We start from the raw sequence: 1,056,795 nt of genomic DNA on the forward strand, positions 1-1,056,795 counted from the left end.
GATTCTTAAATATCTTATACTCTTAGTCTTAAGATCTTATTCTTAGATCCTAGCGCTTGGATTATTAGATCCTAAGATTTAGTATTATTATAGTATCTATATTAAGTCTACTTTAACTCTGAACTTTAGTATTATTATTTTTCTAGTCTATATCTAGAAATTTACTCTTTATAGGGCTTAGTACTTTAGTCTATCTTTTAGTATTTAAAAGCCTTTTTATAATCCTATCTTAATAATAGATTATTTTATCTATAGTACTTTTATTAAAAATAATTTTAGTATAGATATTCTTTAGTAAGACTCTATTTATTAGCTCGAAATTCTACAATACAACGTGAACAAATCGCAACCAGTCATGGCCTCGTTTCTTAGGGATCGACGTGTGTAAGAAGCTAGCGTGATTGTAGTTTAAGAGCCGTGGAAGAACACCCTCTCGAACACCATACACTAACCTATATCCTCGCTCTTCTAGCTTATATATCTAAGCACGTCTAAACCCCCTAGTGTGTGCTTCTACGTATCCAAGAACCTCTACCCGGGCGAGTAGTCCTACACGCTCGTGGACCGTGATTACTAGATCTTGAAGCTCTAGAAGGCCTACGTTGATGGGAACTGGAGCGATCTCTTCGTGCATAATATATACAATCGATAAGGTATAGGCATGCTAGACAAGCTCCACTAGGAGCTCTCGAAGCGGAAAGAAGTAGAGCATATCATCGTGGGAGACTTTAACGCCCACCACCTAGTATAGGGTGGCCTAGGAGCGCTAGTAGACGTAGAATTGGAGGATCTTTTACTACTGGCTGACTAGTATAAGCTTAACTTGCTTACGGAGGCCGGTAGGCCTACGTGGGAGCGTGGAGGTATAGAATTAGTGATTAACTTAACGTGGATTAGCGAGGAGCTCGCTAGTCGACTGGTTAACTATAGGCGTGTAGACGATATTAAACACTAGTCTAACCACTATCTAATATAGACGACTCTCGACGTATAGACGCCGCTCTATAAGGCCCTAGAATGGCGAAATTGGAGCGCCATAGACGATAAGACCCTTATAGAATTTATCGAAAAGTATATTATATCACGAGACCTGACTTCCACCAGCGCGCAATATATAGAGCTTAAAACCCAGGCCTTTATACGCACTATATAAGCTATAATCGACGCCTCTATACTATAGGCTAAGCCCTCTATATAGTCGAACTCTAACTTTACCTAGGAGTATAGAGAAGTAGTTAAGACTATACGCTACCTCTATCGCTTATAGACTCGCTCGCACGATCCACTTAATAAGCTCCACTATAAGTAGGCCTAGAACGATAAGAACTGGCTTATTAAGGGCACGCTTAGTAAGGCCTACTAGAAGTATGTGTAGAAGGTTATAGAAGAGGGCCCCTATAGTATATAGAGATTAGTAAAGTAGGCGTGGAACTATAGCGGTATATACAAACGCGGGCTTATACCTATACTTTAAACCCATGATGGAGTAGTAGAGACCGTGGAGTAGAAAGTAGTAGCTTTTCAGCACGCTTTCTTCCTATAACCTCTAGAAGTAGATATAGTAGATATAGAAGGATATATATATCTAGAAAGCGTGGAATTTCTAGAGATTATACCCTATAAGATCCTAGAAGCTATATAAGCTACTCCTATAGGTAAGGCCCCTAGAGAAGACGCGATCCCGAACGCTCTCTAGTATAAGCTAATCAAAATTCCCATAGTAGCGGACACGCTCCACTAGCTCTTTAACGCGTATATATAGCTTAGGTATAATCTATTATACTTCTAACGCTCTATTACTATTATTTTATAGAAGGCCAGAGACCAAGACTACTAAGAAGCTAAGTTATACTAACTAGTTACTCTTCTTAATATAATTACTAAATTCCTTAAGTCTATTATCGTAAGACATATATCTTACGCTATAGAAGAGTATGGATTACTACTAAAAGGTTATCTTAGTAGAAGATAGGGTATCTCTATAGAGCACGCTATTTAAATCATAATAGATTAGATATATAGCGCGTGGGGAAGGGGCTCTATAGTCTCTCTTCTTATACTAGACGTATCTAGAGCATACAATAATATATTATACGCACGTCTACTCTATAATCTCTAAAAATAACGTCTCAGGTAGCTTATACCCTAGATCAAAGCATTTCTAACTAGTAGAAGCACGCGTATCTATATACTAGAGGGTATATTAGAGTATATTCCTACACTAACTAGTATCCTATAAGGATCTCCTCTTTTACTAATTCTCTATCTTCTCTATAATATAGATCTACTCAAAGACTACTAGACTAGAAGCGGAGATCTCTTTACTATAGGCTAGGTCGACGATATGGGTTTTATAGCGACTAGTAAGATAGAGTAGTAGACTATTCCTAAGCTCGAGAAAGCGTATAAGAAATCAGTAATCTAGGCACGCCGCCACGCCTCTGTTTTTAACCTAAAGAAGTATAATTTAATCTACTTCATACTACTAGAATAGAAATATAAAGGCTAGTCCTTTCTACTCATTAAAGGTTAAGATGGACTCTATAATATTATCTTTCTAGAGTAAGTAGTAAGATATCTTAGCTTTTAGCTCGATCTATAGCTTATATTTTTCCACTACCATAAAAAAGTAGTTATAAAAGGTAGCACGTCTATATAAGCACTACGAAGTCTAGTAGGATCTATATAGGGAGCGTCTACGCTAGCGATATAGAGGATATATTAAGCAGTGGTTATACTATAGATACTCTATAGTATATTAGTATGGTATTCTCCACTTATAATAGGTAAGGGGAGAGCGCGAGTGATTAGTAGCAAATTCGTAGTAATTTAGAAGCGCGTAGCGTGTCTGATTAGCGGAGCGTTTAAAACTAGTACTATAGAAGCACTAAATATCGAGCTCTACCTTCTACTAATTAGTATCTAGATAGAGCGTATCTCCACGGAGATAGCTCTTTAGATATATATAGGTCTAGTATATAGAATTCTATAGCTTATACTTTAGTAGCGCTCGCTATAGTAACGTTAACGTAGTGGATAGTCGCTAATAGAGGTATATACGTGGTAGAAGGGTAGATACTTAATAGCTCCCCTAGATACTTTATAGGGCGAATAGGAGAGCTAGCGAGTATATATCTAAGTACTATAGTAAGCACCTCTAGAAGTAATTATCCTAGAGCATAACGAAGCGGTAAAGACGCACTTAGAAATTAGTAAAGATTAAGGTAAATTACTAATATATATAGATAGAAGTAGAATCAAGGGGAAAGTAGGTACTACTATAGTAGTAGAAGCTATATATAAGCACCGCCACTACTAGATAGGTATAGAGTAAGACTTAATAGTCTACTCCATAGAGCTCTAGGCTATTAAGATAGCGATAGAGATTATATAAGCGCGCGTATAGCACGCTATAATCTTCTCTAATAGCTAAGCCACTCTCTAAGCGCTTCTCCGCCTATATATACCTTCTAGTTAGGTCTACCTCTATAGAGCTATTAAAAACCTTTAAAAACTCATAGAATAAGATATCTAGGTCGAGCTCTACTAGATCCCCGCCTATTAAGGGATTCTAGGTAACGAGCTTATAGATTAGCACGCGAAGTAGGCTATAAAAGCAAAGGTTCTAGGCCTATATAACTAGTATATTAAGCTCGTCGTAGTAGCGAGGCGAGGTATTTAGGAGCGGGCGAAGATCACATAGGAGGTAGCGTAGGAGAAGGAGAAGAAGGTTAGATAGGCGACGAAGTAACTAATTCTAGTGCCTACAAAGAAGGTCCTAGACTACTAGAAAGGCTAGAGAAAAGCGTTAGTATCTATTATACTTTAAATATAGCTTAATATTATCGGATTAAAACGTTACCTATAGAGAATTAGAGTCATAGACTCGCCTCGCTACGCGTGCGATCTCGGGTATTAGTAACTAAGACACGTACTCTTAGAGTGCCCCCTTTTTTAAAGATAAGCGTAGAGATATATAAGTAGCGCTTATATAAGCATATATATATATATCGCTCTCGTTCGACTAATTTATGTAGGAAAAGAACGCGGTTCTAGCGATCTCCGCCTTTATAGAAAAGACCTAACTTCTTAGGTAGTTTCACGCGGTTAATCCCGATATTATAGGATTTAAACCAGAGTAGTAATAACTAGAGTAAGAATAACTAGTATGATCTAATAGGTAGTATAGTAGTGGTAGATAAAATATGGATTATAGGAAGAAGGGCCAGGTCCCCTTTCTTCCCTTAAGAGGTAGAATGGCGTGGAAGCGGCTGACTAGCTAGGGAAAGGGTTATATATTTGGGGATAGCGTGTTATAGAGGTAGAAGTAAGGCGAAAGTAAGGGCAGAGTAAGAGAAGAAGAGGATATGGTAGTATGAGGGGTACTAGAAGTGGGAAGTGGGAGTGGAAGTGGGAGATGCGGCGAAACCGCGGAGGTATGTGGGGTGGAAAAATAAAGTTATGGGCGTAGTAGGTGCAACAATCTCGTGGGGAGTTTAGAAGATATAGCAGGCCTCCTAGATAAGCTAGAAACGAGCTGGACGCTAGTGGCCGTGTTACTAGGGTGGAGATTAACTTTCCTTTAACGTTCTTTCCTTTATTTTAACGTTCTTTATACTTAATTTTCTTAGATTATGGGTAACTAGGGGTAAAGTAGGTAAGCCCTAACCTCACCTCCATACATAATATATCTCGGGTATAGTACACTATTACCTCGCTACTGGGCAGGCCCAGTAGCACCCCTATATAGCGGCTATTACTAGAGGCAAGCTAGATCGGGCAAATGAATTCTACTACTACTACTACTATCTATTTATTAGCCTATTATTATTCTAGGTTCTTAAATTCTTCTAATTTCTTAGTCTATTATAGCTATTAAATAGTATATAGCTATTAGGGTCTATTATAGTCTTCTAACTCTTAAACATATCTAAGTTACTAGATTAGCTACTCTTTATTTTAGTAGTCTTTAATCTAGTATTCTAATTTTCTATATTTAAAATATAGATTATTATTTTTATATCTTTTCTATTTTTCTTTAAAGAGTCTTATTATTAAGCTTTATTAGTTATAGACTATAGTTATTTTATTTTAAAGCTCTATAGCTATAATATAAATAATATAATAATTAGGAATAGTTTCCTAATTTAGGATTTCTTATTATTACTTAATTTCTTTCTTTTCTTATTATTAATTAAAGTATTAATTATTTAATATTATTATTTAATTAACTTTTATAAGTTTATTCCTAATATGGGATTCTAGTCCTTCTAAATATTATATAAATGAGAATATAATCCTTCTATCTTAGTATAAGTTTTTATTTATATGAATTATATATTATATACTATAATAGAGATAATTTAGTATAATATAGCTAGTTTTTACTTAATATTAATGATTTTATTGATCTCCCTAAATATCTTATTAGGGTATATTATAAAGCTACTATATTTAGTAAAGATATTTATTATAGCTATACTCTCTTGGTTATATATATTCTTATAATATTTATATAGTTAGACTTTAAGCTAGCCAGCCCTAGGCTTATTTTCAAAGATAGATTAATAAAGAGATAACTCTAATTTCTTTATTAATTTACTATACTTGATTCATCTAGATATATTTATAGATTACTTATAAGGTGGAGTATTTATATATTATATAGTACTAACTAATTATAATAAGTAATACTTATAATAATTATATATATATTAAGGCTTATCTTTCTTTAAGTCTTATTTATAACTATATTATTATTATTATTTGGTCTTATATAGACTTAGGTCTATAAGGTAGACTCTTATTAAATAGTACTATATAATAATAAATAGTTAAGCTATACTTAGGATCTATATTAAGGAATAGGAGACTAAGTATATCTCTTTTAGTAAGGGATTTATGCTAAGTATAAAAAGATATAAAGCTAGAACTATAGATTCTAAGTAATAATATATACTTAGAAGTGAAGAACTAAATATAGACATAGTAAGAAATATCCTTATACATCTAATCCTTTTATTTAAGGTATTAGAATATATCTTATTATTATATTAGGTCTATTCTATCTAAATAGATTAGTTAGTGCTTAAGTACTAAGGGTTGGGCCTTATATATTTATATTCCTTTGAATATCTTTTTAACAAGATAGAGTATTTCCTATCATACAGATATAGCTAGTTTTAGCCTATTACTAAATATCCATTAGGACTAATGTCCTAGGGTTAAATTAGATTAGAGTGATAATATAAGTAGTATATAAGTATACTATATGTTGTAACATTGATAATAATATAATCACTAGAGAACTCTAGGGGTGTTCTTTTATGATCCTATTTCTATTATATGGCTTGTCTAATCAGTTACCTAAGCCTATTGAATTAACCTTTCTCTAGCTAGCTCTATTATATATAGGAACTATAGTATATACCTTATGCGCCTATTCTTAGGCTCTTCTATGGGCCTTCTTATAGATATACTATAACACTATCCTATAGTATAATAGAGTATTTGTTATAGTAGGTAAAAGGCTATATATAGTATAGGCGGTAAGTATAGCTAAATACTCTATGGGAACTATTAGTCTCTATTACTCTAGAGTATTATATACTAAGTAGGTCTATAATTTTAATATATAATAGGACTTAGTCTATATTAAGAAGTAAAATTTTAGAAGACTATGATTATATACTCTAGTCATTCTTTATATATATAAACGGCCGTTGGCTGGGATCCTGCAAGTAGGACGCCATATCCGAGGATGTTGCTAGAAGTTTATGAAAAAGGATCAAGGAAACACATCTACATGGGGGAAGCGTTATGAACAGGATAGCCCATGATAATGGTATCGTAAGTCTGCGTCACGTATCAATAGACCATCCATGTGATTAATCCAATTCTGAATCAATGGCAAAGCTTTCGGGCTAGTGGGTCTAATATTCGACACTACAAATGACCCTTCCGTCGAGATGACCCCCGGGTGGATCTTGATGTCCAAACGCCATTGAGCTATTAGACAGGCTTTGATATAGGTCAACTCGGGATCTGAAGGATGCTACGTAGACAATAGGCGTCGTTGAAAGGACCTCAGTCCCTGAAGATGACGGGAGCTTGGTTCTGCCAACCATCACGCCTCACAGCTCAATACGGCGCTCCACGAAGGCCGAGCTGGAGCTTTGAATCCGCGAATCATGCCCAAGCCCGACTTGCAAGTGTTGTAACACTCTAAAAAAAGTTATACTTGAACGATAATCGCAATCCACTTAGTGGTTTATCGGAATACAGCCGGAGAGGAGTACAGACCAGGGGGCAGCGCCGTGCTAAGGCTCAAACCACCCCGAGATATTACTTCTCCAAAAAGACAAAGCTGCAGCTTATATCTCAGCCGACGAACACTCTTTGCATGTTTTGACTAGCTAGACCGGTTCGTGAAGTCATCATCGGAATGACTGTGTTGTTAAAGCGTCCACACTGCCAGAGTAGATGCGCGTGGATTGACGCAATTCCAGATTGCAGAGAAAACAGGGCACGGCCCTTCAACTACTCAAAAAGGGCTTGTTAGGATTGAGCTGGTGATTTCGTGTCGGGCGTCAATATCCACACGCCTTCTTTAGCGAACTCGGTGTGGACATCACCACATTAGCCAAATATATCCTGCGCGGTCTAGGCATGCTGATGACCTTCGTCGATTGTTTCTAACAACCACCGGGATTGTCAAAGAGCCAGGATCAGATGTGTAATATCTGACACAAGAATATAAGGCATGCATGACGCTACGCTAAAACTATCTCAATTCTGTTGCTCACGAAGTTTGACACATCCTCGCATGAGAAGGTCGAGAAAGAAGCCCCTAATGCCCGGCAAAATATGCGAACTTGAAGACAAGTAAAACAAGACTACCAAGATCTCCCGAAGCAATCAAATTCAGTCAACGATATGCGAAATTTGTTATTTTGGAGATAACTGAGGTCAGCCTCCGTACAAAAGCAAACAGTAGGCCGAATTCTTCACCTTCTGGCGCGTGCCTTTATGCTCTGTGGCATCTTTGGTATGGGTATTATTCCGAATAAGAAAATCGTTTAATCTGGATGTTCTCTTGCCCTTGCTCTGAGATGCAATGGTGGATTCCGTAGGAATCTTGACGTACATATTAAGGTTAGTGGGGCCGGACCTAGTGCAACCCCCGCATTTCCCCATTTCCCCTATGAGGTCACGAGTCACGCTACTCTTTCACGCTTAAATCACGCTGCTTAGTCGCACTACTCTTCACTTGAGCATCTATCCTCCAAGCTATACCAATCTACCCACAAGTAAGGTGCTCTATGGCTCTTCTTGATTGATACTGACCACTCAGTGACTCGTTCTCACAAAATTAATGATCGGGACCACCCAGCCGATGGCATTATGGCTCCACCCCATGAGCAACTTCCGCGGTATTTTGGAAAGTCAGGCCCTACTGATGCCGATCCACGCAAGACTAAGAAGGATGGAGGTGGAAAAGGTAATTGGTGAGTGATAAACACATTCTTGATATAAGAAACGTGTGCCTAAACAAAATCTCGCTGTTAGGGGTCGCTCTGGAGATGAATCACAGGACTGTGGTTATACTTTCACCAATGCCCGGCGTCGTTCGAATAGCAGCACCCAAGGCCTCACCGATTTTAGAACGAAATTTGAGACGGTTGAGCCTGAGCCTGTTTTTGAGGAGCAGCTCCATGATACACCTGATGTGACTGGTGTGAATGAAAGTGCAGCAACCAAAGTAGAGTCTACCAGCAGCAGCAACGACAGTGAGACAGACCAGGGAGGAATCAAATATTAAGGCTAAATTCGAGCCTCTATCGAGAACCATGCACCCTAAATCCTGCCACATGATGAGACCAGAATGGCGATTGAGATAATCACTGAAGTTGGATTTAGCGCATGTCCTCTACATCCTTAGTGTCAAAAACCCAATAGCATCCAATTTACTACAAATATAGAAAACTTGCAAGTGAGATTTAGTTCATTGGTATGTAATACAAACGGGTCACGCATTCAGCACACTGGGTTAAGCCCATTTCACATTGTTAACCTCAAACCCATATAATCCGTGCCTTAGGAGTCCACAGCCTGTGGACCACCCAGATTAGAACTCTCAATTGGAGCAAAACTCCTAGAGGACGGTAGACTCATAACAGAGGATAGAAGATTCTGAAACCAGAAGTCTAGCTTCCCTGTTTGGATGTAATTTTGGAGCAAATCATTCTCTCGCTCCAAGTCAACTACCACCCGAGCTCTTTGCTCGGGGCGAAAGCGTGAGACGAGAATGTCAGATTCCGAATCCGCCATGAGCACATCGGCTGGAGAAAGAGGCTTGTACAGGGATTGAGGACCTGCCTCGGCATGCTCTATAGATAGTGTTAGGCCGAGAGTGGTGACAGGACGCCAGTGTGACTTACCAGCTAGACATGAATATAACGTGTGATAGAGAGCAGTGGAACTAGCGGCGCTACTAAAATCTCCATTGGATTCTTCGGCTGCTTTCCCACGAGCTTTCCAATCATCTTTGATCATGCACCGTCGCCAAATCAGCTTTCGCAATGCCGAAACATATGATGGATCTCGTTGAGCATGGCGACTGTGGTCCAGCACCCGGAGAGCATGATAGAACTCCCGACCACGAAGCTCGCTATCTCCCTCTTCAGAGAGCTGATCAGAAGAGCTCACCAGAGTCAGCATATCAATCAACCCGTCGGCGCCGACAATTCTCCTGCTCACTAAGGCAGAGAAAATCTCGCCAAGTATTTCGTGGAGGGAAGGGCGATCGTCCTTCAGGTGGCCCCCGAAGTAATCTAGTGCCAGCTCTGCCTCGGCCTTCTGGTCAATTGCACCTTCCAGAGCCGGTTGAACGTGGACCTGGAGAAGTTCCTGTACTTCATCGACTTCACTGTAATCATCGAGGCGTTTGATGTCCTCCTGCAACGCAGACCCATGATTGCCGGATGGCATATCTTCAAGTGAAGCTAATCTGCCGAGCTTCGCTAAGGAGACTTGAACGCGATGACACCATAACTGCTTCTCGCTATCGATGGCTAGATTTTCCAGACAGACTGCGGCGGTTTCGTAATCATCCTCACCGTTCACATCATTGATCCAACTTAGCTTAGAATAAGCTGGCGTGGTTCGTAGGAAACGAGTTATGGATGGTTGGTATTTTCGCATCGAGAGCAACGCTCCCGGGTGACCCATCGAGATTTGCCGTGAGAAATACGCATCCGCCCACGAGTCACCAAATTTTTCGAAATACTGCGAGATTCGATGCGCGACATCCGCCTCACTCTGTGCCGAGGCTGGGGTATCAGTGGAGACATCCTGGCTCGGCTGGCTTTTCACCTGATCTTGTAGTTCGATGATGAGCTCAACCAGAGCAGACATGTCCCGAAACCGCTCCGCCAAACCGAGGGCATCCTGAAGGTGGCCAATCCCGGCCAGCTTGAAAAGTTGCCATTTGCGTTCCTTCACGTGCGCCTGCTCGATCGATAGACTTTCGTCTGCCAATTTTGGATCCTGTTGAGCAGTAAGCCAGCGGGTTCGTTCCCGGTGCATTTGACCAAGGATTCGGAGATGGCGGGCACTGTTTTCGGCAATCTTTTTCAGAGTTTGACCGTCAGGAGCATCTGCGCTTGCTGTCTTCTGCTGAATCCAAGCGCGACAGCTGTCTAACTCCCAGTCGAGTAGATGGCCTGTCTCAGTATAGCCCACTGCTCTAGATGTCCAGGGCTCGGGAAGATCTTCATAACCATCAGCGAGGACACCGTCCTCCAGAAAATCATCGCCAAGCCCATAGGAAGAAGCATGTAGATCACGGAAATTGTACGCTGTTTCCATGATTGCAAGAAGCACCTCGCTAGCTTGGAGGATCTGTTCAGACAATTTCCGCGCCTGTTTCGAGGAATTACCACGGCGAGGCTTGATTGCATTTTTGATCCACGGGATAATATGCTCCATCTGGAAAGAGTCTCGAAGGAACCAATGACGGGTGGGATCTGTCGTTTCGCCCTGTTGGGCATTCGCGGGGCGTGTCTTGAATTTGTCGTTCATGGAGTCGATGACATGGCTGATAAAGGGGCTCTCTTCTCCGGACCGGAAGGTGTTTTCCAGAGCACACATGGCTCTTTGGGCAGCAAGCTTCTCTGCTCCCCATAGCAGCTCCCACCTGGCAGGGCGACTTAAAGGGTTGCCTTTTTGCCCCAACAATGACGCAAGATCATCTAGAGCTTTCGCTCTCAGGCGCAAATTTTCGTCAGTTGAGATTGATGTGTTAGGGATGAACCGCGATTCTGATCGAAGAAGGTCCCCGCAGATCTCAAGCGAGGCTTGTTCAATTTCATCTGTAGAAAAGCCTAGCCCACCGTCACCAACCAGATCTAATGGATTCTTCGCCATTGTTCCAAAGAATATTGCCTGCTCAAGTTTGTGCTTCGCACTGAGCTGACCCTCATCCACCCGGTTGCCTGTTGGGTACTGGGGGGCCATATTCACACGAACAATACCGAAGTTTCGAACCATCATGACGCACGAAGCGCGACCATGCCCTTCTGAGACGTCATCTGCACCGTATCCCAGAATTTCATGGTCTGTGCCAGATTGGAGGTGAATGGTATCCTGGAAAGGCAGGGGAAGTGCATCTGAGTCCAGAAGCAGTTGGGCACTTGGCGTCTCCTGTATGACGCTTGTCAGCGATAAGACAACAAGTGATTGTCCTATCAATATGAAAGCGACGGCTTCAGATTTCGAAACCAATATCCTCGGTTTAAATTCATCTCGTAGAGCCGGCATGCTGTTCAGATCCACAGCAAGAGTGGATAACACTTGCGACTCGTTTCCGGTCAAGTGCAGCTCAACAACGAAAACTTTCTTGGCCTCCAGCCATTGTGCGGAGCTTACCACCAGAAATAGTCGCCATGATTCATCTGAGTCCTGGGGGCTCAGCTCATCCGAAGATTGTTGGTTAGAGTATGCAAAGTCCATGACCTTCAGATCAGGCTCCCCCACCAACTTTCCAGCATCCTGTGACAGGACTGGAAGCGCAGAAATAATGTCATCTTTGACATCATATTTCTTCTTCAGAGCATTTCCATGATTCCAATGGGTATCCCATATCTCCACAAGACCGGCTGAAGTGGCGATAATCACATCACGTTGGCCTCGCTGGCGAGATGCACCCGCGCGCACAGCTGTAACCTCTTTTCTCCAGTAGCCCCCTCCCAAAACACTCTTGATCCCCCCGAGAAATCCTCCTCCTGCAATACCCGTTGCACTCCTCAAGAAATTCACGAAGACAGAAGGTTTCCCTTGTGAGTCTCTGAGAGTTATATGAGCGGCACGCCCAGATGAAAATGTTGCAATGATCCCCGAAGGCTCGCAATTCATAATCTCAGAAGCATATTCGCCAGACAGAAGACCGGGTATAGACCCTTGAATTCCATTCTGTCTCTGCCGTGACAGCCCTAGCGTTGCAGCACCGGATACCGTTTCCCAGTAGATTATTTTCCCTGTTGACGGGATAATGACCAAGAGTCCCGGATACTCCCCTGTGGCAGCGGAGAGAAGGACACCCAGCGGCACAGGCCCACTGGGCTCTCTGCATGATTCAGGGATAGATACTGAGAATGTTTCCGAAGGTGATGGCGCTGAAGTTGGGACAGAATAAGGCCATACAACTGCGTGTGAGTGTGTCAAGGCGAGTGCATAATCTTGACCAGTTGCAAAAAAGCATTTCAACGGTTCTGTACCGTAATTCAAGAAGTCAGTTGAATTTTTCAGATACAGTTATATTAGTAGATCAATGATTACCTGACTGGGAGCTCCGAATCTGATCAGGCAACGCTGGGAGTTGATCGACAGTGTAGTAATCTGTGCTCGACTAGATCGGGGAAACAGGTCAGTGTCTGATCATCGCATGGATGCGAATGAATCAAAAAAAGCTCTGAAAGCGAAGAGTTAATCAAGACAAGGGCATTGACTTACCAACACAATTGTTCCTTCAAGATCGTTGTTGGGCTCCTCGGTTGGCTTCATGCCTCGGATTGGGAGGTGCAAATCGCCATCCGGATGATCACTGAGTGAAAACGAGGTAGCCGAGTCAACTATCTCTCTTCCACTTTCATGTTCCACAATACCGGACGGCGAGTTCTCTTCCTGGCGCAACGCGGAGCGTTGTCTCTTCGCTTTTGGTGGCTTGACCGAGTCGTCGGAGCTCGTGCGCGGGCGCCTTCGAGGGTTTCGTGATGTTGATTTAGGGACGAACATGTTGAGATAATTGCGCACCTGTTCACTTTCAATGAGGTGGCCAGAGGCCAAAGGAAGAGTAGTGGAATGCGCTCAAGTTGATAAGTGGAAAAGCGAGGACCAACAACAAAAGATGAGCCGCGCTGTAAGGAAGGCGGTGTGCTTAACCTGAGATTACAACGCGTTGGTTACACACCGCCTTCCTCCTCATTCCATCGGGCCGACCCACCATAGGTCTCTTACAGTACAAAGCACCGCCGGGTGCACTACTTAAAGGTCCCGAGATACTGCAAATATTGTTTCTATGATTAGTATACCAAGTAGCAGCTTTCTGTCACCAAGGGGGAAAAAATAACTAGGATGATATAAGCCAATCATAGGTTTCACATGGTACTGTTCACATGATTCTGTCTTGTCACTCTTTCGGGCCATCTTCCGCTTGGAGTACCTAACAATTCCCTGAATTTAGAGCAATATAAACGGACAAAATACACTCCAAGTATGCTGTACATAGGCCCATTTGCATGAATACTGTATCATTGTTCAAGTGCTGATATACCAAAATTCAAGCTCGGGCCTAATTGTGCCGATACAGTAGCGTGGGCGGGACGCGAAATCTACTCACGTGAACCAACGATTCCCCCTCCACGTCGGCATTCGGATAAGAGCTTCTGTGACTCCGCGTTATTGACTCTCCACAAAGACTATCTGTACAAATATGCCCATGTGCTATGTGGGTCAAAATATGACGAAGGTTGGGGTTGCCGTGTACGCAGTTTAGCAAGAATGGCCCCGGTTGTGACACGTCCCTTACACCAGGCCCTGGTCGGGGGTTCGACGGTAGCCGTGAGGTGGAGCACTGCCATTCAACCTTCGAGCCTCAAGAGAGGATTGAATACAGCTCTCTTTTTCCCAGGTTTGCATATCCATCTTCTAGTCAGATTGACAACCTAGCCTAACCTTGTTCTATAGGGCATGGTGTCCAACGAGTGGGGATGGCCAATACTTGGATGAGCCACTTCCCTAGGACCACAACTAAACACCTGGATGAGATGGATTCTATTCTTGGCTTCAAGCTATCCCAAGTCATCTGCGATGGTCCCAATTCAAGACTTAATCAAACCCAGAATGCACAGCCAGCAGTGATGGCAGTCTCCGTGCTCATCCTCCGCATTCTAGAGGATGAATTCAACTTCGACATTGGCTCTCGGGTCGATGTCACTTTAGGCCACAGCTTGGGGGAGTTTGCGGCATTGGTCGCCTCCCGCCATCTCCAATTTCCCGACGCACTTCGATTGGTCCGTCGTCGGGCGAAGGTGATGGCTCAGTGCACCAGGCGAATGGTCGAACAATCAGGTGATAGCTATGGTATGGTGGCACTTATCTGTGAACCCGATCATCTGGAAAGTTTGCTCCGCACCGTTAATGATTTCTTGGGCCTGGGGGCATCCCACCTCGATGATACCGGCCACCCGCCCATTCGACAGGTGATGGTGGCCAACATCAATTCACCCAATCAAATTGTACTCAGCGGCAGTATTGAAAGGATCCGAGTCCTCCTTGTGCAGCTTCGCCAGTTTGGAGGACATGATCCTCGCGCGGTGAGGCTCAATAGTGATAGTCCTTTCCACAGTCCGGTCATGCTTCCTGCCGCGGAGGATATGAAGATTGCAATGCAAGAGGTGGATATCACCTTCCCCGGCATTGTCCCCTGCATTTCCAATGTCTCCGCACTGCCCTTCAAATCCAAGCAGGATTTGAAACATCTTTTGTCAAGGCAATGTATTGATACGGTGCGATGGTGGGAAAGCATCCGATATCTCCATCAGAATAAAGGAGTCCAGCGTTGGATCGGTATTGGGCCGGGTAAAGTTGGCCGAAATTTGGTTGGCAAGGAGGTCGGAAGAGTCAACACCAAGGGCGGTGGTGTTTGGGCTGTCTGCAACCCTAAGGAAATGGAAGAAACCCTCAAAGCTTTGGAGCAAACTGAACCTGAAGCCTACTGCATCTGAGCTATCCACATATACCCAGCTCAAATAACACATCTGATATTAGGCTTGAAGCCAAGCCAAGCCAAGCCAAGCTTAGAAGCAGACAGGGTGTTCTCAGGCTTAATCAGGAGGGAGCAACAATTGATACTGCATGAGAAGCAGGCATCTATAACCTGGAGAGCTAGTCACCTAGTCAATCTGGATTCTTCCTTTATATAGGAATCCCCTAGAATATGTACATTACATTACACAATCTGTAAAGCATTTCACATCAAATAATGATAAATTATCAAAGCAATCGTAAGATGAAACTTCATTGGTATCATTGTGACTTTCCGCACCCATGCATTCGCCATACCTCCTTATCTTCTTTCCTCTAGGCAGCTGGGAGATGTATGTTTGGACGGTTGATCCCGGCGGCAGCATTGCTGCAGTCCTTTCCAAATTTGAGACACTTCCAATCCTTATGGCATTATACTCCAGCCCCAGGCACCCATGTTTCACCTATGCGCTTAACATCCGCTATAAATTTTGAATTGGAAATTGAATGGCAGGAGGAGGCTGACCCGGCCGTCACCCCTGGCGTAGGGACGTGGTCATCTGGCGAGTAAAATGGGTTCTGAAGCAGCTGAATATATGCGCTCTGTAGGGCCCGAAATGCCTAGTCCGGAAAAGTCAGCCCATGCTTTGGGACATTAGATTACATATTGCAACATACTGGCTTGAGATCCGAGTCTCTAAGGCCACTGACTGCAGGGCCAACCAGTCTTGCACTGGTAGCCTCGGGACCAAAGAGATCTACGATGATCAAAAGCTTCACACCCGTGGTTGTAAGCCAGCCATAGGCAGCCAATCTTTCGTCGATGGCGTGAAGGAGGCCGAGATCCTGGTCAATGGAGGTTTGCTTCCGCCGAATCTCAAAGATATCGAGGCAGGAATTGAGTAAGAATGAGAATTCAATCATCGCGTCGGAATAAGGTGGGAATAGAGCGATATGAAGGGGGTTGTCCTGTGGCCACCATTCAACACAGTATTAGCAATATGCAACTGACTTTGGGAGAAATGACCCGAGCCTACGACGTACAGCTTTTCCAATCACCCCAATGCAGGCTATTCTGGGACCAGCCATCCTGCAAATTAAATCTACATCCAGTCCCGTGATGTAGGAGAGCGAAGTTGGGTTGAGCTGTTATCTCCCTATCAGCGTAGTCTCGCCGCGGGGAAGGCAGCTTGTAAGTGAAAGGAGTGGTTTCCCGGCAATTCAGGCCACAGTCAGGCCACAGTCAGGCCACAGTCCAAACAGGCCAATCACTGAGTTGTCAAATGCCTTTACTATCGTCTCACCGCTCTGACAGTACTGTCACGTTATTTTGACTAGCAACCAATGATACCGCGGATTAATGCTTATGTCACTATGCAAGACCATACCGATACCTGCGTCATTCTTAGTGTTCCCTCTCAAATCCGGCAAAAGTCCTCCCTTAAAACAAGAGAACGCCCGCCACCTGTGAAGCTCCTGGGCCCTATCGTCTTTGACTCTCCACTCACACGATGCTTCCCATGGCCAGACCCGCCTTTACTGGCGCATTAAGTATATGATCCTTCACGCTTGAGTCTCTTGAATTCTGTTGCTGATTGTCAACCCAGCGCGTCCTCGGCTAGCGCTATGCCTTCGCCCGCAGCCTATTGCCGCCCTGTCGACCTCGGCCGTGAAATCAGCAACTGCTCTTGAGCGCCAGTCATCAGCAGGTCAGCCACTTTCTGCATCGGGCAAGGTGCGGGCTGAGGTGCCTTTGGCTAGTCAAGAGAAGAAGGAGGGTGCCATGCAATATGTCCTGTATGTGCGCCCCATCCCGGACCCGTGGCCTACTACTGACTTTGCTTTCCTCTCTTTATAGGACCACACTTGACCAGGTTGCCAATTGGGCCCGCCAGAGCTCTTTGTGGCCCATGACCTTCGGTCTTGCCTGCTGCGCCGTCGAGATGATGCACCTCTCCACCCCTCGTTACGACCAAGATCGTCTGGGTATCATCTTCCGAGCCTCCCCGCGACAGTCCGATGTGATGATTGTGGCCGGTACATTGACCAACAAGATGGCCCCTGCCCTCCGACAAGTTTACGATCAGATGCCTGACCCCCGGTGGGTGATCAGTATGGGCAGCTGCGCCAACGGTGGTGGCTACTACCACTACAGCTACTCGGTGGTTCGAGGTTGCGATCGTATTGTGCCCGTGGATGTTTACGTTCCTGGATGTATGTCTTCTTTACTTCCTTCCTTCTGAACATGTCTAATCAAATACAGGCCCCCCAACTTCCGAGGCACTGATGTATGGCATTTTCCAGCTGCAGAAGAAAATGAGACATACTCGTATCACCCGCATGTGGTACCGTCGTTAAGTTTTCCCGTAATGTGTGATTTTCTTTTCTCTGCTTGAACCATCATGCACGGTGGACTCTTAAAATTCATTCAGCCATCGTGGAGTCTGTGTGTCTTATTCCTGTGTATATCAAATCTTCGGTCTGGGTTGTGACCCTTCAATTCCTTCAATATTTTACGGTGCTGTACTCTTTGTAGAACGTGCAAGGATATACCGATGATCAAGGATGATGGATTCCGTGATATGCAGCAGGATCTTTCTATAGACTACTCTATCATCTCATGGACGGTCAATCCAAACTACCCGGATCTTGACCTCCTGCAGTGTAGGATATCTTTTCTTTTCTTTTCTTTTCTTTTCTTTTCTTTTCTTTGGGTGGGAACTTGTTCTCTATTTTCACATATGAATACCTTCGACTAGCGTTCCTCAGTAGTAACATCGATGTTTTTTTTTTTTTTTTTTTTTGGTTTTTTTTGTAGTTTATTTCCTATTTTCACAGATCGGCATGGTTGACTTCCAAATCGTCTTTCTACTTAACCGTTGACCATGACACCGCCATTGGGATGTAGACACTGTCCGGAGATATAGCTACTGTCTTGGCTTGCAAGGAAAACAAAGCAAGTCCCAACCTCACTAGGCTGCCCAGGGCGGCCAATTGGCACCGCGTGGAATTGTTCCATTGCAGCAGTCTGCATCGTGGATGGGATCAGTGGAGTCCAGACTAGAAGACCAGTCAGCATGCTACTCTATTTCCCTGTTAGGGCCACTTACTTGGCCCTGGGCAGACACAATTGACACGAATGCCTTTCTTGACTTGTTGATTCGACAGAGCTCTCGTGAATGCTACAATTGCCCCCTTAGTAGAGGTGTAGTCAAGCAGATCTCCCCGGCCGATATATGGATTGACCGAGGCACAATTTATGATCGTGGATCCGGGCTTCATATGAGGAAGGGAGTATTTCGACAGATAGAAGAAAGAGTGGATGTTGGTGTCGAAGCTCTTTTCCCACTGCTCCCTATTGAAGTTGTAAGCAAAAAGTCCCAATTGCTGCACAAATTGCCATGAAGTTCCTCACTCATCGAGTTCACTGATATCGCTCAACATGTCTTGAAAGGCGGCATTGTTGACTAGAATATCGATGCCACCCATAGTCCGAAGAGCTGTGTCAACAATTTTCTGGCAGTTTTCTTTTTTGCGAATGTCGATGGCAAGGCAGTGACATTGACGACCGGCTTCTTCAACTTTCTTCTTTGTCTCCTGTGCATCCTTCTCTTCCTCCGGCAAGTAAACTATCAGGCTTGATGCACCTTCCATTGCGAAAAGAATGGCTGTGGCTCGTCCAATGCCCGAGTCTCCACCTGTGATAATGGCCTTCTTTCCTTCGAGTTTGCCCGCGGCCTTGTAGAGTTGATAGCCGCCGTCCTCGGTCGGAATATGGGACGAAACAGGTTTTGGATCTTCCATGTCAGCTTGCAGCCCTGGCTTTGTCAGGTGCTGGATTGGGATTTTGTGTCCTGGTTGAAATTTTCGATGAGGACTTAGTTGATAATCCGTTCACGTTCTTGACCTTTCCTCACCTGGCTGAAACTGGGACTTAGACCCGCTCGCCGGCCTTTCCGTATATTGGGCGACTGGAGGCATTGTGGAGAATAGGCTGATCGAATATGTCCGTACCAGTGAACTAATCAAAGTTCAAAGAAAAGTAATAGAAGATATTTGGATGAGCTATGTCGGGGAATTCCTTGAACAGGCTGCTATTTTAACCCAGGTTAGTAGCTGGCCCCGTCACCATGACGCCGTCGGCCCTTGAGCCATATTTCCGTGAAGCCAGATCCAGACCCACCGAATGAGCTATGCACATGGCAATGAAAGGAAATCAGGGCCGCCAAGAAGATGTCAGTTTGGCCTGTCATGAGAAGTTCTGGGAGGCGGAGACATACGGGTCTAGAAGTCGGGGTTGATATCGAGATGACGTCTCTACCAGCTTTTTGAATGAAATAGTTGCCATACAACCATTTAGCGGCAAATTGGATATTTGAAGTATGATTATCTTCTGCTGTCATCGCACTATCATACTTCCCATTTTGAGTATGATAGATATACCCACCTTCCGGGATTATTGTATCTGCCATGTGGATCATTGAACAAACCCTCGAGTTGCAATTTATTTCCTCTGTAAGTCCTATATAGCCCATATAAGGAGTTTGAACTATCATTGAAACGCTAATATTCTAAGGAATGGATTAACTGACTATTAACATCATGTGTACCTATGGCTTTGATCTCATGCCTCATCTCATGTAGCTTTCAGAAAATGAGAGTTCCTAAGTCCTCCAGAATAAAAATCTTCAGACAGAATTGATATCAAGATATAAATCATGTTAATAAGTGTATAGGTTGTATTGACTGTTGTAGTTATACAGAGTGGGTTCTTATCTTATCGCGACACCATGTGATTGGCTCTCGGCCCGTGCTCCGTGCGACAATTTTTCTTCCTGCTCTTTCGACTCTTTTACCATTGACTATTGTCATCTACTCACATAACAAAATGGCGAAGAAGACGGGGCTCAAGCCCCAACCGACTCAACAGTCTCTTCCTTTGATGTTGTCTGCCCCCTGGACTTTTCTCCACCCTACCGACGACCTACATACCCTAATTGCAGATTCCACCAAACAAATTCTGGACCCGCTTGCTTCCTCAGTCGTGGAGGAGCAATCCATTCGCCGACAACTCAACAAGAAGCGTAAACGATCGGACGCCGACACGGATGCCATATATCCACCATTGCAGCTGAAAAACCTATACGTGGATGGGTTTACGTCCAACCAAATCTGGGAACAAGCGACAAGGATTCTTGATGCAGCCGGGAATGAAATCGAGAGAGACTACAACTTACTGGCAGCGCACGATGACTTCTCATCATCTGCCAGCGAGGGAGGGTCAGGCTCGCTAGATTTCTCCGATCTCGAGGGAATGGAGTCTGAAAGCGACGACGCTAGCATGTCAGATGATGTCCTGGAAGACGCAAATACCGACGATATGGACGGGGCACTGGATCTCGAGTCTGACTCCTCGGATAAAGCCGAATTGGAAGATGCGGACATGATCGACGAGGAGGACGAGGAGGACGAGGAGGACGAGGATGAAGAAGCGTCGGTAAAGTCCACCGAGGATCCTGGTGTCTACGTTGAAGATCGCTTTGGGCTCAATGATGGCTTCTTTTCTATCGATGATTTCAACAAGCAAACTGAATTCTGGGAGAGACAAGACGCCAATGGGGAGAATGTGGATGCCGACGACAGCGATGAGGAACTCGACTGGCATGCGAATCCACTTACCGCTGGGAATGTGACATCTAGTGCTAAGAGCACTGCATCAAGCAAAGCAAACGGGCTGGATGACATGGAGGTGGATGATAGTGAGGAGGAAGGGCCAACCTTTGGCAACGCCGATCTTCATGGAGACGACGACGACGACGACGACGAGGACAACGATATGGGCGACATGGATGCCCCTGCCTGGATGGACACAAGTGACATCAAGTACACCGACTTCTTTGCCCCGCCGCCACGTAAGGCTTCATCCAAGAAAGCACGCTCACTTCCAAAAACTCAACCTCCCGTACCTGTTATGGATAACGATGTTGACCGTGCCATGGCGAATGTGCGACGTGATCTGTTCGACGACGAATCCGAAATTGAGGACGAGGAAGATGCCGTTGATGAGTCTGGCGATGCTCAAGCTCCCAAGTCAACGCACGAGAAGCAGAGGGCGCGCATCGCCGATGAGATTCGTCGATTGGAAGCGGCCAACGTTGCAAAGAAAGAATGGATGCTTGCCGGTGAAGCTCGTGCAGTCGAACGACCCGTTAACTCTCTTATCGAAGAGGATCTGGACTTTGAGAGAGTTGGCAAGCCTGTTCCCGTCGTGACAAATGAAACCACCGAGGATATCGAGGAGCTGGTCAAACGCCGAATTCTCGCCACGGAATTTGACGAGGTCATTCGCCGTCGCCCGGGTGCCGCCGACGCCAAAGCCCCACGAAGTAGCCGGTTCGAACTGGAAGATACCAAGGCGCAACAAAGCTTGGCTGAACTTTATGAAGCCGACCATTTGCGTGCCAATGACCCGAACTATGTTGACTCCAAAGACCGCAAGTTGATGCGGGAACATGCCGAGGTCAACAATCTTTGGAAGGAGATTAGCTCACAGTTGGATACTCTCTCTAACTGGCACTACAAGCCCAAGGCACCTCAGGCGAACATTAGTGTCGTGACTGACGCGCCAACGATTATGATGGAGGAGGCACGTCCTACGGCGGGTAGTGCGGCCGATGGACCGTCGGCCCTCGCACCCCAGGAAATCTACGCGCCTGGTGATGATGGTAGAGCCGCAGGCGAGCTGGTGCTGAAGACTGGTGCCACCATCTCGAAGGATGAAATGACTCGGGAAGAGAAGGCGCGGGCTCGTCGCCAGAGAAAGACCCAGAAGGCCCATGCTGAGCCGACTCAGAGGAAGGGCAAGGCTGCCGAGAAACAGCAGCTTGTCTCTGATTTGAAGAAGGGTGGTGTCAAGGTTGTCAACAAGGAGGGCCAGGTCACGGACATGGATGGAGCCAGGGTCGGGACCAGTGCCAAAAATAGTGCTGACAATCTGAAGCTGTGATCTCGAGTTACTGAGATAATATACAATGTCCCTTGTGTATGTATATAGATTTCAATATTTTATCTTTGGATTAATATCATTTTGATGCATCATTCATGTGCCATCTTGTTCCCGTCCTGGCTCGACTCTTTTCATGTGCCTTGTTGACTTAATCCGGATGGTCAAGAGGGATATGTTTTCTCGGTTGTAGGACTGGGCATCTGGATCATCCCGAACTTCTACGACGTCGAATGTCTTCTTCGCCATTTTCATAAACCTTAAGTCCGCTCTTCTGCGTCGTTTGTAGCAGAAATAGCAAACCGAGTCTGGGCCTAGCAAGTCTTGGAGTGTGGCTATGAGGAGAGGAAAAGCGGGTTCAAAATAGACGCAATCGGCAGCAAGGATGACCTCGGGTTTCGATGGAATATGCTCGGGAACGGGTTCCCCCCAGTTGAGAATCGAAGCTGTCACCATTGACTCGAGATGGTTTAGTTTGATGTTGTCATTCATGAGGGAGAACATAGGCTGTTGATCCGTGATGTGGATAGGTGATCCGATCTTGCATCCGCGGGCGACTGCAAGCCCAACCAGTCCACCTCCGGCCCCAAGTTCCACACTAGACATAGTACATCAGCACTCAATCGTCAATCTGCTTCTGTAAACATAAGGGCCGTATAGAGCAGTCAAGGGGGTTCAAGAGCAAAAGGATTGGAATTACATAGATTTATCAGATAATTCCGAGGGATATCGATGAAGAATATATTTAGCCAAGACCATTCCAGCTGGCCACAATTGACCTCCACAGCCATTTTTCAGGTCTTCCTTCAGGAAGAGTGGTTCTTTTAAACTTCCATCGAATGTGACGGAGGTAGTCCCCGGGAGTTTATTGATGCGTGGCGGAGCCAACGAGGTGCTCACGTTGAAAGAAACATCAGTATCCGAAGATGGGCTCACGGAGCGTTCCATTGATTTTGTTCTGCTTCACGCAGCAGGAAGACAATTGGCCGTTGAGAAAGATTAATACAAACTCAGAAAGAAAAAAAAAAAGGCCGAAAAACAGACAAAACAGACAAAACAGACAAAACCCCCAATCACATGGAGTGGGGTGGAAGAACATGGATAAATGGCGTTTATCATCACATGATACAGCCCAATGAGGAAACGCGTGGATTTCCATATGAAGTGGATCATGGAGAATCATGATCTAGAGAGAAAGAAAAGGAGAGGGCTAGACCATACACCATAAATGTGTAAAGAAACCCCTTTAACGGTACAGGGGAGTACATAGCTCTGAACGAGCCTATTCCATCTGCGCCCCGTGCACCTAAATTTGAATGGATCGGCGTCTCCACGCAGAGCCCCAACACAATGAGGTCAACTTTCCAAGAGTTGTTACATGAGCTCTAAATCAAGAAATCTACACGTTTGCTCGCCCACTTCCCACTTCCCACTTTTCCCTTTTGCCTTTCCCCGAAACCAACAAGTTTCCCCCGGATTTCGAATGATGCGGATACGTTTTGGGCTGCCACTTGACGTCATGCTCCTCTCCACATACCTCTGAATCATGACGACGTCACCGTAGCCGAGAAGTATATCTTCTACCCGGCCCTTGCCTCTGATCTGTCATTCTTTGTACCTCTTGTATCCTATCAACCATCATGACAACCTTGCACTGTGGGTATTGCGCAATCGTGGCAAAGGTCCCAGATGGCTAACTGCGATTAGATCTACCTCCCGTGAAGCCCTCGGCCATTGCGCTGGGAACCTTCTTCACCCACACAGCCTCGCTGGGAATCCTTGCACCGCTCTTTGGTGACACTTACCACCGGGCCCAGGCCGCCAACTCGAAGGAAGAGTTCATTAAGTCGAAGGAAGCCGCCGGTGCTGCTGCCGCATGGGGTAGCTCCCTAGCTGGAAGTGCTGTGCAGACTTATGGTGTGGCTGCGCTGATCAACGCCACCGGTACTCTCAGTTACAAGGGGGCTGCCTACCTCGGTACTTTGATCTTCTTCGCTAGCTCTGCTCCCGGTGTATGTTTTCCCTATCCCTTATACGATCCTCACTCTGTTCATAAGCTAACAAGAGAATGCAGGTTGTGAGCCAGATCTTCGCAGAGAAGAGACCCCTGGACACGGTGGCAGTTGGTGCTGTTAGCCGGGTCTTCGAGACGGTCGGCTTGAGTTTGTTCTTGACCTGGTGGGGAACCCGTACCCATCCCTTCGATTAGATTGGGTCCATAATATGAGACGCACTGGAACGCTAGCATGGTCTAGCTGAAAGACGAGAATGTATAAGTTTTTCTTTTTCTTAGTTCTCCAATTCAATTAAATGAATACGGATCCAAACCACGTTTGATAGGTAGATTCGTCTTGCCGTATAAATGAAGTAATACTTTAGGGCCACGGTATCACGGCCACGTACATGCGCTACTTCTTTGCCACCTATAATTCGTGACTTGCCAATATATATTACGTTTAAGTGCGCTGAGAGGTCGACTTCTTAACCTGACACATTCTACGTGAGTCGGGACCACATAAATGGTCAAGACTTGGTGAACGTAAGCCTCAATCTATCACCACACAGTCTTTAAGACAGAGAGAACAGCAAAAACTTGATTTATGATAAAAGTAGCATAACTCTTTCTTACAGGGAAGAAACCACACCCCGGAGTATCATCTAGTTAAACAAAAGTGCGGCAAGGATACCTAATCATGGAAGTTAGCGCTATACGCGAGAATTCAAGTCGAAATCACATACACATCGGGGTAGCCTTGGCCATGGCCCATCTCATATTTTGATTGCGAGGACTGAGCAACAGGGTTGATGTTGCAGGGTGTTGGGGGCAGGCCGTTGGCGCCTAGGACACCCTGAATGCTCTTTTGGTCTTTCTCAAAGAGCGCAGCCAAGCCTCGCTCCTCGCCTTGTTCCTTAACCGATACCAATTGCTTCTCTCCTGCCTCTCCAACCTGCAGAACATCATCCTTGGGGGCGGCCTGACTGCCGACCGTGAGAAGGCTCACAGCATCGGCCTGGCTGACAGTGCTCAGCTGAGGGTAGTTTCTCCGGACGTCCCGCTTCCAGTATGGGTTGTCGGCAAGGTCACCCGCGGGAATGGTCACCGGATCATCGTAGGACAGGGGAGGCAGAGAACCGGGGGTTGGCAGACGGAACTGCGAATTCAATGGGACACCGGTCGAACGCTCGGGGTCCACGGCGAGGACACGGCGGATTCGCTCCCAGATACCAGTGGACTGAAGAGAGTATTTCTGCCTCCCCATTAATCTTCTAAATTCTGGACTAGGGATTCTTAGGATCCTACCTGGCCGATTGGAATGACGTTCGAGGCCGATTTCGAGGCCGACTTGGCGGCTTTCAGGATATCGCGGGCCATGATGGAGAAGACTCTGACCTGCACCTGGTCAGTTTCACCCTGAAGGGGGAGAGAATGGTGGCAATGGAATGAACCACCAACACCGATTTCTATGTTCGAGAAAACTCACCTCCTTAAGTCCTTAAAGCCCGAGAATGTGGTAATGTGCTTTGCTGGGGAGTGGGATCATTAATGCGGCAAGATACAACATGCCGTTTCCCCCCGGGACCCGGATTATTATGCACCCGGCAGCTCATCCACGTATTAGTAATAACTTCAAGATGGATGGATACACATCCAGACACCAATTCCGTCAGATCTGGGATCGTGGGGAAGAAAAATGAGAGTGAAAAAAAACATAACGAAGAAGAAGAATAATGAAACTTCAGGAATTGGATTAGAGAAGCTTTCAGAGGCTCTTCCATCATTAAACCTCCTCGATCATCCATATAGAAATGTTCTTTAAAGTAGATATATACTCTTCTACAGACATCTATTTGCCCTCACTGCTGTCCTCATCTTGCGCACTCTCGTTGCTGGAGCCTGGAGCCACTAGTGCTTGTACTGCATCCACAGTTGCATCTGGGCCACCGGTCACTCGAAGCAAAACCTTGCCCTTCTTATCCACAGCGAAGACACCTCGGGTGGTGCCCCTGGGAACCTTCTTGAGCCCCACCGCGCCAATCAATGTTGCGCCAGAATCACAGAGAAGCGGATAGGGTAGGTTTTGCTTTGTTTGAAAAGTAGTGTTGGCTTTAGGTGAATCGGCCGATAGACCATAAATAGAAAGGCCGGTAGATATAAGATGTTCGTAGTTGTCACGGAACAAACACGCTTGCTTTGTACCTAGAGGTGTTCAACGCGTGAGATCAGGAAAACAAAGCCAAAGTATTGCGCCTAGCCATTGGACGGGAAGAAAATACGTACAGCCAGGGGTTGACGCCTTAGGATAGGTGAATAGCACGACACCTGACGAGCTTTCTTCCACGAGCTTCTTCAAATTTGTCTTAGTACCATCATTGGTCTCAACCTCCCCACCAAAACCTTCTAGATCGATGATGTCGTCGACCTGAGGCACCTTTGACGTTGGGGCTTCGCTGGGAGTGTCGGTCTCTTTGGGCTTCGGGGCCGCTTTACTTTTCTTTTGCACGACCGGAGGTGGCGCAGGGGCTTTGCGTTTGCGAAGTTCGACCATTGTGACAGTAGATCAGGCAGATGAATAGGGGTGAGAGAGATGAGGGAAATATGAAATGAGGGGGTAAGGGAGATATATAACTACATTGTATAGAATGGATATTATAGATTTAAGCTAGACTTCTTACATAAGCCGGGAAGCCCCGAGCCACGGCTCCTCTCGGGGTTGCCCTGACCCGTAATCTTTCCCCTCAAGAAAATTCGATCTGCCACACGATCGCCACTCAGGAAAACCCACCTTTTCCGTGATCCTGACTCATCTTTCTTCTAGATTTGATCTTCTTGCCACTTCTCATTTTACTTAGCTTATTCTTCTCTCCATTTCCCCTTACTGTTCTGCTTCAATACAATCCTCATATCCTCCCAAAGCGACTTTTGATTTGAGCGCGCAAGCCATGAAGGTCTTCTCCTCAACCTGCACCTTTGACTACTCATGGGATGAGGTCTCAACTGCCAACTGGCGCAAGTATTGCCCGTGGAACGACAAGGTGACCCACGTCGTTGGTGTAGACACTCTTTCCCGGACAGTAGACTCGAAGACTGGCATCGTGAGTGAATATCGGTTTAATCTCTTGACTCATGAAACTGACCGCTCCTACAATAGTTACGAACGGAACGTCTTATCACATGTAACCAGTCGGCCCCACAATGGGTCTCTTCGCTCTTCGGTGGAAGTGCCACTTCGCACGTCTATGAGGTTTCCTATGTCGACCCGGCCTCCAAGAAAGTCACCATGTGTTCCACCAACCTGACCTGGTCCAACGTCCTGAGTGTCCGTGAAACTGTGGTATACCGGCCCTCATCCATCTCTCCAACCACGAATACCGACTTCACTCAAGAGGCTCAGATCACTGCTCTGTGTGGCGGCTGGCAAAAGATCAAGAACAAGGTCGAGGAGGCAAGCGTGGAGAGGTTCCGTGAAAATGCCAAGCGTGGCCGAGAAGGCTTCGAAACCGTGCTCGAGATGAGCCGTCGCGTATTCGGTGAACAACGCGATCTCGAAAAACACTTGCAGTGATACCCCTTCATGATCTCTCGACTTTTGAAATCGTCCTTTCTCCCCTTTTTTTGCATCAAGCGATTGCATCTTTCGGCGTCATTTCTTCCTAGCATTTCAAAGCCGTGGCGTATTCAGGAGTTTCCTTTCTCTTTGTTTTTCCATCTCCCACATTGTTCCGTTTACCTTCCTATTTACGGAGCAGGGCTCTGCTCTGCGCCACGGATACCACACTGCTTTTCGATGCGACATGGCCGGAAAAAAAGTTTTTATGACTGTTCTCATGGATCTTCTCACTGCTTATACTCATTGACACTAGCGTTTTCTGTTCTACAAGGGCATATATGCATAAAAGAACTCGATATTAGAACCGATTCCTACTGATTCTACTGTTACACCACAGCTCATCTGTTCATTATATATTAGTCATCAAAGTAAACCCAGACAAACCCCTCCTATAAACACTAGAACGCCTTCCGTAGATCATGAACATGTTTGTTTTCGCGCAAAATCGTAGCTACGCGTGCCTCAGCCCCGTGTTCACCCCATCAACCCACCGAGCACGACACGGCCGACACCGGAAATCTCATTCTTGACCCCATTCCGACTGGCGTCTTCGAACTCACGCACCGCACCGGCTACCATTATCTTTCGTAGTTTGGCATCCGCTTTGGAGAAGGTCTCCCCCAGGGCCACTGTACAGACCGAGGGAGACGATACGAGACTTGTAATTCGACCGTAACAATCGATCAGGACATCGCAGAGGGTTGAAAAGGTTTCAAAGAAGTCCGGTTCGAAGGGTAAAGATGGCGTGAGAAGATAAGTGTATTCCTCGCCTGGCAATAGATCCGAAGACTCGGTGAGAGGGAAGGAGATCACCGAGGCGGCTGCGGTTGACGGGGACGTGATATTGCCGGCCGTGCTTTTCAAATCCGTTGGATCACTTGATTGCATCGGCAGGCCAATTTCCGTGGCTGAGCTAGCACGTCGGGTTTTCGTGCCAGCGTGAGCTGCTCGCTTGAACATCTGAGGGATACGTGCGCGCGCAAGACTAGATGAAGAGCTGCCGTCGGGTGGGTGCACCTGTTGAAACGCCTCAAACTCGAGTAACAGGGCGTTGAGGGCTCGCAAGTACTCAAATGGGGTCGAATTGACGTCAAGGATTGATGGCAGAGATAGGCCCAGAAGGAGGTAATTGACCGCCCGACGTGAAAGCTTGCGGGCTTCGAAATATGGTAGGCGACTGATATCAGCTCGCGAGAAATGGACTGTATTAAACCAATAGACTCGGCCTTCTAGACTAGAGGTTTGCAACCAGTTTAGTCTGGATCAGGATCGTGATGGGGTTGAACTTACGTCTTTCTCAAATAATCTAGGGTGGATATCCGTTTTGCAGCCACTTCATGGATCTGTTGATAGATGGCACTTGCACTCTGCGGTCCAAATGGCCCTCCGCCACTAGACACGGGGGGGTTGCTGCTATGCATACTGTCATAGCCTCCACCAGGCTTGGCCGTATCCCTTCGCGACAGGGTCGGGGCAAATGTGGAGGAAATCATGACCACGATGTTAACGAGAGCAAGGAAGAGGAAGCACAGCAATAATCGCCTCCTTATACTGGAGTAGAGGGAAGATTCCCAACGAGTGGGGGGGGGGGGTCGCAGGGAAATGCAGGTGAGAGTTCAGAAACATGCCGAATCTCAGGAGATCTGGAGTTCCCCACTAACGGGTCCGTCCCTTCTCCCCCTCAGCGAGAATCCCGAAATAATTTCATTTGGCGATTGGCTTTCCCTTTCTTCCACTTAGCTCTCTTTTTTCCTTGACAGCCCTAGCAGTCTTTTCCCCCAATGGACGTCACACCTCTTGACGAACAGATCCCTGCGCCGGGCCAATGGCCTGTTGATCCTCAGGAAGATGTACCCATCTCCGAGGATCGTATTTGGGTTGATGGATGCTTTGACTTTAGCCATCATGGTAAGAGTGTCAATCCTCTATCATAAGATGCGATCTAACTATCATGAAAAGGACATGCCGGAGCTATGCTTCAAGCTCGTCAACTCGGCAAGGCACTATACGTGGGGATTCACTCGGATCAAGCAATTCTGGAAAACAAGGGTCCAACAGTGATGTCGTTGGATGAACGGTTCGTAGCCTTCGACTCCCTAAGCTAGTGATTGCAGTCATTGATATTTTTCTTTTCCTTACCCCAGAGTTGCAGCCGTTGATGCCTGTCGGTGGGCCACCCAAAGCGTACCCCATGCTCCCTACGTGACCTTTTTACCCTGGGTTTCTCATTATGGCTGTAAATATGTCGTCCACGGCGATGATATTACATCCGACAGCGATGGCAATGACTGCTATCGATATGTCAAGGCAGCAGGTCGATTCAAGGTCGTTAAACGAACCCCTGGTATTTCTACGACGGACCTGGTTGGCCGGATGCTTCTGTGTACCAAGAACCATTTTGTTAAGTCTGTCAGAGGCACCCTCTCCGGAGAGGATGGCTCGGGAAGCCCCGAGGAGCGCAAGGCCGCTGCAGCAGAACTTGTACAGAGGATTCGAGACTATGCGACAGATGAGAGTGGCCTCCAACCTGGCCCTCAGGTTTGGACATGGATTGGATCTGGGACAGCGAAGATTGACCATGAAGTCAGAGAATCTGGGACCTTTGAAACCCTGGTGGATGGAAAGGGCCCTAAGCCAGGTCAACGGGTGGTTTATGTTGACGGGGGCTTTGACCTGTTCTCATCTGGCCATATTGAATTTTTGCGGAAGGTCATGGAGATGGAGGAAGCAGAGGGTCGTCGACGAGGTTGGTTTGATCCGGAACAAAGAGAGAAGCGACTGCAGGAGCACAATGAAGACTACGCTCCTGCATATATCGTTGCCGGAATTCATGACGACGACGTGATCAATCACTGGAAGGGACTCAACTATCCGATCATGAACATCTTCGAGCGTGGCCTTTGTGTCCTTCAATGCCGGTATATTCATGCCGTAATTTTCTCAGCACCTTTCACGCCAAGTCAGCCTTATCTGGAGGCTCTACCACTCGGCGTACCTCACGTCGTTTACCATGGACCCACAACGTTCATCCCTCTTACATATGATCCCTATGACGCCCCAAAAAGGATGGGAATCTTCCAGGAGGTCGCACGACATGCTTTCCAACATGTCAATGCAGGCGAGATCGTTGGTCGCATCCTGAAGAGCCGAGAAGCGTATGAAGCACGACAAAGGGCCAAACTGGAAAAGGGCATCGCTGAAGACTTAGTCAAGTCTCAGGAGCAAGCGTCAGCTTAGATCAAGGCGATATTGCCATCGCCTAATGGGAACCTAATTCAACTGTACATACGGCGAATCCCATCAACTGGGAGAGTTTTTTATGTGACAAATACAATATAATATACTTACATAGTCACAATATTATCGTTTGAGCCTAAGTCTAGGAGATTTAGTATTGTATGTTCCCCCCGTGAGGATGGGCCTTCAAATCGTGATCTGTATCGACATTTGGAAGAGCTAAAGAGACCTCTGTAGAAATAAGTGGGGGATCTTTACAATAAGAACTTCCATTCAAATTTACGTAGAATGGATATCCACAGATAATATCTAGCTAGAAGTAGACGAGGGAGATTGAAACTGAACATAATCTTACAATACAACTTTCTGCAATGCACCCACGGCATCAGTCTGTGCCAATTTATTGATCTGCTGCCACGAGAACATCCTTCGTCTCCAGTAGCTTGGCAAGCTCCCCATTCTGGTGCATAGACATCAAGATGTCACATCCGCCAACAAACTCCTTGTCCAAGTATAGTTGAGGGATGGTCGGCCAATCCGAGAATTCTTTAACACCTGCACGTCACTTAGCTTCCGTTTCGAGATAAAGGCCAGAAGGTAACTAACCTTGGCGCAACTCTGGATCCTCCAGGACATTGAACGCCACAAACTTCTTGGGGTCTACGCCTTGCAGGCCCAGGATCTGAATACTCGCGCGAGAGAAACCACATTGAGGGGTCTCGGGAGTACCCTTCATGAACAGAACAACGGGGGCAGATGCGATCGCCTTGTCGATAGCTGCCTTGGTCTCCGACGATAGGAGACGAGCATTGAGGGTTGACGGCGGAGGGAAGGCCGGGAAACGGATAGGGCGTAGCGGCGTCGGCCGCGAGATTGGGCGGAAAGCCTTGGAATTATGGTAAGCCTGTGTCCGATAATGATTGTGAGTTTGATGATACATACCGACAAGATTGTTCTGGAAAACATGATGATTGTCTCAAGATTTATAGACTTTGGAGGTTGGAGGAACGGAGAAAGAGTGAAAGCACGGAGCAGATTGGTATTATCTAATCAGTCGTTGGCTAAGTTAGTTACGTCGAGCCCCACATGTGATCGTTTTGAACCTTGCATCATACTGTATCATCTTGTACCTGTTCCCCCCACTATGGAGTCTGTTACCTCCTTCTCCGCAAAACAGTATCGAGATGATAAGAAGCTCCACGTGCTCCTTGCAGCTGTAAGTCGCAGCTCTTGTCTGTTCCGAGGATTCAGTCTGATTCCCGCAGACCGGTTCAGTTGCTACCATCAAGCTCCCGAACATCGCCGAGGCCCTCTGCCGCCACCCGTCTATCTCACTACGAATCATAGTGACTCAATCAGCCGAAAGATTTCTGTTTGGCCAGAGTCCCGAGCAGCCTAATCTAGATAGTCTTCGGCAAACCAAGGGTGTGGATGCGGTTTACCGGGATGATGATGAATGGGCAACACCATGGACTCGTGGAGCAAACATCTTACACATTGAATTACGCAAGGTTAACATTGAGTATACACTGGATGATCAGAAAAGAGCTAACGATCAACAAGTGGGCACATGTGTTGCTGATCTCCCCACTATCTGCCAATACAATGGCTAAGATGAGCGTGGGCATCGCGGACAACCTCCTGCTGTCGGTGGTGCGAGCCTGGGATACAACTGGTCTGGTCGACCAAGATTTCAAGCTTCAAAAGCCACGGATTTTCGTGGCCCCTGCTATGAATAGCGCCATGTGGCACCAACCCATCACACATCAGCACCTCGGCGTCCTACAAGACCAATGGGGATGGAGTCCCACAAATCCGGATGGATGGGTGACTGTTCTCCCTCCGATAGATAAACCTCTAGCTTGTGGGGACGTAGGCAGTGGTGGAATGATGGACTGGAGAGATATTGTCCGTAACGTGGAAGAGTATTTGGGTCTCCCGATGGTTCAATCTTGATTGCCATCTGCCATTGTCATTGTGTCGACTCGGACTCGGACTGTCCAGTACTAGCGTACAAACCCAGGTATTGAGCGGTATACTCACCCAGGAGGCCCATTGTGATTCCTCCACCGGTCAGCAAACACCCGTTCTTGAACCACCACCAGCAGTTAGAGACATTCTTAAGCTGGACATTCCAAATCATGAGGCCCAGGGAAAGAAGGGCACTGCCGCAGCTGCCTACAAAAAAGACAGGACCACAGCCTGCGGCAACCCCTGCAGCACCTAGAAGGGCCACCTGGGCCGCCGCCAGACCCGTTAAGACGGCCTTGGTGTTATGTTCATGACGCAAGGCGATTGACTTGATGCCCGCCGCCACATCGTCCTTGATGTCCATATGCGCATATATCATATCATACAGAACTGTCCACGCAATACAACTAGAATAGAGGGCCCCTGCAGCTAGGAGCGCATCATGGTTGCTCAATAGATCCACACCCAGAGCTGGAAACCCCATAATTGCCCCCCAAGAAAAGGCGAACCCCAACACCAACTGAGGGTAGTTGGTTATTCGCTTGGCCAAGGGATATGCCACCACGATTGGTAAGCTGGGTATCGCATACCAGAGGCACTGGGTCGGGAATTGAAGAAGGACTCCTAGCCCAGCCAATAATTGAGAGCCCGTAAAAAGCACAGCCTTGGATGGGGAGAGTGCCCCTCGCGCGATGGGACGGAATTTGGTACGTTCTACATGTGGGTCAAGATTGCGATCCCACAGGTCATTAATGGCACAACCTGCACCTCGCATGATCAAGGCCCCGGTGAAAAGAGTCCGGCCGTGCCGAGTAACTGCATTGGAGTGACGTGGGTGGCCATGGGGGCGGCCAGGAGGGTGGAAAAAAGAGTCGGGAAGAAGAGATAATATGTGCCAGTGGGTTTATCCAGGCGGACCAACTCAGCATACGGAATCCACGATGAGGGCAATGAGGCGACCAGACCGGTCTGGGGTGGAATGTAATGGGTTGCCGGGTTAGGGGTCTTCACATCGAGTTGAAGAGACTGAGCTGCCGTGGTGTGGGTTCGCGAAGTTGATGTCAGGGTTAAGGCAAGAGAGGGACGAGATCGGGCATTCTGAGCCGTCAACAATGCAGATTTGGTAGTGAGGGTCGATAAGTACCCATGACGACGTTGACTATAGATCGAATTCCTCCAGAGCAGATGAGGATGTCGCGAGAGACGGAAGGCAGTAGATGGCAGCATGGTTTATACCGAGAGAGGACTGGAGAGGATATCAATCCAAGCCAAGGCCCAAGTCATAATCGATTGATCAATGGGATAAGTTTCGACACCAAAGGAGAGAAAGAAAGAGAAATTATATGCAATTAAAACAGAAAGGTTCCGCCGATCGCCACTAGTCCCGAAGTAGTAGTTCCCTTCCAAATCTCTCCGCGTCACTTTCGCGTCTAGCTCTTTTTATACGCTCTTTCTCTACCTTCTCTTTCCCCTCCCCCACCTCCTTGCTCCTTTTCACTTTAATGCTTTTGCCCCGCTGCTGGGATCGGTTTTTTGACTTTTCTACTTTCCCTTGTACTTTCCCTTGGGGGAGGTTGAGACGCGGTTGAAACGGCCATGTTGTGAAATTGGATTTAGTGGAATGCATTGTCTGCCAGTGAGTTGTTTATTCAAAGTGTGACTGAAATTTGGGTTGCTGATTATATGCGCTTTCTATCTCAGTAAATTGGCTTTCCTTCATCTCAAGCATGCCACTTCTTCCAGACGATCTTTCTCGCCGCTTGGACGGATATCTTGATCCCAATTCGTACCATTGATTGCCCCAACCCCAACAATCATGGCTTTACCACCACGAGCTACCTTTGAGCCCTTTCCTACCCACCTCGACGTGAAGGAGCTAGTGGAAACTACAGACAACTTTGTGTTTGCAGTCCGTATCTCTTGCGAGGCTGTTGATACCTTACCTCGGGAGGACTTTGATAATCTTGTTCGATATCATGTGACCATGCTGGGGATGCCCTTGGTCATTGAGGGCTTCCATGAACATCTGGACAAAGGGCTGTTCTCTTCTAGGTGGCTGCAGAAAAATGGTCAGAGTAAGTCACTTCTTTGGATCCATTTCCCTGTATAGATCGCCCCTGACTGTATATCAGGCGAACAGGTACGTGACTTGACCCGTGGAATCAACATCCACATGGGCACGTCACATTATTTGAAAAGCTTGCAAAGACCGACGAAGCCTATTTTCTCGCCATTTTGTCGCACTGACCAAAAACTGTATTTGAAGGATATTGACTGCCCTTCGGACTGGCAGAGATCCTTGGAGAGACTAATCCCACCGTCGTTATTCTATCTCAACGACGGTCCTAAGCCATACGAAGGCCCAGGGTCTCGTCTCACTTATCTGGCAGAGCATCTCACCACGCCTTCCGGAGAGCCCATCGCCAGATCAGGCGATCTAATGAGTTGTCTGCCTGAGGAAATGCGCGCTCAAAACCTCATGTGTTATATCGGCCCCGAAGGTACCTACACCCCTGCACATCAAGAGATGTGTGCCAGTCTGGGCCACAATATCATGGTGGAAGCGTCAGACGGTTCTATCGAGAGTGGTCAGCCAACCCAGCCGGGCTCATCAATTTGGTTCATGACAGAGACCAAAGAACGCAGAATTGTCTCCGACTATTGGGCCTCGGTACTTGGCCATGATATTGATCTCGAGGATCATTTTGCACAACTCAATGCATGGGTAGGTGCGCCATTCAAGACCTACGTGGTAGAACAGAGGCCAGGGGATCTCATTCTCGTCCCTCCACTGGCGGCTCATCAAGTCTGGAACCGCGGTACACGGACCATGAAAGTGGCTTGGAATCGCACCACGGTGGAGACCCTCAGGATGGCCATGGAGGAAGCACTTCCTCATGCACGAATGGTTTGTCGCGATGAACAGTATAAGAACAAAGCCATTGTCTTTTATGCTCTCGAGCGATATTCAAAACTGCTACGAGAAGCCCCGACAGCTGATAACCCTGCAAAAGAGCAGCTGTGGGAAGATTTTCAACGGCTGTTCAAGATCTTCACGGAGATCCTCCTCTCGGAGAGTCTTTCGTCAACTCTTCCTGGGGAGAAGGGCATTGAGTATGTCAGATTTGACAGCAACGTCACATGCTCATATTGTCGCTGTAATATTTTCAATCGGTTCCTTACTTGTTCAACTTGTACCATGCACGGAAATGACGCTTATGATATTTGTTTGGATTGTTACGTTTTAGGTCGGAGCTGCCACTGCATTTCCAGGCTCAAATGGGTGGAGCAATTTCCGTGGAAACATCTTCGGGATCGACATGAAGCATGGCGGCGTCAAATCATCGATTTGAAGCCGTTTGATAAAGCACACAAAGCCGAATTTCTCGTGTTCACCGTTGCACGATCCAGAGCAGCTCGGAAATCGGTCGCTGAAATTTGCCAGGAGCAATTGGCTGTCAGGCCTTGGGTTGATCCCAAGAACCCAACCGCCAGAAAATTGAAGTCTATCAGCCCTCCTGCTACAGACAATGATGGGCGGGCAATGAAGAAGCGGAAGGTCCAGCAAAAGGGTGCGGAGACCGGCTCTTGCCACATGTGTAGAAATATTGAGCCTTCTTGGAAGTTGGCAGCATGCACGAGCTGCCACTTAAAGTACTGCTATGCCATTCTCTACCGTGCGTTCGATACCTCACCCCAGGACGCGATGGCACGCTCCCACTGGTTGTGCCCTCGATGTCGGAAGGTGTGCAACTGTACACCTTGCCAGAGGGACCCTGCCATGAAACCCCACGAGCCCTATCATATCTTACTGGGACACGATACCAGGAAGATTGCCGACCCCCGAAGTGTTGAGTCGCTGGTGACTTTGCGTCTTCCCAATCTGAAATGGCTTCCAAGCCTGGAGGAGAATAGCCAAAGACGTCTGCGGCAACGCATGGACGAAATTGAGCAGAATGGGGTAAAGATGCGAAATGATCGTGCGATCGTGATGGATAACAGGCTGCAAGATACATTGAACGAAAACACAGCACACCACAGTCTAGGATACATTCCGGTAGACCCTGCATTGGAACTTGAAACTGGCTTTACGAACTCGAGCCAGAATGCACTCAAGGCTTGAAATCAAAATACTTATCATTTGCCTCTGTTCAGCAAGCTGTCTTCTCTTCTACTACGTGTGTCTTTCTATTCTTTTCTTTTGCCTTTGAAAGGAAGACCCGAGTCTTCTTGACAATCCCTTTTATTTGAAGCGATTACTCCACCTGACCGAGGCTTACAGCAAATCTCTGTACCATGATAATGACCATTTGATAATACTCTATTCTTCTCCTTACTGCCTCCTGATTCCCTATTTTCTAGGCGCCTTTGTACTCGTACTGGAGGTCCTTGAGTCCAGAAAGGTCCACTGAGAGCATTACCTGGCGAGCGAGCAAGATTGCTCCAAGCATAGCTATAGAGAGGCGTCGTAAGATTTGGGTAATGCATAAAAGATCCAGGATTCTTGTGGTACGACCTACCACCGGGAATGAAATAAAGTACCGACCAAGGCTCGAAAGAACGGGTTCCTAGGAAGCCATAAAGTGCCAGTAACCCACACACCACTCCATTCAATGGAATCAGGGCAGCGTGAAACAAAGTCCACCGATCATCTTCAGCCAACAGGGGCTTCTTGCCCTTACGGTCTGGATGAAGAGGAAAAAATCGCATAAAGTAGGCTGACGCTAGCAAGGAGAAGATCCCTACAAGGGAACAAAAGCGTTGAGAGAGACTGGACGCCCACAGTATCGATGGTAGGAAAGTAGTCGTCAAGACCAGTGAAATCCCGGTAAATGTAACCTACATAAACAGGTTAGAAGATAAATAAAAGATAGGAAGTCAATAAATAATTTTAGATTCCTATACATTGTAATTGGCGTTGCGGTCATCATTCTGTCGCTGTAGCTGCTCAATCACCCGCTCCTGTTCCTGCTCATCAAGCTCCTCACGGTCATTCTCATGGTCTGAATCTTCTGGATATTGAAACACTTTTCGTAGTCGCACCGCTGCCATGGAGTAGACGCAGGAAATGGATAAAGAGGAAGACAGGTAGTGAACTTGGTTTACATACAGTGGGAAAATACAAGTGACGTCGAAAAAACATGTTTGCTCTGTTTGGTTTGCGGACTCGGGAAATCCAAAAACTACAACATCCGATCTTTCTTTCCAACATAGCGCTCTTCAATTCCTGCAATGCTCTTCATCCGCTCTCTCCCCCGGCGTGCTGGGCCCATCCGGCTACCAGGCCTGTCTCGTAATGCTCCACGCCGCACCATGATCCCCGCCCCGGGTCCCAACACGGGGCCATTGATGGAACGACGGGCAGACCGCGAGCTCCCCAACATCCAAAACAGCCGCCGTTGGATGCGAACTTTCCCCTTCTTCGCGATAGCAGTGGGCGCTGCCATGCTTGGTATTTTCAACTACCAAAAATCCTCCTCAAGTGTCGTCAGCAGCACACTATATGCATTGCGGACGTCTCCCCAGGCCCGCGAGATCCTGGGTGATGAGATCTACTTTGCTCAGCAGATCCCATGGATCAGTGGAGAAATGAACCAATTACATGGGCGCATCGATATCTCATTCTGGGTGAAAGGCACCAAGTCCCAGGGCAAGATGAGGTTTAGAAGTATTCGGCCGGACCGAATGAGTTACGTGAGTTAAATTTCCTTTCTGAGCGTATTCCCCCCTCTTAACCTCAGCCTCGCTTGCTAATTGCTTTATACTATACAGTTCCGCACCGAGGAATGGAGCTTGGAAACCGAAGATGGAACTGTGGTGCAGTTGCTGGACAAAGACACTGATCCTTTCCGCCAAGAGTGAAGGGTAAACCGAAGTGTGGAAACTGTACAAATAAAGGGTCTTGTGCATTGGGAACCGGCGTTTTAGGGATATTGAACAAGAGTATTACTTGAGCGATTGCGACGTCTGTGGAAGAAAGAATACTGCAGGAGTCGAGCCAAGAGACGAAAACGAGAAGTGGAACAAAAAAACTAAAGGATATCATTTGTTGTATCATATACAAACGCCGCTCAAGTGAACAAGTATTGCGCGAATGGTGTAGTAGTAGTACATGCTTCCCCCTCCCAACTTAAGCAGTGGCTGCGGATTCAGCTGGGGCAACCTCGGGCCATGGCTTCTTGATCGCATCCTGAATTCTTACATTGCATCCCTTAGGACCACTGACAGCACCTTTACACACCGTTAGTATATATGCCAGAAAAGGCAAAGGGGTATTGGGGAGGGAATGAATGGAACTAACCGCTCACGACCACGATTCCAGCTTCGGCATCAACCTTCATGATCTTCAGGTTCTGAACGGTATTTTGGTTGTTACCCATATTTCCAGCCATCTTCTTTCCTGGGTACACACGAGAACCACCACCCTGACTGGGACCAGCAGAACCCATCGAACGGTGAGTCAAACTGACACCGTGACTACGGTCCTGACCATGGAAACCGTGGCGCTTCATAACACCAGCAAATCCTTTACCCTTGGTATTGGAGCGAGCGTCCACGAACTGGCCTTCCTGGAACCAACTGGCACTGACACTCTGACCAACGGGGAGGAGGCCGGCCTCATCCTTGACCCGGAACTCGAAGACATGGCGTTTGGGCGAAAGACCATTGGCTGAGAAATGGCCTAGGAGTGATTTGGTAACATTGCTGGGGTGCTTCCAGCCTGAACCAATCTGCACAGCATAGTAGCCATGCTTTTGACGAGTCTTATGCGAGACGACCTCGACGCGGTCCATTTGTAACACGGTACAGGGGGTGCGTTTTCCGGTTTCTGGGTCGAACATCGCGGTCATGCCCTTTTTGGTCGCAATAACACCGGTCCGTAGTGGGAGGGAGTTTGCCTTGCGGCGCAGAGCTGCAGTCGATGTCGACTCAAGGACGGGCAGGCCGGGACCGATGTTGAAGCGGCTGGGTTTGGGAGTGTTGAGGGATTTGATGCCGAAATTTCGCATAGAAATCCGGGGGACAGTCAATTGAGTTTCCCATAGGGACGAGGAAAGCTGAAGCAGCTTCCCTGGTAGGCGTGGCGACATGATGCGGTGGGTTGCAACTGTAGAAGTTTGGCAAGTTCCGTCTTGCGGACTCGAAGTTTTTGGCCGGTGGATGAGTCAGCAGATCGGCTTGACCTTCACAACACTATATGGTATGTCCATGACAGCAACATCACTACCCAATTAGTAGGAGCTAGAAAGAGATTAAATCTGGTTCATACTTCCTATGTAGCTTATGCAACGTCACCTGGTTGTCCATACGCCACATCTGCGGGGGAATAGCTCTATAACTTAAGTATTCTGGGCATAGAACTACTTACATATACTACACTGTTAGATTGCCATTGCTTGTCCTAACAAACATTGAACTCAGTCTAAAATCACAACTGGGACAAACTAAACACATGTGATGTTAACATCCACATCGGCATGATCAAGTAGTAAATCCATTTTAAGTCCGAGCCGTATGCATAATCGGACCGGAGCGGCCGAAGTCACCGGTAAAGGATCGCCCGATCTCAAAGGAAAAAAAAAGAACCCCGAACAACACATCTCGCGTTCCCCCCCCCCTACCCCGTGTATCATTACCGCCCTTTCCTGTATTCGCCCTTGGAAGCATTTTCTGCAAACACATTCCAATGTCTTTTCGACCATCCCTTCTATCGCGATGGCTCGCGCAGGCCGAGCTCACGAGAGCCGCACCCGCGTCTAAGCAGACCTTATCCATCCTCCAACGCCAGCCATTCCTCAGCTCTCAAACGGTATCCCAAACCATGCGCCGGTCCTTGACAACGGCGGTCAACTATACCAGTCGTGCGATGCCACGATCCCGGCCGGGGTTGCGATCGGTGCAGCTTCCCAAACAAAGGACAAACCGGCGCTTCAACTCGGGATCGTCGAGCAATGCGTCCGAGGCCTCGAAAGAGGGAGCCTCGGTATCGCAACGGCTACGCAAGCTGTCTCGTGAATACGGCTGGGCCGCGCTGGGTGTGTATCTGACGCTATCGGCGTTGGACTTTCCGATCTGCTTTGCAGCCGTGCGACTACTAGGCCCTGAGCGAATTGGTCATTATGAGCATGTGGTGGTGCAGTCGGTGAAGAATACATTCTCGTCGATTTGGCCTCAGACAAAGACCGAGGGTGAAGAGGAGGCTAGCCTTGTGCAGACAGAGGCACGCAAATATGAAGAAGCTAGTAAGTTCTGTTCCTCCGAACATCTATTGATCATCACATCTCATGATATCCTTGCAACTTTAGGTATCTGGACACAGCTTGCATTGGCGTATGCTATCCACAAGAGTGTCTTCATTTTCGTCCGAGTCCCATTGACAGCGGCAGTGACCCCTAAGGTTGTCAAAGTATTGCGTAGCTGGGGTTGGAACATTGGAAAGCGCAAGCCCAAGACTCCCTGAGGACAGGGTGGTTACTCATAAAGCATAGCGAGAAGAATCGGTGTTTGTGATATTTAGGGGAAACATTGTACATTAGCCATTTTAGATCTAATCCCGGCGCAGACGCCCTCCCCACTCAATCTACACGATATGATACAACTCCACCATAGCCATCTATCCCAGCGCCATGAGACCAGAGAGCAAAGAGAGAAAAGAGACAAGGATAAAGTAGGGAAAAGAGAACCAGGTACACAAACCAAGTAATCGCATTAGAACTCGCTGGGAAATAGATGAGCCGCCCTGATAACCGGTGGAAAGAAAAAATTCCAAAAAACAAAAGGAAATCATGAACATGAGACAATCGCATAGAGCTACTCAAATCTCGTGGTCTTCGTCTCGAAGGAAGTTGGGTTCGTATGTCCTTACATGTCAATCATATCGTTGAATCGGAGAACACCGTTGGCTTTCATTGCACCGTTCACCCCATCAGGCATACGGTAAGCCCATTCAGCCACACCGACGGCGTTAGCACCAGCAAGAGAATTCCTGCGGTCAGGCTGGCCTGCCTCGTCGGAAGTATCAGCCACCAGGACGAGGCCGAGTTCTTTGATTGTCTCCACAAGTGCAGGAACAACGTTCTGTAGAGCTAGTCAGCAAATGTCTCAATCAAACCCCCAAATTTCTCAAAAACTTAGGGGGCAGAAGGCAGTCAAACGTACAAGAAGACTTGACCGGCAAATCAAGCCCATGAAGTTATTACTTTGAGCGATGCGCGCAGATTCTTTGATTGACATAGAGGCGCGACCGCTGCTGTTGACATCAGGAAGAGTGTCTACATTCCGGGCTAGGTCCCGAATCTGTCCCAAATCATTGCAAAGAAGGACAGGGTCTAACGAGAGAGAGATAAGAGAATTAGTGATCCTGAGTTTGGCAGATAGTACCTGGGAAGTCAGAGACTTACAATTAGGTTGTTTCCAGTTCAAAGCAGTGCAGATATTGGGGTTGTAAGAAGTAAACACCATAGAGCGCATGAAGTCGGGGTTCTTCTCGCGAGACGCGCGCGCATGGTGGAAGACGACAGTTAGAATCGCATCAGCAAAGCTGTTGACATCGGCTAGAGAGGTCATCTCGAGAGATCTTTCCTCGGCGCTGGACGGATAGAGAATAGAAAGGTTGATGTTCAGACCCTGTGGCAATTCCTGCAAAACATCCTGTAAGGACATGAAGGACTCCGCTAGGAGACGATGGGTTCGTGGCATATCATCGAGTGCCTGAGCTTCCAGGAATTGTAGAATTTGAGCTCGGTTGACACCTCGTTCCAGGCCAATAGCTTGTAATTGCGCATATGTCAACTGACACACTGGAATGTCGATTCCGTGATGGTTGATAAGGAATTGGGGGTAGAGGACCGGCACACGATCCCGTGTCAGCTGCACAAACAGTTGAACATAATCCCCTGACAAGCTAGAGCCAGTGACCAACCCGTTATGCTCTGAATCAATGGCACCAGTCGCCTTCCAGTATGTCGCAAAGTGAGTGATCTCCAGAGGATCACCGTGATACGGCTTGATGACCTGGAAGTTGAATTGCAGTTGACCAATGGCCCGAAGGCGAGGGTCGAAGAGAGGAAGGCAGCATGAACCCGTGCTGGATCTCTCGGCACGGAAAGCTACCGGCAAGGCCACGCTCTTTGCGATCACCTTGGAGCCAAAAGTGGGGAAGATCTCGAAATCCACCGCGAATGTGTCCAAGTTATCAACATGGAAAGATATTGTGCGAGAGTCTTCTTGAATGGGGAGCATTATGGTACGAGGAATCAAGTCAGACAGCTTGGACGAGATAGTCAGCCGGGCAGCCGGGTGCCGGCCAGCCTGGTCAAAGAGTATGGAGCCAGCGTTCCCTTGGTCAAAGAGTAGCTGTACAAAGACCTTTTTGTCGAGGAAGTTGTGGCCGTAGCGTCGTAGAGGGATGATGGGAGGGGGGAGAGAAAGGTCAGGGATGCCGTCAGCAATCTCCATCTCAGCGGAGCTCGCTCGTCTTCCGTAGTCCTCATCCATGGAGCTAGACTGCTGAATTTGGAACCCGTTCAAGACGTCAAGTGGTCGCTGTGAAGGGATATCATTCAGGGGTTGAGCCCAGAGGAGAAGCATACACTCAAGGTGCCCTTCCCAGGCAGCGTAATACATGGCAGAAAGACCCTTCTCATCTGCGACCTGTGAGTCTACACCGAGCTCCAAGAGTGTCCGCAGACACGGTACACAACCTTCGCTTGCCGCGTGGAACAGTGGTGTCCATTGGTATAGTTTGTCCCGTTGGTTCAGGTCAGCTCCGTGTTGCTTCAGCAGAAGAAGCAGATCCGGCGACTGCGATGCCCGAGCTACCATATGTTGAGGGTAAAGGCCCTCGGCATCTGGCAGCAGCCGGGCCTTTCGCTCCAAAAGCATCTGCACAATAGATAAAGATCCGTGCTGGCACGCAAGATTCAACGGGATATGGTCCGAGTCCGATGCCGGATCGATGCGGGCATTGCTAATCAGGACCTGTTTCGCACACGCGAGCTGACGTTTCACAATGCTGTGAATGAGAGGGGTGAAGTTATCGTGATCCATCATGTCCACGGTGTGTGGGCCTACGGCCAGTAGGTCCCGAACCATATCCACACGACCATGCATACATGCATAATGGAGGGGAATTCGCCCATAAACATCGGATCGAGCAATATCTACCGATGCGGCAATTCCTGCCTTCATAACGAAATCTCGTCCAGAGATGGCGGCTTCGTGAAGACAGTTCCGTTCATTAATGTCATCTTCTGCATGCACGTCAACCAATTTACTCTCGAGCAGAAGAGCGAGGACATCATCAGAGAATCCATTGATGGCTGTCAGGAACGTCCGCGTGGCTCGTTCTTGAGCATCGGGGAATGACGCTAGTTTGCCCAGCCACTCGCGCAAGTTCTGTAGGTTGCCCATTGAGGCAGATTGTAATATTTGAAGGTCCAGCTCCTCTTCTTCGGTACCAAATACAGGGGCGGTGCCACGCTCTGAGGGCCGCGACATATCAAATTGTATGTTCTCGCCCTCAGCCCAAGCCTCCAACTCCAACCGGGCTGTAGTTGCTCGGTCCGACAGATCCCGAAGGACCTCCCGGTTGAAACAGGGCTGCACTTCAACTGCGCGCTGCAGGTAGAGCTCCTTCATCCGGGATTTGGATGTCTTGTCCCATTTCTTCAGGATCTTGGACGCGGCAGTCTCATTGATTTCCACAAACTGCTGCAGTTTATTCAGGTCGCCATCGAATTGCTGGAAGCCCTCGAATAATGCCATGAAGTTGGATGGGGCTTTGGAATTGGAACTGGTCCGGGCTTGTACCACGCGTTTCTTGTCGACTAGGGTTTTGAGACGTAACGAGAACTGGTGACTGGATAAGCGAAGGTTTCATCTCCATGGAGGGGAAGCGATGTTTACCTCAGACTCTTTTTGTAGGTAGAATGCATTGACTTTTTCAATCTCCCGCTCCTAATTTTGTTCTGTTAGACATCGGCAAGGTATGATGAGGGTCCTGAACTCACCAAGCGGAAGAAGAACACCTCTTTGTTCGCTCGAAGCGAGGCTTGCGGATCCAAATGTCCATCTTGAGCAATTTCTTCGGGGGTTCTTTGGGCTGGGATTGTCGGCGTGGCACTCAGTTGCTTGATCAGCTGCGGGAGGTATTAGCCGTGAGTCTTATAGCGACTGCGCCGATTGGACTAGAGTGATCATCCTACCTTCTTTAGTGCCTTGTAATTGACGAAGCTGGCCGCATATTCGGGAAGATCAAGCTGCCGGCGCTGGATCTGTTTGCCGAACTTCCTGCAGGAGGGTTAGGGCCTCGGTTGCGCACTGGCGGCGGACATGGTCACTCACATCTTGACGGGCTCTCAGCTTGAGAGCGTCGGCTCACGCGGGGTGTAGATCGTGGAACAGGATCTGAATACTCACGAGGGATGGGGAGTCGAGAAACTTTAGAAGTATTGGGTGAGAAAAGGAAGAAAGAGGGGGGGGGGGAGAAGGCTGCTAGGCACCCCAGACAGAGGGACCTCGAGTCGAGTGGGCAGGGGGGGCAACAGCGCGACGGGTGGGGAAGATTATAGTGGGACAGGTGTACTCCGTAGTGTCACCAGGCGTATGACAGGAAGTAAGAGATGTGCCGTTTGGGCGCATGTATTCCATCAAGCGTGGAGGGACATGAAGAGCTAAGCGGGGGAAGTTTTTCGGGAGTTCAATCCCTTTCAGTGTGGTACATTCCACAAGTCCGCGAGATCTCAGGTACTGAGTCTTCCTGCAAATTCGAAATGAGCCAATCAATCCGAGTCGAGGCGTTTCCCGCGATTTCCAAAAACTGAAGGAACGAGGTTCAAGAGGTTAAAGCTGGTGGGGAGCTTGGACCGCCAATCACCGTGAACAGCGGGCGCACGTTTCGGGACGACAGGATATCAGTCCAGACTCCACAGTACTTGCGAGAGACCTACACTGTACACCTGCTCACCATACTAAGAACAGGTACCTCAGAAGTATCCCCAACTTCCTATATCCCAGCTTACATATAGTCATATCTATTAACTAGACACTGGTTTACCTATAGAGGATGATGTTACTTCATATTACTTCCATCTAAGATTCAAATCAGGTGACTCCATTTCTTCGGGTTCGAATATACTTTGAAAAGTACAGAAAAAGAGAAACCACACCTCCCTACCAATACCCTATTCAGTCTAGATCTGAGTAGGGTACAATGTACATGCGGAGAGAGAGAACAACGACGGGTATGGTAGAAACCGGATGCGAGGGATATATCAAGCAGATCAGAAAAAGAAAGGAAACGAAGAAGCGTAACGAACCAAAACAGGGGAAAGACCACCCCCAAGCCGATTATGAGAGAGAAAAAAAAGGAAAAGAAAATAAGAGGTTACAGGGTCAATAAACACATGAGGAAGTGAAAATGTTCACCACGCCGGGAACGACAAGGGCACCGGGCCAAGATTACAAAGGAGCCCATAAAAGAAGGAATGGAATCGGCGGTGGTTAAGGAGAAAATAAGAGAGAGAAAAGATTGGATCAGGTCGGAAAAAAACCGAACTTTTGGAGAGGCAAACGATGATCGAATGTTGGGGAGTGGGAGAAGATACTGTCAAGGCATCTTAGAAGTTCTGAGCAATTCCGGCATTACCTTGTCGAGGGTAAACACCGGGGTTCTCGATGCGAGTGTTGCGGCGCGCCTGGACATCTCGGATGACAGGCTGGTAGGAATCATCCCCGTAGGCGCCATGTCCGGTCATCTCGCCGTAGTAAGGGTTATCGCCATAGTAACCACCAGACGGGTGTGCAGCAGACATGTGGCTCTCCTCGGACGCCTCTGATCGGTTAGCAGCAGAGTAGGCTGACGAAGCATTCGAGGCCCCCCGGTGGATGTCTCCATTGCGGTTGTTGGCCGCCACAGGGACAGCACCCAACACGCCAACTGGTTCAACAATCTCTCCCGAGTCCGGTCGAACTCCGTCTGAGTATTGCACAGTGCCCTCGCTGGGAGTAGCGTTGTGGTGATACTGGCCACTGCCTTCCGACATGGCCATTCCCATTCCGCTGGAGAGGTTGGTCGAGGCCTTACGGCCAGCTGACGTGGTCCCCCAGCCACGATAACCAGACGAGTTATCATCCTTGGGTGCCACGCTACCGCCCATACCGGGGAAGGTTGCGTCATTGTTCGGGTTGAAGCCATATTCCTCCACTTCCTTGCGACGCTCCTCCTCCGCCGCCTTCTTAGCCTTGCGCTTACGCCAGAAGAAGATCGCGGCGAGGGCGATCAATGCCACAGAGACCACGGGTACAACTACCGCAACCGCGATAGTGCCACTGGCCGATAGACCACCACCACCCCCGGCAGCTGCGCCCGTTGAGGTGGACAAGGCCGCCGAGCTGGATGAGCCCGAATCGATCGTGGAGGTTGCTGTCGTAACGACTCCGCCAGTGGCAGTCGAGGTAATATAGATGGTGGTCGCTTGTTGAGACTCTGAGCTAGTGGTGCTGGTGGTCGGATCACTCGTGGTGCTCGCAACGGTCGAACTGGTGGATTCGGAAGTAGTCGTAGTCGTATGATCTGTCGTAGAAGTTGAAGATGAAGTTGTTGGGGCCGCCGTAGTTGTGGGCTCAGTCGAGGTGGTGCTTGTACTGGTGGAGCTGGTGGACGTCTCACTGGTGGAGGCTGGGGCGCTAGACGTTGTTGCTTCCGTTGAGCTGGCGGTGGTTGAATCCGCGGCACTGGTAGTGGCAGCCGTCGTCTCCGCCGCTGCCGTCGTCTCAGTGGCGCCAACACCCGCAACTGCACTCCCGCTGGAGCCAGCATTCGAAGCCCGCTTTACTGGCGCTGACATGGTGGGTGGATTTGATATGTTCGTAGCAATTGTAGAATTCAAGATAGCGGGTCGTACAGGATGCCGGGAAACCGGTCGGATCGGATCTCAAGTCAGAATTACACTTCCACGAAAGCGCAAAATTAAAATCAAAGACAGTTCATGAATCGACCGAATAGCGAGTGACGGGCGATCCAAAGTTGAAGACGCGTTTCAAAGAAGGAAATCGGGGTCGGTATCTCGGGAAATTGGAGGGTGTTGTTGGCCTCAGGGGGGGGGGTTCAAGTCGATTTGCGAGTAAGCATCCGGTGATTTGGAAATAGCAGAATAGAGGAAGAATGGAAGGAGGAGAGAAAGAAGAAAAGGTGCTCCAAATCACCGAATCTAGTCGGGAGCCATGAGATGGAAATGTGTGAAAAGGGAAAAACGGGGCAGTGAGAGTGAAAGAGAAGTGGAGAGAATTGATTACGCTCCCGGTCGAGATGGAACGGTATCCGCATTCTTAGTGGTATGGTCGTATTAATAGATGGAAATCCACTGCTTGCATCACTACATGTGGTTACCCAAGGTAGCATTATGATTATTATGGTTTATTATGATCGGATTAGTTCGTTGAAATTACTTATATCCCTGGATCCGGCCATGCGACCTGTTGCCCTTACTTCTTGATGTTTATGTTGATTACCTAACATGGCCCAAAACATGGGTAACCCTACTCCATGCGTAAGGCTGGGCAGGAATCGACAGAGCCCCCAAGGATGAGATACTATAAAAAGAGAATGGTTACATGCACATCTTTAAATCGGCGTATTCCATTGCATAAGACACCAAATGCTCGACATCATGATGCAGCGCGTATTCAGTTGCCACAGAGAAACGACCGGTGATTGGACGATATGAAGGTTTGGTTCAACGGTTTCCAGGTTTTGATGCAGCAGTTTCATTCGAGGACCAAGGCTCGGTGTTTTGGTTTTTTCGTTTCGGTACACAATGTTGAAATTCATTATACTCTAGCAATATATGATGAATTAAGCATCAAGATTCATCTTCACGTCGTGCACCCCCAAGTCCAGATCTCAATCCATCTCCTTTATGCGGGACTTGCGTAACAAGAACCAAAAGGGGGAACGGGGCATCTCCACTGTGGCTCGACTTACGTCCTCATACCTGCTAGGTCCAATCACCATCGATTCTTAGGACCTTCTCATTAGAGGTATTGCCAGGCTTCTGGACTGCTGTAAAAATGAAATAATTCGTCTTACAGTGACGACGCTAAGGTTCTAGAGGTCTAGAATTTCAGTGGGAAAAAAACAAAAAACACCAAGGAAAGAGTGTGGTCGATCCGAGTCTGGACATGGTCCAGCTCGGCCAAATTGAATTTCGATGCATATATACAAGCAAGGAACATTGCCGTACAAGAAGATTAAATTCAAAAACTTTGCAAAAATAGCTTCAAACCATCATCTATTTACGCCGGGGCAGAAATTACCAAAAATGTGAGATAAAGAAATGAATCCGGGAAGAGGGAATGCAAATGAGACCGTCCTCCGCTGCAGAGAGCACCGGGGTACTATGTGAATAAATAAAAAAGCAGGTCATCACAGCTGTCCTGGAAAAAAAAATATGAAGTGTAACACCAAAACTACAAGGTCGTGACAAGGAAGGGCAGAGCTTTTATCGCGTCAGATCCATAGTCGGGCGCAAGCTGGTCATCATGTCATCCCTGGTGCCAACCATTCCGGCCGGTAGACGGCTGACCCGATAGTTACCCAAGCGAATGTTGTTCTGGTGGGTGTTGGAGATGCCGGTCCGGTTGCTGCGAATGCTTCCGGCGTCACTGCCACCGTCCTGGTTCTTGAATCGGGGCGGTGGGGCAAAGTCCAGACTTGTGAAGGTGCCAGATTTGCGTAAGGCATGGCTGGAGAGAAGGTTAGCTGAGGATCAAAATTCGAGAAAAAGCTTAGGAGAATGTCTTACGGGCTGGGGATCACGGCAAGATCATCAAATGACGACATCAGGGGGAGTGTGAGCGCGGAGCGCAGGGCTGTAAGGTTGCATGCCGCCGGTAGGTGTCTCGGGACGACCGGCTTGTTGATCTCGGAAGCTCTTGCCCGGGGCAAAAGCCGCGGCAGTCAAAATAGAATCGTCATTCAACATGTGCGGTGTGGGCAAAACTTGAAGCGGTGCGGGAGGAGGCATCCGCGGACGGGGAGCCTTAGGACCTGGAACTCGTCCAGAAGCAGAGGAGAAGGCACGAGGTCCGGGACCACCAAAGCCATTGTTCCCGGCGGAGTTAGTCGCCATATGACGAGCAGCTCCTTGGAACCGGGGCGGAGCTCGAGGGGGGGGAGTCATGGCTCGGCGGCCTATTGGCTCAGCAAAAGGAGCAGGAGGGGCTGCATCGAAGTAATCCCCGTTGGTTGGGTCATAGACATAGCCACCACCTTCGTAGAATTCAGGACCGTAGTCCTCATAGTAAGTGGTCTCCCGTTTACTATCGTCGAAGTACTCCTTATAGAATGAGCGAATCCGATTGGCACGCTGCTCTGGATTGTCGGCTGGGTCCTCTGGGGGCAATGGTCGTACACCGAGAGTCAACCGGCGGGTATCACGATGAGTGTCATAGACAGGATCCAGGGTTTGGGGTTCCTCGGGAAGCTCTGGCATTTTGTTCGTTTCCTGTTCATGTTCTGCCTCCTCCGCACTGTGGATGTTCACCTCGGGGATCATCAGTTCCGACTTGCGGTGGTCATCGCCATAATCACTAGTGGTGATATCGCTGACTGGCAAGGAGATCCGAGGAAGCTGCATGGTGGGCGCCGGAGTAGGTTCGGGCTGGTGAGCTTGCATCGAGTCTGGCAGCGGGAAGTTGGGACGGTCCTCATAGTAAGTGTTCGAATTGTTGCCTTGCGCGTGAACAGGTGTATCAAAATGGAGCTCTGATGCCGAGTTGAAATTGAATTGGGACTCCGGTAAATTGAACTGAGGTTCTGGTGCCGGAGGCGAAATCGCTCGCTCATGGAGATTGGAGTCACCAGCCGGGCTGCCAAGTGCTACTCCGTGTGCCGGCTCATTATGCTCCACGGGGTAAGGCGCCATACCCGAAGCCGGTCCAGGATAGTCCTGGTGCAGATGGGCAGGAGTGGGCGACGTCGGCTCATGCGAAGGGCGACGGTGCAGAGGTGGTGACGAGCGAGACATCCGCTGAGCGTTCCGGAGAAGGCCCGCGTTGGGCTCCTCTGAACCAAATCGAGTTGACCCAGCCATACTAGACGCATCATCTCGATTTCTGGGGAATGACATGACGGAAGCATTGTCATTTGTGATAAACGTGGCGGGGCGGTACTTGTCATCGTCGATCGATCGAGAGATGGAATGTATAGATTCTCGAGGGCTGTGGAGACCCGGGGGCATCAGATAAGGATAAACGTCAAGAGAAAGCCCCTTGGTGTGGCTAGGCTCCATCATTTGGGGCATTCCATTGGGCACTTTTTTCTGTCGATGAGGATTCACATCATCCAGGCCGAAATCCAGCGATTTATGCTTATCATTCGCATCCTCATGCATCAATTTTTTCACATGTCTCTTATGAAGGATGATAAAGGCAATGATAGCACAAATTATAGGAACACTGATGCCAGAGTCAGTCATTGGTCCTGGAGCTTTCTTTACCAGGCTAAGGGGACCTACCCAGCACCTAGCACCACGGGCAAAACGGTCGTATCCAAATTGCTGGTAGCTTTTTCATTTGATGTCGAGGTTGATGTCGAGGTTGAATCGGATCGGGCCACCAGAGAGGGGAAGCCGACTCCCAGGTCAGTCGTGGTCGGGACCAACAGTGGCAGTCGGTGAGAGGGTATCACGTCCCGACGAACGTGCCCCATCATCAGGTCGGTATGATGGTGAGGCATGTTGGGGGATAAATTGAGCGGCTCCGCTTCCAGCACGTCGGCCGACAACGTACACCCAAATTGCGGAAGAGATGAGGTTTAATTCGAAGTCATTTAAGATTCAAGAAGCTCGATGTTTCGATGATTCGGGGGAAAGAAATGGTGCGTCAGATCGAAAAGATTCGGAGTCAAATTTTAAAGGAGTGAACAGGACAATCGTCCTTGGGATTAAAAGAGTGGCGGCCAGCAGCCAAAAGGAATGAATGAAGGTCGGAGGAAGAAACGAGAGATGAAGGAAAAGGAAAAAGAGGAGAAGGGGCGAGACTCTCAAGTCTGTGTGGCGTATCATACATACAGTACGGGTTTCTTTTCGAATCTCCGCACTTCAGTGCTTCATCTGGCTTTTTTCCCCCTGGAACAATCAACAGAAAAATTCAAAACACTCCTTGATCTCTCAATTTCTCTCCGCTTGCCCCATAGACCTTTGTTCTCGTTTATTATGCTCTCGCCTTCTCTCCTGTTTATTGTTGTGTCTCGGTTTTCTGTCTCAACAGCTGCAAGGCTCCTTTTCGGATGGAGCCCCTACCGCGGATGGTCAGGTACCGACCAATCATACGCCCGCTGCCCCTGAACCGGAGATGAGTGACTTGTACTATCTGTATAATCTATACGTAATATTCCAAGGTTCCATTTACGGTGGATTCCTTCTGTGATTGGACGATTATACGTTCGAGAAATCTATTTTCAGGCCCGGAGTTAAACAGTATATACGGATACGCACGAATCAATTCCCCCTCCCCTTAACTAATATTGAATCCACCTACGGCTTGTTTTCTTTAGCCCTAAAGCCATCAAGCCACACCTATAAGCAATGATAACCACTAGTATCATGATATCGTTTTAAGCTGAGACACTGGAATGTCCCTCATTTTAACCCCGTCATTCTTTCTTTCCGTCCCGTCACCATGAGCTTGGCAGGCCACAGCCGGATAATCTTCGGTCCATATTGAATTCTTACACTTAACATTTATAGACATTATATACCCTTGTCACATCTGATGTGTTCTGCATATATACTGACGAAGTAATGTGTGGTCAAGAACCCACCTTTCACTTATCTGTCCTGCTATCAGTCCTCACCTTGAAAATATATATTACTCCAAGTCTACCCGTGGACGGATAAGCATACCCGATCAGCCACACACGGATCCACCAACGGTTCTCATTTCCCATATTTATGGTCCCAGAAGCTTGGAATTCAAACAAAGAGCGAACTCCAAGGTTTGCGGTGACCCACATCTATCGATGATTACGTCGCAAGTTTGCACCTGGGCAGGCACGGAGGAATGGTCCACTTATTAACTTGAAGACCGATCTGCAAGCCTGTTTTGGATATGTCTTTAATTTACTCGTGACATCTAAATGTACGTACCTCCGCAGCCATCATGGGGCTAAAGATGGAGATTACTTGAGCGGGATATGATTTAAAAAGTAAAAATCCAGGAAGGATGCTCTATATCCTGACTTCCAAGGTTGGAATTTGTAAAGATACGCCAGATGCTGGACTTGAGTCCAGGTACAGATAGTATGACATTGAACCTCATTGGGTTTCATGGTAGGTCTTCGTTCTCAAAAACATCATCACAATGCAGATCATCTCGATCAACAACCCTCCGTGATTATTAAAGCGCAATTATGAAGTATGAGCTGCGCAAATATGCAACAAGGGTGAAAGAAAAAGGAGCGGTGACGCTGAAGTAAAAAGAAAAACAAACCAACAAAAGAAATCGACGTAGCCTTCGGAATGCTGGTTCAGGCTCAAGTGTGCAGCCGGAAAGTGCGTGCACAGTGGGAAGGAGAAGGTATGGTAGAGCAATGTACATGGAAAAAAAAGTTGTACAGAGAGATGCAATGGCTTTTCAAGGTGCCTGAGTGGGAAGTAGATGAAGTCGTTTGCTCAGAGAGCACGGTAAAGAGAAGGGAACGGGAAGGAATTGATGGGTTGGAGGAATCGAATGAATGAGGCACTCATGAAAACGTGAGTTCGCCGGAATTGAAGGATTTCCATGTCGACTCTAGGCCCCGTGGAGTTGAACATTAATCAGGGTATAGGTATGGGGCATCATGGAGCCTTAACGACAAGGTTTTGAGGTCTTCATAGGAAAGATGAGAAACAATCAGTGCATCTCGGCCAATTCAGCCTCGAAGCTCGCAAAGTCATCATGGGAGGGTTGGTCGAAGATTCGTCGAAATGGAGGATCGGAGGGAAATACATCTTCCGGGTTGGGGTCGACGCCCTCGGCCTTTCGAATTACTTCCTTCAAGGCACGAGTGACCACTCCAGCGCGAACCACAAGATCCCGTAGAGAGGATGTATCAAACGGAAGCTTCTGAGAGCGCGAGGGAGGAGTGAGCCTAGGTAGGGTTGAGCTCTCGGGACGTTGACTAGGCTGAAGAACGTCCAGCACAGACTTGGATTTGGGTGAATTCTTGGAGAATTGTCGAAGTGGCGTGCTATACAGCTGGCTTTCTTGCCGTGAGCAACTATCGTGGCTTGCCCTTGGTGGCTTGAAAGGTGGAGGGGGAAGGGGGCCTGTTCGCGGAGGGCTGCCTTGCCATGACGCTGTACTGTTGTGCTTTGACGAAACAATCAGACCTTCATCGTCTGAATCATCAAAACTGAAAGTGAGCGAAGAGGGCGAGCCAGGAGGTGAACGGCGGTCTTCATCCTCGTCGATAGTAGCCAAATTGACAATCCCTTCCGCTTCCTTCCATAGTTCACTCGATGGCCCACCGAGCAGATCCAAAACACCTGCCTGATGTCTCAACCGCTTCAGTTCTTCCACTAAAAGCGTAAGTTCTTGCACCTGACCGAACTGGCCTCGAAGGCTGGCCTGGCGCTCTAAAATGGCCTGTGGAACTGTCATGATCTGAGAAGGTCCTTCTGACACAGTCGTCTTGGTGTCTTGACTGGGAGTAGCCTCCTCGGCGTCATCCTCAAAGTCAAAATCACTGTCCCAATCCTCACTGACGCCTTTGCTACCCAGACCCCAGGTGCCAAATTTACCCGATGTCTGACGAGAATCACTTGGGGCGACCTCTCGTGCCACGGGCACACTTTGGCTCCGAAGGTGAATTGCAGAGGGAACCTTGCGACAGGCTGCCCGGCTGCCTCGATCGAGACCATTCTGCTTCCCATGCACCGTCCTTGGTCGTGCATCGGAGTCTGACATGTCACGATCCGTCCGCGACTGCTCCGACCAGTCGAAAATGTTCATCTTCTGGCTCACGTGCAGCTCTTCAACGGGGGAACTCGACAGCATGGCAGGAAGACCAGAACGGCTGTCTTCTGATAAAGAAATAGCAAGGCGAGTGTGAGAAGAGTCTTTTGTTTCACCAGGAAATGCTCCGATCATGCTGCGCGTCTCTTCTTCATCCTCGGACAGAGACACAACATCGTTGATGTGGAGAGGGGCCGCGGGAAGAAGTGAACCTGGGAATAGTGGCGGATCTCTTTCCATGCGAGACGCAAAGGACCCACGTGGGAGAAGATCTTCCAGGGTCATGACTTCCTCATTCGAGAGTCGCGTCCCTGCCTTGTCGAACATCGTCTCGATACGCAAACCTTTCACTCCGTCCCCACTGGTCCCGCGCGTTCGAATTGAATCCCAATAGTCCGTCATCATATCGGTCTCGTATTCATCACTTGATGTGAATACACGTGTGTCATCGGAGCCGATGACTGTGGAAGAGGGATCTGATGCTGTAATCGAGTGTCGCTTCGGACGGCGACGTAAAGAAGAGTACATATTCCCTTCCGGTCGACAGGAATGTTGCCAAGTTGATAGGGCAACAGCATCTGAAGTTAGCGGTCGATTTCGAGGCAGGCCCATCGTATAATCTTGCGACACCGATCGAGGCCCAACCTGGGAGTCCCTGCCGAAGCTAGATAGTGACAGGGCTGGCGGAGAAAGAGCATGTGGCCGCCGAAAGACACTGGGATCAGTAATATTCCGTCGTTGCGGTGCTGCTGGGGGTGATACTGGGATTGTTTTCTCCAGCTTCGAAAGCTCTGACTGAGGAATGGAAAACGTTCTTCCTTTCACACGCTTCAACGAGCCACCACGAGGCCGCTCCACGATTGGGGTACCAGATGCGGTCACTGTGTTCACCAGAATCTTCTTAGGCTCTACATCATTCATTGAGTAAGAGTGTTTGTGAGCCCTTTTCTCCGGTGGAGGGGTTGGTAAAGGAGTGATTTGGTCAACCGCATGGGCCTCAGTCTGGAATGGATTGCGGAACATCACCGGTGTGGTGGGGATAGCTTGATGGTCCAGATGAGTAGGGACCTTGGCTGTGATAGTAGTTGCAAGGACCAACGCTGGTAAGCTGTCCTGATCGGAAGTTATTCGCCGCACATTGGCAGGGTTCACAGAGGGCAGTTTTCTGGCCAACTTTCCAGATAACCCTTCAGATCGTGGGAGAAAGTATGGCTTCCAGTCATTTTGGTCATCGAGTCCGAATTCCTCGATCGCCGGTGATTCGACCGAGTATTCCCCGGAGAAACGTGATTCGAAATCAGTAATGAGAGGGGACTGCAACCGCATGGTATCGGACCGCTGATAGCTGGTGGCTGGTCTGCGCAAACCCGACGCGGGGGAAACGGATGTGTTGACAAAAAGAGGGTGTACATTGGAATGTTGTGAGGACGTGCGCTTAACAAGTTTGTTGGGAGACCTGCGTTGGCTACTTGGGCGAGGGAAGATAGGGCTCGCAGATCCATTGAAGGACGGCGTTACAGGACTGTTGGTCGAAGGGCTCTCACTCTGAAAGGAGGCCATTGACAATCGTCGCAACCAACCGGTGGAAGGCCGCCGAGAGTGCGACTCGGCCGGTTCATTTTCTGGAATGCGGAGAGGTGGGTTGGTCAAGGTTTGACCGCGACGACGAAACCTGGCTGCGCCGAAGGACAGCGATGCTCTTCGTAGGTCCGGCCCTTGGGATTGATTACCCCGCAAACTATCGCTGTCGGTCTCATTCTCATTGAGTGTCCAAGCCGCCCCCGCGGGACTAGGTCGTCCCGATCGAGATGTTTCGGGCCGAACATCGACTGGCGTAGATTCGGGGAGCTTAGGCAGGGGCTGATCGTAAGGCAAAGTCTTGCGCCGTAAAACACTTTGCTTGGTTCGTTCGACCCGACCGAGTGCGAGACCGGTGGATGCAATCCCGATGGTGCTCAGGGCACAGAGCTGGGTGAACACGTTAGCTCCAATCACCATTCCTCCCAGAGAAATCTTACCGTGGATATGTGATCCATCCTCAGAGGTCACTGAAAAGAGTGTCAAACACCCTCCAGCTTAGCTCCGCAGGGTCGAGAATCCTTGTGAGTGACATCCCATATGGTTGCGCGAGGAGGGATGCAAAGGACTTCCAGGGTAGATTCTGCGCCAGGAACCCCCCGTCAAGAAGAAAGGAACGTGGAATCGAATATAGCGCAAACTTGGCCAAAGAAAGAGGAAAGACCAGGGACGATGACGAGCGAGTGTGGAGTTTGGTCAACAACAACAACGACGGGGATTTTAGCGCTAAACTCAGCTGGGGCCAATTGGTCACGCTAGGGAGCAAGTCAATATTGTCATACAGGGAGGTATTGTAGTCAAAAGGGAAATCAGAAATCAGAAAAAAAATACCGTAAAGGGCATGGATGTTATCATATATTTTAATTCCGTTGTTGATTCTTGTTTTTCAAGTTATCTTATTTTTACGTATCTTCATCTCGCATATGCTGTACCTCTTCTCTTCTCCAATCCTTCAACTTCCCCCACTCTGACAGAATCCAAAAGAAAATTAATTTAAAAAAAACCTGCGGACAAGTGCACGACTTATTGACGGTGAAATTGCGGACCCCTTGCGGCTCACATTGCATTTGCTCGTGTCCAGACCGATACGGAGAAGTCCGCGAGTGGATGCGAGTGGCTGTGAACCAAGGGAAATTCGGCGAGAAAGGAAAAAAGGCCATGCGATCCATGTATTCCCCACATCGCTTTCATTTCGGCTGGCTGAGATCGCGTCGGCCCCCCTCGCCTTCCCAGGATCGTTAGTCGCGCGATCGCAAGGGCCCCAGTGCGGCCGATCTGTGTCCACCGGTTGGACGAACGGTTCCCAGGAAAAACAAAAAAACAAAACAAACCAAAAAAACAAAACAAAAACAGGGCCTTGTTCTACCCAGCTGTGTCAATGCCTGTTTCTGAAACAACCCCTCAAGGCCCCCCATAAAAACCCTGGGATGACAACGCCCAGTGTTGCGGGGCATACGCTGCCAACAAGTTGACCAGTTTCACCGTGTTTTCCTTCTCGAAGCCGGACATCCACTCGATCCATTCTTTCGAGCGCTGATCTCTTCCGAATCGCTTACGTTGTTTCTCCCCTTTAAAAAAACAGCTACGGGCCTTGGGAAAGTTCGGATCTCAAATGTAATCTGGATTAATCCTGGCAAGCTTTGATCCATATCGTCATACCCTCCACTTTGTAAATGAAAGGAGAAGCTGCCGTGGGTCAAACGCGACAGTCGGTTCTTACTACCGAGTTAGGGCCAATCTATCCACTAGAGCTCCCATTGGACTTGTATTGCCGCGTTGCAGAGAATTTTTTCCTTCTGGACAACCTGGATAACCCGGGAGCCGATCGAACTCATCTAAACCCTATTTCTCATTGATCGGCACTTCCGACACCTGCCATTTCCCCATAGGATTGAGGTTTCATCCTGGCCAGCTTTTGTTGATGTTTTGGTTAATAAGCTCCCGAGAGCTTCGTTGACGTGTTTACCCATGAACGTGGTACAGTCACCTGCAGGTGATCCATTCTAGTTCAAATGCGCACAGCCAATAACCACTCGACAAGAAAACTGTCGACTCCGGTCATGTCGGTCTGGCCTGCATCCTGCAGCCAAGAACGGGGGTCACCCCTGCACAAACTGCTGTCATTCTCAAATTCTAGTTATGACACCATATAGTACGAAGTGTTTTCCCCGGCTCTTTCCTTTAGCTTATCAGGAAGAGCCATCAAATTGACAGCAAAATTGGTTGAACACTTACTAATTGCATCCAAAGTAATATAGTAAATTAGCATAGTCATTGCAATTCAGTCAAAATAATATCTCGGGTGTCAAAGAACATACACATTACCTCGCTGGATTCGAATCAACATGCGAGATAACGCCCCATTTGAGCCAAAATATAAGTTCAGTCCCAGGTAAAGTAGGGCCGCTCAGTGGATATCACTTCTTGATCACATTCCTGGGTAGTCTACGTAGTCTACAGAAAAGTGTGACTCAGTAGGTATGTGGGCACGTACTCGATAATATCACGATTCGGAATCCGGAATCTCGAACACTGCAACCTAGCTTGTATCGTTAACTAATGTGGTATTCAACTTATTGTTGTGTGCGATTATAGTGCTCCGGGAACAAAGTCCAAACTGCTAACTCGGGTAGAAAAGATGCAAGGGAGGTCGGCGATATCCTAATCAATTATTGGAACCTCCATTTGCTAAAACAAATCCATAAAACACCAATCTTGCAAATTATTCAATAGCAAGGTCCTTTTGAAAGAAGCTGCATCGGGATTCAATGATAGCATGGGGAGCCGCAGAGTGCTCTCCACTCCTGTATTTGTCCAGCTGCGACCAAAACGAGTCCTAGCTATCGGATCCGGTTGTTTCTGGGAGTCCGACCATCAGTCGATGTTTGAAGGGAAACATACGGTTTTCACTATCAGAATTGATATTGATATATGAGTAGAAACTACGTATACTCTACACGTACTTCGGAGGTTCCCCATTTTCTAGAACACGGAACACCGTTGGTTGGCTATGTTACGAATTAACTATCGACAGAGCTTATCTTTGTATCCGACAGGTTTACCACACGAGTTTAAAAGGGGCAAAGGGGCAAACAACTAATTTTGAATACCACTTCCGTATTACATTGATAATGGTCTATCCTCAAACATGGCACTGGAGCTCTCAGGCAGAATGATATCAAGGGCTCTTTTCGCGTGATTTCCGAGCCAGCAGCCACTGGGAGCCAAAGAATCAATATATTACCCCCATAATCTTTTCGCCAATATGCGACTTGGCAAAAGGTCATTCAAGTATATCAATCATTTTTTCTAAAGTTTGCATAATGTATTGTCCTGTCCATCATGGTTACAAAGTGGACGAGAGGGTCATGTGACGTTATCGATAACGCTTCAAAAAACACGCCACTTTCTGGTCGTTTAGCGTTACCCCAGATCTCTTGAGCTTCTTGGTAGTGTGTGCCTCATCACAACTCGTGAACTTCTCTTCGTCGCCTAGGGAACTTTCATCATGGAGGCAGAACTTCAGGCTAAGATCGCTGGCCTGGACCATGTCATTTCTGAATACTCTGTGGTATGGATGTGAAGACCTCTCGACATTCTTGTTGGGAAGCTAATGACGGCCATAGGGGTACTTGACACATGCTTCCAACCTTTATGTGGAGGATGCAAATGCTCCATCGCCACTCACGGAAGCCGCCGAAACAGTGACGGAACTGCTGGTCTCTGCCTCGGGAGACTTCTCCGCGCAGAATCGCGATGCAATTGCCAACCTGGTGGAAAAATTCATTACATCTCTGAGCTCCTCCGATGGCAATTCAGAGCGTAGGCAAATGCCTTTTGCGGCCAAGAGACTCGACCAGACAATCAACGTCGGCTCGCAGCGGAACATGTCCTCTACCCTTGGCTTGACTGGCACCAATGTGGACTTGGAGTCCGCCAATGCCCGCAAAGTGGAGTCTCGTGTGGATAAGAAGAAGTTGGAGAAGGCTGAGCGCAAGATCAGAGCTAAGCAAGAGAAGAAACAAATGAAGACGGTCACCTACGAGGCTTCGCGCCTAATCCAGCCAGATGAAACCATGTCATATGAAGAATTCTTCATGGCTGTCAACCCGCTACAATTGGGCTCGGACTCTCAGTCAAAGAGCAAGGACATTAAGCTGGACAACCTCGACATCACCATTGGTGGTCTACGCATTCTGACGGACGCTAATTTGACCCTTGCCTTCGGTCGACGATATGGTCTGGTTGGTCAGAACGGTATCGGAAAGTCTACTCTCTTACGAGCCCTGAGTCGCAGAGAAGTCGCCGTTCCCAGCCATATCTCGATTCTCCATGTTGAACAAGAGGTAAATCCTCATATGCCCCAACTGGCCTAGTTTCTCGATACTGACGGTTATTTCAAGATCACGGGTGACGATACCCCAGCACTCCAGGCAGTGTTGGACGCAGACGTGTGGCGGAAACATCTGCTGGCTGAACAAGATGTGAGTCGTTTCCCAATGAGGTCGTTCTGTAACAGTTTACTAAACAGCAACTCGGTAGAAAATCACAAAGCAGCTGTCAGCTATCGAAGATGAACGATCCTCCATGGCAGACACTTCTAAGGATGCTGCCAGGTTAGATCAAGAACGAGAGGGCCTAGACATCACCTTGAGTGATATTTACTCCAAGCTCTCTGAGATGGAATCTGATAAGGCAGAGTCTCGAGCAGCAAGCATCTTGGCTGGTCTTGGTTTCTCCCAAGAAAGGCAGCAATTCGCGACCAAGACTTTCTCCGGAGGTTGGAGAATGCGTCTTGCGCTGGCTCGAGCCCTATTCTGCGAACCGGATCTATTGCTTCTTGACGGTATGCCCTTAAAGTAGCGCGCGCAGACGATCCATATCGCTAACATTTTCATAGAACCGTCGAACATGTTGGATGTTCCATCTATTACTTTCTTGTCTAACTACCTTCAAGGTTACCCTAGCACGGTGCTAGTCGTTTCTCACGACAGAGCGTTTTTGAACGAAGTCGCCACAGATATTGTCCATCAACACTCAGAGAGATTGGATTACTACAAGGGCGCCAACTTCGGTGGGTCTCAATTAGAAACCAGACTGCATCACATCGCTAATACATGATACAGAATCGTTCTACGCCACAAAGGAAGAGCGAAGAAAGACTGCCAAGCGTGAATATGAGAAACAAATGGCGGAGCGGGCTCATTTGCAAGGTAAGAGCCTCTGGAGTTTGAATATTTGTACAATGCTAACGCTTTGCAATCAGCTTTCATCGACAAATTCCGATACAATGCCGCCAAATCGTCGGAAGCCCAGTCCAGAATCAAGAAGCTCGAGCGTATGCCAGCTCTTGAAGCACCCGAGAGCGAATATGTTGTGCACTTCCAATTCCCCGAGGTCGAGAAACTCTCACCCCCTATTGTCCAAATGTCGGATGTTTGCTTCGGCTACACCCCAGAAAGACCCCTCCTCAAGGATGTTGAACTTGATGTCCAGCTTGATTCGCGTATTGGAATTGTTGGACCGAACGGTGCTGGTAAGACTACGGTGCTCAAACTGCTCACCAATCAACTCCAGCCAACCAAGGGATTGATCTCTGCGCACTCGAGACTGCGCATTGGGTTCTTCGCCCAACACCACGTTGATGCTCTCGACATGAACTCCAGTGCAGTGAGCTTCATGGCCAAAACATACCCCGGCAAGTCTGACGAGGAGTACCGAAGACACTTGGGAGCGTAAGTTTTAACCCCGAACACGACAACATACTGGACGTCTCTTATTAATCTGCTCGCATAGCTTCGGTATCACCGGTATGACTGGTCTTCAGCGAATGGAGCTTCTGTCTGGAGGTCAGAAGTCTCGTGTCGCCTTCGCGTGCTTGTCTCTGACTAACCCCCACATTCTTGTTCTTGACGAGCCTTCCAACCATTTGGATATTGAAGGTATGGATGCGCTTTCTGACGCGCTCCAGCGATTCGAGGGTGGTGTGGTGATGGTTTCCCACGACGTGACGATGTTGCAGAATGTCTGCAAGAGTCTCTGGGTCTGTGATAAGGGAACTGTTCACAAGTTCGACGGCGATGTGAAGGCATACAAGAAGATGATCACCGCACAGGCCGATGAGGCTGGTGTTGTGGCTAAGCACTAAGCTTAATGTTAGATCGATTCCACCATGTCAATGAAATAAAAACGATTACCTATGTTCTTATATAATTTATGAACCCAATACCTGGGATAGTGGTCGGCATGCATAGACAGTAGAACAAATGATGATCAACTATAGTGGGTCTACTCGTTATCGCAGACTTATCGCGCAGGAACCCCGGATCTTTCTCTCTTCCTCCACCTCCTCCCCGACAATCCGAGCTCCAGGTCAATGACATTCTACGCGAAGAGCCACATAATATGACTTCAAGGGAGGAGCTGGATACCTCGGGTCCAGATGCTCCACTACTTGCCCCCACCGACGCCTCTCCTGACTTCCGCGATGCTGATGACGAGGCTCTGGACCCCGATCTAAGCTATTCGGAGGGATGGTTCATATGGATCTTGACGTTCTCAGCTGGTATCAGCGGCCTTCTTTTTGGCTACGAGTACGTCGCAACCATTCACTGTTACAAATTGATGATGATTAACGATCCTGTGGATCAATAGTACCGGCGTCATATCCTCCACCCTCGTGACTATCGGCTCCGATCTATCCAATCGCCCGTTGACCACAATCGATGAGAGTCTTATAACATCATGTACCAGTCTATTTGCATTGGTTGCCAGTCCCTTCACGGGTGTCCTGGCTGATAAATACGGTCGTCGGAGGGTCATACTCGTCGCCGATATTTTGTTTGCGTTAGGAGCAGTAACCCAGGCTTTCACCAGCAGAGTATGGTGGATGATTGTCGGCCGAAGTATCGTCGGACTTGCCGTTGGCAGTGCGAGTGCCGTCACTCCCTTGTTCGTCTACCCCTCGCCTGCGTGGACAAGAACAAAAGGCTAATATATTTTCCAAATCCAGATATATCGCAGAAGTGGCACCATCGCATGCAAGAGGTCGGCTCGTTACGATCATGTGCCTCTTGATTACTGGTGGTCAAGTGATTGCATATGTTGTGGGTTGGTTATTTTCTCAAAAGAGCGGGGGCTGGCGTTGGATCGTCGGCCTCGGGGCGGTACCAGCATTCCTCCAATTCGCTGTGCTTTTGGTCCTACCGGAAACCCCGAGATGGCTCATTCAGGCGGGGCATGATTCCCAAGCTGTGGCGGTCCTGACTCGGATCTACCAGAACTGTCCCGAGTGTGATCGGGTCGTGAATCGAGTCCTGTGCGGTATTAGAGCGGAGGCTACCCAGGAAACAGAAGAAATGGACCGGAGTAAAGCCTCCAACGCCAACTTGCAGTGGCTTCATGATGCTTCGCAGCGGACACAGGACTTGTTCTACACCGGAGGTAACAGAAGGGCCCTGATAATCGCGATGATGCTCCAGGGCCTTCAACAGCTATGTGGGTTCAATAGCTTGATGTACTTCTCGGGGATCATTTTCAAGACACTCTCTTTCTCATCGCCGACGTTGACGTCCCTGACGGTTGCCGTGACCAACTTCCTCTTCACTCTTCTTGCATTTGCATTCATTGACAGGATTGGGCGCCGTCGCATATTACTGTATTCGATGCCAGTTATGGTTCTCGCACTCTGTTCCTGCGCCATTTCCTTCTCCTCGATAGATATTGCATGGGGATCTCAGCCTCCATCGCACCAAGATGATGCCGAGAATCACACCATTTACCCCTTGCTGATCTTGTTCTGCTTGACAGTTTACACGGCAGCCTATGCATTTGGACTTGGCAATGTGCCATGGCAGCAGTCGGAATTGTTTCCGTTGAACGTGCGGTCCTTGGGATCTGGTCTTGCTACGGCCACGAACTGGGGCTCTAATTTCTTCGTTGGGCTTACTTTCTTGCCTATGATGGAATGGATGTCTCCAACATGGACATTTGTCATTTACGCCGGTGTATGTGCCGTAGGATGGGTAGCTGTACATAGGATTTATCCGGAGATGAGTGGACTTGGCCTCGAAGAAGTCAATGGTCTATTGGCCAATGGTTGGGGTGTGAAAGAGAGTCTACGACGAGGGGGTTGAGTGGTGATTACAATATAAAATGATCTTTTGTTCCTCTCACTCCTCCATTCTTCACCTCCCAAAACTGCATCTCCGAACTCCACCAACTCTCCCTCGTTTCTCTATTTCCCTACTTTTTCTTCTTTGCATAGCCCATACATATCACATATGAATCATGTCGCACAAAAGGAATTACTGGCAGTTTTTCGGATTGAGCCTGGCTCATTCCGATCCATCTTCCAGCACTGTATACGACCACCCTCAAGTATATACGGCACTTCGAGCAATCATGGAAAACGGCGAAGACTCAATAATGGAGCATGGGAAAGTCTCAAAAGACTTCCAAAGGACGAGGAGCTCTCTGCTCGAGCTTCCAAATGAGGTGAGACAACATTGATATACTTCAAGAACAGAGATCAATGACTGACTTTTTAAGATCCTCCAAAATATCGCAACTCTCCTGCCTAGCGACTGGGACATCGTCAAACTTGCTTTGACTTGCAAAGAGACCAAAGCCAGAATACTGGGCCCTGAGGGCTCGAATGCATCATTCTGGCGGACTCGCTTTGAACAAAAGTACGACATGCCCCAGGGACGAGCTCCTCAAGAAGTGATGATGGAATATCAGAGTCGTTCAATTGTGCTCTCACCAAAGATCGACCTCGGACGATGCAGCTATGAACAGATGAAGTTTTGGCTTGAGGTCATCCAAACTATGCTGCACGAGACATTGACTCTGCCTTTGCCAGTGGGCGCTACGTCTAAGACCTATGAACAAATCCGAGAGGCAGTTTGTCGCACCAAATTCCTAAGCAGACCTAAGACCAAGAACAAGATGAAGGGGATCTGGCGTTTCATGTACACCATTCAGCTGGTCAGTTACTATTACTGTTCAAAAGGAAAAGCAAAGAAGAACATTTTACATGCTGATCACTGTTACTGTTGTCTAGTGCCTGACTGCCCTTGCGCTCGATCCAGCGGTCTCTCCACCTGGCTACCGTGACGATTACAACATCGCCTCTGTATATGCTTTCTCAGGTTACTTCCGAGAGTTAAATGAACCCTTCATTCAACATGGTCAGTTGGATATTCTCGGATTGATGGAAATGCGCAGCTTCTGGGCGAGACATCTTCTTAGCCCCGTAGAAGGGACCTTCTACAACTCTTTCTCCAGCCTGGCCTATGACCTCAAGCCCAAGATCCGAAAGACAAACGGATCCAATGCCACAGACCTGAGCAACTCCTGGGTTGGCTACTACTGTAAGTCTCAAACATCAGACACAACACCTCACTGATCTGACAATCCTTGAATCACAGCTTGCCTTCACCCACTGCCAATTTCGTTCCGAGATGAACGCCGACAGACATGTGCAGACCTAGACTCACACTGGGAGCAAGTTGATACTCTAGTAAGTATTCCAGATTGGTACCCTCAACTCAAAATGGAATATAGATCTAATGCGTTTTAGTCTCTCGAGATTGAAATGCAGACATATGAGCCCCTATGGCCTGCGGAATGCGAAGAGCTTATCCCCCGATGTGGAAGCCCCGATATCAAGCGACTGTACTTCCGTGGCTACCAGAATACGCTTAGTGCAAGCCGTGATGCCGCCAACCCCATTTTTGGCTTTGTTGAGCCAATGGAAAGAGAATATGGTGAGCTTCCTGGTTGGTCTCGAATTTGCTTTGCGATCTGTGAAAAGACCGAAGGCATCGAGCAATCGAGTTGGTCCTCGGCGTCGTCTCGCTGGGTCCACGGATACGAGGCTGTCATCATCCCAGGAGGAAGGCTTATGCTGGGATGGTGGGTTGACATGAAGAACACTTCAGGCAAGGGCCCATTTATTTTCTGGGATGTGTGAGATGAGTGCGTCTCCATATCAAGACTGCATTTACGTGGCGTGCATGTTATTCTTTGCCATATTTTTTATGCTCTTTATTGTTTTTGTTTTCTGTCCTCTCGTTTGAATGAGAAGTCTGCTGGAGACAAGATGGTTGCTTGATAGTGTTTCGCACTGGAAGATCATCTAGGTGGATCCAAGGTTGAAAAAAAAGAAAATAAGCAAATCTCGACACAATTTATGTGACGAAGGGAATAAATGATACGAGACAGGAAATTAACTACTCTTCAATGTCCTTGACCTTCTCCCACTGGCCCTTGAGGTTCTCCTTCCACAAGCTAACCTTATTGTCACCGCCACTAACGGCCAAGATGTTGCCGCTGAGGCTCCAGCTGACACGCCACAGCACGGTATCGAATTCAAGGGTTTGGCTGGTCCACTGACCAGGGTTGGAGGCGTCAGAGGTCCAGATACGAACGGTCTTATCTTGCGAAGCGGAAGCGATGTAGGACTTGGACAAAATGCTTGGTGACCAAGCCACATCACGAACCCAGTCTGAATGGCCCTCCAAGGTTTGGGTGGTGTTGTAAGTTTTGGACTCAGGGCTGAGATAGCACTTGTTAGCATAAACCCTCAACGCATGCATATTATGACCAAGGGAAAAGAAATAGAGAAAGAGGTAAACACCATGTACGTACCTATAGTCCCAGATCTTAACCAGGTTGTCGCTTCCTCCAGTGACGAATCGTCTCTGTTGGCCCGGTCCTGGGTTGGAGCTGATCAAGCTACCGGCAAAAGCTGCGGGGGCCCAGCTGATGGAGTTCACGCCCATCCCGTGAGCATGGAAAGTCTGGTGGGTCCAGTTGTTGTCGCGGAACTCAAGAACGCTCGCATGACCGTCGGAAGAAGCGCAGGCAAGGAGACAGCCGCTCTCATGAGGAGCCCAGGATACCATGTTGACAGAAGCGGTGTGAAGAGAGAAATCGAAGACCTTAGTCCATGTGCTTCCACCAGCGGGGGAGGTGGCATTCTGAGGCTGCTCTCGCCAAATCAGAACCTTTCCATCGTACGAAGAGGAGGCCAGGATTGTGCCGAATTTGGGGTGTGCCTGGGTGTAGAACGTAGTTAGTTGAATTGCGCGAAATGATGAGGGGAAAGCATTTCTACCCACCCAAGCAACACACCAGACTGCACCTTCATGGCTGGTGAGATCAAAGTCGGGTTAGTAACTATGCTTGATATATCTTCACGATTCCAGAATAGGCTCTCACCCCTTAAGGGTCTCGACCAAGCGGTGCGACTCCCCCTCAATCTCAAAGATCTTTATCGTTTTATCCGACGAGCAAGTCGCCAACCTGCGGCCATAGTAATCCAGACCAGCATCGTGCTGTAATTGAGGCCCAATAATCAGTCAAATAAACTTTATACTGTCATGTGGGAGCTGAAGAGCGCAATTGGCCCCGTCGGCCTGGACACGGTACGTACAATCATGTCTTCATGCCCAGAATTCGAAATTACCTGGGCGGCCGCCTGGATCATAACAAATTAGTACAAAGAGGAATATGCGAATTAGCTTCGAGTAGAGCTCACCATTTTGTCGAAGCTGTAAGAGGAGTATTAAGAGATGGAGGAGCTGGTACGAGTGAGCTTGCGGGTTGAAGGCCACAACAACCTCCGGCTTATCTCTTATCTGACTGACTCAGCAAGTCACGTTTGTCCCCACGCTTCTCCATGATTTTTAGTACAGAGTATAGAGTCAAAGTTTACGTCAACTATAATCCTAGTAGGCATTGTACTACTATAGTGATCGTGATGAGAAAGGAAGCAGCCCATCCATATTCGTACATTAACTAAGAAATAAAAGGCACCATCTCCACGCCTGTCCATGTATCCTTTCAACAGCACCAAGCCGAGGAGAAAGAGAAAGAAAGAAAAGCAAACGATGAAAGTTGAGTCCCTGAACAAGTCCAGAGAGTGATAGATTACATCAACTAGAATTCCCAGGGAAGAACAAATATAGTCTTCGATGAGCAGCTTTCGAGACTGAAAACCACCGGGATGATCTCATATCCATTGATCGTTTCTTTGAGCAGCCTTGCTGCAATGTAACCAAACCTGCATAATGTCTTGCTGTATGAAGACCGCGAGACGAAATAAAAGATAAGTGGTGAATGTGGAGCTAGGGAATAGGTTGTCGAAAAAGAGTTCACAGGTAGGATGGGTGTAAACATTTGCGGGCCAGGTGGTACATTGTGAGATTATGGTGAAAGAAATTGACAGCATATCTAGCCAAAGCGGCCAACGGGAATATCATGACGGTGGAGATCTTTTGACCATTCCGGTGCGATTTTGTCTCGCTCGTATAGGAAGCCGCAGTTATGGCAGAGAGTCTAAAAGACATAGTTAGATGCAGTACGAAGTCAATTAAAAAGTTCAGGAATCACCTACCCGAGGACCATCTGGCCCGTCTCGCACAGCCCAAACAGCTGCACCCCAGACCATACAATTGCTGCAGCGCCAGCTTTGCCGTTCCCTAAAACCAAAATTGAACGCGTCAGCATCCATTTCAATATACCGGGTCTCAGGATTGCATACCATTCAGAAAGTGTACCGCCACCTCCACCATAACCAGCTCCTGAGCCTGTATCAGGAGTGCCCCGGCCACCAGGAGTGCCTCCTCGGCCCAAGGGACTAAGACTGCGGAATCGACGCTTACGCTTATTTCGCTCTCCCCTGCCGAGTGGTGTCTCACTGTCGATATCGAAGTACCCACTGCTCTGTCGAGAAGCGTCTGGGGTGATACCTGTTGTAGAAGAGAATCGGGCTGTTTCTCGCCGCAGACGCCGGATTTGCCGTTCTCGATCTCCTTCTCGCCTCTCAATTTCGTCTTTCGACAGGGTTTCCACCTTGGGCTCCCACTCATCACCCAGAGTCTCGGGGTCGTATCGCCAGCCAGCTTCAACGCCATTTGCGGCTTGGTTGTCGATCTCATTTCCGTAACCATTGATCCCGCTAACGAGGCCACCGCTTTCGCAAACCTCCTTCTTCAGTTTCAACACCGCCTCGTAAATGCCGTGCGCAATGGCACTTACCCATTCACCATTGAGATGTAGATCGGCACAGGTGATTTTCGCAAATTCTTCAGCCATTCCAGGAGAATGGAGTAGTGACCACTCAAATCGATCAGTGTAGAGCTTGTTTTGAAGATTAATATTGAGATTTATCAGGCACCGGTAGGCATCATCTGGGTTGAGAAGACTGTCGTTGACCAGGGCCTCTTTGGTCACAGTGACTGTTGCGCCGTTGGACCGATTATCGGGGGTTGCAATATTTGTGGCAGCTGGAGTCATGGATGTATCTCTTGAGGCCTCAGTCTGTGGAGGTACACTTGGTGGGGGAATTTGAGAACTTTGGAACAAAGGATGCAATGCCACACCTGCGTACTCCTCCAACTGCTGTCTGATCTGATTGCTAATGGTCATTGTCGTTGCCTGCGGATTGGGAAGATCGAGATCGCGCACAAAGCCAATGGCAAACTCCTCTGGGGTGGCTAGAGCTTCATGAAGGTTCCAAAGGAAAGTATCCTTGATTCGGAACGGAGGAAGGTGATCAGGCCTACGGTATGCAGGAAGTGTCGGGTTGATACTAGGATCCATGACACCGCGAGGGAGGGGGAATGGTTCCAGGGGTTGGTGTCCACCGACTTCCACATCAATGCGGATTGGAACAAGTGTCATAGGAAGCTGTGCTTGGATTTGAAGTTGCTCGGCACATCTAATATCACGCAAGTTAATAAAAACTGGATGCTTAGTGTCTCGCGTCCACGGTTCATTCCCCCAGGATGCGGACATCGTGACGGAGAGGGAAGTGCGCAATAAACAGAAGGGAAGAAGGGTACGAAATCACTTCAAGTGACCGAATACAGAAACAGGAGGAATAGGAGTGAAGAGTGAGAGATACGTACGCTGGCCTGAGCATCCTCTTGATCATCCATTCTCGAAATACACCCTGAACTTCCACTGGCGCATGCGCTTCCTTGCCCAACTTTTCTGGCATAGACATAATACCACCTGATGATTCCTCACGACGCAGGCTTCTCAACCCTGTTGGTCGCCGAGGCCCATCACTTTCATCGAAGTCATCATCATCGAATCCGTCTTCAGCGTAATTGATCGCGGTGGTGCCGCGCTTCGTCGTTCGTGGTGTTGGACCAGTTTGCACTGGGTAGACAGGTGTGAGGAGCGCATTTCCATACTGCCGAACGCGTGGTGGATATGTAGTGATATATCCTCTAAGAGGGGACATGTTGGCGATCTATTTCGACAAATACATGCCCCTTCGCGGGGAATTTCGAATCGCAAGACTTCGCGTCAGTCAATGCCGCCAACGAGGATTGATCACAACCGATGGAAAAGATGAGACAGTAGAGGATAGAGTAGAAGAAATAGCTAATTTAAGATCTGAATAGGTCTCAAACAGCAAAAATGGCTTAGAAACCAGATGAAATTGGGTTCAGAGTAATGGGATGCTTTTGCGCTGTCGCGTTTTCCCCGATCGAGCAAAGCCCATTCCATCATCACGTGATGCCAAGCCCCTAGCTTCTAGCTTCTAGCATCAATCAACTATGAACTACTGGATTATACATAAGCACAACCAAGCTTCAATGTTCTCTGACTATTATTCTTGGAATATGTGAAATAAACTGATGGTAGAATATAAAGACCAATTGTATTGTATGTCCAATGTCACCCTAGAAACGGGCCGTGTCCTGGGGCATGTCCAATGAATATAGAGAATATACCAGGAGAGGTTGCAAAAAGACGCCAAATTGCGCAAGTACGCCAGCCCTGCTGTCGAAAAGAAAAGAAACCGACCAAAGGGCACAGGGTTAAGCCATTGGAGAGGATGAATGGAAAATAAAGAACAGAGACTCAAGATAACAGTAATGCAGCAACAGAGATAACAAAGATCAACATGGGAAGCTAGGGTGATCTGGGTATAGGTACAGATGCAGAGAGAACAAACTGAGGATAATCAACGGAGTCCAATGACACTCTGCGGAAATACGTTAGCTGAAGAATCAAGATACTTCTCATGGAGGTGCCGTTCTTACCATTTCAAGAGTCCAGACCCGTCGAATCCACACTTTGACTTGCCCATCAACGCCTTCAACGTTATCCAGATCGACACCCTCCCACCAGCACCGACGAGCGGGCTTTCTCCAGAAGAGCAGAAGCTTCTGGGCCATTCCGACGGCATTGTTGTTTGAAAGGTCGCCCCGGATATCAGTGCGAAGCTTGGCCAAAGCAAGGCTGCAGATGACGGCCTTGTTTGGTTCCGGAGCTCGGTGACCCCACTGATCTTCGCGATCAAATCCACTGTTATGAAGATTAGATAGATGTTACAGTGGAAAAAGCGATACATTATGAGCGAACTTACCCGGCAGTCAACATTTCGATCAAGTGCTGCTCAGTAGATCCTAACTCCTCGCTCTTGCGCAGTCCAGAGAAAATGCCGTCCTGCTTCAACAGGGCTCGGCCAGCGGCCCGCTTGACTTCGAGCATCTCCTCGTGCCCAATATCTGGCTTTGGCGGAATCACGTAAAAGTCAAGATCTTCACGGAGGACGATGATACCGGCTCGATCCTGGAGCATGTCACGCGCGGAATTTTGCATTACATCCGGCACTTCCAACTCTGGAGATGTCGATCCCGAAGGCAGCGAGGAAGGAATGGATTGAGCAACAGAGCGGAAGAAATCAAGCATGTACTGAAGTGATGCAGGATCATACTGGAGAAGTTAGGTTGGGCGTCCAACTAAAAGACCATGGTAAAGCTGTGACTTACGTCAACTGGATAAATGTCGCCTTCATGGAAACCGCCCATATGTCCATCGGGGAGAAGACCGTTGGGAAAAAGAGAGAGAAGAACGAATTCCGGCAAGGTCAACAATTCATCTCGGGATAGTGTAAACCGGGTACCCCTTGGTCACTGTCAGCATCGAAATGACCATTCACTTGGAAGCGAAAGCTCTTACCGGAGGTCGAGAACGATATGCTCATCGCCGCCAATATCTAAGCGCGCAGAACATGTCAGCGCTATACAACTTTTCAGGGATCTACCAAGTTGCACTCGTACCTCCCAGTGTATTGATCGGTGGTCCACCCGTCTGTTGAACCTGGGTAATGATGCTCGAGGCACCTCCAGCTGCAGCCATCACGTAGGTAAATGACTCAAGTGGGCTGTAGCCTTCGGTGTATGGCGGCGGCGGTTCACCGTCGTCGGAATTTTTCCCCGGCCCGTCACCCTTGGGTTCTGAGAAGCTTGCTTTGGTGTCTGCGACAACTGATGACGAAGGAGCCGAATCGAGAGGCTCTTCAACGGGCGGCGGCGCAAAGGCTTGGAGGGATGCAGGACCAGACTCGGTGACCTTGGGCTGATTGGCGTCGAAAGCGAAGTCAAGTGAGGAAAAGGGCGGCGGGCTGACGGAGGAACTAGCAGACGCTTCAGAAGGGGAGTGCGGCGGGGGTGCGCTGTAATAGTCGTCCACCTCGAGGGAGTCGTTCGGGGGATGTATTGGCGCCGTGATTGATGAATGCCCTGAGGGTGTTTCTTCCGACACGGTGCTAGTGCAGAGGGATCAGATCCAATCGCAGCGAGGCGGTCGATCTGATGGGCTCCAGACTTATAACCCCAAAGGGTCCGTTTGTATGTCGATCAGGAGGCGGGATGGTGGAGAGATCCACCAGGACTTTCAGTTGTGGTCTTATATAAGTAAATTATCAAACCATCAAATAGATTCCAATGACGACTAAGCGGGTGAATCGGATGTTGCTTGGGGCGATGGGGGGAGGAGGAGAGAAGGGAAGAATGGGGAGGGCGCTTAGGTGCAAGTCGATCATATCTGGCGGTAAGTCGCCCGCATGTATTTGATCGCCACTAATACATTGAGTGTACACCTGTTGTGCAGCTTTATTGACATATGTATCTCTGAACATAAAGGAGCTGTCAGCCTCATGGCTAATTAGTCTTATCGTTTTCCAGTATAATAGACTAGAAATAATATACTATTCTTGTAATTTTGACACTGGCCTACGAGGATTGTTTATTTCTGATCTTCAGACTTAGACCTTGCGGTCAACATAGCTCTGAATCAGGCCTTCGAGAGTCGGCTCATACTCCTTCAGTGTAACCTTGTCTCCCTCCAGGATAGTGTTCGCTTGCACGAAGACCTTTCGAGGAACCTTGTTCTTCATGACAACCTCACGTACCTGTGTTCCCCACCAGCTATCCACAGATGTGATGTCATCATACAAGGCTTTGCCTGCTTCAACATCCGCAGTGCTCTTGTAAATGTGAAGTTTCTGCAAGTACTTCTCCACGGCAGGGCGTCCGTGAGTCAAGATCTTGGACCGATCTAGACGGATCTCCAGGTCCGACAGATCACCCTTGGTGTACGACAGCTTGACAAAGTCATCGCCCGCGGCGAGGAAAGTGCGGAGGATACTGTACCGGGCTTGCATATGAGCCTGGCCCCATTTTTTAGTCTTGGGGTCCCAGAACTCCAGTGCAACCAGACCGGCGCGAGCCATTTGAAGGTATGCGGCGAAGAGAACGTCACCAGCTTCATTGCTCATATCTTCGACGCCATTGCCAAAGCCAAATATCTTCAGGATTTCAAAGTCACATCCCAGCACCATGGCCACACACTCAGCACGGCATTCTTCATATGATCCAGCAATGGCCCCGAACACTGAGCTCCAGGTTTGACCGGGCTTGTACCAGCTCGTCACAGGCTTGTTTGTCACAGGGCTGATTGGAGGGTTAGACACATCAAAGTTGTATTCACCAGGGGCCGTTTCTTGCAAAAGCTTGCCAGTTCCGTGACCGAGCAGTTCATGAATACCGACTTGAACCTCAAAAGCAGGATCACGGCAGCGGCGGTAAACCTCCTGGTCCACCTCGGCAACGAATGGAATGGGCTCATTAGGGGCCTTGGCACTAAGAACATTGCCCAGAGACACGTTCTTAAAGCCCAGGGTTTGACGGATATCATCGTAGTTGGGCAGATTGATACCGGCCGGGATTCCCGAACCAGCGAAGCTCAGAACCTCGAGTGAAGTGAAATCCGGGCTGAGAAACTTGTCCTTCTCAAAGTCCGTACCCCACGGTAATTTGGGGATCATGCTCTCGGCACTGTCTACCAGCGCACCGAATGCCCGAGTTCGTTCCATGTTGACCTAGCAGCGTCAGTAAGTCACGTCAAACCAGATATTGTCAGTCTTACCAATGCGATCAAGCCTTCCCATTCTCCACGCACTCCATGAGGGTCACGGTAGGTCTCCACGAAGCCCAGGTTTGTCTCCAAAACAGGCTTCTGATCTTTCACCCAGATACGCTGGCTCTCCTTGAAAGCCTCAATAGATCCCGTACCGAATGTGCGGGCATATGACTCCAGCATCTGCCTCTGGTTATCGTTCGCCGCGTTGCGCTCTGCCTGTTTGATCGAGTGGGAAATCTTGGCCATCTCCTCCAGATGATCCCCAAACACAAGGTGCACTATTTTGCCCTTCAAGCTCCCATCCAGCTCAAAGGTGTTCAGTTCTCCGAGGTCGCGATCTCTCACTGGGGGGTTGGAAATCCCAGATGCAATAAGAAGCTCGAAATTACCCGATGCCGTCTTCCGAATTCTAGTATTCTCCAAAGCCAGGCCCTTCTTCTCCATCAAATTACCAATAGTGGTAATCTCCTCCTTGGTGATGGTGGGGGAGTCAGGATAATATGTGGTCATGTGCCCACTCGTGGGGTAACCAAGATGCATCATCGACTGCTCACTAGTCTCGTAGATGCCCCCTCCAGTGGTGTTCGCTTTTTGGAAGGCCGCCTTGGTTTCAGGTGTGATGGATGCCAGCGCCTCCAGAGCAGAGAGTGGCAGACGGGGAATGAACTTGGAGTCCCCAAATCCCTTGTAATTACCGCAGTTACCCAAGAACTGAGCCGCATATTCAAGGAAGAAACGGAGATGTTCATCGCTAACTTGGGTCTTCTGGGCCAAGTTGTTCCAGTCACCATCGCACGCATGGTGGAGGGAGAGAATGAGATCGTAGATAGGTTCGGACTCTGGGGAAACCTGGCGCAATGTAACTCGAGTACCTTCGAATGCCGCTCTGTGCGATAGTATCCCGAAGTTAGCTTCATTCAGCGACTTTCAGGTTCGCGCACTGGTGGGGCATACCGGCTCATATAGTGAGCATATTTTCTGAGGGATTCATCATGAAGGGCATCAAAGTGAGACTTGATTTCCAGTCTGACCACTGAGGGAGGCGAGTCAGCCAGATAGTGCTGCTTGACATTATCTTCCATGGTGGGCGCTTGAGAGAGGTGTGAGGTAGAGAAAGGTTTGGTGTGGGGAACAAACAATCGGTGAGTAGCACGATTGAGGGGTAGCGGAGGTAAACCGGAGTTCCGATTAAGCGATAAACGCGGCGCAATGCGACGCAGCGAGTACATATGGGGAGTTAAAGGTCGAGGTAGCTATGACATATGGGAAAGAATGTCTACCAATCATGGATAGTCTCCACCTTTGCACCCACTCTACGATAAAAAAATGTACAACGTAATATCCACTCTGAATTGATTGTATTCGTATTCATCCATGGATATATACAGTGTCTGGCCTGAAATGTACATAATCCTGTAATGCAGTAACTATAATTCACGTAAACCTTACAGGGATCCAAGGTTACAAAACCCCATGGTTTCCAAGGTTGAAAAGGCAGACACCTAGGTTGGTCAGAGTGAAATGGTTCGGTAGTCACGTATTAGGTCTTTTGTTTCGTTTCGCTTCAAGCTTCAAGCCTGTGGACGTAATACTATGGAAGAGGGCAATATATTCACCTACTTGATACCTCAGACTACTGCATCTAAAGCGGGATATCTGTACATTTCGTGGCCAACATATGTAGGTCATGCTTCATCAGACATGGAGTTAACAAAGACCCCCGTTTGGGTCTTGACTGCGACCTCGACGCTAATCATACGGGAGGTTCATAAATTCTAATTACATGGTAATGAGTTTCACTCGGCCATCATATACCGGGATACCTTTCCTGTAAAGTAGCAACCAGGAACAGTAGATAGAAAGTATATGATCCTTCATATCAAGCTCTCATATTTATCCAACCCCTGTTTCTGTGCTGGCGGTTGATACTGGGTCTGGGGCTGAGTTGGGAACGTTGTTGTAGTTGTGTTCATGCCCAACGGAGATCTCATGGCATTATTCGAGTTCATCCCTCCTGGCGGAGGCGGAATTGAGAAGGCTGAGTAATTGGCCTGCTGGGGAGCTGGCGTACTAGCAGCCATTCCAGAAAGCGAAGCTAGTGAGCCTGCTCGAGTCCCCCCTTGAACTTGAGTGCCCCAAGTTGGTGATGATGGTTGCATAGGCTGCATAGAATGCATGGTAGGGAAAGCCGGCGCTGCAGGCGATGGCTGCCTGGCAGGCGCGAGAGATGGGAAAGAACTCAGCTTTTGGTCGGGAGTAATGGAACGGAAGCCAAGCTGACCGGACGAGTTTGCTGGCTTTAGCGTCGTTCCGTTGTTTGTAGACCACGAGAACGCAGGCGACGTTGTAGTCTGTTTGGACGCAGATGCTTCTGTTTCAATGCTACCCCACATGTCCATACCATTGCTAGCCGAGGGAGTCGTGCTCTTCCCAAGTACGAGGCGCTCGAAGTTATTTCTTGCAGTGTCCGTGTCCGAAGAGGTGAGATCCGTCGCCGACTGGGAGAAACTGCTGGATCCGTTTTGGAATCCAGTTGAATCGCCACCAGACGAAAGTTCCTGTAATTTTCTCGTCTGTTCTTTCTCAATCTTGGCGGAAAGCGATTTGATCAAATCCATAAAATCATTGAACTGATTAAGGTTCAGGAGAGGGCCAAGGCTGAAACTCCAAAGGACTGGAAGCACTTCGAGGGCAATGAAGTCACTGTCTGCAACCTTTCCCACCTCACGGAAGACCTTTAATGCTGCTACCATCACTGAAGGTTCTTTCGTCTTGATTGCCTTGAGAGATGGGACAAGTTTCTCTTGAATGGTGTATTTGTCCAGAATAGATGCTTTGGTAGGTTTGTTCGGTTGCACCGTGCCAGAAAGATCGTCCTCAAGACTAGACTCGTTGAGAGATCCTCCGCAGAGTACGACAAACGCCTCCAAACCGCGGACCTTGATGGCAAGGCTGCTGGTGCGGCTGAACGTACTGGCGATTGGGGGAAAAACTTCATTTTTCACGGTGCTGAAGTCGAGTACGGGAAGAAAGACAGGTAAGCTCTTAATAGAAGCATCCACCACGGAATGGGTAGGTGAGTCAAGCCCTAGCTTGATCAGAGGTAAGATATCTAAGCGAGACTATTAGCTCCGCATTCATGTGTATGACGCGTATTCACTCACCATCTTTGAACTCCAGACCCGAGCAGTTCTCCGCAACAAGTTTCATATTCTCCAACACAACCATAAGGCCTGCATCCTTCTTGGAGTCGCGCTCCTGCGAGACTGTTTTCCCTGGTACCGTCCCGAATACTTCCTTTAAGCGAGGAATGATCTTCTCAGGAAAGGCGCGGCGTCCATTGGGAACGCGCTGAAGAATTCCAAAGACATTGTGTAGAATGAGTGGAAGAAGGTCGCGATCCTTCATCTCATCCAACAATACCCCCAGCACTTTTCTTTCCAAAACCGAAGCAGGAAAGTCAGGCAGCACTCGCTGAAGCCCACGCAAAAATTGCGACTTTTCGCTAGCATTCTTCGTCGGTAGCGACTCCAAAAACTGAATTGTGGATACTAGAACATTATCGAAATATGGAGACTGCTGGAACTCCCGTGCATTCATGCGCTGGGCGGCTCTTCGTGTGATCAGTCGGGGCAATACCTGGGATAGAACATTCCGAGGAATAGGGCTTGAACAAAGGAAATTGTTGCCTTGGGATGGGGTGGTAGAAGAGGAGCCCAAGAGCTTCTTGTAGGTTGACAAGTTGGCATGCGCCTGAATCGGCGAGACATGGGGTGAATTATAGAGAGCAATGATTATTAGACCGAGGGAGAAGAGATCAGCGGCTGGTGACACATTGGAGTCGAGGGCAAAATCTGGAGACGTGAAGTCCATATTCAGCTGCACCGAAGCGGGAAGCCTTGGATCTTGGTAAAGGACCTCGGAAACGGCCAAAGGTGGGAGAGAGGACTTGGTCTCCGAGGAGTCTGGTGGCCCTGCAAATCCCAGACCGGAGATTTTCCAGTCCGATTTGGCATTGATGTAGATCGCATCCGGGTTCAGGTTACCATGCACCAGACCTGCAGATTCATGAAGGAATTCCAGACCCTTTGCGACCTGCAGCAATCCCTTTTGAATCTCCAGTTCATCAATCTCCAAGTCACGTCTTCTCCGACTCCCATCAGCCCCCTCCACCATGTAACGACCAGAGCGTGTATCGGCGCCATGAGCGTTTTCTTGGTCACCCTTTTCGAGTAGAAGCCCCGAAAGCGATGCAGTCAGGGGCTCCGTTGCAAACATAAGACCGCCACTACGAGTTTCTTCCACAGGTTCCAGCACTTGGAGAATGGACGGGTGTCGCAAACGGGCCAGATTGCTGGCCTCGCGCTTGAGCCGCTCGATCACATCTTCTTGTAGTTTTTTGGAGGAAGACCCCGAACGAGATCCGAAGCCTCCCGATCGTGGTTCGAGGGTTTTGCGATCAAAGATGAATACCGAGGCGGCCGTTCCGGTCGACTTCTTTTTGGCATCGTGAATTTTCCAGGGGCCCGAGTAGACAGTAGGGTGGGTAGCGATCTGATAATTGGCGGAGATGTTGGAGTTGAACGACTTCAAAGCTGAAGTAAACATGTTGGCGTCACTGTTTAGAAGGTGACTCAGTCATGAGAAGTGGGACAGTATCCGACAACGGGCATTCGTTTCACAGCGCTTTCAGGGTGATGATAGGCATGGCTTTGGTGAAACAATTGAGTGCCGGGAACTGACAAGGGTTGGCGACGGATAGCAACCCAAGCCTAGTGCATGCGCTTCTTGTACCTCAAATCAATCGATTCGTCGAATCACTTCAATGCGGAAGCCGAACGGTCAATGATAACATCTAACAGTGTTCCTATCACGACGATCACGTGCGTGGGAGCTTTAATTAATCATGTGACTCACCCCGCGCTTTGCGTCGGAACATCAACTAATATAAAAAAGGAAAAATAGCAGAATCTCACTATCAGCCGAGCTTTTGACTCAACCACAGACCTGAGGGTGCCCCAGCTCCATCCGAAGTCGGCGGGTCTCTTCATACAATCTGCAACGCGATGATTGGCGAGATCGGGCCCGATTTGACTCATTTGAGTGGGCGGTGAGCTTGTGCCGGCTCTGGTTGGCACGATCGGAGTTGGTCCAGAGCTCCGAAAGATTGTTGCGTGCGGAGTCATATTGGCGATTTAAAACCCCCGTGCGGCATCTTGATCTTCTCACAATCTTCCATTTGGTGACCTGATTTCCTGCCATGAAGTCCCTTCAGCAATTGACTCGCCGAACGGCCCTTACCGGCCTGGCAATGCCCCGGATCTTGTCCTCCCAGACCACCGCCGCCAGCCGGCTATGGCAGAGGAATTTCAGTGCCACCGCGGCCGCTCAATTGGCTAGTTTGGATGCCTCCAAGCTGACAGTGACCAAGACCCAGACTCCCAAGGAGCTCACTCCTAACAAGGACCTGGTCTTTGGCAAGACTTTTACCGGTAAGGCTTCGAATTCTCCTGTCGCCTCACCGGCCACGGCTAATTCGGATGTATCCTAGACCATATGATCTCGATCGAATGGACAGCTGAAGATGGCTGGCACACACCGCGCATTGTTCCCTATCAGAATCTCAGCTTGGACCCCTCCACCTGTGTGTTCCACTATGCCTTTGAGTGTTTCGAGGGAATGAAGGCATACAAGGATAAGACCGGTGGCACTCGCTTGTTCCGCCCCAACAAGAACATGGAGCGTCTGAACAAGTCCTCCGCGCGTATTGCCCTGCCGAAGTTTGATGGTGATGAGCTGGTTAAGCTGATTGGAGAGTTTGTGAAGCTGGAAGACCGCTTCATTCCCGAGTCAGTGAATCCCGTATCAACATTGAACGACCCATCTAACCTGTCGCAGTGCCCGTGGGTACTCTCTGTACCTCCGGCCCACCATGATTGGCACTCAGAAGACTCTGGGTGTTGGTCCTCCTGGCTCCGCCCTTCTGTTTGTTATTGCTAGCCCCGTCGGCCCGTACTACCCGACTGGCTTTAAGGCCATCTCGCTTGAGGCCACCGATTACGCTGTCCGCGCCTGGCCCGGCGGCGTTGGTGACAAGAAGCTCGGTGCCAACTATGCTCCTTGCATTCTGCCCCAGCTCGAGGCCGCTTCCCGCGGTTTCCAGCAGAACCTGTGGCTCTTCGGCGAAGAGGAATACGTGACCGAGGTCGGCACAATGAACCTGTTCATTGCCTTGAAGAACAAGGAGACCGGCAAGAAGGAGCTGATCACTGCTCCCCTCGACGGCACTATTCTCGAGGGTGTGACAAGAGATTCCGTCCTCGCGCTCGCTCGTGAGAGACTGGAGCCCCAGGGCTGGGTCATTTCGGAGCGCAAGATCCGCATGTCCGATGTCGCGGAGGCTGCCGAGGAAGGCCGCATGATCGAGGTCTTCGGTGCTGGCACCGCAGCCATTGTGAGCCCCGTGCGGAACATCAGCTACCGTGGTAAGCTGGTGGACTGCGGTTTGAAGAAGGAAGAGGAGGCCGGTGAGATTGCTCTTCAGATGAAGAACTGGATCGAGTCCATTCAGCACGGAGACGAGGTGCACGAGTGGAGGTAAGTCCATTACCCTGGAAAGAATAAGAGAAAGATGCTAATTGATTCACAGTCACGTGGTTTAAATGTAAATTGATATTGCCAGAAAGGAACGACAAGGGGGTGTTGGCTGCCTAGACCTGGTGGGGTATATTGTTTCTTTAAATCTATCTATTATGTGCATTTTTGCATACGTTTTCCAGCATTGATGGTTTCTTGATGGTTTCCAAAAGCTGGAGCTTGGCTATATTCCCCGGGTTAAGAACATGTTGAAATGCCTGGAAAGCCGTTGGTATTCTTTTCGGGTTATTTACAGAAACCATATTTTTCCACATAACCCTTTCTACTTCCAGCCATGGGAAATAAGCACCACAGAACCGGACTAAGAATCAGTAGCCCTATAGCAAGGTGATCGAAGGAGCTGAGTATAGCCGTCTTATATCATTCAGAGTTGGTCTGTGATTGTGGTACTTAGCCTTTTCAACGGCGGGTATGCGCTAAACTAAGGTGTGACGTTGATCAAACAGCCTTAATCCCCTATCTCAGGTCTTCACTCACCAGATGATGCAATACATCTCGGACCAAGTCCGTCCATGCAATCATGCAAGGATGCAGCTGTGGGAAGCAAACCGCAGGTGATGCATCCGTTCCAGAAATGTTGCATCTCATAAACAAGACAGGCTTAGAATTTCCTGAAATTCAAATCCAAAGGCTTTTACTACCTGGGTACGTGGATAATACTACAGCAGTGGGCCACACCCTTTCTCCAGACGGACCAGCTGCAGCCAACTTATGACGTATGAAGAGACAAGCACTGCATATACATGACCCCATCCCACAGACAGCGGACTTTCCATATCTAGTCGTGTTACCGCTGCATACCCCGCCTAGCTCTAGTCAAGCACTTCCTTGATAAGTCTACGGTCCAAGTTCGACTGTGGGGGTAAATCCGCTCATTACCCGGAGACAAGCAATTGGCGCGAAGCTTTGATCGACATGCGCGGGGAATCCTCGAACAGGAAATAAACGATACGATCCCTTCGGGCTCCACTTGACTCCTTTCCATAGAGAGATCAGGAAAACAGGGTTGACGGAAATGATTAGCTGGTAAATCCCCCACATTCCCCAGATCCACCCCCACGCATTTCGGTCTCGGACCAAATAACTCATAGATACGGCCCGATCGAAGGTATAAATGCTCGGTCCTTGCATTTCCCACTTCCAAGTCATTTTGCTTCCATTTCGCAATATGTTTGACAAAACGGGCCTACGCGGCCTGAAAGGGGCGCTGTTGGTGGCTGCCATCACCTCAGTATGCTCTTCATCATTCCTATTATTTGGATATGATCAAGGTGTCATGTCAGGGGTGGTAATCTCCGATTACTGGCTCGCAGAAATGGGACACCCTAGTACAGTTATGACCGGCACGATCACTGCTCTATATGATGTTGGTGCAGTGTTTGGCGCAATCATAGCTGCATTGACTGTAGAGCAGATGGGTCGAAAGGGTGGATTGATGGTTGGTGCCGCTCTGATTATCATCGGTTCGGCATTGATGGGTAGTTGTGTGGAAAGAGTTCAAATGATCGTGGGCAGAATCATTACTGGCTTGGGTATGTATATCCGAGCTTCACACCTTCCGTAGAGATACTGATTCACTCAAACTATACAGGAATTGGATTTTTAACATCAGTTGCGCCTGTATATCAAAGCGAAATCTGTCTACCCAGTCAACGTGGATGGCATGTGTCTTGCCAGCTGACAACAATGCTGTTCGGCTTGATGCTGGCGTATTGGATCAACTATGCATTTTATTTTCAACCCGGCCAAATCCAGTGGCGATTCCCACTGCTTTTTCAAGCCATCTTTGCCATATATGTGCTGATTGTCACCCCGTTGCTACCGGACACCCCACGTTGGCTCATGCTTCATGATTCCTCCCCTAAACGGGGCGTCATGGTCCTTGCAAAGCTACGCGATAAGCCAGAAGATGACCTAGATGTCCAAAAGGAAAAGTCCGATATTATGACGGCTATCAACATTGAAGCAGAGGAGGAAGGTTCTTGGAAATCGCTGTTCACCGACGGAGGCTGTGCTGCGAACAAGCGGTTTTTCCTGGCACTTGGAATCCAATTCATGCAGCAGACTTCAGGTGAGCTTTATCTGTACATGGAATCTTCTGTCTATAATATTGATATCTCATCCCATAGGCATCAACATTGTTAGCTATTACGCACCAACGCTATTTACCGAGAGTCTGGGTATGTCTCAAGAGCGGGCGTTGTTCGTGGGTTGTTTTCTTCAAGTGTGGTATATCTTGGCCTCTCTACTCACTGTATGATCTCATTCGAGTCCAAATTGAGTATAACAATGCTAACCGATGCCAGTGGTATATGATTGACGCTGTTGGAAGGCGACGTCTTTTCATCAGCATGGCCATTGGGATGGGCGTTGTCTTGATCTGTGAGGCTATCACTGTCGCCATTGGTACTCAGCAATCTGGAATCGCAGCAGTATTCTTCGTGTTTGCATTCGAAGCCTGCTTCACTTGGGGTGAGTCTCAACTCCTCTTTGCATGACACAAAAATCTAACATTTTTTTCACAGGCTGGATGGCCACAGTCTGGGTATACCCAGCTGAGATTCTCCCATTAAAAGTCCGATCCAAGGGAGCTGCGCTGGCAGCCGCAGCCGACTTCCTAGGAAACTTCATTGTATGTTGCCTTACCTCTGTGCGCATCATCAGACTAACCGATGAATCATAGGTCGTGGAAATCACACCACCAGCCCTTGAGAACATTGGCTATAAGACGTACATTATTTTTGCGGTCTTCAACCTCGTTGCAGCAATCATTGTATATTGCTTCTACCCCGAAACAGCTTATCTCAATCTCGAGTCCGTGGATCTTCTTTTCTTGCCAGACGAGGATCGGGACCGGGAGATTGAGTCAAAGCAAAAATTCTATCACAAGGCCATTAAGTGGAACGTGATTCCCAGAGCTCGAATGGCTGTCAATGAGGCTAAAGCGAAGAAGAAGGCTGGCCTGGCTGAGACTATGGGTGATATTGAGCGATCTGACGTCAAACATGATGAGGAACTCAATCATGTCGAGTTCAAGGGGTGAGAATTCAGGCCAGTGAGTCGGTACATCTCACATTCTAGTCAATACAATTCGAAAGATTGCGAAGTATGCCCGAGAACATTCTCGGCCAATTCTTAGCCTTCACGGAAATTTACCGAGGAATCTTAGTAAGAAACAGCCACGTTTGAGAATTATTTTTGTGCCAAGTCAATTAATTATCCGAGCCACTCATGCTTGGGGTATTTTCTTGAATTGTGCAGCAGGCTTATCTCCCTTAGCATGTCAAAGTCGTTTATGATTATTCATCGGTTCTTGAAACCGGTGAAAAGTCTCGTTGTGATCTGAAGGACTCACGGGTAAAAATAGCCTGCTGCGAAGTATACAGATCTTGGATCATTTCCTAGTTTGAAAAAGGTACTCGTCGGTACATTAATCCGACATTCTCTTTTAGAAAGATAGTATGTAGGGATCGGCGAATAATCGGGTATGATAAACTGTAAAATTTGGGCTATGAACCTGTGCCTTACCTGACCGAATAACTATCAACACTTAATGAGGAGGTCGTGAAGCGCACCTTGTATGTACCCAGAGTTTGCGGTGATATACCTGGATCCTAATTAATACGCAAACAAAGTCATTGATACTTCACTTACTATACTGGGACATGGATCTAGACTATAGCATACGGTTGACAAAACTTTCTCACGAAAAGGCAACCCTATGCTCGCTCCCACATTCTCTATACTGTCCCCTCAACTATGTATCTTGTTCCCCTGCTGACATTCCTCATTGAACGCTTCGTCGCTTGGATTGGTCGCTTTGAGATATACTATTTGTTGCATCATGGTGGCACACAGAATTGCGGTGAAAGTTTGCCGCTCCAAGGTTTCGACATTTTATCTCCTTAGAAAATCTCGTATGTTTCCATCCTTATCCTAGCTCAAGATACCAATCCGACTTTACTTGGCAGAAAATGCGGTTGTACATGTAGCATATACCAGGGAGAATGCCAAATTTATCCGGGTCAAGGCCGACTACAGGTGAAATCACCTGCACAGTTCCTTAGTCAGGATGGCCTTGCACAAACACAGTGCTGACAGACATTAGCCACCGACTCATACGACTGAAAAAAGTGGGGGTGGATCAAGTCTGCGGCCCAACAGGCCCGAAACCAAAGTAGCTCCCAAGTAAAGTTAGTAACGATTGGGTCATCGGGGTATAATGATAAGTAACACCAGTTATGAGGCTGTTCCCCAAGAGAGAAAGGATAGGCGAGTTGCAGCACGTGTAGGCCACGTGGAGCCAAAAAAAGAAGTTCGAGTTTCAGTCTGAGTCTGTACATGCAGAGTAACATTTTCCTAGCGGTGGCTACAATGTTCTGCATTAGCGAGGTGGCCAATCAAGGGTCTTGATTCGATTTCCTCGATTAAATACCTCGCCGAGCTCGCCGACTGAATGGCAGGCCCAAGGGGCAACATTCAGCTGGTACTACCTTCCTTGTCTGTTCCCAGTTCAATATGGACCATGACGCGGCGCGTAGGAATTTCCAAGGAGTCCTTTAGTTGGGATTGAATTTGAAAAGTTCTGTTCATGATTAGGACTGTTGAACCATGTTAATCTCGCAGGTGGTATTCCAGAAACACCGCACCCCCTTGAAAAGAGGTTGTCGGAGATGAGGCGTGTTCTGGATTCTCTTGAGGCCGTCAACATTGGACGCCTTGTCCAACGTGCAAGACGGTTGGACCAGGCAAGCCTGACCCTCGAAAGGACAAGTCAGGAGCTTTTCCCGCATCCGGTTCGTACTCGGTCCATTTCACATTCTCCCGTGTAACTTTGAAAGGGTCTGGGGGCAACCGGCGTCATAGGGGTCGGAGATTGCCGTGGCTGTTTTTTGGATGATTGAATCATGTCTCCGGAGTTTCGGTTCCAAATTTGAAATCTGGAATAGGATGTAGATGATAAGATGTCACACCAGAAACGGGAATAGGGAAAGGGAAAGGGAAACCTTTCTGCAGACTTCGTGTCTGCGTGTCATGCACACCGCCAGGAACCTTTTCTAGATGGTGACTAGAAGGCCCGAAATGCAATCCCACCCAAGCATCGGGGCGACCAGCACGGGCTCTGACTGGCTCTAATCCCTGTCTTCGAGGGTCGACGTTCCCCGGGATTGATGCGCAAGGCTTGACGTTCGAGCCGCCTAGGTGGGTGAGGAGCGGTGAAGTCCAAAGTCCAAGAGGCTTTGCACAGCCCCGTTCCGCTGTCACTGTCTCGGGGATCACAATTCAGCCCTATATAGTATTGCCACGCCAGCATGTACAGCAACGACGCACCCTATTGTTTGACAACAATTGTCATTGACCCCGCTCCGTTTATGCCCACCCAGCTGGTCAGCACTTTGGGAAAATGTGCCGTTCAGCTGCAGATTACGCCAATCAAGCCGAACCAAATTCCCCTCAAACCCCGGTAATATGTCTTGTTTGACCCTTTATCCTGGTAGTTCAATCAAAAAGACAAGAAAAAGAAAGAAAGATTTTATTAACAGTAGATCAAAAACCCAATATGAGCGTTACATCTGGGGGGTTTGGATCATAGTCAAACCACGAGGGAATTAGGGCTACACAAGAACGAATTCATTTCGCATCAATCTAGGCATTGTTAAGCGATTACGGATAAAGCGTCCCAGGCTTTCGGGTTCAAGGGATTCCGCCCCTACGCCCAGGTGGGTATGGCTATCCCTGTAATAAATGATTCATGTATGATTTATAATAAATTTAATTTCTCGGTACTGGCCCCCATTCTCCACTGGGACTCGGGCTCCGGATGAACATAGCTTGAGGGTTTGATCAACGATCAACGGGTGAGATCTTTATCCCTAGCCTGCCAAGGGAGACAAAATAGAACTAGAATTACTGAATAAATTCATTAAAAACGTGGCCCCCCTAGACTCCTCCACGTGATTCTGTCAAATTAAAAAAGAAAAAAAGAAAAAGAAAACAAACTAGATCAAAACCGAATCAAAACGAGCAAAACCATTAATCAAACCATTTGAAAACCAAACATTCGAACCCCAAGAATGTTAGTGTAACCCAACGCATTTCCCCGTTTCATCTCCCCTGGGAATCGTGTCGCGGACTGGTGAACTTCGGTCGAACGTTCCATTCCTTCTGATCCATGGAGTCTGTGTAATCCTAGACATGTACAAATTCCGTTCTCCACTCTCTAGGGGCGACGGGAATAAGAAACAAAATAAAACGTGGTTCAGAGTTGACCAGGATCGAGGCTGAAGCCGGAATGATCCCTGTCCGTCCATGCGGGAAACATACCTGTATGATTGCAAATATTGAAATAAAATTAAATCACGATCTACGGCCCCAAAATAACACATGGCACAGAGTCTAATGCGAGCACGGACTGCATAGCTATCGCAACGGATTTCGAGAGGGGCTTAGAGAGTAAAAGGGCTCCCAGCTGATCTGCGGAATTAGGAGCCCCATTCTCCGACCCTCCGAGTATATAATCAATCTTTAGCCCCTCTCTCGACCATCACTAATCCTGCCCTTTTTACCTAATTCTTGATATCATGCAGCGCTCTACTTACGATGCCCGTTCGGGCTCTCGGTCTTCCAGTCACAGCAATAGTAGTGCTTTCAGTCCCAACGCAAACCCTAACGAAGACTGGACCAAGATCTCCGATCTAGCAGAGCGTCGTCGCATTCAGAACCGAATTGCCCAAAGAAATTATCGTGAGTATCACCTGGAACATACTCACATACGATTCCCCCAGCTAACCATCAACAGGCAAGAAATTGAAGCGCCGTCTGGAGGATCTAGAGCGACGGGCTGCATCTTCCGCCTCCCCAGAACAATCCCATGCAGAGCCCCCCAAGGCAACCCCGAAAGCTCGGACAAAGCGAAACTCCAAATCCGGAGAAGTGAAGCCACACCTATCCCACCCATCGCAGGGAGACCGACCAGCCTCATATGATTACTATCACACCCCCGATGAGCGCTCCATGTTTGGTCAACAATGTACTCGCCAACTCTCAGCTTCACCACCACCGGCATTTACCTACCCACCGATGCCACAATATGATGCCTATCGCCAAACCTATGGGCAAATCCCCGTCTACCAGACCATCCAAAATACATACGGCAGCCTGTCATTCCCAGAATACAATGACACCATCCCATCCGTGGTCCCGATGGTTCCCACAGCCGCGATGGGAGCGCCCCGTAAACCCGCCTACGACGAGGACATCATGAGTCCATTCAGCATGAGCTATGCTTCGATGGCCGGCATCGAACTATGTCCTCAACCTTCACATCCCGAACCGGGTCTTTCGGTACATTATGCTCGCTGAACCTTCATCGACCGCGGAAGCTAATATCTCTATGATGTTTGCAGATGCCTTCGCTTTCATATTACGATGACCGGCGTGTATCAACCTCTCCGGAGGCGTCGATCTTCACCTTTCCCCTGACACCGCAATCGCCTCCTTGCTCTCCCCGATCTATGCCTGGACTGTACGAATATGATCTGCGGCCCTAAAGGTGGAGAGTTTCCTTTCTTGGATCGAGTCTCGGGGGATGGGGCGTCGAAACACGCGTACGCCTTGTCTTGCGGGTACTTCCGCTGGATCCGAAGGAGGATGATTAATGAACGCGATGATTATTTCTTATTTCTATTTTTCACTTTTTTTTATTTTTTTTTTGTCTCTACTGGTTCTGGAAGTCTCCACTATCTGAGGGTCTAACGAAAGTGTTGTGTTTTATTTCATTGGGAAGCGAGCATCATCTGGGCGTTTACTATGTTCGAGTATACAGGTTGGGATAGGAGATTTAAAAAAGGTCAATATAATAACCTTTCAACATGAATTCAGCTTTCATCGTAGAAGTCAATAACCTTTTGATCAGCATAGACGATTGGCCACGTTTCTGGCCCCCAGAGGGAAAAAACGTGGACAAACGGACGTTTTGGTATAAAATACAAGGCGTCCCATATTATGGCCCCCAGAAACTGAAAAATACCGTTTACCCTTTCGAGATGGGAAACCAAAGTACATTTGCCTAAATAGGACAGCTGGATGCTGTTCCATTCCTACCTTGGAACTAAGCCTGCAAGGCGTATCCATCGAGCGGGTAAAGTGGAGCTTCCCCCGAATCACCTACTCTTCCAGGTCATGACTCAGGAATCCGGGCGGAGCCGTCTAGCAACCATGTGGCCTGTACCCATTGTACTGGATTTCATGATCGCTGCAGAATCCGGGATTCCGACACCCGTGCCCCCACCAATCATCATGCGGAGAGAGATTGGTCTAGTCTCGGCCACACTCCTACGCCCGAAAGCCGATACGATGATGCAATAATCCGAGAACAGTCCCAGTCCCTTGGGTCTACAAAAACAGAAGAAATCCCGAGATTCGGGAAGATAGGGATGCCTAGAAGCCAAGTCCCAAGCTAGACAACGCGACTGCGCCTCACAACTCTGTTTTCCCTTTCTCCCTCCACTCCAGCCCTGTACATCATCCTCGTCCCCTCACATGGACCCAGGATTGGTAAGGTTCCGGCGGGTTGTTACGGAGGAAGAGCCGCTTCTCTATTTTAGGAAATGCACATCAATCAATGCATCTCGTTTATTATTTCGTTACCGCCGCAGTGGTTCCCAATGAGAATCCGGCAGCCTCCAAGACATGAGGGGTGCACCTCAGCCCCAGGCAATTGCAATCGGGTGGCCCGCGCACTGGGCCGTTAGTTTCGGCCGTACAAGGGCTGGGCTTTGCCCTAGGACGGTTTTGTTTGGATGCCGCGCCCTTCGTGTCCGTATAGGGGCTAATGAGGTGGGACTTTGGCCTGAAGGCTTTAAAAGGGGGGGCCGAATGCACGTTTGGGGGGGGGAGAAAGAATTGCGGTTCCCCATTTTCCCTTTGTGGTTAGTCTGCATATCTCGCTTTTTTTCTCTTGGAAATATCCGCGCCCTGAAGGCAAAGATGAAACGGATCATCTGCAGGGTGAACTTTAGGAGTTCAGGAGTTTAGGAGTGCAGGAGGTGCAGGACTCTGGAGTTCTGGAATTTTGGAATCCGCTAAGGGTACCTTGCCCAACCTTGTAAGGCAACTGCAAGAGAGCATCTAGGGTCATTCCTAGCGAGGACCTCGGTGGTTGACCGAGCGACAGATCAGTCTTGTTTTCATGTGGAAACAATTTAAAGATAGGAAATTGTATCCTGCCGCTAGTATCCGTAGATTGATATCACATTGTTACTATTTTGAAACACGAGAATTCCCCGTGAATTGTCCACGCAAAAAAAAATCCACAGTGGAGTCTGTAGGGCATATCTGCAAAGTATTCTGTACCCACAGTATAAGACAATAAAGTTATCCCATCCTGGATTGCCACGAGGGGGAACAGTGCTTCAAATCAGATTAAGCATCTATACTCTAACTCCTGAGCTTACATTAAGTTGCCCCACCGATTCACGGGGGTCCGATCGGCATTAAAATTGGACCCCATGTCCATCCCAGAATTCCAGAAAGCAGAGAATCCCAGAATTATTTCTGCAGCAAAGTCTTCAGGTTTAGTTTGGCCCCTAGTGGAGCCGGCAGGTTTCCCACCTGCTAGATCGAGTTAGTGATCGAACGTTTTATTTTCAAGGTCGGAAGCACCCCGATGTCGACTCATCACCTTGTACATATTTCTTGGAAACGTGTGATCTCCCAATTATCCGATCCAACCAATCGATGCAGGGGGCCTTTGATAGTCCGCGAGTCTGGTGACGTGGTTCTGTTGGAACCTTCAGATCAAAAGTCGCATTCATTGCTTTGTTGGGACTGGAGTCAAGGACCAGGGATAGTGCGATGCACATTATCAATCCATTATCAATCATAACCAATCAAAAGAAGACCAGTGCCGAGCACGAGTCAGGGATGGGACAGGTGCGTCGCCTTTGTGAGACAACTAGTCTGTACACACGGGCTCTGTGGATCCAAGTGGAGCCGAGAACAAAGAAGTATACTCAATCACTCCCCGAGTTAAAGAGCCGGGGACGCCGACTATAACCATGGGTTCGAAATACCCTACGTCAGTAAGGTCAATATGCTTTTGGTGGTCAATAGACCCTGTCTAGTCCATTAAATACAGGCCTAGCCCGGTAGGAGACAAAGCCCTCGGGTCTACTAGCTGTGTTTCCTGGGGTGATTTCAAATAGAACTACTATACGACGTGGCCAACGCCATTTTGCCCCTGTCATGCTACCCTGCCGATGCAACTTCACGGTAGGATAGCCATGTCTATAGGGCGTTAATGATCGCCATCTTTTTGGCCATGTATCGCTTACATGTACCCTATCAAAATGCCGATCCGATGGTTTGGGACACCGAAGTGCAACTGCAATCAAAGGCACTTTTGTCACTGAAGTGATTATGGTCGTCTTAGAGATAGAGAGGTTTAAGGTTTGTAGGATTCTTATCCTCGGTCTTTCATAGGACGAGGTTCCTGCGATCGCCATACGTAGACCTCTTAAACCTAAATATTTCGCTTCGTAGATTTATCAGATCTTTATATCATTGTATGCCTACATCGCGTTTCAAGGAAATGATACTGATTATTGAACTCGGCAGATACCACAGCGCATGGTAGAAATCCTCATAAGGAAAATTCATCTATAAAAATAGCCCAGGATAATTGCTGCTCGTATTTTTCATTCCTCCTTGCTTACTATCTACTCAATTCTATGGCACGAAGAATGAGATCGCAAAGCCGGTAAGATTAAAGCTAAAAATTGAGCCTTCAATTGATTCTGGAACACCATGGACGAGGGATAAGAAAAATGCACAGAGCTGAAAATCGATCGCAGTATCAAGTAACATGAACCGTCCCATTCGTGGAAAAGAGACTTGAAAGGGGTTGCTAAGCTTATGGTCATCGTCCCAGGACATCCTCTACTACCCCAGCAGGAACATGTTTGACACTTGGGCAGATAGCGGCCCTGGAAAACAACATATCATAGAGACAGTGTAGAGTCAGTCTCTGGGAAGATACATCCTTCAGCCGATCTCTGCTCCCTGAACACTCATCTGGTCCGGGGCAGCGTCACCCACTCGTCGTCGCCGCATGGGTGCCTTTTTCCGATTCGCGATTGATGCCTCTTGAGATTGTCCAACCTTCATGTCCATATCGCCATCCTTATCCCCCCGCGATTGACCCGCGCCGGACTTTGGCTCCGGGAAGGCACCCATTTCCTCGTGTTGCATAACCTCGTCAAGCTCATAGATATCTCTGGGCTTCATTCGAAGCCACTTCATGCGTGGACCCACACGCGAGGCTTCGGAGACCTTGAATCCGTAGATCCTGGGGTCGTAAACCTTACCACGCCCAAGACCGGGGCAGAAGCTATCTGTGCGGACGCCATTGATCTCTAGTGGCTGGTTTTCGGGCGAAGGTGATTCGGCCTCTGCTTGAGGTTGAGTTCGGTTTCCGGTCTGTGTGGGGGTTCGTGGCACGGTGGAGAAGGAGGCATCTAGGCGTGGTCCGATACCCAGATCAGGGAATGTCATGAAGAACAGACATCCAAATGTTGTGCCGAAGAAGGCTCCGTCGACGGAGTGGAAGCGGCTGTTGGGTGGGGTGTAGATGTCCATGCAGCCGGGACAGAAGAGCTTAACCGTTTCTTGGCCTGGGGTATCATATCGGCCCACAGGTAAGACCTTGCATCCGCCACAGTTGACGCGCGGGCAGACGCCAAAGTGCTGCATTTCATACTTTTCCAGCATCTGTTGAATACCCGGTCGCGAGGTGATGTACCGCTGGTGAATTAGACCGTACAGTAGCTCGGCGGAGCTCTCGATCACACTAAGATCGCTAGCAACGCGGGCGTGTCGACGGTCACTAGCTCGCCGGTAATTGACCGGTCGGTCTTCGCCCAGAACCTCATCATCCTCTTCCTCTTCCTCTTCATCTTCCTCATCCTCCTCATCCTCGGGCTCCACATCAAGAATCATCTCCAGCGCTTCCTTATACATGGGCACCTGCGACTGCAGGCCCGTTAGGTTGAAGTCATCCTCAATGAAATCCTCCGACACCTCAGCGAAGAACTCATGGCCCATGAGCGAGCAGAATGAGGAGATCCATGACTCCGGCGCACCTTCCGACGACGACATATCGAATGAAGCGGACGCGGATGAGGAAAGAGTTGATTCAGACAGTTGACTCAGATCCAGCCTGTCCAGGCCGTCGGCCAACGCCGAACCTGTCTCTCTCGACACGTTGCCGAGATTGTGCGATATGCGGGAGAAGGGCGACGACAACAGCAACCCTGTCACGCGAATTGCGAGGGGTTGGGTATAGCAGCCGCGGGCGGGAGGATCAACGTGGGGGCACGGAGAATTTGCTTTCAGAAAAAACTCGAGCAATCCAGGTCACCGAGAAAGTGGGGAAGCGAAAGTTTCCGAGCTGTCGGTCGGCCGTGAACAGAGTCGAAGTTGAGGGTTGTTTCAGTGGAGAAGTCCAACGTTCATGACAATTTGCGGGAGGGGAGGTTGTGCGAAGTCGAGAACGTCGTATCTCAGGCTAGCCCCACCAAAATCTTATCAGTTCCCCATCAACTCAGAGCTACAAAAAGAAGTTCACCCGAATCACTCACCAGTGGACATGAAGACAGCTATGGGGAACACTGTTCATCAATGACATGAGCTCACGTCAAAGGTGGTGCTTTGTGACGGATGTCTTTTGAAGCCACGCTAGGACGCTAGCTTCGGTTCGGAAATCGTGGGGCGGTGGAAGGACCGCACGGATCAGAACAATGCAGGGAGGACCACTGCAACAACAATGAATTGCATCAAGCGATTCTGAAAACCGTGGATTAAAATGTTGGATGAATATGAAAACCACGCAATGGGGGTGACGATCACGTGAAGACACGAATCCATATGCAGTATTCCGTGAATGGCGTCAGATTCTTGCGCATGATAGCGAATTATATATGCTTATACCAAGTCATATTTACATTTCTCCAGTCATATTATATCAGAACAAGTCACGGAGGATACGAGAAAATTCTTCCTCGCCACCAAGAATCCCAGAAAGCCCTTCACCAGTATTTTGGATCTCACCATCCGTGCCAACAAATCCATTGATACCCTCTGGGCCACTGGTGCCAGGCATGAAGCTGCCAAATGAACCGACTGCCTCAAACAAATGTGTCAGCTCATGGCTCATCTGGACACCATTCAAGGGGCTATTTCCAAGCTCGTCAATTCCATTCACTGGCCCATAGGCAGCCAGATCATCGATCGAATGCCCGGCAAGGCCTGCCATAGCCACCGCTGCGGTAGAATGGGGGTCACTAGAGTCAGTACCAAACGGGCGGGCCAGGACTCCAAGTTTCTCTCCAATCATGCGAAGACCTCTAATGGTCTTCCATAACCGCTTTGATACAAATGATTTGGTACTGAACCCGTTGATCAAGTCCAAAGCCATGTAGAACTCGTCCCGGACTTGCCGGTTGAAGTCGGCAGGTGCATGACACACAGCAAGGAATAGTACCGCTAGTGCAGCAACAAGGAAGTAGTTAAAGGTGATCTGCTGGGTGCGGTAGATATCAGACATCTGATTAAGACGTGTAAGCACTCGAACGGTGTCCTTTGCAATATCCACCACGGTCTGAGCATGGCCTCGATCCTCGGCAATGCTCGCCGCAGAGTGAAGGACTGGGCGGTAGATCAGGATTCGTAGCTGGTTCATTCGCAAGTACAGCAGAATCCGGAGACGTCTCATGCCGCGGCTTGCAGTCTCTCCATTCTTGGGGGATTCAACGGGATAGAATTTCAGTTCATCTGGTACTTGTTTGTACCACTGCAAAACCTGATAATCCAAGTAACCGATCTCATCGCGTCGAATATCTGTCGTTCCTTCTGAACCGAGGCCGGAATACCAGATCTTGGAGCTGATTCGATTATAAGAGATCATGCACCGCAGATAAGGCAAAGATGCATCCTGTTGATGTCAGAAATAAAATTCATTAAACAACGTCATGTTCTCTTACCGGCTCTGGTAGGTTAGGATCAATATCCTCATCCTGGATAACAAACGGCAATCCAGTACCCAAGCTCCATCGTCGATCCAAACTGTAAACGGTCCAAAATATGCGAGTAACTTCGTTCCATTGATCTTCGTTTGGGAATGATTTGATCAAGGCTTCTCGTCGATGGAACCCCATCTCCAGGCACATGCGCGCAGCCAAGCCAATCAGTCGGTAGGCCATAGCATCGTCGTCTGTGTGAAAATGGTAGGTTGCCTGCCCGACTCAGGTTAACAACTGTTTGAATGACCCAGAGAGAAGCAATACATACCACGATGGCGAAGAGTTGAATATTTCTGATGTCGTGAGGCTCCCATAGCTTAGATTCAATCACAGGCTTGATGCTTAAATATAGTCGCTGACCAAGCTCACTCTGCCCACCCCCTTCCACAACCAGGGTGGTCGCGAGGATGAGCTTCAAAAGAATTGAGCTCTCGTCATGGAGGCTGTCGGCTCCAGGGAAACTCCGCTGTGCAAAACCAGTGCGCGTGGCGGCCTCCATGAATGTGTAGAGTAGATTAGCCTGGTTGATGACCGTAGTGATGTCGACCAAGGGATACATGATCCCAATTTCTTCCTCGTATACTTTACATAGCCGTATGGTCTCCTCACGGCGAATGGCCCAGAGAGGATCCTTAGTCGGGTGGATAGTGGGAACATGAGGGCTTATATTCGGAGGCGGCGAGCCAGCCGGGGTAACATGCGCCGTTGTCAAATCGTCAGCTATCACATCTTCCGCCGGCGCGATACCCATGCTTTGAAGGCTCGATTTGGCAACATCAAAGTTAAATGCTGAGCTCGTTGGACCATGGAAGCGTGGATGCCTGGATCGAACCTTTGGCATCGCGCCGGGCAGAGGAGTGAAAACGGACTGAGAGGAGCCATCACGAGATAGGTGATCAAAGGAAGGGCTCTCAAAGCTGGGCTTCTGGGTTCGCAGGTCGTTGAGGCTATTAAAAAGACTATTGACTTGATCTTGCAGCGTCGCTATCTGCGACCCCATTGACCGAAATTCCCTGGAAAGAATTAGCATTGTACATTCGGAACGGAATTCCGCGACTCACTCCGAGTCTTTGAAGCTGTTGCTACAGCAATTTGGCGCATATCGACCTAGGAACAAGGTCAGCAAGGCGAGATAGTTTTTTTTGCCACGGATACAGCCCCATCAGTCATTGCGCGATGCAAGGCTTGTCCATGGCAAGTATATTCCAGTTCGGAAGGTTTCATACATTCCAGATTAAGATGCCCGCATCGTTGACATGGAACCTGTCCATTACATTTGATCTTGCGACGCTTGCATTCATTACTAAAAGTATGATTTGTTAGCCCACACTAGGGAATTGATTTCCAACTCGGAAGCCAGCAAAGCCGGATAAAGCATCAGGTGGCATGATGCTGCAGCTAGTCTTACTTTGGGCAAAGGCAATATTAAATGCCGACCGATGTATGCGGAATAGATAGGAGGTGATCATACAATAACATACCATGCGATGGAGATGTAACGATTCCGCTTTGCGCGCGTCTGAGTTCCGTTGCCCTGTTCCGCCTTTCTCTTAGCCGAATCTGCGACCGGACTGGTCGCCTGATCCCCGAGGCCCGTCCTCGGAGGTGTCATTTCAATTTGAGGCGATTCCGAAGCCATGACATGCAGAAAATAGCGATACTGGGGAGAGCGTATAGGGCGAAATGGCGTGGATGGAGTGCGGAGATATTCCTCGCGGGGTTTGCCGTTTCCCCAGATTCGGGCTGACTCATCTCTTTCATATGGAGATGATTGGGCGAACAAGTAGATCAACTACGCGTTCTAGTACTAATATCGAACCTTGGGAAGGGTGTCATATATTGAAGTCAAATGAACTAAAAAATATGATACAAGCTAATGAAGTTTAGATAGAATCAAGTTTTTGCCTGCAAGGAGAGTCTGCATCACTTGCTGCTGATGCTGCGGCTTCTCCCTCAACCACGCGAGCCCACCGAGCAGTCCAAAGAATACGCATAATCTAAAGGCCCTGCGAATTCGCTGAATTACTAAGCCTTTACGTGTAGGTCTTGCAGTCCAATCTCGCCAGACAGGGAAGGTACATCGGTACCAGTAGTGGAGTTGGGTGTAACTGAATGTCCGGTCAGTCAACTCGAGGGAAAGGCAGTAATCATCAAAATAGTATCCCGATACTCACGGATAAGTGCTTGAGTTCCATCCGTCTGCAGTGCTATACCAGCTTGCGCACAGACCACGACGAAAGACTGTCTTTTGCAGTTGATTTTGCACCTGCTGTGCCCATGATCGCTCCGCTTCTTCCTTGACTTCAAATGAACTGATTTTACCTTCCAAAATGGGTTTGATGAACTTCAATGAATAGTTCACCGCATTTTCAGTGGCAAATATCACGCTAGTATGACCCGTTGCTGTGTTTGGTCCAAAGATCATGAAGAAGTTTGGAAAGTGATCCATTGCAATTCCAAGATATGCCTGTGCACCTCCACGCTCGTCCCAGTAATCCTGCATATCTTTCTTTTCTTTTCCAACGACTTTCAATGGATGCAGCCACTTATTGGTCTCGAATCCATTTCCTAGGATAATCACATCGGCCGGTATCTCTCGAGTTTCGCCGATTGACTTGGTCGTGTTGATTGGATAATAACTCCCAGGACCTAGAATGACACTTTGCGCATGCACTCGACTCAATGGCTGCGTTGTAAGTTCAACATTTGGCGCATTCAGGCTTCTATACCAAGCATTGTCAATGATGCGACGCTTGCATCCAAGGCTGTAATTCGGAGTAAGAATCTCGTGGTATTCCTTAGGCGCATAAGAGCGCATATTATCCAAAAATCTCTTCTCAATCTGTGGTTTCTTCCAACGACCGTAGGCATTGTCAGCGAACATGGAGAACCAATTTCGCTCGGCCCCCCAGAAAACCAAGTTGCGCAGAAGGAGTGAAAGGCCAGGGACATTGGTTATCAGGGTCGGGCTCCACTTCTCCCACCAGGCGAGGGCATTTGATGGTAAAAGATCTGGCTGTACCCAAGGAGGCGTTCGCATCAACTGTGTGATAGAGCGAACATTACCATCCTTCACCAAGGAGGGGATAACTTGTGCTGCACTGCAGCCTGAACCAACAACAACCACATCCTTGTCCTGAAAGTCGATATCGCTATTCCACCTAGCGGTATGAGTAATCTCGCCTTGGAATTCCTCGATGCCTGGGATGTCATCTGGCCATGTCTTGGGTTCAACTAGTCCTCCCACGCCGCTCACAACAATCTTCGCTCGCACCATCTCGGTTTTGATATATACGCGATGCTGGCCTTCCTTTGTAGCGAGCTGATCGCGTTCATATTGTGAGAGATCACCAGTCCCAGGCACCAGATGGGAAAGTATAACTTCCCATTCTTCATCTTCTTCCACCCATCGGAGCTGCTTCACATCGGTGTGGAACTGGATCTTGTCGACGATCTGATACTTCTCGCAGACATCGGCCATATACTGTGCAATTTCCGCACCTGGAGGGTGCAGAGTCGACCAATCCTTTTTGGGAGAGAAGGAAAATGAGTATAGTGCCGCTGGGCTAGAATTACGTTAGCGAGTAACATCGTTTAATAGATCAAGATAGACCTGCATATCACACGCGGCACCGGGATACCGGTTGATCCACCAAGTGCCTCCAATGCCCGACTGTCGTTCAAAAATTCGAAATTGATCTATTCCTAGGACTTCTTTCAGGCGGCAGCCCATTGCTACTCCAGACTCCCCGGCCCCGACAATAAGCACTGGATAATATGTATGGGCATCTTTGCCGTACACACGGCGCTTATGAATATTTGCGACTGAAGGCATTGTGCAAATTCTCCGACTTATTGAGTCTGATGGGTCGCGAGTCGCGACATAGACGGGATTGCGACAGAAGTAGTATGGACTGATATATCACTGGGGTTGCACCAAATTTCGAATTAATTGCAACCACAGCACATCAACAACTCAAAGTTAGCAAAATAAGATTAGTTAAAATTATATTGAGGATCATCGGTTTTTAGGAGCGCCATCCCCATGAGGGGAAATGCTTGGCAACCTCGGTCCGTAGTTTATTTGGATCGTGAATGCTTTGTTTTACCGAGGATCCCTGTAGATCAGTGAAGGTTATTGCTATATGTGTGAGACTAGTAACTTTGTCCACTTTTCTGTCCTTCGAGGTCCCGTTATGGTCCCACGCCCTCAGGGCGGAGTGCGGAGTACTCATCAGTAGTCTCTTCCGCGCCCCAACTTCAACCTCAGCTATTCCAGAGGCGATCGTCTGAATGAAGCTCCTGTCATGGCCAGCCACCAATTGGGTCTTGCGACGACCCGGTTGCTTATCGTCTCCTAGCCTCTTTCGTCCAAGCTTCAACCGCAAATTCTCCGCATCGACAACCCATCCATACCGCTCCCTAGACGCCCTCGAAGATGCCCACCTCAAGACTTTCCAACAGCAATGTTTCCGCCCAGAACAGCCCGGATTACTCCCGCGCTCTCAGTTCCATGACCTACCTGCACTGAAGAACTGGTTCCAAAGCCCCTCACCGACCGCCGTGACTCGCCTAAACGACGACTACCTGCGGACACATGCGGCCGACGCGTTCGTCCCACTCGAACTTACCGAGAAAACCGTCCAACCCCCCAATATAAATGGCGCGAAACTAGAACAGGACGCGACCGAAGCTGTGAGCTTCCGGCAGTTTCACGCGCCGCTTACACTCTTCCTTGACTGGATGCGCATGGCAGAGACATCCCCGCAGTCAGCTCGACTGTATCTCGCGCAGTGCCAGCTGATGGATCTCCCGCCAGTCCTGCGAGATGACTTTCCAACGCCGCAGATTGTCGCACAAGCTGGCAAGGGAGATGTGTACGATACGAATGTGTGGATTGGACATCCACCTACATACACTCCGCTCCACCGGGACCCCAATCCCAATCTGTTTGTGCAGCTTGCGGGACAGAAGGTGGTGAGACTCCTAGCTCCTGCGGAGGGACAGAAGTTATTCTCTGCGGTTCGCAGGGAATTGGGTCAAAGTGGCGGCAAAGAAGCGGCGGCATTTCGAGGCGAGGAGATGATGCAGGGTCAGGAGCGAGCCTTATTGGATGAGATGGTATGGGGTGTTTCGGCTTCTGCAGGTTCAGAAAGCGGGCATAATTACGAAGTACATCTGGAGGCTGGTGATGGTCTTTTTATTCCCAAAGGCTGGTGGCATAGTATCAAGGGCGTAGGAGAAGGTGTCACTGCCTCGGTAAGTTAGGAGTGTTGAACAAGAAGAGGAAGTTGCTAATCATTGGAAATAGGTAAATTGGTGGTTCCGATAAACTATGTAGTATCTGACATGTTTTACTAGAACAGGTGCGGTGCATCAGTAAAAAAGCAATTACATTGTACAATATAGACAAATTAATTATAAGAATTTCGTTACATTTCAAATCTAATTAGCCAGATTACATACCAAGCATCGCACTACTCGATAGGGTGCTTTGTCGGGTTGATAGAATATCGGAGATGAAAATAGATCCCGCAAGTTCCAGAATCGTCTTGGCTCCACTCGCATTTTTATCTTCTGGGAACCTCCGCCTCCACCCATCCACTCTTCCAAACTCCATCATGCTGTTGTCACGAACTGCCTACCGCGCTGCTCTTCTTCACCTGACCGTGAACCCACTCATTGCCCGTGCCGCAATTCCAAGCGCCAGCCTAAAGACCACCTCACACCTCCCAACCTCAAACTCAAGACTATACAACGTCCTCTTCCCTCAGTGCTCGCCTCTCAGCAATCTTGAACATAGTCGCCAGGCACACACAATGTCATCAAACACCGAAACCCCCAAAGAGGACACCAAGTCCCAGTCGGAAGATAACGTCTCTCCGCCCTCAGAACAACTCTACCTCCCCTCCAGCGAAACCAGCGACCAAACACACCGTCTCGACCTCAGTGCTGAAGGCGGTTCCACAGTCAGCCTGGATCACTTGGGACCGATGGTCGTCAACGTGGATGGAACACTCGCGCGGATTGGAAACTGGGAGCAGATGACGGACATCGAGCGCAAGAACACACTACGGATTCTGGGCAAGCGGAATAAGCAGCGCCTGGCTGCGTTGAGGGCTGCGGAAGCTGAGAAAGAGCAGAAATAATAAGTGTGTGGGGCTCTGTAAGATATTTAATATGCATCTTGGAAGGTGTTTGTACTGGTTCAGCTATTCCAAAATTCAACTTAATTATTATAATAAACTCTCATTGCCAAAGGTAGGAAATACCATATTGACTAGTACTCCATGTGCACGCTTGAAAGGAACAGATATAGCGCAGTTATAGAGAAGTTCGGTTGCCTTGTTTGACCCTTCATATTCATCTAGAAATCTCCGGCTTCAGTGTGGCCTCTTTTTCATCTTTGGATTCATGGCTTGCTGAGCTATCCTTGGAGGAACGTCGCATGGAGGCATCATCTTTTCCGAGCCAGGTAGGAGGGAAGAAACTATCGTTGTCTTCGAAGTATAGATGGTGGACAACGGCATCTGTAGAGCTCTTTCGAGGGCTGTTGGGGTTCGGAGGATAAACCCAGTGTGGGAGAGAGTGTGTATTTTCTTTGGAAGACATATTTTGAGCAAGAGGTTTGCGTGGCAAAGTGGTTTTATTCGGATGAAGGAAGCAACCTTAATGTAGAGGGACGTTGCGTCAAGTCATCATCTGATGTAGATGGTTCGCCACCAAAGCATATATTGAGCTAAATACTAGCACATGCCGTTTTCAGCTAAATATTTAGGCAAGCTACCTATCGTAGTACAAGACGCAAGGAGAGTAAAGAGGTCGGTGGACTACTACATTCATTGAATCTTGACGTCATGAAAAACGTCGGTTGTTCAAACGGAATATACAGCGCTTATCCACTCCAGACTACATCTCTAAACTGATATATTTGAGAGCTGAGTAATTCTCAAGCTTGGAATCCCATATACATCCCAAATGGCCTTTCTATCCCCAAAGTCTTTGGCTATAGCATGCATGGGGGAATCTAAGACTTTATGTCCTTCTATTCTACTTAAATTGTAGTAAAGACCAGAATATACCCAAGCTCGATCAAATTATGAGACGAATAAACCAATATAACTCCAAATACAGCCCCAATATCTACATCGGTATCCGAGCAATCACAAGGCCGAGTTCGTAAGCAGTCGGTTATGCTCCGAACCCCACCCCGCTTGCCCCACGACTATAATTCCCCAACCTTCGTCTCCTAAACACTCTCCAAACCACAAAAATGACCGAAGGAACTCAATCCAAGCGCTTCGAGCCCAAGGTGCCAGTCCAGCTGGACCCACCAAAGGACGACCTCATCTCAACTGAGGAATTGGCTAAATGCGACGGTAAGAGAACCCCGCGTTACCGATTTGCTCTCCGCGCACGCGAACTCCGAACTCACGCTTCATCGCAGGTACCGATCCCAGTCGCCCAACCCTGGTCGCGATCAAGGGAGTGGTCTTTGATGTGTCACGCAACGCAGCGTACGGATCTACTGGTCAATATAAGGGTGAGTCCCTAGATTCGCGAACGAATTATTACCTCGGCTGTGGGGTATCTGAACACCGAGGTAGCAGCTACTGACCTGGAAAACTCGTTCGATAGTTTTCGCTGGCAAGGATGCCTCTCGCGCTCTCGCGCGTTCCTCCCTCAAGCCTGAAGACTGTGTGCCGGAATGGTATGACCTGGAGGACAAGGACAAAACTACGCTGGATGAGTGGTTTACCTTCTTCAGCAAGCGGTACAACATCGTTGGAAAGGTGGAGGGCGCGAAGAATACCTAGGTGGAGAAAGAGGCATACCATTGCCTGGGCCTATGCTCATGGTAGTCTCACTTTTCTTGGCTACATGGAATATGAATATACCCAAAGTGTATTGCGAATTTGGAAACCAGGTCGACAATCACAAATGCTTTTATTTCCAGATGTTTGGTATCCAACATTAAATGAAGAAAGGGATAGAGTCAAGCTGTAAGGCTTGGATACATGGGCATTGCCCTCTCTGTACATACAAAAGATAAAAAAAACGTCAAACCACTAGCCCTTACGGCCCCTGCGCTGCATCCGCTTCTTCGCGATGATACGGTTGCGCTTCGCAACTTTGTTCTCCTCCTCGTTCTCTGCTTCCTTCGCGGCCTCCCGTTCAGCAGCACGCTTCCTCTTCTGGCCAGCCTTCTCCTCCTCGGCCTTAGCCTTGGCCTTGTCCTTCTCTGCCTTCTCCTTCTCCTGCTTCTCTTGCAGTTCTTGACGACGCCTAATGACCTGTGCGTTTTCGATGGCAAACTCCACAATCAGTCGCTTCTTCTTCTCTTTCTCGCCTTCTGCTTGAGCACTAGCAGGGATATCAACGGCGTGGCAGTTGAGCCAGCGAAGACCCATAAGTGCGTGACGGTGAGTATAGTACTCGATGAAACCGTAACCACGGCTACGACCACCACCGGCCTTCTCTGGGACCTTGGTTCCCTCGCGGGTTTCGTAGACAATCATAGCCTGTCGCACAATACCCACCTTCTTTTCCTTTCTCAATTGCTCGAGCTCCTTCATAGTGTCGGCGGATCGCAGGACCTCCTCTTTAGACAGGGGCTGTCGTCGTTCCTGCTTGACCTCAGTAGCGAAGCCAACGACGGCCTCACGAGCGAGTTGTTTCAGATCCTTCGAGGTAATGTGTTTGGGGATGTTGCGAACGGAAAGACGGCAAAGACTGAGGTGGAGGGCGGGGTTCTTCTTGATGGCGGTTTGACGATGGTCGTGGCTCTCCTGGCGCAATTTGATTTCAGAAGGAGAAAGCATCTTGTACGCAGGGGAATTGGATGGAATAGTACCCTCCGACAGAAGGTAAAGACGTCTCTTATCCTTATCACGCACAAGACGGTGTGATACACCCTCCTCTTCGAGTCTTGTAGCTTCCCGTTTGTTCACGGCGCGGGCGACCTGGATCACGCGGCCATCCAGAGTATACTTTCCACTGGGATCGGAGTTTTCGTTCTGCAAGACGGAATGCTTCAATGCTGGGTTGTTGCGCTCCTTGGTGGTAGGCGGTCCCAGATTCTTGGGGGCGCCGCGTACACAGGTAATGGCATCTTCAGGCTTCCAGAAGCACACGAATCCAGTACCACGGGGTCGCTCAGTCTCATGGTCTACCACGATACGAGCATACCGCAAAGGTCCGAATTGTTTGAAGTGTTCATAAAGTGCTTCATCGTCACAAGTGAAGGGAAGATTGCGTAGGAAGATGGTTGAGTTGTTGCGGTCGTCCTCCTCTTCCTCTTCCTCCTTTGCGTCATCCAGATCTTCCAAGTCTTCCATATCCGCATCTTCATCCCCATCCTCATCCTCATCTTCATCCGATCCTTCGTCCTCGGAAACTTCCTCCGAAGCATCCTCATCCTTCATCTTCACATCATCAGACTCTCCCTCCTTCTCTTCCTCCTCCTCCTTTTCCTGATCCTTCTCCTCCTTCTGTTGAGTATCCCATACCTCCTTCTCGACGGCCCAATCGACGGCCAATGTACGGCCATCAATTTCCTTGCCGTTCACCATCTGAAGCGCCTTCTCGGCATTCTTCTTACCCCGAATAGTCACGAAACCAAAACCTGCAAGTGTGTTTCCCTTCTTAGGGAGAGTCGCATACTTGACTAATCCGAAACTGCGGAAAAGGGCGACCAGATCAGCTGGTTCCTTGATGCTCCAAGGCAAGTTGCGAACAATCAATTTCGGAGGCGCATTTGTTCTCTGGTCTTCTCGGTCTTGTTTAGATTTGAGGCCAGCAGCGGAGGGAACACTCTTGCCAAGCTTCTCGTCAATCTCACGTTGACGGGCCTGGGCGTAGTCGACTCGAATCTTCTTGCCGTCGAAGGTGGATCCATTCAACTCCTTCAGGGCGCTCTCGGCATCCTCGAGGTCGGCGAACGTCACGAAACCATATTGCTTTGACTTCTTTGTCTGTGGATCGCTGACAACAGTGGCGTGCTTAATCACATAGGACTGGGAGAAGTACTCGGCGAGGCTCTCAGAGGTTGCCGAGATGGGCAGCGATCGAACGAAGAGGGTTCGCTTCGGTTGAACTGGTGCGGTGGCATCTGTGGCATCGGTCTTGGTAGCATCATCCATTTTCGCATCAGTATCCTTGGCAGGATCCTCCTGTGACAGGCGTCTTTTTTTGTGTGGTTCCGCCATGATAAACGTATGTAGAATAACAAAAGACTGACTGGTTCGTCCTTTTTTTTTCTTCCAAAAATTGACGGCAGAAAAACCATGGCGGTGAGTATGGAGAGTGGGTCCTGATAAGCCGGAGCTGTTATCCTTTATCGTATCCAAAGTATCCCAGTTTCCACCTTTCCACCATGGATGCTCGGTCCGCAGCAGAGTCGCGGGCGCAATCCCGCAGTGGGAGTGCAGTCAATGCTCAATCGTCCGGTCTTCCACCTCCTACCTCATCCTCACCCGGGCAGTCCAAAGTTCAGCAACCAAAACCGCAAGCACTTCCCAACCGGTCTGGGCCTTCCGCGATTCTCGTGTCGACGCGACAAAAGGGCAATCCTATTTTGAACCATATCAAGCTTGTGCCTTGGGAATATACCGAGACTCCTGCTGACTATGTGATTGGCATGACGACATGTGCCCTGTTCCTGTCTTTGAAATACCACCGGCTACACCCCGAGTACGTTTACTCACGAATCCGACTCCTCGCTGGCAAATTCAACCTACGCATTGTGCTGGTTATGGTCGACATTCCAAATCATGAGGAGGTACTCAAAGAGCTCTCGAAAACATCCATAGTCAACAATCTTACTCTGATCCTTTGCTGGTCCGCACCCGAAGCCGCCCACTACCTCGAACTATTCAAGTCATCTGAAAATGCACAACCCACTGCGATTCGTACCCAGCAAGCGCAGTCATACAAAGAGTCCTTAGTGGAGTTTGTTACAACCCCACGCAGTATCAACAAGTCAGACGCTGCAAGTTTGATATCTACGTTTGGGAGCTTGCAGAATGCCGTCAACGCCCAACCAGAACAGATCAATTCTGTCCCTGGCTGGGGTGAGAAAAAAGTCCAGCAATGGTGCAATGCTGTCAGGGAAGACTTTAGGGTAGAATCGACGAAAAAGGCCGGGGTTCCTCGGCCTGCGACACAAACCCAACCACCAAGGCTTACAAGTCGGCCTCGACGGGCCGAAATCGATGAAGATGAGGAAATTCTACGAGCCGTGTTGGCAGAGAGCCGCGAGACAGCAGCAGTAGAGGCAGCAGCGAATCAGAGCCCGCCAAAGCCAAACAAACCAACCGAGGAATTGAGTGACGGTATCATGGCCGCTCTAGCGAAGTTGCGGGATACCGACGGATGAAGATCACGCCAATGCGCGATAGCATTGATTCCACCAACCCTACAATTCTGGGTCCATAAATCGATACAGGAACAGACGAGGCTTGAAAGGTCTTCAAGGGTCCCTCAATCATCTCACGGCCTAATGAGACTCTTCTCGATGCACATCCTAGCCCTTCTGTTGCACGACACTTGCTGAAAGGGCATCAGGGGCTGAAGACCGGCATTAAAGGCGTAAAGAGAACACTTCCTATGATTGCATTACATCCTTGGTTTGATAGAGATCCAAAGACCAATAAAATACAGCGTCATCGGCCTTGATCCACGGAGTTATCCCCATTCTCCGTGGATTTCCCACCTCCCCGCTCTTTCCCACTTTCCATGTGGGGAATCATGCATAGTCACATAGCCTTACAAAAGTCCGCAAGCACTTATGAAGCACGCTATTTCTTACGCTTTGAACCCTCCTTCGTATAGATTTCGTAATCTAGAAAACAAGCCAAATGTCACCGCATTTCCAAAGTTCATCCTCAGATGAGGAAGTGCCAGTCCTGATTGTTGGAGGAGGGCCATCAGGTCTACTTTTGGCTTTTTTGCTCGCTAGACTGAACGGTAATACACCAGAGATTCTTCTGTAACGAACTCACTAACAGAATCTAGTCCGATCGTTGGTCGTTGAGCGATACCCAACCAGGCTGGCAGCTCCCAAGACACATGCGCTGTCGCCCAGATCTCTCGAATTCTGCCGCCAAGCGGGGTTGGACGTGAATGAGATTCGCAAAATCGGTAGCCCTCGTCAAGATGCTTTCTGGGTCAACTTTGTTACAAGTTTGGCTGGTAAGCAAGTTGGTCGTTTGCCCTACGAGCGCATGGACCAGGAGGTTCTTAACGACACTCCAACTGTTAGACATCCTTTACCCTTGGTTGAATATCACGCTGATTCCTTTGCCAGATGATTCACAATATTCCTCAGCCTGCGTTTGAGGATTTTATCGCCAAAAGATTGTCGAAAATCAATCTCGTTGAAATTCGTAAGAATCACTCATTCGTGAGCCTAGAGCAGGTCAGTACCATCTTTTCGAATGTTTGAAGTTCCGATCCTCATTCATAAGTAGGGAGATGGATTCGTCTTGACCAGAATCGAAGATCGCGCCTCTCAGAAAGAATACAGCATTAAGTCCCGACATGTTGTTGGGTGTGATGGCGCCAGAAGCGCTGTTCGAAAGCATCTTGGCATAGAAAGTGATGGAGAAGAGACTTGTTAGTAGACTTTAATCCCCTAGACTTTTCCATACTGACAGAGTTTATCATAGGTGAAACCATGATGACAATCCATTTGAATGCCGACTTGAATCCTGTGATCAAGGAACGAGTGGGCATGCTGCACTGGGTCATGGACCCGTTGGTCTCTGGATTTATTATTGGATATGATCTGTCTGGGAACCAAGTGCTGATTTGCAACTTTGACGTGAGTGCAAAATATCCGATAAAGCGAATACCTACTAACAATTATGGGCAGCCTGAGAAATGCCCTGTGGAGTCCTGGGACGAAAAGCACTGTCGCGAGATCGTTGATGCGGCCATTGGAATCAAAGTGCCCTATGACATCCTCAGCTACCGGCCATGGGTTCTTAGCCGAAAAGTAGCTCACTCATACCGCATGGGCCAAGTCTTCCTGTGAGTCTATTCAAGAACTGGGACTCAATTCTATACAATAACTGACGTTAATTCATATGAAGTGCTGGCGATGCTGCTCATTCATTTCCTCCTACCGGCGGCCTTGGCCTGAACTCTGGCCTAGGCGATGTTCATAATCTGGCATACAAGCTCGCTGCAGTCCACCATGGTTGGGGTGGTGATAGTCTCCTCGATACCTATGAATCCGATCGCCGACAAGTGGCTCTAGTCAACTCCGACCAGAGCGTCAAAAATGGTAAACAGATCTTTGGTCTCCTAAAGGCACTAGGCACGACTGATCCCGACGTGAGCATCGCCCGACAAAACCTTTACCACAATATTCAAGATCCAGAAGCCATGGTCGAGATCAACAAAGGAATCGAAGGTCAACGGGAACATTTCGATAACCTTGGACTGCACATTGGATACGTGTATGGCGATAAAGAGATCCCTCCCAACGTGTCTGTCTTCCATCCTTCGTGTGTGCCCGGGGCCCGACTTCCACATGCATGGATCAAGGTTACTCCAGGACAGCTGGAACTCCCTGCGATAGACAACAGCTATGTGCACGAATTTACAAAAGACGAAATCTCCGCGAAGCAGTACTCGACTCTGGATTTGTGCCGCCTCGATAAATTCACTTTGATTGTTGACGAAAGCAATGCGTCTCATTTCAAGTCGATGGTGGCTGAAGCATTTGCGTCTTTGCCCGAAGACATTCAAAGGGTCTTGCCTCTGCAGGTGGTTGTATTAGGTATTGATTTTGATTTACAGGCGGGGCCAGAGAATCAAAGCTGGATAAATTTGATGGGAGTAAAGGAGCAGGGTATCCTCATTCGCCCAGATCAACACATCTTGTCTTGTATTTCAAGACAGGCTGGATCAGGCGATTTGGTGCAGGCTCTGAAGGAGCATCTTGAGTGGAACTAGGAACGATAGTAAATAAAACACAGGTTCCATACATACTTCTAAGTTCGAGTCTTAAGAAGTCAGAGTATAGTTAGAAGGTTGCCATGACAAATGCTAAATTTAGGCCATAAACTCCGTCTAGCTATTGGCGCATGTAGACAAAAAGTGATGACTTATGCTTCGTTTTATATCGGACCTCAATCACTAGTAGAGCCCACGCCGCTCTTTCCCAGTCTTGGGCCCCTCAGTATTCTAGAAGAACAAACAGGAACCTTGAAAGTTCATATTGGCAAGATTCCCTTTGCCGTTCCCCGGGTCAATGCTTAGCCCTCGCCAGTGGGTCCATGAACGAATCTCAGTAATAGTTGGTTCTACAAGTGATATAGGCCTTCCAAAAGGTTGCCGATTGTCAATAGTTCTCCACAGATATATCCGAAGACCACGTAGTCATACCCCGCTTCTCCATATTTCCCCATCTTCCCCACATGAACACTCATGCTATATGTATACACTAATCTCCCCAGAAACACTTCTCCAAATACGCCAATTACCATTTTGAGGACTCCCCAAGCCCTCAAGGCCACCATGACCTCAACCACTCCTTCACAAGGCCTCGCCGTGAAAGATGCCAAGCTCCTCCTCGAACATCCCTACCTCCCAATGGAAGCAGGAGTCGCACACACCGAAGACGGAATGCTTCACATTGCGGCCTCAACCTACATGAAAGACTGCACAGGCGAAATGATAGATTGGTGGTTTGGTTGGATCCACACAACAGACCAATACCTCCTCTGGCACCCCCGAGATCATGTGTTTTCCGACTGGGAAGGGCCACGGGACAACAACAGTACCTATATTGGGGGTCATCACTTGGTGCACGAGTATATTGGTGGCCAGCTACAGAAACTGAAGATCTCTTTCAAGGATCCGAGTGAATATTTCGGTCCCGGATGGGAGACTGCATTCAAGGACGCTGGATACTCCACCGCTATATGTGGAAGAACAGGACAATGGGATGACGAAAAGAACGAAGTGGTTTATGTCGGGCATTTGATTCATTTGATTAAAATTGAGCCCGATGGAGTAAGGATGCGGTCCCGGTTCTGGATGGGAGACGTCGATGGAATAACCGATCCTGAAGCGAGGAAGGCGGCCGTGCCTTTGGAATTTGGTATAGGGCTTTTGCAGCATGCCACTGAGGAAATGGCTATCTTGGCCACTATTCTACCTGAGATGTATAATAAACACTCGAAGAAAGATTAAACTGTGATAGTATTGGACTATCGAATTGAATGGCGGCTTTCACGCGCAACGACTGCTAATCTTCCGATGATATCGCCCATCTGGGCGGAGACACCCCACCTTGAAGCGACGGTTTTCAGGATGACTTGTAAGGAATTGAGTTCGTCGAGGAGATTTAAGACCGTCATATCACCCTGACCTGAAACCCCCAGATCTCGTAAAACATCTTCTGGTCCCGACGGGTTCAAGGATTCTTGATCAGTATTCGCAGAAAGGTGACCCTTCCAAACGTCGAACCAGGTATATCGTTCCGGGATCTTAATCACAGGTCCATTAAAAAGACACATCGTAGCAATGATCATTGCAGAGGTAAAGACTGCAGTAGGAATATGCATCGCCCTGTAGACCTGACTAAGAGGCAAGGTATCAAGAAGACGCGTGATAGAGCTCGCATGTAGAATAGCACGGAACGCATCTGCTTGCCCAACCCATTGAATAAGGTTGAGATTCCCAAGCTGGCTCTTAGCATGTATTCCACCAAGGACTTGTGGAAGTTCATAGTGATCACACAGCCATCGATAAATTGCGATTGAAGGAGCAGTGGTCTCAATAAAAACACAGTGCCACCTTATGAGGATAGGAAGACGATGGGAATCTGATTCAGTTTCTGGCACAATGTTTCCCTGGTGTATATTCAGCATCGCTTGGACAATCTGGCTCTTCGAGACAGTGCCAAACACAGGACCCCGAATTTCGTGCAGGTCAGCGATCAGCGATTGTAACCCTTCGATCATGACGAATGTAGACAAATTTGATAATTGTAGGGGACTTTCGCTGTAATTTGGCGAAAATATCTGCGTGAAAGCCTCACATACCGGGATCTGCGATTGATTTGGACGTGTAATCTCCAGTATCCATTCGTCGGCAGTCTTCGCAGCAAAAGCAGCATCCGAACAAGCCGTACTGAGACTGTTAATGAGATGTCTCGCGCTAGCTGGTGAGCCAGATGCTTGTGATATTAGGCCATCGAGAACATAGTGACCCAAGATCGCTCTCCGTTGAACTTCGGTGGCAGCCCAAGTTTTCCAGAGGGTGTTTCTATCTGCCTCGGGTAGATCAAGACTCGGTAGACCTGATAAAACATCTGGTATGGAGTACATGCCTGAGGTTCTAGCCCAATAGAACCCCAATCCGTGAAATACTGATGCCGTTGTTCGAATGCTAGTGTTGCTTGATAGCAATGCATATGCTTGCCCAATAAGAGCAGTCAGAACCAGCTGGACGCCATCGCAGCTATCCCATGGTCCTCGTATTTCAATCAAAGTTTGCCAACTCGTGGCAACCGCTGTGTGGCCTAGCCGCCAAAGCATTTCGCCCTTCTCAACGGCATCTTTTTCACACACAAAGAGAGATCCCAGAGCCACCATGTTCAGTAACAGAGGCGGGATGGTCTTTTGCGCTTGGAAGGTCTGTTCATGAATAACAGGAAAGCTGGGAGATATTCTTTTGAAATATTCATGAAGGCAGGAGTCCAAAAAGGAGGAGGTAAACCCCGAGCGATGAACATCTGAATTAAGTCTTTTCCACAGATCGTCAATTGTTCTGTAAATTTGGTCCACTGCCATGTTGCCTGGGCCCTCACTTGCTCGCATCTCCACGTTTCCAGGAGGGGCAAAGCTTAGACTGTCATTTGCTATTGGACCAGGAAAGTCTACCAAAGGGAGTGGTACCATTGGGGCCCCATTGAGGTCAGACATCAACCACTCGAGAAGATTCCCTGAGTCTAATAACGCATGGTTGGAGAAATTCGGTTGCCCTAGAGAGTCAACCGGGGGGCAATTGGTGGTTGAACTATTGGAAGGCGGAGGCTGTGAGACTGCATGTTCAACGCCATTTGCCCATCTTGGTGGTTGAGGCTGAGTGTCATTGCTTGTGTGTAGTCTCATGTGCCTTCCGAGGACATCCTGGCGCCCAAAACGCCGATCACATTGGTGGCATTGGAACGGCTTTGAATTTGCATCTGCTGATGAATGAATATAGAATTCAGTCAAAGGTGATCAATAGTGTCTCACGGGTTCTTTCATGTCTCTGGGATACGTCAGTTGCTTTCCTCGGGAGCTCCGCGATTAAACGTACTGTCAGGTGTTCTAGCTTGGTATATCTTTTGCTGCATTGTTGGCATATAAAGCGCTTAGCTGATACCATGCTCTCCTTTTGAATCGACCGGGAACTCATGGCGCTAGCATACAGGCATTGAGTGATGGGTTGCAGGGAAGTGGGAAAATGTGGGGGAGCCGAAAGCCGGAAGGTGGGGATCGCAAATGCCGAACTGGACTGCGCCACAGTGCGAACCTTGAACCCTTGGAATATGTTTAGTGGCTGAGAGATCTATGGAAATTATGATTTGTGAAATCATTCGTCAAATACCTCTAACACGGGGCACAACTACGAAGCTATAGCCGAAGCAAGTGCGTAGCCCCGTTGTGGAGACAACGGAGACTGAATCCGATCACAATTACTACGTCAGCTCAGTATGCATATGTATACAACTCTACAAATACTCGGAACAAAACCGTCTCCACATGAATATCATCTATAAATGACAGCTTTTAGACAATATTTATATCTCCACCGGTTACATTCTCAGCACTGAAGAAGCAATATCTTCTCGCAGCCCGAAACTTTTATGTCCGAACCAATATCAGCTTCAATGTCTCTGAAACAGTTCCTCAGGTACATTGAAGCCTTCAACGCAAAGGACTATAAGCTCCAACACAGCTTCTACCACAAGAATGTCACTCTCGTCATTCCCGACCCCGAGATCGGAACTCTAATTGGCTCAGCCGGAATCATGAACCATTACGCCAAAGTACACGCCGACGCGCAGGAAACCGTCGTCCCAATGTTCGTGATGATTGATGGTGCACGAGTCTTCTTGAGCATGGAAGCATATTTCCTCTACACGCGAACCACCGATCAGGCAGTGCATAGCCACAAGGTGAAACCCGGAGACGTGATTCGAGTCAAGGTGTGGGCTGTTTACGATATGTTAGATGGGAAGATGGCAAGGATTACTTGCAATGCGCTGAGTGATGAATTTTTGGGACAGGTCAATGTGAATGCATTGATTCGAGAAAGCTGGAGCCGGGTGGATGAGAATGTCAAATCCTGCTGGAGACCTGCCTCTGTGTTGTAAAAACTCGAAATTAGGAGCCTGGAATACAATTTAATGTCTAGGTACATGCTACTTTATTACCAGAATGTATTGATGTAGACTTCGTCGACCTATCCAGGTAGCCTGTCAATATAACGAGCATGACCTCTGGACCTGAGGCTGTAAATTGTTCACTGTGGGTTTTGGAAATAATCGCCGACTCCAGTTCTACAAAGAAAATTTTGTATTTGAGATATCAGAGGGTGTTAGTCCGAAAAGTAGCGTATTCTTGTACTCGAGAAAATGAAAGGCAACATTTATTATCAACGTCCGCATGACCTAGCTAACCTTATTGGCTAATAACCCCAAGAACGCTTGGTACTTGGGTGGTGTCTAGTGACGGTTTCTGGCCCCAGATATCAGCGATCGGTCAACAAATGGGTGGGTGAGCATCTAGTACACTGGGGACAAGAAAGCTTTGAATCTTGTCTTTTCTTGTTTTCAATTATAATTCAAGAACATCAATCATTTTCACGCTAGCGTAACGTTGGGAATAGAGAAGAAGCGGAAGTGCGCTATGAAGGAGGTATCTTGAAGCCATTCACACTTATTCCTCATTTTCTCAAGTTTTCTATCAGCATAAGATTAGGGGGCTCAAGCTTGTATTACTTGATTTCTTCTTTAATGCTCATTGGTTCCTACATCATATACCTACTTCTTCCGATCTTCTACTTCTAGCATACCTTCGATTACCGTACTTGTTGACCGTATGATTTAGTATCATTGAGTAGTAATTCCTAATCCGCTTCAAATGCGGATACGTAGTATTCGAAACCCTTCAGGGTACAAGAATAAATCCATGATTAGCAATAATAGCCATTTCTGAACTAGTTCGCCAAGGCCAGGATTATAGCCAAGGCCACAAGCGTTCTAAAGAGGTATTTGTTTCAGGATAAGGAGGCAAAAGCGTAAGCAAGCCCACAACGCCACCGATCTGACCATAAAATCTATACGCTTACGAAGTAGAGATACTAAACTTGGAAATCCTCAATGGCCTCAATAACAGCTTGGCATTGAGTTAAATAGCTTAAGGTATCCTCGATAACTTGAACATCATCAACACAGTCAACTCAAACAATCCAGTCTACTCTACTCAATCAACCCACTCAATCAACCGATCCCCGATCAACCAATCCAATCAATCAAAATGCAGTTCACCACCATCATCATTGCTACCCTGGCCGCTGTTGCCGCTGCCTCTCCCTACCCTGATGCTTTCGAGAAGCGCACCTGTGTCGGCAGTAAGTTCAATCTAGAAGTCAACTGATTGGGAGCATAGCTAATCATCCTTATAGACTACAAGGTTGCCTGCGAGAACGGTGGCGTCGCTTGCTGCGATGGCTGGCAATGTGTTGGCGCCACTGAGTGGAACGCCGGTGTCTGCATCCCCTAAATACTAGGCGTCGAATGGAGTTGATATTTGTGCGGGCATAAATAGAAAATTCATGTGATCTGTCTTTCTGTCTTGATTAGTATTCCCTTTGTTCTCTTCACCCAGTTGAGACGAGTAGAGATATGCCCTGAATTCATTAAAAAGTGTCATCATGTTAGACCTCGCAGTTGGTGACAACCAAGATTGAGAATTCTGCATGAGGTTTGTAAGTTGAAAAAGTCAAATGCATCCATTGGGTATTGGTAACTGGATCTATAATCACATTTGAACGAACAGTAGAGACAACCGAGAGACCTCCAGCAGGTCAGAACAACGTGATGAGAAAAGAGAAAATTCAGAACAACTCAGGGATATAATTGACCTGGTAAGGAGGGACGAAACCGCATCCCGATCTTTTGAGTAAAACAAATCGTGACCTTAGCACTATACTGCTCCGAGCCCGCTCTAGCTGCAAGAGACACAGAGCAAGTAAATACTAAGATAGACAGACGTAACGGCATGCACTGGTAAATAAAGGTCTCCAGTTGGATTCATCAAATTGGACCAGAACAAGTGAGAAAAAGGAAAAGAAACAGACCATGACAGGACCCTATGTAGGCTTCTCGCATCCAATGCGACCCAATAGAGCTTTCCGGTCACTCTGATCAAAAGGCACACGGCCACGACCGCGAGCACGCACTGAGGCAGTGCCATTGGACCGGCGGCGGTCCAAGCCCGGGGCACTGTCATTGGCAACGGAGGCGGCGTTAGCACCATCCTGAGCGGCCAGCCGCACAGATCCGTTCGGGAGAGCTTGGCCCTCGATTTCGACCTCGTCTTCCTCGTCGCTGCGGGTATCCTCTGCATTACCAGTGACAACGACGCCATAGGCGACTCGAACGATCATGGTAAACCATACGATGGAGAGACCCTGCAGAGACAGGAGGAATGAGAGGAAAATCCACTTGATGGTGCGGTTCATGCAGATAGGATTTTCCAGGCTGCGGAAAGGCGCGAACAAGTATGTAAAGGCATTGGGATACCCGTTTTCGCTGATCATCTCAGCATTAACGCCCGAGTAGCATCCGTATGACATTTGAGCGGGCACGTTCTTGTAAATGGACCACCAGAGCATGTTGTACAAGACGTGTCGGGTGACGAACCAGACAGACATGAAAACGCCGAACGCCACATTGCAGGCATTCTCAAACTTCAAGTACTTCAGGATCTTCGCTGACTGTTACAACCGTTAGTATTGGATTCGAACCCCGAGGAAATCGGTTATACATACGGGAAGAAGGAAATCCACGACATCCATCAAGCACAGCACCACGTTGGACACATTGTAGAATCCGTAGATATACGCAGAGCTCAAGAGAGTGCTGGTAATGATGTGGTGCGACAACATTTGGTAGTGATCTTTGCGGCGCTCCTCCACGTGAATGACGAAGATCTGTTGCACCAAGAAAGCCAGTTCCACGAGCAGGTACCACTTCATCAAACCCGACAACGGGCGAGCAGGCCACTCCGTCCAGATGGCCCCAAAATCGCGCCAGTAGTAGGAGTTCTTCCACAGGTACTGTAAAGCACGATTGTCAATCCACCGCTCATTCTCCCCGAGAGACGAGTACTTACCAATCCAACAGCCCAGATGGCACCGTAATACATCGCCTGCCATCCCTGTTCGGCAAGCCGAATTGAGCCCTTCCGCTTCAGGCCTGCCCTGCGGGCCAGCGGTTGTAGAACCCATTCAATCGCGAACGCGCGCACCGCAGTGAGGGCGAGCGCAGCGCTAATGACGAAGTAGACATCATCCCAGCCTTGGACGTAGTAATCTCCGGACTGATTGTAGTAGGACAATTGGAAGAACGGTTGTGTGTACGGACGGAGTGACGGGTAAAGGTTATGAAGAGCCAGCAACATAGCCAGGATGGTCATCGAGATGCCTATTGTGCCCAAAAAGCCAAGTGTCAGCTAGGAAATATTTGATTCCGGCCATGCCGGAGCTAGTATGCACATGCAGGTATGGAATTGTGAAGAGAATGAGGGAGCAATTCTCCAGCTTCGAAATGCGCCCAAATCATGGCGGGGTGGTTATAATCACTTCATTGGGGAGGATGTTGACTTTCATACCGATTTGGTTGTTGACCACCCACTCCCGGAACGTGGTCTCCTTGGCTCGAGGGCCATTTCTGCTCGAAACGTAGACATTGAGCTCTGATTGCGGTATAGCCATTTCTTTGGTCATGGCGGAGGGCGAACAACCAGAAAGGCTGGGGGATTTCGGCAGATGAAATAGCGAAGAAACGAGTGGTCGCCACTAATTAATCTGAGGAGGCGGAATGGGTACGATGGGTCTCGAGGCCTCATGGGCGGATCCGCCGCGTCACTGGTTAAAGGACAAAAATAGGACTGTCGAGATGGATGTTCCTATTCCTATTCCTTTTCTCTCTCTTTTGCCTTTTTTGTCGCCAAATGTGACCAACGAAGGTATCAACAGCAAAGGAATTACCAGAATCCCGTGAAATCGAGAGAATTGAGGAGGGGAAAGGAATCGGTGAGCTCGTTTCAAGTCCAAGGATATGATGATCGACACTCCACACCGCCTCAAAATGGTGGGATAATGAGTTGAGGATGATCAGTAAGGATCAAAAAATGTATCTGCACTGCTTCTAGGTTTTAAATCTTAGTTCGAAACCCTTGACCCCCGCACTGAAACTCCTATGTAGATCCACTCAACATGACCCTTGACCCGCCACGAGATGGCTCGAGCCACGTCCGCCGTAATATCGAATGTAAGTCTCCGGCTACCGGGCTACCGTCGGTCCCACTCTTTTGGATTTTTTACGTGATTTGTGTGATTGGCATAGACTGCGCCATTGTAGCGCTTTGTCTCCATTATGAAGTGCGGGCCACACAGAGCTTTGTGTTGACACGGTCAGTGCGACACCGCCTGATCAGTGACACAAGTCTACCTAGAGCTATAAAACCGTAGATAACCCCTTTTCATTGCTAGCACAATTTGAATATGCACCTGGATTCGAAAACAGCAGCATCGACTTATCAATACAAGAAATTGGATGAAAATTAAAGTCCCAATACTCCCAGAATAACCCCTGAAAAACGCCATCGCTCCCATTGCAGTCCCAAACAAATTCTCAAAAGCAACCCCTAAACATGCCCCGAATACATAGCCGGGTGATGCGCAGGATCAGGCATCTGAACCTCAGGCATCCGAACCTCATGTGAATCCCGCGAATACTTGGACGAAGCGGCGTCATTGACAGGGGGAGCATTCAAGTTGTTGGAATTGCCCAGAGGGGATGAAATCTTCAAAGGGAATCGGCCCGCCGCCTGAGTGAATCGTCTCGAGGCTCGTTTCAAGGCTGGTTCGCGTTCGCGGGTGTAGGTTGGGAGGGAGTCTTCACGCTTCAGACTGAGCTGAAATGAGCGGCGGCTGCTGGTTCGACTCACCACCTTTTGCGGAGCCACTGCACCATATGCCCGAATATGACGTGCGCTGACGCCTGCTTGACGATCGGTGAAGATGAACGTCTTTAGATCGGACAGACATTAGTTTCTTGCTTATGAAAACAGAGAGGAAAAGAGAAGTGACAAAAAGCCAGAACTTACCGTCAGGAGGTTGATCACACTCATTACCATGGCTAGGACGCCGGCCGAGATCACAATTCGCCAGAATGATAGCCCCAGAGACTTTTGACTCATGGCCGCTATGTTCAAATTGCCCAGTGTTGCGACTCCGAGGATCATCATGATTGCTGCCAGGGTAAAGAACCCGGCATCCTCGCCGAAAAGAGGCCACGAGCGATTGAAGTAGCTCTGAAGGAGAGGAAGCTCGGAGATGATTAGGAAAACTGAGTTAGTTAGTACATACCCATATAATCTATTGTAGACTTAGACGAGAACGGTCAATAACTTACTGCTGATGAGTGCCACCACTGCATGTGTAACCGCTTGGAAAAAGAAAAAGCCATTCGTTGTTTTGGTCTTCACGAGCATGACGACACAGGCAGCTATTATGTCGAGGAAAACGATGATATTGAAAGCGCGAACAACGTTGAGGATGATATACCCTGGACCAGCCAGAGACTCCCGAAGTTTACCCATCATAATGGTGCGACTGATATCCTGTTGGATTTTAGACAGAGGATAACCGGATCCTCGAAATGTATCGGTGTAAATGAGGGGATGTGCAATGTTAGAACCGTTGAAATGGGTGTGGAGAGATTAAAAAGAACGGGAAGGAAGCAACTGGCCAGCAGGACTTAACAAAGGAAACAAGGAGAGAACAACTCGAAATATATGGAGAAAGAGACAAAGAAGAATCATTGAATAGGGAAGGGGGAGAAGGCTAGAATATCTACTTCTGCATTCACCCAGCCGCCTTGTTTTCAGATCCCGGAACCTATGATTAGAAAGTAAAACACAAAGTGAATCATATCTCAAAGACTGACTATTTTGAGGCTTTCTATCCAGGGTCTTTGTCACACAATCGTTGTTTCATCCCTACTTTTGTCTCCGCCCTTCTGATTGGTTTGCCATATTTAAGCGCAGAGATCGGGGGCAGATGCCCGATGGCGGCTCAATTCCATTCTGGACTAGTGAGATGGATCGGGGGTGGATTGGCTGAGAGCTTCCTATATGTTTCTATGGTGAAACAGGTTCCATAGATGGGCGCCTATGTAGAAGTGGAAGTGAATACTCGTGTAGAACAGTAGGGCTTGTACTCCAGTCCGTCCTAACATTCACTATAACCACGATGAGTACGTACCTATAAGTACACTACATCAAAACTCGATATTATAAAAAGTTCTACCGTTATAAGTATACGTTCTATTCCAGCCCATTTGGCATGCTTGAAACGATACTATTTACGCGCCCAATCATTGGGGGGGCTCTCCAAGCGCCAGGAGGTGTTCTGCAGGATCGCATTTGCTTTTCTATTTATTTTAGCATGAGTTTTATCATCCTGATTTTCTTGACACCTATACATATCACTGAACATAATTTAGCCGTCAATAGAAAGTTGTCGTTAAGTATAGGAAAAAAAAAGAGTTCCATGGCTCACCTGATTCGTCCGAACCATTCCCAGTCTGGATTTTGCCTTAACGCCGAGAAAAAAAACACGCCCCTCCCTTTCTCTTTGTCCACTTTACCCACCCCAGTCACATTACAGCCGGCGTTGCGCTCTGCATATAGCGATCTTATAGTCCAATTTTTATACATCATGACCCGTGGAAATCAGCGCGATAACGATCGGGCCAAGGCCCAGAAGAAGGCCAATGCGACAGTACGTTTCTACCCCTCCCCCACGCTCCATGCTTAGTGGCTGACCCCAAACAGAAAGGAAAGAACACCCAGACTGGTTCCCAATTCCAGAAGTCCAAGGAGGATGCTGCCTCCATTATGCGGGAGAAGCAGCGCAAAGGTACGTTCTGTGCCACCCTGAACTTTGCGACCCGACGATTCCTAATTTTTGGAACAGCCGATGAGAAAAGGGCTGCAGAGGCGGCAGGAGGGAAGAAATGACAAGACCTCTAGATATACCTCCGTCCTCTACGAACGTTTCAGCGATCAACCTCCCTCCACTGGCGACAACCTCCAGTGACCATGTGAATATTGAGTTGGGCTCGGCATGAATGGATCCTGGGGGGACCTTGATGGAGGATATATATCATCTGCTTTGTGACTTCCCTGCCAGCGACTAGCGAGGCGTTCATCATACACTGTAAATCAGAGCGAGAACTATATACATGAGACATGAGCGCATTTCCTTTGTCCTTCTGAACTGGCATCTGCGATTTGTCTGTCGCATGTCATTTGTCTACCGTTGTATTCCGATACTTGGTCCAATATGCTTGTGCCCTGGTCAGCCGGCCCAGCCATGTCCATTTGGGCGGCATGTGTTGTTCCACATTCGGCGTATCAGATGGGAGAATCTCATCGAGTACACATTCCAGGTCAAACTGGCGAATGGACTGGTCAACGAAAGTCCACAAACTCTCGCCTTCCCAGCCAATGTCCCGCGCAAAACAAACAACCCGCCCAACAGTGTCCGTCCGAATCTGTTGTTCTGGAACACAACCCAGCAAATCCTTCCCAAAGACCCAGGCCGATATGTCCCGCGGATGAGCAAGACACCAGTCAAGAACCGGGTCCAATAAGGGCCTAGCCAGTTGAACAGACCAACTTGCGCGGTCTGCAGTTTCTGCAGTATCTGCAAGAAGAGCATGAAGCTGCCGCATATAGCCGAAGGCATAGTAGTTCTTAGGATGTAACTCAGCAGCGCGGAGAACTCCATCAAGCTCCGCACGCTCCAGGTTCAACAGCGCCTCTGTACCCCAAGGCTGAATCTGAAACAACTGTCTCAAAACCCACAATCGATGGGACCATAAATTCGGGGATTTTGTATGTCGGTGTAATGGTGAGCATTGATAGGTCGTCAAGAGCGTCAGTTCTTCCTCCAACGCCTGCCTCGTTGAGGCAATCTGATCTTTATCCTTAACGCACTGTATAGTAGCTGCCAGCAGCCGACGTTTGCGCCAGTTACATGCTGTCAAGTGCTCACAGTCAAAGAGCAGCATGATTTCTGTGATCACTCGATCTGATACCCCACAGGAGTCTTTTGTTTCGTAGTCCACATGGAAGTCATCTCCAGACCTTGACATTAGGCGCTGGAAAAACAACTTTCGCGCGATTGTATATGCATGTACTAGCATTTTCTTTGTAATTCCAATGAACAGTCCATCTTGCAAAAAGGGGGTCCCTAGAGCCGAAGAGATCATCTCAATCTCCAGGACCTGGTTGCCTCTGGCAGAGAAGACTCGCGCAATTTCCTGGTATGCATTCTCAGGAGTAGTCATGGAGATTCATGAATAAATTCGAAGCGCCAATTTCTAGACCAGCGAATTCGGCAGAACTGATCTGATGAATTGAAACAAAGCTGTTGTGTAGTTGTTGCTAAAAGGCCCGCATGACAAAGGCGGAGAGACTCGCCTTGCATTCCACACGCATCGCCCGGACGTCATTTTGTGCGACTTGCATCAAGTCCCGCGATCCCACAGCCTCTCGGAAATCAACCTACGGATCTGGTCTTTCGCTCCTCTTTGCTCTTGGCTTCTCCTTGAGCTGTACGCGTTCACGAACATCCTACCTGGCCGACTGGCCAACCCCCGCCATCATGCTGTCACTCGTGCTCTTGATCCTATTCGTGCACATCGCCATCTACCTAATCAATACAATCGGCGCATCTACAGTCGACCTCCTGGTACGTCTTCTCATGACCAGCATTCTGAATTACACCTCTCAGAAAATGCTCCATGTCACCCGCGCTGAGACTAACCACCTATCTTCACACAGCTATGGCAACTCTACCTGAAAGTGCCCACCTCCACCTCCCGCAATGCCCGCGAACAGCAACGATTGAAGGGCGAAGTTATGAAGCTGAAGCGCGAGATGAATAGCACGAGCTCCCAAGATGAGTTCGCGAAATGGGCCAAGCTACGCAGACGTCATGACAAGGTTCTTGAGGAATTCGAGGCAATGAGTACGTGTTCTATTGGCACACATATTGACCAGTCGTCTAATACTTCCCCTTACAGATCAGACCATCTCGACACAGAAGAGCTCTTTCGATTGGGCCGTTAAGATCGCGCGCTGGATCAGCACCAACGGACTCAAGATGTTCCTACAATTCTGGTACTCTAAGACACCCGTCTTTGCCCTGCCGGAGGGCTGGTTCCCGTACTACGTGGAATGGATCCTTTCGTTCCCGAGGGCACCGCTCGGTTCCGTGAGTGTTAACGTTTGGAACACGGTGTGTGCGAGCGCCGTTGCTGCCATCGCCGAGATTTTGGGTGCGGTGTTGGTGCGGGTTATTGGTCAGAAGCAGGTTGCCAACGAAGCCAAGAAGACACAATAAATGAGAGACGGTCATGTCCAAGGACTTCACTAGGTTCCGGTGTATTATACTGAAGGAGCGTGGGGTTCCACGATGTAATGATTATAGCATAGCCATTGCATTCAATCAAAATAGTAATAGCCATTGATTACTCAGTACAAGGGCTTAGCTATAAGGTCTGTCCGAAAATAATTCTTGGAGAATTCTTGAATAAATTTGTAAATAAAAAAAATTGTATTTAATGTTCATCAGATAATTTTAAATCGTTTATCAGCATCGACCCTTTGGGTATCAGTGCTTGACTCTATGATTGTTATATCATCACGCGAACATGCGAAGCTCAAACCGAGGCAAAGAAGTTTAAAGTCCGGCCCCTTCGACAGGGCATCTGTGTCAAGAGATATTTCACTCCATCACCGCTTTGCCATAAGCTACAGACTCGAAAAACATGGAACTCCTCGCCTCAAGAATGAGCCCCATTGAGTTACCCCATCTCCGAAGAGAATGAAGAGCAATCGCATGACTATCCAAACACGACGAAAAGCAACCCAAAACAAGAGAAGACCGAAGCCTCCCCTTCCCCTCTCTAACCAAGACACCACCCCATTGTATCCGGCGAACCGTTGGATGGCGAGCAGAGCTAGGAGGGAGTAGGGCAGTAAGCCGCTATCGAATTGCTTCTATGGCGGCGCGTTTCCGCATTGCCTGACGTAACTTTGGAGAACCAAAGCGCAGGGTGTCCGGGGACTTTCTCCCAAAGCGAGGAGGAAGAAATAAATTCTTGTGTGTGAGCTTTGAATGCGATTCTTTGAGCGAGGAGTTGGAAAGGAAAAAGGAATAGGAAGAAAATTTGCGGCGTTTTCTTTACCAAGTGGAGATCATGTGATGGGGCTAGGTTGGATATGGACTAGCGTCATTGAGAAATCCATTTGAGCTTTCAGGACTGTTAAGCGATTAGGGAGATGGAAATTGGATTGAAATTGGATTATCAGAACAAATGTCCCGGTATTTCTATGTTCATTACTGACGGAGCGGTCTAAGGTTGCGTTAATCAACGTTTTATTCGTTGCAAAGAAATTTTTGTCAAATAGATCTATTCGAATAGATTGAAACAGATAGAAACATATAACATGCACGTAAAGGCTATGGGAAATAAACAATACACCTAATCGATTTTGTACACCATTTTTACGCCTTGGCCTTGGTCTTCTTGGCCTTTTTCTTGGTCGCAGGGGACTCTGTTGTGGCCTTCTGCTTAGGAGTCTCCTCCTCGACCTTCTTGGCCTTCTTGGCCTTCTTAGGGGTATCTTCCTTGACAACGGGGGCCTCAACGGCCTTCACAGGCTCCTCAGCGGGGGCCTCAACGGCCTCAACGGCCTCGGTAGCCTCAGTAGCCTCAATAGCCTTGGGAGCCTCTTGAATAGGCACATCATCCACGCTCTTGAGTTGAGGGAGGTCAATCTCGTAGCCCAGAGCCTTGAGCTGGTCAATCTTGGCCTGTCTCCTCTTCTGCTCCTGCTCAATACGCTTGGTCCACTGCTCACGGGTCTTGCCCTTCTCCAGACGCTTCTTCTCAATGCGGTTCCATGGGGTCTTCTTGAAGCGGCGGTTGGCACCCTTCCAGACCTCGGGGTGGAGCTGATCCTGGGGAACAAATTTGCACTTGAGAATATGGCTGTACATCAGGTAGTTGTCCATGGTCTCGGCGACAATCTTAGCGACAGTGGCAGAGGCGAATTCAATGAAGGCGTAGTGCTTTGACCGGCCGGTGAGACGGTTGCGGGAGAGACGCAGACGAGTGATCTCGCCGAACTGGGAGAAGTAGGCGCGCATTTCGTGCTCGTAGAAACCGTGAGGAATGCGTCTGCAAAGTGAAACGTTAGCAAAGATCAGTCAAAGGAAATTACTGGAAGGTCACCACATACCCAACGTAGACAGTACCGGGCTCGTCAGGAGTGCCGGTCTTCTTCTGGCTTCTCATGATCTTCTTCTGCTGGTTCTTGGAGATATCCGGGATCTTGGGAATGGGCTTATTGGGGTTGTGGCTTTCGCCCTCGTTGTCATCCTCATCGTCACTGCTTTCGAAACCCTTGATGAGGGCAGCAGTCTGGTCGTCAAGAACCTCGTCTTCTTCCTCCTCGCTATCAGACTCAGCGGAGTTGAGCTCGATCTCAGACTCCTCGGACTCGACTGCGACCTCCTCTACCTTCTTCTTCGGTGTAGCCTTGGCCTTCTTCTCAGCGGGTGCTGGGGCGGTCTCCTCCTTCTTGGACTTCTTGTTGCTAGCCTTCTTCTGGGCAGCAGGGGAAGGAGCAGCAGGCTCCTCGGTCTCCTCATCGCTGATGAAGTCGGCGGCGCGCTTGCGAGGCTTAGCCTGGCGAGCAGGGGTGCCATTGGCCTTCACAGGTGCGGCGGCCTTGGTCTCCTTGGCCTTGGAGGCGGCATCGGCCTTCTTCTTCAGGATCGACTTGGGAGCGACCTCCTCGGAGGTCTCAACAGGTTTGGCCTGGACCTTCTTGGTTTTTTTGGCGGGCGGGTCGCTAACAGCGGGCGCTGTTTCCATTGTCAGTGACATGCAAGCAATTAAAAAAATTGGAGCAAATAGCAGAAGATGTGCATACCCTTGCGCTTCATTTCCTTCTTAGCAGGGGCCATTTTGGTATTTGTTCGGTGAGAATTGAATACTGAAGACAAGCACGTCTTCTTTGCGCTGAAACTTTTTTTTCACTAATTTGGATCGGAAGGCGGTGAGACTCCACCCATTGCCTATCACCGCCTTATCTCACCACACTCTTTAGAAGATTGGACGGCCATGGGGAAGTCCAATACTTTGACGCACGAGGAGATCTGGGATGATTCGTCCCTGGTGAGATCGTGGGACGATGCTGTGGAGGAATACCAGGTGCGCTCAATGTCCATTTTTTACATATTCACGTGATCACTGACTTATTGATGGCAGCTCTATCACAGTATCCATGCCAAGGGAGAGAATGTCGAAGATGTCCTGAGAGAGGCTGAAGAAACGGGCCTTACAGAGGAAGGCTACGTTGTCGATACAGAGGAAGCGAATGTCCACGATGTTGCCATGGAGCACGAACCCGAGGGCACTAATGTATCCGCTCCAGATGTTACCGCTCCGGTATGTCTAAAAGATACAATTCTGCTTTTTATGCATTCACTGACTCTTCATAGGTCATCAAGCCTGCATTAGAGGCTAGCCAGCAGTCTGCTCCAGAGGTAGCAACACCTGCAGCTGGAGGCCCAAAGATTCCCGTGGCCACTATGCCGATGCCTGAGGCTGTCTTAGCCCAAGGTCAGTTTCTGATATTCCTATTCACTCCATGGTTCAAGGACAACTCTTACTCACGAAGTTGCAGTCCAAGATGAAAGTCTGAAGAAGCTCATGATGGCCTGGTACTATGCTGGGTATTACACAGGCCTCCATGAAGGGCAGCAACAAGCCAATCAGACGAAGAGCTAAGCACTCGGATGGACAGCTATGGATTCGATGTACTCGATGCTACTTTGCTGTATTTGAAGGTCGACAATTCAAGCAGAGCTTAGTATTTGGCAAGAGAAGATGTATTAATGCGACTAAATGGAAGCCCGCTCGCTCAGGTGGTCCTCTGGGTTGCTTGTTCCGAAATAAAAATTTGCAAAGTCTTGTGCACTCATGTGGATGTTACAACACTAGAACAGAAAACGAAAAAAATACAGATAAGCCTCTCATCCACTAAGCCTGCACTCCTGGCTCCAAAATACTGAACTCATCAGTATGGGAATCTATTCGAGCGAGTGCGCCGATGGGTAAAGTCAAAAGTGGGCTTGTATGACCAAAGTCAACGTTCATCACAATCGGCAGCTCTTCAGGCTTTCGGGGAACGATGACATCAAAAATCTCCCCTATAATCCCAGCAATCTCGTCCTGCATTTGAGAATCATACTTGTATCCTCTCCCGATGGCTAATCCACTGATGTCGTGCAGCGCACCTGATAACGCAAGATCAACCAAGTTGCTGCGGAAATCGGTAACAGAATATGGAAGGGTTATATCGTCGCCCATAGAGGTCTCCAGGAATAGGATCTTCCCCTTCCAAGAATCAGGGGCGTACTTTGTTCCGTGGAGTCTTACAACACAGGATATAGTACCCCCGTAGAGCTGTCCAGTGGCACGACCACTGCGAAGCCAGCGCCATGATGGCGATGCGGCAATCTCGCGTGGTTTCTCGGGGCCTTCGCCAAAAGTAAAGTCAGAGTGCTCTACAGTGTAAATAGGCGAGCGAGGTAGAGGGCCTATTGGATCCGCCGTCGTCAAGACATGTAGAAAATGATCGATGGTGAACTGCATGGGTGTCGGAAAGTCGGAGAAGTCTGTCAAGATGGACGGTCCATAGAAAGTGCGCAAGCCCGTACGAGAAGTAATCGCATAATGGAGGAAAGTGGTGTCACTGTACCCAACGAAAATCTTAGGATTCGATTTAATCAGGGAATAGTCGAGAAACGGTAGCATCTCATTGGCATGGTCACCACCTATCGTGCAAATAATGGCGGTGATGGTGGTGTCACGGAAAGCCGAATGAAGCTCTTCGCAGCGATCACGGATCAACTTAGCCATGCCATCTTCCGGTGTGGAAGCTGTGTAAAATATTCGCACTTTAAAGCCTAGAGACTCAATGTATGCTCGTCCGCGTTCGAGAGGGCCGGGCAGGATATCATTCAGACGTGCGGAGGGAGAGACGAAAGCAACTGTGTCCCCTCTCTTCAGGGCTCTGGGAATAATGTGATCCATTCTCTAGGTTGAGCAGGGTTAAGATTTTCAAAATACTTTGTCACAATAGCTTAGCTTCTTTTATATGTTTTGATGAGGGAATGTGTACGATGTGGACTCCGACGGAGTCGGGGTAAGATAAAGCAGGCTCCGTAATTTGCGCCTATCATGACACAATCTTAGACAATCTTAGACAAGCGTATGAGTTAACAAACAACGTGGCCGATCTATTGAAGTTTAGTGCTTACAACATTTGATTGGGCTTGAGTGCCTGTCGTACGCCTGATGACTTTTATGACTCTTATAAATCCCGCAACTCACCCGTATTGGTGTAGGCTTCGGCGAAGCTAGCAGCGAGCTTGGTTCTGCCGAGTCCCGAGTCCCGTCTGTTATCAAGATGATACTGCTTCAGTTCGGCCACGTATTGATGTTCTTGATGGATTTCATGGTTACTTCTGGACACTTTAGAATGTCGAGACAGAGTGTGACAAGAAAGAATATGAAAAAGAATATGAAAATAAAAATTGAAGACTAAAGAGGTGACACTAATCCCAGATGCGTTGTTTCGGCTGAATATTGTTAGAAGTAGGATTCCTCCAGGTCTGCTACACAAGATGAAGTGAGAATGGATTGATTGAAAAAAAGAACATCCAAAAAGAATTAATGTGCAACTGATTTATCGATCCAAATAAACATCGAAATTCGGAGTATGTCCGCAGCATAAGCATTGGAACAATACCCACAGGGACAATCCCATAATTTGACTCGTCACAACCCAAGCATCACATATTGTTCTTTCATCATACCAGCTGCTGGGCCTTGAGATCGCATGTCATATGCTCAAAGACCTCCAGTACCGCCAAGCAAGGTACCGACAATGGGAAGTTTGCCCAGAGAGTTGGGCACGGAAGTAGCGTGATGAGTGCTAGTAGGAGTCGGTGTAGCGAATTTACCAGAGGTAAGCTTCTTCTCGGTCTTGGTAGGCTCTTCAACTTCAGCCTTCTTCTCCTCAGTAGAGTTCCTCTGGACAGCAGGGTCTTGGTCAACCTGGTTCTTCTGGTCGTTGGTGTCCTTGTTGTCCATGCCGTTCATCATCTTAGTGGCAGACTGTATGTAATGTTAGCTTGAGTCACAGATGCGATCCTATGTATTACATACCTTCAATTCATCGATAGTCTGATCAAGTCCCAGATCACTCATGGGGAGCAGCGAGTCACGCTTGGTCGGGAGTGACAGAGCGCAAACAGCGAGAACCAAGAACACAGCAAGGAAGGAAAGGTTGAAGCGAGCCATTGTTGTATATGTTTGATAAAATAGATCAAGTGAAGTGGTATATTCAGTGGTTTGATTGTGAAAGGAGTGGAAAGGCGTATAAAAGAACGAGTGGTATCTATCGCCAAGTAGACCTGAAAAGAAATCGCGTCCAAAACGTGAGAGAAATGATGGTGGATTTATATTCCATCCCTTTCCTACAGGTGCAACAGGGAGGGAATGGACTTAAGGGGGGGGAGGGATCATAGGAGGAAATTGAGCTGCGAGGATCACCTTGTTTACTCGCGTCCTCCCGAGGTATTCTACGTGTGGTAGCAACCTAAATTGCCTCCAACCTAAGTAGCAGGGAATAGCCACTCTGGATTTGCGAACAAAAACTGATTCCATGGTTGATACCCAAGTAAATATGTGACTAAGCCAGCCATTGCGTTGAAACATCCCTTGACAAGAATATGATCGACCTCGAGGTTATGCAAGGGACCATCCGGTCCAATCGGAGATGAGAGGGAAAATTGTGCAAAGCCAATGGCAACAACACGAGGACTTGTCTGTAAGCACTGCACATTCCACCCTAGCACTTTTACAGTTGCCCCTCTGTATATCCATGTCTGACCCTTGGTTGGCCTGGTTGGCATTTCCCCCTTGCCAACATTGACTCAAACCAAAGTCTTTGTGCTACATGAAATGACAGACAAATGCCCTGATTAAGATGAGTAACATTCCGGTACAACTTGAAACGGGTTATCCTCTATCACACAGTGGCGCTTCGCAAGGAACTTCGCTGATCTCCGGGCTGAAGATATTACATTGTCAGGTTGCGTGTCTCTTAAGAATTTAGCTACAGAATACTACTCTGCTAGTCTACCTCTGATGATAGGTTTGAGTCCTTTGGGTCTTTTCAAAAACTGGCTTTGTTTCATCCCAAGTGCACAAGTATTGTTTCCGTGGAATAACGCTACCAAACAGAAAATGCGCCAATAAGCGAACAATTTTGGGAGTTTCCTGCTTTTCTTACGGAATTATATTTTACTAATGACATGTAACCAATATATCTGCCGACTTGGAATTAAGATACTCCGTGCCTAGACTAGAGATGCTGGTCAAGAGCTTGGCATAGCCTAATATGGGCAAGTGGCCCCCAATGCTTACAGTCTCTTGTCCTGCGTCTAGAAAAGACAAAGGATTCACAAGATTAATTGAATTTATAAATAGAAAGAATAGCTATACAGTTATACATCATCGAGCCAAGGCCACAATTGATCTAAAGAGGTAATTGTTCACGCTAGACATATGCGTCCGGAGCCAAGTGAGTAAATAATCTTAGATCATGAACCAACTCACACAACCTATGGTCATAAGAAGTAAATACTCCGAATCGCTACAGCTGTGAGGGTATTTTGGAAAGTAAATAAATGATTTGAGATTTCCTCGATAATTTGAGCCACATCAAATCATCAACCCATCAATCCAATCAATCAGCTCACCATTCAACATCACCGATCTACCGATCAACCACTTTCGACCATCAAAATGCAGTTCATCGCCGTATTCATTGCTACCCTGGCTGCCGTTGCCTCTGCCTCCTCCGAAGAGAAGCGCTCCTGTGTCGCGAGTAAGTTATCGTTGAAAACGAAGCCCTGGTGCGTTTCAATAGCTGACTGTGATCTTCTAGACTACGATGTCGCATGCCACCCCACGGGCACCGCTTGCTGTGACGGCTGGCAATGTGTTGGTGCCACTCAATGGAACGCCGGAGTTTGCATCCCCAACTATTAAGAGTGATGAACGGACTCAATACTTGTTGCGGGCATCAATTATTACTCCTGATATTTTTTTTTTCTTTCTGTATCAACTTCTCTGACCTGGACATCATATCATATAATTATCTGTTATCTCATGTACTAGAGATGTCGCGTTTGTGGTATCCATTCCAATCGAAGATATGATCTTTTCCAAATTACTTTCCGATCTCGGTGTATATATATTGCGACCCACTTACCGCCACCGCCGGCCCCCGGGCTTAACTCTTATCTTTCGAATAAGAAGAAAAATTGAAACCTTGGAGGCTTTTGCCTACAAAAGATTATCTTCCCTTGTTATGCTACGCTATCACAGAAGTGCAGTAGTATAATAACAATAAACGTGGGGAAGGAGGTCGGGACGTCAGGGGTAAATAGAATTGAGAGCCAAGCTCTCACTAGACAATCCAATGTCTTGTTTTCATTTCAACCAATCATTACGCTTGATGCGACCCACTATCAGCTAACAATAGAGTGCCTCAGGCAATAAGACCCACTCATTAGGCCGTGACATCCGGTCTAAACTAGAAAATATGGAGGCCACCGCGTGGCATCGCGTGGCCAGGTGGTACCTGAGACCTAAGGTGAGTGCGTCTCAATCCTATCCAACATATCAAGATGAATCGTAAGACGCAAAGAGCCACAAATCAACTAGTGCTCTTTGCCTCCATCCTCCTATTCATTATTTACCTCAACCGCCCACAATCCGAAGACAAAACTTTCTCATGGACTAAAATCCGCTACAAGACGACATCCCGCACCATCCCCGAATCCCGAGGCATCTGTCCAAAACTATCCGGCTCCAAAAAACCCGCTCTGATCGTCTCGCACGTAGCCGCAGACGGAGATCCGAAATGGCTCGATAAACTATCATCCGACTACCATCTCTGCATGTACAATGTCGATGCCCCAGTCGACAAGAACTCGGTCTACCTCCAAGTCCCGGCAAACCGCGGCCACGAAGCAATGGCATACCTGACGTTTATAATCGACAACTACGCCGAGATACCCGCCGCCGGTGCGGTATTCGTACACGGATCCCGATGGGCATGGCACAATGATGCGCCGGATTATGATAACGCGGCTCTACTCTCCGTGCTGAATATACCCGTTGCATTGGAGTTAACGGGATACTACAATCTGCGTTGTGATTGGAGTACAAGTACCTGTCCTCCAACGGTAGCCGCGCAAGGAAGTTTGGAAATGCGTCTGCAATCCACATTGGAACCGTGGAGTGCGCGCGCAGCATCCGATACCGCACTACCCCGGGCACTGGCATCTATATTCGGCGGAGAAGATTACACGGCTGCAGAGCGTAAAGCCCAGCTGGAACTTCGACGGACGGATGCTGTGCGATCACAATGCTGTGCGCAGTTTGTCGTTTCGCGGGAGCGCATATGGCAGCATTCGCGGTCGGAGTACGTCGCTTTGCGACAGTGGTTGCTTGATGGGATTGAGGACCCTCGTAGCTCTCAGACACATGGTGGACCGGCTGCGCCTTTGGATGATCGAGTTGCTGGGCGGATCTTATCTTATATGTGGCATATACTATTTGCGAAACCGAATTCCGATGGGGAATTGGAGTTGCGCCAGCTGAATAAGGATGCTTGTCCTAGTGCTGGTGATTGCTATTGTCGGTTGTATGGGCGGTGTGATCTTAAATGTCCTAATCCTGGGACTTGTTGGGGACAGTATAAGATTCCGCCTGATTATAAATTACCCAGTGACTGGGCGGATACGCATTCATGACGTTTGACGGACCCGGTTTTTGTACATATGCCAAGACCCTGGATGGATTTGAGTGGAGTTTATGGAATGTAACCCGAGATAACCAGGGGATTAAATGAATTCAATTGGAATCATGATCATGCTAAACGCATGTTTAAGTATGTACAGATTTCGATGGGATATCGGACTTAGAAACGGGCAAGAACCCGCTCATGGGCATCACCGACAGCATATGCACTGCTGTGGTTCTTGCTGCATACTGACTTGGCCTGCTCAGCAGTGAACCCACGAGCCTCGACGGCCGGGTTGTAGCCAAGGCCTGTGATTTTGGCGACAACATCTGATGGGACGGCAGCGGCAACCTTGCCATCAGCACGCTTGTACACGCTGACAACAACGGCACCACCCAGACCAAGATTATGTTGCAGAGCAGCGCTCGTGCCATCAATAAGACGGTTGTTGGCCCAGCCACGCAGGTGCCAGACCAGCTCAGAAGCCTGCGCAATACCAGTTGCACCGAGCGGGTGACCCTTCGAGATGAGGCCGCCTGAAGGGTTGATCACCATCTTACCACCATAGGTAATATCGCCACGGCGGACCATCTCGTGGGCCTTGCCGGGCTCAGAAAGCTCGAGGGCATCGATCGTGATCATCTCATTGGCAGAGAAGCAGTCGTGCAACTCGCAGACCTTGATATCTTTAACATTCACACCGGCCTCGGCGATCGCAGTGCGGGCCGCATGTCGCGACATGCCGAAACCCATCAGATCGATGGCGCTAGTGTTGTAGAGCTGGTCAGTATCGGTGGCCATAGTCTGGCCAGCGATCAGAACGGCCTGGTCCTTCAGGTGTGGGCGGGCATCGAGGAACTCCTGGGAGACAATGACGGCAGCAGCACCACCATCCGAAGTCGGGCAGCACTGAAGCTTGGTAAGGGGCTCGAAGATCATGGGTGCCTTCATGACCTGCTCGAGGCTGTATTCGTCCTGGAACTGGGAGTAGGGGTTACGCTTGGAGTGCTCGTGGTTGATGCGGGCGATTTCAGCGAAGTCCTCGTTCTTTGCGCCGTACCTAAAGAAAGCCGATGTTAGCTATGGGGATCCTCGTTGATGAAGTGGGGTGAAATTGATCATACTTCTCCATGTATTCCCGACCAGCGTTTCCGAACATCTGCGCAGCACCGGGAGCGTTGGTAACTCCGCGCGTCTCCGCCATCATTGTTCCAAACAGGCCGGTCGGGTTAGTGCGATCGTTGTACACTGACTGCAAGCTACCGGGATTCATCTTCTCAAAGCCGACGACAAGGACGCAGTCGGCAGCACCATGCGAAACCATGGTGCGACCCATGGCCAAGCCAGTAGAACCAGTCGAGCAGTTGTTGTTGACATTGTAGATAGGGATGTTGGTGAGACCGAATTGATAGAACACACGCTGGCCACAGGTGCTGTCGCCGTAAACGTAGCATGCGACACCCTGGTCAACGTCGTCGTAGGTGATGTGGGCGTCAAGCAGGGCTTTGATGCCGGCCTCGTAGCCCAGCTCATTGTAATCGACCTTGCCACGGGGCTTGATGAACTTGGTCATGCCCACGCCTAGGATGTAGGCGGGGCCAGCTTGTTTCTTACCCATGATGAATGTGGAGTATGTGTATGAGATTCGAATAGACGTTAATCTGGAATCCCCATGGGTTTGATAACAGACTAGCAGCTATATGTAGTTACTAAGTCAGTGTTTATGTCACGAGTGGGGACTATTTTGCGGGGGAGAGAGACCGAGGTCCCGAGTACCCGAGGGAGCACGCTGAATAAAAAAAAAAGTGTTGCACAAATCTCGATTCCATAGAAAACTCCGGCGTTTAGATCCTTTGTTAGTAAATTAAGGTTCTAATCTCCATTTTCACACTTGAACTTAGCATATGAATTTTCATATGGTTGGGCCGAATGTTCACCAAGGGTTGGTGATGCTTTATCACGTGCATTTCCCTTAAGTGGTCAACCTGTAGAGAACAAAATGTCCAACAGTACTACTATCTAGTCTGCTTATTTTGCAAACTTTTGGTGGCTCTATGACCTTCATTCCTCTCCTTATTGGTCGGTAGGGCCAATGTGAATAACAAGGACCTTGGTGACTACATGATTAGGCTACGTAGGCCATTGCAGGTGAAGCGGGACATTTATACGTCCTGTCGTAATGGATTATATACAAAGTCCGTGGACGCGATCGTGGATATAGTGCCTTGTCCATTCGTAAAGAAACAGGCCGAAGGAGTGGAAATGAAAAGAGGAAAGAAGTGTATTTCCCCGCATTTCATCCCAGTAAATATCGCCGGCAGTGGATGGATGTATGTCCGGTCGCACTAGTAGAGTACAACGCTTTCTACTGGCCACGCTGCGGCAACGTGCCCTAATCTAATGAGTAGACATTCGACGAGCACATGCAGACAGGATCATGCAAGGAAACCTGGAAAGCTAGTTCTCTGGTGATCTGCAAAACAACCCAATCAGCAAGTCCCATCTTAATTGGCCTACATCCTGGACCTTTGCAAACAGCAGTTCTTCTATTTCTCAGGATATGAGACTTTACTCCAAAACATTGGCAGATCACAAACACACACCAATCATTTAGTGGGTATCAAAGTATTCATAATGTACCGGATTACTGTCTCCCACCGAAATAATCAGGATTAGGAGGATGTCATCGATCCATGGTACCCCGAAGACCTTATTTTGGCGATCCTGTCGTCTCATCCGTGACGGCCCTATGATGAGCTTTTTCGCAATCTTTCCACTATGACAGCTTCTCGCCCTATTAATACGTATCCATTTGAAGTTTAATTTTGATCCGATCCAGTATCCAAATATCTTTATACAGTAGGGTGCGGAAAAGCCTTGCCCCGCAGATTATGGGATCAAGGCTAACGATCTCCCCACAACATTATTGGAGATGGACATTCATACACAAGACCCATCAAATGGAACCAAATGATTCCTGTTAAAACGTGAAGTTACTCGATCAATAGAGGGAAAGCCCCGATCCAATGTGTAGTACGGAGTACTGTGTAGAGTACAATGGGGGCAATGTTCACGACGTCACTAGGTTCGCCCTAAACCTATTTGAGCGAACTACAAAGCTCGGTCCACATGCCTATTTGCCCTCGATCCCTCTTCCACCTCCTCTGTTCCATGAGCTAGTCCTGCTTCGTGCTTGGGTTGAAGGTTGTACCAGTGAGTTATATCGTAGATTCTTTGTTCTTTGGCTTCCGCTGCAGCAAAATGGGCTAGGGGAAACACTTCTAGGATCCATGCTAATTTTCCTCCAGCTGCCGTACCAGACCACACTTCACCCATTGCGACCGAGGACTTTCTCCGGATAAGTCGACCAAGCCGATCCGGAACAGAGAAAGCTCTGTATAACATAATCGGTACGAGATTCAAGTCTCCCGACAGCAAAGAAGCTCGTTGCTCCGCTCGACTACCGTCGCGGGGTCACTATTTGATTGCCGAGACTCGCGGGCTTTTCATCCGATCTCGTATCACCAGTCTCACACCCATAAACTTTGAATTATCCAGTACAGTAGATCCGCTTGGATTGCTCTCAGGGTTTAGGAAGGCCAGAACTGCAAGAGCTCCACGAATGGATAATCGTGGGACGCTGAACGGTCTTCTCGAGTACTGAGAGACCGCTTTGCGTTCCATAGGGTTCCCAGCCTGGTGTTGCGTTCGAGGCAACTATCTCTCCCATCACTCATATTACTTGACAAGATTTTGGCGAATTGACCGCTCGCGACGGCGAACACGCGGTCTTTACATCGACACATGTCAGGCATGACTATTGAAAAACGACCTGAACATGAAATTCCCTCCTCGAATCAACACCCCGCTGTAATGCCGTCTCAGAACTCCTGGATTATGGACGAAAAAACTCGCAACACCCTTTTGAAGAAGTATCAGACGCAGGTGGCGTCGGGAGCGTCAACTGTTTGCGCAACTCTGGCGGTGGTATGTTACTATTGACACCTCAGCTCTTCTGAGGCCAAACCGGAAACAGAATGGATCACTGACTTTTGATCATCTGTCACGAACAGACCCCATTGGAGAATGTGAAGACACGAATGCAAACGTGAGTTCTCTTTAATTTGTGAAAGACAAAAGGATATCGGCTGATGGAGTGGTATCTCTAGACACAACTTCAAGAACATTTTTCAATGCATGCGCTACATCTGGCGGACTGAGGGACATCGTGGCTACGTTGCCGGTAGGTTTGCAATTAGCATGTCAGCTTTTGAATAAAGCATTGATCTGATATTCTAGGCGCTCTTCCTCCCCTGGCCAGCGTGACTGTTGTCCGGGTCGTCAATTTCACATCCTACAGCTGGGCCAAGGTTCGCATCTCTGATATGTTCCAGCATATCACTGGAGTATCGCCGCTTGCGGAATACAACAAGCCTGGCAGCACTCCCTCGGTCACTGGGATCTTGACCTTTGCCACTGCAGGTGCACTGGCTGGCCTGCTTTCCTCGCCGATTGCCTGTAAGACTTGCCTTATCTTGGAGATGTTTGATCATGTAGTTTGACTGACCTCAAAAGGCCCATTCGAGCTTGCCAAGAATGTGGTACAGACTTCAGTCTTGGTGTCCAACCGTGCTCAAGCTGCCCCTGATGCTGCTCGAAATCCCGATTTGCGCCGCAAGCCCCGCCTGGGGACCATTGAAGCTATTCAACAGATTATCAAGCGCCATGGCGTCCGTGGCCTATACACAGGCTTCCGCCTTCATGTGCTGCGTGACACCGTCGGATCGGGACTATACTTCAGCCTTTATGAGATTGTCAAGCAGGTGGCGGCAAAGGAACTGGGCGAGACTAAATCGCCTTTCGGAGCCCCTATGATTGCCGGTGCCATCTGTAGCACCGTACCATGGTTTTGCGTAGGTTATCTCGACCTTTCAATCTGAAATATCACCACTGACAGACGTTGCAGACTTATCCCCTTGACACTCGCAAGACCCGTGCCCAGAGCGTCTTGCTCGGTAAATCCAAAGAGATTGGAGAAGCCTCCGTTGCCGTCGCGAAGGCGAGCATGTATAAAGGCATCTCCATCATTCTGATCCGAACTGGCTTGAACAACATGATTCTACTCAGCATGTTTGAGTTCATCAAGGCCAAAATCAACGAGCTTCCTAAGTGAAGCTCTGACGCTGACAACATGATTCTGCTCAGCTTTTTTCCCGTATCTTGAGGGGTCATCTGACAAGCTTCTAGAACGAAGCATGAAGTTTGACTTACCAAGGGTTATTTGCACATGGTATATTCGCGCATTTCGAGATGCTTTTTCTTGTACATACATGCCAATGGATGAGCTTGATGCTCACAGCAAATAGGAAAATGAACTTGATATCTCGTATACTGCTCATACTGCGTAGAATCGATGTAAACACACCTCTTAGTTCATTGCGTGGCCAAATCTAGTAGACACTCACCTGAGTACCGGATTAGAAAATGCGGAGTTGAATGCCTCAGGCGACACAACGTCATTCCGTTGCCGGGTGGGGGTTTTTGGCTGAGCAACCTCGTCAACAAATGTTTCTTTCTTTCCTGCCCAAGCTGTGAGACGCTCCCACAATGACAACGTAAGTATCACGGTTGCGCCAAAAGCACAGATTACTTGGAACGTACTGACCTGTTTGGCTCTCACTTGGTAGCAATATCCTACAGCTCCCGTTTCGACGCTCCCACACCGTCTCGCTGTCGGATGCGATTACGCAGTACATTTCCTCCAAATATGACCAGCGCCCGGATATGTTCGCAGATGATCTGCTGATCATCGACCGCTTGCGAAGCGAGGCCATCAACGTACAAGAACCGCATGTTAGTGGAATTAGTCGACTGGTCACATATGCGGCGCAGTTGAAATGGCTCGGTGGGAAGTTCCCAGTTGATGTGAGAAGTCCTCCTTGTGTGCCGAGTATTGCCTTTGGAGCTTGTGGTTGACTATGTGCGCTAAATAGGTTGGGGTTGATTTTGCGTGGTATCCGGCGTTTGGGTTCAATGTCTCGCGACCTGGTAGGTGGTGACGTCCTGGAAACTAGAGGCAAAGGCGCTCGCAGTGGTGGGGCATGTTCGCTGATGACAGTTACCATAGTATCACAGAACAACCTTCGATTTGAACTGGCGAATGTTCTTTTCAACCTCGCTGCACTATACTCCCAGCTTGCTTATGCACTGAACCGCACGACCGCAGAGGGCCTCAAGCAGGCTTGCAACTACTCCTGTCAAGCAGCTGGAGTATTGAGTCACCTGCGCAACGATATTCTTCCTGACCTCCGCACATCGCCACCAGAAGATATGGATGACATGACTCTGCAGAGCTTGGAACAGCTGTTGCTCGCACAGGGCCAAGAGTGCTTCTGGCAAAAGGCTGTAAAGGATGGACTTAAGGACGTATCGATTGCACGACTCGCTGCAAAAGTTTCCGACTATTATGGAGATGCAGGGGATTTGGCTGTCAAGTCTAACGCGATCAGCACGGATTGGATTCACCACATGACCGCCAAAAACCATCATTTTGCAGCAGCGGCACAATTTCGACAGGCACTCGATTGCCTAGATAAACGAAAGTATGGTGAAGAGGTGGCAAGATTACGCGACGCTTTGAATTGCGTCAAAGAAGGCCTGAAAGAATCGCAATGGATTAATCGCACCGTGCTGGGAGATCTGAATGGACTCAAGAGTCGTGTGACCGAAGATTTGAAGCGCGCAGAGAAGGACAATGATGTTATCTATCTAAGTCCGGTGCCCAATAAATCCGAGCTCAAGTCAATTGACCGCGCTAGTATGGTTGCTTCCAAAGCACCCTCACAAGTCACAGACGCTATTTCCATGCTTGGAAGCCAAGGACCACTTGGCCAACCGCTTTTCGCGAGACTGGTCCCATACGCGGTACATATTGCAGCCAGCATATACTCCGACCGCCGAGATCGGTTGATCAATGAAAGCCTGATTGGAGAGTTAGAGTCAATGACTGACAAGCTCCGGGAGTATGGACTACATGAGTGCCTCATTTTAGAATCCCTAACTAACCCAATTGTCCAGTCTCCTATCCTCGTTGAATTTACCAGGTTCTCTGCAAGCATTAGAGAAGCCACTAGGACTTCCACCAACTCTGGTCTCCCATGCGGAGGAGATGCGCCAGCAGGATGGGCTGAACCGGCTGCGGCGCTCCGTCGAAGACGCTGCCAGAGTCAAGGGAAATGATCTGGCCATTTACAATGAAGGCGTCGAGCTCTTGGCCGCCGAAAAGGCCGAAGATGATGCTGCAGTTCGCAAGTATGGCACCGACCGATGGAATCGCGAAACGTCCGAGAAGGCCGCTTCTAAGATTTACAATACTTCTAAAGAGATCAACGGCTATTTCACATCTGCACAGAGTAGCGACAAACTCGTCGACCAGAAGCTCCGGGATTCCGAGTCTGTCTTTCTTGTTCTCACGGGCACGAACCGAGATCTCGAGTCCTACGTACCAAGCAGTCGCCGGGCTACCATACCTCCAGAATTAGAAAGGGAGTCTATCAAGCTGCGGAGCTGTTTGAGTGAGGTGAGTCGGATGGAAAACCGGCGGCGTCGACGAATCCAGGCATTGAAAGATAAAGGCCAAGCCGATGATATCCGTGAGTATCTTCGACTTTTGATAATCGCTTCCATGGGTTATATTTGCTGAGACGTAAACAGATCCGGCCCTTTTGAGTGAAACCGCCAGGTTGGAACGTGAGTTCCCCATGCAGACTATCCAAGCGAGCCAGTTCGAAGACCTGTTTGAGGAGCATCTGCGACACTACGACTCCGATCGGCAGATGCTAGCTCAAGAACAAAAGGAGCAAGAGCAGATCGAAGAACAGGTGCGCGAGGCCAACCTAGCCTTCACCCGAGCGCACAAAGGCGACACTTCGACGAAGGAGCGGGAAACCGCCCTGCAGGATCTAGAAAACGGATACCTGAAGTATAAGGAGATTCTCTCCAACCTCGAGGTCGGACGCAAGTTCTATAACGATCTGGCCAAGATCGTAAGCCGCTTCCGCGACGATTGCAAGGCATTTGTGCATCAGCGACGGATGGAGGCTAGTCAATTGGAAGCGTGAGTCCTGTTCTCCCTTGTGCATGGAATGCAAACTGACGCGATGATCATTAGCGATATCTCCAACGTCACCGCCATGTCGTCGCTACACATCACCCAGCCTCATTTACGTCAACCTACCCACCAGCCGACCCGTACCCATCACGCTACATATGCGGCTCCTCCGCCCTCCCAGCCCCCATCCCAACCACCTCCCCCGGTCCACGCCCGACCCTCGGAGCCCGTAGCACCACTCACAGCGCCTCAACCTGTGCGTGCGGCAGTCCCTCCTCCTTCGGTTCCTACACCGGGGGTGTGGTCTCCCAATATGGGAATCCGGTTCGATTCTGCCGGGGCGCCACCCGGCATGGCCCCTAGCACCGGCACTGGCGTTCCTGCTCCAGCCACACGTGCGCAACCGGGAACTTGGGATCCCAGCCAAGGTGTCCGGTTTTCATGAGAACCCCATGCATGATGATGCAACGATGTAATATACACGTACGTTCTGGATCTGCATACAGTATGCGCGGTAGACCAGTTGCACATAAAAGATAGTGGCGAAGCGCCGACATAAGACCTGTCCATATCATAGATATGTCGTTTTAACCGTGTTTGAGGATCGATCCTTTCATTTGTAATTGGCGCGACCGGAGATAAAAGCGATTTAACTCATGAGGAATGTCGGAGCTCCATTTTAATCCTATCAGATTGCTTTACTGTCACAGCTCCCCCGCACCATGTGAGCATAGCTTAGGCATGCGGAGGACCCCACATTCTTTGATGCCAACTTTACTATTTACAGAACAAGATACAGTAGCAAGACTAAGGGTCGATCCACCGATTACGTGTCGGCAAAGCTGGTTACATGCATAGCCCAGCCTTCGCACTGGCAATTATGGAGCAGGGACTAAGATCTACGAAGGAAAGAGTCGATCACAATGTGTTTCAGTGATATGCTGAAACAATTGCCGAATACAGTAATGGGGCTGTTCAACGGAGTTCCACGTATAAGGTAGTAGGGCACGGAGTAGTTAATGTAGGTAGTACGGAGTAAATTGTAGGATCCAATCTCCTAATTAATAGAGAAGCAAATAAACGTAATCAGACACTTAAGATCATACTCAGACTAATGGAAGTAAAGGACGTTCTGGTATATGGACTTTTTCCCAGCCACAGACCCACCGGGCGTAACGCGCACCAGAATTTGTCCGCACTTACGCACTCCTGTACAATCGTATTCGTATGCTTTATACCACTTAAGCTCTCTAACGCCGTCCAGACCAAAAATAGACGAACATGTAACGATAAACTTCCAGGGTCTTCAACAATAAGAGCGAATCATCTAGTCCCAGTTAACCGCCACCGAGAAAATGTGTAGCGACGGTCATTTACGGTAACCCAATACCGACGGAGAGTTTCGCCAAATTTCCGTCTACGTCAATTTCGAGGATCTGGCCTTGGAACTACGAACACAGACCCATATGGGACGCATCATCGAGGACCACTTTTCACAGGGTCTTCCCGCCTCAAAGACGCGTTTTGGCTCCAGTTTTTAGTCGCTTGTGATTTGTGACTAGTGAGACTTTTCCAAGCTAAGGAAAAGTGGATCTGCCAATGAAAGTGATTCGCCATAAAATTATGAAATTAAATGGTGAACTTTCAACCTGGGGCGGTAAAAGTGGGCATTTCCCCCTTTTTGTTCTTCCTTGTACCAAAGTTAATGCACGGTGGCGCTGGACCTTTAAGCCCGGTCAACGTAGGTAAGGGGATAGGACAACTTCTTTCTCCTGAGTGATCTCATAGGGGCGGTAATCGAGTGGAGTGGGTAATTTTTTGTCTCGTTTCCTGGGATCAGCAAAAGAAGATCATTCCAGAGCAAGAGTACAGTAAGACGATCATGAGGTGATCAAGTTACTTATAAGAAACCCGATGTATCGTGGTTATGTCATCTGAAAGACCCAGAATCACGCTATTTTTGTACCAGATTGGCTGATTCAGCCGAACAAAGTAGACAAACGAACTCCACATCTGAAACCAAAGTGGCAGTGTCATACCGCACTTTCTTTTATTTTACCTTAAGGCCCTTTGGTACCGAAATGTGCTTACTGTACCTAAAATTAATACCGTTGCCTTGACTCTGGTACTCTGGACTGTTTCCAGGCTTTGATACTCCAACCCCCCTGGCCCAGATCCCCGAACATGGGGCCTGTGAATTGAACAGTAAAATAGACAAACCCTTCCACTCCTTTATTCTGATTTCTCTGGGAGAAATCTTCAACACTCTCTCAAACTATGAAGTTCCCCTGGGCGGCCGGGCTCGCCGGGGCTCTCTGGTTCTCCGCCGCATCTGCTGAGAAGCTGTTCCAGGCGTCGTCTTTGACTCCATGTTCCGACGATGGAAAAATCTCCGTCGACCATTTCAGCGTCGTCTTCACACCAGGAAACTCGTCTGCGAGTATTGCCTTCAATGGAAAAATCGACTATACCGGCAAATTCAAGATCGACCTGACCCTCTTGGTGTATGGATACACTGCGATCAACACAACTATCGACCCATGTACCCTCTCAAGTAACGGCTTGGGCATGTGTCCTATCTCATCGGAACAATTGACTATCCCTACTGCCTCGTTGACGGTTGATTCATCAGCCCTGAGCGATATTCCAGGTGAGTGTCCTAAGTATGCGACGAGAGGAACCCAACAGTTCCCTAATGTATTTAATCTCCCACAGGTATCGCCTACACCGTCCCGGATCTTGATGCCATCGTGCGCCTTCAATTAAAGACCTACGTAACCCACGAACCGATCAGTTGTATCGAAACGCGCGTTCTAAATGGTACGACCGTGGAACAACCGGCGGTCGCATGGATTGTCGCCATCCTCACGGGGCTGGGCCTCATCACCACAGTGGTGATTTCGATCCTGGGACACACCGTGATCGCCACCCACCTCAATTTCCGAACCATGCTGTTCCTGGGTTTCATGCAGACGCAGGCCATTGCTGGCAACGCCGCAGTCAATTTCCCTCCAATTGTCCAAGCGTGGACCCAAACCTTCCAATGGACCATGGGTATTCTTCACACCAGCGCTCTGCAGAGCATCGCGACATGGTTCCAACGTGCGACGGGCGGAACTCCCGCCGATCTACTGACCTTGACCGACAATGAATCTGTTTACCTCGCGAAGCGCTCAACTACCACCACTACCGGAGGAACGGAACAAACTGTGAGGGGAATCGAGCGAGTTGGTTTCCGGGCGGACATTGAATCATCCAACATTTTCATGACGGGATATCTTTTCTTCTACTTCGTCGCGGTTCTTATCATTCTAGCGATCTTGTTCTTGCGACTCGTTTTGCCCGCTCTGGCCCGGAAAATCAACAACAACAAGCTCGCAATGGCAGCCAATGCCACATCAGAGTGGCAGACGTTCATGCGAGGCAGTCTTTACCGTGTCGTGTCGCTTGGATACCCGCAAATGTGTGTCATCTGCATGTGGGAGCTGATCCAACGAGATTCGGCCGCAGAAATTGTTCTGGCAATCACCATGTGGCTGGTTATGAGCATTGTCCTGCTCTATGCTGGATTCCGAGTCTTCCAGCGAGCGAAAGCTTCTAAGGCTTTGAATGAACACCCGGCTTATACCCTTTATTCTGACCCCGTTACTCTGACCAAGTGGGGTTTCTTATATATCAACTACCGTGCTCAAGCATACTACTTCATCATCCCGGTCTTGACGGCCACTGTCGTTCGCGGTATGATCACGGCCTTCGCTCAGTCTGCCTGGGTGGCCCAGTCCATTGTGTTGGTGGTTCTGGAAGCCGCTATGATGGTCGTGACCATTGTCATCAAGCCGTACATGGACCGGGCCGCCAACGGATTCGCTATTACCGCGACCGTGCTCAATTTCTTGAACGCGATATTCATGCTCATTTTCTCCAACGTTTTTAGCCAACCTGAAATGATGACTAGCATTCTCGGAGTTCTGTGGTTTGTCTTCAACGCCATTTTCACACTGGCGCTCTTGATCTGGTTGCTCATTGGATTTTACTACGCCTTCACTCTCAAGGAGCCGGAGGGCAAGTACAAGCGCCTCTCCGACAACCGCGACTCCTTCCGCATGTCGGGCATAGAAAACCGGATGACGACTGAGCTTCTCCCGTTGGAGAAGACCGCCCGAGGTGACGACAGTTCCAGCAGATTTGGATCTCGCTGGAATATCGACGAAACGGGACACGCCGAGTCCAACCATGAACTCAACATGTCTCTGGGTCACCAAGGATCTCGCTATAACATCGATGACCGGTCACCAACCCAAACAAACGAAAAGTTGGGGGGGCCTCCACGATCGCCCGTCCATGACGTTTTAGAACCTACCCTCCCTTTGATCCCCGTGAGCTCCGATAACTCTGGAAGGCGATCACCTGCCTCCCCAGCGTACGGCTACCCTCCAAGACGGTAATGAACACCCGTCCACTTTCCCTCGTTGGCAATTCTTGTATTTTCTTTCCTCTTCTTTTCACATGATGCCTATCAACCTTATCCGACCCTTTTTCAACATCGATTTCAACCTATTTTTTCTTCAAGATTTTCCCCCAATTTTGTATACACTTTTGAGAGGCTGGCGTGGCTTCTGTACATTGCAAACCTGGCGTTTGGTTCTTTCATACTCGGTTGTTCTTAGTGTGTAAATAATGAACTCACTTGAAATGAACAAAAATTTCGAAAATATTCAATCATATACTCGTATACTTAAGGTAACTACGGTGAAGTCAAATCCATTTGTAGTGCTACATCCATCGTTCTATCATCGTCCATTTTCCATTATTCATTAAGATTAAAAGTTCCTATGATACATACATGCATTAGACCATGAAACCATTTATACATGAGCCATCCATCCCGGTCTAGACCGCATGTGCAGGCCATTTTATATGCAAACTCCAAACATGTCTTATGCCAGGGCGACTCGGCATGCCATCCATCTCATCCAAGGGCGTATTCACCAGATTTGTTCGACGTCAAACAGATTCTGTAACCACGACACCAGATCAGTGCTTGGCAGATCCATTTTGTTGGACCTGAGCATCCTCTTCCGGCTCCGAGTCATCCGAACGATCATCTTTCTTCTCACCCGTGGAAAGAAACTTCCACGAGCTACGTCCTAGACAGTACAACCAGAACAGATTGAGACTCTGAAGCATTGCCAACAAGGCAAAGGTGATGATGTTCGAGATCCAGCATTTATACTGCTGAGTCTCCCAGTTGAGTTCGTAGGGACCGATAGTCCGGAACTCCGTGAGCAAGGAGTAAAGAACGCGCAAGTTTAAGTAGTGTCTCAGATAGATCCATGCAAAGACATTGAGAGTGTAAAAAGGGATGATCAGATCAGATCCGGTGTAGTGGAAGGATTTGGAGACCTGCAACATCCATTAGCACAAACAACCAAGTCAACAAGAGAAGAACACACAACATACCGCAAGGAAGAAGTCACTAATATCGTGAGTCGTATAAATAGCAACCCCAATATAAGTAAAATGGAACCGATAACTCAAACCAATCAGCGCCAAAGTAACAATATGATGAGCAACAAGCTCTTTAAAATCCTTCCTCCTCTCTTCAAGTCCCAGCAACATTACAATAGCCTGCTGAGCCCAATAAGCCGCCTCAAAGAGGTAATAAAACTTAAACGCAGCCTCATGCGTGCGATGCGGGAAACCCTCATACATCCCCGCAGTCCGGAAATACCAAACCGGCGTCTTAGACATAACGTATAGTCCCGCAACACCCGTAGACCCAAAATAGATAGCCGAATACATCTGCTCCATGAATCGCGCCTGTTTTCTCGCAGATCGAATCCCGCAAAGCTTCGCCAATGGAGCTAGAAGTTCCTGCATGATGAACTCGCGAGTGAATGATAGCACGATTGTGTAGAAAAAGACGAAGGCGATATCCCATAATCCCTTTCCATATTGAATTGGTCCACCCTCCTCCAGTGGAGGCTGCTCGTAGGACAGGAAGATAAATCGGTGAATAACATTATTCGGTGTTGGGTTCAGGGCGTATAGCGAGAGGAAAGCCAAGATAAGGATAAGAGGTACCAACCACGTGTGCTTGACAGCGCGATACTTGAATCGTCTTATCCATGACCGCGACTCGCGGCGCTTAACATCGCCGGAATGGTGTCGGGTATGTCCATTAGCCTGATTCTGGACTTGGCTCTTGTTCTCTGCTTTCGCGCGCCGGCGCGTCGCGCCCTCGGTGGCTGAGTACGACGCCATCCTCCTATCTTATCCGCCGACGTATTCGTATAGGGAAGTCGGAACCGTGGGAGCGAAACAAACTGAAGTTGTTTCGTTTCGGGGAGCGCGAGGATGTCGGTTCTTTGTATGGCTCTGAGGGCCCCTTTTCAGGATCTAAATCATGGAACGGCTTTGTTGATGACCATTTTGCAGATCGGACTTTTCTCTTTCGGGGTAAGTTGGGGGCCGGGCTAATCAGAGTCCGTGTCCGGGGGCCAAGAGTTCCGCGCTCCGACGGTATTGAAATATCACAGAGACCGGAAATTGAAATTTGGTTTTGTTGGGATTTGCTTTGCGTTAGATTAGAGTCTGATCTGTGACATGTGTACATTCTTTATATTCTAGCTGGAATGTGAATTTGAGGTGGAAGGCCGGTTGGGTTGTATACTTGAATCTCACCCCTACTTTCTCAGCTTAGGGTCTTAGGTCAGCCCTGTTGGATCAGGAATTATTACGTGTGATGGAACTCGTCATACTCCATAGTTGGTTCAGCTTGTACCAGTTGACTATTTGCCTAATTAATCATTTTATTGCCAAGATATGGATCACCCCTTATAGAAGCCCCTATTTATCACGTGAGCAATACATACAGATATTTCCTAGACTTGCAGACTACACTCTAGTCTCTGTTCTAAGATCAGTCCTTCGGTCCAAGATAAATCCCTCAGCAATGGCGTCAATATTCGATGCAACTGTGCACCCTTACTACCCCATTGATCTAGAGATCGCGGGGTATCTGGCCAATGAATGGGACACATTGACCCTAGTGTCAATCTTCGCAACAGGATGCACAGCTATCTTCCTAGTGACATATCTATTGGTGATTAAAGTGCAGCCAAAGATACCATCAAGTGACCTATGGACAATCATGTGGTTTGTACTATGTATGGGCCCTTGTACCTCCAAAGTGAGACTCTAGCTAACAATGAACACAGGTGGCTGTATCCACCTTTTCTTCGAGGGGTACTTTGCCTACAATTTCCGCCGTATGCCTAGCATGCAAGATCTATTTGGGCAACTGTGGAAAGAATACTCGTTATCTGATTCCCGTTACCAAACTCAAGATGCATTCGTTCTGTGCATGGAGACCATCACTGCCATCTGCTGGGGTCCTTTGTCATTCATGTTGGCCGTGATGATCATGATCCAGCACCCCCTGCGGTATCCTTTGCAGGCGATTGTATCCCTTGGTCAGCTTTATGGAGATGTTCTTTATTATGCAACCTGCATGTTCGACCACTACATTCTTGACCTTTCATACTCCCGACCCGAGGCTTCGATCTTTTGGGGGTACTTTGTCTTTTGCAATGCATTCTGGATTGTTATTCCTCTTGGTAAGTGTTGAGCATTCTATCTTCATGATCTTCGCTAATTGGTATCAGTTCTACTCTACAATAGTTTGTCGGTTAGTAAGAAAGCGTTTATTGCTCTTTCGGCTGCAGAAGGGAAAGATGTTCCAAAGACGGCGAAGAAGGAGTAGGGCCTGTCTTTGTTTCAATTTTGGAATTTTTCTCAGCCACATGCAGGGTACTGGGACTGTGGATAAAGTCTTCCTTATTGACTGATTTTCGAACTTAATCTAAACATAGACTTGAGACGGAAAATAACATTCTCTTCCATCGGAATCTTACAATTAAGCGTAACATGTAATCAGCTACATGCTCAATTAGTAATGAATTGAGAAATGTCTTCCAGTCACATCCATCCTCTTCCAAAGATTGAGTATAACAAAGAGAGTCACTAGAACCCGCAAAAGTTGGAGCTAGGTGTCGTGTCCAGCCCTGCCAGAATCTGGTTTTCTTTCTTCGAAGTGGGATTCTTGGTACGCTCTGCCTCGAGAAATAGAAACCTTTCACCCCATCTTTGATGTTTCTCTTTCAAGAGTCCCTCGTAAATCTGGAAGTCCGAACGCAACGGCCTAAATTTAATGTCGAGTGGACAAAGACGACCTCGAGTTAAAAGTCAACGGCTTTCCTCAAGCTTATTGTAAATCACACTACAAACAACACATACACCCAATCTTACAGTATCTTCTCCACTCAACACCAAACTAGCCGACTTATAGCCTTACATTCATACGCTTAGCCTATTCATTATTCCAACTTGCCCAAGATGCCCCCTCGTAAATGGTTAGGAAGGGGAATGATTGCCAAACATGACAGCAAAACCCTGCCCGAAGCCTGGGCGAAGCTTGGGGTGCATGAGGAAGAAAGCAAGAGGGCTGTTATCGGATTACTCCGAAAAATCTACATTGCTGTCCAGCCCAGACCAGTCAAGTTCCAGAGCTCTACTGTACGAGATAAACTAAAGCAAGCCATTACCGAGTGCATGGATCAAATGCCAGATGAGATCCAATTTGCAGCCAGGCGTAATAAAGTGCGTACTCTACACAATCTATACAGGATCATTCAGCTTGGACGTTTTGGTTGGAATCCAAGCAGTCCTCCCCGGGCGCCTCGGGGACGTCGACCGCGGCCTTCACGTCAGCCCGTGCCCCCAAGACGTGCTCTGCCTCCACGCAAGCCCAGGCCAAGTGTTATACCTACGGTCCCTCCTATTCCTCGCCGCGATCGCCACCCTTCATCCGAATTCATTGAGTCACCTGAGGCTTCAAGTGAATGGGGCAAAAGGAACTATGAGCCCTCAGAGCAGTCGCGGGATGAAGAATCAGAGGAGGGATTCTCAAGCGAGCTGAGTGACGGATCTGAAAGCGAGGCTCAAGAGTCGGAGATTACGACTTCTCATGAACGAACGCCATATCCTCCACCTTCTTCTGCTTCTAAGGAAGATTCACCTGTTGTGGACGAGGACGAAGACGACTATCAGCCTGACTACGACTCTGAAGCTGGATTTGACGCTTCGGGACCAGTGGTGCCGCCCCGCTCAGACGGGGGGTCAGAGCAAGAGCCAGAGCCGGACTTTGAATCCGAATCCGACAAGCAATCCCAGCGTTCGATTATATACGACGAAGCACCCCGAGATTATGATCAAACATCTGATGACCCCGATGGTGAGGAAGAAGATAAAGAGCCGGAAGAGCGCGAATCTGATGATGCATCTGAAGATGAAGATGCCAGGAATGAGGCTGACGGACGGGAGTCTCATGGTGCCTCGACAGAAGTAGATGAACCAGAACAGGAGTCAGATCAAGACCAGAGATCTGATGATGGGACCGAAGACTCGGTGGATGTAGATGACAAGCCACCCTCTCGCACTGGCTCGGAAATACCAGAGGCGGAATCTGAGCATTCGGACAAGGAGTCAGAAGAGGGATCTGACAACGAATCTGAACAACCATCATCTCGCGATATCTCGCCAGATCAATCAAAGGCCGAATCAGAAGAAGAGCCAGGCCAAGAGCCAGACCAAGGATCCGACGACGAATCTGAAGACTCTTTGGATATAGATCAACAGCCATCTCGCGATGCCTCGCCAGCTATGTCCGGCGAGGAGTCCGAGGAAGAGCGGGATGGGGAGGCAGAACCGCAATCCGAGGATGATTTAGATGTCCCGGTGGATGACGATGAGATAGATGAATCACCTGAAAGCGAACAAGAAGACGGGTCAGAAAGAGGATCAAATGGTGGTAGTGCTGTTGAGGAGTCTGAAGATGATACCGGGGACCATATTCCTGATGAGGAATCTGAAGCTAGCTCTGAAGCTGGATCCGCAGATGGGTCTGAGACTGCATCCGAAGATGATCCTGCAGCCAGGTCTGAGGCTGAAGACGGGTCTTCAGAAGTGCCTGATAATGGATCTGAGACTGGATCTGAAGAGAATAGATCTAGTGAAGAATCTGACAACAATCGTGGATATGATTTTCCTGGAGCTAGGGAGTCTGAAGCTAGGTCTGAAGCCGCATCTGAAGATGGGTCTGAGATTGGATCCGAAGATGAGCCTGCCGCCGACTCCGAGGATGGATCCGAGAATGGATCTGAAGGTGATAAATCTAGATCTAGCGAAGAGCCTGTAGCCGAGTCTGAGGCTGAAGACGGGTCTTCAAATGTGCCCGATGATGGATCTGAGGCTGGGTCGGAAGACAATAGATCTAGTGAACCCGACGATTTTCCAGGAGACTACGATGGCCATGCTTCCGAAGAGGAATCTGAAGCTGAGTCCGAGGTCGAGTCTGAGGCTGTATCCGATAACGGATCAGAACACGATAGATCTAGTGAAGAGCCTGGTGATCAGTCAGGAGATGAGTCGGGATCGCATCCTGAAAATGACCCCGATATTGAATCCGACATTGGATCTCGACGCGCATCCATAGACAGCGAAGAAGACGAATATGACGAAGAACCTGAAGATCATGGTAGGAAGAGATCCCACAGCGAGCTAGAAGAGACAACTCAGGATGAGGGTGAAGAGACTTATAAGAGGACCAGATATACATCGTCTTCAAAGAGAACTAAGACCAATCCCAAAAGTATCCGCGAAGAAGAGATGGAGGATGCATCTGAATATGAAGATGATAATGAGTCTGAAAATATCTACGATGAAGAGATGAAGGATGTCTCATCTGCAGGAAATTATAAGGGACGTCCCGCAAGTATTAGCGACGACGAGATGAGGAATGCTTCATCTGCAGAGAAAGCCAAGACCTGCCCAGAATTTATGAACGACCAAGAGATGAAGGATGTCTCATCTACAGAGAAATTCAAGACATATCGCGCAAGTGTCAACGATGAGATGATGAAGGACGTATCTGCGGAGAGAGTTAAGACCAGCCCAAAGACTATCAACGACCAAGAAATGAAGGATGTGTTTGCGGAAGAAGCCGACAATGATTCTCAAAAGGATCTGATGAGCAAGATGATGGTGCGCCCCAGGATGATGATGATGACTCTGTAACGGGACCTAACAACGAGCAGGAAGACGAGCCAATCGGGGAGTCTGGAGATGAAGCCGACAGTGACTCCGAGCGAGGCTCCGATGAGGAGCAAGAAGATTCGCCCGATAAGGCAGAAGAATTTGACTTCAACAAATCTTCGGTGGTCCCTAATGCAAATGTCGATATCATCCGAGCTGATGACAAATACCGACCACTGTCGATCAGGCTCAATGATCTCTTGAAAGACCGGACCGACCCTCGATGTCAAAGTGTGAATGGAGATTGGATTGATATATCTCGACTACATATCAAGGCGTTCCAAAAACACCTCATGAACGAAGGCCTCTTTAGACTGGGTGCAGACCACATTTGGTGGAGTCCTTCAGCTCTAAAGGATATTGACCTTGCTGAAATCCACACTCCACAAGGCGACGAAAGTAGACTCACTGAGTTGAGCATGATCACTGTCATTAAGAGGTCGATTGATGCGTACTACAGTTCCGGGCTCGGAATCACCATCGCTGACGAAGGCCGACTCGGAATATCGCGGCCTAGCTTCACTGTTATCATTCGAAATGCCAATACTGAAGGTATATTGCCACTTACCAACCTCAGAAAAACATATGATGAATATGTACTGACCGTGACTTTCCCATAGGTGGTATATTAGATCGTTCGCGAGAGCCAAATGTATCACGGCCCAATTCAGTCAAGTCATCTCGCTATGCTTCTTCGCCAGCTCGCAGTCGGTCTGGCAGCAGTCGTATTAGTGGCTCCATTGCACCATCCGCAGCCACAACCAATGAACATGAGCATCAAGAGTCAGATATCGATAACGTGACTCAAACTTCCAGCGAGAAGCGAAAGAGCCCAGATTTAGAGGTTGACTCATCTAATTGGCCTGCTCGGCGAACAAGGCTTTCCCCAAACGCAGAACGTCCCAATCCTCTGCAAAACCTTGAGGCAATGGAGTTCCACGACGCAAACAAGGCTCAAGACGCACCAGATCCTCAAACGTCACTTCTGAAAGGGACCTCTCCCATTCAAATTGCACAAAAGCTCCTCAGAGTGCTAGAGAATCTGAGCTCGTTACAGTTTCACGATGCCATAAAGTTCGAGACAAAGAGCGTGCGGGGGCCCGAAACTACCAAGAATGCAGGGTCCATTGCTTCGCCTCAAAAACAAAATCTCGGCAACTATCGAGAAGATGCTAGAGTACGCCCATTTACTATTGAAGGTATTTCACTCCTCGTACCCCTAGCTCAAGAACCTCTTGGATCGGATTAATGGGTACATCTTGAACCTTTACCTCCACCCCGATTCCACTTTTTGGAAAGAACAACGTTTGAAAGATATGCTAACGCCTATGCCCAATCCTCCCAGTGAACAATTAACCTCCAGAGTCTTCGACTTTGATTCCCGAATCTTGAAGTAAGTCACGCTAGTCGAGATATGGTATACCTGTCAATTCCCAGGTTCCTAGGATAGAAGACGTATCTTACATAGTCAATAAAGCCACTTATAATGTACGCTACCAGCTTCACCTAATCTAGATTTCCCTACAAAGATAAAATGAATGCCTCGTCAAGACACGTGAATATTTCGATGCGCGCATATGATATATCTCGGGCGTAGAAAACAAACCATAGGAATCGAACTCAAATTGCGCCCTGAATCCACTATGGCGCCCCATTATCCAATTTACTTGAACATATTGGATAGATCCCATTCCTTGGCGTCGAGGTCAGACATTTAATGTCGTCAAGGGGGGAGAGGATCGGCAAGAATGCCAGACATGAAAAGGTGAGAATCCCCGTTCCCTCAAAAAGATCAGTAAATCTTCAGACACGCAACCTTGCTTGTTTTAACGCCTTATTCCTCGTTCATCATGAATATCTTTATTATCTCTTTCTTGGCGATGTTCGCTCTGGGATCTGCAATCGAGTGTGGACCAGGTATGTAATTTACCAAATCTTGTACAGTCAAGAAATATAAGCTGACAATATTGCGCTCGCTCCTATCTATAGGCAATCAGTGTGAATCTGGTGAATGCTGTGTTGATACAGACGGAAATAAATCGTGTAAACCATTGTCACAATTGGGTGAACGTTGCTGTAAGTAGAGCAACCGTGACGGAGAGCAGCCAAGAACCCAGCCCTCTTGATGTTGGAAAGTTTGGCTAACGCGACGTATCGAAGCTACTGGACCGGTTCTTGGCGTATATACTGATCTATGCCCATGTGATGGTGGCTTGGATTGTCAGTCGAGCTTTTGTATGCATTGATTCTCGAAACTGGCTTGGCCAATCAACATGAGGAAAATCAATTTTGCTGTGCAGAAGAACGGGAAAATCTAGGATATAAGGCAAGGAAAGATATTTGTGCTGAAGCTTTTAGAATCTGCATGGTGTTCTGGAATCGAAGTTGATTGGAATTCTTGAAGATGAGCTAAAATATAGGAAATGAAACCATCGACTACTAGGACATACCAAATACAGTACAGTACGTAGTTCTATGGCATACGTTTACGTTGTACCTCCGCACTCAATATGGCAGGTCTTTGGCTTTCGGAAGTTCAAAGAAGTTTTCTACAGTTAACGGGTCGGAAGTATCGAAAGTAACGTCTCAAGGGACAACTCTTGATGTACAGATCACTTATTGATGGCCAAGCACCTTCTTGGGCTCATACAGGTGATCGACACTTTCTAACTCAGCTGGACTGAGATCGAAAGAGATAGCCTTAACTGCCTCATCGACTCTCTCCTTCTTGCTCATTCCTAGGATTGGTGCCGTGATAAATGGCTTCGAGAGAGACCAAGCAATTGCCACGGTCGCCATCGACACGCCACGTTGCTCAGCAATCTTCTCAATTTGCTCGTTGATCTTCTTGTCCGTCTCAGTAGCTGGCTGTCCCAGGAAACCAGAGCCCTGGCCCTCTCCACGCGTGGTCTTTGAGAAGTCACGCCAAGGTCGAGCCAAGAAGCCCATAGCAACGGGGCTCCAAGGAATCCCACCAATTCCGAATTTTGCACACGCAGGATACATCTCTCTCTCCTCCTCTCGGTACATTGCGTTGTGGAGGTTCTGCATTGAGATGAACTCCGTCCAGCCGTGGATGCGGGCGGTGTATTGATACTCGAGTAGCTGATGAGCCCACATCGATGAAGCGCCGATGTAGCGCACTTTCCCGGACTTGACGATGTCATGAAGCGCCTCCATTGTTTCCTTCACGGAAGTTCTGGGGTCGAAGCGATGGATCTGCAGCAGATCGACGTAGGGTAAATCAAGTCTCTGCAGGCTAGCGTCGACACTCTCGAAGATGTGCTTCCGACTCAATCCGTATTGGTTCACGTAGCCGCCATTATCTTTTTCATCATTGGTCATGGCCATTGGCTGTTCGGAGCCGCGGCCGACAGGTGCCCAGAGCTTAGTTGCGACGACAATATTTTCACGGCGCCATCCATATTTCTTGATTGCCTTGCCGAGAATCTCTTCAGACAACCCATTGGAATAGGCGTTTGCTGTGTCGAAGAAGTTGAGGCCAGATTCGTAGCAATAATTGAGCACCGGTAATGCTTCTTCCTCCGCGAGTGACCACTTGAAACGGCCTTTGGGATTTCCAAAGCTCATGCATCCCACGCCAATTGGGGCGATACGAAGACCACTGCTTCCGAGTTGCACGTATTTCATTTTGATCAAAGTGTCTGGGAGGTAGGCAATGAAGGTAAGATCGGGATTTTGAATCTTGAAATGTTGAAACTCATCTAGAAAAGAGGCCTCAATTTATAATGCCAGTGTGACTACATCTTTGGCGGTTTTGAACTTTGGAGCAGCCCGTGTTCCCAAGTTTCCATGTAGATCAATGCGAGATGATGACAAAATACATATGATTGGTCAATCCATCACAATAAGATCCACTATAGTCCAAGACCGGCGAATGGTATATTTCGGATATAAGAAGATAAGCTCCAAAGTCCGCACTCCTGCCTTGGAAAACGTCCTTTACTCCCAGATTGTAGTACCTGCTTGATCAGCAACGGAGATATGCCATATAGCAAAGACCGTGAACGTTGTCTAACTAGCCCAAGACCCACTAGGAACCTGACTGCAACACAATTAGGGTCATGCAAGTTGATGACATGGTGGGTCACGAACCCTTGGACATAATTTTGCTGTGCGGTAGCTTGGCTCTCAAACTTAGACCGGAACTTAATAACCAAGTATTTTGGATTTGCCTACCTCAACTTCCTTCAATTCCGGTGCGCGCTAGCGAAACCCACTATCTACTGAACAATCTACTGACATCCAGACCCTTCTGTCATGAGATTGCATACCTACTGAATACTCAATGGCTTAAGTCTTCTCATCATACCACAAGCATGGATCCATCGGTAGCAGGCCTATCTGATCGGCACATCGCTATAAGGTTGTCATTGCAGCGCCGCAGTGGATGGCCAGACGAGGATTGGTCGGGTATTACCGACCAAAAGACACGCCGGAGGCTTCAAAATCGCTTGAACCAAAGGGCTCGACGTAAGTCTGCTATTCGCCGCCTACCAGTTAATGGAGTATTAACAGTCTCCACAACTAGGTCTTCACAATAAAAACCAGCTAGAACATACCGGAGAAAAAATGACAAAGAAACGCAATGCAGTCCCTTTTGATATACAAGATAAACCAACTGCACTTGTCATTGCCCCTCAAGCTACGAACCATACACTAGCAATTCCTACGATCACTGAGATCACTACTCTCGCGGAGATTGACGACGTGCACCTACTGGACATCAATACCCTAGCGAACAAAGCAAGAATGGCCCGAATAGAAAAAATAGCTCTTCAATACTACTCTATGGGCTCCCCGCGAACCGATCTGTTACTCGACCTGTTCCAACTCAATTTCACCAGAGCCATACTCGAAAATATAAGGATCTTGGGCCTCAAATCCGATCAGTTTCACGACGACGCAAACTCGCCATTCAACACCATTGGCCCCTGGCAAGATGACACTCTTCACAGTCTTCCAAGATATCTCCAACCTACTACAATACAGCGCTCTATTCCACATCACCCGTGGTTGGACCTAATACCTGTTCCCCAAATGAGAGATAATTTGATTCTGGCTGGAGAATTCGAGGAAGAAACGCAGCTTTGTCTGGATATGAAGGGCAGTGGGAGCACGCGATCGGGCAAAGGAGGTATTATTGTTTGGAGTGATCCTTGGGATCCGGCAGGTTGGGAGGTTACGGAGGCTTTTGCTCATTCTTGGGGCTGGGTTATTAAAAATTGTTATGATTTAGCGAAGTCTACGAATCGATGGCGGGCGAAGCGGAATGAAAAGCCGCTATTTCGATTGACTTGATTGGTATAGAATGTGTAATGGGGGGAAGAATGAAGAAGAATGCTTCGAGTCGAGATATTCAGGTAGAAATACCGAAATGGGCATAATTAGCGAGGAAACGATACATCTTTCTCCGCGAAAAGTCAGACTACCAGCGAGCTACCGCTCAAGAGGGAGACTAGGAAGCGTTCGAGAGTAAGTGCGCAATAGACAGGGCGAGTGTAGACCTAGATAAGCACGGGTATCGCATCGCAACCCTATAAATGGCCTCAGCATGCCCAATTTGCTTCCAGATAAATCAAGTTACGCCCAGGCAGACTCCAGCAGCCCCAGCACACCCCAGGTAGCCTAAGAAGGTACTAAATAAGTTTGAATATTTGGTCCATTTGATTCATCCATGGATCTATGTACAATCAATCCTTTCTCAACACAATTTTACCAAATGTTCTAACCAGGAACCTGTCGCTTTTAAGGTTGTATAACATCTTCCATCATGGTCCACGAGGCATTTCCACCCCAAGTATATACCCTAATCAATCCTTCTTCGTTGGCGCAGACGCGGGGACCTCCATGGCGATTGCCTCCTGCGCTTGAATAACATGCGTCAACGATTCCTCCGTATTGAGATAAGTACGACTTCCTTGGATGAACCAGAAGGAAATCGAAATGACAAGCATGACACCAAAGACGCCAATTGCGTAGTTCATCTCGCCCCCAGACGGATTTGGCAAGCTTGGGAAGAAGAAAAACACAGTGGTAATGCAACAGTAGATGATGCTAACCCAGTTGGCAGGGGTACCAAATCTTCCCAAGTGAAATTGTCCTCCTGGGGGAAGTTTGTCACGTCCCACCATGAGGACGACCGCAATAGGAAGACCATATGAGATTGTCAGTGCGATGGTGCTGACACTAAGGATGGCGTTTAGGACTGTCTCGGCGAAGAGAAACAGCACGCCGACCAGGGCGATTAGACCACCTTGGAACCACAGAGCTCGAACTGGGGCTTTCCAGGTTGGGTCGACGTGGGATAGGTATCGACTAAATGGCAGTCCGCCGTCGCGAGCGAAGCCCCAGGTCAGGCGAGATGCGGTGGTCAGGATACTGATACCCTGACCGAGACCGTTGCAGATAAAGAGAGCGATGAGCACAGCCGCTCCATCTCTTCCGACAGTTTCTTGAACAAGTTCCATGAATGGAAGGCCGCTCGGAGAGTCGATGACGGTTTTCACCTTTTGAATGCAGAAAAGACACACCATCATCAGGATAAAACCGCTGACTGCGCCCGAGAGGACTGCGAAGTATATCACTTTCGGGGCATTCTTGCGAGGCGCAGGGATTTCCTCTACCATGTGAATCACGGCATCGAAAGCTGTGAGACCGTAGGCGGCTTGCACTAAGCCAATGAACCAGACTACTCCATCCGGCCACCCAGTCTGGTTGATCCATTTGCCAAAGACGAATGATGCTGGTTGGTAAGACAGATCTGATTTGGTTCCAACAGAGATCAGGAGAGCAAGGGAAAAGACAAAGAATAGTCCGAAGAACCACACTCCAACAAAGTTGTTCAACCAGGGTAGGAATTTTTCTCGTCGACAGCCAACAACATTGATTAATGTGAGCGCAAAAACGCAGCCGATATAAACAACGAAGTTCAACCATCCTGTCGATGCACCAGTCCACTCAACATCGAACATGACCTTCATCCCCAGGATGAAATTGGTCATGAAAGCAACCTGCGAGGCAGCAAGAGTCCACCAGCCAAAGACATTAATCCAGGCACAGATATAGGATACGAATCTCCCCAAAGGAGTATCCCAGAGGCGATAGATCCAGTATGCCTGACCTAGTGCGGTGGGCATACTACTGCAAATCTCTCCCAACGAAAGAGCCACGCATGTGTTGCAGAATGCCACCAGGGCCAGACCCCATAGAATCGAGATTGGGCCACCATTGATGAGACCATCCGAAAGATCCTGTGCAAATGTTGACCATGTTCCCAGAACGCAGAAAGCCAACGCTAGCATGCTCCAGATGTTGAACTTCCGCTCAAGGCTCTGGCCGTGCCCAAATTCCGCCAGGTCAAATGCATCTTGGGTATCCTGATCGGTGGGCTTGAGAGTGGTATCGGTTTCCAAGTCCATATTTATGCAAGGCGGCGAATGTAAGATGCGCGTGGGCTCATTCTCCGCAAATATCGTATGATGGTCGTGAAGTTGGGTGGTGTGATGCTTGGTATGAATTCAATGGACCGAAATGTTCGACCCCATAGCGACCCGGGGTTTTTTTGTCATTTTCTGGGGAACCCCACGCGTTTCGAGTGTGGGCTCTGGAGGGCATTGTCCTCGTGGGTACACCGAAGCTGGCCCACTTTAACTACCAGACCTTGGAAGTGGTCTGGGGGTTAGGCGAAACATCTCGCGTCTTCTGCTGGGTTTCCACCATGGTGATCTGCGCCATGGATGTTGGCGTAGGCTGAATATTCCTGGTTCGGAAGGTAGATCCGGATTTATGGCGGTGAATGTTCGAATATGAAGTCATTCGGCAAATTGGTCCTCTCACGGTCCAGATCTCGGGGTTGAGAATGCTTGGTTTGCGGAGCACGACAATTCTGGTATCCGATTTTATGACACATGGTTGCAGAATATGGTCCTAGGTCGGGGGACTGCCGACATTCCCCACGGGTAGTTTAAATAAGGAAGCCTAGCCGTTGGCTGAAGGGTTTACCCAATTTGCCGATGTCAGAGAAAGCCGAATGAACAGGGTCAATATCAGCGTGGGGCTCCAGGGCCGATAGCGCTTGGGTGTACCTGCCCAAAACGGGTAAAACCGGCGCGGAGGCCTCAGGCCAGAAATCAAGAAAACCGACTTGAACGACTCGGGCCGATGGCAAAGAACGTGACAGTTTAAATCACTGCGAGGGAATTCAAGGCCCAATATGAAGCTTGGTTTTGCAAGTGGACCGGAAAGTCCTCCCTATAACGGATTAGATCGCGCTATTTATCGAGAGTTGAGAATATTATCTGGCCAATCAGAGACCGCCATGGAACCTGTTCTATAGCTACATCGCCATATATGATTAGAATGAGGCCCAACGTCCCCCGTCGCTTTAAACTTCCCCTATATTCACCATGCCTATCTCAAAACTTAAAAAGAAAGATCCTCGTCACCGGTCTCATAAAGGCTGCTGGACGTGCAAACGGAAACGGATCCACTGTGACGAAGCGAGACCCGGTTGTCAGCAGTGCTCCAAGCGCGGACAAGCATGCGAAGGATACGAGATTAGACTTCGCTGGGGCGCTGGTATCGCGTCTCGAGGTCGATATAACGGTGCCGAAAAACCGATCAAAGAATCTATACCACCTTATTCGAAACGAAGGTGGGATCTGAGAGGAAAATGCGAACAAAGAGATGGCGGAGACCAGCAGGGCCAACCCGTTCTACTTCTTGAACAAAGTTTCACTCAAGGTATGCAGTATGAATTAAGAATTTGATCATGATTTTGGGATCTGCTTGGTTCCGTCCAAACTTTATACCGTGCTAACCCCATGTATAGCCCAACCACTGGAACAACCTGTTGCCGAACGAGCAACAGTCAATATACTTAATGTGCCTTTTGGACAGAGCCCAGAAGACTATATCGACATTAACAGACATTTTGAGCTTCCTGCATCTCTGGCGAATGTGGAACGAGATACCAGACTGTTTGAAGGAGTACAAGGACTAAATGGTCAATATACGGATAATTTGTCTAGGGGATCCGCAATCCTTGCTTGACTTGAAATGCAAGCGATAATGACATTGATATCTACCGAACATACGAATGTTATGTGTAGAATTCCACAGCTTTCTTGTGTAGGCGTAAACCCCGATTCCTCATTGAACGTGAGTCAAGATTCAGTAGGCTTGACGTAATCACTTCTTCGTCGAGACTTCCTGATATTCCAGTCAGACATGAAAATCAAATTGGCTTTATTTATTTCCATGATTCCAAGACCATCTGCATATTTACTAGATGATATCACTCATATTTCGACTTCACATATCTAGAAGAACAATTTCCTGTTATGTGAGTGTTTGAAACTCAATCAAGAAAGTTATCAGGGATCTCAAAAATGGAACACACTGTGCCAATATCTTCAACATTGGCCGGTGTAGATGGGTCAAAATTTTCCTTTTTGATAGATTCTTTGTCCTGGGCACCAAAGAGATATACCAGTTCCTCAGGACCTAAGCTGTTGGGAAGATATGCAAAATATGACGGTTTGAACAGGAATTTCCTGCCCATAGGCATGCCACTAAGAAAATGCAGATTCACTTTTGGAATCGCTAGCATAGAACTGCTTGACTTCTTTCTAAAAACCTTCGTGTTGAAGACAAGAACTAAGTATTTACAGAGTAGAAAGGAGAGGGCAGGCCCTGGGGAAGAAGGAAAACCCAGGTGAGAGGTACCAAATTTTTGCTCTTGCTTAATCTTGTTTATATATTTAGTATATCTATGCCTGTCTAGTAAGTAGCTTAATTAAATGAATAATTAGCTACTTAGAGTAGTAAGTTTAGTGTTCTAGGTGACTCAGTAGGAATGATATATATCCGCGCATGTAGGTAGGGATACACAATTTAGTCCATCTTTCCCAAGGTTCTACAACCCCAGTGGCTAAACCTTGGTCTTGATAGAAGGTGGTCCATTCTGTATTACTAATTCATGATCCCTCATTATTATGGGCAGTCCTGGTCTCTCTGGCGAACAGGCCACCACCGCAACATACACACTTGCAGTTGACAAGGGGCAGGAACTGAATCTGTTTTATCCCACCGTCTCGCGTAGTGCGACCATTTGAAATTATTCAAACAGGAAAACCTGAAAGCGTTTCGCATATGCGTGCAGATGCCCGAAGATGGTAAAGACTAAAACTGGAGTGAAAATGGCATAACAGTGTCAAAAAACTCACGCTTTTCCATTCTGAGATATTTTAATCTAAGTCGTCCAATCTGATTCTTATATACAAAAGTAACGTAACCCGAAAATGACAAACATATAGCTTAAAGCTTAGACTTCATGTTAACATGAACAGCCTTCAAGCTCGAGTAAGCATCCAATCCAGCCTCACCCAGTTCCCGACCAATACCACTCTGCTTAACACCACCGAAAGGAATACGCCAATCACTGTCCTGGCTAGAGTTGATCCAGACCATACCAGCTTCAATGCGCTTGGCAACACGGTGGGCACGGGTAAGGTTGGTAGTAAAAACAGCGCTTCCAAGGCCATATGTGGAATCATTAGCCATCTGAACAGCATCTTCCTCAGTCTTGAAGCGGCAAATACACGCGAAAGGACCAAAGACTTCTTCCTGGTAAATGCGCATGTTCGGCTTAACATTGGTGAAAACGGTAGGCTCGATGAAGAAGCCATTGCCAGCACCAGGGCCCTTGAAGGGCTTACCACCGCACTCAAGGGTAGCCTTTTCAGAGGTACCCACGTCGACGTAGGAAAGGATACGCTCATACTGAGCCTGGGTCACCTGAGGACCCTGGAAAGTGTTCTCGTCAAATGGATCGCCGACCTTAGAGACCTTCTTGATCTGGGCCTTGAAGGCTGCGATAAAGCGGTCATAGATCTCATCTTGGACTAGGATGCGAGATGTAGCTGTGCAGATCTGGCCCTGGTTGTACATGATACCGATGTGTGCCCATTCCACTGCCTGCTCGAGGTCTGCGTCGTTGAAGACGATAAGAGGGCTCTTTCCGCCGGTTTCGAGGGTGATGTTCTTCAGGTTCACGCTGGCCATCTTCATGATCTGCTTGGCGGTGGCGGTGCTTCCGGTGAAGGCGATCTTGTCCACGTCCATGTGCGAGGCGAGAGTGGCACCAGCAACAGCACCGTGGCCGTTGACGATGTTCACGACGCCGGGAGGAAATCCGGCTTCGACGATGAGGTTGGCGAGGAAGAGGATGGACAAGGGGGTCTGTTCAGCGGGCTTCAGGATAACGGCGTTACCACAGGCCAGAGCAGGACCGAGCTTCCAAGCTGCCATGGAGAGAGGGAAGTTCCATCTAGAAAGATTTCGTTAGGGATTGACTTCGGATACCTCGAAATGAGAACTCACGGGATGATCTGGCCACAAACACCCACTGGCTGGCGCACGGTGTAGGCGAACTTGTCCACGGTGGTATCAATAACCTGTCCAAACACCTTATCCGCATATCCACCGTAGTAGCGGATAGTCTCAGCGGTCTCGGTCATATCATCGTTCAAGGAAACTTGGTATGGCTTTCCGTTGTCGCAAGTCTCAATAGTAGCCAGAGTCTCCTTGTTATCATCGATGAGCTGAGCGAGACGGTTCATCAACTTGCCACGGTCGAGACCCGACATGTCCCGCCAGCTGGGGTGGTTCAGCGCGGCACGCGCAGCCTTAACAGCGGTGTTAATATCCTCAGCTGTACCGGCATACACGGATGTGATCTCTTTGGCGGTGCTATGGAAAGAATGTCAGTTAAGTCCCACAATTAGGGCAGTACGATTGAGCTCAAGACCACTCACGCCGGGTTGATGCTGGCAATCTTAGCGCCATCCGAGGACTTCACCCATTTGTTGTTGATGAACAGCCCAATGGGCTGGGTCCAGGTGCGACCATTAGGTGCGGTACATTGAACTGTTAATGAAGACATGGTGTAGAATGGCTGTTTACCAATATGGGAGAGTCGAAAGCAACGAGTATTAAGTCAAGTACAGCCGGAGACTTAAGTCCAAGCGGAGCTGGAGCTACGTTATCGTGCATGATTTAGATAACACTTTCGGGTCGACCTCCCGGAAGAGGAAGGCGGATGAGTCCCGCTTAAACTCTGGAGAAGCAATGTAGTCGCCCCACACTCCAGATTGATCTCGGGTTATGTAAGAGATGCAAATCATGGTATTCGGGGCGCTAACCCTAAACCGGTAGGTCCACGCCTTGCCTCAGGACTTATCATTTATCTCCGATAGAGAGACACACTAATGAATTATTCTAAAGGTGGCAAATATGCACGACGAGCTTATCTTGTTTAACATTTCATGCTATACTAATGTGTAACACTCATTCTTATATACGAAAGTGGTACTGTCAATGGTAAAAGGTAGTACATAAGCAAGTGGCAACGACTTCTCACGTGGTTCCCCGCGATAAGGATAAGCTTGAAAGTCATGACACATGACACACGTGTCGGAGAGAAAAGACCAAAGTCTCTGGGTTTGAATTACCCGATCGGTGAAGGTAGATGTGCCAGGATGCTTGTTCGGGGGCTGCACTCAAGTCCGGGGGATAAGCCGGTGGTCTGATTGGTGCAATTTCCCGTTGGTAAAAGACTTTACGCAAAAGATATTACAGGCCAATGCACGTTCAACGGGATCCCGTAGACCTTCTCCAGGCTTTCGCCAGAAAGAGCAAACCACGGGAGGCGCTTAGTCGGGTAGAGTCGTGATCCACGCTATCTGGCCAGACAACGTCCTGACTGCCTAATTGGGAATGTCCATGCGGATTTCTATCCATCTGATAAAAGCGGATACAGACTATATAAGGCCATGGAAGGAAGGCCTTTGAGATTTTGTTACAGCTTCATCAAGTCAATCTTTGATACCCAATTTTCACAATGGCGTCTGCCCCCGATACCACTTCCATCCCGGGTTATACCATCTTCCGGGAGGGAGACTATGACAGTGTTGCTGCACATGCTATGCTCCCGCAGGGAACTCCCCACCCGCTAGGTACGTGCGATAAGCCCAAAAAAAAAACGTCCCTTGTGCATAATCTGCACCACACCCCTCAACAGACACTGATTTGAATTGTGGAATAGACCAGCTTTCCATTAAGGAAATTCCTTTGGCTGCCAAGCTCATCCGCGAATATGCCAGCCCCAAGACCATTAAGTTCAACTGCCTCACATTGCGCGAGCCCCCCAAGGCCGAGTACCAGGCCTTCCGCGCTGGAAAGATCCCTGCCCCCGATCGCCGCTGTTTCGCCATTATCCTTGAGCGCGAGACCAGCGCCGTCGCTGAGGTTGTCGTCAACCTTGTCACTGGCAAGGTCGAGTTGTGGAAGCAGGTGACTGAGGTCATGCCCACTCTTACCCTCGAGGATTTGGATATTATGGAGCGCATCTCTCGCAAGGATTCCCGTGTCATCCGTGCCTGTGCCGATCTCGGTATCACCGATATGTCCAAGGTCTTCATTGATGCCTGGGCCATCGGTATTGATGAGCGCTGGGGCTTCGAGCACCGTCTGCAGCAGGGTCTCGCCTACTACCGCACTTCCGAGTTCGACAACCAATATGCCCACCCATTGGACTTCACAATTGTGGCCGATACCGAGAAGGAGGAGGTCCTCAGTGTTGACATTCGCTTGGTGAACGGTGAGCGCACCGCTGTGCCTCTCACCGAGCACAACTACCTTCCCCAGTACATTGGCGACAAGTACAACCACGACCGCCTCAAGCCCATCGACATCACCCAGCCCCAGGGTGTCTCCTTCAAGGTCCGCGGCAATGAGCTCTCCTGGGCCAACTTCAAGATGCACATCGGTTTCAACTACCGCGAGGGTATCGTCATTTCCGACGTCCGCACCCACGACATGTACGAGGACCGCGAGCGCACCCTCTTCAACCGTATCAGTGTCGTCGAGATGGTCGTTCCCTACGGTGCCCCCGAGGGACCCCACCACAAGAAGCATGCCTTCGATGTCGGTGAGTACGGTACCGGTCTCATGACCAACTCCCTCAAGCTGGGTTGTGATTGCAAGGGAGCCATCCACTACATGGACGGAATCATGTCTACCGCCAACGGTGAAGCTGCCGTGATCAAGAACGCCATCTGCATCCACGAGGAGGACAACGGCCTCCTATACAAGCACACCGATTACCGTGATGGCACGGTCATCTCAGCCCGCGACCGCAAGCTCATCGTCTCTCAAATCATCACAGCCGCAAACTACGAGTACGGCTTCTACCACACCTTCAGCCTCGACGGAACCTACAAGCTCGAGATGAAGCTCACCGGTATGCTGAACACCTACTGCCTCCACCCCACCGAGGAGGCCGCTCCCTTCGGAACACAGGTCGCTCCTCAAATCACCGCCCACAACCACCAGCACATCTTCTCCCTCCGCATTGACCCCGAAATCGACGGTCCCAACAACTCCGTCGTCCAAAACGACGCTGTCTCCTCCGAGGCCGCCGTCGGCTCCCCTGAGAACCCTTACGGAAACGCCTTCTACTCCAAGAAGACTCCCCTCCGCACAGCCCTTGAAGGCGCAGCAGAGTACTGCTACGAGACAAACCGCACTTGGGACATCATCAACCCCAACCGCATGAACAAGATCGCCAAGAAGCCCGTCGGCTACAAGATCGTCAACACATCCTGCCCTCCCCTCCTCGCCAAGCCCGGCAGCACAGTCTACAACCGTGCCGCCTTCGCCCGGAAACCTCTCTGGGTCACTCCCTACAAGGACTACGAGCTCTTCCCTGCTGGTGACTACGTCTGCCAGTCTACCGGCGAGGAGAACCACCCCCACAACTCCACAATTCTGGACTGGGCCAACCGGAACGAGAGCATCGACAACACCGATATTGTCTGCTACCTGCAGTTCGGTTTGACACATTTCCCCCGCACGGAGGATTTCCCTGTTATGCCCGCTGAGCCTGTGAGCATTATGCTCCGTGCTTCCAATTTCCACGAGAAGAACCCTGGTCTCTGGGTTCCTCCTTCTGCTATCTGTGTTGATACCCAGTCTAAAAATGCTTTCCCTACGTCTTGTTGTGCGGCTAATGCCCCGGCTAGCTCGTCGAGACTGTAAATGCCCTGGTGATGAAAATTGTTATTGATATGATTGAATATATGTAAATAGGCTTTTCTTTGAATTCATTTGATACACTTCACTTTACTCCTTTTGTACATCCACATTCAAGTAGACAGCCTGGTAACCTGCATCGGTTTGCTCAAATGCTGGTAGTATCAGAAACGAAAAACCGGAACACGAATGGAAATATTTTGGGTATCGAGTCGCAAACCTACACAATACAACCAAGAAACTAAGACCAAAGCTTATCCAAAATAAGCATACCAACCCCACACCCCATAAACCCATACATATATATTATCATCACAACTCCTTCTCAGCCTCATTAATATCCCCTTCCTGCTCGACCCCAGTCAAAAAGAAATCAAGCTCACTGGGCCCACCCTGCGAATTTTCATTCTCAGCCAACTGCTCCAACAAACTAAGAAACGGATCCTTCTCTAAACTACCCGTTTCACTACCAGCAGTATGCGAACCAGACGTCTGTGATTGTGCACCAGGCGTCAAGGCCGTAGTACCATTCATATTTGGATTTGGTGCGTCAAAGGGAAAGGTAGCATATTGTGGATTTGAAGGTGGGGTTGGGGCTATTAGGCTTGGATCCGTTAGGAAGGCTGGCGGTGAGAGACCGAATGCTGATGGGGAGAAGGGGAGGGCGAGGTGGCTGTTGTCTGTCGGAGATAGGTCTGTTGTTGATTGGACTGGGAAAATCGAAGAGAGAGAGGGAGATGGATGGGATTGGGATTGTGGTTGGTGGAATTGGAGGGCTGGGGAGAGCGTTGGTTGGGATTGGATTTTCGGTATTGAGTTATGTCTTTCGGAGTCGGGAGTTTGATTTTTTTGGAAGGGGGGTGTTGGTCTGTCAGGGTAGAATCCTGGATTTTGGAATGATGGGGGTCCCATTGGGCGTTGGTAGTAGTGTTCTTGACGGTCGACCAGGTTTGAGGCACTAGTTTTGATTCCGTTAGTGTGGATCAGGGGCAAAGGGTGGGGAGTATATTTACCTTGGGCGTAGCTCGTCCCCGGAATCCAGTAATCGAACATGTGCTCCATCCACTGTCAAGCCCGGATATCTGTCCAGGAAATCCTCGAGATGGAACACAGGTGAAAAGCGCATTGGGCTGCTTGCAAGATTGCGCACCAGCTCTGCGTGACAGGTATAGATGGTTTGAAGCAGTTCGCGTTGATGTTGCACTCCTGCCCAAGCAGTGCGCAGCCAAGTCAATTGGTGCATCTCACGAGTCAGGAACTCGGCACTGGATGAGAAGACCTCACCCTCGCGGCCTTTATAGTGCACACCGTGAACATGAACAGTGCCCGCCGTACAAACACAATATCCGACAAAGGCAGGCCACTCGACAAGTGGAGAATTGCGGCCCAATTCAACGAGCTCGGCGATGGCGTTCGAGTGGGAGAAACATAAGTTTGTAGCCTCGATCTGCCACGATTGGTGTTGGCCCGTCCCTCTAAGCTCCACTAGGTCGATGGGCAAGAATGGACGATACAGCAAACAGTGGACCAGATGATAGATCAACTTGCTGAGTAGTAGCGTGGTACTCTCACGATGACCAAATAATGTCTCAATCGATGCAAATACATCCTGTGTCCCTGCGGCCCATATATCCAACTCCTGTCGAATCTTGGACAGGTTCGAAAGAGCATGCCAAGGGAAATGGGAGTCCCCCTTGACTCCACCGGCAGCCAAATACCGATTTGTCACCCCCAAAATTCGGGTAATGTCGATGAGCAACGATGCAGCACTCGGAGACTTTCGGCGCGAGTCTGCGGAGTATTGAATGTTGGGACCAACATGGAACAATTCTCCTTCCATGTTCAGACCCGCCGCGTGGGGAGACCATGAAGGTAGACGTAGGACGATAGAGTGGTCTGAGATGAGGCACGGACGACGTGATCCACAAACAATAAAGCGATCCATAAGGTATACTGCCCAAAATAGTCGGCGTCTCATCTCACGCTCCTGTAACGTTAGGCTAGCTTTGGATGGCACTTCGCGCAGCAAATCCAAAGCGACTACCATAGCCACGCAGCTTGCTGTTTGACATTAGCCAAGGCCAGGTCATCGAGGTTAAGGTAGTACGTACTAAATGTCATATATGCTTTCTTTCCCATTCCGTAGGCAAAGAAAGCCTGCGATAATAAAAGTAGGGTCTGTAAGGCTTCGACTGTCGGGTTATCCACGTCAACCATCCGGCGCGCTTGTAAAGCAGCATCCAAGCCCATGTGTAAGGATTGTTCCGGTTGACCAATCGTGTGTGTATACCTAACGCGCATTAGTGTCCTGTTGTCCTACAGTGGCAAGTCAGCATACCTCAACGTCATGGCCGAGATAGCCATAGCCAAATGTGGCGAGAGCTGATTTGATTGATGGCGCTGTCGCGTACTAGGCTCATCCAAGATGAAAAATGGCTTTCCATGTAATCGTGCGAAGAAGGTGTCCAACAGCATTTCAGATAACACGCCATTCTGTGTCGGGGGTGGCTGGGCAAAGTTCAGCGACGAGCCATGTCCTCCCGACCTCGGGAACTGCTCTGACTGCGATATAGGCGTGGATATTGACGGTCGCGACTCCCCGGATGGATATGGCGAAAAAGCCGAGGCATCAATGGTATTGCGACGGCCATTTGGCTGGCTTAGCGGGAGCTCCTCCGGTTTCTGATCCGGGGAGGTAGGCGAGATGGGATTCTTTTCATCCTGGAGTCTTTTTTCCAGACCATCGACGCGCTTCAGTAGGGCTTCCAGCACATCTGTTTTGGGGCCGCGCTTTTTCGGGATGGCATCTGCAGAGACGATCAGATGGTTGGGATCGGCGGGCCGGGGCTCCACGACTCACCATAAACGCAGGCACTTTGAAAGACCTTGCAGGCCTCGCAGCTCGGTCGCAGACGATTGCATTTGATCTGTGATGGTTTGATGGTTTGTGAGCCAATATTCCGAGGCTACTAAAGATGATTCAAATGGTTGATTGCGCCCACCTTTCGTTTGCGACAAGATTTGCAGTTCATTGCCTCGCGCGGTTCGATTGTCGCGCGGCGAGGCATAAGCCGGTCGATGCTGACCTGAGGGCGAGACATGGTCACATTTGGGGAGGATGGAACAAGAAGGATTAACAGAAGAATAAAATGGAAGACATGAGCGAAAATCTAATCCTAATTGAGGGGGAACAGGGGCGAAGGAAAGGTTGTGGAGAAAGGGAAAATGCGGAGAAGGTGGCAGCCAAAGGTACAGAGTGCCGCCGGAGTTATCGTTCCACACCTGACTTTTACCTAGGGGGAACTAAGTAATTTAACTTCCTTGAATCTGTTTCACTTAATAGCTAGTTTCAGTTAGTCCTTGATTTCTCTTCATCATAGTCTACCCTGTGTTGCGTCCTTAATCTATTTCCCGGTACTAGACCGTCGGGGATCATTACCCGTTTGTTCTTCCCCGCCGTTAGGGTTCGGCACTCGCGATCCTACAACTACCTCCAACCTATTCCAGTGTTCCCTAAATCCCTGAATCCCTAATTCCTGAAATACCTCAGGACCCTTTTCCCCACAAAATAATCCGAAGCGATTTACCCAAAACCTCATTCTGCACGACCAGATCGGGGATGAAGAACGTCTAAGCGCCCGGCGGGGGATTTCATGCAAGTAATTCCCCTTATGTACGAGTCCCGATCGACGCCCACGGCTACTGTTTTCGATACGGAGGTTGCCAGACTCTAAAGAACTCGATTCGAAAATTCTATTCTATAATTCCTAAATTCCGAGGTTCTATGACCTGCAGAAATGCACTCGCGAAACAAGCATTTATCCAACCGAAGGTCCGCACATCTGCACGTATGAACTGTAGTGTCAGCCACAATCCCAGTTGAGAAAAGTATATACAAAGTACCCGACGCTCTAAGGCTTCTAATCACGTCATTCAGCTAGCACACGGCCACTCTTCACAAACTCGGCCATCTCTCGCGCTCGACCCTGCATCCCTTCTAACCCCTCCACCACTCCATTCCGATCATTCACCGGTCGTTCCTGGCTAACCTTGAAACGGCCCTCGATCCGGGTGATCTCAATCCGCATCCCGACAATATTCTTTTTCAATGTCGCGATGTACTCCTTGGGTGCATCGGCTATTTTCCACGGAGTGTGTGCACCAGTGGTCGGGTTACCTCCCTCATCACCATCTTGGAATCCCATAACCCCCTCCTCGCCTAATCGGGCAAGGTCAGTCAACTGCTGATGCAGAAACTCGCCCGTACCCTCATCTTTCGCGTCATGGTAGATATGTGCGCGCCCGTAGACCTGCACAGCAGCGTAATTCCACGTCGGCGCAACCTTTCCACCCACTTTGCCCTGCGTGTAGAAATTTGGTGTGATATAGTGGTCCACTGGACTGGTAAACACAATCATAACTTCTTCGGAAAGTATATCGCCCCCGCCTTTCTTTTCAACCTCTGCGGGGGTTTGGGCACGGGATTCCGTGACGGCTTCGACTATGGCTTTGCTTTGAGGATTTACTCGGGCAATATGTCCCCGCATTGTGCCAAGGAAAGGTGCATTGCTCTCTGCGGTGGTTGGTGGTTTGCTATCCAGGACCCATGGGATATGGCTGCATTGGAGTGTCGGGTGATTCTCCGATGGGAGGGAAGTGGTCAGGACGCCGAGGGGGTGGGCGCGGATAAAGGCGTGTAGGGTTCGGAGGTCCCGTACGGCATGATCGGGGCGTAAATGCATGACTGAAGACTTGCATCTATACGTATACGACAAGTGCAAGGGGCGTACGCGTGGAGGAAATGAGGGGTACCCCGGATTTGCTGATAAGGCTTATCGGAGATGGAAGGTTCGTGAATTCAATGTGTGGACAAGGATCTCGGTGTACGAATATCTACATGTACAGCATTTAGACAACAAACACACTTGGGAAAGGCTTAGCTTACAAATGTTGATTTGAGTTCATTCCTCTTGACTCCAAACAAGATCGAGGCCAACGTCTATTGCATGGCCATCGCCTTCAGCAATATAAATGTATATAACCGAAAACAAAAGAATCCCGCCAATACCAGTGCTAAGCTACCTAGAACTAGAACAGAGAGCGCCCAGACGCCATGCGTACAAAGTCAAACGGCACGTTCTGCCCAACAAGCAACCGCAAAGTCTCAACAGTAGTCCAAGCGCTAACATCCTCCGACCCATACGCAGTCCACCCAGCACTGGTAGCTACAGCAAGCGGATCACCCTTCCTCGACCCAGTAGTCAAATCTAGATAAACCTTTCCGCGAGTGGTAGTCGGTGACGATCGACCGTTACTACGATAGTGGCGCAGAAGGGGCTGGACCAAGAGGGATTTCTCTGGTGGGAGGGCCGAGACGATGACAAAGGGTTGCTCAACCAATTTCACAGATTGGATTGATGTGAAAGGTTCCAGGCCAGCGGCTAATGGACCGGAGGCTTTAAATCCGACGGTATAGATGGGACCGACTTCGAGATTGCGGAGTGCAAAGATAGCGGCCGATGCATCCGTCTCGGATCCCGATAGAATGATTGCGGCTCGCCCGCGGTATGCGGAGGGAACGTGGTCTCGTGTTAAGGTTGCGCGGATACCTTTCCAAGCGGTGTTCTCGCCTATGAAACGGGCTGCACCGTTTAATGGCCTATCTCCGACTGTGTTCATGGCGATGGTGTCAACGAGACCGATGGCACGCGCCGCGTCACTAATGGCTGGGATATAGGTCGTTGAGCTAGGAATTGGCGGGTTAACAGATGCACCACCGAACTGGGGCTGCATAATCACAGCCTCCATTGAGCCCTTGGGCCCGCGATCGATGGAATTAAATGAGTGCGGCAGGCCCAGCTCGTTGAGACATTTCTCCATAAACATCGAATGAGGCGTCGCGCGGAATGAGCCAATAGCGTAGAAGTCGCGTTTCGGCAGTTGGCCCATGATGTGGAGGGCCTCGTTGATCTCAGCTGCCGTTAACTGGCCTGGAGCTGCGATCATTGGGAGAAGAGGGTGGGTGATTGGAGAGAAAACGGTGTTCAGGGCACGGGAGAGTTGGCCCAGTTGACCCATGTTCACGGCTGATAATAACGGACCCGAACCACGGTTTTTGATGGTAGAACGGAAGTATTCCAGCTCGTAATTTTCTTCCATTGTCGAGACCATGGCGATCATCTTGACAATGTCGGCGTACTTGGTGCTCTCGTCAAAGATGCGCTGAGCCTCGGGAGATGTCCACTTCCACTTTCCTGAGAAATCGTGGAAAGCCGACATAATCGTACTATGTCCTTTGACTTGGGCCAGTCGTCGTCTGATGTCCTCTGGCAACCACAATTCCACGTCGACATACTCGACACCCCACTGGATCGCTCGTCGCAGATACTTGTAAAACAGCCAGGGGTCATCCATGGGAAACTTTCCATTTTCCTTAGTACATCGCGTAGTAAAGATAATAGGTAATTCCGTATGCTGTCGAAGCAACATCAATTGCTGGCCCACATATCTTAGACTCGGCACTGATCCCGCTCCAGTTCCAGGCTCAATCAACAAATCCACACGGATCTCCACCGCATCCGAGCCAACAGAAAGGATATCTAAATTCGGTAGCGCGGCATGAACGTCCGGGAAGGTCGTCGAAATGAAATTCGTCCGGGTTTTGGTACGAAGGTCCTCATGCGGTCTCGTCTGGCCCAAGATCAACGACAAAAAGCGGGTTAGATCCCGTCGCAGGAATGCGCTTTTCGAGTGCAAAAATTCATAGTCGCATATTTCTGACAGTTGATCCTCCGGCGCGGATCCATCTTCCACGCAGTGGGTGTTTATTATCACGAGCGACGACCTGTCACACCCTTCCAGACTGCGGTGTAGGTTTTGCGCCCAAACTCCGACCACGACTACATCGCCGACTCTGTTCAGTGTGGCCAGAGATGTCTCTGTAGTCCATGGTTTCCCGAGCACTTCCGCAACCATATGCACGATATATTCTTGATTCGGTCCGAACACAATCACAATGGTACTCGTCGGAGGACGGGAGGATGACACCGCGGTTCCATTGGTGTGAGTTGCCGGAGGCGCAGGAGGATCGACTAAGGTGGAAATGTTGAGGGTGGAAGTAGCAGCATTGTTGTTTGTAGGAGGGCCAGGGTGTGGCAAGGAGACGACAGCAGTCTCGTCAAGCAACGGAGTCGCCATGGGCGGCAGGGCTGTGGGCATCATCTCATAGCAGACACAAGTATGTTCATACTTAGATTATAAAACCCGCCTTGAACCAGATGTGAAAGCACGTTCGAGGCTGCAAACAATGTCGGTGTCACGGTATCAAGGTGTTAGGGGTCAGGAGAGCTTTCCCCAAGCCACGCGAAACCGGCTTTAATTTTGGATTGTTGGGATCCCACGAAAAGGGGGAAATGAAGCACGGATATCGAAGAGAAGGTAGCATCCGCGTCGCATGAGCCAAAACGAATTTTGAGCCTAGGGGCAAGGTTAAGGCGCGCGGAGTTCAACCGATGTCAAAATCCAGTCAATTCCATTCGGCCGCACGGTAGATGGATAGAGTTTAATACGGGGCAGGCGGCAAAAATGGCCATGTACCCACGGCATCGTAGTGCGACATTAGATGGAAGAAATCGAGTTGCTAATGCACAATGCGAGGATCCATCCGGGGCGCGGGGGAGGATTGGACGGGGATGCATTTCTCCGCCAATCAGCGATAAGATTGATAGCGGTCGGAGAGCTAGCCGTGTATATGGATGACTTTTAGTTACTAGCAGAGGTGGCAGCCTCTAATTCACGGATTTAAGCATCGTGCATTCATCAAGACATTGTAAAACTTTCTTCACGAACAACGATCAGCTTTTAGTACTTCATGGGGCCCGGATTCCTAAATTTGCATAATTCTTGGCAGACTTCCTCGAACAAGGCAGTAGACACATCTACGACCTGATACGGGGAAAATCTCCGCCTACAAAGAAGATCCTCCTATGTGGAGCCAATGACTCCGGGGTTAACGACTGGATTAGATATGGGGCGGAAATTGACCTAGAAATGCTTGGTGCTTAGTGGTCCCTCATATAACTGCCCAGATTGGCCGACTACCGATAGGAGAGATCCTAACAGGCTAAAAGGTAACATTCCTTTGCTTGACCGGTTACAACTGGACTACCTCGGTTTAGGCTATAGCAGTCCCGAGGAAACTAAAGACAAAACTTCATATATCAATGGTATATTCAGAATCCAGTTCATATTCACAGGTCAAGTACATCATTAAACATTCAAACACGGAGATTATCATCGTGTCAATATCCACCCGATGACAATGATTCAGAATGACCAGGTCAACGTATCATAGCGCAACGTCGAAAAATGAACATATTCGTCACACTGTACTTCAAACAGAAACGAGGGAAAAGAGTTACCAACCGAATCAAGGGGTATTGGATATCAACCTTAACAAGGAAAAAAAAAACATGTAGGAAGGAAATTGCCCACCAAATCAAACGATGTATCGCAAATAATGAAATCAGCCTAAATTCCGTCTTTTGTTTTGTTCAGTCCACCGGGCATCAAGCCAAGAGAAACACTATGTACGAGAAAGATGACTGGGGGAATAAACTGCGTTCTATCAACAAGACAAGGTGGTAGTTACCCCAGCGGGAATGGCGCCAGAGCACAGATGAGGGAGATAAGCTTCAAGGTTTGATCGGGGGCATGTGTGACCAGTACTAGTGACAAGGTCACCGATGTTGATCGGCCTGGTCCTGCAGAAAGCCTGCAAGAGCAACAAAAAAAAAGCAAAAAGAAGGCAGGGGTAGTGGAGCTGGCTCAAACGAGATTCGAGAGAATAAGGGTGAAAAGGTTCAGCCCGGCCAGCGGTCTGTCTTTCCCGGGTTGCATCACCGTCCATATAGGGATGATTGGTACCGTCCATGCATTGCCAATCTCTTGGGCAAACACGGGCGAGACTCGCCCTCGGGGAAGTCGAGTCCGAGCCGAAAGCCGGATTTGTTTCAGGCAACGGAGGCCAGGTTGGAGGAGATGCAGGAGGGAGGGGGGCCGCACGCGGCTACAGGTAGTATGTCCGGACGATCTCTGAAGAATTCACACCAATTAACTGGACGGGGTGATCGCTAATCCATTCATGAGCTTAGGCAGTGGCTTCCTACGGGCAGTATTTGCCGTCTTAGAAACCCGAGGGGCCCCATGAATCATGCGGGGCTCTGTCATCAGACTTGTGTCCAATTTTGCCGGTGCTATTGAAAGATTATTAACTTGAAGGTAGGTAAGAAACAACGGCTTGGCCTACTCACCTCGAGTGCTGATGCGAGTGTAATCTTGTGAGAGATTCTGCTGGCTGCGGCTGGGAGCGAAGAAGGTCGCGTTCGCAGTCCGCCATAAATGGTTGGAGGTGTCAGACAAGAAATCTGTCATAGAACGACCGGAGAAGATTGATGTCCGGCCACGGTTGCGTTTGGACAGGACAATCTCATCGAACAGGGCCATCTTCGAATCCTTAGTCTTGGGGTTTGTGCGTTCACGCTCACTGATGAACTCGTTGAATCCTAAATTAATGAGATGAGCTATTGTCACCGAACCATATTAACGGTCGTCGCTTACCTTGGGTTTGCTGGAGAACTGCAATATACTCAGCATGCTCAGTTGGAAGGCTCTTCATGAAAGCATCCATGTTGAAATTGTAGTACATGCCAGCTTTCTTCTTGTCGCCACTGGAAGGCACAAGATACTTCTTGTAAGTATAGAATAAACTGGCAAAGCATCTCACGAATGCAGCGCGAACTTGATCAGCGTGGAAAGCCGCATCGCACACTAGGCAGACCTGAGAGGCACAGCGGTTGTGGACGATCATTTTGCACGAAGAACATTTATACATCCCCTCATCGGCTCGCTCGTCACAGATGGCACAGACGATCTTCTCGTCAAATGGCTGAATCTGGAACAAGTGGCCTTCAATCCAGCACGTGCCTTCAGAATTGCCCACTGGTTGAATGGTAGCCTGCGGGACAATGGTGGAGGCGGCGATGGTGGATTGGGCGTACACGGAGGGGGCATAAGTGGATCCTGTGCCATATTCCGTGTTCAGAGTCGTGACTGACAGGTTAGATGTATGTCCTAGGAATGGAGCACTCGGACGCCGGTTCACGCCGAACGAGGAACTTCTGCGAGACGCAGCATCGAAGTGACCCGAACGCTTCTCCCGCAGCGAAGCTTGCAGAGCCATACCAGAATCATTCCGTGAAGAAGGGGTAGGAGGGGGTGGAGGGAAGTGACCCGAGGTTGGAGAACTCTCTCGCGGAGAGGGTGGGGAGGTAGCAACTCTGGAGCCCGCACTAGTCCCATGACGATCGGAACTCTTCGAAGAATAGCCTCGAGAAGACGCTTGCTCTTGACGCGCATGAAGGAAGGCATTGAAGATAGGGGGGTGATAAGAGTTGGGAACCACGGCGGCGGAGCCGAATGCGCTGGAATTGAGGCCCACATACTTGGCAAGGTTGGTCGCCGGTGCTTTGGAGTTGTAGGTGGCAGGAGATTCTGTCAAGAAAGAGTCCCAGGGGTAGGTCTCAATCGCGTATGCCGGAGGTCCAGTCGGAACACCACATCGACTATGAAGAGGAGCAGCCAGTTGCAGAAGTGAGAGGAGTTTCCTGCGCTGGTGGCGAGGGAGTGGGGTGGGGCGAATAGTACTCTCAATCATGTCGTTATCCAGATCTACCAGTACAAAGTCGTCGGTTGGTAATTCAACCTTCTCATAGCGGCGTTCAATACCGATAATGTAGGGGCAGGGTGCTTCAATGGCTTGGATCAAACGTGCTGGTAGGACCGGAATGAGCACACCGGTCCATTGCAGTGGGAATAGAAGGTCAACCAAAGCTCTTGTCGCAAGGTAGAGCATGGAAGTATGCGAGGACAAGAAAATGATCCGGGATTCCGTGAGGGCATACTCGAATAGGATCATGATATTGGGGACCGATAAGGTTCGGAACAAGGCGTAAAGATCAGTATTGCGTGATCCTGGAAGTTCATTCGGCGCTTCTTTCCGGGCGAAGAGGCGTAGCTCTCGTATTGCAAGCTCAACCTGTGTCTTTGAGGACACCGGACAGAATGCCTCTGTGCAAAGGTTCATCACATAACGCTCCAAGGGTTGCCAGACACCCATACGGGGAGAACTAGGAGGAACACGCTGGACGGAGTTCTCTGTCATTGGCACAACAATTGCTTTCAACCATTCTTTCCAGAACGTGGTCATTGTGCTCTCTCGGCCAAGAATACCGTATGCCCGGGGAATCCAGAATCCAGTATCGCCATCAGTGAGGCCCTCAATCTTCGAGGCTGCACCATGTCGAACCGGACGCAAGAGGTCTGTCATGAGACCGATTTTCTCCTCAACCGCACTGATCTCATCCTCGAGTTGCTCACGGGATTCGGAGCCCGAAGGGACATTCGGTAATTGGGCAAGCAGCTGTGACAGCTTCGCCCGCTCGGAAGCCAATCTTTCTCCCAGACTCGCAGCCAATTCCCGCTCTTCATCCGTCATATTATCCTTGCGCCATTCCTCGCAGCGCTTTTCAAGCTCATCCGCAGCCTGAGAGTTTAGAGGAATCCAGATGATCACGCAAATCGCATGAAGCTTGGAGCCATTATCCGTTGTCATGGCAAATCCGTGCCAAGTCGATCGCGGTCGTTCATCAGAAGAAACGATGTTAATATCGTTCGGAAAAGCAAACATCGGAACGTAATCTGGGAAGTTTCCACGCTGCTTCAGCTCTTCAGACATATTGCGGGTGGGGTAACGGTCGAGTAGGACGGGCTCAAATCGGCGCTTTAACGGATGCATGGACGGCGAGAATTCGAGGGGTTGAGGCACAGGAATTACCGAGTTATAGTTACTGAGTCGTCGCGACGTTCGCACCGAAGCTGCAGACGAGTTCATTGTTAGCAATGCAACAGAACACCAGTCCCCCACGCCAAGCTGCTGGTGAACGGAATTGCCTTACCATGTCGAGCAATAGACGGCTGTCTTTTCATGCTATTCATATCCCGGAAAGCCATGTGTCGTCGAACACTCCCGATACCGGATCTAAGGAGACCGGGCGACCCTTGAGGTGAATCTTCCGAAACAATCTTTTGAGTCCGCACCCGAGATCGAGGACGAGTATTCTGCGTAATGGCGCCGGCGCTCACATTCAAATCCGTCAAAAAGGTATCTCTCTCCGACGCGAATTTAACCAATGCTTGGTCGAAATCGAAATCCTCGGAAAACAGCGCGGAGGCACGCAACGGCGACGACGCGCCCTTAACCGTCATACTACTGCGGTTGCTGTTCGCGCCATTGGTTTGCCCCGAGTCCCTGGAAACAGTGGACAGCCGCTGTTGAGACACGCGACGGCTCGTATTCGAACCCATGTACAAAGTCGAGACGGGCCGGGAAGTACCATCCGCGGGATCCTCTTCCTCGGCATCCGCATCTTCCTGAATGGCATCGGCGAGGGCCGGCCCCGGGGATGCAGCGCCATTGATACGATATTCCTCGCCCAACCGCCTATATGTGTCGAAGACCTCGGATCCGTCCAGACCAGCAATCCAAAAGTAATCGGCCAGAGGGGCGCCCTCTAAGGAGCTTGTTGAAGACATAGTGCAGTCTTAATAAACCAATTACCCTGGTCAATGTTCCACCGGAATACCCTCTCTCTTGTCACCACATGGACTGCAGAATCCCCAAGCTTATCAATCAGGGGTGTGGATAGTTCCGACAATAAAAAAAAAACCGCGCGGGGAAGGAAGCGACGTAGGAAGCGCGGAGGAATGGTACGTGGCCTATTATCGAGAAAGCGAGGATAAGGTCGGAATTGATCGATTGAGTACTTTTGAACGGACTTGGGGGGTAAAGAGGGAGAATTTCGGGGATGGAGGAGGGGCGAGGGGTTTGGGAGTGAAGATCAATTTTGGGTGGGTTTGATGTATGTGTATGTATGACGGGGAAGGAAAAAAAGGAGAGAATGAATATGACGATGCCCTAAAGAAAAATAAACGAGAAAAAAGAGCAAACAAAAAGGCAAGCACGAATGTGGGGAATGTCGGATTCTTTTCTTTTCTTTTTCCTACTCTTTCAACATTTCTTTTTCTCCCTAGTGAATAGTTAAGTTACATGGGCGGATGGTTGCGTACACATTGGTAATGCGGATACAGTTTAGTTCGGCACAGACCAAGTACTTTTTAGCTCCTGCACACGCACGCCCCGAACTTTTCCCCACTAGAATCAAAAAGAAAAAAAAGTCATGATAGGACTATGGAGCTCATATAACTTTCTAATTAGCCTTATATTAAACAAAAGTACCGTCAATAACATCTATCTATACTCTTTTCACTACGCAGTACCCAGGGGTTTTATCATACGGAATCGGCCATGATGCACAAGAGTCTGACACGGGAGAGCGTCCTGCAGGCCATTGCACGGTAACTGGCCGGTTACAAGGGATTTCAGACCATCGGGGAAAAGATTGACAACCAAGATATTCATAGATATGAGCACGAGGAGCAGAGAAAAAAGGAAAAATAAATATATCAACTAATAGCTTCTCTTTCGATGTCTTGAATTACTAATATTCCCCAATCTCCTAGATTTACAACCTCCGCGAAAGTCTCCACCGAACATGCAACCGACCGATTCATCTGAGCTGTTTGGTTCAGTGGAGCTCAATCTGCCCACATTTGGTTCGGAGCGGACTCTCTCTCCATTAAGATCCATTCAACCGTTCACCCAAAGCACTGGGGCCGACTTCGTTCCACGGTTTGTCCGACATAAATTCGGTCCTTGCCAAGCGACATCGCACCAATCTAATGCACCCCTGGAATTCAAAACCTTCAATGGTCGAACTGAAGACTAAAGAGTAAAGAGTCATGGATGGTTCGTCAGGGCTCGGGAATGTGATCACATTTGGAGGCGGGATATACTAGTAACGTCACTTTGGTCGCCTCCGTGAGACATGGCGTTCCTTAGAACCGCTGATCCGTTGCATGGGATTGGTACAATGGCTTTTATTCTTACAACGGCAACTCTCCACCGGGTTGTCACCTATTTTCAGGGTTTTCTGAGGAGTTTATGGTAGAAAGGGAAAAAGAAAAAAAATTTGGGGGATTTCCGATGGCTAAAGTCGCATATCAATGACTTGTTTTCTGCTATCAACTCATAGATAGTCCGATCCATGGATCGGAGGGTAATCCAGAGGATGATCTCCTATGTAAACGTAACCATGCCACTATCATGGTTCTACATATTGTATTACTCTACAGTAAGCAATTCTTTGGGAACTCCATGAACTCCATCGAGCTTGAGTCAGGAGTCAACAAAAGTGGAGGCCTGTGCCTCTGGGGGAAGCGATCCCTACCGAATCAGGAATGGAGGTGGAGCCTTCACTGAGGGGGTGTGACTTTCTCATTGGGAATTTTAGCAAGTGTACCGGAAATACGAACCTAAAGTTACTATGAAAAGCCCACACACGTCGGGTTAAACACCAGTGTATTCTGATGGAAATACTACTCAAATCGAGATTACACCTAACCCCTTACTTATGTCCTACAGATACACATTCTTGACCTATCATCTCATTAGTGGGGATTTGATTTCCGCAACGCTCACTGTAGCACCAAAGCCCGAAGGAGAACCTTACGTGTAGCGTGTCGGGTGTCGGATGTTGGTGCACCAATAGCCCTTTTTGTTATGCATGCGATAGGCTACGGCAAGGTTATCCCAACCTGCACCTGTCCTTTGTACTTAATCTTGCAGGAAAAAAGCGGTGGGCAATGCACACCCAAACCCCTGTAAGCTGAAGGTTTTTTAATTAAGGGCGGGTCCTATCTTATGCAAGAAAAAAAAAGTCTTGTATTTCACTCAGGTTATCGGGTACTATTGAATGATCATTGGGTAAACAACATGGTTGCGTCTAGATTGCTCGTGCCCGGTCTAGGCTGAGCTGAGCTGAAAATCCCAGTGGGCTGGGATCCACGCTTCATCAGGTGATGGGTCTAGACTCTTCATACATGAACGCTCAGCTTGGGTGGTCGATCCTGGGCTAGAATTCTGTATACATACCCAAGTCTTTGTGGAAATATAAATTATTGATACATGCAAAATGGCTACATATGGCTTCACAGACTGGTATTTGCGTTTTCATGATCTGTGGGAGATCCACTAGGCCTGGACCGTAGAACTTCAACACAAGCTGCATGGCAAAAGCCGCCTTCCGAGCCCCATGCTTGTGGCGCCAGGAACTTGCGGTAGGGTGCGGCTCGGCATATAGTTCTAGGCTAATCAAATCCTGGTACAACTCAGCCTTGTAGCTGAGCGAAGTTCTGGAAGCCAATGTCCCTATGAATACCCGGCTAAAACCAGGTTTGTTGATTTCCAGTCCTATACAATAAGCAACCTTAGCCGAGTCAACACTTGAGTCTACTTGAGTATGATATGATGCCCGAAAGAATCCCGATTCATTGGGCTTAGGGTATGTACGTGTTCTACATTTCAAGGTTCCACAGATGTTCATGGCCCACTCGTGCCCGGCAGCCCAAACGGCTAGATGCACCGGGGTACTCGGCCGGCATGTCGTCGTCAGCGGGAGCGTTCCATCAGGCTCACACCGTGTTTCATGTGCGTTTCCGGCTCATGAGGTTGCCGGTGGTAAGGAACCCCTTGTCCCCCATGGCGCCGCGCCATTCGATCGACAACTGGCCCAAAGTGGCACGCCCGTCCCGCCTTAAATCCTTCTGGAGCGCTTCGAGGCCTTCCTGGCAACCCTCTTCCTGCTCCACTAAGAATGCAATTTGCAACACGTCGCGCGGATTCAACGTCGGAGGTACCGACGCCGACTCGTCCAAAGCATCCCAATTGAGTGATTGGGATTTGAACGGTGGCTTGGGGTTCAATCGTGTTTGCTGTTGCGTGCGTAAGCCAAAACTTAGCCTCCCAGTTGAAACGCATATTTATGCCCGAGGGATTGCTCACCTTGACCACGACTGCTCCATCCCCTACATTTTCCAGCTGCGCTTCTAATGCGAAGCGGACCAAACGTGTTTTCCCATATGGGCCGAGCGATTTGTTGTTCACTTCCAATGGCGGCAATTCCGATGCCTTGGTCCGAACGCTAAGGCATGGCTGCGCAACAAATTGGTACAGTTTGCGGAAAGTCCGAACTCTGCCACTGGCTGCTTGTGAATCCTGACCGATCCTGGTCTCTGAATAGCTTACACTGACGGCAAGAATATGATTTCCTTCTTCTTTGAGATCATATCGAACGATCTTCTGCAATGACTCGCCAATTTGCAGACCATTAGAGTGCGCCGAATCGTCCGATGGTTCAAGATCTAGAGGCGCCACGGATGATGGGGTCTGCATCTCAGCCACAATGCGCACTGATGTCACGACCCGCCCGGTTTCATCGCCGTTAATTTCATTATTCGCGCTGAGGGTGCAAGCAAAAGTTTCTCCGACGTAGACCGAACCGAATGCCGGGGGAAGAGCAAGCTGTGCATTGCATTAGCCAATTCTGGACCAGCCTAAGCTTGAGGATCGACCCACGTTGGGTGTAATTATAAACTGGTCATCGGAACCGGCAGACGGGAAGCCTAATGAGGCCTTCGGGGAGATCTTGGTATTGGCTGCAGGCAGAGGGGATTGATAGGAGAGGGAAGGTCGAGAGAGCCTAGCAGACGTCAATCATCACAATGTGGCGATTTCAATAGAGCTATGAGCTTTACCGTAATACTGAGTTTCAGGATTGTCGTCAGCTTGGTCCGCAACGATACTCCACAAGACTTACCCACCTTTCAGGGAGACCCCATGGGGCTCCTTTGGGGCCTCGGCACCCGACGCAGCTCGAGAACGTGCCATCAATCAGTAATAGAGAGGAATATGTGATCTAGGCCATCCTCCACGAGTCATGATAAGGTCAAGTTGATTGCATGTGGCCGCGATAGCGATAGCAAACGGGGAGCAACAAACAGTGCAAACACTATGGGGTCAATCTATGCTCTTTCGTTTGCTATACTAAGTCATGGTTTGCTTTTTTGCGTCTTTCTCCTTGAACTTTTTCTCCTTCTCTTAGTCTCCTCAAATCACATTATTCGTTGTCTTCAGGGACATCGAGAGCCCCGTGCCTATTCAGATTTGAACACTCATACCAATGACGTCAGCCTCACACCCACACACGTTCATCAGTTGAAGTCTGAAACTATCCACCAAACCTCCTGATTTCTCTTGCGTTCACTTCAATATAGCCATTTTGAGTTTGTGAGGCACTTCTCGCCTTACTATTGACCCTTTTTTGTTCAATCATAGCAAAAATGACACTTTCAAAGAAAATTATGCGATTGGAAAAGAAGCAATGGAACCAGTCATCCCCTAACCCTGCAAAGCATGCCAGACAGGCTGCTCGCAAGCCATCTACAAACAGTGTTCGTCCACGGTTGAACGATGATTATTTAATGATACCTATTGAGCCACCGACAAACGGGAAAACCACCCATCCACATCATCATGCTCGGCCTGCTAAACCAGCCAAAAACCAATTAAAGACCACCAATCAAAGATCACGACCTAACACTAGCAAGTCATCATCAGGCTCAGATGGAGTTGAGCGGCGGGCTAGAAGATATCGTGATCATGCGCCACAGACTTTCCTCGAAAGAATTCGTCGCATCAGACTCCAGAGGTACTTACCCTAGTACACCCAATCACTATACTCAATATGCATTTTCTCACCATACGTCAGAATGTTCGTTGTAGGACACACAGTCACTGGACTAATGAGTGAAAGTCCGGAGATTTCCTTCGATATCGTCGGGTCAACCGGCAACATGTACAAGACTATCATCAGGAAGGAACCATCATGCGACTGTCCCGATGGGAGGAGTGGCAATCAATGCAAGCACATCTGTTACGGTGAGCCTCCAATGTCTCCTTCACTATATCTCCATCCGATAATTTATACATCTCATTCTTACTGATGGCATGCACAGCCCTTGTATACGTTCTGAAAGCCCCAGGAGAACTCCAATACCAGCTGGCTTTTTTGACCTCGGTAAGTGACCTCTAATGCGATTGATATGCAGAGGTCTCATATGTTCCCCACGGTCTAGGAACTTCGCACAATCTGGCAAGGCTCTCCTCTAAGTCGACGTCAGTCTGCCCCTATTGATCTCATCGGTGGCGTGCGGAAGCCCATTGAAGGCGACTGTGCTATCTGCTTCATGGAGCTTCAACCGTCAGAGGACATCGTCTGGTGCAAATCGGCCTGTGGTAATAACATCCACAAGGCTTGCTTCGCTCAGTGGGCAGCTACCACTCGAAAGTCAGGAGCTGGAGTGCGCTGTGTGTATTGGTAAGATTTGGATAGAAGGAATTCCATGATGGATTGGGCTGACCGTGTTCATTTCAGCCGGACCACCTGGAAAGAAGAAACCCCGGACCTCGATATCGAGACAGTTCGACAGAGCGGCAATGTTGGCGATGACGGATACCTCAATGTGGCGTCGCAGTTCGGATTATCTACTCTGCGCGGTATGGATCCTCCTTTGTATCCCCACCCCATTCCATCCATCCATCTGGCACTTGCTAACACTCATGATCCCGAACAGACTATTCCGTGTACTCGCCTTTCTCAACTGCCCGACCATCGTACTACTCTGGGCCGCGACAGTATGCTAGTAATAATAACTATTACTAGCATGACCCGCTCTCGAACGAGGCCAGCTAGACTCCTTACACCCGTGGCGCTTGGCTCTACATTTGAATATCAAGAGCACAGAATTACTGAACTTGGTTTGAGTTCGAAGGCGAAGGCGAATGCGGGTTTATCGCGCAGGATTATTTCATTCATACCAGTTACTTAGGCCGTTATGAATCGATACTGAATATCAATTATTTATGTTTTGTATTCTATGGTATCTGTATACAGATTCACTAGCCGGCATTCAACCAACAGACATATAAGAGACAAGGAACACCACTTGGGCCAACAAAAAGATTCGGAAAGAGAAAAAGGAAAAGAAACACTTCAGCCAGGTCTTGAACCCCAACCTGCGTCTTCAGAAATCTAGGGAAATAAGGGTTTGAAGGTACCTGAGTCAGTTTGGAAACAATAACCTTTACGGCCGCAATTTATTCTCAACTCCTTCGCTCTCACCACATTCCACCCTCGTGAAAACTCATAATAATATGAGAAAATGTTAGTCTGATGAAGAATAAATAGAAAAGGAAGATCACTACCTACTTTTCCCCAGCCCGTAGGCCAGATCCCACCCGCCCTCCAGTAACATGAGCCGTTTAACTAGGACCGGAAATCATCACTAGCCAACGCACTTGATCAGGTACCGCAGAGGGACTTAAACCAATACACCAGCAGGGCTCATGTTTACAACATTTTTCTGGGGGAAGGGATAAGGGAACAAACACTAACTTTTCAGTTTCCATTGACTGCACCCCTCTACACCTGATTCTCTGCACTTTATACCCTACACGCTTTCGACTTTGGGGTCTCTGTGTATTCATGTTTATGTAGCCTTATTGGGTATCGGTAATAATGGTAAATTGACATAAATACATTCCTTGTCGCCTAGCAAAGCAGCCAAAATGGGTATCATAGCACAAGGCCAACTCAATCCGTAGAACAAACCCAGACGCCGCGACCACATGCAATATAAATCTTGAACACACTAGAGAATTACTCCGACTTCTTAATCCGCCGGCCTCCACGAACAACAGCCATGCTCACAGCTTCTTCACCTGTCATCCAGGATGGCATTCGTTCAGGATCAATAACACCCAACTCAGCCAGTTTCCGAATCCCACCAATAACATCGACCCCAGAAAACGAGAGTGACACAGGAGGTACTGGCCCAGCCAATCGATCCACACCGTCATCCTCAATACCGGCAGGCAAATCTAAAAGCCGAACATCCAGGCGATCCAACGGTGCCGGTGTAAGCGAAGACCCAGCGGATCCAAAACGCGACTCGACAGCCAATCGCCTCTTTTTAGATGTCGGCGATAACGGAGCAGAATCACTGACGCCAGAAACACGTTTCCTAGATGTAGCCGCAGGCATCTGTGATTCGTCCGCCGCATTCCCATTCTCTTTATCCTCAGCATTGACAGGTTTGTGCCCGGCACGCAGATGTTCCTCCGGAAGAACCGAATTCGACGGACGAGGGTCTAACGGACTCCCTTCAAGAGCGGCATCAGCGAAGATACTGTAACTACCATTTGCCGCAGTCGAGCGACCCGGACCACGCAGCGCTAATAGGGTCGGTAGATTCTTCGCCGCTAATGCAGTCGCTTTAACGGTATATCGTTCCTGAGGACGTGAGAGCGCCTTGGGAACAGCATCGCGCACTAAGCGCTGAAGACTTCGCGGGTCAGTGGCGATAGAACTAGACGGCGCAGGCGCCTTCGAGCCAGATGATGCCGTAATAGAAGTGTAGATGTAAGGACAGCTATCCGGGAAAGCGACATAAATGACACGAGACGAGTCGGCAAAGACTTCGGGCGTTTGTCGGGGAGTTTGATAGGGTGAGTCGAGGATAAAAATGCGTAGGAATGTAATTGGGAGTGTTGACGAGCGGGATAGATGGTAATGCGCCTTGACTAGCGAGGCGATTTCCTGCTGCAGGGCTTTTACGAAAGTTGCAGCCTGGATGCGCGGGATATTGCTGGACCAGTCTTCTGTGGATTTCTTTGGTCGGGTGTCTATGCGACTCAGTTCCAGTGCTGTCCAGCGCAAGCTTGCTGGGTGGTCGTCCATGTAGCGGAGATCAGCCATTGCGAGTTGGCGCAGGGTGATTCCGTGGCGCCAATCGCCTTCAAGGATTCTTTCGAGAACTTCGCGTTTGCCGCCTTTTCTTTCTTGGAGATCTTCGTATACTTGACGGACTTCTTCGACGGTTTCTGCGGCGGGGTAGGGTAAGGCTTCTTCATCGTCCTGGTTGTTGCTGTCGTCGCGTTGGAGGTATGGGGGAAATGATTCGATGTTTTGATCGTCGAGCCATGTCAAAGCTAGATCAAGTAGTGCTGGCCGAGAAAGCTTGCCCAGGGTCTTTGTCAAAGAGGATGTGGTCGAGGGAATGCGGAGGTTGTTTGGGAGACTCGCTGTCGTTGGCGCGCGGACTGCTTTTGGGCGCGCCATGGTCGGCGACAATCGGCGAATTGGTGGTGAATGTACCGTGGCGTATTGTTCAAATTAATTGCATGGTTGAGCGCCGAGAGCTCTACTTTCTTCGTATTGTTTTTCTCGGTTTAGATTCCGCGCGTTGATATGAGGCCTTGCGGCATCAACAAAGTCACGTGTCGATAAGCTTCCAGAAATAGAAGGCTCGGCGGGAAGATTATCCGGCGTTTTTACTTTGGGTCTAGTGTGCTGTATACAGTTACATTGTACAGTATAATGGGGATTGTTCAATGCATACATGAATGAAGAGAGTGGATTACCATTGAGCCAAAATGCCTGACTGTCCTATACGAGGTCCATGTCTAGTTTGAATGACACGAGTGTCAATCGTCCATGCCCTGTTCTGGCGTCACTGCAGAATCTAGAACGGCCATCCGAAACTCCGAAACCAGTTTTTGGCCGAGGTATACTAGCTACCCCGATCCGTCATCGTCCAGTACCTTCCATGGGTGATAAAGAAAAACACGAGCTTCCACTCGTATTCTCAATATTGACTCTTAAAGATCGTTCATGAGAGCTGAACCCTTCCAGAACCGGCGCTAATCCGCCGGGCCGTTGCGGAGTCCGTGCTCATAACTTATAGGCAATGTTGTGCAGCTCTTCCCTGTAGTGTTCCTGCAAGGTGTGATCCTACATGATATAAGTCTAATACCACATGCGAGCCCCGACGTAGTACAAGGTCAATGCAGTTGTGAACCTGATTAATAATGCGGAATGACGGGGAAAGTAGGATGATTCTGTGTGCCCGATTCAGTTGTGGCTGCGCCGGAGCTTACAAATGCAAGTAGGGGAGACTTAGATCAACCAATCACCGTTGCCGGACCCGAGGCCTTGGGTTTCCAACTTTTGGTTCGAAGCCGCGTTTATCGCTGGAATTTCAGTCCGACTGCCCTTTGATTACCTCAATCTTAACTCAAAAAACGTCAATTGTGCATGACAATGCGGAGGTGAGGTGGAGAGTGAGCGATTTAGTATGCAAGCAGCCCGTTCTCACTCATATACCCCATTCGGGGCAGTTGGTCCGGGAGTGGATTGAAAGTGGATTCGCCTCCGATCATCGGCGGCGGTTTGTGTGCGATCGTTCTAACCATATTGTATCGCTCAAGCTTCAGACTCAGTGGAAATAAAATGGGAAAATGGAAATATTGACTGTTGTTTTACGTCACTTAGCTTCAGGTCCAAAATTAAACCTACATGTCATCATAACAGTAGTTTCAAGGAAGCTGGCCGTAACATCCGAGCCAAAGTATGGAACGGATGATTCAAGAGGCAAACGGGGATTAATCATCACCCCTCTGCTCTCCCCACTTTAAACTCAAAGAAAAAACCCACTCGTGGCCCCCATTCTGGAGCCAAGTCCCCTCTCTCCTTCCCACTTTCCTCTCTTCAATATCACCATCACCGACAACCGACAACGGTGATATTCACGAACGCGCATATCAACCGAAAATAAACCGTCACTGCAGTGACATCGAATACCGAATTGACGATCCCGACCGAGCCGCATCCGGCGCGACCGAGTTACGTCCGACGACCGTCTACGCGAAACGGTCTTGAATACCTCGCCTCGATTTGAGTCGCTCAACTGAGGTTGACAAACCTTCACAATGGCCGGATACAATGGGCGTCGCGCCCCCAACTTTTCGCAATATCTTGACGACTTGAATGCCATCCCATCCGCATACGATCAGGCCCTGCAGCAACAGCAGCAGAACACCTTCAACGTCGATGATGAGTTGGCTCTTTTCACCAACGCCGAGTTCTTCGATTTCGACAACTTTGGCAGCCTGGACCTGCCTTCCTTCGATCCGGTAGAGAAGACTACACGCAGCGAGATCGATCCATCTACACAGAATGGGGATATGAAATTTTTGGACTTCTTGAACGGTAAGTTTGACGTTGATTTACTTGCCTCGAAGTGGTTGGACAAGTAGTTGGACAAGCGGTTATGCCTTTTCGATTCCCCCGAATCGCAGTATCCCGGGCTCTGTCCACGGTCGATACTTTTCATGTGGCCACTTCATAGCACCACTCTTGTCATCACACATAATGGGTGATTCAAGACTTGCATAGTCAGTTGCTGGCTGCCCACACGATAGCGGGGGTCGGTTAGACGAGGCTTGGCCCTATATGGCGCCTTTCGAACAGATGATTTGCCCATGACCTGATTCAACCCTGATTGGACCCCTCTGAAGGTTCTTTTCCGGGGCCCTGCAGGTCATATCGTGCAGTGGCGCTTGAGCCTTTGCTCATCTCCGATCTGATACTAGCAGTCCTGGCAATTGGCTATATCAGACGCGAGTCTGCTCCGCTCTTACGCCATACCACGTGATGGACCCTTGGCCAACCATTTCGATTCACCGAAATCGGGCTATGTGCGATGCATTCATGTCATAGTTCAATGCTAATTGGTGGATACAGATGGAAGCCTCGCAAATATCACCGATTTCCAGACTGACCTGACTGGTGTGAACGCCCCAGCGCCCGTGCAAAATGCGCCGTTCCCGGCCGTTCCCTCGCCTACCACCGCCCCTGCTCCTGCTGTTCCCATGCAGGTGCCCCAGAGCGTGGCCCCAGCACCCATTCAGAACGTTTCTCCGGTTACTCCCGCTGCTGCTGGCCCCAAGCGCAAGCACACCCAGAAGACACCTCAGGTTACCACTGAGGAGGTCTTGGGCAACGCCGCCGAGGAGGACAAGCGTCGCCGAAACACAGCAGCCAGTGCTCGTTTCCGTGTGAAGAAGAAGATGCGTGAGCAGGCTCTGGAGCGCACTGTCAAGGATACCAACGAGAAGAACAGTGCTCTTGAGGCTCGTGTATCTCAGCTCGAGCTGGAGAACCACTGGCTCCGTGGTCTGATCATGGAGAAGAACGGCAACGAAGAGCGCAACGAGGCATCCGAGAAGGCTATCTCCGACATGTTCAAGAGCTTCTTGGCATCACGCAACGAGCTCTCCTCAAGTCCCTCCGAGTCCAAGCACGGAGTTGGCACAATTGCGTAAAGCAATAAAAAATTAAACAAAACGAAACAAAAGATGACAAAAAAATGTTATCCCCGGTCTTGTTCGTTCCACTGGTGACATTCTCCCCTGCTGCTTTAGATGGTGGTTTCTGAGTCATTAGAACTCAGAACTACTTTTTGTTCATATTTTATTAAGCGATTCTTGTTTCTTATCTCTTCAACGAGACCGGCAGAGTCATTTCACATGGCGCCTGCATATTAGGGGGTGGCAGAAGACCATGAATGATGATTTCTTACTGTGCAGTTATAAATGAACACACATAACCCTATTATCTGGACGTTTGTACTCTCCGTACTCAGTGCTTTGTATACCAATAGTGGAGAAGTATAGATAGCAACAAACAGGGTGCTAGGACTAAGAGGTTCGGTTGAATGTTTCCCACTTTCCATGTTCTCCTTATGTGGAGAATGAATCGCAGGTCCAAATCCACAACATGGCTAACGTACATCAAAATATGCACAAGATCCTTGTCTCTGTCAGCACTGATGTTGTTTTGGTGCTCAAGATACACCTGATGAGCAGTCAACAACCCGCGTGACAGTCATTATTAGGCAAACGAATCTCCGAGCTGTCCGAATGGGCGGAGCAAGGTACCCAAAATCGATCGGCATCACTAGTCACATAAATTAGTGTCATTCACAAACCCCCGATCGTGTTTTCGGCCCCCCAATTGGCCCATGCCACCAGGGGCTTGAACAAGTCGTCCAGCTGAACGACAAAGACCCACCAAAGAGCATGTTAACTGGCAGCTCAGCTCTTCGTGATCCCCACAATACTGAAATTATTCAAGCCGGCCACCGGTGGCTTACGCTTTTATCATTTAAGATGAATCCCCACAGCCCTGGCCCTACTCCGGGCATGCGTATATAAACTTCGTGGCCCCCCTTTTAAAATGTGATTTGAATTCGTCAACAATCCGATTGAACCCCTCCCTATTGGCTGCATCATACCCAGATGGCCACTCTTCGAACTTTGTTGCTTACTCTAAGCGCAGCGGCTACCGTCGCAAATGCCGATAACCTGAAGCCTTGCTTGCGGGAAGCTGTGAGCAAAGTTGCGTTTTCTGGAGACCTTCTTTACCAGGCTGTGGATGTGGAGGTCTACAACTTGGACTACCCCGTCACTCCTGCGGCCGTCGCTTTCCCAACCACTGCGGAAGAGGTCTCGGCTATTGTTAAGTGTGCCGCCAACAATGGATATCCTGTCCAGGCGAAGAGTGGCGGTCATAGCTACGGGAACTACGGTGCGTACCAGTACTCGATAAGATTCAGACCCAAGAAGCTAATTCATACGATATCAGGTCTCGGTGGAGTCGACGGTGCCGTCGCCATTGACATGAAGTACTTCCAGCAATTCTCGATGAACACAACAAGCTGGGAAGCAACAATCGGTAGTGGCACACTCTTGACAGACGTGACCGAGCGCCTTCACAACGCCGGAGGTCGAGCTATGTCACACGGAACATCTCCTCAGATCGGCGCTGGCGGCCACTTCACCATCGGAGGACTAGGACCAACAGCACGACAGTTCGGTATGGCCCTAGACCACGTCCTAGAAGCGCAAGTAGTCCTCGCGAACGGCAGTATCGTCCAAGCATCGGATACACAGAACCAAGACGTATTCTGGGCCATCAAAGGCGCAGCATCAGGCTTCGGAATCGTAACCGAATTCAAAGTCCGCACAGAACCCGAACCCGGCACAGCTGTTCAATACGAATTCAGTCTGAAGATCGGATCTACCTCAGAGCGGGCCGCACTATTTAAACAGTGGCAAGCTTACGTCTCAAATCCAGACTTAACCTGGAAACTTGCCTCAACTCTCACACTGGCGATCGACAGCGTGATCATCTCAGGTACCTACTTCGGTACGAAGGCAGAGTACGACGCGCTAGATATCGGCTCCCAGTTCCCGGGCGCGAACGGCAGCGCAATCGTGTTCGAATCCTGGCTCGGTCTCGTCGGCGAATGGGCTGAAGAAGTAGCACTAGAGCTAGGAGGTGGTATTCCAGCTCATTTCTACTCGAAGTCTACTGCGATGACAGCTGATACATTGATGAGCAATGAGACCATCGATGAGTTCTTCGAGTACGTTGATAATACCGCTCAGGGCACGTTGCTTTGGTTCCTTATCTTCGATTTTGAGGGCGGTTATACCAATACGATTGCATCCGATGCTACCTCCTACGCGCATCGTGATGCACTGATCTGGTTGCAGACGTACTCTATCAACTTGCTTGGCGATGTGACTCAGACTCAGATTGATTTCTTGGATGGTGTCAATGATATCGCGACGATTGACAAGGCTGCGTATGCCGCGTACCCTGGATACGTTGACCCTCGTTTGTCCGATGGTCCGGAGGCGTACTGGGGTGACAACTTACCGCGCCTGCGGAAGATCAAGGAGGAGATTGATCCTAACAATGTGTTCCGTAACCCACAGAGTCCTTCGCCTGCTGCGTGAAGTGTATTCTGGTTGCGATGCAATGCGAAACTTGATGCAGAAGTGGGATATTTTCATGAGTGCATGTATTGCACATAATATAATGGATACTGTACATGAAAATTTTCATCTATATTTAGCAATCAAAATACAATCACGACCTCCTTGCAACAACCACATACCCCCTGATAATCCCAGTTTTAGCCCACCAATTAAAAACAACTCTAGCCCCCCGATATTTGCTCATCTTCAATCCAAACGGCTCCGCCTCTTTAATCCTCCTACCCAAGAATGCTGACAACCCCCCAAAAACATGTTCCGAGATATCCCTCATCTCAATCTGAGAAGGCTCATACCCGACATTAACAAGAAGACGTCGATATTCTTCTTGCGTGACTATATTGCCAAACGGAGCGCCCAGGACCCAGCAAACCATGCGCATAAGAAGGCATTGGACAAATGAGGCATCATCCGCGAGAACGAGATCGAATGCCATGTACGAAGCCTGGAGGGTATCATGCGCAAATTGGATGATTGGCCAACGCGATGGACGGAAATGGTAGATTGTGTCGAGGGCCAGGAGCCATGTCTCTATATTGGGGTCTTGTGAGGTTGTAGATAGTCCCTTGACTGAGGCCTGGAGATCTCCGGACCAGCTTGCGGGATTGGCGGCGTCGGCACAGAATATTTTTGCTGATTGATTTGAGGCTTTCTGTTGTGCTTCTTGTACCCCGGACTTGGCTAATGCTGCCTGTGTAGGCTCCAGTGTGATACCTATGTATGTATCGATCAATGGAGTTTGGTCGTGTTGCAATCTGGATTGAGGAAGTGAGGATGTCGGTGTAGCTTGAAAGGCTGACCCGGATCCAGATCCAGATTCTGATGTCAATGCCGTGGGTACAGAGTCCTTGTGAAGGCTAGTCAAATAAAGTGACTGATCACCACACCCGCATCCAACATCCAGCAGCCGTACAGATTGGCTCTGGTCTTTCAAGAGACCCGCTGCTAAGACTTGATCGAGCAGGGCTCGACAAGCTTCCGGGAAATCGGATGTGGACTGGTGGATGTTAACATGTTTCCAGTCTGAGAGGGAGTTTATTCCTTACTTCCCAGTACCCCATGTTCATCCACATTGTTTGGGGTGGGAGCTGGATATTGAGAACGGCATGGTCTAGCCCGTAGGTTTCGATGCGGGGCTTTTTGAAGGTTCGCTGGATGAACCCCAGCATATCTGATGAAGCGTTGCAACTTATATCGATTATTTAAAACGAATTTGGTAATGCGGAATAAGGCTGGATGGGTTTTGTAGATATATCTGAAGATGTGGAGGAGGTTTGCTGTATTTTGATGTTCGGGATTGGTTGGGCCGATGCCAAGCCCCTTCAACATGGGGCCCTCGTTAAACCTTGTTGTAGATGCAATCACTTAATTCCCTCTTTTAATTCGCGTATTTAATTTCTAAACACACTGTTTCTTCCCAAATTCGCTTATTTCATTGTCTCGAAGTTTACTGCGAAGAAAGATCGTTGTATGATAGGCTGCTACAGGTACTCTTAAAGCATCTGATTCCTACAATTTGGCGAATTTGCAGTGAAAGCGATTTGCCGCTATATAGTCACCTGCGTTAAGTTGCTCATATCTCTTTAAGCCTCATAAAAAGCCCGTCAAAAATCAAAGGCAAAGTGTAGTTTCTATGCATGTATTATCATTTGATGTGTTGGCTCCAATCAGAGGCCCCTGCACCATCACCTGATTGATGAACACTCTGGGGCTGAGTCGGGACTTGTCGCTGCTTTCATGCTGTGCGAGCACTCTCCCCTTGCACCCTATGACCCTTCAAAATATGATAGAGTCTTAACGCGAAAATGACATCGATCAACTTTGATGGTCACAATTTAGGATTCCAAGCAGGGGTCATTAATGGCAGTGTAAGCACAGGTACGTCGATATTGAGACACATCAAAGTAGAAAGGGGAGCGAGTTCTTTTAACAATAAGCACGTTCTATAGAATGGTCAGAAACGAAGAATACCCAAGGAGGTGCTATCTTCAGTGGCAATATCACTGCGACTGGCAATGTGAATATCCGTATACGCCCCTCAGATTCTTGAGTGATTGTGAAAGACGGCTCATGATGACCTCTGACTTGTTTTAAACCCATAGATAATATCACAACAGTTCGTCCACTCGCAAATTCCCTCTTCAAATCACTCTTCAACTCTTCAGAGCTCTTCGGTCAGATTAGAAACAAGCTTGGCCTTCTCGTAGCCGTCCTGGACGCGACCAAGGAGCATACGCAGGGCGTCCAAGCTGGCAATGAACAGGTTAAAGGACTCGAAGAGGCCTTAGCCAACTGCCACAGTACTTTGACTGATCTTTCACGGTTGAAGGACCACTTTGATGGCGTCAACCCTCAAACCCAGGCTACCTGGGAACGAATGGGCTGGCGAGAGGATGATTTAGTTGACCTCAGCTCAAAACTCACCACCTATATCAACGGATTGAATGTTCTCAATGACAATATATTACGGTGGGGTCTACGAATCTCATGGGCCACAAATGTATGTCTAATAATGTCTGGCAGATCCTCGCATGCAAACTTTGACCGATTGTTGAGGAATTTTATCAATGAAATCCGTGCCGGCAAGCGTGAGTCGTCGGTCATGTCAAGCGTGTCAACTGGATCGCTTTCAACAGACGAGAAAGAGGAATGGAGGCAACTTCGTAGAGAATTACAGAGCATCGGTATTACTCCCGAAATATTTGCCCACAACCGTGAATATATTCTGGACACCCTGCGTGCTCTATCTCAGGACGAGATTGGAGCAGCTGTACAGGAGCAAAAATCTGCTTCTGAGCCCCTTGGCGACGTCGCCTATGGCTCTTCAGAATCAGAAAGCCAGGAGGAGAAATCAGCTCCTAAGCACCCTGCCGACGTCGGCTATGAATCTTCAAAATCGGAAAGCCAGGAGGAGATATCAGCTCCCAAACACTCTGCCGACATCCCCGATAAGTGTTTAGAATCGGCAAGCCAGGGTGATAGCATGCTATTACCGCCAATACGATCCAATGGAACCGATCTCTATACATCACTGCTTCTTGCATCGATCAATCAAACTCCGAAGGAGAAGAAGTCAGATGAATGGGCAGCGTCGATCATGTCAAGTAAAGATTCCCCGGTCGCCGAACACCTTGGAGAAAACAGGCGGCCGAGCCGATCGTTGATTGATTTTGAGATAGAACTTACGCCTGATGATCCAGAGAATGATGGTCATGTCCATGATGAACTGCGACCACTGTCGTTCTTCACTGTCGTGCAGCCCAGTAACAGGACACGGGATCCGGTTCGCATGAGTCATGACGATCTTGAGCCTTCCTCTCGAGAGGAATGGGCATACATACTGAGATTGAACGATCTCAAGAAAAAGGGCAAACATAGCGGAGAGAACTGGTCTACTGCCGCCAGCATAGGACAAAATTACGGTCAACTTCCTAATCACCATAGGAAGCATACTACCTTGGTTTATTCAAAAAAGCATACATGTATCGTCCAATAAATCTTCATCGGAGGAGAAGTCATTCGCATACGCTGCATAAAATAGGTCACGTCGTGATTCCCTAATCTCTTGAGGCTTGAGGCACAGCAGACGCCCGAGCCAATAATCAATGAATCTCTTACTGCAAGGTATGTCTAGTGATCTAGAATGTCGATGACGGTCATTAACCAGTCTAGTCCCTTTCAATCAGATGAGATGATAACGAAAAATAAGGCGGCATTAGCCTTCCTCTCAAGACAATGAGTAGGACTAGAGCTCCAACGATGTCAAGAGATAGTGCGAATGCGATTACAAAGACAAGCATACTATTATCTCTTTTAATGGCGCAAGCATGAGGATAGACGGCTATCAAATTCGTCACCTTTTCCTAAAAGGAAGCATACAAATAACAGACTACGAGCTTGGAGTATTAAGAACCGTTCCCCTTCAGCAAAAAGCCTTTTTAAAGATGGAGACTCGAGCTCCGGACTTAGGGCCTTGGTGCATGGAAGCGAGGGCAGGGATAATGATGGTGATGAAGGCTTCAAAGTCAAATCTGATGACTCTGTGTCTGCTTCTTCTCCAGCTGATGGCAACGAGTTTGGTGGTATCAACCGCTTCATCCTAAGATATCATGCTTCACTCAGGTTCTATATGCGGTTTATACGTTCTTCAAAGAACACTCCGCAGCATAGCTCGGAAGAGAGCTCCTAAAGTGGGTTCAGCTCGGCAGCATCAAGATCTGTCCGACAAAATCCGATGGAGAAGAAATTTGTTATCCGACTTTAACTCTCCTCAAGAGGAGAATCGAATTTCTTGCTTTGCCCAGTATGGCTGGTGCTATCCATTTGCTACTTGAAATTGGTATACCTTTGCACAGCGCCCCCCTTAGCGCTTATACACCTGACCCCGGATTACCGTGGGTTCCAGCGGCAAGCGGTTAGGGTGGATATCATAGCCTGAAAACTATTGAAATAGAAATGACAAAGGTATGACAACTTTGGTCACATACTAAAAACATGAAAATATAGCTCAACGTAGAAAATAGTTCATAATACTGTAATAGAAGAAGACCGAATGGGCTGGAATGAAACAAACAAGGCAAAATGTCTTGGCTATTGGTCTTGGCTCGTGGTCTTGGCTTCGATCATTTGACGCGAGGGAAATCGGGGCAACTTCATTGGTTCAAGCTGGAGCTCGATGCAAAATTGTCACATGGGGATCGTTTGATGGAAGCTGGGAACCGAGAAAAGGGGGATTCTGCCATTCCAGACCCAATGGGCTGACAAAGCCGGTTTCTGCAGGTAAACCGAGTCTCAAGGCGGTCACAATCCTCAACATCCAGGAACAAACTTGTTTCTTGATTCTATGGCAACTTTGGTGGAGTCCCTGTAGCACTCATGTCATCGGTCGAATCACGCCAGTCGGTCGCCATTATTGGCACTGGCATGGCCGGCCTCATCACTGCGTACATATTAAGGAACGACCCACGAGCTAGATTTGATGTGGAGGTGTTCGAGAAGGTGGGTGATATTCTTAAAATACTTTAATTGTCTCCCCGGTTCTAAGTCATTCTCTAGCAACAAAAATTGTCGCTTGACTCTGCTTCACTCACTGTCAGAAACAATTCGGGGACAGAGCAGCGGGTAGATCTACCCATGCGAGCCTTCGCAAGTGGCTTTTACGACAATCTGAGACGCATGTACGACTATCTGGGAATCCAATATGGATCGCAAAGATTTATCTTTCCATTTTCAACAATATCAGAATCAAATACGAATGATATCTACACACGATTTATTCATTCATCTCACATCCATCAATTTCCCCCACTGCGACCTCAAGGATCTTCATGGGCATCATGGCTTGTCGAGGCACTCTACCTTTTAGTCTGCTACTTGTGGATGGTCATCTGCTCATTCTTTATCGAACCCAAACAAGGGGATGACTCAAGGCCATCAGAAACCTTTCACCAATACGTGGCGAGAATCCGTTTGCCACAATACTTCGTGAAGCATTATTACCTCCCAATCATGTCTGCGGTGACAACCTGTCCCCACGATGCGTTGTTGAATTTCCCAGCGATCGATATCGTTGACTATCAGGCAAAAACCTTCCGAAAGCCGCATTACACTGTCATCGGTGGCGTTAGTAAAGTTCAAGATAAACTTTCCAAGGGTCTCAACGTGCGATATTCCTCGGCAGCCATTAAAGTTGAGAATGTTGGCTCGAAAGTCCAACTGACCTGGAAAAACGACGAAAGCGGCTCAACGGAATCCAAGTTATATGATCATGTCATCATGGCCGTTACTCCGGATGTTGTTCGCGCGATCTTCCCCCCTCTTCGAAGTGCGCTCTCTGTTATACCGACTGCTACTGTTCCAGCATACGTTCATCGTGATTTTGACCGGTTGGCGAAATGCAGTCAGGTCGTGGATGGCGGTATTCACCCTGAACCTGGACTACCACCGCCTGAACGAATCCATCTTTGTTCGAATTCTTCATCAACAGAGTTCACACATGAGCATCTTTCCTCCGTTATTATCACAACCTCGCCTATCATTCCTATCGATCCATCGAAAATAGAACACACTGTGACATTTACACGGACTCTGCGCACTCCTACCAGTCGGAAAGTGACAAACGAGATCTTTGGCCCAGCATCACAAAGCGATGGAGACTCGAAGCAGTGGCGAAATGGGGACGGGAATGTCTGGGTTGTAGGAAGCTGGTGTTGGGACGGGATGGTCCTGCTCGAGGGGTGCATCGCCTCAGCTCTGCGGATAGCGGATAGACTCGATATCGAGGTTCCGTGGGCCTCATGAATAATGTCTTCTGTGTGCAACATAATCTCGGCATATCCATAGCATGTATATGATTTGCATAATGAATTTCCTTCCCTGTGAAGAATAAGTATTGACTTCTACCTTCTCTGCTGTACTAGATGCTGTATATACACCCTTATACTAGACATAATATCAATCCCATGTAGGCTCTCATAGCTATGTATCCCAACTATCGTCGCTTTCAAGGGTGACCATCTGGCTGTGTGCTCATTTTGCTCAACTGAATGCGCACATTTGGAGCACCCGAAATTTCAATTGCGAAAAATAACCGCTCCAGCCTTAAAGGAAAACCGAAATCAGGCAGAAGCTCAGTGTGCACAACGACGCTATATATCGCCCGGATACCGCTTTTACCACCTATTTAACGATGTTCGAAGCTCACGGGTGACACAACCGTGAGCACTGGTTACAGTAGGATACGGTATCACAGACTACGGATTTTCCAGCATATATATTGCTTCTTATTTCCTTCAACAGCTGGGCCTTACAAACGGTTGACTAATTGCCCCCTTTCAAGGAATGCCAATACCATCAGACTTGGCTTAGCTTGATATGAGAGTACATAATGACCTTGAAATCATTCTAAAGTTGATTCGTCACATGAATCGGCAATTTAAATGGAATCGGGGATATGTGCAACATATAATCGTCGTATCACAGTTTATCAAGCAGCATGCCAAAACTCAAAATACTGTTGCATTAAGTCGCCCACCGACTCGGTCTTTAAATGAAATTTCGTAGAGTAACCCTGAAGCTGTTCGAGGGTGTAAGACACCAAAAGGCTGCAATGGAGAACAATCTCAATGAAGTCTTCCTCGGCCAACACATAAAAGAAGCGGACACATGCAGAAAGTAACACAATTGAGGAGGATATCGATGATTTCGGGCTCCCATTCTGGACCGATGCTTTCATGTGGGAACAATATTGTGTAATATAGAGAACATTTAAACCCAATGATTTTCGTTTTTAAGGGGGATATCAAGCTTGTAAAGCCTCAAATTCATACAATTCAAGAAGCTCACTGGGAACCTCAATAGCTTCGTCTGATACCTGGCCTTGTTGAAGATGGCCAACAAAAGATTGTTTCTTGTCCATGCCCTTGGTGAGATGATTGAATTTCAATGATTTCAAGATTCCTCTTTCTTATGTAAAATAATGATGAGAATTAGTACTTCTGATATGTGGACTTGTATCCTCAAACGCAAAACCGTTGAACGCAAGTTCATCCGTTGTTGCAACTGTCAGGGCCACTCCGTTTCCAACTAATGATGATGGGCTCCTTTGCGCACCATTCTTACCATGGAAACCGGTATGTCTTAATCAAGGAGAATTTCCAAAACAAGAGTAATGTCAACTGAATAGAAATTCTGTGTAGTGTGCTACTAATCAAACATGCTGCAACTTCAACTGTGTGGATACGCAGACGGACAGCAATAATTGTGGAAATTGCAACGCACCTGTAAGCCTTGCCTTTGTTTTCAAGGTCCCCAATTGACCAATCTTTTCTTGTCTAACATCCTATCAGTGTGCAGGGCAACAAATTCCTGGCTGCTGCTCAGGAAGTTGCGTAGACCTTGGCCAAGGCCTTACCACCTGTGGAACATGCAACAATACTGTAAGATACTGAGACTGCCTTCTTCAGCAAACATCATATCACTCCTTCCTCGTTCATCATGCTGTTCTTCTATATCATTCCTAGCCGGAGACACTCAGTCCATCTTAATTCTCTTCCGTTGAGCAGTGTCACATGCTCCACAAAAATATTAAGATTCGAGCTGATGAACCGTTCTTCTAGTGCATTGGACAGCGACCTGCTTGTTGTTTTGGCAGCTGTGCGGATCTCGCCACATCACTAACCAAGTGCGGAAGCTGTAATGCATTTCCAGTGAGCATATGACCTTCAAAAGAGAATTCCTTCCAACTCTAACCCATCGAAAGTGTATCGGACTTCAGCCTGCGTGTTGCAATGGTACCTGCCAAGATCTGGCGAGTATCACGCATTGTGGTGGCTGCAACGGACCAACAGTGAGTCTTGAACTAAAATGAACCACTTTCTTGATAAGGAATCTAATTGTATCATATCTTCACAGTGCAATGGAACGATACCCGCTTGCTGTTCTGGTCAATGTGCTGACCTAACGGCATCGACCACAAATTGTGGGGCATGTGGAGTGAATGTAAGCTCACCTTTGCCTTCCGTCTGCGAGAGAATCATCTTACCAAAGTCGGACAGTGCACAGGTACCGATCCAGCCTGCTGCACGGGTATATGTAGTGACCTCGACTCAAGCCTTCTTCATTGCGGATCCTGCAATAGCGGGCCGTGCCTAGGCATAGCACCAGCCTGTTGCTCAGGAGAATGCACTGATATTGCGACTGACGCCAATCATTGTGGGAAATGCGCTACAAACGTAAGTTAATGTTGGGAAGCCACTTTGATCGAGATTTCTAATCATACGGGCCAAATAGTGTACCGGAGTTCAACCAGCTTGTTGCCTCGGAACATGCGCTGATCTATACTCTGATCCTAATCACTGTGGCGCCTGTCTTACCATTCCGTGTCTTGGAGTCACTCCGGCATGTTGTTCGGGGGCGTGTGCTGATCTCAGCTCAAACTCCACTCATTGCGGCAACTGCAGTACTACTGTAAGTACTTGTTATATTGCTGGGTGATGCGGAAAACACACTTTACTAATGACTATAGTGCCCAACAACCGCCTCAACTTGTTGCTCCGGGAACTGCACAGATCTCACCTCAAACCTCAATCATTGCGGTAGCTGCTCTGCTTTTCCATGCCTTGGCCAGAATCCCGCATGTTGCAACAGCAGCTGCACTGATTTGGCCACCAGCGCTACCCACTGCGGCTCCTGTACAGCTGCACCATGTACTGGTCTACTTCCCGCTTGTTGCTCCGGCACTTGTGCCGACTTACTATCAAGCCCTCAGCACTGTGGATCATGCAATGCTGCTCCATGTACTGGTACTAACCCAGCCTGTTGCACCGGTATATGCACAGATCTCAACGCCGACATATTCCACTGTGGATCTTGCACAGCAGCTACATGCACGGGCTTGATTCCTACATGTTGTAACGGAACCTGTGTTGATCTGTCATCGAGTATCAGCCACTGCGGCGCTTGTAACGCAACAGCCTGTACGGGCACCACTCCAGCCTGCTGTTCAGGCACATGCAAGGATCTGAGCAGTGATATTAACCACTGCGGTGCTTGTCTTACGCTTCCATGCCTCGGAACCAGGCCAGCCTGTTGCAGTGGCACCTGCACTGACTTGGCAACTAGTACGTCCCACTGTGGAGCCTGTACAGCGGCTCCTTGTACTGGCGGGAGCCCTGCATGCTGCAGTGGGACTTGTACAGATCTCAGCACGGATGTCAACCACTGCGGGAACTGTCTCTCCCTACCATGTGGAGGTCTGACTCCTGCTTGCTGTAATGGTATATGTGCCGACCTCAGTTTGGATATAAATCATTGCGGAACCTGCACCACTCCTACATGCACCGGCGGACTACCTGCTTGTTGCAGTGGAGTGTGTGCGGACTTATTGACCAGCCTAACCAGTTGTGGACAGTGCAATACACCGGTAAGCTCTAACATCGCCTCAAAAAAAACAACAAATTTTATCTTGCTAATCTACCCTCTTTAGTGTTCTCCCGATACGGGCGGTGGCGCCTGTGTCAATGGAATATGTATCAGTTGCCCCGCCGCTACACCCTTCTGTGCCGCAGCAGGAATATGCGTAAATATCATCCAGTCCATGTATATGGACTCAGAACTGACCCTAATATAGTGTCCGCTCCTAACGACTTGTGTAACAAGTGGTCCAGTTTTAGGTTGCTGTCTCGATACTAATCTTTGTCCACCTGCTTCTGACGCAGGTGGTGCAAATATATGTGTAAGCAGCATCCGTAATATATATTCTTGGTTGAAAGGTACGCTTCACTAACTTATGTAAAATAGTGTCCAACTCCTTGTAGTCTAGTCGGAATCTCAGTTTGCCCAGGCCATTAGTTCTTCAAGGTTTCTTCGTCCGAACGGTCAAGCCCACAAAACTCCTGGGCGATTGATTTATTCAGCTGTCTTGAAATCTTATCAGACACCCCTAGACATGTAATCCTGCTATTCCCGATCTTGTCTAACCAAATCAATTAATTATTCCGGGAGCCGCTCCGTATCATGCAAGTATTTTAGAGTGCCCAGTCATCCCTCTGGTCAATATACCCAAGGTTGAAGATAATGGTTCAATTGAGGTTCCCCTTCAGTCTACATAATAGGCAACGAAAAACCTCAAGGTAACGTCGGCATAATACATCACGCCTTGACTGCCCAAGTATACATTTGTAACCAGACCAAAGAAAAATCATGTTGCGACAGCGCTAACTGCAGTGGCTCGTTACCGCCACAAGCTCAAACCCAACAGAAAGTTTTGGCCTATTTTACCTCGACAAAAGTACTGGAAGTGCCAAGAATAATAGACAAAACTCACATAGATCGAGACCGCATCTACTGAGCGTTTGTCCACATTGACGTTTGTCATGAGCCGATCCATAAGGTCTGTGAAATAGCCGTATGGCTACTACGCGCAAAGAATCTGTAGTAAAGACGAGGCCATCCGTAGATAGGACATTCCAATTGATTTTAGGTCATGTTACTACATTCTAGAATGGAACTTTTGCTGTTCTAAACCAGCGACTTGTAAGAAAAACTTCCTAATATGTAAGTCATAACATGCTGATCGATACTATGACTTGTAAGGAACTTATCCCAGACCTCCATTTTGGTTTCCATTTCCTTACTGCGTTGATGTCCTTCGTATTACGATCATTCGCCAACATTGTCAATTTGTGGGCTGCAGCACATTCATAAAAAATAATTCCTAGTCCGAATTTTCCGTATTCGGTGTCCGCACGGCGACTGGGATGATTAAGTCTAAACGTACCTACTTTAGGCACATCTCCAACCAATCATTTGACCTCGAAGGCAATGAACATGATTATTATCTCTGACTAATTACCTGAATATCACACAATGTCCATTTATGCCCTCAAAAATGGACAAGGTGACTCGATCTTCCACTCGTAATGTACGTCTCAACCCACCGTTCCACTACCTTCAGGATTGATCGAGTAATGAATTTGATTGATTTCTTTTTCCAACACATCTCAACTCGAATTTTACGTCCGAGAAGACGTCCAAGATTTGACAAACTACTGCAGGGCACTAAAATAATGAGGTTTTTTTCTATTTCACAACAGCAAGCAGGAACCCATCGTGGTTCTTCGATCCCACTGTTTGCATAACAACAGCATCGACGCGGTCATCCGCCCCAACATTAGCCACAACATCAACAGCTTTTTCGTCACGTTCAGCATCTCCAACAATGCCACTCTCCAACATATTGCGCACCGCATTGTCAACGTAAATAACAGCACCTTTACCCTTGGACAACTTGACTCCGAAGTCAAAATAACTCCACTGGTTATCCCAGTCAGCGTCGATGAAAACAAAGTCAAAGGGCTCTCTTGCTCCTTTCTCAATCTCCTCTGCGAGCTTTGGCAGAATATTCAGTGCTGCTCCGAGGAGGATGTCGACCTCTTCGGGGACTTGGACCCCCGCAGCCCGCAAGTTATCAATTGCGACATCACGGTGGTGCGGTATTACTTCGATGCTGGTTACTTTTCCACGTCCTTTCATGGCTCGTGCGAACCAGATGGTAGAGAACCCCCCTAAAGTGCCAATCTCAAGGACGTTGCGTGCTGATCCGATGGTTGTGAGCATTGAGGCGAATTTTCCTTGCATCTCCGAGACTGCAATCATCGGAAGACCTTGCTTTGCGCTGTTTGCATAGGCATTTTCCAAGCCTTTGTCCTCATGGAGGAGATGCTTCTTGACATAGGAGTCAACGGCTTTCCCCTGGTTGACTTGGTCGAGGGACATGGTGAGATTTGGGTAATTGATCTTTTGCTGAAACTGCGAGTTTTTGAAGAATCGGGATTGAATACTGTTGATTGAGATGAAGATTTAGGTTTTTGCGGCTTCGACTCCTCCTTTAAATAGTCTCATACAGACTACTACACACGTCATGTGGCTCAGACGGCAACTCGGCTTTACAACTCGGATCTTGAATAAGCTCCGATTGGAGAATGCAACCTTTGATGGATTTATTGCGCCAACTCAGACAGCCTGAAATTCTTCCTACCTCTGCAATAGGCTAGAAATAATCGTTCTTCAGTTATGGCTTCTACTTTATAGATGTTCGAGGCTACCGCCTCGGAACGAACGTCTCCGGGTCAGGTACTCGACATAATGGAGAGGGGCTGAGATCTCCGAGTCCCACCATCATCTCCGAAATGTAGAACTAATGTTTCCTCCCACAGTTTACAGTTCAAATTTTGTTTCTAATTTCGAATGTGTTGGAGAAATGAAAGCTGACCCTGCAGTAACGAATGGCCCTTAAAAAATACCTGGGAACTTAACCAGTGCGTTTGAGAGGGGCAATACTTCGGTAATGAGCACGAACTAGACTGGGTGCTAAGTAGATGCCTCTGAACAATGAGTGAGACGAGTCAGCGAATGATCTAGGTCATGCTCACTGAGTGTTCATAAACTAAAATTTACGAATATTTCAAGGCTGAAACACTTCTCAATTAGAATAGATCATGGCGGTATAACCACCACGGTTGAGCCACCCTCACTCATGGAGACCGAGTATACCTAACAGAAACCTCCGTCCTAAGATTGATATTTTCATTCTCTTTCCCAGGCGTCTGAGGCTCAATAATAGCAGTCTGACTCCCCATATCACGAAGACTACCCTGCCTAATATCCGTCTGCGTCTCTCCCTGGGAAGGATCAAAAACATTCCTCCCACGCGGTTTTGGCGGGTAGGAGATCATGTTATAGCTGTCACCTGGTGAGCTTGGAAACATGCGCACTAATAGAGGTTTTAGTGCTGGAATTGAGGCGGCTGTGATGGCTAGGCCATCTTCGACGGCAGCCCAATAGAGTAATGGGGCGAGTTCCCCTACGAATACAAGGGTTAGCGATGTTATTTCATGCAATACTTGGAAACCTTTGAAAAACTTACATGTAAAGTCAGCTTTGGCTGAAAGCGCGACAAGGTAGGTTGTTTTGACGATGGCAGCTGCACCGGCACTAGTGAATCGAGTTAGCGAGAGGTTGGTCCAGGCGGGCCCATGGATGCTTACAATACACCTAGACTCATGGCGAATGCCACGCCAAACTTCTCCTTTTTCTTCATTTGCAAATTCCAGACAATTGTCCAAGGGAGAAGAGCTAGGACAAAGTCTTGAGCACCAGAGTATGCTATTTTGAGTCAGTAAAAGAAGGTAGAAAGCAGAGTGGGACTTGTCAACTCACCTCCCACAAAAAGCGAATAGTTAGTAAAAACATCCGCAGGCCAGCACTTGGAAGGAATTGTAGGATTCCACAGATGCCGAGGGTCTTTGCATTGCAAAAACACAAAGAATGCAGTCAAGATGTTGACCAGATTCATAGTGATAATCACAAACCATAGTAATACCACCATCCATCTCTTCACCACAATTCGCATGAGTGTCACTGCAAATGATGTTTTCCCCAATGTACACGCCATGATTGCCAAAACTTCGCCTATGTCACATAGCAAGGCCACAGATATAAGATTGTTCGGGTTTTCTTCCACAACAATCAGATGGCTTCCAAGACCCACTTGTGTAGCGGCATGACATACAGCGGCGTATGCGATAAGGAGACACTGGAGAGAGATTTGAGTATTCCGTTGAAGTGGATGAAGTTCAAAGTGAAAGGAAAATTACTCACAATGGCAACAATAATGATGAAATCATCCCAGCCAAAAACCCGCTTCAAGCATACTCGCACATATAAACGACCACAAACAAAAAACAGGGGAACTATCGACATCGTCCACATAACACCCTGCACCAAAGGCGCCCTGCTCTGTTCCATGTAGGCCGCCTGCTGAGAAGTCATAATGTAGAATCTCACAAATTCAAATGTAAATGACAAGGTTTCACCCGCAACATGGGCGGCCTAGTAGAAAGACTTGTCCGGGGAAACCCCAAACATTTAAGCATTGTCAATAACGTTACTCTAAGCCCAATCAGACTAACGGAATCAGGAAATATGACAGGAGCATTTGGTGGTTCGGATGGGTCATTCATAACAAGTGGATCCTCGTCGTATAAGCAGGCCTCTGCACCAAAATGAGATCTATCATATTTCTCCCACAAATCCCTATGCAAGGCCTTCTCCCACCAAAATACCATTAAACCTGCAAGCGACGTGTAGATCACGAAACAAGAAATACGAAAGGATCAAGCGACATGTTCGAAAACAAAGCAGATCACCGTTGCATTGCCTGAGCGGCGTCTGTGCGTGGCTTTTCATTTGGTCTCTATACGCGACGACAAAGTCCTTGGCGTTTCTTCAAGCCAGATTTTCGCAATTGGAAATAATCGACGCTAAACGATATTTGGCCAGTGCCGCTGTCAAAAGTCTAGATTCATCTATATGACTTGATAGCGGTTGCCTTGTCCGGCCAGTCAGCGCCACAGGGTTACCATTGGTCTCCACATCCCGCCGTTCCCCGTTCTAAAAAGCCCAATTTGGGTATTTATTCAACTCCGCCTGGCGGAAGACAATAAGCCCAAAACTAGCTTGGAGCTAGGACCGTTCGCATTGGCCTCGTTTTCCCGTCTTCTGGAGTCAATTATCATGTTGTTTCGTTTTTGAACTCTACTAGCGTCCCTCATAGGTTCTCTAAAATGGTCATCGTTGACCATGTTTCTCCGCATTCTCCTGACATGACAGCTTCTTTGCTGTGAATGCGACGTCGTTTCATTCAATATCTGACTCCTCTTACGTACTTTGGTCTGTCCTGGGCTGTATTGGCTACAATGGCTGTGTTATCGACGCTTTCTCTTGGCTTGTGGGCCCAGGGCCTTATCGCTCTGGGACTTTTGTGTCTCACAAAGCTGATTTGGGATTATTTTCTCTCCCCATTGAAGGCTATACCCGGTCCAATCCTTGCAAAGACTACAGATCTCTGGCGTGCTGTTCATACCTACCGGGGGCGTGTCGATCTCAAGCATCTTGACTTGCATCGCAAGTATGGAACTGCGGTGCAGATTGGACCCAATTGCGTGAGCATTTCGGACCCGAATTTGATCCGCACTATCTACTCGACTCGTAATGCATGGAAGAAGGTATGACGCATTATATTTGCTTAATAGTGACATTCGTTCCTGACAATCAATCGCGAATTAAGAGTGATATGTATAGGCCAAATGATGTGCTTATCGAAGGTCATCGTTTGTCCAACCTCTTCAACTCCCAGGATGAAGAGTGGCATGATCAGAACATCCGACCTATTCGCGGACTCTGGAGTATGACCAAGGTTCTGGAATACGAACCCCTGATCGATGAGACTCTTACCAAGTTTGTGGACAAGCTTGCGCTAAGATTCGTCGATGGAGCAAATGCTGGCAAGGTCTGTCCAGCAGATGAATGGATTGGATTTTGTAAGTCAACCCCACAGCAACTTGAATCCTGAAAACTTCACTAATAAACTAGTCGCTTGGGATGTCACGGCAAACTTCAGCTTTGGCCGTCACTATGGTTTCATCGACCAAGAAAAAGACGTCGACAATCTAATCACCGACTCAACTGCTGGTTTGATCTACTTCGCCCCAGTAAATGTCCCTCCAATCCAACACACAAGCTCGACTAACCCAAAAGCAGGTCTCCCAGATCCCCTGGATAGATAATCTCCTCGACAAAAATCCCATAAAACGAATTGGCCCCAAACCAACTCTAACGGGCGTCTTGTACGCTTTCAAAGTCGCAGCAGAATACCAAGCTCAACTAGCCACCGAAAAGACCACCGCCGGCTCAGCAGGCGTATCGCACACACTAGACAAATATGTGGCTCTAAAACAATCAAACCCTGACCTAGTGAACGATCAACAGATTGTCAACTGGCTCATGCTCAGTATCCTGGCAGGTGGTGATACTAGTTCCGCAACAATGCGCGCAGTATTATATTACCTCGCAAAAGCGCCAGCAGCAGCCGCAAAACTATCATCCGAGCTGGAGGCAGCTTCGCTCCCCACTCCAGCACCTTGGGCGCTGATACGGGACCTACCCTATCTGGATGCCGTGATCCGGGAGGCTATGCGTGTTAATCCTGGTATCGCTATGATATTCGAGCGTGTCGTCCCTGAGGGTGGTTTCACGCTTCCGGATGGACGGTATCTTCCTGCTGGAACGAAGGTGGGATCTAATCCGTTTGTTACGGGTCGGGACTATGGTGTTTTTGGCGATGATGCCGATACCTTTATTCCTGATCGCTGGCTTCGGGAGAAGAATGAGAGTGAGGAGGCTTTTGATGTGAGGTTGCGGCGGATGAAGGATACAGTTGATTTTGTATTTGGGGGTGGTGGGAGAATTTGTATGGGGAGATATCTGGCTATGTTGGAGATTAAGAAGTTAATTGCAACGCTTTACAGCTTGTTTGATGTGAGTGATTCATTTTGTTTGCTGGCCTTCGTCGAGCTAACCTGTTCTAGATTCAACTTGTTGATCCTCAGCACGAGTGGAAGTATCGGGATGCTTGGTTCGTGTATCAGTATGATATGCCGATGATTATTCGGCGTCGTGCTGCAGCTCAGTGAGTTAGATGGCATTGGGAATGGAAAGTTGCAGAAGAAGATTATGTCTTGGGTTTCTGAATACACGATTCAATTTGCAAATCAATACACAAAAGCAAAGGCATACTGCAAGGATATCAAGTCCGACCCAAAGGAAAACGCCAGCACAAACACCACAAATTCAGCCCGCAAATACCCCCGTATCCAATCCAATTTCCATGCGTCATTTCATTAGTGTAGGAGAAAAAGAAAAACAAATAAAGAGGACCTGAGTAGGTCCGTCGCTTCGCCGCATTTGCGTAAAATCATTGAGGTCTGTGGTTTCACCTCATCAAATCAAGATTATTCTTTAGGCTCTTCTTGAAAGCTTACGTCGGCCTTTGACGTTTGTTTCTCGTCGTTCCGGTCGCTAGATTGTCTCTCTTCTGGTGATTCTTCACCGGTGATTTCTCCCCACCCGGAGCTTCTGCGACTGACCCGGCCAGATGCCATGGCAAGCGGGCTGCCCACTCCGGTAATGCTGGCAGCTGTGCTATCGTTGCGACCATGCGAGGGCGCAGCGCTGCGGATACTGGCCCCATCACCTGCGGTCGCGGTTGGCTTCGTGTAGAGGCTTCCTCGTTCGCCCGCAGTGTTAGCAATAGGTATGACACCAGAGGACGAGTAGACACTAATGCGTTCGGCATTGGCAAGTCCGACGATGCTGGGACGACTCAAAACACCCTGGGCGTTGAGAACAGATGCATTGGATGGCTCGACCACGTTCCCACTTAGCACACTCAGTGGCAGACTCTCGCGACTTCCACCGAACACCGACGACGGCGCCAGAGCACGCACTGAGGCATTGGTATCGAGGGAGTTCCTGCGTCGGCGTTTCGAAGAGCTGGCCAGAGTAAGGATCGATGCGTTGTCGGTCAAGACATTATTCGCTGTTGCCGTAGAGTATGTCATGGATTGACTGTGGGGTATGAGATGTGGGGGCACAGCCGTAGCGGGGGAGGACGACGAAGTTGGGAATTGGTGAGAAAATTGAACCTGCTGGCTTACAGAACTTTGCGTCGAGTGTCCATTTGCCTGGCCATTCGGTGCATTCTGCGCAGGGTATAACTGTGTCGAAGGGGCTGCCGACTGAACCGTTGTCAAGGTGGTGGTCAACGACCGAACTGACGGGCTCGGGGAGGAGAATGTGCTGCCCTCGCCTCCTCCGTTTGTACTAATGCCTCCACCCATTGTCGCCATTGTGCCCGCCTTGGAATAGGCTGCCTCTGAAATTGCGGTGTCCCCGATTGTTGATATGGTGGGGGCTGTTGACTTCGCGCCCGTCCCAGGAACATGGTTCTCATAGCCCGAATAAACCAAAGACGGATCGCTTCGAGAGTGAGACTCTCTGCAGTTGCGCTCACTGTCTTCATATGAACCATTTGTATTTGATTGCCGGTTGATCCCAGATAGTGGATAAGGGTTGTTGTTGACTTGGGTTTTCTTTCCCTTGGTGGAACCGTAGCGTTTGTTGGACCAGCGATTTGAACCGGATTCGGAGGAGCCTTTGAGGCTTGCGAGGCGCTTCATCCAACTGGAGAATGGGCGGCGGCGACCGTTGCGATCTATTGTATACCACGTCATTAGTGTGTTTCACAAAGGCCAGATGTTCTCCTGAGTGATTACCGTGCGCCCGTGAGGGCCCTTCAGCTGTAGCCATGTTGCAATCAGAATAACACGCCAGAATCAACCCTTTCCTAGGTGTTGACAACTTAGCAGGGGCAACAGTGAAGCTTCAAAGGAGTTCGCGCCGAGGCAGATGGGAGCAATGCGGATTGACTGTTTATCCGTGCACGGTAATCCTTGCAGGTCATGTGCCCCTTGATGTCATTGTGGTCTGGAATTCTTCAACTTTGTTTTCAAAAATAGATCGACTCTCTGGCTTTCAGCTTCGGTTCTTGAGAACCTGCGGTTTCTCCAATTTACCATTTTACCTGGACAATGTGACAATCATGATAAAGTGGCAAAGTTCTTGCATCATTGCATCTCAGCCGTCGTTGCTATGGAAAACATAGTTCTTTTGAACGATCTACACAACATTTGAGCATGCGAATGCTCCTATCATGGCATCATCAGGAACAAGAATTCAAGTACTCCCTCCAGATGTTGCTGCCAAGATCAAATCCTCCACCTCGATCACTCATCTGAACGGAGTCATTTTGGAATTGGTTAAAAATGCACTGGATGCAAATGCCAGCACGGTCCACATCTCAGTGGACTTCAAGCGCGGAGGGTGTATTATCGAAGATGACGGCGATGGAATTCGTTCCGTCGAATTCGAGTCAACCGGGGGGCTCGGGAAGGCACACCGTATGTCTCTCTATATGGATCGCCGACAAATCGCTAATTCAGGACAGACACTTCTCAGTTCCAGAAGACTGGCAAATATGGCCATCGGGGGCTTTTTCTATCCGCTCTTAGTGCATTGTCCTTGCTTACCGTGACATCTTGTCATATCCACCAGCAGACTACAAACTCTGTCATATTTCATCGTTCAACGCCCTTGGCGCGTTTGATTCCCGCACCTGCGCACCAAAATCTTCGTTTTAGTGGACATGGCACATGTGTGACGGTAAATGACCTTTTTGGCAACATGCCGGTGCGCGTCAAGCGTCGAGCCCTTGTCCTTGAACGACCAGATGAGTTAGATCGAGAATGGGATAACCTGAGATACTCGCTGGCTTCTCTTATGCTGGCAAACCCTCTGCTCTCGAAGTTAATTCTTTCTGATGCAGAACGAGCTAAAAGAGTCTCGATTCGTCTGAACAGATATATACAGGATGGACATGCCGATTTCGGCAACACAATCGATCTAAGTCGCATTGGATCAATTCTCGCGCAATCGGGAATGATAAATTCCAGAAACATGGATTCATGGCATGTCATATCGGCCAAGGTTCCCGATCTCACAATCTGTGCCGCAATATCCATTGTGCCCAGTCCTTCGAAAAGGCTCCAGTTCATTTCTCTGGGCAATGATCCGGTCCTCTCAAATGGTGCAAATCTTCTCTACAGCGAGATAAATCGTTTAATATCTCTATCCGATTTTGGAAGCTCTGGAAACATATCTCGCAGCACCACTGCGACGTGCCCATCCCCTGTCCTGGGCAACTCTGAAGCCCCAAGCAGTATCAGTGGCAAAACCTGGGCAAAGCCAGTCAATAAGTGGCCAATGTTTTATATACGTATCGACACTAGTGCAAATCTACCATTGGGTGATGATGGGGACGAGGTCCCCCCGAGCTCAGACAAGTCCTTTCAACGTGTCACTGACCTCCTCGAGGCAATGATCTTGGAATTTCTCAAGCAACAGAACATGCGACCCCGTATCACCAAGCGACAAGGGAGAATATCAGATCAAACCCAAGAGGGCCCTTCTGTTGGTCCAAGTCGTGCACGGTCGTCCTCCAAGCAACGATGTGCGGGATCAAGCACGAAAGAAGGTTTCAGCGATAATCTCAAGCTTCCGTCATTCCAGCGACCACAGAGGGTCAATACTTCTCAGAATTTGAATAATTGGACCAGAGTAAAGACTGCAAAAGGACTTGATACTCATGCTCTACCCAGCCAAGATACTTCCAATCGGCTTCATGGACAGCTTCTGTCTCTGCCTGAACATCCTCAAAGCCGCTCATTGCGAGAGGAAAATGCTACAGATATGTTGCTGAATGTTTCCCAAAAACGCAGCAAAGAAGCCAGTCCAGAAAGTGAAGATGAAATCCAGACGACGGACAGGCTAATCCCTTGGATTGATCAGCGCACCGGGAAAACACATATGATCAATTCCCGAACGGGTCAGACAGTTGGGTCAACGGTGGCTAGTCGTTTCACAAGACCTACTCTACTAGGAAGCACTAAAGCAAACTCATCAAGCCCGAAAGTCTGGATAGAAAACCTACTGAAAGCATGGGACAACCCTACGTTTACCCGCACGGAAATGCCTTTACCAAGTTATGATCTTGAAGCTGATTTTTGCAATCCCGATGGTTCATCTCGCAGTTGTCCTCATGATATTGGGACTCTAGAGGCTGCTGGTGTTGCCAAATTCAGAGGAAAGCTGCAGCGTCAAAGCCTATCAAGCGCCACCATCATCGCACAAGTCGATCAAAAGTACATTCTTGCCAAACTTGGCGCAGCACCTTCGCAGAGTGCTGGTATACAGGAGGCAGTCTTAGTACTGATCGACCAACATGCAGCAGATGAACGTTGCCGAATCGAACAGTTGTTCGAAGAAATGTTCATTCCAACAGAGTCGCCGTATGAGACTAAAGTTCGCACTGTTGAAATCAACCCAATTGTCTTCAAAATCTCATCTACTGAAGCTACGCTTTTTCACAAGTATTCTAGCTTCTTTCAAGACTGGGGGATTCATTATAACATGGGTGAAACCTCAGCGTCCGAGTTCACTGTCTTGGTTCATTTAGTACCGGCCCTCATTGCAGAGAGATGCCGATTGGAACCTACTTTGATTATTGAGTTGCTTCGCCGCGAGATTTGGACAAACGAGGAAGTTGGTAGGAAACCACTGGGCCCGGCGATGGCTTCTGGAGATAACCACACCGAGAGGTACGGCATGATATTCGACGGGAATGGATTTTTTCCCATGGGAAAGTCTATGCCGCATTCTTGGGTACAAAGGATGAAGGGCTGCCCCACTGGCATCTTTGATCTTCTTAACTCCCGTGCATGTCGCAGTGCCATCATGTTCAACGACCCATTGAGCATCGATGATTGCAGGACATTGATTTCGAGGCTGGCTCGATGTGCATTCCCATTTCAGTGCGCCCATGGACGACCGTCCATGATACCCATTCTCGATCTTCGTCCACGGCCAGAATACAAGGCTGACTCTTTTGCTGGAGGCATGACTGCTGATTGTGATGATTACGATGACTCAGGCATGAATTTTATAGAGGCGTTCCAAGCGAAATATGTCCATTGAGTGATTGGTCTCCTCTTTCAAGCTTTGATACTCTGCCAATTGAGAGTTCCAGTGCTATGTTGTGGCCTCAAATCCAGCCGATATTGTATCTAAGTGCATAACGAGACTGCTGGACCAGCTTGCCAGGACGTTCAGATCAACTCGTAGTGCCTGCTGTCGCTTGGCCTTCCCCATTTTTACTGTGTTCTCTAGAAAACGGGAGCGACTCCGTACAACATTTTGTCTCCGCAATAATAGACTTTGCTCGATAGAGTACTTCCAAAATCTCCTCTTCTTGGGGTACTTTATCGCTCATGTGCTTATCTTTCCAGAAGAAGGGTATATATCTCGTGTTGGCTATGACTTGGATGAGACGGTTTTCGATATCCTCGCTTGTCGTTTGAGCAGACCTATCGTGCTCTTTAGGGGGTCTTAAAGCCGAATATCTTATATTTATGCTGCTGACCCCATATTGGAGCTCCTCGACAAACATTTGAAGATCACCATATCTTATGAGGCCTATATGTTGCGTCGCTGTTCCACCTAACCTCCGGATCAGGCTATCCACCTTTTGTGCCGCTGGAAGGATAGCATTGGACACTTCTTTCGATTGAGGTGAATCGAGTCCAGTAGTTTCGGCAAGAGAAACGCTTGTAGTGTTTTCCGGGGGCCGATTGCCCACAGCTCTCTGGGAATTGAGCTGACTGGCTCTGGCAACGCTTGCAACTTCCTTGGTGGGAGATGATGTATCATCGGCCGAAAGAATAGTTTTGTTCCTTTTTGAAAGGGATTTAAACCACATCCCGAGCTCCTTCCAGCCAACCTTTGGAGAAGTGAAGATATGATATAGAATAATCAATCCGCTATATGGATATAGATTCCAAGCCTGCGGTGCTTTCGTAGTCAATCTTCGTTAACAGGAGTGGTTCTTTTACAATAGTGGTGGAAATCCATTTATTTCTGTGGATATCTCTGACTTTAAAGGGAATGAGTCATATTGACGTCTCGGGAGTGATAGCCTCGTATTCCATAATTACTGATGGGTTCCGATAAATGAATATATATATAGAGGTGGCCCTTGACAAACACCAAACAGCAAAAGAAAATGTGGCAACCAACAGATCAGGCGACTTTGCCCGGATTATGCAAGATCGAGTGAATCATAGCCCTGTGGATCACAGTCCACAAAGCAAAGTGAACACCGGTTCGAAGAACGAAGGAGGAGCGAAGAAGGAAGCAGGAGCACTTGTATAGGTGTGGTTAGGCATGGGCTCTTCATTTGTACCGATTATCAAATTTGTCTCTCGTTCCTATATCTTTCTTCAGAATATGTATATTCATTCTTGGAGTTCTTCCAGAAATAACATCGATGTCATTGAGGGCTTGGTTTTGACTGTTTGCCACTTTCAAGGCCTCTGATACCGAGTGCAGACTTATACGCTTTCCATTACCTAGATAAAAATGCCGGACGGCACTCCTTAATACGCTCGGCCTGTCAGGTAACTTCCAGTAACCTAAGAAGGTAATCTTACTTTGGCATCTATCAAATAACTCATTATAGCAGCTTCTTAGTGATGTGAGGCCGAAAGGGAGAAAGCAATACTTGTGCGTAAGCTGGATTCGGCCGACTTTATTTACATTCTGATTCATACATTTAGGCAATCAAGGTCAAACTCGAGTTCAGTTTGACGATGTGCAAATCCAACTTTAGCCGAAAGGTCTTGGCGGGTGGCTTAAGCCATCTCAACCCTAGTTGATATATCACATCCACAACGTCAAATACCACCCCTCACCTCTACAAAAGGCCAAAGCCAATACAAAACCATACCATCTCTCTGGACGTAAAGCTGAATACAAGTAAAGAACTCGAAACAGCACCTGGTAGGAATGACGTTGTCCCAAGCCCTCAGCTAGCCACTACCATCTAAGGTCATACAAGCAGGAGCCAGCATGAACCAGATCAGCAATGCATAGCATTATTCTGCAGAAAATATGCAGGATTTGAATAGTTCTAGATTAGTCTCATTCTATATGCAGATCCACCCGTAAGATGTAGTCACGGGTTTTTTTTGTACAGCGTCCCAAACTTACGAGTTGACGTATCCCTTGCATTGCATAAGGCTCGTGGGGGTCCGATCTGAACTGACGTGGCATGGACTTGATACCATATTAGGCAAATGATGGAGGGGTAATATGCAAGGCCTGTTCTATTCTTTTGATATGAAACGGGATACATCACTTAACCCCTCATTTGAAAGGTTTGCCTTGTTACATTTGATTAAGTTGAATGTCAATGCGATGGTTTTGATGATAAGAGGGCTGTGTAACTTTGTTTGTTGGGGCTTATGCAGCTGGTGGTAGGGATAGGAAGTCCGGGGAAATCGAGGTAGAGGGGGGTAGGGTATGACTCTTTCCAGAGACAGGGACATACTCATCACAATATGGATATCAGTTCAGCTACAGGGAACAATCAGTCAAGTATGGCTCATGCTTCGTGGAAGTCAATTCCACCAATAGAATTTATATGTTTTTCTAACACAGTATTCAACCTTGTTATGCAAGTCTTGTTCTACGTCTGTCTGACTGGTCTGGATAGGCCAGCCCACATTCGAGAGACTCTATCTAATTTGGGTGTTCGAGACTTTTGTATCTGAGATCTACGTTACTAGAACAGCACCAAACATCTCTAAGAATGTGAAACAGCACATAATCTTTACAAGCTCCGTAGCGAGTTTGCGCTTTAACGGGATAGTGAAACTGGCTCGGCGGTATGAAGATCATCGGCCTGGGAGCAATGCCTAGTCAAAGGGCAGGTATACATAGCGCATTTTTTGCAAATTTTTTATATTTGTATTCTGGGGTGACGTGTGAGAGTCTAGCTACTATGCCCGATTCAGAATGAAAGTCCAAAAGTGTGAACAGCAATGTCCCAGTTCGGGCATGATGAGTCAGAGTCAAGATGATGCGGTTGGACTAGAAGGGCGTATAACAGCAAGAGAAAGATGATCCGTGGCTCTTCTTTTGCCTTTCAACAATGTAGTTGAGGTCTAGAGTAGTGTCTAATGTACAACATGGCTATAAATCGGCTCTCTGCCTTTGATCACTGCTCGGAGGTTCCTGGGTTCTCCAGCGCGTAAAGCTCCCTACTCAGAGTAGATTAGACTATCAATACAATGAAACAAAAGATAAAGGCTGGCAGTTCATGAATTTTTGGATGCCGTACCTGATGTAGTCATGCGCTAGTCGGCCCACAAGGCTGCGGCCGAGGCTGCGACTTGATGTCCATTCCTCAGGAGCGAAGAGGTCAAACATGCCCACTTTGTGTAAAGTTGGGATCGCCGATTGTATAGCTGGCTCAAGCTCAGCTTTTATAGTCTCATCGCCTTCGTCGTAGGCCTTGATGTTGACCAGCAAGGCTCCAACTGTTCCAGTGGGCACCTTTCGACCGTCTGGCAGAGTGATGACTGGGAAGGTTCCAGCGGCAGTCCCAAGGGTCTTGTTGTTGGTCTCTTGTAAGGCGTCAGTGGACATACTGACGGAGAAATGGCAAGAAGAGGCAAGGAAAGGCTTTTAATAATTTCGGATGAAGCTGAGATGGTGGTCGTTTTGGGGCCGCTACTGCCTTTAAGTAAGAGAGCCCCGGACCCACTTCATTCGGGTCCCCGGACACTCCGCGGACCTCATAGATCTCAAGTGGAAGAGCCTAAATCAATACAAGATAAATCTAAACGAATGAAAATGAATATTCATGGTGTTTCTTGGATGAAATGATGCTCAGAGGCTGCTGGCTCTACTAGTCACCTCCTGCTCTACACTAAGCTCCCAGTGACAACCATCATCATCCCCATTAACTTCAGCCTTCCGAGTCTCATCTGCCTGAATATGTATTCTCCATAAATATGCTCCATAATTCGTGCTACGTACACATACTCTCTCTACAATTTTAAGGCCGAGTCCTGTCGGACTTCCGCTTGGTGTCAAATTTTCCAAATTGAGCGACGGCATAGCGTGAGCATTGCATCATTTGGCCATTATTACAGATATCATACAAATGTCGCAGTGTAAAATACCTGAAATATGAATGGAAAAGAGTCATATCTAACTTCCAGCGTATTGAAGACATCATCCGCTTCCCCCTGTGGGAAGCTCGATTTTCGTTCTTGATATCGGGGCTCGCGACTAGTATGAATCGGTTACCCCGGATTTCGCCAACCATGGAACCTCTTGCAACTTGATCTTGAACAATATTAACATTTCCTTTACTGTCGACGGGCCTGTCTAGATCCATGGATTAGTATAAACGGTATTTTGCAAGGGCATGACTATATAAGACCCCCCTGGTTTTCTCCCAGCTTTTTTTCTTTTCCTTCCTCCATCCATGCCCGTGAAGATTATATCTATCAAATGTCGCCTCGGTCTTCCCAGTGTGCTCATTGGGGTTCACTTCGCAAGAAGCAAGAGCCCCAATGGGTCTGGTCCTACAAACAACGACAAGAATCATTAGACAAGATCAACTTCTATCTACGCAACTCCACAGACGGTCTTACTGAGACCCTCAAACACCAATGTAAAATGCAATTAGTTCATCTCGACTACCTTACTGGTGCTACTCCTTCTTCGCCTGGCACACCATGGTTCCAGCCCGAGCCCGAGGTTGAGCTGAACCCGTGTTTATTCACTGGTCTGCGGACCGGCCAATTCTTCAAGGCTCATGATGAGATTCGCTCATCTCCGGGTATGGCTCAGAGCAAGTGCGATCAGTTGCTTGGAACAGCACTGGCCGCTGAGTTCGCCAAGCAACGCAAAACTGCTCGGATTGATGGAGAGCGTCCGTCGTCGATGTATGAGACATTCACGTAAGCTCTACACCCTTTCATTCAATGACTGGTGACCTAACATGCTTTCTACAGTCCTTGTGAGAAGACTACCAAGCGGCTTGCTTTCCTTCCTGGCAAAGTTCGTCGGATGGATCAGACTGTCGACGACAGAAGCAGCCACCGGATCATTACTCTGGAAGCCAATGAACTGGCCGACCAACTCCAGCCAAGTGTCAATGAGCTGGAAACCATGGTCATCTTCCTTCGAGATGCGATGTACGATGGAGCAAAGGCTATGCGGAATCCCCGTTACCGTGCTGAACTGATCGAGTTCCATCACTTCTTCCCAGTAAGTGACGTCCAACCTCATTCACCTGCAAATCAGATTGACAACAAAAGACTCTCATGGTCTCCATCTACCACGGAGCCCAAGCCCGTGTATTATATGGTTGCTTTGATGGAAACCAATTGGAGGTGCAATACACCGATGTCCAACAGTTTACTGAAGACGGGTTCTACGACCAAATTCAAGGTCTCCTGACTTGGTCTCTGCCCTTCTGTCTATGGGATACAACAACCATCCCAAGACTGGCATCTATCATTGAGGAAGAGGAAAGTGATGAGTGTTCCACTCCGGCGCATGGAGTCGCGCGCGCGTACCAGCCACCACAAGAGGCGAAAGCCCACTTCATGTTGGTTCCGCCCATTGAAGTACTGGATACGAAGGCGGCGGCGAAGGCAGCCAAAAAAGCGAAGAAGGAGATGGAGAAGAAGGAGATGGAGAAGAAGCAAAAGGAGTTGAACAAAAAGCAAAAACAACAAAAAAAGATGGCGTACGGGCTGATCAAGCCCCGAAAAAAGTGATTCTCGAAAACCCGAAAACACCACAAAGCACAAAAAAAGAGATGACGAGAGACTGAGGGGACGTTGAAGACAGATTGACAACATTGTGAAGTGAAAGTGATTGTACAGTGACTGATATCATATATGAGACTGACTATACCATGTGACTGATGACTGATGACAAGATTGATACCCATATTTGCATTTACATCTGTTGCATCTGTCAAAATTCAAGTTCAAGCTTCATGTACCATCGGGGATGAAGTCAAGTGAAACGAAAAGAAGATAGAGTGCGCAACAACAAAACAACAACCCCGAGTTTCGTTCACGGCTGCCGTTCGCGGTGGGCCATGACCCGTGGATGGGATGAAGGAGAGTCAAAACATCTACTGTACTCTAATTTTTTTTCATAATTGGCTGGAACTTGTTTGGCATGATCTGGTTCTTGATTGTATCATTTTTTGTTTTGCCTAGTCGTACGGGCCCTGTGTACGACACCCAAGCAGGACTTGCACCTTTACGCGGTGCTTGGGATAAGTAGCCTTTATGGTGAAACCAAGCAAGTCAATTAGTAAACTACTGTACACTACAGACGTACATCACAAGTCAGAGTTACAGTTATTATAGGAACAGATAGAATTCAAAAGCATGATAGCATTCCAGCTTTCAATTGTACAAAAGCCGTGAGGCCTATCCTTTCTAAGGATTAACTTAAACAAAGAATAATAAGTAATGTAACCCTTTTCCTGCCTTGATATCCCCCAAAGAAAAAAAAGAAACAACCAAAATGAAATGAAAGGCCCTGTGGTATACTCCAATTTTCCCTGGACCCGATTTCCATTTCCGTTGCCGCTTTTTCTGATGCCAGTCCAGTTCAGTCCCCGTGGGAACCATGAAAAAAAAGACACGAGCGCCGCCCGAATAAAAAAAAATAAAAAGGATATTCACAGAACATGTAACAGATTGAAAGAGAAAGAAAAGCGAGAGATGCTGCCTGTCGTAAGGTAGAAGATTGAATAAAACACCAAGCAATTAACTCGCAAATGAGGGTGCAGGTCATCAGGTCATGAAAGAAGTAGTGATAGGAAGAGGGGTATAATATCACGAATATTAGCCATGAGTCTCAACGGACTTAGGCTTGGACATATGTGTCCAGGAGAACAAGTCGAACTTGTCTTTAGCATTCTCAAGTATGGAAGGAGGATGAGATTCGCACGGTGTCTGGGGTTGAGATGCAGATGGAGTTTGAGGTGGTAATTGAATTGTCAAATTGGGACCACTGCGGGATGGGTCTCGGGGCTCGACAACAAGGGAGCGACGATAGAAGGTCTGAGCGGTTGTTTCGCCATTGGAGCGGACGCGGACAAGCTCATTCTGCATCCAGGTTTGGAGCTCGGGGATTTCGGTGAGACGGTAGGGGATCTGGAATCGTTGAAGTTCACTGATTATCCGGGCTGTCTTCATGTGCTTGTCGAAGTTGATCACGGCCCGTTCACCGTCATCGGTTGGCAGGTTACGGAGAGACTGGTTGCCGTGATCGACGAAGGTGAGATCGGTCAGGTAGGTTCCGACGAAGGGCAGACACGGTGGGACGTGGTTCTGGAGACGCTGTCGGAGGACAGCGTAGTTGCGGGAAACATCGACAATGCTGCGGAGGTTCTCCAAGGTGGCCTTGGTCTTCGCAGACACAATGTCCCAGGTACGCTTCAGCCGCGAAATCATCGACAGGTTCAAAGAGCAGATAATGGCCATGAGAGAGTCGTAGTTGTTAAGCTCCAGACACTTATTGGCAATCTTAACCCAGTGCTTAATGGTGACAGCCCGTTTCTTGGGCTCCTCAAGATAGAGGATAGAGTCAGCCACCAAGTGAGCGAGGTCAGTCGACAAGGTCGACATGGCACGAACATTGACTGCGAGCGATCCCGACTTGCGGGTCCATTCGGTGTCGAGAAGTTCCTCGGGGAGAATAGAGCAGAAGATACGAGACTCCTTGATAGTCAATTGCCGAGCCAACTCTAACGGGTCAAAGTCCAAGATGGTAATCGAGGACTCGCCAGTCTTCCACTGCTTCAGCAGGTTGATCTCCTTCTTGCCAAGGACGGGAGGGGGAAGAGGGGTGTCGGGATGGACGTATTGAGCAATGGATGTGTTGGTCTTGCCCATGGAGGACACCAGACGAGGAACGACGGGGCCATGAACAGCAGATACCTTATCCGCCAAGTCGAGAAGACGCTTGCCGGCAGTAGGCAAGTCATTTGTCAGACGGTTCTTGGCGAAATCGACAATGAACTCCAAAGCATCGTTGTCACGGTCATGGCGCCAGTGAGACTCGAGCCAACCCTTGAAGATGTTGTAAACGCGCAAACGAACGGGGCCAGCCGCATGGGGGGTATCTCCGATGTATTCGAATCGCTCGGCAAGCGCTTCGGCAAACTCCTGGGGGGTAGCGAAGAGACGGAATGTGAGGTAAAATGTGGAGACGAACATGGCATCAGGGGTGGATTGGTGAGCGGTAAGCTTCTCAATCAAAGCGCGAAGACTACCGCCCATAATCTGACCCTCCTTGTAGATCAGCTCATGCGCATAGGTCTTCTCAAGGAGATGAGCTTCTGTCTCTTCATTCTCCTCGGCCAAGGTCGAGCGGCTCAAACTCTCCTTCAGCGATGGCCCGTGGAAGCTTCCTTGGAAGCTACCACTGATGTCAGGGGAAGTGGCGCGAGTCGAGGTCTGTGACACACCGCTCATCTCAGAGTCACGGGTGTGGCTATTGTATGTAAAGCTGCTACCCATGCTTGTCACACCGCGACCGAAGGATTCACTCACGTCGGACTTGGGGTGGCTTTCACGGTAACTGCTGTCGTATGAAGAGAAGGAAGACATTTCCAGGTTGGGAGGGAGGATTGCAGAGGATGGGTTTGCGGAATTGATGGAGGCAAGGTGGGATTGGAATGAAGAGGGAGTAGTGGAATCAGTGAGAGCAGGGGTCGATGGAGAGGAGTAAGTTGTGTTTGGAATAGTGAGTGGGGGAGGGGGAAGTCGCAAGGAAAGGTCTTGCGATTTCTCGTTTTTCGGAGTGTCGTCCTGTGAAGTAACAATACCAGGTGCGTCTTCGCTGGGTTCCAATTCCTCATTCAGGGGCTCAAGCTCAATGTCTCCAATCTGTTCTAGCACCATGCGAGACTTGGCCAGACAGTTTCCGGCAGCTCGCACGCAGTCAGTCGCAGCATCCACAAGACGCTTGCCCTGGTCTGGCATCAAGATCAAATCATCGTCTTGCGAGGCGGCGGGGCGGAATACGTCGCGAGCGGCCTGAACCAGCTCCGCTAAACGCTCGCACATCGACTCACGGGCCTCCTCGAGTAAAACACTGTGCTGGCTGTCATGCTGGCAGACAGCCTCCACAACATCCAACAATGACCGGCAGGATTGCACGGCTTGTTGGGTGGTCACGACCAACTCTGTGGATGATCGCGACTGCATGTGGAGGCCAATGAAAGACCCAAGGACGCCAAGAAAAGCATCGTATGCTGTTCCCAATCGCTCTGATGCGAGGTTCTGGGAGCGAATAGCAGGCGAGGCGCCCGAGTATGACACACGATGAGACACTGAAATGCGTTTGGTGGCCACGGAAACGGGTCGAGATGGATGATCTAGCATCTCTGTGCGTACCGATGCACGACTGACACCCATCCGGCTGCGGCTCATCTGTCGAGATTCGTTCCGTTCGGTGCATGTATCGGACATAGGGCCACTCTCGACAGTGAAGGTCTCCGACGCGGGTGTGGGAGGCATATCATACTGGGTCGAACCATCGCCCGCAGATTCAAGCTCAGCAATTGTCCGGCTCAAGCCCACTTCCTCATTCCACACATCCAGAAAACGCACTCCACGGGTCACAATTTTAAATGCCTTCAGAAGCATCTCATCCAAGATGGCCTCTACCTCATCATCCGCAGGGCTGCCATTAGCGACTTCTTGAAACTTTTTAGCAGTCTTCACAAGCGACGACAGATCAGATAGCAGTGCCTTCCGAATCCTCCGTAGTCCATCATAATTCTTAACCAGAGGCGCTTCCCTTGTTAAGCATTCTGCCTTCTCCTGCAGGGGGTTAGTTGTGTCGGTGGTGACATAGCCTGATCTGGACATACCAGAAGGAATCGAACGCCAGCAATGGGGCCTCGCATCAAATCTTGGTTTCCAAAATCCTTTAAAGATGATCCACATCCTCCTCGTATAATGTCCCAGAAGTCTGTCAGCGCCTTTAACAAAGGACGCATGGGCAATTGATCGTATGCTTCGCAATAATTCGTTGGTAACCAGCCTCGATGTCCAGAATCTAACAAGGTACCATCGGCCCAGCCATTGGTGTGAACGGAGTGAACCAGAATGATATCTCCCTGATCTAAGGGAAGAGTAACGGTCGATGGCGAAACATTTCCAGCCGGGTGGAAAGGGTAGAATGCGCGGAGATAGTTGTGAAATACAGCCCTCGGGGCTTCTGTTGGTTCTGATGGTTCCATATTGATGTTTATTCCTTGCGGTGTTATTGGCGGAGTAATCTCAGACTGGCCGTGATTCAAGTAGAAACGACCGGATGTGCACTGGGTATCGGTATCGGTATCGTCGGGTTCAGCGTTGGGTATATTCAAATTCGACTTGGCGATCTTTAACGGGGCAATATTCGGCTTCATTGAGACCATATCTGTGTCGACACTCGAGGGTATCATTCCCAAAAAGCCGTTCGTGGTCGCGGACCGGGGCGTTCAAACGATGGATGCAGTTGACATGCTTCAATGGACCAGATTCAGTGAAGAAGTGGCGAGTTGGTAATCAGGGATAAGGCGGGGGGGGATTGGATCGCCAGAAAGGCTGGGGATGATCCTAGAACATTCAATTGTCAATTGAGGGGGCGCCAAAGTCAAGTGCGCGGTGATCAGATAGCGGAGGACTATAGGGTGTTTGTGTTGGAATGCCCAAATTCCAAGGGAGGGTCGGAGGGCAAGAATGCTGGGGAGTGTAGGGCAAAGGGCAAAGAGCCCCCGGGCATAGGGATTTTGAAAAGTCTCGGAAGTTTACACACCCAAACAATAAACAATTGGATAAAACTATAAACAGTAGACTTCCTGCATAGAAGTCCGGAACATTGAACAGCCTTGCCGAAGGGGGATGACCAGTCGCAATTCAATTGTAACGCTCGAGTCCCCACAGGAGTGTCAATGCGAGGTTGGGAGTAATGCACCTTATGAAGGGAGTCCAGTGGCCCAGCCCTGTGGATGAAGATCGCAGCAAGGACGAAAGCCGCAATGAAACTGACTGGCAGTGGATGACGAAACGGAATTTCCCTTATTTATTGGGTGAACGGGATCCCACGCAAGGGCGGAGAGAAGGGATGAATGAATGTTATATTACCACCGGCGGCAATGAGTGAACACAAACGAGTCAAAAAGAGGGACTGGGAAAGAGAAAAGGGAGGAGAGGGAATAAGAGCTCTCTCTCGAGGACCCATTTGATTCTTTCTGGGGCTCGATCGGGACGATCCATGTGGGACTGTATTGGTCATGTATTGCTGCGTGACGATGATGTAATGTAACCAGTCGATACAAAGATTACGGCTTATACTTTATGTACCTAAACACCAATAGTTCCTTTTCTTTACTGTTGGTTTCCTCCTTTTCTTTTTTGCCTCTTCAATTCCTGTCCTACAGAAAAAAACCAATAAGCACAAACTCAAACAAAAATCAACAGTAATCTATTTAGATTCCAATCTCCCTAGAACTTGGAAGTTCTGTGTATAATAAATCCTCCACCTTGCATCTACCGAGTTCCGTTCCAGACCTCGCAAAAACCCCAACTCCACTTGCTAAATTTTGATTCGCTCACATGCAAAATTCAAGCCCTCCCGCGGTACCGCACCAATCAATAATTCCGTTTAAAAATAAATTGTTGGTTAATGCACTGGCCGTGTGCTGGAGCCTGCAGCAAACACGGACTCGATCAATCACTTGGTGGCGACGCTCGTTGCCTGTCAACTATCTCTCCGGGGATCGACCGCGCAGCGACCGCCCCCAAGTTGACAGGAGCCCTAAACTCTTTTTTTTTTTTTTGATCCCCATCACAAAATTTAAACCTAGAAAGAAACCTAGTTGGCAAATAGGTTGGACAAAAAGTACTATGGCTCGGCAAACATAGAATTAGACTGTTGATAAAAGTCCTTGCAAAATTTCGCCTCGATTTGTACCATGTCGATTTATCCCTGTCTTGGTGGCTTCATCGTCGCCACTAAGGATCCCGTTACGATTCCTTCTTAACTACATACAGTCACATTCTTTGTTTCCCCCTCCCGCGTGGGGCAGTGGTACATATTGAGATTTGAACCGATCGAGGCCCAAGGCAAGTCCGCGTTGGTTACGAAGATTTCAGGATCCACCGCGTAGAATCCAAGCTATCATCGCGATTATCAGGACTAACGTCAGTATTGTAGAGCCACCCGCGGCATGCATATTGCATATATAGTCTACCATAGTCAAATGCAGGTTCCGGGGTTTGGGACGGGCCCAGCTTTTGACGTGGACCCGCTACATGTCTAAGACCTAGGGAATTACAATCCTACTCGATCTACTCCGTACCCGCAGGGAGAGGGGTTTTTCGCCCGGTGGATTTCGTAACGTACTTTTGTATATAGCCTTGTGCATGACGGAAATAGTTTCGAATTTTTCGTGAGGGGAAACAAAAATACAAACGCCTCCAAATGACGGATCATACTCCACGGTGGACAACATCCTCGGAAGCTCCATCTCAGAGCTTGGGTCTTTGCGAACGGATGGGGAACATTGTGAACCCTGTTACCGACGAGTTTTCTCTACCCGTTGCCCCTTGGATCGGCGGATTTTAGATATCCAAAAGTCCTAAAATTGGTACAATCACCAAAAAAAATCAAGTCAACGGCCCCCATTATGGTCCCGGTCTAGACTCACAGTTACCGAAGCAAGCTAAAACATCCCCATCACAATTACAACCAATTCGTTATGCATGCCCCTTCCGACAGCTTGAACCTGCATGTAACAGATGGTGATTTCTGCAGTTTCCAGTCCACTTTGAAATTTCTCTCACATATTCCTCGAGGAATATACTTAATCCGTCACATGGGGTGAAGAAAAACCTGCGTCGCGTCCGTCAAAATTAGAAAAAAAATCCTCCGACTCGGCATTGAGAGCAATAGGCTGCCCCAGAAGAAGTAATGCAAGCCCCCTACACATTATCACGTCGGCGCCTCTACTGTGAGATCCTTCCTGTTGCGAGAGTGCGATCAGCGGTCTAGGCTTGAATTGGGAAACAATCTCCGTGCACGGAATTGATCCATGGAACTGAATGCGGGTTCAAGTGCTCGGGCCAGGTACAAATCCATGCTTTGGATACGGGATATAGATAAGATAATTGTACAATACACTGTAGCTTAGCTAGATAATGAAAAGAAAAATGTCGCGAGTTGTAAAGAAACGCGCACGTTCTACAATGCGTGGGGTCGCACAAGCGGGATCTCCCGCAAGTCTATTACTGTGTCAATCGAATCGTTTGCTACATGTCTCACGCGCATCTCGCGCATCGCTATTTGGCAATTGATCTCCTAGTGCTGACGACTTCAGGTCTACTCAATCATCACTGTGCATTGCATGGACGGGATATACACCCTCTAGGGGCAAAAGACACGAGACTGATGCCCAAGTGGTGGGGCATTGCCTTATTTTATCTCCGGTGTCATGTACATTTCGCTAGACTACGGGTGAAGCTGCTTTGGTGGGGTCTCCGTTTTCACCCTCAGGGCTAGGGTTATCCGGATTTTCTTTTCTTGTCTAAGCCAAGACAAACGTGTTAGGCTTCGATTCAGGCGCTGCTTGTTACATGCACCTACGCCGCTCTGAATACATACAGACCGGATGTTTAAGCAGGCCCATGGTCGTACATGATGCTTTCGACGTATTTCAACTGTTTTGATGGCTGTACATTCATATGTCTCAGGATTCTTCATTGTATTTGGTCCGACCTGACACAACCAATTGCTAGTTCGTCGGAGTCTATATCCGAGAAATGGAGACCTCGTTCCCAATCGCGGCATTGAGTGTTACACGACAGAGCTTTCAGCTCCAGCAGGGGCGGATCTTAAACCCAGATAGTCAAAGCCTCCGAGCTCCAATGACAGTGACCTTCAATTTCGCACTCGAATCCGAATCAAAGTAAACACCCGCTAATCTGAGATTCGGTGGAAACATGACAAATAACAGCTCTTTATACGAGATGAGACGTAGAAATTGGGAAGTTCAACCGATCTGTGTTTTAGGAGCTTCTCAATTGGCGGGATCTTGCATCACTAGCTGCGATATTTCGCGTCAACTTCAAGCGGTCTATGATATATGACATTGGAAATCAGTGAATCTACCCGAACCAAGTAGTACATACCACTTAGAATAAAGGCCCCGACTGCAAAATCTATTGAATGAGGACTCTATAAGCAATACATAAGCTAAGTCAAGCCTTGAAGTCGGGACCGCAGACTAAAAAAAAGCAAGCTACAAAAGTGATAGATAAAATTTACAAGCCGAACGTGGGATAATCCCACCAACTCGGGTTCCCATTCTCAGATCCTGGACCCTGCAGACACTTCCTTGGTTCTCATCGTCAGGGCCATGCTGTGAAACCTCGTGGCTTTGCAAAATCCATGCATCTCGTGGCGTGTGACTGAGGCTGAGAGAAAAAGTGCGGTAGACGGATGTGATCCAAGCTCTGCTTGGTACCTGCGTCTACATATGCATCGGCACTAAACCCTGGATTTGACAGTTCGATCTTGAATGGAGTCAGTCTATTAGAATTTGTGTAACTGAAATGTATTCAAATGATCTAATTAGTCTATTCTTCGGCTTTTTAGTCGCGCTTTTGATTGATTTGACTTTGCTTGGTGTTCCTTGAGCTAACTGCACTTCCCCGAAGTCCAGCTACGCCACATTTTGTGTGTTACACTAATTTGATCTGTTCAGTCAATTTAGCGGGGTTGAGCAGATCTGAATTTTGGTGCCACTTTCTGACTGCATTGAATGGGTTCTTTTATGTCAATCAATTTCCCATCTGTGCACGCTGTGATGTCATGAGAGTAAGTGTGCATCATTGTGGGTATACTATTACACCTGAGGCATCAGCTACATAAATTGTACACCGTACTTCTGAATAGAGGTACCCATGTTATCCAAGAAAAATAAATCAAGTTGCATTGAAATAAATGTATAATTCGACCCGCCTTGCCTCAAATATTAGACGTCGCATTTAAACGCAAGTGGTCCATGGAACAAAGGTGGATCGCCGGGGTAACTGTCAATAGTCTCGGGGACCATGAGCAGATCCTAACCCTCAAGGGACCAGCAACTACCCGCGCGTGGATCCTTATCATATGATAAAGAAGCAGATCCGAGGAGATGCAAGTGTGCAGCAGATCGCATTAGTCCATCTTTGTAGAGAGCTGGTAATGGAAAGATAGCTCATGTATCGTACACTTTACGTATAGTACCACGACAGGTACGAAGTACTCGTATCAGATACGGCATTTCTAACAGAAATACATAAACAGTACACTAGATTCTCTCGGTACGAACGGCTTAACAATCCACATCGTAAGATGGCAGATGGACTACACTGACGCCTTGGCTCCACATATCAAGACTCCACAATCACTCAAGAATGTGTAATTCTAGCCACCCTAAGCATCCGGAAACGCATCCGCGAGAAACGCCCAGGGAGGCCGCAAATTAAATGGCCGTTGAACACGCGACCGTATTGGCCAGCACGTTCCTAATTAACGGTCCAGCCCGTACTTTTGGCACGAAGGAATCGCGACTCATCATCTCCCCTATCCCCAAGCCATGTTGACGGAGCCACTAGGCTACGATTATCGAAGTAAGAGATCCTTTAGCCCCGTATACACGGCTAATATATTGTACTTTAAGCAAACTTTTCGTGAGGGCGTCCCGTGTGCCCCCGCCGGACCCCGGGCTGGGACTTGGCTTGGGGCCGGCAGTGAGTTTCCTTTAATCCCAGCGAGGAGCTCCATAACACGAAGGACGTATTTGGAAGCTACTTTCCTAAAAGGATCAGCATGTTTATATTAAATTTGTCGCAAAATTCAATTTGATCAGCGGGCCCATTTAGTTCAGTGGGACAGACGGAAGAGCTCCCGGGATCCAACACAAAGAATCGGGTTCTTAGTGGATTCGTTCTCCTGTCAACGGGGACCAAAAGTCTTCCTAGGTGCAGATTACGATGGAGCTGAGATGTACGATGTGATCATGTTTCCACAAGTCTAAACTAGCGAGATTTCACTAAAGATGAACTATTGAATGAACAAAGTACATATGTTCCTGATCTTCGACCGTTAGCCCGGAGTATTGAGTAGACAATTAACCTTGGAACGACCAACATGATTATTGCATTAAGAATCGGCAGCATTATTGCTTAACAATCAATAGTTCAACGTCCATCCTGTTTTACCTGCCGAGGGGCCGCGGCACAAATTAAAATAAAAGTAAAAGTCTAACCTTCGGGTCCAGAACATGTCGAGGAATTCAATGATCGCCCCGTTCACAAAGGGGCGCAGTTCTAGTAAACTTACTTGTATAGTGGACAGAGGGGTTTTCCCGTGGCCTCTTTGATTACCAGGCACGTGTTCATCGCGCGATGCGGGACTAAAGCTATTCCCTGTCTGATTGAATTTTGCCCCCTGAATCGTAAGGACTTTGTTGTGGGGAAGCCTGGAGACGCGTTGACCTATCGGAAGACACGCTAACATGAAAACGATAGTGTCGCCTCGTGGACCAGAACGTTCCCACAGACGAAATTGAAGTGGCAAGGCCATTCGTAAGTGTTTACAGTCTTCATATTATTTTATAATAGAAGTAAGTTTGTTTTTAGAAAGACGCGAACTAGTATATGCATTCTTACAAAGAAAATCAATAGCTACTTTCTCACGTTAACGCCCCAGGGCAGCGACTTACCCCACCCTTTCCGCGCCACGGTCCTTCGGACGGGATGAACAAACATGATAGGTCTTATCCTTATCATCATCATCACAATATTTCATGACTCCGCGGGACGGGACGTTAGAAAGGAAAGAAAGGAGAGATCGTCGCTCATCCATGGATCGCACGAGGATATGATGCCATGCCGTGTCGCGAAGGTTCCAATATTGCGAGACATAGCTTGGAAATATGGCATAATTTCCATCATATACTCCAATAATTCGTCGCGACCCTCTTTAGCCCCTCCTTATCCAAAGTGTTGATGGATATATTGTGCCGCTCGGCAGCAACGACCTTCACGTGACACTAATACGATACCAATACGTCGCGTTCCTGGTTGACGTTTTTACGATGTTTACCAACATTACGCAGTTTGGCCACTGGTTTTGATCTGTTGAACCTTCTCCACGGGATCACGATCTCCTCCACCGATTTACGTTCATACTTAGCCAGAATGAACTTGTCGATCTATCCGGCCTGGTGGCAATGACAATATGATCAGCTGTTGCGTAAGTGAGTGGATAATTTCCAAACCCTCGGTTCTGTACTCCGTTTGCCTTATGAACTATAACTGCACTATTCTTGTTTTTTTTTTCAGACTACACCCACTACTCTTCACACTTAGAAAATTGGGATATAAGTTTTGTCCTTTCCTTGAGCCTACCCACTTTCTTTTTGTTGCCGTGTCTACGGCTCACAAACCTGTTGTTCGGCAGCCTAAGCTGGACCCGAGGTGGATGCCATAACATCGCGAACCACGGCTTCGTTCGTGTGGGGCTACTGCATCGACGATCAAGTGGGCGCTCGCCTTGCCCGAGGGAAGTGCTGACGGCGGGGCTTGTCAATTTTGCCCCTATGCGGAATTGCAGAAGGTACTCCCCTCCTCCACCTCACGATGATCTTTTCTTGGCTAGGTAATGCGAGGGTTTTAGCTCCTTCACCGGGCCCATTGACGTGAAAGGAGCTGCAGGAGGGGGCAAATAGCACGGTCGCGTAGAATTTTCATCCTAATTTAGTGCGACGTGATAGAAGTCACTTGAAGGATCAATATGCAGGAACGTGAATGGGGGAGACAGGAATTCCCCGGACATTTGATACCGCGAAGGGTTTAATGGCCGGCATTTGGAGATTCCGGAGTTGAGAGGGGAGCTTAGTCCCTCCTCCAATCATTGCGACTTTCTTCAATCACCCCCCTTCTCCACGGTCTGTACTTTCTCGATAGGGGGTTCCCCCGAGCGATCTATTACCATCACCGAATCTCGACCGAGCTGACTCTACTCCGTACGTTCATGTAAGTGATGAGACCTGAACAGTGCAACCAATCTCCAGGTCTGGAAGGGGTTCCCCGTGAACGTGCACGAGGTTCATCACCCGCTTCTGCAACGAAGCGCCCGCACTGCATATCTTTTCTTCACCGGTCTTCACTATATTGTGCCTAGGTCAGTGTCCCCTGTCAAATCATGCACAGAGAATCCTAGCGCATATGTAGAATTACCATTCTTAGACTTGGTTCCCACTCTGGACCAGCCTAAGAATTGAGTATCTGCGCGAAGGAAGGAACTAAGTGGAAACCGACCCGGAAGAAAAAGCTACGTCTTCCAAATATTCCTTTCGGACCAGCCCCCATTTTTCTGCGCCCCCGCGGGAAAGATTGGGTTCAGGTCTACGTCAAGCGGGCCTCATCTAAAATGACGATGAACAATCGTGGCTGTCAATGGAAGGTCTAGAAAAAGAAAGCGTGTACGCCTTCGCATTCTAGCGCGGATAATGGCGCATCCCGGGATCTGCTTTAATTTTAATTTTATGATAAAAAAGGGGGAAGGAGTTGTCAGGCTCCATTAGCGTGTTGAAATGTGGACATCTGAATGGTTTCTTTTTCTTTTCTTTTTTTCCATGAACCAGTCGCTTCTGTTCATTCCGATGTTGTCCATACCTGATCAGGAAGGAGATTTGTGGTTTGTTGCTTTGGTGGTTACGGCCCGCCCCCAAGTGAATGGCTATCTTCGAGCCGTTCACGGGTGCACGTTCCAAAGTGACAGACACGGGATCTGTTGGTCCGTGTAGAGCTTCGTTCCGATTTCAATTCGCTCATACTCGATACTCGATACTCGATACAAGCACTTGAGCTTGTATTTTGTGGAAATTATCTCTAATTTCGGTCGATATCCGAATTCACGTGGACTCCATCACTGACTGCAAGTGAGCAAGCCTCGAGTATATTGGCAAGCCTCAGGTATAGTATGATTACGTAGGTAGCTACTGACTAGGTCGATTTAGTGCTATAGTACAAGCTAAGGAAAGGGGCTGCACTCTGTTGTTGTGTGTTGATGGTAGCTAGGGAGACCGAGCGGAAAGGGTTCGCGGCTGGAGGCATCAGATCAGTTAACGCAAGGTCGTTCTTTGAACATTTGAAGCGTTTCCCGATTGATTTAAGAGCTCATTGACAACTTTGAAGTTGTAGAGTACTCTACTGTTTAGAAATTAATAGTGCATGGTTGGTTGATAGTCAGTTGAGAATATGCGCACCTGGGCAGTCTCCCGACAAAAATATATTTTGGTATAGATCGAGCATTGTATAGCAGTAACGATGAACATCACCTCCAAGGCTAGCCATTCATACTACAGCCGGCCATAAGTGTCTTATTGCTATTGATTTAGTATTGAAGATAATTAAATGAGGTTCAATTGTCGAACGCATCCAAATGACATGTTATTCCCGAGGTCGCGGCTATCAACCTTATGCTAGCGGTTGATGCACCTCGTCAAAGCCCTTGCCGTAACTACATTTATTGACGCCGCTTCCAATGCCACAATCCGTTCTCACATGACTTACAAATCATGTCTAAGCATAAAAACAACGAAATTCTGACCGGTAAGTCTTAGCGACACTTACGTAGGTGGATCCAAACATATACCTTACAGCAGTAAGTATACCTATCCAAAATCTCGTTTCTTCCGGCTGACACCCATAGCCCTCGAAATATCCGCGATCCAAGTCCGTTCAAGGATTTTCCCTTCATAAGCCGCGAGGTGTTTTTGTCTCCAGTAGCTCGCAGTAAAACATCCAAGATAAGCCCAGCTGAATTCCTGGCACCGCCACAGTTGAACAGCCGGGGGCCTAAACCCTTCATACGCGCCTCAAGATTCGCAGGAAAATCCCCGATCGAAATGCAGTCAAGCCTTCTTGTTTCGAACATTGCCCAATAGGCAGTTCCGCATCTCAGGTGCCGGTAGTTATATCAGGGTTTTAATCTAGGCGTGCAGAAGCGGGGTTGGACGTGACCCAATGAAGTTCGAGTCTAAGGATCAAGGATCCAACAACCTCCCACCACGTCGGCATATTCGTCCATGCAAAGATCTTGGCGAACGCATGCTGGGCTGGACGTACGTATGCTTTTGCTTGGAATACATAACACATAACCATGGACGGGGCGATCGTTTTGATCTCTTCACCCAGAATCTACAAGAAGCCCGGAAGTAAATATTCAGAAGGTTGTGAGTGAGAATTTTTTTCTTTATGAATAGGAAATAAAGAGGCTAACCGGCATTTGAGCTAGATCTATACAGGTACCTACACAAGTAACGAAATGAAGTACTCCACCACCATAACCCTCGCCCTTGCCACTATGGCTACGGCCGACTGGTCACTTTACTGCGGTGACTCTGTGAGCACATCCATGGATCCATTTAACCTTATTGCACATTCACTAACAGCCTATATCTGGAACTCCAGTGCACCGATGGTACCCTCGTCGCATCCGGCTCAGAAGCCGTCGAATCCTGCGCAAGCCTCGGTGACACATACGACTACTGCTACATCGAAGCAAACTCCATCTACTACGTGAACTGGTGGAAGGCAATATTCTACGAGAATGCTGACTGTGAAGTTTCAAGCGTCTCCGGAGGCCTGGAGAGCAAGGGGCTGTTTGACGGCTCTTGTACCGCTGCCGGGTCATGGAAAAGTTATGAAGTGGTTGTAAATGCTTAAGTCAGATTACTACAAATAGGTACAGAGTATCTGAGTGATTTATTCAGTGGACGGAAGTACAGCAGGAATGAATCATTTAGGTTCCAGAAGTTGAGACGTCTTGTTACATATCCCTTGCATACGTGGATTGTGTCTTCCAAGTTTATGATGTGACCTGTACATAACCCAGAAGAAGCCACAAGCCACGAAAGCCACCACAATGCCTGAGATATGGAATCAAAATTTCAGAAATCATCTTTATTTGAATTAGAGCCTCTCGTAACGAAACTCTCAAAGCCTCATCTTGTGCAGCATGTAAATTCAGTATAGGTCAGACCTGGGAAGTCGCATCAATCTAGGGCGTCTGACGCGTCGCGTTCAGGATTCCTTACGCCCAAGGAGAGTTTTGTACTCCAGCCTTCATACCACGGGATAAGACGGTTATCCCTATGGCATCGCCCGTTGTGTTGAGGAAATAAGACTGCGCAGTCAATTTTCTCTTCGTGTATGCAAGTTGAACAACACCCATTTTGCTAGACTAACATCTTCTACATCCTTGCAGCACTTTTCATTTAATCGTAAGTATGCGATTATCAACATGATATCTCATAAAGAAGCCTCTGACTGTATCCCAGATCCGATTCTTGCTCAAAAATACACAATGAAGCTGACTGCCTTCCTCACCGTGCTGTCCCTCTCATCCTTCGTTGCGGCAGCACCTATCGACAAAGCTGCACGAGGACTCCTTCCATCTCCCGGCGCTTTATTGGAAAAGGCGTATCCGCATTCTGGTATCCCACAGCTTGCTAACAAGCTTGATAAACTTACTGGTATTTGTATGTGTTATCACCCGACAAGAAGGCATGGACTATCGCTGACCTTGCAGAATTGACGATGATCGAATATATGGAGGAAGATATTGGACGCACGGTTGGACTCGGAGGACCCTCGCGAGACAATGCTTACTGATTATACCTGGTGAATGCTGAACGGAATTACTGAAATAAATGAGATTCTAGTGTATGAATTGAATGTGTTTCATTCGAGTTACCACCCTATATAATTAGAACATCCCTTCCATGTCCAAATCCAGGAACTCGGGATTGCCAACCGCCATATCTGCGGCGTTGAGTACATCGTCAATAGCATCCATGCCGGCAGTTCCTGTATCCAGCCCCATATCTTGACCCAATCCACCATCCATTCCTGCCGCTGCAGCAGCATCAGCGGCTGCTTTGTCAAGCATTTGGTTGATGTTCTCTGGGTCTTCGTCACCAACAGCCTCGCCGACACCGGCAGAGGGCTCAAGGTCCATCCGGTCTGAGCCATCGACACCGAGATCCATGTTGTGAATGATGTTGCTGACATCGATGTTCGCTACCTGGGATGGAGGTGTAGTCAACATGCTGACGCGGCGCCAGAGACGAACAATGATTTGCGCGCGCAGAGGATCTTTCTCCGAGATTTTGGGGACATTATCATGCTGGATAGCGAGGGCATCACGCAAAGTCAAAATCTGACAACGGGGTAATGCTTCCTTGCTCGGATCGACGGGGTGACAGCTGTTTTGATCCACGGCGAAAGACTCGGGCATTGGTGCACAGGTGATTGCTGCGACGATATCGAGGGCTAGATCACCGCTGCCGGCCTCGGTTTGCTGTTTCAGTTCGTCCAGTAGGGCACCGAGGACGCGCGAAGCGCCGAGGATGCGAATTCCGGCGAGAATCTGGCGATGGGAGTAGGATTGTGGTGCCGTGTTTATTACCGAGTTTGTGCTCCACATCACTAGCGACTGTAGGGTATTGCGGATGCTTCCTGGTAGACCACCCGCTGTCTGGGCAGACCAGCCGTCAAGCTCTGTGCGGTGGCAAGCGCCCACTCGGCGGAAGGATAGGTAAGGTTCCAGTGCATCTAGAATCGGTTTGATGTCTGAGCGAGACTGGTGACGGGTCCGAACGTCTTTCAGGCGTTCTTCGAGAGGGCGAGCAGTAATGCAGAGGACTGTGTGGTGGATAGCTTGGGCTTCGCCAGAGATGGAGCTTGGCTTAACCAACGAGTATAGTGTTTTCAAGGGGATCGTGGGGTCAGTCTCTGACTCCCAGATGTGATTACCAAGCCAAGTTAGAGCGAGTACCAGGGACGGCAGCAAGAAGGGCTCAAGCAGATCTGGAAAGTGTCAGCGTGTTGCGTAGATCGCGGCCATTGTGGTTGATCTTACATTCGAGTCCTCCCTTCAATGTATCGAAGTCCATCTTCCCCGACTCGCATGCTCCAAGACTTTGATCAAACAGTGTCGCCACAAGATAATAAAACTCCTGCGGACTGCAGGATGCCATAGTCTCTTCATTAATACCCTCGGCAATAAACAGAGCGCCAATCCATGCACCCAAATCGGTGTTCTGCTTGTCACTGAGCTCGTTTAGCTTCTGACTGCAAAACCCTCGATCCAACACGTTCAACAAGAAAGAATTATTGCTCGTGATGCCGAGGTCGGATGCACTCAAGTCATATCGGTATTTGAAAGCAAGTACTAGCAAAAGGACACTGCCGAATTCATCGTAAACGGGTTGATTCTCGCTTTGTTCCTCATCCCATCGCCAGGTGTCTAGCAGTGTACAGAGAGGTTGTAAGATCTGCTTCGTGGTTCTGAATAACAAGACGACGTCCAGAGCTTGGGGGCGCCGGGAGAGTGCATTGCAGATACCCTTCAACGCGATCGTCTCTCTGCCGTGGCAAAGGGTGTACATGACCTATTCGGATTAGCATAGGCCGCGAAAATACAAGCCCCGACCGTACATACCTCAGTGATCGCACCAACAATCGCACCGGCATTTCCCTCCATGGATTCGATCTCACCAATCAATTGATCCGCACGGTCGGGATGGCTGTTGATCTGTGAGATCAAATCGTCTTTCTGGTATGGGCCTCCGACAGGCAGGGTCTGCATCGGGTTCTCTCCAAGAAGTCGCTCAATGCTGGACTCGGGGATCAACCTGTGGGATGCACAGGCGAACAGAAACTCCTGACGGGCATCCGAGAGAATGCTGTTTCCTTGCATCGAAAACATCTGGGAGAAAGAGGGAAACAAGTTCGGGTCTAGCCGGCTCAATGCTTGACTGACACACATCTCCACATTGATCGGTACCATGGCTGCGGCCGTCAAGGCGGCAAAAAATGCAGGAAGCTTGTTGACTAGAAACGAGCGGAACAAGAACATTGTTCGACCCGACTCATTGCGGTAGACACCATTGGACAAGACATCAAAGGCTGCTGTGATGATGTCCTCAACCAAAACCTCTTGATGGCCCTCATATCGATTTGTGAGATAATTTAGAAGCATGGAGTCATCGACCAAGGGCCGCCCAGCGAGCATGGAATTCAAATACACATAGATGCCAGCTCTAGTGTTGATAGTCGGACCATCCATCACGGATGCCTCAAATTGAAGCGCATTCACATTCAACCCCTCAATAGTGGAATGGTCCAATGGTTTGGAAGCTTGCTCCCCATATAAATTGAATTCCTTCTGAAGTGTATCCAACCGCTGTCGGAGGGGCAAGGAGACATCGACACAGAGAGGAATATAGGCTGAAAGAGCCAAGCCCAACTTTTGTTTCAAACCTCTCATAACACCTTTTTGCGAGTCACTGGAAAGCGTCTCCATGCCCTTGGTGGTACCCGACAGTAAGGCAAGGAGAATGCCAGGCGACTCAATCAACGACACCGCATCAGGAGAACTCATCAGGCCACCCGCATTCTGGAGCGAGCCCAAGCTATTTTTATGCGATAAAACGACGGCAAACATCCACTCGACGACCGCCGCGTAGAGTTCCGCAGCCTCATTGGCGGACCGGGGGATGGTCCCAGTAGAGATAGAAAGCATGACATCCTGGATGACCTTGATATCGGTCATAAGCGTAGAACTATTGTTCCCAGTTCCATTTTGGTCGCGAATTGACGAATGATTCAGTACGCTCGTCAAGGCCGAAGACCATTTGACCTGGCCAGCCTTGCAAAGCCCGTCGATATAAACAGGCAGGAGTGGATCCCAGGTGATGGTGGAGGCGCCACGCGCCTCTAGAAGCATGTCCAATAGCTCATCCTCTCTGACAGGAGAGCGGGCGAGCATCAATTTGCACAAGTCTCTGAACTCGTCGACATCTACTCGATGCGCTAAACACTTGTGGAGGAAGGTCCTCCACTTTTCGGGAGACGCCACATCTTGCAGCATTTTGAGACCATGCGCATACCAGACAACCAATCAAATATACGGACGAGTATTTATAACATCAGACTGATGCCGGGCACTCTTGTACCTTGTCGTGAATCAGGTCAAGATCATCATCAATGATTGGGCCGAGGGATGGCGTCTGTTTGTTGGTCACGTGAATCCAATTATTATCGGTCACATGATCATGGCCTCATTCAAGAACGTTGGTTGTGGCAACTGATGGATCATCAAGACGGAGTGAAATTCTCTCGTTTCACTCTATTGGTCTTTTACCTCTACTTAAATAGTAGACTTGAAAGCTTAGCCATGTTAATGCCACACGTGATATAAAATGGCCCCAATCAAGTCAGATCAAGCCTCCCATGATGTTTCCCATTGGCAATTGACCAAGTAAACATGCAAAAGAATTGTTTTCTTGTCAACGAACAGTTCCCTTGTGGAACATCATAATAAGTTACTTGAAGCGATAAAGTGGTCAAAGACTCGGATTTTCAACCCATGAAGCTCACACAATGTCACCCTCACTCATTACGCAAACCAGAGCACACCCACAGCATTTATCGACTAGATCCTGGGAGCACCTCCCTCTCATCATGACTATCTTCCAAAAATACAGAATCACGAATTACTCGATTTTGGGTATTAACCTCCCGCGAATTCCTACCTAATAGATCAAGATCTACAATTGACTCCGTAGTTCGCGACGCCTCGAACCAAAACAGAAGATTGGAGATGCTAGACCCGGCAGGGATTTTCCTAAGCTAGATCGCTTCATCTAGCACAATTATCTGAGCGTAGGAGATACCCGAACTTTTATACCGGATCTAGAATGGGTTGAAGTACTCAAAAATGGAGACCTGGAACAACGGATTCTTTTTCCGAGGGATTTGTTTTAGGGATTTGTTTTCTCGGGGGGCACCTTACTCCATTTGTACCACTACATAAATGGAAGTCTGTGGGCTTGTATGAATGTGAGCGTAGCGTAAGGCTGACAAAACCTTGGAAGTGGGGACCACTTAAACTATGCAGTAGCTATTAGCGTCTCGGATATCAAGTCTTTCTTGGATTAGTTCACACGTGGGTCATCGCCGACGATGGCAATGGGCCAGCCCTGTCCAGTCATGCACTACACCAGGCATGCACTACAGGATGGAAGAATCCCTTTTGAGCAGGCCCAACCCATGTATGGGTCCTCCGAGGATGCAGCGAGAAGATCGCCCTCAGTGCTTGCGAAGGAACATGGTCCTGGAAGTCATGACTTTTCTGTCCCTGTCTGTATGGGCCTCTCTCTCTGCGCGTGACCTTTCCGCCACCACAAACACAGTTACATTGTATGATGTGATCCGCCAAGGGTCTGACGAAAGTCAACTGGTAGGTATAAAACTATTCCCGCCGAGTGGAGACACAATGCCACCGGCAGGAAGTCCGACTTGGGCAGCCAAGCCACCAGCCACTGGTAATAGCCAAGCCACATCACAAAACAAACCCACCTAGGGCTTTTCCAGTTCTTCTCCGAGCCATTCACACGAAGCAAACCGTTTATGGAGACAGTATCCAAGATTTTCAGGTTTCAGGTCGGAACCATGGTAGTATAAGAGGGGACGTTCAAACTTGGTACGGCGACCCCCACCTCGGATCAAACGGCGAGAATTCGTTCTTGACAGGTAAAACTGTACATAATGTAGATACCATTATGATCCACCTGTGGAGCAATATTGGACCGGTGAGTATATATATCACCGGCCTAGTAGTCCTGAAGGGGCATATTGAACCTTTTCCACCAATATTCCAAACTTGAAAGGTTCAAGCTGCAAGGCCGGATGTTCGAGTCTGAGGTGAATTGAGACAATTCTGCAGGGTCTACTATAGCATCAAGCTAAAGCATTTTATTTTTGGCGATCGATCCGATTTCATGCATATGAACATCAACCAAAGGAAGTACTGATCTGCAGTCGTGAAACCTGGTACTCGGAGCAAGCGCTTGTTTCAGGGGTTGCAAAAAGAAAGAAACAATAATCAATTCATACTGCCCGATTCGCAGATCCCGTTTACCATAAGTCAGGTAAGCCAGGGGCAAGAGGATAGTAGGGGGCTGCGGAATTGTATTCCGCCGTTATACGAAATGGAAAGGAAAAGGGGCAAAACAAAGCGGACCATTAAGCAGACTGGGAATTGAGAATTGAGTAATTAAGTAATTGACATTCAGCCTCCCGACGATCCTGAAAATGGCCGAAGGTGAGAGGGCGTATGCTCGTAATGAGGATGATCTCGGAGAATTAATTTTTTCGGATCGAGGAAATTCACCAATAGGCGTAGAATCCAGGGATGCCCCTCCTTAGCGGCAGAACTATATGAGGCTAAGGGCGGTTTTCAGCGCCGCCACAACACACGGGATCTTCTCCATGACTTCAACTGTGTGGGTTTGACTTTCTCCAGAATAAGTTCATTGGCGGTGATTCCTTTATGATGATCCTTTTGGAATTGTGGGTGCACTGCATGATTTTGGGGGTTTTACTGTACTACAACGGAGTACCTAAAGTTGGAATTTCCAGGTTTCTCTGTATTCGTAAGCTTTTTTCCCCCTTAGTCTTTATCCATTTCCGGTTTCTGATATGATTATTTATGCTAGGGGATTTACTATTTTAAATTATTTCTTTTCAATTTTCAGGGGAAATCGAGGTTCATTGTGTGTTAATACGGTTCCAAAGATTCCTTAAATCTGGTACAAACCTGACCCGCGAACCAGATATTAGGCATACCAAATCCCACATAAAGAATCAAAACGGAAAAAAATAGAACCCTCAATCTGACTGCCCATGAACTTCACAGGAAAACTCCACTACCATCCAAGGGACATCTACGGCCAACCTTGGAAGGCTCAGAATGGATCTGGGGTGTCCACAGCGGAAATGCACGAAGCACAAACTAGTGGGGTTCACAGGGGATTTCTTGAGTAATTTCTATTCGACAGCACCCGCACTTTTAGACCAGTCAAAAAATCTTGAAGGAAGCTAGCACGGTTCACTGGTTGGCGGAGTGATTGGCACGCACGATGGCCCTTTTGCTCTCCACTCCGGTGCCGAGTTTAGTTGGATACCCGGCCGAGATGACGTCCGCCACGGATGTAGCGCTGTAATCAGCTTTTGTAGCGCTTTTTAAATCTCGTATAAAGATAATTCTCACTTTTTCTGGAGCCTTAGGGTTCCAGCAGGCTGGATCCGAAGCGTGTTCCGAAAAAGAGTGGAAATCGGTTTACCGCTGTATTTTTGCGTTTCTCGGATGCTGTCAAGCCCACTCGTGAGTATCTGCAGCAGACCCTGAATGCTTTGATTTTCAGAGATTGCGAGTAGTAGTAATTGTAGTCGGGTATAATCTTCATGGATTTGATTGGTATAAAAAAAGGTATATGTATATCCATCATGTCTAGTTTTGGATAACAGCCGCATAATTAGATCCCCTGTAAATGCGCTGAAACGCTGGGAGATGATGTCGTGCAGACAACTTCGGACCCGGCACAAAATGTTTGTAGATGCTGTATGGGAAAAGACGCTTGAGAGAGTCGATAATAATAAAGAAAGGTTCAATCGCTGGGACTAATGAGCTAGGACTCAATGGACACCAGCCGCCGACCCAATATAGAAAAGAAAAAACATGCAAGAAAAGTAAAAAGAAAGCACATAGTTTAGCCACGTGCGCTTCTAGGTCGCGAGCTCTGAGAGGACGAGTCCCGAAGAACGTCTGGCGCACGCGGCCCTACCATCCAGTCTTCCATGGCAAGCCATTCACTCCAACTGCGCTCGGCGGCTTCAATCTCGGCGTCTAAAGGCCCTTGTAACGGGCGCAAAAATGGAATCGTCTCCAATGGTGACATGTCGTAGTCTTTCTTCACTGAAGCCCAACCTCCACTCTTCGCGGCGAATAAATAATTGCGACGCTCCTGCTCGTGCATAGGTCCGACCCCGCTACCCCAGTCATCACCAAAGAATCCATGCAATACTCCTGGAAAATCCATTCCTGTAGCGACTAGGCGGCGAATGTATGGAATTAACGAAGCGGAGGGCGGGCCGGGTAACTGCTGACCGGCTGACGCTCCGGACGGGTTCGAGTTCAAGATGGGGTTGGGTTGTCGCTGGAAGGGTAGTCGAATGTTCAAGAAGGCGGATAGCGCCTGGACGGGCACACTGTGTTGCGCATGATCCAAAAAGTAGCGCTGACAGCTCTGATAGCATGGGTACCATTCGAAAATGTCGAAATTGTCCTCTGTTCTCCCCGGTGCGCCGGCTAGACCGGCCATGATGGCCGGATCAAAAGGCGGTTGAGAGTTCATGGATGGTGACGGATGATTGAGGGGCTCTACTGGGTGTCTGCTGAGTTGAGGCTCTTAGCTAGAAGTCCTTTTGTCCTTGGGGGGAGTGTGGTGCTTCGGTGTTTGGGTCTCAGTGGGGTCGATCTCGGCTCCCAAAGCCCCGTTTCGCCAAAATCAGCCCCAAATCAAGTCCGGTAGGTCCAAAAATTGGGAGGGAAAGCGTCAAAGGGGATAGGGAAGTGTTACTTGTTTGAAAAAAGATCCCTACCTCGACGGACCAATATGGACACTCGGCGTCGGGAGGAAGGAGAGGAAGGGGAAGGCGGGGGAGCAGAGCGGAACAGGTTTCTGAAGGCCCCGAGTCCTCGGCCAGATTGGGGCTTGTTCATGGACATCGATCAGGAAAGGACCATCTAGGGGAGCGGCTCATGACAGGATCTCCGCAAGACCAGGGGAAAAAGGGCAAAATTATGGTAATAATGACCCATTGGGCTATGAAGCAAAGAAATAGCGAACATACATGGTGCGGGCGAGATAGAGAGGAAGAGAGAGGGAAAGGAAATAATCCAGAAGAGCCGCTAAAAGGAGGGAAAGAGAAGGTTAAGAAGATATGAAGATCCAAGCAAACTTTATTCTGGAACGTTCATAGAAAAAAGAGGAAAGAAAATCGTGCGGAGAGTGGATTCGATGTATACGGAGTATTTTTGGTTTTGAATCGGATCCATCAGAACGGGTCTATCCGGTTAGACCAATCATTACAAGGTCCATCGTCCTTCAGATCTTACTCTTTCCCACGGGTCGCTGGTGGATACTGGATCGATCTAGACATCAGCATCCATGGATGGTACCTGGTTTGGGGATCCAAGGTACGCTTTCACTGATCGTATATCCATATATCCATATTTCCAGGTTACAGGTATATTATACGAAGTTTGGAACTATCTTTTATGTTCAAATGTTGAACATTACGTCCTTGCAAATCTAGAGAGATCTCACAACCCATCTACCAATTCTCATTGGCTAACAAAATCAAGACAGCGTCGATTCTAATAACTACCCACCAGTCTCCCCTTTTTCTATTTTTTTTTTTTTTTTTTTTAATTTTTTAATTCTCTCTTTTCATTCGATGCCCAACGACCGCCTTCAGGCATCTATTTGGTCATAACCGGGATCAGGGCTATAGAAAAAGGGGCTGCCCTTGACTGGGTCCTACCTGTTCGGGGTGAATATGCTTGGCCCCAAAGGTTGTCGCTGCAAGGTGCCTAGTCTTCATTGGAATGCAGCGTCCACGAGGACACCTGAACACTTTCATATTAAAAGACGACTGGTCAAATCTTGCTCCCCACTTGAATATATTGGCCATGTGCCCTGATCTGCACATCAATATGTACTGTCCAGGGCTCGTGGTTGGCATACCAACAATTGACTTTCTCACGCAAGGAATATTCTTCTTCCAATATTTCCTTTTTCATTTTTTAGCGCGGAATACTAATCCTATCTCGAGATTCCCCTGAGTCTTGGGAAGCAAAGCAAAAATAAATCAAACACAAACAAAAACAAATAACAAATAACAGAAAAGGGAGGCGAAGGGAGGCAAAGAGGGGGAGGCGCTGCTGGATAAATCCTAAGAACCGATAGCTTAGTTTGCGATCGCGCGTGGCGCTACACCCAATGGGATAAGACCCGACATACTCGGAACTTGAAATAGACGAACGGAACAGAAAAAGGATTGATCCAATTCCAGATATCCAGTTCACGGAGGCGTATCTGGCAAACCAAGCCAGCCGCATTCCGTTCACCCCTGCAAGATCTCCCCCGCGAACCATTCAGCGCCCTGCAAATCAAAGCAATCGCGCTCGGGACTCAAAATGGCGTCACTAGAACACGATCTAGGATCTCGCTGGAGAGGGAGGTCAGGCGCGAGCAGGGACCACCCGTCGAGCTGTGAACCTTTGTTACTTCCTTAGCCGGAACCCAACACAAGCTACGACCCAATCACTGGGACCCCAAGATGAGAAAGTGACAGAACCGATCACTGGGGCGTGCTCCACATTACGAGTTTTGTGGCCATGGATGCTCTTGTAACTTCTGCGGAGTTCCCCCTTTTCTGGAGTCGAGAGGAGGGAGTCGAGATGCGGGTCTCGTCGGCTGCACGTAATCCATGATCCCAGGGGTATGGACCACCTTGACGGTTGAACAATGGCAATACCCCCGGCACTTATTCTCTTTTATTTTTCATTATATTTATTTGCCTTATTTATTTACTCAAATACTGCCCCCTTTCAATCTAGAGCTGACGACCCTTGTAACTACAGACTCTCCCTGATTTGCCACATGCGGAGGGTTGAGATCCACTTTCTTCTTCCATGACAGGTTAAGATATAGAGGTTTTATGCGCAGTGATTACAGATTATGATCGCGTGTGCATCTCAAAGCATTTTCTTTTTGTCATTTCCAGGGGAATCGATCCTAGAATCCTTACCTTGGAAAGCGTGCAACAACGCGGAAACTGCATCCGCCGATCGGACGCATTTCCCACGCATGATTTGAAATTTAATGCCTGAAAGGATCTTCCCAAAATCAGATTCGAGTTTTATCTCTAAGATCTCAACTTTCCAGCTGTAAAGTTGGCACTTAGCGATACGCTCTGCAGGATTCTGCGGCCCGTGTTCCAGGATATGCACGAGGATGATTGGGTTTCGATCCTTAATGGCGCCAGGGGCGCAAGGTTTAAACCTGTTTCTGCAAGGTGGTCCCATCCCGATTTACTTTTTGTCGCGGAGTAGCTCGGGGCGGAATCGATCTTAAGCTCAGGATCTCGGTCTGTAAGCGCTTGCAGGCTTTTTGAGTAGAAAAATCCCGAGGTCATACTTCCGGCTGAATGGTACACGGGACGGGATCCTCGGCGGACTAAGCTGAGTCGACTTCGATCATGCAGCAGGCCAAAGAGCCACGCCACGCTACAGTATTCACATATGTTCTGCACTGGTACCTAATGAGCCGCCCGGAATTTTTGAAGTACGTGGTCGCCAACAGCGCTGACCCGAAAATGGAAGTACGGTCTCAACAAACGTAGGTTCGATATGGATACTATACCTGAGACCACGACAGACCACGAGACACGCAATCACCACGATACAGACATAAGGGGGTCTTTTTTCCCGACTTTATTATAAAATCGCATTCGGACAGACAAAGTACCTTGGAATTGGCTGCGGTCAGATCTTTACTCTCTTTAAAACACCAATAAAGAAGCGTAGAGCTTATTGACCGCTCAATCTCAAATGATGCTCTTACCCTGGTGCATCTTGCGACATAAGGATATAAATCTACAGATCACACGAAGGAGCATTAACCATTATTTCAAATCACCCGGACCCTTCCTAGAAGATTATCCGGGCCTTCCTACAATATGATCTATCAACTCTTCGACACCGCCACTTCATCTGGCAGGAACGTGCCCAAGCAACCATCAACCTTAAAGTGAAGTAGTAATGATGAAATATACTCTCCGATCGGCAAGCAAACAAAGAGCCATCCTCATGTACCTTTGCCACTGACGTTATGCTGGGAAGCACGGGCATCACCTCCTCTTTCAAGGGTCCCGTCCGACCAACCGAGTTGAGAGGAAAATGGCTAGAAACCTGAAAATCTCGAGTAAATCAATGTGTCAAATGCCGATCCCGTCTTTCGCATCGATAGGGAAACTAGTTGATCAATGCTCCTATTCCTTTTCGATGGTCGGGGTAGGACGCGGAGACCGCCGATGCCCTGTGCATTGATCATGTCTCATATTTACTGACATCCTCACCAGCCACAGTGGCTAAGCTGCATAGGTGTGTCTACTCCGCATCTCAAAGCACGTGGCTGGTTCTGGACTTTTGATATCAGATCGCGTGGAGTTTAAGTTGTGAGTTAGAATTTATTACATGCACGTTGATCCGGGGTAGCCTAGCTGATGTGGGCTCCTTGCAGGCGCTAGGTAGAGACGTTTACGGCTTGTGGGGTTGGGGTGCCAGGGTTGAATTGTTGGTGGATTCTGGTAATGAGTGCAGAATCCACTATATTCAACGCATTATTGTTTTATGCTGACTATGCTGGTTGATTTGTCTAGACTTTTTGTTGTGCCGCACGCTGGTGGGATATTACAACCTGAAGTCTCGAGGGTTGGGCCAGATGCAGCCTTAGGACTAGGCTAGACATACGTACTCGATTTTATTCCAATCGAGAAATTGGACGCGTGTGAGGTTTCCGAATTTCAAGTCCATGTTCATATGCCGAAGCCACGAGCTACTTTAACTTCACCGGACTCTTGAGGTTGACGTATATGTATCGCTCCCCTGCACCCACATTTGGACAACGCTTGACCTCCCTACTTTTCACCTCTCCAAGAGGTCCCGCCTGTCTCCTCTCATGCCTTTTTTGTAGATTTAAACCATTCTCACTCCGAAGAGAAGTGCCGGCTTTGTCAAGAAAGACAACTATTGTCATTTCCTGGATGACTCAATGCGTCTTCTATTCTTTGAGCATTTTATTAGCCTTTATGTGAATTGATGATCTGGAATTGGTTTGTTTAAGAATACGTTCAATAGAAAGAGCATTCCAAGCAAGCAGTGTGCACTCTTTATGGAAGCCTCCCAAGTATGGAGAGAACCATGCATGGTACTGTATACATACATGTCCACGCGACGAGTTGAGAATCAATCCAAGCAATTAGATATTGATAACATAAGCTGAAGTTCATCAGCAGCCATTGAAAAATTGGGCTGCACAATTGACTATGCGGAAGAGCTCAAAAGAAATCGAAACCTTATATGCTGTCCAGAATCGCTGACACATTGGGTGTACAAATCAGGATCTCGGAGATTGATAAGATTAGTGCATATGCAGTAGCACGCACGCACCATGTGTCCACTAACCAGGACCGGGGAACTAGTCCTAGTCAGCAGAAGCTCGAAGCTTAGCTGAATTCGGATCCGAATCGGCGCTCATCCCACTCTTCCAAAGAGGGTTTGGTCCCGCCTTTTTATCGGAAAAGTCTGGAGATTGCAGTAGCCTGCATGGCAGGGTCTCCGTTTTCGGCTGGTCCTCTTGCTGTAGTGTTTAGTAGGTGGTGAGATTGGCATGTGCTATACTGTTAGCATTTAATTTTCGCTTCTACCGGTCATAGAATCAATGGCTGGCCTTTGCCACCATTTGCATGTGAAATTTGTTCTTGATTGCAAGGCAATTTAATTTAATAGAATCGGGTTTCGGTGTGCATTTACGAGGCGACCATGTGAGATTGTTGTGGTGGAAAGACGTAGAAGGCAAATCAGCCTCATTTTTGGTCATTGATCGACGAGTGAGGGGGAAAAAAAATAAATTAATGGAAAGCAAAAACAAAAAGTAATAGGAAGACTCTGCACCATGGCATTGGTGGTTGGCGAAGGCAACAGGCAACTCGAAGACAATATGTGGCAAGATGAGGACGCCGCTGCCGCCGATATTGAGCTGGCGAGTCCCCAGGACTAACCCACTCACCGGGGTAAATACCGACGCTCGGGCTCAGCAAATAGGGTTAATTCAGATCCTTGGCGCCACCCAATAGCTGTGCCTGACAAGCAATCCCCGGATAAGAAGGCGAACGCTAAGGCATGGGCTCGCATGCTCGCATGCATCGGCAAGTTGATTTACTACGGGGATTAATAGTAGGGAGTTGGTCAATTGAATTACATGGATTTTTTGCTAAAGAATTGTCAAGTCAACTCCGCGGATATAGACGTTGGATATACTCGTAGTGTAGATCCCCTCGGTTCTAAGGAACATTTCAAGGGGAAATTGACCCCTCAGCCCCTCCATTTACCCCTCTTAACGCACGGAAGGTTGGGGGGGGAATGCCGAGATGGGGATAATTGTTCGGGAATTTGGGGGAGGTTCGGGGAAGTGATAAAGAGAATTGACCAGTGGTTTTAGTGAGGATGATTCCTGTGAGTCAAACAGTTATGAAAAAGAATTGACAAAGTATCAGATAAGGCCGGTGGGTCCACGGCAAAATGGGTGATTCGCCGCTTGCAGTACGAGGCCACGTGACTACAACCGTGTCGTGGCTCCGAAGTAGGAAGTCGGTGGCGGAGTTGAACGTGAAGTAATGTATGGGATCCCATGTTGCAGGGAAGTTCACTGCGTCATGCATCTTGTAGCGTTCTCCGCATTTTAGATTCCTTTTCATCTCTAGGTTACATTTTAGGAAAATCTTACTGCCACCGTGGTCTATACGACTTCCCAAGAAAAATTGGAATATGCCTAGCCAAATTTGTGCCCAGCAAATTAATTATCGTAGTCGGAGAGGACCGATCCGATATTTCACGAAATAGACACGGAAGTCGAGTGGAAGATCGTGGATCCGAAGGCGGGAATGACCATTCGGGGACTGTGATTAGCGGGCACTAATAAAGTGTGCCGCCACCAGCAAAGATAAGCCCAAATTCTGTGACCTTAAACCATAAGATAAAACTTGCCTAGTCTTAAAAGTGGGCCCCGAAGTTCGGACGTTCTTCCCACGGAAACCCATCCTCCATACTGTTCACTAACTGTCCGGGTATTCACTGCTGTGCAACCAAGGGACTTTGGTCGACTCCATCAACTCCCGTTCTCTCTTCCCCGTCCACACGTTGTCCGGATTCTCTCGTCCGACTCCGGCTTGTCGTTCTCCCCCCACCCCTCTCTGTCATCCTGTATATATAATTCTAGCTTTCCTCCCGGATTCTTTCCTTTCTTTCTTCCTCATCTACTACCCTTCCCATAATAACATACCCGATCACCTTGATCACTCTATATACTCGGAAGGACCCAATTATTAAAAAATCAGCCATAATGACTGCCCAGAACCTCCCCTCCGAGCCCGAGTTCGAGCAGGCCTACAAGGGTATGTGATCTATCCTCGTACTGGAATTCTCTCTCTACCTGCCCCTCCAATTGGAATACCCCTCCAATTGCCCCTCTATCGGAGTTTGCCCCCCGATTTAATCCTTTACCCATTCGGCATCCTCGGCAAGTGGTCCTTCGGCAAGTGCTCAGCTAATCATATCGTTCCCCGAACAGAGCTCGCTTCCACCCTCGAGAACTCCACTCTCTTCCAGAAGAAGCCTGAGTACCGCAAGGCCCTCCAGGTCGTTTCCGTCCCCGAGCGCATTGTTCAGTTCCGTGTTGTCTGGGAGGATGACGCCGGCAATGTATGTCAATGAAGAAAGAAATCTCGACAAACCTTGGAAGTGCATTCCGGCTGACAATTCTTTTTCTTCAGGTCCAAATCAACCGCGGTTTCCGTGTCCAGTTCAACTCCGCTCTTGGCCCCTACAAGGGTGGTCTCCGTTTCCACCCCTCCGTCAACCTGTCCATCCTGAAGTTCCTCGGCTTCGAGCAGATCTTCAAGAATGCCTTGACCGGCCTCAACATGGGTGGTGGTAAGGGTGGTTCCGACTTCGACCCCAAGGGCAAGTCCGACAACGAGATCCGTCGCTTCTGTGTCTCTTTCATGACCGAGCTCTGCAAGCACATTGGTCAGGACACTGACGTTCCCGCTGGTGACATCGGTGTCACCGGTCGCGAGGTCGGTTTCATGTTCGGCCAGTACAAGAAGATCCGCAACCAGTGGGAGGGTGTTCTCACCGGTAAGGGCGGCAGCTGGGGTGGTTCTCTGATCCGCCCCGAGGCCACCGGATACGGTGTCGTCTACTACGTCGACCACATGATCAAGCACGCCTCCGGCGGCAAGGAGTCCTTCGTCGGCAAGCGCGTCGCCATCTCTGGCTCCGGTAACGTTGCCCAGTACGCTGCCCTGAAGGTCATCGAGCTCGGCGGTTCCGTCGTCTCCCTGTCCGACTCCCAGGGTGCTCTCGTCCTTGTCGGCGAGGAGGGCTCTTACACCGAGGAGGAGATCAACCAGATCGCCGCCATCAAGGTTGAGCGCAAGCAGATCTCTGAGCTCGCTTCCACCGCTGCCTTCAGCTCCAAGTTCAAGTACATCCCCGGTGCCCGCCCCTGGACCAACATCGTCGGTCGCATCGACGTTGCCCTTCCCTCCGCCACCCAGAACGAGGTTTCCGGCGACGAGGCCAAGGCCCTGATCGCCGCTGGCTGCAAGTTCATCGCTGAGGGCTCCAACATGGGTTCCACCCAGGAGGCTATCGATGTCTTCGAGGCCCACCGTGAGGCTAACCAGGGTGGTGCTGCCATCTGGTACGCCCCCGGTAAGGCCGCCAACGCCGGTGGTGTCGCTGTTTCCGGTCTCGAGATGGCCCAGAACTCCGCTCGCATCAACTGGACCCGCGAGGAGGTTGACAACCGCCTGAAGAACATCATGGAGGACTGCTTCAAGAACGGTCTCGCTACCGCTCAGGAGTACGTTACCCCCGCTGAGGGCTCCCTGCCTTCCCTCGTTGCTGGATCCAACATTGCTGGATTCACCAAGGTTGCTGAGGCCATGAAGGACCACGGTGACTGGTGGTAAATCAGTCATCATCACAAAAGTTAAAAAAGTGATGATATTTTCTTAACTGTGCTCTGAGCATGGTTTTGATGCATTTATTTTGTTCCGAATTTTGTCGAGCGGGTTTTGGATAGAGGCGCTGGTTTTTGCATTTGATGATATTCCCATTTGAGCATTTGGCTTTAGTCTGGGATCGTCATGACCATTATGAAATTGAATGATTTATTCCAATATATTATTCCATTGTAAACTTTAAACTGTAAAATTGTACCTAGCCCCAACTAGTGCAAGTCCCTTGCTTCGTAGTGACTTTGGCAATGCTCCGTTGCCATGCACAAACTTACTGAACAAAGGAAGGACCATAAGGTTTAGTCATTTAGACTCTCGTGTGATCGAGTATGTACGCGTGATTAGCCAATTTTGTATTCAGAATTCCAATGTTTGTTGTTTCAATTGTTTTTCTTTTATCAAATCCTTTGTCCTTTGATCCACAAACCTTAAACAACCTTATGCCAACCATGTACACGATTTCATCCACGGAGAAAAATCAAAACAGACCTCTGGACAGATAAGGATTTTTGCAATTTGAGGACGTTTTGATGCCACTGATAGTACGCTGGATAGAGCCTTGCAATGTATGCCGCTTCCAAGACGAGAGGAATTGGAAGATAGGTTCTAAACAAGTACTCCCTTTCCAGCAACACAATGTGTACTTGAATTCTTGATTGAAAGAACTTCGTAGATTTCAAATCCTCGAGTACATACATGAATGAAGAACAATCGAATGCTCACGACCAAGTTGTTGCGAAACAAGGTGGACATGGTGCAGATAGGACACGAAGGACAAAGAAAGCGATCTATCTGCCTAAGAATAAGGCGAAAGAACATCATATCGCCCTGTCCGAGCTGTACCCTCGACAAGACCAACACCAGGCGTTGAGAGCTTGCACATAGCAACAATTACCATGATCGAGTACCCTTCAAGCGCAAGATCCCCCACGAACCCAAACCATCCTTCCTCAATTCGGGTCATTGCAATCTTCGCTTCCCCCGGAATATCATACTTGTTCACAATGTGTGTCGCGACGTCAACATTGTTGTACCACCTGTCATACATCGAAACGTTATGAATAGACATACCATAGATACTGAAGCGTTCGGGCAAAACAGACAAGACATTCCAAGTAGCGTTGGAATTGAGCTGAACAGTCGTGTACCGACGAAGGCCGATCAGCCAAGGAAGGCCCGCTTTAGCAAAGATAGACTCGTCTCCTTCGCGCTCAGACCAGGACTGGGGATTCCAGAGTGAAATTGAAATACCGCCTTTGCGGACATATTTCATGAGCGCGTCCCAGATGTCGTTGTTGATATCGTATTTGAGTCTGTCTTCGGTGAGGAGGGTGGCTGTTGGCGGTGGATATTCATCTTCGCCTTTGTTTTCACCTTGCAGGAGATCGATGAGTTCGTTTCGGCGGTAGACGGTTTCGATGGTGAAGCCGTTGGATGTCAATTTTGTCATGAGCTCGGGATGAGTTTGTTTGTAGTTGGCTTGGGGGCCGAGGCTGATGATCAGAATCCATCGCTTGGGTTCTGATTTGGGTTTATCAGCAGTTGACATGTTTGATTTGATGTTTCGTAGTTGGATTTTGGGGGTGGTGTCGAGATGGAAAGGTATCGGCAGGTAGCGCTGATCAGATTGTAGGCTACAAGGAGCTTCAAAACAAATGGGTTGTTGTGTTTATTAGGTCCTGTCATGGATGGCTTATGATGAGATGTAAAAACATTTCACGACAAGTGACAAAAGATTGAGTCAAGTGAATTCACTCAATATCAGTCTAGTAGGCTTTGGGAACTTTAATGTGTTGTGAATTTGATATCAACGAAATTGTGAAGAATGAAGATACCTGTTGGGCAACTGAAGCATTATTCTCTCCGGGGGGTCTGGCCTAATCCATATTCTTGATCTTATTCCGCGTCACAGCATGCCTCATTAGACAAGCCCTGATAAAAAGCCACCCACCCATGGCCCTTAACCGCCGCCGCACATAGCAATGACAGTCCTTGCCAAGTCTGTGCTCATGACTGTAACATCACCACGTAACCGAAATTCCCATCTCCATAAGGGGTCATTGCTCATGTTCCTTGGAGGCCTGGATTCTTAGTCTTCAAACTTGCCAGCAAATATGTTACGGAGAGACATTCTATGATGATCTCTACGATAGTACTGCCTGTGGAGACTATGAAACGATGTTAAACAGCACAAAGAAGTCGGATGTGGATTGCCTTTGCGAGAGTCAAATTGCTGTAATATCGACTCAAACGAACATCACAAACTGCACGCTGGCTGCCTGCTCATCCTCCTATAATCAAACACTATACATCGAGGCTGAAGAAGCATATACAAGGATGTGTCTCTGGTCATTTGGCATGTTCAACTCCAATCTTGAGAAGCGCGCTTGTGAAAACTTTCACTAATGGTTTACTTGTTTATCATAGGAGATGGAATATGTAACTCGACAACCTCTTCGGCTGCACCGACCATACTGCAACCAGCCACCTTCCTGACCACTCTTGCTATGGTCATGAGTGTTCTGGCTTATTAAGTGCTTGGTTTGGAGGAAATGGAAATGCTACGCTTAGGTACTATATGTGAATTACTTGTTCTTTTGAACTTTGGTGTTACCTGCAGGAGATATCGGAGTCTACGTAGTATTGTATCTTTACCCTCACAACATGATGTGACTGTTTTTCTAATTCATGAAGTAGGTATGTTCTGCTTGTTTCTCATGAATAAAAAGTCTTTGACAAGAGTATCTGCCGGATCGGAATACCTGCAATCCGGAAGTTTTTAACCTCAGGAAAAACTGCAAAGAAAGTTCTGACCTTTAGCCGTCTTAGTTCGGACTCCTTTGTCAACCGGTAGACGTTGTTGAGCACGCCTAGACTCAACACCCACGTCATCAACGTGAATGCATATTTACACTCTTCTCTTATTTCCGGGTTTATTTCCGGGTGTTTGGAAATTCTCGGCAATTCAAGGATATTCCCAGACAAGCTGCTTCCCTGAGAATTCCTTACGTAAATTCAATGAGGCTATCAGAGTTTACAGTCTCCGCTTCAAATCAGCCTCTAACGCAAGCATTAGATGATATACGAAAATGACTCGCCACCAGAGTATATTGAAGATTGTTATGAATGAAGGCACCAGGTGGGCTCCCGGGAGTATACTTGCCGTGACCCAAAGTGAAGAGGGATGGAAAGTTATCAACTGGCAATAACTGGTTCGAGCGTTTGAATCTGCTCTAGACCCGCTCTGATCAAGATATCTCTTATCCAAGGCGCCCTTGCACTTTGTAGAGACTTTCGCTTGTATAAATGATGTGTAGACTGATATGACTAATAACTTTGTAGCGCTTGATATCTCCAAATATCCTCCAAATCAGTCCTGATCACGTCTGCAACGACAAAGCCCGTTTGGTAGATCCGGTCGAGAAGTTTCAATATCCTGCGCTTCTTGGAGTTTTCATAGACGTTAGCTCCGGCCATTCTCAGAGGAAACAGCAAGAGCACCCCGGGGATCCCTGAAGATCGAAGAACTCTGTCACTCTGTTCTAATATTGCCTCAACATGTGTCTCAATTTCATGTTCATGCAAAGAAGGAATCGGCTTTCCTCCCCAGAACGAGTGGAAAGTGAAGTTCCTACAATGAAATAGGAGGAGACCATGAAAATTGGCCATAGCGAGCCCGTAGGGTGCCTCTGAAACACCTGTAAGCGATGCGTTTTGACTTTGCCACTTCATGATTTCCTTTTTGATTTCGGTTCCCTGAACGGCTAGTGCATCCAAAGTTGAATCCACACACGTCGGGTGCCACGCTAGGCTTTCAGTTTGGTCGAAAAGGCTGCAATATCCAGGTTAGAGACATAATTGAGAACCGTCAATCAATTGCAAATCTCACTTTTGGCTGAAAGAGGAAGTCTTCATCATGAGCGTGAGAACTGTTCCCACTGAATCCCAACCATCATTCAAGTCGGATGGCACCATGTCTCCAGAAATCGTCCATCCGCCTTGTGAAAGCATTGTCGCCTCTCCATAAAGAATAGCTCTGTTGATCTCCAAGACCCGAAATGCTTTGATAAATTTCTGCCAAGAGGGAAACCGTTTTGTGTTCCCCATTGATTGCAAAAGTTGTGATGTACCAAATACCATGTGTTTTGCCCATCCATCTCCCGACGCTTCGGTCATTAGCTAAACGAAAAGATTAGCAGAAGAAATCAAAAACCACTCTGAACTCACTTCAAACAAACCAAGCAGGAAAGTGCACCAGAGCGTGTCTTCTGCACAAGCTGCAAGGCCTTTTGCTATTTGGAATTGAAGAGCTTGGATTGAGTACCCATAAGATTTCAACGCAACATGGTGAGTTGATTCATTTCTACTCAGTGACCTGACAGAACATCTCCTGCTAGCTCTCAGTGAGCCAATTGCAACAGCTATATGCCAAAGTGGAGGTGACCTGCTCACTAAAGGCACGAGATCGTAATGCACTGAAGCAAATTCCCTCGTAAAGTGGCTTTGATGGAGGAAATCTGCAAAATGATCTAGATACACAGCATGGGTGGGGCTATGCACTTGCTCAGGGACATGAGTCATCGGACAGGACTTGGTAGATTCCACTGAAACGATGAACTTCATCTCGGTATCCTTTACCCTTTGTGCTTGGCATATCTTCCCTGTTCGAACACAATGCTCGCAGGGATGACCTCCTTCACACTAATGTCATTTATTAGCATTGTTCTTAATTGTGTGTCTCGTTGTCAACTTTAGTGTCTCAGACCTTAATCCGCCTCGTGGCACAAGCTTGACAGCGCGTTATCTTCCTTCGCTTGTCCAGAGGACCTATAATTCGCTTCATCGCTTTTTACCGGTATGCCCTTGTCATAGGCTCACCACCATCCATGTATTTCATGCGTCTCAATGGTCCAGAAGGTGTCTGGACGGCAGAAAGCACTGAAACTTAAGAATCCGCTCTAGGCAACCACCACGTCGATGACAACGTCAGCTCAACACCGCTTACCAACAAGGCTTATTTAAATCCTGACAATTTGTGTGTGGCTGTGTTCTTGATTTACCGGCCTAAGGTGGGTTCCAAGAGTGCGGGCCCACTTAATTGGCTGATACCGCTAAATCCCTCTGTCCCACTCTTGAACCATCGAAGGATATGGCTCAGATTAGATTCTAGCACTCTTTCCACGATTAATGTTGTCCAAAAACCCTTGGAGTTTTGGTAAGTGCCATGTGCACTAGCGTACATTGGCCATAATAACTTGACTACGTTAAATTGACGATAAAAACTTCTCGCATGGGCACGGACACAATGTAAAATATGATATTTCGAGACTAAAAGAAGTCACCAGAAACCTAATACTATGACTTATGAGTCCAATTTTGATCAGACAAACAACCAAGCCAATGCCAATGGTGGGCTGTTCATGCAGACTGGAGACATTCATACCACTTCACCTCCACCACAGTAGTCATCCCATTGCAAGCCTTGTCCCACCTCTCTCGGCACACCCTCCAGCTACGCAGTAGATGAGGCATTGGCCTGAATGTTGAAGTATTCGGTGATTGCTTTCGTCCGCTCCCCGGTCGTAAAGAAATCATAACCGACCACGAGGTTGCAATTGTTTACGTAAACTGTGACAGGAATCGCACCTTGATACATGATATCCCACTATTAGTGAATTGTTAGCACAGCTCTACTCCTTGCATTTCTGACACTCTCTGGTCTGGCACATAGCCACTGGGGATCTTACAGATGCCACATAGCCTTCATGGAATCGTCTTTTGACCAGTCCGCCAAAGATCGCTTTATTGGTAACAAGAAAGTCCCGTGCGAACAAAGGGAAGGCAGAATTGACATAACCCTTCCACACAACCACATTGCTGGAGCTGTAATAGGTTGACAATGTGTTGTCTACTAGACCGTCCTGAGTGACGTTGGCATAATTGAACATTGACGAGGCCAAGCCGCTATCGGAGGCTTCATCAACAAGGACGATATCAAGCGATGGTGAGTTGCTGATATGCCCAGCCGTAATGTGAGATAGATTTTGGTTCCTAAGATATTGATTAGAATATGAACGGAAAAGCATCGGATGTGAACATCAATATTGTACCACTTATGCTGGATGAAGTTTGCCGTGTATTCGTCGTTCACCAGTGGGGGGGATGGCTCTTGAAACCCAGAGGAATATTCAAACAAGGAGGAAGAGAATGGCGCGCAGCTCGAAGATTTTGTCGCCGTCACCTGAGGGGAGGTGAAAAGCAATGCCAGTGAAAGGAAGATGAAATGCATGATCAAGTTCTGGAAATTGATGCGGAGAATATGATTTGTATTTGAAGTGTTGACAGTGTTTGGAATTTGTTTTGTAGATGGGTTCTCCTGCGACTCCCGGTCTCTTTATACTCTTGAGAAGGATCTTATCACGCCTTTCTAAGAGTTGATGGCTGCCTCCGAAAATGACCACATATCCGGTCGCGTTCAATTGATGCCTCTTTAGGACACCGATATAAGGCCTTCCCAAGAACTATTTCCATTGAACACTGTTGCCTGGAAAAGCATATGTCTGCAATGGTAGATGGGATGGCAATGAGTTGACCCAGGGGTGGTAAGCGCGTTCGATTACTTCCCAATCTGGCAAAGCGCCTGGATATATTGTGGCCCGTTGCCACGCCTTTCCCCACAGTGGAGTGCCATTCCTCAACCACTTTTTTTTGATTGGTTTTGTCCATCTATGAGGATTTTTACAAACCATTGACCAGGCTTTTCAAACACCAGTTTTCTCGTATTCGCAACTACCCCCACAAATTAGCTCAGACGTAGGCTCAACCATTTGGGTGAAGAATTTCATGGTATTGGAAATGCACTCGACGTATCAGCCACCCAATAGTACTGGCTCTTTTCATTAGTGTCATCATTATTAGCGCTGTGTAAAAGGGGACTATGTGACCTCAGAAGTGAAAACGTGGCGATCACAATCAATATACCACCATCTCTTTAACACGTTACCTGTGCAGCCCTCTAATACGCCCGATTGAGCTAGGCGAAGGAAGATCTAGTTGCTATAAGGGGGGCTGTTTTCGGCGCAATTTTAGTCGCGAGTAAAAATAAGGAGAATATCTTACTAACACCCAAAACTAGCACCAGGGAGTGATAACTTTGGGCCCTTAGCAGATGCAGAGGTTTAGTGGTCTAGAGTGATAGGACGGAGGAGCGGCGGCTCGCCGCTGGAAATTGCGTCAGACTCAGGCCATTTGCGGCGCCAGAAGCTGTCTTTTTAGGCTCCATTATCACAAGTCCTTATATTCTATATGTGAAATATAGCCTAGTGCCACAAGGGGTCCCTTGAAATACACCAGTACATAGAAAAGACATCGTCCAAAATCCAAAGACGCCAGGCTTTCCCAATCCCACGGTAGCAAAAAGATAGCAAGGGGTATCTAGACTTTTCAAATCACAACAGGAAGAAGATATTGCGGTGGTATTATGCGAAGACGAAGGAAAGTTTTTCGTGAATCGTGTCAGGTATAAGTATCATAGAAGCAAATCCTAGCTCATCATTCAGGGATGGAAGAGTTTCGATGGGTTGAAGAGTCATTAGAGGATTGGAAATTATCCTGAGAGGTCGAGGTCGAGCTAGATTTGGAGTGAAGGCGTCGAGAAGAAGGCAGTTGGTGTGTGTCGCCTGGGAAGGGGAGGTCGGGTAGATCGTCTGGGTTGGAGACTAAGCTTCGTCGGCGAGAGAGAACGCCGCCTCTGGACTGGTTTTCTTTCTCGCGGCGTATTGCGCCTACTGGGGCGCGGCTGCGGCGACGATGACGACGTAGGTACTCATTTGGAATTGGATCGACTTGCTTCTTCACTGCGGGTACCAAGTTGAGGTATATTGGGAAGATTGCGCCAGTAGCGAAGACAGCGACAAGAACGCAGAATGAATATGACACCCCACGCGCGTTGTACGCAGCATATTCTGCAAAGGGGAAGAAGACGCCACCGGAGGTACCCATAGCGAGGAGTGCAGAGGCGGTCTTAGTGTGTCGAGCAGTTCCACGTAGGGAGAGGGCGAATACAATGCTGTAGACGCCACTCTCGAAGAGATATACCATCATGACCATCACAACGGCTGTAGAGCCAGTGGTTTTCATGCAGAGCACCGAGAAGACAATCATGCCAACATAGGCCACCATGAGAATCCAGCGGGGTTTCAAGAACCATTGCGCAAATGCAGCTAGGAAACGGCCTATTGCGAATAGGCTTTGGCCAATGGTCAGAAAATCAAAGGGACTCAAAGAAGAGTCCGGTTTCGCAGCAATGACAAAGCGCTCGAGGCTGGTGGCAAGGACTTCTTGGCCTGCCACGTAAAAAAATTGCGACCAGACTCCTAGGCCAAGGGTGAGCCAGACGACTGGAATACCGACGACCTTGGCCCTGTTAACGTCTCGGCGTCGATTCGCCAATTCTTCCAAATCTTCATCTGAGGCTTCAGGGATTGGCAGATAGTAGAAAGCCACTGCGAGAAGCACATCGAAGAGAGCAATACCAAGATAAGTCCACTGGACATTGACCAGAGATGCAACATCCTGGACATTCTTAAATAGAACTCTCTGTGCCAAAAGAGGAGACAAGACACTACCAATGGCTTGCACACCCTGTGAGATGTTCAGACGGATTTCCGAGTTCTCCAGAGGTCCGCACAAGGCAATGAACGGATTGGCAGCCGTTTCCAAAACCGCAAGACCAAGACCAACAACAAAATTCGAGATCGTGAACGCGGGGGTAGATGTGAGTACGGCGGAAGGCCAGAATATGAGTGACCCACACGCGTAGATGCACAGTCCAGTGATGAAGGTAGACTTAAAACCCCAAGTTTTCAAAACCGGGCGACCGATTAACAGTGGGCCCACTACATAGCCTCCAAAGTATGCGCCGTGTAGGCCCAATGAGTGCCAAGTGTCCAACTCTACAACCGTCGCAAATTGGGTATTCAGTATGTCAAGAAAGCCATAGGCAAAGCCCCAGAGGAAGAACAGTAGGGTTGTGATTGCAATCGGAGCTATGGACTCTCGGTTGTTCAGCTTCAGCATGCTCTCTGGGGACTTCATGTTGACGAAATCAAAGAAAGTGATATGAGGGTATGATGAATTGGTTTGGTTGGTTTGGGTATTAGACTCCGTATCTTGGGGACCCGTTGGAGGATGGCCCAGGAAGTCTAGCATAGTGATAGGGGCGTTGGAGCTTCTGCGGCGAGTTGAGACGCTGCCGTGTCTTGGTGGTGAAGGTTTGCTCTCACTGTCCGCTGGTGATTGATTCGAGTCGGAATCTGGAATCGCAACTGGCGGAGGTATAGCAACGGGAGCCTCTCCGGTTGCGTAGCGGTGTGGTGTTGGATCTGACACGTCGTTGGTGCCTTTGATCAATTTAGGTAGAACACGAGCGACAAGAGGTTTCAAACTCGGAACGCATCCACAAATCACAGACACGTTGACCTCGACGACGGACCACATGAAGGAAAGCGACGCATACCCTGACGACAATTAGCACTATATTGAATAGTGTGAAATGGATATTCTTACAGCTAAAGTCCGCAGTGCCAACGTTCTGAATGTGAAGGGACTTCAATGCGACCTGGCGCGAGGTAGCGGCTTGCTGGAGGAAAGCAATTCGAATGACATCGACGACGGCCACGAAGAAACCAAAGCTGAACGTGATGACCAGAATGATCTTTTGTTTCTTTGGAAGGCGCATCTGAGTCAGAATCGGCATTGGAAGAAACAAAATCGCCAGGTCGGTGATGATATTCACGGGGGACGAGGATAAATAGAGCGTGACAATATCGGTACAATGCGCGTCGGCCGGGAGGTTGGCGCGCCACGCGGCAGATACTGGTCGACACTGGAAAACATTGACCAGCGTCAATGCAAAGCCCGCTGCATTGACTACCCCAAGCGTGATATAGTTTGCATAGCGAAACACCTTCTGGTTCCGTGTCAAGGTCATATAGAAAACGAGTATCGAGGTTTTGACGGCCATCAGCGCCGGGCTCTATTTATGGATGTAATTTAGTACGCTGTAATATATTGCTGGGCCTTGAAAGCTCACATAGAGGACGGTGAAAGCATAGTTAGCCTTATTGAGAGCTGCCTCATTTTCAGCAGGGACGTCGATGGCGTGCAGACCGAGTCCATTGTGGATCGCAAAGAACAACGAGAGCGAAAAGCCGAAGTCAAGAACCTGGAGTCTGTCTTTAGCCAGCTATCCAAGACCACGTGACAGAGTATGCCGGTGCGTCGCGACAGGGTGTTAAGGGAACTGCAGCTTTCCGAGAGCCTGCAGTATCCCGGGGTTGACCTACCCATGCAAGCAGCATCAAGTAGTCGTGTAGCGCGACCCTCCTGACTACGAACACGCGCGATATGAAACGCAAAGCCACAAAAACCGTGGCGATGGCGAAGAACGTGACCGAGACGCCAAGTGTGGCCGGTTGACGGCCTGGCATTTTGACCGGGTAGCTGCCACCGGGGTGGTACAATCACAAAGCTCGTAATATTATGACTAGGGAGATCCACGGGCTAGGACATCATTGTGGGCGTAGGTGGGTTTGCGAGCATCGAGATCAACTGGAGACCGCATATCCTTGAAAATCCGGGGTAAGAGGGATTTTGACAGGGAAAATTGAAGGGTTGAAGGGGTGGGAAGAGGTTGAGTAGCAGGGAAATTACGAGAGCATCAACATAGCAAGGAATCCGAGAGTCCCACTTTTCAAGATCTAGGGTGTGAGGGGGGAGAAAAGAAGAGGAGAAAATGTGGAGGTTGAGAAATGGATCCGCGTCATTGGTTCCCGCAAATCCGGAGCTTGGGGAGAAACCGTTGTGCACCAAAACTCAACACCCTTCACCGTCAATTCTTTACGCGACAGTCTTAGGGTTTTGCATCAGGGTTGTTGGGTTGAAAATGACTCACAATCATCCCACCCCGCGCTTATTGGATTTGGCTAATGTATTTCTTCAACGGAAGGCGACGCCACCACGGAAAGTCCAAGCGATTTCCCGTCTCAAATAGCGCCCCTGAGAGCCACAATGAGCCACCTTGAGCCATGGTGAGCCACAGGGGCTGAATACGGAAATTATATCCAATAAAGTAAACCATCGTTTCCCTTCCATTTGGCCGACTTGGTTCGTTCCAACATACGCGACCGGACCAACCCTACCCCGGATCTCGTTTATCCCGCAATTACGGCATATCGTTTCTCCGCTGCGGAAAGCCGCAAAACATCAACCAATAAGCAAAAGCTGCTTATAAGAATCTGATTGATAGCGACATCGATAGAATGACATTGGAAGTGAAATTTGACAGGCAAGATCAGCACAAACTCGGCTATCCCATCTGAGCCAATCATCGTGTTAGATCTCCACACCTTCGGTCGCTTGCAGGTCCGATGAGCTTGGCATGTCGGCCTAAACAGGGTAAGGCGATAAGATGGCCATCGCACGCTAACTCAACATGATCAAGCGCTGCAAATTTCTCATCCTTGGCGGTCATCGTCTCATTGCACGAATTCTCATGTGGGTATGCAGCCTGACGCTTCAAAAAGGCCAAGGTCCCATAAGTAACGTAACCTGCACTAGACCCACGCCGTACTTTAACGTGCAGCGTTGCAGAGGTTATTTGCTTGGCTTCCTCATTCTAGTATGCATTTGCGAAGAACCCCTCTCGGTCGGCCTTCAATAAATCCCGTGAACCCCGTGAACCTGTGAAAATGTTAAATCGTGCCTTCTATTTCCTCATCTATGACCACAATTCTCATTATAAGACTACATTGCGTCCGATCGGGATATTCTGGAGAAAATGCCGTATCCACATATACAAAACAGGTAGCAGCTACTGAACAGCAAATATCCTATGCGATATCTAAAGATCATCATGGCCTATTTTCCAACTGCAGGGGTACCGACCCTAAGCGGACCGGTGTTTCTGGGCATATTCACGAGCATGTGCTCTCGGTACTCAAATTCGGACTATAAGAGAACCGTCGCTCACATCCCATTTCAGTTTGCGAATAATTATTGCTTCCTTGCACCGGTGCTTCCAACTCATTTCAAGCGGCCAATCTCAAGATGTTGCTGATCATGATGAAACAAGCTGCTCTGGTGGCATTAGTTGCGTTTTGGATGCCATTCGCTAATGCTCACACCGAGTCTGCCGAGAGCTGGATCAGTAACATCTGGGATCACTTCAAAGAAGCGGTTGACTGTACCAGCTGTCAGGTAAGTGACGGTGTGGCTCAGGATCGTTCAACATATCACTAGCTAAAGCCTATATGTTTACATAGGCTCTCCTGGGTGGTCTCAAGCTCGTGGCCGGCTTTGGAGACAACTTCATGATAGATGTTTTGACAGGAGTGTGCGATATCAGCGGTGTAAGCTCCCATATGTAAAATGAACATGAGATATGGCTGATATGAATCAGGCCGAAGACCCTGATGTCTGCGCTGGAGTCATTGCTGGCGAAGGACCCTCCGTTCACTACTCTCTCAAAAACCTCAAAATAGGCTCCCACACTGCCAACACCTTTTGTGCAAGCCTGGTGGGCTTATGCAAGTATCCAAAAGTTCGAGAGTATGACTTGGCTTTCCCTGCTCCCAAACCGTCAGCCGGTCGACCTCCACCAAGCGGTGAGCCCCCAATCAAGGTAGTCCATTTCAGCGATACGCATGTCGACCTTGCCTACGAAATTGGTTCCAACTACGCCTGTTCCAAGCCTATATGCTGCAGGACCTACGAGGAAAATGATGCGCCAGGCAACACTTCTTCCCCCTGCGGACCTTGGGGAAACCCTCGCTGCGATCCTCCGCATCGGCTTCAAGAAAGCATGAACGCTGCAATCGCAGATCTCAACCCCTCCTTCTCAATCTACACGGGAGATGTAGTAGCCCACGATGTATGGCTGGACGACAAGTCTGAAGTTCTCGAGAACTTCAATGCTACATACGGCGCAATGAAAGATAGTCTCGGTAAAGTCTACGCTGCACTAGGAAACCACGATTCCGCACCCCTCAATCTCTTCCCATCATCCAAAGTTCCCAGTAGCTACAGCCCACAGTGGGCCTACGATGCCCTAACAACAAATTGGATTGCCCTCACAGGTCTACCATCCATTAAATCGGCAGACGAGTACGGATCATACTCAGTTCTCCACCCAAACAGCAACCTACGAATAATCTCTTACAACAGCATCTTCTACTACAAATACAATTTCTTCGCCTATAACGAGCCAATGGAGTACGATCCTAACAGCCAACTGAAATGGCTCATCAATGAGCTTCAAGCGGCCGAAAGTGCTTCCGAGCGCGTCTGGCTCATCTCCCACATCCCATACGGGAACTCTGATCATTTCCACGATCATTCACACTATTTCGACCAGATCGTCCAACGTTACGATGCAACTATAGCCGCCTTATTCTTCGGCCATACACATCTAGACGAGTTCCAGGTCTCATACTCGGATTATAACAACCAAACCTGGGATACGGCTACAGCTATGGGCTATATCGCTCCGTCAATGACACCTACCTCCGGCCCTCCTTCTTTCCGCGTCTACGATATCGACCCCGTCACCTTCGGCGTACTAGACTTCACACAGTTTATCGCTGATATCGATGCGCCGGAACAAAAATCCCCGGAATGGGTGCCTTACTACTCTGCAAAAGAAGCTTATGGATCTAAGCTTGCGTCGCCTGTTACCGATCCGATTTCAGAGCTCTCACCGGCATTTTGGCACAATGTTACCGTGGCTATGGAGAATGATCCCACAGTTTTCGGTGATTTCTGGGCAAGACGGACGAGAGGGTATAAGGTTCCCAGTTGCACTGGAGATTGCATCAGTGGTGAGATCTGTGCTTTGAGGGGAGCTGATGCGCAATACAACTGCTATGTGCAAAAAGTGGGATTTAGCTTCGAGAAGCGGGGTGGCCAGGGTGTGGGTGCTCGGGAGAGAGTGCTGCCTGAGTGTAACCATGCTGGGATGGCGCCTTTGTTGGCGAAGATTGCTCAGCGTGCATCTATCGCTAGGGAACTGGAGAAGCACTGATACAACTACAACAGCACGGTGTTCATTCTTTAAGAGTCTAGCTTTACATTTGAGCTAGCATGAGGTTGATAGTGATACATATATACCAGTATACATTCAATCATAACCCGAGCCCGACAATCCCTGACGATCAATCATCGCAACGAAATCATCATCCATCATGAACTCCCCCAGTTCCATACCAAAAGGCGAGAAATCAAAGTCGGTAGGTTGTAAAACTTCACGACTGATAGCCAAAGACGGCAAAGAAGGAGTCGGGCCCTCAGTATCTAAATGAAGGTTATCAATCATGCATCATTCAAGAATAGCGCGCACGCGTGTATAGAAGCTTACCAGGATTCGCCAAGACGTTATTAAAATGTTCCAAGAATGACCTACACCGATCGATCAATCGATTCCCATTATCGAGTTTGGAAAGAGCTGCAATCGCGCGAGCGGGGTACTCTTTCAGATCTCTCGCTTCGTTGAGCATTGACGAGCCAGTAAGGCTTGTATCGCGGTATACCCAAATGGCGCCGAGAATCACCAATGCGGCATTGAAAGCTGGTATTTTATTAGTTAAGCAAAGTTGGAGAGGTGGGAATGGAGATGAAAATGGAGATGGAGAGGCTTACTGTAATAAAGCGAATACCAATATGCACCTAACAAGCTTTGTTTCCACATCGGATCGGAAACAGCTTGAAAGATGATATTGATTATCTCCATTGCTGACATCGTGCATATAGCCATACTATTCATTCCGATGCGCTGCAAAAGTTTCAAATCCTCGGGATCCCGATCCGGCGCTCGGCTTGCAGTGATGAATTTGACGAGAACGGGTCTGTGTAGTAGGACTCGGAGGTTAAGGTAGCGTAATGTCAAGATTACACGGAATTTCCAGGAAAAGGATTTAGTGCCGGAGATCTTTTCATGGGACATCTCGTCTAGGTGAGCTTTTGTGATTAGCTGCAATGATGCGGGAAGTGATCCTTCCCAGGAGAACAGATTTTGCTCTATGCTGAAGACGTGGGAGACAGTTTCGCTGACGGATAACGGGTCTTCGCAGCCGATGTTTTGGCCGTACAGAGAGTCGAGGACGTTCCAGAGATTTTTGTATAAGGTACTTGATTGACCTTTTAGTAATAGAAGTCAATTTCGGTTGCGGTGTAACTTACATGGTCGAATTGAAGAAAGAGACGCTTAGACTGGATGTCTCGGCATCCACAAGAGCTGATGATGACTCAAATTGGTGCGTCGAAGGCAAGTCCAGCTTCACATAGCTATCCGGGATGGCAGCCGGTCGTCCAAAGGTCATGCTCAGAGTTCTATAAAGTTAGCGCCGATCATCATGCAATTGTATTCTTCTCACCTATCCAACATAACACAGCAGTACCAAGTACGCTTCCGAAACTCCTGTTCTAAGGGATCAAATGTTCGAGATGCGTGTTGAGAGTGAAGCCCAAGCTGCAAGGCACCTTTCACTGCCAATCCATGAACATTCCATACCTGCACAGACTTCTGAGTACCTTGTAGGTATTGACCCGCCAAAAGATGAAATTGAACTATATAAGGCTTGGTAAGAAAAATTCACTCGACGTTTATCTGCCAGTCTCGTGAGACTTACCAAGTTCCAATGTGGTACCACGCCACAGCTCACCACCACAAAGCCCAAGACCACGCTGGTAGAAAACATCTGACTGGGCAATCCGCGTATCCGCACTGGCACCATTTGACTCAGCAGTGATAGTAGCCATAGCCAAGATCATATTTAATAGACCAAGCCAGCTTTTTCTAACCCCGGAAAAGTTCTCTCGTGCCATGCGGTGGTAGGTCGCCAAGAACGTCGGTGGATAGATATATGGGTAGAGTAAGCCAGTCTCCGAGAAATAAAGATTTATCAAAGCCAGCGTCTCCGATTGAGGAGGCAATGCAAAAACATTGACCTTCTCCTGCGCGGCTTGGCGCAGTGTTGATGATGGTTTTGATACGCTTACGAAACCACCATCCGCAGCACCAGGGGACAAGGAGTATCCTTTCTGCACTACGGCACTGGACAAGTGTCTCAAGAAAGCGATGTTAGAAGATGGACCTGGCGTCATCAGTATTGCTCTCATCTCGCTACATGAAGGACAGGCACGACCATACCGAAAAATCCAGAATCCTCTTCATCAGCAAAAGAGATCGCCCCCATCGCATCGACAGAATCCTCCGATCCAATCAGGTCAGATACCTGGATGGCACTTCGCACCTCCCCACGAACCTCCCTATCACGCACCTCGGGCACCCGATCGACACGAACAGTCAACCCATCAACATCACTTCTCACATTCCTGAAAGACTCTTCAAGCCTCTTTACCCGGTCTTCTAAACCATGCAAATACTCTTTTTGTACTATCACGTTCGTCGCCGTAGCCGGAGGCGTATACATACATTCGAAGCCCAGATCGACGCACAGCGAGCAGCGAGGCCGCACGCCGTCGCACCGGGATTTCCGGGACCGACATGCATCACAGGCGACTGCTACGCGGCGCCTTTTTGACACTCGTCCCTCTGTGGGGTTTGGCTCTTCTGATGGGGCCATTGATGTTTCTTGATAATATAGTGTAGTTGGACAAGGTCAATCGGGTCGGGGAACGGTCGGGTAGGCTTCTGGCTGGCGCGGGTAGATCGGAAGGGATGTTACGGGGGCTGGATAGCGACATGTAGCTCAAATGGCTTTTTACGTATTGGTACTGTATTTACCTTACTTTTGTATGTACTTTCGATCGCTTTTCCCACTGCTTTTACCAAATAGATACAGGGAAGTTGTACTCCGTATATATGACCACATCACACCTTAAGCTGCACCTCGTTGTCCCTCCGCTAACTAGTGTAGTTGGGAACCCCCTGTTACTTGTTATTACGGGATAGACCGGAAGAGGTTTTTCCGACCTGTATTATGACACCCGGTTTTCAGTACACGGGTATGCTGGGCACGGGTAGTATATCTAGCAGCTCGAAGATAGTATTGAATAACACGCTTCTACACCTCTCTTATGCTACATATTTAGGTGCTACCATGGATACCCTATATACCCTGCGGTTTCTTGTGTTGTTATGTTGCACGGCTAGATCGACCCGCACATCCTCGAGTGTGCTGCCCTTCGAGCGTTCCCCTCTTTATATGGTGATCGACGTAGGGGGTAGTGACTGGAGGCAAGAAAGAGGGGTGGTTTAAAAGACCTTGCTAATCTTACGTTATACGAGTCGAAAAATTATCGATGCTATACCTAAATTTTCTCATGCATAGATCATGGTTGGTCTCTCTATTCGCGCCGCTGCAAAGATGCAGGGGTACATAGACAGTAGACTATTCAACATCCCTTTTACAGATCGAAACTGCTATTGGGGTATATGCATATCTTGCTAATGACGAGGTGAAACTAAGGATGCAACGAATTATCTATCATGTTCGTCAGCAGCTTGCACTCACAGACGCGGCCTTGAAAGATGAGTACCCTGGTGAGAAGTTCGGTCTGGCTCTTGCATGGGATGAATATCTGCTTGATCTTCTCAATCATATCCAGAACAAGTCAACACTGTTTATTGAAACTTGGCTCACTCGGATTGCGGCTATGGCTGTGGCAAAAGAGGACAAAGATAATGCAAATCTGATTAAGTCTATTTGCACAGCCCTTCGGGCACAGGCTGACCGCATAATCATGCTTGGTGAGACGGAACATGTCAATGGATATACTGGGGTGGCTGATGGAGATAGCGATGATATGGAAATTGATGATGATGATGACGCTATGGAGATCGATTAGTATCTAGACTGGTAAGTGTGAGAAGAGAGCAGAGATCCCAGTTATATCATAAGCAATTCGATCAGTGTCCTATTCTTACTGTGCTTGTTTATGCTTAATCTGACGTGATTTAATACCAAGTGTTTTACCAAATATAGTAAGGGAAGATTGAAAAACAAGGAAACGAGCCATAGCCTGACTACCCCCTAGTTTTATGGTCTTTTCTAGGGACAATGCTTATATTCTCATTAACGCAGAAAACACTTAATCTAAGGGTTGTCTTGAGGCGGACGATCGCGTGTCAGCGTACCAAGTGGAGGTAAATCTGTAATAAACCATGCCCGGGCTCCAAGGAGTTCACTGCGATCATTTGCACTTGCTGCATCAAGTAACATAGCAGGTGATAGACCTGAGCGATCTTTGATCTCTTTTCTTGCCCCGGCTTCGAGTAAAAGGCGAACCATCACCTCGTTGTCCTTTATTACAGCGTCTAACAAAGGTGTTTGGGAAAGCGGGTGCGCAATTATGTCTGGATTGATCCGCTTATCCGTAAGTAGAATCTTGACCAGCTCCTCTTCATTTGTCTTAACTGCGATATGTAACGGAGTAAGATCGGAAAAGCGACTCTCCGCAAAGATAGCGTTAGGATCAACGTTTTTCCGGTTCACAAGAAGACGAACTAAGTCAAGATCTTTATTTCGGATAGCGCTATGAAGAGGGGCTAGTCCATTTTCTCGCGCAAATCCTGCATTAGCACCAGAGGATAGCAGCATCTTCACGATTTCAGTATGGCCGTTTTGTGTAGCGATATTAATCGGAGTTATTTGGCCCAGTGAGTAAACGTTCTTTTTGATATTCGGGTGTGCCAGGAGTGTCGCAACCACGGCTGTATGCCCATATTGACTCGCCGCGATAAGAGGCGTGCATTTTTTCTGGCCTCGAACATTCGGGTCGATACCATAGTCTAAAAGCATTTTCACCGCAGGTAGATTGCCATTTTTCGCTGCTAGAAGCAACGGCTGGTCGGGTTTAACAGGCAATTTAGCGGGACTCTTAGCATCTGTCCAGGCTTGAAGGGCTTTCTGTAGGGCGAAACAATTTCCTGAGCTGGCTGCATGGAGAATTGCTGTTCCGCCTGAGTCTTTTGCATTGCGTAGGTAGAGTTGTGCTACGAGCGTTTGGTATAGACCACGATTGACTTGGACGAAAGAAGCAAGATCTGATTCTTTGTGGATCATATGCCCAATTTGAAGGAGTATCTCTGGTGGAAGTTGCGTTAGAGGCATGATTTCGAGATATAAAAAAGTCGAATGTGGATAAGATACTCGCGGACTAAAGGGGGTGGATCATATTATATAGCTGCTGCCAAGATATGCCCGGGTGGAAGACCCTGTAATATTCTAGTGTAATTACTGGTAATAATGCAGTTTTCCGGCTACAAACCGCTGCTGTAGCTGACGCACTAGTGGCTGGCTCACTTGAGCGAGCGCGCGTATCCACCCGAAATTCGTCTTCTTGGCAACGAACCTTGGAACCAGTTAAAAGGGGGCCGTGATCGCTGCCAGTGTACCTTAAGTCTGGCGAATGAAGGCTCGAGGGACCTGTCTAAGCGGAGAATAATGTCGTCTAGATATACATCGTGTGAGTTGGCGTAGACCTCGGTAAATGGATCAGCGCTTTTCTTCCTTTTTGCCCTTTGACAACTCTTCACAATACAGCAGCCTATCACTCTGTCTTGTCCCTTTCAGTGTACTCATACACTCTTTTGTTTTCTCTCCTCTGATGTCTGACCTGACCAGCTTATGACGCTGATAGTAGCCAATTACCTAGAGCTGATCAGATGCTTAGCTCACTGTTCCTATCCTTAAATGCAGCCTCTGTCAAGGCTTGGTCAGCTTATGATCAAAATCCCGACCAGGGCTTTTGTGTTTCCCTCCGGCGACGTGTTTATGACGTTGGTGCGAGGCAGCAGGGTGCTGAGGGCCATTTGCGACATGCAGGTATAATTGTCGAAAAGGCATGAGCGGCTACTGTTTTGGATAAAGATGTGTGACGTTAGCGAAACATGACCTGGCAGTTCCATTAACTGAGTGATTACTCTCACTAGCCGAGTGTTCTTCATGGGGAGGAAAAACCCCTCTCTCTCTCTATGAGGCGCCGTATCTTGAGCTTAGTACAGTCGTCCTCGAAGTCCCCTTGACCAAAACACACTTTATGACTCTTTTCTGGCCCACCAAGGCCTTATATTAGATTCCATATTGCGCGGGCCGCATTAAGTGGATACCATAAAATGTAGTTTGTATAATACGACACCTTGCCGTGTAACATTATAGGATAAGTACAAAAAGCCAGTAGAATCGCATGGAAAGCTATAATTAGTGGATCTCTGCAGATCATGTGGGCAGAGCCGCCTGGCACTTTGCAACTTGATGACCTGCTGAGTGGCTTCGATTCTCCTTGTCATCCTATGCGGCATGTACAGGTCATCACTTCTGAGGGGCGTCTCTTTGGCTTAGAGGGTCTCATCACGAATGATATCATCGGCAACAAGGTGTCTCGACCAGTTTTCGATTGTTTGCAGGCGAACAACTACAATAACGGCGGCCGATGGCGCAGACATCAACTAATAGTCACTCACCATAAGTATGTCATTACAACAAATCTGGAAATATGGAGCCCAGTCCTCTCATCAGCCATAACGGCGACGGCGTTCAACCGCCTCTCCGTCCGACAGAAGCTGCACTGACATCGACCTAACACTTTCCATCGGTTACGCCTCTCTACAACAGATTGTTTCGTAAAGGGTAGCCTCCCTCTTATCTAAGTCGGTGGTTGGGTGGAAGGTCGGGCATATGACGAGGACCCACCGACGTATATTCACGACTTGATCGAGTTGGAGGTCGCCCTCAATAATAGGACGCTGGCAAAAGATATTTGATATCTATAGTTACATTTCCTTTGATAGATTAAGCGTGCTTCCCATACGTCAGCCAGTCAAGACCCCCTCGGTAGGGCAGAAGTCACTAAAACTGCAAGTTCAAATAGATTACCGATCAGACGTTGTTATGTCCGAAAACCGAAAGCATACATTAACTGTTAGATAAGGCTTCATAAAGCACACAAACTAATATGACTTATCTTTTCCTGTCGCATGGTCGTTCTGTTATATTGCACCGAGGCCCATACAACATTCCATCAGTTCGATATCACAGGAGTGCTTCGATCCCAAGTGCTCTTCTCAACAGCATCCACCAGACAAGCCGCCACACTAGCCCGCGAAATGCCCCCCAGGCCCGCGAAAATACCAAGTCCCTTCCCATCATCGCCAAGGAACTGAACGGGCGCTTTTTTCGCCATGGTCAGTCGCGCTGGCCTCAACAGCACGAAGTTTAAGTCGCTCTTCTTGAGTATCTCGTCGACATAATTGTGGTCCGCAAATGGATACCGAAGGCTGGTGCTGGAGATTGCCCATCTCATCAAGAAAGTGATATTCGCGAGAGAAGATCCAACTCCAAACGAAGATAGTGTCGCAATTTTGGAGACTCCATGCTTTTTCATAGCAGCGATGAGGTTTTCGTGCGTGAGAGATAGGACTCGAGCCCCCTTTTCTTTCGGGGATGAAAGCGTGACGATCACAGCAGTTGGGAGGTCGCCGTGGACTGCGTTGAAAGCGCTTTCAATTTCCGAAGGTTCCACTGGTGTGCCCTTCACGATATTCAGGCCTTCCGTAGCCGGAAGTGCAGAAGGATTACGGATCAAGGCTGTAATCTTGTGGCCGCGCTGCAACGCTTCATCGATGACGAGACGACCAGTCTGTCCACTGCCACCAATGACGAGAATACGCATGATTTGAAGATGCTGCTGCACTGTCGGTAGGATGCTGACTTGGTTCCAGATTGTTATGGGCTGGTTTGAATTGGCACGTGGAACAATGACTGTGGTGAAACTTTCAACTTTGCTTGAGATTAACGGATGATGAACTAGATAATTTGGAACGATATAGATAGTGAGCTTCCACCAGGTCCACGGGTATATATAGCTGCGGGACAAACTCTATCGAAGGGGTCAGGGCTGATTGGACCTAAGCACTGTCTACAACGCGGCCCGCTTCTGCCTAGTAGTGCTTGCTTAGCTACCGCAAGTGACGGGCAAGCTTATGAATCTCGCCATCAACTGTAGTCCTAAACCCGTGGGTCGCATGGCCCGGGTTTTGTCGAGAGTCCGCAAGATTACAAATCCTGTTACGAAAGTGGCATCAAGTTTCGAAGATCCAAGGGCTCAAGGCCTGCTCACCTTCCCGTGGCGCAGGACGACTAGGCTGCTGAGTCAGGGAATCATTACGTAACTACAGTTCCTCTAGAAAATGGCACCGGGCGGCCTCATAATAGACTTTCATGCGATTTCATTGATTTATTCTATACATTCTGTAATTATAGGTTGCCCTGAGACACGGTAACATACAGCGTGCATCTTATTGTATCCCTCAATTCAATGCGGCCCGCTCGATGATGGATTTGCGCTAACACCTTAGCGGCGGATAAAAGGTACATATCTCATGACCTCCAGGACTTTTCAGAAACAGGTCAGGAAGTTTTATATTAAAATTTTGTTCACAATACGGATACAGTCATCCTCAAAATCGACTTGACCAACACTTCCTTAGTAATTCTTTTCTGGCCCCACGACTACGGACCTGGCGAACACCAATCATTTAGCGGACCTTCTTGAAGCTTATCGATGGACGTAGAAAATGCACTCGTAAAGTACCGTATTTTGTACGAGCCTCCGGTGGAATTCCACGGAAGCGTCTATTTGAGCCCCGCAATTCAGTCCTTGAACCATCGGGTTCAACACTCCTCCTCAACTTGCAAGGCGTTCATACCCTCTACCAGTCAATACTCCTAGTAGGTGTATTTATTTTTTAGACTTAAAGAGTAATTTAAACGGATGAAACCATCGGCGAACCGCTTGTCTTAACTAAGGTCCAGTGAGCGAACAACAGCCTTTCGGCAGCCGATGGCGTAGGCCTCAACTAAAGATCAGTAATAACCAATTTTTCGTATAGTAGGCCCAGAAATGGGGTCCAGTCCTTTCAATAGCCACAATGGCTATCGTATTCTAGAGATCTGCGTGACCGATACACACTGACTAACTATTCCCTGACACGCTAGTCCGCATATAGTAATTATATCGATCCCTTCAGGTGTTGCACGAGTTCGGAATCCTCTCAGATATCCTTCAAGCCTTTAGGGCTAAAGTCTCTTATTTTAATGACTTCAATGTGGTAAGTAAGAACTTGGCCGGCGGAAAATGGTGGCAGTGAGAGTGGGGACAAGTGGTTTCAAACCTATACCACGCCACAGTACGTGGGTATCTGACTCGCTTGTGAAAACACATTATACCATACACGTACTGGCACAACGCCATCAACAGCATAACGTAAATAACATAGACTAGAACATAACTCGTCAGGTAATGGGTAAGGGGACGGCGTCCCCCACTACACTTAGGTGAACGCCGACCTCTTTCCTTTAGCAACACAGATTCTTCAATTTCATCACCAGTAAGGGCCCGCAAAAATGGACGACGAGGTGTTATACCCCCTTGTCTGCATACGGTTCATTCCACATTATGTAATAGAGACCCCATGCATCCTGTATTCTCATCTGATTAAATCTATAGATCCTGACTCATATTATCGTCACGGCCTACCGAAGAAGCTTCTTTTCACCGCACTACCTCTACGTCCTTGAAGATGACGACAACATCGAAGGCGACGCAACAAGCGCCATGGACACGCACTATGAATACGACACATCTACGTTCCACGGGAGGACTATTGATGATATTATTTGTCTTTTTCGAGAAAGGGTTACCGGAAAGAAAGTAGCAACGAACGTGCTCTACATTGCGGACGACCAGACGATCAGGGATCACAGCTTGCTCCTGGTTCAGATTCAGCCTAAAGAGAAGGATGAACCCTTTCTCAGTGTCCGACTCGCATGTGAATTCGTAAACCTAATGGCGAGATCTATCTCATGTCCCGAATACCGAGGTTCAATCCAGGATATTCAGAACGAGGTCGATGACGATGGCGTGTATCGGGGTGGGAAAAAAAACCCTTACACATACTGTGGGACACGGACTCTATACCTAGATAAACAAGATGCGTTGGAATAAGTCATTGAACTGGGAGCCCTAGTTGAAGACTCCTTTAAATACTTATCGCAGAAATAATGGCACTGTCAGCCCGTATATGTGGGCGGGTCCGGTATTGTTACCACTTAATCAATTGTCACACCCATACTTGACTACTGTATCATTGATTTTCAATGCAAGCCACGGTATTGTAATAATGACCCACCCATCGTTATCAAGGAATACAATACGGTTTAACAGAAATCAGGAGGGTGTGGCTGAAATTAGACTAGCGTGTTTTAGGCTAGGGTTCAGGGATGAAAGTCAAGAGTATAGGTAAGACTGATTTCGAATAGTACTGTACAAACAAAGGTCTATCAACGCGACACCCTTTTGTGTAGTTTGAAAGACGAGCTGTCCCTAGAATATAACATTGGTGCTGACGGATGACAAATTGAAATCAAAGTGTCAAAAGCACCATATCACAATGTTTTGTTTATCGCGTTTCCTTGCAATCAAGCGATGTCCATGCAGGTCATTATACCAAAATATACCCCCGGATGACTACTTACAGCTCAAAGTCCCTCAAAGATGAAACTAACCCTTGCCAGCGCGTGTCATGACAAATGTGCCTAATTCATTATTCCGAAGCCGTCCTGTGCATGCTCTGACGTATCCTAGAATCAAGGGTTCTCTGCCTTAAAGGCAGCGAAGCGAGCCCTGGTCGCAGCTAGATTTGCCGTACTGTCAAGCTGGTACCCTTGCGCTTCCGCTAGTTTGTCTTGGTACAAACTTTTAATATCTTCACAGATCCCCCAGATCCGCCTGCGGTTCACAATTCCAGGGATGTAATCAACCGTCTTTTTGTTGTATCGACTCTTTTCCTCAAGTTCACTGAACATTTTAGAGACTTTGGCCTCCATCGCCTGTGATTTGAACGGATTTATATCACGAACTTCCCAAAGCCAAGGCATGTCAGTTTCCAATCTTTGTTTCCAAGATGCGTATGGACAAGCATGCATTGAATATGATGCAGCCTTGATAGCAAAGACGGATGCAATTGGAAGGATTTCGAATATATTCTGACGCAACTCAAATGGTAGCTTGTCGAATATATCATATCTGTTCTGTACAGACGCTGATTTGGACATTTTCTTCTCCACGTCCACAACGAGTTCTTCTTCTGCAATTGAATTCAGGTGAATCGCTAGCTGGGGTATATTGACGGGATGCGTCACCAGGACCTATTTTGAATCTTTAAGCCAGGTACCACTTCTTTTGTTTGCAGGGATGAGTTACCTCTTCGCCCTTGTGGCATTCCCAATATTGTTCAAACGGCGGGAAGGGTTCACCGTAGTCCAGTGCCAACACGTTATGTAGGTCTTGTCTCATCTCTTCGCAGAGAGCATAGAGCACATCTCCGTTTATCTTCTCATTCTTGAAACATCGGAGAAGAATTTCCTTGTAGCAGACTTCATGAAAAGGGAAGACAATAGGAGACTCCTGGGAGTAATCATGGTATCTAGAGAAGATTAATACCTTATCAGAACAAGAGTAATTGGAACATACGTGGAAAAGTAGGACACTCTGCCTCTTTCATCAAGGGGAACGTTAGGGTCTACTTTAAGGTCAGACACGATTTAAGGCGTAGTAGTGCAGGTTTATACAAACCCTCGCCTTGAGCTACATCGATAGAAGCCTAGAGGTGCTTGTTAGGATGCTCAGCTCTTAGTCACGATCACGTAATGACTCACGGCATCGTCATAAGTCCCAAAGCCTGTGATGAAAGATCTATACCTATTAGGACATGATTTGGATTCATGAGACAGATATATTACTAACTTGGTTTCCCCAGGGACATTAGGATTGATACCAAGAGCGCAGAGCGTGTCTAGCCACTTAATATCGCTCTGTCCAATGACTTCCCCACTGTACGTTAAATCGGTCTCGTCGTCTGAATCAATAGAGACGTCGCTTCGGAACGTCGAGCCACATATTGCGCAATACACATCCCAACCGCCCATATTCGAGGTGGACTGACAACAGAAATCGAGGAATCTTTGAAGTGTTGATTGCTTCTCGTGTCAATTTGCAATAAATAGTTGTCTGAAGATATAGGCTGCCATCAAAAATAGGCAGACATAAGATTTTTTCTAACTCACAATGGCTTAGTGTGTGCGGTACCTCGTATTCCGGGACACTGCGACTACCCACGTGACCGCCAAAGAGCTGTAGCATAAACAAGTACAACCATGATCATGTTCTATGCTTACAACAATATTCGAATTCAATTTACCTGTGAATTGATTCTCGGATAATGGATCCCAAGTGCGCTCATTCATTTCCAGGTCACCTCTCTGCAAAATCTTAGATAATTAACATAGCTGAAATCACATGTGAGCATAGCGATACCGGAATGAATGACATGATGGTATCCTCAATCATCAAGCTTTTCAACGTCAGCCTCATTCTCTACAAGAAACTTCTGTCCACCCGGAACCAGATCAGTGATCCCAGGAATAGCATTTTCGTAGTAAAATTGGAACTCAGACGGGGTGCATAGCTCCTTTCCAACAGACCCCGCTCTTTCAACAGTGACTCCGTGCTTTGTCATCTTCTCCGAACTTTTCACCCTCTCTCCAACCAACCATCGTTCGTCTATGGTTCCGATATAAAGATCTAATGTGTCTTTCTTATCTTCTGACCTCCATATCAGAGAGGTACCGCAGTTCACGCAAAATCCTCGGAAACGACGAGGCGATGATGAGTATTCTTTGTACATAGAGAATGATGATAAAGGGGGAACGATTTGTTCAGGTGCAATAACGATGAATTGAGTGAAAAGGCTGGCAGTCCATTTTCGGCACATTGTACATTGGCAACTTGCGGACTGTTATGACTGTGACTTAGAAAATCTCAAGCTTGGCATGAGGTGGATTGATCTCCCTTGGGGACGTACCGGTGGCGGCCATGGAGCGGTCCCGTCAAAGACGATCTCATAATTGATTGACTGACATAGACAACCCCCTGATATCTTCTCTGGCTTGACGCTGCCTTGAGTCATCTTATCTTTATGGGATAGCCGAATATATCGAAAAGAGCGTACAGATTCTCGTGGCGACCAAAGAAATGGGGAAGCTGGCCATTAATTGAGGGGCAGCGGAGAAGAGTACATTAGGCCGTATAAGAAAAAACTCAAAGATATAACTATGAGTCACGAGGTAGTTTTGTGTACATTATTTTGGTATAAAATACAGGGACCATCCTAGGAAGCGGTCTAGAAAGCGGCCCGGGGGAATCAATTATTTATCCTCCCTGGACCTGTTCGTTTCGGAATTATTTATCGCGGTGTTAGTCTCGAGATACGGTGGTATAGACGATTTCGAAAAATACTGCATGCGCACAGCACACCCATCTTCAGTCAGTCCTCGAGTGCCCAAGCAATAGTACTTCTTTGGTGTCATGTAGATCCGCTGCTTTGGGTATTCTGGTGATTGGATACTTTTCACATTATTTTCCCAACAATATTCTCAATAGCTCGCAACAACAGCAGACCAAAATGCAAGACCAGTGAGTATAGAGCCAGTTACTGTCAGGGCAAAGGGTGTCAAGCTGATATATACAGGTGCAGCCGCGGCCATGCAGGTCAAAGCCAAACCAACGGTAGATAGTCCAAAAGTCAAAGCCACTGCAATATCTTTTACTATTTTATGTTTCTTGACCCATGCTTTGAGGTAACCTCTTTTCACTTCATTTTTGGTTCGACGGTCCTTCAGACAACAGAAGAAAAAAGCGAACGAAATCACGAGAGATAGAAACTAAGATGTTATTGATCAATAAGCTAACATTGCCTCCAAGCAAAGCGGGACTAGAAGTAGAGCGACTCACGAAAAAGGCGAGCAGTGAAAGGGCAATCTGCCAGTCGTGCAATTTCTCTGGCTGTTTATTAGAGAGGAGAACAGCGTCAGTAATTTTGATATGTCTGTGCTCGCCATATCAATATCGCCTCACATAAGTGAACCTTGGCACTGCCATCAAATCTATCATTATGAAATGGATGCGCACTTACTGTTCGGGAATCCATGTTCGGATTTATATTGATAGACTTAGAGAAGTGGAGGTCGAGATTCGAAGGTTTCAGATCTTCAAATGGCTCCGTTCAGCAGTCATTACTAGGAATTTGATACATCGCGACTGCCATCTTACATGAACATGAATCAAAAGTTTGATCAGTCTCATGGGTATCTTTAATAAGTTGTATGACTGTAGAGCGAACGATGGTAAGCTGCTCTTGCTTCATCACTCAGTTTCCAAATTTCTCGAGTGATGAGATCAACCTTCGTTGCTTCGTTAGCTATTGGTCAAAACTGCTATGGCCCATAGTTGACGTGCTGGAAGCCTAGGTTGATACTGCTAAGTGGTAGGCGGTCACTTGATTTCTTTTTAAGATTAGCGGGGTAACATTCGAATTTGAGATTCGTTGCCTGAACCGAACGAATAAAAGCTGAAACAGATACCATGATAGTGATTTAGTTTTTCCTTCTAACGGTAGTAGAAAAGTATAATTACGCTGGCCTACAATAAGCCGTCATATAATACGAGGAGATACGAACGCGGCGTTGAACATTATTGGAGTAGTAATCGGCGGTGTGGAAATGCCGTAGGAACCATTTTGACGGTCAGCAATATGGTTGGCAATAGGTCTCGTCCGGTCTACTGCATGTAAAGGTTCCAGGCGCTAATCTAAAACTAGACTGCATAGCTTTACCAAGGTAGAGTTCGTTTCCCAGACTTCACTTTCCACTCGTCGCCACCGATTTGAATTATATACTGTGTTTCCGATAATGGGGGTTATCTCTTACACAATTTTACTCCTTTTTTCTTGAAACTAATCTCAAGAAACGCTGAGCTCTCTTTTTGTCTATAACAATATGACGCTTTTCCGTAGAGTGCCCGATACTTTAGATGTTTACAGTACTATACAATGACTCATTAAGCGCTGAAGTCTATTATTAACATTTCAAGACCTATGGTTGAGCAGGTTTATAGATAGACAAATTGAGTACAGACTGGAGCTGTCTCAGATACGGAGCAAGAGAAAAAGCGTGCGCGTGCAAACGGAAATATATTTTCGAATTTAGCTGTAGTATGCTTTCTATCTGAAACTCCATAATCAAGCAATATGCAAGATCCCCGGACCAACCGAAAGCTTCTCTCAGCCCTGCTACGCCCGTCTGCATTGTTGTGGTGCATGTTGGGAATGCGAATGAGGAGATTGCTCTACGCGCTGACCCCACACTTCCACGGGACCTTGATAAGGTGCGGGGTCGTTGAATTTGCTGAAGAAATGGCTGCATCGGACATAAGATATTTGAAACAATGAATTTTCAAAGGGAAAGAAAGTTTAAAAGGATTTTAAGGACGAGCGAACTAACAAGTGAGGTTCTTCGTATCCAGTGCTTACAGTAGTATTCGAAATTGAATTTACCTTCACATTCTTATACTTTAATTCTCGAACTCCAAGTAAAACCTAATAAATTAGATTATTATTGCCGACGATCTTTAAATGCTTATCATAGAAATATATACAATAGTGGACGGGGCTTTGCCGCTGTGTAACTTTCGCGAAGCTGCATTCGCATTTATTGTGGTGTCCCGGCTGCGCAGCTCGCTTATCGTTTACCCAGAAACTTGGCACGCAGGTTCGCCCCTAAACTAGTCTTCAACTCCACAAAGTGCGCCACGAATATCCAATTTTGGAGTACACATATTCCGTAAGACTTGTAGTCCGTGATAGGTTAGAGGTGATGGGTCCTTTGTTAGCGCTGGGTAAATTCATAAGCCTCTCACCGATACCTCTTATTCAGCTCAGCCGCAACGCCCACATATACTTATGACGTCGGCGAATTTTCATTATATAAAGACCTTGCCTTTAGCGATTATCCTAGTCTCGAAAATTATACAGTAGATTATCAGTTGTCACATCAAAATGCCCACGGTATGTATTCAACGACAACAATCATGTATAGGTGAATATGCATTTTGTTCAAGGGGTCGCTGATATTTTTTATGCTTCTCAAGACACTCATCCGGTTTTTAAATGATACTTTCTTGGAGTACCAAGATGAAATTACTCGGTGAATCATATACGCCATAGTATATTCTTGCAGTCATGCTAATCATCAATTCAGTATCCTCGCAGAAGCCGGGTTTGAAGAAGGGTCTTATATAAGTACCCGCAGTTTTCCTCCGATTTGGATGATACATGAGTAAATTTGCCTTGACTTCAAGAGGGTTCTCAGGACATGAGCTGACTTATCAGTGCCCTCGATGCCGATGTCCTTAGCAAGTTGAACGCATATGATTGTGTGAATGCTGAGGTCAGAGAGGATTAGATCTAGCTGCATTACTCAGTGGAAACCAGCCCGTTCTTCTGAGCCTTATGACTCTATCGCATTCAGATCCATTCACCTATTATCAAAGAGAGAGTATAGGCGAGGAGCGCATTGCGTATATAGTCATGCATGTACGTTGGATTGTCTTACCCCTCTCAAGATAGCACATAGAGAGCAGAGACAATGGAATTGAATTAGACAAACTTATTTCATACTATATCTAGCTGTATAAGATAAATGAAGCTTTCAGAGATATGACTGGCGAGCGAAGACGAGAGCTGCGCTGCATGCGGGAAGGGTGAGGTGAAAGAGACAACTTGTGGCTGACGGGAGTATAGAGGAGCTACAGCAGGCGATCTTGCTAGATTTCCACATCGATAAGGCCAGTTCCCGATAGGAACCTGGATGTCCCCATGTATCATTCATTACTATGTTACAACGATGGCCCGCTGAATACAACTATAGTCAAGATGACAGCCTTGCCAAAGTTTAGAGTTGGTGAGCCAATCAGGTTAGCCAATCAGGTTAGCGTCATCCGGAAATATTTTCCCGGAGGTAAATTGTAAGCCGGCGGTTAGTTTGATTTCGAATACTGAATCGAAGATACATACACGTTTTACGAATACATGAAATCAAATAATGAAATACTTTTTTGTTTGAATGTTTTTGTATTTGTATTTGTCTATGTAAGACAAAACTGGTATCAAGTCTCAAATGGTAAAAGGTTGAGAAAAAGGTTTCGTAAATCGTGTCGGCTCGCAAAAATGGGAAAGAACCAGCAAAACCCATATATGCAAATGAATGTGCCAACGGTCTCGTACAAGACATCTTTTTCAGAGAATGTTCACCCTTGATCTGTGGCACGGCCACAAGATCAGGAAAAAAGAATGGGTTAAAAATGGGGGGTTAAAAGAAGTGAAAAAGAAAGTGGTGTGAAAGAATGAAAAATGAAATGCAAGGGAAGGAGACAATTATGCTTTCACACAATATCTGTATCCCTTCCAGAGATTTGTGCAGGTCTCGTCCAATCCAGAATTCCAGCTAATGAACTCGGACGCAGTGATGCCGTATTGGCTTTCGACTTTTTCGCAGTAGTCGCCTGCTACTACTGCATGGTACTCCGTGCAAGACGAAGATGCGTATGGGTAGATAGGGATGGCTGATGCAGATGCAGAGGCAGATGCGGACGCGCTAGGGGTCGCACTAGGGACAGTGGTGGGGACAACGGCGGCTGTGGGGATCACGGCAACAGTAGTGGGGACTGCAGCTGCGGTGGTGGTTGCCTCGGCGGTCGGGGTAGCAGCTACGGGGGTCTCAGTGGGAGTGACAGTGGCGACGGGGGTAGTGGTGGAGACCACGGTGGGCTCTGGCACGGTGCTCGAGGTAGAAGTGGAAGTGGCGACGGCGGAGGCTGAGGCTGAAGTAGAGCTTCCAGAGCTGCTACTGCTGCCTGTCCAGCTAGTACCGGTCAAATCGCCGATGGTATCAGCGTCACAGCTGCTTGTGCCGGAAGACCAGCCCAAGAGGCGGTTGGCGACGTCGGAGCAATAGCAGGCAGTGGCACCACCCTGGCCGAGGTTGCCGTCCGAGGCGACGGAGCCGGAGTTGTAGACACGAGCGGTCTTGTAGTAGTCGGTGGCGGTGGAGCCGCCCTCCTCGGCGAGGATCTGCTTGAGACCGTCACCCTCGGAGGTACCTTCGACACCGTCGACAATCATCTGGTGGATCTCGCTGTATGGGCAGGGGTTCTGAACGGTACCATCCTTGTTGCAGGAACCGGTTCCGTCGTGGCTTTGCATGAGACCGGGGTTGACGACACCGTTGTCGGTGGTTTGGACACGGACACAGCCGTTGGACTCCTGCATAACGATGGCCAGAATGAAACGAGCGTCGACACCGCTGGAGGAAGCAACTGCTTCAATGGCCTTCTTCACGTTGGCGTTCTCGTCGTCGGAGTTGTCTGTCTCACCGAATTGAGCACAGCTCGAGGACATGACATCCAAGTTGGACTCAAACATATCGTCAAAGGTGGAGATCCACTCGGTGATCGAGGGCCACCCATCAGACACCAAACCATCACCACCAAAAACTGCTTCGTAAAGATCGGAACTGCGTTCACTGAGGGAAGGACTGGACTCTGCGGTTGCAGACTTCTTGTAGAGATAGGATGCTATCGGCGCCCCAGAAATGAGGGGGAGGCTGCCGGCAGCCAAAAGCTATTCGAGTGTTCATTAGTATAGAGATCGTCAGGTAAATAGATCGGCAGAACACATACGAATGGAAGGATGAACATGTTTGCTGAAAAAGGAGTGCCCAGCACAACAAAAAAAAAAAAAGAGAGAGAAGAAGACTTGCTTGCTCAATCCATCGAGGAGAGCGAGGATACAGTATATGTACCCTGTGCAGTGGAGAAGAAACTCAGAGGTCCACCGCAAGGTACCAACCTGGATGGAGAGGACCACAAAACGGGCCAATCACGGGGCGACGGGAACCTTGCGGCGCAGGAGGTGAAACAGCCTAAAGGACCCATTCACTGGAACGGGGTGGCCTGTGAAAGGTAACGATGGACGGAGCCATCGCTAGTTTCAGGTGAGGGATCATTAAGGCGGAGACATGGTCTTGCATCGGTGCGCTATGTTACGGGTCATGATTGGTGAATGGAGTTGATCTTTCCTCACGCCCTCAGCTAAGGCCACCACCAATAATACTGCGCCCTCGGTGGTTCCGTGTGATTTTTACACTTTTCCTCGTTCCTTTCATTGTATCATGTTTTTCTCGAATTATCGGGTTACATTTCCAGACAATTAAAGTAAATTAAGGGGAAGCTCCCTATTCATTCGAGTAATATTCCTTTCATTACATCTCGGTAAAAATTGATTAATCGAACTCCTCATCTCTCTTTCACTCTAAACCCCGAGATACGAGTGGCTTGATTTCTTGGCTTTGAAGTTCGGTGGGGCTCCCCTTTCTCTAAGCCTCCATGTGGGCATTCCCATCGAGGGCTGGAAACCCTTGAACTCGGCCCCAGTGAATCAAGTGACATAATGTCCTCGGCGAAAATATTGAGCTGACGAGTCCCCTAGTGAAAGTAGTATCCGATCATAAAAGCGCCCCAAACTAGTCTCAAGGCTGATCCTTCGGACTCCGCAGATTGGTCCCAGTAAACGGTATTGTCATCTCGGAGATCGCGCGCGTATGCGACCCGATCACAAGAGTTCCCTTACCCGAGGCCAAGTCTGGGCTTTGTGATTTGCCTTCACGTAGCATTGTGGCTTTTTTGTTCTTCTCCATCAGTGACGCGAGAGAATACCGAATAGGAAGGATTGTTTCTCGTGCGTTGGTCCCAGCGTCTAACTGTGGGGCCCGCGGCCCAAGCGAAGTCGCAGGAGATGTAGCACAAGGAATTGATCAGATTGGTCACAGTAACTCTGCAGATTCGATAATCCTTGTATGCTAGCTATGTCAAAGTCTTTGTCCAAGGATTGGTGAAAGTGTTCGGACAACCCATGTCCTCAAGTATAGGGGATTGTCGAATTGATAGATACACCGCTTCTTCTCGATCGGCAAATGCTACCTGTATCACGTCGGGATAGATTCCACTTTTTCCCTAGGAGAACTCTGGTCCTGGTCGTGGAGTGGATATGCGTGATGATAGGACAAACGAAAAGTAGTCTCATCAGAGGGTGAAGAGACTCGCTAGAAAACACTGGATATATTGTTCTAAAACATGACTCACCCAAAAATGGGAGTCGGTGGCGAAAGCTCAGTGGATTTGAGATTATAGCATGCCTTAGAATGGTACCTCACTGACTTGAATCTCAGAATGTGTATCGTATCAGCTATTGTCACAGATTCAGCATCTATACCAATGGAGAATGCAACAATGTTGCATTCTAAGGGGCAACAGATTTTCAATTCAATAGTTGCATATTTTTAACGCCTCTCCTAACGCTCCTAAAGATCAATCCTAGCCTACACTTTTCCCTATTCCAGGATGTTTAAGCTATAGACGGAGGGATAGCATATCGCAAGCCTTACCACTTCACTGAAATGTCAGCCCACATGAGCTCTTTTACCTGGAGCAAGGCGCCTGTCTGATCGATGTAACCAAGACCAGCCTATCAGACCCAACCTGAAAATTTTTCGCTCAACGTTAGGGCAGTTGATTCTCTGCTAACTGCGCTGACTAAATATATTCTCATCTTTCTCCAGATCATGTGGCATGAATGGTGTCTACCACCAGTCCTCATCTCCAGGTGACAAAAGCCAAGTAAAACAGTACTCTAAATCGAGCAGGCAGCCCACAAACACACAGAGCCGCTACAAGGGAGCGTTTTCCCAAATATTTACGGTAAATATGTATACGAAAGGACATGTGAATTCAAAAATCCAACCTTGGAATCAGAACATGTCACCAAATTCTTATCATGACCATAAGATCTCCGGCTGGGGCCCCGGGTCACATTCTCCGCGCTGCATCTTATGCGCCGATCATGCAACCAGCGTCGAACTTCAATGACGGGTCATATTACAAACGCCGCGGCGGTGGGCTGATGACGTCTTGTTTTGGCATTACGAGGTGCAGATTGATGCGGGAGGGATTGGCGGTTCAATGTGCATACTTGACGGGTCAGTAAACTCCACATCTAATGAAGCGGGAGAGAAAACCTTATGCGTGGCTTGCTGCCAACAATACTTGGCGTTCTTGAGATCCAGGGACAGGTTGGTTGCCTTCTTTCCCGTGTTCGGTCGGGTGGCCTTGTGCGTTCATGCACCAGGTATGGGGTAGCGGTTAGGAGGATCAGCAGGGTTTGGAGGTGTCAGTCATTCCATTGGAGTTCTTAGCTACCAGATCTTTGCTTATTCTAGTATAATTGTGGGTTACCACATTATCATCTCTGCTTAATCCTGGGCCTGTGTACGGCCGGTAAGAAAAGTAACTTCCCCAATAAACCCAAATCTCCGGCTGCTGACGCGGCATGGAATCTTCGTTTCTCCTATAGCGACACGGCCGTTTCCACAATGGCTGTCCCACGAACATATCACGCTTTCTACTTGCGACCTGTCGGGAAAGATCCAAAAGTGGTCTACGAGGACTGTTAGGGTCGAAGACTGGCTTCTTCAATACATTCATTACAGTGTCCTTTGTCCAAATCAGATCTCTTTCTTTGGGGGTGCAGGTCTGGGATTAGTTGGTATCAATGTCAGATCCCGTCTCCTAGTTTTCTCTTTTGCGTAGTAATTCGGTTCTAATGTAGTCCGCGCAGCAAAAGACGCCTTAATATAGCTCAATAAATAGGAAAAAAGCCATGGTCAGGTCCCTTTTCCCTAACATGTCTTTTCTTCTTAGTCTACTCATAGATATATATGTTATACCTCTTTTAACAAGAACATCCAAATTATCAGCTTCAAGAGGTCCTGAGCAATGAAAGGCTCTTTTCTGTCATTATTCGCTAGGTAAATGGCATCATCCATCCCAACTGTGATATTACATGTGTCCAAGTAGCTGAGTGTCGTGATGAGGCCTTGGATGTCCCGTCAGCGCTCAAATCTCTGTTCTTCCATATCGCTTCGACTGCAGACATGGTGGAAGGGACATTGCTGATAGGCTTTTTGTGCTTGAGGACTGTGAAGAACTCGAGAATCTTTACTCGTCCTTCCTCCTGAACAACACAGCTGGCGATAAAAAGCGGCCACATTGGATAAGGTATGAAACAAAGCAGGGCACCTTGTGCCTGATGAATTTGCTCGAGGGCATCGATTATCCTAGGGAGATGGACGCTTTGAATAATGTCACTCTGATAAGGCTCGTCATTGATTGCATGGTGCAGGTAGATCCAAGTCGCCTCTTCAAAAGCGGTAGAATGTAGCTTTATTAATTGGGTGTTGTCTGAATTCTCATGATTTGTAATACAGCTAAGTCGCTGTTGTATGGTCGCGAATATCTGTCTGGTGTCATCAAACTGGCGGCCTGGTATACTTCGTCTCCGGGCGTGGTCACTGATGCAGGAAATTATGTCTAGCAATTCCAGAGACAATCCCATACAGGGGTTCACTCTCATGCGACCATGACCTGCAAGAAAAGGGAATCCAAAAGGTACCTCGGTTGACCCGTCGAGACCGTCAAGATATTTTCCTTCCTCGATACTGGGCATTGTCGTGCTAGTATTGAGAAATGTAATTTTCTCAATGAAAAACGTATAGACCAACTCCAGAACCTCTTGGCTGAAAATTTCTCTTCGAGGTATGGAGGTGCAGCTATCCATGTAGAATTTCATAATCTTGAAAGCACCTTTCATATGGTATGTCCACTCCACAACACTTCCACTGGCAATCTCCAGGAGACAATGAAACATCATGAGAAGAAGAAGACTGTCTCGTTCACATCGGGTCCGGACTGGAGATCCTGACTGATCGCTGCAGCTTTGGGGTAACATGTCTTGAAGGTATTTGAGAGACCGACATTTGTGCGTAAGAATCATCTGATCGTAATGACACACATCACGATCCTCGCACTGATTACGAAGGGAGTGTGCGGCCCACGCGATGGCAATATGTAGAAGGCCATCTGATTGGAAACACATGGGAAGGAGAACTGATCGCCATGGGTTCTCAGAGTCTATCAAAGATCTTCGTATGGTGCAGATGTCACTAACTTCGGAAAAATCAGCATAAAAAGCAAGTAAAAAGCGACGAAAAACCAACAATACTGAAAGAGATAATGATCAACCTCCTCCAGAGGAGGTTGCTGTGACAAAATCAGGGGAATGTCATTATGGGCAAGACTCCCGGCACCTATTATTTGAGGGATCATATCATAACTAGCCTGTCGTAAACTGGGGTAGCCCTCGTAGAGCAAATGGATGTCCTCCGATGTCGTGGTAAGCCAGTACCGAGTAGCATGAAAGTTTGCGGGAACAAAATAATATGAGGCTGTGGACTCGATATGTTGCTTCGCGAATCGATGTTTCAAGCCGGATCTACCAAAAGCAATGCCCATTGCTTGGGCTTCGTCTTTCCATAGCAGACGGATGCCATAATGGCACTGCTGTTTACGCTTGAGACACTCCTTGCAGACTGGTTTGTCTTCTGTGCCATAAATATTTAGCTCTTGCCTTAAGCTCCCCAGTCACACAGATTTTCGTTAAGCATACCAGTACATCTTCGGCGTCTCTCTGTGGCATGTTAGCGGGAAACCCCCAACGATAACAAGTGATTCGATCTAACATACTCACTTTTACAGTTCCAGCATCCTGAGCGTGTTCGTCGGATGCTGGATTTTGAAGAGTCCTCCATCATTCTGTCAGGTCGTGGATCTGTCAGTGCCTTGAACCTCAAAAAGCAGAGGAATGAAAATAGAAGTTTATCGGAATTACTCCCCCGAGGACATCTAACTATTGGCCTTTCTTAGGTCAGATAAAAGAGGGGGTAATGTGTCTCAATGTGGAGAGCCTTATCAACCCCAAGCTGTCGGAGCGATTGTGTTCGCTGATTGGAGGGTAAGAGCGGGGATGTTCCGGGACAGCATAGATGCTGGATAATTGACCAGCTATGCATCGCCTTTTATATTTCTATCGAAGTACCAAAACACACATATGACAGTATAGAGATACGATAACAAGAATGTTTGCATAGTGTGGCGCTTCTTTCTCTATCCGGAATTATGACAGTCTGACAAGACCTAAATTTGCCTATGTGGAGTCGCTTGCTTCTGCACGAAATCGTCGCAGAAGCAACAGTCTGTATGTAGGTAGGCTCTCTAGTAGGCTCCCAGGTAGGTTTTTATCGAAGACGTCTTTCACCTACAGTAAGCTGGTTGGGCCACCCCAGCCGGGTAAATAATTCAGATCCCTAGCCACTTCCTGGTGAGGATTCGTTGAATAGTCTCCAAGCTTAACACCTGGTCTCCATTTCCACTTTTGAGCAATTTCAGGGCTCAGTGTGTCTTCCATCATTTCAACAATGTACTTCCCTAGCACCGGGAGGAATTTGAATCCATGTGCGGACCCTCCAATGGCAATCTTTAGGTTTTTGTGGGTGGGATGTGGTGTGATCAGGAAATTGTAATCTGGCATGTCACCATCCCTAGAGAACTATCAGGAAAAGGCCCACGAAAATATGTCAAGCTGGAAACTCACCAGCAAATCCGAGTTTCAATCCATTCTCGGGAGGCCAGCTCAGGTACACAACCTGCCATCCATTTACGAAGACGAGCTTCGATTTCAGCAGGTATGCCATCCTGAGGATTGTCGGAGCGGTAACGTGGAAGAGAAGATCCGTTGAAAGACTTGGCATAGTTGGTGACGAAATGAATCGCACCAATCTTCATGATGCCGTCTTCTTGAGGTGGGAAAAGAATTCCTAGTAGGCTTAGTGATTTTCTCGAGTAGAACTGGCAATTTTCACTTACCTCCTTCCAAATGGTCCAGGATAGGCATGCTTTTATATTTCTCAACCTCGTCAGGAGTCAACTGAATATGGCCCACAGTATGACCGTGAGCCACGATCTGTCCTTGCAGATCTAAGAGACTTCCTGCTGCCGCTCCTGCTGCAAGCAAGATCTTGCCACCAAAGTATGCCTTGCCATCAGCACATTTCACCCCGATACATGTCTGATGCTCATCGTACAGAAGCTGCGTCGCGTGCCCCGAGCTACCCGAAATATACTTCACTCCAGCTGCCATCGCCTCTTTAGCCATTCTGACAATGGCTTCCCTTGCATTCACCCAGGCTGCATTCGGACTCCAATATGATTTCCATCCTTGAAAGTCACCATTCATTGCGGGCCATTGCTGGTGAATCTCTTGGGTCGAAACCAGTCGTGGTGGCTCAACTCCGTTGGCATTTGCGCTCTTGATTGATTCATCGACAAAGGCTTGGGAACGATCACTGGTCCCAATGATCCAACCACTGGGGTTGTAAAGTCCAGCAAACAAGCCATTTGGATCGCACCATATGTCTCGTGAATCTGATGCTAGCCTGGTGTACAGATACTCGGGATACTCTGTGCGAACAACCTTATTTATGTCATTACCAGCTGCTTCTGCTGACGGCACAGGGAACCGATCAAGGACAATAACATCCTTGTATCCTTTCTTGGCCAAGTGGTAGGCTGTGGTTGTGCCAAAGGTTCCACCTCCGACAATGATGATCGGTTCAGAGAGCTGGGAGGGAATCATTGCGAGAGATCCAATTATGTTGCGAAATTGCCTGCTGGACAAATCTACGGTACTGCGGACATCTTGGGCTTATTATACTCCGTTTCGTCAGCCTTTTTGAAAGGCCCATGAAACATCAGATACCCACAGGTCAATGGCAAGTCGATGCGCAACATCCCAGGATAACATTGGTGGGGTATGTCAGTCTCTGCCTAATCTGTACTAGCGAAGATTCCAGCCTTATAGTAGACCATTGATAAAGCTCCAATCACACCAATGGATTTTCAGAGAGATAACTCGGCCGACCCACTTTGAGATAGCACTTGCTTACAATCCAATCATAGCACGACCAGGAAGGGAGTAGGACAATTGAAGAGTTGGGGTAATTTCAAAATGGCGCATCGACCTGCCCTCATTCTGGCGTTATCTTGGCATCGTCTATCAAGGTCTTCACATTGTATGAATACACGGTATAACTTCCTATCATAGTGACTCGTTATCAAGATGCTCGTAGTGAGTATAAATATCTCGGCCCTTGCTCATGCTAAACCCCGTCGTCACGGTTATCAGTGTATCCAACTGCACATCCTGCAAGATACATGCGCGCCGACTTGCTCTGAACAATGTCGCTTTTGGAAGACACGAAAAAAGATGCCATTTCTAGCACCCAATCACCGGTTGATACAAACAGCGACGATAACATAGGAGAAATAGTTCCACTGCAGAACAATGCTGGGTTCCACCGTACTTTCACACCCAGACAAATACACGTATGCAATCTAACATCGTCATATTTCCGTTTCGAACATATTGATCCCAGATCCCCATCTAACAAGTAGCAGGTCATCTCTCTTGGAGGCCAAATTGGAGCTGGTCTTTTCATTTCGACTGGTGCGAACCTACGGGATGGTGGCCCTGGTTCCCTTTTCCTCGGCTTCGCAGTTGTATGCTCGTGCGTATGGGCAGTCCTGCAGACAGTCAGTGAGATGACAATCAGTTTTCCCACTTCCGGTAATTTCATCGACTACGCCGATCGCTTTGTTGATCCAGCTGTGGCCTTTGCGGCTGGCTTTTCGATGTGGATCGGCTGGACAGCTATCATCGCTTCCGAGGCGACATTCTTTTCTGTGATTGTTAACTACTGGGCGAAAGAGTCTGTTCCCGAAGCAGTCTGGTGTATGTTACCTCTTATGCAAAGTTGCTTCCGCTCTACTGAAAGTGTCTTTAACCTTGACCATCCAGTGACGGTCTTCCTTATTGTGATGTTGATCATTTTCAGCTTGCCAAATGTCGTGTTTGGGTGGTTCGAGTACTTCACCTCCATAATGAAAATTTTGGTTCTGATTATATTCATCATCGTCGGTGTCGCACTTGTATTTGGAGCCGGTCCAAATGGCACCATGCACCATGGCCAAACATGGCAGAATGGAGAAGCGTTTTTGAATGGATTCAAAGGGTTTGGCAATAGCATCCTACTAGCCATTCTCGCAATAGGAGGTATATATTTGTCCATTTCGTGAAATTTCCCCAACTTCATGCAGACACTCACGATCGATCCAGATAATACGTTTACTGGTTTCCTTGCTGGAGAATCCAAGAGCCCTCGGTTCTCCGTCGCCCACGCAGTATCGCTAATCCCGATTCGAGTCTCTTTCTGCTATCTGGCCTCCGTAGTTTTGATCGGCATCCTGGTTTCTCCTGACAACACGAACCTGCTAGGAAGCAGTGGCGTGGCTGCATCGCCATTTGTCATTGCCATCGAGCAGGCTGGCATCAAAGGCCTTCCAGACTTGCTTAATGTGATAATTCTTTTTGCAGTAGCAGCTATTGCTGCAGAGAGCTTCTTCATCGCCTCGCGAATTCTACAATCGATGGCTCATCAAGGGTTGATCTGGGCTTCTTTAGCGAAGGTCGACTCACGCGGACGCCCTCGAGTATCTCTGGCCATCACAGGTGCTCTTTGCATTACTCTCACATATATCAACCTGAGTGGAGAAGGTACTACTGTGTTCAACTGGCTGTCCCAAATCGCTAGCACTGGGTTCTTCATGGTGTGGGTTGTCATATCCATTACGTCGTTTCGCTTCCGGGCGGCTCTCAAGGCTCAAAACGATCCACTCTTCGCGCAGACATACGCTTGGAAATGCAGCATGTGGCCTTTTCCTCCCATTTGGCTTTTGACCTGTTGTTGCTTTTATATCGCATGCTCTCTATACCTTGCTTTATACCCCATTGTAAGAATCGTTATCAACTGATTATGATTGATTCTCAGAGTGACTTACGATTTATAGGGCTCAAACACGCCAACCGCATACTATTTCTTCCAATACATGTTTGGTTTGGTTCTGATTGTGTTGAGCACCATTGCCTACAAAGTCATATATCGCACCAAACTCCGAGACCTCCGAACAGTGGATTTGCAAACAGGAAGGAGGACTCTTGGTACAGATGAGATCCTGGAGTTAGATGACTATGAGCGGATGCCTCAATGGAGGAAGCTTATGGGTTTTATACAATTGTGGTAGTCCAAACTGTGTAAGGTGAGAAGGCGTAGTGGATGAGCTCTTTAATGTAAACAAAGGGACAAGATCGATATGTTGAGTACGAGGCCCTATGAATAGAAAGGTACTTTCAACTATGACTACATGTCCGTATGTATACTTTCAGACGCTTGAGTTAATTCGAATGCTACTTGGTCTGGACCAAAATCTGTACCAGCTAAATGTGGGGTTTACAAGTGGAGCAGCGCAGCTGTGTCGTGTCGGCTACCCCGAGTACCTTTGCAGCTGGATACATCGACCCATCAATCATACTTGATACATAAAAACATAGATCCAAAACTTTCAAGGTTGTTAATCATACCCAGAATAGCAGTCAAAATTCAAATTGACTTTTGAAATGGCTCAGCAGAAGGTTGTGGCTTAATTCAGGTACAGATTTTCAGGGGGATCATCTCGGGCTATGCAACAGGCACCAGCAAACAAGAGGCCCCGAGCGTTGGGTTAATACGATGTGATTGGTTAAAAGTCGATTGTGAGACTTGCGCCATCCCTTTCCTACAGTCCCATCAAAGACGCATTACGGAGTGCAGAAGACACATACGACCTCGGGAAGAGGCGAAGTTTAGACATGTCTCACTGGAGTATGGGCAGTTGCCTGGGCGGAACTACGAATTGTAAATTGTCAAAAATACCAAGAAATTTGATTCACTTGGACTAGAGAAATCTCAAAATTCAATTTCATAGACCGTGAAGGTGTAATGCGACAATTTTGTGCTCATTCAACATGATCATCGTAGATATCATGACACTCCCACACATCAAGATGCTTGTATCCACTGCTAAGAACAATGAACAAAGTATCATAGACGGCATTGCTAGCATGCGCTTGGGGAGGCAGAGTGTTTTTTCGTTTCGTTTTTGTTAAGAGATTGGGCAGATCACTGGTAGGTAATATTGTCACGCAGGCTCGGAAGAAGAAGAAGTCTATCAACATGAATCAAAAAAGGTGATGAAAGCAGCCCACTAGGGGCGCATTTCAAATGAAGTTCCATAAGGGAGTGTTGGAAAGAAGAGAAAAAAGGGCCCAGTCTGTTATTTCACCGAGACAGATCAAAGGAAAGATGACTGTCTGAGGTGCAACGGCAGATGGGAAAGAAATGGGTAAAATGATCATCGAGACCAGGGGAGAGATGTGACATATTGAAATCTACCAGAGATTTCCCATTCCCACGCCCGCGATCTACGCGTTCGTAAGGTTTTTTTTCGTTTAGTTGATGTACCAGGTAGCGCCGGAGATACGACCAGCTGACAGGGAGTCGAAGGCCTCGAAGAAGGCGCGCGACAGATCGACGGAGGTGTCGTCACAGCCCATGCACTTGTCGACAACGGTACCGGTCTTGGTGACACCGCCGTAGCTGATGGTAACAGTCTTACCACAGTCGGAGTCAGTCATGATGCCGACAGGCAGGGCGAGAACCAGCTCGGTCAGACCATCGTTGGTGGTGCCACAGGAGCTAGGGTTGCTGGCAGAGGTGGCAGTGTCGTAGTAGGTCATCTGTCCGGTGCAGGGGGAGCTCTCGGAGCAGGAGCCGCTGTAGTCGGAGGAGCTGGTGGAGGCAGAGGTAGCGACAGCAGCAGCAGTGGAGGTCGAAGTAGGCTCAGCGGAAGTGGTAGCCTCAACAACGGGGGCAGCAGAGGTAGTGGGCTCAACAACGGCAGCGGCAGAAGTAGTGGCCTCGACAACGGGAGCAGCAGAAGTAGTGGGCTCGACGACAGCGGCAGCGACAGTGGTAGGCTGCTCGGTAGTCTCGGGAGCAGGAGCCGGAGTGACAGTAGAGCTGGTGCTGGTCGAGGTAGTGTGAGCCTGGCGGTATTCCTCGGGCTTAGACTTCTCGGTGGGAGCAGTCTCGGCAGCGGCGGAGGTGGTCACTGGGACCACAGTCGCGGTAGCGACGAACTCCTGGGGGTAGACGGTGGTGGTGATATCGACAGTGGTCCAGACAATGTCGGTGACAGTTTCCCACACAACAGCGCGCTTCTCGATAGGAGCAGCGACACCAGCCATAGCAAAGAGAGCGCCAGCAAGGGCAAGAGTCTTAGAGATCGGGGCCATGTTGGCGAATTTGGAAGGAATGAAGATTCTTGAAAGAAGGTTTAAAAAGGACTGAAGACTGCACAGCAGTTGAATCACTCAAAAGAACGAGAGTGAGGAAATCGAGACGAATCGCAAAGGAATGGCGAGTTGGAGAAAGAGAAAGTGGAAGGAAGGCAAAAGGCTTTAATAAAACCCTCGTTATACAGTACAGTCATCAGTGGAAATCTAAACCCTCGACCCACTTTCCAACTTTCCCATGGATCGGACTCAAGCCACAATTCCCCTGGATTTTCAGACCCAAATTCACCCCCAAAATTCACCCACCAGGATTTACTGCTCACAGGTACCGGATACCACGGAGCTCACATACCGGTACCTGATTGGCATTGAGTTGCGCCAACAGGGGTGTGATCTGTGCCACCGTTTTTTCTCCTGACCCTAAACCACTTATGGGTCCGGGCGGCTGAATGAGCCGATCCAGCCCAACACCAATTACAAAGTTCCCCCACTTGGTTCCTGACTTTGAAAGATGGGGATTCGGCTCTTGGCTCTGGCTCTGGATTTTGAACCGTCTTTAGGAAAGTTTACCAGAAAGACCAGACACAAAAAGGCCCAGCTTCGTTCTCCACCCTACGACTCATGCCCCTGACAGGTCGTATTGGCTGTACAAACAGCGGGTCTCTCCGCCATCATCCAATTGGACGCGATGAGACACGGCGATATTTCAGTATGTACTCCGTCCAGCTGAACAATCTGACTGGGCCACGAATAACGCCCAACGCACACCCTACACAACAGGGACCTGTACACTCATACGCAACTTCAAATCCCCGTTCATTCCACCTGAACTCGCTTCTCATCACCATCACTAATTCCAGTGGGGCCTCACAAGTGTGGCTTACGCCATGAACCCCTCCAAGTACCCTGAAACCGCAGGATCGATCCAACCCTCCAGCCTACAGGTTGACTGATGCGTCTCCGGAGTACGGACTACGGACTAATTAACAGAGCCATTGGTCAGTACTTGTACCATGCAACATTGTATCTCTAACATAACTGCAGTCGTGACTCCGACATCATCCCGCCCTACCCACGTCAAGTAGCGGGTACACTAACAAGCCTTGGAATCCGTCCTGGCATTACAATAGGTTCCCAGATCGGTGATGTGAAACGATTCCGATCTCCATAGAATTCTAGACCGAACTGGGGTCCCTGTCAGCCAATAAATGACGTGCTGGTCGCCTTACGGCCCCGTCGGTAACGGTGACTGGTGGGCATCCGCTTAGCAGTTTTTTCTCGCTTGGTCCGGTTTGGTTTTTCTGACCAGTCGCCGTTACTCCACTCTGCCGACGATCACCCCAGAATGAGAGGCAGGACCATGGTCTGTCAACCGGCAATTACTGAGTATCTGTGCGGGAATAAAAATTTGATGGTTGTATGTACTGTAGGCTGGGCTAGAATAGAGGAGTGCTTTTCTGTGCAAAATAGTTCATTGTGTTCGATCGGTTGATTCAAGGAACGTAGAGTGGAGGTGTATTATATCTGACGGTCAATGGCGACTTCATTTTCTCCAATCCACGTTCTTGCCATGTGCGATGTGTGATGTGATATGAACGAGCCGAACTCGTGGCGTCAAATCGAATCCCGGTCGTTTCGGTTTCAGATGTGATTGCGAATACCTACTTTCAATCCAATGACTTTGAGAAGTATGAGTTCTTTGAGATCTTACTATTTCCGTAGTGTGCCCGAGTCTCAGCATGGATAAAAGCGCAAACAGGTACATTCAGTTGGAGTTCGTTCCTTGAAAACCGATGTTGCATCAGGAACCCGTGGACCGATTCCAATTTTGTGGGTCGTTTCACGTTTATCCGTTCTATGGTTCGGGTGGGAAAGAACCCTTCGATCCATTCTTTTCTTCTTCTTTGACTTTTCAAGGTAATATGTCATCGCCGGAATTGGAATGGCTATCCGTTGAGCCGGCTTGTTCGGAGAATTTCCGAGGCTGGTCGCTCTGGTGGAGGCGAAGGCGAAGGACCCGTTACAGATTCGAATACAGTACGTAGTGAACGAACTGAATCTACGGCGAATACTGGCATGTGATAAAGATAGGACGTCATTGAATGAAGAACGTAAATATGAAAGAAACAGACTAGAAACGCCAGAGAAAACCTCCAAAGACAAAAGGAAAAAAAACCATCAGACTCATCATATAGGTACATAAATCACACACGGTGTGGCGTTGCATGGGAAATCAGAGAAAACAAGAACATTACATCATGGGAGGGTAGTTTAGCCCTGGCACATGAGGCAAGCCTCTTTGTTCTCGATGCTGCACTGGAGAACAGCGTCGGAGAAGATGTCGCCCTGGGGGCCATCAGTCTCCGCGGCCTCCTCAACAGGGGCAGCCTCATTGGCGGGAACAGCCTCGACGGGTGCAGGAGCAGCAACAACGGGCTCAGGAACAACAGTGCGGGGGCTCTCCTGGCGAGGAGCGCTGACGGCCTCAGGGCCGCTAGCACGAGGCACAGCGGAGTAAGAGGAGACAGTACCACCGACACGCTTCTTAGAGCGGGCAATGTTGGTGTCCTCAACCTTCAGCGCCTCCTGGTCAACGGTGAACTGGATGGGGGCGGAAGCGGCCATGGTACGCAGGTAGTACATGCCGGTCTTGAGACCCATCTTCCAGCCAGCGAAGTGCATGCTGGTGATCTTGCCCATGGTAGGCTCCTTCATGTGGATGTTGAGAGACTGGGACTGATCGATGAAAGCACCACGGTCGGCGGCCATCTGCAGGATGTTACGCTGGGAGATCTCCCACACGGTCTTGTAAAGAGCCTTGATGTCGGCGGGGATATTGGGGATGTTCTGGACGGAACCACCATCGGCGATAATACGGTTCTTCATGTTGTCGGACCACAGGCCAAGGTCGACCAGATCCTTCAGGAGCCAGGGGTTGACAACCTGGAACTCACCAGCCAAGACACGGCGAGAGTAAATGTTGGAAGTGTAGGGCTCGAAGCACTCGTTGAAGCCCAGGATCTGACTGGTACTGGCAGTAGGCATAGGAGCAACCAGCAGACTGTTCCGAACACCAGTCTCAGCGATGGTGGCCTTCAGGGAAGCCCAGTCCCAGAGATCAGTGGGGGTACGGTCCCACATGTCGTACTGCAGGATACCCTGCGAGACAGGAGAGCCGGGGTAGGTCTCGTAGGGACCGAGCTTCTTGGCGATCTCAGCAGAGGCAGTCAGAGCACCGTGGTAGATGGTCTCGAAGATCTGGATGTTCAGCTGCTTGGCCTCAGGAGAGTCGAAGGGCAAACGCAGGGCAAGGAAAGCATCAGCCAGACCGTTGACACCAAGAGCGATGGGACGGTGACGGAAGTTGCTCTTCTTAGCCTCGGGAACGGGGTAGTAGTTGATGTCAATGATCTTGTTCAGGTTGCGGACCAGGACCTGGACGACCTCGTGCAGTTTGCCGAAGTCGTATTCGCCACGAGCGGCATCAACAAAGGTGGGCAGAGCCAGAGAAGCCAAGTTGCAGACAGCGACCTCATCGGGTGCGCTGTATTCGATGATCTCAGTGCATAGGTTGGAGCTGCGGATGGTACCCAGGTTCTTCTGGTTGCTCTTCTTGTTGCAAGCATCCTTGTAGAGCATGAAGGGGTTACCGGTCTCAGTCTGAGCCTCAAGAATGGCGTACCACAGCTTTTGGGCCTTCATGGTCTGGCGACCACGGCCCTCGCGCTCATACTTCTCGTAAAGAGCATCGAATTCGTCACCGTAGACATCAGCGAGACCAGGGGCCTCGTTGGGGCAGAACAGAGTCCAGTCACCGTTGGACTCAACACGCTTCATGAACAGATCTGGGGTCCACAGAGCGTAGAAAAGGTCACGAGCACGAACCTCCTCCTTGCCGTGGTTCTTGCGCAGGTCCAAGAACTCGAAGACATCGGCGTGCCAGGGCTCGAGGTAGATGGCGAAGGCACCAGGGCGCTTGTTACCACCCTGGTCGACGTAGCGAGCGGTGTTGTTGAACACCCGGAGCATAGGAACGATACCATTGGAGGAACCGTTAGTGCCAGCAATGTAGGAACCAGTAGCACGGATACGGTGAACGTTAAGACCGATACCACCAGCGGTCTTGGAGATCATGGCACAGGTCTTCAGGGTGTCGTAGATACCCTCAATGCTGTCACCGCTTATATCGACCAGGAAGCAAGAAGCCAACTGGGGCTGTGGGGTACCGGCGTTGAAGAGGGTGGGAGAAGCGTGGGTGAAGTACTTCTGGGACATCAAGTGGTAGGTCTCAATAGCCTTCTCGATATCCTCACCGTGGATACCCACGGAGACACGCATCAACAGGTGTTGAGGACGCTCAGCAACCTTGCCATCGACCCGCAGCAGATATGAACGCTCCAGAGTCTTGAAACCGAAGTAGTTGTAGTTGAAGTCACGGTCGTAGACAATAGCAGAGTTGAGCTCATCGGCATGCTTCATGACAATCTCATAAGTCTCTTTGGAAATCATGGGGGCGGGCTTGTTGTTCTTGGGGTTGACATAGTGGTAGAGATCTGAGATGGCCATGGAGAACTGCTTCTTGGTCTGCTTGTGGAGGTTGGAAACGGCAATACGAGCGGCCAGGATGGCATAGTCGGGATGTGTGACGGTCATGTACGCCGCGGTCTCGGCAGCCTGAACAAAAGCAATCAGTAAGAGAAAATTTCCTTTAGGGGCAGCAACAGCAGTGGGGTCATACCAAGTTGTCCAGCTCAATGGTGTTCACACCCTGGTAGACACCAGAGATAACTTTTTGGGTGATAGCAGCAGCATCGACATGCTCGGGGTCGAGGCCGTAACACAGTCTCGAAACACGGGCAGTGATCTTATCGAACTGCACGCGTTCCTTACGTCCATCTATGAGAATTCAGTCAGTGTCTGTGTTTGACGTCGGTGGCAAGACTGGGTGTCAGTCCCATATGCAATGGGGATGATCTGCCCCGCGTCTCGAGGCAAAAAGCTTCATCTTCGGTGATTGCACGTACCTCTCTTGTAGACGAACATTTTGGCGGGATGAGTGAAAGGGGGTTGCAAAAGAAGAAGAATAAAGCACAGTGGGTATTATTGAAGATGTGCAAGCAACAGAGAATATTAGAGATTGGGGGGGGGAGGAGGAGTGTTTTGGAGGGGATTAGGAGTAGAGGGGGAGATGGGAAGAAAGAAAGATGGACCAGAGGGGGAGGATATTTGATGTCGCCAGGGCAGACGCGTTTTTTCGCGCATGGCGTCTCCTAGCAGCAGCTTCTGAGTAATTATTATGTGGGGCAAAGAGTTTGGATTGGTAAGCTTCGTACACCGTATGTTTCAGCGGGGTTGAAGATAGGGATAGCGAGAGGTTATTCTGGCATATACTTGGTTGGAATACTGTAAGATGATGAAGATCCCGGGATTAAGCTGTGCTAACTCCATACAGACTTTTCACATTCCAATTAGACTACATATGATCAAGTTAGGGGGATTCTCATAGTGATCTACTTATCGGCAGCAGAATCTACCTTATAACTTCCCAAACCTCGGTCGTGCAGCCTTGAGCAGTGATCCAATCATATGCATAGCTCATTCCGAAGCGTCTCTGGTTGAATTGACCTCTTGACACCCGAGAAATGCCTTCAAGAGCCTATAGAAAGTTTAGTTGTAGATTAGGAATGTAAGTTTTCATGTACTGCATTTACCACGCTAACCTATTATAGGAAAGAAGTGGTCCATTTAGGAAACCCGAGTTATGGATCGTGATGGTCACGTGTTTACGTGTCTGGGCTCCGTCCGATGCTCGGAAGGTTGTCGCGCATGGCATCGGCATTGCGGTGACCGAGCGGAGTCTAGCATTCCGGGCTCAGGCAACACTCCGATATCATTAGGCTACAATGCGCATCTACTGGTCCCCCGCATTGTTGATCCACAAGTTGCCGTGACAGTATGGGCATGGATACACACCGACCTTTACTATCAACCTCCTTACAGCACTCGACTTTGCAGCCGAAGACGTTTTCCGGGCGAATAACCAATGAAGGGGTAAAATTTGGATTAAAACACCAAAAGCATTTGAATTAGCCTTTCTAACATGACAAGCGGTGTGGAAAGTCGATACAAAGTCACATAGGCAAGCAAGTCATCAATGTGTTCGAAATCGCCCCTTTCCGAGAAGTACGTGGTACCTGAGATCAGATCGAACACAGCATATCCAAGCCAATTTATCTATCAATACATCCGAAAGGGTCACACCGCAGAAGCGATCAACCTGTCACTATTGTGAAGTCTCACAGAAGTGCAGCAGCACCGAAGAACACCGCGGCAGCGAAAGCGGTGCTAGAGAGGTGTTGACCGCCCGCAGCGCCAGCAGTGGAAGGCGAAGGGAAGGCCGAAGCGCTGCCGGACGCAGAGCTCGAGCTAGCCTTAGAGGTCGAAGTGCCAGTAGTCTTAGAGCCAGATGTAGAGACAGCAGTGGTGAAACCAGAGGCGGTAGCAGTGGCGCCAGTACCGGTAGCAGTGGTACCAGAAGCGGTGGCAGTGGAGGCGATTACTGTATATCAACATGAGTATAAGGGTCCTAGATATAAACACCGGCCAATCAGATTTCTTAGGGGTCCTTACCAACGCTGTGGCCATTGCTCTTGCAGATGTTGGCGAAGAAGGTCAGGGCAGACTCGGCCTTGGAACCGCAGTTGTCGGAGAGTTTCGACTGGATAGTCTTGGAGCTGCAGATAGTCGCAAGATCGTCGGGGTTGCTCGTGTTATCGCTGCGGATGGTCAGTATCTTGTCATCGAAGGTATGCCACTACTGGTATCTTACCCAATAGTAGAAATGACACAGGCAGGAGTCTGGGTAGCGGAAACGATGTTGGCGAGGGCCACAAAGGCCAAGACGAGAGTAGACTTGAACAGCATGATGCAGGGGAATAAAGTCACAAATTTAAATTGTAAGGGAGAGTTGGTTGGATGGAGATATCGCGCAGCGAATCGAAGGGTAGTAAAGACTGTGGGTAGCAAAAGAGCGACTGTAGAAATGAGTGTAAGTCGAGGACAAAGAGTGACGAAGGAGAGATAAAAGCGGATCTCGAAGCGGAAAGGAGATTGGGAATAATCAGGGTCTGAGTGACCCGTGCTGCTGCAGTTTCGTCCCGCTCTACTGGGAAGTTGATTGACGGTCCCTGTTGTATGGTAATGTAATTAACCCTGATAAAGTACTTGTTTTCCGCATTATTGCAGCGAAGGCACATGTTTGATACCGTAATACCAGTACTAGTGTACACTTCCTCCCCCACGGCCGAGCACCACTATACCTAGAATCGACTAGCGTCAGGGACCGAGGACCCTTGGCCCCAGTCAGCTTCTTCACAGCAAACAGATCAAAATGCATCGTTCTTATACATTGTGCAGGGTGCATATTGCAATGATAGACTCTTCTTGTTTATCTTTTCTTTCCTATTGTCTTGAATTGATACAGATTATCTCTAACCTGAGTGGTGTCGTCAATGTCTCACCCTCCGATCCCAGAAGGGATAAGCCAATGTCTTGGGAACAGTCTATTTTTAAGTTCGAAGTGCTCAATTCTTCTCTGGTAGCCTTTCTTCGACTACGTCAATGGTGTCATTATTGATCTTATATCAGACTGGCGCCCACGTGTGAAATGGAATGTGCTGATACATAGCCGGAGTATGTAGCCATGACCTACGTTCTTTGAGTGACCCAGACATCGATAAGAACAATGAAAATCATGTAAATCATGCGCCAATCTCGGGAGTCACATTAGTACCTAGGTATCACTCTATGCAGCATTATTCTATCATACCGACACAATGCTCTGCAATCTTCACTCCATCATCTGCGCAAAGACTATGACTTCTCCCACGTGGGATCATAGATACTCGAAACCATCTCCTGGATCGGTAGCCTACAATCCACAATCTCTTTCCCATTGACCAAATCATTCTCCCTGACCCTCTTATCAGCCGCCTCCTCGTCCTTCGCAATCCCCGCCTTAACATGCCTCTTAACGAGCCTAGTTCTCGCAACCTCAAAATCAACATCCACAAACCACAACTCATCCATCAGTCCAGCCGCCAGATCCCATGGCCCCTTATTTAGACTTAAATAATTTCCTTCAAAGAAAATTACCCGACAAGACGCCGGGATAGCAATATCATCATCGACAGGATCCTTAATTGCATGATCAAAGCTGGGAGCGTACAGGGCCGTCGAAGACAATGTCAGCGGTTCCCGTAGAGCCTGAACAAGCTCTAGAAATTTCTCTCCGTCAAAAGTGAATGCTGCACCCCGGCGCGCGAATGCGTGGTCCGGGTCTGACATTGCGGATAGCTGGGCTCGGGTGAGGTGGTATCCGTCCATTGGCACTGCGGTAGCGATTGGCGTTGAACTGGGGTTTTCTGAGGCATAGATCTTGTTGATTTGTTGCGTCATCATGTTGGCGAGGGCTGTCTTGCCGGAGCCTGGGATGCCACTGACGGCGATCATTAAGCGGGCATCATCGGGGGTTGAGCGGAACTTTGCTGAGAGGATTGTTAGCAAATTGAGGATGAGATGATGAGGCTTTCATTCGAGATCTAGTTCTGTGACGAATCGAATGGGACCTCGCGCTAGTCTGGTGCTAACAGGGGTTGACTTGGTGACGGGCAGTCCACTTACCCCAGGTCTTCTTGACTAGGTGCTCCACCTGTGGATTCATGATGCAATGGGATTGCAAATCAAGTGTATATATCATAAATGAACGTCGGATATAGCAAGGTCCCGGTGAATGCTTGTGTGTGCTAGGCGCGCAATCTTCAGGCGACTTCGTGTCGTGTCGCGTGCTGTTGAGATGGATGCTTGTAACTGATCACGCTTTGTAGCAATTCCTTCAAATAAGACAGAGATCGTGGGAGTAGTTGTTTTGAAATGAGTGGAGGACGGAAAGGCGTTAATATGTACGGAGTATGAGGTGGGTTAGTCGTCGCTGAGAATCCTACACAATCCCGCGATAACGAATTGGCGGGGCTGTCTATGACTGAGCCGGTGGGGACTGCTGTGCTCCGAGGCCTAACAGACTTACGTCACAAATCATTGGTCCACAATAGACCGCAATTAATTCGACATTTTTGTTGGGAATGGCATACTAAAAAAACAAGATCCGAAATATGAATGCAATGTAGATCTGATATCTCACTAGTCTTTTTAAAGTGCTGATGACATCATGCACGATTTACTTCTAGGGCTGCATTATGTGGCCGTGCGCCTTTATTGGATAAAAAAAAGGACCACAATCGAGGAACACCATCAAATAGGGATGCATGATGAAGTGGTATTCAGGTAAATGACTCGGGTCAATGCCGAGAAAAAAAAAAAAAAAGAAAACAAATTGCCTGTGCAGCTTCGACAGGCTCAAAGCACAGTCAATCAAGTCATGGCAAGGGTCGTCATGAACCAGCGGAGCTGCCAGGCATATTCTTGCGCCATGATAAAACACATCCTGTCCTAGAAAAGAAGCCTCACAGAGGTATGAGCCGGTCCAAAGGAAAACACCTAGAGAAAACACCAAGGAAACACCGGGAAACGACATCATCATAATAGATACTTGTCACATGCAATATGTAATGTACGGGTCAATTGATTAATCGGTACCTTCGTTGCCATTGGCATGAGCGTTGGTGCCGGTACTGAGGCCACGGCCCATGTTGCGCGACAGGCCAGCACCCGCCCACCAGTCGTCCGGAATATCCTCGCGACGGGCAAGTCGGTCCAGAATGGCCTGCATTTGCTGGAGATCCGTATCGCTAGAGGAGTCGAAAGAGAAAGAAATGGTAGGAATGGGAGGGTGGTTGCTCATCGTCGAAGAAAGACCAGCCCCCCGATAGAGTGGAAGCGGGAGACCTGACGCGCCAAAAAGGATGGGTCCGGAGGAATTGTAATTGACAGGTGTATCCTCGTCTTCTGACGAGCTCAGGTCACAAGGGTGAAGCTGATCCGGGTATGGGTCTAGGGCTGTGTGGACAGGGGGCGGAGGCAGTCTTCGAGATTGGCGAGCAGAGTGTCGAGAAGAGGTGTCCGTGGTAGGAGCAGTGGCCGAAGAAAACGATGTGCTAGTGGATGGAAGATGGGAATCTGGAGTAAGTGTAGAAAGCAGAGTTTCCCATGCGGCGTTCGATTCGCGGTCGTCTGGGCTCACGCTTCGCTGCCGATCACCAAGCCCATCCATAATAGGGTCCCGATGGGGTCTTCTTCGCGCGGGCCCGACGATACCGTCCATTGACAGAAATTCGGCGGGGTTATAGGATGGCGGATCATGATTACGACTATCGGTACGGCGGAGAGGAGGGGGTGTGGGAAGATGAGGACCATCCAACGGGCGGGGCGAGATACCGGTACGGTAGGCAGCGGCGGGAGCAAAGTTTGGGGTCAGAGAAGGGCTCGCACGGCGCTCGCCAGTTTGTGGTTGGGAATCAGTGCGACTGAGGAGGTTTTGCAATAAAGCTCGATCCCGGGCGCTTCTCCACCGGGCCAAATGGTCTGGGGGAAGGCTCGTGCTCGGTGGTGGGCGCGCGGCGTTTCGGCCTAAAGCTTCGCGACGACTGGTATCAAGATCTAATCCATCCTCACTAATACCCAAGTTCAGAACAGGAGAGCGTACCCCAATCTGGGGCTCACCCATACCGCGCTGGATCTCATCGAGGATTTGGGAATGAAACGAAGATAGGACGCCGGCACCACGCGCGCGAGCGCTATGGCGCGATGGACGTCGGATCGTTGCTTGACGACGGATCGCAGATCGTGCAGATGCAGAAGAATCTTTTTCCACGGCAGACTTGAAAGCATCTGACTCTGTCGGCTCGCGCCACAGCCTGTAATCATGTCAGTTAACGCGGCGACAAGGTGGCGAGGTGGAACGTGCGATAGCGTCCAGGAGGAGCTAGGAGATTGACTTACGGGATACCCATTTTGGAATGTTTGAACGAACGACAGTGAATTAATAAAATGAAACTTTTGAAAACACGATGTGACGCGACCCCGGAAACAAGGCTGTAGTGGAGATTGGGATGGATCCCGATCGGAAGGGGGAAGATTGCGTTTTTCTGCCGGATGGCTGGATTGTCACGTGGCCCTATCTTTTTATTTATGGTCTCCGCTTTTGATGCGGAGTTTGTGATTAAACGGCTGCCATTGCGGAGGACCATGACGCCGTGAGCTCTTTTTCGCTAGATCATGATAATTGATCTGATTTAATTACCACCATATCCCGGAGGAATGATTGAGTTAGGACTGAGTCGCGTTTCGCGTCTTCTCCAACAGACCCCGCTCACATGGAAGGCCATCCACATTGCGGGGACGAACGGCAAAGGCTCGATCAGCTCCTATCTCTCCCACCTGCTCTCAACTGATGGCGTTCGGTGTGGCCGCTTTACCTCCCCGCACCTGATCGACCGGTGGGACTGTATTACAATCGACGAACGAGTCGTCCAGGAATCCCTCTTTCGACAGATCGAAGACCAGGTTAAACAACGAGACCAAACATTGGGGATTGGAGCGTCCGAATTCGAGCTCTTGACAGCAACAGCCTTTGAGATATTCAATCATGAGCGAGTTGAAGTGGGCGTTGTCGAGGTGGGCATGGGCGGACGCCTAGATGCTACAAATATACTGGGCAATGTGCTGGTGTCGGTCATTGCTAAGATCGGAATGGACCACCAAGCATTTCTGGGCTCGACGATTGAGGAGATTGCCCAAGAAAAGGCCGGCATCCTTAAATCGGGAGTGCCTTGCGTCGTTGATAATACCAACGAGGCAGCCGTGCTGGGGGCCTTGTCAGCCCGCATTGAAGAGCTCGGCATCGATGCAACATTTGTCTCTCCGGACACGGCAGAGGAGCAGCTACCACCGCTTGCGCAGCTATTCCAAAAGCTGGATCTAGAGCGCCACCAGCAAGAAAACATGTGCTGTGCCGTGACAGCATTGCACCTTGCTTTACCTGCAATCCGCCCTGGAGCAGACACCTTTTCCCTGCTCCCGCATCTCGCCAACGTGAAGTGGCCTGGTCGCTTGGAAACCATCAGTCTACAATCTTTGGTTGGCCGTGAAGAACCTGCCCTCCTAGATGGTGCCCATAACCCCCAATCGGCCGACGTTCTGGGAAAGTACGTTGACCGCAAACTCCGACCCCAGTCCGGAAGCGTGACTTGGGTGGTTGCAGCTTCAAGTGGAAAAGACTTGGCTGGAGTTTTTCGCTCCATCATCCGCCCTGGAGACAATGTCGCAACGACTGAGTTTGGACCTGTGGATGGGATGCCTTGGGTGGCACCCACTAATGCAGTGGAGCTGGCATCGACCATCCGCTCTATCCCTGAGATTGGTCAAGTGGACAGTTTTGAAGGAGATCTCATCCCGGCGCTTAAATGGGCCAGCAAGGTAGCTCAGGGTGGACCACTTGTTATTGCAGGCAGCTTGTACTTGATTTCTGATGTGCACCGATTGCTTCGGAAAGCACAAAAATGATACCCTCTGTCTTTGGTTTGGGCGCTATATATCCATGGAACGGCGCGTAGGTACCCACCTAGGTGTCTATGTATATTTGTACGAATCATAGAATGACAATGCAAAGAATATTTCACTTCTAATTGATGAGATAATTTCAATAAATTATGCTTCAACCTTGGAAAGGAATCAGGTTTGTAGAAGAGTGGCGTAGGGCTGATCGGCGGGCAGACGAGCACAGCCGCTGCATGATGCGGCGAGCGGCCTGTGGAGAAGGAAAGTTCAAAACAATCACCAATTTACACCACGACGCTCCCAACGCCGCTATTTGGTCTGGTCACTGTCGCTCTGGTCTGGAGGAGACTCGAGTTATTTTTATATCTGATATCGGTCCTTTTGAATGCGCATCGGCCCCAAGTCCACCTATCCTGCCCGGGAGAGCTTCCCTCCTGTGATGGTCGCTTGGTGAGACCCTCCCCAACACTTGCATACGGACAACACCCTTCACCCCTAACACAATCGTTCGCGACCGGATTGATTCAGACAAGTTAACAATTTGAACTCTCTAGAACCTGCGGACATGAACGCTGAGACTGCTGCCCTCGGCTCCTGCCTTTTTCCTTAGCTTTCACCCCACCCCCGTCAACCTGAAACCACATCCTGAGACTGTCGATCGGATCGAATCCTTCGTACTGGGCCCCAAAGAATACTGGTCTGCGCTGTCATGGTATCTCGCTCCGGCGAAGGGAATGAGGGGCCGCGCCCCCTCACCCCCTCTAGGACCCCCGGCACGCCGATTAAGCCGCGATTGACACGAATCAGCACCAGCCCAACCAAGCGAGATGAGAAACCAAAGGAGGAGAAGGTCTTGAAGTCATCAGCTAAGGATGTGGCAGAGCTCAAGGACTACGTATGGACCCATCAGATGCGTCCCCGAATGATGGAGCTGGATAGATGCTGACTGTGGCTTTCTACAGCAATTGGGCGACTGCTTAGGCAAAGGCGCTTTTGGATCGGTTTACCGTGCATTGAACTGGAATACTGGGGAGACAGTTGCGGTGAAGCAAATCAAACTGACAGATCTCCCTAAGAGCGAGTTGCGGGTTATCATGGTATAGCGATCTATCTACTGCGCGTTGTGCTGGGACATTTGCTAACACATGTCGTCTCAGCTGGAAATCGACCTCCTGAAAAACCTTGATGTGAGACTCCCCACGTTCTCACCCAGGAACTAGTGTTGACAAGATAACAGCATGCGAATATTGTCAAGTACCATGGATTCGTGAAGTCTATTGAAACTTTAAATATCATCCTCGAGTACGTACCCATAAAAGGAGACTGCTGAGGAGTCGAAATATTAACGATGATTCTAGATACTGTGAGAATGGCTCACTACACTCCATCGCAAAGAACTTCGGTCGTTTTCCGGAGAACTTGGTTGGCTTGTATATGTCTCAAGTGCTGGGTGGTCTCTTGTACCTGCATGAGCAAGGTGTAATTCACCGGGATATCAAAGGCGCCAATATCTTAACTACCAAAGAGGGTCTTGTCAAACTTGCGGACTTCGGTGTTGCCAGCAGGACGACTGGCCCGAGTGAATCGAGCGTAGTTGGCACTCCATACTGGATGGCGCCTGAAGTCATCGAGCTCTCTGGAGCAACTACGGCCTCAGATATTTGGAGTTTAGGATGTACAGTCATCGAGCTTCTAGAGGGAAAACCACCTTATCACAACCTACAACCTATGCCGGCATTGTTTCGCATCGTCAACGATGACCATCCTCCACTTCCCCAGGGTGCTTCGCCAGTATGTTCTACTTGAGACCGAAATTATATGTGCAAATCTAACAATTATGCAGGCCGTGAAAGACTTTTTGATGCAATGTTTCCAGAAAGACCCCAATCTGCGTGTTTCAGCCAAAAAACTACTTAAACACCCTTGGATTGTTAATGCGCGCCGGTCAGATTCTGTGGTCCCAAAGAAATCTACCGAGTACGAAGAGGCCGTAAAAAGTGTCCAGGAGTGGAATGAGGCACTCCGATCTCCGGGTGCAGGTACCTCGAGGAAGAGCAATAAGTTTGAGCATGGTGTCGGGCCCCTGTCTACACAGCGCAATTCCCTCGTGGACACATTGCCATCTCCAACTTCCATTAAAACCACTGATCGATTTCGATCCCCGGAGTCTGCTGAGGATGATAATTGGGACAATGACTTTGCGACCGCGATATCTCCTAGCGCATTACAGCTACCTCATCTTCGGCCTCATGATAATTTTGGTGGAATGCTTTCCTCCGAACGACTCAAAGCCTTTGCGTCGCTTGACGGGACAATGTTGAGACCCGATGATAGCTTTGATGAATTCGAAGACGCATCGATGTCTGTATCGGAAAATGACCCTCTACAGACAATACGGCCATATCCAACCAAGCCCTCGGCAGCTGAGCCTTCCAAAAACCAGAGCCCCATTCGACATCAAGCAAGCAAGCCTTCGGCCTCAGCTCTTCAAAATGTCCCAATCTTGACACAGAATCCTGTGCCACCGATGAGGCGGGCTCGTCCGGCTAATCTTTACAAAGAAAATTCCGTCGAGGATTATACCGATCTGATAATGGCGAATGAGGATGTTCTCGATCGGAAACTTGGTCTCATCATCGAAGACGAGGATCCTGCTTCTCCGGTACATGAAAACGGATATAACGGCTTTGATGATGACCGAAGTGGTCAACATCCTCAATTACGCAAGCAGCTTTCTGTCAAACGTGACCGTTCTACAATCGAGATTCACAAATTCGCTGAAAATGAGACCGATGAGGATTTCTCTGACATCCTCGGAGCCGAACAAGTGGGCATGGATACTGCGGAAACTGATGACAGTTCGGATCGTAGCACTTTGATGCTCAACTCGAAATTGTCTAATAACTCGTGGCTAGGAGATCAAGATGACGACGACGATCCATTCGCTCAATTGGAAGAGGGATTCGATGAGATGGATCTTGAGGCTAACATCGCGCGTGACAAATATGCACGCCTCAGGAATCAAGTTGAGGGCCTAGTCGGCTCTTTGAAGACTTCTCAAGATGAAGACGTTCTTGCCGACATCTCGGAGCAGCTTCTCACTGATTTCTGTGACCTCCCAGAGACCAAGAATATTATCATCAGTGCACACGGAATGCTGCCGATTCTGGAGATCCTTGACACGTCGCGCCGACGAGACATCGTAATCTGCTTGCTCCGTGTTGTCAACGCCATAATCTACAATGACTACGAGGTCCAGGAGAACTTATGCTTCGTTGGTGGCATTCCCATTATCAATGAGTTTGCGTCCAAAAAATATCCACGGGAGATTCGTCTGGAAGCTGCTGCTTTTGTACAACAGATGTATCAGACATCAACCCTTACACTCCAAATGTTTGTTAGCGCTGGTGGCCTTAATGTCTTGGTTGAATTCTTGGAGGATGACTATGAGGATGAACGCGATCTGGTATTGATTGGCGTGAATGGAATTTGGAGCGTCTTTGAATTACAGGTGACTACACTACGACGACGCGATTTCCTTGAACTCGAGACTGACTAGTTCCTCACAGGGCTCAACTCCAAAAAATGACTTCTGCAGAATCCTGTCGCGCAACTCTGTCCTAGATCCCCTTTCACTTGTCCTCAGCCGTGTTTTGGACGAGGAAGGTGAACTCGCGGAGATTATTGAAGGCCGCATTGCCAACATCTTCTTCATCTTCTCGCAGGCCGAGAATCATGTCAAAGAGATGGTTTCAGAGCGAACAGTTTTGCATAGGGTTCTCAAAGAATTGAAACGGATGTCCCCTATCCACCAAATCACAATGTTGAAGTTCATCAAGAACCTTTCCATGCTTTCGACCACCCTGGACTCGCTTCAAAATTCCAATGCAATCGATGTTCTCACTGAGTTACTTCGGTCTACTATGAAGAGAGGCCACTTCAGAGAGGTTTCGAACCAAATTCTCAACACCATCTACAACATGTGTCGTCTGAACAAGTCTCGACAAGAGGATGCTGCTCTTAATGGTATTGTGCCGCTGCTCCAGAAGATTGTCAATACCGAAAGGCCCTTGAAAGAGTTTGCTTTGCCCATCCTTTGCGATATGGCGCAGTCCGGCAAGGTCGGTCGTCGTGAGTTGTGGCGCAATAAGGGTCTCGCCTTCTACATCTCGCTACTTGCGGATCCATATTGGCAAGTGACTGCGTTAGATGCCATTTTCACGTGGTTGCAAGAAGAGACTGCCAAGGTCGAGGAGCATCTGCTAGACTCCCGTCCAGACAGGAATTTTGCCGACGCCATCGTGCGGTGCTTGACACTGACGAAGGCAAACGCATTCGAGAATATCCTCGACCCCTTACAAAAACTCCTTCGCTTGAGCCCCCCTGTGGCATCAACCTTTGCTCGGCCAGATCTTTTCACAAGACTGGGGCAAAAGCTTCACCACAACAAGGCTGCCGTTCGGTTGAATATCTTGCGTATCATATCCACTATCTGTGATTCAAGTGAGCAGCAAGGTGGTCTGCTCGCTACCTACGGCCTGCTAGATGCCATTCGAGAGCTTGAGAACGACCCCGCTATTCTTGTTCGAGACATGGCAGGCAAACTCATCCAGTCCAATGAGAGGAGCGATGCCTTCGCTGTTGGCAAGCGCAGACCGGTCAGCCGCAGGAAAAGTCTTTCCACAACCCCACCCAACCCATTCTCTAGCTCCACACCTTCAACTCCTCAAGCAAACCGCACAAGCCAGTCAAGGGCATTATTTGAAGGCCGTGAAACCCCGCGCCATCCACGCAACGCCCTCAGCGGCTCTTCCCTTGCTCTACGACCTGGCAGTCGAGATGGCAGCGCATCTGCCCTTGGCTCAGCAGCCAATGGTAGTGCAGCCGCACCACGACCCCGTATTCCACGGGGAATGTCCAATCGACTTTCTTACATTGAAACCCTACAAGATGAGGAAGGAAAAGCACCCAGCTCCCTCAGTCGACGACCTTCTGTGATTCCTCGACGCCGCCGGACAACGGTTGCCGATTCTGAATGGACATAACTTGGTCCGTAATACTTGATGTCTTGTACTTGTTGTTCTACGTCATTTTCAATGATTATGTTGCTTTTGTATTTGATCTTAGAGAGTGGCGTCAACAAAACGGAGACGAGGGTGGGCTCTAGGATTGTTTGTTTGTTAAAACGTCTTTTTTTCTTGTTACGCTATGATGGCACTGGATGCTGCACATAGACTTTACATACACTTTCAATCAGACGTAATTATTGATATCAAGGATCTATACATTGCCACCCGGACACGAGGTCAATATATCTATCAATCTTGAAATTTGACTGCAATAAACTGCGTCAGCATAGGACATAGCTCCTCCCGAGGTCTAGAATTCGTTTATACTTTCTGCGCACGAAACGCATACTTGTGATATTTAAGGTGCCGTTGCTAGAGTATTAGGTCGATAGGCGTCGCCCATCCACTCAATATTAAATTCATTCACTGGATCGATCAACAGATGAAAAGCCAGAATATGGACATGAGCTCTCGTGGAGTCCGCATGGCTTTTGCAATATCATATTAATGATGCTGTATATCGTGACCAGGACTATAGCATTCACGAGGGTAGTGAAGGAATTCATGATTGACGTCAGTTGGTTCGGAATCACGTGTGCTACGGCCCGGGATCGGGCGAGACTAGCCGATTGGCGGCGAGAATCGTCCCAAAAAATCTCCCTGGTCATACAATTCCAGACAGAGGTATGGTATAACCTAGGCGCAAACCTGCGATCCACCATCAGACTCTTGTTCCAGCCACCAAGGACGGTAGATGGTCGGAATGAGCGCCGCAATTCGCTTGCCGCTGCGGACGCTGGCCAATCCCGCGCTGGTAGCCCGAGAAACATCAAAAGCCTCAAGTGTTAGCGCCTCATCGAATCTATTTGCGAACTCGTTGCGCAAGACTCTGTCGCCGTCCAGATCGATCACCCAATCATGGAATCCTCGATCATATGAACCGATCCCGTTCGCAGCCTTGTCCAGACGTTTCGCCACGAGAACCTCGCCCCTCTTAACCGCGGAGACCAACAGCCAACAAAACAGTGGACCGAAAGTCAAGCCACCCCGGTCGAAGAAGGCGATTGGATACTTAATTGCCTTGGGCGTTCTCGGTGCCGGCGCCGTGGTGTACTCTGATGAGATCAAGCATGGATACCAAGCCGCAAGACGGAGTGGTCGTGTGGTCGGCACATTGGCACTCTGTATCAATGAGTGAGTACCCCCTGGGCGAACTAGCAGGTTTATCGGCCAGCATCTACGAAAAAGCAACTTTCCCTGACATTCATTCAAACTACAGCTACCGCGTCACCTTAAAGCAAGAGTTCCCTACACCCGAAGAAAGTGATGCCAACCTCCGTGCATGCCACAAGCGATGCGCTGAGCGCACGCTCCGTGTGCTTGAGAAGAACGGATCTATTTTCATCAAGCTGGGCCAACATCTTAGCAGCATGAGTTACCTCCTCCCACTCGAATGGACTACAACCTTCATCCCGCTTCAGGACAAATGCCCGGTCTCTTCTATCGAGTCAATCCAGGAGATGTTCATTCAGGATACTGGTCAGACAATTGATGAGCTGTTTAGCTCATTCGATCCGGTTCCTACTGGCGCTGCCTCGCTTGCTCAAGTTCACATTGCCACCCTAAGAGAAACCGGTCAGAAGGTCGCCGTCAAGGTCCAGCACCCGGCTCTTGCTGAGTGGGTGCCTCTCGATCTTGCGCTGAACCGATTCACCTTTTCTATGCTTAAACGCTTCTTCCCAGACTACGACTTGGAGTGGTTATCTAGAGAGATGGAACTTTCCCTGCCAATCGAACTGGATTTCCGTATGGAAGCTCAGAATGCCACTGCAACCAGCGAATACTTTAAAAAGCACTCCGACGCTCCGTTGGTAATCCCCGAAGGTAAATCAACTCTACATCAACAGACAGAACCACACCAATACTAACATGTCACCAGTCATGTGGTCCCAGAAGCGCATCCTTGTCATGGAGTACATCGCCGGCGCCCGTCCCGACGACGTCGCCTTCCTCGACGTAAACAATATCGACCGTGACGAAGTCTCCGCCGCCTTCGCCCACATCTTCAACGAAATGATCTTCGGTGACGACGCTCCTCTCCACTGCGATCCGCACGGTGGTAACGTTGCCATTCGTCTCAATCCCAACCGCAGCCACCCGAATTTCGACATCATCCTGTACGACCACGGCCTGTACCGCAACATCCCCCGCGAGCTACGCCGCAATTACGCCAAACTTTGGCTAGCCGTTATCGACGCAGATGTTCCCCGGATGCGCGAATTCGCTCACAAAGTAGCTGGCGTCACGGACGAACAGTTCCCGCTCTTCGCTAGCGCTATCACCGGCCGAGACTACTCCGTCTTGACGAAGCAGAATGTCGTCTCTTCGCGTACTGCCGAGGAGAAGAAGGAGATCTCCGGTGCACTGGGTGAGGGCATGTTGCAGCAGTTGGTCGTATTGCTGAGTCAGGTCCCTCGAGTTATCCTTCTTATCCTGAAGACCAATGACCTTAGTATGGCTTCCCCCTTGTTCTGATGATTATCACATTTGATACAATTTACTAACAACCCCACAGCTCGCAGTCTCGATGAAAATCTACACACACGCCAGGGCCCGATGCGCACATTCCTTATTTTAGCCCGCTACGCTACTCGCACCGTCTTCGAAGAACAAATGGAGACAATCCGCGATTCGGGTGGTATCTTTGCTAATTTCTTCAGCTATCTCTCCGCCTGGATGGGATTCCTGCGTGTCGAAGTTAAACTGTCTGCTTATGAAACTGCGCTGAGCTTGAAAAGCCGACTTGGTCTGCGAACTGCGTTGTCTTAAACAAGGTCCGGTTTCGTGATCTTGTCTGTCATTTTATTGTATATAGATATCCCTTTCTGGATTTTGGGGTTCGCTCTAGGAGCACGGATGTTTCATTCTGTGCATCTAGCGATGGCGTTGTTCTTTTCCCTTTCCCTTCTCTTTTTTCTGACCTTATACATCGGTCTGTATAGATACATGTGTCGATAGACCTAGATAGACCGTATTGTATCTTCTATTGAGCAGCTTATGCATCGCTTATGCATTGCTAGAAGTCAGCCTCTACATTGATTACAAGTAAGATAAGTTCTGTTTTCATCGTTTCATTGAAACTATCAAGGCACCATCGCTTTTGAAGAATAGAGTATCGATCGAGGATCCCAGATACCGAGGCGCCCCCACAGAAAAAAGAGAAAAAAAAAGATTCAAACATGCAAAGAAAGTAAAAAAGAAAATCTGTACAGCAAACAAATGACGCGTATTTGTTTGAAACTTCCATCACCGAAACATTCTCAGTCTCGACGACCATTCCATCCATTCTTATTCCGGAATCCGGAACCCGGTATCGCTCGATCAAAGGATTGTGCTTGTGTTTCACAACGCTCTTAGGGTAATCACATCTCAGTCCAAAATCAGAACAAGAACAAAAATGAACGTTGGATCCGAGGTCTATTTCAACCCTGGAATCCGATCCGGATCCCTCCGCTTTATTATTCAATTTATACGGCGGCAGCGGCGCTACCAACGGTGGCAGTCACATCGGGAATGGCAGCGCCAGTTCCGGACAGATCGGTGGTCTTGGCCTTGGGGTTCTTGGTGTAGTAGTCGGAAATGGCGGACTTGATGGCATCCTCGGCAAGCATGGAGCAGTGAACTAATGAAATATGCAGATTAGCTAACGAATCCAATGACGTATGAATGGAAGGGGTGAAGGGAACATACGCTTAACGGGAGGGAGGCAGAGCTCCTTCGCCACATCAGTGTTCTTAATCTTGCCAGCCTCATCAAGGGACATGCCGCGAACAAGCTCGGTAAGGTAGCTTGATGAAGCGATAGCACTACCACAGCCAAAGGTCTTGAAAACAACATCATCAATGCGACCGGTATCCTTGTTAACACGGATCTGGAGCTTCATGACATCGCCACAGGCGGGGGCACCGACGAGACCGGTACCGACGTCCATGTCGCCCTTCTTGAAGGAGCCGACGTTGCGGGGGTTGTTGTAGTGATCAAGGACCTTCTCGTGGTATCCCCTTCGCTGGGTAGGAGCAGGGACAGCGACACGACGCTGGATAGGCTGGACGGACTGCAGAGCCGAGAGGGGTGCGACAGTACGGGGCGCCGCAGCGCCGACGCGGGGAGCGACGGTGACCAGACGCTTGAACATTGTGAGTATGTAATATGTAGTTGAGTGTGGTTAATTCAAAGGTGATATGTGGTGAGGTTTGGATGGAGTTGGGTAGATGGCGAAAACAGATCTGATATGGAAGAAGAGGATGATGAATTCATTGCTAAATAATCTGATTCTTATTCAGCGTCGCGCTAGGCCTAATGGGGAACTCTAGAACATCCGAATCGCCGGACTTCGGAGTTGACTAAGCCTTCCCCGTAAAAGGCGTTTTTTGCTCGACGAACAATATTCTATATAGCTACCCACCTGTTACTTTGAAAGTAAGTGATGAACGAGGGTTGATCCAGTGAGAATCCACCATGGTGATATCATTTTTCAAAAGTCAGTGGCGAGCTTGGCCGGACAGCCATTAACGTTGTCCGCGGTGGACTCTTGCAACAATCTTGTTTTCCGATGGAACATGCCTCGGCCAATGGAATGCCTATGATATCAAATGGTGGGTATCACGTTCATGGTAAAGATAAACATTCTATGATTTAATATTCGATCAATGTTCCGTTCATTTCGCTCGAGTCAATGGAATTTCCCCGCAGTCTTCATTGGGATATTATTTCTGTAGCCTAACTTCATTACTGTCCGTGACCTCCGCGGAAGACCCGAGGAGGTTCGGAGATAACGTCACGGACTCGGCAAATTCAAAGAAAGATAATGCAAAGCCCGAGCACGCATGAACTAAGCTCGGGAACAGAGCCCGATCAACTGATCGGATTTCGGTGAAACTTAAGGAGGGGTAATCTGCGGATGTTGTTTACAAATAGGGAACGACTAAAACGACCTTACTTTCTATGATACCCCTCTTCAATACGCATATTCGCTGGCGTTCTAGAACAGTGGCGGATGCGGTCATATACAAACCCTAAAACCGCCGGCCCATTGAGCGACAGTCCAAGTCTAAAGTGAGTAACAAAGAATGTCGACTTGAAGTCGGCAGGGGGTTATTGAGCAATAAATAAGTCAAGGACTCAGCGATCAATCAAATAATTCTGATAGAACTGCAGTTCCTTTGAAATTCCTGGTACTTGCCAATTGGCTCCTAAATTCCATCACAGCCCTGGAGTACCTAAGATGCAGACTCAGAATACAACCCATGCCACATTTTGTGTACCAAGATAAAGTAATAAGGTCTGGAAATTTCCACGTATTCAGTGGAGAGAAGTGGCCATAAATGCTTGGTTAACACCTCAAACATGCCCGAAGGATCAGTCAGAGCCAGAGCATGCCAAAATGCTCTTGCTTCCCATGCTTTAAAGCAGCAGCTGAGAGAACGACCGACCGACAATGATGCGCAATTATCATTTTACAGCAGTGTATGGTTAGCTAATTTTTCTTGAGAGCACGAGTAATCCAAAAAGTATTGTTTAGTCAGAATGTACTAGATCGAATCCATTCGATCCTTACTCTGTCGAAAGTGTTTTTTTTTTGGACATCTAAAACATCAGACTGAACTTGCCTGCTATATTAGGTATAGCGCGGTTATACTACGTGAGCACTAATGCGGAGGGGAAGCCAAGAGGCAGGTGTCGTATCCACAAATCCAATATGCGTAATCTCGCGTAAGTTCTGGATATTCAGTTGTTCGCAGCTACTGGGAACTTATCCAATAAAGCCGTCGGTGTGTTCTTGCCATGTGAAGCAATAAGTTATTCTCAAGGTTGCTGACCAAGTAAGCAAAGTCAGCAGAACCAACCTGAAACGCGTCTTGACTGCCAAGTAAAAGAACCCAGTGAGTTGGGCAAGCGATGACAAGCCATGATGCGACGACAGTGGATGGATGTGAACCATCAGCTAGGCCGTTACATCCACAGACTCTAGAAGCCGCCTATAAACTCGGCATCGACTACCATGACAAAGGCAATATATTGGCCGCAGAAAGCCACCTACTTCGTGCATCCAAAGGCTACGAGGAGACGTGCGGTCTACATGACTCTAAAACACTCGATGCGCTGGAATACCTTGGCATCACATATCGAAAACTGGTCAAGCTCAATGAAGCTGAAGCGACACATAAGCGCGTCGTTGAGGCTCGAACTGCCATGTCAGGTCCGGACCACACAGCAACTCTGGTTGCATGGAATCGACTTGCAATGGTATATCGTGCCCAAGGAAGACTTGACGAGGCCGAGGAAATCTACCGAAGAGTATGGGAAACCTTGGACAAAACTTTGGGCTCAAATGATGAAGCAACACTGCGAGCCTCTATATCGCTAGGCAATATTGCATTCAACAAGAAAAATTTCACTGAAGCGGGCGAGATGTACGCGTCTGCGCTGAGCCGGTATGAATCTGTACTTGGACCCGATCATCCATCTACACAGCAGGCCGCTAGCAATCTGGCAGCTGTGCGCATCCATCAAAAACGATACTCCGAAGCAGAGACCATACTCCTAACAATTGTGCGTCAAATTACAAGAACTCAGGGATTAAAATCCGTGAGACTTTTACCACCCTGGCTCAATCTATCGTGTGCCTATGATGGTCAAGAAAAATACGACGAAGCACAGAAGACCCTCTCCTCAGTCCTCAGCTCCTATGAGGATGTATATGGGCCAAGCCATTCAAAAACGCTAGGAATCATACGGCGCAAGGCGATCACACTCGCCAAACAGGAAAGGCTCACGGAGGCAATCGAGATCATTCAAAAAGCCATTGACTTGTCGTCAACTGTTGATGGCTACCCAGACGATGCGCAAATTCAGTTAATGATATCCCTGGCTCGCATATTTGACCAGCAAGGCAGATTTTTTGAAGCCCAGCAAATCCACCATCAGTTGTCGGAGGCATATGAGAACAGATTTGGGGATGATCATGACTGGACCATCAGGTCACTGCAAAATGAGGCAGAGATGCTTTTCAAGCAGCAAAAATATACAGAGGCAGAGCTGGCCTTCCAAGATGTCACAGAAAGATGTAAGAAGGCTTTCGGTGATGAGGACGAGCGCACCCTCTGGAACCTGATGGGTCAGTGCCACGCCGCTTGTGGAGGCCAAAAGGTCGCAAGTGTTGAAAGTGATATTTGGCTACTATTTTCAAAATGCGACGAGCTTCCATCACTTCAAAACGGCAGAGCAATACTGGTTTTCCAACAGTTGAGCAAGAACTGCGTGACCAGGCGCAAGTTCAAGGAGGCAGAAACCTTGATGGCCAAAGGATACGAGATATGTCTCAATATTTTCGGCCGCGGACACCCTATCACCATCTCTTATGGTTTGCAAGTGGACAAAGTGCGACGACAACTTTGGCAGCATGAAAAGGGTCAAACCGTCCACATCTCAATATTTCCGAACACGCAAGACCGCACGCCTGATGCAATAATTGACATCCTTGAATTCACGACTGCGCTCAGTGTGAAACCAGCAGACGAATCTGCGCCGCTTCCCTCTCAATCACTCGCGAATCTAGCTTTATCCTATGGGGAGAAATGGGAAGAGAGTCGCGATCCGCGGTATTTGGATATCGGGATCGACAAACTTGAGACGGCCATCCTGGTGGGAAATGAGGACGACGAAAAGCGACCTCTGTGGCTTAATAACCTGGGAAGGTTCTACCAGAACAGATTCCAGGCGCGGAATACGTTAGATGATCTTCGAAAGGCAATTGGAGCCAAAGAAAAAGCCCTTAACCTACAGGATGAGGCTGGTCCAAACCGTCCAAAAGATCTGAGTGTGCTATCTGTGTGGCTTATCGACCTTTATGAGCGTGATTCGGCACTGGAATTACTAGACAGGGGAATCAAATTAGGCGAAGAAGTCCTATCTTTGACGGTGCCCGATGATCCCAGGCGAGCAACATACCTGAATCGTCAGGGCATGGCATTTTTGCTCCGCCATGAGCTGAATGGGACAGTTCTGGATCTTGACCGATCGTTCGAGTTAATAGAAGCAGCGATGAAATTGACTCCAAAGACCGAATCTCAGTGGAAGCTACTCTGCTCTGCATATGCAGACCTTTTCAGACATCGATTCAAACTCAATGGAAATATTGAGGACCTAGAGGAGGCAGTGAGTCGAGTTCGAGAGGCCATTCGTGAAGAGGATGAAGAGAATCATATCTTGTTGGAGTCATTGGCACGTCAGCTGGGACATCGATACATGACCCTAGGAAGAATTGAAGATCTTGACGAAGCTATCAGGGCAGCTGAGAGAGCAGTAACGCTAGGGCATCAAGACCAAGAAAACCGGTACCAAGCAGACGGTCTCATGAGATTGGGTTATCTATTGCTGGATCGTTTTGACGCAAAAGGACACCAAGAGGATCTTGACCGCGCTATCATGCACCTTGAGCAAGCGCGCAATACTCCGAAGACAAATTCGGTTGCACAAGCAAGATGCTTAAGCGGTCTAGCTGGTGCATTCAGATCCCGCTGGAAGCGCACGGGAGATAAAGATAGCATCGAAGCAGCCATCGATCATGAGAGACTGGCACTCAACCTTATTCCAGACAAAGATATCGCAAAGTTAGACGTGATGAACAATTTGGCGAACAATCTGATTGATAGATTCAAGGATACAAAAAACCCCAGTGACATGGAAGAGGTTATTAACCTCCAAGAAACGATATTGTCTCTCCGGCCGTCTACCCACATGCATTATCCAGGAAGCCTAAACAATCTTGCCAACGCTCTTGAGGCACGGTTCACTGCATTCAGAGATATCGAAGATTTGAACTTGTCAATTGAAACTTCCGAGAAGGCGCTCTCGTTCATGCATGCTAACGACCCAAGTCGTGCTGGTTACTCTTTCAATCTAGGTGCCAGGTATTACACCAGATACTCGGAGACAAATGAAGAGAAAGACCTTGTTTCCTCCGTGAGTCACCATTTGAATGGTTGGCGAGTAATCAACGGATTACCGTTCGACCGCGTGCTAGCTGGCTCACAGGCAGTCTATAGACTGAGAGATTTGGAACGATTCGACGAAGCCACAACAATAGCGATGGAGGTTGTGGATTTTCTTCCGTGGGTGACAACAAGATCACTCCAAATCACCGATCAACAATATGTCGTGCGCGAGTTTTCTGGAATTGCTGGAAATGCCTGTTCTTTGCTCCTGCGGGCGGGTCGATTGCAAGATGCACTGGAGTATCTGGAGAAAGGACGAACGGTCATCCTGGATCTGATGATGAGTAGTCGAACGGATCTCACTGAGCTTGAGTCCGTATCTCCAGAGCTTGCAGCCCGATTCCGAGAACTACAGGATGAGATCAACCAGACCTTCAATATTAAGGGTATGAGCCCCAGTGGAACGGAAGGTCTTCTTCAAAAACGTCTTGCATCTGTGTCCCAGCTCAATGAGTGCGTGGAAGTCATCAGGTCGCTACCTGGACAATCACAGTTTCTCCATGGACCAGATTTTGAGAGTATTAGGTCTGCGGCGAAAGGAGGGTTCATCATTGTTGTTAATATCACCACCACTCGCAGTGATGCCATAATCATCTCCGACGAGAAAATCGACAGCCTGGAACTTCCCGATCTATCACGCTCCCGGACAAGTGAATGGTTGGAGAAGAATCTCACTCGGAAGGCCAAGGATCGAGCAGGTCGAAAAAGACAAAATGAAGAGTACACAAATCTCCTCCACTGGCTCTGGGTGTCCGGCGTGAAGCCCATCTTTGACCGAATCAAATTACTTTCCCAGTCTTCAACGGTGACTGGTGCACTACCCAGAATTTGTTGGATAGGTAGTGGAGTGGCCAGCATGCTTCCATTCCATGCAGCCTGCGACCGCACATCTGACTTGATGGAAAGCACGTTTTCATATGCCATTTCTTCATATTCACCCTCTATCAAGACTCTGTTCCAAGTCAGAGCCAAATTAAGCGACGCTGCACTCAGTTCCAATCCAAGCCTGCTTATGGTCGGAATGCCGACCACACGTGGTCATGCGCCGCTCTCCGGCGTTGAGGATGAAATTGAAGAGATTACAGAGGTAGTTGAGCCCTCGTTTTCTGTGAAAAGTCTTCTTCACCCACAGCCGGCCACCGTGCTATCTCATCTGGCATCTTACGATATGGTCCACTTCGCATGCCACGCGTTATCCGATAGCAAGAATCCACTTAATGGTCACCTGTTGCTCGAGTCTGATGGTGTTGAAACCTCTGAATCTGAAAAATGCGGAGCGTTGACGGTTGAAACCATTGTCAAAATGGATCTGAAAAGAGCTCGTATTGCATACCTATCTGCATGTTCGACTGCAGAAAACAGGGCAACCAAGCTTCTTGATGAGGCGATTCATCTTGTTAGTGGATTCCAAGTTGCTGGATTTGCCCATGTTTTGGGTACTATGTGGCCGGCACCGGACTTGGTTAGTCGTGATGTTGCTGTTGGTTTTTATCAAAATCTTGCTGTACTTCTCGTAAAACAAGGTGTTGACCATGGTCGCGCTGTGGCGGAGGCGTTCCATTTGGCTGTTAAAGAGGTTCGGTCTGAGTTTGAGGACCAGCCTCTCTTTTGGGCACAGTTTGTACACTTTGGAGGTTAAATGTTTGAGATTGGCACAAATGAGCCATGTCTGATTATTGTATAATCCACGGCTGAGGACTAAGTCAGTACATATTCATTAGACGAGAAGAAATTCAGTATGAGAAATTACGAGATATCTGGAGGCTCAACTACCTCCGAGATATTGAACCCGGGCGAAAAGTCAATTGGGGCTATAGTTGGCGGAAGGACAGAAGCCGGGGGGTAATTCAGTGCCAAGGCGGCTCATGGCTCAGCGAGGGAGTTCAGGCTTTTCATTTTGAAACTGGAAAATGCGGAGGAAATGTACTCTATGTTTCTGATTGGTTTGATTATAGAGCCTAAACCCGTGGGCTGAGTAAGATCCAAGGCTCTACCAACTTTGTACACGGGCGGAAAAAAAGTTATAACAAGGATGTAGGTGGCTGATCTCTAGTTCGCATGGCTCAGCTTCGATCGATCTCCTCAACGAACCGAGATTGAAACCAGAGAACCGGAGAGGCCTAGACCAGCCGCCTCAGCACTGTAGATGGTCTAGTCTGGAAAGCGTCGTCAGGCTTAAAGTACGGAGTAATCAGGCACAGAGAGTACTTTTGTTACCAATCAGATTCAAGAATAGCTTAGTGCCATCAGCGCTTATTTATGGGGCCGTTTATGCCGCACTTCTCACTCGCATATAAATTCTCTGCATGAAAACATTGACTTTGAGTACATGGTATCCTCCTGATATTATAAATATGGCCCTGAATCACAGCAGCTACCGAATCGGCTGGATATGCGCTTTGCCTATCGAAATGGCCGCAGCGAGATGCCTCTTAGATGAATCTCACCCCGATCTCGAACAACCCCGCACCGATACAAACAGCTACGCACTTGGAAGTATCAATTCACATAATGTTGTGATCGCGTGTCTTCCTTCCGGGGTATATGGTACTACCTCCGCAGCCATCGTCGCAAAGCAGATGATCACGACGTTCCCTAATCTTTCTTTCGGGCTGATGGTGGGAATTGGGGGCGGCGTCCCTCCTATCTCACGATCGACGCCGGATATCCGTCTAGGAGACATTGTTGTTGGCATCCCCAGCGGTTCATTTGGGGGTGTCGTCGCATATGACTACGGCAAGACAATCGCGGATGGTGATTTCCTGCCGACGGGCTCGTTGAATCACCCTCCTTTCAGCGTTCTCACGGCAGTCAGTAACCTCCGTGCGTCACATCTTGTTGATAAGGGTCTTGTCGGAGGGATAATCGACAATGCCGTTTCTCAGTATCCAAATTTTAAGTCACCGGGCCCTGAGTACGATATCCTTCATGATACTTGTACCAATCCAGATCTGCCTATCAATGAAGCGCCCGTTGTGAAGCGTGCAGCACGCCCGTCTGATCTTCCACAAATACATTATGGAACGATCGCTTCTGGAAACCGTCTTATAAAACACGGGAAGACTAGAGATCAATTGGCCGCTAAGCATGACATTCTTTGCGTCGAAATGGAAGCTGCAGGGCTGATGGATCTCGATAACTTCCCTTGCTTGGCCATTCGAGGAATCTGTGATTACGCCGATGAATTCAAGGCCAAGGAATGGCAACCCTATGCAGCAATTGCCGCTGCAGCCTATGCAAAAGAGCTACTGAGCGTCATTCCCAAAGCCCATGTCGACTTGACAGTCGCTTCGACCGATTCGACAGAGACTTTAGTTGCCACTTGTGCTCCTCCTCTACCTTCTGAGATCTTGCACCATATTTTCCCCGTGGAAAAGAACTTTATTGGTAGCCTCATAACGGATACGTTATCCCCACGACAAAATTTTTACTCCTTGCCGACTTCCCCATCTACTACCCAGCTCGCTGTCATTCACCAATCAGTCCCACACACCATCAACCTTTCCGTCATCGGATACACGACCTTTCTCTCAAACAAGTCTGCAAAGGGTGACCATGCCTCCGAAGCCGACCACTCTATCACAGTCGACCGCTCCAGCTCATGCACGCTAAACAATTCTAATGACTGGTTCGAAGCAATGAGCTCCAAGAGAAAAACACGACAGTGGGTGGAAAAGCAAATCGAACGCTCGAATGAGCAAATATACTTAGTAGTCGGATTTCGGAGCATGTGGCACCGGGACATAGACTCCTCGTTCAAGACCAGCGAACAGAGCGATACTAGTGCTCTACCCTGCATTGGTGAGGCGGTTTACGCCGTGCAGTACCGAAAACTCAAATTCAAATGGTACCGCAGAAAGGATATAGACGCGGCTAGTCTGCAGAAGGGGAATTGCTGGCAAAGCTTGTATACTTCTCGTGGTGATGATGATGAGGACGATGAGGCGGAGGATTATTTGGAGGTCACTTTGAGTGATGATGTGGAAGCATCTTGATGAACGTATAGGTATAGACTACCTTGGTTCGTCAACATTTTGTGATGTTTATCACCTATCGAATATATAGTCAACTCTCACTTATTGTACACCCTCCTGTCCGAGGAAAACTGTGTACAATAGTTAACTTTTGTGAGAGGATGACATAGTTAGTCAGCTAGACCTAAGCCCTACTTCCTATTTAAGCTTCCACCCCATATCCTCTTAGGTTACCACGCTTCTCCTCGACCTGAATCCTGCCAAATTCGCTGATTAAGCTCTTGATTTGACGTATATGGTCTGATGTGCTCTTTTTCTGCTTCTAATCTATAGTAGAATATCCTGTAGATGACTTATTACCTTAGAATTAGATAATATCCTAGCCTCTGATACACCGGAACCAATTTCTTTTTCAATTTATGCCAGAGGCAAGGTCAAGTTCCCGTCCAAGGGCGGGCCTATAGTCATTAGAGCGGTCTACGCGCTCTCGGGCATTAGGTACTCGCAATTCTATGATAGAAGCATGAACTCATCATCAAAGCCCCTCCCCAGGAGCTTAAAGCTTGTTCATGGTAGCGATATCTGTCGACTGGACGTAGTCTTCGAACTCCTGGATCTCCTCCTCGAGGTCGGACAAGCTGATCTTCTCGTCCTCGATGACAAGGTTGATCTGCAGCTTCTTGATACCGAAACCAACAGTCACCAACTTGGAAGTACCCCACACCAGACCATCCTTCTCGATGCCGCGCACGGCAGCCTCAAGGGCAGCCATGTCGGTCTCGTCGTCTGGAGAGTCATTGTTAGCGAGTAAATTCAACCAAAATGGATATCGAGCCTCAACGTACCCCAGGGCTTGACGTCTAAGATGACTACAGACTTCGCGGCGATCTTAGGCTTGGCCTCCTTCTTCTTGCGGTACTCAGCCAGACGCTCCTCGCGGACGCGGGCGGCCTCAGCATCCTCCTCCTCCTCCTCCTCCTCGTCGCTGTCGAACAGGTCGACATCGTCGTCGTCCTCCTCAGCAGCCGGGGCCTTCGCGGGGTTCAGAGTAGCAGCGACGACTTCAGGACCGTAGACGGTGTAAGGCTTAGCCGCATCACCGGGCAGCGTTGCTAAGTCATCATCGTAGCTAACAATGTGCTTGTACCAACGCGCAGCGTGCGGGTACTTGGCAGCCTCAGGGGCAGTGCTCAGGGCCTTATAGACGACCACATCGGCCTGGGACGGCGAGAAGCTATCAACGCGATGAGTCAGTGAAGGCCGAATGAGGGGGGCTTCAGGCGGCAACGACAGCAAGACGCAAGGAAAAGGGTCAAAAATTGCAAACAAATGCTTGGTGAGTCATCATCAGCAGGTCTTGAGGTTGCTAGGAAACACGGACCAATTTGTATCATTATATTATTTAGCTCGGGCATTGGGGAGAAGAACAGAAAGCAGACTGGAACATACCCGACAATGTAGGAGCGAGTGGTCAACCAGCTGTTGAGAACTACGACCGGTCAGGCGGTGCTCGCAAATGCATCACATACCACTACATACCGGTAAGACCAGAGTCCGAGAGCAGGTCGGCGAAGCCCATTATGACGGTATTGAACTTGCAGGTGGTGAGGGAGAGAGAGAAAGAAAAAGATTGAATATCAAGAATTTGAAAGAGAAATAAAACAGGAAAGGCTTACATGTAGGATCCCCTAGGATCCCCTAAGATCCCGCCCCCAAACACTCCCCGATTCCTGTCAGTGTCAAATTAGAGGACAAAGTATGCCCCGGTTTCCGCCAGGACCCCACCTCAAGACGAGGCTATGATACGCACAGACCAGAACCTAAGAATCAAAACACCCAGGCACCAGATAACCTGCTCCTGCTATATTCTTATGGGATGAGGAATGCCAACAGGCCTTCGTAGAGCTAAAGGAACTTTTTACCAATGCTCCAATTCTCGCACACTTCGAAGAAAATCGCGTAACAGTCGTTGAGGCGGACGCCTCTGGCTGGGCAACGGGCGCCGTTCTATCGCAATATGGCCCCGACAGGCAATTACGACCGTGCGCTTATTCATCTCAGAAGCTATCTCCGGCAGAGGCAAACCATGAGATCCGCGACAAAGAACCATTGGCAATCGTACGCGCCTTGCGTGAATGGAGACCTGAACTAAAGATGGTGCCCCGATTCATGATCATAACGCACCATAAGAACCGACGATACTTCAGCAAAGAACAACACCTCAATGAACGGGAGATGCGTTCAAATGTCGGGCAGATCTCCTAACAGAATTTTGACTTTGAACTCCGATACCGTCCAGGCAAGCTTGCCGCAAGACCAGACGCATTATCACGACGAAGCCAAGATATACCGAAGAGTTTCACTGATGAAAGGCTATCGAATCGCTTCCGAATTCTCCTTGGAAGAGTCAAGATCAAGGTAGGCCGAACGAATTTCTAGTCAACCAACGACCCGTTATTCATAGAGCTTAGCTTTGAAAGAAATATTTCTCCCTGAAGAACCCATCTTATAAAGGGTGAGTGTACTAAAGCGGGAGTTTTGTAGGTAGAATCAAGTAAAGTGGATCCATCCAAGCGAATCGTGTATAGTATGTACTAAAAGCGGGAGTGTTCCAACCGCGGGTGTACAATAGGTGAGAGGTGGCTGTATATTTTATGTTAACACTGGAATGTCGGTCAGGACTAGCAGCCTGGGGCCTCACCCCGGGCAAAACACAAACAGCATCAATAGCTAGATCATTCAAAAGTACATTCCGAGACAAAGATCATTTCAATCCTTGAATTTAAAATAATTTTCCCTCCAAATTAGCCGCCTGGGCACATGGTCATTTAACATGCAACTCTCGTTGATGACAAAACGCCGTTAGTGGAGCCATCGGGGGAATTCTCGGCATCTTCCCGCCTCCCAAATTCAAATCGACAGTCTTCAAGATTAAAGAAAAGCCCTTCATCCACATCAATACAGGAGGGATTCAATTAATAAATTTCTAAGATAATACCTTGGTGCACCACAAGCAGCGCCCCGGCGGCGATATTACAGCAATAACCAACCCAAGAAAAGGTAAATCACTCGCGGGAGGACCTTGCCATATCCAAATCCATGTTAACCCGAACCCAGCAGTGCTAGCCAAATAATCCACATCTACATGGCACAAAAGGGCACACCAAATCCTAAGGCCCTCGGCCGGCCTTCAGGGGTAAGTCTGTTCTTTCCCGAGGCCATCAAGCCACAGAGCCTGTGGCACTGTGGCGGGACCCCAACACGACAAAGACTAATAAAGATCCAAGTCCATTAATGCACCCATTGCGGCTTTCACTATGGCCGTCCTACTATGCACATATTGCTTTAGCTCGATTCGTACTGCAAGGCAGGATGCTCAGGTTCAATCACCAGCTACATCGAAGCAGCGGGCATCACGGGTAGATAAGGATGCATCGTGGGTTCAGCAGGCTCTTGAGGAGAGTCAGGCGGAGAAACGTGGGAAGAGGTGATCTTGAAAGGGTACAATCAGGGTATTTGGTCAATGAAGGCATTTTGTATATTATTCTTATGTATGATCAAACTGTCGTGTTGCAGACCTAGCCTTGAGCCAATCAGGATGTTTCAATATAAAACCCTCCCTGTCTTTAGTCTCATTTTCATGGGCAGATTGGTTCAGCGCTCGGCTGAGCCATAATACTTGCATTAGCTCCCGAGGTATCCTTGTTTTTGCATTCCATTTAAGAACGTTGTATCGTCCTTTCATAATTCCATGCCACAGCTGAGCCATTATTCATGCATTGGCTTCCGACGTCCTCTCTATACTCCTGATTTCAGTTTATCGTGTACATTCAGACCTTTCAGGATGGCCCAAGAGCATTGCAACTCCGTTTCTAGTATCATTTCCTAGATGCCATAGACGCCGAGCCATGATTGGAGCTTTAGATCTTCTCCCAGCCAAAGGTTCTTTTTAATTTCTTGACTTCCCGCGTGGATGTACGGATTGGCTAAGCCTAGGGAAGTCGCATGGTTCTAAGCAAGACAAAGTGTCACATGACTTATGGAGTGGACTTGCTTGTACGTGGATTCACATCGAGTGCCAGATTGATAACCCATGGATCATTACAAACAACTTCCTTTATGCAAAGTCGTGAGACACTTGGTCACATTTGTTTTACGTGGAATTTGCTCTTTTCAGTACTTGGAATAATGTATTAAATTGAATGTGATATAACAGAGTCGATAAGCGACAACAAAATATAACTTCATCTTCGTGATTATTCAGAATTTTCAGTGTATTTGTGATCATGCCCCAGGAGTCTAAGTGTATGACAACCTGGTTCAATATTTATAAAAAATCATCATAAGAATCGTGAAGAGAAGTGTGGGAAGGCAGTCATGTATGATAGGAGCAAGATGATGCACCAATTCCAATACAATCATGTAGTATAGCGAGTTTAAAGTCAACAGAGTTAGACGTGATGGCTTTTCGGGTCTTCAAACGGTAGTTCGACAACGTGTTTTGCTGGGTTCCTGTTGGGGGTTAGAACTGGCGGTGGATGGTGATGGCTTCGCATAAGTAGCCGATGAATATGCAGATGTGTTGCAGCAATGTCAGTTGCTGCCCTGGAAAAGCATCAAAATCCCAGGTCGCTTGTTGCTGGTGACAAGTGTGTGAAAGAAGGAGGAAAAACGAAGCGAAGAAAATTATGGGTAGGAAGTAGTCACGTGGTGATTGTATTATCTTAGCGGTGACCCACTTCTACACCAGTTGACGGGAAGGTTCAGGTTAGGCCGGGGAAATGATATACCTCGCTTTTCTATTGTATTGGATGTTTTTGTCTATTACTACGTACTGGGCGCATTGAATTCATTGTATCTAGATAGATGTTAGAGAATTTTGCTACCATGGAAGTGTTTTGAAGCTATCCAGATGTCATCTACCATCACTGAGATCTAGGCTTATATATGCCAAGAACATCAGATAACTCAGTATTTCTTGAGCCAGTTCCATCAGTTCAATTCCAAGCGCGATTAATCTAGAGCAGTCATTGCCTGGTGCAGTTTCACTGTTTTGGTGGAGAGTTCCTCCTTAACATACCATGGTGACTAAATGGGGCAATAGCAAGGATGAAAACAAGTTGATTAGAATGGTGCATGCCGCTACTCTACTAGTAAGTGAGCAGTATCCCCGAATAATGCGTCTTTGATGGCGCTAATCTGTGGATTGTGGGGTTTCAAACCATTACGGCAAACCGTCGCTTCAGCTCCAACAACCGATACGTGACGAGCACACATCAAATTGAAAAACTTCGGCAATATTCGCGTCGTTGAGCTCAAGATTCGCTAGCATTGGTGCTACTTGATGTTGCACTGTGCGAAGTTTCCCCGGCGCCATGATAGATCATACCGGTTTCACCGAGCTTCGGACCGAGAGGAACCTAATTCGGACATACTTTACTGTACCCATTTTTTCCCCATGGGGAACCTGCACACTCCTTCTACATTTAAAGGACATGTTTCCAATGCCAGAATGAACGAATTCATCAAGCCAGGTATCGGCTCTTCATCACTGCCTTCGTCGTCATGGATCCTACTCTTCCAAAGGAGACCCTCGAGGCCGAGAAGAAAGCTTCAAGTCACATCGAAGTCGCCGATGAAAGTGAAATGAAGCAAAGTATACACCAAGAGCCAAACATAACAGCAAAAGAGCAATGGAGCAAGCTTTGGGCGGCCATCAAAGCCAACCGTCGATTTTGCTGGTGGACCCTCTACACCATGCTTCTTACTTTCGGATACGGCTATGATTCAGGGCTCTCAGGCACTGCCATTGCTTTCCCCGCATTTCGACAATACTATGGACAGTATTACACCGACGGCAAAGAATGGGTCATTCCCGCTTTGTGGCAGTCCCTCTGGAACGCTGCGTCGACCATTGGCCAAGTCTTTGGCGGATACGCTGCTGGTCAATTCGCAGATGTACTTGGTCGCAAGAAGCTGTTGTTCGCTGCAGTTTTTATTTCTCTTTGCTCATCCTTCGCGTTGGTTTTCGCACCCAGTCTGCCTGTTCTTTTTGTGTCGAAGCTTCTCCTTGGTCTCGCGGTAGGACTATCAACGGTCCTTCCACCGCTTTACGTGACGGAGAATGCACCGACCAATCTGCGCAGTACGGCCTCATCTCTTACCAACGTCATTATTGTCTTTGGGTTTTTCTGCTCATCGATGACGGGCTACGGAGCTTCTAGTATTGCCGGCAACTGGTCTTTCAGACTTGCTTTTCTTATGACCTTCGTCATTCCTGCAATCTATCTCTGCGGTCTTCCTTTCCTTCCCGAAAGCCCGGTGTGGTATATGAAAAAGGGTCGCGATGGTGACGCGCGCAAGGCCATCCTCCGGCTATACGGCCCTGATGCTGATGTCGAAAGCTACATCCACAACATCAAGCTCGAGCTAAGACAATCCGAGGACGAGGAAACCGCGGGTGGACAAACAAGCTGGAAAAGCATATTCTCCAAAGAGCACCGATCTCGCACTTTTGTCGCAGTTCTTGGTCTTCAATCCCAGAACTTTAGTGGTGGTTACTTCGCCAACACCTATCAAACTTACTACTTCGAATTGATCGGTCAAACCAACTCCTTCCAATTGACAGCAATCTCATCTACCCTTCAACTTGTCTCCAATATCTTTGCGGTGTTCTTATCCGATGTAATCCCCCGTCGCAAGGGTCTGATCGGCGGTGGCACGTTTCTCATGCTTTGGTCTGTTATTATTGCCGGCGTGTCAATCGCGCCGACTTCTAATACCTCGGCCAATATTGCGCTGCTCGCTTTCATGATTACATGGTCGATGCTTTATACTGCGACTGTTGGATGCTATGGGTGGGCTGTCGCTCAGGAGACAGCTGCACAGGCTACACGTCCTAAGACTATTGCGTTCGTGCTTGTCTGTCAGCAGCTTACGGCGCTGCTACTCTCATCTGTCTTCCCTTACTTTATCAATCCTAATGAGTTGAACTGGGGTGGTAGAGTCATGTTTTTGTTCGTCGGTGCAGAGCTTTTCATTATGGTTGGGCTTTATTTCTTCCAGCCCGAGACGAAGAACAGGTCATACCCGGATATAGATGCACTCTACGCTAACAACGTTCCTCCGCGCAAGTTTAAGGAATTTGTCATTGTGGATGGTCAGGCCGTGAGGAGTGCGAATACTAGCAACTTCATTGATCGGGTTCTTCGGAGAAAACAGTCGAGTGTATAAGGCAATGTTGAATATTTAGGAATGAGAGAACATTTCGGACATATGGTCCCGCACATCACATACAGCGCGCAAATTTGACGCTTATTGACACGTAAATCATGCTGCGAAATCATGGTGAGACGAATGGACCTTGTCCTCAGAACTTTCAGCCTGAGGAAGTCCTCGAAGAGCCTCCTCGGCCATTTTCTCGCGTTCCTCCTCCGTCGCATCGTACCAGTGAACGGCAACATGAGCATCGTCGCCAAACAAAGCACCAATCTCCTCGAGAGCCCGTCCCTTCGTTTCGGGGAAGAAAAGATAAATCACTCCGATATAGAAAAGGGACGGGACGATCAGCACTAAGTAGAACTTCCAGCCAATCTTGGCTAGACCTACAGGTGCAGCGACCAAGGTAACTTCTGATGCAAGGTAGAAGAATGCAATACCCAACGCTACACCTTGAGTCCGCAAGTGGTTCGGGAATATCTCGGAAATGTAGATGTACTGCGTAGCATCCATAAAGAAACACCACCAGAAACAATAGAAGAAGACGAAAAAGACGGCAGCGTGCAGCCCAGCTGTGTTGTCTGTTCCAAGATATTGGGCACAAAGCGCACACAAAAATATCAGACAGCCAACACAGCCAATGGAACCAATCAGCAGGAATTTCCGGCGTCCATATCGGTCGACGTAGAGTGCCGTCCACGTATTTCCAATCAGGGTGAAACTGGCCCAGCACGCATAAAGCAAAAGCGGCACCGGGTCCTGAAATCCAATACTCTCATAGATTAAAACACCATAATTCGTAATGATGAAAATCCCCAGAAACTGATCCCCCCACATCAACGCACACGCCACAAACGCCCGTCGCCGATTAGCAGGAGTCCTCAAGATCTCAAACCACCTCGTCTGAATTGACCGATCAAGTTCAAACTGCTTCTCAATTAAAAAGAACTCCTGTCTCGCGTTAACGATATCCCGCTGTAAACGCGAAACAACAGACAGCGCTTTCTCTCGATATCCCTGCTGCAACAACCACCTCGGCGACTCAGGAACAAACGGACTCCCAACCAGGACAATAAGGGGGAAGAGAACCTGAACAGCCAAAGGAAATCTCCAAGAGAACTGAACCGCTGAATCGCTCTCACTAATATGATAACACGCATACCCAAGCCAGGCCGCAATCGAATACCCAACCGCATACATAATCCCCGTGATAGCAACCATCGCACCCCTCGTCTCGGCAGTCGCGATCTCAGCTTGGTAAGTGGGTACAATACAAGCCAGCGCACCTGATCCGATGCCCGCAACCAGACGCGCAACGATGAACATCGCGATATCGACTGTGCCTGCGCACAATGCACCGCCAATGATCAGAACCACGAGTCCAAACTGCATGGTCCATTTTCGACCGAAGTAGTCGCCGGCCCAGGCTTGGAATATACAGCCTATTATTGCACCGGCTGAGTTTACTCCGTTGAGCGCGCCGATTATGTTCGTTGTGTGGTCATATCCTTGTGTGCCTTGTGGGGCTAGGTTGAAGTATTTGTAGAAGTTTGGTTGGCCGACTGTTGTGCCTATTATTGCTAGACCGTAGGCGCTTGATATTGTGCCTATTGCCACGTATGTGACTATCCAGAAACTGTAGGTGTTTATCTCGAATTTGTTGGGCATGATGGCCGAGGGGAGTTATTGTGATTTGACATGGGAAAAGGCGGGGAAAGCACTTGAATAAATAGTAGGAATTAACGTCAATGGAGATCTGCGCTTATCATTTCCTTGATTGTTGATATTATCCGGTGGCTGGACTGTTTCCGGTGGGCTACTCTACTAAGCATTTGTATTGATTTAAACTTTGGTCTGGGGTAATGGGGTTGATGCGGGGAAGACTATCAATGACTTCATTCTTTGCCTCGGTCTATCAATCATTCCCTCTTATTCGGCAACTGTTCATCACTAGTCGGCTGTATGATTTTGATTTTTTTCTTTATGTGATAGGGTTGAGTGTCAGGCCACAGGCTGGAGAGGAGTCAAGCATCTCAACCAAGGGCTCTCTCTTCTTACCACCCAATTAGCTATCCCTTCATGTCAGTGCACTTTATGTTTCAATGCGTGTCTTCTGTCTCAGAGAAGCGGACTTTTCCTTCCTTCTCGATCAGCTACTTAGAACTTAATTCTCAATTTGTCTTCCCATGGGGTCTTGATTCTCATTCAGATATATGATATGCACTACTACCAATGTCCACAAACCAGCTGAATAACATCAGGTAAAGCAAGTTCTTAGTCATTCCTGCGCAGGACACTCCTATTCAAATGCTTTGAAGAGGAAGACGGAATACCAGCAAGATGAAGCGTCAGCTCCAAGTCACCACAAAGACTACGCAGAACATGAGACACCCCCGCTTCACCAGCAATAGCAAGTCCATAAACATACGGCCGACCAATAAGAACCATCTTCGCTCCAATTGCTAACGCTCTAGCAATGTCAGCCCCAGTCCTCACCCCAGAATCAAATATGACTTCCAATCGATCCCCAACAGCATCGACAATTTCAGGAAGAACGTCAAGAGACCCGACTCCTCCATCCTGTTGACGGCCTCCATGATTGGAAACCACAATACCCTGCACGCCGGCTTCCACAGCCTGTTCCGCATCCCGAACACTCTGGATCCCCTTCAAAACAATCGGTCCATCCCAATGGTCTTGGAGAAACTTCAAATCTTCCCACGAATGACTGGTACCTGGGAAGATTATGTGCGCCCACTCCGCCGCAGCGGTACCTCTATCATCCTCGACATCTTTCCCATGCCGTTCCCGAAATTGGCGCCGAAAAACTGGATCAGAGAATCCCAGCTCAACACCAATATTATCCGGACGCAGGAAAGGGTTGAATGCGTTCGTGAGGTCTGACGGACGCCAGCCAAGGATGTATGTGTCGAGTGTCACCACAAGCACGCTGTAACCTGTCTCCTTGGCTCTTTTCAAAAGACTAATGGTTATATCATTATTTTCATTCGACGGCCAGTAAAGCTGGAACCACCGTGCGCCCGTGGAATTAGCAGTCGCAACATCTTCAATGCTAGTCGATGAAGCCGAGCTGAGGATATATGGAATCTTCTCCTTGGAAGCCGCTGTGGCAGCTGCAATTTCCGCGTCGCGGTGGAAGATGTGCTGTACACCCACTGGTGCGACGGCGATGGGGTATTCGTACTCTTGACCAAATAGGCTTGTTTTAAGATCAGGGAAGTCCGCTTTCACTAATCGACTTGGGACGATGGACCATTTGCGAAATGCTGCTCGGTTGTTGTCGTCTGTCTCGCGGATACCGGCTGAGCCCCATACATAGCCGAAGCTTTCGGCTGGCAGGACTTCTTTGGCTGCTGCTTCCCATTCAAGGGGGTTAAAGCTGATGGGCGGTTTTATATTCTTCAGCCCGTTCGCATATACTTCATTTTCGTAAATGTGGGGTTGAGATGTCGACATTTTTGGGTCTGAGGAGATGTGCTTCTAGGTCTAGAGAGCTGGGGATACTTTATCTTGAATTGAACTAGTATTTGTACATGTAATGTCTCAAATGGTGTTTATCTAATCCCGTACTCGTCCGAGAAGCGGGCCGAGAAACTGCCGTCGATACCGGAAAATGGCGTCAATGAAACCACCTCGACGTCATATCTTGCCTGCCCTGGAAAACGAAATATCTATGCATGATATATCCAAACTTAAGTGATAAACAGAAGTTCAAATTCAACTTTGGCCGAACAGTCTATATAACCGTTAGCGAAATTGCTTCCACCTTGCCATTTAGAACTGAATAACATTTGTGAAAGTAGCAACACGACTCGAGCCCAGCACGGTAGCTTAATTTTCTTCTTCTTACTATTGTCTTTGGGCATCTAAATCTAAATAGATTTTAATCCAGCTTGATTTGTACATATGGCTTGGGCGGTGAAGTGAACCACTTCGCCCCTGAATAGCGTTTATTGAGTTTGAATCTTCGACGCTAGCGAGCTCTTTAACGCATCGTCGTGAAACTGTCAAAGATGGTCATCATCAGGTCAGCCAAACGCGCCGTGTGTCAGCTCACTAACTCGAGGATCTCTAAGAGGAATACTGCCAAAAAAAAAAAAAGACTACTAAGAGCAAGGCGATCAAAAGCAGTGCGACCAAGCAAAGACCGACAAAGAAACGACCACCCAAGAGGAAGCGTACTAAGGCAAACTCCACAACATGAATAGTAGGCGAGACAGGACTGCACTGTATCGTGAAAGATTGATAGAATTGAGAGATCCAACCGATGGTGTTATTCCCAACACGAGCGAAGTATTCTCTCTTCTACAACAACTGCGCAAGCAGAAAGGTTACCAGGCTGTTGCACGAGGCCGTCGATCTGAACCAGACGGAATCGAGTGGTGAATAATTGGTAAAGTGTCTACCCATAACGTAACGAAGGCGCCTCGGCCCTGAATTGGCCCGGTCCGCATTTGCGGGCAGATTTCAGCATTTTTGACGGCTGACTGAGCTTTGAGCTTGCAATTGTCTAGAATCTTCAAGCGATTTTAGCTCTTAAGGCACGAGATCCACTTTTGAAAAACCCACTGCCAGGGATCGACACTTGTCCGAATCTCGATCATTGAAAACTCTGACGTAGACTGCTTGTATGCAGCTTGGTTTTTGGGTTCGAGAAAGCGGGTACGCAAAACACAAGATGTAATCTTGAGTGTGAAGTGGTTTGATTTGGTCTACTAAATACTAAATACACACCGAAAAAAACAGTGAATAGAAATAACGTGCCAGATAGGCTAGTTGTTGATTTTACACCAACTTTCTTTGAGAGCTGTGAGACCTGGTATTGGAGACTATCCACTCATGGTTTGCTTCAAATCTCCCCCTATGCCGTGTGCGGCTTGCGCCTCATACGCCTCGGGCTTTAGCTAAGGTTGAGAACAGAGCCCAAAACCTTGGAGCGATCGATCGGCAGTAATTATGGCGTAGCGCCTGAAAACTCACTCCTCCAAATTTGTATTAGCGCTGTGTTCATGGGTGGGGCGGGATGCTAGCGTGCTCGGCACGCGACCCCCTGCCCAAACCGTGGAAGGCTTTCCCGTAGTTCCCGCACGTTCCAATCGATCAGGAGAGACCAGAAAGGAAATTATTCCGTTCCAAGGTGCACAGGGAGCTCTTGGAGGAATCTCGGACATAAGTTTCCTCTCTGCCAATCACAACCTTGGAGTGGATGTACTATCATATAGGCTGGCAGAAATCGACAATCAAAAGGTAAATTAAACACGCCACGATTTTGTAATAATATTGACATCTTGACGGACGCCTCAGAGAGGTAGCTCATGGTATAACCAGATATTCGGTTCCAAGTAGACACAGCGTTGCTCATCAAGGTAATACCGCAAAGGGACGAGTCCCTTCGGAAATACAGCCTCCAAATAGAGCTTGCCCGAGTTGGCCTCTTGTTTCAAGGGAGTGTCCTTACGCCCAATGAGCTGGCTAAAATTGACACCAGTCCACTGCTGCCAATCTTGAGCACTCCCCTCAACGTACATACTCCGTCGAGCCACCTTGACCACCCTAGCTCCCAGCCGAACATGTTTCCTCAGCCACGGATCAAAAGGTAAGCTCGGGTCCGTGCTTTTAGCTTTCATCTTGGAAACTCCGTAATCCGGGTTTGGTGTCGCTAACCATGACAAATAATCAGCCATTTCTGTTCTTGGGTAATCCGACTTTCGCGTCGGCCGAAGAGGGACCACCAGTGCATCATAACCCTGGTCCAATGCTGTTTGCTTCATAGCCATTATCAATAGATCTGCCAGCCCTTGAGAGCGGTATTGTGGAGAAACAGTGATCGAAATAGCGGAGAGTGCATTGGGTGCCTCTGTTCTCGTCCTGGCGGGATCGGATATAGGTCTTAATCCATTCATATCTTGAGCAATGCCTTCTCGTGCGAGCTGTTGCTCAAAGGCCCGAGATAAGATGCCATCATAACCTTCATCTGGTAGGCTGTGCAGTATTTCAGGATGTTGGCGCAGCCCTCTTTTGCCCCCGATTCTGTCCAATTCAGGCCAGTAAAACGGAACAGAGCGTCCACAAGCAATGATGTGCTCCCCTCCGTGGGTGTCAACGTCGACAATGGCATACTGCATAGGAGCAAAAGCTTCAAATCTGTCGAGCTGACTGCAGTAATGTTGGAAGTATTTGTCTTGGTCAATGAACGTTGGCCAGGCAGCATTCAATGGATGTGAAGGACTTTTAAGGATTTCCCAAAGATCAGGCCTGCTTTGAGCAGTATAGAGACGAATGTTGTCCATCGTTGCTTGACTTTGGTCCTGGAATCTGGAACTGGAAATTGGTCAAAGGTGAAAATGAATTTCTTCTACGAATGCAAATACGCTTGGGAAATACCTGCAATATGGTCTCCGCTTAGACTTATCCCGTCGAAATCACGCAGTTTGCAAGTGCACTACGCGCAAAGCTACATTGTGGAGCCGCCAAAAGACAACAAGGAGAAGCGATCCACTTGGCACAGCAATTACGTACAAGAAAATCCATTTGGCTTTTGTTCCCCACCAAGCTGAAGATTCGAGCCCACATGTTCATCAGCCATGCCCCATAATATCCTCCCCAAAATAGGGTCAGATCGTCATCGGCGCACCGCACAATATTACGTAGCAGCCTGCCAGAATCGTCCTGGCTCGCTTCTTTGAGATGTTTGTCTTGGTGCCATACCTCAATTTTTAGAGCCATCGACTTTTGAAGAGCTGCTAAAGATCATGCGCACTACAGGGCCCTCGAGGGAGGATGAGGGGATGACTGTGGGACCCGGTTAATTTGTGGCAGAGATGAGAAAATTTTGGGGTGGAGCCCACGAGTGTAAGAAATGATCTGGATGCAATGCAGGTTAATCGGTGGGAAAATAGACGCCAAGTGGATACCGTAAATATGCTAGCAAGCCGCATCGACCGCCACACATTAACTCTCTTCCTTAGTCATTCCTTTTCTTTCATTACCACGAGACGAGACAAGCATATAGCATTTTCTCTCGAAGCTGACTTCTCAGCATTCCAGAACCGCAATAGAAGATATGTTGTCAACAGGAACTGATGCGGGAAGGTTCTTCACTCGACCCCGGATCATCTCGATCAGAGCACTCAGATTGAGTCTTGGCTCACCAGCGAAAATGTATCCCTCCTTTCTCTCCAAGTCCGGGAGACGATGGCTCAAAGGAGATTCTGCCCACAATTGCCAAATTATGCAGCACTATCGAAGCTGATGTTCAGGAAGCTTACCTTTGCACGGTGGTGCAGAGGCGGCAAATAGTGAACAATTGATCCCAGATCTTTTCTTTCCCGTTCCACTGGAAACTGTCTGGAAGCTTCTTATGGATAATTAGAGAAGTCCTGGCAACAGGAGTCACACGCACGAGCCCAAAATCCTTCCCAGCTGTGTAAGCTGAGTCCTATACACCAGCAGCTAGGAAGTCATTTATTCACGAATTGACACTAAACCAATCCATGGACCCTGACAACATATCCATGATAGTCAAGATGGCATGTGCAACTCTGGAGTATTTACCGGACTAACCTTTGACAGGGAAGAGAATGTGGTCTCTCCCTCGGAGATACAGCGGGTCTTTGACTTTTACAGGGGTTTTGTTGAAGTGAATGTGCCTGACTTATCAGAGGGACCCAGGACAACCTATCCGGACCGACGCATAAAAAGCGAAAGAATGCAAGAAGCTGAAGGAGTCTCTTTGGCCCAAGGATGGACAATAGCCACGGACGCTAACCATGTCCTGTGATGAGTTTCCCTATATGTCAACATTGCAAGCTGGATGCACTTGATTGAAAGCTATCTACTAACACGACACTCATTTAGTCAGCTCAGCAGCAGAGGGGGGGCACAGGTGCTATAAGCCTATTCTCTTCCTCTCCGAAACATATTGCGTGAGAACTAAATTAACATCCTTAGGAGATACCTTAAGTTCCGGACGGTCAGTAGAAGTATCAATCGAAGATCAATAACTAGCTTCTAAATCAAGTACACTTTCATTCAACTCTGCTGCTCTGGTAGCATCTATCAAGTATTACTAATTGATTGGCCAACGGGGCAAAACAAATCGCAATACTGGAAAAACCCCGACAAGACACTAAATCATGAGCTCCTTTAGCTACACGAACAACCAGAGTAACCTCGAGACAGTGTGTGACTAATTTGCCTTTAGTGTCACGATCAACCCCTCCATGAACCCAGGAACCGGACTGCACCATGTTTTGGGGGTATCAACCTCCAGGGAGACCCGGGACCCTCACTGACCAACAACGGCGTATGCATTGTGTTCCCTTACAAGAAGAAGACCCTTGGCACGCTCATTACCTTCGTACTCGCCTGACCTGAATTTATACAGAGAGTTCTCTGCTGAACTGAAAGGCTTTATAAGGCTTATTTGGAGATACTACGCGGAAGATCCTGATGGAGAATTCGGCACCTTTCTCGAATCGTGTATCAATTAAGTTAGGGCAAAAGAAAATAGGGTGAGAGGTTATCTTCGGTATGCAGGCCTGAGTATTGAAGATGTGGATGCTTGAAATTCTCCTTCCGATGAAGCAATAACATCAAGTGAGCAATCCCACCTTCCAAAGCACCTATTATCACCCCATCACTTCAATCCTGTCTAGTTATGCTTTGGCCAGGACATAGTTTCAGTATTTATCTCTGAAACAAGCTTCCAGGTCTGTCTTTGCATTTTCTGCGTCCACATCATCCGGAATAGTGCCGTGTTTCGCCAAGATCCTGTGACTGTGTTTCTGGGCTTCTTTCTTCAACTCTGCATTTTCAGCATCTTTGTTCGCCTGGAGAATGATATCCTGTTGACCGCTGCTGGGCGTCGCATCTTTGCCGAACCTGAAGTGTTTCTTTTTGTCATGACTTTGGGACGGAAAGATACAGCAGGCGACAGACTTGGCTTTCTACAAGTTTTACACTCCTTCGCATATTCTCAGTGCCACAGTGGGGCACTATTCTAGGCCTGGTACTATGTAGCCTTTATTTGCGTTATCTTGGCACTGTTTCCAAATCGAAAATATCCGAGTGAGGGTGAATTACACGCGAAACTTCTTTGGAGACCCGGCTAAAAACCAGTGGCAACTCGCCCTGATTGGTGAAGGGCACAAAGTAGACATAGTGCTATGATAACCTATCATTTCTTATAAAATGGATACTTAGGAAATAGTTGAGACACTGGGTATAACGAAGTAGCATCTTTATATCAACGTACGAAGGCTTTTACCGAAATGTGGAGCATATGGAATTGAGGGTTGTATGAGAAATGCAAGTCCTGATAGACCTAGACTATAAGCGATTGGATTTGAAGGCGTTTTGGTCAAAATAAATGCATTTGCAAAGAATAGATAATATCAGCTGATCCACTTAGTTACGTTATCCACTTGGACGAGAACTCCGTTGAGCTATAGGCGCTTAGCTTTGAACTTTTTGCCAGCCGTACCGTTGGTTACCACTTTCCATAATACCCATGAGATGGTAATCGAAGAGACCAAGTGCGAATTTCAAAACTTCATGATAGTATTCTTGTCGTATAGGCGTGTAGGTTGCCATGAAAAACTCAAAGCTCTGGAAGTGATGACTGAGGATCTGGGCAAAAACACGCGAGGCCTCTATTTCGCTCCACTCATTATCCCTCATACTAACTCGGACGAGATTCAAGTAAGCGGATCCATCGTCGTGTCTCTGTAGGGACTCAAGGTCTTTATGAAGCCCAATCATATCGTGAAAGAGAGCAATAAAAATAGAGATTTGGATAAGACACGGGTCCTCTGGACTGAAGAGTTCAACGTGGGCTGGTTGCAGAAATAGAAGGAACACCATAGTGGTACCAATAGTGAATCCTCTTGTTCGCAGAATATTCTCTGACGTTTCTTCTGCGCAAAACATTTGACCTTCTTCGTATTGTTTATCGAAGAAAAGGCTTAATGTGTCGACACATAACTGGACATGCCGAGTAGAAAGCAGTTTCCTTTTGAGGGGCATAAGGTCTTGGGCAAGGATTTCTTGTACATTTATAGCCTCCTGGAGCAGTTCCTTGGGACAAAGACTCTCGTATTGCATCAAGTCAGCGACAGGAAGCCCATTCATGATATTTTTCAGATTGCCAAGGTACGACTTCTCGACATTTGCGTGCAACTGATGAATTGGAAACTTCTCGCAGACCTCATCCATCAAGAAGATCCACGTTAAATGATGGTGGAGAAGAACTCGTCGGTCGTATGATATATGAGTTTGAAGAGAACAATAGTGGGACATATCAATCCCTAAACGCGCGAGGGGCTGAGGGAAACTTTCAAAAAATTTCCATGCTTGGAGATCATTGGAAAGTCGATTTTCGATCTCCCGATCAAAAGATATTCCGACATCAGGTGGGAAATATATAACACAATCGTTGGGAGAAGCAATCATTGCTTGCTGAGCCTTTTCGTGGCTGCTCAAAAACCTCAGATTTAGGTCGGTCTTCTCATGTTTGAAAGAGATATACTCATTGTCGACGTAATAGGGTAGATCTCGTTGAAAGGCAGAAAGAATATGAGTTGGAGTTTTCTTCTGAGCCGGGTTCTGCATGGCATACGCCGTCTTCTTGTATATCTCAACAGCCATATCGACAGATTCAGTAGCTTGTGAGTCAATTGAGTAGTTTTGCGCAACTTCTTGACACTATATATACTAGATTTATGTCAAAAGGGAACTTGTTTTTGTTCTCTTATCTAAGATTACGTACCCTATAACGCAAGACTGCCCGATGATGGGAACTTTTCAGGATATTGACAACCTCCCTACAAGCCTTGGAACGTTGTGTAACACATCTTCGCGTCATAAATAGTGAGAGGGTGTAGGGTATGGCCTTGCATTGCCCATTAATTTGGCACAAAAACTTGGCCTTGAGGTGGTCGATTATCAATCCAATCTATTCCGTGGCGTGTCCTAGGAGAGACCCGTGGAATAGAGGCCTATGATTAGCCGGAGAGGAGGGAGGAAGCCCCTCTGTGGGATTCGCCATTCCTCGGCGTTGTCCACGGGGTCCGGCCCCTTCTATATACGTATAAACGAGAGATTCGATCCTGCACGAGCACCAAATATCTGCATCTAGCTGGATGGGTCTACTCAGGGTGGATCATGCTCTTGGTCAGTGACCATGATCGTCATCTCTCTTTTCATAAGTACCTGGGGGTCTTAGAGTATAGAATGTTGCATATGATCTCAATGATAGACAGATCGGTCAATTCTAAGTGGCCCATCAGCAAGTTGCGGCCTCAGCATTAGTTGGTTAGTGGCTACTAGACTGTGCCGCTTCTGCCGCTCACCTGAATTTCAAGAACCCAGCAAGGCTGGCCGCCTAGATACGACTGAATTTGTAATCTTTCGAACTAGTGAGATCGATGGTGTTATGCTGCGAGGTATCTATATGAAAAGTTGTAGGAGAGTCGACTATTTAGGTGGTTTTAGTGAACAGTTAAACTTGAAGACGAGGAAGGGGGCAAGAGGCCAATACCGGCTTAGGGAATGTGGCTGCGACGAACGCCACTTCGCCCAGCAGTGTTCCAAGATAAATTCCCCGACCTGTCGCGATAAAGTCCATGTAATCAGATCAGGAAAGATAGAGACACTCCTTCCTACCTAGGTAGACCTATGCACCTATCTCTGTCTACTTCTTAATGCGGCAGTATACCTGAAAAGTCACGAGCATTTCATTACATTAGACAGTACTGCTTAGTTGGGCGCTACCCACTTTCAAAACCCCATTCCAGGAAGCTCAAGAATTATTGGTATATAACATGAAGGGTTACATTCCTCGTATTCATAAAACTCTCGTTGCTTTGACCTATGACTATTCACTAACCCGATACAACTAGATTGCCACAGGTTCTCCTAAAATAGCGACCCGCGGAGCTATACGTGATGCTCGAATTACATATTGGGGCCCCCCTATCTTTCCAGGAAGGTGGCTGGCTGATAACCGCCGTTTCATTATGTGGATAATGAAGCCGTTGGGTTCAAACATCCTTGTGGTGACATTGTCGTGAAGACTTGCAGCAAGTGGGAAGATATTCAAAACCCCACAACGTTTGCCAATAATGTCTGTCTGATATACTTCCCTCATAGCCTTGATATTTCTTTCGCTTCCAATATAGAAGCTCGACTCGTGCAAAGCTGGAGTTTATTTCGATGTTTCAGCCCTTCGCTCACCAAGTTGAGGTTATAGCTGTGTCGCTCAGCATTCATCAACACGAATATACCGCAAGTATTCAACAGCAGGAAGATCTATCTTGAGATTCTCAAAAGCATTATGGCAGATTGTTCAACTGAAGACCTATTACCATTCACAGACTGCTGCAATGACAAATCGATCTGGTCCTTCTTTGGGAAAGGAAATAGTAATGTCATGAATATATATATGCTAATCTCTGCTGCTGCCTAGGGAGGGTCTATTGGCTTGCATAATTCAGCGTCATCTCATTAAGTTCAGCCATGTGGCCACCACGGCGCATTCGATCTTGTAGTTTATATCGTACGTCGGGGATTTTTGACTTCAGAGGACCTATTGTTCAGAAACAGGCGAAAAATATTGTTGAAGGGCAGTCCAAACACGGCTTCTCTTCAGTGACTATTCCACCGGGTGGATTGTCATCTGTTCATCAAGATGCTTATCTTTGACATTACGGAGCATACAAAAAAGGTCTATGCCCGTCTGAATCCCAAAGAAAGCCACTGGGCACCAGAAAGCGAGGGCCCCATTCCATGCCCAAACACCATGGTGTCGTGTGTGAATGCCTGCAGCGAAGCTGAAAACAACTGGCGATACTAGATTCCATACCCCCAACATCTTGGGAAATATCGGTTTGGCGCTGCGATCGGAAAAGATCACCCATGCGATGGTCCATCCCTGGATCCAAAAGGTCGGCCATTGGCCAACTATCAAGAGCCAGCTGATATCGCTGATAAATAGCGTAATTTGGAGGCCATAATCACGAAAAGCAATCAGACAAAGGAAGAAACCAGGCATCATGATACCGAAAACGGATGCTGCACATGCCGCCAGCTGTAAGTTGCAGATCATTGGGTCAATGTTGGGGATGCGTCGTAGTTGGTGTGAGATGACCGCTCCCCATGGTATGTAAAGGCCGCCTGCGAGAATCATCAAAGACCCGGCTGCAGCTGTCCCTGTCTGATGACTCTGATAGTGCTCGTACACTTTTTCAGCTCCCCAGGAAGGCGGGATTGGAGGAAACCCGCCTAAGGATATCATGCCCAACAATAAGAATAGACTGCTAAGCGCGCCGCTTAACATGCAACAGTATTGCCAGTTTTGGATGGTAAATACCCCGGAGCGTACACATATGTGGTCTATGGCACGTTCGAAGCTGAGCACGGCATGTCGTAGCATTTTGGAAGGAATTTCACGATGGAGGGCAGTGAGGTCGGAGATAGGTTCGCAAATCAAGTATTGTAATTTGTAACAGTGGGATTATCAACGCAAGTAGAACGCCGAGACAGCTCTTAGAAGTAGTTTGGATTGATGAATAAGATTCTTTGTAAACGCAGTTTAACACCTGAAGCGTTGCACACGTAATGTGCTTACTCCTTAGCTTTGAGAGAACTTTGGGACTGACTATTTCAAGATTCGATTTACAACTTATTTCTATTCAAATATCTTGCCTTTTAATTTAATTTCTTTTATTCTTCCATATCTTCCATTTAATAGCGGAATTCCATTCCCCATGCAGACTTCACTAACCGCTTTCAAGGAAATTCAGCAGCTGATGCTTAGAAAGAAGCGTCAAATGGAAGGCTTATCCACGATTGATCGTTATCGAAAGAAGGGTATATATTGATGGTTGGTTCGATCTGGCATTTCTGAAAGCCTCTTACGACTGCGGTGATATTGTGGCATTAAGTCCTTTCTCCTGCAGGTCGTGATGTACTTGTACTATCCAATAGACAACCAAGGACTATGTCGCCTGACTGGGTTTGGACTACATAGCAGAGGACTGTGGGTTTGAAGACATGTGGGCGTTTACAGCTTGCAAGATGAGAATGTTACCCCAAGACGTTAGGGCTAAACTTTGTCTGGAAATAAATCTTGAAAAACAAGAAGTGAATCTTAGAAACCAAGAAATTAATCTTGGAAAACAAGGAAAAACTCGTTTCCTCCTTGATTTCTTCTTTCTCTATCTATGCATTGACTTGTTATGCAATAGACATACTGTTGTACCCCTCAAGGTTGCTTTGCATGAACAACTCATAGGATGTTTTCTGCCAGACCCCGAGGTTCCTTTTTCCACTGCATGATGGAGAATGTAGTGTATGTATAAAGGTATAAGAGAAGAGGGAGTTGGTGCTAGTTTTGGGTCTAAGCTACGCAAGTTTAACGATTTTGAAGCTGCAAAACCCGTATAATCAACAAGCTGACCCACCTGGCCCTGGCTTTTGTCTTACGGTAGTCATTTAGAGCTGACCAGATGCAGGACTTCAATATGACCTCGGTCACGAGACACTGGCTTTTTGAAATCAAACACATGCCCTTTTTGGTCTCTATCTGTGTCGGGTTTCTAGTGTTACAGGCTTTCTATCGAGGTAACCAAGCCTATGAACTTACAAAGCAGACATATGAAGCTAAAGATTTTAATTCTCAGTCTATCTAAGTCCCTTGTCTAAATTTCCGGGGCCCCGGCTCGCAGGTGTTTATATTCCAGTCCTGCACCTGCTCCTTATATTAACAATTTGTAATCAGCCTTGACAACCTGGTATATAGCTTACCACGACATCTATCACAAAGGGCAATTCTTTAAAAAGCTAGAGAAATTACATGAAAAATACGGTTTGCTTTCTATTCTTTCCCCACATATAATGAACAAATGCTGATTTCATATCCCCCTCGTCCAACGACAGGGCCGATTGTTCGGATTAGTCCAGAGGACCTGCACATCAACGATCCGGAATTTACTGATGTCATATTTACGGGCGTTGAACACCGGAGAAACAAAACCAAGTGGATTGGTCGCTCACTGATCTGTAAGTAATCTGATGCCGTTTCATGAAACAGTCACCGGAATACAAATCTGATCGAGGAAAGTACCCGATTCCACTGTTGCAACGATACCACATGAGCTGCACCGCAAACGAAGAGCCACTCTGAATCCATATTTCTCCCATAAAAGCATTCGGAACCTTGAGAATGTCATGCAAAAAGGACTGAGACGTATGATGGGCCGCATCAAAGAGAGTGGTCAAACTCATAGCGTACTCTCTCTTAATCTCTTGTTCAAGGCAGTTACTAGTGATACTATTTCCGAGTACTGCTTTGGAGTTTCAACCAACTATCTGGATCATGACGACTTCAACGCCACATGGTTTCATGCAATTGATTCTGTGCTGGGGATGGCTTGGGTCTTAGCGTACATTCCATTCCTAGGACCCCTGATGAAAATGATGCCGCCGTCTATCATGGCATCACTGAAACCTGGACTGAAGTCTCTGTGGGACATGCATCAGGTATGCCTATAATCCTTGATTCTGGTGGAGCATGTATTGACTTTATTCCTCAAGCAATGGGACAAGAAGATTGACGAAATCAGGGCATGTCCGCCAGGCGAAAGCAAGAATGACAGTGTTTTCCATGGTATCATTCATAGTGACTTGCCAGCATCCGAGAAGACGACGAAGAGAATGCAACAGGAGGCACAGATGTTGATTATGGGCGGGCAAGACCCAATCGGTCAGTAAAAGCTAGCAAGCACATGCCAATCCCCCAGGATGCGGTTCATAATTAACAAATTCATAAGCCTATACCCTGAGTGCTATCACCTACCACCTACTCTCGAACCCAGACAAACTGGCAAAGCTAAGAGCCGAGCTCAAGACTGCATACCCTGACCCCGATAGCACCCCCGCCTTATCAATTGTTGAGCATCTTCCTTATCTGCAAGCAGTCGTTCTAGAAGGCCTTCGAATCAATCCAGGGGCATTGGTACGGATGACACGTTCATCTCCAGACGAAGATCTGGTGTATCATGACAAAAGTAATAACAAAATGTGGGAAATTCCCCGCAATACGCCTATCACAATGAGCGCTCTCCTTTTGCAAAGGCATCCGTCTGTATTTCCAGAAGCAGATAAATTCGAACCGGAACGCTGGCAAAATAACCCTGGGCTCAAACATTACATGATAGTATTTTCTCGGGGAACACGGATGTGTCTAGGGTTAGTCTCCTACCTATAATCCCATTTTGCCTCCTACTAATTGATATTGACCGTCTCAGATTCAACCTCTCCTACGCTGAGCTCTATGTCACATTGGCCAGTCTTTTCCTTCTGTACGATTTATACGATGGGACAGGAAAACAGCAGGTGCCCACTTTAGCTCTGTATGACACAATCCGAGAACGTGACATAGATGCTAATATGGACTTCATTGCGCCTGCCGTGGCCAGAGGAAGCAAAGGCCTGCAGGTGGTAGTTAGAGGGTAGACGGAGGGCTGTTCTTCGGCAGGTGCGACTGTCAGTCTTCCTGGTCATAACAACATGCCAGCAATTCCTTTGTTACGGGCCTAGCTGTTAGTAGCTACACTAGGCAAAGATCTCTATAAGAAGAACCCAATCAACTTGGTCGTTCATAGGGTATGGAAAGCGGGGGTAGACGGGAGGTTTGGCTGTCGTATGACCTCCCTCCCCGCTAGGAACCTGAACGCTCGCCAGTGGCAAGCGAAGATAGAATCTACAAGGACACTCATTCTTCATCTACTTAGATCCTTGTGATCAATATGTTGCTTTTACTTTTGACTTCCAAGGTTTCTAGTTGAAAACTATTTTACCTTTTGATTTCTACATGGGCTTCTGTAGGACCTAGCGGGACCTAGAGCCATCTAATGGGTGCTCTTAATAATCTACTAGACTATAATCTATCTTGGCTTCATAATTATGGGAAAAAAGGTCTTCGTAAAGTAGACTATAAGTAGTTTTTAACCATGTTCATGACTTGATGGAATGCGACTTAGCTTTACGCTACTTGGGCACCACTGGCTGAACCCAACCGAGAATAACCACTACTGACTCCGCACCCAATTGCTGAGGTGATTGGTCACCTTTCTCCACAGAGAGCAGTGTTCTGGAGACGCATAAACGCTTTTCGGATGATTATCAAGAAGGGCTATCCATGGAGGATAAACAGGGAGTGGTGATATCCCTGGGGGCGGGGCACCCTATCGACATATCAACATCAATGCTCTCCAGTCCTAGTCTCGCCCCCCTGGTTTGGATATCTTAGCTAGGTGGCTTAAATGGCAGTGTAAAGAGGCTAAGCAGCTCGAGGTATAGGTGATGGAGATCAGCAAGACGAGTCTTGCTTATCCTTACGGGCAAAATAAATTTTACGCGATCATAATCCTACGTCTGACATGAACCCTTCTTAACAGTGTGCCAACAGAGTGTTAGAAAGCCCGATTATCCTTATTTTTGACAAAATCTTTCAGCGCATAGTTCTCAAGAGTTCAACAGAGAATCAGGCAACTCACAGAATGACGACACGCTTTAGCATGTGACTCAAAATAAGAAGACACGTCCTTTTTCCAGTCCGGAAGGTGGTCAAGCGCTGTTTTGCATACGTTTATGGCCACCGCTTTAGTAGATCAGGCAGGACTTTCACAATGACTCTTTGTAGGAACGTGAAGTTGTATCGAACTATCCGGAGTCACTGCAGGTCTGGCGGTCTGGCATCATCAACCGCTAGCCTCCCTCCCTTCGGCGACCTGACCCCATATCACCTTGTTTAATGTATAGCTTCTCGAGGACTTCTGTTTGAAAAAGAAGAGATAGTCGCTCAAATCAATAGGGAGAGAACAAACCACGAAGATGATTGCGATGTGTAGCCATCAGCCATCCTCTCCTTTTGCTCTCGTAGTATGGAATGCACCTCGATGGTATATCTTTCGGGTCAATCAGAATTTTTGTTCTTTTCTGTAAAGTATTCCTAGTATTATATCTTACTCTTTCCAAGTTCACTGAAAATATGGCTTCACATCTTCCCTCTCCGAATACAATTTGTTTCACCATCTAATGAAGAGGGGAACGCTTGTTGACAGCACACTCCGTGATCTGCGGTGGCAACACAAAACAACAACACAAGCTACCACAGACTATACCTGAGATACAAGACAACCACCCATGAGATTCAGATAAGAGAGGCGAAGAAGCATGTCATTGAGTAGGATTTCGTACTTAATTAAAGCGGGGAATTACTTGGTACCAAATTTTATTTTAATTTCATCTAAAGAGGCCTATTGATCATTTGCAGGACGAATTGTTGAAAGTTGCCCTCAGCATGACCAAAGACAGGGATCCCAATTTAAAACAAAACCACACCGAAATACTGTCGGAAAATCCTTCCTTCCTCGCAGCGGACAAAGCCTTCCATGTCAGCGACACAAGCTTCGTACTGTAGCCTGAGCCACGGTTCTGACACCTCTCAAGGTCTCTCTAATTTAGACCTCAAGATAACCGCTGTAGTTGTTTTGAAAGTTAAAATCACCAGATCCCTTGTAGATATAACAATTTCCGACGGTACTGCTTGATGCGAAGTTACAGTCTGGGGTGGCGTTACAATGTTCAATGCACTGTGTGGTCGTCATTGCCTGCATGATCGGGCCAAGCCGCACATAACCCTTACCACTGGCTGTTTGAAGTCAGATAAGATAGTCGTTCAAGGCATCAGGTAACTTACATGCGCGGCAAGTAGTCTTCCACTTTCTACCTGCGACCGTGTAGACATTCCCATTCCCGGGGCCTATTGCGATTAGTACATTGGAGAGACCTGTGTTTGCCTAATAATAAGAATAGCTCACATTGATTGCCGTAGCGATCAGGTCCATTGCTGGACGAAGATCCACCGCTAGGTCCGTTTGCTTGGCTCTGCTCGAGCTGCGCTACCTCAGCCTCTAGGCGGGCTTTTGCCTCCTCGCAGGTTTCCTCCGGGAAAGGATCCTCATCCTCATCCTCAATAGGGAAAGGATCTTCTTCCTCAACCTCCTCCATAAAAACGGAACCATTCCGTGGCTTGCCCTTCGTGGGTCCACTGAGATAACAGTAGGATGTGTCTCTATCCCAAGTGCTTCCAGTGCATTGTGCAGCTGCCTTGCATAGCTCAGCACATTGTTTCATCGTACTGCCTTTTGTCCGGCTCGAGAGATCGTAGTCTCCCAGAGTGTCACAAGTGTATCGCACGGTGAGCCCCGGGCTGATCTCCTCCTCCGCGAGTTTGCCAGGACAAACGGCGTCATACTGCGCAGCGGGACTTTGCGCCATGGCAACGGATACAAAAGAGGCACAAAGGAGAACTTTTGCGGCTATCATGGTGGCTGGTGAGTGGTTGAGTAAGAAGATTGGGCTTTGGATTGTGTGAGATGGAATATCCCGAATGAACGGGGTTTGGTCTTGAATTTATAAGTTCTCATCGGACCGATCTACGATAAAAAATTCTGCAACTGGAATATGCCAGATAGAATTGTTGAAGCACACTAATGAAGACAAGTGGATATTACTAGATTGATCGATCGATCGATCTTAGTTGTGTAGCTGGATTTGTAACAACCCTTGCCGTCTGCATATTTCGATGTGGGAATCACGCGGGACCCTATCAACTCCAGCTATGGATCTCAAATCTGTGGCACTAGCTATCTAGATCTTACGTGGGCCACTCTATGATTTTCTGTCCGCTCATAGTGACGCTGCCATCACTGATTCACTGGCGCCCCTTACAGCAAGGCAATGTTTCCAAGCGTCAAGCTTATTAGACCCACAGTTGTAGACCCACTTAGTCTTCTCTTGTACTCTTCACTTTCTGTCCAGTGGCCAGAACTTTGTTGAGAGCGTGCAAATGCACACCAACCCTGGCTTTTTGAACTTATTCTTCCTTATAGTGTAGCTCCAGAAAGTAACTGCATTGCTCTGCAAAAGTGCCACCTGTCCTGTTGTGTGGCGTGTGTGGCGGGGAAAAAGCAAAAAAAGCAAGAAAAGCAAAAAGCCAAAAGACACTAATAACCCGACACAATTACAGAATTACATGTCGAGTACTAGCAATATCCAAATTCTAGGGTCTTTTTGTATCGGGATATATACTGTGTCGGGTCCGTTCTCAACTCGAATGTATTATTACCAAGCAAGAAAGATGGGTCCTGCTCCAGCAGTATCTCTAAGGATTTTAGCATGGTAGTGCCTATCCGCACCCGCGAAGTCTGTTGCCAGACGTCTAGTAGTCAGATAGACTAACATGTCATTGATCCTCACTCACCGCTGTTTTGTGACCCAGATTGTCGATCTAGAAATCAAAGTGTCTCGCTACAGGGCAAATGACTAGTCTCAGTGGAGTGTGAGAGTTTGTTCTTCTCCTTAAGTCCAAAAAACGCCACATACATATGGAACATATACCTAAAATTGATTTCTTTCGAATATGCATTATGCGCATCAATATTGGTCACACGGCCTACATGATCAACAACGATCTACCAGAATACATCACGAAGAAGAAACGTAAACCTAAATTACTCAAGACCGTACAGTTTTGGTGGTCTGTTAACAAGAGATCGCAAAGAAGCTGCCAAATTCCGCTATCATAAAATTATTGAGAACGAGCAATGGCTTTATTTCAAACCCTCTATTGTTCCCACCGAATGGGCTGGTAAAAAAAGGGAAAATGATACTAGGCCTGCTAACTTTACTTCGTAATCCATAACAAGTTGTATTAATATTACTAGATCTATTCCTTTCAGGAGAAAAAGAACACAAAAGAAAATTGGACATAATGTCTATAGAACTGAATTGCGCTAATATAAGTGGGTAGTGCAAATTGGTTCTCAGTAGGGTCATTTAGCCTCCTTGCAGAAATAAAGTAGGCCATGATGCATGAAATGCTAAGTCAGGTGCTGCATACTTTGGCGTAGACTCATATAAAGTTTAATCTTTGTGTAACATGAACAGCACATGAACAGCAGGGGGTGAAGATGCGGCCGCTACCTCGGTTGAGACATACGTATCTATTGAAAGGGGCTGTGTGCATAGCAATAGTTTGGTATGTAGATCCTCTCCAGACTAATTCCAGACGATGGTAATGGAACGCTATATAAGTCTGTTATCTGGCCCTCCAACAGCTACTAACAACATCAATATTCTACTTCCTAGCCTGAAGACTCTATCAAAACGACGGTTCAAAATGAAGTCCCATTTGTTTCTCCTTTCCCTCTCTGCTGCTGGTGCTTTTGCCCAGACCCAGTTCTTGCGAGAAGCACAGTATAATGCTATCTGCGCCTACCAAGATGGCCTGGAGGATGAGATATCTCCGGGCTACTGGGTGCGCTACAACTGTGGGGTCATTGGGAGCTGGACGAGCCCTACCATCAGCAACATTCAAAGCGCCCAGGCCTGTGCCGAAGAGTGCAAGCAGGTTGCAACCTGTGTCGGAAGCTCCTGGAGCGCAAGCAGTGCGCAGTGCGTTCTCAGCGGCAACAAAAAGAGCATCAACAGGTCTTACGCCTTGTTTATGGAAAAGATAGAGCCCGCAGATCCATTCGAGACGTGCGAGGATACTCTTGATAATTGCAAGGCAGACCTCGCGCAAAGCAAGGCAGATGCCGCTAAGAGCCAGGCAGCCCTCACGAAATGCCAAAGCGACAAGCAGAAACTTGATCTGATTTGGGAGCAGCGCAAAGAAGCCATGGAGATCTGTGGCTATGGTGGCCGTACCAAGATTCAGGCCGGCAAATATGCATATACCCCTCGTTGCCAGCGATCGGCTACCACAGGCGCGTTCTACAAGCAGCTGGACCTTGGTGTTGACAAGTGTCTTCAGCAATGCTCAAAAGAGACAAGGTGCAAATCTGTCAATTATGTCATCATGAACAATGCGCCCTGCAAGTTGCATGAGACAGGTACCACTGCAGCTATTCCAGTCACTGATGAGAACTCCTGCCCTGTCACTCCCATGATTGGATTTACTCCCACAACCAAGAAATAAGTCTGCTGTTATTCTTATCGATGGTACTCCATAAGATGATGGAAGTAGGTTACATGGTCCTTTGACTTCCGCGGAAATTGACTAATCTGTCTCCTGTGCTAGGGAAATTGCCTTCCAGACCTGTGGTTATATATCGTTGGATGGTTTATGCAGAAGGAAAGTGAGAGCCCCAAACATTGTATCTGATACCTTGGATTGAAGAGGGGTTTGCTCGGACATTTGGAGGGTCTGATGGATGAGTCGTATCGCTTGGTCACATATTGTGGTGATTTGAAACCAAATTTTCGGTGTATGTTTTGATGGATTATTCATTCGCGCACTAGGAATTCAATGCCATCTTTTCCTGGTCAAGAAGCCTGATTTGTTACGCGCGTAATATCTTTCTTAGCTTTTCCAGAATATAAAACCGGTTCTACGTTTAAACTCGAATTCAAAGTACTGCGATACTAGACTCGAAGTTCATGTTCCCCCTGGTTCCATTATCTGGCCCAATCCATTCTTAAAAAGGAGCGAAAGCATGCAAAGCGAACCCAGGGGCTAATGATATAGCGTCTAGAGGAGAGTTTTGCCAATTCTTGTCACCTTTCTTTACATAGGCTTTCATCATTGAAGGATTCGTTATTGTTTTTCTTTTTGTTTAATGTCAGAGGTCATGTGACTGATATCTGTTGATAGATATGGACTTCGCCCTCTTCTTCCATTGTTCTGCTTTATTTCCTTACTTAACCTACTAAGGCTACGTTCACAGCCGGCTGCTGCCTCATAGAAAGTTACCCGTTTTAATATTTAAGGTTAGGGTCTTCGAACTTATATTGCCTATTAGAATATTTAGGAAATTAACTCCCATTCGAAAGTGACCGTTATGTAATAAGCTTAATCCAACACATTGATAAGCCTTATTGATTAATTTGTGTTACGAAGAGATGGCTGCCAACTTTGTTTTGCTTGACATTGTTTAGATAAAGGAGATTGACTAGGCGAGGTCAAAGATGCTATGTATGATTCAAACGTAGAATAGCCAAAGACTAATTCTTTAGCTTCAAGACATTTCCTCAAGTGCATTGAATATATACATGAGGGGGCAAAACCCTGTCCTGGCGAGTCTAATAGTGTTATAGACTAGTTTTCTTTGATAATCTTGGCTATGAATCCATATACCATCTCGCCAAGACCCTGAACCTGTATGCAATGTTGAAAAAATGAATTCATTACTTACTTGTTGGATAGAACTAAGATATAAGGACATTTCTTTCTTAAATCCAGTAAAAGCTATTGTGAAATGTTAATATTCAAGTGACTTAAGAAGTCCACAATATGTTAATTGTAACCTCAGCCTTAGATTGTACTAGGTATACATTTTATATTCTGAATGTAAGCCAAGCGTTGTGAAGGAGGGAGAGTTAAAAGAGACCTATAGTAAACCCACTCTAATCCTTCAACGGCGCCTTTCTTGGCACGGGCTGAATGCTTAGGTAAAGAATGTTTAAGCAGGCGGAGAGATGCCTGAATTGTCCTGAAGTGGGCTGAATAAAGCGGCGAGCCGCCTACGCAGCGCGTCGTGGGCGCTAGGTGACCACCGACATAGGATGACTGTTGTATGTTTTTGCTCTGTTTTTTTCTTTGCCCGCCGTATTTCGTGCCACTGTAACAACACCTTCACCTGTCTTGGTGGCCTCGAATCACCTAGCTTGCTGACGCGGTGCAAACTAAATACGTTGTCTATTACCAATATCTAGTCTAGCTCTGGTTATCTTGCCTCGATAGACGCAGTGCAAACCTTATTAGCGACGAGGGTTAAAAGCGAATGGGATTAGCTGAGGTGAATGGCGAATATCTTCTGCATAGCACCGTCTGGTGCAAGAAGACTTTATATGGAAGCCCTTTTTAGAACCTTTTGGGAGTAAATCTATTGTTGCAGATATTTTTCATGGCGCATCTCTTTAGTAATGGGGCCTCAAACTGATTCAATACACTAATGGCTTAGCGGAACCAAGTGAGCAGGCTTCTTTTGATGCCAGAAGTACAGATGGTTCTATCAATCAATAGATCAGCAGATTGATACCTAGCTCGTCGTACCTACCTCACTATCGAGTGGCACTTAGGAAGCGAGGTAATATCATGCGGATGTGTGCTATGGTCTTTCTAAATTTGGATTTACTAACAAGACCTAGGGCCATGCATTAAGAAGAATTTTCCGCCGAACAGCAATTCACTGGCTCATGCGAACTAAGGAATATTCAATCCAGGGCCTTGGTAGACTTGGACGGAGGTACTGATGTGTTACTTGACTAAGATGACCGAAGGCGAGGTGGGGGACAGGCAATTATACGATTAGATGGAATGAAAGAGATTCCAAATCGAGATGCATTTACGACTAGCTGGTTCTTGGTGAGGATAGATGGTCCTTTTACTCGGCTTTTTACTCGCCCAAGTCGCAAGATCATTTCGTGAGAACTAATGCACACCAGCGAAAGCACTGACTCTAGATCAAGATGGTGAACGAAGGTCATCATCAACCTAATCAAATCTGTCATCATCTGGATCTTTCCAGAAAAGTTCCAGATCATCTGGATCCGACCCTTTCTTCACATTCCTACCATTTGGAATGCAAGGATCAACGCCTTCCAAGATCTTGAGTCCTGGCAGCTTCGCATCTTTTTCATGCGCCAGTTGCTCGATTTGGGCATAAACATCTAGATCAGATTCGTGATCCAGATAGGGATATTCCATAGGCTGTCCATGGCCGTAAATCCGGAGAGACTCAAGAGTAGACGGGATATGATCAACAAGATTGAAAGACTTTGAGTCACGCTGCGTCTCGCCATCTCCTGTACCTCGAGCTAAGTAGCATAGCGTATGAGCTCCAATACTGAGGTTCCTCAGCTTCGGAAAGTCTTTCAAGGAAACGCGCGCGGGTGCGATTTCTGGAGCGGCTAGCTCCTGTAGCTCGTCTGCCCATCGCTCTTCATAAACCTCTCGGTCCTCTTCACTCATTCCATCCCCAAGGCAAGGTTGATATTCCTTATCGTACAAGTCTTTCCGAGGTATCTGGCTCTCCATATCCAAATTTAATTCTTCTAGAACCTCGCGATGTATCCAAAGAGACTTGAGTATCGGAGTCACGTCTAAGATAGCGATGCCACCACTATCAGGCTCTGAACGACCACCGATAGTGAAAGTTAAACTTTTCAAGGCCTTGGCGGATTCTATGATACAGCAAAGATCCCAAATTTCCAGTCGCGAATGTGTAAAGCTGATCTTGCTGTAGTTGGCGGAACGGGGCGGAGGGGGTATTCCCGCTTCATTACTCCACGTTACTAGCTTGAAAGCGACCGATTCAACAGCTGGTAGTTTGCGGATCATATTGAGCCGATCATAATATGGGTCTTCAACATACTCATTGAATTCGTTAATTGTATCGTCTGGGTGGAAGCTAAAATCTCGTAGATTTTGGCAGTATGGCACCGACTCTGCAGACGCGGACGCTTGACAAAGAAATTTTTTGAGAAGATTCACCCTTTCATAATCTCCGGTGGATGGGGATCTAATGTATTCCAGTAATGGATACATTGACATAGATTCAAGGTTCGGGGAGACTGCAACTAAGAGCGTAATGAGGGCATCTTTGAACTGAAGAGTTTCCATGCTTGAACAAGATCTATAATCCTAGTGAGTAAAAAAAGCATAGCACTCCGTGTGATATTTTGAAAGATCAAAGCTTACTGGAATTCAGCAGGGTTTCGTAAAAGCATAGTTAAAATTGACTCGCGCTCCTGTGCATCTTGGAAGCCGGCGCGTAAAATTGCTTGCTTAATTGTGTCGATGTCCTCAGGTGTTAGCACAGAATCTTGATTTGAATTTTCATCGAAGTCAATCATTCCCGTTCCATACAGGTCCACACGATGAACATAATCTCCAAGGGAGGGGTTTCGTAAGATGGTAAGTAAAGTGCCTAGGCCAGCCTGAAGTACAGCTTTATGGGCCTGCAAAGACTCCTCTCGGCCGAACTTCATTTGATGATATTTCTGACGATTTCTCACGTCATACAGAGCATGTATTCCACGGCTTTGCTGGGACAAGGCCATATTATTGTATACCGAAAAACTGTTGACCACGGTTAGCAGCAGTTCACCGGAAAGATTCTGCCATGGCAGAATTTTTGCCCATGTAGCGACATTGCGTCCAATGAAAGCCCTGGGACAACATAGAGATCGGAGCATGTGGGCGTAGGTCAAAGGAAAGGAGGTGCGAAACGCTAAAACTCGATGTCCCAACACAAATCCTCAAAAATTGAGTAGAAAAAAAGTGCTCCCTATAGTTATATGATGAAACTCTTCACTAAAGTCTCCTCTAAGATAGGGGTCTGGTTACCCGTGGCAACCAAGATATAAAGGCTTATTAGAAGACTTCACGAACGAGGGCTCATAACGCTAGTCAATTGTCAGAGAAGAAAAGAAGAAGCACAAGCTACTGCAGTCTTTTTATTTATATAATAGACCTAATTCCTCTTCAAAAATAGGGTAGAACGCAGCCTTAGGTATTCTACATGAAAATGCTATATGTCACCTCTGCGCCTGTTTACCCTCCATCAGCCTCACACACAATTTGGGAGCCCTCGCGCCTGAGAAAAAAAGCCAGATATGACTCTCGGTTTTGGATCTCAGAATATTCTAGCTTTTTCGATTGTAAATATCATTATATTTCTTCAAAGCTTGCTGGATAAGCGAATCAGCTTCAAGCCCTTGAAAGCGTGCAGGATCCAGCGCATTCAGAAGTGCCTTGTCTTCGGAGGTAGTTGAACGCATAGCATCACGAAGGATCTCCCTTGACAACAACTTAGCCGTACCAGCCGCAGTCGTGACCCAAATCGCAGCGGCCAGCCACAGATTAGCAACATCGGGTACCCGACCAGCGAATGGTAGGTTGTCAGGTGTCACAGCAAAGATACCATTGAATGGCTTTTCCGGTAGCCAAGGCTCCTCTAAGTCTGCACTGTGCCCCCGGACTTGGAATTCAATTCCATTCTTCAAGCATGAAGAAGCTTCCGAAAGCACTTGGTCGAAACTTGAAGGCCAGGCTCCGATTGCGCTAGTTTTCGGGTCGAGCTGCAGGGGAGGATGGTCATAACTGCCTAGACCGTCCCGATTGCCATGGTCTCTTGCGTAGACATGATGGTCCAGCCAACGAACGAATGGGTATGGGCTCCCAACTCGTGGAGGCCGAGATTGAGTAAAGGTGTAGGGGTGTGCGACTGGGACAATGGGAATCGGAAATTCTGTTATAGGGGCATTTCTGCCAGCGGAAATCAACGAAGATGTCCAAACACCCGTGGCGAAAATAACAGTACTGCTTTCCGAGTTGATATCCCCATTCTCAGTGCGGATGGCTGCTATCTTCGCGATTTGTTCGTCGTCGCTCTTTGTTTCGAAGCCTGTGACGGCAATTTCCAGGAAATCCACCCCTCTGATCCGAGCTTGATCAAGATAATAGGATGTAATTACTTTTGCGTTTGCAGTTCCATCTGATGCAAAATGCAAGGCGCCCTTCACCGAACTGGCATCGATGAAGTCTGGGGCAAGGGAAGCAGCCACTTCTGGCGTGACAAGCTCCGCAGGTAAGCCAGCAGCTCGTGCTGTCTCTTGTCGGCGACGCAATTTCTCCAGGCCTGAAGGGGTTGATGAAAGTTCCAAGCCGCCGACAGGGTCGAAACCGCCGGGAACGGAGAGGTAATCCAAGACAGTATCCTTAGCGAGCTGAGTCAAGACAGGTGACTCATTGAGCTGGCCAACGAATCCTGGAGCATGGCCGGTGGAACCCAATTCGCTCTTCAAGCTTCTGTCAATCAAAACGATATGATGTCCACTTTTCGCCTCGGAAAGATGGAAAGCGAGTGCTGCGCCGACAATACCTCCCCCAACGATAATAATCCGCTGTGGGGAGGGATTGGCATTCAAATATGCAATGTCTAGCGTTGACAGCATTGCGAAAGTGCTACAACAAAAAACTGAGTGAAGAGGAAGATGTGGCCTCATAAGTTTCGTACGGCAGCACTCTTAAGCTCACTGGCCCGAAATCGGCCCATCGGAATATCCGTCTCCAACCGATTGTGTGCGCTTACTGTTTCTGATAGAGTTGACTCATTGAGGCCGCAACTGCCCTCAATAACTGCCTTGGCAGTGGGGCCCGCGAGACAAGCTCAAGGAAGCTGACTTCGCTACAGACTGTAGTCAAGGATGTCTGTTCTCTGCAATTAACCCAGTGAATCAGGGCCAGCCCTGTAAAAATGCTGGATGGACCGTCTATACTTTACCATTGCCAATGTTTAACAACCTTTGAGGCCCAAAAGTTGCCAAGGCGGATCTTAGCAAGGAAGGGCGTGTAGAGTGGAGACTCCAAAAAGACATGGAGCTGTGATAGAGGCCGTCTTGTCCTAAATATAACTTTGAAATGACATGTTCTCACACAAGTGTTGCGTAACATAATTGCTGTGACAAATTTATGAGGATTTGGTCACGTTTACAAAAATCACGATCACGTTCTACTGGACATAACACCAACTGGCACTGGACACCCCCCGGAGATTTTGATGTGCCATGCGCCTGAGCACTGAATCATTAGTTTTCCCGATCCCGATTTTTCACCGACGAAAGATTACGCTACTATCAAGCCATGTTGTTATGTTGCTATGGCTATGTCAAATTGCCCCTCGTCACTCCCCCATTGAGTTCGGGAATACCTCGGGGAATTCCGTCTGCACCCCGCGATCGCGGAGTAGATCCTTCCTAGGTTCCTCCGAGCCTCCATTCCAACGATAAACACTGAATGGTTTCTGGGGATGTATCGGGGAAATATACAAGGGATATAAGGTAGCCTTTGTTGAGTTAGAATAGCCGATATACATTCTTTTGAAACCAATCATACATTTTCATTGTAGCTTGATCGAAATGGCTTCTCATCAAGTGGAAAAGACCTGGTGGAAAGAGGCCATCGTTTACCAAATCTACCCAGCTAGCTTCTCGGATAGCAATGGCGATGGTCTCGGTGACGTCCGCGGAATCATCAACAAGGTGCCCTACATCAAGTCTCTGGGCGTAAATACAATTTGGCTCTCCCCCATCTACGCTTCACCCCAAAAAGACATGGGATACGATGTTTCTGACTACCGCTCCATCCACGCCCCATATGGCACAGTCGAAGACGTACAAGAGCTCATCGATCTACTCCACGCAAACGACATACGGCTCCTGATGGACCTGGTCGTGAACCACACAAGCGACGAACACGCCTGGTTCAAAGAATCCCGCAGCTCAAAGACCAACCCAAAGCGCGACTGGTATATCTGGCGGGATCCAAGATACGATGCACGAGGTCAAAGAAAAGAGCCTAATAACTGGGCTTCTATCTTCGGTGGGCCAGCCTGGCAATTCGACGAGCATACAGGACAATACTACCTCGCTCTCTTCCTACCCAGCCAACCAGACCTGAATTGGGAAAGTGAAGATATGCGAAGAGCAGCACACGACGATATGCGCTTCTGGCTTGATCGTGGCGTGGACGGGTTCCGCATCGACAGCATGAACTTGATGTCCAAACACCCCGATCTACCTGATGGGAAGGTCATCAACGATGAGCCCTACCAAAGTGGTGCAGAGTTCTTCGCTTCAGGCCCAAGGATGCACGATTACATCCGTGAGATGAGGACGAAGGTTTTCGAAAAGTACGATATCATGACAGTTGGGGAGCTGGGATTCACTAAAGACGAAGATTCTGTCCGTGAATACGTTGCCAAAGACCGACATGAACTCAACATGCTGTTTACGGGCGATATAGTCGATATGGATTTCGGTGCTGAAGCAAAATACGGACGAAACGATTTCCATCCGAGAAAGATTCGCCATCTGACAAATATGTGGCAGAATGCTATGCCTAAATTCGATGGCTGGAATACTGTTTATCTTGATAACCATGATAGCGGTCGCTCGATTACTCGGTATGCGTCTGATGCTCCTGAGTACAGGGCTGCGTCGGCTAAGATGCTCGCGACGTATTTGACTACGTTAAGTGGAACGCCGTTCCTGCTTGCAGGTCAAGAGATTGGGATGGCTAATCTTGGGAAGGAGTATGGAGCTGAAGCGTATATTGATGTTGAGGGGAAGAATTATTACAACAAGGTTTTGAAGGCGAGAGGAGGTGATGTTGGTCGGATGGGAGATGTGCTTAGGGAGCTGCAGCTCAAAGCGCGTGATCATGGGCGGCTTCCTATGCAGTGGGATAGCTCGGCGAATGCGGGCTTTACGACTGCGTCTGAGCCGTGGATGGTTGTTAATAAGGATTATACGAAGTGGAATGTTGAGAGTCAACTTGATGATCCTGGGAGTGTGATGGGGTACTGGAAGGAAATGATTGCGATGAGGAAGAAAATGGCGGATCTGTTCGTCTATGGGTCTTATGTTGCTCTTTCGGAGGAGGACACTGGGGAGATGGTCCTTGGATATGAGCGGGTTTCTCAGACAGGTCAGAAGGCTGTTGTGCTTCTCAACTTTTCTGATGCGGAGCAAAAAGTGTCAAAAAAATTTGAGCATCTTGCGCTTTTGGTTTCGAACCAGGGAGAATTGCGTGTTGGAGATGGAGAAGTTGTGCTTCAGCCCTTTGGAGCCGTGGTTTTGTATAGTGCATAGATGTTTTGTCCTTTACCTATAGTGACAAATCTGATAATGTTCGTTCCCTGTGCTTGATACACCCCTCATTCCCAAATTTAGGTCAATATTCAATCCTGATCTTTGGTTATTGCGCACGGCCGATCTGTTGATTTCGGACAAGAATGCAATCGATTTCGACGAGCAAATTGGTCTAGGAGCTCCTGAGGACTCTGTTCAAGTGTATTGAGCTCCGAGTAGCCGGACAATCTTTACTCGCGCTTAAAAGAACACGGTTGATTTCGTTTTTTTTTTTTTTTTTTTTTGGCTTAATGCATTTGGAAAGACTATATCAGCATCAGCGGCCTTTTGGATTACCATAGCTTGTATGTAATGATTACCTTTGGCCGCTTTTCTTCTGTAATACTTGATGGGTCTCAATTTCTGCACGTGACTACAAGTAAGGTTGTGTAGTGTAATGGCTATCACTCCAGATTCTGATTCTGGCGATCCCGGTTCGATCCCGGGCACGACCTTTTTGCCCGTGAAGAAGTGAGCCAGAGGGGAGGGCTCACTGCTTTTGCTAGGTTTGCTCTCAAAGCCTGCACTTTTTTTTTTTCTTTTACAAAAAGCCTAGCCCAGCATGTTTATATGACCGGGGTCTCCAGGGACTAAGGCGAAGGGTAACCACGACGACAACTTGACCCGCTCATTTATGTACTCTTTCACGGGCATTGCATTCAGAACGTTGAGGGTAGATATAGGCACTTGAAGTCTGTTGAGGGCGATATTTGGACGGATGAGATATGTGGGAATCAAGAGTACTTGCATGGAAAAGAAATCTGGGTAGTATGTACAAATAGGATATGTAAAGCCATGCGAAATTGGTTGAAAGACCTTTGAGAGAAACGCTTCAAAATCAGGGGGATCTTGATCGTAGTCAAAAGCACGAGACCCCTCCCTCGGCATGTGCCATCTATGCCAAGTCTTCAGACTGGTAAGATATTTTGTTAATGCAAGGCGTAAAGCCTACTCGCTGAAGAATCCACCAACTGGAAGCAATAGACTGGCTTCCATTTCTATACAGATCGCAAAAGTGTCAGGGGAGAGCGTGTTGAGTAGCGGTAAGAGAGGCACACTTTTTATGTGCACGCGACTTTGAGGATGAGTTGTGGGAGTTGAATGCCTTTCTAAAATTTTGACAGGTCTTCGTCATCAAATCATGCTAGGCGCATCGGTCTCCTTTTCCATGGCTAGCTTCATTTCACCCTCATGTTGGAAGTTGTGAATGACCATCCGGAGATACTCATAGGTGAGCATAGTCGTCATGGCAGCCGGAACGGCCCGGAAAAGGTTGACGCCAATCCCGGAGTAGAACGCACGCCATCCTTCTTCCTTCAAGATAGTTTGGCATGTGCGGATCATTCCGGAATAACGAGGACTGAGAGGCATTCCATCCGAGGAAGAAGCTCGGGGTCGGCCACGATCATGGGGGTGTTTCAGGCCACCGCGGAAGGCGACTTCTTCATGTGATGGAGCTGGAATGTTGCGCTGCTGAGTTTGCAGTCGAGTTCTTAGAACCTCGTGAGGGTAGGTGATGGTGCTTGCACAGATTTTGCTGAGGAATGTAGCGAATGAGATACCCAGCCAGTGGGAGCTCCCTGTATCTGGGTGCTCTCCGATTCCATATCCGGTGAAGCCCATTTTCAGATACTCATAAAGGGGGAACTGGATGGCTACGTGAGTGAGGCCAAGAAGGGCGGGTGTCAAGCCAGAATAGAACGAGCGAATGCCCTCAACCTGGTACATCTTGCGAGCGGCATCCCATGTACCTGAGTACTGCCACGGGGCTCGTGCTCCTTCGTGGTTTTGCTTAAGGCTCTGCGACATGAGCCTCGTCTTAATGACCCAGATGGGATTCGTCACAATTGTTGAACAGGCACCAGCGGTGACCGAAGCATATCCGCGGGATAACCACCAACTATCTAAATCAGGGGTTAGAAAACAATGCATCCGATATAGGCCAAGAAACAAGACCAACCTGTTTGTTCATAAAAGTATTCGCGAGATCGGTCATAAACAGCCAGGTAGACCGCCCACGTCGGAAGATATCCCATGAGCATCGGGCCAAGTCCCTGGTAAAGACCACGAATACCATCTTCTCGTATAATCACCTTTCCGGTGCCAAACATGCCTCTGTACAGTGTTTTCGTTTGCATGGCTGACCCGCTCCGTCGGGCAAAGCCACCCTGGGCCTGCAACTTGGTCTTGATAACATCGAGGGGACAAGTCACAATTCCTGAGGCCACACCTGCAGCGCCGCCACAAAAGGGAGCGACCCAGAAATTTGGGATACGGGTGGACAAAATCTCCAAGCGCTTGATGAGCTCGGAGTTTGACGATGTACCGGAGACAGGCACGTGGGAAGCGGGCGAGGCAGCACTATCTCCCGAGGAGCTGTGCGACTGTTCGGAGGAATTGCTGGCAGCTCCGGAGCTGCTTCTGTCATCGGGGCGCATCGTAGAAGGTTGACAGGCGCTCACACTTGTCTATCCGTCTTGATCACCGAGGGATCCCGGACTCGAGCATATCGGTGCTCGATCCGGAACCCAAAATTCCGTTTGAACTCGTTATAAAAGGGAGTTTAAGGAATCGATCAGAGTGTTGAAAGATGATGTGATTAAGAATGGGGAGGGTTCGACCGAGGAAAGTTTTCTGGAGCCGATGGTTACCGAGCGGTTCTGAATGCGATACCCTATGATGTCGGATTTCGGAGCACGGACTCGACCGGGGCGGGGTTATAATTTCTCCTTTGGCAAGCAAGTTGCCAGAGAAATCGAGCGTTTAAAAACACCGACACCTTTTCCAAACTGACCGAAAGGTGAGAAAAGTGGAAGAGTGAGGGTGAGAGAGATAGGGTTCGAGATTATGACATGGGGGATTGAGTGGTGCGAGGTGGAGTCACTGATTGGCATTCCTCTCCGCGGGTAGCCTCAGGCACACGTGCATCTAGGTCACATGAATCTATGTCACATGATATTTGTTTATGCCTCAGGTGTTAATGACTGCCATTTACAGACTAGCGCCTCCAGCTTCCGTTTTGCACAACCTCCATCGGGTCATCTCGTGTTCAACCGGACCGCCCTTTCCAACCTTCCCTCATTCCCCAGAGCCTCTGAATACCCGGTATTCACGATGTCTGCCCCTTCGATCACCAACTACATCGTCAAGCGCCCATGGCTCAAGCGCTGGATGACCCCTCTGGCCAATTGGTACACTGATGCCGCCGGCTACAGGAAGCTCGGACTGAAGTAATTATCGCCCCCTCTACGCCAATACCTTTCCACCTCGAGCGATTGGACGACCGGGATATCCGCATCATACACAGTCCTACGGATGGCTGCAGCCCGCCGATGACAGTGTCAATTGCGTCCTGTCGCAATCGCTACGTCCCGGTCATCCGGAGATCGCTCGCGGAGACTTTTCGTCCACCACGGTTGCTAACCCGTCCCCTAGGTTCGACGATCTCATCCCCGAGGAGAGCGAGGTTGTCCAGAAGGCCATCAAGCGTTTGCCTTCCAAGGAGGCCTACGACCGTGTCTTCCGCATTCGCCGCGCATTCCAGGTTCGTTCCAGACCCCCCTTCCCCAGCATTCGACTATCAAAACGCTAATGAGATCGCAATCGCAGTGCTCCATTTCTCACACTCTCCTTCCCCCCAACGAGCAGATCAAGCCCCACGAGGTAGGTTCTCCCTGTCCGAATTTCACGGTCCCCGCAATCCGACCCCATATTGGCCAATCCCGTTGCAAGGATTTGTCACATATGGTTCAAGACCCTGAACACCCATCGAACCCTCTCAACCAAATGAATACTGATCACCTGGACTATTTAGGACGTTGAGTACCTCAGCCCCATCATCCGCGAGATCGAGAAGGAGAACAAGGAGCGTGATGACCTCGACAACCTCGTCGTCCGCAAGTAAATGCACCCAGCCAACACTTGTGCCTGTCCTGCGACTCTATGACGAAAAACCGGTGAAATTATAGTGCTATGGGGTTGTTTTCGTTTGATAGACCTTCAATTTTTGCGATGGATACGGACCAGCCGTAGATGGTGGTTCCTGGATAATCCTATGTGTGTACTGATATTGTACAAATCGATCTTCTTTGTTCTGCCTTAATACTCAGAGTCCGCTGCAATCTCTACCATGCGCTGATGCGCTTTTCCAGTAGCGGAATGGCTTTATGCCCAGTCAGGGTGTCTGCGTTCCTGCATCTGTCCACAAGTTGTGCGCCTAGTGTGTCAACCTCGGACATGGGTTCGAGCAATGTCCTGGATTCAATCTAGGATCCATTGTCCAGAGATAAAAGAGGTGATAACTATTCGCAGGCATCTCATCCTACTGTCACAGTTCAATTCCCAGAATAGGCATTCAACGCCACTTCCGATGAACTTCCAAGGATCAAGGATATCACGCCACTTGGCAGACTCGTATTACGGCCCATTCCTTCAAATGCTCATTGAACTTGAAGTCAGCTTGGGGCTAAAATCCTCCATGCATTGATTAGGAGCCTGTTATAACCTTGGCATAACCTAGTGTGGTATAGCCCCCATCCTCCAACGCTTACTGGATCATCCATGTATGTACCCCTTTCGGAAGGAATAAAGGATCCACTAGATGTATGGCATAATTCAATAGGGGCAATGCTGACTGTTTATTGACTAAGATGCTATATCCAATACATCGTCAACCTAAAGAGGTATCTGTTTCATGCTAAAGATATACTCGGTGGCCAAATGTATTGACGATCGCCGCATCTAACAGTAGAATCTACGTTTACGGATGAGATGTCGGAGACGCTGAAGCTGACATCATGATGGATGTGAGGTTCTACAGTCTATCGATGTGATTTTGCGAGGTTAAATAGCGAGAGGATTCCCCGATCATCGAATATCATCAAACCAAGCAACTCAATCAATCCAATCTACTATCCAATTCACTCAACCAACAAACGATCAACCAATCAACCAACTCCATCAAAATGCAGTTCATCACCGTCGTCATTGCTACTCTGGCCGCCGTTGCCTCTGCCTCTCCCTCCGCCCGGGCTGCTGAGAAGCGCTCCTGCGTCGCCAGTACGTTTCTACCACACTTCAAGACTGTTGCGCATTCGCTAACAAGGTAACCCATTTAGACTACGAAGTTGCCTGCACCTCTGGCGGCGACCCTTGCTGCGATGGCTGGCAGTGCGTTGGTGCCACTGAGTGGAACGCCGGTGTCTGCATCCCCAACTACTAAGGGTGCCAAAGAAGGATTTGATATTTGTGCGGGCATAAATAGAAATCCATGATATTTCCTTCTGTCTCATCGTTATTCACTTTATGCTTTATATCCAGTAAACAAATGTTTGTATGATCAAACATCGTAAAAGTCTCCCAGTATATAGTCCAATCGACGACCTCATTCACCCAGTCAGAACAGCAACATCAACATTCTCAATCCGCCACATATACCACATGAAAAGGCTTCTATAAGGCGAAAACTTTGCAGCCAGTTCTAGCATATCCTTTTCCGACATATACTTAAACTTACCACCACCCTTGCCTTTCAACTTACTTACATCTCGCCCCACAAACGCGGCACAACCCCGTCTGGAAGATGTCAGTATATACCCCAAACGCTTGGTTCAAGAAGACTTACTGCACACCCAAATCCCCAGTCGAGAAGACGTCAGTACGCTTCAGCGCAAAAGTCGCAAACATCTCCACAGACCACTTCCCCAACCCACGCACAGCAATCAACATCTCAACAAGCTCCTCATCGCTAGCCTTAGCTAGTTTCTGGGCACTAAGCTCTCCATTCGCGAACTTCTCTGCCAATCCTTGTATATACTCCGCCTTGCGCTGGGATAGTCCTGCCGTCCGCAGGGTAGGTATATCGCACTTTGCAACCTCTTCCGGTAAAGGAAATCGGGAGCGCGAGCCATCCTCGCTAGGTTCAATTTGGAACAGTGCCAGGAATTTATTGCGGATGGATTTCGCTGCGGCGCCGGAGACTTGTTGTCCGATTATACTGCTCGACAGGCTGTTGAAGGGGTCGACTTTCTCGGCGAGACCTTCTGGCGAGAAGAGCGGGCATGGATGCTGTTCGATAACGGGTTTCAGGCGTGGATCTGTGGCGATTAGATGCGCTACTGCTTGGTCGAGTAGGGTGCCTGTTGTAGCTGCGGGACGGGGAAGTCCTGTCTTTGAAGGCGAGGCATCTTCTGCATGGGATGGGTATGCGGCTACTGAGGAGCCGTGGGGTGTGAGAAGGGTTGCGTTTGTTCGGTGAGGGTCGACAGGACGGTCGAGAGGGGGTGGTGTGTGAAGTCTGTTATTTGCGGCGGTATTAGTAGCTGGGTTTTGTGCCGTTTTGTCGAGTGCTAGTGGTTCCGGGGACCAATATGAGCTTCCTGAGTTTGTGGGCGTCTTGGTGTTTGCTTTTGGAGCTGCTTTCTTGGTTGGAGAGGTCTTGCGGGGCTTTGTGACTGCGTTGTTCTGCACCCTTGTCATTTTGGGTGCGGAGCTTTGCGCTGGTGCTTTGATGGCTGGGATGGAGCCCAATCGGGCGGATCGCCTTAGTGACATGCTTGGTCTTGCAGTTTCTTTACTATTCAAGGCGAAATTGTATGTTTCTCCGTAGAGAAGGGAGGAATAAGGTTGACGAGGACGTCGAGGACCCCGTCCCCGGATTCCAGGCTCCCGGCTGACGCATGCCAAGCAAAGAGCCCCATTGCAGCCTGGAGCCCCTTCACGCATTGTATATGGAAGATAGAAATACTAAATCAGGTCAAATAGTGTATTGTTAAACTTGCCTTCGAAACTACCCTACTACTTCATGTCTTAATTAGCTGTGGATATTTTGAAAAGTATACTGCAACCATGAAACTCATTATTGCAATGAATGTTCCCGCTAATATATATCAACGTCAGTCGCAAACACAATCTCATAGGTATTAATCCTGACCCCTTTTGCTCAACTTCTGCAAAGGGCGTGATACATCGCCCAAAAGATTAATAAGTGCACGAAAATCTGGATTTCGTTCGCCGGTGACTTTTTCAAATCTTGAAAGCGCGGTCTCAGTACTCTTCTTCAAATGTTCAATCATCTCCCATGTTTCTTGAAGTGCACCAGTAAGTCGATACAAATCAAGAATCTGTTCCTTAACATTGACAGCCAGCGGGCCTCCACTCGCTTGTCGGAAAATCCCCATAATGATCTTCTCGGCCGTTGGATCACGATGACAGCAAACAGTAAGTGGATATGACAACTTCCCCTCATCCAGATCCTCACAAAATCCCTTCTGCAACGTATACTGTTCATCCTGCAGATTCTGATAATCATCTCGTACTTGATACCATCGACCGAGAGATGTGCTAAGCTGAAGCAGCTCTTTAATCGGCCAGCTTGCAGTTGTTGAAAAATGGTCCATCATCCGGATAATCATTTCAAACATGGCTCCGGTTTTTCCATCGACCATTGCCATATACCCCTTTGTGGAAGGACATTTCCCTTTCACCTTCCAGTCGATATCCCAGCTCTGACCCATTGCGAGTTTCTTCAGTCCCTCCAGGAATATCTTTATTAGCTGCTGGTCTGAGTCCGGGTGAGCGACAAGCCGGGATAGGGCTCTGGCTACCATATAGGTGGCACTGTTGACGCATTGCGCTGAGCCGAAGACTTGATGTGTTGTGGCAAACCCTCTTCGTAGGCCGGATGCATCCTGTATATCATCGAGTATTAGGGTTGAGTTGTGGAGGTCGTTAATAGCGCCTTTGATGGTATCTAACTCGTCATTCGGAAGTTTAAACCATATATTCAAGGCGTCGATGACTTTTATGCGCATATTCTTGGACGGGAGGGACTCGATGTAGTGCACTGGATCCATCAACGCAGAATCGTCAAGGATCGTACTCGTTGTGATTGTGCCGCTGAAGTGTTGGGAGCTGGTATTTTCAGACTTATGCCGAGTCGTACTTATTGTGGCTTCTTTCCCATTCGGTAGAATATGAATCTTGTATCTTTCAGAAGCAGCACTCCAAGCATGATGACCACCAAGTAGAAGTTCAAGCATGGCAAGGAATCTGCGCAAATGAGCGGAGACTTTCTGGGGTGGCTGTAAAAACTGATCCGATAAGAGCTGATACTTTGCTTCATCGTCCAGAATTGCGATCTTCAACTTTTCTTTGGCTTCCTCCTCGGATATGCTCTCTTTCTCCATCATAACTTTGATCACGTTTTCCACTTTGTCGCCTTCGTGCTTTTCAACATCCCAGCTAAAGTAGTCGTTTGTGTTGGCGATGATTCTCTCGGCAATATCCAAAATGTGCTTGATTCCTTTCTTCTCTGCTTCTGATAACAGAAACCCAAGTGAGAATTCAAGGACACCCAGAGTGGCTCTTTATTCAGAATATTAGGAGGGATGGTATCTTGTGAGATCATGACACACCAAACATACCTTGTTCCCTTGCTCACAAGCTGTTGAGAAATACACTCTTCAACATCGGGCGATTGATCTTTTTCCGCCTCGTGGCTCAGCGGGTGAGTCCAGTTGTCCAAAATCCTCTTGATCAGGACTTTCCACTCAACTCCATACTTGGCATTGAATCCAGCGGCCATCTTCGATGCTGACCGCTGCTCCTTTGAGCTGCGTTTCAACTTGTGAGTATGGTGCCCTTGGGCGGTACGCAGGATCAATACTAGTATGCGCTGAAGCTCCTCTGCTTCCTGTATTTCACCTTTATTAACCAAGTCTTTACCTCAGGTTAGCCTTCTTCCATAGCTTGCAGCATTATAATTATGCGATGGACCTACCATCATATATTGTACGTAGTTCCAGTACCATGGTGACTGTATCTAACCTCTCGGGTAGACATTCCGGGAATAAGAGACTAGTTGCGTAACCGATACTAGAGTTCAACTTGCAGGGAAGGCCTGGTTTCCATTGGCCCATTGCCGATGTGATTTCAAAATTAGACAATTTAGCTGATTCGACTGTCTGCGCATTCAACTTGTGGACACGACTAGGGAACGTGGTGAAAACATCGCATTCTTGGAGCTGAGCATCGTCTAGGGGCTCGGAGTGCAAGAAAGCGTCAGCTTCAGATTCGGTAGATAGGACTGAAGTACTCGGTTTGCGAGTTAAGACATTGCGAAATTTAGTTCTTAGTTGCATTGTGACTCAATAATCTCTCTCGCCGGGATAACAAGTGCTGATGGACATTCAGGTTGTAGTCTCAGTTGAGGGATCGATGTAGAATTCAACTCACTTCCAGGGGGGTTCCCCTGAAGATATTGTATCATTTCCATGAAGGTTCTATTTGCTTTTCTGTCGCTTTTCTGTCTATTGTCCATTCACATCTGGCGTCAGAGCTCGCAGCTCGCCTTCAAGTCGATAGCCTCGACTTCAGATCTACTCTTGAATAAAGGTTTCACAATACAAATGAAATATGCCGTATTGGGTTTCACGAAAAAAAGGAATCAAGATCTTATTGAAGCATAGTAAGGTGCAGGCTAGTAGGAATCAGCCACATGTACCATATGTACAGAGTAATCGATCATGTGGTTACACTGAGTTCTCACTAGTTGCTCCTTAAAAAAGAAAAGCCTATTTCCGATAACTCGGCCTTATATCCCATAATAGAAAAATGAAAAGGAGTTTCTTCACAAATATTGCTTATTGCTTATTATGGGGTAAAAGATAACATGAAAAGGGGTAAAGGAGCTGAAGTGGGTTCATTCAGGCGTCTGAAAGCGCGTGGGAAATTACACATTGAACTAGAATCACTAAACTGGAGAATAGAAGAGATAAAGGGGTGGTAGCTCTCCTATAATGGATGGTCCCCTATTTGACCTCCTGCTTTGCTGGTCAGTCCAGTCTATCACCACGTTGTACCACATCGAAGACCCTTGCAGGTCGCTTTGTCACTCTATAGGAGGCTTTGTCAGCGAACGGCAAAGTGCTTTTCGATATCAGATCGATTATCTAAGAAAGAGCATCATGAGACAATTCCGATGATGCCTTTTCCTTTTGAAGGTTGAAAGGCTGCCTACTTCGAAGCAAAAAGCTTCGTCAAGGGAAGCTTTAGTCATTCCATCACAGCCTGGTCTCTAGCTCGAGTCTGGCGATTCTTTCCTCACTGGGAGAACGCAGTCTCTTCCAAATACCCATGGATCTAACCAAATTATCAGATTCCTTAGGTCACCAGAAAGTTCAGTATTTAATCACCTCAAACACAAGGGTTCAGTGAGCGCCATATAAAGTTACCCTTTGTTCTAATGAACTTTGATACTTGAAGATGCTATTACGGCACACACCGACAACCTTCTTCTATATCCATTTCCAAGTCGGCGCCAAAGTGGGACATGGTAGTAGTCCGCACACCAATCAAACCACCCCATTCAAGCGACCGTTAAAACCCGAGCCAAGTATAAAGAATTCAAATCCCACCTCTTGGACGAATAGAGCCCGCGCCATAATTGGCTGAAGCAGGTATTTTTGATTCCATGGACAGCAGTACCCGAATTGTATGCAGGTAAGTCATGCAATTGGGTCGAATCTACTCCGCTCCGCATTTGTTCCAAGGAACCATTTCTAGGAACGCACGAGATTCATTCAGATCCACGGATTCTTACATAAATAGCCCTATTGAGAGCAATTGGCTGGAATCTTCTCGAGTCGAACCTAAACTACAAAGAGTCCGGTGTTTAGACTAAGGTGGCTGGACAGCCAGTAAATGTAAATGCCGAGCCCCAATTAGCGGGCTTGCGTCACCGTTCCGAATGCCGAATCAATCTGGAACTTGGAATCACCGTACTTTGCGCACATCACAACGGAACTCCCGAGGAAAAAAACCGAGCTGGAAGTGGGGTAAGTAAAAGTCAATATTTACTAAAGATCTGATCCGCCAGCAATTGAGAATCTGGCTGGGTAGATCCTCGATGTTGACCAAAGTTCGAAACAAAATCGCAATCCCTGTTCGGTGCGACCGAGGCCATAGATAAGTACGGAGCAGTACTTTAAAGACAGAAGGGTTCGTGTACAAGAAAAAAAAGAATCGGATCACCTGCCCCGTTACGGAGTCACTAAACCAAAACCGGCTTAAAGACGTCTCCATTCTTATTTTGCCCAACCCCAGAAGAACATGCTCAATTCTTGAGTACTCATGGGCCGAAGAATGCCCCAGCCTCCCCCTTGACAATGCTGGGGCTTGGCTGCGTGTACTAGCCGGTGCCACGCATTCCACGAACAGAAAAAGAATACGCTGACAGAGAAATCTTGGTAATGGAATGTGAACAGAATCGAATCGCCACGATAGCCGACACAGCTTTGACACCGACGCGAGCTACGAGTAGTCTAGTCCATAGGGCCGCGCGGTATCCATAATTTGTGGCGTTCGCGGGTTTTTTAAGAACTTTTGCCCCCGGACTGATTAGGATGCTCAGCAAGCTTGGGCCAAGGTAAACAAGTAAACAAGGAAGTTAGTTAACCCGCTAGCAGAGCAGGACAACGCGGCCAGGGTTAATTATAAGTGAAAATTTCTTCGATATCAGTCCAAGTTTGGACAAGCGATGCTTGAAAGTGGAGTTGCCTAATGGTTGTCAAGTGGAGCGATTATCTCTTTTCCAGCAGGGAATTGGGTCCGTTCTGCGATCTGAAACAAACGTTACATGTACTTACCGGCCTCAATTACCGCTGCATGACCGTAATTTTGAAAGGCCCGATGTTACCATCTCCCATTTTGGGTTTCAACCACTCTATCCATTGGGTCATGACAGGTGTTTATTTTTAATTTATAATTTACTTGGCGGGGTCTTTAAGGATGCTTCTATATGATCCATTTGTATCAGATGGACTGAAGAATCCTTCAATTGGCAACGGTCGCAGAAAGATGGATCCCGAGTCTATGAAGCTCTAGACGGGCGATCGTCGCTGTGGCCAGCAACAGAAGCTCCGTACGGATCTGGACTCACTCAATGGCCAGAACCGATGCTTCATTTCGGCATTGTCAACGTATCGACCAGTTTCATACTATACATACACAGGCAGATACTGACCAGGAACAGTGTCAATTTCGATCAAGGTCCATTTTTTAAGGTCCTGTTCGAAGGAAAAATATTAGTCGCCTCCTGTTAGGTACCGGCGATCCTAATATACCATTCACAATACAGCTCCAGCACAGGCAGGGGATGTTTTGTTGCTCAGGGGATTAACATCGGCTGGCTATTTTCTCCGCGATCATTAAAACGTGATCACGGCCTTTGATTTTCCCCCCCAAACAACGGATAGCCTCAGATAAAATATGATATAACGGAAAGCAGCCAAAACTGGTGTTGATCCAGGGTGAATCATTCCAGCGTGCCAATCAGAGGCCTTACATACCAAGCCCCGTCGACGATAACGGGGGGGGCGTGGCGGGTCTGTCAAGGCTTGTATCCTGCAAATTTAGATCAACCATCCACGCGCAAGATTAATCTTATATAATTGAGCGATAGGCCGGATAGGGCGAGAAAGCGACCGAAATGATTATATATCGTAAGGAGTATAGTCAGGAACGAATCACTTTTGCCACCAAGGCTTGGATCAAATTGGATGCAAATCTTCTTATGTAGATCAGGGGGCCTGTAAGCTAAAGTACTTGGATGACGACAGCTTTATGATTTAGATATGGATGGGGCCATTTCACTAGACCTTTTTAAGAGATCAGGGTGGGTTTATAGTAAATTAGACTGTATTCAAACCAGCAGGTACTAATGGGGGCTTCAGAAAACTACCACGTTCCTGAACAAATAGATAGAGACAACTACAATTATATTTTGCTCGTGATATTAGCCTATCACCAGTCAATGATTTTGATTTGCCTATATGCACGCTGTACGGATGGTTGCTTTTAGATTTCTCTGGCTATCTTGCTTTCGTAATGAATGGTAATATTGGTTGTACAGCTTTGATGTACTATGCAGAAGTGGCAATCTCCTGCACTAAAGCACGTCCTTTTGTACGAATCATCAGTAGCTCCCAAGGCACCAACATAGCAGTCAACATACCTACCGGTTATACCCACCGATCACCTTCGAACCAAGGATTATCTTGACCAATTCCTAATGCTCCCAGTCAAAATTTGCATCTGATTGTTTGCAGAGCCATGGATAACTCAAATACACGTGTGGGAAAATAATGAGTCTCGTGGATCCACTAGATGGAGAAAGGGGGCCATTGACGAATCGGTGATTGGTGAGGTGGTACGGAAACAGCACTAAAACAGCGGGTCATCGAAAAAGCAGGATTGTGCGCCGGATGCGGTATTGTGTTGTACTATACCTTGATGTAGGGGGTATTGTATTTATACTCTGTATCCGTACATAACAAATCTCCACTTCCAACTTGCGCCTCCTTTCTATTTCCCCCAAACTTCTTATTCTTCTTTCTCCCCCCAACCCGTCCACTCGTTCTTTCCCTTGTTAACCCCCAATCGCCTCTCCTTCGTTCCGAGGCCTTTTCTTTCACTCGTTCTCCTGTTTTATTAATTTCTTGCATCCTCTCTGGTATGTTTACAATCTCTCTGCTCTACCCCCTGATGCGAGTGAAACTGCATCACTAACACGGTCGCGTTTGTAGAGTTCATCGCCATGTCTTTCGCCAAGTACATCGTCCCTGCGCTCGCTGTCGCCCAGGGTGCTATCGCTGCTTGTGAGTAAAGTCTTCTGGAGGATTGCATTGCGACATTCAAACTGATAAATTATGATAGCCTGCGGTGACACCACCATCTCCAGCCAGACTGATGCCGACACCCTCGCCGCCGACTGCACCACTGTCAAGGGTGATGTGACCATCTCCTCTTCCTACTCCCAGGGCCTTGACCTCGGTAGCATTGAGAAGATCACTGGTACCCTGACTTGCTCCGACGCTCCCAACATCACCAGCATCACTGCTGGCTCCCTCGCCTCCATCGGCGGCAACTTCACCCTGGATGGCCTCACCACCCTCAGCTCCCTGAGCATGGCTGAGTTGACCTCCATTGGCAGCATTGCTTGGCAGGCACTCCCCGCCTTGTACTCTCTGGACTTCACCACCGGTGTCTCCACTGTCGGCGATCTCAACATCTTGAACACCGCTTTGACCACCCTGGACGGTATCTCTCTGGACACCGTCGGACAGTTCCAGATTGAGGACAACACTGGCTTGAAGACTTGCAACATCAGCTCTCTCAAGAACGCCACTGGCCTGATCAGCTTCGCCGGTAACCTCGACACCCTCGAGGTTGACCTTGCCAGCCTTGAGGGCGGTACCTCCATGACTTTCCGTAACATCAGCAGCATCAACATCCCCTCCCTGGAGAAGTTGACCGGTCAGCTTGGATTCTGGGGCACTGACTTCGACACTTTCTCTGCCCCCAAGCTCACCACCTCCGGTGACCTTGTCTTCACTGACAACTCCAAGCTGAACAACATCAGCGCTCCCGTCCTGAAGACCGTCGACGGTGGTTTCACCGTTACCCGCAACGACGAGCTCCAAGTTATTGACTTGCCCGACCTCGAGACCGTTGCTGGTGCCATTGACTTCACCGGAAACTTCTACGAGTAAGTTTATTCAGGCAATGACTACTGAAAATCCAATGTGCTAATCCGTGACTCTACAGGGTTGAGTTCGGTTCCCTCGAGCGTGTTGCCGGTGCTTTCTACCTCGAGTCTTCCAACGGTACCTTCAGCTGCTCCAAGCTCAAGGCTGCCTACAAGGCCACCTCCATTGTCAAGGGTAACTGGAAGTGCGACGCCACTGGCTACAACACTACCACCTCCAGCGATAGCGGCAGCTCCACCAGCTCCAGCTCCAGCTCTTCCAGCACCAGCTCCGGCGCTGCCATTGCCAACTCTGTTGCCGCCCCCGTCGCCGGTGCCGCTGCTTTGTTCTACGCTCTCGCTCAGCTCATCTAAGCGCAGCACTATGGAATGATGGAGATATCTTTTTTTGGAGAGATTGTAGATGCAGAAGTTACAAGCAACGGTTTCGTTTTCGCCTTACATTGTTTTTCTCATGATAATAATTCCGTCTTGATGAGGAAAATTCGCAATTTGGATTCTGTCCTCGCATGACACCACCTCGCGCCGTTCACTGGAATGGAGTTTACCCTTTTATTACCCTTGCGCTGTTTGATTGTCTCAATATGTCTTATACTAGATCGCAGTCCGTCTAATGTATTCGGTTGCTTTCTGTAACCTTTCGTTAAACTGCCTAGGTGATTGTAGATACACCACCCTTAAGTATGTAGTACACTCTTGAGTAGTATAATCTTGAGGCTCAGGTTGATTCACCCTTTAGCCAACAATATTCACCCTGGATTAATGACTCATGTGTATCCCTTTCATACCCGCCCTTGTGTTTCCGGGGCTTACTAGAACTGTGATGAAATATGTTCCTGCAGGTCAGCTCGCATTCCAATTGTTGAGTCATCGGTTCGGTTTGATTCTAGATACATCTGTAAATATTGTACAACAATCATTACTATAGCTAATTCTACATGTCGCCTGCCAGGTGGGCAGTTTTAGAATGATAGCAGTGAATTTGTTGCAGGTTCAAAGTGAAATTCTGAGGTCATCTAATGTTTTAAGTGGCCGTGTCATACCTACCGATGTATATATATATATCTGTTTGAGGTCCGCAACTACCGAAATTCCAATCCATTCCTCAACCGAATACTTTGAGTCATTCTGCGTTAAACACTACACCCATTGTTAAATATAAATATACATATTCCAAAGTTCCTCTTTTTCAAACTGAAATTACTTTCTCAGCTCAATCACCCCAGCAAACGTTTCTACATGTCCCTACAATGGGCGGAGAGTATCATGACATAATGATCCAAACACAATCCACAACACCCGTGGTCTGCACCGGGCAGGACCGAATACCAGGAAATGCACTCACCGATGCCAGATTAGAATCTTCTCAGGTACAAGACCTGATGTCGAGAGATCCAATATGACCTACCACCAAGTCCAAAGTACCTACATCTACGAAACATGGATTCTATTAAGCGAACCTGAACACGAAATTATCGTAAATGTGCAGTACGCATGCAGATGCAATGCGCCTTCGAATATTGTTTCAGGATAGAAAAAGTCCCTGAGGAGCCTATTCAATCAAGAAGTAAAGTCACATCTGCACTAGAACCTTGGAAACCAGGCCATCGCAACTCCGATTTTGAGCCGACAACGATGATCACTAGACTCAGATCATTTTCTGCCTCGGCATGTAGACAAAAGTCCAATGGATCAGACTAGAATCGATACACTACATCATCAACGCACACCGCATTATCGAGACAGCGTCAAGGAACTTGAAAGTATGCCCGATGCTAGTACTAGCTACATGAAGTCGAACCTAGCACAGAACCAAGTGGTCCACTGCAACTAGATACGAAACATACAAGCGGGCCCAAGTAAAACTTTGATAGATTATCCGACCATGAAATCGTACGATTGCGATCGTGGATCTACGACCCTTGGGTGTATGTGTACTCAAGAGGGGAAAGTATGAAGCAGATAGACCGAACCAGTAGTGTCATGACATCAAGACTAAACAAAATGAGTATATAAATTTCCACGGACCGAGCCAGAACCCCTCACGACATCTCGTTCCCGTCCATGTGCGCTTGTGTCAGGCATGCAGAGTGGAGTGGATGTGTCGAATCCACAGCGGGACTGGATGCTGTTCGGACATCCGATTCGAGGCTCAGATTCCGACTCGAGGTGTGCTGACGGATAGCGGTTGAAAATCGAGAGGCTGTCAGAATCAATTTGGGAATCACTAGTTATCCGTACTAGCGAATGAATGGGGCTCAAGCTAGGTGAGTTTTGTGGTGGCTCGAAGATTTCTTTTCTTTTTTTCTAAATACTCCGAGAAGGTGGCTGGGGCTGTACTAGATGAATTCTAATTCGACCTGTTTCTAGAATTAATATGTAGGATTGATTGATCGTGTGCTAAGCGTCGGCTTGTAGTGTTACTGTAGTGTCGGTGGCTGGGAAACCCAAGGAGACACGCTAAGACATTTGTACCGAACTGAAAATTCAGTTCATGCAAGAAACCTAGGTGTTCATCATTGTAAAGACCTTATCTTGCATGCAAAGAAGCAGGAACGGACAAAATCAAGGAACTGGTTCTATTCTGTTGGACGTGTGGAGCGGGATCCATATAGGCGTGGTGCACTGATCGCGATCCCATTCCCCGCCTCTTTCTGGCTCTCGAAACCATCTTGTAGCCCACCTACGTGGCATTAGACCGTGGCTGCACGACTAAAAGGGTTTCTGTCGGTGGTCGTATTTGGTAATGAGTGACAGGTCGAGGCTGGGAATTATCCGTTCTGTTGTGGTGGATCTGTCCACATGGTTGAGTTTCCTCGGAACCACTTCGCTATGTAGTATTTTCTAGCTTGATCCATGATCCATGCTTGTGCTGGTACTTTCTCGAGTAATCGACTACTCTTGCGATTGACCTTCCAGAGATGATCATGATCGACTCCAGCCACTGCGACGGGTCTTTTGGCCCGCGGGGACCATAATAGACTTTAGCTTTGACGGCTTTGACCCAAGTCCCCGACAGAACCGAGCAATGCCGATGGGGGAGATCAACTCCACTTCCCAAGCGCTCTGCTGATTTAGTCCTGATGATCTGAAGAAAGTGAATCGGGGTTTGCTCGGTGCCAAGGTGAACGGATCGCGGGATTTGAGATCTAGATGGGCGATATGGTAAGTGGGTATGAGAATGAGCAAAACTTCGCGAGCTATGGGTCAAATGAGGGGACGAAAAGTCTTTCTCGCAGTAGCTCGTAACCTGGCCCACAGACAGATCCACGACCAGGTTCATCCAAGTACGAGGGGAGCCACCACATGTAGAAACAAAAGGACAAGTATGAGCTGGCCTTCTCGTGGAGAGGGAGATGTGCGTAATAAAAGCCATAGCTGGATAAAATATCCGATAATTGGTAATAGGTGACAAGGGATACACTCTCCTCCGGCTAGATCACATATTGTATTTAAGACTATTGCATATAGGAACAAGGGTACCTGAATAATCCAACGCACTCGACTCCACGGGAAGTACTTCCGCCTTGCATTGGAGGCAATTTGATAACCAGGAAATGGGGATTCATGAGTCCCTGAGCGTACAGCGATCGCGGATGCAGACCAGAAATCCAAAGTTTGCCTACTGTAGGCCTACTGTAGGAACAAGTTCGATCGAGGGAGAACTCCACGGGCTAGGGGATGCATCTCGGGGAAGTGCGAATTACGATACATGTCAGATGCGGCAAATTTGAGTTTCGAGACAAGAATAGGGACCAGGCGCTAGCTGTACATATGGTACCTGTCGTCCTTGCAGCTCCCCGGCTACACCACAGGTACAGGTGGCCATTCGGGGAATATCCACGAAAAAAGATTTCGGATCTTCCGGAGGCCTGTGGTACAGCATGCTCTGTTTCTTTTTTCGGAAGCAATGCATTGTACTTTGTTGTCCTTTAGATTTGATGATCCGCAATCGATGACGTTCCAAATTCTGATCCTTGCCCTTGCTGCATTTGGGGCAATTGATATTATGTACGAGATACAAATTATTTAGGGATCATCATATCATTGATAGTGGCTTATTACGATTTGCGTTCTTATCACATTGCAAGTGTAATAACTTTAGTTGAGGTGATTAGGTTTTCTGAGCGAAGCTTTCATCCCTTTGTAGACCCATGCGTCTTCTCAGAACTAGCACGAGTAAACCATACGTGGTTGCCACTGAACTGGGATGCGTGGCTTCCCCTTTCAGCCGGGCGAATGGAAACCGCATGCACGGTTGCATATGAATTCGTGGTGGAGGCAAAGTGCAAATCCCGAAAAAAACAAAAGCACAAGGACCAGGCAGATCGATCTTCGACTGAAGAAACCGATCGTACGTTGACCACGTAATGATCGTTCGCCTACATAGCGTGGTTGATGAGGGGAAAGTCGCAAAGTGGGCTCTAGTACAGTAGCTTGCTGTAGTGGAAGTATCTACAGTGGCGGGTTATGTAAAAAGGAATTAATCTTGCAGCTGTGAGATGCATGAACCGGTACTTTTGCACCCGCTGAGTCGATCTAGCCCCATGTGGGGTGGAGATCGAAAGACGAGCAGCCCAGAACGAGATCTCAAATGGACAACAAAGTGGTTCTTTCATGCAACTCCAGGAACACAATGGATTTCACCTGCCGGTAGAATGCTCCATGTCATCGACAGTTGAAACCTGACATGTCGCGGGCGGGTCTCGGATGTGTCAACTAACAGCCACTATTGGAAATAACTTGGCATGAGGAGGGCAGCTGAGCCAATTGATTGGCTTATCGGACTCAGAAAGAGTGTGGAGGTGGAAACCTTGAACAGGGTTAATCCTTGTAAAGGAGCCGCAGCGGATGAACCCGTCGCTGTGTAATAATAGTAAATAACAGCAAACGGTTAAGAGAAACCGGCAACTGCAAGAGTCGTACGATTGTGATGTCAAGTTCACAAAACCTTTCGTTAGAGATCAGAAACGAGATTATTCAGATCAGAAACCAGGCATCAAGCTCTGATCTCTGATCTCAGAAGATTGAACTCAAATCATGAATCAACCAACCGATAGGCTTGTCAGATTATCGGAAGCAGATACCGGGTGCAAGCCACCTGCAAGTCACTGAAAACGGCAAGAAGGGAGAGGCAAAGTTCCGAAGATCCTTGGAATAATTAGGTCCGGGGAAGTCTCGGAAAGACCAGAGTTCGATCTCGAATGGTTCGTGCCTGGAAGTCATTCCATTTCAGTGAACTTGCAGCCGCAGCTGCGTGCCAACTGCACACTTGTGCTAGGCGCAGGCGCGGGACCCAGTTTCAAGGTCCGTCTGCAGGTATTGAAAATTGGCTTGATATGGGCCGTGTTCAAGGTTGGAAACGGGAGGCAAAAGGGGAAATAAGTCGAGGAAATGAATTTGAATTAGCAACGAGCCGTCTATACGAATATTATATGAATGATTTTCTCCCCGTGACCAGATTTAAATGACGATTGCCCATGTTCTTCGAGTATTCCATTTCATTCCAGGGACCGAAACTGGGAAGAACGTGGGGTCTTTAGTGTCTCAAATGGAGCCTGGACCCAAAGCGGGAGAAATATGACAGCTCTGATCTACTAAAGCCCCCGAGACCCACATCCACGGTTTAGCGAACTTAACAGCACGGGAAAGACGTATGAGAGCCATTCAATTCTATTCATACTAGGGATCACCCGTGGGGCAAATTTTAGTCAAGAAACGTGCAACTGTTAGGGCTTGACCCCATCGAGGCTATTCTCTTGCGCTCTGACTCGCCTAGAGACTAACGACGCCAACGTCCGTGTGTTGACTTTTCAATTCCAAATCAAACTACGGCCTCTGATTCGATGACTGACAGTAAACGTATCCTGGTCTCTGGGAACTGGGCTGTCCCAACTCGGTGGTTTTCCTCGAGCGATCTTTCGTTTTTGGCCTGTTTCCACTTCCCCTGGGATCGTGATTCGCCTGCCCTAGCAATTGATTCCTAATTACGGGGATAATTGTCATTGTCCGCAACGCTCTAGACAATGACACCATCTGATCTGTAGATCCAATGTCTTTGTAATTCCTGGTCCCTGATCATTGATGTACGTATGTCATATGAAGATTATAGACTATCGCCTATAGAACCATGATTCTAATTAATTGCCCCTTAGTCTAATTACGAGCCTCCTCGCATGTTACACCATGGAACTTCCATGGTCCTTGCTTGATTCTATTTCCCTAGGGTGGCTCTAATTAGTGGTTCGAAGGGGATCTGGGAGATGAGTTTGCCCCTTGATCTCCCACGGGTAGGTTCTCCTGAATATCGACGCAATCGATCGAAGATAAAAAGGTAAATTTGGGATAACATCTTACAATGGGCGTTTCATGATGCATCCAAATCTAAGCGGGGGTTCGTAAAGAAAAATTGATCTGGAATATGCAAGTAAAAAAAGGATGTGGAGACACCGTTCGGGGAATGATTTCCAGATTTCCCGCCATCTCTCGTTGGTCAGATGCATTCTGTGGATCTTCGTATATCTGTTAATCCAGTGTTTACTTTTTCCTACGCAAGCAGTTTTTGGAATCCCATCCACATGGACGCCGGAGAGTTTTTTTTGTTGTTTCTAACCGTTCCCAGGCTAACCACGCACGGAGAACGCTTAGATAATGTCATTAATTGGCGACTATTGATGTAAGGGCCAACGCCGCACTGCCCCTAAAGCCTTCCCCGTGTCGATCTCGATACCACCAGGCCGGTGACAAATCAAGGGCCATGGATCATCGTAGTGAACCTTCCTCTCGGGGCGGGATCGCGACATTGTGATTCGTTCATCACTCAAATTGGGTCTGCGATGTTCGTCCGTGCAGGATGTGACAGATACTCGACATCTCACCCTTCCCCTCTATAATTCTGTGACGCTTCTTCCGAAGCGGGTCTTCTTGACGGTCCAGAGCCCACCCGGGATGCGAACCTCGCTTCCCCGTGGGTCTACAGCCGACGCCATGCACTCTGCACAGTATCTGTCTGTATGACATCCCGGGTTCCGCGCTTGGGGTCTCTCGATGATCGGCCCTGATCGTTCATCGTTCCCCCTCTCTGGGTCCGAATGAGTACGAATCCCGCGTCTCAGGGTTTATCGATGTGAGATACACTTGAGGCAAAAGTACTTGCCCCCCTCGTCATTGTCGACATATAAACCATGCACCCAGCCCCGTATCCCTCGTTGAATTGTCTCACTCATTGTCTTCGCCTCGTGTGGATCTCGATCCTTTCGCTTCATTGTCTTTGCCACTGTGTTTATCTCCACGTTTACTGTGCACATACCATTGCTATTGTGCTTTGCCGCCACCTGCCCACTTCGACCCTGTGAATATCTCGTGTTTTTGGAAACGATTAGTGCCTAGTATATACATCCTTGCGGCTTTACTCGACTACATCGACCCTCGCTTCTGCACATATCACTTGTATCCACGCTTATCAACGACTCATCATGATGTATGAAGAAATGGGTTCTATGACTGACGACATTCAGCGACGCTGCTCGCTTCCGTGAGTACTAATGGGCTCTATGAATCTATATCTCATTCTAATTGGGATATCAGCTCTCTCAAATCAACCACTTCTATGAGTGGCTCTGACCTGGGCGAGGACCGCCGCCTTCCTCCCCTCCCTCGTGTGGACCCATTGCCCCGTGGGCCATTCCACTTGAACCCATTCCACAACAAGGAGAACTTCCCTCCCACTACCCCGGGCCCACAAGACTCGTTCCAGTTCAAGTCGCCCTGGTCAGGCAGTGAGAATATCGCTGCTCCTCCCTCGCCAGCCAACTCTGCCGAAAGCTCCTGGCAAGAGTCATTCGCGGCCCAGAAGGCTGCTTCAACCGAGTGGCCCAATGATCTCTCCCAGACTGAGATCATGGCTCTCATTGCCCCCAAGAACATCAACCGCAAGCAGCCTCTTCAGCAGCTCTGCGGCCGTAAGCGCAAGGGCAGCAATGCCTCCCCCGACCCTGATGACCAGCGGGAGAAGCACCGCATCGCCGAGGGCAACCGCCGAAAGAACCTCAGCCAGCTTCACCGCGAGCTTGACAGCCGCATCCACGACTTCTTCCTTGAGCGTGCAGGTTGGAACCCATCCAAGAGCCTGACCCAGTCCAAGGAGCACATCGTCCAGGGTGCAGTCTACCTCATCGACTTCATGTTGGCTATCATCGTCCACCTGATTCGCCAGGAACAGGTCACTCCCCAGCTTTCAGAGAAGCTGCAGCCCCAGGTTCGCTGCATGCAACTCCAGCAGCTGGTCACCTCTCTCCAGCAGCAGAACCAGACTACCCAACAGCAGCTGCGCGCCGCCAAGGCCGAGAACGATGTCCTCGCGGACCGTAACCGCGCTCTCGAGTTCCAGCTTAAGTCCTACGAGGCTATGTTCCGCTCCCCAAAGACCGAGAGCACTAGCCCCCGGACACTCGTCGATGTTCCTGAGCACAAGCGCCAGAAGAAGGGTGGACTCCCGGGCCTCCGTGTCTTCTGTGACGAGATTGGACAAATTGCTCCAGCTCCAGAGACACCTACTTTTTACCATGACGGCATGCACAGTGCCACTTCCCAAACATTCGGCACTTCATACCTCACTTCAACACCACCCGTCACTGGTCCCTCATCTCCTGCCTTCCCCCTTTCGCAATCCTCCTCTTTCAACTTCCCCTCTTCGCGACGCCACTCTCTGATCCCGTCGCCATAGGAAGGTGCAGAGCTATGACGATGCATGCTTCCACTGACTCCTGATGTTGATGATTCCCCCTTTGTTCCCGCCCAGATATTCTTCCCCCTTGCAGGTAGCGGTGTCATCGCTCCCCTGCGTCATTTTGGGTTCGAGGACAGTTTTCCCCGCTGCATTGTGCCCCTTAGCGTGTCCGCACTCACTGTAATACTAGATTTGTCTCTTCGAGACTTGAGGTTCCCGCTCGGTGTTTATATTTTCTATTTTCTTTCTTCTGTCTATTTTCGTTGGTTCGCTCTTCTTTTTTTCAAAATTCAAAAATGGGTGGCCTATATTTATTTCTTTTGTCTATTTTTTATTTTGTCGGCGCTGACATGATGGTATATATGATTGGGTTGGCTATTTGCTTTTCTTTCTTTTGTTTATTGTTGATCGGTTTTCTTTGTTCATACTCTCGAGTCAATATATGACGATATCTATAATCATTCTTCCAAACGTAAAATAGGTTCATCGTATTTATCTACGTTCTGTTGATGACTTTATATCCACTTGATATGGCCTGTCGCCTGTCTCACCTCGCGAGGTACTACATGAGGGCCATAGGTGCGTTTCAGTATAACGTGGCATCGTTTTGTAGTACAGATGCCGTTAACAACTGCATTGATATTGGATCTGTAGATGATGTCTCTCTTTTCTATCGAATCTGAGTTTGAAATCATTCGAATGTAAAGGCTTTTTTTGGACAAAGCTCCTCATAATAGATAGTCCTGGAGCGATTTAAATTTTCGACCCTTGCACCAAATATGTTTACTTGAACACTCAGATAAAATGAGCTGGTCCGACCCATGAACTTCGATATTGATGGTCTTATACTGAGTTTGCTTCTGCATAATGCTTTGTGCATGGTGGAGTCTCGGCCATTGAGTGGGGTTGAAGGCAGCAATATACTATGGACCAGAAAACTCTTCCGAACATAGAATACGGATTTACAGCATTGTACAATGATACACGATGTTGTCCTCGGTCAATGCTGAAATTCCTGCATATATACAGCAATAGCATTGAAGCACATGGGTTTGAATTCCATATAACCTTCTAACCAGCATCTTAGTAAGTGCCAAGGATCGAGTCCCCAGTGTTTATGCAACGGTAATTGCGGAGACAAAGACCCTCCACATGTCTTAGATGTCCTGTTGTCGTCAATAAGGTCGTCATTATAACTCTTACTGTCGATATTGTCAAATTTGACTGATCCTGATCAATTGCCGTCCTTGCAAAACATCCCTGCAATTCGACGTAACATTAGGGGGCTATAACGCCACACCCGGGGCGAGACCCAGCACGTAAGTGACACGCAATGTTGGGATGGACGATGATGAAGCCTCAGGGGTAGGAGTGTTGAATATACTTGTGAGTCAACTTTTAATGCTCACGAATGATGCTATAGATTCGTTGAAAGTTCTACTTCGTTATAGGAGAATTTCATATTCCCGTCGATCTCCACGATTGCTATTAATAAAACCCAGGGTCTTTCCCGAAACCGAAAAAAAAAGGGAAAAAAATTAAATCAAAAAAATAGAGAATAAATTTACTCGGGAGGACACAGAATAACAAATAAGAGTAGAGATAGACTTATAGCACCATTATATGTCAATTAGCAAAAATAAAATTATGACATTGTAGATCGACGTGGAGAGTGAAGTGTCTCGAAAGGGCTGATTCTACCCGTCTGCCGCTTGGCAATTTCCCCCGGCGATCCCGTCCTCCTCATTTTCCTCCTCCCTATCTGTCAACATCATCAACGACAACCTCACCAACTCCTACCTCACTACGGCCTTCTGCGCGTCCTCTGAGGCCTCACTCGTTCGGCAAGGGGTATTCGACGGGCCTCGAACCAGGGGATCGACGCCGCTCCGGCTCCTGAAAGTCCAGAATCTCAAAACACACATCTTCACTTTTCTTAATCCCCAAAATGTTGTTGCCAAAGGGTGGAGTTAACTGGAAGTCCGCGAGATCGCGGTTACCGCCATGGAGGGCGGTTCTCGTTCTCCTGACACGCACTCGGTTTCTGATCTCGATTGCCGTGACTGGTCTGATTCTCCTGCTTTGGCGTGGCGTCAGCAAGTCCGCGTCGGAGATGCAAAAGTATGCAGAATCCACTTCCTTGCCGGGTAAACTGGGTTCCATGTAACTGACACCGTTTGGTTTAGTTTCTACTGCTATGGCTCGAGCAAGTCGCCGATGGAGATGTCCATCAACGAGATGGTCGAGTGGAATGCTCACGCCCAGACTCCTGTCCTCTTCAACCACCACGCCCCCTACGAAGTGAACAACACCTCCATCGCTGAGGTGGACCTGAACCCTATCTCCTCGACCGTGCAGGCCGTTTCTAACCGTGAGCGCGTGCTCATCCTGACCCCTCTCCGCGACGCCGCCCCCTACCTCGAGAAATACTTCGATCTCCTGTACAAGTTGACCTACCCCCACGAACTGATCGACCTGGCTTTCCTGGTTGGCGACACCAAGGATGACACCTTGGCCAACTTGGCGTCTGAACTCGATCGTATCCAGAACCACGCCGATGAAAAAATCCGCTTCCGCAGTGCGACCGTCGTCCGTAAGGACTTTGGCGCTGATGTTGAGATGAGCGTTGAGGAGCGACACGGTTTCGCTGCTCAGGGTCCTCGCCGCAAGGCGATTGGGCGTGCTCGCAACTACCTGCTCTACTCTGCGCTCAAGGCTGATCACTCCTGGGTTTACTGGCGTGATGTGGATATTGTGGACTGCCCTGAGCGCATTCTGGAGGACTTCATGGCCCACGACAAGGATATTCTGGTCCCGAGTACGTTGCCTCGGCTATCTTTTGGTTTGATGTTCCGATGAGCTAATTCGGATTGCAGACATTTGGTTCCACCGTTACCGTGATGGCCGTGATGTTGAGGGTCGCTGTATGTCAATCCCCTAATTAATCTGTTTGTTCATTTAGCTGACCCATTACAGTCGACTACAACTCTTGGATCGAATCTGACAAGGGTCGCCGCTTGCGCGCAACCCTGGACCCTGACACCGTTTTGGCTGAAGGTTACAAGGAATACGACACCGGCCGCACCTACATGGTCAGCATGGGTGACTGGCGAAAGGACAAGGACGAGGAGGTTGAGCTTGACGGAATTGGTGGCGTGAACATTCTCGTCAAGGCCGATGTCCACCGCTCAGGTATGTTGATATCCGCCTCTGATTACCAACCTATCAATTCTAACTTCTGCAGGTATCAACTTCCCCGCATATGCATTCGAGAACCAGGCCGAGACCGAAGGTTTCGCCAAGATGGCTAAGCGCGCCGGTTACCAAGTCGTCGGTCTGCCCAACTACGTCGTCTGGCACATCGATACCGACGAGAAGCCCGGTAACCTAGGAGATCGCAAGGCGTACTAAGTTGTGATACCCGCCTTTTGATAGCCGAACGGCTACGTGGGCTACAGAGTTGATCTTTGAACCCGGTCCGTCTCCGATCCAAACCCTCCATTCTGCTCGACCGTACAGACACAACATCCCGTCATGTCAGCGTCGATCAACCTATACCACTGTGATACATGTTCGCTTCTTTTCTTCTCTCTTGTTTTCTTTCACATTGGAGGGATGTTTCGAGTGACGGAGGCCTAATGATTTCCATAATCCACTATCTTCGTGCCGCGTTCTAGGGAGTGTGTGTATTTGTTACCTTGGCGCTACGGGGGAAAACGTTGTTTGGCAGAAATGCAGGTCTATAGAATTCTCCGGTTCTTGTGACCCTTGATATACTGAATTTGTGTTATGCGAGGTGATCCTCTCTTCTTTCGGGGGAAATGTCTATGTCCTGGCTGATAGATGTCGCCTTTCGTTTTTTCTTTTTCTTGTTGCAAACTAAATCCATAGGGACCGGAATGAACCGGACCGTTCTTTTCATGTTGTTTTCTATGCATCGATCCTGTGAGCAGGACACTTCTAATCTTGTTTTCTGGTCTCGTCATCCTGTTTGAGAACGTATGGGGAACATGTAGTAAGAAAAGTCCTGCCTGATTGGACACATTTATCTGTTCCATGTTGTCCATCAGTATTCGTGTTCGTGTATATAGTAAGTATGATATGAAAGATCTCGCAGACTTATCAAGTTGATCTCTATGTATCTTTATCATCAATATCAGTTGCCGTGACGGGCTACTTCTTAGGGTAAAATTGCCTGCTAGTGCCTCTCGCTTTTATCATTTACATAGGTAGCTCCAACCTACAGTCATTGAGGGCAGATAGAAGATGGATGCTCAGCCTCGCTTACCTAGTCTCGTATCCCATCAGCACTAAACAGATTTATGTCTGCAGGTCTTTGATGACCAATGACAATTGACCAATCAAAAAGATGAATGTACACTCCCTCCCGTTTCTTAGTTTCGAAACATCGAGCGCCGGCATGCGATTACATGCACACAGCCACTTTGCTGAGCCATGATATGTAGGACACGGACCTAGCCCTAACCAATCAGGACGTTTCAAGAGAACTCATCCCCTACTTCTGATTTCAAAAGTGAATAGTAAACCGTATGAAAAGCCTTCGCTGAGCCATGATGTGTTGGACACTGATCTGGCCTTGAACCAATCAGGACGTTTCAAGAGAACTCATCCCCTACTTCTGATTTCAAAAGTGAATAGTAAACCGTATGAAAAGCCTTCGCTGAGCCATGATGTGTTGGACACTGATCTGGCCTTGAACCAATCAGTATGTTTTCAGAGAAGTCTCTCCCCTTTTTTGGTTCTGAATTGATTGCTCCTCATATCCCCTTACGGAGCTGAGCCATGATGGAAGGCGTTCATTTCCGGCTCGTCGTGCTTTAGTTTCACCCGGGCGTAATGAACAGGCCATATCTAAACCAATCAGAATTACCAAGGGGTGCTGCCTCCCCATCTTGAGTTCCATTTTCTTCCCATTTTGCCCATTTTTCCTAACCCCCATATGAATTATCTAACATGCTGAGCCATGATGAGAGATTGGAGGACTCTCCCAGTTCCTTGTTCACACCTATTTTTGCCCAGCTCGCCCGGGTAAATATTAGTAGTTATAGACTAGGCCCTCATTGTGTCCAATCTTTTCCAGTAGAAGCCCGGCCTTGAGCCCTCCAGGATACTTCAAGGAGATGCCTTCCCTATTTTTGGTTTCAAAATTGTCCTGAATATGCCGCTGGAGGGCAGCTGAGCCATGATGTGAACAGCGACCTATCCTTCAACCAATCAAGATGTTTCGAGAGAACACCCTCCCTCAATTTGGGTTCACGTCTGGAATCCGAAGTGACGGTATAAATCGGAAGCTGAGCCATGATGAGAACCTTATATTTCCATTATTCTGTTGTCAACTTTTGCTTATTCGGGCCCTATATCCGAACTAATTAGGATGACGAAGAGGTATTGCCTCCCATATTTCGTTTCGAGGTCAAGGGTCTCATGCACTCTCTTGATGCTGAGCCATGAGGCAAATCATAGATCTCCGACCAGTTCATAACTCGAATGTCATTTTCGTCCAGCTCGCCTGGGCAGATATCTAGTAGATACAGCTCAGGCCCTTCATGTGTCCTTTATATTTAAGAGCACCAGCATGATTCTAAGCCAATCAGGATGTTTTAAGGGAACCACTTCCCTATTTCTGGTTTCATTTGAGCCCTACTGCGGCGTTATGAGCGGGGCGCTGAGCCATGATGTGTACAACAATGACCTATTCTTCGACCAATCAAGATGTTTCGGGAGAAACCCCTCCCCATGTTTGGTTTCAACGTGTCGAATCCATTGAGGGGCTAATTTGATTGCTGAGCCATGATGAGAACCCTAGATCTTCCTACTTTTAGTTCTTTTGCATACTCGCGCCCTGTGTCCAGGCCTATCAGGAATACAAAGAGGTATTGCTTCCCCATATTTCGTTCCAGGAAATTGCGCAATGAAGATCTTTACCTTGGGTGAACGGGTATGCTGAGCCATGATGAGAGGTTTGGATCATTCCCTCTATTTATCACAAATCTTTCGCCTAGGCGAGCTGGGCGAACATCTAGCATTTACAGGCTATGCCCTTGATTATTTCCAACATATAGACCCAGCTTCAAACCAATCAAGACGGCGGAACGGTGTTGACTCCCCATCTTTGGTTTCATTTGGTACGCCCACAGATGGGCGCGCGGGGAGCTGAGCCATAAGAGAGCCTTTGATCTCCTCCCAGGATTTAGTCTTGACTTTCTGTATGTGACAGCCCCGCTGAGCGGTGAAAGAGCCTCAAAGCTGCCCCCTAGATTGTTGTTCCGGCTTATTTCCGCCCGAGCACGTGGGTGACAGCTCTGTGTTATACTTAGGCTACAGGCTATGGCCCTATACTCACACCAATCAGAATCATAGGGATACAACCCCTCCCCTTTTTTGGTTTCTAGTTTCAAGTGCGTTCACCGCTACCTGAGCCATGAGCAGCATTGGCCCTCTATTGGCCTCGGTCTCTGTTCTTCCACCAGAATGAGACATGATGGTAGCCTTCAATTATTTCTTTTTCTGTTCCAGCAGGTAGCTGAAGCTTCGATTATACATAGAGCACTTACCTAGGCTCTAACCAACATTGTTATTTGGGGAACGACTCCAAGTGTCAGGTATATTTTTGCAAGGCGATAATCCTAGCTGAGATGATGCCTAGTTGAGGGGCCTGAACATATCTAGACCAATAGGAACTGGTTTAGATCGTGCCCATCTACATCTCGCTTCATTCTTGTACTCCAAAGCTAGGTGCGCTGAGCCATGAGGCTCATATACCCGGACCAATAGGAATTCAATTTGATGCTGCCCGGCCCTTTTCTAGTTTCGCTTTTCCATAAAATATCCAATGGATGACGCAACTGAGCCGTGAGGCTCACTAGCGACTGGATGGCAAAAATAATGCCAGGCGAGAGGTGCCTACACAGATTCGCACCAATGGGAATTCAATTCGATGATGCCCGGCCAATTTTTATCTCCATTAGGAGTCACCTCACCCCCGCACACATACTCCTCAGTGCTAAGCCAGCCATAGGATTTACGCTTCACTAGCAGATAAGTGGCCGATATGATGCCTAGGCGAGGGACCTACATAGATTTCAGACTAATAGGAATCCCTTGAATGGTGCTTGGCCGCTGTTTAGTTTCATTTCTTGCTCTGAGAAGGTGATGAGGCTGAGGCTGAGCCATGAGGTTCACCACCGACTGGGTGGCTAAGATGCTTTGTGGCATGCTGACCCGAAGGTCAGTACTAGGCAGGAGCTGGTTTAAGTCAATTTTGCTGCATGTTACATGTGTTCAATAAACAAGTCTACTGCCAGCCTTAGTTCTGCATCGGCATATCTTACGGTGGACTACTGTGTTGCGATACCTGGACTCTATCAGGCCGTTTGGTGCTGTTACTTCGAGAATTTACCATCCTGCAGTGAGCAACAGTAGTAGAGTGTGGATCTGCTGCTCTTATTCAAAGATGCGAGTTTAATGCAATTTGACTTATATTGATGAACTTATATTGATGGTACTCAGATCACAGCGGCGTACGCACGGCCGACTTGAACTATACGAGACAGTCAGTAACGCATCCCAAAGTTATTTTTATACAACACAACTTACGGGGATGACCTGGGCCTTCTCCATATCCCATACACCAGAGCGAGCGTAGATATCATTCTCCAGGATAGCGCGGACGGCGGCCTCGTTCTCGGCCACGGCGAGCAACATGCTGCCCTTAAAGGAGGGAACCTCACCCTCCGCGGGGTGAGACTCAAGCATGGCACCTATTGGAGAAAGACATGAGCCGAAAGTCCATTTTCAGATTTGAGGTCGTCAATTGGAATAAATTGGGTACACATCCAAGAGAAAAAGCATATTTCACTCCGGTGTATAAGAATGACTGATGACGGAAGACTTACCACCGCTGACAACGGAACCAGCTTCAACCAGAGGCTTGACGCCCGCCAGATGATCACTGGGATGAGTCGTTAGTTCACGCTCGGGATCTTCAGAGGGGTAACTTGGTAGCTTACGGGCGGACGGCCAGGCGCTTCTCCTGGGCGCCGGGGAAATCCGGCAGGATGCAGAGGAACTCGTGCTTGGCGGGTGCGGAAGACATGGTGCGTAGATGAAGAGAACTGGAAATGAAGGAATTGGCAGGTCTGCAGAGGGGTGACAACGGAATTGATTTGGACGGAGCGCGGAGGAATAGCCGAACGTGGGGGGAAGCGGGGACTCGCTGAATGGCGTGGGTGAGAGTATACATGGCGTGTGGGGATGAATTGAAGGGGAAACAGGATCTAAGGGGTCAGACCAATTATAATAGTTAACCGGATAAGATTAGTTCTGGAAGATTTTAGGACATTTTCCGGAAGATCCGTTGAGTATACGACGGGGTCCGGGCCTTCATCTGCACTTTGCATACATCACTTCGATGCCAACCAGTATTCGAATTTTATTTGCAGCTTATTCTCGAAACTATATCATTCTGATAATTGTTTCCAAAAGACTATCTCATCGAATGTTAGATCTCTGGTGAACCTCGTTGACTACAGTGATTGCTTAGGTGATCCAAGCCAATCACGCGCTTATCGAACCTCATCCAGCTCCACACCTTAACAACTACGTACAACCAACTCGCCATGCCAACAGATGGTACCACCCCCGCTAAAGGCGGGGGCATGATGTCGCTCTATGCAAATCTGTTGGGGCCATCCGCTGATTCTGCCCCGGGAACTATTTCTCGCGCGCCTGTTGTATTCAAACAAGGCGATGACGCGCAAGATGAGTCCACTGCAAAGAAGCAGCAACTGAATGCTGGTACTTTTTGAATTTCTTTGATGATTCCACCAAGACAAAAGTTACTCACCTTCGTTACCATTGGACAGCTTCTCTTCGATTCCAACCCACCAAGCGGCCACAGCTTGCAGCGCAAAAGGCCAAACCAAAACCCGCATTACCCAAGGCACCGCAACCTAGTGCCGGCCAGCCCTCTACCTCTAGTGCGGCGCCTGTGAAACCAACTCTGGCCGACTGGGCCGCGGAAGAAGACGATTATGGATACGTGGGCGAGAAGCGACAGCGCGGCGGAAGGAAGAAGCGCAAGAAGAACCACGAGCCGCACGAGATTCCACAAAATTGGGACGATATATATGACCCGTCGCGACCGAATAACTATGAGGAGTACCGACATAGTGACGAGAAGATTCTCGAGGTTCGCGAATGGAAAGACCGTCTTTATGCGCACCGCATGAGACGCTCGCCGAGCAAGGACTCGGATAGCGATGACTATGACCGGCCCATGAACCGTATGAACCATTGCACCCAGAACAATGCAGTAACGAACGAAAAAGCTGACGCTGGATCTTTAGGCCAATTCGCACCACCAATGAGCTTTGCTCCCCCACCGAATCTTAACGATGTGCCCCCACCCCCTCCGGCATCTGGCTCCGACTTGTCCGGCGAGGATGCTTTCACTCAACGTGCACGGTTGAGCCAGCGCGAGAATACCGATATAGACATGCCCGACTATGCCCAGTCAATACCACCGCCACCTCCACCACCCGAAGAACCGCCCGCTCCCCCTTCGGACACTACCGGCGACGAAGCATACAAGCGCCGACTTCAGCAAACAAACCAGCCTCCATCAGGGCAACTTCCGCCCACCCCTTCTCGCCTCGATGCCTTCCAACCCAGTTCCGCGACTATTTCTCGCGCACCCGTCCGCTACACCCTCCCTCCCCCTCCAGCAGATATCCCTGCATCCGAAGCAGAGCTGGAGGAGGTATTCGCCAAGGAACAGCCCGCAGACGCACAGGGCGAAGCAGAAGCCGAAAACGCCGAGGATGCGCCGCGTTCCCTCCGTCCTGGTCAGAAGGGCTTTGCAGAACGTCTACTCTCAAAATATGGCTGGACCAAGGGATCTGGACTTGGTGCTACGGGATCAGGTATTGCGAAGCCATTGCAGGTCAAGGTTGAGAAGCGGAAGAAGCGGCCCGATGCTGAAGGGGGAGGCTTTGTCACTCCTGGAGGACGGGGTACGATCATCGGTGGTAAGAAAAAGGGTGGGGATGATACTGGCAAATTTGGACCTATGAGTGAGGTCATTATTCTCCGGGGAATGCTGGATGGCATGGATCTTGAAGCAGAGTTGCAAAGTGGGGAATTGATGCAAGAGATTGGTGAAGAGTGTCATGAAAAGGTATGTTCCATCCGGTGTTTATACCTCCACTTTTGATACTTACTGCTTTCAGTACGGGAGTGTGGAACGAGTGTACATTGCTCGAGATGCAGGCACACCAGTTCCCGTGTTTGTCAAATTCACCAGTCCTTTGTCTGCTTTGCGGGTAAGTTTGATCCTTTGAACCCACTTGAATGCCCTTTTTTGCTAAACAGACGACTGTTTCTAGGCGGTAAACGCTCTTGAAGGACGAATCTTCAATGGCAACGCAATCACAGCTCGATTCTTTAATACTGAGAAATTTGAGGAGGGGATCTACGTGGACTAATGTACTTATGAGCCTGCCTGCAGGTACAATGATATTCCTCAAATGCAACTATACCATGCCCAGATAAATGCTATAAGTCCTCTCAAAGACACCTCAAAGCCACCAAATGCTCCTCCTTATGCAATTATAATACAAACAAAGCTATGATGCTGCCTCATTTTGATAACAAAGAAAGTCAGAAAGTGAGCTGATCGAACAATTCCAACTCATACGCCTCCCAATCACGCTCTAGCAGCTTATTTCGACTCACCGGAACAGGAATCTTGGACACTGGTATTCTACTTCGCGACTGCTGCAAAATAACATCCCAAGACCCTGCATAACCCAGTATAGGCGAATCCGGGAAATCGACCTCTGTATCGGACTCACATCCATCTCGTCCGAACTCCATCTCCGAACAAGGTGACGAGGGCAGAAGGTCCTCTATACCCTCTAGATCAACTTCTTCTTCTGATCCATCGTCATCATGAGCCTCATACCAGCTGTTCGCTAACCCACCATTCAAATCAGAATGAGATCCTGTAGCAAGTATATCAGTACCTCCAATCCACATATGCATATACCCATCGTTTGGTGTTTGAATATGACACTCTGAATCAATCTCATCAATATCAAACTCTGCTATCTCATCCATGTCAGCGTCAGCGATCACGGGCAGCAATTCATCTGCATTTTTCCGTTGCATCTGCTGCCACTTCCGCTCGCCTTTGCAATTGTAACACTCGCCTGAAAGAGGGATATCAAGAATTGGTTGGAAATGCGGTAGACAATCGTAACCCGTTGCTGTCGCATAGAAGCAGGGAATTGTGGTTGTTTGGGATTGGTCTTGGTGTTGGCAGAGGGCGTGGTACCATACTATAGCGTGACACATTCTGGAGATTGGGTCAGCGATTTGGGGATGGAAGAGACGAGGGGTTATAGCGGGTTTGAGTGATAAGTTATGCGTGCTTGAGTCGTGATTTCTTGTCCGTTGGTGGATTGAGAGGCTTTATAGGCGTTTGATTCATGAACGAGTTCAAGGGCTTTTTGCTATCTTTATGCCCTGTGCCTTAGTCAGTAGGATATTTCCGGCTAGCTATTTCTGGGTAATAGTAATGAATTGGTTGCATGGATTCTCTTTCATTGGCTTAGAATTTGTTTGAGCAATATTTGGATGTAGATCCATGCCGGGGCTCTATTTTCTGAGTGGAGCAGGCCAGGATTGGCTTTCACTTACGTTGAATGCGCCTTCATGCATAGACACTCTTTGTGTGTCTCATGACTGAAAGCACAAAGACTCGAAACATTTGAACAAGGACTCGAGATAGTACATGTATTACGTACTACGTAGTACAATTCCGATTGTACCTTGCTAGACCGAACCCCATGGGGCATCTCATCCAAGTTACACATTACCCTACAACTTGTTTACAATGAGATCAAACACTCATAAAAACCTTGGAACTGATCTGCAAACGCCATCCATTTGCTCAAGAAACGCCACGCTGGTGATCGGTCGAGAAAAGCAGAATGCTCCCTGCGCCGAGGTAAGGATGTAATGCAAGCGAGATACTGGTATGTCTCGCCATATTGCTGTAGAAACGACAAATCAAATGGTAACCGCAAAATGAAAAGCGCCGTTAGTCGTTAGACTCGCTATGCGCAACCCCATCGATTTCCTACATCGGCGGGTTTTCCTTCACCACTTGGCGGACTCGTCGTTCATATGCAGGGCGATCCTTCTTAAAGAGGTTGTAGGCATCGGCTTGCGCGGGCGATTCGGGGTTGGGATCATTCAGCAGATCCTGAATTCCGAGCAGAATTTGGCGGATTGTGATCGCGGGACGCCAAGCTTCCTCCTCGTTCAAAATGGAAAGGCAGACTGTGCCGGAAGGGTAGACGTTCGGGTGGAAAAGCGGCGGAGTGAATTTGCCTGCAGATGAACTTGTTAGTCGAATTCGGAGGAGCGTTGCGGCCATAATGGGCAGTTATGTAGGTGGCAATACGTACACTTGGGTGGCTTGGTAGGATATTCTAGACGCAGCGAAAAGAACGTCAGATCAGTATACGGACCAAAAAGGGATGCGCAAAATAACTCACCGTCAGGAAAGATCACGTCCAGCTTGTAAACTCCACCTTCCCAGAGGGTGTCCTTCTTTCCGGGTACGGCGCATTCCCAGCGCTTAAGGTCTAACGTTCCCTGCGCCGTCCGCTGGGGCTTTGCGACGAATCCAAAGGGGTGGTCACGGCGCCATTGCTTGCTAAAGGATCGCCGAATTTGTCAGCATACACGTAGAAATCAGATTATTTTGCGCTAGGATAGCCTGCAGATATCACATACCGCTCTTCTTGAAGACGATTTTGGCAAAGCGACATAATGTCCAGTCCTGATCAGCGGTGGAGTGAGATGAGTATCCAGGAAGAGTGAGATAGTTAGATATAGCTCGGTCAAGAGGGAACGAGAGCGGAAGAGGAGAAGAAAGGTGGTGGCGGGTTAAATAAAGCTATTTGCGCCGTGCAGCTCAAGATGCGATCTCCAATCGCCCCGCCGAAAGGATTAGGTAAGCTCTTTGTATTGCCATCATGCATGGACGAATAGATGCTTTGGCAGTGTATGTTGGCATGGAAGTTGCCATTTAGATGCGGAGAATGTTCCTTTGAAAGGCTATGGTTTACAATGAACAGATGTCTAATTACCTTTCATCCTAGATCCATAGTCATGCTTATTGTTCATCCGAAGTCTAGAGTCATAAGTATTCATGATCTAGCACACTCACCGGGTGAGTAATAGTCCCCACTTAGATGAAAGATCTTTATGCAGCAACCCTAATACTAACACATGATGTTTGCAAGAGATGTCACTTTCTAGATCCAGGTGTATATAGTAAACAGTAAATTTTGAATCTAGAAGAAATGCCAAGTAATTGCGCCGGTGTCAGTGGCTGGTGTTATCTTATCGGTGACTCAAAGACTGGCCGACATCGCCCCTCGCCGGAAACGAAAAAAAATCGCCAATTGCCGGTTTAAACTCCCCCAGAATTCGGGATTAGTCAATCTTTCCTTCCTTCCTCCCATTGACTCCAATTGATCTCCCACTCAACAAGAGTATCAACTGCCCGTCATGTGTGGAATCTTCGCGTGTCACCAGTACGTTAATCACTGCAAATCCCATCCCACTTTCCTTACCCCCACTATGCCTTTTCATTCCCGGCACGCGATGGTGGGTTGAGTCATTGCTAACTCGAGTCTGAACAGTCACCCCGATGTGCAAAAGTTCAAGCCCCAGGCTTTGCGCATGGCCAAGGCGTAAGTTGTCCTCTTCTTCTTTGCATTCGTTCTGCAATTGAGGGCTTGTCACTAATTGCGAATCCTCAACAGTGTGCGCCACCGTGGTCCCGATTGGAGTGAGTCACCGGATGGATTGGAGCTCGAAAACTGTACACATTGGGAGTGAGGATATTGACTGGATATTTCTTGACAGGTGGAAACTTCTGCGCTCAGAGCACTAGTGAGTCAATCGTCATTCAATGATTATCGTGGTGGGATGAATGTTGGCGCTAATGGCTGTTCTCTAGTCCTTGCTCACGAGCGTTTGAGTATCGTCGGTGTCGGTATGTCGCAATCATCTTCAGATCACAGATCAGCCTTTGTTCCAGCAGTTCATTTTCTCATGTTATCCCAGACTCCGGTGCCCAGCCCCTCGTCAACGATGATGAGACCCTCGCCCTCGCCGTCAACGGTGAGATTTACAACCACCGTATCTTGCGGAAAGCCCTGAAGACCAAGTACAACTTCAAGACTCACTCCGACTGTGAGGTCATCATTCCCTTGGTATGTGACAATGGAAACCGTTAGTTATGCAAGGAACATGTCTGATATCCCATTTTTTAGTACATGGAGCACGGTCTCGATGCCCCCAAGCACCTCGACGGCATGTTCTCCTGGGTTCTCTGGGACAAGAAGCTTGACCGTGTCGTTGCTGCCCGTGACCCCATTGGTATCACCAGCTTCTACCTCGGCCGCTCTTCCTCCACCCCCGGTGCTGTCTACTTCGCCTCCGAGCTCAAGTGTCTGCACCCGGTTTGCGACAACATCATCGCTTTCCCTCCCGGTCACATCTATGACTCCAGCACCGACAAGCTGACTCGTTACTTCGAGCCCAAGTGGTGGGACCCCACCAACGTCCCCTCCACCCCCACTGACTTGATGGCTATTCGCCACACTTTGGAGAAGTCCGTTCGCAAGCGCCTGATGGCTGAGGTCCCTTACGGTGTCCTGCTGTCCGGTGGTCTTGACTCCAGCCTCGTTGCTGCTATTGCCCAGCGTGAGACTCTCCGCATGCAGGATGCTGCCCGCGCCGCCGCCAAGTCCGAGGCTGCCGGCTCTGATTTGGTCGGTATTGATGACGAGAACGATCTGTCCACTGTCACCACTTTCCAGCAGTTGCACTCCTTCTCCATCGGCTTGCCCGGTGCTCCTGATACTGAGGCTGCCCTGGAGGTCGCCAAGTTCCTCGGCACCAAGCACCACGCCTTCACTTTCACCATCGAGGACGGCCTGAACGCCCTTGCTGATGTTATCTACCACCTCGAGACTTACGATGTGACCACCATCCGTGCCTCTACCCCCATGTACTTGCTGTCCCGCAAGATCAAGGCTATGGGTGTTAAGATGGTCCTGAGTGGTGAGGGCAGTGACGAGATCTTTGGTGGCTACCTCTACTTCCACGCTGCTCCCAACCGCGAGGAGTTCCACAAGGAGACTGTCCGTCGTGTCAAGAACTTGCACTTGGCTGACTGCTTGCGTGCCAACAAGTCCACCTCTGCCTGGGGTCTTGAGGCCCGTGTGCCTTTCCTCGACAAGGAGTTCCTGGAGACCTGCATGGCCACGGACCCTAAGGACAAGATGATTACCGAGGGCCACATTGAGAAGTACATCCTGCGCAAGGCCTTTGACACTACCGACGAGCCCGATAACACTCCCTACCTTCCCGATAAGATCCTGTGGCGCCAGAAGGAGCAGTTCTCTGACGGTGTCGGATACGGATGGATTGATGGCCTGAAGGATACCGCCGAGAAGATGGTTACCGACGAGATGATGAAGAACCCCAAGCCCGAGTGGGGTACCGACATCCCCGACACTAAGGAGGCGTATGTTGCCCCGCATGCTCTCACAAAATCAAAATTAACTGACATTGTTTTTTTATAGTTACTGGTACCGCACTATGTTCGATGAGCAGTTCCCGCCCTACTGTGCGGGTACCGTTGAGCGGTGGACCCCTACCTGGTCGAAGCAGACTGACCCCTCCGGCCGGTAAGTAGAAGTCGTGGAGAAATGATGTGATCTGATTGAATACTAACCTGCGTCATAGGGCAATTGGCACCCACAACCAGAAGTACAAGCACGTTGCGTAAGAGAGTTGTTGCTCTTATAAAAAGTGAAGATTTCGAACAAACGATTATTTAGATATTCCAAATAGAAATGGATGTATATACCCTCAGGGCCTTCCCGTTTCCCCGTAAATTGAGTGAAAAGTAAAGTTCAATGATCGGAGCTCTGCCGTTACATAAGCACCAGCACGGCGGATTCGCCCGGCAACCGAGCACCAACCAATCAATCACGGGACGCTCAGCGGGTGCCCCTTCTCCCCCAACACATCACAACCCGCCAAACTCCCTTTCTTCTTCCTCATCCCCCGAGTAACTTCTCTCGTCACACACATTCATCATGTCTGCTCCCGCTGCTTTCTCTGACATCGCCAAGGCGGCCAATGATGTACGATGCTTAATGGAACTGAAATAATCACTCCCGCAAAGAATGGATAGCTGATACTACCTCCAATAGCTCCTGAACAAGGACTTCTACCACGCCAGCCCGGGTTCGTTTAGCCTACTTCCATCCCCAAAAAACGTTCACTAACAAGCTTCTAGCCAACCTTGAGGTTAAGTCCAAGGCCCCCAACGGTGTCACCTTCACCGTTAAGGGCAAGTCCGCCCACGAGGGTTCCATCGCTGGCCAGGTGAGTTTTTTCCGGCCTTCTCTTATCCGCGGAGAAGGCCCAATTCCAGGAAAAAGCAACAACAGATTGCTAACATCGATTTCCACTATAGCTCGAGGCCAAGTACGTCGATGCGCCTACTGGTAAAGCCCCCACTCGTCGCAAACCACCTGAACCAGGCGTGCGCGAGGGTCGGCCCATGACGTTTTTCATATCTTCATCGGGCCACCTCGCGTCACGCCGAGTCTTTTTTTTTCTTTTAACAAATCCTGCAAATGCCAAGCACACAATCAAGCTAATGATTCGTCCCTGCCCAGGCCTCACCCTCACCCAGGCTTGGACCACCGCCAACGCCCTCGACACCAAGCTCGAGCTGGACAACAACATCGCCAAGGGCCTCAAGGCTGAGATCCTGACCCAGTACCAGCCCGCTAAGCAGTCCAAGGGTGCCAAGCTCAACCTGTACTTCAAGCAGCCCAACCTGCACGCCCGTGCTTTCTTCGACCTGCTGAACGGCCCCACTGCCAACCTCGACGCCGTTCTCGGCCACGAGGGCTTCCTCGTCGGTGCTGAGGGTGGCTACGACGTCAACAAGGCTGCCATCACCAAGTACTCCGCTGCCGTCGGTTACAGCGTTCCCCAGTACTCCGCTGCCATCACCGCCAGCAACAACCTGTCCCTCTTCTCCGCCAGCTACTACCACCGCGTCAACGCTCAGGTCGAGGCCGGTGCCAAGGCTTCCTGGGACTCCAACTCCGGCAACGCTGTCGGTCTTGAGGTTGCCAGCAAGTACCGCCTGGACCCCTCTTCCTTCGCCAAGGTACGTTTCTATTGATACTGATATTAAGCATGCAATGTCAAACTCACCATTTTTCTCTCTGTTACAGGCCAAGATCAACGACCGTGGTGTTGCCGCTCTGGCTTACAACGTCCTGCTCCGCCCCGGTGTCACCCTCGGCCTCGGTGCCTCTTTCGATACCCAGAACCTGAACCAGGCTGCCCACAAGGTTGGCGCCAGCTTCACCTTCGAGGCTTAAGTGTTCTACCCTAACCCAACCTGAGAGTATCATGCTATCAGGCAAGTTTTTAATTCTTTGTTTCTGTTGATCGTGCTCCCAAAAGGCCATGTGGTGGAGGAACAAAGGTTTATGAACTATTGGCTTTTCCCCCAGATAATCTGTGTGCAATAGTTTAGTGCTGTTCACACGTTGTATATCAAATCTAAATTCCTTTTGTTTGATGGATCTTCGATCTTATCTCGACTGTAGATTGTACATTTAAGATGAAAGTACTGCGTACCAATATTGACAGTAGCTATAAAATGGTCTCTAGAACGTATCTGCATCATACAACCGGTGTATACGCATACATCAGAATTTCAATTAAGAACTCCTGCCCTCCTTCCTCCGCACCCCATCACTAGGCGCAGAAGTCGGCGGCAACGGATTCGTGAAGAAGCCCCCAACGGCAATCAGAAACCCAAAAATCCCGCAAACAATGAAGAACTCACTAGCCTGGAAATTCCCACTAGCCATAACAGCCCCCTTCTGCTTGAAAGCCTCATGTCTAGCCTTCCTCCTGCGTTCAATCCGCCTCTTATCCTCAGCACTCTGCGTCTTGAAATGCGCCCGCGCATTAAAATGACCCAAAGGATTCCTATAGATAAACCCCATCGGATCCTCAGGATCATCCTCTTTCTTCTTCGTCTCCCCAAATTCATCCGTAGACCCAGCTTTATACCCGCCCTCGCCGCCCGTCCGCCCCGTAGCTCCGTACCCACCCTGCTCGTAGAAACTGGGCGGTGGACCGTGGAATGTTCCGCGTCGCTTACTTAGACCGCTGGCAGGCCTTGAGCCGGCATAACTTCCGCCTTTATTCGGGTGTGCGGTGTGGCTGCTGTGACTTCCGTGTGGAACGCCGTGTCCATGGTGGTGTTGTGCGTGGAAGCCATGATCGCGGTCGTAGATTGCGCGTTTGGAGGCGTGGCCTAGGATGTTGTAGGCTGCTGAGATGCGGGCGAAGCGTTGGCCTGCTTCCGGGTCTTTGCGGTTACGATCTGGGTGGTGCTTTAAAGAAAGTGCGTAGAATTTTCTGGGGTTGTTAGTGGTTGCTCGACTGGATTCTTGGAGTGGCTTACTTTTTGATCTCGGCTGCTGAGGCGCTTATGGGGAGACCGAGGGTTTCGTAGTGGTTTTGTTCTTGGGCGTAGGTTTGTCTTGTTGAAGTGAATGTGCGGATGTTTATTCTTTGTGTGAATTTGTGGGGTGTTTGTGGTTGTGGGCGCTTGGTCGTGTGCGTGAATAGGAAGCAGCTGTGGCGCGTGCGGAGATGAGGAGAAGCACGGCTTGACTTGTGAGGGGTGGATAGGAGGAAAATGGCTGGTCGAGGAGGAGGCATTGCTGCTTGTATGAGGTTTTGGCGTTGGTCACATCGGTGTTAGGGAAATGGGCGGGGGAGTTGGGGGAGGTTAGGTGAGGAGGAAAGAAGGTTGAGGTGAGAAAGCCGGGTGGCGTCATCGGTGATCAGGGCTGATCTCGAGCACTACCAGCTAATCACCACCTTTATTACATAGGCTCGTTCTAGATAACCTTGAGGATCGTATCTATGAGTGTAATATGGTCAAATGCTTCTATTATTTCATATGCTTTTGGTTTGAAAAGGTTGTGTGGACTAGGGGATTTCTCTGAGCTGATGATCAGATTAGATAACAGAGACCATTTAGCTGTACACATCGTGTTCCCCTCCCCCCACTTGTCCAGCTGCCCCTCATGCTCGGATAGACACCTAAATTTACTAGCCCTGGGCATTTCATGGATAGTGATAGTGATGGCTTAGGCATATTCTAAATAGATGCTCTACTGTCCCAATGGCATATCGAAGCTGATTTCAACACAACGTTTGTTGGATAAAGTGTGATCTCACTTGCGGAACCCCTGAGTAGAAGATTGAGAGTGGGGAGAAAGGCCACACATATACTATCTGTACAGATCCACGGGCCCTTTTTGCCTAATTTATAAGAAGGACTCGGCCTTCGCTCTCGCAAAACCCAGGCAGATTTAAGAGCATGTACAGAACACACAGATGCCATTCTTGTATTTGGAGTAACCAAGCAGAAAGTCACTGATATCGTAGACAGTACATTGATCGTTCAGAAAATGGCCCTAATTACTTATATTCAAGCATCCCGTTGCCGCAATGTCTTGGTGAATTTCTGCTGGCATAGAACACCCTGGACAACCAATTTGTTTAATTGTTGGGTAGCAATGAGCTATCTAGACGAAGTCTCATATCTATAGTCTTCTAGATATTAGGAACATAGACTTAGCCAACTGCGTTGTTCAGGGCTTTGATATGGACTGGGCAACCTGGTTGCAACTTAGCTTGGGTATGCCGTCGACGACAGGGCTGATCATGCATAATCGTCCACTTGAATATTGGAACCTTGGAAATAGTCATCATGGACCTGAGACTTTAAAGGATCTACGATAACGATGACTGTGAGGATACGGACTGTTCTAGTTCAAATGACGGAGATAGGTAACTAAGTGTACGTCAACTGGCGTCGCAAAATCCAGATGAATTTCCCGGGACAACTAGAAGTGCTTCCAAGTTGTATAATCATGCTAACTATCTATAAATAATTAATGCAGAAACTTGGATTCCTGAAATGGGAGTAGAAAGTTCATGTTCCTGAAAAATTAGATCTATAACATCTACCGAATTGGATGTTCCACCTTGATTTGCGCACACGAGCACTGGAAAAATCGATATAGAACGAAAAGAAAACCTAAAGATCAATAAATAATACATATTTAATATGGCTAATGATTTAAAAAGAGCAAAAAGAAACCAAACCTTCTATGGAACGTTTTACCCAATGAATTTTCATTGTTTGGAAACCCGCCACTTCTTATACAAGCGTATCTTATCGTAGCAAATTCTTTCCCCGAATTCCGAATTCCCCTCTCTTCCTCCACTTCACCACACTCCTCTATACAACACCATGGCAGCTCAGGCGACCGAGAAGCTGGAAGAGCTTGCCTGTGAGTTTTAATAATCGCCAAAATCGAAGCCGCGGAACTAACGACAATCTAGTGAACGGCCAGAACGGCGCTCCGGCCGATGTCCCCGCAGCCGGCCAGGCCGCCGAAGCGGAGGACGACTCTGACGACGACCAGGAAGAAGGCGCCCCCGAGGCTGGCGCTGCTGGAGGTAGGTTTTCTCAGCGCTGTTTTTTAAACAACGCACCTTCATCTCATATCCCGCCTTTGACAATGGCTGGGAAAAATGACCATTACTAACAATGCTCTCTCACAGCCGCCAAAAAGAAGAAGAAGCGCAAGTCTAAGAAGAAGAAGAAGGGTGGCGCCAAGGTCCAGAGTGAACCTCCTCGCGTACCTGTCGCCAACCTCTTCCCCAACGGCCAATATCCCGAGGGTGAGATTGTCGAATACCTGAACGACAATGCCTACCGCACTACCAACGAAGAGAAGCGCTACCTCGATCGCATGAACAACGACTTCCTCCAGGAGTACCGCCAGGGTGCTGAGATTCACCGTCAAGTTCGTCAATATGCGCAGAAGAACATCAGACCCGGCCAGACCCTTACGGAGATCGCTGAGGGTATCGAAGACTCTGTCCGTGCCTTGACCGGCCACTCAGGTCTTGAGGAGGGTGACAACCTTAAGGGTGGTATGGGTTTCCCTTGTGGTCTGAGCATCAACCACTGCGCTGCCCACTATACTCCCAACGCTGGCAACAAGATGGTCCTCCAGCAGGGCGATGTCATGAAGGTTGATTTTGGTGCTCATCTCAATGGTCGCATTGTGGACAGTGCCTTCACTATGACCTTTGACCCTGTATATGACCCGCTTTTGGAAGCCGTCAAGGACGCTACCAACACTGGTATTCGGGTAAGTTCTTGCGACTAGAAAGTCCTCTGTATGATGCTGACTCAGTTTATAGGAAGCTGGTATTGATGTCCGCATGAGTGATATTGGTGCTGCCATTCAGGAAGCCATGGAGAGCTACGAAGTTGAGCTCAACGGCACTATGTACCCGGTCAAGTGTATCCGCAACTTGAACGGTCACAACATTGAGCAGCACGTCATCCACGGAGGCAAGAGCGTGCCCATTGTGAAGGGCACTGACCAGACTAAGATGGAGGAGGGTGAGACTTTCGCTATTGAGACTTTCGGTAGTACCGGAAAGGGTTACGTCCGCGAAGAGGTATGTCCATGACTGCAATTGAACCGAGTAGAATCGAGTACTGACTTTAATAGATGGAATGCTCCCACTATGCTCTCGCACAGGATGCTCCTAATGTTCCTCTCCGCCTCTCGTCGGCCAAGAACCTCTTGAATGTGATCAACAAGAACTTCGGCACCCTGCCCTTCTGTCGTCGTTATTTGGACCGATTGGGCCAGGATAAATATCTCCTTGGGGTATGTTTGGCTCTGAATTGTGAAGTATACAGTCGGACTAACAAATCTTTAGTTGAACAACCTGGTCGCGTCTGGAATTGTGCAGGATTACCCCCCTCTCTGCGATATCAAGGGCTCCTACACTGCCCAATTTGAACATGTGAGTGCTCTAACAGCATCTGGATGAACCTCAACTGACTCTTATCACAGACTATCTTGCTCCGGCCAAACGTCAAGGAGGTCATCAGTCGTGGAGACGACTACTGATTTGCTAGTGATATTATAAGCACCTCCCAAAATAGTCAACGAAGTGAAGAATCGTAAAAAGCTCCAGCAAATAATATGCAATGTAGATCATATCATGCCAAGCCTCATCAAGTAATGGACCATCCAGGTCTCCCGTGTCGCCCCACGTGGAATCGAGCCACTTCCGCCTTTTTTAAATCCGCATTTCTTTCCATGTCGACACTTCTCGACTCACACAACCTTCAACATGTCTTCGGTAGTTGAAACCACGCCACACCTTAGGGTGTCGGCGAAAAAGTCTCAACCCCAAACCGACACCGCCTCTCCACGAATTCCACCACCGAACGACACCGCGGTAGAGGACAAGTTCTTCTGGACTTACACTGAAGAACCGCACCGGTCAAGACGACAGGCAATTATCAAAGCCCATCCAGAGGTATGTGACCCGTCCATTTCGTGTTGTGGTGTTGGACCGCTGTTTGTTGGTACCTGGATTCGGGAACCCGGGCCACGGTTGAAGTTGAACCTACGTTGTCCGCCAGGGCACAGCACTGAATCTCCTGGAATTACTTGCTAACCTCTATCTTTGACTAGGTGACCAAGCTCTGTGGTCCTGAGCCTCTCACAAAATATGTCGTCCTCGGCGTTGTCTCCCTACAAATCACCTGCGCATACCTCCTCCGCAATACCTCCATGCTCGACTGGAAATTCCTGGCTACTGCCTACGTGATCGGAGCGACATCAAACCAGAACCTGTTCCTCGCCATCCATGAGATCTCCCATAACCTGGCTTTCCGGTCCCCGATGGCCAACCGCATGCTAGCCATCTTCGCGAACCTCCCTATCGGATTACCATACAGTGCAGCATTCAGGGTAAGTGCCCCTCCATGACCAATTGCTGGCCATAGGCAACAATAAACACCAGAGAACCAATATAACTAACATTCGTCAATCAATAGCCCTACCACCTTACCCACCACAAATCCCTCGGCGTGACAGGTCTCGACACTGACCTCCCAACCGCATTCGAAGCCTTCGTCCTGAACTCAGTCCTGGGCAAGACATTCTTCTGTACATTCCAGATCCTCTTCTATGCCGTCCGCCCAATGTTCATCTACAGCCCGCCCTTCACCTACATCCACCTCATCAACCTAGTCATTCAACTCTCATTCGACTACTTCCTCGCCTGGGTTAGCGGCTCCTGGACACCAGTCTTCTACTTCCTTGCCTCCGCCTTCCTAGCCGGATCCCTACACCCATGTGCAGGCCACTTCATTGCCGAGCACTACTTCTTCTCACAAGTCAAGACCGGCGGAACAGAGTCCCTGGCCGAGTTGAAGACCAAGCCTGCCACAAAGACGACTAAGCCTCACCCCCTTGATGAACTTGCCCCTCCGGAGACTTACTCGTACTACGGTCCGCTGAACATCCTTACGTACAACGTGGGATTGCATAATGAGCACCATGATTTCCCGGCTATCCCTTGGACGAGATTGCATAAGTTGAAGGAGATTGCGTCGGAGTTTTATGATCCTTTGCCTTGTCACCGGAGTTGGGTTTGGGTCATTTGGACTTTCATTCTTGATGAGAATGTTGGTCTTTGGTGTCGTGTCAAGCGGGCCCAAGGTGGTCGTGTTGTTGGGGGTGGTGGAGGTGAGAAAAAGGCTGGCACTGGACGAGGTGGCGAGGGGATTTCTGCTGCGTCTGCGGGTCCAGACGGTGAAGAGGGTGATGGATGGAAGGAGAGTGAGATTCAGTGCTAGATTTTGGGGGTTCTTTTTTTCTGTTTGTATACTTCATGGGTTCGGTGTTATTGATTACTAGGAGTAAATATCATGAATGGTATTGGTCAATGCAATTGTCAAGGATTTATTTTTAGAAATGTTATATGATATGTTTATCTACAGATCTAGCAGTAGATCCAGTAAATTCGATAGTCTCAACATGAATGATATTGCTAGAAAGAAGAATTAAATCTACGTAGTCTAATTTCAGGTCTAGAACTCTTGTCTGCATGTAATCCTAGCTATTCTATTGGACATCTACTTGCATATTCGAGATCTAGAAGTAACATCTGGTCCTAAGAACAAGTTTTAATTGCAAGAACATGAATTCCATCTTGCAGATCGAGCCAAGGTTTATCTCACAAAGGCGAAGAGTCAAGACACTCAGTCCGTTCATCATAACGTGATATTAGACAACAGGAAAGATAAGGAAGCAAAGAAAAGGGGAAAGAATGGGATACACGGGCTGGATTCATCCAAAACCGGAAGTCAAGACAGGGTGTGGAATAAATGAAATATGAATACTCGAGGGGGATAGAGAAGCGAAGTCGACACAAGAAAAATGCTGATGCTAGAATCAAAGGGACGGGCTCTTCAAGAGACACTCCAAAAGGTCAAAAAGAAAAAGGGTAGATGAGAGAAACTCGGGAGAATCGGGGCATCGAGTCGTGATAGGCATAAGCACGACAGAGCAAGCCTAAAAGAAGAAATAGGCAATCAAGAAGCTGATCAGGCACAATGCAGCCACGATCTGGAGCGGCACACCAGTAGCACCCTGAACGTGTGTCTGTTGCATTGCTGTCGGGGCATCCTTCTCGCCGCCGGTCTTGCGCTGCCGCAAGCCCTGGTCTGCGAGTCGGTCCTTCAGTCTTTGGATTTGCGCATTCGCATCGGAAAGCTGGGCCTTCAGATCCTCGCTTGAGGGAAGGGAGTTAACAACGGCGGCCTTGGAGCTGGTGAAGGTATTATCGGTCGGCGGAGATTCGGACTTGGGCTTTTCGGAGAATTCGGGGGCGGGAATGGGAGGTCCTTGCTCGGTGCTCATCTGCTTGGGGGCAGGGGTCTCGAAGTGTGCGCCACCGGGAGAGGGGTAGGACGGAGGCTCATCGTCAACATGCTAGTATAGGTGGTTAGTTATGCGCCAATCATAAGAGCAGTTCAAGACATACTTCGCTCTTCACATCCGAGTCTGGGCCCAGCCAAACGACGCGAATCTTGCGCTCTACCACGGCGGACTTGGAAGCCTTTTCGAACTGTGACAGATGTCAGTAAAGAGTACATGAATTCGGTGGATTTGCGAAAACAAACAATTGACGTCACATTCGCGAACTCCATGTCCTTGGTAACTGCGACGGACTGAACCAGAAACTTGTCCTTGCACTTGGCATCGGTAGCCGGCTCCTCCTTCATAGCTTGCAGAAGGACTAAGTCGGATGAATTAGCTCCAGTCCATTATATCGAGGTCGCAGAAGAGATTCGAACCTTGAACATCGACCTGTTTACCAGGCTCCACCCGGCCGGAGTTGGGGCGCACACAATAGCTATACACAGTCAGATCTCGAACTTGAAGACCAAAAGACGAAAGTCGCAGCCGACAATAGTAGGCACATACTGCTTGGGGGCGGTTGTCTTAACCTAGCGCACACAAAAGAGTCCGGTTAGATAAGTCCACGCCTAACATTGCCCGAGGGGATGAAGGCGCGCATACCTTGAACACCAAAGGCTCGGCAGTGGTATTACCCAAACGGAGAACCTGGCATACTTCTTGGTTGAAAGGACCTGTTTACGACAAAATTAAACACTGCGATCAATCTGATTGTCCTCCGATCTGCGGACTCGATCGACTGGGGAACTCACGCTTAAAGGAAAGCTCCTGGGGATCGATCTCGACAGACATGGTGGCTTGGCGGTGGATAGCGCAGAGTATGTGGGATTTTGAAGGGGTCTGTAGCTTGGGATCCCACAAAGAGGGTGCGCTTGAAACGGAGAACGGCGTGGGGAGGTTATCTGGCCAGGGAGCTGGGGTCTCAGGAGTTGATGATTGTCTAATTCGGGATACGCTGACTAATGGATCAGGTGATGGGTTATGACATCAACATGCAAGTTCTAGATGCTCGTCAGATATGGAAAAATAAACTTGGTTATAGAGGCTTTGGCAAGGGTGGAATACTGCCTCGGTAAGAGGGATCAATGGAGATTCATGATTCCTCGGGATGCTATGACGGCGTAAATGCATGTGATGTGGTGGGGTTTTCCAATTAAAGTAGAAACTATTAGAACTATCAGATCCATATCCACTTTTGAATGCTTTGCTACTTCGATCACAATCTGCCATTAGATGGAGTACAAATTGAGTAAAAATGACCTAATAATTCGGAATTTCAAACGTTCTGAATCAGGAAATGCAATTGACGATAAAAATTGAAGTCTCATCTCCAGATTAAAAAGTTTCAACCTAAACGTAGACAACAACATGGCAATCATAAACATGAACATAGCAGGCAGTATCGACAAGACCGTTAACAAGATTTTTCCCGATTTTTTTTCTTGTCTTGAGCCGTATCCAAATCAACCATTCAACACCAATTTATGGCTCATCTTCTTTAGTTTTTGTTTTATCTTATTTTGTGCCGGTAACGAGCCCGAGTGTATTCCGGGGTGCCGAGAAATTTGATTGCAAGCAGACTGTAGGGTGAATTTGGCAGGAGGACTTGCAGTCTAAACATTTAGTTCATACGCACATAAGAATTAGAAAGGACCATTTCAAACATACCTTGAGACCCGACAATACAGGTCGAGAGGGGCTGCCAATCAGTGTGATCAGCAGCATGAATTGAACTTGTGGGTGTTGATGCCCCAAGCCCAGCCTGAATTCGCCCTGACACTCGACATTGGATTTTCTTGTTGAGTGACGCCTGTTCAGAGATGACTCGAGCAACAAGATACTTTGGCCGGTGCTTCTTCACCGCATGCCGTCGTTTTTACCTGTGGCTTGTGCCTCCACACCACAATGAAAACTTTGTTCGGTCAAGCGATCGAGACCCGGAGGGAGGGTGGGGGGGAATGAAGGCCAATTTCGCTGCTGTAACCGCTCCAAACTGAATCTATCCAGACACTCAACTTGAGGATTTGTAGTTTAGTGACACCTGTTCAGAGAGGAGAGGTGAAAGGACCGCGACAAGGAGGAAGAAGCCATTTGACGAGCTCGATGATTATGCAGTGGCGGTGGAATTGATTCGAAGCCTCGGGAGGGAAGAGTGATAGCTCAGCAGGCTCAATTGTTGGCAGTATATGGCGAAGGCATTGTTGCTGTAAGGGCCACCGTATCTCATCTGGGAGTGGTGGATCTTACATGGTCAAAAAGTCAATGCACAGTCACAGGAAAGGGGATTGATCATTTGATCATTTGGGAGGTACCTCAGTCTTGTCAAGGCAATTTGGAAACATTTGTTGATGTTGTTGTGACTTTGGACCAGGCCAACCTCACGAGCAGGCCAACCTCACGAGCAGGACAATGCTGAGCCAGACCAAGTCCAGTCCAAAGGACCAAGCAAAAAATTACCAGACCGAAAGCAATGATGATGAGCCCAACCAAAGAATGTCCTTCAAACATGGTTATTGTGGTCATGTGAATAACAATGGGTATTGTCAAATCTGTGAGGGGGGAAGTCAGCACAAAGAGGAGTTCAAAGAAACGAAGAGGAGGAAATGTAAACATATATGTGGGAAAACTTTGAAAGACGAAAATCAACAAAGATTTCTGTGTGCATGATGACGCAATCCATGGACATATCATGAATTAACAAAGTCCCAAGGGAAAGATGGAAGATGATGAAGAAAGCTCAAGTTAAATTAGGACTTGAACATAGAGTAGGAGAATTTGGAGTTCCAAGAGGTGGAAGGAAGATCGAAGGATGGAATGGGAAGTTCATAGTGGAGTTTGGAACTTGAAAAGATGGAAGAGTGATAAGGAAAGTATAAGACAATAGGAGGGAAGAAGAAAAGTTGGGGGTAATTATACTCTCGGGAATAGGGAGTGAGAGTGTCCCAAGATGACTTTTTACGCTCCAGGATCACATTTGATATTCAGGATTAACCAATCGTAAGAAATTTCATAACAAACACATCACGATTGAATTGCGAAAGCAACGTTTTAATGATCTGTTATGCCCGCGTGATTAGTCGATCCTCACGCAGCCCGATCCAGAATCAACCATCATAACAGTCGGAAGATCACTATGCCATTTAGATACTACCTATAATACCCCCAGGAACCGTACACCAGACTATAATTTTACTTCATGTTTCCTTTAGGATATTTCTCCGTCCAAATAGTATCAGAGCAGCCTATTTCTCTAAGACACAGCACCAGTCTTCCAAATAATGAATTGGATCTCTTTCGTTCCGTTGAAGAGATATATCAATCTCAGGTTCCATAAAACATCCTCGAAGACCTAATCACCAAAATAAAGCCCGATCCGTTATCCTTTGTTTTTCCCGCAAGAAAAGCTACATTGGAGCACTCGCTTAGTTAGCAGGATGAAGATGCATGGAGCTGTTCCCCTCTTATTTGCAGCCCGGACCCACCAATCGACCCATGGACGTTGATGGCCGGTCAACAATATGTCTAGTATGAAGATCAGTGCCTTCGCAATCTTGATACTAGAGCCTATCAAAACATTCATATTCAAGCCCACCAGGTTTCAAAATCATCTGATCGATTTGCGTTAACCACAGTCTAAAAATCAACAGCGACATCGACCATTGGAGATCAGGAAGCGGGTAAACCAGAATGTCGTTCGTTATGCTCGGACTAGGTCCTCTGTGGCTCAAGACCAGCTATTCGAGTCTGGTGCGATTCATTTTATCGAATTACACAAAGGTGAGGTGGTTGTTATAACCATTGGGTCCCAAATCGCCAACTGGAGTGGGCCCGCACTTATCGCTCGCCGCCTTCACGATAACGTCACCCGCAAGCTCAGCTGCTCCCACCTTCACCGATTACCTGTCCCTATCGCCTTAACACCCACCATCCGTTCGGCTTCATCGTACCGCATACCGCACTTGAATTCCCACGCCTGTGATCACTATCGAACCCCTTTCGCCCTCATACACTCCCGCCACCAATCATGGCTTCGGACCTCGATCAGCTCATTGACATGGGCTTCGACAAAGAACGCGTAGAGCTAGCTATTTCCAAAACCGGTGGTCGTAAGTTTTCATTGCTTGAAAATATCCGCTATAGCCTAGCTAACACATCGGACAGTGCATGGCGCTCTGGAATGGCTCGAGACAAACCAGGACAAATCACTGGAGGAGATTAAAGCGGCAGGATCACAGGAAGCAGAGGAGGACGAAGGCCCTGCGCTGCAACCAGGCGAGGAGGCCCGTAGCTTGGTCTGCAACGACTGCGGCAAGAAGTTCCGAAGCCATGCGCAGGCCGAGTTCCACGCATCCAAGTCTGAGCATGTGGACTTTTCCGAGTCGACCGAAGATATCGCGCCATTGACAGAGGAGCAGAAAAAGCAGCGACTGGATGAGTTGAGGGAGCGACTGGCAGAGAAACGGTCAGCACAAACAATGCAGGATAAGGCAGACCAAAAGCGAAATGAAGTACATACCCCGTTGTTGACCTATGTGAGCCAGTGTCTGACCATACTTCCCAGGAAATCCGGAGAAAGAGTACCAAAGAAAGTCAGGACGCAAAGGAGGACCTGAAGCGGAAACAAGCATTGAAAGATGCGGCTGCAAACAAGAGAGAGAAGGCGGAGGAGCTTGAAGCTAAAAAGCGCATCAGGGCTAAGATCGCGGCGGACAAGGAGGAACGACGATTGAAGGCTGAGCGTGAGCGTGCTGAGCGTGCGGGTGTGGCACCGCCTCCCCAGCCCGCTGCTGCCCCAGTGCCTACAGCGTCCGGTCCAACTACGTCGAAGCCTGCATCTGCTTATACCGAGACTCGTCTGCGCTTCCAGACCCCCAGTGGAAACATTATGAAGACACTTCCTGTCAGCACCACTTTGTTCGAGGTCGTTGCGGCCTTGAAAACGGAGGATGGCATTGAAGTTGAGAGCTTCACCCAGAACTTCCCTCGGAAGGTTTTCAATGCCGAGTTTTTCGGGGAGACATTGAAAGAACTAGGACTTACACCAAGTGCGAGCTTGGTTATCCAATAATTAAGCTCCAGGCCCACTGAGGACCTTGAGCACTTTGCTAAGTATGAGAAACGACATGGCTTCTTACGTACACAACATTGTGTAAATGAGCAAGCGGTTGAGTTATTCATGAGTTCAATGAGTATCGTACTGTTACAGCTGGCTATAGTCATTAATTGTTTATAAACCTAGCGAGCCCGTAAAACTAGTGCTGCTGCCTTGGTGCTAGTCCACTAGGTAACACTGGTCGGTGCGAGGCTGTTATCACCACGTGACAGCGTGAGGCCCGCGTGATGACGAGACGCGTTTTACACGTCCCCTCTACGTTAAACAACAACACATCACATCGCCAAATAATGCCAGCGTAAGACATACTCCAGCGATGACATTACGCACATATGAACACCCGCGTATCCAAAGACTGATCTTTTTCCCTCAGTGTTGGCGACCAGCATCGCGGCGGACCCGTAACTATCGGGATGCCAAACAATCCAGGTGCCTCCACGGCAAACCCCTTCGAAGAGCCCGAGCGACGTATAAGCGAATATACAGCATCGGAAATCGCTACACTACAATCACGCCTTGATAAGCAGTTGGGGCCGGAATACATCTCGGCACGACCCGGTGCTGGAGGGCAGAAAGTGCACTATCTCTCGGCAGATAAATGCATTAATCTTGCCAATGAGGTGTTTGGGTTTAATGGCTGGTCCAGCTCTATTCAGAAAATTGACATTGACTTTGTTCGTTGCAATCCATCCGACTTTTTTCTCCAACGGCACAGCTAACAGTTCCCTGACCTAGATCGAGGAAAACCAAAACACAGGCAAAATCACACTTGGCTTGTCAGTGATTGTCCGGGTGATATTGAGAGATGGCACATTTCACGAGGTAACGAGTCGTGAGCTTCTTTGTGTATTGCAAATGACTAACGCTTTCAGGATATTGGCTACGGTCACATCGAGAACTGCAAGGGCAAAGCGGCAGCATTCGAGAAAGCTAAAAAAGAAGGGACAACCGATGCATTGAAGCGTACATTGAGGACGTTCGGTAATGTTCTGGGCAACTGTGTCTATGATAAGGACTACCTTTCCAAGGTCACCAAAATCAAAGTCACCTCGGTAAGATATTGTCGCTAATTTGGCTTTTTTGAAAAAATTGGCTCATCTTTATGCAGAATAAATGGGATATCAATGAGCTACATCGGCACCGTGACTTTGCGCCTGTCAGAAAGGAGCCCGTTCAGCCAAAGAGGGTCGCTGAAGATGATGATCTGCCTCCGCCGCCCACCGTCGCAGCTACAAGAAGCGGTGCCCCAAGCAATGCGATTTTTGAAGGCGATGGCGAATTTGGCAGTACGCATAGATTCAAAACAATCTGTTAAGTCCTTAAGGCTAATTGTCATAGGTGATCTGTTCGATGAAGCCGATTTCGTGGTGTCTGCCTCGAATGGCAACCCTGACGAAATATCACTAGATCCAGAGCCACCACGCCAACAACAACCACCCACGCCTATGAATCGCCCGATTCCACCACGAGGGCCGCCTACAGGGCGATTCGATCAAAATGCAGTAACACCTTCAAAGCCGGAAAGATGGAATGGAGGAAACCCAGCTATGAGGCAGTCGATGCCACCGATGGCGCGACCGAACCCAGCAGCCATGCCAGACCAGAGGCGTCCGATGCCTGGACCTGGCCAGGTCAATAATATGCAAAATGCAAGGCCCGGAATTCCTCCTAAGCCACAGCCCGGTCCTGGACCCCAAATGCAAAATAATAACGCGCAGGTGCCAATCAAGCCAGAACCTGGTCCCGGTTTCAACAATGACTCGAACCTGCCACCCGCTTCTCAGTCGGTTGGGTTCTACTCTGCTAGAGTGGCAGATGCTCTGCGTGATAATCCCAACGCGGTTCCTCTTCCAGGAACTCAATTTGACCCGCACGCAGAAAGCCCGTCTATTCGCAAAACTGCCGGTGTTGACCACACTAAGAGTGTCCCCATCACCAGGCCAATGCTGGGGACCGCCTCACCAGCAGCCAGTAACTCGCGGGATTTTATCAATCCTGCAACCGATTTGCAGCGCAAGGTCGGTGCCCCAGTTGGACCACCCGTTGCCGTCGGTAGCCCTCTGTCTCGAGGCCCGTCAACATCTACATTTCGCCCCTTAACCCGCCCCAACCCCGATGCTAGGAACAACCCCGCAGCCATGAATCGAGGAAGTGTACCTCCTCAAAACAATCCAAACGGGAAACGTCCTCCTTTGAATGATGTTACCAACGCTACCACATCTCCTGGCACGAGTGCTGCCCCCGTTCCAGCGGGCCAAAATGAACCCAAGCGACCACGAGTGTCTGATGTCGCTCCTGAACAGCCACAAGCACCTCAAGCCCCAAAATAATTCTGCTTCGTTCGTTTTAAAGTTCAAAGGTCAAGCATCAAGCTACATTAGCGGGTATCAATATTTTTCTCCTCTGGCGGGTTCATGATCTTTGTCTACGGCGTTGATTACATGTCTACTATGCTGGGGATAGGAGGGGCGTTTTTGTTTTCGGGAAGCGTATTGAATGGTATAGCCAGGGACAGTTGCTGTGCTATCTCTACTTTCCTAACTTTGGTCCGGGTGGAATTGTAGTGAAACTAGATAGAACACATATCAGACAGACTCAGAGATTCAGTCACCAATTGATTCCAAATTTCGGATTCATCGTCATCTATACGCTCCACAGCGAAGGCAGCCTTCACCGCATCGACCCCGTCTTTCCCTGGGCTTTGATTGACTACGTGTTGGTGCCCCGCACTTGGAGATGGGTCAGCGGTGTCAGCCTTGTAGGTTTGCGGTACGGCGCGTTCCTCAGACTCTCCAGAAACGGACTTCGAAGGCCGAAGACCATAATTTGCATCATATATTGGACAAGATTGATGTCCTCCAGAAATAAGAACCTGATGCTACTCCACTTCATATGTGTCAACAAAGCAGCCCCTGCCAATGGCGTCTTGTCTCTTGCCGCTCGATGCGCCTCAAATTCTTATGCGGCTGAGCCTTGCCGCTTCGCCTTCTCTTCCACTCTGCCTAGCAAGTTTTCGTATCTTTTGTATCTTTTCTAAATTCTTCCCTTCTATCATCAATATTGATCACATCGTCTTCGCAACTTTTATTGCGTAGCCGTCATCGAGTCGAAACTTTCGAACACTACGAAACGCCAGCGATTCTGCTAAGATATACATACGCAACCGATTACAAGCTCTCCACGCCCAGGCCCTAGCCATGTCAGACTCTGGGGAGTACACCGTGGGCTGGATCTGCGCGTTGCACCTGGAATACTTCGTCGCCCGGACAGTCCTCGACGAAAAGTACGAGAATTCGAGGCCAGTGTCGCCAAATGATACCAATGTCTATACGTTAGGCAGGATTGGCACACATAAAGTTGCCATCACCGTCTTGACCGATGCTGAATTTGGAACAGCTTCCGCAGCCATTGTAGCGGCAAACATGCTGCGTACTTTTCACAACATCAAAATTGGCCTCATGGTTGGCATCGCCGGAGGTCTACCAAGTAGAAACCATGATATTCGTCTGGGCGATGTTGTGGTCAATGCTCTTTATGATGGCGAGGGCAATTTTATACAACACGATTTTAAAATATCGTTACTAGGTCGTATCTTTCAGCATACGCGGTCCTTGAACCACCTACATCCTATGCTTTTCACTGCGATCACGAGACTTCAAGCAAAGTATGAAAGAAACGCGAATCAACTCGAGGCAACCACTAATCGCATTCTGGACGAGAACATTTGGCTACGAGATAAGTATAGACGACCACCACCGAGCACGGATAGGCTGTTCAAAGCTGAAGTGATTCATGACTTGGAATGCCGTGACGAATCATGTATAGAAGATCCATCGAAATTAGTACCCCGAGATGAACGGGATGACTCGGAAGATAAGATTGCTGTTCATTATGGTCAGGTTGCTTCTGCTGACCAGTTGGTGAAAAATGCGTTCATTCGAGACAGACTGGCAGCAAAGGCCGATATTCTCTGTTTTGGAAGGGAAGCTCCCGAGTTGATGAGTTTCTTACCCTGTTTGGTGATCCAGGGCATCTGCGATTACTCGGACTCACACCAAAACAGAACATGGCAGGGGTATGCTGCAATGACCGCAGCAGCGTATGCCAAGGATCTCCTATGCCAAATTACAACTCAAGAGGTTGAGAAAGAAAGAAGAACTCTAGAAATTCCTGGACCACCAATTGGACGAGTGGGCAAGACCACAGACCGCATTGACGATAAATCTTCGATGCTGGAGGAGCCCCAGGATTATATTGGCCGAACAAGAAAACGACACCCGCGGCGGATCGAAGAATTTCTCGAGAGTGCGGCATTTGAAGACATCCTGTACGGAAGAATGACAAGGAATAAAGATACGGAGCGGTTGTTAAACACGATTCTCACAGCAGAACAACCTCTCACACTCTCTGGACTGGATCTAAAGCTAGCACTCCGAAAGAATACGAAGTTTCTCACCGACGGGAGGCTTCAGCCCATTACCGAGAGGAAGCAGTGGATGATTCATTCTCCCATAATGGCCACACGGAATATATCCCGTCTGCATGTGCAGAATCTTCAGCACTTTTCACAAATGTCTTATTTTGACTCTTCAAAAAAGTCTGCATGGTACCTATTGCAACTAGCAGACATATTGGATGCATCGGAGCCCCACAGAAAGGTTCTTAGCACAGCTGGGCTGTACATGCTACGAGGCTTGAACGACCCGCCACCAACATACCGGAATCGAAGGTTACAGACAGTCACTAGCGCAAAAGAGGATCTCAAGAAAGCGCTGAGTATAGAAACATCTCATTCACTGATTTCCATGAAGAGATTGATATCCGAATGCTTGAAGCAGGGCCGAATGAAACGTGCCGAAAAGCTCCAGGTGCAAATTTTGACGATGCATAGAAAGGCCGCTGGAGAGGATCATCCCAGCACGCTACGCAGTATGAGTTTGCTAGTGGCAATATACCAAGCTCGAGGTCGATGGGATGATGCGGAGGCTTTGAACACCCAAGTACTGGTGATTCTCATGCGGTTGCTTGGCATAAAGCATCTATACACGCTCAGTAGCATGAGTAACCTAGCAATTGCGCGCCTGTATCAAGGGCAATTGAAAGATGCCGAGGTACTAGCCGTACAAGTACTGGACACTCTGATGGCTTCTTTCGGAGAAGGTCACCCCTACACGCTACGCAGCCTGGGAAACCTCGCGTCAATGTACCGAAATATGGACCGGGTTGAACAAGCTGAGGCACTACACGTGTTGCAAAAACGGTTTGAAAACACCAAGGTGCTACCCCACAATCATGGAGCTCTCTTTGATTCTGCTCTACAAGTTCCTTTTACTCTGGAGCCTCCTCTGGTAATTCTTTTGCATCCTCTATGGTTTCGGCATATATTTCAGGTTGGAATACACTGAGTAAAGTGGAAATGAGGAAAGTGGCCATGTACTGTAGGTCGCAGAGACTCATCAATGTTGTTGGCCTTTGTGAAAGCAGCTAATTGAAGCGGGAAGTTCATGTTTCACGGTGGATTTCTTGGTTACGAACAAAAGTGAGGCCAAGAATCAAACCAGGGTATCGTCGAATTGAGTGGAAATGTGTAAGTTATGTGCTCGGCACCACACCTCCCTGCTTGACCCTATAGCACCGTTCGAGTGCCATGACAGCGAAGTCACTACTATCTGGCGGCTTTGATATCAATACTGACTTGTGACAGGATTGTGGGGCAGATCTATATGCTGATTTCCAGGGCGGTGATACGGAAGATCTCGATAAGTTGGCTTTCTCATTGCAGAACCCTGGACAGGAAAGCACCGAAGATACGTCGAACATTCCACGTAGCTCAGCAGATACCCCAATCTCTAATGACCACCAAGGCCTCCCACCAACAAGCAGCAAAGGAGGAGAGATATCCTCGGACAGCTCGACAACGAAAAAAACGCTTGATGTTGCATGTTCCAGTAAAACCCTTCAACCTAGTGACGGGCAAGCAAGATTTTTAGCCCTCTGTGTCAACACAGGCACAATCTATAAGACCTTGGCAGAGATTGAGACGTCTAACGTGAAATCCGATGCAGCTGCGTTCAGTATGCTCAAGGACGAGTACCTCAAGATACGAGGAATGCGTTCACGTTTCAGATTCCTGGTTGAGCCAATAGACATTGAGTTTGTACAAGTAAGTCGTTAATCAACCCATGGCTGGATCATGTCATGATCAATTACTGATGGCTGCATAGTTCACACTTTGGAACCTCCGAGGTGGCTATATATCGGTATGTGATCGGCCGAATTGTGTTCCTCCAGACAACTGCGATGAATATGAGTTTTCGAGACTCCCTCAGCCGCGAAGGCCAATGCCACCCGATCTCTTCATCCATTATCTCGGGCATGGACCAGGAGACTTGAACCCCTCACGAATGGACTGGCTCCCTAATTTGCCAAAGCGGAAGGACAAAAGGGTGATTGACAGTGGTGAAGCGTGCTTGGGATGGGGTATGCACATTATTGAAGGACCAAATCGTGTTATGATCTTCTGGATTATGATGTTTACGATTTTTGCGAGCGTTTTGACTAGTGTGTTGTGGTCGGCTATTCGAGGGGATGTGCAGGGAGGTACAGGGATGGGGACCCTCATTGTGGCTCTCCCATCGGCGATCCTGACTGCGTTCTTGTTTCGGTTAGAGGGGATATAATACTATGTTAAGTCTGTAAGCTGTTTGGTATCACCACTTGAAGGTTGATGACTGGTGCTGGAAAGGAGATCAAAATAAACGACGGAATACACTAAGTGGCTTTGTGGTACATTGCGTAATACTCTGAAGACCTATCATACTTAATTGGCTATTCACAAGCCCTGGGGTTTAGTCAAAAAGTAAACATTTTTCTGATGTCTTGATATTGGTTCCTAGAAATAAAAACGCAAGGGCGAGGACAGAAGCAGAATTTGCCAATCACTGCATTTCACCAAAATGTATTCGAGAAATCAACCCCGCCGAACTCGGAAGTCCATGGGAGTTGATCCCCGGCCGAGACAAAGGAATAACTCTCAATCAAAGCTCAAAGAACGCCCCAAAGGCTATTTGAACATGGAGACCTGACCCAACCTCAGGCGAGTACAGCTCATGTTTGTCAAACAAAGAGAAAAGAAAGATCACCGGCACTTCCCATGAAATTGTAAATAAAAATCGATCAAACTGCCAACTCATATCTTCTACTTCAACCAACTTCACGAATCCCTTCTTTTCTACTTTAATTAACCTACCTTAAGCCATACCATACCACTCAGCAACCCAAAATGTCTTATCCAGCCCAGTGGGCTGCTATCAATAAAGTGGTTCAGGACCGTTTCCCAGAGCCATCCTATGCCCCCCAAGTTGCACAGGCTTATCATGACAAAGCCCAAATCCTGGCCGCCTCGCCTTACAAAGATCACGGCTGGAACGTTGTGCGGCGCCTCAAGTGCCTCAGTGTAATCGAGGAAGAGCTCGAGTCCCGAAATGACCCTCAACTGAGCAATGTCAAGGCAATTATCTCGGCTTATAAGCGGGATGCAGATGACAGACTCCGTTGCGAGCCTGGACCTGTGTCGTATTGGGTCCAGGGAAACCCTGTGGGCGACGTGCCAAGATATTTTGACTGGGCTGAGTGTCTGGAGCTTCAGCAACAGGCAGTAGGACATGGTGGCCTTTGGATTGAGGGTGTAAGGCACAACTTTTTCATATCTGTTGACGGTACTTTACTGACTATGGCAGACTGATTTTGCGGGTCCGATACCTCTTCGTACTTTCTCTGCAAACCCACCATTTCCGGGACAGGTATGTCTTGTGCTTTTGCTTCTAATCTATCGATATATATTCTGATATCACGTATAGTTTTCCCTAGCATTCAAGCCACCAGGAATCCCTAAAGACCAATTCTACGGATTGGATTTCGGTACTGAATTCCGAGTGGATGACATCAAGGCGCTATTGAGCTCTCCAATCGGTGTGCCCATGCCCCGGTTCCTGCTGAGCGAGAATGAAACCACCCTGCTGGTCTCTCCCGATGTCATGAAAGAGATTGAAAAACTGTCCAAGGCAGATATCTCCTGCGGGTACAGCGTTTTTCATTGTGGAGAGGGGATACTCAGGGCTTATCGTACTGTGGTTCTTGAGGTTTGTCTGGCTAAACCAGATGTTGTCTCTGCGGACTGGGCCTGGAATACCACCCGTTGTGCTGTTTGCCCGAGTCTGGGGGCAAATGAGGTTCGGATGTCGTACATTATGAACTATCAGTCGGCGAGGAATGAGTTGATTGCGTGGGAACTCGAGGATGATACTGGCGAGCAAGCAGTCTTGGATCGGTTGCTAGCGTGAAAGACAAGTTCATAAGTTCTGGATTTGCATCTTGCTATGAGCCAATGAAATAAATGTGGGACATTATCGTTGCTTAAACCCCATTCGCAACCCCCGTAGGCCTTGCATCGTTCAAGGCTCACAAGATACTGCTTCAACCCCTGAGACAGTTTTCATTCTAGTCTTAATTCGTTGAAAGCATGCAGCCAATAATGTGTCGAGTATGAGGTTGATGTACCCCATCACAGTGTTTGGCGTAATGACTGCGCAGAATTTCTGGCAGGGTTCCCCTCTCGGCCCCCTCGTACGGTGGCCGGCTAGTGTCGACCCAATCGTTTGACACCACGGATTTGACCCATACCACTATTCACCGGTTGAGTGACCCCCTTTTCCCCCTCCTACCTTATATAGGCTTACGCCACGCCAGCCCAAGACTCAAGGCCGATTCAAATACAAAGGTTGAGAAACGATTGAACAAAATGGAGGCGAGCCGTGTACCTGTAAAGCGAAGCAGTGCGTTCTACTTACCTTTCAATGACCCAAAGGGGCATACAATCCCAAGAAGTGTGGATTATGCTAAATAACTCTGGCGACTAGGAGCTGAGTTCGAAGATGATGAGTCGACAGATGGACACAACAAATTTGACGACAGTGAACCCGAAGAATGGGGGAGCGAAGACGACAGCGAAGACGACAGCGAAGACGACAGCGAAGACGACAGCGAAGACGACAGCGAAGACGACAGCGAAACCTTGAGTCCCCAACAGGACATTGAAGAGCATGAGTATACTATCCCCAGTAACACGGCACGATCGGTAAAGATTCGGCTTTTTTGGGCCGATGAGGGAATGGGCGGGTACAACTGGATGAGAAACTTTATCGCCGAATGCACTTGCGAAGGCGTCGTTGTCGCGACCGCTCTATCCAGATATATTCATCGAGAGCGCATGAGTTTTGAATTCTGGGAGAAAATGGAAGAGCGCAGCCAGGAGATGTGTCAAGTGGCCTTTGGTGCCTTTGATCGATATGGGACACTCAAGACGAAGTTTAAGGAGCATCCGGTGCAAAGAGGAACTGGTGTATGGAAAAATGAGCTTGATGATGGCCCTCTTTTCCTGATTGAAAGCCTTCATATTACAGCACTGGAACTACGTCGAAAAGGGCTGGGACAGAAAATAGTGTCTTTACTATTGGAAAAAGCCAAACGCTTCTGCCTGGGGGGTAAGCCAGACGGCAAAAACGCAGATTTTTTCTACGGTTCCAATGAGGCCTTTGAGCGAGCATGGACTCTACATGCTATAGTCAGTCCCGGGGTATTGACAGCTGATGTCAAACCGCGGTTAGTGGGCAAGTCTGCAGAAGAGCGCTTGATGATACGGACTCAAAGTGAATCCTCTGTTAATGACTTTTGGCGATCATGCGGTTTTCGCCGAGTCGGCGCATCCCACTGTTTTGCATTTTCCTTCGATCCCCACCATCAGTCTCACACCCTGGCGGCAGGTGCCGATTTGGACCCGCGCACTAGTTATGCCGAAGATCTTGAGTATGAAGAGATTGGGATGATCTACGAGACAGATCCTTTCATTGACGTGAACAAATTGAAGATGGGAAGACTTTGCGACCCCCTGCCGCTGCATCATGCAGCTCTCACTCTGACGGACGAAGAACTGAGAGCTTTCTTCATCACTCAGGATCATGATAAGTTTGACTGGAATCAAATAAGCAACTCTGAAGCCACCCTTCTGCATTTGACAGCTTGTGAGCTCAAGCCCTTGAGTACACAATGGCTGCTCGAGAATGTCCACCACGCCGACTCCTGGAAGGCAGCACGCGATATTGATGGGTACACCCCGCTCGAAGCATTGCAGGAGAAATTAGAGAAAGTGCGGACCATGAAGAAATATGGTTTTGGCAGGATTCTAAACGTATCAGGTTACTTTGAAGGAAACCCTGACACCGCAGTGTCCTGTCTCACTTTGCTGCTGGGACAGGACGCTTTGGAGCTGAATAAAGCATGCCTCCGATACGGGTGTACATGCGGAGAATGTGTGGAAGGATTTCTATCCGCCCGAATGAGGCACTCTCTGATATCTGAGGGCTCGGTCAAATTTGACCTCATGCAGGACGAAATTGATTATGGCAGCACTGGGATGGATTTCAACGACTGGACAGTCGGAAACCTTGATCCCGGTGTGCGAAAGAAATTAGAAACCAACAAGTCACTGCGACAGGGCTTTGTCAAAATGTTCCAAATAGCTGTGGTGTGTCTTAAGTTGAAAATAGCTCCCACCGCAGAAAACCTCGAGCAGTTCTGTACAAGTGGGAGCGAATGGCCACCGTATGCTAGGAACTACCTGCGCCGTGCTGGAACGCAGATGGGCTGTCGGGCAGTGCTTCAGGGTATGTTCGACGCTGCTAAGAATGAAGAGTGTCAACTCTCATTGCGGAAGGAATGGTCAGACCTACCAACATGCAGAAACGATCATGAGTATGATTTTGTTGCCAGGGCTTGTGGTTACGGCAGAGATGATTTATTCTATGACCATTCTGGCTGGTGAGATGGTTTCCATTCCTCCAATGCACAACAAATGTTGATAATTGGGCCGTCAGCTCCTTCTGAGCAAGATTGACCCCATCTTGTATCCCAAGGCGAGGTTCCTTGAAGTCTCAAACATCGAGTTGCCGCTTTCCACCTTTCAAACTCTGTTAGGCTACCTTTGACCGCGTTCTATGCTTTGTGATCTATTTTGTGGTCTTTCTGAAATCTTCTGTTCTGTGGCTTTTGGAACAATATTAGCTTTGGATTTCTTTGTCGTAGTCTATTCTTGGTCCATGTGGCTATCTTGATTAAATTCATGCTCTTTCAAAGATTTGTCACTTTGTCTCTCTTCTTTTCATTCAAGTTCCATCGTAGACCTTTCACTGGACTCGATGGTCTCGGCGTTCCATCTTATATGAAAAGGCAACAGACTGTCATAAGAAAATGCCGCAAAGCTTCCTCATTCGAAACCCAATACATCAATTAAAGTATACACATTTATAACCATGGCGACAAGATGGACACCAGAGTATCTTACCCACCTCGAAGGACTTACACCGGCCGAGATTCACGCAGAATTGGATGCAACCCTTTTCTGGCCCCCAGGTGCTGTTCCCGCTTATACTTTTCATGAAGAATTCTGCGATTTTCGGGAGCACCTTCTTGCCAACCCACGATCACTTCGCGCGAGGTACCCGAAGGTCGCCGCGGCGGTCAGGACTTGGGTGAGACTACCACATACCAAGGATCTGTTCATGACCTCTCTTCGCATGCATCCATGCAATTTGACACTTCGCAACATGTTAGCTCCTGCTGGACCTCAATTGGTCGTGCCAGTATTAGCCAGGCCATGGGCGGTGCCAGGCGCTCTTGTCGCGGGTGCCCGAGATGCAACAGCGGCCAGTCCCAACGTTCCAGACATGCTTTCGGATGCAGTTTCTCTCGGGTGCCATGAATGTATTAAGGCATTGGACGACATAATGGTGTTGCCCCTGGACTCTGCTACTATCACGTACATGCCTTATACTGAATGTGGAGTTAGTCTTATTATGATTGCACAGCTGTCCTTTGTCGGGCGTAACATCTCAGAAGATGAGTGCAACAACGTGATAGACATTCTTAGACGGACAAATGGTCTGGGGTCGCAACTGTGGAACCGTGCCTGGTACACGCTTGTTGGTTTACCTACTGCCGGACCGCTAGTGCCACCCTTAAGTTCATTGAGTATCCTTCAAGACGCCGTTATGAGTTTCCCATCAAAGTCAATTGAGATGTTATCGGAATGGCACGAAGACGGCTCCGTAATTGCTCCTGACCCTCTGATGGCTGGGCACATGGCCCCTTCACTTCTTTATGAATGTTGTAAACGGGCCTCGATCCGCATTCCCGAATGGTTCAAGCGCCATGCGACAGCTCTCGGCCATGGATATATGGTACACTTCGCCATTGGTCGTATGGCACTAGGTAGAGGTCCCTGGCACGCAATCGTGAGGAATCCAGCAGGAGTACAGCTTTTCGACTGGTTCGTTAGCCAGGGTGCTCCTGGAGCACCTTTTGCTGCGGATGCACCTCCATGGGTGCGAAGCAACATGACAGATGAGAGTCCGATGTTTGACGCAATCACTATGGATCGTCCAGTATTGGTCGTGAAATTTGCCAACTATCATCCTCCGATAGTGTGGCTCAACTATCCCCTCCGCCCATCTGAATTCTTATGGGCCCTTGTCAAGACCAGTGTCGAGTCCGCCACCAGCTTGTATCATGTCGTCGGGATTCAAGAATTCCAAACACATTGCATAGGTGGCCGGGGTACTCTCGAATTGGCAATTACACGCCTGGCGCATTATTACGTCCTCGGTTGGTACGAGTGGAATTATCACTTCCAAAGGGACTTGGAAAGACTCGGCTTCATATCCCGAGCTGATGCGAGGGCGCTTTATGCTGAGTTGCGTCGTGTTACTAGTTTGAAAATGACAGCCGTTCTTCACTATATGCCCCGAACTTGGTTTGGTACAGCCGGAGAGCGGTTTGTCAAAGCCCGTTGCGCGATTGTTGGGGCTTATTTTCTCCTGTGTCACATTCGACCTGAGACTAGGTTCCATGTCACGAGGTGGAGTGGTAGATCTCAGGGTATTGTGGAATAGTAGAATCTTTGGAAAATAGTCATAGGTTTACAATCGATTGTTGTTTTTATAGTAGTGACCGCTATGTCCTTCCATGTCGGAAACATAGAGAGACTGTTCTAAACCCTATTCATGTGACATGTCAATCCAGTAATCGATATGTTCGGTAGCCTATCAGGTGATAAAAACCTCGTTTTCAAGACAACACTATGAATTATACAGCTGTCTGCTCTGAAACTTCAAGCCTAGGATCGATGCCGACTTCCACGGCGCGAAAAAGAAGACCAAAAGATACCCACTCCCACACCTCGACTGCCTAATTGAAACATGTGTGTTCTATTTCCTGCAAAAGAATTGACATAGCAAAGAAGCTGTTGAGGGTCTGAGCACATCTATTTGAGCGCCCAGGTCACATGATGTTGAGGCTAAGGATGAGGGGTCTTCTATTCCCTGAGAGTTTGAATATTAGCTCTGCACAGAGATACGTCCAAATGAATCGCGAGCACACCATGACTTCCATATCGTTCGGCCACGCAAACTCAGGATACCAGGTGGGAATAAATTATGGAGAGATCCAACTACCCCCAGGTAAACTTCACAAGGCATATTACTCCAGCCAGGACTAATAGCCGCTTCTTGGCTCAGAGCGTCCGGAAACCCCACCATCCCCTGTCTCGACCGTCCCGTTCCGTCGCGACCCAGATTTCATTGACCGTGGAACTCTACTCGATCAAATCCAAGCGAAAGGCGCAACGCAAGGTGCTCGGATAGCACTTGTCGGCCTAGGTGGTGTGGGGTAATCTTTAATAAGATAGACAATATACGCACCTGTTACTAATTCTCATATAAGGAAATCACAACTTGCAATAGAATATTGCCATCGAGTTCTAGATCGATCGCCCGACACGTGGGTTTTCTGGATATATGCGAGCAATGCAACTCGCTTTGAGCAGAGTTGCCGAGAGATCGCCGACCGCGCCAAGATACGAGGCCGGCAGGATACCAAGGTCAATATCTTCCAGCTCCTCCGTGATTGGCTCAATGATGCAAAGACTGGGAATTGGGTTCTCGTCCTGGATAATCTCGACGACGATGATTTTCTCCATATACCTGCAAGAAAGTCTAGCCTGGCGAATAACGATAGTAGTGGCCCTGAACCATCTATCTGGTCGTATTTCTGTCAGAACGCAACTGGCTGCATTGTGATGACAAGTCGAAGTAGAGAGGTGGCATTAAGAATCGTGGAAGACTATGACATTCTTCTGGTGGAACCGATGAAAAAATCCAACGCAATCTCGCTTTTTGAAAAGAAGATCGACGCACAATATGATCGCTCGGCAATCATTCAACTAGTTGAAGCTCTAGAATTCATGCCGCTCGCGATTGTGCAGGCGGCGGCCTATATCAAGCAAAGAGCACCACGAGAGTCAGTCACAAAATATCTAGAAAGATTTCAAAAGAGCGATCGGCAGAAAATGAAACTTCTTGATTATGAAGGAGGTCAGCTTCGCAGAGACCCAGAAGCAAAGAATTCTATCCTTCTAACCTGGCAGATATCGTTTGAGCATATTCGGGGGAAAAAGCCTTCAGCGGCAGATCTTCTATCTCTTATGAGCTTTTTTGATAGACAAGGGATTCCTGAAAGTCTTCTGCAAGAAGACAAAGCTGCAGAAACGGAGGATGGAGGTAACCCAAGTGACACAGAGGATGATGAAAGCGTATCCAGCGAGATTGACAAGTTTGAGGACGATATCTTATTGCTCAAGGACTATTCGTTGATATCTGTGACCCCAGACCAAGTGGTCTTCGAGATGCATCGATTGGTCCAGCTAGGAATGCAGGAGTGGCTTCAGGCTCAAGGCCTTATAGAGCACTGGAAGGAAATCTTTATCCGACGGCTCGACAGAAATTTTCCGGAAGGAAGTTTTGAGAATTGGAAGGGGTGTCAATTACTATTCCCCCATGTGCAGTCCACACTGACGCGACATCCTGCTGGAAAATCCTCAATGGAAAATTGGGCATCACTGCTTCACAAAGCCGCATCATTTGCATCTACGAAGGGAGATTTCGTCGATGGTATAAAAATGGCAAAGAAGGCAACGATAGCAAGGAAAGATTTATTTGGGCCGGAAAATGAGAAAACACTGAGCAGTTCAAATTTACTTGGCTTGTTGTATATTGACGGAGGGGAGTGGAAGAAAGCTGAAGAGCTCCAGCTACAGGTTATGGAGACTTGCAGGCAGGTGCTTGGGCTAGAGCATCCGGAAACTCTAAGAAGCATGAGAAATCTGGCATCGACCTACTGGAATCAGGGGCAATTGCAGGAGGCCGAAGAGCTTGAGATCGAAGCACTCAAGCTCTGCTCCAAGGCACTTGGGCCAGAGCATTCACAAACTCTAGCCAGCATGAATAGTCTGGGAGCAACCTACTACAATCTAGGGCGATGGAAGGAATCCGAAGAGCTTGAGATGCAGGTGATGGAAACTCGCAAGCGGGTGCTTGGGCTAAAGCACCCAGATACTCTAAGCAGTATGGCTAATTTAGCAACGATGTACGGAGAACAAAATCGATTGAAGGAGGCAGAAGAGCTTCAGATGCAGGTTTTAGAGACTCAAAAGCTAGTGCTCGGGCTCGAGCATCCAGGCACTCTACATTGCATGAGTAATCTGGCATTAACCTACAAGAATCTGGGACGATATAAGGAAGCTGAAGAGCTTGGGTTACAGGTGGTGGACACTCGCAAGCAGATACTCGGGCCAGAGCATCCAGCAACTCTGACTAGCATGAGTAATCTAGCATTATTCTACCAAAAGCAGGGGCGATGGAAGGAGGCTGAAGAGCTCGGAAGCCAGGTATTACAGACTCGCAAGCATGTGCTCAGGCCAGACCATCCAGACATTCTAACCAGCATGAATAACCTGGCAATCAACTACCACGACGAGGGGAGATGGAAAGAGGCCGAAGAGCTTCAAGTGCAGGTGTTAGAGGCTCGAAAGCTAGCGCCTGGGCTAAAGCATCCAGACACCCTAAATAGCATGGCCAATCTGGCATTGACCTACCAGAGTCAGGGGCGATGGAAGGAAGCCGAAGAGCTCGAGGGCCAGGCGTTCCAAAATCGCAAGCAAGTGCTTGGGCCAGAGCATCCAGGCACTCTGGCTAGTCTGGGTCATTTAGCAGTATGCTATTTTTATCAGAAGCGATGGAAGGAAGCTGAAGAGCTTTGGGTGCAGGTAGTGAACACTCGCAAACGGGTGCTTGGGCCAGAGCATCCAGACACTCTTACCAGCATGAATAACCTGGCAACCAACTACCAGAAGCAGGAGCGATGGAAGGAAGCCGAAGAGCTTTTGGTGCAGGCGGTGGACACTCGCAAGCGGGTGCTTGGGCTAGAAGATCCAGACACCCTAGTCAGCATGGATAATCTGAAATCATTCTTCGAAAAGCAGGGGCGATGGAAGGAAGCCGACGAGCTTCTGGCACTTTTGTTAAAAACTCGCAAGAAAGTGCTTGGGCCAGAGCATTCAAAAACTCTGACCGATATGAATAATTTAGCAGTACGCTATTTTCATCAGGAGCGATGGAAGGAAGCCGAAGAGCTTTTGGTGCAGGCGGTGGACACTCGCAAGCGGGTGCTTGGGCTAGAGCATCTAGACACTCTAACCAGCATGAATAACCTGGCAAGCAACTACCAGAAGCAGGAGCGATGGAAAGAAGCTGAAGAGCTTTGGGTGCAGGTGGTAGACACTAAGAAGCAGATGCTTGGGCCAGAGCATCCGGACACGCTAGTCAGCATGGTTGATCTGGAATCAAACCTTGAGAAGCAAGGGCGATGGAAGGAAGCCGAAGAGCTTCAGGCGCATTTATTGAAGACTCGTGAGAAAGTGCTTGGGCCAAAGCATCCAGAGACTCTGACCAGTATGAATAGTTTAGCAGTAAGCTATTTTAATCAGGAGCGATGGAAGGAAGCTGAAGAGCTTTTGGTGCAGGCGGTGGACACTCGCAAGCGGGTGCTTGGGCTAGAGCATCCAGACACGCTAGCCAGCATGGATAATCTGGAATCAACCTTCCTGAAGCAGGGGCGATGGAAGGAAGCCGAAGAGCTTCTGGCGCATCTATTGAAAACTCGCAAGAAAGAGCTTGGGCCGGACCATCCAAAGATTCTGACCGATATGAATGATTTAGCAGTAAGCTATTTTCATCAGGAGCGATTGAAGGAATCCAAAGAGCTTTGGGTGCACTTGGTGGACACTCACAAGCGGGTGCTTGGGCTAGAGCACCTAGACACTCTAAGCAGTATGGGTAATTTGGCAGTCACCTTGAGATCCTTAGGCGAAAACGAAGCTGCTATGCAAATGATGGCTAAGTGTGCTGAAGGTCGTGGCCAGCAATTAGGCCCTGACCATCCAGACACTTTGAAAGCTATATCCATGTTGGAAAAATGGCGTGGTACAGCTGGTGACGAAACTTCGGCCTTCAAGCCTGCTAGATCGCAGATTGAAACACCACCAGAGGAAGAGACCCACGTCACGTCTACGAAGTCTGCAACTCAAGTGTCTTCTATTGCGACTCTGTCTAAGTGACAAATTCCCATTTCCTTGTCTGTCCTGGCTGTGAGCCCTGTTTATGTATTTAAAAAGAGTTGGAAGACATACTTAGACGGCCACACTGGATATAAGAAGTTGGATTCCAGAGATCAGTGTTCATGCAGTCAGCGTCATGATTTTGACATGGAGCTTTCTCTCCATTTCTTCTTCCTCTTACCCCTGAAACGAGACTGATTACTTTCATTCTTTCTTCACTCGTACTTCAATTAGTATATTAGCAAAACGCGGCTAATAGTAGCCTTAGTTTTCTTTGTCTTCTGCTTATTTGCCTTCATCATTCAACTAACCGCCTTGCTGATGGCTCAATCCAAAACCCCCCCAGCTCCTATCCTGTTCCTTCTCGGGAGTGTTAAATACTCTACCAGCTGCCCTCCATACTCTCTAGATAACTGATATCAAGAGCGAACTTCAGCTCCTGTTCGTTGGTAGGTACGTTATTACAATTGACGTACCGATTGACTCGCACCCTCTTACAGTCTTCTTCCGGGGCCGTGAAGAGAATCCGCAATGGCCCAGACCACGAGATGGATGAACTTTATTCTTCATTTCCATTCCCAGGGCCCGTTGTGAGTTATTACTCCATGCTACTAATTCCAACTATACTGACTGCTAGCAAAAGGCAATATCTCAATGTGCCCAGAGATGTCCTTATTGCGATTACATGCCGTACCTAAGAGCCCCTAGGAATGAGAGTCTGATGCGAGCTAGGAGTACGTAGGAAAACCTCCAACGGTCAGCCAAAAGTAATGCAAGGTGCCAGAATGCGAGTCCATATCGAATTAAAGCATACTGTAATCAGCAGGCCCCCTATTACTTGCCCCATATTACTTGCGACTTTAATGTTAATTAACACATCTATCAAGATCAAATACTAGACGCGTCAGGGGCTGTATATTGTCATTTACAAGTAAATGCAGCAGTGGTCGTAAGTTCCAACCCTCGCTGCGACCTGAATGATTTACTAAATCTACTAGCAATCACCAAGGACCTGAGCCGCCTGATGAGTGCGCCGAAAATTTGCTGTCCCTACGCTGACACGCGATCAATCCGGTTCAGACATCTAGCTTGGGTCAAGTCGGCAATTCAGTGTCCCGCAGAGGAAAACGCCTACGCATCGAAACAGGGGTATAAGTCCCAGCACCAACCTTCCTCCCCTCAACACATCTCCCTCCACTCTCAAATTCAATCAAAGCACCCGCAGCATATTAATTCCACAGACATGAAAAGAAATATTTGAGTGGCAGAGAGATTAAGAGTTGAAACTCCTCCCAGAAGGAACAAGAGGTTTTGGCAAATATGAATGTAGTCACAAAATTGAGGGTGGATCCTTGCCGCTGCTTCATGCCGTCGAGGGGATGACAAAGAGAAAAGAGCAGAGAACTAGATACCTACTCACTCGGTGGGAGACCTTCACCATTTCACTCGCCATGCAGGCCAATATCCCGTATCGGAGAACCCCGAAGAGTGGAATGAGAACCCAGTTCCACGCAGGTACTTTTGTACGTATCCTAAGCTAGAATAAAGTAGAAAATGGAGCAGCATTACATATGTCAGCTTCTGCACAAGGCAGGCTTGATTGAAATGCTCCGAGTTCGGAGTTGGAGAAAGATTTCATGCAGCATGCATGTGACTGTAGCGAGAGTATTAGCGGCGACGTACTTTGTCTTGCACAATCACAGTACTAGGACAAATCGAGACGTGCGACCGAGACCAGCCGATCGAGAGACGTTGAAATTGTGTTATTTCGGCAAAATGTTTATGCAGGGGATTCCACTTTCAACCATGCACCATCCCGCCCCTGAGGCCCCTGAAAACCCAATCGTCGAGAACTCTTGGCCTGAAAGTTAGGGCTGATGCTACGTCACGGGCCGAGCTCTGGGAACTGTAAACAGTGGACCCATGGTTCAGATCCGTCTCCCTGGACAATTATATTGGAATAGGTAATTACCTCGAGAAGAAAGTAAACAAGAAATCGAAAGATCGCGAGATCGAATCCCAGTGAACTTGTCAATTCAGTTTCTTTTCGCAGCTTTCGGTGCTCTGGATGTCCACGAGCTTTTGAGACCACTTTCGCGCCATTTTTGGTGTGTAAACTTGCTGGTCGGAAACGGAAGAGGCATGCGTAGATGAGGTTTGGATTTAAGCGATTTTGAGCTGCGTGCGACCACAGGATTTGCGCGTCAAGTACGGTGATGTGTGATGAAATGTGATCTATCTGTTCTGACACAAGTACCGTAAGCAAAAGGACACCGTTTGATCGGCTAGATGTTCGAGAATTTAGCTCTGAAGGTGGAGACTCGGCATTTGGTAAATCTAGTGCTTGAACATGTGGTCCCGCCGGGGAATCCTTGATCGCGTCCCGTGAGCCCTAAGTGCCAAAGCACCGTCCAGGGTAAAATGCTGGTTGAGCGCTCAAAATTCGGAAAAAATGGAAAAGAAAAATTTGGAATATACTCTCCGCATGGAAAAGATTCATTTCAATTGGTTTGGAATCCCAAAGCCATCTGCATTGACCTGTCGCAGCCTGATGTTGGCCGGTCGCGCAACCTCCGTGGGAATAGCTTCATAACCAAACCGCATCGCCAACCTCATTTTCGGTCTACAAAGCGCCCCGGTTAACGAATGAATTCCTGAGAAAAAGGCGAGAGGTTAAATCAAAGCTTCCCGAACCCACAAGTAAATCTTAGTATGGTGGGGCGACTCCACTGTGGTGATCCACCTACCTGAAATATTCATGGGGTTCAATCAAAGAACGATTTGGGGGAGGTTATTCTAACCAAGGGTGAGTGGCGTAGTGGTCTGGCCTCGGTCGTCCATTGCTGCATTCAAGCGAGTCCGCGGTTGTAGCTCCTAGAGTTACGGAAGCAACGCACCTGCCTCTCGGGAGAGGGTGGGAAAAAGCAAGAGCCGATCCTCTGCCAGCGAAACTTCCTAAACCCTTCGGGGTTTGTAGCCTTGGGCGGCAACGTCCGGGGTGAGTTTTTGCTGATCTATGGAAAAATCTTGTGTTAGGGCATTCATTCCACCGTTGTGTTAACCAACCATTGTCATATTTTGAACCTTCTCAGTCATTGTTGTAGTTTAGCCGAGCGATAAATTCTGACTGCAATCGTGGAGTTGCACTAAAAGGTTCCTTTCATGGTGACCAGCGGTCGGGTCAGGCTTTGGCCTTTGTCAGTACTGTCCCTTGAGGTGTCATGAAGAAGGCTGTGGGGATGCATCTTCATCTTACCGGCAGTGTATTCAAATGAATGATGATGGCCGCGATCGTGGAATCGAAGTTCAGCTTTCATTCATGCCGGTCGGGTATCGAGGCCAGTAGCCTCTACACCGAGGGCATTGCCCCTTAACGTGCCACGCAGAGGGTCTTTTGAAACCGGAAGTTGCATCTTATGCAGGTGCTCAGCAGTTGGGACATCATTCCAAACACAAAAGATGATTTTCATGATAGCATGGCTGTTCTTTTTGCTCCATGGGCGATCAAGACACTGGGGCGTATCATTCAAATATCTCGAGCGGCTCTCGGCAATTCGTTCAGAGGATAACGGGGGCATGGCTACTGGGGAGAACAGACTAGTATAGACCGATGTGAAGATTGAGATCGGAGCTGTGTCAAACATAAGTTAGCATTCTGGTCAGTGTCAAGTTGCACGATGGTAGTCCTGTCGTCGCGCCCAGGAAGGGAGCAGAGACAGGGTCATTGCAAAAAGCCAACCCATTTCCAGTCTAATGTTTGACAGCATTGAAAATGAAGTGACGAAGTCTTGCAACAGGCGTACCTTGCCGACCGGAGAGAAACACCAGCCAGAGCAGGGAATGTAAGGATATTGTGATGCACCTGGTTTTCATGGACTTTCAACGCAGGCGGGTTGTCAGTTATGTCAATTTCCGATAATTTAAGTCTGATCGCTGTTCACTCATCGGAAAAACAGCATGTCACCATATTCTCGGAGCTGAGCAGATTGTGTGTGACCAGTTGTCCATCAGTGATGGAACTAGGCTGGGTTCTTCCATACATTTCCATCAAGTTCTTCGTGGGAAGGGAAATGGGGCCAAAATGGCGACCATGGTGCAGATTCACCTGGGTGTGATACCGATCGCTCCAGGCAGCCCCTTCATCAAATGCGGCTCCTAATCATGGGGCGAAGCACGCCCCAGCCCCACCGCCCTGATATTGACCCAACAGCCCCATGAGGTTGTCGAGTTCGAAGTCCTATCACGCATGCATGCACTCGATTTGATGGATAGGATGACTCAATAGTTTTCTCTGGGTTCTTCGGCTCTTTCAAGCCAACGTGCGGTAAAACGGCTCCGCTTGCCGTATCATTTCCGAATGGGACTGATCATTTTGCACGGCCACGATGCACAAGGGTGGATCCCATTGAAATGAAAAGGCCAACACATGCTTCTCACCGCCGCTGAGGAGGGCTATTAATCGAAGGGGAAAAGGAGAGATAAAGGGGGAGGGGGAAAACACAAGCAAAAAATGAAAATTTAGTAATGATGCAAAAAAAAACTTGATAATTACAGTTCAGCCATAGGTGCATGTACTACATGCATCATTTGGCTTGAAGTAGTGCCCCTTTAGGGGTCAAAGTGCCGGACAAAACCACATGGCACCGGGCGAGCAAATCAGAACTTACATGAGCCTTCGACGGGTTGCTTCTGCAGTGATGATCTGATGCGATGTGATGGTGGAGAGAAAGATACGGGCAATCAAAACCAAATCAGACAAAAATCCTGCATGAGTAGACGGACATCCTGCATGAGTGGAGAGCGAAAACGGGGATACCCACCTCCACAGGATTGCGCAGGCCAGGTCCAGCGGCGTTTGTTGAGTGTTAGTCCCATTGCAGAATAAATTCCACAATCCTTCCGAAAGATGGCTTAGATCAGTCGAGTATCATGATCGCGGTGTGTGGTGAAGGTGCGTCAAGGCACCGGGTTTGCTCCCCCAGGCGATCTAGATAGACTCGCAACGGATCAAACTTTGGTTTCTCTTTCCGCTGCATTCTGAACTTCTTTTTTTTTCTTTTGCTTTTTTTGGTTTCCTGTCTTGGAAGTTTCGGGCGCAGGAGATCTGCGGATGTCAACTTCCAAGGTTGATTTGATCCATGCAATTTGCGTCATTCTGCATCCATGACACCTGTGTACAATCTTTTAGCGATGTGTTCTTTTGAGTAAGAATTCCCCGGTCCCTGGTCCCCGGGCCATACCGCATCTCTTGGGAAAAGCGCTTCCCAGTAGCTTTTACGTTGACAGTCCCGCACCAACATGCATTGAATGCATAAATAGATCAAGGGACTATACATAAGCCGTGGTTACTGAGGGCCCTTTTTTTCCTCTTTGGCGCCATCGAGATCGAAATAATGCGTGGGCTGATGAGTGGGTTATAATAATCCCTGGCTTTTATGGTAATTGCAAACGTACATCCACGATCTATCAAATCGTACTGTACTTTTGAATTTTCTAATCAAAACAAAAACACCAAAAGCTGGGTGGGAAACAATTTTTTCTGGTTTAGCGTCTCATTTCATTATCTGTACTTGAGGCGTCATCCCTTATGCATCGGAAACGCAGTGCAGGGAGTCAAAAGTACAATGCATTCATATAGCGGAAAATTCAACATTGACCAATAACCGCCTACTAAGCTATTTGCCTTGATCGCCATGGTACTTGTGGCCGGAATCTCTCTCTTTCTTCCCCGAACCAATCTCTGACCTTGGTTCTACTGTATTTAGGGCTGCAGCCGGAGGAAAGTACTATGCATTCCTAGTCTTGCCTGGCCTCTGCGATTTCCACACTTGAGTAATCTATGCGTGTTCAACAGGTTAAATTCGAATCGGTGAAGAGTTAGCAAGGTTGACCAGGATTTGGGTGTCCCGGTCCTATAAAGGCCGACCCCTACCTCTCCCTCCTTATTTCTGCTCATCTAGTTTCCAAAATATATTTCTCCTCATCTGTTCTCCAATACTTGTGGGACTTCTTCAACAAAAATGCCCGTCGAGCAAGAGCTTCGCACCGCCGGCGCCGCCATTGTCAAAGTTCTGGCGAAAATATTTCTCGCCGAGCCAACACCGCCAGTGGAAGATCCACCCGTCGAAGAGGAAGGAACCGACTTGCCAGTTCGTATTGAAGATCTTGAGCTCATACATTGGTCTCCATTGCTAACCAATTCTTCACTCGTGCTCTAGGAACCTATCCTCATCCCATCGAACGACACGAACGAGATTCAAGGCGTTAGAAAACGCTCTACATACATTTTTGACAATAGTGAGCCAAATCCATGCTCATATTCACACAATAAAGCTCACTCATCGGCCTCAGACTAGGGGCGTAACAGCGACCGCGGGTCGCGAAGTTTGAGAGGCAGGCTTTGATGTCGGGTAGATAAAGAATGAGCTGCTAAAATATTGGTTTGGGGGGGCTTTGGGGGTTGGGTGTTGTGTTTTATCTGGTCTTGGATTACAGTATAGGCAAAAAAATGCTCTGGGTTGAAATTGTTCAAGTTGAAAGGCAGGACAGGACCATAATAAATTGAGGGATCAGATCTTTGCCCTTCGCTCCCTACGCATCTAGGTAAATAGACGAGGGGTGATATCCATGGATCTTTATATGCTTCATGTACTGCCCGAACACAAACAATGTTTGCTAGTTCCCAGAAATGAAGATGGAAATTCGGAGCAGTAGTATTATCAATGACATATCCAGGTATCTATCTACATGTGGTCAGGTGTCCATCCAACAACACATTGTGCTGTTTGAATAGCTCCTAATGGTCGACCACTCACAGTCAGGCGACGTGGTCTCTCAGCCCTTGAAGACCTGGACTGAGATTGGCTACGACAGAGCAGGTATTACGTACGGATGATGGCTTATCTCATTTTGAATTTTCCTCTTGAAATAATTGAAACCCCCCCCCAGCAAATACATGCCCGCGACTCATGACGAGCATCTTAGCTTGTTTAGTACTCAAGATCTATGACTCTTTCGGGATTGACCTGTCAACTCTAATCATCGGTCGAACGTGCGGGGCCGACTGTTTCATATTAAAAAAAGGAGTTCCGAGAGGGATTGCAAAAGACAAACAATAAAATTGGCGAAGTTTGCTAGTTCTTGGTGGCTTAGACCGAGATTTCCTCAAAGTACGAGTATTCTTATCTTACGGTCACTCAAGCGGTCCGTCCCGCAGATGTGGAATATTCTTTGTTTCTTTGTTGACCGAATCAGGCTGGACCAGAAAGCCTCCTAATCCTATCTTTTCCCCATCAACAGCTTCAGTAGCTTTCCCCAAAGGATTTTCGCTTTCTGGAAGCTGATCCTTAACGAAAAGAGAGGGATGATTAACGGAGTAATCAACGATGTGGTTCTACGATAGCCTATGTAACGTATTTCGAGGCCCACGTGAACAAAGTTTTCGAGCACCCACCTTCTCCCCCTTTCTTTTGGAGTCGGAAAGCGCTGGGCTCCACTCCGCTATGACTTCTCAGAGCGGTCCATGCGGGATGCTCTTTTGTCTCTAACGGTGCTTTACTCTGTGATATCACGCTTCTGAAAAGCGAACTGGAAGTGGGCCCGAGTGGATCTTGAATCCACCATTTCCCGAATCGAACTCCAGATCCAAACCCACACTTACCGGGAGGACCAAAACTTTGGAAACCTGTGCGGGGCAGTAATATGGTGAATTATGCCCCATTTTAGGTTTGCCCCCGGCAAGTTCTAAGCTTTTTAATGGACAGACATCTCGTTGGGGCTTTAGCGGCTTGTCCGTGGAAATGAAATGGTGATCTCTCTTGAGATGAAACAATAGAGCAAACGACTACACTTTGGCGACCGCTTTCATCACTACTACATCAGTCGTTTGGTGGCTGAGAACTTTGGACACGGTGAATCTCCTGATAAGAATGAACAAATATCTCTTTAAAAGGAGAAATGATGAGATGAAGAGGTTACAAGCAGAGTAAGGATTTTTCTGAATATCTCGGACTGACTGATGATAAGTTACGTAAGATTAGGCTATCTGACCAGATCTGCAAAGTAGTTCGACTCTGTAGATACTCCATGAGATACTATATCGCCTGGATTATGCGTTCAGCCTTATTTCCTTGGTTTCAGCTTTAATAATATTTTATTCCTGGCTTGAACCATTTTATCATTCATATCTTCATACGGCATCAATACAACGCTAATAATCTCAAAATCACTAGTGTCCTGTTGAAGCCCTTCTAATCCCCTTCTGTGATAGGGCTCCTCACCTGGTTACGAGTAGGTATGGTGCCGAAAAAAGATCCAACCCACATTGGGGCTCGTCCAAAAGGGGGTGGGGAGATCCAAGTCACTTCAGAAGTACTAGCCTGATCTGCGTTGGCAACATAGTCCTTCGATTGGTCAATGAAATCCAAAGTAAGCTCGCGAGGCGCGGATATCCCGCCCCCAAGCGGTCGGACTTCACGCACTCACAACTCTCTTTCTCTCATCGAGCTCGATTAGGAAGTAGGCCTGTCCGTAGTGGGAAATCCAAGGCACGAACGAATCGGATCATGGAGTTCCGACCATCCGCCAGTAACGGGAATCTAAAAAGGTTCCTGTATCGCAATCGTAGTAGCACGCACAGCCTCGTGTAAGCGAGATTCATGTCGGTTATAAATTCCGGTAGTGAAAATGTTTTTTTGGCCTGAAACAATGTGTGCGTACTATTGACTGCACCTTGCCCGAATAGGGTGATGGTCATACTGCGGGTTCAGAGAAGACTCAAGACTGCAATGGGAATGGATCTCTTTCTTCTGGGTGGAATTTTACAGGCGGCCTAAGCGCACATTGTTGCGCTGGCAACTTTGGAAACCAACAAAGGATTGTCGTCCGCCACCAATCATCTCCGAAGCCCCTTTTCTTCAATACTAGTGTTCTGCAATTTCCCTGGTCGTGAGTCGAGTCGTTTCTCGACCCGCTTCTCGACCCGCTCCTCGACTCGGTTCTCGACCCGCTTCTCGACTTGCTTCTCGACCCGCTTCTCGACTTGCTCTTCGACTCGCTCCTCGACTCGTTTGTGGACTCGTTTGTGGATTCGAATGTGGACACCCAAGTACTGCCTATTTACCTAGCAGCCACACACATGCATCGCAAGAATCGGAGCTAAAGGTAGACAAAGTGTATCGAGAAAGACTGGTCTGAATTCTTAGGTCAAATACCCCACGTTTCCAACTCCAAAGGCACGAGAACGATCCCTCCAATGAATTCAGTGCGATCAAGAAGCTCCGTACGATCGCTCTGACTTAGCGCTCGGACTAAAGTACGATCACCCGGGTGATTTTCCTTTAGTCTAGAACATGCGGTCTAGCTAACGGGGTATTTCTGTTTTCGATCGTGAAGGATTCAAGGGGAAAAACTCTACTAGAAAGTCTTCCTAAACGCTTCGGGGTTTATAGCCTCAGGCGGCAACCTCTAGGGTGAATCTTTTGCTGATCTATAAAAATCTTCATTTGCGGGCAATCATTACGCCGTTATTTTAATCAATATTTCCTACATATTTAGACAGACTGCAGCGTTCACAATTATTGTTGTAGAGTCTTGTAATTTGTCAGAGTCTGGCTGCAGTCAGGTGACCCGAACCTCTGTAGATAGATGGCGCTTCTTCCTCTTCTCCTTCTTCTCTCCTCCATACAACCACAATACACATTTGCTCTGTCTGTTCGTCCTTTCTTGTAGCAGCTTACGTTTCCTCATTCTCCTCTGATCCTCTTCCAGTGTGTGACGCTGGCATCAGTAAATAATACTGACCGTTGTCGTGGAATTGCGGTGCAAGTCTCATTTATGGCGACTAGCGATCGGGTTATGGTTATGCTTTAGCCTATGTCTATGTTGTCACTTAGTCTATCACCTAGAAGGCTATTGTCAGAGCCTGGAGATCAGGTGACCCTAGTTCTGTAGATAGAGCAGCGCTTCTTCCTCTTGTTCTCTCCTTCTTTCCTCCATACCACCACAATACATATATTGTTCTGTCTGTTCGTTCTTTCTTGTAGCAGCAAGCTATAGCAGCCGATGCTTGTTCTTTTTTCCTCTGATTCTCGACCAGCGTGTGACGCTGACAGCTATAATAAACGTAGGTTAGCCTTAACGGCAGTGTGTTTCATGAAGATGATAGCCACAATCCTAGAATTGGAGTGCAGCTTTCTTCATAACGGTTGGGTATCGGGATCAGCAGTCTCATCACCGCAGGTATTGCCCCTTAACGCGCCTCGCAAAGGGTCTTTGCAGATGCGAACCCGTATACTGAGTGAAAACGTAAGGGTTCATCATCCTTGGAAACACAAGCCCCGTTCCGCTGTACCACAGGTTGACCCTGTTGCTTTATGAGCAAACTTATCGGCGGATATGAGGGTGATTGTCGGAGCTGTCCTAAGGCCAATTTAGCATGCTAGCCAGTGTTCTGTGACACGCTGGCAGTCCCATGGTCGGCGTCCTGGAAGGGAGTGAAAGTGCGGTCATGCAAAACTTCATCCCTTCCAGACCAAACTTCCAGGGCCATGATCATGAAATGAACAGATTTTACTTTCGGCGTACCGTGCCGACCGGAGAAAAGGCAGGCAGAAAGCCAGGCAGGGCAGGGCAGGGCATGTAAAAGGATGTTTGTCGTGGATTTTGGCCGCGGCCGCGCTGCTAATCGTGTCAAACTCCTATGGATTCAGTCAGATCACCACTCAGTCGTCGGTCGAAGAGGTACTGCACCAGCTCACATGCGTTCAAATTGTCCTCAATCCCTTGATCCGCATGGACAGAGAGGACCATTCCGAGATGGATGACGGCCATAGGCCACAAGAATCCAGAAAAGAGAGCCCTTCTGCAATAGTGAGACAGGTCTGGTGGTGGTTTTGCTGTAAGCTTCAAGGTTGGGAAGTGGTCTACCAGGACTTGGACTGGGTTTTCCTCGCACTTTTGTGAAAATTCCTCGTAGAATGTGGTACTGGAATCAAGGGATGAATGGCGGGTCGGGATGGTCTTTCTCAACGAAACTCAAAGCAGGGAAGTAAATCGGGTTCATTACGCGCTAGTAACTTGGTTGTGAATGGAGGCGGAGTCGTAGTGCGGATACTTACCACTCGAGGCACTCCGTCGACAGGGCAACTGATTTCTCCAAGGCTACAGTGTTGCATTTGACTCGGTATCCAAGCTCAAAGACGACCGACGGAACTGCCTATTTGGAATTGTACATTTTGATAGCCTCATTATCTTTAGATCTATTTGGTAGTCAAAGGGAAGGCATCCTCTCTGATAAGCTTCACCAAGGGATTGTCTGATCCACACGTTAAGTTCAAATAAGATTGAATTAGTAGAAGCTTACGGCTGCCTATCTCAACGGAACTCGGTACTAGGGTGATATCTCCGTGAATGTACCGCCACATTTACCACCGAACGAGCGGGTAACTCTTCCCAGAAAAGGAGGCGATGCCAAGTTCGCGGTAGGTACATCTGGGCCCTCCTGAAACGAACCCTATGGGTAATCTCTCTTTTCATTACCAGGTTGATTCGTCGTCATAGCTATCAGGATTCGGCCGTGTACCTTTTGTGGGGTTCAACCAGTTTCGTTAGACCCCCTATTGGATGAAAGACTGGCCACGGGCACGAAGAGTATTATTTTCGGCTTTCTGGCCTTGGCTGACGCCGTCGGATCAGCTATTCCTGTGATACGCTATTCCACCTGGGGCCCACATGGGTACATGCAACGTGAGAGTGCTTCGTAAATGGCGTGGATTCTACTGAAACGTACAAGAATAGAAGGACAAGAAAAGTGATAAAAAAGAGAAGTCCTTGTTTCGATTTTCATACTATCATTTTTTGACTGACGGAGCTCGCATTGTGGGAGCTGTAGGGGCCGAGCCCCATTATAAGCGTAGAGCATATCAAATCCAGGGTGCGCCCCAATCCGTGCAAGACAAATTCGGTGCACACTTTTTTTGATTATTCCCAACGAGTATTGCATGGTCTTTTGGCTCCGCTTTCTCGGCCCCACAATGGTAAACAGAAGTATAAAAAACCCGAATAGATTATTATCAAAAGACACTGTGTATCATATCCTGATAGCACTGCCAAAGAGAAAGCTATAAAAAGTTCGAGGAGTCCCCCGCCTTAAGTAGAGTTGAATATCTTTGTTTCAACCCACTCTTCAACCACTGCAATTTCTGAGATTTGTGAAACTCATGCCTAAGATGTTGAAGGCAGCAATGCACATCGCCGTCGCCATAGTAGTGGTGCTCATTGCAGGTTATGTTATCTACCGGTACATCCCGGACACCCCTGATCCAGATGATCCAGATGATTCTGTACCCATTGTCCAGGTTTGTCTTAGGCCTCTTGATCTTATTCATTGGCCTTGTTTGCTGACTATTCTTCTCTTCCCGCGCTAGGACGTTCCTGATATACACCCGAGTGGATTTAGAAGGCGTTCTCCGTACCGATTCCAGCATGAAAATGAGGTAAACTAATGCCCTCATTCTCCAAATAATGGTCACTTACCGGCTATAGACTATGATTTAAACCACTCTGCCAAGACTGTGGAGCCCGAGGAGCAGATATTGCTGTAGGCAACAAACAAAAAGTGGCGGTAGAGAGGGAATTTCATCGCTTAGGGTACACGTGTCTCATTTAGTCTTGAATAGCAGTGTATAGAATTGTATTTTGAGAAGGACGGCATAATGCAGTGATAGATTACAGATAAGCCAAGGCTTTGAAGTGGATATTTTCACATCTCCATACTGTATACGTACTAGTGAGCGGCAAGTCTTTAATCCCTCCAGAATCTTCTATACGCTAAAACGCAGATCAGGGTTTCTCCACATTTCCCTGTGAAGGACTAGCGTAGGTATTCCGGTATTCCGGGGGTTTTTTTTAAAGAAAAAAAATTGAATAATGTTTTTTAAAAAAGAAGACAAAGAAAAAGAAAAAGAATTAGTTTATAATTAACAATAATATTGAAGGACTAGATAAATGGCTATTGGCTACACTCAACCGTGGCCAATTTCCGGTCCCGGAGACTTGGTCACGGGGTGGCGACTTTTCCTTCTATGTTTTAATTCAGTAAATAGAAAATAGAATAGAACGTTCGAAGTGCAGATCTCGAGCCCTACAGTAGCACTGGCTCTTTGCCTCTTCACATGAATTGTCCCTCGAGGACCCACAGTGTACCATGTTCACAGACAAGAGAGGGGGCAATTACAAATCATGGCGCAGCCTATCACTGGCTCATTACAGAAATAAAGTATCGCAATCCCCCTTTTTTACGCCTCTGCAGTAGGTCCGGGCCGCCAATAACTATTAATTTTACGCAATGTTCCGGGTCTCTTGATTTGACAACGCTGGCGAGATATGCCTCTCGGTTTCTGTCCCAACAATCCCACCAGCGCTTTCTGCAATTAGCCCCACTGGCCCTTTTTTGCAAAAAATGGCCCAATTGGTCAATGGACTGATTAGCGGAGCATTAAGTACGCCTCGTCGTTCCATGCCATGTTTTGGTCTACATCCTGGCAGTGAGGGAGGAAGAAAGTGGAGCGAAGTGTGATCTTGGAATCGACATACTGGTTCGTGGGTAGGACGAGATGAATTTGTTCGTAAAGTGAACAGATAACCGAGCAGATCATTAGTGACTTGATCTCTGTTACCTGCGTTCAGTATGAGGCTTGGGTCGCTCTACGTCGGTTATCAGTGGCCCAAGAGCTCTTTTGTAGTGGAGAGAACATTCAGCGGATGACAACGATTCCCTGCCAAGATGACGACAAAGGGATTCATGAGCTCCGGACTGCCGACGTAAAAATAAGAGTTCTACAACACCATTGGCTAGTCAACTTTTGCAGGTCTCAGGCCGGGCCATTTATTTCCCCCTTGCGGCGGACCTGGTAAGACGAGCGGCTTGCATAAGACCATGCAGCCTTGTGCCATCTGGAGCTCCGGAAATTAGCTATCGGAGAAGTCTCAAACTTATGGTTCTCTAAAAGCCCATAATTTCCTCGGGTGTTCGTAGCTTTAGCCGGCGATCCAAGCGCAGGGGCATACCTATAAAGTTTTGATAAAGCCAAGTGCCTCCCTAGCCGGAGCGAATAGGGTAATGGATCCATGCTAAAACATCCCCAAGGAATCGGAAAGCTGATGGATACCGACATCCGCGGATGTTCTCCTCTCTATTTCCGTGCCTGCAGCCTACAAGCGGTTTAGTGCGCCGCGGGGTGGTATCAGCGCATGTTAATGGCTTTTATTTTATTTGATTCAATTTATCTTTTACTTAATTCTTTTTGACTATAGGTTAGTAGTAAAATCGGGAGGGGCTCGATTGCTGGGGAACATGTGTGGTTTGGCGTGGTTGCAAGCTAATTGCAAGCACCCCAATCTATTTCTCATCTCCCCCGGGCTTACCAAGGCACCTAGGCTACAGCAACAAGGTGTACCAACTTTTGATTTTTGATATTTGATTTCTCCATATACTAGTCTTCTTTTTGCTTTTTTGATCTCATCACTTGGGAAGGACGCACACAGATATGCCGCGGATGAAGCCTGATTGATCTGACCAATGAGAAGATGGCACATTCGGTGACTCACGGACACATAGATGACACCTATAGAAAAATCAATGTAGCTCTTTATTCTCTTTTCAAGGGTCTCCCAGACCCTGGTTCCTGAAATATGCCAAAAGGCCTTGTGGAAAAAGCGTTACCCGTTGTCTTTCCCGCACCGTGTAATGCAGGGATGGCACTTTCATGCCCTGCACGTGCTTATGTCAGGTATCATGTGACTGCCTTTGTAGTTAGATCAGGGCTTCTTCCTTTTTTTCTTTTCTTCTCTCGTCAACAATCACAATACATACCAAGCGTTGTTTTGTCTCCTCTCTTCCCTCCAGTTCCACGCGCTATTAGCTATATAATTCATAAGGATTGCGAGCCGAGCAGCCACGATTATAACATCGACCGAAATCCCAGAATCAGAGTCTGGAAGCTCTCTGTGGTTATGTGTAAAAAAAGGCAATTATTAAAAATGCACCAAAAGCTCGGGCGCTGAGATTCTCACGAGCAATGATGACACATAGTGGACACATAATTGACCGGGCAATTATGTGTCATCCCTGCTTGTATTTGTTTCCGATCTATCATCTACCTCATTTTAATCTTCTTCATGAGGCGTCATAGGTCACACCGGATATGTCGTGCCAGAAATTCCAGAGACAAACCCGCCGGTGGAAGAGCAACCCATTGAAGGAGAAAGGGCTGTTTTGCCAGTTAGTACTTGAGGCCCTGAGCTTATACGTTGTTCCTTATTGCTAATCAATCTTCTCTTCAAACTATAGGAACTTGTCCCTATCGCATCCAAAGACACGTGCGTTATTCAAGGGTTCAGAAACGCACTCCATACTCATACAAGGCCGATAGTGAGGCAAATCCATGCGCCTATTGTATTCAGAAAGTTCACTCATCAGGCTCAAACTTGTGACGAAACCAGCGTCCGTGGGCCATGAAGATCGAGAGGCAGGCTTTGATGTCGATTATATATAAAATGAGGTTCTAGAAGATTTGCTTGGGGGGCTAAGGCCTGGTGTTTTATTTGTTCTTGGGTTACGATAAAGGTATAATAGCGCTCGGGATTGTGAATGTTGGAGGGCGGGACAGGGTAGAACAGGGTATGGTTCTCATGGATTTCCGCCACTAGCGTGTTGTCAGTCATGTCGGGCTTCTCTAGTTTTGACTTAACACATCACTCAGCTATCAAATGAAACAGCATTCCAACGACTGACATTCGTTCAAGTTGTGCTCGATTCACGTGAATAGTCAAAAACATTCCAGTGCCGGATGGTGACCTCCAGCCACACGAAGCCAGCAATATTGAAAAAGAGAGCTCGTCTGAGAATGAAAAGGCAAACTAGTGTGAATATCGTAGGCGTTTTTCTGGTATTCACATGACCGGGAAGAGCAACGAACCACTACAGTGGTCTAGCAGGCCTTTGGCTGGGTTCTTCCACGTACTTCCACGCAATTCCTGGTAGAGAATGCAAAGCGGCGTTCAGAGCTCAGGAAAATTGCCAAGTGTCGAGTCAGAACCCTTCTATTCACCCGGGTTCGAATGGATCCTGTTCATTCTTACGCGCTAGTACGCAATAAGTTGACTGTGAATGGGGGCGGAGTCACTGCTGCCGATACGCCCCACTCGCGGCCAGTGCATCCCCAGCCAATTAATCTCTTAAAGGCCATGATCTTGGATCCAAAGCCGAGCTTCCGGAGTCATCAACGGAACCGCCTATCTGGAAGTATGCACGCATCTGTGTCCGGAGTGTGCTGATGCTCCCATAATGTTCATGGGATCTGTTGCTGGAACATGGAAATCAAAGTCAAGACATAATCTCGGATAAGCTTCAGTCAGTGAATGGAGTTCTCCATGGGCTTGACTGAAATTGGGTTAATTAGAAGCTTGAGGCTCAATGGAACTCGGGATCTGAATCTTATGGGGTGACTGCTCCGAAAGTTATTATCCCACTGCATTCACTAACACCGAAGTGACGGCGGACGATGCGATGTATCCATCATCGAATGGCAATTTAGAAGAAAATAATAAGAAATAAAAGGCAAAAAGGGGAAAGTAAAGGTAGAAATGGAGTCGGTGAACGGAGCAGATGCTGTTGTGCGAGAATGAACTACGTACTTTTGAAACCACAAAGCACTCACACTGTCTCTACTATTGGGACTTGGGTCTCTCGATTACCTCTCCCACCTCGCGCCAAATTCCCTTGCACTAGTACGATTTTATACAGCCTCAGCTTGGGTGTCAAAGCGTGGTAAATAATAAAATACGCGATTTCTCCCCGTGATGTAATAAAACACACTGCTTTCAATACGACCCATTACGATGTATTAAAACTGCATTTCTGATGGGGGGGGGGAGGGACCGCGACGGGCCGGAATCTTTCTACTCTGATACGACACATCACATGGGCCCAGGGGAAGTTCGAACGTGCATCCAAAGTGTCGGGTGTGGTGGATGGCGAGTATGCACCAGCATGAACTCTATGCAAAAAGATCTATATTTTTCCTTTTTAATGACTCTTGCAGATGTGTTCCTCAACACGAGTCAGAGCAGGAACTGACTTAGTCTCCGGGCTTGTAAAAGGTACGTTCCCGATTCGGAAGCAGCTCTACTTGTTCTCACAATCTCTTTCTCCTCTGCAGGCTGTGGAGCTTTATTACTGTAATAATTACCATGGCTTCAATCGACGGCCGGACTCCCTGAGACAACTTTACTTGTGGAAAAGTGGACAGAGATATGAAGGTCGATGGAGGGCAAAGGAGGGAGGATGCACCTTATCTTTCTAAGTAAAAGAATAATAAATGCATTCAATTGACTTCTAACATTTTCTAATCCGCTTTTGGCAGATGAGCCATGGAAGGGCCCCGGGATTCGAAATATCCTTTTTTGGAGCTCTGCTGCACAGGTCTCCGGCAGGTCCAGAGCCCTACGGGCCACGGTCGATCCCGGATCTTCTAGACGTGTACGTTTATGATCGTTCTCGGCCGGACACTTGTCCCGGACCAGGGGCACAAGAACACAAAAGTGTGTTCCTGGGAGGACACAATTATCCCAAAGAAGAAAAATCCAGATAGAATCATTTTTTATTAACGTATATCGTTTGTTGATCGCACAGAAGGAAAATCTATAAATCTCAACTCCCCCCGATTCCGATGGATAGACTCTCATCCACGCGGTCAAATTGTTTTCAGCCCTTACTGCTGCCTATACCTGTGAACTCGTGACTAGGGTATTGAAGGCAGCCATGGACACCGCAGCGGTCGGCTTGGTGCTCATTGCTTCTGCCATCTACTTGTACATTAGAAACCCTCTTCCTCCTCTTCCTCCGCCTCCTCCTGCACCTCCGACACACTCTATACTCATTCGAGAGGTTTGTACTAGTCTTACTAATATTCTATGTTGACTTCTTTTGCTGATCGTGGTGCCCTACCCATTCTAGGAACCCGCCCCCGATATAAACGCAAGTGGACTTAGAAGACGCCGTCCGTACTGTTTTCAGCCTGACTTTGATGTAAGTCCATGGTCTAATATATCTAGATCTGTTCACTCATCGGTCGCAGTCTATGGTTGAAAATACTGTGCGAAGGATGTGAAGCCCGAGGAGCAGGGGTCGACGTAGGCAACACACTAAAAATGGCGGTAGAGGGGGAGTTTTGTTGGCTCAGGTACACGTGTATCATTTGGTCCTGAAGCCCAGTGTCTAGGATCATGATTCTTGAGTATAGTGTATCGTGTATCAAAAATTGGGGAGAAACGAACCCTCTCTTTTTCTCATCTTCGTAGTCCCGAGGTCTGAGAGAGAGAAAATCCACGACATGATCATACGTAGACTGCTCGTATCCGTGCAGTGTGCGTCATCTTTATTTATTTATTTGATTCATTCATTTTCACTCTCCAGCGATATGCAATGATGGTCGGCCCTCCCATTTCCCATTTCCCCATTCAGTGACTCTCGACTACAGCAAATCACCATGTGGCTCCTTCGTACGCTTAACTGTGGGCATGCTCGGCCCCCGCTTAGCCCGGGAGGACTTAATCATTCTTTCTTTTACACGGTTATGCAGAAACCCCCAAGAAGCAGGTCAGGAACCCTACAAGAGCCCTTTGCTCCACATCGTCATCCACCCAGGCCCGCTATCCCATATCGAGAAGGAGATGTCACTTTACGGGCTACTCAAGGATAAGCGGGGACAAATAGCCGTTATGAAGTAGCCTATTTCAGGCTGAGCATTGATGGCTTACGCTCTAAGTTCAAGAAACAAGGTCAAATCCCTGTTTCTTCACCACTCCGCCGTCTGGTTATCCGCAAATATTTATTGATGACGCATCATTCAATGTTCCTTGATCGGATCCCCTGACTAGATGCCGCTCAGCCCCCTTCGCTACCATGAAAAAGTTCCACTAGCGCTTCCCAAAGTCAATCAGCTCCAAAGAAGGTTTGATGTCGAGTGGGGCAGATCATGATGAGAGGGTACTAATTTCGCTGAATGGACCCCACAGAAATCCTTTGGAGGCCCACTAATGCAGGAGACCTGGGAGAAAACCTTCCTTGTCCCTTTTGGGGGAAAAGGCCCCGCCGGACCAGGTCCGCTCAGTGAAGCATTTAGACGTGTTGTTTGATGCGACGGTTTCCATGGCATATCTGAGAGAAAACAAGGTGGAGCTAAATTGGTGATCTTGGAACCGACATAGCGGTTCTTGGGTGGGAAGAGAAAGTCTAATGTCATTGCCATGAATCGACCTATCCAAACGCGGATATTACGTGCATCCGAAGCATCCCTCTAGCTGGCCACCAGCGGTCCGAAAGTGCTTTTGCAAACCTAGAGGGGGATCGACAACAGTCTCCAATAGAAAGGACAAACAGAAATTGTAGGATCTGCCGACCACATGAGGATAAGAAAAAAGTGTATGCTATTGGTCACCTCTTTCTGCAGGTCCAGTGTTAGACGTTTCATCTCCTTTCCCTTACTTCCCTGTGGCGGCGAAAGTAATAAAGGAACGTTCGGGCTTGCATAAACCAAGCAGCCTCGTGCCCTCTGCCCAGGTGGCAGGTCCCGAAATTACCAAAAACCAATCCCTATCTCCTATTTTCCAGAATTATGAGCGCATCACTTCGCCGCAGGTACATATAAGCGAAGCCGAGGTTCTGATGCGCAGGGGTACATGAAAATTTCGATTAGGGCTGATCCACACTCCCACCCCAGCGAATGAGACAATAACTATATATTAACACACCCCATCAGATGGGCATGATGACGAACCCCCGGGGTTTTCGCGGGTATTTCCCTTCTCTGTGGACTCTACAGGGGGCCTTAGCGATAGCCCTGGAGCGCAGGGTGGCTTCCCGCGCATAATACCCGTGCGTCTGATGCGTTGGCAAGGGCCGCCCCAGTCATATCCAAAGCCCCTTAAGCTACGTATTGTCACTTTTTCCCCCAAGTTAGTGGTATGAGTGGAATGATCCAGGAAGCCTTACACTGCCATGCGGCCCCATTCCAAGTATCGTAGCTGAGGGGCTTAGGACAGAGGCATATCGAACGCCGCGCTGGTCAAATTCTTTTTAAATTGGATGTGTCCGCACACAAATGAATCTAACCACGCACAAAAAGGACATTCGAATTTGAGGATCTGCAGGAGTGAAACACAGGTGCCATGCGCCCACAGCGGCTCTAAAGGATCCGCGTTTCTCCAAACGGAAAACGGTCCTGCAAAGCACCAGATGGGACACAATGCAGACTAAGGACATCCGCTGCATCACTCGGTAGCCACCTTCCCATTCTATAACACAAGATGATCGTTGAATTTGTCGATCTCATTTCCACCGTCCGCGCGGCATCCAGAAGCGCAATCTCGGGAAGCTGATTTGGGTTAGTAAGGGCAAAGTGGATATGGGAACCTCCGATATGGGCACGAGCCGGCCGGATGATCTTCATTTCACGCTAATCATCGAGCTACGCCATCACAAAAGTGGAGCATAATACGAGGGAAACACCCATGAATAAGGCAACAGTTCTTGAAATATTTTGAATTTTTTTTAACTAATTTTCACCACTCCTTTCCTTTAATGATGATCACATCAAACCGAAACCTAAAAACTGCTGGATACTAGATACAGGTAATATGCTCCCACTCCGTATGCGCTACTGGTCGCGCTACATCATACATATGCTCATTTCCGCTTCGGCTGATACGGAGCCGGTCCCAGAAATTTTACCTTAGAAACGGGCTCCTCCTTCTTCGGCGGAGTGACGACCTTAGGGGCATTGACTGGAGCACTAGGGCGGGGTTGGTATGGGGCAGGCCCAAGCGTGGAGACAGGCTTTGCCGGTGGGAGGCCTCCCCGGGGAACATTTGCGGAGGCGCCGGGGCCGAGCCGGAATGGCGAGAACACAATCGGGGCAGCGGGCTTCGTCACCGCATTGGCAGGGTTCAATTGATGGAGCGTCACGGGCTCATACGACAGTCCTCCTGTAGGCTTGTCATAGACCTTAGGCTGAGGGCCAATTACCTTTGGCTTCGCAAAGATTGAAGTCCCCATGCTTCCCGATGAAGATCTCGGCGCAGCCAACTGAGAGGAACTCTGCGGGGCTGTAGGAATTTTGAAAGTCGGGGCCGGTCCATGGTAAATCGCCCGAGCAGAAGACCCGGAAACTTTCAGTGTCTCGAACCCTTGGACTCCATCAGTGCCGACGGATTTTCGCGGGGATTGATTCATCTCAGCGGCATCGTAAAATCTCTCCTTGGACTCTTCTGAGGAGGATGTGTGCGGAGGAGACCGATACTCTGAGAAGTTCTTCCCAGGAGGAGTAACAGGCTCGGTCGCTGTGGCATCATTTAACAGACGAGAGGCAACGCTGGGCGCGGGAGGTGCAACATTAGGCAGAGGAAAGGCAATGTTGGTCAGAGGAGAGCCAGCATTGGTCTCTGCAGAGTTTGAAGAACTACCCTCGGCCAGTTTTCTGTCGGACTTATGCTTGGGGCCAGATGATAGTCTCACTATCCTCAGCAGTGTACTCAAACGAGGGCAATTCCTGTCGGCAAATCCAAACATCACGGCAAGTTCTCTCTGCAGTTCTTCATCTTCATCAATCTGCAGATCACTCAATTGCTCAGCAGATATCAAGTTCTGTGCGGTCGTCGCAATAGTCTCAGCATTTGGCGATCGGCCAACAGGGCTGGGGCTTGGTGGTTCAACATTTGCAACAATGGTCTCTTTTGGAAAGTCAATTCCTGACAACTCTTCAGTGCCAGGGCTTGAGAATGTGATCAAGGAAGCTTCTGCTGTAGAGCCAAAGTCGAGGAGAAGTCCAGCCGCGCTCTCACTCTTTTTCTTTCCTTTATCGTCGCCTTGCAAAGTGGCCTTCACAGGGATTTTAATTGGAATCATGGGAGATGCCACTTCTACCTTCTTCAGTGGACTGACTTCCCTCGCAAGGGCCTCCACTTTCTTGGCCAACTTCTCCACGCGCCTTGGACGTGGAGCAAGGATCTTCCTCGCTGGGACACGAGGAGATGGTGTCGGAGTTGCCACCTGGGGAGCAGAAATTGTAGCCACATCTGCATTCTTGCCATTGAGAGCAGGTGCTGTGATGGGTGAAGTCGTCGCGGGTGGCTGTTGGGAGGGGCTCAGTGGAGAAGGCACCTTCGGAGCTGCGGTGCCAGATGCCGCCGACGGTGACCGGGCTTGCGCCATGAATTCCTGCGGGGATGCAATTTTGAAGGGCGACCTGCACATAAGATTAGCGGTTGGAAACACAAGCAACGATTGATGACTTACAAAGGCGTTGGCTTTGTTGCCCTCATGAGTGGGTTGCTGGTACCTTTGGTTGCATTAGGTTCTTGTCTAGTAAGAATGTATTCTGTTTTGAACTTACCACGAGTGGGTGGCCCTCTCTTCACATTCAAGGAAGGAGCGGGCTTCCTGCTTTTGGAAACCCCAGCTCCACGTGGAGCGGAAGAAACATTATTAACATCCAGAGCAGGATCCAATCTAGACGGCATGGATGTGAACTGAGCTCTGGGGCCAGTTGGTCTAGAGATAATTCCATCATTAGCGAGAGAACCAAATAGAGTAGCAAGTCCCATACTAACATTGTTAATGAATGCATGCCACGGCCCCTTCCACCATTATCACCTCTTCCACGACCACGGTACGGCGAGGGAGATGGATGATTGGTGGAAGGTGGATTTGAGAAATTAGAGAAGTTAATTGACGGTGCCGGCTGGGACGCGCCAAATTGAAACATGGTGTGTGGAGGACGAGGACGTGGACGAACATTCTCAATAAGTTGTGCACGGTGGCTCTGCCCATGCATCATCCCTCCAAGCTGTGCATTAATGCTGCCTTCATCATTGATAGTTGTGTGGAAGTCTAAGAATAATATCAGCCCGAAGTCGGATAGAGGATGTCCTGGTATCAACTACTCTGCCACCTGTCCAGAAAAACCTTATTGGCTTTAGCCAATTCGAAGGCTTTGGTTCCCGGGATGTTCGACTGGCGACCAGCGTCGAGTTCCTCCAAGCCAACCTGGGAGAAGTTGGAGTTATTGTCGGCAGTCGTGATGAGCTCTCGACGTGCATTACCGAGGTCCGCCTGAAGAGGCACAGTTAGCAATGCATATGTCAGAAGCCATGAATTTTCAAGGTTACCATACCATTTGAACCGCCTTGAGGCGCTCGATCCTTTCTGCGTCCGAGTCCATTCTGAATTGAGATATGATGGACAGTAAGGACGGTAATCAGGGACAGTGAGGATGATTGAGAAGGGAGATGCTTTCACGGCTGATGCAAAGCACGAAAGTGAAAAGACTCTAGATAGAGGAAGCACTCTGACCGCTTTACCACCTTTTTGAGGGGTGTCTTGCTGAAAGATTTGGAAGAGGTGAACTTTGATAGAAGAGAAGACAGAGGCTCAGGCAATGGAGAAGAAGAACTCGTGGGATGCAGTTTGCGCACAAAAGAGCCAAAGGAGATGGCAAGAAATTTACAAGAGGATGAAGAAAATGTGGGAGGGACGTGATCAGAAGAAAACAAAGGATATCATAACAATTCCTTTGAAGGTGAGAAACAATGCTCGGCGATATAATGGCGAGCAATTTAAGTTGTTTGAGCAACGGTCCGTTTGCTGTGATGAGCAAACGACCGTGTCACAAGAAATTGAGGAATAACAGAGCTTGGTCAGGATGAGGTCGTTGTTGGGTAGAGAAGAAGATAAGACTCGCCGCGGCGACGGGGCCATTTGAGTATGGGGCAAAATGGCGGGAAACGGTATAGAACGGCATTATTGCGCAAACGGACAACCTTTGTTTCAATAAGGGATTTTTTTCCATTCGAGACTCGGTATTTTTTGCTTTGTCAAGTTGTTTCCAATCGGTATGATAGAGTAGTCATTGGGATAGAATCATCTCTGAAGACGTGGTATTGGGAGCTTTCATGCAAAATGATGTTTTGTTGTCAATCTTGTGGTATATGTACATTATTATGTATGTACAGTGTATTGTTATTGAACGAAAGGCAGCTAACACTTATAGGTTAGACCAGAATATCCCCCCTAGGAAGCTGCACAAGAATGGCCTTCGCCGTCATCTGATACAAATTAGTAGTGGACTAGAGATAGGGACGTGGATGAAGGACATACTCCGAATGAGTTTGGCACCAGCTTGTACCACACTCACACCCATGACAATAAGTCCAAAGGCAACACAAAGATAGGCAGGGATTTTTTCCCGGCGGCTAGCGCTGCTGAGTTTGATGTAGCAGAGGGGAGGGAAAATGTACGCCAGACAGGCCGCACTAGTCGCTCCAATCAATTCAAAGACACTGCCGAGATCGCACGTTATCAGTGCCAGGATCATAGATGTCACGACCAAGGCAGTGGTGAAAATCAAGTGTCGATGGGGGTTGAATGGCTCGTCCGGGAAGTAGTAGGTCGTCATAACAGATCGGCAGACGAAAGCCTCCAGGGGCAAAGTAGTCAACATATTCAATCCAAAGCAACTGAGAATTGTTAGCAGGGATAAACAGAATCAGGCAAGCAGTGAATCTTACAATCGAGCAATATTGACCAAGATGTTGTCAGATGGAAAGTTATTCAATACGTTGCCCTGCGTCTTCGAACCGAAGGAGAGGAATCCCGCTATGCCCATGGCGAGGCACATGACCAAAGACACTCCTGTCGAATAATGAGTGACGGTAGCAAACCGGTCGAGTGTGGGTCTCTTTAAGGATCCGTAGATCAGAAGACTATTGTGGTCTAGCAGGGTGGTTAGTATCACTATGGCCCTCGGGATCGAATTGACATACGGCAAACAAATGCTGATCTATATTAGCGTCTATCCAAAAACAAGTTCAACAGAGCAACGTACCAAAAGATATGACACCAACTGCCTGGAAGAATCCTGAGTTGACAATCAGATGACTCTTAATTTCGCCCCGTGATTCCGCTGGGACACGAAAGCCTTGTGTTATGACAGTGACCACAATGATTATCATACTGACAAAAGCCAGAGCAGATGCTTTAGCCAGCTATTGACCATTAGTCTCAGGACTGATTTGGTATAAGCACTCGGAGCTTACCTTGGCAATGTCCCTGTACAGAGACAATGGATATGAGATGCACAGTACAAACAGGACAATCACCGCTCTTCGATCGGTCAGTAGCCACAGGAATGACATTTCACGCAGCGATGGGAACAAGGCGCCCATGACATGCGGAATGGTATCGCCGACAATGATACAAAAGGCAACCATGCCACCGAAAGCAAAGGCCCATTGCGCAATTGAGATTGCAACAAGTCCGCTCTTCCCAAAGCAATACTGCATAGTAGCTTGGAATGAGTCCGCTCCACTCAACTTGGAGTTGATCACGATCAGGCGAATGGTCCAGTCCACCGTGAGTGTCAATGCCGCTAATAGGAGGATTCCAGTTGTCATGCCTGCTTGGCGGAGAGCGTAAGGCTGGCCAATGATTCCTGCCCCGATAATGCTGTTTGCCATATTCATGAATGCCATCTTCATTCCGCTCCGTGGACGCGCGTTCTCCAGGTGGTCCTCGGGAAAGAAGTCATCCGAGGTAGCAAGGGTTACACTCGGTGCCTCGATATCGGTCAGAAGAGGCACAGATTGTCCTCCGTGTCGCATCCCAGGTGTTCCTCGGTCTCCAAGCTCGTAATCCTCCTCGTCTAACCATAGGGCGTCGTCGGGGCTGTGGGCGCGTCCGTTCTCTTCGTGTACCTCTTCATTCTCTTGGTGGCTTCCCACCTCGGATTCCTCGTCCAGGTCGAATCGAACTCGGTTCAATGTACGCGGTGTGCGCCGTTGTCCATCGGGCGCTGGCTGTGATATTGAAGAATGGCGCTTCAGGTGAGGTCTTGTGTTAGGCGCAGACCCTAGGGGCGAAGTGGCACCATGGTGGACTATGAGGTCGTCAGGCTCCTCGTTGGACGGAGACATTAGGGACTGGGCTTCGAGCTCCTCTGGGCCATTTTGACCACTGAGAGGGTCATTGTGTCCCTCATCCCCGGGCATTGTTGCACCGTGAAAGTCGCAGGAACGTGGGAGTTCCTTTGAGGCCAGCTTATGGTAGGCTGCACGTGATGCTTATCGATAAGAGATCCACCGGCGATAACGGCCGTTCCGCGTCAGGACCCGCCGATCGATGCACAAAGGTGGTGCGAGTCTGGTCAAACTGTGGGGAACCGGGTTTTTGGCAGAATTTAATTCGTGGACCTGATCCAGTCCATACTTGCTTGCTTCAAACTCCAGGGCTGCTTTCTGAAAGTAACTCACCTGGTTGATCAACAATTATGTCTTCCAGATTTTCGACATCATTCACTTGAACTACAGCATGAATCGAAATCAGTGTCACTACTCCACTCACATAGATCCTTTCCTGTGCCTTATTTAGTCTATTTTGATTTAGCTTCTTTCAAAATACCGAGATGCCCTGTAAGAGATCGGCACGAGGTACCTAGTCCCGCAACTTACCGTTATTATCCAGATTGACAATTGGCAGGTTGGTGCCCCTCATTATTCGTGCGCCGCCCACATGCAGCTGACCTTGGGCATTCATGAAGCCAGCTACAATACCCTCCGCGAATCTCAAACCTGACTCGAAAACATGACTATTCCACAGATTCATACAATATGCGAATCACTAAAGCTACTCATACAAAGCGATAAGCGTTGTATGATGGTCGATCCGATTTCAATGGCATCAGGCATTGCGAAGTGACTGCCTTTTGGTGCTCAAGTCACCCAAATTTTAGTCGCTATTTAATCTATGTGAAAGTGCCAGAGCGCCAGCCTGGCATGACCTACGCAGAGTTTTAAGAGTCTTCAGAGTATCTTTCGACTCCTTGACGTTGCAACACAAGATCGCCGATCCCAAGCCGACGCATAAGAGATGTTCCAAGAAGTCGGAATGGCAACATGGTGATGCGAGGATATTATATGTAGACTATATCGCTAGATTCGGAGCCCACGCAGCCTGTCGTTTCGGGTAAATCACTTTGCAGAAGCTGGAGGAAGATATCGCGGAGATACGTGAGAACTTGGCATTCACACTAGATGCCCCGTAGTCTAGAAGCCACAGTCAAATTCAAAACAGCATGTCGTGACTCAAACCCCTTCTCGGACGAACAAAAGCTGAACAGATCTCTTTGACGGATGAGTAGATGGCTTGTGGCACCACTTTCCCAAGTGCTACGACTCAATTGTACAGTTGCTCTAATTTTTGCAAGGTTCTTCACGAAAAATATATATATATATATATAAGAAAAACGGGGGAAAAAGAAAATTAGGCGCAACAAATGATCACAGAGAACTTTTTTGTTGCTCGAATCATCGATCTTACGCTTAGCTGTTTGGTTTTTTCATTCTATACCTCGTAACACATGAACCATCGCTCAGCTCGATGGTAGCTGGCCTTAACGCGAAGCCAAAAGCCCACGGAAGCAGCAGGAATACCACCCCATAATACATAATACCCAAGGAAAGAATGCCAATAGACACCAGGGGGCTGAGCCAGTAGGGTAGGCTAGTGTTCCCAACGCCATCGGGTGGCGGAATGAAAGGCATAATAAGCAGGAACTGATTCTCGTCAACTTTTGAGAAATTTTACAAGATAGACTAGAAGGGATCAACACTCACGATGTTTGCTAGGAGATAAAAAATAACGACAATCCACGGTGTAGAAAATCCTGCCGTCCACTCCTCATCTTTGTTTAGGCGAAGCTTTACCAGACCAATTGTCACGCCAGTCACAAGGACAACATAGGGGTAAGAGGAAAGGCCGATGACAAAGTTGAACGCATCTCCAGCGGGCGGTGCACAGATGAAAAGAATGCTCACTCCTAAATGTGTGATGAGGGCGGCTATCGGCGTAGTAAAGGGCCGGTTTTGCATAAGGAGGTTCGGAAATGGGGTTATCCCATCTTTTGCCAACTCCTGGATCACCCGAGCTGTTCTGGGTATTAAACACCTGATATATATTGTGATTGGACGGGAGAGACTGACGAACTGTGAATGCAATCCCCAAGAGATGCCCTAGAGCAGACAGTGCAACGAGCGAAGGGAGTGCTTTTGTGGCCGCTGAGTTCCCAAATACGTTTCGAAACAGCACGGCGGCAATGGTTATATTGGAGCTAGTGAACTCTTGTTTGGGAACAGCTGCAAACTAGAAACGATATGATCATGTTAATCCCTCGATCAAGGGTTTGGATGATGTAGGGAAGTGCCGTACGTAAGCAATATTTGCGAGAATGTATAACACAGTTATAAGAGCCATTGCACATGGAAGCGCAACACGTAAAGTGCGTTGCGGGTTCTTTACTTCCGACAATATCTAAAGACGGTTTGTTAACAAACTGCTCTGGAGACCCTGGGACAGTATCCCCCTTACCGCATTGACATTGTCGTAACCCTGGAATGAAAAAGTCCCGGATAGAAGCGCTGTACCGATACCATAGCAGCTGTTTGACGTTCCTCGGAAAGAAGTACTGACATTCAAGTTCTTGGGGTCGGGCACCTTGAGATGACCTGCCAGAGCTGCAAAGCCGGTACACACAATGAAAAGCAGAATGAAGAGTTTTACCAAGCTTAATATATCTTGCAGAAGCCTTCCCATCTTCGGCGCTACTGTGTGTATACCTACTGCAAATCCCACAGATGCAATGGCTACTCCCCGAAGCTTCCAAGTCGTCGATTCTGCTCCTCCAGCGAGGAGAAGATAAGAGGAGCAAGTAATGGCGTTGCTTGCAGATACCTCTGTATAGGTTGGTTGTTAGTAACCGATTGGTCAATGCATTGGTAGGCTGACACGCTTACGAAGGAAGACACAATAGAATAGGAAGACACAGGTTTGTAGAAGCTTTGGGGAGAAAGACCGTTCCAGGTAGAGCTTTATACCTCCTGATCTAGGTATAGCGCTACCAAATTCCATCATAATCAAGGAACCCGATATAGAGATGAGGCCTGCAACGACCCAGATGGTCAATGCCATCCCTACGCTTCCGCTAAGGCTGTAGATGGTCGCCGGGGTTGAGAATATCCTGCTGTCCTATTAGTTTGTCCTTTTCGATATGAAATGGCGATGAATGGACTGTGCACAAACCCGGCTCCGATGATCTTGTTGACAATAAGAGAGATGCTTCCAAATATTCCAATTCGCCTCTCTTGCAGTACGTGTGCCTCTACCACGTGGAACTCGGAATTGGGGTTTGAATCAAAGTTGAAGTCCCCATCTCTCGCCGGATCGTCTTTGGACATCTCAGTGTGCTTGTGTATGTCAAAAGATGATGATGAGTTGGGCCACCCCTGAATCAATTGGATGTTCGATGGCATTTGGATACGCCGACAAGTCAAAGCTGGATTTAAATAACTCTATATCACAATTCGGGAAAGCGCAAACGAGCTAAAGATCCTAATTGTCATACCCTTCTGAAATCACTTGTACTGATCTGCCATTTGACAGTCTTTCTGGGTTTCATGCTGTTGCGCCATGAGAAAGTGCAGTTGCGTGATATCTAGCGTCAATTGGAGAATAACAAGAAGTAATCGGTCTCATATGTGTTATGAGACATATTTTGAGACACTGCTGGGACTGGAACATCTGATGGATGCTGTATACAGTTGTCAGTGTATTATGCGTGGGGCGGTGCCTCATATGCACTGAATAAGGCGTAATCGGACCCTAAACTACATAACAATTACTGCATTCTGTTATTACGTAAATGGAAGTGGTATGGGTGGAATTAGAGAACATTTAAAAGTACAGATTGGCTTTAGAGAAGATGCTGGGACGACTTTGATTCACTGGTGATGGCGACATAGGCTTTGTGGAGCCATGTCAGTAGAAGGCGCACTTTATTGCATCTGTACGTATAGGACATTTTAGTACCTTTCCGCCTGAGTCTACCTGTACGGGTAGATTGTATAAAGACTTGAGACACGCAACTATCCTTTCGCAGCAAACTCGGAGAAGATTTTGCCAATCTACTCTGCTTGTGGTCATTTGTTTGGCAGGGGCGCCGAGTAGCAGGTGAACATAATCCGGCATGGGATATTGGTGGGTCCTCTCTTCTATCCAAATTGGAAGGTGATTCCGGGGCAGGATTTCAGCAGTGGGTCTGGCCGAAAATCGCCTGTGGATCTATGTATACGTAGCCAATCTAGATGGTGATCCTCTAGCCGGGAAATCCATGGATGCCACAAGGCAAATCATGCGTGCAAAAAATAGGTGCCCGGGTGTATGATAATAACGCAAAACAGGTCAGTGCTCCTCTATGATATATGAATACACCTTGAACATTCCAACATATATATTTCGCTTCCACGCCCCTATCCTGCTGCTGGCACTGGTGTTCAGTCCATCTTCATTCATTAGGCCTGATATTGTGAACATTCCCAAAACAGAAATGGCGACCCTCGGAACCCGTCCTGCCGAACCACCACTTCAGTATCGACCTGACCGAGCTCAATATGAGGAGCGAGGTCGCCTTCGAAGGGAAACAGAGGACCTTCCTTCAGCTCTACCACCCGGGTTTCCCGCAAGGCTGGAGTCACCTTTAGTCTGGGATGGCAAAGAGATGCAGAAGCGCACCGACTGGATCTACGAGCTGAATGATGCGCAATTGGCTGAGATTGATAGTGCACTCAAAAGCTTCAAAGGTAACTCCTCCGTGCCAAATTACATGCCAGTGACCTGATTACCGAAATCTTAGCACTCGATAAGCCCCTCGGATTCATTGACCAAACGACGTTTCCCCTACCGAACCTCCACGCTGAACTGAGAAAGCTCTCCAGAGAACTGCACCTTGGCCGAGGATTCTTTATAATCCGCGGACTCCGGATAGACGAATACTCACGAGAAGATAACATGATAATCTATGTTGGAGTCTCTGCCCACGTCGCGGACGTCCGCGGACGTCAACAGGACACCCGCTTCAGCGCTGGGAAATCCTTGATCGTCTCGCACATCAAAGATCTCAGCCGAACAAAGGACGCGGCAAATATTGGAGCACCTTCGAACACAGCCGACAAGCAGGTTTTCCACACAGATGGAGGGGACATCATTTCCTTATTGTGCCTGAACCCTTCCCCCCAGGGCGGGGAAAGCTATATCGCCAGTTCCTGGCATATCTACAACATTCTGGCCCAGCAGCGTCCGGACCTGATTCATACTCTTTCCCAAGACTGGCCGTTTGACGGGTAACTACTGGATTACAACGTTCGTTGACAAAAGATCATCTAATAATCTCCCTAGGTTCGGTAATGTTGATCGCCCGTACTCGCAGCGACCTCTGCTATTCCACCAGCCCGCAACCCAAACAAAACCAGAACGCGTGATGATGCAGTACGCCCGTCGCTACTTCACTGGTTTCCAAGCCCAACCTCGCTCCCCTGAGATCCCACCGGTCAGCCAAGCGCAGGCTGAAGCCCTGGACGCGCTGCATTTTCTTTCCGAAGACAACTGCGCCTCCCTAGATTTCAAAAAGGGCGATATACAGTACATCAACAACCATAGTATTTTCCACGCCCGCAATGGATTCACGGATGAGCCGGGGAATGAGTACGTGATTCTTTGTGACTATGATTGTGACTCTGTCTCCAAGGATTTCCTGCTAACTGCAAGTACCTTCCTAGGCGACACCTGTTGAGACTCTGGCTGCGGGATACTGAATATTCCTGGGACACTGCGGCGCAGCTACATGAACGCTGGGAGCATGTCTATAAGGATGTCAACCCGGAGGACCAAGTGTTCCCCCTCGAGCCGAATGTGCACAAATCCTTGGGGTCGTAGACTGGGAGAACTGAGTCTTTAGCTGTGTACGCTCAAAATGGCACAGAAACGAAGCAGATCATTCTATCTGCTTTCAGATTGCGAATTATCCGGATTCAAATTCAAGTCGAACAGACTTTCAAGATGCTTTGGATTTCAGTAATTGAATACTTTATTATAACGAACCTTGGGGGTGGGGACGTGATAGACTTGCTAGGCCATGTTGGACCGTTTTTTATTTAGTAGTATAGGTATATATCGGATTTTTACCACAGCTCCGCTCTATGTAACAGACGGGGTGCTCTTCGAGGCATCATTGACCTGGAATTAGTGCAAAGAATCAACCTTAAATCCTCTTAGGTGAAGTAGTCAAAGATCGCAGAGCGTTTCGGAATACTGACACTATTTTCCTACTATTATTGATAGGTAAAGCGTCTTTCGGAAAAGAGTTTGAAAGGCAATCTCTGTGTTGAAGTCTTTAAACTGATTTGACTCCACTTTGTGCCGGGCTTGATGCCTCAGAGATATACATGAAACAGGTGGCAACATGAAGACCTCACAGTTTCTTCAAAAAGCAAATATATGATTTAATAATCGCCCGACTTATCCAAACAAACACCTTCCAACACTTAGAGGTTACTGGCCTCTGACTGTGAGTTCATTGAGAGCACTATTGAAACACTAATGACGGGAATCATGTGCTTTCCAACTGTGGCCTCAGGTCTACCTTATTTGTAGAGTTTTGAGGCCCTGCCTCTTCATCACCCGAGTACCTTCCCCAAGAATTCAGCTGATGCCCAAGTTATTATTCAAGTCTTCATGAACCTCGAGAACCCTGGCATGCATTTAAGGATCAATAAACTGTGACAAGCTTTGTCTCGACATATTTCGATGAAATGCCTGCACCATGAGTCACACTGTTGACCTGGGTCAATGTCTTCTTCACGCCACTAAATCGCAACTACAGCTGCAGTTTACAGCGACTGCAAGCTTGGGTCATAATACAAACTCTGCATGTGAAGCAGATCTGTCCCCTCCTCATTGGCCACATCCGGCGTCAACATGGATCAGAGAAGCCCCGGAGCTCGAACTGCGCTTTTTCGTTCGTTTCGGTCCGGGCCTGGAGCCCATCGCGTGTTCATTGATATCCAGATTAGAGAAGATGTTGAGTTGTTCAACGGTAGGGCATTCATGTTCGTTGCCCAGGTGGTATTGCTTGACTGACGTCTGTTTGACAGGTCTGGCTGGACCTCGGGTTCAGCATAGCACCCAAAAGTCATGGTATTACCATGAATACCGACCGTCCTGGCGAACGTTTCCTTGTACTTGGGCTTTGCAGAGAGATGACCGGACCAAAATTTACAAAGAGGCGATCCTTACCTGCCATCCTACAAAATCCCCCAGACACCCAACCTCCACCGGAAGTACCGATCGTGTCTTTGGCCGCCATTGAGATATATTTGGAGTGTGGCTACTTGTTTCGCCCAGATGAACATCCCGAGGAGCTGTCGGTCATGATTGGTACAGAAACGGAGCCTCGATACTCAGCAGACTTCTTCGCATCATGTTCCGACTCGCCCACAAATTTGACGTTGGACCTACCCGCTGGCTTTACTGGCTTCGCTGAGAGAGATTCTATACCCAAAGGAGATATCGTTGATCAATCATCTCGAAATTTTCTCGCACTAGTGGATTTTGGTCTTCAGGAGTTGCTGTCGTCTGCCGGTACTAAATGCTCTGACATCAAAGTCATCGAGAACAGTCTCCAAGCCCTCCATAAGCTGGCTCCAGTCATTTTCAATCCAGGATATCGTGAAGTACGACCCATTGGTTCGAGGCTTGTGTACTCTGACTAACGAAGACAGGCAATGAACGAACGGGCCATATCATGTCCCATTATCGCCAAAGCGGTCAACTCGATGTTGGCCAACACCTCAAACCCAATCCTGCAAAAAGAAGTCTCCAACATACCCGTGCTTCGGAAACAGTGGATCGGAACAACCCTGTGGCGCATGGGTCAAGCCCATCTCCTCCATTTGAAAGGTCCAAAGGCATGTGGATCCTTTCTTTCTCATCGCTCATCGATAAACGAACTCCAGCCCAATGGCGATCCTGCCGTTTTGGCTTCCTCTGCGGGTGACGTCTTCGGCGAGGAAGATATCCTTGATCTTGACGAAGCCTGGGACTTGAATACTGGAAACGAATGTGACTATGACGATCCCCCGCAAATAATGCAGACAGACTTCGATGATGAATCAGATGGCCCACTCCTCGGAAGTAGCGGTGAGTCCAGCTTTCGGGATCTATACGAATCCACTCAAACAACACTCGACAGCCTTCCGGTCTCTCAGGCTGTCTCCCTTCCCCACACGGATAGCGACATGCTACTATTTGATTGCGAGCTTGGATAGACGGATATCGCCCCACACAGGGCGAACAGAACATGATAGATTTATTTCTCTATTTTCGCGCACACCAGTGGTCATGTGGATTTATATACATATAGCTTTGAAAAAATCAAGCATATAATTTGAGCGCTTTGCATTGTCCCGAGTGCTTAAGTCTCATGTTCCACATTCACGGCTTATGCTCTTGGTGCGTACCAGTCTGGTCCATATGCGTCAGGTTGTCGCCCGGATCGCAATTTGGAGGGGTCAACATATGCACATACAGATACGTTAGCATATCATATGCAGTGCTGCGTATGGAGCATTGAAGAAGCAATTATGTAGGGCTGACCCATGGGGATGGTGGTGTGGCTTGAAGCTAGCAGTGTGGGGGAAAATCCGGGGAGATCTGGATGGTGGAGCCAGTGGTGAGTCTTGTGACCGCTAGATTCGTCTGGAATGAACAGCAATTAGTGTATTGCTCGAGGCCTCTATTTTTAGTCATCTTACCCGACGGTCAATTTCTTCCACATTGTTAAACATGCATCAAGTTTTCGCTCTGTACAGATTTCCTTGCACCGGTATCCAATCATCTTCATCGGCCTATGTCATGATTTCGAGGACAATCATTGTTGGTTGCCTAAGTAGATCAACCAGGAAATTTCTTTCTCTGCGACCAAGGACATAACCTGTTGGTTCCGACCGCCCCGTTCCCGTAACGCTTGGACCATAGCTAAAGGCGTATGGCAAGACATGTGCAGGCTTTCACCGATGCTGTAGGCTACGCCGGATGAATTGCCACGTACAAGGGCTAATTTGAAACAATGCCTGTCCCCAGCACATCTGTACATACCTAGAAAGACTCATATTGGCCCAACGCAATCTTCGTTATCTAGGGGGCTAAAAACAAATCTCTGAGGAATCCCGCCAAGTCCAGGATTGACACAGCCCGACCCTTACAGCTACGGAGCCACACAAATGTGCAGGAAAGATTGCGCCACTCTACTGGGTCTGCTGATCATTGATATGAATTCCGAAGCATCCGCATTCGATTCACCGGCTCCGACCGTGGTAAGACTGGGGGGAAAGAAGATTAACAATCACAGATCGCCCCCGTTCCCCTACGCCGTAGATCGTGGCACACGTCTCACCGCTCTCCTGATCATGGGATGAATCCCCTCAACAATCTGAGACGAGGCAGATCCAATTTTAAGTGGAGCCATGATTTACTTTCCAGACTTCTCGAAATGCTTACGCGTGTGTGCAGAGTTGAGTTCCGGCGGGGAAGAAGCCACTCAGGTTTGAGTGATTGGAATCATGCGTCGGGTCCCCTGTTCTCGGGCCATTGCCCATAGGATAACTATTACCCCATCATGCAGAGGGGACGGGACAACGCCCAGTAATGGATCTACGGACAAGCAATTCACCGGGGGAAATGATCATCCGAGGGGATGATGCCATTTTGGAAGTACTGGGATGTACTGTGTACAGGTCAGCTGGACACATTCTGGTGGGGACGGGGAGTACGGGGTACACTCCAGACCCGATCGCTAAGTACCGGGTACAATGATCAGTCAAGCGCCGTAGATCTCCGACCAACAATTGTGGTGAATTCGGTGTCCCCCGTAGAAACTTTCTTTCCCCTCAGTTGAATCATTTTTGCTGTATGAAGAGGTAGATTTCCTTGTTTTATCTTTTAAAAGAATTACTACGTTATCTCTCACCCCTGAAAGTAGTGAACGTCAAGACTTGGGAGGACTAATTATTGGAACGTGGATCCCACTATCGATAACGGGTCCAGACCGCCAAGAAAGTGGATTCATAGCTCTCCCCAACGATTCCCGTGAGCTGTCCAGGGTTATTCTATAAAGGGCGCTGCTGTTGTTCCTCTTCCAAACTTCCCGTAAACTCTCTTTCTCCGTCATACGTACCTGACTTTGGTCCTTATCTCCTGGACTTCCGCTTTCCAACCTTTCCCAATCTCTCACACCTTATATCTACCTACTTTCCCACCCAACCTAGCTTGGTATACTATCAACCTTTCACATCACAATGGCCGCTCCTCGTTCTACTTCCCTGCGTGCTCTGCGCCAGATCTCCAACCAGCACTCTGCCCCCATCGCTCGTCGTGGCCTTCACATCACCGGCGTCCAGTCCGCTCAGCTGGCCGGCGCTGCCGACAAGGAACGTCTCCCCTCCAACCATGACGTCCTCCAGTCCCGTGCATTGAGCATTGCCATGCGTCGCATTAACAGCAACGCTTTCTCTGAGTATGTCTTACATCCCATCCAATCTATCTCCCATATCCCAGAATCCATGAACTAACATACTCCAGATCATCCCGCCAGTTCAACACTTCCCGCGCCAACAAAGCTATCGGCGATGCCTCCACCGTCGACTTCGTCTACATGCCCTCCATGGCCGAACTCGAAGCGGCCCCCCTCCGTTTCTCTTCGCCCCGTGTCCCGGTCCTTCCCGACCTGTCTTCCCACCAGCCATCTCTGTCTCCTTCCTCCACACCCATGAAGCCCCAGATCTACACCGTCGCCGGTGCCGGCGCTGATGTCGCAGCCAGCGCTATGAGCGAGGTCGTCGATAACCACGCCGTGGACTTGGATCCGTTCTCCCTCACCGAGGCTGTTGGCCGCTCAAGAACTGGCGAGGCCATGCAGCGTCAGGCTAACGGTTCTGGTGCTGGCCAGCCCGGTGTCGTTAAGGAGCTGTGGTCTGGGTTCTTGGATGATGTTCTTGGCCCCAAACAGTCTTCTCTCAGGAACTAAGTTCCGGTTGTTAACTTCTCGAAGTCTAATGGCTGATGAAACGAATTTTCTTGGTGCTCGCCTCAAGTTTGTTCTATTCTTATTTTCTATTTCTTTTTGTTCCGGGATGTATATCCGGATTGTTTGAGAACTAGCGTTGCGATTGTAATATTGATATTATTGTCTTTGGGGAAGTGCTCTCCTTGACTGTTTCTGAGAATCTATCTATCTTTCTTTTGTGATCCATTACATGAACATCAATTGAAGTAAATTGAACTAAATTGAATCAATTGGTTTACAAGTGACTCATCAATTTCGTAGGTTAGCCCTAAGTAATTCCGATACTATACTGTAGTAAGTCCGAATTATTTTTCGTTTTACCGAGGTCTACCCACCTGATCGACAAATCCATGATCTACACATACCCGGACTAAACACTCGCGCTCCGACAATCCAACAACCGACAATTGAGTCACAAATGTAATCCCGACAAACCCGAGGTCATGAGACCGGGTAGAAATTTCAATGCCGTCGGGTCTTTCGTTCAATTCTGTTGAGCTTTACCCCATACCGCGGAGGAACTCGGTTAAGGAACTATTGCGTGACGCAGGATCCACACGCGATACATTTTTCCGCCCTGACTACTGACCACAACGTACTTTTTTTAGGTTTCCGAGATTAGATCTCTGCGTTTCGTCACCTTTGGCCTTTATCCGGGGCTGATTTTATCCACTGTTCCCGAGATGTGGGTTTTCCGGGGACTACTGTGCTCCGGTGTTGTTCTTCTATTCTGTTCCGCTCCGTTATTCCGGGGTATCGGCTATGGAAGGTTCCTCGGGATTGACTTTATGAGGAAGGCTTCTAGTGCTCCTTGGTTCCTGAGACGAGAACTGCTTGTGGATCGTCGGATTCGTGGGACTGGGGTTGAACATTTTCAGGTTGACTATCTAGACAACGGCCCGGAAATGATACATGGAAGGAACACCGAATGTGTCATTGTGTACAAAATAACTGAATAGTATTGTTGCTGGAGGCTGTTCCCTGTGCCATTGATCATCGTGAAGGCATATATGGAGTCATTGCCTTGAAGTGCCTTTTCGTCTTTCCGGGGTAATTCTCCGGTCTCCCCCGAGAAGATCATAAGGGTTAGGGCTTCAGTGTGTTTCAACCTTAAGCCCATTGGAGACTAGTTCTCGATTGTTGACGTGAGCCTTTTAGTAAGTGGACCCTGCATACTAGTACATCCTAGTCAGGGTTCTATTTAGACGCAGCGTAGTATGCGGGCCGTTTGTACTACCACGCTAGGAAAGACACAGGGAAATGGGCGATGGATACTCAAGAGGTCATTTTCAAGAAGACAGATTTTACATGCCAAAACTTCGACCTTGGAGCTTCGATCCGGATCCTAAGTCACGGGCGATAAAGTCCGCCTCTTCTCGCCAGTTGCCGAACGATTATGGTAGGACGAATCCCAGAAGCCTCGGTCATGGAGAGCTCGAACAACTTCAGGTTTGTTTTTTTTTCTTTCTCAAGCCACATTCTAGGTGCAGGAGACTGTTCACAAGAAGATCGCTGGGAAAATTTACATGCATAATTAATTGAGAGATTCTGCAATTGAGTGCTGGTCATTCAATTCAGGATGGCCACACCTGGCGATGACCGCGTTATGTAGCACCGCGTAGGTAAGGACTTGGCGTTGACGCAGAGCTACATGTGAACTTGACATCAGATCTAGACCGTTAAGACCGACTCAATTGCATGAGATGACCAGTCAGGTCGATCCGCCAAGCCAACATGTGCTCCGTGCGCTCAAGAACACCAGTTCACTTTACCCCTATCTGAAGATTTTATACCATCCTGGTCCATCCATATTGACTAAAAGCGAATACCCTCCGTAGTTTAATTCGACTGTTCAACCTCATTCCTTGTTTTCTAGTCTCTCACAAAACCAGAAACCCCATTTTTCATTGACCAGTCAACGCAGGAAACTTGGACTAGCGCTTGGTTAGCTTCTTGGGGATAGGTCGATCACAACCTGGAACAGCATAAAGGTGGACCCTTAACTCCCTTAGTTTAGCAGGACTTGTCAGGGGAGGATTTGCATCAGTGGTTCAGTGGTTGTTGTGGACCCGCCACCTTCTCTTTGCCCCCTCACTGCTCTTTTCTCCAACCTCTTGCTCCTTGTGTTTTATCGTCATTCTTTATGCCTTTTTAATTGCTTCTGTTCTGCTGTTTGTTTTCCTTTCGTTGCAATCGACTTCTTTGAATATACGCTCGCTCTCGATAAATAATTCATCTCGGCTTTTTTTCGACTCCTGACCCTGACGAACCCTGCCGGTTACGTCTCCACAACCCTGAGACCCCAGATTACTACCAATTGAAAAGTGCTCGGATTGAAGACTTCTTACTTTCGCTTTGCTTCAACAAATGACGACTCGCTTTAATCGATACTAGATCCCTTTGCTGGATCATGCGTCTCTCATCATGTCTCGTCGTAACGGGCCTGTCAATGGGCGTGAACGCCTTTTATCCATTTGAGATCAAGATTGACTCAACATCAAGTATCTCGACCTTGGAGAAAGTGCAACGTCGTTTCATGCCCTGGACCCTGCTGCCGGACGATTCCGAGGAAGAAAATGCAAACGCCAAGCCATTAACCCTTGGCATCAAAAAGCTCCCCGTTCGACGTGACAATAGCTACACCATTGTCGAAGCCAACACGCCGACTCTACCCACCAGTGCCCCACTGGATCAGGATGGTAATGACTACTCCTATTTCGCAATGGTGGAAGTTGGGTCGCAGAAGGAACAAATGTGGTTGGTCCTAGACACTGGATCTCCTAGCAGCTGGGTATTCAGTTCCGACTGCACATCATCAGTCTGTACAAGCCACAATGTTTTCGACACAGACAACTCAACGAGCTACTACTCGAACAGCTCGACAATCACAGTCGGGTATGGAAGTGGTACTATTAAGGGAGACCTGGGCCAAGATACCTTGTCCATTGCCGACATGGATGTCACCCTTACATTTGGACAAGCCACTTCGGCGTCATCGGCTTTCGCAAGCTATCCTATAGACGGAATTCTTGGTCTGGGCCGATCAGGCACTGCGGGTTGGACGATCCCCTCTTTCATGGATGCTGTCGCCCAGGATGGCTATCTCACGTCCAATATTGTTGGATTCCACCTTTCGCGCGCTGCAGACGATGCGAAAACCGGCGAGGTGAACTTCGGTCAGCTCGATACTACCAAATTCATCGGCAATATTAGCTACACTGCCACCGATTCGGATATCTGGTCCATTTCCCTGGATGATGCCTATGTGAACGGTGTGGCTTGCAGCTTTTCGGGCAAGTCCGCCACCATCGACACTGGAACCACGTACATCCTCATTCCACCCGATGATGCGGCAACCCTCTTCGCTATGATTCCTTCATCCAAGAAATCTGGTGACAGCTACATTATCCCATGCGACTCGACCGCGACCATTGAGCTCGAATTTTCCGGTATCAAATACTCCATCTCACCTAAGGATTATATTGGGGCCTCTAGTACAAACGGCTGCGTGTCAACTATTGTGGGTTACCAATCCTCTGGATCCGACCAGTGGCTCGTTGGCGACGTCTTCCTTAAGAATGTCTATTCGGTCTTCGACTTCGACAATGGCCAGGTCGGCTTTGGAACATTGAATAACTCAACTGTCTCTGGGAATGGAACTTCCACAGCTTCGACCGTCACTACAACTGCAGGCTCTGCTGCTACCGCAACTGGAACCGCTAGTACCGCGGCAGCGGCATCAACAACGACATCTGTGGCAGCTATGAACTCGGGATCCCGCTTTTCGTCCACAATTGTCCCTTCGGTATTGGTCATCATTGCCGCCATCCTTCTTTAAAAGCGCAACTCATTCTCCCTAATCCCGATCACTGGATTACAACAACCACACCTCAACGCTTGTATTTTTTATCTACACCGGCCTTACGTGCATTTATCCACCCATTCCAAGGCGTCATTCTGTTCATATATGGGCCCCACGCATATCTTTCCAGGTCCATCTGCTCATACTTTGCGGATCTCATTCTTACCTCGTTGATATCCCCTTCGCACATACTATTCGTTCTTAATCTGGGCGATCCATCCACATTCGCTTCCACCCCGAACTGCTTTCTTCTTTTGTTTTTACTGGGACATTGAACATTCCCCAACCGAACACTCTTTATCATCAATGTACAATAGAACACAATTTGACGATGGGAACTCCATCATTCCGAACCCTCATTATTGTCTTTCTCTCTTGGCATTTCCTGAGCTGGGGTATAAGTATACGACTTTGGACTTGACACTGTCTCGATGCAGTGGATGTCCTTAAACTAATAGGCAAAACTTCTAGAATTTCAGTCCTCATCTCAACACAATTTCCCGCATCTTTCCACCCATCTGGAAATTAGAATAATTATTAGTCAATCCTGTTGATGGAGAGGATCGGGTCCTGCAACATTAACACTAGCAGAACCTTTTTATCACTGGCTCTAAGGCAATAGAAGATTGTTACTTCGAGCTATGTGAGCTTTAACTGGTCAAAGGGGCTTCGCTTGAGGTCAAGTGACCCCTTTTGATTTGAACTACCCCATTTATACCTTTCCTTAAAGCCATTGTTCGTGCTTCATCAATGTTCTATATAAGGTTTACCTTATATAGGACATTTTTGATGCACGAACCGTCGACTTGACGAATTCAACCACGCTTTAATGACTTCAACCATGCCGACTTTAACCACATCAACGTCAACCACGCCGACTTCGACCATGCTTCAACGACTTCAACCATGCCGACTTTTACCACGCTTGAACGACTTCCACGCTTAACCACGCCGACGTCAACCACGCCAACTTCAACCACGCTGACTTCAACCACACTAACGTCAACCACACCGACTTCAACCACGCCGACGTCAACCATGCCGACTTGTACCACGCTTCAACGAGTCCCACACTCCAACCATGCCGACTTTAACTACACCGACATCAACCATGCCGACTTTAACCATGCCGACTTTCACCACGCTTTATCGACTTCGACGCTTCAACCATGCCGACTTCAACCACACCAACGTCAACCACACCGACGTTAACCACACCGACGCCAACCATACCGACTTCAACCATGCCGACTTCAACAATGTCGACTTCAACCATGCCGACTTTGTCCACGCTTCAACAATTTTAACGACTTTAACGACGACCACGACTTATACCGGCGACCTCGACTTACACCAACGACTTACGGCCAACGGCTTGACCTGTAACTGTGCATCTACGACTTTACCTATACCTTTACTTGGGACTTAATTTAGGACTCAATTTAGAAATTACGAACGACGACCCACGAACGACGACCCACGAACGACGACCCACGAACGACGACCCACAACAGACGGCCTTATAAACAGACTTCAGAATAAACTCACGATCGTACTCAAGAACGCATTCATGAATGTATTCATGAGTATACTTATAGATAACCTCACGGACTATGTCCTTGTGCATGATGGCCTCACGAAAACTCCTGATACTAACCGTATCAACTCACTTATCCGGTGTCTCAACACTATTCACACAGGACATATACTGGCTCTTGATCACACTCCCGAAGCACTGGGTCCGATGGTTAAGAATCACATGTGCAGCACCAGCTCCGCGATAAAATGCGTAATTAAACGTCGTGACATTATTAGTTATTCATAGAAGCTACCACAGTCTAGCTTCTTGTGTTTACAACACAAGATAACTAATAACTTATAAACTGAGGATAACGTAATCTGTCAACCGTACCCGATAGGGCTTAGTGGATATCATAAAGCCATAATTCAGACACCTTGATGCTCAGGCGTGCTCCAATTTCCTTCAGTAGGCACCCCTGCAACCTCTACACCAGTCACACCCCAGATCTACCGATCTACACAAATTCGGCGTCTCTCGCCGACTCGGCACTTATTAGTCACAAGTCCCGAGTTTCCCCGTACTCTTGCCGGCCCGGTTTCTCAGCCGAACGCTAAACCCGATCGGGTTGCTCCCTCGGACCAACAGCGTCATGGCGCATAGTAATCCCTTTTTCCTCATCCCACGAATACCCAGAACAACCTATACGCAATGTTCAGTCTCGCAGGAAAAAGAAGCGCAATTGCGCAGTCAAAATGCTTAACAGCTCGCACTCTCCCAGCACGCGCTATTGCTGTCGCACAGCCGTCTAATGCCAACCGAGACTTTCACTCAACGCCGACAAATGCCGCGTTCAGGCCGACGTGGATGCCTATGCGCGTTAAGACCCCGTGGATCGACGCGTTAACGGCGAGTCGGGATGCTGCGCGTAATGCTAAGGAGGGTGTTGAGGCACCGCCGGTTGTTAAGCCAGATTTGACACCGAAGAAGATGTCCGATGGTCGCTATAGTGCTGTATGCATGGTTCCTTCTTGATGTTTGAAGTTCTGAAACTGACCATTTCTCATCAGATTCTGCCTTTAGCTCAGGACAAATGGCTTTTGGATACTTACCTCAATGCTTCTGGGCATATTCGGTACGTTCATCTGTGACTTCTAAAAATCATCGCCAAGCTAACCGGTCTCTAGGCTTGGTTCACTTCTGATGGACCTTGATGCGCTGGCTGGAGTTATTGCGTACCGCCACACTGGAGATGGTGTTACCACTGTCACTGCTGCCGTGGATCGTATCACCATTGAGAACCCATTAATGGAGATCTGTGATCTCGAGCTTAGTGGCCAGGTCACCTACGCTACAGGCCGATCAAGTATGGAGGTTTCTTGTCAAGTTGTCAAGGTTCGACCGGAGGGACAGGAGCCTAAGCCTGAAGATGTCTTGATCACTTGTGCCTTCACCATGGTCTCATTAGACCCTGTGACGAAGAAGTATGTCTACTATTCTTTCAGCATGTCCGAGTTCAATGCTAACAAACACACACAGGCCTGCTAGTGTTGCCCCTCTGCTAGTTGAGACTGAGGAAGAGAAGCGTCTCTTCCAAAAGGGCGCAGAAAACTCTAAAGCCAAGAAGGCCCTCAGAACACGCAGTCTGCTCGAGAAAGCCCCTGATGACGAGGAGAGTAACCTCATCCACTCCATGTGGACCAAGGAGATGTCCTACCTGAGTACGTACCTCTTCCAAACATTCACGTACCAAGTAACTAACAAATCAGACCCTGAAACCCCAATCACCCGCCCCGAAAACTCAGTTTACATGAGTGATACCGTTCTCAAATCGGCTATGATCATGCAACCCCAAGACAGAAACAGACACAATTTCATGATCTTCGGTGGTTTCCTGTTGAAACAATCCTTCGAGCTAGCATTCTGCTGCGCTGCCTCATTCGCTCACGCCCGACCCAACTTCTTAGCTCTGGACCCTAGTACCTTTGAGAACCCTGTCCCAGTTGGAAGTGTGCTCTACCTTCGTGCTACAGTCGCGTACACCGAGCCTGAAGAGCGTGAGGGTGATAGCAGTAAGTACACTAAGGTGCAGGTGCGTGTTGACACTAAGGTGCGGGACGTGGAGCATGGTACCCGGAAGTCCACTGGTATGTTCAATTATACCTTCTTGGTTGAGAAGGATATCAACGTTATGCCAAAGAGCTATGGGGAATTCATGCTTTGGACTGATGCCAGGAGGAGGGCGCTTAATGCTGCGGCTATTGATCCGGCGCATAAGACTAGTGCTTTGCGGAGCATCAAGGATAGTGTTACTGAGTAGATGTCTTTGTTTAATAATGTGAGATTTATGGGTATTGTTATGTACATAACGTTGTTAGCAAAAGCTGCGATGTTCGGCATCTAGGCCATCCGGGCGTTGATTATACATGGTTCAATCTTTCCCTATCCTTAGAGGGTGTAAGGGAACATATACTCTCCCGTTTCGGGCTACCCTAATCGGTTAAATAAACTTCCAAATTCGAATCCAAGACCAATACTCTCAACTTTCATCACCCCAACTACGCTGCCCCATTAACAATAGTGAGACTAACCCCACCGGCATCAGAGTTCTGCACAATGGCCATCAAAGTCCTACTAGTAATATTCTCCACCTAGTCTAGCATTTAAGCTTCCTCCCTCCAAACCGCAAACCTTTCCACACCAGCTAATCCAGAATCTCAAGATTCTCTATTGTCTTTGAAATCTAAGCTTGGCTTCAGTTCCTCGGCACGGTGTGTTCCAATTAATTCAGAGATAGTGCTAGATGAGAACATCATGTCAATCTTGTTGGCCCGATTGAAAGTTCCAAGCCTAGCGCTTAGGAAGGAGAGGAACTGAAATTGCAAGAATCAACACCTTCAGAACCTTTTAAATATAAATCGACATAAGGCAAGATGAGACATTCCCCTCAAGCTGTTTTATATAGTTGAATTAACTGGATTCTATAATTTGAACTAGCCTATTTTGACTGTTTCCCTTTACTAACTTGTGCTTCCTAATCGTTTGCATTTAAGGTTTACCTTTAAATGCAAAGGATTAGGAAGCACAAAATCCGAGAAATACCAATCCGAGAGGCACAAAATCCAAGAAATACCAATCCGAGAGGCACAAAATCCAAGAAATACCAATCCGAGAGGCACAAAATCCGAGAATTGCCAATCCGAGAGGCACAAAATCCAAGAAATACCAATCCGAGAGGCACAAAATCCGAGAAATACCAATCCGAGAGGCACAAAATCTGAGAAATGCCAATCCAAGAGGCACAAAATTCGAGAAATGCCAATCCGAGAGGCACAGAATCCAAGAACTCCAATCTTAGAAGCATAGAATTCGAGAAATGCTAATCCGAGAAGCATAGAATCCAAATATTCCAATCCAAGAAGTATAGAATCTACCTAAGAAGCACAGAATCCGAGAAACTTTAATCCGAGAAGTATAGAATCCAAGAAATACCAATCAGTAAAGCACAGAACAATTTTCCAATTCGAGAAGCACAAGACCTAAGAAGTGCTAAAGGGCTTAGGAAGCGAATCTTAAGAAACACGAATCCTTAGAAGTAAACATAGCCTAGGTAATCTTGGAAGATCATTCTTAGAAAAACGAGACCCCGGCCTGTCCTAAAACGAGAAGCTTGATCTTTGGAAGCCAGTAAACTAAACATCCTGATAATCAACAGGAACACAAGGGCCTTGGAAGTGGAAAATCCATTCCGGTCTAATTCCTCACACGTATATACACTCAAAATATATATAAGAAGGTCAAAAGGAATCCAAAGATTCCAAAGAAAAACTCCACCAATGAACAAAGGTTGACTCCGCCATGGAGAATGATGAAAATTTCCACCCAGGTAATGCACCAGTATACACATAATGGCTGTACCTAATCCAAACCAAACCCAAGGAAAACTCCAACCAAACTTTCCTTGCCCAGGAAAAATCGCCGAAAATGAAATGAAAGAGATCGTGTCACGTTAATATGCAGCCTTCATAAACTTTTGAAAGCACTTTTGTATTTTCATGTTGATGCGTTGATGTGATAGTGCTGAAAGTGCGTGTTGATCGTGTCGTTGGAGACCAATCGCGCAAGAGAAGAGGAGAGAGGTGTTGCTCGCATGATGGCCAATGCAAAAACCAATAGTCTGAGGTTGTCACTGCTCGGTAAGAACCTCATCGATAGTACTACTAGCCAAAGACCCGTTTGTCTTATCCCTAGGCTCAGGCGGAATCTCATCTTTCATACAAGCGTTTTCCAAGATATTCGTCCACTTGCCACTAGTACCGGCATGACTATGCTTCAAATGCTGGCGGAAATGATCCGCACGGAAGAATTTCTTCGCATTGTTGCACTCGCCGAATTTATGTACGGTGGTAAGATGGTCGAATCGGGCATCCCAGTCTGGGCGGGGGAAGTTCGGGAATTCCTCGCCGCAGTAGCCGCACGTGTCATGTGATGGACCGGCGTTTGTTTGGTGAGATGGTGCTGCTGAGCCGTGGAAGGCGGCTTGGAAGCTTGAGAGGGCGGCGCAAGACCATGAGTGGCGGCGGAGATGAAGGGAGTTTTGGTGGCGTTCTGCTTCGTTCTTGTTTTTGAAGCGGTTGTTGCAGTATTGGCATGAGTATTGTTTTTCCATTTCGTGGGCTCTGTTTGGGGTTAGTGTCTGGTATTCTGTTGAGTGGTTTAAATGATAGCTTTTGCTTACCGGAGGTCTTCTGGATTGCCGAATTTCTTCGGTTTCTTCGGGCAGCAATCGCAGATGAAGAGTCCACTGATTTTTGAGGTTGGGGGTTTTGGCGTGTTTAAGGCTGTTGGCATTGGCACTTTGCCTGTGGAATCTGTGGCGGGTGGTTCGAGAGTATTTGAGCCCATTACAGCCCTCGGCATTGGTTGAACAAGTTGAACCGGGGAACTAGGATTTAAAATCGACTTTTCATGGAAAGTATCGAGATCTGAGCTGGGCGAAAGTCCCCCAGGAGATAGTCGGTCATATGGAGAAAGGCTTGTCATACTACTACCTCCAATGGAGATAGTCGATGAGTAAGATCCAGAGGTTCTAATGCTCAAGGATGAAGCCGCAGACAGAGTTCGTTGACTTGGGGCATAACTGCTGCTAACCGTCAAGTTATTCGTGAATGGCTGTCCACTAGTTCTCCGTTGCGACAGATCTCCGTTACTGGTAGCCACATGTAAGGTATGACGATCATCAGTAAGCGGTTCTCGGGGAGGAGAAGAAGCTCTTCGCTTCATACCCTGCCTTGAACCATCCGGGTATGGCGGAGTGGGCTCTCGAAGAATAAATTGCCTCGGGGGTATGGGTTCTTCCAGGTATGGCCTTGGGAGTACTGGGTCGTCCGAGCCAAAATCTCCTTCGATATCAGAGAACACACCCTGGTCGTAACTTCCACGGTTTGATCGACTCGGTAGACTGATACTATCTTCCCGTGAAGGAGTGTTTTTGTGATGACGTCTTCGACCCATATCGCGCATGTAGTCGTAGTCTAAAGCTGACGAAGGTGCGGTGCTTTCCACGCTTGGACTGCGACCTCCGTCGATATATTCTCTCCAGCCAATGCTAGATCTCGGGGATACCCCTCCGGATGTAGGACTATAGGACCATTTCACATCGAGCGTAGAGCCCTCTGACGGACCTGGCGAGGGCAGATTGCTGGCTGACCGAGACGGGACTGTAAGTGATGAAATCGAACCACGGTGATCAGATCCATGACTAATTGAGCCTCGAGGTGATAATGAATTTCCAATCTTTGACAATAAATGTTGGTCGTAAGCATTGGATGAATCCTTGACGCTTCTTAAAGAGAAATCCCGCTCTCCTTTCAATCTATCCAGATCGTTAGCGCATTGCTCAGAAATCGGATTGAATGCACCAAGTCACAAATCTCAACTGGCAGCATTTCTCCTGCACATTTACTCACATGGCACCTGAAGGAGAAGTGACGGACATGGAATTGGGAAATCCATCATTTGTAGGTGGTGGCGGCTCTATTTTAATATGGGCCTCCGGACTGCGTGACAATGGGAAGCCGCTTTGTCTTCCTTCTAGCTCATCCACCGCCATAGGATCACTTCGTGGAGTCGTATCAGTTCGTCGATGTCCTCCAAATAAGCTTGAATTCGGATTTATCGGCGGAAGCGCAGTGGGAGTTCTTTCCGAGTTCGCATGGAGCCAGCCAGCATCATAACCATTTTCCAAATCCCGAATCCTCGGTGGGGGAGGTAGTGGAGGGGGCGCAGTATCCATGACAGGTCGAGAAGGTATAGGTAACGGGCCGTGTGATGAGTATCGCGAATCGGGCATTGCGTGTGGGGGTCTGTCGGGCGAATTGTAGGAATTGTAGGAATTGTAGTGTTGTTCCTTGTAATCATAAGAGCTGGGCGTAGATGTATGTCTCGGGTCCATTCTAGAACTAGAATGTTAAGGTGATAACAACCGACGCGATCTCACATGAACGAGCTAAAAGACCGGGGTGGCGTCACGCGGGAGAGAGATCCTCTCTCCCTTTTTTATGACAGTAAAAAATAAGTCAAGCTCCACAGTGTTATCGGAAGGTTAAGCGGATTCAATGAAGATCCGGTGTCGCAGCAATAACCCAATCCAGTTGAGCGCAAACGTCGGTCGTGAAACCAGCTCGGATTCCTAAGCGGACCGTTGACTAGCTTCACCCCGATTTTAGAATGTCCAGCTTGTAAAGTAAGCGCGAAAGCGGATGAATTTTAGGTGGCGACTGGGGCTAGTAGTCGCGAGATGTCATGCGACTTGTACTAGTTGGAGGTCGGACTGGTGGAACCAGGCGAGCGCGGGTGAGCTGATATTGCGCAGGGAATAGTAGGGCTGAGGAAAGAATGTCCTTACCTCGAGGCGAATCGCCTCATGGAATATGAAACGTCCGCTGCAGTAGTGACACGCACAGCCCTGTGGGAAAAGCCGTCCCATAGACACCAATCAATGGCAAGTTGCGGGACTGGTACCACACATGCTCCTCTCTGGATCCTTGGAAAGTGTAAAATAAAATAAGGAAACTGGTGGTAAAACCAGAAAGTGAAAGCGAGAAGATTATTGCGACTAGCAAGGTAAACGAGTCGCGAGTATAAAGCAGTCTTAACGGGGCCCCGCCACTAGCTGAACAATATTCGGCTGAACACACAAACGCAAAGGAATGGGTACGAAAGGCTGAAAATCCCCCAGTAACACACAGGCACTAGTCCACACAAGGGTAATAAGGGTAATGCAAAAGGATTTGCGGGAAATCGGGCAGTAGAAAGTCGGGGCGGCGGTGCAGAGAATCGGTGATTGGATGAAAGGATTGAAGGGGGGGGGGAAGGTTAAGATCGAATGAGAGGCAATTGTGGTGATCTCATCGAAGCTGAGCCTGGAGCCAGGGGGTTTAGGAGAGAGATTCTGGAACCTACAAAAACCCGGCAAAAAAGCGAAAAAACATAGAACCATGAATTAATGGGTCTTTTAGGCCGGACTTAACCTGCAGTTCTGGGGGTCTGACGTGTTTAAAGAGGCAAAATGGGGTCTGGTACGGGTATATGTATGTACATGGTAAGCATCTTACATACCAATACCGACATGGCCAAATTGAGTAAAGAGGGGGCCCATTTGGAATTACATGTATCGTCAGATCTAGATTACGAACGTGTGAGGACCACGTTGGAATCAAAAGTGTAAGGCTGGGGAATTTTACATTCCTGCGCTGAACGGAGGTGTCCGGCTTCCCGTAATTTAATGGTCTCTGCAGCCCTAGCTGCTTCATCCGTGGTTCGCTCTCCCGGAACCTAGGGAATAGGTTTTCCAGAAACTGTCATGACAGAGGTTCTAGGCATAGTCCCAATCATTCGACAAATAGGATGTCTATCTCAATTACACTTTCCTATCCCGTAAGTGGCACCACAAGGCTTCATAGTGAATAAAAAAAGAAAAAGAAATCCAAAAAAAAAAACAAAGACCACCTTCCTATGCAGTGAGCTTCAGCGCTTAAGTGGAGAGTGCCTTGGACGATCTCGTATACACTGGACGCCTCACGATGATCCGATGCCGTCTGGAGGATCAACAATCTTGCATCGTTCACGCGACTACCTTGGTATACACCTCACCGGGGGGGGGGGGGGGTGTCACCGGTAATGCGCCCTCTCATCAAGGTACGTACCAAATACGACATGTCTGACCAGAATGAAGGGTGTTGCATGCAGAAGGAACCATGGTTAGTGACCACGTTGCTGACCTTCATAAGGCCGGAGAACAGCGGGCATAACGGGAACCTCCACAAGGCACAATGATTGGTAGGGTATTGAGTACAGTAATAAATCCTTACGGGCCAGTGACAATATGCACCGGAGAGTCTTGGGAAAGTCTTGGCAAGAGGCTTATATCTGCCGGGTGGTTAGGAAAGGAATTCTCGGTTGAGATGGTCGTACTTGAATACGCAGACGGAGACACAAAGAATGGGTTAGAGGTGAAACGTTGACACTCTTTAGGGGAGGATTCGGACTCTCCATTCTAGCGCCAATAATGTTCAACAAGTGGACGGGAGCATTCAAAGAAGAACATTCTTTTTCATTGCCTCCACATGAAGGGTCAATCCTGAGTCGTTGTTGCGGATCCACTGATTTCCTAGCGTGACCCACTTGGGGCCCAGTCATGCATGCACTGCCACACTGATGGTCCGCTGTCATTTGGGATCGCAAGTGTGGTAATTTTCACCAGGGCATCTTGAGTGGTAATCCTGGCTAAATGCATAAACGTAAAAGTAAGAAAAGTTCAGACCAGAACGATCAGAAGACCAAAGATCAGATCAGATTGCGAACGATGTTGACAGCTGCTGAGTCATGCTGTGCTCCACACCAGCTTAAAGATTCGGAGTTTCCAAGGTTCTCTAAATCTGTAAAAAGAAAAAAAAACCGCATGGAACTACGGGTCTACAGTAGTGAAACATTTGAACAGAAATTCGGGTCAAGTCTACCAACCTTGGAGTAAATTCCTAGTTCAGTCAATAGACGCGAGTTCCAGGTAAACGAGCCCCTGAGAAGCTACCAAAATTCGAGGCGATTTACCTCGGCCTATAAGAGGGGTAGCCCTACGAGGACACGAACTTCAATAGTGCAATAAATGGGACTGAATTATTGGGTCGTCTGACGTACCCTCAAGACACTGACTCAGGTGCTTTTGCCTCGGGGCCTTCGGGTACGGTTACATGGCAAAGCTGATCTGGTTGACGCGGTCAATGGTAGCGAAGGCAAAGTCTTGGCTACTTAACGCTCTAGCTGACAGTGTGGCTGCGACTACCGGGCAGTCCCATCTCCAGGTGGGAACTAGTCACAGGGGTTCCCGCAATAATCCCCGATCGTCGCACTTAAGACCGGGTTTGGCGTCTCCGTACCATACGTACGTACGAACTGACGCTACGCTAATTCAGTATACTTTGTGGCAACCGGAAAAGCCAATCTACACGCCATGAGTGGTTTCTGCACAATTCGATTTAGGCAGTGATTGTCGGGTCCAGCAGGAAACGTCAGAACAGCATCAGCGCAGTCGAGCTTCCAGCTGGTCCTGGTAGGGCGTCAGCCTAAGCCCTAGAAGGCTGCAGCTCAGTGGCGAAGGCGCGTGTGTGCGCCAGGGCGCCTCTTTCTCTCATTGGGGCAAGAGATGCGACACCCGCGTCAGCCTCACTCTATAGTTGCGTTGCAGTTTCTATACATCGTGACCTTGTTCCTGCGCACATTTTTATTCGCGGGAAGTCGCATTTTGATCCAGAAATCCACCCCTTGCAGCCTGCAGCACGAATCGGTGTGCAAGTTTGGGGGTTTGTCAAGGTGCCCCACCCACGCGGCGTGGACCGCTCGGCTAGACCTTGTCTGCTATGTGAACACACACCGAGATTTCATGAACCTCCGTCGGCCCATTACACAGGAGTGCGTGGTGGCGGATTTGGCCAAGGCGGGGACTTAGGGATCAGACTGCATATCCATGGAGCGCGGTCGCCTGTCGGAGCACTCTGTGATGTTGGTTGAGCCAATGATATAGCGGGAGTGAAACTCCTCTGTCCCCCTGTATTCGCGGCATTGACTGTGTCCCGCAAGCCGTAACCAATGCCGTGGAATGCGGAGTTAATGGCGGGTGGATATATCCAGTGCACTGGGTCAATCCACATCTCTCGAATCACTCGTGTCGGGACTTTATAACCCCTATTAGGATTGGTTGATTCATACCGGACATGTACATCTCATCTTAGTACGATCCCAACTAATTTGTAGTGAGATTGTCAGTACCGAGGGTGTGGATATTGTGTCCTGACTATCCCAGGCTGAGCGCGTGGGGAAGATCCTCTCTGTAATTCAAGATGCCTAAGGCAGCAACATCACCTGGTGCCCGTCTACCCTTACCCTACAGTACCCCTTTGGGCGTGGCAGGCTTCTCTCGACTAGACAAAGTATGTTATTCTATGACGGGAACAGGAGAAGAAAGGTTCCCCTGACGGCTCAACCACGTGGTCCACGAGTCTGTTAATCAAGCTTCTTCCGCCGTATCCGGGACAAGGCAGCTTTTGAAAGAACAAATGTCACTCTTGTTTCCAACACTCTACTGTATGCCAAGTCTAAGACATTCCTTTCCGGGCACTCCAGTATCTGAAATCACATATCGTTTGTTATTGACAAAATTGTATTGGCGGGTTTCCCGCTGCAACAAAGTTTATTCGCCTTACTGTAGATGCCGATGGCGTTAATTAGTAGCGGAACTTCGCTACTAACGACTGTTTATTGGTACCTCATTTGGATTTCGCTTTACCGTTTCTTTTTTGCGAACCACCATCCGGCGCTTGGTCCGCGTCGTCGTATATCTGTTAGTTGGATATGTGGGGACTAACTTGACTACTTCGTGCAATAGGCAAGCTCTGATCCGACGCTATCTATATTGCTTATTCATTCCTTACACAGCAAGGCGCATTTGCACCGCACGAAGTTTTGGAAAATGCCGAAGATCGGAGGCCATTAAGCTTTGTTTCCAGCGATGTTCAGGTGATGGTCAAATCACACCCAGAAATGGAACCTATATGATGTAACAGAAAGCTCGTGTATGAAATATAGATGGATCATCAGGAGGTGAAGAAAATTCGCAGTATGGCCGTGCCCCAAAAGAGGCCAGTGCGCTTTAAAGACCAGTACCCCGGCGCTATTCAGATCCAGATCCATCGCCGCCCTGAAGTGGAGATTAAGCGTTGAAGGAGCCGGTTCGTATCCCATTCCGAAACAGGGTTAAAGTAAAAATTCAATAACTGTAAATTTGCCTGACAGGGCGTGCTGCAATGACGCGGTACCTGCTCTCGGGCTTGCCAAAGCTCGTGCAATGTTTCAATCAGTAAATTAAACACGAGGACGGGCACGGAGGAGTTCGCACTTTTCGATGCGACTCAACGGAACAATGACCCCGTTGCAGTGCATAACAACCTGTGAGATGGCGTTTTGACGCCCTATGGACATAAGCATGCATGAACATCAAAATACGAGTCATGAAGCTTTGATCTAATAATAATAATCCGTAATCGAATTTTTTAAAGATTTTTGATTGTATAGATCAAATATCTCACAGACCTCGGAGTATACCCTGTAGTCTGTATGTCTAAGACCGAGTAAAGACCGAGTAAGAGCGACGATCAGCAGACCCCACTGATCAGCCACCAATTTCTATTGATCCATGTGTCAAGCCACTCAAACTGATGCGTTCAGCACAGGACGTTCAAAATCGATTCTGCTTCATCTGGATGGCCACTTGCGTCAGTGGAGGCGGCAAGTCACTATCCATGCTCTACACTTCTCATATCACACTCAGCCAGCCATGCAGTTCGAACTAGGAGCAAGGAGCTCCGTGAGGCTCGATCTCCGCCACAGCGCCGCCAGAATCAAGTAGCAGGCATCATAATCCTGTTCCAGCCTTGCCTAGCGGCTCAAAGGACCAAATTCTCCGACGAGCCTCCTATCTGAGACCTGTCTCATTAGTGATACGAAGGCAGCCAACGCACATTAGGCAACACTTGCGGCTCTTGCTGACCCTTCAACGAACTAGATTCCCATCAAGGAAAGATAGCACAGCTGACAGGATTTCCAGGGCGTCAGCCTAATCTCAACAGGGCTGGCTGTACTCCGGTACACGTTGCGCCAGTCATGATGTAGATCGACTCCAATGAAAATTTATTACGTACTGCCCACCGTGCACATAGCTGTTGAGCCTTGGATGAGTGTGCCAAAGCAAAGTGATACAGAATCGGTGATGTGTGACCGTCTAGCCTGGCCAATAGCCAATAACACTGCATTCCCAACACTATTGAGTGCCTGACTGGCGAGCTTAGGGCTGCATACTGCAGACACCCAAAAAGGCCCGTGGCTGACGGGGTTTACATTCCTTCCCATTCGTACGATAACTTCTCCTCCTACGACGCTCGCAAAGCCCGAGCAGATGATCTACTCGCACGCAAACCCCGAGTATCTACTGTAGTCGCGCGCCAAGGCAAGCAAACTGTAATGAGTCAACTGGATCGCGAGGTCGAATCTTGAACACTGGTGGAGCAAGTACTGTTCGTCGGGTTTGCTCTGCTCCACTTTACCGTCTCAACGGAGTCCCTACTGTACCCCTTGGCAAGCCCTTGATTCTCCCCCACGAGGGTTTTGTCAACTGCTTGCCCCACATTAGAGACGCGCGCTGTCAGGGTTGCGCTCCCAATGCAATGGTGTTTCATCCTTAAAAAGATCAGCAATATCCAGACGCCAATGACGCTGGGCTTGACTGGGCGGTGATTAATTTCCTCTCCTGGGTGGAGGACTTTCCAAGGTTGGTGAAGCAGAAGGAGGCTGTGCAAAAGTGGGTCACCTTCCTGGGTCTCCCGATTGGCCCCACTTGCTGCGACGTCTGTATGCGTATTACTGGTTTGAGACCGTCATTACAGTCTGCACTCTGAGCATGTTGCAATTGTATCTGAGAAAAAGCGCCATATGTATTTGCGGTGTAAATAATACTTGCATATTTCGGCATGTCTTTTACAAAGCTTCTCTTCAATTAGCACATGAGCCATCTCATTGAAATCCCAGTCACCTATGGAATGTCAACAAGCTACAACATAACCGCTCAACCGAGCCCTCTGATTGGCAGGCTCCAATATCCTAGTGGGGGTGGGGCAGTGCATTCGCCTTGCAGGGGAAGCTCCCAGCTAGCAGTGGAGTCGCATTCTAGTGAATCGACTCAAAAGGCGAAAACATCTTGCTCTGATATCATAGTTCCCCTTTCGCGCCAACGCTATAATAAACTTCCGCCCTTATGGACCCCTTTTCCCGCTAGGGGTATTTGTGATCGCCTTGCATGTATCTATGACAGTTTCAAGTTTAGGCGGATCTTGATTGATAGCTCCGCAGAAGTGGATGCGAGTTCGGAGTCGGGATTCGCGGTAAGCTGCGTCTGATAAATGGGAGTGGCTGCACTGCGTCACTCGACCGCTTTTTTGCATTGGGCTTATTGTCTGTGCCACGAATTCTCCTCTCATTTGAGGATCATAGGATCATGCATGTCATTTTTTTTGGGCTGCTTACTTGGTCGTGTCGATTGGGGTTATGTTTTAAGTGGTTTCTGAGTTGATTGCTTAATTGACACTTAGTCCTGAAGTATATCGCGCCAAGATGTGACCATTACGTGTCCTACTCGGTTGGAGATACTCTGTAAGACGATGGATATTAATCCTTGTGGTTATTGTGGCATTTACTATACGTACTATGGGGTTCATCAACCAATTGAAAGTAAGTTAATTTGGTGACGATTGGGAGCCCTAGGCTCGGACCCCAAATGTGTATAGTTCGACAATGAGGGTGGGGTTGTTGAGGGGTCGACGAGGCATTGCTAGGCACCTGTGTATTTAGACCACGCAAAGTTGCGCATGACGTCTACTCCAAGATTCGAAGCTATAGTTGATCTATATTTGGAGGTCTAGGCAGACTCTGTTGATGTCTTAGCCGGTACATCATGCACGCTACACGCTGTCGTTAGTAGGAAGGTTGCCACGTGAAAGGCCAATCATATATGGGGGGTAGTAATATACAGCGGCCCGTGTTAGAAAGTCTAGAAGCTCGAGGCATTGGCCTCGGAAGCCTAGGCTAGCGTGATTTTTTCAAGATCAGGCTGTGCTAGCCTCGAGCCACAGTAAGATCCAACCTGACAGACCAGGCGTCCCGCTCAACCCCTCCACGTAAGCATCTCTCATAATCCTAAACTCTAGAGAACAGGGCGTTCGATCTACCGAAAAGCGGGAAATTATGTGACAGCCCACTAGGGCTGATGGGGGTCAGATTCTAGAAGAGGGGTTTCACGAGCTCCGCCTCAAACGGGAATGCTTTAGTGCTTATTCTTCCCTTTATTCCACACATCACCCATGCACATGCACACATGCAGTTCTTACCGACGGAGTTCACGGAGCCTTGGCCCCCGACTAGGTTAAACGTTAGATCCATTCTTTTCAAAGAAATAAGCGTGTTCGAGTTGAGCTAAGGAAGCAGGGGTGTGCTGCTAGCAGTCTATAGGCAACGGCTTTGTGGAAGGCCTTGCATTAGAAGAATATTTGCTGCATATACACACTGAAAACGGGAATTAGGCACCCCCGCGGTAGATGCCGAAGGTTAAAAGAGATCCATCCTGCAGGATTGAGAACCCAGTACTTTCTTGGAAATTGGACTGTGCGCCATTCAATATGCGCGTTCGTGAAGGGCGCGTGCTCGGTCTGCGAGATTCTGTGGGCGGCCTGGCTTCGTGGCATCGAACTAATATTCACTAGCTGCTTTATCCCGCTAAGCTGACGAGTATTTAAGGCGGAACGGCCCTATGCAAACAATTTCTTGGTGATCAAGGCAGAATCTATTTGGCAAGTGACGGGCTTCGGGCTTTGATAACTCCGTTCAGTGAGCGAATCCTGCAGAGGATGGCTGTTATCAAGAGCGCCTTGCCCAGGAAAGAGGATCCCGGGCCAACACTCCTTGTTGAGCTTGGTGCATATGAAGGATGAAGTTCGCATGTGTAATCGGAACACTCAGTCGGGACACCATGTGGTTATACCCTCTAGCTGGTACCTTGGAATCTCATAACACGCATTGCCCTTACAGTAGTCTATATCCTGCGATAGAAGACTAAAGATCACGGGTCGGGACCGATGGAAACAAAGACGGGTTCTTCATCCTTTCCTGGTTTTTCTTGGCCCTTTCGATACCACGCAGCCGGTCGATGCGCATTTGATGGAAAGTTCTATATTTGATTAGCAACAGAAGTTCAAGAAAGGCCCCAGAGAAACATACTTATGTAACGCAAATATTCGGGACCCATTGTCCGTCTTCGTATCAGTGCCAGTTTTAATCGATTCAATCTATTAAGAAACACATTTAGCACATGTCTACTATCGTCGATACTGTAATCACCACACACCTTCTCATCTCTTTCTTTTTCATCATTGGCTTTTGAGTCCGAATCCGCTTTATCTTTATCTTTGGAGTTATCCTTTTCTTTGTCTTTGTCTTTCTCGTCCTTGCTAGACTCTTTGGCTTTCTCTTTCTTTCGTTTCTGTTTCTCTTCGTACTCTTGTTTGACCTTTTCAATTTCTTTAGCCATTGCCTCTTCTTTTTGGCGTTTTGCGTCGGCCTCTGTGTCAACGATGGGGGAGCAGAAGTGGCGGTCTTGCAGGTGTGCGGGGCACACGTAGAAGAAATCCTGAGCGACAGTCAGTGACTATGTTCCAAATAGAGAGAGGTGAGTTCCAAATGAGAAGATGATGCCTTAGATTTGAAAAACAAATATAGAATGGGCCAGTTCTACCTTATTGTCCGGCGTGATTAACACGCTCGTTGATGGCTTGTAGCAGATTAAGCATGATTTGGCAGATGTGTCTGCGACTCGCCGCAGGTGGTAAACGTTGGTTAGAGACATGGCTATAATGCCACACGGTAGCCGCTTCGAGCTGAAGCTTCTTCGGGAATTCTAATTACTTCTGGCTGAACAAGTGTGAGTAGGTACTTGGGTTGAAATGAAGTTGCAAGTTGTTGTGGAGGTAGTCATGTGACCAAAATGAAGCCGCGGATATACCAGGCTTCAACTCCAGACAGACCAGTATTGAAAGAACTTCTGCAGGAATGTTTGAAATTCCACCTTTACTTGGAGATCGGTAATGTAATTGAGAGTCTGATACAATGTAATTGTCCATTAGAAAAATTTAAACAAAACGCTCGACCATGCATTTGTCCACTAGGAACCAACTCCTGTAGGAGTGCAGAACATAACTTGAGCGACCAGTCTATGACGACAATCGCTACTAATACACATAAGATTGATTGGAAGCTCCTTAGCTCCAATAAATACCATCGTAGATCATGACTCTTCCGTGTCGATGCCAGCAGCCTCCTTCGCTAGCCTGAGGTCCTTGCCTGCGAGCCCGATATCCCGTAGGTAGGGCTTGAAGGATGTCAGCAGGTCACCAAGACCGCTCTTCAGCGTATCAAGCACGAGATCCACATCGGGGACCCGGCGGGCTTCCGCTTGCGCCTCTGGCTGACTTGACGAGGGGAAGTTGACATCTGTCCAGTGAGCATCCAAGCCGCCCTGGTGGACAAACGCCTCCAGGGACACGATAGTGGTGGTCAGAAGACGAATCACAGACGGAACGTCAGCTTGGACCTTGCCATACTGATCTTCTGCCAAACTAGCGATCAAAAGCCGGGTCAAACAATCAATTGCATCGACAATGGAGCTCAGAGATGACTCAGGGCCCCCAAGAACGATGTTAGATGCGCGCTGTGCATACGACTGACGGAAGAATTGACCAATGGGGGAGCGGAGGAACTGTGCCAGCACTGGGTGAACATTTTCAGGTTTGTAAGTGGCAGAGGGACCTCCAGTGAGTAGCTTTAGCTCCTCGGAGGACGCCATGATTCTCTTTTTGCGTTCGGGGCTGAGGACAGCAGACGAAGCCCGGTCAAGCACCTGACGAGCACGGGCTCGCGCTTGGGGTGTCCAGTCTGGTGACTGACCGTAAGACTTCGCAGCCGCGGAAAAGGCATCGCCAAACTGCTCCTGGCGCGAGACACCCTTTGGTGAATCTGCGAAAACATTTTCAGTCTTCGGGGCGTCCGTGAGTCGAGGCAACGTCTGGAGAGTAGGCTGGGTGGCTGTTGTTTGTGCCGATGGTTTGGCACCAGGGGCAGGGGCCTTGCTGGCATCGATCCGCGCACTAATGCCCTTGATGACATCTGTCAGGCATTCCAGAGTTTGAGACCAAGTCGTGCCGTTGTCACGGTCAATCTCGTTGAAGATAGCCTTACGGCGTTCGGGTTGTCGCTGGCTGATAAGGCTGAGCTCCCAAAGCGCGAATGATTTCACAACTGGCTTCTTCGCTTTCAAACCGTTGATCAGACTGCCATTGGGGTCTTTGGTTTCACTCGTAAGCGGCTGGCCACGCTTCAGAGGCTCCTTTCCAATGAACACCGAAAAGAAGAGATTGGTGCATTGCCAACACAAGACCAGGAGAGAGCCCGAAAACCAAGAACGAAGAACCAAGAGTAAGAAACCCGGGGGAAAGAATGATTCGGGCTCCGATGCAGATCGAGGGAAGTTCCAAAAGAGCTTCGCAAAGTATAAAGACCAGCTCCACGCGCTCTGTCGAAGGAACAGTCGGTACACCACTGGAGTGATAGCGGCCACAGTGGCGGTTCTTGTGAGACCAGTGATAACAATCTGCGGCAAGGTGTTCTGGATATGCTTAGAAGTAGGGGGAACGGGGTGTGTTCGCTGATCGTCTGACTTCGGCGCTCGCTTAACAACTGGGATAGGGACGCTGTCGTAGTCGTAATAGAGATGGCATGCGGCTTGTACACACGCCAAGATCAAATGAAAGCTGTGGATGTAGATAGGTCTCTCGTTCAGATGCGGGCGTTCATGAGGCCTGATTGCTGTCAGTGTTTGTTCAATGCAGCGATTGCTCATGGTATGTGACGTACCTGCCGCGATTCACCATCTGCAGGTGCGCACCGGTCGAAGAAGACCAAATGTAAATCTCAGTGAACCACCATGCCGAAAACAGATACCAAGCGAAGGTCTGCACGACTTGAAGAGGGAAGAGATATTTCAAGGTTGCGAGCGAGGATGTTGTGGTCCTCGATCCGAGGTGCATTTGGCCAACCCGGAGGACGAATATGACGAACGAGGAGATGAACAGAAGGACGGCGCGAATTCCACAGGAACCGATGGGGAACCATGACCAAAAGACTGTGTCAATTGCTAGCGTCAGATACAAGACCACGGAATTGAAGAAAGTTTCAAGATAGAGCGGGCGCATGACTTACACGATGTCTTGTTACCGATCGCAATTGCAATGCCATAACAGACCAAGAGAGCAAGCGCAGAGGCATGAACGAAACGCCGGTGCAGCGACGAGGTCAAAATGCGCCTATACGGCCGGGGTTGGGTCGCGGCCATGATGTGAAAGCTAGCGTGGGATGTTACTCGGGAAAGACAATGGGACAACACTTAAAGCATGGTCCGGGCAAACATCCCAGAAGCTGGAGAAGCTGTGGTATGAGGTTGATAGTCTTGCGACGAAGTTGGGGTCGAGATAGAATCGAAGGTGCGCCGAGACGATGGGATCGAACACAAAGCCGGGCCTCGAATATTTTGAGGCATCAAAACACACCAGCCACGATAAGGGTCAGGTGATAGAGTGGCGCAGATACATTTGGATGGACGGATCTTCCATTATATAATACATATGTGGCTCAGGCATAATATACACTAGTCTAAATGAGGGCAAGCGTGGAATGATACGTCATGTGAGTTGACCTGCATTTCCGTTGCAGCAGGCAGAACAATCAGCGGCATCTTCACTTGATCTGCGGAGTTTCGTCGCTGGTCATTCTTTTTCCTTAGTTAACATCAGCCAGCATGTCTTTTGATCGCTTGAGCTCGCTGGAGGCCCAGCCTACCACCATGCGCCGGGATGATGACCCGCAGTACCGCGACGATCCTGGCTTCGACCATCTTGCGGAGTCGCTATCCGATCAGATCTTCTCATTAACATCCAACACTACTCGCCTGTCGAGTCAGATTGCCCTCCTTGGTACAAAGCGGGACACCGAGCGAGTACGCGAACGAGTCCATAACCTTCTCGAGGAGACTCGAGCGGGGTTCAAGGAAGCAGGAGAAGGTCTCAAGAAGATTCAAACATGGGAGGACGTCAATGTATGTCTCAGGCTGAACAACTTTTAGATTCCAATTCATTAACTCATACTACTACAGCCTTCTCAGAAATGGACTCAGCAAAAGCTGTCATCTGAATTCAAAGCCAATCTGGATGAATTCCAGACTGTCCAGCGTCGGGCTTTAGAAAAGCAACGCGCATCTGCTGTAGCTGCCCGTACCGCTATCGAGGATGGCGACCATCCATCTGGAGATGCCGATGTTCAGCTCCAAGAACAGCAACTGCTGGAACAGCCACGATTGGCCAACCAGGGAGAGGTGGATTTCCAAGAGACTTTGATCATCGAGCGGGAGGAAGAGATTCGCAATATCGAGCAAAGTGTTGGCGAATTGAACGAATTGTTCCGAGATGTTGCCCACATTGTTGGTGAGCAAGGCGGGCAGCTTGATATCATTAGTGAAAACGTTCAGAACGTCACCCAGGACACACGAGGCGCGAATGTTGAACTGCGCAGTGCCAGCCGATACCAGAAGAATGCGCGCAACAAGGCATGCTGCTTATTTGTTATCCTCGCTGTTATCTTGCTTATCATTGTGCTTGCAATTGTTCTTGGATAGATGTGCTTGCTCTACACCCCTGGTTTGACTTGAATTTGGCGATCTCTTTTATCCCTCTGTTATGGTTACACACGATATCCCTCATGCATGATATAGTCCCGGCATTCCGCGGGCCTCCGTTGAATACAATTTTCGTTTTTCATTGTCCATCTCATCAATGGCGTTTTATGAGTGAATGGAGAAATCAATTCCTTGGTCTTCGATCCTCTAATGCAGTATCGTACATAGTGTGGTTATACATAAATTATACATCTGACGCTTGGGGCCCAACCATGCCCATGCTCCGTTTTCGCCTTGCTATAACTGAGGGCATCAACTCTGCCACGAATAATCAAAACTGGAAAGTCAGGTATCACAGGCCAACAAAGCGGTTGAACCTCAACCTCCATCCTTCATAAGAGTTCAATTTCGGCCGCACATCCAAAAAGAAGCTGAGCTTCTCTGGCCCAGCGTTTCCTGCTAGGCCCTGGCCTCCATTGCTTGTAGGTTTTCCTTGGTAGAAATCAATCACATATTCAATGTGTTCTCCATTGCAACGCTCAACGACCCAGTCATGTCGATCAAATGGACGTTGGTAACCAAGCCATCCGTTAATCCGCGCACGAGGGCTTAGGTACTCGGGATCAACTCCAAGTCCACGGAATGAGTATAGTTTAGGCCCACCGCATTTTTTGCTTCCTGGATCCGATGATGGTCCCTTAGTTTCCCAATCCTGGATCTGTTTCCATGCACGCTCGTTGACAGCGTTGTGAATGGGGATGATTGAAGCGACAGAAGTTGCTAATTCGGAAGCCGTGGAGGTAGAATTGGGAGTATTGCCCTTGCGCATCAAGGCTTCAAAGAATTGTTTTTCAGATGGATAGATCCAATTGCCTGTTGCTTCATCACGGCCAGTTTCGGACTCGGCGTTAGACGGGCACCCATGCGACGCGGCGTTTGCGGAAGAGGCGTATGCGGACGGAACTTGTTTATTGCCTTCGGGGCAGGCCTTCGCAGCTTCGCCAGCGCGTGGTATACCGCTAACTTCTCGGTCCGTTGATAGCGGTCTTTGCAACTTGGCTGGTGTCTGGCCCGCCTCTGGAGCAGATCCGGGGGTGGGAGGATGAGGTGAATTGGCATGTTGTTGCAACCAAACCTCGCGAGTCTTATGGTCCACGGGGCATGTCGCTGCCGGTGGCTCTGCAGTTGCAGATGGGGTACTTGCGCCAGCACCCATGGTGATGATTGGGTGGCTATTGGAAATCGGAATGTCAGGACTGGGGGTGATTGGAAACTGCAGATTAATGATCGGCACTGTAGGAACTAGTGATCAATAAATTTGTTCTCACCGCCCAACTGACACTAGTATTCCAGTATTGAGTCCCCAACAAACCCCCCTTTAACTTTCTAGATATCATTGCCTCGGGGAATTTTGGATCGATTTCGTTTTCTCTGAAATAATTTACTTCCAAAATGGCCACTTCATCCAGCCAGCCCGTTTTCCGGGCCACTACCACTGCCCCTGTCAACATTGCTGTGATCAAGTTAGTTACAGTGCCCCTCATGCCCCTCAGCTGACTTCCAAACATTGGCGTACCAATGCTGACAATCGAAACTCTAGGTACTGGGGCAAGCGCGATACCACTCTCAACCTTCCCACTAACTCTTCTCTATCGGTGACTCTCTCGCAAAAGTCCCTTCGCACCCTGACTACCGCCTCGTGTTCTCCCTCCTATCCTACCGAGGATACCCTCAACTTGAACGGCAAGCCTCAAGAGATCCAGTCCTCCAAGCGCACTCTTGCTTGCATCTCCAGCCTCCGTACTCTCCGCAAATCCCTGGAGGATGCGGATTCCTCGCTGCCCAAGCTCTCTTCTTACCCTCTCCGAATTGTCTCTGAGAACAACTTCCCCACCGCAGCTGGCCTGGCCAGTTCCGCTGCTGGTTTTGCTGCTCTGGTTCGTGCCGTTGCCGATCTGTACCAGCTGCCCCAGTCTCCCCGTGAGCTGAGCCGCATTGCTCGCCAAGGATCGGGCTCTGCCTGTCGTTCCTTGATGGGCGGTTATGTCGCATGGCGCACAGGAGAACTCGCCGATGGAACTGACAGTCTGGCTGAGGAGGTTGCCCCGGCATCCCACTGGCCCGAGATGCGGGCTATCGTCCTCGTTGTCAGCGCCGAGAAGAAGGATGTTTCCAGCACCGAGGGTATGCAGACCACTGTCGCTACCTCCGAGCTTTTCGCTCAGCGTGTGTCGTCCGTTGTTCCCGAGCGCATGACCGCCATTGAGGAGGCCATTCGTGACAAGGACTTCCCCAAGTTCGCTGAGATCACCATGCGTGATTCTAACACCTTCCACGCTACTTGTCTCGACTCGTGGCCCCCAATCTTCTACATGAACGATGTTTCGCGTGCTGCTGTCCGCCTGGTGCATGACATCAACAACGCCGTTGGCCGCACTGTTGCTGCTTACACCTACGATGCTGGTCCCAACTCTGTGATCTACTACGAGGAGAAGGATACCGAGCTGGTCGCCGGTACCATCAAGTCCATCTTGGGCGCCACCGCTGGCGGCTGGGACGGTCCTTTCTACGAGCCCCTGGCCAATGTCACCTCCGGTGTTTCCCTGGAGAAGACCGACCCCCGTGTCTTGGATGTCTTGAAGAACGGCATCAGCCGCGTTATCCTGACCGGTGTCGGTGAGGGTCCTATCTCCGTCGAGGACCACCTTGTGACCGAGACCGGCGAGATGGTCAACCAGTAAGAAGACCAGCGGTCATATTACGATACAACAATATTGCTACAAGCGACTTGGATAATACCCCCTTTCCTTCTGTGAAGGAATAATACTCCAGTCATCGCAATGACGATACAAATGTCTTTCATTGTATCTATCTTATTTCGGGCTTTTATAAAAATGCATTTCAGCTTGGTATATTCTTTGCTTTGAAGCCAAAAATACTCGAATTTCAATTACATATAATTTCTTCACGAATGAAAACCTTCAGTGAGCAAGTGCAAGTCTCAACACTTTGCACAATCATCGCATCGCCTAAATCCATACCCCAATGAATGACATGTATCGATGAATCTTTTCTGTTCTTGTCCAGCCCTAACACAGCACCCATCGAACCCACACTCAGTTGGCCCAAAGACTGCCCCAATTCTTTCACATGCATGCTTAGAGGTACTGAAGCCTCCGTTGCAACTGCATTTGATGGTCTCTGTAGATAGTGCACTGCCCAGTAAGAAAAGAGCCAAGACACCACTCGGCAGATGCATAATCAGAGGCAGACTTAGTTCAATTGCCCCCTTTTCAAGAAATATCGGCTTACGGATTTGAAAGCAGGGATTGGCTCGGCTTATATGGACTTTTCCCGTTGGATCTCGGTTCTTTTAAGTCGCTGGGAGGAGTATAGAAGCTTATATATAATCAAGCAATCTTCTATTCCCGCAATTCATGGCATGCATGTGTCGGGTAGTATCTGACCTTGGCTTCCAAAATGTGGTGTCACCTTGCCTGGAACCCTGGAAATACTCAGTATACTGCATCTCGAACTGATGAGGATTACCCACAGTTTGAGATATCACAGTGCTGATAACACAGGGTCCTTGCCAATGGGAGTGTTTTGAGACCTTCGTGTAACTAGCGATCAGTAGCTCTGGGTAGTTGCATAGGATAAAGAAATTCTATTGGACCATTACTGGAGGCGTAGTACTCGACATGCGCTGGGGGATATTAAATTCTCTAGTGGAACATTTCATGCATTGTTCTTGAGATACTCAGTGTTTGACCTGGTGGTATTTTTTTCGATTTGCGCATGGGGGAATGGTGAGGTGCGAGCATATCTGATTTAGATGTCCTCGTTGAGAGATCTGGAGACCACGGGGAATTATAGCGGTATGTTCTTCAGTGAATTCTTGAAATGTGCCTGGGAAAGGCAACATTCAATCTAAATTAGATTAAATTACTGCTTGACAATATATACGGTGGCCTAGAGCCCAGATACCCCACTAGGTAAACTCATTAATCACTCAATAGTTTAATTTTTCACTGGGAACTTCTGTATAACAAGATCAATCGCATACTCATATCCCTGTACACCACAGCCAGCCTAAAAGTATAAATGTCAGCCACAGAACCTAAAAAGATCAACACGGCAGAGAAGTGCACTTACAATGATCGCCTTAGCCTTATCCTGGAAGTAAGAATGATGTCTCCACTCCTCTCTAGCATGAATATTCGACACATGCAATTCAATAAAGGGTATGGAAACACCAAGAAGGGCATCCCGGATCGCAACAGAGGTGTGTGTGAATCCACCAGGGTTCAGAACGATTCCGTCCGTCCCATCCGTTCGGGCTTCTTGGATTCGGTCAACGATGGCACCCTCCCAGTTACTAGATGATCAATATTAGAATCAATGATAGTCAGGTAGTCATGGTGCAAGCGAAGTAAGGGTAGGACGTACCTCTGGAAAAAGTCCACAGTGGCGTTGTGCTCGTTTCCTTGCTTTTTTCCGGCTGCCTCGACATCTGCTAGGGTCTCATGTCCGTAAATTTCGGGCTCACGAGTTCCCAGGAGATTGAGATTTGGGCCATTGATGACCAACACAGTCTTCTTTCCGTCGCGCATGATGATTCGTAGAAGGTGATGTAGAAATCAGAATAGGAAAAGTAAACCTTGAGTAAAAAGGCCGGATATTTATAGTGGAACGGCCAGAATGCCGATGAATACAAAGCGGGGCCAAGTGGAGTTCGTTTTCCCCATGATCTCCAGCTTTAGTCTTAACCGCGTTGTTGGTGGTGCGGTAATGCGTTCTGCCGATGAAGGTTCCACTTAACTGCTCGGACTTGTCGGCTTCGGAATTATACACTCGGACTTGGATAGATGCGAGGTTTGACTACTGCAGTCTGACAATTCGACGAATATTGGTGTTTTTTTTTCTTTTAACCGGATTATTATAAAGATAAAGCAATATCCGGAACTCAATTTTGACCTCTCGAAAATCTCACTGTGATAATTGCAACAAGTTCAACCTTTAAACTTCGAGCATCCTGTCATCAGAAGCCGCAAACCCACCATGTCTTCAGTCAAGGTCCACAATGTTGGAATCATTATGAACGGCGTTACCGGACGCATGGGGACGAACCAGCACCTTATCCGATCTATCTGCGCTATCCGAGCCGAGGGCGGCATTACCACTACCGATGGTGAGATCATCATGCCTGACCCTATCTTGGTCGGTAGGAACCTTGCAAAACTTGAAACTCTCGCGAAAAAACACGGAATCGAGCGAGTCACAACAGATCTGGATGCCGCATTGGCCGATCCACAAAACACAGTCTACTTCGATGCGCAGGTCACATCTTTACGACAAGATGCAGTCAAAAAGGCCGTCGCGGCGGGCAAGCATATTTACTGTGAAAAGCCAACCGCCGTTACGACAGCCGAGGCGCTCGAGCTTTCTCAAATTGCAGAGAAGGCGGGCGTGAAGAACGGTGTTGTGCAGGACAAGCTTTGGTTGCCTGGCCTTGTGAAGCTGAAAGGTCTCGTGGACAGCGGCTTCTTTGGAGAGATTTTGTCCGTCCGTGGTGAATTCGGGTACTGGGTCTTTGATGGGGAGAATGTTGTCTGCCAACGTCCTAGCTGGAACTACCGGAAGGAGGAAGGTGGCGGTATTATCTCGGATATGTTTTGTCACTGGCACTATGTAATCAACTCCCTATTTGGCGAGATCAAGTCCGTTTCTTGTCTTGGTGCGACTCATATCAAGAAGCGACGTGATGAGCAAGGCGAGGCATATGACTGCACTGCTGATGACAGTGCTTATGCGACGTTTGAGTTGAAGAATGGCGTTATTGTGCAGTTCAACTCTTCCTGGGCTGTTCGTGTGCGTCGAGACGATCTTCTTACTATCCAGGTGGACGGCACGAAAGGCAGTGCCGTGGCGGGTCTGCGGGATTGTGTTGTTCAACATGAAAGTGTGACACCGCGGCCGACTTGGAATCCTGATGTCGCTGGTACGGTTGACTATAAGGATGGGTGGAGTAAGGTTCCTGATCGTGAGATGCTTGAAAATGCCTTCAAGACTCAGTGGACAATGTTTCTTCAGCATGTTGTCAAGGATGAACCATGGCAGTATAATCTATTGGAGGGGGCTAAAGGTCTTCAGCTGGCAGAGAAGGCCAAGGAGAGTTGGGAGAAGCGTTGTTGGGTCAACCTTGCTCAGTTGGAATCCAAGCTTTAATGAAAATAGCGTTATATATTGAGAGAAAATCACATATATATACAGTTTGATCCTCCAATCATATCAAATGAAAAGAGCAGTTTATCCAGCACACCATCGGCTTTTCTAACCGGAGTAGGAGTTCTGCTTTCTTCCCATACACAGGCCCATAGATCATAGAATGGTTGCAACAATTGCACAAATAGCCCCAGCCAAAGGAAAGACAGATCGGCCCAGATTCAAGGTATTCCACCGCTCAACCAAATCCGAAACCCCTTTGTCGGCATCAGATGTTGACTCTGCTTTCTTCATAAGGGCACTGTTTGTCCCAGTCATACAGATGAGTGTGTAGGGAACAATGCCGATAGTAAGGGCAGCAGCAGCAAGATAAAGACCACTTCGACTGTATACAGTCGTCTTGTATAAAGGACCCCCTTGGCGAACAGACCATGCCAGGTAGGCCAAGGAGGAGGCAACTGCGGCTGCAATTGGCGGATTCTTCTTTTTTCCGATCTCGTAAAGGGTTCTCCATTGCTTTGTTAGGAGACTCGGAGATTTATGGTCTTCGTTTTGGGATTGAACCAGCGCAGGTACGGTGATTGTGCTTAACGCAGCAATGTTTCCTATATATTAGGTCAGGATTCACTCAAACAGACAATGCTATCAAAGCCGGGTATAGTCACGAGCCCTTGAGCTTTAATATTTTGAGGATATACATACCAGACAACCAAGCTGCACCAGATATACCAATGGCTTGTGCGATGCGGAAACCAAGTAGTTGAGACGTCATTGTTTCGGTGAAACCGATTTAAGGTCAATGGGTTGACTTATTATGAGGTGTGAATAGAGAAAAGGTTTGATGTTAGAAGATATCGTGTGACTCTTATAACAACGTGAAATAGCTCTATATCAAAGTCCGAAAGCCGTGAGAGAGCAGCATCAGCCCATAGCAAGAGTGATCGGTCTTCGGCGGATTTTGTCGGCTTTTGGACCGGGGTTTGACGCTAGTCCTAAAACGGCAACAAACTTAAGCATTCCTAAGGATACAGAACCTCCAATCAGAAGCCCCACAGCTCGAGGAACACGAAAAGTACTGACAGAAGACACCACAGCAGCATGTAAACCAGATCAATTGGCTAAAAAGGACTTAAGACTCCTGGTTGCGGAATTTCTCCGGTGTATCCCCCTGATTCCGCCAATCAGCAGCCTTGAAAGACTCCAGTGCCTTAAGAGCATGATAGATCCGCTTGACATTAGGCACAAAATCCAAGTCTAATCGGTACATCAAAGCTTGATCAACAGCGGGGACCAGAACCACATCTGCCATGGAGACAGAGCCACCAAACGAAAAAGAAAAACCCCCTTCTCCAGCATGCTCAAGCATTAGCCTCTCATAGGCCTGGAATCCATCGGTAAAGACCTGTCTGGCGAAATCGACCTGGTCATCAAGCTGTCCTCGGATGGACTTCACCCGCTGTGTGATACGGGAATTTGTGGGGGGTTGCGTATCGATAGCGATGATGTTCACTAGATCGCGTACCCACAGCCGATCCCGCAATGCGGGAGGGAAAAGTGGAGTCGTGTCTGGGAATCTCTCCTCGAAATATTCCAAAATCGTCATCGATTGGCGGATGATGGTCTTTTCGCCGTTCGAGCTGGTCACTACTAATGTGGGCACGCTACCGCTGGGGTTGTACTGTTTGTATTCGTCGGTTTTGTGCTCTTTAGCACCGAGGTCGATGTAGGTGAATTCGAGGGGGATGCCCTTGAGATGGGCGGCGATGATGATCCGTTGGCAGCATGATGAGCAGTAGTATGAGTATAGGTGAAAGGTATCGGTATGCATTATGGCTTTTGTTTCGATGGAATGTGATTTGGTATATTGTGAGTAGAATAGAGTGCGAAGGTTGGAGGTATCCGAGAGATCAACGTGGAGACGTGAGATTTATCTACTTAAACGGGTTGGTATTTAGGTCTTTGATAAGGACGCGTGTTACCTTGTAATAATTTGCTGTTATCTTTGTGATCATAATCCGCTAATGCGGATTTAGTCAAGCGTGATTCAAGCTACGAATTGAAACGGGATGCTTCCCTTACTGGACAGATCCAAGGTCTATGCGACGTGGTTAAAAGCTCATACCGCCCATGATCCGTAAGTTCCAACGATACTATCGACCTCACGGGGCTTCCAGAGTCGCACTGTATTCCCCTCTGGCCTCAAACCCAACAAATCGACTCAGTCTGTAGCGAATGAAAATTTCCACCGGCGCGGTATCCCTGACCTCGAAGCTCCAGAGCTTGGAGTATTGTATCGTTATTCGCCCATCTTGAACGACGATTTGTGTGGTCCGGCCCTGTTGTTTGCCCATATATGTCATGAGTAGGAACTGGAGGTACAAATTCAGTTGTTGTTTTTTCGTACATCAAATGGACTATACACACTAAACGGGTAGATAGAATGTTGATGAGACCCGCGAAATCTGATTCTATTCATTCTCATGATAGCTCTCATCTCATGGATATTAATTTTCTGATCGGAAAGAATCCCGTCGACTCTCGCTTCTATAGTGCAAAAGGCAAGTGGGAGGTGACAGATATAATCCCATTCTTCGTGAAAGATGTGGTGTTTCCAGACCACTGAGGTAAGTCCACCCTGTCGCATCAGGCTTTCATCAAATCTGTTCGACAAGGTTAATATTATCATAAAATCAGCGTGGGCAAGGATGTCTTTCACGTACATAAACTGCTTTACAGTTTCGAAAATTTGAAGAGTCAAACCTGGGGGGCCACCTTTTCGTCTTGCATCAAGCTCAGATGTGATGTATAGATGAAGGCGAAAAGCACGTTGGTGGTGGTCAAACGAGTGCCAGTGTTCGCTCTTTTCTTCCACTAACTCGCGAGCCGCTTTGAGAGGGTCTTCTGGTTTTGTAAACCTCTCTTGTACTGTGGCAAGGGCTTCTTGAAGCGTAGGAATGCACCACAAGGGCATTGTCATCCTATCGTTGCTCGGCGGCGCAGCAGGGTCGATTGGGTATTGCTGGAGTACACCCGCTGCCGGGTGGGGCTCGAAGAAACGTGGCTCAAATTGCGGATCACCGTCGTCTGTGTTTTCTACTTGACGTGCTTCCACACCGAGGCGTTGCAAGTCAGAGGGTGATAGGAAGAACGATTCACAAGCTGCTATACGTTTCCACGTCATCCTGATCCTTCTCAGGTCTTTATTCCTTGATCTCTCGTCCCTCTGTTTTGCTTGTTCCCTCTTTCTTGCTTGTTCATTCATCGCGGAATCAAGGCGGGCTTGGAGAGTGGGGGTGACAAGAGATGGGGAGAAAGACCTTTACCCAAGTGAGTTTATCTGAAGTGAAAAGCTAGCTGCAAGAAAGATAAGAAAGATAAAATTGAAACTATGGCATCATGTCGAAGTAATCATAGCCACATTCCACCATATTGAATTCTAAGTAAACAAACGTGGCAGTAGAGGCTTCATTAGGTTTGTCGGTGAATTCACCATCTCGAGATATGCTCTTGTTCCTGAGGACCACAAATCCCCCAGTAGTAGATACCCATGCTTATTGCACAAGCTAGGCGCCGCTGCGCAGTAAAGAAGAAAAAGGGGGCCATGTTTGATGCATAAACTCCCCGTAAAGAACCATATCGAATGACCATGAAATCCGCTGCCGAACGTGATTCTCTCATACTTAGCCTTGATCAAGGCACCTGTCTTGCTCCAGAATTTTCAAAGTTGGCGCATTTTTCTTCTCATTCCGTGACAGTTTCGACCTAACGCTGTAGGTGGCGTCTCTAATGGGACCGTCGTCTTTAGCCTCGACGGCCTAGTTGAGCTCATCGGTAACACCATGTATCTGCAATACGTTGGCGGCCTGATTGTAGTCTCTTGTGTTGGCACGCTTCCAGAGTGTTTCCCTGATTGTCTCGAGATCATTCCCGAGGTCCCCTACTTGATGATTAGATGCAGGAGACCTTCAAGGCATTATCCGCGTGAATTGTCAAAGTGGTGCAACTGGTAATCCGCGATTTTTGGCATCCCATCAACATATCCCTAGGTTCCGACGTTGTTGTGCACGCACTTGTTGCGAATATATATCCACTTCAAATTTCTCCTGAGAAAACTGTCGCATTTTTGGTTTTCGTGGCACAAAGTCCTCCTCTGGGACCACGACTTTGGAACCCCATCTATATTCTCGCTCATGGTAGAGTGCGTGTTGATGTAAGATTTGCTGCTCCCTCGTCGTCGTATAATAACGCGAGCACCTCCCATGTTCAGGCAGTCCTCATTGTTGTACATCCAGGAATTACCTCGAATGATTTTGTGGTATAGTTCGATGTAGTCCATATCATGGTTGGTGAATTCATACTGCCTTTCTCGGATTCGGTGAGGTGACCGAACTTGACATCCTGAAAATCAACGAGCCACCGTGCCCTTCATTTTTCCGTGTACCAGGAGGTCATATTTCGGCAAATCACTGCACACTTGATGTTCCCCTTTCCATTCGATCTTAATGTGGTGTCAAGAGAGGCTTTCGCCACTGGTAGAACAGTTGACACAGATCGAAGCCATGAAGCTTGCGGCAGCGTCGTCAGCAGTACACCAATGAAGACACCAAGGGATCCAGCCTCTTCCTCAACATTTCCTGATCGACTTTGCTTCGACGCTCTTAGGTCACCTTAACCTCCATTCATTGGCTTCAGAGCTCATTTGCCCCTTTGATATGTTCAAGGTGACAGATTTTCGCAGGTCTTTCCGGGCTTCATGCTATAGGAAGAACACGAACAGCCTGAATATTGGCTTTCTTGGGCTACCCCCAGCAACAAACATCGAGATTATCCATGACTCGTGATGAGTATGCTGGTGGCAGCCATAAGTCAGCTGGGTCGATTCCTTGCTCGAGGAACATTCAATGATCCTTGTCCTCGTCTCATCTGTGTGAAGTCAAATATCGCTTGGTATAACCTGAGCGTCTTTCACTCTCTCCATGCCATTCCTCGAACCTGAGCATCTCTAATCTCGCAAGGCAAAATATTTCAAATTTCGTGCGACCGTCTCGGTCGAACAACGCTGTGTGGTCAAGATCTCGAATGTTGCGAGTGTACACTTTGCGTTCTTCCGAGCTCATTCCAGCAAATGTTCGTAGCCGATCATTCTTCGATCATGGCTAAAAGCAAGTACTTTCGCCTTGATTGTTGTGTCCACGAACTATTCCCGCGCTGAGCCCAGCGATCTGGCTCTGGGTCAAGAGTTTGCAAAGGCGCGTCGGGTGATACTGGGGTGACTTTCCCCCGCTTCCTGAGCGAAAAGGGAGGGGAGTTCTTTGTATTGCCATGATGCGATGGGGCCTTTTTCGTCACCATAATTCATCGTCGATAGATGAAAAGCCAAGCTTTTTTGGCGTTTTGTGCTCTCTCATTTGAGAGACCGAGGGGGTAGTGGTGTGGTAAGGAAGTAGAAAAGATCGAAGGAAGAGGCCTTTTATAGTAGCGCTGCTGCCTAAACAGATACGCAATTGAAAAAGTGTCCATCAGATTATATATGAGAAACTTGAGCGGAAAAGATGATATATATGTGCAAGCAAAGTGCGGAGGTGGGTATACAGATTAAGTTTGGCCCGGTGGCTGCTCGGTCAAATTCGGTAGATTGATTGACCTGTCACTTTAATTTTGTGAAGATCTCTTATGCTATGAGGTCATTACGAACCTTTCGATCAGTTGAGTCGTGTATTGAGAGAAACAGCTATGTACTTAGAGCCTCCACATGAAAGTCCGTAGAATTAATAAGCCTCAGTCCGATCAAGACCTCTATCGGTCTCAATCAATCACCCACCATTATGTGATTATCCTCTAAGGAAGTGAGAGGAACAACTTCTTCATCTTGGGGTAGTTGGGAGTTCCCAGACCAGTCGCAGGGTCCCATCTAGAAACTATTAGTAATTGTCAGCTTGAAATGACTGGTGTCAGACTCACCCTTCAATAGCAGCGAATCCATCGGTATCACATCCAGCACTGGTACCGTTTGTGATATCATTAAGCACCTCAGGGTGTGCGTACAGGACCGGGTTGACGAAACCAACGGGTCCCTTGCCCTTGGCGATACGCTCCTCGTTGATCTAGATACTGTCAGTCATATCAATAAAAAGGTGTGCAAAATCAACTTACCAGAGTCAGGACCGAAGCAAAAAGTGGCGATGCCAGACTGGATCCATAGTAGAAGTAATCGTAAGAGTCAGTGTAGGCACGGAATCTGGCACCGTTGGCCGAGACGTCGGGATAAGCACGTCCGATACGGTTGTAAAGTCCCGAGGTGGTGTTGACGTCGACTTCAAACTCCGAGTAGTAGGGGTAGGTCAGGTCGGCCTTCTTGAAGTACTTCTCCACAGTGGCCTTCTGGTACGCGGGCTGAGGGAAGTAGTTGGAGAAACCTCCAGAGGTACTGAAGTTGGCAGCTGTGCCACCGAGGTTGGCGTGCATGACGCTCTCGGCATCATCAACGGTCTGATCAGTGTAAAGCATGGTACCTCCAACGGATGTGACATAGGGGCAGTTGGAGGGGTACTGCGGGTTAAAAATCTTGCTGTCTGGACCCAGGCAGCCGTTGGAATCGCCATCACCGGCGAATGAGGCCACGCCATAATCACCAGATGCGAAAAGGATAGAGTGGCCTTGGAGTCCTAGCTTCATGAACTCGTTGCACTGGCGCTTGGTGTAGCCGACGGGGAGATCAGCTTCAGCCTGGCCATAGGAGGCGCTGATGACGTTGGTTGGCTTATAGACACCGCACTGGAGCTTGCCCTTGTAGCCTCCGGCTGCTGGGTCGGGGTAGACAGCGTCAATGGATGGGTCATCGCCTGTCTCTCCGTAGGCAGTGTATGTGCAGTAAGACTAAATTGATTAATTAGCGGTGGTCACTACAAAAGGCGGAGGTAAGACATACACCATCGAGAGCATCAAGGAAAGTGTTGAACAGGTTGGTGGTCGCGACCTCCTCGGGCTCGTAAATCTGGTCATCGACCTGGTACAGAGTCACCGTTTGGGGGTAGATCAATGAGAAGCTTTGAATATGATTAGTACGTATTGATGAAGCAGAGTTTTTGTCACTCACGCCATGTCAATGTCAATATCGGATTCACCAGTGTTCAGTGAGCTGTAGGCTGGCACAGAGAAATTGGCTCCATCAATCAAAGCAGGGATGGGATAGGTACCCTGTGGCACCCACGGGGCATACGCCTTGTAAAAGAGGTCGATATCCGACTTGGCAAAGTAATCACCCTGCTCATAAAGACCAAGAGAGTTTCCCTTAACTGCCGTCTTGGCATCCGGGATATCATACATGGCCTTAATGCAGGTCGGGGTCATGTTGTACCCACAGCCCTGAAGATCTTCCGCAAGGGACAAAGCCTTGGCAGGAATCGAGTAGTTTTCTTCATCAGCCACAGCCTTCGAATTGGTCTTCACACCAATCAATTGAGACGCCCGCTTGGCCTTGGTAAGCTTCTTAAGCACTGGGGTCAGCTTGACTCCGGGTGTGATGTAGTCAATGTGTCTCTGAACATGCTCCGGAACATGGTACCTGTGGTTCTTCGATTTAGTAAATTGATCTTTCGCCCATAATGGCAAGAATTATCTTACTCGTCGCATCCAACTTTCATGCTCGAAGTAGCCACGTGCTCGTGCTCATAGAACTCGGTCTTGAACAACCGTTCCGCTTCATGTGCATAGGCATCGAATGCAATCCAACCCTTGTTATCGGAGTGAACGACTCGAGACGGGTGGATGCCGCTAGCTTCAAGCCACTGCCGAATTGACTCCACAGCTTCATCGGAGGGAGCGAACATATCATGCACCTCCTCTGCAGACCAGAACTTTCCATAACGGGGCGAGTCTGGGTGGGAGCTGTGTAGAAATCAGCAACAAAGACAACAAAGGCATGCATTAGATCAGCCACTCACACTTCCATGAGATGGTCATAACCATTTTCCAGGTTGTTTTGGCTCATACCAATGCGGACAGGCAAGATCGCATCACTCTCAACCCGGCCACTTTTCACCCAGTCATAAGACTGTCGGTCCCGCTTCTCATGCAAGACATGTTTAACAGTAGCGGGAGCAGCCTCAGCCAAAGCCGCAATGGCCAAAGCGACACAAACTTGACGCATAAGCATTATGACAAGTCCAAAATGCCCACACTGGAATCACAACTAAGAAGGGAAACGGAACCTTCAAATACATAATGCAACAGTACCGCCATATCACCGCGGCATAGCTAGCGACAAACAAGCGTCTCCACTCCTGAAAAGGCGGGATAAACTAATTTCAAGGTATCATGACATCCTCGTGGTCTGATTGGATCCATAGTGGCACGGTCTCTGCATGGGGTATGAGACACATCAACATACCGACATGCCCACGCGTAGCTCCGAGCTAGTATAAAGATTGAAGATAAAAGCTTCGGCAAATGGCCCACTAACTGGCTTTGTTGGCGAGGTGCAGAGGTGGAATTACCAAGGTAGGCATAGTCTTATCAACCCCGCTCTGGCAGGATCAGGATTTCTCCGCAGTGTTGGGCTGTTTTTGCATCGTTATCGCAGGGGAAATGACGCTAATTGCTTAGTGTAATCTAAGTTATGCAAGGGCGGAGTTCCGACGGGTAATATGCTCGGATACCCGGTTTACCAGCGGGCCTTGTTCATTGCCCCTTGCAGAGGTAAGTCGTGGCGATAAACGATAGCGATGTACATGTTCACCTGGTTGGGTTGGGATTTGCTTATGTTTCCGGGGTTTTAAAGTCGGATCCCACGAGGGTTGCAGTACCTATACTACGCGAGATTTGCAGCTCGATGGCCCTGGTTGACAAAATGAGAAACATATATACCATGTACGACATAAATCCATGCAGATAGCAAACCCACGCGCTAAGCCAGCAAGGAAGACTTTTTAATCACCTTCACAACAGGCGCCTCTTTCCGGGCAACCCCACCTGTGGCGATCGCTGCCATACTTTCCTCAAGAACGCGAGACCCGGAAGTAATCTGGATTTCCGGTCCCTCGTCATCTTCGTCCTCGTCCTTCTTTGGTGGCGCAGCCGCAATTTCAAACACGTCCTCGCGGCAATCTGCGCACATCTTCAACACATCTTCCAGTGCTTTCTCGACGGCAGCTGCACGTTCGCGCATGCCACGACGCAGCAGGGCATCCACAAGTGCCTCTGCCTCGTTGACAGCGGAGTTGACTCGTTCCATGAGTCGTCGGATACTATTAACCAAGTATTCCTCCTCGTAGACCGTACCCTTCTTACCCTTGGCTCGTTTACGCTCTTCACGGCGACGAGTCTTGGAGGTGTGACGGGAGGATGAAGTCTTCCCGGTATAGCGCGTAAACATGGTGCGTCCGGCCAGTGTTGTCGCTTCCGTGGGGGCTAGGGAAACGTTATCGGGGATATCGATACCACCTTCGCCACCTGTAGGGTCACCTCCGTAGAAGGCCAGAGGGTCTGCAGCGCGAAGCAGGCGCAATTCGCGGACACGAGGCACCTGGGCATTGAGCTGGGATTTGCAGTCGGCGAGCAGATCGGTCATTGAGCCCATTGCCTCCGCCAGTCCGGTGTCGACGATTCCTGCGACCAGGTCCTTCTTGCCGTGCAGCGTCAGCAGACGGGCGGCATCGGCAAACTTCGAGCCCCGGCACAGAAGCTGCGCAGCTGTTTCAATGTCATGCAGGTGATCCGCGTGGACAGTTGCTGCAGACACAAAGTCGCGAGCCTCTTCAAGAGTCAGGATGAGGTCATTAATATGCGCAGTCAACTCTTCCTCGGACAGTGAAGCCATCATGGCACAGTACAGAGACTCCCGCCACATATGAGCCAGGTGGTAAGATTTATAAGCCTCACTATACACCTCCAGTGACTCGTAGGCAATTGCGGCATCCTTGTGTTTAGATTCGCCCGAGAGATAGTCGGCATAGAGATGCGTGATTTCTTTCTGCTGCTCTGGGTGGTATTTGTAAAGCTCAAGGGCCTCACTGTATAAGACGTGCTTGGTAACATACCCGAGGATCTCTTCATGAGCTCCCAGAGTGAAAAGATGCTTCAGGGCCTTGGTGAAGCGGGAAAGGTGGTTGTCAATCTCAAATTGACGGCGAGTCTCAGGCAATTGCTGCAGCTTGCGCAGGAAAGGAAGATATTCTCTGGGGTCCATCTGGGCCTGTTGGGCAACCAAAAGAGTGAGCTCGAGGTCGTAAATTCCAAGTGCGTGAGAGTAGAGACGGTTCGCATCCGTCAAGAAGCACATGTGCTCAATAGCACCATCGGCCTGTTCTGGGTTTTCGGTCCTTAGACGTGCAACAAGTCCTAAGCCAGCTTCCAGATCGGGTGGTGACTTGCAGACGTGGGCAGTGATCAGGTTTTGTAGATTTGTATCCAGGCGATTTTGCAGAACCTCCAAGAAAGCATTGCAGATAGTGTTGATCTTGCCCTCTTTGTTGGTGGGTTTGAGAGCGGGCACAGTGGGAGCATTTGGCTGAGCAACAACGGCAGACTCATTCGTGGAAATCTTGAGTGTATCTTTGTACAGTGTTTGTGAGACATCCTCCTCGCTAGAAGAAGTTAGCTCATATTCCTTGAGATTTAGTAAGTTCCTTACCTGAGACGAGAGAGAAAGTCGTCGATGAATTCAACTTTCTTGACCTGCTCAACAAAAAGCTGGATGTTCTCCAAGAACTGCTGCGGGGCGTAGTCATGGAGAATGTTCAAGTCCACCATCTGGCTACGACACGCCAAGAATGCAGAGCGGTATTTCTTCTGGTCGATGAAGGTTCGAATACCTGCCAAGACTAGAGCACGGGGGTAGATAGTCTCAATGTTGCCTCGGGGCGCCTGAAGAACGACACCAAATACCGACGGCATCACAGATACGAGCTTTGATCCACGCTCAAGACTTCTGCATCTTTCATCTGTTTCCGGGGTATCCTCGGGCACTTCCATATCTATAGCCATTCCATTAGCTGCTTGGATACCCAGGCCATCACAATAGGAGATTCGACATACCGTCCACGTGGTTTAGATGAACAAATTTCAGTAAATGTTGAGATGTGGTAAACAAGAGATGCGATGGAGTCACCAAGAAGGAGGTGCAGTTCTTCGCAAGAACCCGCTTATTGGCGTACAGACCACCGGTCCGTGTCATCGTTATTAAGATTCGCTAACATTGTCAGCAATTTCTTGCAATTCCCAAGTCACGGGTAGCATTACCTCGGTATCTGAAATCGAAACAGCTTTGGCCCAGTGAGTGTCAACATTGGGGCCCTCGGCCCAAGGAGTAACAATCTCACCACCCTCAATCAGCTCGATAGTTGAGTAGGTAACAGGATGACTGGGCTGACGCGCGTGTGAGAACCACAAAGCCCGGTGTCCAATTCCAGCAAACATGGATGATAGCTGCTCGGACTCAGATGCCTGATAGACAACACGAGTTTCCCGAGTCTCCAAGCTGGTCTGCTCAATATGACTTGTGTTTGGCGAACTGTCCTTTAGCACATACACCTCGTTGTCATCCACGAAGGCGATTTGTCGAGGTCTGCTATCAGCAGCATCGGACAAAGGATAGCTAGACTCAAGAATCGGCATAGGAACTGGGCGACTCTTCAGAGACCAGAGGAAAATCGAGAACCTCGATTGCATTAGCACTGCAATTCGGCTACCAGACTTGCTGAACGCCACATCAACAACGTTGGACTCTAGTTTCAGTTCATTGTGGGCCATGGGAGGTGGCACACCAGCCAGTCTTAGTGGAGTAAATTTCAAGTTTTCTGTAAACTTCAAGTTAGACCTCATTCTGAAGGTTTTGTGCCAGTGTTAGATATATGAAACTCACTTCCATCAATAACAGCTACGGCACCAACGTCATCTGGAATCACAGTAGAGCCATGGTGGATATCAAACACATAATCTATGTCCAAAATAGAGCCTGGATAGTGTTAGCTCCAGTTCTCGGTCAATAATCTCGGAGCAGCATACCAGATGACCCAGCAACAACCCGCAGAGCCTTTTCTTGGTGCCACTCAAAGGAGTATTGGTTCATTGACATGGGGTCAACCGCAATAGGAATCTCCTGCTTCAGATAGTAGTGGTAATTGCCTGTTGTCCAAAGCTGAACTCGGTCTGTAAACCGGACTGCAAGCACTGTGGAGTCGATGTTCCATGACAAGAGAATGCGCGATGCCCAGGTTTGGCGTTCCTCCTCGGTCAAGCGAAGAGTAAATTGGCCATGGCGAAGACCGTTTCTTTCGAAGAACACAACATCAATTCTGTCTTCTAATCGTTGAATTCCTGCAATGAGGTTCCCTGACGGACGCCAACTGAGAGCACCCTCGAGACCATCGACCGGTTCGCTCACGCTATCCAAGGTGCCTTCTCTGGAGTAGACTCTGATAACGCGACGTGCACCCTCTTCGACAGTATTCACAGCAACATAAGCTCCATCACCGCGCCAGCTAATTGTCGTGCTGGCATCATCATAAGCGCTCAGAATGCCTGCATCTACCTTCTCTGGGACGGTAGGGTCTCGCATAGCCTTGGCCCTTTTACCTTGGAACTGCGTCTCCCTTTTACCCCATCCAACAGAGACATGTTGCGAAGCCTGCATATCAGCCTGGGAGAAGGTGATTTCAGCCACATTTTCGAATTCCCTGGTCATGTACAGGAAAGTGTTGGCTCTGGTTGTGATAGCCAACAGCTCCTCATCAGGAGACCACGCCGCAGCTGAGATTCCCACATCGACTGAGCCAAGAATCTCGATCTTGTCCTCTCCTTCGAGGGGCTCCTCGCGCACCATGATAATATCACCGCCCTCCAGCACCAGACAGGCAGTCAAATTATCCGCAAAATAGTGCAGAGAGAGGACTCGATCGCATGGCAAGTCCGGCAATGGGCATGGTGCATCCCAAGATGCAATGCACTCAAACTCATTGGGGCTTAACGGCTCCGCGGAAACGACCTCAGGGCGCTTCCTTCTGAGCTCGATGACCGGGCTGTACTGGGATGGGCCAAAGGTACACACGATAGAATCCGAAGAAGTGTCCCAGGCAGTAGCAGTCAAGGGAAGGTCACCCTCGACTCGCGTCTCCTGGAGACGCACGTTTTTGAGGTTGCGCATCTTCGATGGTGGGTCTTAACTTTTTTTTTTTGTACCGGGTCCCGAATCTCTACCCCGCCATGGGACGGTGAGATCGTAAGTATATGAAGACGCGATCAAAAAGTCCTCAGTACTGTCGTTATTACGGACCACTCTCACGGAGCAGGATTTCTTGGGGTGGTGGTATGTGTGACTAGGTTGTGGCTCCGAGACTGATACAAAGTCAACCGCCGAACCAAAGATTTTTGATTTTCCACACCCGCTCAGCCAATGACTTCATTTATATTTCAACGTCGCCCCAGCTACACTTTACAGCTTCTATACAACTACAATTGAGGAGTTATAGCGTGTAATCAAAAATCCCAACTTATTCTCTAACTTTGTACATAATATCCATCTTCTTCAAGGACCAATTTCAAGTCTTGCACTAACAAGCCGTCCGTACTGCCGTGTAAGAAAGACGAAAGCGAGCTTATTTGGTCTTGTAGGTTTGCCAGACTAGAAGAGACAATTCATTAATACCACCAAAAACATCTTCAGGGCCATTGGAAGCTTACCGGCAATGGCGAAGGGAGAGCCGAAACCAACAGCTAAGGAAATTCTACGTTAGTTTGCGGTCGGTGGGTCGAGGTTTCGCGGGTCACAAACTCATGAAGGCCCAGTAGCGCCAGAAGAAGTGCTTGGTCAGGGGGTTGAAGGGGATGTTGGTGCGAGGTCCCTCAGCGTAGTGGTAGGGGCTACCGAACTGAGTGCGGGTGGTAGAGAAGCCACGACGGGCAGCGGCGGTGGCCAGACGGGCACGGATGGCGGAGGAGGCGTACATCTGGGACGGTGTAAGCTTGCTGCTGCGGCGGATGAGGTTGCAGGAACTAGTATCACCCACCTTGTGGTACAAAGGGGAGGGAATGAACGATCGGAATTGGACGGACGGAGCCAGGATGGACATCGCAAGGTTGCGGAATGGGACGATCATAGTCACATGATCATAGTCACGTGTTTGTCCTCGTCCCATCGCAATGGGCCAATCAGAGGTCAGGTTTTTGATTGTATTCTACTTTCTTTGAAATATGTGTCTTTATTTTACATCTTTGGTCTAATCATTTTGCTTACCTTTGATAGAAGCTACTCTTATCTTGTGGCACTAAAAACATCACCCTGCCTGTTGTCCCGATTGTCACGACTCACGGGGCATCAACCCAATGAGAAACAAGCTCAGCCCATAACTTCTTGAGCCTGAGGGCCTCTATTCATGTTCTGTTATATTTTTATTCTCTACCAATGCAATTTTCAAGCTGATCACTGGACTCGTATCGCTAAAAGATGGTAGCACAACTAATGGCTGATGCCAATAACGCAGGCCCACGCCTCAATTGAATTATCACAGGTTACTTAACCGTTCCCTCATTTGAAATACCCAGATTTCCACTTCAAGGTAACCACCGCACATTGGCAAAATCATTGCGTACACAGATTCATTGCTCCCAGGAGTGCTCATGAATTGCGCCTTCAATCGCACACTGCGACTGCAGACTTCTCCAACCTTTACTAGACACCTTTGCAAAATTTCAAGTAGCTACTCCCCATCAGTCGCGCCTTATTAATAGCTTTTCAGTTAATAAGCTCCAGTAAGCCAACTCAAGTAATCAGTAAGGGAAATTTTCCTCCTTGCAGCCAGAGCATTGCATTGCATTACACGAGATGCAACTCATGTGGAGGGACTTGTTATGAGGACCAAAATTGCACTGGCAACAATACCAAAGACTCAGACCAATGGAACTTTGATCACTGACTGTAGATGCCTCTTGAACGTATCTTGATGATACATCATGATGAGTATCCACCGGGGTTTTCAGACGACTTATTCCTACATTGCCCATATGTTGAGACCTTGGTATGCCTTCATGCGGCGTTTCATCCCAGTCTTCGACAAAGGCAGCCCGAGGCATTTGAACTTTCAGTCGAGTGAATGGTTTAGCTTCATGCGGGCGTAAGGTCCACTCTATAGGCGTGGCAAGGCTGCGAGAACCTTTTGAAGGTTCATTAATATGGTCGGGGTTAGCGGAGTCACCTGGCAGATCTTGATGAGGATTCTTGTCACCGATTGTCTGATGAATGGCGCTGCTGTCGCTGGTACCAGTATGGATGGGCTTGCTTTCAAGGGACATATCATCAAACTCATTGACCATGCTGCTTCTTTCCAATCCCACTTCATCGTTCTCAGCATCTGCTTTGGAACCACTATCACGGCTGCTGTTCAAGAGGGGAAAGTCGGAAAGTGGTGATTCATCCTGGCTTTCTGACTCTGTTGATCGTGGAAGAGCAAACAATGCAATGCGTCTAAGGTGTGAGGCAACATGAACGGCGGACTTGTTGTGCTTGCCGCAAAAAATGCAGTTTCCAGTAGAATCATTTGCTTGCCCTTTTCCAATTGCGTTACACACTTTGGTATACACCTGTTTGTCGTCATTTCCAGTAGTTATATGCTTCAAATTCTCATGTGCAATCCAGTCGTGAAGACTGTCATACTGCTGATCCGGGTCTCGGCAGTCCTCAAACGTGCAGATATAAGGACGCAAGTCACGATAGATGTGCATTCTAGAATCAATGTCAGCCTATGCTTTATCGTTGACCAGGCTTACGTACTCCCATTTCTTTCCCTGGCATGTATTGATTGGCAGTAGGGTGAAGCAGTATGGGCACTCAAATTCCTTCGCTGCGGGATCTATTGTGGGTGCTTTGGGAATTGACACGTGGTGGTCTCCCTCTTCACTAATAGATACCATCGATGTGTTTGTGGTCGTTATAGAGGACTTATCACTCAAACCAAGATTGTCTTCATAAAGATGGGTGGCCATTGAAGGCTGTGAGACTGTTCCTTCGGCGGGCTCGGGGGATGACTGCGCCCTGTATTTTTCATAGTGATGTTTCCAGTATGCAAACTGCCGCCTCCGGTGGGTGTTGGCTTTTGCTAGGCGGTGGATCAAATAATCATCGGGCCTGTATTTTAAGTTCGATGACCGGAAAGAGCAAATGAGGTCTGAGATGCGAGCCAAATCCGAGATCCTGTACGCTTCTATAAGATCGACTCCTGTTTCAGGATCTCTCTCCGTATAGTTCAGCGCTCTTGAAAACCCCGTCCGTATGGCTGGGTTGCGAATTTTGAATGCAAGCCGATAAAGCCTATCGATTGTGGAAACAAAATTTGCGAAGAGGACATTAGATAGAGGCTCGATCTGGTATGATGATAATTCCTCCTCGGAATCTTCCTCGCTCGATAAACCGTCAAAATCGGCCCACTCTTGGGATGTTGAAGCAGGTTCAGAGTCGGACCCTTGCCTGTTTTCTGTCTTCGCCTTTTCGACTTTAAGGATTATAAGATGGATGGCACTTCAAGTCAAGCATTATCGGAAACCTACATTGGTAAAGAGTCTGTTCAAGGTCACAGAGCAACCCTAAAGCATAGTCAAATATGAGACTTGAATCACGTAGCCGATAGTCAAGGGAGCTGTGCCCTCGATGACAAAGACCAAGATTGCGAGCCCAGAGCTGAAAGCGCTCTTGCTCATTGAGGACCGCTGCTTTCGTTGATTCAACTTCATAATCAAGATCTTCAACGATATTGAAATGGCTTTTTATCCTTAGGCCTACTTCAGCCAGAGTCTGGCTGGTATTTCTTTGCGGTTTCATCTCTTGGTGGAGTGGGTAATAGGCAACAAATTCAGCCTCTCGTTAACTGATCTCTTTATCGTGTTGACCCCTGTCGCTAGGAGGGGTAAATTGAGGGGCTGCTTGTTCAGCGGGGCTGAAGACCAGCTCTGGGTACCTTCCTTGTTCAACTCGTTGCATCTGAAATCCATTCTCATTTTCTCGTTTCTCTCCATGAGCGGCTTCGAAGTTGTAGGTGTCGTGCTCGGTGCGATCCCTTTGATTATCTCGGCCATCGAGATGTACAAAAAAACTAGTCGGCGGCTGAAGTTCGTTCATCAAAAGGAAGCGCTTGTCAATGAGTTGATTCGGAGCCTACACGAGCAGCATTGTTTCATCAGAAGTGACCTCTCTTTGACACTAAAAGCCACTTCCCTCGAAGACAGGGACATTGAAGTGCTACTTCATCAACCAAGCTCCGATCTATTTCGCGACCAGGACATTGAGTATGAGGTCCAAGAGAATCTTGGAGATGGTTACAAGCCTTATGTCGCAGCCCTAGCCCGCTGCGAGCAAATATTGATGGAAGTAGCCCAGAGCTTGAGTGGGTTGACGTCAAATAGTCAGGTATGAGTTGGACTCGAGTGGACTTCTGGGACGATATCCATCTGGACTGGCTTATTACGAGTCTCATAATCCGCGGAGTTTCAAACGTTCTATGTTATCTGCCTCAGTCTGGTAGCTAATAAGGTATACTTGTTTTTCTCAACTAGGCCACCCTTTCATCGCTTGTACAAGCGAACTCTCAAAGAAACGGAATGTATGAATTCACCAGAAGAATCAAATTCAGTATCGCCAAAGATGATATCGAGCGTCAGATAAGGGAACTTGATAAAACTACAATAAATCTTGAAAGGATTCGGCGTTATGGAAATTCACTGATTGAGGTGACTTTTCCATCAACTTCCAGAACAGTTTCAAAGATAACTTCGTCTTTCGATACGGTGGCCGAGCATGCGCGCCGTCTCTACTCCGCGATTGCTCTAGGATATACCGGAAACTGTCATTCCGAACATGAAGCGCAGCTCTTCCTCCAGCACAGAGCAGATTTATTAAAGAAGCCTAGGGCTCTCAAGGGGATACCCCTTGCCTTTACAGTCGCTTTTGGCCCAGCTATACCGGGCTCTTGCTTCAAGGCCGAGGTTAAGGTTATGGAAGAGGAGCTGACTTCCTGCATGGATGGGTGAGAGCAGTCGCCTTTCTATATTTTCTTTTCTTTCAAAGGGCTAAAATTCTGGCAGCCATAATGACAAAATTGTCTCTGATACTCAACGAAATCCCTATCCAGTCATCTCTGCAAACGCTAGGCCCCCAGGAATTGGCAGACCGAGAGTCTCCTTCCAGCTTCCAGAACCCCATCAGGTATCGCAGCATGGGCTTAATTTTATCATAAATTTATGTCAACATTTCTCAAGTCAAAGTCTACTTGAGCTGCATCTTTCTAAAGGGGGTAATTTATGCCATTACTCTACCTCGCCAGGGACCGACACTATACGAGGGATTAATACAAATTTTGCGGACTTGACTTCACTCGAAAAACTCCTTCAACCAAAAAAATTATCTTTGAGGCACCGGATGACCCTAGCCTTGAGTGCTGTATCATCTGTAATGCAGCTAAGTCTTACTCCATGGCTCGACTTGCCCTTGACAAGTGAGGTGGTTTACCTGGTCCCAGAAGATTCAAGGATGACCCTCGCTACATTACAGCCTTTCATCAGACAGAGATTCATTGCGAATGCCACTGGAAAACCCCCGCACAATAATATCAGGCAGACCATGTTGGAGCTTGGCATACTCTTGCTCGAGCTCTGGCAAGAACAAACATTGGGTTGCTTTGCTGCTGAGAATAAAATTCCCATCAATACCCCAGCATCTCGGTACCATGCTGCGTGTGAGTGGGTCAACCTAAGTATGGAACACATCATTCCTTTCTATTTTGATGCGGCGAGAAGGTGCATTGAGTGTAACTTTGCTTCGAGCCCTAAGGGCTCCGCAAGTTTTGACTGGAAAGACCTAGTCTTTCGGAAGTCAGTGTGTGAACACGTTTTGAGGCCTTTGTTGGAGGAGTGTCGAGCTTAACAATATAACATGGTAGGTAACAGTATTTTCATGTTCTAGGCACCAAAACTGTGATTCAAGCTTCAGAGGACTACCATATGCGACGGCAACATCAATATATCTTATTTCAACAGCGGCTTTATGCTACATACCAGCTCTTTTCATGGAGTGTGATCACAACATAACACTGGAGCTCATAAAAGAGATCCCTGGTCGCATTTCTAGCGTCAGTCGCCAACTGTAGCTCAGACAAAATGCCCATGTACCTGATCTTCTAGATATTGAAGAGCAAATGACCTCGCTTGATTGATGCCAACATACAGGATGACGCGTCATTAGACCCGAACTTTAAATAACAAAAGACATCAGCTCAGTGGTATGGCTCTTAATCATCTTCACGTTGCAGGATAGCGTAGTGTGACAAAATGGGTACCTGAGTATGCACCCGATCACTTTATAGATACGCAGATGGAGCCAATCATAATCATCCCTGTGGGTCACGTGATATACAAGATAGGATTAGCGTCAATCGATGATGATTCTTGATTGCGCCTCACCGCCCTCAATTTTCTCCGAGAAAAAAAAGTTCCAGACGCTCTCTCCAGCGCTTGTCCCTTCCTCCATTCGACCACTGGAGATGGATGAGCTTTTCGACGTCTTTGAGGCTCCGTCTCAGGCGCCAGCACCACCCGCTGGCGCCCCCAAGCGGTCCAAGAAGGAAAAGAAAGACAAGTTCAAGAAGCGCCAAGCAAACGGAGATGTCAAGGGAAATGGAGACATGACAACAGTCAAAAGAGATGATAGCCCGGAGGACCAAATCATGGAGGATTCGAAAGCTTCAGACTCGGACGAACTCGCCACCTCCGAAAAAGCACAGCCTGCTACGAAACGACCCCGCATCGAAGAGGCACCTACACCTGTTGTTGCCGATACCTTCGAAGCCGAACAAGAGGTCGAAATTGCTGGTTCCGCTGGCCTTCAAGCAAATCAAGATACCTCATCACTGATTGTATCACACCAAGTGCGCCACCAAGTTTCAATCCCCCCAGACTACCCCTACGTGCCTATCTCGCAACACAAGCAACCAGAGGACCCCGCAAAGATTTATTCCTTCACCCTCGATCCTTTCCAACAGATTGCAGTCAATTCGATTCAAAGGGAAGAAAGTGTGTTGGTGTCGGCCCACACTAGTGCCGGAAAGACAGTTGTTGCAGAATACGCCATTGCGCAAAGTCTTAAGCGCAACCAGAGAGTCATCTACACAAGTCCAATTAAAGCCCTATCCAACCAGAAATACCGTGAATTTGCGGCGGAATTTGGTGATGTTGGATTGATGACCGGTGACGTGACCATTAACCCCACCGCAACCTGTCTCGTTATGACCACCGAGATTCTTCGTTCCATGCTGTATCGTGGTTCGGAGATCATGCGTGAAGTTCAGTGGGTCATTTTCGATGAAATTCATTACATGCGCGACATCAACCGTGGTGTGGTATGGGAGGAGACCATTATTTTGCTGCCTGATAAGGTGCGATACGTCTTCTTGTCTGCCACCATCCCCAACGCCATGCAATTCGCCGAGTGGATTGTGAAGATGCACAACCAGCCCTGCCACGTTGTCTACACCAACTATCGCCCAACCCCTCTCCAACACTATTTCTTCCCTGCTGGCGCCGAAGGTATGCATCTTGTCGTGGGTGAGAATGGCGACTTCAAGGAAGAGAATTTCCAGAAGGCAATGAGTGCAATTGCCGACAAGAAGGGAGATGATCCCGCCAATCCCAATGCAACTCTTAAAGGCAAGGGCAAGGACAAGAAGATTAACAAGGGAGGCGAGAAGGGACCATCCGATCTCTTCAAGATTGTGCGAATGGTTATGTTGAAGAACATGAATCCAGTCATTGTTTTCAGCTTCAGCAAGCGCGAATGTGAAAGTGGTGCCCTTCAGTTGAAACAACTTTCTTTCAACGATGATTCTGAGAAGGAAATGGTCTCCAAGGTCTTTGAGAGTGCCATGGAGATGCTCTCCCCAGAAGATCGCCAACTACCACAGATTTCGAACATTCTGCCTCTTCTTCGGAGGGGTGTTGGTGTTCACCACTCTGGTTTGCTGCCTATCCTGAAAGAGACTATTGAAATTCTCTTCCAGGAGGGTCTGATCAAGGTCCTCTTTGCTACTGAAACATTCTCCATCGGTCTTAACATGCCTGCCAAGACTGTGGTATTCACCAGCGTTCGGAAGTTCGATGGCACAAGTCAACGTTGGGTCACTCCCTCCGAGTTCATTCAAATGTCGGGTCGTGCTGGTCGAAGAGGTCTTGACGAGCGTGGTATTGTCATCATGATGGTCGGTGAGGAGATGGACCCTGCGGTTGCCAAGGAGATCGTGCGTGGTGAGCAAGACCGCCTCAACTCGGCATTCCACTTAGGTTACAACATGGTCCTCAATTTGATGCGTGTGGAAGGCATCTCCCCAGAGTTTATGCTTCAGCAATGTTTCAAGCAATTCCAAAGCACAGGAAGTGTTGCAGGCTTGGAGCTGGAGTTGAAGGAATTGGAGGACAAGAAGGCCAACATGAACATTGACGATGAAGGGACCATCCGTGAATACTATGAACTGCGCAAACAGCTGGACCAATTCTCCGGGGATGTTCGCGCCGTAGTTACTCATCCGAACCATATCCGCCCATTCCTTAACGATGGTCGATTGGTTCACATCAAACACAAGGACCTGGACTTTGGCTGGGGCATCGTGGTCAGTTGCAAGCAACGGAGACCCATGAAGAATTCTTCCGAAGAGTTTCCTCCCCATGAAGCCTACATTGTTGACGTCTTGCTCAACATTGCCGAAGGACCTGCTATTGCTACCAAGACTTTCCAGGATCTTCCAACTGGTGTCCAGCCGGTGAAAGAAGGCGATAAGTCCCGCATGGAGGTTGTGCCGATGATGCTCACCTGCGTCAATTCAGTCTCTCACATCCGGATCACGCTACCCAAGGATATTTCGCAAGCTTCAACACGTTCCGGGATGAAGAAAATATTGGATGAGATTAAGCGGCGATTCCCCGATGGTGTTCCCGTCCTTGACCCCATCGAGAACATGGGTATCAAGGATGACAGTTTCAAGAAGCTGCTCCGCAAAATCGAAGTTTTGGAATCTCGACTTTTGAGCAACCCCTTACACAACTCGCCGCGATTGGCAGAACTGTACGATCAATACGCTGCGAAGGTCGATCTTGGTGCACAGATCAAGGCCGCTAAAAAGAAGATCTCGGATGCACAGGCGATTCTCCAGCTTGATGAGTTGAAGAATCGTCAGCGAGTGCTTCGTCGCCTCGGATTCATCAACGAGGCTGGCGTTGTTCAGTTGAAGGCTCGCGTCGCTTGTGAGATCAGCACCGGTGACGAACTGATGCTCAGTGAATTGCTGTTCAACGGTTTCTTCAACGACCTTACCCCAGAACAAATTGCGGCTATGATAAGTGTATTTGTATTCGAGGAGAAGGTCAAAGAGGCACCTCCTCTGTCCAAGGACGAGCTGGCCAAGCCTCTCAAGGAAATTCAAACTATGGCTCGAACCATCGCCAAGGTTTCACAGGAGTCCAAAATGGCCGTCAATGAGGAGGAATACGTGACAAGCTTCCACTGGGAGCTGATGGAAGTGGTCTACGAGTGGGCTCATGGCAAGTCCTTTGGCGAAATCTGGTAAGTACTACGTCTGGTATTATGGATTATGATTGTTTGAATTCAGGCTAACATCCACAGCTCAATGACCGATGTCTATGAAGGTAGCTTGATTCGTGTTTTCCGACGTCTGGAGGAGTGTTTACGACAAATGGCACAGGCTGCCAAGGCCATGGGTAGTGAGGACCTGGAGAGCAAGTTTGAAGCTGCGCTCGGTAAAGTGCGTCGTGACATTGTGGCTGCTCAGTCCCTGTACCTGTAGATATGATATCCCTGGAAGTTTATGGAAGTTTAGTGTATGTAACGGACAAAAACACAAAACTTCGCCAATTATGCACTTTATTGCACGTAGAAAGAGCTATGTACCTGTATGGAGAGTATCAGTATCACCTCAGTGGCTTTGACTTTGGTCACCCGATAGCAACTCGTCATCTTCCCAATGATAATTTCCTATGCTCATTTTTGCTGACCTGAGCTGAAACATACGTTTTTTGATCAAGAAATATGATCTCAGATATTTTCCAATTTTTGCCCAGTTTTTTATCTCTAGACGTAAGGACTGCCCATCTGCAACGTTGTAAAGTGACCTTGAAAGCTGCACAGAGGGACTGCGTTGCCGCCCGCAACACCCTTGAGTCTTTTTCTCCACCGCTTCTCTCTTCTTTGCACTTCTACCTCCCCACTTCACCCTTTTGGGCACCTTTTCTCGTACTTTTTTCGCCTTTCTTTCGTTCATCGTTCCCTTTGAACTTGTTTCGAATATATCTGCTGCCATCCGGCTGTCATCATGAACAGTCTGGTGGCCACGCCTCCCGTTCCTCCTCATTTCTACGAAAACCCTCGGCTTTCTCCCTCCCTAATAAGTACGACTCACCCTGACTCTCTCTTCCCCCGTTCTTTTTTGAAATCCTTCAGGAATCCTAATAGCTGACCGATTTTGGTTTGCAGTGTCCACCCCCTCTTCTTCCTACACCAGCCGAAAGCGGAAAGCCGATGATGATGGCAACGACCATGACGGACGGATGTCCGCCTCGCCCACCAACTCGCCAGCCTTTACTCCTCGCCAGCTCCCTTCCTTTAGAAACTTTAAGCGGACCCGACCGAACATCTCTGGCAGACCTCTTTCTCTTCCTCGCCTGCTAGAGACCCTCGACACAGATGCCTTGCGGACGGTCGTGCGTACCATGTGCGAGCGCCACCCACAGCTTGCTGATGAGGTGGCCCAGACCTCTCCTCGACCAAGCGTTTCCTCAACCCTCCAAGTGCTTCGAAACTACCAGGCTGCTCTGCAGTCTTCCTTCCCGCTTGGTGGCAACACCGAGTCCGACTACGCCTACAATCGAGTTCGGCAGCCACTCACCAACCTCCTCGAGGCCCTGAGTGACTTTACACCGAACTTTCTTCCTCCGAATGAGACCCAGCCATCAGTCTCACTCAGCTACCTTGATGGGGCAACAGAAATTATTCACGCCTTGCCTCGCTGGAGCACGCCACAGAACAATATCGAGCGGGACTCGGCCTATGACGAGATTGGCAAGGCTTGGGTCCTGGTGATCCGTGAGGCGGCCAAGCGTGGCGGAGGTATTCAACTCCAGTACGGAGGCTGGGACCAGAAGCTGGCCAAGCACAACCAAACCTCTGGAGGCAAGCTGCAGGGTGTGGTCAACGAGCTCGGCTCGAGCTTGGGATGGATGAACGGACCAGACTCTCCTTCCCACGGCCCTGGTGGCAATGACATGGGCTCTATACGAGATCAGCTTCTTTCAGGCACTTATGGCATGGGCACGCCCGTCAAGGTTGGACCTTGGTGAACATATGATTCATAACGAATACGTTCCCATTTCGATAATTGGGATCGACTTCCCCCTACAACGATAACACCGCGCTCCTTGCGCTACAATCAAAACTTCGCATTGACTCCACCGTGAGCCTTCTGGCGGTCCCACAACCTTTCGAACCGCACAATTCAACGTATGCCACGATCACGATACCTACTGCATGACCTTTAGAGAATCCCACATGGTCTCAGATTGGCGTTTATACTATGCAAAGGCGAACTACCTGACAATTAACCCTCTTCTTTTTACTTCTTTTTTGAACTTGGTATTCTGGAAGATGATTTTAACCTTGGCTGTTTTTCAACTCTTTAATGATCTCACTCGAGCCCAGCACTGCCCTCTATTCGATCGTTCCCTTTCCTTATGCAAGTTCTCTCCTTTCTTTAAATCCTCTTATCGTTCTATCAAGTTCTTCTATGAATTGGTATTTACCTCCGTCGTTCTCTTCCCTTTCCCTTGTCTTTATCTCATTGCAATCTCGGGTGGTGCACTTCCCTTATTCTTTCGGCGATATCCGGAGTCCTGTACATCCCTTCCCTTTCTCTTTATGTCATTCTTGCCTTGCCTTTCTGATCTTGTCGAGTTCGCATGAATATTGCATTGTTTCGTGTTCCAGGCATAGCCTGATATATGTGGCGGCCATTTCTTTCTATCTCTAGTGCTGCCAATGTTGTTCACTTGTGCACTTTGGCTCTCGCCAAAGCTATCGTGCTTTCCCATCAATGCTCGTGATAGAGTGTGTGTGACGCGCGGAAACAAGGTAGTTGCCTGCACTGCCTCGGGTCGGAAGAATTGGTTGTCTACATTAGCTTATCAGAAATAAGAAATCTATCTGAAGACATCTCGGTGCATTCGCTATCTCAAAACAGTCGTAAAACAGAGCGGGAAACATTGTTTCGATTTCCATATAACTCTTATGATTGATTCTTGCCATATCCAGATCAAACATGGAACATTGACGAACATATATGCAACCAAACAACGCTTTTCTTAATAGATCATACCAATGCTCGCTTCATGACTCGGAACAACCAGCCTGCATCCTCCCAGCCACCGTGGGGACCAGGCTTCTCAACATCAATAATGGACTCGCCATCTGTATGCGAGAAACCATCGGCATCGTCAGATGTAGAATTGCGATCCCCTTCTGAACCAACTGACAAAGTATCATGATTCTCAGCCAGGTCGTCCTGAGAAGATGCAGCCGGGTCCTCAAATGTGACAGTAGTTGTAGTCGCAGCACCACCAATTCTAGCAGAAGAAACAGGCACAATGGGCAACTCATCTACCCCGAATAGAGTCCACTCAACCAAGCGATCAATCCAGCCCCCAAGCCCGAACCCACGCTCTCGCGTAAGACGCTGCAAGTCCGCTTCATCAAACTCCTCATGCGTCTCATCAGAAAATTCATCTTCCGAACTAAACTCCTCCTCTTCATCCCAAACGTCTCCTAGATCATCATCGAAAGAACTCAGATGACGATCCTGGTCCTGATCATGATCAAGACCCCCCTGTTGCAAAGACGCCATCTCCGCCCGGATCTTCTCATCTACAAAATCAGGAACCAGTCCTGCTTCACCACTCCGGCCCCGAGTCTCGGGCGTCACTGCTCCAGTCGTGGCAGGGCTATGAATCTTCCCCGGGACAGAGGCAGATGATAAAGGTGGGATAGTGGTCATAGTAAGACCGGCACGACTTCCATGGCGACTGGTGCCACGCGACCGTGAGCTACGACGCGAATATGCGGCCGGAGTTGAAGCGCCAGAGCGTGACTTCCGCGACGATGCACCGGATTTAGTGCGGTTGTGGTGTCGGTGATGGGGTGGGAAGGCGTCATCAAATGGCGTCTCAGAGACGAGGCTTGTAGAGCTTTCGCGCTTTGAAAGCCAGCTTTGACCTTTCTCTTCGCGGGTTGTGGAGGCGATAGCTATACCAGCGCGGAGCATCCATTCTGCGTCTGATTTGGTTGTCGGTTTATTATTGTAGTCTGTAGCACTGGGACGTTTCTTTTGGGGTCCTAGGTTGTGGTGGAGTGGGAAAGAGACGCTTTTGCTGTGTAGGTTTGTATCGCTTAATGGAGTGGCGCGGGTTGAGCTCTTGCTTCGGGTGTGGTGGCGGGTTCGTGATGAGCTGCGGGAATGAGAGAGGATTGGTGGTGTGCTTGGTACTGAGACGCTGGATAGGTACGATGATGATCTTGTTGTTGTTATGGCGCCCGTTCCGGATACTGAATCTTCTACATGTTGGTGGAAATAGTCTGTTGGTTCTATGTCGTCGTCGATGGGGAATCGAGGAGTAAGTGGAGCTAGGGAGATGTGGTGGAGGTTGGGGTAAGAACGCCTCTTTGGAAAGCCGCCCGAGTTGTGGAACTAGTGGATACAGGTTAGCTGAGTATCTTCATATGGTCATTTCTGGGGCAGACTTACCTCCATGGTGGACTGGGGAAATAAAGAATCTGGAGAAAAAGAAAAGAACAAAGTTGACGTTGAAATGCGGAGGTGCTGCACGTGCGATTGACATGTGAAAATGGCTGTTCGGCTTAAGATGGCACCACATGAAGGTATATATGGAGTTTGTTCGGTATCTGGCGATATTTACGTCAATCGAGTAATCGTTCAGTATGCACCGCAAAAAATCAATTTGTACAAGGCTATCGTATTTACATCGCAAAATCAAATATATCGCTATCTAAAGTCGAGAGTCGTGGAAATCCAGAAGTTCGGCTCCTTTGATCTTCAAGTCCTCCAGCACATTGTACTCCATAATCCACTTCATACGCTCCCCAAGAGCGGTAGGGTTGAATTTATCGTTCATTTCGTCCGGCGACTCTGAGCTACCGAGCTTGCCAGCTTCGTAGCTGGTCTGTGTAACACGGTCTGTCCGGGGCTTGCGCAGATCTTGGTAGAATTGGAAAGCTCCCTGCAGATCATCATTCTTCCAGTGACGCAGCACAGTTGCCAGTGCAACGCCAGACTCGATGGCCATACAAGTACCCTGGCCTATTTTAGGTTGTTAGTCAAGGTCAACGCGTGGAGCACATAAAGGGAATCGTACCTTGGTGGGGAAGAGTGGAGTGAGCAGAGTCACCAAGAAGGATGATACCGGCATCCTTTTGGCCCTCTTTCATTTCATACCACTTATCAATTGGGTCGCGCACGTAAAGCGCCTGCTTCAGCATCTTCTGGTCAGGCGAGCTCTTGCGGAGTCCAGCAATGATGTCCTGAACCTGCGGGCACCAGTCGCGGACGTGCTCTTGCAGACTATCAATATCAGAGCGAGACATCCAGCTTTCCGAGTCCCAAGAATCGAGGGACTCCGACATGAACCCGATAATGGCAGCACGATCAGTCTTTGTCTCCTGATTGCCAATTGGCAAGATCAGGACGTGGCGCTTGGGACCACGGAAGTTGACTGTCTTGCGAAGCAGCTGTGCAGTCTCTTCGGGCAAGTCCTTGTAGTCGACGAAGCCACGGTATACGACCTGACCGGAGTAGTTGGGCGAGTCGCCCAGACCCATATCCCGGCGCACATTAGACTTGATGCCGTCACATCCAATCACGATATCGGCCTCGGCAGTGGTACCATCTTCAAAGCGCAGAGTGTAAGGAGCGGAACCCTCGCTGGTGTTTCGGTCGATCGAGACAAGGTGCTTGCCCAGGTTCAAGCTAGACTGGGGAACGCGCTCTTTGAGACAATCGAGCAAGTGGGCACGGTGCAATAGACGGGCAGGGGGGTTTGAGAACTCTTCGATGTGGCCCAGGTAATCGCCGCTCTTGTAGCTGTGGTACTCCATATAGCAAGGCAGCTTACGCGAGGACTTGCGAGTCATGCTCTCTTGCAGACCAAAGGCATCAAGGACACGGTTTGCGTTAGATGTGATATTGACGCCGGCACCGACCTCGGCGAATTGTGGTGCTTGCTCATAAAGTTGCACGTTCTTCAGCCCGGCGTACAGAGCAGCGTTCAGGAACGCCATGCCACCGAGGCCGCCGCCGACAATGACGACGCGCTTGTTTTCGAAACCCATGCTGAGGCGGGGCTGTTGATATAGGCTAATGAGGGGATTTTTAGAAACAAATGTAATGTGTGAGAATCATTCAGGGGGACCTTTTAAATACAAAGCGAGAGTATGAAGAGACACGATATCTCTTCGGTTTTATGTATGTGGTGGGATGTCGGCTTCCCCCCGCTAGCAGGCTTACGGATCCGATCAGACACCCAAACATACCATTTCGGAGCGTGGAGAGATTGTGGGGGGTGGTGCCTTGGCAGGCTCTTCCGAGTTAATAGTTTGGGTCTGCGGGTATACCGGTAGATCTCAAGAAGACTAGTTTGATGAACTATAGCATATACTCTTTCATTCCTTGTGTAACCATATTCAATATGCATTGATCGATGCAAGCCAAAAGGTCCGAGTGTCGGAGAATTTTCTACCCTATGAGCTTATTCAATCAACCACACGTAAAATTATACTACATTCCTATATGAGAGATTGGTCTTTTTCGAATGTTTTACTATAAAAGTTAATCGCCCCTCGAATATTATGCATATGACCTTTATGTACAATCACGAAAGTGTACTTCACATATTGACTCGAATGTGGTCGGAAGCCCCGCGCTGCACTATTATGTGCAGCATCCGAAAGCCCCACTATGTATCGGATGGGTACAATCTTATCAGCATAGACCGGATGGCAACACCCAAGACATGGAATGCCGAGTCTCCCGAACTTTAAACCAATCATCTTGCTCCTTATTGGCTTATCCAGTATACCCTTAATCCCACATTCCGGATGAAACGGCTTAAGTTGTTGAGGTCATCGGGTCACGGTTTTCCTAACTTTTGCTATGTATGAAATAATTACAATCCGACGACAGATATGTTCCGAAACCGTCATGCTCATTCGAGCACAATTTACTCCACAATTTTGCCCTTGTTAACCACAAAGCCCTCAAGAGCCGAGATAGCCGCCCACAAACGGTTCTCGGCCTCGGGGAACACCAGAGAGCGCGAGCTGTAGAAGACCTCATCGTCGACTTCCTCGGGGTGGCGGGGCAGACAGTGCATGAACTTCCAGTTCTCCTTGGCACCTCCACGCTTGGCCAGATCAGAAGTGATCTGGAAGCCCTCGAACGCCTTCATGCGCTTCTTGGCCTCCTCCTCCTGGCCCATGGAAACCCAGGTATCAGTCACCAGGATGTCGGCATCCTTCACAGCCTCTTCGGGGACATTGGTCTGAGTAAGCTTGCCGGGGGTGGCAACACCCTCGCCGGCACTCTGGATGACCTTGAGCATATCCGCGGGGATCTCGTAGCCCTTGGGTGTAGCGACAGAGACATCGACACCCATCTTAGTAGCACCGATAGCCAGATCGAAGAGAACGTTGTTGGCATCACCAACCCAGGCGATCTTGAGGCCCTCAAGGCCCAAACTGGAAACATCGTGAGCCTTGGGGGTGAAAGACTCGTAGATGGTCACAAAGTCGGCGATAATCTGGAGGGGGTGGTACGAGTCGCAAAGCGCATTGATCACGGGCACGGAGGAGTGCTTGGCCAGGTCGGCAACGTCGGAGTGCTTGGCGACTCGCGCGACAATACAAGAAACCATTGAGGAGATAACGACGGAGGTATCATATAGTGACTCATTTACGCCGAGCTGGATATCTTCCTTGCCCAGGAACATGGGGTGGCCGCCCATTTGGACGGCGGCGGCCTCTGTTGAGACACGGGTGCGGGTACTCCGCTTGTTGAACATCATGGCAACGGTCTTGCCAGACAAAGAGCCGAGGAGGCTCTGCGGGATGGCCCCAGACTTGATGGCCTGCTTGTGCGATTTGGCATTGCGCACCAGGGTCGCGAACTCGGCCGGAGTCAGGTCTGCAATGGACAGAAGGTGACGGGGTGCGAGGGAGGTAGGAGAGGTTTGTGTCTGGTGGGCAAATCGTCGGAGACCATTAGCCTGGACTGTTGAACGCAGGGAAGAGGTGGAGCCGGCCAATTGAGTTACACTTTGGGCGCCATAACGGGTGGCAGCTTTGAGACCGCTAGCCATGATGGGCTGAGGGCAATGATTAGGGAAATGGGTGTTTGGGGTATATAGGTGCAATTGGGGAGAGGGAAGCGGGAGAGGGAACCAGGGACTGTGGAGGGAATGGCCAATGACTATGACTCAACAACCAGAACTCAGAGATGGAAGTGCGGTCACCAAAGATAAAGGCATGCCTTGGTGCCTGAAGTTTAAGGGTAATAATTGCTTCCTGATCTAGTCTAGCGTCGATCTCCACATCCCGTTATCGCACTGGCTTATCGTCATCTCGTCATCCTCCCAACCCCATCGTCCCTCTTCTCAACTTGCTATCTCTCACCAGCCAAGCAGGGAGACAGCTTTCCCTTTAATACCACAACTGTATCTTCATATTACCTGGCCGCTATGGCTGACGAGGCAAGTCGGCCTTTGTTGGACGGGCAGGCCAGGTCCTCCTCCGATCTGGTCACAAACAGGTCCTCTCGTCTGAATGAGCAGCATCGATCGTTTGGATATTCGTCCAACACTATATCCACATCTTCGTCTCACCAGGCCACTATGGCTGATGAGTCAAGTGAGTCATTGTTGGACGGGCAGGCCATATCCTCTTCATCCAATATGGTCACAAACAGGCCCGCTCATCTGGATGAGCAACATCGATCGTTTGGGTTATCGTCCAACACCACAACTACATCTTCATCTCATCGGGCCTCTGCGGCTGATGAGGCCAATGAGTCAGTCCTGGACAGGCAGGCCAGATCCTCTTCATCCAACCTGTCTGCAGACAAAACCATTCGTCCGGATCAGCAACATCGACCATTTGAATTGTCTTCCGAGTCCACGCCTCTTCTGCATCGCCGTGATGATATAAATACTACGTACGGAACAGAACATAGACAATCTAGGTCATCCTCATTTGTGTCTCATGGAGAAGAATCTCCGGATGACGGGTCTACCAAGAGGAGTCGAGTACGATGGCCAACAATCATATCCCTCACACTGTTGACTACTGGAGTCCTGGCGATCCTGGTATTTGCCTTTGCCGCACCAGCAGTGGTCAAAGAATATGGCCAGGGAGCTGCTGTCTTTCAACCTAGTACACTCTCAATTGATTCGACAACTCCAGATGGGGTCCGGGCCAGGATCCAGGGCGACTTTGTCATGGACTCAAGCCGTGTGAAGAGCAAGACGGTCCGCAATTTCGGCCGTTTTATGACTTGGATTGCAAGGGAGGTCGAAACCGGCCCATCAGAAGTCGATGTATACCTACCAGAGTACGGGAACGTCTTGATTGGAAGCGCAGCGGTGCCGAACATTAAAGTGAACATTCGCAACGGCCATCACAACAAGCTTGACTTTTTGACCGACCTTAAGGCCGGAGACATAAAGGGTATTCATGCAATTGCAATGGATTGGATCGAGGGTAGATTGGCTCGTCTTAGAGTAAAGGGCAAGACGTCGCTACAACTGAAATCAGGCTTACTACGCCTTGGAACCCAAGTCTTGACAGATACCATTACATTTGAAGGTGAATATTTTGTTTAGCCCCATTAGGAGAATCCGCACACTGACTTCGATGGACAGAAAACGATTTTCCAGCCTTGCCAGACATCAATCTTGTCAAGTTGAACGTGCATGATGGAGACAATGGAACGATGGAAGTCGAGGCTGTATTGGGTGCCATGCTCCACTCCCCTGTTGCCATCACGATCCCTCCTCTTGGGTTCGATATCCTTGTACCCAATTGCTCTCCGGGTGATCCGAATATCCTCGCCGCTAGCGCACGAAGTGGAGAGATTCACGTCGAGCCGAATCAACTCACCAATGTGAGCGTTCAAGGTCTGGTCAATAATCTTCCCCAGGAGTTGGTCTCCGTCTGCCCTGGGCAGAAAGGCTCTCCCCTGGACTGGTTGGTGACCAGCTATATTAAAGGCATCGAAACCACAATATACGTACGTGGGGCAGACGCACCATCTCCTCAGACCCCAGATTGGCTGGTAGATCTTTTGCGCAGCGTGACAATTCCTCTGCCCTTCACCAACCATGCCCTGGACAATCTAGTGAAGAACTTCACCATGAAGGACACACACTTCTCTCTTCCTAGCCCATTCGCAGACCCAGACAGTCCCGAAGGAAAACCCACCGTGTCTGCGTTGGTCAAGTGTCTGGTGGCCCTTCCAGAGCAAATGAACCTCCACGTGGACGTTCCTCGTGTTCGTGCCTTCACAGACGTCTTCTACAATGGCAAAGAACTCGGAAAGTTGAACATTGATAAATGGCAGGATTCCAACTCAACACAGGTGATAGATGAGGATGGCTCCCCTGCGATGCTTGTAGAATTTGCCGTCAAGGACGCACCGTTGCAGGTCACGAATGATGGGGTTTTGTCACGCCTTGTTCAGGACATGCTTTGGGGTAGCGAGGAAGTTATCTTGCATGTGGATGCAAAGGTAGATGCAAAGGTCTCAACCGGCTTGGGACAATTTGCTGTTCGGGGAATTCCTGCAGATGGAAATGTCCCCGTCAACAGTGTGTTTTCATGAACTTAGATAGGATAAATTTAAGAATGGTATTTTTTCGGGTTTTAAACTGTTCATTGCTTTTGAAAGATCAAAGTATAATGAGTGTCGCCATGATATAGTACTAAATTCATCTCAGGGCTCTGAACACAACCAAATTTCCACAGACTTTTTTGCGGGTAATGTTGGCACGAGAGTTATCGGGGTATCTATAACAAATGCTGGCTAACTCTGACATCATCTGGTGCTGTGGTTTAATGGCAGAATGCCGCATTGTGGTTTCCTTGGTGTCTTGTACCCATAATTCCCAACCTGCGTCGATCCCGGTTCGATTCCGGGCAGCGCCATATCTTTTTTCTTTTTCCACTTTCTTGCTCTATACCTCTCCTTTTTTTGCAGGAAATGGGCTTGTATGATTTGATCATTGTGAAATACTATAGCGAAAAGTTATATCTGATCATGACAAGTGCGTTTTTTGGTGTAAAAAGGCGAAGAGGGCGGACAGCGGTTGTGGCTCCTTCCCAAGGTTGACTCCAACGTCTCCGAGAAAACGCATTGATGGCGAGCTCATCGCGACCACGTGCCTGAGGTAATATTCATATCAGGCTTGTCGGTGGAGCTACCAAAGCCAGTACCCGCGCTGCATATCAGTTGTAAGTCGGCTGCATAGTCTGGAACACAGTAGTAAACATAATATATATAGTACTGTGTTATATAGTCATATGCGAAGACCTGTCTACGAGACTAAGAAGCTCGAGGTATCCATGTACATACTTTCTTTCAAACCGTGATAAACCGCGTGGTACTAGTGAACTTCAAATACCTCTAGATCCTCATTCGCCTCCACCATCGCTTCAATCCCATCTAACCACGCATGTTGGATGTAATCATTTTGTTATTCTCGGAGACTCTTTTTGGCATCTTGTCCCAAGATCACAAGTTAGGACAATCAATGTAAGTCCGAATATGAGATAGTGAAAGGTTGGTCCTCAGAGCGTTCCACAGGCTGTCATATTCTGCTTTATGGCGGCGTGACATGTGTGGTTGGATATCCCTTTCCAGTCTCCACCAGAAGGTCAGGCTTCGGATAGCAGACAGACCTAGGGGTGGAATCTGGGTGGAAAGGTGTTGCATGTATCCCCCTGATATGCAAATCGGAATTCATTGCTGCCGTAGAGAATTAGTAGGCTTTCGGTGTATCTGTTTCTATCATTACTATCATTGTAATCTGTAGAGTCCCTGGTGTATGAATCACGCGGTAGAATACAAGATAGGAAGAATTGTAACTCACACCTTCCAGCACGAAAACAAAAACCTAACAACAATGCACATCCCCCAAAATGCTGCCACGGATGGTCCATTTTTGGACTTAATTGACATTCGTCTTGATCTACTCTTTCAATTTTTGAATAGCATCCATACGAATAGACAACCCAGTTGTCCGTTCCTTCCATCCATTCACACTGGTAGTGCAGGGAACGGTTTCCGAAAAGCAGCTCGTAGATAATGATTCGGATTTCTGTGGGAAGGCTAAATAACACACTTTGGGACTGGAATTTGATGGAAGATTGAGGGGGATAGAGATTCTTTCGGTGGACATTGGATGCCGGATATTTGTTAGATTTGACTCCGCATTTTGTATTTAGTATTTGATCGTGGGCTTAGTGAGGTGGGCTACTCACTTCTCTCTCTGTGCCGTTTCAGAAAGTTGAAGGGCATGGCTTTGGCCAATAATCATGAAAGAGGTGATTGAAAAAGCTGGTAAAAAATATGGGAACGCGGACTCCGAGGCGCTTAGGTATCCAAAGCTAGGCAATTTACTAGCGTGATTTTGGTACATCTGACCCTGGTGAATTTACAGTAGCAACCTCCTCCAGTTTTGAACACCATTTTCCAGCTCGATAACATCACTTCGCCATAGATAAACCTTCCATGGCTTCCTGCCGATAAAGTAACCTGTAAGCGAGCTAAGCCAGCTGCGCAGCCGGAACATTTGAACACCATAGTAGACGTGACACATTATAACAGGATTGATCTCAGCATCCAAAATATATAGGGACTTTTCCTTGTGGCCTATTACTTTTCATAGATATGTATGATAGTACAATATGTACATACTCGAGGAAGTTTAGGGAATTGCTGAAATTTGGTGGTCAAAATATATTTGCGTGGACTGGGGGATCTAAGCAACGTAATTCATCCATTTCCGAACGGAAGGTGAAGGGATGGCGACATAGCTTTAAAAGTCATATTTATATACTCTCCTCTAACGAGACAGCTAGTACATACGACAATAGGGTGTGGAATCCTAAGAGTACCCCGTTAATAGTAGGATACATATTAAGAGTACGTAGGCTAGGCAAGAAGATGAGAAAAGCAGTATGAGACTAATACTTGGGAAAGAAGAAGCAAATTTCCCCACAAGGTAGGCTTTTTGTTGTCAATAACTGGACGAGAATCTTCCACAATCTCAATACGAGAAAGGGTGCACTTGCAAGCGTACATCACGCCTTCAGTAGGCGAGACCACCTCGGTCGAGCTGAACTGCAATGAGAATGTTCGGCTTTTAAATCATCACTCTCAAAATCCCGCATCGTCTGCTGGAAAGCAGCTTCGCAGTCGTCTGTGGATTGGGTGACAAGCCACGCTCAAAGCGAGACTGGTCTCAAAAATAGCCGGCCTAGACTGGGATTTGAACCTCGCCCTAAGCAGACAATCAATGGAATCCCGACTGCAAGCAAAAGGAATGGATATGCTTTTGAGTATGAAGGGCATACATCGATCATTTGTGCTAGGGTCGGGACGAGGACGAAGAATAACAAGGTTCAATGGGCTGCTGGTGGGCCTAGTTATGGTGGTTGTGCAGGCAATGGATGATGGCGGCTAGTCACTTTATCAATTTAAAGGCTATGAGTTAGTATACTTTATTAAATAGTTTACTCCGTATCCATAGTGTGAATTTGAAGGACGGTGCCAGTAATCACATTCATCTTTCAACATCACAAGAAAGACATTACGTGATCTTACATGGGGGGGGGCAACGTAAAGATTAGAATGCTGATTCACTCTAGATATATCGTAACATCCTAAATGCGGACATTCTTGTGGGCATACTAGCAGCAGGATTATGTTTTCACTGGCTTCGACATTTGAAGGTAGAAAGACCTGCAAATCCGTTACTTCGGATTGGGTAACTAATCTCAGCCTTAAAACCGTGGCGCTATCCACCCCGGAAAGTGCGTTTAGCCTGACCCACTCAAGTATTCAAGAATTGTTATGAGGAAAATGCAAGATATTCGCATCTACTAAAAACCGAAAGCATAATCAGACATATAACATTTTACAGATCGATAAAAAGAAGACATCGAGATAAGAACGGATAACTAGGACCGCAGCAAGCTAAGAAAGCGCAACGGAGGACCATCATATTGGGTATGTAAGTTTTTGAATTGACAGATGGAAACAATCAATTTAACCAGGGGGAAGGGTGCTGGCATCGACAATATCACCGGCGTCCTTCTCGATCTCCTCGCTCTGCTCCGACAGGGGAGAGCGGGGCAGAGCCATGAGACCAGTGCGAGTGGACTCAAGGATACCGAAGGGACCAATGAGCTTGAGAAAAGAGTCGATACGGCTGGGCTTAGCAGAGCTATTTCAGAATTAGATTAGCACCGTCTTAGGGAAGGAATATTGAAGACACGTACAGTTCAACAATGCAGTTGTTGGTGCTGATATCCAGAACCTTACCACCGAACTGGTGGGTCAGACGGGTAATAGCATCCAAGTGCTCGTGCTTATGGCGCAGACCCTGGCTGAGCGGCAGGTTGCGAGGGTGGTACTCCACAGCAGTCTGGTTGCCGTGACCCTTCTCCTGATCACCGGGGGTGGTGATCTCACGGTGGTGCTGCAGCAGCTCCTCGAAGAACTCGGGACCAAGTACCGAGACCTTGGCGAGGAGCAGCTCGCGCTGAACCAGAGCCGAGTCGGTGTAGTCCAGCACAGCCCAGACAGGGACAAGGTCATCCAGCTGGCGGCGAGCCTGCTCGACGACACCGTTCTGGCCCTGCAGGACAATGGTCATGCGGGACAGATCCTCGACCTCAGTGTTGCAGACGACAAGACTGTCAATGTTGAAGCCACGAGCAGCGAGGATACCGGACACACGGGACAGGACACCGGGCTCGTTCTGGACCAAGCAGTTCAGGACGTGGCGCTTAGGAGGGTTGGAAGGCGGGACAGGAGTCTCGTAAAGAATGGACGAGACAGCAGTCGGGGCGTCCCATTGGGAAGAAGTCTCATTGACCGGCAAGGTAAGAGGGGACCGGCGGTGCAATGCCTTGTAGGCCAGGGCGGAAGTCGAGCTGGACGAGGCACGGATGGTGGTGAAACGGGGCAGAGCGGCAGCGGTGCGAGACCGGGCAGCAGCTGCAGCCGACGACAAAGTCGACGCTGACGCTGAAGTCAGCGCCAGTGAGTGCCTGAAAGCCATCTTTGGAGTTCAAGAACACCAAGGGTTGTGCGATGAATCACTTCTAGACTCTCCGGATTCTTTTTGCTAGCTCCGACCTCGGCCAGCGCTGACTCATACAAGCTAGCCCCATTTGGGACTAGCCTCACGTACTTCTCACAGTCACATGACCTCGAACGTTTTCTCGATGTGCTTTGGTATCAATTACCGTCTTGGGGAATTTCAAAAGCTTCTAGTTCATCTTTCAGGGAGGTGACACTTCTGCGCATTTGATCACTTGTTTGGCACGCTCCGCAGAATTTTGGTTGCTCTCAGGAGCCTCTGTACCTGCCTTTATCGCGCTAGACTTCCGTTTCCTGGCCCAACCTCCTTCCCGCAATTTATCGGGTACTTTTTTTTTTTTACTCCTCCAATTCGTCCCCTCACCGCTACCTCACCTACATACTTCAAAATGGCCGACGACGAGCGCCGCGCCAAGCGATCTCGCTTTGATCAGACTGAGCCTGAACCCCGTCGTTCCCGGTTTGATCGCCGTTCGCGATCTCCGTCCGCAAGACAATCAGAGTCCACACGTACTCGCAGTCCATTGAGTCGCGAAGCGCGCAGTCCCGCTGGTGATGGAGCACCAAAGCCGGCTGTGGCTGATCCTGCAGCAGCAGCAGGTACGTCTCGCGATGCGCCTACAATGTCTTGCGCTTTGATTCAATGGCATGCTAACTTGTGTGGTCTTACTAGCTGCCGCCGCCGCAAGGATCAATGCCCAGTTGCAAGCGAAGAAGGGCATCCAGCATGTCGATGTGCCTCCGATCCGTTCGGTAAAATTTATCGTTGGCTGGCCCTGGTGATCATTTGAGCTAACCTCTTTCTAGACCGATAGCCCGGGCGCTAAGTCCGACGAGGCCGGCGAAGGTACAGGAAAAGACGTTTATGTTACCGACGGCGACTACATTAAAGACATTGAGATCAACGATTTGCGCAATCGCTATACCCTGACTAAGGGATCTACTCAGCAGATGGTAAATTTCTCCTGTTGTCAGCTCGCTGATCTTCCAGACATGCCTTTACCTCGAGGCCAAGCAATATGCATTGCTCTTGGACCCGATCCCCTTTGAATTGCACCTTTTTGTCTCATATTGTCTATTGTGTGGTTGGACGAAGCTTACTCAAGACCAACTAAACGCATAGCTTCTTGAATCCCCTCTGTTGCATCTGCTGACCTACGCTGCGTGACTTCTAGATTAAAGATGAAACTGGCGCCGGTACGCCTTCTTGCTTGTTATGTTGGTAAAGACGCTCATTGCTTACTTTTATACAAGATGTTACAACCCGAGGAAATTATTACCCGGATAAGAACATGGCGACTGCCGCGGTAAGTGATGGCTCCGAGTCAACGAAGATCGATTGCTGATCACGCCAATATAGCACCCCCCTTTGTACCTCCATGTCACAAGCACCACCAAGGAAGGTCTCGAGAAGGCCATTCAAATCATTGATGATCTCATGCAGAAGGAGCTGCCTAACCTGATCGACGAGCGACGATTCCGCCGACGGGAGCCCGAGCCTGTGGAACGGGATGAGTATGGCCGTGTATGGCATTCTATTCCCAAAGTAGACTCAAGACACCCCGCTAATTAGTTACAGCGCAAATGGCCCGACGAGCGTATTCCGATTGATCTCGAACCCATTCCTGGTTTTAATTTGCGTGCTCAGGTTGTCGGTCAAGGCGGTGCATACGTGAAGCACATTCAGCAAAAGACCCGTTGCCGTGTCCAAATCAAGGGCCGCGGATCCGGATTCCTTGAATCCAGCACTGGTCGAGAGAGCGACGAGCAGATGTTCCTACATGTTGCGTGAGTAATAAACGCTGGCCAACAACGACCATGACTAATCAAGTATACCAGTGGACCTGATGCAAATGATGTCCAGGCTGCTAAAGAACTTTGCATAGATCTCCTGAATAACGTCAAGGAGCAATACCAAAACTTCAAGGATAACCCGCCACAGCACAACTACGGTGGCTACCGTGGTGACCGCTACCAGGGCGGCGGCGGCGGCGATGGAGGCGGTAGGGGAGGATACGGTGGCGGCGGTTACAACAACCGTCGTAACGATTACCAGCAACAGCAATCGCAGTCCCCAGCCCCAGGTGCATCTGCCAGTCCGACCGGTGCGGCTGGTGCCGGTGCCAGTGCCACCAGCATGGCTGACTACGCCGCCCAATACGCTCAGTACTACGGACAAGGTGCTGACCCCTACGCTGCTTATGGTGGGTACCAGAACTATGTGGCATACTACCAATATTACCAGCAAGCCGCTGCTGCTCAGCAGCAACAGCAGTCGGAGACCGCTCCCCCGCCTCCTCCACCAGCTGGCGAGGCTCCCCCTCCCCCTCCCCCTGGATCCGGATCTCCTCCCCCTCCTCCCGGTGGAGGTAGCTACAGTGCGGTATGAAAACCTAGATTTGTGAAAGCCTGAAACGTGTGGCTGATGTGATTTGTTCAGGTGCCTCCCCCACCGGGTCTGTAGTGCTGCTGGACAATGACCTGTCTTTGCCACCGGCAATTTGAAAACATTGGCAAGTTTCGTTTTGATTTTTTGAAAAGTGCAGAAGGGTACAGCGATTTCAATGTTTAGTGCAAGTTCCATGGGTTGTGATATTTTGCTAAATAGCAGTCTCTCTTTTTCTTGTAATCTCTCTCGGTGTCCCTTTACAGTTCACAGGTTTTCCCAAGGCAAACCCGCCTGGAGACGACATATAACTCTTCCTAGGACAATTCTGCTGTCATCGGAGAATATAGTGGAACGCCTCCTGACGCATTCTTATCTTTCTCTAGGGCTGGATGTACCCAAGTGCTTATCTTTCTAGGAATCTAGGCAAGCGGATTTCCTTTGATAAATAACATTTTCATTCAAACTCGGAGATCAGATGACTCAACGTGGTATTGATGCATGGCATCATAATATAGAAAGAGAACGCCCCTCTAGTCATTTCAAATAACATGGTCATATACTCCAGATGCAATGTGCAAAACAACCAACCCCCCGGTAACATAACAGGCATAAAAAAATCGACATGATATACAAAAAATTCACAAAATAAAGGTCAAACATACCCTTCATCAATCATATAAGCAGTCGATGATAACATCTTTCTCTTGCGTTTCCCCAGAGCCACACGACCCTCTTTGCAAAAATCACAAGCGTAGTCACATGGCGTTGAGCCCGGCATCCCAAGTCCACTTCCCCTAGCAGCTTGTGAAGACGGCGGCTGCTGAGACCCCATCTCCTCCAACTCAAAGTCGCCGAATAAGTCCTTGATCAAATCATGTCGACATCGTGTCACGCTTTCACAGTACCGGACAACTTTCTTGAAGCTATCCAGACGAGCTTCCTGATTTTTCATCGTACTGGCAACGAGATGTTTAGGCCCGCCGCGATTGCGCATGTTCTCCGTATCTCTGTTCATGCGGTCGAAGATACGATCCCGTTCTTGAAGGTTATAATACACAAGAGACGCAGCTGCACGGCCATCACGACCCGCTCGCCCCGATTCTTGAACGAAGCCTTCAAAGCTGCGAGGTGGTGTCCAATGGACCACGAACCGGACATAGGAGTTATCAATGCCCATACCGAAGGCATTTGTCGCGACTATGATGGAGAAGGTAGGTGGTGGTTTGCCATTGCTGGTTTGCTTTGATGGTGGAGGTGCAGTCCAAAGTGATTGGATGCGTGTTCGTTCTTGCGGGGCTAGTCCGGCGTGATATGCCACGGCAGAGATGCTTTTATCCTGGGATAGAAGGCTTGCGAGGTGCTCAGATATGGCGCGCAGTCCGACGTACACGATGCCCGAGATTGGTGGTAAGCGAGCAGCTTCTTCTGCGCCCAAACGGGCTTCTCTTCGCTTTTTGATGGCGCGAAGGTATTTGAGTAAATTTTCTACCTGATAGTCACCATCTTCGCCACAGTCCTCAAGATACCGGACCTCGTAGTGGATGTTTGGGCGGGCGGATGGTGTGTTGAAGAGTTTGAGTTGGGTTGGATTTAGGTTAAGCATGTTGATGATATCTGTGCGAACCCTCGGTGTGGCTGTAGCTGTGAGTGCTGTGATGGGAACTTCTGGGTCAATTAGGTTCTTTTTGAACCATCCCAGCTCCTGGTAGGCTGGCCGAAAGTCATGGCCCCATTCGCTGATACAGTGGGCCTCGTCGATGGCAATACGGGCTAGTTGCCCTTGTCGATGCACGACTTGCAGGTTTCGTCTAAAGCTGTCTGTTTGACATAGCTCAGGAGTCACATAGAGAAGGCGTGTGCGTGGGTGCCCTGAGAGCATATCGTCTAGAATCAATCGCCGTTCTGCTAAAGGTGTGTTGGAATTGATAGTCGAAACTGCTACTCCTATGGCTTGGAGAGCATTGACTTGATCCATCTGCAATTGTTAGGTATTGAACTCAGAAGATACCAGTTTCGTTCACTTACCATCAAAGCGAGGAGAGGACAAATGACAATAGTTACTGCACAGTACAGATTAGAATCGAGTTGAAGACCCTGCCCTGAAGATTCTACTTACATCCATTGTTGATGACCGCTGGCAACTGAAAGCACAGACTTTTTCCAAAGGAGGTGGATGCCTGAAGGAATACATCATGGCCATCAACAACTGCTGCAATGACTTCTCGCTGCAGGGGGCTGGTGAATTATCAGTATCAATTCAATGTAACCGGAGTTGGTTCACTAACCGAAATGACTTTTTGCGGAAGACACGGTTCAGGTAGAACTCGAGATCCGGTCTACGCCGTGTAAATGACCCTCGATCAGCCATCGGACGGCAGAGCAAGGGTATTGAAGATGGATGAAGCATACAAATGCAAGGCGTTGGTTTACTTCAGAGCCGCACGTGTTGTCGCGTCTTCGCCTTCCCGCAGACGCGAGCTCACGTGACATAAAACGACTTCCAAATCAGGATATATGCAACTATATCAATGTCTGCGATGTTTTATAAGAGCGCTCAGGCTCGGGAACTAATTAAACACTTGCATACGCTCAGACCCGGAGATAATGCTCTATGCATGCTCTAGACTTAGTATTTACAGAAGAGCTAGAAGCTGACCGGTCCATGTTCACACGTTGGAAAGGGAATTTCAGGATATCAATTGATGGGTCTTACTGCCCAGCTAAGCAGGATGGAGGAGCAGGTGACTGACAGCCGACGATTGGTGAGTGAAAACGAGATTGGCTCGGTAAAGACATGAATTGCACAAATTGCGCTAAATTGAATCGGTATATAGTGTATAATAATGTACAGGTATCAAATCACGGCCGTCAACTCTCCCCATATTATTTTACATTTATCGTGGATTCCGCGACATTTGCTCATCAATCACCTCCTTCACCGCAAGTACATCAATTGCCTTGCGCTTATTGGGTGACCAGAGTTGTTCAAGTTGTAGCCAAGCTTCCATAACTTCCTGAGGCCCACAGCAAGTACCAAAGGCCCGGAGGATGAGAATAATCATGCGTCGTCCAACAAAGACGCCATTCTCGAGACGGTGTGACAAATATTCAAGATTCTCATGGTTGGGATCGCCTTCTTGATCGAGAGATAATGGGCGAGACGTGAAAATGCCCTCTGCGTCGAGGTTCAGATTTGCAAGGTCGTTATCAGGTTGGTCCTCAGAGATGTCCTCGTTCTCGAATTCGTCTTCTTCGTAGACATCATTCTCATCACGAGCGAATTCTTCAATGTGGTCTTCGACGGGATCCTCAGAGGCCTGTGGCTTTTCTTCTGGGGTGGTTGATGAGGCATCTTTGCCTGTGGATGAGAAACTCATGTAGAGCCCATCGGGCTTGGCAGATATATCGACATCCGGTATCTCAGCTTCAACATCCACACTTGTTAATGGATTTTCCCAGACCATAGCTGGAGCATCATGGTGAAAACCTGAATGCCTTGCTTTTGAGTCCCGTACTGCTTGTATAAAAGAGAGCCATGTTAATCGGAGCTTCTCTGCCGTCCACCAGTTCTTTCTTCGGCGTCCATGGAGTCCAAAGCCCTCGAAGAGATAAAGGTAGATCAGGTGACGAGGTGGAACTGAGAATGTGTTTTCCATGTCCCGCAGAACGTTCATGAACATGTCCAGATCGCCAGTGACACGCGTGCAAAACTGAAGCCAGATGTAGAAGGTCCGCGTATCTGGTGTCATGGGTAGAGAGTCTTGTAGAGCACGGTGATAAGCAGGTAGGCTCTTTTTGAGAGCCTTAGACTTCTTCAGTAGGCGACCAAGCTCCCTGGTTTTTGCTCGGTAGAATGTGAACTCTGGAGAAAGGCTTGGTGAAGTTTCTGGAGAACTTGAGGTACCCTTCTTGTGTTGGACTTGTGCGTTTAGCATCCGTCCATACAGCTGCTCAGCAGTCTCGACGTCGCCAGCTCGAAGAAACGAGGCCATGACACAATTCAACACAACGGTATCAACTAGCTCTCCTGACTGGACAAAGTAATCGAACGTGCCACGAATCCCCTCCGGATCTTTGCGCATGCCACAGGAAAACATTTTTGAGACTAGCCCAGAACGTGAAAAGCGAATCCCTCTCTTTCTCATCTCATCCTCCAGACGATCGGCCACGATGAACTGATTGGCTTTGATAGCAACGTCGAATAGAATATTAAAGACTACGTCGTCGGCCTGAATCCCAGCTACATGCTCCATTTGCTGCCAAAGACCGATTGCGTGAACTAGACGTCGTTTCGAGACCCTGCCATTGTTGCTTCGGCCAGCCATATGGATTGCGGTGGACCATAGCGAACGTGACATTGGAAGCCCCGCGGTATTCATATCGTCCACTAAGGCAAGATAACGACGCGCATCCGCCCAACGTCGATTTGGAGGCGATGCAAGTCGCCTCAAGAGACGGCCGCGTGAGGCCTTGGACAAATGTGCAACTCCAGGCTCTGGAAGGTCTCTGTATAATCGAAAAAGAAACTGAGTTGTTGCCTGTTCTTGGCTGGGCAGTGCTTCCACGAGTCTTGCAACCGATGGAGTTTCAATTGCATCGCGTGTGTCGTCCACCTTTCGGACAAACGTTTGTTTAGGCAATATAGCCTCCACGGCGTCTTCCCAATCATATCTATCTCCAAATAACCGCTGAAATATGTCAGAAACGGCATTCCGCACTCTGTCATCCCGCGTGAGGGAAAGATTTTCCGGTTTATAAGCCTCTGTTGCGACCTCTGAAGGTTTATCGTTGATTATATCTTTTTTCGGGGAAACTGTCAACCGACGGACGTCCGGTATTGAGTCGAAAAAGTGTTCCTCGAAATGCTGTTGCGATTTGCCGTCCGGAACCTGTGGTAATCGGGGCAGCGCGTGATCGTTATTCTCATCCGCTCTCTCTCTTGCTTGAAATGTCAGATTGTGTCTCTCTGGATTATCTCTCTCCACCGGCTCCAGGCTATGGCAGAGCCATGATCTTTGTCGCGATTGCTGGGCCAAAGGTCCAGATAACTCCCAGCGTCTCCGTGCTGGGCTTTCACCACGCTCTACCCCCTCTTTGCCCCCGAGCCTCCGTAGATTAGATTCTGATGTCGTTAAATGCAACGTAGACAAGCCTCGACCTCGTGGTGAGTGCTCGTGGCAGAAACCTGCCAGGACAAGGGAGCCAACAAAAAGGTCTGCTATTGACGCGACGGAAGGTCGGGGGCGCCGAGTAGAGAAGCTTCGGACAGAGGAGCGGGAGAGGGAGGGTTTCGGATGAGACATTGAATGTGGTCGGGAGAGGAGAAGCTCATCCAAGGCCTGCTTGGGGGGATCTCGCAGGCCCGGTGAGCTGGGGAACCTATTGGGATGAGGCATGAGATGACAGACATCGTGGCACTGGGTTAGCCATGCGCGTCGCAAAGAAAGGCCTAGGCCAATGGCATGAGAACCAAATTGACTGCTGCGCGACCTTGAAAGCAAAACAGCAGTGGAAAGCACGTAGGTTGATCAACGGGGTGGAAGAAGGTGTTTTTCTGATGGACGGACTTTCTGGCTTTGCAGCGGAGCCGCACTGGCCAATCGGAGCTCGGCATTGACAATCCCATCTTTTTCGAACTTCGGCATCTCTCACCCTTCTGCACCGTCACGATCTCAGCCCGCGTTTCCCTATTCAATTGCCCTAGGGCTATATCTCGGGTCCTTTAATCCCCACGGATAGTCTACACGCAGCTATCTCTGGCTGTGTGTCCCCCCCACCATGGGCAAAATCAACCTCACAGCCCTCCGGGTGCGACAGACCGCGATCAACCAATTCGCAAGTGGAAAGATCAGCAAGCTACCACAATGGGTTGATGTAGTTCGCGATATCCCTCCCTCGGAAGTTTTAGTCCGTACCGTTCCTCACCAACACCAGTTGGTCCGACAACGAGTGAAGACCGACGACAAAAACATGAATCAAATCGTGTTCGAGGTTGAACAGAAGCGCCGGAAGTCCAAGAAGCCTAGTCGCCTGTTCCAACCGGTCGAGCTGAAATATGAGGAAGATGAGCTGCGAAAGCAGTTCTTCAAAGATCACCCCTGGGAGCTTGCCCGGCCTCGCGTGCTTGTCGAGTCCACCGGCAAAGACCATGAACGCTACGATTGGAGCCAGCTCCGGCAGCCCGGAAGGAGGCTAGATGGTGAAAGGTGAGCTTGGAATTCGCCTGTTCATTCTATCACCCAGTACTGACGTTTTCCGTAGTGTGGTTCAACGACAGCTTTATCTCCTAGAGAACACCCCCAACATGACCGTGAGTCGCGCGTACGATATTGCCCGCCAAGAATTCTACAAGCTTCGGTTGCAGGAGGATATTGAGCGACGAGTTGCGGCGGAGGAGGCAGAGGCTACCGGTGCCAAGTTTGGCCCGACCCAGCTTGAGATTGGTATGGAGCTAGAGAACCAACAGCACGAGAAGTGGAAGGATTGGGCCAGATTGGAGGCTCAAGTTCTCAGTCAGCGGACGGTTGCTCTCTCCGGTGCCCCGGAACTTGCATCGGAGAATGACACAGAGAGAGAGGCTCAGGCTATTGATATTGAGCGGCCTGTGGAGCAATAGATGCTCGTCATTTGCATATCTGGCATATCTTTTGTCCCTTGATACTCCAGTTGGTCATGTACATTATTTAGTCTATTTTCCTGTTGAATGTATTCCCATAGCTCAAAACAATATGGTTTCACTTGATTCAAATGCGTCTCGCCACCAACTATATATCTTTCGAGCTGCTAGGTATTGTATCAGGAACTTAGCATCACGCCAGTTGACTGCTTGAACATGAATACACCTAGGTAAAATATCCTGCAGTATTCATAGGATTATAGCTGAAATGAAATGGTGTGCATTTTCAATTGGTTCAAACCAGTGGGCCGTGCAACCGTTGAAACACGAAAACACCGTTGATCGCAAAGCTCGGGCGCCTCTCGTCCAATCACAGCACTTCCAGCCTCTCCAACTTCCCTTTCAATCTGGACCACCAGGACTGTCTTGATTTCAAGAAACAGTTCCGTGTACACATACCTTGCACCAGATAAACTCGGCATATCTTGCGATACATTCCAAGGTTGTTCTTGACCCTACTGTGGCTGAACCTCCGCCACAGGCCAACGTTCCTCCGAGCTTCATTGCGCCATTCCCGCTCCTTCGGTGTTCTTCTCTCCAGCCTTAACGGATTTGACGTTGCCGATCCACTGTCTTATTGATCTCCATCGCTGCACTCAAGTTATCTTTCGCCCTGAACCCCACGCTGTCGCGTCGCCTTGCCCCGAAACCTGAGCCGGCGCAATCATATCCACCCCTCGAGGCCCACCTACCCTTTTGACGATGCTTGGGTTGAGTGTGCTTGCTGCCTGTTGGTAACGGTCGAAAGACAGGAGGATCCTTTGGTATTTGGCGCATTTGCCATTATAAGCTTGCACGCCCTAGCGCTAGCAAGCAATGATGTCTACGATAACCCGACCCGAAGACACGGTCCGTGGTCCCCGGTCATACCCAGACACGGCCGAGGAAGATGATAATGAGAAAGGACAGCACGATTCCCTGGTACCCCCACCACTGTCATACAATGAAGGATTCCCACGACTTGAAGGAGACGGATCAAGGCCGGGCACAGCTATGGGTGACGCGCCTGGAAGTTCTGGGAAGTCGTCTGGCCCGAAACCGTTGACCCATGAGGACACTATTGAGTTGGCAAAAAAAGCAGTGGAGAGTGGTATCCAGGATACAAAACGGTCGCTGGCAGGAAGCGAAGCTGTCACCGATGTCGTGAAGCCCAAGTTAACCATTGATCTGGGTCATTCACATATTGTGCGGATACCAGAGCCAGTAGTGGATATAATCAAAGACGAGGTGGAAAGGTACGTTGTTTGGTGCAGTCTGCATAAGATGGCTTTATGAAGCTATGCGTCAATATGAGGCGATATCACTGACTTTGCATAGACTTTCTCTTTCTAACAACCATCTGTTTCACATTCCCTATCGCTTTGCTGAATGTTCTCATCTTCGGTACCTCAATATCAGAGCTAATAACTTCCGTGAATTTCCAAAAGGAGTGCGTATAATTGACCTTTTCCTCACAATGCCTATACTGATTATTCTCAGGTTTACAAATTACCACTGCTAGAGATTCTTGATCTTAGTCGAAACAAGATAGGCTTGTTACCCGACGAGGTTGGCAAATTAAGATCATTACGAGTGCTTTCTATCATGCAGAATCGGCTTGATGACCTACCTGCGGGTTTGTCAGATATGAACAAGCTGCAGGTTCTCAAAGTTGCAGGAAACCCTCTTCGCTCCCCACTTCGACGTGTCCTGGAGGGATTGGAAGCGGAAATGGCCCCGTCAGCAATGTCTGATAATGAGAAGGAGGTTGCAATCACTGCAGAGTTAAAGAGATTCCTCAAAAGCCGACAGTCAGCGAGCACCCCGGAGCCAGAGTTTAGTGCTGATGCAAGGTACGTCGTATTGATTACTTTGAAGGTATGAGGCTAATTGTACCCAGCGAGAGATCGTCATTCGAAACACCAAGGCCGGCTCCAGTCAAGCGTAAACTTAGCAGTCGATTTCCTGTTATCCCAAGCACTGGTGATGGCTCAGCATCATCTTCCCGGTCTCCATCCATCTCCCGGGGACCAGGGGTGCCAGGTAAATCTCATTATCGCATGGCCTCGGGGCACCAAAGTGGCACATACCATATGGAGGGTCTCCGACGGCCTAGTGTGACGCCCCACGCTGTTAATGAGCGCATTCGAAGTAATAGCGAGGGCATCATCCAAGCATCCTTCGCAGCTCGCAGCAAGCGCATGGGAGTCATCACTCGCAAAAATACGGACCTGGGGACGTTGGATGAGACACGGCCATACCGAAACAGCCATTTGCGGGGTCTCAGCCATGGCTCTGTCCTTCGAACACGCCCAGCAGGGCCTCCTCCTGCAAGTGATAGTAGCTCCTCGAGCCCTAGCAGCCCTAGAGATCGTCGACGCCCAAGAGATGGCTGGGTCAACCGCATGTCGAGTCTCCCTGAGCACAAGGGAGAAAGAGCGTCGACCGAGCCAGTTATCGAGAGCGCCAGGGGCATCTTGTTCTCTCTTTTCCAGGTGCATTCCCACATATCTACACTGATTAATGTCATTCAGCGTGATGACACGCGACGCCACAGTCTTGAACTTGTGTTCTACAATGCTTCAAGTCATGTCGAACGGCTTAACGAAGCTCTTGAGAACGCAGAAAAATATCCTTCTGATGAACCAGATTCGGCTCGGGCACTGAACGAAAGCGTGAAGAGAGAGTGTGAAACATGCATCACGGCCTACACACATGTGGGCACTCAGCTGCGAAATAGCGCTGCTAAGATTGTCTGTAATGGTGACTCACGATACGTGCGTTCGCTCATGTTGATGATGTTTGGTGGCCTGGTCGAGTTGCGAAATGCATGCGCCAGTCTCAACGTTTCGCTCCGACCGATCCAAAAACGGCGGATCTCGGCGCCCAAGCCAATTATCCCCGACGTAAGCAAAGGGCCTTTGGCTTCAGAAAGGCCCCTGCGGCCCTTGGTTACTCCCCCGCGGGATACGGCAGCACCCACACGACGACTGCGCAGCGATACTACTATCCGACACCCTCAAGTTCCTGTGCCACTCATGAACCAGACAGCAGCTACTGGCTCACCTGGCTTTGCTACCCCGGCCTTTAACTACGCGCGCAGTAGATCTAGTAGTCGGACTAACCTGATCAATACTTCCGTGCCCACATCCTTGGCTACACCCCGCTCTGGAGAGTCATTCCCTCCCATGCCTATGGGCAATGGCCCTCGGATTAATCCTTTAACGGGACTAGACGAGATTGAGGAAGAGCGACTCTTTGAGAAGATCTTCTATCAGCTTACGTCTGCATACAGTGCTGCACTCCAAGCACTCCCGTTGGCTCGACGGCAGTTATCTCGATGCCTTGAAGTGGCCGAACAATCCCGAGAAGCCGAAGGGATCCAAATGCTTTGGAGTAATCTCATCCGCCGGTGTCGAAGCTGTCTCGAGGTTTCCGAAGCATTGGGAATGCGCCTATCCACCATGAAAGTCAAAGAGCCAAATGGCGGACTACGGAATCAGCGCGAGTTCTGGCAGCTGTGCAAGGGTTTCATGCAGTCATTCGTGGATCTTATAACAGACATGCGGGAGGTGCGCAGTATGAACCTTCTCCCTCAGGATATCATCATCATTCTACGACCAGTCCAAAAGGCTAGCCGAGAAGCCGGTCGCCTGATCGAAGCATCTCCCTGGTCCTTCCTCGCAGACCCAGCGACCAACGCACCGAATAACCTCTATGGCCCGCCGCTGCAACCTCCACACACCCAGCATCAAACCTCCGTCTCAACATCTGCTCTCGCCTCCCACTCCCATTACGCGGGCGTGGGCATGTCCCCTCATTCCGTCACTGTTCCTTCCACCCCCCTCAGTGCAGCCCTCGGTCCCGCAGCGCAAGCTACCGTCCCCTCCACCCCAGCTAGTGCATATAGCGACAAGTTCTTCGAAGGCGATGTCTTCCAGCGTGCTGACTCGCTTCTTTCGATGCAAAACCAAGGTCCATTTTATGCTCGTCGTTAGCCCGGTCTCCTTGCGTGATTTTTGTATGCCCCTCATGATGATGATATCTACACCCTTCACGCATCAACTCCCGATAGAACACTTCTAAAGTTTGCATCTATCGCTCCATGTGCCCATGTTTTGTCTCATATTAGCGGAACTATGATATGTATTTCTTTTACCCAGGGGATAACGGAACATATGGCGGTGCTCCTGTTTTCGACATAGCGTACGGTCTTATTCGGTTACAAATTCAATATCAATTATTATGAGTTCAATCAGAGCTGGTTGTTGTAGTAGTCTAGTAGACATATACAGCACGGTCCAATCCTCTCTTTTTCCTCCCTACTCACTGTATTTTGCGAAAAACCAGTGAACTGAAAACACCTGAAGATGGCTGCTAAATACAAGGCAAAAATCGTCTAAGCAATTCGATGAAGAAAGTCGTGTTGAGAGCACGTGCGAAACACTCATGATCCGCGCCTTACCTTGTGGGTTCAACTACCCTATTCCGGTGGATGGTCGGCGGGAGGAAGTAAGCTGGCGCTCTGGGAAGATGAAATCGAATACAGAAAGGAATACTATAATGTCGGGTACTGGCTCAAGAAGCTTCGTACCGTGTCACAAAGCTGGTGATTAACGTCAGCCACCTCCCTAGGGGACTGAACTGCATGATATTTTGCATCCCTGGTGATGACTATACCAATTTGGTTACAATCCTTACCAGGCCGAGATTTTGGGATCATGATTTACCGCAGAAAAGCCATTCTGAGGTCAAACAGATCCCTTGGTATAAACAATAGTGCCAAATCGCTCTTCCCGATCGCGCTAATAACCTGCCGTGGAGGGATGCCTTCTGTCCCGACGAGACTGTCGATAGCCTATCGATGACTATTCCGATCTTTAAGCTCTAATCATCTCAGGGGTATCGCAAGAGGCGAGAAACTCTTATCTACGTGTTTTCTGAGCTTCATGAAGGTATATTGTTATGGAAAGATTTACGCATGGTTATCTAAATTCTGATAAAGCGGATTGAATTTCAATAAGATGCTTGCTAGAAAGACACCCAAGACCGAAATCCGTCACGAAAAACCGATCTGGCTGGAATCATAGACGGAAGGCTCTTGTGAGGCTTCTTGGACATGGGTTTTGTTCTGCGCGAAGAGCTTCAGTGCCAAACCTGTGGGTAGCAATTAAGCCTCTATATTTCTTGGCCGTTACTAGCCTTTAGGCTTTCTTGATGAAGCCTAGCTATAGCCTGAGAAGCAAATATCATGGCAGCTTCCCGGCTGGGATACCCCGTGCAATCAACAGTCTTCTCGTCATTCAACCAGACCGCACAGCAGAATTTGTTTTCTAATGTGGGCGTAGTGTAGCTCTGGAAGAATATCTTTGCCTCGGGATACAACTTGTGTAACAAGACCGTCGGATGGTCTGTGACCACGCTATTGCGGAGTAATTGCTTCACACGACTGAGAATTCCCAGCCTACCCACCAGACGCTGACAATCCCTCAGGCTAGCTCGAGAATCCACAAACACCGCCCCAATCACGCTCTTAACAATATCACTCAGGACATTGTGGCCACTCATTGCGGCTAGCTCAGCCCAAGGGTATCGTTCATTCCTCAAGAAGGCTCGTTGAATCTTCCAGCAATCATGCCGGGACGCTGATCGAAATGTGCCCAGAGCAGTTGTCAGCTCATGGCTATGCGATTGTAAAAAGGTCCACAAATAGACCTCATCTTGGGGCTCCACCGTCCGGCTAAGGGTTGGCAGCGAGACATCTCCTTCAGCATTAATATCCAAATGGAACTCCAAGCACAGAAAGGTCAAGAATAGATGATTAGTGACAGCGGCTCGAAGACTTTGCAAGCGATCTACCTCCAAGGTTCTTTTCGGAGCGTAGAGCAGAGTTTGGGTCACCACTAGCTCAAGCACAGCATCGCCTAAGAAGGAGAGTCGCCCGTAGGCACTAGTCCGAGTCAATCCGGACCCGTAGTGAGAAGGATGCGTCAAGGCCTCCACCAGCAGACTACGGTCTGTAAATGTGTACCCAAGTAACTTTTCCGTCTCGCCAAGTGCCAAAGGATATGAGACCATGGAGCTCCGCCGAATCTGCTCAAAGCTGCCATCACTAAGTGCTGCAGCATGCCAGGTCTTAATTGCCGGTATAATAGCTGCAGCACAGTCTGCTGCTTGTTTACTGCCACCATCCACATAGGCAGCCCCCACAATCGCTCTAACCATCTCTGCTAGCGTCCTTGTGCTGACCTTCCGCGGCTCCGCGAAGCTCCGTGGTGAAAGTAGGCTAGAGATCCAAATGGATTCCCACTTCTTCCCGCTGAACCGCCTTGTGATAAGGAATCTCCCAAGGCCACACATTTTGGCCGCTTGGGCCAGCCCACAGTCCGAGATAACAGCCTCCTTGACTTTAGATAGTAGGCCTTCATGCCAGGCATAGTGATGGAGGAACAACTGCTCGCTAATGATATATTTGAGAAAAGTAGCACCCACAAAAGCCAGAGACCGGAAACGAGCAGGCCTCTCGGAGCAAGTAGGTTGAATAGCCAAGGAAAGAAGGCCTATTCTGTGGAATTCCATGCCCGATAAGACCTTTTCCCGTAGTTGTTCGGCCACCATATGTGTACCAATTTCATGGGTGATACTGGGAATATAGAGAGCCAATTCTGCCCATCTAAAGGGCAAGCAATCCACCGTCAGGCTTTGATCATTGAGGACCGTCTTTTTAGCTTCATGGGTTGGTGCCGGATATGCCGATGTCGACCCTCCTGGTGGGCATCGAGAAAGAAAGTTTCTTCTGCGAGGTAGAGGGTATATGTGTCCCTGAAGCTCTTCAATACCACAGGAGTGATCTGAGGGCCACGGATTCATGATCCATGGGTAGAGGGGCCGTGTTGAGTCACGCAGAAGTCCTGGTCCACATGTGCGGTGAACCGTCTTCAAAGCCTCATTGAGGCGAAGGCTGCCAGAAAATGCATCCAAGAATGCCTGCATCGCGGTTGGTGCAGAATCTGGAACAAATAGCGCTACAAAGTCCATTTGATGATTATATTGCAGCAGGCCTCCATGTACAGACTGAAGGATCAAATGAGTGACTTGACGGTAGAGCGTTCGGGTTTGAATGTCAGCGGCGACCAGTGAGCCCGGCCATAGGTGGACCATTGTTGTTGTCTTATCATCCACAAATAAGGGGAAACGGGCTTGCATATTGATCTGCAATGGAATTATTATCACCAACTCGAGGATATCCTTTCGTGGGTGTTGGATCTGCAAACGGTGAGCGTACAGGCTCACTTCACCCGAATCCCATCGAGCAGCCAGCTCAGCCCAAGGATTTATTGGCTCAGGTAGAAGGTGGAAACCTTTGCAAGAAAGTAGGGCCGAGTCAACAAGATCAGCGGGCTTTGTGGGTAGTAGATGATCATTCACCAAGCCTGCCGCCCGCAAGGCCTTATATGCTTGCAGTGCAGCGTCGGCATTCGCGAGCTTCCTACTAGACCACCAGCTTAAGCCATCGATTTCTTGAAGAGACGGGTGTAAGGCACTGGGTAAGAGAACTGTGGCTCGAATTTGGTGATTAGGACGTTCCTGGTAGCGGTATATGGGTCTGTTGATAGTATATGGTTGTTTAAGTATTTTCGCACAGAAAATGTTCAGATGGCTCGCAGAATCCAGCATGCCCAGCTGAGCGCTATTATAGAACAGTTAGCTATCCTGATTTTCCCCTTTCATCCTTTGTAGCAGATACGCATACCCTGTCCTTTCCACTACTAGTGACGGATAAGACTCTGCCTCGCATGGCAGATTTGAAACAGCTCGTGTGTCATCTCGATATGCCTTTTCCAGCCCGTCTTCAGCCTCTATAAGCTTCTTCAACTCTTCCTCATCCTGTTCATCATCCGGGAATATGATAAAGGTGGATTTTCCTTGGCGAGCCCGCCCGCGTCGTTGAACGAAAGACCTAATACTGCGAGGCCGGTCAAAGCTGATAACAGTATTGCATGCAGGAATGTCGATTCCCTCTTCCATTACATTTGTGGTGATGATAAGATCCAAGGCTCTCATACGGAACTTGGCTAGTGTTTCTTCCTGGCCGTGGATTTCAGCGTGCGAGATATCAAGGTCCCTTCGACCGTGAATACTTGACATGCCAATAAAAGTTCCACAGCGTAAGGGATATTTGATACCAGGATATCGCTCGATGAGCGACTTTAGTATTATCACCGTTGCTCGTTGATCCACAAAAATTAGCCCATGAAAGTCACAATCTGCCAGACGGGATAAAGTCTCGAGGAGCTCCCGGCATTTCGGGGACAGATCAGCGGGTACGATAGGTAATTGGGGCTGCTCCAGACAGCCAAGATCGCAGACCATCTGCATGGTAAAGTCTTTGACAGCATGAGGAGACCAACTTGTCTCAGCATGCGAGCGCTGGTGCTCTTTAAAGTGCCTGATAGAGGTGAACATATACTCAGCCACAGCCCAGCTGCCGAGCTCGTGATATAAAGCTTCCGACCTCCGTAAAAATCGACGAAGCTGCGAGGTCTTTGATGCATGGTGACTTTCACTCGCACGTTCGACCATGTCACGCAGTCGACTCAATAGCTGAGGCTCGGTTGTTTTGCATAACCAACCTCCATCTAAGAAGCAGCAGATGCGGATCTCCGGACGGTTGGTAAAATCTAGCAGCTCCTTATAGTGTCTATTTGGAGCCATACACCTGCTGTCGAGATTGATCTCCAGCTCCCTGTTATGTAAACAATCAGCGTCTTCTCTCACACTGTCTCAATTATAGACCTACTGGAGGCTAGATACATCTGAATTCCCTGGAGAGGCTGACAGGCCCAGGATTCGAGGTAAAGCGCTCATTTGTTTGTAGGGATGGTAGAAAATCGTCATGATCTTGTTCGCCGGGCTGTTCTTTGTACAATGATGAGCTGGTTGATATGCACGTCAATATATCAACAACCAAGATACTGCCTACTCATGCTTACCTTCATCAAATACGAGTAGCGAAAACTGGCCCATATTTACGAACCCGTGCGTTAAGGCGTCAAGGAGTACCTGGTGGGTCGAGACCGCGACTCGCACACCCGCCAGAGCGGCATCCCAAATGGCCTTTTCTCCCCAACGGTCTACTTGATCTTTGCCTGTGAATGATCGAGCCCGACTGGAGGGAAGATGGGACCGGAGAGCCTCGGCTTGTTGCTTACATAGCGCAATCGTGGGACAGAGAAACCATACAAGCTAGATGTAGATAATTCGGATGAGCGCTCTTGCCACTGCCCAACGTAATACCAATGAGGGGAAACAAAGGAATGTTTACCTTATCTGGACTCATATTCAATGCTTCCCGGATCCGAAGAATCGCTCTGAGTTATCTGTCAGTGGTTTTAAAGAAGGTGCAACCGAAAAAGGCTGACAGACATGAGCGTTTTCCCTGTTCCAGTACCCATCTAAAGTGCTCCAGTCAGAAAATGATCTGAAATTTCATTGAAAAACTTCCGCTTCTCACCGCAACAATGATGTTTTGCTGAAGGCTAGCTTGCAGCATCTCCAATTGGTACGCTCGCTCCTTCAGTTGCTGGTTTTCCTTGCGATTTGGAGGCATTTTGGGTAGCGAAACACCTGTGGTATCCAAACTAAAAAATAGGGAAAAGGTCAATCTTGTGGTGAAATTGGGGGGGGGGGGGGGGGGGGATTTCCGAAAAACGTAGCATTGCGGGGGTTGAAACGCCCTTTCTCAAGTTGGCATTGTGCTCTCCAATGGAATTCGAGCATACTTTATTATCTGACTAGGGTCATATCCGAAGATCTGCCTATCGAGTTGCAAGTAAAGCTACCAGCTAATCGAGCATTTACTGATTGAAATCTTGACCGCCCATAAGGATATTATTCATGACTACTCACAGAACCACAAACTATGAATCGTCTACCCTTTCCTCTAATTACTAGATTTAAAAAGCAATCCCTCGCAATGGCCTGAATTGAACCACTCAGGCAGTTTCATTTAATTGGCCACAAATTGCTCTGGCGGCCAAGTGTGCCGCTTCCTTCTTTGTCCGAGCCTCTCCAGAACAGGTAACGTCTCCATACTGTACTCTTACTCTGAACAGAGGGGGGGGTCAATTGTAATTGCCTCCTCAATTTTCTGCAGTCTCTTATTCTCTCTCTGGGCCCTCTCATGTAAGAGACAAGTATACCGATGGATAGCAACTGAATGGTCGTTATCTTGGCTAGGCTCCGAGTGAGCTGGACTAGAAGCACTCGACTGGGGGGTTTCCGTAATCAATATCTCTTCGTTTTCTCGACGGGCTTGTCCAGAAGCAGCGGATGAGAAGATATCGGCGAGGCCCCGTAGAAGCGCAAGTCTTCGTGACTCAGGACAGGCTCTATAAGTCTGTCCTATGAGCGTGACCACTTGGTCTCGAGCATCGTTGGCTTCTTCAATAGTTGCCCGAGGAGGACCTTCAGCGACCTCGAGCGAAGTCATCATTCCATTCCAGTTGATTGTTTGGAAAGCATTTTCGAAATAAACCTAGGTCAATGTGAGTCCGTAAGCCAATGAGAGATGACAAGCACACTGGGCTAACCTCAGCCTCATTGCGAGATTTTCCAGAGCCCACGAGGGAGGAAATCACCGATAGACGACAAACGAGCATACCGATGAGATGGTCTTTGTACGATGTATTGTAAGATCAGATAATTAGATAGATGGTTGATTGGACTCACCATCGGGCTCGGTGTGTTGATTATAACCTTGCAAATTGGCCATGCTGGTGCTTTAGGGTGGCAGTAGACTGGAGTATCAACAGGGTCTGTTGATGGTGTGGGACCTCGTCTCTTTTGAAATAGTTCCTACATGAAAATTCCAAGACTGCAGGGAGGGGAATGCTCAGATGTGACTCATTGTGAGGCTCTGCCAGGACGAATAGCAACCTCTGAGCTCGCTATCAATTTTGCGAATTGTAAAGAAAGTACATGCTGGAACCATCTAGTTCGTGACGTGTCATGCTCTCGTCAATGTGTATGTGTTGTTCATGCGGGGTTATCAGCCGCAGAACCAGTTGGCAGACATGGGTAAAGACCACCCTGTAAAAGTACCAAGAGGCGTACGCCGCAACCAACACGACCCTTGCTCAACAGGTTGAAGCAAGGAAATATCCATGCAGAGCGGTGCTTTGGCGCACATTCCACTTTCAGAGACGCAACATTACGTGCTTGAATGTGACATGTCATATAGCGATCGGATGAAACCAACAAAACCTAGGGACACTGATTGGAGGCCGAGGAAGAGGGGTTCAAATGAGAGGAAGAGGAAAAAGAAAAGAAAAGGCAAAAAAAAAAACCGGCATGGAGGTTAGCATTGGGCAGAGATAGTGAACGAGGCTCTCCACGAGTCACCCAGGCGCAATGAGTCAGACATTGCAACCAAAAGGCGAGGCGATATGACTTATAAAAAGATGGATGGTCTCTATAGTATGTATTCAAATCAGGCCTTCAGAGACGATTATCACATTTGACCTTGAGAACTTTTTGATTGTATCTTCGAACGCTCTCCCAAGCCGGACGCAATGAACGAAGACATCTCAGAGGCATCGTTGATGTGCCATCAACCTCGCAAATTACGGTTGCTCTACGAGCCTCTGTGCCTGCTCTATACCTTGAGTCAAGTTCGAGGGGATCGGATCAAACCAAGTGAAATCTTACAGGAAGAGCCGGGACTGACTGACCCCAAGCGCTGCCGAGATTTTGTCGATGCCATCGCCTATATTTGTGCATATCGAAAGGAACCTGGCTACGTCACTGCAGTTGCATTAGAAGAAACCCCCGAGGAGATAGTGATTCTGTTGGCTGCCAATAGTGGCATCGATAGCAAGGTCACCAGCCTTCTGGAGACTATTCAGCGAATTCTTTCATGGGTCATCAGCAACCACACCGTTAGACTGGACGAGAAGGAGGGCCAACAGATCTTTAAATTCTTAGCCGATTGTGTGCTGTCACTCAATGCCCCGAAGATCTTTCAATACTATCAGCAAGTGAACAAAACAGTCTCTTTGGTAATGGATCGGCTATGCACTGAGTCTACTTTAAAAGGTACACGACCTTACTTTTCTTCTTTCCGGGAGAATCCAGCCTTATTGAGGATCAAGGCTAATGTACAATTACGAGCAGATCGAGACAGCATTATCAAGCTCCGTACCTGGTTTGCTGCAAACTTATCGAAAGATGGCATCCCGCTCCAGGAATCCGATATGCCAACTCTAGCCCTCTCCAGCTATCGTGACCAGGATGTTTTCAAAGCCTTGTATGACCATCCCGGGAACGCCGAGCAATCCCGTCATTTTGAGCGACTCTCTAAGTTGCTCTACAAGCTAGGGAAGCACGTTTCTCAGTGCAAACGTCTGATCTTGGCGACCATGGGGTTACGTTCACAGCTAGCACGAGGCCTTCGCATCGAGACGATAAACAGGTCACCGGAGAAGCGTATCACCCTCTCGGCTCGTACTTGTAATATAAAGATGATCAGCAATCGTATGTTCTCTCTGCCTGCCGAAAGGGAACAGTTCTTGCGGCAATTACAACAAATTTACTCGGAGGATGAACTGGACAGGGTGCTGTCCAGAGATCTCTGTAAAAGCAAAACGCGCGTCCATGCGGAACTCCTGGTCCTCGATCATTTTGAGCAGACGCGAGGCAGATTTCTCTTCGAGCAGGACAGGTACATTGGGTGCAGCAAGCCAGCATGCTACCTCTGTCACCTTTTCATCACTTGCCATCCGGGAAAATATGCGATTCCCCCCTCCCATCAGAAGCTGTACACGGCTTGGCGACTTCCGGATATCCATGCAAGTGGGTCGAATGCCGCGATACGCTACCGGGACCAAAAGGATATTCTGTCTCGCATGACTGACACCGTCCGAAGGAATTTAACAAACGACATTGCTACCAGTGCCGGCAGGCGTATGAACCACGCAGACTCGACGGCAGGTGGCACCTCAACCATCATTGACATCGAATCTGATCTCATCTCGTCGACTGCCAATCTTTCCATTGAAGAGTTCATAGAAACGCTCGATCTTCAATATAAAGCTGGGCCTAATCCTCGAGCATCTGTCGTAGACACAGTGTTTCCTCCTTTGAGCAATAGCTCCTCCCCCAGTGAGGATAGCGCAGAGGCTGAGAGTGATGATGAGTCCCCAATTGGCGGGGTGAAACTTTAATTGCTACAACCGATTTTTGTTATGAATTTTTGTCAGCCTTTTATCAAGCACGAATTCAGATTTATTGATGAGCAAGCAACGAAGAAAAAAGACAAAACATAGAGCCCTTTGGAAGTCAGTTGCTATAAAGTTGTCACCTTTATATACAAGTAAGTGGCCTAGCAATTTGTCCATTTCATGACCGGAGACTGTACAAATTGGTTCCTCGTGTTCTTACTCCATTGGTTTCCGCTTAAACAATTTAATAATATGCTCACTTCTATAAGCCGCGGCAACATCTAAACTGGTCCTCTGCTGCGCATCCTCCGCCATAGGATCAAGCCCCAATCCCATTAAAAACTTGAAGCGTTCCACTGAAGCATCTATGCCTTCGTGTAGACTGCCCGGTTTCCACGTATCAGGTTGCCTGGTAGCCAAGAGATGAAGCAAAGTGTTGCCATCATTGTCGCTTGCGAAGAAGTCCGCTCCTGCATCTCTGAAAAAATCAAAGAAGGGGTCATGCCTCTCATCACTTGAATTATCACCGCCTCGGGGAATCCAATCTTCATGCACAGCACCCTCAACATAGTAGAAGAGCGGCGATCTACCCTTCTCATTTCGGGCGTTGATATCAACGCCGGCGTTGAGGAACCGCTGGAATAAGTCTTTGAAGCCTTGGTAGCGAAGTGACTTTGCGAGGTGATGAAGGGCCGTATCACACCTCTGGTCAGGTTGAAGAGGATCGGCGCCGTGGTCCAGAAGTAAATTAGGGTAGTCGGTGAAGGGTACAAAAGGGTCTCGACCGTAGAAGAAGGGTGGATTGGCGGTTGTGAAGCTTGGACTGATCACTGTGGAGCGTTGTTGATAGAGTGCATAGTGCAATGCTGTATTACCGGCCCGGTCAGCTAGGTGGATGAGGCTTGGAGTCTTGTTGAGGTGAGCTTTGAGTATCTTGGAAGCGTCGGTCTTAGAGTCTAAGGCCTTGATGCGATGAAGGATTGTTCTGCCATCACTGTCTTGCGCTGTTACATCTGCTCCACGATCTAGGAGCTCTTGCAAGACGGTTTTGGTGACTCCGTCCCCGTAATCGACTGTGTGGCCCAGTGTCTTGCCGTCAAAGGCAGCAAGGAGCAAAGTGCGGCCTTGAGGATCTCGAAGTTCAAGTCGCAAGGTTGGCAGGTGGAACAATGGCTCGACTACCTCTCCTCGTGCAAACATTTCATGAATCACAATGGGTGATTCTTGTTTCCATGTCGAACTTGATTCCTGCGAGTCGGGGTTCTTGCTGGCTCTGTGAGATTTGCCATCGGTCACTTCGGCTTCAATGAAAAAGGTAGCATATGGATCTGCGCCATGATTGAGAAGTGTCACCATGACCTGCCTCCGGTTCTCTGCATCCACCTTTTTGCTGACCGTTATGTCTGGCCTACGAGTATTCAAAGAGGCTTCTAACACGGGGTAAAGTTGGTAGTCAGCAATCTTGCCTGAAACAAACCTTGGTCTTGTTTCGCGTGCCTCGACTGTCTTATGCTTAGGTATCCTCAAATTGGCATTGTCACCTCGGGAGAGCAGTTCTTTCAAGACCTCAATTTGCCGGTATTCAATTGCTTCAAAGATAGCCACTGCGTTTATCCTGGCCCCGTGATTGAGTAGCAGCTTCGTCATCTCCAGCTCACGTCCGGCTCTGGATAAACAAGTTCTTCCTTTAGAATCTGCGGCATTGACATCTGCCCCGTTCTCAATTAGGATCCTCGTTGCTTCCTTATAGAATGGTCCATTCACAAGAAAATCCAATGCAATGTGCAAGGGCGTTCTCCCTTTTTGGTCACGCAGCTCTATATTTGCACCCATCTTGATGACATAAGGCAAAGCTTGAGCGACATGCCACCAATTACACCCGGCAGCGAGGATATGAAGAACATTGCCACCCAATTCTTTGTATTCCCTGCTTTGCACATCGACATTGACGCCCATGTCCTCGACAAGAAACTGGAGGACGTCCATATTAGGCAGCGGGCAGTTGCAGGCAGCAAACAGCAAGGATTGAATGAAACTTTGAGGGCGAGGAGGGCGACCCGGTGCATTTTCTTCGTCCTTTTCTGGAACTTGGCAACGGTCATGGTCATCGAATTTTAAAGCAGCATCATGTGAACATAATCGGACAAGAAGGTTTCTATAACCGAGTCTAACAAGATGATGCAAGAAAGATCCCTTTTTCTCGTGGAGTCTGGCGAGATCAAATCCTTCCGAGACTCTCTTTTCAAACAGATCGAAGTGCCTTAAAGAAATCAGCTTTTCTGCAAAGTCGAAATCCATTTCTGCAAGCGAAATATCCGAGATATTGTCATGTTTCGGGATTCTTCCACTTGCTCTCAACTTTCGCTTTTTCGCTCCCAGGCGATGAGAGCACAGGAGATAGTCCTCAGTCATCGAGTGCGTGATGGGCTCTACACCAGGAATGCGGTCTGATAGCGACAAGAGGCAATCAACGGTATACTCATGTTGATATGATACGGCAGCGTTGAATGTGCTTTGAAGAGATCCATTATCTCCGTTGACAACGGCACCATGGAAAATCAGCATTTCAAATATCTCCTCCAGACGAGTTGCGTTATGCTCCATTTCCAGATGGTCTTCTTTCTCTGCCTCGAAATAGGCACATGCTCTGAATGGGGAGTGTCCATCCTTGTTTAGCAAATTAGGATCCGCACCCGCCTCAAGCAATGCTTTAACGCTTTCAGGTCGACCTGATCGGCAAGCATAGTGGAGAGCTGCATTTCCTTCTTGGTTTTGCTGATTAATGAACGCCTTGCGCTTCGATTCTTCGAGGCCTGCAATTCTGGAGAGAACAATGCCAATGACACCAGGCTGGCGTGCTCGAGCCGCAATATGGAGTATCATCATACCTTCGCTTGTGGTGCCGAATAAATCTGCCCCGGCATCGAGAAGCTTGAAGACTGACACTTCAGAATTTGAAGCAGCAATATGCAAAGGTTGTATACCATCACGATCACGAGGATTCAAATTTTTAGAGACCTGAAGGACATAGTCGAAGACTTGCAGTTTTGAGTTCCAGCTCTCCGGATTATATTTGTGATCACACAGGATATGCATCAAGGTCCTACCGGCATTGTTTGCTTGGTCGATATCGAGGCCCGAATTCACCAAAAATTCAAAAGTCCCGGTTGTTAAAGTGGAGCGTTTGAAGGCCAACTCGAATAAAAGCGTGTTACCTTCATAATCCACAGAGGTAGGATCTAGGCCAAGATCTATTAGAGGGCCCAGGTTCTTGAAATCAGGTGACTTCTCAATGAACCTATGCAACAGAGTTCGGCCCTTGTAGTCTCGTGTATCAAGACGGGCGCCGTGCTTGATCAGGAGCTGACGATAATTGGCATCAGCGAAGCCTTTGAAGAGCGGCGTTTGGCCTTCGTGATTCCGGGCCTCAATGTTTGCCCCGGCATTCAATAACCAGGATATCCTCTCACGCCTGTGAAGATGCAACGGAGTATCCCCTGCTTTGTTCTGCAAATTCACGTCGGCACCCGCAGCTAATAAAGCATCAAAGGTACCCTCGTTGATGGAACTGGCCATATGTAGCGCACTATCACCTTTGATGTCCGTGGCATTGACATCGGGTTTATACACCAAGAACATACTGAGTGACTTTGGGTGAGCACCCGAAAGCCGAAAATGCAAGGGACTCTTTCCCGTCTCTCTTGAAGCCTTGTTAATATCCATACGCCCTGTTGCCATAAGTAGGGGCAGCAGTTCCTTGTCTGTCGCTCCGTTTGTGTGTAGTACAGTGGTTCCAGAATTGGTCTCCATATTTGGATCTGCACCTGCATCCATCAGCGGTTTGACCAGCTCAATGTTGTCTTGGCAAGCAAAATGCAGGGCTGTCGATCCATCCAAAGCCTTCAAATTGACATCAGCTCCCGCTTTGAGCAAAAGGTGCAAGCTCTTTAGGTTATCCTGGATGTTATGTCCGTAACGATGAGTTCCACAAAGGGCATGCAAGGCTGTAAAACGCCTCTGTTCTTGAATTATGCTAGGTCCAGTCCTAACATCACCAGCCAGAACCCTCCCAGAATTGGAAGAAGGTTTGTTTGGGTCAGCCCCAGCTTGCAACAAAACCTCGATCGTCTTATAATTACCGGATTTACAAGCTTTGAAAATGGCAGTGCCGTCTCCGATCTGCTCATTCACATCAACTGCAGAATGCCGAAGGATCAAATCCACAAGAGCTGCATGTCCTGATTCAGCTGCCCATGAAAGGGCTTGACTGAATATTTCGATGGATTTCAGGTAAGGCAGAAACTCGGTTACTGTCTCGACATGGCCCCTTTTGCATGCATACATGAATGGCGTCACCCCCACACGTGTAGGCATATCCCCGCGGCGTCTTGGATCGCGATTTTCTTTTGTCTTGGGAGTCAGTGGGTCAACCCCTGCAGCAAGCAATATTTTGACCACTTCAACATTTTTGCGTTCGGCAGCTTGATGAAGGGGCTTTAGCCCATTGAAATCCTGCATATCAGGATCGGCTCGATTTTCGAGTAACATGCGGACAATATCTGCATGATTTGATTGCGCAGCGATGAACAGAGGTGTTCTGCCCTCAGAAGTCTTTGAATTGACATCGACATCTCCTTTTTGTAGCAGGTGTGCAGTGTACTGCGAGAGACCATGTTCAGCGGCAATATGAAGAGGATCGATGCGCCTCTGAGCGTTCCACCTGTTAACACGAAGCCAGGCTCTAAGCTTCTTATCATCTTCCAAGAAAGTATCAAGTGCGTCGTGATACAGTGACATGTCTACACCTGCCAGGACAGCGCGAGAGGTGTGGACATACCAATTGCGTGCTGCGTATCTCAGAAACGGGAACTTCAGTTCGATCTGCTTTAATTTCTCCTGTTTAAGATTATGATAAGAAGTGCCACGTTGGACAACTCCCGTTGTATTGAATTTACCTAGACAGCCAGAATTGAGGTATTCTAAGCATGCGATCGCGAGGCGTTGATTTGTTGGACCGGATTGGAGGATTGGATAACCGAAAAGACTATCGGTTGACCGGGTGGCCCCTTTGAGAAACTCGGTGAATGAGTGGTGCACAACGGAGACTGTTTCATCAGGGAGAATTTCCAGCAGCGGGCCACAGGCAGCCCTTACCAGGTCCTTGGTAGTCTTGAGGTTTTGGTCTCCATTTGGAACATAGACAGTGTTCACCATTTCGGCAATTTGGAGCAGGCGAAGAGGATGTGTAGCATAAATGACAAATTGCAAGACAAGTAATTGGAACTCATCAGGGATATTTGAGCGCTTTGCATGCACTCGCAACAGATCATCGTACATCACATTCAAGTCGGCTGGCAGCGCCTCAAGGACCTTGCGCACATCAGCACCCGGTTCTAAAAAGGCATCCATTGAAAGTTTTGCATATAGGAATAGGCCGTTTGCCCGACCAGGAATGGCTTCCACAATGACGTCCCGGAATTCAGGCAGAATAGACGAGCTTCGAAGCCTGTATCGTACGTAGGCAGAAATATCCATATCGACCAATCGTTCTTCCAGTCGAATGTGCGGGATAGGGAATGTTCGTAAGGGATTTTCCACAGCAAATACCGGGCGCGAAGTGATGAGTACTTTGACATTTGCAGGGCGCCACTGGCTGAAGTTGACTAGTGCGTGGAGGAAGTCATCATTCCCCTGGTCCATCTCGTCCAATGCGTCCGTGACACAATAAACCCTGGGAAGCAAGGCTAATGCGAATTTGAGATCTTTCCAGAGGTCACTTAGGGATAGAATACTGAGGGACCGATTTTTGCTCTTCTCCATCAACTTCAGTTGTAAGGCAGGGCTATAAGGCAATATCTGACATAGCCAGTCCCGCAACACAGCCACAGGCTGGTGGTTGGCGTCAATGATTTGTCGGAAGAAGAAATAAAGAACGGGAACTTCTTCCTTGCGCAGTTGATCGATTATTGAGGCAGCCATGACGGACTTGCCCGAGCCTGGGATGCCTTTGATCCACAAGATTCCATTATCACCGCTTTGGTGCCACTGCTGGTAGACAGAGGTAGATGTAAGCCACTTGCCGGTTCCCCCAAGGTGAGATGCGAGATGTCGGGGGAATTCGCTTTTCTCCTGGTCGTAGGGCGTTGGTTGTAGCCATTCTCTAATCTTGATCAGATCTTCGGCTGGTAAGGGAAGGAGGTTCTCCTTGTTGAAATCACGCACATCTTCTGAGCTGACTAGGATGGTGTCATTTGCCTCGGAGTCCGAAGAAGGGGGCATGATGATTCAAATTTGGATGAATGTTTGGGAACCCTTAGTGGGGAAGGCATGTCCCAAGGTTGCGGACGAACCGAGCCGCAACGACCCGAGATTGTGGAGTCACCAAAGACCCGTATCTATTTCTCAAACCAATCACGCATGAGAATAGGATTTAAAGCCATTTGTTCATTGTGAATCTGTGCACATGAGACCTTTTTGTGAAATTTGACTAACATTAAATTCGGCGAGAGCCTTATTCTAGTAATAGAAAGCTTAAAATGACGTCAAAATAGCCGTTAAGGCCCCAAGCGTCACTTGGCGTTGCGGCGTAATAATGAGTAATTATTACAATCCTCTGACCGTGCTATACTCATTGTGAGTCCTTCCACCTCATCTCAGGTCGTTGTACCCGTGAAATCTCAGGTCGTGGTACCCGTGAAAATAGGCAGAGCAATGATTTAGAGCAATCTTATTCGTATATAGTTGAACATATAATAAATGAATTGTTGAGAGATCGTATCGGCTTGAGATTGTAAACGAAGAGGAAGATGGGATGGACAGTCCTACATGCAGAGGAGTAAGTATTTTGCTCGAACTAAGACTAGCAAGTGCTATGCAAAATCCCTATCAAATGACGAAAATACCTATTCTGAACCAGAAAAGTCTGGAATCAAATACTTGATGTCCCATCTGTCGACATCGTCCGAAGCCCTTGAATTTTCGATGCCGAGTCTGCAACATTGATTTGGAATACTAGCTGATAATGGCACGTCCAACCCGACCTAGACACCGTAACCTGACTCCCAGCCTCTTCTACGGCATGATCCGATATACAGATCACCAAGAATCGACTCACTGCCCACAACGAAACAAGATCAATTCGCTTTCCCTCCAACCACAACATCACGCACAAAAGCGAACATCTCTTTTTGTTTGGTCGCAAAAACACTATGACCAGCACCCTCAAAAAGATGATATGAAACGCCTCTTTCCGAAGCCCAAGTCCCAGCCACCTTCTGTTTCGACCGAGCCGTAGGCGCCGCATCATTGGCATAAAATCGTCTAGTCGGCCTCTTCTGGAATCCCTGCAAACCGCGCCAAGTCATGTTCTGAATTGACAACTCGGCACCGATATGATTGATCAACATATCCATCTCGCCATTGTATATGTGCAGTGAGACATTGTGGGCCGTGACAAGCGAAGGCAGAATAGCGTACTCGGGCGGCTCGACGAATTCGCTTTCTGTAAGGGTTGAGAGGATGGTATTGTTGCATGCGGTGTATGTACCACTGTCCGGGATATGCAGAGCTGCTTGGACGTCTTTGCGACTGAAGTACCTTTCGAGTAGCGGGATTGGGTTGATGGTTTTGCAGTTGTGTGTGAGGTCGTACAAGCTGAAGCACGGCGGATTTGAGTCTTCAGCTGATCGGGCATACATGTAGTTCTCAGCAGTTGAGAATGTAGCGCAGGGTCCATAGCAAGAGGAATTAAAGATTGAACTCAGGACCTCATGTGGTGTGGATACGTTGGCATCGCATGATCCATCTAGGATACCGAGATTTGTGTCGCGACGGCGGCGGAGTCGTCGACGATAATTGACGTACTCGGGGTTACCTGGGATCTGGATCTTGCCAACAGGAGGGTATGTTCGGGCGGCTTCTAGGACGGAGTCAAATTTGCAGAATTCATCTGCCAGTGCGAATGTATCCAGGATCTTCTTTGGTGCATCAAGGCGAGATGCCTGGGAGTGCATGTATGTACCAATCGCCACCGAGGACATTGCTGCGGCATTGCCCCATGACCCATCACCCAGGGACATAGAGCGGAGATTGATTGGAAATGAATGGTTGCCTTTCATCAGGGCGGAGGCGAGGTAGGGCACAAAGATACCCGCATATGATTCGCCCATCAGATGAACCTTTTTCGATTGGAGATGCGGGAGCTGCTTGAAAAGTGCACGCAGCCATAGTGCCAGGTCCGCTGTCACCTGTTCATTGGTCCTCACGAGAGAACTGGCGAGCGAGAAGCCCGTACCGACAGGTTGATCAACGTATAGAACATGACCCAGCTTTGTCCACGAGTATGGGTTGGAAACGAGGCGAGTGGAGTCCCCTGCAAAGCCAATGGGTCCATTCCCTGTTGCGAGGCCTATGAGCGATGAGCAGCCGGGGCCACCATTCAGCCAGACTGTGGAGTGTTAGTGTTGCATTTGTGGAGCTAAGGGTAGATCAGATCGGACTTACTGATTAAGTTGTCATCGTATACCGTTTTTTCCGCATCGAATAACCAGAAGAAGATCTCATTGCCCTGGCTTCCCGGAACCGGCAATCGGCCGGCCCAACTGGTTGGTAGGGCGGGGCTATCTGGGAGGTTGGAAACTTGGAATGAGGAATTGGAGTATGTTGCAGTATGAGATAGGACGAGCGTGGGAATTGCCCACAGCACCTGGAAAAGATAGTAGAAAAGGACGATGTTCATGGTGGAGTCTGTCTGTGCTGTACCGCTTGACCGCGTTTTGTGACGATCACGATCTGCAATGATCTAATTTCTGTAAGAGTCAAGGATTAAAATATAGAATTCTCATGATGATTATATATGAAGCTTGAAATCGCATGAGTTTTCCTCATGGTGAAGGGTCTATAGAAGATTTCAAGTGTATAATTTCTTTGAAGCTCCCGATTTGTAGGTCAATAGAGATGAGGGCGATTAGTTCTATAGAACACCCAATTGGGAAGCACTGCTATCCGGTTGGGGAATCTCAGGTTGAAACTGATTAATTAAATCATTCTAGCCTGATCAATATGATTTGATCACACAATTTGCATGATGTTGTCTATTTTTGGGGGTCTACTACGTAGTTGTATAGAGTGGGTGTTCATGATGTCGATCGTTTCTGGGATAGTGTTGATGCCTGGGGTATAAGGCACCACATCACCGAACGCAACCACCTGACTAATCATCTACAGTAATCCTCATCTCCAGATTGCAGTCTAAACGTACGACAGATCAAGTCAAGCATGATTGAACCGATTGATCTGTACCCGAATAAATTGCCAATCTGACCAAGCTGGTCAACTAGCCAGAGTGGCTCCCCGGCCAATCCATTCGGGGTCCTCACGTGGCCCATGCGTCCTCAAAGTGAGGCGTTGAGATGATCCGGGATTCGGAAAGACCCCTTGAAACCCTATTCCCCTTTTCGATAGAAGTTCCTTTTTCTTTCCTTGGATGTGATGTTCTGTGGTGCAGAATAGGGGCATGATCGAAGTTCTGGGTCCGGGTAGCAGCAGTGGAATGTGATGGTTGCGTCCACCCGAATCCGTCATTGGTTTTCTTGAAAACGTTCTGTGTTCGACTATATCAGTGCCAACCCGGTCGCTTTTCTAATCGTTGCTCTTTTTCTTTTGATCTTTTTGCTCTCTTAATGTTCAATCGTGATCTATTTCGACACGGGTCTAATTCGTTGTTGTATACGGGAAATTGCTCCCGGATGTCTTGAGCCGGCCGAACCTGTTCCACATTGTGATTCAACACTTTACTTCTGGAGGAGTCAGACAGCGGAATCTCCCTGAAATCTCTTCATCCAACTATAGGAGTCTGGACCACGAGGGCCGATCGCCCGCAGATCCAAGCTTCCTCGGTGGCTCCACAACGATTGACAGCTCACTTGCATCACTTTGTCGGCAACGCGGATTGGCTGCCTGCCTGAGGCAAACAAGGCGATCAAAACAAGAGGTAAGTTCGAAAAAAAGAGTTGCATAAGGGGCGTTCGAGTTGAGACCAACTTTGCTTCCTTGCAAGTTGGGGGGGGATGGCGCAGGGCGCTGGTCGCCACCCTAACTCAAAAAAAAATAATTGCCTTATCTAACAGAAACTTAGGAAGAGATCGGCCCGTTTTGTCCTTTTGTCTATTTTTTTCTTCATTATGGATCTTCAGGGGACTAAGGAGGCCCGGACCCAAGAGGAGGGTGCCGACGGCCCGTTAGACGCCTATGGTGGAGGCGGCCGCTCCAAAGAGTATCACAAGAACGAGGGGCGCGATTCTCACGGCCATGATAATTCTTCCAACCCGCTTCGTCGACAGTCACCTTTTACATACCCCCCTGGAACTCGTCAGCAATCTGCGCTAGCGCCCGCAACGCCACGCCGGGAGCCCTCGCCGTCTCCAGAGGCCATCGTCATCCCCAAAGCTCTGGGATTAAGTTCTCGGGATCAAAGATTAATATGCAAAGCTCGGCGTCAGCCACCAGTGACCAAGAAAACGCTGAGTGAACTCGATCTGCCATGCATCATCAACAACATCAATCTTCGCATGGATGCCAACTTCGATCGCGACTTACATTTCAAGCCTGATCTAGATGGCGAGAAGGGAAACCGGAAACGGAAAGATGCGACCGCGTACTGGGATTCGATGGCGACGGAGATTGCGATCTATGCATACTACGCTGCTAACCCCGACGAGGAGCAGAGCCGGGGGAGCTCACAACGCACATTTGAGCCGCGGCTGCCTGCCATGTTCGAAACTCTGCAGGAAGTAATCAAGACCCTTGTTCCGGAGCGAGATCATCCCAGCGTCATGCAGAACTTAGAGGTGCCCTTGCTTATGCAGCAGATCCGCAAGGGCGTACTCGATATGGATGCGCTAGCGACGTGGATGGCGGCTTTGCTCAAGACGCATTGTGCACCGATGCGGGATGAGTGGGCGGATCGGATGGCTGAACAGATCACGCAAGGGTCCCAGTCACAAGACCCAAAAGAGATAGTGAATGGCTTGACGACCCTCTTTGCGATCTTGGAGGCTATGAAACTGGTACGGACTCCACTGGCTCCACAATTTAAGCACCACTAATCAAGCCCGATAGGATGTTGCGAACCACCAGATACGTACCTTCCGCGTTCTTCTCATTGAAGACACAGTCCCTTTCCTACAAGAATACTTCGAGGGCAAAATCAGTCGCGGAAGTTTCCAGGTCGAACCCGCCCGTCTCTGGTACCTAGATGTACGAAACCGTGCCCAACAAGAAGATGCGCTCAAGAGCCCAACCCAACCCGACGACGGTCTCAAGCCCCTCGAAGCCCTCCTATGCGGCATCGCCGACCAACTCCTCCAATTCACACCTCCATCGGAATTCCCCGAAACCTTCCTCTTCGACTCCGACAGACTCTGGCAACTCCGCGCCACAATTCAAAATCTCATCAATCTCGAAATAGCCTGGTACATCTTCGAGTCCTGGGTCCACTCCAAAAATCGTTACCTCCGCGGCCGCGAAGAAATATGTTTAACATTCCGCACCCGCATCCAATCCTTGATGGAAGACGGCATCGACCCGAACGGCCACATCCCTAGCGCAATAGATGACGACCCAGACCTCCGTGGCGGCGCACACTGGTACCAAAACATGCGGAGCATAGCGCTTGAAATCGCCCGCTTCGCTTGCTTAGCCTGTGGCATGGACGACGTCGAAGACGAAGTCATCACACCCATTGAGGCAGCGCTGGAATGGCATCTAACCAACGAGTCGGATCTCTTCCGCCATTTCCAGGATGGAATTCGCGAGAAGGTCCTGGCTGCGACTATCGCTTCGGCGAAGAAATTCTTGCCCCTTTCGCCGTTGGCCATTTGTGAGTCGCAGCGCGCTGTTGCACCTTCTGCACCGCTGGTTTCTGCTGCGCCTTCGGCTGCGGTCAATCCTACGAGTTCGACCGGTGGGTTGGCGCAAACTACTACGCCGTCGGAGTACGATATCGAGCGTATTGGGATGCGTCTTGCTCATGTGGGTGTTTTGCATTGGCGTGTTTGGGCTCCTCTGCTTTACCTCCGAGATGAGATTGCGGATCTAGATGTCGGTCCTTCGGCATTTGTCTGATTCGGAGTTGGCTCTCATCTCTTCTTTTTTGTGTTTCATTGTTCATTGTCATTCTTGACTGTTATTCAGCGCCTGCATTGGATTCATTGGCGTTCTCCTCATGGCACCGTGGCGTTACACCGGCGCTGGACAAATATGGGGGGCTTATTACTGCTTTATTATTGGGAATTCTTTACTGCGATATAGAAGGCGCTCTGGATTTCGGTTTCTCAATTTCAGCATTGTTTGGACTTGATCTTACCACAAAATTCTAACTGTATACAAATCAAAATCAACTTAATCAAATCTAAAATAATCTATAATTAAACTCGAAACTAGAGATTGGAAAAGTTGAGAATGTGAGATAAGCTAATCGACGCGTGCAGTAACGGTCCGTGCATCGATCGGCAGATCAACATCAACTTCATCAATTCCGGCGCGCATCCCCATCTTCAATTTATCGAATCTGGAAAAAGCAACCAATGAACTGAGATAAAAATAGCGCCATCCGAAACATTCCGATCACAGATCTCGATCTGCAGAAGGGCACCGGTGTACAGAATGCGCCTCTCAGCCACACTCTTCGCGGCATCCCGGTCCCGGTCTGCAGCCACAGCTTTGAAGAAGCCTCTGGGACCAGCATCGGCATCGGTATCTGAGTTCATGCCTTGGTTGCCATCGCTGAAATCAGTACAATTACAGCGCATTGCTCGCGCGACGGGAATCCAGTCCTCTGGGACGAAGGGGGTCTTGGTTGAACGGATTCGATGTGAATTGTGGAATAATGTTCAAGCTGTGCATGAATCTAAACAGCGCGATGAATCACATTCGCGCGAGTGGCGAGTTTTGAGTATCGATATGGGAATCCGAAATCTTGCTTTCGCGTTTATGGTCGTTCCATGTCCTCTTTCGATCAGTACTAGCTCCATCTCTGGAGAAGAACAGATCGAACGATCAAAACAAGCTATACCAGAGCTACAAGCTTGGAAACGCCTATCTGTTCTAGACGGATTGTCAGACCTCACAAACCCATCCGCAACCTCAATATCAGATTTCGAATCTATTTTAAATCCCATCACAAAAGAAAAAGAATCATACTCCCCAAATACCTACGCCTCAACAGCCTACAACCTCTTAACAACCCTCCTATCAACCTACAACCCAACTCACATTCTGATCGAACGCCAACGCTTCCGCTCTGCTGGAAGCAGCGCAGTTCAAGAATGGACTTTACGAGTTGGTGTTTTCGAGGGCATGCTTTATGCTATCTTACATACTTTACGTCAGGAACGGGGATTGAATGGGATTCTTGTTGAGGGTGTTGAGCCGAAGAGGGTCGTGGGCTTTTGGGATGAGATTGGAGCTGGTGGTACTAAAATCAGCACCGACAGTGGAAGTGAAGTGTCAGATGCTGGGAAAAGGCTTACAGCAAGGGAAGTTAAAAAAGCTAAGATTGGGATTGTGGGTGGTTGGGTTGAGGGTTCGTTGTCGGGGCCTAATGAAGGCTTCACTGGGAAGGTTGTTGTTGGGCAGAATGATACTGTGAAAGAAATCGCGGGTGCTTATGTGCGGAAGTGGAGAGGAGAGCGGGCGAAGAAGAATGGGAATGGGGATGTTGGGAAGTTGGATGATTTGGCCGATTGTTTGTTGCAGGGTGTCACTTGGTTGGAGTGGCAGGTTATGAGGGAAAGGATTGTTAGAGAGGGGATTAAGGCTTTGGAGTAGCGTCTTCCAAGGTTGTTTATGTACATGTCTCATTTTGATATTTAGATTTGATACCCCGATTGTCAACATGCATATCTCCATTCTCTGCTTTGTTGCCTTATTGAATATGATAGACGTAGGACAATGCGACTTACAAGGAGAAAAAAGAAGGGAACCGTGGATAAATAGAAGAGAAGGTTCAGGATTCGATAAGGAGGGACATTTTATATCCAAAAACCGCGGCTTCCTAGATAAATTTCTGACAGACAAATGAAACATTCTATGCAAACCAATCCGACATTTTATGTGTGATTTAAAGCTATTTTGTCGCAAAGCAGAAGAAATTTCGTTGAGGATGTGTAACCAGTAATCGTTGTCATTACAACGTCAACCAAGCCTCGACTCTGCAGCACCGCCTCACACCAGCCTCCAATGCAGGCTCCACCGAAGATCGACGGATCGACAGGTCCACTCACCAGCCTAAGCTATATTCTACGTGTAAAAATATAGAGTACGAACTACGATATGGAGTGTTAGTGGGTAAAGTCATACAATTTAGTACCCAAGTCCAAAACAGAATCAATACCGACAAAGTAAGAATGGCAAATCGCAATTTTATAGAAATGTACAAACGTCGCGCGCAACATCCCCTGCATAAGCACGCACATCTAATAATAAGCAAGTAAACACGACGATCAAACAACTGACCGCGTAATTCAGGCCACGAACCCAGCTGCAATACAAAAAAGATGATAATAATCCGAATCCAAACGAGAATATCAAAAGGATATCTCACTAGAAAGGGCAAGGAAAGAAGAGAAATATAGATAAGTGGACACGAGATTTCCGTAACTTGTCATGATGCACACAGCCTGAAAAAAGAGGAAAGAAAATAGAGACGAAGTGACATCATCGGAAGAAATCCCATGGAAGAAATTAATCAAAAAAAGATCCACGCATGTGGAAAATAGAAGCAGATCTGCGGCCAAGACCCCCCTAACCAGAAAGAATGAAATAGGTACAATCCCAGCATGCAGATGCACGAATAAGTCAAAAAATACAGAACAACCAAATCGAAAGTCTAACTCTCACGATCATCGACTAGCTCATCATGTCCCTCGAACGGATTTAAACAATCGCTTAGATGTAGCGACGGCGGAATCCGTGGGGGAAGCTGCCGGGGGTACCGGAGGGAGAGGCAGGGCCGCTGGGAGCCGGGCCGCTGGGGAAAGGCTTGATGCTGGCCGAGCCGGAGGGGATGGGGATGGAGCTAGTGGCGAAGCCGGAGGGAGTGGGAGTCATGCTGGTGAAAGGGTATGGGGCAGTTCCGTTGCCGTAAGGGGGACGGCTGGTGGTCAGGGTTGCGCTAGGGGCGGCGGCGCTGGTCTCGGACTCGACAGCGGTGGTGGGCTGGGCGCCCTCGCTGTGGTGGGACTCCTCAGGAGCAGAGCTGGGAGTGGGAGTCTGAAAAGGTCAGTGTTCGTCTTGTCTTGATATTGGAGGTTGGATACATACAACGGTCACGGTCTCGGTGGCGGTGACAGTCACGGTGGCCTGGTGGCATTCGCCCTTGCCGGCGGTGACAATGTCGGTGGGGGCCTCGACAACGGTGAGAGTCTTGGTCCGGGTTCCGTAAACGACGGTGGTCTCTTCGGGCTTCTGGCCGTGTCCCTTCTCAATGGGGGCAGTGTAGGCCGCAGTCTATGTGGTAGTTAGTAAATTGAACATGCAAGTAAATTGGGGATTAAACTAACGGGGTAGACGGTGTGGACATCAGTAATAGTCTTCTCAATGGTGGTGGTAACAACGCTGGTCGAGGTTCCAGACCCGAGAGTGTAGGTGAGAGTGATATCAGTGGTGCTGATATCAGTAGTAAGAGCCTCAGATCCAGACTGGGAAGCAGAGGCGGAGGCCACAATGCTGGAGCCAACGGAGCCGGTGCCAAGGGGAACAGGCACGGAGCTGGTCATGGAGTAGGAGAAGCTGCCAGAGGGGGTGTAGGCGGGCTTGCCAGAAGGAGTTTGAGGAGTCTGAGCGGGAGTAGGGTAAACAGTCTCGTAGGTGGTGGGGAGCGAGCCAGAGGGAGTAGTGCCGTTGATACCACGGGCGTGGTTCAGGTGGCGGGCGTGCAGGCCATGCATCTCTGCGCTGCCCAGAGCAGCCAGAGAAGCGACCACGGCAAGAGAAAGAGTGTTGAGTGTGTACATTGTGATGATTCCAGACAGTCAATGTCGTAAGGTTGAAAATGTGAAAAGTGAGAAGCTTGTGAGTTGTAGTAAAAGAAAGTGGGCTGTGAAGTCAATTCACAGTGAAAAAAGAGTGACTGAAAGAAGCTCTGAACCAGAGAGTGTGAAGAGAAGGTGAGCTACAAGCTTAAAGAGAAAGAAAAGAAAAGGAAGAGAAGAGGAAGTTAGAAGTTAATGAATGTGCTCTTGGACTGTATTGGTATTACCGGGTCAAGCCGAGTGGGGCTACTTTAGGCATAATAAATATCGATTCTTTAAGTGTAGAGTGATGGGCCAAGAGGTTGGCCAACGTGTACGTGGTACTATGTACAAGTGGATCTGGAGCAGATAGTATGACAGATGGGCGTATCCAGTACTTAACGATATCTATATCGCCCCACACACGTCTCAGGCACAGGGCTCTGATTGGTGAACCACAGGATACACACTACTGGGTCCGCACCAATCAAACCATTAGACTTTGGCCTTTAATCTCTCCCTCGTCTAATAAAATGACCGGAGATTACGGCCACCCGTCACTGGCGCTGTGGCGCACGTTGACACCATAATTTGATCTCCTATGATCAGTGGTCAACACAGGTCAGCTGTGATAGCATGGAAAAAGAGGAAGGAAAAAAACAGTAAAATTTTCCAGTAAATTCTCCACATTACAAAAACATTCAACCCAGGGGGTAGCGAGTAACTAGTGCGACACGGACTGAAAATTTGAATGGAAAGTGGGGAGTAGGATCAGGATTGAGAAATCCACTCTAAAATGATAACAAGATCCCCGAGCCCTCCGTGTTTCAGGCCGTAATCGGCCCGTATAATACCATACACCTTAATCTACCGAGTGTTTCACATAAACCCCCGCCACTGACACTGGAAATTCAATCCAGGGTCCCTTTTCTCTCCAGCCCCGAGATTAATACTCATCCCGTCCGGTCCCACGATAATATGGTTATATGAAGATAGTCGCCCAGGGAATTCTGGACCTGTCCAAACGGCTGAACTAGATGAAGGTTCCAGAAAATTACACTCGTCACCCGTGCTGAGTGGGGGTGGACGGCACTTTGCACAGAGCTGGATTCTGGAACCTACTGTTTACTACCCTTGGAGCTAGACACGGGCCGTGCTAGGTGGGACAGATTTGATTATGGTGATTAAAGGATGCGAACCGAGTTACGGTCCAGCCACATATCGACTCACCTCACTGATCTGGACCTTTCTTCCAAGATTCTTATTTCTAACGTCTTCGCTTCACCTGCTTCTCGGATATTGGATCTGTCAGATCGTCTATGTAAACACGAGTTATGCTCGAGTCACTTCGAGCTATTTCGTCATTGCCAGGGTCCATCCATGTGCACGGAGAAGCTTTCCATCCTGAAACACCGGGGACTTCACTACTACTCGATTAGGGGTCAACTACCACACCCCGCTGGTTTGAAGAAATTTACAGCAAAATTTATGATGAACGATGGTTCTCTTTTGGTTCGCTTTATGACTATCTTGACAAGTGTGTTTCGAAGACTGCTCTGGGACCCATCGCCGAACCTAGACGTCAGAACCGATGGGCTGGGTTGTTCCGCCACTCCCATCAAATGGCTCCGAGAGTAATATATGTTTAAGCAGGGGTGCACAAGATTTAACCGACCGGGTATGCTCAGATTTGATTAGGTTGTATGATCGCTTACGGCCCCTTATTCTTGCTACATTCTCGACCCCTCGGGCTAATTCTTAATTTCCTTAAGGAGAGGCTAAGCTTTCGAGGGAGCTCCGCACTCTCATAAAAAAGGTAGAGGTAATCCCAGTGTTCTCATTGTCCTCTCTTTTTGCATTATGCACTTCCCAAAAAGGGGGTTTCTATTGATGTTTCTGCAGACAAGTACCTGCCGCCCAATCAAGCTCATGAGGGCTTTCTGGCTAGTTGGGTCACTGAACAGCGCTCGAGCATGCTTGGTTAACTCATTGAATTATTCTCCCTTTTTAACGGCTTCATTAGTCGAGATCAACCATCAGCTTCTGATCTGCCTAGCCATATAGAGCTCTAACTAATCACTTCCATCCCTCATGTTTCGACACCCCTAGATCTTCTGATCAGCACTAAGCGTTTCTGTCACAGGAAGAAAATCGATGTCGTGTCCAAAGGGTATGGTCGCGAGGTATATGATACCAAGGTGTCGCATATTCGTCACTTCGGTGTTGATTTATCTTAGATATCTTTCGGTAAATTCCTCAGCCCCCTTTTAGGGACTGCTCTTCTTTCCCTAAGTAAGCCAGATGCTGCATTGACTCGTTGTACCAAAGCTTCGCTTCTGGTACTCAAACCGCCTGTAGCACCTGTATATCCCAGGCAGAACAGAGCGAACGTAAATGTAGAAATCGATGATTTGCCTCCATTGCTGCCAGCCCAACCCACGTGTGGGAAGTTGTAGGCTGAAGGGTCAATTTGACTGATTGTTTGACATTCGAGTATGTAGCAGTTACCCAATTTTGGCCAATGTATAGATAAAGAAGATTGGGGATGAACAGTCATATTGGACCCTATGCGTGCGATCTCCAATGCGCCGCATGGGCAGCAGTTTCGTTACCATGGCACTCGAGCGGGCCATAAATGCAAAAGATCTCTTCTCCTTTAAAGATTGACTGTCGTCGCGAGTCATTTGCTTCATGGACCCTATTTGGAAAGAGTTTGAAGAGTTAATGGGCTCCGCTCAGATTATGATTGTAGGATAAGGAATGAGGGAAAAAAGTGATGGAAGACAAGTGAAGAGCAGGAGATGATGGGGAGAGATATCATGGATGAGCAGGAGAGGAATGGAGAAGAATAAGAGGAAAGGAAAGGAGATGAGAGAGGTTTAGCGAGGAAAGAGGAGAGGTGGAGAGAGAAAAGACTAGAGGCAATACTAGGAGATTAGTATAGAGATAGAAAGCAGGAGAAAGCTCCAGGGTTATGCCATCGGACTCACAATATGCGTATATAGATTGTCCATGATTCCTTTTTGGTTTGTTTTCAAGGTAGCTGAGGTTCCAAGGTCAATCATTCAGGGTGGAGGCTTATCAGGTTTCACCTGAGCTCACAACTATCTCAATATTGTCGACTATATTCTTCTGATTTTTAAATTTCTATCCAATTTTCAACACGACAATAAAATCTCTACTACCTACAGGCTATTAACTTGCATTCCTCTTGAAGTGAAACATGATTCATTTACGCCCCAGAAAAAGCAGGCACTCGAGCGCGAAAATTTGGAGTAATATATGTACAGTGTTTCCATTATCAATTCATGAAGGACTCAAGTCCAATTCTTGATCCCAATCCCATTTTGGTGAGCCATGATCTGATGGAATCGGGGAAATGACTGGAAGTGGATACGCAACCAAAATGTCCGGGTCCACATCAATTGCTGTATAATGTCTATCCGGACTGTCGTCCATGGGAATCGAAGTTGGAGGAGTCAGGCAGTCCGGACTTGTCACTTGGCGGTCTGCAGATTCTGTTGACAAAGCCTCTTGGAAGACCGGATTCCGAGAATCCATCATTGCCCAATAATCAACAACGTATTTCAAGATAGTTGTCTCTGTTGTGGTGAGTTCACTCGTGCATGGTTCGTTGCGTAGAAGTATCTCGCTGTATCTTGGACAATGGGTGATGAAGTTTTCCAAAGCGCTTGCCTAGAACCAAGATGTTAGCAACGTTATAAATGATCTGGAAGTTTGCGTACCATGATATGCGCATTGTCCCATAGATCAAACATCTCGGAAAGATATTCAAAGGCAGGTTTCAAATTTTCTGCTGAGCTTTGACGGATTGAAGCATTATCGCAATGCATAAATATCCCATGGATCGTGCTAGCTAGCACCATGCTGTAGCTGTACATCGAGGTGATTGGCATATACCCTGCAGCCTTTGCTTCAAGGAGGACTGTGATCAAAGACCCAGCATTGGATAGAGCTCGCTTGCGCGTATCTTCTAGCCATATCAATGGCATATCGGAATGTGAACGGGATTCAATTTTCAGCCCGATCAAGAAGGGATGATTGAGAATACAAAGGCATAAATGATATAGCGTATGGGAGAGGACCATATGTGAGATCTGCTCCCGGTCGGGTTTCGGAGAATTATTTTGGGGCGGTGATTGAATTGGCGCGCCGGGAATGGGACCATTTTGTACAGCAAGCTGCTTCAGATACTCCAGATCCCGGTGTATCAAGGCATGTTCAGAGCCAGAGGTCCAAGGAGGTATTGACTGGCACCTCAACTTGCTCATCATGTATTTGGTAGTGCGGCCCAAGCACGAAACAAACCCAATGCTGATGCCGAACATTCCTGAGCGAGGCGAAAGACTCCGGACCTTCTCGTTGAACAGCTCACTGAGTGATAAAGAGGGTAGTCGTTTTTCAGAGCGATAATGTGTCGGCAGGTTGAGGTGCAAATCAACATCGTGAATAGCGGGTGGTCGTTGGAAAGAGCAGCATACGAAGCGGTCTAGAATGTACAGCGACCAAAATAAATTGCGTCGCTCGTCGCGCTCGAGCTCAGGGAGATTGGAAGGTGGCTCCATCATCATATCTAAGTCTTGGGCGATTCGCACCGACATGCCAATTTTCACCCAAGCCTGTCGACGCCGGCCCGCTTCGACACACCTTAGCATGTCTGGTTCTCTTCAGGGTACTCCAATGGCCAGTTACTCACCGGTCAAATCGATAGCCGCCAATATCACCAGAGACTGTATGACGTCCACATCGTCATCTTTGTCGAGTGGGTTGGAGGATGTCGTAATCAATTCCCATGAGCACCGAGCATAGCTGTCAATCGTACTCCGTTTTCTTTCCATCCATTGTGAGCGCGACGAGTAGCGCGTGGCGGAGGCAATCAAGGCTAGTTTTAGATGGAGAGGGACTTGGTTTTGTTGGACTTTTTGATAAAAGAAAGTGGCATTGAAAAATCCAAATGGTTTGTTGTGACAATGTCTGAAATAAATGTTGCAGGCTTCAAGAAACACTTTATCTGGAGCGGGGGTCTCGCTGTGTATCCGTGAGATTCCGTTACAAGGAAGTCTGGGAAATCTGGGGAAGTCTGGAGAGGTCTGAAGCTCAGAAGGTAACTTACCCTGAAAGATACTTGTCGGGCTCCATCAGGTCAAAAATAAGATAGGCCAGACTTTCAATTCTTTCAATTTGCGGTGAATTTGCGGTGAAAATGGAGGAGAGTTGGAGAATCAAGGAGTGCATGTGATGGTCAGGTGAAGGTCAGGGATTATAAGCCCCACATGGCTTAACCCCGCATTGGAGCTTAGTTTCCCTTTGTCCGCGTTCTGGGCTAGCACACATTGAATACTTTTATTCAGTGCTTCAGTCAGTTGTAAAAATTCTTCAATCTTCAAATCGATGTGTGCCGCCAACGTAGTATTAGCTACGTAAATATGAAAGTGGGTACTGCCGGCTCTAACCGAATTATGTAAAAGAATCGCATTGGAAAACCTATGAAGGGAAAAACTATGGAGTTTGAATCGCTGACGAATATTATGGGCCAATACACAAATTGCAATGGAACCACTCTAGATTATTTCGAAGGCCGGGGGCTGGAGCTTCGGCAGTAGGCACAGTAATCAACAATCCGGGTAGATCATCGACCCACACGTCCCGGTCGCAATTCGGAACCCCTACACTAAAAAGGGTTTTGTCTCATCCATTGGCCAATGACTTTGTGGACAGGCTAACCCGGAAGAGTCGCGTGAAGCGCAACCTATATACGCTCCCAAGCTGGGAGCATTTGTAAATCAGCTGAAGTAATCATGTTGACTTCGAGGACTACAATCGGTTTATATTTGGTGTCACTCCCAAATCCTAGATTCCAATTATCCCCGTCTTTGGTGACTTTTGTGGGAGATGATAACCGTTGACGTGGAACACTTCTCATGGAGTTGGCTATTGGGACTTAACGGTAGGTAGTTGCTGTAAGAACATTCTGACTAAGCCTTGAAAGCACCATTATACTGAATGATTCACTCTTTCATAGCATTAACACATATTGTCTCATCGTTGTCTAATCTTAGCAGGAATAAGACGTAGATTTATGTTGAGAGCGGTAAATTTGGTATCACGAACCAACAATCAGCTGCCTGTCGCGCTACTTGTCAAACAGATATGCAAGCAAGTTTCAGTTGGTATATTTGTGTTTATGAAGCGCTGTTTCCACTTAAAAACGCTGCTAGTTATGAGCGCTATCTGTCATACAGCAAAGGCGTCGATTTTAAGGTGTATTTAAAGCTTTTGCGTAAGGTTGTCTTGGGCGTTGTGATATAGTGGTTTGGTCTAAGAGATAAAGCTGGGATTTCCAGGTTCGCGCAACACGAATGTATGTGATCATCGCCTATATCTGGTATCATTACGTGGACCCAATGGCTCGGTACGGCGCGCTCCGCCCCGTTACGAGGCAATCTCATCCTTCACCAATAGAACTACTCATCTTGCCGCCCAGCTGCTGCGCTTGTCCAGTGTGAGGCTGAACGGGGCTGAGAAGGCTTTCGGTTTGTCTTGATTGCCATGTAATCTCTCTCATCCCGGATATCTTCAGAATCATAGATTTCTCTTACCCCCCTTTGACGCCTCTCCTTTGACGCCTCTCCACAATTCTATCGTGAGCGAATCGAATCACTGAAATGGGCTGTCCTCCACGAGAAAGCTTCCAAATCGGATGGATATGTGCGCTGCCGATCGAATTCGCCGCAGCTCTGGAGATGCTAGATGAAAACTTCGGCCTTCTCGATTCGCAAGAAATTTCCGACTCCAATACCTACACCTTGGGCCGAATCGGGAAGCACTCTGTGGTGATCGCCTGCCTACCCGCAGGGCAATATGGCAACACTTCGGCCACTACTGTCGCAAACAATATGCTCCGCACATTCTCCAAGTCACTCCGCGTCGGGTTTATGGTGGGTGTTGGAGGCGGAATTCCGTCAAAAGCTCATGATGTACGACTCGGTGATGTTGTGATCAGCTGCCCGGAAGGCACTATCGGGGGTGTGGTCCAATATGATATGGGAAAGGTTGTCCCAGGTGGTCGATTCAATCGAACGGGGTCTTTGAATAGTCCTCCTAGACCATTGCTAACGGCACTTAGCTCGTTGAGGGCTGCCGAATTTCGAGATGAACCTCGTTTCCTGGAATATTTCACTAGGGCGACTAAAAGGAACGCACGAACCCGCAAAAGCTTTAGCCGACCTAATATAGAACAGGATCGACTATTCAAGCCAGAGCACGACCACCCGGTGACTGCAGAAAACTGTGATAGTTGTCTGGCAGTATGGGAAGAAACGAGATGTGAACGCGAAAGTCGTGACCCTCAATCACACTACGGTATCATTGCATCTGGAAACTCTGTTATTAAGGATGCATATACCCGAGAACAGCTAATGCTAGAGACTGGGGCATTATGTTTTGAGATGGAGGCAGCTGGGTTGATGCTTGACTTTCCTTGCATTGTGATTCGCGGGATTTGCGATTACGCCGATTCACATAAAAACAAATGCTGGCAAGGATACGCAGCTTTAGTAGCGGCATCGTATGCCAAGGAGCTACTAGGGTATATCCCAGTAGGCCAAGTCTCGCAAGAGAACTTAGCGGTGGATATGTGTAGTAAGTGAAGCAACATTACCTTATTCCTAAAGCACGGTAGCTTATTCATATATTCAGAAGAATTAAAGGATGAAGTTCAAGGAACGAATAAACGCCTAGACTCAGCATATAAGCAACGAGAACAACATCACCGTGAAAAGGCTTCAAGAGCTTTAACAATTCAGCAGCAGCGTTGTCACCAAATTTTCAAGATATCTAATTATACGCAACAAAAGGACATCAATCCAAGCAAAGCAGAAAGTACCTGTCAATGGGCTCTACAGAGCGATGAATATATACGCTGGTTACAGAGCCGCTTTAATGATCTTCTCTGGGTGTCAGCTGATCCAGGTTGTGGAAAGTCTGTTTTGGCTAAGTCGCTCGTTGATGACTACTTAACCTCCTCGAGTTCGGAAGTGGTAATTTGTTACTTCTTTTTTAAAGACAATGATGAGCAAAATACTCTTGCTAGAGCATTATGTGCAATACTCCATCAACTTTTCAGCCAACGCTCTGATCTTCTACACCATGCAATGGCTTCGTGGGAAAAGAACGGAGAGAGTCTACAGCAAGAAGTTGATGAACTTTGGCGGATATTAATGACAGCAACATCAACATCAACAGAGATACAATACAAAACTGTCTGCATCCTCGATGCACTTGACGAATGCCGCGAAGCAGATCAACGCTGGTTGATTCAAAGACTAAAGGACTTCCACAACCAGCCATTTATATCTACCCGGCCTACGTGTTTAAAATTCCTCCTGACCAGTCGTCCATATCAGGCCATTCAGCATGGCTTCCAGGACATCACAGATTCATTTCCGCATCTACACCTCAAGGGGGAAGAAGAGAACGATCAAATACACAAGGAGATAGATCTCGTCGTCAAGATAAGAGTGGATGAACTAGCGAAACTAGCACAGTTACCATGCGATATACAACAGCGGCTTGAGCAACAACTTCTCCAAATGGAACACCGCACATATCTTTGGTTATATTTGGCTATGGATGATATTCAAAATACTTTCCAAAATAGCGTCCGACCTGCCGAGGAATCAATTCGCCTGATCCCGAATTCGGTTAATGCAGCATATGTCAAGATTCTTGGCCGAATCCCGACAGACCAGGTGGATATAGTGAAAAAGATCTTACAAATTGTTGTCGCTGCACGGCGTCCTTTGACGACAAGCGAGATGGCTATGGCGTTAGATATGGCCAGTCGCTCGCGATCACGAGTTCCAGAGCTGGCTCGAATAGACCCGTTTCACTTGGGTAAGAAGCTTCGACAGTTATGTGGTCTTTTTGTCTTTATCAACAACTCGAAGATATATCTCATCCACCAGACGGCGAGAGATTTCCTTGTTGGTAAGGAGACTATTGAGACTACTCACTCGCTTGATCTTGCCTTTCCCTGGAGACTCAGAGACCCCGACGAGCAAATGGCTCATATCTGTTTGCGATACTTGTCTATGGACGACTTAGAAAACAAAAAGACCACGCCATTCTGTAATACTTCAAGCTTTTTGGAATATTCCGCGGTTTATTGGCCAGATCATGTACGAAACATGTCTTCGACTGAAAGCCAAGAGCTACAAGACTTACTACATCAAGTCTATAACACAACGGCCCCGCGGTTCTTTCTCTGGTTTCCTACCTTTTGGAAGGTAGCCATGCCATGGGTGACAATGCCTAGTCCGAGTGCAATACATCTTGCAGCCCTGAATGGGCACCAAAATGAAGTACTATACTTGCTTGATAAAGATGAAAGAAGTGTAAGTCTCACAGACACTACGGGTTCATATCCGTTGACGTGGGCGTCACTGAAAGGACATTATGGTGTCGTACGCCTAATGATTACTCACGGAGCCGATGTCAACGCTCGTGGCGGTGACTACGGCAGTGCCTTAGTTGCTGCCTGTTCTGAAGGTCATTACAAAGTTGCAAAACTTTTGTTAGAGCGCGGAGCCGAATTGAATGCTCAGGGCGGCTACTATGGGAATTCTCTACAGGCTGCTTGCTCCAAAGGGCACAACAAAATTGTATCTATGTTGTTAGAGCATGGAGCCAATGTGAACGCTGATAGGGGACTATGGGGAAATGCCCTTTATGATTCTTCCTCCAGAGGACACACGAAGACTGTGCAGATACTATTAAAACATGGAGCGGAAGTGAATATCTTTGGAGGAAAACACTACAGTGCTCTTCAAGCAGCTACTTTTGAAGGGCATGATGAGATCGTGCAGATGCTGCTAGTGCATGGAGCTGATTTCGATGCCCCGGTTATTCTCCAGACTGCCTGTTCTAGAGGACACGACAAGACCGTACAGATGCTGCTCGAGCATGGAGCTGATGTCAATGCCTCGGATGTGCTTTGGCTTACCTGTTATAGAGGAAATGTTAAGATCGTGCAGGTGCTGCTCGAGCATGGAGCTGATGTCAATGCCTCGAATGTGCTTTGGCTTACCTGTTCTAGAGGAAATGTTAAGATCGTGCAGGTGCTGCTCGAGCATGGAGCTAATGTTAATGCCTTGGATGTGCTCCAGACTGCCTGTTTGAGAGGACATGACAAGGTCGTACAGAAGCTGCTCGAGCATGGAGCTGATGTCAATGCCTTTAAAATGCTTAAGACTGCTTGTGATAAAGGAAATATTAAGATCGTGCAGGTGCTGCTCGAGCATGGAGCTGATGTCAATGCGCGGAGTGAAGACTACGAAAGATTGCTCCTGGACGCTTGTTATCAAGGATATGATGAGATCGTGCAGATCCTGCTAGAACATGGAGCTGATGCCAATGCCTTGAATGCGCTCCGAATTGCTTGTTATAAAAGACATTTTCAGATCGTGCAAATCCTACTAGAGCATGGAGCTGATGTCAATGCCTCAGACGTGCTTTTGACTGCTTGCGATGAAGGACAAGTTAAGATCGTGCAGGTGCTGCTCGAGCATGGAGCTGATGTCAATGCCACGGATGTGCTTGGGACTGCTTGTGATAAAGGACATGTTAAGATCGTGCAGGTGCTGCTCGAGCATGGAGCTGATGCCAATGCCCAGAGTGGGTACTACGGAAGCCCGCTCCAGGCCGCTTGTTCTACAGGGCAAGACAAAATTGTGCAGATGCTGCTTGAGCATGGAGCTGATGTCAATGCGCAGGTTGGGACTGATGGAAGCGCGCTCCAGGCTGCTTGGTCTCAAGAACATGACGAGATCGTGCAGATGCTGCTAGAGCGCGGAGCCAATCAATGTGAATCGTCTTACTCTCCTTTCAAAAGGCCTAAAAGATCATGAGACTTACAGAATACACAATCTTCACATATAATCAGAGTCAGGGGACTAGCCTTTGTAGACAGATCAGCGATTCTCGCTCTTCCTTATTCTCTTCTCCATTCACCCACAATACCATACTGATTGCTCTGTCCATCGTTGTTCTAGGTGACAGTAGACAAAAAAACATTATGAAAATTCGGATAGAAGAGACGTTGAAATGTGGATAGTAGATTGATGATGGACATAGGAGACAAGAAAAAATCTATCTATAGTATAGTCAGGACATCATGTGCCTCGAATCTTTGTTTTATTGGGCACTGCAACCACAGAGTAGGTATCATGCTACATGTCTCTATATTGGTTTTCGCCAAGTATCATGGAGCTTTATTGCGGGTAAATTTCTTTCTAGGTTCAAGGTCTAATCAAATTGAGCTTAAGCCACATGACTCTTTGATTAAGAGAATCCTAAACACACTCAGCCATGATGCTGTAAAGAGTAACATCAGCCTCAAAGCACTGCTTCTCAGTAGTCACGCTAACAGTCTCCGACAGATCCGAATCAGCACATCCAGCAGCAGTGTAGGTGTTGAAAACAGCAGAGGTACCGTCGGCACAAGAGCCAGACTCCACATAGGCGGTGAATGACTTGATGGGGAAGTCCTCGACATTGACGCAGGATCCAGCGTATGCGTTAGCGGCATCAATGCTGGGGACGGTACAGTTGGTGTAGAAGTAGCCGGCGTAGCCAATGGTAGGGTTTGCTGTAGCAGCAACGGCCATGGCGGCGATGAGGGCGACGGTCTAGTAGGATGTTAGTTGGGTCTAACTTCATCGGAAGGGGTTATGTTGACATGCCTTGCACATCATTTTGTCGGTAGAATGATTTGATGAATGGTAGAGATGTTTGAGAAGAACGTCTGCTGAGTTGATGTTGTTCTATCTAGGAAAGGAAATCTACACCCATTTATACTACATTTTGGCCCCCAGATACCAAATTCCAGCAGAAGATGAATTTGGAAGGCGTTACGACGCTCTAACCACTTCTTACTAGCTTGGTGTACAGCCTAAGCCGAAATCGAGATAGTCGAGCTTTCTTCAACTGAGTTCAAGGGACCTTACGTATGCTGCGGCAGTGAGATCTCCATTCTTCAGAACTGAAGTAGTTCACGTCGGCAAAACCCACTTTTACTAGCCCGTTAAAGTTAGATTCTCGGCTTGTGTGATCTATTCAGTCAGCTTACTGAAGGTGGCGTGGATGGAGGGGTTACACTGGTTTTCCGCGGAGATTGATTAAGATTGATGGGTATAAAGCTCAAATCATTGCTTTGCAAGGCTTGAATGTATGGAGTTGATAATTGAAAATCTTTTCAGTAATATGATGTATGTATTTAGCAGCTTCAAACCAGTAATATATCGACAATTTGTTGTTATGCAGACCTGGCTGGACCAGGATCCAGGGACATCGAACTGACAGTGGATCTAAGTGGGGCACAAAAATGTCAAAAGCCATTTGCCATTTTTGGCAGCGAATTTCGCTCGATGTGCCGCTTCTACTCCACAACATCTATATAACTGGTGGTCTTACTCAATAGGCGAGAATTCCACAGGTCCGGTCCTATGCCAAGACACGCGGGTTTCCTTGGCAGGCTGTTAAGGGACGCGCCGGCACAGAGTAGCTTAATTTGGTCTGATGAGTTGGGCACCATTTACAGGGTGCAGATCCTGGCGATTGTGTGGAGGGGAAGCCTAAATATTTCATTGTTGCTTTTTTTTTATTTATTGTTCTTGTCTTCCTAAAGTCTTAATACTATAACTGCAGTCTTTTGTGCTGTGCCTTGTTGCGACTGACAAGAATGATCCCTGAGCAAGTAGGGCTTATTCTTCAGGCGTGCTATGCTGAAGTCCCGCTCGGAGATGCCGATAGATGTGACTGTGGCTTGCTTAGCGGTGTCAATGATTTATTAAAAACTTCCCATTATTAAGAGCTTACGAACTCGGGAAGTTCTTGCTAACCATCCCAATGTGGAAGTTCGTACATCTTTAGTCATTTTGTTTTGTGTTGATACATTATTCATGTCCGAGGTCTCCGAGGGGCCATTAATTAGGAAAACATGATAAGAAATATTGCTTTAATTCTTGAGACTCAAAATGCAGCTTTTACATCCATGCACACCCAGGGACAACTGCTCCACGTCCAGCAACTCCCTTCTCCCCGAACTTCTCAACATACCACTTACGCCCCCACCGGGCATGAGGCAGCATATTCGCAACGGCATTGATGACAAAGAGAACAGCTGGCAACGGGAACGGAATGCCCAGGAGATCCGCACTCCACACCGCAGGGATAACCCATGGTGCAGCACGAAGAGGTGGAGCAACACCCCTTCCAGGGAGCGGGAAGACGGCTGTACCAACAAGTGCAAACCCAACCCATTCAAGCCACTCGAATACGTAATGCGGGTACAAGATCGTACGGAAGACTCCCTCAACTGGGGGAATAACATAGACCTTGTGGAATTTGTTACCATCCTTCCCAGTTTTGTCCGCAATCACAGTGGTGGCATCCGATTTCTTAGAAGAGCGCTGCTCAGCTGACTCTCTTCGGAGCCGGAAAAGTTCCGTCTCGGAGTGAATGTTCCCGGCCATCCCCAACGAGAACAAGATCGTTCCGATGAAAGGGAGGATCTGCACGAGAGTGAACCCGAAGGAGCCCGGGTCCAAGGCTGGAGTGCCCTCTGTCTGGAACCCTGGGATCGGGATCGCGTAACCCATTAGCCAGCCTGCGATGCAGGAAGAGTTGAGCCAGTTGAAGGCTATGGCGCTAAGCATGATGAATACATGGATGGGGGACATGCTTGGGGCTGAGAAGAATGGTGAAATGATTGCACGGTTCAGATAGTGAGTGCAGTAGAGCGCAGCAACGAGCTGGTTAGGAGCTGGTAGCTCGAAGAAGCTCGGTGAGGCTTGGGAGAGGTTGTAAATTAAGACAACTGGGCCGGTAATTTCCATGATACACCAGGCTAGCCTGCCGGGTAGGTTGAAAATGGAGCTTTTCATGGAGGTTTTGCCGGCTGGATGCCATGATAAGAACCATTGAATGACTGAGAACTGTTGATGATGTGAGCTAGGCGCATATGAGCCTGGCGGCTTGTTTACTTACGACTGGGAAGTACTGGAACGCGGCTAGCACTCCTGTGTAGGCTGCTGGTGATGGAGGGGAAAAGTCCTGGATTGGTGGCATTGCGCTCCAGATTGTAGAAAGAGAGGCCCCCATAGTAGGAATGATATGAGGTGGAACAAGAAAATCCTTGGGGAATCAAAGGGGGATTAAGCTTCAGTGGAGAATCTAGGTCCAGATTTAAAGTTGCAGGGATAATGATGTAAGTGTCCCAAACAGGAAAGCGGTCATGATGACTTCAACATTTAACTCTATCATAAGGCTATGTATTCATTTAGATTTAAGCGGATGTATCCATCTCCGACGTGGCCTTCCGCCCGCGATTTTCTGCCTTGAACGCTTCAATCTTGGCTTTGAGCTCGGTGTCTATAGAAGTTAGTGATGCGTGTGGGGACAAGATAGATGCAGGTCTTACCGGGTATCACGTCCTCCATGGTCAAGGGGACACGATTGAATGGATCATTGGGGTCACTGAGCAGATGGGATCGAATAGTAGCACGATCGATCGACATCCGGGAGCTGGGGAGAATGACAGGGTCTTCCATGAGAGTGTACATGAGGGGATCTGGCAAGGTCAGCATGCATATCATAATACGTATCCTCGATAAACATACCCAAGTACTCATCGGGGATCTCGCCCAGGTCCTCCTCTGCTTGTTCATCGGCTGCCTTGGCCTCCATGACCTTCTTCTGGAGTTGGCCCCAGCGTCGCAACTCTTCCGGAGATTTCAAAGACCACTTGCGTAGAATATCTGCCGCCTTTTCAAAGTTCGCTGGCTTGTAAGATCGGCCATCACGGGCAACAGCAGTAATAAAATTCTGCTTAGACATCAAGTTAAGATAAACGTCGATGATCTCACTCAGGAGGGCACGGGGGTTGAATCCATATTCTTGAAGGTTATCCACACGCAAGGTAGAGCTCTTCGGGCCCACCATAGCATCAAGGTTGTAGTCCAGCATGTCAGCCAAACGCTGAACAATCTCCGGCATGGTGAACGAATCGGCCAAGGCATCAGTAAAGAGTTTGAGCATAGAGACCGTCTCATTGGTCAACTGCATGTATGATTTCGCACTGCGCTGCGCAGTCGCGAGGTTTTCCTCTCGCTCCTGTCGTGTGGTCTGTTCCATTGTGTGGCCTTCTCGGGCCAACTCCTGCTGGGTTGTGTTGATGGTCTTGAAGGCACCAAAAGACTCATCAAGCACGTAAGTCACATCATTAAGTAGCAGGTTCACAAATTGGACGAAGAAATCGAGGTTCTGGCTGGCCTGGATGGACAGCTTCTCCCGGTAAAGAGTGTTGGGCCAGATGCACTTGATGATCTGGAAAATCTCATATCGAATATTGAATTTGTCAAAGAACTGGGTGTGCGTACCAGTATGCTCTGCCTCAATGTAAAATTTCATAACAGCGTGAAGCAGATTCTCATTGGCAAACTCCATCGAGTTGAGAAGATCCACCAGAACACCACGGGCACCACCAGGGCGGTTCCATGTACCACGGAACAAAATTGAAACGAGGCCAGCCTTGAGGTATGGGTTCTTAATATAGCTAGAGCTCTCCAAGAATGTAATGCATAGCATGACTAGTTCATCTCCCTGGGTAGCAGTAATGATCTGTGGCAAACACCACATGATAAACTTAAAGTTGCTCACGATATCATCCAAGAAGTATTCGGGCAGGCACTTGAATATCTCGGGCTGTTGCTCGGGCAGAGGCAAGGTGATTTTCTCTTTGGGGAAGTTCACGCCCGAAACTAGTCTCAGCAGCCAGACTGTCACATAACGCATGAACAACATTGAACGTGCTTGCCATTGATCATCAAACATCACACCCTGTAGACTGTACTTCAAAGCTATTCCAAGATCGAGCTTGTCCTTGTACTTTTTCAGCGCTTGCTCGAACATTTGCAGTTGCCTGGGGTTTCCAGACCACCGATGGCGCTCAAGCTCAAACTTTGTGATAGTAGATTCCATATGCCGCAGGTCCTTCTCAAGTTGCTCAAGCTTAGAGGTTAAAGATTCACTACCGTAGTGATGCGCGGCCACAGTCAAGAAGAAGATCTCAGTGATAAAGTTAGACGTTCCCTCAGCCTTCTTCGCATAAAAGGCATCCGATTCATGCTGATCCGCATTGATCTTTGTTTCATCACTCATGTCAACCCGGGAATCCCGGTGAAGATACTCCGCATCGATGCGATCGATCTTACTAAAAGAGGCATCCATGAACGGTTCACAGAGTTGATCGAGACACGTTGTGAGATTGAACATGAACCCGTCGGACGAGACCTTCTCAGGATCAACCTGCATGGCCCGACGTTTATGGTTGATGTTCAAAGCAGCAGCAAACCAGTCAAGGACCCGATCTCTAGCCTCTTTCGAGGCGCGAATCAAGTGATTGATGACATCCAGAAGGTCAGAGCTCACCAATTGTTGTGTCATGCGAAGAGAACGCTGGGCATTCAAAATATATGCTTGGTCGCGAGTCTTGGGGCTCGAGAAATATGACATGGTAACGTTGGCTTGCAGCGGTGAAAGACGGAACCAAGGGCCCAATAGAGTGGCCTTCTCAAAGTTTGCTGGGTCTTTTGAATCATTAAAGATGGTTGATTCTGTGATTGCAGCAGCAATAGAGGCATGGCGAACGAGGTTTCGTAATGCCTGTCAAGATTGTTAGCACGAATGTTCATATCGAGTAAAGGTGTGCACAAACCGTAGAATAGGGCTTGTAATCGTCATTAATGTCCATGCCGGACAGACTTGTGCTGAGTTCCTCCACAGCAGCAATGAAAGCGGGCTTGACACTCTCATCTTCCTCGAAACGCTTGACTGCCTCGCTAATGAATTCAAAATCAACACCTCTTTCATCCTCTGGGTCCACCAGTAGATATGGTGCTAATGTAGAGGTCTCTGGGGAATCAAGGCCAAACATCTCTGGCATGGTAATGCCAAAGATGCAATAACTCATGCAAAGCCGACGTGCCTCACAGAGGACCTGGAATTTGGGATCGTCGTCTCTTGTCCGTCGGAACCCCTTATGCAACTTTGTGATACGCTTCCAACACGGCAGCAGGTAGTCCAACGGGCGTCCTTTCTCGGCCTTAGATGCGGCTTCTAAAAGCGCTTGATCCAAGATTTCTGTTCCAATGAGCAGTTCTTTTCCTTGGCTCAGCAGCTCGTTGCGCAATTCAGGGAGGAACACGCGTTGGCCCTGTAGGTCTCGGTGTCCCTCCTCCTTCAACGTGAGTTTGAACGCAGCACTCAAGATCCGGTCTCCGAATGTCTCAATGGTCTCGACTCTTCCGGGCGGTGGGGTCCCCGGAGTGGACGGTGCAGTCGAGCGTGGTCGCTCCGGGGCAGGGGTAGCGGGGGTTATCTTGATCCGCTTTCCTTCAAAACGCTGGGGTGTCTGTGCGGTGGATGGTGAGGCTGGTCGGGAATCACTGGACGCATTTTGGCGGATTGGCGACCGTGAGGGTGAGGAAATCGCGGAATTTGGGGGCGAGTCAGATGAGCCCTCTCCAGAGGAGGAGGGAACGGGATTTGAGAGTTTAGCAAGTCGCTTATTGCGGATCTAAATCGTGATTGAGAAGTGTTCATTAGCGACTGCGGAGTAATAAAATGACGGCTCTGCGGAATGGTAACAAACCTTGTCCGCGTCAGAGAGGGTGTCCGACATCCTAACCCTGATCAAATTCTCGTCTTGTCACAGGTTGGAGCAAATCAGCCGAGGACGTTGTTGTCCCTGTACGAACAAGCGTAATCGCGTAATGCACTGGGACAAAGTGTGCGGAGGGAATCGTCTGGGGCCAGGTCAGAGAGAGATCGCCGGTGGCCTAGGACTGAGCCCAGTGCAGGCGATAAAATTTGCGTCGGGGTATAAGCCTAAGTGCGGGGAGATGGGGTTGAGGCTGGACGTTCTGCCATGTTCGAGATTCCTATTCTTCACTGGGGGTTGATACCCTTGACTAAGCACATACACATTTTCAACCACTTAAACCACGCTTAACATGGTTGGTATATAAAATTTGATCCCATGCACTTTCTGGTCTTGATCAATGAAAAAAAAAATCTATTAATATTTACCTAAATAGAAGCAGATTCTATGAGAACAATCCTCGGTTAGCTTCGCATTCAAGTCCACAAGAGAACCGGATGCATTTGGAAATATACACGAAGCCAAAAAACAAAGAAACCCGACATTAAAACGCCGCTTGTCGCATATGTGCTATTGTCCCTCAAGAAGGCTAATGCAGAACTCAAAAATCCGACGCATCATCTTAGATTTTCCCCCTAAGGGATTCCAGCTTGCGACAGCTCTTTAATTCCATTGCCCGGGCCTCCTTCATCTTGTCCACATCGGGGAAAAACCAACCCTGCGCCTCTTGAATCTTTCGGTCTCGCAAATTCACCTCGCCATTGCATTCATACTGGAGCGCTGATACGTAATCCACTTCCACTCGCTGGTCCAATTGCCGGAGTTTGCGAGGGCTTAAGTCCTCCACATCTAGTGGGTTGACAAAGTAGTTGATATTAAGCTTGGGAGTTGTGCGGCCCATGGTGTGAGGCGGCTTGGCTGTATCATATCGGTAGGAGGGGCCAGCGGGAGAAGAGCCGGAGAAAAGAGACGAGAGGAGAGGAAGGACGAAAAGAATGAGGAGAGGCATGATTTGGCGAAGAATAGACCATGCATCAGGAGCAGGCTGTGGCTGCCCCGAATTAGTTGTGCGAGGTCGTCGTCGTGGCGTAGCTCCCCCAAACTGGTGCATGCGGACATTTGGACCACCACCCATGTTGAAGACAAACTGGGGGCCTCCTAGTCGTGATGTTAGTTATGATGTCGAATAGTGATCGATTTATGCAAGGACCCGAAAACATACCGAACCCACCGCCACCAAATGCGCCGCCACCGCCGAAGAACTGATTGAACAGGTCCTCTGGAGAAATCTCGCCGTCGAATCCTCCCCCTCGAGGGAATCCACCACCTCCGAATCCACCGCCGCCAAATGGTGAGCGACCACCACCAGCAGAGGCGCTAGGACCGGGGTTAAATCTGCTATCCGGATCTTGTCCACTGACGTTATACGCTTTTCTCTTATCTTCATCCGAGAGGACTTGGAACGCGCGCGAGACAACTGCCCGAGGAAAGTTAGAGGCGCGACTCAAGAGCATGTAGACCTGACCTCTCACGCACCTTTAAATGCTTCATCCGCACCCTCATATCCGTTCTTATCCGGGTGTGTCAACAAACTCTGTTTCCTGTATGCCTTCTTGATTTCGCTATCTGTGGCGGTGCGCTCGCATAAAAGGATCTCGTAAAAGGCAGTGGGTTTGCATTTTCGGATCCGCAAAACAGCTTCTTTCTGCTCGGGCGTGAACTTGCGGTCCTGGTTGCCCTGATTATGTTCACGCGACCGCGCGCCATTGCCTTTGGCATCGGAGCCGGATGCTGTGGCTGAAGGCATTATTAACAATGGAGAAAGTGGGCTTTGGTGATCCGCGTGTTGAGGTGAAATCGGCGAGGGGTGGACAGTGCCCCGATAGGGTAGCGTGAAACGCGGGAAAGGGGCCTGTTTCCCCAAGAGGTAGGCAATGAAGTCAAGCCCGGGTGAAAGCGCTCGGGGCCGTGAACCGGAGCACTCGAAGGGGTAGAGGGAAGTGCGGGCGATGAAGACTGGGAGGGGGGCGAAGCGGAAAAAGTATAGTCTTAGGTGTCTTTGCCAAGCGGGAACGACATGCGCTTATCCGTTAGATAGACACAAATCTCCCCACAGCAACCAAACCCATATCTTCTCCAAATTCTCGCGCATTACTCAGGACAAAACGGGATCCTGCGGGAAACAACAGCTGATATCAAATAAAGCTGTGTGTATTTCATCTACATCTCCAAGTTCACCATGGCAAAGGATTCGAGCATCGAAGAAACCAAGCAGACGCTCGTGCAGCGCTTCAGAGCATGGGGTGGTAAGTACTTGTCGATTCCAAGCAGTTTAAGCTTTCTATTTCTTACCACAATTGACCTTGATATGTACAATTCAATTTTGCTAACTTATCGTGCTGTTAGAAAACTCATTCCCGCCTACTCTGCTCGCCTCGCTCATCACCGCGCAACATGCCCGCCCTTTCCAGGTCTTCCCCATGCTCTTCACTCCTGTCCTTCTCTTCACCAGCTATGCCAACCTGCAAGGCTTCAAGACTGATACCGCCGGTATCAGCGCTGCCTGGTCAGGCCTATACTTGCTCCTCGCCAGCCGGCGGCGCCAACCACTGAAACAGAAGTTCGGAGCCCGCGGACTCGTGCGCGGTGGAACAATGGCTCTCTGCTTGGTGAATATGGTCGGTGGTGGACTTGCATACACACTTGGAAAGCGTGAGCAGGAGGACTCATGAGGAAGCGGGATCTACGAAGAAAGCTTATCTCTGGAGTGTACGATATATGTTCTATAACAAAAACGGTGGTCTGCATCGGAGAAATCTGGACGGAAAACCCGGCCTGAAGACTAGCATGGTTATTATGCCAAAATAATGTACTATATGTTTCCAATATTTCCCGAAGATTAGCATGGTCCTCGTATCGCAATAATCTACTATAATATTGGGACAAAAGCAATACACAAGCATTGATAAAGCCCAACACTGGGTCAACAACAGCTCGAAGGTTTCATTTGCAGTGCTGTGAACACTAAGACCCAAGCAGGGTCGAGCTACAGGGAGCTTTCTGCAGAGTATGGCTTTTCAGAAAGTAAGAATTGGTGCACGTTCTCCGGAACCAGCCACTCCAAATCATCACTTGCAGACTGTATGGCCTCTCGTGCTCTGGTCGAGCTAACCGGCTCTTGATCTGGTTTTCTTCCTTCAACCAGCTGAATTCTTTCCGCCCATTCTCTCCTCCCGCCCTCACTCTCCTGATCTCCGCGGGCGAGAGCGAGGAGAAAAGCCTCCTGCTCATCTTTACTCCCCCACTCATCACTAGGCCTTAATGTCACCCGCAAGCGATGCTGCGAGAAAAGCGGCGCCAATGGTGCCAAAGTATGTTCGGGCGGGTAATACTTTGGGTTAAAAATACGGATCAGTGTATCATAGCCTGTGAGGTGGACCTGTTCAAGCGGTGTGGGGTAAGCCCCCGAGTTCTCAATAGCGGAGGCCTTGTCAACGAAGTATGGCTTCTTGGTAACCCCAATGTCAATGGCGGGGATGTTCCCTAGAGATGGAGTGTGCCCTGGAGCTGCGGTACTGGTAGCCAGGTGAGAACGCAGATCGTGTGCGAACATCTCCATCATGGCAAGCCGGTCCTCGAACAAGGCCGGCTTTGAAGGCTTGTCTGCATTTTGAGTGGCAAGCAGTAACAGTAATCGGGAGCTCGAGTCGAGTCGCTCAAGAAGTGCAGAGCTGGCTATGCGGAGATGCGCGCGGGTTGGCGGGTTAAATGATGAGTCTAGCACATATAGGATCTTTGGTGCGGGGCAGCCATCGGCGGGGATAGTGGCGAGGACTTCAAAGTCCCGGGATGATGCGGTAAATTTTTTCAAGAGTGACGCGTACTGAGTCCTCAAATTGCGAAACGAGGCCATGATGGATGCATAGGATAGCAGAGCAGATAAAGTTATAACCGAGGTGACATACCTTGCCGATCAGGCGGCCCACTTTTCACATCTATATTCATTCCTGTTCTACATTATTTCTCAAACTTTTCATCAATCACCCTTTTAATCTCCCGAGGGGGCCTAATGTATTGCATTAAATAAGTACTACTGGATGTATTCAGGGAATGTATGATTAGTCATTATGGCGCTTGAAACACGCTCTTTAACACAGCACACCCCGCGCCTAATCTTACCCCTTTTGATTTCCGCCCAACGAGCAAGGTAATTTGGTCTGTATTTGGCTATTGACGTCTGCCAAGCTCTCTGGTAGTCGGTATGGCTCAGAGTTTCAGGCGTATGGATCAGATTCTGGAAAGTAGGGCCGATCAGATGGCTTTGTTTCATGGCTCTAATTCCGGGCTTCAGGTGGGGGTCAATAATGGCACAATCACTGCTGAGTCCCGAGTTCCTCGTAGTAAGCTTTGAAATTTCTTACATGATATACTGTCCTAATATCTAAATAGGCCTTGATAAGCTTCCCTTCGTGCACGATGCTGTGTATGATTCATACGCAGATCAGTATGATGGTGAATATCTTGAAGGTACAAGAACCGATCTTCTTCGAGACATCAGAGAGTGGGCTGTCTCGCTGCACGGGAAGTCTATATTCTGGCTCCAGGGAATGGCTGGAACGGGAAAATCCACAATATCTCGAGCGGTGGCAAGGTCCTTCAAGGACTCCAACCATTTAGGTGCCAGCTTCTTCTTCAAGAGAGGCGAAGAAGACAGATGGAACGCGAAGAAGTTTATTCCAACATTGACAAATCAGTTGATCCTCCATTTTCCTGCACTACGACATGGCGTGCAAAAGGCACTCGATCTTGACCCTTATATCGCGTCGAAGGTGCTTAGGGAGCAGTTTGAGAAACTGCTGCATCAACCGCTGTTGAATCTTCATCATGATCAACTCGGCCAACGACCTCAGAGTGCCATTATAGTGGTCGATGCTTTAGACGAATGTGAAGATGATCGAGAAGTCCAAAACATCATTGCCATGCTACCTCTTCTACAGGAGGTAAAAGCGCTTCACCTTCGGATCTTCTTAACTAGCAGACCTGCACTTCCAATCAGCCTCGGCTTTTCGAAGATTGGGGATCATGAATATCAGGACCTTGCTCTTCATGAAATACCTAGGCAAGTGGCAGAACACGACATACGTTTGTTCCTACGGGACCGATTCACGAGGATCCGACATAATAGACGCATTTCTCAAGACTGGCCAGGCGATGAAGTTATCCAACAATTAGTCTCGATGTCTGTTCCACTCTTTATTCTGGCTGCTACTATATGTCGCTATATCGAAAACTCGAGATTAGAGCCAAAGTCACGCCTTGCAGAGCTTCTAGCGGACCATACCAAGTACATATCGAAGATGGATAAGACATACTTACCAATCCTAACTCGACTACTCGACCTAGAGAGCGATGAGCCAGATCAGCAGAAGCTTCTACAAGTATTTCAAGAGATAGTTGGTGTTATTATCCTTCTGGCTACCCCGTTATCTATCAATGCGCTGTCGCTACTTCTTGGGTTAGAGGCAGACCAGATCAGCGATTTATTAGATTCATTTCGATCGGTGTTAAATGTTCCCAATGATCGAGACCAGCCAGTCAGAATCTTACACCTTTCGTTTCGGGATTTCCTAGTCCAATCTAGAACAAAATTCCATGTGCATGAGGCAAGAAAACACAAAGACATTGTCAAGTCTTGTCTCAAATCCATGCGCAGGTGTTTACGGAAAGACATATGCAACCTAGGAAGCCCTGGAATACGTCGGGCAGATATCGAGTTTCATCAAATCCGCCATTATTTACCACCGGACCTACAATACTCTTGTCATTACTGGATATACCACCTTGAGCAAAGTCAGATTCATGGATACTCTGAGGTAGAGGATGTGCAACTGTTTCTTCAGAAGCATTTCCTTCACTGGGTAGAAGCAATGAGTCTGCTAGGCCTTATCTCGGAGGTGGTGGGAATGCTGAATCCCCTTGCTAAAATTATATCAGTAAGTTATATAGTAAACCCATAGACCCCTCTTGACGTTTCATACTAATAGGAATGTAGAGCTACAGTGATTCCATCATGTCTAAATTTTTATATGATGCCAAACGCTTTGTTATGAAGAATCGCCAGATTGCCGATGAAGCACCACTTCAGATCTACTTGGGATTATTATTTGCACCTCGAACAGCAACGATATATTCAGAGTTTAAGCAAGACATCCCTAGTTGGATACGTCTGTTTCCACAAGTGAACGAAACATGGGATACAGAACTACAGGCCCTAGAGGGCCATTCAGAATCGATTAGTTCGGTGGTCTTCTCGCCCGATGGCCGGCTGCTAGCATCCAGCTCCAATGATGGCACCGTCTGCCTCTGGGATGTAATAGCGGGTACGCTCATACAGACTCTCGAGGCACCTTCAAAAAGCGTAAATACAGTGACCTTCTCGCCTGATGGTCGGCTGTTAGCGTCTGGCTCTTTCAATGGTAAAGCGCGGACATGGGATATGGTGACAGGCGCGCTCGCACATACTTTCGAGATCCCAGGATCAGATTATTTGGCTGCCCAAGTGACCTTCTTGGCGGACGGTCAGCCGCTCGTATATAGCGTGGAGAGACAAGTAGATAGTATAGTGCGTCTGTGGGATATAAAGACGACCACGCTCGCACAGACTCTCGAGGTCTCGGGGTGGGTTACGTTTGTGATCTCCTCACCTGACGGTCGGCTGCTGGCGTCTGTCTCAAACAGTATGGTGAAGCTATGGGATATCAAGACGGGCATGCTCACACAGATTCTCGAGGTCCGTTCGGCAAAGGTAGATTCGGTGACCTTCGTGACCTTCTCGCCTGACGGTAATATGTTGGCGAGTGTCTCTGACGACTTTAGTATTCCACTCTGGGATACGAAGACGGGTGCACTCGCCCAAACTCTCAACATTTTTCCAAAAAGCGTTTCGTTCATGATCTTCTCGCCGGACAGTCGGCTGTTAGCGTCTATTTCTGACGACCCTCCAGTGCGACTTTGGGATATAAAGACAGGTGCACTCGCATATATCTTCAACTTTACAGCGAGCAATGTTTATTCCGTCGCTTTCTCGCCTGACGGTCAGCTGCTAGCGTCTGGCTCTGAGGACGGCATTGTGCGACTATGGGATATAAGGAAGGGCTCGCTTGCACAGACTCTCGAGACCCAGGAGATTCATTCTATGACCTTCTTGCCTGACAATCGGCCGTTACTGTCCATCTCCCACCCTTTAGTGCGACTATGGGATGCAATGACGGGCGCACTTGTGCAAACTCTCAAGGTCCCTTCAAAATGGGCCAAGTCAGCGACTTTCTCGGCTAACGATCAGCTGCTAGCGTCTGGCTCTGACGGCAGTGTTGTGCCACTATGGGATATACAGACGAGGACGCTGGCACAGGATCCCGACGCCTCTTCTGACTATTTTCATGCTGTGTCGGTCACTTTCTCCCCTGACGGTAGGCTACTATTATCGACTTTCTCCTATCACATGGTGCTATGGGACACAGCGACAGGCACGCCCAAGCAGGCTCTCGAAGGTCATTCAGAATATATTTCCTCGGTAGTCTTCTCGCCTGACAGCCGACTAGTAGCGTCAGGCTCCCAGGATCAAACAGTCCGATTATGGGACACAGCGACGGGCGCCCTGCAGCGGATACTCGGCGACAAATCGGGTTCAATTTGGTCTGTGGCTTTCTCACCTGACGGTCGATTACTCGCGTCTAAATCCGATCATTTACTGGGGCTATGGGACACCGCAACAGGTGTCTTACAACAGCGCCTCAAGAGCCATGAACACGATATTAAATTGGTGATATTTTCGCCTAATGGACGGCTGCTAGCATCTAGCTCCTGGGAAGCAGTATATATATGGAACACAGAAACGGGTACGCTGGAGCAAACTTTTAGGCCCTCTTGGCCGGATATGATTTCCTCTTGGCCGGGCAAGGTTGGATCAATTGCATTCTCGTCCAACAGCCGCCTACTAGTGTCTAGCTTCGTTGGTTGCACGGGGATGCTGCTATGGGATATAGAGACGGGCGCTCTGCAGCAGAGATTTGTGGCCCGTTCGGACTGGGAGATTACTTCTTTGGCCATTTCACCTAGTGGCCAGCTGCTTGCTTCCAGCTCCAATGATACAGAAGTGCGCCTATGGGATATAGCGACTGGTAGCCTGCAGAAAACTTTGACTACAGATGGACTAGTCACCAAACTCAAATTCTCTGAAGATGATTCACGCCTCAGCACTAGCCGAGGAACCCTTCATATAAGGGACAGCCCAAGCTCCAATCCTCCCAACACAAAGCCAGACATATTTCTGGGGCAAAGTTGGGTATACCTGAATGGAAAACCAGTATTGTGGCTTCCTCCGGAGGCTCGACCAAATTGTACATCCGTTAGAGCGAACAAAGTCGCCATCGAGGATGTAACAGGTCGGCTTTTTTTCATTGATTTCGCATAGATGACTTCAGGTTCTTTTTTTATCTTCTTTTGTACATTTCTTCATCAATGTGATAGAAGCACGAAGTTATAGATAATAGAGGTCATGTGACTACAGTCGAAGTCAATTCAATGCTGACATCCTAGTCCAATGTCAGACCTCCTGACTCGAGGATCCGAAAATCCCCGAAAAACAACAAATAGCTGCATTCTGCACTCATTAAGTAGCGCTGGAGATAAGGTCCCCCAAACCAAAAGGCTATGTCACAACAAGCTCAGCGTAAGAGCCTCTGGGCACGGTCCCTGTACTGGACAATCTCCATACTCGCGCTTTCCATGTTCTACAGAGCCTATGTGCAAAACATCTTATTCATCACACTGGGTGTCGGTCGCCAAATTCAGCCTCTTGAAGATTTTCCATGGACATGCACTAGGCAATACCACCCTCTCCTGGAAGCCTGCGAGGATATGTGGCTAGATCACCACGATCGGAAACTTTACGCCGCATGCTCGACGATCGAATCCCGGCAGGGATGGAGCCCCGGTGGAAACAAGTACAATGTCTCAGCACGCACTTTGACCGATCATATCACTGTGTTGGACATTGACGATGTGGATTCCGATGGCCTGTCCGTTCCCCGCCAGTTGAAGATTGGTGGTTACGAGGATGCGTTAGATCTTCATGGGTTCGACGTGCGTCATATTGGATCTACGGTGCGATTTTGGTTGATTAACCATAAGCCCCCGATCGATTCGATTACAGGCGATGTTTTGGATGCCTGGACTCATGGTGCGAATTCCACAGTCGAAATCTTCGATTTGAACAAAGAGACAGATACATTAGAGTATGTCCGGACTATCTACAGTGATGCTATTATCTCGCCGAATAATATAGCTGTTGATGATGATGGAGTTGGATTTGTGATCACAAACGATCACAAGGGCAAGACTGGACGCTTTCGTGAATTGGAAATGCTATATGGCGGCGGGAGTCTCACATTTTGTCGATCAGATACTGGAAAGTGCAATATCGCTGCGACAGAAGGGTTTCATATGCCTAATGGTATAGCCAAGGGCAAGGATGGTCTATACTATGTCGCGCATTCTGTGACGGGGCTGGTGACCATTCACAAGCTGGAGAATGATCAGCTGAAGCAGGTGGATACCATTTCGACTGGTTATCCCGTGGATAACATCTCATTTGATGAAGATGGAAGTCTCATTGCTGCTGCCATACCTGATTCTTTTGCGTTTGTGAAGTCTGTAGATCATCCACATGACTTTGTTGCACCGGCGACGGTGTTAGCCAGTCCCATTAAAGGAGCGGACGGGAAGTGGGAGGTTTTGAAGGTTGTGGAAGATTCCCTGGGGGAAAAGCTTCCATCATCAACAGTTGCAGTTCAAGATACTCGGTCACGCCGTTTGTTTCTGGCAGGAGTGTTTTCTCCTTTCATTAGCATTTGCGAAAAGCGGGAGTGACGTTTCTGCCTAAATAAAAGACCCATCTCCGCTCGTTCTTCCGTCGTTGATCAACCATATAGCAAGCTTGGCGGGATCTTATATAGAAATGTGAAACTGCAATGGCTATTCTTCTCTGACTTTCGGTTCCTAAATGATTTGGGGTAACAGAAATTCAAATCTTGCCAGAGACTGTTATTTTTAACATGAAGACTCCGTTCAATGCCCTTTCCACTGCCTCAATACCAGTATTGCAACCCACAAGTACATCATATAAAGTAGAGATGACGAATTATGGAGGCTAACACTTCCACCAGCCATTCTTGCCGTGACCTGCCGAGTGACAGGCGCGTATTGATCTTGTCCATATGTGGAGTTGAGGGTGACATGTGCGGAGATAGTCCCATCTTCCAGACGAATCCATGTTTCCACTTCATCTGCAATACTATCCTTATTGAGGAGGATCTGCCTTCCACCACGAGCAGCATTGCCATATCCGCCATAGCCAGTATGACGACCATAACACATGTTAATTCCGTTGCCAGATAGATCCTGAGCAATGGTTTTGCCGTCCCATTTAAAGCACCTACGTAGATGAATTGTTAGAACGTGCAGAAGTTATAAGCTTGAAACCTCACGTACCAGTCATTATCATGGTCATGACCACTAAATGTAGCCATGAGTCCCGATGTATTCAAAAGAGCTTGCATAAATGGTACGTCCTGTCCAGTGTATGGACTGGCACCAGATCCTTGCTGAACCACTGTCTCCCCATTAAGACCAGGGGATTTGTGAGAATCGACCCCATTGTCTTGATACGCCCGCATAGCATCGGCGGGGATATGATAGAAAGCTAATGAAGGGATGACCTTCCCATACTTGTCCTTTAGATCGGACTTTGTCTGCGTGAACCAATCGACCACCTGACAAGTTAGTAGTGTTCATAGAAGTGGTATATTAACATACAGAATCATCAACCCAGTCGCCCCGTTGTATTGAAGCGCGTTTCGATACTCGGTTGGTTGGCTCGTGTCCACCTTTTGAATCGAAGAACCAAAGCAGAAGGACAGGCGTATCGCCTTCGGATCCACCCTGCGAGAAAACTGGCAGGTAATAGTTCGTGACTCCAGCCGCTGAATCGGAGACCAAGCTCTGCGTCAGGCTGTTCTTGTATAGTTTTTCCTTGTCGTATATATCCTTTCTGGGGTCCAGGTTCAGCTCGCTGTCGTGATTCCCGTAGGTCGAAGCCCATAGATATCCCCCGTTGACCAAGGGGGAAACGACTTGGTCTAGATATTTGCTCGAGTTCGAGGCTTTGGTAGCTTCGCCAGAGATCAAATCCCCATTTATAACCACAAGTTGCGGCTTCTCTTTGTCGAGAACATAATCCATAACCTTGTTGGTATGGACATCTTTATTTGAATCTAGCACCGAGTCAGTACGTGTAGACACAAGTTTTGGGCTTTGTCACCTTCAGCAAAATGCAAGTCTTCAAAAACACTAATCTGAAACGTGCCATCCTTCGTCAACCGCAACGTCCGATCAGGAACAGATACCGTCTGATCCCGTATCGTCCGGCCTAAAAATCGAGCAAACATGTCCGGAATACCAGCCATCCACAAACCAACACACAGACAAAGACATGCTAGGCCTTTTATCTCACGGCGTAGTAGCGTCGCAGTCGGATTTGCAGTTGCAATCTTAGTCTTCCCACGTGGAGCAGCGGTACCTCGATTAAATCTGTGGCTAGCTTCGTCCACGTCATGATTCACCGCTATACCGGATTTCTCCGAGTATCCGTCAGGAACGGGGGTGGGCTGCCGGAAACGGCGATAGGCGGAGACTCCGGAGTGTGCCAACCGCCAGCGACTCGGTCGCCGATCCAGGGTTTCTCACCCATTTCTCGGAAATTGCTGACTTGATACGGTGCCTGGTTTTTAATATTTGGTGGTAGATTGGAGGTTGAGGTTGAGGTGGAGGTGTGAAGTCACATTCTGGAACCTGTGTTTAGCTTGGCGGGTGCATGTGCATCCCCGCTTTCTATTCAGGGTCTGGAATGTGGGGGTCTTTTAGCTTTGCTGATCAGTAAGCTTTTCAGTTTGGACTTTTGATCAAAGGATTTATCATTCTACTAATTTGTGTTGTTTTGGCTTCATTGGGATCTTGCTATCGATGCTACTTTTGTGGGGTTGTATAGATAGATTCTAGCAACTCCACAATAGACATTCCAAATTTCAAAGAGATTGAGTGGGCCTGAAACATCTTTAGCAACGTCGTGCCTGGAAACTAATATGCAAATCAATAATGTTGAAAGTTAAAATTATACATAGAAATGAACTGGCAAGTAGGCACAACCTCACAGCGCTGAAGTCCTCAAGCGCAGCCACTAAAAACCTCTCACCTACCATGTCTTTTGGGCCCAGTCCGACTTTTAGTAAGCAAAAATACAGAAGTCTAATAAGTTAGTCTGACCGCGCTAAATCTTGATAATGTAGATCATAGAGTCTAAGCTATGGTTCTTTAGAAAACTAATTTCTTTTTGGGTGGAAGCGAATGATCCATATCAAATGGTGTGGATGGGGAGCTACAATATGGGAGACTGGCATACCATGTGATCTATCATACCCTTGCTGAATAGCTTCAGCCATTATGGACTCTCCACAACTTACTTCTACTTAAGTGCGAAGCTATTAGCCTAGACCTTCCCATCAATTGTTCACATAGCAACACAGTAGGACGACTCGGATTTAGATCTATCTCCATCTTTCTCAAACTTCTCACCAACAAGATACCACCTCGACGGACCCCACCTCGTCATCCTAGTCTGATACGTCTGCCCTCTCAAAAGTGAAATATTGCGTTGAAGCAGTTCGTTTTCCGTCAAAGCAGAAGAACACTGAATAGAATCAACCTCAAACCGAATCCGAGGGTCTCCCACCAGATCATGGTTCTCCAACATTATACCAGGCCCATGATAGTGGTGTATTCTCCACCTAGCATCTTCAGGCGTAAGACCAGGTCCCAGATCCACCCAACGCGTCGAAACAAGACAGATGTCATTGCCCAATTCCCGAATCTCTAATTTCCACGACGTATTGCATGATTGACAGCGCTGCCAGTGTATTGGCTTATCGGAACCATTACCCGAATATTGTGCAATAAGAGAGGTTATTAGATCCCTTAAGCCAGTGGTACGGAGGTCCAGCATCGATAAGGCGGAGGGAAATACGCCGTTATGTCGACAAACGTACATAAAGTCCGAGCCAGAATTTTGGAATATCATCGGTATGTTCTCTCGTCTTGCTACAGCCATCTCCTGTGTCCGTAAACACAAACCGGGACCAGGAGCTGAAATACAGACTCGAGCTTCAACGGATTTCAAAGAAGTCATATGATGGAGCTCCGGAGATATAGATTTAGACTTAGAAGCGGTCGAGACACGATCATTGTCTCCAAGAGGCCAAGTCGCAACCTCAGTATAGAACAGCGACTCAACAGGGATCCCAAATTCCGCTCCATAGTAGTACCTCCGCATAGCAAGCTGGAGGTGCACGAAATGGATATCATGGAATGTGCCGTAGGGGTAAACTCCTCGGAACATGGGCCACCTGAGATACCATTTTTCACGAGGCAGGCTCATTGAACAGTCAAATAACTTGAATGTAGGACTTGGTGACCCGATCTTTCGCCAGGGGTGAAGACGGGCGCACATGAAGCAATTGTAGTATTCTGGTACGTCTCGCGAGAGTCTTGTGATGAACTCCATTCGCAGATGGGAATCGTTTGAGAGGTATTGGGCTACTGGTTTCAAGAGATGCTCTAGGCCGTGGTTGCACAATGCTAGGCATGCTATGTCGATTGGTGGTAGATACTCTTTCACCATGTGAATCAATTCTGATGGAAGGTGTGAAAGCGTCCTGTAATGTTGGGCGTCTTCCATCTTTTGGAGTTTGTATAGAGTAAAATAAACTGATTAAGTTGATTACTGAATCCGGGTTTCGATAGCTAGACTTGAGGATTTTAAGCCGCGAAACGTGAGGAGAATGGCTTCGAGGTTGGCGTTTACTGGCTTGTTGGTAAATCGCAGTCTAATGACTAGGGAGCAAGCCAAATGCGAGCTGATGAGATAGGATCGATCATCACCGACTTGGGTATTCAACGGCCGATAGGCATATGCTATCCTTCTTGCTCGTGTATGTAGACAGGGTGCAGCGTGAGAATAAAGAATGCAGGTGAAGCTGACACGAGGCTGAGATGGGGGGGAACGGTCACAGATCCTCGGCAGCCAATGGGCCTGAGTCGAAGCATTCTCCGGACCGTTGAGCGAATAGGAACAGAGGGTATAGACCAACCAGGTCAACCTTGGAAGTTAAGCTACCTCCTAGACAGCTACGACAATACAGTTACTATGTTCAAAAATGTGTGGAAGAATACATAATATTCACATTCCGTATCTACAGTTGTAAGAACTGTAGAAACTACTTTCGTCTCCAGGTCCAGTGCAAATGCAAAGGACGGGATCCGAAAAAATTGTTGAAATAATCGGCGCATTGTGGCACCCATGTTGAAATCGTCAGTCATGTTGAAACTCCGTAAACCCGCTTTTGGTGCCCTCTAATCAGCAAACCCCGTTGAAACCCGTATGTTGAACTTTTGGTATCATCGTCATAACTCATCATTAAAAAGAAAAAATCCCCGTGCCAGAGGCGGCAGGTTGATTGCCGCCCCCATAAATTAACACATTATGGGAAGAAATGGAAAAATGTTGCGCATTTACTGCGAGTACTTCTGGCGGAAGTACTTGGCAGCCTGGACCATGTTGGTCAGAGCAGCCTTGGTCTCGGGCCAAGCACGAGTCTTCAAGCCACAGTCGGGGTTGATCCAGAGCTGATCGGGAGACAGGTGGGCGAGCATCTCCTCGACACGGTCCTTGATCTCCTGCTCGCTGGGGATACGAGGAGAGTGGATGTCGTAGACACCGGGTCCGATCTGAGCAGCGAACTTCTCGTCAACGAAGACCTTGAGCAGCTTAGCATCAGACTTGCTGTTCTCGATGGACAGGACATCGGTGTCCAGCGCGGCAATGGCGTGGAAGAAGTCCTGGAACTCAGAGTAACAGAAGTGAGAGTGGATCTGGGTGGTATCGGCGACACCAGCGGTGGAGAGCTTGAAAGCCTCAACGGCCCACTTGATGTACTTCTCACGCTCGGCACCAGTGCGGAGGGGAAGACCCTCACGGAGAGCAGGCTCATCGACCTGGATGACCTTGACACCGGCGGCCTCGAGGTCAACAACCTCGTCACGCAGAGCAAGGGCGAGCTGCTGGGCCTGGACGGACTGGTGGACATCATCACGGGGGAAAGACCAGCGCAAGCAGGTGATGGGACCAGTGAGCATACCCTTCATGGGCTTCTGGGAGATCGAAACGGCGTACTTGGACTCCTTGACGGTCATGGGGGCAGGGCGGCTGACGTCTCCGACAATGATGGGAGGACGAACGCAGCGAGAGCCGTAAGACTGAACCCAGGCGTGGGTGGTGAAGACGTAACCAGTCAGGCGCTCACCGAAGTACTGGACCATGTCGTTACGCTCGGGCTCTCCGTGGACAAAGACATCAAGGTCAAGCTCCTCCTGGATCTTGACAACATCCTTGATCTCGTTCTCAATGAACTTCTCGTACTCCTCAGGGGTGATCTCACCCTTGGTGAACTGGTTGCGAACACGACGGATGTTCTGGGTCTGGGGGAAGGAACCAATGGTGGTGGTGGGGAAGAGAGGAAGCTTGATGTGCTCGGTCTGGGCAGCAATGCGAGTAGGGAAGGCAGAGATACGGTTGTGCATCTCAGCGGTGACAGCAGCCTGGCGGGCCTTGACGGCGGGGTCGTTGGTGCGCTTGGAGGTAGCGCGGGACTGCATGGACTTGGCGTTGGCCTCGAGCTCAGCGGAGACGGCAGCGGGGCCCTCGGTGACGGCCTTGGCAATGACAACAACCTCAGCAAGCTTCTGGACAGCGAAGCTGAACCAGTCACGGACCTCAGCATCGAGGTTCTTCTCAGAGTCCAGGGTGTGGGGGACGTGGAGGAGGGAGCTGGAGGTGGCGACAATGACGCGGTCCTTGCCGAGCTTCTGGATGGCAGCCTCAACCTTCTCAATGGCGTTCTTGAAGTTGGTCTTCCAGATGTTACGGCCGTCAACGACACCGGCAGAGAGGGTCTGCTTGGGGCCAAGGGCAGCGACAACGGTGTCAAGCTGCTCGGGGTTGCGGACAAGGTCCACGTGGATGGCGTGGAGGCTCTGGAGGGAAGAGAGGACCTCAATGTTGTGGACGATGTCACCGAAGTAGGTGGCGAGGGTCAGGCGGGGAGCACTGGCACCCAGGCTGCCAAGCTGCTCGTAGGCGGGCTTGAAAGCGGCCTTGGCCTCAGCGGAGAGGTCGAAGACGAGGACAGGCTCATCAATCTGGACATCCTCAGCACCGGCAGCCTTGAGCTGCTTAAGGAGCTCAACGTAGGCGGGCAGGAGGTCAGCCAGCTTGGTGATGGGGTTCACACTGGCACCACGGTCGGCCTTAGCCAGGACCAGGAAGGAAACGGGACCCAGGACAACGGGGCGGGTGACAATGCCAGCGGCCTTGGCCTCGAGGAACTCGCGGACGGGCTTGGGGTCGGAAGAGAGCTTGAAGACCTGGTTGTCGGCCAGAGCAGGCTTAACGTAGTGGTAGTTGGAGTCGAACCACTTGACCATCTCAAGGGCAGGAACATCAACACCCTCCTTCTGGAGACCACGGCCCATGGCAAAGTAGGTGTCAAGGGGGTCGAGGTTGTACTTGCTGTAGCGCTCGGGGATGACACCGAACAGCTGGATGTGATCGAGGACCTGGTCGTAGAAAGCAAAGTCGTTGGAGGGGATGGCGTCAACACCAGCGTTCTTCTGGAGGTTCCAGTGCTCCAGACGGAGACGCTTGCCCTCAGCGAGAAGGTCATCGCGGGAGATCTTGCCACCCCAGTAAGCTTCAGTGGCCTTCTTCAGGTCACGAAGCTTACCCATACGGGGGAAACCGAGAACGGATCTTCAGCTGTAGTTAGTATCCAGCAATTGAACGAGATAGGGTGAAAGACATACGATTGGACCATTCTGACGGATGTGTGTGAAGTAGAGAGAAAAGGGTAGACGGGGTCTGTAGATAGAATGAAAAGAACCCGGAACCTTGAAGAGTTAAAAGAAAAAGAAGAAGAGAACGAGGGAAATGGCGAGAAGAAAAATGGAGGGGGATCAGAGCGGGTCTAACCCCAACGGGATAGAGGGGCAGAAGGTGGCTTTCCTGACCATACGTGGAGCGAAACAGGGGATTAGGATTTGCATGGAGATTAGGCAAGGGGTGGGGGGTTTGGAACGGTATTGCTGGTAAGTTACAGGTAATCTAGTTGTCATTACCCTAGTCAATAAGTCTCCACTGCAAACTTAACACGAGGGCTCCGTGATCGGCGTAGATCACGCCATCTCGACACGGGGTGATAAGCTTCGATAAGGTGTTTCTACTCAGTCTTCCGCGTATATTGTATACTCCGGTGGATTCAAGAAGAGACGAGAATACAATGGATCGAAGTGGACTTCCAATTTGCCACTATGGGACTGTGTTGGCCTGGCAATCCTCCCCGCTGTAACCTCCGGAGGCCGAATAATTCCTCGGGTTCCGACTGCAGCATAAGATACAAACTTAGTGGACCAATGGCAAAGCTTCTACATGGCATGGATTACGCAGAAATAACAACGTACAGATCGAGGAGCTGGGGGCCGTATATGACAACTCCGAGCCACCGGTTTTTGTCGGGAACCGTTCGGAGATTTAGTAACGCCGATGATGATTCTCCGGGAAGAACAAGATAGGGGCACCGCGAGGATAAAAGGATATTATGAAAAGGACGTGAGAAGAGCTGTGAGGTAGTACATGATACATGCTATGTACTATGTGACATGTACAGTATGTATCATGTACCCCGCCCGAGTATGCAGTGTTCAAATTTGAGATAACATCGCGAGTAGCGGTCAAGGATCATCTAAGAATATATCGGAACTATTGAAGACTGTACTATTGATTCGATTGTTGGCTCAAAGCGATCCATGACCAAGCTTGGAAGGAGCCAGGGACGCTCCTTCTACAGAACGCTACAGGGAACACCACATTCGCAGATCACAATCATGGTCTTCTTAATTCATCCTCATGGATATGAGTCATGACATTCCTCGTTTGTCCTCGCTGGCGAAGGGATCGCTCTATTTCACCGTCAGGGGCTGGCTCCTACAACCAAGCTCAACCGGAGAATTCTTTCCCTCGTCACGGTCAAGGTATGCTCTCTGAAGTTTAGATGCTGGCTAGTTCGGCGCTAATGGAAGATCACAGAGCCAGCAATTTCATTCATAAATGAGTTACAGAAAAAGCAACCAGAAAGCTTCTCTCACAGGCTTCGACGTCGGTTTTCCCGAGAATACAAGTGGGCCAGTGATGCCCGGGAGTATAGAAAATTTATGTTTCCTTTCCCGCGGAAACCATCGAGATCCGCCCCGTCAAGGCCAAAACCAGTTCATGAACTGATGTCGCCAGAGTATGGAAACAGCCTGATGAGTGAGAGAGGGTACGATAGTGATGCACATTACATTACAACACCAAGACATGACCTGGCAAGATCTCCTGCCGGTCGAGGATTTCGCCGCATGGAGCTGAGCGATTTGATCGAACAGAGCCAAGAGCGCTCGGAGGCCGAACGTTGGGCTCTCTTCAACAACATAACAGCCAATGACTCACAAGAATCTGCCTTCGGCATGCATTTCATTCCAACCCCACCGGGCACTCTCAGAGGGCCTCCGACTGCCTTCCACACAGCACGTGAGACCGATGAATCTAAATACCAGCCATTGACTCATTCGCCTTTGAGGGTTGAGCAACCTCAGGGAATCCCCGTCTTAAACAAGATTTTTGGGCGTTCCCTTCCATCTTTGTCTTCAAACAACGACCCTGGAGCTACCCGTTCTGAGCACTCGCCCGTTCTCGATGTCCCAGAAAACTCCAGTGGCCGGGATCTCATGTCTGACTGGAAACAGTTCATGAAAACGAGCCGGGACAGATACGGAATGGGGTCGTCAGGGTCACTCCCCTCTCCATTGGCGGATCTTGTGGTGTCCAAAACAAGACAAGCTTCCAATTCAGACAGGTCCTTCACTGACCCTCGTGACCCCCGTGCGATTCATCTTAGTGAGTTGGGTATATCGAATCGACTTGTGGCCTTCTCCCATTCATCTCAAATAGGGTCATGCAATCCATCAACTACCGAGCTGTTCCACAAGAAAAGAGGGGCCATTGGGGGTTTTTCGGAGGAGAACGTCCAATCTCCCCATCCAGGTACCTTGACCATTTCTGGAAACGAGACATCAAGAAATGCGAACGGCCAGCGAGATGCATCTTCATGTTACTCGAAAGCCAGTCCATCTTCGGGAAGTCTGTCGATTGGGGGATTGTCGTTCAAGAAGCTCACTAGCAGAACCATTGATACAAAATCAAAACCAGCACTGCAAAATATACTCACATCTGACAGCGAAGCTGTGAATGTTCCAGCCCCTCGAAACACACTTATGAGCAGATTTCAGGAGCATTGTGACTCTGGCAGCTCTGACTCGCCTCGGTTCCAAAGCCACCCCACGGGCATATTTGCACCTCGCAAAGTTAGTGTCGGCTGGATGTCAGGAGGCCGCCGTGTTGGCTATGGTTATAGCCCAGTCCTAGGTAAAGAGGGAGGTTCCCCGAAAAAAGATGATCAGAGCCTTCCACAATTGAGTCATGCACCCGGTTTGAAAGCAGAATCTACGACGAATGGGGTACATGGTTCACCTTCAAACTATCTTCAACTTGAAAAGGTGGCACAGTCATCACCCCGAGAATACGGTATTCTATCCCCCAGCCATCCACGTCCCCCTCTATACGAGGCTCTCACTGGTCTCAGGTCTATCAATTCTGCGAAATCTAACGTCGAATCTGCCGCTCCATCTCACTTTCGAGCAGTCCTTAATCGTTCCAGCCAAGAACAGAATACAATCACCTGTCCCAGCGAAGGCGGCTCCAGGCTTCTTTGTGCAACAGAACTGACACCTACAGAACAACCAGAGTTATGCCAAATGCCACAGAGTGCCAAGGATACCAGCCTAGCACAGGGCAAGGACACAATTGCTAATAAATGGGCCCGACTGAGCCGATCCATGAACAAAAAATCACAATTCCAAGATCGAAAGACAGGGCTTGATGGTATAACCAACTCTCAAAGGCTACAGGAGATTGTTTTCGAAGATCGTTCAGATGAGACAGAGCCAGAATTCCTTGACACTGATGATCGCGACGAGAGCGAAGACCAAGCTCGACCTAACACTTCACGAGTGACCCGTTGGGCAAACAGATTTTCCAGGTACAGAGAAAGCAGACGGCCCACGACCTTACGCCAGCAAGAGCCTTCACAGTCGTCTTCCGGTGGCTATCAGGATTGTGAATCGGCCAGTATCAGCCTCAAACGAGCTGTTTCTACGAGAAGTAACACGGCAGATGACCCGGATCATTTCGAAATGCCTGGTTCCTTTGAAGGGAGCCGTTGGGCCAGTCGACTCAGCCGCCTGCTGTGAGGCAAGAAATCGGAAGAATCCAGTCCGAGCTTATATATCAGGGTTCTGCCGTTTAATACTCAGCAGCACACATATTATTAACCCTTAGTGAGGAGTTAGTTTTCAATTATAGATATGGATGTATTAGTTTTCCAGCAGAAGAATGTCATTAATCGTACAAGAGGTATCAGGCCATATTATACAGTAGCAGTAACAGTAGATCCCATGCCCAGAAAATCAAGTCAAACTGATCATCGAAGCATGTAAATCTACCGTCGCTGTCGCTTCGAGCTCTTATCACTGACAGCACTGAGAACGCTAGCAGATCGCTTGTGATTCCCATCACGCTTAATAGTCTCAGCATCGCCATCCTTCTGATCATTCTCTGCATCAGCAGTCGAATCAAGCATCCCATTCCCATCCTCAGCCTCAGTCTTCACCTCCGGATGACCATTCCCAGGCGCAGACTTCTTCTCCCGCTCCGCCTTCGCAGCCTCGAGAACACGGATCTCGCTATCGACTTTCTCGGCGACCTTACGCGCGTCCAGGAGTAAGTTGACGGCTTGGATGAGGCGTTCGAATTCCTTGCAAACGCGCTCTGTAGGCATGAAGAGACGGACAGGGATCTCGAGTTCGGCGAGAGCACCGGCCAGTTTGAGTGTTTGCACGTTGGACTTGGCTTGTGTGAGTTTCTGGGCGCGGTCGCTCCGGAATTGTACGCCTGCTGTGACGCGTTCGTGGTGGTGCACGCCGTAGCGTGCTTCTTCGGCTGGTGTGAGTGTGCGGATGGGTTGTGCTTCGCGGGCTGGAAGGGCGCCCTTTTTGCTTGCTGCTGAGGCTGTGGTTGGTGTTTCGCCGCGGCTGATGCCGTTGTTGGCTTGTGTTGGTGTTTGGCCTGCCGGACTGGCAATGGCGCCTCCCTCTGGACCGAGGATGGAGCGACGTTTCTTGCTCTTGTCTGCTTGGAGGAGGGTTTGCAGGAGCTGGGAGAGGCCTGAGCTTGATTGGTAGGCTGCTGTGTTGCCGACGCTGATGGGGACTTCGAGGCGGGAGTAAAGCTCGCGACGTTCGGTGATGAAGTTTTGCTCGTTGCTGGTGATGCGCTTGAGCTCTTCGAGGAGCATGGCTTCTTCGCGGACCTCGTCGGCTGTGCGGTTTATTTGTAGGGCGGCGAGTTCTTTGCGGTCTCGTTCACGGTCTGGGTCGAACTTGAGCATCCGCTCGTGCAGCTCGAATTCGGCTTCGGACATCTCGGATGGTGGGTGTTCGATTGCGAGGATTGTGGCTGCTACGAAGTAGTAGCGTGCTTTCATTTGCTCCATTGTTCGGTAGTGCTTGGCTGGTACGAGTGCGTTGGCGTCGGCTTCAGAGTTGACTTTCGGTTGGTAGTCGTAGCGATCTGCAATAATCACCCAGCGCAAGTCGTATTCGTGTGCCAAATCCATCAGGTAGTCTGTTTCTTCGCGGTCCCAGTCTTTGCTTTGCAAGGACCGATTGTATTCTTCTTCCGAGTATTTCTTTGGTACCCGTGCCTTGATGTTGTACTTGGCGAATGTGTATTCTTGTTCCAGTGGCTTGGAAGCTTCCTCCTTGTCCTCTTGCTTAGTCTCTTCATCCTCTTTTTTCTCGTCCACGTCCATCTGGGTTCCCTCCGGGACAGGTGGGCGAGTTGACTCGTGTTTCCGCTGCCAGTGATTCAAGACCAAGCCATCGGAGCGGGCATTGTTGGTGAAGGGAGTCATGCGCCTAAGCAAAATCACGTATTAGTTGAATACCCATTATACTAAAAAGCTGCTGAATGCATACCATGGTCGCACGCGCAACTTGTTCATCCATTTTGGACGCCCCTTGTACTTGTTCTCGTTGATCGCGATAGGCGGCGCCCGCTCACCTAAAAGCGCGTATAGTTCACGGGTAATACCCTCTGTAAATCAAATTGTCAATAAGCTACCCCAAAATAAATGGATATCTCAACTAACCTGGTCGTTTTTCGACCACCTTCTGCTTCTTATGCGGTCTAGGCTGGCCCACCTCAGCGGGCAAGTCCAGCATGTCGCGCACATCGGCGGCAGCCATGGCTATCTGATGCCGATAGTATCAGACGAAACAGGGAAATGGGTACAGCCAAGATTAATATTGGAATAAATCAAACAATCACAATCTGAACCAGAGTTAAATGATGACGATGAACAAGTTGTCGAGATGAAAATCGCGACGGGCAAGGGAGACCGACGAAACCAGCAGGCGGTGTGGGGCCCGCGTGGATGCCAGGTTGTTGATTCTAGACAATTAGGGAGTTGCTTCCCCAAGGACGTTAAGGCCATAGATCCTCTCACTCCTCCAGTCATGGCTCTCACAGCTCCCTCGTCATGGCTTGCCGCCACTCTGGCTCTTTTCTCTTTCCTCTCCCTTCTCCTCCCCGCGAATGCCTTGTACTTCTACGTTGATGGTCGCCAAACAAAGTGCTTCTACGAGGACCTGCCCAAGGACACCCTGGTAGCAGGTATGATATCCCCTCCTGTCCTATTCTTATCAACGTCGCAATAAGCAATTGCATCATCTTCAGTTACTTTAACTGACATCACTGCTGCCTATAGGCAACTTCGCTACCTATGTCGTCAACCCCCAAACCAACGTTTACTCCATTGACCACAACCTCCGCGTCATGATCACCGTTGACGAGACCTTCGACAACGACCACCGTGTCGTCTCCAAGCGCGAGCACCACTCTGGCCGCTTCACTTTCACCGCCGCCGACGCTGGCCAGCACAAGATCTGCTTCACGGCTGACACCGATGCTCAGACTAGTGGATGGTTGTCCAGTGCCCAGGGCGCAGTCAAGATCTCCCTTGACATGGCCATCGGCGAGACAAGCAAGATCGAGACCGAGGACAAGGACAAGATGAAGGATATCGTGCAGCGCGTTAAGGATCTGAACTCTCGTTTGCATGATATTCGCAGGGAGCAGGTGTACCAGCGGGTTAGTATACTCCATCCCATCACCCTTGCAGCTTTGATATTGCATATCGCAGCAAAGAAGCAACCAAGAAGCATTTACATCGCAACTACCTGCGGCTTCATTAAAGACAGTTGCTAACAATTTTTCTCTATAGGAACGTGAAGCCGAATTCCGTGACCAGTCTGAGACTACCAACTCTCGCGTTGTCCGCTGGACTCTCATCCAATTGGCTGTTCTGTCCGTTGCGTGCGCTTGGCAACTCTCGCACCTGCGGTCGTTCTTCATCAAGCAGAAGTTGACCTAGGTTGGACTGATTAAAAATTGCCATTTGAATGTCTTTTACAGCCCTTTCCTACTTTAAACCTTGCATTTTGGTTTCCACATACGCCCGGTTCGATTTCAATTGCATGGGTTGTTGATTACTTCTTTTATCTGGGTATTTGGTTTTCTTCACGGACAATATTTACCAGTGATGTTGACAGAGATGGTATGGCGTATCATACATGTATCTCAATGGAGGCAACATTTGGTTTTCATCTCCATATGAAAAGGAGCGGGGTCTGGGACCGCCTGGTCAGCGCGATGTCGATTTTGATAATGGATGTAATGACAGCTTTATTTCTTTCATGTTGTTCTTTAATGTACTTGGTAACCTGATGAAATGTCATGGACGCTAAAGTCCAGGGAAGCGAAAGCTTCCAGAAAGTGACGACAAATGCAGAAAGGCCCATCCCCTGAGAAACGTTGGGGTTCATCATTCATTATGTCCAGGGGCAAAAGATAATAAAAAGAAGTAAAATGCAAATGCCCAATATGCTGGTATATGGCAGGGAAGAGAAAAGAAGGTTAGCCCGGAAAAAAGAAAACGCCAAATAAACATGTCGAGAGTAACATGACTCGCCAGATGGCGTCAAGCACCATCTGAAACTGCAGGCGAAGCGAAGGCCACGCAAATAAGAAGAAATGAGAACGCAAAGGTCCTCTGGGTATATAACAGCCCTTGACGTGGGCCATAAGAAATGGAGATAAAAAGACGTGTGCCAATTAGTCAAAATCGGCTTTTTAGGTAGTCACCATCGGAATTGGGTCGCCAGGACTACCACAAAATCCGAGGATCAGTCGTTCAAGGTCGGAGAGTTTGTATGGTTTTGTCATGTAGCCCTTTATACCCACTCTAGAGGCACGATTCAAGGCCTCATCGGTGACATCCGCGCTCACAGCAAGAACAGTTGGAGGCTGTGGCATACGCAATGTGGTCATGTTCATGTCCACATCCATGGAGTCGGAGTTATTGGGTGTTTCTGGAGATGCGTTACTAGAACCAGAAGACATGCTCTGGTGATCATCAACCATCTGAAGAATCCGGGAAGTCGCCTCGTAGCCGTCCATTTCTGGCATCCAAAGATCCATGAGCACGATGTCAATGGGTTTCATCTCTAGAGAATCTGGCTTTGTAGGTTTGATGGGCACATCCACGTCCGCGTCATTTGAGCTGTTGGCGAGAGTTGATGCAGAGAGAATCTCTTTCACGATTTGCACAGCTTCTCGGCCATCGGCTGCTTCAAGAACATCGCGATAGCCCAGCTTACGCAGCATGTTGACCAATACGCGTCGGTTGATTCGGTTGTCTTCTGCAACAAGGAAACGCAATGGGTATTTCTCCCCAAGCTTCTTGTCATATGAATCTCGGCAAATAGCGCTTCGGTTAAGCTGAGGTCTTGTCAGAGTGCGAGGCGGAGTTGGACTCTGTGACTTTTCATCTGAGGTGCTGGGAGTTGGCTGCTGAAGCGTCTGGTTTTGCAAATGGGAAGGCGAGCTTGATAATGTGGGTTCCCAGATGAAGCTGCTCCCACTACCGGTCCGGGTATGATCTGTGAAGAATGGCGGGGTCATGATTCGATCGTTGGGGGTCCCAGGACCACACAAAGCCTCACGTTGGTTCACAGGAACCCGAATCTGGAATTCAGAGCCGTGGTCGGGGCCGGTAGTGGAAGAACGGACACAAATCAGGTCACCTCCCATCTTCCGAGAGAGTCCCTTGGCTACAAGGAGACCAAGCCCCAGACCATCTTTACTGCGGGTGGTCGAGGCGTCTTCGCGTGCAAAAGGCTTGAAAAGATTCGGTAGGAATGCCTCTGGAATACCTGGACCGGTGTCACGCACACGAATCAAGACATCATTGTTCTTGGAGTCGATGGTCGCACAGAGGGTAATCGTGCCATTGTTTGTGAATTTGATAGCATTCAGAAAAACACAGGAGATCAGCTTAGCCAGGTCTCTGTCATCAGCTAAAAGAGTGTCGGGCAATGCCGGGTCAACAGACCAATCGACAGTCTTCGTACGCATTTCACCATTTGAAGATCGTGATCGGATTTCAATCTTCTCGCCAAAATCAGTCGTCTTGCTCTCGGCAGAATCAGGACGGCCGCCAACATGAAGAGACTCGTTGATGACCAAACGAAGAAGGTCTCGCAACTTGGTGAAGCGCAAAGCCGGGCCCCGTAGGTTCATGTTGATACCTTCTAGAAGTAGATGCGGGGCAGATCGTCGAACCGCGATTGATGGTTGTGGATCTACCATGCTGGCCATCACTTCTTCGATCTGGCGGGCTGGGGTGGCGTGGACGATTTGATCACTCTCGTGGACGGCGTTCTTGACTTCTTCGCTGCGGGGAGACAGTTCCTGCCGTGAAGACGCTGCACGAACTCTCTGCCTCCGGGTCGGACGCGCGGAACAGGAGGCCATATCCAGAGGCAGACTCCGTCGTCTCTTGTACGGATTCACAGCAATGTTGCTTCCTTCGATGAAAATACTTGGGCGGCTTTCGATGGACTGGTCTGACGGTGCGCTCGGAAAAAAGCCATTATCTTCCTCCGGTTGCGGCGTGGGTGTTTTGGGCACCTGCATGTTGAGGTCGTAGGCGTGAACAACATTATCAGCAGCTTCTACGGCCCGCCGTGCGCTATCCTGAACCATCTCAATGCCCTCTTTCAGAGCCTGGAAAATCCCACCTGACTTAACGGGTGTCTTGCTTTCCATGGCCTCCCGCACTGTGGCATGCATCACATCAAGCATACCTACCACACCTTGCATCGGGGTCCGTAATTCGTGCGATAGACTTCGAGCGTAGGGTTTGAGAGGTTGAGAGTTGAAATCAGGGGTCGCGGGAAGAGCGACAGTCGCTGTATTTTGCACAGATAGAGGGATTGGCGGAAAAGCCGAAATCTCCTGCTCCGAGAAAACGTCATCTTCTAGCAGCTGCCGGACGATCATATCCTCCAACGAATGCAAAACGACCTCCAGAAACGACCATGACAAATTTCGATTCCGGGTACCCTCTTTCGACCACATCAAGCCGAGATGCGCCAGGCATTTACCAGCGGAGAAGAGTGGAATGGCGAGATACGCTTCGGCAGCAAAGGGTAGTTGATCGTCACCGAAGGACATCAATGATTTCAGATTGTCGGGAATCAAACATGGCCGTTCATGGTCCATATGTAACAGAGGGTTCCCGCCTGCGAAATACCGGTTTCGCTGCAGTCCAACGTTCTGGTAGCCATCGTTGTAATAGAAGGCCGCACCGAAGAGCGACGGCCGGCGCCCGCCCAGTTCGGACATGGGCTCCCCAGCATGTACCCGGCGAGCCACGAAGCCATATTGTGCTTTGCTGATCGATGTGAGATCCTCCATCAACCGTTTCCAGAACAGCTCGGTGTCGGATGTTCTCAGGCCCTGCTTGAGCGTGACCAGGTGTTCAATAGCGGCGGACTGGCCGGCGTCGTGCCAGCTTCGGCCAGACGCGTCAAATTGTATGTTCCCATCTTCCGGTACGATAGCGAGTCCATCGGTGAGGCATTCGGACTTGCAAGAGGGAAATGGCATGGCGGGACGAGAATGGAGGGTGTTAGGGGCATCTGGCTCGGGCGAGTCGGTCATGATCCATGTGGGATTTTAGCGGAAGAAGGTTGCAGTGCTCTGGGTGTGTGTCTCTGTCTTCTTTGTTGATTGTTATCGTAGGACACACACCATGGCCCTCGGGGACACAATGTAAATCCAGGTGTCGTTAGAGCGAATAGCAAGGATTGGTGTAAGGGAGGGGGATCAGGAGGGGATTTTCCGACTCGCACTGGGGCCACCGGGCGGTCTAGACAACAGTGGTTGCTCAGGCTGAAACAGGAGGTTTTCGTGGGTCAGGGACGAAGGCAAAACTATAAACATTCCCCAAGTTCCACTCTAATTTGTCTTGTCTAATTCAAAGAGCATACATATCAAAGAAACAAAGTACTATTATTTTTTCATCTTTCCCCTTCTCTCTTTTGTTTCGCTCAGCGGAGACGCACGGAGGCCCTGCACGATCGGCGGATCTAGACCGAGCGCCGTGCGTCGGTACCGGGTACCTGTGCGACCCGAGCATGGGGCGCCAAAGGGCTCGTACTGGGTACAAAGGATGCATGAACACCCTCGCCAAAAGAACAGTCTTACCCAATCTCAGGACTTGGTGGCTTGAATTCCCCGAGATTGGCGGGGATCGATCAACTTTTTTTTACTTGACGTAGCATCTCCGCTAGGGGCCGCCTCAGCCCTTGCTTCATATAGCTTGATCCATGGTTATTTAGCAAGGCTCTGCGAAATTAAAATGAATATGCCCAGGTGGCCTCGGGGACTCGTGGGCTCCCCCCATGGCTTTGTCTCACCTGCTTCGGTTTCGTTTACGAACACCTTGCGGGGCTTCTGATCTGGTCTAGTTAATATCTCAATGCTGCTAGACTAAAACGTACCCCTAAAGCGGCAGGCGATAAGTCACCTATTGGTTGGAAAATCCTACCGTATAGCGTCTTGAACAACGTATGGCTAGTTCATTTAGGGCCCACTACGACGTAGACCTTCGCTCCACAGTGTGGGACACCCGATGTACCGACGCAAAATCCAGACAAAACTCTTTTACATTTTCAAAGCCATTAAGCGTCATCTGACGCTTTTTTTCTTCTTGGCGTGCACCACATTCAGTGTTTCCTTCTCTCTCCTAGTCCTTGGTGAAGCCCGAATAGGAAATACTGACGCCGATGGTGGCGGTGACCCCAGTCATTGCAATGCCAAAGCTATTATTGTACACCAAGACTGGAACAGCTGCGGGCCGATGGACGCCACCGATTCAACCAATACTGATCTGGACACCCCAAGCGAAGGCTCCAGTCATGGTAGCCGAGTCCCAGGAGGTGAACGGAATGTACTGAATAATGACGGACTTTTCTCTTAGTAGGCACGCGACTTAGCCCCGCAGGCGCTGAGACACTCAAAAATCTTAGAATAGGATAAAGGATGTGACAATTCCAGGATTGTATATCCTATCGATTAGGTTTCAGCATGACATCGAGAAAATTACATATATTAATTGAATCGGGCTAGAACCTTGGAGATCACCGCCACTCGCAGAATAGTCGACTCCAATATGAACCAATGGACGCGCTTAGCAAGCTGGCAGAGCGCTTATCAACTCTTTAGCTGATAGGGAAGCTGAAGCTGGTAGGGGGTTGGGTAGGAGAACGGGTAGGCACCACTGTGCACATATTCCGCGAATGGTGGTGATGTTCTCAATAATGGGCACCCTGAAGATGGCATACGCGGTTTGTTATCGATAGGGTATCGACATTGAACAGTAAGACAGACACATGAAATGTACACAGAGATACACGGTTGTACTGCCCAGCTGATTGGCAGGCATGTCTAGCTCAGTTAGGATGTTCGACGGATTTCTTCCTGGCGGACTTGAATTCTGGGGAAATGGTTCGAGTTGATCTGTCAAAATGACTGCGCATTTGTTTAAGTATAAAGACCGGAATAAAGACTGCAATTCAAGTCTGGAAATACAAGCTTTGGAGCAATCAGAATAAGCCAAACCTTCCAAGTCTAGAGGATTACCGATCGGAATTCTGCGTTCTGATACTCGATCTTTCATATTAGTCAGGGCTGAAGTTATCCATGGATTCAAACCTCTTGGAGCTTCGGGGGGTAGGTAGACAGCGGTGTAGTACTGCAATTAGTTGATTGTTGTTTACACAAGCTGTATGGTTGATCATGACGATCCCAATGGAGATCCTAGACCTCGGTGGTGACTAACCGAGAAATATATTTTAGCTCATTCCAATGCCCACGAATACCGTGAACAAATATCACCATTCAATGTTCGATGAATCATCATCTAAACCCAACTTAATATTTGCCCAGTTCAAAGACCGATAGGTAATTTGCTTTATCCATTAACTGTGATTTATTTTGCATGACGCCAGCCTGTTGTTCACCGCTCCCCGCACATGTGCGTGACACCGAGGTCCCCCGCCAATCATAGTCTAAAGGATCCAAGCGGGGGCCATGGAACTCAATCCAAGCCGAAACCTTAGCTATCCATGCCTATGCTTCGTGTATAGATACAAATTGGAACTCCAGTCAAAGACAATATTGAGAAATAAAAGGCAACATCAACATGGCCATAACTCCTTTCACGATAGCCGTCCCTGACGAGCAGATTAACCAGCTAAATCAAAAGCTCCAGCAAGCAACCTTCCCCGATGAACTCGATGCCGCAGGCTGGGACATGGGTGTTCCACTTGCGGATATGAAACGACTGGTTACCACCTGGCGTGAGAATTTTGACTGGCGTGACCAGGAAAAGAAGCTTAATGAACAGCTCAAGCAGTTTACAGTACCCGTCTCCGTGGATGATTTTGGGGAATTGGAGATCCATGTTCTGCATCATCGGTCTGGGAACCCGCGGGCTATCCCGCTACTGTTTATGCATGGGTGTATATCTGCATTCGTTTGATATAAAAAAGACTATCATCGACTAATCTGATATCGGCAGGGCCTGGAAACTTCCTTGAAGCAACTAAGTTGATTCCATTGCTCATGAAGGATGATGGTGGACCCGCATTTGATGTTGTCGCTCCTTCACTTCCTAACTATGGGTTCTCACAAGGAGTCCAGAAGGTATCAGCCGAACAGTATACCAATTTGGGTTGTAGCTGAACTATGTTTAGAAAGGATTTGGCTTGGCCCAGTTCGCTGAAACCGCCCACAAAGTCATGATAGCCCTAGGCTATGATCAATATGGTATGAACTCTGTCTCCGCCCAGAAGTCCCACCATGAACCTATAAAACTGAACTATCAAGCTAACTTCCACTAGTCATACAAGGAGGAGATTGGGGTAGCGCTATCGCCCGTACAATGACAGCCTACTACTCCAAACACATCCAAGCCATCCATCTAAACACTATCCCCGTGTCCCCACCCTACCCGTGGCACAGCCCACTCGGCTTCCTCAAATCTCTCATTAGTGTCCCATTTTCAGCCAAAGACCGTGCATGTATCAGCCGCACAATCGAGTACGTGACCAAAGGCAGCGCCTACATGTTACAACAGGGAACCCGGCCCCAAACTCTAGGATATGGACTTCAAGATAGTCCCGTTGCGCTACTGGCATGGATATACGATAAGCTGCACTCGTGGTCAGATGCATACCCGTGGACAGATGAGGAGATTCTGACATGGGTGAGTGTGTATTACTTTTCACGGGCGGGACCGACAGCTTCGACTAGGATTTACTACGAAAGTTTGGCGCAGAAGCCGGAGGGCGTGAGCAAGTGGATGAGTATGGCTCAGATGTTCGATGCTCGGGCACCGGCGAATGTGCGGTTTGCGGTGGCACAGTTTAAGGGGGAGATTCTTCAGTGGCCTATGGCGTGGTATCGGGCTATTGGGAATGTGGTTAAAGAGACGGAATATGAGCGTGGAGGTCATTTTGCGGCTTGGGAGGTGCCTGAGTTGGTTGCAGGTGATTTGAAGGAGCTTCTGGGTAAGGGTGGGCCTGCCTATGCGGTTATAGAAGGTAAAGATGGTTATTGATTCTCTGCTGGGAGTAACCAGGGTATATAACGTGGTTTATATTTCGGGATTTTATCGTGAATATGCAATACTGCTGTGACATTGACATTGATGACGGGGCTTGTATTATCGTGATAGGAGGAAGAGAAGTATAGTCGCGACAAACGCTATCTTTCAGCTCAAATGTCAACTGGTCTCACGTCACTGGTGTAGTATTCCATCCAGGCCGTCCATGGCACCCCGTCACCCAGAGAAAACCGCAGACGCCATACCCTGTCTTGAATCCGACAGAAAGCCCAAAATAATCAGCTCGAACATCCGTGATCCCCTTTAATCCTGTCGTCCCTTGAGTAGCCTCTGGGTGACCTTGTCTTTCTCAATAATCCACACCTGCGCACCCCAGCCTGATAAGGCATCTCGGTCGACGGCGGCCAAGAGGGCTTGCGAGATGGTCTCGAAGAGATCCTCGGGCTCCTTTAGAGTCACAATGTTAGCTCGGTTTCAAAGAGCGACACATATAATTCATGAACCTACCATATCCGGCTCCCACAGACCCTCACAGGTACCAAACAGCTGTTCGCTAGCGGTTCCGCTCACAATGAAGTCCTTGGCGAAATCGATACATCCAATGCTGTCAAATCCACAGATGAACGGCTTTCCAGTTGTCTCGTTGATACCAGCCAACACCGGGCTGACAAAGAAAGGACCGAAACGCTTCTCATACAACGATGAGCTGACTAGGTTGGCCAGAGTCTGGGGTGCGATATTGCGTTCCTCGCGCAGGCGATACATGTTGACCTTGTAACGGAGAAGATCGGATACGGTATTGACATCGGTAGCGAGACCAGTGAGGCCGAGGTAGGTGGATGGGGCGTAGTTGAAGACCTTAGGGAAATTGTTGGAGATGGTCAGGGCTTGCATGCCCAAGCGGAGGTCGCAGGCGATGGCGACGCAGTCCTTGCCGACCATGGCGACACAAGCACCACCATCTAAGAAGATTGTTAGCTTATCGGCAGATTTGTTGACACCAGAAAAGGGTTGATCGTACTGATGTCGAAGGGAGAGCCCTGATGATGGGAAGGAGGTTAGCTTTAAGGTCCTGGCCAGCAAATGGGACAAGGGGACCATCTCCATACCATTATTGCGGATTTCTTTTATTCAATGTAGACCGAGACGAGGTTTCTGAAGCTCTCAAGTGAAGAACACGCAGAAAAAAGACGGCTGAGGAGGGATGTGGAGGGTGAGTGATGGGGGAGAGGTGTTGATGACGGGGAGCTGTGAGGTGCGCGAGCTCGGATGACGCCGCCGCACCGCTGCCTGTTTCGTCTGTGCCCTTCACCTTCGACTGCTTTCTTCCCATTCCACTCAACACAGCTTTTTCTTCTCGCACGGTTTTGTGTTTGGAATTGTCGTTCTTTCAATTTCATAGCTTGTTCTACCTTTTTTATATCCCTGTCCGAATCTTCGCGAGCTCTCTTGCTACTAGTTTCCCTCCCCGCCCGCGCAACCATGAGCGCCCACGTCGTGGTAATCGATGCTACAGCCAAGCGGGCAACCATCAAGACAACCCCAGGCAAATATTTAACAGATATTTTACAAGAGGCATGCTTAAAACTTGGATATAACCCAAGCCAGTATGGCCTTAAGTATGTTCTTTTTGACCCCGCCGAGATACGATGATGCTGACATATTGCTTCCCCAGGCACAATCGCAAACAACTGGACTTGTCCCTCTCATTCCGCCTCTCCGGCCTCAGCTCTGGTGCAAAGCTGGAGCTTGTCCAGGCATCTCGCTCTCCTTCCGTTGTCACAGTCGGCCTCCAACTACCAGAATCCGAAGCTCAAGGTGCACCAAATGGACGCATACAGGACAAATTCCCAAGTACAACCACACTCTGGCTAGTGTTGCGCAAGTTCGAGGCGGGAGTAGCAGGAAATGGACAAAAGCGAAATTTCACGGCGCGCGGGGTACCTTCTACGACGGACGGCGACTCTGGCTCTGGTCGATTATTCTACGAGATCCCTGTTCTCCGGATTTTGGAGCGCGAAATGTCAAGCTTCACGGATCTACAAAAGTCACTTGCCCAGTTGGGCTTCAATAATGGCAATGTGTTGATCCGACTCGGGTTTCGAAGAACAGACGAGCCGCTTGAGGAAGCCATGGTGAAGATTGCCGAGTACTTCAAATCAACTGGGGATGATACTCCAATGCCAGCTCAAAACCAAGCTTCTCCAGCTCCTGCTATTGAGAGCAACGTGCAACAAGAACAAGAAGCTACTAGTGAACCGACTGCCGCGAATACTGCCCCCGCAGAAGTTCCTGAGCAACCAGTGCCGACATCTACCCGATCCGTCACTGTCTTCTCTCCTCCATCCGCCGACACACCATTTTCGGCACAAGCACCATACAATGAAGAAGACTACATACCATCTATTGAGCACGCTACAGCCCACCAACGTCAACTTAACCAATCTTCCCGCCCAAAGCGTCTACCCACAGACGCCGAGATCGCCGCCAAAGCTGCCGCAGAAGAGCAGCGACGCGCAGATATTCGCGAAGTAGACGTGAAAATCCGTTTCCCAGACCAGAGCCAAGTGGTCGCCAAATTTGGCCCATCAGATACCGGCCAGTCTCTCTACGACTTCGTGCGCAGCTGTCTGGTACCAACATACTCGGACATAAAGTTCGCTCTGAACGCTTTCGCCAGTTCAACACCAGCACGTGCTGGACATGTGAATGTCATCCCGGAAAACCAAACACTTCTGATTAAGGGTCTTAAGTTGGAAGGAAGGATTTTGATCAACTTCACATGGGCTGATAATGCAAGCTCAGCTACGCATCTGCAACGAAAGGATATTTTGCGTCCGGACCTCCGCAGCCAGGCTCAGGAACTCAAGGTTGAACAGGTACCGGAGCCTGTACAGGAGCCTTCTAAGCCGGCAGAGGCTGGTCCTAGTGGCAGTGCGGATGCAAGTAAGGCTGGAGGAGCACGGAAGGGTGGTGTACCCAAGTGGTTCAAAATGCCGGGAAAGAAATAAATGAAGTGAATGGACTATGAGTGATGTGATTTGGATGAGTATATCATGACTTGATCTGAGTTGAAGAATCCATCGAGTTCTTACTATTGCTCTGACATACCGATAGATCTCGTTCTTCATAAGATAGAATCAATGCATGACATGGCATGGCTATTGACGGCATTGAAAAGCACTACTCAACTGTAGAATGTACATAGTAGATACACAGCCGGCAGATCGACAACCCAACTGCCCTTAATTACTCTGGAAGAGTATAGAGCTATAGCTGGTGGAGTATCGAAAGCTCCATATCAATGAATCCTACAAGTCAACTTACACAGTAAGAAGTTGGACATCAGGTAGTGCAACCCATGCAGATCTACAAGATACAGACTACGAGAACAAGCACAAATCGTGAATTGGAACAAAATTTTCATTATGGTTTCTCTTCCTAGAGGGGAAGGGATCCCACTTTTGCCATCCCCATCATCCACCGGTAGTCACAAACAAAACCCCCGTGGTCTGAAGCCATACGCCATTCGGCAGTCCTTAATGATAAAGCAGCCAGCGTGAGGATGAAACAAGACTCGGGTAGTTTCAATTTTTTTCGTTCGTTGCGCGCGCCAGGTATTCAAGTCGTTAAACGAAAGAGAAAAAGGGTTCACGGTATTGAGACATTTAGTGACCCTGGGCACGGCGGGACTCGGCAATGACCTTCTGCATGTCCTCGACCTTCCGCTTACCGCGGGTGAATGTGCCGAGCTAAAAGAAAAAGTTAGCTTTGGTTCTGTGGGTTGCGTGATTCAATTGCTGATGTAGATCGTGGGAGTAGTGCAGGGTTGGATTTCGAGATTGGAACGAGTGCGCAACTGCTGTGCAAGGTTGATGAAATCTTCCTTGGGTGGCAAATTTGCGAAAGCACTCATATTGTCTCCGAAATCCAGCTCCATGTACCACTTCCGAAATCATACCAATCCAAGCAACGAATTCAAATATCCGGGAATGTGGTGGCAGGTAGACGTACGCGCTTCTTAGCGAGCTTACGGGCACGCTTGTCCTGAGCGTTTCTCAACAACTCAATGACACGGCGCTCATAGGGGGCAAGACCGACGACCTCACGAGCGATCTCGCGGACGAACTGGGTGCGGCGGGAAGACTGGCCCTTGGAACGGCTGATCTTGGTCTTGGGGGTGTTCAGCGCGGTGGTTTTCTGTATAACCAAGTCAGCTGGTTTGATCCATAAAATGCAATTGCCGTGCAAGTTCCTCCTCCGTTGTCATCTGTTTGAGATATCGATTTCTTAAAGTCGGTCAAAAGTCGGATCGGGGTTCATATTGTAGTCAAGGCCTGTGTCCATGTCGATCTTCAAATGCCAGAAAATTTCCACCACACGTGCTTTCCTCATATCGCGGCGTTTCCTTTTCCTTCTCTTGATCCCACCAATGGGTCCTTGCTGACACTCGCTATTCTGGTATTCACAGGCCTTTTCCGAATGACTGTCCGAGAACCATGATCGACTCGAAGAAACCGATAAGACAAAACAGAGATCCGGGCTTCGGGGGTTTGCAGGTAGGGAATTCAGAGCACACGTACACGGCCGCTGTTGGTGCCGACGATGATACCGGTACGTTCCTGAGCCATCTCGACGGTTGGTGACTGAAGGGGTTGGCGGCGGTTGTCGAAGAAGGGAATGAAGAAAGTCGTGTGGAAATCCCCTAGTGTCCTTGGAACCGCACAATTGCGGGTCTTGGCACGGGACTCTGTGTGTAGGCGAAGGGCTAGGGCTAGGGCTATTATGTAAGACACTCTTGTGACTCTAATCCTAATGTGGCTTAGCTCCCGAGTGCCTGGACCTTGGTGCCTTGGTGCCTTAGTAAAAGCATGAAATGAACTGACATTCTCATTGGTTGCGGTTTACTATGTACAGAACAGCAGAGCTGGATTCCAATCTTGCAATCTTAGAAATTCATGATCAACTATGCAGTCGCTAAATTGTATCTCGATCTAAATATCCCACTTTTTCTATTTCGTGTATCACATCTCATAGTGACCCTTAGTGGTATTTACCATCACAGCCTCACACTCATCACACCGTCCAGGGCCTCCTCCCAACTCTCCATCAAAGAACCACAGAAAAGTTCAAGATCAGACATGTCTAAAGTAGCTTCTAATGCCGCCTGAAGTTCTTTGCTGTGCGGCGAAGATGAGGGTCCCTGAACCACAACGTCAACCATTGTACTCAAGACACCCGATCGAGAGATGCGCTGCTTCAGGCTCCGAGTGTTAGATCGAATAAGCTCGAAAATTTGCGGCACCAAGTCAGATAGCCTATCAACACGCTCCTTTGACAGCTTTGCAGACTTGGAAGCCTTGCGAGAAGCCAGAGTAACCAATTGAGATAGGGCCTTGAGAGTTTCGAGAAGGGTGAAGATGTTGTGAAGGTATTCCCAAGTTGGGGCGGTTGGGTTATCAGCCAGGAGATAGACTGAAGTGGAAAGAATAAGAGGAGAGATCTGGGACTCATTCAGAGTCAAGCTGATCTTCTTCGAGTTCAGCCAGTCCTCCACTTCTCCAAGAGCTTTATCGGCTTGCTCGGAGGTGGTAAGCTTGGACCCAGCCATGTAAGTCGCCACCTTGAGCAGCTCGGCATGGATCTTCGAGTTCTCCTTCTCGGTCTCGGTCTGGTCATTGGAATCCGAGATGGACAAAGCACTGAGGTCGGGAAGATCGGTCTCGGGGGTCAATGGCTTCTGGATGGAAATACCCTTCAGCACGCTGAAGAGTCGATCCGTAATCCTGGCGGAGGCGAGCCAATTGGCCTAAATGACATTTAGCAGGTTGGTAGATGAAAGAGAGGAGAGTACTAGGATAGCTCACCTTGGGGATAGGCCCCGGGCGCACGTTTTCCTCAAAGCTAGACTTTCCAGGGAATTCGCAGTCCATAAATGACGTGTATTCACGCTGATCATGAATCGGCGTGTCTTTAAGTGCTGGAAGTAGTAATTAATCAGCAAGAGCATTCACGCAATGTAGTAACCGGCAAAAGTTTGTTTTGGCCTTACCGAGCTCCTCGAACCGAGTCATCGGGTCTCCTCCCACCAGTCTCTGTGCCTGTCGCACATCCAAGGCCATCATCCGGCGGCAAATACTGTTTGACAGTCGCTGTCGGAGCTCGACGATCTCTTCCACATTTGTGTAGCTTCCTTCCTCCAGACCACGGGTTCGGAACTTCATGGTAGTAATGTCGGCATTACGGAAGAAGTTAAGACCCTGAACAAATGCTGCTTGGGGGTCAAAGTCCTTACGCTCGACGCCTTCAGTTGGTGGTGCTGAGTGGGGGTGAATAGTAGAAAGTCGGGTGAAGAAATTGTGAGCAACACTTTCATACTGCATCTGCTTCACAGACAACTTGTTGAAGCTGCTAAAGGCAAGAGAGCCCGCTCCAAAGAGAAGGTAAATGCGCACCACAAGCAGGAGAGCCTGGTAGGTGTGGGGCGAATCGCGGAGAAGGCTTTCAAGGATTGCGATAGCACGGAGAACAGAAGTATGCGAAACAAGCGATTGCTCGTTGGTCTCACTCAAAATGGCCATGGCCGCAAGAATGCACAGGTCATCGGTGGACTTGCTCTCAATCGTGGAAGACGACCCATTAGCACCAGCCTTTTCTATCTCACCGCTGGCAGAAGCTTTGTATTGATTCAGGCAGCGGGCGACGAAATCTTCAACCAGTTTCTGGGAAGGTTTGCCTTCGGCACCTGAAATGTTCAGACAGTATTCCAGCTTAAGAGTATTGATGATAGCATTGACGGCCTGTGTTAAAGTCAGAATCAAATATAATGGACTGCAGAGTCATTTGAGATACTAACATTTTTGCCCTCATGCTTGCCCTCGGACAGGTATTTGAGCATCTTTGCCATTGCATCTCTATTGCCGGCCAGAATTCGTCGAAGGTCACTGAATGCATACAGCTTACCCTTGTGCTGGTCAATGTACTGCTGGCAGGCAGGGAGCAAGTTATCTTCCACAGTCATTTCACCCTTCTCAATGGCAGATGTGATAATATCAAGACGGGCTAGGGCTGCATTTCGGGACTTGGGTTGGAATTCCATGAAGCTTTCAACGAATCTCTGTGTTTCAGCAGCAGTTCTATGCATAGGGTTAGTTTATTGCAAATACCACAACGGTGTTGTAAGACTAACCCAGGAGTATCGATATTCTTCACGGCCTCAACCAACAGGTTCCAGATCACCCAATCATCAAGCTCCGGGAGAGCTTTCCGCTTCTCCTCGTCATCGGGGACGGTGTAGAGCTCTTTCACAAAAGTGATCGCATCGTCCCATAGCTTCCCAGCTTCCAGACTCTTAGCTTTGCTAGCAAGGAATGTCTTATCATTCTGTAAGATGCGCGAGCTGATACCCACGTTATCACTTCCCAGGATCTTCACAACTTCGTCAAACCGCTGCTGGGATTCGAAAATCTTAACTAGCAACATCACTTCTTCGGACTTTTGGATGGCTCGAGGTTGACTCAACAACTGGTCCTGTGAATGTATCAATTAGCCTTTCTCCAAGCTGACTAGAGCGAAGCTGCCAGTAATGTATAGTGTTGTATAAAAGCACATATATCTCAAAAAGACACCTACCGGATCGGTGGGAACATCAGCAGCCGCTTTAGCAATCATGCGGTACGCCAATGTTCCAAACAGCTTGCGGTCCATTTCTGAGCTCTTGGTATCAGTCGCAAGCATATGAGTGCAAAAGATGGCCCAGAAATAGTATGCCCGCTCCCGGGGGAAGTTCTTTTGGAGACTCATAGTAGCCTACCGTAGAGATAGCATGTAGTTAGCATCCACTGTCCGGTTGCCAAGACAGAGCTTCGCCAAGGGCTTACCTTCTGCGCTGACTTCCAGTCATCATCCTCGAAAGCAGATTGGAACCATCTCATCTGTAGTTCCAGATCCTTGGGCTTCGCCTTCGCGGCCTTCTCCCACAGCATACTCCGAGTTTCAGCATGTCCGTCCATCTTCTGCAGGGTCTGGAACAGGATGTCGAGGGTATCAAGATCGGTAGTCGGTGGTTCGGCCTTGCAGACCTCGAGAGTCTCCGCAATACCGCGCTGGTGGTGAGCTTCGTCCGCCATGCGGAAAAGGACATGCGCCTTCCATGCCTGTGTCGTGAGTGTTGTTAGCGGAGGAGCTCAGGAATCGGGCGTTTGAGGATCTCAGTGCGAGCAGAGGACATCAATTGAGTAAGCAGGAAGGATAGACTCACCTTCAGAAACCGTGTGTCTTCACCTTTCTTTATGCGCTTCTCGATCAATTGCAGGGCCTGTTTCAAATTCTGCCCGTCAATGGCATCTTGGATCTGGTTGTTGCGCCGGAGGAACACGGCATCGTTGGAGGGAGCCATTGCGGTGAGCTCTTGCTTGAGCTTGATTTAACCCACTCGGCTAGTAAGGTATTCGGAATCCTGTGCTGACACAACTAAATAACAATTTGAGAACGAGCGTGGGATACTGCTTTTTTGGCGGGGAAGCAAGTAGAGGGCGGTGAGGAGAAAGTCGAGGTCGGTGAAAGTGGACCTTCAGTCATGGGATCCAAGGAACCTTCCAATGTTGTATTGTTTGACTCATCATATTGAATGAGTAACAAATTGTTTACCTATGTCTCATTCACCTGGTCTTCCTCCAAGGCTATGGTTTTCTAGCAATGTTCTGCTACTTGTAAGTAAAGACAGAAGAATGAATCTATCCACCTGGCCTACTTCAAAATATATACATTTGCAAACACCTGAGTATTGACCATTGTGACATGGATAATTTTACATACATACATAGATCAAAGCCACCAATTGATTACATACAGAGAAAAAAGGCCCAGACAGGTTTCAGGGGAACTTTTGCAGCGGTGATTGTTGACGTAATAAACATATCGGTCAACTGGCGGGTAGTGTATGCTTAAATGATATTCCACAAACAAAGTGAACAAAGCGCCATGCCGGGGAAGGAACAGTAACGAATTGACCAGGCTAATTGGAGTCGGACGATCCAGGTGCTGCCTTCTTTTGATTCAACTACAATGGTTGTTAGTTATGTGATCGATGCCTATACTCATCGGCACCGTCCGAAGGATCCGGAGGATATAATATGATTTCCGGCAGATGAGTAGATGTGAGTGATAGTAAGACTTACCCAATTCTTCTTGCAATCCCGATAAGCCCTGGGGAGTTTTGGGTCAGTAAAGGATGGTTCTCAATCATGACCGATCGCGAGCATGGAAGCAAGGCTGGCTCAAACGGGAGTCCATGATCGTTTCGGGATAAGGGATAATAGAAAGAGAAAGCATACTGGAAGTAGTCACCACACATCTCTCGATCATAACCATTGCGCTTCAGACATTTGAGACTACGATCCGCGAAGTCCTGGCAAGGGTCATAGAACTGGCTTGCAGTTTTACTGTAATCACCAAGTCAGTCAAGGAGACAGAGAACAGGACAAATAGTTCGGCAAGAATAAGCCTCAGTAAACACCGAACTATTACAGACAGCTCTAGTCTGTTTTCTCCCTTGGTCACCGGCATAGCTGCACGAATTGAACTTACTGGGCGAATTGGCGCTCCGCTTTTTCCCACGCCTTGTCGTGGGTCTCGGGCTGAGATGGTTCCGTCATAAGTGTCAAAGAGATGAGAACGCACTTTTCATAGGGGTGCCCAACGAGTATATGCCGAGGCGTTCTGTCGGCGATGAGTTTGGAAGGAGCTAGAGGTTGATTGGAGGAGGTGGTAGCGTTTTGCCGGGCAGAATTGCGGGTCCATTGTCTTGGCGCAGAGACGATCGCTTTGTGGAGTACAGTATGCCTTCTCCTTTTGTCTTGTTAATTGGATTGATTGTATGGTCATTGTCGTAGACAAACCTCTTGTATTAAAGTCAAGAAAGATCTCTGGTAATGAATAATGAGAGTAATAGGATCTGCGTTGATTGCAAAAAGAAGAAAAAAGGGTTCTGTGGACACTGGTTCAAACCTGGTCAAGCCTGCAACTCCAGGGCTAGGGAGAGTTGCTTCTGTGCCGACTGGAGGGTCCTCGCCACGGGCATTAAGCATCAGGGCATAGGGTGGAGACGAATGATTGGCTTTTGACCGTATCCATACCTTTCCTTTATGTCCGCTTTATGACTGTTTTTAGCAGAGAAAGCGCCATTACTTGTTGGATTTGAGCTGCCTACAGGAAATTGTATACAGAGCTTTTTTTAAGGCGCTCAACTCTGTACCGAACTGCATGGGAGCTAACATTCATTGGCTAGGTCATAAATCATTCCAAAATTTGCCCAGACCGAACCTCAACGTGATGAAACTGGCTGGGTCCGTTTTTAGTATTTCGAATGGCTTACTAGTAAAGGACATCTTTTGCTTGGTATTTACCAGACGCCAGCTGGGTGCTTTGAAGCAAGTTTCAGTCTTCCCGAAGACCAGACGGCAAAAGTCTGATCCCATATCTTTAGTCAATGCGAGTTCTTTGATAAGAGAGATTCGACCCAAGACGATTCGTTGCCATCACCTTGACCCCCTTGATGAAAGTCATAAGTGTTACGGGTACAAAAAATCATCGAGATTGGCATTAAATGTGAGTAGTGTAAGATTGTCGATTCTTCCTTGTAAGGCAAAAAATTTAGTGGAGTCCTCTTCCCGTAGGAGGGGCCGGCCCGCCAAACTAATTTCCATATTGCCACGGCACTGGTTGTGACAGGACCCGTAGCGCTAATCTGCAGCAATTGCAGGAGTGGATATATCACACTATCACTACAATTAGTGTGTGCTTGGGTCTGAGGTCTTGTCCTATTGGTCCCTCCACCCAACGGCGCAAGGAGTCTGGCGGGAATAGCGGTGGTGTTTTGATCAAAGGTCGAGATCAGGAAATGCCTGATGAGAGTCCTAAAAGAAGGAATAATCAACCCCTTGAAATGTCTCACTTGTGAGAGCAATAGGACAGGCACAGAGAAGGTATGATAAAAGAACAAATGGGAATAATGATTCATATTCCAACACAACAATAAGTTGGGTCCATAGTCACGTGAGGAGCAGCAGGAACCGCTTATTTAATTAATGCCTGAGGCCACAAAACAACACGATTGCCCTGGGTTCCTTCACTTCTCAGCGCCACGGTTTTCCCGGCTTTGGAATATCGTGGCCCTCTAATACATCTGATTTACTACTTATTCGCGCAATCCGCCTGCATCTGCGCTGTGTTCCAACATTCAGCTCTACGCCTGATTGTGGGCACTTCCATCGAACTTTTTTCTCTGACCCCCACCGCATCGTAACGAGTTCGCGCCCCCGCTCGACACCGGCCCAAAACGCAAGTTTGACAACGTCGGAGCTGCAAGTGCAGCTACAGAAAACACACAGAAAACCGCGGGAGGGCAATATGGCGATGATAGGTAGTTCTGCGGCCGAGTCCTCCGGGGTAAGCTCCGACCATTCTGCAAGGATGTGGAAAAAGTTAAGACTGACGCGTTTATAGCTTGTCAATACCCTCCAAGGCCATGTGGATGATATTCGAAGCTTAATACAGTGTGGGATTTGCATACGACCATTATACGAGCCTTTCACCCTTGCCTGTGGACACACCTTTTGCTACTCCGTTAGTTTTCACCATATCTAATTTGCGCCCTCTATGAGCTGGTTGTCTGACATCGCATAGTGTTTATCGTCATGGTTTGCTGGTGGAAGATCGAAGAGGACATGTCCTGATTGTCGAGCACCCGTCAAAACTCAGCCTGCGCCGGCCTACCTTGTTAGTCTATCTGATGCCTCTCTTGAAACTAGTATCTGACTTTTTCTTCTTCACTTATTCTAGGTTCGAGCTGTCGTTCAAATGTTCACCACCCGTGCAGAGCTCTTGGATACAGAAGAGACAACAGCAGAACATTTGAAAAACCACAAAGAGGAAATAGCGAAACTGGACAACGACAAGGCGAATACAGATCCGCAAAATGGAGGGTTATTTGGAGGACTTTTCACACCGAAACCCCCTCAACCGAAACCCGTTATCGACATAGATGATGGTATCATGCGCTGTCCAAATTGCTCTTGGGAACTTGAAGATGGCCAGAATTGCGCCGGGTGTGGCTACGTCTATCGGCCAGATTCCGAGGGAACATACTCCAGCGGATCGGACTTGAGCAGCGGAAGCGATTATGATTCTATTCTAGACGGAGATGATGACGACGAGGACGGGGATGAGATAGAAGATCCAGACGCACCGACAACCCAATCCCGAGTCGGCGCACCATTCCACTTATACGACAGACCTATCAACCTCGGTCCGATGTTTCACGACTTGCACCCACATCCGTTCTATCTACCTGGTTTTCGGCACACTACCGGCACTGGACACCCTCCTTGGCAAGCACGGGATGCCTATAATGGCAATGTCTCCTATGATCCCTATGGGGAAGAGGAAGAGGAAGAGGAGGAGGACGAAGACTACTACGAAGATTCATTCATTGACGACGAAGAACATACGCAGCGCGAGAGAGAGGGGTCTGAATCCGATCGTTCTACAGTTGTTGATAGTTCTCGTGCTCGTAACCAACCTTCTTCACGGGGGCCGCCCATTGTACAATACCCCCAAGTGTTTGGCCCGTCTTCGGCAGCCGAGCCCGAGGATTATGACTGGGAAAGCGAAGACGAGGAATCAGTACCCGGGAGACTCTCGAGGCGAAGAGGGCAATGGGTCGTCGATAGTGATGCCTCTGAAGCAGAATCTGGCGAAACGCCACATGACCTTGGGTCCAATGATATACCCGACGGCCTCGATGAGGACTCTAACTCCGAGAATTCTGATTCTGATTCTTCTGATTCCGACGATTCCGACGGCCCCCATATAAGTGCTACCCGTAGCCATTACCCATCAGTTATTCTCCCGTCGGATGACGATGAGATTGAAGATGGCTCTAGCTCACCTCCCAGGCCCAGAACTTCAAGGACCACAGGCACAACTGCCAATACTGCCATCGCCGTTGATGATTCGGATGATGAGGAACCTGTTGGCCCTGTACGAAGAGCAAGCCAGAGAAGACAAGCCCGATTCTCTCCGTACTGATTTTGGCCAATTAATTCATGGCACCGCTGATTTGTTCAACTTTTGGTTTATTTCTATCTGCATACTCGGCATGGGTTTCAATAGCGTGGCGCTTCGGATGGGATAGAAAAATCGCTTGACGCTGCCTGTTATTTGCAGGCCTCAACCTATACTGGCGCAATGATTTATACCTTTTTACTATCTTGCTTTTATTTTTCAATAACTCAACCACCCAATATACCTCTTGAATAATGCGCTACTTTCTTACCGCTAGTTCTGATTTTCATCGATCTCTATCTCTTATACTTTAGACTGGCAGGAGATCAGTAACTCTCATCATGGCTCAGCCCCATCATAGCTTCTACTAACCCGGGCAAAGTGGCTCCTAAAATGAAACCAGAAACGGGGATGCAATGCTCTTCGGCCACCTTGATTGGGTTGAATATAGGTCCGTGCTCTACATATCATGGCTCAGCACTCAGCCTCATTAACCATCAACCCGGGCAATCATATGAAACCGAGGATTGGGAAGAGGTTCTCTTGGAACATCATTATTGGTTGTTTGTTCTTGGTCATCATTGACCTTTTGAATACAAATTTAATTAGCTAGTGAAATATCCATTGAGATCCTGTGCATCCCAGATACTTTGAGGAAAGTTTTTAAGCTTTTGCTCACCATTATGTTCTAACCCTTCATTTAAAAAATATAGGGTATAATTCCTTTGCTGTAGCAACCGTTATTGCCAGTGTACATGGATGAGCATGTTGCAACAAAAGTTCGACAGGAAATCAAAGAGAAGTTTCGAAGTCGAACTCAATCCACTCAGTAATAGAATGTACAATTTGGGGAAGTCGGGATCAATTTTCATATCCAGGTACTGCCTGAACCAACATCTTGTTGAGTGCTCTCACCACGACAAAAATTTTTCACATTGCGAAGAAAGGTAGTTTGGCGGCTCTCAATTTTCAATGATGAAGACGCGAAAAAATCCCACAAACCCGTGAACTGCTCCTTGCCGAAATAGCTGTAGGATCCAGTGATTTCCACACAGTTCACAGCGTTGGCGCTATGAGCACGCTGGCGCACGCTGCTTGGCAGGTGCCGAAGGCCGAATTACACGCGATTATAGAGGCAGGTGCACTTGCCCCCATAGTAGCGCCCCAAGTGCAACCTGCAGCTGAGTAGCAGGCCATGACAACCGCTGCGCATCCTGCTTGGCAAATCCCATAGGCAGCGGGGCCGGCAGAAACAAGTCCGAAAAGGTAGAAAAGAGATAATAGAAATTTCATATTGTCTGGGATGGTCTCTGAAATTTTACATGTCAACCAGGATGTGGTTATTTGAATGATGTCTCGAGAACTTGCATCTGCTAGTGCGAATACTTGTCAGAATCATACTGACGTTGAAATTCCGTTAAAGCGTTTGAGAGTCATTGAATGCCAACTCGTATCGCAGTAACCGTGATTCCCAGCCGCATGACCTCGGACCGGGGGATCAGTATGCCCATACTCACGGATACTGCTATTAATTGGCCAATATCTTTCGTGGTGATGTCTTTTTGACAAAGGCGACATCCTTCGCGAGTTATGATTAGCTTTCTGTGAGATTCGTATTCGTGTACTGTACGATACATATCGTGTGTAACTTAAATCAACAGAAAGACCCTCTAGGACTATGGGTGATATTGAGTAGATATTCAGGTACATATTTCTCATACAATACCGTAGGCTACTCTATAATATTTTAATTGAGTCTGTGCCTTCTCTTGCGTATATTGTGGCTCACATGCGAAGTCATATGCTCTTTGATGCATTTTATTGGACTTACAATTGCTGCGCCAAATGTGGATGGTCTTCAATTCAACACACTTTTGAATTAAAGGGAATATGACTCCTAACAACATTGATCTATAGCAGGTTATCTAAGGTTATCTAAGTGCGTATCGTCCAGGCAACTTCGTTCCTTGAACATGAGTCATCCAAGCAATGTTACCCCACGTCTTTTTCTATCTTCTTCCATGTAAGCAATTTTGCCGTCTTAATTTATTCTATCATCCATAAAATGGCAGCTCAGACCGTCCCCTACGGGCACTGGACTAGTCCCCTCACCGCGGAGCGTCTAGCTACAGATAGCATCACACTTCATGAGTTAGCAGTTAATGTACGGAACAACCAGCACCTTATCCACGACCATTCACTAACATACCACAGGAATCAACGGGAGCCATCTACTCGATTGAGTGTCATCCAACAGAAGATGGTCGTTATGCAATCGTCCAGCATCTTAATGGGAAAAGCCAAGACGTGCTACCCAAAGACCTGAGCGCGCACGCAACAGTGCAAGAACTCGGTGGAGGCTCTATCGACATGCGACACGATGGACAGGTTCTATTCGCCGACGAAGAGTCTCGTAACATCTACCTGCTAGATTCAGTATCGGGCGAAACTAAAATTGTTCACCCGGCTGTTGAAGGGATCCGGTATGCAGACTTCTGTAGCCACCCCTCTAATCCGGAGTGGATCCTTGCTATCAAGGAGGATCATAGAGAGGCCACACCCGAGACGCAGGCGACGCATGTTCATAACACCTTAATCGCGATCAATATTGAATTGGGTACTGAGACGACGATTGCTCAGGGAGATGATTTCTACTCACATCCTAAATTTGATCCTACGGGCAAGTATGTCTCGTGGATTCAGTGGTCGCATCCTGATATGCCTTGGACCGGGACGGTGCTTTATTATGCCCAGTGGAACAATGGGACATTGGAAAATGTTACCCGCATCGCTGGTCAAGGACAAGAAGAGAGTATTGCTCAGCCAAAGTGGAGTCCAGATGGGCTATTGTACTTTGCAAGTGATCGCACCGGCTTCTGGCAGCTTTACTCCTTCAACTTGAACAACCAGCAACAGTCCGCGCTCTCATTGAAGACATTTGAGAATGCCGATTTTGCTACTGATGAATGGGAACTTGGAACGTAAGTCTGCGTGTGCTTTGGTTTTTTCTGGCTATTGTCTGACGTTTGGTTAGCTCGACATACATTTTCCTTGATGCGCAAACCATAGTGGCAACGGCTATTACCCATGCCACGGCAAAGCTCGTCCTCATTGATGTTACCACCTCATCTGTTCAGGACCTCGATCTGCCATATGTGAATGTGTTCGAAATCCGTCGAGTATCCTCAACTTCCTTCGTTGTGGTGGGCACTTCAACCACCTCCCCAGAGGAACTAGCATTGGTTACAATCACACCAACATTCAAAGTCGAAAGGACCATTCTCACATCAACTGCGACATTCGAATTGCCTCCTGAATATGTCTCCGTCGCAAAAGAGCTAACAGCCCCTCAAAAACACGGTCCACTGACCGACGGCCACGTTCACATGTTCTACTTCCCACCTCGCAACCCCAATTTCAAGGCCGATGGCCTTCCTCCTCTACTGGTATATGTCCACGGAGGCCCTAATGGATCCACAACCCCCGCCCTGGACCTGGAAATCCAATCCTGGACCACGCGCGGGTTCGCAGTGTGCGCCGTCAACTATACCGGTTCCACCGGGTTCGGAAGAGAATATCGGGAACGACTCTCCGGTTATTGGGGTCTGGTCGATGTTGCCGATGCCACTAGCGCAGTCGAATACCTTGTGGAGGAGGGCTTAGTCGACAAAGCTCGTGTCGGAATTTACGGCGGCAGCGCCGGTGGCTACCTGACGCTTCGAGCACTGCATATGTATCCCGATGTCTGGGCTGCAGGCATCAGTTCTTATGGAATTAGTGATGTGCGCGCTCTGCAAGCAGACTCCTACAAGTTCGAGAGTCAAGACGTGGACCGGTTGCTGCTGAGCAAGACTAAGCCGGAAGATAGAGAGTCTGAGCTTACCAAACGCAGTCCTTGCAACTTTGCTGATCGGATTCAAGGATCGCTGTTGCTGCTGCAAGGCACTATTGATATGGTCGTTCCTGTGGCACAGGCAAGAATGATGGCTGACGCTATGCGGGCTCATGGACGAGTCGCGGAGGTTGTTGAGTTTGAGGGCGAGGGACACGGATGGGTTGGTCAGAAGGCTATTTTGGAATCTTTGACTCGAAAGGAGGAATGGTGGAAGCGTTATCTGACAACTACTGCCTAAGGCACTTAGATAGCAAAGACTCATGCGGACTCGACAATTCCGAGACTTAGTAAAATATAGAACATATCAACAAAATTAGAAATGAAGTCAACCAATCCTATAATCGTCTATCCATAAAGTACTGTAAATAACGCGCTAACTTTCCTGATCTAGATTTAAGTTCAGGGGTGGTATACCCCGACATACCCCCGCCTTTGTCCAAGGCGGGCGACGATCTTCCCCGGTCTTTAAACCTTGGAGTTTGCCGGGGTCTTCACTCGGACTGCACCACTCCGTTCGATATCTGAACTTCCTGTGATTGTGCTTGCATTTCCGGAGTACTGTCTTCCTGTTATCATATGTTGCTACTGGGATTAACGCTCGGCTTGTGAGGTACAGAGCAGAGTATATAAGGCTTTCCTTGCTCGGCCACCACGTCTACCAAGAATATCCTGATACCGTGACTAACCACTGTCACCATGGCTTCAATGGTGGATAGCCCACCAAAAAGCGGGCTCTCGCTGGTTTTGCAGAATCCCTATTTATGCGGCGTGGCTTCGGTAAGCCTTGAACATGGGTTACAAGATACTAAATGATACATACTGACATCGCGGTAGTTCTCTACCCTGGGCGGCTTGCTATTCGGTTATGACCAAGGCGTAGTCAGCGGTGTGATTACTATGGAGTCATTTGGGGCTCGTTTCCCTCGAGTCTTTTCTGATAGTGGGTTCAAGGGATGGTTCGTGTCGACGCTTCTACTCGGTAAGGAATGTCCAAATAGTTTCTGATTTGTACAAGCTAACACCCATCCAGCTGCCTGGCTTGGATCCCTAATCAATGGTCCCCTCTCTGATCGGGTTGGCCGGAAAATCTCTATAAATCTAGCCGTTATTGTTTTCGTGATTGGGTCTGCTATTCAATGCGCTGCAGTGAACATTCCAATGCTCTTTGTCGGTCGAGCAATTGCCGGGTTGGCAATTGGGATGCTTACCATGGTAGTGCCATTATACATCTCCGAGGTATGCATTACGGCCATGTTATTATCATGAAAGCTCACATGTCTCCAGGTTTCCATTCCAGAGATCCGGGGCAGTCTTGTTGTGATACAACAATGTTAGTCTCTTGCAAAATGGCTTTCTGGATAGTACTTGCTAAGCTCATATTAGTGTCGATTACCATTGGGATTCTTATTAGCTACTGGATCGACTATGGCACCAACTATATCGGTGGTACTCGTTGTGCCCCGAATATTCCCTATACAGGAGGAACAGCTTCATCACCCTCTTTCGACCCTTATCAAGATGTACCTTCTGGTGGCTGCACCGGCCAGTCTGAAGCTTCTTGGCGTCTTCCACTAGCTCTACAGATCGCCCCAGCAATCACCTTGGGCATCGGAATGTTGTTTTTCCCAGACTCACCGCGATGGCTGTTAATGAAGGAGCGAGATGATGATTCGCTTGCTGCGCTCTCACGGCTGCGCCGCCGGCCTCGCGATAGTCCTGAACTGCAGAATGAGTACCTAGAAATTCGTGCATCCATTATGCTGGAGAACTCGTTCGCTAAGGAAAACTTCCCCAATCTATCTGGTTTCAAGCTTCATGTTGCGCAGGTTTGTGGTTTTACGTACATCCTCGGGTTGACATACTAACATAACCGCCACAGTATATGTCCATGTTGACTAATTGGGCCCGGTTCCGAAGATTAGCTATAGGCTGCATCGTGATGTTCTTCCAGCAATTTATGGGCTGCAATGGTGGGTGTCTTTTTCATCCTATTCGATACCCTGCTAATTACTCCAGCCATGATCTACTACGCACCTACGATCTTTGCCCAACTCGGTCTCAGCGGTAACACATCATCTCTCCTTGCAACGGGTGTATACGGTATCGTGAATTGTCTAAGTACGCTCCCAGCTCTGTTCTTTATTGACAAGGTTGGACGCCGTGTCCTGCTTATGGCTGGTGCCACGGGTACCTGTATCTCACTGGCTATCGTGGGCGGTATTCTGGGAGCTTATGGGTCCAGCTTGCCAGATCATAAATCGGCTGGATGGGTTGGTATTGCTTTCATCTATATCTACGATATCAACTTTTCGTACTCTTTCGGTGAGTTTGACTTTCTTGAGGCTCCAGCCATAACTATAAGGACAAGCTGATCCTTTTTACCAGCTCCAATTGGTTGGGTATTACCTTCGGAGATATTCAATCTCTCTATCCGAGCTAAAGCCATGTCTATTACAACATCTGCAACTTGGATGTGTAATTTGTATGTTTTCTTTCTCCTGAAATTCCACGTGAAATACTCTAACACACTATGAACAGTATCATTGGACTTGTCACCCCAGACATGCTTGACTCCATCACCTATGGCACCTACATCTTTTTCGCGGTCTTTTGTCTCCTGGCACTCGGATTTACGTTTTTCTGTATTCCCGAGACACGAGGAAAGGTATGTTCGCACTGAGCTTTTGCTCCTGATCTCTCTAGATTAACCACTGATCTCTTCTCAGACTCTTGAAGACATGGATCTCATCTTCGGAGATACCGCTGCACATGAAGAGAAGAGACGCATTAAGCGGATTGAGGCACGCCTGCGTGGTACCCCTGTTGATGACGATGTTGATTCCCTAAAGCCGGCAGATGAGCATGCGGAGATTGCGAATGATGTTTAAGTAGCAACTCAAATCTTGGATGTGTGCAGAGACTTCTAGACTATAGGTAATATTCTACTAGCGGAAGTTCCCCCTCCAGGCTTAGTGATAACTCTACCTATCGAGGCTACAAATCATCTGGGCAGTGAGCTGCAATGTGAAAAGGTACTTAGCCGGTCGAGATCCGGTACTTATGTATGCAAGATATCTAGATGGTAAAATACATGTAGAAATTGACTCCAAGACACCACACCCCGAATGACACGCCACAACATGCCCCACATCTGAAAATGCAAGGTCAAGTTAAAATCCGTAAACTTTTATACATCGGCCTCGGCATCAACGAGAGATGTGAAAGGGACCTCGAAGACAACTGCACCGTTGCGACCATCCGATGGAGTAGCCTTGTCGTAGTTGGTGGCAAAGCACTTCCACCGGCCAAGTCGGTGTTCCTTGCCAACTGCTGCAACAATACACAGACCACGAGGTTGAGTGTTGGTCTTCGATTTGTAATCCTTTGACTCGGGCTGGTCTGACTCGGGGCGACGCTCGAAAACGGCGATATCATTAATCACACCCTTGATCAAGGGCTCCGCCTTTTGCTGCGAGGTTCCATCAATGTCCATGTCATCAAGACCAGGGGTGCCACTGGCGAGAGTTTGGTTGAGCTGCTGGGAAGGTGTATCGGGAGTTGACAGGCCAGAAGAACCAAGACCCACCGGGCCCAATGGGATGATACTCTTCTTATCTTCTGGGATGCGCCATGCGCGGATGGAGCCATCCCAGCTACCACTCAGGACGATATCGGTACCCGGAAGAGTGGCTAAAGCGGTAATCCAACGAGGCATAGGGCGCATGTGCCGGGTATTATGAGCAGCAGTCTCGCTGTCAACCTCTTGAGACAATTCTTCCAAAGGCGGGATAGGGTCTAGGCCGTGTGCCAAGGGAACTGTGTAAAGGGGCTTCTTCTTATGCATCGACCACAGACAGATGGATCCACAGTCGGAGCCAGTAACGAAATGTGCTGGTGGAAGAGCGGCAATGCAGTCAATGTTGCTCTCCTTGTAGGGTGCCTTCTTTGAAGCACCACCACGGAACACGAGTTGTGCCTCTTCGACAACCTTCCATAATCTCGCTGTTCTATCTCTGGCACCAACGCTCAGAGCCTGGTCAATTGTCATAGCGGCCACTCCAGTCACATGGTCTTGGTGACCAAAGAGAGTTTCAACGTAAGCATGGCCAGCTCCGCTGATGGACCAGGTTTTGATGGTACGATCGTAACTACCAGTAAAAAGCTGCTCTCCGGAGTTCATAGTCGAAATATGGCGAGCAAAAGCGACACTGCTGACAGAGTCACGGTGCTGGGTGAAAGTCCTGGTTGGCGTCAAAGTCTCCGCATCCCAAATCACAAGTTTCTTGTCCGCACCACCTGTTGCCACGAATCTTCCTGAGGGACTGACAGCAACAGACAAAATGCTTCCCGTATGGCCGTGTTCCTCGCCAGTCTCAGCAATTTTGCGCACACCCCGAGCGTACTTCACTTGCTTCGGCTTCCTTCGTTGGGGTCGGGGGGGTCGTTTCGAGGAAGCATCCTGGACGGGTCCATCAGGACCACTTGGTGTTGCCAGTTCCCACTTAATCAAGGTTTTGTCCTTCGAGACTGTGTAAACATATGGCGAATGAACGGCGATGGAAGTAGTAGACTGGGTATCGGCGCGGAAGAACGAATGCGAAGCCGTGGAAAACGAGAGTTTGTCGGCAATTTGTCGGAAAGCTCGTCCTTTGAATTCGTCCTAAATTGTCACGGTTAGTCGCAGTCTCCACTCGTGAAGAGAAAAGTTCCACATACAACATCCTCCTTCAATCGCTCTGCGATCAAGTCTCGATCAATTTCTTCCGCATCAAAGCCGACCTCGTCGACAACATCTTCGCGGACATTGTCCAAGTAACGTTCCGCAAGTTTCAATCTTCGGTCTGCGGCCGTTTCGCCGTCGTCCGAGTCCGATTCAGAGCCTTCTCCAGAGATGACCGAATTGATCTCGTCATCGTCCATATCACTTCCTGAAATTGATTCCTCCCGTTCACGGGGTCGTTGGGTCTTTCCGCCATCGTTCTTTGCATCCACGCCTCGTTTCTTAGTTGCTGGGGGTGCAGCGCGGTCGTCTCTCTTGCGCTTGCGCTGCGAGGCAGGCACGGTAAAGAAAGAAGACATGATGGATCTTCAAAATAGTAGTCCCACAGCAAGCTTTAATTAAAATTTGCTGGTGGAAATACCCCGGCGACAAATGGGACTTAGTGGTGGCCGATGCTAGATTCAACTTTTTTTTTCGGGGAAAAAAAAGGCGGCCAAGCGGCGGCTGACTCAGCGAGGTAGCTGAGAGCTCCAGGCGTCAAGCTCACCGCGCGGTCATCACCTCAACCACATTCCCTTTCATCGCCTTTTTTGAACCTCGTCTTGATTTATTTCTCATTTTCCTGACATACCGCCAATATGTTCGTCTATCCCGGTCATCACCCCACATATTAATTGCTTGCCATGACTGACCGCGCTTGCTAGGGACGTTCTCTTGGGTATTACTGGCAAGGACTTCGTCCTTCTTGCCGCATCCAAGGCTATTATGCGAGGCCCGACTATCATCAAAGCAGAGGATGACAAGACCAGAAGTCTGAATAAGCACACCCTTATGGCTTTCTCTGGAGAGGCAGGAGACACCAGTCAGTACCCTGCATATCGGTGATGGAACTCTAGACGCTGATGGCTTGTTTTACCCAGTTCAATTCGCCGATTACATCCAAGCAAACGTTCAACTGTATACGATGCGCAATGACACCGAGCTCAGCACCCCTGCTGTAGGCAATTTCATCCGAGGAGAGTTGGCCCGCAGCTTGCGATCACGAAGCCCGTACACAGTCAACCTGTTGCTGGGTGGTGTGGACCCTGCTACAGAGAAGCCTCACTTGTACTGGATCGACTATTTGGCTTCGTTGGCCCCTGTACCATATGCCGCCCATGGTTATGCCCAGTATGTTTGGCAGGATATCTGAAGATGGGAGGGTTGAATACACGAGCATTGCTAACAAGCGTAGATACTACTGCCTTTCTCTCCTCGACAAACATCACAACCCTAACATTTCCCTCGAAGAAGGCATGAAACTCCTTGAAATGTGCACAGATGAGCTCAAGCGTCGGCTACCAATTGACTACAAGGGGGTACGTTCGGGTCATTTCTCTGTTTAATGTGGTTATACTAATTTATTATTTGTAGGTACTGGTGAAGGTGGTGACAAAGGATGGCGTGAAAGAGGTAGACTTTGATAACGACAGGATCGCTCGGGCTGCGTAATGGTCAACATGCCTGGGCGTTTGTTGTATCATATCCTATGACGTTTTAACATTGCTTTACGGGATACCAACAAAGACTCCGAGATTTCCTTAGTAGTCCGTAAGAAAACCTCAATAATTGTAATGGATATTCGTCAAATACTGCTTATTATTTTGGCATCTCAACCCAATTGAATAGACCTGACTGTCGTTTGGAAGAGCTATCACCTAGACATGACGATGTTGGATGTTTGATAGGTTTGCACCATCTTCAAGAGCTCGCGGGACTGAAGAACTTCGGCGCTTCGATTCCTTCTTTACCACCGCAACACTCCTATCGCAATGCCGAAAAGACTAGCAGAGCTTCCTCTGGGGGAGAACTTCCCAGGCCCGCCGGCCTCGAAAAAGGCGCGAACGGAAGACGGGATTGACGAAGACACCAGCAACGGTGCAGTACCCGCGCAACCAACCGAAGAGCAGCAAGACGATCGCAATGGCGCCAATACCCTAGCAGCTGCCGATAAAGGAGAAGAGGAACTGGGAGAAGCTGCGCAGGACAACTCAGGACTCTCGGATATTGACGAAGAGGCCTCCGCCCTCAGTGCACCCAAACGACAAGACCAGCCAATGGAGGGCTACGGCGACCTCTACCTCGACACGGTCAATAGAGGTGTATTGGACTTCGACTTCGAGAAGCTGTGCTCCATCAGTCTCTCGAATATTAATGTGTATGCTTGTCTCGTCTGCGGCAAATATTTCCAGGGTCGCGGTCCCAAATCGCATGCGTATTTTCATGCGCTCGAGGTCGGGCATCATGTGTTCGTCAACATGGGCACCAAGAAGGTCTATGTGTTGCCAGAAGGATATGAAGTCAAAAGTAATAGTTTGGACGATATTAAATATGTGGTGGATCCGCACTATTCGAAGAACGAAGTGGTCAAGATGGACAAAGAAGTTCATGGCGCCTGGGATCTCCATGGTGCCAGGTACAGACCAGGTGAGACAGTCTGCCTAATAAAGAGAGCTTTTGAATACTAATGGTATCACAGGATTTGTTGGCATGAACAACATCAAGGCCAACGACTATATGAACGTCGTGGTTCAGCTTCTGGCGCACGTCCTCCCCATTCGCAACTTTTTCCTCCTCCACGAGTTCCCCCAACTGGGCACTCCGCAACTCGCTCTTCGCTTCAGTACGCTTGTACGCAAGTTGTGGAACCCCAAAGCATTCCGATCTCACGTATCTCCGCACGAGTTGCTTCAAGAGGTCGCCCTGCGATCATCAAAGCGCTTCACCCTCAGCCAGCAATCCGACCCCGTGGAGTTCTTATCATGGTTCCTTAACAACCTCCATCTTTCTCTGGGCGGCTCCAAAAAGCCATCAAAAACACCCACCAGTGTAGTCCATGCGGCCTTCCAGGGCCGTGTTCGGATTGAATCGCAGGCTATCACAGCCCACTCCGACACCCAAAACGCACGTTTGGTCTTCACAGAATCCGGCGATATCAACAGCCAGGTCACCCCTTTCATGATTCTCACCTTGGATCTCCCCCCAACCCCCCTCTTCCAATCGGCAAACCGGGAATCTATCATCCCACAAGTGCCTCTCACCACCCTCCTCAACAAATACAATGGCCTCACAGCATCCGAGAAAATGGCCCATCGTGTCAGACATCGCCTTCTCCACCCCCTTCCCCCTTATCTTCTCTTCCATATAAAACGATTCAACAAAAATCGCTTCGTGTCAGAGCGAAACCCTACCATTGTCACTCATCCCAGCCCCCGCTCCCTCGACATGTCACCATACGTCGAGCCAAACCCGGACGTATGGCCTCCGTCAGAACCGATCCTGTACGACCTTGTAGCGAACATCATTCTAGACCCCTCAATCGCCGCCCCCGGTGCTACTGAAGATGCAGCTGACAAGGGCGTCAACGCCGCGTCTGGCTCATCCACTGGAGCTGGTGGCGGCAGCGAAAAGGTATCCTGGCTTGTTCAGCTCCACGATAAGGCTTTGTCGGCCGAAAACTCAAGCCATCAAAATGGCGGTGCTGCGGAACAGCGTGGTCCTGAGTGGCTCGAAATTCAGGATCTGTTTGTCAAGCGCGCTGAGAGTGAGACTCTCTTTACCCGTGAAGGATACCTGATGGTTTGGGAGCGCAGGAAGGTCCCTGGTCAGAAGGGCAAGAGTGCTAAATAATGAGGACCGACTGAAACTTGAAACTGTATTATTCACGACTGAAAACTTGGGGAGTTTGGGTTGGTGAGAGATTCATAAATTCAATCTTCTACACAAATATCTCTTTCATCTTTATTATAGACCGGGAACGATTGCAGTTGGGTGTATATGCCTTGCAGGGGACTCAATCACCTAGGCACGCCTATTTACGTGTGTAGCAGGGCAAAATTTCGAGATGACTGAGAAGAACACGACCATTTAATTCCATCTATAGAGTCCCCCAGCCACAAAACTTCCGCCCGATTCTCATTGTGGAACCGACCAAGAAACCCCACACACCTGCTCTTAGCGCAGCCTGCATACCTCTCATAAGAACCAGTCTACCACAGTAGGCAAAAATATCATGCCAGGATCGTCCGCCACCCCATAGGCCTATAGAGTGTAGGTCCGAGGGTCGGACCGTAGAAGAAGGGTGCAGAGCAATATACGAATGAGCTAGAGACCGGACGTAAAGCGATTCGATGGGCGATAGGATGATGGTGCTTATGAATGACGCGAGATGTGATGCAAGTGAGTCTACCGGGTGGGCGGATAGGAGCGTCACTCTGTGAGAAATGACGGGTAGTCCAGGTGCATGTGTCATGGGCTGGAGTGCAGAATTGGAAGGAATTTCGCCAGCTTCGGCTATTTCCAATGGTTGGAAGCTCACTTGTTCTTCGTCATTAGGCTCTTCAACGCCGTCTGGGAGAATATTTGGCATGTTGGAAGCCGGGGTTTCTTCAAGAGGTGCAGGGTCCACATGGTGATCAGCCATGGCCTCTTGAACAATATTTTGAGGCTGACTTTCCTCAGCAGGAATATCCTGGCCTGTATCAAAGCTGGCACCGGCAGTGACGCCAGATACGCCGTCGGTTTCAACTAGTGGCAATTGCTGTGTAGCTTGTTGCTGGGCTTGGCTCAAGATCAACGCCTCGAGGAAATCGGCTATAGACCTTCGGTCCATGGCAGTCGCTGGGTTATTACGACCGAAGAAAGGCGGATTCCGCTGGGAAGGTGTTTCGGTTTGAGGGTTGCGATTGCGGTTACCCAAAAGCTCCAGCTGCATTGTGATGATGTCGGAACTCTGATGAATCAAAGAAGCTCTAACGCGAGGTGAGGTGGGTGGCGATGTTTCTGGGGATGATGGTCGGGAGAACAGAGTGTTGGAGCGAGAGTTCTGACGAGGTCTTGCTGAAGGCTCAGCTTGTTGGACATTGCTTGCTTGGCTCTGCGAGCGTGAGGCATTTGAGGGTGCGCTTGTTCGTCCAAGGGTAGCTATTTCTGAAAAGAAGTCATTGCTCATCTCACCAGGAGATTGAGACATGCGGTTCTCGTTTGTAAGGACTTGGTTCATGTCTGGACCCAGCTCAGCATCAGGTGTTTGATTCAAATCCGCAACAGGCAACGAATTTGGCGACGCAATGCGGGCATCACCACGAGCGATGGTTTCCAAAGGTCTAGCTAAAATATCACGCGCCTCGACTCCAGCGAAATTCGCACGAAGTTGAACTTCTTCGAGCTCATGTTGTAGTGACTCAATCGATTGTCTAAGGTTGTTTTCAATGCTCTCAGGGTCTTGGCCATCGATTCGCGGCTGATCTGGGGTCTTATTGGACAAAAGTCCGAATAGAGAGAATACCCATCCTCGTAAAGCGACAAGCTCTTGTTTGATATCTTGTGCCAATGTAAGTTTCGCACGGCGAGTTTCTTCTTCTGATCTGCGTCCCAGGGTTGGGGCGACCCACTCAAGAAGGTTTTCCTCGTAGGCAACTCGAATCGAAAGCTCGTCTGCGACGGTAGGTTTGGGGATTTGGCGTCGGATCAGTCTATAAATGCGCTCCTCTAACTCTGGGCGCAGGTAAAATGCGTAAGCGAATGTCAGAACTCCAGGGGACGTCAGAAGTTGCATCACAAAACCCCCAATTGATGGGAGAGAAAAGTCCACAGGGAGAGGCGGGAGTCGGAACAAAGAAGCCTCGCCAAAGGGGATCAACATTCGAAGACTGGGGATGGAGTTCGAAGGCACTAATGAAAGTGTTTGAAGCACAGAATACATGTATGCCTCGAGGGACAAGATGAGAACTGAATGCTTTGTCCTATAGCCATCGTCAGCATCGGTGTATGAATGGTGATATGAAAGCAACCTACACGTGGTATCCCATAGAAAAGAAAGCACGAATACTCAAGGACAGACTACCGCTGTCGGTGAATCCCAAGACATAATCACGGATCGTGAGGAGAAAGCGCCTGAGAGGATTTTCGCGGGCAATTGCTAATGTGCTAGAAATTGCCCAGCCAGGAATACCAGCACAATAAAACCCTAGAATTCCCGTGGTCTCGCGCTCAGAGCGTATGACATCCAGCAATGGTGCGTGAGCATAGTGCTTAAATGTCTATATAGCTAATGTCAGATACCAGTGCATCACAGATGGTTATGTTTGCACATCTTACCAGAATGCGTCCTGTAAGGGATGATGACCACCAGGTGCTGAAGAACACGAATAGCTGATCTAAGGTAGTTATGACCAAGCCGAAGTCATTCTCGGTTGCGATTTGGTTCATCTTCTGTTCTTCATTGGATGTGCTGGCATTTCGGTCCTCGCCACTAACCACGATCCCCATAGTAGAGAGAATGTCATTTTTCGCTCTGCGGAGCTCTCGGCCCAGAGCTTTGGACTCAGGGTTGACATGATGCCCTCGTGCATCATACTGTTGCATGTAATTGTCGGAATGTATGTTAGAAACCCTTCTCACTGGATTTGAAGGGTCGACTGTCGCTGTCTCTGGAGGTTCGTATGGTGACCGACCCTTGAAAACGGTTAATAATGCCGGGTTTTGAGGGACAAGGCATGAAATTGAAGAAGAACAGGCCAAAGGAAAGAGAAGTCTTGTGAAATGTGCTATGCATTGAGAAAGAGAATCATCATATCACAAGTAGATATCGGATGCAATACCAAACATGATGCTCGAGTGTCGCAAAGATTTCCAACCAACAAGACAAAAAGACTGAATAATCCATATTATACCATGGGGAACATCAACAGGAAACAATATACTATAGATCAAGACAAGGAGGGATCAATTATGAAGGGGGCTTACCAAAGCGAGCCGGTTTAAATAAGCCTGGCGGCCCATCACGAATGAGGAACACCTAGTACCGGGGGTGATCACATCACCTCCCTGTTATAATCTTCAGGTTCTGTTTCCGACGATAAAGAGGATTAAACAAAGAAAGATGAAGGATAAGAGTGAGGTGAGACACGTGTGACGGCGTCTGCGGCGCTTCGTGCACGGACCACCTGTATATTATCTTATCGTATGAGCAAACACTGCAAACACCCAAAAAAAAGTTGCCCGAGCTTTTTGCGATTCTCGACTTCTAGAGAAAGCGCATGGGTTAAAGAGCTCACAGGCGCAATTTTCAATAATGTCGAAGGCTGTTGTGAAAACCACCTTCGAGGCGTCTCGGACCCTCCGCCCCATCTACACCGGTGGCAGTACGGCGCTGGATGCCAGCGGTCGCATTTTGCTTTCTTGCATCGGCGAGGATGCCTTGATCGTGGATCTTGAGACTGGGGACCAGCTCGCTAGTCTGGAAGGTGTAAGTATTACTGCGATATGAAGAGTCTTCATGAAAGTGCTGACCAGATTCCTTCTACAGGATGGGGAAATTATCACAAGTTTAGCTCGTATGTCTCAATCTCAATTTTCGGAGAAGATGAATACTCATGCAGTCTCTAGTCACACCCTCCGCATCACATGCCATTGTTTGCTCTCGCTCTATGTCTATGCGCATTTACCGTCTTTCACCTTTCGACGAAGACTCGAAGTCAATTGAAGCAGAGCTTCTTCGGACCCTCAAGCCCCACCCCTCCCCAGTGGTCACAACTACGATCGATCAGACCGGCACATTGCTTGCCACTGGTGGTGCCGATGGGTCGATTAAGGTCTGGGATATTCGAGGTGGCTTCGCTACACACACCTTCCACGACCGCGGAGTCATCTCCGCGCTCTGCTTCTTCGAGGTTGCCTCTTCTGCGGACGAGACCAAATCCTCGAAGAAGAAGTCCAAGCGCAAGGATGAAGATGAGGACATGGATGATGCCACAGAGTCGACTGCTGGATTCCGGTTAGCTTGCGGTAGTGATGAGGGCAAGGTTAAGGTCTTCGATTTGCACAAGAGGAAGGCGGTTGCATCGCTCGACTCGCATGTCTCCCTGGTGCGCAGCCTGTCGTTCTCGCCTTCAGAGAACGCATTGCTGTCTGCGAGCCGAGACAAGACAGTCATCATTTGGGATGCTAAGACTTGGAAAACTCGCAGAATCATCCCCGTTCTCGAGAGCGTGGAGGCTGCCTCTTTCGTTGCAGACAGCGGTCTGTGCGTGATTGGTGGTGAAAATGGTAAACTGCGTGTCTGGGACTGCAACCGGGGTAGCGAAGTCACCGAAGAACAAGAAGCGGGCGAGGAATACGAGAGCATTATCTCTATCCAGTACTTGCCTGGCTTGCCTTATGTGATGACTGTTCACGCAGACCAGACCATCCGCCTGCATTCGATTGAGCCGCTGTCAGACTATAAGCCAGGATCAGACTTGCCTCCGCTGACAATTACCCGCCGCATCTCCGGAAATGACGACGAGATTATTGATTTGGCCTTCGTTGGACCGGATCGGTCAATGCTCGCTTTGGCCACCAACACGGAGAGTATCCGCGTGGTTTCTGTTGCTCCGTCTGAAGACAGGCCATCAGCTGAGGGTGAGCAGTTCTTTGGTGCCGATATTGCCCATCTTGAGGGCCATGAAGACATCATCATCGCAATTGATGTAGACTGGTCTGGACATTGGCTCGCAACTGCGGCAAAGGACAATACTGCCCGACTTTGGCGTCTTGATCCCAAAAACTCATCATATACCTGCTTTGCCACCTTCACTGGACACGCTGAATCTCTGGGAGCCGTTGCTCTGCCACGAACACCACCGCAAACTAGCAGCGGTGCTTATAAGGACCCGCTTAGCCACCCGCCTGCATTCATGATTACTGGTTCGCAGGACCGCACCCTGAAGCGTTGGGATACCGGCAGACTGAGCCCGCTTAAGGTCGGAAGCGACAAGACACACACCCCCAAGGCAATCTACACCAGGAAAGCACACGAAAAGGACATCAATGCTCTAGACATTGATTCAACAGGTACTTTGTTTGCCTCTGCCTCCCAAGATCGGACCGTGAAAATTTGGGACGCTGAAGAGGGTACTGCGATTGGTGTTCTGCGTGGTCACAAGCGAGGTGTTTGGTCCGTCAGATTTGCTCCTAAAGACACACCTATCATCAACTCAGAAGCCGGAACCAGCACATCTCGAGGACTGATCGCCACTGCTTCGGGTGATAAGACCGTCAAACTCTGGTCTTTGTCTGACTACAGCTGTCTTCTTACGTTTGAAGGCCACACTGGAAGTGTCCTGAAGACTATTTGGCTGCCACCCCCACAGATCTCCAAGCACAACGACGATGACGACGAGGAAGAAGACAAAGCCGCGAAGAACGCTATTCAAACAAGGCCTCTTATCGCCTCGGCAGCCGCTGACGGTCTGGTCAAGATCTGGAGCCCGTACACCGGCGAACAAGAGACCGTACTGGACAACCACACAGACAGAGTCTGGTCTCTTGCCAGTCCCACCCCGTCCGGTTCACGCGCTGATGTCAAGCCCACCTCCTCCAAACTCAAATCTCCCTACGCCCTCGCCTCCGGTGCCGCAGATGCCACCGTCACCATGTGGTCCGACACCACGTCCGCCACCTACACAGCCGCCGTGAACGCTAACTCCGAGCGTGTCGAGCAAGACCAGCAACTCCAGAACTATATTCGCGCTGGTGCTTACCGTGAAGCCATCACCTTGGCACTCCAGTTGAACCACCCTGGTCGTCTGCTCTCGCTCTTCACAAGTGCCATCAACGCTGCTGATGACCTTACCCTGCCCGCGGAGGAACGCGCACTCGCAGCAAACAGCTTGTCTGGTAATCCCTCTATTGATGAGGTTCTCCAGTCGCTTGATGCTGTGAACCTGCGCACTCTGCTTCTCCGCCTGCGTGACTGGAACACCAATGCGCGTACCTCGCGCGTTTCCCAGCGCATTATGTACGCCCTGTTCCGGTCGTACCCTGCTTCTACATTCGTTGAGCTGGCAACACAGTCCGTCCGTGGCAAGAATGGACGCGCTGCCGCTGGATTGAAGGATATTCTGGCTGCTCTGGCTGCCTACACTGAGAGACATTACAAGCGCGTTGAGGAGCTCACCGATGACTCTTACCTGGTGGAGTGGGTTCTGAGCGAGATGGATGACGGTGTTGGACTTGGTGGATTGAAAAGTCTTGATCTGAACATGGCTGATGCAAATGTTGAGGAGCAAGAGAAGGATGTGATTATGTTGGAAGGTTAAATGTGTATTTACCTCTTGTGTACATGACGGGCGCTTTGTTTTATGGGAGTATCATTGGGGTGGGATCAGATAAAAGCCATCTACTTTCTCATAGAATTGAAATTCTTCTTCGTTTATGCGTTTGATATCCAGCTAATTTACATTGTATGATCCAGGGTATCTCTATTGTGAAGGAGTCATGGCTCTTTTCGGCAGTCCATCATATACAAGAGCTTTGCAATGTAGTCATTCATATCATTTCATGAAGATTAATCGTCCCGACGGCTTCGCCGAGAGTCGCGGTCCCGATCTCGGTCCCGGTCATGTCGAGACGAATGAGACGAATGCCGTGAGCTGCTGTATCGGTCATCTCGGGACCGTCGGTCTCGGTCATGGTCTCGGTCTCTGCGATAATCTTTCTCATCGTCCCGGTCTCGTCGACTATCTCTGTCACGGTCACGGTCACGATCCCGGTAGGATCGATCATCCTTCTTGCGGTCACCATCGTCGTAACGCGAGCGTCTAGAAGAAGATTGGCGGCCACTCGAACGACTTCGGTCGCGACGGGAAGTTCCAGTCCTCCGATCAGAGCGATAATCATCGTCATCATAATCGCGCTTGCGGTACTCGCGGTCCTTGTCTCGTCCACTCTTCTCTAGGTTGCGATCCCGTCTCTCACGCCAGTCGTCCTTTTCTGGCGGTGGTGGAGCAGCAGCCTTCTTCTTTAGCTCAGCAAGCTCTTCCTCGGTCATGTATTCGCCAGTCTTTTTGTTGCGCATTGTGACCGGCATATAGACACCCTCGGCATTGGCATTGCCGTTTTCTTCACCCTGTTTTCGTGACGCTTTGCGCATAGCTGATTTTCCCCAAGCTCCAAGCTCAGCTTCGGCGCCTTTCCCACCTGAAGAATCTTTGGCTCCAATTCCCAGGAATCCAGGGCGTCGTACTGGGGCAAGTGGCTTCTTTTCTTTGTCTGTTGGCGCTGCAGAACCATAGTTGCCCCGTCCAATAGATTGGCCATCTTTCCATCCCATTCCTCGTAATAAAGCAGCGCCAAATTCCTCGACCGGGATAGCATTGTATTGGTCCAATGTCGCAGGTTCAGGACGAGATTCGACATCCGATCGGAATTGGCTGGCTTCGTCATAGCGAGAATACGCTTGTTCCTCCTCGTCGCGAGGTTTCGAGGTCTCGATCACCAGATCTGATCTCCGCTCTGGCTCTCCCTTGGTCTCCCGAATCAGAGCTTGTAAAGCGATCTCATCGTCCGTGAGAGGCTTGCTCGCGGCGGGGGGAGGCGAAACCGGTTTCGCATCTTCCATAGAATGATCTCCATCGGCAGCATCAGGGCCATCTTGTTCGCCCTTCTGCGCAAAACTAAGCCCATATGCCATACTGGGCCCTTCGGTTTCAACATTGCCTCCAGGAGCTTTTCCATTCCTTTGGGCCTCTTGCATGGCCTGCACTTCAGCTGGTAGCAGGTTTTTCCCTTTCTTCACATTGGCACCAGCGCGATCGCGCCAGTTATTCTTGCTCGTGACCGGGATCACCAGCGGGCCCTGCTTCTTGACAGCTTCTCCGTCGGCGGTGATTGCGTCGCCCGTAAGAGTGTCAAACCCGGACACCTCCTCGTGCGTGGGTGCGCGCTCATCTTCGTCTGAGGAATCCCCGTGCCCAAGTTGATGTGGTCGGCGAGGGAGAGCGCGACTCTTACCTGCTAGAGAGTCGGTGGGACGGCCGCGAGCTGCTTGGAAGTTGAAGGCTGTTTTTTGGGGGGCGCCGTTGGAGTTTGAAGCAAGAGAGAATGGTTTCGCAGAACCATTATTACGATTTCCGGAGCCCCCTGATGAAGACATCTTGAGAGGGTCGGCGTGTGCTGTGAGTCTGGCAGTTGAGGCAAGTGGAATTCGATGTAATATGAAAGCTCCAGGTAGGGCGGTGGCAAAACCGGTGTCAAGCGCGCGCTAATGATGTTAAAGGCGGTGTCTCGAGGTATAGCATCGTTACAACTTGTGAGGAAACCAAAGTAGCTATTCAAGCGTATAATCAGGTATAATTGGAAAAGAAAGAAAAAAGTAGCGGACTATGCATATTTGTGATTTATTCTTGAAGGATTGCCTGAATCTTTTCGTGAAACCTCAGACTAAATGCCTGTACTCTTGTTCTGTTATGCTTTATTAATTACATTCATGGATATCTCGGTATACCGAGTGGCGGACTATTATTTGCAAGTCTTTGAAGAACATTTTGCTTTCGAGGCAGATACTGGCAATTACGCAAGCACTAGACAAAGGTCCGGCTGTGATTGCTAAAGATTCAAAACTAATCATACAATTCATATTCATCAATTCCTGGGTTCTAACCCTAAGCCCAGAGTTTTTCGCCATCCCAAAATAATACATGCCCAAACTCAAGGGGTTGATCACTGGTAACAGGGAGCCAGTGTCATATCAGGTCCATTAGTTTAATGAACTCGCTAGAAAGTTCGGACATAGGATAGCTCGCAAACGGTAACGGAATCAAGGGGCTTTGAAGAAGATAATAAAGAGAAAATCAAGGTGCGCCGCCGCCGCCCGGACCACCAGTGCAGTAAAGAGAAAAGAGTCATGGGTTAATAAATCAGAATAGGGGGTGAGGGGGTAAAATATGTACAGTCGAATAAAAGGGTAGAGAAGGTGTAGTAAGGTGTAATAGGATGTGGGTGGGTGATGACAGGAATGTTAAAGGTCCAAGTAAGAAACTTAACTGCTCGCTGTCTGAGCTGGAGGTGGGTGTGGGCTCTTATTAGAGCCTTGCACAGCGCCAGCCTGTGCGCTGCCGCTGCGCTGAGTCTGAGGCGTAGCGCTTCGACTGGTCTGAGGAACAGCTCCATTCATAGCAGGTGAACTAGTAGGAGCAACCCGAGTCTGCTGGTTTGTTTGGGGAACACGCATCATCGGGGAGAAACCTTGGTTCTGAGGGACCTGCATGGCCGGGTTGCCGTTAGGCATGCCCGGCTGCTGAGGAGTCTGGAAGTTTCCATCATGCGGCACTTGGTAGTTGGCTTGGACATTGTTCATCCCTCCAGCAGCAGCATTCATGGCCGCCTGCTGGGACATGCGCTGCTGCTGGTACTGGTTGAGTCGATCCGTCGCCATCTTGTTTATCTGCTCTGCAGAGAGATTAGGATTGGCGCGTTGAATCTGACTTTGGAAAGTGCTGATGGTTGGAACAACGCCACTCGAGAGAGGGTTGGGCTGACCCATGCGAGGAGAAGGTGTCGAAACACCTTGAGGTGTGCCACTGTGGAATGAGGGACTTTGCATTCCCCCTTGGGCCTGCAGCGCTGCAATCATTGCAGGGTTATTGGGACCACCGTTAACGTTCGGCATATTGTTGAGGTTGGGCGAATGAGACCCTTGAGGCGCAAATTGCTGGTTGTGAAATGGTGGTTGTGCCTGCTGGGGCTGGCCCTGCTGAGGAACTTGGGTCTGTTGTCGAGATTGCAACAGACGCTGCTGCTCCTGCAGACGATTGGCCTCTCGAATGACACGTGTATTGTCCGGAGATGTCTGCATCGCCATACCGGGCCTTGCGCTTGGGGGTTGTTGCATTTGGCCCTGAGGCATCATTTTCAGGGCCATCGCGTTGGCAGGCAATTGGCCATTCACTGGCGCCGCTCCAGCAGGCATTCCCTGCATCGGCTGGGTCCGAGCTTGATTAACGCCGGCACCAGGAGGCATACCAGCAGGAACTCCATTCGGCGTTCCATTAGGCATGGCTGTATTGGCAGTGTTGGGCGGCATACTATTCGGCGGTCGTGCTTGGGCATTCATTGCTGGTTGTTGCTGGTTAGGCAACTGTCCAGCACGTTGAGCAGCAAGGCTGGCTCTTTGCTGGGCAATCATCTGCTGTCTGTATTGTTCCTGTCTTTCTTGCATTTTCATTTCCCGTTCATACTTAAGACGGCTGAATTCCGCGGGGGTAGTGATCGGGGGCTTGGGCTGGTTGGCTTCATTCGCCTTTCTCAGCGAAGCGAGATGAGAGGCATGCTGTTGCTTCTGAATCATTGTCTCCCGCTTTTTAGCCAACTTGCGCATACCATCCAACAATGCAAGGTGTCGTGAAGACCTTCTCCTGTCTACACGTAGAGGTTGAGTGGTCCGGCGACGAACAGGTGGCTGCACTTGACCATTGTTGGCTTGCTGCTGCGCCTGCTGTTGCTGCTGGGCAGCCTGCTGTTGAGCCAGCACAGTACGCTGGGCTGTTTCAAGTCTCTGGTGATAAGCTCGGAAGTACTGGGTTTTTGACATATCTGCTGGAAGGCCTTCCAACCCTACCCAGCGCTCGAAGCATTCCCAAGGAGTTCGTCTCTCGGCGCCAGAAGTGAACAATGAAGGCGATGTCAGACAACTAGAGATTAGAGACCAATTGTAAGAATATTCTTTGACCAAATGGCGGAGTTCATCATCCTCGGACATAGTCCATTGTGAAGATTGTCGAGACTCAAAGAAACCCACAGACGGCATGGGATGTTCAGTTGGTGGTCTGAAAGAGTGGCCCGGGTGAATGCGATCACGAATAGGTTTGTTCTCAGGCCTGAATAAGGCAACATTTGTCTGCTCTGGGGGAATTTCGGTAATGCGATATTCCGAATCGGAACCATATTGAGAATAGTCGTAGCGACTTCGCTTGCGAGGCCGTTCACCGTCGCGGAAGGTGATTTTCGTCGAGGCAAATTTAGAAACAGGCAGAAGCTCGGTTTTCCAGACTGAATCCGGCGGTTGCTTGAAAGCAAGCAGTTGAGTGCCCGGTGTAAATCGCAGCGGTTCGTATAGTGGTAATTCATCAAGAAGCTTCTCTGCTGCCGGAGTCATATCAACGGAGAAGTTGAATTCGTCTGAACCAAGAGAAAAGATAGCAGCAGGGGCAACAGTATCTCGAAGATCATGTCGAGACTCTTCGTTGAAGCCATCACTAACTGATTCTTCCTCGGCCGATGGTACAAGGTCTGGGGTTGGATGAAATGCTGCAGCTTCATCGCTCGTATCTTCCGGAGAAGCACCCTCTGTCTTTGAGATATCTGATGCCAAAGCAGTTTGCGTCGGAATCTTTGCGCTGACTCGAAGTAGATTTCGGTGTTCCTCATCACTGTTCACGTACTCCGCGCACCAATCAGCACAACTTTTGGCGGCTGCAATTTTCCACTTTCTTTCTTCACGAAAATCTGTTCGCATCCACTTCATATGATCCAGGACGACATCCCAATGGGTACCCTGTCGGGAAGGTTCAGGAGCTCGCTTCATTTGTCGGAGTGGCCACCGGTTGGCGTTCTGCAATGCGTATATGCGTCGCAAGGTACGGCAATTCATTTGCTCCTTGTATTCCAACGAATGATTATCGGTGCTCAAAGTTTTATGGGCAGATGCAAGAAGGGTGCTCATATTCATTCCCCTAGGAGGCGCATATGCCCGATTCAAGAACAATGTAAAAAGATAGTCTTGCTCCTGATTCAGCTTGGCAATGGCATCACCAGAGTCTCCATGCACAAGATCCATCGAATCGGTCTTATCCTGCTGCGGAGTCATATTGGGGAACACCACAGTCGCAAGCCGAGTCCTCTCCTTCTCCCGGTCCTTGCGGTCCTTGAACCGCATTCGGGCCACACTATCAGGGGCGTCATGATCGCTGACAGTATGGGGAGTTCGGGGTGTTTCTCCAAGGATTTCTGAAACAGACTTGTGCCGAATAGCTCCTGATGACACTCGAGTTGTCATTCGTTCGGGCTGTGAAAGACCAGGCTGCGTTGACGGGATAACTTGTGGCTTTTTGCTTGCCGATGGGTCGTCAGCATCCTTAACGGGCTCGATTCCTTCAGATGGGTGACCCGTTGGTGACAGATCTTCAGCTCCAGCCCTAGTTGATTGGTCTTCGAGTTTCGCCTGGTCTGTTCTTTGGACAGATTCCTGATCGACGTCCATGGCATCCTTATCGGCATTTGGACCCACACTCTCCACAATCACCATATTCGATGAAGGTACCTCAGTCTTGGGTTCTTCCGTAGTCTGCATTGACTGTGCTTCCTCCATTCGTAATTGCTCATCGGGAGTCGATGGAACCAAGCTTCGACGGGGTTGCATCGATCGTTCATGTTGCGGACTTGGGTGGCCGCTCTTCCCAGCTTCTGCAGCTTCCTCTCCAGGGCTGGTGACGGGGGAAGCAGTGACAGGCGCGGGGGTATTATTAGAATATGGATCAATGGAGGAGGCGGGGGAGAGTGGTTGGTCTTGGTTCGACGGGCCTATAGTGAGAGAAGGTCGTGACTCGGGTTTCTTTTTGGAGAGACTTGTAGGTGGAATTTCCAGTGAAGGGGTGGTAGTCGTCGCTGCATCGGGAGAAAACTTGCCCTCTGTTCCATTCCGTCCTTGGGAACTGATGGGGGTTTCTGGTACTGATGCGCTTGACTGTTCAGCGGAGGGATTAGATGGCGCGGTGGATATTGGGATGCCCTGTCCTAGGGATGCCTGTGGGCTAGTGGCAGGTACAGGAGACTCTTCGAAGCTTGTTGAATCCTTTTGAATGGATGCGACAGGCTTTGTGGTTGCTAGCGGAGCAACAGCAGGTGTTCTCCGTGGACTGGCGTCGGTCGGGATTGAAAGAGCGTTACCATCTAATGTCGGTGATGGAGTGATACCAGGAGCCTGTTGAGATTTTGGCGCAGTGGTTGCCGGCGATGCGATCACTTTTTTAGTGGCATCGCGAGTGCGCGCATGGGCAGGCGACGGTAAGGTGGATTCATCAAAGTAACGACCTCTGCGCCAGTGATAAGTAACGCGCCATTGGAGTTTATAATGACATGCGTATACAAATTGGGTATGGGATTTGTATAATTACAGAGAGAGGAATGAGGTGAAAGGACTTACTTGGAGAGGTCGTTGGCGTCGAGAAACGCCTGTTCTTTTTGATGATAGTGAGAATCGGCGGTCGCACCCTCAAAACCCACGGTCGCATAATACAATTCGGTCAGTTTTCGCTTGCGCGACAACAAACAGTTTCTGAACGGAGATTAGTCCCCAAACGCGTCCATAAGGTCTGGACCCAGGCAAAGGCCAATTTTCAAAATTAAAACTTACGCGATCTCATCGTTCTTAGACCGGAGAAGCTCGTCGCGGAGCATGAGGTCTAACTTTGGAACACAGCATCCGATTAACGCGGGGAAAAGGGGAGTGAATTGACCAAGGTCATTCAGATAGAAAAAATCGCTGATCGAGATGAAAGATGATGTGGTTGTCGCGTGAGGCGATGGAGGGCAGGAAAGGGAGGACTTTTCAGTACGGGTTGGCGCGGGAAAAAAGGGAAGTCGTCGGCGAGTGCAGGTTCAGTGTGGTTGAAAGTAATGATACCGTAACATGGTTACTGGGGTTTTTGCCCGTTGGTTTTCATTAATAGGGATGTTTTTTAATATGGAAAAATGTCAGGCATATATAAGTTAACAACATCTAGCAAGGGAACAGACGCATAATAGATTCTTTACAATGGATGTACGAGGTATATTATTCTCATCCTGAGTCAAGTGGATGAGGATTATGTTCTTTAGTTTCAATGTGTTGGCACACTTGTGATACTGAGTCAGACGCGTATTGTGTATTGATACACATTCCATACGAGGAGGTCTGGTCTGTTTGCAGCTCAGGCAACGAGGCATCAACAGGGCAAAGGAGTATTCAGGCCACAAGGCATCAAGAATGTCTCCAGGTATCAAGGCATCCACTTTGCTATCGATAACCAGGAAGAAAAAAAAAACCTCCGCCAGCTCCAGCTTGTTCATCACCATACCATCCATACTTCACCTACATAAAGGAAAACCAGAAAAATGGCCAAGAGAAAGAGAAATGACCCTCCTAAGGAGGAGGCATCTGTCCAATCCCCTTCCAAGGCCGTCAAATCCACAGCTACCCCATCGCAAGCTCCAGATGCAGCTTTGACCGTCCAAGTGATCACGGGCTCCTATGAACGGGTGTTGCATGGTTTCACTGCCGGCATTCCCGCATCTTCCCTGCAGTCCAAGAAGGATGCCTCAAAAGACTCTGTTACCGACATTCAATGTGTCGATACCTTCTTGTTCGAAGCCCATGGGTCCGCTATTCGTTGTCTTGCACTTTCTCCACTGCCCAAGCCTACGGACAAGGGCGACGCACAGAAGATTATTCTGGCCAGTGGCTCCACTGATGAGCGTATCAATCTTTACTCGATCTCCGCTGCCCCGCCCGCCGTGAACGATGATTACCCCTCTGTGCCGACCCTAGCCGGAAACAAAATCCTCGAAAACCCAAGAAACCGCGAACTGGGATCCTTGTTGCACCATACCGCCAGCATCTCCGCCTTGAGCTTCCCCTCCCGAAGCAAGTTGCTCGCCGCTGGCGAGGATAACAGTATCTCGGTATCAAAAACCCGTGATTGGACTGTCGTTTCGACCATTAAAGCGCCACGCCCTAAGGTTTATGGCCGACCCAGTGGTGACACAGCGCCAGAGGGCGCCACTCCAGCCGGAGTGAACCACTTTGCTGTTCATCCTAGCATGAAGCTGATGCTGAGTGTTGGCAAGGGAGAGAAGTGTATGCGACTCTGGAATCTGGTGACCGGTAGAAAGGCCGGTGTGCTGAATTTTGATCGGGAGTTACTACAGAGTGTGAAGGAGGGCAAGTACAGCAAAGGAGAGGGACAGCGCATCGCTTGGAACGCCGCTGGTGAGGAGTTTGCGGTGGCTTTCGAATGGGGTGCGGTGGTATTTGGAATTGACTCAACTCCCAAGTGCCGAGTGGTCCCCAGTCCACGGAGCAAAATCCACCAGATGAAGTATGTCCCACGGCCCACAAAGGACGATGAGAAAGATGACTTGCTGGCTGTTTCCACTGAGGACGGTCGTGTCATTTTCTATTCGACTCAAGAATTGCAGGAGGTAGAGGAAGACGCCGACTCGACCATTCCTCACGCGACTCCGGTTGCTCAGATTGGTGGAAAGCAAGCTGGTTTCCCAGGACGCATCAAGGATTTCGAGGTCTTGAGTCTGGAGGACCAAGCGAAGGACCTTCGTGATGGCGTTCTGGTTGTGGCCGGTAACAGCGATGGTGTGGTCCGTGTCTGGAGAGCTACCAGCAAAGACCTTACTCTTTCCAAGAAGTCTAAGGGCTCCAAGGAGGCTCAAGAGGGCATTCCCCAGGTTGGCAGTGTATTGAGCACCTATGAGACCGGAAACCGCATCACCTGTTTGGCCGCCTTTGTGATGCTACCGGCGGAAGATCCAGATACTCTGATTGACTCTGAGGATGACGAGGATGAGGAACTTGAGTCGAGTGATGAGAGTGATGACGAGTAAATGGTCGTGTCCATGTTTGCCCTTTATACCCACTGTACTGTTAGACCAAAATATATTTTAAGGACAAATCAAAAGTTTTGCACTCAACTTGAATATTACGCATACTTATTGTGTACATACTGTATATATAGTTTATTCATAGCGATATATACTAACTTAGATATGAGTTTAGGGTCCTGATCAATTATACTTAAAAAACTTTATACTAGTGGGCCTCTAAGTAAATTCTGGATGTGCTGTACTCGAGGTGCGGCTTTCACCGACAAAGGGTTTTCTCTGTGCGAATGACTCATGAAAGCCATCCACCGAACTCTACATGGTCAGAAAATCCAACAAGGAATTTCAATCACAATATCTCACTCCAAATATTATCCAAATTGATAGCTTTAAGCTTCGCTGTATAGAAATAATTAATTGTAGGGGCGAGCGTTCAGTCACCGCCCGCTCGCTCTCCACTGCACAAACCCCCCACCATTACATTCTTCCATTATCATATCGCCCTGCAATTTTCATCCGGCTCTTCATCACTCCACTCTCCGCCACTCCCCACCACCTTCCACCCCCTTACCCTTCGCCCCGAGACGGAAAAGACCGTTGTCTAACGTTTGCGACTCGAAAAATCTGCAAATATGGCTACGAATGGAGATTTCTCCGACGAGAGCCAGCCCGGCTCGCCCATCTTGGACGGCAACAATGCCCAAGACTTCGACGACCAAGAGCCCCTCGACAAGCCTCTCAAGTCTTCCATGAAGAAGGCCGAGCCTGTGCCCCAGAAGCAGCGCCCTGAGCTGCCAGAGCAGCCCGAACCCAGCGCCCTGGACCTGTCAAAATTGACTCCTCTGTCGCCTGAGATCATTGCTCGTCAAGCCACCATCAACATCGGTACAATCGGTCACGTCGCTCACGGAAAGAGTACAGTTGTCAAGGCTCTGTCAACTGTGCAGACTGTCAGATTCAAGAACGAATTGGAGCGGAACATTACCATCAAGCTCGGTTACGCCAACGCCAAGGTCTACAAGTGTGACAACCCTGCTTGCCCCCGGCCGACTTGCTACAGGAGTTACGGTAGTGAGAAGGAGGTTGACCCGCCTTGTGAGCGTGAGGGATGTGAGGGACGTTACAGATTGGAGCGCCATGTGTCTTTCGTCGACTGCCCTGGTCACGACATTCTCATGTCTACCATGTTGTCCGGTGCCGCCGTCATGGACGCTGCTCTGCTTCTGATTGCCGGAAACGAAACCTGCCCCCAGCCGCAAACCTCCGAGCACTTGGCTGCTATTGAGATTATGAAGCTCAACCACATCGTTATTCTGCAGAACAAGGTCGATCTCATGCGTGAGGAGGGTGCTCTGCAGCACTACCAGTCTATTCTGAAGTTCATCCGTGGTACCGTCGCCGATGGCTCGCCTATCATTCCCATTTCTGCCCAGCTGAAGTACAACGTCGATGCCGTCTGCGAGGCCCTGATCTCCCGCATCCCCGTTCCCGTGCGCGACTTTACCGCTCAGCCTCACATGATGGTAAGAATCGGTTTCCTTACGGAGGGACTGCAGAGATGGTATAACTAATGATTTTTCTTGTTATTCAGGTCATTCGTTCCTTCGACGTTAACAAGCCCGGTGCCGAGATCGATGAGCTTAAGGGAGGTGTTGCCGGTGGTTCGATCTTGAACGGAGTCATCAAGCTGCAAGACGAGATCGAAATCCGTCCAGGTCTCGTTACCAAGGATGCGGATGGAAAGGTTCAGTGTCGTCCCATCTACTCTCGCATTGAGTCTCTTTTCGCCGAGCAGAACCCCCTCAAGCTCGCCGTTCCCGGTGGTCTCATCGGTGTTGGAACTCTCATCGATCCCACTCTGTGCCGTGCTGATCGTCTCGTTGGTTTCGTCCTGGGTCACCGTGGCCAATTGCCTTCTATCTACACTGAGATCGAAGTCAACTACTTCTTGCTCCGTCGTTTGCTCGGTGTCAAGACCGCCGATGGCAAGCAGGCGAGTCTTCCCTTCCTCGAGCTTTTGATATGAAGTATGGGGTTGCTAACAATTTCCACAGGCCAAGGTTGCTAAGCTCGCCAAGAACGAGGTTCTGATGGTTAACATTGGTTCTTCGGCCGCTGGAGCTCGGTAAGCCACCCTGAAGACATGCAACATGACTCTCGAGATCAGTGGTAAACTAACAGTTCTTTTCTAGTGTCCTTGGTGTCAAGGCTGATGCTGCCAAGCTTGCCCTGACTAGCCCCGCATGCACAGAAATCGGCGAGAAGATCGCCATCAGCCGAAGAATCGACAAGCACTGGCGTCTGATTGGATGGGCTAACATCGTTGCGTAAGTAATGACCGAATATCGCCTTACTGGGGACCTTGGACTAACCCTCGATATAGCGGTAACATCCTGGAGCCCGTTCAGCAGTAAAGCTGTACATTTCAAACGGCGTCCAGTCCTTAGGAGACCAGCAGGTATAGGAGTTCTGTCATCGTATCAAGAGAAATGAGCGAGGGAAGCTTTGCATCACTCTTGCGGGCCAAACTCCGACCTGCCGGGCCCTAGGCTTACGATTCGCGATGTATTTCATCACAGAAAAGTTTTTACGGTCACGACGAGTCGGAAAAGTGAAAGTATGACATTTACAGATATCCCCGGCTTAAATAGAGAGGAGGTTTTCATAACCCTGCCCCGTCTCCCTGGTCCAGTACTCGCCCCCACCCTGTTTTGAGATGCCCTGAGTGTCTACCAGGCAGGTGGGGCGGTTCTGGACTAGAGGATGTACGGAGGGAGGATACGAGTCACGATAAAGAGAAGAGGTGCTTCTTTTTCTTGTGTTCTAGGGAGTTGTGTTTGAAGAGGTTTTTTTTTGTTTTAACGATTTTGCGTCTGCATGGACAAGCCCTATGTAAATTGCTATAGGTTATGGTCGAAAATGTAGAAGGAAAAGAGTACTCATCTGTTCAACCTCGGACCCTTAATCTAAATAAAATTTAAATTCAATATTGTAAAGAATTCTTGAAATAACAGAGAGATCTTTGGAATTATTACGGATAGTTCTTCTATAGTTATTGACGTAAAGCACAGGGATTGTCCCTGCATTGTTGATTGCGGCCCCATGTCGATCCGACTTCTGACTAAGGCAGCCCCGACAATAACACCTGTAGCTTTCTTTGACCCTCTTTTCTCTTAACACACGCGTCTGCACCATGTGGATTCTCGAGGTAAGTCTCTAAGGAAAGCTGATGTCCTTCATAATCCCCTATTCGTCTCATCTATTTGGGATTTACTTGCTGACAGATATATTAGCAACTCGCGCGTATCCTCGACAGGCCGCTCTTCCCATGGAAGAACGTCCTTGTGGGGTTCTCCCTGGGTCAGTTCCTCCTTGAAGGTGTTCTGTCCTTCCGTCAGTACAAGGTTTTGCAGCAGAAGACCCCTCCCAAGGTTCTCGCGGGTGAGGTCTCTCAAAAGGTCTATGACCAAAGTCAGGTATGGAGTTGTGCAACGCCGAAGCATGAACACAGACAGGCTTACATGAGGTTATTTCAATCTAGGCATACGGTCGCGCCAAGTCCAAGTTCGGTTTTATCTCAGGTCTCTACGGTCAAATCCAGAATATCGCTTTCGTCTACGGTGATGTGCTCCCTAAGCTCTGGAGCCTCAGCGGCTTCATCCTGGCACGGTACCTCCCCGGTCAATTCCAGGGCGAAATTACCCAAACGCTACTTTTCATCTTCGGTTTCAACATTATCTCTACTATCCTGTCGCTTCCTACCTCGTACTACAACACCTTTGTGCTTGAGGAGAAGTTCGGTTTCAACAAGCAGACACTTGGCCTGTGGGTGACGGATATGCTTAAGGGCCAGATGCTAGGCATTGTCCTTGGAACTCCCATCATTAGCGCTATCCTCAAGATCGTCCAGAACACTGGCAACTCGTTCTTCTACTACCTGTGGCTCTTCGGAGTCTTTGTTCAGGTCTTCGCGATCACCATCTACCCCATTGTCATCCTGCCCCTGTTCAACAAGCTGTCCCCTCTGGAGCCCGGTACCATCAAGACTGGTGTCGAGAACCTGGCCAAGAAGCTGAAATTCCCTCTTTCTGAGCTGCATGTCATTGACGGTAGCAAGCGCAGCGCCCACAGCAATGCCTACTTCTACGGTCTTCCCTGGAAGAAGCACATTGTGATCTACGACACCCTGCTTGAGAAGAGTGAGCCGGAAGAGGTTGTCGCCGTTCTCAGCCACGAGCTTGGCCACTGGAGTCTGAGCCACACCACCAAGCTTTTCGGTATTGCACAGTTCCACATGTTCTACATCTTCGCGCTTTTCTCTGTCTTCGTCAACAACAAGTCTCTGTACCAATCCTTCGGATTCGTCAAGGAGCAGCCTATTATGATCGGTTTCCTTCTATTCTCGGATGCTCTGGCCCCCATGGATGCTGTTGTAAAGCTCCTGATGAACATTCTGAGCCGAAAGTTCGAGTTTGAAGCTGGTATGTCGCTCTCTGACCACAGTGTAGCATATTGCATCGATACTAATTATATGACAGATGAGTTCGCCCAGGGTCTTGGATTCTCCAATGAGCTTGCCTCTTCGCTCCTCAAGCTGCAGATCCAAAACCTGAGCACCATGGACGCCGACTGGATGTATGCTAGCTATCACTACTCGCACCCCATCCTTACTGAGCGTCTCGCCGCGCTTGGCTGGAAGGGTGGCAAGGTCACTGATCTCAAGGCCGAGGACAGTGAGAAGCCTGTCAAGGCTGCTGACCGTGAGCTGTAGAAAGCCAGGGCCCAATTCTCCACATCATATGGCATATTGCTATTTTTAACCATTTTCACAATCTTCGATGCAATTTTTTGAATATTTATGCCAATGCGGTGGAGGTATAGAGGGTTTCAAGACCAGAAATAAAAAAAATGCAATGATATGCGATTCCTGGATGTTTGAACTGGATACAAAGTGCTATGTAGAGCGTGCGTAGACCCCAGAAGGAAAGACAGAATAAAGGAAAAGTGAAGTATTAGCCATTGGAATAAGATTCGGGAATCATTCTATCGACAAGTGCTCTGCTGGCGCAGTGGTTTGTCTGTCGGTGCCATGGAAATGACCAATACTTGAAGGACGCTTGGTATCTAGCGTGAATCATGCTCCTTGATGCCGTATCATGAAGTCTATATTGGTATTTATAAAACACTTTTTATCCAGACATGAATTGCGAGACTCGCAGATTCAAGTCCAGGATACTATATATACCAGAAACATTTAAAAAGAACTCCGACCCAATGCGACAACGCCTGACAGCTGAAGAAATCAAGTATAAAACCCCAGAAAACGCAGATTACTCGTCATTTCCCTTCTGCGCCTTTGCCTTCTTCTCCGCATTCCGTCTCTCCTTCTTCAATCTCTTCCTCTCCTCCTTATCAATAGTCGCCTGTTCACCCTCCTGCTCCTGATAAGCCTCCGCCTCCATCTCAAAAGCGGGCTCTGTCATCTCGAAATCTTCTCCTCCGTTCTCAACGCCCTCTTCGCCCTTTGCACCCGAAAGTCCAGCATCCAGGTACTCCTCGCCAGGGTTCTGCTTGGCGAAAGTAAGATCCTGACCGAGGACTTCGCCCGCAAGACCGGCCTGCACGCGCTTGAGGTTGTGGAGAATCAGGTTCGGCGCGGCGGCGGTTGTGCGCGAGACGGGACCGTGCTCGCTGATGTTGGCATTGGGTTGCAGGGCTGGGTCTGTTGCTGCGCGGGTGAGGTATGCAGCGAGGAAGTCGTGTGCAGCAGATTGGCTAATGCTCTGCGTGCTGTGGATGGTGGTTGGTGGCAGGGAGGTGGGACCTGGGTTGTTCATTTTGACGAATTGAGTGAATTTTGTGGCGCCTAGGTATTTGAACGTGGGCTATTGTGGTATTGGGTGTGCCTTGTTGCGTAAATGAAGGCTGGTGGTGTGGTGGAGGTTTAGAGCTCTATACTTTTTTTTTCTTGATCGTTAATCGCGGAAAGAATTTCGGTGGCACTAGTCCCGAACGGGTATGTCTGGAGTCTCCAATTCCATATTATTGTTTATATATCGGCCAATTCTTGTAATAAAGGGGACTTTAAAGAGAGAATATTGTACATTGTGATTTGAAGAATTCCATACTTTATTCTCATCTCTCTTTAATTAGATTTTTTACTCCGTTTGCTCCTGTTGTCTCTCTCAGGCGGGTCCGTGCCTGCGGCTCCGCGCTTAATTTTCTTCGACTTCCGAACATCGCGCGAGCATCAAGCTAGACCACCTCGAACATCCTACCGACTACACCTCCCCACCGAAGTCACAGACCAGAACCTCGACTCCGGCCTTCCACCATGTTCTGTCTCCGCTCAACGGCCGTGCCCTCCCTCCGGGCCCCCGTGTCCAGCACAATGAACAGGTACGCAAACCCAGAACGAATCCAAGCCGGCAGCAACACCACTCTACGCCACTCAATTCCTCCCAAGAACCGACTTGAGCTACATGATTTCGAAAAATGGATTATATGACTAACATATGTCTTTGGCACCTATCCAGAATCTCCCAATTCACACAACAACCAACATCCAGATCATTCTCCTCCCTCCTCACCACCCCAACCCGCCACTTCCAACCAATGCAGCGCTCGTTCCCCACTATGCCTGCTACTCCCACTACAACCATGACCACTGCCACTCCTTCAATCACCTCCCTTCTCGCCCAGCAGACCTTCGGTCAGAGCCAGACCCGCTCTTTCTCCGCATCTGCCTCCCTCGGCGTGCGCCGCGTGACTTTCCGGCCGTCGCGACGTGTCCAGAAGCGGCGTCATGGGTTCCTGTCGCGGAATAAGACACAGAAAGGTCGTCAGACTATCACTCATCGCCGCTTGAAGGGACGGAAGAATGTCAGTTGGTAGATTTTGTTTTTGGACGTTGCGTTTATTCCGGACAAGATCTGGAGTCATTGGAGCCGGCTACATACTGGATACCCAGGTCGTTGAGATAGATGGGTTGGCAGAAGTCCTTGGGACTGAGTTAGGTCGGATTTGACCTCCAATTGTATCATAAGTACTTTTTTCATCTTTCCTCCTAATTATAGGTTGTGAGAGAGTATATTTCTGTTCAATTAAGCAGTTGATTCTTGATTCGGGTTTGGTTATGTGCGTATTTCAGCTTGCTTTTTCCTGGCTATTAATATATGGTCATGGTGGACAGCAAGAGTTCATCACCATCTCTACGTCCGTAGAGATAGAAAGGGCCGAACCAACATGGGCGAACGGTTGACATAATTTTTGACTTCTCGTTGCAGGGTTCCAAAAATTGCTCTACGATAACCTACGTAGGTTATTTGGAACTTTGATGTAGCAAGAATGCATTGCAATTGTATTCTTCTAAGGTGTCTATGCTCCCTTAGGATCTACCTGCTTACGGAAAGCGTTCACTCATCATCCTCGTCACTCTCCTCTTCGGATCCGGACTCGTCATCCTCGTCATCATCATCTTCGTCTTCGTCATCGTCATCGTCTTCATCTTCTTCCTCAGCACCAAGCTTGAAGCCATAGTCATCCTCGAATTCCTTCAGAGGCTGGACTGTGGGCGTGAAACCGACAGACTCGAAGCCTGATTTGATAGGCTAATATAGAAGTTAGTAAATATGGTTGATACCACGGGAGAAACAAAGCTTACCTCTTCAAGTACAGTACCGCAAGTAACAACCAGGTTAGCCTTTTTGGGATCAAACAGCGGCAGGATGATGTCCCGGAGAGCATCCTTGACCTCGTCAACGCTGATATCGCGCACCTTCTTGAGCATCTTCTCCTTGTAGTCTAGGGGCAGGTTGCGCACGACCTGGCGGATGAAACTGCCCTGAGCAGCGCTGGCAGCGGTCATCTGCTCGTTGGCGAAGCTGACGACAATGCTGCTGATGGCACCTTCCAGCATCAACGGATCAAAGGGTGACGCGCCAGACAGGTGGTCTTCGACAATCTGCTTGCTGGACTCGAATGCCTTGTGTGCGTTGGGAGAGCGGTACACATCGAAGTTGACGAAGCCGGTGTCGATGTTGTGGGCGAAGTTGGTGCCGTAGGCCAGGCCCTTGCCGCGAACAGCGACCCAAAGGGGACCCTCGACAGCGTTCATGTAGGCGGTGGCAACCAGTAAAGAAGGGAGCTTGGGGTGATCATAGGAATCAAGACCACGGGCGGTGGCGTAGGCGAACGACGAGTCGACGGTGGGCATGGGGACGATGAAGGACTTGCCACCAAGTGTCTTTGCGGCATCGCTCAGCAATTCGCGGCGGTTGGTGATAGGTTTGAGCTCGGTGCTGGTTCCCAGGCGCTCGGCAAATGGCTTCCAAGCAGAGACGGGGTTGGTAAGCTTTTCTAGGTCGGCAATAACGACAACGCGGACGTTCTCGGGCTGGAACAGAGCCTTGCGGACCTCCTCCATGCGGCTCACGATCTCCTCGGGCTTATCGGCAAGCAACTTCTTAACGCGCTTAAGGTAGCGGGCCTTGACCAAGGTGGATCGAGCGCGGGTGATAGATTCCTCCGCATAATGAACCATCACATGCACCGCAGCGAGCATGTCATCACCGCTGCGCTTGGAGTCGGGCACGTCGGCGAGAAGTCGGGAAGTAATAGCCCGCAATCTCTCGACGTCAAAGATGGTGTTCCAGGACAACTCTTGGAGCCAGGCGATGGCAGTTTCATACTTCTCAAGTTCGACCTGGAAAGAAACGCGAAGCATCTCTGAGTTCCCAAGGGCCCGGGCATTTTCCATTGAATAGCCGACAGTGTCCTTCTCCAACTCGACGACCACCTGCTCGAAGTCGATGGTCTGGCCATTTCGTTGAAGAGGGATGTTGAAGAAAGCTTCAGTGAAGATGGACAGCAAGGGACGCAGTTGGATAGGGACGGACTGTGCGGAAAGAAGAACAGACAGCTGCACGAAGCTGCTGGGGATATGTTCGAAGTGCATATAAAGGGGGAGACCCGCCTTGTTGGCATCAATATCGATGACCTTCTGAAGGGCATTTTCAGGGCGTCCAGCCTTCAGGGCAGCACCTGACCGAGCGGTGACAGTATCCATGAAGTGGATAGACTCGGTGGAAGGAATCTCAAAGTCGGCCAGCATTTTCGTGGGGATTTCCCTGTCGTTCTCTGCTTTGGCCTTTTCGAGCTTGTCTGCGAGCTCTTTCAGCCCTTTCTCGCCAAGGCGCTCTTTCTGGGCAGCGACCCGTGCCTCTTCATCGTTCTTGAATTTATCAGAAAGCTTCTGAGATGGAACACCCAAGATGGTAACGTGGTTTGCGTCCGAAATCCACTTCTTGATGAAGCCACGCCACTCATCTTGCGACCACTTCTCGAGCACGTCGTATTCCTTCAAGGATGCCACATCTCGCATGGTCGAACCATCTCGCTTTCCGAACAAGAAGTCGGTGATAACGTACTCTGCAAAGGATGACGCAGAGCTCTCCGTGGCAAACTTCCAGGTACGGCGCTGGCGGTCAATGCATTCCTTCAAGTATTTCATGTCAAGATCCTTGTCCATTGCCTCTTTGAGAATTTCAAAGAATCGCTTCTCTACCTGTTCGAGCTTCTCAGTCTCAACGCTGGTCATGGTGAAGCGAATTTCAATGCTGGGGTGCTCCTCCGTTGCATAGTAGACAGCACTGGCAAGCTGCTCTTTCTCGACGATTGCGTTTTCCAAAAGAGAGGCAGATGATCCAGCCAGGTAGAGAAGGGCCACATTGAGAGCACCAGATTGAACTGAATCATTGCAATCAGGTCCCAAGAACCGAATTTCGATTTCACCGAACGACTCGTCTTCTTCGGGGAACTCGACTCTCTGGATGACAGACTTTTCCAAAGCTGGGGTCTGCTTGGAGTCCACCCAGGGTCTCGTGAAAGGAGCAGTCGGGCTCGGGATCACGTCCAAGATGGTATCTTCAAATTTGTCCAAAATATCCAGCATGTTCTTCTGGTCCACTTCACCAGTGATCACCAAGCAAAGGTTCTTAGGCTGGTACATCTCACGGTGGAATTCCCGAATTCGCTCGGCACTCAAGACACGGAGCTGCTCCATCATACCGCCGGTTTCATACCGGAAGCCAATACCAGGGGGGTATGTCAGCCGTTTGGCCGCCAGGTCGATCAGCTCGGCCGCGTTGTTCTGAACACCCTGCATCTCGGAGTATACCACACCAGCATCGTTTCCGGCACCATCGACGTGGTGTACCTCAGTGTAGCAGCCCTCGTCAGTTAGGGTCGGAGCAATGACATGCTCCAGGTAGACGGGTAGGATCCGCGCAAAGCCCTCCCAACCTGCAGTGTCGAGAGTGTAAGCTGTGTGATCAGTGGCTGTCCAGGCATTGGTACTGGAGTATACACGGGTCGCTAATTTATCCAGGAAACCCTTATAGCGGTAGTTGCGGGATCCCATAAAGCAGAGATGTTCTAGAGTATGAGGAGCGCCCGAGTCATCGTGAATCTCGGTAGCAAGCACAAAGTAGCCGTTCACTTTGGGGCCTTTCTGGTCGATCACGACTACTCTCATGCCAGTTCGTTGGGACTCATATTCTGCGAACTCGCTCGGCGAGTAGTCAGGTTTGAACTGCTGCAGCAGTTTGAAGTGAGACATGTCGATCAATGGGGCTAGCCCAGTGCAATTATGTTGTCGAAAGCTTGTCAATCTAGCCTTTCGTTAGCAAAATTTATTGACGCATGTCAAGTATGGATCCTTAAAGCGGCGGTGACTATTGTCCCACCACAGCCCATGACCATCATTCCCACCGCGGGGTGTTTTTGGGACGAAAGAGCTCCAGAGTAGCTATGACAAGGAGGAGTTATAACTGTGTGCACCAAGTCCACAGCAGAAAAGTGCCAGTTGGGAGTAATGCAACGAGCCAAAGGCACACTGGCCAGCGAGATCCGCGAGCACACATTCTTGAGGGCTCTCTCCCGCGGCGAGATGTGTGACATGGGCGGGGCAGACAGAATTTGAGGGATTGAGGTCATGGTAAAAGATTCGGGAAACAACTCACAGGGATCGAGTAGTTTTCACCCGACTCAATCCACGCTGGCACAACCAAGACACGGTGGGTTTGAAGCTTGGTTTCTGGGTGCTGAAGGGAAGTTTGGGTCCCGTTCCTTACAAAGCGACGGGCAGTCTGGTGCATATATACCAGGAGTTATTTTATCGGCAGCCAGTCATTACTGGCGAATCAGCTTGGGAAATTTGAATTATTATGGAGATTTGTGATGATCTTGGGAAAATTTGGTCCGATCCTCTGCTTTTTCAGTCTTTTAGTCTTTTGGTTCTCATTATCCAACGCAGAGACGCAGCTAGCTACGCGGGGCGGTGACGCCCAAAGTCACGCGGTTGTTGACAGCTCGCCGGTTCCCTTGATTTGACCTTAGCAAGTACGAAAGTACGAACTCTCTTTCTGTTTCCGCCAATCCTTTCATATTTCAGCAGTATGCCGCATGCTTCCGAGGGTGAGATATGCCAGGCGGTCCTAGGATTCGTCACTGAAGGCACTTACCCTGAGGAGAAGGTGGTGGCCGCCAAGTTTCCGGCCGCAGCTCTGGCGAAGGAGTTGGAGCTCATTTCACAAGCCCGAGAGCAAGTAGAGGTGAGTCATCGTACACAGGTCTTATTTTGAGATTGACTAACAAGCACCAATTCAATAGAACGAAGTTAGCTCCCTCAGTCGTGAGAACACTTTCGATGCCGACGATTGGATCGTCCAAGCACAGCAGCTGCACGCGGATATCGAACGCTCGAGAGTCACCGCGCGGGAAATCGTCTCTCAACATGAAGAAACTAGCCCACTACGAGAAAAAGTGGAGGACGCCAGCGCGAAAGTAGCTTTGATTGAGACGGAGATCGCATTCAACCAGGCCGTCGCGGAAACCCTGGAGGAGGTACAGCGATTATGCGAGCAGTTGGAGTCGGGACGTACAACTTTGGGGACTGGTCACATTACTGCCGCCATTGAACAGCTGGAGTCTACCAAGACGGCCATCGAAACAGATACTCCATTTTCAAACACCAATGTGATGGGCATACTTTCCGGTGAGGTAGCACGACTGCGGGGGGAAATTGAGGACGCATTACGTTTGCGCTGGAGCGAACAAGTGACGCTTGATCGCGCAAAGGGCGAATTCCGCATCACTGATGACACAGATTCCTTGGATGAGACTATTGCGTCACTCTCACGACTGGGCATTTTCTCATTTGCCAGCGAGAAATTCCAGAATGACTTTATTGCGACAGTCATCGACCCGATCTTGCTGCCGCGTGTAGACGGTAGTAGTCGCGCTGTCGAAGTGACAGAAACAGGTGTCCGCATCGACTCCGCATTTTCCAGGACAAGTGTTGTAGTGACACTCAGTCGCATTACGGATGTTCTTAATTACTTAAGGCAAAAACTTCCATCGTCAATGTTGGTCACCCTTCCTCAGTCCTTGATACCTGCTGTCGCTTCGAAAGCGATAGCAGGATGGCTGTCTTCTGCAATCCCAACCACTCTGGATGGCCTGGAAGACTTCGAAAACACATTGGAATCTGTTCTGCATTTTACCAAAACAATCCAGTCGTGGGAGTGGAGTGGCCAGGAAGAGCTAGTATCTTGGGTGAATCAAGCCCCTCGGCTGTGGTTGACCCGGCGCCGGGTTGATTCACTTGATAGCGTGCGGAAAGCAATTGCTGCTAGCAAGGGTACAACGAAGCAAGTCGAAAGAATCGAAAAGGAGAATGTTTCTCACGCGGATGAGGCTCTCCTGGAGAACGCCACAACCGATGATTGGGATGCAGACTGGGATGAAGAGAAGGAGGAAGGCCCCGCGGTCGCTCAGCCCGAAGAGGATGAAGAAGATGTCAGTGCATGGGGTCTTGACGAGGATGACAATGAGGTGCCAGCCAAGCCAGACGTGCCCGATGCACCTGAAGAGGATGATGCCGATGATGCCTGGGGCTGGGGCGATGACGATGAAGAGAAGGGCGACGAAAACAAGAAGCCTCCGGTTGTCACAGATAAGAAGCCCACTGGCGGAGATAACTCTACTCAGCCCTCGTCTGCGAAGGAAGTTGTCCTTCGAGAAGTTTACACGGTTACCGATATTCCCGACTCTATTATTGAAATCGTGCTCCAGCAGATCTTCGATTCCAGAGATATTGCCCAACCTGCGTGAGTATTCAACAAGTCCATTTTCTCTCAGCTCCATTCAGCTAACGGACTCTAGGCATTCCAAGTCTCGCGTGGCTTCATCTGGCGCTGGCCTACTTGCACTGCCTACTTTGATCCTGGCCATGTTCAAGGCCACCTCATCGGCCTTTTACTCACTGAAGCTTAGTTCGGGGCAGATGTATCTTTACAATGACAGCCTGTACCTGGCTAGTCGTGTTCGAGAGCTTATAGAGGAGTACGAGCTTTCCAGGCTCAACCCTGATGTTGAAGCTTTAGAGAAGTTTGGAAAGATTGCTTACAGCAAGGAGATGCAAACCCAAAGCACCATTGTCAGCGACCTACTTGATGGTACTCAAGGATTTGGACAATGCTCCGATCAGCCCTACAAATCAGAGTGTGAAAATGCTGTCAGTGCAACGGCTGACCGGATTCGTGACGTCTACAAGGAATGGCAACCCATCTTATCCCATTCCGCCCTGCTCCAATCTATTGGCTCACTTTTGTCCACGGTGATTGGGAAGATTATAATGGATGTTGAGGATCTCGGTGACATTTCCGAAGACCAGTCCAAACAATTGGTCTTGTTCTGCAATCAAATTTCTAAATTGGAAGATCTCTTCATGCCTGAAACTGCAGCTGATACAGAAGCCGTCCCTGTCACCGCGGTCTATGTTCCGAACTGGCTTCGATTCCAGTACCTGATCAACATTTTAGAGAGCTCATTGGCAGACATCAAGTTCTTGTGGTTAGAAGGCGAACTGGGTCTAGAATTCTCCATGGACGAGGTGATCGACTTGATTGTCGCACTGTTTGCAGAGTCTGACTATCGCCGACGAGCTATCGCAGATATTCGACGAGCACCTCGGGAGTGAACCCTTTTTAATAAAGTTATAGTCAATAGATAGTACAAATAGCACTGCATATTTCTTTGGATTTCTGGGCACGGTTCTAGTACTTTATCTGATCTCCGCACTTTGCGCTAATGTGCCGCACCGGCTACCGTAATTTTTTCTCACATTTCGCAGACTTGCTCAATTTGCGACAGCCACCAAATTAGAGTCCCCGACACCAATTCTGGACTAATCTTTGCCCATCATGAGTGACGAACAAACCTCATCTGCCGTTGAGGCCACGCAGAGACAGGTCCGTGTGCAGCTTATGAGCAAGCAGGAGGATATTGCTCTGCCTGAGAACACTGGTCCCATTCTCGTTCCCACCGGTATGTATACACTGCGCCATCAAAAAATTCAAATGGCTTGGAAAATACTCATACTCGATTATTACAGGCCTGCGTCGTTATGCGCTTTCCACATTGGTGAACAACCTTCTGTCGAGCGAGAAGCCCATCCCGTTCGAGTTTTTGATCAACGGCACATTCCTACGCACCTCTATTGATGAGTACCTGACTGCCAATGGCATCTCCTCCGAGACCACCCTCGAGATTGAATATGTTCGAGCTTTGATTCCCCCACTTCACATTGCGTCTTTTGAGCATGACGACTGGGTTAGCGCTACCGACGTGCTCTCCGAGGCCTCACCTGCTGCATCCTGGGCCTCGGGCGCCAAGTTCTCCAAGGGCCAGGAAAGAATTCTGTCTGGAAGCTACGACGGTTTGCTCCGGATATGGAACATGTCATCTGAGATTGTCGCGACCTCAATCGGCCCCAGCGATGGAGGACACACTTCATCCATCAAGGCCGCCAAATTTGTGTCGCCAAACCAGATTGCTTCGGCCGGTCTCGACCGTACTGTTAGACTGTGGAAGTACACCGAAGATGCCAGTGATTTCACTGGCAAGATCACTCCTCAGTTGGAGCTTTATGGACACAAGTCTGGCATTGAGTCATTGGCTGTCCACGCTTCGTCCAACCGTCTTTTGACCGGTTCCTCCGATAACAATGTTGGTTTCTGGTCTACAAAGAAGGCCGACGCCCCTGCCGCTCCCGAAAACCTGCTTCCATCCAGCAGTGCCCGTAATGTCAAGCGTCGCAAGCTTAATGCGACTGTCTCGGTCAGCACACCGCAGCGCGGACCTCTGGCTCTTATGTCAGGACACACAGGAACCGTTTCTGCCGCTATCTTCGACGCAAAGGATTCTACCGTTGGATACTCCGCTTCTTGGGACCACTCCCTCCGCACCTGGGATTTGGTCACTGCTGCTTTGGTCGACACCCGCACCACCTCTCACTCGCTTCTTTCCCTCGAGCACCTCCCCGAGCACAACTTGCTCGCTGCTGGAACCGCCGCTCGCCACATCACCCTGATTGATCCTCGTGCTTCTGCTACCACTGTCGCGGCGATGACTCTTCGCGGCCACACTAATGCAGTTGTGAGCTTGGCTCGCGACCCGCACAGCGCATACGGTCTTATTAGTGGAAGCCACGACGGCACATGTCGCATCTGGGATATTCGGTCGACCAAGACCGATAAAGATGGTGTTGTGGGTGAGAGCGTTTACTCGATCACTCGCAAGAGCCTCGAGGAGGAGGGCAAGGCGGAGAGCAAGCGTGTCGGTGGTGAGGGTGTCAAGGTGTTCAGTGTCTGCTGGGACCCTACGGTAGGCATCGTCAGCGCGGGTGAGGATAAGCGTATCCAGATCAACCGCGGCGAGGGTGTTCTGTCCTCCCAGTAGATTGCACATATGGGTTTGGCGTTTTAGATGTGGTTTTGTCAGTTTAAAAAGTTCTGTTCTAGTTTTGTTTTATCGAAGATTTCTAGCCATGTTCCTTCCACTCTATGAAAGTGGATAGGTAGATATCGAGTTCATCAACAAAGCAGTATTATACTAGGCTTCTTTTCTTGGTAGTAATAGGCTTCAAGCCACTTCTAAAGCTCATATCTAATATATAATACATTGGTAAAGAGCGGAAATATTCACAAGTATGCTAGCGCCAGTATAAGAACAAAACGCCGATCCTATGCCTGTCGCAAAAGAGGCGACCTTTCCACAAACCAATATACAGGGGTGTGCCCGGATCCAGCACCTCAACCGCCCTAACTTAGGGGCTCTAGGGCGTGCTGGGGGTAATGTTGGGAATGCTGGGGGCCATGCAAGGGAGCCATCGGCTTTACAGACGACGCTCCATGCGGTTCAACCGAACGGGAGTTTTAATCTAAAATCACCGCATTAGCTCACATGCTCCATATACCGATCAATGATCACCAGCTCCGCAGACGCCTGAGGTTCACAAAGAAGTAAAAACCTACCTGTGTGCGCGTCCGTTGTCCCCGCACAGGCAGACCTAGCGCATGGCGACGACCACGGTAAGTGCCCGTCTCCTTCAATCGCTTAATATCATTCAGCACCTCTCGGCGCAGATCGTTCTCAATCTTCATATCCGATAGCACGGCGGTTAAGTCGAGGACCTGCTTGTTGGCTAGCTCGCCGACACGACAGGTAGGGTGGATATTAAAGCGAGCGAGAAGCCGAGAGGAGGTATTATCTCCAATTCCGAAAAAGGAGCCGAGACATTTCTGTTGGTTTATGTTAGTCCCTGTTCGTCTGTGCTATGCGGTGGAGGTTGCTTACCTTTAGTAGGTTCCGCTCAGGGAAATTGACACCTAGGATGAAGACCTAGAGGATTATTGTTAGGTTAAGGGTTCATTGAGAGGTTCGGAGCGAAAAGGTGGGTTTACCATCTTGACGGGGCTGGATGGCTGTCAATTAGGATATCCTTGCTGCTGCAGTTACTTACTCTGGAGTAGATTAGATAGGATGATTGGCAATAATGTTTATCCGACGTGGGATGTACAACTCTATGTGAAGTGAGACAGCAGGGGTACCAAGTACGGGGGTAATGACTATTGGTATTTGGACTTAGGGTAACTAAGCTCATAACGGAGGTGTATAGATCTGCACGTGCACTACATGTATATCGACATGTGTCATAAAGATGACGGTGAAGTAAGCCATATGCTACTCTAGATCTAAACTAACCAGTCAGCATGCAAATCTCTCGTCTTAGTCAGAAAGTCCAGACTCCGTAATCAACTGGTCAATGAAAATCTTTGAGAAAATTTGAATTTTCCAGCTGGATCGCTGTTACTGTATTATAACCACACATGACCTCATAAATCCCCGCCATTGACTTGTAATTCAGTCCCTGATGACAATACCGAACATCGCTACCTAAGGAGTACCTGAGCACACAGGCCACTTATGCTGGGCAGACCCTGTACCTTGAAAGTAGATCATTTGCCTCCTTCCCACAGACGCAAAACCTGCCCTCACTTTCTTCTCTTCTAATCCATCCATCATCCCTTTTTTTTCACTCCACTCATCCCCCTCTTTTTTTCATTTCTTGGTGCTGTTAAAGTTCTTAGAAGTGGGAGATTTGCATTTTTTGTCTTTCTCTCTGTGTGTCTAAATCTCAGTCGTTTACACGATCTTTTTTTTTCTTCCTATCAACTGGGAAGGCAAAAAATAAAAAACTGAGAGCAACAGTTCTATCTTCTCCATCTCTCTCTCTCTCTAAAGGTATTATATTCTTTCCAGCTTTTGATTCCCGCAATATCGACGCGATATATCTTTTGGTGCAGCTTCAAAAAAAGCTTTGCGCATACCTTTGCGTATTCAACACTGCTCTACACCTCCGAGAAGAAAAAACGACGTATACTGACTCGGAACCATTAGACTACCTTCAAAAACCGCAAATATGGCCGACGGTCTCCAGATGGGAAACCTTTCCATTAACGAATCTCAGCACGCGCCCCAGGGAGCCAGCAACCCCCCTACTGGCCGCGCTGCCTACATCCCTCCCCACCTGCGCTCGCGAGGTGGTAACGCTCCTGCGGCCGACGCCGGTCCAGCTCCCGGCCCCGGCTTCGGTGGCCCTCGGTATGACTTCCCAAATCACCTATCATCCCTCTCCCAATCATCTAACCCAAGTTGCTTCTTTAGCAACGGTCCTCGTGGTGGTAACTGGGCTAACGCTAATGCTCCCGACTTCAGCCCTCGCGGCCCCGCAAACGGTAATCGCAGCTTGAAACCCCAAGGAGAAATCCGATCTTTCAATTCCCATGCTTACGAATACTCAGGACAAGGCTCGTACAGCGGCGGCGGCGGTAACTACAGCAGTGGTGGTGGTGGTGGTGGTGGCAGCGCTCCTCGTGGCTCCGGAGATGGTCAGTGGCGCGATGGCAAGCACATCCCCGGTCCTGCCAACGCCCGTGTTGAGCGCGAGCTTTTCGGTGTTCCCAACGACCCCTCCAAGCAGCAAACTGGAATCAACTTCTCCAACTACGACGATATCCCCGTTGAGGCTTCGGGTAACGATGTCCCCGAGCCTGTCAACACCTTCACCAACCCCCCTCTTGACGACCACCTCATCTCTAACATTAAGCTGGCTAGCTATGTCACTCCTACCCCTGTGCAGAAGTACTCTGTGCCCATTGTCATGAACGGCCGTGATTTGATGGCCTGTGCCCAGACCGGTTCCGGAAAGACTGGTGGTTTCTTGTTCCCCATCCTTTCCCAGGCCTTCCAGAACGGCCCCTCCGCCGTCCCTGCTCAGGCTTCTGGCCAGTTCAGCTACGGCCGCCAGCGCAAGGCCTACCCCACATCCCTCATCCTTGCTCCCACTCGTGAGCTGGTCTCCCAGATTTTCGATGAGGCCCGCAAGTTCGCCTACCGTTCGTGGGTCCGTCCCTGTGTCGTGTACGGTGGCGCCGATATTGGCTCCCAGCTCCGCCAGATCGAGCGTGGTTGCGATCTGCTCGTTGCCACCCCCGGTCGTCTGGTCGACTTGATCGAGCGTGGCCGTATCTCCCTCATCAACATCAAGTACCTTGTTCTTGACGAGGCTGACCGCATGTTGGACATGGGTTTCGAGCCCCAAATTCGCCGTATTGTCGAGGGTGAGGACATGCCCCGTGTTGAGGACCGCCAGACTCTCATGTTCTCGGCCACCTTCCCCCGTGACATCCAGATGCTTGCTCGTGACTTCCTGAAGGACTACATTTTCCTCTCGGTTGGTCGTGTTGGTTCCACCTCCGAGAACATCACTCAGAAGGTTGAGTACGTTGAGGATGCTGACAAGCGCTCCGTCCTGCTTGACATTCTCCACACCCACGGTACCAGCGGTCTTACCCTGATCTTCGTCGAGACTAAGCGCATGGCCGACTCTCTCTCCGACTTCCTCATCAACCAGCGCTTCCCTGCTACTGCCATTCACGGTGACCGCACCCAGCGCGAGCGTGAGCGTGCCCTGGAGATGTTCCGTAATGCTCGTTGCCCCATCCTGGTCGCTACTGCCGTTGCTGCCCGTGGTCTCGATATCCCCAACGTTACCCACGTCATCAACTACGATCTTCCCACCGACATTGACGACTACGTCCACCGTATCGGTCGTACCGGTCGTGCCGGTAACACCGGTATCGCCACTGCCTTCTTCAACCGTGGCAACCGTGGTGTCGTCCGTGACCTGCTTGACCTCTTGAAGGAGGCTCACCAGGAGGTTCCTGCTTTCCTGGAGAGCATTGCTCGTGAGGGCTCTGGCTTCGGCGGCCGTGGCGGTCGTGGTGGTGGCCGTGGTCGTGGCTCCTCCAACGCTACCCGTGATGTGCGTCGCTTCGGCGGTGGCATGGCCGGTGCTGGTCCTTCTGCCAACTTCAGCAGTGCCTACGGCGGCGGTGGTTCCTCCTACGGTGGCAGCAGCGGCGGCTACGGCGGTGCTGCTCCCTCCTACGGCGGCAGCGGTGGTGGTGGTGGTAGCTACGGCGGCGGTGCCTACGGTGGTGGTGGCGGCGGCGGCAGCTACGGCAACCCGTCTGGCCCTACCGGCCCCTCTTCCTGGTGGTAAATCAGTCGTGGTCTGATGACGAGGCCGTCGGGTCTGATTGATCCCCAGTTTCCTTATTTCTTTATTGTCTCTCGTTGACGGGTACGATCAGAAACGAACCCTGGGTTCTTTTCTTCTTAGCTGTTTCTCAGGGACGGCTTTGTCATGACTGCTACGACTCTCCTAATCGTGGCTTTAGATTTTTTTTTATGCCGACTCTATTATTTTGCCCATTTCTGTTCTTCATGTTTCGCTCATGCGTCTGCTATGTTTTACGGTTTTATTTTGTCCTGTATCCCTTATCTGCTTCCCATTTCTTCGGGGCTCTCAATCTGGCCTTGTTTAGACATGGGGCGCGTTCGAGCAGTTCTGATCCCCAATCTCCTTGTGTTGCTCTGAGTCTTGACCTTTTTTTGTTTGGAGCAACCGGTGGTCAGCATTGCATGAACATGATAGAATGCGTTGTCTTTTTCTTGTCCGCTCTCATCAGATACCCCTTATGTTCGAACGTTCCCAATTGTGGGGACTACGTTCGAATGACGCGTTCGCGCCGAGCGAAGAGTTTCTTTCTTCACCTCTTCGAAAAAGTGCTTTTTCTTATATCGCATCACCTCGGCGCTGTTATGGCTGCATTTTCGGAATGTGCAGCATAGACGTCTGACAGCGTCGGTATCTTATGGCGGACAGTTCTTTGCGTATCTTTTTACTCCTTTCCGCGTCTTGTTCTGCGGTCACTTCCGTCTTTTCCAAAACTCAGAACCCGCGTTTCTCTTTCTCCGGGCTAATGGAATGGTTGTACACTTCAACGGGCTGGTTATTTGTGTTGTATCGGTGTCCGTGGCAGGTGAATTCCGCATGGGGATTCTTTGCATTCTGTATGGCGTTCTGACCTGTCACTGTGCATGTCCTCTGGGGTCCGTGGAGGCTGATTTCCAAAACAAAATTTCTTGTTTTCCTTTCCTGCATCATTTTTCTCGGATCCGGGGATGGGACGCTGTCGGCGCTGAATGTGGTTCTCGCATGGTTTCAAGTTATGACGAAAAGCAGAGGGACCTTAGATCTCGATACCGCGAGAAGGAAAGCCCTCCTAGTTCAATGCTATTTGAAAAGTATTTCGATGTTCAGTTTTTGTAGTACTGTAGTACTCTAGGTCTTTCTGTATTGTGCTGAGTTGTAGACGGTTATATTTCTATATTGGTGTATTTGATGTTCCCGGGTATTGATCTATTTTCTAAATTGTAGCGTCCACGGGAATAATTCAAGCATGAGAATGGTTTCATAAGCATATGGTCTAAGAAAGTCTGAAAAATCGATGCTTTTGATCATAAAACTGGAAATGTCGGCATAGAAGGCATAATCCGTACACGGGCATGTTACGCGGATCCTGGATGCGGGTAGTTATCACACTTCACCACAAATGGATACTTCATTCGTCCCTTCTTCTTTCCTCCTATCCACACCTTCTTTACGCTTTTTCCTTTGTTCTTTATCCCTTTTTCTTCAATCCTATCTCCGTTCCCTCCCCGAATCTATTTCTTCAATACCTCCGCATCTTCTTTAATCTACTCGCGCCTCCTAGGGGGGCCGACATTACCACAGGACCCTCGATCCTTCGGACCTAGGACAGTTGGCACAAGGCGCCCTCCTTGATCGCAAACATCGCCTCATAATGGCCGACGTCGAAACCCCCACAATGGACGAATCCCTCGCGCCGTCCGAGACCGCGGACGACCAGTCCCATGGTATAACCGCCAGCGCGACGGTCGGCACAAGACGCCAGGCGAATGGTACGATCGGCTCCGTGTACTCGGGCAATAAGATCCGACATCTGAAGAAGGAAGACGGTATCCCGCTGTGGCGCAAAGATATTCAGTACCAGTTCCTCAAGCTCGTTTTTGAAGATAAGACACCCGTATTCACGCGGTACCCCGACGGCGAGAAGAACCTGGACTTTGCCGACATCTACATCGATGCCATGGCTAGGAGCAGCAAGACGAGCAAAATCCTCAAGGATAAGCTGCAGAATGATAAGCCGGCAGCCATTAGCATGGCGATGGTCTGTTTGTTGGTCAATTTTGGTCGCATGAACACCACTCTCAACTGTAAGCTCTCATTTTGGACCATTGTTGCTTGATCGCAAAACTGATAATTCCATCTCTTATCTCTAGTCTTCCCTGAAATGCGTGCTCAGTTACGAACCTACCACTCCATTCCTTCGCTGCAAGCTCATCAGGACACAAACGCCTACAAACAGCTGCAGGACGCTCCGCGCCTGAAGTCCATCCTGAAGGGCGCCTCGGAGGATGTCGATCAACCGAATTCTTTGGAGAAGATCAAGCGCATGGCTATACCCCGAACGAACCCCGTGAACCTCATCTTCGTTTTGGCACAGTTTGCACCCAGGGTTTCCGAGACGCATTTCTTTCCTCCACGTGACTTCTTCGATCTGGTGATGCGCTCCACGTTGAGCAGTAAAAGCCGAGCCAAAGCATTCTTGTGGCTGATGTGGTGGTACTTGGAAAGTGATTTCAGCCGCGAGGCTGCATTAAACAATCCATTTGGTCCCGGACTGGAAGGCGAAGGAGCTGAGGGCTTGCCTTTGAAAGTGCCTGTATTCGACAGCTTGACGGAAGAGCAAGCCAATGAGGAAAACGTAGATACACCAGAGGAGCTGGAATATGGAGAAACGAAGAGACTAGAACGCAAACGTGAGTATTGTTTCCTTTGCGGTTTACTCAAATATGCTGACACAATTCATAGGCATTCTTGAAGAAGACGAGCCTCTTCCCAGGGTTGTAAAGCGCCCCAAAAAAGGTATGTTACTTTGGTCAATCTTGTGCTACATTCATTGGAGAAATTCTGACCGTTTGTGACATCCATTCTACAGAGTACGGCTTCGATGAAGAATCCTTTGCAGGAGACTACTCTGGCTTAGGAGGCCGTAATTCAGCCATGTCTACGCCCCTCCATCCATCTGCTAAACGAAGCTTGGATGACGATGATGACGAATTAACACCAGGGTCATCTCGACCACGCAACAAACAAGTTAAACGAGAAACCATCAGCAGCCAGGCATTGGGCCATCAGCGCCTCATCTTGAAAACTAGGATGGAACAGACACCCAACGCTTCCCCTGCCCCTTCTGGCTCTGGACTCATGGACCGCTTCATTCCTGAGCCTTTGCTAACTCAGTCCACCAGCCGTCGACCGCGTCCTTTGACGCAGCACCAGATTGCTGTGGAGCAGAACCGTCGACAGCGGATTGAATACTTGCTTGCGAAACGGCGAAGCAATGCATATCGTGTGTTGAGTGCCAAGCGCAACAGCGAAATTCCATTTGCTCGATATGGCCGACTTCTTCAAAGCTTACCGGAAGGATACGATACAGAGGATGAAGAGGGTTCGTGGGGCAAGGGAGGTCTGCTTCCGAATCCCCAGGCTGAGGATGACTATGGCGAGTGCGCAAATTTCTTCCTCTCTGTTGTCCGCAAGGCCACTCGACGTCTTGATCGCTGGGACTATGAGGACGCCAATGGACCAAAGAAGGACCGCCAGAAGGAACGTGAGGACAGACAGCGGACCAAGGCCGCTCTTGAGGCTGATCTTCGGGCTGCGAGCATTCGGTCTCGTCCTCGTCCTTCTCGTGGTGGTGCCGCCGCGAAGCGCAAGTCCACCGGTCCTACATCTACCCCCGGAACCGCCAAGAAGTCTGCTGCGCGCCCCAAGGGTATTAGCAGCGGACTTGCAGGCGAGTATGCTGGTGGTGACGAAGAGGTGGATGGGGAACTGGATGACCTCGACCGTGAGCTGCTGGGAGAAGCCTCTGGCGAGGAGGATGGAGCGCAACGAATTGGCTCTCCCGCTGACGGAGATTCCTCAGATGACTCTGGAGACGACGATGATGCAGTTGATGGCGATGAGATCTCATCTGCTTATGACGGCCCCAATGGCTATGCACGACACCACAGCTCGTCCCCCGTTCCCGGGACTGGTGAACCTCGTGGGGACGCCATGGAAGATTAAGGAGGATTTGGATATCAATTTCATCTGTGTTATGACGTTCTAGTGTTTTCAATGTTTTGGGATTTACTTCGGGGTCAACTGTGATTATTCTGGTTAATATAGGGCTTGTTTTTGTGCTGTACTTGATCCCCTGCACTGTACACTTGGGCGAGAGAGCCCCAATACATCAAAAGGATTGTTACTCGTTTATTCTTGACATCATATTCGCATCCTATCTATCTATAGGCAGTGTATATTAAAAAGTTGCCAATTGCTACCCCTAAATATAAATCATGTCATGAAGAATGTAGCTTACTATGCTTCTCTGGAACGGTTCAGTCCCGCCACGGTACCAGAATCGTGACGACCGAGAAATGGTTAGAGTCCGGGGTAAACCGTCAGAAGCCCAACAAGCTCTTTACTGGGGCTAAGCCGATTGCGTCCAAGACAAACCCCTCCAAGGATCCAAGGACAGAGCCGGTATAGTTGGATAACCGGGTGATAAAGCGTTATATTGGGGATATGATGCCGAGATGTACGAGTTCCGCGAGACCACCTGGGACCACACAAAATCGGCTGCACATGCTGGGGCATCATTTGACGACTACCTACGGAGGTGAGCGGCTCGGAAACTCAATGTTTATTTGGGGGTGATTTTTTGAATGTGGGCCCTTAGGTCAGGACGGGTCTCCAGTCATTTTGCCTCAGTCTTCGGTGTCCATAGGAGCCCAAGAACCGTTTCACAGAGCATGGAGAGCTTCATTGACAACCCGAAAGGCCAGTCGAGTGATCACTGGGCTGTCATGAACGAAACTTGCTTTATGCTCTCTGGTGTTCGATGTATGCGGCCTCTAATTCTGCGGTGAATGCCGAATGCCGCAAACAAGCCACAGCAGCCGAACGTGTCTCACCGAGAGTCCTGCAACTGTTATGGCATCTTTCTCTCCATTATCTCGAGATTTTGTTTAGCAAACTTTAGCCGCAAAGTCCGAAGCTAACCCTGATCAGAATAGAGTCCTCAATGCGATTTATAGAGGGGCCGGAGTCATGCCAATATGGTGTAGAATAGAAAGAAAGCTTAGGAGTAATAATCACACATGTAAGTTTATATATCCTAATTCTCTAGCCTTCTGCTTGATTAAAATAGAGGAAAGTTAGGTTGGTAAAAGGGTGTGCATTTAGTAATATACCTAGGTATATTGTCCACCTGGTCGTGTAGTCCTTTGTACATATCTTGCTTATACTGGTGCCTCTTCAGGGCTCGACCTTGGAAGTATATATACATAGGTATGAGAATGTCAACGGATCAATCGATGCACCGACAATCGACCTGGGCATGAATCTTGAATATCTGCAACAATCCAGCCCGTTTTCTAGTTCTCAGTAACAGCAAAACAGTAGGTATCTCGCCACTTTAGTTTTGGCAACGGGAATGATCGCCCCGAGACAGCCCCGAGCCACAAGCCCCAGTATGACCTCAACTACTCCAGCAGTTTTAGCCACGCCCCACCATTGGTGGAGTGATCGGTGTAGGAGATGTACGTCTTTGGTTCAAGTGCACAGTAGCGACGGGGTCTGAGTGGTCTAAGTGAAGACTGTGTCGTATTGCAGCGGGCAACCCCATGTTTTACGACGCGCCCAGCATTGCACCGGAGGGTCTGTGTTGCCCGAGATTGTATGACCTCGTAATAAAGCTCCGAGTTGTGGAGAGCTTGCCACAACACATGTGATGGCCCCTCTTTTCAACATTCCCCTCTCTTTTGTACTCGTCTTCCCTTCTACTTTCTCTTCTTTCCAATTACACTTTGTGATATACTTGTATATCTCTGAACTTGAACCTTGGAACCAACGTCATTGACAGCATCGCGGGAGCCGAACAGTGAATTCCCCACTTCATACCCAAAAGCAAATCAGATCGAAGCTGCAGAGTCCTGGGAATTTCTAGCCAACGGCGTCTAGTGGATTCCTAAGGTTTAAGGCTCAACGACTAAAAGGGTCCAAAGATCCTCTTGACGTATCCTCAACATTTTGATCTATTCACTTCTTGATCTTGTTTATTCCACACAGTCCCATTGTTCATTTACTCAGAAATTAAGATAATTTTATATTACTGAGTACTTTGGTAAGCAACTCAAGGGGGCAACTGGTCTCTGCGGTGGAGTCGCCATCGAGAAATTTCGCTAATAGTTCTTCAGGCGTGTCTCACCACTCAATTTTCAGTCATTCCATCATTCCTGAAGAATTCCTCCTCTCAACGCTAGAAAGCTGCATACGGAATTCAAATACAACGGTCTCCGACCTTCGGAGGCTCTGATACCACCCAGGAACTTAAAGTTTACCAAACCTCCCTTTCCCCATTCGAACCGTCTTCCGTCACACGAACACCAATTTAGACCACCCGTACACGATGGTGGAACAACCTCGCATTCTGCGGCCACGCCCTCGTCGCGCATTCGAAATTCCTTCCAATGACTCCTCTGGCCCCCCGACACCCGCCGAACCCTCCAACCCAGACCTACTGAATCCCCTCGGTGTCAACCCCAACTTTCAGGAGTCAGCTTCCACAAGCGTGAGTCGCACTGGCTCAATTCTGAACCTGACATCCTCGACCCTCTACGGTATCTATCAGCCCACCGCATTCGATAGCCTGCGTGATGAGTCCAGCCCCTGGGGCACGGAGGCCAATTCTCCTGCAGCAGAGTTCCCACCAGAGCCGTCACAGAGTGAAGCTTTGAAATCTGCCATTGAGCCTCGCCCGTTTGCTTTGCGGCGCACACGCTCGCGACTCAGTCATGGAATGTTTCGGGGTGTCATCTTGCCGCAGGTGATGAGCAGTGCCTTGCTGTTCGGATTCGGCATTGTCTACGGGGTTATTACGGTGCATTTGCATGACAACCACTGGATTACACCTGTCAAGCTGGAGAATGTCCATTATTACGATTCGTGGCAGTACTTGGGCCTTTGGGGAATGGCGGGTATTGCGTTGGGCAATGTGCTCCCCTGGCTGGATAGCTGGCGGGATACAGAGTCGGTGCGCGAGGAGCAGTCGAAGCGCGCACGCAGTGTCGAGAGCGAGGATCGCACTCCTTCGTGGGTGGCTGTTGCTCGCAGTGTTGGTGCATTTGTTGGAATTGCTTTTGCCATGGTAAGTACTGTGCTACAAGACTCGTTTGTTTATTTTGACGGATGTTGATTTTTTTTTTTTCTGAAAATTTAGCGGCGCCTCCCCTGGGAATCTACGACTCAAGCCTCGCTCACCCTCGCCCTCGCAAACCCTGTCTTGTGGTACTTGATTGATCGCACCCAGACTGGTTTCTTGCTTGCCACTACTGTCGGCCTCGCTGGCATGAGCGTTGTCCTGGGCCTGAAGCCCGAACTCATCCCGGCATCCACTGGCCCATCGGTGGGCACTACTTTCCTCAACGGAACTGGATGGGAGAATTCATTGGGAGCAGGCATTACCCAGGAGAGCATTGCTGTCCGCACCTGGGTCGCTAGTGTGATTTTCTGCGCCTGCGTGTGTTTTGGCAACATTGGTCGCCAGCTCGCGATCGGAGCCACTGGCAGAGACGTCCTGAAGTCGTGAAGCAGATCAGGAAAACTTTGTTGACAGTTGCTAGCTTTTCCATCCGTTGAACAAAGTGCGCTTGTCTAAGGAAATACTTGCTATGTGAAAATGCTTATACAGAAAATTTCTTTCATATGGCACAAAGGCAAATAGAATTGTAATAGAAAATAGCTCGAATTATAATATTTATAATATATTCCACTCATACAGTCATCATGCCAGCATTAAGACAGATATTCTACGACCTCAAAAAAAAGGTCAAGAGTGTTGAGAGATTTGTAGAGTCGATCATTGCAGTTCCTTCCATGAGACCCGTAGGTCAGGCAGGCACTGCACCCAAGATCAACACTGTGCGTACACTCGGTCTCCATTCTTTATACGATTTCCATACTTCATGAGACGAATCCTCGTAGGAACGCTTTTGAAAGAAGGTGATTTTTTGCGTTGTTCATGAAGAAGAAAAGAAAAAGAAGAGGAAAGCGCGCGCGCAAAATTTGCTTTTGAAGTGCCCAGGGGTCACGTGATGACCAGCTACAATGAGTCAGCGTCTTCTCTGATTGGCTTTTGTCCAATACTGCTCGTGGAGCTTTTATTGCGTATATTACGTATCTATACGGGCGTACTGTAATTCGCCGTCCGATTGCGGCCATGAAAAAAGACCCCGCGGCGGGACAAATTGTTTCTTTTTTCCACCCTCGTTCAAGCTGTTATATACCTGTACGCTTGGATTTAGGTACGTGGGAACACATTTTCAAATAGATTGGATTGATTGGAAGCTTCATTGAAGTTTTATTGGAATTAGTCTTGCGTTTGCTGACCTTTCGTTTCTAGTGTCGACATCATGTCTCAAAAGTCCGGTAGGCGCTTGGCCTTGATACATTCCCCGGATTGAGGGTCTAGTGGCTGATTTTTTCAATTGCGCTTTGATATAGCTATTATCTCCGTCTATGACAAGACTGGACTGCTTGACCTTGCCAAGGGTCTGAACCAGCAGAATGTCCGTCTTCTTGCGTCTGGCGGTACCGCTAAGATGATTCGTGAGGCCGGATTCCCCGTTGAGTGAGTCCTTCCAGAGATGCTCCAAGATGAGCAATCAGTATAAATTGCATGACTCCAATACTAACGAATCTTCTATAGGGACGTCTCTGCCATCACTCACGCCCCCGAGATGCTCGGTGGCCGTGTCAAGACCCTCCACCCCGCTGTCCACGGTGGTATCCTTGCCCGTGACATCGAATCCGACGAGAAGGACCTCGCCGAGCAGAAGATCTCCAAGGTCGACTTTGTTGTCTGCAACCTGTACCCCTTCAAGGAGACCGTCGCCAAGGTCAACGTCACCATCGACGAGGCCGTTGAGGAGATTGATATCGGTGGTGTGACTCTGCTCCGCGCTGCGGCCAAGAACCACAAGCGCGTTACCATCCTGTCCGACCCCAAGGACTACTCCGAGTTCCTCCAGGAGCTCGCTGCTGGCCAGATCACTGAGGCCAGCCGCAAGCAGTACGCCCTGAAGGCCTTCGAGCAGACTGCCGACTACGACACTGCCATCTCTGCTTTCTTCCGCAAGGAGTACGCCGGCAGCGGTGTGCAGCAGCTTTCTTTGCGCTACGGCACCAACCCCCACCAGAAGCCCGCCTCTGCCTTCATGCCCCAGGGCAAGCTGCCCTTCAAGGTGCTGAACGGTTCCCCCGGCTACGTCAACCTTCTGGATGCCCTCAACGCCTGGCCTCTGGTTAAGGAGCTGAAGCAGGCTCTCGGCTTCCCCGCCGCCGCTAGCTTCAAGCACGTTTCCCCCGCCGGTGCTGCCATTGGTGTTCCCCTCACCGAGAAGGAGCGCAAGGTCTACATGGTCGACGACATCAAGGACATCGAGACCTCCGGTCTCGCCCAGGCTTACGCCCGTGCCCGTGGTGCCGACCGCATGTCCAGCTTCGGTGACATCCTCGCCCTGAGCGACATCGTCGATACCCCCACCGCCAAGATCATCTCCCGTGAGGTGTCCGACGGTGTTATCGCCGCTGGCTACGAGCCCGAGGCCCTCGCCATCCTCTCCAAGAAGAAGGGTGGCAAGTACCTCGTCCTCCAGATGGATGAGAACTACACCCCCTCCCCCGAGGAGACCCGCACCCTGTACGGTGTCCAGCTGACCCAGCACCGCAACGACGTCGTTATCTCGCCCAGCAAGACCTTCAACAACATCATCACCCCCAAGGAGCTCAAGGCCCTTCCCGAGGCTGCGCTCCGCGACTTGACCGTCGCCACCATTGCCCTCAAGTACACTCAGTCGAACTCCGTCTGCTACGCCTTGAACGGCCAGATCATCGGTCTCGGTGCTGGTCAGCAGAGCCGTATTCACTGCACCCGTCTTGCCGGTGACAAGGCCGACAACTGGTGGATGCGCTTCCACGACCGTGTCATCGGTATCAAGTGGAAGCAGGGCACCAAGCGTGCCGACAAGAGCAACGCCATTGACCTGCTCTGCTCCGGTCAGACTCCCCGCAGCGAGGCCGAGACCATTGAGTACGAGCGTGTCTTCGAGGAGGTTCCCGCTCCCTTCACCCAGGAGGAGCGTGAGGCCTGGCTGCAGAAGCTGGGTGAGGTCGCCGTCTCTTCCGACGCTTTCGTGAGTTTTCCATTTTCACTACCATCCTTGAATTTGAATTACTAACCACTTTATAGTTCCCCTTCATTGACAACGTCTTCCGCGCTGCCCGCTCCGGTGTCAAGTACATTGCCGCCCCCACTGGTAGCCAGAACGATACCCCCGTCTTCGAGACTGCCGAGAAGCTGGGTATTACCTTTGTTGAGCAGGGCGTCCGTCTGTTCCACCACTAGAGTGTTCTAGGATGGATAGAGGCGTCTGTACGGTATTTCGGGAGTTCAACACAAAAAGAGATATCTGGTTATGATGATGATAGCTTTCTTGTTTATGATTAAAATTTACATATGTTCTATATACTTGTTGATCTGTAAATGGAGTAGTCCTCGGTAGATGGTTGCTTATACGGACTAGCTTAGGAATGTACCTACGAACGTTCCTTTCCACAAAATAAGCGAATTGGATTATTGAGTCACGAAATCGTCACTGCCGTTGTTTGATTATGGAATCCATGCATATTTAGTTGGCTGCCGACCTTCCGCGTATTCCCTATTCTTTAGAAACCCACATAACCAAGATTGAGTCCTTACTCCCGTTCTCCCGTTTTGAATCCTAAATTTTGACAAACGTTGCAATGGATACACAAAGCCAGATCAGACGCTATGAGGCTGTCAAGCACCTCTATCAAAAATTCGGGAGGTCTATGCCCTGGTTTTTCTCCCTGGTGATCTCCAAGGCCTGGGAATTCAAGTCCTTTACCCCAACGTCTTGGATGATGGTGCCTTACAATTTGATTCATGTTTCTTTCGTCCTTACCCCGAAAGAGTCCTCCAAAAGTATCCACTAGACATTGTGCAGATGGCTGCTATAATTCCCCCCAAGACCATTCCCCAGCTGTCCGGTCGCCCCGAAGTCACTTCCATGATACAAATGGAAGAGGAAACAGGGATAAAGAACGAGGCTGCGAGAGCCACTTACAAGTCAGCTAATGGGCTTTATGGGCCGGACGAGTGGCAAGACCATGCTAGAAATACACATCGACATATCGAGGCCCATCTGAAGTGTTATCGAATCGGACTACCCGAAGGCTATTCTCTCTTCTCTCTTGGATCTATACATCGTCGTCGGTAAGTGTGCCCTTTCCTTATATCGGGGTTCTATTTAAGGTCTTGACTGTTACTAGGACAAAAGGCACGAGTGGTGATCCTCCAACAATCGAGGGAGGTAATCCTGAACGGGTTGAATGGCGTATCCACAATATCTTCGAGGATTGTAATGAGAGCCTACCTAACCCACATGCAATCATAACCCTTACCTCAGATGTTCCGGCAAACAACGCCAAGAACTGCCTTACTCTACATGAAATGCAAGCTATCCTGGGCATCATGGTTATCCGGACACTCCATAGACCATTCTGTAGCCATCCCCTACATCCGGTTAGTAATGAACATTTAACTTTATCACATCCAAGGCTTTACTGACGGTTTTTCTTTCTGTAGCTCTTGGTCCTTTCCTACACAGGAGAAAAGCACGGAAGAATAATTCAGGCTTCTTTACATGGACAGCATTTAGTTCTGCAATGTTCCCCACTATGGAGTTTTGCAGATGACAAAAAAGCACCGGTTGAACTTTTCTTGCGCTATATGATAAGCCAGCTAGCCGAAGTGGCTCGATGGGAGAAGCCAAATCCTGCAATTAATTCCCTGGTGGACCCTATTGCGACTATGCAGTTGAAATAGCCATCGACACTACGTCTTTTCACCTTGGGGTGACTGACTACTTCTGCTTGGCTTTGGGTAGGTGACAGGATTCTTGATTGCCTTTGCTGGTCAAAACTGCGGCATTTGACCAGCCCTTAACCCTCAATGTGTAGCATTGAATTCTCATAAGACCACATGAAATCAGGCACTAATGCAAATAACGTTACCACACTGAAGGCCAATAAAAAAAATATTTGAAAGTATTCATCGAAGTTGATCCCACTCACGTTAAATTGAGAGATCTACTCCCAAATAAAATTCCCAACCCCAAGAGCCTGATTCCACGCAATAGCAACATCCTCCGGTAAACCTTCCCAATCATTCGCATCCCCCGGCAACTCCTCCCTCTCCCTCTCACTCAACCCAAAGAACCACCCCTCCATCTTAACAAGCAACATCCTCGGCAACTCCCTCAACATCCATCCATTAGGATCCTTATAAGCACGCATCACATGAACAAGTAAAGCCGCAGCGGGCTTACCCCAAACATCTTCACCCGGATCCACACGACAGTATTTGCGTTCGAGCATTGTGTTTCCTTGACCAGGTGGGTGACCATCTTGTAGTTCGGCCGCGGTGCGTAGATCTAGGATTCTGTGGAGGGATGCACGGCTATTCCAGGGTGGGTTTGGGGTTGCCCAGTTTATGTGGCGTTCTAGTTGCCATGTCACTAGTTTTTTGGGATCGCGGGTGTCCCAGTTTGGGGATATGAGGAGGGATGTGTATTCGTCTTCTTCTTCGACTTCGTGTTTGGGTTTGGCTTTGCTTTTTCCTTTGTCTTTTGCGTTGGCTGTGAGGGAAGTAGAGGCTGAGGCTGAGGCTGAGGCTAAGGTTGAGGTCGAGAAAGGTGAAGTTGGATTTGAAAGAAGTTGTTTTTCTGCTAGAGCAGAGATCTGGGTATGCTTCAGGGCTATTCTCGTTTGGAACTTGTTGATGCGTTTGTTTTTGCGGACCTTGTAGCGGTCGAGTTTATGGGTTTCGCGGAGGATTTTGATGTCGAGATTTTGGATTGCGGTTTGGATTTTGTCGATTTCTTTTTCGATTGTTTCGTTTTGGAGGTCTGATTCCATTGCATTCATTGCGTTCGTTGGAGACATGATTATTGGTGAAATATTGGTTGTTGATAGTGGAGTGGTTGTTTGGTTGGAGATGGATGGTTGATGTGGATGGTTGATGTGGATGGTTTGTTGATGTTTTGAGGGAATGAGGTTTATATGGGAGTACTGTGTACTTACGTATGGAGATAATTTCTGACTGGAGAAAATGTTATACATAGAGTTATCAAGTGCCTCGATCCTGCTTCGACAAGTTTATGTTCGGTATCAAGTTGACCTTCTACTGTCTTGATCTGAAAAACTGGTGAAATGCTCAACTATGCTTCTTAACTATCGAAACCAAGATGAATGTAGCAATCAGAAGCAGCAATAGTCTATTGAAATGTTTCTGGTGGTTGGTCGGGGAAATGAGGTGCACAAATTGTAGATACATGCCTATAGTACCTTGTGGCCTTTGAAAGGAGCAGAAAACAGGAACTCGGGCCTGTTGCTTCCTGGAAGTTGAACAATCGGTATGTGGCTACTCCAATATATTCGATACTTGCTTGTAGTAAAGATAAAGTCTTGCCAGGAATCGAAACAGGGATCTTGCAATTACAACCATACAAAATTAAGGCTTAACGGCACTTTTTCATGGCGTTGAGGTACTTCTCCAAACATCAGCAATGTCCTCACCCTGGGATCCCAAAAGCCTCATCAATCAACCTTGAAACTTCTAATATAATCAAGCACGTCAAGCACCAACAATAACAAGTTGATGTTCTTTTCTAATTAACCAAAAAAAAAAAAATTATTCGAATGCTGTTTCGAATTGTTGTTCCAAAGATTAGTACCAGTCTTCCGTGAGCCATTCGCGCAGCCAGTGGCGCCCCCCTCTGTGTGCCAGAAGCTACCCCAACTGCCCACTGCCCCTACAGTGGACGCGGACTCTGACCTTGTACGTCTCATCCTGCCTTTCGGCTTGGATCTAGAGTCGGCCTAGGATTTTAAACCGGGAGACGGTTACCCTGCAGTTTGAACCTGCCGACTAACCCGCTGGGCCATGGGAGACTTGGTTAATATCTTTTCTTTCTTTTTTTAAGATAAGCGAACGAATGTAAGACTTCTTTCCCCTTCCCCCTTCCTTGCCCCTTTGTATTTTCTAGATGATCTTGCATACGGGATAGGTGTCGGATGGCGGCTCAAATGTTGGTGTCTTTGAGATATGTATGATCAGGACTTCTCTACTGTATTCAAATCTGAATCTGTATCTATATTATTGCTTTCCATCGTGCTCGAATTTCTCAGAAGGGATTGGTATGTTCCTTCAATGTGAGACATATCAATGTTAGACATATTGGAATTCTAGCTGCTACAATCAGCCTCTTGTGCTCGGCTATGTTCAAATAAGGTAATCTTCTGAATATGTGTGCTGCCTAATTCCACGTTTAAGAAGATCCTTGCAAATTTTGTCTCGCTCCTGCCTCATTTGGTCTCGAACCTCAATAGCCTGCATGAATGTCATTGAATCGTCCTTCCGTGTGTTTTCCATTGATGGTGATGTCTCGACCCAGCTTCGGTCCTGGGGGGGGCACATTCTGAGTTGAGCAAATTCGATAATGCGGGTCTACCAGCCACAAAGTCGCAAATCGAAGGTACCCTGGCCGCAATGGATCTGCGAGACTCAAAGGCTCGGCCTTAGACCGCAGTGTATTCGGCCAAGCAAGAAACTGCCCATTCTGTGAAATCGGGATAGACCCCATGGTCTGTAGAGCATCCGGGTAGCAAGGATGATCGTCATCGCATGACCACTCAGGAACATCAAAAAGCCGATCCATGGCCGTATATTCCGAAATGTTGAAATCATAGCTATCGATCAGCGTCTCTTGTTGGAATGAAACCTTTGCATCTTTGATATTGTCCATATCTAAGTAACATACGGCTGCAGAAACGATATGATCATTGAGGATACCAGCGACGTTGTGATAGGAATCACCACCATACAAAGGCTTTTCTGCGGTGAGCTCAATAGCTGACACTCGAACTATGATCTGTAGGCCCTCAAATTGATCTTGCAGAGATATCGAGTAGTACTGGTGATCTGGATCTGGAATTGAAAGAGTTTCAGGCTTATCAGGGTCACTCCACTTAGGGTCACTCCATTTGGGCATGATCGCGTGGCCTGTATTTTCACCAGTCTTCCATTCATCGTATGTGAAGGATATTCCCGGCTCAACACCTTTCACGGAATACAACCGGTTATACTTCGCGATGATCAATTTTTCCAGCTCTTCAGAAGAGTTCCATTGCCATGGCTGCATACTAGCGAGAATATCATGATACCCAGTATCGGGCCATATGCGGTCCCGCTTCTCAGGCTCAGGGAGATCAAGATATTCTCTTACTCGTGATCGAACGTCAGGCCATTCTTCTTCTGAGATGGGCGGTGTTCGTTTGTTCCTGGCGTTGTTCAGGAGATAGTATAACTTAGGATACCAAACACTACCTTCCACTTGGAAGTCATAGGTTCTGATTCGAATTGGTGTCCGACCTTGATCTCCACGGATAAGCATTTCGTTCCACGGTTGGATGGCGGCCGAAATAAGCCCTTCGAGCGCTTTATATATGCGCCTTTCCTTTGGATGCACACCATTGATATATGAGGTAATTTTAGCTCCTCCTTGCTTATTCAGAGAAACCTCACAGGGAAGATATTGAAAGGTAGTGGACCAGTATTTTCGCTTTCCAACATACCGGCTATCCTTTCGGGCTCTTCTTTTTCTCTCTTCGAGATGCATCTCTTCCTGTTTGTCGTGTGGTTTCTCAGGAATTGGGGCAATCTGGGACTGCGATAGTCTCCAGGACTCAGGTCTCTCCATATCAACTTTGCCCCCGGCGGTAAGGACTTGAGTGCGCCCGTAAATGAGAGGATACATAAAAGGGTCAACCACAACTCGAACCAGACTCTCAGAATCACTCATATGAGAATCACCCGATGTAAAAGACGAAACAGATCTCGACTCCGAAAAAAGCGGCGACATCGATTCGCGAAGCTCTTTGAGAAGATGGTCATGAACTTGAGATTTGATGACTCGCGAGTCTGCATCAAACACTGCAACATAGCCTGTGCGTTTGAAATCAGACGCTTTATCTCGCAACTCCTTTACACACCACTGCCATGAGGGTTCATCGAGATCAAAGACCGAAACGGCGTGCTGATGCCATTCTTCCAGTGTCTGCGGATCTTCGTGCTTGTTTCCCCAGTCTGGCTGTTCCGTGACATACAATATAAACTGCAGCATGCAAAGCTCTCTTAGAAATAACTGGGGAGTTTGTCTCCAATCGACAATTCCATGGGCAAAGCGATTATCTTTTGAATGCTCATAGAATATAGGTACACCACTGAAACCAGGGACTCGCAAGGGGCCGGTGCCGCTGTTGTCCAACTCAATATGTGCAGGGCTCATCTTTATCATCCCCGAGTAACAGCGAGATGAAGAGAAAGACAATTGGGTTGTTCTAGCTCGACCAAGTAGTTGAGGATGAAAACGGATCCGTTGGAAGACGGTGATCATTCCGAAAGAGTGATAGGTATCAATATGAGCATACTGCTATGAGAGTTCGGAAGCGGCGGAAACGAGAGAGGGAGGAGGAGACAAAGTGAGAGCTGTAAGAGTCTAAGTCTAAAGGGGGATTACTCGGATCGAGTAGGCCAAGCGAGTGGTAATTCTAATACAGGGCCTGTACAGGACCCTTGGGATCTCCCGGTCTTGGCGTAGACGCTAACTGTATCTATGGCTTACTTAGCAAGGCACTAACTAATCCCGTTCTCTTATATAACCTTCTAGACTAGATTAAACTATTCTTTAATGATCTTTAGATCCTCGTATTTAGCGCGTTCATAATTATAATATCTTAAATATCGTATATAGATTTCTAGGTGCCATTTAATATAGTTCGAGAACTAGTTAACACAAACGGTCTAAATCGGGGTTATTCCACGCGTTACGAGTAAAAGATTAGCCATATCTTATACTTACTCGGGTCGGGGTGCCGCTCCACGTATATCTATAGAGATTATCTATTTCTTTAATGAATTCTCCTCGATTTCGGTCAATTTGAACGAATTTGCGCGTAATTCGACGCGGTTTTGAGTCTTTGACGTCCGTTGATACGTGCTTATAAAGTCGTACGTGGGATATCATATATCTTTGCTGCTTCGCGAATTGACAATTTTTCTTGCTTTTTGATAGCTTGGATAGCAAGCAAGATACGTCCTTCTTGTTCTATCAATTTCTGACGCTTTTGGGAGCGAATTGGTGGCATGGTGGCTGGTTGAAGATAGATAGTTAGATTAATTGACGCGTTTTGGTTGGGGTGGCCCGGCCGACCGTGTGGCCCGCTCGCTTGTGAAATACGTTATATGCTTATGCTGAAATACAAATGAGTGATTACGCCCGGGCGACAAATGGGCGAGGGCTGCTTAGCATCACGCGGCCGGGGGTGCAGCTATTTGCTCAGGTAAATACTCGTTTCACTCCCCAAACATCGTCATAATTTGCAACACACCATCTTCCTTATACATCACGTTTTCAAAACTCAAACTATCCAGAATACTTTCATACGCCCGGGGGCGCATGTCAGCTTCATAAGCAACAATGGCACGCTCCAATGCCGCAGCATCATCCTGTGCATAATACCCGTCGCCTTTACCACCCAACTCAGTCATGATGTGCTCGAACAGCACCTTAGCATCCATCATAGCATGGTTCACACCCTCTCCATTCGGTGTCGTCACATGCGCTGCATCGCCGAGTACCACAACCCCCGGCGTGCGGGTCCAAAACTTCTCGCCCATCTCTCCGTGTCTCAACGCGGCAGGCAAGAAGAGGTCCTTGTCGAGTCGATAAAGAGGCCAAGGACGCCAGGGTCCTTCAGCATCCGCCACAAAGGCCCGAAGGTGCGGAGCCCAGTTCGCATAAAGTCTGTTCATCGTTTCCCGCGCCTTGGCCATATCGTTCACATCAGCCTCACCACCAGGTTGTGTGAATGTCTCGGGTGTCTCAACGCCCATGTACACGCGGTACGACCGGTCAGACATTTGCTGGACACACAATGCTAGACCAGCACCCATGGCAATCGAGTTCCCGGCACCGACCATCTCGAGCGCAGCGCCGTATTGCGGATTGTCTTGTGATATCCGGCCCTCGATGAACATCTTGCCCGAGTACTGGGGCTTCGCAGGAGTGATCTATACCAACTCGTTAGCACTGGGTCTATCAAGTTGACAGTGAACACAACAGACTCACCAATTGTCGCACCTTACTCCACGCCCCATCAGACCCAACAATAAGTCTGAATCCGCTCTCACTCGATCCATCGTTGAAACGGAGTATCCAATCCGCCGCCGAGGCAGGACCATCACCCCCAGACGACAGTCCACGCTCAACACTACCAAGCACCTTACCCCATCTCACTCGATTCTCAGGAATAGAACCCAACAACAATTTGCGCAACTGCAACCGATCAATTTCGGGACGATCATTGCCCTCGCCAGCAGAAATGCGATTCTGTCCTTGCGAATCCTGCATCAAGATCGTCGTCGCGTCTCGACGAGCCAGCTTCTCAAAGCCAGACGATAGACCTGCGAGTTTGAGGGCTGCTTGCCCGCCTTCGACTGTAAGGTCTAGCGTTCCACCTTGGAAACGAGTTGTTGTTTCGGGACCTTCATCGCGTTCAAAGACTGTATAATCAATTTCGGCGCGTTCGAGGAGTCGTGCGAATGTTAGGCCGCAGGGTCCGCCGCCTACAATGGCTATTGGGGCTGGTTTGGAGGGTGCCATTGTGGTGTGGAAGTGTCTTGATGGAGCTTTTTGAATGGAGCGGAGGGCGCTGACAAGGCGTCTGCTTGTTTGGTGCATACTCTGCTGGTGAAAATGAAACTTGGGAAGCTATACTTTTGTCCGCTTGTGGTGGAGTCGGAAGACAAATGGAGGTAATTAGACCTGGGGCTTACACCGCGTCTTTATATGTACTTTTAACATGCTGCTTATGCTCCTCGGCTTTTAGGGCGTACAAAATAGGTCTTCAACTGCTGATTTTTCAATTGTCGGTGTTTAATATCTGATGTTGAGTGCTTCGGGAGTTAGTAATCCCCGTCAGCTACTACATAGGGGAAACATTCGGGGATTAGAAATTCCCGAGATATAGCCCTATCTGCCCCATAGCTTGGAATGCCTAAGTGAGGCTGAGCCCAACAAGGCAGTCCACAGGTCCGTAGATCCTACGTTCTCTATGAAGTACTTGGGACAAAAAAGTGGAAAAAATATTTCTTCGTCAGCGACGATAGAGCAAAGCAGATTAACCAGTTGTCGATTTTGGTCAAGCCTTCTCCGCAGAGTCCTGTTCAACCTTGAAAATCATCCCAACCAGAATTTAGACTTTGGTGGGCAAAAGAACGAATTTGTCGTTCTTGAAAGATAAGGAACCCCATTCGGACCTTGAAACGCCTTGATGAAGGCTTCTCTCATATCATCTTTATCTTTTTGTGGAAGTTTCGAAGCCTCTATAGGTGGAGCAACACCAGCACATTGTGGTGCAATGACCTCCCCCTTTATTCCTGTTAGACATGTGTCTCTTTGCACAGCATCCACAATTGCGACTGCAGCAACCACCAAGATCAGAACATTCCCGAATCAGCTCCTCTCGCATAAAGCATGTACTCTTGTCCCGCATCCGATCATAATTTGCCTTCAAAATCCTATCAATCATAATTTCTGATGGGAAAAGTTCATGTTCTTGGCGGTGATATAGCACTTGGAGCTCAGTATCATTAGACTCTATGTTTGCGGCCTTCTGTAACGCGTTGATCTTATGTCGCATCGCTTCTTCGCGCTGTACTGTTTCACAGATTACGCGCTTGGCGAGGATCACGTTTCTCAGTACCGTGGGGTAATATCTATGTTTTCCTATGTCGATCAAGCTTTCCTCATTCACCGAGGGATAACCCATGGTCTAACCCCAATAAGTAAGTTAGCTACAGACAGAAGTGGAACAGATTCTGCACAGTCACCTACCGCAATAGTAGTAGAAAAGATATCTTTGATCAAGGAAGATTAAGTTACATAGACGTGAAGCAGATATATATGAATAGAAATGCGAATGTGAGCAGTGCATGATGCGATTAAGTTTTGACTTTTTTATTCGACCGCCGCCACAACTAGCTATCAGAGCCTTTTTTTTTTATGACGGAGCTCAATAGTAGCCTTTTAGTAGCCAATGACGTAAGCCGTAAGCCGTAACGTATCACTAATATTAAGTCTATCGTTATAGTAAGCCTAGAAACATGAGGCTCGATCATTCTATTGGCTATTATGAATATGACTTTCAACAAAATCAAATGGTCGATCTATGGAACGATGCATCCTGATATGCGCCAACGCCTAGTGATTTCTGTCGTTCACGAGCCTCTCTTCCGATATCAGCTATTCTAATATCAATCTAGTACCCTTGATTGATTACTATATCACTAATAACCATAAGAGCTTATGGTTATTCGGTAGTGTTAGATCCCCGTTGAGTCTCTATTAGCCAAAAATGAAGTATCGCACCTATCATGCTTGACGCCCTCTATGAGCCCCGCGCTGAAAAGCCTGGCCTATACGTCGAAGGAATGGCTATGTTTCTATGGGATGGCTAGACGAAAAAGAAAGCCCAGCATAAAGCCAAAGAATAGAACCCTCACTTACAAGATTTCCACCAGCATAAGCTATCTGATTTTTGGTCATATCGTCTTGTATCTATTAATGAACCCGGATGCGATAAAAGGATTGGATATAAGTGGCCGGACAGCGCTCGGCGTGACACCAGTCCAAGTGTCAATTGCATCGTGTGTAATGGCTTGGGTGGAGTAATGACTTTCAATAATTCGTTGATCGTCAGGGTTATCGATCCCGCAGGTGGATCTCTTATACCAACCAAGAAATATTAGCTTTGAGGTATTTCAGTTCTCTCTACATACCATGGTTGCACAATTTGTACAGATAGGCACACTACTGTAGTGATGATCGACCGCTACGTTACACGTTACACAGGATTCAATAAAACTTGCTCCCGAACATCGCGATTCGCAGCCCCTTGCTTCACATCATAATATATATAGGTCGCCCTTTCCGTCCATATCTACCAAGGACCATTCCATTCGCGGTTACAAGAGAATCAACCATGCGGCTTACACTCCTTCTGGTTACCCTCCAAGCTGGCCTTTTGATGGCCCAGCCATCTAACTCCGGCTGTGAAGGAGGCTGTCCCAACAAATACGAGTGCCTACGGGGCTCTCTTTGCAATGATCCCTACGGCTGCGCTCCGGATTCATTAAAACCGTATTACTCCTGTGTCAGGACGGGAACGTACCAGCCATCTGATTCCGGCTGTGGAGGAGGCTGTCCCGAGCTATACGAGTGCCAGCGGCGAGGCTCTCTTTGCAATGATCCCTACGGCTGCACCCCTGGTCAAGGAGAGTCGTATTACACCTGCGTCCAGACGGTGAAATACTGTGAGGATCCCCATGGCTGTCCCGGATGAGCCAATCAAGGATTTCACCTCGTTGATCCCACAATCTGTAAGGCATGATCTTTTCTGATATAGCCTTGTCACGCGTGCTTACCAGTGATAACCAGGTTTTTCTAAATTAATTCAAAGACGGGTGGCGGTCCCATTAAGAAGGAATGGAGTTCATTAGGCCTCCCAGTCTACGTTATGTCTCGGTCTAATATGTCAACATATATGTGTGCGATTCTCGCACTAGTTAATTAACTAAGCGCGTGTGCCTGAATCTTATAGCAACCTCATTCCAAAAGTTTATTCCTGCTAAGAGAACTTCATGTTTGCCGCTCTTGTATCAATTCATCTGATATATCAGATTGACCTGGTGATCTTCCTGAGTCTCAAGAGGAACTGCAAACAACAACCTCTAGGCTAAGTTCAACACTTACATTCCCTCCGAAACCGAAGTCATTATATCCGTCTTCACTTCTGGGGTTAGACATGGTTGCAAGAGGAGAGGTCAGATATCTTATCGCTTCTCTCGCACAAAGCCAAGGCATGTTCGCAAGTGGGTCATCTTCTGTCCGGTTATCATTTGGGCGATATCTATTTGTACGCTTATTGGACCTATCTGTGTTAGTACTCTTGTCAGACGTGTGAAAAAGTTACAAGAGAGCGGAGAGAGCTCTGACTCAGATCCGTTAGGTGTGTGGGGTATTTGAATATGTTACTGTTCTTATATAAACCCGATATGTAACCTGCTCTTCTTCTACCGCTCTTTGACTCTCATAACAACCGCTATATCATCAGCATTGACCCTCATTCCGCAAAACTTCCTCTGGAAGGCTTGTCTGTAGCGATTTTCCCTAAGAACAACTCCCAATAGGCGCTCGAGCCCAAGACCAGTCTTTTGAATATAGTGTACACTACGGCCTTATTGTTGATATTGAGACGCCATTCTATGAAGGAGTGGTACAGCTTGATGGGTCCTAGAGCAGCGGTACGGTCTTTGGTCGATGTTGGGTTGTGTTTGGATTCAGGTTCGAATATAGGCGGGAAGAGCTAGGCTATGATCACGTAGCCAAAAAGGGCTGCTGAAGTATCTGGGGATATTGTACCCTGCCCCATTCGGTCGAACTCTCAGGGCTGATCTACAACGTCAGTCTAATATGGGCTGTTGCTCATATTTGCGCACGATCAAACGCCTGGAGATCTGCCAGCTTACTTGGCTGGCCCAGGGATACGTAGGCAGACAATAGGAACGATTGAAGGCGGAAGCGCAGAGAACTACAATAACCATGGAAAGAGGAAAAGAAACCATATTGGCCTACCATAGATAGCAGAAGCTAGGACTTCGTCATGTAAGATGCAAATGAAGACCAACGGCTGCGAATGAAAAGGAAGAAGGTTAGGATGTTTGGTGGATCAAGCCACAATCGCCAGATCTTCCCCACCTTTTCGAGAACTCTATTTAGAACATTCTTAAGGGATTTACAGTATTTTGCAGTGATCCGGGAAACCCAATACATTCTTAGACACGACACGGTCATGCGAGGATTGTCCCTGACATAACTGTTGTTATTCAAAGGAAGACTAATTCTTATCATTTCAGAGGTATACAAAGAGGCTATATATACAACGTGAAGTCCAAGTTGGTTGTAAATCAACCTGGTTCTTCCTATACATAAAGCAGGAATTGATTCCGATATTGCTGCTTCATTCCTGAACGGCAACAGACTCAAATCACAACAATAACCCAACTGTTCGTCAAGGAATACTTTTGACTATTTCACCCATATTATACGTCTTGCTGTCTGATAAAGGACCACCCGATGCGAAAGCTGTATCATGTCTGCACAATCGAGCCCTAGCGTAATTGGCGCATTCTTCCAGTAGTGCCTTGGGGATGCTGTACATTGCTCTATGTTCCTAGAGCTTTGTAGTAATCTGCATCGTGCGTCGTTCAACCCTGATAAGTTTTCTCCACCTGTTGTTCGGTCGGCTGGTCTTCCCGGGTCCTTTTGCCAGCTTCTTGAGTTTATGGTCACCCTGAATGTCTCGTCGAAGGTCATTTCCAGCCCAGGTACCTAATGGGCATTACTTCCCCGACAAGTTCTATAGCGAGGTTTTGATTAGCTTGTTAATATTGATGGTGGAGGGAGATTCAATGCTGACATTCGGGGGCGATCCGTTGACCGAAACTCACGGTCTTGATGAAGGCCAGTCCTAGTTCAAGTATGTCTGGCTTCCAGGGCTCAGAGCTCGGCATCATTATCAGCCGTAGCCACTGAAAGCCATAGCATTCCTTGTGGCTGCACAACGTCTGAGCAACATCTGCTTCCAGGAAATTGGTCCCAAGGAGGCCGTCGAACATGAATCTGCCATGGCAGAGTGCGCATCCGGTGGCCGGATTAATACGTGGGCTCTCACGTAGATTTCATCCCGAAGTACACCTTTCTTGACGAGATGTTCGCACCTTTTGGCAAGCCCGCGTACCACGTAATATGTTTCAACAATTTTCTCGGCCCTGAGCAATCGAGGCTTGGCTCGTTAGACATTTAGGCCAACTGTGGTTATTATATAATATCAGGATATAAGGTCTATAATATATTATTCAAATGCAATATGCTGATGAGGTCGTTATAAGATGCTTGGGGGTGAGAAGAGAAGTGCGTGGAAAGGACTTTGGGCCGCTTTATTTATATTTCAGAGCACGGCGTACTACAGACCTGGTGCCGCGATTTCACAAACGTATATTAGTCATCGGTATTACCACGGTTTTTGGTCAATTAACACGCACTTTATCAACCCCACTACGGGGTAGATTTTTTATTTCAACGTGAGTGGAGTCTACTTCAATGATTACTTTCAATTTCTTTTTATTGGCCTTCAACGTGGAATTGATTCATTTACACTAGTGCCTGATTTCCTGTGGTCATAAGAAGTTAATGTTACACCTTTGTATAGTACCCATCTCATACCGTATTAACATCTTTGTCGTCAATTTGGCTATATTTGGTGAGGGCATTGTAATTCAATTTGACAATGGATCAACACATACTCTAGGTAGACCCTTTCAGCCTAAGTGGATCTTCAATGGAGTAGATCAATGGATCTGCCTAGGTTCAGCAACCCTGCTATTAAACGCATAACTTCAATAAACAAAAAATGTACACAATCAGTATGGAGTATGCAAAATATATATCACCTTATTTTTAAGCGGAATGGAAATAAAACCATTTTAACTAACATATAGGCCCAGATTTTACCACAGGTAGCATAATTAATGTCTATATGCCCTAGTGATCATGTAAACCACATGACTGACTCCCGAGGTCCAATACTGGAAGTAACGGATCAAACCTCGGACGTATATCGTGCACATTGACACATATTATGCCGTGATCCACGGTCCGCACGTGGACCGTCGATCAACCCTTAAGGCTGAGCATAAAAATGTGCACGAAAACCTCCGACCCACGGATCGCGGATCCTCGAACGGAAATTTTCTTCGACTCGGATTCGGAGTGCCGTTGTGCCGCTTGCCCCACATTTGACTTTGAGTCACAAGGACGTTGAACGGGCCTCGGTGCTAGCTTCGGTGATTCGTAAATGCCCGAATGAGGAGATAAGCTTAGTTCCAGCAAAAAATGTCTCTGCTTTAAGCAATTACCTGTGCACATGCATAGGGATGAGGGATAGGATAAGCATAACGCTCAGTTTGTTTGTATATTAGTCATGACCGAAGAGGTTACCCGCTTAGGTAATGATGATCCCTTCAGCCTTCATGTGGGCTCGTGGGATCGTAGAACCTAGGGCTGATTACTGATCGAATCTTATTATTACTTATCTCTTCGGTATACTTCCATCCTCATACTCTTGAGCTGTATTAGGAAGTTGATCGTGGTCCACGAGTGTTATACTGGTGCACCCAAACTTCCCAAGCTCACAGCTCCAGACCTGCGATGACATGCTCTAAGAAGTATACTATTTGTAGATGTTTATTCACCATCCATCCATGTTTACTCAGTCTCGGTCACCAGGGCTAGTTGGCCGAAGGGCGGTGGTTGATGTCATGATCTGTCAAGAAGTGGGTCGGGGTTCGGAAACAAACGACAGCAAACGCCGAGTGACGAGCCGCACGATTGCGGCGCCGAACGACCGGGACGTCAGTGGCACCGGATATACCAGGGAATCCATGCTCAAGCTCCTCGTGGCTGCATCTGGGCCTGCCGATGGGTTTATCGGCCTGATGATTAGATCAGAGGATGATAACCATAATGCGAATTGCCCAAATGAGGTGTTTCGTATTCGCCTTTCTAACGTGAGAATGCAAATTGAGCCAAGCGGGCGGGTTTCATGAATCATAAACCATAAACCCACAATGGGTCAATTATAGAATATTTCTTTTACCTAGTGGGGGGGAAGGGAGAATACGAGCAGTTTCGTATTTGGTTGGCTAGCAGAAATAAAGTATAAGATTATTCTTTCATTTGCTACGTGGTTCCTCCTTACATAGGCTGCCTAATACTGGAGTGGAGACAACGTTGGGAGAAGACGGACGAAATGGAAGGAAAAATGGAAATATAGGGCGCGGGCTCTAAACCGATTAGGAAATTGGGCTGAAAATGGATTCCACCGCGAGACAACAATCCACTGCGAACCATGATTTGCGATCGCCGTTGACTATTTTCTAGGCGGTCACCTAGCCAAGCCTTGAGGCTTGGCTGAATAGGCAGTAAATTAGGCATTCCATGGTGAGACATGTCGGTTATAGAATGTCAAGCGCAGCTTGGCAGGCAAGTCATAGCGAGCTACACCGTAGAATGATGAATTCATTATGTATTTCTACATCATCCCTCTCGCCCCTCTCTGCGCCCTGCAAGGAGCACGACGCGGATTGGGGGAGACAAGGCAGACAGGTAAGAATGGCCAAGATAGCCAAGATCGGCCAACATGACAGGGGTTTAGATAGAGGGTTGTGACTGGCCCCCGCGCAAGTCACAGCCCCCCTAACTGCCAATAATTGTTAGGCATCTTGGTTTCCTGGGGAATGCTGGTCCTTTCACAGCCGCATGGGTCATACAGATACGGAGTCATGGTCCGTGTGGTGTATAATTGCTGTATTGAGTAAATGGCGTATTCCCCAAATTGGTCATATTGATCGACAATTTAGAGCTTAGAGCACCCTTGGGAAAGATTGTCAATAAGGTGTGAAAGTGTGATTATTGATGGGTGATTGGAAATCACGCCCAAGAGTATCGAAGTCATAATCGGCATTAACAGAGTCCGCGGTGTTCAATGTCCGCGGTTGTTCCGTGGACCGGAGCTGAAGTATTGGTCATCCGAGAGTGGGTCCAGGGTCTTGAACGGGTCTTGCGGGAAGAGAGGAAAAATTTGCGAGACGGACTTAACCGATGAGTCAGGTTGGATCCGTCTTAACTGCGAGATAGCTCAATTCCCTTACAATTGCAATTAATGGAAACCCAATAAGAGTAAAAAAAAAGTATAGTCATGATGAGTGTCAATTGACTCAAGGTAGCGGTGTAGGCAGAGAGTATCTGAGCACCTGAGCACCTGCATGGCACCTGGGCATGTAATTCGTAATCGGTTGACAAAACAAAAAAAAGCCCCCGCTGAATAATGCTCGGGCTCGGATCCACTCGCGCATAAACATGAGTGGGGATCGCCCTCCGATCGGGGTCCCGGACTTTAGCAGAACGGATACACGGGAGAGCGAGAAAAAAAAAATTATAAGCAGATTGGATTTTAAAAAGTCACTCCGTCCCCGGTGGAATGAGAAAAAAAAACACAACTGATCTACATATAACATCAACGTGAAAAATCATCCTTACTCCAGACATCTACTCGGTCTACTATCAACCACTATCAGCCTATCTACGCATCCTTATCCACATCACAACGGATCTGATTTACGTGATTGACATTACCGCCTGCACTACCACACCGCCTGCTCCGATCATCGCCTGTGACTGGATGAACACACGATTGAGTCACTACCTTGGCAGAACGAGTCATACCCTTTATAGCTCTAAATAGTCCTACTGCCCACCATGACTTCTTCCCCAATCAACCCTCCCAAGGATACTTCCTTTGCCTCTGCCGCCTCCCCCTACTTCACATCTGTCCACCGCCGCCGGCAACAAAAGAAGATGAGCATCACACAAACATACTACCTCGCCCATACCGCCCGCAAGAAGCTCACTCGTGAGGCTTCCCGGGCGGATCACGACCTCCGATTGCTGGTCGGCCACGCCAACCTCCTCGACTCTCTTATGCTAGACCTTGCCGACGCCGAGCGGGAACAAGAACGGTGGTTCAACCAGACTGTCAGCGGTGCCACCAAGGCTCAAGAAGAGTCTCGACACATTCAATGGGCCTCGACCGTGGTCGAAGAGCCCGAGGAGGATTGGGAAGCAGAAGACGCCTCGGACCTGGATTCCGACCTCAGTGACAGCGACGAAGAGGACTCTGACTTCGAGGAAGCCGGCTTTGCCATTAATGTTCCCGTCCGTCGCCGCACACCTACTCCCGTCGCTCCCATTGAGCCCACACTCGTGGAGGACGAGGATGACGACACAGACAGCGACTTTGAATACGATGAGGACGAGGACCTGGGTGAGCTCAGTTTGACTCGGTCGCCTTCGCGCCAGTCTCCACCGGAGCTCCTCGCGGACTCAGATGGCGAGTCCGAAGAAGAGGTTCTCCCCCTTCCCCGCCTCAACCTACCTTGGAGGCATTCGATGAGAAGGGGGCCAATACCACCGCAATCCCGCTGGCGGGTGAGGACCAGTCCCATCTGTTCGAGACAGGGTATTTTGTTTCACAAGATCAGACTATTATTGAGGCATACTGATTTAAGTTCGGTCTTGCCATGTCTTCTTTCTTGTATACCATATGCCTTGATTTCTGTGATACCCTGATGCTTGTTCATGACGACCGGGCTGGCCATTTGAAGCGATGATCTATTTATTTACCATTTACGGCGTTTGGATTTTATACGGTCGCATTTACACATCTCATCTCTGCTACCATGAGTAGCCTCATGTCTCCCATTTCTTTTACTTTTTCTCTTTTTTTTTCTTTTTCTTTTTTTTTTCCCCTTTGGCATGAATTGTGGACCATTGGGCAGCTCTCCCTAACAGGTTGAGACTACCCAAGTGGGGGACAGGAAACAAAAATTGTGATCCCAACCAGATGTACATAGACGGGGTAATCCTCCGTACACAAATCCAACATATTCAATATGGACTTATCTCTCAGTAATCTTAACGTAGAAAGCCTTGTATGCCTTGAACTCCACTTGTGCCAACCACACTGGCTACATGGTGCATGTGACTTGTCGATCGGCCTGAGCGCAGCCTCACCGCTGGATAGATCACCGCCAAGAAACGATAGTCTCCGATCAGCGCGGCTAAGTCGGCATAGTCGGTCCGCTACGGCTACTAGTGTCGTGAAGGGTTTGTCTAGGGCAAATTATTGGTGGGGTCCATGCAGGACCGTTCTGTCGTACTCGCTTTCCCAAGATCTACTGCGAGGAGTAGAATTGAATTGAGGGGAAGTACGGAGTATACAATGAGATGTCAGATTGGCATCCATAATCCATCTAATCTACGGAGTATTGTCTATCTACAAAGACTAAAAACCCGGAAAGAATAGGGCCCCGCACAGACATAGAGGAGAGATCCGGGATCTGCATACTTATTTTTCAGGCGTCGCTGCGGTCCCTTATCTGGCATTCTTTTCCAGTTAGCGTGTCCCGTGGCCCTCCTTGACACACTGTGCCGCCGAAGTTCCTAGTCAATTCGGTGGGGTATTTGACTCAGATCACCGGACTACGTGCATTTTACTTGCATTCCGCTATACCCGCATGGGTTCGGGTGTTTTATTACCCCATGGAGATGGGTTAAGGATGAGTACCACCTGGGCGCCTGCACCTGGGCGTCTTCTTAGATTGATCTGGCTGCTTTCCTCCAAGGTTGTAGACGTACTGTATACTGTATTCTGCCCTACGTCGGCTTTCTTGCCTATCAAGGTTACCTACTCGTTAAGTTTAAACTTAACTATATTTCTTTTGGCATGTCAACGGGCCAATTGTGTCAATGGAACTTGACATGAAGAGCTACCTGTGGAGAGCAGATCAAGGTACCTGGATTTGACAGCTTCAAGGCTAGCCATAGCTCCAGATGCATAGTGCTAATGAGTCCCCGTAACTCTACAATGTATTTCCCAGTCACATGCGCATGGGTTCATGTTTACCATGACGCCTAAGGCACAAGATACTATCGATAAGTGTTCACCGCCTACTACATCGGGGCCAAGCCCCTCGCTGCAAGCGTCACTTCCATACTACTTTCCATCCTAAGAGCTCACCCGAAACATTTACCTCGTGCCTGAGATGCAGCTCATTCTCATTCCTCAACCCCCTGACAGGTCTCCCCGCATCATATGACCTGACCCCAAGATCTCCAACCGTGCTCAACCGAGACATACCACTCCATTCAAACCCATCCCTATTCATCCGATCACCCGATACCAAATGAAGGGCGACAAAAGAAAAGCTTAAATTCCAGAAAACAAGAAACAGACCACTCAATCAACCACCTGGTCATTTACCCGAGATTATTATCCACCTGGATTACCGGACCGATTCCCAACTCGTCCATAGAAGCCGACCTATTATCCCCCCCCCCCCCGCACGATGTCGGGCCCTCCATCACCGAAGCCCTCCTTTGAGTCCGATGATCGTCCCGGTTCTAGGGCGAGCATGGCCCATTCGTCGGTCACCCAGAGCCCTGGCGGAATCTCATTCGGAGAAGAGCCGCGGGCGCGCAGTCCGCGTCGGAAATCGATACAGTTTAACGTTGGCGCGGCGGAAGCGCAACTTCCTTCTCGATCGTTGAGTTTCAAGGATAAGCGGCGATCACAAGGCGATAACACGCCGATCAGAGATGTCGAAGTGGAGAGGGAGCAGAGGCCGTTGTCTGTTAGTCGCGGTTTATCTCCGCCACCGCCGAAGTATGTTTTCAATGTTTCCAAATCTTCTTTACTCTTTCCTTTCCACCATTCCTCGACCCTTTCCTAGTTCATTCTGTCGGGCGGCATTGAGCTTGTGGGCTAATTCTTCATGGATAGGACTTATGAGCGCGGCGTCTCGTTTGATACCTTTGATAATCGGGATGCGGCGGATTTCTCTTTGACTATGAATTACAAGCATAAAGGGTACCAGAGTACACGGCGGAGTCGGACGTTTCTCTGCGGGACCGATCAGAATGATTATTCCGAGTTTGCGCTGGAATGGCTTCTGGATGAGCTCGTCGATGATGGAGATGAGATTGTTTGTCTCCGTGCTGTGGAAAAGGATTCGCGCATGGCTAGTGATGCAGCGATTGAGGCGAGGAAGTACCACCAGGAAGCAGAGCGACTGTTCGAGCAAGTTATACAGAAGAATAGTCAGGATGAGAAGGCGATCAGTTTGGTTCTGGAGCTGGCCGTGGGTAAAGTGGAAGATATTATCCAGAGGATGGTGAGTTCTGATCCCAGTGCTACTTTCTGACCATTCTAACATGACCCAGATCCGCATATATGAGCCTGTTATGCTGGTTGTTGGAACTCGTGGTCGCAATTTGAAGGGTGTTCACAGTCTACTTCCCGGATCCGTGTCCAAGTACTGTCTCCAGCAATCGCCAATCCCGGTGATTGTCGTGCGCCCATCACCAAAGCGCGAGAAGAAAAAGAAGAAACGCCGCGCAGATCCCACCCGTCGGAGCTATAACCATATCTTGGAAATGAGCGAGCAGCGAGGTGGCCGCATCTTCGATACTAGTTCTAGCACTGAGAGCAGTGCCTCGAGGCTGCCTGATGAGGAGGCTGCTGTTGCAGAGGCACTAGGTCTTCCTGCGACTTATTCTCACGGTAACTCGCGGAGCTCTCTGTCCGTCTCGGACCGTAGCAGTCTGAGCCACGAAGAACCCGACACACCGCCAGTTCCATATTCTCTGGACTCCGTCATCATGAAGAGCCCCCTAAACGGAAGTCCCGCTAGCTCGGAGGAGAGTGTTGTTACTACCGAGGAGACGAAGAGATCGCCCTCACCTTATCCAAGAGGTGAAACACCTTCCCCTGGTCCTGATCAAGAGCAGAGTTCAAGTTCATCAGATGAGACACCTTCAGCAGAGATAGAGAAAGAGTTTCCAATAATCGAGACCACACCCGGTGAATCGTCAGAGCCCAATCCTCGAGTCTCAATTCCCGTCATTGAAGTGTCCGACAACCATGAACCGGAGACTCCACCACCAACAACTGAGTAAATCGCAATTACTCATACATCAACCCACCATATTTAATCCATTCTCTGTCTGTCTTATTCTCAGAAGCATTCGGCATACTTTCATCCATGCAAAGCAACTTGAACCAAAAGTGCATTGTGTACAAGGTCCATACTATTCGGCCTGATTATACCCTTCAGCGTGCAAATACCCATTTCTGGTCCTTTTCTGTCCTGTCCTGTCTCTGCTCTACATACACCTACTCATCTCCCATCTTTATACCTTCATAGCCATCAATATTATCCCCGTTGGAGTACATGGCAAAAGTCCAAGTTTGACTATATACCAATAATTTCATCTGTACGTCTTGAAAAGAAAGATAGTGTTGAAATTTGAAAAATAAACTTGATATTAATCACATGGTATAGAAGAGAAGAAAATCCAAACATCAAGAACTAGCCACTTCCCCATCCATATGGATCTACCTACCAAAGCCAGAGTAACTAGAGAGAAACAGAATACAGAATATCCAGTAACTACCCTAGTCGGATCTCTTAATCCTAACTTCCACTCCTTACTGATACCAAAGCAAAAAGAACAAGGAAAGAAATAGTGGAAAGATGTGAAAATTGTACACTATGAAGAGGTTCGAATTCGCACCTGAAAGAGAAAAAGGAAGAAAACCGACCCAGTCGGAACATGCAAGGTGAGATTTGAATCGAGACTGCGGGGTGCTTTTATAGCTGCCACGCAGATGGAGAGCAAAGGGAAACATGAGCATGAAGAGCATAAGGGTCTCATTCAAACAAGGGGGAGGAAAATGGAAATCGAAAAGGGAAATCTTTTGTTGTGCCAAGTGAAAAAGAAAATGGAAAACGTTGATCATTACTCCTAAGGAATCTATGCTGCGTTCTCGCCATCCTTCGATGGGGTTTTTGAGGGTCGGCGCTCGGCCGCGGGCTGCGACTTGGTAAGGACGGGGGAGGTGTGGGCGGATGGGGGCGAAGTGGCCAGGTTGTCCTTGTCTTCCAGAGCGGCGAGGGCACTGAAAGCGTTCATGGAAGAGGCGGCTTCCTTGTCCTCCTTCTTGCCGGCAGGAGGAGTACCAGTACGGCTGCTAGCAGCACTGTCATCACTGCCGCGAACGAGGTTGCCACCCGGGCCCAGGTTCTTACGGCCGCTGCTGCTTCGAGAGCCGAGCATGCTCGACGGGCCGAAGGACATGGGCTGGTTGGGGTTGCGAGTAGTACGCAGACGGCGCAGGTCGTCGCTGCCAACCTTGCTGGAGGCGTAGTCGGTAGGGGGAGCTTGTTGGCCGTATCCGAAGCCGCGGGCATCACCGCGACCCATCTGGGGACGACCACCACCGCCACCGCGGTTGGCCTGCTGGCGCATCTTCTCTTGCTCAGCGGCTTGCTGGGCGCGAGCAGCCTGGATATATAGTTAGTATCGGAGATCTAATGAATCGGATAAGACTGCTGTATAACGTACCTCCTCACGAATCTGCTGGATGGTCTTGGGACCCTTGTCGGCGTCCTTGGAGTTCCAGCGCTTAGCACGCAGATCAATAATATCCTGGTAAATCTAGTTAGCTTGATTCCATGTGTAACATAAACAGATAAGCAAAGACATACCATAAGCATGAAACGCAGACGGCTGGGCAGGTTGGGTGTCTCAACCATGAGGTTAATGCGAGCGAAGTAAGCATCCATCATGGCAGGGCCCTTCTCAGAGGCATCCAGGCTGGCACCGATGGTGCGCAGGAGACTGGTCAAGCTCTCCACCTCAGCCTCATCAGGCATACCCTCGTAATCGACAAGCTTCTTCACACACTCGTGCATGATACGCTCAGTCAGCATGCCAAGCTTGTACAGCTCACCAATGAACTTCACGAGACCGAGACCACGACGCTTGGCAGCTGCAGCAATGTAGTATTCATCGGACAGCATCTGAGTCTCCTCTGAGGAGCCCTCGGGCTTCTCAGGCAGGTTGACCTTCCAACCACGCTCGAACTCCTCCTGACAGCGGTTGAGCAGGTACTTGCGGAAGAGACTGCCACCAGCAACAACGTTGCCGTTCTTATCACGAATGTTCTCATCCTTGATATCGGCACTCATGCTCTCGAGCATGGCCTTAGCGAATTTAGCGTACATAGGAGCCCAGTGAGCTTCATCAGTAGCCTTCTCGAATGTGAGCTGAATGACTTGACGGAGAGTGCGGCCATCAGATTCGTCCTTAGACTGTGAAACGATGTCGAGAATCTGGACGGAGATACGATCGAAGTTCTCGGGGGTCATCTTGTTGAGAGCAGACTTGACCTTGCGCTGCACAACGTCGGGAGCCATATAACCTGCTTGACCTCCAGGAGTGGGGCCAGAGGGGGCCTGTCCGATACTACGAGGCTTCCATCCGGTAGAAGAGGTTTGAATGGCCTCCAGCTTCATACCAGCAGTAAGAGGCATAGACTTGTCGTTCTCTCCCTCCCTCTTGGGGTTCTTGCCACCACGCTTGCTGTCCGCGCGGACGCCCTTGCTAGAACCACCACGACCACTAGGGGACATGGGCATGGAACTGGAGTGTTGGCGAATCATGTTAGAACCCATGCCGCTGCCCATACGAGGAGGGAATTGTTGGAATTGACGGCCAGTAGTGTTGACGGGCATGCCACCGCGACCACCAGGGTTAATCATGCCAATTCCCATTTGGAATCCCTGGTTGCTGGCGTTGCGAGAGGGTTGACGGCTGCTCATGGGAGTGCGAGCGGACTGAGTAGGGTCGCCAACGGTCTCCCGGATACGGCTGTCCCAGTCGACAGACGGCTTGTCCTTGTAAGCAGCCTGGAATTGGAGCAGGAAATCACGCTCATAACGGAACCGGCGGCTATCCGAGCTCAGGGCCAGGTTGGGAGCCGTGACAGAGGATGGGTAGACAACCTTGGCCAGGTCCTCGAGGAACTTGGCATTCTGCAAAGACTTCATGGCAGCGCTGGGCTCGGTAGGCTCAGTAGGCTTGGGAGTATCCAGCTTCAGGGCCGCAGGCTTCTTGGCAGTAGCACTGGCGGGCTTACCAGGAGGTCCCATGGACATGTCAGACGAAACAGGAGTAGCGGCACCGCTGTCAGCAGGGGTCGACGACTCGGTAGCGGCCAAACCACCCTTCTTAAGGGAGGCAAAGAGGTCATCACTGGTAGCAGCCTCACCCTTGGCGCGGGCATTCTCACGGGCAAGCTCGCGCTCCTCAGCCTCAGCCTCAGCCTTCTTCATGTTGGCCTCGTAGGCCTCACGGTCCTCACGTTCCTTACGCTCGTCAGCCTCCTTCTTCTCCTGCTTCTTGCGGTAGTAATCCTCCTCAGCGGCACGCTCCTTAGCCTCAATCTCAGCCATCTCACGCTCAATGGCATCGAAGTCGGGCTCGTCGTCATCCGCAGGGGGAGCAGGGGCGGGCGCCTTCTTGGGCTCCTCAGCAGCAGGAGCAGGGGTTTCAGCAGCAGGAACAGCAGCGGCAGCGTCGGCAGCAGCAGCGGGAGCAGCCTTGTCCTTCAAGCTCAATTCTTGCAGGGCAGCGGCAGCGGAATCGGCGTCGGCGGTCTTCTTCTCCTCCTCGACCTTCTTGGGCTCCTCGGTGGCCTTGCGAGTGGCCTCCTCGGCCTGGCGCTTCTGAGCGGCCTCATCCTCCTGGATCTTCTGGCGAACAGCATCCTTGAGTTCCTGCTTCTTCTCCTCATCAGTCTTGGCACCAGCCTTGCTGTCAGTGCGAGCGTGGTCAGAGGCGCTGGCAGTCCGGGGAGGTGGGGTTGCTGTAGGAGTGGCAACCTTCACCGGAGAAGGAGTAGCACGAGCGGGGGAAGCAGGGGAACCGAATGCCTTCACAACACCACTGTTGGGGTCCTTGATGACAATAGGGCTCTTCTTGGCGGAAGGAATGATAAAGTTGGGCTTCGCAGGAGCGGGGCTGTTAGAAGATCTGCTGCCAGTGTGAGTGTGAGCAGTAGCCGGAGCACCAGCAGGCGCCGGCTGGCCGAGGCTCGAGCCAGGTCGATCAGTAGACATTTGAGAAGGAGTGCGCGAGAGAGGAGTAGACTGCTGTGGGGGTTGAACAGGGTACTGGCCCTGCATATAGCCGGGAGCCTGGGGGTTGTAGGGCATGCCAGGACGGGGTTGGGGCGACGGAGGAGTCATGTATTGCATCTGTCCTCCCATACCGTAGGCCGGGTTATAGTAACCATAATTGGGGTCGTAAGGAGGGTAGCCCTGTCCATTTTTACATAATGTTAGATAACGTTCAAAATTGCCACTTTGGGGTGTGAGATCCAGAGGGGTTGGGAGAGGACCCGGGATGGCCTGTCTCCCTCCCCGAATGTTCTTGGAAATGCCACGCCGGGCGGAATTTTTAAAATGACGAAAGGGTGGGTTTCTCACAGTTTGGGGGGCCCATGTGCTGTCCATAGCCGTAGGGCTGGGGCGGCATCTGTGGGTGGGCCATTGGAACCTGGTTCATCTGGGGAGTGGTGGGGTGGGCGTTAGCCAGCGCCGGGCTGCGGCTGGCTTGGTGCGGCGAGTTCGGGAAGGGGGCTGCGAGGGGACGACCTTGGTTGGGGCCATGGAACTGAGGGCCCATGTTGGGACCACCGCGGGGTGCGTTGTGAGGTTGGCGGTAGCTGGGGCCGGGCGAGTAGGGCATCTGTCCCTGGTATCCGGACTGAGAGTATCCACGACCGCGGCCACCCTGAGGGTAGCCACCGCGTCCAGGACCACCACCCATGTGGTTGCTCATATCACTGTGGGTGGACTGAGAGGATTCGCGACGCAAATGTTGGGGACCGGGACCGAGAGGAGCCTGTGAAGTTGGGCGCAACTATGTAAGTGACTGGGTTAAAACGTGGGGGGAATTTCGGGATAAGGAAGAAGAAGCAATGATCGCATCCACGTTTTCATGCGCATCGTCATGCACCAGAATTTTTTGTTCTTCTTTCTCTCTCTCCGTGTCTCAACCCTGGGAAAATAGTCATGGACTAGAAAGGAGGTATCTCAACTTACGTTGTTATCACCAGTCTCACCGAAGCTTCCAAAGTTGGGGACGTTCCCTTGTGCCTGGTAAGTGGATGGGGGACGACCACCACTGGAGGCGGGCTGTGGGATGGGAGACGGGGAGGTCTGCGGTGAGGTCACACGCGGGTTTGTCGACGGGGCACCCAGGCCAGACTGCGACTGGTTGGAAGCGAGAACGGCAGGATTGCCCATGTTTGGAGAGCTCTGCTGGTTGGCGAAACCGAACTGAAGGCTGTTGGGACGGCTAGCAGGGCCGCCGTTGGGCATGTATCCGGAGGTGCCGGCAGAGGTGATGGTCACCGAAGGCTTTCGGGAGTGATCACCTTGAGAAGCAGGAGCCGTTGGGGCGCCATTGACGATGGTCACACCCGAGGCAGCCTGCTGAGCGGGTTGGGTTTGCATGGGTTTGCCGTTCACAGGAGATACGGAAGTCGACTTCCCATGTTGCGCAGAGCCACCCACAGTGACGGGAGCGGCGGACGAGTCCGTCGCAGACTTCTTTGTAGCGTTGGCGTAGGACTTAGCTGGCGCCGGGGCAGTCGCAGCCAGGGGGGTTGCGGCGGGCTTGGGAGAGGTGGAAGCGGTGCTCTGTCCTTGTTGAACGCCCGACTGAGAAGGGATCGAGCTCATTAGACAGGTTGGTAGTCACGTTAAATCACGCGATGAGGTCGAAAGGGGGAACTCGTAGGGAAGGTGACGGTGATGTCAAGGTGTGAAAGAGGCTTCGTCAAGGCCGCATCCAATCCTGGGGCGAACGTATTAAGATTTGTTTTCAAAAAGAAAAAAAAAGTCAAATCAACCGAGTGAAATGACGACCACAAAAGAACGCAGCTTAAAAAAACAAAGCAACGTGTGGTCCACAAGGGTTGGGTTTGGATTGTTCAACACAAATTGTGTGGGTGTGGGAAGGAGAAAATTCCAAAAGGAAAAAAGTTGTTTCGGTGGGAAAAAAAAAATATGTGGTTCGGGTTTGTGGACGAACACAAACCTCTTTGAATCTCAACTCACCTGTTGAAAGAGAAGGAAAAGAAGATGAAGGATTCACAAGAGAATCCTTTCGAGGAATACAAGGAGAAAAAAAGAGGAAAGAATATGGAGGGGAAGTTATTATGCGCATCTACAAACTCCGCCACCATGACATCTGCGATGTAATCTATAGCCCTGGCCCCATACAGAAGTACGATTCGATATTTACAATCACTAGTTTTATTCATTTAACTTCATAATTTATGACTACCGTTGGATATGCACGATCATCGCAAAGCGTGACAACAATACTAAGAAAATATCAAACAATGAAGTGGATCTTTAACAGTACTGGTACACCCCGTAGATAGGCCCCCTCTCGCCACTGGACTTACTGGACTTACTGGACTTAACCGGACATGAGGCTATAGCCATACTAACCGAAATAAGCCATTTAGGGACACGAAAGTTTTTGAGTCATAGTCTTTGTCATAGATGACTCCTAAGGGATAATCTATCGAAGGGGTAGATGCATTCCTAGGATCGACTTTCATCCCGACTTCCGCACCTTGCAGCTGCGTAACCTTTTCCTCCACCTGCAGGCCTAATTCTTCCGACTGGATTGGCTCGGCCATGCTCTCCACCCTCGGCTATTAGATTCAATGTGTTTACGGAACGTGTGGGGAAGATTCAAAGAAAATGGGAGGTTTCGCAGGAGCCTCCGAGCTTTTAATTAAAAGCAAAGCCGTATAAATAACACTCATTCCCATAAAGGGATCCATTCATACGAGCAAAATAAAAAACAAAGGCTCCACCTTCTATGTCCAAGGTTTCTCCCTGGAATGTTGAAGCTTTTGCACCAGGCTTTACACCAGTCAGTGTCGGTTGCGATTTAGTTGTATCGGTCATATCCGGTGGTTCGGGACGTATAGTCAGAGGAACCCGAGGAATCATTGTCGGGACCCAGCCAGCCAGAGGTCCATTTACCACTGGTGCGACGGGTCGCGCGAGACCCGCGCGACCCTAGATCCTCATCATCGACAACGTCGAAGGAGTTGTCACTTTTGTTCTTTCGCAGCGGGGCACCATATGCGAGATCGTCATTTTCACCATCATCACGCTGGATCGCTTGCTCCTCCCGGGCCAGTGTCGACCGGAGATAATCCAGGACCTCTCTCTGGTGGGAAATGTACTGCGCCTTATCGATGCCGGTCATGGATTGGATCTGGCGCTGGAGCAGAGTGCCACTGGCTGAGAGTTCCTCCTGGTGGGCCTCACGCGATTTGCCAGGAGATGTCACTGATCCAAGTGCAGAACTGAGGGCGGAATACCAATCTCCTGTGTTTGTGGCTGCTGCCGCAGTGGGGAGGTTGAACCGCGACAGTAGGGACTGCGCGTATGCGGCTGGTCCTGATGGGGGCGGTGGAGCTTCCTGCTGTGGGGGAAGACCTAGCACCTTTGTCCGGATCAAATCCATAGCCTGGTAGAAGTATTGCAGGCCAAGTGCCTTGGCTCGCTCATGGCCGCGACCGATAAGCTCCTCAATCTCATGCTCGTGGTGGGCCAGGAATGGATCAACGTAATCTTGGTAGAGAAGACGGGCGCCTTGAGTCTGAGGGAGGACGAGATAACACATGAAGAACAGTCTGATCCAGCTGTAGAATGGGAACCTGCGATTTGTAAGCAGATGAAGCTACCGGAGACTGATGCCAGAGCATACCATCCAATAATGAAGACTGTCCAGGATTCTGCCAGCAGAATCACAGAGAGAACCACCCAATACATCAGCCATGGTGCCAGTTGTGAGGGATCGGAGGAGCGGAGAGCTTTGTAGGATGCAAAGACGGGGAATAGGATGGTAATGACGGAGCTATTGGATAATTTAGCAACGTTAGAATAAAATAGAATTTACAGCCTCATGAGCTCCTGGACTCATACTCACGACAACAAGTCCGCAAAGATTCCAAACATGGTGGCGTGTAAGCTTCCGGGCGATCAAAAGTCACGAGGGGTCGATAAGCGGAGTTCAATTAAGTAGCTTTCCCCTCCAACCACAGGCTGAAGGGCTATAAGCAGAAAAGCGAAGTCAACCCGGTGTATAGGAAACCCGAAATCTCCCTGAGCCGTAAGAGCAATAACCAAAGGAAAAGAGGCGTGTGGAGGGAGTGAGATGAAAGGAGAGAAAAAAAAAGTGTCCACTACGTAGGCATCCATATCAGCTGAAGCATGACCCGCAACGGCTAAAAAAGTCAACGGTTCGTCTTGACGTCACGAACCAAAACATGGGACCTAAGAGCTCAGGAACTCTGTTACTACTGATACCAGATTCCTCTATAAGTAAATCCTTTAAGTTATCAACTTCACATCATCTTGTATCTCTTGGCTTGCCCTCATGTGCTCTCCTTAAGATCTAGAAATCGACCAGTGGGTAACCGATCGGCCCAATCATCCGATGCCCAAGGTTTTGGATGACTACCGAGCAAGGGGCGCTCTTCCCCCGCTATATCTTACAACCATCTTCACCGCGTCTTTGAATTGTGGAGTTGACTTGCAGTACAACCTGCACCCTGAATCTGATCTCCTCCAATCCCTGCAACTCAGCTGCGGCACCTCGGCATCTCCGCTATGTGTATCGCTTTGATCTCCACTGCTCACCCGGACTATTCATTGATCGTCATCGATAATAGAGATGTACGTGGGCCCACTGAAGCGATGTCCTGCATACTGACTAGGTCTAGGAGTTTCTCCACCGGCCGACTTCAGAGCCAAACTGGTGGCCAGAGCCTTTTTCGAATGTGCTTGGATCACGCGACCTAGCACGGTCAACCCATGGCACGTGGATGGGAGTGACAAAAGAAGGAAAACTGGCTGTCCTCACCAATTACCGCGAAGACAAAGCATGTCAAGCCATCGGTCAATATAGTCGTGGTGTCATTGTGAACAACTGGCTGACCAGCCCGTCGAACGAGCGACATACGACTCACAGCTTTGTGCAGTCCATGGTAGCCAGCGAAGAGGCGAAAAAAGTGGGCGGATTTAGCCTGGTATGTGGCTACTTAAATGAACCATTGGCCGTTGTCTCCAACCGTTCTTCCGACATGGACCAGATCGCCTGGGTCGCGGCAGAAAAGAACCAAACAAGAGGACTGAGCAATACGGCCTTTAATGACCGATCATGGCCGAAGATCATTAATGGTGAAAAGCTCATGGACTCTGCGATTCATTCTCATGCTCAAGCTCAAGAAGACGAGGACGCTCTGATTGAACGATTACTCCAGGTGCTCAGCACCGATACTTTACCTCGACTATCAGGGGACGAGGCCAATACAATTGACACTTACATTCAGCACCTACGGAAGAGTATTTTTGTTCCCGTCATTGGAAAAACAGACGATATCAACCGAGACGCAGAAGAGACTGCCGCAGCGCAGGTTGAAGACGAAGAAAACAAGCCACCAACCAACGGAGCACTAGGGCCAGACTACAATAGCGGACCATATGGAACTCAAAGACAGACTGTTCTCCTCGCCCAACGTGACGGGCGGGTACGATATTTCGAGCGGACATTATGGGACAGGAATGTGAGGGCTGTACCCACTGGACAAGGCGATCGGTCTTTCGAGTTTCATATCGAGCAATAGTGCGTGTCATGATTCAACTTGACTCGTAGATTGACTGTGCTAAGATATGACGACATTGCATGGTAAGGGGGGCTAAGGATATTCATAACGAGGCCGACTTTTGCCATGCTGGAATATTTTCCCTGTTTTTATTCTAACTGGGATGATATCTCAATCTACATATATTATTGAAATGAGTCCATCGTGTTTTGTGTTAGCATAGGCTTTAACGATCATGGTACGGAGTTGATGCTCCGCCGTGTTTCATCTTGAGCGCCGCTCATCTACTTGGGGCTTTTCAGTTCGGCCATCACCCCAACACGGAATGGTCAAGCCCACTCTTGTCCCGGAATAATTTACGATGCTGATTCTGCTTGATTTTCCACCCATACATATTGCTTCCGATCGCGCGCCGTAGAATGACCGAAATGACCCTGAACCCCTGTGGACCCTATTGTCAAATTCCACCCCACTCTGCGGAGCCTCGCCTAAGTCTTTCAATTCTTTTCTGCCTCGATAGAACCGACATTAGCAGGGAAATTAGATTAAACTATGGTCAGCAAATCCTTTCGGGCCGTTCGTGCTAGATCCTATGGCTCCAATCTCATTCCAGGGCGCTTCTAGCTCAGACATTGGGTCCCTCGCCCCGCAGAAAATATACAGGTCTACTTCCCGGGTTAACCTCCGTCGGAACACCTACCGTGACGAGTCTGTGAATGGGTTCGGTGAATCCTGTCAGAGTGGTCTGGAACGTAGAATCCACTTGTATCAGATGTTGTGGTAGCCTGGGCCGAGTCCAATAGAAAGCCTTGATTGATGCCCCTGACATGAAGGTTAACGGGTATATAACATGGTCCAGTGCACATACATGACTTAAAATTTGTTTCTTGTTGTATACCTTCTTTTCTTTCCAATATCGAGACTGGTTCTTGATCTGTCATTCTTTTTTTCATTCATTCTCTCGTTCGACAAGCTCAACAGTCATTCTCTTCTTTTTTTCTCGATCAAAATGAGACTTACAAACTTGGTTCTGGCCGCCAGCGCCGCTGGTCTGGCTTCTGCGTACCCCCGCTCAAGGGAGGTTATGCCCAAGCGCAGCGCTGATGTGAAGAAGCGCTCTTCCGGCTTCACTTGTATGTTTTATGTCTGATATACACAGGTTTAAGGGATTATGAACTGATGACTTGCAGGGGTTGGTGTCAGTGAGTCTGGTGCAGAGTTTGGTTCCGCTATTCCTGGAACCTTGGGTACGGACTATACCTGGCCCACCACATCCAAGATTCAGGTTCTGCGGGATGCTGGTATGAACATCTTCCGCGTTCCTTTCTTGATGGAGCGTCTGGTGCCCGACAGCATGACTGGTACCCCGGCTACCACATACCTGGCCGATCTCAAGTCTGTAAGTAACATATCATGCTACAATGCTTCTGTTTATCATCTCCAGTCTCTAATGCGAATTGGTACAGACTGTCAAGTTCATTACCGACAGCGGTGCTTATGCGGTTCTTGATCCCCACAACTACGGAAGATAGTAAGTGAAGTTCACTAGAGATTATCAAATATGTATATACTGACTGGATTTCTAGCTCTGGAAGTATCATCGAGTCGACCGCCAACTTCAAGACCTTCTGGAAGACCGTCGCTGCTGAGTTTGCTGACAACGACCTGGTCATCTTCGATACCAGTAAGGCTAATCTAATGCACATACCTATTGCATAGACTAATACCTCTTCTCTAGACAACGAGTACCACGACATGGACCAGACTCTCGTTTTGGACCTGAACCAGGCCGCCATCGACGGTATCCGTGCCGCCGGCGCTACCACCCAGTACATCTTCGCCGAGGGTAACGCCTACTCCGGCGCCTGGTCGTGGACTACCTACAACGACAACTTGAGCGGTCTGACGGATTCCGAGGACAAGCTCGTCTACGAGATGCACCAGTACCTCGACTCAGACAGCTCCGGTACCTCCGAGACCTGTGTCAGCACCACCATCGGCAAGGAGCGCCTGGAGGAGGCCACCGCCTGGTTGAAGACGAACGGCAAGAAGGGTTTCATTGGCGAGTTCGCTGGTGGTGTCAACTCTGACTGCGAGACTGCCGTCGAGGGCATGCTCGCTTACATGAGCGAGAACAGCGACGTCTGGATGGGTGCTGAGTGGTGGTCTGCCGGTCCCTGGTGGGGAACTTACATGTACAGCTTGGAGCCTACTGATGGTACCGCTTACTCGACTTACCTTCCCATCCTGGAGAAGTACTTCGTCAGTGGCACTACCTCTACCTCTACCTCTACCTCTACCTCGACCTCGACCTCGACCTCGGCTGCCGTGGCCGCCACTACATCGGCCTCGTCTTCTTCCTCGTCTAGCTCCACTTCGTCTGCCTCTTCGACCTCGACCGCCCTGGAGGTCACCACCACCCCCAACAGCCAAGTCCAGGTCCCCAGTCCCTCCGTCGATGCCGTCACCACCTCGGCTCCTAGTGCCTCTGCTGCCTCCGTCGCTCCCGCCAGTGAGCCAACCACCCTGTCCACTGTCTCCCTCTACGTTCCTCCCGCTGCATCCACTGCCACCACCTTTGCCATCGCCCCGTCCTCCATCCAGTCGTCTGCCAGCGCTCCCTCCTCTACTGGAGCTCTCGTTGCTCACTACTACCAGTGCGGTGGTATCAACTGGACCGGTGGCACCACTTGCGAGTCTCCCTACACTTGCAAGGTGCAGAACCCTTACTACTACCAGTGCGTTTAAGGGACTTTGATGATTTGCCGATATAAACGGGGCATGGGGAGTGTAGCTGTGATGGATTGGTGAAAACTTTCTACTCTGAAGGCGTGCCCTTCTTTTGTATATTTTCTCTCTAAACTTTGATTCGATTATCTATGGATATTTACTTTTCTATTCAATCTCGTTTTTGATATAGTATATTGATATGAGTAAGTTTAGTATAATGTTCGGATCTCTTATAAAGTGGGATCCCAAATTAAATTAGGATAATCACGATTTTAGTTGGCACTGTGTACAGATGGAAGATATGTAATAAAAACGATCAGATTAAGCGTCATAACCTAAATTTCCCTGAACAAAAGAGCATAATATCAGAGCCCTATAATTGAAGCAGACCAGTTCCTTTCAGGAATATGTCCTCTTCTCAAGGTACTTATTGTCTTTGCATAGAAGGTAGTGCATCAGCGGCTCTTTTAGAACAAAATGCTTATGCCATACACATATCAGCCAATAACCATCAAGAGCTCTCAAAATGCTTAATAAGCACAATACGATCTCTCGAGTCCGACGACATCCGTTGGATATTGCATTAGCGAAGACATCAAACCTTACGTGAAACCAATCAGAAAGGAGTGAGAAAGACTCTTGTCAGGTGGATCTGAATGAAAAGATGGTAAGTAGCATTGCATGTACTGTCTCAAGGCCTCAGCTAACACTCAACAGAATAAGATCGTCGATGTAGACGAGTACCAACACGCTCGGGCGGAGCTTCTCAAGCAAGAAAAAGAGGCTACCCAGTTATTGCAAAAATTAGCAGCCTCACGCCAAAAACTGCCCATGGTAGAAATCTCCGATCCGGCTCAATTCAAATTTGATACCCCCGGAGGAGAAAAAAGCCTAGTAGACCTTTTCGATGGCCTTGACCAATTGATCATCTACCATTTCATGCTCGGACCCGGAGAACATAAAGGGTGTGTGGGGTGCTCATTTTGTATGGACCACATTCCCGATCTCGGACATCTGCGGAGCCGGAATACCTCTTTTGTTGCTGTTGCTACTGCTCCGTTATCTGAGATAACTACCTACCAAAACAAGATGGGCTGGAGGTTTCCGTTCTATAGTTCTGCTAAAGCTCATCAGGCATGGGAGAAAATTGAGAAAAATGGTGAGACGGTTACTTGGAAGCCTGGGAATGGGTATTTTGGTCTCTGCGTTTTCCGGAAAGATGGCGATCGGGTCTTCCATACCTACGATACTACGGATCGTGGGTTGGAGATCATTCTGTCGACGTATCATTTGCTGGATATGACGCCGATGGGTCGGCAGGAGGTTGGTAATGGGATGAATGAGTTTAGACTCCATGATGAGTACTGAATTGAGAAGGGAATATGGATGTGTACATCTAGTCTAGGAATAGTTTTTTTTTTCCCCAGGAGTTGTCAAAGTCTCGGCAGCTGGTACATGATGCATTCACAGGCATCTGGTCACAAATTCTCTTTGACTCATTCTCAAATATTCAAGTATTCTCCTGCAACTCCCAGCTTCTGTACAGGTGGGTTCCAATTCCCTGGACAGAGCCATCGAAAAACGGATTCTTTCAACCTTGAGTAGTATTGACTGCATCGGACACAAGAACACAATTATCGGTGAAACAGTCCCCGAAGTGGGCATAGACATCTTCCATCGTATACTTGTCAAACACTTTAACCTCAAACGTTTCCATGAATCGGGAGCTGTCTTGATGATGGCAGATGGCTTTCAGGAACTGGCGGAACACAGTATGCGGACTTCGAGGTCTAATGCCTAGTTCGAGGGTACTAAGTGCAGACTGAAAGCGGATTAGGAAGTCATGCGCTGTTTCATCGTTGCGGAAAGCTATTTCGATCCATTTCTTGTACAACCTCATCGTTCTGCGGAAGCTGCTGCTGTTGTAGATCTGCTCCAGTCTGGAATAAGTATCCTTAAAGCTCACGGTTTGAGCCACCAAGTCAAAAGCTGTAGAACCTAGGGCTCTGCGAATAAGTCCGTTCCCAACCCTGCAAAGATGTTCATGGTCCCTAAAGTGATCCTCAATGTTCCTCCTGCATTTGTCAATGAGTTCCTGTGCGGGATAGCATCGAAGATGCCCGTAAGTAAGACTGACTATGGTAGCAATCTCTTCATCGTCCATGTAAGGGTGGGGTTGCTTGAAAAAACCTTGGAGGATGGGCCAAAGACGCCTGTCAACAGCTTTTAACCCTTGTCGAAGGGAGTCATTCCAGGTATGCCAGTCAACGTCTTTGGAAAGCTTCAGAGGAGTAAGAGCATCGAAGAGTATTATGTAGCCGTGGTCGGCAAAATAATCATAATCGGGAAGAGTAATGGTAGAATGCATTGTAGATGAAGGCAATGCTGGGGTTGTTGACGAGACAGAAGCATGTGCAATTGTACGAGGCTCCCCGGGGTGTGACACGTCGTTTTGGGGATAAGAAAGAAAACGAATAAGCGAGAAGCAGAGAGTCGGGTTGAAATGACGCTATTCAGATTCTGTCAAAACAACAGCATGGGGAGCGTTGTCGAGAGACGCGACTCTTACCGGCGAACAAACAACGGCCAGCTGCGGTATAACAGTCCATCCGAGCCGCAAAGAGATGAAGGAGGAGATTTTCATCGATAGGAGTGAGGGTTAGAACGAATGGTGAGGAAGGAAGGATGGTTGAGAGGAAGACAAAACACTTTTAGGCTCCTAGAAAGTCCTACCTCCCAAGCAAGATTGAGATTATGGTTTACTCGATGCATAAACCAGGTCAATCTCAGCAATTGCCTCTCTTAAATGAAAACTTGAAACCACAACTACGAAGTAAGTGCCTTTGTACCAAATGATGGACTAAAATATATTATTCCATTTCCTTGGTGGATAAAATGTTCTCATCGAAAGCAATGGGTATTCCGACACCCAGAGGTAGCTGAAATTCTTGAGGCTGGAAACTACCTAGACAGGCGCGACAGAGCAGTAGGCCCTACAAGTAAAATAATGATTGAATCTTGAAAATCAGGCCTTCGACTGCTCTGTAATGTATGGCTCCCAGACGATACCTTATCACCCCACGATGTGCTCATATTGAGAAGGTGGACCCGATAAACCCAATGAGTGGAGCAAAATATCGGAATGACTACCGTTGATTGGATAGACTATACTGTTATCTCGGGTTTACAGTTGTTATTCCGGCTTACCCGCCGAGGTCTAAGGTTCAACTGTAACATGCCAAGGCTATTCCGATCGGCAAACCGGAAACAAGCGATTCAAGTGGACAGGGGTAGGCAAAGATAACATGACTCCGCTGCGGGCATTCCTACTCTAGCGATTACAGTTAACATATTCAAGCATTATGTGATTGGTGAGACTAGGCTTATTCAATCCACCTTAGTTTCGGTGGTGTGTCCATTCTTTAAAGAACTTCCCGTTCTTGAGGCGGGGTAGATAGCAGTAGATATGGAAATGAGAGCATAAGAAGATAGCCTTGCCGCTGCAAAGGTATTCTGTCACCCTTCGAGCCACATATTCTTTACTATTCAAGTGTCCAAGGTTTATTTTACTTTACAAAGCCCTTCCTAACTTACCTAGTCTGGAACAATGACCATTCAACAAAAGCAATTAGAGACCTGGGAAATCAAAGCAGCGATTCCAAGGGCAATTCGCGATGCTTCCCTAGCCAAAGTAACGCCCCCTTTGGCTGGACTCCCTGATACTTTACCACAGAATTCCCAAAACCTTCCAAAACAGATTCTCACGCCTAGAGAATTCGACCTCACGGAAAACTACTCGGTTACTGAACTGCTTGCCAAATTACACAGCAAGGAACTCTCGTCTGAAGAGCTCACAAGAGCTTTCCTCCGCCGCGCCGCCGTGGCGCAGAGCGCGACCAATTGCCTGACAGACCTGCTCTGGGATGGCGCGATCGAAAGAGCACGATATCTTGATTCACTTCCCGCTCCATTGGGACCTCTTCATGGCCTGCCCATATCAACAAAGGAGCACCATGGCGCGAAAGGTGGCAATGAAACGGCCAATGCATCTTACGTTGCATATATTGGGAAGTTCCAAGGGTCCACCGTTTCCCTCGATACTCTCTGGGATGCTGGCTGTGTATTCTTCGCCCGGACAACGCAGCCTCAAACAATCATGCACCTCGAAACAGAAAGCAATATTTATGGTCGGACCGTGAACCCATACAACAGGCTGTTGACATCGGGTGGAAGTAGTGGGGGAGAAAGCGCCTTGATTGGCATGAGGGGCAGTGTCTTGGTAAGAGTCTATTTATTGATTCCCTGGAAGCTGCTGACTTGATGATAGGGTGTCGGTGGTGATATTGGTGGCAGCATCAGATGCCCAGCTGCTCACTGTGGAATATACGGATTCAAGTAGGTATCTCAACCACATGATGAGCCAGTTCGATGCTAATAAATCACACAAGGCCTTCAGCTCACAGGTTGCCAATCGCGGGTGGAACTGCTCATATGGCTGGAAGAGAAAGTATTCTTTCCACTAATGGGCCCATGGCAGCTGATCGGGATTCTCTGGAATTGTTCATGAAAGTGATGTTGGATGCAGAACCTTGGAAACTAGAGCCATCAATTAGAGTGGCTCCTTGGACGCCATATGAGTTTACTCGGCCATTGAAGGTTGCCGTGCAATGGTGGGATGGTGTTGTGAAACCTCATCCACCCATGATCCGCGCGCTTCGTGAAGTTTCTGAGGCATGCAAAAAGGCAGGAATGACCGTCGTCGACTGGGAATGCGAATCATTGGATCACAAAAAGGGGTGGGAGATACTGTCCAGTCTGTACTGGCCAGATGGTGGAAAGGAGGTCCTTGGTTTGCTGGAGTCAGCTGGAGAGCCCATCTTGCCTTTGACGAAGTTTATAATCAAAGAGCAGCCAACTGTCAAAGAGTTGACAGTCACCGAGATGTTCAAGGTAAGTCCAGCGGATCTAATGTTAAGTCCCGAGGATGAGATCTAACCATTTTTCTTTTTCGTAGTTATGCGCTGAGCGAGATGCTTATCGTACTTCCTATGCCCGTCACTGGACTAGCACTGGCAAAAAAGATGGACATGAAGTCGACATAATTCTTTGTCCTCCTTCCTTTGGTGCTGCCACGCCCCACGAGCAGTCGCGCTACTGGGGTTATACCTCGATCTGGAACCTATTGGATTACCCAGGCGTTGTTTTCCCTGTCACTACAGTCGACAAAGAGAAAGACTGCAAAGAATCCGATTATCAGCCAAAGAACGAGGAAGATAAATTCGTATATGACTTGTACGAGCCGGATCTGTACGATGGCTGTCCGATCAGTCTGCAGATCATTGGACGCAGACACCATGATGAAAAGGTGCTTGCAGCACTAAAGGAGGTCGAGAGGGCGATGGGAAAACACAAAGGATAATCTCTTCCCACGAGAGAAATTCTACGAAATGTTAATGTAGACGCTTAAGATTGCATTAAAACAAGGTTCCCTACCTAAATTATTTACTATATCCAGTCATATTATGTTGATATATAGTTGGGCGTTATAAAGTAATCGGTTAAAACTGTAGAATACATCTACAGATGACAGTCACTTCCCATATGTACAGTTCCCCCTGTCTTCACAAATGCCCAACAAAGGCGTCGAAGCCAGGCTAGTCTCCAGAAAAACGCTCCTCAAACAGGCCTTTCAACGCTGCCAATAATAGATGGTGATATTTTATCTGAACTGCTCCGGTGTAAAATTTCTGATTAGTAAGAACAGATTGATCAATTGAAAACTTTTTTGTACAACGTTCATTGAAGATAGAATATGCGAAGGTCTAAAGTAACGACCTTGTCTTTCAATTGTGGAATAAGTCTGGCGAACTATGCAATGATACCCCAAAGACTGTGCGCTGTTGAGCATAATAATTTCGATAGGTGTTTGCTTCAAGATTGGGGGAGCCAAATTCGTCGGAACAGAGTCGAGTTCAAAAAAGGGTCTGGAAGAATGCCCAGCTTCAAATCAAGGAACATCTTCAGATATTCGTCGAAAAGAGTAATGCCAGGTGATCCTTTGTAAGGATCAAGGAGTATGTGTTCTCATTATCAGAAGTATATTGATGGGATGAGTGTACATCATTTGTCCTATACTTGTGACTCGACGTGAGGAAGGAGTGTGCAGTTTGACTTTAGAACAGATTACCTGTCACCGCGGTTAGACGTAAAGCAGGAGACAGATTCCTCTCAAACATTAACATGATTGTTTCTTCGCTACTGCCACACTAAATCAGGGCCTAATATCGTATGGTGTCCGTCTTGTGTAAAATCAAACTGGATTCCCAGATCCTCACATTGCATTTTCAACGGTGCAAATGCATGCTTGATAGACTCCGGTATTCTGAATGCACCGTAAGCAGCCAGGACAGAGTGGTCCCGCTCTATAACGACTGGCTGGATTTCGAGTCTTTTGAAGTTCGGGAATCGCTCCTGTCGTTGCCCTAGCATAGATTGGAGATTTCTCATCACCAGGTCGAAGTCCTCAACACAGTACCCAGCAAGTTGGAGATGTTCTAAGCTGGATGGGAGAACTTCTAGCAGAGAAACAGCCGGGTAATCATTCTGACCAAATTGCAGGAGTGTACGCAATGGCATCCGAAGTTCACGCAGCTGCTGGAATTCGACTAGAGACCCGAAAGTAGTGTAGTCTATTTCATCATCCGCAGCCCAATCGTCTTCTCCGTTGATTTCTCCATTATTGTTCAAGCGAAGTACTCGAAGACTATGTCTCTGTGTATACAGAGCTGTGTAAAATGCCAGAGGACGAAAGTTGAGATATATCTCACCCCAGATAGCCTGATTGTCGTGTTGGTAATCAAAGACCTCCAAATTGGCACATGATGTAATGTAGTCGATCATTCCGTTACTACCATTGCTTTGCCCAAATTCCAGCTCCCTAATGCGAGAGGTTTCAGGCGCAGGCTTAGAATAATTCACATCATGGTCATCATATGCTTCACAAAACGGACTTGCGGAGAATGATCGTATAGCTGGAAAATGCAGGAACGGCAAAAATTCTTTGGCCAGGTATGCAGTTTTGCTGTATTCACACTCAGCTCGGACACTGTTAAGTCGCTGCAGAACGGGGTTCGTATCAAATGGCGCTTCCCGGGCGGCTGCTCGAGCTAGCATAGGGAAAAAATAGTCCGAATAGCCCGGATATTGAATCCATAGGACTCTGACCGCTTCCAGTGAGGGCATGAGTACTGCGAGCCAAGCGTCGGATTCTCCTTTAAGCAGGTCTTTTTCCCAATTCTTGCGATGCTCTGCTGAAGGGCTTGCTTGGTCCAGAATATGCTTGAATGGTTCAACATTGTATTCGATACTGTCGTCATCCCCGCCCCATGTGAGATCCAGATCCTGGATAGAGGGACCAATTAGGGGGTTTCGTTGAATTGAACAAACTAGATCATAGACTTGTTCGCCTTCAACTCTAATGCGCTCGTAAGCCTTGGGAAGAAGTGCCGTGTACCATTGACGGCACACTAATAAAATTCGAAGACGGTCTTTTGTGTCGTCAATATGGTCAAGTACGAGAAAAAGAATGTCATCATAAAGAACGACCATGCTGATTGAGAGGTTGCAATTGGCGACTCAGGGCCAGTTGCAGCGCAGAGAAGGAGAGAGAGATGGATCGACTGCTTCTGGGTTAGATATTTTGTAACACGAAGCAAGACCAAAGAGCGATAGTCGATAATAGAATGGTTGAATATTAGAAATGTTGGAATACTGGACCTAAAGAAGGGTCTAGGGTGGGGCCGGAACTTTTTTTTTTCCCTTTACCAGGCTCCCATCAGGCTCCCATCGTTAGCGTCGGTTAGTCACGAATGGTGGATCTGGACCATTGTCGCTGAATGAGTACGATTTTAACTTGCGAGGGCCAATATCCATATACATTTCGCTGTTCATGTGTTCATGTATTATGTGGGTCATGGTCCACCGCACTCCAATGATATCAAAGCGTGGATATGCATTCCTCCTTCCCGAACGGGTGATTTGACACCTGAAGGGTCAGGCTACAAACACTTGGATGCTCCAGCCGTCTTCACCATGCCTTCACTTCTAGTTCCCTTTGTACTTCCAAAATGAACGACCATAGCCAGCAAGTGGCTCGGTCGGCTGCGCCCCAACTTAAAGAAGACACCGAGTGATATGGTATAGCGTATTGCATGGAAGGTATTGGATATGGTAGTTCCTTTCCCAATAATCTCCAGCTTTTATCTGTGGCGTATAAGGTCTTGACAGTCTGATTCTGCAACAAGGTGGGAAGCCAGGTGAATATACCTTGTGCCTTCATAAATAAATTCTGGATGCCTATTTCACGTGTTTGCTTAGCATCCAAAGCCTCGTCTCAACAACAATCACATCGTCCTTGGTATGCTGAGACTGAAAAACTCTTCGTAACCAACAGCTTCACCACTGCCTCATGGCCATTCTTAACAGCCCATAAGAGTGGCGTCCGACCCCATTCCTTATCCTTAGCCTCAAGGTCAGCTCCATTCTCAAGCAGCACTTTCACCACTGCCTCATGGCCATTCTCGGCAGCCCATAAAAGTGGTGTCCGACCCCATTCCTTATCCTTAGCCTCAAGGTCAGCTCCATTCTCAAGCAGCACGTTCACAACTGCCTCACGACCAATTTCGGCAGCCCATAGGAGTGGCGTTCGACCCCATTTCTTGTCCTTAGCCTCGAGATCAGCACCACTTTCAAGCAGCACTTTTGCCACTGCATCATGGCCATTCTCTGCAGCCCATGAGAGTAATGTTCGACCGATTTTGTCCTTACGGTTGAGATCCGCAGTGCTTCCGCAAAGTAATCTGACAACCTCCGCAAACCCTTTCTTTACCGCCCATATAAGAAAACCTCTAGTATCAAGGTATTTAGTACTCATTTTGGCGCCGCTTTCGAGTAGTAATTCAATTGTGGTTTCATGGCACTCGTCTACGGCACACGAGAGAGGTGTTCGACCGTTCGCATCTTGTGATTCTAGTTCAGCTCCTTTCTCAAGTAGGAGTTCCACGACTGCATCGTGGCCCATATTTGCAGCCCGTAAAAGGGGTGTCTGGTCGATCTCGCCATCCCTTATTTCAATATCTGCTTGCTTCCCTACAAGGAGAGAAACAACTTCTTCATGTCCGTTACTTGCAGCCAGCCAGAGCGGTGTCCTTCGAAATCTCGACATGGCATCAACCTTTATCTTCTTTGAGTTGCAAAGTAATTGGCAGATTTCAAAATGACCCCTGCCTGCTGCGTAGTGCAAAGCAGTATATCCTTCTAGATCTGGCGCATTCACTTTGCAGAAATTTAGAAGAATCTCAATCATTGCTTCATATCCAAGATTCGCCGCGACATGAAGCGCAGGAAGGCTTTCACCGATTAGCGGGAGGTTACAAACAAGTTGTAAAGCAGGTCCTTCACCCCGTGCAATTGACAGAAGAGGCTCATGTTGCTCCATCACTGCCCATCCAAGGAGACCGTGTAGATGGGAGGATGCCGAACGGCCGCCAGGGACCCAAGGGTGGAAATCCCAAGTTTCATTAAAACACATTGCGAGCCTTTCAAATTTTACCCACATCAAGGATGTACGATGTATCTGTTTTGTTTGCAGGGCCCAGTTTGTGATGGCGTAATCGAGAAATTTGTACTGTGCCCTATCTGGCGTTGATGCTGTGCGTATCTTATGGAAAAGCACAGAAACGGAACGCTTCTGATCCCGGGGCTTTTGGTACAAGTGTCTGGTAAGCAATGCAGGGAGAGTTTCTCGCGCTAAAAGAATGGGGGATTGAACAGGAACTGCGGCTTTCTCAATCCTTCGCATGCTTAGTTGAAGACTAAAATCCGAGAAAGAAAGATATGCAACGCAGAACTCGCCGCACTCTAAAATGCCCTGTTCGGTGGCTGGATAACCTTGAATGATATTTCTTTCTCGTCCTTTGTCGAGGTATTGTCTTACCGAGGAATGTGCAAATCGCACACGGTCGTCACAGGAATCCACGACAACAAGATTTGCACAGCAGCCGATGACATATTCCTTTCGCGGGATCTTATCCGCACTCCATGCAGTGTCCTCTAGGTCAAAGGTGATCGCCTCTCGTAATTCTTCGATATGAAGCGGAACGGCCGCAAAGCTAACCCATTTGAGTACCTTGAGAACCCGGCTGTCCTTGCGATTGATTCTCTCGATGCAACGGCTGTATGTGGCCTCCAGGCTTTTTGGTAGCTTAGCTAGTGCCGAATGTATTGCTGCATCATCGAAACATGTGTCCCACAAAATCTCCAGCTGGAGGTATACCCATAGAAACCTACGCTGGTCAGCGTATCATTCATGTAATACAGCTCTCGTAGAAGATTAGATGTACATACATTCCTGAAGACTCTGCCAAAAGCCTCTGCCGAACATTTTCAATCAGTACAGGGTCATCTGTAAGTTTCCGGCAGATATTCTTATCAATGATGCTTGATTCAATGTATGTTTCGATATCTTTCATGACGTTGGCTGATGTCGAGATTTGACGAATCCCAGGTATAAAAGTATTGACATTTATGTATCCTGGAACTTGGTCTCTGCTTAGCAACAAAATTCGCGATTTCTGCCGGGGGCTGGTGTCAATGAATAGCAACCTGACGAGCTCCAAAAGAGATTTGGCATGTTTATGATCTAGAGCATCAACTCCATCAACGACATAGATCGTATCTGTGGTATGGTGGAAAAGGCGGGTAAAGATATCCTTCAGGTCGTAAAAGTCTGGCTTGACCCTCTTGTTTCCAAAATATTTCCTTATCCTTTTTGCGATATCTTGCGGATACGGCCTGTGCATCCGGTGCAGGTATTCGCATAATTGTTTGATGAGACTAGAGAGAATAGACGAGACATCTGAGCCTGCATGACCATCGCCCTCGCAATAGAAAAAGACAGTTGGAGAGCCGAGCTCATATTTCCCTGCCTCTATCACTGCAGTTCTACTGATTGTTAGATCATGATATCCAAGGAAAGAGTACTGGAAGACGAACGCTATCATCGTTTTACCCGAGCCAACTAATAAACAATTGCACATCAGTATTGGGCTCAAGGCTCGTCTATAAAAAGAAGGCTTACTCTTTCCCGAGCACCACAAAGTTGAAGCTCTCTTCTCAATGAAGCAGGCTTTGAAATCCGGGTGATCAAGGAACCAGCGTGTGGTGCCAGTGAGTCGTTTGCCACTAAGTCTTTGATGGACTTTCTCGTGATTATAGCTTGAAATGCGCTCGAGTAGACTCTCAAGATCCTGGCCATCTACAATCAGTTAGATAAGATTCCTAAAACCACCAACGCACTCACCATATTGAACTATTTCACTGTTAGGAAATTGCACCTCAGATGGTAGCTTTCTTTTGTAGCAGGACACTAGAGCTTCGTTAGATAAAGACGATTCATTGTGCTACTTGAAAACACAACATACCGTCGGCAATTGATCCTGCTGGCACAGTATCTTCCACATGGCTTGCATGCACCATGGAGAGAAGCGCTTTGCCATATGTAGCTGCCGTTGCTGCTGCATAGTCTTGCCACTGCTTGTTTTTATGCGAGTCGCAATAGTCGCACATCCCTCGAATAACGAGGCATGGAAAGTTGTCCATCAAGCCAGCCGCCTCCATTTCAAAGCAGAGTATGTCAAGATCCCGGGCCAGGCTATCCCTGCTGCGGCCATGCTTCATGACTTGGTTGCCAGAGGCAATCAGACCGTAATGGATGACCGGATCATGGCTAGCCCGAGCAGGTCGTATTACGAGCCTCCGTTTATCGCAGTCGTTGCAAGTATCTCCCTCAGGGTGGTCGTATTCAGAGTCAAATAATAAATCCTGATCTTCACTGCGATATGCGAACTTCTCCTTCACCCTGGGGTACCTAGCGACCGCCTCTGAAAGAATAGCTGGCATTCTGCTTCGTTCCAATCCATGCTCTGCTTGTAATTTTGCAATTGCTGTTAAGAGGACTGGCGGTGGCTTATTTAACATGCCAGTGCGTTCAAAGCGGCCTCCGGTCACTGTTTTCCCATAATCGTACTGTATGACCCCTCCTGAATCTCTTGTCGGCTTGCTAACCACCACATCACCCAGCCGGATATCAACCTTTTCGCTTGGAACCCCGCCTCCAATACCTACCATCATGAAGAAGCGTATTGATTCGAAAGTGGACTGCATATGTGTAGCCACTGTTGTGGCGGAAGTTGTACCGTAAACACCCGATGGAAGGCATGCGATAGCCACATTATGCCCAGATATTTGGCCTAAGATGTATGCATTGTTATCTTTGGGTCTCGCCGGTAAATCGTTATGTCTCTCGTCCAGCATGGCCGCAGCTGCGGCCATCTCCAGGGGAAGGGCACAGATCCATGCGACCGTGTAATCTCGATGGCGAAAACATCCCGTCGCAGTCGCCATATGGATCTATCCCGATAACTATTGTCGTTTCTCGCTGCGTAATGAATTCGGAATAGATATTGAGGTCTAGAGGAATGCGTCTCCACGATGATGAAAAGTAAAATAATCCAGCTTACAAGGGTCCAAGTTGAAGGCAATGCAAGTAAGCCTCGCCTTTTAGACCGGGGATCGTACCCCGCTCCATGTGATCTATAAGTGATTTGGCACCACGTCTCGACCGTTGATCGAGTCGATAAATGAACCTCAGCATGAAACATTCATTTGACTTGCAAACATGTGGCTTGTAGGAACTTCGGTCCTTGGCAAATCCGCCGTTTTGCGCTTGGTCTTCAGTAATGAGAATTGCTGTTTCCGGTACCCGCCTATTCTGCGGTATTTCCACAAAACACAACACGTTCATGCATATCTCTGCCAGCTGAGCTTGAACAAAGCGAAAGAAGCTTTATTGGTTCGCCTCAATCTGCCTGAAACCACAGTATCTTGGCACATACATGTAATATCGAATTTTAACCTATGATTGGCTAGATCAACTGCGAGGCTGACTTCGGTATTGGCCAAAAATCCTCCCAGTATGACCCAAACCCGGCTTCTCGCTCTGTCTATTGCGCATTCACCTTTAACGTCGCGCGACGCTAAAGCGGCAGATATTTCCCAAAATTACAGTGTGTTCCTCTACAATCACCCGCATTCGAAAATGCAAACTATGTCGATCCCAATCCAATTTTCAATATTTAGATAAACCCCTAAGCTATAGGTCGATGTGTGTCTTACAATCTACTATTCCCGCAATACACTAGCATCTAGCCAATAATAAGCAGATTTACATACTTGATTAACAAGACATCGCTTCTAGACATGTTTTGACGATGGGCTGTTCTCCAAACATAGACTGCCCAGAATTCCCTGATTCACCTACTGCAGCCACTCCTGAACCCATTTTTGGATCCATTCCGGCTTCACCGCATGCACCTCAAGTAATTTCTCGCTGACTTGGGCGGTAATCTGCACATCCAGCACATTCTCGGGCGTCGTTTGAGCCATCGCTGTTTCGAAGAACTCCAGCAATTTCGCGGCCGGATTCTTTGAAAGTTGAAGCTGCAAGTCCTTCTTCCCAGCCTGGCTGTGAAGCTCGACAGCCCGTCGAACACGTAGCACCCACTCCCGCTCGGGGATTGTCTCCAGGGTCTTCCCAGAAGCTTTACCAAGGGTATCGGCGACGATGGGCCGGATATCTTTCCAGGACTGAGGGTGCGAGTTCACCAGGTGGTAGAAGCTCAAGGTGGAGCTGCTTCCGAGAATGGCCAAGTCGACAAGAATGTCGGCGAGGAGGTCAACCGGCACCCAGTCGATTCGGTCCAGAGCTGGACCTATGGCATCAGGGAGAGCCTCTAGGTATAGCGAGCTCAGGATAAGGCTAGGGAACCACTCGGTCTTGTTCCATAAGCCGCGAGACCTGATGGGCCCAGCTACCTGACCTACCCGAGCCACAGCCACTTGGCCGACATGAGCTGAAGCGAGACTGTCGGAGCTCTGTTGCACCGCATGTGCTAGGAGATGCTCAGCCACATATTTGCTGTTGGCATAGCCGTTCGGGGCCGGGGTTGTGGTGGTGACGATGCTCTCGGGGGTGAGACCGGTGTCGGTGTGGTGGCCAATGGTCGAGCTGATTGAGGAGATGAAGAATAGGCGCGGAGAGTAAGTGCCTTGGCCGCTGAAGTTGATGAGGTTGACCACACCTAGCAGGTGGGGCTTGAATGAGGCAAGCGACAGGTTGAAGTTGACAGGCCATGCATTGTGAATGATCAGCGTGGCGCTTTCCTGCAATTCTTGTAGCTGCTCGGGCTGTAGACCTAGATCCGCCTGGCTGAGATCGCTTTTCCAGAACTTCACCCGCGCTTGTGCTTTGTCCAGGGGGCAAGCCCGTAAGCAGTACTGCGCTCCTGCTGGCGGTCATGAGCTCGGTCATCTCGGTTCAGGCAGTAAATATGCTTCACTCCGGGGCTCTTTAATAGCGCGTCGAGCATATAAGTGCCTAGTTGACCGGTGGACCCAGTTAGAATAACACTTTGAATGGCAGGCGCTACTTGGGAGGATTGCTTGGCCTTGGAGATATGAACTTGTCCGATGAGCTCCTCTAGTAGCTGGTCCCGCTCTTGAAGCAGAGCCTCGGTATTGAATTCAGTGGATTCCTCGAGGCCCTGGTGCAGATTGCAAAGGCCTTGGGTCAGCCCTGCTACCGTCGGATGCAAGTAAATGAAGTTCGGAGTGAGGGCGACAATATTGAGACCCTGCTTAAGCGCACGCGTAGCTGTGATCGCCTGTAGGGAGTCAAAGCCAAGGTTGAACCAATTTTCGGTGTCGGTCAACTTGTCCGAACTCCACCCTGTGATGGCTAGAATTGTTGTTCTGATATACTCAGTCACCTGCGCAGTATCATCCACCCCGCCTGGGCCGACGATTTGAGATATCGTGTCCGCACTAGAGTAGAGATCCTCGAGCTCCCGCGCGTACAAACCCAGCGTGCCAGCGCGCTGCACCGTTCCCTTGCCTGCGCGAAGCATCGGCCTGTCGGGCGATGTGAATAGGATATGGCTCTTAGCGATGCGGGCGTGGGCAGGAGCAGAGCTATTCGCTTGCTCGATACTGGGCCAGAGCTCCTCAATAATCGTGTCACGGCTCTCAGCAGGCTTTCCGCCTCGCTCAATGATAAGGGCCGCCTGGAAGCGTTGTGCACCGGCCACTAGGCACCCGGTGACTTCTGAATTATATGCAATGATGTGTTGCTCCATCGAGACAGGATTGGTTTTCTCCCCGTTCAAGAAGACGATCACATCATCCACGCGGGCAGATGGGCGCCACAGATCAGTCTTTGTAGGATGGCGGACCATCAGGTCATTTGTATGATATTCCTGCTGACTCGCGAACGCTTGCATAGAGAATGGGAACTGATGGGCTTCACGGTCTGGAGTACGCACCACGACGGCCTCGTACTCCTCGCCGGAGACATGGCGAAATTCCACCCCTAGCTCCGGATGGAAGTTAAGATACCTCCAGTCCGTCAATGGATCGCGGTCTGCAGCGTGAACCACATTCATGATGCCTAGCTCCGAAGCGCCGTATCCATTCATAAGTTCTACCTTAGCTGCGACCTTGTTGCCAATGGCCTGCGGCAAATCGCCTCCGCAGTAGAAAATATATTCTAGGTGAGTACTGCAATATTCGAGAAGCTCAGGAGCTTGTGCTAGCTCCAGCACAATTGAGGGCACAACAATAGCCCACTCGAATGGGGTTTGTTTCCTTGCAGCCACTAAGCCTACAGCGGTCGGGAGACCAGTAGCAGTAGGCATAATAAGGGTCACATCTGCCGGAATCGTGATAAAAAGGGTATGGCCAATTCCAGCTGCCTAAGTTCAATATTAGTAGTGCTCTGCCATTATTGTTGTCAATCCGATGATAAGCTTACATGGAATGGAGGCAATGTCAAGTACATTCTCTTCCCAAAACCTTTGCTATCCTGGCCTTCAGAACCTGCCGGGGCCCTCAATCTTTGCATGCGTATATGCTTCGCAACACTTTCGTGAGTCCAGATAATAGGCTTGGGAATCCCCGTGGACCCTGAGGTGTGGAGTACAACAAATCGATCAGTAGCCGCTTCCGGATATGTCTTCCGGTATTCAAAGGCGGGAAATTCGGCTGTTAGAAGTGTGTCCAGACTTGGAACTTCCACGACCTTGAGTGGGAGGGCTTCGATCATAGCCGTCACAAACGGGGGGCGCGGCGTAGGAACCAGCAGCGTAGTGCAGTCAAGCCTTTTCAGTAATGCTTGCTGGGCTGCTAAGCTGTTACGGGGCGAGGGTAAAAACATCTATTCTGTTTATTAGTATCTGGTAATGTTTTCTTCCAAGAAGGTGGATCATACGCAGAAGCCGGCCTTGACAGCCCCCAGAACCAGAGCCGGGTACCGCAGGTCATTCGGACCTAGATAGGCTAACACCTCGTTACCGGGCTCTCCATTACCGGGTCCCAAGCTCTCTGCCAAACCATGTGCGACGCCATTGATGGCGTTGGCAAAGGCCTTGTAGGTAATCTGCCTGTAGCCATCCTCATAATTCATGGGATTGACGGGACATTCCGCATAGAGAGCATGGGGCTTGACCTTGGCGTAGTGGTCAACAAGATTTGGAAGGAGCTGGGTGGAAGGATCCAAGTCCGAAGTACAAGAGATAGCCATGATGAAGTCCCTGGTGAAGGAGGATCAAAAATGGGAATGAATAGATTATTTTCTAGCAGCGCCAGCGCGACCTGTTCTTATTTAAGGGGGGAAACAGGCAACAGAGCCCATATGCGGGATTGACATGGCATAGCAGGGGAGAGCGGAATCGAAAAAAAGAAATCAAAAGTACATTTCTTTACAAGGGTTTGGAACTCCACTACCTAGCGGTCTTTGATACAGCTTCGAACAACATGGGGGCCAAATATTGAGAAGGGGAGCGCTTGTTGGCAGCAAACTGGAAGACAGTGCAGTCGATTCAGCCGTACAAAGCCACCAAACAAACCAGCGCAGGCCATGCGACAAGATGGGAAGCTACCTATAGCGTTCGGGTCAGAGAGGTGTATAAGTGTGCTATATCTAGAAATGCTAGATGTGTTACCGTTATCATATACCAATATACCGATATCTTAGTAGCCAAATACTGGTCGGGAAACTAGACATTATGGCGTGCAGAGCTAGGGAAAGCAATCGGGGAAATCCGTGCCGTTTTAATTAATCCCCGTGGTACATATTGGGGGCCAAATACGAGGATTCAATCCGAGATAACAGATCTCTTTTGTCATTAAAACGTGAGAACATTTAAAAATATGCAATCAATGGACGGGTACACAAGAATAATAAATGCCATGAAGCAGAAGTTTTGAAAACGGCTATCGAGGGTAAGTTCAGATATTCCTGAATCTACCCCTAATACTACTTGGGTACCCCACAAAAACAGTGGAAAATGCTGGCCTCTGATTGGTCGAATTTTTCTGCCGGAGCAAAGTTGTTGTCTGTCCGGATTTGGCAATGTTTTGATTTTGGTTATCTCACCGCCTCCCTCACCGCCTTTGTTCTGCTAGTCGTGGTGGTGGTTTTTATGCCCTATATTTACTAGTTCGTTAGCGCAACTTAGATTTTCTTAGTGCTGCACGTCTCTTCTCTATAATATATAGTCTGTAGATCTCCTTCTATCTATATAGATATAGTTCTATATCGCTATGGTAGAATAGGTATATCTAAATGTGGTTAAATCATCTTTTTAATTATATCTATAACTACTTCTATAATTTAATCCTTCTTTTTATCTTCTTTATCTTCTTCTTCTATATATATTATACTATAAGTATTACTAATAGGTTTAACTATTCTAACTATATTATAAGAGTTAGTGGGTGCCTTAATAAGGATGCCCTCTAAGAGTCTCTAATTAGTCTAGGCTTAGTGTAGTTCACCTTTTAAGGGAATAAGGTATAATATAATTCCCTTAAGGATATATATATTCTTAATAAGCCTTACTTTAATATTACCTACTCTAGGCGGAGTAATAAAGGATTAGTCCCTAAAGATATCGCTATTATATAAGGATTATTAGCTATAATTAACGACCCCTAATATAGTATATTATTAGTAAAGATCTAGGCGATATCTATTATATACTAGTAGGTAATACTCTTTATTTTAAGCTATCCCTTTACTAATCTTAACTTAGGGATAAGCTCTCTAATAAAGATAATATATTTATTTACCTAAGTAACTATAATAGTCTAAGCGATTATAATAGGAACTATCCTCCCCCTTTAGCGCCTTCTTTATCTATAACTAGCCCTATAGTTAGTATATTATCTAATCCTAATAGTTACTAGTTATTTATTATTTATATTAGTATAGATTATGATTAGGAGTAGGCCCCTAGCTTCTTTTTAATAGCTATTACTTTACTACCTATAGGCGCTAGGGACTATAATCTTCCTAAGATTAGCTAGCGCGTCTTTATATCTAGCTACTTTATAGGTTTCTATTCTTTTAAAGGGTATATAATTACCTATATTATAGCCTAGGAATATTAGGTCCTTAAGTAGAAGATTATGGTTACTTAAGATCTATAGTAGAGAGTTATTATAAGATATAAAGAAGAGTATATATTATCTATTATTTATTTTATATATACTATACTAACCTTTTACTTAGCGCTATTTAATATTAATAGTGCCTAGTCTAATAATATAGAAAAGGTTAAGAAGAAGAAGGGGGAGTCTAAGCGTAAGAGATAGCTACTTTTAACTAAGGCTAATAGTAATATTAAGTATATAGAGAAGTCTTAGCCTAGAGAATTAAGCCTATTTATTTATATATTAACTATACTTTATCTTATAGCTAGTTACTTAGTCTAATATAGTATATAGGGTATTTTAAAGTAATAATAGATATTAATATTCTTAACTAACTATCTAGTTCGCTTAATAGAGTTAATAGATACTAGAATAGAACTTTTCTAATCTAATTAATTATATAGGTAAATAGTAAATACTTCACTAGGAATACCTAGTTTATATAGATATATATATAAAGTTTCTTCCCCTCCCCTTCCTTTCTTCTCTATCTCTCTATAACCTTTAAACCTCTACCTTAATAAATCTTACTCTATATATTACTCTATAGATTTATAACGCTCTATACTTTATATTATTATAGATTAACCTTACTTCTTTATTAACTATATCTATAGATAATATTATCGTAGACTATATATCTTTATAGATAGGGTAGTAATAGTAGGTCTTCCTTCTATATTCTATAAAGCTTATAGTACTAATAGGATAGCCCTAATCTATATACTATTTATATCTATCCTTAAGTTATATATTATCTATAGTCTCTTTATAATAATAATAGCTTCTACCTTAGAATAATATAATATTAGATAGTTCTATTAATACTACCTATTATAAAACTATATTATATTCTTAGAGATACCTTAGAATCTTAGTCTAGGCTTACTTCCTACTATATAGCCTATAGAGAATAGATAGGATAGGATAGGCTAATAATTATAGCTTTACTACTATATAGTTCTTATCTACCTTCTCCTATATTATAGGCTTTATAATAAGATAGTATTAGTCTCTATAATTATAATAGCGAGACTAACTAAGGTCCTAAGCTAGCTTCTAAGATTATAGTTAGTATATATATATTCTATCGCTATTTTATCGCTTAAGTACCTAGCTAGCTTAGGTCTTAATAGGCAGAGTTAAGATAATAAAGAAGATATAAGAAAGGGGCTATATATTAATAGCTATATATATATTTATATTATACCTTACTATCTTTAATTTATCTACTTCCTTTATATTATTAATAAGTCCCTATATAGCTTAGCTCGAATTTTATATCTTCTTTTATATAGTAATCTCTATATAATCACTACTATATCTACTATTAATATATATCCTATATTAGTATTAGTAATAGTGCTTTAGCTTATTTTATAAAATAGCTCTTACTTAATAATTTCTTAGTATTTATTAATTTACTCTTTAGAGCTAATAGTAAGCTATATCTTAGAGTATTAGTTATATACTATAATACTATTTAAGTATATATAAGGTATCCTCCTTAATAATTAAATTTATAGGCTATATAGGTTCCTATACTATAGAATTTAGTTTATTTAAATAGGTATATAGTATCTTTAAGAAGAAGTATATACCTATAATATAGATATATATAATCCTTTAGTATTAGCGTATTTATATTAGGCTCCTATACCCTAGTAGAGGGAGCTATAGTATTATTAGGAATATAATATCTTATAGTAGGGTTAAGAAATATAGTAGGTATATTCCCTTAGTATATTAGTTACTATTCTTTAAGGTGGTTACTATAGTACTATAATATAGCCTTTAGAGCTATCTATCGCCTAGCTTATTAATATATAATATATTATATCTATTAGTACTAACTACTTATATAAGAAATTTAGGGTTAGACTAGCTCCTCTTAGAATCCTATTATTTAATTTTCTCCCTCTTTTAACTATCTTTAATCTATATATCCTACTATAAAAATAAAGCGAAAGACCTAGTTTTTAATAGTACTTAATATTAGCTTTATATTAGAAATAACTTTTACTAATAGAATATAAGGTCCTCCCTCTAAGCTAGCGAAATAGGCTAGACTAGTAGAGGGTCTAAGTAGGCTAAGTAGGACTATAGGAGTCTTTAAACCTAATACTAGTATATCTAATATATTACCTATTTATATTATTATATCTTATAGGATAATTCCTTCTAATCTCTTATATTTATAGTTTAAGAGGCTAAGCGCTATAGTTACTTATCTACTACTAGTGTATTAGTAGCTACCTAATAATAATATAGAGTTTCTAGGGTATAATCCCTTACTAAATTAGTAATATCCCTTAGCTATTTTATTTAATTCTTTACTAGTCTAGCCACCTCTATCTATAGCTTTATATAGTTAATAGGATATATTAATAGATTAGTATATCCCTCTAGGGGCCCCCTATAATCTATTTAGGTCTTAATATCCTCTATAATCATAGTCTATATCGCTAGCTACTCCTTATACGCTAAACTAGATCTTTAAATATTATATAATAATACTAATATATAACTAATAGTTCTTTATCTATACTAGTTATATATTAGTATTTAGTCGTAATAGTATTACTATATTATATTATAGATAATTAGATATAATAAGCTATATAATAAGGACCTATATAATATACTATAAGCTATTATATATTAGAGTAATAGTGAGTTGATTTTGATTATATATATATAGTACTAATAGTCTATAGGTACTATTTAACTAGTATATAGATATTATAATAGAACGTATTTATATAATATATATAGTATAGCTAAGGGAGAGGTTCTTTATAGAGAATAGATTACCCTAGCTATATAGATATTTTAGCTAGAGGATAACCTTTAGAGGACTTATAGCTTAATATTAGACTTAGATATAGTCCCTATACTAATGATTATATATATATTAAAGAGCGGTACTTTAGATATCTTAGTTTACGCGTACTAGATATTAATAGCCTAGGATATTAATACTATATATATCCTTCTCTAGTATATCCTATTTATTAATAGTATATAGCTTAAAATATTTAAAGATCTATCCCTAGATAGTTAGTAGTTAGTTAGCTATTATTTAGCGCTATTATAGGGATTCTTTAAAGAAATTAGAGAAGATAGTATAGATAGTAATATATTCTTACGTTAGTATATTCTTTAATTAGATATAGACCTATACTATATAAGTAATTATAATTATAATACTAATCATCTAACTTATAAATTTATCTTTATATACTATATAGCTATAATAGGAGTATATAAGAACCTTATTAATATCTAGATATAGCTCTAAGGGCGCCTAGAAGAGGTCTCCTATAATAATATAGTAGCCCTAGTAGATAAATAGATTAATAAGGAATAATATAGTAAGGATATATAGCGATAGAAGGAAGATAAAGATTAGCGCTTTTAAAGTAATATATATTTTATATAGAAATAAGAAGGCCACTTAACTATACTTAGTTACTATTAGGTAAAGAGTAATATATTAGTATCTAATATAGCTTATCTTTATACTAGGCTAGATTAGGTTAGAAAATAATATACTATAATATATATAGTTATAAAATTAGGTAGACGATTATCTACTCTCTATATTCTTCTTTCCTTTTAAGTTCTTTATTATAGCTTATAATCTATACTTAGATAATATCTTAGACTTAATCTTTATAGACCCTAGTATACTACCTAGTTACTTTATAGTTTAAGTTAATAACTATATACTATTATTCTTTCTAAATTCCCTCTAGGTAAGGTCTCTATTATTTAATAATGATCTAGAGTATATTAAAATATACTACTAATATATTACCTCACTAAGAAGTTCTCCTAGTGCGGGACTTAAAAATCTCCCTAACCTAGGCTTAACTACTCTATTATTAGTAGATAGTTTTAGTCTACGCGCTCTATTAATACTATATTTAAGTTTAGCTAGGCTAGTATAGTATTTATCTCCTTTATTATTAACTAATATAGGGGGTAGGTATATATATACTATATTAACCCTATAATTTTATTCTATAGCTATATATATACTAATATCGCTATTATTCTATACTCTATTAACTCTAATAGTTTATAAGTCTACGCTACTATTACTAGCACTAGTTTAAGATACTATAATAGCTTATTAAGAGCTAGCTATAGATCTACTTAGTATTATAATTTATCTAACTTAGGATATACTATATCTTCTATATCTATAACTATAGTTAAAGAAAGATCTTAATAGTGTTATTCTAGACTACTAGTACTAGTAATAGTTATATTTACTATATAATAAAAAGCATAAGAAATATAAGTAAGTAAGTTAGTAGCCTCATGGTATTAATATAAACTAATTAATCTAGATCCCCCCCTTAATTTATCGCGCCTATATAGAGATTTCTATATATCTATCTTTATTATAGAAAGGGTAGTATTAATAAGGAGGAAATATAGTAATTTATTTAATAGGGGAAGAGCTTTATACGTCGCGTATAATATAGTTTAGATAATATTAATTTACTTTACGTCTTATACCTAGTATTAACTTTTACTTCTCCTTCTCTATTTACTCTCTCTCTCTCTCTCTCTTATTATCTATCTACTCCCCTCCTTCTATTCTATATTTATCTAGCTTTAATCCTTTCCTCCCCTTATACTTTTTATCTTAATATAGTAGATAGGTTTAATACCTATCTAATAGACTACTCCTTTTATCTATTCTATAGGGAACCTCTTACTATTACTAAGGGGGTAATAGCGTTAATCTAATATATATACTATAGAGGACTCTATTAAACTTAAAAGTAAAAGATATACTATAGTAGCTATTAAAGGAAATTTTTAGATTCACTAAGAGCCTATAGCTACGCTCGCTATATAGACTACTATTCTTAATATCGCTAATTTATAATAATTATATAAATAAATATAGATAGTTTATAGTTATAGGCGGAATTAATCTATTATAGTAATAGAGAAATAATACCCCCTATAAATAATATCCCTCTTATATACTTAGCGTTAGTAATAGACTAGAAACCTCTTAATATTAGTTAGATAGAGTATAAGTATCCTAATTACTATATACTATACTAGATTAATAAGATTACCTTACTAAGTAATATAAGGAAGAAATTCTATAAGTATTATTATTTTAGAGGCGTTTAACTATTATTAGTTCCTAATCTATTATAGAAAGTCCTTAAGTTATTTATTATAGGTACTATAGAGGCTAGGTAGTTCTAAAGGTATATCTATCTATTAAACTAGGCCCTTTACTATATATCTATCTATTATAACTTTAATAAACGCCTTAGCCTAGGTAATAGAAATTAGCTATTCTAGGTTTATAGTACTCTATATCACGCTATTAGACCCTTATAACTAGATAAAGGGCTAGGTACTACTTAGGCATATTATATATAGTTATATTTTCTTAGGCTAAATAATAATCTAGATCCTATAAGCGGCCTAACCTATCTTACTATAGATATATATATAAGAATAATCCCCTAGCTTAGCTATTATAGCCCTCTACTAACTAAGCTAGATTAGTTAGTTTAAGAGTATTATCTATACTATAAGCTCTTTAGCTAGGCCTATAACTTCCTATAGGAATACCCTAAGATAGACTCTCTATATATAAACCTATAGTTATATCTTATCCTAAATAAAGAGGGTAGCTAGTAGTATAATCTATCTACTAGCTAGCTTAATATAGTAGGATTTATCCCCTTAATCCTAGGAGAATAGGGCCTATAGAGCTATTAAGATATTTAATTATATCTTTAATACGCTCTATCCTATATTTATTAGTAGATTAAGGAATAGAACCTACTAATATTAGATATATTAATACTAGAGGCCCTAGATTAGAACTATACTACTATAGAGAATAAGGAAGAGAAGAAAGAAGATAGCGATATAGACTCTAATATATCTAAGGATAAAGAGCTTTCTAATAATATCTTACCTAGAGATAACGCGGACCTATTTAATAAAGAGAATACTAAATATATCGCGAAGTAGTATATTACCTATATTTAATATAACTATACCCTATATCTCTCCCTAGCCTATATCCTTCTCTACTTCTCTAGCGGGAAAGGGTTCTATTAGAAAATCCTATTTATTAGTATTAATCTAGAGACTTAAAGGCCATATCCTTAAAGTTATATTAGTATATTAGAGTTTATTCGCTATATTATCTTCTAGTAGCCCCTAGAGTAGAACTTTAATCTTTTCTAATATATAAATATACTCTTTTAGATATTTATTATAGATAGCTAGCTTATAGTAAAGAGAATAAAACTAAACTAGCTTTATTATAACTAAGATACTATTCGCCGCTATAATAAAAATAGAGTAGATAATCTAATTAAGCTACTATTAAGCTTAACTAGATTAAAAAGGTAGTTATAAATAAAGTTTCTTAACTCTATAGCGTTATTAGTGTAGTATAGTTATCTAGAACTATTTATTATATTTATAGCGAACCTAGACTAGCCTAAGATTAAGGCGGAACTATTAAAGGATAATACTAGATAATAGTAGAGTATAGTAGAGTAGCTAGATCTTATCTATTAGGTCTTTTAGATAAAGCTTAATAGGCTTCTTTAAGATCTAAAGAAAGGTATATTTAGGCTATATAGAGATAAGGGCCTAACTCTATTTTATAAGATACTAATACTAACTATTTAGCTTACGTCTATATAGTAGAGTTCTAGAAATATAGCCTACTATATATATATATCTTACTATAGCTTAAGAATAGTCTATAGTTTAATAATATAGCCTAGGTAGATTAGATTATCTTTATAGAGGTTCCTAATTAGAGTATATCTTAGGGCTAAGAGCTTTATAGCCTTATAATAAAGATATTAATCTACTATTCTTATAGCTCTTATAACCTAAGTAGTTTATATATATAGGAGAAGAATAGATAGATCTTTTATAAGTCACGCTTTCTAATAGTATATAAAGATATAACTATAATTACTAAAACTAAATATCCTATATACTACTAGCGTAATATTAATACTAGGTTCTATCTTTAATAGCTAAATAGTACTAATATATATATTAGGAATAAGTAGATAGTACTATATAACCTATATCTTATATAGCGATATAAAGCTTATATTAATATTTAAGTAGTAATATTAGTAGAAGTAATTAAATATATCTATAAGTACCTATTTAAGGGACTAGACCTAGCGATAGTGGAGCTTAATATTAAAAATAAAATTACTAAATATCTATATAGCTAATATATAGGATATTATAAGACTATTTAGCGATTATTTACCTTCTAGCTATATAATATATATCTATTAGTTCTCCTAATAGTTATTTATAGGCCCTCCTACCTAAGTAGTATATTATAACTCTAGGCCTTCTTTAATTATAATATCTAAAATCTATATAATAATCTTCTATTTATCTAGATATCTATAAAATTTAGGTAGGAAGAGAATAAGTAGTATCTATAGAAGAGGCCTAATTTATAGATTAGCCACTTTAAGTTTCTCTTATTAAATTATAGCGAGAAGTATTATATTTTAAAGCTACTAGCTATAGTATAGGGTCTAATATTATTTAAGGATCTTTAGATAGTAGATAGTATTATCTAAGAGTCCTTTTATAAGGCGTATCTACTATATAGTTTAGTGGAAAATATATAGTAATAGATAGATTACTTTACTAAGGCTAGTCTATAGCTTTTAGGCTAGGTACTATAACGCTATTTTATCTCTACTTTAATATATAAGAATATCCTAGAGCTAAATCGCCTATAGTCCTTATATAAGGTAGATATCTATATAGACTTAATTAGAGTCCTAGAAGACTTAGAAGATATTATAGTTCCTTTAATATAGTAAGCTTATAAGGATTATAGCTTATACCTAATCCACTAAGAGCTATTTAAGATAAGAAAGATAGATATAGTAGCTATTATAGATACCCCTATATATAATTAGTTAGATAATAAGGATAACCTATTACTTTATAATAAGCTTAACTATAACTATAAATAATAACGCTAGCTCCTTAAGAATAACCTAAGTATAATAAATAAAGAATAGTAGGTTATCTATAATAAGATATATAAGATCCTAGATAGTAAAGCTAATAATAGATACTTCTATATCTAAGGAGAGGGTAGTATAAGTAAGATATTTTTCTATTAGACCCTCTACGCGAGATAGCGCTTATAGGGCTAGATTATAGTATATATAGCTTTATCTAGTATAGTAGCTTTAAATCTAGATAGAGGTAATATAGCCTATAAGTAGTTTAAGATCCTAATTAACTCTAATATTAATAAATCTATAATAATTAACTTTAATCTAATATCTAATATTAGAAGCTTACTACTATAGACCTTATTAATTATCTAGGATAAAGCCCCTATATCTAAGGTAGTTAACTTTAACTTAGTTAATATAGCTTTACGCTAGCTATATAGAAAGGATATATTATTTAGAGGTATTCTAGTAGTTCTAGATAGTAACTTTCACTAGACCTTATCTATAGTTCCTTATAGAGGCTAAGTAGATATTATAGAGTATAGCTTACTATACTTAAGGGTTTAAGTAGGCCTAAAGATATAGGATTTATAAAGAAATATATATATATACTTAATAGATCTAGCGAACTAAGAGTATCTAAACTAGATTAAAGAGATTAGTATTTAGATAAGAGGTATATATATCTAAGTAAAATATATTTCGCTTACTAATAGATATCTCTAGATAACTATATAATACTACTATAAAGTATATAGGTGTACTATAAGATATAGGCTTTTATTAATAATATCTTCTTGCCTATACTATTTATCTAGATAGGTACTAACTCCTAATTTATGAGTAAGGTAATCCTATATATAATAAATAAGGAGGTTATTAATATAAATAATAAGCTCTTAGAACATATAATAGATATAGCGAAATATTATAACTTATTAAATAAATCTAACTTTAAAGCTATTAATATAAGCACTAGATTTATTAATATAGCCACTCCTACTTCCTTACTACTTTTATATTTAGTATTAAAGATAGGATCTCTTATTATATTACTAAGAAATATTAATCTAGTAGCTAGTCTCTATAATAGTATAAAGCTTATTATTATAAGGCTAGGTAAGTACTTTATTAAAGCTAGGATTACTAATAAGTAGTAGTTCTAGTCTTAGAAAAGGGTATTCTTCTAGTATAAGCTTAGTACCTTAATAGAGTATATATTTAAGATCTTTAGAACTTAGTTCCTGCTATAGCTTACCTTTATAATAACTATTAATAAAGCATAGGGCTAGACCCTAGAAAAGGTAGATATAGACCTATAGAGTAATATATTTAGGTATAGGTAACTATATATAGCTATATTATAGGTATAAGAAGTTAGGAAAATCGCGGTTCTATTAAGGGAGGAAATAATAGAGTTAAGATAGGTATAAAATTATATATATCTAGAGATATTATTAGCTATTAAGAGGTATATTAGGGAGTTAGAGGGGATTAATATAGAACTTATATAACTAGAGATATAGATAGAGATATAGAGAGATATTAAGATAGAGATAGAGGTATAATATATATCCTAATTAGGTAAGGTATAGTTTTTAAAATTAATTCTCTTAGTATTAATATTCTATTACTTCTTTATAACTCTTTCTTTCCTTTTCCTTAATCTCTCTCTTCCCCTTAACTACTCTTATTTAGTCTCTCCTTATCCCGCTACTTATATAGTATTCTCTCTATTTAGTTCCCTAATATAGCTATAGCCTTTTCTTTTATTATCTTTATAGGCCTTAGTAGGATTTACGCTAAGACCTAGTTTTAGTTAAACTATACTTTAATCTATCTATCTCTTAAGGGTAATAGCGCGCTAAATATAGCTAGTATAGTACCCCTCCCTCTTATAATAGTTATCTAGGTATATAATTAGGACTAACTTCTATATATTAATAGTATAGATATCTATATCTATAGAATAATATTAGTAAAGATAGTAAATAATATTCCCTATATTAGTATATAAGATATAAGTATACTATAGTATATTCCCCTAACTAATATTAATATACTTATAATTCTAATCTACCTAGTAACTCTAGTATGCCGCCGCCTCTAAGTAATCTATAATAGTATAATTATAAGAAGGTTACTCTACCTACTTACTATCTATAGATTACTACTATTACCTAGGTAGCTAATAATAAGGTTATCCTAGATAGATTTAGGGTATTCTATCTAGAGGTTTATATATATAGTAGTAGCTTCTATAGCCTAGATAGCCCTTATCCTAATCCTTATAGCTTTTTCTTCTAGGGCTTTATAAATATAAAGAATAAATAATAGAAAAAATAGTATCTAATTACTTCTAGGCCCTAGTTTATTTAGATTTAAGGAGAAATAGTTAGCTAGTTTATACTTAATAATTTAACCGCTATATATCTTATAGTTAAGGAGTTCTAAATAATACTAGCTATTAGCGTACTAGCTACTATAGTTTTATCTACTACTAGCCTTAAGGCCCTAAGGGGATTTTAGTAAAATATTACTAGTTCCTCTTATAGATATAATATATTTTATAATAGCGCTATAGAAGCTATAGCTACCACTACTAGACCCTCTATAGTTATTACTAGACTAGCTACCCCTTAGTATATAAGTACTCCCTCTTCCTAGACCCCTAACGCCCCCTTAATTAATATAATAAAAGATATAATTATTAATACTCCTATAAGGGTACTAAGATCTAGGTAATAGTTATTAATAAATAAGCGTGCTTAGCCTATAGATATAGTTCTAGCCTTTCTCTCCTAATAAATAAGACTAATCTTAATAAATAATAAATAAGACTATTATAGTAAGGACCTCTAGGTTATATCTAACTATACTTAGTCTAGTATTAATAACTAATCTAGTATTAATACTATCCTAATAAAGGCTAATACCTAGTAGGACCTACCTAGCCTAACTCTTACTATAAGGAAGTAGCTAAAGCCTTCTTCTTAATTAAAGAAGTTAGTATTTAATAAGCTAGGCTTTATAAAGAAGTAATAAGTTTATTAGTTAGTAATAAAAATATTAAAATACTAAAAATATACCTATAAATAAAATCCGCTAAAATACTAGAAAACGCTAACTTATAAAAAAATATAAATAACCTTAAAACCTTAAAAAAAGACACCTAAAACTATAAAATCTATAAGAAATTCTATAGTAGTATCTAGTTAGTGAATAAAATAGAGTTTTCTATATTATATCTTCTTTATTATAATTACTCTATAGATCTCTATTTATATAGGCCTTATCTTTATAATTTTACTTTATTTCCTCTAATATCCTTCTTCTTCTATCCTTTTCTTCCTATTCTTCTTATTTTTATCCCTCTTCTTTTTATCCTTCTTTCTTCTATCCTTCTTCTATCTATTCTATATTCTATTACTATACCCTCCTATATAATACCTAGCTTCTACTAAACGCTACTTAGTATTATAATAACTATAATTATAATATTTATAGGCCTTAATAGGATTATAATAGAACCTATTAAGATAGGGTTATAGTTAAAGTTTAAAGTCTTACTTATAAGAAATAGTATACCCTTTATAGAGGGCTTAGATAGCTAGCCTCTTAAGATAATAATCTTATTCTTTAATATCTACTACTAATATTTATTTATAGAAATAGATATATATATCTATAATATAATAGGCGTAATAGATAATAGTTATATACCCTATATTTTACTTAAGATTATATAAATTATTTAGTAAGCCTAATATACTATAGATATAGCTTTTATCTCTAATATATATCTTTTTACTTAGGGACCTTAGACTATCCTAATTAATTATACTACTATCTAGATTCTAATATAGTACCTCTCTAGTATATACCCTATAGATTACTAGAGTAGATAATATTATCTCTAATAGGATTATTAAGCACTTATATAAGATCTTTAGATTTAAGATATTAGTCTAGGGTAGCCTATTCTATACTATAGATATACTATATATAGACTAGCTAATATTCTCGCTATATTACTTAATATTAGATAGGAGCCCTTAATAAGTAGCGTAGAACCCTATTATCCTTAGCTTAAATCTTATCTAATTCTAGGGAGAAGTAGTTAGTATACTATACTACGATTAATAGAGCTTACTCTATATAGTTATTAAAGAGTTCTATAATCTTTATTACTAGGCCTTAATACTAATACTTCCCTTAAAGAGATCATCACCTATATCTTCTATAGTATTAATAGCCACGCCTAATATTAATAAAGATAAGAAGTAGATAGTTAAGGATAATAACTCTAGCTCTAGTAACTCTAGCTCTAACTAGATAGATAGAGAGGCTTCCCTTAAGCTTAGATTATCTAATATAAGAGCTAAATAATAATACTAAAGTAGTATATTTAATAATATCTATATAATATAATACTAGAGCTAACCTATATAGATAAGGACTAGATAGAGGATCTATTATCGCCGTTAAAGCCACTATAGAAGCGATTTAAGATATAGAAGGCTTAGTGTGTTAGTATTTTACTATAATAGAGACACTTAAAAATAAGAACCTATAAAAAAACGGATAGAAAAGCTTTAACTACCAAAAAAACAGATAGAAACTATAAAACTTCGGAAAAAACATAGAAAATTAGAGGAGAAAAGAGGGCCTATCATTTACCTACTTTTTATACTAGAGAGTCAAAAAGGTTCCTCGCCGTTAAGTTACATTTTGTTCCAGCTCACGTAATCGGACGCCGCGCGTAGCGCGGCGATAAAGACTTATACGTTAATACTCGGTAATTATAACACGGAGGTTTTACTATACCGGCTTGAAGTAAATCACTTCAACTAACGTAAAGAAATGTGGGTTTGCGTAACCATTAGCTTACTGGCGGTAAGTGAACATTTACTATAAATACAATTAAGCGTATTTCAATGATCATAACATAGCTTTTGAGTAAAAGTGAGCTTTAGAGGGCTGGAAGTCTTCTTGAATGCCTCGAATGATATTATCCGCCGCAATTGATACGCAGTAGGTGGCCCCACAAGCGCAATAACCACTCCAGTTGCACTTTATCTTTCCTTGCGAACGGCTAGGTCCCTTCCGCAGTGCGACGAAATAAACAGCAAAGTTGTGGTTTGGCCAATTCCGCTACTGTGGTGCCGACTTCCAGGGTTTTCCACCCAAGAATCATCATCTTCCCTGACCACCCCCCAAAAAATGCCCCGTAGGAAGTAGTTTGCATTCAACTCTATAGAAGTGACATGAGTATGACTAGCAATATTAAGATTACTCTCGTTCACTCTCCGCCGGTTCTGGCGATAAACTTTGCCCCCCGCGCATGGCCGTCTATAGCAACTTCAGGCATCCCTAAAGCATCAGCGATCCCAAAGGTTGCGTGAACCCCATTATGGGCTTCATGTAACTCGACTTCCGTGCCAGTCTCCTTCATGCTGTGCGCAAATTGGACGATTTGATCATAAAGCACCTCGGACGTGCCAACTTGAATGAAAAGTGGAACAGTCAATTTGTACTCGCTTCCAAGCGGCGAAAAGTATGGATGGCTTTCAGACCAGCCAGGGGGGATATAGCTGCTTGTGCCCCAGTAACCCAGATCGTATTCAAGGTAGTCAGATTGATAATTGCGATTTTTCACTATATTCGTGAGAGTCTTTTGAGTCATATCAACCCAGGGTGACCACAATAGTGCGCAACGAGGTAAAGGGATTTTCTGATTCTCCGTGATGATATATCGTAACATTGCTAGAATCAAGTTTCCACCTGCAGACTCGCCAGAAAACACGATCTGCGAAGGTGGGATCTTCAGAGTCTCTAAAGCGTAGACGTAGGCGGTGATTGCATCCTGAACGGCAGCTGGGAAGGTCTTGTCTGCGTCTAAGGATAGCCGATATTGAATTGAAAGAATTGGCCACTCAGTGAGCTCGCTGAACTTAGTGGGTCCCCAGTCACATCCATCCGCACGTCGTGGGCCAAAAAGCACGAATGCGCTGGCGTGGAAATGGATGATCAATCTTCGTGGAATTTCAGAGGGAGTAGTCGGGTACCAGACAGCGCCAATAGACACAGGCTGGATAGCTGGCAGGGATTTGAGTGTTCCTTTATAGACAGCTGATCCATCTGAAATAGTCAATTGTGGATTGAGCACGATAAATCGATCACCATCTGCGCCCGGCTCCAAAGACTTTGGGGTGCGGTATCTCATCGCCACCCGGTATCGTATTATTGAGGCGATAACCTGCAAAGTGACTGCTGTCTTCCATGACCATGCAGGATTGGGACGGTTGGACCTAGGAATATACCACAACCACCATGTCACCAAACGGACAGGGAGGGTGAGCACGGTATATGCAGCGAACAACGTTGAACCTGACATGACCAGTTGATGATATTAGAAATTGGTCATTAATAAAAGGCAGTGGCCAGGAAATGTCTAGATAATAGAAATTTATGATTCGTGATAAATACTCGGATTTCGGGAGCTGGGTGGCTAACGAATAATGGCTTCCCAATTTTCAATGGAGACCGGGTATAGGGGGTAGGAGGATTTACTCCGCACCTGCGGGTATATGCAGTCTAAATACATTAATGAATTATCAACGTAATTTGTTTGTGATTGCCCTGGTGCTCATGGACAAATGTACCCAAGCAATAAGTGTGGGTAAAGAAAACCAAGGCTACAAAATTCGCCCCCAAAATGAAGGCGCGGGAGACCAATCAAGAGATCAAAACTCGCTGCAACGTCAAACAACTGAGTCATGTTCTAAAGCTAGCGTTGTGATCGACACGCAGCCTTGCCATCTCCAATTTGTTGGCCCAGTGCTCAGGTTGGGGGCCAAAAGTCGAATTGGAAGATCCCTGTCAGATTCTTAAAACCACCCGCTGATCTTCAAATTTTAGCCTACAAGCTTTCATTCTTGCGACACGCTCGCTTTAACACTCGAACCGATTCTGTCGCCGTGCCCTGGCCCCTCATCAGCGTTTCGTTGTCGGTGCTGTTGGCGTGGACGCAGCTGCGGCCGCGCAGTGAGTGACTGGATCTGTCGTTACTCGAGGTTGTCCTGGAATTAAGCGTAGCTGATTGCGAGACCGATGAGGTTGCTTTTTGTCCTTAAGACTAGTGCTCCGGACTCTTGCAAGAGCACACAGGGAGATCGCAATACGAATGATCGCCGATATCAACGGAGCCACTCCAGGTGACCGGAATGCTTCCAGCAATATTGAAACAGATGGCGAAGGAGATTCGGACAAAGCTGTCCATATGTTTGTTGAATTGCTTTGAAAAATATTCGTGCTCATAAGATGCATCATAAAGCTGATCAGGATGCGCCCCTTGATATCAAAAGAGATCTTCAAACTGCGATTTGCCTTCTTCAGACTGCAATGTCTTTTAACTCATTGCCGATACATATCGGGCAACCGAAATTTTGTGCGCTTCATGCTTTGCACCTGATTTGTTCACACATTTTTGACCTAAGCAGGCGGAATATTGCGCACCCCATATTCACCGAAAATTACCACTTTGCACTGTCTTCCCGCGATCGAATTTGGAGGCCTTCTGATAGATAGTCAAATGTTTGATCAAAAGCGCTCACATAACGCATGCGAACCGTGGCGTCCGTTGCGCACTTACCCTCAAACCCAACTGACACCTACATTTCGCAACTATACCAAGCTATAAGACGCCGATAAGTTTACGTTTTTCTTGTGACCTTTGCAATAGATTCCTCAATACAGCCTCTTCTAGTACATACGACCATAGGGTGTGGAGAACAGGGCTTCCCGTCCGCTCAGCCGTACTTAAGCCACACGCCGGTTAGTTAGTAGTATGGTGGGTGACCACATGCGAATCCTGACTGTTGTATGTTTTTTTGCTACCCCTGGGAACTTGGTTTTGGCGCTCTACTCTTCACTGCCTCGATGCTACACCTCGCTGGCGAGATCTATGTTCATGTGCACGTGTATTGCAATTAGCCTTGCTACAGCTCACCTAGTATATTCTCTTGCTGGCGAAATTTCTATGTGGACTTCACATCAAGGTACTTTCGCTCACCGCCACAGATTTAATATTCTCTGTAGTGGTAGAATCAGATATCCCTAGTTAGTGACGTTGCATAAGCGAAACCCTTTACACTGCTTACATAATATTCTGCCATATCTTCTGCCAGCCAAAACCTCTCATATTTGGCTATATACGCTCAGTGCGCAGGACTCACAAATGTGGACATTATTAGAACATTCTCAATAACGTTACACATATGCATTATGAGCAAGGATCGTTTTTTAGCCGGGGTTCACTTGTCGAGTCAAACATGCTGCTTGTTGGTGGGCGGTAAGCTATGTAGCGATATGAAAGGCTGGTTTCAAACTCATGGCACGCCATCGTAACCAACGGGATGGCTTACTCAGCTATGAGAATTATAACTAGGAATAATCCTGCAGTCAATAATGAAGTTGAAACGACCTGCCTGTAAGCGAAATGTTTACACACTCCTGCCGGAGAATTGATCTTGTCGGAATTACTTGAATTGTGACAGTCGAGATTCGGATGTTTGATCTTGTGTTATGATCATATTACCTTGATCTGAGTTCCGATATATCAAAACTGCCCCACAGTGAGATCTGTGGTTGGTGCAGCTCATATGTTCGCGGTTCTGTGAGGAGTCCAATACTCCAGAAACCATCCCCGTAAAGGAATTATGTCATCAGAGAATTGACATGTATTGTCATAGACAGAGAATGTAGTTAAGCTATTGTATATCACACGTTTCCACCACGCCACTAGCCGCTTGGAGAGCTTCTCTGTGAAGCTTTCCGAGGTGAGACGTTGTCTATATGGCAAATAGGATTCGAATCTCTCTGAAGTTCCTAACCTTACACATTCAAACGCAAAGTCCTCCTTCCACACAATTGGATTCAAAACTCAGGCTATTTCTACCTTCTCCTTTGTAACATCGAGAACACACAGATAATGCGTTTCAGTCATTCGAGCTAGTGACCAGCGGAAGCCCCGACAACATGCATGTGTTGGCTGGAGCAGTATCTTGTGTAGCTGATAAACTTGCGGTGGCCCAACATAGTTGATTTGGCCCGACATTAGCCGAGGTAGCTGTTCGAGTAGAATTGAGTGGTGATACCCCTATTCTCCGCAAAGGTAGGCTAGATGTAGACTAAATCTAGTCATGAGCGGGTGTCTTTACAAAAGATCTCGCGGAGTCGCGATGGGGAAATTCTGAATACCAGATGATGTTTGTGCTTATTCTGGCTGTGATAGCATGCCAATGATGCAGCAGTGCGCCGGATTCCAAATTTGACTTTGTACCGCTCCCGGATTTGTTCGAAGTTCAAGCCTTGGGACAGCAGATCTTCAACGAAGGGCACCGCTTGACGTCTTTCCATCTCATTCCTCTTTATTGGTTTGTCTCTCGTTGAAGTTGGTGTGGATGACCTCTGCGACCTCGGGGTAGAAGGATTTCTGTTTGTGTTGAGACTCTCGGTTGCCGGTTGTAAGTTTGAACTTACAGGTTCAACTTCACTAGGCGGACGTGAAATTGTGGGGATTTCATCTTTAGTCACGGAATGAGACGCGGTTGATGGAAGGCTATGTTCCATATCTGCTTCTGAGGGCTGAAGACTCTCTGCACTTGTTTGCGCAAGGGTTGTGGCAATGACATCGTTGAGTTGGATGAGCTGTGTCTCATTTATCAGGGACTGGCAGCCTTCTTGTGTCAGATCAATTATCTCGCCGTTAGGCGCCAAGCCTTCATGATGCCTTTCCAGATGTGGATTCGACGATGGGTTGTCTTTGGGTATTTCGGTTCCCACTTGTATGTCAAGTTCAAGGTCCTTGCAGCTTTGTTCCATGGTCGTGTTGAAGTCAAGAATCATGGTGTAGCTGTCTGTTATAATCAATAAGTAAATCTCTTTCTAGGTGTACAAGCTCAAGAAAGTTTACCTTTAACTTGGCGAGCCAATTCGTGAGATGACTCTAAGAATGTTCGCCTGATCTCCAGCTCCATCCGCTGGTCTCTGATGGAGGGGACATTGGAATTCTCCATAGAAAAGGTATTCAAGAGTGCCATTTCCGTCACTGTGATCTCAACCTGGCGGCCTTTCAAATCGCCTCGGTATACAATGCCTCCCTCATTACTTTCATAGGACTTGAACAAGCCGGCTTTCAGGCCCTGGACTGTTTTTATCCAATCAAGACAGGCAGAGTCTTGGAAGTCTTCGTTTTGCCCCATCATACGAGGGCCTTTTCGCTGAAGTTTTTGGCTTATGAAATCGTTTGCCACGCTGCCCCAAGTCATGTTCTCGTTTTCGGGGTTTTGGAGCACGAAACATTTCTTGCCGTACAAGATATCCTGAAAGTCCTTAAAATGACTCATAGTCAATTCAAGAGAAGTCCTCACAGTTTCAAAATCTCGTAGGGGATGTTGGCGCAAAGTTGCCCAGTCCCAGTCGTGTGTTCGTGGGATATGGTTGGGAGCCCGTGGGCCATCATTGAGAGAATCTATATCCATTTTGATGGGTAGATTCGACATTTCATGGGCAAGGAGCTAGCGAATCGAAGTGATAGGTAAAGAGGGAATCTTGGAAGACCACAGAATAGAGATAGCAAGATTTAATAACAAGATTTGAGAGGAGAGAATAATGAAAAGCGCATATTGAATCACGTAGGCTGTTGGCAGTCGAGAAATAGGGGTTAAACATTCTTTGGAAATTTTTTGACATCCTTCGACCAGGATCCAGAAGTACGAAGATAATGGATATCGGTCTTTATTAGGCATAGTTAGGTCTCGTATCACACCCCAGCAATATGCATGGTTATCACACGCTAAGCGAGATCACTATAGCAACTGAACAGTACAGGAAAGATTACAGTATCTGGCCAAATTGGGTATGGATTTTTCATGCCACGCTACAACTTATCATCATAGGAACTGTAAAATAAACTGTCTTCAACGGTGCAAAATTTAATAATACGTGTTGTGGTTGGCCATTAGGGGTATTAAGTTATTTCAAAACGGCCTGGCTAGCCATGCAGGCGTTTGTCGTTTCCATAGGTTCTATGGCAAGATACTGTATTGTGATAAACAGTTGGGAATAGGAAGTCACTGAAACAGTTGGATTATAGAGAAATGGCATCCGCAAATAGCCACACAATGTTGGTAGCGATGTGATAGTACATAAGCCCGGTGGGGAATGTAGGCCGTCCGACAAAAAGGAAACATGCTTCATAAATAGTTTCCAGACTTGGCTTCATGCATGGCACTCAGGGGATACGAATCCTTAGCTGAAGTCCGATGTTACTTGGCAGTCGTTTTTTATGCTCACTAATACCTTTTCAATAATATTGAATCATGTCACGCCACCGGAATCTTTGAAAAATCCTTTGTCTTCAAGGCCTAGTCTTGTTTCGTTGAATTGTTTTCTTCCTGCTTGAGATCCACCATAAACATCGATCCTGCCTTGCAATAAATCCCTCGCTAAGCGACCGTAAATAAATTCGGGTTTCCTACATACCCGTCCAAAAAAATTGTCCCGATCCACTTTTCGGTAGGTCGCCCCAACAACGACCCCTTATTTTTTTTCTCTTCTTATACCACCCCAATTGCTCTTATGGAGCTGGGATATGTTAGAAAAAGAAGGCCTAAAGCTGAGTTAACCCCCGAGTAACGTGCTACAATTATATATATGCACCAGCATAGAGCATCATAGACGAAATTAGCTAACGATTTTAAGTGCGCCCGCAGGACAATCTACCGTACACTTTAACGCTTTAAAGAAGAACAACGAATTATCTCTCTACCTCGGTCTAGAAGGCCTAAGGTCTTTAACGAACGGGCTTGTAATTCCGTTAAAATTCAAGCCCGAAGAAATCCGTTCTAGACCTATAAGTAGCTTTCCACGAGCGTTACCAATAATCTATCTCGATTAACGATTTAACGTATTCTACGCCCCCACGGGCTCTTAAAACGCCTTTCTAAAAAGAAAATCCCGATTAGGCCCTATTTAGCTTTAAAACGGCGTGCTTTTTATCGAAAATAGGGCTAGATTCGTGGAGAAAACGCAATTCAAAATTAGATCTTTTTAGACGAGTGTTCGGTTTAACGAACTTCGAACACTAGTCCGAAATAGTGCTAGAGATTCGTCTCTAAAATATATCGACGGGACTTAGTGAACGCTAAGGTCCACGTGAAGGATATTTCCTAAATGGTTTAGGGTACAATATGGCTTAGAGGACGGTTAGAGTTAATCATTATGGAGCGGGATCATAGGGAGGGTTCTCGAGGAGGTTATACTACGAATTCGTATATAGACGCGCTTAAAGAAGGTCTTCTTCTAATCTATAAGCCTAGACGGGTCTTTTAGCAAAATAACGCGAGTATTCATAACGCATACGTAACGAGAGACTAGTTTAAAGAGTATAGGATCTATGTGGAAGAGTGGCCCGCACACTCTCCTAATTTAAACCCCATTAAACTAGTATGGTCGTGGTTAAAGCTTAAGCTATTCCAGCTCCATCCAGAGCTTATTCGAATGGGTCGATCAGAGGCGGATTGGACCTATTTTAAGGCCTGTTTAACGGAGGCTTGGTGGGCAATTTCGCAGGAGCATATTGATGGTTTAATCATAAGCATGCCGAGACGGTTAGTAGCAGTTTTGCGAGCTAGGGGGTATTATACGCGGTATTAAACGTTAAAATTTAACCGAAATATTGTGTGCGTTTCTAGCTTTGTAATCATATAATTATAGATATATATATATATAATATGGTGGTGTGGTGTACTGTATAATAGATATATATATTTGATGGGTGTGGGGCAAAAATTGGATCGGGACAATTCTTATGAGTAGTTAGTGTACCTGTTCTATCTCCGACTACTCCCGCAAGCGAGGCAGAATCACGCTATACCAGCAATCTTCTTTCGCATGGATGAGAAAACCATCGATCTAGTATATACCGTAATATAATATTAGCACTATCGTATTAACATTCGAACTGAGTAATCGTTTTTTACAATCAGCAGCACCAAGATTGGAAGAAAGAGGACGGTGCTGGACACCTGAATCGTCCGGCACCAAATCATAAATCACTGTATATAATACCCGACACGCCTCGCGTATTTTATGTGCTTTTCTTTGTCAACACGTGTATGGGACTTTGTCCAGTATTCAAGATAGCGTGGAGGCTACCATGTCGATATATTAAGTATGATTTCTGTAAATTTGATTTCTTTAATTCGATTATCTATATTGAATGGCCATAGTCTTGGATGTCTGCTCTTGAACCAGGTGACTAACCCCCCCCCCCAACATAATTATCTGTCGCTGACTGGGAAGGCTTTATGTGTCGCAAATGCTTAAAAAGATACATATTCCTCTTTTCTCAACTTTATTCTTGCTATTATGTTCTTAATAGCGTTCCACCTGCCATCGAACCCCACAAAATTGATTGAGCGCTACGTCCCTATTTTACGCTCCATCCCCAATAATCTTTCGAATCAAGACTTTGACCGTATTAGAAAAGATGCATAGGTGCCTGCCGACACTTGCAAGGCATGTGACGATATTGATCTCTAAGTGAAGATTCTCTCACTGTACGAATCGGAGAAGACCCGAATTCGCATCGGCACTAGGGATCTCAAAGCGCTTTTCAACCCTTACAGCTAAGCTGTTAGTCCATTAGAACGTGAAGCATCAGAGCGCGCTAATTTGATTGTTGTGACTTAGCTGACCGGCCCCGATTTTTCTTTGGTGAAGCCGCGCGTGAACAACACTTTTCTCTCACTGGCTCACATGCCGAGCTACCTAAATCTGGGCGGGGAGACCGGATGTCTCATGGAAAGATCAAAGCAAGGCTACAATTTGTGCTAAGTAACAGTAAGTTGAAGGTAGTTGAACGAAGAATGCATCCAGGAAGGTTGCTACCGTAGCTATACTTTGTCGGTATTACATGACCGTCTGACTCTTACCAATGCAATATGGCTTAAAGCTTAAAAAGGTTCCAGTCTCACTATCAGCTTGACAAGCATGTAATCCTAATGATCCTATGATGCCGCTAGAATTGGTACATGACTTCACTACCAAAACTTTGGAATATTGACGCTGAGGATATTTCTAGCATTGAAGGACAGCGAGCGCAAATTTCACAGAGTCCCTACTGGAAGCAATGAAGCAAAGCTGGCTTTTCCACCCTGAAAGAATGGCGAATTCTACCAATTTTAAATGGGTTTGCGACCGCGAGACGGTTCGTAAAGCTTCTGTGCTTTATGATTGAAAACTCCTGTGCGCAATCAGACCTTCTTTGGTCGCGAGTCAATTCTCAAAAAGCTGGACGAATTTCCTTGTCCAGTCAACTCAGGCACTAATGCTTCCTTCCGAAGGCGTACACAAACGGCATGTCGTGCTTTGTGGGACCGCTGGCGTTGGGAAAAGGTTAATCGCTATCGAATATGCTTTTTCGCGGCGAGGGCAGTCTGATGCTATTTTTTGGATTCGGTCTGACGAGCCGTCGAAGCTCGAGCAGGGTGAGACTTGCCTTTTCGCTCTTGAGTCGTGATTTACCAAATATCTAGGGGGGTTAGGGAGTATGCTCTAGACTGCAGCCAACTTGCAATCGAACTTGGCATCCAAGACACCCATGAGCCAAAAAAGCCCGGTCATATCTCGCGAGTTGGCGAAAGGCTGGCTTGAAAATCCAGTAAAAGTGGTTGACCAGGAGAACGATGTTCTCAGTCAGGTAGAAGCCCGGTGGTTAGAAGTTTGTAAACTAGGTGATAGAGGTGAGAACAGGGTGAGACTAGTAAATGTAGTATATGCACTTAACCCACTGAGGTAGATATTTGTAGGTATTTAGCGTAGTGGGGAACGCTCGAGGCAAGTGGTGTATCTGCGAAATAGGGACCACGTCCAGGATCGTCCACTAGGGGCAGCGGGAGATAAGGAAGGAGAGCCTAGAGGTGGTTCGTGGAAGGGAATATGGTCTTGATTTGCTTATTCCTGCGCGTGAGCGCTAATATAAATCATATCTACTTAGTTACTATATACCGATTCGTCCCTCTTTATGAGTTAGTAGCATGGTTATATACAAATTATAATAATTTAGTCTTTTTATTGCACTTTTATTATATTATCTTACTTTATCTTCTTATTTAGTTTTATTAAGGAAATCTTCCGTGCTATAGGATGCTCTTTATGAATAGGTAAGGCTACTATGCGATAGAGAAGCTAGAGGACCTACTATGTTAACGTAGGTAACTATTTTTTATTGGTGAAAATATCCTAAGACTCTATTGTACCAAATCTTAGTTAGTTGAGCCTCCTCCAATCAATCACGGCTTGCCCAAAAATTAGATTTTCCTAGGGCCTCCCACGTATAGACAGGAAAGTGTAAAAGTGTGTGTGTATTGGTCCAGCCGATTAAATATGAGATTGGCCGTTTGTAAGCCTCTGTCAGACTAGTCTTTGGGGGTGCATTGGCATCTTTAGTCATCGTCCTTGAAGCTTCTTAGTACTAGTTAAAATGTTCAACTTCCAGATCCTTCTCTTCATCACCAGTCGCCTCCTTTTCCAACCCTGAAGTTGAAATAGGCCTATTTCCAATGAAAAGGAAGTCCACTTCTTCCAGAGTCTTCCCTTTGGTCTCAACCCAGCAAAAGTAGATGAAAACAACAATAAGAACATCCCATGCTGCATTTATCATATATGTTCGCCAGCCAATAGACTGCAACGCGAAAGGCAGAGCAAATAGCATGAGCAATGCAGCCCCATTCATTACCACATTCATCAGGCCCATTCCCGTAGCACGTATTTGATAATTCAAAACCTCCGGAGGATAGAGGTACAGTAGAGGTGTCCACCCAAATGAGTATGAGCCCATGAAAAGGAAAATCATGGCAATTGTTCCATAAATACCGCTAGTGTCATGTGTTGTACCGTAGAATTTTGACAGCACTCCAACGAGGAAGAGACAGATTGTCGCGAGGATTGTTGAGATGAGAGCGCTCTCTCTGCGGCCAATCTTGTCGGAGAACCAGGTACCGACGAGAGCGCAGACGAGGCAGAAACAGTTCAATATAATGTTCTAGCGTATATGGCTTTGCTCAGTTCTGTATACTTAAGTGGTGGGGGATGACGTACGATTTGCAGTTGCGTATTTGTGTTTGGAATACCTGCACTAGTTAAAAAGGATCCGAGATAACTGTGAGAAGTGGTCAGTCAAGTGAAATGGGAATTAATTCACTTCTGGCGTACTAGCTTGCTATCATGTTGCCTGAAAATTTCGTCAGCTAAGAAAATAATGCAGCGGGACTTGTACTGACCTGTGATGATGCTAAACAATGCCGTGCTGGATGCTAGGAGGAGCCTCTTGCGAGAAGAAGCGCCTTTCAAAGCCGCAAAGAAGCTTATGTTTCTTGCGTTTTTCTCATACTCGAAGGCATCCACGATGCTTTGGTACTGAGTGGCTACCAATTGACTTCCCATATCGCCATCAGCGCACGTCAAGGCAAGGACCTTTCGCGCATCTTCGTGGCGATCCATGTATATAAGCCAACGAGGGACTCGGGGATAAAGGGAAGAATCAAAATGCAGAGGACACTGAACGCAGCTTGTATGGCCGACGGAATACGCCAGGCCCAAGTGGTGTCGCCCATAGATGAGGTGCCATAAGTCACACCAGCAGCGACAAGACCTCCTATTTCAGACTGTTATAGCTGATGTCCCACATGTCTCGGATCAGTAGGACTTACCAATGTAATAAGAGTCATTGATCAGACCAAGTCCCCATGCGCGCCACTTGTATGGAAGCGTTTCAGCGAGGTAGGTCGGTGCTGCAACAGCAGAAGCCCCCACCCCGTACCCTGCAAGGACTCTCCCAACAATAAACATCGTGGCATTCTGTGCGGTGGTAGTGACAATTGTAGCTAGGATAGCGATCATGGCCGCCCAGAACATTGCCCACTTGCGGCCGAAGTAGTCTGTGAAATGGGCCCATGTCGCTCCTGAAATGAATCCTCCAATATAGAGCGTCGCCGTTGACAACCCTGTGAGGGCTGCATCAAAATTGAAGTAGTTGTTATATGCTGGGAGAATATTGAGGCCGTTCCTGGTGACACATAGTTAGGGTCTAACTATCTCTGCATTTCATAATGTCCACAAACTGACATCAAAGAGCCATCGTAGCCAATTGTCTGACACCGTTAGTCCAAGTTTTGACATAACTTACTGTGTTCACATACCGCAGAGGTGATACATGAGCAGAGTATCAACAGGACCGATAGCCATGATGAGGATGAGAAAAACTTCAACATCGTCGTGAGTCACATAGGCAGACTAAACGGAGGAAAAGTGCAATCCAAAGCCGATTCTTAAAAGAAGTATTGTCTAACCCAGGCGCTAAATATATACAAAATTAAGTAGATTACTCCTTCCCAACGAACTGCGCCTGTTCTGGAAGCTTAACGGCTCGACCATACTGTGAATATCTTAGCGTGTTCCTAATGAGGCAAAAAAGTGCATTAGTTCATCCTTCGATTCAAATTTTGGAGGCTCCAGGTCCACCAGTGCCGTGGCTAGAAAGAGATTTCGATGGGATCGGGAATACCGACTACCAGTAAAATAACTCACAATTCTGCCGCTATGCGCCTCGGACTGAGTCTATTCCCAAAAGGGAAAAAAAGTGCATGAGCCAATTGTTTCGACGCGAAATCTGGAAGCTCCAGGTCCACCAGTGCCGTGGCTGGAAAGAAAATGCGACGGCTCCGTACATACCTGACAGACAATTCTGCCGAGCGACTACTTTTCGGTCAAGGTCGGTTAAGTGATGTAAAGCGCAGCCGACAGTGTTTTTGAACCTTAAAAACACCACCAATCTTGCGTTTGTGGCTCGTATCCAGAACAACCTCTCAAACGACAGATACTGACAGAAGAATGGCTTTCGACCCCGATGAGGTTTTGAGGCAGTTGTCAACGGCCCAGAAGGTAGCCTTGCTTACCGGTAAGTATGCATTCTACATTACTCAGATGAGCATGAACCATAACAAGATGCACTTCAGGTTCTGATTTTTGGCACACGAAACCTATACAAAAATTCAATATCCCATCTATTCGTCTAAGCGATGGGTCCAGCGGTATACGCGGAACCCGCTGGTTTGAAGGGGTTCCAACAGCAGCTCTTCCTTGTGGAACAGCTCTCGCTTCAACCTGGGACAAACCTCTTCTCCGGCAAGCGGGCCAGCTCCTGGGCAAGGAATGCATTGCCAAGGGCGTTCGTTGCTGGCTAGGACCAACCGTCAACATCCAACGGTCGCCTCTCGGAGGCAGAGGCGCAGAATCCTTTGCAGAGGACCCTTATCTCACTGGTATTATCGCCCGAGAGACTATCCTTGGCTGTGAATCTACAGGGGTGATCTCGACGGTCAAGCATCTGGTTTGCAATGACCAGGAAGAAAGTAAGAGGGGTCTTGACATTTTGGTGACTGATCGTGCCCTTCGGGAGATATATCTTCGTCCATTCCAAATCGTGGCGCAAGATGCAAAGCCCGGTGCGTTAATGACGGCTTATAACCGAGTCAATGGGGTACATACCTCCGAGCACGCAGAGATACTGGAAGGGATCGTTCGACAAGAGTGGGGTTGGAATCCGCTTGTCATGAGCGACTGGTATGTCTTCTGCGATATTCATCTGTTATGACCTAACAAAGATAGGTATGGTCTGTACTCTTGCGAACGTGCCCTTGACGCAGGACTGGACTTAGAGATGCCTGGCAAGAACGGAGTCCGAGGAACTCTCGCTTCCCTGTCGCTATCAACGAACTCAATTAAACCGTCCGTCATTGATGCACGTGTAAAGAACGTTCTGCAATTTGCTAAACGGGCCAGTCGAATTCCAGTCTCACCCATTGAAGGACAGCGCGACTACCCGGAAGATAGGAAACTTAACCGTCAACTTTGCAATAACAGCATTGTGTTGTTGAAGAATGAAGAAAAACTGCTACCTTTGCCAAAGAAGATGAAGACGCTGGCCCTTATTGGCTCTCATATCCGCGACCTGTCTGTTTTAGGTGTTGGTAGCACAGCTGTTGAGGCATATTACACCACCGACCCACTAAATTCTATCAAAGCCAAGCTTGACCCTGATGTCGAGGTGATATTTGAAGTTGGTGCCTATGCTCACAAGATGCTACCAGTCTTGAATGAGCGGCTGATGAAAAATGCCGTCCTCCGCTTCTTCAACGAGCCAGCATCTGAACCAAATCGGACGGCAGTAGACCACAAAAGTCTCTCAAGGAGCTACTTCCACCTCCTTGACTATCTCCATGAGAAAATCAATTCTGATCTTTTCTTCGCCTCTTTCGACGCAGATTTTATTCCCGATTGCTCGGGACTATGGGAGCTAGGCCTCACCGTCCACGGATCCGGCACTCTTTTCCTAGACGAAATAATGATTATTGATAACTGTACCGCTCAGCGCCATGGAACTAGTTTCTTTGGAAGTGGGACCGCAGAGGAGAAGGTGGCAATGAATCTTGAGGCAGGGAAGTCCTACAAGCTCCGTATTGAGTTTGGTAGCGCTACAACAACCACACTGAATTCCCCATCAGCCGTGGAATTTCCGGGTGGCGGAGCAAGACTGGGCGCCTGCCCACTACGTAATGCGGATGAGATGATAGAGAGAGCCGTTCGAATCGCGTCTGAGGCAGACTATTCTATCATCTGCGTTGGGTTGAGTGTAAGCTCTACCTCTAATCTCCATTCTGATTTGTTGCTGACTGTATCTCCAGGGTGAATGGGAAGGTGAGGGAAACGATCGCACTGACATGCACCTTCCTCCCAACGTCGATAAGATGATTCAAAGAGTTCTTGAGCGAGCACCAAACACGGTTGTCGTCAATATTTCCGGCATGCCGGTTGGGATGCCGTGGCACCAGTCCGCTAAGGGCATTATTCAAGCCTCGTATGGAGGCAGCGAAGCCGGACATGCGATCGCCGATACTCTGTTCGGTGATTTCAATCCTTCTGGCAAACTTCCAGTATCATGGCCACATACCTTGGAGGACAACCCTACCTTTCTGAATTGGGGTTCATCTCGAGGCCGGGTATTGTACGGGGAAGACATCTTTGTTGGGTACCGATTCTATGAAAAGTTGAATCGGAAGCCTTTGTGGAGCTTTGGTCATGGGCTTTCATACACCAGCTTCGAATTTTCATCAATGGAACTGAGAACCAACGAGCAAGGCATGTTTGCTTCCGTTGTGGTTCGAAACACAGGAGCTGTGTCTGGTGCAGAAGTAGTGCAGGTCTATGTCTCTGCACCCCAATCATCAGTTCCTCGGCCTGTGAAGGAGCTTGCCGGGTTTGAGAAGGTGCTACTTGCTCCGGGACAAAGCAAGAATGTGGACATTGAGATTGATGCGTACGTTCTTAGCTTCTGGGACGAGCTAGAAGACAGATGGTGTCTGGAGCAAGGCCAATATCGGGTAGTTGTGGGAGGCAGCTTTGATGTTTTCGGAAATCAAGGCCTGGATGGTTCGTTGACAGTGGAGAAGACACGCTGGTGGCTTGGCTTGGAGGCACCCTTTGCCTCGTAGAACAGGAGGGTCAGTGCCCGAGGCAGACTCAGAAAGCTTAAAAGCAAATGATAAATAGAGGAGAAATCGCATGTTGGTATATTTGTTTCCAAGGGACCCATCTATATGCATATAGGTCGCAAAGTCAATGTGAAGACGAGGATCGGGAGAGGGCAAAGTTGATATTAGACAAAGAAGAGCAGAACAGTCAAGTCTTGATTTCCAGGTATTTGAAGCAGTTGAAAAGTGATAGCCTCTTTAGGCAGTAAAATCGAAGCGTAATTGCGACCAGTCCAATTGACTATTGTCAAAGCTACACGGTTTGGAACTCTTGTGCCAAGGGGCCCAGCACGAGAAAAGGAACACAAGAAGATTCCTGATTACTGAAAACTCGGAGTCAACCTCCCCAGTCGCGCTTATCAAGACGTATCGTGGGCAGCCTAGTTAGGTGGTTTGAAGCCGCGGTAGCCATGATTACTGTATTTAGCACTAGGTATTAGGATTACCTGTTCGTATTACCGCCAGTAATTGCCAAGAACTTTATGGTATCCTTGATCGGCAATTAGGGGATAGGAGAATAGTGGAGGGGCTGTGTAGGGAGTAAGATGATGCCTTTGACATATCTCGACTTTTACAATCCTCTTCTTCTAGTTTGATATTCGTGTGTTTTTCCCGATTAGGCAATGTTGTGCGACTTTGAACGCGATTGGTCGATATTACCGTCTTCCGACCCTCGCCCGCCAACCCCCCGATCCGCGATATGAAACCAGTATGAAAGTATGAGGAAAAGACTGCAATAGTAAAGATATTTGAGATGCTTTTCTGCTTCCCCTTTGCTTTCCTGACTCTACTTTTCGAGTATCTTTGAAAATGGTGATTCATGTCAAGGATAAGACTGAGATCTTCAAGGTCCCCAACTTTGGGGGTAAACCCAATGTCTACTTCGGTAAATCAGCTATTAATTAGCAACTCTTGATCTGTGCAGCGCTAATTCACGATGCAGCTGACTACCTTGGAACGGAGAATGAAAAGGCCAACAATCCCATCACCGGTGCTTGGTTTCGCATTGAGAAAGGACCGGAAGCAACACCCCCGACCTATGATTATGATGAAGTTGGCATTGTGATTGAGGGTAAGACAGATCGTGACTGTACAATAGATACTACAGATACTAAGTTTACAGGTGAAATGACTTTTCGGGATGAGACCGGTAAAGCTGCAACAGTTGGAGTTGGCGATACCTTCTATTTCCCCCGGGGCAGTACGATTACGTTTTCTTCCAAGAGCTACGGCATCGCTTGGAAATGTGGAGGTAGACCCTTGAGCAAGCTGTGACTACTTTAGCCACCTATTTTCGCATTCGCTTTCTTATGTCTTTGGATACGAATACTGCGATTTCCAATCACAGTTGAATTTGCTTGGCTCCTTTTGTCACTAGGCTATGACAAGGCCGCCTGTGACCTGTCGGAAAATAGTGCAGAGAGTATATCTGGTGAGCAAATGGGAAATACAACAGATCTGATTTGTTTGAAATAATCTGGCAATCTCTACGGACGTACGTGTGGAAGTGTACAGAACGTATATGGTGATAACATGTGGCATGGAGAGACGAAGTCTAAGCCACTGAAAGTGAAGGGATATGGTAGATACAGATCAGGTGATCGAACAATCAATGGGTCTGAAAATGATCAATTCGACCGGGAATTCTTCGTCAAAGTAAAATTAACTTGTCACCTCTTGGCATATCCAATTTGCATTTTGCTTTATCCATTTTTCTCACTCCATATACCTAGATAGGATATGTACAGTACTTGGGAGATATGCTTGGAAAGTAGAATATATGGTCTACTTATTCATAATACAAGACTAAGAGGATTTTGTAGTTATGTCAGACTACAGCAGGGAGGGGTATAATCGGCTTCGAAACCCCAAAAGACGGGCAGCGATGAAATATGAATAAACGGAAGTAACATATTCAGGCGCGGGAAAAAGAGACGTAGAAAATTTACGGAATAAGGAGCTTCCGAACAATATGGAAGGACCTAGTTCCGATATGCACGTCAACATTTCTGGCGCTAGAGCATTGGCTCCTAGAAGCAAAAATCGTGCTATTGAGGAAGTGCACGAGACGGTATCAAATTCGGAAATAAAGTGCGGCTATCCGAAGTTCTCTGCGCGCCACGCACGCCCTCGGCGTGAGAATCGGAAATGATTCCGCCTTGAATCTCGCACAACATCAAGCTGTTCATCTAATTGTACCCACTATAGGAGGGGTATTTTAATCCTTGCAAGCACATTCACATATCATTCAAGTTGTCTCCTGTTGGGTGACCTGACCTGTATCTACCATATCCCTTCACTTTCAGTAGTTTAGACTTCGTCTCTCCATACCACATTTTCACACCACATACGATCTTTACACTTCCACACGTACGTCCGTAGAGATCATCATCCGAACAATGACTCCAAGTGACCATCCGTCATTACTTCCATCCAATGTACCACATTCAGTGATCCAGGATATTCGGCTGTTTGATCAAGACTTTTGGCGTCTGACTTCTCCCAGACCAATTCAAGAATCAAACGTGCGCGGGTGATAGGTGCAAGTGCAATAAGATTGTGTAGTACCGCCAGTCGGTCTTTTACGAACGACCGCCAGTGCTGAATCATATAGTCGGCAGTGAATGAAAGGATCAGCTCACTTTCAATCGTGCGAGAGGTAGATGACACAGCTTCAAACTCTGCATAGAGTCCTTCCGTATCAGTTGTAATTCGTTGACATTGCAATGCGCTTCCCGCAATAAGCAAGGGCAGTGTAAGGAAAGAATTGACACGCGATGTTTCGGGTATAGTTGCTATAGTGTTGAGAATGCTGATCGCTAGAGACAATATCAAATCCCAGCTTGGATCATTGGATATTTCTGGTTTTTGTAAAATTGAAAGTGATACAAACTGAGTGATCTCCTGCTTCTTGATTATTAGATCAGGATAGCAGAGATATAATTGTAAAAGAGCAGATAAACGGTAGATTTGGACAAGACGGAACAGGTGATTCAAGGGTGTGCGCTCATCACCTGGATCGACAACCCCGATACGCTCTCGTGGAACAAAATTTAGTAATCGATGCTCAAGTTCCGTTGCTTGCTTGTGTTGGGTTGCAAGTGCTTCGTGATGCGCAAATGAGGAAGAAAAGATCTTAGAGGACTTCACTCCCATAAGTCTCTGACGAGATAGTGCACCTACATGTGCCATGTATATGAATATTTGGTTCGAAACCCCGGTCCAAGGATTTGGGTAGCCGTTATGCTCGTCGTAATCATCATAGAGCAGAAGATAGCCAAGGTCTTCTGGCTTTTGATCAAGAATGAACGACATGACCGATTCCCAATAAGCCAAAAGGCCAAAAATGAAGCCGAGAGTCCCGGAATTTAGAATATCGGGCTGGACTTCGGAGGTATGATGCCGCTGAGGCGTCACATAATCTTTGACCAGAATGCGAGCAGTATGTAGATAAACCACATCAATAGATGACACATTATGCCAAGACTAACATGCCAAACCTGATTAGCATTAGTTGCCATGAAAAGAATATATTCTTACCGAGGTCATGCCGAGAAGAATGCTGCCTAATAGAAGCTTTAAGCTCGCGCCAGTGGTCGCTTGCAGAGATAACTGTGAAATTAAAGAAGTCACAGCTTTTTTCCGGTATTTCAGCACAACAGAAACCATGTCTGATCTCTCTTGATATATATGTGCGGCCGACATAGACATCACGCACTGATAAATGATGGGGCTTGAGAACATAATGGCTCCAATGTATGATCGCAAGGGGTTGTGGTGAGTATCAAAACAAGCATTGATGGGGCAAAGGATAGAGAAATAATAATTTGTCAGTATGGAATCTTGTGATCCAAAGGGCGCAGATGGGCCTGGGATCAAGAGAAGAGATGGAATTGGCGAAGATGATTGGTGAGGGGGTATAATAAGTGACCGATCATTAGTGCCGCACTTCGACACAACGTGAGAAGAAATGCACAGTCTTTCGGCTCCGCGAATATTGCACATTGCACTTCCATCGGTATCTGTTGATTTGATGGGTTCTTGAGCAGTCGAAGGCGATAATGTTTTTTCGGGCAAATAGTGGATTTCGGCAGGACAATGCTGTGGTAAGGGCAATGCTGGTTGATGCTTCTGTGACCATTTTAAGGGGCGCGAATGACCAGGACATCGAAGGCCTTTTTTGGCACATGGGCCGCATGTCGGGGCTTTTTCGTCGCACTTGATGCGCTGTGATCAAGATCAGAGACTTAATTTTCTTATGGGATAAAACGAACCGCAGGCATATCTGGAAAGGGCTGAGGTAACTTCTTACCCGCTGTCTGCATTTGAGGCACCCCGCTATAGGTATGGTCAATTCAATCATATTGCCATTCTTTATTGCGTTCGGGAAGCATACTGCGTGACTTCGCCGATCTTCTTCCAGGGGGCGGAAGGGGCTGACGAGCTTGTGCACTCATCATGTACTTATACTGGAAACACCAGTATGAAGATAGATGAGAGGTCCAAATACAACCGGGCGCCAAAGTGCAAAATAATATCGGTCGTGAAGGTGGTAGGGTAGAAAGGGAAAATTATATGACAAAGGAATGTGAAATTCTGATTTGGCTTGTCGGAGAATGCGGGGAAATGCGGAGGGCCAATGAGTGGAAAGTTGGCATGAATTGCGGTCTCGTGACCTCCAAGCCCGCGACGACGTCCAGTGCCGTTCAGCGGTTAAGAAACAATCCCCTACATACTGGTGGACTGTGCAATTTCTAGGGATATTAGAAGTGAACTACCGAGTGAAGTGGGCCATCTCGAGCTTGTGAGGTTCAATGGAAGGTAGAAATATAGAACAGACACCGTTTCGCTGGCTGGTCACAGCTATACTGAATTTCGCTGACGCGTCACAACGATTCCGCATGAAAATCACTATCAGGTTGATCACGTGATGGACATACTGTATATATGGTGGTGGCAGCTTCTGTGGCTATAGATATCTGCGCCTACTGGTATTAGAAAGTGTGCCTGGGAAATCATACAATGTGCTCCTTTGTGGTACGTTTGCTTATATAGGCTGTAAAAGGAACAGTTTAAACCTTTCTCACGATACATAATAACTTTACTCACATATAATTGGCCAATCGTCAGGCTGAAATGGATGTCAATTGAGTATGATCGGGACTTGGGCCCTACATAGTATCATTAAGCGGACAGCCCAGGATCGAGGCATATGATGAGTTTGAGCGAATAGTTGAAAATCGCCATTGTCTGATTGGATGGCGTCAAGTACCATTAGATTATGCCTTTATGCTAGTATAGTTGCTCCATTGACACCCTGAAGGAGTATTCTTTGCAAGGTTGAAAATTCATATCAATTCATTGTCACTTCCTAGTGTTCGTATCAAGTACAAGTCCTGATCATAAAGTATTATCGGCTCCGTGAACCATCACCCCACCTCCGGAGGAGCAAGAGTCAAATACCATCCGCCCTTCAAACCAGGTCTTTAGAACCTTAGCACCGGAAAACTCTCCCTTGCTGAGGTCACGATCGACGGCAATGAAGTTTGCGGTCTTGCCAACTTCGAGGCTTCCTACCCGGTCTTGGGCGCCCACAGCCTCTGCACCACTGAGGGTGATGACTCGACACAGGATCTCACCTCCTTGCTCTTTTCCATTCTTTCCTTGCAATATAGATGTACTATTCTTTCCGCCGGGGTGGAACTTCACCGTCTCTACGATCGCAGCCAGCGCATCGAAGAGACTTGGATTAGCCGGGAGTAGCCAGTCCGACCCGATTGTCATGTGGGCGCCACTTTCCAAAATTTGGTTGAATGGCCATCTCAGGAGGTGAGGAATCTTGTTGACGACTGGTTCATGAAAGATAGCCGGAGACATTTCAGCGGTTATGCGATTTTCGGCGAATCGAGGAATATCATCTGCCCAGGAATCATGTTAAACCAAGAACTTCGAGTGGGGGCATCACTGATATTGGGTTCTTCAGATCACTCAACGCAGAATAGAAGGTATCACAAGCCTCACCTAGATGGACAGCACTGCAATGTGCTAACTCGTGCCGCGGACCGCTAGGGTTTCCTGCCCGGATCTTTTCCAAAACCTCTAGCGCCCCCCGAGTTGAGCCCTCGCCTGCAACATGGAGTTTACAGGTCATGCCGCGTGCATCGTATTTCTTGATTGCATCGTGAAGAAAATCCCAACCAATAACCATGTTTTTGGTCTCGGGGCGGCCATGCGCATCCAGGTCGCACTGAGTGAATCCCGGTGGTAAAGGTGCTCCATCTAGCCAAAACTTGACAAAATTGGTATGCACATGCTTACTGCGGAACTCATCGGCCACGTCTAATAAAGCCGCTAAACTCTCACTGGTCTCCATGGCAAAGGTTTCCGGTGCACAAACAATGTGTGTGTATACATCCAGATCGAGCCGATTCTCCTCTTCCAACTCCTTGAGAGCGTGGAGATACAATGAATTGGCCGACGCTTCCTGGCAAGACGTAATTCCATAACGGTGACACATCCCCACCCCGAATTGCAATGCTCTCTTCGCATGTGATAGTGGTGGAATTGGCAATTTGGAAAAGACCTGGCTCATGGCGTTCTCCGCCACTTCCCCCGTCAGTGTTCCATCAGCTCGGCGGACGTAAAAGCCACCCGGGGGATCAATCGCATGAAATGGATCAATACCGGCCCTGTCCAAGCCGGTTGTATTGAGTAAGATTCGATGGCAAGATACCTCACGAATCAACACGGGGGTGTTAGGATACTTGAAATCGAGATATTTGCGATCCGGGATCCCGTCGGGGAAAAAGCTACCCTGGTAAAAATTGCCCACAACCCAGTCACCGGCAACGTTATGATAGGTACAAGCACAGGCTCCCTGTTTAAGTCGGTCGCCAATATCGTTCGGACCGCAATCAAACCCAATTGATGATTCGTTTAATGCCTGCATGCTGGCAATTAATAAGTGCGTATGGGCATCGTGAATCCCCGGCATCACAAAATGTTTCCCGAGGTCATATCGGATTAAGTTTCTAGTTGTAGCGATTGCGAGGATTTCATGTTCAGGACCGATCATCTCAATAATTCCCATTGCCGAAACAATGAAGGCTTCGGCCCATGGCTGGGTTGGATTGACCGTGTAAACTCGGCCATTGTAATATGCAACCGAGTTGGTTGGATCTGAAGATGAGTACATTTTCAAATTATGGACGGTAAGGAGGATTGTCAATTTTCTGCGATTCGCTGTCGGGGGTTATTATAAGTCTTGAATGAAGGTATTTATCCAGCTCCCGTAGATCCTCAACAGGCCGACACAACAGCGGAAATAAATTTGGCGATCTACTTTGGTTGCATGGAAAACCGGCAGAAATCCGCAAACTCTACGCAAGATAAAGCGCCATGATAATCGGGATCGGAAACAATTCCATACCAAATTGATAGTGGCACTTATCGGACCATCTACCTATCAAATTGTACCACCGAAAATGTCAGCTCATATGCCATGAGAGGTTAGAGATCAATGAGTGGCCAACACATTGAACTGCCGCCCGGCACGACTGTTCCCCCCCTTTTTTCTGGAGTCGCCCGCCAATCCCTAATACAAATTTTGGTTACTTGTTTGTATCTTTTCACCCCTCAAATAACACTGCTTAGTTCCGAGGTTCAAGTATCTTATCCGTGGGACAGTGCGGGAAAGAGCCACGAACGCGGAATCCTACCAAAGTTTCGGGTTTTTTTTATTTCTGGCACTTGACTGCCAACATCCATATAGTCCGAACCAACTGCACATCGTGCCGTAAATGGGTTTGAAGAGAGGTCAAATATGCTGCATGTATGTAATCTCAGGCTTTTCTTCTCGCGCAGTCTATTTTGGGATTTCTCTGTGACTACTGAAGCTTCGTTAACGTATTCCACAAGCGAGTCGGCCATACAAGCGGCCCGACCACCCCAAAACACATACTAAATGCGATAAACTACCACTTAATAATTCAACAACAATAGCTTGTCGTACGCTCTCTTGATAGATTGGTATTTTTTATAGTATCCGCAGTATGCCACCGGAGTTTGATCGATTTCTAAAGATGGCTGAGTCAAATATATATATACCTAGAGCTGAAATTGCCAAACCGTAAGGTGTTCTTTTGGGAACCATATGAATTCCTATATTAAATTACACCGAGCTGTTACATCCAAGCTTCGTTAACTCGACCTCGAGAAGAGATAATATTGAGAATTTAATATAATTTATATTCGTGGTCGCTGAGATGTTGTAATAATAAATTGGATTTACTATTTGGTTTGGAGTGGTCGGGCCGCTTGTATGGCCGACTCGCTTGTGGAATACGTTACGTGACTCATACTATCGGTAACGTAGCTCCCTGTCCCGGCGGCCACCCGGTCTGCTCGGTCACCCCAAAACCCATAGTAAAGGCAATAAATTACTACTTGTTATTTCGATAACCATAACTTTTACATCATTCTCCCTAAACGTAGAATTTTATGATGGTGTACCCCGGATTTCGATTGTATCCTTAATTGAGCTCAACTGGCCAGTTCACTGCATGTTTGATGGTAACACTATAGGACTCTCCCAATCAATTGCACTAATTTTGTAAGTTAGACCGAAGCCATGCAGAGGAAGCATTGTTAACGATCGGTACAGTTTAGATGCGTTGTTGTCAAGATATGAAATCGGTATCATATACTCTGGGGTGGCCCGGGCGGCCGGCGAGACAGGGAATCAAGGTACAAGTTTTTCGACCCCGATTACGTGTTCAAAGAGATATTGTACTAGTTATAAATACCGGCTCATCTGGATCAATATGTATTTCACCAATGTCCGGGATTTCAACTCTTTGGTCCTCTTTACATTTCCAAGGTTCCAACATTGAAGGCTCTTTCTACCCTCGATCAAGTTCAAACCTTTCTTGAAATTCTGTTAAAATTATGCATTTCTTACCTTTAAAGATTAGGCATATAATTGCCCAATGGGCGAGTCTCTCTAAATGACGATTTGGTAATCTGCAGCTCTAATTGAGACTTCAGGCAGCGGACACAAATCCAAGAAAAGCCTCCAAGCCTTGTCCCAACAAGTCCGCTTGCGTAGCGGCAGACGGCCTAATTAACCCGACTAATAAACGGTGACTCTTTTTGGAAGGAAAACCCCCAAGACAAAAAAGTATCATTTAATATTGTCCAAAGAAGTGGTCAATGTGTTCCGTTGCCAGCTTTGTAAGGCATAAGTATTCTCCTTACGATCGTCGCCTGCCAAATAACTCCACTTAGTTTGATTCCACTGACCACTAAAGCAGACGCCCGGATGTAGAACTGTCAAGCATAGAATGGCGATTACGATCATGGCTCCCTCCAAGATCATGAAGAGAACTTGGTTATTCGCCAGCGAGCTGTGGAATCCGCCATTCAACTCAGCGACTCGGAATACAGACCTTACAAAAATTGTAATAGTCGCCAAGGTCAGGCCTGGACACTCAATTAGCACTTAGTCAGTGAAAAGAAGGAAGACGGATCTACCAGCAAGGAAGGCTTTCCATCTAAAGCGGTTTCGAAGTTCACGCATATTTGATGCGTTATTAAGAGCGTCGGGGTTTTTGTGCACACTCCATGCATATTGGAGACAAAGAGCCATAAAGAGCACGAGGGAAACCACCTGGATTGCTAAACCAGCGATCATGATATTAACGCCAGTTTGCGCTAGATCTTGCTGATCAGCGTCAGCGATTGATGTGATAGCACCACCCGCGGCTTGACAGATTAGCGAAACTAGGTCGCAAAAGACGAAGAGCATGGTGTATGTGCGAGGTCGAAGGAGCGATATCTGCTCGCCATAGACTATCACGATTCGTCCAAGGCAAATGTAAATTGATGCGCTGAAGAAGGCCGGCCCAATGGTGAGGCAGATCAGATATCTAGGTATTTGCAGTTTCCGTGAGTAACTTTCTAGTGAGTATCAGAGAAGGCAGGATATGATGACTAACTCTAGATATGAGCTGAAGACGAATGGGTTGTTGTGCAATTGTACTCTTCCCAAATATCCGATGATTTCGAGCACCAGGCCGCCGAATAAGCCGGCTAAGAAGCCCCAGGTCTTGTATCTAATTCCCAATCCCAGTTGGGCTACCAAGAAGATAGCAAAAAGTGCCAGGTAAAAGGCATTTCCTGCCAGTGATGGAATATAGTAGACATAGGCTTCGGTGATGGGACAAGTGTTTAAAGTGCAAGAATCAGTGTCTGTTGAATTTCCCATGTCGATGTTAAATGGTTTGTATTTCTTGTATTTTTTGTGGCCTGTTCTAGAGGTGCGTGAAGGCCTTTTCAACAACGATTCTGATTCCTTATGAGTGAGTGGCTCGCCTCTGGCAACCTCCATGTGCCTAAAATAAATCATTATCGTTGTCGCTCACCACTGTCAACATAATCTATTCAGGTAGCCCGTGTCCGTCAGGTATTTAGGAGATCGAACTAAACCATAAGTCAAGGTCTACGGAGTACATATTTTATATTCGCCTAATATCTTATAGAGGCATATCTAGGATAATAGGGTAGCATAGTAAAACCGCCCCTAGGTAGGGCTCGAGTAGGCTTCCGCATAACCTAGTAGAACCTAGACCTAGCCTAGACCTAGACCTAGCTAGGTCTAGGTCTAGGGCCAAAATCTTAACCTAGCACTAGGTTCTAGGTTACCTCCTTCTACCTAGACCTAGTACTAGGTACCTAATAGGTACCTAATTAGATAATAAATAAGATAAATATACTAGAGATCTTAACTATATAAATTATATAAATTCTTCTTATAATTTTAGATATTCTTATTATATCTTCTCTATAATTCTCTATAATCTAAGTAGAACTCTAGATATAAAGTGCTTATTTAAGCTAAGTATTAATTAAGGAGTAAAGGCGTTAAATTAACTATCTAGTAATATTTAAAAGTATTATCCTCTCGCTATTTACGCTTTTATCCTAATACTTATAGCTATATACTATTCTTTAGTAGTTAAGGCTTAGAAGCCTTATTCTTAATATTATCTATTACTATAATCTCACTTTCTAATTTATTAGCCTCTTTAGTATTACTTATTAGCTCTATCTTAATCTTATTATATTTCTTATCTTTCTCCTCTTTTATTACTTTAATTTTATCTTAAGTAAAGAATTCTTTAAGGCGCTTTATATCCTACTCTTTAAGATTAAATCTTAAAGTATAAAGGAATATTATAAGCTCTTAAATTATTTTAGACTTTATTCTTCCTCTATAGTAGTAGTAGATATCTTAGACTATATTAAAGAGTCTCTTTATATTAGTATCTATTACTAATACTAAGAGAATATCTCTTATAAGAGCTATAATTATTAAGAAGTAGTATTAATTATTCCTCTAAAAGATAAGAGAATAGATATTAACTATATTTATTAACTAGTTAGGAGAGAAAAAAGATAATATAATAAGCTTTATTAATTACTATTAAGATATTATATTAACTTATCTTTAACTCTAATTAGCTATTATTTACTACTATTTAATATCTTATTAAGCTTTAAGCTTAATCTAAGTAGATCTATTAAAGATAGTAACTCTTAATTATTAGAAAGCTAAGCTTAGTATAGTATAAGAGTCTTTTAGAAAGACTTTTAATATTAATTATACTACTCTTATTCCTAATTATTAATAAAAAAGAATTAAAACTTATTAATAGATATAAGTATTATATAGATTATAAAGATATACCCTTAAATATTATTAGTCTATAAGTAATACTTATTAAGTTTTAATTAACTTACTATAAGTATATTTAGTATCTTAGTTTTCTATAAAATATACTTTTATCTAAGCTACTTTATAGATTACTTAAGATACTTAAAGAGCTTATTATAGATCTTAAAAGTATAATATATAGTAATATCCTAGGTCTTTAAAAGTTATAAAATATAATTAAAGAATAGCTCTATAATATAAAGAAGATAGTTAATTTAGCACTACTCTTTAGTATCTAGTAATAGATTAAGATAAGTATACTCTTTATAAAAAGGGCTAAAGATAGACTATAGTCTCTTTATATAATAGAGTATAAGAAATATAGAGTTTTATTAGATCTTAATATCTTAGATTAGGATAAGCTTTATATCCTAGATCTATAGGCTATAGAATATCTCTTAGCGCTAGAGATTAGTATTAATATAAATTATAAGATAGTATATCTTATTAAGTATAAAAGAGATCCTTTACTACTATTATTATATATTCTCTTATACTATTCTAGATTATTAATTAGTCTATTTTATTTCTATAGTATTATTTTTTAGAACTACCTTAATATATCTAAGAAGCTAGTTAAGGCTAAGCTAAATAATATAGGCTAGATAAGGGATTTAAATAATAATAATACCCTTTACTAGAACCTACTAAAGGCTCTTAATAAGAGTCTTATTATTTAATATATTATTTATAATTAAGCTAAATACCTAGTCTTTAATTCTATATTCTAGAAGGATTTCTATTAGGGTATTACTTAGGTTTATACTAGAATATATCCTATAGATAGGTTTAAAATCTAAGAGTATCTCTTAATATATCTAGTTATAATTAATAAAGTAGCCTATAATAGCTATAAATACCTATAAAAATAGAGATATCTAGTAATTAAGGGTAATAGAGATTTTTAAGCTAGCTAGAAGTAGCTTAAGTATATACTTTTATTAACTAATAACTAAAGTTTATAGCTAGTAATAAATAGTATCTATAGAGGGGATAAATAGAGTAGTTAAGGAAGTATAAGCTATCTATATTAAGCTCTAGAACTTAGAGTATTTAATAAGATAAAATAAAAATTAATTAAGAGATAAGAATAATAAAATCTCTTCTTCTTAGGCTTCTTATAAGAAAGAAGCTATAGTTATATTATTATTCTTAAGGAAAATTAGTATATATAAGTCTAAAAATTATAAAGAACTTACTACTTTCTTAAGAAACTTTATTATCTCTATAATAGATCTACGCTTAGCCTTTTAATAAGCTATACTCTTAATATACTTTAATATAAAAAATATACTATAATACTATACTTTCTAATTAGCTATATAAGTATAAAGAATATAGGGATACTTAAGAATCTATCTATAATTCTTATATATAATCTTTAGCGCTTTATCTATAGTATATATAATCTAGTTAAATTTACTCTAGATCTTAGCCTAGTAGCTTAAATCTTAGTAGATCTTTTTCTTTATTCTAAAATTAGTCTATAGCTACTAATCTATCTATTTAGTATAAGTTATTTTATTATAAAGAATATATACCTTTCTCTAATTAGGTCTAATATATATAAGAGAAATAGGGGGTACTAAGGGAATAACTAGATAAAGGAATTTAGGATTAATAGAGTTAAGATTAAATATTTACTAGCTAATAGATAGATTAAGAGTACTTAAGTAGTTTAAAGAGATAAGATAACTAAGATTACCTATATCTCTATTATAGATAGATAATATAAGATTAGATTACTAACTCTAAGATATAGTAAAAGAATAAAAGAATAATCTATTCTAATAAGAAGTAAAGGATAGGAGAGGAAGATAATATCTATAAAAATTAGAAGATATAGTAGCTTAATAGCTAATAGAGAGCTAAGTAAATAAATTAACTCCTTAAAAAGTAAATATACTACTTTAATATAATTAGTAAGTATAATAGGTAGAAGTAGATATAATCTAATAAGACCTAATAGGACCTAGCTAGATCTAATAAAACCTAGTAAAATCTAATAATAATCTAGAAAAACCTAATAAAACCTAGCTATAATCTAATAATAATCTAGAAAAACCTAGGAAAACCTAGAAATAATCTAATTCCTATATTAATTTTATAAAAATAATCTTAAAAAATTTTAATCTAATACTTAGCTTTTATTAAGGGGCCACCCCTTAATAAACTAGCTCTTAAGTAATATTAAATAAAATTCTAAAATTATTTAAATAATTAATTCTATATATTCTATCTTTATATTCTATAGTTTATATTTATTAGACTAAGGTAAATTAGTAGTATAAAACCTAAGAGTAGATAAGTAAGTTATACTTACTTAATACTAGATTTAGAATATATCTCTATAACTTAAAGTATATTAGTTTATATAACTAAAAGAATACTACTAAAACTATAGAAACTATTATTATTTAAACGTTATTAATATAGAAGAATATATTATTAATTAAACTAGCTATTATTTTATCTAAACTAAGTAATATTACGATCTAAGAAGTCTATTTATATTAGTTCTTACTAAAATAGCAAAAAATACTAAGATTATATATTAATTAGTTAGTAGGTTTATAAACGCTAAGACCTTAATTATATATAAAGTTAGGTTTTCCTAGGGCCCTAATAGATACCTAGTCTAGGTCCTAGGTAGGGTCTAGGTTACCTTACCTTAACCTAGACCCGGGCTAGGCCTAGGGCTAGGTCTAATACTTAGACCTAGACCTAGGTCCTATAGAAGCCTAGGCTTGAGTCGTTTTCTGGAGCCATAGCCTAGACCTTTACTAAGAGATTAGCCGCGTGGATCGGGTATAAATAAGTATTGTCCTACGGACACGGACGCGGACACGCGGAAAATGACTACGGACACGGAGAATCCACTAGAGAACCTTACATATACATGCTTAGCATGGCGCAGCAGCTGATATTATTTCAGGCTACCATTGTGCATATCCAATGTCCGCTGTATGCTTTTGCTGCCAAGAACTTGCTAAAGAGTGGGTGGGCAGGGAATTGGTCACAATACGGATAGTGCTAAGAGCGCCTAATCACCTCGAGCTAAAAAAATGTATTCATCCTGCGCTAACTATATTGAAGACTTATCAGATACCGTTGTGCAGAACTGCTCACTTTTCCGCCCCTCGGAAGCCTTGTTTCATCTCCTCTGGCTGGTCTCGAAGCCAACTACGACAGCAATACCTTTTCTTCTTCATCCAGTACAGTTGAGATCTCCATCAACAACATGCGCAATGATGGGATGAAGAAAAATGCCAGTTCTCATATCCTGACTTGGTGGCCAGATGGAAGGTTTCGATTCCGGTCGTCTCCTCATCGCCTTGGATCCACCGAAATGTCTGGAGAGCGCCCTCGATCACTATCTTTGTTGTCTATCTCTCTTTCCTCTGTGTCTCTTCAATTCACTCCTCGATACAGTTTGCATCTGCAATAAATGCCAACCTATTCAATATCGACACTCTGTCAGCAAATATGAGTTCGAATGAAGGCGGGACTCTGTGGTCGACTTCTGGTCCGACTTTGAGAGCGCCTCCCCCGTCGAATGACATAATTACTACACCCGCAGATACAATGCGGGACATTCCAAGGATCATACATCGCATTTGGAGAAATTTGGACACCAATACACCAGCCGAATGGGTAGATGCCAGCAAGTCCTGTCAAGAGCAAAACCCCTCCTACGTACCGGGTTTTCTTTGACGGTTCTTGGCTTCTTTTTCCGGATTAGTGCTCACCCCCTCGCCGCTTTTACTCACTGAGTAGATCTGAGTAAGGCCTCAGGCGGCAGTGATCGAATCACTGCGCATTACGTAAGCTCACGCTCATGCTCAGTGAGCCTGCCCTGAGTGATGTGATTCGCTCACTGAGCGCAACCCACAGAAGCCAATGGCACGCGTGAGCTACCTCAATATAATGCAGTCCACTACTTCTACGCGAAAGTTCCACTTGCTCAAACCGGCGTCCATTATTCCATCTCAAAATGAGTGGCTTATTCCATATGACTACGTAATGTCATAATCTGGCAGTAGTAATTTTGGGGGGGGGGGGAAAGGGAAATTTAAGATTTTTGGACTATAAACTTCTATCTAGCGTTTCGCTCCCAACAACACTCGGCTTTACTCATTTATTCTCGTTACCCTTCAAGGATTTCCTACATAACTTCGAGTGCTCCTAGGAAGTAGTTCGCTAAAGTATGCTTGGTGTCTATAGAAGGTCCCAGGAACCATAAATCGAATGGATTAAAAATTACAATTAAGGCGCATCAGTCCCAGGAGCTCAAGTCGCCGTTTTGAATTAATTCCTGGGGTTTAACCGAAATTTAACCGCACAGCTGCGGGATGCATTTGTAAGCTGTAAAGATGCATCACCTTATGTTTGACTAAGCCGGCGACACGGAATAACGTAATGGCGTCGATCGGAATTTTAAAATACCTTCATATAAATAGCTTAAAAAAGCCAAATACTCTCGCTATTTTCATCCTGCTCGCAGAAGCTAAAAATTGAATATACCATGCCTCAAACCAAGATCCTCCTCACTGGCGCTACCGGTTACATGTTCGTGACCCCAATTCACGCTTTTCGAAGAGTTATTAATCCCAAACAGCGGTGGCACTGTCCTGTCTACGTTGCTTAGCTCCACCAATGAAATGGTCAAAGCTAGCAAGCTTTCTGCAATTGTCCGTAAACAGTCCCAAGCAGACCTCCTCTCGGAGAAAGGTGTCAACGCAATCTTGTTTGATGGGCTCGACGACCTCCAGGCTTTGAGGAAGGCTGCTAGTGAGCACGATATTGTCATCAATGTTGCGATAACCTACCACACTGCCTCTGCTGAGGCCCTTCTTCGTGGGCTCGATGACCGCCAGAAGAAGACCGGCAAATTAGGGCACCTTATCCAAGTCAGTTATCACGGCCTTCTTTTTTGAGATTACTCACTGATATTATAAGACTTCTGGTACATCCAATATTGCAGACAAGCCATTCAGTGGCGGTTATGTTGAATCGGCCGTCCTATCCGACAAAAATGACATTTATGCCTATGAACGCTATCGGCAAAGCATAGAGGTATACCCCCAGCGTACCTCTGATCTATTGGTCTGCGAACAAGGAGAGGCAGCTGGTATAAAGACCTACGTTATTATGCCCCCTACCATCTATGGCGAGGGGACTGGCTTTTTCAACCGTCGTTCTATTCAGATCAATACCATGATGCGCGCTGCCCTGAAGGATGGCTACGCTTCTCGCGTTGGCGCGGGCGAGGCGGAATGGGACCATGTCCACGTCGTTGATCTGGCCAATTTCTATGAGCTGATGGTCGCACGCATACTCGCTGGAGATGATTTAGAGGCCAACTTGAACGGAATCTACTTCTGTCAGTCAGGTCATCAGTCGTGGCGGGAAGTTGCCGAACGAATTGCCGAGGTAGGACACGCCTTAGGCTATCTCAAGAGTTATACCGTGCGTCAGATCACCCTTCAGCAGGCATCTGAAAAGTTTGGAGCTGGCTTGCCTGCGGAAAATCTGGAGGCTGCATATGCATCGCGTGCTCGATCGTCAGCTGATCGAGCCCATGAGCTTGGCTGGAGACCAACAAAAAGCAGAAAAGACTTCGAAGATGGCTTTGTCGATGAATGGAATGCAGTCGCCAAGGAAGCTTGAGTTAGTCTACTCGCCAACCCGGGGTTTGAAGTTGGTGGGCAGTGTTCAATTCGTTCCCATGTTCTTGTTGGGTTATAAGAATTCTTTTTCTATATATAGTTGGGTTATCTATACTCTTGTTAGACGACGCAAACTGGTAACAGTGGGTATCGCTCGTGAGATCTTGTCTACGTCCTGCGGTCCTCGTCTGCAGGTCTCTACGGTTGCCAGTTGACTGTATGGCCTTAACACGGGTTCAATTCTCCTAGGGAAAGTCCAGAGGAACCCCAATACTGCCAGAAAGCTGCCAATCAGCAATAAGGGCGTGATACCGATGCATCAATCAAGGCTCTTCGAAGCCCTCTCGGAAATGAAGATTTGCGTATATCAAGAAAAGAAGGATACGGTGGGAAGTTCAGGTCCGTTAAGTTACGACACCATCTGATGCTCAAGGGCCACAGGAGCATTGTGAATCCTCAGCCTACGCCTTGGGGCTACGTAGGCTTCCAGTGTACTATATAACATACCTCCAAGTCAATGAGCAAATAAAAGCATCATCTCTCCATATAGTCAGTGGAGAAGCACATTTAGGTTCAGAAAAACATTTGAAGACCGTCATTAGCTCGAATGATGACAGATAGCTTTTGAAGACGATGCCGGGAACGGCGACGCGTATTAGAATAACAGCGATCGCAAAGGTGCTTAGTATACCCTAGCGCAACTTCTTTAAAAATACAAGTTTTATTCTGGAATGGTCTTTGGTTTGACAATATACACACTGAAGTCTCCGTTCATAATTCCGAGCTATCTGTATATGCGAAAACTCCGGATAAATGTTCGGAGAAATCCAGTAAAAGCCATGAAATTGTGGCTCGCGGCCAATTTCTAAATCAGGGACAAAGCCTGCGTCCTACGCGTCGGCAGATTGCCCTGAACCAAGATGCATCGTATTTACGACTATATGATATTTGGCTTTGCACGGGCCTATTTTAAGTATGTCAATAAAATCATTTGTGTTGACTATGCTATTCCGGACCAAAAGGCAATCCTTTGTCCCGCCCTGATCCCCAAGGACAGATAGCAATAAAATAGACAAAAGAATACCCAGCCAGTCAAGTATTTTGAACTTTGCCCTCTCTTGTAATTCCTCATTGGTAGCCTTTATTGCCCACACACGGTTCCTTCACAATATTCACTTAGTGGAGTTTGTCCACCAACAATGTTTGAGCGATAACTTACGCAGGTTTATAAGCATGTATTTGAGTATACTTGAGTTCTGCGCGCACTTGAGCCAGAAAGACCTGCACTTCATCCTTCGTCCATGACTCTAGCTCATCAGAGTGGGTGAGTAGCCATACTGCCCAGCCACTAAAGCAGCATTCCAATGGGCATACTAGAGGTACCCGGCCTCTTTCAGTAGCTTGTCTTTAGGCTAAGGTCCTATGGTAAATTTGTATTCTACCTCATACAAGTCCACGACCTACGCTTCCAATTGCGGAGCGCATTATTTCATAGGTTCTAAGAAATTGCCTAGCTCGCTCGGAGCATCGAATGAACACATCACCCAACCCCATAACTTATGGTCTTTTTCTTAAAGTACTATCGTCACTATAGACACGGAAGTCCAATTCCATTTGCTCAATTCAGCCATCTGGTTCAAGGACACTATTAAGAAGCCATAAGCACGCGACTCACCACTACTCCGTGGGACCGAAAGATAAGTTCAAAACTCACTCGTATGCCTATTTACACAGCTAGTTCTACCCCTCTGGAGGGAGCGCCTTATACATCAAGCGCATGTGGATGAAATCAATCGGCTCTCTCCATGTCCAGTCTCGAAGCACATCATCCACTTCGAAAACACAATTCGGTGGCATCCATTATTCTGGTGGGGAAAACATGTCTACTCCTCGGATGGTAGCTAGCTAGAGTCAGTTCAAGCACTCAGGGAACTCAGCTCCAAAACCCCTTCGGCGTCTGACGAATAAAGGTGCTCACGATGGTTCCTATTAGCAAGCCTCTACTACAAACAGTGAATTAGAACAGAGGACACAGTTAACGCGACAAAGAACTTTACAAGAAGATTTGCACCTTTCCTCTTGTATGGGGCTTCTCGGCTCACATTTGAATCAAGCACCATGCAAGCATTCGTGCGACCCAAGGATTGATTATTCAAATTTTCCTGTCCCTAGTTAGTTGGGATCAATGGTAGCAGCTGAAATTGAGTAGACCTTCAAAATTGGCATAACTGGTAAATTGTGCTCTGACAATTCTGAGCTCTCATGAACGGTAAATGGCCAAGACATGATTTTAGCACTTATAGATCTCAGTAAAAAAGGGTTTCTTACCCATAACTATCGCAGCGAGTATCAAATCTCAACATTTGATAAGTAAGATGAAGAATAAGATAAGAAATAGGGAAACTAGGTAACTAGAGCTGAATTGCGAGACTAGAGGTTGAATTAATATTCTAATGTGTATTTCAGACGACTAAATATTTTCTCTTTCGCTGGTATTAAGCGCTAAGGCATGCTTTAGATTTACGTTATTAAGCTCTAATTTTGAAAGAAGAGATAAGAGATTAAGCACCTCATGGAGCACCTATAGTGCGGTAATTAAGGGCCGTCAAAATGTCGATGGGTCAGTAATTAGTGTGGGGAACTTATGCTTCTTCGGGGATAGACTGCCAGTGAGCGTGAGCCCAGACTGAAAATTACTCAAAGAGCCTGAGTCTGAGCGCCCTCATAAAAGCGGCGGCAACCTGAATAGGAAATCCCCACCCGTCAAAGAAAATCCAGTATGTAAAGTGACCTATGTACAATATGTTTGGACAGATGAGACAGCACACCAGTTCATCGAATCGCATTTCACATGGTTTCTTTCAACATCTATGGAGTTCCAAGTACCACTGCAACGAATAGGTGCATTGCGATACTTCCTACTCTGGTATTATGGAGGCATTTACTTAGATCCAGAGGTTGGGTGCCAACTACCCATGGAGCCACTACTTAATGGCACTGAAGCCATTTTGCCTGAAAGCTGGCCACACGGGGTCAGCCAGCAATTGATTGCAAGCAAGCCCAAGCATCCATTTGTGATCAAGCTCGCGCTCAGTATTTATGATATCCATGGGCACAGGCCATTCATGTCCAGATCCGTGACGGCCTTTTTCAATACGGGTTCCGTTCTCGATAGCCGTGTCCTTGCAAATTGGCTTCGCTTCACAAAGGAGGGCCTGGATATTACAATTTTGCCATCCGAGTTGTATCTTGGGATTCAAAGCTCCATCTTCAAGATCTATGAACCTCAGATACCGTTTGGTGACGAGTTTTATATCTCACGATTTGTGTTTGAGAACCCCTTCGGGTGGCTTGGAGCAGCAATATCGCTCTCTGTGATGGCTACCACCACTTTTGGTATCCGTATGAGTCCCAGGAGGCTCCGTGATCCAACGTCTACAAATTGCATCGTTTAGGTAAAATTGAATTTCGTCTGACGGCCGATCTGGACGTTCTAGTAAACCAACCGATAAATACATGCTTGAGTCTATGTATCTTAGGAAGTTGTCCCCTGGAGAAAACTGCTGAGGGTTTGTATTGGTAATGGCAGCCCTTCAATGCAGGTATTTCACGTCAAGTGCTGTTGATCAAAGCATGGTATCGGCTGTCCTACCCAGTCGACAAAAGGTCCTTCGACTGAGGCATCGGAGAAAAGCCCCGGCCACTGTAAATAGAAATCAAAGTCATCCATTGAAGGGTGCGATACACCAAGGTGCTGACTTGCAGCCATGGTAGATGAGTCTACGCCAGATGGTAGTTGAGCACCATGTTTAGAAGGATCATTATTGGAACCAGACAGTGTCCTATTCTCAAACCACCATTTAACGCGTTTTAAGCGCCTCTCATAGTGGTAAAACACATCTCTATCGCCAGATGCATCCATATCTGACGTGACGAGAGCTTGGACACGGAGAATGCAGCGGCTCAAAATATTGGAAATGTCAAGCGCACGACACAACTCAACCGTGTGGGAATGGGCTGACGGACCCATAGCCGCTACAGACAGCTTGCAGGAAAGTGTAGCCGCGAAACCAAGCTGAACCCATATCGCGTTATTGAATGCAACGTCGTGGCATAAGGGAAGGGATACGTAGAATTCAAGCAGAGTCTTGGACACAGCGAGGCCCATGTGCAAAGCATCGATTTGATAGGATGAGTAATGGCGAATGCTCTGCGCATTTCGGTTGTAGTCAAAGACAGCTATTTGGCATAAACATAGCTCGATTGCATGGAAGTTCGTGAAAAGGATATCTGTGCTGGAAAGTCAGAATCAATTCATAATGTGCGACGCACTTCAACTAACGGTTTTCAGTCAAAGGGAATGGCAGATTGGACTGGTACAAAGAAAGTTCTGCTTTCAACTTGTCATATGAATGCTCGATGCCTGAGTTGGCCTCATGAGGCATGGGAAAATTTGGGGCCGAATAAAGAGCGATCTTCGCTGAAATACGTTGAAGTCGCACAATATGAAGAAGGTATTTATCGGACGCATATTCCGGATCTGTTGCCAACTCCATGCCAATGTTCTCGAGATATGGTAAATATGGGAAATGAAACTGCTTTTGAAGGATTTGAGAGATTCTTAGACATATTAGTTGCTGCATGGAGGACTGATGCGTCCATCTGTAAACTTACGCGGATGAAAAATAGAAACATCCAATAATGGCGCGCTTTTCTTCTCGCCCCCAAGAAACTATCTCTTTGTCGTCATCACCATCGAAGCTGACTCGAGTCGTCCAAAATCGATGTTCGGGGGATCGATCCAGTTGTAGATCAGTGATGATACTAAGCGCGAGGTGTAAATACTGAGCGTAACGACGTGGCCTGGAGTGATACTGGCACCTAATGCTTTTGTCAAGAGAAGTCAAGAGGGTGGAGAAGCAAATCGTCGCATACCATGCAATGTGGACCAAAAGAGCTTGCAAAACCTCAAATGAAATTTTCCCACCTCCAATCATGCAATCGGAGATTTTCTTCTTTACTTCCATCTCCAACTTTCGCTGCAGGGGCATATTACTGTACAATGCGGCCGTGATAGTGACAAGGAAAAGGAAGGGCTTTTCTCGGCGCAACTGCTCGGCATTTACCTGCGGTTGGATAATGACGAACGGGCAGTAAGGCGCAAGCGTAGTTCGATACCCTTTAAGAAGAACATTGGCTGCATCGATCGTTAGAAGCCCTTGATCGATGACATCTGTGCAAGCTGCAGGGCCACTGGCAGCAAAACTGGCTGAAGATTCATCGGTCACGCTTTCGGCTCTCTTCTGACCTGTCAGACAATGTTCCATTAACACATGATTCAAATCAATCGCTTACAAGGCTTTGAGTCGCCGACCGTAACAGTAACTGGTCAACTTTAGCTTCCAGTGCTTCTATCCTTCTTTGGCACTGTCAACATGAGAAAACGAAGTAGTCATTTGAAATCAATCATACCTATCTTTACTCTCCTCGCGAATTGTTCCGATGAGAGTGCTTTGATCTCCACCATACTGGCAAATCTTTCCCAGGCGGTCGCATCTATCTCCAGTATAAGTACGCTAGGTGCCCACGATGGGGGTAACTCACCGGTCGCAATCACCAGTCGTCCTGTGTCGGACGCATCTTATCTTAGCTTTGGCACAATTTCGACAGGTTTTTGAAGAGCCATTAGAATAATTCTTCCTCTTTTGGGGATCGGACATGACGTGAGCGGCTTGTCACTAGTGGCGAGAGCCAAAACTCGGGGCGGTTGCCGTAGGTGGAACAGATTTAGAAGTGGAAAAAAGAACTGCTCCCGCCCATTGATAAGAGTGATTTCCTATTCCGCCAAGCTGACTAGGATTTGGTGCATTGGCGCGTCAGCGCGTGGCTTAGCTACACAGGGGCCTTGGCGCATCGACGTGGTGCGACCAAGGGTCCAAAGGACCCTTTTAGCCCCCTGCTATGAAAGTTCCATTCTTCATCCTGAGACAGTACTTAGTTGAGGAAAGCTGCAAGTTTGAATAGATCTTCGCAATTATCCTGACCACCGGACTATCGAGCTCTCAATATAAGTAAAATAAGGGAACTTCAAAAGAAAAAGGGATAAACGTGGGCTTCAAATTGAAAGGCAACTGGGACAAGCTTAAGGTCCCTAGATCAAAGTGGGGCCACAAATCCATCTGCCGTTCGCTAAAACCCCGCAACCTAGATTTCGCCCCTTTTAGTTTTATGTTTATTGACCCTTGGATCAATATATCCATGATGACACCCATCTTCGAATTGTCAAATTTTATAGAAAGCCGCATGGGCTGTGACCCCATTGCGTAGAAAAACATGGGGATGTTTCTCGGCTTGGAAGAATAAGCTCTTGGGCGAAAATATATCTACTGAGATAGAACGCTGCATTGTGACGCACACGCACGGTTCTGGAGGTGAGCTTTCTCTTCCTGACGGAGGCGCATTCAACATAGTTTTCCGCATAGAAAACACGTGTTGTGGCATCAATATTATCAATATTTAGTGTTGATCTTTCAGCCATCTTGCTCTTCATCTTGATTCCAAGATCTGCGTGGGCAATCGGAGAACCTTCGGCGACTAAGGGTACGGAAGCCAGTCAACGTTACTATAAAAAGCCCATGCAGCGACACTAAATCGAATTCCGTGTTAGATCTGCCAGAAAGATAAGTGGGTCATCGCCTGCATGTCCCAAATATGAGATAAGGGCGCGGCTCTCAACTCTGTGTCCTCTGTTTCCACCTTTGCCGGCATCCTCACCCATTCATTGCCCGAAGAAGCACGCGAGTGCTCATTGCTCTGAAAAGAGGCGTTCGTGACCGAAGCCGAAGATTGAATCGCCTAATCACCATCGAATTTCCCTATTCCTGTATGACGTGGTAGAATCGAGTGGATATCGTCCCGATCTTCTGCCGGCTTAAGACGAGTTCGCTTGTGAATCGTGTTCAATTTGGAATGTGGACCAATACTGGGAACCTTTTTCAAGCTTAGCTTTGAAAATCATCCAGCTGGTCTTCTTTCCAGAGTGTACAAAATAGAATGCAGTGAGTACACCAAATCCGCAACTCGGCCACGTATTTGAAGACTGATTATTATAGCAATTCATCATGGTGGCTTCACTGAAAAACGCCACCCAATACACCTATGAGCAGTTTGTTGAGAGCTGCGGGGCGATTCTGTTCGACCTGACCGCCAGTCAAAACAAAAAAGTGTGCCTGATACATTATCACGCCAACGAGGAATGGCTCCTCGCGAAAGGACCGACAAGAAGCCGCATTACGTGAGGTATTTGAAGACACTGGCTAAACCTTCACCCTGTCATGATGCGCACGCGTGCCCTTCCCACAGACGAGCAAGAACACATGCCAGATGAATTTAGCTCTTATGAAAACCTTACCGAGCCATTCATGGTCACAATGCGGCAACTAAGTGATGAGGGCGGAAACGATGTAAAAACCATTTGGTGGTATATTGCGGTGTTGGACAAGGATGTTCTTCCTTCTGGAGGGGGGGAGGAGCAGTTCGCGCCAGCATTTTTGCCTCTTCAAGAGGCATTAGAGAAGCTCAGTTTTCCCAACGACCGCATGGTCCTTCAACGGGCAATTAATATAGTCGAAGCCCAGTGAATTCTATTTCTGGTTGCCTTGGGGCATTCCTATTTCTTTTACAAGGGCGCGCAGCCTTAGAAACTGATTGAAAGACTTGAAATTCAGTTCATGTGTGGGAGGGTGAAGGTTGTAGATTGTGATTCAGACGACAAGTGAATTTGGCGGCTTTCAATAACCAATGGGATTGTCGTGTGGAAATATTCTCCGACATATTTCAACTCTACCTTTTTCAACTTTGTTGCCTTGCCCCACTCGCAACTCAGCTCGAACCGTTCACTTCAGTCCTTTCAACCACAATTACATGCTTTATTATGCAGTTGCTCACCGGTGCCCTTTCAAAACAGGGCTATTGAATCTACAGATTAGTGGTGCAGGAACAGCAGCCCCGGTGGTCTTGAGCTCAAACTGATGACACAAGAAACCTTTGGTATCGCTTAAAACTGGCTTGGAATTTACCCCGTATGGCTCAATTAGCCTGCCAATCCAGCGGGCCAGGATGGTACTTAGAGAACCCTCTTCAAACAATAAGACAAGATTTACAGCTTCTTCATCTCACCACTGTAAAAAAGTCTGGTTGAGCTTTCCAATTACACAACTGCTACTACGAAGCCGTTCCGTAAGTCACTATTCTCCAGGTGCCTTTAGAAGCTCCTCCCAGAATCAATCTTCTGGCATATGTACTCTGTTCAGATAACTGGAAAGCAAATGACACCCCTCGAGGAAATTCGGCACGTCGGCTTTTGTTAAGACCTTCACTATTATCATAGACGCACCGGCGCCAGTGAACATGATAGCGTTTGCACAAGTTTCATTTGAATCCGAGGGGTCATACTTGGTGCCAGTGTCGCAAATTTACCATATGAAAAAGAAAAAAACGTGTATCATCCAAGGTTCCAAGTCTTTCGTTTCTTGCTCCTGGACATAAACTGAAGTAGAGAACGAATCCGTATGCTCTGAACACATGACATGGCACCACAAGAATCATTTTCCATACGGTCTTCACCTTCCACGAACCTGAAGCTCAAAGACAACACTTTTGATTTTTAAAATGCTTATGTGTTTGCCGACAGGCGTGATAACACAATGTATATCTGCGATTACCCCCCTGTCAATCAAGATTCCGAGAGACTAAAAGACATCCCTTGTACCGCAGGTGGTGGCAGACTATCCTCACTATACCCGATGCGAAGTCAAGGCAACCAAAGAAACTGTCTGATGCAATATTGAGCGGATTGATCGATGTCGCGAGAGCGATAGGAGTATTTATAAGGGCCATATGGCTTCAAGTCGAATTTCATCAGGTTCCGAAGCTATCTTCTAAGCGGGGCGCGGGGCGCATTTTACTTCAAGGGAACGAGAGAGTCCTATTTCCTGTCCGAAAAGCCGTCCCACGCGCGGCACGCCAATGCTGATCATTAGTCTCGGGTCCCCGTCGGTTCGTCATTCGTTCCCCACCCTACCCCACACTTCCCCACATTTGCCATACTGACCTGTTCACTTGTAGCAGACGCGTGTATAAATGTTTTGGGTGCATGCTATAGGATTTTGCAACCCATACCTCATCACTGCCTCAATAATCGAAAGAAAACCAAACGCACATTGTCGAAACCAATTCTTCCAGGAGCTAATAGTTGTCTGGGCGAGATGACTTACACGGTAGGTGAAATCGAAGTTCTTCAGCGAAAGATCGGGAGCAGTGATGACCCCGCCGCGAAACATCCATCTGGGCAGAGCTCGCCAAAAACAACAGTGTTGCAACCAGGTTTTCGAAGGGAAGAAGATTGTCGCTCTATCCAGGCACCTACCATTTGGGAGAGCGATATAAAGGTCCCACTGCGAGATGGATCTTTCCTCCTGGCTGATATCTTCCGCCCAGTGGACGCAGAGGATGTTCCCGCTATCCTTGTTTGGTCTCCATATGGCAAGACGGGCACAGGTATGGTTTTCCAGCAACAATTGGTATTATTCTAACTGACGAGGTATTACCCCTAGGAATCCTTTCTCTTGATGTGACCGAGGGCCGAGTGGGAATTCCAAAAGAGCGCCTCTCTGGATTTGAAAGCTTTGAGGCTCCCGACCCTGCAGAATGGGTGCCTTATGGATATGCGATAGTGAATGTAAATGCCAGAGGAATCCTGGGCTCTGACGGTGACCATAGGTGCGTGATTCTCCTTTTTCCCCTTTGCCTTACCGACCGTAGTTCTCACAGATTCCAGATGGCATGGAACATCGGAAGGTCAAGACGGCTACGATGCTATAGAGTTTATTGCATCACTTCCATGGACGAATGGACGCATCGCACTGATGGGGAATTCATGGCTCGGTTCATCTCAATGGTTTATTGCGGCCGAACAACCTCCACACTTATCTTGCATGTTGCCACTTGAGGGCCTCAGTGACGTTTACAGAGAGTCTCTATGCCGAGGTGGCGTGCCGTATAAGCCATTTTGGACATTTTTGATGGGGAGTCTGTCTGGTAATTCATCTTTACTCCTCCACGCGATCGCTTGACTAATCATTGCTCGCACAGGAAACAACAATCAAGAAGATGTTATAGCCATGATTGATCGTTATCCTTTGATGAATGAGTACTGGGAAGACAAAAGAGCAAAGTCTCACCTCATCAAAGCTCCTGCTTATGTCCTTGCAAGTATGTCGAGTGCACTGCACACCATTGGGTCACTTCGGTCATTCGAAGATATTCCCCATGAAGAGAAGTGGTACGAAAAACCTTTGTGATGAATTCTGCTAGATTTCACGCTTATTCCGAATCTCTTTAACACTTTATAGGCTGCGAATGCACCCCACACAGGAGTGGCACGATCTCTACCAAGAAGATAGTATCGCAGATATGAAAAGATTTCTGGACTTCTACACCAAAGGCATTTCAAATGGCTGGGAGAAGACACCGCGCGCCCGTATCTCCGTTCTGCGATTTAACCAAGTGAGTGACTTTCTACAAGAATTCGCAGCACATTCTCTACTAAGCCCTAGCTGACTCGGCGCTCTTCTAGCCCCCGTTCAAGAATATACCCTATTCCCAGTGGCCTATCAAGGAGGCAGAGTACCAGAGTCTTTACCTGTCTGCAAATAACCTCTTAGCAGAAAGCCAATCGGCGGCTGTACCGGGAACTGCATCTTACCAGGGAGATATAGTTGGCCAGCAAATGGATGACGACCCTGAGAAAATCTTGTTCCGCCACACATTTCAAGAAACAACCAGACTAATCGGGACATCCAAAGCTACCCTGTGGCTCTCTTGCCAGGATCACAATGACTTTGATGTGTTTGTTCAAATTCGGAAAGCTGACCGGTCTGGCAAGATTCTCCGCAACGTAAACATACCGTTGCAGGAGCTCGGTGTAGACTCAGAAGCGGAAGTCCAGACTGTGAATACACTCAAATACCTTGGACCCACTGGAATCCTGAGGGCTAGCCATAGAGCCTTTGACCCAATATTGAGCAAACCACACTGGCCGGCGCACGACCACAGCAAACTTGATTTGGTCCCACCCGGTGAAATCGTCAAGTTGGAGATTAGCCTGTGGCCAGCAGCCATTCAATTCGAACCTGGTGAGCAACTGATACTGAAGGTTGCTGGTCACCATATGACACTGGCGGAATTTGAGCCCCTAAGGGGCGGTTTTGTCACTGGAAATAAGGGACGACAGGTGCTCTATTTTGGGGGAGGATATGAGAGTAAACTTGAGATCCCATGCGTCCGGGGCTAATTGACTCATATTATGCCGTTGATAAATCCTACAGCTTTTATACTATTCACAGTGTCCAGGACACTCAATATGTATAAACTTTCGGTGCAATTGTTCATAGTGAGAATAGCAGACATCTGATCATTCTGAAATTGTTATATTGAGTCGCACTAAAAAATCTAACAAGACTTTAAATAGCGTTACGGGTCTGCATATGCCCTCGCACACTGTACTGGATTCATGCGAAGATGATTTTTCCAAGATAATATTTACGAAAAGTGAAACGAACTGTCTACCAAAATGTTTGACTTTAGCCATCTAAAATCCACAAAATCATTCAAGGCATTATACCAAGGCTGCAGAATCTCACGGGAAAGCAAGATAATGTACTCTTGGATTCTTCCGTGAAGAATCGTCGGCCCCGCCGCTCCGATCGTAGAAGCCATGACTGGATTACGTGACCGAGCTCCCACGTCCAGGCCGACAAATGGATATGAAGAACCCCATGCCATTTGGCATGCAACAGCCATGTGTCCTTACGGAAACCAAATGAAGTTTGGAGGTTATGCTGCAGTACATAAGTATTCAGAATCAGAATTACTTTTATTGCCAAGCCTTATCCTCAAACACCCTGGGATATTGTCCATGGAATGATCATGCACACGCTACTTCCATACGCCTCTCCGCCCTCTATCCTCCCAGGACCCTCTCCTAACAAGCAGAAATGCCCTGCACAGAGGAGTTGTGACCCCTACAGACAGACAACTAAGAGAGGGGCTATTGAAACAACGACAGACCACCGAGTGAAAATCATGTTATCACATGCATCTCTAGATATCTGAGCCCGCCCCGACAGGGGATCTTGAAAAACGCGCAGAGCGGCCACCCTCTCGCAGGTCCACACTTTACGGCTACAATGCACTGAATTGTGAAACCGGCGACGGAACCTGCGTCCAATCTACAGTCCTAAAGATTACAGAGGATTAACTTCACCTATCCATTATAGTATATGGGGCAATAGCTGACTACGAAATAAAACGTGGGACTTAGTGAATTAATTCATTTACTAACCAAAGCGACGCAATTTAAAGTTCGAGTACAATTTTGCCGATCTGTCTACCCTGCCAGACATACTCAACAGCTTCTTCGGCTTCCTCAAATGGGAAGACCTTGTCGATGAGATCATGAAGAGAGACTTGGGTTGCTGACAGCGCAGCACAGAAATCTTCCATATCATGCTTTGAACCAGCGTTGATGCCCCTAAGGTTAATCCTCCGATCGATAATGGTCGGGACTAACTCTCGCAAGTCGTTAGGCTCTTGCTTCGAAAGATATCCAACTTGACTGACTATGCCGCCGCGTCGGGTGCACTTGAGACTCTTGACTAAAGAACTCGTTCCGCCATTTTCCACAACAATATCAACACCCTTGCCGCCGGTAAGCTTCATGGCCTCCTGATCCCAGTCTTGTATCTTGGAATAGTTGATAGTCAGGATGTCAGGGTATTTGTCCTTCATTTGCTGAAGTTTTGTGTCACTCGAGGATGTCAAAATGATGCGAAGGCCGCTAGCTCTCGCAAGCTTGAGTGCAAAGACGCTCACGCCCCCAGTGCCTAGCTCTTTGTAAGTGATTGGTCTAGCACGTAGCTCTCATTGATATAGAACATGCACGCACCTTGGATTAACACTGTCTGTCCTATACTCATACCCTTCAAAGCTGACCAGGCAGTAACTCCGGCACAAGGGATTGTAGCAGCCTCGATCCAATCAAGATAATCTGGCAGTTTGCAGAGAACCTTTTCTTGAAAAATGATATGATCTGCCATGACTCCGTCTTCATCCGCTGCTAGCCATGAACGCTTTTCTTCACGCCCAGAAATATTTTCAGTGTCAGTGATTGGCCCAACCCTATCACCAATTGTCAAAGTCTCTACTTTGTCGCCGGTGGCGATGATCTCGCCTGCTGCGTCGTTGCACAAAATTCCATTTGGTATGACTGGCCAAGGGTTTCCCCCGTTTGCGATATTGGCATCACGGTAGTTGAGAGCTATAGCATGAACCTTTATCAGGACTTCCGTCGGTCCCAGGGGAGGAAGGGCTTCTTGCACGAGGTTCAATTTGGGCGTGCCGGGTGTATAGTCATCAGTCCGCCGAAAGGCACGGCGTTGGGTCACCTCTGGGCTCGGCATTTGGTCGTATTTTCGAGGAGCTTATGATAACACAGAATATTTAGATAGTTTACATTGGGCGTCACAACTTATATCCGATAATTCGTCATGGGCAAGTCTTCGGTGATGCTGTGATTGCTAATCCTCGGTTGTGCCGACGACACGAAGTGGTGCGGGGACACCCGATCGGGATTGATACCGACGGACGCCCCACCTCACGATTGCTTCCGCTGCTATGATGGGTATCGGCTTAGCCGTAAGTCTGATAACACCAATTGAGGGGTTATCTTTTCAGATCTACCCAACAGAGTCATTGAGCCATGTACTATGACATAGTTTCTAGAAATCCGTGCCGCAACGCTCCAGTTCTACATTCTCCCATCAAGGAAGATACTCATTGGGGGTTAGTTGGCTGAATCGGCTGCGTAACCGAGTCGATTATAGCATATTGCGGGATATTTTACCTATCCCGAACAGGCTGTAACTAGAGATTTAGTTTCTGATGCTGCAGGGCGAATAAAGGATCTTACCTGCACGAGCTGGGGAAAGAGGAAAAGTAGATTTTGAAACCACTACTGAGACAATTGACCCAATAATTCACCCCGTGCCACCCAAAGCTCGTCCGCAGGCATGTCGGACCTCTTCATCAAACAAATCGATGTCTTTCAGAAAGATTTACCATATTCCGGTGGAGTGTACCGTCTGTCCGGAGGACGAGAATATCGCAGTTTTGATGCAACCTTTGTTCGCATAACTACACAGAATGGTCTCGAGGGTTGGGGTGAAAGTACACCTTTCGGATCCTCTTTCGTTGCTGCCCATGCACGAGGTGTCCGCGCTGGTATCGCTGAGATCGCTCCAAAACTCATCGGCCTTGATCCACGAAGAGTCGATCGCGTAAATGAGGCGATGGACATGGCACTCGTTGGACATGAGCATGCCAAATCTGCTATTGACATTGCCTGCTGGGATGTTTTTGGCAAGTCAGTAGGAATGCCGGTCTGTGACCTCTTGGGCGGTCGAACGGCAGTGAAGCTGCCAATTATCTCTTCTATCTATGTCGGGGAACCGGAAGATATGCGTGCACGCGTTGCTGAGCATCGGAAGAGGGGTTATGTCGGGCATTCGATAAAGATTGCGGGAGAGCCCGTAGCTGATGCGGCACGGATAGCTGCCTCACTTGCGGACAAGCAACCTGGCGAATTCTATCTCGTCGATGCCAACTGTGGACTCACTGTTGAGACAGCTCTGCGTATGTTGAGGCAGCTTCCTGAAGGGCTTGGGATGGACTTTGTTTTGGAAGCACCTTGTGCGACTTGGAGAGAATGTGTCTCTCTTCGGCGCAGGACAAATATCCCCATACATTTCGACGAGCTCGCAATGACTGAGGCTTCAATTATTCAACTCATTGCTGATGATGCTGCTGATGGCATTGGAATGAAAATCTCAAAGAGCGGCGGACTCACAAGGTGTCGTCGCCAGCGCGATATTTGCATTGCGGCGGGGTACACTTTCAGCGTTCAAGACACAGTTGGATCGGACATCTCATTCGCTGCTATTGTTCACATGGGACAAACAGTCCCCGAGAAGAACTTGCGATGCATCCTAGAACCACGCGATATGGTAACTGTCAAGACCGCCGATGGCCCATATGATGTTGTTGAAGGCCGAGTCACTGCGCCCAGATTGCCTGGCTTGGGTATTAAACCCCGCCTGGACGTGATGGGAGAAGCTATAGCGAGCTATTACTGATCTGGAATTTCATGAACAATATTGCATACATTCACAATCGCAACATACAGAATGTATGGGTGTTGATGTCCTGATTAGGACGAGTACCTTCCTTCCTGTACTACTTAAGCTTCACTTCTCGTAGATCCTCTTCTTCCTTCCTTGCCGCACTTCCACAATAATACATCGTATCCTTGTGCTTCATGTTGCTCCTTGCTATTCAGCTCGTACAAAAGGTAACACGAACAGTATGGCCAAGCAACAAGTCTACAAAAGTGTTTTAGAGCAGCATATATCGGGCGATACTCAGCCCTGGGTAGCGTACTAGGGAAGCTACAACCGGGGTAGAGAACCGGGTAACATGAAAGATTGAAAGAAATCTGCGGGATGTGTTGATTTAGGAGTTTTCCACTGAAGGCTTCATCTTCCCTAATGAGAACTGTTGTTGTTACTGGCTTTCTACAATGTCAAAATCCTTGAGCGACTTGGGAGTCATCACTTCAAGTAAAATAGACACAGATAAAATATCAAAAAATATACTCCTTATCTTGTCTAACAACCTCTCGACATTACTGCACTACCTACATAGTACTGCTTGGTACTGGCGGGTGTCCAAGTCGGCAAATTTTTCCTGTTCTAACCCATCTGCTTGGTGTAGAGATAAGGGTGTGTATGGACTCCTCGGAAGAGATCCCGAGTAGTTTGGAGGGCGAAGTCGTGCCTCCACTATGACAAACTAGCTCCAGCGGTAGGACGTCTAGCAGATGACTGCTGCTGGCTCCATTTAGAAAGGATCGGCTCCACGGACACAAAATTGAGAGATATGCTTCCGCGAAAGTCTTGTCATTTGGTACAAAGAGCACCGTAGTATAATCCTGGACTAAACATATAAAGACAGCACTTGCTCACCGTCTCCCGCACGCCTTGTCCGTGCACATTTTAATCTTTCACATTAATCTCCATAACTCTATATGATTTGTTCCTCCACTCACACCTTGGCAATCTTGTACAGATTCAAGCGACCTACTCCGGCTGTCCAAAAGCAGCACTAGAGACCCCAAACCCCGTACGCAAGATTGTTAGGCATCATAACGCATCTTTGCCCGCAGACAAGCCACGAAATTCAGAATGGTATCCACAATCGAAGATATGAAAAAAAGCCCGGAAATCCCTGATGCCCAAATCGTCGAGGGCCAGATCGAAGCATGCCAAGGTCTCCATCGACGTCTCGAAAATAAACAAATTCAACTTATCGCCATCGGTGGCTCTATAGGAACAGCATTGTTCGTCACTATAGGGAACGGCCTTGCTGCAGGCGGACCTGCGAGTTTGGTTTTGGCGTATTCCGCATACTGCCTAGTGCTGGCGTGCGTCAATAACTGCATCGCTGAGATGAACACGCTACATCCAGTTCCTGGCGGCTTCATCCGTCTCGCTGGCAAGTGGGTCGATGATGCAATGGGGTTCATGGTGGGGTGGAATTTCTTCATCTACGAGGCTTTGATGATACCTTTCGAGATTACAGCCATCAGTCTGATTCTGAGTTACTGGAGAGATGACATTCCTGTTGCTGCTGTCTGTGCAACATGCACCTTTCTCTACGGGTAAGCTTCTTCCTTTCTGTCGTAATTTGGATCCATGATTATTTCGTTTTCTTTGACTACTTCGGCTTCGCCAAATGTTGTACCGGTTGATCATCCTACTCCAATCGGCAGTAGACATTAAGACCGCTCACTGACGAAGGAGACAGCCTCATCAATGCTCTTGCCGTTTCTACCTTCGGTGAAGTTGAATTCTTGCTTTCATCTGGAAAAGTCATTTTGCTCTTTATACTCTTCCTATTCACATTCATTACCATGGTTGGTGGAAATCCTCAGCACGACGCGTATGGGTTCCGATACTGGAAAGACCCCGGGCCTTTTGCCCCGCACCATACTGCTGGCGACATTGGTCGATTTGAAGGCTTCCTTGCTGCTCTCTGGTCTGCTGCCTTCTGCATAGTGGGACCTGAATACATATCTATAGCAGCAGCAGAAACCAAACGCCCTCGCGTCTATGTCAAAGCCGCATTTCAGACAGTCTATTGGCGCTTCGGACTATTTTTTGTCTGCAGCGCCCTTTGTGTTGGGATTGTCATCCCATGGAATGACCCGACGCTCCAAGCAATCTTGAATGGCGAAAGCAACAAGAAAGGAGCCGGAGGTTCTCCGTATATCTTGGCTATGACGAATCTACATGTAGACGTTCTGCCACATATCGTCAATGCACTTCTGGTGACATCCGTCTTCTCCGCGGGAAATACACTGACATATTGTGCTTCTCGTTCGCTTTACGGTCTGGCTCTCGATGGACGCGCCCCAAGAATCCTGGCCAAGACTATGAAAGGAAACCCAATTTACGCCTTAATCGTCGTGATATGTTTTCCATTTCTGTCTTTCCTGCAGTTATCAAATAACACGTCGCAAGTCCTCACCTGGCTTGTCTCGTTAGTGACAGCTGGCGCTCTCATTAACTATTTAGTTATATGTGTAACTTACATCAGGTTCCACGCAGCTTGCAAGCGTCAAGGTGTTAACCGCCGCACTTTCCCATATTTCGGCCATTTTCAGCCATACTGTGCATGGATTGGAGGAGCAGCAATGATTATTGTTTTACTCTTCTACGGATACACGAATTTTGCTCCATGGAGCGTCCAAGGCTTCTTTCAGAACTATACTATGCAGCTCGTGGCACCTGTCTTGTATATTGGATGGAAGATTGCCCATAGAACAAAAGTTGTGGAACTCGATGATATTGATTTGGTGTGGGACAGTCCACAGATTGATTCTTATGAGGCCTCTTTTTTGGATAAGCCTTTGGGTTTCTGGGCGGATGTTATTCGGACACTTCGCATGAGGTCGAAGAAACCAAGTCTAGATGAGACATAGCGACAGTTGAGCCAAGAACCGGGCCAGAATGCTTCTTGTTAGCTGCCAGAAGGCCTTTTTGTTCTTTTGCAGAGGTCTTTTATAAATGTTGAGAATATCATGGCAATGGACAATGAAACGAAGTGGAAAGTGCTCAAGGAGATAGTTTCAAGTCTTGTCTGACTATCTGGTAGTATGAAGTATAATTTTCGTGACGGGCACTTGAGTACTTAGGGAAAGAAAGATATTCTTCAGAGGATAAAATGCTACTGCGTGTATTCAAATGGAGAACGTCAAAGCAGGGATGAGAGGAAAGTACATATTGCGAGATTATTCCCATGTCCCCAGCAGAAGCGCTTGGTATCGGATACCGTGATCGTTGTGTGCACTAGCACTGAAGCAGTTCGATCGGAGATCCACTTGATTCAAAGGCTAGCTTGGAGACTGCTATGGAGGACCTCCCAGCTTAAGCGGCTACAATTGGCCTGCTACGACATGGGAGTTTTGACGGGCTCCTGTTTACCATAACAGACATCGTGCAGATCAAATGGACTCCGAAAAAGCAGTCCATGACTCAGCAACCCGACTTTGTAATATTAAAAATCGGTAAATAGTGACCTATAGACAATACATAAATATTCAACTACAAACTGATTCATAATCATGGTCAATATATTTATTAGTGTCGGGCAATATCACTCAGTTTCCCTCGGGAAATCACTACTATGTTTCGGTCCAGATGCCGAGCAGTGCGCCGAGGGGAGGGGGTAAGTCCGGCGCTCCCGAAATATAGGAGGAACTTCGGGTATTCGAGCAAGTGGAGTTAATCACACATCTACAAACAAAGCTGCTTGGATGAAGCATTTGATGCAGAGAGCTTAAATACTGTAATCGCTCCACGGTATTAGGTCATTGAGCAACCACCTATATTATCATTAGGATTTTGTGGTGCTTGATATCATAAATTCGCATAAAGTCATAGTACAGTCTTTCCTATGAGTCTTTCTATGGCTCTCAGAGAAAGGCAACTGAAAGACATCGACTGCTTGTGGCTTCTGGAAGCGCTCGACGATGCGGGTGGAGATGGTCCGAACGAGAGGTATTAGGCTTGGCTGGTGCGGGGTTCCGCAGTCGGTGAAGAGACGCCCCTTGTGACTGCCATCTCTTATGCACAACCCAACGGCCTTATTTATTTGCCCACAATGCAGGCTGCGCAGCGACCAGAGACTCTTGGTAGAAATCGGAAGCAAAGAAGAGCTGCTATCGCGTAAGAATATCTCGACTAGTTATAAATGATATGAGTTGACAATCAGACGTGGTAGATGTACGGCGTGTCGCCAGAGTAAAATAAAATGCTCAGGAGATGAACCTTGTACTAATTGCCGACGGAAATCTCTCAATTGTCGGTTTTCCGAAGGAGATAACAAGATCTTAGTCTCCGAACGGTGAGTTCTGTGCACCTCCATTGAGTAGCCGATGCTTACTGACCTGGCGAAAGGTACCTCCGGGGTTTGCAGAAGCAAGCCTATAATTGGCAGCGTGCTACCGGCGTGAAGCGCTCACGAGATGATAGTTTTCGTTCCGATGGCGATCTTGATACGGACCATCCGGTGGATGATTTCGGCGCTGCCGAGCAGCTTTTGGGCCCCCGGCCCGGAAGATCCTCAGAATCAGCTGACATCGACCTCTCTTGCAATATCTGGACAAGCCCCTTCACACTACCTACAACAGTTTTCAAAGATGCTCACCAGGAACAGCGAAAATGGAGTTAGTAGTCGGCGTTCCATATCTTTTGCCCTTTTGATCTCACAATTGCCACAGTTTGGTTAGCTCCAGCATCGCCATGGTCTCTCACAGCCCGACTGATTGTCATGATGACCGAGATATTCGATCAAAGCTCGGCCAAGGACCCTCCTCAGCTGTACCTGGACGGAGATATATATCCCTTCGCATGGGATCATGCCTCGGTCTCCGGCCCTATAGACACGAGTGATCTACCTTCCCTTGATTATGCTCTCTATCTATATCAGATTGTACAGTTTCGCCTTGGCCAGGCATATAGATTTTTTGAGGAAGACTCGTTCATCAAATACCTTCATAGATTCTACGAGACTCGCCCAGATGCAAAAGCGACGGAGCCTCGCTTTTTGTTTGTTCAGTTCCTCTTGGTTCTTGCACTTGGTAATGCGTTCATCGCACGGCCTCGTAACAAGACGGATCCTCCTGGGTCAAAATACTTTTTGCGGGCAATGTCAGCTATGCCAACGAATATATCGACAGGGAAAAACAGTTTGTTTGCAATCGAGGCTCTGGCATTGGTCGGACTATACTTGTATGCGATCGACCACAGGGAGGCGGCTCATGTGCATGTGAGCAGTTTTATGATTCTACTAGTTCAAGTATACTTGCTAAGTTATTGAACACAGGTTGGCCATGCTATAAGAATAGCCCAACTAGAAGGGATGCACACTCAACTTCCCGAAGATGTGCTAGGGGACGCAACTGTGACCCGATGTCGAAACCTCTGGTGGTCACTATATATCATGGACCGCCATATCTCTCCGTCTCTGGGCCTTCCAATGGCACTCCAAGACAGCGATATCACTACACTGATTAACTCGCCATTGACGAGCCGGCAAAATCTTACATTCAGTCTCCAAGTGAGGATCACGAGGATGCTTTCATTTATCATCGGCAGTAGGTCCTGCTACTTTCTCCTTTCTTTAGAGTCCACGTCAGATACTAAAAATAATAAAGCCATATACAAAACGGAGAAAACCCAGCTGGTAGCCTTTCTGGATATTACTCGCAGTATATTGGAGACTATGGCCAAATACGCAGAAGAGATCGAGAACATGATCAATACTAACTTCCATGGTTCTGGAGACAATTTGCCTGAAGAGACATGCCACACGATTCTTCTATATCACCAAGTAAGTGACTTCTGTTCATCATTTGGTACCTCTTCATCTAATCAACTACTAACATGATGGGAATAGTGCATTATTGTCGCCACCAGACCGCTACTACTTTCTGTACTCAAAGAAAGGCTAGAGAAGCTAGGTCGAGCAGAAGAGGATTGGCAGAAGTTTCTGGTTCTTCCAAGATCCTTGATCTCGATTGGCATTAAATCCGCAGGGAAAACTCTTCAGATAATAGGCAATGAGAATGGCTTACTAGGTGTGCTTGCGCCTTCTGTATTCTAGCAAAGGCAACACGCACTGACTGACTAACGTACATCCAGAAACATTTTTGCCATTTGACCATGAAATGACATACGCTGCTGCTCTTCACTTGACAATGGCGAATGCGCTCTTCCCCTCCAGCATGCATGGCCGGTCATACAGTAAGCAAGCACACGACATTTTAGACGAATTGATTAATTGCGGGAATCGGGTGGCCCACGCCCGAAAGCAAGAACTGAGTCGCATTGAAGGCTTGCTTCAGGAGTTTGCCAGAAGAGTTGAACAAGCGGGTCTTCGAGTCTTGACTCTATCTGACCCGACAGTGTCAGACATCACACCTTTAATTATACCGCAGGGGATACAGCTCGGCGGAGCTCCAGGGGCAAATACTGGCATTGTATTTCAGCCATCCCCAAGAGATAATCAGTCGGGTCCGGCACACCCGTCTGCTACCGCTAATGTTGATTTCTTGGAAAGTATTGGCATTTCATCTTACGAGTTTCTGTCTGTTCTTGACCAGATCAATCACCCAGAGATATATTCTGGAGAATTTGGTATGGAGCCAGATTGGTTGGGAGGGGAAGATGTCACAGTCACAGACTCATTCAGCTGAGCTCTGTATTAGTTGTCTCGATGTTTGTCTCTAATCTTACTTTCGTATGTTTCTATGTCCTTGCATGCTGATAGGATGAAGGTTTCTTGAAGCCCGTTGAAGAAACATGCTGTGGTTGCCCTATTTATAAGGCATCTAGAGCTTTCATCATCTTTATGGGTGATTACAGGCAATTCGGGCCCTACAAAAACCCCAAAACTTATATAAGGTCACTAGTTGAGCTATATGTCCTTTTCTCCACGATCTCCGCCGCGAAGTTCTCTCGAACCTAGCGGGGCTGTACCCTGCCCCGCGGCACTGCAACCTTCCCAAATTGCAACGTACGGCGGCATCTCGGTACCCCGCTAAGACCCACCGTCATCAACTACTCCACCAATCACTCATTCAGAACAACTATCGTAAATAGCATCGCCCCTGGGTTGGTTTCAATATGGGCTACAGTGAGCTCATTTGTGAGGAATAGGTCATACGTCTCGCTGCCATAAATTTCCTTTGTCATCGCAGCTATGGTCTGTACAACCGTCCACCCGACTTTCACGGTCACAGATGGATGCCACTCGGAAATCTTGAATGAACAGGGCGTTACCATTGATTCCATGCTCTACTCTCACGCGGTTGTTTCTCTGGATATACAACGGAAGATTTTGCTTTAAATTAGTGCGGCTATAAATATGACGCTTACCAGTAGGTACCAAAATATGTACATGCAACGGCAAAGTATGGAGGACACCTGGGCCCTAAGGCGTTAAGTAAGGTCTGATATTCAAGGAGAACACATATTTTACACATTTTCATGAGAATCATAAGTACTAAGGCACCCATGTATGACTTGGATGATCACCTTTGTCAGAATAAATCATTATCTTACGAAATGGGCGGATTATATTCCGCAGCCTAGCGAATAGCAAATATAGTAGATTTCAGTTGAGCTATCTATTCAGTATTACTGTGAGTTTTGTGGCTCACTCCCTTCATAACGCAAGAACAAATCCCAAAGCAAATCATCACTTCTCCCGAAATGACAAATTGGGGTGAACTTCACTGTGAACTTCTCAAGAGATCGATCAAATACTGCTTCAATGATGCGGACACGGCGCCAAAAGTACTCTGAAATAACCAGAATCTATGCAGTCATGCTTTAGTCATCTATATGCCCTCTGGGACCTTCTGAAAACACTCACTGGAAAAATCGAATGGTTTTCAAAACCTGGCTCGTAGACTCGGTTATAGAATACGTTCATAATAGCACCCATCTCGCTTTGGGTGATAATGGTATCTGCTCCGTTACATCCGGTCACCATATAGATCTTCATATGAGGCTGTCTGAGATTCCCGTCTCCAGGTGTTGGCCCCAACCACTCAAAATGAGAAGTAATCTCGAACTGCAAATTCCTTATCATACCGGTAAATACCCCGAAGAATGTATGGCCATCCATTGGACTGAAATCAACATTATTAGTATCTCTCAGAAGTTTGGCCACAGTATCTTTATGAGCCGTACTAAATTTCATACCAATATCCATTATCCTCAATGGCTTTTATAGGGAAAAGCCGAGTCCGTCCCCCATATTGGATAGGTTCCAGACTACGGATGATGGGCCTCGAGCCTATCGCATAATTTGAATGGAGATTCCGATGGGTACCAATCGGGGGGTAGGTTGCAGTGACGGAGCCAAGAGAATCAAGAGGTTTGAAGTGACACCCTTTTGAAGATAAGGAACAAATATCAGGAAGCGCGATGGCGTCCACGCCAAAAGCACGAAGCTCTTGGACTTTGTAGAATGGCTGCCATGCCGATATAAAGTGAACAAAAAGGTCGCTCAATTTGGGGCTGAGCTTCGTCTCCAGTTCCAAAAAGTCACATTCGGTATCATCTGGGTCTGGGGCACGATTTAATGTTTCGAACTTCATATGGACCGACAGTATTACTTGCGGATGGTTGGACTTGCGACTACTGTCTAAGTGAACTTTATCCCTTTTAACATATCGGTGGAGTAGTCATGATGACGCATGACCTGAGACTATATGGCGGTTACCAACCCGGAATACTGGTCGGAAGTATCGGAGGAGACAGGAGAAAATGTATTATTTTGCAAAGGTTGCTCTTACCATTGCCATTCGGGGGAGCCAGTAAGTTGCGCCATAGCTCTGTGGCAGGTCTACCTGATTATGTCGCTCGGCTAGGTACAGTTTATTTCTACCAAATTGCTTTCCACTCCCCTTCCTTTTCTATTTCTTCTCCTTTTGTGTCTTGTGCGGTACATATTAAATGACATGTAATTAGCCTCCGATTCTCGTACCGTTGGGTAGTGTGATTGTATTCTGCTGATAGTCCAAGTCATAGCTATCCAGGACCTGCAGCGAAGGGTGGATCGAGCTGTTGTAGTATTCCACCAGGTATAACTGGATGTTTTCCTTCGTATTGACGGCGGATTCAAAAGACCCAGTCTGCTCTAGGATGAAGAGTACAGCTACTCGAGAGAACTCCACGACTTGAGATGGGACAGTGGTGATGTTCTTGGACCCGGCGTCCGTGGAGGCTTCGGCTGCGGTCGTGTTGGTAGTCGAATTGTCGTATAAGATGCCATTTTTGGTGGCCCAGGACCGAGGCGCGACCGTAGGAGACCCGGTCGCTGGATTAGAAGCAGTGTTAATCTCTACTTTGTCTTCGTCGATAGGTAGCCCAATGGATCGGCGAGCGTTCTTGGTGTCGCTGCTAATCTCTACCCCAGCGAGAGAAACAAGCTTATTCTCGGTTTTGCATGAGACATTGTTCGTGCTGAACAGAGCCATGATGGCAACCTGATCGAGGTGTATGCCGAACCTCACCTGCGAATGGCTAAAGACATTGGGGAGCGAGCTACCCATCGTCGCATGCTTCGACAATGTGACATCGGACGTCACACAGCTACTGTCACCAATGGTGGTGCACTGATAGCCAGTATAGCCATTGACACACACACATGAACATCCAGTAGTACTAGACACGCTAGCTCCTCCGTTCTGGCAGGGCGTAGTTTTCCCGCAGGATGTAGCGCTGGTGTCCTTAGAGCGGAGGACCAGAAGAACAGGCAGTAGGACTGCAAGGAGAACAGTACTCAAAGCCAATATGCAGATCATTATGAGCTGCTTCCGAGACATCCCTCTGAGACCTCGCTTGGGGGGAGTAGCACCCGAGCCTTGATGCTCGTTTGGTCCATTCGAGTTCACATTGCGTAGTTTGGAGCGCCAAAGAGAAACAGGCAAGAAATCACGGACCTTGGAGGCTGCCAAGCCAGGCGGCGGAAATTCAGCCAGTAAATCGGAAAAGGAGCTAGAGTCACGACGGTATTTGCCTAGAGCCAAATGTAAGATTTTGTTTCCATTCGCAAAAAGATGATGGAAGCTCACTTGCGGCGCGGAAATCGGCCTTACTGCTCTTGTCACTAAAATCAGTCTGACTGGCAACATTGCCATGGTCCAAGATTGAAGCCATGTCAGTGGCACTTCGGATCAGACCGATCAGGCTCAAGGGAGTGGTGCTACGGGCATCCGTATCATACACGGCTACCGCATCAAACTGGGCAGGCTTGTGGACACTAAGTCTCATCTCACGCATAGTCGGCATACGCTTGGGCAGGGCCTCGGTCTCCTCGACCAAAGACTCAGCAATCACAGTCTCATCGTCCTGCTGGGTAGTGTGCTGCTGGAGGACGGAAAGCTTCTTGATTCTCGCTTCCTGGTCGAATTCGCTCAACGTGTGGGAAATAATGTCTGCCCTGGGGGCGTCTTGCAGGTAGGGGATTGCTGGGGAAGCGGTCGCGTTCCGTTTGAACATCAGGTTTTCAAGGGGCAGTGTCGGACTGTCCAAAGTCGAGGCCATCGAGGCAGGATGGGGCTTAGATATGGCAAATATCATTGGCTTGTCTCCCTTCTCGACGTTGGTGTCTTTGAACAACTCGTTATGCTGTTGGAAGTCATAGCCCCAGTTTGACGGGATAGCTTGGCTTGAGGCAAGGGAAACCCGAGTCCAGCGAGGATTGAAGGGATTTCGTGGGACAACGGAGATTCGTTGTTCACTGTGTTCGGGACTGTGGGAAGTTTTGAGGGGTGATACAAGACCTGCGGCTCGAAGGCGCGGATCATCCTGGGGAAGTGGGGGATCTTGAGATGGCGGCGGGTACCATGGCGGCGGGAATGGTGAGATATCGGAGAGGCGGATGATGGACGATGAGGCGGTAGACTGCCTGAATAGATACTCGGTCGCGACTGATGTGCGGGGCGTTTGGTCAATCGTGCTGGTGGGACTCGCACAATATCCGTGATCTGTAGAAGGACGAGGTGGCTGGACCTGGGAGAAAGGGAATGATCCGACCGGTGGTGTTGGTAGAGATAAAATGGTATCCGAGCCACTGCCGCTGTTTTGTGACTCGACCGTTGGTGAAGAGCTGTTGTTTAGAAGCTCAGTTCCGATTGTTAGAGGACAGCGCGGCATCAGGTATCTGGGATGATGGTCGACGGGGTTCCTCAGCGGAGCTGAACCCGGAAGAGGCCGCTGGATCTCATAATTCAAGTGCCTCAATGGAAGAGGTCTGAGTGGTTGATATGGTGAGACTTGCGGTAGATGTATACGGTTCTCCAGAAATTCCCTGGTTTCTGTCGCTGGCGTCTGCCCATTGGAAAACGGGACTCCGATGGATCCCATCGCAGGTCCGAATGAAAATAGTAGTATCTAAAAGATCAATTCGAATATGACGGTCGGTCCGACAGCGAGAGCCTTGAAGCTGATCCTAGGTCTGGTCCGCAGAAAGAAAAACGAATGTGTTGCGAAGAGATGGGGGAAGATGCACAAGCTGTAGGTAGCAGTGTATCTCTATGTATCTCTATTGTATGGGTTTTGAATGATGCAGTGTTGGAAGCAGAGCTTGACAATTGCTGATTCCAGGAGGTTGCGACTTGATCATGGCATCCAAGACTTCTCCTAGTTGAAGGTGAGTAATCATCTACCTTGACAAGAACACTGAGAGCTTACTAGACTCCAAGATTGGATACGCCAGAAACACAGAAGGAAAGACAGAAAGAACTAAGGGTCGTGAGGAACCACGGAGTCGAAAGAAAATTCTCTTCGCATAGTCACGCATGCCTTGTGCAGATCTATTATATCCATCACAATGTCAGCGGAATCAGAAGTTCCTAATTTACGTATCTAAAATCGCTCACTAGTCCACGATCTGGTCCGCTAAGTCTAGCGGCATCACGAGGTGGCGTATGGCCAAGACCCACAACACGAAAGGAACCCAGTCAATTGTGCCGACGACGGGGACCCACGGGACTACGTGACTAGACATAGAGTAGAAACAACCGTCAAATCCAAAAGCGAGCTGGACTTTCTCATTGACCGTAGCGCTCGTAGTGTTGACTCGCGGTACCAGGTACATACCTAGTCTAGTGTCGCTAAATACTAACTACTGCAGGCACGAAACAGGACGGGCTTCGGTGGGCCATTGCGGAGCTACCGAGCCCCGCTGGAAGCACTGGCAACCCAACGATCGTCCCTGAAATTGCTTCTTTAGATCCGCGGCTCAAGTAAGAGGACTTAGAAGACCTTTGTTGGTTGCCTTGGCCATTTTCAACTAGAATACCGCTTTGAAAATCTGGACTTGACCACCATCTTGTCTTGGCAAGAAAAATAAATCGGCATGTGCCGGCATTAGATACCTATTAGAGTAGAAAGGCTTCGCGATCTGTAGCAAGGCATTGCAGGGCCCATCCGTATGGCAAGATTACTGCGGAATGGTCCGTCTCGAATATCTGGGCAAATGGCTTTGAACGGAATGTATATATATGACTTTCATCGGATCAAGACAACCCGCTGGATTAATTGGAGATATTTGTGTAACTTTAGACAAGCTGTTTGTGAGAAAATATGAATCAATATCCATGCCGTGGAGCTCTATGAAATAGGACCAAGTGACAAGGTGTCAATGAGAATCTCCCTACCGGTATGTTCTGCGTGACCAATCAGTCCACTTCATGACATTCATACTTTTTCTTTTTTGAAACAAGGTCGTTATTGCAGAAACGCCAAAATGCGGTCATCTGGCAAGGGAGGTGTGGGGGCATCTATCATAGGGGTCATAGGGGAGTTTTAAACGAGCGGATACATACGGAATATTTCAAGGTTCAAAGGGTACTCCTTGCTTCGCTTCGCTTCGCTGTGGTTAGCGTGGCTTATCAGAATCATCGCATCTTGATTGGCCAGTAACCCCACCAAAGGCTTTGTGGGTCTGGGAATATCCTGAGACACGAACTGTTTTCTGCGCTCAAGCCACTTAGTGCCACGACTTAGCACTAACAGCCGAAAGGCTTCGGCTAGTTTATAGACTTTCCCGTGTTTCATTGGAACACCGATTCACAGATCCAGAGATCTAGGGATCTAGACCCCACTACTGGTGTAAGTGGATCGCGTGGCAGTCCTTGGATCCCCACTTCAATCTACTTCGCTTCGATATGTGGAGCACCCTGTAGGTTGGTTGGTGGAATCGGAGCAGTTCGTCGCGAGGCTTGCTAAGCTAGTACCGTATTCGGCAGGCGAGGTTCGGAGTCCGGAATACCGCGTGGAACCATCTCGCAAACCACGTACGGTTTTATCTCTTTCTTTCAATACCTGTAGAAACCTATCTAAGAGATTCACAGTACAATATGAATGTCACTGAGAGAATACTCAAAGGCGAGTTGTTGTTGCTTTGACAATTGTGTTTTCTCAAACTACAGAAATACAATTCAAAAGTGAGCGCCACCCTCAGATGGCTGGATGGTACTGTAGATGATGTATTGAATCTTATATTTGCAAGTGCTGAATCGCTGAGCTGCCCTATTGTTCCGTTCACTTGGGTGTCTGACGGCGACTGCATAGTCCAATAAATTCGCTTGAGGGGTTCTATATGCACTGTCATAAGGCTAAGGCTCCCATGGGCATGATCCAAGCTACCACTGAATCCAGCAAACAAATTGCACTTCACCGCAATCGAAGACCGGACCATTGGTCGAAAGGCCAACGGGATCCTCCTATCTTGGGATGGTCATTTCCAGATAGAGATTCCCGGAAATTGTTTCATGAATCTAGAGGAGCATGTCTCAAGTGTTTCATATGCCAGCGAATGATCCACTCGTTATCCTCAATATATCAGCAAACCGATCGAGCTGATTGGGCTGCTCAGGAATGTTCCTACGAAGCCTCGTGGCTATATCAACATCAGATCTGGATTTGAAGAGAAGAAAGCATGACATTGGGAGAAGTACAACTTAATCCTGTCCAATCAGTAACAGCCTCTCTCCTATTTCCACAATTGATGATCTCAAGCCTGCATGATAGGCACATTATCCAATCCCCTAGGACCTACATCAGGCCTCACCAGTAGCTCCTTGTCTGGCTTTGTGCGTAACACAACGTGAGCAAGCTTAGCCGGTGACGTGATGGATGGTCGCTCCCACGTTATCAAAGTCAACCATGGCTGCAGGGGAAGTGAACCAAAGTTTAGATTTTTGGAGATATCAATTTGCCTGAAAGATACTAGTGATTGCTGAGTGACAGCGATGTTAAAGAAGCCGACTCGGGAATATATACCGGTCTTGATGATTCAATTTAAATTTCATTCGGACAGGGACTGAGCTCCGGACACTTTCGGATACTTGTTTGGAATATCCGAAAACTTAGATAATGACCTCGGGAAACCCATTCAAAAAACTAGCACAAGTGGCAGTCGGTAAGTTTTTGCAAGATGCTCAGAAAAGTATCCTCTAAAAATGGTAAACAACGACCAAATGAGCTTTATCATTTAGGATATGATGCCCTCCACATCTTCAGTTGAAGCGTGGCGGCTTCTTCAACACGTTGGAATTACTCGTAATATCTGTCTGACTCCCAATCACTAACTTTGCAATTTTCGCTTGGATGATCGCCGCTCCTTTTGATCTTTGTCACGCGACAAAGATTGCATGCATTTGGACACTTGATGTCGACCATCTTTTTGTATTGTGATTCATTGTTCTTGATGTAGCCTATTGATGGACTAGATTTTGGCACGCCTAGGCATGTACGGTATATGCGGGAATATCGTGGTGGGTTATGTTGCGAATATCATCCTCAGGTATAGTATACCCCCTTTCGCATGTGCCGTGAAGCTTGGAAGCTGACGACCCCGCACCATTTTCGTACGGGGTAAAGTAAGCGCTAAGACCCGGTTCCCGAAACAACATCTCACTGGAGAAATATGTCAAATCCTTAAAGTTGATTAGTTATACATTCATAATATTCAAAGTGTATCCACTTTCTTAAAAGAAGATGGCTTCGTATCCTATATCCCCCATTTGATACCAAGATTACAGAATTGCAAAAATACATTTGAAACATCCCAGCAATCTGGTCTTCTTCTACGCAGTTTTGGCAATCATTGTACTCAGAATCTGCAAGACCATGCATGCCACTAGGCGTGCAGCTAGAGCTTAGCGCTTACAGCATGCAAGTAAGACATGACATTTTGAAGTGCATCAAACGGGCCAGGTGCTTTTTCTCCACAAGGTAAAGGAAGAGACCAAACATGTAAATCTCTTACCCATTTTCCTTCGAATGTTTGACATATACCCTCAGCTGGGAGACTTTTGCTTTTGGAATTATCCCCGCATCTTTTATGAACAGGGTTTCAACCTCAGGCTGATTAATCTAATGTTTGTAAGCAATAAATCTGGGAAAGGGGGAGTGAAATATCAAGGGGTTCCGGTGGAGGTAGACTTAGTAGACCCGATCGAGACGGATGTTGGAGGCCTAGGCCTCAAGCTGACGCCAAGCCAAAATTGACAGGCCTCTTACTGGCCATGCTATGGCTTATTCCTTATCCGCCATACCAATATTTAAAACTCGATCATTTATCCAACTGGGTTTCCCCTGCGAAAAGAGAAGTGGCATCGAACGAAAACATGGCTTTCGTCGGGGATGTGAACTTGGACGGGAAGATACTCGCAATTACAGGAGGAGGGTCTGGTACGTCAGATTTATCCGTCGTTGCCTTTCATGGACTTACTTCAAACATTAGGAATTCATCTGGAGCTTGCGAAAATCGCTCGATCAAAGGGCGCCAAAGTCATTATCGCGGACCTAAAGCTAACAGAAGAAGCCACGGTGGAGGTTGAGCGAGATTCGGCAAACTTGGTATTTCTGCCGTGTGATGTTGCGAAACGATCAGAGCTGGAGAAGATTATTACCACTTCCGAGTCCGTATTTGGGGATTGCCCTGATGTTTATGTTGCAGGGGCTGGCGTTTTTGAGCCGGTAAGATTGAGTCCGACCCAAATGGAGCCATAAGCTAATAGGCTATTCGTAACGATTTAATAGACGTGGTCTAATTTTTGGGATGACACGGAATCGGATGACTACAAGGCCGTTCAAATCAATGTTAACCATCCTCTTAAACTGACCAGAATTGCAACCAGGGCATTATTAGGTCGCAACAAAAAGGGTGTCGTTCTCATCATGGCATCAATGACTGGATACACGGGACATTTTTCAGCTCCACTCTACAGCGCCACAAAGCATGCTTTGGTGGGATTCGTGCGTTCGATGGTCGATTTAGATAGGCATGAGGGTGTCAAGGTAGTTGCGATCTGCCCTGGGTGAGTGAAATAAAGAATCCCTATTGCCTACCACGGTTTTTGTCAAGAAGTTTCATTTTCTGACACTTGTTCAGCATAGTGAAAACCCCTCTGTGGCTAGCAGATCCTGAGCGCTCAGCCCGATTCGGGTATCAAGACAGTATCGCTATATCCGCAAAAAGCGTTGCCGAAGCTGAGTTGAACTTGATTGAAAATGGAAGCTACCAGGGAGGTACCGTATATGAAATTTCAACTGCGGGCGAGCGAACGATTGGTACTTGGAATATAAGCCCTCCAGGATCTAGCAGTGAAACGCCTCTTGTTGGAACGGTTATTCCACAAGAAGCTTTGGATCGGGCTTATGGGCCTATATGGTCCGTTCTGGCTAAAGAAAGAACGACTGACTGAGATTATTCTTGTCAAAGTCATTGAAGACTATCCTTTGTTGCTCTTGCTTTCAACGAAACATCTGAATTATTGAACGCTTTTTTTATTTCCTCTTGGCTTTATCACCAGAATCTCAGCTTCGGCCATGAAAAGCTAAATAAATTCAGAATCAAGTATGTGCCCAAAACTGGAATTTAACCTACAGGACCGTCAGCTTTGTTGAAATGCTGATTGATCTCCTCCTCGGTTCGGTAATGCTTTTTTTATGGTATTCTTCATGAAAAGTCTGATTGGCTCGACCCAATAATTTGTGAACATACTCTACTAGATACAAGATGCGCTCTTGTTCGTTATTTATTTCCTGAGTAAATACCTACTTTTTCTATTCACCAATATTGTTGACTTTTTGTAATTTGGCTTCTGGTCTTCAGCGATACTGCTGTCCGAAATACGAGGTAGGCGCAAAAGCTTCCACGAAACGGAACTCAAGAGTTTATAAAGTAGATAGATCTAGATCAGGCCCTTTGGGGATATATCCTTTTTGGGGCATTTTGTTTAGTCGGCACTCGGGACAACGCAAAAAATGGGTTTCCCCATTCAGTTGGGGGGGACAGGCCGTTATCACTATTGGTCGCTCAAAAACATCGCCTGAAAGCTATTATACGAACTGACCGGAATGAGGATATCTCGATCAGCAATTTTCACCCCCGTTGAGATTGTATCAGATATATAACAGAAATTTTCTATAACGAGAATGGAGATTGGGTTTTGAGATAGGTTTCTTTCTGGGATACTACAATTATGATCTCGGAGAGTCTCACCAAGGCCTCTGAGGCCTTGGATCATTTCAGCAAGCTCTCTGCTGCATCTTATGTGGCTCTCCTGGTTTCACTAGTGGTGAGTAGCTCAATTATACACCCTATCTATCATCATATTGTGACTGAGCTTCTTCTGAGCTCCTTCTTCAGTCCTCGGTCTGATTTTCATGCAAGTTTACCATTCTGATTCTCAATTATTGGACTAGAGATGAACGCCTTGATAAGTTACCACCTGGACCTCGTGGATGGCCTATACTGGGAAACATGCTAGACCTGAGAGACGCCGATAAGATTCCCAAAGTCGCATTAGAATGGGCTCAGGAATATGGCGAAATTGTTTACACTTAAATTGGGCCTAGCCATTATATATGGCTCAATTCTGCTGCTGCAGTGCGAGAATTAATGGACAAGCGTGGCTCTATTTATTCCGACCGACCACATTTGCCGATGGCATTCGACGCGGTTTCAAACGGGCACCGGCAGTTCCTCATGCCATACGGCTCTCTCTGGCGATCTTTGCGTAAAGTCAGTCATGCTGCGCTCAACCTTTCAACAGCCATTTCATGTATTCCTGTGCAAGACTTCGAATCGAAACAAGTTTTGTACGAATTTCTTCATGCGAAAGATGACTGCGAATTTTATTACATCAACCGTCGAAATTCTTCCAGCGTTATCATGACGATTACCTATGGACATCGGATTGCGGACTGGCATGGTCCCTTGTATAGAAACATATACACACTGCTAGAGCATTTCAATGCCATGGCTGAGCCCGGCAGATGGCTCGTTGACACTTTTCCTTTCCTTGCCAAGCTTCTATCCAAGATAGTTCAAAACTGGTGGAACATCGGTCGGGAATGGCATGCATACGATTCCAAAGTCTACATTGACTTGTACAGAGACCTCATTCGGCAGGTCAAAGCTGGAACTGCCCCCGATTGTTTTGTTCGTGACTTTTACTTGAACGTCGCCGACAAAAGCGGCGTTGATGAGGAGACAGCGGCATACACAGCAGGAACAATGGTAGAAGCTGGAAGCGAGTCAACCAGTAGCACAATCAATAACTGGCTTCCGGCCTGCCTGCTGTTTCCGCACGTTCTTCAGGCTGCACAAGAGGAGGTTGATCGCGTTGTTGGTGGAGATCGCTTGCCAACGTTTGAAGATGAGTTGAACCTTCCATATATTGCGGCAATGGCGCGGGAAGCCTTACGTTGGAGACCGGTTTCAAAATTAGGCGCACCCCACGCAACCACCGAAGACGATTGGTACAATGAGTTTTTCATACCCAAGGGCTCGACGATTGTTCTCAGTTGGTGGTATGTATCTTTTTTCGATCTTGGGGCTACGTCCCAAAGATAAAGAAACTTACATATTTCTTGAATTTACAGGACGATTCATTTTGATCCCGCCCGCTGGGATTCTCCCGAGGACTTCGAGCCAATGCGGTACATGAAGGAGCCTTACACGACTATGACAACAGCTGAATCAATGAACACAGCTGATCCAGATGCGCGAGATCACTTCAAATATGGCGCCGGTCGACGGTCCTGCTCAGGGGGTCATGTCGCACAGAATTCTTTGTTCATCAACCTCGCGCGAACTGTTTGGGCCTTCAACATTACGAAAGGCAAAGATTCCCATGGAAATATCATCGAACTTGAAACACGCACAGAAAACGGCTTCCTCACAATTCCTAGGCGGTTTGTCTGCCACTTATTGCCTAGAAGTGCAAGGCATGCGCGAATCGTGGAGACATGGGCGAAGGCACAAGCGAGCGGGCTGAATTGGTCGCGGAAGAAGACCACGCTGTAGAACTCTCATTATGGGCATATTGAACTCATATATTCGAGTTGATTCTCGCATGTCCAAGCAAGCTCTGATCTTTGGCGCGTTGAAAAAGGAGCAGAATCTGAACAAAAGTTCGTGTGGGGTTGTGATTGAGTGATGTGATCTTCATTTTGCCTTCTCATTCCTTCTTGCCTTTCCCCTTCCATGGTTTTATTCTCATCACTCTGAGATAGCAATACAAATACATCAACGTTATATTCGTTTTACCCTTCCTCTCATGCTGAGTATATACCCGTCAAGTTTTAGGAACTCAAAATGTTCTCCTCTTTGTGGAGACTGTATTGCCTGAGCCTGTTTTATCCCTTGATGGCCACGAGGCAAAAACTCGATACGCTGAGAATCTTCCATTGGAGCTACCGATGTACATATACTTTTGCGCAGGCTATGTAATACTGGGTTGTGCTTTGGGGAGATCACTTCGAAAAAGGTTGGCATTATGGCAACTCATAATACGGAGACCTCCAGCATGGTGTGAATTATCGAGTATGTTATCGAACCACGGTTTCGATTCGGAAACAAATATTCTGGCTCTGTAATGCAGGATAAAATTTTCAGACTCGAATTATACGAGCTAAAAAACAAAAAAAAAATAACTGGCATCAAGGCCCAGAATGAATGAAGGCTGCCCAAAAGATAGGATGTACACCCCTTCGTCTCATCTGCCCAATGGCCTCATGAAGAGCATACGGTGCCATATCCAAATTTAAACGATCTCGTCCAGTCTCCATCAAATTAGCATAGAAAAATTCAGCAAGCCCGGCAGAAACAGTGTCAGATACCTTCCACAACGTAGAGATGACATGTGATACTCCAGCGATGTGGAATGCACCTGCAATATGAATACCCTCGTCCCGTAGTGACAGCACTTTACTTACTCCTGACTCGCAAGCAGATAAATAGACAAGCTCACAACTTTTCAAGTCGAGGTTGAGAAGGGTTCTCACCGATAGTGGAGGAGGCTTGGTCTGGTTATCCTGCAACATGATGGCGCTTCTTGATGGATCTTTGTCATCAGCCCGAGCGTGGCAGGCAAAATGTAGGATAGCTGTTTCTGGTGTGATGTTTGCCTTGACTGTGGAGGAACTGGGTTGCATGAGTACTTCGACACCAACTGATGGCGAAAGAATGTTTTTGATTGCATTGATCTCGGGCTCGACATTTAGGTCGGCTTCTGGGCCGAATCCAGGGGTTGCCGCCATGGCTGCAACGATGGCCTGTGGACTTGTGCTTGACTGCGGCCTGTTTTTTCGTTGCTCGGCGATGTGTCTGATAAATTCCAGAGCCTTCAAAGAGTTTGTGTATGAAGACACAACCATATCGTGGACGCATGTTGGTTTCTTACTATTGGATGATGGTGGAGTTTCGAAGTCCCCTGCAGCATGGATCGGCAGGACGCTTAGCCACCCTACGGAGACCCATATGATCCGAGGCTTGCCATTAGGTCCTCGAATGTATTTGTCCCAATCTATGAAGCTTAAGACTGGCTTTGCTGCTACTTCCCAGAGCCACCCCATCACTGCCTGGTACTCCGATAGTGCTTCGGCTTGGTCATTTTCATTTCCGAGATGATGCAGTGCTACCGCAAATCGCAATACATACGCCTTGACTTGCTCTATATGAATAGAGGGGAGAGGCAAATGGTGAACGCCATCCCTTGTGATCACAACAGCATCGCTCCGGTAAGCAGTGACGTTGATAAAGACAATTGGCGCATCATGAGCGTAGGATTGAATATCAGCAGGAGTGTCCGGGGTCTTCAAAAAAGAGCTAAATCCAGGAAGTGCTCTGATCTCCTCGAGTACCTCGCGAAAAGCATCTGTATCATGATGTCGGTGCATCCTGTTGACATCGTCCAGAGCGATCGATGTCAGATCAATGTTATTGGATCGGTCAACGTGGCGATTCTGATGAAATACTCGCTGCTGTAATTTGCGGAAGCGTCCAGCTAGTTCCGGATTCTCAACTTCCAGATCATCAAGTCGAGTTGGTCGGCCTTGGATGCGGTCCCAAATGAATGCACGGCCAGCCTCAAGGCGGTGGATCACGACATTTGGAGAGTCTCCGGCACTTAGTGACAAAGAAGCGACAGACCCTGGGATGAGCTGATATTCTCTGATAAATTCCAACTGCTTCAATCGACTCTCATGCATCAGGATAGCTTCCGGTAGTAGCCTGAGACTTATAAGAATGTTATCCCGGGCTCGCGCTGGATCATTTAGCTCATCGATAGCAAGATTCGCTGCTATCGATGCTACACTGATGCGTACCGATGCCGGAACTGTGGCCTTGCGTGCAAGATACTCGTATTTTTGTAGCGCTTGATACGCATCCTCTTTGACATCAGATCCCAGCTTTCGCTCATGTCTGGCTTTTATTAGATTGGCGTGATTTAACACAGCCTTCCAATAATTTGGATTACCTTCACTCAATAGTTTCTGCACTTCTAGAAACGCTTTCCCACTGGCTTCAAAGTCGGAAGGGTCACCAGTCATCATAGCAAATTGTTGGAGGGCAACAGCTTTGTTGAGAAATGTTATTCCATATGTCGAGGAGGAGGAAGAAGCGCCTTCAACCATTAAAGACATGTTGTACTGATCAATAGCGTTCTCCAAGTCAGCCCGCTCGCCGGTGGCTTTGAATGTGAATTGATAGATGTTGCCCAAGTGCATGGCTAGTCCCGTCTTTGTTTCAACACTTAGCTTCCCTGGCTCCTCTAGTGCCAGATGGAGGATGTTCTGCGCATCTTTAAGATCTTTTAGATCTTTCTTGGCGTCAAAGCGAAGCTGTAGCGCATAACATAGGTTCCCCACACGTATAGAATACCTTGGGTGGTATTTGTTAATCTGCAAGAGGCTCCTGCGATAGTACTTGATCGCAGATTCAATGTCCGCTTCGGCTTTCCAGTGGAGAAATCGTTGCGTCATGACATTTCCAAGAGCAGCATTAAGCATGAAAATATCAGGGTGTTGTTCATTCCCATGGAGCTTTTTTAGGCCTGACAACGCTTCCTCGTACGCATTAATTGCATTCTCGAGTTGGGAAGGCAATGTCTCATGACAGAACAGTTCGGTGTAAGCATTTCCCAGGTCGTTCAAGAGCAATGCTCTTGATGGTGAATCCTTCGGCATAAGCAGGCTTATCCCCGAAAATGCAAAGCAAGTTTTCTTGAGTACATCCAAGTGTCGAGTTTGGTCATAATTTGCCCGACTTATCTTAGCAGCAACCCACATGCACTGGATTTTGCTATGCATATCTTCTGCTGGGCATTTGGAAAGACCCATCATGACAGCGGCGCTGGCATCTCGCAGATCATCCCCACGGTTGAGGCGTTCGTACCTCAGAATCAGAGCCTGAGCAAGCAGGCGATAGTGATCCCATAGATTCACATCGATCTCGTCACATGTAGCTTTCTGAGCACATTCTATGGCTGCGTCGATATCAGTCAGCTCACCTCGCACATCATATAAGGAATAATGCACCGAAGCGCAACAACTAAACGCCAGCCCCTTATTTCGGTGCCCCTGTGGCATTACTTTGACGGCGTCCTCGGCGAGGCCGATAGCCTGCTGCAGAAGCTCTTCCGCAATGCTTCGATCAACTGAGTTCCCCGCCCTTCCTTGAAGGAACCTTGCTAGATTGATTCTGGGGGTGATTGCATGCGGATTGATTTCAATAGCTTTTCGCCATACACCGCAAGCTTTTTCTTCCGCGTCTGAATCTCCCGACGCTTGTGCGTTTAGCTTTTGAATATTGGCAAGCTCGTTTGTAAAATCCTCCCAGTGCTCGTCGCCTGGCTTTTCGTAAGTCAATGCCATTTCGAGTAATGACGATCCCATTTTGCCGTCATCAATCTTTTTGTTCATGGAGAACCGTGCTATGTAGGCCAGGCCAGCATTGCGATAGATCATGCCATATGGAAGTTGGGGTGGGGACGAAAGATCCGGATGACTATCGCAAAATTCGATTGCCTCTTGCTGGACTGCGATCGACTCTGTCAATTGCACTTCTTTCTCCGCGTCACTACCGGATATGACCAGGTATAGGAAGTAGCCTTTGTTAGAAATATGTCGTGCCTGTACTGGCAGCTGTCCGGAAAGCTTAATAGCCCGATCAAAATACTGATGTGCTTTCTTTTTATCGCTTTCATGCTTCGTCTTCTTATAGCGTTCCAGTTGCACCACCGCAAGATCGCAAGCCCATTCACAAAGTACCTCATCCTTCTCCTGAGCAGTTTCAATCGCTAAGGTGTAATGTCTGATAGCCTCATCCATATTAACATGGTTCTTTTCTGACTTCCATTTTCGTACATGCAGGTCGCCCATATGGTGGTTGGACTTCCCTCGACCAGGATGTTTGGCCGGTACGTAGCGGAGGGATAGGGCTTCGAGGGCAAGAGCCATAGAGAGATCTTCCTCGCTGTGACTCTGCTGATACCGTATAAGTGCAAGCTCTGATTGGATATGGCACAATCCAGGTCGGTCGGGATGATCTCCTGCCTGTTGTACAGCGCAAATCAGAGCTTTCGCCTCATGGGGCAACGTCTCCAGGTAGTCTGGATCATCGAAAAAGTCGCCTGGTCGAAGATCTTCCGTTGTTGGCCGATCTCGGTCAAAGGACGCCTTGGTTGCGGCGATTTGAGAGGGGTGGATCTCTTTCTTGATGGGTTCATCTGCCATGACTAACTTCGTTGGCAAAAGCAGCGGTGGGGGAGAGGACACAACAGATTCAAAGAGTCATTCTACTCGGGAGCTGGCTCAGCAGATCTCTGGCGCGGGGTAACATAAGCGGAGGGGCAAAGATGCCCAGGTGCCAATGTTCGTATTTCTAGGCAGAGACGCTGGGGACCAGCCCCGCCAAACTAACACACGACACGTCTCACGTTTCCGGTTATTCTTCCTTGATTGATACCCTGCTGTCTCCTTCTATTTTCGTATCTGCTGTACTTACCCCGAAAGCTGACGACCGCAATGCCCACACTGGGGGAAGTATATCAGCAGTCAATGCTGAAGCACCCATATGGCTATGCGCTATACGAGCCAGAATCGTCAAAAGTACTGCAGCCCGGTTTTTGCGGCTATTTCACAGAGAGAGGGCAATGGACACCGCTGCTTGGAATAGACCAGAAGATAATAAACCTAGGCGACTCATCAGCTCTCACTCAAAATGGCTTAACGCATTTTGATCATTTCCACCCAGCGCCATCCGACGAACGATCTTGGGGCCCAAAATTGAGCGGCCAAGTCATCCAAAGAAAGATTGACCTAGAAGCTGGCGCTTCGGCACTCATCCCAGCCGGAATTCCTGTGGACATCGGGGCCTTGTACAGATACAGCAACAATGATGGCTTTGGGGCGATCCTCATGACGGAGAGTCCCGTGATCAAAAACCTGATCTACGGCTCGACGGCCTTCCGGCTCTGGTGCAAGGAAAACTCGGAGGTCATCTTGCGAAAATGGCCGGATGTCCGAGAGCATGGTCTTGTCATTGTCACTTCCACGTATAGGACCAGATTGGCAAAGGTGAATGCCTGGGCACAACAGGGGAAGGAGATATCGGTCGGATTTCGTGGGGGTGTCGTCGGAATCGGTGAAATTGCTCCTTCGTCTACATGGTATACGTCCCATGAGGAGGCTGGATGGGTTTCAAGTGAGGCTACGGAGCCTGGAGAAAGCAAGGTGGTCTTCCTCGGGGGATTGTATTTCAAATATCGCAGGCTGGCGGCTATATTGCCTCAGTCCCATGCTTTTAGGCCGGGGCCAGTAGAGAAGGCGAAGTTTCGCGATATTGATTCCGAGGGGAAGGATTTCCGGATCTTTGACCATGACTGTTGTGACGATGGTTTGTATGAGACTTTGATGAATTCAGAAGAGCTCGGTGAAGTGACAGACCTGCCAGAGGATGAGGACACGAATAGCGATGATGACTTTTGATTGATGAAAAGTTTATCTAGGATACTTATGGGCTGCAAGGTTCCAAGGTTCCAAGGTTGTCTCTTACTGAGCCCTGTTCCTGGTCTGTCGAAGGAGTGGGTGGTTGGACTTCATGGTTGTCATGTAAGAGAGAGGGCGTATGTGTTGATGATAAATATATACATATTTTAACACATCGGAGTACATCTAAGCCCATAACCTGCTTGGACCTGAGTCGCTAGGCAGTCACAGTGCTCAATTTTGCTTTTGTCAAGTTCCATGGATCGTGAACACACGATAGACTTCGGCCAGAATTCCATCAAAATATGCGATCCAATGTTACAAGGTTGTTCAGCTAAAAAGCAAAATCATTTGATTGCATATTGCATCAATATAAATTATTTCTATATAGAATCTTGTACATACGACCATAGGGTGTGGAGAACAGGGCTTCCCGTCCGCTCAGCCGTACTTAAGCCACACGCCGGTTAGTTAGTAGTATGGTGGGTGACCACATGCGAATCCTGACTGTTGTATGTTTTTTTTTTTGTGTGGTGTGGAACCCTTGCCGCTTTTATGTAATCTTCAGCCTGTTCAGGAAAGCGCTGACGTGATCTTCTACAAGCTGGACTCAAAAGGACTGACCAATCATGGCAGGCGGAGTTAATATTGATATACCGACCAATAGGGTGACGAACATTCTGGCCATCATCGGCATTTAATCTCGAAAAAAACAGCAAGGTATTTTGACAAACTTGCTTAATTTATGAGGGATATGATGTATGTAAACTTGGGCACCCAGCAGGTGAGAGATTGGCGCTAAGAAAGCCTCACTGGGATCAGATCAGCGCCTGCTCCCTCTGACCTTGAATATCTCCGGGTCGCATGCCATTTCATTTATTAGTAGAGTTGTTGAGGCTTCGATACAACTAGCTCTGCAATTGGGCCACAAAAAAGTACGTCGGGGCCAGGGAACATCTTGGAGAACATGTAGAGCAGAATCAAGTTCCAGCCCGTTTCAGTGATGTCCATTGGCGTTTACGAAATCCAGAAACGAGCGTAATGCCGCGATCAATCAAAACTTGTATTCTCATTTGGACCCGACAGTCTGGGTACAAACCCAAATTCCTCCACCCCGTGTTGAGGATTGACATGTCTTTAAGCGAATTTCAAATCTCCAAGAGGGGTAGAGATCCATTCCCCACGTTCTTCTGATTTATTTTCAGTTGTTTTAATCATTCATTTACAATGGCTTCCACTCCCCACGAAGCGGCCTTGGCACCGACCGAACAAGCGCGATCTGAAGAAATGCGATCCGAAGAAGCGCCGGACGTCAATTCTGAGATCCCTTTCAACGCGCCCTATCCAATCGCGATCGATAGTTTTAGCGACGTATGTGGACTCAAGTGCTTGGTTCATTGCGATCCGGGGTTCAGACTGACGTCATCTTTTAGGACACTAGTAGCCATTTCGATGATGAACTTTCCGATCTCACCTCTCTGTCGTCGAGCGTGCTCGAGTTCGAGTATGAAAATGGTCGGCGATATTGTAGCACCAGCTTAGTAAGTAGTCTTGCTCAGGATTTTGCCCTTGATACTGGGTTTGATTCACCTACTGACCTACAAGTAGGGAAATTATATGTATCTTCACACTTTCGCCTAGAGGCCCCTGACTGCGAAGACTGACAAAGGCAGGATGCCGAATGATGAAGAGGAACAGGATCGAATGGATTTGGTACGAAACTATCTCTAGGATTCTCTAGTAATACGTGTTTCAACACTGACTCCCTTTCCAGACACATCACATGTATGTGAAGCAATACATTATTGATAAATGATTGTGGCTAACTAGAGTTGTGCAGATGGTTGATGCTACTGGGCGGAGAGCTCTACAATGCCCCTATTAAATCATCACCAGAGAACATTCTTGACTTGGGAACCGGAACAGGCATTTGGGCTTTGGACATTGCAGAGTACGTCAAAGTCTCACAACCCGATCTTTCCACGCCAGCAAAACTGACTTCAGATGGTAGGAAATTTCCTAGCGCCCACGTTATTGGGAATGACATCAGCCCCATCCAGCCTAGTTGGGTGGCCCCAAATATTGAGTTCATAGTGGAGGACTTTGAAAGCGATTGGCAATATGAACAAAACCACTTTGACTTTATTCATGCACGATGCTTGGCAGGGTAGGTCCCTACCACCCGTCCCCCTACTTTGAGTGTGTCAATCTGATACACTGAGTAGATGTGTGGCCGACTGGCCCGGGTTTCTCCGCCGGATCTACGACCATGTCAAGCCTGGCGGCTATTTTGAATCCCACGAAAGTGCCGTTTGGGCCAGGAGTGATGATGGCTCCCTCAAACAAGATTCTGCGCTCATGCAATGGCAACAGGCCATCAATATCGCTGGCGACAAGAGCGGGCGGGAGCTGAACATATACCATAAGTTGAAGGAATGGATGATTGCAGCCGGCTTTGAGGATGTCACTTTGTCGGTCTACGTGCTGCCGTTCTCGCCCTGGCCGCGCGATCCCAATTTGAAGGCCCTGGGGAAGTACCAGGCAGTTCAGTTGCAGCAAGCCATCGATTCCTATTCACTGCGCTTGTACACGCAGGTGCTAGGATGGAGCCCCGATGTGGCCAAGATTCACAATGCTTTGGTCAAGCAGGAGCTGCGGGATAAGAAGTTACATGCCTATGTTGAAACGTACAGTCAACCCCACCCCCGCGAATGGCCCGAGTACTCGTACTAACTACGCGCAGAGTCGCTGTCTATGGGAGAAAGCCACTCCACTCTTAATATTCAGGTGCTTTTTTCTCTAAAAACATTGAAAGCTGTTCGCTACTTATGTAATCTCCCTTCGGCATATATGAATGATAGTGGATATCTGCTTCGATGAGCCGAATATATGTATACATAAATTCGCCAAGGAACCTACTTCTGTGCTGTATTGTAATGAAAGCATCTATATTCTACTAGAAAATACTCACAACATTACCAAAGCACTTGTATAGCTTGAAGGTTGTCATAGGAATAGACAATCTCAAGGACCCTTTCTTGTGCCTTTCTTTGAAATCCCATGACCCACAGTTGTACTTGTATTCCGATAACCTGCCTTTGCGAAATATCAGCCCTGGGACAATCCTCAGTGTCATGAGAGTACCGATATATATTGATAGGTTTCTTTTGCCTTTAGCTATTGACTTTGGGATCGTAGATGTGATTCCAAATATACCCGGTATAGCAGAGTCCCCTATATGAAAATTGTAGGATATACATTGCCATCGCACATTTATCTACAGATGCCTACAATAGGCGAGAATATATAGATAAAGTTTTTAATACTGTACTTGAGAGTCCTACTTAGCTGAAGAGATATATAGATACAGCTTACTTCTTATTTGCGGGCTAGAAGAATGTAAATCTCGTCAATGCGGTGTAACTTCTTTTCAATACCCAAGGGCGAGAGAGGAGTGGGTGCTGAAGTCCAGTAGTCTATATAAATTGTCATTATTAATACCCAAATAGACTTCCAAAGAACATCCTCATGACCCATAGAGGATGCTACATCTGTATTGAATGCTGGAAAGTTTATAAGGAGCAATTGCTACGAGGTGAGGATAGTTGATAGGCAGTGTCTGGCCGAAAAGTAATTGAATCTTGATTTTCCCGCTTACTTCATCTCTGAAAATATTGACAGCAATGATGTGGCCCGGTATTTTGAGGGTAGGTGAGAGTCATCCCCTATCACCACACGCGAACGCGGACTGTTATATTTTTCTTTTCTTTCCTTCCCTTTTTTTTTTCTTTATTTTTGTTTCTTAGAAAAAGAAAAAACTCACATTGTTCCAGTACTTTGCTTCAAGAAATAATAATATTCATGCAGATGTTTCGATACGTTTGTCCGGGCCTCTGGGATAATGGCCTTGGCGCCGATTTTGCGTAGTGCATTTCTCAACCTGATCCACCCAGCTTCTCGCCGATATTGCCCAGACCAAGGCCACCGACCAATTTATCAATTCCCAGGCCACCAAGAAGGCCCTTCACGATGCCTCCAAGACCAAGGCCATTCAGGAGATTACCGAGCAGCCCCAAAACTCCACTCAGGAGTAAACCAACGGCTGCAATAATCTGGAAAAGGGGCTCAGAAAGCAACGACCACAGTGGATTAATCTTCTTCTTCGCATGAGGCATATCTGATATTCGCCGACGGCCGTTCTCAATTGTCGTCGAGATTGTTTGCGAAAGTTGCTTTAGAAGATCGGCTAGCTGATATTCTTCCGGTGTTGCTTCGTGCGCTAAACTTCTGGCTTTGGCAGACGCTGCAATTTGGCCATCGGGGTCCAAGGCACGAAGGGACCCTTTACACTCTTGCAGTATGTTGCCAGCTTCTTCGATGATAGGCTTCACGTTCTTTACTAACTGTTCTTCATCGAGCTCGTCTCGGGGTGTGCGATCGGCTCTCTCAATATGCTGGCGATATTGTTAGTAACATAGATATAGAATGATATGAAAAGACTTGCCTCGGTAATCTGTTTGCAAAGAGGTTCAACAGAGTCAATCGTCTGCTGTATAATTGAACACATCTTCTTCGCCAGTTCCCGGTCGTGTTCCTCCTTTTCCTTCTGCTTAAGCTCCTCAGGTGAGAGCTCGGGCTCCTCTTCCACAGGCTCAGGCTCAGGCTCGGTGTCAGGAAAATGCTCTAGCAATGTGCACTCGCCGATCTTATTGCCATCGTTATCAACGATGTAGCCGTTGTCGTCAATTGTTTTGCCGGCTAGAGACTTGAGATTGCCCTCGGTGAGTTTACCGATGAGATTCCCATCTTCATCACGCACTTCGCCCTCACGGTTGACTTTTCGACCACTCATTGGGTTGACATTGCGAGGCTTTTCCTCTGGGGTCCAACGCTCTGCACGGCCAATGACGTTTCCTACTTTGTCGATGATTTCTCCGTCCTCATCCACGGCACGACCATTCAGTCGGGGCGGATCTCCTTCAACAAGCCTTCCGACGATTTGGCCGTTGAGGTCTGTGATGGTTCCGTCTTTGGTGACCACTAGGCCTTCGAGCCCATAGAAAATGCCCTCCCCCTTCTCGCGCTCAGATGAAGGGATCAATTCCACGGTGCCGAGAACATTTCCGTCGTCGCTCCAGATTTGACCTTTTGCATCGATTTGCTTGCCGGCTAGCTTCTTGGGGTTCCCAGAGATAAGGCGACCCCACACAGCCCCATTTTCATCCACGACGTTTCCTAGCTTGTTGACCTTCATTCCTTCCAGAGCGGATAGATCTTCCTCCTCTTCTTCCTCCTCTTCCTCATCCGGTGGAGTATACGGCTCAGCCCTTCCCTTCACGTTTCCTCGCTTGTCAAGAATGTCTCCGTCTTCATCCACAAGGAGGCCTTTCAATTTTTGAGGGTCGCCTTCGATGATCTTGCCGACAATATCACCAGTTTCATCCTCCACGAACCCAGTCTCCCGAACCACTAAATCTCCCATATCTCCAAAGAGTGTGATGGCTTCCCGTTCTTCTTTAGGGATCATAGTGACTTTTCCGATGACCTCGCCACCATCACCCCATATACAGCCTTGAGGGTCGATCTTTTTGCCAGCCAGTAGTTTGGGGTTTCCTTCGCTGACTTGAGCGATAGGGACTCCGTCTGGGCCCATCACGTTTCCCATTTTATTCGGAGTGAGGCCCTCTAATTCTGTGAGATCGACTTCTTCCTCAGGCTCGGGCTCAGGCTCGGGCTCGGGCTCGGGTTCTTCCCACGGCTCTGCTCGTCCCAGGAGATTACCGCGCTTGTCTAGGATATCGCCATCATCATCGACGGCTCGTCCAAGAAGTTTGCCAATATCACCCTCAACAATCTGTCCAACTTTGTTGCCATTGGCATCGTGGACCCAACCTTCTTCGGCAACAAAAGGCTCATCTAGGTCCGCAAATGGCCCCCTCTCTTCTTCATCCTCCAAGGGAAGAGTCTGGGCTTTCCCAATGATGTTGCCCCTGTTGTCCCAGAATTGACCCTCACCGTCAAGCTCGACACCGTCTCGACTGAGCTTTTTGGGATCGCCTTCGACAAGTTCACCAATTGGGATCCCATCTTCATTAACAATCTTTCCGAGTTTGTTGCACTTCAAACCTTCCAGTGTAGAAAGGGGTGGCAGTCCCTGGGCGGTCTCTTCGGCGGACTTTTCGGTCTCTTCGACAACTTCTTTGGCAGCTAACCGTGCTTTGCCTACGATGTTGCCATCGTCATCCAACACCAGGCCTTTTTCATTCACGGTCATGTGGGCGGCCTCCGATAGATCGCCACTGTCCAGCTCACCGATTACGGAGCCACTGGGGTCAGTGATCAGTCCTTCTTCGTTGACTTGGAGACCATCAAGAATAGAAATATCCTCTTCGGCCTTCCGTACCGCTTCTTGTTGCGCTTCCATTGCCTTATCAGCAACCTCGCCAGCGACCACCTCAACTTCTCCTATGACCTCTCCATCATCATCCAAGATTTGTCCTTGTTCGTTCGGTACTTTACCAGACAATGCTTCCAGATCTTGATCCTCTTTGATTTGGCCAAGTACATTACCGTCTTCATCCAGGATCTTTCCTTCTTCATTGATGACTTTGTCCTTCAAAATGGAAGGGTCTGGCAGCGAATCGCCTAGCTGGTCAAGAGTTCCACCAACTTCATCAGAAGGAAGCAGCTCAATGCGGCCAACCATATCACCATCCTCATCGAGTATCTCCCCATTTTCATCCACCGTCCAACCGACCAAATCTTCAAGATTACCTTCGACGAGCTTTCCCAATACACGACCAGACTGATCTTTGACTTTCCCATCTTCCCCAAGAGGTAGGTTTGCAAGGTCTTTCAAGCCCAGGGCATCTTGGGCGGGAAGTGCTTCTTCTGCTAGATCACCACTGAGAAGCTCCACGCGCCCAATCAAATCACCATCCTCATCGAGTATCTCTCCATCTTCGCCAACGGTGCGACCAGCAAGATCTTCTGCGTCACCCTCAGCCAGTCGACCGATTTGATTGCCGTCGCCATCTAGGATCAACCCATCTTCACCAACTGGAAGTCCAGACAAAGAAGAGAGATTAGTCGGAATCGACGAAGTTTCCTGCGTTATCTCCTCAACTTTGCCTCCTGTTCCATCGACCGCAGGCTTAGTCATGGTTGTGACGCGCTGCATGCCCGTCTGCATTTGATTTGCAGCCTCTTTTTTAACCGAATCAGGAAGTTGAGAGTGAAACTTGCTGGCCTTGTTCGCAAAGCTTGCTAGACCAGATGCAGCGTCTTTACCCCGTTGAAAGTATGATTTTCTTGCCGATCCTGAAGCCTGTGGTGGTCCTTTTACGGCATTTTCACGCTGTTCCTCGTCTGCTTCGTCTGCTTCCTCTGTTTCGTCTGCTTCGTCTGCTTCGTCTCCTTCGTCTGCTTCGTCTACTTCGTCTGCTTCGTCTCCTTCGTCTGCTTCGTCTCCTTCGTCCTCCTTTGCGTCCGCTTCGTCTCCCTCTGGAATTGCTGTATTGTCGACCAAATTGAGAGGGCCTTCATCATTCTCGATAGACTGGGTTGGTATGTCCGCGTTATCAACTTCAACTCCTCCGTCCGGCTCGGATTCCTGTGGAACTCGGAGCTTTTCTGCTGGCTTTGATAGGCTTGGGGATTCGTTGCCCTTTTCAGCCTTCTTGGCAGACGTCGTGTCTTGTGCTGAAATTGATTTCTTCAAATTTGGAGGTTTGGACAGCTTCGTAGGCATGCTCTTGGTCACCTTTCGCAGAGGGTTAGGATTGTTGACCAAGTCCGACTTTTTCCGACCCTGTGCAGCATCTTTAGGAGATTCTCCCTTCTTTTCTCCCTTCTTGACGAGGCTACTAGGTGCCCCCAGGGCTTTTTTACCCAGCATAGTGGGTTTAGCCTCCGGTGTTGCCATTAAGGTTGCTGTGGTTTTATTTTCCTTTTGCTTTGTTCTGGGATCAACGCAAAGTGCTCAAAGAAATATAAAATAATTAAAATTTTAGGAGTTGGCCGTTGCACCTGCTGTCTTTATACAGGTTCGTACTCTCAAGCACAGGCCACACGACACACGCCACAGATCACAGCCACAGACGTATCACACCACATACGCCGAAAACAATTAGACAAGCACCGATGCCATGATGGCAGGAATTCAATCCAATCATAGCTCCGATAAAGCGATTGAAAACTTGCTCGGCAAATATTTCGAGATGTGGCTAAGAGCTCTACAGTCTTGTCGTCATTCCCGCCATCAAGCTACCACGGATCGGCATGCCGGAGAGTGGCTGGAATGTCTTGGCAATTCGGATGGCACGGCACCCGTGTCTCTTGCATATCGAGATGCCACTTATTCTGTAACTACTGCATGGTTCAAAATTGGTCAAAACACGTTTCTCGACTGTTTGGCGTAGGTGGCTTAACTGTGGCTAATGCGGTTCTTATCCTAGAGCTGTCACGTCCGACTGTAGAAACTAGCCGTTCAAAGTTAGGGAGGAACCTCAAGTGGCCTTTGAACTAGATGATACGTATAATAACGAATATGATGTATTATAAGAAAGCGAAATATATCAAACAAGCTATATTACCAGGCTGACATGGATGCCCGTCACTTTTCCATTGTTTCTCTCATCAAGTCCTTTACAGTGTAAGCTTCAACGCAAGATAGCCAGGTCTCATACATGATCAACTCACAAGAGCGTAAGGGTTAAATCACCACGTATGCTAGCCTTCAAATCGACCTCGATGTCAAGATTTAGATCTAATCTCAGACTTAATGCCGAATTGGCCGGCTTTTTTGAACTTTGAACCGGTGGGATTGGATCAATCCCGGGTCTTTGGACTTCGCCACGAAGGCCTTGCCCTGGAGAAACTGTCCGCGTCAATGAAGAAGTCGGATTAAGCCGATCGAATTTGATTCCCCCGGTTTGCGGAGCGCGTTCGACAGTGGTATCATAGTGAAGTTCTCTGCGGGGGACGTCTTCACTGCTGGTGTCTTGATCATACTGACCAGAGATCACACTATAGTTGTCTTCGTCCTGCGATGTGATCTCAGAAATCGAGGAAACTTTTTGCCGCTGATCGTTGTAACCATCCCGCCTTGGGCCTTTAGAAGGGATGCTTCTATCAGCCAAATTGCGACCTGAAGTCATTCTTCCCAAGTGTGCCGTTAGTAAGGAATGTGTGAAACGGTGAAAAAAAGTACAAGTGATTGACACCAAAATATATATATATCGTAATGGAGAGGTTGGAAAGTTCCAAATTAACATTTTCCTGGCCCAAATCTCCAGCTACTTTCTTTGACAAATATGAGCGGCGACTTCCGCACGCCATGATGGGCCCACATATTAATTAGCATGGTTCTTGGAATTTGAAGATTCCCCGAATCCTTCTTAAGGAGACCACCATAGTTGCCCAAGTCTTGATCCCACCGCTTTACACTTTCCCCTTTGGACACAGGTCTCCAATGTCCAATGACGCGTTCAATTTCCAAGTATAGAGCACTCGGCCGTAATAGACTCATTTCTCGGATACCATATCTACCTACAACCAATCTATGTAAATGACGTCAAGAGGCGAATTACACTCACACGCTCATAGCTGCTGGAAATTGGTCTAAGTCAGCACAATATGACTTGCTGTAAGCTACGCAGCTCTTAAAACTGAGCACTACTTTCACAGTCTTAATAAATACCCATATCATCAATCCCTCCCAATGAAAGCGCCGGAAGAAACTACGCGGGGCGGAGTCGGTAACAGCAGCACAAATGGAGTAGCATCTTCACAAAAACGGCCACCGCCAAAACTCCGACCTCCTAAGCTTTCAAAGCAGACGCGTCCCTTGGATAGACAAAGTCAAGGAAGCCAGCAACGACAAACCGGGGGCTCACAGAGATCGCAATCAAGTTCTCTGTCGGAACATCCAGATGGCATTGCCGAAGAGCAAAACGAGGACAATCTGGATGCTTCGAGCGCAGATCAAGCTTCCGAAAGCCCGCAGATACATCATCAACGAACTGTCCGACGCGAGTCAGCTCCGTCCGGCGAACCAGACCGAGTTGAAGTCATCGAACGTGAACAAAGAGCAAACAGTCCAGAAGGAAACAGTCCGCAAGCAAACAGACAAGAGACACGCGTCCGGCGGATGCTTAACCCCGAAGTTAAGGATAAAGAGATGGTTCGCGCGCCAGATCCCCACCGTGCAGGACAACAGGGAGAGTCTTCTCGAAACGGATTAGATTCAACGACTGGCGACGTGGTAGAGACCACCGAAGAAGTGACAGATAAGAAAAGCAACGATCAGTTGAGGCTAAGGTTGGATTTGAACCTTGATATTGAGATCGAGCTGAAGGCAAAAATCCGTGGAGATCTGACGCTACAATTACTGCAATGAGTACTGATTAATATATAATAATTTTATCTTTTTAATTACAACAAGCAACATTACCACGGGCACTTTTGTTAATTAACCTTTACTTTGGACTAGTTGGGAGCTGTTGGACACTTAATGCCAGCGGAGTCACAATATATATTAGCTATCAGAACGTTTGGGGGCTAGCGTGCACGGCCCAATCGCGGTGTAGCCACGAGTCTAGCAGCTTAATACTTGTGCAAATACTTATGCCCCTAGGAAACCAAGTTTCACAATTCTAGGTTCCTTTGAAGTACGCTGTTTTTCACTGTGAACCTTGAAACAATGTTACGATCATTTCAGTCAGGTACGGCGTTAGCGATTTCGACCACCGTGCCCGCCGCATTTGCGCAGTCCCGCAGGGCCAATAATAACAAATATTGGCCCTTGTGTCCATATCCGTTGCGAAAAGGAAACGATTCGTGTGCTCTTTTCATCTTTACATGATAAGATGACTTTTATGGTAGCCTGTTCTTAGGCTTACTCGCACGGTTTACCCATTATCTTTAGCATTCTATCCCCACATTTGAGGCGAAGTTTAGGATTTGGGTCGGGAGGGTCCACCTGCCACTAATGGTACAGGTGCTACGGGTTAGATGCCGTACAACCTTGTGTTACATTTTGGAAGTTGAACATTTATGCTACTATACTGCTGCATCTGTGCGGCAGCCCTGGACCGTGAGTTTAGGAGGAATTGGATAACTTCAATTAATTTGCTCACATCATCTACAAGGACATCATCATCAATTAAACATCTGGTTTACTATTTGTCTATCGCAAAGGTGATACCTGTTCCGACTCCATACATGTAAGCGTGACTGGATATCCTAGTAGCCTTGCAAAACAAGGAGGGGCTTCCACGCTTGCCAGACTCGGCCGGGCGAAGAAAGGATGGTAGCAAGGGTTCCCGGCATCTCCTCGTGCTCGCAATCCTCCTCACTGTAGACATCATGGCTTTCAAGCTCCACATCAATATCATTTTCCTCCATCTCTTCAAGCTCTGCGGTTGCATATTGAGGCAGCTCCACCTTGACCATGGAAGCTTCACTGGGGGTGCCATTGCCATCAAGCACAAACAGCATGTACCAGCCAGGAAGCAAAATACCAGAGTCTGAGGGCAGCTGGGCAGTGAACTTGTGGTTGTCATGGGCCACCAAGCTAAGTGGCACACGACGTTGGTCAGTGTTCACAGTGTGGGTAGTGGTTCCCTGCCGAATCAGAGAAGCGGATCCAATGTGGGAGTCGGTCTTGAAAGTCAAAACCTGGCCCACGCTAACTCTGTCATCGGCGCTCAAGATGGTGGGACGCGCCCGCAGTTGTCCAGTGGGAGTGAGCAGGTAGGGGGGAGTGAAAACTTGCGCGTCATAGTGGTTCGCAGAGCAATTTCCACAGAGACCACCTCCACCATTCAAGATGGTCGCATCTGGTAGCAGCATCGAGATACTGTGGTAGACACGGGCAACGTTGTGGCCGTTCAGGACCTCGAAAGTATCAGTCTCCGGGTTGTAAAGCTCCGGGTAGAACTGAACAGTGAACTCGTTGAATGGCTTGCCCCAGGCCTGACCACCTGCAGTGAACACCTTGCCATCGGGAAGGACCACGGAAGTATGGTAGACTCGGGGGTAGTTCATACCTCCACCAGAGCCTCGACCGGCAACCTGCACGCTAGGATCCTGGAGCGCACTACCCAACGTAATGATGTGGGCGTTCTTAGATCCGTAAGAGCCATCGTAGGAAGGTTGGCCTCCAAAGGTGAGAATCTTGCCACGAACAGCGTCAAACATGACGGCATTGCCAGACATGGAGTCACGGTCATCACCTCGTCTTCCGGCAGGCTGGGTGGTACCCTTGCCCTCGACTGTGAACCAGTTCATTCTGATACTTGGTCCAGCCTGGAAGATGCTTCCATCCTTCCAGCCAAAAAGCCAAGCGTGATTGTCGGCACGCCAGCGGCCAAGTCGGTCGCCGGTCAGCATTTCGTCAACCTTTGCGCCGGAGCGAGTGTACCATTTTCCCTTGATAGGGTTATACACTTCGCCGTTCTTCTCGGCTTTGTTACCACCACTCCAGGAGCCACCGATGGCGAAAATACGACCATCGGATAGGGTAGTCGTTGCGTGGTATCCACGAGGCATGCGCATGTCAGGACCATACTCCCAGGCCGATCCGTTGAAAATACTGGTTCGACCAGCGTCGCCACCGCCGCTCACAACGATGTTTCCATCAAAGTCCATAGACATGCCCGGGCAGAACATGTCATGATGAGTGTTGGCAACCACAGTCTGCTCAATGGTCTTAGTCTTGGGGTTCCAAGTTGTGGTGAGTGTTTTACCACCGGGAGAAGCAAAGAACTGGTCATCTGCCCAGGCAGACCAGAGGATGATCTGACCATTCTTCTCCTGAGCCGCGCCAACTGGGATGACAGGCAAGTCGATGGTCGCATTCCACATGCCCTTGCCAGGCTCAATAGGGAGAGTATAGCTGGTAGCGTAGATACCGAGGTTGACAATTGAGGCAGGCTCATGCCACCCAGGGTACTCTGGGTTTTCAGGAGTATTGCCGACAAGCTTCACATAGCGGGCCGGTATGGGATTGAAAGCAGCAAGCTTCATACCCTTGTTTGTACCCCATGTTCCATAGGCAACCTCATGCCATGTTCGCTCATCTTTACTCACATAAACATGGTGTTTGGAAATCTGACCCTCAGTGACACTCTCATCTAAGCGCGGCAACATCGTCAAGCCGCTAACGTTGTGCACGGATTTTAGATCGATGGAAATCCATGGTTTTCCGTTACCAAGGTTGTCACTCTCCCAGTAGGTATCGGCCTTTCCGTCGGTGGCATATTCGCAGTTGTGACGCCACTTGTTGCCAGTGCAAGTCACACGGAACTTACTGACGTCTAGCAGAGTCGAGTTGACGGGCGGCGACTGCCATTGAATTGCACCCGAAACCCGACCACCGATGTCAGGACGGTTATCATAAGTGGATTCGTAGGAGTACTCGGCAGGTTTGTGGGCGCCGACCGAGACAGCTCCAAGGAGGAGGCTGGCTGCGTATAGGACTCTCATCTTAAAGGGATGAACAAATGATCGTATACATCGTTGTCGAGTTCTTCACCTGGGAACTTATAAAGGATGCACGGATTCCAATTCCAAACTCAATATGAGATAGGAAGCTGTAGCGAGAGCTCTCACGCGGTGGTGGAGCTGACTCAAACAACTAGCGACCGCCACAGATCCACAGTGAGGGCGATGTGGATTTCTGGATTAATGCGATCATTCTACTCACTCCAGCTGTGACCTCACTTCCATGGCTGACGCGAGTTGATTCCGAGTTATTTCCAAGGATCAGCATAATGCGAATGTGAAAGCTCCTTTTGGTACGCGCCGGGCGGCCCCACTCTCCCTGCTATTGGGAAACCTGCATGGAGATCTCGTTCATCCCTGCTGGAACAGATCCTGCACACTCACCGATTGAGGAGATTTCAGCGATCGGCAAGGGTTCGACATTTCGAGCGCCCAAAATAGGTTCATTTTTGTTGATCTTCAGCTTCAGCTACTGTACTGGACGCAGTGCACAGGGAGACGCAACAAGACATGTCCGATTTCAACGGAAAATGTCTCCGGCTCCCTCTTCATTTCACTCCAAAATCGTCATTACGTACCTGGAGAAAAGTGTAATTCCATGCAGAATTCAGTGTGGTACATTGGCATGAAGTACAGTTTGATATATCTCTCCGAACTGCATGGGCAATACAATTCTGTCAACCCAATATGATAACAAAGCCCAGCTAAGAAATATTGCGACACGTGCAAATGAAACATAGGGTGGACATAACCATTACCAGGGACATCTGCATCGTGATTCTTGATTTTGGAACATATTGTCGATCCACAGAGGGCCCAGAGAGAGTGTGCTAGTGCAATCCGGTGTTGGATCGGCAGTTACTATCGCAACCCTTCCTAGTTCAATGAATGTCTTAGATACGTACAGTGTCGCCACCCATTCGCGCTTGTGAACACCAGTTCATCATAACGAAACGAATCAGAGATGCTTGCTTCGTAGTCAGTATTTTTCATTTGCTATAATTTGCCGATCGCAGTGCACGCTAGTCGTTAGTTACCGCGGCGATCGAAGTGTGTGAGAAGGCGAAGATCGTGGCGCCCAGGGATACGTGATTTGATACGGACCCACAAGGACAGGCCCGTGCCAGCGGTCCGGAACCTTCTCGGCTCGATTTTAACTTTCCTTCCCAACAAGTTGACATGGACGATTTGATCGTCTAAACCTGTACATGCCATTCTGCACGTCACAAGCGGGGGATTTCAGGCCGATTTGCTCCGTACAGTAGACGATGGCGTTCCGGCATGACCCTGACATCATCTGTCAAAAGTACGTTGCAAAGTTCTGCCTAAGCTCAAGTAGGGAAATATCACGAAGATCATGTCGACAATCCAACTCCACAGTTCAGCTTGAAGAATTGAGCAGTAAATGGTAGCGTGATGATAGATCCACCAAAGATTTGTTATGATTAGCAACCTTCTGATTTGCTGATCACTAATCGAAGTGAGATACAGTACGCCACGGTCCCTCTTTTTCCACAGATGAGGAGTTCATTCACCACCACTCCGTACTTCGTAGTCGATATGGGCTCGCCTTGGCGCAAAGACCATTTGTTAAAAAGATAGTACCCCCACTGATAAACCAGGACTAGTCCTTTTGGGGCGGGGCGAGACCCGTCCACCATCGGCATGAATCCTATATTGGCAGTGCTGATGATCAGCCTGCGGATAGCTGATTGTAGAAAGGAAGGTGAAGCGAGAACTGATGGATCTGATTGCCTAAGTTGTGATCCGTCATTGAAATCGGGATCGTATCATTGGACATATTGTATTTCGCAACCACAATACAGAGTCCTCGGGACCTTCACGAAGATAGGAGGATAAGACATAAAAAGTCCGAACTCTCCTCACAACGATCTCTTTCTCAACTCCGTTTTACACTTCGTTCCGAAAGAAGTACTTGAAATCATGGTGGACAATCCAGTGAATAAGAGCAATATCCAAGGCGGCATCTGGCCGCGCATGCCCAAAGAGTTCGAGTCCTACCTCTTTTACAAAATCACCAATGTGGACAGATTCCGCCTTGACCTCAAAGACTTTATCGGGAACATCACCACCGGCCTAGAATGTGAACTGCTTCTGTCGAAGATTAAGCAGGCAGAAGAAGCTGGCATGCCCATCAAAATTCCCATGGCGAGTATCAATGTGTCATTTACTCAGAAGGGACTGCAGAAGGTATGCTCGTTGTTTTTAAAAGCATTGATTATCTAAGCTGCCAAAAAGGGACCCGCTGACACGAGGGGTGATCAAATAGCTCGGCAGAGCCGAAATCGACGACGGACTATACGAGAAGGGAATGTACAGCGATCTTATCTTCGAGGGTGCTGATATTCCTGAGAGATTGCTTCCGGAGTTCAAGCCTCCACCTGGACATAATTCCGAAGATGACAGTTGGCGTTGTGATTTGGTTTTTATCGTAGCTGCTTCGGACGAGAAAAATCTGAACGAAGGAATCGCGAAGATTGAGACCAATTTCCATCTGCGGGACTTGAACAAGGCTAGTCTAGGCTTGGTGGTCGCAAAGCATGGACAGCGTCGGCCAGGAGACTTTCGCGGCAGAGAGCAGTAAGTTGGCCTTCAGTGATCAACATGAATTCAATGTACTGACATCATTCTCAGCTTTGGATTTGAGGACCACATCTCGCAGCCTCAAATTCAGGGATTGGACCCCAAGCCACAGCCTCGTGAGCCGCTTTCTTGTCTTCCGGGGTAAGGCAACTCCCAGTATCACCAAGAGTATAAGCTAACTTAAGTCAGATACATCTTCGTTGGTCATGACGGTGACCCAAGAAAAAACCAAATGCCCCCTTGGTCCTATGAAGGTAGTTTCCTCGTATTCCGTCAGTTAGACGAGAAGGTGCCTGAGTTCAACAAGTAAGTTGCATTTTTACTTAAAAGAGGAATTGCCGCTAATCAACATCAAGATTCATTGCGGACGCCGCCAGCAAAATTCCAAACTACCAGGGAGAAAATGGTGCTGAGAAACTGGCAGCTCACATGATGGGACGTTGGAAGAGTGGTATTGTGGCCTTAATAAATTCATCATACACAGCACACTAACACTCCCTAGGTGCGCCCGTGGCTTTAACTCCAGATCATGACGACCCAAGTCTTGCATTCAGAAATGACTTCGACTTTCGACCCAAGCAGAGCATTTTGGGATGCCCGTTTGCCGCACACGCCCGCAAAATGCGCCCAAGAGCTGACCATAAGCGCGACCTTGGCGATGACGATGACTTCGTGAAAGGGGAATTCACTGACCCACAAAAGCACGATACCAGCAATCCTCCGGATCTTGAAGCTGACAGTGACGAGGAGCCCGACCAAGAGCCCGACAAAGAAGATGCTAGCGTGATCCTGCGACGAGGTATCACATTTGGTCCTGAGCTTGGAGAGGATGAGAAGGAAAAGACTACCAAGAGCCGTGGCATTTACTTCACCTGCTACCAGAGTGATATTCGAGATGGGTTCAACCTTCTCATGACTCGTAAGTCCCACATCCTATCACCATGCTTGAACATTGCTGACAATCCTCCAAGGCTGGGCAAGCAATAGCGTTTTCCCCACGTCCAAGAAGAGAGCTTTCAAGGATGGCCCTGGAATGGATCCGTTTATAAACCAGAGACAGCGTAAAGATCATCCCGAAGGTCACATCAGTCTCTACGATGGAGTTGATAAGGAAAAGACTTACAAGCTTGAGCTTGGTACTAGCCCTTGGGTGGATCAGCGCGGTGGTGAATATTTCTTTACGCCATCGATTAGAGGCTTGAACTGGTTCTGCCATATCCGCCAGTAGGCGATATGGCCTTTCAAGATTTCCGCGATTTTGCTTTGCAAATAATGATATTGGGACTCATATTCAGCAAATGAAGCTTTCATATATTGCCTTCAATCATGTAAAGATCTCCACTTGAAATACCAAGGATTTCCCTTTCACTTGCGCTCTTTCTTCTTCTTCAAAAAGTGGTCTTGTTCCGTGCGGCTCTTTTTCAAATCCACTCCTATAACCAAGATGCCAAAGCTCAGCAAGCTTAATCCAAATAGGAAATAGAACGGCGCAGACACATTGCCAGAAGGCGTAGCATCAATAATAGCACTAGATACAAGAGGGCCTATGAAGGACGATGTCTTTCCGACAATACTGAAAAGACTGAAGAAAAGGAACTCGTACCCTCGGGGTGTCACCTCTGAGATCATAATTTGCGAGTAACTGTACCAAGGGCAGATTAAGAGGCCATAGAAGGCTTGGTATACCTAGGACTGGCCATAAGTAAAGAATTATAAGAACCATTTAGGGGCACCCGTGAGTGAAACTTACCCAAACTTCCCATACATTATGAAACCCAAATTTGGTAGTCCAATTTCCTATCATTCCCCAGCCATCAAGGAGAACAATACCGAAAGCGATAATGTTGAACATAGTCTTCGTTCCAAGGCGATATCGCTGTTGAATAGCCCAGAAGAGATATATACCAACTGCCTGACGACATAAGTTAGAACATTAATCCATCCATCACCAGGTCTATGGTAACGCACCTGTGCTGCAATACCCACAATTAGCAGGTATGTAAGTTGTAGTGTGTTGTATGCGACCAAACTATTCTGCAAAGTCGAAATCACAGTGACCGTCGTGTTCAATGAATCGCCCAACAAGAAGTATCCTTGGGTAAACAACATTAATAAAATCTCTTGCCAGTCAAATTGAGAGATAGGGACAGCGCATACCAATGAGATAGAGCAAGCTCTGTTTCAGCTTCCAGACCTGACTCATTGCAAAGTAGAGTTGTGACAGACCTGCCATGATGATATTTCTAGATCCTGGATCTTGCCCCGGTCGCCGCTTTTCCAAAAAGAACCACGGCAATGAAACCAGTAGCCATACACCACTCGCAAAGCCAATAAGGACACTCAAGCCCCAATTATTCCTTGCTTCACTCGCATTAACATCAATGCCAAACATGATGCCAACAATGATAGCAAGAATGACAATCTCGGCAACGGACTGAATATAGAAGGCCACGTTCGCAAGCTGGCTTCTCTTCATCGTGTCGGCATAGTCGTACTCTTCGCGAGAAATATCGCCATGCGCAAAATCACTGGCCCTTTCTCTCATCTCTGCACTATTACGCGCAAGTGAAGGAAATGCGGCTGTCCAAAAGGTCAGTGTCGTCTGGTAGGCAATAAGCCCAACAATGTACAGTCCAACGCCGATCTCCCATTTCTCTTTGGTGTGAACGCCCAACCAGGCAAAACCTATAGCATATGCAAATATAGAGAGAACAATCAGGATATTTGGGCGCCAGTTTCCAATATCAGCGAAACTTCCAATCACCAGGAATACCACAATCTGGATAGCGAAAGATATCCCGTTGCATAGCAAGACAATGCTTTCGACTGAACGGAGCTTTCCCGCGAAGCGAAGAATGTCGGAATCTCCGGCGGCTTCATACAGAAGATTTTGGAATGCTGTGGGTGCAAAATCTATATGTTTCCATCATTAATTACGGTCCATTTAAGCTGGTGGTGCTTTCGTCGGGTCTTCTTAATATTCTCTGGTCTCTGTAGTCATTTGTTCGTCTTACAAGACCGAAAATTCAATGTATCTCAGGGCACTCGACCTTTGCTCGTTGTCTTGGCCCAAATACAGAAGGCATATCTTCTTCAACGATTGATTGAAGGTGGAAATCAAATACTTACTGAACAATGAGAGACCGTTGTTTCCGATATAATAACTATTGTCAAGATCAGCAAGGGCCATTTAATGAGTAAGGAAAACAGTAACGCACGCGTAATATGCCCAGATTTCCCACTTAGTTGCGAGATCTTCCTCTTTGTGTTGATCAAGTATTGACTTTTCTGTGTCCTCACTCAAGTCGAATTGCTCCACTACTGCAGGTCGTTCTTCGAGACGTTTCGCCGCTGGTGAAGAAATAGCCGCCATACTGAGACATAAAGCTTGACAATCAAATCAAGAAGATGTAATGTTTATTGGATCGACAATCTTTCACTATTGACATAGGTAGATTATATTTAACGCCGTTCGAGCCATATCTCTGCTTGTTCCAGGACCCCTGAAATGGCCTGCGGGGTTACATTGACTGACGAATGCTAGTGTCTCTACTTATCGAATAGAGGGGGAGATAAGAGATCGGAGATTTCGCGAATGTCGGTAGATACGACGATCGGTAGAGGCATCTTAATGCGAGCGGTAGAACAGCGAAGAACATTGGGAAAGAAAGTACGGGTAGACGCTACCTCATAAATACGCGAGTTAATCAAAGGACCTTATTCGTTGCGTAGATAACTAGAAGCGGAGATACGATCCCTTGTGATATGTGCCCCGGGACCCATTTACCCGGATGGGAATAGCGTGTGAGTCTAAACGTGGGGTGTAATAGTCACTATAGCCCTTAGAAGTACGGATTCTTTTCAGATTCTGTTCTTGCTGCCTATACTCCCCCAGTGACTCTTCAAAGGCATTTTTGATTTAATCTGCTGCTTTGAGAACCGAGAAAAAACACTCTGAAGGGAAATACTTTGTTACCTAGGAGACATTCAGCGCGTGATGGATCCCTTGAGAGAAACCGGCCCACAGAGCGAAGATTCTACGCGTGATTCCGTCAAGGAAGAGCTGTTCAATCCCACAGTATGTACATTCAGTTACAATCCTGTTCTCGGTCTAGCAAGAATGTCCACGCTCAAGATATTACTGAATAGGTCCATCTCAATTATGTACCTCCCGAAAAGAAGATAACGATGCAAGATTTGCTTTTGAATCAAAGTGCGACCGCAACTCCTATTGCAGGGACTGTGCCATTCCCATTGCTTTCTCCGCAAGGCGTGCGAGCGTATCGAAAGGCCTTGTTTCAGCAAAATGTGATTGAGAAATGCGCAAGCTCCCCGTTTCCCGGCACCCTGGTTCTTCGTGATGCAGTCAAGCACTCTCGGTTTATTCGAGACTTCTGGACCCACCCTGAAACAATGAGAATAGTATCTGACGCTTCTGGGGTGCCTTTAGAGGTGGTCATGCCCACGGAGATTGGACATACGAACATCCAAGCCGAAGGAGCCACGATTGCAGAGATGGCTAGTAACCTAAAGGTTGAGCCGTCTGTAGAGAAACTGGAACTGAGTCCTGAAGAACGGGCGTATGACCCGTTGAAAGATGAAACCTCCATCATACCTTGGCAGTGAGTATCCTACCGCCTTGATTGGTAGTTGACAGCGGTTGGACTGATTTCATCAAAGCTATGACTCTTATCCTTATGTTTGCGTGGTTATGCTAAGTGAGACTGATGGCATGATCGGCGGGGAAACATACATCAAAAAGGGGAATGGTGAAGCCCAAAAGGTAAGTGCACCTAGGTCAAACTCGGGTCAGAAGTCACATTAAACATCACACAGGTCGAAGGTCCACAAATCGGACACGCAGTAATGCTGCAAGGAGGAGAAGTCCAACATCTCGCCGCTCGTGCCAAGGGAGTAAAAGAACGGATTTCTACAATCACTTCGTACCGCTCAAAAGTCCCGAACGTTTACGACTCGAGCTACATCACCAATATCCGGCCTTATGCGGATCTCAGATCGCTCTACCCCGAATGGACTCGGTATCGCCTGCGGAAGCTGCGAGATGAAATCACTCATTATCTTGACAAGACTGGGGATGAATCGAGCTCTTATTTCCAAAGAGAGGAGCTGCAGAGTATCATCACCCAACAGATCGAGTACCTGCACCGGACTTCTCGCCAGATGGTCTCTCCCGAGTACCAGCAGCAGGTCTTGAAAAGATACGGCAAAGCAGCATACTATGATGTCTTTAGGATTTGGGATACTGTTCAGAGCTTGCCTGAATTCGAGAGTCTCGCATCTGCCACAGATCAAGAGCGCGGTTGGATGCCAGAGAGTGTGTACTGGATGGATCTTCAAAAGTCCATTGAGACAATCCGCATGAAAGGTCCCCTTGAAAGTACATTTGGTTCCCATGTATGGAATAAATCACGGAAGTTCTACATGGGTGATGAGTTGTTGCGCCAAGGCTTGAATGAAGTGTTTTTGGACTGGCTTGGAAGCTCGGGTCTGTGGGATATTTATTCCAAGCGTTGATTATCAAATATCTTCTCTACCATCATATCCCACATTTTAGCAGAAGGTTTGCCGGATAAGCGTACAAGCCATCGTGAGAGAAATATCTCAGATACTATGAGCGATGACCTAGCTCGTCCTTCATTTGCCCAGGTGGAGTTCTATAAATGAGATGCAGCCATGAAATTTCGCACCTACGCGGCTTATTACAGCCGGACTCCCAATCCCGCATTTTATGTCCATCACATTTCATTAATAAAAGTAATTGAAAAATATGTCACAGTTATAATTCACATATGTTCGCGCACCGTTCTATTTAGGAACCAGGGGCAGCTTACGTGTGGTCAAAATGATGGATAAAGGTCAATGTCGCCAGTGAGCATTGGGTAGTATTGCTTTACGGTCGGGCGACTAGGGCCGAGAGGAATGAGCGCGCAATAGACTTTGTTGAAATCTCGATAAAGAACGGACAGAAAAATGAACGATGGCGATTTTCAATATGCGATATAATTTTTGGTGCATGTAGTGTATCTAAATCCTGATAACCACTCCATTTAGCTAAATTATGTTGAACAAATGTTTGACATCACATACTCTGTGAACTACTTTCCGCCGTCCATATGAAGGTCTCCTGTTCTGGAATGCTCTTGGCTCCATTTGAATCCATCAAATTCATGAATTTATAGTACGACCCTAAAAGAGGCTTTATAAGCTGGTACCGATGCTATCGGAAAGTCTGGAAGGCAAGTTAGCTCGCCCGGGAATCGTAATGGCCAACAACCTGCCCATGTAGATTTTCGTGGACTATAGACCTTGCAACTTCGATGAACTAGCTAACGGACCAAGAGCGGAGGGCCAAAATATGGTGTACTATAGTACTCCAGATTGGATTTATTATTGCAAAATGTGGGTATGTAATTAATGCCTTAGATCCTCCTCAGCCAGCAAATTTCGCCCGCCATGAGCTCCACTATTTGTGTACGTATGCCTGCCTAGGCTGACATATTTGGACCCCATCATATCTGCAACTTATGCGTACTCACTTTAGCCCTCGGGAATTTCACGGTCCTCATATAAATAGTTAAATGCACATGTATGCTGTTCTGTCTATTGAGGAGAAGATATTGCAGGCGGTACATTTTTGGACCCGGGGAAGTGACTGGCGTACCATTTTATGTGACTTTATACATTTGACCGCAGAGAGCGAAAGTGGAAAGTGAAAGCAAGGCAAGTAGATCCACCTTCCAGACGTCTTAGCTTTGAGGGCCTAGATGTGGTAGAGGTGGATCAAAGTCATCGGGAGCAATTGCTTGATTCCGATATACCGGGTAGATTACGCGTCCATCTGGTGCGGGAATTGATTCGACATCCAGATGGATCCACTAAACCGTATGAAGACTAGCCCTGAAATTGTAATTTGCATAGAATAATGACTGGTTCATCGGGTATGTATTTGAGAACACGCTTTAAAATATACTCTACAGTATATACCTTGTATATTATGTACCCTTGCTTGACTAATTCAACACGGACGAGTATGCTTCCATTGAACCTCGTCTCTAGGTCAATGGACCTTTGGTTGTGTCTTGTGAATGCGAGGGGCCTGAAAATGAGATAATCACTCTAACATATGGGCACGCACACATTCAATCCAACTATCTAGGGGCATTGTATTATAAAATCTCGGGCACTTCGCCAACGAACTATTCAAAGCCGCAAGGCAGCGAGTTAGGCAGTGAATATTTGCTCTGGAATCATAAACGGGACTATTGCAGCTTTTGAAGCTATCGCTGTTTACTAAAAACATACTTAAACCGATTGTAACATCTATAAGGAGTATTTTCTTGAACATAAAACCGTTTAATGAGATCATATGAGTATTATTTTTGTTCCCTGATAGAAAAAAAATGGTATTATAAAATTTATGTCGCATTTCGATCACTGCGCTAGGCCCTGCGCTAAGCTGGAATAGGGTAGTAGCGTCGTGACATTGATTTGTACTCAGTACGTTGAACTATTGATCCTCGGAATTTAAATCCAAGTTTGTGTGAACTCCTACATTAGGACAAGTGCCTTCCATTCTGAGGCTTCACCTGTCGTTAATATTCTATTTCCTTCCTTGCCGCTCCACCAAGTACCATACTTACGTACCACGCTATGCTTCTCTTGCTACCTTTGCCCTCTAGCTCTTCAACTTTTTCCCAAAATGCGGATATCAGCTGACATAGTTGGCTCCATATCGGAAATATTTAGGCAAGCAATCACGTAGTACCAGGGTTGCACCACTAATTGTTTTGGTGCTCGACAAAAATCGCCTTAGACCAGATCAGGACCGCACCTTGATTGTCGAGAGTAGACGCCGGTGCCACGTAAATTCTTTACTGAGTAACCTGTCACTTTGACACACTTCGACTTCCCCTCTACCTCCTGTCTCCCAGCCTTAACTCTCCCAAACTCAATACTTGTACCGTATGCTTGCAAACATTTTGATCTCTGCAGTTTTGTATATTCTGACCTTGCTACGTATAGGGTCACGAAAACTATCACCATCGATGTCTTCTAAAAACCCAGAGAATGGAACCAAGCCCCTCGGTCCGTCTTCAGACAAAATGCAAGAGTTGGCGAAGAGTTTGATAGGCAAAGAAGCACCACCAATGCCGCATGTTTTGCCCAATCTCATTTCTATTGATGGCCATCAATTCTCAATCAATTGTGAAGGAGTTCCGCAGGCTGTCACCGACAAATTAGACGAGATATTTGACAATGGGGGAACATACGACCAAATCCCAGTTGAAGTACTGCAGTACGAGTTGAAGGGCGACCCTGTACTCAGTTGAAGATACCAACCATGACCCTACTTCAGGGGCTTTGGAGCCTAAGAAGGAGTGAAATAAGGCTATCAAGGCTCTATCTTTGCTAAATGGAAACTTTGACTATCCAAGATATGTGACCAGGTATTTTACAAAGCCTTTGGAGTAGACACCATATACCTAGAATTATAGCCTTTCGAGTGCTTTTTCATAAAAACTAATTCTCTTTGTAACGAAGACTATGTTCATTTATTGAGGCTACGAGGTAAGTCGCATTCTCGATGAAAGGCTCCCTATCAGACCTATTTACGATTTATCTTATAATACATGCTATCTAAGTCCGCATGTTGTTGGTAGTATATTCTATATCTTTCAATGACCAACTTCCTCGCGAACGCCGTCGTAAGCTTCTATAGACTATGTCGAGACCATGTTGGTCCCTCGGACTAGTGGCGTTTATATGCATCTTACCGTATGTCACATGTTCCACTAGCTTCGTTTACAAAATATCTTCTAAGCATGGGTGCTCTAGACAGATGAAGCTAAAAAGAAATTCTGATAAGCCTGCTTTTTTCAATTTAGTGCACTTTCAGACTCGGAACGGCCCCAGGCGCTGGTACTCCGAGGCTACTACGCGAGATCACAAATCAGAAGATATTTAAAGTCGGATAAAACCCTCTGTACCTCGTTCTCTCACCAGCATTTTATTTTCTGTCTACTGCATTGTCTGAAACTTCTTGCATCGCTATGCTGGCAGTCAAGCTCCTGATGGCTGCCCTTGTTGGCGCTATCACCACTACTGCCTCCCACGTCAATATCACCTTCTCTCGAAACTTTGCCACTGAAAAACTCAACATCAATTCATCCTATGATCTGAATGAATTTGGATACCTTGGTAGCCGATTGCCCAAGGTCTACGGACTTGGTCATAATGGCTCGGGAGCAGTCTATCTTCCCCACGAAAGCTTCGACGAATTCAAACCTATTCTGGCAGGCAAGAACAACGCCTCTGCTAAGTATTTAGGTCAACAGGAGAAACTTATTCAAAGCACCAAGCGATCCGCAACCGGTGTTATCGGCATGGTGCTGCGGAACACCGCCGGGGAGGGCGATACCTACGTTATAGAGGCCGAGCACACTGTCTGCCACACTGGGAACAAAGCCCCATGGCATTATGCTGTTGTCCACCACATCACTGATGCTTATATCACCTTCTGGAAGAGTGATGCCTGCAATGGCCACAAAGGAAGCTTCAACCCTGTTTGCTATTACTACGACAATCCCGCGGAGGTCTGCGTTTTCGATTTCAAGCCTAAATAGTTCCGTGCTTATTCTGGCTGCCACCACGATGATGGATGGGGCGATGGATGTGCTTCTCACACTATGTGAACATACTAGGAACTGTGTGGTATTCCAGTCTCAAGCGGATATTATGGGCCTATTTGTTCGTTTAGAGATTCTTTTAGTTATGTACCTTTCTTGACCCTTGCGCCTTCGTGGAATTGGTTGGGAGCCGACTTCGTCTATTCTTTCAACTATCTTTATCACTCAGCATTTGGAAATGGATTGCTGGAAGAGTCGGATGCTACCGTTTCTCCCTTCTTTTCCTTGTTTCCAGCGAATTTGTTCGGGATTTGTGAGATGGCGGGATCCAAACCATGATGAAGCAATTCTAGAACAAGAAGTCCTGACTTGGCTCTGCCTTGATTTGGTTGGCCTCAAGCCGTACGGTCTCTGAAGTTTGTCCATGGCACTGAGAATAAATCTTTGAATTGATCGTGGCCCCTGTCATGATCCTAACCTGAAACGAACGAAAATGATACCGTAGGCAAGTATTTATAATACTACTCCTAGCATATTACTGGTATTAAATTTCTTTCTATGGACGGCTTAGTCAAAGACATACAGTAACTATATCTGGAGTATCAATTGATAGATAGCGTATTCGTCAATAACGTTATGAAGACCGGCATCAAATCACCCAAACCTCTAGATCAAACGATGAATTTCACAAAAATAGATTACACAAGTTTGATAAAGTGTATGCATGTTGTTGCTGAGATATGAAGATATAAAAATGTATTTACGATGTGGTTTTGGGTACCGGGTAGCGGGTTCCCCAGTGCATTACAAAGGTTAGAAATGTTCTGGAGGAGTCTAGCTGTCTTTGTCTTATTGGCTGGTGGAATGGGATTAAAGGACTTAAATTGAAGAAGGTCTTTACTTTGCGAGCCCCGACGTAGGTGAATCAAATTATTACGTCTATTCGAAGCAAGGACGATTAATGACACACTTTAGTATGCGTCACCTGCAAAATTTCGCCCTGCACTGTCAAAATAGTCCAAGGTTATTTCTCCTTTTTATGGGATGCTGTGCACAGTCGAGGATAGACAATCTGGCTTACTTGGAAGTCGAGCAGTCCTGAAGGAATATGTTGATTTGCCTGGCCAAGGCTTTGAGGCATATAGCAAGTCAAAGATGGTGGAGAGAATAGAGAGCCAAAACAGTCTTGGGCGGAAAAGAAACATGAATATCATGTGCAATTTCATAAACAGGGAGGGATAACAGGGAAATGCCACAGGCGTTGCGCGACCGGGAGCGATGAGGGCCGTAGTTCGTCCACTACGAGGGCGGGGTCCGGGTGTTTGCGCGGCCCGAGATCTACTTACAGAAGGTATCGGCATCCCGCGTTACCGAGGTAGGCAGTTCCGGCGGGAATGATGTCATAGAATTCATTTAAAACAAACACGCTGGCATTTTCAGCGAGATAGGATTGTAAGATCATTATCATTCTTGAAAATGATCCCTCGGCGGGCACTGAAGCCGTATCTGGCTGAGTTCCTCGGCACGGCCCTGCTCATTGTCATCGGAGATGGTGTCGTCGCCCAATGCCTGCTGTCCGACTACCAGTACGGCACTTGGTTGTCCATCAACATCGCCTGGGCATCTGCCGTCTGCCTCTCCAGCTTCCTGGCCGATCCTAGTCCGACCATCAATCCGGCCGTCACCATCTGTACGGCTCTTGTGCGTCCAACTGCAGGACAATGGAAGACCATCCCTGGCAAGCTGCTTGCGCAGTTCCTGGGCGGATTTGTGGGAGCTGCCCTTGTGTATATCAACTACCGCTCGGCTATCAACGCTTGGGATCCTGAGTATACCATTCCCGGTGGATCGATCCTGAGCCCGACCGGCCACCATTCAGCAGGCATTTTCTCGACTTACCCGGCTGCCTTCTTCTCGTCGAACTGGGAGGCTGTGTTTTCTGAGGTGCTGGGCTCGGCTGTGCTGATGTTTGGCTGTCTCAGCATCTCTGATCCGGCAAATGCTCACCGATTCCCCTCTCCGCATCTCTCTCTTTTCCTGCTCCTGCTTATGATCGGAGCGGCATTGGGATGGCAGACCGGCTATGTAGGCATACTCATTGATCAAGTCATGAACTTATACTAATATGCATTAGGCCCTGAACCCTGCGAGAGACTTTGGCCCGAGAGTTTTCTCCGCTATTTTGTACGGCTCCGAGGTGTTTACTACGGATAACTACTATTTCGTTGTCCCTCTTTTCGCTCCTATTCTAGGCTGTGTTATTGGCGCGATGACCTACGACGGCATCCTGTTTGAGGGCGAGGGATCGCGCATTGCTGATGCGCTAGACAAGGCTGAGGCTCACGGGTCTCTTCGACTGGATTAATGATTAGAATTTGAAGACTCAATGATGGCCTTCCCATGGTAGGTGGACGGAGAATTAGAATGATGTACCTAGATTGGAAATATAAATGAGGTATGTAGACTGTATATGAGACCTCGAGATGAACGAAGGCAGCTATTTAGGATTGCGAATATATAAGGTTGAAATTAAACTCATTATGCAAACCGTGGAACAATATCAAGGTTCCAAGGTTCCACAACACTTTTTTTAGGCCGCCATACGCTCAACACGAAGCTTCAACTCCTTGACCAAATCGATCCCAGCCTTGGTGGACTCATCCAAGCTCTCATCCGGCAATTCAAGCAGCTCATTCTGCGTCTTGGCTGAGAGATTATTGGAATCATCTGGGTAGAACGCCCTTGCGTACAGCATCTTGCTAAAACCGGCCATGTTACCCACTTTCACCTGCGCCAGGCCATCCTCGTATCTCTTCTTGGTGTTTTCGTGGGTAATCGTCCAGTCAGCGTCGGTGGTGCCTGTGACACGCTTGACGCTCTCAAACATTTCGTTTTGGCTCACCACAAAGCTCTTCAGATACACAGCCTTGTTCAGGAATGTCGAAAGAGTAAGGCTCCTGTCGTTTTCGTCTTCGGGGAGTTCCTTGAGGCTCAGCACCTTGGCCACGGCACGCCCAACCTGCACTAGCGTTGACGTCGAGCTCTTGGTGTTGCCGTCGTCGTAGATTGTCAGGGAACGCTTGTCAAAGTCGAATCCAAAGCGCGCATCCCCTCCCGCTAAACTATAGTCGTACCAGAACCCACAACACACTGTGATCCACTGCATGCCGAGCCTCTCGATCTCGTCCCTGTTGGCCTTGGCTATGGGCCCCAACAAAGTGTCCTCGCCAAGTTTGATGTTGTCGATGTCGCCGGCGTACCCGTTGGGCATGACGTAGGGAACTCCGGCCTTTGAAGTCGCCTGGACAAGCTTGCTATGGGTGTCTCTGGGCGCGGTGGGGGCCATGGTTATGATCAGGAATTGCTGGCCCTTGAGAGCGGCAACAATGGTGGCCTCATCATCATAGTCGATTGACGCAACCAGGACACCCTCAGGGAATGTGTTGCCGCTGCCTTTGCGGGAAAGGGCCGTGACTGTGTGTCTTCCGGTCTTTAGAAGGGCTTTGGCAATATGCGATCCAATGGTACCTCCGGCCTAAGTAATTTTGTTAGTCAGGTGAGAAACGCTGTGTCCACGGTTGTTAAGGGGTCTGCTTACGCCGATAATGGCGACTCTTTCAACACTATTTTTGAAGTCGACAGACTGGTTTTTGGCGTACTTGGGCATCATGGTTGGGTTGTTTGCTGATTATATAAATCGTTGTGATTATGATTGAACGAGGAGTTCGGACTGTTCGAGCTTCCGAGAGAGTAACAAGTGTCTGATTGTTTCTCTCTGGATCAGGAAATGCCGATCTTTATATGTATTTCAGACCCTGCCTCGAGTACTGTAGTTCTCCGAGGCTCTCTCCATTCCCGCCTTGCTATTCGAGAATCCCGGGCCAAAACTCTCCACGTTCTAGAGCAAATCCGTATTAATCAGGTCAGAACGTCAAGATTGATTCGCTCGGAGATAACAGTACCGGGAGCGAAGAAGCTACAGTGGGCGAAGCCAGCCAAGTTGAGGATGGTGAGGGTGAGAGGCTGATAAGCCCGCTCTCTCCGCCGCAGTAGCCGCACGGGTCCGCTCACAGTCTGCGCGGCGGTAGTGAATCAAGTCCGCAATAGCCGCACGTAAAGCCGCACAAGCCCACTTGGCATTGATGACAAAGTTACGGACCGATTGCTTTATTGCGCCCCGCAGCGTGGCGTCAAAGTTCTGTACTCTCTATTTCCGACTTTCGTTCAATATCCCACAGGGCTTCCAAGGACCTCATACCGAGAATCTGTCAATTGCAGTAGGGTTAACCTTTTAAGGTTTTCCGTATGTGCATTTCATTTTCACAGGTATAAAGTTGAGTTTCATAAGGTGGATCGTCACATATATCTCATAGATAACTGACACATCAAGTCATTGTTGACTAGAGCAAATCAATTCCCAACGACATCGCGTCCCTATAATTGGATTTCAGTTCCGAGCATCGATAAATATGGCTCGATGAAAAACTGATCCCAGTCGACCGCCCAATCCATCTCTGGAATCGTGGCATTGGCCTCGGTCACCGGCAGCGGCTGTAAGTGATCATAGCTCGCCTCAACAGCTTCCAATTGAGCAAGTTCTTTTCGCTTCTTTGCCATATTGAGGCTGAGTAGATGTCGCGCCATCGACAACGCCTCACGTGTCAGCCCTGTATCAGCAGCCCTGACAAGGCTTTCCAAGCCCTTGAATGCGCCGCCGATGTGGACGGAGGCTATCGGTGTGTCCATGGCCAGCAGGATACAGGAATATTGAAAAACACTACCAATAACGTTCCAAAACAAACGACCCTGGGCAGCTTGCTGCTCGGCCGCCTCCACTGCCGCGTTGCCGCTGTCAACGATAAGATTAATAACATCGTCTGGCAAGCGCACCTTGAGCTGGTAAAGGCGTCGATAGAAGCAAAATGCGATGTCTGCTTTAGTCACCACCAGGAATGGATGGGTAATTTGAAGCTCTTCTAGAGCTTTAAGACGCTTGAACAGTTCCTCACTCGGGGTTAAAGACTGCAATTGGAGCTGGAACGGAGAATTGGACGATGGAATGATCTGGATCAATTGCACAAACAGTTCGGCAACGGATCCTGGTATTGAGATGATAGGCAGACAAGTCACAGCCCGAAATCCTACGGGTGAGCGGTCGTACTCATAGGACAACATGTTGTGCCCGGCCCATGAGATCCAGAAAATTCTCCTCAGGCGATCTGCATCATTTCCAACGACAACAGCGCCAGCGATGGACGCTATATTCTTGATAGTATCTTCCTCATGCAGGCCTATCGCTTCACAGAGGTGCATTTGTGTGCACGAAGCGATCCAAGCATTGCTGGGCCGGGTAGTTGCCCGCAGGTAAAATACTCGCATGCCCCATGCTACGATGTGGTCAATACCATGCAAACGCATAGAGGCTGGATCATCGAGGATGGCCTTGGCGTACTGGACCAGGTCGGACTCCCGGGGGTGTCTGTTAGCAGACAAGAATGAGCCGAGAGCAGCGATGCCAGCTGCCACAGCCGCAAAGGCGACCGCATTGTTGCCTGAACTACGGTAATAATCCCGACACCGCTGGGTGTATATTCTTGAGTCTACCATATCACCAATGGGGCCCAGTACTGAGAAGAATGTACTCGAGAAAAAGCTAAGCTCTTCCTCCGAGATGAGGTTTCCCAGAAAGCAGTGAGCATTGGACGCCTCCTCGGGGCGAATACCAAAGTTGAAAGCGAACGATCGCATCTTTGGAGGGCTGTCGGAACCGAGAGCCACGCCCAGTATGTGCGGGAATGCCATCGCCGCCGATGCCCCGGAGTATCTGAACTTCTGCGCGTCGAAGATGCCCGGAGATGCGCCAGGCTCGACAGTGGGAGTATTGGTTGATGAGGCATCGCCGTCGTGACGGTCTCGCTCCATATGAAACCGAAGGCTCGGACTGCGGTCTATGGCAGACCGACTCGTCAGACGATCTTCACCATCGAGACTGATGCATTTGGCTGGCGGCGGAACAGGTACGCCTCTGTTCATAGTACCATTGGTGTCGGCGTCGGAGTACCTGCAGTCGTATCCATAGGTGGTGCACATCCCACAAGGATACAAAGTGTCGCATTTTCGCTTGCGCTGATGGCAAGGGATGCATGCTTTTCTCGCACGCTTGCGCTTGGCGATTGTTGTGGACATAACTTTCTTGAGCTTCAAAAAGTTGATCTTCTGACTAGCATTGCGGGGCAGGCTCAACGCGAATCACGCGATTATGATGGAATTTAATTTCTGCCAGCCAGCGATTGTGTGCATGTATCGCTGACCATGGGCTACTGCTTACGTGTAAAGCGGCTCTGAAGGGTGATAATGTCTCTGGAGGCTGGTGATACGGTAATACGGTGGCCCCTCACGGCCCCAGGGTAGGAGAACCCAAACAGTTAGAATGATTAGCCTGGCTTTAATGCCATTGTGCATGAATTTTGGCCGCCTTATTCACCGCCTTTACATAGCCGTGTATGCCAATCTTCATCTATACATTTGATGAGCTACACCAACCTTGGCTTATATGAGAACGACAAAGGGCGCCATGCATTCTCATGCACTTTCGCGTCCAGAATTTTTTCGATCCTCCTTTTGCATATCCTTCCTCCACACGAGCCACGCAGATGCCATAATCCCCGAGATAGCCACACAAAGGAAGCAAAGACAGATGATGTACGACACGCGATATGTCGGCCCAAATACAGTACTGTAGATGAAAGGCCCAGCTATGCCACTAAACTGAGCCATGGCATTCGTCAGCCCGATTCCAATACCTGACGCTGCGGTTCCTTCAAGTGCGCGAATGCGTTCTGGCCAGATGACTGGGTATGCCGATCCTGCACAAGCGGTGGCTACTACCAAGGCGATGTATTTGACAACAGAATTTGGAACAGTAATCAAGATGATATAGCAAATGATTGTCGTGCTTTCGACTATTTCCGTTATTAGTATGGACGTGAAAGGTGTATCTTTGAGATTGGTCGATACGTACCTGCGACTGCAGTTGTCCATGGTCGGATCCAATTTTGGTGAAGTAAGTACCCAAGAGTGTTCAGAAAGAAGAAACATGCAACATAGGGAGGCTGGCAGTCGAGGGTTGTTAGCGCCGTTCTGCTAGGTAGTGCCACTAGGGCGACTTACAATATTCATCAACTGCGCCGAAGCCGTGGAAGTAAAGCCGAGGTCATATATCACAGTCGGTAAAGCGTAAGTCACTCCAAATCCGCCAATACCATGACCGATCCAGTATAGTGCAAAGGTGTACAGAGTGGGACTCAAGAGGAGCAGCTTGACATTTCTCCAATCCCAGCTCCTCCCTTTGCCAGAAGGTGCCGAGGAAGAAAGACGATTTCTTAGGAAATCTCGCTCCTCCTCTGTCAGCATGCGGGCTGTGTCGGGGTAATCTGGAAGACCGAACAATGCCACAACAGATAGCGCAATAGCTGGGAGACCTTCGATGATAAACAGCCACCTCCAGCCTGACAGCCCACCAATACCGTTCATAAAGCTGATAGCATATGCTAGTAGTCCACTCAGTGCACCAGAGACTTGACCCAGTGAATAAAACAGCGCAATCCTCCAGGGCATTTCGCTTGGCTTATACCAGAAAGCCATATGAAACAGCACAGCTGGATAAAAGCCTGCTTCAGCCATTCCGATCGCAAACCGCACACACATCATTCCCGAGAAGCTCTGAGCAGCGCCAGCAGAACAGGCACATATTCCCCAAAATAATATCAAAACGAACATCCATTTTGAGGGCGTAAAATATTTGAGAAGGATGGTGTTGGAAGGCTCGAAGATGAGGTAGCTGTATGAGAAGATGGACTGTGTCCATGACCACTGGTGGGCGTCAAGGTGAAGTTCTTTCTTGATACCGGTGCCGGCTTCCAAGTTGATGATTGCAGCGTTCGCATAATTGTTAGAGTCAATCACCCGGAAAATATATACTAGCGAGTAGAAGCCAACAAGCCAGAAGTCAATCTTTCTCATGAGCCTTGTTTCTATCTCGGCACCCAGATGGGTATGAGCATCCGTTGACTCGCAGTCCACGTCATTGGCTGGCAATGGAAACTTGGTCGTGGTGATTTGGTCATCATCCTTGTCGTATACCATATTTCTAACTCAAACCTTGAAATTCTCCCTCTAAAAGCAGTGGACCGGACTAAATCTCAATATAAATACCTTCATTTATTTCTGTAGATTGTAGACTTACGAATCTGGTTGACATCTTTTTATCTAGTGGTGAGCTCACAGTCCCTACACGGGTAGTTCAGCTTGTACCATGATTGTCTCAATCACGAAATAAAATGCCTATGCTCATATCCTCCGACCTGATACCTAATCAATCCTCCGAGGTCAACTTGAAATTCAATAAAGTTTTGAAAATACACGAAAACTACTACAATATTGAGTCTTGTTCCCTTGCTACAATCGCTCATATGAATTCATGGTCCATGTCCCGTAGTGAATTCAATCTGAACCAGGAATTTGAGAGGCAAATGCTCATTTCCATCATGACACAATAAATATCCGGCCTACGGAACATATACATAACTTGAAAAAAAATCTAGTCGGTTTTGTCCGATAGCTACCCCCGCCTCACCAATGGGGTTTTAACATGCAACGCAATCCGGGGCAAGTATGGTATCATTATAACCCCCGCATTCACTGCATAGGCGAAACGAAGCAACAAGCCACCAAATACGAAATCCAGAGGAATTAATCATCCATGGATGTTCAAAGGTAGTAAATATATAAGTTCAGTTCGCATCCGGACATGAGTTTCCAAAGTCCTAGTCCACCTGTCGGTATCTCCCTGTTTCTTAATACAAGACAAAACCATGGCTCCGGTTGCTATAGAACGAGAGCTTCCAACCGGAGATATCCCAATCAAATCATGGACTCGTCCTGCACCCACTAGAGAAAGTCTCGACTGGGCTCCTCTAGTCGAAATTGATCTATCGCGTTTTGACGAACCTGGCGGAAAAGAGGAACTTGCCAAACAGTTATACGATGCCGTAACCCGAGTTGGCTTTTGGGTGGTAGTTGGACATGGCCTTGAAGAGGAACGCATTATTCGCCAATTCAGTATCGGTAATGCGTTCTTTAAAGAGCCGCTCGAGGAAAAGCGAACTTTCGCCTGCAACTTTGCCGAGGGTGAGTATTTCGGCTATCGGGAGAACAACAGGTGGGTCGGAGAGACTGGTGTCAAAGATAATATAGAAATGGTATGAACAAGAACCTCAACATTCAAATGAGGGGTGAGCTAACCTATCAAGCTCAATATTCAAAAACCGATCTCCACATGGGAGGATGTCCCAAAACATAGGATCGTACGCCAAAACTGGGACGAGATCGCGAGCTTTCATCGTGACGTATTCGAGAACGTTATTAGGAAGCTACTCATACTAATAGCCATCACCCTTGAGCTACCCGAGGACTACCTGGTTCAGGCACATGCTTACGAGAGGCGCTCTGATGATCACCTGCGATACATGATCTATAACACGCGAACTCAAGAGGAGTGGGACAAGGCACAGGGATACACACAGGGCGGCCATACAGACTTTGGTAGCCTGACACTACTGTTTTCGCAACATGTTGCTGGCTTGCAGATTCGGACGCCAGAAGGAGACTGGAAATATGTGAAGCATGTTGATGGTGGGATTACGTGCAATATTGCCGACACTTTATCTTTCCTTACAAATAGTGAGTCATTGATCATGCAAGGAAGTATTCCACTGATTCGGGAAACTAGGTTTCCTGAAATCCACGATTCACAGGGTTGTCACCCCGCCAAGTGATCAACTCGCCATACCTCGTCTTGGATTGCTATACTTCTGCAGACCTGGAGACCATACCATCATGAAGACGGTGCCCTCTCCTTTACTTGATCGTCTCGGTCTGCTTACTGAGGAGGATAAAGACACAAGTAAGCTCGTCGCTACAGGGACGGAATATGTCCGTGCCAGAGTTCGTGATGTTCACTACAAATCCGTGATTGATCGTCGGGAGAACACGTCCTTTGAGTTCAAGGGTTTGAAGGTGGCGAATCATTATGCATAGATAGTGCGTCCCTTCTATTTTGGCTTGCAATAAAATCGATAACAATTTTCAACTATATATCAACTTGTAGGGGTCCCCTGCCAATTGTACCTAGTTTTGAAGAGTTTCAGCACCCGAGTGCCGAGCACAGCCAGAGAGAAGGGTAGACAGCTATTTGTATGGTGATTAAGGGGAGTAACTAGAAGAGTACGATGCTGTAGGATACAGAAAAGATAAGAAGAGAAAAGAGGGGGAAAGCCCGCTATCTGGCAGGATGAAGGCCTTTAGCGGATACACCATGAGGCCTAGCTCTAATAACACTAATCGAATTTCGGTTGGATGTCAGACATGGACTTTAGGTCATGACGCTTTGTTTGCACACCTGGACAGCCAGTCTCAAGCGGGCTTTCATTGACGTTGATTGAATTGATGCGAGCATTGTGTAGGTACGATTGGGCATTGGAACCAGCCGTCATTGTCATAACAACAACGCCTTTGACTGACGATTTAATCTGTGCATTTCGTGTGAATGAGACTGTGTAAATAAACGCCATATAAATGCGGGCCTAAGGCCTCAACAACAAATACATGAATTCAATCCTTCGTAATGAACAGACTCACATCCTCACGCAACCTCATATCATCGTCACGAAGACAACAAGACCCACCTCGCGAAGCATCTTTCCTCACTTCTCCTGCCAAAATATGGATATCCCATACATGGCCTCGGACCCCCCGAGCCTAAAACTTCCGAGGGAATTTCTTCCACCCTATGGTCACTTTGTTCCAGAGTCAATCTACCACCCCACAATCAGCGCACGCTCACCCTTCCCACTCAAGCGCTTCATCCGCGCCCAAAACCCTCGCGAGCTCCTCATCTGCACGGAAGGCACTTCATTCCACAACGATGAACAGCCAAGCAAACCCAACGCCGGCTGCGCTTTCATGGTGAACGAGACTGGAGGCTGGTACCGCTTCCCGCTTGAAGAAAATAACCCCAAGGGCAAAAAGAACACCAGAACTGCTCGGTGCGCGTCGATCCGTGCTGCAATTGCTGCTATCCAATGCCGAAACTGGGCCGCCGAAGGATTCCAACGCCTAATTATTGCAACTAGCGATGTCTCTGTTGTCGATGGGATTACGTCTTTGATGAGAGGATGGATCAGGGACGGGTGGTGCTACCGGTACACGGATGTTCCTGTCGAGGATGAGGATCTGTGGTGGTGTCTCATGTACACAATACATGCGGCTGAGAAGAAGGGTTGTACCGTCTATTTCTGGGCTACCAACGGGTGCTGGAACAAGATGGCGATGAAGCATGCGGGTATTGCTTCTGAAATGATCATTAAGAAGGCGTATGAGAAGATTTCCCTTCCGAGTTTGAGATATGCCCCTCGTTAAGGAGTAAGGGAACGGTGGGTCTGGATATGTTGAAATGGACAGTCGTCGAGAATTGTGTGCAAATTCTTTACCTTTTGCATAGCTCGGAAGTTCATGTTGTCGGTTCCGACTGGTGTATCTTTCACAAGTTTACAAAGCTCCGCATACTTGTTCTTTCAGAGTGAACTACTTTAGCGTTACTCTATTAATACCTGTTTGTTCAGGGTCTTCCCCAAGCCAAGACATGGCGGCGCCACAACCGGGATAAATTGGGGCGATAGATCAGGTCCTGATGTTGACGTGTGGATCCATGCATGATTTCTCCAGACCACCCGAGGACCAATCATACCTGTCTCCACTAAGTAAAACAGTTCGGCCTGATGTCGAGGGAGCGCGAGCATGGATGAGTGTAGTGCATACTAAGATGAAGGGATATAAGAAAGTTGAAATTAAAGTCATTCGTAATCGTCGTATTAGACAAATTTGTCCAACTAGGTAAATATATGCAACCGGTCCCATGAAAAATAACAATGAAAGTCACCAGTCAAATTTTCCCCAAGCCATATTAAAAAAGAAGAGCGGTGATTACACTCATATCCCAGAAGCAGAGATTTAGGCATCATCAGCCTCGTGCATGCGGACAGTCAACAGATCAGCCGGGCACATAGTCAAAGTCACACCGTAACGGATCGGCTGATCGGGGTTGACATCCTCAATCTGATCGAAACGCTGCAGCAGACGAACAAGCACGTACCCAGCCTCGGTCAGAGCAAACTGCTGGCCGATGCAGATACGTGGACCACCGTTGAAAGGAAGGTACTCCCACCCAGCCTTGCGGCTGGCAAAACGCTCAGGCTTGTATTCATCCGCATCGGGTCCCCAGATATCCTTGCGGCGCTGCATGACGAAAGTGCTGTATGCGACCGAGTCGCCCTTGCGGATGTAAACGGGGGACTCACCGTCTGGACCACCGCCGCGAGGGATGGTGGTGTCACGGGTAGCGGAGCGACGGTTGAAAGGAACAACGGGGTACAAACGAAGAGCCTCGTTCATGCAGTACTGAAGGTACTGGCAAGACTTGAGGGCAGCAAAAGTCATGTTTTGGGGGTTCGAGTAGGTTCCGAAGGTCTCGACGATAGTCTCGCGGAGCTTACGGAAGATCTCAGGGTTGCGTGCAAGGGATAGAACGGTCCAGCTAAGAAGAGAGGCAGTGGTGTCACGGCCAGCGAGCAGAATGTTGAGCAACTGCGAGCGGAGCTCGATTGGGTCTCGGGTAGTAGCAGCGAGGGCGTCGAGGAAGACATACTGAGTCTTCTCCTCATCGGGCACCTTCTTCTCGTTTTCAGTATTCTTCAATGCCGCTTCGACGATCTTGTCGACAAATGCGTGGACTTGCTGGTCGGAGTGACGAGCCTCTTTGGTCTCAGCGAGGAATGCGAGTCTCTCGAACCGGGCGCGCTGGGTGCAAACCCACTGGGACTTGTCGAAGTACGTAGCGAAGTTGTCCTCGGGACGCTCCAGCCCATTGAGGGCCTGAAGCTGGCTCTCAACACTCTCTCCAAACAGAAATTCGGTCGCAGAGTCCATGGTCAGGCGGAAGAAAATGGACTGGATGTCGGTAGCCGCAGTCCACTTGTTGGCGGCGACCGGCAGGGCCTGCATCGCTTTCTGAACGTGAGTCTCTTCCAATTCCAGCTGGCTGATCTGTTCGCGGGTGAATTGCGGACGGAGAAGTCCGCGAGAATGGTTCCATTCCTGGCCATCGGCGGTGAACTATAGGAAGTCAGTATTCTGCAAGGAGAGATCAATATCGCATGATATCACTCACGATTCCAGTTCCCAGGAGGGGGTGCATATTGCGGCGACGCGGAGCTCCAAGCTCAAAGTCCTTGAACTGAGTTGCTAGCACTGCTTGGACGTTCTTTGGGTCGATGGTGAATGTGACGTCCTTACCAAGATTGCGCATGATGAAAGTCGAGACAAAGCGACCCTCCTGCTCGCTCATCAATTTGCAGCGACGTTCCGACAGCAGGGGAATGGTCTTCGTCTTGTCCGCAGCCATGGATTCCTTGAGAGTTGCAATTCCGATCGGGTCTTTACAGGGTAAACGAGGCAGAGGGCCACAGCCCAAGCTTCGAGCTTTGCGAGCATGTTGCCATGAGTTGACTGCCAGGCGGATGATCTGTAGGACCACCGCAGCACCGAGAAAGCCTAGAATAAAGTTAGGCGTCATGGTGAAAGGTCGTTGATAATTCAAGAGCGCCACGAGATCGAGGTGGACACGGGGCATTGAATCATATTTATGGTTTTCAACATTGCAACCTCGGTTCGTAGCCGTCATAAGGTGGGTAATGGTGCATTGACCTGCTGTAGCCTACGTTGATCCTTGCGTTAGGACCAATGAGAGTGGAAATAGAGGTCAGGCTAGATCGCCTCCATCGGATTTCGAGCTTTTTCCAATTCCAACTCCGGTCTGTGATCACGGGCCAGTTATTCGGGATGGATTTATGGGCCCGGATCCATCAATTTACATATGTTCATTCGGAGAAGACCGACTGGAAGCTTTGATCCATTCGGACTTGCGCCGCATAAGGGATGGCGTCCCCACACTCCTGAAGAACAGCCACAACTCTGAAACACGGAGTTCGGAAAAAGGGTTCTCGGGAACAGTTTCGTAAAACCACATTCTAGAAAAAGAAACTATTTTCCTGCCGATTATGCGGCATTAGTGTCGGATTTAGAAATGACTTACGAACGGTAGCATGCACGATGATGTTTAAATCCTGTTGATCCCTGCTAGTCTCGCGGAGTGCATACGTGACTAAGCGTGGGCCGAGGCATGATTATTGATCAACGTAATCGATCCTCATATCGCTAGGGACGTTTCTAATCTAACATCTAATCTTAATCCTATTCATTCTTCTCCCGAGCCTAATGCCAGGACACGACCCACAATCCGACATGCTTTCGGGCGCCTTGTCGGCCAGATCCTACCTCGAGCTAAGTGAACTGGCCCCGAGGGCCGAAACATCTCAAAGCTCCGAAACTCCTCATAGCTGGGAATCCGCTCCTGGAACTCCTCTACAACGCGACGGCAAGTCCGACCCGCGTGTACAACTCAGGCAGACATTACCAGCAATGTCGGAGAAGACCGAACCGGGGCCAGATCGACCCGTGCGTAAACGAGGCCGACCTAGACTGGAAACAGCTAAGGATGCTATTGCGATTGAGGTGAATTGCATAGATGTACGCCCCAAGATCGCCTGCTGATCTTTCCAGGAACGGCGCTTGCAAATTCGTCGCGCTCAACGTACCTACCGTCAAAAAAAAGGAGACAACAATCCAGACTCTCAGAACGCGTGTAGAAGTGCTAGAACAGACACTACAGAATGTGGCCAACATAATCAGTGCAACAGATAATAGCACCCCGGGCACGGGACCAGCTGCACATGACCAAGGCCGCACCAAACAACTGATCCTAGCTGAAATTAACAAAACCCGGTCATCCTCAGACGAAACCTTCTCGCTCGATCGCAGTCAATATATAACCCAGAGCTCCGAAACCCTGCGCGACATATTCGGATACCACGTCTCCCACTCAGAACACCAAGCATCCGAATCAAGTCCTCAGAGGAGATCCAGGTTCGTCGCCAGATCTCCTTCCCCACTCCTAAATCGTCTATTCCCCACAACAACAATCTACACCTACAGCCACCAAGAGTCAAACCTATCCCGGCGCCTCCACCGCTTCTGTCTAGAACACACATACCGCTGGCTGACAGACCCACATTCCGACCCTGTCTCCATGACCCGCGCCTTCGGCCTCCTCCCATGCATCCACGACATTCCCGGCGTATGTCGCAATTTCAGACGCGTCCTCCAATCAGAGATAGGGAGTTCGCTTGAGAGCTTCAAGCTCCCTTTCTACACGCTCGGAGGTGCAGGGACGCATTACCCTCGTGCAGAATCCCTTGATAACGTACGGAGACCCGGGAAAATATTGCGCAGGTTGGCGCGGATCTTGCGGCGGGGTGGTATTCGGGATTGGGATGAGGATTGGAGTGGGGATGCGGAGCCGGATGATCGTCCGGAATCCGTTGCGGAGAGATTTATGAGTAAAGAGGAGCGGCTGCGCTCGTTGGATCTCGATGGAGATTGGTTTGATTGTTATGATGTTCAGGGGTATCTAGAGCATCGGGGCGTCGTGCTTGACGGGTCGTCGCTGTCATTGGAGGTACCTGCTGCGACAGTTGGAGATCTCTACGGTGCTTCGTCGGATACATCTGCGTCTTACTTATATGGCTCGGCGAGCGAGGATTCGCCTAGTGAGATGAGTGGTTGGCGCTATCTAAGCCAATCGACTTATGTCCTGGATGTTGAGTGTTTCTTTGACTGTGAGTCTTACTTGATCTGAAGCTAGCTCTGAGCTGGGCGCTAACATATATAGTATTACTGGCCAATTTGAGGATTCTAGGCCGAGCGCCTGGGTTTCGATCGTGGGATGTGGACGCGGCTCTGCGGACGGCGATCCACCGACGATCACTCAGTTAAACGCGAGACAACCCATTTTCCTACCCTCAAGCAGAAGATAATGATAACGATGACTACGTGATAAATGATTACGTTCAATTCAATGAGATCAAATAATCGTTGCATTGTTGTTGGGTATAGCGCATAGACATCCGGCATGCCACATAAAGAAAATCGCGGGCCCCACATAAGGACGGCAGTTCGATGCCCGAGTAAACATACTCTATTCATTCAAAGCACCCTCCAGTCACCGTGTATGGACTTGTGGTGGTAATTTAGCAGCAAATCTCGCAGCACTCGAAGCAAGCAAGACCGGCGCAGCTGAGAGCATGTTAGCCCCTGAATCTCAGTACCATTTATATAGCGAACTTACATTCCGCAGCAAAGACCACCGCCACCACCACCGCGCAGCTGCATCGACATCTGCTCCTGGTTCGCCTAAAGAACACCTGTTAGTTTCATATCATCTCGTTTTGGCCCCTCTCCAGGGAGTTGACGTACGGGCTGCTCGGACACCACATTCTCGGTAGAGGGAGCGGCAGGGCTGGAAGGCTGCTGCATAGCGACAGTGTTGCCGTTCCAGGTGTTCTCCTGAGCGCACTCGGCCTCAGCGGCGGGGGAAGACTTGAAGAAGTTGAAGTTGAACATATTGACGTTGGTGGACGGATGAGATACGGAAGAGTGAAAGGTGAGATGTGGACAATTTAAGTAAATTGGAAGGATCGGCAAAACTAATGAAACCAAATTTAAGAAAAATTTGCGGTAAATACAGTTTCAATGTGGAGGATCGGCTTCAATTAAATACTGACTCGGCTAGTGTCCCCCAACCAATCCGACCGCGAAGGGGGCGCATCGTTGTATGAGGGTCGCATACCAATGAACACCTGCCTAGCTGCCAGGGTAAGGCTGCATGAGGGTCAGTGCTAAGTATAGTGTCTCGGACTAATCGGAATAGTGCTGCCTGACTGCGCCCATACACCGCCACGAATCTGGTTGAAGTTTGAACAGCCTCATTTATATGCGTAATCTTGCTTCTATAAACAGCTCAAATATGGGTCTTGACTATCACATTGTACACTTATGCTTCACAATATATCCATGTTACTCATCTCTTCACGAGGCGCTGTCTTGTCAACAAACAATGACGAAAAAATGTGCGTGTGCCGCTCAGCCCTAAAGAGCGGCGGAGTGCCAAGACCCTTGGCAGGCAATTTTATTGGATATTCGGGTCGGCTGATGAGTTTCACAGCTTGGCAAGGATGCCGTCAGGTTGCAGGACGGAAAGATAACATTTTTGGATATCGCTGATTGTGTTGCATCTGCAAGTGGATCAGTTATACGAAAAATTATACCCTGCATAAGACAAAAAGGGAAAACTTACCCAGCCAGCGCCATAGTAATCTTCAACTCTTGGCGAAGGATTTTAATTGCCAGTTCGACGCCTTCTTGACCGTTGTACTGCAGGCTATCAGCTGAAAATATTCTTGAAACGCAGTGGCTTGAGTGTGGCGTACTGCTAGACCCCAGATGGGGATTCGACCCAGGAAGCAATGGCTAGCGCCTAAAGCGATCGCCTTGAAAATGTCCGATCCACGGCGGATACCACCGTCGATTGTGATTGGGATGCGTCCCTGAGCGACAGGGGCGCATATTCTGAGCGCGTCAAGGGTGGATGGGACGCCGTCCAATTGTCGGCCACCGTGGTTGGAGATCACAATTCCATCCACACCGTACTGGATTGCAAGTTCGACGTCTTCAGGCGAACACACTACCAGTATTGTCAATAATTTAGTGCAGCATACATGTTCAGTACAGACTCTCTTACCTCCTTTGATCCAGATGGGAAGGCGGGTGTGTGACCTGAGCCACGAGATCGCTGTCTCCCAGTCAAGGGTAGGATCTACCACAATCAGCTATCTTCTCTCTGTCGAACAGCACGGTGAACATACCGTAATCTGTGCGGTCGGATGTATCAGCTCCACTGCTGAGAATATTCGGGTAGGTCATGTCCTCTGGAATGCGGAACTCATTGCGATATTCGTTCAACCGTTTTCCCAGGACGGGCACATCGACGGACAAGAACAGGGCCTTGTATCCCGACTCTGAAAACAAAATTAAATCAAGTTCAACAATCTCTCTCTTGTAGGAAAAGACACTCACTTTCGGCGCGATCCAACAATTGAATTGTAACTCCCCGGTCCTTCAACACGCACATCTGCATGAAGTAGGGATTTTCAAGGCCTTGCGCCTTGACATCCTCCAAGGAGCAGGTCGCATACGATGACAGACCCATACCCATGTTATATTTAGCCGCGGCCCGAGAAGTCGCGAGCTCTCCATCGGGATGTGCGAGTTTGTGGGAGGCAGCTGGACCGAAACTGAAGGGCAGGGATACCTTGCTGCCAAGGAACTCTGTGCTCGTATCGACTTTCTCGACGTTGACCAAGATTCGTGGACGGATTTTGTAGCGATCGTAGGCTTTCTCGTTGTCGTTGAGACTTGAATTTCATTAGCTTTGGGGACAGTGTATGGAAAGTAAGGTTCGTACGTGATCAAGTCCATTGCACCTCCATCATAGTAGTCTGTTTGGGTCAGTCTCGGAGTACCAGCGCATTGTGTTCATCACACTCACCTCGATACATTTTGTTGAGGTTCTTGCCTCCGGCCTCCTTAAGGTCTGCGATGCAGCACACATCCTTGTGAAGGGTCTCACCACGGTGTGACATGTTCTAAGTGTAGTGTATAAGAGTAGGTGTTTTTAGATATGCAGTCAGGGACAGGAGCAAAATAAGTACTTGGTACAAGTTTAAGAGATGCGGAGATTATACGCTCTCTATCCCAATCTAGATAATATGTCCAATAACCTTCCCCATGTATAGTTCATGTCGACTTCCTATCGCAGAACGACCCACACCGGAATGGCCTTCCTCATTCAATGATGCCCCGCATATTGCGCTTTATTAAAATGTCCTTACACAGGCCGTTCGGCCAGACATTCAACGTTCTTCACACTAGTGCAAATCCATTGACCATCAAGTGACCATGACTCGCATCTTTCTGTACGTGGCGTGGTATGCGTGGTCAGGTTGTTGAGAAATGTATTGACTTCCCTTGTAGGACTGGCGGCTCCGGCTTTATTGGTGGACAAGTTCTCCACACCCTCCAGTCAACACACCCTGAGTATGAATGTTTTGCTCTATTGCGCGACAGCGAGAAAGCTGCTACCGTCTCAAAGGCCTATCCTCGTGTTCATGTTGTTCTCGGTGATCTCGACTCCACATCGCTGATTGAAGAGGAGGCACGTCAAGCCGATGTGGTTATCAGTAAGGGAACTATAAAATCGTGAAGTTCAAATTCTAACAAAAGCCCAGATGCCGCTACTTACAAGCACCAGCCCAGCATTGAAGCCATTGCTCGCGGCCTGGCCAGCCGACCCACACCTGGTGAGTGAACACGTTATATGCCAAGAAAAGCATATTTAACGCCTTACGTTCAGGATATTGGATCCAGATATCTGGTGCAAGCATTCTCTCAATCCCAGACATCGTGAACAACCGCTTCGGAGAAGCTGCTGGTAAATTTTATGACGATGTGAATGATGCTTCTGAGATCCGCGATATCATCAAACAAAACGCAGATACCAGAGTGGCAGACAATTACCTTGTTAATCTCAGTGGTCCCAGAACTGCACTCATCTTCCCTCCAATCATCTATGGGAAAGGAAATGGCCCTGTCAATCAGCGCAGTATTCAGATTCCAGAGCTTTCTCGAGTTGCCATTCAGACACGCCAGACCGTCCAAGTGGGCAAGGGAGAGAGCACCTGGAGCAACATTCACATCTCCGACTTGGCTAATGTATTTGTCGCATTGGTTGAGAAGGCCGTTGAAGGTGCCGAAGGCGCCATGTGGAATCAGGATGGTCTCTACTTTGTCGGCAACGCTGATATGCTGGTAACTTGCAACTACTCGTTTACCTTTATTTTGGCGGAATGCTAACTTCCAACAGTCATTTGGCAAGATTTCTCAACTTGTGGCTGACGCAGCTCACGGCCTGGGTCTGACTGACTCAGCTTCCGTCAAGAGCGTTAGTGCTAGCGAGGCGGATGAGTTGACCGGCAAGGGCAGTGTTTTCTGGGGTACCAACGCTCGGCAACACTCCCAGAGAGCAACCAAGTTCCTGGAGTGGAGTCAGAAAGCTCACTCGCTTGAGCAAGAGATTCCGGCGACTGTGAAGGCCGAGGCGACCCGACTGGGGAAGTTGTAAACTAGAACCGAAAAAGTGGCGGGGTAGATTAGATAAGTTAGTGGCGCGATTAAAATAGGAAGGACATTCCGACGTCACAACCGTCCAGGGTCTACTTACCTCCTTGGATCTTCCTGGGTTTAATTAATCAGTCGATTCGTGATAGAAGATACCGGATACAAGCACTAGACTCCTTGGAAGTGATTCCATAAGGTAATGGCGAGATCTACGCGAGCGCGAACGCGTCGATCCCATCTATTGGGCGGATGTGGCACCTGCAGGCGTCGCCACGTGAAATGCGATCAAAAACGGCCTACATGTCGCACATGTCGGAGTATCGGGGTGCCGTGTGAGGGTTTCTCTGATCAGATCCTTTGGGTACGTGGTGATGATAGTGAAGAGTTGGCCGAAGACGGTCGCCGCGCAACTCGACGGCACCTCTACACAGGTGTGCTAGATTTGAATTATGTCCCTTGCCACTTTGAACTAACTATGTGATAGAAAAGGACCGTCTTTCTATGAGCGATTCCTTGACTACCAATCTGCTATCCGGCTCGATTGACGCTTCATTGGCTGAAATCGAATTAAGATCTCGAGATACTGATCGTGCGACCGATGATGATGTAGTCATTGGGCCATTTGGAGTGTTGAAATTTACTCCATCAAGCACAGAGCCACAAGCTCAAGATGTTATTCAATCGCCAGCTCAGCAGCTAGTTTTGCCGGCTTTAGCGCAGGAAGTTGAGCCTATCCCAGCGGACCCTGATCCCAATGGCTCCGCGGATGCTATCATCCCGGAAGAGATCCAGGATACTAGCCCATTGTCGATCATGGATTCTCTATCCCAGATGGATGATTTCCTGCACTGGTCAGACCTGTTAGGAATCAATCTTGATCCATCGGGATTCGCAACATATCCCAATCTGAGCCTGCAGCCGGATATGTCCTTGGATCTAAACAACGACGTGGGATTACTGTCCTTCACTTCCACAACGAATCACAATTCCATACAGGCTATCACTCCCCAGCAGACACCAATGGAGTTTGTATCAACCGCAACCGACCTTCTTCAGAACGCCCAATTCCTTCTCAAGCATTTTCAGGATGTCGTGATTCCTCACATTATGGCAATCCCGTTCGGACTGAAATCACCATGGAAAATTCTGAATTTACCTGCTGCAGTAGTCTCGTTTGGTGATTCCACTTTCCTTGGCACGGACGGTGTCAGTCATGCTCGGCTTGCCAATCTCTACGGGATTATTGCCTGCTCCGCTCTCGATTTGGCGTTGAGACCACAAGATGGAATGTTGGAATCTAGTGACCATTGGCACCACACCGCAAACCAGTTATACCATAATGCGAAAGACCACATGCAGATCTCATTACAACATGAGACTCAGGGGCCGAGGAAAGCCAAGTACAAAGACCAGCTGATGTCAGCGAATATTCTGACACAATACGCCGTACACAATCCTGATCCTCAACCTTGAGTAAGGCCTCACTAACCTTTTTCAGATTTTGTCTGGTCAACAGCAACACGCACGTTGCTTCTTGATTGATGCAGAGCGACTGTTACGTCTGCGTGGATTATCCAAAAGCCGAATCTCTAAGAAGGCCCGTCTCTTGCACCATGTCTATACCTGGCTGAGAATTCTCGGAGAGAGCACCTTTGTTCTGCACGACTACGGCCTATCCTATTCGTGTCTCGACAATCTCGGTTCCTCGGGTCGAATCCACACCCCGAGCGCCATAGGGAATAGCAATCCTGTACAAAACGAGCCCAATCCCCGTCTAGATGACTTTCTCCGCCTTGGCAACCAGAATTCTGATAATGACCTCAATATCGACGAACCCAAGGACCACGCATCTGGATACAATGATATTCATTTGCATGATTCCCGCAGTTTCTCCGAGCACCTCTACAAGCAAATCTACGGCATCCCAGAGACATGGCTTAGTCTAGTATCTCAAACAACTAGACTCGCAAACGTCATGGAAGCCTTCCGAACTGCAAGGAGTTCAGGTCGAAGTGTGAGCATGGAAGCATGGGAAAAGCTGCAGCGACGAAGTATGCGCTTAGAGAACATGATCTGCTCATTAAATCTGGGCCGTACTCGAGGACAGTCCACCGACCTGCAGACCCTTTCCAAGCCGCATGTATGCATGCTTGAAGCCTTGAACGAGGCACTTATGATCTTCTTCTATCGCCGGATTCGAGAGGTTCATCCGGCTGTGTTACAAGGACATGTTGACAATGTGATCAACGCGCTAGAAGAGTGCAATGACACATTGTCACAAGATGCCCAATCGGGTCCCGGAACTGCATGGCCAATTTTTATTGCGGGGAGTGAGGCTCTTACTACCAACAGAAGGGAGGCTGTCTTGAAATGGTTGGATAATGCCAGTTCCAAATGCGGATGTACTTCATTTTCTACGGCGCGAGATGTCATGATGAAAGTTTGGCGCAAGCAGGATGAGCACCTGATGGCCAATCGGGGAGACCGGATATTGTCATGGATTGAAATTGTGAAAGAAGAGCAGACATGGCCTTTGTTCTTTTGAGCTTGTTTACGAGATCATTTCTCTGTTATTCACCCTGTATAGCATGTATGATGAGATGAGTTACGACGCAATGATATATACCCTATTGATCAATAAGAAACTTGCGACCTTATTAGAATGAACCAAAGCCACTTCTCTCACAGTGAAAAAGAGATAAAAGAAGACGAATCCACGAATCGTGGGTGGACGACCAAAGATGAAAACCATACTCCTAAGTGTGCAGGATCTAGACCTAAACGGGAGGTTCACGTGAGTGACGTGACTCTTACTATTTCACTCTGACCGAATGACTTCTTTACCTTCTTCTCCCCATGATCCTGTTCCTTGCGCTCAGAGTGTACAGATTTTTTTTGGACAGTGATGAATTTACTTTAGTGTTAGATTTTACCACCGTTCCTATAGGCACGAGGCGGAAAATCAAGATCACAAACGCGCACCCTCGGGTGCTTTCTGAGTCCATATTGTACTTCGTCTTGTTTTTCATGAACCTGATATACGCTCCTCCTCGATCTTCAACACAGCCTCTACAGTGTCCGCGTGGCGGTAGCCATGAAGACGGGCGTCCTATCAAATCTGTTTCGTGGACTCCCGTGACAGGGATCATCGCTGCTCAATCACCAGATTCAGGAAAACAATGCCAGTATCCGCCGCATTCTACATCTTGCCAGCTGATATTCGCGTCGTCGTCGGTCAGAATATGGCCTTCGCCGCTTACTTACGAATCTCAGGGTCAAGACTACAGAACACCTTGTGAACTCAAACTAATTAGGCCTTTGAAAAGAATTCGTACTTATGTAAACAGTATTTTGGGGCTGGGTGCCCTTTTGGGTATAGACTGAGTGTAGACTGAGTTTCCAATAGATGCCCCTGATCGTTTCCTGAATTACCAGTGAGCCTTGACTCTAAGCGCGCGCCCTCATTAAAGCGGTGGCATCTGGGATGGAAATCCAACCGGCAGAGGAAACATGATAGGTATAGTCACCAATATACCTAGTACAGATCATCCGTATAATACATCCTTAAACAGTCTTAACACCAGCATTCTCAATCAACTGCTTAAGCTCAGCCCGCAGCTCAGGCTTGAGCAAAGCAAACGGCTTCCGCAAACCTCCAGTAGGCTGACCAATGAGCTCAACGCCAGTCTTAACAGAAGCAGCATAGTTGTACGACTCCAAGAACTTGCAAATAGGCCAAGCCTTGGCCCAAAGCTCACGACCACGCTTCAAGTCGCCCTTAATAGAGATAGCCTCATAAAGCTCAACAGCCAACTCAGGGATAAAATTCGCAGCGCCCCAGACACCACCGGGGGCACCAGAAGCCAATCCGAAGAAAGTAAGACTATCCCATCCATTGAAAGCAGTAATCTTATCAGAGTGACCAACAAGCAGCTCGGTAAGCGCAGGCGCATCACCGGATGTATCCTTCATATACTTGACGCCGACCTTGGACAGACCGGCGATCTCGGTGGGGGTAAGCTTCAGGCCTGAAGCCCCGGGGATATTATAGAACATGATGGGTAGCTTGGATTCGTTGTGGATCTCCTGGAAGAGCTCGTGCAGCTCTTCGAGATTGAGCGGGTCGTAGAAGGGGGTACGACCATGACGGCGGCAGCACCAACTTCACCGGCGTGCTTGGATAGTTCAATGGCTTCGGCGGAGGATGTGCTGCCTGTACCTGTGACGACGGGGACGCGGCCGGCGGCGAACTTAACGCAGAGCTCCGTGAGCTGCTTGCGCTCGGCGGTTGTCATGACTGTGAACTCGCCAGTGCTGCCGCCCGGCACGAGACCATGCACACCGGCCTTGATGAGGTGCTCGATGTGGGCTTGAAGGCGGGCTTCGTCGATCTTGGTCTGGTCATCGGTGAAGGGGGTGATCAGGGCCACCATGATTCCGTGGAGGTCAGCCATTGTGATGATGTGAGTGTGTGGTGATTGTAGATATGAGGTGAAGAGTAGTCTGTGAAATATTGAGTCTGATGGAGTTTGGTATTCTGTCTTTTAAGTACATGGCGTTCAGATGTATACACTTGCTCTATGCGGAAACACTTTCTGTTTGGGTGTGGATCTATCTAAGCGTTCGGAGAAGCCTTCCTAATCCTGAGTGGGGTCGTTTCTACAGGAGGGGCAGCCTCGTCACTGGAACTCACTTGTCAGTATATCCAAAGAATTCAGGGGAATGACATAGAAGGTATTCTTACAGTTCAATTGAGTCATAATTTGCTTTGCGGGAACGTAATGTGGTTGATCGGAATGATTCCAACGCCTGTTACGGAACCGCCACACCGAATACGGCTTCAGCCTTAGGATTTTATCTGATCCAACATCCCCACATCATGCATGTCATTCACTGTTGGAGGGGTAACCCCTCGTTTCTAAGCCTTAGAGTCTGAGAGAATTGGCAGCGATTCTACGAGATTCTTTTTCATATGCCTAAATATTCAGGCACCAAAATGATAAATATCGAGGGCGATTTGATTGGTATCTTTTCAAGAGAGACTTTCAAATTAGTAATGAACTATTAACACACTACTATAACTGTACTTACTTTCAACGGTAAGATGCACTTTATGATACTTTTAGCTTTTAAGATCCAACCTGGGAGCTGTGAGCCGGTTGTTGATGAAGAGGTACTGGTTGGATCTGTGATGGATTGTCATGTCATGCAAGAGAGGCCACAGTCATGATTCTACCTGGTGATCTATTCGACCACAAGAAAGCCGGCATTTCATAATCTAAAAAGAGCTGAATTGTGTGATTCGCGAAATCTGCCACAATGCCTACACGTGTTAGTCAATGATGTTCGTAATAGCGTTCGAGATCAAATAGAAAAGAAGTTGGAAGCTCCGAGTGATCGCTGCTCGACATTCAATTGGATATTTATGCAGCAGTATGGATCACTCCGTTGGTACCCGTGGACTGTATGGCTCGACAACTTTTCAACAGGATGCCAGGTGGGAGGCCTGTGCACGAAACATCGGGATTGACAGAAAATATATTCAGTGACATGAGGGAACTTGGAATTTTGAAATACTTTCGCTTCACGTAGCTAAACCAACTTGATATTCCTCCGCCACTTAGGCCATGAACATTCTTCGAGATTTAATTTTAGAACAGTTGTGCACGTGTTTGGTTCATCGATGCGACTGTCCCATGAACCATGGTCAGCTGGACGCCCCATCCGTGAGCTGGCGGCGACCCGGATGGGGCTCTATTCTCTACTGAAGCTTGGGCTACCTACATCCTTAACGCTTCGCACCTGAGTCCATTTGCCTAAGCCGACGATTTATGTCAAAATATTTTTAGTTTCTCGCCCTCTATCCAGGGTAGCCTCCCCGTTCCCTTCAAATCGGATGTGGGCGGAGAGGGGCGGGGCAGCATACCTGGAAGCCTTAGACCGATCAATAACCGGTTACGAACCCGATTGTGCATAATTATATCTCGTACAGCCAACTAGCCTGGGTAAGGCGACCGCGATGATGTATGCCAAGGGTGGAGCACGATGGAAATATCGCTCGTACCGACGGACCCTGAGAGCCGTGCCACGCCCAATTCTGGGGTAAAGTCTAAGACATAGTTACATCGCAATAAAGTCTTGCAGATCGTAAGCCACTAAGGCTGATAATTCCGAGTGCCTAACCTGTTTGGTATATCTAGTGATCTTGCTTGATCGGAAGTAAGACTAGCCCCTGTTAGCGGGGGCTGTGGTTGGCCGTGTCTCACCCACTGTCCTTTCGGCAAACTAATCAGGCTCTACAGGCCGCACACTTGCCCACTTTACTTGTTCATGACCGCTCTGGGGTTCCGGAGCTTGACTAACGATCATGGTGTGACTGCACCTGACAGCTTATTTCTTGGGAACTAAAATGTGGGGCAGGTGAAGCTATACCACATCCGGGGTAAATGTATGATGCATAAGCGACATATGGCTCGTGGAAGCGGGTGGCCCTGCAGAAAGTGGTACATTCATTGGGTGGGTCTTAAATTTGTCTTACATTTCATCCACTAAACTGAGGCTATGTAGACATGGTATGGTCCCATGGAGACTGGTTCAGGCCTTCAGGCCAACCTTTGTGTCTCACCTATACATAAGTGAGACATAGGCCGCCAGCATGGAGCACACTGTCATCGAGGTACTCAATTTGTACTGTTACATTCAACCATTCTACCAAGATCTATTTCGAGTGCAATATTGCGGTGAGGCAACAAACACTTCACGATCCATACTCGGGCTTTGCTTGATAGTGCCAAGGTCAAATTTTGAGTGAACTCGAGAAAATACTTAAATACCCCCAGAATTCTCTTCATTCTATTCTCATTCTCATTCACAGATCAGAACAATCTACAAGACGAACATCTACAATCCAAACGCCTCTATTTTTCTTCAACAATCCACCATATCGCAACTATGCAGTTCTCTCAGCTCCTTTTGGCCTCCCTCGCCGCTGTCCCAGCCGTTCTGGCTGCCCCCGTTGCCGGCACATCCATGATGGCCGCCAGCTCTACTTGGACTATCGACAACATGAAGCGTGTCTGCAATGCTGCCGACACCTCCTGCACCTGGACCTTTGGCATTGACACTGGTTCCGGCACCGCTACCTCCTGCAAGTTCGTCGTGGCGGGCACCACCGCCTCAGAGCTTAACGGTGGCCCCGCTACCTGCGGCGACTTCACCGTCACTTCTGGCTGGAGTGGACAGTTCGGTGCCGGTAACGGCTTCACCACCTTGGCTGTTGTCGACAACGCCAGCCGCCAGATCATCTACCCTGCCTACACCGATGTTCAGCTTGACACTGGCAAGGTTGTTAAGCCCGACCAGAGCTACACTCCCGCCAACCTTCCCTAGATGGAGAACTACTCTGAACGGATTTTGGAAAGAGAGATGTGGGGACTTGTTTCGGCTGAAGCTTCAACACTTCTGCTCTCAACAAATTCATGTCGAGATAATGAGGATTTTATGTAATTGATTTCTTTGCGCAATAGAATGACAAATCAAGCGAGTATATTTCTGAAAACCTATTTCTATTGAGTCAGGTGTAGCTAGGGACCAACCAGCATTTCTGTTAGGATGGACACAAAGTCTTTAATTCCCCACTGAGAAAAAAAATGAACTGGAATCTCAAGTATGAATCGTGCGCTAACAATAAGTGGCCCCGAATGGGCGGAGTTTGAGGTAAACGGAGAGCCATACTCGAAATTAACGGGTATAAGCCGGTGTCTATCAGGAGAAGTAATCTAATCACATCCAACTTTTCGCTTTGTGAAGAAGAAGCTGATTGAAGGTCCATTTATGTGATACCCTTCGAAGTCAGTTTTCTTTTGAGAAATTGTGGAGAAAGTTGCACCTAAGGAGAGTGGGGAAACATCCAATTTCGATATAGCCTCATTCCCGATTTATGGTTCAAAAATGCTCTCTGTTTTTCTCCTTATACAGTGCGCGAATACCATCGATTACTATGTTGACACCATCTCGAAAACGTAAATTTTGCGGGAAAGACAATTGCCCAAAGGTTTCAGTTCACTGCCAGGTCTGGGAAACATTCCATCCGTCAGGTGTTCTCCAAATTTCGCGGCGAAACGAGATAATTTTCCATTTCGCCGAGATAATTTTCCAGTGCCTGTCTATCTGAAGCCCGTTTTGCTTCTTGTGAATAGCGAGGTTGGCGAAGAGATGTGAGCCACATTTATGATATACAGCACTTCGAACTCTTGAGTCACTTGGATATTTGATGATGTTGTTCGCGGTGAACATGTCTTTCTCAGCCTCTCTAATTATTTCGGTCTCTCTAATAATACCCACTGAAGAAATATCACGAAAGCCATCTAGGATATCCCGTCTAGTAGCTTCAATGGCATTCTCAATCAAAGCTTGAACCTGAGACATAATTCTCATTTAGGGTTGAATAGAGAGAACAGGTTTCCAAGCAGGTCCGACCGAGGTAGCTTATGCTAGCGGGAAGCTCCTGTATATATGGTCTGGTGGTGAGACCGGAGTTGGAACTGAGAAACAATTGGCTGATTCAGATCTATTCCTAAAGAGGATACGAGATAGTTCGTGGCTTAAGTTTTCATCTGACGGGGGCGGCTTGATTTGGCAGCGATATGCAAGATTACTGGTCGTTACCCCAATATATTCCCTCTTTGGTACTAGTCTGTACAGTATTATTTAGTCCGTCCGCCCGTAAAGTGCTCGGTTTCTCCAGATTGATTTTGTGGGAATGAAGAATATATGTATGCACTAGTAAATTTACAAGGTGGACAGATGTGAAGATGATGAAAACGATGGTATTGAGGCATCTGTCATGTCTGTATTTAAAGGGACAGAGAAGCGGAGAATCTGTGCATTCCCGACATCCCCTGCATGGTAAGAGTAGGCAAGAACTTCCTATAAATCGCACGTTGCAGGGTGTACCTGGGCTTTGGGATACTTTTTTATGGGCTAGGGAACGCCTACTCCCCTTCCGCTCTGTTTCTTCCTCATCATTGCCGGCCGCCACTCCAGATAAACTGACTAGCGTACCAATTACAACCGACCATCATTTTTTGTTGAGGAGCATTCGATAGCCTCGAGAGAAAACGCGGGAAGCTTACGACACACAGTATAGTATGTTGAGCAAAGAGCTATTCTACACTCTCACCCTCCCGTCTAGTCAATATTCTTATGTCTTTCTATCCACCACTTTAATATATCGTGGAAAGACCAAACTAATATCTCGATTTGCAGTAAAATTTCTCTGCAGTATCGTAATCGTTAGGATGACAGCCCGAAACGGACATCCTCTGTTGTCCTACCAACCGCTAAGGCTCCTTTTCCAGCTTTCATACTTCGTCGTGGTCATCTTGCGCCTCCCATACTACGCCACTATATCTTTGATTCCATTTCTTAGAGCAAATAGAAAATGGACCGCGAAGCAGAACTTCATGACCCATATCACTTATTCGTTGCTGGATGCTGTGTCTCGAGTAGGAATCACAGAGACGCTCACTTTGAACCCAGGAAAGGAGGGTAAGAGGTTCCAAACGATCACAGTGTCCACTTCGGATGTTTACAAAGGGCCACTGGCATCCAAGACTGTCAAACCCGCCACGATTGGAGGAACCTGGTATCCGGATGCTCCTGGATCGCAGGTGATATCAAAGACTGTCGTGCTTTATTTACACGGAGGAGCCTTCGTCCAAGGCGACGGGCGGACGGAGCAATGTGGACTCGTTGCGAACTACTTTCTCGACAAAGGGACCGCTGATGCCGTCTTCTGCTTGCAATATCGCCTTTCAGGCCACGGGGGCATAGATCCGTTCCCAGCTGCACTGCAAGACGTGCTGTCGAGCCACCTGTTCCTATTACAGCAATGTAACATTCCGCCCCACCAGATAATCTTCGCAGGCGATAGCGCCGGCGCCAACCTCGCGGCGGCCTTGTTGCGATATCTCTATGAGTTTGGATCTACCATCAATATACCGACACCCAAATGTGCCGTGTTGCTTTCGCCGTGGGTCGACCCGTTCTATTTGAATCCAGCGGGTAACCCGCAGCGCAGCACCGACTTTGTTCCAATTACGTATGGTGGTAAGCAGAGCGATCTCCCTATACTATCGCCTTCGTACCACAAAGCTAATATGACCACACAGCCTGGGGAGCCTACGCCTATGCGGACAGCTGTCCTGACCCTTGGGCCAATCCTTACATCACGCACCTAGGCCATCCGTTTCCGACGCCTGTCCCCTTGTTCGTGAATGCGGGGACCTCGGAGCTATTTTTCGAGCGCATCACACGCTGGGCTGTGGAGATGCGCGGAATTGAGGGCAACTTAGTGGAACTACATCACGAAAAAGACGCGGTACACGATACCTATTTGATTGGCCATCTTCTTGGGTTTGAGGAGAGCGCTTGGGGCGTCGCAGGGAAGGTTGCTGAGTTTGTGCAGAACCTCTAGCTGTCTGCAATATGTCGGCTTCTTACTAGGCTAATGCGTGTATTCACGAGCAGGCCACAATGGTGAAAAATTATTTAGCCTACTAGATATCATAGCGGGCCATTAAGGGTCGCTTTACAATTAAATAGCTAATTCAGTGGCAAAAAGACCGAATAGAAATCTGGAAAATATCCAAAAGGTCATTCCTGAAATACAGGTCCGTTAAATGAGCCAGCTCAGAGATGATCTACACTAACGTCTTGGTGGTGGGGCAGGAAAGAGTTTTTCAGTGAGTGTCGGTCAAGGCGATTTCGAGAAGGACCGTAAGGCTTCCAGAACTAAGGAGCACTTTTCCCAAAGGCACCGCCGTTAATCCGAGAGACTTTTCAAGAGACCTTGGAAGCTATTTATAGCCCTATTCCGGAGCCCTCGAGGAGATTACAAAAAGAGTCGAGTGAAAGGTCTGTTTTGCCTGAAGTAAATGTTTTTTACAGGCGAGCGGGGCGGTCGGCCGGATCACCCCAAAGTACAGAGTAAATGCAATTTAATATCTCAACGACAACCTATGTAAACCGAATCAATTTTTCGATACTATTTATTCAGGGTAGCATAGTTTGAATCTTGAATTTATATACTGGAAATTTTCATACCGGGACTATCAAATACTCCATGATCTGGCCACTGAAGCATTGAATATATATCTCTGACCCAACTCCAGAGCTCCCTGTAGAACGTAATTAAAGCCAAGGAGTAGATTCAGAATTATAATAAGACAGAAATATGTTAATAAGGGAAATCTACGAAAATCTATGATAGTTGGAATATAGAGCTGTAATTTATCGCATTAACTATATGTTTTGGGGTGACCCGGCTAGCCGAGAGACCCGCTCGCTTGTGAAACATGTTACTTGAAATGACATCTGCCACGGAGAAAATACGTAATTGAAAAGATGTTAAAACAATCTTCGATATTATTTGAGGGTTCAATGGATTTTTTTCACGTTAGAACGCTTTTCTAATAGATATAGCCGAGATTTTCCTGTGCTTGAAAGGAAGCAGCAGTAATATGATGTGATCCCGAGGAGAACGGGCTGGGCTCCGAGGGTGGGGTATGACCCACATACCGCGGCCGCTACAAGAAGGCTATTGGAAGGAACGTAGTTCCGTCTTCGGGAGCATTGTTGCCAAGAATACTGACATCAACAAGACTACCAGCGTCATACGCTGAAAAAAAAGCACACCAGAAAATAAAAAGCACAGCTGATACGTGATACTAAGTTATTTGGGAAAAAAGTTACAAGAACCACAAGAACAACACAGACAGAACAACATGCTGTCCTGGTGGATGAGAGAGAAGAGAAAGGAATCAACGGGAAGAAGCGCTGATCTACACTACGATGCCATCACGTGATGCTAATAAGTACCTTCCTTAAATTGGTCTTCCACACCCGGAAATTTTCTCCATTGATCCGGTTGGATTCCCTTACATCTACTTACTCTGCGCTTTACCTCACATTCCCCCCCCCCCCCCCATTAGTCCAGCACATCTATTATAAACCATGCATAAACCAGATGAGGAGTTCATCAATCAGTTTAGGGAGAGGTTTGGGGACCTTCTCTTGAGCTTCCAGGGTGAAAGAAGGATGAAAATTGCTCATGTTGACGCGAGAGATCCAACTTTACCTGTGAGCTATCCCAAAGGAGATGAGCTTACTCATGGTATATGGATAAACGAGGCGAATGATGCTCGAGCATTGAAACTAGAGAGCGGTTCTATAGACCCCCACAATCTTAATGCATCTGATTGGTTCTCTCCGATGGTTAGTACCATCAAGCACGAGACATTCGATGATTTCAATTTACTAGGGTCGGGCGCGGTCTTTCACAACAAGGCCGGAGACCTTCACTCTCCAATGGTACGGTGGAACTCAAATATTTCACCCCTTTTCGATGAATCAGTCCAAAGCGTTCCACAGATTTCTTGGAATGGGCCCGACTGCTTCACTCCGCTAGCTGAGTCTCAACGTTGGCTATGGGACCATCCGTGTTTTGGACAGGAGGATGATATGTCGAGGACTCCTATGCACCACGATACTGGATACGCCACTTTAGATGGAGCCGATCAGGGTACCCTAGCTGATGGTCTCAGTGAACTATCAGACTCAAAGTTCGACTTGGCCAGATCCGAGGCACACGTGAACGAACAGTGGCTGTATAGTGACAAAGAAAAGTATGCCTACTCCATACAAATGCTATATACTTTCTCCCTAATCCTTTTGACAGATTCCGTTACCATGTGACGCTGCAAGCCCCAACGGCAATTCTCTGGGATACCAATGAAAATCCTGTGACGTACCTTAATAAAGGTCAAACATACACCCTTACAGTGGCAGATTCTACTCCGCCCACAAACAAGGTCGGAATTCTCGAATATAGAACATTCGTGCATGTGGCTTTCGAAGGAGAAGATCAGAGATCGAATCCGGTCGAGTCTTGGCAGCTATGGAAAGAAGGCCGAGGCTTGAAAGAAGCCCGTGAGCGTAATGGCAAGGTTCTAGCTGTCGAGTATGTCGATTCTTCCGAGGGTGACGTAGGAAATCAGGGTTACCACCAGATACGGCTTGAAGAAGCTTTTGTTGACGGATTTTGCGTCACCTGGACGGCTGATTCAAGCGCGAATGTCCATGAGGCAGCGATTTCGCTCAAATTCAACTTTTTATCAACCGATTTCAGCCGCTCAAAGGGAGTCAAAGGGGTACCGGTCAGGCTATGTGCAAAAACGGAATTATCACGGTCCGTCAACGACATAAAGACATTTGTGGATGAGCCAGAAATGTCCTACTGTGTGGTGAAGCTCTTTCGGGACCACGGTGCCGAACGCAAATCATTGAATGACAAAACATATGTTACGAAAAGAATTGAGAAGCTCAAGAAACAAATCATCGACAGAGGACCAAGTTCGCACTTTGATACATCAAATCGCGACGACTGCCTGACGAACGGTGGACAATTCGATATCCGGCATCAGAAGAAGCGAAAACGATCGATGAGTTCGCACAAAAGCCCCATGTCAGACAGAGACCTTCACAACCAGTTGGCTGCGATGACTGACGTCCTTTCATCAACACGTCCAGTGAGTGGTTTCCGTCTTCGTGGTAATGAGAGAGACGATCCGGATCTATATCCTGTCTGTCCATCAAGCACATTTTCGGCAGCTGGAGTCTTGGACAGTCAAGACATATATGGTTCAAACTCGACCTTAGATTTAGCGGCTCAATTGTCAGAAAAGGCCAACCTACAATCCGACCTTCATGCCCTTGACTATCAAGAACGTCCGCCCAAAATGCCGAAAACCTCAGTCAAGCCTTCCCGACTTTGCTTTTCACCTGCAAAGCACTCCCCCGAGCCTAGTACGTACTACAATAAAGCAAATATCGTGCTTCGTATCCTGACTTTGTCGCAGTCGCATGTTTTTACGTCCAATTCGCGCAAAACGGGGAGATGCCCCAGGACACACATTACGCAATATACCTAACGGCTCGTACTTCTCAAAATCTGAAAGCCAAGCTTGCAGAGAAACTGCAACTCGACCTGAATCTTATCTCCCGTATTTTTTGGGTTAACAATAAAGGTTTGAAGGTCGTGGTGGATGACGATATGGTCCAGCATCTTCCAGAGGCGCAGAGTATGGTTGCAGAAGTCTGTGATTTCTCGTCCACAGGAAAGGTTTGCTCGAACGCAAAGTGCTCTGAGGTGGAAGTAAAGCTTGTGTTCTAGGTACTCCAAATGTTAAAAAATAATAATATTAGGCACTCAAACGACCATACATGTAGGAACAACCCACATGCAAGAAAATACAAAATCCATAGCAATCCTTTAATCTGGCATGAAGCAAAGTAAACGCCAGTATTCAGCAGCCTCATATTCTGATCATTCTTGGGACGTTGATTTCCACTTTCCACTCTACCATTAAGGCCGAGCTAGGTTCTTGAAAATCCTCTTCCAAAGGCGCCTAGGTAGCTTTGCTGGAGCATCTCGGGCTCTTCCTGTAGCTTGAGCTAGTTTTTGTTGTATCTGCCGCTTTGGATCCCGCTTGAAAGAAGCATAGGTCCGGTTGAACTCACTAACAGTGAGTCTTGACATAGCGGTGTAGAGCTCGGCGGTTTCAACAGTGCGTTCCTTTAGAATGTTTGCTAACTCTGTAGATATCTGAGATCCCTCTGCAAAAAACCCACTTCACTCTAGACATAACTCCGAAGATAAAAGATACTTGGGTCTGGCGGACTTTGGCAAATTATTTTCGAGGTCTTCCGCTTTTTTCTTTAGATCATATAGCCTTTGAACCAACATCCGGAGGGTAAGCCCCTTTTTAATCACACAGGTGTGTATGTCTTGATTTGGCTGGCATGCGTCGTACTGTGGAGGGCGGTCATGGTAGTAGTGTACTGTCTTCGAATCTTGGCCTCCAAAGAATAGTCCGGACATTTTGAGGGGTGATTAAGCGGTTCTTATGTAGATTCAAGATTTGATATCGGGGTAAAGGTGAAAAATCTGAGAACAAATCTGCATCGGAAATCTAAAATGCCTATTTATCCCAAGGGCTACCAGCCGCTACCGAACATGACTCCCACATAGTCGAAATAAGGCATAGTAGCCAACGCCAATTTGGCTAACCTTGTATTGTTCTTTATGACCGAAGATGACATAATATATGGTTTGTTGACTGTTGCTTACTTACGAAACATAGTTGACTTAGGTTAATCGAATTACTAAATTACTAAGTAAACATACCATTGGTTGTATCTAAGGAAATCTAGTATCCCTTCGAGTCAATGAATCGGTAGATGCCCTATATGACTACCACGCTAGTCGCTTGGCCCGAAAATTCGCCGGATATGGCCAAATGCCAATACTTGGCAACAAATATTGATTTTCGGTGACTGTAACCTGAAAGTTGGTTGTTTTGGGGAGCCATATGGCCTGATGTACCTCGGCTGCTGTGAGTTATTTCTTCTCTCTCTTGCCCTCAATCCCATCACTTTGATCATTCTTATCTTCTTCATTTCTGTGCACACGGATTGTACGCAAGCCCCAAGCTGAAATTCAAATTTAGTGGGTCTCTATTGAGGCAATGATCGCCCCTGGAGGCGGAAACCTGCAGCTGGCGCACACATTTAGACGCATTTTTGTGGTTTATTTACGCCTCGACTGAGGGACCAGGGCGGGTTAATGGTTTATCCAGCAATTTTTGGTTCTCCCCACGAAGGATCCCACTCCAGCTGCCAGGGCATAATGAAAGTGAGTCCAACCACACACCAGTGTTGGTCTATTGGCTTGCCCGATCGCTAGATCGTCTCAAACTCACGTGCCTCACGTGGCTGGGTCCAATGGTGCGGTTCTGCCGATCGAAGCAAGGGCGGACATGAAGAAAATACCAAAGGGTGCACCAATGCCTAAAAAGGGAGCCTGCGGGGTCGGCAATCACTAGTCGGATTGTTTGTGCTTTATCCGTCCAATGAGTGACTCCTTGAATTTCTCTTCTCATTTTAGCCCCGAGTCCAGGTCCCGCTTGAGGCACTCGCCCCCTCCAAAGGTCTCCACAACGAGGGGCAGCTGTTGATCGTTCAGTCAAAAGAAGGAGGAATCTGCATACCTTGAGATGATTTACAGACGAAGTATATGCGGCTGTGGACCTCTGAATACGAAGAGCCGAAGTTATCATTGATTTGCATCCTCAAACCATCGGGATTGATGGCCTCGGGCATGAAGCGGCACACCCGCATTAGCGTGTTCGCAAAAGGTTACATCTTTTAGTGTCAGCCCACTTGGCGGGTGATAGCTGCAGTTGAATTTTTACTTGATTCATCCCTGCAAGCGCGTCGGTAAAGCATCTACGGTGGATCGAATCTTTTTTCCTTTGTCTGCCCCTCAACACATTAACCTAGTCCCATTGACACCATGGCCGTCACCGACGACAAGGAACCCTGGGCAGAGGGGGCGGAAAAAAATAGGGGGCAACGTTTGCTCCCCCATGTCATTGACTATTATGCGCATCACCAACCAGATCGGGTATTTGCATCGATCTTTAAGTCCGGAGATCAGGAAAATGGCTTTGAAGATATCACAGCGGAGACAATGGCCACGGCCGTCAACTACATGGCCTGGTGGCTGACCAAAAACCTAAAGACGCGCAACAAGCGACGGACTCTAGCGTACATTGGTCCGAGCGACTTGCGTTATACGGTCATCTTTTTGGCCGCGATAAAATGTCGGTGGAGGGTAAGTGGACATGGATCAGGAAACCAATTAGAGCTCGGCTCTGACACGCATTAGACCTTTTTCATCAGCCCGCGAAATCCCATCACATTAAATCTCGGTCTTTTGCAGCAGTCCGATGTATCTGCGCTTCTATATGCAGAAACCTTAAAAGCACCCGCCAGGTCTTTGCAAAAGTTCGACCCTTCCATATCTTGCAAGCAAGTGCCTTCCATGAACGAGATATTGAAGTTCGAGTCGCCTGCATACCCATTTGATGTCTCTTGGTCAGAGATCAAAGATGAGAATTGTCTGATCTTACATTCCTCTGGATCGACGGGTATGTAACTTACCCTTCCTTTGGAATCTTCAGCATAACCTGATCTGAAAAATAGGCCAACCAAAGCTGGTCAACTACTCTCATGCTGCATTCTCATGTACAGATAACGACTCAAAGATACCAGTACCGCCGGGAAGACGCGCTCAAAATAGCGCCCAGTTCATGTTTGACTCGCCTGGTCGTTACTACTCATCTTTTCCAATCTTCCACGTAAGTCATGCATGTATCCCTGCATCGCTCTTCGCTTATGAATGACCAGATTGCTGGTATCCAAGCATACATCCTCATCCCATCATTCTACCCAACTTCTACTTTGGTGATCGGCCCTCCGCATATTGCACCAAGCGGTTCATTGGTAGATAAGATTATACGAGAACAAAAGGTCCGAGCCCTTTGGTTGCCCCCACAAGTCATTGAGCAATGGATTTCGAACCCGGCAGCTATGAAGCAAGCAGAAAGTCTCGACTTTCTGGCGTACGGTGGAGGAATTATGTCCAAGGCAGCCGGTGACAAGCTCAACAAAGCGACCGACGTGTGCCAAATCTATGGTTGTCTCGAGGCGGGTCAAGTTCAGATGCTGGTCCCTCAACAAGGAGACTGGCAATATGTGGAATTCAATCCAGCCGAGGAATGCGACATGCAAGAAGTGGATGAAGGTGTCTACGAATTGGTGTTCCACAATGATGAGAAGTTCCTAGGGCGTCGAACCCTCTCTCACACATTCCCAGACGTGCAAACATGGCGGTCTGGGGATCTTTTCGTTCCTCACCCGACAAAACCTGGTCTCTGGAGCTTCTACTCTCGCATAGATGACATCATTGTGCTTGCAAATAACCAAAGAGTTTGGCCTATCCCAATGGAAGCCATCATCTCTGGAGACCCTCTTATCACTGGAGCTGTTGTGGTTGGAAATGGCCGTCCCGAAGTCCTTCTACTTGTTGAACCAAGGTCTTCGCCCGAGATAGACCGCATGAGCAAGAAGGAGTTCATTGACGCTATCTGGCCAATGATCGCGCAAGCGAACGGCATTGCGCCCGCCCATGGCAAAATTCGGAGGTCCCGAATCGCACTCAGCCAGCCAAATCTGGGATTCATCCGGGCGCCCAGGGGAACAATCGCACGCAAACCCACAGAATCATTGTACTCTGAATATATCACTGCAGCATTTGTTGACGGCACCACAGATGAGCAAGGTGAAATTGGGATTTTAGAAAATCACTGGAGGGACGAAGCCAAGAGGTTCATTGGATCCGTTGTTCATGACATTCGCCCCGACAGCAAGATCAGAGAAACGGACGATTTCTTCGTCTTGGGAGCCATGGACTCTTTGTCAGTATTAGAGCTAGGCCAAAAGCTCAAACTCGGTCTTTCCGGTCGCATGGATAAGGAAAAGAATACAATTGACTTCTGGATGCGAACGATCTTCGAGAATCCAACAATCGACGGACTTGCAACCGCCACACTTGACGCAGCCTTCGGAAAGGGTAAAGGCAGTCAATCTCAACAAAGGCTTAGCGTTGATGGACTCGTGGGAGATCTGGTAGCCCAGCTCCCTGAAGCTATAGCAACCACTCCACCCCCACCATTCGCCACAGACGACATCAAAGTGGTGCTACTAGGATGTCAAGGGCGCCTTGGTCCATATCTTGTGAAAAGCTTACTCGATGATGACCGAGTAGCCGGAATCAAATGCCTGGACCGCGGGCCCGATGTACGAGACACATTTCAGATGCGCGTGGACGAGCTAGGTCTCAATATCGATGCCAAGGATTCGCGCTTACAATTTGTCCCCATCGATCTCTCTCAGCCAGACTTGGGCATACCAGAAGACCACGTGGAGGAAATTTGCACGCATGCCGATGTTATTATCCACAGCATCTGGACAGTCAACTACGCTTTGTCGTTAGCGTCGTTCACACCAGAAATTCTAAAGAGCGTGTACGCCACCATCGACATTGCGAATCGCGCTAAGTCCCGCCCCCGGGTGGTCTTCACATCAAGCATCGGCAGCGTGCACAGGTGGGCGAAAGCAATTTCTCCTATTGTACCCGTGCCAGAGGAAGTGATAAATAGCACAGCAGCAGCAATGGCAACAGGCTACGGACAATCAAAGCAGGTAGCGGAAAGATTCCTTGCCGCAGCAGGAACCAAGCTCCAGATTCCAATCTCAATTTTACGCATCGGGCAGATCGCCGGTCCTACAAAAATTGAGGAAGGAGGCAAGTGGGAGAGTCATGACTGGATACACTCGTTAGCTATCCTCTCCAAGGCTAGTGGCCTGGTACCCATCAACCCGGCTCTTATCAACTGGGTTCCAGTTGATCAGATGGCGAACGTGATACAAGAAATTGCGCTCCGGGAGAAGCACGATGATCACGCAACAGGTACTCCTAACGTGCAACTGTATAACATCGTGCATCCACGACCGATTCCAACATCCAAGTTCTCGGAGGCACTGCAAAAGTGTATTTCCTCTCCGCGGTTAGTCACTTATTCCGAATGGGTCGAGCATCTGTCTGGTCTTCCTCCGAACAGACTGTCGAGGGAGGCGGAGGAGCAGAGAGCTCGTGTTTTGCCATTCTTTCGGACTATTGTGGATGAGGGGTTTGCTCGCTTCGATATCCAAAAATCTCTGGCAGTCAGTCCTACTATGTCTAAGATGGAGCCTATTGAACAGGATTCGATTGTGCGATGGTGCCGTCAGTGGACTGAGAATGAAGATATTTAGACTGGGAGGAATGCTCTTGTTTACTTCCGTGACGATGTTTATGACTTTATGAATAACCTTATAGCCCTTTGAGGTCACTGAGCATATAAGAACGAATTTTCAGCTTTTATTTGATATTTCCAGTATTTGTCTCGGTGCATTATTTTCTGCATTTTCGCGCGATCCGACCAGTTGACTGACGAGGGTGGCTGCTTTTGTCGCAACCACCTAGTATGGAGTCATCTCTCTCCGCAGATATTGCCCCGTAATGGGAAAGCACATGCGATTATCGGCGTATGATAGACGCCTATCTACATTCAGGTTGTGTTGACGCAGTTCAAAGTTATTTTTTCCCCACTCGAATCCCCGGAAATACCTGCCTGTAACGGATTAGACCCACAGAGAACTTCTCATTTCACCCCTCCATATATATCAGCGATAACATATATCAACGCGGGGTTGACTGCAATAAAGTTCACCTCTCCATTCACACTTCAAACATGAGTCTCTCAATAGATATCGTTACCCCCAACGGGCGCAGCTATAAGCAGCCCACCGGCCTGTTCATCAATAATGAATTCGTCCCCGCCACATCTGGACAAACCATTACTTCAATTGACCCTGCGTAAGTCCATTCTCACCTGCCCATGTGTTGCCCACAACTGGACTCGTTACTAACGAGCCCCCCAGCACCGATAAGCCAATCGCCACTGTCGAGGCTGCCAGCCCCGCTGATGTCGACCGCGCCGTGAAGGCCGCCAAGGCCGCGCTCGTGCACCCATCATGGAAGCTCCTGCCCGCCACCGACCGAGGCCAGCTGATGGCTCGTCTGGCCGATTTAATGTGGGAGAACCGGGAGCTTCTCGCCACGATTGACGCGTGGGACAATGGTGCGTTACACTGCGGCATGCGGCATGCCGATCCCGATCCATTTTTTCTCCGTAGCCCTACGGCCCCGCTAACTCTAAACAGGAAAGCCGTACCACGTCGCCATGGAAGAGGACCTTGTCGAGGCAACCACTACCATTCGCTACTACAGCGGCTGGGCCGATAAGACTTTTGGTCAGACTATCAACACCACTCCTCAGAAATTCGCTTATACACTCCGTCAACCCCTCGGTGTTATCGGTCAGATTATCCCATGGAACTATCCTCTGGCCATGGCAGCCTGGAAGCTGGGTCCTGCTCTTGCATGTGGTAACACTGTTGTGCTTAAGCCCGCTGAGCAGACTCCTCTCAGTATCCTGGTCTTTGCGAACTTGGTCGTTGAGGCTGGTTTCCCTCCTGGTGTTATTAATATCGTGAACGGATACGGTCGTGATGCCGGTGCCGCACTCACTAACCACCCCTTGGTCGATAAGATTGCCTTCACTGGATCCACCGCCACTGGCAGCCAGATCATGAAGATGGCTGCTGGCTCGTTGAAGAATATTACCCTCGAGACTGGTGGCAAGTCGCCACTGCTCGTTTTCCCTGATGCAGATATGGACCAGGCGGTTAAGTGGTCGCACTCTGGTATCATGTCTAACCAGGGCCAGATTTGCACTGCTACTTCGCGTATCTTCGTGCATCGCGAGATCCTTCCTACCTTCTTGGCTGAGTTCAAGAAGGCTGTTGAGGGTGTCACGATCGGTGACCAGTGGGATGAGAATACCTTCCAGGGCCCCCAGGTTACTCGCGCGCAGTACGAGCGTGTCCTCTCGTTCTTTGATATTGCTAAGAGCGAGGGTGCTACGCTTGTTACTGGAGGTGCTGCTCACGTCCCTGCTAAGGCCGAGAACAAGAACGGATACTTCGTCCAGCCCACCGTTTACACCGATGTCACAGACGACATGCGAATTGTTCGTGAGGAGGTTTTCGGGCCCGTGGTTGTGATCCTGCCCTTCGATACCGAAGAGGAGGCTATTCAGCGCGCCAACGACACCTCTTACGGTCTCGGTGCTGCTGTCTTCACCACTGACTTGGAGCGTGCGCATCGTGTGGCTTCCGAGCTCGAGTCGGGTATGGTTTGGATTAACAGTAGCCAGGACTGTGATCCTCGCGTTCCTTTCGGCGGTGTCAAGCAGAGCGGTATTGGCCGCGAGCTTGGAGAGGCTGGATTGGAAGCCTACAGCCAGATCAAGGCTGTCCATGTCAATATGGGAAACAGACTGTAAATTTTGAACTTTGTATATAGAAGGTCCCAAAAGGCTACATGATTTCAATTGCACATTTACCTTGTCCAGTCGAGACATGTTCGACATTGACTGAAAATTGATTCATTGAGGCTAAAATGTTTAGAGTTGACCCTAGAGAGATGATGTTACATCGTCTGGCATTGTCAGCTAAGATTCTAGTAGACTCGTTAACTGCTAATCTGAAGTTAGCCGAGTGTATTTACCAAGAAAGGCTAAGCCTCACAAAATTCTCTGGGCACCAAGCTGCTAAGATGCGAAGGGGACAAATAGTTGTTTGTGGTCTCTGACTTACGACTATACCAGCCTGATAGCTGAAATTGCTCTTCTTTTTCCTTCCTTCACTTCGAACAGCCTGATGTCGCTGACCTCCAGTAACAGCCGAATTTCCTATTATACGGTGTACTGAGCTCGCACTCCCGTCAGCTGATACGGGCAGTTGTCGTCCTTCGACCACTACAATCTAGAATTTTCAAGCTCCCCCTCACGACACGCAAAATGTCACTTGCAGAGCAACCTCTATGGTGCCGCATGTACGGGCATTCCGAATATTTCCCTCAACAAAATCCTGGCTGACTTATACAGCATCTTATTGATCCCCACTATCGGTTCATTTCTTCCCCAGATATCACGTATTCAGACGAAACAAACAAGTACTGGAGTCTCATCACTTTGTGTCTTGTGGAATCTGATTTGCGCCACTGAGCAGCTCACTGTCTATATATACGCACTGTTTTTTGAATGCGAGTCTGAAGGCAACGTCTTCTTACACTCTCCCCCAAGCGCAGGAGACCGATTTAGTCTGTGCCACTGTGCTGTCGTCACAGTTCTTTTCCTGACACTGTGAGACCATGCTGCCATAGTTCCCAGAAGTAGTGCAGACCCTAATGTCCTTTTTAGATTCGCGCAGGTTCTTTCCTACAGCAGCCGTAGAGCCTCTCTAGTCGCCAGCTTCACCAGTTTCCTCGTCGTCTCGATCATCACTCTTTTCATCCTAGCCACCTTACCGATCGACGATGAAGGTCGAAGATTCTGGTCGGCGGTTTTCTACGCCCTGCACACCACACTCGTTCACCCGATCCTAACCGTTTTAGGTGTTTTGGGCATTTACTGTCAAGCTCGTGAGATTGTGGCTACACCTTTGCCGAATGCGTTGAGCTTACGGGGTCTGGCTGTACAATCTATTGTCTTCACCTTAGTCTCGGTGACATGGATATGGAGTCTTCCTTTTTCGTACGAAAAGTTGGACGGCCATATTAATTGGAATATCTTTTCTGTCTGGTACAGTGCTATCGGATGGATCATCGTTGACGACTTTGTCTTCGACTTCAGCCAAATGGTGCTTCTGCTGTGGGCTTTGCATCGCTCGTCTTTCAGAAAAGCCAGCATGCAAAGAGGAAGCGAATCGGAGCCGCTCTTGGGGCATCCCGTACAGGAATAGACGCCCAATTGCCATGAATTGTTTATAATACGATATTTGTTTATACCGCTATGTGTCTTGAACACGAATCTCATTCAATTAGTGTAAACTCGACCTATTCACTAGCCGGTACCACAAGCTCGGGCCGGCCTCCATTATCTGTCGGACAAAGGACCTTGGCATCAATCCACACCAGAGTTTCAGAGAACATCATACGGCCTGTCTGCGGCCTAAAGCCTCATGAAGGGTGAGGACTGATCAATTCCTATCGGAGTTATATGACGTTGTGGCGGTGGAAAGTTGTGGGTGGAACGAAGATGCACGTATATTAATTCAGGTGGGGGATGTGGTACCGCATATCTTTGGTTAGAGACTCCGGAATTGACAAAGTGGGACCCAAGCTTAAAATCATAACATGCTGATGCGGCCACAGTCCGCATGCCAATTCAAGCCGATCTAGTCCTATTTTGCCCCACCTTTTGCCTCCCGTAACGTAACAGGCAAGCGATTCCGGACATCCCCAACAAGACCCATTGATCCAATGCCCCAGATTTTACGCAATGGCATGCAATTCCAAAAAAGCAATCTGGGGAAATGTCTGGGGTATCACGCGTACCTATTTTGAATAAAATCGAAAATAAAGAATTTCAGCTTTTCCCAATTATCACAGAACTTAGAAAAGGTTATATCTTGTCCTGTGATGCTTAATGAGCGTCTCAGATTACACAATAAGCCCTATTGAACACCTTGACTAAAATACATAGACGTTATCTTAGCCTTATCTCCAACCCAATAGGCATGCCTTTCCTCTGCATCCCAATGTTGCGGTTATCAATTCGGCGCTTCGGTGTCTACTAGCACCCATCTACGGGTATCTCACTGGGCAAGACCTTGTTAATAGATCCACACTGCCCCGAGTATCGAGCCGAAACCGCTAAATAACTGGACCCTCTGGAAAGGGAAGGCGGGTGTATGAGAGACAATGATTCCCCGCGATGATGAGTTCAGGGCAGACCCACGTTTTCCATTCCCCGGATCACCTACTCGGTTATGTTATGTCTTAATTAGAGCCATTCTATTACTTTCCCTTCTCGTTATCAACATCATCCAACACCTCCAATTTATCCCCCTTTCGTCTTACGTACATGATGAGAATGACAACAACGTCTCACTCCCAAATCGTGGACATCCAGCCCGATGTTCCGGCACTAGACCGGGGTTGTCCCGTTGAAAAGGATTTGGAACTAGAGAAGGCTGATCCGGCGCCACTGCGTCAGGATGCATTTGGTGATGAGGAACATGCTGAAGTGAAATACAAGGTGTTAAAATGGTGGTACGTGTCTCTTCCCTGATGTGTGGTTCAGGGCTGGCAGGCTTACAAGTCGTGGTGCAGGCAAGGAGGCCTACTCATGGTAGCAGAGACTATCTCACTTGGTATCCTATCTCTCCCGGCAGCAGTTGCAGGGCTGGGTCTTGTGCCATCACTCATTGTTATCATCGGCTTGGGTGCACTCGCTTCATATACGGGTATGCTCATTGGACAATTCAAGCAAAGGCACCCGCACATCTCGAGTATGGCCGATGCTGGTGAAGTTTTGATGGGGCGATTTGGTCGAGAGTTGCTGGGTACGGCCCAGTTGCTGTTTCTCATTTTTATCATGGCCAGTCATATTTTGACATTTACTGTTGCTTTCAATGTTATTACCAAGCATGGTACTTGTACAATGGTTTTTGGTATTGTCGGCATGATTATTTCCTGTTTCCTGTCACTTCCTAGGACATTGGCGAAGGTTTCATGGCTTTCGCTTGTTTGTGAGTATATGGATCCTTGTGTAGGGAGGAACATGCTAACAATATTGATAGCATTCATCAGTATCTTGTCTGCGGTCTTGATCACTATGATCGCGGTTGGTATTCAGAATCCCGGGACTGTCGTCCACGCTACTATTGAGACGAACCTGGTGACTGGGTTCATGTCTGCCGCGAACATTGCTTTCTCATACGGTTCGTGTCTCATCTTCTATCTGTCAATATTGAAAATTTGTTAACATCTCCCAGTGAGCCATAACACCTTCTTCACATTCATCGCCGAGCTCAAAGACCCGAATGACTTTCCCAAAGCCCTTGCTCTCCTTCAAACCGTCGACATGACCCTCTATATTATCGCATCGGTTGTGATCTACCGCTACGTCGGCTCTGCTGTCACCTCGCCTGCTTTGGGATCCGCTGGTCCTCTGATCTCCAGGATAGCATACGGGGTGGCTCTTCCTACGGTGAGCCACAACCTTGATACTAATCTGCGTCATAAAGAAATCAAAGGCTGACCTTTCTTTGATAGATCGTCATTGCAGGAGTGATCAATAGCCACGTTGCCGCGAAGTCCATATATATTCGTGTTTTCGCCGGTACAGACCGCATGCACAAGCGGGATTGGATTGCCGTTGGCTCGTGGGTTGGCATTGCGTTTGTGCTCTGGGTTGTTGCGTGGATTATCGCAATGGCTATCCCGGTCTTCAGTGATCTGCTAACTTTGATCGTATGTCTTCATTTGTATTATCAGCCCATTTTATTTTGATGCTAATTGATGAACAGACTGCTCTATTCGGAAGCTGGTTTACCTTTATCTTCACTGGCATCTTTGGATTGCATATGAACCAGGGGCTGTGGTTTGCATCGCCTAGGAAGATGTTTTTGACCTTCCTGAATTGTTTCTCTATTTCCGTTGGCCTTGTTCTGGTATGTTTACTTTCCTGCTGTGCTCTGGAACTGAAAATTTGCTGACTTCTTGTCTAGTGTGGTCTCGGCCTGTATACCTCCGGAAAATCAATCCATGACAATACCTCAGGCAGTGGCAGTTTCTCTTGCGCCGATAACTCCTGAACACCTACTCTCTAAGACTGCATTCCTACGTATACAGAATCCATATATGAAAACTATATGTAGGCATTCCAAGGTTGGGGTGTTTTGACACCGACACTGTACAACATATATGTAGCTATACGTAGGTGATTTTCTTCGACGAGTGGGGATTCCCTATTCGGGATGCCGCCGCTTTTATGAGGGCGCTTAACTCAGGCTCACTAAGTAAATTTCAGTCTGGGCTCAGGGTCAGCTCACCATAGTGACCTGATAGACCAGTGACGATTAGTGATTATGATGAGCTGCTTACTATTTACGTATTACTATGAGGCAATTATTGACCATCCAGTCTACTGCTAGTCTGTTCCCGAAGAAGCATAAATTCCCCACATAATTACTGATCCCATTAATGATTTGATGGTTTTAAATTACCGCACTATCTATACTTTATAAGTTGCTTAATCTCCTATCTTTTCGTCTTATACTAGAGCATATAAAAAAGGGGGGGAAGGAGGGGGGGGAATCTTGCATCAATCCGCGGTTAGATTCTGTTCTGCCTTCCGCGATAGGGGCCACGGTTCACCTCGGGCCTATTCGACTTCCGGCAAGATTGATCCCACAGTGCAATTTCAATTCACGCTAATACCCACGCTAGTAAAACCCTTACCACTAAGTGCCCATGGCTGACAAGCTTCTGTCCAGTTTTGCAGTTGGTTTGGCAATACCCCTGACTAGTGAGCTTTGACTCTTGTATCTTCGGTCAAAACAGCCCTTTTAGACCTCGCTTAAACTCACGTTCATCTTGTGGATCAGTCCACATCATGAGTCGAAAATGGCATTAATTAGCTATTTCGGTCTGGTCTCATTTCCCAGTGGCCCAATTCCGTTAGAGGTTTTCCAGTTCCTCGATACTAGTTAAATTAATATATCTAGAAATCTTTGTATTTCCGGCCAACCTGGGGAATTTCGGTAAGAAAGTGTGAGCATTATCCCCGACATAGTTGCGGACCTTCTTGCTTAACTGAGTATTCGATCCCGGGATTACTGACTGTAATTTGATTTCTATCTGTCCCAAATTCCACGCTCCCAAGCCCTTGTTCACATACACCATGAAATCCTTCTACTGGGCTCTCTCTGCGCTCAGTCTTTCTCTAGGGCAGGCTGCAGGCTATCTGGTTAGCCCGGCCGGCACTGCTGCCCCAGGAAGTAATGAGGATTGCAGTCTTTGGTATCGATATGTGGAGGGATCGGATTGTGAGGCGGTCGAGGTGCTATATGAAATTACCGCCACAGAGTTCGAGGAATGGGTACTCAGCCGACGCTCTCCATAATTTATATAGTCACTAATCATTACCTACCTAGAATCCGATCGTGACGGAGACTGGCTCAGGCTGTCAAATGCTTCCTGATTTGTATTACTGCGTGGAGGTGAACTTTGTCGCTGGCACTTACTTGCCCTCAAGTTACCTTACTGCCTCTTTTGCCTCCGTGCCAGCTGGAGTCTACACTTGGATCCCGTCTACGACTGCAACTTCTACTGCCGAGTTGAATCCAACCTCTGCTACCGAGTTGAGTACGGCCTCTACTACCGAGTTGAGTACAACCTCTGTTCTATCCTCAACCGCCTCTCGCACCGGTCTTTCTTCTTCGACCGCCACATCCATCGGCTCAACAACAACCCCCCTTCCCATCCAGACCGGCATGGTGAGTGACTGTGTTTAATTTTATCTGGTCGTTGGTGGTGATGATGGTGAAATCTCTATCACCGACTATAACATCACCCTGGCTGACTTCTACTTGTGCAATCCAGCTGTCGGCAGCACTTGCGCTTCTCTCTGGGTGGATAATTATGTCTGCGTTGGGGCCGCTGAGAGTGGCAGTTCGGCAGTGGTAACCACCTCACCTACATCTACTTCCGTGTACGGTAGGGTGAGCACTAACCTGGAAAGAAAGTCAAGAATCGTCAAAGGAAATCCGGTACGTAGGCCTGATATGTATGCGGGGGTTTATCAAACTCTGCTCTGCGCTGAAAGTTAATATAGTTTGCCCCTGATTATTCCTGACAATTTATCCACTGATTTCATAGTATATTTGGTCTAGTTGCATCTAAACACTGTGGCTAAATAGCCTAATTAAGCTAAGACACGGTCTAGAATGAGCCGAATATCCGGCTCTCTTGATACAAATCTGGGCAATGGTGGGCACATAACGGAAGCGGTCCGAAACTTTGACGAATCATTAATACACTTAATACGGATTGCCTCGGCATCTTGACCTTCTATGACCTCAACTCCGGACTTCGAAGCCACGAGTTTCTTGGACAGTGTGGGACACACTATCCAGTCTATTGCGACTTGTCTCTGGAACAATAAGCTTGATAAATAGCAAATGCAACTACCTGTCTCAGAGTTTACTGTGGATGCATTACTTGACGACCCTCGATAGCCACGCCGGTTGTTTTCTAGAATGCCACTGCAAGGACAAAATCACCTTGTTATCCCCACTAGAGGTTCAAATGATCCTCCGGCGATTAGATTTCCGAAGAATCGGGCTTATGTTATGGTTCAGAAAAATTCCGCGCAAACATTCCGTAGTTTACCTACGCAGAGTAGAGAAAGCACTTGTACAAGATTGTTCATTGCTATTTTTGATGACTGGTTTATACATGCTCTGTCGCGTTCCACTGAGAGCCACTTGAATCATCGTCATTCACCGCCGTTCGCGTAACCTCGAACGTCCGGTGAACACCGACTTTCATTTCCCCTGGAAGTGGAGGGTGCTGTGTAGTCAAACGTTCCTCACTACTGCTCGGGCTATATGACCCGGGCCATGACCTTTCTAAGTCTCTCTGGCTTTCGATGTTTGTCACCATGACAGCCAGTTTATCTGGTCTCAACCCGCTCCGATTAGTTCCGTTCATTGATCCCAAAGGCACCGGTCGTTGCCCACTAGCAGGATTGTACCGCCCGTAAGATTTGGGCAATCCACCAGTATTTGATGAATCTATGCGTGAACCGAACAATTGGCGGAGAAGGGGACGAAGGGTTGCGAGACAGCCAGCAGTAATACCAAGTCCGCACTCAAGATTCGACCAATAGGCAATTTGAACAGTCGCATCTTTGGGAGATCAGTATTTTCGAGGCAGATGAATGCAGTTGAAAGTAGTCAGGAGAGAACATACATAAAAAGTCGTCCAAATCATTAAAAGTTTTAACAAAAGGAATACGTACGATAACGGCGGAGGATGCACTGCAAAATCTGTTAGCTGTATATTCCCAGGCTCGATGGAATGCACATGGACAGTCACTTACATGCAAGCCATGCTCAAGATTCCGATTACTGCCATTTTTGTCTGTCGCTTCATGTGTAATTTACGCACAACGAAGATTGGTAAGATACCCACAGTGAAGTCGCAAAATGCGGCAAAAGCACTATAGATATATGTCATGATGACAATGATTTCCATGTTGATACAAGACCCTTCGCCCTCGATGTTCACAACAGGGTGATGGGCTAAGCGTGTCCAGAAGAAGGACAATGGCTTGCACTGGAATAGCATGAGAAACAGAAAGACCAGGCCAGCAAAGACGGTCGCAGCCATGACGCTATAGAGAGTCCATAGGTGGAGCTTCTTGACACAAATTCGCATCAGGAAAATGCAAATTGAAATCTTGCAGAAAATAGATGCAAAGCAGAAACCAATTTCGCAAAGCCACCAGTACTATTTAAAAATCAATCAGTTTATGGTTCTGAGGGGGTTCGGAAGAGTTATGCATACCTTCATGGCGATGACACGCTCCTCTGGCTCAAGATGATACCAGTGTCGCCCATTGCCATGAAGCCCCGCTCCTATCATAGACCCGGAGAACATCACATACCAGGCCTATCGCAAAGTTAGCACAACACAAGTACAAGCGGCCAGAAGGGGGACGCTACCATAGCCACTACCATGGCGCCGTCATCCCAGCCAAAGGCCTTCACCACCCAGCCGCGGACATAGCATCGGAGGATAACGGCTACACATGCTATCGACACGAAAAGGGCCGCTACCACTATAATCGCCGTGTTCTGGTGATCCTCATCGCTACTCATCTCAATGGTTGGGATGAAAAGTAGCAGAAGGATTAGGCACCTTTTAAATCCGAAAAATATTGGAACGTGGCTAAAGTGGAGAAGGAGAACAGTCGGCACGCCAGGGGTAATCGCTGTGCGCTAGCGGCGACAAAAAACGCTCGCCACCAGCAAACGGCAAAGATGGGCAGAGCTAGGACCCGTAAATAAAAGGGCGAGCCGCACAAAAGATCGCCATTGTATTCAGTCTAACGGGAAGCCCTATTGTCTTGATTTCGGAGTACCGGAAACTTCCAGGCCGATCTGCAACAAAGTAGCGTCGGGAAATTTTGCCTACGAGGTCTGGATGCTTTAAGCATCAATCTAAATGTCAGCGGTCCAGCCTAGCGCGGTTTGAACGGTGCTGCAAAATCCACCAGGCACGGATCTCTTGTGGGTAAGCTGGCCCGTTTACCGAGATTTTTGGACTTTCGTTAATTAGGAATCAGGCAATTCGTGAATTTATAAGCGAAAACAAGCAGGGCTGCAGAAATGTTACTGTAGGCGAAATGTCAACACGGCACGATGAAAATCCCTGGTTTGACATTGTGGGTACTGTGGGGCTTCTCTTCCAGTCAATTCGCATGAGGTTTGCCGAACCAATTCCTTGCCGAACCAATTCCTTGAAGGAAAAGACATCCAATCAAAGACCACCATCTCCCTGCCAAAGGAGAATGAATTGACATTTGCCGACTTGTGATACTACCGGAAAACCCCCCACTTTATGGAGATCATGGCATACCAACAACTGACATGACACCGACTGTTTATGTTTTACGCTTGCGATTCTCACGAGACTTCTGATATTCTACGCAGGTAGAGATATTTTCCACTTTAATTAATCTGATTAATCCAGGAATAACCCACTCGACACCTGCAACGAGTTGTAGGTACAGTAAAAAAATGAAAAATGGAAACGGAACGTCGGGTTCTGCCGCGGCCCAACACTTTGGTTCTGCCCAGACTGTTATCATATATTCCCCTGAAGGACCTCCCCTGAAGGGCCCACCTTGCGCCGTTAGTCTTGCGCTCGGCACGAAAGCTCTCTCCCACCGAGGATCGGCCCTTTTCGTCTTGAGAGGGAAAGGTCGAGACCGGCTTCGACCTAACAGGGAAGCTATATATAGCTTGTCATCTTAAGTCAAAAGTACCTGATTCTTGGGAGCAATTCCTTCTTTGGAATGTGATAAGTTTCTTCCAACGACAAGCTATCGGCATGGTCCTTTAGCATTCTATTGTAACGAACCATTCCCCCCCCCCCCCCCCCGCTTTGTCCTATAGGATAACGAACCTTGGAAGTCTGTAGGATTCATATAATGCGGATTCCAGCGCAAGAAAAATTAAGTTGTGGCGTAGCCTATTCTAATAGTCCAAAAGGTTGGAGGGTCTACATGCGTTTTCCTCGTAGGGTTGGTCCATCACTACGGTCGCGTGGCGACGCTTCTAGCACGTCAAGGTTTAATCTCAATTCGTCGTAGGTTTTATTGCTTGATAATTCCCCAACGGCAGACTAATTGTTTGTAATAAGATTGTCATGGCTGCTGAGAAAATAAGCGCTTTCGGCATTATACTTCGTGTCTTTCAAAGCGTCTTCGATAATGGGCAGAAATTTGGAAACCGACTGTTGTACCTAATATTATTTTAAATCTAGGATTTAGTGGTCCTTCTTTCGTTTAGATCTAGGCATACTTATAGTATTTAGCTCACTCTCTATAAAAGGCATAGTAACCTTCGGCTACGATAAAACGTAAGCGCTAGGAGACTTATTGATTACAGGTCTCGCACATGAATTAATCAATTAGCTCGGTGAGAAAGTAGCCATAGACAAATGGACACATTTCCAAAATAGCAACTATTCAACGACTCCTCAATCGAGTGATCAATATATAGTCGGTACAGTATTATAGCTTCTTTAACGAATAGATAACGGCGCTATAAGAAAACGTCACTCACAAAATAGTAGGTCTTAGTCGTAGGGTGTTCTTGCTCTCTTTCAAGGTTCTTTTTTACTTTGGCTCTCGTATATAGGAGGGTTTATTATTGATGGTCGAATTGAGCAGTAGTTAAGGCATGCCTATTAGCATGATGACACATATTGGGCTCCTAGGACTGTTATGTGGTAAACAATAGTTATAACTTTGATTGCGGTCGACACTTGGTCGACACTTGGTTTCCAGGAATTGGACCAAAACTCGCTCAAGCGAACTACAGTACTTCCTAGGAGCATTCGTAAAGATTATACAGGTGTTTTTTTAGGGGTAGCCGAGAACAAATGAGCAGAACTAAGTGTTTCATGGAGATGATGTAGTATAGTATCGGAAACACTCGCTCAAATTTTCCGCTTAACCAATCCCTTAAAGAAATCAAAGCTGTTGCTGTCACTTTGCAACTGGTACAACCGACCAGTAGGTCGATCACCCCATCCGAGCTCTTCTGCAATCAACAGTCCGTAATCACGAGTGATGCCCTGGATCCGGGCACGGGCACCGCCCTCCTCTTCCAGGGTCACGATCTGATGCATATGAAGCCAGTCCTGGTAGTACATCGCCTCAAAGCCGCGATCAAAGCCTGTACGCAGGAAGCGAATGTATAGATCCTCGAAAGTAGTCAGGATACGGGCGAGAAGTTTCTCCAGCGAAACCGGAGAGGTGGTGGCAGCGCCATTGGAAGCGTAGCGTGCGGCAAGGGCTGTTAGTGCAGTAGTGGGAGAGGCATTCGTGGCATTGACACCAATGCCAACGACGGAAATGTACTCGTTAGACATGAAGTGGGAGTTGATGAGAATACCGCAGATCTTGGTATAGCGCTTTTGCTCGGGATCTTCTGGGTCCAGGGCATAGATATCGTTCGGCCATTTTAGCTTGACCGGGATATTCTCGTAGCCTTTCGCGTAGGATTTGATACCCCTCACAACGGCCATAGCAGATAGATACTGGAGGAATATAACGGGTGCTGATTGCATCTTCTCCATTGGATGCCGCACCACGGTCGAGAAAATGAGAGAGCCGGCTGGGGAAATCCACACATTAGAGCCTCGGCCGCGTCCAGCAACCTGCACAGTGGCTGTAGCAGTAAATCCAGTTGGAAGACGGCGCAAAAGTTGTGTGTTTCTGCGAAAATTAGTATAGGCCGAGCCATTATCATTAGGAGTGCTCACTTCTCTAGAATCGTGTTGGTACTAGTCACCACCTCACCGTACATAAGGATCGACCCAAATTCCGAAGCACCCTCTCGGGACTCGGACTGATATTGTTTGAGATTGGCATAGAATGCATGGTGGTTGAAGTAAGGTGTGAGTTTTGACGATGGGAGGTCATCATGGAAGACGAGTCGCTTGGTTATTGTCTGATAATCGACGATTCCTTCGGTGGGTTTCGACTCCCCGTCAGGGAGTGCCTCCTCCAGGTCGCTCAAATTCCAAGTGCCTGGACGCTCAATTCTGAATGTGTCGCTCTCATCTTTCAGATATTCATTCTGATTCTCTTTTTGCAGGTCTGGTGCAAGGAGCGACAGGATTTCTAATGACTGCTCAGGGTCCTGGCCAGAAACATGCAGAGATGACAACGAAGGGACAGTTGAAGTGTCCTTCGCGACTTGCAGCCCAAGTTTCGACAAACAGGCCTTCAAGAAGTCTGTACGCTCCTTGTCATCGGCGGCAAGCGCAGCAACGAGATCCGCATACTCAGGACCACCACCCTTGGGGTCAAGATTGGCAGCGGCAAACCTACGAAGAAGTCAGTAATCCTATATGCACAAGGCGCACGGCCAACATACTCTGGATGAGGTCCAGTCAATACAGCCGCACCCTCACCAACTTTGCAGTAAACGACAGCAGCTGCACCACCCTCACCAGGATCCACATTAACTTTCTCGTTATAGTTTGCCAGCACTTCAATGCCCTTATCCTTGTACAGCGCAGCATCCACGAACACACCACCGCCATTATAGTACGAACGGAATGTCGTAGGCATAACACCCTCATTCAAGGCTTCTTTCGAAACATCCAGTCCAACAGCACGCGCACCATCCTCGCTATGGTAAACAAACCCCGGAAACGCCCCGCCGCGACAAGTCCCCGGGAAGAAGGCCAATTCGCGCTCACCCACAACCTCCATTGTTTTATCACCGACCTCGAATTCGCATCGCTTGCTCCCATAGTACCCACCCGCGCAAAGGCCCAAGTATTTACCACCCCGACGCACGAACTGCGTAATGCGCCTGTTCCCTGCGCCATTCAGTGTACGGCCATATCCCAGGTCCGCGCCGCCGGGGATCACCAACAGCGCACAAGACGCAGTCCAAGGCTCTTTGAGGAGCATCTCGCCTGTGACCGGGGTGACGGCATAGTTTTGGGCGAGGAGACGGCGCAAGGTGTAGACGCAATGGCGGACGGAGTCGACGGTGGTTCCGGTTCCTGTGTCGAGTTTGTCGGTCAGAAAGCGGCTCAATTTCCAAGCGGAGTGATTGAGCGAACCAGAGTAGACTAGGACATTGAGCCTTTTGGCTGTGAGATTGGCATCATTGCCTGTTGGTGTCGCCATTGTTTGGCTTGTTGAGTGGGTTGGGGAGGGATGATTCATATCGGCGATAAGATAGAAGAACTATTTCCCGACGCCAGCCGTCGATCCCCGATCATTTCTCCTGCATACTTCAATCATGTCGAATAACGCTGAACAGCCTAAGGTCGTTCCTGAGGATGATGACGAGCCCGATGAGTGGTAATTGAGCTTTAGGAACATCTTCATTCGGAGGACTGAGGCTGATTCTTTTGATTCTTTTAACAGGGACAAGCGCATTTTCAGCACTGGCTGTCATGGTGAGTAGTCCATTAGAGTTTACTTTCGATGAATCAAAATCTAACAGTTCACAGCCGAGCAGGATAAGATGAATGACTGCTATTTCGTTAAGAAGGACTGGCGAGCTTGCAAGGACGAGGTAAGTCCAGTATCAGCTGATTGTTGTTAAGACCCTATAGCCATTCCGTGTGTCTACTTGTGACGTTATATCACATTTATGACATTTTCGTGTGTTTCAAGAGCTACTTTATAGTCTGGAGTACTAATTTCTGACAATTAACCTAGATGGAAGCTTTCCGTGAATGCTGGAAGCGCCAGGGCAACGACCAACGTACTGAGAGCCAGGACGCATAATGCAACACAAACATGTACTATTACTCTTGACACAATTGGCTCCTCTGCCCTTTGATTACAATTATTTTACTCCCAATATCCTTGATATTCGGTCGTGTTAGTAGAATCGCATGATTTATCATATCACGTGATACAGTCCGCAGACAGCTTCAGCTTCAGCTCCAGGAAACCACCTGTAGCTCCTCACACCACCATCAACTCCAACCACAATGTCAAACCTACGTGTCCGTCCCTGGCGGGCATTGGAATCTGCTCAGCAATTCTCCAGCCTGGCCCAAGCTCCGCGCGCCAGAGCGACCTACGTCACCCTAAGCAAGCGTGCCATCAGCACGAGCTACACTCGCGCAAACAGCTCGTCCACACCATCCCCAGCACCCAAACCAGCTGCCCAACCCACACGAACAAGCACACCCTACACACCTTCCGCCCAGTCCAAACCCACTTCCACCCCGAACCGCCAAACAACAGATAACATCTCCAAAAGCGGGCTATCTGACAAGCCGCTTGACGTAATCAGCGCCGCGGAGGAGAAAATTGACTGGACGCGCTCGTTCCACGGTCTCTCTGCCGAGCCATTCCCAGAGAAGGCGGCTAAGATCTTGCTTGCGGAGATCGATCCTAAAGAAATTGAGATCAAGCCTGATGGAATTGTCTACCTACCCGAGATTAAGTACAGACGTGTACTAAATCAGGCGTTCGGCCCTGGAGCTTGGGGTCTTGTTCCCCGGAGTGAGAGTATTGTTACGCCTAAGACTGTCACAAGGGAGTATGCGCTTGTTTGTCATGGACGGTTGGTTCCCCCTTCTTCTGTTATGGGTGCCTAGGTTCTGGGAATAGTGGCTAATATACTTTTTTTTCTATGTAGACTCGTCTCCGTTGCCCGTGGCGAACAAGATTACTTCTCGCCCGATGGAATCCCTACCGCGACAGAGGGATGTCGGTCTAACGCGCTAGTGCGCTGCTGCAAGGATCTCGGTATTGCGAGCGAACTTTGGGATCCTAGGTGGATTCGGAAGTATAAGGCCCAGTATACGAGGGAGGTGTTTGTGGAACATGTTATTAGTAAGAAGAAGTCGAAGATCTGGATTCGGAAGGATGATCCTGTCGGGTATCCGTGGAAGGAGAGTAAATAAATCTGCAGTTGAAGTTCAGTAGGGCTTCACTGGATCCGTTTACCGGGCTGTTGTTTCGCTAGACCGCGTGCTGATCCTGGATTTTGGAAGCATACCTTTGTATTATATTGTGATTGTACTCTAGCAGATAGAGCTCGAATATATCTGCCTCTACTCATGACCGCTAAATGCCCAAAGATCTTGCAGTTCAAATATGTCACTGCAAATGTCTGTTTACGTGCTGTACAGTGGTCTATTGACATCCAGTGAGAAAGATACTGTAGATACTAGTAAAAAGGTGGTAAATCCGAGAGTCCCGTAGGACATCCATTCGCAATCATTGATGCATCTAATCTGAGAAATTTGAACTGGCTCCAGTATCATACACTAGAAAAAAAATGAAGAAATGTTTTCGTGATCGAAAACATTCTATATGAACACCTTTTTTTCCCAAAGAAAAAGTAATAAAAAAAAGAAAAAGAAAAAGAAAAAGAAAAAAGAAAAAGAAAAAGAAAGAGAGAAATGAAATGAGATATGCAAGTTTGAATGAAACAGAAGACTAAGCATCATGCCCGTCATACTGGTTCGACTTCTCATGCTTCATACGCGACATGAAAGAAGGCCGACGCCCACTGCTCTCCGCATCAGCATTCTGCTGCGGAGGTGAGTAGATAGAAGGCGGAGAGACGGGGTCATACCGTTCGTCATAGCGGCTCTGGCCATCAGCAGAGGGATACTCGTGCGGTCTGTTTTGTTCACCATTAAAGCCGCCCAGCTCGACAGACTCGTACTGGTTGTTGTTATCTGAACGGGAGTTGTAGTAGGATGTGTTGTAGGTTCCAGACTCAGGGGACCCGATGATGGGAAGGATTGTGGGTCGAGTTTGGTCTGAGTGCGACATATGAGAGGGAGGCTCGTAGCGAGCACTGCCGCGGGAGCCTGGGGGAGCAGGAGTTTGGAGGATAGGGACAGTGCTCGCTGACGGGGTAAGACCGGCAGGCACTGGGGAGAGTGGGGGCGGCATTGGGATCTGCTCGTTATAGGAGGCGCGGAGGCCAGCCTTGCGGTGGCCGGTGGAGGGCTCACGGCCGATTGATCCGGTTGCGCCATTGTTTACACTTAATTGGCGGGCGCCTTGCGTTGAGGCGTTGGTGACTGTGCGGTGGAGGGCGTTGTTGTCCTCTGGGTCCAGGTCGTGGTGGGACGAGCGAGTGTTAAGGGCTGCGGCGATGGCGGCTTCATTGGCTGGGTTGGTGGAGCCGCGTTGGGTGAGTGTGCCAGATGAGCGCTTCCGGTCGACACCTGTGGCTTGCGCGGTGTCGGCGGCCAGGGAGGCGTCGTCTGCGACTGCGGCGGCAGCGGCAGGTTGGATCAGTGTCGTCTTGAGGGCGTCATCGGCGGTTTCTCCCTTGTCATCACCGTCATTGCCGTCCTTGGACTCTTCCTCAGGACGATCGACACCAGGGGCACGAATTTTGAGCTTGCGCATGGCCAAAACGAGGGCACACATGAACTTGGAGCGGCGCGCAGAACGAACGGATTCGATTGCCCAGTTGGACTTGTGGCGGATGTCAACTTGCAACTGAAGCTTGTCGAGGTCGCCGACGCCAATCACCTCAACGAGGAATTCAGGCTGGAAGTCACGAGAGTTTTCTTTATCACGGACGAAAAGCTCCATCTCCGCACGCAGGGCATCAACCTCGGCAAAGGTGGTGTCGAAAGCGACAGGGACAGTAAGTCTTTCATGCATGGCATTGGCACGGGTAAGGTTGTCAACCCACAAACTGTTCAGGATATTGTTGGGGACCTGAGTCAAGCGGTGGTCGTTGATAGAACGGAAGACGGTGAATAAGAGAGAAATGCGTTCCACGATGTAGTCTTTGTCGCTGACATCGACACGGTCACCGATATCGAAGGGGTGCTTGACGAATAAGAAAATACAAGAACCCAAGACTTCCTGACAGGTGGTCGAGAATACGAAACTCAGAGAGAGTAGAGAGGTAGCTCCAGCCGCAATGACGGTACCAAAGCCAGTGGTGACGAAAGAGATGAATACCAGAACGCCGACCACGGCAGCGACAGTGAACAACAATCCATCCAGTACACCGATAGCCTGGTCGACATCGTGCATACTGTGGTTCAGGGCCTTACGCGTGCGTCCCAGCTCCGTAACAGTAAGAATCATCTCATCGAGAGAGATATCTCCATTGCCATCCTTGTCCAACATGGCGAAGCACTCGTCAGCTTCGGCTTCGTGACCAGGTCCCAGAACCTCAACAATGTCATCAATGTACAAAGAATCACGGCCTTCGACAACAAAGGACATCCAAACACGGCGGGCCAAGGCCGCAGCACAGCGCTTACGCTCCAGTGCGGAGACCACCACCGCGTGAGTGGTGTTGTTGTTGAACATTTGCTTTCCAGTCAATTCAGACGCGACATTGCCCACCGCAGCCTGCACTTTGTCACCGAGACGGCCAGCCTGCTGACCAACGGTGCGACCGACGTCCTGGACCATACGCAGGGGCATGATCGAGGACCGCTTAGTCTTCTTAACAGCCTGACTCAAGATGGGGTCCATAATGGTCGAGTCATCCTCGTTGAATTCCGCACAGTACATGGGAAACATGTTGCGGGAGGCTTCGAACAGTAGACTGACAAGGTAAACATTGCGCTTAGCCTCCTTGATCTTGGTGTCGAATTGCTTGCGGTGATAGCTGATCGAAATGAGCTGAACAATGGCCTTCTGACCTAAGTAAATAAGGCTGCAGACTAAAAAGCCGAGCAGGACGTTCTTGACGCTCTTTTCCCAGGACTTCTCGTCAGTATCCCCAGAACTTTTCTTGCTGGGGTTTTCAGTCATAATCTACAAGTCAAATTAGTATCATTATGCGGGCTTAGGGTGTAGAACACATACCGGAAGGAAAGTGCACAGCGAGACTACACACCACAATACAAGCGTAAGGGGAGTTTCAAGGGCCCTCAAGATAAGTGCATACTTGCGAGTACCCGAGCTGACGATACCACACAACAACTGGAAAACCCATGGAATGAATTTTGCCATGACCTTGCACCCCCACAGACTGACCCAAACCACCTCAATCCAGGTAAAGAACCAATACATATGAACGCCTGCGATTTTCGCATTAGGAGCCGCAGTAGCTCCGACAATGATCGGAATAGCAATCAAAAGACCAATAGGAATGACATAGATCATGTAACGAGTGACAATCGAGAAATTGTAGATAGCCAGGTAGATCCGGCCAACGACATTAATGGTACCATCATCGGAGGTCTCGGACGCTTTACCACGCAGATCATGCATATCAGAATCAATGCGACGGCGACGACCAGGCGCGATAATCCCCTGCTTCTCACCCTCTAAAGGCTCCGTGACAAGTCCCTTTGTCGAGCCAGACCCGGAGCCCCAATGCCCAGTACCATTCTGGCTAGGGGCTTCCGTGAGGGGAATATCAATAGTGACGTCGTTGGGGTTGTGCATCCCGTCGTAAGGCTGATCGGGGATCTGTTCAAACCGATGTAAACCAGAATGCTTGGGAGAGATTCCCAGCTTGCTCCTCATCGCGAGAAAGGAGAAAAGAAAGGAAGGGAACGGTTCTTTAAAATGGAGTTAAAGTCCTCTGGGGCGACGATCGATTTCTCAACCTGGTTGGTTCAATTGCGGATTTCAGTGGAGATTTTAGTGGGAAAAAAAATCCATAGGCTGTTTTTTTCTCCCCCCTCACGGGCTGCAGGACCCAGTAAAATTGGAGGTTAGACCTCTTGCGCGGCTTGGGACGACTTTGCTTGGCTTGGGGCTTCGCTTCCGATCAATGAACGGGGATTTCCAGGGCTGATCTGCCTGTCAAGGACACCTTTGTTGCTGGTCCAGGTTTGTCTGTGGAGCTGAGATCGGCACAGCCGGGGGAGTTGGATCAAGCTTGAGCCTGATTGATTCAAGGAATGACTGGTTCGAGCACAAAACGACAGGGAATTGACGTGAAAGTGAACAAATTACAATTACAATAAAGTTGTGGTTGAAAGAAAAACGCGACCCCGTTCCTGTTTCACAGTGTTGTTGGCTGAAAGCCACAAAAATGTGAGACAGCCATTCCTCGCAGATAAAATGATCCACAGTGGCAATAAGCCGCATTCCAGATGGCATTGGATTTTCCAGTCTAAATATATGTCCGATCAGATAGATTAATGCAATGCTTCACACACGATTCAATCGCTTGAATGTTGTACATAAAAGCCTAGCGATCATAGTGGGTGAGTACACGTACCCCTGTTCCCCTCAATTGCCACCACACAATCCGTTCTCTAACAAGCCATGGACGCAGGTCCCACTCGGCCCCACTTCGCCTTATCTGCTTTTGACCAATGTTAATCGTGGATCTCAAGCCCGATCCGAGGGTCCAGCAACCCTGACGCAAGATTAGGGCATGTGATGGGTATAAATATACATTTGGATGTGTATGTTTTACGTCTGGCTGAACCTAATATGACGTTTCAGGTGGAGTGGGGGCATCAGGTACGTGGTATTTGCAAGCTTTCTATCTGTCAGAAAAAAATTCTCTAAGAGCCTACAGTCATGCTCGCTCGTCGTGTCGAAGCTTCTCCAGTGCAGCAACCACTTCTTTGCGACTCCATCCTGCTTCCAATCCACGCAGCACAATAGCCTGCTCACTCTCCGGTGCCATGCCACTAGGGGCAGGTGGTCGACGATCGAGATTGGTAGGAAAGGGGTATCCCTCCGCGACAGCCTGGATGAACGCCCTGATCTCGCGAGCTTCCAGGGACGACCGCTGGGGATCAAGGTCTGGATCAGCAATATGTTTCCCAGCAGTCTGATACCGCTGGACCAGCAACTCCCAAGTATTCTCCACCAGTGGTAGCGAGTCAACAGTCTCCATCGGTTTCCCAAACGGACTACTCACTTGCAACAGGTTCGCGACGCGACGGAACCCACCATTATTCGGATCCATAACATTTGCCCCAGCCGCATGGAAGAGCGCAGGGTTAAAGAAGACACCGTCTCTAAGAGTCAATGGCAACGCGACATAGTTCTCCTGGAAGAAGGCGCGAAATTCTGGGCGACGCCAGGCTAGATACCCTGGCGCGTCGGACCGTTCTCGACGGGCATGTCCGTATGTGCAACGGCTCCCTGCAGCGTGAGGAATTGCGTCGCCAGCTGCGTCGGCGCTGGGAAACGTGCGCACGCATCCGCCTCCTGGAATCCCAGGTGGAAGTCACGATGGGCCCCCTGGGCGGCGCCGCCAGGGTGGACTGCGTTGACCTGCGCCGTGACTTTATAGCCCGGGCCGAGCCATGCAGTGCAGACGGCGGCTAACCAGAGATTGGCGTAGTAGTCGACGAATGACGCGGGGTCTTCGGCGCCATGTTTGTTGAAGGAATTCTAAATTCGGTCGTTGCTGCCACCAGTAGCGAATCGGTCACCTTGTGGATGTGTTGGATTCGCGTTCCCTGGCGATAATTCGGTCGAAAGCCCCATTCGTGGCGGAGAGGACATGGCTGTACCGGGCGGGGTTGTACATGTCTCGTAGGACGAAGACACCTGGGCCAGTATGCAGGACGTGATGCCATTCATCCTGCAGCTGCGAAATAATCGCGCCAGTTTCTAGAGCTCCAAGATCGTAGATTGGTATATTACGCTCCACCGCACAGGCCAACGGGTAGGTGGAGGTATCGACTGTGCGCGAACATATCTGCTTCAAATCATTCAACTGGAGAGAAGCGGGCTGGAATTGCCGGGATGGAATCGATGTGTGTCCATTCATCTTGTATGTGTGTGCTCAATCCTGTGTGTTTGCGGTGCATTCAAGAAATGAAATGCCGGAATACATATTCCATGTGATCCCCCGCATTTCATCCACTTAGACCCGCATCTTGACGTCAAATGCTTGGGCTGGTCCACTTGGAAAGTCTTTGGGCTTCGAATTATGGTTTCCGATCATAACAAGTAATGTAGTTCTAGACATGGGTATCACAACCAAGTAGTAAAGTACAGAGTCTACCATGGGTGAAGCAAGTGCAGAGGGACCAAATGGGGGTCCCTATATCCAAGGCCAAATTATTCCAGGCGCCAAGTAACTGGGGTTGAATGGAGAACGAAGATCAAAAGGTATCACCAAAACCAAAAGGGATATTCCCATATAAATAGCAAGAAAACCAAGAATTTGCCGAAGTCGTCACCGTCGCTTCGTGCCTCATGCAATCGTTATGAACCTGGGACCCAAATCAACCCCAATGTGCAGATCTATGAAGCGAAGGGTCTTTATGTCTCCGTGGGAGACTGAGCAAAATCAAACTGAGTAAAGGAGATTCGTGAAAGGTGGGAGTTGTGCGACGCCGAATTATGCATTCATCATGACTGCACCAAGGTCAGAGGTCAGAACAGTTTCTGATGCCGACGGCTCGTCAGCCAGGGTAGGTTCGCTCACAACTAGTTCGTTTTCGGACATGGTCTCGACCAATGCACTTGGACGACCAGCGACGGTAAAGAGAACCTTGAACAAGAACGTAGGGCCAGGACTGTCTCCGCTAGGCGGCTGATGACGGGTGTGCGTGAGTAGCACGCGAATCAATTCTCGCAAAGCATCATCCGTCGAATCATCGTGGATAGTATCGATGCCATCAATAATGAGGACCAATAACGGTGGTGCAAAATGAAGAAGAGTGTCCACCAGCGATAAGGCCGCTGTCCAACTGCCCAAAGTGCCGTCAATGGGACGAAACCGCTCTGCAGTGAGATCAAGTAATGAGTCACTGTCAACAACCGTCGGTAAATTATCAATCATCTGTCGGATCAGACTATAGGTCAGAGCAATCAGCCCCTGTTGATGAGGAGTCTGTCCCGAAACCTCTTTAGAAGGAAGCGTGCAGAAGTGACAGAGGGTCGGAAGGTCGGCGTCGCGAGCGAAAAAGGCGTATGATGCGGCGATGAGGGACACAGGACTCAGCGATTCGCCAGATTGGGATCCGGCGACGGCCAGGGCCTGGGAGCGGGGACTAGTGACCCATTTCCTGAGAGACGTGATCACATTGGCTTCCGTCACAACCTTGGCGTCCGGATCAAAATGCGGAATCTGATCCTCGCAATCAAAGAAGGGCTGGAGGTGCTTGGATTCACTTTGAAGCTCAAGACGAGCTAGACGACGCTTGGATCCCCGTGACCATTCGACAAGAGGTGTAACTGACATAAAAGTTAGTCAACATGCTTAGGCAGCCGAAGGGAGTGTCTCCTACCAAGGTCCGGTGCGGCAGTAGTCAAACACACAATACGCTTGCTCTGCTCTTTCGCAGGAATAAGTTGCTCCGTCGTATTCTGTAGCATCTGCCTTAACAGCTGGTCTCGTGTCTCCCTCAACTGATCACGTTTCTCTGCATCTTGTTGGATATCCCAAATCAGGCGTCGGGTCATGGTATTTTGTGCTGCGTGTCGGCGGCGCTTTCCTTCCCGTCCCACCTGGCTGAGCTGCGACTCTTCCCATAGGGCGCGAGGGCTATATGCGGAGTCCCAGCCATCATCGACATCCATCGCATCCGAGGACCCGGAGAGAAGCCGGGCCTGACGTTGAATGCATAGAACCAGGGGGTGAAAGTGGGAATAGACATCCTGACTGTGGCTCCTCAATAGGTGGCACGTGGATCGTCGCACATACCAATCCATGAATTCATTCAGGAACAAAAAGATCAGGGTGTAGATTTCGGCCACGGCCTCCCGGTGGGACGCATTGAGATCCGCAGGGGGGTTGATGGCACTAGTAATATTATTTAACGCGGTGAGAAGTCCTTCGAGGATCCGATGGTAATTTGACGATGCCTAGGATGAAAACAAGAGGGGGTTAGTGGACCGTAGTTAGGGGTTGGGGATGGCCTCGGCCTGGGTGCAACTCACCTTGATCACTGACTGCAGCACCCCATAGAGTAGCGGGGTATAATACAAATTACCATCGGGTAGGACGGCGAGGATTTGAGAATGAGACTCGACGGTAGGGATGAATCGGTCACAGAGGCCGGCAACCCGCTGGCGGGGCCGGGACATCCAAAGGGTATGTAGGTCGCGCACCAAGGCCTGAACGTCGGTAGCTGTCTGAGGCCGTTCCTCCCATACCACACGATTCTCGGCCGGTACATGGCGAATAAAGGCCTTCCATGACTGAGCCAATTCACTGTATTCAATATCGAGGTTTGCGATCACGGAGTTTCTGTGAAGAGTGTGAGGGGGTGGTTTTTTTTTTTTTTTTTCATCCTTGAACGTACGAGGAAACGGGTTTTCGGTCGAAGCGAAATTCCCAAGCCGATGGATCATCGTCCTGGGCAGGCATGGTGCGACGCATCACACCCTCCCGGATTGAAAGTGATAATGATCAAGTTGTCATCAGTGGATCTGCCGATCGAAGGAGAGGGGAAGGGGAAAAGGAAGGGATTGCAGAACAACGCGGAGGAGCGGGTGCAGCCGCTCTTCTCAGGGAAAAAGCTAAAAATGCAAAATTTACAGGGAATTGGACTATTAATATGACCTTTCGTCATTTGCTTTGCTTATTTATATTCGTAGTTTTTTTTCTGTTTTTATCTTTTTTCCTTTTTCCTCTTTTCTCTCGTCTTTTGCGCTCGTACGTCGGTCCATGAGAGCCTCGGCCTCTCTCCACTCTACCTTCTCCGCAAATCACAAACGAATATCCGGGGGCTTGTGAGAATATGTCCCGTGTACAACATGATCATTCGCATTATAGAGGGGGAGATGAGATTCAAAAAAAAAAAAAACAAAATACCATCTAGGCCCAGACAACATACCAGATCATAACGGGTTTTTTAAGGTTCGGGCAGTCGTCCAGTTGGCGATTCATATCATGTAATCCAGCTTTTGTTGTTCCGTGCGCAATGTTGATCCTTGGTCATCTTTCTCTGCGGGGAAAGGGAAAAGGAAAAAGCGAAAGAGAAAAAGGAAAGAGAAGCGAAAGCTACGAAGGTTTGCCTCTATTAGGAAAGACCCGCCCTTTATTTTCTTCCGTAGATCATTCGGTCTTCAGGGTAGGAAGTGTCCGGTTAGCCGGAGAGAGTAAGCACATATGATCAATCTTTTTAAATGATATCTGATTTTCTCTGTGCGTGGTGAAGCGAGAACGAGTCAATAGTGTGGATCCCCACGCTACAGATAACAGTCCCCAGGGATTTATGGATACGGACTCCGTAATCCGTAATCATTTAACACAGCCCTGGAGATTGAAATCTTATTGATAATCCATAACAGATGACCAAGTGAGACTACGTAGATACGAACCAATGAATCATGTATGATATCAAGCTCATGCAGTGAGGACCATGGAACCCCCGAACTTCCACCATCCGGGCTTATCGTCATGATCATGGATCTACTTTCTCCACGGGGGATCCATACTATGATCGGCCCTAGCTCTCCCCTCTTTTTTAATTTCCTGTTTTATTGTTCGTTCATATGCAACTCCACTCCCCCCAAACTTCCTGTTCAACTCCCACTTTTTGTGGCCCTGACTAATGCTGCGTTAACCCCACGCTTCCGCTGAGTCCCGTACATCAGCGGCTATGCGTCCCTTCTTCCTCTCTTATTTCTTTGTTTCGGTGCTGGCGACCGTGACTGTCCTCCCTTCTAGCAATTCCCAGGACTTGTCCTGGTCTTCGTCCGTTCGCTTTCGTCTCCAGGCTTCGGGTTCTCTGAACGGATTGACCCTCGCCCCGCTGACCCAGTCCCTCGTCCGCCTAACGGATAGTGAGAAAGAGGTACCCCCCGCCCCCCCCATCCTAGCCCCCAATTTCCGACGGGGCGCATGTGGCTAAGTTTCGATTTTTAGGCCTTTCATATCTCTGGCAACGTCACAAAAGTAGTCGCGGAAGACTCGGTTGGCCTGAATTCCTCCTCAATCGCTTGTATCCCGTGTGATTCTTCCGATTACCCCGGGCCGTTCAAAGCGGATCGCACCATCGACACTGTTGACAGCCAATCGACCTTACCAGGGGCAATTATCCTGTACAGTAGTTCAGCTTCGCACTGCAATCTGACCACGGATGATATTGCGGAAAGCTATCGCAATATCTTCACCGTTATCAATTCGCGGTCTTCCACCCTTCTACAAGCCGCCTTTGGTTCAAACAATACCCTCGCAGCAATCGGCAGTATGTCGGCCCCAGTGACCGGTGTTGATACCGGTACCGGTACAGGTACTGGCACTGGTGGAGATAGTCCTAATACTGGTTCGTGTTCGATTTATTCTTTTAATATATACATGTACATCTATACTGACTTGGATTTGCAGCGATGATCATCTTGTACAGTATTACCGGTATCATTACTGCCCTCTTCTTGGGCATTATCATCACAGGTGCTGTCCGCGCCCATCGTCATCCGGAGAGATATGGACCTCGTCGTGTAGCAGGCCGTATCAGGCAGAGTAGGGCCAGAGGTATCGCCCGGGCCATGCTCGAAACCATCCCCATTGTCAAATTTGGGGATGAGTCTCCCGGAGATGGTGTCGATGCCGCCAAGCGAGACCTTGAGATGGTCAACCATGAATCTGGCCATGAACCTGGCCATGAACACTCTCCTCGTTCTGAGAGTATTGCCGATGTTGAGGAAACCACTCCGCGTGAAAATGACCTTCCTGAACAGGAATCCGATCACCCCATCGCTGCTGCACCCGAAAATAAGACCGATGCTACACCGGATGCTGGCAATTTCTCCTGTCCCATCTGTACAGATGACTTTGTTAAGGGCCAGGATCTGCGGGTACTGCCCTGTCAACACCAGTTCCACCTGGAGTGCATTGACCCCTGGTTGGTAAACGTGTCCGGCACCTGTCCTCTATGGTATGTTCTCTCTTGATCTATATTTTGTAGCCATATACTAACTTTCTGTCAGTCGTATCGACCTGAACCCGCCCAAGACGGAAGAAAATGCCGAGCAAGGCGAGGGTGCCGAGCACACGGAGGAAACCCCGACCGAGGAGGCTGGAACTTCTACCGACGCAACAACCCACCGACATTCTCACCATCGTCTCACGAACTACTTGAATGCCCGTCGTATGCACAATGCCACTGTGGAGGAGCGCCTCGCTGCCCTCCGCCATGTTCGTGCTGCCAACCAGGGCAACGCTGCTGACGCTATTCCTGCCGCCAGCCGCCAGCGTCTCAGCACCCGACTTCGCGAGCGATTCCGCATTCGCTCACGCACCCATGGCGTCGAGAGTCTCAGTCCCGGTGAAAGTGGCGCAACTACGCCGACAGTGACAACTCCCACTGTCCCGGCCCCTGCGCACATTGCCGAGACCGAGACCGAAACCGAGCCACAAACCAATGAAACTGCAGGATTGCCCATCAACTCCAGCAGATGAAACTGACACATGTCCCCCCCTGATTACACGATTCGATGAACCTTTTTTTTTTCTCAGCTTTACATATTGATTTGCACAAAGTTAGCTGATTACGGCGTTACGAGGTATAGGAACAAGAGATGGGATTTTGATTGGACAAATTATTCGGGTACAGGCGTTTGAGATATGGGAGGAAAAGGTGATGCTTTTTTATTTTTTTCTTGTTTTCATCTTTTTCATTTCTGTTGATTTCTCTTGATCATTGTTGCATATACTTCCCGTACATTAGGCCATAGGGAGATATAAATCCCACAGCAAATAGGAATTCAAGTATACATACTCAACCCTTCTGAGCCGCTTTACGTCATGATACTAAACAGAGACATATAAGGCAGGTATTCCCGCGACCCCAACCAACCCCATCGGCAAAGGGGATCTCCGCGGCTTGGCAGCGGGGGGATAAGAACCAGCAAAACGGACAGTGGAGTCAGTGTGGGGGAAAAGAAAAGGTGCAAGAAAACGGAAAAAAATGGGGATCCAAGCCCTCCTGAAATCTCCGTCGTTTCTGCCCTACGTGGGTGGCTCCCTCAGCCCCGGGGCGATGCAAAACATATATCTCGTACGAAGTCCACGGGTAGATGAGTGCAATCATGTGCAGCCAAGAACCCTGGGACAGAGATCCCTGTCCCGCTGGATGCATAAGGGACTATTTACCTAGGTGGGATAATGATGTTGAGTTGATCCAAATGTGCCTGATGTCATGGAAATCATTTCCTGAACTCTCCCGACTTTCCCCAAGTTCTCCGGGGAACGGCTGAGATCGGAGCAAGTCCGCTTTGTGCGGAGTCCGGGATCGTCCTCATTTCTAATTTCTCCTCATGGCCTCGAGACGGAGTTTTTTTTGTTGGAGTGTTATTTTGTTCCGTTTTTTTTGCTCGGAACTGGGAGATTGTACGGAATAGCTTGCAGCCTGAGGGCTTGGCTAATACTACACTGTGAAGATAATGTATGGTACTTATCGCTCATCCGGTGAGGGGATAAACGATTAACGACCCGAATGAGCCTGAAGATAAGGAGTTGAGCCCGGGTGATAGGAACTTCTAGATATCTGCATGGATCTAGGGATAAACTATATCTTGGATTCAAAATGCAATCTCAAATGCTGCGTGCTGCTAGGGGCTATCTATGTATTATGATCCAGACCGCTGGAGATGTTGAGGTCTGATATGTAAGGGGCAAATATCACTCCGCACGCGACCTTGGAGACGGATAATTGTAAACCGAGCTAAAACACAGAATTATGTATCAGGCCATTGGGTTCTAGAAAGGATCCACTGCGTCTTTTTTTTTTTTTTGCTCGGCGTTGGATGACACACGGTTTGCGGCGGCGGCGGGACGAGCCTGTCGGAGCTCACAGATCAGGCCATCGGGTAATTGTATTCGATGCAGTATTTTGTATTCAAAATTTCATACAGATCATCAGTTGCAGAATACATATATATATCTCTTGGTACTTGAATAAGTACCTGGTACATCCTACAACTATCAATGGTCATTTGATCTGATCATTAGCTATTGAGGTCATAGTCATAGTAGAGCAATGCCTGTTTACACATGTTTCGCATGTGACCTCCACTATCCATGACGGCGAAGAAGATACGGAACTTCCTCGGTTCCAAGTGGACTCCCTCGGCGATAGCTTCGTGTATATATAGGTCATGCTGCGACAAAATACCTCTTTTAATACCTTGCTTTTTTTCAAGTATATTGTATACGCTGACAATCGCCGCAACCTGATTTAACCGTTCTACTCCACCCCCTCATTCCTCCTCATCCGGTGAACGCAAGCAGCAAGGTTTCGGTGACAATTCCGGGGAAAACGTTTGTCGCGTAATCTATTTTGTGTCAGACAATATGGCAAATTTACATTCAAATTCTTCTGCTTCCCCTTCCTCAACGGCTCGCGATCGTCTCTCTTCAATCTCCTCACACATCATGGGTCCCTCCAACCCCTCAGTATTCACCACCTCCACGGTGGCTGCCGCCCCCGAAGATCCTCTCTTTGGCCTGATGAAGGCCTATCGGGAGGATCCCTCTGACAAGAAAGTTGATCTGGGCATTGGCGCCTACCGCGACAACAATGCGAAGCCCTGGATCTTGCCCGTTGTCAAGAAGGTGAGCTTCAATCCTATCTTATCGGGTGTTTTCTTTGTTGGACGCCCTGTGCCTTGTTTATTTTGCTAATAACCCACCCGTTCAGGCTGATGACGCCATCCACAACGATCCCACTGTCAACCACGAATATCTCTCCATCGGCGGTCTGCCCGATCTCACAGCAGCAGCTCAGAAGCTCATCGTGGGCGCGGACAGCCCCGCCATCAAAGAAAAACGGGTATGCCCACCCGAACAAACCACATACACACCTTAAACACAAGCTAATCTCACCCCTTGATTCAGATTTGCACCCTCCAAACTATCTCGGGAACCGGCGCTGTCCACCTGGGCGGCCTTTTCCTTGCCAAATTCCACCCCCAAAAGCCAACAATCTACCTCTCAAACCCAACATGGGCAAACCACCACCAGATCTTCACCAATGTCGGCCTCAACCTTGCCACATACCCCTACTTCTCCACCAAGACTAAGGGCCTCGATTTCGATGGCATGATGCAATCGATCAAGAACGCCCCCAACGGCTCCGTCATCCTCCTGCACGCCTGTGCTCACAACCCCACTGGTGTTGACCCCACACAGGACCAATGGCGCGAAATCGCCGCTGCCATGCGCGAGCGCTCTCACTTCCCCTTCTTCGACACAGCATACCAGGGCTTCGCATCTGGTGATCTCAACCGGGACGCATGGTCAATCCGCTACTTCATCGAGCAAGGTTTCGAGCTCTGCGTTGCGCAGTCGTTCGCTAAGAACTTTGGTCTTTACGGCGAGCGCACGGGCGCGTTCCATTTCGTTTCGGCGCCGGGTGCGGATGCTTCGACTGCTAATGCGCATGTCGCCAGTCAGCTTGCTATCCTGCAGCGGTCGGAGATCTCGAATCCCCCTGCTTATGGAGCGCGGATTGCGAGTCGCATCTTGAATGATCCTGTGCTGTTCAAGGAGTGGGAGGATGATTTGAGGACTATGAGTGGACGTATTCTCGAGATGCGTGCCGGTCTGCGGGAGCGTCTTGAGAAGAAGGGGACGCCTGGTAACTGGGATCATATTACCTCTCAGATTGGTATGTTCTCGTTCACTGGATTAAGTGAGGAGCAGGTTAAGACTTTGCGGTCTAAGTGGCATGTTTATATGGTGAGTTTTGATCCCCCCATCCTGATAATATGAGCTTGGCTAACTGTTTCTCAGACTAAGAATGGTCGTATTTCTATGGCTGGTCTGAACACAAATAATATTGACTACTTCGCTGAAGCTGTCGATAGTGTTGTGCGTGAGTCTTTGTAGATGTTTTATGACGGAACATCTTAGCACTTGGGATAGACCAAGTCGGATTGGCGTTTTTAATTTTACTTATTACCCTTAACCCATGCTTGACATGGTCTTTATATGACATCTCGGCCCTAAGCTGGCTATCCTGCTCATAATTCGCTCTCTTTGTATGCAGTTGGACTAGTGGGTCCGACTATCACTTCTAAGGTTGTAGATCTAGGTTTGGAACGAGTTAAGATAGTTCTCAGGTGATAAGAGTTCTTAGAAATCTATGGTCCCAGCATCTTACCTATGTGGGTACTATTTGCCTATTCCAATGCGATATATATTTCAACAGTAGGACATGGAGTGAATGTACGGGTATTATGCAAGCCCGGATTTATACCTCGGTATATTAGGCTCAATGGTATAGAAAAGCTTAAGCATCTCATTCGATACACTTAAATACTCCTGACAAAATGTCGAAGGTGTACTGTACCATTAAAAGACCAAATCCCACACAACAAGCCAAGTACACAAGCCCACGGTTCCCCAAAACACGGCCTGCGCCGTACTCCGGCGCTCGTTCGCACGTTTAAGCTCCTTGTTTCCGCGTCCAACATTTGTGTTAGTCGTATCAGCATCGCTGACCAATTGCGAGATATACTCCTCCTGAGTAGAAAGATGGGAGACGAGCGTACTCTGCAGAGATGAGATCTCAATAAGAGACTTCTCGGCATTTCTTAAAGCACTATTAGCCATGGAACACACCCAGTAAAGATAAGACGAAACGTACTGGACCTTGCTCAACGTATCCTCATAATGGCGCAGCATAGTATCATTTTCTTCCGCAAAGAGCTGCAACTGCTCCGGGGAAAGCTGTGCCTCGATCCGCGCTGTATCGGCCTCGCTCAGATGCACCGCATCGGGAGTCGGCAGAGACGCAGGAGACTTCTCATTATAATTTTGTCGCTCTGACAGACCACCTTGCGCAGAGGTTCCAGACCCAGACTTCGCTGCAGCCTTACCTGCAGCCTTATATAAAACACTCTTCTCCTTCTCGCGCACACGTTCGATTCTCTTCTCTACCATCCCCCGCTGCACACTCGCTGCGCCCTCCAATCCGCGCCTCAAAAGCCAAAGCACGCTCTCGCGCACTGTGCGAAGAGCCCTTGCGCTCTCCTCGGCATGTACCTGCTCTGCGGATTTCCCTTGCGCATCTTCATCATCGCCTGGGCCACCGCCGCCTGCCCAGCGGAAGAGGAGAGCGCCTGCGGCGCTGTGGCCGTATCGTTTGCGGAGGATGGTAGCTTCAGTGTCTTGGCGGAGGGTTTCGGCGGATGCGAGATTTGAGATTGAGGCTGCGAGGTCGCGGAGGAGGAGAGCGGTCGAGGAGTCGACTGCGTCGCGCTCTGGTTCTGTGAGGTGCTGGGATGTTGGGGGTGGTGAGTGTGGTTGGCGGGTGCTGGTGTTTTGGTTGCGACGTTGTGGGGCTGTTGTGGTTAGGTAGGCGTGGCGAATTGATTGCAGGTATTGGAGGAGGGATTGAATGTGTGAATTCTGTTATGATTGTCTTGGTTAGCTTTGGTGATTTGGGTGGATGCGATGGAGGGGTGGCTGACGATGCGATATGCCTCCTTGAGGAATTCGTCGGCTGTTTCGGTGGACGGGCGAAGGGCTTTTTGGGAGGGGATTATTGGGCCATGCTTGGATGATACCAGCTGGCTGAGTGTGGGTGTTAAGTCGGTCATTGCGTGGTGGGGAGGGTGTTGAGGTTGGGGAAAGTGGAAGGTGTACACAAGGTGCAAGTTGGAGATGTAGAGAAGTGGAGCCCGTCAACAACGTCACTGGGTGCGATTGGTCGAGCTTTTTTCCCCGGAGATGTGCAGGCTTGTTATTCCTTGTCTACTTTATTGTTACTGATACGAATGATTGGATTAATTGATCATTTAGTGTACGGTCGCATAGAGAGTTTGGTCAAGAGTTCACTGATTAGTCCTCCCATATTTATCCATGTCAGCTTTTGGGTCCATCTCTCGAGGCAATATACCTACACCGTGGCCATAGGGCTGACTGTTCACCGGTTTAATGACAAGAAATTATCTGGATCAATCGAGAGAACCTTTGCATATAAGATATGCAACATCCTGGAGTTTGCATATAAGATAGTTTGACCTCGGGAGTCTATCCGGTGGGTCAACCGGATAGATTGCTTGCCCGCGCGGCTAATGATATATATGTACCTCGACTTGGGTAATTCATTCTCCATGTCATCTGAGAGGCAGGGCATCCGAGCCCTGGAGGCTGCCATCGGCTACGATGTTGGTTAGCTGCATGGTCATTCTATATAGATTAAGCACCTCTAAGCCACCCCCATCAATGCCATCATATGATCCACCTCCTACCTACAGATGATAAGGAGTTATAAACCAAGGACCTCTTAAAGGCTAGACTTTAGATAGCCCCTGAAGATAAATCATCTTGAAGATGTAAATAGACTGGGAAGCTCATCGGGTAATTAATTCATGTCACGTGTGCTCGCGGCTCTCCTTTAATGCTTCGACACTAATTCACACTAACACTAGCATCGCGCTCAAACGGACAGGGGTTTGAATTTCGCCGGGGGCCAATTCACCGAAAAGCGTGGTCACCTCGCCATTTTCTCTTCCCCTCCCCTCGTGACAATGATGGCAACCCGGATGCATGGGTACCAGCAGATCTTGTTCCGAACGTTTGAAGCCCCTAACTTGTTCGCCCAAGATGGCTGAGATTTATAACACGGACCGCTTCGCGGAGCTCTATTATCCATCCAATACCGCCGACCTCCTGCATCTTGGCCTCGCAGCGAGGTTCGTGGCGGCGCTTTTCGAGTCGAGTCGAGTTACTTATGCCTTCATCGGAGGATGGGCGGTCTATTTGCGGGGTGGTCGTCGCCGCACCCAAGATATCGATATTACAGTTGCCACCTCGATGGACAATTTAAGACAAATTTTGACTGCAGAACCCCGGTACTTAGCGGACCTTGACTCTTTATTTCTCTTTCACGTCTCTTCGTGATGGGGTGGGACTGTTGTTGACCGCTACTAGAATTCATTTCCCGGCTATTCATGGCCGAACTTCCGTTCAAATATTCATTGACACGGGCCGCAGTGTGGATGGGGAGTTCCCCCACGTACCGGACTTGGCGGTCAGTATGGATATCGTCATAAGTGGTGAGTGTGGACCTGCTTCCTGCTTCCTGCTGCTCATTCCGGGTTGTTCCCCGAAGTAAATCGACAAAAGGCGGTTGACAAATGATGATTCCTGCAGGAAACTTGGGGACACCGGAGGATCTTCAATCCTCCCGCGAACCGATCAATCCTCATAGACCAACACCATTGGGATCTCCCGTTTTAGTACTTGGATTGGTCTTCCAAATCTATGCAAAACTAGACGCCTTCGCCAGGCGCGGCGAACAAGATAGCAAAGACTTCGTGGACCTGGAGTTTCTTTTCACCCAATATGCGATTCAAATACCAGCATTCCGAGATTGCTTTAGTGTTGAGCAGCGACAGTATTTCTGGATGCAATATGCCGCCAAATATGCGACCTTTCCAGAACAAGTGGACAATATGAGGCTTCTCCTTGGGCTTTGATGTTGACAACCCTTCATGCGCCACGAATTTACTATTTATCAATGATAATTATAATTATTTCATTATTTACCACGGGCCTTGCAGACTAACTTGATATAAGCTTCTGAGTCCATGGATCGGGAGATCCTTTGAGACGAAACCGCGTCTCAAATATTGTATCAGGGGTGGTCCAGCCTAACCTCCCCTTCTTACCTCGCACCCGCGACTCCCACTGTTCTCGTTTGCTTATTGTTGATGTGGGGAAGTAATGCACAAACATCCATCCTTTCCCCCTTGCAGCTTCTGCAGCTCCAATGTTCATTCTCCGGGTCCATTCTAGATCATTTGACCCGTCTAAGTTGAGGTTCTGAATCCCCCACTCTTCTGACACATTTGATCCGTCAATGCAATCGCACAGAGATACGTCGTCGTTCATGTCCAAGAAGCTTTGCATCAAGACCGGTAATGTTGGATACGGTACACCATTTAGGCTGCGTCGTATGCGGAAGGGCCCAGGCGTAATGTGGGCGTGATATGCAGGAACAACAATAAAGTAAAAATGAATACCCCTGCCTTTGAATCGGTGATAGGTGTGGCTTAGAGACGAAGGTTGCGGGATAGCAATTGGAGGTACAGCGTGAATTTTGTGGGCCATCGAATCAGCGGAGAGAAGAGAGACCGCCTCGCCGACCTTGTCATCGGGGACACATAGCTCCCATTCCTAAAATACAAAACTAGTCAGCTAAGCTACTCTTTGTCGTTCATACCAAACTAGATCCGCTGCCTGGTCTGGATACCGAGGTCTTTCAGACGCTTGGAGTCATAGGGAAAGATTGATGGCCATACATCTCGTACACGACCAGCACCGTAAAACATCAATGCCGAAACACCAACAATACAGCACTCGATGCCATTGTTTTCAAGATAGCGAGTCACCTCCAGAATCTCGAGGGTTCCGTGACCACCACATGAAGGAACCTCGTCTGGGGAGTATGTTGGGGCCTTCTCTACGGGGTCCGGCGGGACCGGGGCGTTGACGTGGAAATTCGGGGCTAACATTGTTGTACACTAGGAGAAGGCCCTGTATCAACTATGTAGTCATGTCGCGGGGAACGGGGCATTCATTTTCATGGCACGTGATTGACTTAGTCACTTTTTGCCTTCGGGTCTGGATGCTTCTATTTATGCACGAATTTCTCTAGTAATTTATTCCGATGGAGTTGCTTTTCGCGTTGTTTCAATTTGGGGGAATTTATATGCAAAAGTACCATCCATAGGATTGGCTTGCATATAGCACTGTTGGGCATAACTTCTGGCACAAAGAATGCAAAATAATGACGTCCCTTGTGCCAGTAGATCTCGGTGGGGCGACTCCCTGTGCCGATCACCTGTTCGTGCGATAACCGTTATTTGTCTAGCCGAGGAATAGGAATTCATAGCATTGGTCTTTTTTCTACTCTGCTTCGATCTTATCGAGAGCAGGGGTAAATACCGCGCTAGCCATATATAGGGTGGCTTGAATATAAATCGGTAAATAACAAGAACAAAGTGGGTAGGACAAACTATGAGCAACTCGAATGAGACAAAAGGAAAGCAAAAAGGAGTTAGTCTTTATTCCAGATGTCTAGTCCAATATCCCAATATCATAGTAGTGTGGCGGTGATAAGCCACTCAGGCATGTCTGCTAATCGCCAGTGTTGTTTCCCAACCAGTACTTCGAATCGACAATCTACTACATGGTAACGCCCCCACACAAGGTTCGCATTAGTCTGGATTGAACGAACTGTCATTCATTTTGTGTATGAAGTTTTTTTTATATTGGGGTATTGAAACATCTATGCATCTTATTGACCTCGTAAATCATCACCGATACCACATACAGCCCAATCAGCTTCCAGGATATACAAACCCTCAAGGTCCCCAAGTCCCTCAGGCCATACCCTGGCTAACCTGCTCCTGTCTTTCTTGCCAAACATTCTTTCCAGAGCACGAACAAACCATCTTATCATTATCCCAAACACCTGCACTGCGCGCAATAACACCAACCAATGTGTTCGCATCCTCCCTTTGGAATGGCCCTTCCTTGCTCGGGGAAACAACCATACTACGCCCAATCAATTCCCAAATAGCCACCGGTCGATCCAAGAAAACACTTCCACGGCCCTTCGCATCAACTTCCACGGAACCAAAGATACCCCTAGGCTCCTTCGGCTCTGAGCCGAGCACCTTCGCCTTCAAAGAGTCCCAGATGCCGCCCGTGGATGCAGCTCCCTGAGAGATATCACCGGCTTCCCGGATGGTAGCCCAGTACTTGCCGGGCGCAATACCGTTAATAGTCAGGTCGACCAACGTTACGTTTGAAGAAACCTGAACCATGCGAGCCAGGCCACGGATCTTATTGGAGACGGCGTTGGAGTGTGTTTCGAGGATGCAGACGGCCGAACCTACGAATTTACAGGTTAGCATATGTTCTTTTCAAGGAATTGTAAGCGGTGCAAGCCCGATCCAGTACATACTGTCTGTTGTGCCACTGCCCCGCAGGATCGCATCGCGGCCTGTATTCTCGATCACGGAAACGATGGAACTTGGGGGCGCGGTTCCTTCAATGAAGACAAGTTGGTCCTTGAGGTTCGCATCGACTTTCTGGATGCCTAGAGTATACCGGGAGCGTGAGATTGTGTTGTCCTTGACTGCAAGTGGCGCATCAACAAGAGGGGTGGATCGTACCATCGAGTTTGTACAGCGAGGTGGAGATGTCCTTGACGCAGCTTTCGCAGGTCATTGGGACCGAGAAGGTCGTCTATTATGTAGGAAGACTGTTAGCACCTCTTCTATAGTCAGTATCCGACCAAACCGACCTGGAAGGGTTCAATCATGGCGGGGAAGTAGATCCGATGCCGGTGCGATAAATGTCCAACAAAGAGCAAGGACCAATGGATGTAGGGAAAATCTTAGCCAAGATACTAGGCCTAGCAGTGAGAAGTATAGTCTTGGAACAACAAAAGGGAGAGTATGAAGCAAAAAAATGGTTCGGAATTCAGGAACACTAGGCGGGGACAATTTGGATTTCAAATCGGAGCTGCACTTCGGCCCGTCCAACCTTCCCCATAGAAACGTCATTCCGCTCTTTAACCAAAAATCTCTCCAACCCACCCACAGACAATGTCAGCCTCCAAGTCGCGATGGGCTGACGAAGACCCCGAAACTGAAGCGATTATCGCGCAGAAGAAACGCGAAAAGGAGGAGAAACGACGCGCCAAGGCTGAGAAGCAGCGCCAGCTGGAGGAAGCCAGTAAGGTTCGGACTGCGACACAGACGGATGGCACTGCCCAATCGCCCAATGGAGTCTCAGGACCGCCTTCCAAGCGAAGGAGGCTATCGAATGATCCCAATGCAACACCCGCCGATGCAGAGGTTCCAGAGAGCGAGCAGCAAGCTCAGAAGAAGCAGGCGAGCTTGCTGAGGTTCCCGGTGCGGGAATGGGGGACTTGCAGACATGTTGACAATTTCGAGCGCTTGAATCACATCGAAGAAGGCTCCTATGGCTGGGTGTCTAGAGCAAAGGATATAAACACGGGGGAGGTGGTCGCGTTGAAGAAATTGAAGATCCAGAGCTCGCCGGACGGGTTCCCTGTGACTGGGCTGCGAGAGATTCAGACACTGCTTGAAGCGCGACATCAGAATGTAGTCTTCCTACGAGAGGTTGTTATGGGTAATCAGATGGACGAGTGAGTTTTGATGCCTGCACTAGATGGAACGCACAAGCTAACACCGATTAGTGTATACCTAGTTATGGACTTCCTCGAACACGACCTCAAGACCCTTCTCGACGACATGCGCGAACCATTCCTCCCATCCGAAATCAAAACCCTCCTCCTCCAGGTAGTGGGTGGACTCGAGTTCCTGCACGACCAATGGATCATGCACCGCGACCTAAAGACATCCAATCTCCTCATGAACAACCGCGGCGAGATCAAGATTGCCGATTTCGGCATGGCACGCTACTACGGAGATCCCCCACCAAAATTGACCCAGCTTGTCGTGACACTCTGGTATCGATCTCCGGAATTGCTCCTCGGCGCAGACAAATACGGCACCGAGGTAGACATGTGGAGTATTGGGTGTATCTTCGGCGAATTACTCACCAAAGAGCCCCTTCTCCAGGGCAAGAACGAAGTGGATCAAGTTTCCAAGATCTTCGAGTTAACAGGCCCGCCAAATTCGCAGATCTGGCCTGGATTCCGGTCTCTGCCTAATGCCAAGTCTTTGCGTTTGCCACAGTCGAGTTCGACATCTAAGAATCCTCCGCTGCTGCCTCGCTCGCGATTCCCATATTTGACTAATGCGGGATTGAACCTGCTGTCCGAGTTGTTGGCTCTCAATCCTGCTTCACGTCCGACGGCCCGGCAGTGTCTTGCTCATCCTTATTTTAGGGAGGATCCTCGTCCCAAACCGAAGGAGATGTTCCCTACTTTTCCTTCGAAGGCTGGAATGGAGAAGCGGAGGCGCCATCATACACCTGAAGCTCCTAAGCATGGCCAGGCAGCACCTCAACTTGATTTTGCTGGGGTGTTTGGTGGTGCTACAGGAGGAGATACAGGAGAGGTTGGCGCTGGGTTCACCCTCCGCCTGGGCTAAGTAAATAATCTACAAGTATAACATTTTGAGGGCAAATTACGGATTCAATTACGGATTCAACAGACAAGGTGCTGTTAATGCCATACAGCTGAATCAAACAATCATTTGCCCTGGTGCCGTACACGGTGCATAAGAATACATGACTAGCAACAAAAGCCACAACGACAGATGCATGCAAAGACCGAATACTTTGCTGGTAGAATCTCGAACTCAAAATGCCAGTGCGTATTTGCAGGGCAAACCCCGTTCATTTCACTTCAACGACGATATGTTTCCGGAACGTGAGCTCCAGGGTAGAACTCATCAGTAGATTCGCTTTCCTCTCTCATCACCACCGCACGCACAGTGCCCTGAGACGAATGGGGAGCTGTGGTTGGCATTCTGATACCATGGCTTTGATGCTCTCTGCTGGATGGGATTCGATCAAAGCCACGGCCACTGTGGACTCCTCCGTCCCAGGCAACTAGCAGCCCTGCTTTCACCGGCTGGTCACCTCGGTCAGGGTACAAGGAGCTTGTCTTGCCATCAGCATTCCAAAACTCATTTCTGAAGGGATTCGAGAAAAGAACTTCCTCGTCGATTGGTGAGCTCAGTGGTGAGCACATGTTGGAAAAGGACGTAATGGACGTGAGGTCCGGGGACATGGTGCTTCCCCGTGTGTAAATGGATGACTGGGTAGAGCTTTGAAACATGCTGTCTGCGGCATCATAGCCCCAGACCCGGGCAGAAGAGCAGTTGGTCTCGCCGTATTGTTGTTGATACATTTGATTCTCGAGAGGGAGTATCTGTTCCTCAAGGCTTGTCTCGAGTCTAGACTCCTATCATCACTGTTAATCATCTAGTGCGGTGATAACTGATCGATATACTCACATTGATAGTAGAGATGTGCAAGCCAAATGAATGACGACGTTCTTCAGGTTGAGTGCTGGTTACTAGTTCTGGCTGCATGTTAATGTTGGTATCGAAGGCAAGCGCATCATTTCCAGTCATGAATGGCCCAGAAAGAGCATCTGTTGGGTTCGGTTCCTCGCCTTCGGGAGCCATATCGTTTCCTGGATCCGACTCTGGAAGAAAGCTCTCCATCAGTTGGGGGTTGCTGTGCAGGGGGTCAAATAACATGGATTCTTCGTATCTCCGGTGGGGTGAATCAAAAAGGAAGTTCACTGTGGGTGAAGGACATGTCATGGGTACCTGCCTACCATTAGTGACCGTATCCTCAAGACCCTAGGGAAATTGCCCACAATGTTCTCACTACTTCTGTTTCTGTTTCTGTCAACGGCCCACTGCTCTAACAATGCCTGATACAGACCAGGGAAGGCAATTGGGACATCAGCAGAGCTTTTACCTAGACTACTAGTAGAGCATGTACCAGCTGCAGGGCTTGGTGGCCCTTGGTCAAACAACAGCAGCCGCTCTTGAGTCGCGAATGCTTCGGATTGCATCCAACTCATTCTCCGCCTGTGAGAAGTGTTTGAGCTGAGCGTACTCAACACACCGGAGGAACGTCGCATAAATGAGCCCCGTCTGTTCTCCAAAACTTGTCGACTCAATGACGGAGAACCGTGATGTTCGTCATCAGACTCGATCTCTTCATGTGACATGGAAGGATTCCCCTTAATGAGTACTCTTTGAGTGGATTGCAGAGGCCTTATTTGCTCCTGTAAATGTGCAGTTTGAGCATGTTCGAAGTCTCTCATCTCATCCTCTCCACCAGTGGAACTCGTCGAGGACGATTCTATTGTTTCCCAATCTGCTGACGCAACCGGATGAGCTTCACGAACCGACTTCGGTTCTCGTTTCGTGTGAACAGCTTCCTCTCCATCCTTGCTGGCTTCTTCTTTATGGGGCTTCTGGGAATCAAGCATACCGTCGTAACTTGCTTTGCTTGCAGTTGGGTGAAAAGCCATGGTCACATCATTAGAAAATACGGCGTCCGGGTCGTGGAATCCCCAAATCGGAATGTCTCTCACCTCTGGTGCCGATGCAATGTTAGCCAGCGGATGGAATGCGGCGGCTCTCATCAGGACATCGATGCTGGGTTCATCCTCGGCTGGGGACCATGGCACATTGGTTCGATAAAGAGCGACCCCAAAATTCAAGTCTTCCTGTGTACTGGCACTCGATGCTTCTGTGTTGCGGACCGGTGTTATCTCCACGGTCATACTTGTACGGTGACGTCGAAGAAAGCCTGCCCTGAGAGCCAGCAAGCCAGATCGAGCCTTGTGGAGAGACCGGCGGGGGAAGTCCTGGACCCAGTGAGATTGTTTTTGAGAGTCAGAAGATGAGGTTTGACTCTCCTGACGGCGCCATGATACTGATGCCGATGGATTGTGTCGTGGGTCTAGTGGATTGAACACAGGATAATGGCCTCTTTCAGCACAAGTCGGTGAAAGATCGGGCGGATCTACGATACTGCAAAGGTCTTTCAGCATATATTGTTTGCAATGCATCTCAAGCCTTACCTGAGCCTCCTTGATGGAGTCTTGAATGCAAATCCAAGTGAGAATGTCGAACGGCGTTCAGCTGGTGAACCAGGACCGGACCGGATCTTCTTGTCTGTATCCATTTCGAACGAGGTCGTACATGCAAATTTGATGCAAAAGGGACTGGCGGATACAGAAAATCTTGGAGATTGCGTTGATGTGTACTAGAAATTGAACGGGTGGAAGGAAATGCAGTAAACAACAATTGGAAGAAGTCGAAGCCCTACTACAGAGAATCCAAAATAGGAAGGTACGCCACTTTTACTGTTTACATGGGGAATATTCGTCGCATGTCGGCGTATAGATGGCATCATCGGAAAATCATATTGTAATAAATTACAAATGTAGGACGATTGGAGTGCGGTATTCACATAGCATGTGGAAATGGGAAGTAGATTAATGTGCATAGAGCGGGCTTATTGTTTAGTGGAGACCCACCGTCGCCGATCCCGAATTCTGGAGCTTCTTTTCTCCTCCGTGATTCGTATTCAGCTCCTCCGCCACCCGTCCTAACCTGAGTTTCCTTGGCTGGATTCTCATTCATCTTCCATAACACTATTCCATTCCATCGTCGCTATGGCTAATAAGCAAAATAAGAAGCCTGTCTCGTTTGACGAGATCATTCAGTCCGGTAATCACTTCGCGACTCCCCTTTGATGTCCCTGCTGCCAGCAATCTGACCGGTACCACTCCTACTTAGATCGCCAGAAGAAGCAGAAGGAACAGCTTGCGAACTCAATCCTCGGAAAGAATCGGACTGCCCGTCGCGCCAGTGCGCCGAGCGCAGGGATCCAGAAGTCGCAAAGTGCCAAACCGGGGAGCCTGGCCAGCCGCATCGGTGTGCCCAAGGTAAGACTGTTCAATCCCTATTCTCAGTTCCCGCCAAATATCCAAACAAGCACTCCTCTGACATGGGCTCGCAAATTCTAGCGCTCCGCCTCCACTGCCAACCTCCGTGGCAACAAGTCCAAAGCTCCGGCAAACGCTCCCTCCGGGCCCGCAAAGAGACCAGCCAAGAGCAACCGTCAACCTAATGCAGAGCGACTACTGAACGCCCTCGAATCTGGCTCTGGTCAGGCGACAATCCGCGCTCCTAAAGGTGGCCTGTCAATCAAGGGCGCATCCGGTCCCTTCGTCGTGGTCGGCAGCAACTTTGCGCCAGGCACCACAGCGGCCGATATCCAGTCTGCGCTGGAGCCCACATCGGGTCCCATGCTCAGCTGCCGCATCGTTTCGCACAACCCGACCGTCACTGCCGAATTCGCGTTCGAGAGCAAATGGAATGCTGAGAACGTTATTGCCAATTACCACAACCAGCGGGTATGAGTTTGACAGAAAAAAAAAAACAAGCTAGACTTACCTGCTAACTATATACCTAGGCTGACGGACGCCTGCTCTCCATGACCTTCAAGTCCACTGGATCTGCCAACACCAACAACCACAACTACAGTGACATGCGGGTACAGGCTGATCGTGAACGGCAGAATCGACGGGCCGAACCCAATGTGCAGGATGGGCGCTATGGTTTCGACGAGAAGGCCAAACCAGTGAATAAGAAACAATCCTCTGGTCTCTACAGCGACACGATGATGGTAGATGCACCGCAAACCCGGAGGAACAACAACCAGAATCGGCGGCGCTAATTGTAACGCCTGTGAAGATTGACGAGCTCGAGTTTCTGGGCTTTATTTTTAATGGACCTGCTTCTGTACTTGCCCTTTAGCATCAGTGTATCCAATATCATGACATGTATGAATACTTAGTGGGTAGTGGAGTCAATACCAATTCTGTTGAAATCCAGCAGAGATTAATGCAGGTGTAAATCGCCCCATTGTTGACCACCGAGGGCTTTGCTGTGCAATACTCCATTTGGTATCAACGTCCACAGGTTGTGCATTCCTCGAAACACTTCTATCTATCCAGAAATCTGGACCTAATTAGAGCATTTTCCAAGTGCTCTTACATATTTATATTGTGTTCTACTTGGCAATTTTCCTCGATGACTTTACTCAAGGAAGCCACGGACGCCTCGATTGTCCTTTGTCATAGCTGTGTTAGTGTCGCATAAGCTCTGGCACTAACTTGCATTTGTTGGGTTTTGGTGTTACACAATGACGTGGCTAGCTGCCACTGCATATTGACTAGAATGAAGTGCATGCAGGTAGACGAGGCACCACTTACGATCTTTTTTTGCTCGATTCTTAACGCGAAATTAAGTCCTCAACTGAAATTAATAGACTCAAGCACATGGACATAATTGGATAAAAAGATAGTATTGGCTGAAGGTTGAGTGCAACAGCTGATGTGACGAACCTATCACTAGATCTATGCTTCTGCACATGTATGACATCCCCATACAGATAGATAGATAGAGTGGGATAATATAAGTAGAGGCAAAGTGCCAGTACTCAGACTTTCATAGGTAATCGATCTATACTCATATTTTCTTATGGCTCCTGCTATTTAATGTCGCTGTTGCACTGCTAGTCATTTTGGCATCATTTTATATTTAATAAATTTTGAATTTCTACAACTTTGATAGACAGCCTGGTGCTGGCTACACCAAGAGAGCTTGACTGCTACACAGGAATGGGGAAGGTGATTAAAGTAAAGGGTGATACCCACTGAGCCACCTTCTCTTACTTATACCAAGGCTCTAATGAAGCCCTATCTTAAATATTGACGTGTATTTAGCGAAGCGGTGCGATGTTTAGCTAATTTGTTTCTGAATTGCCACTACTACACATCTTTAAATGTGGCCAGTGAGGGTGTTGAACTAATTTTGTGGTATTGAATTATCAGGCTCCGTGACAATTCCCTGTGGAATTCGCGAACCCAGTGCCAGAGTTACATGGTGAAGTCCCGGGGGGATTCCAACGATTGCATGCAGATGGTAGTTCTTCCTCCCTTAATATCCTGATAGCTTCATGTTTCAGATTCCTACGCTGTCTCTCATGTCATTCTTTCCCGATAATTTTCTTTGCATCGAATTGGGAAAGGTGACAACTTGACCCGAGGAGACACCGCGGGCCGAAAAGCGGCTATCAAACACAGGAATCGAATAATCAATCTTTCTTCGTCGCCGAGCTTTCGCTTTCTAGGTTAAATAAATTCAGTACTGAACTTCCTAGGGTAACTCTCCGTTCTTGATCCATACCTGCATATTGCCTACTTGTGACATCAAGCTCCATAAAATCCAGAGCGGCCCCCTGCTGTAAAACGGCGGAACGAAACCAGCCGAATCTAGACCAAGACTTCGAAAAGCTGCAGAATATCTCAAGGCAATCATGAAACACGGCAAAGTCGCGGTATTTACTCGCCCAGGTGAACCTGTAAAGTTCGTTGAGGAAGAAGTTCGAATGCCAGCTCCCGATGAGTTATTGGTGCGGGTGTCAATGGCCGGAGTCTGTGGCAGCGATGTGCATAGATTGAAGGGTGACATCCCAGTCAATGCTGAGGCAGTGTGCTTTGGACATGAAGCCATTGGTGTGATTGAAAGCATTGGTGCGGAAGTTAAAACTGACCGTGCTGGCGCACCATTGTCCGAAGGAGATATGCTATATTGGATGCCCTTGGCACCTTGTGGTGCTTGCTCGGAGTGTGATGCCTCAGATCCCCTACATTGTCGCAATCTTAATTGGCCACCGCCTGTCGGAAAGCCAAACGGGGCTTGCTTTAGGCAATACGCGACTCTCAACAAAAGATGTGTGTATATTCGGGTACCTCCGAGTGTTCCGCTTGAAAATATCATTGTGTTTGGATGCGGGATGCCAACAGCTTTGACAGGCTTAAAGCAACTTGGCGCTATTAAACCTGGTTCGGATGTTGTCATACAAGGTTCCGGTCCTGTTGGCCTAGCATGCACACTCTTGGCAAGCCTGGCCGGTGCCCGCTCTGTCATCGTGATTGGTGATCCGAACCGTCGTCTTGAAGCTGCATCGGCTTTGGGTGCTACTTTTACAATGTCAGTTGCGGATACTACTGCCGAGGAGAGATTGAAATTGGTGAAACGTCTCACCGCAGGTCGTGGGGCAAGCATTGTTATTGAGGCGGCTGGAACTGCTGCTGCATTTCCCGAGGGCTTTAATCTGCTTGGCATGAATGGCAAGTATCTGATTCTGGGGCTGTATTCAGGCAGCGCCACAGCACCAATTGACCCCGTGCGCATCAATAATCTCAATCTACAAATCATTGGCAGCTTGGGCATTGATGCGGAAAGTTTTAAGAAAACAGTGGAGATTGCATCTGAACATGGCAGTCGATTACGTTTTGCCGATCTTATCACCCATCGATTTTCGCTGGATTGCCTCGAAGAAGCTCTTAGTCTAGTTGAGCAGGGAATCCCTATCAAAGCTGTGATTGTACCGGAGTGAGGATAAGTTGATTGCCTTTTTACGGGCATAAAATTCGTAAATAACCAACCTAAATCAAAACATCTATACAGGCTGGATATATTCATCGGATCATTAGAAGAGCAGCGAAGGTTGTTTGAGATCTCATTCACTCTGAAATTGGCGAAAAGGCTTTGCTCTTCAATTGTTCTACTGTTCGCCACCGAAGCTTTTTTTCATAGCTTAGCTGTTTCTGCATTTGGCAGATGAAAGTATTGCCCGTATAAATTCAAGCTCTCCGGGTTTGCAACGGTCCCACTGACCTTGGTGTTCATGCCGCTCACAATTTGTTTGACATTTATCTCGCACTTCTTCCCGTTGACCGTGTATGGGATATCTTGAACCTGGAAGATATACGCGGGCACATGGCGAGGAGAGTATCTATCTTTAATGGCAGCCTTGATGGAATCAACAAGTCGTGTGTCCAGTATATGCGGCACTTTCATCTTTACAAAAAGGAGTACTCTCTCATCGCCATCAAAGGAGCGTCTCTGTCCGACACATATGGAGTCCAAAATTTCGGGTATAGTCTCGACGACTTGATATATTTCCGCCGAACCAAATCTCACACCGGATGGATTTAGGACACCATCTCTAAAGAAAAAGGTCAGAGAAACAAGGAGAAAGAAAAGTGTGGGCCATTGCGTGACTTCAGTAGTGATCATTAGTACTTACGATCTTCCGAGGATTAAAAGGCCCTGGGTATCTGGAAGGAACCTTATGAAGTCCCCCTGAGACCATACATGAGCTCCAAACCGCGAGAAGTACGAGCCTCGGTATTTTTCGTCGCCACCGGGGCCGTAGAAAGCAAGCGGCTGACTCGGGAAGGGCTGTGTGCAAACCAGCTCGCCAGGGGTTCCGGAGAGTTCAATGGATTCTGGCTCAGTCTTAGAAGCATCGAAGACGTTGGTAGCCATACCCAAGCACTTGGCTTGGATTTCACCAGGATACACAGGAAGAATGGGACACCCCCCGACAACTTTAGAGAGAATGTGGATCAGTTATTCGAGGTCGGGTCAGTTTTTGTTTGGAAAACGTACAGCTTCCAGCAATGTCTGTACCACCGCTCATAGATATAAGCTGTGTCTTCTGAGGGAATCCCTGGCCATAGAACCATTCATACAAATCCGTTGAGAGAACAGAGCCAGTAGACGTTACTATTCGCAGCTTATCAAGGCTGTATTGTTCGCCTGTCAAAGTCAATTTCATTTATCGTTTACAGCGTTTTTGACATACTTACGTGGGACAATGTTCCTCGACCGTATCTCGGAGAGATAGCGGGGTGAAGTGCCGAAGACGGTGACTCTGTGTAATGTCTATTAGCTTGGCCATGCTCCTCAATCTCAAAAACCAAGCGCTTCCTACCCTAGCCTGGCTGCAAGATCCAGCAAGACGGCTGGTTCAGGGTAGAATGGTGAGCCATCGTAGAGGAACATTGTTGCCCCAGACGAAAGATTGATGAAATTGAGGATCCACATCACCCACGCCGTCTAACAAGATGTCAGTCTTTCTTCTGTTCTCTGGTGATCTGTCCATGTCACAAACTGTTGTATATTGGAAGAACACATCTCCTGGCCTCATATCATGCTGTAGCCGTGTATCGGTGCTAACTTTGAGTGCCACGCCCTAATGAACATATTAGAACAAGGTAGTTTTGACCTTTGCACGCGGACTTACACCAGCAGAATGTACGATGCATTTAGGAGTTCCAGTCTATGCATATAAACATTTGTTAGAATGTGGTATATCCATGGCTGACGTGCGAAGGAGACGTAGCGTACCGTGCCGGAAGAGAAAAGGATAAAGGCCGGGGAACTAAACTGTAGCGGTGAAAACGATAACGTCCTTCCACTCCCGTTTTTCAAGAATGCCTCCCAGGATAAACCCTTGCGAATTTTGGACATATTTATTGATACTCCGCAATAGGGTATGACCACCACATTCTTGAGGTGCTTGTTTTCATTGCATAGCGCCTGTGAGATGGTCGCAATCCGGTCTTCAAGGAAGATTCTTTTGCCGGCGTATATATATGCGTCATCGACGAATATGATCCTCGGTTCGATCTGCTTATAGCGATCAATGATCGCTTTAGACCCTAGGTCTGGCGATGCTGATGACCAAACAGCTCCAATTGCAAGTGTAGCGAGACAGAGGACGATTGCGTTGACAGAGTTGGACATGACAACCGCCACTTTGTCACCTGCTTTGATCCCGTAGCCAACTAAGGCATCGTACGCTTCCCTTGTGCGTTCTTCCAGGGCCCTCCAGCTGATTTCCTCGACACCTGGCACCCCTTCCCTGACAAAGTGAATGGCGATTTGCCCTTTGTTTCGATTGGCGAGGATGAATTGGGCAAGGTTGAAGGTGGCCGAAGGGAAGAATTTGGGTGGGGGGTATAGAGGCAGCTACATTGTCGTCAATCCTGGTATTATAAACGCATACCTGCCGTATACTTGGGTGAAAAACTCTACCTCTCTTGTGCCGCTGCTATCACTCGCCGGTAGAACATCCCCTGGTTTCACTGAGGCTGGCAAAATCCGAAGGAAAACACACACTTCACCCCAAAACTTCGCTAGACTGTCTGGATGTACTGACCATTTCCAAAGGTCGTCATATGTCTTAAGTTTCAAGTTGTGCTTCTTGTTGACATGCTTCAAAAACTTGACAATGTTGGTTGATTCGATGTCGCTTGGGGCCCATACGGGCTGCTTTGAAGTCATGCTTTACAACTCAGAGATGGTTGAGCGGCCAGCAACTTACAACGTATGACGCAGCATCACCAAAGGTCAAGTCTCACTACAATTAAAAATACTTTATATGAGGAACAGATGCATAGTGCCGAGGTGGTTGTTGCTCTACTTATATTAGCCGAGGCTACCCTCGTCCTCAAACATGGAGAATTCCGAATGCTTGGAGGATGCCTAGAACCACATGATTAGGGAGCTTAAAAAACATTATTTATAACTCGCCGCTACATTGTACAAATATTGAATTGTGAAAATTCCGACGTAGGGGACAAAAGTAATGCATTTTGGGAAAATAATGACCAGCCGTGGTCGCGTGCTTTTAGGGCAACTTCCCACCGTTCGGAAATACCACACAATGAAGGCTATGGTTGTGAACGGTCGGGATTTCATGGTTGACCGCAACAGGCGGCGCCCTGAGATGACGGGAGACTCTTTGCTTGTTCGACCTGTCGCTATCGCACTTAACCCAACCGACTGGAAATCAGTCTCCTACGGGAGAGCTGCGGACGGCTGTATCGTTGGCTGCGACTATGCCGGCATTGTCGAGGCAGTAGGTAAGGGAGTCAGCAAGTCCTGGAGCCCAGGTGATAAGGTCTTTGGGTGCGCGCATGGGGCAAATCTTGTCAATTCGGATGACGGTGTCTTTGCAGAATATGCCGTCGTCAGGGGTGATTTGCAGATGCGAATTCCTGATGGCTGGACCTTTGAAAAAGCAGCCACTACACCTCTCGGGTTGATCACTGTTGGCCAAGGTCTATATCAGAAGTCATTGAAGTTGAAGCTGCCCACTGATCCTGAAAGGAACAAAAACGTCCCGGTCTTGATATACGGAGGAACAACGGCAACGGCAACGCTTGCGATTCAACTTGCGAAATTGTGAATGCTACCATCTTTGCAGTCTTTTCAAAGATTAGTGTTTGTCTCTTAGCAGAATTGATCTCTGACATCCAAATTAGATCGGGATACACGGTTATCACTACATGCCTACCGGAGCACTTTGAACGCACAAGACACCTGGGAGCCGATTTTTCTTTCGATTACATGGACCCAGATGTAGGTTCAAAGATAAGGGATCTGACGCGGAACGAGCTTCGATATGCGTGGGATACTATTAGCATTCCTGCTTCCGCACAGATTTGTGCCGACGCCCTATCAAGCCGTTCTGGCTTGGGGTTACGGTACGGCAATCTTTTGCCTGTCAAATCACCCCGCGAGGATGTCGAAACAATCACCACTGTCATGTATACTGCTTTTGGCAAGTACTTCAAGTTCGGAGATCAAGACATGCACGCCAGCCAGGAAGACTATGAGTTCGGACGGATGTTCTACGCCTTGGCAGAGCAATTAATGGCAGAGGTATGAGTGATTGCATTGTTACCTGCAGTTGAATCCCTTCCCCTAGTGTCTATTTACAATGCGTGCTGACTAACATTTGGGCTGTAGGGAAAACTCCAAACTCATCCAGAAATAGTGGGTGAAGATGGCCTTGACGGTGCGGTAAAGGGGTTCGAGTTGATGAAGGCGGGCCAAGTTATGGGGCAGAAATTGGTTTTCCGGATTGATGACACAATATGAAGCTGCACATGCACAGAATTAGTCACGTATGGAAGTTTTATGAATAGGCAACATTTACGGACATCCAGAATTTTGGTTTGCTTCCTCGTATCTGTATTCTGAGAGAAAGTAGCCGACCAGCACGGAGCCAGAAATCAGAACGTTTCTTCTCCGAGATAGCGTGATCATCTCAAATCTCGCGGGTAGCAAAAGATCCGCCTTTAAGTTGATTAGAGCCCGAGGTTACAAGTGCCTTTCCTCGGTCCCGGCGGTAAAGAAACAACGCTTATATTGTCAAATCATGCAATTTCTGATCGTAATATAAAGCAATCGACCTGAACAAAGACGAAATTCAAGTCAGGGAATATAACTGAGGGAATTTAATCAGAAACAGTGCGCGAATTTCCACTCAGCATGGCGACTACTCCCTCAAACCAGGCCTACGTGCTTGGTGTCGGCCTCACAAAGTTCATTAAACCTCGTGGCGAACGAGAATATCCTGAAATGGGCTATGAAGCTGGCGTAAAAGCTATGCTTGATGCCCAGATCAATTACGACGATGTCGAGCATGGAGTCGCTTGCTTCGCATATGGCGACTCTACATCCGGGCAGCGTGTATTTTATCAGTTCGGCATGTCTACCATTCCAATCGTGAACACAAGCAACGCATGTGCTACTGGCTCCATTGGCCTGTATCTGGCACGTACTCTGATCAAGAGCGGTAATGCAGATTGTGTCCTTGTTGTCGGGTTTGAAAAGATGAAGCCCGGAAGTCTCAAGTCTGTCTGGGACGACCGGCCAAGTTCGAGCGGGCGATTTGCAGCGAAGATGAAGGAACAACGTGGTTTTGACAAATCTCCACTGACGGCCCAATATTTTGGAAACGCGGGAAGGGAATACATGGAAAGGTACCGCCGACTTTATACTACTCCATCTTCTTAAGGGCACTATTAACTTGCTCTAGATACGGCGCCAAGGCAGAAGACTTTGCGGAAATCGGGCGTATCTCCCACAAACATTCCCAGGCCAACCCATATGCGCAATTCCGTCAAGAGTACTCGCTCCAGGAGATCCAGGATTCCGCAACAATTTATCCGCCTTTGACTAAGCTCCAGTGTAGTCCGACCAGCGATGGTGCAGCAGCAGCAGTTATAGTATCCGAAAGTTTTCTAAACGCACGACCGCACCTAAGGAATCAAGCAATCTTGATGGCAGGGCAGCAGTTCTTGACCGATTCACCCAAGACCTTCTCGGAGAGTGCGATCGAACTTGTTGGTTATGACATGACGCAGAGAGCTGCTCGGGCCGCGATGAAGGAAGCTGGGATCAGCGCTTCTGAAGTCAAGGTGTGCGAGCTGCACGATTGTTTTTCAACCAACCAGATGGTCACTCTTGATGCTCTGGGCTTCTGTGAGCCTGGAAAGGCACACGAAATGGTTCGAAGAGGAGATATCACATATGGCGGAAAGATGGTGATCAATCCTTCCGGGGGCCTAATCTCCAAAGGGCATCCAATTGGCGCAACGGGCCTGGCACAGTGCGCTGAATTGACCTGGCAGCTACGTGGCTGGGCAAACAATCGGCTGGTAGATAACAGTACGGTGGCATTGCAGCATAACCTGGGCCTAGGGGGTGCGGTTGTTGTTAACGTCTACAAGCGTGCTGATGGTAAACCTACCTCAAGAGTGAATAGCGAAGACGTTGCAAAGGAAAGCTGGTTCGGTTATAACCCTGCTGTGGAGGCAAGGGGTATCACCCTCGCCGACGCTGAAAAGGTTCGGAGTAAAAAGAACAGGAACGACTTTGCTCTGGGAGATACTCGAGAGAGGCTGGCTGCACTTTTGTAAATCGAATATTGTTCTGTGGCGTGGGGACCCATTGGACACGCGGCGCAGATAGACAGATAGCTCCCATCTCTCAATTCAAGTCTCCTTCATTCACATACATCGCTCCTCCGTAGATCTCTATTGTATTCAGACTTCTAAGAATAATTTTTCTGCCTTATGAATAACAATTTAATAATTTGCCCATCCGTACCTGGGCACTCCAAGGTAGATGCAACATGCATGTTGGTGTTGTTCTTAGCTGTATATAAATCTAGATTACTCCACATTCATTGCGATAGGGTGAAGAGCCACTGATTTGCGCTGAACATTGCCATAGTCATCCGCTATTCCCAGAAAGTTTGACGACGGAAAAAGAGACCTCGGGAGCAAGTAAGGTAATGTATTGAACTATTTTAGAAGCAGATCTAACCACTTGAACACCTGGGGCGTCAGGAAGGCCTGGTATTCCTGGCTGGAAAGTTCGCCAACACTCATGAATGACAAGCCCGAATGCCTTACTTTCCCTCTCTTAGCTTGACCAAGAGTATTTTACTTCTATGCTGGATCATTAAGGTTTAGATGCGTTTTGGGCTTTTGCCCTGGATTAAGCCCTCGGCCCGAGGGCTCGATCTCAACCTGACAGAGATGAGCTAGACATGGCCGGGAAGCTCAATAGTAAAATCGTGATGCTTATCTAGATCATCCAGTTAATAAATCAGCACATGAAACTGTCCCAGACGCGACCGGCAGACACTGTACAGCTTCTTGTCGGATCTACCAACCAAACATAATGAGCACCACCGGAACCAGGTTGCGGGGTATGTCGACACTAGTCACTCACGGTCGTGGATTCTATCGATGTAGGGGTGCTTTGTTTCTGAGAGTCACGACGCGCTCGCTATCATCGACTAGCTGTAGAGAGAGATCGGGTGTGCGCATTCTTGAAGTTGCGGCAAGAGATGGTCTACAAAATATCAAGACAACGATTCCCACTGCAACCAAAATCGAGCTGATACGTCGGCTCGCCGATACTGGCCTTCAACATATTGAAGCTACGTCTTTTGTATCGCCAAAATGGGTTCCCCAGCTAGCGGACGGCGCCGCGGTAATGGAGAAGGTCCTACCGTTGGCCTCGAAAGGAATAACACTGCCTGTGCTTGCCCCTAATATGAAGGGTTTCGAGAACGCTGTGAAGGCGGGAGCGCAAGAAGTGGAGGTATTTGCATCTGCCACCGAGGCCTTTAGCAAAGCGAACCAGAATTGTTCCGTCGAGGAAGCCTTGATCGGCGCTCAAAAGGTTGTGACAGCAGCTAAACAAAGCGGCGTGCGCGCACGCGGTGTTATCTCGTGCATCTTCTCGGACCCTTATTCCGGGCCTACGGACCCATACGCTGTTCTCCGAGTCGTCAAACGATTCTTAGATATGGGGTGCTACGAGGTTGGTCTAGGTGATACGCTTGGGGTGGGGACACCAGCACAAACAAAGAAGCTGCTGGAGGTTCTACTCAGTGAAGTACCCGCGGACAAACTCGCTGGTCATTTTCACGATACGTATGGACAGGGTGTTGCGAATGTGGTCGCTGCGTACTCGATGGGAATTCGCGCGTTCGACACATCCGTCGCTGGTTTGGGGGGTGTCCTTATGCAAAAGGGGCCAAGGGCAACGTGGCAAGCGAGGATGTGATCTATACTCTCGAAAACTCCGGTATCTCCACTGGAGTCGACTTGAACAAGCTCATTTCCGTCGGTGAATGGATCTCGCGAGAGATCGGCATGCCATACGGAAGCCGAGCCGGGGCAGCTTTACTTGCAAAGAGGAATATGGCCACAGCGACGGAAAAGTCGGCCACAAAAGACAAACCGACACGAGAATGGACCACAGTCACCGAACTACCGGACTACAGGGTTTCGCGCTCTGGCGCTGTGGTGAGGATCACCATGACACGAGCACAGCATGGAAACACAATGACTGCACCGATGCTCGAGGGGTTGACCAAGCTATTCACCGACTTGGCTAACTGCCAAGACACTTTCCATATAGTCCTGGAAGCTGAAGGCCGGTTTTTTTGCACTGGCATGGATCTCAGTGGAGGCACGAAAACGACGAACACCGACAAGGAGCATGGGTACCATGCAAAGATCCAGGCCCTATTTTCTGCCATCGACAATTGCCCCCAGACAACGATTGCTCTTATCAATGGACCGTGTTATGGAGGTGGAGTGGGGCTCGGGTTCGTTTGCGATGTTCGCCTAGCCTCCACGAATGCTCGCTGGACTCTTTCTGAGATCAAAATCGGCGTCGCCCCTGCCATCATATCGAGATACATGGCACGCGAGTGGGGAATCCCCTTTTTCCGTGAAGCCATGCTTTCAGGGCGAGAGGTGCATTACTCCGAGCTGGAACGAATCGGTGCAATTCATGGCGTGTCGGACGATACAAGCAAGTTGCTAGAGGATTATTTAGACAAACTGGCACATTGCGCCCCTCGTTCTGCGTCCATTTGTAAAGAGCTAGTACGCCTCGCGTGGCATGATGCGGGGAGCCCGCGGCAAGATAAGTTCATCGAAGACACCTTTCATGGTATGATGATACCAGGCTCTGAAGGGGAATATGGGATCCAACAATTCCAGAAAAAGAACAAAAACATCCAGTGGGCGGAATTTTGGTCACAGGAGAAGTCCGCATCGTAAGACGCGTCCTTGATTTTATTGAAATTATTGGCCTCAGGCCACCAACCCATACATCCCGATCTACATAGTGTAGTGGGGAACAGCTGTATGCAATCCAGTGTCCGTGTCGTCTAAATGGTCCGCTAGGGGCAGTTGGAGACAAGGATTGAGACCTAGGGGTGATATGTAGAAAAGAAGATGGACTGATAATATAATATCTCGATCATAACGCTTCACCATAACGTATGTATTTCACTTGCGAGTCGGACAGCTAGTGGGCCCGGATAACCCAAAAAACATAGTAAATGCGAATTCAATTATAACTTTATCTCAACAATGACGCTCATGGATTCCGAGGTCGGATCAAGCCGTTAATGATGTCTCCTCAGCATACTTTTAGTCTGCCTTCCAAGGTTTGGAGTTTGGTGCCATTTAATGGAGGACTTTATGAATTATCACAACAAACAGCATAGTTCACCCGGTAAGGTTCGAGATATATATTTTTGACTTCAAACAGCTACAAAGATTAATTGAACCCCGGGAGTGTACTATAAGCAGTCGAAAGAGTATCTTCCTATAAGGAGTATATTAGACAACCTTGGAACCTTGGGATAACATAGCTTTTGAAAATATTTGAACCGTAGAATTGACATACATTACTTTGAAAAGGCTTATCAATGGCTATCAACGATAATGATGATGAAACTGATTTGTGATAATTAAGATATGAGACCATGGATTATTGCATTTACTAATGGCTGTATTCTGTTAACTATCCCGGTAATGGTTTTCCATTTGCCGTGATGTTTGTGGTGTAGTCCACTTCTCTAATGCAGATCCATGTGTCTTTCGAGTGTTTTGTGCAGGATACAATTGAACCCGTCTTATTTGATGGAGTGTTCATGGGACTAAGAGTCGCATTTAGCAGCCTAACCGAGAACAAGAGCCCAAAAAGGAGGTTGCGGTGTCTCCAAAGCCGAGGTAGGGCCAACGACTCATACACCCGAGGGCCATGACAATTTGCTGAAAAAAGGCCTTGAGGCCAAGTATCCGTTCCGTTACTATCCGAGGTATGACCTTGACGGTTTCAACCTACTTTGATCAGTACCCAATCAGCCGTTTACATATTTCATGAACGTATAGCTACAATATTGTGGCATGGTAGCACCTCCTCGTATTGTCTCATCTCCTTTCCACGATTCTAACCAGTTCAAGCTACCCCGACACTATATATTGGGTATCATTGTCTTAGCAATATGAAGTACTCCCGTGCCCCCCTGGGTAGAATGATGTCTATATCCAGCAGAACATGCATGCCTCTTTCATGCCGCCAAGGGCAGATGGGTCCAACATTGATGAATGCAGTTCGAGGATTCGCAACCAGCGCGGGAGCTGAGATAAAAGAGTCGAAAAAGCAGGGGATATTGAACGGGATACGAATCTTGGATCTATCTCGCGTTCTCGCAGTGGGTTATCTTCGTCGCTGGAAACTCTGTGGGGCAGTTGGCTGACTGATGAAACTCAGATAGGCTCCCTTTTGCACCCAAATTCTAGCTGATTATGGCGCAGACATAATTAAGATTGAGGAACCTGGTAAAGGAGTATGATATTTTGCGCCCCGCTCTTGTCCTTTGCTTTGAGGGCATATTTTTATTAACCCTACACTTTTCACAGGACGACACAAGACACTGGAGAATGAAAGGAGAGGATGCCGCATGGAAGAATGAGGCAGGCCCGATCTCAAACTACTTCTCCGCCGTTAATCGCAACAAAAGATCAGTGACTTTGAATTTGAAGAATGAGAAGGGGAAGGAGATCTTATTGAATTTGGCCCGAAACGCCGACGTTCTGTAAGCAAACATCCAAACCCACCTATATGGCTACTCATAAAATTACTAGGGTTGAAAACTTTCGGCCCGGGACAATGGATCGACTCGGGTTCGGGTATGATCGCCTAAGGGAAGTAAACCCTAGGCTGATCTATGCGAGCATCTCAGGTACTTTTCCTCTGGGGTTTTTTTTCTTTTTCTTTTATTTTCCTTTCTTCAAACAAGCGCATCAAATCCTCAGCTGGCTGACCATATTCTCGATACTGCCAGGATATGGACCGACAGGACCTTATAGCAAGCGAGGCGGGTATGACCCCATTGCCGCCGCGGAAGGCGGGATGCTCCATATTACCGGGGAGCGCGACGGGGCCCCCGTGCGCGTGGGAATTGGGATGATCGATATGGCAACTGGACTATACATGCACGGGGCCATTCTGGCGGCCTTACAAGTCCGCCACCAAACGGGCCAGGGGCAGCGCGTGGACGCATCTTTGTTCGAAACGCAGGTCAGTATGCTGACCAACGTCGGGCTCTCATGGCTCAATTTAGGCATTGAAGCCGAGCGCTGGGGCTGCCAGCATCCAAGTATAGCGCCTTATGATGCCTTCCGAACAAAGGATCTCTATCTTGTTTGTGGAGCGACTAATGACGGCCAGTTCTCTGCTCTCTGCAAGCTTCTTGGACTGGATTCACTGCCGCTGGATGAAAGGTTCGCGACAAACCCCAGCCGTGTAGAGAATCGGGACGCATTGACTCCTATATTCAACGAGGTGTTTGCCAAAAAGACCACGGCCGAGTGGATGGAGGTATTTGAAGGAACAGGGCTTCCATTTGCCCCAATCAACAACATGGAGGGCACCTTCTCGCACCGGCAAACAAGTGCTAGGCATATGGTCGCCCAAGTGCCAATAGAAGCCGCGACCGCCGGGGTCATAAATCTAATCGGTGAGTCAGCTTTCTAATGAAGGTATTCCTGCACCGCTTAACGCATTGCTAATATGAGGATGATGTTTAACTTTAGGGCCCGCCGTCAAATTTAGCGAGGCTGGAGCTACAATTAGACTAGAGCCGCCTCGACTGGGACAGCATACGGATCAAGTACTTCAAGAGGCAGGACTCACACCTGCAGAATTGGTAGATTTGAGAGCAAGTGGCGTTATCTAGTGACAAACGGTGTGCGCCCCTCCTATGAAGACGGGGACTTTGTTCGTGAAAGACGCCTCGGCTATTTGCCGTTAGTCACCGAGGTCACACTGCACAGCCATAGGCCCAATTTAACCAACGCACATGAATGAACAGCATCATTTGACTAGTATCTTAATTTTTATCCCATGCTGTATCCCCGGACTTACTCCATACCACCTCGCGCATGATCAACGTCGAGATCTGGGAAGCCAAGCCTGATAAGCATAGTGGACTAATTATCCTAACCTGTATCTGCCATATTTCCCCTGACCCTGAGATTTCAAGTGGTCTTTTCTCCATGGCGTCGCTCTAATAGTCAGCCCAAACAAGAAGTGCATATGCAGCCATGGACGATCGCGTCACGAAAAATCGTGCGCCCAGGGCGTGCTTGTATTGTCGCAGCCGCAAGGTGCGCTGTGACGTGGTCACTGGTGGTCATCCTTGCACGAACTGTCGACTGGACAGTTTGACATGCAAGGTCGTGGAGACAAATCGCAGCAAAAAAACAGCTTCACTGGTCAACGTTTCAGATCGTCCGCCCAATGGAGCCTTGGAAGATGGCCGCGCTTCCAACACACCAACTGTCCTGGGTGATCAATTTCCCGTCTCTTTGACCTTTGAAGGTATGTTCAGCTGCCCGTGTCTTTAAATACTGCACATGGCCGTTGTGGCATGAGTTAATTTGAAGCGCAGATCAGATAGGCTCGTCCCAGTCAGGTGACGTTCCACAAGAAGAGTGTCAGAGCGCTTCAGCTCAGAGCGCTCCAATCGATTCTGCCCAAGCTTCAACGAATAAACATTGGCAACACCTCCCAGTCTACATAAAACCACTAGGAGCGCATATCCTTGCCGACGACATAGAGTACCTTGCAAAGAAAGATGCATTGAGCATCCCCGATGACGAGCTTCGCAACGAACTGTTAAGATATTATATCAAATTAGTACATCCATCCATGCCTATTCTGGATGTGAGCCAGTTTGTCACCCCGATAATCAAGGCCGACGGCAGTAATCCGGTCAGTCTTCTTCTATTCCAGGCTGTCATGTTTGTTGGAATTAGCTTTGTTGATATCGATATCCTTCGTTCCCGAGGCTACACTGGCAGGAAATCGGCACGAAAGCGCTTTTTCAACCGAGTTCGCTTACTGTATGGCTTGGACTGCGAATCTGATCGCCTTGCATTGCTTCAATCTCTGTTACTCATGACCTTCTGGTATGACGCGCCAGCGGATGAAAAAGACACTTGGCACTGGATGGGGGTTAGTCTCTCTCTGGCACAGGTGATGGGAATCCATCGCAATCCTGAGAATCTCAAGATCTCACCAGCGGCCAAACGCCTTAGAATTAGGCTTTGGTGGTCGTGTTTCATGCGCGACAGGCTGCTTGCTCTGGGGATCAGACGGCCAGCGAGAATTCGCCCGGACGAATCCAACGTCCCTATGCTCACCCTGGGTGACTTCGATACGGAGCCTGTGTCAGATGAGGTCAGAATGTTGCTCGGCGGGTCCGCATTGCCACAAAGCACTGGTCAGCAACGGAATCTGTCGCTTACTTGTATTGAACTGGCCAAGCTGTGTATCTGCATTGGCCACATTCTTCTCTCGCAGTACTCTGTAGTTGAAAATGATCCCGTCAGCTCGAAATACTCTACTTCGGTGATGGTGTTTCCCAAAAAAACTGATGAGCAGAGTAATGAACTTGAAAAGTGCGATGAAGAGCTCAGTGAGTGGTACGGGGGCCTGAATCCGTGCAGTCGCTACACGCCTTATGTTTCAGGCTCTGTACAGAAGGAAGATGAGGCAGACAAGATCATTCGGCTGCAACAATCAACCTTGCATATGATTTACTTGACTGCACTGGGTATCTTGCACAGACCACAGGTTGTCCACTCTTCTTCGAATGCGGCCGCTGGTGTTACCACCAGTAAAACGTCAAGACAGAAGGTTACGGATGCAGCAATCCAAATCACGCAGCTGGCTTACGACATGCAGCGCCGAAATCAACTCCGGTATCTATCAACCAGCAGCATCCCAGCATTTATCTCAGCAGCGCTGATTCACCTCTTTGAAATTCGGTCGACCGAGGAAGATGTGCGCAACTTGAGCATAGGCCGCTTCTTTCAATGCGTGCATGTACTGCACCAACTGCAGGAAATGTACGCCTCTGCCGACTATGCCGTCTATTTTCTCGAGTCCGTGATTCAAAAAACGGGCATCCCAGTGCCCATGCTCAGTCTCACGTATTTACCAAGCAGCCGAGGGCCTGGAAACCCTAATACAAGCGCAACTTACCTTCCGACCACGTTGCACGCCACCTCTTCGAGCCCTGCAAACCCATCACAGAAGCGTTATCCCACCCCCTCGAGTTTTGACAATCAAATACCACTGCTAGCTTCGCCGCAGATATCATCGAACGGGCCTGGAACATCGTTTCTTGCCAAGGATCCAGCGACTCAGGCAATGCAGCCACCAGCCCTTCTCCCGCTGCGTGAAATGGGGGAGATGAATACCAGAAGCCAGGATCAGAATGGCATGGGTTTACAGGAGGGTCATCTTCACTCTAGCGGTCAACAGATTAACTGCGATGATCTTGACAGCTTACTTTGCACTTTCATCAATTTTGAAAGCGATCCTGACTTTGGCATGTCGCCGATTCTATAACGCGAATGATTAGCGCCAAAGCGCAACAGCACGACGTAGAGAGAAATGCGGGCAAAGACTAGATACGCAATGATAAAATTGACCTCACCTAGCAATGGCCTCTATTCCAGCAGAAGGGCCAGCCATATAATGATTGGGATGCGCGAGGAAAGCAAAGGACCTGTGACCGACAGTAAGCAGAACCTGATTTAGCCGACGGGCCGAGGCATAGCCGCATGAATATTGCACTTTGCAATGCCAAGTGTCAGCATGGCTAGCGGAACGCGCTAGAGTGGACGTTCTTGATGCATTCTCTTTATTTGTTTCCAAGGAGGACTTGGCTGGCTATGCTAGATCATATTTACACCTATGTAAATGACATCTTGACCAATCATTAACGCGTTTTCGTACACTTCCACGCCCATGGACAACACACTTGCCTTAACTCCTGTCTCCGGGAATGGGGAGGATATCTACACCAACGTCAATCCGCACTGGAGACCGCCATGGGGACGCGGTATCTTTGGTGGTGGTATTATAGCTCAATCACTTTGCGCAGCTCAGCGCACCGTCCCCTTAGCTTTCTGTGCGCACAGTATGCATTGCTACTTTGTCCGCCCTGGAACCAGCTCTGACCCTGTATTCTACCATGCCGAACGAATTGGCGATGGTAAAAATTTCGCTTGCCGCATAATCCGCGCAATGCAGCGAGGTCACTGCATATTCACCGCGACTGTGAGCTTCGCGCGGGAACCGCCATCACACCAAAACCCTATGCTTAAGCACGCGGCTCCCATGCCTACTGATTTAACACCTCCACCAAGCATTGTGAACAGCGCCAGACTCACAAAGACCGCACCCGCTGGCGAAAACAGTCCGTGTGAGTGTGTGCGACCCCTAGTGGAGAGCAGTGGCCCCGAGGTCCCACCAGAGCAGCGCAAAGTGAGACAATGGATTCGGGCTAAAGGCCTTGCTGGGGATAATCTTACTCAAAATTCTGGTGCCGAGCATCACTCACATCTGGCGGCATTGGCATACATGACTGACTGCTACTTCATTGGCACGACGGCGCGCGTGCATGGAGTGACGAGGTTCGCGGATAAAGAGTACATCGACCGCACGGTGGAATCTCTAGGGGGCAATGCGGAGGAAAAGGCTTGGAGAAGAGGATACTTCGAAGAGTTGGCAAGTGAAGAGGCTAGGCAGAATGAATCAAGCTCCTGGAAGCCTGATGGACAGGCGTGTGTACGTGTTGGAATGATGGTGAGCTTAGATCATACTATCTTCTTTCATCAACCACGCAGCTGTAAGTCAGATCAGTGGATGCTTGCGGAAATGGATAGTCCCTGGACAGGAAATGAGCGAGGTCTAGTGACGCAGCGCATCTGGAGTCAGACAGGTGAATTGATAGCAACTTGTGTACAAGAAGGGATTCTGCGTTTGGCACCGACTGGCCTCGAAGACGCTAAACTGTGACCTATGCGCATGACCCAAATATGTTAGTTTAAGATAGGACTGCGATCAATTGATACATGTTGCGAATGCGTGATTGCGCTATGGTTATTGTGTTGTTCCAGCTCGTAGGTTTTGACAACAGAGCAAAGAGAAGAGAAGCCGGATGGATTATCAAAAAGAAATAGATTATCAAAAAGAAATAGATTGTCAAAAAGAAATAGATTGTCAAAAGAAACATAAGTTGACTAGCTAGGGACCCAAACAGCTAAATGAAAACGAAACAACCTTAGCACCTGTCCGATTGCCTGTATCCACAGGCTTTCAATTTCCATAGACTGCGCCTTGAAAAATTCGGCATAAAGCACCCTATCGGAACCCACGGTCGTAAATATACATTAGCTGTATATACTAGGACGCAATCCGTGGAGTAAGGCGAATATAGAGCGGTGGTTTGTCCCAGAGGAACGACAACACATTCCTCTCTAACCAATTCTCACTGCGAGGGTCAAGCTCAATTTCAAAATTCCAGACCATCTTCGCCAGGATGAGACGCATCTCTGCATACGCAAGACTGTAGAGGGTCAATGATGAACAAAGGTTTTGATGATTGTGCACTCACTTTTTACCAATACAATCTCGAGCACCGACGGAGAATGGCTGGAGCGCCATCCTTTTGTCTTCTTCAAATTTTTGTTCGCCGAGCCACCTTTCTGGAGCGAAAAGTTCGGGCTCTGCAAAATGCTTCGGGTGGTGGAACATTGGCCAAGGCCAGATACCCAGCACAGTCTGGGTAGTGAATGTTAGCTTTTAGGTAATCCCATTGCATGGAATAAACTTACATTGCCAGGTACGAATTTTTCTCGGATCATCGTTCCTCGAGGGGGAGTTATGCGGGGGATAGCGGAGGGCACAGCCGGATAAATTCGCATGACTTCCTTCAAGACTGCCATCATATAATCTAGCGCCTGGACGCTGAGAAGGTCAATCTCATCCTGACTGGCGAATTTCGTCTTGATCTCTTGATACAGCTTCTCCCGTACTGGCTTGTGACTTGCTAGCAGATAGGTGGCACCTGACAACACAGTCGCGGTGGTCTCAGAGCCACCCACGATTAAGAGATGAGAGTTGGCGACAATCTCCTCGTGTGAGATGAGCTATGTTTGATCAGAATTAGTCATTTAATGGGGTATAAAGAATACGGCTAAATCTTGAAGACATACATTCTTCTCCCGGGCCGTAATCATCGACTGCATGAAATCAGGCCTCGGATCCTTGAGGGCGAGGCGCTTCGCAACCTTTGCCCGATTGAACTCATGGTGGGCGCGGATATCTTTCGCCACCTCCTTAGGCATCATCATCTTGAGAAGACTCTGAGCAAAGGGAAATTTGGCCACGCTGTTGTTGATTGCAAGCCCCTTGATGTGCTTAAAGATCAATTTCACCCAGGGGTGGTAGGAAGATGTCTCCAAGCAGCCGAATGGGTCGGCATAGGCTAGATCGCCGATTATGTCGAAGGTTGTCCAGTTGTACCAACTGGTCATCTCCTGTGATTTGTCTTCGGCCACAGCTATTTTCAGTTTCTCTATCAGTAAATCGACATATCCCTTGATGAGAGGCTCTTGGTCTGCCATGGCCTTTGCTGAGAATGCATGGGAGAGGATTCGTCGAACGCGTCGATGGTTTTGGCCATTAGACCCGGTCAGCGTAATTGAGTCTTCTTTCCAAAAGTCTTGATCTTTGCCATTTTCTTCCTCCCCTTGCTTCCGGTGGCCCATTATATCGTTGAATGCTTCCGGGTAACAGAATATGAGCTCGTTCGGGGCAATTCGAACTATATCTCCGTACTCCTCATGTAACTCCAATATCCTTTTGTGCGCCTTACCAGACATGTAGCAAAGAGAGTAAGGAATTCTAGAGATAGACCAGAGTTTGGGGCCTGGATATTTCCGAAGTGGATGAAAAAAGACATTGTACAAAGCATATCCGAGGAAATAGCATACGACCTATATTCTCATAACACTTCAGTCAGCTCACATTCTCTAAAGACTTATATAGCCCACATATTGAGAGTATGTGTGTCGAATGTGATATTCATGTGGGGGGGACTACTTGCCGACAATGGTATCAGAAACACAGAGGTCTTTGAGCTTTCAACTAACCACGACATGATGGCGTTAAAGCAAATATCTTGGGTTTTCGCACATCCACTGATATAGAGACGAAGGAGCTGAAGGATATTGAGGGGTTCCTTTTGTACCCTGTGTAATCTTATTTCCCCGGGCAGAGCTCAAGGGTATATATGAATGTAGACCTCTCTGATAAATAACCGAACTTGTGTTACAGCCCTCGGCTATTGCCTTTTCCTGCGCCCGTCGTATTAACACCTCTAAAACCCAAATTACATGTCGCTGACCTTTCGGCCTGGCGACAGGCAGAAGTGTTAGCTCGGTAATGCAGACTATGCATGATTGCGGGGAAAGAAAGCGGGGAATTTAGTATTCATGCTTATAGTACTTTCCATGAGATCTGGTTAGCAATGTGCCTGCCCAGGAGATAAGGCTTCCTCTTCAGCTCCGTTGGAAATTTCTGGATCCCTCTCTATATGATATTCCAGTTCGTCACCGCCTTGATTGATACCCTATCTCCTCTCTGCCAGACATGACAAATACTTTCCCCTCGGGTTCAAAATTCGAGTTTATAGATAAGGTTTCTCTAGTATCAGTGGCTGAATGACGTAAAAAATCTTAAATATACAAACATCCTACGCTGCCTACCGGCCATCATAGGGGTGAACGGGCCCCAGTGGATTCTTGCATCACGATTAAGTCGTTGGAAAAACTACGGCTCTTTTCGAATTCTAACCGAAGAAGTAGTACCAGGAGTTTGCGAACTGAGACTGAAAGTAGATGATGTTATAGGTAAGTTGAATAGTACCTGTGCAGTAGTAAAAGAGCTCGGTCGATCCATATTCCAAGTATAACTAATTCCATTACAAAACAAGTCTATATAGGTAACTCCCCTAAGGAGCAGGCGCAATTTCAAGGTCCTTGAAGCCAGCTGCTCTCCAATCGGCGATAAGTCTCCCAAAGTCATCAGGACCCCCGACCCACAGGCTCATCCTGGCCAGCCGTTTCATCTCTTCAGGAGACGCACCGACACCCAAAGTTCCTTCTCCGTTGTAGTAGTTAGGGGTACAGCCACCAATGCTTGCAAAGGCTCCCGCCTGTGAAGCAACAAGCTGAGACCATTTTTCTTCGCCGTCGGCAGTAGGCTCGACTGTGCAGGGAATCTTGTATTTGCCGGTAGTCTCAATGTTTCTTTCTGTAGGCCTAGTGGTTTCAACCGCGTGAGATATGATGGAGGCGACGTGAGTTCCAAACATCTCCACACAGGCGGTGAAATTGGGACCGGCTCCAGCTTGAACTAGACCGGGCCAAAACAAATTGGGAAATCCATTGCTCATCATTCCGTGTAGTGTCGTGACGCCTTCTTCCCATTTTTTGTCAAAGGAGAGCCCATTGCGACCGTTGATCTCAATGCTGACTCGGCCAGCAGGGCTAGGGGAAAACAGGCTCCTGTAGCCAGTGCTAACGATGAGCACGTCCAGTTTATATTCTTCATCTCCGACCACAACTCCCTCAGGCGTGATTTCCTTGATTCCAACAGCGCTGGTATCAACTAGATGGACATGTGGTTCATTAAATGTCTGGAGGTATCCGTCGTGGAAACAAGGACGCTTGCACCACCCCGGATACCAGGGCTTGAGCTTCGACGCCACATCCGGGTCAGTCACGACCTCATCAACCCGTTTCCGAATACTCTCCTGTCGGGGCAGGTCAAGGGCATGGAGCGTCTCAAGGTGTTTCTGAATGGCCTCTGGTGTGGAACAGTCCAAACTCTGTGTCCCAGTCATGGCACTGTACGAAGGCATGCGCGTCCATCCATCTCTAACCATATCGTCGCTTGCCTTGCATGGTGAATTCGTAACGAAGTCATGAAAGTTACTCTGCCGTGCTTTCTGCCAGCCTGGAGTAGAGAACGCATTACGAGCCCATTCAGCGTCAGTAGGCTCGTTGTCACGTCGATCCACCGCCGAGGGTGTCCGCTGGAACACGCACAAGTCTTCTGACCACTGAGCCAGGTGTGGTACTACTTGAACTGCGGTGGCACCAGTGCCGATTATTCCGACTCGCTTCCCCTTGAGATTGACCATATCGGGTTTCTCGGCCGAGCCCCCGGTGGTCTGGTAGTCCCAGCGCGCTGGATGGAAGCATGCACCCTTGAATTTTTCGATTCCAGGGATATCGGGAACATGGGGAACAAAAAGAAGGCCTGTGGCAAGGACTGCAAATCGTGACCGAACTGTAATCGGGTCTTCTTCCTTTCCGTGCTTTCGCTGAGGGACAAGGGTAGTGGCCCATTCTTGGGAATTGTCGTCCCATGCAAGAGAGGTCACGCGGTTCTGAAACCATGCAATGCGGTCGAGATTCCACTTTGCGGCAATTCTCTTGGCGTGCTCGCGCAGCTCATTGCCACTGACATATTTCTGTGTCGGTACGTACCCAGTCTCCTCTAGTAGAGGCATATAGATGTAGCTTTCGACGTCACAACATAATCCTGGGTAACGATTCCAATCTAGAATAGTAAGTACTTCTGTACAGTCTCTTCCCATCGAATGCACCTGAGGTGAGACTTACACCAAGTACCACCAAACCCAGCAGCAAAGTCTACGATACGTATATCCTCCAGTTGAAAGCCGGCCTCGAGGAGTCTGACCGCCGTAACCAAGCCGCTCCATCCACCACCAATGATCAATATCTCACATCGCGAGCCGTCATCTGGTCTCAAAGGGCCATTGGGGTGGGAAGCTTCCTCTTCGGCCCACTTGTCACTTTTGAAATGGCGGAATCTTTCAAGGGAATACAGATCCAAGTATTCGGACCGTGCACCAGGACGAAGACGCTTCTCTCGCTCTTGGGTGTACATCTCTTGCGTCACCTCAACATGTTTGTCGGCTACTTTCAGGCCGTTGAAAGGGGGACCAACTTCTGTGACAAGCTGAGTCTTCGTCATTTTGGTAGGCTCTGAGGCAACCGTTGGAAATTGGGAAGGATGATATTCTTGTCAGTTCAATTTGCTCAAATGGGGCCTTTTTAAAACAATGCCAACCAGATAGTGTAGTAGCACATGACAGCTAGGTCTGCTGGATAGCGACATCATTTTATGGGAAATAACATATAGATGCTATAATTGCCGCGGCCCACATCAATCAGACAAGATCCAAAGTGGGCCACGGCCACGAGGGTACATAGCACCAAAGAGACTATAGATGCATATCAAGAAGTGCTAAAAGTGCTATGTCCTCTTGATGTGCTCGGTGAATAACTGTATTCCGATTCGTCGATGAATTGTGGAACCTAGTATTACCTCGGCCTTCTCATATTCTATAACAGAGAGTGAGAGATCGGGTTCCTCTTACTTCCCTATGGCAAAAACAGTGCCATCACAGCCCAAAAATTGCTCACCATGCCTTCTCCGCAGTCTCGAGTTATGGAGGAATTTTACGTCGGGTTGAACAAGCATCTCGGCGATGAGAACTTGACCACCGACCTCTACCGAATAGTGATGGAGGAGGTGGCAACCGTGGCTGCCGAGCCAACAAACGTCACATACGAAGAAGTTCACTGTCCTGGAACCGTTCGACCAGCAATCTGGTGCTTGCCACAGTTAGCGTCAGCTGCACATGTAATATTATATATTCATGGGGGAGGCTTCATCTCTGGATCCCCTTCGAGCCATCGGAAGGTGGCAGCTCATCTCGCCAAAAAAGCCCAATGTCGCGCTCTCATCATTGACTATCGACGCGCACCTGAGCATCGATTCCCCAAGCAGATAGAAGATGTGGTTGCCGCATACAAGTGGTTAATCGATGATATGGGCTTCTCGAGCAAACATATTGCCTTCGCAGGGGATTCTGCTGGAGGTAATTTGACAGTCTCAGCAGCACTGACAATTCAAAATTTGAGCCTGGATATCCCGGCCGCCATTGTTGCGTTCTCTCCTTGGTTCGACATGAGGTTGACTGGAGAGAGCTGGCAGCGGAATGCTGGAACTGATTCCCTTGTGCAAGTAGAGGCTATGCAAGGTGTGATCGACGCTTACGTGGGTGAAAGCTCACTTGATGATCCGTGTTTGAATTTGCTACGTACGGATCTCAACGGGCTTCCGTCCATGTACTTGACGTCTGGAACGGCGGAGGTCCTAGAGGACGACGCAGCTCTCTTAGCAGAGAATGCAAAATCAGCTGGAAATGAAGTGCAGTTAGTCCGTGTGGATGGCATGCAGCATATATGGGTTATGATGGCTGGAAATGCGCCCGAGGCTGATGATAGTCTTTCACAGGCTGCGAACTTCATTTGCAGAAAGATGGAACGCAATTTGGACGTCTGAGACCCTCTGCTGTATACCTACCCATCCGCTGCTTAACAGAGACTGCTTTGGCAGTACAGACTACTCACAATAGCATGTACTGTTTAGGCCTTCGTCAACAGGAGAAACTGCACAGATTGCAAAGGCCTTTGAATGCTTCATGCCTCATCTATATTTTACATAGTTTCTGATTAGTCATCTGTGGCTTAGAAACGCTCGTTCCTGTCAAACCACCCACACTTTCGAGTCTTCTCTCGAAATTACACTTAGTAGCTCGGTGTAGTACAGGAATGACTGAGCTTTTCTCTTTCTCTCGTCCAAAAAATATCTGATCTGAATTCACGTCTCAAATTTAGATAGTGGTGATATGTTAACGATGAGGACATATGCACACTCTACCAGTCCTCCAGGGCCGAAAATTTGCACTAAATCCATATGGGCACCTTTGCCATCAGAACTTTATACTCCTAAGACATTTCCAAGATTTTTTCCAAAGGATGAATCATGTATACCAGATATGATAGCCCTAGTACCCGATCTCCTATTGATTCTATTCCATCCATTGGCTAAAATGTCGTTCTTTGAGGATTGCAATCGGTTGTAGGTATCCATGATCGGAAACCTTCAATGATCCATAGAAACGGAGAGACTTTGATGAAGTACTTGTGTTGATACTCTAGACTCGCTCCACAGCTAGCTTAACTTCAGCCAATAGAAGGACTGTCGAGGTCTTACGTGAGCTTGGCCCGAGGGGAGGATTCTGCCAGCTCCTCGGACAGTGCGTTCCGAGGTGACTAGTCGACTTTATTGAATCAACCAAATTGCAAGAAACTCGATTGTAAACATACCGGCATCTGAACCTCCCTCACTGTGGGTTAGCTCACAAAATATGAGTGAGCATAATCCGCGGTCACATATTCTCCTCGGCTCTGTGGCTATATATCTGAGTATCATATAAGATCTTTACTTTTACGTGCATCCGAAATTGGATTGAATCCATTTTGGATGATACCTCGAGACAACAGCAATGTCTCTCAAGACCCAAGTATTCGCCATTACCGGCGCCGGGCAGGGTATTGCACTGGCTACGGCGAGGTTGCTTGCCAGCAGAGGTGCAAGTGTATCCCTTGCTGATATGAACCCGAATACACTCGCGGAAGTAGAGAAGGAATTCCAGGGGAATGATTGGCCAATCCTTGTCACCGTCGTTGATGTCAGGAAGCGCAAAGACGTGGACGACTGGATCAGTGCCACCGTACAGAAATTCGGCAGACTTGACGGCGCGGCCAACGTCGCTGGGATTATAGGAAGACAGATTTTCAAAGCGCAGGTGACCGAGATAGAAGACGATGACTGGGAGATGGTGATGAGCGTCAATGTAACCGGTACGAGCGATGTCGCCCCTTCCCTAACCACCTCCACCTCCTAGTAGGAGCTGACAATATCTCAGGCACCATGAATTCGATGCGAGCTGAATTGAAACACGTGGTGGACGGTGGGAGCATAGTCAATATCTCCTCACAGGACGGCTCCCGCGGAGTTGCGCGTTGTAGCGCATATTGTACCTCGAAGCACGCCGTTCTTGCGCTCACTCGATGCGCCGCTAGAGAGTATGGAAGTCGCGGGATTAGAGTGAATACCGTTGGGCCAGGTGCAACCAAAACCCCTCTCTTCGATAGCGTGGTGCAAGGGAACCCCCCACCACCAGCTGTCGCATTGGAACGGTATGGGGAGCCAGAGGAAATTGCTTATGCCATAGCGTGGCTTCTGGGACCCGAGAGCAAATATACTACCGGTGAGCTGTTCCGGATTGACGGTGGTGAATTTTGTTAGGCTGTCATGAAGAGGTCAGCAGTGATGTACATACCTGCGCGGTGGATGTTTCATAGCATGGGTAGTGTCTACATGATGATATGTGGAGCCAATATACTACGGAGATCAATGATTCCCAGTCTTCAAAACAGTTACGCCAGCTTAGAGGCTTGTCCTATAGTACTTTCTTAAGCATATCAATCCATCAAGGAACACAGAATTGATCAATTGAGGACCGCATACCCTAGTTTCTTTGATGAAAATTCAGATTCATATGCAAGGGTACTTACGGATTTTGAAACACTTGCCCTTCCAAGGTTGTTTTGGACAGAAAAATGACGAAGTACTTAGTAAAGTATACTGTATTTTGATTCCAGATCTGTTCTATCAAGCCCATTCTATATGATTAACATTAGTCATACTTTATTTGTATTTGTGCCTCCGCTCCTATGCAATATGTTTATGGTGGGCTACCGCTTGGAAGAACGACCATATCACCTACGCCAGCGGAATTCCATCTCGTCGAGGTCGAAGATGGCGAAGGTCCTTTAGTGTTAATCCCGATAGCAGGGAGATGAAAAGGCCCATCACCTCACAGGGGAAAAGACAACGGAGGCAACAAGGTTGGTGATGGATTGAGCTATGTAGCGTAAAAGGAGCAATACAACGATATAGAGCCATTGACTGCAATAAGTAGAAAAAATCACAGAAAAGAAATAAAGAACGATAAGGAAGTATCAAGGTGCTCTATAATCTCGGAAAACTAGGGCTTTGTGACCGCACCAATAATCATAACCGCACCAATAATCATAACATTTATAAGTTCGTATCAAAGAAGGAAGAAAAAGCTCATATAGTATAGACAAAAGCTTGTTCACCATCTTCACTCTCAGCACCGCCATTCAGCAAATTCTGTCGGTGGAGATGCCACGCCATTATGGCGCTGAGAATAATGATGGTAGTCGCGCAACAAATCACCACAATTGACCCTGGAGTATACGTTGGGGCGTCCTGAGAACGAAAGACGGTAGAGCCGATGATGCCTCCGATGGCGCCAAAGGTTAATTGCAACCCTGAGCTCACACTGCGAGCCGTTCGTGTCGGCGCATTATTCTGACCGAAGACGACGATCATGGGGCCGTTGACAAGTGATCCCCCGAGAGTGAGAAACAGGCCAAAATATTGAGAGCCTGTGTTGGGACCCCATCGGGTCAAGGTCATTCCTACAATCACATTCAACGCGAAAAAGGCTATAAATGGCGATCTCATACGTTGTCGGTCAGATAGCCAGGCAAGGGTGACGGCGAGAATGACTGCGTAAAAATACGGCGGAGTCGTTAGAAGCTGGCTAAGCGCCCCGGAGAATCCCATCTTTTCTTGAAGGATTAACGGTATAAAATATGCCATGCCATACGAGGTGACAACGCAGAGCATGTACATGATAGCGAATATCCAGATTTTCCAGTCGCCGAGGGTCCGAATTATTGAACGAGCCGTCAGTCTCTCCTCAAGGTGCTCGTCACGATCCTGCGCGATCAAACCCACTATTATATCGCGGTGGTTCTCTGATAGGAATCTCGACGTCTCCGGATATTCGTCAAGGATGAAGAAGGCCGCGATACTCACGAGCACTGTGATTGTACCCTCGAGTATAAAGATCCATCGCCATCCCGCGTAATTTGGGATATTAATGCGTGAAAATGCATACGCGAGGACGCCAGAGAAAGCAGCGATGAGGGAAGCGCCGGTGTTAATGATTGTTAAGCGCTTCCCAACGTAATAACGCGGGTACCAGGTGCAGACAACGGATATCACGGTAGCGAAACAACTATAGATGTCAACACTGAACATACGCAGGACGAGGAAACGAAGTTACCCTGCTTCGGAGATGCCCATAAAGATGCGCATGGCCAGTAAACCCGCCTGATTGCGAATAAGGCCTGAGCCGAGAGTAAAAAGGCCAAAATTGATACAGATGAAGGGAAGCCAGTACCGCACGGAAGTCTTGCTGAGGATGTAACCGCTGGGCAGAACGCAAAGAGCGTAACCCGGAAAGAAAACCAAGAGCATGATAGAATAATCATACCCCTTGAACTCTAGCTCGGTAGACATGCCTACCACTGCCGCGAGACCCATGTTGGAGCGGTCAATATAGGAGAATGAGAGCAGGACCGTCATTATTGGGATGATCAAGATATCCACCCTTCTCACGGCTTCTTTTAACTGTTCTTTGCTCGCAACAAGGTCAAAGCTCTCTGATTTAGGTTCTACATATTCTTCGTGCAGAGTCTCTGTCGTGACTTTACCCGGGGCCGTCGCAGGCATGGCCTCCCTCGCAGCTGAATGGTCAGAATCAACCTCAATGGTAGGGGCCGACATCGTTGAAAGTAATTTAAAAGCCACAATCGCTTGGACCAATGACAGGAGAAGGGTGAGAGGTGCCGGAATAAAAGTAGAGTTGACTTGGGGAATGCTCTATACTATGTAGCTGCGGAGCGCATCCTTAGAGAATCCCTGACCCAGAAAGCTAGCCCTTTAGCCACTTCCTATAATGCCACGGCACCGGCAATCGATTTGATAGTGCGATTCAACAACCACTGACAAGGGCTATGCGCGCCCTTGGCACCATAATGAGTGCCGATACGCAAGCCGAGGGAAGTCGTACCTCATGGCCACGAGCCAACAGAACTTTTGGTCAGTACAGACTCTGTTTTAGATTTAGATGACTTTTCCACAGTTTGCGGGGTCATTCCTCGTGGATTTTCTAGCGATCAGATGACTCAGGACTGTGCCCTACTCCCCGTTCACTGCCTCGGCTTGCCCTTTATAACCTCGACTTTTGCGTTAAACAGATTACTGTGAGGAACTAAGCTAGTAACTGACTATGCCTCTACAAACCTTGGAATGCATATGCTTATCTAAACTTCGCTTTCACATCTATCGCTTGACTAGTGAAAAGAGCACAAAATATCTTCTATTCTGCTTTCAACACGGCTGAATATATCGTGACAAGAATAACATTATACAAGCTCAAATCCACAGTATTCACACCGCAGGAAACCCAGCGCGGATCATTAACTTGCGCTCACCAGTAAGCGACCGCACATCAAAGTTTGGACAGGCCAGTCTTTTCGTCTTTGAAATTCTTCACACGCCGAAAAGCTGCATCCAGAGACCTCTTTGTCTTTGAAAAGTATATATGGCCAAAGTCACTGCTTGCTTGGCCACTAATAGTCCGAGCCTGTATGCCGTGGCTGATCGTACCGGCGCGGAGATATTGGAAAATAGTAGCAGTCTCCCAATCCTTGCCTCCTCCGTCGTTGCGAAGATCAAAGCCTAAGATTTGGGCATAGTGCGCCAAGAGCTCATCCATTTCTGGTATACCGCTAAAACCCTCGGTTCCTGGTTTATAAGGTGACTCCGATGAAGATGAACCTGGCAGCTCGACTCTAGCATAATCATGGAAGAACGGGGATACAAGAAAGACGAGGTCCATGAGAGGGTGGCCAATTGTTGATAATTCCCAATCGAGGATTGCAATAACTCGCGGCTCCGTGGGGTGCAGGATCTGAGAAAAGGAAATGTTATCATCAATAATCCCAAGTAAAACTTGAATGATGAAATACCAGATTATCAAATTTGAAATCCCCATGCACAATAGCATAACGATCACCTGGCAAGTTGTTTCTGACGTGATCGGATATCTCATCATATCTCGGATGAGCCCGGCCAAGAGTTTTCCCCGTTTTCTTATCCTTAACCGCAGCTTGTTGAGCTTCGATGCGGCTCCAGGTTCTGCAGTGACGGGCATAAAAGTTGGATTTACTTCCATAGCCCTCAAGGCCAATAGCGTCTGGGTCAATCGAATGAAGCCATGCCAGAGTTTCGATGGCGGAAAACCAGCTTTATCTTACTAGTCACTTACTGTGCGATGTAAACACAGGATGTATCAAGACTCACACTTTGCGTCTATCAGCTGAGGAAAGCTCCCTCATTTCCATGTCAGTGATAATCCTCCCATTTACAAACTCCATCACCTAGAATAGACAGTGAGCTTTGGTAGGATCACTCTTGTGGTCAATTTGCTTTCCCGTTCACCAACTTACGTAGAATGCGGTTCCAACGACCGAGGTGTCCATGCATAAATCGAAGACCTTGGGTACCGGAAAGCCCTTGACCGTGCCAAGTGCTTGGAGAACCCTGAATTCCCGATCGACTTGATGTGCTACGGGACTAATGATTGGCCCCTGCGGTTTCTTTCTGAGGATGAATCTTGTGCCACTAGAAGCGTGACATTAATCGTTCGTCATCTTGTGCTGGACGATTGATTGTCGCACTTACGCTGCATCATCGAGAAAATAAGTTGGATTGCTCTGACCATATCCAATTTTCTTTGTCTCGACCGGTAGCTGTAGATCGGGGATCTTTCCAGACTGGAGTAGATACCTCCCTAGGGCCCTGTCATCAAGGTCATGACGTGAAACAGATACAGGCGATGTACTAGAACCCATTCTGATAGGATCAAACGCTTTCAAACTACGGTCAGCAATGCTCCTATATGTGCGGGGACAGTGGTAGTTAACTAGAGGGGTACTATAAAGCCAGTAATCGTGATCGGTCACTTTCAACAGGAAGAACTAAGGATGATTGGATACCCGAGGCCCAGGCGCATTTTCCATCGACGGCAATTTTTGCAATACAACTCCCTGGTCATATTAAGGCCAAGAATACATCTTGCGGGATGCGGAGAAGACAGATCCCGTGATGAGAAGGGTTGCCGAAGAGGCCGAGGGTCACAGCCCAGCCTCGCGTTAGCAACCAACTCTGAACATAGCTCTGAAATTATCCCCCTGCTATAAGGAAATCTATTTCCACGGCCTTAATAGATTCGTCACTTTCAGAACCATCTGCATACTATTCTACACCTAAACATGAACTTCGAGCTGCCCCCAGAGGTGAGAGAGTACCTTGCGCGTATCGATACTTTCATCAACGACAAGATTCTACCCTTGCAGCACAAAGACGATAATAATCGCTTTTTTGACCATCGCCGTGAAGCCTCACGCACGCAATGGAACAATCAAGGCCTTCCGACCGAGGAATGGGAACAATTACTTCGCCAGGCCAAGGACCTCGCAGACCAGGCGGGCTTCTACCGTTTCGCATGCCCCAAAGAGTACGGTGGGTCGGGCAGTGATTCGCAAAATTTATACATGTGCGCGATTCGCTACCATCTGTCCTCGCATCCAGTGTATGGTGGCGGTTTGAGTCTAGCCAACGACCTTCAAAATGAACACAGCGTTGTGGGAAATAATCCCTTTCTCATCATGATATACCACTATGGAACCTCCAAACAAAAGAAAGAGCTTATCCCCGCCTCTATTCGTGGCGAGCTGCGAGCTACGTTTGGATTGACGGAAAGCGAACACGGCTCAGACGCGACTCATATGGTGACGACCGCAAGGGCCATCACCCTGCCGTCTGGCAAAGCGGGATACGAGATTAATGGAAATAAAAAATGGCAGACCGGCATGCACAGTGCAAATTACTGCGTTATATTTGCTCGAACATCAGGCAAGGTTGGATCCGCCAAGGGCATTACCGCGTTCCTTGTTCCTGCGAAGTCTCCCGGCCTGACCGTCGTGTCCTATGAATGGACGCTAAATATGCCTACCGACCACGCCTCAATCAAGCTGGAGAACGTTCAAGTTCCCGCCTCTGCTATTTTGGGCCCAGTGGACAATGGACTAGCCATAGCGCAAACATTCACACATGAGAACAGAATTCGTCAGGCTGCCTCAAGCTGCGGAGCAGCTCGATACTGTATTGATCGGAGTGTGGAGTACGCCAACAAGCGCAAGGTGTTTGGAAAGCCTTTGTCCTCGAACCAGGCTGTACAATGGCCCCTTGTGGATCTCTCGACCCAGGCGGAGATGCTCAGGCTCTTGATTCTCCGAACAGCAGTCGAGATGGACCAAGTCAGGGCCACAGCCATGGCTACCGGAAAGGCACCATGGGAGGCCATTGAGAGACAGCTTGGGCATAAAATTGGGATGTGCAATTATTACGCCAATCGCCTCGTTGGCGAGGCTGCCGATCGAGCCATTCAAATACACGGTGGTGATGGATATTCAAGACATTACCCCTTTGAGCACATATGGCGGCATTTCAGACGGTACCGCATCACCGAAGGAAGTGAGGAGGTACAAATGCGAAAGGTGGCAGCATACCTATTTGGCTACAAAACAACAGGAGTAGAGGAGACCAAGAAGAACGAAGCCAAATTGTAAATAACACCCTGTCATGAGTGGACTAGAAGAATGTGCCTTCAGAGATGAGACGCAAGTTGTTGGTGTAGGTAGTCACTCTCACATAGTAGAATAAATTAATTTCGTGCAAGCACGGCAGGCCATGGTCAACTGATCTAGTAACTCGGCCACCTAGTAAACCAAGATGGGAGCCCTTCGCGCGGGGAATCATCGTCGATGCTGAGCTATTTGACGCCACGGAAACCGCCACATGTATGATCCAGGAAGTGCAAAGCTCTAACACTTGCTATATAGCTGCGCAATTTGTTCTAACATATACTTGTCGAATCATTGGCTATACACTTTGGTGGCTTTTCCATCAAGAATCTCTTGAATAAATTTGTCGAGAGTTCGACCCTTGAAGCCAGGATACAGGTCGTCCAAAATGAGGTATCCAAGGTATCTAGCACACTCTGCAGTATTATCACCACGTACACCCCACGAGTTATAGTACTCATATTCGGCCAGCGCTTGGTTGATGCCAGCACCAGGCTTCCTTGCTTCAGCAACCTTGGCCTTAACCTCGGCTGCAGGAATCTATGGATCGGGATCGTTAGTGACCGGTCACAACTTTGCGCTCTTTTGTATGGAAAGGCTGTCTTACCTTGGTTGTTTCCGGTTTCTCACCGGTCATGGACTCAACCAATCCAAAAAGTTGGTTTTGCGTCATGGCTTCAGTGAAGGCGAAAACCTTCTTATTGAGGGTGCGTGGGTCGCTAATGATCTTCGCAGCGTATTTTCCCACGTCACGGACATCTGTCAAAGAGGATGGAACATCTCCCGCACCGAAGATCTTGTTTTGCGGTGCCAACAGACCGTAGTCAAAGCGGCCGGAAGGGACGCGTGGGAGTGCGATCTGGAACCACCACCCGACATCAATAACGGTGTAGGGAAGACGAAGGCGCTGTATGTGGTCGAGAACTTGCTCTTTCTGTCGTCAATTTGTTAGCAATTTCAAATTCGAAGAGTCTCCTGATCGGGCGCGCTCACTGCATCACGTAGCTGCATAATCCCTCGAGGTCCAACAGTGGCCCAGAAGCAGGGTACATATCGTTGCACACCTACGGCCTTGGCGGCATTCGATAGGAAAATCTCATCATTAAGCGATTGATAATGGATAGTAGAGATAACTGTGTCCACTCCCTTCAGAATGTCGACGAGCTCATCGTGGGACCCTTGAAGATCTGCCGCGACGATCTTGACCCCGCGAGCCTTCAAACTCTGGACAGCCGGTTTATCCAAAGAAAGGGGGCGTATAAGAGCAGTGATATCCTGAATGCCATGGTATCAGCAAGAAAGATTCATGCGAACCGTGGTGTGGTAATACGCACGTATTTGACGTCCGAAGTGACGAGACCGTCCACAATGGATCGGCCGGTTTCGCCTGTGGCGCCGACAACTACAACTCTCATTTTCTGCTGCAGTCGTAGCGAATGGAATAATTTGACTTAGAAGTCTACAGCTTGATTTGATGCATTAATGAATGTTGGAGCCATCCGATACCGCGGCCTTTAGCGAGGTTGGTGAATTTTAGTTGCCGGTACGATCGTCACCTCGGCTATCTAACACGGTACTCCATGTCAGGAAAACAGTAAATCTCAGAACTTGTCTGTATAGAGGGCGAATGTTGAGTCCCCCATAATGGTGAAGCATATGATGAAAACTGTTACCCACGAGGAAATTGATTTTTAACCCCTCATTACAGCTATACCATTCAGCTTACGTAGAGAGCTGGCTAGTGGCAAGACAGTCCATGTATACATCTGAGAAGCATCGGAAGACATGATTAGTCTCTTGAACGGCGAAGCGCGCATACTAGGGGCTCTAATGGAGGAGAAAGGTGAGAGCTGGGGAGAGAGGCATTTGGAGATAGCCGAGCTGGGTGAATGACAAGGGCTCTAACGCAATCGGGAGGTTTTGATTCACGTGTTTATGTTAAGGACAGCATTGCAGGAGCAGCAAGGTTGGGTAGAAGATGATGATTTGTGAGCATCAGGCCCGGGCCCGAAACCTGCAGGAGCAGTAAGAATAAGCATGGAAATAAATCATGGTAATATGGTAATACTGGCGAGCGATAAGGAAGGAAGACCATAAGGGTCGTAAGTGTATGAGTACAGTTAAAGACGAGCTCCTGGGGGGCTGTCAATCCTGGCACCTCCACCTGAGATGCACAGCTTGCCGGTCTCTTTGATCCTTGTTTGAAATATCACCCTGTTTCCATCCTTCCACATCTCCGTCAAAAGGGTCTGGCCCGGAATTACCGTGCTGACAAATCTAACTTTAATGTTTTTGATTTGCCCGAAATGGGAGACGATGTGCTTAGTACTTATTCCAAACGTGCAAAGTCCGTGCAAGATTGGGGCTTCGAAGCCGCCAGCCTGGCTGACGGCAGGATCGACATGTAGAGGATTTCGATCTCCATTCAAGCGATACAGAGCGGCTTGGTCGACTGATGTCTTCTCTTCTAATACAGCGTCTGGCTTGCGATCGGGCGCATGGTATGTAGCCGATGCCTCGTTGCGGGAAGACCGGGCAGCGGGACCGCCGAAGCCACCAGCCCCACGGATGACAAGTGAGAATTCATTGTAGAACAATTCTTCTCTGGTCGTAGCATCAATAGTCAGCGTGCTAACGATTGCAACGCTTGTTTTCCCCTTATCCAGAATATCCTCGAGCTTGGAAAAAGAAACCAGGGTTCCGGATGTTGCAATGGGGTATTTGCGAATCTCTAGAAAATGCTCTCCATGCAGAAGCATCTTGTGAGAGTAATTTGGAACCAGGGTCTCTAGATTGAAAGACCTAGAAGCCATTGTCCCTGGAATGACGCCAAAGGATGGGAGAAGCTGGAAATGGGGATCTTTCTCATACACGAGAGGCAGTTGGGACGACGTGGCGCCAAGAGAGATGTTGTAGAGGATGGCATCTTTATCCGAGAAACTCATTCGTGACTCCTGGGCTTCAGCATTCTTGGCTTGTTCAATCAAGTCCAGATATTGCGTTTGCTTCGAGGCAGAGTCCTGAGCACGAGCGGCGCGGTCTATATTCTCGAGAATGCGTTTTCGCAAGTCGGAAGCAACCTCAGGGCTACTTGTTTTCCTAGTGGTGAAACTTGTGATGTCTTGCCAGCGGTCTAAGATTTTCTCGGGTGTGAGACGCTCATTTAGAGGGAAGTCAACTCCATCGGATCGTTGAAATCGTGTCCTCGCTTGCCACCCGCATCCAGCTTCGAAGACCTGCCCAGAAGCTGTTGCTGGGGCCTTGTCAGAGCATAGTAGAACCACTATGGGTGCGACGAATTCTGGCTTTCGGCTCTTGACGATCTCCTCGCTCAGAACGGCCTTTGTCAGATTCGTCCCCGCCGATGGCGAGATACAGTTGACCTGAACGTTATACTTGCGCCCCTCAAGGGCCAAGGCCCGCGAGAATCCTATGATTGCAGTTTTCTGCAGTGGAACGGTCAGTAGAATGCACAGTAAGTTATTTTCGGGGCAGGCTTACAGCGGCGGCGTAGTTGGTTTGACCATAGTTACCGTATATTCCACTCGTGCTTGTCGTGTTCACAATACGGCCGTATTTCTGCTTGACCATATATGGATATGCTGCCTTTGAGCATTTGTATGTGGCTCTCAGATGAACGTTACCAACTTCATCCCATATCTTTTCTGTCATGTTCTGAAATGCCTTATCTCTCAATATCCCTGCGTTGTTGATGAGAATATCGATCCGTCCAAAATTCTCTATAGCTGTCTTGATAATGGCGTCGCCGTCCTCGGCCGATGACTTTTTGGGGACAGCCGTTCCTCCAAAAGCCCGAATCTCTTCGACGACCGGGCCGGGGTTCACTAGGTCGTTCACGACGACTGATGCGCCCAGCTTTGCAAGCTGTATACAGTATGCTCGACCCAAACTGCAGCGGGGACATGTGTTAGTACGCGTAGATGCATGGCTACAGCTTGACTCACCCTGCCCCTCCACCAGTCACCACGGCTACCCTTCCGTTGAAATCAACATCCACCCCAGGCTTATTTGGCGGAAGCTGTTGTGCCATTCTTAGCTTTGCGACAAGGTCGACGGTCGTGGTCGGGTATTCGGCATTGTGAAAATCGTTGATAGCAGCCCAGTTAGCCAAAACCGCTCCAGGGGTCATTGTTTCATCGCACTTGAGCAAACCACCCTGGGATCTCTCCCACCGTAGCTTGGAAACATGACCCCCGCCAACTTCAAAAATGGAGCCGTTCTCGTCTTGGTTTCTGGGGTGTACGAGAAAGGAAACGAGCGGGACCACCCACTCGGGTGTCAAGTGCTCCAGGAGCTCTGTCGGCATCACGGTGGCTGTCATCCGGCTGGCAGCGATGGGTGAAATGATGTTTGTCAGGATATTATACTTGGCTCCCTCTTTTGCGAGGGTCTCGCCGAATCCTACCATGCCTGCCTTCGCGGCAGCGTAGTTGCATTGGCCAAAATTGCCAAACAAGCCAGCTGCGGACGAGGTAAGGATGACGCGACCGTACTTTTGCTTGCGAAAGTGCGACCATGCTGCCTGAGTCGTTTTGTATGCTCCTCTGAGATGCACTGCGATAACGGCATCCCACTGTGCATCCGTCATGTTCTTGAAGGTGACATCGCGCAAAACTCCCGCGTTGTTGATGAGAATGTCAATCCTGCCAAATGTCCTTAGTGCCGTATCGATGATGTTTTCTCCATGCTCGACGCTGTCGTAGCTTGCTACCGCCTTTCCACCAAGGTCGGTAATCTCTTTGACAACTTCATCCGCGGCCTAGACGCGCCATGTGAGCTATTACAGTAAACCCAACAAGTATTCAGTTATTCACAAACTTACCTCAAGGCTGTTGCCCTGCCCTGTCAGCGATGTTCCAACATCATTGACCACGACGCTAGCGCCTCGAGACGCAAGAAATAGGGCATAGGCTTTTCCCAAACCTGAACCAGCGCCGGTTACCACTGCAACCTGGCTCTCAAAGTTTAGATTCATGTTAGGCGTTTCTTCCAGCAATGAGCACTTTTAACACAGCAGAACAACTGAAAATGGTCTCGATTGTCTGAGATGGAAAGATTCAGGTTTATATCTTTCCCGACGGAGAACAATATAGACTCAGTCTAAAGGCTGGCTTACGAAGAAAAGACTCTCAAGGGCTAAGGGGTGAAGCTCTAAACCGAGGATGCCGGTGGGCCCTTGAATAAAACCCAAGGTGATATGGTTTGTCGGGCCGCGGCCGATTAATGCTCCCACATATACACATTCACATAATGTAAAGAAAATTGCCCAGCATTTCACGCAGAATTTTTTGTTTATTCCATTAAATATTAGGCACAACCACCGTCATTAGCCCATTGCGTGTGATTTACACTTACTGCGCTCTGTAACCACCAAACGAAATCCAACCAACAAAAAGAATACGAACATCATGTCTGCGCTAAGTTATGATCCAGAATTCGCCCAATTGGCGGGCGAATCTCTCACTGACCACCGAGATGTGATTCCGGTCGGTGACATCAAAAGTCGAAGAGATCGCATTGCGCAATTTATCGAAAAGTCACAAAACCAAGAATTGCCAAAAGACATCAAGCAGCAGGTGCACCATAGCCCCTCATCAGACGGTCATCCAGTCGCTATCTACCATTTCACCAAAACAGGGACTAGCTCTGGGCCTGGTCCCGCGATTGTTCACATACATGGAGGAGGCTACACCTGCCTCACTGCCGCTGCAATGACCCCGACTTTAACCAACTATGTCTCGCTAACGGGCGTCCCTATTTTGTCCATCGACTACCGACTATCGCCGGAGTATCTGTACCCTCGCCCCCTCGAGGATTGCTGGGAATCTTTACTGTGGATTCAGAATCACGCTGAGGAGCTCAACATTGACCCTCATCGGATTGCGATCATGGGTGAAAGCGCCGGGGGCGGGTTGACGGCGGCGCTCGCCATCCTTGCCAGAGACAGAGAGCTATCACCCCCGCTAGCCAAGCAGATCTTGATGTACCCCATGCTAGATGACCGGACAGAAACGGACCATACCGGCGGACTTGCTGTATTTGCTACGGAGGACGTTATAACAGGCTGGTCAGCCTACCTGGGAGATCTGTATAAGACAGATAAGGTTCCACCGTATGCAGCAGCGGTCAGACTGGAGGATGTGAGAGGCCTCCCACCCCTTTATTATGACTGCGGTCAACTAGATATGTTTATCCACGAGGGGGCCACGTATGCCCAAAAGTTCATCATGGCAAACATTCCAGTTGACATGCATGTTTACGAAGGAGTTCCTCATGCTTTTCAACGCTTTGCGCCAACCTCCAAAGTCGCTCAACGCGCCCTGGCTAACCGAGTTGCGGCAATGCTCAGCTTTTGACCTTCCTCGGTCTTCTCTAGCAATGATGAATTCTTCGAATTTCTACAATATGTACATACGGTGTATCCTAGAGAAATGGAATACTTGAGCGAGAAAAGAAGAGGAAACTTACAGTTGGAAAAACTCCCATCCCACTTGGATCTCGGTGTCCCTTCCAAGGTTGTGTAGTTGATAATGATTGGGTCTTGCCCTCGTGCCTCGGCAATCTGGGTTCCAAGATTGGCAATCCGCGACCAGCCATATATGTTTCCATGACTTAAAGTCTCCTAAAAATATACGCCACTTGGTCTAGATACTTTCTGTATTTGTTCAAATTCTGTTTCTGGTTATGCCTCCATCCAACGATGCTCCGACACCATTTTCTGAGCCGCCATGGCTAATGGGCCACGGTTCTCCATACTATACGGACTCGCACATCAAATGGCAGAAGGCTTGTCGTGCATTTGTCTCAACCCATCTGGCACCGTACGCGCAAGAATGGGAAACGGAAGGCAATGTTCCAGAGCATGTTTTCGAGACCTTTTCGAAGCACAACATGCTCATTCCGAACTTGCCCGCTCCACTACCAATTGATCTACTGAAGTCCATGGGCATCAACGAGCTCCTTGGTTGCTTGCGGATTGAAGATTTTGACTACTTTCATTTTGCAATTTATATAAGCGAAATGCGAAGACCAGGCGTTGGGGGTCCTACATCATCATTATCCACAGGAATGGCTTATGGAATGCCGCCTATCATCACCTATGGCAGCCAAGAATTGCAACAACGACTTCTCCCGGATCTGATCTGTGGGAAGAAAAGGATTTGCATCGCTATTACGGAACCGAGCGCTGGGAGTGACGTCGCAAATATTTCCACCACCGCCGTTAAGAGCGAGTGTGGGGAATACTACATTGTGAACGGTGAGAAAAAATGGTTAGTCTTTTGTCGCCTTCAGTGTTTGCACTCCTTTCTGATTGTTTTAGGATTACCAATGGAGTTTGGTCTCATTACGCTACGATGGCTGTCAGAACTGGAGGCCCGGGAGCCAAAGGACTCTCGCTCCTGGTGGTGCCCCTGCTCGGTCATCCTGGAGTATCCATGCGCCGAATGAAGACAACTGGAGGTACTACCAGTGGTACCACATTCATTGACCTTGAGGATGTCAGAGTTCCCGCGAAAAATCTTATTGGAAAGGTATGTCTTCATCATGCAGCCTCTAGTCACCTACGCGCCTCATCTCCCATATCCCAATATCTCACCTGGCATCGCGTATCGTTCACTTATCTTTGTATAGGAGGGAGATGGAATGAAGATGATAACCCGAAACTTCAATCATGAACGACTCGCAATTACGATTGGGGTTGCACAAACGGCCAGGGTCGCGCTCTCGGCGGCCTTTGACTACGTCCTCAAGCGGGAAGCCTTCGGGAAACCGCTCATGGAACAAGCTGTGGTCCGGAATCGTCTTGCCAGGTGTGGCTCGGAGCTTGAGAGTCTGTCTGCCTGGGTGGATCAGCTTGTGTACACCATGTACAAAGCAAAAGATCATGGGGCACCGCCAGAGCTTGGAGGCCTTCTTGCTCTAGCGAAGGCCAGAGCAGGCATAGTGCTAGACGAGTGTGCTAGGTGTGCAGTTCTTCTTTTCGGCGGCAATGGCTATACTCGCACTGGTCAGGGTGAGCTAGTAGAGAAGCTTTATCGGGAGGTGCCAGCAGCACGAATTCCAGGAGGTAGTGAAGATGTCATGTTTGACCTCGCTATTCGCCAGCTTGTCAAAAGCTATAGAAACAACGCACGTACTGTGGGAAAGGGAAAGCTATGAGGTCATTGCAGAACGCGATCATCTTATCCAATCATAAATACCTATTCCTGCTGTGAATATGCCGTGCCTCATGTAGCCTTGTGCCTAGGATTTACCTTGGCAGTCCCGTCAATCGCGAAAGATTTTACAATGTAGCTTGCTCAGTGCTTGTTCGTCCATATGTTTCTCTGACATCGTCTCATCCTCTCTCTTGTTTTTTCGTAGACATCCGAATCAAAATACAAGTTGCCGTTTGCCGCAAGCAAAAGCCCTCGGCAAAGCCTTGTCTCGGAGACAGTTTGTGAGTGATTTAAACGTATTAGCGTATCAGGAAAAGTTGCCTTCAACCCCTCCTCCTCCCCGGCCCCCGGCCCCCACCCCCCACCACCATCTGAGGCCGGAAATGATCATCACCTTTCCGCTTCCTCGAGCGTCGTGTGTACCACTATTCTATAGAGCGGAAAGGTTTCCTCGCCCACCCTCGGTAATATACCACTCGCTGAGTGTCAAGTGCAATATTCGTCTATCTTCTCATATAGAGCTCACAAACTCCTGCATGAATACACAGTCGCTGGCATCATTCTTAAAGGCGAGTCAAAATGCCTTTCCAATTCGACCCCGAGTACGCTACAGCTATCGAGCCACTGATCCCTATCCTATCGAAACGAGCTAAGCTCACCATCGAGGGTATCAAGCTCAGCAGAGATGCAAGGGAAAAAGGAATCGCTCGGTTATATGGAGTATTGCCAGATTCACCTGATGTGGAGCAGACGGTATATCATATGGAAGCCTATGATGGCTACCAAATTCCAATCATCAATTTTAGCAAAAAAGGCGCACCCACAGAGCCGGGACCAGTGATTATGCATTACCATGGCGGTGGTATGATATTGGGATCAGCAGAGCTACATGCCAAGCCATTGGCGGTTCTTGTCAGCGAAACAGGAATTCCCATTTTCAGCGTCAACTACCGGCTAGCCCCGGAGTATAATGGGGTCATTCCTGTCGAGGACTGTTATTCTGCCCTTGTTTGGCTACACAAGAATGCAAACGTGCTTGGAGTTGACCCGGCCAGGATTGCAGTTTTTGGAGAAAGTGCAGGCGGTGGCCTGGCTGCTGGTGTTACGTTGATGGCTCGAGACAGAAATCTCGAGCCTCCCATCGCGAAGCAGATTCTCGTCTATCCAATGCTAGACGACCGGACAACCACTGCAAATGAGGCAGTGGAGCCGTTGGCGTTCTGGAAAACGGAGGACAATATCACCGCCTGGACTGCTCTTCTGGGAGATGATGCGGGTATATCCGACGCCTCCGTCTCACCCTATACAGCCCCTGCGAGGGCAAAGAGTTTAGCTGGCTTGCCGCCTACCTATATTGATGTTGGTGAGCTTGACATCTTCCGGAATGAGAGCATTACATATGCGACAAGGTTGTTAGGTGAGAATATCTCTACCGAGCTTCATGTATATTCTGGTTTACCACATGCATTCGAAATGGTTGCACCTTTCATATCTGCAACTGCCAGGGCGCAGGAAAACAGGTGCAAGGCAATGCTTTCATTTTAAGGAATGTTGAGTATACTTTTTGCAAATGGACAGGCAGTGACCGCGTCATATCGACGGGCAGCCCCTCGCCTCCCTGTAGCCTAGAAAATGAGACACATACATACTTGAATTTGAGTTTACTAAATGATCTTAACATTGAGACGGTCCTTACTCTGATCTTGAAGTAATTACATTTATAGAAGGTAGTTGCAGTCCCCGAAAATAGCTAGTCTTTTGTATCTCTAGCAGTAGAGCTCTCAGCTCGTCCTTATGGGAGGAATAATCATGTGTTCAAAGCAAATATAAGACAACTGGTAGCCAGATTTGCATGCTAATCTCTAGATATGTATAATCTGAAAGTAACTTGAATGGCATTAATCATTTGACACGAGGCAGCAACGCAATAGAAATAGTAAAGAAGTTATGAATGGAGAAAGGTCAGCAAATCAAATACCACGAAGCCTTTTCCATCAGTGTATAGAGCTCTTCTATCGGATCTCAAAGTCTTCAAAGTTTGGCTTTGAGACCATGCGATGGTAGACAGCAGTATGCCATGGCGCGTTGACGCTCTGGCGACCGAATTCATTTACGTAGTATCCATGTCCTTCCATCTCCCAAATGAGGTCCTTAGCTGCCTCGTCGAGTCTAGTGTTATAATCGTCAAAAACATCTTTGCGGCACTCCATAGAGCTCTTATCATTCTCCAGCATGTGGACGAAGCAGAGCGCCGTATACCGTGCCCAGATTTCACCCCACGAATAGAAGCCTCCAGAGCGCGGTTGGTGATTGGGTCCGTAGAAACTGAAGAAATTGGGGAATCCCGGCAAAGCCAGGCCCATGTATGACCGCGGGCCATCCTTACTCCACAGGGATTGCATTGATGCCTCATTTCGACCGACATACTTGCATGGATAGAAGTACTGGGTGACCTTAAACCCGGTACCAAGAACAACAATGTCAAACTCGCGCTCCACACCGTCCTTTGTCTTGAGGCCGTTCTCGGTGAATTGGTCAATGTCATCGGTGACAAGTTCCACGTTCTCACGGTGTAACATATCGTAAAAGCCATTGTCGACGACTAGCCGTCGCACGAGGGGGGCGTGCTTGGGTAGGATCTTCTCCAGGAGACCTGGAACCCCCTCTGCCTTGGACATGATGTATTCGGTCAGGTTCTTTTGCACCAAGTCATTACGTTCGTTAATTCTACCGCCCTTGGCCTGCCAGTCCTTGTCGATGTTCTGCATGTACTGAAGTTGCTGAGAGGTCACATGAGACGAATAGCAATACCAATTCCAGTAATAGGGCATATTTGCGAACATCCAGCGCACATGGTCATCGATTTCGGATCGGTAGCCGTCCATTTTCATGATCCAGTTAGGCGTGCGTTGAAAAACGGTGAACTGTTTAGCCTCGCGGGCGACGGCGGGGGCGAGCTGCGTACCCGTTGATCCGGTGCCGAGGAGCGCTACACGCTTGTCTTTGTAGTCAACGCTGCTATCCCACTTGGAAGTGTGAAAGATTGGGCCCTTGAAGTCCTTGATGCCTTTAATATCCGGCTGATTGGCTGTGGCAAACAGCCCACTGCCACTGACGATAGCATTGCAGGTGATAGTCTCCTCGAGACCGTCAGCATGCTTCACAGTGAGCTCCCACTCGCTTGTATCCTCATGCCAGACAGCTCCGATCACTTCGCGGTTGAATTTAAAATGATCCTTAATCTGGTAGTGCTCGGCCACGTCATCAAGGTACTTTCGCGTCTCGCCAGCAGATGCGAAATACTCAGACCAAGGATAATTTTTGAAGAATTTGAATTGAAAGAGATAACTTGAGGTGTCGACTCGTGCGTCAGGATAGGAGTTGAGAAGCCAAGTGCCACCGATAGCTCCCTGGCGCTCCAGGACCTGGAAGTTTAATCCGAGTCGCTTGAATTGTACAGCGGCAGCGACGCCACTGATACCACCGCCAATGACCACCACCTTGAAACTGTCGATTTTTTCGGCTGAAGGCTTTTTGTCCGTCCATTTAGCATCTCGAGGAAATTCCTCGTACGCCAGCTCTTCATAATGGTAATCGTATTCGACCTCGGGGACTGGCTCATCCCCAAAGAGGTCGGCTAGCTTTTTGGCCTCGGCCTTTGATGGCGGTGGCGGGATGGGATCACCCGGCACCCGAGCCGCTAAATAGGCGAATGCTTTCTCTTTCAAGGCCGGGACATCTTCTTCCGACAGAATGTGCGCAAACATGGCACCGCCCCGAATGGCGTGGCGCCGAGTGCGCATGTTGGCCAAGTCAGGATCTCCAGTAACTTGAAGTAAGGCAAGTCGCAGGGCGTTTAGGTTTGATTTGTCAATTGAATTTTTGATAAATTCATGGTCGACTGGCTTTGTGCCATTGACAGTACCATTTGCATGTGGCGCCATATTTGGCCACTAGGGGGCGTGTTGTAGATCTTTGGTGAGGGTATCGAAATATCTCAAGATTTTTGAGGCACAGCACCCAGATTATAATCACCAACGTTATACTAATATAATGGATGAGGGTGCGTTGGCAGTGTTCAACCTCCTCTTCAGCAAAGGGCAAGCATCTAAGTGAAGATATACCCGACTCCAAATATTGCAAAGAACAGGCCGAGGACCGAGGGGTTATTCTTGGATTCATAAGTATTTCATAGATTGTCCAGATTGAGGCTTAGAGATAGATCTTGATGGAGAGCGCAATTTGCCCAACTTCTCAGCCTAAGTTTTGACCTTCGGGCCAAGGAGCCGACCCCCCTCGCCTGCCTCGGATACCCAGATCCAAGCTGACCTAGAACATCGTGACACCCACCAGCGAACGACACTCATAGCTGTTTTAAACAGTGACTTAATTGTGAGCATCAAGGATCAATATTGTTTACGTTCGGCGTTGTTGTCACTTTCCCTGCAGTCACGCGGTACAATCTTACAATGCTTTTCACATCCAAACATCCGGATATTGAATGTATTTTCACCATCCTAGATTTTCTTTTACTTGACGAGCCTTCTCTTACAATATGAACAGATCCAACCGACTTGACCGTATGGGAATGGGCCTTTGAAGATCGAAGGTACTCGCCTTTATTCAACTATCCGCCAAATGAGATAGCCGGCTTCGTCAATGCTGCGACTCAGGAGCGGCTTTCCTTTTCCGCGGTGAAGGAACATGCAACCCATTTGTGCACGGCTTTGGTCAAAAAATATGGTTTGCAAGTTTCGGATACCGTGTCCTTGTTCAGTCAGAACACAATATGGTATCCAGTGGGTCTGTTTGCCATTTTGAGAGCAGGTATTATTCCCACCCAGGTTTCCTGCCTTAACATAACACAAGCTAAACACGAGAAATCAGGTGGAAGAGTTAATGGCGCATCTCCTTCATACACCGCAGGTGAGATGTCGCATGCTCTCAAGACGGCGAAATCCAAATACATCATGACAGTGCCCGGCTCCATTGATGTATGCCTTTTGGCTGCGAAGGAGGCAGGGATTCCCAAGGAGAATATATTTCTGTTAGAAGGGGAACATGAAGGTTTTACAACAGTGAAGCAGCTCCTACAGATTGGTAAAGGCTATGGCGAACATTGTCAGAGCCCCATCTACCGCATACCTGCAGGGCAGACGAACGACGTTTGTGGTTATTTGAACTTTAGTAGTGGAACTACCGGCCTGCCAAAAGCAGTGAGACGCGATATCCCAACATTACCGGAGTTGCCAGCTGACTCCTATAAATTTTAGGTGATGCTGTCTCATCGCAATGTGATCGCTCAATGCCTTCAGCTCAAAGCTGTGGCGGGGGCCGATAAAAAACGATTTCTAGCCAGCCTACCGTTGTTCCACAGTAAGGATCCAGAAGTTAAATATAAATAAAACAGCATTGACAGACATACAGTTAGTGGACTCGTGCGTTTTCTTCACTGGCCTATTGCTAGTAACGATGAATGTGTCATGCTTTCACAATTCACCATGGAAGGATTTCTCGACGCCATCGTCCGATATCAGATTACCGATCTTACACTCGTTCCATCCATTGTTATACGACTCGTGCGTGACCCCATTGTCGACAAGTATGACATAAAAAGCATCAAACGTATCGCGTGTGGCGCTGCACCCCTGGGGTCGGAGGTCATTCAGCAGCTTAGGGAAAGGATGCCATGGACAGGCTTCCGGCAAAGCTATGGCATGACAGAATCATGCTGCTGCCTTACAACACATCCGCCAGAGTTTTACAGTTATGATTATGCCAATAATTCTGGCACACTGCTGGGGTCAACGGTAGTCAAGGTCATCGATGTGAGCACTGGCAAAGAGCTAGGTCCCAATGAAGCAGGCGAAATCCTTGCCAAGGGCCCCCAGATTGCTCTGGGCTACCTCGGAAACCCGGAGGAAACGGCCGAGACCTTTGGCACTGATGGTTTCCTCCGTACCGGAGATGTCGGCGTGATCGATGACCAAGGCTTCATTCGTATTGTTGATCGCACAAAAGAGATGATCAAGGTCAAGGGTCTACAGGTCGCACCGGCTGAACTAGAGAATATCTTGCTAGGTCACCCCAGTGTTGGTGACTGCGCTGTCTTAGGGATACCGGACCCGTATAGCGCTGAGCGACCGAAGGCTTATGTTGTGTTGAAACCCAATATTGAGGCCAGTGATTCCGTCGGTAGGAGTCTGATCCAGTATGTGAAAGAGAAGCTAGTACGTTACAAGTGGATTAAGGAGGTTGAGTTCATCGCGGAGATACCGAAGAGCCCAAGTAGTAAGATTCTGAGGAGAGTCTTACGGGAGAAGGAGAAAGAGGGAAGCCGGGGATACGTCGTGAGAGATATCTCTGAGCGGCCAAGATTGTAGTTACAAGTGTTCCTTATCAAATAGCTAGTCATTTACAGGCCGTATGATGATCTTGATTCAGTATTACTTCCTTTGGCACTATTCTCCTGCTTTCTCGATGACAGACCGACTATGACAACCTATGAAGGCCAACCAACTAAACCAGTCAAGCACCTCTGTGTCCTCCTGTAAATCCGGCCTGAAAATTGAATCAAGCATGGTCGTAACAGGATCAAACTCCTGTTAGGTACTAGCATACTTCAGGATTCCGCGGAATGAAGAGACTTGTAGGACGGACGAAGTCTTCAGTCATTACACTGGCCCTTGCAAACGGTCGTAAATCAACCCTCGGCAGGACTAAGGATATTACGATACCCTAGATGGTCAACATCCCCACCTTCACTAATCCAATCAAAGGTGGGGCGAGGTTATTGTAACTTGAATCTGTCTTCCGAGGGTCAGAATGATAAACCCAGACCCCTCGGTAATCCTTCACGCCAGTATTTACAGCTCTCTTTCCGAGTTTCGCCAAGGGAATACTGTAGTTCTGGTTGTCGCTATATACTCTGAAGGCCGTCACCAAGAATTCCTGTTCATACAATCAACTATTGATCAGTTTCATATGCCCTAGTATTGACCGTGCAACATGTCTTATGAAGGAGAAACTGCCTATATCACCGGTAAAAAAGCACCCTCGTGAGACTGCTTTAACCAGCCAATGCTAAGATATTCTTCGCAGGGGGTGCCAGCGGCATCGGCCGTTCCTTAGCTGCGAGGCTTTTGAGCAAGGGGTACGCAGTTCTAATGAATGAAAATGAGAAAAATCGCGCTAATACCTCCTTTTATAGAATGAAAGTTGTGATTGCCGACCGCAATATCGAAGGGGCAACAGAAGTCGCTCGTGAGGCTACTCAGAATGGACAAGTCGCCTTCGCAGTGCAGGTCGACGTAGCGGACTGGGAGTCCCAGCGCAAAGGCTTTGAAGACGCTATCGAAAAAGTCGGTAGAATCAATTACGTATTTGCCGTGGCTGGGATTCCCGAGTCATCCTGGCTCCCAAATAGACCGAAAGCGACTGAATTCGAGAAGCCGAACCTGAAGGTATTCGATGTCAATGGAACTGGGCCTCTTTATACCTCCGCGCTGGCCATTCAACACTTTCGCTGCCAAAAGCCAGGCAAGCACGGGTATCGTGGAAAGCGTACGTTGAACTTGAGCTCGTTGACTACCCGATTGTTCTGTTTTAATAATTAACTTGTTGCAGTTGTGTTGGTGGCCTCTGGATGCAGCTTCTACTACATCCCGTCTCTCCCTATCTATACTGCTTCAAAACAGTAAGTTCTCCCAGCTAATCTTTTATCGCCAAATACTCACTAACGCAATTCTAGTGCTGTGCTGGGCTTCGTCCGTTCGTTCGGCAAATACTTACCCGACGAAAAAATCACCCTGAACGCTATATGCCCGAACATAGTCAAGACCAATATCTCTACTGGGGCTTTCTATGATAAAGCGGGAGCCAGGGGACTGTTGATCAGTGTAGATACTCTAGTGGAAGCTTTTGAGTCTCTGCTGGGTGACAGTGATACCTCCGGTGAGGCAGTTGAGATTTTGCCTGGCGATGAGGGGTATCGAGTCAAGGAGATTCCCGAATACACTAACGACAAGTGCAAAGAAAGCGTGGAAATGACGACGGACAGATCGCACCGGTCATTCCAGTTCCACCAGCCCATATTGGAGTAAACTCCAGTCAAATGATGGATGAATGTCTTAGCTTAACTGTTCTTGACTCTATTTCAAACTCCAAGGACTATCAATAAATTATCTCATCTTCGACCCTCAATCGGTTCACATCGCAAGTATTGGCATAGTTTTATATTCCGAATTCCTTCATATTGGCAACTCGGTAATTTCTAAGATATTTGTCATCTGCACAATTCTGAACTGGACCCTGACTTTTTGGCGTGAAACTTATGGTAAAAGCGACAGTATAGACAAATTGCATGGTTAATTGAATGCCGCATCCATGGATGGCCACAAAAACCTGGGTAGTACCTGGAGCGCATCCCAAAACCGAAGGTTTTGATCGTGGATTTGAGTCTACCTCGGCAACATATATCAGCTGACTATTTGAGAGTGGGTCACCTGACCTCTTAGTCATCAACGTTGGTTCACTAACCACTCATACCGCCTAATAACCCCTTTTGACCAAGACGTCCGTCCAGACCATCCAGAGTGGGCTTCGGTATATGGGCTCGGTGGGGGTTGAAATGGGCCCCCATTTGAGCCCATTTTGTGGCTCCAAAATTATGTGCATTTTTCATGAAATATGCAGAAAAATTGGTTCTAAACGGGTAAGATACCACTTTAAATACGCATTTCTATAAAGTTCTCACCTAAATAAGTTAGAATATAGCTCTTGAGCTTGTATGTAAGGTTAAGACCTTATGATATAGATTATTCTTCATCCGAATTATATACAAAGGGTGGTTAGGGCGAAGACTTATATACATATGTGGTAAGTAAGGTGGTGAAGCTGTATGTTCTACGTGTATATATCTCCCCAATCAGCACGGCAAATCAACCACTTCAATATGTAAAATCAGGCATACAGCAGGTCTCAATTAGGCCTAAATTAGGCATCAACTCTATCCTTATCTGAAAATGGGGGCATGGATTTTATGGGTTGGGGTGGGCTAGAATTTTGAAATGGGGCCCCATTTGCCGAAGCCTAATCCAGAGCGACTGATGAACGCATAAGAATCACTTCACATCCATTATGCCTGCAAGATTCGAATCTCTTATCTAGTCATCGGGAACCTTCCAATGGAAGATATAGAGATTACAATGAGTATGTTGGACTGGGTAAGCGGGCAAAAAGTTACGAACAAATAACGTGATGTCACTACGAGCAGCAAGTCTTACTTGTATCTCTTTCTATTGTCAGTATTGCTATTTACCTTCTCTTTAGGAAAAACACCAGCTAAAAGTTATGATATGAAAAAGGCCACCGAATTGAGTCTCACCGATGCCAAGCCTCGTCACAAAACCATAGATACGTAATAAACAGCTGGAAAGTATTCTCGCTTGTCACAGGGGTTGGCCTTCAGGGCGACGCTGACGCCCAGCAGCAGTGCTGGGAGGTCCAACAGGCTTGTTGCCATAGGGTGTGACATCGATGCCTAGCTCCTGTGCTTTGATGCGAAGAGCGAGACGAGCTGAGTGGAATCTGCTAAATGCAAATTGGTGGAACATTGCATACAGGCCTTTCTGCGGGAGAGGACAGTAGTTTACGATAGATTCACCCTCTGGGCCAATGAAGAAGGCATTTCCCTTTTCCCAGCGCTCGTGACACTTCTTTGCCATCTCATCTCCCATAATCGCTTGAATGGCGCCCTTAGTCTCCATATAACCAGTTGCGAAAACGACGATATCTGCTTGTTGGCGAGTGCCGTCCTTGAAAATAACGCCATCATTGGTGAAGCGCTCAATCTCCGAGTGTAAAAGTTGGATCTTTTTATCCGCAATGAGCTTACAGCAACCGGTATCCCAGTAGAATCCTCCTTGGTCAAAGTGGAACATTGAATAGGCACCGCCACCGTGATAACCATCATGGAGGCGATACCCTACATTTCTGAGGGATTCCAAGAGGTGTTTATCCAAGTCACGCGCAATGACTTGTCCCCGAGGTAAGAGCTCATACTGAACGGGCAGCGATTGCCGTAAGAAAGTGGATTGGTCCAAAAGCTCGACTGGTAGACCCCCTTTACGATTCGTCAATTCACGGTCCTTCATGAGGCGCCGCACGCTCTTATCAACCGACATGACATGTGTTGCACTGCGCTGGATCATGCTCACGTTGCAGCCCTTCTCATACAGTTCGAAGGCAATGTCATGTCCAGAGGTTGCGGCACCTACCACCAGGCCTCGCTTCCCTTTCACGTTGGGGTCTGATTTATACCGGGATGAATGAACAATGGTGCCACCATGTTTTTCGAACTCCGACATTCCTGGAACTTCAGGCACAGTTGGTAATGTTCCAGAAATCCCTGTGGCAATCATCAAATGGCGGGGGTGAAGGACTCGTTTGCTACCGTCCTCTCGCGTGACGGTGATGGTCCACTCTCCCAGTTTCTCATCGTACAGCGCATTCTTGCCGTCGATTTCTGACTTCGTCCAGATATTCAGGTTCATGATTCCAGCGTAGTGCAGTAGGAAGTCGGCAAGCTGCCGCGCAGGGAGGAAGACGGGGAACCAACTTGGGAAGGGGACACATGGCATATGATTTGTGAAGGTGGGCCCATGCAAGGAAAGCGAAGCATAGCGGCTTGCCCAGCTATAGCCAGGTCTGTCCTCTTTCTCGATAATCAGGTGTGGTATTCCTAGGACTTTGAGCCGAGCAGCCATGGCCAGACCAGTTTGTCCGGCTCCGATGATCACGACCGTCGGTTCAAAACCCTCCCGGCCTTCCACCTCGTCTTGCCTGAGCTCTAGATAGGTTCTTCCTTGTCCCAGAGGATCTTGCAGCTTTGCGGGCTGGTAACGCATTTTGTCACCATGTTCAGCGTCCCATCCTGCAATCGTCTCCACAGCTGTGCCGATCGAGTACAGCTTCCACGAATCGACCTCTGCCAATTCTGCCGCAGACCCTTCCTTGGCAGCCACGGGGCTAAGGCGTGCTGCACCAATACCGGTGCCATGTGCAAATTCGAACTCTATATGGAACAAAATAAAAGACAAATCATCCCCGAGATTCTCCCTGGATGAGGGAATCTGGCTATGGATTCGAATATTCTTGAGCTCTGTGACTGGGAGCCTTTCTTTGAGCATGGGTCGAATGGTATCATGCCGATGAAAGGTCCTAACGTCCCATGTCAATAACATCACGTCCTTCCAATAACCATCTTCACAAATATAGCTTAAAATGGTATCGACATCCTGCGATTTAACAGCCGCGGCAAAGCGCTTCACAAACGATGCAACAAGCTTGTCGACATCCACGGTCGCATAATCCGGAGTAAAACCAAGCTTGTCATTAGTAGGAAGCACCGGCCGCTCGACATGGCCATAGTAAGCGAGGGTTTGCGATAATGGCACACCAGCCCATCCAATTGTGGAATCAGCGTTGGGTGTACGAATTGCCTCGTCACTCCAGTCGGGCGTAGCGCTCTTCGTCATAATCGCTTGTAGATCTGATGTTGGGTATTTGTTTTGCTTCGTGCACAAATTGTGTCTATGCCTTATATTCCATACTTGCATTGATTGTTGTTCTGCCTACTTGCCTCGGGCCGGCCTCCAGACTCGGCCAGCCACATGCCACGCACTCAACCAAGGCTACCCCATAACCTCGTCTAGGGATCCATATGGTTGACCCTCGAAGCCAAAAAGGAAAATGTGGTTGACTGATCCCGTTTTACGTGGGCAAGGAGGGTGGCGAAGGGCAAGCAGGAATAACTCGGGGACATGTTCAAACATGTTTCGTAGGACCATTTCCGACCCGAATTTCCCGGGGGAAAAAAGGATACACGCATCGTTCCACGGCTAATTCGACAATTATTTATCAAGATCAAACTGGGCATGTATCAAATGATCCTTGTAGCAATCAATGCCCACGATAACCCTTTTCTTTCCTTCCACCCGAACGAGACTACTATTATTTTGTTCCATCCTGCCCAGCCCGTCTCTACGTACCTGCACCTCTTCTGACTATACCGATATTCAGCCGCTGACAATAAAATAGGTAGGCATTTAGTAACAAAGCAAGTTTGCTGAACCTACCAACATTCGCCGAAGTCACGAGCGACGAGCAGGCCATATTTTCCCTCTTCAATACAGCGAAATCCAGCAATGCCTCCCCCTAGCGCCCTCCGACACGATATAGTTCAGGCTATACGCGAAAAGTTTGCCAAAGAGCAATTGAACCCGCCTGTCCCACGCAGTTTTGGAGATATCCCGGTCTCCTACGATGCCATTACAACGCAATGGCTGACTGCCACCCTGAATCGGGATTCCACCGGAACTGTCGTCAAGCACTATACGCTCGGCCCCGAAGATAATGGGACCGCCAATCGTCGTCGAATTAACCTGGAGTGGGACGGCCCCAGCGCGGCAAACTTCCCAACCTCAGTGTTCTGCAAGGCCACCCATGCGGTAGAGAATCGCATTGTGCTGAGTAGCGGAGGTACCCACAGCGAAATCTCATTCTACAACGATATCCGACCTCGTGTTGAAATTGAAGCTCCATCCGCGTACTTTGCCGCATATGACCCCCAGTCTTGGGCTTCTATGGTCATGCTGAAGGATATTGGTGACACCGCTACCTTTTGTACTCACAAAACAGTCTTAAGCAAGGCTCAGTTTGCCGAACAGATCCAGATCCTCGCTAGGTTGCATCGCAAATTCTACGATTCTAAGATGCCCTTCTTCAAGAACCTGGTGGGATACAAGGACCGGTTTAATAACCTCAGTTCATTTCTCGATCTTGAAACGGTCTGCACCAATGGGTTTAAAGCTGCGGAAGAGGTTATACCATCCAGACTGTTTGCACGGGAGGCGGAAATTTGGCCTGCGACGGTAAAGTCCGTACATCGCAATGGCTCTCTGCCGCCAACAGTGGTTCATGGCGATGTCCACCTCGGTACGTGATACTTGACAGACTTAGCTTGCGTTAATAGATGCTGAATCTTTGCGACTCAATAGGAAATTGGTACATCACAGCAGAAGGCCGCATGGGCTTGACTGACTGGCAGGCCCTATCAAGGGGACATTGGTCTCGCGATCTTGCTTACGTCCTAGGCACGGCTGTCCCTTCCGACAAGCGCCGGCTTTGGGAGAATGAAATGGTCGAGCTTTATGTTTCGGAACTGGAGAAAGAAGGCGGGCCCAAGGTCGATCCGAAAGAGGCCTGGTTGGAACTTCGAAGGCAATCATTTGGCGCATTGTGGTACTGGACAATGACTCTTACACCATCCACATCCATGCCCGACATGCAGAGCGAGGAAACGACTTTGGACTTTATTGGCCGCATCGCTGCACTCATAGACGACCACGATGCACTCGATGCTTTCGAAGATTAAATAGAATACTATTGGTAGAGTCAGATAGCATTTTCCACATATTGCCAGTGTGTGGGGTCTCCGAGGGTTGTGATAGAAATACGGCATCTTTAAACAGGAGCTGTCATGTTCAGCTACCTAGGCCTCTGCAAACCATTGTTATTTAATCCTTAAAAAAATTCTCTCCCTTAAGTATAAATGAATTCTTCATTGGGTCCAGTATTCAGTCAAAATGGCAAAGCCGCAGTTGCAATGGAGACAACCTTATAAACTTATGTATTAACCTGCAAAAATGATTATTTGCAGAAAATGGATATTTCCATGGGTTGTATTGTTAAGTAGATGTCTACCAAGGTTAACTACGTGTCTATCAAGCAATATAGCATCCATGTTTCCTGCTAGATCCTTCCCTTGATAAGCGTATTCACCCAGTCCGCCAAGAAAAGAGCGATTGTGCTAAGTGATATCCTTCTTAGCTTCCTTTTCTAAGTTCTCTGGTATGGTGTGACTTACGAATGGGGTGCAATTCTCATCAAGTATGGCCAAAAGTCCCGGTAAAATCGTAAAAGACCTTCCTTTCGCACAACCTTTGCAAAGCAGTCAAACGTACCGGTGTACATGGGCAGACCACTAGAGGGTCCAGACATTGACTGATTCTGGAGGCGCGTTTTGACAAAATCAAATGGCAGGCTTACAAATGCTCCAGCGAAACCACCAATAAAAGCTGCTAGTGCAGTTCGCTTCTCTCGGGACATCGATGAATGTTTCTGAATCTGATTTTTCGACTCAGAGAAAAAGGCCAGTTGGCCAAAATTCGTGGACATTGCTCGAATAATGGTCGGATTAGCCCCTTTCCAAAGACTAAAAATCCCTTCGTTCTTTGCGATGCGTCTTAGTGCATCGAAAGCAGAAGAGTAGTTCCTCCGGTATTGTATTGGTCGCATGCTGTCTGCCTGCATTTGAATCAGGGCGACCTCTGTTGGGTTGCCTATGAAGGCCGCCAGCGCCCCAGCACCGAGTCCAGCGAGGGCTCGCTCATGGAATCCAAGAGATCTATCTTGTTCGTGAGCTCTGCGCTCAAGTTGTTGCTCAAAGGTTGAGAAAAGGCCTAGACGCAAGGTTCCATAGACAAGTTGCCGAAGAAGACCAGCGGAAAGGCCTTGATAGAGGCCGACAACCCCATCGCTTGCGACAATATTTCTCGCAACGTACCACGGGGATGACTTGCCCTGACTTCGATCCGTCAGCTGCATCCTAACCTTGATCGTATCTATGGGCTGGATGCAGGTAGTGGCGACCATGCCAGAGCCACACCCCACAATAAAGGGAATACATCCTTTCACAAATTCATTCACTCTTGGCGGTGATGAGCGCTCAAGTTTTAGATTTGGTTTCTCCATTTCGCGTGTAATGTGGAATCGCGGGATTTGAGAGACAGGATCTTCGAAAGGGAAAGGCTTCCGGCCCACCAGCAGGCCCACCTGGGCAACTGCATGAAATAATGCCCATACTATACAAGTGCGGCCTCATCATTGATTCTGCGATGTTTCTACGGCTGTTCGGGGGTCCAGTTGTGGACAAGGCTGAGTCACCTCGGCGTCCATGATTGATACCCTCGGCTCAGCATCATTCTGACTATGGTCATCCCGGGAGGCTAGTTGCGCAGCTCAAATCAAGCTTCATATACTATAATCAGGCTCCACCTTTAATCCACTTCATTTTAATAAAAAGCCTAATGCTCCAAATTGGAGGAGAGTGAACCCATCTGCTCAGAACAACCACCTCTCGGATACTTCACCCTTCTGCCCTTCGACAAAAAAAAAGTTCTTCGCTCTGCCATCTCATCCACTATTATACATTCTAATTTCAGCCATGAAAAGACAACTCTCGGTCAACTCCCTTTCCCTTTGTTCGATAATATGCAGAGCCCCGACGCGGGGCACAATTGCCTCCTCCAATCTCCGCAGTGCTATTTCTACGCCGAACATCAGAAAGATTCACGCCCGCGCAACCGAATACCTACCATCCAATCTCCCTGAATGGACGGAGTCACAGCGGTCGGTCCGCGAAGCAGTCTCCGCAATATGTAGCCAATACACCGATGAGTATTGGTCGGAGAGGGACATGGAGCACAAATTTCCGTGGGAGCTCTACAAGGATCTGGCTTCGAATGGATGGTTAGGGATCTGTCTTCCAGAGAAATATGGCGGCTCTGAACTCGGTATATCGGAGGCAGCCGTGATGCTCCAGACTGTATCTGAGTCTGGTGCAGGAATGAATGGCGCTTCCTCGGTCCATATGAACATCTTTGGTCTGGAACCTGTTGCCAAGTTTGGGACTGATAAGCAGAAGGAGCAATGGCTTGTGCCTTTGATACAGGGCAAAGAACGTGCCTGTTTTGCAGTTACAGAGCCCAACACCGGCCTAGATACCCTGCGGTTACAATCATCAGCACGCAAGCAAGGGGATCATTATATTCTCAGTGGCTCTAAGGTTTTTATCTCGACTGCCCAGGTGGCGGAAAAGGCCCTGATCCTTGTCAGAACTACACCCCTCAAGGATGTCAAGAAACCTAGCGAGGGGCTCTCCTTATTCTATACCGATCTTGATCGATCTGCCGTGCAAATCCACGAGATTCCTAAGATGGGACGCTCCGCAGTGGACACGAATAGCCTGTCCTTTGAAGACTGGAAGGTGCCTGCAGGCGATTTAATTGGACAGGAAGGCGACGGATTCCGTATGATACTGCACGGTATGAATGCTGAGCGTATTCTTGTCGGGGCAGAGGCCTTAGGGTTAGGATATGCAGCATTGCGCCGGGCGTGCAATTATACTAGCGAGCGGGTTGTCTTTGGAAACCCCGTTGGCAAGTATCAAGGAATTCAACACCCCCTTGCCGAATGCTGGATGAACCTCGAGAGCGCCCGGCTAATGATCTACCTGGCGGCGCGGCTCTATGATGAAGGGTATGAGGATGGGGAATATGCCAATGCTGGGAAGTACCTGGCCTCAGAAGCCGCCTTCAAGGCCGCAGAGCGAGCAATCATGTCTCACGGAGGTATGGGATACGCAAAGGAGTATCACGTGGAGCGGTATTTCAGAGAGGCGGTCTTGTCAAGAATAGCTCCGGTAAGCGGGGAAATGATCAAGAACTACATAGGTCAGCGTGTTCTGGGCTTGCCTAAAAGTTACTAGATGTACACATTCATTTCATAATAATTTCGGGCATGAGCTTAATCAATTTGCATAACCGAGGCTATAACCACTTAGCGTACTTGGCTTCGCCTCCGCGCTTTGGGCCATTGTCAAGGATATTGAAAGTTTCTGAATCTCCCAAATCCTAGGCTTTTCATTGGCTAGAGGCTCAAAAACACTGGCCCTTGCTTCCCCACACCCGGTTTCCCCGCTTCCGGGGTATCCTCCTTTCCCCACACCATGTCCAGTCCCAAAGTCAGCGTCTCAACCTTGAAAATATATACATCTGCCTACAACCCATACAGCGTTTTCACTAGCACCACAACGCTCCTCTAAATACCCTCTGTTCCTCGGTATCTATCCTCTTTAGCCGAACCTGTTTCCTTCTCGATGGATATCCCAGGCCCCAATTCCACTTTCCCCCAGGGCCCCAGCACCACCTCGGGGCAAAATGCAGGGCAGAAACGCCCAGCTTTCGAGCACAACAAAGAGCAGCCGTCCAAAAGGCGTGCCGCCAGAGCATGTCTATCCTGCCGTAACCGCAAGGTCCGCTGTGATGTGGTCAACGGAGGACGGCCTTGCACCAACTGTCGCCTTGACAACCAATCATGCGTGGTAAAAGAGTCTAATAGAGGCCGAAAGCCTGGTGTTCTACCCACAGTATCAAATCAAGCGCCGCCCGAGTCCCCTCCGCATTATGTATCACACAATCGACCATTTTCTCCTGTCCGGTCTTCCCGAAGTCAGCGTACACCATCGCCAGGTCAGCAGCAACATAGCAGGCCAAGTGAAGATCTTGACGCGCTGGCCTATGACGGTAAGTCAATTGTGTTGACTAATTCGCCCGAGAAAGCGGTCGCTGCTTTTGTATTCAAGTATGAACCTAATTTTTCGGTAGACCAACCGAGCCTGAGCCCTTCTGAACAGGCGGGTGATGAAGTACCTGTTGTTATCGTGCCGCAAAGCAATCTTGGCCATGTCAACAATTCCTCATCAAAAGAGGATAACCCCCCTTTGACCCAATCACCGACGTCAGTTCATTGTCAGGTACTCCCCAAGGTCAATGCCTCGGGCATATATCTTCCCCCCTACATCAAGCCCATGCCACGTCATATCACAGATCGAGATATCAGCTATCTTGCGGACAAAGATGCCCTCACTATCCCTGACAATGCGTTACGGGATGAAATTTTGAGGGCCTATGTCACCATTGTATATCCTTTCATGCCTACTGTTGACCTTGAGGACTTCCTCTTGTCCATAATACAGGGCAGTGAACGCGGTTCTGTGAGTCTGATATTATTCCAGGCTATCATGTTTGCCAGCGTTGGATTTGTCGACGCCAAGTTGCTACAGTCACGAGGCTACAGTAGCAGAAAGGCCGCTCGAAAAGTCTTCTTTAGCCGTGTTCGATTGCTCTACGCACTCGATTTTGAGCAAGAGCACTTGCCACTCCTACAGGCTGTACTACTCATGACATATTGGTACGACTGCCCTAGCGATGGTAAAGACTCCTGGTATTGGACTGGTATTGCATTCAGTCTTGCCCAGGTAGTTGGCATCCACCGCGAAACAGAACTTTGTAGAACAACAATCAAGAAAAAGCGGCTCAGGCGGAGGATATGGTGGTCATGCATCATTCAAGACCGGCTGCTGGCGATGGGGATTCGCCGGCCCTCTAGAATTCGTGATAAGGGGTATAACGTGCCGCAGCTTACGTTAAACGACTTTGACCTAAATGAGCCCTCACATACCGTGATCAAGTTCCTTGGCAAATCAGGAATGCTCTTGTCAGACCCATCGGCACGCTCTACTATGGCAGTTATGTGCATCGAGCTAAGCAAGCTTGCGGTTTGTTTAGGTCACATTCTCCACTCACAATACTCAGTTGTGAGCGACCAACCCATGATCGCCGAATATATGCTGAGAATCATCGTCGTTCCAACGCGGTCGAAGTCGTCCGCGGATGATGTGACCAAATGTGACCTGGAGCTGAAAGAGTTTGTCAATAATCAAGATGCCCGGTCCAAATACACCACTGGCACTCGACAGACAGGAGATAAGAATGAGACAGACCGAATAATTCGCCTGCACCAAGCCATACTACGTATGAACTATCTTGCAGCGGTCAATATTTTGCATAAGCCACAGGTGTTCTATGCAGAGTCTGAGACCACGGATAGTAACGCCCAAAAGAAGTCATCAAGAGAGAAAGTCACAAATGCTGCTATCGCCTTGACAAAGCTAGCCTTCGATATGCAGATGGACAGCCAGCTGCAGTATTTATCAACTAGCAGCGTTCCAGCATTCCTGTCAGCTGCCTTATCTCACCTAGGGGATATGCGTTCTCACGAAGAGGAGATTCGCAATATCAGCGTTGGCCGCTTCTATCAGTGCATTCATGTCTTACATCAACTAAAGAGCGTATACAGCTCAGCCGACTTCGCTATTCATTTCCTTGAGGCAGTCTTGAGGAAAAGCGACATTGCTGTTCCCTCCTTAGTACCTGAGTTGCCTTCGACTAAGCCAAATTGGAATAAACCCCAACTATTGGGATGCCGAAGCTCAACCCCAGAGAGTGAAGCCGTTTCTCAGGTCGCCACCGCATATCCAAGTCCCTCGAGCCATCCAAATATCACCGAGCCGCCTGCAGGGATTTGGAATGGAACCAATAACCATAATTGTGAGACCGGCAACGACGACCTGCGTTGCCATCAATATAGTTCGGAAGCTTGGTCGGACGGCGACAGTCAACTTGATGCTCCCAACATCGTGGCAATCGACTTTCTACCCGACTCTTCGTATATGGGAAATTGGTTCAACGTTGGTAGCCCCGTCCCAGCATTCATGAACTTTGATAGCTCTAACACTTGGGCGGTACCAAACAATGTCACTTCAGGCGAGGAGTTGGGTTTGCTCTAAGACTCATCTTATGTTATTTTATTCTCTCACTAGGTTGCCCTGAAAAAGGTTCACCAGCCAGATCGCCCGGTCGGTCTCTTCCGGGGTCAAGGTTTTCTGTCTTCATTAACTCTGTACTTGCCGTACTCAATCCATAATCCTAAAGAAGCACTGGATATTGCCTTTCGACTGCGGGAATTTTCCAAAAAAAGATCTCTTCTGACCCACCGTTTCATGCAACAAGGCTTTCATTTTCAATATTTCCAAATTAATTCACCACAAAAAAACCAAGCCACGCAAAAGCAAATCTCCCTATATGATCTATTGTAGTATAATATTTATCAGCTTCTTGAATAAGCTAAAGTCAGACAATCATAATGTCGTACTTGTATCCCCCGTTCTCCGCTCGAACTCTTAACCTCAGTCTTGGTTCCTTTATTATTCATTCATGTCTCACTACATACGCTGATAGAGATTCATGCCGCACTTGCAATATCGTGCCACAATGAGCAGGAGACAACCTAGCACCATGGAGGTGCCACCGAAAAGCTGCGCATATAGATACCGACCACCATGTATATCGACCAGAGCTCCTGCAATCGGAGGTCCCGTCAAAGATGCAATACTGACAATGGAGAAGATCATTCCAATACGAACTCCGGCTTTGCTCGGTTCATCCGTCAAGCTTGCCAGGGCTGATGGGAAGAGACTCTGCACACCGCCACCAAAGAAGCCGTAAACAATAACAAATGCGATAAGGCCGCCATAAGAGTTGATAGCAATCCAGCAATACAGTAAGACAGCCGCAAACCCGCTCACTGGAATGAACATATTCACAGGGCCGGTGTAACGATCCGAGAGGAATGCCGGGATCAGACGGCCAGGCAAACCCAGCCCGTTCATGATCATCAGGACAGAGAAAGAGGTGTAATCGGATACACCAATGATGTCCTGTCCAAACGAGCGAACCTGAATATGTTGGTTAGTCATTATGGATTATGGACAATTGGGGAAGGACATCAATATAGGAATAGACTAACATAGTCATAGGCATAGTAAACGGCCCAGAAGCAGAAGAAAGTCCCCATAGCGAAGAAGGTATAAGAGAGATCGGTGAATGCCTTAAGCTCGATCAAAGGGCCCGATTTACGCGGAGGCAAGCGCTGCCGCACACAGAGCAGGATAACACCTGCATTAAATAGGAGCACAAAACCCATCACGCGTACAGTCCAGGCAAAGCCAACGCGGTGTAGAAGAGTCTGTGCGATGGCCGGAAATACCAGCCCACCGGTGGCCGCACCACAGGCGGAGATAGAGATGGCTATGGTGCGCTTCTTCGTGAAATAGGTGGACATCAAAGCGACGATGGGACAGAACAGCAGCCCATCTCCAATACCCTGGCAAACACCCTGAGAGAGTAGTAACTGCCAGTAGCTGGTGGCCAGCGAAGTCATAAAGACGCCTAGTAACTGCATGAAAAGGCCAGCGGCCAAAGTGGCACGGATATAGCCCGCATCCGTGGCTCGGCCTGAGAAACTTCCTAGGAAGTAGACGAAAAAGATCTCTAGTGAACCAACCCAGGCAATGTCCGAGGAGCTGCGGTTCAAAGTGGTGACATAGTATGACTCAAAAATGCCATAGGAATTGATGTATCCCCAGACATTGAAGACAATCAAATGGCCGCATAAGACTTGTAACCATGCAGTGAGTCCTCCATCTGGGGCTTCCCCCACCACCGCCTCTTTAAAGGGCGTACCCTCGGTATCAGAGTCCAGGATACCAGACTCCTTGAAATCTTCGTGGACTTGAGCATTGGCAGACTTCATGATGTAAGAGATTCCGACTGTTTGGGGATATGGTGGAATCGCCTTCAGTGATAAAAGAGCAGCAAAGGACGTTAGAAAGATCAAAGCCCGACTAGTCTCGGTCTCAATCAATTTAATTATTCAATATTAATAGGCAACAGAGTTATCTAGTGGATGCAACTGCATATTAGTGCGGTTTGTCTTGCTGAGAACTAAATTAGTAAAATACAGACGTAGAAAGATCTCCTAGAGGCTGAAACATATAAAATACAGTAACAATACATGTATTGTACGGGGATGAACGAAGCCGGCGGCCGAGGAGGAAATGAATAGATCCCGCCTCCTGCATAGGTCCTTGCCCCCCTGCGGGTGGTCTGTTGACGCGTATCACGCTAGTCTTCTTCTCAGTCTTAATAGATCCGATCCCGATTACCAAGGAACGCGCAGGTAGAGCGTGAATTGCGCAATAATGGTCGCAAGCCTAGCCGTATTGTTCACGCGTATGGCCAGGGAGGTGCAGGATGAAGTCTCTCCTTTGTCTGTGCTTCTGATGTCCTGTCGTTGGTTGATGAAGCTCTCCTAGACCTGGTACCGACGCCCATGGCTATTCTTGACGACTTGAACGCCTCCTGCCCCATGGTCTCTTAGCCCATGCAGGCGAACCTATACCTGGTCTCTTTTTTTTTGGTTTTCATTCAAGATGACACACGCGTGCATGAGTCCATGGGTTCTCCATATTTACAGCGCTGGGTCAATCAAAATTGGTTTAGATATTGTTTAAAAAGATATTGTTTAGAATAAGTTATTTAAAATCTTCGAGATTCAACAAATCATCATGTTAGATCACATCAGATAACATGGGTCTTCACAGTCCTGCATGATCAATTGTGGCTCCTAGTTCTTCTCTTTGCTATTTTCCCCTGTAATCCGCACACACTTGGCTGCCTCAGTGTTTACTTGCAACGACAGAAGGTCTGGGCGAGAATAGTGGCCAACAGTATCAATCATTGCCTTAGCATAGTCGATATCTTGGAGGTCAATATCGGCTTGCAGAATACATTCTTCACCGGCGGGAGGTGCCTCTACGAGAGCGGCTCCGTCTGGCCCAAAAATCATAGAGAAACCCCCACTTGGCTGTTCATAGAAGTCATCAGTAGCTTTCACAAAAACGGAAAGATGTGTAAACGATATGGTAGAAACTAATTTTGAAGAAATCCTGGAGAAAAGTTAAGAGGGGTAAATACCGTTTGAATAATTCCTCCTTCTATCAGATTTTGTTTCTGAAGACTTTCTTTCTTGACCACCTGCGTGCAGACCAGCACAAACGCCTGGCCCTCAATAGCGAAGAATTGGCTAGCATTTCGGCTGGCCACGTCCGTCTCATGGAAAGGCCATTTCATCCCCTTCGGCTCGGGGAACTCCGCTGGCCAGCTTGCAATATGGATCTGAACTCCCTGGGAGTACTCATAGAACCGCAGGAGTGGCTGCAGATGTTCCCAACAGTTCAGGCCTCCAATGCGACCGAATGGAGAATCCACCACAGTGTGGAGGGACTCCGCCTGGCCTTCGCCCCATATAGACCGTTCGACATGAGTGGGTTTAATTTTACGTCGGTGATGAACAATTTCACCGGCGGGGTCGATGAAAGACTGGGCCATGTATAAACTTCCACCGTCGCGTTCGCTGTAGCCGAGCACAATAAAAATACCCGCGTCTCTCACAGCCTGACGAATTGCATCCATTTCTGCGGAGTTGCGGGCTAGTGAATTAGCCATGTACTGGTGCATGAGCTCCATATTGTCCACAACACTGCCCGTCCACATTGTCCTACCGCAAGTGGGGCGACTGTGTCAATTAATGATCCTCTAGTGTTTTGCTAGCTGTGGGTGCAGTTTCTTACCACAGATACCCGGGAATCCACACTTCAGGAAAACCGAGGACATTGATGCCCTTCGCTCCAGCTTCCTGAATCAATGCAATAGTCTTTGCAACGCTGCCAGCCAGATCTACCCAGGAGGGTTCAGCTTGGACAGCCCCCACACGAACTTTAGTCATTCTCCAAGGCTGTGAGGTGTTGAACTCCTAATATTTCGAGATTAACTAGAGTCCAATGGCGCAGAAAGGCAAAAGGAGCTTTGGTGATATGCCTTGAGTTGTTGTACAGGCGTCCCAGTGCTATTTATCTCCTACGGCCTCGCAAAGGCATACCTGTTTAGGAAGGCCCTTCCTTGCTCAGTACGTATCAAACTTTATCCTTTTTCTCTATGTTATTGTGCATGTGGTATGGCGGCATATACAAATTGGTTTGACAGTTTGGTACGGGGTGCGCCGGGGCAATCCCCCTCGGGGTCCCATAGTACGAGGAGAAAGGTTACCGTACAGTTTTTGGGTTGTAACGGAAATATACGGCGTAATTTACCCGTAGCTCAAGGGGCCGAAATGCTTATCTTGATCGCAAATGTTTTCCCTTTCACAGCGGTTCCCCACATAGCTTGCCGATCTTGGTCTAGCTCGGGAGTCTAGCGGGCCCACAAATCAGAGTGATATCTTAAAGAGCAATCTTTTAATGGAAAAATGCAAATTATTCGTAAGCTTGCGGGCCGCTTCCAATATTTGTAGTACACATAGCCTATTCTAAACAATTATGTTCGTAATCCGTCATCCGTAGAGCAAAGCCAAGCGGCCCATGCTTTTCTCCTCCGTACAATCTATATAATACTGCCTCCCGAGGTCGGAGTCTCGAGCCCCTAGTCAGCAAAAGTCCCCGAAGTTTACTGATAGAAGTTAATTGGTCATGATTGACACCAGTCTAATGTCAGAGTCTACGGTTAACTCCATGGCTTCCACACAGTTTTTAAGTATTAACATTATGATTATCCAGTTAACTATTCACAGGATCTGAGACGAAGTCAAGAATCTGTATCCACAATATTGTACACCTGTCAGATGGCTTGTTGAGTTGTCAAAGCTAATTCACATTGTGAAGCATGTCCGGTTAAACACTTGAAAGGATCCCTCTGTAACCAACACGGGTCTTTATCTCCACGTAATTCGTTTAGATAAAAGACGGCAAAAAAGAAATCTCCAGGATCATGGACCGCCAATCAGCTAGTGGACGATCGGGATGGAGCTCAGTCTGCTTCCAGTATTGCTCCACCATTCGTCGCATATAAGTAATATTATCAATCCTCCGCCGTTGCTCCATCCGGTGAATTGTTTCTAATATGGCCGCTTTCTGCGTTTCGTCTCGACTGCTGGCGAGAGCAATTAAGAAGACAGGCCAAGGCGACGTACAATTGGACATGTCCGCGATCAAAGCTAAACTTCTTTGCACCAAAGCATGCAGTTCCAGCGATGCTCCACCGGTCCAGAGAAATTGAATGTGGATGTAAAGCAGGGCTCCGAGACGATATAGTTCTGCTGTCTGCGGTACAAGTTTTTGGCTCGTTATCCACAGCTGTGGAGAGATAAGCTTCTGCTGAATGGTCTCCAAGCGGTGAAACAAATCCTGGAGGATATAAGAATCAGGTGATTCATTAGCCGTTAATTGATGGCAGGCAAGACTGTTGACTGCGGAGATAATATCCATTAATTCCAAGGAGCAACCGAGCAAGCCCACAATCTACATTAAACGTGGTTAGGGCAGCAATTTCGAGAAATGTAGCGGGTATGGGTTGACATACAGCTGTACGGCCTTCATTATGTACCCGTGGAATTAATGCTTGACTGCAGCTCGTGTCATCCTGACACAGTAAAGGGTTACTGAATCCAGCCATTGTATCATGGTAGTATACCCAGCTTTCTAGAAAAGAGCTATTCTGCGATGCAGGATAAGCAGGGTTGGACGGAGATAGTTCCAGTAATAGGGACTTGGCACCCATCAAGTGTACTCTCCAGTTTCCTTCCGAGGCATCAAAAACCTGTGGGCCAGGATATTAGCATTTTGTCTCCTGTGGGATTTTGGAGAATACGGGTGGTATACTTCATAGACACAAAGCAGCATACATGCGGCAAGTTGAATCATTCGGCTTGAAGAGTCAGCATCCAAGGCTTTGCAAGATTGCGATAAATGTTTGATTGCCTTGACTTTCTGATCCAACGCTTGTCCCAAGTGCCCCAGATAAAAAGCAGACAGAGCAAGAACAGCATGCAACAGAGCCTTGCCGGCTACATGGGTCATATCGGTCAGGATCATTGGCAATAAGATGTTTCGAAACCCATTAGTATCATCGTCCACGGTCGTAATCATGCGCGACAGAACGGCCTCATCTAACAAACACAATAAGCTTCTTTTGGTCTCCCTTATTTTCTAAATTTACACTTGTACGGAGCGAAGCCAGAGGAGGTGAAATGCTCAAACAAGGGACATATTACTTACAATGCGTAAGCAACACGCGATCGGGTTCTCCACCCGTCAATTCCAAATGGTGGATCTGCCTCGAGGGTGGTGGCAGAGCCACCCCCGAGACAGCGTTGAGAAAGACAATATCATCCACCGACATATTAAGGAAATTATATGACGCGGTTTGAGACTTGACGGGAACGCGGCCAACCTGCAGCTTTGTCCATTTTAAGCGCAATCCGTAACTTTCGCAGGATCGTTCGGTTCTGCGGCAATTATTACACCATGGCAGAGTTCGATCGCAACCAAGTTTTCGATCTATATGGAATGAAGAGTCAGTGTCAATTGGAGTTTTGCTCGGTCGTTATGAGCCAACGGAATCACCTTTACAAGTCCAGCAATTCCTCTTGGCGAATGGCATTGCTGTCAGCGCCTCCAGAGACAAGCCCTGCTTGTTCCCTGCATACAATCTTTATATGAAAGTCTATAGGCTTCCTTGAAGTGTCTTTGAACCAAGCCATTTGCAAGGCCAACCTATGGGTGTAGTGGATTTTCAGCTGTTCCCCCGCGGCGGCACCCGGACTAACTCAGGCTATACTCCGGGAGCCGATCCTCGGCAGCCTCCACCTTCAACAATCACATTACTTCTTTGCTTTGTACTCTAATGCAATTATCTGGAAAATTTGCCATGCTACTTACTGCTTGATCTATTCTTGGTAGGTATCCCACACACTCAGAGTAAATTCTCCTTATTAATCAACTGATCATCCTACAAAGAATTTGTTCAACTTGCCTGCATGCCTTGTATACACCGCTTATCGATAAGATAACATCATGTGACAGCTTCCGCGGAGTCGGCACGACAAGATCGGAGAGAAACAAAAATTCCAGGAAGCTGGAGTCGACGCTTGGTTCCGTCAAGTTCTGGTCTAATCCATAAAATCTTTTGGTCCAAGCCCTCTTGATATACCCCGCACCAATTGAACTTGACTACTTGCTGAATCGCACCACAACATGTATACAGCTCGGCGCGCAGCGTCGCAAGCGCTTCGGAGATCGCGCAACCCCATATTTTCTACAAGTTCGCGACGATGGAACTCCACATTTGAGACGAGGGAATGGTCGACGCCTCTGGCCCGCACGCTGGCCCATGCGATGAAGGTGTGTCTACCCCGAGTCTCGCATAGCCATGTCCGTCCCTAACGACCTTGATAAACACCAGGTTACGGGTCCAATTCCAATCGCAGCATTCATGCGCCAGGTCTTGACTTCCCCAGAAGGCGGATATTACACTTCAAAACCCGAGACTGGAGCTGTTTTCGGAAAGCATGGTGACTTTGTCACATCTCCAGAAATCTCCCAGGTTTTTGGTGAATTGGTAGGCATTTGGACAATTGCTGAATGGATGTCGCAAGGCCGGAAAAAGAGTGGCGTTCAATTGATGGAGGTTGGGCCTGGAAAGGGAACTTTAATGGATGATATGCTGCGGGTGAGTGATTGCGATAACGGTTTGTACTACGAGTTGACTAAACTGGAGTAGACATTTCGGAATTTCAAGAGCTTTACTTCTAGCGTCGAAGCCATCTATTTGGTGGAGGCGAGTCACACTCTACGAGAAGTACAGAAGCAGCTTCTTTGTGGTGAAGCTGCCATGGAAGAGACGGACATTGGACACCGGAGCACATGCAAATACTTCGATGTGCCCGTTATCTGGGTGGAAGATATCCGTCTCCTACCACATGGTACGTTAAGCATTGAAATTCAGACAATTCACAGTACTGACGAGATGTTTCTCTACAGAGGAAGGCAAAACACCGTTCATTTTTGCCCACGAGTTCTTTGACGCCCTCCCAATCCATGCATTTGAGTCGGTCCCTCCTTCTCCCGAGAACGAACTCCCGGAACAAAAAGAAATTATGACTCCTACCGGGCCTCAGACACTTCAGCAACCTCTCAAGGTTAAGAACACCCCTCAATGGCGCGAGTTGCTTGTTACCTTGAACCCCAAGGCCGTCGAAGATAACATTGAAGGGGAGCCCGAGTTCCAATTAACCAAAGCAAAGGCCTCCACGCCAACATCTCTGGTGATCCCCGAGATCTCTGAACGCTACCGCGCACTCAAGTCACAGCCCGGCTCGACTATTGAAGTTAGTCCTGAAAGCAGAATATATGCTGCTGATTTCGCTCGCCGTATCGGCGGGGATGCCGCTTCTACACCGTCCGCAACGAAGCAGAAGGTCAATCCCAGCGCACCACAGAAGAAGACACCTTCCGGCGCAGCTTTGATCATGGATTACGGAAGCATGTCGACAATTCCCATCAACTCGCTCCGTGGTATTCGGGATCATAAAATAGTGCCTGCACTATCGTTCCCCGGTCAGGTGGATGTGAGTGCCGATGTCGATTTCACTGCGCTAGCTGAAGCTGCCATTGAGGGTAGCGATGGTGTCGAGGTTCATGGCCCTATTGAGCAGGGTGATTTCCTGAATGCAATGGGCATCACAGAGCGCATGGAGCAGCTCATTCGCAAATCTGGAGATGATGAGCACAAGAAGATTCTGGAGACTGGATGGAAGCGCTTGGTTGGAAAGGACATTGCCTCTATGGGTCAGCTTTACAAGGTCATGGCCATTGTGCCAGAGAATGACGGCAAGAGACGTCCTGTCGGATTCGGAGGTGGTCTTCAGATGTAGACGCCTGATTAGATATGTAAAAGTATTATTTGTACAATAGTGAACGATTGGTCCACTCCAAGGCTGGTTCTGTGGAACAGATACCAATCATTGTACCAAATACACACCTGTACCTTCCATTCATGAAAAGCAAAGCTTTGCAGAAACATTAAGTAGATTTAATATGTATGTACCGCCTTTAAGTCCCGGTGGTATCTCTCATCTAGTCATATCTCATAAAACGCGACGCCACAGAAGCATCGCCCACAAACATCCCTTTGTGTATATTCGCATGCCAGCATAGATCCATGAACAGATTCCAAGCAGTAATGGATCTAGTACTCCTGCCAGATATCTTCCACATAGGACTCTGTCAGGGTTTCATCCTTGCCATACTTGTCCTGCCATTCCACAAAGCCACCCTCGAGGACACAAATCAGCTGTTTCCGGCTCTCTTCAGCACCAAGGGCACTTTCACGCTCACGGGCGTAGCGAAGAGCAGCAGAGGGGCCACGCTGCTGGCTGAGTGCGCAGTGGAAGATAACCTTCTCGGTATCCTTGAGAGTTCGCACGAGCTCCGGCATGCGGACATCAAGAGTGGAGCTGGGAACCCAGGTTGAAGAGCGAATGTGTCCACCAACGTGATCTAGGTTAGTTAACATTTGATTCGCAGTGTACCTGATCATTCAAGATGGTCATACCTGAATCACGGACGTCGATGATTGCTAGCTTGGCGGGGGTGGTGCCGGCTTTAAGCTGAGCGGCTAGGGCATCACGATTAATGCGCGGCAGAGTCGCAATGTTGAGAGAAGACATCTCGGAATTTAACACTGAGTTCAGTATGAACAAGGATCTGCCTGTACCCTTCAATAAAATTTGAAAGCCAAATAAAGAACGTAGCTGAAGTAGTCTCGCCGACACGGATTGGTTATGCGGCGCTTCACGTGACCTCGAATTTGGTCGGATTTTCTTTTGAACTCCGCCAATTGTTGTCGCGACCTCACCCAGTCATTCACCCTCCACTCCCTCCCACCAAGAGCACCAGCCAAACCTGTCAATTGAACCAACCGTTCAATCAGGTGCTCTGTAATCCACAATGGAATTCCGCGCCCTGGCCCGCGGCCTCCGTGCCCGACCAACCCCATGGCTCCTCAACACGCCTCGCATCCAGCAATCCAACATCCTCACCACACTCCGCTACAACTCCTCAAGCTCCTCCCCACAAGAACCAATCAAGCCTCCCACACAAACTAAGGATTCGTCCCCATCCGCACAAGCAACCACAACCACACCCACGGAGACCGGGATCCAGGCGGAAGAAACAACCAAGTCCGCCGCCTCAGACTTCGACGATATCCTCAACAAGCTCGAGCTTGGTAACCGCTCCGGATCACAGCGTGCCCCAACCCGCAGCAGCCGCATCGCCGATGCCATCTCCGGTACCATGTTCCCGTCCGCTTCGCGCGACGGCGTCGCCGGACAGCTGGCAAGCCGGAAGACCGAGCTGAAGCTTGGACCTACTCTTGGTCGGCAGGTGCACGTTGAGCCGGAGAGGGGCGTGGATCTTGGTGCTGCTATTCGCATGTTGGAGGTCACTTGCAATGCCAACCAGATTAAGCAGCAGGCTAATGCACAGAGATTCCATGTGCGGAAGGGTATGAAGCGCAAGGAGTTGAGACGGTCAAGATGGCGGAAGCTGTTTAAGTTTTCGTTTAATGAGACCGTTAAGAAGATTCAGAGGATGCAGGCTCAGGGTTGGTAAGAGTTTCATCTTGGTTCTTGCTTCTTGGGTTTTGTTGGAAGTTCGGTCTGTATCTTGTATATACTGAGACTGGATTGGATTGGACTGAGCATAGGCTTGACTTGACCTAGCGTGGTATCAGGCTAAAATTGGGGAATTTATTGTGCTCCCCCCGTTTTGTTTTAACATGTATAACTATCTGTTTATCTATTTTGTTTGCATTAGACATGGAATGCATTGATATTCATCATAACCAGTCTTGTTGGTAGTTTTACAACAATCTTCCCTCATTTTCAATACACACTATACACGAGTCTATAGGTACTTATACTAATGTTCACAGTCCGTCAATCTTGAATCAATCCCTCTTGCCAGTAGGGAATCCTCCATACCCTCCATACCCAGCACCATTTCCATTCGCGCCAACAGTCGCAGAAGCAGAGTATCCCCCATATCCATTAATGCGTCCACCATTTCCGAATGTCACATTAGAGCCCGCACCACGAGTAGACGGCGCACCCAGAATGCCATCACCCCGCCACCCAGCTTTTCCTCGGAAGCTCTGCCCATTCCGCTCCCAATAAAGTGCAACCAAAGCGCCAAGGGAAGCAGCCATGATAAAGAAAAACATGCGAGAGAAGAACGAGCCAGATCCCGAGCTCTGCGAAGCAGTAGCAGGGCCAAGACCCAAGAATGAATCCGTCTTAGATCGCTCTGGCCATCCAATCCCAGCACCACCCTCTAACCACGCAACATGGAACGAAAACGTGAACGGCTCGCCGCGAACCACTTTCGTGCCGTGTCCCAGTGTCCAGGGCTCGCGCGCGGCTTGTGCAACGGCAACTGCTTTCTCATCATCCTCGAGCTCGATGTTCTTAACCGCAACCTCGAACTCGGGCGTCGAGTATGCCGTTCCGGCGATAACGTAGCCTGGTTGTCCGCTTTGGGTTCCCTTGGAGATACCCTGCTGCGGTTGCGCTGCTGCGTCGGAGGGAATATCGTGCATGAGCATGTTCATATCAGACCAGATGTGTAGGTGGCTGAGCTGGAGTGTGCCCTGCAACGCGATGGTGAGGGGAGTAAACGGGGGACCGTTCTCGCTCAGCGCGATGAAAGGGTCCTTATCGCTGGATTCTGGGTCTGAGTCTTCGGGTGTGTTTGGGGTTGAGGAGAGGGGGGATGTAGGTACGCGACAGGTCATTGGGACATCGGAGTGCACGTAGAATTCGAAGAGGTGGTAGAGCGTGTCTGAGAGCTCGGGGATGGTGCAGGTGATTGTTTCGGAGATGCCATAGCGGAGGGATAGTGGGCGGGAGGTTTCGTTGCAGGTTACGAAGGGGATGTATTGGAGTTTGCCTAGGCCATCTGTGATCTGGTGTTTTGTTTGTGGTTAGTTGGGATGGAATTGGTTTGTTCAGGGTTAGGCGCATACATGTTCTCCTTCCCTGTTGACACATCGGATTAGCATTCGCTCGCGATTCCAAGACTGGAAGGAAGATCACATACAGTGTTCGATTAAGACAGGACACGGGGACTTCGTCGCCAATTCTGTATCCATCCCCGCCATTGCTGGTCCCCGCCACCGCTGCTGTAGGCCACAGTGCTGTCGCAAGGGAGAGTGCCACCGTGGCTGGGAACCTGGTCAATGAGCGTAGAGGAGACATGTCGTTCATTTTCATGACTGTGGTAGTAGTCACCCCCACAGCGGCGAGTTGGTGGAATGGGGAGTCGGCGCGGAGGAGACACGGAGATGTTCAGCCACAAATTGCGGAGCCAGCCAACCTGTCCATATCAACGCTATCTAGATCGGAGTTGATCCACCCCTGAGGGTCTTGAACCCCCATTTGCCAACTTTATCTATTTACAATCTTCAAATTGATTCTGCATTGCATTTACTAACGGGAAGAAAAAGGTGTGAAATATCCATATTTTGAAAATAAATTAACAGGTCAAAGGTTATCATTGCTCATCATAGCCGTCTTATCCACCACGGTCGTTACTCGCGACATAATATCTACGCCAGCTTGGCCTTCTCCTTGAAAGCAGCAAGCAGTCCGCTGGTAGAGGCATCGTGTGAGCCACTGGCACCCTCGGACTCCAGCTCCTTCTGGATGTTCTTGGCCAGGACCTTGCCAAGCTCGACACCCCACTGGTCAAAGGAGTTGATGTTCCACACAGCACCCTCGACGAAGGTGACGTGCTCATAGTAGGTGATCAAAGCACCCAGGGTGGAGGGAGTGATCTTCTGGGCCAGGATGGAGGTGGTGGGACGGTTACCCAGGAAGGTCTTGTGGGAGACCAAGTGCTCGGGAGCACCCTCGGCGCGGACCTGATCGGGGGTCTTACCGACCATCAGGGCCTCGGACTGGGCAAGGAAGTTGGAAGCAAGCATGCGCTGGTGCTTGCCGTTCTCAACGGGGTTGTGAGACTCAGCCGCCATCAAGAAGTCGGCGGGGATGAGCTTGGTACCCTGGTGTAGCAGCTGGAAGAAGCTGTGCTGGGCATTGGTGGCGGGCTCACCGAACAGAATGGGGCCTGTAGTATACTTGACATACTCACCACTGCGGGTGATAGCCTTACCGTTGCTCTCCATGGACAGCTGCTGCAGGTAGGCGGGGAAGCGGTGCAGGTACTGGTCGAAGGGAGCAACCAGGTGAGTCTGGGCACCGAAGAAGTCGCTGTACCAAACACTCAGCAGACCACCAATGGCGGGGATGTTCTTCTCGAGGGGAGTCTCGCGGAAGTGCTTGTCCATGGCGTGGGCACCAGCCAAGAACTGGTGGAAGTTCTCATATCCGATGTACAGAGCCACGGAAAGACCGATGGCGCTCCACACGGAGTAACGGCCACCAACCCACGAGGCGAAGCCGAACATGTTCTTGCTGTCAATGCCGAACTTGGTCACCTCAGACTCGTTGGTCGAGAGAGCAACGAAGTGCTTAGCGATGTGTGCCTCATCCTTGGCCGACTCGAGGAACCAAGTCTTGGCAGAGTTGGCGTTTGTGCAGGTCTCGGCGGTGGTGAAGGTCTTGGAAGCGATCAGGAAGAGAGAGGTCTCGGGGTCAGAGTCCTTGAGGGCCTCAGCGATGTGAGTGCCATCAATGTTGGAGACGAAGTGCAGCTTCATGTCGGGCTGGCCGTAAGGCTTGAGAGCCTCGGTAACCATGACGGGGCCACTAAAGGGAGAAAGCATCAGCTGCTATTCGATTTGAGTATGGAAAAAGCGACAGAAACTTACAGATCCGAGCCACCGATACCAATGTTGATGATAGTGTTGATCTTCTTGCCAGTGTAACCCTTCCACTCACCACTGCGGACCTGCTCCGAGAACTCCTTCATGTGCTCAAGCACGCTGTTGACCTCCTCAACAACGCTCTTGCCATCGACCTGCATGGGCTCGTTGGAGGTGTTGCGCAGAGCAGCATGGTAGACAGCACGGTCCTCGGTGAAGTTAATGTGCTCACCGGCGAACATTTCATCGCGCAGCTTCTCGACGCCAGCCTCCTTGGCGAGCTTCACCAGCAAGGAGAGGGTCTCCTCAGTGAGGAAGTTCTTGGAGAAATCGAACAGAATGCCCGAGTTGTCCACGGTATTGGCAAAAGTGTGGCTGAACTTCTGGAAGCGCTGGGGGTCCTTCTCGAAGTATTCCTTCAAGACAATGTTGCGCCCCAGGGTGCTGTGGTGCTCCTGGAGCTCCTTCCAGGCATTGAGATCTGAGGCCTGCGAAAAACCAGGCATGATGAACGGCGATGACGCTATTTGGATCCCAGGTTAGTGCGGGGCAATCGGGAATGAGACGAAGAGGGATTCAACCCAGTGAATACCCAGGAGACTTACAAGATGGGACGAAAATATGGGAAATGGGGTATTACAAAACGATTAATTAAGGGAAGCGCGGATCAAGATATAGCAAAGGAAAAGAGTTGAGGCCGGCGCGCTGGGGTCCGGTGGAGGGGCGCCGTGGGGCAAGCATCATCATTGCCGCATTCGGTCCTGGTCTGGAGCGGGTTTGTTTTCTAATCAGAATTCCGGTTCAATTGCCGTTCTTTTGTAGACGTTGACATATATTACATCAGTGCCTGATACCGACTTCATTAATTCATGAGTTACTTTTTATTTTGCTATAGATTATGTTGAGCTACATGTATCTACCATTGATGGGTACATGCAGAAGTATCCGGATCTGCAAGTAGAATATGCAACCACCATTGACACTGCATTCTGTTCCGTAAAGTCTGGAGTATGAACTATGTTGAATTTGTCCAGGTGACCTAATGAATTCTTCACAGCTATGACCTCGGGATACATGGTGTTTCAGGGAATTTAACCGGCCGGTGAGAATTATGGGTTCCGGGTGTTTATTGTCCGAGGCCATCCCGACTTCCATGATATTCTCCCGCATGTATCCGTATGGTTTTATAACAGCTAAATGTGGGTAAGGCTGGGTTATGATGGAATTCTATCTTCGTTGAACGTGCTGTCCAAAGTATATATCCGTCAGTCACTCTAAGGCTCTACCTCCGGGGCTATTATCAACACTTCTATATCCTCAAATACGGGTACAGCTGTCCAAAGATCTCAATATGACTTGTCTGAAGAAAACAAAATTCAACTTTCACAAATTCATAACAAGCAATTAAAGCGTTCACTAAAATTGTTTCCAAGAGCTGTAGGACTGCGTCCGCCAAGATCAGCGCACGGACCCACATAGAAACCGCAACTTTCTTTCCTCCAGTTTAAGCTCTATTAGCAGTAACGTCGCCTGGAGCTGCAGCTCATTTTTTGATCGATTTCTTATTCCGAATCTCCTCGGCGCTAACGTGCGCACCTCGACCATGTACAATCCTTACCAACGTAAGTACTCTATCAATCAGCAGTCGCGAATCAACGATAATGCTGAAGTTCCTACGCGCCGCAAATACTGACTTGAACTCCAGCTCCAGGTGCTTACGGCCATCCTCAGGACTATGGTGCATACCCCGGTGCGCCTGGCGCACCCCCGGGCATGGGTCAGTCTTCGGTGATCCCCTCCAAGCCTAGCAGCATCGCTAATAATTTCCAGCTCCTCCTCCAGGGATGGCAGCACCCGGTACAGCCCCTCCTGCGGCCATGCAACAGACGAACGCCCAGCAACCTGGCCGTGGAGGATTCCCGGCCAACTTTCAACCGCCACCAAATATGCCCAACATCAACTTCTCCGCCCCAGTGATTCGCCTGGGCACTTCCGGTCCGGCGAAGCCTACCGGGCCAGAAATGGGCCGCGAGCGTGGACCAGAGGGCCCTGGGCGTCGGGCTGGTCTCGGTTCTTCTAGCGAAGGACAGCGCCACCACGGCCGCGATACGATGATGCCCCAGCCGCCTACCCGGGATGAGATCGTGAGAACACTTTTTGTCGGTGGAATCACGGAGGGCGCCGGTGGTGATGATGGCATTGAGCGCATTCTGCAATCGGCGGGCCGCTTGCGACGATGGATTCGGGCGACAGATGCCGATGAGAAGCCTTGTCGGTTTGGTTTTGCTGAGTTTGATGACCCGGAGAGTCTGGAGACAGCAGTTGAGGTACTCCAGGACATTGAGGTTCCTATTAAGCGACAAGTGCCTCGCGCTGAGGGCGAAGAAGAGCAAGAAATTGAGAAAAGCACTCTTCTTGTAAGAACATCGTTCCCTACTATGTAATTTTGCATTACTGACTATCTATAGGTTGTGGTGGATGAGAGCACAACCAAATACTTGGAGCAGTTCAAGGACAGCCGAGGCGAACGAGACCCCGAAGAGATCAACGCACGCTTTGAGGCTGCCCGTGGTGAACTGAAGAATGTTCTGAAAAGCCTGTTTCACCCTGCAAACCCCACCCAGAAAGAAGATGCCTCTGCAGTTGACAGGGAAGGTGATATTGAGATGCAAGATGGCGATACTCCAAAAGACGGAGAGGTTGTCACTATTCCTATCACTATTGAGGATGAATTGGCCGATATCCCCCCGGAGATGCGCGCAAATGTGGCCAAGGAAATTGCTGCATTCCGCGAACGGAGTAACCGCCGTGATATTGAGCGACTGAAGCGCGAGGAAGAGATTGAGACTATGGAGCGTAATCGCAATTCTGGTTCGCGCTACAACCGCCTTGCATCTCCCCCTGCCTCGGCTCCCAGCGGCCCCGCTGGTGGTGCGAACAACATCCCTCTTGGCCCCCGTGAGCGTGGTATGCCCAACGCACCGGCCGGCCCCAAAGGATTTGGTGTTCAGATCCCGAAGGATTACCAGAAGGGCGTGTCATTTGTCAATGGTGGTACCAATGGATCCCTAGCCTACGGAAGCCGTGAAGATGAGGACTCAGATGCGAGCGATGAGGAGCTTGAGCGCCGTCGCCAGGCCAAGCGTGATGCGGAACAGGAGAAGCAATTCCTCGACCAGGAGCGCCGGTGGCTCAACCGAGAGCGAAGCCGAACAGCCGCTCTGGAGCGTGAGAAGAAGCGTGACAAGGAGGAGGATGGCAAGCTGCAGGCTGCTCACGATGAGATGGAAGAGCGGATGAAGGAGTGGAACGATGATGTTGAGGCCAGCCGTAAGACCTCCGAGTACTACGCTGACCGTGGTGCTTGGCTCCGAAACCGTGCAGTATACCGTGCTCGCGAAGCCAGCTTGGACGAGGCTGATCGTGCTGCTGAGGAGCGCGAGCGTGCCCAGTCCGCCAAGAAACAGGAGCAGGCCCGTGGTGCTGCGGACGATTTCCTCGCCCGCCAGGCTCAGGAGCTGGAGGCCCGTCCACAAGAGCCACGCGAGCCTCAGCGCTTCAAGTTGTCTCTCGGAGCTGCGGCTCAAAAGGCCCAGGCCGCAACCACTCGTCGGACCGCGGCCGAAGTCGAAGGCTTGCTGGAAGACGAGGAGGAACCTGCCACGGTCACCCGCCGCCCTCTTATCCCGATCAAATTCGATACCGCTGCCGAGGCTGCTGGTCTTTCAGACGAGGAGCGGGCACAGGCGGCGCGCCAGCTGGCCGCAGAAATCCCCACCGACAAGGAGGGGCTGTGGAACTGGACCGTCAAGTGGGAGTTTGTGGACGAAGCTGTTCTCAGCGATCAGATCAAGCCCTTTGTCGAAAAGAAAATCGTCGAATACTTGGGTGTGCAGGAACAAATGCTGGTGGATGTTGTGGAGGGACATATTCGCCAGAAGGGCTCTCCCCAGGAGCTGGTGGATCAGCTTGCAGAGGTAAGTTTCTGACGTGATCCTTTTATCTTTACGATGTGCTAATTCAAACTTCTAGGCTTTGGACGAGGAAGCCGAGGTGCTGGTTCGCAAGTTATGGCGGATGCTCATTTTCTTCTCAGAGAGCGAGAAACGTGGATTGTCGGCATAGTGATATGGTGCTGCAACATGTTGATACGACTTCCTGAAGCTTCATAGTTCCAAAGTGCAAAAAATATGCATATTCTTCAAGTATTCCTTGTTTAGGGTATCGTGGTAATTGTAATAAAGTCAAAATGCTTTGAAGTCGCTTGGTCCAAATTACAATGCAAGATAATGGTTCAATCGAGCCTGTGTATACCCCAACCATTCAATCCTATGCAGGACAAGGCGGTTTAGTATCACTACATATGACCTTCACATTATATACCTCCAACCTTGCAAGGACCTACTGTAGTGTGAGTTTATAGGTATCCGAGTGTGTACTGTACTCGATAATATGGCTCTGAGCTACGAATACTACGCTTCAACTAATACCTCTTTTTGGCGTTCAATCAACGAACTCCTATAGTTCGCCTGCACTAAAGGCTAATTAGGGTAATGTCAACCCCAGATAGCCGGAGGTACTCCGATAGACCTCCCGGAGCGCTGATTGGTGGAGAAACCCAATTCCCCGACTCGGGCAATTCTCCTCCAATGACAAGCCCGGATTTGCGGAAACGGGGACTGCGGAGTGAGGGGCGAGGGCAAATGTGCCAACAGCGCGGGGGTTACAGAGACTATATACGGGCCCAGGGTTGCAATTTCTTCCGGTTTCTTTTTTGATTTATTTCGTCGCATTCTCACTTATATACCCTCCATCTTCCTTCATTTCCAAGAGTTACCATACATCTTTGAAACCGTTCCCGGATTTTTAGCTTGAGCTCCGAATTGCGATTGCAAGAACGTGTACAATTGGTTTCTAGCATTGTTGCTCAATCGTCACTATGGTTAAGATTACTGGCTTCACCACGCGGGACGTGAGGTTTCCGGTATGTCTGCTCTTAACACATCCAGTTGGTGCCGGTTGCAGTCATTAACGCTTGCATTAGACCTCCCTCGACAAGACTGGCTCCGATGCCATGAACGCCGCTGGTGACTACTCCGCCGCCTACTGCATCATCAACACAGACTCTGACTTCAGCGGTCATGGTATGGTGCGTATTCACTAAGTCCCATCAATGCAATTGCGAATATATTACGTGCGTTCTAACACGCCACTCAGACCTTCACAATTGGCCGTGGCAATGAGATCGTTTGCGCCGCCATCTCCCTCGTTACCCCTCTCGTCATCGGCAAAGACCTCGATGAGCTGACCGCCGACTGGGGCAAGACTTGGCGCTACCTAGTCTCCGATAGCCAGCTTCGCTGGATCGGCCCTGAGAAGGGTGTTATCCACCTTGCCCTCGGTGCCGTCGTCAATGCCCTCTGGGATCTCTGGGCTAAGACCCTCGGCAAGCCTGTCTGGCGTATTGTTGCTGATATGACTCCTGAGGAGTTCGTTCGCTGCATTGACTTCCGATACATCACTGATGCTATTACTCCTGAGGAGGCGCTGGCTATGTTGAAGGAGGTTGAGGGTGGTAAGCAGGAGCGCATTGCTGAGGCTGAGGCTAGCAAGGCTGTTCCGGCCTACACAACAAGTGCCGGATGGTTAGGTTATTCTGAGGAGAAGTTGAAGGTGTTGTTGAAGGAGAGTGTTGAGCAGGGATACAAGCATTTCAAGTTGAAGGTTGGTGGCAACCTGGAGGATGATAAGAGCCGGTTGAGAATTGCCCGAGAGGCAATTGGATATGATAAGGGAAATATTCTTATGGTTGATGCTAACCAGGTTTGTTGACCCCCTGATATATGGATGCTTGACGTTGGTACTGACTGTTCTCGACTAGGTCTGGTCTGTCCCGGAGGCTATCACCTGGATGCAAGAGCTTGCTGAGTTCAAGCCTTGGTTCATTGAAGAGCCTACCTCCCCCGATGATATCCTCGGCCACGCTGCTATCAAGAAGGCGCTGGAGAACACCCCTCATGGAACTGTCGGTGTTGCTACCGGTGAGATGTGCCAGAACCGCGTTATCTTCAAGCAGCTGCTGCAAGCTGGTGCCTTGACTGTTCTGCAGCCTGATGCCTGCCGTGTTGGTGGTGTGAACGAGGTTCTTGCTATTTTGCTGCTGGCTCGCAAGTTCGGTGTCCCCATTGTGCCCCACTCTGGTGGTGTCGGTTTGCCCGAGTACACACAGCACCTGAGCACAATCGACTATGTTGTTGTTACCGGAAAGCGGAGTGTTCTGGAGTATGTTGACCATTTGCACGAGCACTTCGTCCACCCGTCCAGTGTTAAGGATGGCTACTATGTCACCCCTATGGAGCCTGGTTACAGCGTGGAGATGAAGGCCGACAGCATGGACGAGTTCGAGTTCCCTGGTGTAGAAGGCAAGAGCTGGTGGCGCTCCGAGGAGGCCAAGGTCATCCTGGAGGGTCCTCGGGTGGTATAAAACTTTACTTTATGTCTTTACGTTTCTTCATGTTAATAGCTTTACCAAAACATTGATACAATATTGTTAAAAGGATATTTGCTTCATTGTACTGAGTTCGATACACAGTGGAAATATGGTACATCAATCGGGGTGGTTCATTAACCGCCCCTAAAAATACAATAACAGTCATAGACTGGCGGCAGTAGGCCAGTATATACGTGGCTTAGAAGCCCTCCCATGTTCCACGCCTGGGACAAGAGCTCACAGAGATTCAAAGCCAACAATGCAAGATGAAAACTCAGTCACATGGTAGAAATTCCCGTAAGACTTCCGGAGATTGAAATGGCATGGTATAAAATGCAACTGAAGCGTGACTCAGCGCCACTGAATGCCGAACAATTTCAATGAGCTAGCCACGCTGGGCTTCTCCGCAGCCTTCTCCAGGACGACACGAGAGTGTCCCTTGACATCCAGAGCAAGTAGTTGATATTCCCACTCGTTCTGATCCAAAGGTTTGATCATGTGCACGTGAACAACTCCTGAGTTAAGAGGACCCTCAACCTAAACAGAAAATAAGTATTTTGTACCATAATGAGGAGACTGCTTGACATACGTGAAAGTTCATCCGGAGATGCTCGCGGCCTAAACGATCCTTCCCAACGGTTGTACTGTATTATACCGTTAATCCATCTTCTATATCAAAAGATATTATCCATGAACTCACGCAATAGGCCGATGCCTTGCCCATTTGCTCGAGGTATTCTCCCCAAAGGCTGTGATCTCTCGTCGGTCACCCAGGAGTTGTATGCAGCGCGCATCATCCTTGACACGGTCGACGGCTTTTTCGAATTGCCATGTTCGACTATTAGGCGAGATAACATCGGTCCATAAGAGATAGAAGACACCGCCCTAAAAATCGAAGAGTTAGACCTTTAATGTTCGATCTCGCACAGGTGGGTACACAGGAACCTACCGTCAGCACAACACCTGCGATCACAACCACAAAGTTGAAAGATTGCTGTGTAGCGCGCGACACCTTTTCTCGTCCACTCAAATCACCCCACTCGTATCGTCCATCATCGGACAAGACTGTAATGTTCCTCCGTCGCTTGGTCGTGCCGCTTGGGTTGCTTTGTGTGGCGTACAGTCGGCTTAATGCGGTTCGAGGAGAAGGATGCAGAGTCGCCACGGCACTCGAGGTGGCTCGAGGCAAAGCACGCACGTATTGAGGGTTCATCGTGGGTGCGATCGTCGACTACTTCAACCTTGAAGACGGAGATGAACGAGACCGCGATAACGATAGGCAAGCTCACGTGCATTGAATATAAAATACCGTACTGTAAATTTGCGACCTACATGTAAGTGGCGTCATTTCCCCATAGTTAAGGGGACCCATGCCCCACCGACAAGGTCACCGCAGAACTGCAAAATTACACCAGGAACAGGGACTCTCCCGAGTCCGACCACGTTCGCCGTTCCCGATACAACATTTTGGCCTTTGTTGTCTAGTACACCTCAACCCTTATTTTCCCCCGGATTTCATAGTCCACTCATCCATCATGAGTGCCTCCAAGGCGCAGTCTCAAAATTTCTTTGAGAAGATGAAGTTGAAGCCGGCAAACAAGGTGCGTTCTCGCCCCGCGCCCCCGTCCCGCCGTTCTCGGTGCATTTTGGCCATTGCTCACTAACGACACTTTTGCGAGTAGGTGTGCTTCGACTGCAACTCCAAGAACCCTACCTGGTCGTCGGTTCCTTTTGGTATCTACCTGTGCCTTGACTGCTCGTCTAATCACCGCAATCTTGGTGTTCACATCTCCTTTGTTCGATCCACAAACCTCGACCGTATGTATTCTTCTTAAGGGGGTGGTTTTCTGAGTAACGCGACTCTACGATTGGAATCTGGCTGATAGTTTTCTCATACAGAGTGGCAATGGGAGCAGCTTCGGGTGATGAAGGTCGGTGGCAATGAGTCCGCAACCAAATACTTCCAGTCCCATGGAGGATCTGCTGCGCTTGCCAGTAAGGACGCCAAGGTCAAGTATACTTCCAATGCGGCCGTCAAGTATAAAGAGGAACTGAAGAGACGGGCTGCAGCGGATGCGCAACAGTCAGTATTCTTACCTAGTTTGTGGGTTCTAGCCAGAAGTTAACTTGCGCATTGTTTAGGTACCCCGAGGAGGTTGTTATTACCGATCTGCCTGCTGGCACCCCCTCTGACGGCTCTGCTACCCCTGCCGGCGAAGATGACGACTTTTTCTCATCCTGGGACAAGCCCTCGATCAAGCGTCCGAGCAACCCTCCCTCCCGCACCAATACGCCACCCGTCGTGAGCCGAACCGGATCCCCGTTTTTGACCGCCAACTCGAACGGCTCCCGCTCCAAGTCTCCCTTGTCTGCATCTGAAGAGAAGGCTCCAGCTCCCGCTCCGACTGCCATCCGCGCCAACGCTGGCGCTAAGAAGACTACCACGGTTGGAGGCGCAAAGAAGGGCCTTCTGGGGGCCAAAAAGGCTCCTAAGCTGGGCGCGAAGAAGGTTGCTCCTAGTGACATCGATTTCGAGGAGGCTGAACGGAAAGCCAGAGAGGAGGCCGAGCGCATTGAGAAGCTTGGATATGACCCCGAGGCTGAACAGGCCGAGGCCGACGCGAAGACCAAGTCCACTGCTGCCGTGCCTCTTGCTTCTCCCACTCCGGTCAGCCCTAACCGTGGTGGATTCGGTGCTACCAGCAAGAGCGATGAGCGCAACTCGAGCGATGTCGAGCGTCTTGGCATGGGGATGAACAGACTTGGATTCGGTCAGGTCTCAAAGCCCCCAGCTCCTAAGAAGCTTGGATTTGGTGCTGTTGCCCCCAGGTCTGCGGCGGATGGTAAGTTCTTTTCTATAACGCTTTTGTGATGAACACATAACTAACGATTCCCAAAGAGGCGGAACTCAGTCAAACCAAGACACGTTTCGGTACCCAGAAGGGTATCTCTTCTGACGAATTCTTTGGACGTGACCGCTTCGATCCCAACGCCCAGGCCGAGGCCAAGCAGCGCCTCACAGAGTTCGACAGCGCGACCTCTATCTCTAGCAATGCTTACTTCGGCCGGCCCGAGGATGACCTTCCGCCGATGGACGATGGCTACGGAGACTTGGAGAACACCGCCAAGGACTTTGTCCGTCGCTTTGGCATCACCGCAGGAGATGATATCGAGAACTTGTCGCACCTCGTTGGTGAAGGAGCGACCAAGCTACAAGGTTGGCTAATGTGATTCCATATACTAAAGGGTGCAGTTTCTGACTTTCCCTAGGTGCCATTCGCAGCTACCTGAACTCATAAATGCCACTTTTGGCTTTTCTCCTCCCATATCACGCGTTTTGTTACATTCAATACTTAGCAAGCCACATTGATCCCCCCACATTCCCGTGATGCGTGACGTATATCTTGTCTCCAAAAGTCTCGCCAACCTCCTCCAATTTCTTTCTGTTGCTTCATCTAACGCCGCCACGAGCGGTTTGATTGAAGAAAAATTGGTGTAAATTGCATTTGGCGTGGATGATGGTTGATTGACAATATTCCTTTGAGCTTTGATTCCATCGGGCATTTGCAGCCACGCAATGATGAGTCAAGGCTTTTTTTCTTTTTCTTTTATTAGTTTGACATGTTCTCTTGTGTTTCTGATAGGATTTCGAGTTAATGCAGAACGTTTATGGATTGGTGTCTTGTGTCATAGAGAAAAGTACAATGCATACGCGATCAAAATGTAGACTGCTTTACGGGTGTACCCATACTTACCTTGAGTTGAACTACGCACGTCCTCTTCCAGGTCTTTGGACAGCTCAATATTCAGGATATACTTAAGGACTTTTATATTACTGGGACTTTTCATATGAATGGTAGCCCGCTCTGGTTGTTCTCTTCTTTCTTATTGGAGCCCTTTGACTGAACACTACAAATGCTACGTATAATTTCAAGTATTCGAGATCATAGTATCATCTCGCTTGATTTAAGCCAACATAGACGATGACAAATTATTCGAGCCGACGTTTCAATACTAGGCAAAGAATGCGACTTAGTGGGTATCACCCCTTAATCAACTCCTTCACATTCCAGATCAGCCTACCTAGCGTAAGTAAGTAGGTGAACAAGGTAATCATGGGTATGTACTCAGTAGTGTTTACTTACCCCGTCCTTGTACCGTTAATGCGGTGTCTAATTAGCAATATCCCTGTACTGATGAGCCTAGGATTACCAACATACAACTATGACTATACTATGGGAATATCCCTGCAAACAGCGTGTCTTTTAAGAGCGTGTCCTATAAGAGAGGCACAATTCCACAGTGTCCACGAATGAAGCCATCGATTATGCAAGTGCAATGATGAAGAGTCAACGCTAAGTGAATACTTAGTTATATAAAGCTCCTACCGTCCTGGAGGTTATATAGCTTTCCAAGCCCAGTGATGATAGTTATAATTCCCCACCTGGGCAGTCTGCAATCATCTTACCAAAAGAACCATCTTTTCTATCTCTAGAAGGATCCTTCACCTTCTTATATGCTGCCTATATTTCACGTCCCTTTGTTTCTTGCAGGCTCCACCTCTTCTTCCCTCTTTTACCTGCCTCGGTTTCCCTCGTTCCCTTCACCTAGGCACTTCTCACCTCTCAAGTCTCTTTATGTTCGTCTGTTTCCATTGTTCTCTAAAATTACTTTTTCATCCTCAGCTTTTCTTCAATACCCTTCAGCGACAAGATGCCAGGCTCAAGCAAGCCCGAATCAAATAACCTGAGATTCCAGAGCTTGGAGTCTCCGCAAGACGAGACAGGAGGTCTCGGTCGACAGAGGTTTTGCCTTGCAGAAGTGTGGACAATGAAAGGTAAACTTGGCCTAGAACCAGTCACATTCACCAGAACTAAACTGATCCGTTAAACCATAAATTACTGAAGCTCACGTTCTTATGTTTCCTGCTTTCTCTTACTCTTCGCGTCCCACTTCCACTTCTCACCTTGACCTTTCTTACGACTTTTTCTTACATCGCGATCTTCAAACATTCGACTGCCTATCTATATGGCATTTCTATCTTACCCCTCTCACGTCTCGACTCTCTTTTACTGTTACATCGTGATCTTTGATCATTCAACTGCTTTTCTCTGAGACAATCTCATCTTACTGTTCTCATCGCTTAACTTCTTTGGCGGCCTATCCCTTATACCGTGATCTTTGACCTTGACCATTCAATCGTCTTCTCTGTGTGGAAAAATGTCAACCTCATGCACTCTCGAAACGAAGAGCTTGCGAATTACTCCTTTTGAGTCTCCGGAGTACGACGTATTTCTTTCATGAACTCCAAAGCAATCCAGACGCATCCCCAAATTCCAGCTGGCATCTTGAACAACCTGTCACCCGCGATACGACAAATACCATCCGGAGGGACATCCAAAGAGACTCGATTCTATTCGTTTTGCTATGCCTTCGAGATAAGAAAGCTGGTAGGTCCTGATATGGATGGGGTCTCAAGAAAAGACATGGAAGCTAATCTAAAGATTCAGGTAAAGTAAGCCCCATTGGAGTACTCTACATCATGTGTCCTGGAAATATGGCCCACAATCGCTGCGTGGAGTTGAATTTTGGATTCACGAACACACGAGACTTCACGGATTATGCTTTCGAGGCTATCGATTGGGCCCGCCAGTGGGCGTTCCAGAACAGACAAGTCAATCGGACTGAATTCAAGGTCGCAGCCTGGAAGGCCAAAAGTAGGGCTGACTATGAATTCAAATTGGAGTCAAAGAAAGAGGGTGGTTTGGTCAAAGATGGAGTGGAATATGACGAGTTATGCCTAGTAAGCGAGAAGTGGTAGACACAGCGCCTAACCATGTTCTCTATCCAGCTTGACTTGGTTATCCGTGGTTCTTAAGGCAGGTATACGACCAGTGCATGGGAAACTACATGGTACTTTATTCTAGGTTCAAATATCATATTTCACTTCAATGCAATTATAAGTGTACTATGCCCGGCTAGAAATAGATATGCCCATCTAGCAATTCCCCAACCCCCTATAAACTCCATGATGAATGAAGAAACAACCAGTGTATATCGTACAAAGTTGAAAGCATAACGATAAAAACATCCGACCCCAAAGTATACAAATGTATGTGCATATTTTACGGGATCGCCAACTCCTAGATACGATAAATCGCATCAGCAACCTTCGCAACCTGCCACATCTCTTGCACATCATGCACGCGCACGATATCAGCACCACCGGCGATACTAGCAGAAACAGTTGCAGCAGTTCCCCAAACGCGTTCCTTAGGGGTCTTAACGCCGGTGATGTTACCAATGAATCGTTTGCGGCTTGGGCCCATAAGCCAAGGCAAACAGTCCAAGCCTTCAGCCGCCCGCAGAGCTGGCAATTCGCGCAGAATCTCAAGGTCTTGGGGTTGTAGCTTTGCAAATCCGAGACCGGGGTCAAGAATGATGCGCCAGCGGCGGATGCCTGCGTCTTCTGCAGCTGCAACGCGAGCACGAAGCTCAGCACTAACTTCGGGGATGACGCCGTTGGGATAGTCGTGGAGTTTTGTCATTGTTTGCGGTGTTCCACGCATGTGCATTAGGATGATAGATTTGCCTAAACGGGCTGCTGTTGGGAGCATTTCTGGGTCGAGGAGACCGGCGGAGACGTCGTTGATGATATCTGCGCCGGCGTTACAGGCTGCCTCGGCCACTGCGGCGCGGTAAGTGTCGATGCTGATAGCAATGTTGGAAGCCTCGGGTATGTTCTTGCGAATGTGTTGAATTGCGGGGGCCACCCGGGCGATTTCCTCTTCTGCCCCCACTGGTGTTGAGCCAGGACGGGTGCTTTCGCCACCGACATCGATTATTGTTGCGCCTTGGGCGATAAAGCGACGGACTGTCTCAGTGAGTTGAGTAAAGTCAGTTGGGGAGTGAATGCCACCGTCGGAGAAAGAGTCTGGGGTCAGGTTGAGAATGGCCATGACGTGGGTGGGGCGTTTTGGATCTGTTGCGTAGAGATTTGGGAAATGTGGCGAGATGGGCGTTGTTGAGTATGGTGTTGGCTCTGGTGGTGGAAGAGCCTTCAGATGTTCGCTATATGTGAGTGCCTTTTTCCCAGGCAGGGGTGGTCGCTCATGAGGTATTAATCTATGCTGTTAGCGATGTGCACTATTGATAGCTTGGTATAAGTTTGCCACGTACTGGCAAAGAGGACGAAGCACAAAATCCCGGTCTAGCATGAGGTTGTGTGGGACATTAAGGCGTTCATGGGCGAATATCTCTTGGTCGTATAGTAGTATGTCCAGATCAATTGAACGTGGGCCCTTATCAATCAACTTCTTGCGGCCCAGCTCAATCTCAATAGCTTGAATCGTATCCAAAAGCTCCATTGGCGAGAGGCTTGTTTCAACCTGGCTATTGTTAGTGTCCCGCGTGAGGTCATATAGTAAACAGGTCAGAGATAGCTACCTCGCAAACTCCATTGATAAATGTGTCTTGGTCAAGCACATACATCGGAGTCGTCTCGAAGAGTGAGCTTGTTCTTTTGACTTTAATATTGACTCGGTCCAGCTCAAGACAAGCCTTTTCAATCATGTCGACACGATCTCCTACATTGCTACCCAAAGCAATAAAAGCCCGATGCAATCCATGGGCTCCATTTGTGGAGTTCAAGCTGGATGCTGACTGTGGCGAGTACCCGCTTGAAAATCGCCTCGCGTATGATTTCAAGTACGATAGTGGTCCAGAGCGCTTCGATTGAACATTGTCATCACACGAAGGCATGGCCACTGGATTACCCATGGAAAAACCTAGATAACCTTAGTTTGTTGGCTGCAAAGGCTGTTACGCAAGGACGCAGAGAAGTAGAAAAAGCATGCATCATGTCCCGCATTTTTTTTTCTTGGGTGAGCCGATAAAGGGCAGATAAGGCGGGGCCGGAAGAGGCAAAGGTGTGATGAACCTACTCGAGCTTGCAGTAGAACTTATACTATCGTTTGACGGTTAGAATATATCCAATCGCTTGGCAATGATATGATAATCAATTAATTGGTACCTTCTCATCCAAAGTCCGTGCAGAAGCCGATCACTCTGCTGCGTTGCATTCGGGGCCGGTAATGACGGGAACCGAGGCGCTCGTAATGCGCGCGAATATGAAGCACCACGAATACCCCCAGCCGAAAGGACACGGTGGTAGGAGGCCTGAAAACTCATTTTCTCGTCGAGGCGCACGATTGTCGCGTCCCTGGAGTTCGGAGGAATCGACGTTGTAATCAATAGATCTTATCGCGTGTCAGGTGTTGCAACGGCGGACTTGTGGCCTGAATATTCAGGTGTTAAGGTCAGGTGTCCAGGTGTCACTTTCCCCGCAAGGTATTTGGTTCAGATGAACCGAGGCTTGTGAGGGTCAGATGGTGAATGCGCCTCGGTTGATTCGCTTTATAGGTCCACTTTCCCCAGACTTTCCTTTCTTTCCTTTCTTTAACTCCATACTTTGTTCACCATGGCTTCTCCTCGTACGTATCCACTTTTTGCCTTTTGCATCTCGTTGTTGTGCTTCCTGCATGCCATATGTTTTGTTACTCTAGCTATGACTTCATCCCGGTCAGACAATACTAACATGTGGCTCCGGCAGAGGTAATCCGTACCCCCATCACCGATCTGCTCAAGATCAACCACCCCGTCCTGCTGGCGGGTATGAACGTGGCTGCCGGCCCCAAGCTGGCAGCCGCGGTCACTAACGCTGGTGGTCTCGGTGTCATCGGAGGTGTTGGTTACACACCCGATATGCTGCGCGAGCAGGTCGCCGAGCTGAAGAGTTATCTTAACGACAAGAACGCTCCGTTCGGTGTCGACCTGTTGCTGCCCCAGGTTGGTGGCAGCGCCCGCAAGACCAAGTAAGCACGTCCCGTGAAAATGTTCGCGAAGGCAACAAGCAGCTAATATATCCGCCACTTAGCTATGATTACACCAAGGGCAAGCTCAACGAGCTCGTCGATATCATCATCGAGAGCGGTGCTAAGCTTTTCGTGTCTGCCGTCGGTGTCCCTCCCAAGACCGTTGTCGACAAGCTCCACGGCGCCGGCATCCTCTGCATGAACATGATCGGCCACCCCAAGCACGTCGCTAAGGCCCTGGATGTCGGTATGGATATCATTTGTGCTCAGGGTGGTGAGGGTGGTGGTCACACTGGTGATGTTCCTACCACTGTCCTTATTCCCACTGTTGCCAAGCTGGTCAAGGGCAAGAAGAGCCCCTTGACCGGTCAGGACGTCCAGGTCATTGCTGCTGGTGGTTTGTACAACGGTAACTCCGTTGCTGCCGCTCTGATGCTCGGCGCCTCGGCTGTCTGGATCGGTACCCGCTTCATCCTGTCTGAGGAGGCCGGTGCCCCCAAGGCTCACCAGGAGGCTGTCCGCACTGCTGGCTTCGAGGACAACGTCCGCACTATTATCTTCACTGTACGTGTATCTTTTCCAGAATTTCCCGGCTGTCGTACTCACACATACTCTAGGGCCGTCCTTTGCGTGTTCGCAAGAACGATTACATTATGAACTGGGAGAACAACCGCGCGGAAGAGATCAAGCAGCTCACCGCAAAGGGTGTCATCCCGGTTGAGCACGACTTTGAGAACCTGCCCGATGATGTTGATGATGATATGATGGACAACGCCCGTCCCTTCCTGATGGGCAAAGTGGCCGCTGTTGTCGATGAGAAGAAGTCAGCCAAGGCCATTGTGGATGAGCTCGTCACTGACGCTGCAGCTCTGATGAAGAAGGGCCACCAGATGCTGGCTAAGCTGTAAATAATGATTCCTGTTTCAATTTATGTCTTCTATTACCCATAGCGTGGCTTGAAAATGAGCCACCGGATTGGCCATAAAGCTGTGGCAACACTTGGTTCCTTATCATCTCAAACCGGAGAATATTACAAATATATCCTGCATGCCTGGTCAATCAGCTTTGGAACCGATAGTAGCAAACGTGTAGTCACGCAGAGGAGATCCAGTTTTATCCTCGAAATCATTGCGCATAGAGTAGTAAGACGTAAGATTTCCATAGTATAAGTTAAATGTATTGTATTGCTATTGTACAAATGTCGTGGAGACAACGCTCTTTCTAGTACATTTCCTGTTTTGACGTAACTTTTCTCCTTGACTCGGCTTCTCGCTCTTACTGTCTTTTAAGATCGATCATTTGCTAGTATTTATAGATTACCGTGCACGATAGACATTATCGTGTTCACATTCAGCACGCTCCAAATCCTCCCCTACACTGCTGTGCCCTGAATGATAACACTTTAGTGAGACAGCCGTAACCTCGAAGGTAGCACGGACAGTCGGCCAGGCCACGATTTTTTCCTGATCATCCCTCTCTGCGCATACGAGCAGGACAGTGTCGTCTTTTATTGACCTCAGGTCCATGATGGCAAAGTATTCAGTCATGATTTCCGACTCTGTATCCTCGACAAGCTTCGAGAGCAGTTGGTGGCATTCTTGAGGCGTCTTTCCGATGAAAGGGGAATCTGGACTGCTTTCATCCTCGACTGGTGCCTCTGATACCTCATCATAATAAACATCAACGCTGTCCACGAATAAAAGGTTCAAATGATCCTCATCAGTATTATCCTCCTTAATGAAACGATCCATGACCTGCAAACCTCGCCAGAGGTTTATAATTCAGCTAAGGCTAGGGAGGGGAAGAGGGAGGGGAGACTGCACTGGCCTCTTTACTCAGCGGAGCAGCGCAGACTTCAGGAAAGAAAGGCACCATGGGTACGTCCAATTTCTAGAGTATAGGTGCGACAGGACAAGTATTATTAGGTTATAGGTCAGAATGACTCCAGTAGACTCTCAAGACAATCACGAGAAGTCTTACAAATGGTCGGTTATCATAGAGAGAACGGAAGTCAAAAAAAGCAATGAAAGATAGGGTATGAAAGCAATGCGACTTATGAGTCTCGCGGCCTAATATCATACTGTGTGTCTCGGCTGGACCCGCAGGGCGGTGCTCTATTTAAAGCAGATATTCGTGATCTGAAAATTGCAGCTTTCTAATTGAACCCGTCACTAACCGCAAGTCAAGAAGCGCAGTATCCAACTTCAGAGAGTAAATTTATTGAACATACCCAAGTCCTACTTACTCAAGTTATCCTGTGGACTACGGTGGAACGTGAAGGTGATTAAAGAGTGATACCCACTAGGCTTACCTTTCCTTACTTATATCATGACTCTAATGAAGCGTTCTCTCGTATATTGACGTGAATAAGCGAGGTGATGCGATGCCGTTCAATACTTGAGATAGCATCCTTTCCGAATCACAATCACTGCGCTACTTCAAATATGGTCAGTGAGGGTGTTTAACTAATTTTGTGTTGTTCAATTACCGCGCTCCCTGATTTTTCAACCCGCACGATAAGGGAACTAACCCCTCAAACCAAGATAAAGCCTTAGCGCCCAAATTCCAAAGGAGTACAACTAGAACAAGGGAATTTGTGAAATCGACGCCGAAAAGGGCCGCTTCATCATCCGTAAATTTAGACAGCGAACCACCGCCCCCCCTTCTCCAGTATAGGGTGTCTTAGTATCCGATGGAATCTCAAGGCAATCAAATGATTCAAGTACGAATTCAACATCCGTAAGAGCACTGAGTGCACACTCCACTATAATCGCATTAGCCAGACATCGGAAAATTGCTAGTCGTGTCACATACAAAAAGATTTGTCCCTCAAATTGAAAAAGCAAGCTTGCTTCTGGGCAGGCAACTAGTAAATCGGTCTCGACCGGCTTTGATGTATCCACACCATCTCCTCGCTTTCTCTCTTTCTCTCGCTCACGGCCATACATGAATATAGCGCCTATGTCAACGACTGCGACTCCATCTTTTTATTTTATCCCTATGTCGGGAGTAGTTCGGCTGCATTTCATAGGAATATACAGCGTCCATCGCTACTCAACTATTAGTGTTGACTTTGAAAATCTTCTTTTTTTTTTTTTTATAAAGCATGCGTTGCCTCTACAGTGCTTAATTCTGTGAGCCGGCGAAATCTCGAGCCTTTAAGCCTCTTCCAACCAGGTCTTTCAGGACTTGCGCATGACTTGAATTATGGCAGAAAGGGAAGGCCTTGAGGCTGTCAATCGGCTTTGACCCTAGGAACTTAGCCAAACATAGAACAATACCGGCCTCACCAAGTCTGACTCCGGCATAATCAAGAACTCTGTAATCAAGGTTGAAACACGTCTCACCATTCTATATGATCACCCACCCCCCTAGCGTCGAATATAACCCACCATGCCTCTTTTGTACCAAAGCATGTCGTGAAAACATAGACCCCGGCTTGAGAAGAAAAGTCATATGTAATATATCTGTGCTGCAAAATTGACGAGAGCCGCTACGAGATAGAAGCAATGCATGTTTGAGATGGTCAATGAGCAGGCGGGGATGCTGCATATGTGTCAGAGAAAGGTAGAAAAGGACGTTTTGTATCGTGTGAGTAAAAAGCTGTGACAAGGTACCAGCAGAAGTCAAGAGCTCTAGATATTGCCGCCTGTTTTACCCATTTAGCTGGTCCACCCCCCTTTGTACCTTTGTTCACGGCACATTTGTTCGCACGGCTATAAATGCACGTCGAAAGAGAAGCGGACGCTAATTGGCATGATTCTGCATTGAAAAGTGCCTTTATTTTTTAGCAGAGCGCCAATTAGAGTCCCAGGATGAACATGACTGCAGAAAAATTCGCCTCGGCAGTATCGTCGTCAACAAAAATATCGATCAAACAGCAACAGCAACTGATTAACCCCGCATTAATCCGCAGTACACGCAAATCAGAGGCTGGTACAAAAGGACCAGTCGGCTGGCCCTTTTTCCTCCTCCGTCACTTCCTCCATCACTGCTTGTTCTACTTTTCTCACAACGGCTTTGTCGGATTCTGTATGACGGGATGAGATTGGAAAGCGTAGATCAATGACTTCACTAATCAGCCAGAGAAAGTATTGCGAAGGTAGTTGCTGTACGTCAAGTATTATGGAACAGCCCTTCAATTTAGTGAATCATCGAGCTTTTCTATAATCGCCACATGCCATCGTTGACCTGATAGAATAGGAAAAATCTCAGATGGATGTGCAATTATAGGGCTCCATTCCTTTTATTGCCCGTGATAAAAAAAACAACAAGATCCGATACATGACAAGCTCACACTTAGACCGAGCGACATAAGGAGCCTTGCGAAAGATGTTTCTTTGTCTAGCTATTTCGTGCCTCAGATATTCCAAGACTTAACGAGACAGGACAAGCAAAAAAAACAAAAAAAAAAAAAAAAAAAAAAAAAAAACCAACAAGACATAATAAATCCACAGGAATAGGCGCAGTCTCCAGTACAGCGAATGAGACCTTGACTGCCACACGGGCCCTTGACTACCACGAATTCACCCTCTGATGGAGGAATCTAAATGCTCCATTCCAGGCAGTCACGCCGTACTCGGAAGATACTAGATTTTCAGGTCCGTCCACAATCTGATCAGGGGCTCCAGTGGTGACTTTGATTGTCGCAAGTTTGTTCGCCCTGAAAAAGTAAAACTCATCGCTTTTATCAGGAACAGGCATGATAGCATCGACAGCATCAAAACCAGCCTGGGTCAAACCAGGCCACTTATTGACCAGACTGTCAGGGCCGGAAGTAATGCGATCGTCCTTCAGATGTATCTTAACATAGCTCGTCCCGCGGAAAAAGAAGGCTTCGTCATCCTTTCCTGGCACATGCATAGCAGCATCGATGATATCGAACCCGGCTTTTCCGAGACTCTTGAACTTGTCGGTGATTTTCCAAGGTCCATCGTGGGTTTGGGTGTCTCCGTAGCCCCAATATGCAACTTGGGTTCCGTAAAACAAGTAGAACTCATTATAGGTCCCTCGTATAGGAAGGGCAGCATCAAGAGTGGGAAACTTGGCATGTGCCAGTGCCCCGAAGTTGCGGAGAGTGGAACTTGTGGCGAATAACTTCCGCTCGGGAAACTTCATCTCAGAGAAATAAAGACCGTGAACGAAAAACGCTCTCTTGGAATTACTACCGGGTAACCCGGCACATATTACCGTGTTGAAGACCATTTTTCCGGCGCGCAATAGGAGAGGTTCTTAGTGCGGTTAACAAAAGGGCTGAAGCAAATGTTTTGTACAAAAAGTCTTATCAAGTAAAACTTCTCGGGTAGCAAAAAAAAGGCCTGTTGCAATTAGGCGTCAGGATATACTTGGAGAGTGTCGAGGCGAATGCTCTACTTATAACTCGAGCAATAAGCCATTCTTGCTGTTTGCTTACAATAAACTCTAGTGTATGTATCATGACATGTAGTTATCCATGTACTCGATTACATCATACATTTGACTTGAATCTACATGGCATGGAAGGTCTGGCCTATATATTCTATATTGCCGTAGCTTAATATGACGCATAGGCTATCGAAAACTCCTACCTAGGTACTCGTCCACATTCATTTGGTATTTCCGGTGGTTTAAGGGAAGGCACAGGCCCCACCCGTAACAATTTATCATGACCTGTTCCATCGCGACAATCGAAGAAAATAGTAGAGCTCGGCCTACAGCAGAACATGAGAGCGTAGATCAACTTGCAGTAACTTAGAGTATAGAGCCGCCGGAATTAGCTTCCTTAGCTTCCGCATAGTGGTCCACGGATCATAGATCTCAGTTGGCTTCGACTCCGCATTCGGGAACAAAATTGTGGGGTTTACCAACCGTAGACGGAATTCAAAACTCAGTTCCAACGAACCACATACCTGGGTAACATCGAACACCTTAAAGCAGGTGACGTGTGTGCAGCTTAATGTCTCAATGGTGCCAATTGTCACGGTCCCAATGCTAACCGTTTATACCAAAACGCGACTATGTGACAAGGATTGCAGAAGTGTGGGACTAGCATTCTCCTTAGGGCACGATCTACGGACTTTTCCTTATCTATCTAAATGTCACGTACGAAGATCATTGGATTCGTGGCCGCTTAAGGCATCAGAAAATGCATAGTAGCTTTCCTATTACAGTTATCGGTAGTATATTGAACGGGACTGATCCTGGATCCAACAGTGAGATGTTGAGACGATTGTCTATGACGCCTTATTTTGGTATCAATTCAACCAGCGAAGTCCGGAGCCTATTGATAGATGAAATCACTCAAGCGAGGGACCTCGCAGCCGGCTTTTCGGTTACGATAATTCTCTTGGGGAGTCCACGTCATAGACAAATGCCCAAGTACAATCTCACTTTCAAAAATCTTGTCATAAGCCGCAAGACCTTGTTAGCGGTCGACGAACCCATTCGCTTGGCTACCAATGGTGCCCAAAGCATATCAGTCAGCCAGTTGAAATTTATCAACCAGGACGCAAGGAAAGTTCTATCATAAGTTATCAGATCGTAGTCGTGTTACTACAATACTATCATCAATTATGTGCCGTGAAGAATGCGAACTGTAGACCCAAACGCAGTGTCTTATTGATGCACTACTCTGTGGCTGCGTTTTCGGACCTGATTCCCGATTATGTTCTTCTGGAAACAACGGCAAGAAAAAGAAATTGGGTTGCGTTTGAAAATCGTGGAATTGTTGACCAACGCACTATAGGAGGGCAATCATCGGGCCTCCAATCATCAAAGCCATATATCACACGCGACATCTAGTCGATTAACGACGAGGTCTCAATATTAATTTGCCGGAAATCTGCAGCCCATCTGAGAGGGGAACATCTTGCGGATAATTATCGTGCTCAAATGATTGATGCTATAGGAAGCACAATGAGTTCGTTTACAAACGCTTAGGCAAACTGTCAATAAGTGATATCAACAATGCAATGCAAATTAGGCTGCGTTGATCTTTTTTGAGGTGTTTCTATCCGCGTTGAACGACAGGACTTCCATACTGGGGAGGTAGAGATTCCCAGGTTTTATCCCTACCCATTATAGAGAAAATACAACATTAGTGGTGAAAAGCATAATATCTGTCTAAAGGCTTGATGAAGACGCCCCAAGCCTCATAGAATAGTAGGACTTTCGCGATCCCCAAGGGGCTGGGGGCTTTGGGTGGTGTAATACCCTTGACTGCCGAAGGACGAGGTACGCCATGCGCCATGATCAATTGTCGATTCTTCGGCGATCAAGGCTGCGGTATTATTCAGAGCAAAAGGAAGGGGGCGGCGATCAGCGCAAGATAGATGGGACAGTTAGAAGGAAGCGGAGGGAAAAGGTGGGAAAGGCGGCGTCGGGTCTTTCATGTCCAGGCGCCCAAAGGGGCGCCTACAGAGCCTACAGAACGTCGTATTAGGGCGCTAACCATAGAAGGCAAAATTGACCAGATGCATTATCTCACAGGCCCGCCGTTCACAAATAAAATATTCAAATTCGATGTACAGTATCAAATTAGTCTCGGTGCTCCAATGTCACCCATGGTAAACTTATTCGTACTGGACGAGGAAAGCATCTCCCTTCAAGCTAGAAATGAAGTGGCGCATTGGTGCAAACTCAACACTTTTAGAGAATTGGACAAGGAATTCAATCTCTTCCTCCAGGCCAATATTCCCGCTTGTAGTCAAATACTTCATCGCCGCCATAAGCGGGAAAGGGACAAGATGCTGACGGAAAATACCGGTTGCTGGATGGAAGAACAACGGCATGCAATGGATAATGTTCCGACAAGACTCCTTGGGATCAATTCCAATAGCACTGCCATCCGCACCAGGCATCGATTGAAAAGCATCAAAGGCGAGAATGCATATTGCCCAATAAATTGTCATAACATGAGCGACGGATATTCCATCCGTTCCTGTGCTCCGAGGCAACTGCCAACCTTCTCTGGGAGAAAGATTACTTGAACCATATCTCGCTCTCCAACATTCTAATTTGTGTGAAATTTGTAGGACCCTGGATCGTAGGTGGAGGACTTTGTGCTTCCTCGGCTCGATGTTGGCATCCGCATTCATTTCGTCAACCTCCGCATAAAGGCCCGGGAATTCTAAAAGAATATCAATCAATAGGTCTTTCGGAGTTTTTGCAAAGTGAACCCAAGGAACCGTCATCCAACCGCATTGCGTTAAGGCAGTTGCTCGCCGTGCCCTCAGAGCAGATAAGGCCTGTCATGGTATAAGCACTCTTTTCATGTTAAGTTTTATAAGTGAAGTCTCTCTCACGTAAATCAGTCTACCATCAATGAAGAGCCTATGGGCTGGTCCGGTGGAAAAGAAAAGCGGCCCTTTGGAAAGGAGGATAGCCAGATCACCAGTTTGATGCGCTTGCCAGGTACTATATTGCGTAGCATGGCATTTCCAGTCGTCCCCAAATAACGCCTTAATAGTGGACCAAATGCGGTAAGCATATATACAAAATCATGGGCATTCTAAGAATCGTTGGGGAGGGAATACCTCATAGAAACTGAAAACTCGCGCGGTTCCAAGGACTTCCACTTCGTCTAGGCATTTGGAACCCAGAACTCCATTCATCTGGCGCAAAGCAATCGCATGCAGCCTATTTCCATGCTCTTTCATGAGCCGAGTGGCATTAATTTCGCGCCCTGCGGCCCGAAGAGCAAGTGCACCGAAAGCAGTCCGCAGTAGATTGCTATTGGGTATTAGATCACGAACAACAATAATGGATCTGCCTAGGATTCTCCCGGTTTCGTCAAACAGCAAGGAGCTTTGACTGTTTGGTAAGTACCGGCTCCAAAAAAGATCTTCGAAACCTGCTTCATATGCCCTGCACGAGAGGGCCTGCGAAGCCCCATAGCTGATGTTCGGTTTATCAGGATGATTAATTGTTAAATCCCTGACTTCTTCATCTTTTTGAGGAAAATTTCTCGATGGAAGCTGAGCTGTGGTTTTGACCCCATCGTAATAGCGCATCGTAAATTGGGGGTCGTAACCCTCACAAGTAATGCAAGCCTTCCTACATTGCCCACATGTCGGCTCTCGGCGATCACACTTGCGATCAATTAAGTCAGTAATTTGGACGAATCGTATTCATTAGATCATCTCTTCGGCATTCTGGAGAGTATAGATCCCCACTTACGCCCTTCTTGCGCCTCCTGCAGGTACGACAGCTCTTGGATCGACCTGGTATGCCCACCATGGTGACGCAGGCCACAATCAATATTTTAGATTATCTCTGGTGCTCTCTGACTCCTCAAATAACTTCAGTTCTCTCGTGGCAAAAGCAGAAATAGTACCAGGGTTTGCCGAACGTAATGAGGCGAGGTAGTGTATTCTTGCATTTGCGTAAGTCTTCTCCCCGGGAATTTTCTTGGACAAGCGATTTCGCCTCTCAGACTCGGATCTGCGTAAGCCGCCAGCGCCTTATAAAGCCTGATTTGGATGATTTTGCGCGGGCTGCATGAGATCGGGTCAACGTTGGGGGCCATGGGTCCACTATGACCAATCACAAAGCTCCTGAGCATGTTGCGGTGGAAAGTCACTTCTATGTATAGTCAAGCTCAGATGAATATGAAAGCAGCTAGAATTTATTTCAGTATCAGTCTTCTGGTCACAATTCTCTTTCACTATTCAGGTCTCAGGGTCTAGCTTACCTCGCTCACCATGAAGTTCTCTTCCGGCCCTTTACAAATCGCTCTCTCAATTCTTTCTACTACTTCTTGTGCTGCCTCCACGGAGAATTCGTGCTGCAGGGGTGATGTCACTTCGAGCAGCTACCATCACCATATGTTGAATCAGTACCTATCAGTCTGGGATGGAGATCTTTCCCTTGTGAATTCGACATTCCACCCCGATGTGAGATTGTTCTCTGACCGTTTCCCTTCTTCTACTGGAAATGGCAGCACCCTCACTGCGGTGACCAACCGAGACGAATTTGCTGCATTCGTTGAAAATGCCCGGGCTGGATGGGAAAAGTACACTTTTGATCCTATCCGATGGGTTAGCAACGGCCATCAGATAGTTGTTCGATGGAAAATGGAGGGTATACTTGGAAGTAACTTCACACGCTTCCCCACGTGAGTTGCATCCAAAGCCCTTCACCTTACTTGAATTTGATTTTCTGACATGCAAATTAAGGCCGCTGGATGCCGGATCCTCAGTCACATACAATGGGACAGATTTCCTCGTTTTGGATGAGTGTACGGGTCTCATCCGTGAGGATTATATTGCCCAGGACCTCATCACTCACTTCGACGTTATGGGACTGACCGAGATAAATGTTTAACGCAACCCATCGGGCCCACCCTATTTGCCGAAGCCTAATATTATTCTAATAAGTAGAGATAGATATAGAAATCTTAGGGATCTTAGGTAACTAGCTAGTATACTCTTTCTAAGTGGGTAGTTGGTGCGATAATTGTTCAACGGAAAGCAAAAGCAAGGCGAAGCGATACTACCACACTGGGACGCAAAATTGCAACTTTCGTGACCGAGTCATTTTACGAACTAGTAGAATATAACGGATACTCAATAGCTTCAGAAGATTGGACTCTCTATAGATAAAGTCGGATAACATCGGAATACAACATCAAAATACACCTATGAAGACTTTAGCGACGTGGATGACTTTTACCAGGGTAAGATATGGAGCTTCACTCGCGCTAGACTCAGGCTAGACTCCATTTGATTGTTTTGTCTCACACTAAAACACCAACTTTTGGACCCTTCCGGACCCTTCAAGCCTACATGCATTCATAACCTTGGAATGATTATCTGTCTAGCTTAGGATGGTTGATGGGATAGACTTTCGAAGCCACCACGTGAGCGTGTCTCTAAATTATGTGATAATAGTTGATACAATATTCTCATTCCTCGCATTAAACGAAAGAATTACAAGCTGTAATAATACAACGAGCTAGTAGAACAGAGGCTGGCACAAGCTCTTAGATTGCATAATGTTCAAGCAATAATCTTCCATTTTCTTCAACTTTGACCTAACTCCAACATATGTGGCTTTGCCCACAGGTTGTCTTGCCATTCTTTCATTCTCAACTACACTCTTTTTCTTCAATCAGAGAATCAGGCAATCATGAAGAGACTTTTCTTTGCATTCATATAGTGGAGAGCTTGGCCCAGCAATTGCGCAGTCACAAGATGTCACTTGGGCTCAGCTTATTTCCTGGAATTCTGGAATCAATCCGGCCCGTTCGTGGGTGAAAACTCTAAGCCTCAGGAGTCAATTGTTCTCTGCTAAATTATGAAAAATAGAGCAACCTTGCAAGTCTAGTCAATACCACAATCTATGTGAGCAATCCAATAGGAAACTTTGCTCTCAGTGGCATGACCACTATTATGACTACTACGGCGTAAATCTCACCATGGCATATTTCTTCAGTCAAGTCTCGTTTTTTGACTAATAGATCCAGTGCTATTCCCTCACCCACTGGAGAGGGCACCAAACCCCGTTGTGCTGAGTATTACAAGGTTGCCAAGGATGAGACCTGTACAACAATGACTGATAAATTCAGCATTCCTCGAAGCCATCTGTGAGATTTCAAGTTTGATTTGATCATCATCAGAAAAGAGGCAGAGAGCTGATATTTCTAGACTTTTCTTGAATCCTGAGCTCTTTTCGAACTGCACAAACTTATTGGCTGACACTTATTATTGCGTGGAGCCTGTGGGGTATATTGCGACTTACTCAGGGTATGGAGTCTCATCTACTTTAACCGCAACCTTTGACCAAACTCCTTCAACTCCTTTACCTGGGAACCAATCTGCTCGTGTGTGGCCAACCGGATCAAATCCAGTCATCCCACTTGCAAATGGAACCCGCACCGACTGCGCCGAGTAAGATACTGAATTCATCGATCCGATGCCACAAATGCTGACCATCACTCAAGATACCAGTGGTTTTCGAACATCACCAACAACACAGCTGCTGACTATTAGAATCAGGCTTGGCTATAGGGTGCTTCCAATAAGGTTGGTTTGCTTCGCCATCTTCTCTCTAAGTTGGGCCAAATTACCAATAGCTCAATCTCAATGCATTCGTGGGATCGGAGGAGTATTATTTCAATGCGAAACCGGGCCGTGTGCACAAGGACTTGTCTGGATACTCGAAAGGATGAGGATGTGGTGATGTACATCTCTTTTGCATTTGCAGACGTAGAGACGAGGTATCATACTACAGAGAAAGAGTGCTTGGCAGTTCTGAGATGCCTTGAGGAAGTGCGATGGTTGGTTTTGGGAGCGGATCACCCAGTCATATTGTACACGGATCATATTGCCCTCAAGTCTCTCCCACTTCACCCACACAGATGACAAACTTAGTTGGCAAACTATCAAGGCCGTGGAAATCATCGAATCTCACGTATCGCTTCTCAGGAATCAACTTTGGATCGACAAAATGATCGATTAACGACGGTCCAGCCTCCGCATCCACCCTGTCTCGTCCTCGAAACTGCTCATGTTGTTGGCGACGAGGTCTGGCGGTGCGTCGATTGACTAATTGGATCTTGGAGAAGAACTTCTTGATCCGATCAAAGACCTTTTGTTGTTTCGAAGTCCAATCAAATGAAATCACCCTCCGCTGTTTTCCCTTCCCAGTTGCATTCACACATTCCTTGAGAATCGCGACCATGTCAGATCGACCTGGAATGTACACTTTCATATAGGGAAGGACATAAATGAATCGCATGAGATCCGCTTCGCATTCGGGACGAGGCCAAGTCAAGATTGCGTGGATTTTGTCCGCTGACGGTCGGATTCCTGACAAGGTGCGCTCATGTCCAAGAATCTGCGTTTGACGTAATCCGAAAACATACCATCTGCATCGGCATCCTGAACAGACGCTTTGATTCAGATAATTCTTCAGAACAATCACTATCACTCGGGTCTGGCTCGGATTCAGATTCCGGCAGCTCAGGAAGATCACTCAGATCAAAATCAGATTTTGACAACGTCTGCTGAGATGTGGTCTTCACTGGATGTAGAAACTCTTGACTCCGGAGTATCAGGTCGATCAATAACATGGTCTCCACTCCTCTATTTCATCTTCGTGCTCTGGCGGATTGCCTCTCGCATAAACTCCTTTTGGATCGCATCATAGGAGATTATCCTATGGAATCCCTCTCTAGCCCAGACTTCAAATTCCTCTGGGTCCTCAACCTCTGCAACTGCTACTAGCTCGGACTTTGAGACGTACCTATGTACTTTGCAACTCAGTAGTTCTTACTACGTCCAACTTTCAACCCCTACCTCTACTTGTAAGTCCTCTGCACACTTCATCAAGACCTCAACTAATTCTATAATTCCTCTGAAAAGGCAGTATTGTGATCATTATACCTTTTCTCGCGCCAGTGGTGATATTGCCAATTGTACTAGATGATACGCACCAGCGAGTAAGTATACACATGCTTCTGCGTACTGCATACACAGGAGCTTGATATTGCGGAATTCTTTGTCATAAATCCTTTAGTAAAGAGTGACTGTAGCGGTATGAGCATTGGCACATACAATTGTGTTATGACATATCCGGGAGGCTCCACACCAGGTTTTCCAGGCTACGCAACAGTCTCGAGTAGTCCTGTTAAGACCGACTGCTCCGGTTTGCAAGCGGACGAGTATGTTTGCGTTACTGTGGCTTAACTGTGTATCCCCCGTCTTGACTCTTCAAGGATGACACCGTGACTTCAAACTTGAAATACTACTCTCTGTACTTACATGTAGCGGCTGTTGCATATTGCCATAGTGAGTTCACAAATAGATCACTGTTGGCAAAGAAGAAATGAAAATTATTAGAAAGTCACGATGTTTCCCTGGATCAAAATTTCTATCAATATCCAGTTACAATATAATTCCCATTTCCCGATGCTCTCTCATACCCAGGTTTGGTCGAGTGTATTCAGGTTCAAAAATATCATGCAAAGTGCCCATTCCCAACTTCGGGTAGTTGCGTATATCTCTGGTTGTTGGAATTTCACCAGAGTCATAGAGAAACCTCATAACTTCATCTGTAAGGAGGGCAAACCTCCCAGGTCGCATCTGATCAATATCCATGGTGATTCTCACGGCCGGTCTTAGTGATTGATCACGCTTACTCCAATCAAGCTCATCCCGCATCCGCTCTAATAGCCCAGACCACAATCCTTCACTATTGGGAAACCTCAAAGATCCTAGCTCAACAGAGCGCATTGAAGATGACACCGAACCAAGCAGATCAATTACGTCTGACACGTTGACACTAAAATTAAAAAGACCTAAATGGTATAGATTTGGCCATTGCTGGATAGGGAGAATCTCTTTCAAAGGAAGAGCTAGATCATTCCGACCATCTTCTAATGCCAATGTCAAATTGAGGTGAGTCAGTTCTCTCGCCAAGCTAAGAGCTTTGAAGAAGTGTCCGCTGGTTAAACCTGCATAGTCATAGATCCCGCTGTTTCCAACTAGGATGGATAGGTCAAGGTGACGAAAGCCTGGGCGTTTCATGATTGCAGCAAAATGGTTGTATTCTTCACACGGCTGGGCAAAGATCATGAAGTTTATCCCAGTAGCGAGTCTTTTTGAATTAAAACATAGCTCAGAAATATTATGGTCCTCGATCGTTGAAAGAACGCGGAGGGCAATTCTGGCCCCTCTCCAGAGCTCCTTATACTCTTCTTTTGCCTCTGACCACGGTAAAGGATCGAGGGCTATTCCTTCAGCCGAACAGATATGCCATCCCCGTGGAATAGGGTAGTTGAAGCCATATGGAAATGCTCGGATCGTAGGTGTTCGATATAGTGGAGAGAATGTGCGGCCATGTGCGGCGGGCGTAATAGTCACCCGTCTTAGCTGTGGGAATTGCTCTAAGCCATAAATGAAGGCCTTTTCATCATCCCGAGATTCAATCACAGATTGCTGGTCATTAAGCACTTGCGAATAGTACTTCCAGCAGTCTTTTAGAGGCATCTGTGCATCCGCTTGCTGCTGGCGAGCCATATGATCAGGCCTATCCACATCGTTGGATTTCCGCTGGTTCATACTGCGGATGTTTTCTTTGCAATCCCGCAAGAACCACGCAGGACATCCTTCTTCGACGTCCATTTTTAAGTCATTGCGATTGATGAACGGGGTATAATCCTCCCAGGATGCTGGGGCCGCAACAAAACGCGCGTCATCCCAGATAATTTCGGTGACCTGCTTCCGGAATTCTGGATGGTTTGCTATCGAGCGGAAAACCTTTACATCCAGCAAATTGGCTGAAAGAAACACGCGCGAGAATGGCAGTGGCGTGGTCTCGCCTAGTAATTTGCTTGCTAGACGCAAGGATTTGAGATCTTGATTTGGTAAAAATGATGTGACCATCAATAAAATCTCAGGAGGTAATTGAAGAAGCCCGGGGCTTGGTGCAGTCAATGAGGGCTGATGTTCAGGGCTTGGTGTAGCCATTGTTAGATATTTTTGGTGCAGGAAGTGGA

General features: G+C 48.0%; 399 protein-coding genes across 399 annotated transcripts; 203 read left to right on the forward strand and 196 right to left on the reverse strand.

Moving 5' to 3' along the window:
- Positions 1-8,316: 8,316 nt before the first annotated feature.
- Positions 8,317-8,821, forward strand: N7503_000637 (uncharacterized protein; the record flags this gene model as incomplete). The annotated part of the gene is made up of 2 exons (XM_057060198.1): positions 8,317-8,507; positions 8,569-8,821. Coding segments are annotated over 2 exons (444 nt in total), but the record flags the coding sequence as incomplete, so codon positions are not given.
- A 275-nt stretch (positions 8,822-9,096) lies between these two features.
- N7503_000638 (putative nuclear pore complex subunit Nup133) lies at positions 9,097-13,293 on the reverse strand (the record flags this gene model as incomplete). The annotated part of the gene is made up of 3 exons (XM_057060199.1): positions 9,097-12,770; positions 12,838-12,907; positions 13,012-13,293. 3 exons carry the CDS (start codon positions 13,291-13,293, stop codon positions 9,097-9,099), a joined length of 4,026 nt encoding a protein of 1,341 aa, XP_056927122.1.
- Positions 13,294-13,963: 670 nt separating this feature from the next.
- On the forward strand, positions 13,964-15,400 carry N7503_000639 (ACP S-malonyltransferase). The gene is made up of 2 exons (XM_057060200.1): positions 13,964-14,188; positions 14,245-15,400. The coding sequence occupies exons 1-2, from the start codon at positions 14,059-14,061 to the stop codon at positions 15,282-15,284; spliced, it is 1,170 nt and encodes a 389-aa protein (XP_056927123.1). The 5' UTR covers positions 13,964-14,058; the 3' UTR covers positions 15,285-15,400.
- A 335-nt stretch (positions 15,401-15,735) lies between these two features.
- On the reverse strand, positions 15,736-16,392 carry N7503_000640 (uncharacterized protein; the record flags this gene model as incomplete). Its single annotated transcript, XM_057060201.1, has 3 exons — positions 15,736-15,924; positions 15,982-16,272; positions 16,348-16,392. 3 exons carry the CDS (start codon positions 16,390-16,392, stop codon positions 15,736-15,738), a joined length of 525 nt encoding a protein of 174 aa, XP_056927124.1.
- Positions 16,393-16,739: 347 nt separating this feature from the next.
- On the forward strand, positions 16,740-17,832 carry N7503_000641 (NuoB/complex I 20 kDa subunit family protein). The gene is made up of 4 exons (XM_057060202.1): positions 16,740-16,854; positions 16,911-17,100; positions 17,162-17,517; positions 17,567-17,832. The coding sequence occupies exons 1-4, from the start codon at positions 16,815-16,817 to the stop codon at positions 17,659-17,661; spliced, it is 681 nt and encodes a 226-aa protein (XP_056927125.1). The 5' UTR covers positions 16,740-16,814; the 3' UTR covers positions 17,662-17,832.
- Positions 17,833-18,175: 343 nt separating this feature from the next.
- Positions 18,176-19,284, reverse strand: N7503_000642 (oxidoreductase, short-chain dehydrogenase/reductase family; the record flags this gene model as incomplete). Its single annotated transcript, XM_057060203.1, has 4 exons — positions 18,176-18,363; positions 18,414-18,658; positions 18,719-19,157; positions 19,221-19,284. The coding sequence occupies 4 exons, from the start codon at positions 19,282-19,284 to the stop codon at positions 18,176-18,178; spliced, it is 936 nt and encodes a 311-aa protein (XP_056927126.1).
- Positions 19,285-20,191: 907 nt separating this feature from the next.
- Positions 20,192-22,309, forward strand: N7503_000643 (rRNA-processing protein MPP10; the record flags this gene model as incomplete). Its single annotated transcript, XM_057060204.1, has 1 exon — positions 20,192-22,309. The coding sequence occupies one exon, from the start codon at positions 20,192-20,194 to the stop codon at positions 22,307-22,309; it is 2,118 nt and encodes a 705-aa protein (XP_056927127.1).
- A 93-nt stretch (positions 22,310-22,402) lies between these two features.
- On the reverse strand, positions 22,403-23,254 carry N7503_000644 (uncharacterized protein; the record flags this gene model as incomplete). The annotated part of the gene is made up of 2 exons (XM_057060205.1): positions 22,403-22,904; positions 23,007-23,254. 2 exons carry the CDS (start codon positions 23,252-23,254, stop codon positions 22,403-22,405), a joined length of 750 nt encoding a protein of 249 aa, XP_056927128.1.
- Positions 23,255-23,946: 692 nt separating this feature from the next.
- On the forward strand, positions 23,947-24,515 carry N7503_000645 (DUF1761 domain-containing protein; the record flags this gene model as incomplete). The annotated part of the gene is made up of 3 exons (XM_057060206.1): positions 23,947-23,962; positions 24,014-24,318; positions 24,381-24,515. 3 exons carry the CDS (start codon positions 23,947-23,949, stop codon positions 24,513-24,515), a joined length of 456 nt encoding a protein of 151 aa, XP_056927129.1.
- A 453-nt stretch (positions 24,516-24,968) lies between these two features.
- Positions 24,969-26,853, reverse strand: N7503_000646 (uncharacterized protein; the record flags this gene model as incomplete). Its single annotated transcript, XM_057060207.1, has 6 exons — positions 24,969-24,993; positions 25,046-25,554; positions 25,608-25,697; positions 25,789-25,799; positions 26,166-26,504; positions 26,586-26,853. 6 exons carry the CDS (start codon positions 26,851-26,853, stop codon positions 24,969-24,971), a joined length of 1,242 nt encoding a protein of 413 aa, XP_056927130.1.
- A 330-nt stretch (positions 26,854-27,183) lies between these two features.
- Positions 27,184-27,870, forward strand: N7503_000647 (putative mitochondrial protein sorting (Msf1); the record flags this gene model as incomplete). Its single annotated transcript, XM_057060208.1, has 2 exons — positions 27,184-27,400; positions 27,457-27,870. Exons 1-2 carry the CDS (start codon positions 27,248-27,250, stop codon positions 27,868-27,870), a joined length of 567 nt encoding a protein of 188 aa, XP_056927131.1. The 5' UTR covers positions 27,184-27,247.
- A 519-nt stretch (positions 27,871-28,389) lies between these two features.
- Positions 28,390-29,408, reverse strand: N7503_000648 (uncharacterized protein; the record flags this gene model as incomplete). The annotated part of the gene is made up of 2 exons (XM_057060209.1): positions 28,390-29,149; positions 29,206-29,408. 2 exons carry the CDS (start codon positions 29,406-29,408, stop codon positions 28,390-28,392), a joined length of 963 nt encoding a protein of 320 aa, XP_056927132.1.
- Positions 29,409-29,696: 288 nt separating this feature from the next.
- Positions 29,697-31,152, forward strand: N7503_000649 (ethanolamine-phosphate cytidylyltransferase; the record flags this gene model as incomplete). Its single annotated transcript, XM_057060210.1, has 3 exons — positions 29,697-29,823; positions 29,875-29,992; positions 30,060-31,152. 3 exons carry the CDS (start codon positions 29,697-29,699, stop codon positions 31,150-31,152), a joined length of 1,338 nt encoding a protein of 445 aa, XP_056927133.1.
- A 400-nt stretch (positions 31,153-31,552) lies between these two features.
- Positions 31,553-32,118, reverse strand: N7503_000650 (monothiol glutaredoxin GRX5; the record flags this gene model as incomplete). Its single annotated transcript, XM_057060211.1, has 3 exons — positions 31,553-31,707; positions 31,759-32,038; positions 32,095-32,118. The coding sequence occupies 3 exons, from the start codon at positions 32,116-32,118 to the stop codon at positions 31,553-31,555; spliced, it is 459 nt and encodes a 152-aa protein (XP_056927134.1).
- A 178-nt stretch (positions 32,119-32,296) lies between these two features.
- On the forward strand, positions 32,297-33,108 carry N7503_000651 (putative flavoprotein; the record flags this gene model as incomplete). The annotated part of the gene is made up of 3 exons (XM_057060212.1): positions 32,297-32,368; positions 32,418-32,663; positions 32,716-33,108. 3 exons carry the CDS (start codon positions 32,297-32,299, stop codon positions 33,106-33,108), a joined length of 711 nt encoding a protein of 236 aa, XP_056927135.1.
- A 16-nt stretch (positions 33,109-33,124) lies between these two features.
- On the reverse strand, positions 33,125-33,898 carry N7503_000652 (putative para-hydroxybenzoate-polyprenyltransferase Coq2; the record flags this gene model as incomplete). Its single annotated transcript, XM_057060213.1, has 1 exon — positions 33,125-33,898. The coding sequence occupies one exon, from the start codon at positions 33,896-33,898 to the stop codon at positions 33,125-33,127; it is 774 nt and encodes a 257-aa protein (XP_056927136.1).
- A 2-nt stretch (positions 33,899-33,900) lies between these two features.
- N7503_000653 (uncharacterized protein) lies at positions 33,901-34,350 on the reverse strand (the record flags this gene model as incomplete). Its single annotated transcript, XM_057060214.1, has 1 exon — positions 33,901-34,350. The coding sequence occupies one exon, from the start codon at positions 34,348-34,350 to the stop codon at positions 33,901-33,903; it is 450 nt and encodes a 149-aa protein (XP_056927137.1).
- A 589-nt stretch (positions 34,351-34,939) lies between these two features.
- On the forward strand, positions 34,940-37,246 carry N7503_000654 (putative JmjC domain protein; the record flags this gene model as incomplete). The annotated part of the gene is made up of 2 exons (XM_057060215.1): positions 34,940-35,198; positions 35,256-37,246. 2 exons carry the CDS (start codon positions 34,940-34,942, stop codon positions 37,244-37,246), a joined length of 2,250 nt encoding a protein of 749 aa, XP_056927138.1.
- A 235-nt stretch (positions 37,247-37,481) lies between these two features.
- Positions 37,482-38,175, reverse strand: N7503_000655 (uncharacterized protein; the record flags this gene model as incomplete). The annotated part of the gene is made up of 3 exons (XM_057060216.1): positions 37,482-37,576; positions 37,644-37,962; positions 38,029-38,175. The coding sequence occupies 3 exons, from the start codon at positions 38,173-38,175 to the stop codon at positions 37,482-37,484; spliced, it is 561 nt and encodes a 186-aa protein (XP_056927139.1).
- A 170-nt stretch (positions 38,176-38,345) lies between these two features.
- N7503_000656 (cytochrome c oxidase assembly factor 1 family protein) lies at positions 38,346-39,088 on the forward strand. Its single transcript, XM_057060217.1, has 2 exons — positions 38,346-38,817; positions 38,896-39,088. Exons 1-2 carry the CDS (start codon positions 38,356-38,358, stop codon positions 38,983-38,985), a joined length of 552 nt encoding a protein of 183 aa, XP_056927140.1. The 5' UTR covers positions 38,346-38,355; the 3' UTR covers positions 38,986-39,088.
- Positions 39,089-39,253: 165 nt separating this feature from the next.
- On the reverse strand, positions 39,254-40,214 carry N7503_000657 (mitochondrial 54S ribosomal protein uL3m; the record flags this gene model as incomplete). Its single annotated transcript, XM_057060218.1, has 2 exons — positions 39,254-39,354; positions 39,425-40,214. 2 exons carry the CDS (start codon positions 40,212-40,214, stop codon positions 39,254-39,256), a joined length of 891 nt encoding a protein of 296 aa, XP_056927141.1.
- A 567-nt stretch (positions 40,215-40,781) lies between these two features.
- Positions 40,782-41,874, forward strand: N7503_000658 (uncharacterized protein). The gene is made up of 2 exons (XM_057060219.1): positions 40,782-41,366; positions 41,430-41,874. Exons 1-2 carry the CDS (start codon positions 40,811-40,813, stop codon positions 41,582-41,584), a joined length of 711 nt encoding a protein of 236 aa, XP_056927142.1. The 5' UTR covers positions 40,782-40,810; the 3' UTR covers positions 41,585-41,874.
- A 111-nt stretch (positions 41,875-41,985) lies between these two features.
- Positions 41,986-45,774, reverse strand: phoC (uncharacterized protein; the record flags this gene model as incomplete). The annotated part of the gene is made up of 7 exons (XM_057060220.1): positions 41,986-42,201; positions 42,283-42,452; positions 42,525-44,976; positions 45,031-45,081; positions 45,135-45,263; positions 45,330-45,414; positions 45,710-45,774. 7 exons carry the CDS (start codon positions 45,772-45,774, stop codon positions 41,986-41,988), a joined length of 3,168 nt encoding a protein of 1,055 aa, XP_056927143.1.
- Positions 45,775-46,742: 968 nt separating this feature from the next.
- N7503_000660 (uncharacterized protein) lies at positions 46,743-47,972 on the reverse strand (the record flags this gene model as incomplete). The annotated part of the gene is made up of 1 exon (XM_057060221.1): positions 46,743-47,972. One exon carries the CDS (start codon positions 47,970-47,972, stop codon positions 46,743-46,745), a length of 1,230 nt encoding a protein of 409 aa, XP_056927144.1.
- A 1,980-nt stretch (positions 47,973-49,952) lies between these two features.
- N7503_000661 (uncharacterized protein) lies at positions 49,953-51,862 on the reverse strand (the record flags this gene model as incomplete). The annotated part of the gene is made up of 2 exons (XM_057060222.1): positions 49,953-51,582; positions 51,642-51,862. 2 exons carry the CDS (start codon positions 51,860-51,862, stop codon positions 49,953-49,955), a joined length of 1,851 nt encoding a protein of 616 aa, XP_056927145.1.
- A 2,156-nt stretch (positions 51,863-54,018) lies between these two features.
- On the reverse strand, positions 54,019-57,520 carry N7503_000662 (uncharacterized protein; the record flags this gene model as incomplete). The annotated part of the gene is made up of 2 exons (XM_057060223.1): positions 57,141-57,520; positions 54,019-57,090 (listed from the first exon to the last, which is right to left on the reverse strand). Exons 1-2 carry the CDS (start codon positions 57,156-57,158, stop codon positions 54,019-54,021), a joined length of 3,090 nt encoding a protein of 1,029 aa, XP_056927146.1. The 5' UTR covers positions 57,159-57,520.
- A 2,688-nt stretch (positions 57,521-60,208) lies between these two features.
- N7503_000663 (putative AAA family ATPase GCN20) lies at positions 60,209-62,848 on the forward strand (the record flags this gene model as incomplete). Its single annotated transcript, XM_057060224.1, has 8 exons — positions 60,209-60,271; positions 60,327-61,046; positions 61,104-61,184; positions 61,243-61,546; positions 61,601-61,774; positions 61,827-61,913; positions 61,967-62,435; positions 62,497-62,848. The coding sequence occupies 8 exons, from the start codon at positions 60,209-60,211 to the stop codon at positions 62,846-62,848; spliced, it is 2,250 nt and encodes a 749-aa protein (XP_056927147.1).
- A 257-nt stretch (positions 62,849-63,105) lies between these two features.
- On the forward strand, positions 63,106-64,835 carry N7503_000664 (putative MFS myo-inositol transporter; the record flags this gene model as incomplete). The annotated part of the gene is made up of 3 exons (XM_057060225.1): positions 63,106-63,293; positions 63,355-63,651; positions 63,713-64,835. The coding sequence occupies 3 exons, from the start codon at positions 63,106-63,108 to the stop codon at positions 64,833-64,835; spliced, it is 1,608 nt and encodes a 535-aa protein (XP_056927148.1).
- Positions 64,836-65,103: 268 nt separating this feature from the next.
- On the forward strand, positions 65,104-66,676 carry N7503_000665 (uncharacterized protein; the record flags this gene model as incomplete). The annotated part of the gene is made up of 5 exons (XM_057060226.1): positions 65,104-65,196; positions 65,251-65,688; positions 65,765-66,074; positions 66,132-66,223; positions 66,284-66,676. The coding sequence occupies 5 exons, from the start codon at positions 65,104-65,106 to the stop codon at positions 66,674-66,676; spliced, it is 1,326 nt and encodes a 441-aa protein (XP_056927149.1).
- Positions 66,677-66,935: 259 nt separating this feature from the next.
- sec13 (GTPase-activating protein SEC13) lies at positions 66,936-68,248 on the reverse strand (the record flags this gene model as incomplete). Its single annotated transcript, XM_057060227.1, has 6 exons — positions 66,936-67,260; positions 67,354-67,763; positions 67,827-67,857; positions 67,927-68,042; positions 68,141-68,185; positions 68,246-68,248. The coding sequence occupies 6 exons, from the start codon at positions 68,246-68,248 to the stop codon at positions 66,936-66,938; spliced, it is 930 nt and encodes a 309-aa protein (XP_056927150.1).
- Positions 68,249-68,940: 692 nt separating this feature from the next.
- On the reverse strand, positions 68,941-70,960 carry N7503_000667 (putative RSC complex subunit Sfh1; the record flags this gene model as incomplete). The annotated part of the gene is made up of 4 exons (XM_057060228.1): positions 68,941-69,045; positions 69,104-69,188; positions 69,251-70,429; positions 70,620-70,960. 4 exons carry the CDS (start codon positions 70,958-70,960, stop codon positions 68,941-68,943), a joined length of 1,710 nt encoding a protein of 569 aa, XP_056927151.1.
- Positions 70,961-71,373: 413 nt separating this feature from the next.
- N7503_000668 (dipeptidyl peptidase 3) lies at positions 71,374-76,016 on the reverse strand (the record flags this gene model as incomplete). Its single annotated transcript, XM_057060229.1, has 9 exons — positions 71,374-71,710; positions 71,769-72,033; positions 72,095-72,444; positions 72,501-72,636; positions 72,691-72,727; positions 72,792-73,279; positions 73,833-74,893; positions 74,941-75,820; positions 75,889-76,016. The coding sequence occupies 9 exons, from the start codon at positions 76,014-76,016 to the stop codon at positions 71,690-71,692; spliced, it is 3,366 nt and encodes a 1,121-aa protein (XP_056927152.1). The 3' UTR covers positions 71,374-71,689.
- Positions 76,017-76,808: 792 nt separating this feature from the next.
- N7503_000669 (putative protein kinase Scy1) lies at positions 76,809-79,542 on the reverse strand (the record flags this gene model as incomplete). The annotated part of the gene is made up of 2 exons (XM_057060230.1): positions 76,809-78,046; positions 78,099-79,542. The coding sequence occupies 2 exons, from the start codon at positions 79,540-79,542 to the stop codon at positions 76,809-76,811; spliced, it is 2,682 nt and encodes an 893-aa protein (XP_056927153.1).
- Positions 79,543-80,194: 652 nt separating this feature from the next.
- N7503_000670 (branched-chain amino acid aminotransferase, cytosolic) lies at positions 80,195-81,596 on the forward strand (the record flags this gene model as incomplete). Its single annotated transcript, XM_057060231.1, has 4 exons — positions 80,195-80,426; positions 80,486-80,783; positions 80,833-81,531; positions 81,584-81,596. 4 exons carry the CDS (start codon positions 80,195-80,197, stop codon positions 81,594-81,596), a joined length of 1,242 nt encoding a protein of 413 aa, XP_056927154.1.
- Positions 81,597-82,759: 1,163 nt separating this feature from the next.
- On the forward strand, positions 82,760-84,634 carry N7503_000671 (sugar porter family MFS transporter; the record flags this gene model as incomplete). The annotated part of the gene is made up of 6 exons (XM_057060232.1): positions 82,760-83,123; positions 83,183-83,662; positions 83,721-83,845; positions 83,898-84,063; positions 84,117-84,223; positions 84,275-84,634. The coding sequence occupies 6 exons, from the start codon at positions 82,760-82,762 to the stop codon at positions 84,632-84,634; spliced, it is 1,602 nt and encodes a 533-aa protein (XP_056927155.1).
- Positions 84,635-88,172: 3,538 nt separating this feature from the next.
- N7503_000672 (bZIP transcription factor) lies at positions 88,173-89,141 on the forward strand (the record flags this gene model as incomplete). The annotated part of the gene is made up of 3 exons (XM_057060233.1): positions 88,173-88,335; positions 88,391-88,935; positions 88,998-89,141. The coding sequence occupies 3 exons, from the start codon at positions 88,173-88,175 to the stop codon at positions 89,139-89,141; spliced, it is 852 nt and encodes a 283-aa protein (XP_056927156.1).
- Positions 89,142-92,634: 3,493 nt separating this feature from the next.
- On the reverse strand, positions 92,635-93,747 carry N7503_000673 (casein kinase II subunit beta; the record flags this gene model as incomplete). Its single annotated transcript, XM_057060234.1, has 1 exon — positions 92,635-93,747. One exon carries the CDS (start codon positions 93,745-93,747, stop codon positions 92,635-92,637), a length of 1,113 nt encoding a protein of 370 aa, XP_056927157.1.
- Positions 93,748-94,612: 865 nt separating this feature from the next.
- Positions 94,613-97,308, reverse strand: N7503_000674 (transcription factor domain-containing protein; the record flags this gene model as incomplete). The annotated part of the gene is made up of 6 exons (XM_057060235.1): positions 94,613-95,581; positions 95,631-95,882; positions 95,938-96,682; positions 96,731-96,776; positions 96,896-96,972; positions 97,151-97,308. 6 exons carry the CDS (start codon positions 97,306-97,308, stop codon positions 94,613-94,615), a joined length of 2,247 nt encoding a protein of 748 aa, XP_056927158.1.
- A 531-nt stretch (positions 97,309-97,839) lies between these two features.
- N7503_000675 (flavin-containing monooxygenase) lies at positions 97,840-99,504 on the reverse strand (the record flags this gene model as incomplete). Its single annotated transcript, XM_057060236.1, has 2 exons — positions 97,840-99,235; positions 99,311-99,504. The coding sequence occupies 2 exons, from the start codon at positions 99,502-99,504 to the stop codon at positions 97,840-97,842; spliced, it is 1,590 nt and encodes a 529-aa protein (XP_056927159.1).
- Positions 99,505-99,962: 458 nt separating this feature from the next.
- Positions 99,963-101,001, forward strand: N7503_000676 (putative JmjC domain protein; the record flags this gene model as incomplete). The annotated part of the gene is made up of 2 exons (XM_057060237.1): positions 99,963-100,928; positions 100,981-101,001. The coding sequence occupies 2 exons, from the start codon at positions 99,963-99,965 to the stop codon at positions 100,999-101,001; spliced, it is 987 nt and encodes a 328-aa protein (XP_056927160.1).
- A 289-nt stretch (positions 101,002-101,290) lies between these two features.
- On the forward strand, positions 101,291-101,818 carry N7503_000677 (uncharacterized protein; the record flags this gene model as incomplete). Its single annotated transcript, XM_057060238.1, has 1 exon — positions 101,291-101,818. One exon carries the CDS (start codon positions 101,291-101,293, stop codon positions 101,816-101,818), a length of 528 nt encoding a protein of 175 aa, XP_056927161.1.
- Positions 101,819-102,032: 214 nt separating this feature from the next.
- On the reverse strand, positions 102,033-102,281 carry N7503_000678 (uncharacterized protein; the record flags this gene model as incomplete). The annotated part of the gene is made up of 1 exon (XM_057060239.1): positions 102,033-102,281. One exon carries the CDS (start codon positions 102,279-102,281, stop codon positions 102,033-102,035), a length of 249 nt encoding a protein of 82 aa, XP_056927162.1.
- Positions 102,282-102,922: 641 nt separating this feature from the next.
- On the forward strand, positions 102,923-103,486 carry N7503_000679 (putative progesterone binding protein; the record flags this gene model as incomplete). Its single annotated transcript, XM_057060240.1, has 3 exons — positions 102,923-103,048; positions 103,117-103,212; positions 103,308-103,486. Exons 1-3 carry the CDS (start codon positions 102,943-102,945, stop codon positions 103,484-103,486), a joined length of 381 nt encoding a protein of 126 aa, XP_056927163.1. The 5' UTR covers positions 102,923-102,942.
- Positions 103,487-103,738: 252 nt separating this feature from the next.
- Positions 103,739-105,877, reverse strand: N7503_000680 (mRNA-binding ribosome biosynthesis protein NOP4; the record flags this gene model as incomplete). The annotated part of the gene is made up of 1 exon (XM_057060241.1): positions 103,739-105,877. One exon carries the CDS (start codon positions 105,875-105,877, stop codon positions 103,739-103,741), a length of 2,139 nt encoding a protein of 712 aa, XP_056927164.1.
- Positions 105,878-106,044: 167 nt separating this feature from the next.
- On the forward strand, positions 106,045-107,046 carry N7503_000681 (DNA repair protein RAD10; the record flags this gene model as incomplete). The annotated part of the gene is made up of 1 exon (XM_057060242.1): positions 106,045-107,046. One exon carries the CDS (start codon positions 106,045-106,047, stop codon positions 107,044-107,046), a length of 1,002 nt encoding a protein of 333 aa, XP_056927165.1.
- Positions 107,047-107,527: 481 nt separating this feature from the next.
- N7503_000682 (FAD binding domain-containing protein) lies at positions 107,528-109,631 on the forward strand (the record flags this gene model as incomplete). Its single annotated transcript, XM_057060243.1, has 7 exons — positions 107,528-107,636; positions 107,685-107,926; positions 107,977-108,087; positions 108,140-108,284; positions 108,338-108,492; positions 108,544-108,701; positions 108,764-109,631. 7 exons carry the CDS (start codon positions 107,528-107,530, stop codon positions 109,629-109,631), a joined length of 1,788 nt encoding a protein of 595 aa, XP_056927166.1.
- Positions 109,632-110,195: 564 nt separating this feature from the next.
- N7503_000683 (uncharacterized protein) lies at positions 110,196-110,873 on the forward strand (the record flags this gene model as incomplete). Its single annotated transcript, XM_057060244.1, has 1 exon — positions 110,196-110,873. One exon carries the CDS (start codon positions 110,196-110,198, stop codon positions 110,871-110,873), a length of 678 nt encoding a protein of 225 aa, XP_056927167.1.
- Positions 110,874-110,890: 17 nt separating this feature from the next.
- Positions 110,891-112,477, reverse strand: N7503_000684 (fungal specific transcription factor domain-containing protein; the record flags this gene model as incomplete). The annotated part of the gene is made up of 1 exon (XM_057060245.1): positions 110,891-112,477. One exon carries the CDS (start codon positions 112,475-112,477, stop codon positions 110,891-110,893), a length of 1,587 nt encoding a protein of 528 aa, XP_056927168.1.
- Positions 112,478-113,562: 1,085 nt separating this feature from the next.
- Positions 113,563-114,048, forward strand: N7503_000685 (nuclear transport factor 2 family protein; the record flags this gene model as incomplete). Its single annotated transcript, XM_057060246.1, has 1 exon — positions 113,563-114,048. One exon carries the CDS (start codon positions 113,563-113,565, stop codon positions 114,046-114,048), a length of 486 nt encoding a protein of 161 aa, XP_056927169.1.
- A 1,083-nt stretch (positions 114,049-115,131) lies between these two features.
- N7503_000686 (uncharacterized protein) lies at positions 115,132-115,509 on the forward strand. The gene is made up of 2 exons (XM_057060247.1): positions 115,132-115,307; positions 115,362-115,509. The coding sequence occupies exons 1-2, from the start codon at positions 115,214-115,216 to the stop codon at positions 115,457-115,459; spliced, it is 192 nt and encodes a 63-aa protein (XP_056927170.1). The 5' UTR covers positions 115,132-115,213; the 3' UTR covers positions 115,460-115,509.
- A 539-nt stretch (positions 115,510-116,048) lies between these two features.
- On the reverse strand, positions 116,049-117,686 carry N7503_000687 (uncharacterized protein; the record flags this gene model as incomplete). Its single annotated transcript, XM_057060248.1, has 4 exons — positions 116,049-116,675; positions 116,730-117,017; positions 117,074-117,384; positions 117,572-117,686. The coding sequence occupies 4 exons, from the start codon at positions 117,684-117,686 to the stop codon at positions 116,049-116,051; spliced, it is 1,341 nt and encodes a 446-aa protein (XP_056927171.1).
- Positions 117,687-118,609: 923 nt separating this feature from the next.
- On the reverse strand, positions 118,610-119,569 carry N7503_000688 (uncharacterized protein; the record flags this gene model as incomplete). Its single annotated transcript, XM_057060249.1, has 3 exons — positions 118,610-118,993; positions 119,072-119,313; positions 119,380-119,569. 3 exons carry the CDS (start codon positions 119,567-119,569, stop codon positions 118,610-118,612), a joined length of 816 nt encoding a protein of 271 aa, XP_056927172.1.
- A 1,117-nt stretch (positions 119,570-120,686) lies between these two features.
- N7503_000689 (4F5 domain protein) lies at positions 120,687-120,988 on the forward strand (the record flags this gene model as incomplete). The annotated part of the gene is made up of 3 exons (XM_057060250.1): positions 120,687-120,749; positions 120,803-120,887; positions 120,945-120,988. The coding sequence occupies 3 exons, from the start codon at positions 120,687-120,689 to the stop codon at positions 120,986-120,988; spliced, it is 192 nt and encodes a 63-aa protein (XP_056927173.1).
- Positions 120,989-121,275: 287 nt separating this feature from the next.
- Positions 121,276-122,322, reverse strand: N7503_000690 (uncharacterized protein; the record flags this gene model as incomplete). Its single annotated transcript, XM_057060251.1, has 1 exon — positions 121,276-122,322. One exon carries the CDS (start codon positions 122,320-122,322, stop codon positions 121,276-121,278), a length of 1,047 nt encoding a protein of 348 aa, XP_056927174.1.
- Positions 122,323-122,432: 110 nt separating this feature from the next.
- On the forward strand, positions 122,433-123,380 carry N7503_000691 (guided entry of tail-anchored proteins factor 1; the record flags this gene model as incomplete). The annotated part of the gene is made up of 3 exons (XM_057060252.1): positions 122,433-122,726; positions 122,819-123,005; positions 123,061-123,380. 3 exons carry the CDS (start codon positions 122,433-122,435, stop codon positions 123,378-123,380), a joined length of 801 nt encoding a protein of 266 aa, XP_056927175.1.
- Positions 123,381-124,547: 1,167 nt separating this feature from the next.
- Positions 124,548-126,046, reverse strand: N7503_000692 (RNA-binding protein; the record flags this gene model as incomplete). Its single annotated transcript, XM_057060253.1, has 3 exons — positions 125,981-126,046; positions 125,285-125,912; positions 124,548-125,223 (listed from the first exon to the last, which is right to left on the reverse strand). The coding sequence occupies exons 1-3, from the start codon at positions 126,012-126,014 to the stop codon at positions 124,548-124,550; spliced, it is 1,338 nt and encodes a 445-aa protein (XP_056927176.1). The 5' UTR covers positions 126,015-126,046.
- A 57-nt stretch (positions 126,047-126,103) lies between these two features.
- On the forward strand, positions 126,104-126,854 carry N7503_000693 (uncharacterized protein). The gene is made up of 4 exons (XM_057060254.1): positions 126,104-126,261; positions 126,319-126,498; positions 126,552-126,672; positions 126,737-126,854. Exons 1-4 carry the CDS (start codon positions 126,172-126,174, stop codon positions 126,838-126,840), a joined length of 495 nt encoding a protein of 164 aa, XP_056927177.1. The 5' UTR covers positions 126,104-126,171; the 3' UTR covers positions 126,841-126,854.
- Positions 126,855-127,092: 238 nt separating this feature from the next.
- Positions 127,093-128,148, reverse strand: N7503_000694 (S66 family peptidase; the record flags this gene model as incomplete). Its single annotated transcript, XM_057060255.1, has 1 exon — positions 127,093-128,148. One exon carries the CDS (start codon positions 128,146-128,148, stop codon positions 127,093-127,095), a length of 1,056 nt encoding a protein of 351 aa, XP_056927178.1.
- An 819-nt stretch (positions 128,149-128,967) lies between these two features.
- On the reverse strand, positions 128,968-129,460 carry N7503_000695 (uncharacterized protein; the record flags this gene model as incomplete). Its single annotated transcript, XM_057060256.1, has 2 exons — positions 129,286-129,460; positions 128,968-129,234 (listed from the first exon to the last, which is right to left on the reverse strand). Exons 1-2 carry the CDS (start codon positions 129,418-129,420, stop codon positions 128,968-128,970), a joined length of 402 nt encoding a protein of 133 aa, XP_056927179.1. The 5' UTR covers positions 129,421-129,460.
- Positions 129,461-130,904: 1,444 nt separating this feature from the next.
- On the forward strand, positions 130,905-131,175 carry N7503_000696 (uncharacterized protein; the record flags this gene model as incomplete). Its single annotated transcript, XM_057060257.1, has 2 exons — positions 130,905-131,011; positions 131,072-131,175. The coding sequence occupies exons 1-2, from the start codon at positions 130,930-130,932 to the stop codon at positions 131,173-131,175; spliced, it is 186 nt and encodes a 61-aa protein (XP_056927180.1). The 5' UTR covers positions 130,905-130,929.
- A 641-nt stretch (positions 131,176-131,816) lies between these two features.
- Positions 131,817-132,947, forward strand: N7503_000697 (DUF3431 domain-containing protein; the record flags this gene model as incomplete). Its single annotated transcript, XM_057060258.1, has 1 exon — positions 131,817-132,947. One exon carries the CDS (start codon positions 131,817-131,819, stop codon positions 132,945-132,947), a length of 1,131 nt encoding a protein of 376 aa, XP_056927181.1.
- Positions 132,948-133,114: 167 nt separating this feature from the next.
- On the reverse strand, positions 133,115-134,555 carry N7503_000698 (putative sterol carrier protein; the record flags this gene model as incomplete). The annotated part of the gene is made up of 2 exons (XM_057060259.1): positions 133,115-133,997; positions 134,062-134,555. 2 exons carry the CDS (start codon positions 134,553-134,555, stop codon positions 133,115-133,117), a joined length of 1,377 nt encoding a protein of 458 aa, XP_056927182.1.
- Positions 134,556-136,704: 2,149 nt separating this feature from the next.
- On the forward strand, positions 136,705-138,140 carry N7503_000699 (putative mitochondrial carrier protein). The gene is made up of 6 exons (XM_057060260.1): positions 136,705-136,924; positions 137,011-137,045; positions 137,107-137,180; positions 137,237-137,455; positions 137,513-137,850; positions 137,904-138,140. The coding sequence occupies exons 1-6, from the start codon at positions 136,742-136,744 to the stop codon at positions 138,108-138,110; spliced, it is 1,056 nt and encodes a 351-aa protein (XP_056927183.1). The 5' UTR covers positions 136,705-136,741; the 3' UTR covers positions 138,111-138,140.
- Positions 138,141-138,544: 404 nt separating this feature from the next.
- Positions 138,545-141,492, forward strand: N7503_000700 (putative pH signal transduction protein PalA; the record flags this gene model as incomplete). Its single annotated transcript, XM_057060261.1, has 7 exons — positions 138,545-138,552; positions 138,625-138,862; positions 138,931-138,985; positions 139,065-139,959; positions 140,015-140,589; positions 140,651-141,053; positions 141,108-141,492. 7 exons carry the CDS (start codon positions 138,545-138,547, stop codon positions 141,490-141,492), a joined length of 2,559 nt encoding a protein of 852 aa, XP_056927184.1.
- Positions 141,493-143,191: 1,699 nt separating this feature from the next.
- Positions 143,192-145,492, forward strand: N7503_000701 (transient receptor potential ion channel family protein; the record flags this gene model as incomplete). The annotated part of the gene is made up of 2 exons (XM_057060262.1): positions 143,192-143,697; positions 143,763-145,492. The coding sequence occupies exons 1-2, from the start codon at positions 143,325-143,327 to the stop codon at positions 145,490-145,492; spliced, it is 2,103 nt and encodes a 700-aa protein (XP_056927185.1). The 5' UTR covers positions 143,192-143,324.
- A 589-nt stretch (positions 145,493-146,081) lies between these two features.
- N7503_000702 (uncharacterized protein) lies at positions 146,082-147,311 on the reverse strand (the record flags this gene model as incomplete). Its single annotated transcript, XM_057060263.1, has 2 exons — positions 146,082-146,450; positions 146,508-147,311. 2 exons carry the CDS (start codon positions 147,309-147,311, stop codon positions 146,082-146,084), a joined length of 1,173 nt encoding a protein of 390 aa, XP_056927186.1.
- A 691-nt stretch (positions 147,312-148,002) lies between these two features.
- N7503_000703 (EXPERA domain-containing protein) lies at positions 148,003-148,812 on the forward strand (the record flags this gene model as incomplete). Its single annotated transcript, XM_057060264.1, has 3 exons — positions 148,003-148,216; positions 148,268-148,666; positions 148,715-148,812. The coding sequence occupies 3 exons, from the start codon at positions 148,003-148,005 to the stop codon at positions 148,810-148,812; spliced, it is 711 nt and encodes a 236-aa protein (XP_056927187.1).
- Positions 148,813-149,444: 632 nt separating this feature from the next.
- Positions 149,445-153,450, forward strand: N7503_000704 (uncharacterized protein; the record flags this gene model as incomplete). The annotated part of the gene is made up of 3 exons (XM_057060265.1): positions 149,445-152,150; positions 152,204-152,753; positions 152,822-153,450. 3 exons carry the CDS (start codon positions 149,445-149,447, stop codon positions 153,448-153,450), a joined length of 3,885 nt encoding a protein of 1,294 aa, XP_056927188.1.
- Positions 153,451-154,817: 1,367 nt separating this feature from the next.
- N7503_000705 (aldo/keto reductase) lies at positions 154,818-155,852 on the reverse strand (the record flags this gene model as incomplete). The annotated part of the gene is made up of 1 exon (XM_057060266.1): positions 154,818-155,852. The coding sequence occupies one exon, from the start codon at positions 155,850-155,852 to the stop codon at positions 154,818-154,820; it is 1,035 nt and encodes a 344-aa protein (XP_056927189.1).
- Positions 155,853-156,541: 689 nt separating this feature from the next.
- Positions 156,542-157,523, forward strand: N7503_000706 (DUF3425 domain-containing protein; the record flags this gene model as incomplete). Its single annotated transcript, XM_057060267.1, has 2 exons — positions 156,542-156,695; positions 156,754-157,523. 2 exons carry the CDS (start codon positions 156,542-156,544, stop codon positions 157,521-157,523), a joined length of 924 nt encoding a protein of 307 aa, XP_056927190.1.
- A 512-nt stretch (positions 157,524-158,035) lies between these two features.
- Positions 158,036-159,643, reverse strand: N7503_000707 (uncharacterized protein; the record flags this gene model as incomplete). Its single annotated transcript, XM_057060268.1, has 1 exon — positions 158,036-159,643. The coding sequence occupies one exon, from the start codon at positions 159,641-159,643 to the stop codon at positions 158,036-158,038; it is 1,608 nt and encodes a 535-aa protein (XP_056927191.1).
- Positions 159,644-160,630: 987 nt separating this feature from the next.
- N7503_000708 (Zn(II)2Cys6 transcription factor domain-containing protein) lies at positions 160,631-161,276 on the forward strand (the record flags this gene model as incomplete). Its single annotated transcript, XM_057060269.1, has 2 exons — positions 160,631-160,967; positions 161,056-161,276. The coding sequence occupies 2 exons, from the start codon at positions 160,631-160,633 to the stop codon at positions 161,274-161,276; spliced, it is 558 nt and encodes a 185-aa protein (XP_056927192.1).
- A 1,266-nt stretch (positions 161,277-162,542) lies between these two features.
- Positions 162,543-164,235, reverse strand: N7503_000709 (Aldehyde dehydrogenase; the record flags this gene model as incomplete). The annotated part of the gene is made up of 3 exons (XM_057060270.1): positions 164,042-164,235; positions 163,608-163,976; positions 162,543-163,554 (listed from the first exon to the last, which is right to left on the reverse strand). The coding sequence occupies exons 1-3, from the start codon at positions 164,167-164,169 to the stop codon at positions 162,543-162,545; spliced, it is 1,509 nt and encodes a 502-aa protein (XP_056927193.1). The 5' UTR covers positions 164,170-164,235.
- Positions 164,236-165,035: 800 nt separating this feature from the next.
- On the forward strand, positions 165,036-167,406 carry N7503_000710 (peroxisomal copper amine oxidase). Its single transcript, XM_057060271.1, has 2 exons — positions 165,036-165,241; positions 165,331-167,406. Exons 1-2 carry the CDS (start codon positions 165,127-165,129, stop codon positions 167,322-167,324), a joined length of 2,109 nt encoding a protein of 702 aa, XP_056927194.1. The 5' UTR covers positions 165,036-165,126; the 3' UTR covers positions 167,325-167,406.
- Positions 167,407-167,630: 224 nt separating this feature from the next.
- On the reverse strand, positions 167,631-170,419 carry N7503_000711 (transcription factor domain-containing protein; the record flags this gene model as incomplete). Its single annotated transcript, XM_057060272.1, has 6 exons — positions 167,631-168,276; positions 168,332-169,379; positions 169,430-169,608; positions 169,657-170,125; positions 170,179-170,245; positions 170,321-170,419. The coding sequence occupies 6 exons, from the start codon at positions 170,417-170,419 to the stop codon at positions 167,631-167,633; spliced, it is 2,508 nt and encodes an 835-aa protein (XP_056927195.1).
- An 828-nt stretch (positions 170,420-171,247) lies between these two features.
- N7503_000712 (FMN-binding negative transcriptional regulator) lies at positions 171,248-172,060 on the reverse strand (the record flags this gene model as incomplete). The annotated part of the gene is made up of 1 exon (XM_057060273.1): positions 171,248-172,060. One exon carries the CDS (start codon positions 172,058-172,060, stop codon positions 171,248-171,250), a length of 813 nt encoding a protein of 270 aa, XP_056927196.1.
- Positions 172,061-172,406: 346 nt separating this feature from the next.
- Positions 172,407-174,539, reverse strand: N7503_000713 (type I 3-dehydroquinate dehydratase; the record flags this gene model as incomplete). Its single annotated transcript, XM_057060274.1, has 1 exon — positions 172,407-174,539. One exon carries the CDS (start codon positions 174,537-174,539, stop codon positions 172,407-172,409), a length of 2,133 nt encoding a protein of 710 aa, XP_056927197.1.
- A 1,890-nt stretch (positions 174,540-176,429) lies between these two features.
- Positions 176,430-179,969, reverse strand: N7503_000714 (dDENN domain protein; the record flags this gene model as incomplete). The annotated part of the gene is made up of 4 exons (XM_057060275.1): positions 176,430-176,572; positions 176,630-176,881; positions 176,937-179,252; positions 179,333-179,969. The coding sequence occupies 4 exons, from the start codon at positions 179,967-179,969 to the stop codon at positions 176,430-176,432; spliced, it is 3,348 nt and encodes a 1,115-aa protein (XP_056927198.1).
- Positions 179,970-182,978: 3,009 nt separating this feature from the next.
- N7503_000715 (trafficking protein particle complex subunit 13) lies at positions 182,979-184,221 on the reverse strand (the record flags this gene model as incomplete). Its single annotated transcript, XM_057060276.1, has 4 exons — positions 182,979-183,266; positions 183,337-183,855; positions 183,910-184,033; positions 184,151-184,221. 4 exons carry the CDS (start codon positions 184,219-184,221, stop codon positions 182,979-182,981), a joined length of 1,002 nt encoding a protein of 333 aa, XP_056927199.1.
- An 881-nt stretch (positions 184,222-185,102) lies between these two features.
- Positions 185,103-186,055, forward strand: N7503_000716 (RING finger domain protein; the record flags this gene model as incomplete). The annotated part of the gene is made up of 5 exons (XM_057060277.1): positions 185,103-185,271; positions 185,349-185,410; positions 185,469-185,710; positions 185,768-185,889; positions 185,967-186,055. The coding sequence occupies 5 exons, from the start codon at positions 185,103-185,105 to the stop codon at positions 186,053-186,055; spliced, it is 684 nt and encodes a 227-aa protein (XP_056927200.1).
- Positions 186,056-187,051: 996 nt separating this feature from the next.
- On the reverse strand, positions 187,052-188,512 carry N7503_000717 (CENP-N/CHL4 family protein; the record flags this gene model as incomplete). Its single annotated transcript, XM_057060278.1, has 1 exon — positions 187,052-188,512. The coding sequence occupies one exon, from the start codon at positions 188,510-188,512 to the stop codon at positions 187,052-187,054; it is 1,461 nt and encodes a 486-aa protein (XP_056927201.1).
- A 1,649-nt stretch (positions 188,513-190,161) lies between these two features.
- N7503_000718 (putative bZIP transcription factor (MetR)) lies at positions 190,162-191,556 on the forward strand (the record flags this gene model as incomplete). Its single annotated transcript, XM_057060279.1, has 2 exons — positions 190,162-190,441; positions 190,976-191,556. The coding sequence occupies 2 exons, from the start codon at positions 190,162-190,164 to the stop codon at positions 191,554-191,556; spliced, it is 861 nt and encodes a 286-aa protein (XP_056927202.1).
- Positions 191,557-192,531: 975 nt separating this feature from the next.
- N7503_000719 (FAD-binding oxidoreductase) lies at positions 192,532-194,037 on the forward strand (the record flags this gene model as incomplete). The annotated part of the gene is made up of 2 exons (XM_057060280.1): positions 192,532-192,820; positions 192,878-194,037. 2 exons carry the CDS (start codon positions 192,532-192,534, stop codon positions 194,035-194,037), a joined length of 1,449 nt encoding a protein of 482 aa, XP_056927203.1.
- Positions 194,038-194,170: 133 nt separating this feature from the next.
- Positions 194,171-195,245, reverse strand: N7503_000720 (uncharacterized protein; the record flags this gene model as incomplete). Its single annotated transcript, XM_057060281.1, has 2 exons — positions 194,171-195,073; positions 195,123-195,245. The coding sequence occupies 2 exons, from the start codon at positions 195,243-195,245 to the stop codon at positions 194,171-194,173; spliced, it is 1,026 nt and encodes a 341-aa protein (XP_056927204.1).
- Positions 195,246-195,881: 636 nt separating this feature from the next.
- On the forward strand, positions 195,882-197,572 carry N7503_000721 (uncharacterized protein; the record flags this gene model as incomplete). Its single annotated transcript, XM_057060282.1, has 2 exons — positions 195,882-195,954; positions 196,179-197,572. The coding sequence occupies 2 exons, from the start codon at positions 195,882-195,884 to the stop codon at positions 197,570-197,572; spliced, it is 1,467 nt and encodes a 488-aa protein (XP_056927205.1).
- Positions 197,573-198,951: 1,379 nt separating this feature from the next.
- N7503_000722 (uncharacterized protein) lies at positions 198,952-200,376 on the forward strand (the record flags this gene model as incomplete). The annotated part of the gene is made up of 2 exons (XM_057060283.1): positions 198,952-199,074; positions 199,132-200,376. The coding sequence occupies 2 exons, from the start codon at positions 198,952-198,954 to the stop codon at positions 200,374-200,376; spliced, it is 1,368 nt and encodes a 455-aa protein (XP_056927206.1).
- A 1,988-nt stretch (positions 200,377-202,364) lies between these two features.
- Positions 202,365-203,474, forward strand: N7503_000723 (uncharacterized protein; the record flags this gene model as incomplete). Its single annotated transcript, XM_057060284.1, has 3 exons — positions 202,365-202,423; positions 202,867-203,043; positions 203,102-203,474. 3 exons carry the CDS (start codon positions 202,365-202,367, stop codon positions 203,472-203,474), a joined length of 609 nt encoding a protein of 202 aa, XP_056927207.1.
- A 436-nt stretch (positions 203,475-203,910) lies between these two features.
- On the forward strand, positions 203,911-204,482 carry N7503_000724 (uncharacterized protein; the record flags this gene model as incomplete). Its single annotated transcript, XM_057060285.1, has 3 exons — positions 203,911-203,998; positions 204,062-204,174; positions 204,393-204,482. The coding sequence occupies 3 exons, from the start codon at positions 203,911-203,913 to the stop codon at positions 204,480-204,482; spliced, it is 291 nt and encodes a 96-aa protein (XP_056927208.1).
- Positions 204,483-205,656: 1,174 nt separating this feature from the next.
- N7503_000725 (O-methyltransferase) lies at positions 205,657-206,352 on the reverse strand (the record flags this gene model as incomplete). Its single annotated transcript, XM_057060286.1, has 1 exon — positions 205,657-206,352. One exon carries the CDS (start codon positions 206,350-206,352, stop codon positions 205,657-205,659), a length of 696 nt encoding a protein of 231 aa, XP_056927209.1.
- A 758-nt stretch (positions 206,353-207,110) lies between these two features.
- N7503_000726 (uncharacterized protein) lies at positions 207,111-208,407 on the reverse strand (the record flags this gene model as incomplete). The annotated part of the gene is made up of 5 exons (XM_057060287.1): positions 207,111-207,439; positions 207,503-207,570; positions 207,624-207,741; positions 207,796-208,171; positions 208,237-208,407. The coding sequence occupies 5 exons, from the start codon at positions 208,405-208,407 to the stop codon at positions 207,111-207,113; spliced, it is 1,062 nt and encodes a 353-aa protein (XP_056927210.1).
- Positions 208,408-209,333: 926 nt separating this feature from the next.
- On the forward strand, positions 209,334-211,109 carry N7503_000727 (cytochrome P450; the record flags this gene model as incomplete). Its single annotated transcript, XM_057060288.1, has 5 exons — positions 209,334-209,642; positions 209,705-209,957; positions 210,010-210,128; positions 210,178-210,954; positions 211,005-211,109. 5 exons carry the CDS (start codon positions 209,334-209,336, stop codon positions 211,107-211,109), a joined length of 1,563 nt encoding a protein of 520 aa, XP_056927211.1.
- Positions 211,110-211,427: 318 nt separating this feature from the next.
- On the reverse strand, positions 211,428-212,784 carry N7503_000728 (uncharacterized protein; the record flags this gene model as incomplete). Its single annotated transcript, XM_057060289.1, has 2 exons — positions 211,428-212,689; positions 212,751-212,784. 2 exons carry the CDS (start codon positions 212,782-212,784, stop codon positions 211,428-211,430), a joined length of 1,296 nt encoding a protein of 431 aa, XP_056927212.1.
- Positions 212,785-213,187: 403 nt separating this feature from the next.
- N7503_000729 (putative DNA mismatch repair protein (Mlh3)) lies at positions 213,188-216,066 on the forward strand (the record flags this gene model as incomplete). The annotated part of the gene is made up of 2 exons (XM_057060290.1): positions 213,188-213,434; positions 213,482-216,066. 2 exons carry the CDS (start codon positions 213,188-213,190, stop codon positions 216,064-216,066), a joined length of 2,832 nt encoding a protein of 943 aa, XP_056927213.1.
- A 3,079-nt stretch (positions 216,067-219,145) lies between these two features.
- N7503_000730 (uncharacterized protein) lies at positions 219,146-219,576 on the reverse strand (the record flags this gene model as incomplete). The annotated part of the gene is made up of 2 exons (XM_057060291.1): positions 219,146-219,188; positions 219,269-219,576. The coding sequence occupies 2 exons, from the start codon at positions 219,574-219,576 to the stop codon at positions 219,146-219,148; spliced, it is 351 nt and encodes a 116-aa protein (XP_056927214.1).
- Positions 219,577-220,449: 873 nt separating this feature from the next.
- N7503_000731 (uncharacterized protein) lies at positions 220,450-221,726 on the forward strand (the record flags this gene model as incomplete). The annotated part of the gene is made up of 3 exons (XM_057060292.1): positions 220,450-220,901; positions 220,956-221,211; positions 221,262-221,726. 3 exons carry the CDS (start codon positions 220,450-220,452, stop codon positions 221,724-221,726), a joined length of 1,173 nt encoding a protein of 390 aa, XP_056927215.1.
- A 1,089-nt stretch (positions 221,727-222,815) lies between these two features.
- On the reverse strand, positions 222,816-226,833 carry N7503_000732 (guanine nucleotide exchange factor; the record flags this gene model as incomplete). The annotated part of the gene is made up of 3 exons (XM_057060293.1): positions 226,786-226,833; positions 225,854-226,586; positions 222,816-225,803 (listed from the first exon to the last, which is right to left on the reverse strand). The coding sequence occupies exons 2-3, from the start codon at positions 226,430-226,432 to the stop codon at positions 222,816-222,818; spliced, it is 3,567 nt and encodes a 1,188-aa protein (XP_056927216.1). The 5' UTR covers positions 226,433-226,586; positions 226,786-226,833.
- A 9,516-nt stretch (positions 226,834-236,349) lies between these two features.
- Positions 236,350-236,750, forward strand: N7503_000733 (uncharacterized protein; the record flags this gene model as incomplete). Its single annotated transcript, XM_057060294.1, has 2 exons — positions 236,350-236,427; positions 236,496-236,750. The coding sequence occupies 2 exons, from the start codon at positions 236,350-236,352 to the stop codon at positions 236,748-236,750; spliced, it is 333 nt and encodes a 110-aa protein (XP_056927217.1).
- Positions 236,751-237,390: 640 nt separating this feature from the next.
- On the forward strand, positions 237,391-237,698 carry N7503_000734 (uncharacterized protein; the record flags this gene model as incomplete). Its single annotated transcript, XM_057060295.1, has 2 exons — positions 237,391-237,559; positions 237,616-237,698. The coding sequence occupies 2 exons, from the start codon at positions 237,391-237,393 to the stop codon at positions 237,696-237,698; spliced, it is 252 nt and encodes an 83-aa protein (XP_056927218.1).
- Positions 237,699-237,792: 94 nt separating this feature from the next.
- On the reverse strand, positions 237,793-240,960 carry nut1 (putative RNA polymerase II mediator complex subunit Nut1; the record flags this gene model as incomplete). Its single annotated transcript, XM_057060296.1, has 3 exons — positions 237,793-238,895; positions 238,948-239,479; positions 239,530-240,960. 3 exons carry the CDS (start codon positions 240,958-240,960, stop codon positions 237,793-237,795), a joined length of 3,066 nt encoding a protein of 1,021 aa, XP_056927219.1.
- Positions 240,961-244,642: 3,682 nt separating this feature from the next.
- Positions 244,643-245,287, reverse strand: N7503_000736 (uncharacterized protein; the record flags this gene model as incomplete). Its single annotated transcript, XM_057060297.1, has 1 exon — positions 244,643-245,287. One exon carries the CDS (start codon positions 245,285-245,287, stop codon positions 244,643-244,645), a length of 645 nt encoding a protein of 214 aa, XP_056927220.1.
- A 5,388-nt stretch (positions 245,288-250,675) lies between these two features.
- On the forward strand, positions 250,676-250,954 carry N7503_000737 (uncharacterized protein; the record flags this gene model as incomplete). Its single annotated transcript, XM_057060298.1, has 2 exons — positions 250,676-250,766; positions 250,836-250,954. 2 exons carry the CDS (start codon positions 250,676-250,678, stop codon positions 250,952-250,954), a joined length of 210 nt encoding a protein of 69 aa, XP_056927221.1.
- A 1,167-nt stretch (positions 250,955-252,121) lies between these two features.
- On the forward strand, positions 252,122-253,757 carry N7503_000738 (glutamate dehydrogenase; the record flags this gene model as incomplete). Its single annotated transcript, XM_057060299.1, has 3 exons — positions 252,122-252,173; positions 252,350-252,480; positions 252,552-253,757. 3 exons carry the CDS (start codon positions 252,122-252,124, stop codon positions 253,755-253,757), a joined length of 1,389 nt encoding a protein of 462 aa, XP_056927222.1.
- An 844-nt stretch (positions 253,758-254,601) lies between these two features.
- Positions 254,602-255,354, reverse strand: N7503_000739 (uncharacterized protein; the record flags this gene model as incomplete). The annotated part of the gene is made up of 1 exon (XM_057060300.1): positions 254,602-255,354. One exon carries the CDS (start codon positions 255,352-255,354, stop codon positions 254,602-254,604), a length of 753 nt encoding a protein of 250 aa, XP_056927223.1.
- A 1,778-nt stretch (positions 255,355-257,132) lies between these two features.
- N7503_000740 (uncharacterized protein) lies at positions 257,133-257,912 on the reverse strand (the record flags this gene model as incomplete). Its single annotated transcript, XM_057060301.1, has 2 exons — positions 257,133-257,637; positions 257,695-257,912. The coding sequence occupies 2 exons, from the start codon at positions 257,910-257,912 to the stop codon at positions 257,133-257,135; spliced, it is 723 nt and encodes a 240-aa protein (XP_056927224.1).
- Positions 257,913-259,317: 1,405 nt separating this feature from the next.
- Positions 259,318-260,094, reverse strand: N7503_000741 (uncharacterized protein; the record flags this gene model as incomplete). Its single annotated transcript, XM_057060302.1, has 3 exons — positions 259,318-259,470; positions 259,553-259,856; positions 259,916-260,094. 3 exons carry the CDS (start codon positions 260,092-260,094, stop codon positions 259,318-259,320), a joined length of 636 nt encoding a protein of 211 aa, XP_056927225.1.
- Positions 260,095-261,356: 1,262 nt separating this feature from the next.
- N7503_000742 (putative MFS monosaccharide transporter) lies at positions 261,357-264,295 on the reverse strand (the record flags this gene model as incomplete). The annotated part of the gene is made up of 4 exons (XM_057060303.1): positions 261,357-263,323; positions 263,373-263,841; positions 263,899-264,030; positions 264,152-264,295. 4 exons carry the CDS (start codon positions 264,293-264,295, stop codon positions 261,357-261,359), a joined length of 2,712 nt encoding a protein of 903 aa, XP_056927226.1.
- Positions 264,296-265,913: 1,618 nt separating this feature from the next.
- N7503_000743 (PPN1 endopolyphosphatase family protein) lies at positions 265,914-267,885 on the forward strand (the record flags this gene model as incomplete). Its single annotated transcript, XM_057060304.1, has 3 exons — positions 265,914-266,063; positions 266,129-266,215; positions 266,266-267,885. The coding sequence occupies 3 exons, from the start codon at positions 265,914-265,916 to the stop codon at positions 267,883-267,885; spliced, it is 1,857 nt and encodes a 618-aa protein (XP_056927227.1).
- Positions 267,886-267,981: 96 nt separating this feature from the next.
- On the reverse strand, positions 267,982-270,445 carry N7503_000744 (uncharacterized protein; the record flags this gene model as incomplete). Its single annotated transcript, XM_057060305.1, has 7 exons — positions 267,982-268,154; positions 268,219-268,428; positions 268,500-268,987; positions 269,040-269,189; positions 269,234-269,426; positions 269,489-269,953; positions 270,010-270,445. 7 exons carry the CDS (start codon positions 270,443-270,445, stop codon positions 267,982-267,984), a joined length of 2,115 nt encoding a protein of 704 aa, XP_056927228.1.
- A 711-nt stretch (positions 270,446-271,156) lies between these two features.
- N7503_000745 (symbiotic chitinase) lies at positions 271,157-271,670 on the forward strand (the record flags this gene model as incomplete). Its single annotated transcript, XM_057060306.1, has 2 exons — positions 271,157-271,159; positions 271,236-271,670. The coding sequence occupies 2 exons, from the start codon at positions 271,157-271,159 to the stop codon at positions 271,668-271,670; spliced, it is 438 nt and encodes a 145-aa protein (XP_056927229.1).
- Positions 271,671-271,918: 248 nt separating this feature from the next.
- N7503_000746 (ankyrin repeat domain-containing protein) lies at positions 271,919-272,935 on the reverse strand (the record flags this gene model as incomplete). The annotated part of the gene is made up of 1 exon (XM_057060307.1): positions 271,919-272,935. One exon carries the CDS (start codon positions 272,933-272,935, stop codon positions 271,919-271,921), a length of 1,017 nt encoding a protein of 338 aa, XP_056927230.1.
- Positions 272,936-274,844: 1,909 nt separating this feature from the next.
- On the reverse strand, positions 274,845-275,495 carry N7503_000747 (NAD(P)-dependent oxidoreductase; the record flags this gene model as incomplete). The annotated part of the gene is made up of 1 exon (XM_057060308.1): positions 274,845-275,495. One exon carries the CDS (start codon positions 275,493-275,495, stop codon positions 274,845-274,847), a length of 651 nt encoding a protein of 216 aa, XP_056927231.1.
- A 1,258-nt stretch (positions 275,496-276,753) lies between these two features.
- Positions 276,754-277,829, forward strand: N7503_000748 (uncharacterized protein; the record flags this gene model as incomplete). The annotated part of the gene is made up of 3 exons (XM_057060309.1): positions 276,754-276,762; positions 276,853-276,933; positions 277,332-277,829. The coding sequence occupies 3 exons, from the start codon at positions 276,754-276,756 to the stop codon at positions 277,827-277,829; spliced, it is 588 nt and encodes a 195-aa protein (XP_056927232.1).
- Positions 277,830-278,470: 641 nt separating this feature from the next.
- N7503_000749 (uncharacterized protein) lies at positions 278,471-279,811 on the reverse strand (the record flags this gene model as incomplete). The annotated part of the gene is made up of 6 exons (XM_057060310.1): positions 278,471-279,031; positions 279,087-279,309; positions 279,357-279,405; positions 279,459-279,486; positions 279,542-279,578; positions 279,630-279,811. 6 exons carry the CDS (start codon positions 279,809-279,811, stop codon positions 278,471-278,473), a joined length of 1,080 nt encoding a protein of 359 aa, XP_056927233.1.
- Positions 279,812-280,224: 413 nt separating this feature from the next.
- N7503_000750 (uncharacterized protein) lies at positions 280,225-280,569 on the reverse strand (the record flags this gene model as incomplete). The annotated part of the gene is made up of 1 exon (XM_057060311.1): positions 280,225-280,569. The coding sequence occupies one exon, from the start codon at positions 280,567-280,569 to the stop codon at positions 280,225-280,227; it is 345 nt and encodes a 114-aa protein (XP_056927234.1).
- A 748-nt stretch (positions 280,570-281,317) lies between these two features.
- N7503_000751 (uncharacterized protein) lies at positions 281,318-281,871 on the reverse strand (the record flags this gene model as incomplete). The annotated part of the gene is made up of 3 exons (XM_057060312.1): positions 281,318-281,605; positions 281,676-281,726; positions 281,857-281,871. The coding sequence occupies 3 exons, from the start codon at positions 281,869-281,871 to the stop codon at positions 281,318-281,320; spliced, it is 354 nt and encodes a 117-aa protein (XP_056927235.1).
- A 3,258-nt stretch (positions 281,872-285,129) lies between these two features.
- On the reverse strand, positions 285,130-286,596 carry N7503_000752 (LysM peptidoglycan-binding domain-containing protein). The gene is made up of 2 exons (XM_057060313.1): positions 286,458-286,596; positions 285,130-286,398 (listed from the first exon to the last, which is right to left on the reverse strand). Exons 1-2 carry the CDS (start codon positions 286,473-286,475, stop codon positions 285,154-285,156), a joined length of 1,263 nt encoding a protein of 420 aa, XP_056927236.1. The 5' UTR covers positions 286,476-286,596; the 3' UTR covers positions 285,130-285,153.
- Positions 286,597-291,984: 5,388 nt separating this feature from the next.
- N7503_000753 (NAD(P)/FAD-dependent oxidoreductase) lies at positions 291,985-293,361 on the reverse strand (the record flags this gene model as incomplete). The annotated part of the gene is made up of 3 exons (XM_057060314.1): positions 291,985-292,267; positions 292,321-292,543; positions 292,593-293,361. 3 exons carry the CDS (start codon positions 293,359-293,361, stop codon positions 291,985-291,987), a joined length of 1,275 nt encoding a protein of 424 aa, XP_056927237.1.
- Positions 293,362-293,963: 602 nt separating this feature from the next.
- On the forward strand, positions 293,964-295,865 carry N7503_000754 (uncharacterized protein; the record flags this gene model as incomplete). Its single annotated transcript, XM_057060315.1, has 5 exons — positions 293,964-294,110; positions 294,183-294,516; positions 294,583-294,837; positions 294,901-295,574; positions 295,632-295,865. The coding sequence occupies 5 exons, from the start codon at positions 293,964-293,966 to the stop codon at positions 295,863-295,865; spliced, it is 1,644 nt and encodes a 547-aa protein (XP_056927238.1).
- A 1,243-nt stretch (positions 295,866-297,108) lies between these two features.
- Positions 297,109-297,954, reverse strand: N7503_000755 (RlpA-like double-psi beta-barrel domain-containing protein; the record flags this gene model as incomplete). Its single annotated transcript, XM_057060316.1, has 1 exon — positions 297,109-297,954. One exon carries the CDS (start codon positions 297,952-297,954, stop codon positions 297,109-297,111), a length of 846 nt encoding a protein of 281 aa, XP_056927239.1.
- A 2,271-nt stretch (positions 297,955-300,225) lies between these two features.
- N7503_000756 (ribonucleotide-diphosphate reductase subunit RNR1) lies at positions 300,226-302,997 on the reverse strand (the record flags this gene model as incomplete). The annotated part of the gene is made up of 3 exons (XM_057060317.1): positions 300,226-302,628; positions 302,693-302,850; positions 302,979-302,997. The coding sequence occupies 3 exons, from the start codon at positions 302,995-302,997 to the stop codon at positions 300,226-300,228; spliced, it is 2,580 nt and encodes an 859-aa protein (XP_056927240.1).
- Positions 302,998-304,250: 1,253 nt separating this feature from the next.
- On the reverse strand, positions 304,251-304,878 carry N7503_000757 (putative GPI anchored cell wall protein; the record flags this gene model as incomplete). Its single annotated transcript, XM_057060318.1, has 3 exons — positions 304,251-304,513; positions 304,585-304,730; positions 304,784-304,878. 3 exons carry the CDS (start codon positions 304,876-304,878, stop codon positions 304,251-304,253), a joined length of 504 nt encoding a protein of 167 aa, XP_056927241.1.
- An 842-nt stretch (positions 304,879-305,720) lies between these two features.
- N7503_000758 (kinase-related protein) lies at positions 305,721-306,794 on the reverse strand. The gene is made up of 2 exons (XM_057060319.1): positions 306,637-306,794; positions 305,721-306,500 (listed from the first exon to the last, which is right to left on the reverse strand). Exons 1-2 carry the CDS (start codon positions 306,710-306,712, stop codon positions 305,827-305,829), a joined length of 750 nt encoding a protein of 249 aa, XP_056927242.1. The 5' UTR covers positions 306,713-306,794; the 3' UTR covers positions 305,721-305,826.
- An 803-nt stretch (positions 306,795-307,597) lies between these two features.
- N7503_000759 (uncharacterized protein) lies at positions 307,598-308,921 on the reverse strand (the record flags this gene model as incomplete). The annotated part of the gene is made up of 2 exons (XM_057060320.1): positions 307,598-308,825; positions 308,911-308,921. 2 exons carry the CDS (start codon positions 308,919-308,921, stop codon positions 307,598-307,600), a joined length of 1,239 nt encoding a protein of 412 aa, XP_056927243.1.
- Positions 308,922-309,228: 307 nt separating this feature from the next.
- N7503_000760 (dihydrofolate synthase) lies at positions 309,229-310,473 on the forward strand (the record flags this gene model as incomplete). Its single annotated transcript, XM_057060321.1, has 1 exon — positions 309,229-310,473. One exon carries the CDS (start codon positions 309,229-309,231, stop codon positions 310,471-310,473), a length of 1,245 nt encoding a protein of 414 aa, XP_056927244.1.
- Positions 310,474-311,176: 703 nt separating this feature from the next.
- Positions 311,177-315,512, forward strand: N7503_000761 (serine/threonine-protein kinase; the record flags this gene model as incomplete). The annotated part of the gene is made up of 7 exons (XM_057060322.1): positions 311,177-311,362; positions 311,430-311,564; positions 311,625-311,654; positions 311,705-311,769; positions 311,826-312,258; positions 312,311-313,978; positions 314,037-315,512. 7 exons carry the CDS (start codon positions 311,177-311,179, stop codon positions 315,510-315,512), a joined length of 3,993 nt encoding a protein of 1,330 aa, XP_056927245.1.
- Positions 315,513-316,299: 787 nt separating this feature from the next.
- N7503_000762 (ABC1 kinase family protein) lies at positions 316,300-318,365 on the forward strand (the record flags this gene model as incomplete). Its single annotated transcript, XM_057060323.1, has 4 exons — positions 316,300-316,730; positions 316,816-317,420; positions 317,476-318,048; positions 318,112-318,365. 4 exons carry the CDS (start codon positions 316,300-316,302, stop codon positions 318,363-318,365), a joined length of 1,863 nt encoding a protein of 620 aa, XP_056927246.1.
- A 286-nt stretch (positions 318,366-318,651) lies between these two features.
- On the reverse strand, positions 318,652-319,827 carry N7503_000763 (iron-sulfur cluster assembly scaffold protein). The gene is made up of 2 exons (XM_057060324.1): positions 319,287-319,827; positions 318,652-319,218 (listed from the first exon to the last, which is right to left on the reverse strand). The coding sequence occupies exons 1-2, from the start codon at positions 319,729-319,731 to the stop codon at positions 319,064-319,066; spliced, it is 600 nt and encodes a 199-aa protein (XP_056927247.1). The 5' UTR covers positions 319,732-319,827; the 3' UTR covers positions 318,652-319,063.
- A 1,667-nt stretch (positions 319,828-321,494) lies between these two features.
- On the forward strand, positions 321,495-326,231 carry N7503_000764 (CHAT domain-containing protein; the record flags this gene model as incomplete). Its single annotated transcript, XM_057060325.1, has 1 exon — positions 321,495-326,231. The coding sequence occupies one exon, from the start codon at positions 321,495-321,497 to the stop codon at positions 326,229-326,231; it is 4,737 nt and encodes a 1,578-aa protein (XP_056927248.1).
- A 715-nt stretch (positions 326,232-326,946) lies between these two features.
- Positions 326,947-328,587, forward strand: N7503_000765 (nucleoside phosphorylase domain-containing protein; the record flags this gene model as incomplete). Its single annotated transcript, XM_057060326.1, has 1 exon — positions 326,947-328,587. One exon carries the CDS (start codon positions 326,947-326,949, stop codon positions 328,585-328,587), a length of 1,641 nt encoding a protein of 546 aa, XP_056927249.1.
- Positions 328,588-329,122: 535 nt separating this feature from the next.
- N7503_000766 (elongation factor 1-beta) lies at positions 329,123-330,145 on the reverse strand (the record flags this gene model as incomplete). Its single annotated transcript, XM_057060327.1, has 4 exons — positions 329,123-329,352; positions 329,412-329,800; positions 330,016-330,055; positions 330,106-330,145. The coding sequence occupies 4 exons, from the start codon at positions 330,143-330,145 to the stop codon at positions 329,123-329,125; spliced, it is 699 nt and encodes a 232-aa protein (XP_056927250.1).
- Positions 330,146-331,711: 1,566 nt separating this feature from the next.
- Positions 331,712-332,057, forward strand: N7503_000767 (uncharacterized protein; the record flags this gene model as incomplete). The annotated part of the gene is made up of 2 exons (XM_057060328.1): positions 331,712-331,762; positions 331,854-332,057. The coding sequence occupies 2 exons, from the start codon at positions 331,712-331,714 to the stop codon at positions 332,055-332,057; spliced, it is 255 nt and encodes an 84-aa protein (XP_056927251.1).
- A 2,074-nt stretch (positions 332,058-334,131) lies between these two features.
- Positions 334,132-335,799, forward strand: N7503_000768 (uncharacterized protein; the record flags this gene model as incomplete). The annotated part of the gene is made up of 1 exon (XM_057060329.1): positions 334,132-335,799. One exon carries the CDS (start codon positions 334,132-334,134, stop codon positions 335,797-335,799), a length of 1,668 nt encoding a protein of 555 aa, XP_056927252.1.
- Positions 335,800-335,895: 96 nt separating this feature from the next.
- On the reverse strand, positions 335,896-337,452 carry N7503_000769 (MFS transporter; the record flags this gene model as incomplete). Its single annotated transcript, XM_057060330.1, has 1 exon — positions 335,896-337,452. One exon carries the CDS (start codon positions 337,450-337,452, stop codon positions 335,896-335,898), a length of 1,557 nt encoding a protein of 518 aa, XP_056927253.1.
- A 606-nt stretch (positions 337,453-338,058) lies between these two features.
- N7503_000770 (lactate 2-monooxygenase) lies at positions 338,059-339,261 on the reverse strand (the record flags this gene model as incomplete). The annotated part of the gene is made up of 1 exon (XM_057060331.1): positions 338,059-339,261. The coding sequence occupies one exon, from the start codon at positions 339,259-339,261 to the stop codon at positions 338,059-338,061; it is 1,203 nt and encodes a 400-aa protein (XP_056927254.1).
- A 744-nt stretch (positions 339,262-340,005) lies between these two features.
- On the forward strand, positions 340,006-340,191 carry N7503_000771 (uncharacterized protein; the record flags this gene model as incomplete). Its single annotated transcript, XM_057060332.1, has 1 exon — positions 340,006-340,191. One exon carries the CDS (start codon positions 340,006-340,008, stop codon positions 340,189-340,191), a length of 186 nt encoding a protein of 61 aa, XP_056927255.1.
- A 914-nt stretch (positions 340,192-341,105) lies between these two features.
- Positions 341,106-342,095, reverse strand: N7503_000772 (GNAT family N-acetyltransferase; the record flags this gene model as incomplete). The annotated part of the gene is made up of 1 exon (XM_057060333.1): positions 341,106-342,095. The coding sequence occupies one exon, from the start codon at positions 342,093-342,095 to the stop codon at positions 341,106-341,108; it is 990 nt and encodes a 329-aa protein (XP_056927256.1).
- Positions 342,096-345,261: 3,166 nt separating this feature from the next.
- Positions 345,262-346,452, reverse strand: N7503_000773 (Terpenoid synthase; the record flags this gene model as incomplete). Its single annotated transcript, XM_057060334.1, has 1 exon — positions 345,262-346,452. The coding sequence occupies one exon, from the start codon at positions 346,450-346,452 to the stop codon at positions 345,262-345,264; it is 1,191 nt and encodes a 396-aa protein (XP_056927257.1).
- Positions 346,453-350,708: 4,256 nt separating this feature from the next.
- Positions 350,709-352,320, forward strand: N7503_000774 (cytochrome P450; the record flags this gene model as incomplete). Its single annotated transcript, XM_057060335.1, has 5 exons — positions 350,709-350,865; positions 350,927-351,345; positions 351,400-351,568; positions 351,636-352,053; positions 352,113-352,320. The coding sequence occupies 5 exons, from the start codon at positions 350,709-350,711 to the stop codon at positions 352,318-352,320; spliced, it is 1,371 nt and encodes a 456-aa protein (XP_056927258.1).
- A 2,009-nt stretch (positions 352,321-354,329) lies between these two features.
- Positions 354,330-355,197, reverse strand: N7503_000775 (uncharacterized protein; the record flags this gene model as incomplete). The annotated part of the gene is made up of 3 exons (XM_057060336.1): positions 354,330-354,520; positions 354,569-354,631; positions 354,690-355,197. 3 exons carry the CDS (start codon positions 355,195-355,197, stop codon positions 354,330-354,332), a joined length of 762 nt encoding a protein of 253 aa, XP_056927259.1.
- Positions 355,198-357,052: 1,855 nt separating this feature from the next.
- Positions 357,053-357,853, forward strand: N7503_000776 (uncharacterized protein; the record flags this gene model as incomplete). Its single annotated transcript, XM_057060337.1, has 1 exon — positions 357,053-357,853. One exon carries the CDS (start codon positions 357,053-357,055, stop codon positions 357,851-357,853), a length of 801 nt encoding a protein of 266 aa, XP_056927260.1.
- A 2,517-nt stretch (positions 357,854-360,370) lies between these two features.
- Positions 360,371-362,073, reverse strand: N7503_000777 (uncharacterized protein; the record flags this gene model as incomplete). Its single annotated transcript, XM_057060338.1, has 2 exons — positions 360,371-361,511; positions 361,577-362,073. The coding sequence occupies 2 exons, from the start codon at positions 362,071-362,073 to the stop codon at positions 360,371-360,373; spliced, it is 1,638 nt and encodes a 545-aa protein (XP_056927261.1).
- Positions 362,074-362,523: 450 nt separating this feature from the next.
- N7503_000778 (NAD(P)/FAD-dependent oxidoreductase) lies at positions 362,524-363,834 on the reverse strand (the record flags this gene model as incomplete). The annotated part of the gene is made up of 1 exon (XM_057060339.1): positions 362,524-363,834. One exon carries the CDS (start codon positions 363,832-363,834, stop codon positions 362,524-362,526), a length of 1,311 nt encoding a protein of 436 aa, XP_056927262.1.
- Positions 363,835-364,797: 963 nt separating this feature from the next.
- On the forward strand, positions 364,798-366,531 carry N7503_000779 (alpha-glucosidase; the record flags this gene model as incomplete). Its single annotated transcript, XM_057060340.1, has 1 exon — positions 364,798-366,531. The coding sequence occupies one exon, from the start codon at positions 364,798-364,800 to the stop codon at positions 366,529-366,531; it is 1,734 nt and encodes a 577-aa protein (XP_056927263.1).
- A 1,173-nt stretch (positions 366,532-367,704) lies between these two features.
- N7503_000780 (uncharacterized protein) lies at positions 367,705-369,468 on the reverse strand (the record flags this gene model as incomplete). The annotated part of the gene is made up of 2 exons (XM_057060341.1): positions 368,531-369,468; positions 367,705-368,474 (listed from the first exon to the last, which is right to left on the reverse strand). Exons 1-2 carry the CDS (start codon positions 369,006-369,008, stop codon positions 367,705-367,707), a joined length of 1,248 nt encoding a protein of 415 aa, XP_056927264.1. The 5' UTR covers positions 369,009-369,468.
- A 136-nt stretch (positions 369,469-369,604) lies between these two features.
- Positions 369,605-370,744, forward strand: N7503_000781 (ubiquinol--cytochrome-c reductase subunit 7). The gene is made up of 4 exons (XM_057060342.1): positions 369,605-369,800; positions 370,006-370,114; positions 370,180-370,233; positions 370,385-370,744. The coding sequence occupies exons 1-4, from the start codon at positions 369,685-369,687 to the stop codon at positions 370,472-370,474; spliced, it is 369 nt and encodes a 122-aa protein (XP_056927265.1). The 5' UTR covers positions 369,605-369,684; the 3' UTR covers positions 370,475-370,744.
- A 790-nt stretch (positions 370,745-371,534) lies between these two features.
- N7503_000782 (uncharacterized protein) lies at positions 371,535-371,862 on the forward strand (the record flags this gene model as incomplete). The annotated part of the gene is made up of 2 exons (XM_057060343.1): positions 371,535-371,628; positions 371,688-371,862. 2 exons carry the CDS (start codon positions 371,535-371,537, stop codon positions 371,789-371,791), a joined length of 198 nt encoding a protein of 65 aa, XP_056927266.1. The 3' UTR covers positions 371,792-371,862.
- A 95-nt stretch (positions 371,863-371,957) lies between these two features.
- alkA (DNA-3-methyladenine glycosylase II) lies at positions 371,958-373,122 on the reverse strand (the record flags this gene model as incomplete). Its single annotated transcript, XM_057060344.1, has 2 exons — positions 371,958-372,144; positions 372,194-373,122. 2 exons carry the CDS (start codon positions 373,120-373,122, stop codon positions 371,958-371,960), a joined length of 1,116 nt encoding a protein of 371 aa, XP_056927267.1.
- A 368-nt stretch (positions 373,123-373,490) lies between these two features.
- N7503_000784 (polyprenyl synthetase family protein) lies at positions 373,491-375,488 on the reverse strand (the record flags this gene model as incomplete). The annotated part of the gene is made up of 3 exons (XM_057060345.1): positions 373,491-374,934; positions 374,994-375,288; positions 375,350-375,488. The coding sequence occupies 3 exons, from the start codon at positions 375,486-375,488 to the stop codon at positions 373,491-373,493; spliced, it is 1,878 nt and encodes a 625-aa protein (XP_056927268.1).
- A 4,676-nt stretch (positions 375,489-380,164) lies between these two features.
- ecm33 (GPI-anchored protein Ecm33) lies at positions 380,165-381,469 on the forward strand (the record flags this gene model as incomplete). The annotated part of the gene is made up of 3 exons (XM_057060346.1): positions 380,165-380,225; positions 380,284-381,115; positions 381,175-381,469. 3 exons carry the CDS (start codon positions 380,165-380,167, stop codon positions 381,467-381,469), a joined length of 1,188 nt encoding a protein of 395 aa, XP_056927269.1.
- A 7,121-nt stretch (positions 381,470-388,590) lies between these two features.
- N7503_000786 (putative HLH DNA binding domain protein) lies at positions 388,591-389,840 on the forward strand (the record flags this gene model as incomplete). The annotated part of the gene is made up of 2 exons (XM_057060347.1): positions 388,591-388,649; positions 388,703-389,840. 2 exons carry the CDS (start codon positions 388,591-388,593, stop codon positions 389,838-389,840), a joined length of 1,197 nt encoding a protein of 398 aa, XP_056927270.1.
- Positions 389,841-391,791: 1,951 nt separating this feature from the next.
- On the forward strand, positions 391,792-393,254 carry N7503_000787 (ANP1/MMN9/VAN1 family protein; the record flags this gene model as incomplete). The annotated part of the gene is made up of 5 exons (XM_057060348.1): positions 391,792-391,964; positions 392,030-392,661; positions 392,720-392,767; positions 392,820-393,035; positions 393,088-393,254. 5 exons carry the CDS (start codon positions 391,792-391,794, stop codon positions 393,252-393,254), a joined length of 1,236 nt encoding a protein of 411 aa, XP_056927271.1.
- A 4,120-nt stretch (positions 393,255-397,374) lies between these two features.
- N7503_000788 (uncharacterized protein) lies at positions 397,375-397,959 on the reverse strand (the record flags this gene model as incomplete). The annotated part of the gene is made up of 4 exons (XM_057060349.1): positions 397,375-397,404; positions 397,461-397,624; positions 397,760-397,815; positions 397,874-397,959. The coding sequence occupies 4 exons, from the start codon at positions 397,957-397,959 to the stop codon at positions 397,375-397,377; spliced, it is 336 nt and encodes a 111-aa protein (XP_056927272.1).
- Positions 397,960-398,482: 523 nt separating this feature from the next.
- Positions 398,483-400,348, forward strand: N7503_000789 (uncharacterized protein; the record flags this gene model as incomplete). The annotated part of the gene is made up of 5 exons (XM_057060350.1): positions 398,483-398,660; positions 398,729-399,148; positions 399,212-400,041; positions 400,094-400,186; positions 400,250-400,348. 5 exons carry the CDS (start codon positions 398,483-398,485, stop codon positions 400,346-400,348), a joined length of 1,620 nt encoding a protein of 539 aa, XP_056927273.1.
- A 175-nt stretch (positions 400,349-400,523) lies between these two features.
- On the reverse strand, positions 400,524-401,219 carry N7503_000790 (uncharacterized protein; the record flags this gene model as incomplete). The annotated part of the gene is made up of 1 exon (XM_057060351.1): positions 400,524-401,219. One exon carries the CDS (start codon positions 401,217-401,219, stop codon positions 400,524-400,526), a length of 696 nt encoding a protein of 231 aa, XP_056927274.1.
- A 787-nt stretch (positions 401,220-402,006) lies between these two features.
- Positions 402,007-402,703, reverse strand: N7503_000791 (E2 SUMO-conjugating protein UBC9; the record flags this gene model as incomplete). The annotated part of the gene is made up of 4 exons (XM_057060352.1): positions 402,007-402,260; positions 402,338-402,361; positions 402,428-402,588; positions 402,669-402,703. 4 exons carry the CDS (start codon positions 402,701-402,703, stop codon positions 402,007-402,009), a joined length of 474 nt encoding a protein of 157 aa, XP_056927275.1.
- A 554-nt stretch (positions 402,704-403,257) lies between these two features.
- Positions 403,258-405,830, forward strand: N7503_000792 (asparagine synthetase B). Its single transcript, XM_057060353.1, has 9 exons — positions 403,258-403,474; positions 403,583-403,633; positions 403,706-403,731; positions 403,809-403,835; positions 403,903-403,938; positions 404,010-404,158; positions 404,219-405,477; positions 405,536-405,640; positions 405,699-405,830. The coding sequence occupies exons 1-9, from the start codon at positions 403,449-403,451 to the stop codon at positions 405,739-405,741; spliced, it is 1,722 nt and encodes a 573-aa protein (XP_056927276.1). The 5' UTR covers positions 403,258-403,448; the 3' UTR covers positions 405,742-405,830.
- Positions 405,831-406,054: 224 nt separating this feature from the next.
- Positions 406,055-407,362, forward strand: N7503_000793 (porin; the record flags this gene model as incomplete). Its single annotated transcript, XM_057060354.1, has 6 exons — positions 406,055-406,102; positions 406,172-406,205; positions 406,258-406,346; positions 406,438-406,468; positions 406,643-407,145; positions 407,213-407,362. The coding sequence occupies 6 exons, from the start codon at positions 406,055-406,057 to the stop codon at positions 407,360-407,362; spliced, it is 855 nt and encodes a 284-aa protein (XP_056927277.1).
- Positions 407,363-407,707: 345 nt separating this feature from the next.
- N7503_000794 (uncharacterized protein) lies at positions 407,708-408,722 on the reverse strand (the record flags this gene model as incomplete). Its single annotated transcript, XM_057060355.1, has 2 exons — positions 407,708-408,416; positions 408,463-408,722. The coding sequence occupies 2 exons, from the start codon at positions 408,720-408,722 to the stop codon at positions 407,708-407,710; spliced, it is 969 nt and encodes a 322-aa protein (XP_056927278.1).
- Positions 408,723-410,328: 1,606 nt separating this feature from the next.
- On the forward strand, positions 410,329-412,015 carry N7503_000795 (methionine aminopeptidase 2; the record flags this gene model as incomplete). Its single annotated transcript, XM_057060356.1, has 7 exons — positions 410,329-410,368; positions 410,421-410,537; positions 410,643-411,238; positions 411,291-411,554; positions 411,608-411,769; positions 411,822-411,908; positions 411,959-412,015. 7 exons carry the CDS (start codon positions 410,329-410,331, stop codon positions 412,013-412,015), a joined length of 1,323 nt encoding a protein of 440 aa, XP_056927279.1.
- A 226-nt stretch (positions 412,016-412,241) lies between these two features.
- On the forward strand, positions 412,242-413,757 carry N7503_000796 (sphingolipid delta(4)-desaturase family protein; the record flags this gene model as incomplete). Its single annotated transcript, XM_057060357.1, has 3 exons — positions 412,242-412,430; positions 412,589-412,867; positions 412,954-413,757. 3 exons carry the CDS (start codon positions 412,242-412,244, stop codon positions 413,755-413,757), a joined length of 1,272 nt encoding a protein of 423 aa, XP_056927280.1.
- A 718-nt stretch (positions 413,758-414,475) lies between these two features.
- Positions 414,476-415,675, reverse strand: N7503_000797 (uncharacterized protein; the record flags this gene model as incomplete). The annotated part of the gene is made up of 7 exons (XM_057060358.1): positions 414,476-414,895; positions 414,948-415,031; positions 415,087-415,202; positions 415,261-415,319; positions 415,391-415,413; positions 415,487-415,557; positions 415,636-415,675. 7 exons carry the CDS (start codon positions 415,673-415,675, stop codon positions 414,476-414,478), a joined length of 813 nt encoding a protein of 270 aa, XP_056927281.1.
- Positions 415,676-418,907: 3,232 nt separating this feature from the next.
- Positions 418,908-419,951, forward strand: N7503_000798 (UBA and UBX domain-containing protein; the record flags this gene model as incomplete). The annotated part of the gene is made up of 3 exons (XM_057060359.1): positions 418,908-418,989; positions 419,045-419,391; positions 419,445-419,951. 3 exons carry the CDS (start codon positions 418,908-418,910, stop codon positions 419,949-419,951), a joined length of 936 nt encoding a protein of 311 aa, XP_056927282.1.
- Positions 419,952-420,286: 335 nt separating this feature from the next.
- Positions 420,287-422,326, forward strand: N7503_000799 (RAD52 DNA repair protein RADC; the record flags this gene model as incomplete). The annotated part of the gene is made up of 6 exons (XM_057060360.1): positions 420,287-420,294; positions 420,370-420,670; positions 420,732-420,818; positions 420,869-421,048; positions 421,105-421,282; positions 421,335-422,326. The coding sequence occupies 6 exons, from the start codon at positions 420,287-420,289 to the stop codon at positions 422,324-422,326; spliced, it is 1,746 nt and encodes a 581-aa protein (XP_056927283.1).
- An 867-nt stretch (positions 422,327-423,193) lies between these two features.
- N7503_000800 (uncharacterized protein) lies at positions 423,194-426,389 on the forward strand (the record flags this gene model as incomplete). Its single annotated transcript, XM_057060361.1, has 3 exons — positions 423,194-425,344; positions 425,701-426,159; positions 426,288-426,389. The coding sequence occupies 3 exons, from the start codon at positions 423,194-423,196 to the stop codon at positions 426,387-426,389; spliced, it is 2,712 nt and encodes a 903-aa protein (XP_056927284.1).
- An 889-nt stretch (positions 426,390-427,278) lies between these two features.
- N7503_000801 (uncharacterized protein) lies at positions 427,279-428,338 on the forward strand (the record flags this gene model as incomplete). Its single annotated transcript, XM_057060362.1, has 3 exons — positions 427,279-427,683; positions 427,736-427,798; positions 427,856-428,338. 3 exons carry the CDS (start codon positions 427,279-427,281, stop codon positions 428,336-428,338), a joined length of 951 nt encoding a protein of 316 aa, XP_056927285.1.
- Positions 428,339-428,796: 458 nt separating this feature from the next.
- On the forward strand, positions 428,797-430,875 carry N7503_000802 (uncharacterized protein; the record flags this gene model as incomplete). The annotated part of the gene is made up of 2 exons (XM_057060363.1): positions 428,797-428,830; positions 428,915-430,875. The coding sequence occupies 2 exons, from the start codon at positions 428,797-428,799 to the stop codon at positions 430,873-430,875; spliced, it is 1,995 nt and encodes a 664-aa protein (XP_056927286.1).
- Positions 430,876-431,362: 487 nt separating this feature from the next.
- On the forward strand, positions 431,363-433,000 carry N7503_000803 (uncharacterized protein; the record flags this gene model as incomplete). Its single annotated transcript, XM_057060364.1, has 1 exon — positions 431,363-433,000. One exon carries the CDS (start codon positions 431,363-431,365, stop codon positions 432,998-433,000), a length of 1,638 nt encoding a protein of 545 aa, XP_056927287.1.
- A 488-nt stretch (positions 433,001-433,488) lies between these two features.
- Positions 433,489-437,559, forward strand: N7503_000804 (P-loop containing nucleoside triphosphate hydrolase protein; the record flags this gene model as incomplete). Its single annotated transcript, XM_057060365.1, has 3 exons — positions 433,489-433,567; positions 433,625-433,775; positions 433,830-437,559. 3 exons carry the CDS (start codon positions 433,489-433,491, stop codon positions 437,557-437,559), a joined length of 3,960 nt encoding a protein of 1,319 aa, XP_056927288.1.
- Positions 437,560-440,876: 3,317 nt separating this feature from the next.
- On the reverse strand, positions 440,877-441,137 carry N7503_000805 (uncharacterized protein; the record flags this gene model as incomplete). Its single annotated transcript, XM_057060366.1, has 1 exon — positions 440,877-441,137. The coding sequence occupies one exon, from the start codon at positions 441,135-441,137 to the stop codon at positions 440,877-440,879; it is 261 nt and encodes an 86-aa protein (XP_056927289.1).
- A 2,442-nt stretch (positions 441,138-443,579) lies between these two features.
- N7503_000806 (uncharacterized protein) lies at positions 443,580-443,949 on the forward strand (the record flags this gene model as incomplete). The annotated part of the gene is made up of 3 exons (XM_057060367.1): positions 443,580-443,708; positions 443,778-443,856; positions 443,927-443,949. The coding sequence occupies 3 exons, from the start codon at positions 443,580-443,582 to the stop codon at positions 443,947-443,949; spliced, it is 231 nt and encodes a 76-aa protein (XP_056927290.1).
- Positions 443,950-458,305: 14,356 nt separating this feature from the next.
- N7503_000807 (uncharacterized protein) lies at positions 458,306-460,838 on the reverse strand (the record flags this gene model as incomplete). Its single annotated transcript, XM_057060368.1, has 6 exons — positions 458,306-459,863; positions 459,914-459,956; positions 460,011-460,168; positions 460,228-460,507; positions 460,561-460,729; positions 460,791-460,838. The coding sequence occupies 6 exons, from the start codon at positions 460,836-460,838 to the stop codon at positions 458,306-458,308; spliced, it is 2,256 nt and encodes a 751-aa protein (XP_056927291.1).
- A 216-nt stretch (positions 460,839-461,054) lies between these two features.
- On the forward strand, positions 461,055-461,303 carry N7503_000808 (uncharacterized protein; the record flags this gene model as incomplete). The annotated part of the gene is made up of 1 exon (XM_057060369.1): positions 461,055-461,303. One exon carries the CDS (start codon positions 461,055-461,057, stop codon positions 461,301-461,303), a length of 249 nt encoding a protein of 82 aa, XP_056927292.1.
- A 383-nt stretch (positions 461,304-461,686) lies between these two features.
- Positions 461,687-463,662, reverse strand: N7503_000809 (putative amino acid transporter; the record flags this gene model as incomplete). Its single annotated transcript, XM_057060370.1, has 6 exons — positions 461,687-461,721; positions 461,774-462,132; positions 462,184-462,388; positions 462,439-462,450; positions 462,501-462,660; positions 462,712-463,662. The coding sequence occupies 6 exons, from the start codon at positions 463,660-463,662 to the stop codon at positions 461,687-461,689; spliced, it is 1,722 nt and encodes a 573-aa protein (XP_056927293.1).
- A 1,602-nt stretch (positions 463,663-465,264) lies between these two features.
- Positions 465,265-466,977, reverse strand: N7503_000810 (uncharacterized protein; the record flags this gene model as incomplete). Its single annotated transcript, XM_057060371.1, has 5 exons — positions 465,265-465,596; positions 465,652-465,811; positions 466,037-466,401; positions 466,462-466,685; positions 466,748-466,977. 5 exons carry the CDS (start codon positions 466,975-466,977, stop codon positions 465,265-465,267), a joined length of 1,311 nt encoding a protein of 436 aa, XP_056927294.1.
- Positions 466,978-468,050: 1,073 nt separating this feature from the next.
- Positions 468,051-469,435, forward strand: N7503_000811 (TauD/TfdA family dioxygenase; the record flags this gene model as incomplete). Its single annotated transcript, XM_057060372.1, has 4 exons — positions 468,051-468,303; positions 468,357-468,843; positions 468,899-469,204; positions 469,279-469,435. The coding sequence occupies 4 exons, from the start codon at positions 468,051-468,053 to the stop codon at positions 469,433-469,435; spliced, it is 1,203 nt and encodes a 400-aa protein (XP_056927295.1).
- Positions 469,436-470,321: 886 nt separating this feature from the next.
- On the forward strand, positions 470,322-471,825 carry N7503_000812 (uncharacterized protein; the record flags this gene model as incomplete). Its single annotated transcript, XM_057060373.1, has 3 exons — positions 470,322-470,594; positions 470,653-471,231; positions 471,280-471,825. The coding sequence occupies 3 exons, from the start codon at positions 470,322-470,324 to the stop codon at positions 471,823-471,825; spliced, it is 1,398 nt and encodes a 465-aa protein (XP_056927296.1).
- A 2,028-nt stretch (positions 471,826-473,853) lies between these two features.
- On the forward strand, positions 473,854-474,581 carry N7503_000813 (uncharacterized protein; the record flags this gene model as incomplete). The annotated part of the gene is made up of 2 exons (XM_057060374.1): positions 473,854-474,071; positions 474,137-474,581. 2 exons carry the CDS (start codon positions 473,854-473,856, stop codon positions 474,579-474,581), a joined length of 663 nt encoding a protein of 220 aa, XP_056927297.1.
- A 2,449-nt stretch (positions 474,582-477,030) lies between these two features.
- N7503_000814 (pepsin-like aspartic protease) lies at positions 477,031-478,458 on the forward strand (the record flags this gene model as incomplete). Its single annotated transcript, XM_057060375.1, has 1 exon — positions 477,031-478,458. One exon carries the CDS (start codon positions 477,031-477,033, stop codon positions 478,456-478,458), a length of 1,428 nt encoding a protein of 475 aa, XP_056927298.1.
- An 839-nt stretch (positions 478,459-479,297) lies between these two features.
- N7503_000815 (uncharacterized protein) lies at positions 479,298-479,522 on the reverse strand (the record flags this gene model as incomplete). Its single annotated transcript, XM_057060376.1, has 1 exon — positions 479,298-479,522. The coding sequence occupies one exon, from the start codon at positions 479,520-479,522 to the stop codon at positions 479,298-479,300; it is 225 nt and encodes a 74-aa protein (XP_056927299.1).
- A 41-nt stretch (positions 479,523-479,563) lies between these two features.
- On the forward strand, positions 479,564-479,911 carry N7503_000816 (pentapeptide repeat-containing protein; the record flags this gene model as incomplete). Its single annotated transcript, XM_057060377.1, has 1 exon — positions 479,564-479,911. One exon carries the CDS (start codon positions 479,564-479,566, stop codon positions 479,909-479,911), a length of 348 nt encoding a protein of 115 aa, XP_056927300.1.
- An 801-nt stretch (positions 479,912-480,712) lies between these two features.
- On the forward strand, positions 480,713-482,321 carry N7503_000817 (putative acyl-CoA thioester hydrolase; the record flags this gene model as incomplete). Its single annotated transcript, XM_057060378.1, has 5 exons — positions 480,713-481,015; positions 481,072-481,136; positions 481,189-481,485; positions 481,541-481,722; positions 481,771-482,321. The coding sequence occupies 5 exons, from the start codon at positions 480,713-480,715 to the stop codon at positions 482,319-482,321; spliced, it is 1,398 nt and encodes a 465-aa protein (XP_056927301.1).
- Positions 482,322-484,187: 1,866 nt separating this feature from the next.
- znfA (putative C2H2 finger domain protein) lies at positions 484,188-486,353 on the reverse strand (the record flags this gene model as incomplete). Its single annotated transcript, XM_057060379.1, has 3 exons — positions 484,188-484,680; positions 484,740-485,876; positions 485,971-486,353. 3 exons carry the CDS (start codon positions 486,351-486,353, stop codon positions 484,188-484,190), a joined length of 2,013 nt encoding a protein of 670 aa, XP_056927302.1.
- An 8,861-nt stretch (positions 486,354-495,214) lies between these two features.
- On the reverse strand, positions 495,215-496,004 carry N7503_000819 (AAA-ATPase Vps4-associated 1 family protein; the record flags this gene model as incomplete). The annotated part of the gene is made up of 4 exons (XM_057060380.1): positions 495,215-495,329; positions 495,380-495,447; positions 495,507-495,788; positions 495,894-496,004. 4 exons carry the CDS (start codon positions 496,002-496,004, stop codon positions 495,215-495,217), a joined length of 576 nt encoding a protein of 191 aa, XP_056927303.1.
- Positions 496,005-496,442: 438 nt separating this feature from the next.
- On the reverse strand, positions 496,443-498,700 carry N7503_000820 (nucleoporin NDC1; the record flags this gene model as incomplete). Its single annotated transcript, XM_057060381.1, has 3 exons — positions 498,413-498,700; positions 498,068-498,335; positions 496,443-498,012 (listed from the first exon to the last, which is right to left on the reverse strand). Exons 1-3 carry the CDS (start codon positions 498,543-498,545, stop codon positions 496,443-496,445), a joined length of 1,971 nt encoding a protein of 656 aa, XP_056927304.1. The 5' UTR covers positions 498,546-498,700.
- A 307-nt stretch (positions 498,701-499,007) lies between these two features.
- On the forward strand, positions 499,008-499,880 carry N7503_000821 (SNAP receptor PEP12; the record flags this gene model as incomplete). The annotated part of the gene is made up of 2 exons (XM_057060382.1): positions 499,008-499,304; positions 499,362-499,880. The coding sequence occupies 2 exons, from the start codon at positions 499,008-499,010 to the stop codon at positions 499,878-499,880; spliced, it is 816 nt and encodes a 271-aa protein (XP_056927305.1).
- Positions 499,881-500,232: 352 nt separating this feature from the next.
- Positions 500,233-501,096, reverse strand: N7503_000822 (cytochrome c1 heme lyase CYT2; the record flags this gene model as incomplete). Its single annotated transcript, XM_057060383.1, has 1 exon — positions 500,233-501,096. One exon carries the CDS (start codon positions 501,094-501,096, stop codon positions 500,233-500,235), a length of 864 nt encoding a protein of 287 aa, XP_056927306.1.
- A 236-nt stretch (positions 501,097-501,332) lies between these two features.
- On the forward strand, positions 501,333-502,621 carry mvd1 (diphosphomevalonate decarboxylase MVD1; the record flags this gene model as incomplete). Its single annotated transcript, XM_057060384.1, has 2 exons — positions 501,333-501,403; positions 501,481-502,621. 2 exons carry the CDS (start codon positions 501,333-501,335, stop codon positions 502,619-502,621), a joined length of 1,212 nt encoding a protein of 403 aa, XP_056927307.1.
- Positions 502,622-503,900: 1,279 nt separating this feature from the next.
- Positions 503,901-504,493, reverse strand: N7503_000824 (type II 3-dehydroquinate dehydratase; the record flags this gene model as incomplete). Its single annotated transcript, XM_057060385.1, has 3 exons — positions 503,901-503,972; positions 504,036-504,258; positions 504,330-504,493. 3 exons carry the CDS (start codon positions 504,491-504,493, stop codon positions 503,901-503,903), a joined length of 459 nt encoding a protein of 152 aa, XP_056927308.1.
- A 448-nt stretch (positions 504,494-504,941) lies between these two features.
- N7503_000825 (Gfo/Idh/MocA family protein) lies at positions 504,942-506,108 on the forward strand (the record flags this gene model as incomplete). The annotated part of the gene is made up of 1 exon (XM_057060386.1): positions 504,942-506,108. The coding sequence occupies one exon, from the start codon at positions 504,942-504,944 to the stop codon at positions 506,106-506,108; it is 1,167 nt and encodes a 388-aa protein (XP_056927309.1).
- A 153-nt stretch (positions 506,109-506,261) lies between these two features.
- On the reverse strand, positions 506,262-506,877 carry N7503_000826 (anthrone oxygenase family protein; the record flags this gene model as incomplete). The annotated part of the gene is made up of 2 exons (XM_057060387.1): positions 506,262-506,710; positions 506,808-506,877. 2 exons carry the CDS (start codon positions 506,875-506,877, stop codon positions 506,262-506,264), a joined length of 519 nt encoding a protein of 172 aa, XP_056927310.1.
- Positions 506,878-507,234: 357 nt separating this feature from the next.
- N7503_000827 (Maleylacetoacetate isomerase) lies at positions 507,235-507,933 on the reverse strand (the record flags this gene model as incomplete). Its single annotated transcript, XM_057060388.1, has 1 exon — positions 507,235-507,933. The coding sequence occupies one exon, from the start codon at positions 507,931-507,933 to the stop codon at positions 507,235-507,237; it is 699 nt and encodes a 232-aa protein (XP_056927311.1).
- Positions 507,934-508,264: 331 nt separating this feature from the next.
- Positions 508,265-509,367, reverse strand: N7503_000828 (uncharacterized protein; the record flags this gene model as incomplete). Its single annotated transcript, XM_057060389.1, has 2 exons — positions 508,265-508,474; positions 508,510-509,367. The coding sequence occupies 2 exons, from the start codon at positions 509,365-509,367 to the stop codon at positions 508,265-508,267; spliced, it is 1,068 nt and encodes a 355-aa protein (XP_056927312.1).
- Positions 509,368-511,943: 2,576 nt separating this feature from the next.
- N7503_000829 (S53 family peptidase) lies at positions 511,944-514,260 on the reverse strand (the record flags this gene model as incomplete). The annotated part of the gene is made up of 7 exons (XM_057060390.1): positions 511,944-512,016; positions 512,067-512,209; positions 512,259-512,981; positions 513,034-513,151; positions 513,202-513,669; positions 513,729-513,992; positions 514,049-514,260. 7 exons carry the CDS (start codon positions 514,258-514,260, stop codon positions 511,944-511,946), a joined length of 2,001 nt encoding a protein of 666 aa, XP_056927313.1.
- Positions 514,261-515,010: 750 nt separating this feature from the next.
- On the reverse strand, positions 515,011-519,246 carry N7503_000830 (Elongator subunit IKI3; the record flags this gene model as incomplete). The annotated part of the gene is made up of 6 exons (XM_057060391.1): positions 515,011-516,688; positions 516,736-517,078; positions 517,140-517,293; positions 517,344-517,900; positions 517,966-518,058; positions 518,109-519,246. 6 exons carry the CDS (start codon positions 519,244-519,246, stop codon positions 515,011-515,013), a joined length of 3,963 nt encoding a protein of 1,320 aa, XP_056927314.1.
- A 451-nt stretch (positions 519,247-519,697) lies between these two features.
- On the reverse strand, positions 519,698-520,237 carry N7503_000831 (cytochrome c oxidase VIIc family protein; the record flags this gene model as incomplete). Its single annotated transcript, XM_057060392.1, has 4 exons — positions 519,698-519,723; positions 519,783-519,815; positions 519,874-520,048; positions 520,109-520,237. The coding sequence occupies 4 exons, from the start codon at positions 520,235-520,237 to the stop codon at positions 519,698-519,700; spliced, it is 363 nt and encodes a 120-aa protein (XP_056927315.1).
- Positions 520,238-520,868: 631 nt separating this feature from the next.
- N7503_000832 (protein kinase) lies at positions 520,869-522,080 on the reverse strand (the record flags this gene model as incomplete). The annotated part of the gene is made up of 2 exons (XM_057060393.1): positions 520,869-521,820; positions 521,869-522,080. 2 exons carry the CDS (start codon positions 522,078-522,080, stop codon positions 520,869-520,871), a joined length of 1,164 nt encoding a protein of 387 aa, XP_056927316.1.
- Positions 522,081-523,104: 1,024 nt separating this feature from the next.
- Positions 523,105-524,117, forward strand: N7503_000833 (uncharacterized protein; the record flags this gene model as incomplete). Its single annotated transcript, XM_057060394.1, has 2 exons — positions 523,105-523,497; positions 523,644-524,117. The coding sequence occupies 2 exons, from the start codon at positions 523,105-523,107 to the stop codon at positions 524,115-524,117; spliced, it is 867 nt and encodes a 288-aa protein (XP_056927317.1).
- A 59-nt stretch (positions 524,118-524,176) lies between these two features.
- On the forward strand, positions 524,177-525,009 carry N7503_000834 (uncharacterized protein; the record flags this gene model as incomplete). Its single annotated transcript, XM_057060395.1, has 2 exons — positions 524,177-524,292; positions 524,346-525,009. The coding sequence occupies 2 exons, from the start codon at positions 524,177-524,179 to the stop codon at positions 525,007-525,009; spliced, it is 780 nt and encodes a 259-aa protein (XP_056927318.1).
- A 616-nt stretch (positions 525,010-525,625) lies between these two features.
- On the forward strand, positions 525,626-529,002 carry N7503_000835 (ATP-dependent RNA helicase MTR4; the record flags this gene model as incomplete). Its single annotated transcript, XM_057060396.1, has 2 exons — positions 525,626-528,693; positions 528,754-529,002. 2 exons carry the CDS (start codon positions 525,626-525,628, stop codon positions 528,932-528,934), a joined length of 3,249 nt encoding a protein of 1,082 aa, XP_056927319.1. The 3' UTR covers positions 528,935-529,002.
- A 283-nt stretch (positions 529,003-529,285) lies between these two features.
- Positions 529,286-530,781, forward strand: N7503_000836 (cut8/STS1 family protein). Its single transcript, XM_057060397.1, has 2 exons — positions 529,286-529,535; positions 529,621-530,781. Exons 1-2 carry the CDS (start codon positions 529,460-529,462, stop codon positions 530,481-530,483), a joined length of 939 nt encoding a protein of 312 aa, XP_056927320.1. The 5' UTR covers positions 529,286-529,459; the 3' UTR covers positions 530,484-530,781.
- A 727-nt stretch (positions 530,782-531,508) lies between these two features.
- Positions 531,509-532,942, reverse strand: N7503_000837 (DUF3984 domain-containing protein; the record flags this gene model as incomplete). The annotated part of the gene is made up of 2 exons (XM_057060398.1): positions 531,509-532,879; positions 532,937-532,942. 2 exons carry the CDS (start codon positions 532,940-532,942, stop codon positions 531,509-531,511), a joined length of 1,377 nt encoding a protein of 458 aa, XP_056927321.1.
- A 256-nt stretch (positions 532,943-533,198) lies between these two features.
- N7503_000838 (uncharacterized protein) lies at positions 533,199-534,537 on the reverse strand (the record flags this gene model as incomplete). Its single annotated transcript, XM_057060399.1, has 2 exons — positions 533,199-533,509; positions 533,565-534,537. 2 exons carry the CDS (start codon positions 534,535-534,537, stop codon positions 533,199-533,201), a joined length of 1,284 nt encoding a protein of 427 aa, XP_056927322.1.
- Positions 534,538-535,424: 887 nt separating this feature from the next.
- On the reverse strand, positions 535,425-536,561 carry argB (ornithine carbamoyltransferase; the record flags this gene model as incomplete). The annotated part of the gene is made up of 1 exon (XM_057060400.1): positions 535,425-536,561. One exon carries the CDS (start codon positions 536,559-536,561, stop codon positions 535,425-535,427), a length of 1,137 nt encoding a protein of 378 aa, XP_056927323.1.
- Positions 536,562-537,092: 531 nt separating this feature from the next.
- Positions 537,093-539,077, forward strand: N7503_000840 (uncharacterized protein; the record flags this gene model as incomplete). The annotated part of the gene is made up of 2 exons (XM_057060401.1): positions 537,093-538,062; positions 538,119-539,077. 2 exons carry the CDS (start codon positions 537,093-537,095, stop codon positions 539,075-539,077), a joined length of 1,929 nt encoding a protein of 642 aa, XP_056927324.1.
- Positions 539,078-542,524: 3,447 nt separating this feature from the next.
- N7503_000841 (acetolactate synthase regulatory subunit) lies at positions 542,525-543,542 on the reverse strand (the record flags this gene model as incomplete). Its single annotated transcript, XM_057060402.1, has 2 exons — positions 542,525-542,702; positions 542,758-543,542. 2 exons carry the CDS (start codon positions 543,540-543,542, stop codon positions 542,525-542,527), a joined length of 963 nt encoding a protein of 320 aa, XP_056927325.1.
- Positions 543,543-543,972: 430 nt separating this feature from the next.
- N7503_000842 (KH domain-containing protein) lies at positions 543,973-546,047 on the forward strand (the record flags this gene model as incomplete). The annotated part of the gene is made up of 9 exons (XM_057060403.1): positions 543,973-544,183; positions 544,257-544,336; positions 544,391-544,537; positions 544,759-544,780; positions 544,838-544,890; positions 544,944-545,108; positions 545,163-545,371; positions 545,423-545,966; positions 546,024-546,047. The coding sequence occupies 9 exons, from the start codon at positions 543,973-543,975 to the stop codon at positions 546,045-546,047; spliced, it is 1,455 nt and encodes a 484-aa protein (XP_056927326.1).
- A 589-nt stretch (positions 546,048-546,636) lies between these two features.
- Positions 546,637-548,340, reverse strand: N7503_000843 (putative RecQ family helicase RecQ; the record flags this gene model as incomplete). Its single annotated transcript, XM_057060404.1, has 4 exons — positions 546,637-547,947; positions 547,998-548,032; positions 548,089-548,207; positions 548,258-548,340. Coding segments are annotated over 4 exons (1,548 nt in total), but the record flags the coding sequence as incomplete, so codon positions are not given.
- Positions 548,341-548,866: 526 nt separating this feature from the next.
- On the reverse strand, positions 548,867-551,368 carry N7503_000844 (pentatricopeptide repeat protein; the record flags this gene model as incomplete). Its single annotated transcript, XM_057060405.1, has 1 exon — positions 548,867-551,368. The coding sequence occupies one exon, from the start codon at positions 551,366-551,368 to the stop codon at positions 548,867-548,869; it is 2,502 nt and encodes an 833-aa protein (XP_056927328.1).
- Positions 551,369-551,750: 382 nt separating this feature from the next.
- On the forward strand, positions 551,751-552,588 carry rsm25 (mitochondrial 37S ribosomal protein mS23; the record flags this gene model as incomplete). The annotated part of the gene is made up of 2 exons (XM_057060406.1): positions 551,751-552,178; positions 552,234-552,588. The coding sequence occupies 2 exons, from the start codon at positions 551,751-551,753 to the stop codon at positions 552,586-552,588; spliced, it is 783 nt and encodes a 260-aa protein (XP_056927329.1).
- Positions 552,589-553,309: 721 nt separating this feature from the next.
- N7503_000846 (uncharacterized protein) lies at positions 553,310-556,800 on the forward strand. The gene is made up of 4 exons (XM_057060407.1): positions 553,310-553,883; positions 553,966-554,077; positions 554,128-554,480; positions 554,528-556,800. Exons 1-4 carry the CDS (start codon positions 553,465-553,467, stop codon positions 556,623-556,625), a joined length of 2,982 nt encoding a protein of 993 aa, XP_056927330.1. The 5' UTR covers positions 553,310-553,464; the 3' UTR covers positions 556,626-556,800.
- A 1,005-nt stretch (positions 556,801-557,805) lies between these two features.
- N7503_000847 (ATP-dependent helicase dcl2-2) lies at positions 557,806-562,237 on the reverse strand (the record flags this gene model as incomplete). Its single annotated transcript, XM_057060408.1, has 7 exons — positions 557,806-560,317; positions 560,381-561,373; positions 561,428-561,563; positions 561,621-561,873; positions 561,953-561,998; positions 562,054-562,082; positions 562,142-562,237. The coding sequence occupies 7 exons, from the start codon at positions 562,235-562,237 to the stop codon at positions 557,806-557,808; spliced, it is 4,065 nt and encodes a 1,354-aa protein (XP_056927331.1).
- Positions 562,238-562,729: 492 nt separating this feature from the next.
- On the reverse strand, positions 562,730-563,401 carry N7503_000848 (uncharacterized protein; the record flags this gene model as incomplete). The annotated part of the gene is made up of 3 exons (XM_057060409.1): positions 562,730-563,164; positions 563,220-563,302; positions 563,359-563,401. The coding sequence occupies 3 exons, from the start codon at positions 563,399-563,401 to the stop codon at positions 562,730-562,732; spliced, it is 561 nt and encodes a 186-aa protein (XP_056927332.1).
- Positions 563,402-564,200: 799 nt separating this feature from the next.
- N7503_000849 (nucleic acid/nucleotide deaminase domain-containing protein) lies at positions 564,201-565,850 on the forward strand (the record flags this gene model as incomplete). Its single annotated transcript, XM_057060410.1, has 1 exon — positions 564,201-565,850. The coding sequence occupies one exon, from the start codon at positions 564,201-564,203 to the stop codon at positions 565,848-565,850; it is 1,650 nt and encodes a 549-aa protein (XP_056927333.1).
- A 213-nt stretch (positions 565,851-566,063) lies between these two features.
- N7503_000850 (uncharacterized protein) lies at positions 566,064-572,126 on the reverse strand (the record flags this gene model as incomplete). Its single annotated transcript, XM_057060411.1, has 1 exon — positions 566,064-572,126. One exon carries the CDS (start codon positions 572,124-572,126, stop codon positions 566,064-566,066), a length of 6,063 nt encoding a protein of 2,020 aa, XP_056927334.1.
- Positions 572,127-572,980: 854 nt separating this feature from the next.
- On the reverse strand, positions 572,981-574,647 carry cp9 (putative serine carboxypeptidase; the record flags this gene model as incomplete). Its single annotated transcript, XM_057060412.1, has 2 exons — positions 572,981-574,293; positions 574,350-574,647. Coding segments are annotated over 2 exons (1,611 nt in total), but the record flags the coding sequence as incomplete, so codon positions are not given.
- Positions 574,648-576,028: 1,381 nt separating this feature from the next.
- Positions 576,029-577,970, forward strand: N7503_000852 (TCP11 family protein; the record flags this gene model as incomplete). Its single annotated transcript, XM_057060413.1, has 2 exons — positions 576,029-576,913; positions 576,966-577,970. 2 exons carry the CDS (start codon positions 576,029-576,031, stop codon positions 577,968-577,970), a joined length of 1,890 nt encoding a protein of 629 aa, XP_056927336.1.
- Positions 577,971-578,510: 540 nt separating this feature from the next.
- On the forward strand, positions 578,511-579,674 carry N7503_000853 (uncharacterized protein; the record flags this gene model as incomplete). Its single annotated transcript, XM_057060414.1, has 1 exon — positions 578,511-579,674. One exon carries the CDS (start codon positions 578,511-578,513, stop codon positions 579,672-579,674), a length of 1,164 nt encoding a protein of 387 aa, XP_056927337.1.
- An 857-nt stretch (positions 579,675-580,531) lies between these two features.
- Positions 580,532-582,084, reverse strand: N7503_000854 (uncharacterized protein). The gene is made up of 3 exons (XM_057060415.1): positions 581,408-582,084; positions 581,169-581,354; positions 580,532-581,117 (listed from the first exon to the last, which is right to left on the reverse strand). The coding sequence occupies exons 1-3, from the start codon at positions 581,858-581,860 to the stop codon at positions 580,794-580,796; spliced, it is 963 nt and encodes a 320-aa protein (XP_056927338.1). The 5' UTR covers positions 581,861-582,084; the 3' UTR covers positions 580,532-580,793.
- A 3,079-nt stretch (positions 582,085-585,163) lies between these two features.
- Positions 585,164-587,017, reverse strand: N7503_000855 (fungal specific transcription factor domain-containing protein; the record flags this gene model as incomplete). Its single annotated transcript, XM_057060416.1, has 4 exons — positions 585,164-585,553; positions 585,604-586,514; positions 586,575-586,939; positions 586,992-587,017. 4 exons carry the CDS (start codon positions 587,015-587,017, stop codon positions 585,164-585,166), a joined length of 1,692 nt encoding a protein of 563 aa, XP_056927339.1.
- A 1,526-nt stretch (positions 587,018-588,543) lies between these two features.
- On the forward strand, positions 588,544-592,785 carry N7503_000856 (uncharacterized protein; the record flags this gene model as incomplete). The annotated part of the gene is made up of 2 exons (XM_057060417.1): positions 588,544-589,519; positions 589,577-592,785. 2 exons carry the CDS (start codon positions 588,544-588,546, stop codon positions 592,783-592,785), a joined length of 4,185 nt encoding a protein of 1,394 aa, XP_056927340.1.
- Positions 592,786-593,229: 444 nt separating this feature from the next.
- Positions 593,230-593,544, reverse strand: N7503_000857 (uncharacterized protein; the record flags this gene model as incomplete). Its single annotated transcript, XM_057060418.1, has 1 exon — positions 593,230-593,544. One exon carries the CDS (start codon positions 593,542-593,544, stop codon positions 593,230-593,232), a length of 315 nt encoding a protein of 104 aa, XP_056927341.1.
- Positions 593,545-594,921: 1,377 nt separating this feature from the next.
- On the reverse strand, positions 594,922-596,038 carry N7503_000858 (3-oxo-5-alpha-steroid 4-dehydrogenase family protein; the record flags this gene model as incomplete). The annotated part of the gene is made up of 2 exons (XM_057060419.1): positions 594,922-595,872; positions 595,925-596,038. The coding sequence occupies 2 exons, from the start codon at positions 596,036-596,038 to the stop codon at positions 594,922-594,924; spliced, it is 1,065 nt and encodes a 354-aa protein (XP_056927342.1).
- Positions 596,039-596,222: 184 nt separating this feature from the next.
- Positions 596,223-599,618, reverse strand: N7503_000859 (ubiquitin-ubiquitin ligase UFD2; the record flags this gene model as incomplete). Its single annotated transcript, XM_057060420.1, has 5 exons — positions 596,223-596,308; positions 596,358-596,507; positions 596,557-598,600; positions 598,653-599,513; positions 599,589-599,618. 5 exons carry the CDS (start codon positions 599,616-599,618, stop codon positions 596,223-596,225), a joined length of 3,171 nt encoding a protein of 1,056 aa, XP_056927343.1.
- A 601-nt stretch (positions 599,619-600,219) lies between these two features.
- Positions 600,220-601,404, reverse strand: N7503_000860 (J domain-containing protein; the record flags this gene model as incomplete). Its single annotated transcript, XM_057060421.1, has 3 exons — positions 600,220-600,755; positions 600,820-601,074; positions 601,134-601,404. The coding sequence occupies 3 exons, from the start codon at positions 601,402-601,404 to the stop codon at positions 600,220-600,222; spliced, it is 1,062 nt and encodes a 353-aa protein (XP_056927344.1).
- Positions 601,405-601,836: 432 nt separating this feature from the next.
- Positions 601,837-602,329, forward strand: N7503_000861 (uncharacterized protein; the record flags this gene model as incomplete). Its single annotated transcript, XM_057060422.1, has 2 exons — positions 601,837-601,903; positions 602,004-602,329. 2 exons carry the CDS (start codon positions 601,837-601,839, stop codon positions 602,327-602,329), a joined length of 393 nt encoding a protein of 130 aa, XP_056927345.1.
- Positions 602,330-602,643: 314 nt separating this feature from the next.
- N7503_000862 (uncharacterized protein) lies at positions 602,644-603,510 on the reverse strand (the record flags this gene model as incomplete). The annotated part of the gene is made up of 1 exon (XM_057060423.1): positions 602,644-603,510. One exon carries the CDS (start codon positions 603,508-603,510, stop codon positions 602,644-602,646), a length of 867 nt encoding a protein of 288 aa, XP_056927346.1.
- Positions 603,511-603,912: 402 nt separating this feature from the next.
- Positions 603,913-608,070, forward strand: N7503_000863 (WD40 repeat domain-containing protein; the record flags this gene model as incomplete). The annotated part of the gene is made up of 5 exons (XM_057060424.1): positions 603,913-603,997; positions 604,047-605,590; positions 605,650-607,066; positions 607,124-607,495; positions 607,643-608,070. The coding sequence occupies 5 exons, from the start codon at positions 603,913-603,915 to the stop codon at positions 608,068-608,070; spliced, it is 3,846 nt and encodes a 1,281-aa protein (XP_056927347.1).
- Positions 608,071-608,309: 239 nt separating this feature from the next.
- N7503_000864 (uncharacterized protein) lies at positions 608,310-609,527 on the forward strand (the record flags this gene model as incomplete). Its single annotated transcript, XM_057060425.1, has 1 exon — positions 608,310-609,527. One exon carries the CDS (start codon positions 608,310-608,312, stop codon positions 609,525-609,527), a length of 1,218 nt encoding a protein of 405 aa, XP_056927348.1.
- A 198-nt stretch (positions 609,528-609,725) lies between these two features.
- N7503_000865 (metallophosphoesterase family protein) lies at positions 609,726-611,122 on the reverse strand (the record flags this gene model as incomplete). Its single annotated transcript, XM_057060426.1, has 4 exons — positions 609,726-610,092; positions 610,149-610,429; positions 610,473-610,930; positions 610,978-611,122. The coding sequence occupies 4 exons, from the start codon at positions 611,120-611,122 to the stop codon at positions 609,726-609,728; spliced, it is 1,251 nt and encodes a 416-aa protein (XP_056927349.1).
- A 3,157-nt stretch (positions 611,123-614,279) lies between these two features.
- On the reverse strand, positions 614,280-616,639 carry N7503_000866 (5-methyltetrahydropteroyltriglutamate--homocysteine S-methyltransferase; the record flags this gene model as incomplete). The annotated part of the gene is made up of 2 exons (XM_057060427.1): positions 614,280-616,575; positions 616,629-616,639. 2 exons carry the CDS (start codon positions 616,637-616,639, stop codon positions 614,280-614,282), a joined length of 2,307 nt encoding a protein of 768 aa, XP_056927350.1.
- Positions 616,640-618,098: 1,459 nt separating this feature from the next.
- On the forward strand, positions 618,099-620,168 carry N7503_000867 (uncharacterized protein; the record flags this gene model as incomplete). The annotated part of the gene is made up of 1 exon (XM_057060428.1): positions 618,099-620,168. The coding sequence occupies one exon, from the start codon at positions 618,099-618,101 to the stop codon at positions 620,166-620,168; it is 2,070 nt and encodes a 689-aa protein (XP_056927351.1).
- Positions 620,169-620,416: 248 nt separating this feature from the next.
- Positions 620,417-622,306, reverse strand: N7503_000868 (SANT/Myb-like DNA-binding domain-containing protein; the record flags this gene model as incomplete). The annotated part of the gene is made up of 3 exons (XM_057060429.1): positions 622,127-622,306; positions 621,954-622,071; positions 620,417-621,893 (listed from the first exon to the last, which is right to left on the reverse strand). The coding sequence occupies exons 1-3, from the start codon at positions 622,221-622,223 to the stop codon at positions 620,417-620,419; spliced, it is 1,692 nt and encodes a 563-aa protein (XP_056927352.1). The 5' UTR covers positions 622,224-622,306.
- A 160-nt stretch (positions 622,307-622,466) lies between these two features.
- On the forward strand, positions 622,467-623,721 carry N7503_000869 (p24 family protein). The gene is made up of 3 exons (XM_057060430.1): positions 622,467-622,650; positions 622,745-623,127; positions 623,261-623,721. The coding sequence occupies exons 1-3, from the start codon at positions 622,494-622,496 to the stop codon at positions 623,408-623,410; spliced, it is 690 nt and encodes a 229-aa protein (XP_056927353.1). The 5' UTR covers positions 622,467-622,493; the 3' UTR covers positions 623,411-623,721.
- Positions 623,722-624,168: 447 nt separating this feature from the next.
- Positions 624,169-627,042, reverse strand: N7503_000870 (response regulator; the record flags this gene model as incomplete). The annotated part of the gene is made up of 1 exon (XM_057060431.1): positions 624,169-627,042. The coding sequence occupies one exon, from the start codon at positions 627,040-627,042 to the stop codon at positions 624,169-624,171; it is 2,874 nt and encodes a 957-aa protein (XP_056927354.1).
- Positions 627,043-629,587: 2,545 nt separating this feature from the next.
- N7503_000871 (epoxide hydrolase) lies at positions 629,588-631,006 on the forward strand (the record flags this gene model as incomplete). Its single annotated transcript, XM_057060432.1, has 4 exons — positions 629,588-629,906; positions 629,966-630,090; positions 630,141-630,213; positions 630,288-631,006. The coding sequence occupies 4 exons, from the start codon at positions 629,588-629,590 to the stop codon at positions 631,004-631,006; spliced, it is 1,236 nt and encodes a 411-aa protein (XP_056927355.1).
- A 309-nt stretch (positions 631,007-631,315) lies between these two features.
- On the reverse strand, positions 631,316-632,124 carry pup3 (proteasome core particle subunit beta 3; the record flags this gene model as incomplete). Its single annotated transcript, XM_057060433.1, has 4 exons — positions 631,316-631,459; positions 631,520-631,974; positions 632,034-632,052; positions 632,122-632,124. The coding sequence occupies 4 exons, from the start codon at positions 632,122-632,124 to the stop codon at positions 631,316-631,318; spliced, it is 621 nt and encodes a 206-aa protein (XP_056927356.1).
- Positions 632,125-632,389: 265 nt separating this feature from the next.
- N7503_000873 (putative UBX domain protein) lies at positions 632,390-634,023 on the forward strand (the record flags this gene model as incomplete). Its single annotated transcript, XM_057060434.1, has 2 exons — positions 632,390-632,631; positions 632,688-634,023. Coding segments are annotated over 2 exons (1,578 nt in total), but the record flags the coding sequence as incomplete, so codon positions are not given.
- Positions 634,024-634,680: 657 nt separating this feature from the next.
- Positions 634,681-635,643, reverse strand: N7503_000874 (60S ribosomal protein eL36; the record flags this gene model as incomplete). Its single annotated transcript, XM_057060435.1, has 3 exons — positions 634,681-634,764; positions 635,027-635,212; positions 635,596-635,643. 3 exons carry the CDS (start codon positions 635,641-635,643, stop codon positions 634,681-634,683), a joined length of 318 nt encoding a protein of 105 aa, XP_056927358.1.
- A 428-nt stretch (positions 635,644-636,071) lies between these two features.
- On the reverse strand, positions 636,072-639,410 carry N7503_000875 (MDM20/NAA25 family protein; the record flags this gene model as incomplete). Its single annotated transcript, XM_057060436.1, has 8 exons — positions 636,072-636,821; positions 636,880-636,992; positions 637,065-637,812; positions 637,869-638,148; positions 638,202-638,542; positions 638,645-638,821; positions 638,893-639,168; positions 639,273-639,410. The coding sequence occupies 8 exons, from the start codon at positions 639,408-639,410 to the stop codon at positions 636,072-636,074; spliced, it is 2,823 nt and encodes a 940-aa protein (XP_056927359.1).
- A 618-nt stretch (positions 639,411-640,028) lies between these two features.
- N7503_000876 (uncharacterized protein) lies at positions 640,029-640,668 on the reverse strand (the record flags this gene model as incomplete). The annotated part of the gene is made up of 4 exons (XM_057060437.1): positions 640,029-640,073; positions 640,192-640,219; positions 640,348-640,455; positions 640,601-640,668. The coding sequence occupies 4 exons, from the start codon at positions 640,666-640,668 to the stop codon at positions 640,029-640,031; spliced, it is 249 nt and encodes an 82-aa protein (XP_056927360.1).
- Positions 640,669-642,166: 1,498 nt separating this feature from the next.
- N7503_000877 (uncharacterized protein) lies at positions 642,167-644,101 on the forward strand (the record flags this gene model as incomplete). The annotated part of the gene is made up of 4 exons (XM_057060438.1): positions 642,167-642,460; positions 642,518-642,637; positions 642,698-642,790; positions 642,854-644,101. The coding sequence occupies exons 1-4, from the start codon at positions 642,422-642,424 to the stop codon at positions 644,099-644,101; spliced, it is 1,500 nt and encodes a 499-aa protein (XP_056927361.1). The 5' UTR covers positions 642,167-642,421.
- Positions 644,102-646,115: 2,014 nt separating this feature from the next.
- Positions 646,116-648,210, forward strand: N7503_000878 (S9 family peptidase; the record flags this gene model as incomplete). The annotated part of the gene is made up of 3 exons (XM_057060439.1): positions 646,116-646,241; positions 646,292-647,058; positions 647,112-648,210. The coding sequence occupies exons 1-3, from the start codon at positions 646,143-646,145 to the stop codon at positions 648,208-648,210; spliced, it is 1,965 nt and encodes a 654-aa protein (XP_056927362.1). The 5' UTR covers positions 646,116-646,142.
- Positions 648,211-648,668: 458 nt separating this feature from the next.
- On the forward strand, positions 648,669-650,860 carry N7503_000879 (sugar porter family MFS transporter; the record flags this gene model as incomplete). Its single annotated transcript, XM_057060440.1, has 10 exons — positions 648,669-648,749; positions 648,807-648,951; positions 649,003-649,208; positions 649,257-649,302; positions 649,356-649,798; positions 649,852-649,942; positions 649,989-650,294; positions 650,358-650,454; positions 650,511-650,637; positions 650,699-650,860. 10 exons carry the CDS (start codon positions 648,669-648,671, stop codon positions 650,858-650,860), a joined length of 1,704 nt encoding a protein of 567 aa, XP_056927363.1.
- A 299-nt stretch (positions 650,861-651,159) lies between these two features.
- N7503_000880 (ribosomal RNA-processing protein RRP9) lies at positions 651,160-653,136 on the reverse strand (the record flags this gene model as incomplete). The annotated part of the gene is made up of 2 exons (XM_057060441.1): positions 652,689-653,136; positions 651,160-652,632 (listed from the first exon to the last, which is right to left on the reverse strand). Exons 1-2 carry the CDS (start codon positions 653,049-653,051, stop codon positions 651,160-651,162), a joined length of 1,836 nt encoding a protein of 611 aa, XP_056927364.1. The 5' UTR covers positions 653,052-653,136.
- A 321-nt stretch (positions 653,137-653,457) lies between these two features.
- On the forward strand, positions 653,458-654,183 carry pre1 (proteasome core particle subunit beta 4; the record flags this gene model as incomplete). Its single annotated transcript, XM_057060442.1, has 4 exons — positions 653,458-653,554; positions 653,613-653,862; positions 653,927-654,050; positions 654,106-654,183. The coding sequence occupies 4 exons, from the start codon at positions 653,458-653,460 to the stop codon at positions 654,181-654,183; spliced, it is 549 nt and encodes a 182-aa protein (XP_056927365.1).
- A 320-nt stretch (positions 654,184-654,503) lies between these two features.
- On the forward strand, positions 654,504-656,361 carry N7503_000882 (ubiquitin carboxyl-terminal hydrolase family protein; the record flags this gene model as incomplete). Its single annotated transcript, XM_057060443.1, has 2 exons — positions 654,504-655,158; positions 655,211-656,361. 2 exons carry the CDS (start codon positions 654,504-654,506, stop codon positions 656,359-656,361), a joined length of 1,806 nt encoding a protein of 601 aa, XP_056927366.1.
- Positions 656,362-656,608: 247 nt separating this feature from the next.
- Positions 656,609-659,514, reverse strand: N7503_000883 (uncharacterized protein; the record flags this gene model as incomplete). The annotated part of the gene is made up of 4 exons (XM_057060444.1): positions 656,609-658,475; positions 658,528-658,772; positions 658,831-659,187; positions 659,479-659,514. 4 exons carry the CDS (start codon positions 659,512-659,514, stop codon positions 656,609-656,611), a joined length of 2,505 nt encoding a protein of 834 aa, XP_056927367.1.
- A 292-nt stretch (positions 659,515-659,806) lies between these two features.
- Positions 659,807-662,813, forward strand: N7503_000884 (U3 snoRNA-associated protein UTP13; the record flags this gene model as incomplete). The annotated part of the gene is made up of 3 exons (XM_057060445.1): positions 659,807-659,980; positions 660,041-660,068; positions 660,121-662,813. The coding sequence occupies 3 exons, from the start codon at positions 659,807-659,809 to the stop codon at positions 662,811-662,813; spliced, it is 2,895 nt and encodes a 964-aa protein (XP_056927368.1).
- Positions 662,814-663,061: 248 nt separating this feature from the next.
- spp2 (spliceosome ATPase-activating subunit SPP2) lies at positions 663,062-664,648 on the reverse strand (the record flags this gene model as incomplete). Its single annotated transcript, XM_057060446.1, has 1 exon — positions 663,062-664,648. One exon carries the CDS (start codon positions 664,646-664,648, stop codon positions 663,062-663,064), a length of 1,587 nt encoding a protein of 528 aa, XP_056927369.1.
- An 885-nt stretch (positions 664,649-665,533) lies between these two features.
- Positions 665,534-669,948, reverse strand: eaf1 (MYB and HSA domain protein; the record flags this gene model as incomplete). Its single annotated transcript, XM_057060447.1, has 3 exons — positions 665,534-669,584; positions 669,695-669,826; positions 669,905-669,948. 3 exons carry the CDS (start codon positions 669,946-669,948, stop codon positions 665,534-665,536), a joined length of 4,227 nt encoding a protein of 1,408 aa, XP_056927370.1.
- Positions 669,949-670,644: 696 nt separating this feature from the next.
- N7503_000887 (putative 60S ribosome biogenesis protein Mak11) lies at positions 670,645-672,147 on the forward strand (the record flags this gene model as incomplete). The annotated part of the gene is made up of 1 exon (XM_057060448.1): positions 670,645-672,147. The coding sequence occupies one exon, from the start codon at positions 670,645-670,647 to the stop codon at positions 672,145-672,147; it is 1,503 nt and encodes a 500-aa protein (XP_056927371.1).
- Positions 672,148-672,649: 502 nt separating this feature from the next.
- On the forward strand, positions 672,650-674,625 carry N7503_000888 (translation initiation factor eIF2 subunit gamma). The gene is made up of 5 exons (XM_057060449.1): positions 672,650-673,667; positions 673,736-674,137; positions 674,199-674,269; positions 674,337-674,471; positions 674,528-674,625. Exons 1-5 carry the CDS (start codon positions 672,777-672,779, stop codon positions 674,556-674,558), a joined length of 1,530 nt encoding a protein of 509 aa, XP_056927372.1. The 5' UTR covers positions 672,650-672,776; the 3' UTR covers positions 674,559-674,625.
- Positions 674,626-675,323: 698 nt separating this feature from the next.
- N7503_000889 (zinc metalloprotease) lies at positions 675,324-676,925 on the forward strand. The gene is made up of 4 exons (XM_057060450.1): positions 675,324-675,352; positions 675,438-675,620; positions 675,686-676,625; positions 676,683-676,925. Exons 1-4 carry the CDS (start codon positions 675,338-675,340, stop codon positions 676,913-676,915), a joined length of 1,371 nt encoding a protein of 456 aa, XP_056927373.1. The 5' UTR covers positions 675,324-675,337; the 3' UTR covers positions 676,916-676,925.
- Positions 676,926-677,474: 549 nt separating this feature from the next.
- N7503_000890 (uncharacterized protein) lies at positions 677,475-677,981 on the reverse strand (the record flags this gene model as incomplete). Its single annotated transcript, XM_057060451.1, has 1 exon — positions 677,475-677,981. The coding sequence occupies one exon, from the start codon at positions 677,979-677,981 to the stop codon at positions 677,475-677,477; it is 507 nt and encodes a 168-aa protein (XP_056927374.1).
- Positions 677,982-678,478: 497 nt separating this feature from the next.
- N7503_000891 (mitochondrial 54S ribosomal protein bL34m) lies at positions 678,479-679,038 on the forward strand (the record flags this gene model as incomplete). Its single annotated transcript, XM_057060452.1, has 2 exons — positions 678,479-678,543; positions 678,681-679,038. 2 exons carry the CDS (start codon positions 678,479-678,481, stop codon positions 679,036-679,038), a joined length of 423 nt encoding a protein of 140 aa, XP_056927375.1.
- A 521-nt stretch (positions 679,039-679,559) lies between these two features.
- Positions 679,560-682,813, reverse strand: N7503_000892 (putative zinc metalloprotease; the record flags this gene model as incomplete). Its single annotated transcript, XM_057060453.1, has 2 exons — positions 679,560-679,754; positions 679,808-682,813. The coding sequence occupies 2 exons, from the start codon at positions 682,811-682,813 to the stop codon at positions 679,560-679,562; spliced, it is 3,201 nt and encodes a 1,066-aa protein (XP_056927376.1).
- Positions 682,814-682,848: 35 nt separating this feature from the next.
- N7503_000893 (uncharacterized protein) lies at positions 682,849-683,139 on the reverse strand (the record flags this gene model as incomplete). Its single annotated transcript, XM_057060454.1, has 1 exon — positions 682,849-683,139. One exon carries the CDS (start codon positions 683,137-683,139, stop codon positions 682,849-682,851), a length of 291 nt encoding a protein of 96 aa, XP_056927377.1.
- A 321-nt stretch (positions 683,140-683,460) lies between these two features.
- On the forward strand, positions 683,461-686,185 carry N7503_000894 (uncharacterized protein; the record flags this gene model as incomplete). Its single annotated transcript, XM_057060455.1, has 3 exons — positions 683,461-683,756; positions 683,815-685,313; positions 685,369-686,185. Exons 1-3 carry the CDS (start codon positions 683,601-683,603, stop codon positions 686,183-686,185), a joined length of 2,472 nt encoding a protein of 823 aa, XP_056927378.1. The 5' UTR covers positions 683,461-683,600.
- Positions 686,186-686,408: 223 nt separating this feature from the next.
- On the forward strand, positions 686,409-687,945 carry N7503_000895 (WD repeat WDR12/YTM1 family ribosome biogenesis protein; the record flags this gene model as incomplete). Its single annotated transcript, XM_057060456.1, has 2 exons — positions 686,409-686,532; positions 686,600-687,945. The coding sequence occupies 2 exons, from the start codon at positions 686,409-686,411 to the stop codon at positions 687,943-687,945; spliced, it is 1,470 nt and encodes a 489-aa protein (XP_056927379.1).
- A 436-nt stretch (positions 687,946-688,381) lies between these two features.
- On the reverse strand, positions 688,382-688,952 carry N7503_000896 (mitochondrial 37S ribosomal protein uS13m; the record flags this gene model as incomplete). Its single annotated transcript, XM_057060457.1, has 4 exons — positions 688,382-688,426; positions 688,521-688,787; positions 688,843-688,887; positions 688,950-688,952. 4 exons carry the CDS (start codon positions 688,950-688,952, stop codon positions 688,382-688,384), a joined length of 360 nt encoding a protein of 119 aa, XP_056927380.1.
- A 1,016-nt stretch (positions 688,953-689,968) lies between these two features.
- On the forward strand, positions 689,969-692,113 carry N7503_000897 (DEAD/DEAH box helicase; the record flags this gene model as incomplete). Its single annotated transcript, XM_057060458.1, has 3 exons — positions 689,969-690,150; positions 690,214-690,284; positions 690,351-692,113. 3 exons carry the CDS (start codon positions 689,969-689,971, stop codon positions 692,111-692,113), a joined length of 2,016 nt encoding a protein of 671 aa, XP_056927381.1.
- Positions 692,114-693,534: 1,421 nt separating this feature from the next.
- On the forward strand, positions 693,535-696,115 carry N7503_000898 (uncharacterized protein; the record flags this gene model as incomplete). Its single annotated transcript, XM_057060459.1, has 4 exons — positions 693,535-694,194; positions 694,261-694,800; positions 694,853-694,906; positions 694,980-696,115. Exons 1-4 carry the CDS (start codon positions 693,762-693,764, stop codon positions 696,113-696,115), a joined length of 2,163 nt encoding a protein of 720 aa, XP_056927382.1. The 5' UTR covers positions 693,535-693,761.
- Positions 696,116-698,501: 2,386 nt separating this feature from the next.
- N7503_000899 (INSIG family protein) lies at positions 698,502-699,680 on the forward strand (the record flags this gene model as incomplete). The annotated part of the gene is made up of 2 exons (XM_057060460.1): positions 698,502-699,239; positions 699,312-699,680. 2 exons carry the CDS (start codon positions 698,502-698,504, stop codon positions 699,678-699,680), a joined length of 1,107 nt encoding a protein of 368 aa, XP_056927383.1.
- An 823-nt stretch (positions 699,681-700,503) lies between these two features.
- On the forward strand, positions 700,504-702,497 carry N7503_000900 (phosphoribosylaminoimidazolecarboxamide formyltransferase/IMP cyclohydrolase; the record flags this gene model as incomplete). The annotated part of the gene is made up of 4 exons (XM_057060461.1): positions 700,504-700,519; positions 700,595-700,721; positions 700,800-702,285; positions 702,342-702,497. The coding sequence occupies 4 exons, from the start codon at positions 700,504-700,506 to the stop codon at positions 702,495-702,497; spliced, it is 1,785 nt and encodes a 594-aa protein (XP_056927384.1).
- Positions 702,498-702,895: 398 nt separating this feature from the next.
- Positions 702,896-704,000, forward strand: N7503_000901 (uncharacterized protein; the record flags this gene model as incomplete). Its single annotated transcript, XM_057060462.1, is given in 4 exon segments — positions 702,896-703,097; positions 703,109-703,388; positions 703,445-703,697; positions 703,761-704,000. 4 exon segments carry the CDS (start codon positions 702,896-702,898, stop codon positions 703,998-704,000), a joined length of 975 nt encoding a protein of 324 aa, XP_056927385.1.
- Positions 704,001-704,263: 263 nt separating this feature from the next.
- On the reverse strand, positions 704,264-705,100 carry N7503_000902 (uncharacterized protein; the record flags this gene model as incomplete). Its single annotated transcript, XM_057060463.1, has 1 exon — positions 704,264-705,100. The coding sequence occupies one exon, from the start codon at positions 705,098-705,100 to the stop codon at positions 704,264-704,266; it is 837 nt and encodes a 278-aa protein (XP_056927386.1).
- Positions 705,101-706,557: 1,457 nt separating this feature from the next.
- Positions 706,558-708,522, reverse strand: N7503_000903 (DUF4246 domain-containing protein; the record flags this gene model as incomplete). The annotated part of the gene is made up of 1 exon (XM_057060464.1): positions 706,558-708,522. The coding sequence occupies one exon, from the start codon at positions 708,520-708,522 to the stop codon at positions 706,558-706,560; it is 1,965 nt and encodes a 654-aa protein (XP_056927387.1).
- A 227-nt stretch (positions 708,523-708,749) lies between these two features.
- Positions 708,750-709,260, reverse strand: N7503_000904 (uncharacterized protein; the record flags this gene model as incomplete). The annotated part of the gene is made up of 3 exons (XM_057060465.1): positions 708,750-708,837; positions 708,916-709,019; positions 709,096-709,260. 3 exons carry the CDS (start codon positions 709,258-709,260, stop codon positions 708,750-708,752), a joined length of 357 nt encoding a protein of 118 aa, XP_056927388.1.
- A 329-nt stretch (positions 709,261-709,589) lies between these two features.
- On the reverse strand, positions 709,590-710,898 carry N7503_000905 (FAD-dependent oxidoreductase; the record flags this gene model as incomplete). The annotated part of the gene is made up of 2 exons (XM_057060466.1): positions 709,590-710,306; positions 710,365-710,898. 2 exons carry the CDS (start codon positions 710,896-710,898, stop codon positions 709,590-709,592), a joined length of 1,251 nt encoding a protein of 416 aa, XP_056927389.1.
- A 2,380-nt stretch (positions 710,899-713,278) lies between these two features.
- On the forward strand, positions 713,279-713,638 carry N7503_000906 (uncharacterized protein; the record flags this gene model as incomplete). Its single annotated transcript, XM_057060467.1, has 1 exon — positions 713,279-713,638. One exon carries the CDS (start codon positions 713,279-713,281, stop codon positions 713,636-713,638), a length of 360 nt encoding a protein of 119 aa, XP_056927390.1.
- Positions 713,639-719,673: 6,035 nt separating this feature from the next.
- Positions 719,674-720,476, forward strand: N7503_000907 (uncharacterized protein; the record flags this gene model as incomplete). Its single annotated transcript, XM_057060468.1, has 2 exons — positions 719,674-720,402; positions 720,456-720,476. The coding sequence occupies 2 exons, from the start codon at positions 719,674-719,676 to the stop codon at positions 720,474-720,476; spliced, it is 750 nt and encodes a 249-aa protein (XP_056927391.1).
- Positions 720,477-722,321: 1,845 nt separating this feature from the next.
- Positions 722,322-723,930, forward strand: N7503_000908 (universal stress protein; the record flags this gene model as incomplete). The annotated part of the gene is made up of 3 exons (XM_057060469.1): positions 722,322-722,638; positions 722,756-723,146; positions 723,196-723,930. The coding sequence occupies 3 exons, from the start codon at positions 722,322-722,324 to the stop codon at positions 723,928-723,930; spliced, it is 1,443 nt and encodes a 480-aa protein (XP_056927392.1).
- Positions 723,931-724,788: 858 nt separating this feature from the next.
- On the reverse strand, positions 724,789-728,033 carry N7503_000909 (putative eukaryotic translation initiation factor subunit eIF-4F; the record flags this gene model as incomplete). Its single annotated transcript, XM_057060470.1, has 3 exons — positions 724,789-725,319; positions 725,380-725,463; positions 725,523-728,033. 3 exons carry the CDS (start codon positions 728,031-728,033, stop codon positions 724,789-724,791), a joined length of 3,126 nt encoding a protein of 1,041 aa, XP_056927393.1.
- A 67-nt stretch (positions 728,034-728,100) lies between these two features.
- On the reverse strand, positions 728,101-729,566 carry N7503_000910 (MIF4-like type 1/2/3; the record flags this gene model as incomplete). Its single annotated transcript, XM_057060471.1, has 3 exons — positions 728,101-728,138; positions 728,307-728,724; positions 728,925-729,566. The coding sequence occupies 3 exons, from the start codon at positions 729,564-729,566 to the stop codon at positions 728,101-728,103; spliced, it is 1,098 nt and encodes a 365-aa protein (XP_056927394.1).
- A 1,223-nt stretch (positions 729,567-730,789) lies between these two features.
- On the reverse strand, positions 730,790-731,987 carry N7503_000911 (HVA22/TB2/DP1 family protein). Its single transcript, XM_057060472.1, has 3 exons — positions 731,845-731,987; positions 731,623-731,772; positions 730,790-731,572 (listed from the first exon to the last, which is right to left on the reverse strand). Exons 1-3 carry the CDS (start codon positions 731,871-731,873, stop codon positions 730,795-730,797), a joined length of 957 nt encoding a protein of 318 aa, XP_056927395.1. The 5' UTR covers positions 731,874-731,987; the 3' UTR covers positions 730,790-730,794.
- Positions 731,988-732,366: 379 nt separating this feature from the next.
- Positions 732,367-733,543, forward strand: N7503_000912 (NRDE family protein; the record flags this gene model as incomplete). The annotated part of the gene is made up of 2 exons (XM_057060473.1): positions 732,367-732,593; positions 732,641-733,543. Exons 1-2 carry the CDS (start codon positions 732,528-732,530, stop codon positions 733,541-733,543), a joined length of 969 nt encoding a protein of 322 aa, XP_056927396.1. The 5' UTR covers positions 732,367-732,527.
- Positions 733,544-734,531: 988 nt separating this feature from the next.
- Positions 734,532-736,270, forward strand: egl3 (putative extracellular endoglucanase/cellulase; the record flags this gene model as incomplete). Its single annotated transcript, XM_057060474.1, has 5 exons — positions 734,532-734,655; positions 734,713-734,921; positions 734,989-735,053; positions 735,109-735,206; positions 735,261-736,270. The coding sequence occupies 5 exons, from the start codon at positions 734,532-734,534 to the stop codon at positions 736,268-736,270; spliced, it is 1,506 nt and encodes a 501-aa protein (XP_056927397.1).
- A 646-nt stretch (positions 736,271-736,916) lies between these two features.
- On the forward strand, positions 736,917-737,620 carry N7503_000914 (uncharacterized protein; the record flags this gene model as incomplete). Its single annotated transcript, XM_057060475.1, has 2 exons — positions 736,917-736,919; positions 736,970-737,620. The coding sequence occupies 2 exons, from the start codon at positions 736,917-736,919 to the stop codon at positions 737,618-737,620; spliced, it is 654 nt and encodes a 217-aa protein (XP_056927398.1).
- A 223-nt stretch (positions 737,621-737,843) lies between these two features.
- On the reverse strand, positions 737,844-738,620 carry N7503_000915 (uncharacterized protein; the record flags this gene model as incomplete). Its single annotated transcript, XM_057060476.1, has 1 exon — positions 737,844-738,620. The coding sequence occupies one exon, from the start codon at positions 738,618-738,620 to the stop codon at positions 737,844-737,846; it is 777 nt and encodes a 258-aa protein (XP_056927399.1).
- Positions 738,621-739,859: 1,239 nt separating this feature from the next.
- Positions 739,860-741,671, forward strand: N7503_000916 (amidase signature domain-containing protein; the record flags this gene model as incomplete). The annotated part of the gene is made up of 4 exons (XM_057060477.1): positions 739,860-740,531; positions 740,580-740,647; positions 740,701-741,202; positions 741,267-741,671. 4 exons carry the CDS (start codon positions 739,860-739,862, stop codon positions 741,669-741,671), a joined length of 1,647 nt encoding a protein of 548 aa, XP_056927400.1.
- An 836-nt stretch (positions 741,672-742,507) lies between these two features.
- Positions 742,508-743,860, reverse strand: N7503_000917 (uncharacterized protein; the record flags this gene model as incomplete). The annotated part of the gene is made up of 1 exon (XM_057060478.1): positions 742,508-743,860. One exon carries the CDS (start codon positions 743,858-743,860, stop codon positions 742,508-742,510), a length of 1,353 nt encoding a protein of 450 aa, XP_056927401.1.
- A 784-nt stretch (positions 743,861-744,644) lies between these two features.
- On the reverse strand, positions 744,645-748,642 carry N7503_000918 (uncharacterized protein; the record flags this gene model as incomplete). Its single annotated transcript, XM_057060479.1, has 6 exons — positions 744,645-746,595; positions 746,657-747,253; positions 747,305-747,329; positions 747,390-747,566; positions 747,612-747,677; positions 747,733-748,642. 6 exons carry the CDS (start codon positions 748,640-748,642, stop codon positions 744,645-744,647), a joined length of 3,726 nt encoding a protein of 1,241 aa, XP_056927402.1.
- A 984-nt stretch (positions 748,643-749,626) lies between these two features.
- N7503_000919 (acetyl-CoA synthetase-like protein) lies at positions 749,627-752,945 on the reverse strand (the record flags this gene model as incomplete). The annotated part of the gene is made up of 4 exons (XM_057060480.1): positions 749,627-750,615; positions 750,648-752,118; positions 752,178-752,579; positions 752,634-752,945. 4 exons carry the CDS (start codon positions 752,943-752,945, stop codon positions 749,627-749,629), a joined length of 3,174 nt encoding a protein of 1,057 aa, XP_056927403.1.
- A 15,239-nt stretch (positions 752,946-768,184) lies between these two features.
- On the reverse strand, positions 768,185-769,279 carry N7503_000920 (Alpha/Beta hydrolase protein; the record flags this gene model as incomplete). The annotated part of the gene is made up of 1 exon (XM_057060481.1): positions 768,185-769,279. One exon carries the CDS (start codon positions 769,277-769,279, stop codon positions 768,185-768,187), a length of 1,095 nt encoding a protein of 364 aa, XP_056927404.1.
- Positions 769,280-772,303: 3,024 nt separating this feature from the next.
- On the reverse strand, positions 772,304-773,426 carry N7503_000921 (uncharacterized protein; the record flags this gene model as incomplete). Its single annotated transcript, XM_057060482.1, has 3 exons — positions 772,304-772,378; positions 772,426-772,802; positions 772,859-773,426. The coding sequence occupies 3 exons, from the start codon at positions 773,424-773,426 to the stop codon at positions 772,304-772,306; spliced, it is 1,020 nt and encodes a 339-aa protein (XP_056927405.1).
- A 4,997-nt stretch (positions 773,427-778,423) lies between these two features.
- On the reverse strand, positions 778,424-780,221 carry N7503_000922 (uncharacterized protein; the record flags this gene model as incomplete). The annotated part of the gene is made up of 8 exons (XM_057060483.1): positions 778,424-778,993; positions 779,050-779,110; positions 779,164-779,182; positions 779,232-779,359; positions 779,425-779,605; positions 779,661-780,016; positions 780,076-780,101; positions 780,150-780,221. The coding sequence occupies 8 exons, from the start codon at positions 780,219-780,221 to the stop codon at positions 778,424-778,426; spliced, it is 1,413 nt and encodes a 470-aa protein (XP_056927406.1).
- A 619-nt stretch (positions 780,222-780,840) lies between these two features.
- N7503_000923 (beta-glucosidase) lies at positions 780,841-783,500 on the forward strand (the record flags this gene model as incomplete). The annotated part of the gene is made up of 4 exons (XM_057060484.1): positions 780,841-780,907; positions 780,966-781,572; positions 781,618-782,641; positions 782,694-783,500. The coding sequence occupies 4 exons, from the start codon at positions 780,841-780,843 to the stop codon at positions 783,498-783,500; spliced, it is 2,505 nt and encodes an 834-aa protein (XP_056927407.1).
- An 849-nt stretch (positions 783,501-784,349) lies between these two features.
- Positions 784,350-784,814, forward strand: N7503_000924 (uncharacterized protein; the record flags this gene model as incomplete). The annotated part of the gene is made up of 3 exons (XM_057060485.1): positions 784,350-784,425; positions 784,483-784,611; positions 784,663-784,814. 3 exons carry the CDS (start codon positions 784,350-784,352, stop codon positions 784,812-784,814), a joined length of 357 nt encoding a protein of 118 aa, XP_056927408.1.
- Positions 784,815-785,927: 1,113 nt separating this feature from the next.
- N7503_000925 (uncharacterized protein) lies at positions 785,928-787,088 on the reverse strand (the record flags this gene model as incomplete). Its single annotated transcript, XM_057060486.1, has 2 exons — positions 785,928-787,025; positions 787,080-787,088. 2 exons carry the CDS (start codon positions 787,086-787,088, stop codon positions 785,928-785,930), a joined length of 1,107 nt encoding a protein of 368 aa, XP_056927409.1.
- A 1,914-nt stretch (positions 787,089-789,002) lies between these two features.
- On the reverse strand, positions 789,003-790,734 carry N7503_000926 (amidohydrolase; the record flags this gene model as incomplete). Its single annotated transcript, XM_057060487.1, has 2 exons — positions 789,003-789,457; positions 789,561-790,734. Coding segments are annotated over 2 exons (1,629 nt in total), but the record flags the coding sequence as incomplete, so codon positions are not given.
- Positions 790,735-792,720: 1,986 nt separating this feature from the next.
- On the reverse strand, positions 792,721-793,803 carry N7503_000927 (RTA1 domain-containing protein; the record flags this gene model as incomplete). The annotated part of the gene is made up of 3 exons (XM_057060488.1): positions 792,721-793,019; positions 793,071-793,465; positions 793,535-793,803. 3 exons carry the CDS (start codon positions 793,801-793,803, stop codon positions 792,721-792,723), a joined length of 963 nt encoding a protein of 320 aa, XP_056927411.1.
- Positions 793,804-799,837: 6,034 nt separating this feature from the next.
- Positions 799,838-800,982, forward strand: N7503_000928 (uncharacterized protein; the record flags this gene model as incomplete). The annotated part of the gene is made up of 3 exons (XM_057060489.1): positions 799,838-799,881; positions 799,931-800,222; positions 800,272-800,982. The coding sequence occupies 3 exons, from the start codon at positions 799,838-799,840 to the stop codon at positions 800,980-800,982; spliced, it is 1,047 nt and encodes a 348-aa protein (XP_056927412.1).
- A 2,974-nt stretch (positions 800,983-803,956) lies between these two features.
- On the forward strand, positions 803,957-804,436 carry N7503_000929 (mannosyl phosphorylinositol ceramide synthase SUR1; the record flags this gene model as incomplete). Its single annotated transcript, XM_057060490.1, has 1 exon — positions 803,957-804,436. One exon carries the CDS (start codon positions 803,957-803,959, stop codon positions 804,434-804,436), a length of 480 nt encoding a protein of 159 aa, XP_056927413.1.
- A 152-nt stretch (positions 804,437-804,588) lies between these two features.
- Positions 804,589-806,308, reverse strand: N7503_000930 (fungal specific transcription factor domain-containing protein; the record flags this gene model as incomplete). Its single annotated transcript, XM_057060491.1, has 4 exons — positions 804,589-805,271; positions 805,324-805,601; positions 805,656-805,862; positions 805,917-806,308. The coding sequence occupies 4 exons, from the start codon at positions 806,306-806,308 to the stop codon at positions 804,589-804,591; spliced, it is 1,560 nt and encodes a 519-aa protein (XP_056927414.1).
- A 2,010-nt stretch (positions 806,309-808,318) lies between these two features.
- N7503_000931 (putative NUDIX domain) lies at positions 808,319-808,621 on the forward strand (the record flags this gene model as incomplete). The annotated part of the gene is made up of 1 exon (XM_057060492.1): positions 808,319-808,621. The coding sequence occupies one exon, from the start codon at positions 808,319-808,321 to the stop codon at positions 808,619-808,621; it is 303 nt and encodes a 100-aa protein (XP_056927415.1).
- A 1,626-nt stretch (positions 808,622-810,247) lies between these two features.
- Positions 810,248-812,334, forward strand: N7503_000932 (CocE/NonD family hydrolase; the record flags this gene model as incomplete). Its single annotated transcript, XM_057060493.1, has 6 exons — positions 810,248-810,539; positions 810,596-810,761; positions 810,820-811,079; positions 811,134-811,323; positions 811,394-811,547; positions 811,618-812,334. 6 exons carry the CDS (start codon positions 810,248-810,250, stop codon positions 812,332-812,334), a joined length of 1,779 nt encoding a protein of 592 aa, XP_056927416.1.
- A 1,064-nt stretch (positions 812,335-813,398) lies between these two features.
- Positions 813,399-814,501, reverse strand: N7503_000933 (zinc-dependent alcohol dehydrogenase family protein; the record flags this gene model as incomplete). Its single annotated transcript, XM_057060494.1, has 2 exons — positions 813,399-813,925; positions 813,988-814,501. The coding sequence occupies 2 exons, from the start codon at positions 814,499-814,501 to the stop codon at positions 813,399-813,401; spliced, it is 1,041 nt and encodes a 346-aa protein (XP_056927417.1).
- A 609-nt stretch (positions 814,502-815,110) lies between these two features.
- N7503_000934 (mandelate racemase/muconate lactonizing enzyme family protein) lies at positions 815,111-816,232 on the forward strand (the record flags this gene model as incomplete). Its single annotated transcript, XM_057060495.1, has 1 exon — positions 815,111-816,232. One exon carries the CDS (start codon positions 815,111-815,113, stop codon positions 816,230-816,232), a length of 1,122 nt encoding a protein of 373 aa, XP_056927418.1.
- A 1,107-nt stretch (positions 816,233-817,339) lies between these two features.
- Positions 817,340-819,138, forward strand: N7503_000935 (amino acid permease/ SLC12A domain-containing protein; the record flags this gene model as incomplete). Its single annotated transcript, XM_057060496.1, has 2 exons — positions 817,340-817,815; positions 817,962-819,138. 2 exons carry the CDS (start codon positions 817,340-817,342, stop codon positions 819,136-819,138), a joined length of 1,653 nt encoding a protein of 550 aa, XP_056927419.1.
- Positions 819,139-820,319: 1,181 nt separating this feature from the next.
- On the forward strand, positions 820,320-822,915 carry N7503_000936 (fungal specific transcription factor domain-containing protein; the record flags this gene model as incomplete). Its single annotated transcript, XM_057060497.1, has 7 exons — positions 820,320-820,384; positions 820,616-820,884; positions 820,939-821,486; positions 821,544-821,814; positions 821,875-822,050; positions 822,117-822,297; positions 822,362-822,915. The coding sequence occupies 7 exons, from the start codon at positions 820,320-820,322 to the stop codon at positions 822,913-822,915; spliced, it is 2,064 nt and encodes a 687-aa protein (XP_056927420.1).
- A 2,280-nt stretch (positions 822,916-825,195) lies between these two features.
- N7503_000937 (calcium-binding EGF-like domain-containing protein) lies at positions 825,196-827,599 on the reverse strand (the record flags this gene model as incomplete). The annotated part of the gene is made up of 2 exons (XM_057060498.1): positions 825,196-826,250; positions 826,306-827,599. 2 exons carry the CDS (start codon positions 827,597-827,599, stop codon positions 825,196-825,198), a joined length of 2,349 nt encoding a protein of 782 aa, XP_056927421.1.
- A 4,271-nt stretch (positions 827,600-831,870) lies between these two features.
- Positions 831,871-832,950, forward strand: N7503_000938 (NAD(P)-binding protein; the record flags this gene model as incomplete). Its single annotated transcript, XM_057060499.1, has 4 exons — positions 831,871-831,934; positions 831,987-832,222; positions 832,286-832,563; positions 832,638-832,950. 4 exons carry the CDS (start codon positions 831,871-831,873, stop codon positions 832,948-832,950), a joined length of 891 nt encoding a protein of 296 aa, XP_056927422.1.
- A 780-nt stretch (positions 832,951-833,730) lies between these two features.
- Positions 833,731-834,095, forward strand: N7503_000939 (uncharacterized protein; the record flags this gene model as incomplete). The annotated part of the gene is made up of 2 exons (XM_057060500.1): positions 833,731-833,826; positions 833,922-834,095. 2 exons carry the CDS (start codon positions 833,731-833,733, stop codon positions 834,093-834,095), a joined length of 270 nt encoding a protein of 89 aa, XP_056927423.1.
- Positions 834,096-834,194: 99 nt separating this feature from the next.
- On the forward strand, positions 834,195-835,559 carry N7503_000940 (cytochrome P450; the record flags this gene model as incomplete). The annotated part of the gene is made up of 2 exons (XM_057060501.1): positions 834,195-835,063; positions 835,136-835,559. The coding sequence occupies 2 exons, from the start codon at positions 834,195-834,197 to the stop codon at positions 835,557-835,559; spliced, it is 1,293 nt and encodes a 430-aa protein (XP_056927424.1).
- A 635-nt stretch (positions 835,560-836,194) lies between these two features.
- On the reverse strand, positions 836,195-840,271 carry N7503_000941 (CHAT domain-containing protein; the record flags this gene model as incomplete). The annotated part of the gene is made up of 1 exon (XM_057060502.1): positions 836,195-840,271. One exon carries the CDS (start codon positions 840,269-840,271, stop codon positions 836,195-836,197), a length of 4,077 nt encoding a protein of 1,358 aa, XP_056927425.1.
- A 291-nt stretch (positions 840,272-840,562) lies between these two features.
- On the forward strand, positions 840,563-841,525 carry N7503_000942 (uncharacterized protein; the record flags this gene model as incomplete). Its single annotated transcript, XM_057060503.1, has 1 exon — positions 840,563-841,525. One exon carries the CDS (start codon positions 840,563-840,565, stop codon positions 841,523-841,525), a length of 963 nt encoding a protein of 320 aa, XP_056927426.1.
- Positions 841,526-842,752: 1,227 nt separating this feature from the next.
- N7503_000943 (class I SAM-dependent methyltransferase) lies at positions 842,753-844,258 on the forward strand (the record flags this gene model as incomplete). The annotated part of the gene is made up of 7 exons (XM_057060504.1): positions 842,753-842,896; positions 842,959-843,066; positions 843,167-843,238; positions 843,300-843,310; positions 843,366-843,476; positions 843,537-843,692; positions 843,751-844,258. The coding sequence occupies 7 exons, from the start codon at positions 842,753-842,755 to the stop codon at positions 844,256-844,258; spliced, it is 1,110 nt and encodes a 369-aa protein (XP_056927427.1).
- Positions 844,259-845,460: 1,202 nt separating this feature from the next.
- Positions 845,461-849,449, reverse strand: N7503_000944 (DUF3659 domain-containing protein; the record flags this gene model as incomplete). The annotated part of the gene is made up of 2 exons (XM_057060505.1): positions 845,461-845,979; positions 846,030-849,449. 2 exons carry the CDS (start codon positions 849,447-849,449, stop codon positions 845,461-845,463), a joined length of 3,939 nt encoding a protein of 1,312 aa, XP_056927428.1.
- A 1,797-nt stretch (positions 849,450-851,246) lies between these two features.
- On the forward strand, positions 851,247-851,924 carry N7503_000945 (uncharacterized protein; the record flags this gene model as incomplete). Its single annotated transcript, XM_057060506.1, has 1 exon — positions 851,247-851,924. The coding sequence occupies one exon, from the start codon at positions 851,247-851,249 to the stop codon at positions 851,922-851,924; it is 678 nt and encodes a 225-aa protein (XP_056927429.1).
- An 845-nt stretch (positions 851,925-852,769) lies between these two features.
- Positions 852,770-855,013, reverse strand: N7503_000946 (uncharacterized protein; the record flags this gene model as incomplete). Its single annotated transcript, XM_057060507.1, has 1 exon — positions 852,770-855,013. One exon carries the CDS (start codon positions 855,011-855,013, stop codon positions 852,770-852,772), a length of 2,244 nt encoding a protein of 747 aa, XP_056927430.1.
- Positions 855,014-856,975: 1,962 nt separating this feature from the next.
- N7503_000947 (Dyp-type peroxidase) lies at positions 856,976-858,863 on the forward strand (the record flags this gene model as incomplete). Its single annotated transcript, XM_057060508.1, has 7 exons — positions 856,976-857,242; positions 857,322-857,632; positions 857,687-857,776; positions 857,825-857,941; positions 857,992-858,086; positions 858,138-858,554; positions 858,607-858,863. The coding sequence occupies 7 exons, from the start codon at positions 856,976-856,978 to the stop codon at positions 858,861-858,863; spliced, it is 1,554 nt and encodes a 517-aa protein (XP_056927431.1).
- Positions 858,864-859,000: 137 nt separating this feature from the next.
- Positions 859,001-861,008, reverse strand: N7503_000948 (uncharacterized protein; the record flags this gene model as incomplete). The annotated part of the gene is made up of 6 exons (XM_057060509.1): positions 859,001-859,321; positions 859,386-859,547; positions 859,604-859,728; positions 859,793-860,548; positions 860,765-860,799; positions 860,854-861,008. 6 exons carry the CDS (start codon positions 861,006-861,008, stop codon positions 859,001-859,003), a joined length of 1,554 nt encoding a protein of 517 aa, XP_056927432.1.
- Positions 861,009-861,632: 624 nt separating this feature from the next.
- On the forward strand, positions 861,633-863,170 carry N7503_000949 (uncharacterized protein; the record flags this gene model as incomplete). The annotated part of the gene is made up of 4 exons (XM_057060510.1): positions 861,633-861,713; positions 861,785-862,257; positions 862,316-862,418; positions 862,472-863,170. The coding sequence occupies 4 exons, from the start codon at positions 861,633-861,635 to the stop codon at positions 863,168-863,170; spliced, it is 1,356 nt and encodes a 451-aa protein (XP_056927433.1).
- A 2,531-nt stretch (positions 863,171-865,701) lies between these two features.
- Positions 865,702-865,986, forward strand: N7503_000950 (uncharacterized protein; the record flags this gene model as incomplete). Its single annotated transcript, XM_057060511.1, has 1 exon — positions 865,702-865,986. The coding sequence occupies one exon, from the start codon at positions 865,702-865,704 to the stop codon at positions 865,984-865,986; it is 285 nt and encodes a 94-aa protein (XP_056927434.1).
- Positions 865,987-866,706: 720 nt separating this feature from the next.
- On the forward strand, positions 866,707-867,279 carry N7503_000951 (uncharacterized protein; the record flags this gene model as incomplete). The annotated part of the gene is made up of 1 exon (XM_057060512.1): positions 866,707-867,279. The coding sequence occupies one exon, from the start codon at positions 866,707-866,709 to the stop codon at positions 867,277-867,279; it is 573 nt and encodes a 190-aa protein (XP_056927435.1).
- A 1,479-nt stretch (positions 867,280-868,758) lies between these two features.
- On the forward strand, positions 868,759-869,647 carry N7503_000952 (uncharacterized protein; the record flags this gene model as incomplete). The annotated part of the gene is made up of 2 exons (XM_057060513.1): positions 868,759-869,367; positions 869,417-869,647. The coding sequence occupies 2 exons, from the start codon at positions 868,759-868,761 to the stop codon at positions 869,645-869,647; spliced, it is 840 nt and encodes a 279-aa protein (XP_056927436.1).
- A 225-nt stretch (positions 869,648-869,872) lies between these two features.
- On the reverse strand, positions 869,873-870,952 carry N7503_000953 (aromatic alcohol reductase; the record flags this gene model as incomplete). The annotated part of the gene is made up of 2 exons (XM_057060514.1): positions 869,873-870,817; positions 870,881-870,952. The coding sequence occupies 2 exons, from the start codon at positions 870,950-870,952 to the stop codon at positions 869,873-869,875; spliced, it is 1,017 nt and encodes a 338-aa protein (XP_056927437.1).
- A 764-nt stretch (positions 870,953-871,716) lies between these two features.
- Positions 871,717-873,468, reverse strand: N7503_000954 (C6 zinc finger domain protein; the record flags this gene model as incomplete). The annotated part of the gene is made up of 1 exon (XM_057060515.1): positions 871,717-873,468. One exon carries the CDS (start codon positions 873,466-873,468, stop codon positions 871,717-871,719), a length of 1,752 nt encoding a protein of 583 aa, XP_056927438.1.
- Positions 873,469-873,864: 396 nt separating this feature from the next.
- N7503_000955 (uncharacterized protein) lies at positions 873,865-875,427 on the reverse strand (the record flags this gene model as incomplete). The annotated part of the gene is made up of 3 exons (XM_057060516.1): positions 873,865-874,244; positions 874,304-874,394; positions 874,453-875,427. The coding sequence occupies 3 exons, from the start codon at positions 875,425-875,427 to the stop codon at positions 873,865-873,867; spliced, it is 1,446 nt and encodes a 481-aa protein (XP_056927439.1).
- A 728-nt stretch (positions 875,428-876,155) lies between these two features.
- N7503_000956 (uncharacterized protein) lies at positions 876,156-877,380 on the forward strand (the record flags this gene model as incomplete). The annotated part of the gene is made up of 3 exons (XM_057060517.1): positions 876,156-876,542; positions 876,594-877,023; positions 877,073-877,380. 3 exons carry the CDS (start codon positions 876,156-876,158, stop codon positions 877,378-877,380), a joined length of 1,125 nt encoding a protein of 374 aa, XP_056927440.1.
- A 684-nt stretch (positions 877,381-878,064) lies between these two features.
- Positions 878,065-878,760, forward strand: N7503_000957 (ribonuclease H-like protein; the record flags this gene model as incomplete). The annotated part of the gene is made up of 1 exon (XM_057060518.1): positions 878,065-878,760. One exon carries the CDS (start codon positions 878,065-878,067, stop codon positions 878,758-878,760), a length of 696 nt encoding a protein of 231 aa, XP_056927441.1.
- Positions 878,761-879,351: 591 nt separating this feature from the next.
- Positions 879,352-881,029, reverse strand: N7503_000958 (cytochrome P450; the record flags this gene model as incomplete). Its single annotated transcript, XM_057060519.1, has 2 exons — positions 879,352-880,512; positions 880,568-881,029. The coding sequence occupies 2 exons, from the start codon at positions 881,027-881,029 to the stop codon at positions 879,352-879,354; spliced, it is 1,623 nt and encodes a 540-aa protein (XP_056927442.1).
- Positions 881,030-881,700: 671 nt separating this feature from the next.
- N7503_000959 (uncharacterized protein) lies at positions 881,701-883,290 on the forward strand (the record flags this gene model as incomplete). The annotated part of the gene is made up of 4 exons (XM_057060520.1): positions 881,701-881,970; positions 882,019-882,049; positions 882,105-883,133; positions 883,187-883,290. 4 exons carry the CDS (start codon positions 881,701-881,703, stop codon positions 883,288-883,290), a joined length of 1,434 nt encoding a protein of 477 aa, XP_056927443.1.
- A 254-nt stretch (positions 883,291-883,544) lies between these two features.
- On the reverse strand, positions 883,545-883,917 carry N7503_000960 (uncharacterized protein; the record flags this gene model as incomplete). Its single annotated transcript, XM_057060521.1, has 3 exons — positions 883,545-883,590; positions 883,643-883,707; positions 883,771-883,917. 3 exons carry the CDS (start codon positions 883,915-883,917, stop codon positions 883,545-883,547), a joined length of 258 nt encoding a protein of 85 aa, XP_056927444.1.
- Positions 883,918-884,512: 595 nt separating this feature from the next.
- N7503_000961 (alpha-hydroxy acid oxidase) lies at positions 884,513-885,995 on the reverse strand (the record flags this gene model as incomplete). The annotated part of the gene is made up of 8 exons (XM_057060522.1): positions 884,513-884,588; positions 884,651-884,727; positions 884,784-885,037; positions 885,095-885,169; positions 885,219-885,371; positions 885,430-885,767; positions 885,818-885,851; positions 885,902-885,995. 8 exons carry the CDS (start codon positions 885,993-885,995, stop codon positions 884,513-884,515), a joined length of 1,101 nt encoding a protein of 366 aa, XP_056927445.1.
- Positions 885,996-886,311: 316 nt separating this feature from the next.
- On the forward strand, positions 886,312-887,533 carry N7503_000962 (uncharacterized protein; the record flags this gene model as incomplete). Its single annotated transcript, XM_057060523.1, has 5 exons — positions 886,312-886,328; positions 886,387-886,592; positions 886,641-886,712; positions 886,766-887,220; positions 887,276-887,533. The coding sequence occupies 5 exons, from the start codon at positions 886,312-886,314 to the stop codon at positions 887,531-887,533; spliced, it is 1,008 nt and encodes a 335-aa protein (XP_056927446.1).
- Positions 887,534-887,728: 195 nt separating this feature from the next.
- Positions 887,729-890,074, forward strand: N7503_000963 (Zn(II)2Cys6 transcription factor; the record flags this gene model as incomplete). Its single annotated transcript, XM_057060524.1, has 3 exons — positions 887,729-887,960; positions 888,014-888,975; positions 889,028-890,074. 3 exons carry the CDS (start codon positions 887,729-887,731, stop codon positions 890,072-890,074), a joined length of 2,241 nt encoding a protein of 746 aa, XP_056927447.1.
- A 1,019-nt stretch (positions 890,075-891,093) lies between these two features.
- On the reverse strand, positions 891,094-891,983 carry N7503_000964 (dihydrodipicolinate synthase family protein; the record flags this gene model as incomplete). Its single annotated transcript, XM_057060525.1, has 2 exons — positions 891,094-891,615; positions 891,669-891,983. 2 exons carry the CDS (start codon positions 891,981-891,983, stop codon positions 891,094-891,096), a joined length of 837 nt encoding a protein of 278 aa, XP_056927448.1.
- A 2,497-nt stretch (positions 891,984-894,480) lies between these two features.
- Positions 894,481-894,918, forward strand: N7503_000965 (uncharacterized protein; the record flags this gene model as incomplete). The annotated part of the gene is made up of 1 exon (XM_057060526.1): positions 894,481-894,918. One exon carries the CDS (start codon positions 894,481-894,483, stop codon positions 894,916-894,918), a length of 438 nt encoding a protein of 145 aa, XP_056927449.1.
- Positions 894,919-896,828: 1,910 nt separating this feature from the next.
- On the forward strand, positions 896,829-898,006 carry N7503_000966 (uncharacterized protein; the record flags this gene model as incomplete). The annotated part of the gene is made up of 2 exons (XM_057060527.1): positions 896,829-897,639; positions 897,702-898,006. The coding sequence occupies 2 exons, from the start codon at positions 896,829-896,831 to the stop codon at positions 898,004-898,006; spliced, it is 1,116 nt and encodes a 371-aa protein (XP_056927450.1).
- Positions 898,007-899,544: 1,538 nt separating this feature from the next.
- Positions 899,545-901,762, forward strand: N7503_000967 (uncharacterized protein; the record flags this gene model as incomplete). The annotated part of the gene is made up of 3 exons (XM_057060528.1): positions 899,545-900,215; positions 900,269-901,395; positions 901,449-901,762. The coding sequence occupies 3 exons, from the start codon at positions 899,545-899,547 to the stop codon at positions 901,760-901,762; spliced, it is 2,112 nt and encodes a 703-aa protein (XP_056927451.1).
- Positions 901,763-903,402: 1,640 nt separating this feature from the next.
- On the forward strand, positions 903,403-907,308 carry N7503_000968 (uncharacterized protein; the record flags this gene model as incomplete). Its single annotated transcript, XM_057060529.1, has 4 exons — positions 903,403-904,264; positions 904,319-904,580; positions 904,636-904,790; positions 904,840-907,308. The coding sequence occupies exons 1-4, from the start codon at positions 903,944-903,946 to the stop codon at positions 907,306-907,308; spliced, it is 3,207 nt and encodes a 1,068-aa protein (XP_056927452.1). The 5' UTR covers positions 903,403-903,943.
- Positions 907,309-907,787: 479 nt separating this feature from the next.
- Positions 907,788-909,443, forward strand: N7503_000969 (aldehyde dehydrogenase ALDH; the record flags this gene model as incomplete). Its single annotated transcript, XM_057060530.1, has 3 exons — positions 907,788-907,912; positions 907,978-908,177; positions 908,260-909,443. The coding sequence occupies 3 exons, from the start codon at positions 907,788-907,790 to the stop codon at positions 909,441-909,443; spliced, it is 1,509 nt and encodes a 502-aa protein (XP_056927453.1).
- Positions 909,444-912,035: 2,592 nt separating this feature from the next.
- Positions 912,036-913,761, forward strand: N7503_000970 (Amino acid transporter transmembrane; the record flags this gene model as incomplete). The annotated part of the gene is made up of 7 exons (XM_057060531.1): positions 912,036-912,214; positions 912,275-912,693; positions 912,745-912,885; positions 912,940-913,154; positions 913,220-913,417; positions 913,474-913,617; positions 913,675-913,761. The coding sequence occupies 7 exons, from the start codon at positions 912,036-912,038 to the stop codon at positions 913,759-913,761; spliced, it is 1,383 nt and encodes a 460-aa protein (XP_056927454.1).
- Positions 913,762-914,849: 1,088 nt separating this feature from the next.
- N7503_000971 (uncharacterized protein) lies at positions 914,850-915,462 on the forward strand (the record flags this gene model as incomplete). The annotated part of the gene is made up of 2 exons (XM_057060532.1): positions 914,850-915,047; positions 915,103-915,462. The coding sequence occupies 2 exons, from the start codon at positions 914,850-914,852 to the stop codon at positions 915,460-915,462; spliced, it is 558 nt and encodes a 185-aa protein (XP_056927455.1).
- Positions 915,463-916,399: 937 nt separating this feature from the next.
- On the reverse strand, positions 916,400-917,832 carry N7503_000972 (uncharacterized protein; the record flags this gene model as incomplete). Its single annotated transcript, XM_057060533.1, has 5 exons — positions 916,400-916,857; positions 916,922-916,989; positions 917,052-917,461; positions 917,519-917,623; positions 917,677-917,832. The coding sequence occupies 5 exons, from the start codon at positions 917,830-917,832 to the stop codon at positions 916,400-916,402; spliced, it is 1,197 nt and encodes a 398-aa protein (XP_056927456.1).
- A 2,347-nt stretch (positions 917,833-920,179) lies between these two features.
- N7503_000973 (biotin--[acetyl-CoA-carboxylase] ligase BPL1) lies at positions 920,180-922,391 on the reverse strand (the record flags this gene model as incomplete). Its single annotated transcript, XM_057060534.1, has 4 exons — positions 920,180-920,960; positions 921,008-921,574; positions 921,625-922,264; positions 922,325-922,391. The coding sequence occupies 4 exons, from the start codon at positions 922,389-922,391 to the stop codon at positions 920,180-920,182; spliced, it is 2,055 nt and encodes a 684-aa protein (XP_056927457.1).
- Positions 922,392-922,497: 106 nt separating this feature from the next.
- On the forward strand, positions 922,498-923,072 carry N7503_000974 (uncharacterized protein). Its single transcript, XM_057060535.1, has 4 exons — positions 922,498-922,568; positions 922,635-922,666; positions 922,721-922,785; positions 922,932-923,072. The coding sequence occupies exons 1-4, from the start codon at positions 922,507-922,509 to the stop codon at positions 922,998-923,000; spliced, it is 228 nt and encodes a 75-aa protein (XP_056927458.1). The 5' UTR covers positions 922,498-922,506; the 3' UTR covers positions 923,001-923,072.
- A 137-nt stretch (positions 923,073-923,209) lies between these two features.
- Positions 923,210-924,133, forward strand: N7503_000975 (putative mitochondrial genome maintenance protein Mgm101; the record flags this gene model as incomplete). The annotated part of the gene is made up of 2 exons (XM_057060536.1): positions 923,210-923,790; positions 923,866-924,133. The coding sequence occupies 2 exons, from the start codon at positions 923,210-923,212 to the stop codon at positions 924,131-924,133; spliced, it is 849 nt and encodes a 282-aa protein (XP_056927459.1).
- A 538-nt stretch (positions 924,134-924,671) lies between these two features.
- On the reverse strand, positions 924,672-927,695 carry N7503_000976 (serine/threonine protein kinase; the record flags this gene model as incomplete). The annotated part of the gene is made up of 2 exons (XM_057060537.1): positions 924,672-926,978; positions 927,030-927,695. The coding sequence occupies 2 exons, from the start codon at positions 927,693-927,695 to the stop codon at positions 924,672-924,674; spliced, it is 2,973 nt and encodes a 990-aa protein (XP_056927460.1).
- Positions 927,696-928,704: 1,009 nt separating this feature from the next.
- On the reverse strand, positions 928,705-929,913 carry N7503_000977 (phytanoyl-CoA dioxygenase family protein; the record flags this gene model as incomplete). Its single annotated transcript, XM_057060538.1, has 3 exons — positions 928,705-929,150; positions 929,228-929,531; positions 929,644-929,913. The coding sequence occupies 3 exons, from the start codon at positions 929,911-929,913 to the stop codon at positions 928,705-928,707; spliced, it is 1,020 nt and encodes a 339-aa protein (XP_056927461.1).
- Positions 929,914-929,936: 23 nt separating this feature from the next.
- Positions 929,937-932,603, reverse strand: N7503_000978 (uncharacterized protein). Its single transcript, XM_057060539.1, has 4 exons — positions 932,399-932,603; positions 932,034-932,343; positions 931,382-931,958; positions 929,937-931,328 (listed from the first exon to the last, which is right to left on the reverse strand). The coding sequence occupies exons 1-4, from the start codon at positions 932,473-932,475 to the stop codon at positions 930,490-930,492; spliced, it is 1,803 nt and encodes a 600-aa protein (XP_056927462.1). The 5' UTR covers positions 932,476-932,603; the 3' UTR covers positions 929,937-930,489.
- A 1,097-nt stretch (positions 932,604-933,700) lies between these two features.
- Positions 933,701-935,502, forward strand: N7503_000979 (RING-H2 finger protein; the record flags this gene model as incomplete). Its single annotated transcript, XM_057060540.1, has 4 exons — positions 933,701-933,895; positions 933,967-934,366; positions 934,429-934,978; positions 935,031-935,502. The coding sequence occupies 4 exons, from the start codon at positions 933,701-933,703 to the stop codon at positions 935,500-935,502; spliced, it is 1,617 nt and encodes a 538-aa protein (XP_056927463.1).
- Positions 935,503-937,240: 1,738 nt separating this feature from the next.
- On the forward strand, positions 937,241-938,985 carry N7503_000980 (aspartate aminotransferase). The gene is made up of 4 exons (XM_057060541.1): positions 937,241-937,656; positions 937,742-937,873; positions 937,939-938,781; positions 938,836-938,985. Exons 1-4 carry the CDS (start codon positions 937,396-937,398, stop codon positions 938,929-938,931), a joined length of 1,332 nt encoding a protein of 443 aa, XP_056927464.1. The 5' UTR covers positions 937,241-937,395; the 3' UTR covers positions 938,932-938,985.
- A 411-nt stretch (positions 938,986-939,396) lies between these two features.
- N7503_000981 (uncharacterized protein) lies at positions 939,397-940,646 on the reverse strand (the record flags this gene model as incomplete). The annotated part of the gene is made up of 3 exons (XM_057060542.1): positions 939,397-939,637; positions 939,692-940,455; positions 940,518-940,646. 3 exons carry the CDS (start codon positions 940,644-940,646, stop codon positions 939,397-939,399), a joined length of 1,134 nt encoding a protein of 377 aa, XP_056927465.1.
- Positions 940,647-941,483: 837 nt separating this feature from the next.
- N7503_000982 (nucleotidyl transferase AbiEii/AbiGii toxin family protein) lies at positions 941,484-942,530 on the forward strand (the record flags this gene model as incomplete). Its single annotated transcript, XM_057060543.1, has 3 exons — positions 941,484-941,903; positions 941,983-942,107; positions 942,205-942,530. The coding sequence occupies exons 1-3, from the start codon at positions 941,599-941,601 to the stop codon at positions 942,528-942,530; spliced, it is 756 nt and encodes a 251-aa protein (XP_056927466.1). The 5' UTR covers positions 941,484-941,598.
- Positions 942,531-942,615: 85 nt separating this feature from the next.
- N7503_000983 (uncharacterized protein) lies at positions 942,616-943,568 on the reverse strand (the record flags this gene model as incomplete). The annotated part of the gene is made up of 2 exons (XM_057060544.1): positions 942,616-943,230; positions 943,356-943,568. 2 exons carry the CDS (start codon positions 943,566-943,568, stop codon positions 942,616-942,618), a joined length of 828 nt encoding a protein of 275 aa, XP_056927467.1.
- Positions 943,569-944,438: 870 nt separating this feature from the next.
- On the reverse strand, positions 944,439-945,385 carry N7503_000984 (copper chaperone CCS1; the record flags this gene model as incomplete). Its single annotated transcript, XM_057060545.1, has 4 exons — positions 944,439-944,953; positions 945,026-945,160; positions 945,237-945,309; positions 945,368-945,385. The coding sequence occupies 4 exons, from the start codon at positions 945,383-945,385 to the stop codon at positions 944,439-944,441; spliced, it is 741 nt and encodes a 246-aa protein (XP_056927468.1).
- A 286-nt stretch (positions 945,386-945,671) lies between these two features.
- Positions 945,672-947,147, forward strand: N7503_000985 (CDC2/CDK family serine/threonine-protein kinase; the record flags this gene model as incomplete). The annotated part of the gene is made up of 2 exons (XM_057060546.1): positions 945,672-946,237; positions 946,289-947,147. The coding sequence occupies 2 exons, from the start codon at positions 945,672-945,674 to the stop codon at positions 947,145-947,147; spliced, it is 1,425 nt and encodes a 474-aa protein (XP_056927469.1).
- Positions 947,148-947,404: 257 nt separating this feature from the next.
- N7503_000986 (uncharacterized protein) lies at positions 947,405-949,713 on the reverse strand (the record flags this gene model as incomplete). The annotated part of the gene is made up of 4 exons (XM_057060547.1): positions 947,405-947,965; positions 948,018-948,310; positions 948,457-949,559; positions 949,610-949,713. The coding sequence occupies 4 exons, from the start codon at positions 949,711-949,713 to the stop codon at positions 947,405-947,407; spliced, it is 2,061 nt and encodes a 686-aa protein (XP_056927470.1).
- A 493-nt stretch (positions 949,714-950,206) lies between these two features.
- Positions 950,207-951,273, forward strand: N7503_000987 (uncharacterized protein; the record flags this gene model as incomplete). The annotated part of the gene is made up of 4 exons (XM_057060548.1): positions 950,207-950,261; positions 950,331-950,479; positions 950,561-950,950; positions 951,010-951,273. 4 exons carry the CDS (start codon positions 950,207-950,209, stop codon positions 951,271-951,273), a joined length of 858 nt encoding a protein of 285 aa, XP_056927471.1.
- A 1,644-nt stretch (positions 951,274-952,917) lies between these two features.
- Positions 952,918-954,003, forward strand: N7503_000988 (zinc-binding dehydrogenase; the record flags this gene model as incomplete). The annotated part of the gene is made up of 1 exon (XM_057060549.1): positions 952,918-954,003. One exon carries the CDS (start codon positions 952,918-952,920, stop codon positions 954,001-954,003), a length of 1,086 nt encoding a protein of 361 aa, XP_056927472.1.
- Positions 954,004-954,197: 194 nt separating this feature from the next.
- On the reverse strand, positions 954,198-956,741 carry N7503_000989 (acetoacetyl-synthase; the record flags this gene model as incomplete). The annotated part of the gene is made up of 9 exons (XM_057060550.1): positions 954,198-954,615; positions 954,697-955,000; positions 955,062-955,211; positions 955,262-955,326; positions 955,387-955,511; positions 955,567-955,647; positions 955,699-955,734; positions 955,803-956,426; positions 956,493-956,741. 9 exons carry the CDS (start codon positions 956,739-956,741, stop codon positions 954,198-954,200), a joined length of 2,052 nt encoding a protein of 683 aa, XP_056927473.1.
- A 382-nt stretch (positions 956,742-957,123) lies between these two features.
- On the forward strand, positions 957,124-958,343 carry N7503_000990 (zinc-binding alcohol dehydrogenase family protein; the record flags this gene model as incomplete). Its single annotated transcript, XM_057060551.1, has 3 exons — positions 957,124-957,644; positions 957,725-958,124; positions 958,212-958,343. 3 exons carry the CDS (start codon positions 957,124-957,126, stop codon positions 958,341-958,343), a joined length of 1,053 nt encoding a protein of 350 aa, XP_056927474.1.
- A 393-nt stretch (positions 958,344-958,736) lies between these two features.
- On the forward strand, positions 958,737-960,169 carry N7503_000991 (acetyl-CoA acyltransferase; the record flags this gene model as incomplete). The annotated part of the gene is made up of 2 exons (XM_057060552.1): positions 958,737-959,230; positions 959,287-960,169. 2 exons carry the CDS (start codon positions 958,737-958,739, stop codon positions 960,167-960,169), a joined length of 1,377 nt encoding a protein of 458 aa, XP_056927475.1.
- Positions 960,170-960,938: 769 nt separating this feature from the next.
- Positions 960,939-962,839, forward strand: N7503_000992 (uncharacterized protein; the record flags this gene model as incomplete). The annotated part of the gene is made up of 2 exons (XM_057060553.1): positions 960,939-961,773; positions 961,800-962,839. The coding sequence occupies 2 exons, from the start codon at positions 960,939-960,941 to the stop codon at positions 962,837-962,839; spliced, it is 1,875 nt and encodes a 624-aa protein (XP_056927476.1).
- A 1,674-nt stretch (positions 962,840-964,513) lies between these two features.
- On the forward strand, positions 964,514-965,609 carry N7503_000993 (CaiB/BaiF CoA transferase family protein; the record flags this gene model as incomplete). Its single annotated transcript, XM_057060554.1, has 2 exons — positions 964,514-964,668; positions 964,943-965,609. The coding sequence occupies 2 exons, from the start codon at positions 964,514-964,516 to the stop codon at positions 965,607-965,609; spliced, it is 822 nt and encodes a 273-aa protein (XP_056927477.1).
- A 569-nt stretch (positions 965,610-966,178) lies between these two features.
- On the forward strand, positions 966,179-968,492 carry N7503_000994 (Zn(II)2Cys6 transcription factor; the record flags this gene model as incomplete). Its single annotated transcript, XM_057060555.1, has 2 exons — positions 966,179-966,455; positions 966,526-968,492. 2 exons carry the CDS (start codon positions 966,179-966,181, stop codon positions 968,490-968,492), a joined length of 2,244 nt encoding a protein of 747 aa, XP_056927478.1.
- Positions 968,493-968,894: 402 nt separating this feature from the next.
- Positions 968,895-969,947, forward strand: N7503_000995 (acyl-CoA thioesterase II; the record flags this gene model as incomplete). Its single annotated transcript, XM_057060556.1, has 1 exon — positions 968,895-969,947. The coding sequence occupies one exon, from the start codon at positions 968,895-968,897 to the stop codon at positions 969,945-969,947; it is 1,053 nt and encodes a 350-aa protein (XP_056927479.1).
- Positions 969,948-970,334: 387 nt separating this feature from the next.
- On the reverse strand, positions 970,335-971,815 carry N7503_000996 (cytochrome P450; the record flags this gene model as incomplete). The annotated part of the gene is made up of 4 exons (XM_057060557.1): positions 970,335-970,497; positions 970,546-970,712; positions 970,766-971,080; positions 971,147-971,815. 4 exons carry the CDS (start codon positions 971,813-971,815, stop codon positions 970,335-970,337), a joined length of 1,314 nt encoding a protein of 437 aa, XP_056927480.1.
- A 1,130-nt stretch (positions 971,816-972,945) lies between these two features.
- N7503_000997 (flavin-containing monooxygenase) lies at positions 972,946-974,999 on the reverse strand (the record flags this gene model as incomplete). The annotated part of the gene is made up of 2 exons (XM_057060558.1): positions 972,946-974,561; positions 974,624-974,999. 2 exons carry the CDS (start codon positions 974,997-974,999, stop codon positions 972,946-972,948), a joined length of 1,992 nt encoding a protein of 663 aa, XP_056927481.1.
- A 453-nt stretch (positions 975,000-975,452) lies between these two features.
- N7503_000998 (alpha/beta hydrolase) lies at positions 975,453-976,376 on the forward strand (the record flags this gene model as incomplete). Its single annotated transcript, XM_057060559.1, has 1 exon — positions 975,453-976,376. The coding sequence occupies one exon, from the start codon at positions 975,453-975,455 to the stop codon at positions 976,374-976,376; it is 924 nt and encodes a 307-aa protein (XP_056927482.1).
- Positions 976,377-977,382: 1,006 nt separating this feature from the next.
- Positions 977,383-978,188, forward strand: N7503_000999 (SDR family NAD(P)-dependent oxidoreductase; the record flags this gene model as incomplete). The annotated part of the gene is made up of 2 exons (XM_057060560.1): positions 977,383-977,740; positions 977,806-978,188. 2 exons carry the CDS (start codon positions 977,383-977,385, stop codon positions 978,186-978,188), a joined length of 741 nt encoding a protein of 246 aa, XP_056927483.1.
- An 828-nt stretch (positions 978,189-979,016) lies between these two features.
- N7503_001000 (uncharacterized protein) lies at positions 979,017-980,546 on the reverse strand (the record flags this gene model as incomplete). The annotated part of the gene is made up of 2 exons (XM_057060561.1): positions 979,017-979,995; positions 980,044-980,546. 2 exons carry the CDS (start codon positions 980,544-980,546, stop codon positions 979,017-979,019), a joined length of 1,482 nt encoding a protein of 493 aa, XP_056927484.1.
- Positions 980,547-981,273: 727 nt separating this feature from the next.
- N7503_001001 (phosphotransferase family protein) lies at positions 981,274-982,678 on the reverse strand (the record flags this gene model as incomplete). The annotated part of the gene is made up of 5 exons (XM_057060562.1): positions 981,274-981,735; positions 981,794-982,070; positions 982,128-982,204; positions 982,274-982,448; positions 982,509-982,678. 5 exons carry the CDS (start codon positions 982,676-982,678, stop codon positions 981,274-981,276), a joined length of 1,161 nt encoding a protein of 386 aa, XP_056927485.1.
- A 420-nt stretch (positions 982,679-983,098) lies between these two features.
- N7503_001002 (acyl-CoA dehydrogenase family protein) lies at positions 983,099-984,457 on the forward strand (the record flags this gene model as incomplete). Its single annotated transcript, XM_057060563.1, has 1 exon — positions 983,099-984,457. The coding sequence occupies one exon, from the start codon at positions 983,099-983,101 to the stop codon at positions 984,455-984,457; it is 1,359 nt and encodes a 452-aa protein (XP_056927486.1).
- A 306-nt stretch (positions 984,458-984,763) lies between these two features.
- On the reverse strand, positions 984,764-985,887 carry N7503_001003 (uncharacterized protein; the record flags this gene model as incomplete). The annotated part of the gene is made up of 4 exons (XM_057060564.1): positions 984,764-985,012; positions 985,080-985,406; positions 985,466-985,747; positions 985,807-985,887. The coding sequence occupies 4 exons, from the start codon at positions 985,885-985,887 to the stop codon at positions 984,764-984,766; spliced, it is 939 nt and encodes a 312-aa protein (XP_056927487.1).
- A 705-nt stretch (positions 985,888-986,592) lies between these two features.
- Positions 986,593-989,468, reverse strand: N7503_001004 (SDR family oxidoreductase; the record flags this gene model as incomplete). The annotated part of the gene is made up of 4 exons (XM_057060565.1): positions 986,593-987,918; positions 987,974-988,382; positions 988,438-989,252; positions 989,316-989,468. 4 exons carry the CDS (start codon positions 989,466-989,468, stop codon positions 986,593-986,595), a joined length of 2,703 nt encoding a protein of 900 aa, XP_056927488.1.
- Positions 989,469-989,901: 433 nt separating this feature from the next.
- N7503_001005 (alpha/beta hydrolase) lies at positions 989,902-990,849 on the forward strand (the record flags this gene model as incomplete). Its single annotated transcript, XM_057060566.1, has 1 exon — positions 989,902-990,849. One exon carries the CDS (start codon positions 989,902-989,904, stop codon positions 990,847-990,849), a length of 948 nt encoding a protein of 315 aa, XP_056927489.1.
- A 328-nt stretch (positions 990,850-991,177) lies between these two features.
- N7503_001006 (acyl-CoA dehydrogenase family protein) lies at positions 991,178-992,653 on the forward strand (the record flags this gene model as incomplete). The annotated part of the gene is made up of 3 exons (XM_057060567.1): positions 991,178-991,764; positions 991,815-992,025; positions 992,126-992,653. 3 exons carry the CDS (start codon positions 991,178-991,180, stop codon positions 992,651-992,653), a joined length of 1,326 nt encoding a protein of 441 aa, XP_056927490.1.
- A 578-nt stretch (positions 992,654-993,231) lies between these two features.
- On the forward strand, positions 993,232-994,197 carry N7503_001007 (alpha/beta hydrolase; the record flags this gene model as incomplete). Its single annotated transcript, XM_057060568.1, has 1 exon — positions 993,232-994,197. The coding sequence occupies one exon, from the start codon at positions 993,232-993,234 to the stop codon at positions 994,195-994,197; it is 966 nt and encodes a 321-aa protein (XP_056927491.1).
- Positions 994,198-994,664: 467 nt separating this feature from the next.
- On the reverse strand, positions 994,665-996,596 carry N7503_001008 (flavin-containing monooxygenase; the record flags this gene model as incomplete). Its single annotated transcript, XM_057060569.1, has 1 exon — positions 994,665-996,596. One exon carries the CDS (start codon positions 996,594-996,596, stop codon positions 994,665-994,667), a length of 1,932 nt encoding a protein of 643 aa, XP_056927492.1.
- A 987-nt stretch (positions 996,597-997,583) lies between these two features.
- Positions 997,584-999,035, forward strand: N7503_001009 (uncharacterized protein; the record flags this gene model as incomplete). Its single annotated transcript, XM_057060570.1, has 3 exons — positions 997,584-997,868; positions 997,926-998,028; positions 998,080-999,035. The coding sequence occupies 3 exons, from the start codon at positions 997,584-997,586 to the stop codon at positions 999,033-999,035; spliced, it is 1,344 nt and encodes a 447-aa protein (XP_056927493.1).
- Positions 999,036-999,660: 625 nt separating this feature from the next.
- On the forward strand, positions 999,661-1,000,754 carry N7503_001010 (uncharacterized protein; the record flags this gene model as incomplete). Its single annotated transcript, XM_057060571.1, has 5 exons — positions 999,661-999,694; positions 999,754-999,805; positions 999,863-1,000,215; positions 1,000,279-1,000,348; positions 1,000,403-1,000,754. The coding sequence occupies 5 exons, from the start codon at positions 999,661-999,663 to the stop codon at positions 1,000,752-1,000,754; spliced, it is 861 nt and encodes a 286-aa protein (XP_056927494.1).
- Positions 1,000,755-1,002,101: 1,347 nt separating this feature from the next.
- Positions 1,002,102-1,004,189, reverse strand: N7503_001011 (flavin-containing monooxygenase; the record flags this gene model as incomplete). Its single annotated transcript, XM_057060572.1, has 1 exon — positions 1,002,102-1,004,189. One exon carries the CDS (start codon positions 1,004,187-1,004,189, stop codon positions 1,002,102-1,002,104), a length of 2,088 nt encoding a protein of 695 aa, XP_056927495.1.
- Positions 1,004,190-1,004,858: 669 nt separating this feature from the next.
- N7503_001012 (aminoglycoside phosphotransferase protein) lies at positions 1,004,859-1,006,087 on the forward strand (the record flags this gene model as incomplete). Its single annotated transcript, XM_057060573.1, has 2 exons — positions 1,004,859-1,005,648; positions 1,005,711-1,006,087. The coding sequence occupies 2 exons, from the start codon at positions 1,004,859-1,004,861 to the stop codon at positions 1,006,085-1,006,087; spliced, it is 1,167 nt and encodes a 388-aa protein (XP_056927496.1).
- A 488-nt stretch (positions 1,006,088-1,006,575) lies between these two features.
- N7503_001013 (uncharacterized protein) lies at positions 1,006,576-1,007,466 on the reverse strand (the record flags this gene model as incomplete). Its single annotated transcript, XM_057060574.1, has 1 exon — positions 1,006,576-1,007,466. One exon carries the CDS (start codon positions 1,007,464-1,007,466, stop codon positions 1,006,576-1,006,578), a length of 891 nt encoding a protein of 296 aa, XP_056927497.1.
- A 472-nt stretch (positions 1,007,467-1,007,938) lies between these two features.
- Positions 1,007,939-1,009,261, forward strand: N7503_001014 (acyl-CoA dehydrogenase family protein; the record flags this gene model as incomplete). The annotated part of the gene is made up of 1 exon (XM_057060575.1): positions 1,007,939-1,009,261. The coding sequence occupies one exon, from the start codon at positions 1,007,939-1,007,941 to the stop codon at positions 1,009,259-1,009,261; it is 1,323 nt and encodes a 440-aa protein (XP_056927498.1).
- Positions 1,009,262-1,009,651: 390 nt separating this feature from the next.
- On the forward strand, positions 1,009,652-1,012,183 carry N7503_001015 (Zn(II)2Cys6 transcription factor; the record flags this gene model as incomplete). The annotated part of the gene is made up of 1 exon (XM_057060576.1): positions 1,009,652-1,012,183. The coding sequence occupies one exon, from the start codon at positions 1,009,652-1,009,654 to the stop codon at positions 1,012,181-1,012,183; it is 2,532 nt and encodes an 843-aa protein (XP_056927499.1).
- A 435-nt stretch (positions 1,012,184-1,012,618) lies between these two features.
- Positions 1,012,619-1,013,988, reverse strand: N7503_001016 (uncharacterized protein; the record flags this gene model as incomplete). The annotated part of the gene is made up of 2 exons (XM_057060577.1): positions 1,012,619-1,013,131; positions 1,013,203-1,013,988. 2 exons carry the CDS (start codon positions 1,013,986-1,013,988, stop codon positions 1,012,619-1,012,621), a joined length of 1,299 nt encoding a protein of 432 aa, XP_056927500.1.
- An 873-nt stretch (positions 1,013,989-1,014,861) lies between these two features.
- On the reverse strand, positions 1,014,862-1,016,022 carry N7503_001017 (carbon-nitrogen hydrolase family protein; the record flags this gene model as incomplete). The annotated part of the gene is made up of 3 exons (XM_057060578.1): positions 1,014,862-1,015,101; positions 1,015,212-1,015,812; positions 1,015,868-1,016,022. The coding sequence occupies 3 exons, from the start codon at positions 1,016,020-1,016,022 to the stop codon at positions 1,014,862-1,014,864; spliced, it is 996 nt and encodes a 331-aa protein (XP_056927501.1).
- A 3,301-nt stretch (positions 1,016,023-1,019,323) lies between these two features.
- Positions 1,019,324-1,021,002, forward strand: N7503_001018 (S-adenosyl-L-methionine-dependent methyltransferase MidA; the record flags this gene model as incomplete). Its single annotated transcript, XM_057060579.1, has 4 exons — positions 1,019,324-1,019,470; positions 1,019,532-1,019,798; positions 1,019,850-1,020,051; positions 1,020,110-1,021,002. The coding sequence occupies 4 exons, from the start codon at positions 1,019,324-1,019,326 to the stop codon at positions 1,021,000-1,021,002; spliced, it is 1,509 nt and encodes a 502-aa protein (XP_056927502.1).
- A 314-nt stretch (positions 1,021,003-1,021,316) lies between these two features.
- On the reverse strand, positions 1,021,317-1,021,797 carry N7503_001019 (phosphatase YCH1; the record flags this gene model as incomplete). Its single annotated transcript, XM_057060580.1, has 2 exons — positions 1,021,317-1,021,627; positions 1,021,683-1,021,797. The coding sequence occupies 2 exons, from the start codon at positions 1,021,795-1,021,797 to the stop codon at positions 1,021,317-1,021,319; spliced, it is 426 nt and encodes a 141-aa protein (XP_056927503.1).
- A 280-nt stretch (positions 1,021,798-1,022,077) lies between these two features.
- Positions 1,022,078-1,022,743, forward strand: N7503_001020 (mitochondrial 37S ribosomal protein bS21m; the record flags this gene model as incomplete). Its single annotated transcript, XM_057060581.1, has 1 exon — positions 1,022,078-1,022,743. One exon carries the CDS (start codon positions 1,022,078-1,022,080, stop codon positions 1,022,741-1,022,743), a length of 666 nt encoding a protein of 221 aa, XP_056927504.1.
- Positions 1,022,744-1,023,080: 337 nt separating this feature from the next.
- Positions 1,023,081-1,024,395, reverse strand: N7503_001021 (uncharacterized protein; the record flags this gene model as incomplete). The annotated part of the gene is made up of 3 exons (XM_057060582.1): positions 1,023,081-1,024,094; positions 1,024,155-1,024,167; positions 1,024,229-1,024,395. The coding sequence occupies 3 exons, from the start codon at positions 1,024,393-1,024,395 to the stop codon at positions 1,023,081-1,023,083; spliced, it is 1,194 nt and encodes a 397-aa protein (XP_056927505.1).
- A 341-nt stretch (positions 1,024,396-1,024,736) lies between these two features.
- Positions 1,024,737-1,026,460, reverse strand: N7503_001022 (glucose-6-phosphate isomerase; the record flags this gene model as incomplete). Its single annotated transcript, XM_057060583.1, has 2 exons — positions 1,024,737-1,025,898; positions 1,025,961-1,026,460. 2 exons carry the CDS (start codon positions 1,026,458-1,026,460, stop codon positions 1,024,737-1,024,739), a joined length of 1,662 nt encoding a protein of 553 aa, XP_056927506.1.
- A 1,097-nt stretch (positions 1,026,461-1,027,557) lies between these two features.
- On the forward strand, positions 1,027,558-1,030,079 carry N7503_001023 (uncharacterized protein; the record flags this gene model as incomplete). Its single annotated transcript, XM_057060584.1, has 5 exons — positions 1,027,558-1,027,576; positions 1,027,660-1,027,731; positions 1,027,785-1,028,371; positions 1,028,423-1,029,931; positions 1,029,987-1,030,079. The coding sequence occupies 5 exons, from the start codon at positions 1,027,558-1,027,560 to the stop codon at positions 1,030,077-1,030,079; spliced, it is 2,280 nt and encodes a 759-aa protein (XP_056927507.1).
- A 779-nt stretch (positions 1,030,080-1,030,858) lies between these two features.
- N7503_001024 (L-fuconate dehydratase) lies at positions 1,030,859-1,032,438 on the forward strand (the record flags this gene model as incomplete). The annotated part of the gene is made up of 4 exons (XM_057060585.1): positions 1,030,859-1,030,938; positions 1,030,999-1,031,103; positions 1,031,172-1,031,777; positions 1,031,836-1,032,438. Exons 1-4 carry the CDS (start codon positions 1,030,894-1,030,896, stop codon positions 1,032,436-1,032,438), a joined length of 1,359 nt encoding a protein of 452 aa, XP_056927508.1. The 5' UTR covers positions 1,030,859-1,030,893.
- A 357-nt stretch (positions 1,032,439-1,032,795) lies between these two features.
- tim21 lies at positions 1,032,796-1,033,657 on the reverse strand (the record flags this gene model as incomplete). The annotated part of the gene is made up of 4 exons (XM_057060586.1): positions 1,032,796-1,032,981; positions 1,033,034-1,033,088; positions 1,033,145-1,033,329; positions 1,033,394-1,033,657. 4 exons carry the CDS (start codon positions 1,033,655-1,033,657, stop codon positions 1,032,796-1,032,798), a joined length of 690 nt encoding a protein of 229 aa, XP_056927509.1.
- A 322-nt stretch (positions 1,033,658-1,033,979) lies between these two features.
- Positions 1,033,980-1,035,743, forward strand: N7503_001026 (ADP-ribosylation factor GTPase-activating protein; the record flags this gene model as incomplete). The annotated part of the gene is made up of 6 exons (XM_057060587.1): positions 1,033,980-1,034,045; positions 1,034,127-1,034,262; positions 1,034,344-1,034,527; positions 1,034,587-1,035,287; positions 1,035,344-1,035,661; positions 1,035,715-1,035,743. The coding sequence occupies 6 exons, from the start codon at positions 1,033,980-1,033,982 to the stop codon at positions 1,035,741-1,035,743; spliced, it is 1,434 nt and encodes a 477-aa protein (XP_056927510.1).
- Positions 1,035,744-1,037,986: 2,243 nt separating this feature from the next.
- On the forward strand, positions 1,037,987-1,038,265 carry N7503_001027 (uncharacterized protein; the record flags this gene model as incomplete). Its single annotated transcript, XM_057060588.1, has 1 exon — positions 1,037,987-1,038,265. One exon carries the CDS (start codon positions 1,037,987-1,037,989, stop codon positions 1,038,263-1,038,265), a length of 279 nt encoding a protein of 92 aa, XP_056927511.1.
- Positions 1,038,266-1,038,587: 322 nt separating this feature from the next.
- On the reverse strand, positions 1,038,588-1,040,634 carry N7503_001028 (folic acid synthesis protein; the record flags this gene model as incomplete). The annotated part of the gene is made up of 5 exons (XM_057060589.1): positions 1,038,588-1,039,569; positions 1,039,624-1,039,832; positions 1,039,891-1,040,231; positions 1,040,388-1,040,410; positions 1,040,477-1,040,634. The coding sequence occupies 5 exons, from the start codon at positions 1,040,632-1,040,634 to the stop codon at positions 1,038,588-1,038,590; spliced, it is 1,713 nt and encodes a 570-aa protein (XP_056927512.1).
- Positions 1,040,635-1,040,841: 207 nt separating this feature from the next.
- Positions 1,040,842-1,042,225, forward strand: N7503_001029 (NAD(P)H-dependent flavin oxidoreductase; the record flags this gene model as incomplete). The annotated part of the gene is made up of 4 exons (XM_057060590.1): positions 1,040,842-1,040,936; positions 1,041,056-1,041,317; positions 1,041,380-1,041,881; positions 1,041,935-1,042,225. The coding sequence occupies exons 1-4, from the start codon at positions 1,040,924-1,040,926 to the stop codon at positions 1,042,223-1,042,225; spliced, it is 1,068 nt and encodes a 355-aa protein (XP_056927513.1). The 5' UTR covers positions 1,040,842-1,040,923.
- Positions 1,042,226-1,042,633: 408 nt separating this feature from the next.
- Positions 1,042,634-1,043,068, reverse strand: N7503_001030 (uncharacterized protein; the record flags this gene model as incomplete). Its single annotated transcript, XM_057060591.1, has 1 exon — positions 1,042,634-1,043,068. One exon carries the CDS (start codon positions 1,043,066-1,043,068, stop codon positions 1,042,634-1,042,636), a length of 435 nt encoding a protein of 144 aa, XP_056927514.1.
- A 2,764-nt stretch (positions 1,043,069-1,045,832) lies between these two features.
- N7503_001031 (Hemopexin-like domain-containing protein) lies at positions 1,045,833-1,046,522 on the reverse strand (the record flags this gene model as incomplete). The annotated part of the gene is made up of 1 exon (XM_057060592.1): positions 1,045,833-1,046,522. The coding sequence occupies one exon, from the start codon at positions 1,046,520-1,046,522 to the stop codon at positions 1,045,833-1,045,835; it is 690 nt and encodes a 229-aa protein (XP_056927515.1).
- A 2,345-nt stretch (positions 1,046,523-1,048,867) lies between these two features.
- N7503_001032 (uncharacterized protein) lies at positions 1,048,868-1,049,155 on the reverse strand (the record flags this gene model as incomplete). The annotated part of the gene is made up of 1 exon (XM_057060593.1): positions 1,048,868-1,049,155. One exon carries the CDS (start codon positions 1,049,153-1,049,155, stop codon positions 1,048,868-1,048,870), a length of 288 nt encoding a protein of 95 aa, XP_056927516.1.
- A 1,965-nt stretch (positions 1,049,156-1,051,120) lies between these two features.
- On the forward strand, positions 1,051,121-1,051,619 carry N7503_001033 (nuclear transport factor 2 family protein; the record flags this gene model as incomplete). The annotated part of the gene is made up of 2 exons (XM_057060594.1): positions 1,051,121-1,051,410; positions 1,051,472-1,051,619. The coding sequence occupies 2 exons, from the start codon at positions 1,051,121-1,051,123 to the stop codon at positions 1,051,617-1,051,619; spliced, it is 438 nt and encodes a 145-aa protein (XP_056927517.1).
- Positions 1,051,620-1,053,626: 2,007 nt separating this feature from the next.
- On the reverse strand, positions 1,053,627-1,054,176 carry N7503_001034 (uncharacterized protein; the record flags this gene model as incomplete). The annotated part of the gene is made up of 2 exons (XM_057060595.1): positions 1,053,627-1,054,133; positions 1,054,162-1,054,176. 2 exons carry the CDS (start codon positions 1,054,174-1,054,176, stop codon positions 1,053,627-1,053,629), a joined length of 522 nt encoding a protein of 173 aa, XP_056927518.1.
- Positions 1,054,177-1,055,182: 1,006 nt separating this feature from the next.
- On the reverse strand, positions 1,055,183-1,056,766 carry N7503_001035 (F-box protein; the record flags this gene model as incomplete). The annotated part of the gene is made up of 1 exon (XM_057060596.1): positions 1,055,183-1,056,766. The coding sequence occupies one exon, from the start codon at positions 1,056,764-1,056,766 to the stop codon at positions 1,055,183-1,055,185; it is 1,584 nt and encodes a 527-aa protein (XP_056927519.1).
- Positions 1,056,767-1,056,795: the final 29 nt, after the last annotated feature.

This window comes from Penicillium pulvis, assembly GCF_028828015.1.
Source record: "Penicillium pulvis strain IBT 33274 chromosome Unknown contig_10_segment0_segment0, whole genome shotgun sequence".
Lineage (NCBI taxonomy): Eukaryota > Fungi > Ascomycota > Eurotiomycetes > Eurotiales > Aspergillaceae > Penicillium > Penicillium pulvis.

Coding starts and splice junctions, on each gene's coding strand:
- N7503_000639 (XM_057060200.1), top strand. CDS start 14,059: ATGGCCCCGGTTGTGACACGTCCCTTACACCAGGCCCTGGTCGGGGGT. Junction 14,189..14,244: donor TACAGCTCTCTTTTTCCCAG/GTTTGCATATCC, acceptor CTTGTTCTATAG/GGCATGGTGTCCAACGAGTG.
- N7503_000641 (XM_057060202.1), top strand. CDS start 16,815: ATGCTTCCCATGGCCAGACCCGCCTTTACTGGCGCATTAA. Junction 16,855..16,910: donor CGCCTTTACTGGCGCATTAA/GTATATGATCCT, acceptor TTGTCAACCCAG/CGCGTCCTCGGCTAGCGCTA. Junction 17,518..17,566: donor GGATGTTTACGTTCCTGGAT/GTATGTCTTCTT, acceptor AATCAAATACAG/GCCCCCCAACTTCCGAGGCA.
- N7503_000656 (XM_057060217.1), top strand. CDS start 38,356: ATGCTCTTCATCCGCTCTCTCCCCCGGCGTGCTGGGCCCATCCGGCTA. Junction 38,818..38,895: donor GGCCGGACCGAATGAGTTAC/GTGAGTTAAATT, acceptor TATACTATACAG/TTCCGCACCGAGGAATGGAG.
- N7503_000658 (XM_057060219.1), top strand. CDS start 40,811: ATGTCTTTTCGACCATCCCTTCTATCGCGATGGCTCGCGCAGGCCGAG. Junction 41,367..41,429: donor ACGCAAATATGAAGAAGCTA/GTAAGTTCTGTT, acceptor TTGCAACTTTAG/GTATCTGGACACAGCTTGCA.
- N7503_000686 (XM_057060247.1), top strand. CDS start 115,214: ATGCAGTTCACCACCATCATCATTGCTACCCTGGCCGCTGTTGCCGCT. Junction 115,308..115,361: donor GAAGCGCACCTGTGTCGGCA/GTAAGTTCAATC, acceptor TCATCCTTATAG/ACTACAAGGTTGCCTGCGAG.
- N7503_000693 (XM_057060254.1), top strand. CDS start 126,172: ATGGGGAAGTCCAATACTTTGACGCACGAGGAGATCTGGGATGATTCG. Junction 126,499..126,551: donor CTCCAGATGTTACCGCTCCG/GTATGTCTAAAA, acceptor GACTCTTCATAG/GTCATCAAGCCTGCATTAGA. Junction 126,673..126,736: donor TGAGGCTGTCTTAGCCCAAG/GTCAGTTTCTGA, acceptor ACGAAGTTGCAG/TCCAAGATGAAAGTCTGAAG.
- N7503_000699 (XM_057060260.1), top strand. CDS start 136,742: ATGTCAGGCATGACTATTGAAAAACGACCTGAACATGAAATTCCCTCC. Junction 137,456..137,512: donor GCTTTCCTCGCCGATTGCCT/GTAAGACTTGCC, acceptor TGACCTCAAAAG/GCCCATTCGAGCTTGCCAAG. Junction 137,851..137,903: donor GCACCGTACCATGGTTTTGC/GTAGGTTATCTC, acceptor CAGACGTTGCAG/ACTTATCCCCTTGACACTCG.
- N7503_000710 (XM_057060271.1), top strand. CDS start 165,127: ATGGCGTCTGCCCCCGATACCACTTCCATCCCGGGTTATACCATCTTC. Junction 165,242..165,330: donor GGGAACTCCCCACCCGCTAG/GTACGTGCGATA, acceptor ATTGTGGAATAG/ACCAGCTTTCCATTAAGGAA.
- N7503_000758 (XM_057060319.1), bottom strand. CDS start 306,712: ATGATATATACACTTGATTTGCAATCCCATTGCATCATGAATCCACAG. Junction 306,501..306,636: donor CCTAGTCAAGAAGACCTGGG/GTAAGTGGACTG, acceptor CAATCCTCTCAG/CAAAGTTCCGCTCAACCCCC.
- N7503_000763 (XM_057060324.1), bottom strand. CDS start 319,731: ATGTTCAAGCGTCTGGTCACCGTCGCTCCCCGCGTCGGCGCTGCGGCG. Junction 319,219..319,286: donor CTGCCTCCCTCCCGTTAAGC/GTATGTTCCCTT, acceptor ATATTTCATTAG/TTCACTGCTCCATGCTTGCC.
- N7503_000781 (XM_057060342.1), top strand. CDS start 369,685: ATGTCTGCCCCTTCGATCACCAACTACATCGTCAAGCGCCCATGGCTC. Junction 369,801..370,005: donor TACAGGAAGCTCGGACTGAA/GTAATTATCGCC, acceptor CCCGTCCCCTAG/GTTCGACGATCTCATCCCCG. Junction 370,115..370,179: donor GCATTCGCCGCGCATTCCAG/GTTCGTTCCAGA, acceptor TCGCAATCGCAG/TGCTCCATTTCTCACACTCT.
- N7503_000792 (XM_057060353.1), top strand. CDS start 403,449: ATGTGTGGAATCTTCGCGTGTCACCA. Junction 403,732..403,808: donor CCACCGTGGTCCCGATTGGA/GTGAGTCACCGG, acceptor ATTTCTTGACAG/GTGGAAACTTCTGCGCTCAG. Junction 403,939..404,009: donor TTTGAGTATCGTCGGTGTCG/GTATGTCGCAAT, acceptor ATGTTATCCCAG/ACTCCGGTGCCCAGCCCCTC.
- N7503_000836 (XM_057060397.1), top strand. CDS start 529,460: ATGAACAGTCTGGTGGCCACGCCTCCCGTTCCTCCTCATTTCTACGAA. Junction 529,536..529,620: donor GCTTTCTCCCTCCCTAATAA/GTACGACTCACC, acceptor TTTGGTTTGCAG/TGTCCACCCCCTCTTCTTCC.
- N7503_000846 (XM_057060407.1), top strand. CDS start 553,465: ATGATGTCTACGATAACCCGACCCGAAGACACGGTCCGTGGTCCCCGG. Junction 554,078..554,127: donor TCCGTGAATTTCCAAAAGGA/GTGCGTATAATT, acceptor GATTATTCTCAG/GTTTACAAATTACCACTGCT. Junction 554,481..554,527: donor GAGTTTAGTGCTGATGCAAG/GTACGTCGTATT, acceptor AATTGTACCCAG/CGAGAGATCGTCATTCGAAA.
- N7503_000854 (XM_057060415.1), bottom strand. CDS start 581,860: ATGTACACACTCAACACTCTTTCTCTTGCCGTGGTCGCTTCTCTGGCT. Junction 581,355..581,407: donor ATGTCCACACCGTCTACCCC/GTTAGTTTAATC, acceptor ACTACCACATAG/ACTGCGGCCTACACTGCCCC. Junction 581,118..581,168: donor CCACCGAGACCGTGACCGTT/GTATGTATCCAA, acceptor TGACCTTTTCAG/ACTCCCACTCCCAGCTCTGC.
- N7503_000869 (XM_057060430.1), top strand. CDS start 622,494: ATGGCTCTCACAGCTCCCTCGTCATGGCTTGCCGCCACTCTGGCTCTT. Junction 622,651..622,744: donor CAAGGACACCCTGGTAGCAG/GTATGATATCCC, acceptor TGCTGCCTATAG/GCAACTTCGCTACCTATGTC. Junction 623,128..623,260: donor GGGAGCAGGTGTACCAGCGG/GTTAGTATACTC, acceptor TTTTCTCTATAG/GAACGTGAAGCCGAATTCCG.
- N7503_000888 (XM_057060449.1), top strand. CDS start 672,777: ATGGCTACGAATGGAGATTTCTCCGACGAGAGCCAGCCCGGCTCGCCC. Junction 673,668..673,735: donor CCGCTCAGCCTCACATGATG/GTAAGAATCGGT, acceptor CTTGTTATTCAG/GTCATTCGTTCCTTCGACGT. Junction 674,138..674,198: donor AGACCGCCGATGGCAAGCAG/GCGAGTCTTCCC, acceptor CAATTTCCACAG/GCCAAGGTTGCTAAGCTCGC.
- N7503_000889 (XM_057060450.1), top strand. Junction 675,621..675,685: donor AGGTCTATGACCAAAGTCAG/GTATGGAGTTGT, acceptor ATTTCAATCTAG/GCATACGGTCGCGCCAAGTC. Junction 676,626..676,682: donor AAAGTTCGAGTTTGAAGCTG/GTATGTCGCTCT, acceptor ATTATATGACAG/ATGAGTTCGCCCAGGGTCTT.
- N7503_000911 (XM_057060472.1), bottom strand. CDS start 731,873: ATGTTTGGAATCTTTGCGGACTTGTTGTC. Junction 731,773..731,844: donor ATCTTTGCGGACTTGTTGTC/GTGAGTATGAGT, acceptor ATTATCCAATAG/CTCCGTCATTACCATCCTAT. Junction 731,573..731,622: donor ACAGTCTTCATTATTGGATG/GTATGCTCTGGC, acceptor TACAAATCGCAG/GTTCCCATTCTACAGCTGGA.
- N7503_000974 (XM_057060535.1), top strand. CDS start 922,507: ATGTCGAATAACGCTGAACAGCCTAAGGTCGTTCCTGAGGATGATGAC. Junction 922,569..922,634: donor GATGACGAGCCCGATGAGTG/GTAATTGAGCTT, acceptor TTCTTTTAACAG/GGACAAGCGCATTTTCAGCA. Junction 922,667..922,720: donor TTTCAGCACTGGCTGTCATG/GTGAGTAGTCCA, acceptor AACAGTTCACAG/CCGAGCAGGATAAGATGAAT.
- N7503_000978 (XM_057060539.1), bottom strand. CDS start 932,475: ATGCGTCGCACCATGCCTGCCCAGGACGATGATCCATCGGCTTGGGAA. Junction 931,959..932,033: donor TGCTGCAGTCAGTGATCAAG/GTGAGTTGCACC, acceptor TTTTCATCCTAG/GCATCGTCAAATTACCATCG. Junction 931,329..931,381: donor TACTGCCGCACCGGACCTTG/GTAGGAGACACT, acceptor CTTTTATGTCAG/TTACACCTCTTGTCGAATGG.
- N7503_000980 (XM_057060541.1), top strand. CDS start 937,396: ATGGCAAATTTACATTCAAATTCTTCTGCTTCCCCTTCCTCAACGGCT. Junction 937,657..937,741: donor TCTTGCCCGTTGTCAAGAAG/GTGAGCTTCAAT, acceptor CCACCCGTTCAG/GCTGATGACGCCATCCACAA. Junction 938,782..938,835: donor CTAAGTGGCATGTTTATATG/GTGAGTTTTGAT, acceptor ACTGTTTCTCAG/ACTAAGAATGGTCGTATTTC.